Below are 1,153,433 nucleotides of genomic sequence, written 5' to 3'. Positions count from 1 at the left end.
TGTGTGAAAAGAACCCAAATCACCTGGCCAAATGCTGCAGGCCCCCTCCGCTATGTAGGTTATAATAACAACCCAAGAGGAGGTTTCCAAGGCTTGGCACTTTTGCCATGGCAGCTGTAGGCACATTTTCATCAGATTGGTGGCTGTCTTGACAACTCACGCAAATTTTGCAATGACGCGAGGGACTGGGTATTTGTTGTCAGATGGTATTTTCTATTTCCTCCCCTCTTTCCCTGGTCCCTTCTCTTACTTCCAGGATTTTACAACATCTGAAATGACAGTGTCAGAAATGACACAAAACTACATCCTGCGGGGCGTTACCACCACAGGAAAAGATGACTGAGACAAGCTCAGTCTGTCTGAATTTCTACAAGAGCCCTGTCATGTCTCATTCATTCCCTGATCACAGCTGCAGAACCAATGATTTTTCCTAGCACTGTGGTTTATTTGTTGAGGGAAGGCTCATTTGAACGATAATAATAATACAAGCAAATGAGTTTGGACATGCTGAACTGAAATGGAACCATTTGGGTTTCTGATTTATTTTCTGTTCAGTAATTCAAGAGATATACGTATTCTGGCTCTGAGTGTTCTTCTGATGGGACCCACAGAAGTGTATATTTAGACTGGGTAGCTCCCTGTAGCCCTGTATCTCAGCTTCTCCACACCAATGTGCTGATGCACTGAGACCAGACAAAATGAGGTTCCTCTGCTCCCCCTTTTCCTCTGCAGAGTCTCTGGTAGGTGGGTCAGAAAACCAGGAATTGCCTTTCTGACCATACAGTCTGACCTCAGGCATCACACAAAGATATATCTTTCCCGCAGTAACACATCCTTTCTCTCACATGAGTTATATTTGTTGCTTTATTCTGTAACACATTTTCTCTTTGTGCTTTATCAGCTGTGGTTGTTGCAGCCTTCCGTGGGCTAAAGGAAAGAGAACACAATATGCACTAAGGGAGATGTCATGGCCCTTCCACACATTCATTCTCAGTAAGCTTTTGTGCAAGAAGTGAGAAAAGGGCCGTGATCTGTATAGAAAATACATATGGTGGGGGAGTAGCATTGTCGCTACAAGATTCAATAGCATTTACTCAGGGAACACTTTAGAATCGAGAGGATCACAGAGTACAATCTATAAGGATACACATCTCGGGAAGGGGGGGGGGGGGGGAAGTAAAAATGCTGCCAGGGTTATACTGTTGGTTTTCTTATCGAGAAAAAAATAGCAAGTGTGCAATGTTCAATGGGACTGAGGAAGTCCAGTAAGTCTGCAATTATAGGTGTCTTGAAGTATTACACAGATCAAGTAAACCAAGTGGACAAGTTTTATAGATGTTATTTCTCATTCCTTGAGTCTAGTGCTTCTGAAAATAGTTTTAGTTCTGCAGCACATGAGGCAAGAGTCTGCTGTCATCTTAAATTACCTGAGGAAAAGTGAGAATTACAAAAATAAAAATGAGATTAGAAAAAGAAAGAAGAAATAAGACAAGCTTTCATTCAGATCATGAGCCCGTGCTTCCCTCTCCCTCTGACTGGGAAAGAGCCCCAGAGAGTCAAGGTGTTGATAAAGTTAAAGCAAGAGGTGGATATTCAGTCATTTTGTTTCATTGTCTAATGAAATGTGTCCCTCTTTGGAGGTAAAATATGTTAGTGATTAAAGGAATAACAGAAAACTAACCATTAGTTCATAGAAAAGAGTTGAAGATGACCTCATACTTGCAGCAAGCCCGGACAGTGGGTGCCAAGGCTAGGAGATTGCCGTAGGAGCTGGAACACAGCAGGAGCACTCCTCCTGCTCTTCTCTGCTCCTGAAGATGCAGTCAGTGCCAGGTTCTGACCCAATTTCTTCTGCCAATGCTTCTCTTTCTTCATCCTTCCACCAAACCTCAGCTGGTGAAGTTTCCGTGTTTTCATGGCTGCAGACTGCTATATGGCTGGAACAAGACATAAGAAAATGTACTCACAGTGCTGAAGAGCATTATTTAGTGGGCACTTTTGCAAAGAGGAGTCCAGAAGCAGGAAAAAAATACTTGTATAACACTTAGACATGGATTTAAAAGAATTTATGAGAAGACTTGTACAAGAAACTTAAAAACCCCAGCCCTTAGAAATAAGATATTCTATAATCTAGGGGAATATGATTTCCTATGAGCTCATACCTGATGCTCTTTTAATCCTTACCTCTCGTCTTCCCTTGCTTCTTGTAGCTAACGTGCCCGTCGGCTGCTGGGTGAATACCATGAGACTTCCTGGCTGGTTCCTGACTTTTCCAGCATAAATCTACACTGAGTTGTAACCGACTTTCCTCCAGAAAGTAAGTAATTGTCTCTATTTGATACAGTTGCTAACTAATGTTTTTAGGGCCTGGATATATTTGAAAGTCCTACCTCTGTCAAATCTGAATTTGAAATTGCTCAAATAGTGCCAAAAATTGTTAGTGAACTGACTGGAACAGACACACATAGATAGACATTGCATGTCTTGAATTTGCTGGAAACCAGAACGAAATTATGTTAACAAGATGTCATTTTAAAGAAGGACCATCTTGGGAAGTGCAGATTATCTTTTCCCATGTCTTGTAAGCCAGAGCTTGCTTGTCCAAAAAGAAGAGACAGTTTGTTAAAGAGTTTGCTTTATCTTGCTCATCACGTATATATTTTAGTTAGGGATTAAAATAAAATATTTAAGGTACCAGAAAAGCAGGAGGACTTGCAGTGACTGTTCCCCCAGCAGACTTTTCCCAGACTCCTCACATATGTTGGTGAAACAAAGTGGTGCATTTGCTGAAGTAAAAAGACTCAGCGCCAGAGGGCTGTTGGACACATTGCTTCCTCCCATAAGGCTGCAGGTACCTGCTGCAAGACACACTCATCACTTCACTATCCCTTTCCTTAAATAATAAATGTAATTACCGTTGTTGTTTCCTGACCTACATGGCTAGGACTGCTGGGGTTTTGTCTCAGTTCTGGTTTTGAGCAGGCTGATGGGTTCAGTTTGATGGAGAGCTTGCTGATCACTCGCTATGCTTATTCATGGGATCAGACATTACCCAAGACCTGGATTTTAAATAAAATCATGGTACGCATTTTGTCTTGAAGGAAAAAAATTATTCTTGTCAGGAATAATTTTTTGAAATCCAGTTTATAATTTATCTTCTTTTTGTTGCCAGTCATCTGTAATAAGTTTGAAATTATCCTGAATGCAATATAGTTATTCTAACTATCGGTTGAGTAATTTCTATGAATAATTCTTAGCTTAGGGCTCGTTTCATTTGTGAAATTCAAAGAGGCCAGGCAACTGTCTGTTCTCTGTCCAGCTGAATTCTTCAGAATGATCTTTCTGCTAAATCCAGGTAAAAGTTCAAAAATCTCTCTCTTTCAGTGTTCCTGAATACTTGTTCATTTTACATTTTATTCACCTACTTAGAAAAGGTACACGAGAAGTGTGAACACAGTAGAAGTAAACTAATGTGTTCATGCAAATAACTGTTCATGGTTAAAAAACCACTTGTGCTTTGTTGCACCTTGTATTTTGTGTTTATATAAAATGTGAGTGGACTACACAACTATAAGAATGTAAATTCTTGTTAAAATAGTCCAATCAAAACTGGATGCTTTCTGGGAGATATTACTGCACTAAATATGAGATACTGGGCTCTCTAAAAGAACAACTTGATTAAATGAGGTCAGAGCAGCTGAGCCAGTGGTGTCTCCTTGTTTAAAATCTTTTGATTTAGCGATGGCATGGGAATGGTATACACCTGTATATCTAAATATGAGTTATGTCCGGCACTTAACTTCCCAATGGTACTTAGCATTAATGGGAAAATAACAACTAAATTTTAAAGCGATTTTTACTATAAGTTAGTGGTGATATCTATGCACTCTTGCAGTCTGTCTATAAATACAGTACCTGTATGTAGTGGGTACAAAAATTCCATATGTGTTGAAGCTAAGAAAATATGTTTGCGGCATGCTATGATTAGAAAAAAAGCTGCCATTTGAAGATGCTTAGCGGTTTGGAGCGTTAGCATTAGTCCTGGGAGAGAGGATTGCGATAAGGCAATTATAAATGCGTGCTAAATTAATTAATCCCACAGCTTTATCACACAGCGGATGTTTTTAAGAAATAATTTGCAGGAAAAAAGTTTCTTCTTATTTATCCACATATGGGATTTTCTGTTCAGTGATATGTTTTGCTTAATGTCATGGATACAGAAGATTAAATTCTGGGTTAATAGCTTATCTATTTCTATACTATTACTTTTATTGTGTTTTATAACTGTAAATTATGAAAGAAAAATATTTCTATTGTTCAATGGACCTAATACTTTCTTCTGGTTGCAAATTACCAGAGATAGTAGAGTTTAAAATTGTCAGTTCTCTCTCTGTAAAGCCAACATATTTTAGATAGATTTGTGGCTCTTTGATACGGAGTTATACATAGACTCAACTCAGATAGTGTCAGACATCCAAATACCAAGCCTTTCATCCAACCAAGTTTAAGATGTTGAAGTCTCAGTTCAGTCTCCAGGATGGACTGCAGCTACTGGAGAGAGATGGGAAGGGCTCAAGCTTCACGTCTCCCGCAGGGGGAGATGAGCCCTTTCTGCGACACTCGTGTTCTTCCCTGACTTTAAGAAACTACCTCAGGCAGAAACCTGCCCTAGCCAGGGGAAAAGGATAGCTCAGATTAAGGCTTTTAACTTCTTTTTACCAGAAAGAATCAGAAAACCAGGATCATTTATGTGTACTGTATATGCGTATTTACAGAGAGGCATATGTATGCCTCTGATATGTTTGCCAGGCTCTGAACCAATTTGCAATAATTGTACTCTCCAAAGTAAAGGGGCTGGGCTGGTACATGGGGTTATGACATACTGGCATTTTTCCCGGGCTGCCAACATGTACAATTGAATCTCGTTTTTCATTTCTGCTCCTGCTGTGAAAAATAAGCCTTAAAAACATTTATCGAAGTGCAGACTGATGCAGCAGTGTCTACCCACATTTGCAACCTGAGCCAGTGCCAGTACGAGATGTGAACTGGCCCTTTCCTTTCAGTGACTGACTCAGAGGTTACATGATAGTAGTGCAGAAGTCAATATTAAGTGCTACTTTGCAAAAGAGTGGGGAGGAATCACAGCAGGAAGATTTACACATCTGTCTCTGAGTGGCCCTTCATTTCCATGCAGATGGAGCTAGATAATAGTACATCTCTGTCGTCTTAAAGTCATAAATAGCATCCCTACATGCTAGTGCATATCTCACCCATCTTACACTTAATTTTTATGCTATGAATAGATGTAAAGTCCAGGTTTCCGTTTCACTGTGCTGTTAATGCTCTTTCTGCATCTGCTGAGTATGAACAGCATTTTCACCAGCTTTTGAATTAGATTTTGTTCTAGGAAAAAGTTCTCTTTACCATATTCTAAATTAATCTTTCATGCCTTTTCAGTCTGCATACATTTTTTGTCAAGGATAATCCTGAAAATATTAAGGGGTTCATTAAAAATTATGATTAATTAGTTTTATTACAGTAGCTCTTAGAAGCCCCTGCTGAGACAGGAGACCTATTGCACTGGGCACTGTAGGGACACATAAAAGAGTGAGTTTCTGCTTCAAAGAGCTGAAAATTGAACCAGAAAAGACATGTTTCTCTTGGCTTCAAGGGAAACTGAATAAGAGCTTTTGTGATATTCTTGAGCAAGCTGGAAGCCCCATGTTTCACTGAAACCTTTTCTTTTTCATTCCACAGTTTCATAAAAATTATATAATGAATGAAGCTGGATTCAATTTTCAATTAAAAGAATCTCAGCCTATCTGCTGCTCTGTCTCCCCACAGCCTGCTCCTTTTGCTTTCTTCATTCTTCCCGTGCAGGGACTATACAACAGCCCTACATTCCCTGTTCAGCAAACCTTTTCAAACAGCTACATTTGTGTCTTGTCATCACATTTCTAATACTGAATTTTCACATTTCAAAAGGGATTTTACTTCTCATTTTTGTTAGCTCGGTAGTTATGTGAAAATATTCAAAACTTTCAGAGTAGTGAAAAAGGAGCGAGGAGAGAATGGCCTCCCCTCTCTCATTCTCCTTTCTACCGGCTCTATTAGCCAAGGAGTTAGCAAAATGCTGCATGAGAAGCGCAATAGTTAAAGACTATGCTCTCTCTTACCACTAGCCCTGAGTCTGTTTTTCTTCATTGTACAATAGGAAATGAAAAAAGGAAGGGAGCAGAGCTGAAGGTTATTGCCTTTGTTGATGCAAAGGCAGAGAGAAATCTACCTTGAGAAACAAAGTAGATCGGCAAGCTACCAAGTTCACAAAATAAATCTTGCATTGTGCTTGGATTTAGCCTTAAATTTCCTGGTCCTGCTCTGCATCTAAGCTCTAAGCTCTCTCCTACCAGCCTAAGAAGTTGGCAAGAAGTTGAAATGAGAGGGGAAGGAGGGGCTATGTGTGGGGGGCAGCCCCAGAGGGTGCCAGGCAAACTGTGAAGTGACTGATTAGTGCAGACAGTGACGGAGCAAGTTCCAGCCAAGCGTGATCGCTTCTAAGAGGAAAAGGCTTTGTTTCAACTTGACTATTGTTCCCTGATAATCTGCGAAGCTGGAGTGGAATTCAAAGCAGCATTGGTCTGAGCATTAATCTAATGCACAGTGGTTCCTTGCAGCTTGCTCTGATCTCCAGTGCCTTTAATCTACAGTAAATTTTGATTTGATTTCTCTCTATGATATACCTCCCCAAGGAGACGGTAGACAGGGAGCTGAGGGAAGCTGCCCAGGCCAGTTGAAGAATTGGGGGCCTGTTTGAGGCCATTGTGAAGAGAAAAAAGACAGGTTCTCAGGCTCTCTAATCTATTTTCTCCTATGAAAAACAAGCTGACAGGTTTAAATTGAGTAAAACAAGTGGCTAAATCACCTTCTGAAAATGAACTACTGAACAGGAACGCAATCTCTCCCATGAATTTCTGTAGATGACAACCAAGTTCCCTGTAGTGTCTCTCTGACACACAAAACTGTTCTTCAGTGTTCTGTGGAATCCGGAGACTTTAACTAGCTGACTCAGAAACTCCATGAGGACTACTACTGTCTGCTCCAAAGCACCTGGCTTTCACGGGCGTAACTGCCGTTTCCTGCTCTAAGCATGAGGTGCCGCAGTCCCAAATCAGTTCCAAGGCTGATGATGCTCAGGCAGACTAGGACTGGGGGGTCCGAACGCAGGCAGCAGGACTCAGCGAGGAGGGGCTGGCTGCAATGTGAGAGCCAGCTCCTTCCTCACATTTTGTGTTGTCAACATCTACCTGCTTCTCCTGGACCTGCACCACCACGTGAAGCAACATTTCATATGCAACTGTGCCAAGCTCCGGCAGGACTTCACTCTGTGAGGGCAGCCTCAGCTTTCCCTCAGCTGGGTGATGCTGCCCAGTGGCAGAAGCGTGGCTGTGTCCCGCTGCCCTTTGATTCAGCTCGTGCTGGTGGCAGCCTTGTGTTTCACAGTGGAAATTTGGGATCAGCTAGGGTCTGCCATGGGAGTCTCCACTTTAGTGTTTTCTCGGGAAGTATAAACCAGGCAGCCTCTTGCCAGCTCCTCAGCTATGGAGCCAAATGAAGCTTCTGAAAATATTTTATACTGTGTGCATTTCTTCCCCATCCCCAAATGTTAGGATGGTAAAAAAAAAAAAAAAAAATCCTTGTAAATTGATTTACGCCGCTGTGATAATTTTGTAAACTTCTATTCTCATTCTGTACAATTTCAAAACAATGAGCAATTCTGTAATGGAAAATTAATTGGAATCTTTCAACATTTTTAAAATGCTTTCGCTGCTTTTCTCCCTCCTGTATCAGGAATTTTATTGTAGTTAATATTTCCCATTTCTGTTGGATGAATTTGTATCTTTTTTAGAAAAAAAGGAATCGGAAAAATTCTGACTAGCTTTTGCTTGATAATCACTACTGGGTTGAACCTGTTACTATTACGCTTGTGGATTTTTTAGGAAACAGCACAGCGAGATGGGCTGCTCTTAGCTACTGTTGAAACAGCTCGGCAGCACGTGGAGCAGGCAGAGGAGCCCTTTATGGCACGCTGCGCGGCGCTATGCTCTGCGGAGGGTTCGCAAGGCATTTCAGCACCCTGAACGCCTGCCTCGCCTCACAGCTCTGCTGTCCTGTCCTGTGGATGTATCGAGGCGCTCCGGTTAGCTGAACTGTCAGTAATGGTAAACTCACCAACAAGCTTTTAATAAATACGATAGTCCAAGAGAGATGTCTGGATTAAATTTGAAGCAAAGGTGAAAGCAGGAGGTGTATTTCAGGCACAGGTGTACGAGAGTTGCAGAAGAAGAAAGGAAAGTAGGCATAATAGGACAAGTGGATTACTTTGTTCATTTGTTTGCTTTTCAAATGCCTTAGATGCTTCACGTTCTGCTGTTTCCAGCTTCTTGGTGTGTGCCTCAGTTTAAATTTTCATAGTACTCATTTCACCGCTTAGCCGTGTCATGTTGCGTTACCCTGTAGCACCACGCATCAAAACTTAATAATGGAACAAACACAACAATCACTTTAAACTAATGCTGCCCCTCTTTCATTATTCAGCGAGTTACATCATGGGCTGCTGACAAAGATGATCTTGGAACTAAATTTAAAGGCATATTTTCGTAAAGACTCTGTGTGTAAGTTGGTAATTTTGGTGTTCTTTTTCTGTGCACTCTATTCTCCTCTTGGGAGAAAAGAGTCCTCATTCAGCACATGAATAAAAGGAAGAGGGAACAGACACAACATGAATTCTCGCAGACGTACTTTATACACACAATTTATGTCTTTCCACTCTGCTTCTTTCATTTTAGGAAGGTTTGTATCAACCTTATGGTTAGTATTGCCTTATATTACAACAGTTATTTGTAATATCATTGTACCTTCATAAACAAAGTTAAAAAAAGGAGGGAGATAGTTTTGGTGCAGTGGCTTGATGACAACTTAAACCAAGATTTATTATTGTACAGTGAAATATTTGCAGTTAGTTGGACAATCATAGTGGCTTTTTCTTTCTTCACCCAAATACTGGGAGAACTAGTGTGAATGGCAGAATCTGGCAAAATATTGAGCATGCAAATGAGCACAGTAATAAAATAAACAGGCAAGCTGATCACAATATGAAGTCATACTGATCATTCACTTGGCGTGTGTGGGTATGGTGCTAATTATTTATGATACTTCATACTGTGATAATGAATATTCTTCAGTGTGCTTTGGAAGGCTAATGAAGTTATACTGCCAGGTTCTGGCACCTTTATTTTTAATTATCTATCAGTTATCATGTACATGGCCCGACTGACTTAAGAAGGAGTTCTACATCTCTGAACACGGAAGAGGAAAAGACTTTGACTCTTAGAGAAAAAGCAAAACAATTGGACATATATGTGACATAGGACAATTTGCATTAATGAAAGGTTTTGCACTGATGTTCTATGGAAGCAAGAAATATATCTATTTTGATTTCAAGAGGTGTCTTGCTGGAAGAGGTTATCAAAAAGAACTCCAGCAGAGGACACAAAGGCATTTAGAAAAGGCACAATGAATTTTGACTGCCTTTGAATCTATTTATCAAAGCCATTGCTGTTCCCATTTCGATGCAGGTGGAACAATAATAAATATCGAACAAAGCAACTCAATCTGTATTCAGAGCATTTCAATACATGGAAAGTTAAATGCAGAAAGAAAGAAAGCTTGCAGAGTCAGACCTATTGACTCCTGCTACTTCTATTCCTCATTGAAAATGAATGTCGGATGGGGCACAAAGATCTGCAAGATATTTACATTACTGCGATTAACATATAATAAGAAGCACATTCAGTAGTGTGACTTTATTATTTAACCAAGTCAATAATCTTTTACATCACAGGGACATCATTCAGCTGTAAACCTTGGCACTTCCTTTCATTTTAAGTGACTAACTTTACACGTCAATTTTCAGACTCAGTGGAGCCATATTATTTCCCTAGCTGCCATTTATCCCTACAGGAGGGACTTTGTGCCATGAATGGGCCCCTGTATGAACAAAAACTGCCTCTTCTGTGGAAGACAGGCAGCGGGAAGACTCCACATCCAAGTTGTGAGTCCCGGCTTGCACAGGTGCCATCCCCTGGGAGCAAGCAAGTATGGCACCAGCAGCTCTTTCTCTCTCCCAGTCCTCCATAATCTTTTAAAGATCATAGCGTCCGCGCAGCTTTCCTCCCTTGAATGTTTTCCCCCTGTCCCTTTGTTATATCGGATACTTAAAGAAAATCACTGGAGAGCATTTCACCTTGCTCAGCCAGCGCAAGGCTGAAGCCTGCCAGGCACTCAGCAGAGGCCATTCTAATGAACCCTCCTTCAGGGGCAGACTAGATTTTGCATAGTTCCTGCTTCAACCAGAAATCCAAAGCAGGTCCTTGATGATGTAAAGGAAAAACAAATAAACAAAACCTGAACATATTGGTCATTATAAAATGCAGTTAAACATCTGAAGGACTTCACAAGATCACGGAAAAAATGTCTAATGCTCAGTTCACTGCTGCCGTCTGGGGGGAAAAAATCCCAAACCAAACCAACAAAAACCCAAACCCCCAAAAAACAGCTTAGTCCAAAATTGCAGTGAATATGTCTTCTGGGCAGATCTAAAGTGCTCTGAGACCAATGGCAGAAACCTCATTGCCTTCATTGCCTCCTCTGGCTTTTGGGTCAAGTCATCCAGTATAAATGAGCCTTTTATCTCCATGATTAGTGCCTTGCAGCAGATGATAAAAATTCAGTATCTCTCTTTTGTCTTGAAATTTCCAAGGCTTATGGGTTTTGTCTGATTTCACCTGAGTATTCAGCGAACAGCCTAGCACATCACTGTTTGCTTTTGGTCATTTGATCTGTCCTTTGGGCAGTCGTGCAGGCGTTTTTCATTTCAGATATCCTCATTCACAGTGTGCTGCAGCACTTTCCCAAAGCTGGTTCAGACCCTCAGAGCAAAGCAAAAAAGTGGATTTTAATTTTGAGTTGCAGCTGCTGTTGTCAAAGTTCAGTGCATTAAGCATGGATTTTGTTTTCATTGCTCTCTATAACACCAGGAACTACATTAACTACAAAACACATGTGCTTAATGTAAGTAAAGTAATGGAGAAATACATTGTTCTTGTTATTTGAAATGTCACAAAAGATCTTGGGTTCATTTCAGTAGCACAATGAAACCAAGCTGCAGTTTTCACAAAAGCAAAGTTTTAGATGCCTAAAATGAATAGATGAAATGTTCTTTTGTTTTCTTTTGCTGTTGCTTCACAGCGACACAACAAACAACTGCCTCCATGATGTAGCAATGAAGACCACTGCCACCTTCCAGCTGCCTTCGGTTTCGTGAGAGTCGAGGGAGGACGATTTGATGATCCCCCCCCTTGTTTACAGCCATACCCCCTCTGTTCAGTTTGACATGCTTTGTATCGCCTTTTACCTGTCAACAGCCATTACACTGCAACTAACTAAAGTACTAGACTATAACTTGAATAAAATCATGCAGGAAATGGAATGAGTTGGACAAAACCCACAGTATATGGCTTGGACATCGAACATATGTTAAGGTATAGCTTTCCCAGCTGGCTAACGCAGAAAGAAAAGGGCAGTGTTGCTCGCCCTTGTGAGGCTGTCATGAGCAAAGGTGTGCAGGCTATAATGTCAGTCTCTCTCTTTGCTCAGCCCTCTCTGTTGCTTCTCGTTCTATCGGTAAAATGTTCATCTTTTCTACCCTACTTTCTGAAGGTTTTTCTCACCCCCTTCATTCCCTGGCTGTGTTATTGAATAGGTGAGACAATACCCGAGACAATCTCACTGCCTGGCTGGAAGAAAGGAAGAGGGAAGATTGGTGTTGCTATGGAGCAATGTTAAGGTTACTTCAATCCCTTTAGTATCATTTTGGCTGCAAAAAGGTTGCACGGGAAAGTGCTTTTCAGCTGCAGCAATAATCCTATTATTTCTTCTTTGTTTTCCACCCTTGACTTTAAAATGCAATTTCTCTAGGAAAAAACATTAAAAAGCAATAATGTAAACTGTTGTAAAGTTCATCTTGTATATCTGATTGTTCTGTTCCACAGAGACGTATTCAGTACAGCCCTTTCTGTGTATACATTGACATATATGCACATACATCAGTGTGTTTGTACCTTTATATATATTTATTATACTCGCACATTTCGTGCATGCCCGTGAAAAGATCAGTGTGTTTATGGAGAGCCAAGGTGTCAGGAACCCACTGGAGCTCTCTCTCACATGCTGCCCGTAGGTCATTCGTAGCCATGCTCAAAGTGGCTGTAGCATTTTAAGAGAACAGCAAGTTGAAGCTAACAGACCTGTCTGTATGTAGAAGGACCTCGGGTCACCTTTCTCTGTCCCGTGTTTTATAAGGGCAGACAGCAGCCCATACTGATTTTATCCAAACTTTTCCAACCTGCTTGGCTTGGTCAGTTGTCTACAGGGTGCGGGTGAGGCCCTGGTGCAGGCTCGGGGTGACGTGCCCCCCGAGCTGAGCCAGCACACTCAAGCGTGTCTCTCATGCATCATGTGCAGGAAGCAAGGGTTGGCCCTTCACTTTCTCATTGCTGACGCTGTAGCAGCTCGTGATGGCAACCTGAGCAGAACCTCGCTGAACAAGCAGACTGCTGACAGGCTTTCAACCAGCTGACTCTCAGTTAAAAGCAAGGTCATCTCCATGACCAGAAATGTAATACAAATCAAAAGGCCGTCACCTCTACCCATCTCCAGTGACCGTATTTAACAGATGAATATCACAGAAACCTCCTTCAAGTTTAAAGTGGCACCCTGAGTGTTCAGTCCTGGAATCTCATGCAATTTACATATCTAAATCTTGTTAACGGTGGATTCCTTTGTTGCAAAAAAAGAATGAAATCACTATGTGGAGAACTGGCTACAAACGATGACATGTATGTTATCATATTACCAAGCAGAGATTTGTAATCAAATGACAGTTCTTTTTATGGCTTCTTAAAGAGGACTTCATGGCATCAAACCAGTTCTTAATAAGCAGATGTTCATGATACAGAAGAAAAAACATTTTTGCCCTTGGCACTCTTACTGGAAGGCTCAGTCCAAAAGCTGAGGAATGAATATAGAAGGAAGAAGCACACGAATAGAGCTGTGACACTCACTAGTTCCTCTACTATTTCTGAACTAAATTTTCAACCTAGGCTGGCTCTGCAACGAGTTTCTTCAGTTGCAGTTAGGGAGCATTCACCAGTATGCCCTGTGCAGCTCATGCTCAGGACGTAGGTTCATAGCTTTAGCAATTAAGCAACATAAACCAGCTTGAAATATCACTTACAAATCAATTAACCCAATGATTAGTTAAATAAGTTATAAAGCTTCACCAAATACGAAAAAGCCCTGTATGCCACACTCTCTCCACTTATTGGCTGAATTGCATGAAGAAACTGTCCTTCAGATTTCAGTGAGCCAGCCAGTAGCAAGAGAAGAGTTTCTTCCTTACAGAATATTTTGAAGACCCTTGCCGTGGCATTGAGTTCTTGACATTTTCATCTTTTCCAAATACGAAGGTACATTCCCCCCTTAAGTGTTTGAAAGCTTTTGTTTGAAAGCCTCCATTTTCATATATTTGTTTAGCACTTTCCCCCCCGAAACACTTCAGAAGCACTGTATAAACAAAAAGCACTCGAAGGCCATAACTGACTATAAACTCCCCTCAGCAATGTATGGACTTCCCGTGAGCTGACCGCAAGAGAGCTTTCAATGGATAATGTCATCACTTTTCACTTTCACGTCCTTTTCCAGAGACGGGAGTCTGAATGCTCTTCTTTTAATCCATTCCTGAGGTTTGCTTTAATTCTGCCCGATACAATATGTGTACATCCTGTGGAAGTCTGCCAGCATACAGAAGTTTCTCACTCTCCTACCAGCTATTATAGACAATCCCATCTGTGAACTGATTTGGGTGACTTGAAGCTGCAGAGATGTGAGCAGAAACTGAGTGTCCTATAGAGCCCATACTTACTCTGAACTGGTCTGGCTGAAATGCAAATGTGAGCGATTAAAAAGACATGCGGGCTTAGCATCCCGCTTCAATGCTCATCCAGCTTTGCCCAGCTACAGAGCATGGACAGACACATAGGAAATATGAAGGATGACTCTTTGCCACCTTCTGAATAAATTATTAGTTACTCATCTGAATGATCGGTTTCATGCAGTTTTGGCTTAGTGTCTCATGACGTGTAAGGTCAACACTGAGAGTTTGATGCCCTAAAGAACTGATGTTCAGGTTTTCGGTACAGCCCAAAGCAGAAGTTTATAGACTTTTCACACCTAAATTTTGGCACACTGGGATCAGGATGTTCATTTCATACAGGCAAGTTTTGGAAGCCTGAATTCATGAACAGTGAGATCCCTAGATAATGCCAGGGAATTAAACTATTCCAGAGTAATTTTTTTCATAGAATAAATAGCAGAAAATATAATTCGTGGTATCATGCAATTGTCTCAACTACAATCCCTCAGTGTGAGGCAGATGATGCATGGAGAGGATTAGAAACTGCATAATGCATGAGTTGAGAAAGAATACTTTTCACTTAAATGTAAGGTTGAGAAAGCCCGCACAAAATTTAAGACAGAGGGAAACAGGCTAACGCTATTTTTTAAGGCTTTACTTCTTAGATATTTCCTAACCAAATTAATAACATAGGCACAAGTTAAAAATAGTGTAATGTGAAGCCACTGTGCATTACTAAGCCTGGCAAAAATGATGGTAATTCATCAGTTCATGCTTCATAGCATTTCCCAGTTCAGACTGACATTTCACATCAATGATAGAAAATGTTGTACTCTCTGCCTGAAATATCTAGAACACTGCACTCATAGACGAGAAAGGAATTTTGCTTAATCTGCATACGTACAAGGAACAGGGACAGTCAGCTTGTGCCTACCAAGTAATCTTTGCGTGTTATGGAAAGATAATCCAGGCCATACAATGAAGAATAAACACTGCTTTTTTTCCTCACATTTGGGCTCATCTTTGCTTTCTTGAATCTTTCCTTTTCACTATGATAAATAACATCACTAGTAACAAGCTGAATGTGCAGTTGTTGCCATAAATGGGTCACTATATTGCTACTAGGAAAACATGACAAACTTAAAAATTGAGGGTGGGGAAACACAAAATAAAACATCAGATGATTCCAAAGGCTCTTGCAATGTTGGCCACCCTTTCAAACACCATATGCTCAATATCATCTGCACCCGCAAAACAATGTCTGCTATTTTATAAGCTTTCTCCAAGCTAGGTTTGCAGCACTGATGCTGTACTTTCCCTTGGCATTACCATGGAAAAGTATAAGTTTGGAGGCAGAATAACAGCTCAAGATCTCAGCAAACTTCAGACAGTCTTTTCCCTTCTTTCTCTCCTTTCTCTCTCCTGGTCAAGACTGGGATTTGTTCTCCTACTGCAGAACCTGTGGCAAAGAAAACTGTAGATGGAGACCAAAAGGATACATCTAAAGATAGACCTGATCATATTACCCATAAAACCTCAAAAATCTCATGAGTTAATCATATCACTGTCATGAAATATTTAATTTGGAATCTGCTGAGCTTATGCATTGTCCCAGAAATAGTCAGAAGAAAAAGGTTACTATTCATGTGTGTGACTTTTGGGATAGTGCTGTGCTATTAGCATTTATTTTGACCTGATAATCTAGTGCTGCACGACGATGGCAAATAGGTAGTAACAACCTTGGTACTACAATTCATAAAAGCACATCTTCCAAAAAAAATGGTGTGCACGCATGTGTAAAGAAAGGAACATTGGGGTGAAGGGAAGATGTTGGGGAGTTAATGAAATCTTTTCTAAGATGAGTAAAAAGACAATAATTCTAAACCTGGATGACAAATAGGTTTCCATAGCAATGAGTAAAGTTACCCCCCTCTTGCTCTTTCACCACCTGAACACCACCACCCCCCCCCCCCCAAAACTGCATGTGACATAGGAGGTTTATATGATGACACATGTGAGAGAAATCCTGACTGAGCAGTCTGCCCTGAGCAGAGCCATAACTGCTCTGGTGCTCTGTGGTCTGCCATGATAATTCAACATTTTTCTTCACAGTTACGACTGTTTCTTTAGCAATACAATCATTTTTTTATTCCAATATAAATGCAGTTTTGATAAGGCAGAATACTTAAAGTATATTCATATTTATTTTATATCTTACAAGCTGTATTGGGATTATCCAGTTTTTAGATTGGTCTCTTGCTTATGTATCCCAGAGCCTGCTTTAGGGCACCGTACTTACAAGTGAATTTTTCCTTGGGTTTCTTCCTGCCCTATGCCACTCATCCTAATCATCAAAACTGAGTATTAACATTTCCACGAATTTTTTTTTCCCCCATAAGTCTCAAAATGCCTTAAAAATGAGCAGCATATTTATGCATGCTTAATGGGGAAAATGGAAAACGGACAGGAAACGCTTTGTCTGTGGTCACAGAGTGAATCCCACAGAGTTCAGAAGAAACCCCTAATTTTTTAAACCAGCAAGAAGATTTCATGAGTTCGGGGCTGTGCTGTGTGGACACAACCATTGTGCTTCTAGTTATGAAGCTCGCGCGGGCACTTCTTGCAGGGCGCGCTGTCGTCAGTGTTAAGCCCTCCTCTGTAATGTGCAATCTGTGTTTCCAACCCTGTGTTTGATAACAAACTCTGTAATTTATCTCACATCCATTGCCCACTTATGTGAATTTAAAAAATCCTTAACTATGAGTATTATTTGCAGAGCTGGTTACAGAATAGAAAAGCATTAAAATATGCCAGGTAGAATAGGATGATATATGCAGGTGAAAAAGAAAAGAAAATAAATAATGATTATGAGAATGTTGTGGGGTTTTTTAAAGAAATTCAGATGTTTTATTTACATTTGTTATTGTTAATCTGTTATTTAGTGTGTTATAGTTGGTCTTGAGTTCTCAACATAGATACATACGTACTTAAGTGCCGCAGGGCTGAAAGCTGCATTGGAGATTACTGTATTCTCTTGTTTCCAGCCAGTAGAAAAAGATAACAATCTCTTTTCTATTATTTCTTCAATGGTTGTTCTTAAATATAATTTTTTTTTATATTTTTGAACTATAATAATAGTAATAAAATACACATAAAATTATGAAACATAACACCGTAACCTTTGGGAGATGGGCAATCACACTTACAGTGTTTAGAATTCATGAGAAATGTCTTTGTTTGGAATAAATGTCAGTACAGACAATATGATAGTAGTAGTCAAAAAGCCTAGTACTCAGAATGCCAGTGCTCCCTTCTGTACAGGATGCTGACTTAAGATTTGCCATTGCTTGGCTTCATGCGTGAACTTTCTTACCAAAAATGGGCCATCTGGAAGAGGATGTTTAATCTCGCTTGAGAGATTACCTCTGGGAAAGTAGAAGAGAAAAAGGATGGCTTAGCTGAGTCAGATCTGATGGAGAAGTGGAAGAAAATGATGGAGGGTGTCTTATCCGGGGCTTTCTCACGAATGCATATATTAAAACCCAACATAGCAACAATAAAAAAAGAGAGAGAGAGACTGGTCAAAAACGGAGGGAGCAATGGAAGAGGGAATAGTATTGCGCTTTGCATTTGAATCCTGCTGTCGTCAGGACTCATAAGAAGTATATCCTCAGTCATTAACTTTTATGAAGCGCTGATTTCCCTTTTGGCTTCCACCAGTCTATGAGCCCTGCAGCGAGGGCTGTCTTTCTGCACACAGCTGAGCCAAGTAATTGCTCAGTGTGATCCTCGAGTACAACATTTTCTCACAACCAACCTCTCACCATCTACCTAATAGCTTTGAGACAGCCTCGGTCTGTCAGAGTGAATGACCACTAATGACCCAACTGTTCTTAGGAAGACGGAGCATGCTTTTCTGCCAAGACATAAAATGTTTCTGTTATGTTTAGTACTCATCAGGCGTGTGATGCAGTTTAAAGGCAGCACAAAGCAGCCAGGTGTTCTCAAAGCCATCTTTCTTCCCCTCCCTCCTTGGGTACGTAGCCTCTTCATTCAGTATAAATTGCCTGAAGCTTGCATCTACAGCGCTCTGAAAAGTGCAAGTCAGGGCTTAGGGTGCTCTCTAAGGCCATTTTGAACAGTTAATGTATTGCTTTTCAGAAAATAAAATGGTTCTGAGGTGAGAGAAATTTGACTATCCTACGTCAGGTCTTTTCTGACTTTTTACAGGAGAGCACAGGTGGGTCTGAAGACTGAAGTGCCGTAGTATAAATCACAACTGCTTTCACAACTTCACAATTATTTCACAGTTCACAACTTATTGAGTATACAGTCTAAAGTATCAAACCCAAAAAGGGTATATGTACTATATAAATATACAGGAAGAGGAAAGGATATCCCTGTAAACTACATTCTATGCAGAAGGATTTTCAACATCTCTTCTAAACCACTAAGAGAAACAAAATAATATGTCGACAGTGGCCCAGGGACTCGGTGAAAAAAACCACCAAAACCCCCAGAAAACGGCAGTCATCTGATGACTGGTGGAGGGAATGTGGATCCGTGTGCGGGACCTTCTGTTTTATCCCAAACTGGTCGTGCAAAGGAGTATCTAAGGAAGGTATCATTCCTAGGAAGAAGTCTAGGATTGCCCAAAGTACCCGTATATCCTGAAAAGAAAAGACATTTTGAAAGTCACCAGACCTCTTCTTTCTTTTTGACACACCAGGAGGTTTAAAATCCCACTTGGATGGCAACCAGTATGACAACGAATAGAAACAGAAGAGTTGAACATAAGGAAGCCATCCTTATGACTAGAGTACACAGAAGTGTTTCTAATATTTAGCAATTAAATGTGGAACTTTAACTGAACAGTTTTCTCTCAGCAAAATGGTCAGTAGTTTTTCATCAATCATTGGGAAGAAACATGGATTAAAAAATAGGTTGAGGAAATATATAAAAAGGTATTTTTACTTGTGTCTGCCCTAGAAAAAACTGGGAGAAACAAGAGAAGGATATGTTCTCATAGTATGGAAATAAAATGAAACCTATGGAAGAGATTAGGTTTTCAAAGATTTAAATAATTCTTGTCTCTCACATATTTTTCTCTTTTTTTTAAAAACACTTTAATTAGGTATTCTTTTTCAGTGTCTCCTTGAAGAATAAATTTTTAAAATAGTACCCCTTTTTAAGGCAGCACTATTTTTGCATCTTGAGTGCTAAATTCACTCTGTAGCCTGAATGCTAAATCTCTACACCGAAAATCAGAATTTGTTTTGGGCTTTATGAATTGAAGAAACAAGTAGGAAAAAAACGTACTGCAGTAAGACTTAAATAAACTAAAAAATTTTCTGAGTGATACATTACATGGAGCCTTCTGCAATACTGAAGGCATAATATGAACCAGGTTATGCTCATTCCGCACCATTTGAGTGTGTCAATTCTGTGTCCCCTCATTGCTAGATGCCACTGTACACAACCAGCACATCATCCTCACTTTCCTCCTTTAATGCAGCCAAGCCACTCTATCTATGTTTGTGTGTAACAGAGCAATGTATGAGATGCACCAGTAAATGTGAAAATGCCTCTCTTTCTAAGAAGGTATTTCTCCAGGCTATATCAGACTGATTCCTAGAAAGGAAGCAATTCATCTTATGCTTCTGCTGAAGACCTCAAACCCAACAGCCCTGTCTGGAAGGGGGGCTGCTTCTGTCACCCCCCCTCACCAGGAAACTCAGCACCTTGGTTTTTTCTGTTTGCAACACTGTCCTCACACAAAGGGTAAGCTGCCCAGACACTTGCTGTCAAGGAGCAGCAACCACAAAGGCGCCTCTCAGAAATCTGGCAATAAATTCTTTGAACAGAGAAAGAATTCAGTGATGCTAATAATCCTCCTGCAGCAGGGAGAAGCTGCTATTTTAGTAAACATTCCTTTTTGATATGAACTTTTTCCCTCTCCTCTGTTAGGGGGATTGTTTACATATAATAAGGAAAAAATCCCATTTCTATGTCTCCAAAAAAAAAAAAAATTGCCTCTGTGGGCCATCAGAGCTGAAAATAAACCAAGCTGGCTGCCTCTGGGGATTTATTGAACTTCAAGTGCCCGTGACTCATTCCATGATTACAAAAAAAAAAAAGAATACCTTTCAAATTTGCCACATGAGAGACGGAATCGGGGTTCTCAATGCTGCTGCATGGCAGGAGAGAGGAAGAATGGAAAGGCTATACCAACTCTAGTACAAAATATGGCTCTGTTCTACTTCCCTAGCACCCAGTGCCCACTGGAGTCAATGGAAAAAGGTTTTTTAAAAAAATCATATCTGATTTAAAGAGGAAGAATTTGAAATTAGCTGTGCATGCACTTCACAAGACTCATCATCAGAAAGAAAATGCATGCTTTATGTGCTGGGAGTAGTGGATGCAGAAACAAAGATGCTATTAATAGGTGTTATTTGGAATACATATGGAAAGAAAAAATGCATGGCAAGACTGTCTCATCCTGGTGAGGATGGAAGAGAAAGAGCTTTGCTGTAAGGAGAGAGGAGATTGAATAATATGCTGGGAACATTTCCAAATGAAATGGCAAGAAGTTCTCAGAAACAAGTAGTACCCTGAGCACTGCACCCTGCTCTACCCCACCTGAACCAGCCACTGAAGAGTTAAAGCTGCTTCTCCACTCCCAAGGTGGGAAATTAGGATGAAAGGTGGCAGCTGTGCCAGGGCCTGGGCCCTCTTTAAATACCTTCTTCTCCAGGCAGAGTGCCCCTGTGTGAAATGGAACTGGCACCTGGGTAAGCTGGGCTATGCTTGGTTTCAGGCTTTGCTGCTTGTGCACCTTCACGTCTCTTCTTTCTTAGCAGTAACACAAATATCTGTTTCATTTGCTGCAGTCAGTAAAACCTGAATCTCTTCTTCTGACTGAGGACCTGTTGTGATGGTGGTCTTCAGCTGCTTGCAAGCTGTGGGTGGAATCTGTAAGTACCTCCAAATTGTCCAAAGTTTTGCAAATAGTACATGGGACACTGCACCAATTCAGATAAACTGAATATATTAGAAATGCAGGGAGAATTTACAAGTGTGTGAGAGGGCTGCAGTTTGAAAAGAGAAAGAACAAGGGAATGAGAGTAATGTGTTTGAGTATGGGGCAGCCCATATTCTGCAAATGGGTGGAGATGCCTGATGAGCAAGACTTGAGCCTTCTCTTGTGAATATATTTGTAGTTGCTTACCTACACGTGAGATGATCCCAGTACAAATGTCTAGCAGGCAGGCAGCTAAGTTTAAAAAGCAATGCCCTGGTAAAAAAACTAGATGCAGCTTATGGTCACTTACTTACAGTCCTTGTTCAACCAGTCATTTATTTATTGCAGCAGGAGGCACCTTATGGAGAAACTGGGGGGAGCTATGTGTAAAAAAAATTTGAGGGTATCATACTTTAAGAGAAAGAATGACATATTTTATGCACTCCTTATGAATTTTTGGCTTTCTGGGAGAATTATGAGGTTTGAGTACTCAAAACTCAGTTAAGGGAATTAATAAGCAATTAGTAGCATGACGATCACCTGTTTTCCTGCTTTATGTCTGCATGCCTCATAGTGCCAAGCTCTGCACTGGTGCCCTACAGTTCACCACACTGGGCTCGGGGGACCTTGGCCCCGGAGAAGCTGAGCGGGGACAGTGGGGGAAGGTGCTGCAGAATGTCCCTGGCCTGGTCAGCTATGTGGGGACTTACAGGTGGCTGCAGCTCAATGAGTTGCTTTAGGTGCACAGGTGACGTGGGTCACTTCCAAAGAGGATAAAGTGACTCCTATATAGTCCTGGCTGTGAAGTGGCTTGGCTTTCCTGGGGAGCCTTGGACCTGTTCAAAGGAAAGAGGGCAGATGGAACACTTATGGTGTGAGAAGAGATATTAGTGGTAATGGTCTGAGTTTCTCTTTTCCTTCTTTTTTTTTTTATAAAGAAAGTGTTCTTGATCTCTAAACTGCTGTGCTTGATGGAGGGGTGGGGGGTGGAAATTGCTTTCTACTCCTTCTGCTAAAAGGAATATAGATGAATAGGAAAGGAGACATGAACAGGGGAGCCAGATTCACTGTCTAGTGAAGCTGATAGTATCCATGACTGTGGATATAGTCTGTAAGAGGTTGGTCTAAGGGAGATGGGAAGGACTGGAAGAAAAAAAGAGATGCTAGAATTGAAGTTTCTTCTTTCTCACTCCAACCCAGTTACTGAATCAACTGAAAATCTGACTATTAACTCTACCTTCTCCCGTCTTTTGATTTTGAAAAATTCACCTCTAATAGACAATAGGATACACATTGCTAATAGTTGATCCAATGTGATCATTCCTTCATGAAATCAGATCTCTCACACATGCCCATCTGCACTGAGCCCAGCATCTTTGGGTAAAACATATTGCGCAGAAGGCGGTCTGGCATTCATCTGAAGACATTAGGACATGTCATCTATAGAATCTGCTGCATAAGATACTAAACATCCGGTGTTAAAAAGAAATCACAATTTCTGTAGAATTTCAGAGTGAAATGCAAAGTAGTCAATGTGAAGAGTAGACTGAAAAAATAATTAAATGAAATTAAAATTCAGGTCTAGCTTTTTCCATGCTTGTTGCAAAGTCTGTTGTCATAGCTACCACGGCATAAGCTGGCTCAGTATGTTCACTTTCTCTTTAAAGACACATTCACCTTTTTAATAAAATCGACGTAACTGAGCAAATATCTGAAAAAAAATCAAAGTTGTCCTTTGTGCATCCATAATTTTATCACAAACTATTATTTGGATCAGGCATATTCAGCCTTTATTACCTAGGATCTGTTTATTCCTAAAGACCCAAGAACCAGAAAATAATTAGATGCATATTAAAGTACACTATAGTGTAAAACAGTTGTAAACTTCAAAAGGGTCAAAATTCAGCGTGGCTATTTCCCCTCAGTCTCGGTCGTTAACACGAGTTATCTAAACATGTGATGGCCTCAAACTTTTGGCTTCCAAGAGCAACATAACACTTCTATTTCTGGGCTCAGGAGGGACTCAAAGTTTAGACGTCTCTGAAAATATCAACCTTTTCAATTTGGCTTAAAGTTTTGACAAATATCTGAGATTATTTCCCTCTTTATTTGTACTGCATATCCTATAATCTCATTCTTTTACTCTGAAATACATCTTGAATTAATTCTTAGATCACATTATTGGAATTTCTTGAGAAGTCAATTTAGACGAAACATTTTGTTTAGGTAAAAGTGTGAGGTTTTTAGGTTAGACGGGAAGTTAGAAGTTAATTATTATTTTGTTGCAGGCCAAGCGTGATTTCTGTCACATCTCTTGAAATCAATATGGGTGTCTGGCCTGTGAGCTCTCCTCTATCGTATTCCTCTTGTGGCTTTGTCCCTCCACGTGACTTGGGCTGTTTTGAGTGAGGTTTTTTGTAGCTTAGCATAATGCTTATTATGGACTTTGCCCCTTAGCTGAGCTGTATCCTGTTTTACTATGTTTGGGGAATTCCCTCTGGTCAAGAATTGCTTTGTATCTACAATATGTCCAAAAAAATAAGTACTGGCAAATACTTTCTCTATCGTTCCTGTAATGATCTGACAGATGGTTGTCTTATCTCACAAAAATACCAAAAAAGGAATATCTTGCTGTGCAGATAGGAAATATCTCTAAAACCCATGTGTTATCCACAAGTTGATAACATATGCTGTTTCTGCTTTGCCCAGTGGCAAGCAGGTTGGGTTTTTTTTCTAGCCCAGTGTTTTCAAACTATAATATGGACACTTTGAATTGTATTTTTGTCAGATTTTAAATGTTCCTAAATCCGTAATTTCATCCATGCTGCTTCCAGCAGTCTGCAATCCTGATAGCTGTTGTCTTCCTTTACAGGGAAACTTGTTTCTCTAAAGCTGACTGAGAAATGAGGAACAAAGTGGGGTGTTAATCAGCATCAAGATGGTTTTCTAGAACTTCCTACTAGGCAATTCTCTGACAAGACACAAAACAATGAGTGTGCAAGATGCTTGAGCATGCAGATAATCCTGAGCATATGAGAAATAGCATGTTGAAGCTGAAACCCATGACACATTTAGCTTTATATTCTCTTTTGATATAGCTATTTTAAGTTGTTTGCTGTCCATAGGCTCACTCGCTGGCTTAGAGATATGTATATACTTCACTGGGTCTGGACCTAATTAAGCAAATTCAATCTGGTTTTGCCCCTGGCTTTTCTGGCTGATAGTGATGTCATCATTCATGTGGATTACATCTTCCCAATTTTTACTCATTTCTGAAAAAGAGGTAAAATAACTATGTTTTCTTGTGTACTCTTTCAGGGCATGTAGAATGATTCTTCATGCGATCTACAAAGACATAAATTAATGTTTAATGCAGCATTTTACACATGGCAATATTTACATGCTATGTGTTACCAGTTATGAAATAATGAAATAACTCTCTGCAAGTGAAAGTTCTTCTAATTTCTCAATTATAATGCTCTCCTGTTCTGGCACTTGGCATCCCTTAAGAACAGTGCAAGAAATACACTGTTGGTTAACTGCCTAGGCTACACTGCTGCTAATTTTTTTTGTCCAGTATAGTCCCTTGTATAAAGGACAAATATGCCCTGTTCTTCCATATTTTAAAAGAAGGAAGATTCCCATGGAAATAAGAATGAGCATGGTTTGTTTTGTGTGTTATGGTCTACGGACTGGTTGCTAAAATGCTTCATGAACAAGCTTTAAGAGAAGAATTGTGTGCTGAAATGGGATTGGGAGGTGTCAATATACAAATTCATGTACGTAGGCATGCAAACACCCACTGCTGTCAAAGCGAAATTTTGTAGTAAAATCAGGTTTTTCAAACAGTCATCTTTAAGGACAGTGATTATGATCCATATTTTGTTGTACAAGCTAAAAATGCTTGATGTACAACTGCTCTTTCTTTCTCCTAGACATTTTTCATGCCTAGCATACCACAAATGGGATGCTTTCTCATACATCTGGCTGCTTGAGGTGTGGGCAGGGGTATAGATGTAGCAGCTCATATCCCTTTCCCCTCTCCTTCTCAGTTCCTCTTTAGGCAACATCTCTTTAAATACTAAAGAGCTATATCAGCTTTTTCTGAGCTCCCTTTGGCTGGGTGGAAGGCTTTCATGGCAGACTCAGCTGTAATGTGACTGAGAGGCCATGCTGCGCTCTCAGGAGGATGGGGCTAATGGAAGTCCAGCCAACCCAGAGAGTAGCTTGATGTAAAACACTTGTACAGCACAAAATGCTTTCACATCACCTGCAAAGAGGGCTGTAGAAGTACATGCTTCACTGGTGCAGGATGACACTGGGAAAAGGACAACTTTGCACCAGGGGCCCTCAAGGCACGATGCAACCAGACTCCTTTGTTTCTGCAAGCGAGCAGGTCTAGGCTGCAGTCAGCAATACTGGTGCATTATGAATAAGCGTCTTAGCATGTCGTACTAACACACACTCCACAAACTGTAACTTTGCTGAAAAAGCTTTGAGGTCAGCTGTAATGAGGAATTTTGCTTGTCAGCTGTCTTTGTGTTGCTATGGTATTAATATTGCCACATCATAAAGCCCTACTAGATAGCTGTTCAGATCTGGAAATACAAATTTTTGATCCACCTCCTTTTTCCAAAGAGTAATGCCCAGCACTACCTGTTGCCTCTCTGAAATGATTCCCAGGGTCATCTATACTAGGCACCTCCCAGCACTCTTGGGTGATGGGTTGGTCCATGAGGTTAAGAAACCCTTCCTGGGAAAAAAGATCTTCATGGTGAGACCAGGGTAGATTTCTGCTATCTTAGCTCTGCTTTCTCCTACAAAATGAAATGTTCAGAGAAAGCTTGGGCTCTAGCATTTTGGTCAGTATGTTGCTCTAATGATCTTCCAAGTAAAGTGTAATTGCTACAATAACTTCCATGCACCCTCAGCAAGTTTGCTGGCAACACCAAGCTGTGTGGTGTGGTTGACACACTGGAGGGAAGGGATGCTGTCCAGAGGGACCTTGACAGACTTGAGAGGTGGGCCTGTGCGAACCTCATGAAGTTCAGCAAGACCAAGTTCAAGGTCCTGCACATGGGACAAGGCAATCCCAAGCACAACTACAGGCTGGGCAGAGAATGGATTGAGAGCAGCCCTGAGGAAAAGGACTTAATAATGTTGCTTGATGAGAAGCTCAACGTGAGCTGGCCATGTGCACTTGCAGCCCAGAAAGCCAACTGTGTCCTGGGCTGCATCAAAAGAGGTGTGACCAGCAGGTTGAGGGAGGTGATTCTGCCCCTCTGCTCTCATGAGGCCCCACCTGGAGTACTGCGTCCAGCTGTGGGGTCCCCAGCGTAAGAAGGACATAGAGCTGTTGAAGTGAGTCCAGAGGAAGGCCATGAAGATGATCAGAGGGCTGGAGCACCTCTCCTATGAAGACCGGCTGAGAGAGTCGGGGTTGCTCAGCCTGGGGAAGAGAAGGCTCTGGGGAGACCTTACAGCAGCCTTCCAGTACCTAAAGGGGCCTACAGGAAAGCTGGAGAGGGACTGGTTACAAGGGCATGGAGTGATAGGATGAATGGTAACAGCTTTGGGCTGAAGGAGGGTCAATTTAGATTAGATATTAGGAAGAAATTCTTTACTGTCAGAGTGGTGAGGCACTGGAACAGGTTGCCCAGAGAGGTTGTGGATGCCCCATCCCTGGAAGTGTTCAAGGCCAGGTTGGATGGGGCTTTGGGCAACGTGGTCTAGTGGAGGGTGTCCCTGCCCGCAGCAGGGGGGTTGGAACTAGATGGGCTTTAAGGCCCCTTCCAACCCAGATCATTCTAAGATTCTATGTTCTGCTTGATTTAGTAGCACTAAGACTTCTTGGCTTCATGAGAATAGGCAAGTAATCTGGAGTAGATTTGGAAGGTGCGAGACAAATTTGTCTCTGCTAGTAACTGAATTGGATAAAACACGATTAATTTGATGTTAGATGAGTGTGAACGTTTAGAGTCCTGTGCATGACCCTATAGCCTATAAGGTATGCAACATTTCAGTTGTCAGTTCAGAACTGGGTTTTGACCCACTTTTAGTGCTTTCCATCACAAGCATGCTCTGCTTTTTCTTCTGCCATCTTTTTCTCCAAAGTTTTACTGCAGAACATTTCCTACTTTCCTGCCTATCAGATTGAGGGCTGTGTTAGCTGCTATAAAGGCTAACAGGACAGGTCTTCCCAACAGCTGCCTCCTGTCAAGAAACTCTGATGTTTCTTCTATTTTCCTTGATACTTGCAGTTTTCCACTATTAGCTACTAGTCCCTCAGATTTGCAGTAAAAAACCTAAAAAATGCTGAAAAGATGGAAAAGTGTTACCTGATGTGATGGAAGATTGTGCCTCCACCAGTTCCTGCTTCCTGCACACACACAAGCCACATCAGCTTGAATGTAACCAAAATCACTACTTCTGAAAAAGTGAAGTTTTCTCAAATCAACCTGTTCAACTTAACGCTTCAGAGCATTAATGTGAGATCACATTTCTGTTTTGGAACTTTTCTGCTGAAAAGATTCAAACCAAAATATCTTCATGCATGTAGGTAGATGTGCTTTCTGGCAGGGGGGAAGTAAGAAATTAAGTTTGTTAGACATGTCAGTGATGCCTCCTAGTAGTTTAATAGTATCAGTCATGAAGGTAGTTAAAGATGGGTATTTGTAGAATATAACTCAAAGAGTTTCTGGTTTGTCAGTGAAAAAAACCTCAGCTTTTATCTGAGGTGTTCTGAATCACTGCTTGGCAAACATCCCTGATAACACAGGGAGTCTAGATTGGTAGGTTAGGTACCCAAGTTAAACAGCGACAGCTCAGCAAGTGCTCCTTGATATTTTCAGCAATAAAATATGTTTGGATGATTTTATGTGGGATATTTCTTAGATAGTGATTTAATATGTCATAGCAACATCCCAGGAGGTGCTCATCAATTTTAAGAAATACTGCTCACTTTATTAATATTTTGCATGGTTGTTTCCCATAAATTCAAATTCTCTTTCTAAATTACATATCCTAACCTTTTCTTTTTTAATCCTTTAATATTTTATCAAGGCGTTGTGTTCTTTGACCTTGTGCATCCATTAAACACTAAGAGTGATCAGTATATATGGGAATATTCCCCTACTGTGATCCCTACAGAAGTGTAAAACATTCATTCTGTACCAAAACCAGAATCATTGTTCATGTCTCTCATTTGCATGTGTAGGCACACTTTCTATTTTTTATTTAAATACAGAAGTGCTTCACCTGTAATTTAGCAAAAACCATCTGTGAAACACAAAAATTGTCTTTCTGTATCCCCAAACTGGTTTCTCTTCAGAAGTTCACATTAGAAGATGCCCAAGGGTAGTGACTGCAGGCGATCTAATAAACCATCACAACAACATAAAGTCAATAGCACATTACTCAGGTGTGTGTTAGTCCCTGTGCAGGTATATAGCTTCTTTAAGAGATATAAAGGTTTAACAGCTTGGTCACTCTCTATGTATGCAGTGAGCAGCACAGATGAGACAGAAGCATTTAGGAAGGTTGTAATAAAAGGTGGCTTAGAGCATCCTATCTTCTTTCAGTCTCTGTTGCTGTCAGGTATCTTAAATCAAAATAGTGTGGTATGAGAAGGAAAAATAGACTCTGGCATTCATGTAAATAAGGCAAAGTGCAGCCTGTGGATTTTTAACCAAAAGCACTACGGTGAACAGAGCTATGCAGAAGGGCACTAACTGGCCCCATCCTGAGGCAGGAGGGTAGGCTCTCAAAGAATTCTGCTTAATTTCTGAAACTTATTGGAAGGGAGGAGAAGGGTAGATACAGAACATAGGTGCTTTGTGGCAGTCTCATGTGAACAGACAGGGAAAACCCGGATACATTGTTGATCACTTGAGCTTATTTTTTTCCAATGAATAACAGCTTCATAGAAAATAAGCTTTCCTGAGGAAGCAGTCAGGAAATATCTGAGACAACCAGTAAGTGCAGGTAGAATTGGTACACTGAGGGGTGGGATCTTAATGGACAATCTAATATTAGGGAAAAGGTCCTCAGCAGCTGACCACGACCTGCCCAAAGCTCCCAGGAAGGACCTAGCCATCACCCTTTCACGGCAGGCGTGACCTGTGGCACAGGCAGCAGGAGGAGCGATGTGCAAATGGGAAACCAGTCAGACTTCAGTGCAAACCGCTGCTTCTAGGGGAGCAGGAAAAGCAGGGTCTGTCAGCACAAGCAGCTACGGACAAAGAGTTGGGTTTCACTATGAAACAAAATGAGGAAAAAAAAGGAATGGTCTCTTTCTAACTGATCTATAAAGTTCTCAGCTGATGTCAAGACAAAAGTAAACTGCATCCCAGAGGTGAAAGACAGGGAAGGTTCAGCTTGTAGCACCAATGTCTCTTTGAGATGTGGTAGAGAAGCTGTTTCCTTAGCATAGCAGGGAACTGCACTGATAAGCACAAGAGAAAATGTTACCAGCTAGGTGCTATGTGGCACATGCATCACTAAAACAGCAGTGGGGAAAAAGAGATGTGACTTTTCTAGATCTGTGTTTGTTTAGGGTAGTCTACTTGGCCATTGCAAAAGCTCCAAGCACAAACTGAATCTTGTTAAGAATAAAGCCCGAAGTGAAGGAGGATAATGAAATGAAGGAATCTTTCTGAGATGATGTGTGGCTATTGTAAGAAGGAAAAGATAGATGTGACCCAGACCTATGAAAATCCTTAAGTGAAGATACTGAAATGGCAGAATTTATCCAAATAAAAGGATACAAATATGTATATTTATTCCAGGTTTGGTTAGATAACTGGGAGTATACTATTTCATTTGGTTCAACTGGACAAAAAGGGAAAAGAATTTATTACTTTCAGAACTCCATTGGGAAGATGACATTTCAAGAGAATGTCTTCTGCTGTCTCTTCAGCACAAGACATATTCCAGAAATCATACCACATCATTTTTGCATATGGCAGGATCTGAAAGAAGCACAAGACAAAACTAATTGCATGGCTGCAGATGAAGGGAACTTGAATGTTAAAATGAACTACAGAAGAACAAAATCAGTGCTGAGAAAACACATTACTTGTGTCACATCCTGGAAAGAGGAGTAATTGGACTGGATCGGAACAAACTAAGAATAAAGCAATTCGAAGCAACAGTTCTTTCTGACCTTTGGAAATCAGGTTAGGAATGATTAGGCACCATTGATATCACTCTAGATAAGCAGAAACCATAGCATATCTGTAATACACTGGTGAGAAGGAGGTGGGGGTATCTTTAAGGAGTAACTGGGACATAGAGAAGATTTTCTGAAGAAAACTAAGGTTAGAAAACAAAATGCTAAAAATTAATGCTTCAGAAGCAGTAGCTGGAGAAGTATTCTTCCAAGAAAACTCTCTGGTGGCATTTGGCTCGAGTGCAGATGTCAGCTCTGCTGTCCTTGGCTCTTTTCACTGCATGTCAGAAACGTGTCAGGGTGTTGCAAGGGGTGTGTGTGTGGTATGGCTGTATAGTTAAAACATATCACAAAACTCACAATGTTTTCAACATAGCACCAGCTTTTACATTGCTAAGATTCCTGTGTTTGATCTTGATGCTGCAAAGGTGAAGCCTAAGATGCAATATTGTCCTGATAAGAATTTCCAGCAGCAGATTGGTTCCTGCACTGTTTCAGAGAGATTGAAATAAAACAAACAAGAAAAAAGATAAAAGGTGGAAGACTCAAAGGAACAAGTGAATGAGATACAATAACTGTTCTGTATAAACATGTTATCAGAAATAGCGAAAGAAATGGGTAAGCATTTATTTAATTGTCCTGGAAGCAGCAATGCAGGCAAGATTTCCTGTAATGAGTTCAGACCAAGCTAACATTTCCCAGATGCAGTATTGTTTTCATTACGGCTAGTGGAGCTGCATGTGCTTCTGAAAAATTTCAGTGGTTTTCAGTTCATCCTTCCATGGGCTAGCAGAAAAAATAATCCCATGGCCTAGTAAAGCAGGTCCAGAACAAGGAGATGTTCAAAACCTTCCCTTAGTTTTTCAGAGCATTCAAACCTCACCTGCGTAGTCAGAATTTCACCTGTGCATTTTGACATTTTGAGCATGATGCTGAAATCAATAACATCTGCAAGCATCTCTCCTGATTCCCAGCATTACCAATCATGGCAGAATGAAAGCTGGTTGGCTAGAGGAAGGCAGTAAAGATCCTGTTATAATAAAACACCATAATTCTGAAATCTTTGAAAGGAAAATTCATAACAGGGCTGGAAAGCTGATGTAGCTAGAGTTCAGTAACCAAGCAGTTGAGTTCATGTGAAGTTAGGGAGTGAGCATCTATCTATCTATGCGACATGTCAGACACCTGAGGATTGCTCCTATTAATGCAGCCACACCTGATGATGAAAATACTGGCCTGAGGTGCTGAAGCAGCCAGTGAAGAGAGCACTTGCTGTGATCCCGAGAAACCATTAACAATCACCCACCGTGCAGAGAGAAGACACTAGGCAATTACAACTGCCACCACATGATCCTCACATGTCATTAACGGCCGTGCGCCCAGGCACAAGCAGCAATGCTCCCTGCACGGTCTTGCCCAAAGAGTAAAAGCCTTGTGATGCTTCTACGTAAGATTAATACGCAGCTTCATTAGTAATGACATCTCCTACCAGCCTGTGTGCCAAGAGTGGATACACAGTACTTACGCCCACTGTGATAACTTCAAAGTAATGTAATCGGGTCCTTGTTTTTCTGTCTTGGCTTTAGATCAGCCTTATTACGTTCAGTAGCCTGGCATCAGCTCACTAACTGTGCTTAAGAATCCTGTGAGTATCCCCTCCACCACCCCCAGCAATTCTTTTGGAAGAGCTAATCCTCACCCACAGACAGCAATCGTGGCTTCTGTGGGAGGGGGCGATTCATGGCCCAGGGAAAGACTAAGACATCTGCGCTTCATTGCTAGCAGGCTTTGTCCATTAAATGTCCTTCCCAGCCACTTGTAAACTCCTGGAAATCATTTCTGCAATGATTTCAAGTTGATATAAGCTTGTAGGGCCAAAAATGGGACATTAATAATAATGAAGAGACCACAGCAATCAGAATAGTGAAGATGCTACTACTGGAAAGAGTAAGAAAATACAATTTTTTAAAAAAGAAGAAGAAATTATGTTCAAAAGGTCATTGCATATATCAATGTCTGATATTTTTGGAGGCATGTAATATAGTTTAAGGAGTGATATCTAGGAAAGCAAGTACTGTCACTAGGGATAGTTTTAAGAGGTAGGGGGTGAAGAGTATATAAGAATCCTGAATTATGAGAATTTAGATATTTCTAAGATCTTAAGGCTTCAGTTAGTAGGCTTATGAATATGTATTGATAGCCTGGTAGATAAAATGAAAATTTAGTAGCTGCACCATGGGCAAATTTAATTTGAAAGATCTACCTCCTCCTCCTTTCCTGCAGGCTTTCATTTACACATACTGAAATGAACTCCCCCACCCCATAAATAAACAAGTAAATAAAAGGGCTTTCCACATAAGCAGTACCAGTAAGGGGAGTGCTGGCAGAAGGAGCTGCGTGTAAAGGGGGACAGAAGCAGCCGTTAGAGACAAGAGTCCTCTTCTCGGAGGCTGGCTGCGGGGAGAGAAGGGTTTCTGAGCACTGCTTTTCTTGTGCTTGGCCAGCTCATGCTGAGAGGTTCAAAAACAAGGTTTAAAGGAGAAGGGAACTGTTGAGAAGTTAGTGGGGAAGCGGCTAATGGTGGCTGGCTGTGCTGCAAGTGCCGTAGTCAAACAAGGAGAGGAGCTTAGAGGTGGCAGCTAGACCCAGTGGAGAGAGGTAAGACTTCAGCTGTTGAAGCAAGTTTAACCCGTAGACTTAGGATTTCTCTACGCTGCGATCCCTTGCTTCTATTTGTGTTCATAATGAGCTAATCTGCTGTGACGTGTCAGACTCTTACTGTCTTTTCCTTTGCCTGGCCTTTGAAGAGAAGGACGATCACCTACTAAGACAGCTCTGAACAGCGAGGTCCCTATTTTCAAGCTAGTGCCTACAAATTTTTCCAGACTGTGCGCTCTGTTAACAGCTATGTGGCTTGGGTGTGGAAATGAGGGAACCTGTAGCACGCACAGGAGTGCACTGCAATTCTCGCTTTGAGTAAGTGTGTTACAGGTCGATGTTGTCTTTTCCCTGTACCTAACGTACTTATTTCATACTCGTATTTATTTCAACTTTTCCATTCTTCTGTTAGAAATCATTTATTGTCTCAGGTGTAGCTCTGTAATTACCCAACGCCACAGAAGTTTGCTTCCCTCAGTGTGCTTCCAGCCACACTGTATGACACAGCAACTGAGTTAACTGCTTTCTGTAATTTTTTTTTTAAGCTCTAATACTTTCTCTCCAAGCTAAGCATAATATTAGTGGCAACTAACCTGAAGATGATACCTGTAGTTTCAAATAGCAATAAGCATCCTATTAAGAACAGTTTTTAGTAACATCTGGGTATATGTGTTCTGAGATCCAGGACAGGTGGGGCGTGAGGCAGCAATGTTATTGTCAAAGGTGATTCTTTTGGTTTCATTTCTGTCATTTCTCAGGACTCAGTTGTCTTAGTTTTGTGTGATTTTTTTTTTTTAATTCTTCCTAGCTAGGATTTTGTCTAACTTTCAGCTCGTCACTTGCATGTGCCTCCCTTCTGAGACATGTTGTGTGAGGCAATGGCAGAACTCTCTCATCTGATGTCACAAGTACTTTTGACTGTTGTTTCCCCTTAGCATTGCTCATGGCATCATTTTCATTAAGTCCCTTGGCTGGTGGTGTTATTCACAACACAGGCTATTCTCATTTCTGCAGAGGTTGACTTTGAGCTTTGTAGGTGCTTCCTGGCAAACTGCAATCTCTTCATAAAGACTTAATTCTGAGTCCTGTGCTCATGGCTGAAAATAACGTTCTGTATGAGTCTAAAAGAGCAGACAAGTTTCTTATTAGGGAATTGTGTAAGTTCCTAAATGCATGAGGTGGGTTTCTGAACTTCAAAAATCCTTCCATGTTTTTTTTTAACCTTTACTAAATCAACCATATGATTTAAAAAAAAAAAAAAACAAAAAAAACAAACCTAAAAAAACCCCAAAAACCAAACAAACCTTGTCATCTTTATCTTCAGAGTCAGTAGTCCTCAAAGCATGCCAGTACAATGTTATGTTAGACTTCTAAACACTACAAGAAGTTAAATCCTTTAATGCACACGTTCCTTTTCACTGCCATGAAGTCTGCTCTTCAGACCCTGTTAGAGATCTAGTCACTGTTCTCATTGTTGAAGAGTTTGTCTTCTCCCCCCCCCAACTTTGGCAGAGCTGTTAACTGTTTTGAGGTTTTTTCTTTGTTTGTTTCCATTTGGAGTGCTCTTCTCTGTTATACTCCCCGTAATAGAGCCAAAATGCCTAACAGAGGTCTGCTTCATTCAATGTCTGATCAGCAATGCCTAACAGGCACCTCTCTGCAGTAAAATAACCATTTCCAGCTGCCTTTTGCCAGAGTCGTTCAAAGCACAGTTCACTACAGCTCGCATGGCAAGTCTGGCAGAGACAAAGCCAAGCCTTAAGGGAATTAGGGGAACTGGGAGCCTTTGCAGAGGGAAGCAGCAGTTTTGCTTGGACAACTGAAGAGCTAATAGACTCCATGGGAAGCTTATGGACCCTCCAGCAGTGAGTGACCATGCGAACTCATTATTTTATTGGTGACTTAGTCATTTACCACCTTAGCATTTCTTTGCAGCCTCTTCACACTGACATTGATTATACCTTAGTAACTAAAATGAGCTGGTGTCTCGATCAGAAATATCTTTATACTTGCAGCTTAAAGTCAGCCTAGCGGAATTTAAAAAAAAAAAAATACTATTCCTTCCCTGTGAGGAAAGCCTTATTCTCCAAACTGACTCCTGAGCTTCTGAGACCCAGGATCCCAAGCCTGACATAAAGCCAAAGCAGTCAATTATATCTCAGGTCACCAGAACTACTTAGGTGCCTCCTCTAGATGCATCATTGACTTTTGATCTTGAGAACAGGTCTTAGACCTTGTAGATCCAAAGTACTGACAAGAACCTGCTTTATGATGGAGGGGAGGGAAATCAGTAGTTTTAGCTGAACAGCCAGGGAGACTGAATTAACATCAGTACAATTTGCCTTCCAGAGAAGGGCTGAGACACGTTGGCAAGACAGTGTGCAGAGCCCTGGCTTGCAATCTCATAGCTTGGCTCGTGCAATGCTTGTAGTGCATGACCACTTTATATTTAGCACTCCCTCGTGCTGCCAAATGCTGCTACTTACATTTATTTCTTCCCTTTTTTATTCTTTTAAAGATGTTGTTAATTTATGTATTTGAATTTGTAGTCTGAACGTTAGTTTATCATTACAGATTACCTCTTGTCTACAATATCAATTGCACCTTCCCTAATAACCCGGAAAGGATTGGACCTGACCTCAGTCCAACCCTTAGAATACAACTGTTTTGAAATGGAGTTTTAACTGGAATCTTCTGACAAAAAAAAATGCCTGTTTTGCTTTTGTTCTTTTATTGCTACAAGAACTCTTTCTTAGAGCTCTAGGTTTTATTCTGTCACTTGTCACTGTTTTGTTTCACTCTGATGGAAAAAAGGAAATGCACATTCTCTTTGTAATGAAATAAGAAGTGGCAAACATTTTAAAAATTACATTATTGTATAACAGCTTAAAATTATTTGACATTTAACAGTGTTTACAAAGAATAATATTAACAACTAAATAGTTTTGAATAGCGTAATTAATTCCATAAAACTGAAATTTGATGAAAAAAATCAATCAACAGCAATATATTGCTGTTTAACAAAATAACTATTCAACCATAATTAGTTACACATACAATTCATAATAACTTAAAAAAATATTTCCTTTAGGAAAAGTATAGAAAGCCATGGCATTGTTCCCTCTTCCTATTTCCACTTCCTGAAATATTAATTTCTTACAGTTCTGCATTGCAAGAAGACATATTAAGCTTGGAAACTGCATGCAGTCAAAGTGAAAACCCTGATGGGTGACAAGTACTTGCCATAAATTAGTAGCTTTGTGAGTATTTGAGTTGGTTGCACTCCTGGAGCATCCTAGTGGGTCAGGTCTGCTGTCACTGTTGCCGGGGCTCTACAATTATGCTTCTCTGTTACGTGCAAGTACTGTAAGAAATGGGTCTGGGCTGGCTGGAGGCAGACTTTCCGTACACTGATTATCATTCTGTGCATGGAAGTAGGAGAAGATTAAAATGGGGATAAAGAATGTTTTCTGTTAAATTATAAAAGAGGAGCATGCTGTATGAATTGCCCTCCTGTACTTTTCACTGTGTATGTATGTAATGAAATAATGCATGATAATCCTCATGAATCAATCTGGAATATGTTTAACTCATTTCTTCCTGCTGTGGGTGGCATTTTTAAAGATTCCAGATACCCTGGACATATTCCTTTGAAGGCATAACTCTTGAAAGGATAATAGCTGTGAACACAACACACCATCAAAGATACTACTTTCCAGGTTAAGATCCTCCTTTCACCTAGGAAGCTGTGAGTACTTTACAAGCAGGACTGTTTCTAAGGTGTGAAAGTGTTACTACATCACCTAGAGCTATATATTAGGAGCCAGCAAGGCACACTGGTCACCATCTACAAAATTAGTTTCCTGTTTTCTATTGTGTAGACAGAAAATTTTGGTTTTAGAATGAGAGATATACTGACTTTCTCAGGTCGTCCAAGAAATCAGTGTCCAGTTCTCGGGGATATACATGGGTTGCCATCCTGGAGCTCCTACACAATTTCATAACACCACCAAGATGGTGAGGGTCTCTCCAAAGCTACTCTTGAGTAGATGGAGGCACAGGTTCATGTCCCAAGAAGATTCAAGAGGGGATCCAAACTCATCTCATGCTCAATTCCGCATCACCAAGTGCTCCCCAGGCACTGCCAGCGATCTGAGATCCAAACATCTATTAACTAGTCCTTCTGTAACCACAGTTGAAGAACCATGATACATATTTTAAAGAGTAATAGAAAAATGTAAGAGTAATAGAAAAGGTTAGTAGCTTTTTTACATGTATAATTAATAGAAAGCTGATTAAGTAATGAAGGGCTAAAATTCTCTGGAAAGGGTTTGAGTGACACCATGAACCTGAAGTGCAGAACAGCAGAGGTGTTTTCATTGCTTTTCATTGTTACTAGATGCAAGAGCCCCGAGAGGCAATTTTCCTTTTTCTGAAGTGGATTTTTACTAATAAAGTATTAGAGTGTGTAGGCAGTCTATTCTTGCCTCCATTGCCATGCCATACTGATTATGCAGCAAGTCTAAGGATTGATGTTGTCAGTAAAAGGAACTTTTGCAAGGGAATTGCGTATCTTGTGGGCTCACTTTTAACAAACTAGCTGCTACCTTTATAAGTCTCTCTAAGTCTGGCAGATTTTTTTTACCCTTCTTCCCTAGAGCTACTTACATTGCGACTCCTCTACTAGGTAGAGACATGCATGATTCAAAAGGTATCATTAGAAAATTGAATATAAACACTTTGGGATGACTGTATTATGAGCATTGGAACTGTTATTGTAACAACACGAAGCTGTGTTTAGTCTGCATGTAACGTTACTGGTTTAAACAAGAGAAACAGGCTACCTAACTTTGAGAACTAGTCAGATCTGGGACTTCCTATGGAACGAGTCAGCCTGACGGCAGAATTGTAGCCTGATTCTGAAACACCTTTCCAGGTAATTTTCTAGAGAAGGAGGAGAAACAGCCAGCAATACACAGCAATTCTAGTGTGACTTGTCTTCAAACAAAACACGTGTGTGTGCAAATTTATGGAGCAACCAGTTATTTACTTTTTGGAAGAGGTTTTCTTTGTTAGACACTCCTCCCGCCCTTAAACACTCCCAGATTAATCCTGATGACCAACAGGAAAACCTATTAATTGCCAAAAAAATTCATGGGATGGGAAACCCATTTTCCATAAATCTCTTATTAGTCATATCTTCTCATCATAGCAGAACTTTACTTTTCATGCTTCTTGACAGGTCCCAGTTTGACAAAGGAAGCTTAGCTTTAAAAAGCATCACTACAAAAAGCAAAACCATTATTGGAATTCTAATTAACACGTTGACGTTGTATTATAGAGCTGGAGGTGTATGAAATTATTCCCCAGGAGTTTACCACCACTGGGAAAGGTGATTGATTCTGCTACCTGTAGAAAGTAATAGATAATGTATTAAGTAACACAGGGCTGGTTTGTTTTGTTCACACTAAGTAAAAGACAAATTTCATCTTCATTTTAATTTTTAGATGAGAGGCAGCACCACACAGAGGCACAGCTGCAAAGCTCAAACTTCTGCTGCTCCATATTGGGACCCCAATGAAGCAGAACATTAATCTGTATAGCAAACAAATGACTATCATTTACATAATTACATTTAGTCACAACTTATAACATATTCATAAGCGCATGAGTGAGAATGATGCATTTGCTATGTAAGCGATAGAAATAGCGGATCAGCTTGGGCTTTACCAGGACAGGAGGAGTAACAGAAAGAAGTGATTTGCCAACGTGTTAGAAAACTCAGATTGGTGCTTTTAGTCTGCCTATCAGTTACATCAGAGTAAAGCTTCCATAAAGTTTAAGTAAGTCCATGTCTGTTTCTTTCCCCAGAAGAGTGTCAAGTAATAATCTTGGGCATCATTTTTATCCCTCTTTGATTATCAATGTTTGCTTCCTCCTCTCCTACCTTTTTCTTACTTTTATTTTCACCTCTCCTTTTACCCTCCTTTTTTCTCCTGATTTTACAAGTCAGAGGGAAGCAATCATTCCACCAGCTGTTATCAGCAACTGTTATGACATTTCTACCAGTTTCATCTCACTCTCCCTATTTCACATCAATTCCTTTAATTCTGCCACTTTTTTGAACTACTGGACATCTATTTCTGAGATTTTTCATGATTAATTTCAACTATTTCTCTGAGGTTTAGACTTCTCACATAAACATGTCACAGTGCCAGGTCTCATGCTGAAAAGCGTGTAACTACAACTCAGGTTTTGGATAAAGACATGATGTAAAAAGCTCTGATACAATCAATTAAAACAAAAAAGACATGATTCAACTAGAAACAGTCTTTTGTTTTCTCCTGGAAATAACAACTCTTGTCAGATAACTCTCTGTACAGAAAAGAATCAGTCTCCTGTTCAGATTATTTTTGGTTTTTTTTAACCTGGCAGCTCGCTGAGGGATTGCCGTCCGCTCAGGGAGCAGCAGATCACCAGGACAGCCAGGAGCAGTAGGGTGGAGATTTTGCTCCTCATTCCCGGCTTTGCCGGGGCGCTGAGCTACCAGGGTGCTCTGAGGTTGCATGGTCGGCTCTCGATGTTTGAGGGCTTCAGTGGCAAAGAAAGGGGAAGGACTTGCCAACAAGTAACCCCGTATTGTGTGGGAATTACTTAAAATGCTGGGGTGTATCTTGGTTTAGGCTGTACATGATTTCACGCATCCACTTTACAAATCAGCAAAGAGTTCTAGGTGTTAATGTATCCCCCTCCCCAAAGAGTGTTGCATTTTAACAGGAGGTGAGCAAGAGGGATGACAGTTTTTCTTCTGGATCCAAACCTTAGTCTACATTCAGCTTTGGGAAGGTGTCCTGCCATGAGAGCTAATATTCTCACAACTAGCTAGTTACTCCTATCTTTTTACAGACTGAGCTATGTGACTATGTTGTGTTCAAAAGTGCTCCAGTCAAAGAAATCCCAGAGAGAGCTTTTAATGCAATAGCAATGTTCGTATTCAACTCCCACCCATTTTATGAAAAAATTAAATGTGATAGTTTTTAGAGTAATTTTCATGAAACTATTGCATTCTTTATAAAATCCGATTAGATGCATCACAATTGTACTTCACATGACTTCTCTATTTTCAGAGGTTTAAAAATCCCAGAACTCTTTTTTTTATGCATTCTTAAGCACCACTTTAAAAAAAAAAAAGTCATGGGAAGAAAAACTATTCCTCACTCAAAGTGGTGGTGTTTTGGTTTTGTTGAGGGGTTTTTTTGTTTGTTTGGGTTTTTTTTTATCCTGGAAACTAAATTTACTAAATTAAAAAGATACATCTTGGAAATTAATTTGCAAACAGTGTACATTTCAGACCATTGGTACTGTCTTTTTTTTAATCTAAGCATTTAATTTGTTAGGGAACATAGGAAAAGCTCTGTGATCACTGGACCACTTCAGGCTTCAGCCTTTTTTGCTTAAATAAATATTTTGCCTTTGTCAAACTCTTATTACGTTTCTGGTAGTTAACATGAACTAATGTAGTTTTATGCAAAGCAGGACATGCATGGGGTATCTTGTATTAGCTTATCTTCTTAATCTCTGGCTATGGGCAACAAATGAAGCAAGTAGTTACACACTGAGTTACTGTAGTCTTCTGTAAATGAGGTTCTGCTGAAGGACGCCTGTGAGGTTTCCCTTGGGGGCTCCTACTTTATCCTCTGGTTTCATTTTGATCTTGGGAACTGCAGCTGCTCAGTTCTGCTGGCTGCCTGGCTGTATGAATGACCAGGTGTCTGAAATTTGAAGCATCAAAGAATAATTAAGATTTTGAAACTTCGGACCAAGCTTTGCAGGCATGTTTTCCTTAATTTAGTTCTCGATGAGAGATCAGATGACTTCTGGCTTTCCTTTTTTTTTAATATTGTCCCAAAGAGCCTAAGGCAAATATTTCTAGAGGTCCAATCTTTGGTAAAACTTGCAAAGAAATACTTTGCAAAACATCTATTCTCTCTGGACTCAGCCAGTCCTTTCAGTCATATGTGGCCAATGTGATATTTGATGTAGAGAAAATAACCAAGATAGAGAATTCAGGGACACCGATAGAAAAAGTTGGGATTTAGAAAACATGAGATAAAAGAAAAACTGAAAAGAGTGAAAATAAAGTAGTGTAGGGTAAGAAAAGACTGTAAAGAAGACTGAAGGGATGGAGAAGGGGAAACATAACATTACAAATATGTAAAAGGCTTCTGTATACAGGAAAAAATGTATGGAGAGAACAGTTATATTCTAGAAATGATTGTCTGGAGGAAATGGTAGAAATTTTATCACTGAAAGCTCTCTTAGGGAGAGTTAGATCAACACCTAACAAGGTTTTGAAATTACATACTTTCAATTCACTCTGTTATGGACCCCTTTATCTCATGATAGCAATCTCTTTTATTTTGTGAGTGCACGAGGTGCTGCATGCCTCAGGCTGAGCTGCGCTTGGTTCTCAGAAGCGTGGTGTAAATATGAAACCACCCTGTGAAAGAGGGAGGGAGGCATTACTGTGGACTTCTATAGGCAATGCGAAGGGATGTAATGCGAATTAATGAAATGTGTTTGCCTAAAAGATCATGAAAGCTCCTCTCAGGAATGCCCTGCTGTGGCATGTTTGATTCAGAGAACCTTAGAGCCATAGACAAAGTAATTTTTAGTTTTAGGAAGTTTAAGTAGTTTTTAAGAAAAACTTTCTAAAAATGGGTTAATATATTTTTGATGTGGCTGGTAGGAGAAATTAGAATAGAGGCATATTCCAAGTGACCAGTAACATGATAGCTTAATACTGTGTAGTGAGTTGTTTTATTACGTGTATAGAAATGTATTATTGGAAAATAGAGACAACTTCCAGCATATGCTTTTGTCAATGAAATTATATAAAGAAGATCCCTCATGCCAGTCAACCTGATCATTTCGTGCTAATAAAAAACCTACCTTCTCATTTATATTCACTATGCAATTACTGAACTGTGTTTCGGTAGGAAGCTGACAAGCCCCTTGGAAGCAATAAAATAGATAAGTTCTTGAAGATCACATTCCAACCCAGCCTTCGATGACTCTATAATCTTTATCAGGTTTCAAAACCTATGGGATTTCTAACTGACCCTCATAAAAGTGATCTACAGTTTTGAGGATTAAATAACACTTGGAAAGAAACCTGTTCTCAATCCAAAAATAACCAGATCTGGAACAGTGGTGAAATCTGGCAAAGAAATCTGAGAAGAAAAAACGTAACGAGAACTTGTTTTCTAGCTGTTATGAAAAGAATCTCCATGCTGAAGAGACAGCATCTGTGCTGCACAGGAGAAATCCAGAAACATAACTTCTTTCTGTACATCAATATACTCCAGCCCTGCCAAGAGTCAGTTTGTGCTACATAGATAAGAGTGAGAGGATGAAGGAGAGCGCACTTTAAAAGAAGTGTCTATTTTCTCAACAGCTTAAGAGGATTTAACGTTCATTTCCTGATGACATGATAAATATTGTCTTGGGCAATTCTTAAAACCTAAAGTTGCCTAAAGTATCCTAGCACTCTGACAGCAAGCTCACAGCTGTTACAAATACTGTGGGCTGGGTTTTGTTTTTGTTACGAGGATTAGGCATTGGAAAAAGAAAATAAATAAAACCCAAACAATAAAATGACTAGGAAAGGTTTTCACTTTTCTGTAAAGCTACTGTGGTAGATGTTGGTATCTATGCATCCTTTTGTGGGAGATCAGGGAAAAAGAATTAATTTACCAGACAGTAGAGTGAGTAATAATATTGTGATGAGTCAGTCATAATTTATGCAAGTGCTGTGGAAACTTTTTGCCTCTGAGATTTGTGAACACAGTCCAAGTTCAGCAAATCGAGCAAGCTGCTCATCAGTCAATGTAGAGTGATAGTGTTAGGTTTATCAAATCTCTGAGAATTAAATGGCAATTTTATAATCCAATTCAATGTGCTACACAATGGCGTCAAAGAGGTATTTTAGGATGTTGCCTAGGCCTCCCTTCCTTGTAACTTTGAGGAAGAGTAATCTGTTTTGCACATTTCTCTTTACACTATCTCAGTTGCACTTTCTGGCATGGTTATGGCGTCCATCTTGAAATCCAGGGTCCTTTTCCTCCATTTTGCACAAGTGCTTCAGATCACAGTTACTTACAGCTTCCCGTTCTGCTTCGTACCTCTGCAGGTTTTAGGATTTACAGGGCTTTGGAAAATGGGTAGAACTTAAAAATTCACCCTGATATTCAAGTGTCTTTCCTACAACAAGCCATGCAGAGAATAGGGCCTGATGTTTACTCCTTTTAAAGTAACACAGCTCAGAGCAGAGTATCTGCTTCCCCTCAGGACACAGTTATGACGTGATTATCATGATTAATGCCACAGGCTAAAAGACATCGCTAAGAAATCTTGACCTGACGTACTGTGTAGCTTCATTGGAGCCCTGGCCTGGCAGAGCTCGGGCCCCTGACCTGTCTCTGGTTATCCATCCGGTCTGTGTCTGCCTCAGGCGTGTCACAAAATGACAACACGTTTGCCCCAGGGTCATTTTCCCTCTGTCTATTGGCTTTAGACTTTGCCCATACTCTGCTCTCTTTGTTGCGATATTTCCTTTTCAGATCTTAGTACTGGGAAGGCACATGAATTATTCAAGGAACACATGTGTGTATGCAGTTTCAGTAATTACAAAACTTTTCAGAAGCAGAACACCTTTTTTATCTTCTTGAGTTTCAGCAAAGTAAAAAAGATCTTATCTAACAATTTTGCACAGGCAACAACATATGCAACAGGATGCAGTAGCTCTGCAACAGTGTAATGATAACACAAATTTGAAGTTATCTTTTATAGTATGTTAGTATAAATCAGTTATGAACTTAAAGGTCATGTGACAGAGGCTGATGGAAGATGACGTAGTATATTAAGTAAATGTTTACTGGGCTGGCGGCCTGTGTCTCTTCTTGTGTCTGAGGCTTTCTTCAGCCCTAACATGCAGTAATTGTTGTTTTCGCAAAGTTCAGCTTATTAGAGTATCTGAATGTCTCAGGGCAATGGAGGACATGTTGCAGCTCAAAGATCAGAGAGAAAACAGCTTCCTGGGAGAAGTACCCTGTAATTGGAAAGAATGACTAGTTACAAATGAATCATTTGCCTTCCCTGGGAATTACTGGGTGCGATTGCACTTCAGGCCTGTAGTCATTCCCCTTGCTGTCAGCCAACACGTTATGTTTGCTCACGTGATCCCATTAAACCAGCAAAAGGAGGAGACAGCAATACTTATGACTCCTGTGGATTGTGTTATGCTTCTACTTGGTGTCCTTTTCAGAAAGGGGACAGCTGGAAAGCGGTTTTGAATGTTGGTTTTGAATGTTGGAAGGAAAAGGTTGATTTCTGCATGGTTCACTACCTGAATGTTACATCTGGCCAATAAAATAGGTCAGTAATGAACAAGTCAGAGGCAGCGTGCCTGTCCAAGCCTCAGGCCAAGCCAAGCAAATTGCAGTTTCACATGAGTTCCACAGAAGTGGTAAAGTGGGCAAGTTTCCTCGGGGTGTTGCCTAGAGATGATCAGGCTCTGTGAAAAGTTTGCCAGGTCTCCACAGCACTGGGCAGTTTGAGATGCTGCCTTTAAGGCAGTCTTCAAATCTTCTTTTATGGTCTGAGGCTCAATATCCCTCTATTCCTGTTGCCAGAGATCTGGAGGCAGACACATTGCTATTCACTGAGAGAAACTTTTCGTCCTTCATACTGTTAACCTAAGCCCTCCTCCTCATTCCCAATCTTTTAGTGCCTTTTGCAAGACACTGCATTGGGCAAAAATACATTGCTGTTGACTCTGGGAAAGCTCAGCGGTGAAGGTGTGTTGTATTCAGCCTTGAAGCAGATGCTACCTTTTAGAATGGTAAGCGATATGAAAGCTTTAATTTGACTGTGACATTTGGAAGGAGGATTGCCATAGGAAAATCTGCCATAGTGTTTCAGGTACTATGCAGTTACTTTTTTTTTTTTTGAGGAATTTCTTGTCACAGACATTATAGGGAGCTTCATTTTTAGATAGCAATCTCTGCAGAGAAAATCACAAAAAACTGTCAGCACAGAGAAACAGTCTTAAGGAAAAAAGTCTTAAATGGAGTAAGTCAAAAGGTGGTTTGGTTGAAAGGAGCACCATCATAAGAGGAACAATCCTGCAGAAAGAACTGGAAGATAGAAATTGCAGGTCATCTTAGAAGAGTTTGTCTAGATCAATATGTTTTGCATCTGAGCTACATTCTCTGATTACAGGATCTTCTAAGGAGAGTTAGGTATTTGTTTCCTTGCATTTCCCCTAGGGCACCGAGCACTTTGCCAACAAGAGAGTGAGAAATAAAGTTGGATTAAAGGCTCATTTACACATATTGCAGAAACTTCTTCAGGACTTAGTTTGCAGTGATGGAAATCCCAGGAGATCAATGACAAATCAGTATGATCAGCATTCTTTATTGACATTTTGAACCCTCAGCAGAGGTCTGCCTTTATGACCCAAACCAGTAATTGCATTTTAAATTGACTAATGCACATTAGGTGGTAAAACCAGTATTTCAAACTTCAGGGGCTGTAAGCTGAAACAAAATTCAAGTTAGAAGCAATTTCAAGTGAAGGGGATTTGCCTTGGGAATAAACGCACAAGGGAGGAGGTAGCTTACTTCTCAAGTAAAAGTTTCCAAAGGAGACAGGTAGATATGCTTCAGCTGATTAGAAACTACTCAGCTCACTGCGGGAGGAAATTCTGCTACCTCTTAGACTGATGGTTGCTTTCAAGGACAGTGTGATCCGGTCTAGTCTCAAGTCTATAACCCCTTCATCTGTAAAAGGACACTTGCTGCTGAAGCTTCGCTGGAGAGGGAAGAAAGGAACGCACAAAGTTTTGCCCAAGCACTGCTTAAGGTTGTAGGGCCAGGGAATGCTCCTGCCAATAAGGAGAGAAGACAGCAAGTCTTCGCTGGCTGACCGGAGCCCAAACACCTCCAGGAATTTCGCCAACAGTGTTGGAAAACGCAGCTCCAAATACCGTAATGTGCTTCCCCAGGAGCTGCGTGCATTCCCTTTGCCATCTTGCCTCTGCTGTGGTGTGTTAGGAGTGTGGCCAACAAGACAGGGAGGCATTTAGTGCAGATATTTCTCTGTTAACTAGATTAATTAAAGATACTTGCTTGTCAAAGCACCTTCCCCTGATTCCCTTGCTGCAACTGGAGCTGTCAAACTGCTGCATCAAGAGCGTGGCACAGCCAAAACCCTCATTCAAAGCTCTGTTGGCCTGGCACAGAGCATGGCTTCCTATCGCTACCTACCCAGTGGTGCTGCCTTACATCCCACCTGCTTCCCAGTAGGAGTTTCAATGAGCTCTTCACCACCTTCCTTCAGGTAGCAGCACAGGAACAGCCTTTAACTTTCCTCAGAGATCTATATTTTTGAACAAAAGTGATTCAAATGTAGCAAAAGAAATGCTTCCACTTCTATCTATCTTGCATTTCCTAGAGCTGCCTGCGTATCTAAAAAGCAGCATCAGCATGAAGAGCTGCAGTCTTCAGTTCTTCACAATCTCATAGTGACCATAGAAAAAGCATCTTCCCTTTCTTGGAGCCATGGCTGATGTACCTCTGTGCATCTTGGGTGACCCATGATATAAGTGATGGGTTTTGTTTCATCTTTGCTCCTTTGTCTGACACGCTGTTGTAATTCCTCTTCCTAGCATATGTACTTGTAAAATGAGGCAGTCACAAAAACACATGCCAAAGCAAGACACAATAACTTTTGATTTGCTGCCCCAAAGATCAGACCGCTTTCTCTCTTAGGGCCTCCATAGCTGCTCTTGAACCTATTCCCTTTAATATACTGTGCACCCATGGTCTGTGCCCGTAGCTGTTTTTTGGCTGTCATCCTTGTTTCCTGCAGTTCATCTACATTGAAAGACAAAAATAATATGAAAGGTTTAGGAACAGAAAGGGATAAAAGCAAAGATTAGTAGCATCAAAATGTATTGCTTGTGCACGTTCCGGGAAGCGAGCACAGGGTTTTAGAAAGGGACTGTGTGTATCCTGATGTGTTTCACTTTTTTGTGGCATCTATTTGTGCTGATTTACTGTCCTAGTCTTACTCTGAAGTAATAGGTTTACAGCCTTAAACACCCTTTTTATTATTATTGAAAAACAAGGCTAAATGAAACACAGATAATAGTAAAAGAATTTTCTCTCTTTAAAAAACAAAAGGATTAAAAACCAAGAAAGGTGTTTTAATCTTGCCTAAGTGTGCAGTGGTCCTTCTGAGCTGCAAAGGGGAAGTACCTATGTTTTTTTCATTGATTCCAGAGGGCCATGTACTAGTACCCCTCTGGGCTATGGTCTTTACAAACACAAACCAGAAATGCTGCCTTATTGCCATTTTGGAAAACTATCATAAGAGCACCCGAGCTGAGGCGCACCATTCATTTATCCATGCATTGCCTGAAAGGTAACACCACTCTGTGGTTGCTTGTAAATGTGCGCTGTCTGCTCCGAGAAGGTAGACCTTCGAAATACTGATGTATCCGCTCCTTCTTTCCATGTTTGTCAGTCATGTTTGTAGCAGGAGCAACGCTGACGGTCAGCTGGCAATCTGCTCAAAATGCTGATGAGGAATGGCAGGTGAATATTGCAACGTGGCTCGGGTACCTGAGCAGCAAGCAGTGCTTCTTGCTCCTATGTAGACAAAGCCTCTGAAGGAAGATGTATACCCATGTGAATGCTGCCTGTCTGCTCATTTTCTGTTGGAAAATCAGATAAAAATTGTTGGCTGTAACTCAGGGCACATCAGAATGAGTTCTCCCTTGACAGCCTTAACCTTATCTGCACTCAGCTTCACTGTACATGAAATGTGTAGATATTTTAGCAGTGTAACCAACTTCTTTCCCTTGCCCACCACAAAACTTTAAGCAACTTGTTTGTTTTTCTTGCACTACAAGCAAAGCTCGATGGTATTCAAATAGGGAAAAGCTATCTGAAGTAATAGCAGAAGGTTCTACTGAAGCTGATCTGATCCTTTCCTTCATTATCTTCTGCTGAAGATGTGATGAGTGAGATCCATTTTAACTCATACTCTATTGAAGTTCTGCATTCCCCCCCCCCTTCCCTTGGTTATATATCACAAATTGAACTGTCATTTTGCTGAAAGCTTCTTTGGGGGGAAAAAAAAGTGTTTATTATTTCTATAGTTTCCACAAGATGTGAAGTGATTCATAAGGTTAACAAAATAATTTCTTTATTACTTTAAATCATTCCAGTTCGTAGTGGTTTCCTTTTTGTCCTCAGCATCCCAAATTCTATTGTTTTTTAAAGTCTTTAACTAGATATTTTATTACATTTTATAGTACATTAACTTCACATTTGTAACCAGTAACGTGTACTAATTAAATAAATACTACTTATAAAAAGCATAGAAATGAATCTGGTACAAAACTAATAAACAGGCATTATGTTCCACAGCTGTTCATTGAGCAGCACTGAATTCCCATATAGAGAGTCCTTCCTTTCAGACCAGGGTAAACTTTAAGAATTTGGACCTGTATTCTGATAAAGACTTTTAGCTTCTAATATCTTTTGTGTGTTTTTAAGATAACTCTTTCCTCTTGAAAGCCTTTCCCTGCTTTTCTGTTTTCTTTTTTATAGTGTATTTATCTAATTGCCAAGCCATAATTAACATTTCACTTTTGTTTTCATTATTTACTACATTAGCAGCTGCTTGGTTAAAATCTTCCCACACACCAAAGTGCAAGTCAAAATATTCAAATGAAGTGCAGCTCAGCTTTTTTCTATTTATGTTATTAAGAACTGAGCCTTGTAGGCAGGAGGTAAATCTATTTGAGTAGGTTACTGAATCATTGCCTCCTAAATATAATTAACACATGATAGCGAACTTATATGGTCAAGTTACATTTTTAGTGCTAGAACATCCAGTGTTAGCAAAATTGGAGCAGAGGGCTTGGAGCTTTCTCTTAGAAAATCTCTTCCTAGTTACTCTGTCAAAAGCAACTTTTAACTTGTCTCTAACTGGGAGGTGATGTTTCCTTAAATCCAGTGATCTTTGCGGGTCAGATGTAGATGGATGGTCTCACGTCTCTCAAATATGTCTACATTGGCAAGTAATGTGGACCAATACGAGTAGATTCATAATGTAAATCAATTGGTGCTGAAGACCTGATGTCTACATGATGGGCATCTCAGAGACTTGCGGTTCAGATTAGGTCTAGTCTGATCCTGTGGACTGTCTGATGGTGGAGGGCATCCAGAAGCACTCCTGGACTGCATCTTCCAGTTATTCTTATGCTCAAGAAATCAAGGTCAAGCAAGATCACCAGATAAACTTGTACAGACTTTGTTACTGGACATCTCAGAAAGACATAGTGAGTGATTGCAAATATTTATTGTTGAAATTTCTTCTGACCTTCTGTTAAGCAATCTTTACAGTCATTCTTACAAAGATCAAATCTGTATTTTCCATGTGTCCTTTGAATGATGAAGCAGACTGCCCTTGACTGGAGGATATACTGCAGATATTATTTCTGGAATTTTTTTCTAATCACGCTTCAATTTTCTTTAGCATTGGCTATTGGTTTGTATTGTGTTAAACCCAACAGGGGTGAGATATTCAGTAAAAACGAACAAATGAAAGTCTTCTGCTTTTTTATATATATATATATATATATATATATATTCAAATGTAAGGATAAATGTCACACTGCTGCAAATTGCTTTTACTTGCAGGTAAACCAATAACATAGTTGTTTGTGGCAAATAATTTGATGTCAAGGACTGACCTTGCCCAGGGGAACTATGACAGAACCTGCTTTGTGTCTGCACCTGTGTCTGATGCAGAAAGTGCTGTGATAGGTAACTGCATAAAGTGATTGTCAAATATAGTGACCTTTGATGTGCCCTTACTTAAAAGCATGTAAATCTTCCACTTCTCCTCTATCAAAGAAGTTTTTTTCTCTTTGGCTTCTGTAACAGTCTTGATATAATATTCCTAAATATATTTAACCTCATTGTTCACCTATGCAGCATCTCCTCAGAGCATTGGTATCCATCCTATCCATCCAATTCTTTTCCTTCAACATTCTAACAGGAATTTCTGATTAGAGCACTGTCTAAGGCCAAGTTCTTGCTTTCCCTTGTAGTCTCTTCAGGTTTAGATAATAAAAGCTTAAACACTGAAAATCCATTGCCCTGAATTACTTCAGTCTCTATTTATTCTCTCCCAAGAAGAGTGGAAGAGAGTTTTGGAAAAGTTGTTATACTTTTCCAATGTTCATGGACCAGCCGTGTGTCTATTTTGAGGGTGGTTTGTGAGTCAGAGTACCAAACAAGCTGCTGCTCTTGCCGTGTGCCTGTTGCGTGATCCCAAGGACTCTCACGGCTGCTTCTGGCACCACGTAGTGCGCATGTGGTTTCCTCTCCCTTCTTGTGGTGTGGTGGGGTGCCAGCTTTGGATAGGACGTGCGTGGGCAGTGGCGAGCCCGCTCAGATAGGAGACTTCAGAGCTTTTGGGCTTCTGGAAGCCTGTGCAGACCTAAGGCAGGAAAGCAACTCACTCTGTGTGGTTATGCTCTTTCATAGAGCATTATGGGTGTCTCGTTAACACCATTTAGAGACACGCTGGTTTGCCTTTTTAAACAAGTATTTTGGATAAACACTTCTTACCCTTATAAGCCTTCCATTCGTTTGTGTCTCATATGTCAATGGATAGGAAGGGATTCTTTCTGAGTGACGGGAAAAATATATTCTTTTCACTCTTTAAAATGAACAGAAGGTAATTTATGCCAAGACAATTGAACAATTTATTTTATTTTTTTAGGAAAAAAACCCAACCAAACCTCTGTGCTGTGCAGTTTTTCAGTATAAATAAATCATAAATCCTGTGGCAGAAAACTATGATTTTTTCATAAACTTGTACCTTCAGTTGTCACTGTTGAGTTTGCCTTATGATTGCACAATGTGATAGTCGTCTTTCCCCCTATTTGCATCTATTTACTTTCACATGTTCTGAGATAACATGTGAAACTTCTCTGACTTTTTTCCTTAGTTAGCAAATACAGCACTTTAGAATTCGAGCAAGTAACACTTCTCCAACAGCTTTCCAGTTCACTGCAAATACCCACCACTGCAAAAATGAGAGTGGGGGTGGTGGAGGTGGTGGGTTTTTTGCTTTTAAATAGAGCAAAGTGATCTATGTCTATATCCTACCAGTTAGAAAAACCAATAACCTATTTTTCAATTGCCATTTGTTTGCTTGTTCTAGAAAGCAGATAATGCTAAAATCCTTCCCCAGGTAAGAAGGGAGACCCCTTTCCATGCCCCATCAGAGGCAAGAAAGGCACAAGCCTCTGCCGCTTGTTGATTGACCTGAGAGCTCAGGGGCTTTGGGCAGCGAGTCTGCATGCATCACTTGTTCCTTCCTGGATGAAGTCTCATAGGTGATACAAGTAAGAGCACGGTGACACAGGAGTAAAATCCATAAGTAAACAGGCTGCAGGTACCCCAGTGGTTACGGAGCAACGTGATTCCCTCAGCAAGTTCAACGTTTCTGCGCTGCAGCGTGCAAGCACTTTTTGCATATTGCCTCTGAGTGACTTGTAAGTGAAGCAGTTTTATAAATAGTCGGTGTTTAGGGTTATTAAAAAAAAAAAGAGGATAGATAGACGGAATGCCATCCTTGAATGGAGCTTTGTATCTGCTTCCCCTATTTCCCCTATTTTGTTATGGGACAGGGTGGATGAAATCTCGTTCTGCAAAATAAGGAGAAGGTTGGGTTTAGGAGCTGTCAGGTGATAGCAATACTTACCCCCTCACTAAATTCACCTCTTTATTATCTGAATGTCAACACTGGGGAATGCAAGACAGCTATAACTTTTTTCATTTTGTGTACACAGGTATGGAGAGAGAGAGGGAAAATTTTGTTTTCAAAGAAACAAAAATGCGTAGGGCAGTGTTTAACAGCTTTGTGATATATTCACTTATACCCTCATACATATACACACACTGTAGATACTTCATACCTTGCACTTTTTCGTGACACAGCCCCATGTCACCTGAACACCTATAAAATATTTTGTGTTATAGTAGTTATTAAAGAGTTTTTCTCATTTTATACCTGGCGAAAGGAGTGTCTTCATGTACTTTGGTTTTACCAATCATTTCTTGGTTTGGGGGAGGTGGGTTTTTTTAAATCAGAGAGAGATGTTCAGTTTTCAGTGTTTGAAATTAAGAGATTAAACTCCGTGTACATTTTCATTTTAAAGATCTATCTGCAGCTATAAAACTAATTTTGCAGTAAAGGGTGGTTTTCTGTTCATCTCTACTGTTACTCTCAGCTAAAATTTCTTGGTTTATGGAGCCTGAAGGGAGATGGAGGTGGACAGTGCAGTGTGAGAGGGTAGCTATTCAGGGTGGGATTCATTCTGGGCTTATACCTGTTCTCCATCTATATAATTCCTTTGATCGCAGCAGTCATAGCAGTGCATGATGAAAGTAACATGTTTGGGTAAAGTGGATTATGTAAAGTAAGAATTTTGGGGCATGAATTTGTATGGATTATTTTCAGAGCAAGATCAAGAGCTCCCACTTTTGTACCTCCTTCTGCTTCTACGAAAAAATATCATTTTGGCAGTACTGGAGATAAGATAACAGAAAATATGTATTTTTTTTATAAAAGCATTGTATATTCTTGAGTGTTCAGCCTATGGTATGTCCTCTGGCAAATGAGCTTTGGATTTGTTCTGGAAAATCTGGCACTAGATAGAAGAGGGCTCAGCAATGTGGTTTGGCCCATCTGTCAGAGTTCCTCAGGACCAGTGGCTCTCATAGCTTCACACGGACACCTGCCTGCTGCATCCTCACCAAGGTCATGTCACACATCCATCCATACGTCATTGTATATGAACCTTCTCTGGGATGTTGTCATGAGAGGATAGGTGACATCTATGACAGGCACTTGTCTGGGATAGGGCCTGATAAGCACATTGACATGATATTGGGTGTCTCTGAACTATGCTAATTTTCTATTCCGATAACTGTGCACATCTTACCTAGGCCCATGGAAAAATAATTTTTATCTGACAGAGTGGGAGGTTTGCTTTTTTCATTCCATAGAGAAGCATGCATTATACGTGGGCAGATTTCAAGAGTAACAGACACACAAGTATTGAACAAGGGGAAAATGAGGACACAACCAATTCATACTCGGCCAAGAAATTTTGATCAAGTCACAGTACTGGTGATTTGACCTATTTGCTTCACCACATTGCTAATCACACCTTACATTTACTGTGTCAGCTTCAGTAATTGATGGATATCAAGCTTTCCACTTACAACTATTTTAGATTACCCTGAATCATATTCTATTCCAGCCCTGGAGAATATTAATCACCATTTTATTATATTCGGCTGGAGAAGCTGGAATTCATTATCGTAATTTTTAACAACACATTATAGAGTAACAATGAGATTGAACTAACATACACATATTAATTAGCATTAATGATAATTAGGAGGAGAGAAAAATTATATGCCAGCAATAGATTTTCCCCATATGATTCTGAACAAGGTAGCACAGAGCTATCTGAAGTACCTTACTGTGAATACTTTATTGAAAAATATTGTTCCGCATTTCAAAAGTAGAAGTCCTTTTACTGTGAAATACAGGTTAGATTGTATTAGACTGGAATCTAATTTAATGTAGCTCCTGCTACTCCCTTAATTTCCCAAAGCACTTAACAAAGCAATAACAGGAACTAGTAGTGTGATACGCAAGCTGGTAAATCTATAAGTTATTTGCAGTGGGCCAGTTCCAGGCTTGCTGTTAGCTTGCGTAGCTCCACTGCATGTACAGGGTGGTGTAAGGCTGATTTACACTAGCTAGGACTTGGTCCGAAGCCAGAGGTGTGTACGTAAAAATGACAAAACATATGAAATATTATTTTAAAAGAGAAATGGAAGGTTAGCCAGGAGATCCCATTTATTCCTGTTACTTTTTAGAGCTTCTTGATCCAACACCCACAGAATTTAATAAGAAGTTTTGGCTCAGGTCCCACGTGAACAATAAGATCCTAAATTTTTGCTCTGAAGGACACTAGCAAAGGGACACATGAGATGTCATTAAATGTCCCATCCACTACAAGCCGCTTTTATAAGTGAAGGTCCATGGTAGGTACAGAAATGCATGTGTAAGAACATGTATCATTATGTGCTCAGAGGAGAAAGATGGAAATACAGTATTGTTTCTAAAACTGTTTATTGTTTGCCCACTTAACAAATCACTGGCATTTTGGACTCTAAGTGGGAAGCAGATTTGAGGACAAGAAGTTGATCCTTCAGCCCAAGTACTTGTCTGAAGTACCTGAGGAAGTATCTGCAAGTCTCACTGTCTTTGCAGACCCTCACTGACAGACATCAAGTTGAAACAGGAGTTGTTCCTTGACACCACAATTTTCTTTTTCTCTCGTTTTCTTTTTCTCTTGTTTTCTTGTTTTCTAACCATCTTTTCCCACTGAGGGCAGCAGCTGCATGTCTATATGTCAGGCGCTGTTGGTATATACAATCCCAGGGGTAAAACTTTAAAGAATCTCCTATCTTCTGTCACTGAATGAAAGCCTCATGGATCCCAACACTGTGTTCTAATATTAATACAAATCCAGTGGCCACTGTAGATAAATTGGAGATTCCAAATTGCTTGTACATCCATTTTCCCATTAAAAATATCAATTCTGATATTTTTAGCAGATATTCTGATATTATAGCAGCTTCTAAAAATTCTGCCCTTGACCTCTGTTGCTGTTGATAGCTGAATCAAATGCCTTCCATTTATTGCTTGCACATTTTATTTCTTGTCTGGACAGCATGACCATAAATATACTACAGAAGGAAAAAGTGAGTCATATTTAGGGATTTTGCATACAATTTGCTTTTGTATTCTGTGTACTTAACAATTTCCCTTTAGCTGTACTTCAGTTTGAACTTTCCGGTTTGAAAACTAGGAATAATATTATTTCATCGTACACTATATATTTTGCTTATTTATATCAAAATATCTTGGAAAGGGAAATTGCTTTTTCTGGTGATTTTTTCTAATAGTGTCATGGTCATTCATTTCCTGCACTAAAACATTGATTTAAAAATATTTTTCTTTTTTAGCAAAACTGATCAGACTTTTCCCTTTCATACATGCAAAACCTGTATTTGAAATTACTGACTTTTGAGTGGGATTAGGTTTTGTTTTGGTTTGTTGGGGGGGGTTTGGGTTTTTTTGGTTTGTTTTTTTTTTTTTTTCCAAGCAGCTTCTAGGTTGTTAATTTTTTAATATTAAAAATCAAAAAAGACACTTAATGTGTTTGAGCTATGCTGGCCATTGTTTTGGTGCTGATGGCTGCTACTGTCATGCAAGGAGCAGTTCAAAACTCATTGCAAGAGGAACAAAAAGTTCTTTTAGTTCTCCAGAATTCATAGAATTATGAAAAATAAAAGAAAACAAAATTTAATGACTTTGGGAACTTTTATTAGGATTTGAACAGCGTGACTTTGACAGATATCTCAGACAAATATGGTCGGTCCTTTGGACTGCATAAAATGAGATGTTTGAGCCTGGCTTAAGCCAAGTCGATGTCAAGACATTACTGACAATCCTCACCCTGCGGGCTGTGTGTGGATGTGGCACTGGAACAACCTGCTCACTGGCAGACGTTTTCTCCACTGCATGGGTTCATGCACGTTTGTGGAGTCAGCTGAGAGTTTCTGTATTTTCTCTCACTTGGTGGAGACAGGAAACAGAACATATAGATGGCATGGATGTGCCTTCAGCACCGACCACTCTGCTCTCCAACAATAAAAGCAGAGTTGATTTGTGTTTGCATTCAGGAGCGACAGCGAGTTCAGTAGAATTGCCAGAAGAGGGCTTAGTTTCACACACGTATACTAGAGATATTGCATGTGCTGTCATCTTGTCTTTTATTGCAGTCAACTGCTTAATGATACTGTCTCCAGCTTTCCAAGTAATTTCTGTTAGCACCTATCTTCAGCAAATTGGAAAAGTCGACTGACTCCTCCAGCGTTTCAGCGGAGGTTTTAGAAGTAAAAATTATTTCAGCCTCTCCTTTATCAAAATGTCTACGCATTCAGACAGAAATATGCAGCACTAGATCTACAGCACTGTTAGCTCTCCAGGGAAATGGGAAGGGAAGGAATGTCCTCTGGGAATTCTCCATGAACAGGCAACAGCAGCACATCAGCTATTTTAGCTACTTCTTTGCAGATGGTTTGACAATCTGTTACAAGTTATACCCCAACATGCAATCGTCCCACTCTGCTTTTCTTCAAGTGACGATGTCTCTGGGTATCTAGCTCCAAAAAACCATTCCCCTTCGATCCTAACAACACTCTTTGTATGACAAGCTTTCTACAGGTACGCACTGATCAGCAGGATGACTCCAGAACCTATTATAATGTGCCAGGTAGAAATAGATAAATCTATTAGCCCAGGCTGGGTTTGTTTCATCATTGTGACAGCTTCCCATGAGCCTGCATTCATCAGATTCCCTCAAAACAGCCAGCCCCCACATCATCTGACAGCTAGATTTTCATGACCGGTCTCTAGGTTGATACATCTTTAATCTTTATTTAATCACTTATTAATAATCCAGGTCCTGATCCATTCCACCCACCCACCCCTTTATTTTATTTTACATTCATTACTGGATGTTTACTGGGAGACCGGACTGATGGCTAAAATTGCTGCTGTGAATGTTTTGGCATGACCTTCCTGCCAATTTTGTTAATCAAAATAAAATAAGCACATAAATATCTCTTCTTATTAAAGGACACTAGGCACATCTAGTTAAATATAGCAACAGGTTTCTGTCTAACAGAGGTGGCAGAAAGATTACTGTGCTATTGTACATGCTGCCGCAACCACTCTGGAAATCACATCACACACACGTATAAGCACGCTTTCTGCAGACCCTGCCTGGTGAATGATCAGTTTTAAAAACATGCTTCATTATCTTTTCAGGTGTAGTGGTGTAAATCAGGAGTAAAAAATAGACCAAGGGAAAAATAAGTAGAAGGAAGGGAGACTCAGACAGTTTTGATATATAGTAATTGTCATATTTATGAGTTATCCCCACTTTTTTTTTTGCAAAGAGAGTATTACTGGAAGGTGAGAATTTCTGTTGTATTAGATTTAAACCAATCCTGGTTCTAATTTTCAAAGTTCTTTGTCAAAACATATGTCACAGAGAAAACCTGAGAACATTGCAGGCTGAGGTAAAGCAGACTGAAAAGGGCAGAACCGTTTCCAACCCAGTGTAATTTGTTGAACAATCAAATCACATTAAGCCTGTATTTGCCTTTCTAAATACTGGATCTGCTCAAGGTGACTACAGCACAGCATAACCATCTACCAGGTTTCTGCATGGCATCCATGTGAGCTTTCCCGTCGCCCAGACTCTCCTGTGGACTTGCACTGAGATCCGTAGCAGCTTTAACCCTGGTAGGGTCAGTTCTTTAGTAAGTATTTTGGTTCTTCAGTGCTCTCTCTGTCACACGCGAGTCAAAGTCACGTGCTACTATTCAGGTCCCTGAAGTTCATTTTCCATCTTCAGATTGCTTTGTTAAAGAATTATAAAAGCTAAAATGAAAGCAATTATTTTAGTTCTTTACAGATGGGAAATGTCCAAGCTGATAACCAAGGCATTGCTGTAGCTCTTCACTAGAAGCCTGTATTTAGCAGAGAGAGGTGCTCCTGTGTAAGCTTTAATCCCACAGGCAACAGTCACAGTGGCTTCGGCTGTAGCTAAGTATCCATGGCCTTGTCTCAGCTTTGCAGCTTTCTGTGGCTGCTAATCGATTAATAATGACAAAAGATCATTGCACCAGGCCAGCTTGAAAGTATATCAAGGCAAGATAGCTTCCCCCCTGCAGCAGAAAGCAGTGGACTTTTGAGACAGAGTGATATTTCCAAGGTATGTTCTCCAAACCCCCTGTGAATTGCAGTTTAAATCTTGAGACACGTATAGTGCCTGCGTGGAGAGAAATCTCAGTGGATTTTTCTTCCAGTGTGCTTTGCAGTTACTTTTTGAACTCACATAAACTTTTAACATCTCCAGCATCCTGTGGTAATGAGCTCCACAGTTTTAATTGCATTATGTGTGAAGTTTTTTTTTTCTTATGCTATCTAAAATCTGTCATCTGTTCATTTCATTTAATTCCCCTTAATCCTTGCATTAGAAGAAAAATGAATAATTGTCCTCTGTGCACTTTTCCATTGCTCCATTGATTTTATAGACCTCTATCATGTCTTCCTCGCTTATCTCTACTCCAAATTGAAAAGTCTTAATCTACTTATCCCTTCCTCTTATAGGAGAACTGTTCCTTACCCTGCTAAGATTACTATCTTAGCTAGCTACGTACGTAGAGATTGCAGTGTGTCTAAAGCATTGACAGATTTTAAGACTGTTGTAATGTTAGAAAAGAGGTAACAGGTCTGTGGTAAATATTTGTCTCCAAAGATTTTTTAGTAGAGTCGATGTCTCTTAAATTTTCTGCGCAGTGGGGGGAAGAAGTAGTGTTCCCAGTCTCCAACTGCTGCATAAATATTCTTCAGCCCCAGGATCCTGAATTGATTGAAGGCACAGCTTAGTGCCTGTTGCTCTCTACGTTAATCCATAAATTACGTCAGATATCACAGTCCTCGGGCAGGAGACTTCCATGGAGAACAGAGGATGTGGAAGAAGCATTGTGGCTAATTAGCTCAATGACAAGAATATCAATTTCTTCACTATTAAAGCCACTTTTTCTTCATAACAGTAGAGGGAACTTCCTCATGACCAGCAAAACCTGATTCATGGTTTCCGGCATTTGTAGTCAACCTGTGGCCGTTGCCTGTTTCTGTTCAACGTACCAGTTCTTCTGCGTCTGGCTCCCATCTCACAGCTTTCATCTCTGACAGCAAGGACCCATCCTTCCCGCCACCCTCCTAGGGCAGTGTAGATTCTTTGGCTGTGCTTGGTCTTCTCGGGGGAGCTCACCAGATCACATTCATCCTCTGCATAGGTCTTCAGAAATTAATCTTGTCCGTGCTAAGCCACAGTGTCTTTTAATGAGAACCTGGCATACCTTCTAAAATGTGAGCTTTGCTCTTTCAGAGTTGTTTTTACTCCATCCATACTAACACGTCAGCATTCCTCACAGTTATAGTCCACCATAAACATGGGAAAGTAGTTGTACCTTTTGACTCCGAACTCACAGGCCTATTTGAGAATCCATCTACTAGAAGACACAGGGTTGTATCAGCTTTCCAGGCCAGCCACTACACAGCAAAACTGTTAGGAATCCTCATTCAAATCCCACCTCGGGAAGGCACTCTGATGAAGCAAACATGACACCAAAGCCGTGTCTGTACATGAAGATGCAGAACAATCCCCTTCTGCACAGAGCTTCTGGGCTGGGCATGCCCTCGGCAGCATTGCCGCAATGGGCAGGCGTTTGTCCCCAGCTGTCACCTATTTCCAAACGTCGGACACAGAAAGGCATTTGTTAAAGCACAGAGTCGCTCTCCGATTTGTGTTTCTCTGGGAAACTGCCAGTGATCTGCACTTCATGGGTTTGGCATCTAATGACTTCCCGGAGCAGAAAGGGGCAGGGATGGCTTTTCAAGTAGATAAATAGAGACTGACAAAAAAGCAAACGTTAGCTTTCTCTATCGATCTGAGTGGGAGAAGGAGAGTCTCCAGTATCTTCACAGGGCACTTTTTTTCCACTAGTTTGAGGGATTTGAGTGCTCTTCAAAATGAAAGACAGCTAAAAAGAAAAGAAAAAAACCAACCAGACACCGCAAACACAGAACTACACATAGACTTAAAAAAAAAAAAAAAAAAAAAGATTTATATCAGCCTAGCAGTGGAGACAGTACTGTAGGTGTGCCTGTGAGGCACGCTGTCCAAATGTGGTCACCCTGAACTTCTCATTCCCGGCTCCCCAGATGTCCACAGGACACTTCAGCGCTGATATGAAGCACCAAAGACTGCAGTCCTAGGCCTCCCTTCCGTGGATCACACTTGTAGTGAGAAGAACACTTAGTGATTAAAGCCCCTGCACTCATTTTCACTTGTGACTTGAGTTGGAATATTCAATTTAAATCTCAAAAACTGGCAGTTAAAAACTGCCAGCCTATTTGATTCGGTACTCAGAATGGTTCCCCTTTCATTTCCAAGCAAGGGTTCAGATTGATTTTTATTTTTAAATCCAGATCACTGTGTCTACCCTGTTATGAATTACAAAGAACATTCCTGGCTGGTTCCAATCCATTCTAATCTGTCAGTCTTTGGCAGAGACTACAACTATAGGCACTTGAAATTAGATTAATTTCTGCTAAGGCAAAAAGAAATTGCTGTTTTATTGTTAGCATCTATTTCAGAACTTGGCTTTCTGAGCACCACTGGGATGTGGAATTATCGCTTTAAACCCTCTGGGCCAACCCTTAGCATCTGTGCCACAAATTTGCTCCACCTCAAGTCACATCTGATTAACAGCAGGATTAGATCGATCCATTTGGTGCTGTAGTTAATTCATGTCAATGTTTCACCAGCATTATCATGCGCTGACTGTGGCAAGGGAAGCAGCGCAGCCGCCCGATGTCTTGGTGGTTGTCAGGATGCTGTTGGCATGGGTAGGGTTTTATTTGCCCGAGAGCATTCATTGCCAGGGATTGCTGCCTTCTCCCACACTCCTGTAGCTTACATGGGATGTGACCCTGGAAGTCTTTGCCTTTTGACTTCCGTAGTTTGCAATGGGATGTATAGCTCTGCTCTGGATACCTAAATCATATGTTTTGTGTTCCTTCTTATGTATAGCTCTGCTCTGGATACCTAAATCATATGTTTTGTGTTCCTTCTTTGTGTTTTAAATCTGTGACTGCTCAACCAAGGGAGTAAAGGAGAAAATGCTGACTGCATTGTGAAACTCTGAGCTGGGAGGCTCATAGATCGGCTTTATTTGAGCAGTAGCACTTTTTGAAAAAGCTTCTGGCAATATGTCCCTGGGTTAGATGCGTGTTGAATGTATAATTTCCTTTCTACCTGTTTCAAAAGGGTGCAGATCGAATAACAACCCAATGCTGTTAATAAGCCCTTCCTCTTGTAAGGACAGGTTGTTCTCTTCTTCCTCATGCTGGAGAGTAGCTCGCTTATACTAGTGGTCCGTTCAGTTTCCAGAGGATTTCTGGGACTGGAAGGCACAAGTGGGTCATGTAACACAAACTAGCATAGAGACAGCAAAGGTTATGTGCCTGGTCAGAGGCCAAATTAATTACCTTCGTATTTTACATTTCACTGGCTTTTCTGCTCACCTTCAGGTTAAGCTGGCATGGCTTGTAAAAAAAAAAAAAAAAAAAAATAATAAAAGCAGGAAATAAAACTACAGCATGAAGTTGTCAGCAAACTCAATCATTTGCCTCTGTAGGAGATTCCCACACCTGTCTGATGACAGACAGCCATCGGAAGGAAAACCAATATATCTGAATCCATTTTTTTCATATGACTGGATCTGTGGCATACAGGGAGGAAAGCTGAGCAGAAAGGTGGCAAGGCAAACTAAATTATTTCTGGATGAAAACTAGTTTTCTGTGAACAAATGAAAATATTCCTTTTAGCACTCTCTCTCTGGAAATGCCGCTCATTCGAGTTAAGGTACTGTTGTAAATTGGGGCTTCACTGGAGTTTAAGATAGAAGGTTAAGAAACTCTGAGCCAGTATAACCTAGAAGTAAACAGTTCTGCCTGCATGAGATTTTGCCTGTATTAAAACTAAATATCATGATAGGAAATAGATTTAACATAATGGAAGAAAATCTTAGGAAATTTTGTGTTGGGTCTGTTTCACTCCTAGTAGACAATTCATATTGATAAACATCGACATGCAGAGTCGCATTCATGTTCTTTCCATGTTCTAGGATGTGGAAGAACATTTAAGGCCCACAGAAGAAATCTCTGGTGTCTCCACATGGTTCTTGCTGTACATGGGGCATTTGTGATATATAAGCTAAATGGTTAGCAGCAAAAAGTTTTTACAAATACGTTATTGCTTGCTGAATTTCACTGCTGCATCCAAGTAGTCTATTTAATAAATATTTGCTGAACGGTGAACCATATTCAGAGTGAGTTCAAAGTAATTTAACTGCACTCAAATCTGAATGAGGTGAACATACTAAGGTTTGGTCCAGTCTTGGATCTATTAAAGAGCTCTTTTGTTAAGCACAGCAGAAGACAATCTGCATTAGTGAAATGCAAAATAGAGAAATTAATCAAGGAACATATTTTCTGAAAAATTTTCTACCGGCTCAGCTTATGATGGATTGTTGTTGACAATAATACAAAATTAGCATGCACAACTATTCCATCTCCCTGTAACAGATCCATGAAGGGTTTGAGCAGGAGCAGCTGGCATGGAAGAATCTGTAGCAAATCAGGAGGATACAATTACTGGGAAGCTGCTTGAGAAGAGATGGACTTCAAAGCTGCACATCAATCAGGGAACACTGGAGATTAATACAATGTCTTGGGAGAAGCCTGAGTGAATCTTAGACAACGTCATGCCATAAAGATGGATTTATAATTTCAGGGCTTTATATCTCCATGAGTGCTATTTCTGTAATATTGATAAAATACAGCAAAAAGTTGAAATTAAAATGGTTCCTTTAGATACACTATTATCAAAAGGTCCCTGCTTTTCTTTTTTCTTACCTTGACAACCTTCTCTCCAGATACCAGGCCTTGTAAATCTCTCTTCTTGTTAGACAAAAGTGCCATACTGAAAATAAATAAGTAAACATATATCGTTGCCACCTGGAGGTTCAAACACTCTCTAATTATCATTCCTTTTAAGTTGTTGACACCACTTCATATTTTACCTACCTACACCTATGGATCAAATTCTGATCTAAGGTATTTTGGCTTGCTTTGATCAGCAACGCAGCAGCTCATGTTCTGTACTCTGCTCTCGGTGACTGGAACATTTAGAAGAGAGAAAAAAGGAAGAAAAATATTTGATAATAAATTTCCCAAGAGAGCCCGGAAAAACATGCTGGCCAGTGAAAGGACAATGAAAGGATCAGAGTATAATCCCAATCTCTGGTTGTAACAGCAGGATTGAAGTTTTCCAAGGACTTGTTGAAAATCTGTGCTCTATTTTCCATGGTGACACTGTGCACTGACCACGTCTCCTGCAAGCAGGGTTGCTACCACTACCATGATTGCCCACATTGGTAGATGTCAAATAGTATTTATATTGCAGATAAGCACCAAAAAGCTCCAGTGCTGGGTACCAATGCCAGGTTATACATGTACCAGTGGTGATAAGCAGCGAGGAAATGCATGCCCGCCTTTAGCTGCACGAAAGTCCAGGACCCAGGTGAGCTCGCCCAGAACAAGTGGAAGAGTCACCCTTTGCCGCAGCTATTCACGTGGTCAGTGGCACAAGGGAGGTGGCTACAGTGACAGCTTAGTGCCTAAGACAAGCGAGTCGTGTGCCCTCAGGAAGTCTGACCGCAGGCAATTACCTTAGACCAGGCAGTTAACTTTTCAACAGGTGAGATTAGCCCTGTTTTAGGTACGCAAGGGCTGGCGTGCAGCCCAAGAAAACCGTTCCTGAGCGTTTTTATCCAAGTGAGGGGAGAAATAACATCTTCAAATCTTACAGGAAAAAGGATTGTTGTTGGAAAGCAACACTAACAGCTGCTGTAATCTTTTTCTAGTTAAATTAATCCCTACAAGGCACTCTAGTAAAGCTCTGTTCGCAACCTGTATTTTTCTTGCATCCTCTCAACAGGATTGAGCAGGCGTCGAGTGGTGCCCTCTCCAGCAGTTTGGCTGGCATCCTTGACATGTAAATTATTTCATCAGTAAATTGTGGGATCTTGTGATTTTTTTAAAATCCATAGCACTATGAGCATATGAAACATGGAGAGTTAAGAAGACTGTTAATAAGAAAGAATCTGTAATGAGACAAGGAAAAAGTATTGAGTGGTCTGCAAGATGGTAAGAAGGTCAGATAGTCAAAGCTGCTCATTGGCTTTCGGTGTATCTCCTTGGCTTAGTGTCTTATCATCTTAATGTGGATTAGGTCCCTTAAAGTCACAGGAACCTAAGGGGAAAACAGCAGCAGTTCCCGACAATCCAAAGATAAGCAACAAAATATAACTCACAGCAGGAGAAGCATTGCCAGTTACGCTTAGAAATATCTGGTTCTTATCTTACAGTGAAAACTCTAAATGAAACTACAGTGAAAGCAGATTTTTTTTCTTTCTTTTTTTTCCTTTCTTTTTGCTCTCCTGATATATTTTTCAGTTACTGGAATCTCTTAATGTCAGACCTCATAACAGGAAAGGTAGTGGACATGATAGGGATAAATGAAGCCAATAGTTCTCGGGAAAGGAAAAAACCTCACACGGATCAGTCATGTATTCCAAAGCAGCAAAGAACTGACTACAGTAAGATAAAGAGACAATAGAAGATTAATAACTCAAAAGTTATAAATAGGATGCAAGCAACCAGTTTAAATAAAGGTAAAAAGATCTGGAGTCAAATTATACGTGTCGGAGTGAATGTGTACACTTTAAGGTCCAAACTGTTGCAAAATAAATATCATTCAGAATTCTAGAAAATATAAAGTAGCCTTCCTACTTTGTCTTATCAAACTTACTAGACTGACTCCCCCAGGACATGTGGTTCATAGACTTACAAGCACTAATGTTAAAGCAAGCCAAAGTAAGCCTATGGCATATGACGTGCTCTTTAACCAGTGACACATAGATGCCCGATTAAACATCGCTCATATCGTTACTTCTTCTGATGAACCTGAATTTCCTTCAGCTTTTGTGTGCATGTAATGTGTATTTCAGTTGCTGACATATTCTTCACATGATGTAAGTTGAAGACTGCAGTAAGGTGGCTTTCTTAGTCTGATCTACCCAAAACCATCTGACCGGAAGATCAAAGCATAGGCTGCAAAACAATACTTGCCCAACTCGTTACCTAAAGGCCTAAAAAAAAGGTCAGAGACAATTCAAGTACATATAGAGAAGGCGCATTTCCCAGGCGGCGGCAGCAGCAGCGAGACTGTTCTTGCTCCTGCTAATTCCATCAGATGCACAGAAGGTGCAGGTGTGGGCAACTCTGTCCTCTCATCTCGCTCGGTAAAACGGATCGCTTTTAAACCTGCACTTTTATGGTACGAGTGTTTCGCCTCCTCCTAATGCAGCGCTAGTCCCTCTGCTCCCTGCTGCCCTCCGTCACGCTTTCCGCCACGCAGCCGCTCCGTGCACAGGCTTACTGACCATCTCATGTAGCCGCGCTCAACTTGCTTCAACGGAGGCTCATGAGTAGCTCCTCCTGGCTGGCCAGAGCTTTAAGGACCAGTTCAGCAGCGCATTAAACCCATTGGAATACAGGAAAGTGTCTAACAAACAGGTACTTAATGCTAACTGCAGTGAGATTTTACCCAGTGCTGAAGATAAGCAACAGCTGAATTACTGCTCTGAAAAAAGAGGCTTCACCCAGGGATCTGGCATAAAATTAATTGTCTTTGTGGATTCTTGTTTTGAATTTCCTATTTTTAGGCTAGGGATAAAATTAATTGCATGTTTTTATATATATATATATATATATACACACACACACCCCATGTTGCCAGGTGGGTTTTTTTGCTTTTCTGTGTCTTTGGAAAGTCAATTAAATAAAAAAATACATTCAAAAGTAAAAGTGACCCTCTCTTAGCCAGGCGTTCTTCTAATAAAAACCAAATTATCTCCTACTGAGTATCGCACCAATACACCTTGCTTTCTCTAGGAAAATTTACATTAATATAGATAATTCAATCTTGACTTGATGTAAAAAATTAAATAATATTTTTAACTACTGATAAATATCTTTTTCAAATTATATTTGGTAGGGAAGAAGAAGATGTAGTTATAAACTGTTTTATCCCAAATGAAAAATAGATGAGGCCGCAATGAAGTTTGAAATACTAAAATCTGCATTAAGAAAATTATTATACAATATTGAAAACATAATAAAACAGATATTTTAAGCAAAAATACCAGCCATTTCAGTGCAGACATATTCATATTTAATGCCCAGTTGATGTCCATCTTGTCTAAAATGAGATATTTGGAGATTACGCAGGCATTCTGACTTTTTTCTCTAAGGACATTGAAGACTCAGCTGCAACAAACACTTATCTGACTCAGAACAAAATACTTGAGCACGCCTTACTCTTCATTATATAGCCCTTCCTCTAAACCAGTTATTCTTGCTGTTCTTTCTGTTATAAAGCCTCCCAAAATATAATTCCAAATTACTCAAACCTCATTCAGAGAGCAGTTAGTGTTATCTACCACCAATGTCACCACTTTTGTACAGCTACAGTGCTAATATTTCTAGTCTTGAGAAGAATAAACATCATGAAATTAAAATGAAATGTCGAGTGTAATTTTAAAACAGATGGGTTGTGGATCTTGACATCCAGGGTACAAGCAGTACATGCGCAGAGCTTTCCAGGTGTAAAACACCTGAATCTCACCTGTTGTGGGATTCTTGGGACCTCACTGAGGTCCTGCCTCCTCTTTTACCCCTCAGGAAAGGTGTGCAGGTACACGAACGTAATACATACTTCAGGAGGCAGGATAAAATAGGCAGTGACTGTCCCTCCACAGCTCAGGGAAAGGCTGGTTCTCTCTTTACTGATATTAGCCTTTTGGCAGAAAACTGTGACTTCCACTTCCGAAATTCAGCTAAATACAGCATAGTGAAAAAAGGTGAAAAATCCCAGTTCTGGAAACGAGTGCCCATGGAGGTTTTTAAAGACTGTTCAGTAAATAGTATCGCTCTAAAACATAAAAATAGCATTATTTTTTGTAAAGAATTTATTAGCAGTATGGTAGCAGAAGTTCTAACAGGGACTAGGGGCAGGGGGGAGAGAAGAAATGCGTGCCGAATGATGGGTAGCTGCATACCTTTCATGCTCCCTAACAGCTGCCTTCTGTGGCTGTGCTGCTCTCAAGTTGTAAGTTCGGAGATTGATTAATCATCCACTCAGATGCACCATAAAGTTTTAGAGTTTTTCCCTTGGTAGATGTCTGGAACATTGGGGGGAAAAAAGTAGGCAATTTACAAACAAGGACAAGGAAACCTGAATAGCAGTTATGATTTAAACCCAAGCATTTACTGATAAAAGCTGCCTACTCGCTTTCAAGTACTTTGATCAGAGGGGACTGAGGGGCTGACTGCAGCATGCCCTGCCTTATTGAAGACTTCCCGAAACTGGGCCGTGCCAGTCCTGTGAGCCAGTAAGTGTTTCTGGGCATGGCATGTAATTTCAGAATGTGTTCCTTTAGTAAATGATGCACTTTCATATTCAAAAGCTCTTCTGGAAAGTTTAAAAATAAAAAATAAAAATAATTTAAAAAAACCCACCACAAAAGTGGGACAAATCCTCAGCTGGAGTAAAAGGGCGCCGTTCCACCGAGTCCCTTGGAGCTATGCCAATTCAGGCCAAACAGAACAGCTGGAAAGCTGAAGGAAGTTATTTCGAGGAAGGTATATCCTACCCAGGTTTAACCCTGATAAAGAAACTGCGTTCTTTGTGGAAATAGGTGGGAAAAGACACAGAATTGAAATATTTTCCAGGTGCCAGTGAGGAAGTGAAATAGATCTGTGCGCTTGAGTCTGAGACGTCGCTCTGTCCTGAAGGCTAGCATCTGGACGTTGGTCATAATCTTTCTTCTGCATCCTCTTGTTTGCTGGGACTCTTAGATGAGAAGTCTAATTTTAAGTGCATCCTTGACATTTTCTCCCTCAGCAATAATTTGACATTTTCCACATCTTACTACTTATGAAACCTGACATCACGTCAGTCTTCTAGCATGAACTTTCAGCTACTTCAGTTTTCTTCCTACTTAATTACAGCCATGATTGAAGGAAAATTGTTAGCTACTCTTGTCCAGCTACCCCACTTATGGGTAAATTATGGCATATCCAGATCCAAATCATGTTTCTAAATGTATTAGCATATTAATATAAGGCTGCAAATGGATGTGTGCATATTTTTATACATATTTGAATGTACATGCATGTATACACACGTGTGTAAACATTTTGCAGCATGTGCACCTTTGACAGTTAAAAAGGGTTAAATGGCCATATTTTGCAAAGGACATTCAGTGTTAAATCAATATTAATTACATTATTTGTAGAGTGCCTGCACTGTTCTGACTATTTTCTTTTCACTTTTGTTAAGGAAAACTATTCCAAAGCTATATACATCAGCACTTTACAAAATACGAGTTTTCAGCTCAGACAGCTTACTGGTGGCTTTGTTACCCCCTCGCAGGCGAGGATTTACCCAATAGAAAATTATGTCCTAAGTAGAAGTGAAAGCAGTGGGAAACCAGCATTAATTTCTGAGCAAGGAGTAATTTCTTACAGATCCTTTAACTATTGTGCTTTGATAGAGCATTATCAGAAAGACAAAAAACCCCTGTTGCAGTTGGGTGATCTCTAGAAGTTCAGCCGTTGCACCTGCAGCTGGCGGTACTGCTTTTGGCTCTTTGGGAAGAATTAGAGTAATAATGAGTTTAAAGACATGATTTGTGTCTTGGTTTTACGCGAAGCAGAACTTAGTGTAAACTCTGTCTCGTAGTAAGGCTGTGCTGAGAAAAACGTCTATAGTGAAAAGCAGTACTGCTGCTCTGTAGAAAAGGCCAAGGGAATCTTCAGGAGCTTCCCGTGGAGAAACAAGCGCCTGTGGCCAGAGACACACGGACAGAGGTCACGCTAGCGGAGCAGAGTCCTGCTGCTCAGGGCAGGGATAGCAAACTCCTGTTCTCGCCCTGCCACTCCGGAGGTTCCCAATCCTGGGTGAGACCCCAGAGGCTTTGGGAGACCTCGGCCGAGCCCGAGGGCGGCTGGAGAAGCAGCGGTTGTGTCAGTCCCGTGCTGTGTCCCTCGCCCTAAGGCCAGAACTCCCCCTGCTTCCCAAGGAAGGTGTGAGCCCTCCCGGCAGATTGAGGGTAGCACATAACACGGCGTGGAGCTTATTCTCCTGGTTTACTCTCACAGAAAATCCAAACCCTGGTGGATTTACTTTCCGGAATAGATATTTCATTCTGCCGATTGGGGATTTTTAAAAGTTAATCCGTGCTCCGAATTCAGGCAGTGACACATCCCCGCTAGCCACAGAAGCGAAACAACGAGTGGTGCTCGAGCATTTTGGGACGGGGAGCTGGCGAGGGAGCCTCAAACTTCAGGGACAGGCTGGTTCGCTGGCATGGCTGCACTCTTACCCATCTGCTGAAGTGGCAGCGTGCCTGCTGAAAAATTGCTCGGTGATACAAAACTGGATTGTGCGCTGTAGGTGAAAATGGCAACTTAACCATTCGTATTTGTCTTGTAAAAAAAGCAAGCCTTTCTCAGGAATTTTCAGTTGAGTTCCTTTACATGTATGTATGCGGGGGCGGCGTGTGTGTGTGTGTATATATTTATGTTATAAATATGTATGTGTGTGCGTGTGTACCCACAGATATATTAGCCTCTTGTTTCCTCCAAATATAGATTATTTCCAACTTTTATTTTCTACTCGAATTGTAATCCTTAAAATTGCAGCGCCTTGGTTCTCTGCCCTTCATTTGTAAGGGTCAGGGCAGTGAGCAAGGCTGTCACCCGCACGCCGAGCCCTGCTCCTCGCACTGGCGGCCAGCAGCTCCGTGCTGCCGTAAGCTGGGTTCCTGCCTTAGCCCGGAAAGACACGCTCTGCCCTCCCGGCCTCCCCTCTTCCTCCTGACTGAGTGCCGAAGCTACGCCGGGATGGGGAATGTAACGTCAAAACTTAACTTTTGTGAGGTGCCACAACGATGGGCATGGCAGAAATGTATAAATTGCTATTGCTACGGTGTGAAAAAACTTCTTTGAAGCCGTTGAGCGCCAGAATCCAACCTCCATACGAAAATAATAATTGAGAAGTTTGGGATTTTAATGTTGACTCTTCTGGGTGATAGAAAATTTTCTGATTCCCCTCGTGACTAAACAGAAGCAACTTAGACTGATTTTATCCCTTACTACCATCACTCACTTTTCATCTAAAAATGTCAACTGAGTTTCAGAGTGAAGTCTGAATTCATCTGGTCAAATTAACCTTCTCAATAGTCTTAAAGGGAGAGCTGACCTTTGCTGAGGTGTAGCTTACATCAAATGCTTTAAGGATATCTTCAGAAACTAAAGATTGTTCTGCAAGTGAGTTGCTGTCTTCAAATTAGGAGCACTATTTAATATACAGCGAGCTTGAATTCTGTTAAAATACAACAGACAAAAACTCCAATATTTTTGCTGGAATCCTGAAGTAAAACCTTTAAATGGAGCCTCAGTTTCCACTGTAACAAAAAATGTCAAACTGTGAACCTGTTTGTCCATCTTATGTGACTGATGTGTTATGCACTAAATTTCACTTTGGAGCATGTAGTTTTCACCTCTGTCTATGAAAAATCAATCTCAAATATGATTTGATTTCTTGACTCCACATTTCTGGAGGAAAGGGAATGCTGAGAGGAATCCCTACGTGTCCCAGAACAGTGAAAGAAGGAAACCGATAACCGACATCCATAGCTTTTGATGACTGAACCCACTCTCTTGCAAGCTCACTGCTTGGTTGTACTTTATATGGCAAATGAAGACGAGGAAAAATATTGGTTCAAATTGTAGCAAAGCTAAATGTGATACAAACATTTCTGGGTTTGGGGTTTTTTTTAGTCATTGTAATGCTCAGGGCAGCACTGCTGTGTGCCCCAAGTCACTGCCTGTTCAAGGGCAATTTCATGCTTTGTCCTTTTTGGTTTGAAATCTGAGTAGATGCGGACTCTTCATTTGCCTTGATCAGTATCTCATATTATAGGGCGGTTGTAAGGAAAAGGTACCCCAGGTCAGCCGCAAGAAATCAGAACAAATCTTACACATATTACACACTTGCTTTAAAAGCATGAATTGTAGGATTTGCAGATTCTCTGCTACTTTTAAACATCTGTCCCATTTTTCTTCCCAGGAGGGACTATTTGAAAAAATCCAGCAGCATAGAAATACATCTATAAGCCAATGCCCTGCTCTGCTAAGAGCTCCAAAGTATTTGTGACATTTTCCTTATACTGTAGATCTCAAATAGATGGTTATTTCAGCAGCTTAGAACAGAGGGGATGATCCTGAAGTTTAATTGTCCCTGTGAAAATCTCAGTTGGAAGTACACGTCACAAAGCAGCAATTACTAATGATCTTAGAAAACCGGAAGAATATATTCTCACATATTAATCAAAGAAACTTTACTCCAACTACAAAGCAGCCTTGGGAAGTGGTTAGTATAATTGAAGAACGGATTCTCTGTAGGGGAATAACACAGGTATGGCTAGAACTTGTTACAGCTTTCCATCTTGCTGCTTAGATGGATTACACAATTAACGAATCCACATGTCACACATACAGTGGAAGTATACCTCTTTCTTCTCTGAGCTGGTGTGGCTTATAGTGACAACTCAGGCTATCAGAAAATCTACGAGGGCTGGCATATGTGTGTGCGTGTTAAAAGCCCCTCTTGTTCTCTTTCAGTGTAAGAAAAACAGATGATATGCTTTGGTTTGTTTATTTTTACTAGTAGTATATGGGGATCACGAAGGTCAAAGCAGATTTCGTCCACGGTGCAATTCAAAGTGGCAAGGAGGAGTTATCAGTACCAGGTTTTAGTATCAATTTGGAATCTAGGTACCACAGAGATAGGCTGAGAATCATAAAGATATGAGCATCTGTTCAGCTTCCAGTAATGCTAAGCTTTCTTATTCCTCTGGTACAGATTTATTTATATGAAGTGAAGCACTGAAGAAAAAAAAAAACTTGGCTTAGATGCAATTTTTTTTTTTTTTGATCCAGTGTCATGAAAACCATTAGTTTTGTTTCAATTGTAAGTTACAGTTACTTACGGTAACTGTAAGTTACAGTTCCATTTTCATTTTTGGCATTGTGGAAAATTGTTTTCTCCGGGTAAATAGTGGCAGTTTACAAAGGCTTATATGAAAACTGAATGGAAATTGTGTGAAAATACAGGGGCTGTCATGAATGTTGTAAACTTTTCCCACCACCATCCTGCAGGAAAAGAATATGGAGCTATACTTGCGTTTCCAAGTGCTTCTGTATATGAACTTGAAAGCTGAAGGTGGATTTCAAATGCATAGTTTTTGATCAACTGAAAAAATGAAAAGCAGCTGTGTTTGATGTCAAATAAGCCCCCCAAGGTTAAATACCTTGGTTTAAAAGTAGGTTGTTTTGGATCTGCCTATAGCCGAAGGATTTCAACAGAAATATGCGAAGGTCTTAATGAAAATTTGATCATCTCCTCAGAGGGCATGGTTTTGTGTGAGAATTCAGCTATGCCTGTCTGCTTGGGTTGGAACAGCCCTTACAGCTGCATTTCCGCTCCGAGCCAGAACAAAAATGAAAACATAACTTACTTTTTCTGCAGCCTCATTAAAATTGAACTAATTTTTGAGAACATTATACCGTAGTTCCGTACTTCATAATAAACTGTTTATTTTTTCCCATATAAATGAGTGTGAACCATTAAGCTTTCAACAACAGCACCTAAAATAATGAGGAGGAACACATTTTTATAAAGAGGATAATTGTAATTGCAGAACTTTCCAAGTGATGCAGTAAATTTTCTCTCAGCTGTAAGATTGGACTTTCTCTAAAAGAGATGCTTTCGTTTAGAGAGACACAGAAGTCACTGTGTGAAGTTTGGCGGCCTAAATTTTCCAGGACAAACTGACTGAGGCTTATCCTACGTTAAGATCTTGGAGTCTTTCAAAGACTCATTTACCTCCTTAATGCAATCCATTGCATTTTTGCCAGTTTTGTCACACAAATATTCCTCTGCTACCTCCCGTGGTATCGATAATTAATATACACTTAAAATTATTTATAATGGTAGAACAGGAATCAAAATTTTCTGCATAGGAGGAAAGCTACTGGTGTCCAGGAAAGGGTAATCCACCCTCACTGGCTGCTGTCCTAGGCAGGAAATCACTGCTGCGTTCTCGATGGCCAGCCACATAAAATGTTAAAACTAGTGTTTCTCTGGGATGTAGTAGAAAGGTGACATAACTGCAAATGGGTCATTTCTTGGAATAACATTTTATTTCCTGCTTGCTTTATGTAGTAGCCACAGGGTTTGAGTTATTCAATTAGGCAGGGGTTGTTCTGGTCCTTCATGAAGACAAGCCAATAGGAAGGCAATTAGAAAGAAAATCTTCCTGCTTGTTCCTGCTGCTCAGGCCATCACATTCACTCCCTTCGTTAGGGTTCAGGTCGTCATGGGTGAGAAAGGCTCCAGGTCTCCTTCAGCCTCCTGCTGTCCTTTAAATTACCCAGCAGAGCTCCAAGGAATATGTGGGAAGTGCAACAAATTTGTCTTCTTGTATTTATTTCTAAGGATATGTTTGATTTCCCTTTTGAGGTCAGGGCATGTAAGTGATTGTACGGTATTTGGTGCTTCCAATTAGTAGCCTTTCTGTTCCAAAATCCAACATCAAAACGTAATGAATGGGGTTTAACTGAATTGCCAGAAAAAAGCAACACATCTTCTCCAAGCACTCCAGAAGGAATTTCTCCTCTTTTTCTTTTTTCTCAGTAGCAGACAGATTGATTTGTTCGTATGTCAATTTAACAAAGCAAACAGAACGGACTTCCAGAGAAGGAATATCAGAGTGAGGCGAGGAGGTGATGAAAAACACTAAGTGATGATTCATAAAATGATGTGATTATTTATGTAAGGGCTTCCACCCCCCACACCCATCTACCCACCGCAGTTCAAACAGGTTTTTTTCTTTGAACCAGTTCATCACATAAAATATGCATCAGGATCCAGCGAAATGTGTATTTAATTAACTGTCATCAGGCTGAGACAAAAAGAAAAAGCCTCTTCTATCAAAATATGCTAAAAATAAAGATGATACCACAACAAAGTGATTGCGTCAAGGATCTGAGCTTTTGCGCAGAGCTCTCCTGAATATCGGTTTGCTTTTTCTGTTTGACTGCTTTTACTGTAGTGTTGAACAGTCAAACTACAGCACCAAGGCCGCAGGCAAATGTTCATTTTCACCAGACGCCCAGCCCAGCACACTGCGATTAGCACCTCGGGATTCAGGGCTCAGCAATTTGGGCTGCTAATGTGCTTTTGGACTGCCAGTTCTGGTATGCACGTTAGTCTGAGTATCGTCCCCTTTAATGTCACTTTTAAATGTTTAATAATCTGATTGTGATAAATGGTCTGGATATTTATCTCCTTCCTCACAGAGAAGGATCCCATTAGTGAATTCAATAATTTCAGGAGGGCCAGACTTGCTTGCCAGAGATTCAGGTCCAATTTAGCACAGGGTCCATTTCTTTCTGTACCTTATGCCCCTACCAGAGGTATCATAAGGGTCCATTTTCCCACCATCAAATACAAGACGAGCTGCCAAATATTAGTGTAAAAAACAGTTCTGCTGAAAAGATTCCCAGCAGCCCTGAGGACCTTCAGAACAGCTAAACATTTGCTTCCCTTGACTCTCTGGATGTGCAAGCATTCACGTTACTTATTCCTGGCTAAGAGACAAAGGTGTCTTTTTCTTCAGAAGGGCACCCATTTCTGCTTGTCTCACAGAAGAATAATTCCATTTAAGTCAACAGAGAGATGTCAAGTAAATTAGAATACAGCTAGTAGATGTCTCTTGTAACATGCCACTGTAAAACCTCAGGAAAAGTTTTGTTAGTTATGTAAATTATACTAAACGACTGTTGTGCTGTGTGACTCTTCTTGCCACTCCCCCGTTTGTCCTAAAAATAAAATTTGGCACATGTTTAGATTACAATGAAAATCGCTCTCATGCCATAAGAATCTTTTTTCCACTATTTATTGTCATGTCCAAGCTATTCCAAAATAGCAGCTCTAGGTTTGAAAAATTTATCTGAGGTGGGCAAGTTTTGACAGACCCACCTGAGAGTCCTAGCACACGCTTCACTGAAACGCATTGATTTAGCTTAAAGAAATTCACATCTAAAGGTGGTTTGGGACACGCTGGCCTTCTCCAAGTGATGTTGTAATGAGACAGTTGGATTTGATTATGATGACTCAGAGATCATTAAGAAGGTGAGGAACTGCCTGGGCATATCCTGGACAGAAACAGGAAAGTATCGTGAGGACTTTGTGTCCCAGGCTTGCCGCAACGTCTGTCTGCTGCCGTCAGTTTTCTCGGGCTATTAAGTTGGTCTTGTAATACCAATTTACCTTGCAGATTTTGGTGTCAGCTGACTTTTGTTTAGTATCACTTACTTTTAAGTAGGTGTTTTTTCTTCTTTTGCACACATGTTAATTCATACAGCAAAATCCTTCTGGAGCGCTGGCTTGTGTCCTAGATTTCCCCTTCTGCTGATGGTAAGAAAGTACTTGAATGGTCCCCATAATTTTTCTTTTCGTAGACAGGAATGGTATTAAAATGTAATGAAGAAAATTATAGACAAAATAGGAGTAATGAATGGCAGCTTTTGTCTGCTCTGAGATTTACCGTGCAGTTATAAACTCATCAACGTATCGCAGACTGGAATATTTTGCCCCACACTTTTGTGCCTGGTGCGTGTCACGAGGAGCAGCTGTAAATTCCCAGGGAGGGAGAGCCACTGTGAAGTGTGAAATCAAGTGTTTCATGCAGTACCCTGGACTTTCTCTCCTTAATAGGAAGAGCCTTGCAGAGGACACTGAGCACACTAGCCAGTAAAGACAAAAAACGCTCTCAGCGGAGGAAATGCCAATTTAAGAAGAAAGCCTTTTTTGTGCCGATGGTCCTCATGTTTTCACGAGGCAGATGCTTCATTTGCATTCATGCCAACATCCTTGTGTTGAGAAGCCAAGCCTTTCTAATCTGTGAGGATAAAAACCATGAACTTGGAGCAAAAAGAGCAGGAGGGATCTTTCCCAGCTGCATCTCCAAACTACCTCTTCCCTCTGTCAGCCTGCTGGGTGCCGGCTAACTGGGACTGTTAATGCCTCTCTCTCCAGAAACCACGTCGCTGCTGCTCTCATTGCCAGAGGGCGGAAACACTACAGAAAGTGGAGTTTTGCTGTTTCCCTCCTCGGACGGAGCGGGTACCCCCTTTTCCTCCCCGCCGTGATTTTCTCCCGTGCACTGAGCACTTGCCACGGGGCACAACTCTTTGCTGAAAACGGAGCGGAGCTGCTCCCTGGGCTCCCTGGGAGCCTTAGCCAGCGCCTGCCAGAGGGGCTAACATTTTAGAAATCACTATTTGAGAGTCACGGACAGGCAGTCAGGGAATCAAGATAGACAGCACTAGACACAACTTGATTCCCCTGGGTACAAGTTGGATTCAGAGAGGCTTTATTTAGCTACAACCATCTTTCTATGCTGAAAGGTGCTTTTTTTTTTTTTTTTTTTTTGCTACCCTGCAGGTATACAAACAGGTTCAAAGATATTTAGAAAATATATCTAAATTAATATAATCCTTATTATTATGGGCTAGTACAATCTTACATTTGGGAAATGTTTAGCCTGAAGTCTTGCATTTTCCCTCTGTTTTTTCTTAAAATGAAACATATACAGCGATGCAAATGATCTTTCATCGGTGTGAAAATTATGACCAGATTTCAGCTTACATTCTGAGGGCTGCCGAGAGTGCTCAGTGAACATCGTGACTTGAATTTATTATGCCTATCTTGAGGCATCTTTTGGAGTTGCCTCAGCACCTTGGACACCTTAGCTTCCTTTTCTGGGTGGTGGGTCTTCACTAGAGAAGTCACCCTGGGTTTTATTCATATCTTTTCCTTGATTATTGACACAAAACCGAATGCTTAAGTGACTATCCTTAGAGGAATCTAGGCCTTTGTACTTGTTTACTTTTGAAGGGTGGATGGAGAGTTTTATTCAGTTGTACAGTGATTTGTTGTTTTCTTGTTTTGTGTACTACCAACATCTGTGCTTCTGTCTGATTTGGATTTGTCATGTGGCTGTGACCACACTTGTTTTCTGCTTTCCTATCAGAAAATGGTGACTTTAAGAAGCCAATGCTTTGACTGTGATGAGCTGTTGCCTGTTAGAAAGTGTCAGCAACCTGCAGGAAACTCCCTTTACCTCTCTCTGTCTTTTTTTTTTTTTTTAACATTTGCTATTTTACTCATAGTTTTAATAAAGATGTTCAGCTCTCAGTCATCATCAGCTAAGAACACTGCATGTCTCACATGTACCAAAAAAACCGATGAAGATGTCTTATGTGAAGAAAAAGTTTCCTAGGTGAATGAATGATTTCCTGACATCGGTGAAGCATCCTCCAAGGCTGGTAGGGCTTGCTGTGCAGGACTCGCAGGAAGAGTCAGATGGCTCCCAGAGGGAAGATGACAAACCCCTAAACAAGAAAGTCACGTGCATGACTTTCTTCAATTTTCAGTTTGTTTTGTTAAAATAGAAAAAAACTTTACTTAAAATAAAAGGAGCATCCTTATATAGCCTATTACTAACTAAAACAGCTTCAGAATATCTTCATTAATTAAACCAGCCTATATTTTTTTCATAAAACCGAAGCTTGGAAGGCAATGTGGGGTGCAGTATGAATCCATGTGCCTTATCTCATATATCATAGATGCTAACATCTACTTACACTCAACATCTACTCACACTGCTAGGGAAACTCATGGGATTACAAAAAGAAGAGAGCATAAGAAAATCCCAGCTGGTTATGACAGTGCTATGTCTTGGGTATGATGAAAAGAGCCAGGGGAGGAAGAGATGACTGTCACGGCTGTTAGTGTATCCCGCGCCCCAGAGCACGGGCAGGCTCCAGGGTGGGAACAGCAGGTGCCAGGTCCCTCAGCAGCCCCTGGAGCTGTGCTGGGGATTGTCCCTTTGGGGAAGATGCAGTGGCAGGGGGTAGGTGTAAATATTTCATGTGTTAAAGCACTACCTGGTGATGGGTTTACACAAAAGTGCATTACCATTATTAACCCATAGTTTTCCTTTTTTGAACAAATACAAGTGACACTGCCATTCACGCTCAAAACAGAAACATAATTAGGTTAAGTCCGGGGAAATTGAAACATTTGTGTTTGATATGTGTATTCACAAACATATAGGGAGTTACTGTAAGCCTAGGGAAGCCATTGCCATTTAACATCAATTTTAAGTAGGTTTTATGAGTCTATTTTACTCTGCTGTTTCCCCCAATGATTGTTACCTTAGCAACTGCCAAGTTGCATACGTACACTTGCTCCGAGAAGCAGAGCTTAACAAAGTAAAGCACCGATGTTTAAGGAGTCACCAGGAACATAGTGTATATTGTGGATTTTTTAACTCTTCTGTATACTCACCTACATAAGCAGTACATTTTTTTCTGAAATTTTTCAGGTTTTCTTAAACACCTTTTAGCAGCTAGTCAGCCATAGCATCAACTTTGTCTGATCCTCTTCTTCCAGCTTCCCAATTCTTTTCAAAAACTCATATTTCATTCATAATAAGGGTGATGAATCACTGTGAGGTCAGTGATGTATGTGCATTGGGTTGGGATTGTGTTGAATTGGGTGAAACAGTGGGTAAGGCTTCATGTGCCAGAGGATTCATATTCACTAGTTGTGTCCATCTGAGAAATGTTTTGATCCACATACAGACTATAACATTTGGCATGGAGGAACAGGTTGGGATGAAATTCAAATGAATTTTGAACCTTTTACCAACCACTCAAATCTGGTTGTTGGGTTTTTTTTGGGTGAAGGTTTGGTTTTGGGTTGTTTTTTGTTTTTTGTTTGGGGGGGGGGTGGTGGTAAGATTTGAAAAAAAGAAGTTGGAAAAAACATCTGCTTTGCTACCAATCTTCTGCTGTCTTATTCTAGGTACTGCTCTTAACCTTAAAAGAGTAGGAACTCTAACCTTTTATGCAGTAAATGAATATAGGAACATTTTGCATCTGTCATGTCTGGTTATTCTTCCCCCTCCCCCCCACGTACCCATTAGGCAATCCTCTATCTAAAGAAATGCATGTCAATAAGGGATGTCACAGGAGCACATTTCAGTTTGTTCAAAGCAGCTTGTCAGAGAGGCCAGCCTTTATACTTGTTTTCCAGCCGATTTCCTGAGATGCAATCAGACAAGTGATTTATCCAAGGTCGCACACCAAGTTATTGGCTAAGCCGAGGCTGTAAGATCCCAGGATGCTCCTCTTTCACAAGCTTTTGCTTTGTTTACTTCTGCCGCAAGACTCCATTTCTGTGCTGAACTCCCAGAACAGCAATCTTAAAATTGAACATTATTAATATTGGTGAAGTCCTTTCTGCCCAGAGCCTTCATGGTTGTTTTTTTGTTGGTTGGTTTGGTTGTTCTTCTTACACTAGCTGTCTTCCTAGATCTGCTTTTAGCACGACACTTGACTGGAAAAAATCAATTCGTTCAGTTTAAAGAACCTGGTGAATACACAATGTAGGAGATATTTCTTAATTAATTTTGTTCTAAGTCCAGTAGATAGCACTTCTGCAGGATGTTATATCTGTAATACAAAGCATGAGCCACTACGAAGACATAGGCATTGGGAAAATACACCAAGTAGTATGAGTTTAATTTGAAACCGATTTCAAATTGGATTTCCTATACAGTGACCTAAAAGCATCAAATTAAGTCAATTTTCTGGAAAAGAGCCACATAGCCACACCATTGGTACTCTCAGATAACCTCTTTTGGGACTATTGAGATTTTTACGTCTATCATTACATGGGTAAACAAGGAAGAAGGCAAGGGTAAGCCTTTTAATTTTGTACAAGCCTTTAAATTTTGTATGGGCTGGAGTCATAGTAATCCAATCCTATGCTAGCCAAGTGAGGGGAGAAGAACATGAAGGGAAGGAAGAGAAAGAGAGGTATTAAAATTCAAAGCTTCACTGCCTTATTACTTTCTCTTACAGATTGCCCTGTCATAGGCAAAAAGTCAAAATCAGCATTTTAATAAAGTGCATCGCGAGGAATTTGTTTCCCTTTCCTGCAGGTGAAAGAGAATTGAGTCCTCCGTTTATCACAGCACCTTGGCATTCCAACATGAAGTTCAACCATAGTTTTATTTTATTGAAAAATAGTTTCAAAGTTATGGCATATCTGTTATATCCTATTCTCTTTCAATCTTCTAGCTCTGATGTTTTGCAAATATTTATATCAAAATCTTTGGTGTGGTTGAACATTTTAATCACGTTTCTTAGGCCTGTGTGCTTTTTTCACAGCAGACTGTAAAGGATTCTAGGACCTCAGAGCTCAACATTGAAATGGGCTAGGTAGGAATCCAGGCATTCTCTTGGAAAAAAAAAAAAAAGCTTCAAAACAAAAGAAAAAAATTAGATTTGAGTCTAATAACACTAATGGGCTTCATTGTAGGGGACTGCAGTTGATTTAGCCTCTCAAAGGTCTGGTTGGAGTGCCAGGAGGTGAAGTACCTGTGCAAAGATGGCAGAGATCTAAAGCCAGGGGACAAGAAAACAGAGAAGAATTGTGTTTTTCTATTAAATGTGAGGAAAGAAGCGCAAAAGGCCTAGTTTGACAACTTGCAAACAAAACTCGAATCAGAAAGTGAAGAGAGAACAATAAACTGCAGCTGGAGTTAGTGCAAAAGGAGATCTCCAGCCGCACTGTTTCAAGGAAAAAATTGAAAGGAAAATGGTGAGGTTTTTCAGTTATCAAAACCATGGCAGCATAAACAATTTTTTGACATTTTCTTTCAGTTCTGATCTCTCTTTCTGTTTCCAGAAAAGACCATTAACAGTGCTAAAGACATAAATCATCACGGCGTATTCTTTTCCCTTCTTCACCAACGGTCTCTAAAATATGACTTGTCAAGTATAAGGTAATAGGCGAAAGCTGTATCCTAACATAAAAAAAAAAATCTACATCTAACTGATATAGTCAGTTTTCTTGGGTAGATAGCAGCAGGAGGCTAGAGTACCACACTGATGCAATGATTAACCTTGCTAATGAACTAATTAGCCTGCCTACACACACTGTGTTGTTTCTCAGGGCTGTATCTGATAAAGACATTTGAAAATAAAAGTATTGCCATGGGACAGAAGAATACCAGTCCTCTTTTACTTGCCAAGCTCCAGTTTGGTTGTAGTCCATCTCACTTAGATTTTCCTTTTATTCTCCCAAACATAAACAGTCTTGGTTTTTCTTTTCTACCTTCACTTTTTAGGTATTTCTTGAAAATCAGTATCATGGTTAAGAGAAAGGACAATAAGCCAGAAAGTATCAGATATCTCAGTGAGAAACTTTGGAAGAAATTACTTAATATATTTGACATTCATGTTCTTCACAGAGAGGTTGATAACACTTTCCAGAGATAGATGTGTAAGGGTTAATATTTGCCAAACTTTTCAAAATATTTAAATATAGGCTATGCTGAAGCTGAAGAATAATATTTGTTATTGTTATTAATGAAAATAATGGATGAACTAAGCACTGTGACAGTAGCTCTGTGTTAGTTAAAATTTGAATACATATGAGTGTAATATATATTAAATTGTTTTTAAAGAGTAGCTGCTAGCTTCTGAAACGAAAGGTGCTAGTCATAAGTCATTATTCTCATCACTAAAATTTTAGCATACTTTGCTTCTGAAGGGGGTACAAAGAGGCTAAATGTTCTAGTTTATAAAGAACAGTCGGCATCAGATTGAATTCAGAAAAGCTCAGGTGCTTCACTGCTAAATCTATTAAGCATTCTGGCACAAATACAGCAGCTGTCATTTGTGTGAGGGCTCTTTGTGGAAATGGACTCGAAGCAAATTTCTAAGCATACATTTCAGTAGTTTTTCCAGAAGAAAGGCAGTAGATCTTCCCAGTGCCATAGCTGATCTTTCTATCTCATGTCTTTGGGGTCATTACAGTTTATGCCAATAGCAATGTGGAAGAAAAGAAGTGAAAGCAGAACAAGCTTTTAGCCCAAGCCCACAACAAAGATCAATCCAGATCCAGGTGTTGTAAATGAAGCTTTTCTTTCAGGTTGGGGATAAATTCACACCTTCCTTTTGTTCCACTGCCAAGGGAACCATTGAGGATTTGAGGTGTAAACCATCTATCATCAGCCCAACTTCACTCCCATTCCCATCCCAGTCTTCACCACTTGGTGAACTTTTGTGCTGTGGTACACCAGTGACAAAGGATGTAGATTTACAACTATCCTTCGTTTAACAGAGTTGGTACTGCTTTTGAACTTCAATCCTCTGTGCAGCCAAAATGCAACAAAACAATCATTTCAAATAGGGAAAAGGGGAAACTTGACTTTGTATTTCTGAAGTGTCAGAAGAGCTGGAGGATAATAAAGAGGCTCTTTGGAAAGCCAAGCATCTCTAAATTCATCGGTCCTTTTTTTAGTCGAAGGAGCACAGGCTCAGCGGCAGGCACACTATCTCGGAAGGGAGAAGTCTGCCAATCATTCCTTCAATAATAGTGAGTTCAGCACTAGCAGAACAGTTTGTCAGATCAGTGCTAAAGCAAGTGGGGGTTAAAAAAGTCAAAAGTAATATGGGGCTTGAGGGCTTTCTCCAGAGCCCACTGTTTCAAGAGAGAGGCAGACTTAAGCTGACTTCAGGATAGTGATGATGTCATATCTCATGTCAGACACAACTTTTGTATCTGATCGTTTTTGTACTGTGTTTTGAAATGTTTTTTCACTTTCAGTTAATGTAGCGAAAGAGAAAACCCCAAGCACTATATAAATCAGGAAGAAAAAAGAGTAAAGAATAGGAGTGTGCTTCAAGATAAAGAGGAGTATAATGTCACAAAGAGATTGATTGAGCCTGCTGATGCAAAGAACAATTGGTGGTTTTCTCTTCCTCCCTAAATCCTTGACTAAAGAGATGAAGTTAAAGGCAGCTCAGATGATCTTCCCAGCCTTTACCTGAGCAAGGTGTACAGTTGGAGGTATAAAGTTACAGGAGGGCATGAAGCCCAAGCCACTGGAAGCAGGGAGACTTGTCCACAAAATGGGGGCAAACGAGCTAACAAAGTTCCTCCTCTCCAGGGTTATTTTTTGTGGTTCCCACATCCCTCCCTCTGCTCCTGGCCATCTCCCCTGGGCAGCCGAGAGAAGGAATAAGCAGCTCGTGGAAACAGAGTCAGAGCATCCCGAGCATTTCTCCATTGCCAGAAGTTGGAATAACGGGCTTAAAAAGCAAAGGGGGAGAGAGAAAGGAATACAGTAATTATCCACACCGATGACTGCAGCAGGGATGGAAACAAGCAAAAGCTAACACCTTATTATATTCTAAGCTGCTACTGTGTGCCAACACTGTCGAGAACACAGCATATAAGGCTAAAACAAAACTATGTAAAATTACTGAAATCTATATGATGGGCTTTGTGGGGAGGTCAGCAAATCCAGAAGAAATTCCTACTATGCAAATGGCTGTAAAACCTTGCGGCAGTTGGGGGGACAGGGATTATTGCTGCTGCTTTACATAGAAATCCCCTTGTCTGCACCACATTTTAGCAAAGAAAAGTGAGAAGCATCACTTCTTTGCCAAGGATTTCTTTTGTACATGCACATCCATGCATTGCAATCTTCTGAGCATTTCAGTTTTTTGCTCCCCTTTCTAAATCTTCTAGGTTACAATATGGTTATGGTATGACAGGCAAGATGTGATTATTATATTTTTCCTCTATTGCCTTCTCTCAAAAATCCTATGAAATGAAACATTACATGGGTAAGCTATCTGCATGCTTGATATTTTCATTCTATAAATGGAAAAAAGAAAAGATGAAAACAGAGGAAATTGTGATTCATGGAATCTCTTTCTTCTCCTGATCTTCTTATACCTTGAGTAGTACTTCTCTCAGTTTAAGAAAAATCACTTCTCATTCCGTGTTTCTCCAAATATGCAGCACTTTTACTGCAGGAGTGAGACATCACTTAGAAGCTGGATGTTTATCCAGCTCCCAAATCTAGTTTTGTGTACTGCTGTTATTGCCTGAGCAATTCCCAAGAATTATACCACCTCTTTCCACAATTCTTTGAGATTTTTTTCCATCTCTGCTTCCATTTAGTCATCAGGATTGTAACTGAGGAGAGGAGCAGATCCTGTGCTGGAGGGAGGGAGCTAGACTCAGTTATCCAAAGTAGAATTGTGGAACTGTAGTAGCCAAAGACCCAACCCCAGGTTTTTCCCTTTGAAAATGGTTTCCAGGGTCAATTTTCAGCCAGGTATATCCAAGAATTAATATTAAGCTAAGAAACACTGCAGGAAATACATTTTTACAAAAACTACGTTGAAATCCATATTCTACCTTGTAATGAAAACTTCATCAAAATTCATACTCTTTTCCTGTATTTTTTTTTTTCTGGTAATTCTTCATTTATGTAAACATACATATTTCTTTTTAAGCAATATTCTTTGCCTTGCCACTTCTCTCTCTGAATTATGCTTCATTTCCACGTTTGTGGTACTACAAGCTTTTTTAAATGAAGACATCTGAGGCTAGAAACCATCTAAACCAAGCTGCAGTGACAGGTGAGAGCATGATGACAGGATTTACCCACTTGCCAGTTCAGATTTGTTGACAAGGGCGAGATCTCACCCAGGTCAGGATGCAGTAGTCAGGCACTGAAGGGCTCACAATTTCTTCATATAAGAGCTTCCTCTAAATACCATCCAAACATGCACTGCATTTAGCAATAAAGCTAAGTTAGGAGAGCCCTTGGGGAATCTTAATATCCTATGAGTCTGAAAATGATAATTTCTTCCCCATTCCTAAGTAGAACAGAAAACCTTATTTCCTAGCAGCTGCTGGAAGTGTAGAGTGATACTGTGGCTTTTGGTCTAGGGTTATTATTACATCAATCATAGTTTTTCTGAGAAAGATAGAGCAAGGCTAGTTCTATCGAGTAGTTGTGTTCTGGAAAAGGCACTGTCCCCTCCTTACTTTTGCCCAGCCTTTTGTAGTTTTGAGCACCCAGCTTACTGCTCATAAAACTGAACAAAATGACTTTAGCATTTGCGATACAATAAGGACTGATCAGTGGGTGATGGAAAGTCACCTGTATCTTTTATTGCACTATAAGATGGAATCTGCCTTACATTTATTTAATGTCTTTCCAACCTGTTCAAATCTGCATATCTCTAAACGTTGCTTATTCGTGTATTTCATTAAACTGTGTTTATTAAATTTGGGGGGAATAAAACCTTACCTAGAAGCATTGCCATAGTCAGATAAGATCCTGATAGGTACCTGGAGTGCCTGACAATTTATGGATGTTTAAGAGAACTCAATTATGTCATACATTGCAAAATTAACAATACTCATAACCAAAATATTTATCATGAGAGCACTGAAATACTTTCCTGGTCAAGCAAATAATGGTAGGTGTTGTAATGACAAAGCATAAATGGTTCTGAACATTTCAAAGTGGCAGACAGAGCAACTGCAATATTTCTTGTTTTGTAGGATGATAAACAGAGCTGCATTATGAACACTTCTCCTTCTGATGGAGAAGGATTTGTTTCTACTAAGGCTGCTGTCTCCATCACCTTGGTATGAAAAAGAAATAAAAATGAAATAAAAAATGTTCTCAGTTAATCCTGAAAGCTTTCAAGATGAAAGACAGCAGGATGAATGAGCACAGAAAAAACAACGTAATGAGTGAGCTTACTTTTTCTGTACTTCAAAATGGAAATGAATCCTTGCCCTGAATATCTGGAGATGACCATGAAAAAGGTAAAAGGGAGATTAGAAATATGGGATTATTTTTTTTATTTGTAGCTGAATGATTCGGATGGCCTCTTTCCTAATGAGAGATTTGTGGAAGAGGAGCCACTGGTCTTTGTCTAGAATACATTTTTTTCAGATACATGTAGCTCCCTGAAGAACCACCAACAAATTCTGAAAAGCATGCAGCCCTCCCCAGGGTGCCTCGTGTTTGCTTTTATTTTTAGGCTTTGTAGTTCTCTTGCAAACGTTGCTCCTGGGAGTAAGTTAAGCAGTTTAATAAAAAAAAATATGAAAAAACATGACTGTGAGGAAAAGATTACTATGAATAAGAGAAACAATGAGAGATGCAAAAGGCCCCTGTGGTATACAGCCTAGAGCCCAGGGTGGAGGTCATTTTGCCATTGAACTATCTGTGAGGACATAAGAGGAAAGGGAAAAAAAGAAAGCAGAGAACTGGAAAACCCCACAGGACATTTAGGAAATTGTACTAATATATCAAAAAGAAGAGTATGTAGAATTAACTGGCTGTGCGATTAAGGTCTAACATGTAACTGAGCAAGGTTTCAGGGGAAGGAAGGGGATGGAAATTTGAGAGAAGACATCAGTGCTGGAGTACCTGTCTGTTCTTCTGGAAGTGGAAAGCAAACAATGGGGAAACCATGAGCTGGAAGGAAATCTTACCTACATTGGAAATACCTGAAGATAGTCGGGAAGTATTGTAGAAGCCTAACCTTCAGAAACTTGGTGCGGGACACTGAAATTGGTCTCCTTAGGACAAATCACTGGTACAATTGTTCTAGGGTACGTTATGTGGGTTAGCAGGAAATGACAAGATATAAATCTCTTGAAGACAACCATTAGAGATAATTGAGAAATGGATGATACAAGGAATGATGAACTCACTAGCTGATACTGAATTCACACTCATCTGTCTCATCAAGATCTATAATTATACAAAATTACAAATTAAGTGTACTTTCATTAGGCTCACACGTAAAAGGAAATGGCTTTTCTAATGATACAAGTAAATTTGCACTGGAGGCCCCTCAGTACTGGAGCCAAATCTTTTCTGGCAGCTTAAAAAGGGCCCCATTACCTTTTTAAGGTGAACTGGAAGAGCTGAACCCCACACTAAATTTGAAAGTACATTAAGCAGAACTAATTACACCGAAACCTCCCCTCAGCCTATCTCATGTTTTCTCTCTGCCTCCGGGGCTCCTGTGTCTCATTTGTGAAGTAAATTAAGGCCATTGTTCTAGGATGAGCCACTTGTTTAGCCTCTTGAGCTCAGTCTTGTGTAAAAAAGTGGCACACTGTAAAATTTAAATAAATAAACAGAGTTATTTTGTCTCTGCTTTTGCATAATAATCTTATCATTCTCTGTGAAATGCTTCTCCTTCTCCTATCCCCACAAGTCTCATATTGTTTAGCCAAACAGTATAAAATACACTCAGAGAAGAGTAAAAGAAAGAAACAAAAATATTCCTCTAAGCTGCCTGGATTCTTTTCTTTGTGTGATATGGGTGCAAGACCCCTACCTGGCTGTAAACCCTGGGGTCAAATCCACTAGAAACGTAGAATGAACACTCAGCTCTTGACACAGAAACAATTGCAATCAATTTGTGTCTCTGTGGGGTAGCCCCAGCTCAGCGAGACTAGACCTGCTTAATGCTGAGCACTTTCTGAAAGACTTACCTGGACTGGACTGCTCTACAAAACGGCCCCAGGGCTGGGCTGTGTTTGACTGGCAGGGATGTCTTATCTTCACTTAGTAATGGGTGGAATCAGATAGCCCTCTTCAAGTCCTCTTAAAACAGTTGTCCTTGGTTTTAAATGTAAGTCAATGGCAACTTTAGGAAAATTTTCATGTTGCAGAAGTAAACATCTGAATCTAAAGAAATGCCAAAATTAATGAAGGCAACATCAACTTCCGCGCCTCACCAGCCTGCATTGTCAGAAGCATTGCCTTGTGAACCTCAGCAAACTGCATTCACGGAGAGTTTTCCAGTGGGACGGAGAGCTTCATCTCATAGCTGTATGCAAAGCATGAGGAAAGCTGAGAAGAAAATATATGAGTAGGATCAGTGGTGAGATTATTAAAGCAGTATTTAGAAAGATGGAAATTTAAGGGATCGTAGTTTTGCCATTGTCTTCACTAGACTCAAGATCTCATTCAAGAAATCTAAGTCAATTAAAATATACTGAACCATCATGTCAATGAGATTACTATAGATTTAAAAGAAACACATAAAATCTTATAAAGTATGTCAATCATATATAAGAGAAAGTGTTGCTCTTCCTTATATATTGTAACTCTAGGCTGCAATGATGAATAAAAAAGAAAAAGAAAAGAAGAGGATATTTATAAAGCCATGATTTCAGTATTTTCTGATGTCTTGACATCTTTTGCACAGCTTTAAAATACCCTACTTTGCTATGGAATTTACCCTGAAATAAAATAAATATCATAGCTGCAGCATCCTTTACAACACAGAGATATCACAGGCAAGCAAGGGTCTCTAAAAGGTTGGTGAAATCAAATATGTATCAGACATCTAATTCCATTAAAATAGAGTTTTAGAAAAGATGACTTTAAAATAATCCCTTTGGATCAATTTGCCAGTAAGTCCCCTTTTGCCACACCCTCCTCAGGTTGCATTACACAGCTCATTTTCTTCCCGTAATCCTACTGGTCTCCTGTGTCCTACTGACTAAACAGAACAGAGAATTATGAAAGCAAGGAGATAAAACTGAATAGACAATTTGCAAATGTGAACCATATCAGGGAAGGTATTGGATATAAACATTGCTTCAACTGAGGAAATATTAATTTTTCCTGCTTTTTAAATGGAGAGAAACATCATGAAGAAAAACAAAAGTCAAGGTAGGAAAGGATAAAAGGATAGAAAGGAGTGTGTCCACTTACTCCTCATGCAGAACGCAAGAAATATTGTCAATATTTAAGACCTCTTTTTCTTACTGCTATGAACAGAGTGCTATCAGCAGCTGATCTGCAAACAAAGCATTTCATTTTTCAGCACAAACCCAAATTTTCCCCTTCCTAAGTGCCAAAAATGGTCTGTGCAAATATGCTTTGCTCTCAGCAGTGTGCAGATGAGCAGCAGGCAGCTTCTTGTTTCTGTGTACCATATCTGAGAAACCCATCATTTATTAATAGCTCTGTTGACAGAGTCACCTGGAGCCCCTTCATTTCCCCTGATTGCATTAAATCTAGATTTGTCCAATGGTCCCCACAATTAAAGATCCAAATTTGCATTCTATTCTTTCCCTAAGAATTCGTGTTTAAGGCTCACATTTTTGCAGCTTTTCTCCAGCAGAATTACTTTTCTTTTTCCTCTCCAGAAAGATCTCATATCTTTTTCCCTTCTGAGGAGAGGAAGGAAGAGGCTGTTGTATCAGCAGAGAGCATCTTCCTCTTCTCAGTGCTGGAGCAGCAAGGAGTGGAGAAAAGTGCAGTGGTCTTCTTTTCCTATAAGGGCCGGCAACTCTGCTCACAGAGATCAGAGATGCTGGGTGGCAGAAAGGAGAGACAAAGTCCCATCTTACTGCTTCTTTTGGAAAACAAGAAAGAGAGAAATTGTGGAAGGAATTCTGAAGAACTTTTAAGGATTTAGGGGTTGGGTTTTTTTCATCAGGTAACATGTATTCAAAGCCAAAACAAAAAAAAAAAAAAAAAAAAAGGAAAAAAAAGAAATCAGTTTAAATACACTTCTCATTTCATAACATAAAGGAAGCTGATGAATACTAGCTTCTAAATAGTTAGAAAACCTAACTATGGGCTTCAAAAGACACATATGTTTTAATTTCTCAAACTTTTGTGAGAAAGGAATGTTTCATAAACTTTCTTTTCACCTAGTCTGCCAGTGAATTTGCCCCACATGGATATCAAGGACAGAGCGGTTGAAAAAGGATTTGTCAACTCTTTCCTTTGCCTTTTTTCTATAAATGAACCATCAACAATCTAATCAGTGATTTTAGACATCTTTTATCATCTTCAGACATCCTTTTTATGCAAGAAAAGATGGCAATACAGTTTTATGCCACACATGTTTATTTAAGTGTTGGCAAACTGTCCAGATTAAGAGCTTTTTTTCATACCTGTATTATGTTTGGGATCACCACTTGGGTGACTGCTTCTTCATTATACAGTCTGCTTTTTATTGTCTTATTTCATGTTATAACTTTTATAAACTGAAATAACGCCCCAGATAAAAAAAAATGTTCTAGACAAAGAGGTGTTAAGAATTTAATATTACCTTTCCATATTTTCTCAAAAAATTGTATATATAGAAACACAGCCCCCCATTTTTCTGGACATCTAGCCTTTTTCCTCACAGAGGGAGAAAAATATAAACCACAGCTAGCTGTTGTCAGCCTTTATGTTTAGTGTTCCCCTCATCTATTCCTACTGACTGCACTTCCTCTATGTGCAAAGTTGGTTATGGCCAAAGCTCTGTGTTGTACGTTGGTTTGTATGAATAAAGCACACACAGTTACCTCGTTTTGTGAGGACTAGGCAAAATGTGTTCCTTCATAGCTCAGCAGCTGACTAGCTTTGTTTGCCTTAGCAAGTTATGAAATCCCTCTGAATTCTGTTTTTTCTCAGTTTTAAAATAGGCACAAGTATAACCTGGGGTTTTGTGTAAGTGGTTTAGTCCAAGACCCCACCTGTTTAAGGCTGAGGAGAAGTGAGGTAAATAATTTGATGGATTGGGGAGTTTGCATTATTATTCAAATATAAATGCTTTGAAATTGACATTCCTAGAAATGAAATACAGCTTTGTTGAGTTTGGAGCGGAGCTTAAGAACTGTGATAACAATGATGGAAATTTTCTCTCTTCAATGACTTGTTTCTCCACATTATTGTAATTGCCATCATGTCTTTAAGCAGTTGCAACACTCATCTCAGTGGTCTCCACAAGATATGTGGAGTTACACGGGATTATACTGTTGCTCGCTCTTCTTTTCTCTTTCAGAAGGGTTTTTCTATGCAGGTTCCTTTTCACCTATGCTGCAGCACAGCAATATAACAGGTTGGTGGAAAAATGTGGGGTGGGCACCCACAAATTCATGAGACATATGGAAACTGCACGTAGCACTTCTGACCAGGGGCAGGGCAGTACTGTTGTCACTCATCCTTCACCTCACCTGGCTAGCTAGATGATTACCTGTTGAACATATTGTAGTCTATGAAATCATTTAAGTAAAACAGGGAACAGCTCCACCCCATACTTAGAATTTAAGCAAAATTTGAACTGAATCTCTTCTGAGGTTTGGCTATCTCTGATACTTCACCTGATTAAGAGACAATCATAACAACAACAATAAATAATTTGACCAATGTTATCTATAACATTTTTCCCATGTTTTTTGTTCACTCAATCTTTCCTGACTTCAGGGGCATTCCAGAGTCAAGGACTGAAAAAAAATAATAATCAAGGCTAAAGAGGAAATGTATTCTTCAGGCGAAACAACTAAGCTAGCTCTGAAGAATTCCTAGTGTTTTCAGATGATCCCTATGCAGTGATTAAGAGTGTGCCTAATTCTCCAGGTTTACCTGTCCTTATCACTCTGCCAGAAAACATACTCTTTTAGTCTACTGTTTGGATTACTTATTTAAATCACAGTGTCTTCAGTGAGGAACTTCTTCCTATGTGTACACACAATGACAGTTTCAGTTCAGTTTCTGGTATTGAGTTTACACATTTAGATTCAACCGATTGCTGGAAAGTGAATGTGCAAAAGTTTAAGTGAGCATTTTTGCTTTGAAATCAAGCTCAAACTTGCAAAAGGATTGAATTTTACTGACGATTAATTTTCAAATAGGCTATATTGAATAACATTAAAGGCAAAAAAGAACTAAAGTCCTGGAGATCCTAGGTCAATGAGAAACTGATTTTTCAGGTCTTCCCTTCTGCTGATTCGTCCAACTGCTGTTAAGATTTATATGGTATTGGAGAGAGAGACAAGAAAGCACATCGATCCATTTGTACAAGCATCAGATACCACTGCCAGGTGCAGTTAACTCCTTCACTCTACCGTTTAAAGTCTTAACCTCACACATAAGAGTTCTCATTTGGTTAAATGCACCCACCTCTATGGGTTTAAATCAAACCAAGCACCAGGCAATATACCAGTTGTATTCCTTCGGTCAACCAATACCACATTTCATTATCTCTCCCGAAGCTGATGCTTTTCGCTGAAGAGATTCGGCTCCCTTACTCCATTCTCACTACTGGCAGGAACTAACACTTCCTTTATTGTTCTTTTCCAAAACCTGTATTGAACTCTGGAGTTTTACAATCCAATGTATGAAGGATCATCAGCACCTGGGCATTGTACTTAGCGTTATACATCTGCAAACCATGGTTGGGTTATCTTACATAATTAATTTATTCTCTTTGTCCCCATCTCCTCCACTTGCCCTTTTTCAATTGTGCATTAAAATAAATCAATATCCTGTTGTTTTGTGTGAAATATCGCAAAATGCAAATAAACTGCAGCAAAATGATTCAGAAAAAGGATTAAGATTTCATCATGAGATAAACCTTCCTGTTTTAATAATATTTTATTTTTATGACATTGTCTTTTTCTTTTTGTAGAAGAGAAAAAAACATGAACATTTTCTTGGCTGTGGGGCAACTCCCACTTCAGTCATCTCTGGGAATTGCCCTGAGATTGCTCCTATCAGGCACATAAATTGCAAATGAGAAAGTTGTGTGACTTCTCTCCTTTGCCACCAGCTTCTCAACTGCTTCTCTAATTTTCATGTGATATCAAAGTTGTTTCTAAGACTGATATCCTTGATGCCAGAAAAACTGGATACACTGGCTGCTCTGCCCTGCCTGAAATAGGAGAATAAGGAAAAATTCACAATACGTTCATCCTTTGTGTTCACCACTGAAACACAATAGTGACTGGGCACATAACTGCTTTGGGTAATACTTTTGATTTCTGCTTTCCTCTGGCCTTCTACAGTAAATTGGCATACTCACACAGAAGACTATAGTGCAAAAGGGTGCCGTTAAATCTTGCAGGATTTTAATTTCTGGATGAAATCAGAGGCAATGGGCCTTGGTGAGTTAGTGGTTTTCATATCTCCCTCTAGATGAATGGCATATCTACCAGTCCCGCCTGCGTATAGCCAAAGGCGTTTAAAAATTCCATAAATGTGGATGCCTAGGTAACTGCCTCGAATCCTCAATATCTTACTGATAATAGTATTGTGAGTACAAGAAGGTATTACACAGTGGTAAATGCTCTCAGTGACACCGTGAAGTTTGGTTACCAATGCCTTCATGTTCCCTAGGTTTTACTTAAGAAAAAACCTGATCATTTGAATGAAGACATGAGATACTTATCAGTACTATTTCAGGTGAAACCAAGTACTTCCTTGCTGTGTTTATGGTAACTGTATTTGTCTCTAGCAATATGAAAGGCAGAAGTATTTAAATTGATTTAATATTTATGAAGAATTCTGAATTAAGTTTTTATTTACTGTCTCAATGCTTTATTATTACACATAGATAAGGCATATCATGTAAAGATAGATTTAGAAGGATTTTAAACGTGTGGATTCTTGAGAATCATTTAGCAAATTCCTAGAGAAAATGTCAAGATACAGAAACTGAAGGACTGTGGCAGCTGGAAAACTAAAGAAGTTTTAGACTGTGGTTAAAAGGAAAGCCAAGAAATCAATCACAATTGTTAAAAGTTGCTGCAAGAAAGCACTGCATATGACAAAGGAAAGGGCATACTCAGAATACATCAAAGAAAAAAAAAAGAGCAGGACATCTTAGTGAAGATGTGATGTTCTCCAATTCTTATTCTGCTGCAGAGTAGAAATAAAGAAATGACAAATGGGAAGCATTTAGGACACCTCAAGCATGTGCAAGAAAATTTACCAAGAGAGAATTAAAAAAAAAAAGGAAAATATGCATATCATAATTAGAGCTAAACAAACGACAAAATAAAGTTACATATCATGATAATAAAATGCCTTTTGAGATGGCATGACCCTTGGGGATAAAACTGGAAGGCTCTAGATATTTCACTGCTCTCAGACCAGCCAGTAATGATGAAGAAAATCACCCCCATGAGAAAAAGAAGGAAAAAATAAATGGGAAAGAGAAGCAAGGAATTAAATTTCATCTTTCTCATGAAAGGCTTTTCATATTTAGATGTATGTCTCAGCCTCTCCCAAGCGATCACAGTCAAAATTCCTCCTCTGTAGGTCTGACTACTTTTCTGCCAGATGGAGCACTGCACTCCCTCAGCTGGATTTCCGCAGAGAAGAAGTGACATCCAGTGACTTTTCCCCCCCTCTCCGTTTTCAGCGAATTTGATCTGTGTAGGCAGCCCACCTGTTGAGGATTTTCAGGAGCAGTCCCTTTTTTCACAGCTGACCTTCTTCATCCCAGACAAATGCTGATAAATACCTTGATGTATTGGTCCATTCCTTTGATACATCTGTCTCCTTTTCTGTGGACCAACTCCCTCCTGCAATAGCATTGTTCCTTTTAATTCCCTCTGTTCAAATGCAAGCCATTGTCCCATGCCTTTTCAAGACTTTCTACATTAAGTATTCAAGTTTACACAGGCTGTTTAGAGTGACAAACATAATTTCTGCCTTGTGTTGCAAGGACGAGAGTAGTAGGGCCATTTCCCAGCCATACACATTGATTTGTGTTATGAATTCTAAGAATTTTAAGGAATTCAAGAGGGATCTAACAGACCTAAGGTGATTAGAGGAGGCGATCACACAGAAGTCATTTGAGAACAAATAAAAATGCAACACAAAGTGTAAAGAAAAGAGTTATAGCTAAACTGGCTTTTTAAATGAAGGAAGTCTTGTCATGGTGAGTGACTTGGCAAAGATGTCAAGTCCACGCAGTAAGGGAAACTAACAGTACCATCACGACTGTTGACTATATGTGCTTATCTGTTTCAGTGAAGGATTCTCCTGTAAATGAATCAAATACTGGCTACCAAATTCAACTCTAGTGTTCTTCCCTGCAGATAACCATATGGCAGAAGAGCTAGAAAGCCTTGAGGAATGATTACTAGATTAGCACAGGGACTTGTACAGAGAAATTCATTTGACGCTGTCTCTTAGGTGGTGTGCAACAACATGTTCTGTTTGCTTTAGCGAGAACCATGCATGCGAAGTGTCTTAGAAAACGGGTATACAGTCTGGTAAATATGGATTTAGTATCATTGAAAATATAGAGCCTATTTAGACAGCTGGATCAGGTGGCTATATTTAAGCTTCCATGTTTTAATCTTTCTCTCTTTATCTAGATCATTTATTGGGGGAAAACATTAATAGAAGCAGTCTCACAACACACAAAGTCACTGGGACAGGGAGTTCAGGTGTTTGATCTTTAAATTAAGATTATCTGTCTGTCTGTCAATTTTAGACAAACATTTCTGAACTACAAAATTCCAGCCAGAAGGTTTTGCATCTAAGTTGTCTATAACATCTGTAAAATTTTGATATTTACAAGAAATATAGAATAAAAAATAATAGACAATTTAATATATATGATAGAGAACATAGCTGTATGTGCATATATTTACCCTAGTGCATTATAGATATGGACATTCAAGGAAATTAACAAATTTAAATTGATCCATCTTAATACGTTATACTCCTTGCCTCAAGACATTAATAAGGCAAGCAGATCAGTGAAGTTTTTAAAAAACATTAGATATGTATCTGAATAAGAACAAAGAGCAGCCCAGCTCTGTTGTGCTCAGATGGCATTCTTTTAAGTTTCTTAATTTTTAACATATCTATATACAGCAAGTTGACTCAATAATATCTCAAGGCAGTAATGAATGCCTTGATTCCAGTCGAGTTGAAATCAATGAGATAGTCACTGAAATCAAGTTAACTTCAATGGAATTTCAATCAGGTCCAAAATTCCGGTGGGTAATTGCTGCTGGACAAACTGCTGGATTATGTCATCCTCATGCTGATTTAATTCATCAGAATCAAGACCCACATACTGAAATGCACCTAGAGGACTGTGGTTTTGATTCAACTACAACTAGTTGGACAAAAAAGAGGAAAAACCTCTCTAAGCTCAGGCTGCATTGTCCTCCCATGATTTACAGCCCTTAGTCACCAGAATAGTCATCTGTTTCACAGTCATACTGACTCATTTATTTACAAACAATCTGTCCATCTTCCAATGTGATCTACTCATGTAATAGCAGGCTAGCATGAAACAAAAAGCAATTTCAGAAGACAATCGGTTCTTCATGAACTTAGATGAAAGGTTTTGTGCTTCAACCCATGTGAAATATGACTCTATCAGGTAAGAAAGACTATTTTCAGGTTGAAAGTGTTCTAGATTTTCTTTTCAGATTGTGATATGTTTATTTAAAGTAGTAAATGCTTAAGAAATTAAATGTCACAGCGTATGGTGCACAGTTGAGTGCAATTCTTTGTGCAGCAGTGGGATACAAGACAAGATCTTCCTGTTTTGAAGGAAGCTTCCGTAGTATCTCTTAAAGACAAAATAAAGAAAACAAAAAAGGGAAGAAAAACTAGAATCATAACACTATACTTTTACAATTTCTTGTTCCTCCAAAATTAGCAGAAGCCAGAGTAAAGGATAAATTATCAACGTATTAAAATCATATCTTTGAACTGTTACAAACAACCTGCTGAAAGAAGACAGCAGCCTGGTTGAATAGAAATTCCCACACTTCATTTGTAGATCAAGAGTGATTTTTTGTTGTTGTGTTATGACTTTACCAGGGGCATTATGAATTAAGTCTGAGTTGCACTGGAGATTCTGGAGAAGGAACCTAAATGTTCACAGAAGAGTACTTACGTCTATATTAGCAGTAATTCAGTTTAAGAGGAGTGGGACAGTTGACCAAAACAATTTATGCAGAATTGTTTTATACCCATGTTATATATGTCTTGGGGGATTTACTCCAGATGAGCTATAATCTATTCTTGGGGATAAATGCCTCTCAGATTTGTGGTTTGAAGCTTTATGGAAGGAAGAAGTATCATGCATGTACGGAAAGAGCCATGGGGAGGCAGTGGGACCTCTTCGACCACACGGTTTGTGGCACGGGGCCGTCACTTGGGTTCCTTCCAAAAGGAATCTGCTCTGGGGGCACGAAATCGCTCTGAGAACTGAACGAAAGGGCAGTCAGGGGATCCACTTCACAGCTGCACCATTGGTCTGCAGCAAACTACTCATTTGGACACAGCCCAAGCATCCCCCCATTCTGTCTTCGGACAGTGTAGTGAGTTATCACTTTGCATAAATCATGGGATAAGGCATATGCAAATGAGTTTTAAGTATCTCTGTGGAACAACAACAAAAGGAAAAAAAAGTTAGAGTAACTCAGTAGGAAATGACAGGGAATCTGCCTAGAAGCAGCACTGGGAGCTTTCACATCATTAAATAGAACTGAAGTTACCGGAGTAAGATAACCCAGAAAGAGCCAGCCCTAAAATCCCTGCATGCCACACCTCAAAGCAATGCAAACAGTAATGCTCACAGTAGCTGAGTGCGTTCCAGTCTTGATTTTTATCTCATTTATCCCAATGGAGCAGCATGTGGCGAGTTGTAGGAATCCTTATTTCCACCAACATTAGTAAGATCAAGATCTTGTTTTGCAAATGAGGGAAATCCGACATTTGGCATTTTACAAAGAGCAGTCAGTTAGCTAGTGCTTTGTGACAGCTTTTATATGTGCACCTAATGAATGGTGGAGAATGATTACGATGGGGGCACAGAAGTAAGCATGGGTGCTATAGCAATAAATAAGAGCTGATATAAATCAGTGGCATTTTATTGACTTCAGTTCTGCTGGCCTGATTTAAATCAAGTATGAATTTGGCCCTAGGGCCTTGCAAAAAAATCCCTGGGTCTGAATCCTGCTGTCTTGACTCAGACAAATTTTTCCTAAATTTCAGCAAGTCATGGTTGAACAAGGATTTCAGGATTCTGCTATCACATAACACAAAAAATAGCTCTCTCATCAGCAGTTCATTTAGATTTCAAATGTATCTAAATGTTTTATGGAAATTATCAGCTTTAAAATTGTTGCCATGGGTTTTTTTAATGCTCAGGCATTTTCCACTCTTCATATATGCAAAAATGTAAGTCACACTCCCCAGTTAAAAAAAAAAATAAAAAAAATCAGCAGCATATGTAAAAAAAACAAGCAAAATTAATTACCATTTTTTTGTGTGTGTTATCTAAACTGTAGAAGTTGCATATTAAATAGAAACAAGCAAAATATCAGTGGATTCATAGGCACACAGCACTGTAGGTGGGGAAGGTAATATGAGGTTTCTTTATTATTTTTGTTGTTGCTGCTTTTATTTTGGTGTTTTCAACGCAGACTTATCAACTCTACAGAACTGTCAGACTCTGAACAGAGCCACATGTTAAAATAATTACTAATTATGGGAAAAGATAAAAAAAAGAGGTACACAAAAAACACATGAATTTTTTCAAAGGTCCAGTTGTCTCAGGGTTTTGTACTTCCCAAGGAAAAGTAAATGCATTGCTTTTGAAATCACAAACCAAAGTGTGAGAATAATTTCATACTGCAGAAAGAGTGCTAAAGCAGATCTACAAGTGATCTATTTTTTCTATTTTTATGAGCTTCTGTCTCATTTTCAGGAGCCCTTCCACATCTATGTGGAAGAGAAAGATGGCAGGTGAGACTCAGAAGGAGCATAAAGCCTCGCAGTGCTTACATTGCTCTGAAATAGCAACGTCCACAACCTGGTATCAAACGTGGGAGCACACGCAGTCTCCTATTGCACTGTTCACCAGCACACCACCACCTGCAAGGGAACAGGAGTCAGGGGCTCACAAGCTGCCCTCAGACCAGGGCACCTCCCCTTAATTACATTCAGCTGCAAAAGCACAATCAACCCTAATGAAGGAAAACACCTGGCAGGGCAGGAGGTATATAACCACCTCAGCTGCTGGCCTCTCAAGTCTGCTGCTTTGGGATGTGTATCTGTCTTCTTTTTTTCCTAGGCTGCAGCAAAAAAAGGTATTTTCCCCTTTGTCCTGTGAAATGTATGGATGTAAATAAGCGTTGGGTTCTTTTTGTCAGTTTTTCATACTGACTCAGTCATTGACTGAGGTGGTGACTCAGACAATAAAAATAATTTGGGTTAAACAGGAATGAAATTTCTGTTTGTTGGGGGGAGGAAACTGCCACAATTAACTAGCAAATTTATTTTAATACCAAAGTAAGTATTTTACTTTCTGTGGAGAGTAGAAGATTGTGTTCAGAAATAAATTTGTATGAATTTCAAAACAAAATTCTTATTTCTACATGAAAAAAGGAAATAATCTGTTTCCAAGCTGTTGCCTTGATTCTTTTTCTGTTTCCTTGCTGCTTTGATATGTTGAAATTGCTTGACCAGTTCTTGTAGGCTCACAGATTGGTTCAGGAAAATGCACGTGAGGCTTTTTTTTCTGTGAACCAACTAGTCTTCTGAAATATTTTCATGTTTCTTTTTCAAAGCATGTATAAAAGTTACTAGATTTGATCTTTGACTGGATAAGTTGGTCTGAGTGTTTCCATTGAAGCCATAAGATAACGTTCTGATAGCACATGGAGTTTCCTGGGGTTAGGTTGCCAACTTATGCTAAAACCCTTGTAAATGTTTTAGCCTGCTCCCAGAACCGGGGCAGCAGCATGGCTCGGAAATGTCTGGCCTAAGCAAGAGTGCCCTGCTCGTGTGCACGTGAGCAAACTGATTGACTTCTGTGTACTGCAATAGCCATAGCCAGGGCTCTTTTGTAGTTTGGATTAGGGTTGAGCAGCTCAAGGAAAATAGTGAAAATATTTAAGCTTTATTTCTTTAAGAGATTGTGAGACAGAAGTCATAACTGCAAGCAAGCAGAAGTTTCTAAACAAACTTACCTTGAAATTTACACTTACATATAAGCAAATGCAATTCTGCTTGTATAGCCACAAAAAACACAATTCTTCAGAGAAAAATCCTGAGTTTCATAGGGCAGATTATTAGTACTCTTCAGCAAAACAAATCTGCAAACACCAGGCAGAGAAAAGCAATGGCCACAAAATGGCTTCCGAGAGGAGCCAGGTGCATCCCTCAGTCAGAAACCTGGCCTTGTGAGTGTTGCTACTTGCCATCCCCACCCAAGTCCTTCCTGGGAGAATTTGTGTATTGTTAGAGACATGGCCCTGCAGATCTTACTATGAAGAGAAAACTCCTATTTAATTTATTTTGCTTTGACTGTGTTAGCCAGCCATGAAGAGCAGTGTGTGGTCCTCCCCAGGCCTGAGCACCAGCACAGCCATTGCTGTGTGGATCAGCCCCTTCCTGCCCCTCAACACAGGTTATTGCTGTTGTGTACATTTCCTGCCCTGACTCATCACCAGGGCTAGAGCCAGCAAAGTCGACATTACTTATATTTGTTGCTTAAGCTTTTCAGAAAAGTGCCTGTGAGCCAAAGACCCATACTAAGCCTGAAGTAACTCACTTTAAAGTGGTGGTTGGCATACCCTGATCAGAAACCCTACCTCTACTGCTTGTTATGGTGCCTTGCCTTCACAGCCATGGCAGGTGTGCAAAATGCAAACTGCACAGGAGGTCAGGGCACTGCAGATGAGTGTCAAAGCTGCCTGTGAGTATGAGAAGAAAAGGCAGTGATGCTGATAACGGAGGCAGCAGTTGGCTGTCCAGCCTTGGTCTCTGGCACGTTACACAAACTGTGCTTTGTCATGTTCCTCACATGCACCTGCTAATTCTGTAAAGCACAAACTTTGTGGAGGGAAAGTTTCGGGTGGCTTCTTGCTGTTTTGTGAGGATTTGGTTTTCTTAGAAAAGCAAGTTGGATTATTTTTCTTTGTAAGGCAGTAAGCATTAGAAATAGATAATGGAGAATGGAAACTAACTATTGAAGTCAGAAATAAAATATATATTAATTGGTATGTTTGCTTCAATTACGCTGGAATGTTTTGGTATAAGATTGTCCTCAGGGTTCAAAAAGGAAGGTGCCCTTTATGTGCAGGATAAAGCTATCCTTGGCTATTGCTGTCTACTTAGCCCTTAAGTAAGAAAATGTTGAAGGAATGAGAAGTCAATGACATTTAGCAGAGTGGAATGATTAATCCTGAATTATGTAGCTTGGGCATGGATATACATGATCAATGTTTCAACTGAGTGAAGGGGAAAAAAGCTAACCTAGTCTAAAATGCAAATGAGAAGCAGTAGGATATACAGTGCAGGAGTATTTCAGCCAACTGGGGTAAAACAGCATTGGTGACAAAGCTGAAAGCAGAGCAGGATTCTGCAAAAATAACTGGTAAAACAAAGGCTTTACACTTAATAGCAATATTTGGAAAGAAATACTATGTGATGATGGTCGTCCCTGTTTCTCGCACCTTTGAATTAAATATGTTTACTTCCTGCGCTATCCTGGTGAAGGTAATATGTTCTGCATATTTTTGCAGATGAGGTAGGTGCATGTCTTTCCAGGTATATGGATGGCCTGAGCCATAGCAAACTTCAGACTCTTCTGAGGCTGATATATGTGCTAGATCTGGGATGCTCTGAGATGTTAATCTCCTTGACATTTCACTTCAGTAACAGAAATCTTCGGATTATACATCGGTCCTGATGGATAGTCACATATCTCCATTACCAGGGTATATAATATCCATCACTACTAAATATTCAGAAAACCTATCTAAAGACCAAACTGTGAGCTGGGAAGAAGCTTCTAAAGTTGGTGTGGGTAGTCAGCTATGATGCTGTTGGGAATTGAGTATTTTAAACCTTAGTACACAACTGTACTTTGGTGTTCTTTGAACAACTCTTTCCACATATTTCTAGGAAAAACTTGCAATTATTTGCAGACAATGTATCACACCCTTGAAGAATAATCAAATGTTTTCAGCCACAGGAATGACACGTGGCAGCTCAGAGCACCCATGGGTGGATGTCCCAGGATTCTACCACCTAACCCTTCTGTTTGGAGTGCAGCACTACAACTGTCTAGACTGAGAGGTCATTTCCAGTCAAGAAGGTTGGTCTTCTGGGGAAAGGGAAGGGGCCCCCACCCATGTTTCACTCAATAGGATGAAAGTCCTGAAAAGGAAGAGGTCTTTCCTAGCAAAAAACTTGTTTACAAGCTAATTATTCAAAATGAGTCAATTTTTGTTATTACCAAGTATGACATGAGACTCTGTCATCAGTGATATGGTTCCCTCTAGGTGTCTGACAGCCAACATTTTGTCAGCTTAAATACTCATTCTCTCCTAAGACCAGTCAAAATGATGGGAGGGCCTGGATTCAGCTGAAAGAAGGCTCCTGAGAGGGACAAACCTGCCAGCTGTCTAGGAAAAAACCACCTTTGTTTGCAAAGCAAGAATGCTGCACAGAAGCTGAGTCTCAGCAGCTAATAGGGACCTTTTTATCCCTGGCAGGGTGCTCTCCATCCACAGCAATCTCTGCACAGAAGAAGCAGTAGCTGTTGTTGCTGTGCTCTCTGAAAAATGTGTCCTTGCCCTGAAGGCAGAGCCCTCCTGACACCCTGCAGCCCCCTGGGACGGAAAGGTGTGGTAAAGCCATAGGGCACAGTAGGCTGGGGACAAATGCATGAGAGTCCTGTAGAAGACAGAAGGATGCTCTGAAATGCAGCGGTGTGGCAAGTACATAATTGCAGGTGGTAGAGATGCACTTTCTTCCAAAATGTGGAGGTCAGTGAGAGACACAAGATCAATATCTCTAGCTGGATGGATTAAATAGTTTAAAGACAGGGTCTAACATTAAAGTGATATATGGAAAAAAAAGTGGGGAAGAGGACATTTTCTCTTGGCATGCAGAAAATATTCTTAAGTTGCAGTCATGTTCAGAGCATGCTCTAAGCCCAAGGATGATGTCAGATCTGGTGACAGCAGCCATCTCACTATACAAAGGTGATACAGTGACACCAGGTTGCCAGTGCATTTGATCTGTATCATTGCCTTGATTCTTCTTGATAGATCAGGTCTCCTTTTTGTAAGGACCATGATCTTATGTTAATGTGGAAGCTCCTTTCTTCCCTGAAATAAGACTGTTGCCAGATGTGTGTGGCACTTTACATTTAGAGGTGCAGAGGAGGACTTCACAGCTCCTTTAGGACTCTGCCTTAGAAAGGCATCTCACTGCCACAGCTCATTAATTTACATGAGCATGAGATGACCCCCTCTGAGCTTAGGCAAATTTGATTTGGAAACTGAGCTGTGTACTATTGGTGTTAGTGTTTTGAAGATCATTCAGATGGGTTTTGAATTATTTGCTATTTATCAACCTGGGCCATAATTTATTGTGCAAATGTTCCTGTTCTTGAATTCATGCATCAATCTCTGTTTTCTGGGAGACTTGAGTTCTGAGGGATGAAGAGTTAAAAAAAAACCTACATTAATCACTTAACGTTTTTGACAGTTCATGAAGTTCTGAAATGTCTGAAAATTCTCCTCTGTTTCAGTTCCAAGCAGCCCTAGAAGACCTCAGACAGTAACTTTTAATGGAAACACTGAGAAATTTAGTAGTTCTTCTGTTTTACTGTCAAAAATACAAACACATAGAATACTTGAAATATTTTTACTTTAGTAAATCATGGTATGTGGGATGAAATAAAGCAAAAACCCAAACCCCCTGTAATTTACGACATTTACATATGCGGGGATTTCCCGTTCTTTTCAGTGTAGTTGTTTTTGTTAATTTGTCAGTTGTTGATGGGAGAAGTGGTGTTATTTTTGTTTTGTTGGATTAAGGTTCCTTGTTTCTTCAAATTTCAGATGAAGCAAGAAACTCAAAGCAAAGACTTAGAGAAAGTACTACATCTAAACTGTATTTGGTGATTAGCATTAAGAAAGATAATTGTGGAAATAGCAGGGAATTATTGGTGGTAATGTTTGAACCTTTGTCCAACATGCCTCAAGAGACTAATTCTTCTGTTTTAAATTGATATCAGAAGAGATACAGTTTTAGTAGTATTTAGAAATTAAGCTGAAGATATTTCATGGATTTGGTTGGTTTAAATTTAATGTTATTTCAAAAAGATCGTTTCCTAATTAAATGTAATTTTAACTGCTGAGTAAACTAGGACAACTAAATGCATCCTTTTATATCACAGCTCTTGATTTTTAAACCCCCTCCCTTATTCTTCAGAAGATGAAAACAGTAGGAGTTTAATCTCTTCTGTGTCTACTTTTGCACCAGCTGAAAGGCACAGATCAGTGTTACAAGGCATCACGGAAAATCCCATCAGTCTTCTCTATAGACCTTGTATTCTCTGCAGTGCCTGCAGACATCAGGAGGCAAGGAATAATCATACATAGCAGCTCGTGGGAGTTTTCCCTGAGTTGGGCCTGGACAGGTTCTGGAAAGGTGGTTGTTTTCACAGCAAGGTGCTGGGCTGTTTCCAGATCTACTAGGTTAAGCGCACGTCTGGGATGTGTGTCAGCCTCTGTATTGTCGCCTGTGTCTGTCTGACCCTCCCGCACCACTTCTCAGCATGTCCGGAGCCAAATGGGAGGCTGGGATGTCCCTTACCTGCTCCACAATGTGCACCTTGCCACACGTACCCCTGCCAAGGCCACGCAGCTTGCTGCAGCTCAGCATGAGGTGCCTTCAGCCCTGCCTGCTGCTCACAGCAGCCTGCCATCCACCTCCCAGCTCACTCTATGTAGCACGTAAGTACCCTGACTAGTAATTCTCAGAGATTTTTCTCCCAGATGTGAACATCCCAAATGCAAGATGTGATCCTTAATGTTTTATCTTCACTGTTTTTACCTCTTTGGCTGTGTTGTTAACGTACTAGTCTATTCTGGGGACTTGAGAGAAATACATAAAGGTGCTTTTAGTAATTTAATTTATATTTTCACTGCCTGGTGAGCTGGTTGTAGTGAGAATGGAAGCAGAGAAGATTGTTAGTGCAGAGAGTGCTTTCAGCTATCCCAGAGCTAAGTTAGAAGCTCTTCCAGTGGGAGGGTCACATTGAAACTCATGAAGACAACACCAAAAAGACTAGATTAGTTCTGATGTGTTATTCCAGCCTTTACCCATTATACAAGCAGCAGATGGTTCATCATGTTATATTTTATTGACCTACAGGAAGTGATAGAAGAGGTGTTTTTGTCACTCCTACTTGTTACAAAGCCTATAAAAGTTGCTTTTAGCTGTTAACTATGACTTTAAATTGGGTATCTGTCTTGTTTAATGAGGAGAGGAAAAGAGTAAAAAAAATCAATGAAAGCAGGGTTTGTAAATATGTTATCTGAATCCCCTGGGCTTATTAGGTAGCACAGTCTTGTAGACAGCAAGAGCCATATGGAAATCCTTGAGGTAATTTCATGCAGTGTTGTTCCATACTTGTAATTCTTTGGCTGTGCAGATGATTCCCTATCTGACCGGACTAAGTAAGACGGGTGAGTCACCCATTAAGAGGATTAAATGCTTCTGGCTAGAAGAAAGCAGAGACCAAGCTTTCGTGTGTGGCATGGAGTCGAGCTAGCATGATAAAAGAAATGCAAAAAACCATCTAAATTTCATTTCTGACATGCTTAGATAACATGAGAATTTGGAGCTTCTCTATTTTAAATAAGAAACCTAAATGGCTTACAAAGGACCATTCTGGGGTAAATCAAGTTTAGAATATAAACTAGATGCCTAAAAGTAACCTTTGTAACTTTTCTGTGAGTTGTTCTCCTAAATCAAATGTAGTCTGCAGTTGTCAGTCTCTTAAAAGTCTTATAGCCTTAGAAAGTTATGTCAAGAATGCGAACTTCGACAAAAATGTAACCTTAGGGCGTAGGAACTCTACTTTTTTAAGCTTGTACAGAGAGGTGGTTCTGTCTGAGCCAGAGTTGGACAAATGGAGACTGGGAAATGTAGCTGCAATTCCCGTAAGTGTAGACAGAACCCATCAGATGTGTAAGTGGGTTAGTTCAATAAAATCTACAGATCAGTCGTAAAGCTGGAAGGAATTTATGGACATAAAATATTAATTTCAATCAGCAGGGCACAGGTGGCATTTACATGTGAAGGACTGAGGCAGCAGGGGTGGTGGTGAACAGAGAGAAAAGCAGAGTCTAACAGCTGGCAACTATCCTGTTTCATGGCCAGCCTTGATCTGTTTGGCCACCCTGAACTTTCAGTGGGAAGCTGCATACACTTAATTTAAATAGTTTCTGAATGATGAAGGCATATAGGGGTGGCTCTACTCTGCAAATTGCTTGACAGGTTATATCCACAAGGAAAACTTTCAAAGGCAAAGAGCTCTGAGGTGTTTAACTTCCCTGCAGTGGGTTTTGAGAGCTTAACTTGTATCAAATGCCTATCCAACTTTACTATTCCTCCCTGTGTACCTTGACTGGGTCACCACCGTGTGCTTTATGCTTCAACTCTTAGAGTTTACAAGAGAGTGTGTTGCTGATGAAGACTTGTGTTTTCTTACTGTATTAAACAAGCAAGGTGCTACCATTTCACACAAAAAGATGAAAGCACACTTCCACAACCTAGAAAAGACAGAGTTAATTTCAAAAAGCTTCTTGAATAATAGTTGGTACTATAGTTGGTAGATGCTTTAAGAGTAGGCAAAGTGCAAGGCCAAGGTAACTATGGGCCTCTCAGAGGCCTCATGCATTGGTCTGTCATTTATACTGCAAAGAGGTACAGTGGCTGCTCGATGAAATAACACTCAGCAAGTTTTGGTTGGCACTTGGCATATTTTTCAACGGGGAAATTTCCTGTCAGCTGTCTAACAGCTTTCATTGACTGAGTGGAGAAGGCAGCCAGCATGACCAAAGACAAGAGAAAGAAGCAAAAAATAATTGACTTGGGGTAATGCCCATGTCTTGTGGAAGCCTGCTGTAGTAAAGAGTGGAGCAACTCTTCTTAAATATTATTGCTACTTAAGTATATTTTGAGTTGCTGAATAAATGAAGACTAACAGCAATAAATCAGGGACTGAATGAAATGTGCATTGGAGCCAATTTTCCCATGTATCTCAGTAGCTTTACTAAAACAGTTTGGTTTTGGCATCTACCTCTGCTTTCATCCAACAAAGCCTTGTCTTCTAAATGCAAAATATTTTTTTCCCAAAACTGAATTAAGTCACCCAACTTGATGACTTTTCTCTAGCAAATCAAGTTGGTCTAGCACAAAAGCAGTTTATTATACATCCTCAAAGCTTTGTGCAGGCTTGGAGTAGGAACAGAACAACCCCCTCCTCTACTATTCTAGTAACTTTGTGCTACCTTTTGACTTCTCTCTTGATAGTATCAAGATAGTATCAAGGGTTTGCGTTCCTAAATGTTAGTAATAAAAAGGGGAAATGCTATACCCTTATTAGCTGTTCTTGACCTTCCCCACTGCTGGGGCTCTGACAACATGATGCTGCTGTTCAGCGTGGTAGATTTATGTCTGGAGCCTGCAGTGTCTCTTAAAAGAGCCACATCTAGGGAGATTTGTCTTTTCTCTTCTAAGCAGAGAAACATTCTTTCATTGTAACAGGATCAGAGTTTATGGTTCCCTCATTTATTCCAGCAAGTGCTAAATCTGCTGATGGAGGGCGATGCTGGGTCTGTTTTCCCTCTAACCATTCTCCATAAAGAAAGCAAAAGAAAAGTAATGTGCTGCTCTTACACGGTCAGTCTGTCCTTTCTTCAGACTTAACAGTAAACACTGAAAAAAATCTCAAAATGGGGGTTTACTTCCATTGTTTTTTTTACTGTCCATTCTTGTTCACATCTCCTAAACCATGGCACAAAGAGCCCCAGATCATGTTTGAAAGGTGATATAAAACAATGGTAAACTGTAGATTTGGGCCAAGTGACTGAACAAACTGATAGAAATTTGGTGGTTGGAGATCAGATCACAGTTTCTTGGAGAAGGTGGCAGGATTACCAGTGTAGGAAATCCAGCTTGCTTGGGCCATGTGTCTTTTCACTACACTTGAGATACATCCCCGTGTCCTCAAAACAGATAGCCTTGCACCTAACCCCTGCGTCCCATCTTCCTTGGCTGTAGGAATATGGGGGTGATTGCCCAGTGCGTGAGGGTCTCAGCACTGATGCATTGTGGGCTGTGAGTTACTTGGAGGCTAACTGGAGTCAGTACGAGAATGAAGAGGTTCCAGCTTAGGAAGTGTCTCTAAACATGTTAGCTCTGTAATGTGCTCGGACTTGAAATGTAATAGTGGGGAGAGAAATAACTCTAATTTACTCACGGAAGGTTGGAAAGGAGGAGCAAAGCATGAGAAATAGCAGAGTGCTGGCTATAGGAGATAGTTTATCTTATGTTCTTAGATAAAAGCCCTGCAGAGCTGTGGGTTCAAGCCAGTAATTTTTACCTTTATTTTTTTTTTTAAACCGTGAGCTTAACTGCAAAGCCATGAGAAGTCTCCCTGCACTTGCGAGCAGTGGCTTGGGGCCTGAGAGCTCAGGACCTGGCTGGCTGGTGCCAGGCTCCCTCCAAGCCGTACTTCTTCGTTTGCCCTCCTCAGCAGGCGGGTCTCAGCCACCTTATTCACTGAATGACAGCTTGGGACAAATCACTGTAACTTACCATGCGAGCTTTGCTTTGAGCAACTTGTGCACACCGTAAAACATACCTGCGTTGTCCAAGTATTTTTCCCGAATTGTAAGTGTGTAGTCATATTGAGAGCGTATTCCATATTTGAGAACTGATTATCACACAAATTGTTTGGCAAATGTTTTCTGAATAATGAACAAACAGTTGAGAAAGCCAGTGTTCACTGACAATACACACAAACAGAGCAAAGGTAGAATTTGTCAGCTACATTATTCATTACAAGTTGTTCAACCGGCTCTAATATACTTTCTTTCCTTCTCTTGAGAAAAGATCAGGGAATACATTCTTCAGTATATTTCTATTTGATTTCTCGCACTGAATGGCTTTTACACTTGAAAATTATAATCTGCTGCAGATAAACTTTGTGAAAACAATCTATTCCCTTATGTCAACCTACCATTACTTTTCTCTGTCCTTGTGATATCCCAATTTTGTTTTTCCCTCTCCAAAGAGTAGAATAGCATTTCCAAATTCCCAAGGTACAACTCCTCACCCTAGGAGCATCTCGCAGCCAGAGCCCTGCAAGGGGAGGCATCGAGGGGGATTCGCGCTGCTGTCAGAGCAGAACAGACAGAAAAGCAGTTGTGCTGTTATTTTAAACAGCTGGGTCTCCTCTTCGATAAATTTAATAGACCTTTGCAGGATCGTCTGCAGTGAAAAGATGGTTTCATCACCCTTCTGTTACTGCTAGAAAATGTTCATTTCTCTTTGGAGTTCATGTGTTCAAATTGTTCCTGCCAGAGCAACGAGGGCTGGGAAAATGGGGAATGGGGCACCCCAAAGGGTGCTAAAAAAAGGATTTGCTCACCTCTGGGGGCTGCAGGATCATTGGCAATGAGCTGTGTCTCCAGCCAGCCCTCGGTGGAGCGCTCGGAGCCCATGCATGACACAGGCAAGAGCTCAGATAATTCTGTATTATCTGCTCTCTCACTCCCACTTTGCTGGTAACTCTGTGCACAACAGCAAAAGCTAAACCTAAAAATGAGCTGCTTTTGAATGTGGCTGTATGGGTAGTTTGTTCTGTGCTTTTTCCCTCTGGGCATCCTCAGGGTTTCTCTCTTTCCGCTGTTGCTGCTTAAACCAGTATCTGTGGGGTGCTGAGTGTTCCCTGTCATCGTGGCACGGCCGGTGTGGGCTGGCTCTGTCTTGCACCACCTGCAGCTGCTGGATGTGATGGGGCCCTGCGGCTCCTTGCCTTGCACCCGCCGCAGGGATGCTGGCCCCCCCCCCGCCAAACCTGGGTTTTCACAGCCCCTGACCGTGTGCCAAGGGGCCTGTGGGACTAATATTCAGGTTATTTGCCAGGTGGCACTTGAAGTGGTGTGCACGGTAGCACTGGGCGTGAATGCATGGACTGGCAGAGCTGTGCTCGTCACCTGCCTTTCCTCTGGAAGAAAAGACAAGGCAGGCACCTGCGGCTGGAAAGGACTGACCCACCCTGAGCTCATCTGAGAAGCGACAACACTTCTCTTCCCACCTCACCTTCCCCCTAGGATGCTTGAGGTTGTTACCATTTTTTTTTTGTTTTGAGGTATTTGAATTAATTCTTGTGTTTATTCTTTGGGTGTTTTCTCCCATTTTTTGTGGCTTTCTCAACAGGATATTTGAAATAAATTATATCTTGAGGTGCTTCAATATTTAATGTTTTTCTCCCAGCAAACCCTGGGAAGGCGTAGGCACAAACACACACATTTTCTATTTTGACATTGTGTGCTGTAAGTGATATCTATTCTTCCTCATTGGATATTTTTATCTGCTTACCTTTTTTTCCTCCTCTGTTGCTACTCTGTAGCTTTTCTAACACTTCTCTGTTTCTGTAGCAAAAATGAAACTTGGGTGGAGAAAGTTTTTCAGCTTTTGGAAAGTTACAATGTTTCAGTTGTCCTTTTCAAAAGTAAGATTGCCAAAGGTAAAAAAAAAAAAAGGAAAAAAGCATCAATGCTTCTATTACATTCAGTGAAAACTTTCAGATTTTGGTTTTTAAAGTTTCTGCTGTGGAATTCTCTGGGGGAGGGGGGAAGCGTGTATTAAAAAAAGTGGAAAATTAACCATTTGCTGCTCTGACAGTCATAACTCAGAGAATTCAGTCTTCACCAGCATTGGGATGATTAACAAGGAAACAATTTCAATAATTCTGTGGATAACACAAAGATGATCAGGTAGAATTTGGCTTATTGCTAGTTATTTCTGGAAATTATTACTCTCTATTCATATTCAGTAGATGGTAGGACTGTAGTTTGAGATTGTGATGGGTTGACCTTGGCTGGACACCAGGTGTTCTCCAAGCTGCTCTATCACTGCCCTCCTCAGCAGGATTGGGGTGGGGGGTGTGTGGGGAAATAAGATGGAAAAACCCCTTGTGAGTCAAGACAAAGGTAGTTTAATAAAGCACAGGCTGTGAGCAGAATTGAAGGACAACAAAAGATTTATTCTCTACTTCCCACCAGCAAGCAAAGTCCTGCCACTTCCCAGGAAGCTTCAGCACACGTAGCAGCTGCTCTGGAAGACAAATGTCAGAATAACGAACGCCCCACCCTCCCCTCCTTTCTCTTCTCTTTGATTGCTGGTCAGACACCTTATGGTATGGAATGTCCCTGTGGTCAGGTGGGGTCAGCTGTCCCGGCTGTGTCCCCTCCCAAGACCTTGCCCCCCCCCAGCCCACTGCTGAGGGGGAATGTTGGAGAGACAGCTGATGCTGTGCCAGCGCTGCTCAGCAGTAGCCAAAACCCTGGTGTGTTACCAACACCTTGCTGGCTGCCAATGCACCGCACAGCAGTAGGAGGGCTGCTGCGGGGAAAAGTAGCTCCACCTCAGCCAGACCTAATACAGAGATCAAAAGTTACTAAGAATCAGAAACAACCAGGAGATGGGGATTCTCATTTTCCAGAGCTGGCTTTTTAGCTAGTGCAGATGGTAAATTTCTCTTGGCTTGCTGGATAAGAGACATTTTATTGTTCACAGAGTCATTCAGTAGCCGAAGGTCTGAGCCAAATGTATCTGCAGGTCTCCTTCATGGGCAGAGTAGTTCAGCTCTCCCAAGAATGCTGTGACTTTCTATGACAGGAAGGGTTATGTTCATGGTGAAACTGGTGATGTTTGGATCTGCAGGACATGGTAAGGTTGCTAAGGAACGGTTGGCTTCTCCAAAGGCAGGGCAGCACTGCGGGATGAAGTGAAGCTCATAATGCCCAAGTTTGGTTTTTTTTTTTTCAACATACTACTCCAGCGTACAGGTTCAGACAGCTGGCTCAGCCCCCTTCACACTACAGACTTAACTAGGTGACACAATGCAGCATTTTATTTTCTTGTTGTAGGGATTGGGAAATTCATGACCAGTTATTATTGGTGCTTATTTATATTTGGATGTAAATGTTATATCGAATGTGCTTTTACTGCCATTTGTTCCAATAAAAAGGTAAAAATGTATAATCTAAATGTAAATTTTTCCATGAGTAATGAATAAAAAGGGACCAGAAAGAATAGCTAGTAAGTAAGCAGTCTTACTGAATGTGAAATACTACGGAAAAAAATGCAGTAAATGCACACAGAAGGAGAAATGGAAGAAAATACATTTATTTTGAAACAAAAACTGCAAAGGAGGGGACAATTGTACTCTAGACTTCCATTCTGTCAGAATATAATATAATAAGGTCTCTTGATTCTTAAGGAAAGTCTTTCAACGTAATTTTCTGCAGCTTTTAAAAAAGTAAAAAACTAAGAGTGAAACATGGATTACCCCTCTAAGGAGTGTCTGCCACTTTATGCCTTCTCAAAACCGTATTCAGTAGAACTTCTTGGCCATTGTGTTCAGGGGGGGGAAAAGAACAGCGTATTTGCCATTAGAAGATCTTCACAGGAACAAAGCAAGGCAATAATGAGATACTTGAGATAACAGCTGGCTTTTCAGCGGCATAGAGCATTATAGCATCCTACTTCTGAAAGTCTGCAGACTTTCATCTGCAGCCCGGTAAGGCTGGCTTGTCCCATCCCTCCCTGAGAGCTGGTCATGAGCTTGTTAACTTTCGTCCTGCAGCACTGTTTGTAGCAATCTCAGTATTATCAGTATCAATCTCTTCCACTTAGGGATTGTGCTACCATGTCTTTCAGACAGCATAAGGATGACACAGGAGGATTATGCAAAAAGCTGGTGGAAGCTTTCTGTGAAAATGCATGTGACCAATTTTGAAGAAATCATTTACAGATATACTTCCAGACAGTCTTTATGGCTGCTGGAAAGGGGAATAGGGCACAGGATCAAAGGAGAGATGTTCATTGCTCAAACTCAGCAAATGCAAAAGGAGCATTTATCTAAATGTAACTTCATGCAAAACTTGAAAAGCAAGCCTACAAAGGCTTTCTATGTTAAAGCTGTGTCCTTCGATGTGCTTATACAGGCTTAATGGTGCTGCAGGCTAATGCGCTACCCATTCACCTTCGTGCTAGTTGAGACCACGTGCAATTGCAGAGGAACAGGCTTCTCTTGGTCCCAAAGGCAACTACCAAACAAGCACTACTAATGAAACTACTTTCTTCTGGACTTGTGTCGCTTGGGTCAATTTGTTTTTACACTCAGTTAGAGACGGAGTTTTTTGCTGACTCCACGTATACCAAAAAGATTTCTCTGCCTCTTTTCCCCTAGCGCCTTTCCCCTTTTCTCAGTACTGAATATTTGGCAGCACTCAACTGCAGAAAATAAATAGCTGCATTGAACATCATCAGGGTTTTGTAAGCTGCTACCCTTCTTTCTCTAATGCCCTATTTCTGTAACACTCCCAGGAAATTCCTGATCTTCGAGAGCCAGGAAATACAGGTGTGTTCAGTCACTAAAGTCAGTCTGAGACAAAAGTACTGATATAGCATCATTGTGTGATTCCGAGACCATCAAACCCCCTTGCTTTTTTTCCTACTCCTGCATGTATAGCAAGGCAGTGGGTTTGGTAGGCACTTGAAGATTTGCAGTTGAGTGTATCCTTGAGTGTCCTGCGTAGCAGGTGAGCTGTGTGTCAGAAATAACGCCCAGGACCCTGTGCAAAGCCCCTGTCTGCCCGTCCATGGCCTTCAGCCAGGTCAGCACTTTTGCAAAAGGTACATGGCTTTGTCTCTTACAGACCTTTAATTGACTGTTTCTCAACTTTGAAATATTGCTTGAAATCACTAATAACTTGAAATAATAGAATGCTTCAAGAACTGCTTTCTAGAAGCTTTTATGACACTTGGAAATATATCTCTATATATTTAACCCCCATGCGAGGGCACAAAGCATTCTTAATTTAAGGGTTTTTCCATGCAGTGGTAATAATTTTGGAGGGTGAAAGTTCTTGCCAGATATTGCACCTAAACTGTGGATAAAGAATTATTAATCCCATCAGATTGCACTTCAGGGTGGGTTTTGGTCCTGTCCTTAGCACACAGTCATAGTTGTGCTGCTCCAATGTCAGCTAGGAGACAGTACTGAGGTTAAAGAGATCTGAGCTGTTTGACCATGCAAATTATAATAAAGACATCAAATATTTTTATTCTGCATTTGAACAGTAAATTAGAATTTTTTATTTTTTTTAATAGTCGTTTATAATAAAAGTCTCGATTTTTACCACTGGTAAAATTATTCAGAGGATTCACTGAAGATTTTAAAGCAGAACAAATATCAAAGCAAAAGGGATTTCCAGCTAACAAAGTTATTGAGTGATTCATTTGAGGAAGATTCTTTTGTTTTACAGCAGTTGTTCACCACCTTAGTTTTCTGTTGCAAGTCTTGCATGTTTTAGTTAGTGGTGCATTGAAAGATGAACGTATGTAGGTTTTCACGCCATAATGTCATTTGGATACACTCGAGCAAACAATCTAATTTTAGGTTGACTTTTCTTTTTCCTGTCTGTCTTCAAGTATTTTTCAAAATCTTCTAAAGGCCACCATTGGCAACATCACATCAGAAAAACTTTTAAATTTTGCTGAATAACTACATTGCTCTAAACAAGAATGGAAATGCATTTTAACCAAGGCATTTATTCCCAAGTTCTTAATTAAATCAGTTCTTGCTTAATTTTATTTTTCTTATTTTTTTCTTGCCTCAACTTTTCTTTTAATATTCTAATGAAGAGATATGAATCTGGTGTCCATAAGAGGAACTTATCACTATATTTTATCTACAAAATTCTCCTGGCACTTAACCATGGATTTTTAATTTCTTTCAACATTTTCACTTTTTTTTTTTCTTCACTATTTTTCATTATTTGCTATTAAACTAAGCCATCTTCTTCCCAGGATAGTATTTGTCCACCTAAATATTTCCATTCCAACACTACTCATGATTAATTCATTTCTGCAAGACAGCAAATCTTTCAGCCACGATAAGCTCAAGTACTGCATGTTGGCAATACATTAGGTGCTTTTGCTCCCGTGAAAGCTGATGAGCAGAACAAGCACGTTTGTCCCAAGTGCTGATGACATCAGTAACCCGGAGGCTGCTTTTCCTCCTTTTTAGATAGAGGAGGACTTGGAAATTTTTATCTCTCTAGGTAGAAAAGCATCAGCCACACTTCCTATAACAACAAATACACGCAACACAAGGAATGTGCATCAAGGCCTTTCCTCCTTCCATAAAACCATTTTTTTCCTCCTTCATCTAGAGCAATGTGGCTGAGGTCATGCCATGTCAGAGGCAAGGGTCTCAGTCACTGTTGACTGCATCTGGCAGGGAACCGCTATCATTTTCTCCTCTTTTAACTATCCGCTCCCTTCAGCTGCCCTGGGAGTGCCACACTAGGAGCATCCCAGTTCCTGGCCCTGTGACCATTGTCTCCTTACATGCATGGGTACATGGGAAATAGACATTTCCATATAGCATCACTTTACTGTCCATCCGTTGTATACTCTTTGGATGGTATACCTGGTGTTACGACCATTCAGAATTAAGTTTCGCTTTGTTAACAACAGAGAAACAAATCAGCCCGAAACATAATTTTCAAAAGGTGCTTTTCCAGGTCAGGTTGGAATAGGCGAGAAGAGCTCGTTCACACTATTTCTAGCGGTGTGTTAATGAAATATGACAAACAGACAACTGCTGCAATAAAAACTCAAGCACATCAAAGTTATGACCCTTATAAATCAAACTTTGCAGGGAAGTAATGCTTTTTGGCTGCTTTGACATTTAAGACCTAGATGCACCACTACACATATCTGGTGTTTGGTTTTGGCTTTGTCCCTACACAGTCTGAGCTTTGGGAAAGGTTTCTGATGCCGTTATAGAAGTTAACCAAATCGAAGTGTGCTGTTTCGTTTGGTCCCTGATCTCGCCCCGATACTTTCCATCCCTGTTGTACTCGGGCCAAGCACTTGCACGAATTACGAGGGTGGCATTGCAGGAGCGAGGCGGAGTCAGACCAGGGGTGCTGAACGGTTTTGTCCCTGTTGCGTTGGCTGTTGTCCCTTCCTTTTCTGGGAAGCTACTTATCATGTCTTGCTTTCAAGGACAGTATTTCATTGTGATTTGTGTGGAACAGCAAGGAAATGGCGATCGAAGTGATCAGCTGCTGAATTGTGTGTCCTTTACCTTTTGTTAGAGGTGCTAGTTCACATCCTCATGAAGGATGTATTACGTGATCACAGAAATAGAATAGATTTACCTCTTTTTAAATGCCTTTTATCAATTTCCTCTTGCCATAAAGTATGAATTATTGACAAACCCCAGGCCTTCTGTCACACCTACCTCTCTGGTTTAATAACCCTCTCCTACATGCCCTTGTTGCTATGGTGCTCCATTTCACAGCTACAATGCATTATATATTGTAATAAGTGACATATGCTCAAGGCAGCCCAAAAAGTTGGCATGCTGGCAATTAATAACTTCGAATTCTCAACTTAAGCAAAGTTTTTTGAGGGCATAAGGCGACCAACGTGTTGACAGGAATGGCAAAGGTGCTCGTGGGATAATTCCCATGATACCTACCATCTGAAAATGCGTCATGGGACAAGGGATTTGCCTAGAAGCAGCGAGTAAAATATTGAATATGTGCAGCAGAGAGACAGATTTTTCAGATATAGGTTATCATATTTTATTGACGTTTTTAGTTAAAAATAAACAAACAAACCTATGTCTTATGCCGGTTTCCTTCTGGCTCATAAGTATAAAATTGGCAGAAGATGTGATGGTGTCTTAAATGTGTGAGATCTCAGACATTTTTTGTGCAACAACTTGAAATTAAAAGTCTGGAATTTTTCAGAGAGAAAAAAACAACAGTAAACTTTGCATTAGCTTTTCCCTTACGATAACAACTCCTATTCTATATTTTTATTTTTCACAGGACTGCCAGGATTATTAAAAAAAAAAATTATCAAAGTTTCTGTGTTGGGAATTGAACCTTCAGTGTCTTCCTGTGTGAGGTGATGCTACCACTTGTTTAAGCAGCTGATGGACAGCTGTCCATCTAAAACGTATTTGCCACCCACCCTGTTCTCAGCACGCACGGGAACACTGGTAACAAAATGCTCAGAGCTGGCCGAGTCTGTTACGAACATTTTAGAGAAAATGCTGAGCGTCTGGGGAAGTCTTGGTGGACCTTGAATTTTCTGGCAGTGGTAAGTCCCCTGCAAGGCATAACCCACTTAGGAATTCCTCCAAAAGGAGGGGTTTATGTCTGGGGTTTTCTTCACATTTGCTGAATCCTGTCACCGCTGTATTTCGAGGTTTAAACGCCCAGCGCTCTCTGGCTGCCTGGTGCTTGTGCTGAGCCGATTCCCAGCCCCGGTGCCAGGCGTGTGCCGCGGGCAGCTCTCCCCGGCGGGGAGGCCAGGCTGCCCGAGGGTGAAGTCCTGCCGCTGCCCTCGGGCCTGGCTGCCAGCCGCTCCTGCTGCCAGCGCGTGCATGAAGCACGCATCCGTGTCTCCCTTACTTTTCCCACGTGTCAGCTTGTGATGTTTATCTAGCGAGCAGGATTAACCTTAAAAATAACTCCTGGGAAGAAGTCGAACACCGACGTCATTCTGTCTTTAACCTCAGGCAGACTGTTGTCAGCAAGAGACTTTTTAATGATTTCCCCCCCCCCCCCCATACCAGCTTTTTTTCTACCACATAGCACTGTACTGAGACCCAGAGACACAGACTCTATTCCCAGCCCTGATGTTTTTGGTACCTCTCCCTTTCCAACCCTCCCACCATGTACCTGGCATGTCATACACCACCTCTCCTGGGCAGCGACTGCGCTTTGCTGCACGCTTTTACACCACCTAACAAGTCTAGACGGGGGTTTCTGGTTACGTACAAAAGGTAAATAACAAAACTAAAGGGAAATTGCTAATGAGACCAATCCAATTTTTCTTTTTCAAATCATCCTGCTAAAAAGTCTTATTAAGAGGCCAGAGGAGAAGACAACCAAAAGCACAGGCTCTGTTTTAGCAAGAGTTAATGTGTGTGCATGCACTGCGACTGCCAGGCAGAATTTAACTCTATGGAAACTTCTGGTACTTTAAAATGTGTTTTCAATCCAAATTGGACAAAAGGCTACCTTTTGAGAACCTTACACTAAAATGATCCCCTAATGTGTTTGAAACTGCTGCCGTTTTGGTCATGTCAGATCATTTTCCAGAACGTAAAAGATATTTCCTTGCAGGGAAAGAAAACAGTTATCTTTTTGGAATAGGGTCAAAACGTTATGATATAAACATCAAGCATCCATTATTAAGTAGGCCATATAAATAGCAATTACCACTAAGTTCTTTGAATCATGAAATCATTGAATAATTTAGGTTAGAAGGGACCACTGGGAGGGTTAAATAGTCCTACCTGCTGCCCAAAGCAGGGCTAGCTTCAAAGAGCAATCAGCTCACTGAGGGGCTTGTCCAGCCGAGCACTGAATACCTCCCACGATGGAGACTACACAGCCTCTTCCAACAACCTTTTCTCATGGTGTTTTGTTTGGGTTTTTTTTCCCCTCACCTTATACCCAGCTCTAATTTTTCTTGCTGTGATTTATGAACATTTCTTCATTCTTTCACTGCCCACCTCTGAGAAGGATCTGGCTGTGTCTTCTCTGGAACAGTAGCCCTGCCCTCCAGCAGATCCTCGGCACACAGCAACATGGGGTCACCGCAAATTTCCTGAGGGGGCATTTTTTTTCCCAGTTGTTTTGATTCCTGGTGGAGATACATCAGCCCCAACACTGACTCCTAAGGATGCCACTCATAACTGGCCACTGGTTTGAACCACTGCCCACTGGAACCCAGCAGGCCGGTTCAGATTTTTATCCGTGCTTAAAGAGAATTAATCATTATAGTGAGTATAATATAATAATTATATTTTATAATATAATTAAAAATGAAGGCAAACAGAATCAAAATGGGAACACTGGTGTGTTACCCAGAATTGAAATGGTGTTTCATCATACTTTAAAACTGGTATAAGTTATTTTGATCTATTCATCTTTCCTTTCTCTACTTTTCATTTAAAATTAAAAGATTGTTAGAATTAACTTCTAAATTATTGCATCTAAAAAAAAAAATCGACACTGTCTCAGCCTCTTCTGAAAGTAATACTACGACATAGAAATGATCCTTTGTATTTTTAAATGAGAGTTACAGGATTTTTTTTTTTTTGCTTTTGTTAAAGCAAAAAAGCCAGATATGGTCGCCAGCCTGGATCTGAAATTATGAACACCAAGGAATAATAATACACTGTTGCTCAGTTTCCTGCTTTTATTGGCTTGCTTGAGTGTTATGGCTGCTATAGAGTATCAGTTCTGCTGAGAATGTGTTTGACAGCAGCCAGATAGGTTCCCTCCGCAGAACCGGCACGAGGCCGACATCTGAGCTGCTACCGCTTGAAATTCGACAAGGCATTTCTCCAAAGCCCGTCCAAAGGCTGTAATGGCCAAGATTTATCTTGGTAATTTTGGTCTTGGCCCATTGGAAATGTTTTTTAGCCTTCAGACATGCTGCTGGTCAAAGCTTTCCAATGGGATGTGAGCCATAGACTTTCTCAGTCGTCGTAGCTGAGTTATTTTGCTACTCAGCTATGCAGAAGCAGCAGGCCTTTAGGCTAATTAATAAATCATCAACGCATTTGTGGTGTGAAAAATGAAATATTTATGCTTGCCAGAGTAATATTTCTGTCTTGCAGCCCCATGCTCTGTTGATGCCTGATGGAGGATGAAGTAAATACCAGCTGGTGTAGAATGAGCAGAATATAATTACTTTCTACAAAGTTAACTGAATATTAAAAATAGAAGTCAGAGAAGCTGGCAAAAAGGGAAATATATATATACACACATGCCTGAAAGGCAGGACATAGCCAATACATGAAGGGAACACTTGCCTAACTAGTGCCATGGGGATAGAGAACCTGCAGGATCCGTATTGTGTACAAATGTGTCACACAGAGGTCTTTTTACAGAGCAGTTAGTGACCAGCTGGAGTAGTTAAAAGGCCTGAAGGGAAGCCAAGGATGCTCTAATGTGCCGGTCGGTCATCATTAGGGGACCAGCGAAGGACTTAAAGCATCAGATGTTGTTGCTTTTCAAAAATGTATCCACTATTAAAAGAAAGAAAATATTACTTCTAGGTTTTAAGGCAACCAGGAGCTAGTTTTGTTCTTTGTGTTCTGACACAATAGTAGATTTAACGGAGCTGTGCTGAGTGTGATTTTTGCAATCACTGCCCCAGTCCTTCTCCACGGAGTGAATGTGTGAGCACCAGGCCAATCAAACCGCTTGAAGAAAAACATTCTCATGTAACAGAAAGAGGATTTAACCCCTTATTTGAAGTGGAGACTCTTTACAATAATCAGCTAAAAGCAATCTATACAAAGGACTGATTTTACATGCTGGCAGTTACAATCAGAGGAATTGAAAGGGCAAGCCATCAAGAAAGCTATCCAGACAGGTGGAGGGGTGGCATTGTGCAGGTTCAGACATCAGCCTCCCCCCCCGTCTCCCACTGCTGATTTCAGATATTTTTTTTCCTGGACAATTTAGTCTGACTCTTTCCCTTTGTTTTGTGTGCAGCCGGAGGTTCTGATAAAAGCCAAATGTCCAAAATCCAGGAAGAACTTTCAATTCTCATGAATTTTTTTCATTTGCTTTCACAGCCATGAGAGATCACGTTGTTCAGGTGTTCAAGTTCAGCTGAACAAATGAGCTTCTGAGTCTGTCTGAGCCACGCCTCAATGCCAAACCCTTCGGACTGGTAATACCACCTATTACATATGGTCAAGTTTGATGAATTGTAGTAGAGTCAGTATGGAAGGACAGACTTCTAACATGGATTATTGGTCTGTTTTGCAGTGAAGCTTTTATTGTAAAATAGCAAAGGAACATGCTGTTCCTTTCTGGTCATGACATTTCTGAAGTCAGGCAAGGACCTGAGGTTTGCACACAAGCTAGTGGCCACCTCATCAAGTTGTTCCTCTGATGGAAAGCATTTGACATCAAGAGGAATAAGAAAGATTTGCAATTTGTGAGGGTTTTTTTCTGCTAAATGTTTGCTGTATAATATGTTTATAGCATTACTGTCACTGTTTAATAATACAGTTGCTCTTGATGTGTCATCAGGGCCATGTTATGACGGAGTCTGTGGCGCAAAGCTGTCTCAAGGCATGTGCTCTCGGCTCTCGAGCACCTTGCCGGAGGGCTGGAGGAAGCTGGAGCCTTTGCCCCGTTCCTCCGCATCACTGTGAATACGCGAGCATCAGGGCAGTCATGCAGAGAGGGAAAGTGGCACACCAGAAACTGAACGTCCCGTTCCCATGTGGCAGCAGCAAACGTGATGCAGCTAGGTCCCTCCAATCCCCTCACCATCAAACTGCCTGCTGACTGTGGTTTGAATGAGCCAGTAATATAGGTACAGAGACGCACTTGTCTGCTGGAATAAAATCAAGCACATTCAAGGAATTTGAGAAATAGATATAAATATTTCAGGAAGAGGTACATTTAAGATCTTCAAATGCTACTGTAAAAGGATGCTGGACTATTTGAGAATATCCCTTTTAAATAGAATTACAGAAGTAGCAAATTCTTCCTCTCCTCTCCTCTCCTCTCCTCTCCTCTCCTCTCCTCTCCTCTCCTCTCCTCTCCTCTCCTCTCCTCTCCTCTCCTCTCCTCTCTCTTGTGCAACAGGGATTAGAACTAAATGTCATATTTTAGGTCCATGCTTCATGTTTGCTTGTACAAGAACAGACAATTTAAATGTCAGTTATTATAGCTTGTCAATAAATTTCAGAATCTAAGCAAATCTGGCAAACATGACTGACAGCTACAAATTAATTTAGCTTTGTTAAATAACCAGCCAGCACTGCACTGCCACTGCTGACACGCGTCAGAGTATAACACTAGTAATTCAGAGTGTGAGCTGTTGTGTTGTCATGAAATACAAATTATGCAGATTCTACTCATCTCCTAGGAAGAGAGAAATCTTTGAGGCTGTGGTGCCCTTTAGGAGAAGTAATCAGTAATCCAAAAAGCTCTATGGTTTTATACTTAACAGAGCAGTGGTATGGTTTAAAACAAAGCAAGCTATGTCAGTGCATAAAATCCTAACGACTAGTGTGGATGGTAAAAATTAGTATTTTCTGCTTAGAAGGAAAAAAATATTGTGGAAATGAAGGCCCTCACAAAGTTACATGTTAGTCAAAAGCCAACACGAGCTACTGCTAGGTAATTAGAACTTTTGAATATGAAACCATTTATTTAAGCACTTAAATAAAGTCACAATAGACTAAATACAGGTGTGTGTGAAACACTGGGCTATATCCACATTGGGGTGCTGTACATGAAAATAATAATAATATTAATATTAATGCTAATCTTCCAGGAATGACCAGATGCTTTTGTTGTAGAGTATATGATAAACAGTTTTCTTGACAGAAGTATTATTTAAAAAAAAAAAAAAGAAAAAAAAAGGCAAAAGAAAAAAGAAGAAAAAGACAAACTGTGTAAGGAGGTATTTTATTCAAAGCACGTGGCCAAATAGCGATGATCTAAAAATTCCCAAATTTCTTCTTTGACTAATGTTAGCTGGCTGCATTGGATCGTAACCCATACAAAGTATCCAAGGAAAAATGGGTGTTCCTCCCACTGACATAAATCAATGACCTTGTCTTCCAAGCTTTCACTCTCTTCCAGGGGCAGTAGGCTGTGGCCCTAATGTTGTAGGTATCACCCACTGGCTTCAGCGGGGTTTGCCAGGAAGCCCACCTAATGGGGAATTCAGAACCTCTCCCACCGTGCAAAACGCTGTGTAGAAGTTGTTCTCCACCTGCTGAAGATTTATTAGAGATGTGTGCTTAGGCATGTGTGCGTGATTAACTTTCGTGCTCTGCTTTACATCGCTGCAATTTTATTTGGTTCTTTTTTCTTTCTTTTTTTTTTTTTTTAAGTCTGTTTGGTTTTAATAACCACATGTTCTTCCCACACAGTTATTAGTGATTAACATGGGTAGCACCTTTCACTGTTCAGCTCCATCTTCAGTCTTTCCTGTTACGGATTTGTAGCTTGAACATTGCTTTGATACAGATAGGATAAGCTTACTAATTTATCATGTCAAAGATACGATACAGCTATGAAATAGGATTGCTTTTGATCACCACTGACATAAGCTGATCTGGAGCCGCCCTCTGTTAGAGTTAACACAATGTCCATTTCAACCCCATCCATTTGTTTTTCTCGAGGTGAGGAGTTGTTTGTTTTGTTGAGTGGTTGGGTTTTTTTATTTTCCACTATTTAGCAGAGTGTTATGAAGGCGGCAAAGAAATTCTAGCTGTGTTATCATGAGGCTACTCCTTCACCTGCAGAGGGATTCAGTCTGATATACCTTCTCCCACAGAAAGCATAAAGCCATTACTCTACAAAAAAATACAAAAGGCCTCAGTTACCTCAGTTGGCTGTTAGTCCCAAGGTTTAATGATGATGGTGCAAATTTCAGCACTATTAATTATTTTATGGGGATGTCTAGCAATGTTTCTGTCATTTAAAACATTTTAAGAGGCCAGTCAGCAAAAGTTAACTTTGCTGCTATAGAGGATCAAATAATACTCCAATTAAAGATTTTGTACTTCAGTAGAGAGCCTGAGCAAAGCAAGGGAAGGCATGATTTGTGGATCTCAGAGGGGAAATAAAGATATTCTAGGAGAAATAGAGGGACTGGATCATTTTAATAGTCAATTTTATGTAAAACCATTCAACCACAGTATGACTGATTTACTCTGTAATTCATTTGGACTTTCAGAGGTGTTGTGAGAGCAGGTTTGAAAGCTCTTGAGCAATATTCTGAGGGGAGAACATGGCAAAGTGGTTACAGTTTCTCTGTATGCTCTAGCAGCCACCTCATCGTGTATTTTAAAGTAACCCTTTCTCAATATTTGCCATTCATCTGGCTCAGCATCCTTCAAACGGATTGCCATATGGTTGTAGTACTGATTGGGTCTGCCTGGTGCTGAGTGTTTTGAAACTCCAGCTATTTCTTTGAGGTCCGAAATAAAGAGATGGTCTTTGTTTTGATGAAGACTGTCGTGTGGCAGCCTTGGCAGCGATATCCACACAGAGAGGAAGATTCCTTGAAAGTCAAGAAGTGTTTTGAAAGTTTTTGGTGCTTACTTAGGCCATTTTCCCTGGCTATAATCTTAATAAATTTAAGTTGTTCTACGAATTTCAGTCTTTTCAAAGCCTACAAACATCCCTGTGATGTCTTTAGTTTCGATCTCAGGAGCCTTATCTCATCATGTGTTAAATGAATGTGTTATGACAAATAATGCAATATTTACCACCGTTAACCTGTTGGGTTGCTAGATTCCATGCTTCATCTCCCCTGTCCAAGGGCTCAGAGTCACTGTGCATTTGATAACCACTGTAGTTAGCTGATCAAATTTGCATGCCATGAACATGTCAGGGTTTTGGGTTTGTTTGATTTTGTTTTTTCTTCTCTTCCTGAGATAACAATCATCCGGGAAAAAAAGAAGTGTAGTATAAATAGAACATATAATGAAATCGGCCTGAGCCTGAAACTCATCAATCTGGAACTCATAGATGCTGTAAACCCAACAGGTAATAGATAAAAGGTCATCCTATTTCATGGACATGGTTTTAGATAAAATAGCTGTTAGAGTTAATAATTCTCACTATAAATCTTACTAATATAAAGAGCTCAGTTATACAACTGTAGTTATTTTTATATCAATGACCTTAATTATTAATATGAACCCTTCACTGTTACAGATTGTGCTCTGTCAACTGTATGCCCAGAGTATGGAAGTCCCCAAAATGACCACTAGGGAAAGGAGTCGGTATTATTACAGTATTTAATATGCATTGGGTACCTTAAATCTACAGTGGACCAGATCTATCATAGCTAAGCTCACCATCAAATCACCACATTGGCAGGGAGCCATATAAAGCACCATCAGTTTGTCCTGAAGAAGGACCTGTGCAAGTCTTTCTGTGCTTTCCAGTGAAATGAGTTGGCCTAATGAGAGCTACCACCTCCCTATATGAATCTGGCTTCCATATAAGATCTTGTTCACAGAAGTTAAATCCGTTAGTTAAACACAAGATTAGGCTTGAGCTCTCTGGTCAATAATTCACATGGGTCATATTTAGTCTGCCTGCACTACCTGGGTTTTCGGGTCTAAGATGACCTCTCACTCTTCTGAAGCCATAGAGCCAGACTAGCAGAAAGAGGGTAGCAAAGAACCAAGGTGGTCAGTGTTTAGTTTGAATTTAAGTGTAAGTTTCTGGTCCTGGGTTGTTTGTCAGCGTTATGTGCAAATCTAGGACATTATTCTGATTTATGGAAAGCTTGCTTTATTTCTGTGCTGCCTCGTAAAAGATCTGAAAGTTTTCTGTTTGCATGGAGGAAGCCTGAGAACCCCCTTGGGGGATCGGGGGCTAGGTGTTGGTAATTTACCTCAGTAGGCCTCCAAAATGAGCTCACTAGAACTAATCACAAACGTAACATATGTCTCCTGTAAAGATTATCTTCCTCTTCTTTGCCTGGAAAGGAAAAGCAGGGAATTACAGGGAAGATGTCAAGTAATCTGTAGGCTACTGCCTTGCTAGCTTTGTCTTCATTCTGGTATTTTGTGTTTTATTACTGAAAGACAAACCTTCCTTCCCTCTTGGATCATCAGTTTCCTTTCATAGCATCAGACGGGGGCTGCTCTGGGTATCGCACCAGTCCTTTGTTCCAGGACTGGCAAACTCCTTCTCCTTTGCTGCTGTGTTCACGAGAGAAAGGCAGATTTGGGGTTAGTTTTTGAGGTTCCGGGACTTAGATTAGTTGGTCAAGAGGCCTGACTCAAATTGCTGTAATTGTGCAGCCAGCAAGTGTCCACGGCACATGTTTATTTTTGCACTTCCAGCCAGGAGGCTGGGATGAAATCTCTTTTTTAGTTTCTGAAAATAGGAAGAAACTGTTGTTGCTTCACTTCCTATGCAAATGAGGAACAGTGCATACGAAACAGGTCAATAGACTCAAAAGTTACTTAAAGATGGAGGGGCAGACTAAGTATATGACCCCTTAGGTATCACTTGATAGGTGTGTTGTCAGCAATAGCTTACAGGTGTGACGAGGTAAATAAAGTTCTTTTTTCTGGACCTTCAAAACTCAAGATTATAATTTCTATGCTCATTTGTTTTCAAGACAACTCTTGATTTCTGACTAAGAAATAACAATAAAAAAAAAAAGAAATTTGCATTACAGTAGGGTACTTACGTGCAAAGTACCTAAGAAGACTTTGTAATGAAAAGCAAATAAAAAATAACTTATAAGACATTCTTCACTAGCATACTAGATTTCTTGGTGTTTAGTTAAAGGCGGAACTATGTGAGCAGTTATGCTTTATTAAGTGGCATTAGTAGAGAAGTAGCTAGGGGAAGTAAAAGCAGAAGAGTTGTAAGAAACCAATAGAGTTAAACTTGTAAATTTAACATGGAACATTTCAAGTTTTCTGAAGCAGAGATAATCAAACCTTGCTAATTTATTTTACTAATTCTTATCACATAGGGGTGATTATATTAAAATTAGTTCTTAGTATAAAGTAAGATTCACTACCCATACTAATATGATAGATCTCTTAAGCTGTTTGCTTCAATGAGTGTTGCTTTAGTATGGTTCAATGCACCCCAAAAGCTTGCAATGAACTGACAAAGGTGCCTTTGAATACTTTAATTATGCGTGGCCATCTTTATCCTTATCTAGATTACATGATTGGTTAGCCTTGCAGAACAAGTTGACCCTTAAATTAAAATGTGCCTCTTTGAAGACTACCAATCAAATTAGAACAGTCACACTTTAACCTCTAACATAAATTGTTTTTTAAATGTTATCTTTTAATGATCAGTTCCTACAAAATAATTTATAATTGTCAGCGGTCCACGCTAAAGAAATTCAAACTCAATTGATGACGAGGACTGTGATGGGCCCTTCTCCCAGCGCTTTCTGATCTTTAGAGCTATGGTTTTGGTAAGATCATAGAACAAATTAGAATAATGCCACTTTCTAAATTGGGTTGATGGCTGAGATGAACTAAATAGAAAGCTTGATAACCAGTCCTCTTCTGACCACCACATGAAGACCTCTAACTGCAGTCAAGAGCTATTCTTCTACTGTTCATTAAACTCTGGCACATTTCAGGGACTTTCCAGCAGATGCCTAGTCCAAAACCTTTAGAAAAAGTTCTGCATTTCCACCATGCCTCTGCAGCTATCCGTAAGTGTAACCCCCATGGTGGCAAGCTCCTCTCCTCCTTTTAGGTGTTTTGCAGGTGGGGTCACTCACATTGCAGGAGGCTCCCTAAGCCCTAGCGTGTTCTGTGGCTCTGGAGAGAACACTGTGTCCTCCCCTCCTCTTTGCAAAGCTTAAGCTGATCTGGAGGCAGCAGATAAAACAAAGAGAACATACTTTTTTTTTTTTTTTAATTTTGACTTTCTATACAGTCTCTTTAAAAACATGTATTCTGTAGCGTACTCTTAGAGTACAGCTAGCTGGCAGCACATACTTTGTTGGGTTTTTTTTTTTTTTGGTAGTATTTCACATACTTCTCTAAAGCATTAACTGTAAGAGACTTTCATGTCTATATTGACAAAACTGGTAATTAACAGCTGATGTAAAATTCTTGCAAAAACCTGCCACATCACTCCTTTAGTGTATGATAATAACGCCTTTCTATTACTCGCATTGATTTAAGCCTCAACATTGACAAAGTGAGTTTGTATGAAAAAAAAATGTGGTGTTTGATTTAAACCAGTGTTTTTCAAGTACGGCTGCAAAAGTTGTAAACTTGAGGCATATCCTGGCTGCATATTGCAAAATATCTAATTCTACATTTATTTTTACACAAATGTGATTAGTACCTTTAAAATATTACTTTATTGCAAAATAGCTTTAAGCTGAAAATGTTTTTAACAATAAAAGGTCTGCGTGTGTCATGATGCCATACATGGGCTGGGAGGGATCAGCTGGATCTTCATTCTGGTCTGGTTTTCTTCTAGGAAAAAAGTTGGAGGTCTCTGGGAGGCGTTTCTCCTGTCGTTCAGATTTCTGTCACTTTTCAAACTATTTTATTACACATATGGTGCGTTTGAGATTATGCCCATTATAGTCAGTACGTATCATCTGCACTATTGCAAACTGGTATTGCATCAGTGGCTGAATTTAGTCATACCTGTTTCAATATTTCCATTGCATACAGGCATGGGCTAATCCAGGTGTGTTTCCCTGGACATATTTCTGCAGTTGCTAGTGAAACCAGGAGAAAACTTAGTGCATGAGAGAACAGAGCATCAACATCAGTAAATACGGCAACAAAAAATCAATACTTATAAATAATAAAAGGTCCTGTATCAAGGAAACAGCCTTTAATTCTCTATCCACTTCCATAAACTTCTGAGATGATACTTTTATCTGCCACTTCCTTCTTCCCCATCTCCCACACCGTACATAGGGTTATATATAATTTTTTATTAATGGACCCAAAAAATCCAGTAATACAATGGCCTAAATACAGAAGTGCAGTCAGAAAGGCTTTTCTTCCCCACTTAATGAAAGACTTATTCTGAGGCTTTACTATCTAACCCAGCTATATCGATTTCTGCTTCTTACATGTTAAGCAGGAAATTCTCTCCCGAGTTTGTTTGTACTGGCTCTTTGCTGCCTTGAGGTTTCAGTAAATAGCTGAATTTCACCAAGAAATGTCGTCTTTGTAAAAATCTTCTGTTGAAGAAAGCAAATAAATGGCAAACAGGTGAAAAGGTGTCTAGTGTTTGAGTTGCATCTTTTCAAGGATCTTCCCCCTTTTTTGTTTGATATTACTTTACAATTGATTAAGAACTTCTATACAGCTCTGGAGGCACTTCAGAGCATCATTTGAAAGACTGATGAGTAGAAACCTTATGCAAATAAATTTGGTCTATATTTGTACTTTCATCTGTTTCCTAGTATACCTTGGCAGAATACTTCTTCCCTTTTTTCTCCCAGGTCATCAGAGATGATAATGGCGACCTCCTTTAAAGCTTCCCTTGCTCTCTTTGATCTTGTGGACTCTTTAAGTTTTATTGGTGTATTTGAAATTGTTTTCAAAAGCTCTTAATTGACTTGTCCTGGCTTAGCATATAATTCGTAGTATTTTGGAGGCTTTGTTTGGTTGTTTGCTTAATCCTTCCATAACTGTCTTGCTGATCTAGGACACTTTAGATCAAATGTTGCAAAAATGACATCATGACATTCCGTACTTCTCTGTTTGAGCAAAAAACCATCTATCTGGAGTCTGCAGGGAATCATGACTCAGCCACTTCAAAGAAAGGGTCTTACAGTGATTTAACCTCTTGATTCCACTTAGGGTCTATAGATAGACGTGTATTCTCTCTAGCTCATGGTAAATGAAGCGCAGTGCTTTGACGAGAAAAATCTTTGGTTATACACACACACACACACAAAAAAACCCAGCCATTTTAAACACGCTTTGATTTTCCACCATTTTTATTTGACTGTTAGCGTATGTAAACAGAATAAAAATCAAAATGCTGTTAGATGACATTAATGTTGACCACAAAGCAACTGCTTTCAGAACACCATTTTCATGGGGATTATTGTTGCACAATTATTTGCAAAAATTGTTTTATTTTGTTTTGACCTTTTCTCTTTTATTGTTTGAGGTTTACCCAAATTTATATAATTGATTTTTTTTTTCCTTTGTGTAATAATGTGTTAAGGGAACTTCTTCAGTGACCTATAACCCTGCCTGCATGATGCTTTTTTCACTTATGGCCACTGCAGTTTTGAGCCACTAGATAGGGGGGTACGTTTCAAATGTAAATCTCAAAGGATTTTACCTGTTCAGAAGAAAGTTTTGATTTACCGAACAACAAACTCCTCATTTAGCTTCCTATGCATAAGGATGATCATTGCTGTTGGTTTCTAAGCCTTGCACAGATGTTGTTTGGAACCCCCACCTTCTTAAAAACCAGCAGGTTTAGTGACACACTTGAAGTGTTCTTTACCCAGCTCATAATTGCAGAAAATTCGTTAGTCCAGCCACACCTTTGAGGAAAATGGGAATGCTATCTGAAAAGATTAATCCTTGGCACGCAATCCTGAAAGCAGCCAAGTCTGGGAGAAAAGGTTAGGATTGAAGTTTATCTTGATCCGAGTTTCACTGAAGGGCACAACCGACCTCGTTAGTACAGTCCATGGAGAACGTAGGGGAGTTCTACAACTCAGTGGGTAATGCCTCTACTAAGAACAACTTAAAAGTTTCTGCATTAATGCAGTTCTAATTCAATGTGCTTAAAAAAAAAAAAGAAGCTTTAAGGCACTCCCAACTCATCTCAGAACATACTAAATGAGAAGGGAGATTGCAAATTTATTTCTGTGTTCTTGCACTATAAAAAATAGGTCTTTTAGGAAAACAATTTCAGAAATATGTTGCAAAGAATTGGACATTTTTTCCCATTTTTAGCCCCTCCCTCGCTGTTGCAGCATCCTCTGGGGACGTCACAGACTCTGCAGGGAATCTCAGAAATGATGGTTTTGAGGATTCTTTTTCTTCATGCTGGACAAGCCAAAGTTAGGATATGGTTAATTTTGTAGGTGCTTTGGAAAAAATCTTCTATGTGCAAAGACCTTGTTGAGTAAGATTAAGGGCATTTGCCATTATCCTTTAGGGAGAAACTGTTAGAGCTGAGGTTATAGTACCTTGCCTGGTTTCTCTCTCTGTCAGGGTTAATGTTAAGGTTGTATTCACAACAGAAGCTGAAAACCAACAAAGTTTAATTTCTCCATCTACTGCAGAAAATGGCTCATAATTTTTTCATAGCCATTTAGTCTTGCTAAGGTCATATCCCCCAGCTAAACTAGGCTTAAACATAGTTAGTCATCTATATTTAAGGCTGATAGCAAACAATATTTTCATTTTGGCAAGTATTTCTAGTTCAGGATCTGCATCAGGGTTAAGCCAGGGCTGCGGCTGGTTTCTGGAAGATGTGAGCTGATGGACGTTAAGGACCGTCCTGCAAGATGAGTGCCCTTGCCCGAGGGATCCCAGAAAATGGGTCCATTTGCTCAGCTTAGTTTAGAGACAGCTGTTCTCTATTAGTTATTTAGATGTGAACTACAGAGTTTGGTGAGCTGTGTTTAAAACCAAGGCCACCAGACTGTATTTGGTGATTGCCCCTTCAACAGCGCATGGACTCCACTCACTCTCGTGGCTGAGGGGGACAGCGTGAGTAGGGTTTGTTGCAGCGATGGGCCATCAGTACTTCTGGGGGGGTTTGGGATCCCAGGACAAACAGGATTGAAAACACGAACACCCACTGGCAAATACAAGCTCCAGTCAGTACCAGGCATTGTTCTATTATATTTGCCATCCTTGGAGAAAAAAAATAAAAATAATAGAGTACGTTACAGGATTATGTTTTAGAAAGGCTTAATAGATTTTATGTTTCAAAAGCTTCCAAGTAGTTTACCAGGTTGCAATTCATCGAGAAATACATTTGATGTTTGTTAGTGCAAAAGGCACTTCCATAACTTGTTCTTTCTCTGGAAACATAATTGAACGTAAAGTAAAATATCCAATTGCTAATAGGTTGATAGGATAAAGGTTTTTTTCTGATGGAAAGAGAACAGAAATAATCCTAACGGCGGCTTTGCCGAGCATCTGCAGACAGGGCTGCTGCTCGGGGCGCAGTGTTTATGAGCAGGAAATAAGCGGTCTCCTGCACTTTCCCATTGACTTGCAGGCTGCGTCTGTCCAGGGGCAGAAAATCAGATTGTGCGGGATGGAAACGGGAGCACAAGGGCTTTGCGAGGAGCCCTCATACCAGGAGGTGCACTGAGTCAGCGCGTTTCCCTGACAGCTTCCACGAGGCATTGAACGCGCCGTGCCTTGATAGGCGTCTGGCAGGAATGGGGAGTCCCAGAGAGGCTGCCTGTGAATTCAGGCAGCATTACGTGAAGATGAGAAATCCAAAAAACAGCAGAGATGCTGGAGGTCTATTTCCTTAATCAGACAGATGCAAATGAGGTGAGTAGGAGCAGGACTGTCAACAACACTGGGTTTGCTATTTAAAATTAATACATTTAGCATATAGAATTAAGTTTATGTAAGTATCTTATATTTAATGCAGGATTTTATTAAAAGTACAGTATCTCTTTTTATGCGTCAGATAGCTGCAGAGGTTAGGGCTTTACCTCACCGTTGCACTTTGTTGTGACAGCTAACGAGGGTACAATCTGCCTGCTGGCCTTACGGAAACTCGCTGTCTCTGCAATATAAAAAGTCGAACACGTCTCGTGCTTGGTCTTTACCCACTGTACCTCCGAGTGTGAAATTTCCTGCCGGCTCATCACCCGCTTATAGCAATTATGGGGCCACCCTGCAGGATGCAGTGAGGGAGGGGCAAGCATTGCAGGTGGCTGAAGGTGGCCACCGAGGCAGCAACCTCCTGAGGTGCCACGAAGCTGCAGCAGAGCAGGATCCCCAGTTGTCATGCTCGTGTGGCACCCAGTAGATCGGTGACTCAGTAGACTGGGGCTTGCCCAGACTGGGGTCTTTCCAGCGATGTCTGGGAAAGTCAGCAGGACACGACGGTAGCGGCTAAGCCGGTCCTTGTGCCTGAATGGGCTGGCAGTTGTGGGTGGTGTGAACAGGCTGACATCTTACCGTGCAGCAGGCTGCCTCGCTACTGGCATCGTAGGACTCCTCTTTGGTGTTTCATTAGCTTTTAGCTTAGCTCGTCATTAGTTGCTGGTAGGAGACTTGCGGTCCACAGCTGTTTCATGCTGCCATTTGATTTAAAGCTAATATTTCAAATGAGTGCGCAGAAGATTGCCTTCTGACCCGCAAGCAGCTAACATTTCAGCTCCACGTCCATGTCCAAGCCTCGTGCCAGAGACTCAAAATTCTGCACAGCCAATGTAGTCTGGTGCGTGTATGTTTTACTTCATAGCTAAGGGAATGTGTTCCTAAACATTATTTACCTATGATCAAGTAGTTATTTAAGAAATAGTAATTAGGTACATTGAATTAGTTTATGTTTATATAGTACTTCACATCAACAGTGTTCATATCAAATCCATTTGAGTCTAAAACTCAGTAAAGGTTTTGGTTACTAATTATTCTAGTTCAGATTTTAAAAATAAACCCCCTTTTTTTGAGAGCTGGCACGCTCATACAAACTGGCACCCCCGCGCTCCTCATCGTGTTTCATAGACACTTTTACACCGTGTGCCAAGCAGCTCGGTGCGGCGCAGCCATCCTGCCTGTCGGCACTGCGGCGTGCGGAGCCGCACGGGCAGCGGCGTCCAGGGCTGTTTTGCTGACTTCAGCAGGCAGTGCCCGCGGCTCTACTGCTTTTGCCTTTACGTACAGACTGATGGTGACTTACGGCAATAATTGTTGCATCCACTTCTCCAGCCAGCTGAAGCATCCCAGGGCCAAGACAAGGGACGGTCCTCCATGAGCAGCCGGCACAGCAACAGCAGTAGCCTGTTTTGGTTTTTTTTGTTTTTTTTCCCCTTTTTTTCTTTCTTTTCTCTTGAACTTTGGCCAAAGCAAAGGATACAGCACCACACAGCTCTTTGGTCTGGGTGTATTTTTATGTGCATAGGTGTGGGGAGAAGTGACTTGAGCACCTGCAGTTGTTAATTAATGTGGTTAATGTACACATTGATGTCAAACAAAATGAAACCGTTATGGTGGTGTGAGTCATCTGAGTGTTCCTTTGATTTTAATTATTTAAATGACCTGCTATTGTTCCTAAATTAAATATTTAAGCTTGCTAAATGACTGCCATCCTGGCTTAGTTGTTAATGTATCATGATTGGTACTGACAGAGCTGGAGTTTGACGCTCGTACTGGGGGGATCTCAGCTCTTCACCGTCCTCTTTGCACTGCCACCACCACTGCGAGGCCAGTTCAGCACCCCAGCACGGCCTGGGCAAGGCACTTCCACGGACACTTGCTTGCAGCATTGTGTCTGGAGCCAGCTAAAGCCTCTGAGAGCCCAGGCTGTCCTCCTGCACCCACACATGAGCACCCTGTGTGCACAAACGCACACAAAATGGGGTATTAATCCCCATTTAAGGGCTACAGCTCTTCCTACCCCATGGGCGAGTCCAGGATGAATGCGTTAGCTGCTGGTGCCCCGGAGCTGGTTTTATGGAGTCTCAATAGACCCACCAGGTGCAGGAGACCACTGCAGACTTTCCCCAGCACCTTGAGGTGAAGCATCAGTCCTGCTCATGGCACCATCCCCTTCTTGGTGAAAACAGGATTCAGACTTCAATCAGGGAGAAAAATAGGAGGACATTTCAGTCGTCATAAGAATTAATATTTTTCCAGGTTACCTGAGTTTTCTCTGGCTGTATCTTTCACTTTTCTACTGGTTAATAAAATAATGAAGGAAAGTCACTAGGGAAAGAGAGTCGAGTTGGTATTGCATTCTTTCTTTGATTTTTATGGAGCTAGGTGTGAATGTTAGGCATCTATCTGTTATTCTAATTCTAAATTTCTTTGTGTACACTGTTTCAAAGTCCTGAGAAACTAAGGCTACCCTGTACTCAAGAACCTTAATTTGAAATGAAGAAGTAATAAAATATCAGTTTATTCCCATCATGGTGCTGAACAGAAAGGCCTGGGAATGTCAGATTTATCTTTGTTGCAAGGCTTTTGTTTATGTGTTAATTAGCACAAGAAATGTTTGGGGATTTTAAAAGGCAGATGTTTAAATTCTAGCTATATGTTTTCTTTCATTTTTTGCATGCACTTTGAAACTTTTGAGGGCGTGTAGAGAAAATGTAAAGATTTTTAAAATTATTTCTTAAATATGAATACTAGGAGACTACTCATTTTAGTTAGCTTGCAAGTGGCCAGACAAGGAATATATACTGCATAACTAAGGTCAGAATTCAGTTTTAGGTGTTAAATTGCATGAACGCATTGAGAAAATGTACCTTTTAAAGGTCCACCGTGTGCTTTTAACAGCACAGACTTCATATTTGGTACAAGGCAAGTGCAGACTGATGTCCCCAGAGTACTCTGCTACCCATCAAGATTTTATATGGCAGCTAATTTCTGAGGCACACGCGCCGTCTTTTAATTTTTTTGTCCTCACTGGATTTTTTTCTTCCATGGCTGTGTCTTGTTCACTTTTGTTTCTCTGCAGCCATTTAACATCCTAAAGCAAAGCTTTTTCTCAGTGTAAATTCATATCGAGAGAAGAAACACTTCCTCCTGTTTGTTTTGAAACTAGAAGCCATCTGCTTATATCCTTCGATTGTTCTTAATCATTGTGTTAGAGATAACCGTGACTATTCCTGACACACGCCCTCGCCTGTTGCCCAGATTTTATCGTCCTCTACAAAGCCTTACCTACCCACGTTACACTTTGGAGTCGTCTTGTTTACTTAGTCCTTCCAGGAGAAGCTGGTCGATACCCGATCATCCTTAGTACCACCTTCAGTTTCTCTGCACCTTTTGGTGAGAAGGAGAAGAGGGAGGAAGGCAGCACCCCACGCAGTAATCACGATGTCGGCAAACCAGAGATGTACATAATGCCTAATGATGTGCTCTGTACCTGGCCTAAGATTCCTAATATCAGATTGATTTCCTTTCTTCTTCTTGCTGTCATTTGGCTGTCAGCACCGTGCTGATGCTGCCTTCATGCTAGCTTGTAGGTTTGGCATTTCTTGGTGGTTAGAGGTGGTGCAGAAACTATCACTTCACCTGAAAAGCTGCAGGGGGGTGGGAAGGGTCTCCCATGTTCATTTCTGTCACTGAATTTCCTCTGTTATTTTTTTTCTCTCCTAAAAAGAATTTTCTTTTAATCATTTAAGAGTCACTAAGTTTCAGTAGTTCTTTCTGTGATCCTTAACATGTGCCCTTCTCCTTTAAGAACCACATTACTGTCATCAGCAGATGTCATCCCGTTCCTGTCAAGCCGCTTTTCCAGTCATTTATGACAGCGTATGCCCGCACTGGGCCCTGAAACCTCCCCTGCAGCCCTCATCTCTGCTGTAAAAACTGACACTCACTTGTCGTACTGGACCCTGTTCTTCAGGACCTTGCCTGGAAATGTTAAAAATTCAGACTGACACGAAGCCTGCCATTTTCCAGTTTCTATTTCCAGGCCAGTGTTAAGCCGTGTATTGCACGTAACACATAACACCCTGTCCTTGGGTTCCTGCGATGGGCGACAACCACTGAACGACCTGGTCTGTCATCACTGCTGCCTGGGACAGAGCGGGGTTTGGAGCAGGGGGACCTCCCGGGGTCCCTTCCAGCTGAGGTGTCCTACGGGTCAGTGACTGCCACCTGGCCCTGGCGATTAGCCTTCATCTGTCTGTCCCATCATGGCTTCGACCACTAACGCGTCCAACCGTGTCTTTGTTGTTTCCCAAATCCTTGCCCCAAACTTGACGTCCCAAATGAGTGGTTCCAGCGCAGGACTCTTGTTAGCATCTTCTCACATCACCAAAAGGAACCAAGTAACAATATTTTTTTGCTGTGGGAAGACAAATATGCACCACAAAGAAAATAAGTACCGATTGCGAGTATGCTAAATCGAATACCTGTAGGAAATGGCATGGCAGTATCCCGTTGCCCACTTTTAGGTGAATAACATATGACTCCTGACTTGCAGAGACCATTTGAACACTTGCCCGTGCAATATGCTTGGTAACGCCAGAAGGGCTGCAGCTCAAATGCATTGTCACACTGTAAGGGGCTTTTCTCTGGCGTGAAAAGAAAGAAAAAAAAAAAAAAAGGTACTTGAGAGCAGAGCAGACTGTCAGCCCTGTAGAGACATAGCTCAGAAGTGACCAGTTTTGAAATGAGGGACTTGCTTATTTTTATGAAGCTGAACTCTATTTATTTGAACTCTAAGAAATACAGACACATATGGGACAATATATGTCTTTATAGTTTTGGAGAGGGAAATTGATGAGGTCTTCTGCTGTTTGTATCAAAGTCCTTAAATCCACAGGACTTAATCAAACCATAAGTGTTCACAGAACTTTATAATTATGACAATATAAAGCCTTTTTTTTTTTTTTTTTAATAGACATGACATCTATCAGCATTGCTAGTACTGGGACTTTATTTAAAATTATTTTAAATGTCACATACTATAAGTACAGAAGGGATGATTCCTAGTAAGACACTAGGATTGAACCACTCTGTAATTACAATAATTGTATTTACAGAGGGGAAACAAGTTTCTCTCATGAGGAGGATATTTTAGTCTGTTCTGCTGTTTGTGACATCTCAATTTTATTTTTTTTTTTTTCACCTAGTAAGTTAAAAAGTAAAAAGACAGAATTCTCCCCAGGAGACAGATTCTCCCTAGGCAGAATATATATTTTAAAATGACTGCCGTCAATGTGATGTGGTAATAGACCTTCATCCCTAATGCAAGTGCTGGCAGCAACTGAGGCATCCGAGGCATCATTTACTAGAATATATCTGAAGATGACTTTTTGTAGCTTTTTGTAGCAATCTGAGTTCAATTCAAACCATAATCAGCTAATCACTGGCAATTTTCAGATATGAGTCAAGCTAATTTCAAGACAATCAGCCTTAGATAGTTTCATTGAACAGCCCTGGAGATGATGTTTATGTTGATGTCCATTAGTATTCCAACTGACAGTAATGTGCGCTCTGCAAAAAGAAAAACAACCCAAAAAAAAATCGTCCCACAAAAAAACCCCGTGTCTAAAACGAACAACAACAACAAAAAAAATCTGCAAGCCTGAAGTACGGAAAATGGAAGTTTATTTTTACCCGCCGGTGTTGCCTAGCAGGTGATCTAAACGGAGGGTTGCTCTGCGTAGGCTGCGGTGGGTCATTTAGGACACTCACCTGATTTGAAAGTGCAGCTTTAGCTTCCTTTCAGCACCGAATGGCAAAACATTTGCTCTGCGTAAAAACCACGGAAACTAAAAGCAGCATCAGAATCAAGGCCCTACAGAGTGTTTGTAACTTCTTACAAGAGCTTTTAGATTTAAACTACATGCAGCTTTCCTGCCATGCATCACTATGGTATGTAAATGAGTCTATAATGGTGCTTCCTAGATTGATTTTTTTTTTTTTTCTGTTTTGGGTTTTTTTTTTTCTTTTTTAACCATTACTTGAATTTCTTTTCCCTTCACAGACTATAGACTGAGATATGCATAACACCCCATTTGCAAAGAAATACCCCCACCCCCACAGAGGGGTGCCTCTTCAAACCACACGCCAAAGTGAGATGTTGTGGGAGTCGTGTGGACAGCTTAACCGTATGAGCAGTTTTCCGTTATGAAACCGCTATGTCAGTGGGTTGGTTTGTGAGCAGAAATTGGACGGGCAGAGCCTGTCCCTGGCACTGCTGAACACAGGGAGGTGGTTTCTGGCATCCATTGGGGCGGGGGGCTGTGGGGACAGTGGGGATGGAAACACTGAGGTCTGTTTCTTGAAGCGATATGGTATGTGACCAAGTTATTGCAGTACTAACTTCTCTAATAATTATTTGTTTCATTTTGCCATTCTGGTTAGCAACTAGAGCCTTGGAGCCATTGCCATTGCGTCCTCGCCCTTCTGTGTGCCATTCGCACGAAGTGCAAGCGCTGTGGTCTCCCCGGGCCTCTGCCTGGGAGCTGCTGAGGAACCGCTCAGCGCCTCCCTGCCAGAGACGCGCGGGCTCCGTCCCTCCTGCACCAGGGCCCTTCGCGGTCTCAGCACCTCTTTTCGGTGGAGGAACAAGCTGGCATCGTAGCGCGGAGGAGCATTTCTTACACATAACCCTGATGGGGAACCCATGGAGAGACAGGTGTCTTTTACTAGAGCTACTGATACTTGATCAAGTTGGAAACCAGTAAACCCCACAAAAATCGTGAAACAGGCAGATTAAAAAAAAAAAAATATTTCAAATCAGTCACCACTTAAGCACCTTTTTAAAAAAAAAAAAAAAATTTAACCCCAGTGCATCGGGCAATCTGATACTCAGTGCTTCTACTAAGCAAGCCCAGTCAGGGAAGACTGGAGCAGCTGTCTCCCTTTTGGCGCCTGAATTCATGGTGAGCACTGAGGAAGCGGATGGACCTGCAGTCATGAATGGCTTTGCTCAGCGTACAGCAGCAGAATGCCATTTTATAAATCAGTACTCCTTCATCTTGAATAGTGTGTTCTGCTGGCTGCATCTCAAAAATACGAATGGCGGAAACAGGTCTTCAGAGAATGGAGATAGAATGGTTGGTGTCATAGAAAAACTTTCACAGGGAGACAGCATGACATGACAGTACCTGCTTACCATGGAGGAGAGCAACCAGACAGAACAGGCTCCTGTGAGACAAAGTAATTAATGGCATCCTTGTGCTCAGAGTTATTCTTCAATGAGATTTCAAAAAACAAAGCATGATTTAATTATGGTACGTGACCGCAGTTGTAAAGCTTACATTGAATATACATGATACATTATATTACATTACATATGACATGTTACGTGTTATATGTCACACATTACACATTAGATCTTCTATAAGGTATGTGTTAGATATGTTACATGTTGTAAGGTATATATTTTATATTTTGTTATATGACATTAAGTATTATATTCAAATTATACACTACATTACAATACATTACATTATTATACATTACATTATGTATATATACATTATGTATAACGTATAGAATATATTATATACACATAATACATAATGTTATATGCATGTGTATACATATAAAAATTAAAAATATAGTCAAACACAGATTTAATATGTTAACCACAGCATTTTTGGCCACATAGAGTCACAGGTAACAAAGACTTATGAGTAAATAAAAGAAAGGAAGTTCAAGTTGATAAGAAGAAAATCCCTAGGCATATTAGATATAATTATGTAATCTCTATATCATTTTAAATTATATGAATAAATATATTTTTATAGATTACAAATGTTGAACTATATGTCTAAAATACATATCTTTAAAATAAACATATAAACACAAATTGACCACAAATTATTACTTATTCTTAGGTATTTATAAAATATACAATTATCATGTGTATACATAAAATAAGAAGATGAATACAGAAGAGGGGTGTCATCGTGCTCTATGGGTATACTGATTGATAATTATCTTGGATAAAAAGTAATTTCTTCCACACACAGGTCATTCCATAATTGCCCACTAGGAAGTACATTGCCCAAATAACAAACACTGAGCAGCAGCAGGCAAAGAATTACTGCGGATTACTGGACAGATATTTATCCCCGTGTCAATCTGATATGTAATTTAAATTGTCTCACATTGCAAATGTCTTAAAGCAGGTACAAAAGCAAGCTTCAAGTAAGAGCCTTTTTTTTTTTAGGCAGCTCCTAACACACCCAAGCACGAAACCCAAGACGTGTGCAGTTGCAATTGTTCCGAATGCCATTTCTTTGCTGTTGTATCAGCCGATGCGCTAGCCAGCAAGGTGGGCTCGGATCCTGTCTGCCTGGGGACGTGAGGTATTAAGAACAGATTTAATGTGCATTGGGGAAGAAACCGCTGCTACCAGCTCAACAGTGAGCAGCAGCTGATCCCAAAAGGCACCTTGTGCCATTTCTGCTTGCTGATGGGAAGGATGTGAAGGTAGTGTCAGTGTGAGCAGCCCAGAGAGCGACTTAAAATACCTTTCCATGCAGAATTTGCTCGGCAAAAGCCAGCTGCATAAATATTCATGGGAAGCAAATAAAAACGGTATTTGTGCAAAATGAATACATTTTAAAAGGGTTGTAAAAAGAATCCTAGGAAATATTCCTAGCGTGAACCTAGAATAGGGGCCCAAGTCTGGAAGCTACTGACACATTTCTGCAGCTTTAAGCACCTGGTTGCAGTCGGCTTGCAGATCCTCAGGTTCCTGAGACAGGCCTAGGTCTTCAGCAGCTCACACAGAACAGGGCTGAGGACTTGGGTCATCGGGGCTGACCTGAAACATGGAAGCGGGCTTGTTATTTCCGTGCCTGTGCAGCTGATTTGTTGAGACGATGTCAACCCTGTTTTGCAGGGTCACGCAACACCAGCACCGGAGAAATGCCGGTCCCGGCGCCCTGTATGAGGCAGTGGCAAGGCAGCCACGCAGCCCCCGGTGCCTCCTCTCTGAGCACGCCAGCATGGAGGCTCCCCGGGTGGCCAGGTGGCTGGCCCTGACTGAAACCTTGGATGCACGTCTGTATCTGACAGCAGCTGTCTTCTCACCCCAGCTGAGACAGAAGAGGACCCACCCTACAGGAGGTTAGGTAAGCACAAAGAGCCAAATCCTCCTGCGTTTCAGCAGGGTTTTGGGGTTTTTTTTTTTCTGAGTTTAATGAGATCCACCTAACTTAAAATTTCATATATACTTTCCATTGTCCTTGCTTTTTTCCTTTGGTTTGCATTTAATACCAAGTTATGTTCTTAAACAGTTTGCGTCTGCTTTCAGCAGCCTCAAGAAGCTTGCAGGGGGTCAGACGAGACAGGACTAACAGAAGAGAGATTCTTTGAGGGTTTCTGCATGCACCAATTCAGGCGGTCCCCTGACCTGGAAATGGTCAGAGGAGGGGAGACTATTAAGACTGAATAACCACATATACTTTGAAATATGCAGCTGTACCAGACCGTATGGACCTCTGGTCCAGCCTCACATTCTGCTGGAAGGAGATGTTCTGCTGGAAGCTCTTACACTCAATGTCAGCCTTGACAAGCAAGAATGACGTAAGTTAGGTGACGTGATAGGTCGAAGTCAGGTGTTCAATGAAAAAAAAATGGAATTCCGCTGGAGAAGTAGAACAAATGGAAGAGTATAAAAACAGGTTTGCTATTAAAATGAGAATTTAGTCCCACATGTAAACAATTTTACATTAAAAATATAGCTCAAGCAGTTGACCTAGCAGTAAAAGAGAAAGACACTGTCATATTTGATTGCAGGCATGCTGGACTGTAGTATCTCTGGGCTCCCCTCAGAATTATCTTTTAGCAGGAATAAGATGTAGTGAGCCTTGTTTGTTTGAGATGAACAATGGCTTAACCTCCATAGCTGGTTACTGAGGAGAAGGTATTCATTCCAAAGGTGAGGAAAGGAATCAATATCCATTCCACTGGATATTGATTTATCTCCATTTTAGACTCTAACTTCCTTGAAAATGATGAAATAGTGTATGTGTGTGTGCGCGCGCACCATCCCCTGCAGTGCCGATATGAGATCCAAAGCCTCCAAGTCCTCTGTAGTAATTAACAGCATCACAAAGTATCCCGGTGATACATCCTCCTGAAAGGCACAGGCTCGGAATAGTCTTAATGTTCATTAATTTATTCATGTGCCAGATGGCCACCCAAACACCTGGGTTGATACCAGGAAAAGTCTACAGCAAACTTCAGTTGTCTCCAGGCTAAAGCCTCAACTCGGCGTGCTCCTGGGGTGACTGGGAAAGGGCTACCCAGAAACACAGTTGTCTCATATGTGCTCTTATTAGCACCCACTCATCTACTGCCATATGGCACCTTATGTTGAGATCTGCTGTAAACAAAATTGCAGGAGTCTAAATAATATTTAAGGGAAAAAAAAAAAAGCAGCATAGACCCAGCTGTTTCTCAGTACACCTTAGAGTTGTGATTATTCCTTTTTCTCATCATTAGAACTGAATCTGCTCAGCTGCCCTTACAGTGAGTTTCATCTCTAATTTTTTTCAAAAAGTTAGACACAAAAGTTCATTTGTAATATCAGACAGTAATCAATGAATCACACAGTATTTGCATTGGGGTAGTTGAGTGCTGCTATGGATGGCAGCTCATCTGGGCTTCTATTGTAGTAAAGAGATTGAATTTTCAGTAAAACTGGCATCCTTACAGAGCCCATGGTGAAGTACGGCATCTGTGGGAAGTCAGCCTTTCCTAGCAAAGAAAAATGTAGTGAAAAGCAATTTCCAAATAAGAAGTTCTTCTCTCCAACTCCTTCTGATGAATTCTGGAGTGAGGCTTCAAGTTTCTTTGTGCCTGACACCCACAAATACGTGGCTGCAACACTTGCTGGAGTAATAGTTCAGTAGATGGAGAGATAAGATGGTGAAAGTAGTACTGGTTATAAATGTTATTCAAATCACATTTCAAAGAGACTTTTTTTCTTGTGCAGCAGGACACGTAGGTACCACCTCTATACAAAAACTAATCAGCTTCAACATAGGTTTAGCACTGGCAAAGCACCAACTCCTGCGTATGCCATCAGTCACTTCTACTGATTCCTGTCATGCTCATCCTAAAAACGCCATTTTCCTTCCTCTTTTCAATTTTTTTCTTTCCATTCATAGCATTAGCTGATCACAATAAAGGACAAAACCATAATCACTGTAATTAAGTATTATACCTGCATTTAATCTGACAGAAGAGACAGTCCAAAAGGAAGTAAAAGAAAACCTTGCTCTAGGATGGGAAATACCTTTTTTAAAAAATGGACCTTAAACTCTGTGTGAAGTTAATTGGCAGGAATAATTCTTTTTATTATTTTTTTTCTTCCCCCCATTCCTGGAAGCATGCTATTTACTTTTTCCTGCAAGTCACCTAAATCTCATCCCTTGTTTGTGATATAGATCTATAGTGCATGTGTCAATCAGCTGTGCTGAGATACATTTAGTTGGAAGTAATTATGTTTGGCCAGATGAAATTGTACAGTTAATCTTAATTATGACCAGATGTGTTTCAATATAGGCTTTTAACCTTTGAATTGCCCAGTATGCTCTCACTCACATTTTTACTTTATCTCATTAATTGACTCAGTAAGTAATAACAGAGAACTATCTGTAATGTAACCATAATGAAGAAGATACTAACCAAGCTGAAAGACTACAGGCTAGGCTGTGGTTTTGCCTAATAATTTCAGAAGCCTGAAAGACCAGTTTTTGATAGGGCTGGCTTATGGGCCTGAGCTACTGCAGTGGTTTAGATGCTACCAGGTACCTCCCAGCCAGCTTCATTGAAATGAGCAGGTGGTTTTGTTTGTGCCTACATGTATGGCTCCGATGAAGCTGGGGACAAGAAATGAGAGCTGCATACATCACACGTCCCCATGCACTTGGGTGAAGACAAGGCAGAAGAAGAGCTTTGCCTCACAGGTTGACTTTTGGTTCCGAGCACAATCCCAAGGACACTTGTCTCTGGTGCAGTCCATGTGTCACTGCTGGTCTTAGGGCTTTTGTTTTCTTTTTTTCAGAAGAGCCCCTAGGATACTAGGAGCAGGAAGATCCTTTGGAGAAGCGAGGAGTCAGGCTACTGAGACCTTTTCTCTGTCTGATTATCATCAGATTATCGCTGGATAGGACTACTAAAGTAAAACCATATTGGACATTTTTTTCATCTCCATAACAACTGGGATGTAAAAATGAAAAGGAGTCATGAAGCTTCCCTTTCTTAGAGAAGACTTTAAATGATGAAGGTATCACATTTTTGAAGTGTGTTAACCCAAAAGGCCTGGGAGAACAAGGTTTAAACTGAAGAGGTGGAAGAAGGGTGGGAGGAGGGGTGTGGAATGATGGTGTCAATTAAAGCCCGGGTTAGGGAATGAAAAAATGACATCACCTGCATATTTCTGACACCCACACCGCCACACAGGGCTGAGAAATACAGCAAATTCAAACTTGGTGAAGTGAGAAAGTTGAGTAGATTTAAAGGGACAGCTTTGTCAAACCTGCTATTTTAGAGCGGGGAAAAAAAAAATAAAAATAAAACATTTTGGCTGTGCTGTATGTTTGATGCTCATCCAAAATGATTTTGCCTGGCTCCTGAAATAGTAAGCTACTTTCCTTAGAGGTGATCATTCTTCCCACCCTTTTCTTATTACTTTCTTTCCCTCCCACAATAGCAAGCACTTAAAAAAAAAAAAAAAAAGCAGCTTTCAATGAGTGAGTACCTCATCTTTAAGAGCTATTTATAATGGAAGGGTTAGAGGTACACAGAGAAATTAAGGACTTGGACAGGAAGGAGAGGTAGACAGAGTGGCATTTATTTTCTTTTTGTGTGTGCCACATCCCATAAACTGTCAAACGATCTCAGACTTGTTCGTGTTCATATTTCTCACTAAAAGCCAATGATCTTTCTTGAGGGGGTGAGGATAAATGTCCCTTGGAAGCAGCCAGTTATCCTCCACCTGAAGCTGGCCAATGGATTTTAGAAAGCAATTACTCGGCCAGCAAGCCAGGCTTCATGGCTTGCCTTTGGATCTGCTGGGCACTCAAGCCATTCTCAAAACAGGATGGGCAACTAGCATTTGTTTTCTTTTTTTTTTTTTTTTCTTGGGTCCTAACCAACAGAAACATTTAGGTTCCTGGGTGAGCAAACGTGTCTAGACCTTTAATATGGGGTTTATCAACATTTGGCTGTTACTGAACATGCACGGACAGACCATCAGGGACAGGAGATGGGCATGGGAGGGGGGGCAGCTCTATGCTAAGACTTTACAAGTAAAGTAACTCTAACCTCAGAAACTCATGAACTGTGCTGGCAATGAGGAACAGCAAGATGCCTGGATGGGTGCCTGGTCGGCCAGACCTTTTCTCAGTTGTGTGGTTGCTGCCGGTCAGGAACAGCAGAGAGCAGGGAGAGCCCAACGCAGGCACACGAGCGTTTGAAAATCCCAGTCTTCAGTTTTAAAGAGAGAAGGAAAAAGGCTAATAATAATAATAATAATTACAGATAAAATGTAGTTTGTTCCAGTTGCATTGGTTTCCAAAATTAGAATAGGCTCCTTCTACTGCAGTAAAAACCCACTACAATAATAATAATAAAAAAAGTTCCCCAGGCTGCTGCTCTTTCTTTTTCCAAAGTGAATTTAATGATTCAGAAAGTGAGAGACTCGGAGCAGAGTCAAACGCAGTGTGGGCAGCTGCCCTGCAAACCTCCCCACGCCCGTCACTCAGGTGTCCCGCATCCGCCCTGGCTGTCCAACCCCCGGTCTGGCAGGGGGGCTGCTCGCCCCACGCCGCCCCCGCAGCCCTGCCCCATGCCCACGATGCCCGGCTGGGCTTTCCCCCACCCGGGCAGGGCTCGCCGCCGCCCGCTGTCCCCAGCCAGCTTGCTAATCGCGGCGCAAGGTACATTTGCAGCCCTGTATCGATGATTACAGCTGAAGGAAAGGAATTGGCCCCTCGGGAGCGGAGTCCTCCTTCGCACAGTAACCTTACCCAGCAGCTCCGGAAGCACAAGGTTACTGCACAGGCTTAATATGCAACCCAGCACTGTGTATTTTCATACTTAATATGCAGATCTAATTGCTTGCCTGCATTTTGATTACCTTCTCTTCCTGGAATTTGCTCTTGTGTGGCTAATCCTAGTGAACTTCAAAGCATGAATTCGGTGGCTTTTATTTTTTAATTTCTGCAGTTTGTGTCTGAGACCAATGTCAAAAGTCTTTGTAAGGGGCAGGACTAATTTTATAGAGATAGTTTAGGGGGAAAAAAAAAATAAATAATCCCCTAGCATTCAGTTGTCCTTTTTTTTTTTTTTTTAACCTGAGGACCTTTACTTTAGCTGAACTGGATGGTAACACATTTGCTCTGGCCACAGTTAACACTTCCACATTTATCCTCCTGCCAGCAGCACCCTCAGTCCTGCCCACCTTCAAGGAAGGCTCATAGGCAATTCCTTTCAAGAGCAAGGCTAGTCTTCCTTTCTGGGTGTAAATGTGAAGAGATTTGACTAACTATTTCCCTGTCTCAAACTGCTAAACCCAACCCACACAAATGCCTTTTACTGTAAGTGCCCCCACTTTCCTCTCTCTCCCCCACTTTTCTCTTCCCATTATCCACCTCCCCAGTAACAATACGCAACAAATTTGTTTTTGCTTTTTTCAGCATGGTAAATGTCTACTCTAAATGCCACCTTGTTTAAAGATTAAAAAAAATGAAAAGAAAAATAGCCACAGAACAAACTAATCTCCCTTTCTAAATATAAAATAAAAGCTGTCTTATTTTTAGGCTTTGCAGCAGCTCATGTGTCATTTAAATCATTTCTTTCTTTCTCGATGACTGAGAGGCAGTGAGAGGAGGCGAGAAAAAACTTTTTTTTTTTTGTTCCCCCTAGAAAATACATATTCAGAGCTTTCCCTAACCTGATTTCTTTCTACATTAAATCATCCGTAGACAAAGCTAAAATGGAGCCTCAATAACCCAATACTTTTGTCAGCTTTCAGTAAATGTGTCTTGGTGATTAGACTAATGTAACGGCATCAGCAACGTGCTACACGGAGGCTATAATTTTTAACGTTGTAAATCGTTAGATTTGCAGCACACGACAGCAAACCAAGGGAAGCAGGGCTTTCGGAGACAGCTGAGAGCTGGCTGTGAATTAGTGCAATTAGGTTAGAAATGAACCGTCCCTTTATCCTGCAAGCAAAGGGGAAGAAGTAGCGCAAGAATTGATTTTGGGCAGTAGTGGACCCATTGGGTATCTTGTGTAGGTCACACAGGGCCTGACTCCAGCTCACTCGGATCAACAGGAAATGTCCCAGTGACTCCAAGGACAGTAGACCCAGCCATTAACTCTTTCAATTTTTTTAGACCCTTCATGAATTAAAGGACTTTTTTTTTCCTTTCTCCCCCTTTTTTTTTCTCAATACCCTCCAGCAGGCAGATACCAACAGAAGATGAGCTTTGAGCTTTTGCTCCCAAGACTGAATTTCCCCAAAAATAGCAGATAATACCTTTACAGCACTGCAACATTTATGGCAGGTATCGCCTCTGTGAAGGCAGGTGGTAATTCATTCTGATTTCTGTATGTTTTTTCATAGGAGGTTTTGTTAGCCAATGTGTTATGACAAGGGAAACATCTAATTGGGTTGCACAATTAAAACCAAAACATTCTGTGTCTTAAATATTTGACTTTCAGCTTAAATTGCTTGAAAAAAAAAATTTGAATGCTTAGTTCACACTACCATGACTGCTTTGTATCAAAAAGCCCTCAGTGTGTAAATATCATCTGCTGGATTTCTCTAAACATATCACTACCCCAGGAGAAGAAAGTATGAAGATGTCCAATAAATGCTCTTGAAATCCATTCTTCTATCCCCTTGGATGCAGCAAAGAGAGTTATTCAAGAAATCTGCTAGCTGACGTACATCATAGTGATGCTCTTTGTCTTTTTGGACCTTTGGCTGTTGATTAGAAGTTCCAAGGGTAACAACAAGCGAGTGCAGATGTCAGCGGCACAGCTGGCAGGTTTGTTACTGCACTCCTGTACGCCGGCTCCAGATCTGGCACCAGGCGCTGTACTGAAGTAGTGATGCTGCTTTAGCCTGAGTGCTGCGTATAGCTCCTTCTTCTCAGCTCTACCATCATCGAGCCCATTTACTTACCCTGGTCCTTAACTTTGCTGTTCGCTGGCTAAACCATAACCCCATCCCCTGCTTCTGCCTTAGTCTTAATCTCTGAGAATCCAGCCCGATCTCTCCCTGAACTTCTTGCTTGAAGCTTTGTCCCAGCTTACCGTCAGCCCTACCCAGGACTGGTCCCTCTGTGCTAAACAACCGCCACCTTCCTTCACAATCCTGCCCTTAAAAATAAAACTTTTCCTGTTTCTGTCAAAGACTGCTAATGTCTCTAGTTGAGGAGCCGGAATAAATTCTTATTCTTTCAGCATGCAGCTATCAATTAGCACTGGTGCTTAATCTGAAGTTTGAAAGTCTGATAGAGCTATTAATAGCAAGAAAAAAATAATAAAAAAAAATCAGGCATCTATTTCTGGATACTCTAAAACTCAATTTCAATTCTATTTGACTGTCTTGTATTTCTATTTAAAATTATCATGCATATGTTTCTGCTAAACTCTGTTTCTTTATCCTGATGTTATCAAGTTTGGTGCAGATTTGTTCAATGGATGGTCTGGATCAAACAGGGAATGCAATCACACTTCCAGTTCTGCTGCAGACCGGGTTCACGGCTAATGCAAGATCCAAAAAGACTGAGGAAAATGTCACTCCATTTAGGGGAAAAAAAAAAAAAATCTCCTGAAGGAAGAAAGACAGATAAGACAGATGAGAAATTCAAAAGCGAGAAGTCCTAACAGGTCTTTTGCAGGACTCCAGTACTGGACACTTAGAAGATGCAACTTTCATTCAAGAACTGCAGATTCACCTCCAAGCTTGTCAGCTCTTTTAAGGGCTTTACTCTATCCTGATCATCAGCCGGAGCCGGCTGAGGCTCAGCCTTCAGTACAGGCAGCACAGAAGCTACATTTAGCTGCTTTTACATCACTTAAATGGCATTAAGACAGGAGTAGTAGAGAGATGCACAGAAGCAAAAGCGTGCAGATCCCTTGCTTTTGCCCTCCTGGTCCTGATTTCCTGCAGCAGCTTGGTAGTTTCCTACATGTTTTATGAGCAATAAATTTAAAGTCTCCCAGTCGTACTGAGTTGGTACTTAAGCAGCACCATGATTTTGTCGTATGCCTCCAAATTCCCTTCCCTTTCTCTACCCCATATGTTGAAAGTACATCCGTGCCACCCCGCATACGCTAACTGTAATGAACCCTAACCCAGGTAGTCTGCACAAAAATGTAAGGGGATATAATTTATTGTATAACTACATAGAGTGAATTTGAATTTAGACCCTAATGAAATCACCTAGAGAGATCAGTGAAGACCATCCTCAAATGAATTCATCTGACCATATTATTTCTTTTATTCAAGAAAATGTGTCTGTGACTAGTTACCCATGCTATGCAAAATGCTGAGTCTTTTCTCTCTTTTGCATTTACGCATTCATGGTCCCCTAGAAGTCTTTTCTTCATATTTTGAAGGAGGTATTTTTCTTTCATTTGAGAAAAAGAAAATAGGTAGCTGGACGGATGATAAGAACTTAATAATGTGCCCAGTAACAGTAGTAGCCTGTCCCTTTAGGAGACTTCAGGTGCAATGTAACATTGTCTCTCCGTTGTTTTTCCTTTAATATTCACTACTTACCTCTTGTTTTATGGAAATCTCATCACAATTAGATATTTCAGTTCTCATTCATTAGCACTTAAAGCACACCACAATGTTAATGGCACCAGGGCAGAGCAAACAAACATCCTGCCTGTAGAATTATAATGCTTTATGTGCGGTATCATTCTTCTCATTCTGGTGAATATTTCAATAGCCAATATACTTTGCATTAAAAAAAAAAACAAAACCCCACCATGAAAACCAAATGAACCAAAAAAAGCACTGCACTGATAAGTATGAATCTTGTACATTGTATCACATAAAATAAGAAGTTACATTCACCTTATTAGAGAAAACACTACATTTCTGAAGGCTAAAATGAAGATTTAAACTAATATCTTCAAAAATATTACATTAAAAGCGAGAAATGCTGAGAGTAAACAAATTGTTTCGTAAATTCCTATATTTATGCATCCCTGAGTGATCATAGTCACTCCCTCATCACAGACTGGACGTGTTCCCCTGTTGTGTGCTGTTCTGGACATAGTGCCATAGAAACTGATAAAGATAAATGGTGATAAAGAAGCAGGAGCAAAAATGGAAAAGCTATGAAGGATGAGGTTTTTATATCCAAAATAGGGACCTGGCTTCTAAAGCTAACTAAACCCAATATAGATCAATAAAAGAGTAAATTAGATGTCATTCGGGTCCTGAAACGGGTCTATGGGAGTTTGGTCGGCTGCTGCAGGCACCACAGCGCACGCTGGCTCCTCTGGAAAAGCAGAAACCCGGAACAGCCGCAGGGTGCGTGGGAACAGAACCAGGACCGTCCGCAAAAAATGTGGATGCGTGCAACAAACTCCACAAGGACAAGAGCTTTGCCAGCCAACGACCAGGGCTGTGCCAGGACTAAACCCAACTCCTTGTGAAAAGGTGCTAAGAGAGTCCTTAATTATGAAAATCTGAATAGCTCTGGTTTGTTGTATAAACTTGTTTTTTTCCTCTCAGATGATATTCAGGAATTATATACCCACGAAATAGATGACCATATTTCATTAATCCTGAAACTTCTCTATACCTAGCTCTACCCTAGAAGTAATAGCTCATTCCTCTCATCAAACAGATCAACATTTGGAGCACACTCAGCACTACAAGATCAAAATCCACACTTCTTGGGCAATAACTCACTCCTTGGTAAATCCCCTACCCCTGCCAAGAATCCAGCCAGAATCATAACTGTCTAAACAAACAGACTAAATAGAATTTATTCTTTTTTAACATAGTTTAATGTTATGGTATTTAGCCATTTCTCAAGTAAAACATCTCTCTCTACAGTAATTAAATAACAATGATTTCAGACTCAGATTTATATGAGGAACAGTGCAAAGGTCAGTCTCCATCATAATTTTGCTTTAAGATATATGCAAAAAATATCATTCATTTATTTTAGAGAGACTGAAAGAATAGCATATATATATGTCTCATATATTTAAAAAGTAAAAAGAGAGAATACTATTTAAAAATTGAAAGATAGGCAGAATTCTAAACTTGTTTAAAGATAGAATTTCGCAATTGGATTATTTTAAGGCTTTTATTTTTTTAAAGATAAAAGTCCATGATATAATTATTCACTAGCAAAGAGAGTCTCTCAAACACTTTATCTATATCACAATTCTCACAAAACAAAGAGTAACACAGAAGGCAATATTCTCCAGCAGAGACATTTCTATAAATTTTATACATTTCTCCACCCTGGACTTGCATTTCTGTCATGCAGTTGACATTCTCTTGATATGGAAAGATGAAAAGTCAAAACAATGTCTCTTAAAAATAGAATTTTTTTTCAGTTTCAAATAACATTTAGTTTGGAGTTACCCAAGAACTTTCAATAAGAAGGTTCAAAAGCAGTTATTTGTCACAAAATACCCCAGAGGACTGCTGTATTTAAGAAGCACCTACACAGGCATCTTCAGGGCAAGAGCTCTCCGTTCTTGCTCTCTCAGTTTCCTGACCTCTTGATTGGGAGAGCAATTTTTAGCCAACAGGAAGTTTTTAATGAGAACCATGAAAATAAAGCATTACTGTGAGAAAAATGATTTTGGAAAAACACACAGTTTGTCACGTTATTTAAAAACTAAGTCTATATAAAGACTCTGTTCTTCCAATTCATTAGACATCTGTATTCACAAGTCCTAAAGAATGATATTTACCCCTGACGTACAATTTGAGTTGAAAATTGAGAAGATATAAACTTTTAATCAAGAGCACGGAACAAGAAAAGTTTAGTAATAAACAGAAAGAGAGAAAAAGTTATAGAAGAAAGAAAATATTTCAGTGGCCTTTTCAATAGTAATTTTTTCCCAAAGTTTTCTGCAAAAAAGTTGCACCTAATTTTATCTCCAAGACCAGTGTCTAGTGTTTACCACTGATTGATTCCTGATATTAATTATATCCAAATTTCCCAGGTTGTCTAAAAATATCAGCTGTATAACATGATGTCAGCTAATTTAATTACTTCCATAGAAAGAGGGCTTGCTATTGATTTCTAGTGCCTTTTTCATCTCCATTTTTATCCTTCTTAACCCGCAGTACTAGAGGCTTGGCTCCAGAAAGAGCAAGGACTCTCCTTAAAAACTGTACGTGCAATTTCTCAGCTATAAAGAGGAAAGGGTACTCACAGTACACATAACTATGGTGGTTTGTTTTTTTTTTTCCCCCTGGACAGAGAGAGAGATTGGACCCCTCTTGAACCCCTCCTACTTTTGTCTCCTGGTAGGCACTGTCAGATAGACTTTGATCCGCTTGGTCCACAGTGACCGAAGGGTGCGATTCACTGACCTAACTGGAGTGAACTGGGTAATTAATTGTTAACACAGTATTACTTTTGAAGGACCAAGATGGCTTTTTTTCCATATAGTGAAACTAAAGCAAAGTTTTGCTAGCGTTAATTAAAGATGAACTAGCAATACAGGTAAGGATTATTAGCAGGCAAGTTATCTGTCCTTTTTGATTATATTGTCTCTCCTCAGGCTAACAGAAGCCTGCTTCTATGAGATATTTAGACATTTGAAAGGAGTTTTGAGGGCAAATTGCACACCTAAGTTCATAGCTTTCCATGAGGGTGAGAAAATTTATCTTTTTTAAGATAAATGTGGGGGGGGGTTAGCTTATCAAAGTATTTATTTCTAGTTTTAGAATGGCCTTATAACGTATCCAGAGCAACCTGTTTCACATATTGAAGAGCAGTAGCAAAATTACCCCACTGCTGCACAGCGTGCCTGATGACAGGGGAGTTAGACTGACATTGTCTGAGAGCATTACATCCACCCGTATGCACATATGTACACGTACATGCGAGCTATTAACATAAATAAGAAAAAAGATATTGTAAGAGTTGATCTGACCTGTGGTCAAATTATCTGTTGGCTAGCCTCACTGCATATCAAATAGCTCGCTTTTACTTTTTAGCAAAAGGATTGCTTGACAGAGGAGCAGTGAGAAAACAGGACGATAAGTAACCCAACATTCTCTAGCTTTGCAAGCAGTTAAAATTTTGCTATTGTACAAAAATAGGATAATATATATATATATAGCCTGGAAAAAAAGGACCAAACCACTATGATCTTGATATATGTCATTTAAAATTCACCTGATTCCCCTCCGCTCTCCCTCATAAATCAAAACTGAATACACAGATCCCAGGGATGAGGAGCAGGTGGTAAAACAGCCTAAAAAATCTCTTTTCTATACTTCAGCAGAGAACTAATTTCATGTTGAAAAGAATGGGTCATTTTTACTGCTAGTTTAGCCACATGGCTCCCAGGTACCAATTTTGTAAAGTATTATCCATTTTTGCTGTGGGTCATTTGTTTCCTCTGCAAATTTCCTTGAGACTTACAGAACTGATACGCATGGATTTTTCCATCTATGCTTTTGAGCGTATAATGATGATTGGACAGGTTATCTTTCCTTTAATCTGTAGCAGACAGGACAGAGAATGCAGAAATGTTATCCTCTGTAATATAAAACAACTTTCCGATTATAGCACCTGGAAGAGACACAGGCATTGATGCCCTGTAAATTGTCCATTTCCCACGTTCCTCTAGGCCAGCTAAAACCAACACTGCCAGGCACAGATCTTGTCTTAGAAACAGACGCACATAGTTGGAAATTTTCTGCAGAAAAGCCAATAGCTTGGATTTGTTTGAGAAATAAGAGCTTTGTGCTTGAACAGAAAACACCGTCTCCCTTGTTAACCTTGATACTAGCTTCTAGCCCAGTTACATAAAATCATTCGTTTTTCCTAATTCTTGAATATCTGTTCTAACTCTCTAGGCACAGGTGTCCCACATTTCTAGCCCTATGTACTTCATATCAAAACCTTAATGATATCAAGAATACAAGCCCGATACCCCTGAGAGCCAATAGACGAGCCCTGGGTGTCACCGAGTCACGGGCACCACTGAGACCCCCGAGTAAGCAGCGACAGGAGAAGCCCCGTGCTACCGCCACAGAAGTCCCTTGGGGACAGCCCAAACTAGGAATCTCAGATGGGTTAAAAACATCAATCAGTTCTTCTGCCTTCCTACCTATGCGCATATATGTGTGCGTAAGCACGTACGTACAGAGCGAGAAGTGGCTGCTGCGTAGGGCGAGACGTTTGCTGAGCTGTTGCCAAGGACAGGGCCTGAGAATGGAATTCTTCTTGGTCACGGGAAGACAGAGAGCAGTGCTCAATCGTCAGACGTGGGAAGGGAAAAAAAACCCCAACCCAAAACCCAAGAGCGAGCAAAGGAAAGCAGGGCAAGGCTGTGCAAGGCTGAGCACCTATTCTGTTTTCATGATTGGTGTGTTCAATCACACAGCATTGGAGAATTAAATAATACTCAGTATGCTGAGTGCACCGAATAGAAATTCATATCAAGTTCACTCTACAGTATCAGACATGGTGTGTCACCATGTAAGGAAATGTATTTGAGCTACCTGAAGGCTGATGCCTTATGTTTTTTAATAAAGTTGAGGACAGATTACAAACCTTTGCTTTCAGCCCAAGGTTGCAGTGGATGGAAGCTATTTCCTTTGACGTACTGAATAATTTGCCTTTTTTGAAGTTACAATAAGATAATGTAAAAAGCTTTGAATACCACATAATGTGAAGTGGTAAAGTGTTAAACTATAGCATCTGAAAGAAAATGCCATTGAACATATAAGAAATAGGTCGCTAAACCTAAATGGGCCAACACAATTAAAGCCAAAATGCCCACGTAGTACCAATCTCAAGTGAAGGTAGACTGGATGTTTGCTGCTTTAATTATGGTTTCTTGGAAAGTTTTAACAATTTAGTTCCTATCTGTGCTCTTGGGGAAAAAAAAAAAAAAAAAGTGGATTTCTATCCCTATTTTTAATGCTGCAAAAGTATTAGCATTCTGTACATCACATCACATCACTCACAGTAATATGGTCAGCAATCGCTGGTCACCCTTTAGGGGTTACTGTGTCTATATCTGTGGGGTAAATCAAATCCTTACAGAGCTGCTAACTCGAGATCTGACTCATCTACAGCTGCTTTCTTCTGGCAGTGATCCTCAGCCACCAGGTCTCCCCATCTCCCCCACGGCCCAGCTGGCCCAGGCACAGGACGGGTGACGTGGCTCCCGCATCGCTTCGGAGCAAGGGCGGTCAGCAGCGAGGAGGGATGCTGCATGGGCTCAACTGCACCGGGCAGGCAGGATCCGGGAAGGAGCCCACTGTGGAGCACCCTCCATCTAAATAGTGGACATGTAAGAGAAGTGAGGATATGCATCAGGAACTCGGCTATTGGCCCACTGAAGTTAGTGGAATTTTTTTAATTGGCTCCAGGAAGCTCAGAATTTCACATTAGTACCGGGATAAAGGCAGGAAGTATGTAGGGTACAGAAATAATGTGACATAGTTACTCACTAAAGTCCACTGATCCCTTGGGGCTCCAACTATTTTGAGACATTTGGTAAGAGTCGTATCCCGTCTATCTGAAACACACAAAGCTTAGAGGCACAACTCCCTCTTTAGGCAACTGGTTTGGTTTGGGGTTTGCTTTTTTTAATATTGCATATGTTTTAATTTAATTTCTTCATTTCAGCCAGTGTTGATTGTATAACTTCTTTTGTATACTGCAAAGAAAGACTTCCCAGAAGCAGCTTTCAGAAAGCAGTTTAAAAATCTTTATCTATCATCTCACTGGCCCCGGCATCCTCCCACCACAAAGCTTTCCAAACACAAATATGTGCATTTTTACGATGTCTCAGAAGAGGCATGTCAGCCTTGCGGGCTGGTTCCTCACCGTGCTGAGGAGGCTGTACAGCAGATGTAGGGAACTAAATCAAGCCAGTTGATCCCTGCACAGTGTCATGACTGTAAAATCCTCCACGAGGAGCAATGTGGAAAGCGGTTGTATTTGTGCATTCATCATGCATGCTACGACAAATGACAGTTTTATGGTTAAGTACACTTGAACGGAAGGTTAAGGTTCATCTCCCTCCTCTGCCCTAGACTTCATATATCACCTCAGGTAAAACTAAGAGCCAAATAATACCTTAAACAACAGATTTACTTTCCCTTCCCTTGTACTTCTATCTTGGGTGTAATAGCAATTTTCCCCAACCCTGTCTCTTTAGATTAGGCACGCATGCCTGGAGGTTCGCTTGGGGCGCGGAGCAATGGGAAGCCTGAAGTCAGGCAGGGACCCTGAAAGCTATAGCAAAACCAAAACCAACAGTACATAAAGCAGGCAATAAATGAGCTCAGTCCTAGCTCCAGCGAGAGACAGCGTTACGCCATCCCTCGAGGGCTGATGCTGTGCACTTCCTCTGAGTCAGCTCGCATTTGCTGCGCGCGCCTACAAGAAGTCAGGCCCTTACGCTTTTCCACGGTTGCACCGGGAGCCCTAAGATTTAATTAAGCCACTGACAGTTCCTACGGCATTAGACAGACGACAGACAGATTATAGTCTCTTGTTTAAATATGTGAGTTTCAAAATACTCGTGAGTCTGTGAGGAGTAAAGTACACATATTCTATGTATAAAACTAGGAATTTGCAGTAGCACAAAAGTTTATGAAAGGTAAATTAACTGAAGCAGAAAAATAAGGAAGCCAAAATGCTTATGTCGTTCTTGAAATAAACTGAAAGGCAAGATTCTGAACTTCTATGAAAATCAGAAGGCAGTGAAATGATGGGGATTTTTGCCAGCTGACAGCTTAGCACCTTAAGAACATGTTTGTGTCTCCTCCCCGTCACCTTTTGCATGTTATGAACAAATCTATTTCTCAGTTTCAGAGGTCTGTCGGGTCCTTATTCGGCTACGTTTATATATCTCATAACTTTTGGCAAGGGTTCAACAGAATATAAATCTCTAGAGTCCGGATAAGATAGGAACAGATTTATCATATACTTCCTCCTTTCATTTGCCATATGCCATAAATATATCAACAGAAATAGCAAAATATAGGTAACACCATGTGGAAATATATCCCCAAAACCAAAGAGAGATTTTTGGGAAGATGGCATGGTCTCTGTAGGAAAAGAGGAAAGAGAACTGGAAACTCCGTTTGGGGCCACCATGCAGAATCAGAGAGTGAAAGCAGCTCTTTGGAAACTGGGAGCTAAATTCAGCGAACGACAGCAGCACGGGCCTGCATTGTCAGATGGGACTGAGGAGTCCCATACGGCCAGCTGCCGGCTCATACAGGCTGAGGACAGGCCTTTAGGAGAGCGCGCCGAGGGGACGCTCTCGGCAGGGCCTGCCTCAGCAGTCGGGCGCACCAGCCCAGCGGGCGAAGGCGTGGGCTCAGCCATCGTGCTGCGACTTCTCGAAAATGAATCAGCAGAGGATGGAGACAAAAGGTGACCTCAGTGAGTACGTGTAGCCTCCCCCGAGTGCCAGGGGTTTCCCAGCTGAACCGACAAAGCACATTCAGATTTATTTTTGACTCTTATCTGCTGTAAGAAAAACAAGTATTTTATACCCCCCAGAAAAGGAAGAACTGTGTAGGTTAAATGCAAGAAGAATGGCTGGGAGCAGCGACATTTCTTGGAGCTACTCATTTCTCTACAGATAAAATAATTCCTGAATTTATGTGTGTGGGTTCTTTTCCAGCACAGTGAAAGATAAGACGGATGCTGGATAATGATTACGCTGAGCCTAAGCTCCAATAACACGATTGTGGGCATGATGGAAGCTATATAATGCAGAGATATTGCACGTGATTTATAGGATGCGAAAAGAGAAGGGGGTTTGTGGAGTTTTGTACGTTTAGTTCTGTGTACTAAAAGAAAGGATTTATTTAACAGGCAGGTTGGTATATTTAACTGGATAGTAGTGTACCTTGAAAGTACTGTGCTATCCTTGTCTACTCAAATATATTGAAACTATGGTTTATTCCTTGTAACTCCCATCCTAAAGAAATATTTTAGAGGCCTTTTGTGTTCATTCTGCATGCACAACTCTCAAGCAGATTTTGCTGCTTTACTGCTAACAGTTAACCAAGTGCCACGTTTCTCCACCAGTAACAGTAGCTACACTTTGGCATGTTTCATAGGAATCAGAGGGAGACAAAAATCACATTTATAAGAGAAACATAGCAGTGTCTTCAACTAACAGTACTTACCACAAGCATAATAATAGAAGGCATATAAGATAGGGGTATAATACAGACAAAAGAAAAATATATTCTTGCTAGAAAAGATTGTAAGAAACAATTTGGGCATTGATACTGTGTGTCATAAGCAGCTTAGGGGAGGAGAGAGTCCTGAGTCAGTATTTCCCACGTTTTTCTCTCTGCTGAAGTCCCTTAGTAGTGTAATAAAAAATTCCTGGATGGCTCACAGCCCTCCCCAGCGCGTGCTTCCATTTCTCCTTCTGTCTGGTTTTTTCCCCCCTCTTCTTTTTTTTTTTTTTTTTTTAGTCTTTATGTCTGTTTTTTACTCTCTCTCACGCTTTCATTCCTCTTCCTCCATCTCCTCCCTTGCACATTTATTTTCATGCTGGCAATTCTCTTGTTCCCTTCCCCAATATATTTATTTTGCCAAGTATTTTCCCCAGTCCTTTGTTCCTTCAGAGATGCTGGAGATGTAGACAGTCTTGATAAAACTCAGGGCTTATTGCTAAGAACAGAGTGGGGGGAAAAAAAAAAATGAAGCTGAAGAGAGCAGGAACAGCTGCCTGAAATCTCAGCCTCTCACCCCCTCCATACCAGCTGGTTCTGGGGGAGCGTGCCCTGGGGCGAGGAGGAGAGGAGACTTCACTGTGAGAAGCCCACACCTGAGGTCCAGACCCAGATGTGAGAGCTTTTCACAGACATAAATTATGAACTATCCAGAAGTGGGCTGCTGATAAAAGGACTCACTGGTTGCCTAGGTTAGGAATTTGGAGCATTTTGAACATTTTTCAGACATACCTCTCTTCAGGCTAATTATTTCACATTTTTCATCTAGAGATGAAGGTCATTTCATGCATTGAGCTATCATCCAGGGATTTGGGGGCTTGGAGTGACAATTGCTCGGTTATGAATATCAGCTGTGATTCTTCCCAATTATGCTAAGAAATGTTAAGCCCCAAGACAGCCTGAAAGAAACAAAACTCGCCAAATTTGTAGGCGACTCTATCATTCAGAGGCTGTGACAGGTGCCAGTTGGATCCAGCCGTCGTACAGTGCAGCTCCCGTGATCTGGGATTAATCAGCCAGAACTCAGCCAGAGAATGAAGCAAGCCCCTAGAAAACCCCTGCAAAGCAGAAATTGCCAACCAACCAACTGCTCTTTCAGCTCTTCGGCTCATCAATATTTTTGAGGCTTTAAGAGTTATCCCGCTTTAATAAAAATGCAAAGCTATTAATAGACATCTCCATATGGAAATGCTTTGTAGTGATTCAATTTCCTAATCCAATAGCTTTACTAGAGCCTTGAGAAGAGCACGTATAGCTTGATCAGTCTAAGTTTTGTATTTTTCAGAACAGAAATAATGCAAAGTGTAGAAAAACGTTTGTCCATTGAGGCAAATAAAACAGCAGAAGAAAAAAAAAAATTCAATTCATGTTTCATTGGCCTTTGAGGTCTTTGGAGAAGCCATTCCTACGGCCAGAGCCGAGCCAGGCTACTTCACAGTGCAGATGTGACCGCGTATTTATGCAGGGAGCTGCCGGTGTCTAAAACCACCGGTGTTCCCAAGGTGGACCTCAGACCAGAACATACTTGTGTCACTGTCCACCGGCTGCTGACAGCTCTGTGGTGACACGCTGTTATAGCAATGGATGAAGAAAAATATTCAGTGCGTGATTTACTGATCTGCAGTGAAATGGTTAATTGTTCTGAGTTCGACTGCACGTTCGTCATGTAGCAATTTGACTGGAAATTAATAGGATTATTTTTGAATGGCTGAGGTTAATGGCATTACCTGTTTGGCTTTTATAAAATCTCCATAATTTAGTAATATTTATCTAAGTCACCATAAAAGTATAGAAATTGATAGTAAAATTACAGACAGCTGGGTACAGGATGAAATGAAACAAATTAAACCAAACCCATGCTCTTAGGAAAACACAAACGCCAAATTAAGACCGTTAGGCTAACAGTTTAAATGATCCAATTTAACACTAATAAAGGTACTTTAGACCCAAGTCCTGCTCAATTTTGTACTGCATGAGCATGCAGAGGAAAACATCTGCTGAGAGGTAGACAGCCTGGGCCCACGAGGGATGCCAAGGGAACAAGCCGCTTGGACCACTGCCTCTTTCCATACTCATTTCACATAGTCCTAACGGTTTTTGATGAAAACTTCACGAGACTAAATTACTTAGGCACAACTGATTTTTGTCCTGCAGAATTACTAAGGGACAACATTCATAACGGATAAGCATATAGAGCAGTAAATGTTGGGGGCGGTGGGGGGGGGGGGAGCTGTTTAAGGCTTTGTTGAACAAAGCAGCAGCACTGAGGTAACTCGGAAAGCTTTTGATTTCCGATGAAGCTGGCTATGGCAAGCATGGCCCCTACCACCAGGCAAGATAAACGGAAATATTTGCACAAGGCAGCGCGCCAGCAGCAGAACACCAGACTTGGCGCTTCCGTTCCACGGACCGTTTGGTGTCTGAGCTGCTGAGACTGGCAGGGAAGGCAGGGAGGGAACACTGGAAAAGGTAACTCAGCGTGGGCAGCATTAACATGAGGTCAAGGCGGCAGTTCGTCTGCCAAAGGCGAGGCGGCGTGAGGCACGCCTCCCTCTCTCCTGACTCAGGTGGTGGCCATGGCGGGGAGCAGCCGCACCGCTGGGCAGCGCGTGGTCCCTGCTGGGGGCACCCAGCGCATCCTTCCTGTCCCAGAGATTTCGCCCCGGGAGCAATGAGTCGTTTACACAGCAAGCAATTCAACCTGGTATTCTAGTTCTGTCCGTAAGCCACTGCGAGTCCTAGCACCCTCAAATGCAGACTCCTTGAAACCAGGGTCAAGTCTGTCTTTCTACCTCTCATTGCTTGTTTGGATGTGGAGAAAATAATGTAACTACAGAAAATCAATACAGTTTATAAAGAAAAATCTTGTTAATAAGAAGATGGTGTTTGACTTTTCTTGGCTATGACTATCTTGATTGTCATTGTCTCATGGCTAATATAGGCCTGATAAGTTTTTATATTCCTAATTGGTTTCTGTTATACAGAGAGCGCTAAAGGCTATTTTAACTTGCGGGTTTGTACCACTGTCTCATGTATGCATCTCTGTATGAAAGCGAGGATTCAGAAAATTCTTCTTCATGTCAAAGGTATTATTTAGAAGTGGGTTCCATCTAAAAGTGTTTGCTTATTTTTTGTCCCTTCATTTTCTTTGGATATTGGCTAGTCCATTATATAGAATACCTACGGGTTTTAAATAGTGATGCCACTTTGTGAATTTTATTTAATGGCTGTTTCAGACTATGTTTCTTCAGTGCATATAAATCTTCCATTCCCACAAGCAGAAACAAAAGGAAGAAATTTCTTTTCAAGGTTTGAGAGCTTTGTTTCACTAATGTACAGTATGTGACCAGGAAACTAAAGTCAAAGAAATATGACCAAAATTGTTATATGGCATGCATCAAAAGATTTCAACAGTTGTTCTGAAAAGCAAAAATAACCGAATATGACTGTCACACACAAAGAATGATGATGCTGTAACTTTCACACAAGATGCAATTTCCAAAGATCCTTGTCTCTTCTTGTCACATGTAAACGTTTTATACCTTTTCCCCTATTTTCATGTAGCTGTTACACTCTCCATCTGTTGCTGTTTACATCTAATATGCAAAAAATAAATAGTTATTATGGGATGCTTGAGATTTTATACATGTAAAAGATCTATTTGCATGCTGGCTAGAAGCATGCCGTCATGGGAAGGTTTACTCTAGTGGGCAAACGCTAGCAGAGGCAACATTTCATCATGCATTTGTTTCAAAGTGAGAGAAGAAAAAAAATAAATCCTGGATTCATAGCCTGGGAAAACTTTATGTATTCCTTTGAGGGGGGGGAAGGGTGCGAAACAGAAAGAAAGAAAAAGAAAACAAGAAAGGGAAGTCAGTAGATAAAGGTATTTCATAGAGACACCTACATCGATTGCCAATGTATGAGACCATTCTAATATTCTCCTTTGTACAAGTAATTCTACAGACATCAGTAGAGTTAGTCACCAAAGTCATTTTCATGAAGAAGCTTTTATTGTAAGCACCTCAGACTTGTAGCCTCGTGAGTCTAGGACTCCTGAGGACTTTTGACAGATTTACAACAGAGAGAAGGTTGTGTGTGTTGACTTGCTAGAAAAAAAGAATAATACATATTTATAGCGCTGCGTAAACATTAATAAAAATATGATCAACTGCAGCCCTAGACCTATGCTATGTGGAGAACTCCTAGGGTGCAGTATCACAAGAAAAAAACTAGTAATATCTAAATTTAGGGATGTCTGCTATTTCCTATCATAGGATTGTACATTCAGGGCTCATACTGTGACTGAATTCCTAGAGTTTAAGACGAAATTTTCCTTATTAAGGCTAAATTAAAAGAAAAAAAATTAGGCTAAATTTAAGATTAAGGAAAGAATATTATTTCTCACAACTAATTTTTTTTTAATAACTACTTTATCAAGAGATTCGATAGCCTTCATGAATTTGAAGAAGGAACAGAAATACAGTCCTGTGCCTAAAGGTCTTCATGGGAAGAGATCATCTATATGCTGTCAAGTTAACACAGGAGGAAGGCTCAGTTCACACGTGCCAAGCAGTGCCGGGCACTGTCGTAAGCTAAACGCATTCTGTTGTGAGCTGTGTGCTCCAGGGTTTGGTCTATGGGACTTTCTGGCAAGTGCCAAGCAGGAAAAGCATCTCCTCCTCTTCCTGTGGGAACTCAGGCGGTGGGGAGAAGCAAGGGTAAGCCAGGAAAGTTCACGTCACGAAGGGGGACGGTCATTAAGTACAAATAAACAGGACCTGACAGACAGAAAATGCCCCCCTTGACCAGACGAAGGGATAATGGAAAGGACAGAGATTGAAGTGCAAAGCCAGGAAAGAGTGAGGGGGAACCTATGTTAGCATTTGAGTTCAGCCTGCTCTTCTGCCTCTGCAAATCCCTGTGTTTTGGTCTCCGTCAGCGAGCAGTCTCAGGACACCCAAACCAGGCTCCTTTCAGAGGAAGTTAAACCGAGAGGTGTGCTCCAGCTGCTCACCACAGGACCAGACTAGAACTTGCCCAGAGCAAAATCTCCTAAAATGTGTACAGGGTGGATGTCAACCACCAGCTGCACACCAACCGCTGTCCTCTGCAGATCTGCTCCTTTGGGCTGTACTCCTTTGCTAATGTCAGCATAGTCCAAGAGACCAGGACTTCTTGGGATACGGGACTGGCAGAAGACCCAAGGTCTGCAGGCTGGGACTTCGCTGACTAAGAAACCTGGAAGGGTAAGGCCTGGTGAAGCATCAAAATAACAGCACTGAGGCTTAATTCCGCTTCAGCCAGTGGGAAGGAATAAAATCTCGTAGAGGAACTCAAGTGAAAGGAAAGAGCTGGTGACCTGGCAGAAAGGTGAAGAGGGAACTGGAGGGGAAGGCTGAAACTGAAGAGAACTCACAGACAATATAGCTTGAAACTGTGCATATGCTTTATGTCATAATAAGCATTTTATCAAACATTTGCTTTGATGCCAAAGCAAAATAATGTCTCTCTTCAAAAACTCTTGCCCTATAATGGGATCTGTTTAAAGTGTTTTTGAAATAATGCTGAAAATGCTTGAAGTTTCTCTGCTACCAAATTAAAGCTTAGGGAGTTAGACTCATACCCTATTAAAAATCTGTTTAGCATGCACATTTTAACACAGATGTTTCAATAAAAGAGGTTTCCATGTAATTATCCTTGCTATGTCAATCATGATAGGCCTCAGGTTTGTGACTTGCTCCTGAGAGTTAACCAGAAAATAAATATACCAGTTCTTACCTGCTGCCCTTCCACTTTAGGCTGAGAGCAGTAAATAGCCACGTGGATGTATCTGATTTGATTCGCATTGCTGAGAAAGTAAATCTTATGAGAAAGAAAACTAGGCAAAGATGTGCTATTTTCTTTTCATTCGGTCAATGTTCTCCCATGTTGGATGAGAATATACTGTGCCATATTTTCAATTTAACTGCATTCTTCAGTTTCTCCACTCCCAAATATTTTCATCCAAAGGGGTAAAAATGGTTATGAATCTGCAGATATTGGCATTTCATGCCTGAACGTTATTTGAATAAGCAATAGGATAATGGGATACTTCCTTAATGTCATATCTCATGTCATATCTCATGTCGAATGCTCCCAAGGAAATCAAAAAGCTTACAAGCATCGGTTGAGAAGAAATAAAGCAAGGTAGATAGCACCCAACCAGAGATATGCAAGAGGAGGAGATCCAGCATCAAGCAAAACAGGAGGACAGCAGTGTTTGAGAGATTTAGCTCAACCAGGAGATAAGCTAAACGTTTCAGGAAGCTGCATGGAAATAAACTGAGACTTAAGCGTAGATTCTTCTATCTTCAGCATCCAATAACGCGCACCAGAGGCTGGAGAGCTGCTTTGGCCATCGCCTTCACTTGTGATGCCAGGAGAACCCTAACTCAGGCCACGACCCCCTGCAAAAAGGCAGAGCTCAGCCTGTCCGGCCCCTGCAGACCGTGACCGTATCCCAGACCGCAGAGCTACGCGGCCAGCTGGTTAACTGACGGCGGAGCAGGGGGATTTGCCATGCATCGGGACCACGAGCAGTAACACCCCCATGGGTTACTGCTTTATGACAGCTCCGTCCATCCCATCCCATCAGTCTGTTATTGCCTAGAGGTGCCAATGCAATTAAAGCAGTAAAAAAGGACGCCATGTTCCCTAAGTCTCTGCAATACCTCCGGGAGTAGCACAGAGGCTCTTTCCTCACAGTGAGAGAAGATTTCTGTATGAAATCAAGGTATTTTCTGAACAGGTTGTAAAAATCAACAGTTCTGCTTACAAGGAGCAGCCGAATTCACTCACTGTTCCCATGACCAATTCTTACGGGCTCCCAAATAGGCAGATGTACAGCAAGAACTGGAGAACAATTTACGTACCCAGATTTCTTTTCAAAATGTTTTTCCTCTACTTTCACGCCAGCAATCAGGGATGCATTTGCACTCCCTCCCCTTTTCCCATATAAATACGTCTGTGCGCCTCGCAGTCCCTGCTATTGTTGCTCGAGACCTTGCACGCCGCCCGGCTGCACGCCTACAGCAAGTTTAGGAACAAGAGCCGCTGTTTTTCTGAAGAGCAGTCAGCGAGGCTCTCCTCCTCCAAGGGGTAATTTGTGACAGCAGATCCTCACTGCAGGACATCTAGAGATGTCTCTATCTGAATCAAAAAACAGGCTTAATTATTATTTTGTTGCAATATTGTAACATGTAAAAAGAAATAACAGATAAAGTAGTATAACAAGCAAAAAGAAGAAGAAGTGGAAACTTACTAAAAATATGAAGATAGTATTTATGTGACTCATCATCCCAAAATTGTATGAATACTGTGCCCACAGAACCTTAGCAAAATTAAGAAAAAAAAAAAACCATTTGCATTTGTTTACCAAACAGTTTAGAATTATCCAGTTATTGGCATTTTTTCCCTTTTCATAAAGAGCACATTAAAAGGGGAGCTCATTGTCATTGTGCTGCTGCAACATTGGCACTAATAGGGCTGTCCATCTTTTCAAAGAGCTGCTGCTTTGAAGGAAGCTACAGTAAATTGTTTAGGGAATTCACCATTCAGTGGTTCCCTCAAGTGCTGCATCCATCTTTCACTGATTAATAATGAAGCATTAATGAAAATGTTTCTGTGTCTCCATGCTCCCACCAATTAAATGTGGTGCAGAAAAAAATACAGCCTTTGGAAATTGTTATTTGTCTCACTTGCTAGACAAGCAGCAGAGAGAGTAATTCTTTACTGGGAATATTGGTAAAACAAGACCTGCATTTAGGGGATTCGGACTGGTAAAGATGGATTCTTAAGCTGACATTTAAGAATCACTGACTCTCAAATACCACATTAGCAATCAAGAAATCAACAGTGTTTAGAAGAAATATAATTAGCTCAGCATGCTCTGCTTGAAACCAGTACTGTTGCTATCAGCTGCACCAAATGACAGAAGAGGAGAATTTGTTTTCCATCGAAATACATTACATTTGACTTTATTAAAGGCATGAGAGCTTGAGACATTAATATTTCCGAGAAACTGTCGGAGGTAGCTTAGATCAGGGTGGATTTTTCTCCATTAACTGCGCGAATTCTGGGAAACCAATCTGTCTTTCTTTTGCTTGGTCTGTGCTAAACGCATTGCCATGACATCATTTGAGACAATTGGGCAGAATGTGTGGTAGGTTATTAATATGTTTTCATTTCATTTATTTACAGAAGTTACTGAGATCGCGGTTTATATGTAATTGCATTATGCGTTATCTGAATTGACCTTCTTATTTTAGAATTAAGTGCGGAGGATGTCAAGCAAACAGACCACGAAAGCCAGTACTTCTGGACACAGATGGAAATCTTACGTGTAGAGAGAGAAGTAATTGGATGCAAGGCAGTAAATATTTACTCAGATCCAGTCAACATTGGTAGTGCTTTAATTTGGCAGCTGCTTCGAAACGTATTTGAATATATGGTGGTCTCAGATCACTGCAGAGCTGAAAGCTGCCACTCTTCCTGGATTTCTTAGCAAAGAAGATACGGATTAAATCCTAAATGTGTTTGGGAATTGAACTGTACTGTATACTCAAAGCTGATCGCTCCAGTATATAATGTAGGATGACAATTAGCTTCTGCTTTATCTCTTCTCCGAGCGAAAAGGAGCCTTAAGTTCTTCACTGTCTATCACTTTAGCACTTTTCACAAGTATCTTTAGTGCATTTAAACTTGTAGAGAGAGCTGGAGCATGAAATCACACTTCCTTCATTTGCTCAGTGCCAACACCACACTTTTCTCAGTATGGAATAAAAGGATGTGACACCCTTCATGCCCTTGGACCTCCCCACCACTAAAGGCTCTGTCCCTGCAAAATCGAAGGGTGCAGTTACCCCGGGGAAGCAAGTCACCGATCGGTTGCTGACAAAGCCCCACTTTGGTCAACAGGCGCCTAACCCCACCGATAGCGTGAGAAGTGACAAAGAGCTTTCTAGAGGAGGCAAGAAGAAGTCTGAAGAAGAAAAGTACTGGGTTGGAGAAGGGTGGCAGAAAAGTCAAAGCTGCATTTTAGGAGGAGGAGGGCAGGGGCAGAAGTTACAGGGTCATGATGCTCTTAGACTGCGAGCCAGCGTTCCTAGGTGCCGTGGTCAGATAAATAGCCATGCATTAGTTTTAAAATGCTGCTCTGAAATGTCACCTTCATCTCCATTGATCTCTCTTACCAACCAGGTCCTTCACTGTCACTTGTGACAAAAGGCATTAGTCAATGAAAAGCTCTAAATAAACTTGAGGAAGACAAGCAAGCTCTTCTCTCTTAGCCACACACAATAACATTATAAAAAAGCCTGAGAAAGTAGGGCACTGAAAAAAAGCATCTAGTACTGAAACTAAAAATTGAAATATACTATTCTAAACCTGTCAGATTTATAAAAAAAAAAATTGGTGGAGGGGTGGTTTTTTTCTCCTCTAGAAAGGGTGTTTTTGTCTGGATGAGGAAATAGCCTAGTGAAATGTTTTTAATAAATTTACTTTAATCCCCACATTACACTGGAGTAACTGGTACCCAAAAATCTACTGCAAGGCTGAAATTTAACCAAGGTGGCCCGAGGCCGAAGTTCATTTGAACGACTGAACCATCTTCAATGCAACACTGAGAAAGAATGGGTAGCTGGAAGATAGCGACCGTCGAGGCTACTTCAGCAGCCTTTTCAGACCACACAGCCTCTGCTGCCTCTTACGGAACCGCTCAAGCACCGCGTGCACTGGCATCTCCTCCTGCATGACAAGATATTCACCTAGTAGGGAACCAGAGTTACATGTTCCTCTGTATACTTATGGGCACACTCTAGATGACATTTTCGGATAGGCAACTCTTTGGCACGTGCCTCAAAATGTATGTGCTCTCCCATTTCGAACTCAGGCATGCATCCATCGTTTGTAAAACAGATGAAACTTGTATTTTGGGGGAGACCAGGTGAAAGGCTTGCTCACAAATCACACCCCCGAGCTCTGAGCTTGGGAAACGTGTCATTAGCGTTTAAGCACAGCAGCTGATGGGGAGGAGAGGGCGTTGTTTAAATTTACCCCATGGGTGTTTGCAAGGTTAATGCTCCATTTTTCTGTCCAATTGCAATATTTGTTCTCAGAGCAACAGACTTTGTCTTTGTGCTCGGGATACACAGTGGTGCTGCATGTACTTGGTGTTCATTCCAAAACACGTGTTAGTAAAACAAAGGTGCGTCGGTCGTGGTGCACAAGCACTTTTCACCGCCTGCCTGCAGTCAGCCTCTCCCAGGCTACGTTCCCCTCCAGCTGCGTTAGCTGTGGAGGATTACCTGCCTGCCTTTGTGCATACCACACCACCATTTTAGGGGCACATAAAGTGAAAACTTGGTTTTAATAGAACAGTTGCCTACTGAGGAGTAAACCAGGAGGGTTTAAGTAATGATTTGGAAAGCTGGCTGCAGGAATTCCTATGATGAGTTTGGACAGGCACAGCCACACAGGAAAAAAAAAAAAAAGAAAAAAAAAACAGTTTTGGAGACATTCTTGTCATTGCTTCACGTCCGTGTGATGAGCAGCGGTACTGCTGTAACCACTAACACATCCATGAACTGCCACTGCATCCGTTTGTCAGAGCTTGGGTATTTCAGAAGCTGTCACCAAAGAGGAGTCTCCAGGGAAATGATGTTTCTCTGCTCTTCCCTTAAATCTGAAAGCGAAGGCGGACAAAGGTGGCTGTAAATCCCCCCATGGCTGCCCAGTCAGAGGGGCGGCTGCCCAGCAGAGAAGGCGGAGGCGCAGTTCGAAGCAATCCTTTCTGGAATGCAGTGCCAAGACTGCTTTCCTCTGCCGATGCATCCTCCGTAGCAGAAGAAAAGAAATGGTGAGGACATTACGAGGGAGGGTTTGCACGCACTGGCTCCACATCACCCAGCAGGATGCAAAGGGAAAGCTCTGGGCTCCCTGCGGGCCACCATAAGCCCCTGCCCTGCGGCTTTTCCCAGTTATTTCCTGTGCTCTTATACTCTCCAGCATAAATGTTGAACTACAGCTTCTGGTCCTTGTTTTCCATAAATATTGCAGTGGAGAATTAGCTGAATTTAATTACAGTTATCATGAAATAGCAAGCATTAATCAGATGCCAGTAGCAGCTGTATTTTGCTCTTTTGAAAGCAAGAAACTATTTAAAAACTATTTCATTAAAAGCAGAAAACTATTTTAAAAACAAAGCAAAAAGCATTCTATTTATAGAGTGGCGTTATCCCAGTGCACACAAACACCCTCAAAATAATAATAAAAAGGCCTTCTTAATAGGGTGCTGTTGTAGCAAGAGCCTCTTACGGGAATAAAATCTAGAGAAACATTTAGCTGGACTGTGCACTGGATCGAAAAGAGACAGAGAGAGAACAACATAAAATCTATCAGTTTCCTCATCTCTTTTATTTAGGCTGCTGACACGTACTGCGGAGATGCCCATCTAATTAGAGAATCACAAAGTTCTTTAAACGTGCATAAATTGCTCTAATTCACACATCAGTTCCTCCTTTGCGCTGCGAGAAACACGCCAGCGCAATGAGGATCAAGCCCCTCAGAGATAAAAAGCAGTTTGCTGTTGAGATCCGCTGCTCGTTAGCTTTCCGTTTCCCCTCCTCCTGGTGCAACCCAGGATCCGCCTGGGATCAGATGTAAAAGCAGAGAAGCGCTGTGGGAGGTTCCCACCCGCAGACCCCCGAGGACAGCGGGCAGGACAACGTGTCTCGACGGTGTTTTAGGGGAATGGCTGCAGACGATGGCGCTCAGCGCAGTTTGTTTGCTGCCTCCTGCCAGAGCCCCAGGGTTCTGCGCCAGCTGGATTCTCCTGTAAGGTTTTTGTTTGCATAAAACTACAAATGTATATAACTGTTGAAGGAGGTCTGATTCAGGCACTCAAAATTAAGACACCACAAACCACACAGCATGTGGAAGACCAGATATTCATTGTTATCCACATGAATTATGATTTCGATCCCATTTTTACCTTTCTAGAAGCCGACGGTCTCTTTTACCAGCACTCCTTCTAAGCTGAAGATGCAGTCGTTACGAGCCAACTATTGCTCCTTATGAGCAGGCTGCGCACCAGGCAGCGCAGCGATTGCAGAGGGCCGTGTGCGTAACACCCGTTACACGCAGTCACCTGGATAACGACGTAGTGGGGAACACATGGTTACCGTACAGCTGTACATCATCATAACCGGGAATAGTAACTGCGCATCACTCGTAGTACAAACACCATCGAGCACATAAGCCCCCAAGACTTCTCATCCCAAATACACATGAGACAGTCTCATAGGTCCACTTGTCCATAGGCTGATGGGACGGACCATGGGACCTGCAGAAGCATTTTTACCACTAGTTTATTTTCCTCAAAGCTGGAGTATACTATAAAATGTGTCAAGGCAGGGTTGCAGTGCTTTACGGACATGCAATTTGGGGCACGAGGCCAAGATAAGATACGGCTTTGCATAACTCTTAGGTTGTAAAACAGTTTACACAGATTGCTTTTTTAACACTGGTACTTTTAACTCTCCTCCTGCCTTTGAAACCACTTTTGCTGCTTTCTAGGGCTTCTCTGGAGAAGCACCCAAGTTGTAATATATTTCATAAGTGCAGAGATATTAAAATGTGAAGCATCAAGTCTCTTCCTATCCCAGATGAAGAAACTTTCTGTGATTCTTCACTACAGTGACACAGAAAGAAAAAGAAATTATCTTCAATGTCAGGCAAATAATTCGGAGCAATGCAAGCAATATAAACTCCCTTCTCCCACCCACCGCCCCAGACCCCCCCAAGTTACAAGTTAAAATCATCCATTAGGAGATCATCTAATATATCTATTCCTCCAGGCCACATACTTGCATTAACAGTTTTCAGTTTCTAGCTCCTGAGACACTGCAGTGAGCACTTTGCACTGGTTATTTCCTCCCTTTTTTGACAAATGAGCCCGCCTCTTATAAGATAAGTTTGAGACACAGTCTTGTCCTCCAAAAATCCAGTTATTAGTTTCCATACATACTTCGTAAAGAATCCTAAACGCCAGAAACACTCGTTCAGGACACGTGGGTTTGGCAAGTAACAGAAAGCAAACACACACAACATACGCAAATTTACAGCAACGCAGCCTTTGGCATCACGGTGCCAGGGAACCTGCCTGCATTGAGGGGCTTTTACACAGGGAAACGAAAAGCAGCATTAAATATCTCTGACTTAAAGGAAAGAAGAAAAGGGTGGATATATTTTTTATATATATATACACACACACACACTTTCTCTCTGCCACATACATGCCTGCCTTCATCTCCATCACGGCAGAGTCTTGATCCAGAGCCCAGCTCCAAAGTCTTCAGAGCCTGAAAAGTTTAAGCAAGAAATGGTGAGGGGGAGATGCTAAACAAGAACTACCCAAAAATACACCTGCCTTCTGATACAATTCCCACTGCCTCCTGTTTTTCTTGGACAACTCCCCATGCAAATTCTCACAAGTAAAGCCTTGTTTAGCAATAAGATAAATCACAATTGTCACTGCAGAAAACCAAAATGGCCGATTATCTTTAAAGTAACCCCTCTGAATTCTAAAAACAGCGCCTAGGTCTTTGAGACTTTAATTTTAAAACGTCCTTTTGTAGGTAAACAGAGGGATAGAACGGGTCCTCGAATGAATGAGTGCTGACAGCTTTAAAAAAAAAAAAAAAAGTAAAAATCAAGCTTTGGTTTTGGAGCCTGCTGCGCATCAGAAACATTAACCTACTTTGAGTAAAGTTTGCTAACTGAGCAGTAGAGAGAGCAAGCAGGGCATGCTAAAGGGAGTTGCGTGTAACTCTTCTCATGCCTTTAGAGCTGTAGGGACTAAACACAAGGAGAAAAGCCCAACTGAAATCTGGCTGCCGTCCAGAAGTTTAAAGCCTTTGAAAGAGCCCTGTGGTGAAAATGAAGCTACTTAACATTTTGATTTTTCCCATCTGTTTGGAAAAAAGGAAAAGAGTGGATTTAATTATAATTAGCGGTCAAAAATTGAGAAAGTGTGTGTGTGTGCGTGTGAATTTTGGCATTGGTGACTGTAAAAACCTGCCTCGGGTTGCTTGCAGGGGTTCGGATACCAGTTTGTCTCTGCAGTGAGATACTAAAAATTATTACTTATTGAAACGTGCAATCTCTGCTAAGAATGGCACTGCCGACATTTCCATCTCATTCTGAGGATTACTGACATATCCTGAGTAGAAGAAGGGATATATAAGTATGGACCCCAAAACATGCTGAACATTTTTATCATGACAAAAGACAAGCAATGCACTGTAAAGTGGAAAACAGCTTTTAAGACATAATTTTCCTGGCAAAATTGCTTTCCTTTATGGATTATTTTTTTACAACTCTGCAATAAATGCTTCAGAAAAGGACTTTCCAACTGAGTATAAAGCAAACTTATATCCCTCTTTAACACAACTCCATTGACTTTTCACTCGTAGTTTGCCTCTTTATACTAATTATCATATGCCCTCTATTATAGGAATAGATACTTGCAGGGAATGCAATTAAAGATGTAAAAGATACTTCCACCCAGGTTTCCTTTTTTCCTCCCTGAGTTTTCTAAGTTTCTGGCATTTGATTTTTAAGAAAGCTTTTAAGTCTGAATGTGTGGCGTCATTTCTCACAGAGCAGGAGTCTCTATGATATCCCAAAGAGCAGCTAATGAATTTCAAAGGCTTCTTTCTGGATAAACATCTAAAACTCTGGAGAGTTATCAAGCTCACCCCGCCTCCTTTTCTGTGGAGAGCAGAGGGCTGGGTGCACGGGCACAGACTGCATGACAAGCTGTCCAGCAGGTGTTTCTCAGGCTCCTGATTCGAGACAGCCCAGAATTCATGTAACGAGAGACGTGCTCTTTTGATATTTCTATTTCAGAAAATTGAGGTGTTCGCAGAAGCAGAGAATACAGAACACCTCTCGGCTTTCACCAAACGACTCTGAAGCCTCTGAAAGGCTTGCTTTGGGTTTGGAGCAGCAGTCAGATATAAATGCCAATTGCTTTTTATTTAACCCACTCAACTGAAAGCAAGCCAAAGTATACTGCACTAAAGCTTTGTCTCTGCTCGGAGCCTACTAGAAGATGACATTTCTATTTAGCGCATATACAATTTAAAGAAGTGCAGCGATGAAAAGAAACATAACAAAACTCAGAACTGCAGCGTTCTTCATAAAAACTCTGTTCTCGGCATTTTAGACTAAGCCTAAAGAAGGAATACGTTAAGGAGTGAGGAGGAATGATAGACCAGAAACGACGGAAAGACTTTGAAAATTATTCTGACGTTTGTGGGGGGAAAATCGGTATTACAAACTATGCATTGCCTGGACAGTGGCTGAAATAAATGAAAAGGGAGCTGTCTGAACCCACGCACAAAGCACTACAGCAGTGCAGACGCTGAGATCTGCATCGCATTTCAACAGTCCCCGCTTGGCTACGCACGAACACGCGCACGCCCTCAGCGCTACCACACAAAGGCTTTGGTAGGGTTTTACCATCTACATGAGGGGGCTTCTCCCCCCCACCCCCCCCTTCAATCCCCCCACCCCGACATCTGTGGACTTTAACTCTCAAATACCTTGGGGCTTCTTTGGGCACTAAACGAAACACACGTTGGGTATGGGCTGCCTCTGCTCTCAGGCTGCAGTGCTTAACACGCGATGACTCCAGCTGGCTAATCCCAGCAGAATCTGCCAGATTTTCTGGTACTCCTTAACCAGAACATTATTAACAGGATCACTGACAGGTAAACGACCTAAGCACAACACGCACAGTATATGCTTTACGCTTTGTGTCGCTCAAATTATCAACTTAAATCTGTCCTTTATTTAGTGCTACCTCCTCCAGAACCTGTGCCAACGCCATTTTTTTTTTACACAGACTGCCATGAGCCTCAAGACAATCCCAGGTTTCTTCTGAGTTAATAATTGACTCTTCCTTTTTATAAAGTGATTGAGATATAGAAAGTGTTTTCAGATCATCTGCTGGAAAAGTGCTTTTTTTTTTAAGAGAGGGGCTCGCATACTGCTTTGCACACTAAAACATTCCCCTACTCACTCACTGCAATGACTGGATGTGTGACAGCGAGGGAGGAATGGTTCTTAGAAAAAAACCCAATCCTAATGAATGTTGAATGAGCAATACTATGGAGAGTTTAGCAAAAAGCCATACAACCAGTGTAAAAAAACCAATCCAAGATAATGGGGTTTGCAAAATGACTTGTCCAATAATATGAGGAATTAGTTAAAGAAGAGAGTCAGACTTTTCCTGGGAACTAAGTTTAATTCTACTTAAAGTTTCCATCTTTAATTGCTACCTTAGGGGTAAATGTTGCCCTGACTCTTGGGAGAGCACTGCAGGCACCAAAACCAGATCTGAACACAAATTTCAAACACCTGAGGGTTGGGGTTTTTTTTCCTTTCTTCAAAATTGACTTCTCTTTCAAATATGGAGGTCTTTCGGGGGGGGAGAAAAAAAAAATCCATTTGTGGTGATTCTTTTTAAATAACATTTAACATTTAACGAGGGGAGTAGATGGGGAGGTTTCTGAAATGTTTAGGGGAAAACTGTTTCAAACACGACTGAATAGGAAGAGAACAAACAGGGAGGCAGGAAGAGATAAGGACAAAAGCTCTGGTTCTGGTCATTTTTTTGCGCTAGGATGTAATTATTCTGCCGTACGTGGGAAGAACAATGGGACATGGAGAAACCACACAGATAAACCCTGCGAGCTGCCTCTGTGCGCAGAGAGGACGCTGCCGCGAGAGACAATGGCAGGCTCGGCTGCCAGGGGACAGGGTGCGATGACGTGCGCACGCGAGGGATACGGGGCACGCAGAGCAGACACCGGCCCACAGCGCTGGGAGAGGAAATGTTGCTGAAGCAGTGGTAGGAGGGGATCAGAGTGCCCAGTGCTTAACCTCTCTGCAGCAGAAAAAGGTGGTTTTTTTTCCCTAAATACAGTTATTGTTAAACTTTCCAGGTTTGCTTGAACAGTTGGGAGGGCTCTATTCAGACAAACGCGCACAGAAACAGCTCCACTGCCAAACGTCTGTTAATTAGCGATCATTAAAAAACATAAAATTAAAATCAATCATCAGAAGTTTACTTCAAAAAATGCTTCTGCCAGCAAAAGCAAAACGACCCCCTCTGTGGATAGCTCAATATTTTAGAAAAATATTTTCCTCTAGTCCAGTGTGAATTACATGGCTTTAGGATAAATTGAGATTAGAACTGTAAAGGTGCAGAACCACCCAAATCCCCAAATTTAGAGAGACCAGAAGATGGGAAGAAAGAGGGTGATCAGGCCTCCGAGTTCCTCTCCATTATTCCCCAAGGTGGTTTCAGCTTTCATCCAAGTTTATCATCCTAGAGACAAACCAGAAGCTGTTCCCAGCTGGAATTTCCCTAAAGAAGGGTGCTCAGGGCTTGCCGTCAAGATGAGGACATCAGGATCAGGAGGAGGTATGCTGCAACACAGCTCCACTTCTCAGCGTTCAGAGGCCAAGGATGGAGGTGGGCTCCGAGACCCACCTTTCCCCTGGAGTTTCCATACGATCTCCAACTGATATTTTAAAAGAACACCACTTCTAGCCTTGCTGAGAAAAAAACTCGAATTCAAATCACACAAAGTTGGGTTCACCCATCAAGAGTGTGCAGATCTGTTATTTTTCCCTCCTCGGCCTTGAAACTTAGTCTGACTCTGCTCAGCCTCCTGCAAATATCTTGCTCGTACCAAGCTACGTGCCGAGGCTTCATGCAAGGTCAGGATCGGAGCCAACAGTTTTTCTCTAAGTAGTGCTCTACCAGGGTTTGCAAATCACTTCAAGATGAAATTTTCCTGGCTGGCTCCCAGGGCCCAGAGCAGCAGCAACAGCAAGTAAGAAGTTGCTGCTGTGCTTGCCAGGGATGCGCCGTGCGGGGGACAGCAACCATCGCTCTTGGGCTGCTTCTAGCTGCGTGCCATGGTTTTCTACGTGCGTGTCCGCCCTTCCTGCAGAGCTGCGAGGTGAAGGTCCAAAAACGGGGCTTGTACGGGGATGCAAGGCATGGGTTTCCTTCCCCATACCCTTCCTCAGGGCTTGGGGAAAGTGTGAGCTGTGGTGCTGTCTCGCTCCCTCTCGCACCAAAAGCGATTTGGGGCAGCCAGAGGACACTGTTAAATGAGGGAATCAAGGGAGTTACTTTTAATCTTTATGATCTTTATTTAATGATTTAACTTCAGAGCAACGGAAGATAGGGTAGCTTGGCAAGGTAAATTGTGGCTCAGGAAGACACAGGAAAGGAAGAAACTATGCTGTAGGTATCAAAAAATTCAGAATTAATTAGACCAATGAAGAGATGGTACAAGCCAGTTTGGGCTCACTGAAATGATAAAAAAAAAAACCAAAACCCAACTTTTTTTACTGACAGAAAACAGTTCGATTAGAAACAGATACAAATTTACCATCTCAAGCAGTATGAAACAGTTTGCAAGTGATGCAAATTCTGGCTCAACCATTGCTTTAAAATACCCTTCTAAACTGAAAAAGGTGATCAGGTTTCTTTCTAGAGTTCATACAGCAATAGATTTTGTAGTCTTTCCAGTTAAATGAACACCTATATGGGAGAGATTTTGGAGGTGGGAAGGATGGGTTATTGCAAAAATTTCTGGGGTAAAGACTGTGACAGGCATTGCAGCTCTCCCATTTGTTTTATCTGTTGTGTTTAGGATCAGAACCAACACTCAAAAAACACCACCACCATGGTGGCTTTTAAATACATCAGAAGAAATATAAGTCTTCTCCTTTCCTAAATGTTCCCAGGCTCCTTTGCACCATTTAACATTATCTAAGTCGACAGCAGAAAAGCATAATATTTTCAGATGTCTATATGTATACGCTAAGCTTTTTAGAAGTTGTTTTGATTTCTGATAAAGTAGAGTTTATTTTCAAATGTTATTGGAACAATAATGTTGTTCTGGCATTATAAAAACTCCTATTTTTCTAAAGGACTCAACCACGTTTTAACAGCGGGAATGAACAGAAATGACCTTTAGAAGTTGAAAGTTATGTGTCAAGTTTCAGTCTGAGCAAACCATCAGTGCTTAAGGAGGGATCCAAAGCGTAACCTAGTTCTTCCAGGAGAATTAGGTCAGACTGTAAGCTCCGTAACACAGCAGCTAACTAGGTGTACAGAAACCGCAGGCTGGCAGGCACGCTCGAGGTAGGGCTCGCGTACCTGAGCTCTCACTTGAGTCCCACCGCTCTCGTGCTGCACATACAACAGGCAATTTCCATCCTCTGTCAGTGATAACAGCTATTTTCTCCTTTCTATGCCAGGCCAATCCAGCCAGGCACATGCAATTAAGAAAAAAAAAAAAAAATGCATGACCTTCATAACTACAGAGCCCTGCCCTCTAAACCAGAGAGGTGGGATTAGGTCCCACTGAAGAGATAGGCAGAATTAGTATTTATTTTACGTACCCTAACCCTACTGTTCAGTTACACAGCAACATTACACGAATCCTTTGGCACGTAGTATACATCAAAATCACCTATATACTATAAAAGATTTCTTGCTTTAAATGGACCAGTGCGCAGGCAGATGAGATGAGCCCCAATAAGAGACCATCTTCTCCAGGATGAAGGACAGAGCATGAAAAAGTCTGTCATTCTGTAAATAAGTCTATAAAAATGAGTAACAAAAATGCTGGCAAATGAAATAAACCTGGTAAATTCATAACCTGAAACTGTTTGAAAGCTGATATGATTGAAATAGCACAGGTTTTATTACTACATAATTGAATTTACTTACAGTTTTAGATAAGGTTTTTTTCTTTTTGTTTTTCCCCCCAAAAATTTCTCTCAACAGTAGGAAGGCAGAAAATGACCAGCTAAGCTGTCAAGCCCCATTGCAACACACTTATTGATCTTCCTGCTGAACACACATTTGGTTTTGATTTTGCCCATGCTGGGCTGTACAGCGCTGCGCACCTCTCCGTACAAGTTTCTGAGCTGGGAACAGGGACACGTGGGTCAGATCGACAGTCACCAGGCGTTCAGCGAGCGTTTCTGCTGTTTGCAGTGCTGCTGGCCCAGCCCCTCCGAGAGGAAGGGTCTCCACATCTATCACAGGTCACCTCAAACTCCACTGGCAAAGCTCCCAGTGCCTTTCCCAGCCCTGTCCAGCTCATCTCCACCACACCAACACCACAGCTGGATTCGTCTCTATCGCAAACTGGTTTTTGGTTTAGTTCTGGCAACAAATCATATGCTGCTCTAGGTATGATTATTAGCGTATGAATAGAATGGGAACATTTGATTTTGTTATTAATCACCGTGCTGATGTAGGGAAATAAACAATGTACTTATTGCTCCGTAACGAGTATCACTGAATCATATGTTACTGATATGTAATGTTTAATTTGCTCTTTTCAAAGGATGTTTGTTTCAAGTCTTTGAGCACTGATGACTGTTTATGCTTGAGGATATTAGGGGGACAAATTATGGCAGAATGAGTGCTAGAAATCCACTGGGAAAATAACGAACAATAAACTATTATGTGGTTGTGAGGAATTAGTTGAACTCTTCAACTACTTCAATGCATGGGGGGAGATTTTATTTCTGCACCGTAGAAGTAGAGCTCAATTACATTCACCTAAGTATGACCACTATTAAGTTTTCCGGTACAGAGTTTCCTTCTCGTTCCTTTTCAGGATGTTAATGAGCACGCAGTCTTCTCTGAATATGAAATTGTTGCACTCCCGGCCAACCCCCAGTTATATATGGGGCATGACATCACATGGTATGGAATATCCCTTTGGCCAGTCTGGGTCAGCTGTCCTGGCTGTGTCCCCTCCCAGCTTCTTGGGCACCCCTCTGGCCTTCTCGCTGGCAGGGCAGTATGAGAAGCTGAAAAGTCCCTGACTGGTTGGCAACAACTAAGAAATTAGCGCATTATAAACATTATTCTCATCCTAAATCCAAAACACAACACTAACCAGCTGCTAGGAAGAAAATTAACTCTATCCCAGCAAAAACCATGATATTACCTAAAATAGTTTTCACAGTAGTAACCAAGCTGAGCTACAAGTTAACGTACAACATACTCCTCTTGAGCAATCAAGATTTTTTTTTTCCTCCTGAATCTAAAACCAGTTTTATTTCATAAATTACATGGAAGAAAACATTTCTACAATATAATACATCATGGAAGTAGATTTAACATCAGCTGTACTGCTCATGAAAGTTACATCAGTGGCTCCTAGGATCTGAACCCAGGATAGCACAGGAGTTTCAGGAGGCAGACTACGCTCAGCTCTGCCAAGGTCTGCCTGCCTGGTTTTTCCAGCTTCTCAAAAGTCACACGAAATCACAGAATTATAGAATAGTTTGGGTTGGAAGGGACCTTGAAAGGTCATCTAGTCCAACCCCCTGCATTGAGCAGGGACATCTTTAACTAGATCAGGCTGCTGAGAGCCCTGTCCAACCTGACCTTGAGTGCTTCCAGTGATGGGGCATCTACCATCTCTCTGGGTAACCTGTGCCAGTGTTTCACCACCCTTGTTGTAAAAAACATCTTCCTTATATCTAGTCTGAATCTACTGCCTTTTAGTTTAAAAACATTACCCCTTGTCCTATTACAAAAGGCTCTACTAAAAAAGTCTGTCCCCATCTTTTTTATAAACCCCCTTTAAGTATTGAAAGGTGCAATAAGGTCTCCCCCGAGCCTTCTCCAGGCTGAACGACCCCAACTCTCTCAGCCTGTTTTCACAGGAGAGGTGTTCCATTCCTCTGACCATTTCTGTGGCCTCCTCTGGACTCGCTCCAACAGCTCCATGTCTTTATTGCACTGGGGACCCCAGAGCCGGACACAGTACTGCAGGTGGGGTCTACCAGAGCAGAGGGGCAGAATCACCTCCCTGGACCTGCTGGTCACGCTGCTTTTGATGCAGCCTAGGATACGGTTGGCTTTCTGGGCTGTGAGTACACAGTGCCGGTTCACGTCCAGCTTTTCATCCACCAGTACCCCCAAGTCCTTTTCCACAGGGCTGCTCTCAAAGCAGAGACTTGGCCCTCAAAGGAAAAAAAAGACAGACTCGGGCCTCATCTTGAAAATCTTGAAATACCTAAGCCCTCCAAAATCTGAAATAGGACTGAAAATCTTTAAACATTTTCAGTTCCATTTCTGGAGTGGGTTTCAAGTCTTCTTACAGTCAGTTGCTGTTGATAGAGTACAGGTCAGGATCTGCTGCATGAGGATGCCAGAGGGTACTGTGTCCTGACAGCAGGGAAACCCTGCAATTGAAACAGTCAAGGAAGCATAATCAGAAGACTTGAAATATCCACAAATAAATTCATTGTGAGGGAGTTTATTACAGTGAATAGCAAATTAATTAATAATAGAGATGCCTGAAATGCAGCAAAGCATTGCTGAGCTAGGAAGCCTTACACTGGAGGGAGTATTTAGTGAAAAAGCCATGTAATGGTAGAAAGAACTTAGTTACAGGCTACAGTCATGGCTAGTCTCTGATAATAATAAGTGTCGGAATCCTACAACTAAGATTTCCACACATGCAACAGAAAGCAGATTGGAAAAATGCAGTTTCTCAGCATTTTTTCAGGCAAGGTCCATTGCACCAACAAGAAACCAAGCTTCCATGTCAAGGGGAAGGGTCGGCTCTTTTCCCTACTCATGCGCGGCAAGCGCAAGTGCTCTCACCGTGCCTGACTCGTGCAGTAATGAATGTGGTGTGTCAGTTTTGGGGACTGCACAGTTGACAACCCCGCCTGCAGCTCTGGCTGCTCCGCAAAGCGCAGCGAAGGTCACAGTCAGTGACTTCCTGATTTCAGGTCACTGCCGTGCAGAAAGCCTCCCTCCAGCAGTATATGTGTTTCACACCTAGCTGCTCCTTTTGTCAAGCTGTCATATTTAATTAAAATGCTGACAGCCTTTAAGGATCTCTACAATGTGCAAAAAATACATAAGATCAACACTTCACACTTCTACCAGTGATTATTCTTTCCATACAGTAATTTAATTTGCTTCCTCTAGTTCTTGAGGTTTATAAATTATTTTTTCCTTTTCCTGTTCTCCACAAAACCTTCTGACCAGCGCCTTGAACTCCTTCATGCCAGCCTGTCCTTCATGCCAGGACTTTGTCCCCCTGTGCCCACTGTTCGGTTTCTGCAGAGCTCGTGCTGTGGAGAGGAGAGCTCTCATTGTGCACCGTCTCTCTGGCTCCCTGATCAGAGAAAGATTTTTTTATTTTTTAAACCCGTAAGTACTTCGCTTGGGGTTAAATCCAGAGCAGGTTAAGGCATCTAACTGCCTATGAGATCTTCAGAAGACTTATCCCACTTCTGTAGTACCAATTCAAGTGCTTGGTTTCCTGAAGTTGTTCTTCAGGATGTACCACGAGGTGACGATTTCACCGCTGTGCGTACTCACAGCCAAACACTTTCCCATCTCTTTCCTCCAGGCACCAGGAAACCTCAACATTATCTGGGAAATTATCTTTTTTTTTTTTTTTTTATTAAAGGACAGCAATAAGATTTTATCATCACTGCAAATAATTTACAAGAGCTAGAATTTCTCTCTGCTTTCAAGGAGGTCTACAAGATATTCATCTTTATCAGCACAAGGCTATCGCCACTATAATTTTATGCGTGTCTGTCTGTCTCTGCATTAACCTGTTCTGGTACTTTGTTTTTGCCATTTCATGCATAACTACGGTGTCTAATGACACCTTGTGATACCGGGTCCCAGTTGCACCAGATGCTCTACCTAAAGAATTCCTACTGCTGTGCACATCTGACGACCTAGGCAGACAGCCCGGGCAGGCTGAGAGGAGGAAAGCACTAAACCCCAACGTACCCAGCATAACCCAAGAAACCAGAGACAGCGTCTGAAATGCGCCTGATCCTCGTGAGCTGCAGTAACTGCGAGACATTGACCTCTCTGAGTCCTGCACCATCTCATCCAGGTACAAACTTGTTCCAGGTTAGCTTGCTCAGGTTGTGAGCTTACAGGTAAACTTACAGGGGAAAACACGTCCCCAGAAACATATGACAAAAAGCCTCTAAACTGCAGACAGTTCAGGCAGAAAACACTGCTGAAATAGGAATATTCAGTCCCAGCGCTCCCCTCCCTCCATGAGGAAGTCAGTAGGAAATCACCAATTAAACTGAAGCATAAACATTTGCTACAAGAACACGGCAGCACGAGTGCTTCAGTCCGGGCCGGGAGAGCCCTTCCGGAGCGCGCCCAGAGCTGCCCCGGTAGCCAGGCATCGCGCCCAGGGGTGACCCCTTCGAGGCGCTGCGTCTCCGGAGCCACGGGAGAGCAGTCACTTGCCCAGACCTGCTGGTCCGCAGCCACGGGGCACGTCACAGGTGCCTCCAGCGTCCCCTACGCGTTTTGGGGAGCCTCTCCGGAGCAGGCCAGCCCCCAGGCTGTAGGAGCAGATAGCATGGGGCAGCCCAGGTTGGCCCCTTCCTCCCAACTTCATCACCTTTGACTCCCAACACTCAGACGAGCAACAACCCGCAGGAATCCTCTTCGGAGCCCTAGCTCCTTCCCCCCTGTGCAAAATCAGGTGCAAATACTTTCCAGAGCTGCTCAAGGGAGACACTTAAAAATGACCAACCTATTCAAAAATATTGCCTTTCAGCAATCCATCTTCAGAAAAAATGCTCATGGCAATTGAATTGGTAGAAAATGGATTTTGCTTTGCAAATGTAATGATTCATATCACGATTACCTGTGCATTCATCCTGTCATAGCAGAAGAACAATGTCATATTACACATCTGACCAAACACAAGTAATCAGTATAGATTAATTAAAAATTTAGATACTTACAGAAGGGTTTTGTTGTGGGTTATTTTTTTTTTCCATATCAATTTGTATAGTTAGATAAAGTAATATAAGACACTGAATTGATAAAGAAAATGATGATTTTTCTAATGAAGTCTAAAGTAGAAAATCTGTATAAATTACTCATTTTGATTTAAATATTGAGCTGTAACAGCTACTTATTCTATAAATACAACTAATGTATATTTATATCATCTGAGACAGTAAAATAAAACTGGCTAGGTCAAAAACTCAGGAGGATATACTTAAAAATTATTTATATATATTAATTTAGAATATAAAATATTATTTGAGAACTTTAAAAGTGAACTGAAATTCTTCAGTATACATGAAGATTGTTTAAAGCTTCCGGACCCTGGTGGCTGATTTTAAAGACCATGTTTTTATGAAGCTGAATGTGCAAAACTTTGCGCAAAGATATTCATATTCATGAAAGAGAAGCTAACAGGAGATCATTAATAAGGTCTTGCCTGGGACCTGAATGAACATGCTTAAAAGGTGAATAACATAAAGGAGACAAAACAATGAACTTGAGACCAGTCTGCTTGGAAATAACTCCCTTTCTGAAATTTTTTCAGAGCATTTGTGCCTGAAAATGGATGACTACTGAGTGTCCTCAAGACCCACATGCACTCAGAGTCACAAAGAGGTGGGGTACCTCACCCAGCATCAGGCCTACTTAAAGTTGGCTGAGGAAATACACCCAAAGGTAGATCAGCCCCTTGTAACCCCCATTCAGAGGCAGCAGAATATGTTTCATTCCTAAAACACAAAATATAGGCCATTCGGCTCTGCAAAGGCCCAGCTCCAGCTCTCGCTAATGGCTTAAATTAATTGTGTCATAGCTGAAGTTCTACATATGTTAGGAATTATGAAAAATGAAGCTGCCGAGCCCTCTGGTGACTTGTCAAGCTCCAGGACGCTTGGTGCATGGGCACTGAAATGGGCAGGTTTTCCAGATGCCATCTGGGCACCTCTTTCCTCTGCTACTCAGCGGAGGTAGTTCACTCATAAAGGCTGCTCCAGGTTGGGGACTTGCAGACTCAGGTCCTACCACTTAGGCAGGAGGCTCAGTGAAGTGCTTCGTGTTTCCCAGGCCTCCAGTTTTAGACAGCTACAAAGCTGGTGCCTGTTCTCTGCCAAGGGAGGCTGGAAAGCTTGGATGCTCCTATGGGCAGCTGCAGAACCCAGAGCGGAGGAGCCCGGTGTTGCCTGTTGTGCTTGTCACATCTGTTTCCTCGTTTACCCGGGAGGAGTCAGGTAATGAAAAGCAGAGTGCTCTCAGTCCTCCCAAATTTCTGGCTGCCATTACACGATTCTGCTGCCTGACGAGGTGCCAGCGTCGCTCTGAGCATCACCTGGCAAGCGCCACCGACCCGCAATGGCCAATTCTGCCCCTGCTCCCCGGGGACTGCACTTCATCCTCACCGCACCCGCCGCCGGCTTGGCTGCCATGCCCTGGAGCAGAGATTCCCAACCCTTCCCTGGAACAAGCAGAAATCTCAAGCAACTACAGCTCTGTGTGTAACACTACATTTCCTCAGCTTGGACTGCTTACAGGAATGTTGCTCCAGCAAATGTCTAAGAGCCTCACGGGCATCATGTTGGCCAGCACAACTGGTTGGGGACTGCTGGCCAAGAAGAACTAAAAAAAGAAGTCCAAGGGGGCGGAGGAGATACCTCCAAGTCATTTTATACACAGTCAGAAACTGGCTTTCTGAATGACTCAGTTTTTTCATGCTTTTTTTAATTACTAAAGGTTGTCTAAGGGCCACACTTTGGTAAGACACAAGTATATACTCTTACCTGTGGTCACCTAAAAAGACAAATCAAAAAGAGCTACTTTCATGCATGTGCTCCTTCCTTCCTTCCCTCCTTTCCCTTCAACACACTGATGTTGATTGTTCCCAGAGTGATTCAAAGGCATCGAGGTACGTGACAGAAGAAATTGAAAGTGATGCCCATGTAGCACATGTCAGCTTAGCGTCAGACGCCTGCTTTTCAGATGCGCACACGTGCACACGTTGTTCCCATTTCTCTGTCTAGCTTTGCTTCTTTATCAGCACATCTCAGCGCAAGCCTCTCCTTTCCCCTTCTCTCCCACACTGTGGTTCCTCCATAAACCTCTCACAGTATAATGAAGCGTCACCGTGTTTATCCAGATCCAGTAACGCAGGAATGCATTGCAGCACGCAGAATGGGCTCTTAACTCTTCTCTTGTTTATTAATCTGCTTGAAATGCATAGTGAGAACACATCGATACTGCTAAGGTTAATGACAGATTGATTCATAGCAAGAGAGCGCCAGCATTTACAGTCAAACGATCCTTAGTAATTGTTGTAATAAAGACCGCAGATGAGCTCTCAAGGTACATAGTTAGACACAGCGACTCTCTTTAGCACATCTCAGTAGGAGGGCCATCCTTCGGGTGTCTTACAGAGGAGCGGCAGGTGCTGGAGGGAACAGGGAGACACCTCCGCATACGGCTGAGCGATCGTACCTCCTGCGATGCGGGGGACAGCCCGCTGCTCTCCCCAGTGGCCCTCTGATGAAGACACTGGTATTTGCATCTTCCACACTACAAGAGATGATGCCGAGGATGAACGCATGCTCCATTTTCTTTGTGTTTTATAATGGAGGTATATGGTGAGGTGAAGAAGAGCTGACTCCGCAGAAGCACAACCACTCTTTACAGCAGATCTGTGCCATTAAGCATCTTATGGGAATTAACAGCTCGCTCTGTCACCGTTCAGGTAACAGCACTGTCCCTTTCAATAAATGAATATTCTAGCTATGTAGTTGGTGTCAAAAGGATGAGATTTGCTGGAGAGATTTTTTAACCTGCAACTTCACGTGCAACGGAAGACAAGATTATTGCAATTCCCGCCCGTGAGCAATTGACGTCAAATGAGTTGTGTGAGGAATTGCCAGGTACAAGTGAAAGAAGCAGAAGCAGCTTTGCATTTGATGGTTTAACATCAATGGGAAGCTACATTCACATGGGGGACTTTATCTCAAAATGACAGCACCTAAAAACCAGGGCTTTTGGTGGCCCTGGCTTTCCTCTGCAGAAGTGCTCACTGAATCACATACTACTTCTACCACAGACTAAGAAAACCACCTGAACTCATTCCATCTCAAAGATCATTACCTTATTTCAGCTGAAATCACAGCTCTGAGTCAAAGAGAGCTGAGATTCAAAACACATTGGCAAACTCCAGGAGTCCTTCACGCACTGGACCGTTAAATAAAAGCAGAGCTGCTCGGGGCTGCTTGGTATGAAGAAAGCATGTTGTGTTGACCTGCCCCAGAAAGTGCCACATTAACTGCCGAGAGGGCTCTGCCATTACATACGAGCGTGTAGCTCAACATTCAGGTAATTATGCATGCGATGAAATGCAGAAATTGAGACAATTGCTTTTCTGTCAGCAAACTTTTGCAAGTGCCTTTAGAGTTGATGTGTTTCCAAGGTTAGACACGGGAGAGCATCACCCTGCTAGCAAGCACACGCTAGCCTCATTAAAGATGGTTCGTTACAAGGCCAAATGGCAATAACTTTGCGACAGGGTGGGAAAAAACCCCCACCCCATATTTTGACTTATCTTTGTCTCCTGAAAATACTGTGGTTTGCTGGTAGGCATTTTCAGATTTCTCTGTCCACCTCCAGACTCAGCTGACAGAAGCAGTGGGATTACACAGCTTCAGTGCACCCCCTGCGCTGATCAAAGCCACATGTCCCTTTCAGGCAAGGTAACCACGGACTGGGTGACTTTTCATTTGGTTTGCCTTACTAGTTCGACATCAGTTATCCTGGAGTCACCTTATATAATTAATTTCCATCTTTTAAATTTTGCAAGTTATACTTTTACAATAACAGCGTAACTGCTTATTTGCAGACTGCATAGAAAATAGCATCATTTCGCATAGCATACGTGGAGTATTATCGTGACCTTCATTTACATGAAGTCAGATGCACTGTTTTCCTCAAACAGAATCTCTCTCAATATATTTATTTGGAAAAGATATCAGTCTCACCTTGTCCTACCTATTTAACGCCCCAGAGGAAAGAGTGAACCTGTGACAAAAGAAAGGCCCTAATCGCATTTTAGGCTTTAAGTACAGACATCCTTTCTGCTTCTGAAAGCATCCACCCCTTGCATTCCTGCGTGAGCCAAGCTGGATGCAAAGAGCGAGCGGGATCTGCTGTTTACTTCAAGGACAGAAAAGGGAATGAGATTTGGATTTCATTTAACCTGCATCCACACACTCTAAGATTTGAGCTGTGGCTGAAAGGGAATAATTAGCAATAATTAATTTCTGCTGCAGATCGTTAGCAATCTACAACCCCTATGAGCAAATGAAAAGAAAACCATGGCTCATCAAACTCCTAAAATTAGCCCTGACCAAGCCTCTTACACTGAGGACGGCGGTTCTTTCCAAAGGGCTGGGAAGCAGTGCAAGAGACCTCCCGTAAAGCAGCCACCAGTTCTCCAGCAAACGGAGAATGCTATAGCTGAATTTAAGCACTGGGGAGGACATTCAGGTCGCTGGTTTACCAACACCAGCAGGTTGGAGTTCGGAAGACCCTAAAAACATCAGATATTTGGTTTTCAGTCAGTGTGACTTTTACCACCACTGATTGCCTTTAGGGGTTCCCCTGCTTCTCATAAACAATTTTTCAAAGTTAGAGACTGACCCACTACTGCTCAGATGGATTATGTTAAAGGCCTCTAGATTTAGAGCTTTTGGGAGAGAAAATTAGCCACAACAAGTGTTTCTGTTTGGCAGGTGTGTAGGATATATGACCTCAGCTATTTTCTATTTGGTATTAGGGACTTGAGAGATTTCTCTCAGACCACAGGAATGTGACTGTTGATTAGTATGATTTATTTCCCTGCAAATCCTAACTTCTCTTGTGTTAACTGAGACCTCAATAGTAATACTGAAACCCCAAAGTAAAATGATAACTACTGTATATGAATGAAGTATGTTGCGTAATTTGAAATTAAATGTTGTCAGTATGCCAGAAACTACAATGACAGGCTTTACTGCATCTCCCATTTTGCATCATGCCAAGATTCTCTTCAATCAGGAATTCATTAACCAAAACCTGGAGCCAGTCTTTATCAGCCTTGTCCCCCAACAAAATAAACAGTCCACATCTGCTTTAAGAAAAATTTTTAAGCCAGAGGTTTGCTTGCCTCTTCCCACAGAAGCACGTATGGTGCCACCTGAGTCACGCCTGCCATATATTACTCATGCTGATTTCAGTGAAACTGTTACTGAGGATCTATTAAAATGCATGGGTAAAGTTTAATCAGCTCAGCTATAAACAAGACACTGATTTGTGGTGTATAAAACAGACTGAGATCCAAGGTTTCCATAGTACAGGGTGTCCCCCATTCTTCTCTACAAATATTGTTCTGATTGGACTGAAACCTAGGGCTTTTAAGATTTCCTATGGCTACTGAAAGTAGGTAGGAAAAATATTACTTATCCTTAACCGAAGATCCCCAGATAACTGGAGCTTCCCATGCCCGTCCTCCGCAGCCTTGCAGAGCCAGTCGGGACCTGAGTCTCCCATCGCGCCCCAGGGATGCCAGAGCCCAAACCCCGCTGGGATCCGCCTGGGAGCCCGCTCACCCGCTGCGTGGGGTGAAACGCTGGGGACAGGGACTTCCCTGCTCCCTGGCTGCTGCGCTGAGCCCCGGTGCCTCTGCAGCAGGACTGCAGTCCCTCATCAAGCTGGGAGGCTAGACGACAGGACAAAACAAAAGTTATCTCCAGTGCATTTAATAATAATTAGCAAAATGACAGCAGCATCTGAAAATTAAGTTTTCAACATCACTAGCTGGTACTGTTGCACATGCTTTCAAGTAAGTCTATATATACTGTGCATATACATCGAGAGTTTGAAAGACTCTGCTAAATTTAGCAATGTAATCTGTTTCTGCAAGGTTTAGATTTTAGCTTCAGGTAGCGCATATTCATTAACACAGATCTCCACCCAGGAAATATAACTTGAACTTTAATAATTGTAAAATGGGAGAAAGCACATTTGGGATTCTAGACTTCCAGATTAAAACACTGTAATCTCTTTACTCTAGCATCAGTTACTGCACTGCTTTATTATTATTGATACATATTTCGGTACATTCAACATCAACTTTAATCTATTTCAGGTTTCCTATCTGAAACAACAATGAGAAAATAATGGACATGATAATGCCTCTTTAGACATTCTTTGTCTTACAGATTTACATATAATAATAGTAACCTCTTTGAGAATGAAGCATTTTTTACAGTATAAATTTGTGCAGAACTAGCCTTGGGGGCCCAAGGATAATATTGTAATATAAATGATAATTAATTTATATTTAACTGAGAAATTTGTACTATAAATATACTCAGAACAGCAGTCAATGGGAGAGCATGCTATGAATCCCCAAACCAGATGTGGATCGGCTAACGTAAGTAGAAACACACGTTTCCCTAAATACAAGCAAGCAGCAAGTCTGCAGTACCCGTGGTTATGATCAGCCAACCTGCATCGCCAGAAAACAAAGTTTTCTGCGCAGACCTTTCTTACGAGGCAGCAGTACGGGGGGGTGGTGCAGGATGGGGCTCCCCAGCTCTCCGGGGTCCCGGACCAGCACCCGGCCACCCGTGCCAGCGGCCGTGCTCCCAGCTCTCCTCACTTCTCGGCTGAAAACACACCTGAAACCGCCCGCTCCGCCTGCATCCGCACTCGGGCACAGGTTTTTAAAAGCTGTTTAACCACTTAAGCCCAGTCCTTGGCAAGAGCGTTACTGGCCTGCCCGTTGTTTCAGCCCCGCCTGACGAAGCACGCTCCAGTTTGGGGAGCTGCTCTTCCCTTCTGCTTTTCTCCAGCTTTCTAGCCAGCGACCTCCCCGCTTCCTCGCCTGGAGCTAGCGAAAGCTAGCCCACAGCAGCGTCTGCGGATTTTCCATGGGCTGTGAGAACACATTGCCACATCTGTCATCGTGCCTAAAAAAGCCTTTGGAGCGCATCCCATGCTTTTGGTGGCAGATCTGCTTTATCGCATTTTTTTTTTCCTCCAGGGGAATTAAAAGAATGAAGAATCTGTGCAGAAAGACAGAGGCTCCCGGGTACCCCGATCAGCTGCAAGGCAGTAAGCACAGACTCACTGACACCATGCGAAATGCTTAGAAAGCCAACATTAACGTAATCGCTTTAGGCAAAGTTAGCAGTCAAAACACTTCCTAAGCGCTCCTGCCATCCTGCGCCATCCCCGCTCCTCTGCTGATCAGCAGAGCCAGCGGTGACATCTGCAGCGCTCGAGTACCATCGTTAGGAGATATACCCACTTACCAATGATTTCTACCCTTGATAAGATTTCTGTGATGCGGTATCAACGTGGACCACGCAAGATCAGGCACAGTACTCCTCTCCTGTCAGCATTTTCCATGGAGACTTTATTTTTCCATTTATATGATTAATTGTTACTATTATATTGGTTCCTGGAGTTGCAAACGTCATTTGGCAGAGTCTGTAGGTGCCTACCAAATGCGACACAAACTTGACCACAGTGAAAAAATTACTTTCTGTATCTGTGACAAATTTATAGTTATAAAAAATAAATTAAAATATATCATATGAAGTTCTTTTCTATTATTCTTTTACTTCACATTTTAAAATTGTATTAGAAAAATACTTTTAATAGTAAGTCATATATAACCCATAAGTTGATATGTTCCTTTTAAAAAGTGCTGAAACTAGAGTTTTGAATCTTTGAGAAATTGAAAAAAAATTACTGAAGTCAACACATATTAGCAAAACATTTTACTGTTGTCAAATTTGCATATTTTGCTGAAAAGTTTCACGCAAAAAGTTTCACTCGGCCCTCTGCTTCCAAGCATTTTCCATTCACAGTCTGTTAGATGTATATCCTACATGTTACCCTCCTACAGAAACTGTCTGTTAACGGGTCATGGCTATGGCTGAGAAAGATACAATTAGATCTGTCTGAAATTAAATATTTCATTCTTTTTGTTTACTACCTTAGCCTTCTGTGAGCATTTCTCTTCTGTGCCTGTGAATCCTTCTGAATTCCTTCTCCTGATTTGTGTCCCTTTAACTCTTGTAAAGCAAGGATACCTTCTTTCCTCAAATATTACCTCTGCTAACACAGCCTAAAGAAATTATTTGAACAGCGTCCACGTTGTACAGAAATAAGAACTTAGGAGCTAAATCTCCGAGGAGGGCTTCAAGCTACAGAGCCCAAGGCAGAGACTCTCAGGCAAAGCGTCGCCTTCAAGCTGGGAGCGGTGCGGGTGCCCGCAGAGGAGACCGGCCCCAAATTGTCAGGGGCAGGCGGAGCAGAAGCGATGGAGTAGCTCACTTTGATCCTGACCGTCATTTTTGCCACGTCCTTTCATTGGTCTATAAAAACATCAACAGCTGCCTCTTGCGCTACCTCGCCTGGCAATTCAGTTTAAATCGTCAGAGACTTGTTGGCATTTTTAAGGCAAACGATCCAGCGGCTTATATGGCAGCGGATGTTTGAAGTCAGATTGTTCGTATTAATTGCTCTATGAAACAACATGAGCTAAAATTGATTTTATAGTTTTGAAGTCAGATTGTTTATATTGTTTTATGAACAACATGAAGCAAAATTGATTTTATAGTGTTGCAGACTGATTTTTTTTGGCAATGCGTAAGTCATCATCCAGTGTCTATATCATAGAGTTAATCGGCTCTTTTGAAAGTCCTTTCTGAGCCCTTCTTGCATCCGCTTGAACGTGATTACAAGCGCTACGTATAAATCAATTCACTTAATTATGATTAAAGCTTTCCAAAAAAAACCCCTCCTGAAATTACTAAATTCATGTAAGTGAGAGGAGAAAGTGCAGCATAAGAAAGAGTTAAACAAGTAGCAATATCAAATATACACTGGAAAAAATAAGATCACACCATTGCAGCGGCTGTTCTGTAATAAATAGGGAGAATAAAGGATCCCCTCTCGGAGTCCGGCAGAGCAGACGTTCTCTCCATTTACCTCGGGTTTTGCACTACTTCCTTTTCAGAGAAGGACTCCTGGCCTGGAGGCACAGGGCCCATTTTGGATCCCCTCTAACACCCGCCGCACTCCGAGGTTTTCTTTCCATGTAGCGGGAATATCGGCAGCACCAAACGAATTCTCTCTATTCAGCACGTCGGAGCCAATGATACAGATCGACAGTAGACCAAAGATCTTTTTTTCAGCCTGCTGTAACAACATTTGTATCCAAGCCAATTCGATTCAAGAGATGATCTCTTCATTGTATCAAAAGTGTTAAAAGAATTTAAAATGTCTTGTTTCTCATCTTTTTCATACTGGCATAAATTAAGTGACTTTTATTGAGTTGTATCAGATTTGCAGCACAGTAATTATTATTAATAAGGATATTATCGTAACGTTTTGGTATGTCCTAAATATCCCCTTTGTTTTCTGCATATACTAATTTTAAAATTCTATCTAATTTAAATATATAAATAACACCAGAAAGCAATCAAGATTTCTTCACTATATGCCTCTCACAGGATAATTTTCTCATACATATGTATTACGACCAAAAGACGTGTTCTGCATATTGACAGTATGTTTTACAGCTCAGTGTTCTTGTTCAATATGATAGGTCAACATTTTTTTTTATATTGAGTTTTTAACTGAGAATTTTTTTTTTTTAAACTGATAAGATGTTGCTTGCTTTGGTAAAGTTCACTTTCTTATCAAAATAACAAATAGCAAAATATCTCAATCGGAAAAAAAAAAATCAATACTTCACAGAAAATGAATGTGTCTCTTCCTCCTTTCTCTTCTTTATCTGCCATTAAATTACATTCATACATCTAGCACCACACTCCACTAAGTCCCATCACAAGAGAAAAATCATGACACATCATTGAAGATAGAGCCTGAGAACGGCAGAGACGAACACAAGATACCTAAATCATATCCCCAGAGGAAACACAGTGGTAATTCAGAATTAAAATATTTTTTTTCATTTGCAACTGGAATATGTCAGGTTTTGATTTGCAGCTGAAAACAAAAAATATTTGCAGCTGAAGTTTTTACAGAAAGTTCCACGTTTTCCAGTCATCACTTTTATCAATGATTTACACACCAGCCGAGAAGCATTTGTAACAGCTGAAGAATATGCATAAACTCACAGTATTTCTAGAAGAGAAACTTCAGTTCCGTAATGAGTTGTTGACAATAAACTTTATTGCTACCACAGCCATGATTCATGGCGTGCAGGCTACAGCCAAACACAGCCACGTGCATAAAGGAGGAAGATATTGTTCTCTTCACAGATGTAATTGATAATAAATAAATACAGCCTCCTTACACCGCTGAAGTACGCTTAATAACTTACTGAGATAGTAACAATATAAGCTATCTAGTTATTTTTTCCAGTATCTTAATACATCTCAGTGCATTTTTTTCCATGAAGATGTGTTTTAAAACTGTGAGTGCTACTTTTCAGCGATGATACAGGTAGTGAGCTAGGCCTGATTCTCAGAAAGGACTAGGCATTCCTCAGCAAATGAGACTATTTTCAGTAAATCAATTTAATAACACCAAATTTCACCCTGAGCATTTAATGTTTGTGGATGCTGAGACGTCCCAGCCTATACATCCCACCAGCAGAGGCACCACTCATTAAACGCCCCGACAAACGCACTAGCCTGTGCGGTGATGTTCGCGCTTTTATATGCCCGACCTGCGTGATATTCACTACCATCACACAAAATAAAACAGCTTCAACGGACAAAATTGGAAAGCCTTCGGTGCAGATTTTGTTTACAGAGCTGAACGGCAGAAGAGTTTACGCGTGGGTGGGGAAGCGCAGCCCAGGTTACCTCCGTCGGAGGAGGGCTCTCCGTGGAGGGGTGTCATGGCTTGTGTGAGCCACTGCACAGAGCGCTTCGCTTCATACAGGATCTGGTCCTGTAAACGTGGTCTGGGATTTCTCAGAGCAGGATCTGAAGGAGAAATAAGTAGTTTTGTGGAGTTTATAGATCCTGATAGCTCTTAGGCTCCAGCTACCTAGCCTGTAGGCTTTTCTAGGCATACCTTGAAGCAAAACTCTGAACAACATGGGGGTTTTGCTAAGAGAAACTTGGACACCAACACAATTTAAAGTAGTGCAGAGTTAGGTGCAGAAGAACAAATTACAGTTCGTTTATGCGTTAGGCTTCATCACCCAGACAAGGCATCTGTAACTGCTTCTCCCTATGGATCTAATCTTTATATTAGAGAAGCGTTGTTGCCAGAAAGGGGACAAAGCCACGGGAAATGACAGATGAGGTTTGCTCTGGGGTAAACCTGGGTATGATCTCTGGCCAAGACACCACCAGGAGGTTCCAGGGAAACTCACCTCCCCCCTCCTTCATTCCCAGAGAGCCACAAATTACAAAAACACCATTCACATGATATTTCCCTCCACCATTTATAAAAATCTAAAATATTCAGGAGAGCAAAGTAAAAAAAAAAAAACAAACCACCCCACATATGCAACAAAATGAACAGAACAGCCACTTTGCTGCTGTAAGTAGTACCCTCATTACTGACCTTTAGAAGAGGTAGGGAGGAAAGGCATGGAGGTGAAAATTAATAACCCTTCTTGCAGAGAGCTGTCACAAGTTATGTGATCTAGGCATTTTTACCCACTCCCCCCATCTTCCAGAAAGACATAATTAATTTATAGTCATTTTAACCTGCAAATGACACTTGTACAGTTGGAGGACTGACAATCAACTTCCCATGCTAGCAGCGGGGTGTAAAAGTCTGAGTGCTGCAGCATTCATGCGGATGCATTGAAAAATATAATTGATGGGACCTCCTACCTTGTTAAGTGCCATGGCACTAGCTGTAACGACATGCAGGCATGAGGGATACACACATTTCCATAGCACAGAGAATCAGAAGTAAATAACATAAATTAAACAGTCCCTTAATATCCTGTCTTAAGGAATAGTTAACATTAATACCTATGTCTCGCTGTGTTTTAACTCATAGGATGCGGTGGTGTACATACATATGCAAACTGTGTGGTATACAATTTTATCTCATGTTTCAGATGGCAGTAAAATTGGGACAGGATGCATGGAGTTTCTGCTAGAACAATTGTAAACGACAAAGGTTAATGATAGACTTGTGGGAGAAAAAAAAAGGAATGGGAACAGTAGATGTGTGTGCATATTTGTATAATAATTCAAGGAACCATAAATGACAAGGTCTCCTTTACTGAAAAATCATTCAAATAAAATAAGCCCAGTTTAACAGGACTGTAAATACCAGACAGAATTTTCAATACCTAGAATACCCAGAAAACAGACCTAACTTACAAACCTCTCCAACTATCACACGTGCACTTGGGGCTTGATGGACAACGCTGCGTTATGAGTTGGAACCACCAGTCTGAAGACTGGGAGAGCCTTACAAAGGCCCAGGCACCTTACTGAGTCAGGCATTTTCTGTAACCCTCCTGGGTTGCTAAAGGAGTGTTAAAGTAGTTGAGCTGGGAAAAAATCCTTAATATTTTTGTTAACTGAGGGCATATTCACCACAGGGCTTCGATCAAGAACTGCAGTCTTGTTGGGCTAGGTATCCTTAAAGCTACTCTTCTTGTCATAATTACCAGAAAATCTGTAAACCAGTCTCAGTTACTGCATCAAGTCCTTACAGTTACACATCTCCACCCCCTCATGCCCCCTTTTTATTCCCTCTACAGCCTGGCCCTGCTTCCAACATACCCAGGACAGTGAATCTCTTTGAGTGATGGGAACGGCTTCAGGTCAGGTTTTATTCAATAGCAAATAAAAGAGGCAGTGCCATTCAGCTCGTTAAGCAAAAATTCTCTCCCCTTTACTCAAGCTGAAGCTTCCTTCATTTAACCAGGAAGGAAGACCTTCCCACCTCGCAAGAGTCCCTCTACAGCCATCCCTCTTTACACCACCCATGCCACAGCAAGCCCTTGCCCTTCGCACCCTTTACCAGCCAGACTTAGGGCAGTCAGCAAGCACCACGCTCCTCGGTATTGTGTTTTTATGGGAGAGGGCCAGCTCTCTGCCAAGCCACTACAGGGTCAATATTCTTATTACAAAGAAGAGTTGACAGGCAGAGGAGACACCTGCCCTGGGTAGAATACGCACAATATATGCTTTTTTAAAAAACTGACTTAAAGTGGTAAATGAAATAAGTGGTTATCAGCACGTTATCTCCAAGCCCAGGACCTAAAAGGTCTCTTGGTTAGAAAATGTCATGTTAGTCAGGAGTTCATTATATTTCTTGAGTAGCATAACAAATATGAGCCTGCCTTCCGCAGGTGGGAGCCCTCCTCTTTTGTGGGAGCAGCAGATACCCTTGGGGCACTGAGTCATATGATACTGTACCACAGAGCTAAAAATAGGGAATCGTGTCAAACTAGATTTATAAGAGATTGCTTTCTCTGCGTGCAGACAGCCGGGGTTTAGATTTACATCCGATCTATGCTCCAACTGCATGAAAGTGTTCCCCTCTGAACATCTTCAGAGGCTGTAAAAAGAGTCCAGTGTAATATAGCTTTAGGTATACAAGAACAACTGCCCCACTGCCACTCACTCATCCAAAAGTACATATAATCCTAGACACTTTAAAAAGCAATATCAATTTTATCAGGTCAAAACCAGAACACATTTGCTTTGTTCTTGGTGGTTTTTATCAGCTTCTCTTCATCTAATCACTGTTCATCACAGTTGAACTTATATTCTATTTTAATTCTTCCCTTAAAGGATCTACAACCTGTTTCTGGTATGCCTCTGCTTATCTACCCACCCAAAGCGTAGAAGACATGACAGTATGGTATGAGAGAAAAGCTTTATTAGCCTCTATTTTGGATGACCAAATTACTCATGAGCAGTGAACTCATGAATAAGTTATGAAAGTCATTACAACAAGTGCCAATAAAGCCTTTTTATACAAGATTGCCATATATTCTACATATGAGACTTATTTTACAGGAAAGAAAAAAACTCTATATAAGACACTTTTCAGAGAGTCTTAAAAAATTTTATGGGGACCATTTCTTCTATCCTTCCTACTGCAAACCAGACTTTAATTAAAATAAGCCATGCTGTACTGTGCTCAGAGATACAGAAAATTTAAAATATCACTCAAACTTACTGTTGTAGTTTTTACTTTCTCAGAACTCATGACCCACCAGAGCTTGAAGAAAGTGCTGTCCTGCTGGAAAATTATAGCTTCCCTTTTCCCAAAGGTGGAAAACTTCTACGTACAACTCTGGATGGTCACATAGTTAGAAGTCTTAGGTTTATTGCAAATCCGGCATCAATTATGGTCTATTCTGAACATTAATCATTACAGTTTTCTAAGAGAGGGAAAATTCCAAAAGAAAAAGAAAGATACGTTATGGTTAAGCTGGCTTATCAGAAAAATACCAACTTTCTGAAGATACTTAAATCAAATCCCAAGAAGCTGAGTCAGGAGAGTGTCAATGAGGAAGCTATCGATCCCTGCTCAATTTTAATTTCCCGCACAACTATAGGACAACAACAGGGAAGAAGGGCACAAGTGTATACACACACATACGCTTTTGGGTTTTGGGGAGTTTGTTTGTTTGTTGTGGTTTTTTTTAAAAGAATTACAAAGCAGTCCACTTTTAGTTAGCCAAATTGTGACAGTGAGGATGTTTCTTGATACATGAATTTGTCCTGCATTCTTCTCAGAGTTAAACATTTGTCTGAAACATCAGACAAAGGCTCAAGCCCCCAGGAGCTGGTAATTGCGGTTGTTTTCAGGGGAGCTGCGGGCTGCTTATCTAAATATAGGTTTCTCCATCTGAATGGGTTGTCTACATACTTATATACCTTCCTGAAGAAAAAAACCAAACAACTTAATCAGCACCCAAAATAGACTAGTTTGAAGTAAATAATTTGAGCTGTGGCAGCGCTTTCTTTCCCAGGGCAAGCGAGGCTCTCAATAGCTTCCCAACCTGTCCCTTGGGCATTTGCAGGCAGGCAGAGATGAACCCAACCCCCACAGTCCAATGCTGGCTACCAGCCTCTCCACTGGTTTGCTCCATACTCAGGCACTTACCCACATGTAAAATTAGTCATCAGAGACCTTTTTAACCCGGTAACATTTTCAATTCATACTCTGCTAGGTCAGTGACTCTGCAGAGCGCACGCCAGCAGTTAATCTGTCCACAATTTTCCTTCTAGTGAGAGCAGCGCTCTGATCAATGACGTGGCTTCTGCTGATGCTGGGTCTGCAATTTGGACTGCATTTTGACATACTTGCCAGATATGTAAAGATATTACCTGGTGATTTTCTTTTTCAATTATCAGTTGCAATACTGAAATACCCTTTGCTTGCCTATGTTGATTTCCAAAGAGATTTTACCGCTGTTGTCAAAATACCCATGAATCAAAGAGCGAGGGTGCAGGCATTGGCACTCCTTGCTGATTGTTAATTTTGTGTCCCCAGTGCAATTCTTCCTCGAGAAGTTTACAGGCACAATTTACTTAAGCTATCAGTACTTGTGTTTTGCCTTACTACCTTCCAAATCACTGAGATGCTTAACTGGGCTCTTGCGCTCTTGTCCAGTGATTTTCAAGATATAATGTATGCAGGCAGCGGGGGAAGAGAGAGAAATGCCAAACATGTGCCACGTTCCTACTGTTCTCCTGACTGCTGTACGGAGCAAAACCTCCATCTGCCTGCCAGAGAGCCCGGGGTCCTGCTGTGGGACTGGCTCCTCGTAAAGCAAGACGGGGCAAGATGTGACAGGTAATAAGAGAAGAGCATGATGTATCCAACAGCTAAATAAATAAAGGACCTGGTAAAGCACTCCCTCTGCCCAGGCTAACAGTCGGACAGCCTGGCCAGGCAGCCAAGGCAACTAAGCCCTAGAAAAACTGGGCTGCTGGTAACATCCTCCCCTGAGCCGGAGCAGGAAATACTCAGTCCAAAGCACTGGGCAGCAGGTACACGTGAGGATGGGAAGTTTTACAGTAGGATCTAGTCCGCTATGAAGAACTAATCTGGCTGTAACCTGTGGCATGTTGGCATGGAATGAACCCTACTGGTCAATCATTTATATCCTGTGACGAACCTTGGCTGACCACCATTTAAATGCAACGTGTAGCCTTTACGTTAGCAATAGAAGGCAGTTTGGGATTAACGTGCCAGGGCAACACTGCATATCCAACCCACAAGCGTCTGGAGTAATTTCCATTATTTTCATAATGGCTATTCCCCCAGACTCTTCTGAAAATGTGATCTCTAATCCTGGGCTGCTTCTTCCAACCTGACATCTCTTATCCTATGCTTCGCCTCTTGATCTCCATTACCACACTCCACCCCACAAGCAAGTTGGCTGACCACTTTAGGAATTTTTTTTTTTTTTTTCCCAGCTGAAGTGAAACAATAGAGAACTGCACAACAGGAAAACAGAGCAGAGTCCTGATGGGGCTGGACAGCAAAAGCTGGAAAGCACCTGGGAAGAGGATTCCTTCAAGCACCTGTCACAGCAACCTCTCATCATCTACAATTTAGATACTTGCATCTAAACTCCTTGGGAACAGGGGGATGGAAAACAACATGAAACATGTCCGAGTTGCAGGGTTTTAACAGAAGTTAAAGCAGGAGGTGCAAAAATTGTTAGTGGGAAGGGAAAAACAGTAAGGAATTCGAGAACTGGGGGAAAGAACACTTCCACTAGCTGGGAAACAAACAGAGGTTTTGGGGTTTGGTTTTTGTTTGTTTTTTTAAGTGCATACCATCAACTTAAAAAAAACAACCCTCAAAAAACAAACAACAGGTAAACTTCAAAAAGCAGATTCTACAGGAGCCATATGATGTGACTTAAGAATATCTGGACATCCTAAATATTAAGCATTATCTTAAAAACCCTACTGATATTTGGAATGCGGGTCCTGAGCCCACTCACTTGAATAACACAGGAAAAAAAGAAACGCAACCAACCAGTTTCTCAGGGTAGGGAGAAACTGGGCTGGACTGGCACCCGCCCAAGCAGGGCCCAGGTGCCTCCGTGCTCCGGTGGTGCCCAGCAGCAGCAGGGCAGAGCTGACTGCGCCAGGCAGGACGCGGGGCAGCCCCGAGGCTGCTCTACTGATGCCCGCAGAGGGTCAGGCTGGCCGCCAGCTACCCCGAGCTCTGGGAATTTGCAAAGGTGATTTAAAGAGATTCTAGCCAGGCTGAACAGGACTTTTCCTTTCTGTCCAGTTTTAATAGCCCCTTCAGTAGTCACAATAAAACACAGCTCGTCCAGTAACTCAGGATCTTTCTGTCAGCAGAGTAATAAAGTCCCCGAGCATGCTTGGAGCACGGGCTTGAACATCACACCTTTCATTATAACTCAAAAGGTGCAGTAATTGGCCTGGCCATACGACACGTTCAAGTTCCCAAGGCTGAATTGGTGTTATTTAAATGGGGGTGCGCAGAGGCAAGAGACTGAAAGGACACACAATTTTCTTCTTTTGTGTGCTTTGTACTGCAGCCCTATCCATTTCCTGCTGCTATTTGTGTTCCCCTTCAGATGCAGAAAGGTAGCAGAGTGAGCCGTCCTGTCTGCAGCATAGCAGAGAAATGCCCGGCCTCATCTAACAGATCTGGTGCAAACCTGAGCACTAATCAAAGCACTGAAGCAGGAAGCTCAGCGCCAGATAATTTACCCTGGGCTCAAAGTTCAAAGCTAAACCACATCATAGTCTGCTCCCCAGATATTTGCATTGCCTTTCTCAGTCATAAAACACTGTTTTTCCCTTATGGCTTTACTTGTCCTGATCTGAAGCGTAGCCATCAAGATGGAAAATGAGTTGGAGAACACAGAAAGAACGTTAACATTTTAGTTATGCCATTGTTATTTATACCACAGTGACCCAAAATAACTTCTGCATATAAATGTGGCTGTAAACACTGACTGTATTTATGCCAATTATTCTGCCTGACTCATTGATTTTAAAATAATTCTTTAGCTTTAGCGCTTCCCTGAACTTTTCTAAAACCTAAGAAAGTCCTGCCTGGCAGCAGTGGCAGCCACTGCTTTGCTTGTCAGGGCAAACTACAGAGGTACCAGAACTCAAGTAACAAAAATAAAAGATCTAACAAGAAAGGAGAACTCCCTCCTTGCTGTTAAGGTCAGATCTAAGAAGAGCTCAGCCAGATAAACCTGACCCAGCTCGTGATCATAGTCTGTGATCAGACCTGAGCAACAGCAGTGTTTTAGGACAGACAGTCCTTCTTCAGAGATCCCTGCAACCCCTGCCAAAGCATAAGCAACTCAGGGAAGTGCAAATCTTCCTTCCAGGAGACTGAAAAGGAGGCAAGTACTGAAAACACACGATACGTTCCCTATCAGGGCAGCAGTTTGAGACCACATGAAGGTTTTTCCAGCCCCTGGGGTGGAGAGAGCCCGCTGAGACAGGCATGGTAGGCAGCAGCTCTGCCTGATGGTTCTTGAGACAGGCAACTAGCCTCTGCTTGCCACTGCTCTAAATCTGGGGCAGTTTATTCACTCCTCCATCCCAAACATAAATCTAGACCTAGCAACACTCTGGTCATGCTACCACAAGCCAGTTCTTCTGTGACAGAGCACATATACGTACAAGTGGTAGAAAGAAATCTTGGTTACATCAAGTGTTTGCCTCGAGTCTAGAAAGCCCATTAAATTAGTCCAGATAAGGCACGTTATCTTTGATAGCTGCATCCATCGATGTTTTGCTCCCAGCTCCGAACCACCAGCCACGTCCTTACGGCTCAGCTGGAGGCAGCTCTCATGAGCTCAGCACCAGACTCGCACTCAAACCACCGAATCCTGACTACCACATCTTAATCCATACGTGCTCAAGCAGCGCCCCAGACTGCGCAACAGATGGCCAAGAACAGCTGGCCATGAAACACTCTGAGAAACAAGGATGAGCACCAGAAGGAAAATAAAAATTCCCAAGGACTTCTTCCTCAGTGGAGAGGTAAGTTACTGCTTAGTCTTCCAAGAACCAAAGATAGCAGGCAAACTCGTCTGCTCTCCAATAAAAACTGTCACAAATTTCTTGAAAAGTGGGCATACAGTTTTATGGAGTGACCTGACTGGTGAACAGACTTTGCAGCAGTGTGTTCAAGAGAAAAACGCAAGCAAAAAAAAAAAAGTATACTTTTGGCCACTCAGAATATGGTTTCAATTCAAAATCGTTTTATAGCCTAGCATAAGGTGCAACATAATGCTTGAAAGATTTGCCTGAAATGTTATCCTGAAGAATATTTTCACTGACTTCCATAGCAGAAATATCTCAGTTATCAAACACTGTATCAACAAAACTAGACACTTTTAAAAGCTTAAATTTAAAGCAGAACCATTGATTTTTTTAATGGCCTTCTCAGAAGACAAAAAGATAAAAGAGGAGGAGAAAAAGCTGAAATATGCCTTTGATAGAAGTACTGTACTTTTTTTTACAGGGCTATGTTTCTATATGCCAGAGCAAAATATAAAGTTAAATCATTGTTCAACACAGGCAGACGTTAGCCTAGGACAACCTGGGGAAGTCAGTTAATGCCTCTGGTAACACAGGAGAGAACAATGCCTCCTAAAACCTCCGAAGGACGGAGCCCTCGCACAGAAAGGAACACATCTATTGCAGCAGCTTTGGGAAACAGAGAATAAGTTACAAACTCCATCCAGGAGCACCTTATGTTCGTAGTGGGGATTTAAGCTGATTCCTAAACCAGCCGAAGGACATGGCTGCAAGAGGGGCTTCTGCGGGCTGCGAGCAGGGAACCGGCAGCGATACATGGGCAAAATGCGCCGGGTCAGCTGCGTGCGGGGTGGGCTGTTGGACAAGGTCTCCCGTAACGAAGCAGCAGCGGGTGGCTGCAGCAAGGCTGCTGAGAGGGGAGAGCTAAGGCAAGAATTCACACACAAGCCTTCCTGGCGAGGTCAGATGATTTCAGCTGGGGTGAGGTGGCAGAAACGCTGGAAATGGTGGATTGCTTGGAGAGGGAGAGGAGTCTGCGCAGCAGTGAGTTTCTCCCGGCCTCAGAAGTTAAGCAGAGTTAGCAAGGTCCTGAGGCAGGCACAGCTGCAGGAAGAGTCCCAGGCCGATGTGGCTCAGGTGGGTGAAATCTGCTCACCTAACATGGAGGCACATTTCCTGGATTTTGGTGCATTTCCTTGCTCCGCCACTCTGGAGTGCTTTCATTCTTCTAACTCTTCTGAGTAAATTACTGACGGTCAGGTAGGGAAGTCCTTGGCTCTGGTGTTGCTGTATCTTGTTCTTTTAGTTGTTACATTTCTGGGTGGTGCTAACTCCAGTTGTGTTGAAGATCTTCCACAGAAACCCCTAGAAATGGAATCTCACTCGCCTTATAGCCACTCAGCTCCCCAGCAAGAAAATACTTCCTCATCTACAGTAAAATATGCATTTAGCCAGCTAACATATATCATTTACTAAACACAGCAGTCAATATATTGAGTATTCAGTGAGTACTCTTGACATCTGGGAAGAGATTTGCTAGATAAATAGCAATGCTCCAAGTGTCCCTGCCATATGCTTTTTGCTACAATTTCAAGCAGCAGACTGGGATGTTCAGCTTCTAATCAAGGTTTGGATACCTCTCCAATTGCTGAGAGACCACAGAGAGCTGAGGAGGCAAAGAGTCAGGCTGTTTAGCTTCCAGCAAGCTCCTTGAAAGCCCTTCTAATTTCGCTGTTTGTCTTCAAGGAGAATGTTTGCAAGGAAAAAGATTGACTCTCCTGACCAGCTCTAATTGCCAGCTCTGCCACTGACCCTGCTGTGAGACCTCTTACAAGCCTTTGTCCTTCCATGTCCTTTCCTACTCTTCATCAGTTTTTCTTATTTAGAATCAAGTTCTTCAGGAAGCTGTTTCTTACCACGTATTTTTGCAAGTCTTCCCACAATTCATCTTTAATCTCTAGATGATGTCATAACAACACAACCGTGACACTGCAGTGTCAAAAGCAGAAAGGCCAGGCCCAGGCAAGAGGGCATCCGCCAAAAACTCCCACCAGTGTCACTTCCACCCTCTGGGTCGGGGCCAGGTCCCAGCACTGACACCTTTCATGTGTTAGGAGCCCACTCTTTGCAGAAACAGCCCAGACACCCTCTCGGGTGCTTAACCAAACGGCAGAGGAGGGGAAGTGGCAGTCAGCCAAAGCCCTCCAAAGCTTGTGGAGGGCCTCAGAAACATGTTCCCAGCAACTAGTAATTCCCTATGTCTTCTTTCTGTGACGGCCCTCCTTAATTATCCCATTTATTACTTTGGAGGATACACTGGTAACCTGTACATCTTCTGCAATTAGATGAACATGGTTGTTTTTATACTAATAGCACTTTTCCAGAAATTTAATGCTGGTAAATGGTTGACCAAAAAAAACAAACAAAAAAAAGCAGCTATTACTTTGGGTTACATCCAGAATGGATGCAGAAAAGCACAGCAGACCTAATTTGGCTTCATTGTGTGCATGCAGATCAGATTGCCTTCATTTTGGCAGAAATTAGCCCAACACTGGGACTCCTGAAGCCTGTCACTGTGCATAAATAACCCCGGGCACAAGCGTAAGACCAACATCACATTTCTGTACTTGACAAAGCCAAGAGCAGCCTGTGTCTTTTGTTTCCATGCAAAAGGTGCAAAAAGACATACCCCTATTTAAAGGAAAATTAATGGCACCTTTATCCCTGCTGCCAGTTCCACGGTTAAAGAGCAGACCACAGCGATGTGCGCAGTAGCTCTGCTCGGAGCCGGGTCTGTGGCAGCACGTGGCAAGAGATGCCTGCAAGGGTAGGCAGAGAGCTGCCATTCAGTGCAATAGGCTTTCTTCTCTCCCTGCCTCTGCTCAGAGCATCCCTTTCCCCTGCACTCCTCTGACATAAAAGTAGTAAGGTCTTATGTAAATACAGTTAAACACTCTTGGGTTTTTTTTTATTAATAGGACTCTTAGAAGAACCATTCGCTCATACAGACTACCAGTGTTACTTCAGTAATAGTTCAGGACATAAGAACTTCATTTCTTTAGCTACCTCTATCTCTGCCAAGAATGTCAGTCCAAGATTGCTGTGCTTTCAAACAGCCCTTTCAGGAGCAGAGGAAAAAAAAATAAACTAATTTCCATTACAAGTGCTTTCAATTTTTTTTTTTTTTTTAAACTAAGTACAGCCTGCGTAGTTTGTATAATTCTTCTGAGAAAGTGGACACTTCAGTAATGCCTTTCATGTTGCAAAGGTGGCTAAGGCAGGATGTTGGATAACATTTCTGATCTAACGAGAAATAGTTTACACTGCAAAAACGGAATACTGCTTACTACAGTCTTTGCAGATGGCTGCTATATACTTGGGAATCTGCAAAAGCTAAAAGCAGCACAGCAAGGACAAAACGCTTTCTACAACTCTCATGTTCCCATTTTCTTCATTCTCTGAGCAAACTTGAAGAAACCTGCAACTAGGAATATTTTTTGCTCATGATTTACATGACCCAATGAGCATCTTCAGGCATTTCTGGATGTGAAGTAAAGAAAGGTGTGACAAGACAAATTTCAAACTTTTTGAACTCGCATGTCTCAGAAATGCAAAAGAGAACAAGTTACACAAGTTTATATTTGTTCTTGCTGCATTTCTCTTGGGCAATTCTTCCTTTGCCTCCAGGTTGCATTCGTACATCTATCATCAAATATTTTCACTGTGCGACCAACAAGCTATAAATGAGGTGACTTATTCTGATTGCTTACCCTCCTGCTGTATTTTAACAAAAGCAGAGATTTGTGAAGGTGATCTGGAATGCTAAATGCCCGTATTCCTTTCAGCTTTCTGTAGCGTAAAGGATCTAAGACAGGCATCATGGAAAAGCATATTACCGTCTGTCTGTTATGCATGTTCTAAGATGTACTCACTTGCAAAGATCACTGGATTATTTGCCACCTTCTGATTGCAGCTCATCTGCTAACGCCTGTGACCACTCATTGCACTGAAGCTCTGCCAGTTATTTCTACAAGGCTGTTGTAATATTCCTTTTAAGAGAATACTTTTGTGCCAAGTGCTTTCTTAGAAGTTCTTAAATATACAGATTCCATATTCTACTAATTTATGACTGAAATCCAGAAGGAAATGTATACAATTTAGCAAAGCCCAAAACTCCCTTGATTTTTAACTGTTGTACAGTCCCTGGTACTAACATCCTGGAAATTCACAGGGAACGCAGTGTACCTAATCTCCGTGGTGGTAAATGTTCTCTTATCACTACATTAAACTTGCCAAAATGGTTCATCCTTTGATCATGTAATCATAAGAAAGAAATGAGCTTGGACTCAGTTGGGGACCAAGTCAGGGACCTGCAAGATGAACAAGTAGCATGGCAGCCTCCTTTCCAATGTATTCTAGCTACAGATCACCTACGGAGCTGAAATGAGCAACCTGAAGCCTGCTTTTTTTCCCCCATCATTGCAAATTTCCCCATGACTTCTTTTAAATACTTTCCTTACTGCAGCAACTATTATTTTTGTGCTTTTCACAATAACTGAGAAAATCACTGACATTCCTCCTCTACGTGGGAGCTGCACAAGTGGGAAATATTGATTTCTTCACATATTGTTCTGATTGGTAGTACTGCTTGGCGTATTTCTTCTTTCATTCCCCTTTCCCAGCTTACTCTACATTTTGAGTATTCAAGCACTATTGAGCATTGTCATAGCTACATATAATATTACAGTTAGTTCCAAATAAACTTTTCGGGCATCTGGAAAGAGTGACTGCTTTTAGTAATGTATGTATTTACCATGGCCCCGAGTTGGCTGAAAGCATGAAATGGATATCACAAACATCTTCTGCTGAGCTTTGCAAAAGAGCTAAAATAATTAGCTTCTGAAATACAACTCAGAGCAAGGTAGATCAAGGAAAAAGGAGGAAAAAAAAAAAAGACAACTTGACCAGCTGTCCTCCCACCTGCTTTGTTTTTTCTGGCAAATTCATTACTTGCTTTTATTTGTTCAATAACTTTCTGAATCGCTAGACACAGTACAGTGCACTTTGGACCCTAATAAAGTCTTGCTATCACTTCTGAAGCCAATGTCCTGGCTGCCATCTCCTCCTCCTTACATGATCTGCAGTAAAAGTTAAACCACCCGGCTCTGTGCCGTGTGCCTCCCACCCCCGTGGTCTTTCCCCTCCTCCCCCCACGCAGGCCCTGAAGAGGGCCAGATGCCCTGGGATAAAAGCAGCCCCCCACGCCCCGGTTCACCCTGCCAGCTCTGCAAGGCAGCGTGGCGTAACTGCGAGCAAAGCAGGCGATCAAAGCATACTGTCATAGTCTTGGTGAGCAATGTACACATCACGAGGAATAACATAGCCTGGGGCTTCTTGCCAAGAAAAAGGAAATACAGCCCACAAAGAATTCCAAAATCTTATAAAAATTAAATGCAATCAGGAAATAACAGCCAGTCCAAACAAGAAAGAAAGAAAGAAAGAAAGAAATCTTCCTTTACGCCTCTGCACAGACCACGCTGTCTGTGCCTTGCCATACATGCAATAATGAGGAAAAATTTTGTTCCTCTGCTGCAGGTGCCCCCCAGCATTATGTCGTCTGAGAAAGGCTTATCTATTAGCCAGGACATGAGTAACATCCTCTACAAGATGTAGCCTAAGAGGCTGAGAAGCCTCACTGTTGATATTGCCTGCCAACACAATGCCTTGCTTTCCTAAAACGGATAGAGGAACATCAAAGCTCCTTCCAGCACAGACAACATCTGGAGTCATTTGCCCCTATTAATTTTGGAGCAGAGTCAGGAAGGGAGAGCACATTTCCCAGCTCTGAAGGCAAATATTTATTTATTTGCCTAGATCCTGAGTGAGTGGGGACTCTGATCCCACCTTGGTCAATGTTGCAAGTACTGGGTCACATCCCATGCAAGCGGTTCCCTAGGTCAGCTGGCGGGTTCTCCACGTTGCTCGCATTCACCAACAAAATTCTGCCTACCCTGGGATGAAACTCTCCAACTGTTGTTCTCACAGAAATATTCCTGTTTATCCTTTAGGGCATTTTTAAGTTCTTGAACCACATCTGCGCTGGATGGAGCCTGCGCAAAGCGACTCTGCTTCGCCCTAGCACCGCTGCCCAGCCCCAAGCTGCCATCCCTGCGCCGGTCGGTGCCGGGGCGCCAGCTTGCCACAGCACCACGTTGCACCATGCCAGTTACTACAGGCTCTTTGTCAAATTCGGCAAATGTAATCTCCCTTATTTTGCCTTGTGCTTTCCTATAAATTGATTTTTTTCCCTTTATTTTAGCAGTTCAAGCTGAGCTTTGGCTTCCCTAGCTTTTTGCTTCCTTTGAACCACACTGCTTCAATTATTACTATAGTAATAATAGTGCTTTAGTGTTTATTTTGTACAGTATGCCTAGGTTTGCCGTCCATCCTTTTATGAGCATGTCTTTTGAGCATACAGTGTTTTTCTTGACCTATAAAAGGCTCAGCCTTTTATTTGAGGAATCCTTGTATTCTAGCTTTAACCCTTGAATTCTCCTGGTTTCTCTACAGTTTTTAGAATAGTTGAAGGAACTTATTACCATTTCTATACATTTATTTAGATTTTGGGTATTTCGATACAGATTGGGTAGCTGCTGTCACTTTTTTTTCCCTTCACTTTTCCTTACCTCACCCCCAACACCCCTGCACCACCAGCCCACAAACATTTATATTCATCTTCATTCTTATTAGCTCTGGTAGCTTCCATTCACAGTTCAAAGCACTGTTTAAACCTTTCCTATGTCTCCTCAGCCTTCTCTGTAATCTTTAAGGCTGGTGAAGGATTTACAAGTCAAAACTCACACAAGACTTCACAACAGCCTAATAATAATAATAATTTAAAAAAAAAAAAAAGAGAGGAAAGAGTTCTCCCTGTTGACCTGAGCAGGAGATTCAAAGCAACATGATCTGCTGCCTCTCCCCAGACACTGCAATTCTTTGCTTCTGCGCGTGCACAGCTAGGGCCCGCTGAGATACCAATAAGGCAGCACACGACCCATCTTTAACAATAGGAAATAACCACAAACCTGTTCTACCCCTCTATGACAGCACTACCTTAACAGAAAAGAGCGTGACCAAAATAGGTCCATCATGTACCACACCAATACTGCTATAGTGTAGCTCAGGGACTCTTCACTGTGTTGGAAGCAACGTCCTGTGCATAGTTTCAAAACCAGGTACCTAAATCTCTTGTGTAGCCAGTGCAGGTATGTAGGCAACTCAGAGACTATTTAGGACACCACAGTTCAATGCCAACAAAATAAACGCACATATTTTTTGATCCCATCTAAAGCTGTCATGTCAGTGTCTTCTCTCTAAAAAGCCCTCGAGAAAATCCTCTTCACTTAAATATGACACGTTACCAGAAAGCAGAATACAGCTCTTATTTCTAATGCAACTGGCCCTACCGGGGATAAATTCAGAAACACCAGGAAAATTCACCAGGGGAATAAAATACTGTCCTCTATTAAAACAAACAAGTTCCCAGATGTTATATCTAGTGTTACAATTTATTATTTATTTTAGAGTTCTCCCATATCGTTCCATGCTCGAGTGATTCCCCCTGTACAATACCATTATGAGATATATTGCTGTCAACCCCACCTCAGAGATGGGAAGAAGAAGAACACCACCACACACTTTGCTTGGCATAGACCATGGCGTGAGAACTCACAAGCTTCCTTGTGCTTTTTGCACTGCTCAGCACCGTCCCCCTCAGTTTATTTTACATTTGCGCCTATGCAAAAGGTCTATTTGAATTCTGCACTGGTCATAAGTTCTGGTTTGACAGCTCTCAAGGCTGCAATAATTTATTTATCTAGAGAGCAGGCCTTGCTGCCTTGTTGAAGACATTCAGTTCCTACCTGGCCTTATCCTGTAATAGGGAGGAAAGGACAATTCATCTCCTAGACTTGTTCAGTTTTCATAGCTCTCTAATGAGACTCCGGCTGAAAAACCCAATCTGCATCAAGTGAGACAATGGCTATTGTTATGAGAAGACCCATGTGAGACCGAGGTTTCATTTCACATGGTGCTTATGTGGCGATTTCAGCGGCAGCAGGGACTGAATTCACGCTGAAGGTCCTGGAAGTTAATTCAGCTCTGGGGCCTTTTAAAGAAAGAGGAAAAAGCTGAAACCAGAAGACCCTGAAATTAATTTTCTAAATATATCTGGGAGCTGTGCAGAGAATGATAATTCCCAGAGAGTTGGGGAGTTTCAGCATTTCACTTTATTCCAATTTGGAAAAGTTGGGAACCTCCAATGGCCCACGAGCCCAGAGCCCCAGACACGCTGTTTTTCAGAATTTTTAGATTTTTTTGTCTCCCCCTCAACCCACCAATGGAGTTAGAGGACCCAGACAGACAGCTGACTGGGAAGTCTTGGAACTGGCACCTCCCAGGAGCTCTGTCTTCATTATCTTGAGGTCTTCCACAGCAGAGCAAACTGGCAAGAGGCCAGAGAGGACTCTGTCAGCCTCTCCTCAATCAAAGTAGTCTCCCTGGAACAACTATATCCCAATGAACCTGCATGCACTGACATGCCCCTGTTGCACTGGGGGATTTTGGACTAGATCTTATGACACTCAGCCATCAAAAGCACTGACGCACTGTCACCGACCTCTGCAGGAGCTGTTACCTCTGGAGTGCTTCTTCAAAAAAAAAAAAAAATCAAGGAAATGTTTCCAGTCCCTGCATAGACACTCAGAAGTCTTCCTTCAAGTCCCAATGCTTCTGCCTATTTTAGGTTTCTGTTCACTAAAAGTATCCCTTTAGATAGAGACACAAGTCTGAACACAAAGGAAAGATCCTGAATCCTTTATCACTAATTATCTTACAAGGTCAGAGCCAAAAGACCTCTGGAGCACCTCAACTGGAGTTTCATCTCTCTGTGCCTGAGAAAGATGACTTTGAAGTGCTGCTTCGCTTGCTGCCATTCCATTTTATTTGACAATTGCTGACCATCAGTGCCACAAGCACCTTTGAAACTCTACATTGTTCTTGACAAAACCTCTGACAGCACCATCAAATGCAAAGTATGAAAGCTTTCACAGTAAACGCAGCATTTGTCACTGCTCTCCTTATGATCAGCTCATCAGCCAAAGCAGCAAGCATTTTGCTTTTGTTCTTCCCTTTCAAAGAGGAGTTGCAAGTGCAAGGCTTAACCGGGTTAATCAGGTCGAGAAAAGCAGCAATAACTGAGACACAGACAGCTGAAACACATTTGCCTTGGCCAAAGGGCAAGTGCAAGGCTCCCTGACCTCCTAAGGCAGGAGGGGGACAGGCAAAGGTAACGCTGAGCTCAGACCCTGCGCCAGGTACAGGTGAGGCACCTGTGGTGAGCTTGGGCTGATTTGCCTCAACACCCAGGCCATAAAACGTGACAGAACCGGTAACGGTCTGTGATGGGCACTTGGCTCCTGCGCACCGAAAGGGAGCAATCCGGTTAGTGCCCACCTGCATTTAATTCACCAGCATCTGCCATACTTCCAGCAACCCTTTTTAAGAAAGCTCAGGCAAAGGCAGGTCAAACAGGGCTCCGAGCCCCTTCTCTGGATTTACGGTGAGATGCTTCGCTCTCATGAAATCCACTATAAAGTCGCTCTTCAATATACATCACCTTTGTTCTTTTTCTTTCAAAAATTAGCATGCACCAAGTGACTAAGTCTGTTAGAGAAAATTGACCCTGGACTCATTTAGCTAAGGATTTGCCAAAGCCCAGAGGTATTTATTATTCTTATAAGCAATGAGGCATATGGTTGACTTTTCCAAAAGCCATTTCAGAAAGAAAAGTAAATGACCGTTTCTTGAAACAGAAACGAGATATTTAAGAACCTTTATGCCAAATCTGGGCAGGAAGACTTCATCACCAGGCTATACAGAAACGCACAAAACGTGGAGAATTGCTCTTTGTCTGCTTCAGGATTAACACTTGAGATACCACATGCTGTGGCTCCTCAAAGGGTGCTACTACTCCACCCATACCGCACAAGTGCGGAAATGGTCAGTGTCAACAGACGGGCAAGTGCTTATCAAGTGGCTTTCCTACCCGTGCTCCAAAAGTTACATGGAGATGCTCTAAGCAAAACTAGAAGAGGGTTCTTTGTTTAAGAGGGGGCCCAAGGTCTAACACAACAGCCCAGAGACATTTCAGTTTGAGTGGAGCGAAGTTTGTAACTCAGATTTGAATCTGCAGAAGGTTGGATTAGGCAGTGGATTCCAAATTTTCCCTTTTTTTGGTTTACCAGAGTTCAAATGCTGTCTGTAAAGTACTAAAATAGTGCTTCAGCAACAGCACAAAGCTGTCAGCACAAACAAAAAAATTCTCTTTGATGGAAAGTTAACTGGAGCCAAACATCATTTGTAACCAAATAGCAAAAGCAAAAGAAAGATAAAAGATGTCTTATTCTCGGCCTCAAACCAGACCAATGTGTCTCTGTTTGACAACCTTCTATTCTTCAATCAAGTATTTCAGAGCTTCTGTGCACAATATACAAGTCAAGTTTGAGAAAACCCAAACAAAAACAAAATGAAAAAAAAAAAGGAAGAATAAAACCGTATGGTTTTTTCAACACTATTTTGATTACTTATCCCTGCTTTGGAAGTCAAGGAAGGCCAAACTTACTTTTTAGAGATAGGGTAATAAGCCTAAAGAGTATAACTCAACATCCATTTTTGAAAACAAGACTCATATTTAATGGACAAACTCATTTAACAGTTTTATGAGCATGGGCATCTGTGAACTTTACTGTCTGTATTTAGGAAAGAGATGAGCAAAATAAATGAAGGATTTTTTTGGTAGTAGAATAAATCGGTAGTCTCAAAAAATCTAATGCTAGGTTTTTACATGGACATAGAATAAAGGATGTTCTTCACATATAATATACTCACTTGGCTGCCAGAACCAGGACACTATGTCAGGAGTTGGTGCTGCCAAACCTAAGGGCTACTTTCCCAGAATTTAAACAGCCCTGGTTAAAACAAGAAAGATGAGCAGTAATATCTGGACAAGAGAGGTGCACAAAAGAACGAAGCATGAAAGAACGCAAAGAATCCCAGTGCTCTAAGGAAATCCAGAGACCCATTTCACGATGCAAAGATGTTCTGTGTGTTGAAATATGTGCATCTCATGGGGACACTGAAAGCATATTTGTCATTTTTCTGCCAGATACAAAGACTTCTACGAAAAGTATTTGCAACCTGCTTGGCCAGTCAGTAGTCCTTAAGTTTAGAGCCCAGCTGGTGGAGCCTTTTCTAGCAAATAAACTGACTGTGCTGCTGTTGTGGTTCCAGTTCTACACCCAGTCACTGTCAGATGCCAGGTAAGCTTTGCTGCTATGGACAGCAACGTCAGCCTGCCTTGGAAGAAAGACAGAAAACCCCCGACTTCTGAACTTAAAGGTACAAAGAATTATGTTTTGGCATGCACTCAACAAGAAAGAAAGAGTGCCAAAGCATGCTGGAATATCTACAACAAGAAAAACACAAAAGGTATGGTTATACACAACAGGAACATTCACATGACATGAAATATTCTAGGCATGACCGGTTCAACACACATTTTGCTTTGCTGAAAGCATTAAAAATGCACTGGGATGCCAAACCACAATGTATTAGTTCCTATGGAGCATCACCCACTGTGAAAACTCTTGGGAATTTTAGAGACACATTTCTCCACCAGAAAATGACACTTTGTTAAAGCTCAGCTACTTGTAGAGAGTCATTTACAGCAAGTTCTCTTAAAAAAACCCAACAAACCCAAAATTGAAAGAATAGGATATGACGACACTGCTAAACACAGTTCCTTTTGATGGAGAACATCTTTTTTGTTTCAGAAGATAAGTTCATTCACAGTTTCTTTAATTCTAAATTAATCTGATTTACATGACTGTTTGGCATTTCAGAGTCATGAAAATTTCCAAGCCAGGTGGCCCATGCTAATCCGAGATCCAGAACAAAAATCTTCTCATTTCAAAAATTCTTTTGTGTTATGGGATTCATTTTGCCAGTAGGACCAATTCTGTTCAAAACCTTTCAGAGCCAGGCCAGCCTGTAAATCACCCGAGGAGCAATTCTGACACCCGAGCTTCTGCATGGCAAACTAAACTTGCTTTTACTTTTTTTTTGTGTGGTTTTTTTTTTTGGTTTGGGGTTTGTTTTTTTTTTTTTTTTGGGGGGGGGGGGGGGGGTGGTTGGTTGCTTTTTTTAGGAATCACTTCCCCTGCTTTATGTTCACAGGGTGCAAGTCATTTGTGAGTAAATCGGAATTAGCTTCCTTTGACTCAAGAAGCTCATTAGGTGCTGGCATTACAGTTTGCTTTGAGTTGCTAATCTGGTGGTGCTAATTAAGACTTGCAAAGACTGTTGCAATATTCTAATTATCACAAGTACATGTCCCTTAAATCCATTTATTGTAGAACAAAGGGGGTTTTTGCTATCCACACTTCTTGGCACTACATTGACAGCAGTATGCTATTGCTTCCCCACGTTGAGATTATTTAAAAATTTCAACTATTAGAAAGACAAAAGAGGAAGAATTAGAGAGGGTAGCTATGAGGGTTATCTTAATTACCCCTGCTCCTGGAAAATGCTACCTTGCAACTACATGTCAAGCTACTGCACCTGTTCCAGGCTCCCTCCAAACCACAGATGTTTCTGGGATGCCAGAGCACTTTCCTCCCACCTGCATCCCCCTGCTCCAGCCTCAGCCCAAGGACACCTCCTGGTCCCTGGAGGCTCCAAGAGATGCCTGCAAGAGCTCAATCTGGGCCTTTCACTGCCTTTTAAAATGTGATCTCACAAGGGCACAGCGAGAGAGGGAGCAGGTAGTGTCAGTCCCTTGGCGTTCCTCAAACACCTCTGTAGGCCTCCACGATTACACACATTTACATTATTTCCTCATTATGAAAAAAATCAAACTTTCTTCTTGCCCTCTAGCACGCACTGCTCTTTGCGAAAATGCACCATTTCGCACCGTACGCGACTTTGGCCGGGTTGTTATTCGCAGCAAGAATAAATTGGTCCTGCCTGGACCTTTGCAGGTTTGGTTCTCCAGCAGTTCAGACTCACATTATATATCGCTATCACACAAATTTGCAATACACGGTCAATGTTCTGCCCAGACAGTTGGGTTCATATACATTTCCTAGGAGATACGGCTTCGAGGAGCAAAGCTTTCTTTCTTTTCTTACTGAGATTTTATTAAGCATTGCATTTAGCAATTTCTAGTTAAACTTAATGCTCCCAATCTAATATATTCCAAAGCCTCTGGTTTTCTCGCACATACTGCTGAAAGGGGCAAATTCTCAATGAACGGTACGCGATTTGGTTTCAGCTCATGAACTTTTAACCATCTCCTCGTATCTTTTGCAGTCCTTTATGATCTGGTAGGATTGAGATGCCTTCACATTACTTTTACTTTTTTTTTTTTTTTGCCAAATATTATGCTTTCTTCTCAGCATAACAAGTAACAAGGAAGCAACAGAATGCAGATGGGACAGTCAGCTTTATTCCCTTATTTCCATCCCTGTAAGTATGCATAACCATTTCAGCTCACTGGTGTCAGAACACTTCTACAGTTCTCACCACTCCAAACTGGGTTAAAAAAGAAACATCTCAAAGGAGCAAACTGAAAATCTGAAGAAAAAAATTCCAGTGCATTCAAAACACTTGTTTTTTATTTCAGCTTCCCAATCACAAATTCACTTGTATTTTCCAAAATGGAAAGCTCTCTTGAGGTCCAAATGCTCCCTTTCCGTACATGTTAGAACTAAAATAAAATCTACAACAGTGTGAAAACCAAAATGAAATGCAGTGCAAAGTGTATGGTTAGTGACACACCAAAGGGCTAGAAACCAGTTTGAGAAGATCATGAGCTGGTATGTTTTTGTAGCATCTCTACAAAGAAGAAGGGGTGGTAAGACCAGTTCGTGGAGCATCAAAACTTTTCATTCACTACCAAATAAAATTATTACCTGGCAGACAGCTATGAGTAAAGGATCAGCCAGGGAGGTGAAGTTGTAGGAGCATGTCCCTCTAACAGCACAATGAACTCATCTAGTTAACTAACGGCAGGACAAAAGGTAAATTGTTTCTAATGCTCTGATGCAGAGCTGTCGGGGGGGGGGGGGGGGGGGGGGAAATGTAAAACTCAACAGTGTAACCCCCCTACTCCTCAGCACAGAACGAGGGACTCACAGGAAGCACTCTTCCTAAATGTCAAAGCTATTAAAATACTGCGCACAGCGAAGTATAAAGAAAGCCAGGTTAGTCAGGCGGCCACTCTACATACCTAATGACACTTGTCCTTTAACATTTCTCTTAATTCTCTAATTTACAGTGTTTTCAATCATGCTGTTTGGAGGAGGAAGAAAAAAAGAAATAAATAAAGGGGAAAACCATGAAAAACAAGAAAGTCCTCACACCTGTTTCTATCACACAACAAATATTGATTCCTTTCTGATTTTCATCGAAATTTGTCAGAGTTCTGTCAGTGCAAGATTGATTTCTCTGCTTCTGGGAATAGTAGGTTATCGATATAATTGCTACGATCAGTGCATTTTCACAATCCTTCCTGACATTTCTGCTCCAGTGGCAAATTAGTGCAACATTGACTATTTCCTCACCTGAACCAGCTACCAATGCATAAGGATTTTATTTATTTATTTCTCCCCCCCTCTGGCAGAAAAAGACACACACCTACCCCAGCCCCAAGGCACCATCTTTTCATTATTACTGAACACTACAAAAAGTTAACCAAAAGCCCAACCAACCATATATCTTTCTGATGCTTCTATTTCAGCGCATGGTTTCGGGTTTTTTTTTTCCTCCACATAGCAATTCAGTGCGCATGCAAATTGCACCTTCACCGTGCCTCCCGTGAGAGCACAGGGAATTTAGCGAGCGTTAAGGCTTACGTTGCATTACTGCACTTCGCGAGTAAATAACGAAGCGGCAGAGTCAGGTGCTGATCGTGCAGGTAAACCAAGCCCATGTTGCCACCAAACCCAGGAGGTGCTGAGCAGCTCCAGCCCCGCAGGACGCTTCAGTGCTCCTCACCTTTCTGCATCAACCTACCAAAATGCGCTTAATATCCCTTAACATCCACCACCACTAGACAGCAGCTGGTTACGTTGCAACCCTCCTGCTCCTCCAAGCTTTATGACCATCCTTGTTGCAGTCTTTTTAGCCAACTTGTTTCTCCAGCTTTAATTTCATTTGTAACTTGCAAGTAAGCTCTCCTCTCCCATGGGGCTGCAGACAACGAATAAAAGGATCTGCAGCTCACCGAACAGATCAGGCACGGGGCTTGACTTACCCACCTGCCCACAAGAGATCTTCCCACACCGCCTTTCATAAACGTGGCACCTGGATTTTGGTCATCCTACGTACGTTATGAGAGGAGAAAGTGTGCTGGAAGAGCGAAAGCACTCATCCACGCGTGAGCCAAATCCAAAGCGGCTCCCTGAGGCTGAAGCAGGTTTATTTATGACCCTCTTGCCAACTCCCCACCAAGAGAAAAGCACACGAAAGGGCTAATTGGGGACCCATTGAAGTCACCGGACTTTGGAGCAGGCCTTTAATTCCAGCCATCATAGCTTACCCGCAGCTTCCCTACGTACAGCCAGGTGCCTCGGGAAGATCACATCCCGCAGTAGCGAAAGCCTCAGACTCTCAGTTGAATTGAGCTTTGATTTGGCTCTCAAGCACTAAAGGATTTAGGATCTCCATTGAGAAGTAATAGCAGGAGCTTTACTTCTGTGATATTGAAACCTTCGCAGTAGCACATCCTCTGAAATACAGCAGGTCAGAAACCTTCCATCAAAAAGCCAAAGAGAAGTTGCTGTTCTTTCCCTTTTCAAACTGAGGATTTATTGAGGCAGAAGTTTTCTATGAGAAAATATCAGTTGGAGAACAAAGTATTTCTCAGGACAGCACTTCTAAATGAAGACCAGTGCTTATCCCCCCAGGAAAAAAGAATAAAAAAAAAATTAAGGCATGAAGCTGAGTGGAAACACAACTTAAATCCCAACCTGCTTACCAAAAAGGCACCTGCTGGTAACACAGCATCCCTGTCCCTGGGATGCTCTAAATCCCTGTGCTATTTCTGGAGATCTCCCTCAGGCCTCTGAACAGTCAACGTGCCCAGTTTTTATTCCAGTGAATTCAAACAAGAGTTGAAGAGTCCGTATGTTTCATTTGGTTCAGCTGAAGTCTGTTTCCAAGCCCAGTCCAGCTCTAAACTCCTGCCATGTTCCTGCCTCCCGCAGAGCCCTTCCGATGCTGCCAGCCAGCTCCGTCCCATTCGCAGCCGCAGGCACACGCTGCGGCGTGGTGAGTGACACGTTAGGAATTCATCTGGCGATAACGGGACTAGCAGCAATAATACCCTTATTGTGGCTAACAGGAACTCACAAAGTCTTCGATAAAACCCTGCTCGGTTCTGTGAAGCACAAGTTTGCTGTAAATCTCTGCAATAGGTATGAAGGTGGCCTGAGCCAACATAGATAATATGGAGTTTGCTGCCAGCCTGGGATAACGGCTGAGACGAAGCTATACATAACACCAGGCCACCAGCCGAAGGTGCACGCCATCGCCTAAGCTTTACCGGTAACACGTAACCACGAATTACCTACCCTGCGTTCTGTAAGGAACAGTTGTTTGCAGGGAGGCTTATTTAAGTGCTGGCAGGGCTGCGCCAGCAGCACTCCCAGCAGTGTCTGAGGTCGCAGAGACCTATGCTCCCGAGAACTCATTTGGCAGCAGCTACGGTATTATGAGGTTAGACACAAATTCACTTTTGTGAACTCCTGGCCTATCAAACATGAATTTACAACAGATAAATATGTACAGCATAAACAAGTCTGAGGGATTACCAGGATTAGCCAGAGTCTTCTCCGCTGCTGCCAACATTACAGACAATCCCTCTTACAGAGTGAGCGCAGCACATCACAAACGCGTGGTACCTATAAATCACGTACCATTGATGAACAAACACACTCACTGCAAAAATGTCAGAGATGTATATAAAAAAGGTTCTGATATCTGCTCCTGCCTCCTCCCTGCCAAAAGGAAAATGTTGAAAATGGTGCACACCTACGAACAGCATCACAAGGTCAGCCACTGCCTGGCCGGCTCAGCTCTGCAGCTGACAGACTGATTTCAGCAGGTGAATCTATTTCAAGTGAAGCCTCAAACATGTTAAGTTATTCCTCTTAGCCCTCCAAAACACTGCAGACCTGCTCACTTAGGAAAGACTTGCAGAAGTCTTCTGCATCTGGTTTGTACTACCTGGAAGATGCCGTGAGTTGGAGAGCCCTGTGCCACCACATAGCAGTTGACTGCTTTATGCCCTAAACCACAGGAGCATCCCTCTCCAGGACGGAGAGGAAACACCAGAGGCAGCTACCAGCTCTAGGTTTTAGTTTTCAACTAAGATTTTGGTTCCGCCCTCGGAGAACTTCAGCATTTTTGTTCTGATCCATTACAATACTAACACATAACCCAGTTAAGCATCTCAAATAGTATTTGTGAGGACTTTGGGTATCTCTGTAGCAAGTGATCATAGTCTATTAGAAAGAACCCCCTGTTCTGAAAGCTAGAGAGGTTTATCTTCTATAAGATAACAGAAAATAAATGCTCTTCTATAATATGTAGGTATGGAGACACATTCACACTCACCGACCCTTTATTTAACAAATGATGCCTCATTTATTAATATTCTACAGTAGTGAGGTCTGTCTAGTGAAGCATTAATATAACATTTCTCAAACAAAGTTCTTGTTCTGCTTGATCTATTTTGTAAATGTTTGGTAATCTATCTTGATATGCTCCTGTCTGTCAGGAGGTGCTACCTACTTCATGCTTTTGCTAGAAAAGGCAGGCAGTGGCACTGTGAGGTACCTTCCCGGGACACTGTAGCCTTTCTTCCTTAATTATACATGAGAACAGTTTCACTGATTTTGAAGCTGATGTGAGACATGAATAATTAGAAGCAATATGCAGTATTAACGGCCAGTCAGCATTTAACAGTATGTAAAGAAACAACAATGCTTAACACGGACTAGAAAGCCCCCCACATCAGCACAGGGCTGCACAGCTCCAGCCAGGAGCACGCAGTGTTCCCCCCAGCAGCATTTGGGCATGGCCGGAGTACTTCTGAATGGCCACGAGGATCTGGGAGAGGTAAAATAAAGGTACCTGCAACAGGGTAAAAGAAGGGAAGGAGCTGGATGGGGAAGTCAACCAAATTTGCTCCGACACTAATGCCAGCCACTGTTCTCCCTCCCCCCCCCCCCCCCCCCCCCCCCCCCCCCCCCCCCCCCCCCCCCCCCCCCCCCCCCCCCCCGCATAAGTCCGCTCTGCAAAGGAGAAGCAGCACACGAGGCAGTTGCTTAGCTACTACACCTGGACTCTGTGCAACTCGTAATATTCCTCTGCCATCTGCTAATGGTATTTCACTGTAAAAGTTCCTAAATTGCCTATACGTGCTGCAAGTGGTATCTTCTTTCATGCAACCTATTAGCACAATCATGTAAAAACCAAAACTGCATTTGCTCTCTCTATTTGCATACATTGGCAGCACGCTGAAGGTAAGAAATGAAGCCAGGGCCTGTGGTTTCAAGAGGCAGGATTTGTGGTTCAGGAGTGCTAGGAGCGTGAATGATGTGTTACTGAGCGCAGCCCCAGAGCAAGACATTCTTTACGTTTCTCCCCCTGCCCCTATAAGAGTCTGACATTTGGAAGTTCCTTGGGTACAGTCCTTGAATTTCTCCTTTTTTTTGAGAACACTAGTAGACTTTCCTCTGGATGCTCAGGGAGCTTGCCGTACAGCAATACTAGTTCTCCTGCACAAAAAACAGCGATGATTTTCAGGGGAGCACTGCTTTAGAGCTGTGGAGAACGAGCCTCCCTTTTGAGCAAGGACGAGCCTCCTGGCCGTGAGCCAAGGTCATCACTAATCAGAAAAAAACCACACAGAACATGTGGAGAGACGCCCGCTTTCAGGGAGTCAACGGCCCTTGGCATGTGAAAATAAATAAATGGGGATTCCATTTGCCATCTCCTATTTTTCAGCGAGTAGAAAAGAGGACCCTTTGCCCGCAAGAAGCGATAGATGCCCAATTCCTTTTTCCTCTACACAAGACACTGTTTCAAATGAGGTGTATCAATTGACTTGCTGCACAGGGATACACGAACATGTTCTGGAGCCCACATTTATCCAGCACCATCACCGGGTCAGGAAACATCACTGCTAGTTAATGTGACACCGCAGGGGAAGCATCCCCCCCACCCAAAACTTATGGGGGGTTTTTTGCTAGGGCTTTTGTTGTTGTTGTTGTTGTTTTTAAAGGAGCCCCTTTATAGCGGGGAAAAAAAAATTCTCTTCCATAAAAAATAACAGTGTTCATGTTTTAAATATACTGCCTGTGTGTACATGCAGTCACATGCACAGGTAACAAGACAGACCGCGCTGGTTACTTTTGGGGGAGAGGTTCCCTGTGAGCTCAAAATGAGCCAGTCTCGTGTTTTCCATCCAGCAGCATCCACTAGCATGTTTTCTGACATACAGGTGAGAGTTATTAGTACATTAAAAGAATTCAAAACCAAAATACAGGTTAAGCAAATATTGGAGAGACAGAGCAGGAGAGATGGATGGTCATTAAGATTTTGGGAAAGTTTGGAGGGTATGGCTCTTTTTTTCAGTGAAGCAAGATCAGCACTTGGAAATGACTCCTGCGTGACTTAGGCCTGGACACCTTGAAACAAGAGCGGTCGCTTCTCATTTCAGTTTGACCTTGAGATCATAATTGCTAGAGCAGCATCAGTGTGTTCCTGTTAGTAATTGGCAGTCACTGAGCTGAAGATTAAGCTAGCATGAAGACTGAATTGCCACTCAAGTCTTACAATAAATTGAAAAAAATAGCTAACTAGCCTATATAACTACATAAGAACTAAAGGTTAAAAATGGCAACTTCCACTCTTTGGGTTCATAAGCTACCTGATGCACTCAAAATAGGTTGTATTATTCTACAGTCAATGCTGATCCTATAGCAAAGACAGCAAAGACCTTCCCCAACTCTCTATACTAATACAGGAGCTCTGTCTTGCCTTTGGTGCGTGTGCATTTTAAATATTGTCTAAAATATGCAGTGCATAATGAACGGATGCTTGAATATTTTGCATCGAGTTCCTTGCTAATTCTGCAGTTTTCCAAGGAGTATTTCACAACAGTTGAAACTGAAGTTTCTGTAGTTTTATTGATATGTAACTCAAGAAATAGGAGAATCAGGCCAAGACGGTTATTTTTTGTGGCATTGAAGTGCACCTCAAATATTACTTTTACCTCCTCTCCTGGAGGTAAGCCAGCTGTGACTGCACTAAACCCCAGGAAGCTGCTTGGGTAAGGCTAAAAGGAGAACCAATGGACTTCATCTGCTGTCTACTCAAATGTGTTTGTAGTTGCAAGCTATAATCTACCACAAATAGCCACATTTGAAGAATGCAATTACACGGAACAAAGCTGATGACTCTTTCAATGCACAGAGATCATTAGAAAATGGTAACCAGTTGCAACCTATTACTTCTTTGCAGCAGAGAAATAAATTGATTATGTGTCAGCTGATTTTCTGTCACACATAAGTGGAGGTGTGCTTATAAAAACCTACTCAAGCCTGCCAGCTCCAGCCCTGATGTTTGCAGAGCAGCCGTACAGAGGGAAAATAAGCTGCTTTGGGGATGCTGGGGAGGCCCCAAGAACTCCATTTGCTATTGCAGACACTGACATCCAGCATAGGTGCATACAAATTACAGCGCCACTGGAGATGCACCAGCTTACCCCAGAAAACAGGTTACTGTCCAGAGATAGGGCTGTCAAATGGCTTAACACGCTACTTGCGCATTAAGCCCAAATCCAACCCAAAAATGTAATAGGGCAGTCTCTGAAAGAGCCTAAACTTGGCACACCTTCATTTCTTACTATCCTTTTGCACTTAAACCAACATGGCAACACTGAAGGATCTCCCTGCCATTTACTGGGCAGTTGGTCCGTCACTGCAAAATGAAGTGATCAGAGTTTACGAAAGATGCTATCCATCAGGTGACTTCCTAGTCCTTTTCCTTTTTAATAATTAACCTGAGATTTTCATTATACATCCAGCTCACCCCAGGGAAGAGAGCTTAAGCAGCCTGGACTCGTTTCAGAACCTTTTCAGTGCAAAGGTTGCTGACATCACTGTGGTTTTCCAGGGAAAACAGAAAATAGCTTAGGCTACAAATTTTACAGTATCCCAAAACAGTGCGCTTGGGTGACTCCCAAACCTTAACCTTTACTAACTAAATTGTGAGGGTTTTGCTACCATTATTCAATATCCATTATTTGCTAGGAAGCAGCTTTTCAATCTACTGTGGCCAAACATCACTCCAGTGTCTGTTGCCACGTAGTTCAGCTGTCCTCAGTGATGAAGGGGTTTTGACATTGGAAGGAAGTAATATTTACTGGACAGAAAATATTTCACCAAAGCTACTTTTTTTCAGTCCCATCATTAACTCTCAATACAAGAACAAACTAACATGTTTTGTAATAATTTTCCCAACACTTTGCATTCTAAGAACATTTGATTCGCCCTCCATTTTAATTGGGGTGATTAAACTCACTCAGCTTATCCCCAGACAAACTTCGCATAGGCACCACTCATTTTAAAAGATTCGTCACTAAACTTGTAAAACTTTAAAACAAAACCTTTTGACTATGAATTGAAAGATGAAGTAGTTCACGTACAGTAAAAAACAACCACCCTCAGAATTTCACAAATAAACACAGACAAAAAAATAACTCACAAAATAAAAGTCAGAAGTGTTCCTTTACATTCAGCTAAAGCTTGGGTTACTCCATGCAGCTGGAGTTAACAAAGCCAGGGGGTGACACTGCTCTTGGCCAGCATTTGGGTGATCCGAACAACCCTCAGGAGCCCCGGGCGCTGCCAAGGCAGGTGACGGCCTCCGCGGCTGCTGGAGGAGCGTTTCTCACGGGCTATCTCGGGCATCGCTCCGCCTGCGAAGCGGGTGCTGCTTATCTCTGGTGCGAGGCTCTGTCCAGAGCCATGACCTTGAAAAGCAATTTTGTTGATCAATATCTGTTAGGGCTGAGATTAAGCAAGAGCATATGCTGGCGGGGAGGCTGCAGAGAAGCTATTAGGCTAGTAAAGACCATGATTTTGTCATTTCCTTTGTCTTTTACTCTTTGACATCAACTGCTACAGCTACGCAACCAATTTCATCTTTTTACCCTCTAGTTCTCAACCACTTCTACTTATAAACAGCAGAAATGCATAGTGACAGTTCTATGTATCAATCCTTTGACCTGGCTAAAAAGATGAAAGTCTAACAGGTTTATTGCACTAAGCCTGTCTTTGTATCGCAGCTGAGGCGCGCTTAAGGAACCCCGGGAGCAGTAATACTCAACTTGCACAGAGAGGGCTAAGCTACCACTGGGAGACAGGGGGACAGAACAGCTGCAAAAGTCATCGCGGGCATTTCAGAACTACCAAGAACAAAGTTCTGCTTTCCCTCACCCATTCAGACAGAGGAGTCTATATCTTGGGAACCTGGAGGTCATGCAACTCAAAGATCTTCCCTTTAACTGGCCTGCTTACTTGCAATAAATGGTTAAAAACAGTCTCTCTTGGAGCAAACGCTAAATTCCCCTTCAGATTCATGGAAAGATTTATTTCAGCTAAACTGAAGTAATTTCAAGCTTTTCAGACAAAGGAGTTAGAACCAGAGGAAATTTTGCAGCAAGTAAAAACCTTAAAAAAAGAAGAAAGCATTACTTTCTAAAAAAACCTCAACTTTTAAATAAATATTTTTCATGAAATGCTTTGCTTGAAGTCTTCAAGGAACAAAACCACATAAAACAGTGTTGGAGAAATGTATTTTCCAGATATCATGGTGGTATGGTCACAGCTTCATTACTATTACAAAAAAAAAAATCTTAATTGCAATAGATTTTTTTACCAGCTCTATCTACCTCTCACTTCCCATGCAGACAGCAGTGTTAAACATAAAATAGAATGGCTTCTCTTCAGGAAGTGTAATTAAATAAAATGGGAATATAACTAAGGAAATGAGCCCTTTAAGATTCATTTAAGAAACAGCACACTGGTGCTGGGAATCTACCAAGGACTGTAAATCCTGACTGAAGAACAGGCACAGGGGCTTCCAGAGAGATTGTTGGGAGTCTCTTTTCTTCCAGAGGAAAGAAGTGATTGATGAAGGCAGAGAGTTGGTAACTTTTTTCTCCAGGAAAGATCACCATCTTGTCTTTTGCCCCTACATTTCCAAAACATGCTGGTGGCCTTACACTCACTACTGACTTGATCTGTTCTTCTGCATTATCCCAGTGTGATTTTTTTTTTTTTTAAATCCTAAATTGCTCATGCAATGTTATAATACAAATACTAGTATCTGGGAAAATAAGCAGAGTATTAATTAGGTATTAATTGCTCCCTTCTTCAGGAAAGAAGTTTCTTGCAAAAAGACAGCTCCTTCCAGAAATATCAAGTTGAATTAGAGCTGTTGCTGCCAAGGCTTTGCCTACTCTTAAATGACCTAGGATTCAAATTGACCACTGGCACTACTACAGAGAAAAGAATAAGTCAATCCATACCGTATGTGAACAAAAACTGCCTCAGGTATGTTTTCATTCTTTCACCTTCTGAGGTAAGAGATGAAACCTCTATTTGTACAATCCTCCAGGGCTTTTTTGCCCCTTCTACACAGAAACTGTTTTCTTTTCATGTTTAAAAGCCATGATAACTCATAACACTGTACCAACTATCTGTATGCTAGGGATGGTGGTATTTTCTTGCAACTCCCATCCTGTGGAAGTGCCCCGATTGTGGCTCTGAATCCTTTAAAAGCCCAGATTTCACAGCCAACATGGAAATCTGTTCAGCAAGATCACTCTGAAAAAGATACATTTTTAATTTTTTAAATTATGTATATCTCCACTATCAGTCAGCTTCCATGGTGACTTAGTAGCAACTAGAAGGGTCACCTTTTGCTGTATTCTAATTGTGACACCCATAATGATTACTGTGATCACAAGAACCTGTCATCTCTAACAGGTTTCTTGCTTTGAGATGCAACTGAGGAGTTTGTACCCACAGGTGCTCAGCGTACAGACAGCTTCAGCTTTCAGAGAGCTGCACCGGGATAGAGAAGGCAACAGCTATGAACTATTTCTAGCTGAAGGAAACCCAAGTCACACCAAGTGGCAGATAGGGCAAGGACTCTCTATCCCAGCCAGGACAAGGAGGTTACAGGAGTTAACAAGCTACAGAGGTGGCATTTTGGTTTTTCATTCTGAGTAGGAAGTGGTCCCCAGCTCCAACTCCTCCATAATTAACCTTTACAGCAGAGTAGACATTTTAGACATGCCTCAAACTGATGAGATGATTCTGGTGACTTTGGTAAGCAAGAGAAACAATACTACAGAGGATAATTTCTGATATTCCGGAATGAACTTGTCATTATATTTGACTAAAAATGTTTCACCTTTCTTCCATCAGAAATGCTGTTTTGCAGGCAGGAACCGTGAGTCTTCAGCAATAGGCGTCATCAGAGAAAAGAGGCTTCATTTCTCTGATTAGATACTTTCTACAAAAACATTTTGCCTAGGAACTGGAAACAAAAGGGCTTACAAGTCATTTAAGATTTCAAATTAGCAAAGAAAACATTGAAACTAAAAAGTCTGCAAGATATGCAAGGGGAAGAAGCTTCAAATCTTAGCAGCCTAAAAAGGAAAACAAACCCACTTTCTAGCATTCTCAAGTTTTCAACAGCATCTGACAAAAATCCCTTCCCCGAGACAACCAGCGAGGGACAGGTGGGCTCACGCCATTTTCTCTGCCTCAGTTCCCTTGGTCACTCTTGACTCAGCAACGCAAAGCGAGGTGCGGTTCAGATCCCCGCTGGAAACGCACCGGGACACAGAAGGATCGTTACCCCTGCATGCTCCCGAGGGACACCTCCATCCAGCAGTAAAACGACATGCTTTTTTTTCCCCCTCCTTCTCTCTTTAAAAGCATAGAGATAAACATCAATGTAACAGCCACTGAAGCCATGCAAAACAGATACATTTTCTCCCCAATTATACAGGCTGATCTTTAGCTCAAAGTTGTGCAACCCAAACTTTCAGACTTTGGTTTGGGGTTTAACTACTGCACTGGGGAGACCATGCAACACTGCTGTTGCCTCGGGCTCCAGTCCTTAGCGCGCATTCATCTCACCTCTTTGGGAGAAGAGCTACCAGAGGCTGCTGAAAGGGCTTTAACGAGGCTGGCACATTTACACAGTTGCTTGCAAAAAAACCCCACTGATACCATCACCACAAATCCATTCAATTCTGGCTGGGCAAGTAACAGTTACTGGAAACCAATGCCTGCTTAAAACAGTTTTAGCTTTATCATGAACTCTACTGAACAAAAAATAATATTCAGCACATCACTCAAGAAGAGAAGTGTGGTGAAATGTCATTACTCTCTCCAAAACACAGAGCAGCTCTGAGTGACAGGGCATGATTACATCCTTCCAGACAAGCACGCAGAGGAAAGGGATTTGAGAAAGAAGCTGCCTCTCACAGAGCGGCTCAGGTCTGAGCTGGCAAGTCCTTTGGACCAGAACCCTCCAAAGGATCCACTAACGCAGCTGGTTCAAAGGCCGGGAACCGAGCACAGGCAGGAGCTTTATGGGGTGGGAGAGGTCTACAGCAGGAAGAGACAGAATAAAGCGATGGGCTTACACTGATGTACGCTGGGTTGAGCAAGGAGCATCCCGTCCAATATTTTTGTTACTCATTTATCCTTCACCAGCAGCTTTCTGCACAGGCTTCAGGCCCACGAGTTACGCATTACTGAGCCGACCAGCGATGGGCACGGCGTCACGACAGAGGCAAACAGGAGCTGGTGCAGCTCTGCCAGGGCAGGGGCAGGGCCGGCGGCTCGGACGCCCCGCACGCTCCCACTCGGCGGGCACCCGGGGGCTCGGAGGCAGCCCCGCTGCAAGCTGCTGGGGAAGCCAGGGCTGAGCAGGGCAATGCTCGGGTCTTGCTCTTTTTCTAGTCCCCTCCTCCCCAACTACCACGTACAGCCCATGCAGCAGGGTTTATACAAGAAGCAGCGTGTGTAGGGGTGGTGGTGGGCGGGGAGGCAGACAAAAAAACCCCACACTAACCGCGGTGCCTTTTCAGAAGGAAAAAGCCATGCCTCTTAAATCTATTCTCCTTTTGAAAGGGTCACAAAGGATGATCCAGTTGCCATAATAAAGGTGCATTTTCAAAAATCATTTGAAGCGGCTCCTCAGAAGTGCTTCTTAGTGCAACTCAGTTGTTAAGAGATAGCAAGAGATCATTTCTCGGATTAAGAATGGATTTATCTTTTGGCAACTTATCTCTTTACACCTGACTAAAATATAAAAAAAAGAGTGGAAACAATTGGTCAATTTTCAAAGGAAATGCACTCCAAGAAAAAAGTATTTCCTAGCTTTCTGACAAAGGAAGTCCTTATTTCAGTTTCCTGCTTCAAAAATGAGGATATCCATTCCAAAGGGTTAGAGGAAAACAATAGGTTTCTTTATGCATTAACAACCTCAAAGATACATCTCAAATACAAGCAAAAAGTGAATCTATTTTTGACAAAGGGAGGTATATATTAAATATACCATCAAACCATTTGGTTTTTATTATTTAGCATGGAAAGAAGAAAGGCCTAATCTGCTGTACCGGAATAAACATTTCAATTAAACTCCAGTGGGATGTGTCAGAACACATCTATATTTTAATAATGGATCACTGATATATCAGTTATTACATACCAATAATCCAATTAAAAATACACTCTGAATAAACAATCTGGCTCAACTCCAGATCTGCAGACTATTTAAACAAGCTAACGGAAACATTAGGTGCCAGGATGCATATTTTGTTTTCTAATTAAGGTAGTATTTAGCTGACATAGAACCAATTTACATGTAAAAGCCAAACAATTAAAAAGGTCACACAACTACTTTCACACGTGCAAATTGAGCTACCCAGTATAAAACAAATCCGGGCTGCAAACAAGACTGAGTCACCCTGCACATGTACTTGCTAACACAGAGCCCCGTACCACACCTATGACTTCATTCACATCTTATCATTGCCTACGATACAATCTAAAAAGCAGAAGAAAATTAGAGGAGTTAGGTTATGGGTGGTAGATGAAGATTCACACCATCCTTCTCTCCTCAGAAAGGGACAGGAGCTGATTGCCCATCCTCCATAGCAGGCTGAATACTGAAGCATTCACAGATGGGATCAATTTTGGATGCACAACTATAATCTCTTCCGTGCCTGCAGGGACAAACGTGGGTTCATAGTGCCTAAACGAGAGAGGCTGCACAAACATGGGCAGCAGATGGTGAGCACCCAGGCAGGAGTCACTCCTGCAGAGTTTCAGCTGTGGCCAAGCCTCTGCTCGGGCACCCCCAAGTTTCCAGCCCCATACTCAGTTTGCCAGTGGTGGTGGTCAAAATAAAGGGTACTGTGTGATGGTTGAGAAGATAACTTACCAAGAGGAAAAAAGAAAAAAATAAAATGAAAATAAAGCAGCAATTGCTATGTCATGAAGCCTGACAACTTACTTAGCTTACCACTTCATCCAGCACTGACCCCATGAGATGTGCAGGGGTGAGCCTGTGCTCTGCTGCTGGAGAGGCTCCAGGGAGGCACCAGGGACACACAGAAGAGCAGCTGGTACAGCAGGTCGCAAAGCCAACCTCAGGGATAAACATAGGCCAAGTTGAGAAATCTTCTTGCTCACGCTGGTGATTATTTTAATGTAAAACTGCTAATGTATTGTATTCAAGGGACAAAGTTTCAAATCTTTACTAGCTAAACAGAATTATCCCCAGACATAGGAACTCAGATTTTAAAAGGATTTTACATGTCATTACCTGCTGTTTTTTCTCCCCCCTCTCGTTTTTCCTCTCCCTCAGCTACATAAGCATACCATGAGCCAGCAAGAAGATTCCCAAGTCCACAAGTTACTCCTATTGTAAAATAGGTGAGTCCACTGGAAGAAATATTATTTACATGAGCCACATCAAATGCAGAGCGGACCACTCCTTCAGGAAGGAAAAGAGTTTTCATGTAGGCAAGTCCCAAAAGGAGAAGCAAAAAGCAATTAGAAAGCATTGATAAGCTCTCCTAGATATCTGCAGTTAGGACTGTTGAAGCACATGGGAAAGAAAAAGAGTAGTTAAAAAAAAAAATCTCATCTTCCTGGGGCAATAAAACAGACCTCCAGCAAAACTTTTATGCAAGAAAGTCATTAGCCACCTGTAAACTGTGTAGGAGTCGTGCCTGATGTGCAGGAATGTGGCACACCATCGCACTGGGACAAGTGGAATGCTTCTCTTTCCCACTGCTTTGCTTTTCCTTCAGTTATAACCAGATGTGTGGGGAGGTTATTCTGGTTTGGAAATCAGAGAAAATTGCTAATGATGCTGCTCACAGTGAAAAGGGGACAAGCCTCAATTAGGCATTATGGAATAGATCACATTTAATAGAAAATCATACTTATTTACACCAGCAACAGAGCAAAGTTTTTAGTTCTCTGGGAAGTTTGGGTGCAAGTTACTCCTGGGGAGATTCCAAATGGACGCAAGAGGAAAATTTTTCACGGTGAGAACAACCAGCCATTGGAATAATCTCCCCTGGGAAGCAGTGGATTCCCCAACACCAGGCACGTCAGATTCAGCTGGATGGGGTGCTGCGCCAGCTTGTCTAGACACAGCTTTTGCCAAAGAAAGGTTGGACCAGATCATCCTTGAGGTCCCTTCCAACCTGGTATTCTATGATTATGATTTACCCACGAAGATGACAGCTATATAAGATTCTACTAGACAGCAAACAATTTCCTGGTGTTAAGGCTGGGGACATTATTATTCCTCATCTCACCAACAAAAATCCCACACAACCCACAAAAAACCCCAACCTGTACAAGCACACGCACCCCCGAAAACCTACCTATGCCACATGTATCACAGCAACCTTAAAGGTAAACATGCAAAGGAAAGCCAGAGAAACATTGCACATTTTGTCTCTTCCCCTCCAAGAGAAAAAAAAAACAAAAACAAAAAACCACATTTCAAACACTTTACAGCCAAAATAAAAATCTACCTGAAGAAGATAACAAAGCATTTTCATTTCAAGATTTTCAGGCAGGCAGAAGGACCCTATTTTGTGCCCAATTCCTCAAAAATGCTTCAGTTTTTCAGCCAGATTGATTTGCTTACAGAAGATAAATCTTTGTGCTTTTAAAATTATTGCACTTTGAATAGGAGAGCTGTAATACAGCAAATACAAATAAAAATAAACATTCCTTCCTACTCCCATCACAAGAGGCAACATTACCTTTGTGGTTACATGCTAAAAAATATCATGTTTTTAAATATATGATAGCAGATGCTGCATGAATTACTGAACTAAATTAACCAAAGACAACTGAAAAATACAAACATTAGCATTAATAGAATATAAGCAAAATTTGCATGCAGCTTATTTAATGGTCTCTGCATTAATAGCCCTTGAAATGTACTTTCTCTCTATATACGACATTAGGAACAAAGTAACATCTGTTTACAGTGCAGAAAGACTTCTGTACTGGTTTTATTTTTGAACGGTTGGATCTTTTCATGAGACTTGAAGTCAATATGACCCACAAAGGTGAGTTATACAGGATATGTAGCAGAAGGCTGGCATAAATAAAATATTTGAAAATTTGATGAATCTGAAGCCTTTCACACCATCAGAATTCTACAAGTACACATCCATCTCGACATTATCTGCAGGACCACAGCAGAGAGGATCCCAGCAGGTGACCAAAGACCCCACAGTATGAGGCATTGCCCAGAGGCAGAAGCAAATGGCGGGGACTTTGGGCATCTCAGTTAATAACTGAGATTTAAAGACCTCTTTTCAGTATTCTCCTCTGCTGGCAGAGGGATGCAAAACTTGTTGTCTGCAGCTTTTTAATGATTAAGATGGAAACATATTCAACATAATGAAAGTTTCAAAACTGATCAAAGTAAAAGAAAAAAAGCAAACAAAAAAAACCCACCAAAAACAAACAACAAAAACCCTTCCACCAATATTAGGGTATGGGTTTGAATTAATCATCCAAATTAGTGAAACAGCTTTGAAATCTCCATCCATGCATCTGACATGACATGCACAAAAGAATGGTGAGCCGACTTCTACTTTGATCAGAGACTATCAAAGGGCTTCTGTGGAGTCACGCTTATAAGTCCCACTGAAATTTAATAGTTCAGAGACTTAAAATGTCTCAGATTCAATCATAGGATCAATTTTTACCTTTTTTTTTTTTTTGGCTGTCAGAAAACTTGAGTTATTTCTTTCTAGTGCTTGAAAAAACAAAGACAAGTGACATCTAAACATAATCAACATGTGCCACTGTTCAATCTCTCAATAATGACTTAATAAACCCATCATAACTAAAGCCAGGTGAGTAATTTAATGCTAATTATCTCCAATTAAGGACTTCTTTTAAAACCAAATGAAAAATGTAATATTAATGTTTCTGTCTTTAATAACTATGAATACTTTTAATTCGCAACTCACCAAATAGTCATTTTGAATTTTGCTGGTATTTGTGCAATACAGACCAGCTAATTTAAACACCAAGTCCCATGCATTTCCCAACCAGATGAACTACAGACCCTCAGTTCCAATGTAAGCTTTGATCAAAATTCAACTCAAGAAAATTTTGAACAATCTATTCCAATGCAAAAAAACTCCACAAGCATCAGAAACTTCAGAGCAGGACTTTTTTTTTTTTCCCCTAATACATTGTTATCTTACCTGTTCGTCAAATCCCACATATACAGAAGCTTTTGTCTTTGAGAAAATAAGCACTTTATTGGTGAATAAGCACTTTATTGGTGAGGAAAAAGCTAGAATTTTTCCCTTAGGCTTTACTGAAATATAATTTTTTTTTTTTTTTTAAATCTATCTTCTCTTCTTAATGCTTGTTCACAACAGTTTAAGGTCAAGCAAGACAGAGCCACAACCACTGAAGCAGACCTGCCGCCAGCCCAAACAGCCCTCATGGAGCCCATTCCCGCCCGCCCACCACAGCGTCACTCCCGGCGCCATCGCTCCCAGCGCCAGGTGCCCCAACGGGCACTACCAGCACGGCCCTGGCGCTCCCGGCACGGCTCCTTGCCATCCCGTGCCCTCACGTGAGACCAAACCCCGAGTTCTCAGTTCAAAAGCGGGGTAAATTTCTGCTGACCGGTACCGCACCTCGTGCCTTGCTCCACCCACGCTGGGTTTGCCAGCCGGGGCCAGCGCGCTGCTGACCACGTTTGTCTCCTCCATGGCGCTCTGCCCCCGCACCCGTCCCGCCGGAGCCCAAGCCTGCCCCGGCAAACAGCGGCTGCCTGCACCCAGGCACCATGGCTTTCCCTGCTGCTGTCCTCCGCCCTCCCTCCCCGAGCAGCTGGGAAGGGATTCCCTTTAACAAGCCACACAGGTAAAAGGGATTAAGTGATAAAGAATAATTAAATTGATGGCCTAATTTAACACTTTACATTTTGCGTGCTTTCACTGCCTGCTGTTTGAGTTCTTAATAGAAGGTTTAATACACTGTTGATGGCACTTAACACTGTGGAACTAAGCAGGCTTTACAAGTAAAGGCCTGGGAGCGGCACAGCCACCATTTCACATCCAGGCTGGCGCTGTGTAGGATGCTGCTTCTGCAGCCTCACGGCCTCTCACGGCAAGGTACCTGCCCCACCTCAGGAGCTTGTTCGCCTGCCCCGCGCCCTGGTACCATCTCTCGCTGGTTTTGAGATCTCTCTCCTACAACTGCACTCCACCACCATTTTCTGGCTGTAGCATGTCAGCCCTTAGCGGTGTACCTCAGCCTCCAAATCCCACCCGACAGAGCACAGGGGTTCTTCACCTTCGTTGCCCCTGCAGACTGTGACCAGACATTCCTCCCCCCGCCCCGTGCTGCCCACAGGCAGGTGGTTTCACCTCCTGACACCCCGGCAGCTTTTCAGGCACTGTCTCAGAATAATCAAAAAGTTATCACCTGCATCGGCCTTTGGAGCAGACCAGGGATGATCAGCAGCTGCATTGAGCCATCAGGAGCGCAGAGTGACACATCTATGGATTAATACCCTGGCCTGTCAGGATGGCACGTATGCGCTGCATGCAAAAGGTGAGACAACTAGTTTCCAAAAGCAGGACTCGCTTTACGATAGACCTCTGCAGTGCCCAGAGCACCGATTCTTTCCTGTCACTGGATGTAAACAAGCTACAACTTGGGGTGAAACATGGTCTACTAAAGCCAGTGAATTGATAGAGCTTCATATTCCTCTGTGGCAGATGTTACAAATATGCAGACAGACAGTCCTTATTGATCCAAATGGTTTGCAGAAACTCCATTTGAAAGCATATGTTTCTCTGCTTGACATTTTGACACGAATGACAAGACAAAGCCAGGAATGCAAATGCGCAAGAGGAAACCATTCTTGTGTTGTAAAAGCACATTCCCCTGTCAAAGAGCTGGGTAAACCTTGCACAACTAATCACAGCCAGAAGAGACAAGCGAGTTGATCTACAGACACCAAACAGGAAGGGAAATCAAACAGCACGGACTTAAAACAAAAACTGCACTTAAAACCCGATCTGCACAGCCTGATACAATTGCTATTTGTTCTCTCCACATGCCAGGATCAGCCTGACCGAAGTTTCCCTGGTTAGCATCATACGGATTTTAGGAAACCCTCACGCAAATAGCGACAGTCACATGCAGCAAGCCCCACGTCCACGGTTCATACCCTGGTGGGTATTCATACTCCGATACAGCATTTTCCCCAGTTTATTTCCAAGCCTCAGCGACCCTTGCTGAAGGGCAATTCCCACCCCAGCACCTTGCCTACACCACAGGACTCCTCCCGGACATCTTCATCGCGGCGAGGCAGTAGCCCTTGCTGCACCCACATCCCCCTCCCATCGCTGCTCTGGGGCTCTTCCGTGGTGCTCTGCCACCCCACAGCAGGCACAAGCTCTCCGGGAAGCAAACACCGCCAAATATCTTGCTCCGCACTCACTTGGCCACCATCTCAGGGTGCCTGCAGGGTGCGTGCCGAGCCGTGGGCTCTGCTGCTGTGTTAGTGGCTGCTATACGGGAAGTCGAAACCTTTTGTGACCAAAGCACCCTCCCAAAAATTGGTTCTCACCATAATTCAAGCTGGCTTTAGAATCAAGAAAAATATTGTGATGTATTTTCCTGGCCAGCTTTTAAATGGCAGCTGAAACGCAGGAACTACTCATTTTCAACAGCTTGCAAATGCTACACCTGCCTACACCTGCCTCAGTTCTCAGGAGAGTTTCTCCTGTCACACATTATCCACCCAGCAGCACCACCACCACCACCATTGGGAGGCAGCACCCTGACGGACAGGCAAAACCCACAACACAGCACACATGGACACGTGCCCCCGCTTCACGCAGAGCAGGACTTCCCTGTCCCTTCCGCGGGGGGCAACAGGGCTGAGCTCCGTCCTCTGGGATCCTTACCAACGTACCAACTTGAAAAAGGGTCTGCGACTGCAAATAAAGATTTCCACCTACTGCCATCCCAGATTTATTTACGGGTGAGAACTCTCTGTCTCGGGATGAAGAAGTAGTTCCCAATTCTAATCTCATCCCTGTTTCCCTGTGCTGCTGGTGCGGCTACCGATGGCTGTGGGACGCCGCACCACGCCACGATGAGCCTGGGTGCAGGACAGCACTGCCAAATGCTTTAGTTACGTCCTTGAGATCTTTAACCGGTAAGTACACCAGCTTCAGCAGATTAAAATGATGCTTTCTATATAAGACAGGGAAACATTTCCAGTGTCGGCTTAGATTTATTTGCAAATATGCATTTCAGCGCTTTGGTGGGCTGGAGTATTTTACTTCTGGTAAGTATTTAATTTGATGGGATTGATCCAATATAAATCATATAAAAAGTACATTAAACAGAAGTCAAGGGTTTTTTCTGCTGATATACAGAAAAAAAATACATAAATCTGGGATCTCTCTTCTTCAGAGTTCATTATCATGGTTGCATGCTCTTTTGTTCTTTTAGCTGCAATTCTCACCTGAAGTGCTGGGCTCCTTTGTGCTATACTTAACCACTTCAAAAATGATTCCATTAGAAAAAAATACATACATTTTATAAAGAGAGAACAAAATGAAGAAAAAAAGAAATATAAAAAAATCTCAAAAGTATTTCCTTTAATGAATGACTTTTTAGAATCAGAGTCTAAAAGTAGCCTGATAATTAACTGAAGCTGTTTAAAACCTCTGGTTTCATATCCCTTCACATACAGTTTCAGTTATGACATTATAACAAAACAATTAATAATGATAAAAAAAGCATTCTTTATCTTGAAAAGAACTGGGGGGCATGTTGAACTACAATTTGCAGTTTCCCACCTAAAACCATTTCAGATGATTTCTACAACACAGACAGTCACACGTAACATATTATTCAAAAATCATGTTCTGTCCCAGCCAGTCATCCAAGCAGTTGAAGCTTCAGCAAGGTGTGCAAACATATTTTTTTCTTTTTTTGTTCAAGTTTTTTTACCCTATACTGTTATTTTCCATATCTCTTTCCATCTACAATTGCAAGGACCTATTTCCCACCCCACCATACATTATATGGAGACCAAACCAGATAGAAACCTCAGCAGCCTGAAAACTCCAAAACTTTATAACTACAACAAAATAACTGAACAGTTACTGAGCAATGAGACATCTTCCAATGAGACTTACAAGAAAAGGAATAAAAAACCCCAACAAAACAACTTTCTTATGGCGGTACTCCATTACAACATGACATGAAATTACTAGCAGAATTAATTGATTTCTAATTCAAATCAACTTAAGTGGGGGGAAAAAAGAAAGTAATTTAAGTAATAACCTATAAGTGTGCAGTTAAAAAAAAAAATAAAAAAACCCCCAACCTCCTCTAATAAGCCAGACAGTAAACTTCAGAGAAAATAGAACTCAGTAAGAGACTGAAACCTTACACATTACTTACTTCTGTTATTAGTTACCTTGCAAGCTCGGAGAAGTCAAGTCTCTGTGCTGCTTCCCTCCGGTATGAACACCAGCTAAACAGGATCCTTACCCAGAAAGGCAGAGACACACACAGCTGATGCCACTAAACCCTGACTCTTACCCAAGCCCAGAGGGGTTAAGGCTGATGGGCAGCAGGGCCAGGCTGATTTTTCGCAGCTGCAGACCCAACAGCCCTTGGGAGCGTGGTGCGGCGAGCAGCCCACAGCTGCTTTAGGTGCAAATCACTGATGGAAGCTGATTTGCCCCAGCTGAGGCAGAGTCAAGCCAAAAAAACTGGCATCACCAAACTAATAGTTGCAACTCTTAAAGAATATAACAACTGTTTCTGGTAGAACAAATGCTGTTTTTATTTGTTTCCTAAAAATTAGGAAAAATAATAATTAACTGAGGTGACTGCTTCTATGATGAAATCTAGGCTTCTCATACAAGTAGTACAGCTTTGCTAGATGTATGAGTTGTAACCACCCTTTTCTCCCTCCCCCTTCACCACATGTTCATTTTTACCTTTAATTTTGCTTCTCTTCAGAGTTTTCTTCTAACTTTCTCCTTGCCTTTCCCAGGGTTGCGAAAGGATGTGGATTCTTTGGGAAATTTCCAACAGGGTGCCCCAAATGTGTTGTGTTTAGAGCTACATTATTCTTTAGCTGCTCACAACGTAAGTTCAAGTCAGCAAAGCAAAATAAAATAAAATAAAAAGGTCTGAGCACTGGGGTTGCTGTACTGCCCAGTAACATGATTTCCTCTGAAAAGAATGCTCCACTTGCCGCCAAGCCAACAGCTTTTAACCTTTCTTAGAGGAGAGGTATACCTAAATTTGAACAGATCTTAAGAAAAAATTTATTCTCTAAATTATTTCAGCATACAGTTTAAACTCAAATCCATGTCAAGTGCTCAAAATAGTAATAAATGTTCCTCTTTCTGCTTCATTTTTGAGACTCTCAAAACATTTTCCTCTCCAGAGGTATTGTTGAATACAAGTTTATGGGAAGCAGTGCTCTCAAGCCCAATATTAAGAGCCAAATCCTCGCCTACTGAAACTCAATATGCTTGGCCCTTTCGCTGGAGGGATGCCGATTTACACAGGTGAGAACCCAGGTTTAAGTGTTTTATTCTATCAGCAGACTAAGAGAAAGTGAGTTGTTTTGCTGAGACTTCCTCTACAGTGCAGCAATGGTTATCAAAGCAAGGCAGATATTGGGAATTTCACTTTGCAAGACAAATATTGCACACGTGTAGTTGTAACTCAGCATAAAAACGTTCTATCAAGTTTCAACTCTGAAATTAAAAAGCACAATTACTCTTTTTTCCATTGCAATAGGAAAACATGACATACTAAGAAATAAAAGCAATGCATTCTTCAAATTGCAAGCAGGCTGCCCGTGGATTGCAAGCAAATAGAAGAAACGGAGTCACATTTTTGTATGAAAATAAAGTCATTTCTAAACTAATGGATCGATAGAACGAGACGCACGACAAGTGCTGTGCCACAGATGTCACTTTCGCGAAAGTTCATTAGCAAAGAGCACGATAAAAGGAAGGTATAGGCACTCGATTTCCATTTCATGTACAACCACCTTTGCAATGTAAACATCCTGGAGGAGCAGGAATATTTGGGATCATACGTTATTCCCTTTTTTAAGCACACGTGGGGGAAGGTCCATTTGCAAATCAAGGGCACAGTTTGGTCTTCAAAGTTTTCAGGAATTTCCGCAGTTTTTCTACTTCAGCTTGCCAGATATTAAAAGTGAAGGGTCAAATCTGCAGGTGGTGTAAATAAGCACAGCTCTGTGAGAGCTTTGAGCTTATGCTCATTTACATCACATGGAAATCATATTTCTCACTTCTGTGAGTGACTGTGCATGTATATATATGCATGAGTGTGTGGTGAATACATATTATATAGAAAGTGAATGCTTTGATCTGTCAAAATGAAGATATAAATATAAAACAAGAGACAGAATATGGAAATCATACATTCTGCATTTACTTTGAAAACTGAAAGTTAGGGGGAAAGAAACATTGTTTGTGTTCAAGGAGAACCTGGTGATTTGCTTAAATAATCTAAAACCACACCACCATCACATGAAAGATTTAACAGCTTCCTGTCATGGTTGAGAGGCTCAAGCCTTGACTTGCTAACTTTTACATAAACAAATAATTACTAGACAGTGACAGAGCCATTGTGGATTCCTACTTTTACGGTATAGACCCTGGTGCAGCAAAGCATTCAAGACGGTTAACTTTAAGCAACTAAATAGACCCAAGGAGTTTGGTGAGCTCACTCACCTGCTTAAAATTAGCCATATATTTCATCTGAGATGTGCATTTCAACTCCATCATTAACCAGCAAAGCACTTCAACCTGTGCATAGAGCAGCTGCTTTCTATAGGGCTTACACACATGCTTAAATACTTTTCTGAAAGAGGTCTGTGTGGTTGGATTTTTCAGGATCCTGATCATTTTAGATGTAATCCTGCAGAGCATTCAAACAGGCAAGTCATATGCTATGCATAAGGATCAGTGAGATCCAACACTGTTTCTAAGTCAAACCACGCTGCCAAGCTTTACAGCACGTGGCAAGACTAAGCCAGGAGAACACTGAACGTGGAGAATGTTAAAGTTAATCCCCAAAATATACTGTATTCACAATTTATTCCACAAATGCAGCTCAGTTTAAATTATTCAGTACAGTGGTTTAGACTATAATAGGAAAAAGTCCTGCTATGTTTTGTGAAAGCAATGATGCCTCAGTGACGGAGGGTTCCAAGCCCCTGCTCTGAGCTTTTCTGTAGCAAACCGATAGCATGCTTTGTGGGGAGATGGCCAGGGAGCAGCTCCGACAACCCCTGATGAGCTTGTTTGCTACAAGGCTGGTGCGGAGCCAGCAGCAGCGGCTGCGCTGCCCTGCACCAGCAGCTCACCATGGCTCCTCACCCTCCGGAAGGGAGGACACGGCGAGCGATGGCCTCGTACTGCCGAGGGGGCTGCTTGCCCTCCCAGCGCTGGAGGATGCTCGGGACGAGGGGCCGTGGCCTCCTCGCTCTGGTGCCTCCGGGGAGGGAGCACCCGCCCCAGCCGAGCCCTGACTTGCAGACTGCACCCTCAGAGCTAAACAAGCATCTCCTTGTACCTCTTCTGGAGCACGTTCCTTTGCAGCTGCTGAAATCCTAAAGTGGGAATAAAAACGAGGGATTTTTTCCAATGCAAATAGTTGCATGCTTTCTCCCAAGCGTCTTTACAGATACCTAGGTGTGCATAGTCTTTTTGCGCGGTTATTTCTGCCATAACTAACTGGTGTATTCACAGAAAGTGGAGAAAAAAATCAGGGGGAAGAAATGTATAATTTTTTCCTGTGGCCATAGGTTTGTTAAGATAACGGTAAGAAAAAGTATGACAAAAGAAGAAGGAAAAATATCCCAAGCTTGTGTGGGCCAAGTCTCTAAATAGGATAAATCTAGTCAGCTGACTGGACCATTATTCATTTTTTTAATTAGTTTGAAGCAAACAGTGCAATTTGTGCCAAGCTGCAAAATCTCACCATCTTCACGAGGAACCAGTTTGACAAGAGAGACAAATTAATCCCTGCAAGAGTACTCCTTCTGTAAGCTCACCATCAATATTCCTCATTTAAAAAGCAGTATGCTGAGTATGCTCTTCCATTAGGCTGGTTTTGTATCGCAGTTTGACTTGTCCTCCCTACCATGTAAACTAGAAATGTGAAAATGTAGGGACTTTTATCATCCCATAAATATACCTGTTGCATAATTATGCAAATCAAATTAGGAGCAGTCAATGAAATGTTTATTTATCCAAAACCCTGGCCCAGATTGCCTGCTGACTTTTTTGGGATGTGAATGCATTTTTACCTCTGTTCAAACATAATTTTTCACCTTAATGTAGGCAGTGATTTTGCTGCACCGAGATCTACAGCCTTTTCCAAATAGCACTGTTCTGATAAACTGAAAAAATCCAGCTACAAAGGAAAAACATAACGTAGCTATAGGGATACTTTTGAGAAGACCCTAAATTATGCCAATTCTAAAAGACAGTGGCAGTCCATTTGTAACGGTGGGCGGGGGGAGAAGGTGCGGGCATCAGTTATCCTGGGTATTTGAACTACTATTTGGGAAGGAAACAATGTGTTTTGGGTTTGTTTTGATTTTTTTGTTACATGAAATTGCACTGGTAATATTTGCAGAGCAAGACATTGAATTTGCTATACATGTTGCTCTATCTTTGTCCTCTGATTCGGTTTCACAGACCAAAAAAAAGACATTTTTACAGCCATTTCTACCAAGATTATAGGCATGGCCATTAAAATGTTTCTCTTTACAAAATCAACAGAAGAAAAGCAGAGCTGTGCTTATAGTCGTGAGTTTAGCCTTGTCATTCAGGGATATAACTTCAACAGACAGCATTGCATCCATTATGCAGCAAATTCCTTGAAATCTTAAAGAAAGAGACGGCACCGGAGGGCACAGTGACTGCAACGCCATTATCTCCTGCCCTTAAAGCTCCTCCGTGTCTCACCCCTTTCAGCCATTGGTTCCTCCCCATTTTGAGGCGGGTACACAAGACACAAAAAAAGAGCTGATCAGTTTTTCTTAAAAGCTTTCCCCTTCACCTGAAACCTGTTGTTTATCAAAGCATTGATATATATAATATATACGTCATATATATAATATATATTATATATATATATAACAAAACACAGAAGGTTAAATAAAAAGAGCCACACAGCACAGCAGACATGTAAAAACACAATTCAATAATCCTGTGCTTAAACTTAGAAACTGTGTGGAACTTTAAATTGTTGTTAGAAGGAAAAAGTTCTCTCTTTTTTTCCTGTTTATTGTTTGTTGGATTTTAATTATAATTCACGTTTAAAACATTTGTTACTGCTATGCTAATACCAGCTGTTAAATTCTCCGAGTGAACTGCCATCTTGACTATAAAATAGGGTTCTGGGGAAAGGAGAAATCTGAGCATGGTGAAATTTTCTAGCAAGAAACGGGAATTTTCTTTCACTTAAAGAAAAGAAAAAAAGAGTAAGGGAATAAATGTTGAAATCCATGGAAAAAAATGTATGGCCCTCAGTCCCAGTAACTGGTCTTCTTTGGCACTTGAGAACGATCACAAGTAGTTTGCCTTTTTATTCATATAGAACAAAATTTACAAAGTCATTCATACATTTTTGTTTGTTTTTTTGTTTTGTTTTTTACTGACTTCGAAAATTGGGAATATTCAAAATACACTTTTACCCCACTTCATTCTTTCATTATTTACAAGTATATACATGAAAAATGTAAGAGTTTGTTTTCTTTTTTTTTTTTGTTTCTTTTAAATTTTGTATTAAAAAGCTCTGCTGGTTGTTTTACTGTTTGTTTTCATCATATGGATGTTCCATGCGAGGGCTCCATTGCTTCTGGAATGACTCCCCCCGGCACAGACTGAAATGACATTGGGATCGGGGTTTTCACGGGACTCTGACGAAATAGTCCTCCATTTGGCGACCTGTGTTTACACTGTATGGAGGGCATGGTGGCTGAGCTGCTCAGGGGCAGCGGCAGGTTGCTGCCAGAGGCAGCTGTGAGTGTCCTGCTGGCACCATGACTTGTCTGTTCTGGTAAAAAGGTGGTGACAGAAAGTTGCGTGTTCTGGTATTCGCGTACCGGCTCCAGGGTCTGAGTTGGCTGCATGCCACCAATCTCCAAGGCTGAGATTTCAATGGACGCTGGGGAGATCTGCTTGTGGGCTATGTCTTCATCAATTAAGCTGTTCATGCGTCTGTGGACCTGCTCCAGGTTCACTTCTTTGTCCTAGGGAGGAAGAAACCAGAACAATCAGTCCAAACACAATCTCCAATCCCGTCCGGCCCCACTCCACTTGCTCTGTGTGACGGGAGTCACTGTCCGCTCATTACATCGCTTTGATTTCATCTGTGCCTATGCAAAACCTCAAGGTCTGCCCAACATCTCCAGCTGAGAAACACACGCTGAAGAAAACACCAGCGCAATCTCAGCCTGCAAAAGCCCCTGATGTTGTCAATCTCGTCCTCCTTGGAGGTGAACCAAGGGCTCTGGTTCAGCTAACAGGAGCTGGCACCAGGGACAAGCACATCCCACAAGCCCCTAGCTCACCTTGCACAAGCCCAGAAAAAAAGCATACGGCAGGCAAACAAGGGAGTTGGGACTCCAAATTCCAGCAAGCAGCTCCCCACCTTGAAACCACAAGCCAGCTCACCACTGGCTCATCTAGTTGCAGTGCATTTTCTAAGGAACATGTCGGTAAAACGCTGTGCACAGCCTAGCTGACTCCGGGGTAGTTGCTTCATGTGCCAAAATCTACTGGCCAGGGGTTGTGGTGGTGGGGTTGTGGGGTTCTTCCCAGCAGGAAGCCCTGGGTCACTTACGTGGCACAGACTATAGAGCTACTGGAACAGCACTGTGGGAGCCCTGGGGAGGGGACCACTCATTTCTGTTTTGAACAGTTATGTGACCAACTATAAGCTGTCTGTCCTCTTGACACGTCATCTGGTAAAAGTCTGTCTGTGGTCAGAGCTGGGGAAAGTAACGCTGGTCTTTAGAAAATGCATCACCATCTTCTGAGAACGTGTTGCCTAAGGCTCCCGGAGCAGTCTCTTCAAAGGGCTTTTGGGACCAGTTACTCAATGTGTTTTAGCTTCCATGAGGAAATACGGCAAAAGACATTGTCTTTAAAACCTGAAGAAGCGAAGACCTACAGTGGGCTGTTTATCACCTCAGCATGGCATTCAGGATGCTCAAATTGGAAAGCAACCACCGGGGATGCTGTATGGCTGAATTTTAATAGCTAGCACTGTATTGCCAATAAAAAGGTATTTATTATATCATTTCTCTATATTTCATAAAGCACAGCTATGATCTACAGTTGTAGTTATTTGGTGCAAATGTAACAAACAGCAGACTAGCAGCAAAGCATCTATAAAAGTTCCCTGGTCTGACAGAAACCTGTAATTACACGAGGCAGCCAGCAAGATTCCAGCCTAAGAAGTAGGACTACCTGAAACTTTTGTCTTTGAGTAATCCCTGATTACCCACAGATCAACATGTGCTTAAATGCTGGTTAAACCCAACACCAGCAGTCTTACAGATGCTCTGATTCATGCCCAAAAACTAGGCTCTGGGAAAAGAGAAGTATAAGGTGCCACTGCCACCCACTCCTCATGATCTTTTGCCACCGGTGTTCAGGTGGCGTACAGAGAATTACAATGTTATTCCAGTGGTATCCATGGCTATGCAACTTTGCTTTCACCTGTAAATTGACGAGTCAACCTCAAAGCCCTTGATTCCAGCCAATGTCAACTACAGATTTGCTTCTAACCTTCTGATTTAACACCACTCCTACGTTACTCAAGAACCGTTGGATTTGCAGATCTCTGAATGGATTTGGAAATTAATTAGTGTTACATGATGATGAACCCAAACCTGCATCCTTAGCTTAGGCTAAATCCCTATTGATTTCAACTGCAGTACAATTGTTCAACAATTACGGGGCTGAGCTGCACGTTACACCTCCTTTGCTAATCAGTAGAAAATGAATTCCTATTTCATTTACATCACAAATCCACCAAACTTTCAATGAAGCTCCCAGGAACACGGGGAACATCATCTTCCTCACCAGAGAAACAAACTACTTTTTAAAAAATACTGCTTTTTCAGCCAAATCCTCTACTCAGATAATTTTGAGTTAGAGAAAATCAATGGACAATAATTAAAAATATAAACTTTTGTGACAGAAAGGGACCAGACAATACTTGACCAGATAACCCCTGTATCCGTGTTAAGTCCTTCTTGCCCGTCAGGCTCTTCATTCAATAAGTTAGACAATGCACCAAGCTGACACCACCACCAAGACTCCTTCATAAACTCTGTAGCTAAGTAAATTAAGGATTTGCGGTATAACGGCCAAAGGATTACATGGATTTAATTCCTAATTTTATTTATTTCTATTTCTTGAAGTAAAATTGTGGTCGGGGAGCAAGTGTGAGAAGTATTCTTATCTCCCGATGGGAGTAAGGGCTCGACCTCCAAGGGCAGGTTCCCTTTGCAGAGACGTGCAGCTGCGTACTGCTGTGTCTTCCTCAGCTCCCTACCAATGAAAACTTGCTGCAAAGTTCTGCTTATCCACAAACTTCAGCTACCACCACAATGATGATATCTGTGCCTAAGGAAGCTAACTCCCAGAAGCCCGTTATATAATGCTTCTTTGGGTACCCTGTACTATTCCTTTTCTCAACAATGCTGCTAGCTTTGATTTAGACTCCTAGGCTGGCATTCTAGTCATCTGGGACCCATATTCTTGCTAAGCCCCTACTACAAAATAAGAAAAAAAGTAGAGAACTCAGGTTAGAACTGAGCAAATACTAGAACGAATTTTCCTAAATAAGACTTTGGAGAAATGTTCATGACTCATTTGCATTTTTCTGAGCTTTTGCCTTCTTCAGATCATTTCAAGTGAAAATATACACCAATATTTTATTTGTATTTTTTGATTGCAAGCACATCCTCAGTGCATTCCATCCTGCTTTGCCAAGGGAAGAAATATAATGTGACTGTGATAACTAGCCAGGACAGAGGGAAAGGTAGAGTTTCAGTATTTGCAACATGCAGTCATGAATTGTCTGCAGAGGAAAAAAACATTTGTGAATGAAGTGTGCTCTTCATTTGGAGCATCTGTGCACAAAAGGTCATAAAATTCAAAGGATTAATTAATCCCGGTTATATATTTAGCTTAGCTCTTTTAAGATGTAAACATGAAGAGCCACAGATGGGATGCTCTTCACAGACATCTCCTGGTCCGGACCAGAGGAGTCGTTGAGGTCAACGTCATTTGGAAAGCTTCCCTCTGCTGGCCCAACTGGATTGCCCTCTTTTCTTCTACTAGGCGCAGTCCAGCCCTGGGTCAGCACTCCTCGGAAAATGGGGGATTTGCAGTTGCTTATGTTTCACAATATAAACTTACGTTTCGCTGTGCTAAAGTTTTCGTTATCAAGGAAAAGAAAAACCTAATTCCTGCACGCAGACGTCACATTTCATCTACAACAGAACACTTACGGAGTAAGTAGAGAAATAAATGCCTGGGATTTTTTTTAAGAGGTAGGGGTGGGGATTTCATTTGCCTACTTCTTTTTTCAGCATTAAGGCCAGCAACTTTCTGGCCTTATTAAGATCAGAGAAAACTTTTTAAAGGCTTCCAAGAGCCTAGAAGTTCACATTATTCCTTCTTTTTGTTGTTAAAATAGAATGTTTGTAAAGGTTAAGGAAAACAACTCTGTCTCTGAGAAATAATAAAACCACATTTTTAAAGGTTCTTCCCTTTTTCTTTGTCTTATTAGATGAAGAGCAGCTAAATAACTAAATGTCACACTTCGTATGAAACTATCCTAATGCTGAATGAATGATTTTTCAAATGCTTTAAAAAAACCCAAACACACTAAGATAAAAATTAGAAACCTTTGAAAAGATTAGTTTGTCATTACACACGAGAAGACTGCCTTGAATCCCAAGATTTCCAGAACAAAGGTTTTGGGATAGCTTTATTTGACAAGCCAAGCTTTCAGAATTTGTAAATTCTGTAAACCTCATCTTTCTTTTCCTTTATTGTTCTCCTGGAAAATTCCGTAGCAAAACACATGTTACTAAAAAGCAACAAGATATATAGAGTAAAAGGGTTAAATGGTAATAAAGCCAGAAAAAACAAATGTTAAAAGTTATGATGTTTTGCTCCCTTGTCAGCTCAGTGTTCTCCTTTATTTTTAGTTCTATAATTCTTATTAAATATGAGCAATTTCTTATAATTTTCAAGCACTTAGGTTGCATTTTTTTTTATTTCCTGAGGCTTTGTCACCTTAATTGTGAAATGGTAATGTAGCATTGCAAAAGATTTTCAAGCTTTCTGATGCTGTATTATGCTCTATTTTTGCATTTCTCTATGACAAAATTAATGAATTAATAAATTCCTATCGATTAATAAATTGAAGCTTGGAGCCAGGGAATCGGCACCAGAGCTGGCAGCTGGGTGGAAAGAACAGGAGCCACAGTGGAGGTCGGTGTGCCGGTTTTCTAGCAGAGAGACTCCCCTTACCCAACGGAGAGCCCCGCGGGGAAGGCTCGCCACTGCTCTTCACAAAGGCTTCTGCCTTCAGCTCCACTCAGCTCCAGTTAAGCCTCTTCAGGAGCTGAACGAACGAGCTCCAAACTTAATACTTCAGCGTCTGAGACAGACACGTTGCCAAAGGTTTCTCCTCTTTCTTTTTTGTACTTAATATGCAAAACTTACTTCATATTACAAATATGTCGCATCTCAGATGCTTCCTGTCAATTCACCTTCACTTTTCATATATAGCTACTTTGGATAAATGTATACACTTCTGTTGCCAGAAGGAGATCAAATATTTTTCCTTTGCTACCTTCATAATTCTGTTTTCAATATTAATGTTGTACTCCAAATAGATCAGTTGAAGAAATTAATCAGTGAAAGGAAGAAAAAATATCACGCGTAAGGAAAATGAATTATAAACACAGGCTTATCCTCCTCAAGCTTAAGAAAAACAGCTAACCAAACACTGCTTCTGGTCAGGAAATTATCTTATTCATAAATACCAATTTAAATGTCATTCTTCCCCAATGAGTTTGAGTTCTGGAAGAGCGAATGAAGGGCACGTTTCCGATATGTCCCACGCACTTGATCGTGAGCGACGGGTTCAATGGCCTATGACCGACAGCAGGAGCACACCGTGGCAACCCTTGGCGTGGATTTAAAGGATGCTCACCAGAATTATCCGGGAATGGCTAACCCTGCATGACCACGCCTGCAAGAAACTACAGCTCCCTTTCACAGGACTAAACAAATTCAGCCTTGTCACATGGAGAGAAATTATGGCAAGATATAAATGCAGACGGGATGATTTACAGAGTAATCAATATTTTCTTTTAGCTTATTTTCTGTGACTTTTGACAGTGGGCTCTAATAAAAGCATATGGGCAGCCAGACTGAAAGAATATGAAACTACTTGGGAGGCTGGGAGTCAGTTAACATTATCAAATTTGAGAGACATCTCATCGAGTGTTGGAAAGGACCTACTGGCTGATGTTTTCATGAAATTGCCTACATCATTCTAAACACAATTAACTCAAAGGTAATACTGTTTAGCTGCCAGCCTTGCAACGCTTGGGATCTTCTAAAGGGAAGATTTTTGAGAAAAATATTTTTATTAAAGACAGTAATGTGGCCTCGTGTTCTTACCCGTGATTTCTCTGATCTTATCACAAAGTTCAAGAGAAGCCACTTGAAGAGATAAAAACGTTACAAGCTGATGAAGCAGTTTCAGTAAGGCCAAAAAGGGAGACAAATACCCAAAATAGGAAGGTTGAACATCTGCACAGATTTGATGCTAAAACTATGCCAAAACTGTGATAAGTTATGTCTGCATCCCACACATGCAAATAAAACCACACTAGACTAGAGGAGATTAAAAAGACTGATGGTCTTGACCCTAAATATCACATACTAAAAATTGAGAAACATAGCAAATATGGGCAGACAGCCACATACACTGAGGGACTATCATGAATGCGTCGATACCTCCCGGTCAGATGCTGGTAACTCTGCCAAGTATTAAAAGCCTGTTAATGCACTTCTTAATAAGCCTCAGGGTATATGCAGAAAATAATGCTTTTGAAGTATTATAGTCTTAACCATCAATCATGGTGCATTTCTGTTTTGTTTGTTTGTTCGTTTCTGTCTTGGGTGACAACATGAAGGATTATCCTTTGGTGAGAGAATGAAACCAAGACATAAATGTTAATATTAAATTTTCATTCTGTGAAAAAACTATTTAAAAAAATATGGCAATTTTGTGATTAGGACCAGGGTTCAAAATTTGAGTCAAGCCCCAGCCTCAGACAGACCTTTCCTCTTCTGACCTTGACCAGGTTACATGCCAGTCCCTCTACCATCCGTATAAAATGCCTCCTAACCCACAGACGTATGTTAAAAAATACAAGTATGAGCGGTCGTGAGACACAGATGATGGAAGGCATGCGTGTACCCAGCTAGGCAGAAAGGAAGTCTCTGAGGCACTTCCATGCACAGACATACTGCATAACTGAAAAACAAACCAGAGAAATAAAAGTGAAACAGCGAGGTGTCCATGCTCAGGTAGCCACAGGCTATTCTCTTCTTAGCTCGGCATCAAAACCCACAGCTCCACCCAGCTACCAGCTTCTGTCCGTGGGGATTCAGGCATCACGGATTCAAACATTTCACTTGTTAAGGAGAAATGAAGCAGCAGCAGCTCTGCACATGTACATTTGTTTAAAATTATTTTGAAATTCTTTATTCACCCAGGGTCATTATCATTACTTTCAGCTGCAGCCACTGCATATGTAAAGCTGTAATTTTAATTTATTCCAGGAGGCTCTGACAGAGTGGCAAAACCAGACATAATTGGCTTGCTCAAGAAGAAAAAGCGGTGATGATATATATAATAGATGTACTGCAAAACAATGACAAGACGGTATGGTGTTATATTAATACAAATAATGCCTTTTTAATACGACTCAGTTTGCAACATTCATTATTCTAGAGATTCTGCAGTCGACAATGCAGCAAAATGCAGACAGACGTGTAAACAGATGCAGCGATGATGTATGTTTGCTGTCATTAATTTAACACAGGCAAGTGACCTAGTCAAATAGCACTTAATGTTACATAAAATTTGCTGAGTGGTTTCTGAGTGTACTCTGCTAGCTGCTGGTTTGACCGTAACGGTATCTTATTAAAAATAAGTACAGATGCACCTCAAGAGTCTACTTGAAAAACTACTTTTATAAATAGGCCCAACTCTGCAATCAAGCTTGTGCTCTTATAAGTGGAAACTATACCATGTATTTTAAATTAGCAATTAACTAAGATATCATCTATAAAACAGCTGTTCAAAGAATGCACTGGGACTGACATCAGTTGAGGTCCAGCAGATTGTTATCCAATTGAAAGGATAAAAGAAATGAAAGAGTTTTGCAATATATTAATCTAATTCAATGTGTAATCATCTTCAAAGAAACCAAACTTCACAACACATTGTGTACAAGAGGCCACCTTATTCACTAGGAGATGCTCTCCTTCACCAGAGAGCAGAAATTCTTTTATGAAAAGACAGTAAGATTCTTTTCCCTTCTAAGTAAACCTGAAAAAAAGTGAGAAATAACAGAACACTGCAAATATGATGTTAATATGACAAAAAATTCTTTCAAATGCATTGCCAAAGTTTACTCCCACCTACCCACAGCCAAAAAATACCTGTAATTGGTCAAACTATTACCAAAAACCTAGAGACCAATGAATTAACAGTGACTTGCTACAGAATTGCTACAGGTAGCAAGGAGCATCATGAAGCAGTCCTTACCTGCCCACACTCACACTGCCCCCCTTACCCAGTTTGGATTGATCTAACCTGAAATCACATCTAGTCAGGGATCAAATTCTGAAGACGGCTGTGACCGTCCCATAGTCTGTGCCTGCAAGCCTCTCCAGAAATGCACTGGACAATCAGCTCCCCACCAGGCCCCTGAGGCTGCTGATGCGCACCAATTCAAACCAGCTAAAAATCTGCCTTTGGTTTACTTTTTCTCTTCAACTGCACCCGCATGCTGCAGCACCGTGTCAGTAAATATGCAGGACACAGTACTAACGGGACAAGCATCGCATATCAGGGGACAGCAGGTAGCCCCACAGTCTCTTGCAGTGATCTGCTCCCACATTCATCGCAATCCATTAACTAAGTGCAATCACTGAGAAACACTGGCTAGTCCTCGCAACCAACAGCAGACTCAAACCTGCAAGGCAAGAGGCCGTGATAGCATCCTCATTGGTTACTCAATAGGAAAGGGGACATTTAGCCTCGTGCTGAGGTATTCCAAGCTTTCAAATCCTTACCAACCTCGGTTCACAAGCATTAGAAGCTGGTAACTCAACTACAAAGAAAATGAGTGACTTGTTCACGTTATACAGATGTTTCCACAGTTTTCACGAGGTTAAAAATCAACAGGATAGTAAGAGAATGCAAAGAAACATTTGTCAACACGAGCAGCAAAATGCAGTACGAATGAGTGCTGGTTGATGAGCATGCCAATGTCTGCAAAGGAACTCTTTTAGGAGAAAGGAGAGCTTGCACATGGGGAAACCTTCACTGTGCACACACTGCGTATATTATAGTTACAGGCATTTCCAACAACACGAAGGTTAGGTTCAAGGGGACTTCCCAGGAGAGGTAAAGATGAGGAGAAAACTAGCAAGGATTCGTCTGTGCAGGCATTTTCAACAACAAACCAATTATCTGTATGTTTATTATAAATTCTCACCATGCTTCTGAGGCCCAACCTCACATCATTGGCCATCTCCACATCGAAAGGGAAAGGAAGACGTGGGGAGAAAAAACAGGATCAAGACAGTGAGGCTAAAAATGTAATTCATATTTCACTCTTTTTAGCAAATATATACTTATTACTTCTTACTCTTCTGGTTTGAAACAGCAAATTCTAAGCACTGCAACCAAAGAGGATGGCCCTGAAGAGGGTGGTGGCTTCAGAATTCAACTACATCTAGACTGATCCTGTGAAGTGACAGGTTATTCTTTTACAAAGTAAAGATTAAATTCAACAAGGTTCTGTTCCAAAACTCACTAAAAATTAATGCATTCTTTACATTGCTTTACACAGTTTTTAAATCCCAAATTATTATCTAGTCCATCAGGGATGTAATTTTTCACTCTGTTGAGCCTAAAGTAAAGCAATGCTACCCTTTAACACTCTGATTCACTCTACTGGAGCATCAGGCGCAACAGATTCCTCTGTCATCACCCTTCTTCACCATTCCAGCCTAGCCAAATCCAAATTTCAAAAGTTCCCATTTTTTCCTATTATGCCAGGAGTACAAGAGAGAGCTGGCACAGGAGACAGGAGTTGCTTCTACAACCTGTTTGATGCCCAGCAGTAGTTGCCTTGCAAAGCCTCTCCTCTCCACTCCACCTATGCGAAAGCGTCAGAAAACTCTTACTCCTGACTATTAGCCACAAATATTTTAATGAAAAACTGAATTTTGAGAAGGTTTCTGCACCCCCATTCAGGGCTATATGTTGGAAACTGCCCAACCTCTTATTGTGACATGAGAAAAGACATGTCCAGCCAAATCATTAACAGCTCAGCATAATAAACATCTGGCCACCAGTTTCCAAAAAGAGAATTCTTGGATACTGAATACTTCTGAAGAAATAGTACTTGTTATGCTGAGTAAGTCCAAGCAGGTCTTTTCTACTTATGTACTTATAAATACGGTTCTGAACTTATGGAAAATCATAACCAAACCATCAAGTTTTTTTTTAAATATATATGAAGTTTTCCCACAATATTAGTACTTGTGATTCCTTAGTATTTTGCTAATATTGAGCACAGGTTATTTCAGGTATTATAAAATTATTTAAATTCAACAGAAAATAATTTATAAATTGCTTAATATTATTGTACAGTAAGTTCAATCTTCAGCAAATCACTTCACTGTACACATAACTTCCAGTTTATGCTTTACACATGGTGGTTTCAAGGAAACTCAAGTTTGATCCTATACCATGAAAACGAATGGAAGTGTTCTGGTGACTGGGTGAGATAAGGATCGAACTCTTAATTTTACATACATGTTTCAATGCTTAGGGGGATCAAGGCCTAAGACATTTTACAAACCACAAAAATGTAAAAAAATATTGAGAAAAGTCATATTTGATGATTTTTATTTTAAACTTTTACTGATTTTGTTATTACTGAACATTCAATACTGCCTTCGAAAAGTCAAATTTAAAATACCACTGTAGGCTGATACACAAAACATTAGCTCTGTAAACATTGTGTGAAGAATCTAAACGAATCTGACACATTAAGGCTCCAATTCAGTAAATTACATAAGCTCATGCCAAGCACATCAGTAGCCACAGAAGTTCTCTGGGACAGGTGATGTAAGCAAGTACTTAAATTCATTACCAAACTGGAACTTTAAACAGGTTGCTTCTTTCCGACTTCCCTGAATGGCAACACTCATGTTTTAAGCTTATTTATGTCCAGCATTCCCCCGCACCCCAAGGTTCATGCTGAGGAAATCCAGATTATATCTCTAAGAAACCCATTAGCAGGGTTTTCTTAGATGACTGAGAGAAAAATTAAACCAAACACAAAAATCCCTTCCTTGCAGCTAGGGAAATACGCTGGAACCAAACTTGAATGCTTCAATACTGCTTTGGGTAGCAGAAACCTGGGCCCGGTGTCATTAATCACAGGGATGACATGTCACTCTTAAATCCATTACAGCCTTGACCTAAATCTATGGAGATCAATAGCAAGAGTTGACTGATTTCATTGGATTCTGGATGAGCACACTGTCTATGACCAGCTATTACAGAATATCTGCTTCACTGTTAGGGACCTCTAAGGAGAAAATCTTATTTCTTCACTCATGTAAAAAGCCAACACTGAGTTAGTTATGATGCCCTTCCAGGTATTATCAGTTTCTGTAGAAGGCAATTTATGTATTGTATCCTTCTTTTTTTTTTTTTCTTTTCTTCCTTTAACTGATTCTACCAGCTTATACTTTATCATCAAGCAACATCAAACTTTGCATTCTGAGATGACTGATTCCTAACACTGTTTTGCTGATTTAAAAATGCTAGTTAAATGAAGCTTCTCAGCTTATTATATTCAAAGCTAGTTTGAAACTGAATTTCTAGATGGCATTAAAATGCATTATTTTGCCAGTGTTTGCATTATTTATTTTCCCCAAAAAACTTTATTTATTCTTAGAAAAGTAGAATACAATACAGTGGTACAAACAAATGATCATTTATATGCAACTGAGCAAAAAATGTACAAAGATTTCAGATATGTCATAAAAATACAGAAAAAATAATTTAAAATAAAAACAAGATAAAATATAGAGGACATGCAATGAAGGGAAAATAAAATATCCGTTTGATGATCTCACATTTCCTTTCACTCTCAAAAGGAACCATCCTGGTGGAAATCAAATTGTCAAATAAAAAGATAACACCACAAAGGAGACAAGGTAAATGAAGTGACAAACAAAAAGACAAGGAAAGTGAAAACAATGGTGAAAGCATAAGACTCTTTAATAATCAAAAACAACACGGCTGACACCATGCTGAAGGTATGGAAGCCTCGACTGCAATGGAATAATATCTGGTTGGAGAACTGAAGTGAGATGAATAGGGTGCAAACCACAATTCTTAGCAGTGACAAATTTTGATCCATTGGACTCGTATCTGCTAGCTCATATTTCCACTTCTAAGGTACGCTGGGTCTCATAGTCTTCTAACATCAGAGAAGAGCCCTAGTGGGTAACTTTCATGACTGCTAAAGCTGGAAATACGGATTTTTGAGGTAGGCTGGAATTTGCATATCATCAAACATGGAAACAGGGGAACTTAAAGGCAGATCGTACAAGGCTGCACTGGCCAGAGATACAGGTTTTCTTTCTTTCATCCTGCACACTGACAATATATTTGCGATAATTTTTAGAGTAATTTTGCTAACTGCCACTACCTTATAGAGCTAGAAACTACTGCAAAGTCTAGACTTTCTGAGATTCAAAAACATTTAAAACATTATGAAGCTCGGAGTAGCAGGAAACAGAAATGGTAAGATGCTGTTACTGGTACACAAGTCTGTTCCCACTTTAGACAGTATCTGAATTACAGCCCCCTTTCAATCATTCAAAAATAAAAAGTGAGAACAGAAAAGTGAAAAGACTCTGTTGAATGAAATGATTTTGCAGAAGCAGGAGAAAGTTAAGAAATCACAAACTAAGCTGTGAAGACTGTGATTGTTAATGAATTATAAATTTGACACAAGTTATGAGACAATAACTAGTAGCAACTCAGAAGGTGGAAAATGATGCTATTCCTTATCCTGTAAAACCCCAAAATCTTCATACACTACAAAATTGCAAACACACTGGGTACAGTTTCTTAAAACACTCACGTTGCTAGGAGTAGCACAGCTGGTCTGGAGAAAATACATCTCTGATTTATATGTTATCTGAGCTAAGAAAGAATCAAACTAAGAATTTCTTGAGATCATTCTAGCACTGTCTTTCAAGAGCTCTATTAACAATAAGTGAATCAATATCACCTTTCAGGGAAGATACAACAAGTATTAGCTCCCAGCAGAAAAATCATCCTGTGTAAGTGACTAATTTTCTGTGATATGGGGTTGCCTGTTAATTTGTTTTTAGTGAATACATTTTGCACACAGCAAAAAATATGGGAATTCAACTTTCTTTCCATGAATAATATAATATTTTATCTTTGCTTCTAAGTTTTCATTGTTTTGGAGTACAGTATGTGGATGAACTAGGAGTGCTTTCTTAATAGTTCTGAGGAGATCTCAGAAGTAATAATCTTCAAGGGGAATAGTACATCACAATAAGACATAGCTGATAAAGCACAGAGGATGCCGGGGAGTCTGTTGCAGTAAGCAGCTACACTTGATCATAATGACAATGAAGATTTGAAAACTGTCTTTTAGTGTGTCAAATGGAATAAAAGATAGCAACAACCTGATGATGTAGTGAAGCCCTTGGCAGTTAAATGATCCAAATTATATTATAGCTTACTGATATCATGAAATGAATGCATAGGACTCATACCAAAAGATATAGAAATCCAGAGGTAATTATTGAAAGCTCGACATTTCTATGGTACCAGGTTTCAATAACTTTATCTGATTGCTCAGTTATTCAAAAGGGACACAGAGTGACTGAACAGATTCCAGAATAAATATTAATTTTCATTTTTTTTATTTTACAACTCCTCAAATTTCTGAAGCCTATATAAGTCAAAAGATTAGGTATAGGTATTGCAGGCAGAGTAGCAGCTGTGCAAATTCAAGATTTTAACGCACAGAGATAGATGTATGAGCTGGCTAAATTTCACTGTGGGTATAGGCTGGCTGGGTATTAACAATAATTAGAGGAGGATGACTATAAATTCTAGAAAATCTGATTTGAAAAAGATGACCAAATGTAAATTTTCCTGTATTAGAAAATAATGCGGGCATTTAAACATTACTAGATATCTTTCCAACTTTAAGAGATTACAAACTTGAGCCCTAATAGAAGAATATGGCATGGTGTAGCAGCTATACATTTTTCCTGATGTTGGCAGCTAATCTTTCGTTAATCTGATTTGATAAGGATTAAATGAGGAATTAAAAGGGATAACATTAAGATTTTTACAGCAGAACTCATTAGAAACATTTTCACAAATCTACTTCAAATAGAATAAAAAATATTTTGTATCAACATCCTGAAAAGGAAAAATCAACTCAGCCTTCACTAATAGCATGAAATTTCACTATTTCTTGCACAACAGAGTTGTGAACCAATGGCAACTGTGTTTTGGGGAAAGTAAAAAAAGTCCATCTTTCCTGGAGGTTTATCTTAATGCACAGACCTAATGGGTCTATACTATTTTTTTAATTGGGTGGGCAGATTTTCTTTGTATGCAAACAATGTAAAAAATACTGCAATTGGAAGTAGTCTCCATCTGACATAACTCTTCCTATAAAGTTTCTACCAATGCAGAACAGATTAATGTCACAGTCCAAGTTATGCTGTCAGGTTTCAAAAGACAGGCTTCCTGTTCCTCCCAGTAACATAGTTAACATTACGCTTTTCACACTCGTTGTAATGATGAGTTGTGATATATACCATAAAGACATCAGAGTCCTTGAACACCCCAATGTATTGGCTCACGCTAACCTCCATAAAAGCCAAAGAAATACAAAGTGGAAGAGGAAAAGACAACAAACTGGCAAATATCAACACCTTAATGCCAGGTGAAAACATTTCTCCAATGTTAATGAAGGCTGTGCACGTTCTTCCAGCCACAGACTTCACAGACCCTCGACATACAAAATTATAGTCTCTAAAAAAATCCTTTCTCTCTTTCCCCAGCAAGCTGCACGGCCACCAAACCCTGTCATAAATCTGCCAGAGCAGTTGTGCATCCATCTTCCCAACATCTCTCTGTTTTTTGAGTTGGCAATCATTGGCATGATACAGCCTACTGAAAGGGTCAAGTCAAAGAAAGAATGTTACACAGGGGCTCCGCAAGTTACGACAACTCCTCATTCAATCCTGAACCCACTGTAATTTTCTACAATGGATTAAAAAAAACCACCTAAGAGGGTAAGGGTCACAGAAGCCAGACGCTGCCTCCTTGTCCTTTGCCTCATGAGGTGACTTCTGCATGAGGTGACCACCAAAGTCTATCTTAGGCTGTGGGGAAATCGGCCCTTTCCACGACCCTCCACAAGCTCTGCACTTCACAGAAGAAAATGGCTGAGAGGCAATTTTGGGGTGATATCACAACACTTGTGCTTTGCCAAAGCCTTCCCAAAAGCAGAACATCATCAGCAGCGTGACTGAAGTTACTAATCTAACGACTTGGCTGGAGTATCAGATGCAGCTCAGAGGCAGATTTTAATGTTCTGTATGCGCTATGCATGCCGTACCTCTGTTAATATGGCTGCTGCTGTAGAAACACTAGCTAATACAGAAGTGAGATAGCCCAAATGCACTCCTCCTGGAGACCAAATCCTCTTTTTGCTTTTGGTCCCCTAAGCAATGCTCAGCCACTCAACAGGGGTGTCCCCAGGACTCAACGCTCCCCTCATCCCTGGATCCTGTCCTTTCCAAAGTTTTGAAACTTGGTTCTCCTCAATATGTCTACAACCTTCAACCAATCTACACCATCTCTTCTGAAACTTGGATTCTATCTTAACTACGGTAGCCATTAGCAATCCCACTTCAATCCCTCCTCACTAGTAGTACATAAATAAGATACCTCTGCACACTAATCTAACAAGAAATATCGGCTACCTTCGTTCACTAATTTATGGTTGCGGTCACTATGACCTTCAACCCCTGCTCCCCGCCGCCACCTCCTCGGCTGGGCGGCCATTACCCTTGGCCAGCTGGTCACGTACCCGCTGCCGCTTTACAGGGGTCCCGGCCCCCGGGCCAATCAGAGCGAGGCGCGCGGGGCGCTGTCCGTGGGGCGGGGCCGGAGCCGCTGCGGCGGCGGGGACGGGACCTGCGGCCGGGGACGGCGGCCTGGGGTGCTGCCTGCGGGGCTGGGCCGCTGTGGGTGGGCGCTCGGGGTACCCTGACTGGTTTACACGGCCCCATCTGCAGAGGGGCCGGCGGAGAATAAAGTTTAGGCCTTAACAACAACGTGGCTGCGCCACGGTCCAGCCGAGGATCGCTGCAGACCCTGCCCGTCCCTGGGGCCGGGCGGCTGTCACCCAGCCCTCCGGCTGCCCCGGCCTGACCCAGAGGCGTTTCCAGCCGCCTGCCTTTCGCTGCACCCAGCTGTCCTTGCGCTTTCCTCCGGGCCGGCCCGGCCGGCGAGCCCTCACCCCTGCGCCCTCTCCTCGGGAACACGCACTTTCTCTGTCGACCGTAACACGTACTTGTGCCCCGGCTCCCGCTGGCTCCGCGCCCCTTCGCTGGGCAGCACCCGCCTCTCCCCAGCCGTGCCCGGGGCGGTCGTGCCTGCCTTCACCCGGGCTGGCTGCGCGCTGAGGGCCACCTGCCCGGGTACAGCTTTACCTGCGGGTAACTCTAGTATACTTTAAAAAATGAAAGCTTAAAAGTATTCTGTTGCTTGTCGCAGAAACTGTACAGAGCAGCCCTAATCACGCACCGGAGGGAAAGGGGAGGAGGAGAGGGACGGGAATGGGAGAAAAGACGGCATGGGGTAGGCAGGGTCTGTGATGATCCTTCTTACGGACAGAAAAAGAGAAATGAAGGGGATGGGCAAAAAGAAAATACTTAAACTCAGGAAGACCAATCCTGTTTCAGAGATGGAAACTGAGCATTTAAAACCCCTTGCAATAAAAGAGTGAAATATTTCACCTTACCTATATGAAACTCGGCCTTTGGGGCACGTTTTCATCTCACTCTACAAAGGTGCGCCAAGGTGAGTCCCTGAGCGCGCAGAGGGGACCACGCTGCAAGTGCGGCACGACGACTGCCTGCGCAGGGCAGCGCGGGAACACCTCGGGTGCGTGCCTGCCCCTCGCCCTGCCAGGCTTTCACAGCGCGCGGCGACCAGGCTTAGCTCCGGCTTAGCAACGCCAACCTGGAGCGGGGCTCTGAGGTTCCATGGCAGCAGGAGCGTTTGCAGGGCAAAATGCTACAGTATTTAACCAAAGAGTAATTAAGTATGCACTTGTGTTCATACGAAAGATTCTTTATAAGCAAGAGTACCTACTCGTGCTCTCCCTGTGCCTGCTTTTGGAGTGCTGCGTTGTGCGGAGACATGCTTCCTTTTGCCAAAATTTCCCTTCCGCTACTGTACGGTGTGCAGCCACAGGCAAGTGACTTTGCAGCTTCGTCCCACAAACACGGTACAGATGTTTATCACCGAGCATTTGATGGATGAATTCAAATGGGAGAAGCAGGAGCTCAGAAGAATGGAATCTTACTGATAAATATTTCACACCATTACAGACTGCAACATACATCTTCAGATCCCATTTGCCAGAACTGCGTACAGGTGATAGGTACGTCAATTAGTGTAGTACTCCTGGCAGCCTAAGAACATAGATTGGAATTGATGGCCTATGTGCTATTTTCCAGCTGTAGTGCAGCTCGCTGCTATTATTTGCTTGTAATAAACATCTGTTCCAAGATGAAAGCACCTACAAATGCCTCGGTATCTCCAAAAATACAAGAGGTTAGTTTGTTAAACATTTAATCTATGTAAACAAATACAGGCTTCATGCAAGACAGATCTGAGTACGGAGTGATTATTCTATCATACCATTGCTATTACTCGCTGCTGCACATGAAAACTTCAAAACCAAGAAATTCTCAGATACATTTTCCTAGGTAAAATAGGTCATATGAAGGTCAGTTTACTCAGAGGCTCCTACTTTTAGAAATAAAATTGATTTCAAAAGAAAGGAAGCATTTAAACAGTGTCATGGCAATATGGCTTACTCAGTAACTAGCTGGTTGATTTTTAATTGCTCGTGTACCTCTTCAAACTCAGCCTAGGTCAGCCATGAAGGAAAAGAGCTACCAGCTGCTGGCAGCCGCACAGCCTGCGCAGGATGGACGTGGTTCTCACGGCCGATGGATGGGGTCTCAGATCAGAGAAAACATTACCGCAGGTGGCACAACTGCGTGCCCGTGACTGGCCTCCCCGTCACTCACAGCAGAGAGGCCGAGGGCATGTTTCTGAACTACTCTCTTACCCCTAAAGGTGATCTCTCCAGGTCAGGGTTGAGGCACATTGGTGGGGCAATGTGGGGAAGTTTGCACTGCTGCTGCCCATGCTGTATCTGCTCTATAAATAAATAGAGGACTTTAGTCTCCAGGGCTGTCAGTTTGGCACCTTCCATGTGCACAAAAGACATGGTTTGTTTTTTTTTATTATTTGTTTAGAAACAACCACCCAAAAAGTTATTTGCAAAGCTTAGTATGGCGAATCAAAATAAATCAAATTTATTGTATGAGAGCACCTAAAATCCCACAACTTCCACTTGCTCTCTCTTTCTTTTGTTTTCTACTTTTAATTGTGATAAGAATAAAAGTTATGGACCTCTTTCGGTGTTTCTTGATGACAACGGTTGCTGTTCCACCACAACTCCAATGCTGCCACCAAGCATGCAAGAAGAAGGCCTATTGCTAAAATGCAGAAAACTCCTGCAAAACTGTGAAGCTTGAGTGCCTTCCCATCTGTCTGTGCATTGGTATGGCTATTCAGGTCACAACGTCCCATCCGTGGCCACCATTTCTGTTTAAGAACATCCAAGTCTCCGCTTTCTTGCAACTCTAAGATCCTGCAGAAATTTCAAAAGACAAATATTAGTTTCCATGATACTTTTTCACGGTTTTTTAGTCTTTTCCATACGTCACATAACTCTTAAATCTGCTGTCCTATAGCTCAAAACTCCATCCCACCACCACTACCATGTAGCATGCTTCACCTGAAACTCCGTTATACCAGGATTTCTTTCTACTCACAGCAGCGGGTAAACTCCACTGAGTAACTTTAGAAAACGAAGAGACTGTCAAAAATTCCACTGCAGCGCAAGAAGCATTTCCAAGGGAAATCACCATATTCCAGTTAGTCATGGCTGGTCTGGCTACATTCAGCTGCAACAGCTGGTCCCACTAGCGAAATGCTCAACCCACTCCACTGCTGCTCTCCCACAATAATTTCAAAATCATGTGAGACTAAACACGCTACTATCTGTGTGCCACTTAATACAAATCTGTTTAAGCGGCGACCAACTCATTTACTTCAGCAAATGTAGTTTATTCAAAAGGATTTTACTTCAGTGCCGTTACTTCATGCCTGAATTACTGTGTTAACAGTTGCTAATTAATCATTGTTTTGCCTCTTGTGAAGTGTCCCTTCTCTCCATGAATGATTCATTTTGGATTTGGTTTGATAACTGGTTCAGCTGTTTACTAACAATCTTTTCTCTTGAGGCAGCTTTGTCTCTGGTTGTGCAGCTGGAGTTTTACCCCTTTTTATGAAGAAGGAGCGAGACGAGGAAATCTTGCTTCAGCTCCCTGCCTGGAGCGGAGCACCCGCTCGCCTTCTGCTATGGCCACACGTGCCTGCACCATTGCATGTCTTCGTTTCAGTCTAGACATTCACGTGAAAAAGATATTGCTAGCTGATAGCTCAGAGATCCCTAAATGGCATAGTCTCATAGTCTCACAGACTTAGCAATGCCACGCAATACTCAGCAATTCTTGTTCTCCTGTACCGTTCTGAGTCTTCGACCTGTCTCTCCACCCTAAAGGATAAACCAGGGCGTTATTACTTGCTTACTGTAGGGAGCAACACATTGCGTCATAGCCTGCAAAATGTGGCATGAATCAAAGATCTCTCTTCAGCCTCTCCCCTAGCTCATACAAAGCTCTGAGGACATCAGCCCTTTTTCTGCCAGCGGCACCGCTGCCTGGAGGTGCGAGGCCACACGCCACCTCCAGTGCCCTCCTCCCTAAGCACGTGCGCGTGGAGCAGAAGCAGGAGCTTTGTTGAAGCCTGAACTCATCACCTCTCTGCTGTCACTTGTTCACTGTCCTTTATTCAATAATTGGCCAGAATTAACGTGAACCACAAACGGTTGATGGTTGTGAAGAGGAATCCTATAAAACGAGCTTTGTTTCTGTTTACCTCTGGGAGAAAAGATCTCTGTAGGGGCTGCCGTGCTGGAGTGCTATCCCGTATCCTTTGCTGCTGATGCTGTTTCCAATGACTGTCACAGAGCATTCATCGTCCGTCAGCGCAGCATATTCCACCACCGTCACATCCCACAGGAAAGCATAGTTTCCTTTCTTTGCCTGTAAATACAGCATGAACACAACACAATCTAAACTAAACTATATTTCTAGGTAGGACAAAGCCCAAGCAATGGAACAAACCCTGAATTGGTCATTACTCCTGGTGGTATTTCATTAGGTCACAGTTTATCTGTAGACCTCCAACATGTAAGTACATTTCTAACGCTCTTCCCTCCCAGTGGTACCTCATCTACTTCCATTTTCAATAGGAATACATAGGATAACGTAGCCAACTGTAAGTGTAAGCAAGGCTTACATACCAGATTGTTAATTAGAAATGAAAGCTATTGCCTTAGCTGAAAAACGTGATGTGTATTTTGCAGGAGACGTGGAATGTGACCGGTTCCGTACATTCATGTAACTAGATGAGTAGAGTATGAGCACTAAGTGGTGCTTCCTAGTCATCACAGTCACCAAACATCGCGGGTCACATCGCAGCTTTCCTCATAGAAACGTGTAAATAAACACAGCCCCTTCCGAGAGCTATGTTAGTCCTGTAATAAAAGGCATGCTCCGAGCTTAAAGAGTTCCCTCTTTTTTTTCACAGGTAAGAAGAGCCACAAGCACCTCCTATTATCTCAGTTTTGGGACGAATATTGTTTTATTTTAGCACACACCCACACAGATGTCCTTAAATGTCAGCCTTAATTGGGATTCAAACCAATGCTTGCATGCAGTGCATACGATGAATGTAAATCACCTTACTTAACATAAGATGTAAGAAACATCTCTGGATAGGGATTCAGTAAAGAAAAAAGTCATCATTTTGTTTGGTTAAAGTAATCATTGGTTTCCTAATATATTTAAGTAGTATGTTTTTAAGTCTCTAGTGAACAGAGCGCAAAGGAACAGATGGGCCGGAACATCTAATGCAAATAAATGAGTAGTCATGAATGGAGACTTCCAAGACTTTTTTTTTTTTTTTTTTTTTTTTTTAAATTTTGAGTGATTTCAGATCTTTCTTTAGGTCAGAACAAAGCAAGGCGGGGAGCTGAAGTCCTGCATATATTTCTTTATGGGAACTGTATCACCAAGCTCCCCTAGCAAATGGCTGCAGCTCTGACATGGAATTAGGTCATCCTTCCACATATTTTCCATTTTTGTGTAAGGTGAGTTTTGAATTCGCCTGTAAGCCTGTAGGACTCCTTTAGTTATTTTATTATATTGGATTCCTCAGTTGAGCAATTGAGCTAATTTTACTTCACCATGTTTTGATATAAAACATAGCTTTCTGAAGCCCCTGACAGTTTTTTAAACATGACAATAAACTAAATGGGTGAGTTAACCTCTAGTGGGTAGAATCCCGGGAAACAAAGAATAAAAGTATGCTGTTTGGATTTTTCTGTAAGCTACTTGCCACAATCCACCTCTTCCCCCCCCTTCCCCACTTATCTGCATCAAAGCAATCAAAGATCCACAAAATTAATTAGCTTCTGAGTTAAACCAGAGTAAAATGTTATATCCTTCGTCTGCGGTAAGATTTAAATGAGCCTGTACTGACCACTTTGACAGTAACGTTTCATGAAGGGCATGCCACCGTTGCGGGTTTGTCTCCACTTTCTCCTTTGCCACCTCCCTGGTCAGTGCAGAGTAACAGCAATTAATGCGTATAGCCTCAGACAACTATTGCTACACTAGTACGAAACATCATTACAATCTAAATTACAGCATGGGCCTTACAGGAGTTACTCAAATAGGAGCCACGGGACTCTACTCTTAAAATCATACATTGATTTAGCTGACACAACTTATTAAACCAGCATGTTCATAAAAATATCTCACTTCAGTGCCGCTGTATGAAACCAGACCAGAGCAAGACTTCCACATCTGCCTTGTGATACTATACCTGGCTGCCTACCTAAACTGGCGCTGGTGGCACAAAGGAGGAAAGAACAAACGAATCACTCCTTACTAGATGTGACAGCCAGAAAAGGCTTCATAACCTATCGACACAAGGATGCGTAAAAAATTAAGGATGGCAAGGGAGTGATTCCTCAAGGCATCTAGCCTATATTCAGCCAGCAACCTACACTCTTAGAAGCCTAAAATGTGCTTTTCAGAGGTATTTTCTGAATGATCGTGTACCCAAAACTAACTGGGTGGGTAGCAGCAAATCTCTGCCTCTTGCCCTCTGCTCTTCCTGTGATGGGCTTTAACGATTCACGTTTTCTGCTTTCACACGTGCGACGGTGCCAATAGGCGTCCTGCCTGGTCAGGGACAGCAGGCAGCGGCATCACTCCCACTGGTGTTCCTGCCAGGGAAGGGCCATCAAAAGCCCTGGTTTTCGCACATCTCGGGCACGTTGTGTTCTATGGTAAATACATAGAGTCTTTAAGTACGTAGGCTTTTGCTACCTATGATAGAAAACTGTCCAAGTGTATTAAAAATATGTACTTGTGGAACCAAAGACAACGGCACTTGTTACTGTACACAGAATTTATTCAAAATCCATCTTATTAGAGAACAAAAACTTGCCTGATGGATGTACAGAAAGAGGAGACCCGGAAAAGATTTGGCCTAAATCACTGTGCTAAAATGTCTCTTGCATTTTTCTGGTTGTATTTTTTTTATTTTGTTTTTTGGTTTTTTTTTGGGGGGGTATGTTTGTTTGTTTGTTTTAAAGAGCTGTATCTTTTAGTTGTTTCAGAATTACTCTGTAAATCATCTTTTCAAATTTACAATTCACAAAAGAACACTGTCAACATCATACATTCCTCATCTTTTTCTTAGTAATACTTGAAGAACACAATCTTCCTCAAATACTCAATTTCAATTATAAGGCAATGGCTACACAAAAATCACATTATTGATTCTACTTTTCAAGCCTCAGTTTTCTGTACATTATTTTATATAGAAGAGCTTTGTACACTGACTTTCAATGTTGGACATCAGACCTTTTGAAAAGGTCTACTTCTCTTGCGTTTCCAATGTTGCTATCCTACATCCTACAACTGTAAGTGCTCAATAAACAAAGTCCGCCGGGTCTCTTATATCAATTTTATTTTTTTTAATGGCATAGAACGTTCTAGCCAGTGCCATCACATCTGTAGAGCATTATTTCTCTGACAGCCTGAGCATTTTAGCATAAACAGGAATGCAGTAATGCATACGTCTCAGCTCCCAGAAATACTGGGTGTAAGAGCCCTTCCCCTCTCTGACTGCCAAACCCAGAATCTCCAAAGATCCCTTTTTCCTACGGGAAGAGGTGTCTCTTCCAAAACTTCTTCCACTCGCGTAATTTTCTTCTCTGAAGAGCAGAGACCTCATGTTCTTGGCGTGTCCGTTGCATGGAAAGCTTCCTTAAGACCAAATGTTTAGTTGCTCTCTAACTTCAGCACCCTTCACATCCCTGTTAATATCTGTTGTGACAGTTAAGCAGTATCATTGCTCAATTTAAAGAAAAACTGACACGCTTTGAAAAATGTATGTACAGGACACACAACCGCACACATGCATGTGTGTTTGAGACATACTGACTTTTTGTATACCTTCACTAGGCAGGAAGTAAAAGCCAAATAAAATCACACTGACACTTATTTTCAACCAAAAATCAAATCACAACTTTTTAAAAGTAGTACCGGAGGTGGGAAGACTAAGAATTGCAGGAAACGCCTGGCACCGACCCACGGGATGTGTGAGCAGGAAACGCATCAAGGCTCCCTACTCACGTGTGACACAGACGCACCTACCCACGCGGCCAAGGCCTGACCACGGTATGGCAAAGATCCACATCCTCAAGCTCTTGCATTCACAGCTCAGCCATCTAAAGCCCGCGCTGTATGTTTTTAGGGCCCAAAACAGAATAAAAATGTACTAGTGATCAGGCATCATTGCAAAGATACTAGAGAGGCATGGTAAAAGGGAATGTGGCAAATGCCAGCTGAGAATAGGTAAGAGAACTCGAATAAAGAATGACTGAAATGAAGCACAGAATAATAAGCTAAAATTTATACTTTAGAGTTTTAACTGGCTTTCATATTTTGCTCCTTTGCTATGGCCTTACTGCGACTCTCAGCATGCAGGCATATTGCAGAACAAAAAAAAAAAAAAAAAAGCTCACTTAAACTTTCAAAAACACCTTTAACAGAAATTCAGCCAAAGCAGCATTCATTTATTCCACCCAGGTGGAACTACTATGGTGGCCTACACCTAAGACACCAGATTTATCTTTGGTCGAAGAGGTTTAAGAAAACAGATTTAAGAAAAAAAGAACCTAGGCAAAACTTATATTTAAAATATTTCTTCTTCAGAATCATTAAAAATTAAAAGGCCAAGGAAGATTGCCTCCTAGATATAAGAAGGACCACAAAGAGAATAGCAATACTTCAGAAAAACAGTAAGCAACCTCCTAATGTCACTCCTCAACATGGAGGGAGATGGCAGAATGTTGTTCAAAAGATCCTGGCTTACTGATGGTAAAATGAGGGGTTTTTCAAAGAAGGCATAGTAAGAAATAATAACAACTTGGGAAAAGATGAATTTCAGATTAATCACTGATATGTCTGTGCTTTATGTGAAACTTATGAAGAAGCTACCACGGTAAAGACAAAAGTGCAAGAATAATGCAACATTCATCATTAATTTATTGCCGTAACAGAGTGTCAGTGTAGCTGATCCCATTATATGGCTGGTACCACAGAAATATCAAAAAGTGACCTTTACATTGGCATTAGTGGAATAGTTCAAAAACATGCTTTTATAGATAACATTTATTATCTATAAAAAAGTGCTTTAAGAGAAGCAACACAGTTCTAATAGAAATAAAACATGCCATTTAATCCTGTTCAAATGATTTAAAAATTAATACAATTAAGGAGCCACCAAAGGATATAATATGTTCTGGCTTTAAGGAATCATTTGCTTTCACTCCAAAGGCTGATGGGTCAAGAAATGGAGACATTTATGAGGACCCATGAAAACATATACGTGTTTTACATGTATATGTTTACAACCACAATTCACAATATAAAACTCATTGTGGACAATAAATTATTGGAAAAAAAGAGTTTAAAAAAATCCTTTTCATTGAACTTTTAAATTACTTCTGCTCTCAATATAAAAATGAACAGAGGTGACTGTTCAACAGGAAACACTGATTTTATGTTTAGTGTTCATTAAGGGACAGAAACTTTTTGAAGGAAGCAAAAAAGAGAAGGAATAAACTCTTACTGTGTCACTGTCTAAATCAATGATATATTCACATTTTGTACTGTACTTGGGTTTGATCACTTCATCAAAAGTGAGATAGATGAAGAGAAGAAAGGCTTCAGAGCAATTTTGGCACCAAATTGATTGGACAGGGGAAGAAACAGTCTCCACCAAAGCAAGGCTTTTAAAAAATACAATAACAGTTTAATTCTCCTATTACATATATAAAAAATATAAATATGGGAATAACTAAGGGTCATATTACTTCATTCATTCAAAGCAAAAATGGCTGCCCACAAAGAAAAAAGCCACAGGTTATTACGTACATTGCGGTAACTAATAATTACCGTGCAGAACTGAATGCCACCAGGTGTTACGCAAGCAGCTTGCTGAGATTTACACATGGCTTCGAAACGCGTGCCACTCCGATACCAGCGTGCGCCTGGGATAAGACAGGAGCTACCCACGGCGTGCTGCTTGGGGACCTTGGCTGCAGCTTGACCCAGAAAGAAACTTTCCATACGATAGCGTCAGTCAATCCTTGTCTGCTACAGTGCCAGAAAACTCACGCGGCAAAACAGCATTTTTGTACGGACTGGCGATTTGTCTGGTAACCTCCTCTTACGCTGTGCAGAGACATTTGTGAATAGGGAGGACGTTTTCCATCTGCGATGGCCACTTTCGATTGCCTCGCGAGCACGACAAAAGCAACTTGCCCCCCACCTCGCTTCTGAAACGTCCTCCTGTGGCTTGCGTGACTCTGCCGAGCGTTCGTGCCCTTTGCGTGGCTGCACGCGTGCTGCAAAAGCTGCGTGTGCCTTGGCGATGGGCACCGTGGCGGCAGGGTCTGCGCCCCGTCGGAAGAGACGCCTCTGCCATGGCAACCGAACGCCACAAAAGCTTTCAGGACTTTCTTCCACTATTATCCTCCTGGTTTTAGCCAAAGGGAGCAGGAAGATCTCCAGGAAATGGAGAGAGGTAAATGGAATAGAGACAAATACCTGCCTGTACCATAAATAAGCAGCACTCTCCTGTTTTGCATTGAAGCGGCATTGCAGCTGAGCTGTGATGCTGTCTGAACAAAATGGAAAGGGGAAGGAGGGGAGAAAGGATAATCGTGATTTTCTTTTTTCTTTTTTCTTTTTCTTTTTTTTGCATTGTGTCAGGCAAGTCCTTATTCAGAAAAATGTGTTGGGGATCTCTTTATGCTACAGAGATTTAGATTTCCCATTTCCTATAAAATACATTTTTAAGGCACATTCACATCTCTTTTGTGCAGCAGTGCGTGTTTACAGATGGAAAATCCCATTTCCTTTGCAGACATCAATTCTCCTTTAGAAAAACAGAATTTCTAGCCAGAATACTAGATGTGGAAAACTTGTCTGTTTATTCAAAGAGCTCAATGAGCTAGGGAGAGCGACATTTAAACTATAAAAACAAGCGTTTAGTTGACAGTGTTATTAAATATTAAGCCCAATTTATGTAGGTGTCTAATCAAATAGCAGCCTTGGTCAGCCTTGGGGACTGAAGTAAATTTGGTTATTGTTAATGTTAATTGAATGAGCTGATCAAGTTATATAAAAATCACCCTACAATATTGAAATCAAACTTAACATGAGAAGTTATTATCACATAGATAGGATGGAGCCGCCAGCTCCATACAGACCCTGTAGCTGGTATTCTCAACAGCCTCCCAATCTACAGCTGCATTTCTGGCTTAGGCAAATCTAGCTATTGTAAACGGCAGCATGCACTAGGCTTACAGGATAAGAGTATTTGCAATTCCATGGCTGAAGAGCATCCACTGAAATAAGAAAGGTAAAAAAGAGGAAAAAAAAAAGTAAAATACTGTGCATTTTTCTAAGGTAAACTGTTTTATCATTGTTTTTATGCCAAGGTACGTAGAAGAGTACTTACTTACTGCCTCCTTTAAATGCCAACAAAGCCTCTCAAAATAGAGGCCTCGTTCAGCACTTCATAAAGTGCTGAGCAGATAAAAAAATCACCAGGCTGCAGCCTTTGCTGTTGGCAGGGCTGCCTGGTACCAGGGAGGAAAGGCCGCCTGCGCCCAGAGCAGAGGGCTTTAGGAGAGCTCGGCTGGGAGCAAGGGAGGGTGAACCACAACGGCTGACTAAGCGCTCCTGTGCTGAGAAGACATGAGAGTGTTTGTACAGGGGCTTCGTCCGCAAGTCACACAAACAGTTGGGAATTTTATGTTAAAGGACTTTGATTTGGGAGATGGGATGGTCTGTGTTACTATGTTCACCCCCCCTTATGGTACTGTAAAAACCAGTAAAATTTGGATGCTTTCCCTCTGACTGTTCAGAAAAGGATTCAAAGAAAAAAAAAAAAGAAACCCAAGCCCCAACTATTTTATTATTTCCCACTTACAAAAGCATAAAGAACTAGTAATATATGTATTCAGAATCAGTGTCTCACTGACAACAGAGTAACTCCGATCAAACGCTACGTTAATAACAGCTGTTAGCTTGTTTTGTGGGAAAAAAAAAAATCAATTGACAAATAAAGTAGACACTTTTCACAAAAGGAGCAGCACATTAAACTTTCACTGACTACTTGTGCATCCTTTCTGCCCTAACACGCTCCTGGGCACGTGTGGGTTGATGTTATTTACTATCTGGTTTTGCTGAGCTACAAGATGGGAAGCAGAGAAGAGAGGCAGACTAAGAGTGCGAAAGTGTGGACGTTTGCACTTGTGTGATCTGTTTATCTGAGAGCCGTTGATCATGGGATGTGGCACAAGGATGTAGGATCTCAAGCCATTATATATCAGTCCTCAAATCACACATCAATACTCAGTTTCATCAAAAAAACCCCGTATAGTCATTCCTGAGAGAAATAAAAGTTAGGTGAAAGCACAGTGATCTGTGAAAGACTGTACATGTTTTTTAAAGTTTGGAGTAAACAAAATCTTGCATTAAATTTCTATTCTCAGATAAATGAGCATAGGCTCAGTGGATCTCGTGGTTCTTACTCATGTTTCCCATAAGTTCAATCCACCGACTCAGACAAACCCCACTCAACTGAGCAAAGGACAAGAGTCCGTACCTGGATAACGTAAAGAATGGCATTCAAAATGGTATTATCGGAGCTCCCAAGAAACTTGGAAACTTTATGGCCAGCTCCAAAGAAGGACTTGTACACTGAAGACTCAGGCAGAGCTAAGGCGCTTCAATTCAAAACCATGACCTCAAAATATAATTCTTATCTGCCATCGAGTCAGTAAAAAGAACCTTGAATAGGGATTTTTTTTTTTTAAATGACTATGTAGTTGCTTTCCTGTGACTTAATAATATTAACTCCATGCAAACAACATTGATGCAGCACAAAAATTAAAGGAAACCCCCATGATCCAATCTTACCTTCCTGATGCCTTCAGAAGGGTTCGATACACAATTATCTGCCCCATTATTCTTACTGATAGTCCTCCACAGTTCAGCAAACGTGTTATCCTGCTCCAAAGGGTTTGTCCCTTTTGCTTTAAAGTATTCATACACTGCAGAATCCCTGACTGTACCGTAAGATATATCCATTTGTTTGGACAGATCCTGAAACGTTCTGAAAGTCAAGCAATATTGAGATATTAGTATTATGTAGTACAGTGCCAAGATTTCATTTGTTAAATGGTTTCTTTCTACATCTGTCATTAGTCAGAAGGCACTTACCCTCACCGAGTAACATTTGCGTATCTCTTTCCTCATCGTAAAAGATAACCAAGGGGTAATTCAATTGTATCGAGCTCATATGAATTATACGAATATATTAGCTATACCTGAGCTCTTTTTCACCCCACTAAAGATTTTTTTTTTTTTTGACAGATAACATTCACGTTAAATATTACAACACCAAGTTTGCACAAGAATGTAGTGCAATAAAGACTTACTCGAGGACAGGAAAAACTCAGATTGTAAATATAAACTTCCAGCCCCATCAGCATCACCAGAAATAGCTCGCAGAATTCAGTGGAATTAGTTTGCAGTTACACCAATACTCCATCTGACTCCAAATCGATACGGCTGTTTTAAACAAACAAATAAAAGTCTCACTTCCAATTTCCACTAAGTCTCTCTCTCTCTCTCTGTGTTTTCACAGCCTCTGGTAAAACAGACATTTTTCATTCACACACAGGCCTAACTTTCATTTACTCATCATACCACTCTGGAAGTGTAAATAGGCCTCGGCTTGAGTGGCTGTGAATGCACCATTTATTTTCAAATTGTACAGAATGTAATTCACTCCTGTTTTACAGCCTTTTCTGCACAGAAAGGTGTAAATCACTGCCTGCCTCAATAAAAATCAAGCCAAGTTTCAAAACATTTAAGGTGGCATCACTGCCATCACAAGAGGCACGCGAGCTGTTTTCCACCTTCAGAAGTTGGTTCCCATTCCTGCGTGTGTCCTCAAGCGCGGACAAGGTCTGTGCAGTGCCACCCTTTTGTCGCACACGCACCTTGAACCACCGACCACCACATGCAGCAGCAGGGACCAAACTGGATCTCATAAATAATGGTTTAGTTTATGTTTTATAAACGCATAACTTCGCATAACCACAAGAATATGCTTCTGATAGGTCCAACCGACTAACGCTGTTTGAGATGAGTCACACTAACGCAACCCTCCCTGCCTCCCCCCTGCCCATTTCTATTTCCCAAAAACAACCTTTCAGAAAAAAAAAAAAATCCTCCTCAAAACGTGGGAAAGGCCCACTCATGCCACCTCCCACCCGCCTCCAGCTCCTGGAGCTGCAAAAGCAAAACATTTTGCCTCGCAGCTCTTGCAGAAGGTTTCTTCAGCCTTCCCTCGGCCCGTGAGCCGCGGCGGATTTGCACAGCCGAAGGCTTGTCACGGGCGATGTTTGTCTGCCGCCCCCTTCCCTCTTTCGCTGGGAGGATGCCACTGCTCACACCTCACATCCCTGTAAGATTCCCTGCCGTGCTATTTAAACAAAGCAAAAGTACACAATGCTACATAAAAAAAATACGCAGGAAACTCTTCTGCCCTTTCCGTCGCGTCCCCTCCAGGTGTCCCGAGTTCGGCACCGGGACGCCCCGTGCGGGAGCCAGCCCGCTCTGCCCCGGGGCGGCAGCTCCGCAGGGATGCCTCCCCCACCCCCGCCAAAACTCTTCAAACTCCGAAGCTGCTTCGAACAGTTTAAGTGGTTTAAGTTCTTAAATTGTGTTAAGGACTTTTTATCATTTTAAGCTGTTAAGCAGCTTTAAGGAAGACTGTGTGAACAGAATTTCTCTGTATGCGTTGCACGCTTGTGGATGCGGGCTAACTCCGGGAGTTACGTCAAAACCCAAACCTCCCACTCCTTCCCTAGCTCTGGCCGTGGCACTTTGGTAAAGTACCAAATACACACCCTGGAGGTTGCTGGAAATTCAAAATTCTAATGAAAAATGGGAGAATTCATGTCGGTTTTATTTCTCTCTTTGTTTAACAATCCTGAAAGTTCTATTCTGGCCTCCGAAACATTTCCTGTACATTTCATTGATCAGGACCGTTTTCCTCCAGTCTCCATCTGAATGATTACATGCTACATTTAGTTCCGTCTTTATTTTTTAAAATAAGTTTCATCATATCCCGTGGAATTGCTTACGTGCTGGGGACGGATGATCTGGCTGTCAGAAGGCACGTTTCTCTCTGTTCTGCGTACAAACGATGAGGCAAGGTGCTCAGAGCGCACAGGAGCGTTTCTGTGGCAACCTTTGTCACACCAGGTTTGGCATACGGATTTCGGCGTGCGTAGGAGTGCGTGTTTGTTTGGTGGGAGCACCGTGGCAGAAACACGTTTAGGTAACGTTCTTTGAGGCGGCCTTCAGCCGATTGCAACTTTACAAATGCCTACTGCTCATGCTGCCGTTCTGCTTGAAAGTTTGGATATTAAAAAAAAATTAAACCTGCAGTTTTAATAATATCAGTATTGTCTGGATCACTACTACTGCCTCTGCTGCCGTGGAAGATTTTTGTCACAAATATGCCTTTTGTTTCAGCTAAATTGTACTTTATTGACAATCGGTATTTTTGTTTCAGCTAAATTACATTTTATTGACAATCAGTACTGTACAAAAGCAGGGTACATCTTGCTTTTTGAGCAGTACGGTGTCTTCAATTCTCTAAACATCGCAGGACACAGCGAGCAAATTTGGGTTTTAAGTCAAGTGCTTTGCTGGCCCAGCGAAGAGTTAATCGGTACTGGCGGCAGGGGGGAAGCCCAGCCTTTGCCCGGCTGCTGAAAGGCAGCTACTGCCCCTTTAGCTGGCAGAATTTCCTCAGAAGACGTAATATGGAATATTGCGCGCCCTAAGGATGACGCGTGCCTTTCTCGCAGTGCTCGCTCTGACGAATTATAAAATTCTCCGTGCTGCACGGCCACTGGCAATGTCCTGTGCGCGAGAGGTGATGACCAAAGGGCACAGTGAGGGTCGCAGTAGGTAACCGCGCTAGCCAGTGATCCCTGTAGCATAAATTCAGAAGGCTGGTGACTGTTTGAGTGAGAAAATAACCTTACACCTTTACCAAATGGACCACTTAGCCCCCCCGCCCCCCCCCCCCAAAAAAAAAGCTATTTCAGAAATTGTCCTGACAGAGACTGGTCTAGACCACAGTTCTTACTTGGTATAAAACCTGTCTCTGTACTGTGTTTCTGCACTGAAAGTGGGGGAGATGCTCAGCACCTCCATGGCCAGAATGGTGATCAAAAGATCTGGGCATGGCAGATACAGTCGCATACGTAAAAGGTACTGAATGTAGATTAGCATCTCCTGGCTTTTACAGGATGAATTTAGATAATCACGTGTGCGTTTTTTAAACACCGTTATTTTAACTCCCTCGGATCTGCCATTGCTACACAAAATCGTTCACTGCTGCCTTTCAGATACTGGTTGCATCTTACAATTGCTGCACACTGACAGCAGCTGCTCTCATTGTTATTAGGCTTCATTTTTGCAGCCAGCCATTAGCTGGACCCACCTTCTTTAGCTACGCAAATTCTTGGCTCACCTTCCTATGCCAAAGATTTTATGCATTTAATATATAAAATTATTTGCAACAAAAACGTGTAGCATAACAAGATGCCCCATTAACCTTACCACCTCAATTATCGGATCTCACAACCCATTAAGGAGTCTCTGAAAGTGTGATTAAAGATAAAGCTAGTAAAGCAGAAAAAGCCAATGTTCCTCACTGGCAGTTATAGGGGCCGAACTTCAATTTGTAGGCAAGTACATCCACTGTGCGATTGCTGTATTAAGCAAGCACAGGTACACCAATTGATTTAAGTAGATGTATCTGTGGTCAATCTAAACAAAAGGGTGTCCTTTAGAACAATATTACCAGCTAATATATTTAAGGCGTGTAGTTACACCTGCTAGATAAATACAACACTTGATAATTTCCAGTGGGCTTGCAATTACTTCGTGTAGAGTCAACTGAAAACTAGACTTTCTGCTTGTTTTGTTTTTTAGAAACATATTGACATAAACCAAATGCTGCAGAATAAACAGTCGGGCAATAGCTGCACGAGCATTTATAATTAGACCTCTAGAAATAATTGCCAGAATAACAATACTGGTTAAGTTACACTTTTGGGGGATGTTTTCTTACTAGTAAAAGATTCGTGTAGCTGTAGATATCTAGACTAAAAATGTGCTGCCAGAATGGGTTTATTTTACTCTGGAACGGCTATAAACTCCAGACTTTCTGGATGGATAATATGAACAAATCTTGTCTAAGTGACAGACTAAAGCTGTCGCTTGGTGCTTTGAAGTAACTGTGGATCAATTAACTCAACTGGAGTCATCAGAATCATTAGATGTGATCAAAGTATTAAAAAAAAAGAAACAGGCTGTTCTCATTTTTAAATTAAAAATAATGTTATTTTCTTTCTTTTTGTAGCAACTTTAACTTTTTTTTTTTTTTTAATTTAAAGGACGTCTTTAAACAAGGTACCAAAGTAAAAAGGTCAAAAATACCTGCTTATTGCATTTTCCCTCATCCTTACCATTCATGTTTTAAAAAGTTTGTAGCCAGGTGCACATCTGGATTCCCGTGTGTAAAGAAGGCAATCAGCTGGCAGGCGGTGTCGTGCAGCACTGATCTTCTACATCACAGTAATAACCGGAGCATTTTATCTTGGCTTCCGCCTTAGAGAAACCATAATGGGAAAATCCTGACAGCGCCTTGATTTAGCACTGGTTCCTCGTTAGCATTCACAACTGCCGTGTTCTGGCACTGTAAAAGTGGGGATTTTTCCAGTTCGCTATTACTTATGGGAAAAGGATATGTCAGCAGTTTCTGAATGCACAGTATTATTTAAAAATTATGCAAGATTTTTCATCCTTAGTTCCCGTTCGTTCACCTTCACATATACCATTAGGAATAATAAAGCTTAAGGGTTAGACATAGTAATCAGCTCTCTACCCTCCTTCCTCCGCATTGTGAGTACACTTCAGAGTAACTTCTCCCTTCACCGCACTACGTACGTTTTGTCAAACAATACGCTATAAATAATTCTTCTCAGCTAAAATTCATTATTTTTCTTAATTAATATTAATCCCTAAGTCATATACAGACAGTAAAATAAATTTACTGCTTTTTCCACATTTGGCAGAGAAAGCTATGTTCTTCTTTTACCTAAGGAAGTCGGTACGCTGAGATTTTTGCTCAATGCAGCATAATGTTTTAGGTGATGGCTGCCATCAAGATAAAGCATCCCAGAGACGATGAGACATTTTAAGCTGCTCTACCTAAATGAAGCCTTAGAAATGCATACATAAAATGTATGGCACAAGTTCTAAATTTCTATTTTTAAATACCTTGAAGTTACTTTATTTTCTTCTAATTTTTTTTTCTTCCAAAAGCTAGGAAGTCATGACATCTAGAGAATTAAAAATAAGTACAGTTCCTAACTATAACTGTTTTCTCAAGAGGATATATGGGAGGGAAACGCGTGCTTTACATATTGGGAAACAAGTAATCCCAATAAACTTCTAAGTAAAAATTAAAGTAGCTGAATTGATTTGACAACCTTATACCACCGATATAAGCCGAAGAAATACCTTCGAGCTGAAACCTAGAATATAAAATCCTATCTGAAAAGAGATATTTTTGATAAAGTTACCACCAGTGGAAAGTAATGAGTTGAAAAAGAATTCTGCCTACTGTGAACTGCAGAAAAATGTTCACATTTTGAGACATAAAATTGCTCACAGCTACACCCTCCATGGATGTATTTGCCAGGACAATGAGAACAAATGAAAAAATGGTGTTTATTGTTGGTGACCACACGTGAGTCTACCCGCTGAGAGACGGGCTTGGAAGGCAGGCGAGCTTTGCAGGATCAGCTTCTTATTTGTATACGTCTCCAGTGAGGGAATGGGCTGCAAAGCTGAATCGAGGTTGTGGGTGCTGCTACGGATAATTTCTACACGAGCAGAAGATCCTTCCGTTCAGAACCTGAGTTCTGAGGCAAAAGGTTTGAGCCGTAGTCCATTATTCACAGATGAACAATCTTTGGAATTTGGATCTCCAGCTTTAAGTCAGATTTATAAGTGACATCTGAAAATGAGTTCAAACTTCCACGTAAAGACATTCTCTAGACATAGTTTACCCAAGCTGAATAGTTTAAATGGTTGAAAACCAGGAAGAAAAAAATAAAAATTGTCTGTTATGGATATAAATTGCCACTAGGTGATGATAGTCTCATTGACTCAGAGACTTACATGAAGAGTTTCAGTCCTACTGAATCCCAGTTACAAAAGCACAAGCCTACTTAAAAATGGAAGAAAGAACAGCAGTTAGTTCCCCTAAACGTTGGTGCAGCCAATACTTAATAAGCCTTCAACTGTACTGGAAAGAGCAATATATTAGCTGAATAATGAGATAACATTAGAATTGATCTCTCTTTAGCACTTGCAAGCCTAAAAAGTAAATACCCATCAAAAAAAAAAAAAGAGGAAAAAATATTGTGGCATATTTTTATAAATGTCCAACATTTGTTGCAGGTCCACACAGGAACGCTACTAGCGTGTGTTCAACTGGATGTAAGATGCATAAACTAAAAGATGGGTGACTTTAAAGATTATTGTTAGTGAGGCCAATAAACTATTCAAAGTATTGTTAGAATGGCAGTAGCCACAGAGAATATTAAAATGAAAGCAAATTTATCTCCACATCCAATAACCTTAGACTTCAGAAGAATTAGGTCCATGGTTTTAATTTGTGCATCTCTTTGACTTTCTTTGAAATTATGAATAATCAAGCTGAGCTCTTAATCAATCATTAAATGGCCAACTTCTCTATAGTGACACGATCACATTCTGCATTGTTCCATTTCACTGCAAATCAAGTCACTTTCAACGCTTTTAATTCTGCCTCAGTGCAGTGATGTGCAGGGCAACAGGTTTCTCCAGCAAATACACGAAGCAAAACCTTCACTTTACCGACAGAGGTAGTCCGGTGGAAATCAGCGGCAGCAGTACTTGCGTGCTTAGTATATGCTTTGCAGGATCAAGTCCTTCGCCAGCAAATATATCATTCTATAGTTCATATAAAACTCACTTCATCAGCCGTCCATGAAAAATACCATCCACTTTACTCTAAACAAAAGCCTTAACAGAAACAGCCTCGTGGGAGCTTCTACAAGGGAAGCCATAAGCGCTGACAGATTAAACTACGCTGAATCAATGGAGCTGCAGCCCTTCACACCAGGACTAAACATTTCCAAATCACGGAAGGAGACAAACAGTGCAGGCGGTTACCGCTACGTACGCGCTTGTCATCGTCGGCGGAGCAGGAACAGCTGCTGCACACGGTTTCAGAGAAGCGGGGACTTTCCTCCAGTGGAAAAACCAATCGATCGGCACGTGTCACGGGACACGCTGCCATGTCAACTACATACTTGTACTATAGTTAAAACAAGCGGCGGCTGAACCCCGCAGCAGGTGTTGGCAGCTGCTCGCCATAGCAGCTGTTTTCATGACGATAACGGCCATTCCTGCCAGTCTGGTGGCATCTATGAGCCCTTGTCTGGACTGGGACTCGTTGCCCTGTATTAGGTACAACCAAAAGCAAAATATAACGTTCAGTTATGGATCTTCTGGGGGAAGGAAGCTAAAGCCAGCTTTATTTCTGCCAAAGGAGGAGGGGGTTTGCTGCGTGCCCCCTGTGATGGCAACGGTCCTGTTGCCCTTCCAGCACAGATCAGGACCCTCTCTCTCTCCTGCTGCCCCAAAGAAATTTCTTTTTTAAAGTACTTAGCATACCTATCAGGTAGACCAGTACTGCTGAGATCGGTGGAACTATTCATGCACACATTAGAAACAAAAGTATAACCGGTAGGAAAAAGGCAAAATAAAATAGCCAACTAATATGTACACAAAGTACCAGAAGCACAGAACTTGTACAGCTTCTACAATGGTTTTATGTCTTTAGAAAGACTTCCACCAGCCTCAGTTCCTACATGCAAAGGGAAAGTCAATAAAACTAAACTGTCTTCTAAATTCCCAATACAGCCACGCTTTCACTGCAAATTGAGTGTTTTCACCAGGACTCTGTTCCTGCAGAGCTACGGCATGATTCAGTCCTGAGAGAAGGGAACAAACCACATGTATACCCACTGAAATGCAAAGGCAGTCCAGCTATTAATAAACGATACACTGTCATGTTTATGATTTTAATAGCAATTAATTGCTAGCTACACACTATGTATTGGCAAAACATTTGCAGGCTTTGTGTACTTTTTTGAAAAGCCTGAGATGCAGCAGGAATACGCTCTATTGCCATCACTTGAAATCTCACTTTTGCTTTACTGATCTCAGAGCAATCTGCAGTATTTTTGCTGAAGTCAAACAAGTGTGGGGAATGTAGGACAAAAAAATCCGTACAACTAGGCCGTGTCCCGTTGCTCACAGAACTTTGTAATGTCTTCCAGTGGTTTATTTAGGAAACATGACCATTTTCAAAAGACGACAGCAGTTTTTCTGGCTGTAAGACTCAACTTTGGATCCAAAAATCAAACTGGATTCTCATCATCACCAGTAAAACAGGTTCTTCTGAAAACAAAATTAGACCTCTGATTATTCCTATCCATTGCTATTTCTAAACGATGCCCTGGGGACCACCTCGGCAGCTCCAGTCATCTGCAGCGATCTGCACGAGTGTGACTTGACTTGTCACTGGATCACAGAAGTTCATTTTGCCTAGAGCTGACGCTGGCTCTGCTCCAGCGCCGCACAGAAAGAAATCTGTTAAACAGCTAGAAATAAGCTAAATGTCTCCTGATTGCCAGACCAATGTTTCTAACTGTACTTCCAACCCTCCTCTTATCCAAACCTCCTCCAGGCAATAAAAGCTAAAGTCAGATTGCTGATTTTTCCATTAACTAGGGTTGTTTAGGGGGGGGGGGGTTGTTGCTTATTTGTTATATATCTTTTTTTTCTGAATGTCCTATACGTTAGTCATTGTTATCACACGGAAAAGAAATCAAGATGTTCCCTACAGTGGAAGTTATGATTACTTTGCTTGAAAAGGTTTTTTTAAACCAATCAAGAAACAGCATAAGAAGTAACCCCATTAACAGTTGTAGCGATGGAAGCTTGTTTCCGAGGATTTGCGTCTCAAAGCTGGATCCACTGGTGCCCAGTAGTTTGTGCTCTCTGGATGAAGTTTCTCTCATGGTTGGGCATTTATGATCGCATATGCATTTATCTGATGTCTAATTGAGGGGGTGAAGTCAGAAGGCAGTCCTTCCTTTATCTTTACAAGGGGCATTTACAGGACCCCTCTTCGCCACCTCATTTTTCCATATTTCTAACAAATTAATACCCTTGAGATATTACGCAGTTTGGCCATCCTGTTTGCAATTTAACAATGGAAAGAAGTAGACTGACGAAGAGACATTCAGAATAATCACATAAGAGGGTTTTTTAGGATGCAGGCCCAGATTTTCAAAAGCTGGAGCTTTAATTTGTATGCTCAGATCCACATTAAAACTACTATATGACTGGGCAGATTTTCAGAATGGATCAAGGAAAGTTTTGGCACAACAGCACATCTGTAAGATGTTCACAGATTCAATCAAAAGCCTGGAAAGGGATTCAGAGCAGCTATGAGCGGTTGCTGCTCATCCTGCAAATCCAGAATAATCAGACCTGCTAAAAACCCTGGGTTAGCCTGGGTCCTTTACCCACACTCCATATCCATTCAACAGCGAGGAGGAAATTAAAATGCAAAGAGGAAAAGGTGAAAACATCTCAAGAGCTTGTAGCCTAGTTTTGGGAAAGAAATACATCATTTGGACTACCTTTGAATATTTTCTTGCTTAACTTTTAAACCACGTTGCAATTGTGACATTTCTCTGAGTACCTTGAAGGGTTAACATGGCAATTAAAGCAAGGTATTCTACTCGTTAAATTATTAATTAAAATAAAAACTGCAGCTGGTGTTTAACAGCAACTCGGTCCCAACAGCAGGTTTTAGTCACTTCACCTAAATCAAACTTATCATAAAGTTGGCATGAAAATGATCTTGTCTGAATCAAACACATCTGGCGACTGACACACACTTTTACCTATAATGAAAATAACAAACTACCTCTATTATTTATGCAGATACACTTTAAATTGTTTGCTACGCTGATGTCTTCTACCACTCGCATTCGGAAGCTAAAAATCCTAATGAAGATTAATGATTAAAAATCGAGAGGGAAGAAATTGCCTTCTTCCTTCTCAACTGGTGTTATAAGTACTGATAGCACTGCCGTTCTGTTGTGCACTCAGACGACGAAGAGTAGCTTTTTAATTAAATAGAGTGGGGAGCGGATAAGCTTGGCATCTTGGTGCTGGCTTATAAAATCCTTACTCAGGGTGAGTGGTACTTTATACCACGACTGTTAGGATATCATTATACTGTGAGTAGTTCCATTAAAGTCCATAAAGTCCCAGTGTGGGATAAGGTCCTACTCAACTCTTTATTAATTTTTGATTTATCAGGAGTTGTCGCATGCTGCGGGAGAGACCCGCTGCGAGAGGGAGGGTCTCGGTGCAGAAGGCTCTGGGCTGCTGCCTGCACCGGTGTCAGCAGCCTCATCGCCGGGGTCGAGGGGCTGGACGAATTCACGCCGCTCAGATCTCTCAGAGGTACAAAGTGATGCTGGAAAGCAGCTTCACACCCTTCCCTTACCACAAGGCGTGAAGAAGAAGCTATAGATGTTGACAGAAAGAAGAAAACAGAAGGGCTCTGAAGAGGCATCTTGATTGCTAGAACATGTGCTGGGTACTCCCGGGAAATCAAAACATAGGGCTCTTCATTAATACTGGAAGCACATATAGCATTCATCAGTCATTATTGATGTCTAAAGTGCATGCATTACATATGCGTATTTTTAAGTCTGGAGGCCCACTTGCCTGTTTCTCAGAGGACCCACATTACACGCGCTCGGTATATGGTGTGCTTCCCACCTCATCCTGACGTACAACGAGGTCAAGAGAAGAAGAGACCTCACCCTTCTGCCTCTCTCCCCGCACCCTGAACATGAATCTCGCCCGAATACCGAACCTCATACTAGAAACACTGACAGCACCGCATCAAAACCAACTAGCTGTTCCTTATATTGAGATTAATTAGTTTATTGGGTAGCCTAATTACATACCTTGAAATATGAGCTTGGAAATTGCATTACTGCCATATGAAAGAAACATAGTAGTTAACATCCACCCCATTCTGACTGATGGTTTTCTATTCTTTTTTGGATAGATATGACTATTCATAAATCAATTAAATTAAATCAGTGGCTTATTCTCCTAGGCTGGTTTTAATGGTTTAGAAAGCAAACAACTTTAGCACATGTGATTACATTTCTTTTAATGGGACTTTGGCAGCTGTATCAAAATAGCTTTTCTAAGGCAACACTATTCTCTCCCACAGCCCCAGATGAGTCTGGAAATGCTCCTGTATTATATTATATTGTATGGGGGCACGCGTGCAGAAGAAGAGAACATTGCTCAGTAAAGCGGATGAGCCCGGGAAGTGGAAAGGACATATGCATCCTTTCCTTAGCAACACAGTATTATTTCCAGAAAAGTTTTCTTTCCCTCTAGAAAATCTTTTGCAACACAGGAAGTCAGAACTAATAGGAAAGCACTCATGGTAATAAACAGTAGCATCTTAGTTTTCAGGGAAACTAAGAACCCCCAGCTCCTTTCCCCACTAAAGACCCATAACCTGCATCTATTTAAAGTGTGTTTTGCCAGGTTTTTTTCCTTTTTTTCTCTTTTTTTTTTTACATTGTCAGGAATAGTTTCTAAATCTCCTTATAAGGATATTCAATTTTTAAAGCCTTTTCTTTAAATGGCAAGTTTAGAGTTTTCTACCTCATTGCAAGATGGTCTATAAACATTTTAGAATGTATAGGAGAAGTATCAGAAGATGAAATACCATCCTATGTATCATTTAAGGTGTTAAGAGTTTAAGGTGTAAGAAAGAATGAACTTCTATCACGGAGACATTTGTAAGGGGAATGGCTATTTTAGATTTGAATGAAAATATCAAAGAGAAAAGTAACCCGATTAAAAGTGTTTGCAAGATGATGGAGCTCACTATCCTGGGCGGGGGGGGAAGCAAGAGTAACAGCATGAAAATAATGGATTTCACAAGACTAGAGCTCAACAGACTTCAGGAACTGGAGGGTAAGGTCTGTTGGGAAGTTAATTTAAAGGATAAAGGACTACAGAAGAGCCGGCAATTCCTGAAAGAGACTGTATCACACAGAGGCAAGCTGTCTTAACACGAGGAACTATAGGAAGAAATTATAAGATGATGTTATAACGTCAGCAGGAGCTCTTTCAGGACCTAGAAAACCAAAAGCAATTTTTTTTTTCTAAGTGATTATAAAAGAGTAATGCAACCATTTAACAAAATATGCATACATACTATAAATGCATGGGAATAATACAAATGCATGGGAGAAAAAAAAAATCAGAGAATCAAAAATAAATCCTCCTCACAACACCGATGAATCTAGCTTATGTGATTTAAAATGTTACTGCACAAAGCTTTTTGCATCATCCCTCGACTGAAGTTCCTGTGTCCACGACAGAGCTGGTAAAAAGACACGTGCCTGTATCCTAGCTGTCCCCTACAAAGACCGATTTCTTAATTTATGGCTGATTTCATTAGCAAAACACGAAGCAGGTGACGTTGCCCTGAGCTCACCAAAACTGAAACTCTTAACCTCACAACCTACAGCATAGGCATGCTCAACCTTTAGTCTCCGAAAGAAGGTGGAGCACAGGACTGGTCATAGCACGGCGACAGCGGTCAGTGCTAACCAACCACCCACCCACCCAACCACCCGCTACTCCGGGAGGGGGGCTGGGCAAGCCTTCCTCCTCTGCTCCTGCTGGAAACTTCCCTTCTTTCCCTTCTCCTCCTTCCACCCAAAATAAACTAAAGAAATAAACAATTCAGTGCATATTCCCTATAGTCACACTCATCCTGCTGACAATGAATATACGGCAATGAAGAGAAGGTGGGAAAATTACTTTAGCTGCCAGGAGGACGGGAAATTCTGGTGCTGAACAACCATGGTACAAGAATGACAGAACCACTGCTCGCATGGAGATGTTGGTGAGGAATTGCGCAAGATGAAAAGGCTTTTTTTTTTTCCCCCCCCACATGAGCAAATGAAGCATTTTCTAAAACATGCAACAGATTAACAGAGTTGGAAGCTCATGTACATCCTAAGCTGACAGCAAGTAAGCAAACAGGTACAACTTTCCCTTCTTACACCTACTTTCAACTTCACCGCATCGTTTCACAGGGTGTAACTTACTGTGACAACGTGCTTACTAATTCTTGGTAGTTTTGCAAATGCAATTTACTCGCTTGTTCTGGCTGCAGGATTACTTTCAGAGAGACCTTCCGACTCCGGATATTTGGAAACCTATGCAGAAATATGCATTATTACGCGGGAGCAACCCGCATGGCTTTTATAATAGGGCCCGCTGTTACACTAATGACTCAGACCAGCACAGATAAATATTATAAAATACAAGTAATTTTACAGGTGTTTTGTTTTTTCCAGGTAGCTGTTTCACTAGCAAGTGTCACGAAGATATTTATATTTTCTTTCAGATTCTACCTGGCTTCCCGCTTTGAGGGTCTTTGTTTAAATACGCTGCTGACAGAGCTATACACTGTAGGGGCACGTAACAGTCTGTCTGTCCAAAAGAACAGCAAACATGGCTAGCAGGCAAACACATGCAACAGCGTATTAACATGCAAAAAGGAGTTGGGTAATTTTGCATTGTAGGTCAAATAAATACCTATCTGATATAGCGCAAAAAATATCAGTGCTTTTGCAGGAGAGAAACTCAAATACTCGAGCAGACTGGCCAGCCTGCTTTAATGGTTGTGCCGCACTCAGAATCTATTTCCAAAACAGAATTCACCGTGATTTTTTTCTTCTTACTCCTGTTTTTGTCCTTAAAAAAAATGGTGGGCCGAGGTAGTCTTTACAGTTAGGAGAAGTCTGAAGCTTTAAGGCCATCTCTGTTTGAATTGCTGTAGTAATCATTATTTTGCCTTTTTAATATCCTGTTATGTTAAATTTCGTTATCAGTTCATATAAGACAGTAAATCAGCTTCTTTAGAGAAGAACAATAGAAATATAAATATCCTATTGGGCAAAAATGTTCTCTTACTGCATTTTGTATTGTTTATCCCTTAGAAGTCAAATAGAAAATAAAAGTCAACAAAATAAGCCATAGGTACTATCCTTGTAATAAAAAGAAACCACATACTACAACAAAGAAGGTTGAAGTCAGGGGCTGATGAGATTTAATGCATAGAGCTACTCTAATCCACGGACAGCCAGTGAATAACCTGTATTAACATGAGAAAATCTGACTTGAAGGGTGACTCAAACTGAGCTGAGAAGAAGAGACTGCATATCAAATCTCAGATTTGAACCAATAGTTGTACATTTTGATGGGCTGTCACGAGGGTTGCTGCTCTTGCTAGAATTTCACCCCTCCAAAGCAAAAGAAAAAAAATAATAAAAAACCCATTTATTACCTGCACAGATGGTAGATTTTGCTAATGTCATATCCAAATAATTTTCTTCTCTAAACTGTACGTGTATCCGAATGTTAATGCCTCAACCCACTTAAGTCACAGAACTTCCCAGTAACAAGAACAAATGAAGAGATGCTATAACATAGGTGTTGACAAGGGTGTGGAATCACAACCCCTTGGTTTTCCACTGACCTCCAATATATGCCACATTTTTATAACGGCAAGCGGAGAGATGGAATGCGAGCTTGATTTTCAGCTATGCATTCTCATTTTCCCCAGAAAAATGTCCTTGGGAAATATTTGCACTTATATGCTTGCCTGCTTGCTCAATCACGGGAGCAATTAGGATCCATTTTGAACCACCGTTGAACGGCGTATGCCAACATTCAGAAAGCTTTTTAAAAGGCTCCAGACTTTGCGAAGCCCTGGGTTTCCCAGCAGCGCCCACTGGGCAGCACCGTCAATGAACGCGAAATGAGAGGGCGGAGGGCGGGGGTGCGAGCGCTGGCCACAGCACCGTGCCTTGGGCTGAGCTCTGCCCCCGAGCGCTGCTGCCGACGCTTTTTCTACGTGGTCTGAGCAGGCAACGTTCTGGAAAGGAAAAGAAGTTTTGAGGTTTTGTCCTTGCTCATTCACACGCGTCTTTCTTACGCTCTTTTTTTTTAGCCTTCGTTTTTATGGATGAACTTAATCTAGTTATTTAATGATTGAAGCTTTTGCTCACAGGCCTTAAATAATAATCACGATAATTATTTTTTATCATGCTCATTCATACATGCCTCCTGCCAACGTGCCTGAGGTGCTGCGCAGACACTGCAAAACACGGTACAAATTGAACATAACAAAATTGAACATAACAAAAGAAAATCCAATGAAATATTTAGAAAGCCATGTATGATATTAACAACAGAAAGGCTGTTTTCAAACACAAGGAATTTCAAAGCAATAATCCCTGCAAATACAGAGGGATTCCTGTGACGTCCTTGCTGCCAGCCCTATCCAATCCACTTAAGTACAGCTGATGAGACCTTTGTTCATTTCCCTCTAGCTGGCATCTTCAGAATACTTTCCTCATTTGCTTTGAAAATATTTTGAGATTGTTTCTGGTTTGTATGCAACCCAGAAAAAAAAAAAATCTCTCTTCTTTGATACCTGCAGAGCTATTATAACATGGTCATTTCCGGCCATCATCTTTACAGCGACTAAAGTGACAACATGCCAGATAAGATACGCAAACCCTGTTACCCTGTTGTACGGGGAGACAACTGAGAGAGAGAGGAGGCTAAGCTTGCCAAGATCAAACAAAGCTTGCAGTGGAAACAGAATTTGCACCCAAGTCTTCCAAGTGCCAGACTATCACCCCGACTAAGCTGCAGTAAATCTTCAGCTGTCACCAACACACACGAAATTTGGGGATTAAAATGCAAATAAGGAAATCCCAAATCATGAAACAACAGCTGTGAACTTAAAAGTAGATACCACGTGTTTGTGTGCGGTCCATGAATGCATATATACAGATGCCTTTTGAAACATCCATAGCATGTGCAAATGTTAAGGATTAATTTGATAAAATCTTAAATTGAAACTCTTTTGAATTTGCAAATAGCCTACTTTTTTTATGTCCTGGTTTTCCAGCATGATTCTTAACCTCTTGTCAGACAAGCTCTCCTAAACCTGAGCTTCAGAGTATCTGTGCAGCTACTGAACCGCATGTAGTCTGCTTGTTAACAAGAAATGAACCTGGAAGTTAAGTCACTGCTAATTAAACTCATAATTACAATTGGAAGGTCAGACAGCAGATCCAAGGGCTGTTTGAAAATGTAATAAGACAAAAGAAAGAACAAACTCTCATGTAATAATGCAGCCCTTACTTGGCAGACTGACCCGTTAGAAGACTTCTCAGCTGCATACAGTTCTGAAGGCAAATATTAGAATAATAAATGCAAATCGTTTGGGTTTAAGGAAGTTTGTCAAGGATTAGCGCAGGCTCTAAACGTGACCGAGACTTCTATTTAAAAACAAAAATTAAGAATTACTCATTTACAACATTAGAACATGGACCACAGCCTCCTAGCCTGAGCTCCAAAGCGGTTGCCACCAGCATGTTCGCAAAAAGTGCCTTGTCTTTTCTCTTTTGCCTCCCTTGTTGTGAGGTTGGGGCAGAGAGAAGATGAGAAGAGCAGAAGAGGTAGATTTGGACAGAGGGCTCGGAGCAGCAGTATTAAAAGAGCAAATGGGTGCAGAAGTACCAACCGCTAGCAACTGTAAAATGGAGGACAGCTGGGGAAGGTTCACATTATTTTCTGCTATCTTCAGTCTCCTGAAGGGTCAGAGGTTTTGATGTGCACCTCAAACTCCCTGTTCTGACCCTCCCCACCACCCTGTCATGGCAGGACGAGTGACGGGCATACGTGAGGAGTGAGGCAGCAGGCGCAGCCGTGCCAGACCAGAAAGCCGGTGCCTCTCCCTGTTATCACGCTTGTGGTGAAGCCCTTGAGGGCTTGCGAAAATCCAAGAAGATTTTTTTGTCTTCCCAAGGTAGGCAGGCATGTTTCTTACATGGGATCTAGGCACCTGGACAGCACAGCACTTGGGAACCTATTTGGGATTTAGCAAGTCTCTGTCAGGAAATACAGAAATACAGGCAGCATATCAAAGCTGCTTTCTGTCGTGCCTCCCACTCTGGGTATTTCACCTTTCTGTGAGCCACAGGAAGTCCCTGAAACTCATGACAGGGTGGAAGAGCCTTGTGGGATTTGCCAGTACTAGATTAAAAAAAAAAAATAAATTATTCCCTCATCACCAGGCTTTCATCTGACATGCTAATTCTAAAAAACTGCCTTCCGACAGTTCGACTGTGCTTCAGTGAGTGTCTCACCAAGCCCCTTCTAATAAATATCATTTATGATTTCAATGACACATTTGTTTTGTAGTGAAATCGTGGAGGTAAGGATCACTGGGTTGATCGACACCTAGTTATTCAATCAAACGTACTCCTATTCTGCTAGTCGCAGACCACACGTGCCAAATCTGATGCTGAAACAACTTTTATTAGGCATTTTGGAAGGGGCTTGGGAAGAAAATCAGTCTCGTAATGAAAATCTTAGCTATGTTGCAGCTACTGCGGCACCATAATACTATTTTCTCTCCTGCTGCCAATTTAGCAGCAGCAGCACCAGAGAACTTTCCTACGGAGGGAGAGATAACAGCACACATTTACTGAGAAGAGCAGGGGGCGGCGGTGGTGGTTTCTTAACAATGGAAGCATACACAGATGGATTTGATAGTTCTCAGCTGGTGAACAAATTTTCAGCTATAGCTCATTGTGTCTCTTTGGGTGGGAAAAATGGATTTCAAGTAAGTATTCCTTTCTGGGTCCATGAAAGATATAATGCAGGCAAGCCGAGTGGCAAATTTAGATAGGCAAAAATAGTCACTCCATATCATACGATGCTGAAGCTAAGTAGTATTGGGAGCTGAGACACCAGGCCATGATGCATTCACATAAGGCAGTAATTTACTTTCTCAGGAAAAATATTTGTTCTAAATCAGACACAACATTTTATAAGAAGTTTCTCCTAAAGAGTGGGGACATGAAAATATCTTCACCATAGCTTAGAAATGGATGAAGGCTCAACAGAGTTTCCATAGAACCTATTTCTTTACCCCATCCCCTCTCTTAAGACAGTAGCAGTTTTCAAGGAGAGGGTTTAGTCCAGATCTCCGACTCTGTCTCTGAGTAGCAGGATCTCGGGGAGATCTGCAAACTTTGTGAAATAGCCATAGGCAAGCCGAGACAAGCAAGTCCCTTAACTGGCTCAGTTATGCCAACCGGTGACCAAATCAAAGTTTTCCAACAGCTACCATTTCAGGTTATTTGCGGAATGATTGGGGTGCCTAAGCCGAAGCATCCGGGACCACTTGAAACACCCCAGGCAATATGAATAATCCACGTTGTGGCTGACAACACCCCATAGAGACCCCTGCCCTTATGGCCGAGCCGCTGGAGCACAGGCGGTGAATCTGATGGCAACTTAAGTTACTTTAGACGTTTCTGGTTTGGCACCTGAATTACTCTGCTGTGATCTGCAAACACCAGCAGAGTGCTTTCTTCCTTCTGCATCCTCACCTTGTACAAGGGGATGTGTTATCGGGAACCCGGAAAGTGGCAGCTACCGTTAGGTATGGAAAGGTATTTCAGTATAATTCTCCAGCTGCCGTCTCTAATAGTAGAAGGGCATCTGGGCTCTAAAGTCCTGAAAAAATGCCAAGCAGCTCCTTTACCCAAAAATCTTCTCCCTCTCCCTCAAGATTCTTGGCAATGTCCTTTCATTTTAATAAGAAGGAGAATCAAAACCCCTTGTAAATGTTGTAATAGCTCAGCTTCAAAGGCCTCCTCTAATAATTTATAGTTCTGCTCTTAAACCTGTGTCTTTTTTTTTGCAGATTCCTCACTGCATTTCATCCCAGATTTTGTCCTTCTCTGAACTTTGCTGAGTTTTGGGGGGTGCTCAGTAGGCCAAACAGACAATTTCTTCTGCCATGAAGGAACTAGGACTTTCAGAAATTTTTGAGAAGAACATTATTCAAGTTTTCCAGTTAACTATTTCTGTCCTGGATTTCAAGAGTAATTTATTCATTGAGCTTAACCTTATTTCCATTACAGCCAGGCCTTGTAGGCACTCTGTGGTAGTTTTATTCCATTTAGTTTCTCATGTTATTTACAGAAATTATTTGCAGTTCTTATTTCTATTACTGTTGAAACCCACTTATTTTGGCCAAGCTAACAGAAAATTAATTTAAACCCGAAACTTTTTATGGTTTTGGGCTAGTTTTATCATTATTACATTATATCCATACAAAGTATTACATTGCACACGATGGCAAGTTGAAAATTGGAAATACTGTTAAACTCACGTTTCTAAGAAATGCTCTCACTGATGACCTCCTGTGCAGATCCCACAGGGAAGGCAAAAGCAGCTTTTTTAAGTGCCAGCCTCACCTAAGTGCCAATGCCTCTGTTTCAGGAGCCGAGCACAAAGATTGCAGTCCCAGTTTTCCCAGTGCAACCCCGAGTGAGACCAACAGAGTAATTGTGTCACTCTCCAGCACCTAAAATCCTTGGCTCAGCACTTTCTAGGAGAGCCTGAGTCACACTGCCCGTTCTCTGGTCACCTCTCCACATCACCATCGGGCCAAACATGAGATACCAGGCTCTAACCCTGTTGACATCGACCACTGAAGATCAATGGCCCTTCCAGTACTCCAGGACGCTGTGAAGTTGGAAATGTTGTCCATGTTTGGAGAGAAAAAATGAAAATATTCTTTAGCCTTTAAATTTTCCGAAGAAAAACAAATTACACACGCACGCGCAAACTGCCAGCAAACAACCAGCAGCTGTCTGGAGCTGCTCAGAAGTCTGGTGTATTGAAATATTCTCAGTGGGTATGGATTAGTAGGCAAACGGCAGGGGAAAGAAGTCAAAGGCGCAAGATAAATTGGGTTTGTAGCAGAAGCTGTAATTTATCATCACAATATTGCCAACACAACTGTAGAGAATTATATATAAATTTAATAAAACAACTGCTATATTGCATCTATTATCCTGGAGTCAGGTTTAGTTATCTTTTCCTCCTTGAGAAGAAGCTTTTTCTGCAAGTAATGCCACTGAATCTGGGCGCTTATATTTTGGCCATTTAAATTTTAAAAGACCACCTATATTACTTTACATGCAAATAATAGTATAAACAACAGTGTATATCAAAATATTGAGACCATAAAATTACACACTGAAGGTGCGAAGTGAAATGTTATATAGTTCCCCAGAGGCTGCAGTTCCCTCTGATGTTCAACAAAGAAGTAAAGACAGCCGAAGCAGTGAGAGCTCTAGTTAAGCAAAATACGTATAAACGTGAAAGACATCTCTTCTGGAAAAAGACACAATTAAAGTGCCATTGTCCCCTCCATGCACCCGTCAAAACCGCTTGGGAGTTGTAGGAGTGAGGACAAAGGGGAGTTGAGAAGAGAAAAGCAGCCACTGCAAATAAGCAGAGTATTTTATTAGAGAGTTATCTCCTCCTTGCAAGAATGAGTGCTCAAATGGATAATACCTTTCTGTGAAATCCAGGTTTGCAGCTCCACGTTAAGCAGAGGCTCTTACCTTATGGGATTATCCATCCTTGATACGGTGAGAAATGCCGCTAAGTTGGCTGTGTAGGAAGAGCACACGATAAGGGTGAAGAGCCACCAGCTTCCCATTACAATGCGCATAGCCACAGAATTGACGGTAGATTCGCCCCCTACAAATAAACAGAGAAAACGAGGGTCTCTCAGCAGCTTCTGTTTCCAGTCACCCTCTGTGTGCCCTGTTGTGTTAAACTGCATTGGAGCTACCCCTCTGCCTTTCTGCTTGCCCTCCAGACCACCCTTGCACTGTGAGAAAGGCACTGCTGCTGCCAAGACTGAGGATTTACCAACATTTTCTCCAGTCAACCTCTGGCCCTGGATACTGTTCTAGAAACTCATCTTTCAAAATAGTTCCCTTGGGAGCTACTGAGGATCAGATCTACAGAACATGAAAAAAATAGTCTAAGTAAAAAAAGCGTAATGATGAAGCGCAACTAATAGGCAGGAGTTAAATCATTAGTGTTCAAAATGTAGTAATATTCTGTTCTCAATGACCATTTTAGATTTGGAAAAAAACCACAAAACTGTCCGATGGTTTGTGCGCTGTCTGTGCTGTATTTAAATCTGCAAAGACTGAAGCATTAGTGTCATTACTTGTTACTCTTTACAACATTTCAAACAATGCGAGGATTTCTTTCTAGAAGGCTTCAATGCTCGAACATTGTTGGAGACCAAACCTTACCATACAGCTGGTGCTAGTCACTTCAGCGTATGTTTCTGCTGATTATATCTTACTGTACTTAAACTCATCAGGGATGCCACCTTAATGAGATGAGGGACTGAGTTTCATAGCAACAGTAAGGATTTTCAAGCTGAAGCTTTATAAGCTTGCAATCACAATGAAAAAAAAATAATGGAGAAAAAAGTTAACAACATACCCACACATTAGCATTCAACAAAACCAGCCTCCAAGAATAGTACTAACATCATAGATATGGGACGAAAACGGTGTGGACAGATTTTGCAAACAATTATTTACAAAAGTAACTTTGTTAATGGTGGCAATCCTACTGAATTCAGTAGGATTAGTCCTATGCCTAAAGATTGCTGAGTGTAAAGTTAGGTACATGACTACAAATCATTTTCCTATTCGGTTCAAAGAACCAAAAGATAAACTGTCTCACATTAGTTCAAAAACACATACATTTCTAAAATTAAATTGAAACAATTGGAGAAGGTGCTAGTTTCAGAGCTGGAGAAGTGTAATTCCGCACCAGGCAGCTCCGTAGGTTATTTATTGCACGACAATTTTCCCAAAGTGGAAAAGCCTGCATGGAGTGATTTTTCTGGATTTACCAAGAGACAGAAAAGCAGAGCATAACCCCCCTAAACTTACCTACCTCTTCCCACTTTTCATCAGCTGGGCTAATAAAATGTATTACCACCCCGTACGAGCCTTCTCTTTCATCTCTAGACCGTTCTGGCCAAGACTAACACGTCCTGACCTGCTTTACCCATGGCAGAACATTTCTGAGCATCCGTCAGCGGTGTTGACAAGAGAGTAAGTACCTTGCTGAACAAAGGCGCCGTACACGACCCAGATGGCACTGTGGAGGGTGGAGGAAGCAGAAGGGCTCGGCTGGGAAGCGTTCTGCGCCCTGACCGCCTGGATGCGGTTCAAGACGAATATCAGGACACCAACTATAGGGATGGCTGCGGCAATGCAAGCCCACACCGCAAAGTCAAAAGGAGCAAAGAGAGAGAAGATGTTGATTTTCTCTTCGGGCTTTTTGATTAAGATCCCCACTGAATAGTCCATGTACCGCTTGCTGAAGTCCACAACGCTCTCTCGTTCTGGTGTTATAGTGATGGCTGAGATCGCTAGGTCTGCTCTCTGCGAGACAAACGCAACAGATCAGATCTCTTCCTTTCACCATGAATTCTGCCAGCGTGAGCCTTAAGGAGAAACTTTTTAAGAACCGAGTGACCTCATGCATTTCTTTCTATAATTTAACAACTTTAGACAAATTAAAATAAATTGTCTGAAAATAAAACGGGAATCAGTTTCATCATTTGAACATTGATTAATTGCACTGGTCTAAAGCAGAATAGTGAAACATAACCTGTCAAAGTGCTCTAGAACAAAAAGCATCACCTTGACTCCTCTCTGGAATGAGTGCAATTTACTTAACCTCTATCCCTCACTTGCTTTCCAAAGGATGCCTAACACTCCAACCCATATTAACCTGGTGCACTGCAAGCAATAAGAAACACCATTTATTTAGCTTGCGTATTTGATAGCAAGTTGCAAAGAGGTAATGTTTGTTGTTCTCCCTGCAGAGTTGCCAACTTCCCATATTCATAAAGGGATTTCATACGACAACTTGGGGGGAAGACTTTGGTTTTTTACAATGAATAATGCAACGGCAAAAACTAGTAACTGGAAGAATGCACCAAAGGCAACTTCGCTCCTGAAACTGCTTTGACCTCCACATTTAAGGTGAGTTGGTTTTACATGTAGAGGGTCCTTAAAGAGCATGCAAACTCAATGAAAGATAAAACGGGAGTTAATAAATAAGATTGCCAAAGCTTTTCAATAGCTGCAATTCGATTTTGAATATTTTGCCATCTTAATAAAACCAGTTCTCTTCAAAAAAATAGAACGTACTCTTTGTTTCCTTTAATCTATGTTTTGTTGGGAAAGTAAAGCAAATGTTAGGTGAGGGAGGTCTGCTTTGAAATCCTTTGGAGTCCCGTGAAAAGCTAGTAGCAGAAATACCATTAAAAAAATCATAACAGATACTTTGTTGCTTCAAAGAAAGCAATTTCCAAAGAAATTTAACAGGATTTCTTACCACAGTTTCAAGTCAATGAAATTCAAGGAGCTTATGTCAATACTAAATAAGTTAAAAATTCTTTATATTTTCTAACACCAACCAAGAATACCCCATTATCACACACACATTTGCTATTGCTTTAATTGCTTCTATTTCTTCCTAAACCTCTACTTACCAGATACTGAGCCGCCTACCTACCAGCTAATGAGAAAGCTTTCACTTTCCGTAATAACTCCACTGCAGAAGAGTAACCTTTTCTACAAAGGGCAGCAACATGGAATATTAATTCCTTTGATTCTCCTTCTTGATTAACATTTGTTCCATGTCAGATAGCGAGAACATGAACAATATACAGTCTAATTTCATTCTCCGGGAGATTCTACGCTACAGACTTTCCCCATTTACTTCAATGGAGTTCAATTAACTTAGTCTTGATTTGCAAGACTGTAATTAAGAAAAGAAATTTGGTACTCTCTGTTTTAACTGAACAAATAATCTTGAGGGACACTTTTCCTGTTTTGGAGTCAAACAGTTGATGACTATCAAACACATTGCCACAAAGTGACCCAAATAAGGTCATACCTACAAACAAGTAGCAAAGATGTAATGACAAAAATTAATAGTAATTAACATTTTAAGAAGAATATATTATTCTTCTCTATTTTCTATAGTCATTCACTCACACACACATACATGCCGTTTCTTCCTATTCTTACAACTGTATAAATACAGATTTACACTGATATAATGTATGTTGAGAGCAGTTGGGAATAAACAGAACAGACTCTCTAGTTCCTCTCCTGTCTACAGGGTCTTAAACTGCACAGTTTACACCACCCTCAAACCACCCATAGCTCAGAAGCGTTTCTGCACTACTGCTTTCATCCTAATCCATTCTCTTGTAATTTGGAATGGAGGAAGGGGAGAATTTAAACAACTCCCTTACGAAAGTTTGACACCCTACTCCAGAGAGTCTTTTTTTTTTCTTTTTTCTTTTCTTTTTTTCTCTTTTCTTTTTTTCCAAATACAGTTTCTTCTCTGTGTACCTTGTTAATGAGCTCTCCAATCATGCCATTCCAGGAGCTGTTTTGGAGCTGCTGTCCATATTTGCCATCAGGAGCTTGATATATCTCATACTTGAAGCCCAGATTCTTGGCAAGTGCATCCAGGACGTCAATGGAAAATCCTTTATATCGCTTTGGTTGCCCGAGTATGTTCTCCGCCACCATCACAAAAGGTTCTTCCTGAGAACAAAGCAATATCTTAACTGATACTTGAAACAAGTTTTTTAGTTTGCTTCTCTTAGCGAAAGGATGTTTTCTGAGTTAATTCTGGACAATTTGACACAGATGTTGAGACACTCGTAACCTTCTGAGGCAAAAAGTGTAGGTCCTGCAGGATACTATGAGGTATCCCAACCAGACACCAGCGCTTCAGCGCCTGAGCCCTATCCGTGGCCTTGGGTTTTCCACAGTTCTTGAGGAGAGGCAGAGACTCCGGAGGAAAATTCAACCCCCCCAGCAGCTTCCTGGTGTCCACAGGGTGAATTGCTCTCTGAAGTACCTGTCTCTTCTCACTGGCTATAAAGAGGGCACGGATACCTACCTTAGATATTAAGTTAAGCACGAGTCCTAGATAGGAACACTACTACTATCCATGTATCTTAGAGCATATCAGATTTAGGAAGCCCTCTTCTACAGACAAATGATTAATATTTTATCCAGAAGACATACTGAAGCAAGAGCTAAATATGCTGCATTTTGTGAATATTTGAAATTTTGAAAAGTCAAAGAATAACCTTCATGGTTACTGAGTCCTGGATTTTTTTATATTAAACTATGCTTTTCGGGACCAAGGAAATGCAGCATTTTGTGGTATGTTTTCTGTCAGGCACGGGCTCTCCTGCAGGGGAACACCGGGGCTGCCGGTGGCACAGCCATCGCAGTTGGCCGCCTTTGCAGCCTGATAGTGACATTCTCGTGGAAGGGATCCGCTCACCTCCCGTGTAAGCTACAGCAGAACCTTGCCTCTCATCAGACAGAGGAAAGAAAACTGGGGGTTGGAGGGAACGACTTTATGATCTCAGGCAGTATTTCTTATTTGTACTGCGATTCAGAAAAAGAAATAAACATCACCAAAAGACACCACATTCTGCAAGCTGCAAACTACAATATTTTAGGTAGGAACACATTCAAGCCCTAATTTGCCCCTCATTTAGCATCTAGCTGCAGGAGCTCCGCTACCACTCCAGATACTAACAGACAGTAGTCCCAAAAGCATAGTGATTTTTTGGAAAGACTACGCCTTTCTAAAATATATAGTTTGTTTCAATAGGAATTTATGAGCTTGATGGAGGAAATGCTTGATTAAATTTTACAGCCTGCAGTGTACAAAAGCCAAGATTAGATTATCGTAATTGGCCCATCTGATCTTAAAATCCATGAAATGCTGGAAACTGCACATGCGAGTTAGAGCGCAGTGTCTGGAGTGTGCCCCTGTGCACTCAGGCCCTGGGCTGGTTCCATGCCCAGCAGCAATTACAATGCAGAAAAGCAGCGTAAGCAAACAAACCAATGCTCTGTAGCTCTGACGGTGCGCAGCTTCGCATACAATAATAAAAGGCCATCATCTACCTTCCTTGCTTATGTAAGTGATCATCCAAAAATACAGAACTGACAATGATACGGAAAAATACTGAGGGAAGTGCCCCAAATAGTCTGATTCTTTTTATTTTGAGCATTTGTTTCCTGAACTCAAGTAGGATCATACCAAGACAGTCACCACTTTGAGTGTCAGTCCTTGTAAGTCATTGCCCAGGCGTCGTTCTTGTAGGCTGCCGTTCAGTCCTTTCTCAGAGTCCCACGTTGCCAGCTAGAACAGAAAGTACAGTGAGTCTGAAAGACTGTTGGCCAGAAATCCTTCAGTATTTACATAAACATTTAACATTGGCCTGACTGAATCCAGAACTGATATAGAGGGAATAAGAGAAGTGTGTGGGTTTTAATGCAAAATCCAAATTAGTGAAATTCAGAGAACAGACACAGACAAGTACCTTGCCTGAATGCGTTTTCATCAATGCCTGTAACATAACTGCTCTATTATCTGTAGTATCTGTCATATTATTTCACTCCAGCACTCCAGTAAGTTTATAGTGCCTAACAGTCCTCAGGACTATTTGTGGTCTCGCTATCCTACATTTCCCTCTCTGCTCAGATCCCTTCCTACTTTTCAGATCATCCCCTACTTTTCAGATCATCCCCTACAGCTTATCAAAGACTGACCTTTTTTCCTGCTGCATAACGTTCTTTTTCACTGATGGTCATAAATTCTTGACGCAGATTCTGTGGTGTCAAACTGCCTCCTCTTCTCTCTCGGACTTTCTTCAGGTCCTATCTTAAGTCCTATTTTCTCTCCTCTTGCCCTACTTCTACCTCATCAGTAAAACAACGACAGCCTTTCAAGCTCCCAGGCTCCTGAATATCAAATATCTCATATCTACCAGTACTTCATGGATCTGCTAGATGTACCTGGATGCATTTTTTTCAAGATATCTTCCTGGAACATTACATCTAAATACTTTATTTTTCAATTAAATGTATTGCTTTAAAAATCAATTTTACTGCATTTTCCAGTAAAATTCAATAGAATAGGTTCAATAGAAAAGTCAATCTTAAGTGACCTTTGGATTATTCAAACTAAATATGCTCTTCAGTAGCAACAGCAGCCAGACACTCCTTTTGCCTTCAAACAGAATCCGTGGTGTCATTTTGTTCACAAGAGTCATAAATAGTATCAAGCATTCTGTTTCCTTCTTTTTTTTTCCAGCTCTACTCTTAAACACCGGTACTATGCTCACATAGGTGGAAGCAGTGGTGTTAGCTGAAGGCATGCCCTGTAGAAATTAAACATAGTCCAAGATCTGTGAAGTGTGGCTTCTTCCTGCCAGAAGCTAATTTTCATGTAACAAGTCAAAACCTTCTTGGAAATAACTTGTTTCACTGAAAATGCCTATGGCTAGATGTCCTACATGATTTATTTCTGTGACTTCAGTTTCATCCTAAAGCCACAAAAATCAAACAAACAAATAAAATGTGATGGGAGAGATCTGTATGGTTTTATTTTCGTTTTGTTGCACTAAACTAATAAACAGGGAACTAGAAAGAACAGGACATTCAGTGAACATTCAGCCATCATAACTATCACAACTGATGAAAATTATTCTACAGTCACTAAATCTTCAAAGCTGAGACACAGGAGATGAAAGAATTAAGCTACACCTCCTTTTATCAAGCTGACCTGGAAGATGGAGGAGGAGAATGACTGAATAATATTCATCTTTCTAATGACACTCCTGCAAGCTAAATATCTCAGACTGAGAATTCTCCCCCTGTCATGTCAGTACGGAGTGACAGATGAGCTTCTGCACATTAAAGTGTCTGCAGCAATACAGGTAGATATCTATAGCCACAGTATCTTTTAAATTCGAATGTAGATGCTAGCTCTGAAATACATCCAGATGTTTCTTAGCTTTTGCTATTGCCAAAGAAAATTGACGAATTTGCGAGCTGACATAAATCAATAAGGTTCAAGAGACTTCAAAGAGCAGTATAGGCGGGTGTGGTATATATTGTGTCTCAAATCTCTAAAGAAAGTTTACTGTCTAAGCTTTCTTCAGCTGTACTATGCAGTAAGTACATGATAAAGATACATGGAAGGTTTTGGCCAAAATGGCTCGCACAATCTACAGATGAGAATTAAATATTTATTAAAACAATGGGAAGTGTAACACATGCATTTATTACTTCACCACTGGTGGACTGACATTTCAATTCCTTCTCCCACTCCTTTTCCCTTCAAAAACTCTATCTGATTTCCTATCAAGGCCTTAGACTTTTCGAATACCCTACATTTTTCATTCTGCATGAACACTAAGAATTCCTAAAAGGAGATGGAAACACGCCAGTGCAAACCCATAAATTTATTCCTTTTATTCAAAAGGCGATAGACAAAGATTCCTCTTTTACGCAGTAGGGGCAGGTGCAAGGAGGAGGAGCATATTTCGCTTCAGCATAGAACGCCATCGTATTCTCTGTGGAGGCACAAACTATGCAGATAAAGGTGATAAATGGAACACGAGGAAAACCTTGTCCAGAAAGGATTTTTCCTGTGCATCCTTGTGCTTCAGAACATTTCATTTGTGCCAATTTTAACTTCCACTTCTTGCAGACAGAATTTTGTTTATAGGACCGATGTATTTACAGATACGTCTACCAATTTGTGACAGCTGACCTGTCAAGATCGGCGCCCGAGAAACTAATTTCCAGCACTGTTAAACACAATGAGTACTGCTGTTATTTGATAAGGCCATTAGAGTTTCATTCTTTGTAGAAATATCTACCATGTTCCTACCAGGAGTTTGAAGCCAAAGGTTATAGCACAGCCATCAGGTGATAGGAGATAAAGGGCTTTTAGATCTGATTATAACAAACAACTGCTTGCAGAATCAGCACTTGTAGGATGTATTTCAAAAATCAATGGTCTCTGGAACATATATTTAATGGCAGTCTGGGTGAGGTTTTTCTTGATTCTCAAGTTACTGGGTTATGGGAGTTCAAGTTTTGAAAACAGTTACCTTTATTAAAGCTTTTCAACTTAAACCTTCTTCCTAGCTTCTCTTTCTCAAATAGCCATATTGCTGGGAAATTCAGACAAAAGTTTGGGGTTTTTTTTGGAAAATTCTGACTCAAGACATGCTTCTGACCTTTATCAATATTTACTGCATTTTCAACCAGAACTGTGAGGAAAAGCTTGGAGAGAGAAAGTCACAGTTTTAACATTGTTTTCAACCTCCTCAAGCAATGTATAGCCCCAAACACACGTACTCAACACACGCACAGTCGAAACAATTACACAGCTAGACAACTGGGGAATGTCAAACGATAAAGGACATCATCCAAACTATGCCTCATGAACCTGCTGTTCAGGATTTTGTCCTGAAAGGTACTGATATCTGTCAAAACCTCCAAAGAAAACTTGATGTCAATATAACTTTGGGGTTTCTGAGTTTCCATCGATAAATTAGAAGCCAAATTCTACAAAGGAGTTTCGTGACTTTGTTAATGATACAGCTGCCGGCTGCCCAACGCTTACTTGAGTGATTAGTTCCCCAGGGGAAATCATATTGAGATGTCGTGGTAAACTTGCACCAGAGAATGTCAGAAACAGCTCCACAGAAGTGTGAAGACCCTCATCAGCACAATGAGGCAGACAATCCTTCTGCACAAATAAATCAAGGCTGCATGCATTAAACAGTGATTTGCAAGATTTACTACCCCCTGTGAACTTGATCAATTAGATTGAGAGCCTGCGTGTCACTTCCTTTAGGAGATGAAACTGGTGATAAACTCGGTTATTTGTTACACATCTGTTTGTCGGCAAGGTCTGCCTGTTCATGCTGCTCTGCTGCGCAATAATTACTTATTCCTTGAATCAGGAGCTTGAATTTAGTTTTCCTAAGTCTACTGGGAACGCTCACATCACTGGACTATGGCAAATGTCTGTCTCAGGCCCAAACGAATGGTGATAAAAATAATCCCAAACTACTAGTAAATACAGTTGAAAACTGACATTAGCATAAAAAGTGGCTGTTTAATGTTTATATCACAACAGGGCATAAGATCACCTACATTATTATCGTTTATGATGCAGTAGTTCCTGTCCAAATAATGCAGTCTAACACCATTTAAAGTATGATGTTGTCCAAAACATGACCTACTTTTCAGGGAAAATGGGATTTCCATAAGAAATAAAACAAGATAATTTTCAGCACATGTATAGTAATATTTGAAAGGGCTATAATCAATCAAGAGCATGCATCTTCTTTTTCTCACCAAAACCGGAAAACTTTAGTCCAGTAACTCCTTTGGACCTGAGTTTACACTATCCAAAGAAATTAAATTTGGGAACTCCTACCTTGAAACCTGAAGAACAGCTAACGGACAAGAAATAGAAGAGAGAGTGAGGCAGGCAGTTCTCATGCCGTGAGACAGGGACACCGGGATCAACCCAGAGCACTTTTTCTCTGAATATGGAAGCTGTTCTGTGCATGGAGTTAAATATATTAATCTATGCCATTCACAATCTGATAACACTTTTAGATTAAAGTTGAACTGAAATGGATTTCACTTCAGTGACAACTTGTTTCTTAAACTTGAAGTCGACATAGTGTATATCGAATAGGATGCCCTTGTACCATGTAGGTATATTTGGCACGCTGGGGCCTCTGACTCCCTTGGCCAGTCTTGCAATATGGCTAAACGCTTACTGAAACATTTAATGTTATAAAAGCAGATTTCAAGCAAACTCGATAATCAAAAAGCCCCCCAAAAACCAAAATGTAAACGAGAAAATGAATGCTCACAGGAGACAAATATGCAATAAGGCAGTGGCCCGTTCAACAAATGGAGCACATTGGACACTCCTGTGTTGCAATTCTAAGGAATAAAGTGAACTCCATTTAAATAGTAAGTAAAGCAAATATCCAGGATTCTTTTTTAACTGCGGTATATCAGTAATCTAGGGATTAGATTTTACTGTCATTCAATATCATTCACAGCAAGGTATTAGTAGGATTCCCACATTAGATTACGTGTCATTCTTAAAGAACTGACAGGATTCCCTGAAACACCATTTCCCTTTTTTATGACTGGAGTTGTCTTGAAGGTACCAAAATATTTTCATTTGAAGTATGGGATCATAATTAAGAAAAAATTAAGAACCATTTCAGACTGTGTATTTGTATAATTCACAGTTACATAAAACAGGATTAGGAAAATATAAAGATATCAGTTCTCATACTTGCAAGCAAATCCAAACACTGATACAATTTGTTTCTGTAACAGCTACATAATTATTAGGAACATTCTAACATTTCTGCTCTGAAGCATAAGCTGATAGTCATTATCAGGGATAAGATACTGGGACAAGATGACCAGCTGAACCGATTTAAGCTATATTCTGTGGTCCAGCAAAACTTGACCTTGTTTGCAGTGAAACACCTGCAAGTCATCTACGTCCAGATGTTCGTTCTATTCCGACATTCTGCGTTTGTTTGTATTAAAGACGTAGCTTGATTCCGAACACCCGCAGTAGGTTTGGAATCCCTGTGCACCCATAGCCGCAGAGCCACTGAGAACGCCAAAACATACTAAAACTACGAAGCAGAGGATTGTGAAACAAGTCTTAAGTGGTAGAGAAACTCTCAGTCTTTTGGGTCAAAATTTTATCATTAAGCCCTTTAAAGGCATTGACGAGCCAATATAAAGTAAGAAAAAATGGAGAAGTAGGAAAGGGCTGACGTGAAATGTGAAGCACATTTATGTGACTGTTGCTGCTTTAATGGGCCTTTAAGAATGCGAGATCTTCAGGGAGAAGAATGCAGCTTATTCTAATTTTAGTGTTTTGCAAATTTATGGTGCTATATAAATGATGATAAAACATCTCTAGAGATTCACAGGAAGATAAGCACTAGGCAACAAGACCTGATAACGAACAAGCCATTCTGGACAAACTTGACTGCTTTTTCAATAGTACTGCAGAATTAAAAGGTAACTGCAAAAAAGATGACAATACACTTGTATCTGAATTTTAGTTTTGTTTCATACAGGGTCTTGTGAAACCTCACCTAGGACAATTTGAGCTCGTTTCCTGAATAAGGACAACATTACATGATTTACAGACTAGCTTCTAAGCAACAATGAACAATGATGTATCTAGATGAGGAGACAAGTTTTGAAGTAGCTTAAAGCAAGTCAATATTAAAATCTTATTTACTTAATAGCTTTTTTAATGGTTTGGAACAGGAAATAGCAAATTACTAAAATTAAAATGTCTAAGCTACAAAGATATATCAGAACTGGGAAGTGCTGCAAACACGTCAGACCAGAACAGTGAGAGAAATAAATAGGAGTGGTAAGAACCCAGACATGAAATAATAACGTGTGTCTCGCATAACTAGAAGCAAACAAATATGAAAAAGATAAATGAGAAACAGAGATACTTCAACTGAAGAAACAAACAAAGAGGCTAACGTTAAAAATTTGTGCAGGGCAAAAGTGAGCTGCAGATGGGCGATGAGCTCGTGATACGGTACGGCTGCAGAAGTACCAGTGTGCTTTTGGACTCCACAGGTGCCATGGCGCAGGCTGCACCGAGAGCAGCCACGGCACAGCTCAGAAGAATATACAGTCTTAATACTGTGGATAGCATCTGTCTGAATGAGATTTAGGCACGCTGGGAGAAAATCAAGGCAGAAGAGGACGACTGCTACTGGGGTGGAGCAGTCAGTTTGTACAAGAAGAGTAAAAGATGCAACTGTGAGCATCTAATATAATGATGACTAAGAAATGGGAAAATCAGAAACAAAACTAGATACGAGATAACAGAACTGCTGCTGCTGACTTCTAACAATCTGCAGAGACCCTTTCACATGAAATACAAACCATTTCCTAGAAACATTTATTCATTCTCAATGCAGACTGTGAAATGAAAAATAGATAAAAGGGCAGAGCTTGTCTGGATATTTCTAAACAAAAAAATTTTTCACCAGAAAGGTTTGTCACCTCCAGGATATGAGTAAGTGCGTGCATGAAGGCAATCAAAGGACAGCCAGACAGCCCGGCGGTTCCTGAACTCGCCAGAGATACCAGAGCTGAACCAGTGTTTCAGAGCACGCCGGCTCCCAGCCAAAGGTGATTAGAGTACTTTTCTCAAACGCGGAACAACTGGATTCAAGCCCCGGAGTGCAAGGTTTAGCCTGTAATCTCATCAGTTTGCCACGTCTCCAGTGAATGCATTAATCACCATTTTTAAGGCTAGTAGGGGGCCATACCACCATTCACAAAGGTCAAAGGTATCGGTTTAGTCTTCATGATGAATGGCATAAGTCCTGGATATTTGGAAAGCTCAAATAGTTTCATGTCCAGTAGAACAAAAACCACCCCATGCCCCACCACTGATATGAAGCCATTGCTAGAACTCAGCCAGGGAGAAACCGTATGGAAAGGGCACAGGAGCAATTTAAGGTTCCAGCCTACAATCGTTTACAATTGTGCTTTAACTCAGCAAACATATGTAATACAATCCTGAGAGTTACACTTCTATAAAGTTAATTGAGCGTAGACCTAGAATAGAAAATAAAGTTCAAGAACACTGAAGGAGGGATTTGAGTAGGAAAGAGCAATTGAGCTGAACTGGCATATCTAAGGAAGCAGATATACACCGCTGCTCTTCTGAGAAACGCAGCGAGATAAACGGCAAATGTTTAGGATGAAGATGCCCTCGAAGTAGCATAATGCCCTTCAAACCAGGTAAGAGAACCGGCTCTCAATTAAGAGAGAAGAGTAGCGTTAACTGAGTCACTATCACATGGACAGTCCCGTGAAATTCTTATTGAAGGTTTAAGAAAACACAAATCTCCAAACAGTTCTCCAAACTGCGAACAAAATGTACTTCAGTAAGAAGCTGCATAATAACAAGCAGAACATTTATACAAATTGGCAGAAAATTTTCAAAATAATTCAAAGGGCTCAAACCCAATGAAAAGTGATAAAAATTACATTAAACCAAAATGCAAAGTAGTATCAGAAACATGTTTTTGCCATGTAAGATCAATTACAGTATTAAACCACTATCATCCAGAGAGTAATTAGAGTCTAGGATATAGAGTCTCTCTCTCTCTCCCCCCATGTCATTTACAATAATTTCTACATAATAGATAGGAAAAACCTAGAGGGGAAAAACTACACCACCTAACCCAGAACTGCGGGGGTGATTTAGGAGGACAGAGGACTACAGAGGCTTTGGCAGAGGTATTTCAGCATTAATATTCTTCATTCTCTAGAAGCCTGTATAAAAGTATTTATTCGGCTCTTGCTCTATAAATTCTGCTGTTCACTGCAATCAACAATTTTGACCTTACTTAGCATAACTCAGCGGTATCTTGCTCCACTATTTTTACGGTTCTTCATTGCAGAGAATATAAAATATTTTGATGTGAGAGGAAGTGGTTTCCTTTATGTTTTTCAATAGCTAAAGCTCAGTTCAATTAAGTGTAATGGCCATATTATTAAAAGCCAACTATTTTACATATAGTAGAGCTCCATAATGTAAATGAACGTTATACACATTATGCCTTATACTACTAATAGTAAGGAAACCAAGATATTCTTTTACCAGCATTTGCATATGCAGTCACTTTCTGCAGTACTGTCACCGAGGCGTTTCATGTAGAATTGAAGTAGCAGTTTTTTGTAACCCTACAGCTTTTACTGACACAGCGTAAGACTTCTCATACCCCTTGGGAATGGATCAGCACCATATACTTTATATTTTATGTTGTATATACATCACATTTAATATGATGTTGAAGGACACAAGTTATGAATATTACCTTTTTGCTGAAATAAGATATTGCTCCATTAATTGGCAGAATGAGACATGATTTTGCCAGCAAGTCAGTGAAGGAGCAACGATACCAATTCAGGATTGCTTCTCTTTCCACAGTGCAATAGCTGTTGAGCATCCCTGATCTCTTAGGTAACACCAACACCCATGATCCACTGTGCCGAGCCTGAGCAAAGCGCGTACGGGGAAGCAAGTTCCGCATGAAGCAGAAAAAGGAACTGACAGGACATGACAAGATAAATGTAACCCGTTAATATTCATTATATAAAAGTATAAATAGGCCATCTTCAGCTCTGGTAGAATAAATTGCTTCAATTAATACCAGTCTTTGAAGGAGCAGTGACTGCAACACGCTAATATTATTCATGGGGGACACTGCAGCCACACAGGCACTGGAAAAGATGTAGTATTAAACGAAGCAATCAAGAGTGATGAAAACAATATGAACAACAATATTATCCTCTGATGGCTTCTCTATAAAGTGCAGGCAAGTATTACTCTGTCCCCAAATTTTTGCATTTCATTTCCCTAACATAAAATCAAAACGTGGTGAAAACAGTCTTGAAAATAAATAGGAGCTATTTTCTTCTGGGATCTCGCAGGCTTTTCTCTTGTAAAGCAGGCAGGTAACCTCCACCCCTGCCCATCTGCAGCTTTGCCACTTTTCAAGGCTTTAAGATACGACCACCACGCTGTAATGTAGCGATGCTGTAGTTGAGTCAGATTGCAGTGTTGCTGTAGCAAAAGATGTACCTGCAGCACCACAATTCTTCTAAGGGGAGAGTACACTAATTGTGAGTACCTGAGATACTGCTGGATCAGGCACTTCCCAGGGGCGTTGTAAATTACCAGTTGATATGAACAAGCAGGTCTCTAAGCATCACATTAAAACTGATAAGTAATCATATATGTTAGACCAATCCAAATATGAAGTCCACAACAGATGTCACGAGTGACGGGCTCAGAAACCCTACAGCTCCTTGCCACTGCCTTACCTGTTGGGAAGACAAATGAGCCCCTCTTCTTTCTTCTACCGTTTTAAAAGCGAACAAAATCACCGCCCAGTGAGAGACGGCGGGTGCTGGACTCCAAGGATGCTCCGAACGCTGCTGTTAAATACTGAAATTCAGGTAGTTCACAAGTAGCTGCTTGCGGACAAAACTGACCCAATCGCCCCTGCCATTACTCATTGTGTGTGGGTAAAATGGAAACAAATCCATCTCACACAGAGAACAGATTCCTTTCAAAGCTTCCAGAGGCTTTTTGGTGGGAAATTACTAGCTTTTGAGAGTGGAACTACCCTTGTGATCTCTGCAATAGTGAACTCGGCAGGCTGTTTTGTAAACAAAAACTCATTGAAAAGTTGGATCTAACTACAAATACAACTTCATGTTGATTTTATATAGGTTTCTGTCGTCCTCTGTGCAGTGCAGTAACAAAATACCTCCCTGTAGTGATATTCTGGTAATTTTACTGGGGAGGGAGAGCAAGAGAGGATTGTGCATCTGGACGCTGCCAGGCCCTGGTATCTTTTCCCAGCTGTTCCACACGAGAGCTCTGCACTGATGCAATTAATTGGCACGCTACAATCGGCTGTGCCAAAACATCGGAGCTTTTTTGCAATTCTTTACTGGATTTCTTGGATATTATCTGTGCTGAATGTTTTTGGATGTCTTACTACATATTCGAGAAGCCCGTACGTGCATCTGCAGTTCTAACAACTGAACTTCTTGTAGCCTGGCCCGTTTTGTGGTCATGAGAGAAAGAGACCGTGGTGTGATCTCACCAGCTGCAGACCTTCTGAAGCTTGGCCATCATGAATTCGCCTCCTGATTCTGGTTGATGGCATTGAGTCATCTCAGAATGAAAGCAAAGTTCAGCCCACTCTATGGTATCACCTGCCAAACTAGCTCTCAATTTTGCATTGAAAAATGCTCTTCTCTCAAACTCCAGATACTTTTGAAAAGCTCCACACTTCAAGAATATTTTTTGTTGAAAAATATCTTAAAAATAAAATTCTTACTAAAATTTTCAATTGCAAAGCTTTGAGAGTCAGTGTCTTTTTATATTTTCCAGTAAATTTGTATAGATTTAGGTTTTTATTTCATTTTCCTACCATTGCTATTATCTAATTGCTTCATGATATTTTGGTGGCAGCCTTCATATAACAATAAGAACAATGGAAAAAATATCCTATGCACATTTTAATTCAAAAGGTGTGGATTTATAAATGTAATTTAGAAAATAAATTTAAAACCTCAGCACAAAGAGGTCAAAGTCTTAGATGAAATGTTGGCACTTTAAAATGAACATTTTAAAAAACAATATTTTATCAGAAGCGCTGTCAAAAGAAGCTAATATTCTCTGGTGACATAGGTAACGACCATAAACACCAAAGTTTCCCTGCCAAAGAGTTTAAGTGAATTTTGACTGGCTCTGGTTATTGGCACTGGAAGCTAGACCCGTATCTATGGAACACTGAAAATTCTTATAATAAATTTAAAAGTTCAGGTTTTACTGAACTTACTTTTACTGAACTTTCCCATATTTTGATCTTTACAACATGAGTTCATCTTTTCCCTTGCTCCTCACAGAACGTGACACAGAATGGCTTCACAATTTGTAGACCTTTTTCTCCTCAACAACGAAGACAACAACTGAGTAAAAAAACCATAACTTAGTGTTTGGTAATGAATAATTACCTCTCCTAGAAACAGAAGAACTGTAGATAGTGTTGAGGAAAATATGAATTTTCTTCGGTGTAATGATATACATTTAATGGTTTTAATTAACAACAAGCTATATTGAGACAGCTTTCAAAAATATATTTATCCCTTTGGCTTTGTTACGTACATAGAGCAGGTTTTGTAAGGCAAATAAAATCAGCTTGCTCACAAAACCAATTAGCAGAGAATATGCAAACATTATATTCACAGATATTATCATTTATATAAACTATATACCAATTGCTAAGTATTCATAAGGAATATAACAGTACACTTAGCTAATCTTTGATACTCTTCATAAAGAAACCATGGTAAGCACAGATAATACTTTTGCACATCACTGTTTACAACCCTTTTGCTTACAAAGTTTTTGTGCTCCTTTGTTTTTCCCCCCTTCGAATCAACACCGAGACACTTCTTAGCTTTAGAAAAAAACCAAACCAAAAGTCCAGTATTTCTGAGCACTTTTGTGCAGTGACAGACAGCGCACACAGGGTATATAGGAAAGATTACAGTAATAAATACTTTTCCCCAGCTCCACAAACTAACATGTACCAGCAAAACTCCATCATTAGAAAGGATGTGGTAATTTCAGCCAAGCAGTCAAAGGTAAGAAATAAAAGGAGGTGAGAAAGACACCTTGTGCTATCTGTGGTGCTTAAAGATGCGCCTTTTGGATTCCTTACTATAGCTTTAAACAGAAACACCGATCCCCAAGAAGCTTTATGAGAGCGCCCTACATTGTGTTTGGAAGGATTCAATAATTTAGTAAGTTTATGTAATTACTCCAAAGCTCATTTAATATCACACCTGATGCCTTGATTTATGACGTTCCCAAAGTCTTGAGATAAGCTTTTTGACAGGTCGAACCTGACCAAATTAGAAAACGAGACGTGATTTATGCGTGGTTCAAACTTCTCAGTGGGAGGAGGCAAAGTGGCAAATAAGCAGTGAGAGCCGCAGCTTAGACTGCCTGTCGGGGCTCTGCCCTGCCCCGCCACCAAACCCCGACCTCGCGCCCGGAACGGCAAGAGCTCCCTGGGAACGGCCCACCGGTCAGATCTCACCCTAGCTGAAAATGTTGCAAGATTTATTCCTGCAGCGTAAATGGCTCTTGGTCACGGTAGCCTTTGAACAGCAAACAGCAGAGTATTTGTACGCAGCATTAGGGCTGAAATGGGCAACGCTCTCGGAGAAACGTGGATGCAGAAATATGGCGAAGAATCGCCACAAACATATCTGAGGAGGAAAAAACCACACAGGTTACATTCATTAAATCCCTTCCTTACTGCTTTAACCTGATATTCTTTTCGTTGCTATGGTGATTGTTATCCAGCCATTTATACATTTAAAGAAAAAATCAGTATTCCCTCTCATGAAATTCTAAGTGTGAGAAATATCTCCTTAATGCAATATAAAGACCGTTTCCTCAGTGGACCCATCAGGCATTCATTTTCCTAAGGTCTTCTGAGCCCATTTAAACTTCTCTCTTCCACACATTCTGTGGCAATGAATTCCAAAATATAAGCATACAGTCTCTGAAAATGTACTTTCTTTTATTAGTTGTAAGCTGGCTACCTGTTCATTTTATTACGTATCCTCTAGGTTTCTGTTATGAGAAAAAATGAGTAATTGTTCCCATTTTGTCTTTTCATCTCTTTGTTTCATAAACACCTCGTCATGCTCCCCTCTTTTGTCTGCTTCCTGAGCTAAAGAATTATGGTCTCTATAGTCTGCTCATATAGAAGCAATCTGATCTCTCCAATTACCTTTTTTCCTCCTCTGTACGTCTTCTAATTCTTGCATATATTTTTCAGAGGGCAAAAAAGTAAAACTCACACAAAAACCTAAACCTATCCAAATAATAGAGACTGGCCAAAAATCAGCCCATGGAAAACTGACTTTGGAAAGCCAACTTTCTGATACAGTATTAAACCTTTATTTTAAAATTATCTTAGAAGAGTTGCCTTAAAAAACCTACTTTTTCTTCAACACTGCATTTCAGCACTAAAATGCAGACACAGCTGAACAAGGAAAGTGGAAAGCAAATGTCACTTGCCAGTAGAAATTGAATATATTTAGATAAGATACACTTAGAAAATGGAAAATAAATGCTTACCTACTATATGCACAGTAAGATGTAGAATCATTTAATGTTTCTTGGAAAAAGAAACTTTCATTCAATAGAAAAAATGTTAACACCCTCCATTGTATTAGTTGGGAACTCTTCCTAAAACCCTTCCCCCCTTGAATAACCGAAAGGTAGCATCCACAAAGTAGAAAGTTATGAGCTAATAATAATCTCCCTCCTCTCACCAGACTCAGAGTAAGATAAATCATTGGTTGGTACTTGGCTGCCTGCAACTCTTCATAAAGCTAAGGGGAATTTGCAGCAATTGCTGAACTTTCAGCATTTCTTTAGACTGTTTTTCTGTCTGCGTAAAACACATCAGGCCTCTAGAAATGTTCCAGCCAACATGGATTTTTTTTTTTTTAATTCACAGAATTGCCTTGCAGCTCCCAGAATGTCTGAAGGCTACAGACTTTTCTCACAAATCAATTTAATTCAAAGAAACAAAATTAACAGCGTGTTAATAATTATGGGTTGTTGTCCACATCTGCGTGGTACAATATTCACAGCTGCTTTGGAGCAGGCTTAGGACAAGCACTGATGGTTGAAAGGCCCTACAATCTGCTGGCTGTCCATCAACTTAGTAGCTCGTGATACTCGAGTGAAAACTTGCCCATTGCGGAACCGGAAGGGCCTGCATTAAACAGATTAATGACTGGCTCCATGGCAGATTTCAAACTAGCAACGACAGGGAGGGATGAATGAATAGGTGACAAATAGGTTGCCCAGAGAGGTTGTGGAGGCCCCATCCCTGGAAGTGTTCAAGGCCAGGTTGGATGGGGCTTTGGGCAACGTGGTCTAGTGGAGGGTGTCCCTGCCCATGGCAGGGGGGTTGGAACTAGATGGTATTTAAGGTCCCTTCCAACCCAAACCATTCTATGATTCTAAATATCATCATATCAGTCCAGGTGATGCTACTAAAATGCTGCTAATTAGCACTCCCAAGGTCACAGTTAGTCAACAACCCGTGCTCAAATGGGCATACAAAAAGGACACAAATCCAGGATGGAGAAGAAACTCCGAAAGCTGAGGTCCTTCCAGAATTGGCAGCTCAGACAGTGAAAGCTGTGTCTGTTCATGGCTCGGAGGCAGAAGGAGGGCTCCTCCACCGATGGCTGTCAGTCTGGTACCAGTACAAGCACTTACTCACTTGTAGAGTCCAGGAAGGGAAACAATTTGACCGTTTCTCGTCCAAAACTTATTGAAAAGCCTGGCTAGCCAGAAGGATTGGGTACCCAGGTCACAGGCTCTGCATCCCAAGAGTGACAAGATGCAACTCTTCAAGTGGTCCTTCAAAAAGCAGATCCTGATTAGAGACAGCTTCTCTGGTGAAGGACTTTGCCTTCAGCCTGCCAAGTAGCATAGACTTAATCATCTAAGATCATAATTGAATTAGCTAAAATGTTCTTTAAAAATATATCCCTCCCTATGTTCACCTATGGCTACCATAAAAATGGCATTTCTTCATCTCTCCTGTAGGGAACACAGAGCCGGCATTAAATATATACATATGTATATATGATATACATGATATATGTAGATGGATATATATGTATATATGTATGCATAAAGAAGCCTGTGCAGTTATTCCTTCTAAGAATGTGGGTAAGTTTAAATTACCTTTCACTACTAAATATTGCAGTCACTGTGGAGAGCTACAATTTAAATAAACTTACAAAAATTTCAATATTCGTAACTAGTTTTCATAGTTTTTTAACCTAGTTACTTGTTCTTCTTTTGGGATACTTCTATCTACTTACACCAAGTCTCCTGGTCTTGAAGTGGTAGCAATCAGGGGAAAGAATACTGGACCTCTCAACAAGCAGAAGTTTGCTGTTAGTGTGAATAAATCTGATGGCAATGACTTTCATCAGGACTTCAGTCTGCATTAAACCGGCAACATTACAGAGGCTGCATGTATACACAGAAATTCAAAGAGAACTGAGCCTTATTTGTATAATGGCCTGCATATGAGTATGTCACCAACTGTTGGTGGGGGAATCTCACAAGACTAAAAGACCAGCAATCACATCAAGCAACGGCAGTCACCAGCGCTCGTTCCTCTCCTCAGACAGCCCACCATATCAACACAGATTTCTTCACGGACGCGTTAAATGTCACCTAGTGGATGCTGTGAAAACTGCTGACATTACAGCTTGTGCAAGATTTCACATTCAATTTTCTTCAATAAAACAAACCGACATTCTTCCCATCTATAGCAGATATGGCTTAGGATCTCATAAACATTTCAATGATGGTGTAAATTACCACAGAAGGCTGGCCATTAACACGTTCCAGGCGAATATTTATATCACATTGTTACGCAAAATAACCAAAATGCACATAGGGTTTTTACTCTTTTTTTTTTTTTTTTTTTTAACACCTTTTCTCTACACTTTCCCTGCAAACTTAATACTGCCGTAAAGATGACCTGGAAAACAAAGTGTTCTACACTGGAGGAAAATTGAGAAAACACCTTTCTCTACCTTTTTGTTTAAATAGTTTTACCAGTTCTATTGAACAACAATTTTCAACGGAGGCATTTTGGGACAGGGAGGAACGGGGGAAGCAAATTGCAGAGCACGTGCTGCCACCATGCCCTGCGTGACTGGAAGTCGTGCTGTATGGAAGCACCTGCAGGTCAGGGTGGCAGCAGCCTCTCTGCTAGATGTAGACAGACTCACGCCAGACTCCTATTTTGACCAGATTTCCTATGTAACAAAGTGGTTGCATATGAAAGAAATAAAGTAAAAGGAAAAAAAGAAGGCGTATTAGAGTATAATGGCTTTCCTGCTCTTCATAGATTTTCTATTTTTAACTTTTTCCACTGAGATGTAAAGCCAAACCGAAGCCTGCCGTGAGTACAAACCCAGGAAACTCATCAGATCTGCACTCATTTTGCTAGTTCTGACCTGTGGTCCTAACTGGTTTTGTTGCTTTATAGCAAACACCTTACGCTGCAACACAAACCGAAGGCATCTACCTCTCACTGCCACCATTCCTGCTTCATTACTCCCGATGCCCATACTTGTGATCTCATTAGCTTTCTCCCAAGATACTTGTCCTAACGTAAGCAAGAAACTTCAGCTCAGGCTCGCTGCGCCACGTCATTCCAGCTGTGGAACTGCTTCCCCACGCACTGGCAGTTGTTTCATTTGTCTATGTATGACTCACACAACTTTTGTTTTTTGCAAGAAAAGGTTCTGGCCAAGCATCTTAACGCTACTCTAAATTTGGAGAGGCTCTGTTATGGCTGTGATCCTGGTGGCTCCCGTAGTTCAGCCAGTGCCTTGGGCTCCCGCCTGCCACGGGGCTGGAACCGTAAACAGGATCAGTGCTTGATTTTATAGTTAAAGGGTCAATGGTATTTCCGTAATTAGTCCAAACCCAACATGCAAATGGATGGAAAATTGAGGAGAGGAGGCTAAAATGGTGAAGTAGGAGCCTTAGGTTTGCATGAGTGGATTATACTGAGAGATCAGCAACGTATGACAGTGCAGTTCCTGCAGCTGAAGTGCCAGAAGGAGGGACAGTTATTTTTCCATCCCTGCAATAATTTGATTACTCCTGCTTTTACCACTACAGTGATACTGGAATTTATTTAAATACGCTAATGTTACTGGAAGTCATAAGGGCTTTTGGCAGAATCTATAAAACAGGGAGGGAAGAGTTCGTTTGTTCCATTATGCTGACGGTATCGAAAAGCAAAGTGTGCCAGCCAGAATCCACCCCACACAACCCCAAACCTTTAATTAAGAAAGCCTTATATTAAGTTGTACTCAATTACAACATACGTAATTTGCCACAGTGCTCCCAGAGCTAGTCCATATGCTTGTGAGGCACCTTTTCAAACTCTCTTTTGGGCACACTATGACTATCATACAATGTGCTTGTATTATAATTAAATCTGGCATAATTACTTTACAGAGTGATCAGTGACAGTCTATTGTTCAGGAAGAATTAATCCTCTGAGCCTTCCAACATCATTTTAGTTCCTGGTTCTAAATGAGATTTCAAAGAATGTAATTTATAATAACCAAAATCCCAAGTGCACACTTTAATATAGCCTTCCTTTGTTAGAGCTGCTCACTAGTAAAATCCTCCTGAATTGGAACACTCCTGGCATAACAACTTACCTATGCTGCACGGGACCACTCGAATGGGAAAGAAACCCAGCAGGAATGCTTAACAAGATCCACTTTGATGCCTTCTCCTTCTGCCTCCTTCCCAAAACACGGATGCAGTAGAATCTTTTCAGAACCCATTCCACTATTTAAGTATCATCCTTCCTCTAGGAGAATGCTTGCCGTTCCAGAAGCAACCCAAGAATTCCTCTCATCTGAAACATCACACTAATTTATGTGTATATTTGAAGGAGGCATGATGATTAGACTTGAGAAAAAAATGGAACCGCTATCATAGGAGAAACCAGGCAGTTTGATTTCCTCCTGAAATGCGATGCAGAGCTGAGCTTTTCTACAAAGAGAAACCTAAGTCGGGCAGCATCAAAACATTTTGTTTAGACATTTTCAAGTAAAATGTTTTGACAAAGCGGAATCCTTGGAAAAATCCTTTGCGGATCTCATCCATTCCGGTATTAAAACACATTTCCCTGTTTTCTATTCACTGCAATCCTAGTTCTCAGTTTCTTCCTGTGGGCCAGCTGCTAAAGCATATTATATATCACTGAATAAATTCCTACAATGCACTCCAGTCCCTCAGGATCACCGTGTGCAGGAAATATATAAGAGAACCTGACCCACAATACAAGACCGAAGATATTAAAACAGTTCAATAGTGTAGGGGTTTTTTCTATTATCTTGTCAAAATTAAACCCTGCAGGCCAGTTAAAAAATTCTAAATTTCAATTTAATAGGTTTTACCAAAATAAATGCTTTCTGTGCAAATTTACCCACCAGAAAATCATTTCAATTAAAAACTGCCAACCAGCTACCACTAGAGCTGATTTTTATTGGTGTGATTTTTCTAAATACTATGTTAAAAAGCTTTCATTCAGTCTACATGATTAATTAGGTTCACTGAACTATCAAAGCTCGGTCCTTTTCAACGTCAGCAAGGTTCATCTGTGCAACTGAGGATGCTGGCCACTGAGCTTCTGGAGGTGAGATTCCAGGGAAACGTCACCATTAGGATGATCAGCGCTCAATAATATGTAATATTGAAACTGAATCAAAAGTCATGGCAGAACACATTTTAGGCAAAGTCTGAGAAAATCTGCGTATTTGACATATCTGCCATCTAATAGGTAGAACGTGAATTTGTTCAGAAAGCATATCGATTCCTTTTTATTGGTTGAAGTATTTTAGCAAAATAAACCAGAAGACTATAGATTTGGTGCCAAGCCCTGGCAGTCATTCTGCTCATGCATCTTGTATAAGGTTAGCTGGTTTATGAATTAGTTTGCGAACATTAACTGCAATGTTGCCAGCAAGTTCAATTAAAAGATTTGAAGTCTCCAGATGCTGGAGTCATATGATTATAGGGTCATCATTTCTCTGATTTTAAAGAGGAAATCTCTAGCCTTTATGGCTAAAGAAAAAGAGACTGACAATGTTAAAGTGAAATGTACTCATGACTGGACAAATTAAAAAGCCTTTACAATTTTGCTTAAAACAATCAAGTTGATCAAAAATTATCTTCCTGTCTTTCTGCATAGAGCTATGAAGGGACATATTTGTTAGAAAACATAAGAGGTATCAAATACATTTGCTGGGAGAAAAATAAAATGTTAAGTAATGGTATGCAGAGTGAGATTTTTGTTCAGTTCCGCATACCCTCTTCTTTAAGGTAAAGCGTACGATAACGAAGAGAGGGAAATGAGAAAAATTATAGTGTGCCTTACAGCAGCTACCTTAGTTGCAAAATCTGTGGGGTCCTATCTGACTGCTTGCTGAACTTAAACAATAATAGCCTCTGGTTTATCAGCTTTCCCCTCGATAAAGATCTAGCCACAGCAATCCATACATGAGAAAAAGCTCTAATACACAAGACTAAATGCAGAGAATGAAAAGACGTGAAAACTTCAGGTGGTACAAAAGCCATCTACTCTTCAGATTAAATCTCAGTTGCACACCATGGGCCTTCCTCCTGCAGGTTTCCCTATCAACTTTCCATGATAATTTTAAAGCCTCATATTAAAATATTCATTTTGAACATTCTTCATATTCAAATCAATCACTGTGTAAAATTTCAACTATATTTTGATCTATAAGCCAACACCATAGAGGCATTATTCTAAGACAGTGCAGACAGATCACTAGACTTGGGTCACTTCCCAGGAGTGGGGATCAAGCATTCTTCATCCAGAGAATTGAGCTATCAGACGAACTTCCCAGGCAAGGAGTAAAATAACAAAAAATAAAATTTTTAAAATAAGAAAAAACAATTTACTTGAAAAGGACAATAACAATCTTAATACCAGTTTCCTACAGAAACAACAATCAAAAATAACATAGCTTTTAAAACAAAAACAGCCAGAAAAGAAAGGTGACAGGAGGTCCGTGGGGACTTGGTACATTTCATGATGGACATAAAAGAGAGAATATGCACATTCGTATGGACACCGTTTAAATCTTAAAGAGCAGTGGGACAGAGGGTTGAGAGGAGGAGGAGGGAATGTCCAGCAAAAAGATGAGCCAGACAGTCAGGAGGTGAAAGGAGGATGGACAGAGGGAGAGAAAAGAAGAGGTGCTAAGGACTGAGTAGAAAGAATGCCACAGCTCAGAAGAGATGGTAGGCAAGCAGGGGCATGCAGCTTGTTTTCCTTGACTGCAGTCACCAGAAGCATCGCTTACTGCTAACGCACCTGAGAGGCTGATCAGCATGTTAGCCAAACAGCTGATCCTCCTTTAGAAAGGGAGGAACATTGTTTGTTCCTCCCAGAACACCCTCTGATGTCATGGCAAGATATTATTAGTTGTGCCTCTGATGAGCTATCTAATAAAGACCTCTTCAAGTCTTCTTCCTTCCACTGTCGATACCATAATGTGACTAACCTCAAATTACTTGATAAAGATGCTGTATTTTAACATAAGCATTTCTCTATAGCAGAGTAAGCAGAACTCCAAATGACAAAATATCAAGCATTAACATCTGCAAGTATGCTTATGATTTACATTATACAACCTCAGTTTATTGCAAAATAAATATACAAAGCAAAACAGCAGATACGTTATGGTTATGCTACTTCTGTTCATTTTCTGTCTTTCCTTAATTTCTTAGAATTTGGAGATGTTAGTTTTGAATATATGTAACTTATTAACTATAACATTAGCACTGACGTTATAATTTAATCCATGGCACGATAAACAAGTGCAGTAAATTCTCTCATGTTCATACACAAGCAGTATTATCTTTTCATTTCAAGAGACGCCAATGTGTGATAAAGGGAGCTCGCAAGATAACAACAACATTGTACATTGACATAGTCATCATAGCAACTCCAGATTTCCTCTATGGGCTGGAATTTATGCATTGCCAGCCAGCCTGCCCTTGGACACAAGCATGAGGCTCTCTCTGCTGTCAGCAAGAGCCGTGTATGTTAGCAATGGGCAGAGTTTCAGCCTCAATTCAGCAAAGAATTTAAACACGCCAACAGTGGCTCTGCATTTTGGATCAGGCTCAGGTTAAAGGCCTTGCTGCATCAGGAACCCCTTCCTTGAAATTTAAAACATCATAACAAATAAATATGATTATTAGCCTTTCTCCTGAGCTGTCTAGGTAATTTCTCTGGTGCTCAGAGAAATCTGACGAGAAAAACAACACAAAATAAACCTGAGGTAGTCAGAATCTTGTGAGCAATATAAAGTTATTTGGAAAAAAACACCCTACACTTTGAATTTGGTATGCCACTGCTTTCTATGCTTTCTGTGACCATGACTAAGGTAAAATGTGAACACAAGAGGCCTAAAAAAATTGCCAGATCAGAACCTTCAGGTCTTCAAAGTCCCCCCAGTCTTGAATTTACCACGAGAGGTGTAAGAGGGACGAATCCCACCACTCCACGACACGGTAAAGGCTAAAGAGCTGTAGAGGTGCACCATCCCTGCGGCTGGCCTCACCTCCAGCAGCTCTTCCCACCCTCTCAAGGTTCACTTTATTGTATGCAAATGGTGAGATAAAGTGCAAGGAAACAGAAACACTTTAAAAATGTCCCTTTCAAGATAGACTGCAAGATCATCCATTATTCAACAAACCATTAATCATCTTTTGCACCTGGACACGTCAGATAAAGATTCTGATCCTGAAGTCTATATTCAAGAACCCCAGAGGAACTAATTCAACAGATCCAGCCACTCGTTTAAGTAAGGGTTAGAAGGCAGGTGTTCTGACTCAGTTGGGTTCTCGCTTGGTATAGAATTAAGTCCTTTCTGAGACAAGGAGCAGGACAGCCAACCAGTCTATTTTACGCTCGTGTAATTCCGGTTTATTCTTGATTTCAGGTTAGAGTCAGGCATATATAGCCTGTCTAGCAGACATATACTGCATTCAGATGCTCTGCTCAGGCATATCAAAAAAGTTACAGGATATGAGCAGTGTTTGAATTTTTTACATCAATGAATGTTTCAATACAGGATGGATCCAGATATGAGAAATCACTTGTTGAGAAACAATGACAAGTTTTTCAGAGGGAACATAACATGGTTAAGACAATGAAATGTTTTAGTAGAACACTGATATTCTCCCACTTAACCTCCCTTTATTAGCATAATGCCAAAAATAACAAAATCGCATGAACATAAGCAGTTAATATAGCAGTCGCCTTTACAATAATTTGCATTGCTTTTACCGCATCCACGTGACTGTACTTGCAAGGTTTTTAGCATAAACAGAAATGGGGCTTGCAGTCTATGTATGAATTCCATTTTGCTGTGGAAATAAAACTAGCAATACCCAAATTAGCTAATTTAAAGCTGGTTACATATGGCTAGGTGAACTGTTATTACACAGACCGCAGAGCAAGGAGGTGTTATAATCCTCTTGGAAAAATATTCCAAGCAAGATCCTTAACTGGCAAAATCTGATCAAGATCCCTTGGCTTGACTGTGCCTATGCGACTATATGTCACCAGGGGTTCCAGCCGACTCTTTACCAGTGATATCTTTGCTAAGTGCTCCTAGTGATTTTCTGTCTGCATTACCAGGAGCATTTCAGGAACATACGCTCCAGTACATTCTCTCTTAAATTACTGCTTTCTGTACTACGCTGTTGTGGACATCCACATCATAGACTATAGCACCAAATCTCTGTGAAAGTGGTATCTTAGACACTAATTGTCCCGTTTACAGCTTTCTATTTTTGCCAACTTATTATTGGCTTCATTTGGTGATTCTTTACTTACAACTAATACAAATGACTGGCAAACCAGTCTCTCTAAACCTCCTAAACTACAGTGGAAGCCTTAAATTGTTTGAATGTAATGAAGCAGTTGACGTGCCATGCCACTATAGGAAAACTACACTTTGGAAATATAGCACAAAATAAAACTACGTTTAATTTTACGAAACTAAACTAGAGGTTTTCCAAAGGTTTATAAATGAAAGGAAAAAGAATTTTTACAAATATGGTATTAAATGTAATATTAACTCAGCGGTGTATATTGCTCAAGACATACTTTAAGCTCACAAGAAAATAAGAACAAGTTAGTGGTCGTCTTTCCCTTCCATTCTACGCTGATCTCCTTTCTCTTCTCAATTAATTAAAACATGTTGAATACAGAAAGAGCTTCAAAAAACATCTGACAGTGTTATTCACTATATCAGCAGAAATATGACAAGGTTAATCATCTAGTTTAAAGGAGTCTAACTTCCCCTTGCAGGTGATTGTTGCTATCAGTTTTCTTCTGGAAGGACAGTCAATAATGTCTCCTAATCTCCTATAACAGACATGGGACAAACATTTTATTACAACCTAAATAAATGGAAGAAACTTTAATTTTAGACCTGTCTATCAAAGCGATATTCTGGTAATTACTACAGCTATGGCTGGCATCTTTTTCTTTTCTTCTTTAGGTTTATTTTTTTTTTCCTTAGCCACAGCTTCAATTAACTATCATAATGGTTACAAACAACGGCCACATTTTGATATGAAAATACAATTATTTGCCACTTATCCTTTGTTTTCTAATTTCAAGTTATTTCCAACTCTGTTCTCCCCTGTTCAGTCACTTCTGTATCTACCTTCGCACTGCTCTCTCATTATTGCCCAAGTTAATTTATCAGGCTACGTACTCCATGTTTAAATACAACTTCTGTTGTGCTCCCATAGTCAAATAAGTTTAATTTTTAAACAGTTACCTATAAATCACATATCAACAGGCATATTACAACCTGACCTCTGTATGTATTCGTAGAAAGCAAGATATTCAGGCAGATACAGCATGCAGAAAAATGACTGTAGCTCAAAATACATAAACCAATGAAAAATGTTGAAAGAGGATATAAAACACCACGAAGGTCATGACCCAGCTTTTCACTTCTTGCATTTCAATATTACATAGACATTCTAAAATGTGGAATTAGAGACATATATCAAGTCTGAGGGATAAGAAATCTTGGCAAACTCATACTTTGTTTTCACTATTTATGTATGGATATTAGGCACTGTCACTATTTTGTTTCAGATTTTTCTGTCACAATAAAAAGGAAAAAAAAAAAAGGTGAAATTAATGATTCCAAAATTCTGAATTAAAAACAATAATGTAAGCAACACTTCTACTAAACCCAAGCTCCAAGTGTGTTTTTGAGTCAAGTACTCTTCTTCAGAAATTCATCCATTGTGAGGTTTCAGTCTCACATTAGTACAAAGAATACCTATTTTTGAAACAAGGGTTTCTTTTCAGTAAGGTGAAAAATATCAGATAAATAAATGCATTTGGATATTAATGGGTATTTCCCTGTATTGCTAGGTTTGAACCTGACTCTCAGATGAAAAATAAGAATCCCAAGCAGGGTAAATCAGAGGCAACTGAAATCCAAAACACTGTTTTGTTCCCCATGATGGAGACCAACTGTGAAAGCCAGTTCCATTGCCAGATTTTGGAGATATTAGACTTGATTTTAAGGCCAGAAGAGATCACTATGACTACCCCACTTTGGATTCCTGTACTACAAGGACTGAAGATAAACACTTAGGCCTGCAGCCTCTTAAAATGATAGCACAGCTATTAGACATCTAACTTTGGCCTGAAAAATGAACTCATGGATATTCCATATGTCTACAAATAGTTATTCAGCTGTTAGTTATCCTCATGTTGAAAAACCAAAAAGGAGACTCATACACTTCGTTCCTCTCTAAAAGTGGAGAAAAACACACACACATAAAATAAAATAAAATATCCAAATCATTTTTAAAATTAATCTACAGACTAAATAAGATGAGGGTATTCTGCCAGGTTTTTCAATACTTGCTGAAAAACATAACAAAAACTTGATTTCTGTATGTTTTGACTCTGGTTCCTTGCCCAAAAGGGAACTTTAAAGTTTAGAAACAGTAAAATAAAAGGACCACACAAATGCCATCTATTAAAGCTAGCTTGGCAGCGTGGAACATACCTTCAGCTGCGCTGACTCTTTTCTAGATCAGAGAGAAGACTATAAATGTATTGAGAATACTCAAAGCCACGGTAGTCACATACAGCAGTAACTAACCACTTAACTCATTATATCTTATCCTCCCAAATTTGGAAGTGCCACTGTTGTGGGCTCCGACATCAATTCTAGAATACAGAATAATTATTATGGCTGTGGTGTTGATAGTATCCGTCAAACTACCCTGAACATGAACGAAATGCTGTGCATTTACTGGTTATGGAAAGGACCCCATGGTACCCTTCCACGGTCATTAAAGTAACAGGCGACAGGAGAACAGTGATGAGAGAACACGGTTCCTTTAATTTTAACCACAAAACTTCCAACAGCACAAATGGCAGCTATTCTTGTGCAATGAAAGAAAAACTCTTATTAATAATTTCAGTCTTTTCTTCTTCAACCTACTAGTTGTCAACACATTTCCTAAGAACGTATTTCTCCTTTATTACAGTTCTTGATTCAACCCAAAGTTAGTACCTTGGTTCAGAGATGTTGGACCATTCTACCTCATACTGGCAAAAAGCTTTTAAACAATCGCCAATTCAGTATAACATCTACTGTGCTATTACCATAGAAAAGTGTTACTGTTCAAGAATATTTCCTCTGGATCATAATTATAATAAGAATAGGTTCCTGAGGGCATAATGTAACAAAGTCCTGAAGTTGAAAGATTGTTTAAAACCTTATTGAGGTAGATGTCTGCTATTTTATTTCAAAAAAAAAAAAAAGCCCCACATTTGAAGTTTATAATGTCTGAATGTTTTAATGGTTTTTATTTTTTCTTGTTTAGAAGAAAAAAGAACCACATGCAGTTTAGAATTTCATCAGTCAGAATAACCATTGTGGCATAGCGATTTTCATCCTAAAGGGCCCTTAATCTTTTTGCACATGTATTCAGTCATTTCTGTGGTGAAATGTAACAACTGTTTCACAATTTCAACAGTTTAAGACATGCCAGGTAAATAATTTCAAAGTATACAACAGTCAGAGAAGGGGAGAAAGTCAAGTGAGTTTTCGGGGGGGTGGACACTAGCAGCTTATATTGATCTCAGCAGAAGTCAATTCGCATCAGGAGTTAGCTAACATAGCTAGGAATCTGCTTCACACACAGAGAAACAACACAGCTGAAAATAAACTTCAAGGAGAAACTAGCTAGGCACAAACAGGCTCACCTGCACTGTAATACAAGTTGAGCAAAAGATTATGACCACTAATGGCAATATAATAATATATGTAAAGGAAACATAGGCGAGGACGGGAAAGGGACAGTGCAGAAGGGATAATGCCTTGGAGGGTACGTGTGCACAGCGGAGCGAGCCCTCGCCTTGGGACAGGTCCGGTGTTTTAACAAGGCAGCAAGCCAGCACCGTCCTCTGGTGCACACACCAGGCTGGGCACAAGAGACAGACCCACGGGGTCAGGCGTGCTGTGATCAGATCCAGATTCATCTGGATTTCCTTCAGTTGATTTTGGTCACCTCAAAGGCACCTGATTTTCACAAGAAACCAGGCAGCTGCTCCTCTTGGATGTCCTTCCCCCGCGTCCCATGTTCTCCAGATATGTCCCTTAAAACAATGCCCATATGCACTACTCACACTGACTAGGAGCATTTTGATAAATAAGACAGTTTCTATCCACTTATATCCTGGTCCCCTATATTTAACTAATATTTTAAAGTAAATAAGTTAAAAATATATAAGTCACTATCATCCAAACACACGTATTAAGAGTAGCAACTATCTAGCTGGAAGATGTTCAGGCAGATCACGTCTAACTGCAAAGAACTGGATTTTCTTTTTTTTAAGCACATTACTACAAAACATTAAGAGATTTTTTTTTCAGAAAAGGGATAAATTGACACAGAGTGCAGTGATGCATTTGGAGGCTGTTGGAGTGGTTTGGGTCCTGAAGCACACCTGAGATCAGTGTCACTATGCACTTTGTTCTCCATCTCGGTCTTCAGGAAGGAAATTCATCTTCACTCTACATCGAAGGCTGGTTCGGAAAATGAACCTCTTTGTATTATTAACGAATTGTGTTTGAACAATTTGGCATAACTGTTTATTGCTTTTCTGCAGCCATCGGTCAATCACCGGCAGTGTCCTCACCGGGTGAGATAGCTAATAGGTACCCACGGAGCTGGGTCACAGCCTGTGTAACTGCATCTGAACCTTGAAGAACGCCCTCCCTCGCCCACTTTGATGCCACTGCTCATGCAGCATCACGGTACTGCACACAGGCAATGACTTTACTGGCCAAGAAAGGCTATTCTCTCGCTGTTCAGGATACCTGTGCTAACAACCTTTGACACGTATCCTTTCAGAAAAGGGGCGACTGGCTGTAAGTAGTATTGTGGAGTTCTATCACATGCGCTATGACCAACAGAACATAATAGTTTTGAAAAACCTATGTACGAAATGCTTATCATTAGATATTCTTCTTTTGATTGCAAATTAACTGATTTTCTTAGACCATCAGAGAATTTAAAAATCTATTCTAAACACTTTTCCAAGACAGCCTCATTTTCTCTAAAGGAAAACTAAAAATCAGCAGATGTACGAAGGTTTTCATATGAAGGTAACGTTAGGGAGACAGTATCTTTCTAGAGAGAAAAAACAGTAGCAAGAAAGACAACACAATCCAGCTAGCTAGAAATCAATATTTTAGTCTTTACAAAGGAAAAAATAAAAATAAAAAAGTTTGAGCATTCTATTTCAGATAATTAAATGCCAAATGAGAGTAAATTTTAATAAAGTAGGCTTTATAAATTAGAATCAGAGACACATTCATGAATAGAAAATACCTGCCTTTAATAATCTCTCAGCTGAGGCACACACGTGCCTGGTAATGACACACCACCAAATCAAAGGTATTTAGAATGGCTGCAAAGAGAGGCATAAGCAGAGGAAACCGAGGGCGCGCAGCAGTATAGGTTTTGTGTGTTTCGCTAGATTACCTTACACGCGGGCCCTTTCTGCAAACAGGACCCCCACTTGCACCGGCTGTACGCACTGCCCGCCAGTTGCAGTGGAAGGAGTAATTGCTTATCACCTGTGAAACCAGGGTAACACTTAGTCAGGCTTTCAAGGCTGAGTTCCTCACCCGTTACATGAAAGCAGCTAATGTATATATGTACATACATACAAAAAAAAAATCTCTATATGGAATTAATGCAGGAAACAGAAAATCAAAATGTTGAAACTGATAGCAAAAATGTCTTAACTTTCTGAAAAATGAAGAGAAAAGTTGACCTAGAATGCAAACTCTCTCTTAGTCTATGAAAAACTTCTATCGTTTTGAAAAAAATTACATCCGATTATATAAGAAATATTTCTTCATGCACTAAACCAGCTTGTATTTTCTTTATATCCAAATTTGCTCTATCTCTTTCTGAACTGTTACCAGAAAACCTGTTACCAATTTGACTGTCTTCAAAACATTGTGTAGAGAAAATGAGAAAAGACTTCCTCACAGCAATATTACTGTAAGTCCTAATGTCTGGAAAACATAATTGTATTTCTAGCATGTAATCAGCTAAAAGAAGTACTGATATTGTCTGTCAGGTTTATTGATGATTATTATTCATAAATTCTTTCTGGTTTTCTCACATCCCTGTATTTCCACCGGGCATGTTTTGTTTCTCAAAACCCGTATTTTTGACACATTAGTAAGCACACCAAAGTAAAATAATGAATCTTACTGCTATGCTTTTTCCATCTTTAAATGTGTCCATAAAAAGCTCTCAGAATGGCCCCCCAAAATTGCTTTTTGTTGATTTGTGGTTTTTTTAAGTGACTGTCAAGAAAAGCACATTCTAATATGCCACAGAGGAAATTAAGATACAGTGAAATCTATATACGCATGTATGCGTGTATATGAGTTTGCATATTTTATAACCTTTCCCATGATTTAAAGACTCAGCATTTTTATGTAAATGGTTTACAGCAACAAACAAAAGGAGAACATCCAGATTTGCAATTCAGCATACTGAGACATAAAAAGTCAGAGATACTGAAGACCAGGCATACTTCAGAATAAATATACATCAGGACGGCAATAGAGCTAGTCTTGATGTGGATTTCAGTAGAGATGCTGTCAATCAAACCAGTATTTAATTCGACAGACTTTGTCAGCTTGCTTAAGTTGCAGGCCAGCTGGAGATCCCTTCCTCGTTAATCGTTGCATCCCCGAGTTTCTGGGGTTACTCTTATTAGCTGCCTGTGCTCTTGATGCACTCCCCACCCCCAGAACATCCTTCTGCTGCCCGGGTCTACGCCCCATTTAATTTATCATCGGGCATTTTGAGATGCCTATGGAAACTAAAGAAATTCTGGAACTGAGGTAGATCAAACTAACAGACAACTCAAGCTCTACCCTAGAAGCTGTTGCTAATGTTTATTTTTGGTGATAGGAAGCACGGGGAGCACCACAGTGGGCAGGATTATGGCTGTACACAAACACACGAGTGGCTTTGCATTTAAGGGGCGTTAATTTCTAATGGAGAGGAAGGAGGAAAGAAAACAATTGCTCCCTATGCTCATTGATCTGCGGCAGCGTTAATCCATATACCGTCTTTCTGGACGGGACTATGCAATACCTACCGAAGCAAGCCAGAGCTAGAGATGTGAGGTATCCTGGAGCGGTGTTTCTAAATCAGAATTGTCACACCCCACTTCAACAGGAATGTCTGCCCCTACAGAGCCTTGCTGCTGGTCCAGTCCTGAACTTCCAAGCCTTGGAGACACTCATAGTTATTATGAATTCAGAACAGACAGGATTTCTGACATAATTAAAACCAGAGAGGCAGTAGGTACATTGATGTACCTATCTTATACCACCTACATCTAGAAAGTTAATTCAGCCACAGGAAAGGAGATTTGGTCTTTGCTGCAGTCTGACTAACTACCATGGAGCAACGAGGATTATTAACGTGGGCACGCTGCGTTGGGAGACACGGGAGGAAAAGGAGCTGAAAAGATCCTTGCTGCTCCAATTCCTCCTGTCCTTCCAGGAGATCCTACTGACTCTTTCTTTGCTTCATAAAGGGTGAGAAAACAGCGCAACTTATCTTCAAAATCCAATACCAATACTCAAAAACACCTACCATAAATCCTCCTGTACAGAGACACCTGCAAAACTAGTACAGGTTCTTAAAGTACATTTTACTCAAAACCTGCGACAACGGAGAAAGATAATGTGGCAGGAGCAGTGGACAACAGAAGATCCTCTCTGAAGTGCTGTATATGGTTAAGAAACAGGCTGTACTTGTTCTCCTCAACTGAAGCCAGAGGATATGTATAGTAAGGGCAACCAGTGTATTTTAAGCAAGGAAATTTGTTTCCTGGTTTTGTTAGGATAAAATATTGTAAGGACAGCTATAGCTCAACCTATAAATGCAGTGAAATCCTATGACGTTTTATAGCCAACCTGTGCTATAAAGAACATACAGAATAAGCAAAATTTGCAAGCAATGCATTGTTTCTTGAACAAGACAAAAAGCGATTAGACAACATCACAAGCATGCAATTAATGCAAATAAGAAACAGAAGATTGCTGCTTTACGCTAGGCAGTGCCAGCAGACTTCAACTTAATGTGCTGCACATATGTCAGAGAGAGACAGAGAGGAACGTCCAACTTCATTCTCTCGATCACCAGCGACCCTTTCCAAGCAGAAAGCGCCCCTTAAGATGAAAGTTACTTATTTTCCAAAGCAGAGTCCCTCTGTGGCAGACACAAAGGTTTTAGTGGCGGCAGCTCTCACTTCTCACAGATGACTCGGCTGTCAGACAATAATTACTCTCATATCCTCATCAGACTGCCCAATATTACACTATGTTAGACTCAACAAATCCACCCGGGTGATGACACCGAGTCAGCAATGGGGAAACCGTGCACGTCGCTGGGACGTGGAGCGTCCCTGTCCCCATGGCTGGTTCGGTAACGTACCACGTTGCAGCACAAAGAAGGTTGCTACAGAGACGTTTCGCCTGCAGCGTGCTTGTTAAAACAGAGCACTAGCACTGCGATAAGCTCCCTCTTGTGAACCTGAAAAATCATAATAAATTTTACTGAAAAACTAATGTAATTGCAATAATTGTTCTTAAGCCAAAACTACTTAATGCCTTTAAATTTTCATTAATTCTGAAAAATGCCTCTCTAGTCTAATCTGAATTCCTTTTCCCATGAAATCTAACTCTAACCAAAGGCTGAATATATTAACGAAAGGCAATCCAATCCATATTTTCCATTTCTTCTTCACTGGCTACAATAAACAACTGTTTTGCACTGTATCATGGGAATGGAGGAAATAGAGAAATATCACAGTATATGGATAATTAAAAAGATTCAACAGGAGTCACCTTGGATAAAGTGTTAGGAAGGTGGTAAGTCATGGCTGACATTGATAGAATTGATAATGCACAGAAGTCTTGGAATACCACCCACAGGCAAAATCTACAGAAATACATTACATAAATAATGAAAACATACATGAAAACTTCTCTCTCTCCTTCTGAGATTTAACACTAGGCATTTCTTTACTTCCCCCCCCGATTAAATCAAACCATAGTTAAAATAACATAGTTATAGATCTTGGGACAATTGACCTTAGCCCAAAGCTTCCATCAAGACTCAAAATAGAAACAGAGAGGAAACCAATATTGATTTGAATTCTACTCCGTCATATTGATTTGTGGAATGGATGGCATCTGTTTAATCTCTCGGTTCACTGTATGGCTATACGTCGTGTTCTATTAAACGCCGTGGTTAGGCAGCACAGAGGAAGGTACCGATCTCTCAGAGCCAGGTTGCTCACAGGGTCAGACCGAATTGCTTGCAGAAAGAGGGGAGACCACGGCTTCTGCAGAGGCAAGTGACTGTCCTCGACAAAGGGAAGCTTCCAGCGTGTAGGGTACAATACATAAGTAAGGACCACGTACCTGGGGGGGAAACTGGGGGATGCATGAGAGGAAGAGAAGCAAACTCAGAGAGCAAGCTCCGGACTTAAGAGATTCATCCTGAGATGCAGAGAAGGTTGGATGTTTTGTTTGAATTAAGAAAGCTACTGAAATGTCCCGTAGTGAGAGCCAGAGCTACTGAAGTAGCAGGCTCTGTGCGCTGTACCCTAGATTCAGATTCGCTCCTGCATTTGAAGCCAGCTCAGCCAGCAAATCTGTGTTTGCTGCTTCACTGGTTACTGTTTCTATTTGTGTGCAAAGGGAAAAACCCGTGTGCTGAATGTCCTGTCAGTGACTCTCAAGGAAAAGTCCTCCTCCGAGCACTCAGAAACCAGAGTTAATGACAAATAGTAACAAAATCTCAGCGCACTTCCCTCATGCTTGTAAAGTAAATATTTTGTGCTCTCTTTTGCCCTCGCTTGCCCTAATGAAAACATGGAGTAACAACACTTATTTCTCTTTAAAATTTCTAGTGAAATTACCTTGTAACATCACTGAGCAAGTTCAGAAAACCTACCAAGAAATGCTTCACCCCTGACTATTTGTTTTAAAACTTAGGAGAGACGAAAGAAAAAAAAAGAGCAGACAAAACTTCAGATTCAACTCCAGAAGCCAGCTGCTCCCTCCTCGAGTTTGAACCGTGAGAGCACTCAGTTTAGATTCAATACAGCCCAGACAACAATCTTGCAAAGCACCTACTAACGTATGCCTTACTGTATTATTAATCTCATGGCGGAATAAAGTGCACATAAAACTTGAAGCAAATTATAGATGGTGCTAGAACTACTCAAGCTGAAATGTTCTCATAGTACTCGATATCACCCATGCTCCTAGTTACTGGATATTAGCTTTTTTTGCCTTCATGTAAGCAATTGCCAATTCTTGTACTTCTCTAGGATGACCTTCTGGTAAGGCTCCAGGGACTAAACGCCTCAGTACCTGTCTCTGCCCAAGCACTGTATTTGGAAAGCTCTAGCCTGCTTTGTAAAAGAATACATATTTTTGCACCCTATCAACCTTGTATATATTTAGATAACAGTCCTTAAACCCAAACCAAAACAAACGCCCAAGAACTGGTATCAGCCAGATACCATCCCTAGAGAGTATCATCTCAGCCATTTTAAAACATATCCACTTCACTCATAGCATTGTAACCAAATTCTATCAAAGGATAAAAAGTTAAGAATTTGAGACTTTACGATGAGCAATGCCTGCTGAAACCAACGATTCACTTGACAGGCTGGTAACGTCCCCGGACTGTTAGTTAACTACGTAACACAAAACAGTCATCACCACTTTCACCACAGACACATCACCCCAGAAAACAGCACATGTAGGAGAAAGGATTTGCCTCCTCACTTGTTCTCTCAAAATTTTGTGATGGTGGGAGAAGCAGCAGGAACAGGCAAGGTGGCACGGAGACTTCAGACGCAGCGGGAGCAAGTGCGAGCGCTGTCGTGAGTGAAGCGCTAGGAAGGGACCTTTCCCTGGCACTCCAATTGAGAGGAATTTACTGCTGTAAGCAAGCAAGCCCTTTTTCTTCTTCCTACTTGTCACATTCAAGGAAACCGACTTTGGCAAGCAATTTTAAAGCAAATAACAGATGTCAGATTTAACTATTTTTATGCTGTTTCCTTTCCTAAAAGAAAGCCCGTATCTAGCTACCTGCTTCGGTCAATAATAAGCAGCAATATGTTTCTCCTTAACGCCTCCAGTATAACAGAGACTCTCTGGATTATTCCTATTTTCACTCTTCATTAAATCCACTTTCCAACAAAGCCCAATACCTGCAAGTTCTTCAGACCTCACCAGCAAAGTCCAGGGGACTTTGCAACTTACCTTTTCACAGAAAAGATGTTGCTGCGAGTGAAGTAGATGTTAGCAGGCTGGAGCTGGTTTACTACGTTAAAGCAGCACTCTGTTTCAAAGAGATTTACTTCATGCATTTGAAGAATTACATGTTTGTAGATAGCATCCTTCATCCAATGATGTCAAAGCACAGTACCAAAGTTAATAATGAATATGGAAAGAGGGTTACGTCACCGAGTTCTTCATGGCATCTTCAATTCATAGGCTGAATATTCTACTAGCATCCTGCATGCTTTATGCTCTGCACAAGTCTATTTATAAAAACCCAATGGGCTTAAGGCATGCGATCAGATGCTTTTGCAACTTGCAATTTAATTTCAGGACAGGTATACAATTGTTCATAAGAGAATTTTGTCTGCAAAGGTGATTCGGCCACTTAAGATACCAGGCTTCAGCTCTTCTACATGACCCTTCTGCCTGGTCTACTCTGTGCTACCAGGAGCCTGCCCTGTCTTCATGAAGTAAAAGCTGTGTGTGTGGTCACTGTCAGCAAAGTACACCTCTTCTTTGTGATACTCTACTCACTGTTTCAGATCCAGGTGTCCTTTCAGGTTATTAACTTTTTTTTTTTTTTTTTTAAGCTCTGCATGGCCTGGAATCCAGGCAGCTAAGAAATCACCTCTATCCCATTTTCCATTCAGTCTAGCAGCAATTATAAATTCCACTTAAAATAGCTAGGGCATGGCTTCCTAGGGCAAACAGAGCGATGCACCTGACAGATTCAACCTGTGGAAATCGTTCCTAATAATCTCCATCAAAAGTGGATTTTGGCGAGCTTCAGTATTCAAGGGGTTTGTGTTGCTGGGGTTTTTTTGCCCCTTGGGTCTAAGCGGAATTCAGATGTGTTGTTGCATTTAATAGCTATTTCAGCCTACGGCAACACATGGACAACTGACTTTTTAAATTGTGTCAATATTTTCAGTTATTATTGTGTTCTGCTCATGTACTTCTTTTATGCTTGAAAATACTTCAAATATATGTATATATTCGTATATATTGCTTAAAGAAATATATTTTGTTTCCAACATACAACTTAAAAATGCGTCCTGTTAGCAATCATGTTGTGGGAGAAGTCTGTTATATATTTGTACATCACGCTTATTAACATATTAAAAATACAGACATACTGTAATCTGATAGCCTGTAACATAGATGTCATGCTCAGAAAGAATATTCCATTTTAAGAGTTATTATCTATGCCTGATACTGCCTCCGTTCCAGCAAAAGAATGTTGTCTCAAAATGGAAAGCAAGTTTTATTTTGGGACGTCTGTGTATTTTACCCAAGTCTATACATTCATTCACTCCTATAGCAAGAGACACTGTGGTACTAGACCAGGCATAGTTTAGAATTCTTTCCTTGACACGGGCTCACGTTGGTTATAGATTGTACCTATTTTAAGGTAAAACTGAGTGTTAGTGTTTTCTGTGTGCTCTGAAAACAGAAAGTTCTCAATTTAAAGGCAATTCTGCCAGGAACTGGAACACCAGCAGTCAATCTCTGCCAAGTACTGTTATTTCAGTGAATTAGCCAAACCGGCCAAAGAGGTTTAATCAGAACTCTGATGCCCCTTTGCATGTATCTTTCCAAAAGAGTAAATTGAGGAATAAAGGTTATTCTTTTTTTAAATACAATCTGCATAAAATGGCAGAAATAAAAGCAAAAATAGAAGGGGAATTTTAAATAACTTCTATTTCTGTTGTTCATTTTAATAGGACTAACAAAAACCATAAAATTTTGTCATTTTTCTTAACGAAACTATGATGTAGCATGACCAAATAGCTTAACTACCTGATTTTAAACATCTACTTTTGGACATATTGAATATATTGCAGCAATATACAGATGAAGACAACATAGTTATCCTGGATTTTAAAATTACTGCTGAAATAAATTACTTAGTAAACTATGCTTGGCACCTACACGTGCCTGCAGTTTACCAAATGGCATAAGACAACAACAACAATTAGAAGAATTAAATGCATTTCACAGACTACAGAAAGGAAACTCTGCATGGTCTCCCTCAACTTACAGTCCTTACAACTGTCCTCAACACTGGCATCGTGGCACACGTGGAGAGATGTTAGATTTCCTCAGTTTATGTACTTAGGAAAACCAAGATGACACCTATTTGATTTGTTAGTTAAAATAATTGAGCTTGTATATTGACATTAGCATTAATATCTTTCAAAGTGATTTTGCTAAACAGACATTTAAGCTAAAAAAGCTAGTCTGGCACTCAGCAGAAATTTCTTCAGGTTTTGGCACGATTTTAAAGCAAGAGTCATGATTCAAAGGTATTTCTTAGGGAAGGAAATTAAAAAAAGAAAGATTTTCCCTCTTTTCTGGAGTAGTGGGCTTATTGCTTTTGTTCAAGATTGATGCTGTGCAAAAGAGAATAGCAAATAATCTCTGTATTTGGATTTCCAAAACTATGGAAAGAATTTGCGTAGCTTTTTTCAAATACTTTCTATTTTCTTTGGTGTTAAGCTCAGAAAATCTTGACCTGTTTCCCTATGGAAATACATTTTTCTTCACAGTGTGCACACTTGAGCACAGAATTTTTCGTGAGCTGAGCTACAGAAAGGGGCTTTCTCTTCATCCCATGCTGAATACTCTCCTAGGGTCCATCAATAAATTCTAGGAACTTTGATGAAAACTCCATAATTAATGTTGTAACTGGTTTTAGAAGGCTGATTTTAACATTCCTAACATCCCAATTTTATGCAATATTGCATGCCTGTTAAACAAGTAGAATGTTATACCCAAGATTCACTACAATCTGGTATGACATAACATGTGACATATGAATTACACAGAATTTCTAAACATCGTGGTCCATGTGGGCTGTGGAAACTTCAGCAGCATCCTAATTGCTGTAGGTACGCTGGCCCGGCCAACAACTCAGCTATGGCTGCTTTTTAAAATCTAGCCTCAAGCTTCGTGCTGTAAAAATGACATATAAACAGCCAAACAATCCTCCAAAGGAGCAAACCAGCACAAACCATAAACTTACGCTTAGAGGAATTTCAACCGAAATTTGCAAGACACCCTTTTACTCAGGCTCGACACTGGTGTAATTTGCAAATACATACAGCATTTTGCATTCGCAAATACAAGTTTACACAAAAGCACGGGTCCCATTGGCAATGTTTTCCAAAAAACATAAAATATAAATGAAAACCAAACCAAAACTATGTATCACATATTTGCAACAAAAAAAAAAGCATTTCTAAACTTGCTTACGTAGTTTTCAGTTGGTGAGTGTAATAATTCAGCTATAATTTTAGAATGAAAGCATGTGGAACAAAATATTTCAATTTAAAAAAAAAAACAAAACACAAAAACAAACAAACAAAAAACCCCCCAAAACCCCCAAACAATTTGCAGAACTTGGGCAAGCAGGGACCCCACTTCATTTCAGAGAAAACACTCAGGTTCATCATGTTTCTTCTATGGTATTCTTCAATAGTTTAAAAATTGATCATAGCCATTTCCTCCATTGTCATCTGTATTTTTCACCATAAGTAACTCAACTTACGGAATTTGCAAGGAATTGATTTATTTTTACTCCTCGCATCCATCTTGTACAGAAAATTACAATTAAAAAATTAAAGAGGTTTATTATTTTGAGTAAAATACTCCAAATTTTTCTTCGGCTTGACACAATGTGGTTATAGGGTGAATCATAACACTCTTTTTCCAAATTATTCTACCATGACAATCAGCTCAAGCAGAAAGTTAAACCAAATGTAAATATGTGAAAATTGTATTTTGCCCAGAATGAGAGGACTAATAGCCCTTCCCTTTGCAAGGTAACAGGGGATCCTTAGTGATCACAAGTAGCCAAGACTTCAGTCTTACTTTTTGGCTGAAAGATACCTTGGCAACACAGATTAAACCAAATTACTATACCCATGTGCGTGTTTACGAAGTGCTCAAACAGGAGGCAGGCATCTGTTTTACGGCTAAACTCAGGCAATTGAGTTATCTATTCTTCCATGGGAGTAAACCTGATTCAATTACAGTAGTAACCACCTAAGATAATTCTCTTCAGTATGTATCTTTTGGCGGCATATGATGTGACTTGGCAATATTCTTGCAGATGAAAGCACTTAATACTGCAGACCCCTAAAAATACAGTTCCTTTTTTGCAATGAATAAGAAGCATAGGATTTGATAATGATGAGATTCTGTCTAAAAGTAAATATCCCAATTAAAGCGCTGTATTAGACTTCAAAAATTGAGTTTCGACAACTGTGAAAAATATCCCAAAACTACTTACAGTGACTTCTGTAATCTGCCTCAGAAGTGCTAGAGAAAACAAGTATGACTGTTTATGAAGCAGATGATATTTCAAGAAAATCTAATTTAAAAAAAAATACCAACTGACAGAAATGAATAACCAATGGTAAACGTTATCATTTTGAACAGAATGTTTCTTATGAAATACAGCACATGTGTAAACCATTAGTTCTGCCTTCATTATAGCCGGCTTGGGAAAGAATTGCAGATTGCTTTATAAAAAAATATTATCCCCGTCATAAAATAAACTAAATAACAACATCACACTTACAGAAGATCTTCCTGCCAAGGATGAAGATGACAATAATCATAACGCTCCTTACAGGCGTTATCGAACTAAGTCTAATCACATCCCTACAAGGGCAGTTAGTTGTTATGGTATTCTCTATGTAAATGGTCAAATGAGAACAAATAGGTTTACACCTCTAGAGCTCACTGAGTCAGTGAGTTGCTAGGAATACCGCTCTGGAGTCCCGACTCCCCTGGTTTTGCACTCCCAGCCGGATCATTAAACTACTATACTGTGCGGAATCTACCCAAGTGCAGAAGCATAAGAAATATAAACCAGCTCAGATTGCCTGAAAGTTACACCAAGGATTTCATTAATAAGAAGTAATGATATAGATGGTCAATAAGAAGGAAATTAATGTAGCCCTGACATCCTTTCCCACTTCATGTCCCTTGTACTGCAGAAGCGGGACATAGCTCTCCATTGAGAATTCCAAACAAGCTCTGAAGGGATGGTCTCATACAATTAGGAACATATAGATTTTAATACTATGATTAATTCAATTTCTTAATGTTAAACGCTAAATGTTTTTGCTAGAATCCCTTTTTTTTTCTATCAGATTTCAAAACTTTGTACAAAGCAGGCAAATACCTTCAACTCCATGCTACAGATGGGGACAGCGAGCCAAAGATGCAAAATAACGTAACGATCCCCCCCAGCCACTGCTGGGAATGAACCAAAGGCGCAGGAAGCTTAAGGCAGTAGACATAAAAATGTAAACATACAAGAGAGGCTTTACGCATCCATGTAGGTAAAAAAATAAATTCATACGGGACTAATAAACAAGAATTTAAGAGACAAAAAAGCATCATGTTGGTAACTCTAAATTCAGAGGAAGACCATTCAGTGGTGAGTGACTCAGCAATTACAGCAATTAAGGCTGGTGCTGGATTTGATGCATATACCCTTAGCATGGGCGGTGGACATAAGAGGTGAAATGAGAAGAAAGGGGTTTTTATCCGCTATAAATGCAAATCCCGAAAGTCTCAAAGGGTTTTGAACATAATAGGCTATTAGTCTCATTCCTTCTGCTCCATATGCTTCACTTGAACACTTTATACCACTTTTTCTTGTTTTTCCAAGTTATACTTACTCTGTGTTTCTTTCGTTCTTTCTTTCACTCAAATTTCATTAAATTGAAAACATTAGTGTGGCATCAGCTGTTAAAGTTTCTTACTTCTTTTTGGTTGATTCTCTTATGTTTTATACTTTTAACAGCTCCCTTACCTCTTTATTTCCTTTTTTTTTTTTTAAATATACAGATACTCAGGTTTCTATTTTTAAAGGTGTTTACAGACATCAGGAACATAAATCATACTGGCAATTGTCAAGCACTAGGCATTTAAGCCTTTTCAGTTTCTCTGACAATCTCATCCTTCAACTTTCAAATGCCCTGATAAGTCACTACATTGATTTCTTTTTTCAGCATGAATACACCATGCTTTCTCAAACTCCACATGGCACAGTGAATAGAAGGCAATCACCTGAGCCTTTTGTGAAGCAAGGTGGTACATCTTAAGGGATGTACCTTGTTCTTTTATGTTTAAACCAAAGAAATTAGAGCATTTTCTGAAGTTTCCCTTTCACTAAAGTATGCCCAGACAAAAGAAAAAGAACACACACACACACACACAAAATACACAAAAGCCACCATCAGCCTTTACCACAAAAATATGGAGTTAGACTTGTGGAATAAAGGAGAAGGTATACTAAGTGAGCAAACAGATATATTTACTTGCACTCATAACTCAGTCACAGCTAGGAATGAACAATCGTCTGCAGAAAGACCAGATGTCAGGGCGACTGGGAAGAGTCGGGATGCTGCTACAGAAGGGCCCTGAAAATTCCTGCCAGATTTGGGTTACTGTTTTAGACATCCTCCTAGGAGTCCTTCTGGTGGAAACGATCCTGAAGAGACTTTCTAAGGGAAGTTGAATGTTAAAAGTCCACTAGCTCTTGACTGGATTGCTTCTAAGGCTCAACACTCAACGTTACACTCCTTTGCCCTACGCTGTCACAGATCCTAAGTGCAAAGGCTTCTTGAAGGGTCGGGGCAGGGATGAATAGATGCAGACGGTCTCCATACAGAGGAAAAGAAAACCATGAAGAAAGAAAACTCTGTTTTTCACCAAAAATGTGTTCCTCTACATCTAAATTTGAGGAAAGGCTGATATGAAAACAACTGATAATAAATCAGAATTGATCTCTCACTCAAGCAATATAAATGAGACAAGCATGACTTTCTGAGCTTTTAAAAGTACTTCTGAGCTGTAACGTGTTTTTGCTGCAATAATAAAAAATCAGGCTGTCTAAATAATTGAATACAAGTAGTTCCATGGTAATTTTGCTCTAAGAAATATCATCCCTTCCAAGCTCTTCTGTAGACTTCTCTAGCATATTGCTGACTTTTTACTCACTCTATATATTATGCTAAAAGGATCATTTGCAGAACTTCATTTTTTGCTCAGAGTATTCCACAGCCAGTAGCTTCTTACCCATTTAGAATTATAGTCCCTTTCATTGTGGGAACTGTCTAATGTTCTGCATTTAACACCCAAAGAGGTAAGCCTTCCTATATTAAACACCTAATCCCAAAGCAGCACATTAGGGATCAAAAGTGATGAGTAGTATATCAGTTTAGTCATTTTCCGAGATAATAATTTTACCTGTTTCTTTGCCTTGTGGTCCCTTTTGAGTGATATTTTAGCTATCTCCACTTCACACATCTGTATCATATCTCAATTTGGTCAGTGTGCTACACATACTGAAGTGAGAGCTTTTGTATATGTGTTACTGTATTTGAAATGTACATTAGAAAAAAAGTAATACTGTATACTCACACATCATGATTTCCCTTTAAGGCCTCAAACCTGCTCTGAGTGGTAATCATAGCAATTTTACTGAAAGGTAACTTGAAGCATAAAGCGATTATGTGACTTACTCAAAGTCACTCGGGAAATCTGTAACAAAATGGAACCAAACTCAAACGCCCCATGGCGTCCATCTGCTAGGAATAACACGGCACTGACGGGACTCTCGTGCTTTTCTGTAGTGACAGCTGGAAACACAGTAGGATAGTCCACAGCATCTCACATGGCACCGGATACTTCTGGTTTGCATACTTGTGCATAAAGTGAGGTGCATATTTCTGATTATGGACTGGAATTGCTTCCTAGACCTCCTAAGCCAACTCCATTTCATTAAAGAGACAACACTGTTTCCAAAGTTAAGATCTGTCATCATTCGAGTAATGTTTGCAATTTACACTCCCTCATTTGCAGTAGAAATCTTCTAGAAATGAAAGCGGACTGAGAAATAGCCTTTTCTGGTCATTACAATACAGGAGGGTGCCTAGCCAATCTGAAGCCTTCAGAGACATTTTTTGGCAACAGAAGTTTTTCAATTATATCTCCTGGAGCTTTATGCATTTCAAATACTTCTCTTCCTTCTGTTGAATTTCTAATAGATATTAAATGCCTTTGTCTCCATGTCCAGAATCCTTATGCCAAATTAGACTCTGAAAGAACCTCAGGTTTAGTTGTTTAAGATGATAATGTAAACACAAGTTCTTTGGGGTTTTTTTCTTTGCCTTTTTTTTTTTCATTTAGACTCATGTAATTCAAGTGAATCAAAACAAAACACAGAAACCAATGGTCAAATGAAAATAGAAAATATCATAAATTTTAATTTGTCGTGGAATCCTCTTTGTTCAGCTCTGCTTAACAGACCCATTGACCATACAGTGGTAACGCCTGTATTTCAACCAGCTGACCAGTTCAGGGACATTTTGTAGCTTGGGTTCCGATCAGAACCTCACTGTTCAATTGACAGCTTCAGGTATTTTTGGAGCATCCCCTCTGCATGAACATGTTCAAGGTAAACTTCTCAGCTCATGACAATTTATGTTAGTAACCCCATGGAACCACTCTAACTGCCTTCTAATCCCCCTCAGTCCTTGACCCATCAGCTACCATTGACAGGTCATCCTTTACGCAATATAGCATTATCCATTTTGGAAATTATTTTCTCTAGAGTTTTTTTACTTATCTCAAATCCTTGCAGCAGCTATACTTTGAAACATCTTGGTGTGTTTAGGTAATTTATATTCTCCGCAGCTTCCTTAGTAACACAGGTGCCAGCTATATCAATTATATCTTAATTAACAATAAAATACGAGCGGAATTGTACAGTCTTCACTATTATGTTCACAGTATTGTTATGGCACTGCATCATTACTGCACATGTGGAAACAACTTGCAGGACTCCTGCCTACCAATATAAAATTAGCTTTCAAGATTCAAGTGTGTTATATATAAGAGAATATATCTCTTACAGTAAATTTCTTCTGCAGCGTAGCACTAATTCATTCTTAAAGAATAACATTTTCTCCTGTGAAATAGAATGTATATTATTTAGAGGAAAACAAGAGAGAGAAAGAAGCAGCATATCTTTACCCTCCGCACATCTTTGCCAAATGTTTCGCTGTAGCTAGTGCCCAGTATTTCAAACTGAACGTAGGGGTTGGCGCCATCTTCTCTGAACTCCATAACACCAGTAAGCCCAGTTATATGGCCCTAAGGAAATAAGTTTCAGAAATTTTAGAATAGAACAAATTTGCCTTTATAAACACTCCTCTTCATTAAAGGTATGTCAAATCTTCTTTGAAAATGTTTACAGTGAACTTAAATGGGCAATTGCATGTTCTTCAATAGCTCAAACATAATGTCAAACAAAACACCTTTTTTGTTTGTTTGTTTGTTTTTTGTTTGTTTGTTTTTTAGAAAATTACTTTAGCACTAACACATCCACTATATTTTGTGGAGAAAAGCCATCAGGTCTTCATCTTTCAGAGAGACAGACTGCAAAGAAAAGGAGGACCATCTTGGTGGACCGTGAGGCAACAGCCTCTTCAGTGTAACTGAGGGCAGCAAGTTCAGTTCTGGGGTTCAATACAAAGGCAAGAACTCCAAGTCCAAAAGAAAGACTACACCTGCTGTGCTTCCAAGAGAGGCATGAAGAACAGATGAAATTTTAATTATTATTAAAACCTCTCTGTGAAAGTATCATGGAGTTTGATTTTGGGTTTGCAGCAAAGAACCTCGAAATGACACTAAAGTTTGAATTAATTTAGCAACAAAGGATGGCGTCATTAGGACTGGTCAGAGAATAACATAACACTTCATCAAATTGCATCATTTTACTAGAGGAAAACCATTTCATCACTATATATGGGGAAACTGTTTGTTTTGTTGTTGTTGGTTTTTTCCCCAAATAATTGCTAAAGTTAGTATAGTAAAAAATGAATATTTTTTTCCACTAGTATTTGTGGTCAAATAGCTTTCATACCAGAAGTTACCATGCACCTACAAAGCCACAGGACCGTCCATATCTGAGTAATTCAACATTCTGCAAGACAATGTAACTGTTAGTGACAACTTAGCTAAATCAGATCCCCTTTGCTCTGGGCTACAGCACTCAAATAGGTACTTACCAATGCTCAGCTAACTTACAAAGCTAGTTGAGATGCAGTAAACGGAACATAAGTCTTAAACCTTATCGTTGGTTGGGCCCTCGAGCTTCTTAAGTTCTTTTCTTTTGGGGAAGTTGTTATGATGCATGCACACGTCAATTTGTATGACTGTTCCTAATTACACTACCTGCACAGAAGGTAGCTATGAGAACAATGGAAGCAGAACACACACCACTGGAGCAACACTGTCGTGTGTGTAATTTGTTTGTAATAAATCATTTGCTTGTTTAATAGCTGTAGATCATTCCTGGTAGTTGTAAATCACTTGCTTGTAATAAATCAAAGAAAAGTTGAATAGAGGTCAAAAACCTCTTCAAGAGCTAACCTCAGGTAGAAATGAAGCAACTCTGTCAATTGCTCACACAATTGCGGTTTGTCTGTTCTCACCTTCTTAATAGTCTCTAGCATGGATCGTCCTCCATTCCAAGGTTTGGTGGATTTCCTCATGCAGTTCAGACTTGCCATGCTGTGCCATTTCCTGTCCTCCAGTTTTCTGTGGAAAGCATTGGCCAGCATGAGCACACTGTCATACAGGTACAGGTTGGAAACCTGCAAACAATAATAAGAATTGAACCTTTTTGTTTATCTGAGCATCCTTTCAAAGAAACTGTAAAATACAGCAAACAAACAAAACAAAAGCCGACGTAAGAAAAAACTAAAAGCTGTGTATGTTCTACGTGTTCCACAGCCAAGGCAATTCAAACAAATACCAGTGCTCACTCTCACCTTCTGTCCTGCTTGGCACCCGGGCCCTCCTGGCCAAGGGACTCTGGCACACTTGCATTGCCTGTGCATTACCTACACCACTGCAATGCAGTGCCGGAAAGATCGCAGTTCAAATGTAAAGTCAGCGATAGAGGAGTACAGCTATCCATCAACGGAAGACAAGGATTGTTACTTTGTCAGTCCTTTCAGCAAGGAGGAAAAGACAGAATGGAATTAAGTTCTTGTTCTTTTTGTTCATTTGAGCAATCTCCTCGGTAATTTCTGGCACAGCAAACTATAATATTAACGCAACTATTTAGAACAGAGGGAGGAGAAATGACAGTATTATTTTGGTCTTATCTCTCTCCACCAAATATACAGGAGACTGGTTACTATTCTACTTTCTCTGGAGGTATTGATTTTAACTTCCTTATTCGTCAGTTTACACGAGGGATAAAGAACAATAATTGATTATAAAGGCTCTAGTAAGAACACCACGCTAGTAATGCTCGACTATGTATTTCATTTTTCCAACCAAGACGGCACCGGTAATACACGATCAGATCTTTGACATGCAGCAGTATCCACTGCAAGTGGTAAAACTTAAGCAGTAGAAGCTGAGAGAAGTGATTTTTCTTTCTTTCTTTTTTTTTTTGTTTAAAAAGGTACTCTGCACCTGTTTCCAGAGTTTACAAGCACTCTTCTTCAAACCTATGCAGATTCAGGTGTATTGATTTACTCTTTACTAAGGTCAAATCCCCAGTTAACATCAGTTGCCAGGTACAGCTTTTTTAAAAACTATTATTAAAAAGATATTTTCCTAGCTGAAGACTTTACCTGTGGTCATCCACAAATTTGCCATTTATCTTTTGCATTTCTCTAATTCACCATAGAAGATGGTACTTAGAAACCAGGAAAGGGCTACACCTGGAAGTCAATGCAGATGCATAGCTTCTATAAAAATGTCACTCAGTTGTGAAAGCTTAAACATATATTACTGTTGCATCACTGGCTCCAAGTAAACTTCTAATATCTTAAGATCCTAATCTTCAGATGCAAAATGTTTCATTTTCCATAATCTGGAGTTTGATGTAAATTGAGAATCTAGGCACTTTGAAAAATCTAGTATAAGTAAATCTGATCAAAAGATATATAAACAAAAATTCATTTTGAAAGAATCAAAATAGGAAGAAAATACACAAAAAGAGGTTGAGGAAACCCAATTATTTAAGTGACTAAACATAAAAAGGGATCTTGATGCAAAAATAATGCAAAACCTGAGATACTATCGCTGAGAATCTCTCCTATCTCACATTGCCATCTTGTTTCCCTCCTTTTCTTTCCAGCATTCCTGAACAAGCAGTTGACATTCCCTGTGTTTGCTATTTTATCCAGTTAATTCTTTTCCTTTTTTAAAAGTTTCCAAAGTAGCTGCTTCCAGATTTCCTCTCTTTTTAAGAACAGTAAGTAAAGAGTTAATAAGTCCCAGCAACTAAGTCTCTTCTGCTCATTTGCCTTTGTCTCTCTATTCTGCAGATATTTTCTAAACAACTTTCAAATAAAGCAACCAAGCGAATCCTTGTTATTCAACAGGGCGCTTCTCCTCCTCTCTGTTAAGCTACTCTGCACAAAAAAAAATAACCAAAACAAAACCCCAAAACCACAGAATAAACTACCCCAAATGACACACCATGAAAGCCACTTGCTTAGAAGTAGGCTTTACATGCGTAAGGAAAAACACCATTTCTTATGTGCCGTCATGATCCTCTGACTCCCCATTGAATTTGATTTTACACCCTCACTTTTAACTCGCAACTCGTTGCCTGTTGCCTTGGAACAGCCACAAATCAGAAATGCTTTGTATTTTCTCAGTATGCCATTGTTTTTTTTCAGTTCTGGAAAACTGCAGCCTCATGCCCAAAACCAGTTTACTTGGTTTGCTAGCAGAAAGCTCTGGGGTAAAATACAAGACGTACTTGGGTACACTGGTTTCCTTCTTTTTCTACTTGTTATGCTGTTAGAGGAGCAGCCACAGTTCTGCATGTGTAATGGACTGAAGGCTTGAGAGAACTCGTGTTGAAGACCTTAGCTTACATGACCGTGCATCCAACTCAAATTACCCTATGCTGCACGGCAAAACAAAACACTTACTTATTTATCAACCTAATCCACGTATTTCAGTTAGACCTATAATGGATTTTGTATCCATATTATTTTGTTATTTTATTTCGGAAGAATGATATAAACTGAGTGACAGCAAGAAAGGGAGTGTCATACTCTTGAGTATTTACTCCAGTAAAAATGGCATACATGCATTACTACGTTTTACACCTTTTTTACCCCCTACTCACTGAAGAGTCAATATTCTGTGGAAGAGTAAGTTGAATTTTATTCACACTATCAATATTTCCTTTTTAGAATAGAAAATATGCAAGCTAGTAAAAGAAGAGGAGGAAAGAGGAGGAAAGAAAGAGGAGGAAAGAAAGAGGAGGAAAGAAAGAGGAGGAAAGAAAGAGGAGGAAAGAAAGAGGAGGAAAGAAAGAGGAGGAAAGAAAGAGGAGGAAAGAAAGAGGAGGAAAGAAAGAGGAGGAAAGAAAGAGGAGGAAAGAAAGAGGAGGAAAGAAAGAGGAGGAAAGAAAGAGGAGGAAAGAAAGAGGAGGAAAGAAAGAGGAGGAAAGAAAGAGGAGGAAAGAAAGAGGAGGAGAGAAAAAAGATAAGGAGACACAACAGCAAAACCTCCACAACCGAGGGTGGATTTGTAATATTGAAAAAATAATTCTCTTTTTTTAATATTATATTTGTTCAGACTGCTAGTTAAGTAATAATTTAACACACAGTGTAGAAGTCCACCCTATTAAGGGCAGAACCCTTTAAAACTTATAAAGCATGACTCAAAGCATACGGTTTTGCACAGTGATGACAATTCAGTGTATAGACAGTGTGTTTATTTAAAACAAGAGAAAGCAAGATGTGCACGTGATAGTATTGTTTTGGTAGTCCTCTAGGTCAAGAATCACTTCTTTGAACTGCAAAAAACAGTCAAGAACAATCAAAAATATCCTGGTAACTTGGAAAATAACATCCTTTTGATCCTTCATAGTGTGCAGAGCAAAACCCAGCTCCCGAACGTCCCCAGTAGTATAGATTGAATGCCTTTGCCTAATCCCAAACGGGAACTAGCTTTGTGCTAGAAAACTCAATTATGGAACCAGGTCTAATCTGATGCTCAAGCAGTGTTGTGTGAGTGGAACCAAACAGTTGATTCCTTCAATACCTACAGTAAGATATATTATTAAATTACTGAGAGGTATATTTTTATCTTCTTTTTTCCTACTTCCTTTCTGAGGTAGAAAAATAAGAATATTTAAACACCTTCAGTATGGTCCTCTTCTCAAAATCACATTCACCATCTACCTGAATTCATTACTATATGTGTGTGTGTTTGTATAAAAACGTTACTTAAAACCAGGCACAGAAATTCTGGCCTGATCTCACAGTAAATCCAGGGCTATAACAATTTCCTTTATTTTCTATTATATTCCTTTTAATACGGAAAAATCTCTGCATGTGTTCTAGATTGTATTTGCAACAATTTTGCTGTAACCTCCAGAATAGTGGCGCTGTGAAAAAAGAAAGGGTTCAGTGGACAAAGCCTGTATGCACTTCTTACTGCAACTGCACGCGTATTTTAATTTCCAGCTAACTTTCAAACTCCCTCTGAATACAAACACGACCTCTCAAAGGGAATTTGTGAGACACCCGAGGGATCAGCTATACTCTGTTTCCACCAGCGCTGTCAGAGGCATGAGAAAATAGTAAATTTAAAAATTAGTCTTCAGGTAGCATTCAGAATTGGTAGCAAAGCAAGAGATAAGAAAAAATAAGGCAATGTACTTGGCTGCTTTGGGTTTTCCAAGCTCTGGAGCATTCCTCATTCCCTCTATCTATATATTCAGAAGGGGAACAGAGGAGGGAAGGACATAGATCTGCCTGCAAGGATTCCCTTAGTGTAACAAAAATTGCTAGATTAGAACAAAGTGTTTCATTTCAGTCCTGTTTGGAGGAAGAAACAGTAATTTTCAGTTCCTCTTTCACTTCATTGCTGAGAGCTGTAAGAACTGGAGGTATTGTGACTGAAATGCTTTCTGATCTGTCTGCTAGAAGAATAATGGCGATTGTTTCACCAACATATTAAGGAGTTTGCCCTGTGAGTAATTTTAGGCATGTTCTGGTATATCTTCAGAAGATTATTCCAGACTTTATCAACCTTTATTTTGCAATGAAGAAAACTTCCACCATACACTAGTAGAGCAGAAATTTCCGATGAGAATAGAAATCTCTCCCTATCACATTATTAAATATAATCTTAGAGTTTTTTATGTGAATTTCATGAGATTTTCCAGAGTAATTTTATTTTTAAAGTTTTATATTAAGATAGCTTTTAGCTCCTTCAGAGGCACTAATCATAGACAAGCACTCTTCTGGGAAGGCCCAGCAAGCCACAAAGACTGACCCCAACTTCTGAGTTGCTAGCAGAGCCAGAAGTCTAGCCAGACAAGACCACTGAAGAGACCAGCTGGGAAGACAAGCTGACACCCAGATGCCACTGCTTCAAAAACTCATTCCCAAGCTGGGCATTTGTACCCTGCTACTGCCAAAATCACCCTGTGAGTGGCCACAGCAGTCAGCTCCAAGGACGAAGCAGATGGAAGAGGAGCTCAGACCAAGCGCCACCTGCCAGCAGCAGAAACGCTTGCTGCCGCCTGGGGAGTGATATCATCGTGTTTGCCTATGCACACACCAGCTTGCCCTAAAACTGTGTTTCAACTTTCAAAGTTCAAGTACTGCCAAACAGAGCTATGCGCTTGTGTCTCTAATGACAGGATGCATCTCGCTAGGAGCGGCAAAGATCGGTGGTTTGCTTACGGTACAATGGCGTGCTTACAAGGATATTGTTAGGGTGGAGAGACTGAAAATTTGACCTATTTCATTTTCTTAAATTAGTTCGCAGAGCCCATTGCAAGACTTTGCGTGAATGTCTATTTTTTTATATACATGCTTCGCTGCTCATGGAGAACAAAATCACAGCCAGCAGTCTGGCATTCGTGAGAGAACCAGAGTCAAAAAAACAAACTTTCATTAAAGACTCAAATGTCAGCCTCAAACTTCCAAAGGGCTATTTATTATCACTGAGGCAAATGAAAGCCTGAACACAATTTTCCTAAAACACAGAAAACTAGACCTCAATTGTATATTTATTCAAGCCTTCTGACAGTAAGGAATCTAACTAGTGTGTTACTTAGTGCTTTGCCCGTTCTAGTTTTAAGTAACTCGAACAATGGGGCTTCCAAAGATTTCTTCGGAAGACTGCACTCTTAGAATCTTGTTTTTATTGATAAGCAGAGCTTTTCTTTCTTTTTTAGTTTTTCCCTCTTTTTACTGAGTTACACATCTCACACTGCTTTTCCCTACCTACAGTTTCTATTCTCTGAATGCTCGCTGTCCTTCAGCTATTTACTATGAATATCTATCATAATTATGAGTGTTTTCTTACTCAGCATGTTTTATAACAACGTGTTAACAATAATACAAGGCCTGGGTTGCCCTGTAATGATCAAGCTTATTAGCTGCAGGCATTGGCTTCACTCGTTAAACGTCTCCAGAATATGGCACAGCCGACACTAACTGTCCAGGGAAAGCCTAGGAGGAGACATTTGATAAAGAAAGCTGAACACAACTAAGACTCACACAGGAGTACAAGAGGTAATATTGGAATGCAAAACAGAGTATAAGATTATCATTTTACCCTACCTCATTTACAAATAAATATGGGTGCAAATTAGGTTTCAGAAGCAATAAAAAATGAAAAATGGAGGGACGGACCCTTTCCAGCTACCTTTTCCTGCTCCCTGATAGAGCACTGAACAAAAATTCAACAAAACGATTATGCGAATAGAGAACCCCAGCAGTCAAAAGAGAGAGTCTGAGCAGAGAGGAAAAGCTCACTCCAGAACGTACCTGGGGTGCTAGCCTCCAGAGTGCTCGGCAGATCCCACGTGGCCAGAGGACATCTGCGGTTGCTTGGGTTTTTTTAACCAATTCTTCTGCTAACACACCTTGTATAAAACACGGGCCATCGGGCTTCAGGGAGACATTATGTTGTGCAACGGGCGGTAAAGTCAGTTCAAGGATACTTTTCATTCGTGTGCTGCTCAGAAACAGTTTCTGAACTGCCAGCGACTGAACATCTGGCCGAAAGTCCAAATTAAACTTTGTTAAAAAGACATGCAAATATAGGTTTGTAATGAAAGGGAAAGAAAAATGTGGTTCATCAGTCCTTTATGGGAGAAAGCAAATGCTTTAATAGGGCTTAAGCAATATTTACTGCCCCCAGTAGCACTTAACAGCAGTGTAATAACTGCAGTGTAAGTAGGTCAAATGGGAGTAAGGCTATTCAGTTTGACAAAGCTGCAGGATCAGGACCTTACGTTTAGGCACCCAAACACATCTCCAAAAAATAACGCCACTTACAGTAGTTAAACTGCAGTCATTCCTGCAGAGAAGACAGTTCATAAATAATGACGCAGCTCTGCAGGAGCAACTGATAAAAGATGCCTACAAAGATATCTGATGGTCAAGTCTTCGAAGAATTAAATTTTTACGCAGAGAGAAGAGTAGCTGTTTCAATGAATACCCTCCCACACTTCTCAACATCTTCTCTTCAAATATGTCAAAGCAATGCCTGGAACAGTTCTTCAGTAGAGAGATTGGACTCTGAATCCTGTGATGAATAACCTCGTTAATATTGTGACACAGTTTGCTAGGGTTTTCTTTTTGCCTTTTTAATCTTATTTTGGACCACGCTAAATGATTTCAGATACACTATGTCCCTGTAGTATGTTTTAATATAAATAGAATCACACATAGATTGAACTTATTAACTGTATAAATAGTAAATATGGGAAGAAACAAACTGTAATGGGAATTACATTTCTAAAGAGAAATCTTTCTTAAAAAACATAAAAAGAAAAAAAAATATTTTGAGTTTATGACCACATCATGAATAACCTGATGAAAGAGAAAAGTTCTTAATCAAAAATCAAGTTTGTAGGCAGGCTTCAAAACTAACGTTTAAAGGGGAAGAATTTGGACAGAAGCAGGTTATGCATTAAAATTTCTTCAGATTGACTCCGTACAACTGTCTGAAATAATCGAAACAGTTTAGCAGCAGTAATCCCACAAGACACCGTCCAAATGCCATGCAGGGAAACATACTAGGTCTATCTAGGACTAACTAGATTTAACTATACATCCTGAAGTGCTTCAGTATTCTCTCTCCAGATGAGGCAATACTGACAACGCTGATGGCCCAAACCACAGGGTACTCATTGCTAATGGAAGGCTGCAGGTTCTAAATTGCCTCTTCTCCACTTACAAAAACGTGAGAGATGGACACAGAAAGTCACATATGAACAATAACAGAGAGACAAATGTAGTCCTCTGAAGTCAAATAAAATGAGCAAGACAAGGAAACTTTATGAAGCTTTTTCTCCAGTTGAAGCAGAAACCCAGCTGGGCGTATTATATGTGAAAGAAATAAGGGCATGAGCAAAATTTTGACAAGTGGGTTGATGGAATAAGATTGGATTTCCACAAAGCATTCAGAACAGATGAGGTTTTGGATGAGCTTGCAGAACAGCCTGATCTTTAAAAGCCTTGTCAGAATGCCAAACTGGGATGATCACCCACTGAAAAACAACTTTCCAAGATATGGTACTAAAGACACTGAGAACAAAATCATTCCAAAAAGTTTTCCATTAATTTAGCCGGAACAAAGTTAATAATCCATGACGTAAATGTTTATTTCTTTACCAGCTTGTTAAAAACGCAAAATTGTCCCCTATAAAAATCTTACGGCTAGAGGCTGGCAGAGACTAGCTGCTTCTTCTTCAAAGTCATTAAATAAATAATTAACCAACAATAGCTGGTAAGTTACCTTGACAATAAAGAATTATTAATATGAGATTGCCCAAGGGAGAGTGAGCCAGGGATTTCCAAACTGTGGTGTTAATCAAACTACTTCAAAGCAACGCGAGGACTCAGTGCTGACAGGCGGTCACTGCCTCTGGTCGATTCATGCAGCCTGACACGGAGCTGGGAGCGACTGCAGCCTCTGGCAACAGGGGTAATTTAGTGATGTGCGGCTGTACAGCAAAAGGTCAGAACTATTTTTTAAGCAAGGAAAAGGAAAGAGGAGGTTGAAAGTACCTGAATTGCAGGACCATTAATAACATGTCAGTCATACTTGGAAATTAGTACGAGCTGGATTGCCCACGAGGTGTTACGTAAGGTGTTTTGGCAAAGCCCATGAAAAAAATGCAGCTACGGAACGTTTCAGATATAACTGCACATGCTAAAAGCATCCTATATTCAATCTGTAGAAACTTAAAGATAAAACATGATATACTGGGGCAGCTAATTTGAGAGATCTCCCATGCGCCCTTCATTTTTCATGGTATCTCATTCCAGTGTGGCTGGACACGACAGTTATGGAATCAACTTCCAAAAGGCGCACTTTATACCTCCACACTTCTTTATATCTCTTTATTGCTTCTAAGTTCATAGAGAAGGAACTAATGAGCAAAGCATAACATTACTGCTCCATTCGCTTAAATACAGTTGCCACGGTGGTATAATATTTCTGGTAGAAACTGAGAAAGTTTTGCTTCTCAAAACCCACATTTGGGAATCAGCAGGAAGCGGGTCCTTCCTAGAGGGTCTTGTCACTGAAATTTAGTAATAGGGCACGCAGCTGTTCGCGCCAGCAAACCGGTTACTGTTTTAGCAAATCGGAACTTGCTCAGAGAGGTCTGTCAGAGCCCTTCAGATGAGTCCGAGTCAGATTATGCATAAACCGGCACAGACAGCAATACTCCAAATCCTGCTGTAATGTAAGACTGTTCCCCAATGAGTGCTTTGTTTGTGCAGGATAGACAATTTTTTTCAGCATACTGGAAATTGCCTTGATCCTCTGAAATGAGTGGCCTTTGTTCTCATTACAGCATACCTCAGAGTAACTAATAAAGCTCAAAAATGTCTTTTCTTTCTAAGCCAAGAGCGGCTTTCCTCTATGCACAAAGAACAGATCGCTGCTCAGAGCTACAGTGCATGTGATTGGCATTTCCCAAACTTTGCCACCGCTATGACAGAACCTGAGTAGGCAGAGGTTCTCTTCAAAGAGGAAACATCCATTTCCCTCACTCAGAGGATTTCAGTCTCTGCAGCTACAACTTTTTAGTAGGGCACAAATAAGTAAAACAAACATCTCCATCCATGTTTTTTGGAAAATCTTGACCTAGCCACTTCTCTTCCTGAGAATCTCCCTACCTCTCCTGGTTTCCCCACAAGCCTCACACCTTGCTCTTCGGAAGCTCTTCCAAGCAGGCACATGAGTTCCCTCTGGAAGGACCCCTCAGCCCACTCCACCGTCCTGACCAGGCTGCAGCAGCCCAGACTGCCAACAGCCCCCTCCCCACAGCCTAACCAAGCCCTTTCTGGACCCACTCAAACACACAATACCCACGATTGCCAACTCACAGGCTCAACCACTGTGTCCTCACTCAGTCCATCTTGGGTTAAGACTAACTTTGCAATAAAAAGGTTCTAAGCAAGCTTATATTCTCAGTCTCACTAAAGTTCTCGGTTTTATCCAACAGCTTCAACAGTGATACAAATCAGATTCTTAACTGTGCTAAAGTAAACCAGAAACACATGGAGTCCCATCAAAAGTCCAAGACCTGTGTTTCTAAATTATTGCACTACCCTTGGAAATAGCACCTAAAATTATATTTAAATTACTTCAAGAAAAAATTGTGATATCTGGGATAAATCACCAAGAAATCTTGAGGTGTTGCTTACACTAGAGTCAAATCTGTTACCAAAATCTGGAACTTGAACTAGTAGTGCATACTTCACATGCTTCGACAATTATCAGCTGCTAGAGACTTCTGAGACTATTGAAATGGGACAGATTGAATACATCAGCTGGATTCAGTCCATTTAACTAAATATGAAATGCTCCACAGCCCAGTACCTATCAGAGTTTTGTTGTCCTCCCAGATTAACTCTTCCGCAACAGATGTCTAATAGGAATAGATATAATAAGCAAGCAGTAACACCACAAGACTATGACAGCAAAACTTTTTCTTTTTTCAGGTAGAGAAAGGTTCTTAAGAGAATGAAATATGCAAAATAAGCTCTGAGTTAGTGCAACCACTTGCTGGTATTTCATGGACATAACATCACATCTAAAGCACTCAGTCCTGGGAAATAAAATAAGTCAGGAAAAGCTGACCAAAGGTTACATGCTTAGATTCATCTGTACTCATTTTACATTTCCTCTGAGGTAATACAGTCACAGAAAACTATCTCATGTCAAATTGCTGAGATGGACTTTTCTGCTGGGCACAGCTACTGACCTGCAGCATCTGAAGATAGCCTTCTTGTGGATCGCACAGCAGTGATGATATGCGGTGATTGTTCCTCATGCATCTCTGATTGTTGTCCCTTGAGAGAGGGAAAATTTGCCGGATAACTGTCATCCTCCCCAGAGCACTATGTACCAACTCTAATATTTCATTATCAGTGATTTCCTGTGAATGGAGACACAGTCTTTTAAAAAACATATTTTTGTCCAGATATTTTATATATTTCTTTCATTATTGGATAAATGTTTTCAAAAAGACAATAGAAGAAAAAAGTCAGACACACATGCTTAGTGTAGGTCAAATGTTCTTATTTTGTGTTTAATAACAACAATGGTGTTTTTTTACATATGATCTGAAACAAAAGAAAACAGCTTAACACAGTATGATCTATCTTGGTAATACTAACATACTGAAGAGGTAGTTCTTCATAGAAAAGCACCAAAATGGTCTCAATAGGTTTCTAAGTAAAAAACAGGAGCCTTCAAACCAAGTTTCTATATAAAGAGTTTTGGTTTAACAAAATAGAACCTCGCTACAGCCTCAGAACAAAACAACAAAGGGAAAACGTAATCATCTTTAGGAAATATGGCCCTTACACCCGAGAACAACGTTTCAAGAAAGTGCTTTTCCCATAAGAACAGTAGGTCATTTCTGTAGACTAATCCTAATAATGACTCAAAGTCTTTTGAGTTTATGTGTATTAGGAAACAAAAAAATAGGAGAAACTTCACGGAAGGGACTGACACATTTAGGAATGCAAGTTTCTGCACACAGAATAATTTGGGATAAGATATAAGGAGATCTCAAGGACAGGCTGCTCTTCTTTCCAGGCTTTGCACTGTCTAAAGCTTCTTTACAGACCTTCCCATTTCCCAGCCTCTTAATCCTTCCTGGACAGAGCCTGCATCTACTGCCCTTACATTGCAACTGAAGCCAACTCAACTACGTGCTTTACATACTTTGTACTTAAAAAAGCCACAAACCCAAACCCTCTTTTTTTTACCCCAGGATAAATACTTTGAAAATCATGGGCTTAGCTGATCCTGAAATCATAACAGCGGTACAGCTTGTGATGGTTATTTCCTGCCAGGACTCCACTGTGAGAAGGACAGGCAGTGGCACCGCTGGTGCCTCCTCCACAGGGAGCAACTTTACATCCCAGCTCCCTACCACTGCCGCTGGAAACATCTGCAAGGCACATCAGCCCATCTCCAGCACGCGTTGGCTGCACAGCTGGGTCAACCCATTGCCCAGCCTGCACAGGGATGCTCTGAGCCCCTTGCAGGGTAGGGGGCTGCACGTAATTCCTGTTGCTGTACTTACTCGGTCAATAAGGCTCACACCTTGAGACGTGTCATCAGCAGAAGTGAACCTGGCCCCATACTTTTAACATTCAAGAAAACAAATATTTTGTTTTCTTGCCACTTTCTCTGTCAAGCTGTGAGTGAAATGACCATGGGGTTATTATAATTACTTGTTACGGTTGACTAGTACTGTAGCTTTGGCTCAATTTAGTTCTTCTTTGCCAATTTCCCATCATTTTTTTAGGAACGTGAATTTTTAACTTTGCAGAAGGTGAAATTCATTGCATTAACGGCAGACCAACTGGTGTGGCGTGAAAGCAGAAAATAAATATATACTTACAGAAGCCAAAGATTTGGAGGCTTAATAGAAAATGCTGGGCAGCACCTGCAGCCTTGCAGGGAGACACCAAAGGAGACCCACAAGTTCTACAGATCCCTCCAGACTGCTGCCTTGGATTTCTCTGCTGTGGGGCTGAGGGGTGTTAAAGCCACACAGTGCATCTAAGCTGCTGTCTGAAGGGGAGACAATTTTATGGGCTAGCTTTAACTCATTATCTCCTAGACTGCATCCCTTGGCAGGCAAACTGAGTCTGAGTGGTTGGAAACAGGAGAGAAAAAAAAAAAAAAAAAATCACAAATCATCCAAACCTTTACTTCACCTCACACCACACACATTTTGTGTCCTCTCCAAATGATGCACAGCCTTGCAAAGATGTCTCATTATCTGTATCAAAACGCTTGACCTGTACATAGCAGACCAGAACTGCTTCCTCCATGGGACTTCCAGAAGTACAGTAGTGGAGGAGATCAATTATGTCAGACACATTAACCCAGGTTCTTCCCACTTAGCCATAGGCACAGGCTGAGTCCTGAATGTAAAAGCCTAGTTACTGTACAGCCAAAGAAGAAAACCAGGAACCTCTGGAAGGAAATTGAGGACATAAATTGGGCTAAATCTGAATCTGAAAGCGCCACCTTGGTCTGTATGGACAGCTGACAGCAGCTAAAGCCTCCAATGCAAAGCTCCCATATCTTTTTCAGCTGATGGACATTCATACCAGCAAATGATCCATTCCTTTTAGAAACTGGGTTCCTTCTTAGAAACGTAAAAGCACAGGAAAAAAAAAAGTTGTTGTTAGAAGAGCTGGGAACAAAAGCTCTGCCGCGTTTTTGAGCTGGTGCTGTACAAGCTAAAGGTAACCGCGTGCCTTTCCCTGCAGCCGGCAGAGCGGCACGGCCGCAGGCAGCACCGCCGGGCACCCGTTGCAGGTGCAGCAGCGGGACAGCGCGGCCGAGTGCCTGGACCGCAGAGGAGAGCGGGTCAGCACCATCCCGCACCGGAGCAGCCCGACCTGCGGCTCCCCAGGCCAGGGAGTGACCCCTTCCCCCCGCCTGGCACCGGCCGGCCCTGCGGACTCCGTGCCAGGGAGCTCACGGCCCCGGCTTAGCAGCACGGGAAACCTTAAATGTCACGCGCAGAAAGGTCACCTGCGTTCTGACTGTGATAAATACGGGGGGTGGCGGGGAGAAAAGAAGAAAACCAAGCCAAAAAAGGAAAAACAAGTATATGTGAAGTTGGCTCTTACTTTTACACCCATCAGAATAACAGCATACTTCCAAAAAATAGTTCTAAGCCTTGGAGTCACAGGGGAAAAAACATTTCACACTGATCTTACAATTAAAGTCTATTCATCAAGTTGTTTTGGTTTAAGTAACACATTTTCTTTCCTGTACAGGATAGGAACAGTTTCTTTACATTGCAAAACTGACAACTAAGCAAGTAATTTAATTTGGTCCTAGAGGTTCTTCTGGTTTGGGGGGGGGGATAGGGGGGTTCAAATAAATGTATCCCAAATTTCCAATCTTGTTCTTGGATCATTACACAGCACAAGACAGTACACAGTAATTACCATTCACACCATGTGTAAATCGTGTATTCTAAGTAGAGCTTATCAGCCGGTTTGGCCAGGCAAGTGCTCCTTGCAGAATTCCCTATCACCTGCCCACTTTTTGGCTTTCATGATCTCATGATTTTGCTACTGCAACATGGGGTATATCTTTACTTAATATAGGTGGTTGCTTCAGGGATATGCTTTAAGGAAGGTTAAAGAGCCTAACTCTCTCTTACTTGGCACTTTCAATAGCAATTTGCACTCAGGACTATAAATATTGAATTTCTTGAATGAGGATGGAGGGAGAGCACTTTACCCAAGGATAAAAGATGTTGTCTTATCTAAGGGCTCTTATCCTGGGTTTTTGCCTTTACTAAGGGAAAGAATTTGTCTATTCCCAACATTTCAGGGAGCACTTAAATATTTTGGTAGGCAGATGTAAGACTGACTATTCATCCAGGCTAGTAGTAGTTTACACCACCCGATGCAACACTGTAAGCGTATTTCTTTAAACTGCATTTTCCTTTCATGTGGCATATTAATGGCAAAGTTTACTCTTCAAGAATTTGTGGCATTCATTTATCTATTTATTTGCAAACAAATATTGGCCATTTGGGGAATTCATTTATCTATTTATTTATCTGCACACAAAGAACTTCAGTTAGTTTGTAATACCTAGCCATATTGCTCAGGGGAATATTTAAATCTGCTCTAGTTGTGCTCAACTATCATAACACAAATTGCAAAATGAGACAATTATGTTTCACATTACAATCTCTATTTTCCTAGAGGTAATGACAGAAAATTATAAATTTTAATGACATTAATAATTTAAAGAACCAAAAGAGATTTCCAGAAAGCACGTCTCTGGGAAAACCAAAGGATTAAACTGAATGGCAGTGAGGACAAGGCTGCTCATGGAAACAAGCCACAGATTTAGGTGGAATTTTTGCATTAGGATCAACACTGTTTGTTGGGTCATTCTAATTTACATCTAGAAAGGGACACTTACTCACTTGTTGAAAATCTAGAAAACACCCTTCAATTAGCTGTTTCTTAAAACCTTTGTGACAGCTTAGCCTATAGATAGGTTTATTCAACTTTAACATTATGCTGGCTTCTCTGCATCTCACGTGAACAGACACACACATCTCTCCATAAAGGTTAATCCTTTAAGGCAAGGGCATAATCCATTTTTCATAGCACAGAAAACATTCTAATACAAGTCTGCATGACAACCTGTCCAACTCCCATGCTTACTGTCTTCCCACAAATCCAACGCTACCTTACTTCTCTTCCTTTTACCTGATGCTCCTAAAAACCTCTACAGGAATGTATTTATAATTTAACTGAATTAGCTCTATTTCTAGATATAAGGACTCTGCACCGGGTGTCCAGAAGTCTCTCTCAGGTTGTAGCAAGTGCCTATACACAGTAAAAGATCCTCTGATTTAACAAAATATTATTCCATACTAAAAAGTATTTATCTCGGGAAAGAGAAAAACACACAAAATGATAGCTATCAAAAGCTGGACAAAACAATCACCATTGATTTCAACGTGGATTTCACTGATAAATAACCCTCATCAAAGCTCATCTTACCTTGCTTCTAGCCGACTAAGATTTTCTGTGTAGTTCAACAGCATTAGAATTAGGTCAGTTATGAACGCCACGAATTTTTTTGAGCAGGATACAGGTATACATGCAGTACAGTTTCATGTATATGTATACCCCTCAAGCATACATAGGGAAATTATACATTTTTGTGAAAATAAATAAACAAAAATTCTGCTGTTTCAAATACAGCAGCCGAGAGGAGAGAAGCAAGATTTCTTTGGGCAAGCAGTAAATATAGACTACCTGGAATAAAATTGGAATAAATCGTTAAGTTTTGTATTGAAATGTGTCATTTGCTAAATCTTAAGAAATATTCCACAGTGTTTTCCTTGTATTTCTATTCAATTTTTTGACTTTTTTAGTTTGTGCATTTTTGTATAATTTGAAAAGATGTTAGAACGCTTTCGTAAACTATTATTAAAAAAGTCTGCTTTCTTTTCAAGAAAAAATAAGGCACGAGAAAGTATAAAAGATTTATTAACTTCTTGTTATCAGAGTAAACACAAGCGTCATTACACAGACTGACACTTCAAAAAAAAAATCTTTTGGCACTTCCATATGTAGAGAAAGACTGAGCAGAATTCCAGTCTATCAGACAGTCCTGGTTCTAGCCAAATAAAAAATGAAGCCATAACAATTTCCAGAGGCTCATGGGTCTAACTGTTGATCACTCAAAGTGCATATAACACAGGAATTTCTAGGGGAAAAAAAATAAAATATTTTCCAAACAAAAGTGAAGAACAAACACTGCATTCATAAGGAATCTTTCTGCAAAGTCATAAGTTTCCCCAAAATTACTCTACAATCCCTGCTCTAGGAAAACACTGTTCATCATGCATTACCCAGGACCTTCCTACATCCTACCCTTGGGGAAAAGAACTAGTTTACCGAGGTAGACTTTATCCGATAATTACTATTCTATTTTCTGCTCATTTTCCTCAACCCTTGAAAAATATTTTATAGAGTAAAATAAGAACGAAGTGCCTAGATGACAGTGGAGAAGCCATTTGATTCTCAAATCAAAAGGATGAGTAACTATGGATGTACGGAGCATGTCTGACATGGTGAAAGGAAAGAAAACGACTATTGGCGGAAGGAATGGAGCTGCAGGATAGAAATGGAAAGTAACTACATCACACCAGGAGACAGATGATGGGATACTTTCTCATCCCTCATATAACAAACTGCCTCCTACAGACAGCGAAACAGTGGTGAAGAGAGAACTATGAAAACAGCATGAATAAGAGAATTGAGCTAGAGTCCAGAAAAGGATTAGCAGAAACGTGTTTTGAGTGAATGCTCTGAAAGGGGAAAGGAAAAAGCATGAATAATCTTTTTCTGCACTTTGTTCTGACTGATCACCTAGGTTGAGTTTGGGAAAGTTTTATTAATCAGCTGAAAATCTAGAAATTCATCTGCTGGCAGCACCACCAGCATCATTTGGAAAGTGTCGTCTGCCCAAAAAGGAAGAATAAGGTGAAGTGCTGTCTAAAATTTTTGACTCACATTCAAGCGATGTGGGTAACATCGTCTCAACATGGCTCAGAGTTCCCCAAGTACCTTAGCACTCAAACTTTCTGTCTAAGGCTTCCCACCACTGACAAAATATGTATTCTTGCTATACTTCCAATCTTTTTATACTTCCAAATCTTTTTATTACTTCTGCAGAAATTACAAGATGTTTTCCTCCTACTTCACTTCTCCCTTCTCCTTCTCCTCAACTATGAGGGCTTCTTCTGACAAGTATCGTCATAGTTGGGAAGAATTTAACCAAATACTCTACAACTGCAATTGCTATAGTAATTTCTCTGTTCTTACTGACTCCAGCCTTTCCAAACCAGGATCTTTTCTGTGGATTGAAAAAAGAAAATATCTTACAGCATCCTTTTCTGGATGATAATTAGAGTTTAGTTTTATTTTTCAATTAAAGCTTACAAGAATTTCAGCTGTCTTCGAACTACTGAATACTTTGCTTTCCTATGGATTTGGAATCGTTACAATACTCTATTTCTATAGCTTCATGCTATTTATTTCGGATTTCTCACTGAAAACAGATTTTTGCCAATAACAAACTGGTCTCTGAGGTTTGGGGGGTTTTTTTAATGTATTTATGGTTAGCACCGTACATAAGAAGCAACATAAAGCTATTGATTATTTTTTAAAAGCCCTAGTTATTAAGCTCAAGCTAGTACAAGATGATCATCTGAGTTACTACATTCTATTAATAAAAAAAAAAATTCTTTGATTTTGCAAGAGCCATTACGAATACAACTTACCTTTCTGCTATCCACCCTGCAGTGTTGTAGCATAGGTTGTTTTGTTGATTTGTGTGTTTGTTTATTAACAGGCCAAATAACAGCACAAGCTTTTCTTAGTGATAAAGAAATGAGCCCTTATTCAACCTTAGACTCTGCATAGCATTAAACTACGTGTTGAACTGGGCAATACAGAAATAGTGTCACCCACCGTGCAGTCCCCGTGAACACACACAAACACCGGGAACTGCACTAGTGCGTCTACCAGGACAATCACAAGTGTGATTCCTCCCTCCTTTACAGTACTTCATGCAAAAATGCAATGGAATAACGCATGACACTGTTATTTTGTAAAATAAAAAAGTTTTGCTTTATTAGAAAGAACTTCTCCCTTCTTTAAGCATTATGCCATGACAAATACCCACATGGGCTGGTACTTCACCCATGAGAAGGATTTTATTCCCCCCATAGTACATTTGTTTCCTAAAGAGTACCTGATCATTTTGACAGTAAGGAACCAATAAAATGAAATTTCCACTAGTTCTCCCCACTATTCCCATGGTTCCAGTTTGAGAATTTAGAAGTGAATATTGTTTGAATTTCAGCATTTTTTATTCCATATGGTACAGAATGTGGTAATTCTAAGACTAAAAAATCAGGGTAATAACTTATTTCATGTTAATAGTAAATACCCCTTTGTACCTGATAAGGGTTAATCTGAATCAATGAGAATCAATTTAATGGAAAAGCAACAAATGAAAACTGTAGTCAAGTAGAAGCTCTAACCTTTACTTTTCAGACTTATTTTTTACACCTTATCATTAAATCTATTTTTAAAGCTCAGAGAGTGCCAGTAATTCATTACTGGGCATCCTTCTATCAAAACTACATACAATTACAACATACTTCTCCATTTCAAATGACTGATAACAAGAAATATGATGCTAGGTTCATCCCTGACTAAGTCAAGTCATTGGGACTACCCCAAGGGTGGATTTGACTGACAGATTCCAATCAAACAGAATTGCTCTAGCTTGCTCAGTAGTAGACAGAAAAGGATGGAGTTCCATGCTGATTGGAAATCAAATATGAATCACAGTTCCCATAAATTTCACGTTTGTCAGCAAAAGTGTTGAATAAAGGATTCGATCAGAAGTATATGGAGGGACTATTTGTACAAACTGTCACTGCCATACCCACACTGAAAAAGGATATGTGGAAAGACCTAGTACAGAAGGTGCAGATCAGAAAATACCGAGTGGCGTTCATGATACAGTAGTATTCGTCTTTCCAAACTGAGATCCAAAAATATTTAGCAGACTTACACAATATGAGTAGGATGCTGAAAAATGAAGAATAACAAACAATAGCAGAAGCAGGTATGAAGACAGACAAATGATGAGATGGAAGAAAGTAACCAAGTTGTTCCTATTAATTATCATATTTAGATCATAAACCTTTTCCCAATACTCATTCTAATTTGTACTGCAGAAGATTAAATTGCATTTCCTTTATCTTTCCAGAGTGAACATGTGATCATATTCTTCTTTTAATTATATCTGTTCTACTGCTATACCCTTGGTCCATCTTCTGAGTTTCATAGGAGATAAACCTAATTCTTTCAACCTTTCCTCATGGGACATATTTTCCTGAGCTTTCATTGTACTAGGTGCTCTCCTTTGGATTTTCAATATTGTTCTGCATTTTCTTTACTTTAAGTGTCTTACCCAAAACTTGCAATACTCTTTTAACAAGGCCAAGTTGATGTCAAGCAGGGCAAAATAATTGCCTCCCTTATATACAAAGGATGTTTTCGGTAACATATCTGAGGACTGGATTTGCTTGTTTTGCAAGATCACAACAGTAGTGATTGATATTCTGTTTGTTATCCACAAGGATTCTAAGTTGCTCCTGCAGATGCTCACCAGCTATACCTCATTTTGTAGCCACACCCAAAGTACTTCTCTGTATTGAATGTCATCTGGTGGAGTGCCTCTCATTTATCTAAATAAACTGGAACTACTACGGTATGTTTTTAACAGTCTCATTACAATTAATAGTTTCTATAAAGCTAGCATCAAGTCAGTAAAAACATTAAAAGCTCATTTTTCCATTAAGTAATCACCTTATACTTTATCTTCTGCTATATCTAAACTTTTCTTGTTGCCTTTTATGACCGCTGGTATGAGTTGTTTTACAGCTCAGCCTCATTTTATAATCATTTACTTCATTCCGCCTTTACACTCCTCCTCAGCCCTGTTTCCCACCACTTTTTCTTTAGAGTTCCTCTCTGATTTCAAGATCTGTGAAGACAACCCATCGGAACCATAACGATACCTTATCATGCCTTCGTCTCCACAGAACTCCACAGTCCTGTTGCCATCCTTTACTCATGTTACTATCTTTCAAAAAACACTACCAGTTCCCTAAACTTGTGAAGTTGGACAATCTTTTTATTGGTGTCCATTATCCCTATTCTCCTTTTCTCACTTCTTCCTCTTCTTCAGACAGTACATTCTACCATCTCACAATTGCTTTCATGCCAATTATCTTCCGACTTCCTTAGCCCATTCTTCCTTAGCCATAATGAAATCTGAACTGATGGTTGCTTAAACTTTTTAAACACGTAGGGATAACATTGTCAATCACAGGAAACTGTGGAGCCCTGTCTGTGTCCCAACATTACTTTTTCAACTGCCGGGGAAATTGAAATCCTCCATTATTTCGATTTCTTGTCTTTGGGACATTGCTGTCAAAAATGCATTTTCAAAAAACAGTCTTACCCAGTGTATGTCTTCTATGTATTTCCACACAGCTGTTCAACAAGTTTGACCCTCCCCTCTCCTTAGCTTCAGAGCAAGTATGCATGGTTTGGACATGCAGTGCTATGCTGTCTTCACTTCATCCCTACCTGTCCGTTGCGAAAAATTCTCTCCTGTCACCAGTAGCCTTGTGCTTTGTCCTACCATGTCTTACAATTTTCAATTAAACTGACTAGTGATGAAAGTTTGTTGAAAAAGAAATTAAAGGAAGGAGGTGATAACAATGAAAAAACTCATTTGAGTTATCATTCAAATTCAGTACCCTTTCCATTTCTGTGAAGAGTAGTTGATTGCTTTGCATACTTTACTGATTTACATGTAAAAATAATGACTGTTTAGAAACTTGGAATTAGAATTAAATATATTGATATGAGGGAGTAAAGTACTGTGTTTAATTTGAATGTATTTTTGTCCAAATTCCACTTTTGCAGAACAATTTCTTTTATCTTTTCTCTCTCCTTGGAGAAAATTTCAAAACCACGAAATGTCCCACAAAAAGAGAAACATGGTTTCTAGTGCTATTTATACCCCCAGACCTACTGCTGCTGCTAATAAAAAAAAGCAGACACAGACTCCTAGAGCATTGCTCCTAGTACAACCACATACAAATTCAGTTTCAAGTATTGCTCTTGTGCCTCTCCCACAGACATATGCCCTGGGCGATGCACAGCATTTTCTCTGAACAGACAGAAAAAGAGAAGGGAAGAATGAAAAATGTCAGGAGGAGCTGACAGAGATGCTTGATGTCAGGCACCAAAGAGAAAGAAATGTAAGAGAAAAATAAAAATGAGAAAGAAAAACAGGAAGAAAGACAGGAAATAAACACCCAAAAAAAGGGGTGCATCCACAACTGTGCCAGTCATGCTCCAAGAAGACAGAGCACACATCTATCAAAGCTGGTAGGTCACTCCATAAACAGCGCAGGTACACGCAGAACACCAGATATGTTCTAACAGATCTTCTTTAGGGTCAAAATTGCTGGCCGTTGGCAAGTCCCAACACAGTCAATGGTAATAAAAAGTTTTGAAATATTCTGGAGACAAAGCTAAGCATGGACTAGTCAGTGTTCTGGAGTTGTTTGCTTTTTCAAGGATTTATACAGAAATCACAAATATTCTTGCTCTTGAAAAGCTACTTGGCATGTTTAACCCAGAATTCAGGTAGAATCGCTACCTAAATGAATGCAAGGAATGATTTAGTATTTCTGGATGAATAAAAGTGAAGATGATGAAATATAAATCTAACAGGGGGAGGGTGGTTAGAAATACATTTCTTTTTTCCCTTCAAATCCTCACTACTTTTGACAGCTCTGCAAGTTTGAAACATAAAATGCCTGAAATGAGAAAAGTAGATACACTTACAAATATATATTTTTAAAACAGTAAGTGTTTTATGAATTTGGCTTCAAAGAGGACATATGAGGGCATGATATTGCCTGCAAAGACTCATCCCTGTGTATTCTCTTATCCCGAAAGAGAATAACTTGCCATGTAACATTTCAGCCTTCCAACCCAATACAATGAATTCAACTCCCAATTCACTAGCCTTTTTCTAAAGAGGACTGCATCCTTTTGCACCACCAATTGGTGTATCCAAACTGAACAGGTACTTCAGCACAGGGACTTGGGTTTTGGAAACTAGCAAATGCAGGATCTTGATAGTACAGCTCTGTAGTTTGAGACCAACTCTTACATTCCAACATTTGTTCATTTGCTATGTTACCAGTCACATAGTTTTAAGGCAGCTCATCACAAGCTTAGTGGTGTTGCTCAACCAACAAAATTGAAGTGATCAAATATGTTCGAACTCCAAAACTTAACTTCTATCCTGCTGTATGGGACAGAAACACAAGAAAAAAAAACCCAACACCAAAAAACCCAAAAAACCCCCACAAACCAAAACCCAAAAAACCCCCCACAAAACAAGAAAACCAAACCCAACTATTTATTGGATTGTCAATACAGAGAGAGTAAAATAGATTTAATTCAAGACAATAATAAAATCTCGTATTGAAATAATACCATGCTATACAGTCATTCTTAATTTAGCAAGTTAAGTCCAAGGTTCAGATGCTCATTGCCTTTCATGAACAGAAAAGTGTAGGAACCTCAATCTGCCTGGGAGTGAAAAAGGACTGGCTAAGTATTTGGTCCATTTACAGAATGGACTACACCTGGCTTACTACTCGTGTGGAATTACATCAAAAAGAGCTGATTTGACTGTTTAACATATTTTCTTCTCACAGTAGCTTTAAGCACACAGAGACCAACACTTTCTGTTAAAAAAGGATAATCAAGGCATTTGGTCCTCTTTTTGCCCGCAAAGAGCTCTCCAAATTTTCATGAATTTGAAAAGTTTCTGTAATTGTTTGAATTTAATTTCATAGAATCATAGAATGGTTTGGGTTGGAAGGGACCTCAAAGATCACCTAGTTCCAACCCCCCTGCTGCGGGCAGGGACACCCTCCACTAGACCAGGTTGCCCAAAGCCCCATCCAGCCTGGCCTTGAACACTTCCAGGGATGGGGCCTCCACAGCTTCTCTGGGCAACCTGTTCCAGTGCCTCACCACCCTCACAGTGAAGAATTTCTTCCTAATATCTAATCTAAATCGACCCTCCTTCAGCTTAAAAAAAAAAAAAAAATTCATTTTGAGATTTTATAAGCATGTGCACTAATATTTTTCACTAGAAAGTTATACTTTGGATTTACATTTTTCTATCATAGCTTCCCTACCCAGTCTCTAGCTATAAAAGAGGAAAAAAAGAGTTCCCAAAATAAAAGCAGAATTTACACCCTGTGTGATGTGTTTGTGTATGTATGTACATGCTTGTGCATGGGTGCTGAAGGTTTTTAGTTGTGACGTTACAGATTCAGGCTTCTTGAAGTGAGTTTTAACATCTGAACAATAACAGCAGCAATAACAAATTCACAAACACTCCCTCTCTCTATAAATGTTTAGAGAAATATGCACTGTATTATCTTTATGTGAATATAAACTCTGACTCTCTGGGCATCTTGCTGATATTTTGTAGTGGGTCATTACTGCAGCTGACAAATCAGGAGGTACTTAAATGTAACAAGGACTAGAAAGAATTTATAAAGCCTTTATAAGCCGAGACTTCACTTGCTTTCACTAGACCCTATTTAATTACAGAACCTTTCTAATGCCACACAATAGAATTTATGGTTACTATTAAAAGTAGCCTATCCAAAATGATTAGCTAGGTGCAAAGAAAGAAATGAGAAATTAACAAAGGAATTGGTTATTAAATTAGAAGCAATGCATGTGTAATATAAAAAAAGGTGAACGTGGTTCTTTTTAACTTAGATATTTTACTATCTTTTAACAAATCATTATTAAACCCAGAAATATATAAAATAGTGCCATTTATCCTGAAAAATCAGTGATTTATAAATTATTATATATAGTACAACAGTTAAAGCTTTCCATTGCTTTTAAAATATGAGTCTGCACTGATTCCCATTAGGGCATCGTGGTACTAAAGTAAAATAAATAATCGGAGTAGTAGGACAGGATACCATTTGCTGCAGAGAGGAAATATCGCATTTTAAATCTATGCTCTCCTGGATCTTGGCCAAAACACCACCACAGTTCTGCACTAGAGAAAACCTGTGTGTCATGTAAACGCACGTTGGAATGAGCTAAGCCTCCGACTAGCCCCAGCGCTCTTCCCTCTCCTGCTCTCTGAATGCAGGCTGTCATAGCAGTGAAGGGTGAGATTCTGGCAGATAGAGATGTATGTATTTGAGGTTTCTTTTGAGACTTTCTCTGCTTCGTAAATAACTAATGAGATAGAATCAACACGAAGGTAAAAATAGAGTCTTGCCGCTGCTATGAGGTGTATTGGAATCTTTCTTTTGACCTTTGGTGTTCAACATATGCCAATTCTACTGAGACAGACATGCAACGACACCGCAGAGTTTGCATCTTGTACCATTCAAAAAGGAAAAACGCTAAGTGTGTGCTCAGTTTGATGTGTCAAAACATATGAAAGAAAAGACGGTGGTGAGTGAATGTACCAAGCTATGTTGTCTCTTTTGACTTTCTTACCTCATTTACATAGACCCAGTGACTATCCTTTGATGCAAGGTTGGTTTCCACAGCCTACAAAAAGAAATATAATAATAAAAATAGATAAAACATGTGAAATATATTCCAGAAAGAACTTACATAAAAAGGTACTATTAAGCTCATTTTGATTGCTTTCATTGCTATTGGCATTGTTACAGTATAGTTCTTTTCATCTCTTCCACTGCTTCTTCATGGAACGGTATCTTGTCGGTGCTAGTTACATTTGTCTGACTTCAGTATCTAAAGTACCCCGTACCATGAATATATTCCCTAGATGTACCACAAAAGTATATTGGAGCAGGGTGGTACATCAACGTAATAAGGGATCCTACGATGAACAGCACACAGAACATGCAGCTCATGAGACTTAACTTCTGCATGAAAAGGTTGTCCAGAGCAGCTGTGGCTGCCCCCTCCCTGGAAGTGTTTAAGACCAGGTTGGATGGGGCTTTGGGCAACCTGGTCTAGTGGAGGGTGTCCCTGCCCATGGCAGGGGGGTTGGAACTAGATGGTCTTTGAGGTCCCTTCCAACCCAAACTGCTCTGTGATTTTGTGATATCTCTAATGCATCCCAGAAGGCTGAGTTTCTTTTCAATATGCCTTCCAAAATACACTGCCTCTGTCCTATTACAACTCTGATAGTTTGTTAGTTAACCTAGTTAATGAAAAACACCGCTCTGAGACACTCAAGTGAAGTTCAATATGAGTCATCCTCTCTTCATAGGTACATAAGACCCAAAAGAAAGTTAGGATTTGCATGGACCCTTTTTCCGGCTTCCTGATGTGGACTTGAATAATGACTATATATTGTAAAGGATCAACCCATGGATAATTTCTGCACCCCGTTCATTGTGTGCAACCTCAAAAACAATTGCAGCAGTACGAAGAGGCTCTGTAGACTGTGGCACTGGGCTGGGCAGGAACATCATCAACCACCTTCCTCTCCAGAGCACATTTGCATAATAAGCCTCTCAGATATTTGGTGTCAGATGGGATGAATCACCTTCTCTCATGACACCGACTACAGATGACTGGCTTAGAATAAACGCCCGCGACTTATAAGGCTGCAGTGAAATGACAAGATATCCATCCTTAATATAGGCAAAAGGAGTACTGTCACCTGATCCCAGCAAAAACAAAACAAAACAAAACAAAAAACTGGCTCAGTAACCAACACCAACATTTTTAACATTACTTTTAGTTTATACTGTGGGTTTTTTTTTAAAAAAAAAAAAAAAAAAAAAGAAGTATAAATTGCTTGCCTATGTAACTGTGTTTTAAAAACTTAGTCATTCATGCAGCCTACACAAAACCTAGGAGAAAGTTGTGGGCAACACACATACCTCAATCTATTTCTCATGTCCACAAGGTGCAGAGCACCTTTAAAGAGACAAAAATCCCAAAAGACAAAAAATCCCGAAAGAGAAAACACAAAGAAATCAAAAGAGAAAAATCGACACAGACAGGGCACAGTATTTCTCATCATGATCATAAACAGCATTATTAGAAATTAACTATCCCTGGTGTCAAAGCAGATGAGAACCACTCGAGACAACGCTTCTGACAAGACAATCCTCTCCTAAGCATGCAGTGAAAAGTTGTCTCCCTTGTGTTTCTTTTAAGCTGGCAGGACAATTAAACTGACCACCTAACTGAGGAAGCGCAGCTATTAGGAAAGCCAGCAGCAATGAAAGCGAGGGGGAAAACTTGTTGATTTTCTCCGTATTCACCCCTCTAACATATTCAGACAAAGCCAAAATAGCCAGGTGCTGTAACATATAGAGGAAAAGCAAAGTGCTGCCAACGTTAGCAAAGCAGAACTAAATAACGCTCAGGTGCAGTTATTGCATTGGCTACATTTTGTGATTTATCTGCAACAGTGAGCAATTTGTATGAATAAATGCTAAGTCTGGGGAGTTGCAAGAGCCAGGGAATTTGAAATGAATTATTGTAACTCATTCTTCTGGGTTCACATATCTGGGCCAAAGTTTTTAAAATGAGGTGCCTAAATTTAGGTTGCTAAGAGTTTATCTTTAGCCATCAGAGTGCTAGACCATTCAGCACCTCCTACAGAAGTCAATGGCTCCGCATACTAAAAGCCTGAAATGTATTTAGAAATATAACTGTAGGTAGACAAGTTTAAATATCTATAAATATCTTCTGTTTAGAGCTGCAACACAAAGCATGAAGCATTATTCCAAACCCAGACACGCTGAGAGGAAGCAGAAACATCTTGCATTTTGTGTTTCAGGTTTTGCACCGTATTTACACGCTTGCTGTCCTAAAGAATCCCGATGTGAACTACTGAAAGTCACGTCTCTGAGGTGTCGACCTCCTGATAGCACTGCTGTGCTGGAGGTGTATTGCTGGAGGCTCACGGAAGTTAAACAGTGTGAAGAGCAAGGTCCTGGAGACCTGCGATACCAATAAGCAAATTTATTCAGAATTCTCAGAATAAGAAAGAAATGACATATGTTTGTAATTTACAGAGTTTCTTTTTCTTTAAAGAGGAAAAAGTATCAGCACTTGGGAGATTATGGTCACCTATTTTTAATTATTCAAGCTGTTCAAGACTTTGCCATTTGTTTAAGCTTGTGTCTCCATCCATCCAAAAAGAAAAAAAAAAGTTTACGAAACATCTGGAAGGATCTATTACAGCCTATTTCATAAATGTACCCTGTACTAAAGAAAGTAGGCTAGGAATTTGTGTGATCCCTATGGCTGAGGAAAAGCTCTGCCATCTATTAGGGCAGGATTCATGTGCTAAAATATATTGTTGTGGAAAATTTATTAATATATGTGCAAGATATCCTAGTTCTTTATATATTCTATATGTACATAGGGTCTAGTTGATAGTCGGGAGTAATGCCTCACAACATTTCTATCAAATGGAAAATCTGCTTTTCAGATAAACAGCACACTGGAAATTAAAGCTTTTAGAGTAGCAAATAGCTTGTACAAATTTGGAAAAAAGAAGGGGGTTTTTTTTGAGACTGTATACCCTTCCTTCCTTCCTTCCTTCCTCCCAAACACATTTCAACAGCCAAATGTTAAAATGCAGAACCCAAACAAGAGAATTAGAATTGACTCAGTGGGCCACTATTAATGACAACATATAAATGATATTATCAGAACTGGGCCAGACTGGGAAGAGTGGAAGGGGAGCAAGGAATGTAGAAAACCGTTTATAATGTCTCAGCAAAAAGCATTTGCAATAGAAATGAAATAGGAAGACACTGAAAATCAAAATATGAGCATTAAGATTTCAGATCTCATACAAATAATGATAAAAGAAAAGAAGAAGATGCTTCATGAAAAATGATCAAAGATATTTTCATTTATATGGCTTTGTTTACTTTTAAATATATAACATAAAATAATTTACTGCCAATAATCCATGACAACATTATTTTACTGGAATACAGTAGAGAACAAATATTTACGTTGCCTTTATGAATGAGTAACTCAGTTCATTATTTTATCTAATGGCAGTTGCAGGATTAAAAGGAGAAGTTCGGAAAGTAAGCAGCAAATACTGCTATGTTCAGAAATAAAGCAATTGAAAAAAAAAAAAAAAAACCCCAAAAAAACCCCAACAGAAACAATCCTTCCTGACCTTTTCAAAAAATCTGAAACTGAAAACATTTCCAAAGGTATAATGGCTGGCTAGTAATAGTGAAGGCTCTTTTCCACAATACCAGGCTGCTTTGCGGAGGCCAGCACCTTGGCATTAACAGCAAAAGGCAGCTGCGTAGAACGGGATGTAGGGAGGAGTGGCCAGGATGGGAGGGATGCCCTTAGAGGGATGCTGGTGGCTGTTCAAACGGGCACGGGCGGACTGTGTTCCAGAGACAGCAGGACGTGTTGAAGGGTTCAGGCTTACATGCATCTGTGTTACAGTTACGAACCTCTTGTCTCCGTCCTGCTTACCCAGGGGGACAGGCAGCCCCACCATCAGCCCCGGGACCCTAGATGGAAAGGTCTTGCCCACGGCAAACACAGATGGCCCTGTTGTGTCTGCGTTTTTTTGAAATAAGGGCTGCCACCCTGAAATCCATGATATAAAAGAATCACCAGAGTGTTTTGCTAGGAGGGATATCGAAGTAGTAAAGGCTATTACTTGCACATCCTTTACCTTAATGGTGAGAATAAAGAGCGTCATAGACGTCCAGAAAAAAAAAAATGAGAGGGTAAACTGTGGAGTTCACAGTTAGAAAATAATTTGGAAAAAGCGCCTTAAGAGATGCCAAAATAACACAAACCCAAAGTTGTTGCCAACCAGTGACTAATTACAGCTGGCAGCAGAGAGCAGATACACCTGCAACGTGGTGACTGCTCCATGGAGGCACCAGCAGATACACCCAACCGTCTCAATGCCAGAGATCCAGGACCCAGGCCCCGTTACAAAGCTCCTCCTATGCAGCTGTCGTGCAGCTTGCCATCCCACTGCAGACCCCTGCCAACCAGACAGACTGCCAACAGCCAGACCCCCGACACCTACAGCAGAAAACCGGGCTCAGAGCAAGCTAGCCAGTGAGGGTCTGAAGAAAGAGCCTGCAGGAGACCCAGGTCCTCTTCAGAGACCAGGACAGTGGGGGACAAGATTAAGAAATACTCAAGGTCAGCTTTACTACTATGAAATAAGTAAAAGAAATAGATATGCCTTTGTCACAGGCAAATTGCACAAATCTCAGGTTCTTCTGAGATCGATTGTCATCTTTCTCTTCATATTTCTAAAGCAACCGGCACGACAATGACAATTTTTTTAATTATTCATGATGAAGGCATAAGTAAAGAAGGGCTTGGGGAAGTAATCATGTCTAAATCTCAGCTCTTTGCACATCTTTCATAAGGGATCGGTCTCAGCCCTTCCAATTCATCACCTGCTCACTTTACTTTTGCCACTGGACAGCATTCAAAAGAAAACTGTTTCCAGTTCCCATTGTCCCAAGCAAGCTTCTAGCCAGTGACCTGCTTCCTAAATCAGCTTTTTTTTTTTCCTCTTTCACATCCTTGGAGAAATTGTTTAACTACTGTCTGTCTTCCTGCCCTCCCCTCCCACCCACCCCCCCCCAAAAAAAAAAAAAAAAAAGAATAATTCTTCAGAACCACTTTGAAATCTACTATAGTAAAACAGCTATGGAGGAAAAAAAAAAGTCACTACCTTCTTTACATCATTTTGTAAGCCTGAGCCAAAGCTAGCTCCAGCTGCTTTCATTTCATTTTTTTTAAATGGCTTTGCTCTTGATTAAAATGCCCAGGAAAACATCCTAAGAATAAGGGAACTGGTTTAGATCCCAAAGAAGAGATACAGACCAAGTTTCCAGTGCAATACATCTGACAGTAATTAATTGGATCGTACCAAAGTGCACCTGTTTATCTGAGAAGCTTTATATATGTCTTGGATACAAATAAGTTAAGATAGAAGATATGAAAAAGTCAATTCTGGCAGAGCAGATGGGTTCGGTCTATAACCTCTAGACACCCGATTTAGATTTAGAAACTCCTTCAATTAAAATAGCAGAGTTCACGTCCAGGAGTGACTTGCATAGGTAATAGAACTTCACAGAAAAACAATTTCTCTGTACCAGTCACTGAGATTCTCGCAATTCATTAGAACCTTTTTTCCTTCGCATTTTAAATAAATCCAGAGGAGCTCCAGAGGAGTGTAAATCTTATAGAGTTTAATAGATTAAAAATAAATAAAATAAGCATTACTAGCCACAATAAAGTGCTTATAAAAATAATTTTTAAAAAGCCAGTCTAGTCTAAGGTCCTTATAATACTTATAGGGCACTAAAGAATACTCCAAACTGATAGTGTTTCTAAAAGGTAAAACAAAACTTTCGAGGCCACAGAACAACATCCCAGCTCTAGATCAAAAGTCATAAAACTGAAACATTTTGGACTAAGAATCTTGAAGAGATAAAACTCAGTTGCATTTAACTGAATCAGGACTAAGTTTACTGTTCTCATTTAATACAGGTTAATTAAAATTTCTAAATGTCCTTTTAAAGTGAAATATGAAATTCTTTGTTCTCTAAATGGTAAAATGGGAATTTAAAAAGGTTCCATGACATAATTTTTCAGATCAGAAAATCCACCGAACCTGACTCTTCCTTACTGAACATCATTCTCCATGAAGAATTTGTACTTCTTGCCAGAAATTCTATACTCTTTCCTTTTCCGAACATCTTCCTAGAAACGTGTATGTACACCCTTTTTAAAAAACACCTGGCAAGCTCCCGGAGTCCCTATCTTTCAGTGATCGCTACCTCATGTCAACGATACAGTTAATTTCCTTACACTTACAACAGAAGCTGTCACTTCAGAATCTCGGTACATATTAATCACGTACAAGTGATTAACGAACCACAAGCCTAACATGCTTTTAACATCCACGTTTCTTGATAATTCACAGTGCGTATTACCTCATTCTTAGTCTACGCTCTGTAAACATATTTCTAAAAAACCTCACTTGATGGGGACATGTTTTTCCAGTTATCATGCACTGTTACATTAAACACGAAGCCTGATATTTCCTTATTACTCTTCTGCAGAACTGCATTGCTAACAAAAGCTATTCTTCCCTCAGTGGTACTGACGAAGCACAAGTAATTATTGAAAGGCTGTCACGATCTTGGATGGTATTTTAACTATTCTGGGGTTTGCCAGCAGTATAGGTGTATAAACCTGGCGTATTCAGCTTGAGTCTCCCATAAAAGCTGGGCCAGCACAGTCATACAGATACCTCCGTACTGTCCCACTCAGATGTCTGGTCATTAGTCGGGGACAGCTATCCAGTGTTCCCGGTCCCCACAAACTCTGTAATATTTCATTTATGGTCTCTGTCCCAAAGGTATGACATGGTCCTTTCTTGACCTCTGTATTAATTCCTCTACAAGCTAAATAACTCAATCTAATAAAAGGAAAAAAAATAGGGGGTGGGGGAGGGAGAGGAAAAAAAGAAAATAAAGTTAAAAAAAAAGAGGAAAAAAGAAAAAAAAAATCCCACAGCAAATCTTCAAATACCATCAACATCTGAGTTCCATTTTCAGTTGCTAATAAGACATTTCATGGAAACAGGAGTAAACACGACCCAAACCTTCACCAGCTTTTAGCACACCCCCCTACAGTTGATGAATGCTAATTAAAAGGTGTACATGACATTTTGCACAATACAATTTGATAATAACCCAAACCAAAATACATTAATAATATATTTTAAAGTTTGTACTGTACTAGTTTCCTGTTACTTAGGTCATAGGTGATCAGAAAAAAAACTACGCTGAAGAAAACCTACATAAAAGTTTAATATTCATCAAGAGAAACTTTGAAGATGAAGAAAATTATAAGGAAGAGTGGGAGAAGAAGAAGTATACACACTGCACCTTCTCCTGGCTACACAGCTATAATGTTCTTGAGTAACTACTATAATATACGTGACATTGCCTATTGTTTTAGCCTTAATGATTTCCATGTAATGTCTTGGGATTTCTGTTTAATCTTATTCCCATTTTATAGGTAATGCTTATTACGTTCAATCTCTGTTGCAATTCCATTTAATGCATATTGCACTGACTGATACGTACAAGTACTCTATATGGAACTCTTCCAAAAGCATTCAGTAAGAATTTATTTTTCAAAGCTCAAATGTCACATACTATTTATAAATGTGGTAACTGTTGACCATTTAACTACATGGCACGGTAGTGACACCGGATAATTGCACAGCTGTCAGAAAGCAACGTTTCTGTAAAGACATAAACACAATGTTAACTAAAAAACACCACCTCTCAGAAATCTCGTACTTAGAATTTTACCAAAGCCACACGCTGAGTTGACTTTGAAGACCCAGTGAAATCTTTGAAAAGAATAACTAAGTTTTGCTCACGTAGACACTGGATTTCTTTTTGAAGATAACAGGTTTGTACATCTATATTCTATTAAAAAGTATAACCTTTTTAGAGACAATTTTGTAATGCTTTAAGAACTGTACTCCTGAAAGTACAGAGAAGAAACTAAAATTGATCAGAACTGGCCAGCATTTGGAGCTTGGGGGTTTAGGTTTGGGTTTGTCTTGGTTTGTTTTTTGGTTGGTGGTTTGTGGGGTTTTTTTTTGGGGGGGGGGGGGGGGGGGGGGGGGGGGGGGGGGGCAGGTGGTGTTGATTTGCTTTGGTTCTCCTCCTGCCTCCCATTAAGAGAATAAATCACCTGAAACAATTCAGCAGTCTAACTTTTCTGTTTGTTTGAAATGCCTACATGGGGTTGACTAGACATAGGTATGAAGGGTGAAAATGGTTTGTCAGACATAGACCCTTGGTAGATAAACCTATTTTCAGCATGGATGGTTGCTCTCTCTTCCCATGAGTAGCCATTCCACAGTATGTTTCAGTATATACCACCAGTCTTATACACTGTGCCCTCCCAGCTCTACTCAGAAACACCTTAAGCTCCAACTTGGGTTTGCACTGGAAGTTCAATACAACCTCATAGAGTTTGCACAGAGTTCTCCAGAGGTGACCTTTTTGTAGGTATAAACAGCAGATGGTAGCTGTATCATCACAGAAAGATGCAAACTTCTTAGCTTTCTAACATGCATACACCACCAAACAGTGAAAACACAATTTATATATTCCTAATTTCCTCTTTTAAAAGAAATATGCTTTGCCTTGACAGCATGGTAGCTGAAGCTCCCAGAATCGTGTATATGGCATAAACTCTGAATTGAAGGAACCAGCTACAAGGTCAAGAGAGCACTTTGATTTTCATGAACTTATGTTTTTAATAATGACTCATTGCCTCTGGCACAATGTTGCCAAATGCACTCCAAGGCTGTTATTTTACATAGGTTATGGGGTTTTTAACTCTATGTACTTGGAAAAGTATATCTACACATCACAAGTTAACCTGTCCATTGTCGATCTTTTCATCTATTCACATACATGCAGTATCTTCTCTTAAATTCCTTAAAAATCCCATCTGGTTTTAAAGGAAAGAAGGTGACACTGGTCTTGCCTCAGCCTCAAACCTAATCACTTTCAAACCAGTCCTTTTCTGCCTACAGCACTCTTATTTTGAATTGCAAAATAAATACATAAATAAAGCAAAATCCTTGCTGACCTTCTTGTCAGTCATAGTGCATTTTACACGCACAAACGGTGCCACAGGCTGTGTGAGCACTGAAGAACACCTTAAAGATCACCTTAACCATCCCAAACCAGACAACTCTTCCTGATCAGCTCTGCCGAGAAGAAAGAATCTTTTCTTTTCTTTATACTGCATGAGGCTTCTGCGTACTTCTCAACTGATAACTCTTTCAGGTTGCTCTAGGAGGAAAGAAACCCTTGGGGAGCAGTAACGGTGGTACCGGAAGGGCTTAACTCTCCCTTCACATGTCCACAGTCCTAATGACTTTGTGCCTTACCGAGTAAACAAAGGTAAGCGATGGCAGCAGTCACCTAGCACTGAGTACTTATACAGAAAAAAACCTCATGAGAAGCAGGCATAGATAAGTTTACTGTTTGTTCACAGATTTTTCTTCCAGGTAGGTGTTCAAATATTCACCATTTGTGTCAAAACCCGTGATGTCTTGCATCCGCACTTTCTCGAAGCTTGCAGGGATGCCCTTGGTTATCTCATTACTGCCAGTCTTTATCAGCAAGAATGATATTAAAGATATATATTACAGTAATGGGGCAGGAGCAGATTTGACTGGAAACCATACTTATCTTTCCTGAATGCTTGCATACAGTTATTCAGAAGAGTATGGCAGAGTTATTAATTTAAAAATACGTCTTTCATCCTTTGAAACAATTTCCACTTCATCTAACTAACAAAAGCTCACATAGTGTTTGCAAAGTTATAGACAAATGGGGTTTTGAGAATGAACCTTTCTACATTGTCTGGAGCAAGAGCTTATCTTCTGACTCCAGGGAAACCAGTATTCATTACAGATTATGCCTTGATTCTGTTCTTGAAACCAAATTTTTAGCATTTTGACTACAGTAATTTTCTTCCCATTGTTTCTGAGGTAGAATTCAGACAAAACACAGGTTTATGTTAGAATTTCTATGTACCTGATCTTCTATATAAATCCAGAGGAATAAAAAAGTGAAACTAATAGGGTTTTAATTTTAAAATCTGAGCCTGTTTCATTTGTGATATACTAACTTTAGCAGTGATTTCTATTTTTCCATCCATGCAGGCATGAAAGGAATCACAAGGGAAACTTCCATTCTGTCTAATTAAAGTAGTCTACACCTCACTGAGAAAAAATAAAATACACTACATAGTATAATATTTATGCAGAATGATTTATATAGCGGACCATGAGCCGATGTCCATCATAGCCATGAGCCTATGTCTGCAAATACTATGGGATGAACATAGTTTTTAATATAACAATTGTGTTTCTGACAAACTATGACTAGAAAACAAAAATTGCTTCAACATATACCCCATGAAAATGGATTCAGATTTCGGACTAATGTATGAAAGCATCCAACAAATGTTAATTCCTTTTTCTGAAGAAAGCGAAAGCAACATGTTGTGTAACAATACAACAAATAGTGCTGAACAGGGAATTTGGCATGAAATTCGTCCTCCTTGAGGGAAAAATCTATAGGAGATGGAAACAGGAACCAAGTCTATTAGCTGATAATAGCTTTGCTCATAAAGTCTGTGGTGTGGTCAAGTTTCCCAGTTTGCAGAAACTACTTGAACACACTGAACTTTTGAGTAAGACAAAGGCCATGTATTTGAGAGCATTTTGCAGGTATCTTTAAGCTTTGGCTGACGAGCAGTTTAACTGCAAAACTTAAAAAAAAAAATTACCTAGGGAAAATTTTAAAAAGACAGTGTCTTTGAAAGTCAATAAGCAGACGGTGTCAAAATGGGACGTTTGTGAGAGTTAAATGTGACGATGAAGAGAGAAGGAAAAAAAGATTACGTTGGAATGGACTGTATTTTTTTATCAGTGTTACATCTGTTTTTATAGGACACTCAAAAGAATGTGACAATAAACATAACTAGCTGAAAAAAACCCTGAATAATGACACATCCTTTAGTCACCTGATGGGAACATAACACCATCACCCGATAGAAATCATGGATGAGAACTAAGAACTAGAGATGCATCTGGAGACATGGGAGAAATTAAGAAATTTTTAAAGAGAACACACAGGAAAGAAGAGAAAATACTCATTTGACATGATGTGCATTGTGAATACCTGCAAACAGAAAGACTTGGAGCATGTGAGCACAAAGACAAGACAGATGAGTGATCAAATATGGGAAGAGAAAGGGTTGGTAACAGGGTAAGATAGCTGCACAGAGAAACAGAAGCACTGCATACAGAAAACAGACAAGCAAAAAAGGAGGCTAGATGAACCCCACAAGCACAGAGAAAAATAAAATCCAAGGGCTAACACCTATGGGTGATGAGGACAACATACAGAAGATTAAAAACATAAATGAAGGAGTGGGGAAAGGGGGCAGGGGAGGTAGGCAATAACCACAAGCCAGATGAGGAAAAATAGAATTGAGAAGCTTGGAGATTCACACAATCCCAAGAACTATTGAATTGCATGAGGAACAAATTGACTGGCCTGTCATCAGAGAGCACTGAAGGAAGAGGTCATCAAGCTAGGACAAGAAACACAGCCTTGAGGCAGAAAAGAAATAAGAAAAAAACCCCACAAACAACCCTATCTTTGTTCATTTAGGTCAGGTGTCATTGTCAGGACAAAATAATAGTTATACATAGGTGAGAGAGATGCACAGTGCAAATTAAAGTAAGATGCAGCTTAAGATGAAGATGGACAGACAGAAAAAAGACTTGTGGTAAAAGGAAACAGTCAGTGTAACCACTGAAAAATATTTTCATTAAAATGGATCTTTCTTAGGTGACTCTTTCAGATAAGACTTTCAGTGCTGGCCTTGAGGGGTAAAGTCTGAAACTAGTAGAAGAAAATTAAATATTAAAGAGAGCATAGGGCTCACAGTCTCTAAAACTACTTTTAGTTTGTGAGACAATAAAAAATGTTAATGAAGATATACTGAATAGCTATGTCCAAACAGAGAGGGCAGTGCAAGATGTAGAAATAGCAGTAAGAGCGCAAATAGATGACATTACAGTCAGAAATGGAATGATATTTATAGCGAGATAACAGACAACAAAGAAATAAACAGGGACATCAGAGTAAACCAGACTGAATCTGTGTAATGTGGGGAAACTATAATAAAGGAAAGAAAGACTTCCTGGGATAGGGGCCCTACAGTCAAATCTGAATAAAGAAGAAGAACACTTACCTATAAAAAAGTTCTGCAGGGGTGATGCGCATTTAATAAATTTTCAAATCTTAAAGCCAGAGGGAAAAAAATAATTTAACATCGATGGACAGGGCAATCATGAGTTAAATGAAACTAAGTGTAGACAAGGTTCCTAGCTTCATAATAGAGGATCTTAAAGAAATTCCAAATTTCCTCTGCCATCCTTAGATTTTGAGCTTTTAAGTTACCCTATTTTCTCAGCAGTTACTGCTTTTGACCTGAGAGCTTTAGTTGGTTATTTAACATTATCAGTAATGATTCTGGCAAACACTATTAAAAGAATTAACTATGATAGAAAACTAGGAAGTATGATAAATACAGAGGTGTTTAGACAGCATTTAAAAAGGTAATGACTTCTGAAACCAGATAACATAATTATGGTGAAATTCACTCCTATGAAAAATAAGGTCATGCACTCAGAGAACCAAAAACATTTTGCTATTATTTGAAACTTCATCAGTTTGAAAAACACCAGCGGCGTATTAGAGATTTATTGTCTGTGATCTCGCAATTTGTGCACCCATGAACAATTAGAGCCTAAGATGTACCAGCTAAAATGTTGTCAATAGAGTAAGAAAGTATTAATAGCAACGGAGACTCCTGCAGTCACTAGCAGGTGGAGAGGAGAGCTTAAGTTCAGACAGTTTAGTAGCAGAACCATAAGACAACATGCTTGCCGTATTTCAAATACTACTTTAAGCACCTGAGGAGGATAAAAACTGAAGCATCCCAATTGCTAACTCACAGGGCCGTGCTAGCACAAAAAATAGGGATACAAGTGGGATCACAGATATATTCTGGCTGAGAATACACAGGTTTCTAAGTATTATGGTGAGATCCTGAATTTGTCTCACAGCGGTAGTGTCAGGCCAAAATACACACAGTTCCATTTCAAGAGAGTGCGTGATCAGTTTATGAAAGTGATTATGGAACATATATTTATGTATTATGGTGGCCTCTATTCTCGGGGACAGGGGCAAGTAAGCCAGGAGTTCATTTCTCATCTGGTACCCCTGAGAGTACAGAAACCCAGCAGCAGCCTTCTGGGTTTTATGCGAAAGACAGAAAAATATGCACTCTATACGTTATAGACTACAGCAGAGATGAAAGAGTTAATATTGAGTCCCTGTTTCTATTAAGAACTCGGGCATTCAAGGTTTAATCTCTCAGGCTTTCCAAATTGCATCTCCCAGAACTTGGCAAGCGTCTTGTCAGCTTCAGTGCAATTTGTTTTTCCAAACCCAAATTGTTTTTAAAAGATTAAGGTGTTCTAATTTTTTAAAGCAATAAGTACAAAAGCAGTAATCCTTTACCATTGTGATAAGGATTGTCTTCCATAACCTTTATTATTTACAAAAGCTTGACTGTGAAAGAAAAGGAACTAATTTTTCAAAGTCTATTTAGGTAGCTGAGTTGTGATTTTCTGAATTTAGGGCTGAGAAAAGACTGATTGCTTCAGCTCTGAAGAACTCAGGTAAAAAAAAATGATGTTCTATGGAAACCATACAATTCAAGAACTAATAACGTAATATGGGATGAATATTAGTTCCACTCAAGTCAAAGGGGACAAGATTTCATCCTCAGTAGTCTTCTGTCTCTCAAATACTGCTTCAAGTGCTCCAAAACTGATAGGTTTAGAAGATTACATTAAGAGCCAGTTAGTCCATATGATTTAGTAAAGTAACTCAGTTAACAGGCTCTTACAAAAGACTATTACAAACAAATACACACCAAACATAAGCAAAGAAATCTCAGGCTCTACTTTCTTGATGAAAGCAGGTATGACAGAATTCTGGGGAGGGGAAAATCCACACACCTTCTACCATGTGCAGTAGTACCAGTCCAAAACAGGTGAGCCCAAGATGGCATGAAAAGAGTTTTCAACAGAAAACCCATAGAATGGAGAAGAAAAAAGATAACAGTAATATAGTACTATTAGACCTTTTTTGCAGCTGGAAATTAAGGCAGAGCAATCAAGTGCATGATAAACATCACAAACAGCACATGACAGAACGAGGACCTCAAGTGACTCGTCCTTGTTCAAGGCCTTCAAGAGTAATCCTTGCTTTAAAAACCTAGATCCCTTCTTGTGCCTTCAGTAGCATCAGAAGGGTTCATCACAGCAAACGATGTACTACTGAACCTGCTGCTTTCTGCTCCAGAAGAGGAACAAGACAACACGCGCTTGGAGGTACTCTCTCAGTGTCCCAGAGGCCCTCACCAGAAACACGTTCTTACCCTTGTCCCATTTGGTATCTCCACTCAAAGAGCACTTTAAAGATGTGTACTCTTGGCTATGCACGTAAATCGGTGCCTTTTACGGCTTTCTCCAATACAGCATTCAAACTGAAAACAAAACATTAATTTACAAAAATATCACTGCGAGTTTGCATTTGCAAGTTATATCCTTCCGTGTTGCGCCCGCAGCTGCTACCGAGCCAGTGCTTTGACTGTTTTCAGTTGAGTGCCGGAAGGCAGCGAAAGGGCTTGTCCTTCATCAATTTGAAGCTCATAGCCAAAATTATCACGCCGCAATCCGGATCACTCTGTCCTTCCCTGGGTAGATACACACGTGTGCGTGTGTGTGCGCGCGCACATTTGTGCGGACATACTCCCACATATATGTATACCCGCACAGATGTCTGGGGATGGGCAGGTAAAACAAACAAAACAAGGAAAATGGAGGGAAGAAAACCAGGCCAACGGTAACATCTGAAACATCCAGTCCCAAGAATAAAGGGTATTTTTAACGGAGTTCTGTTATCACCACACTAGATGCAGACTTAGAAAAACTGACTCCTGGATTTATTATAAAATTCCTAGGAAAATATATATATGCAAATTGCCAAGTTTAATGTACAGGAATAAGTAACTCTGTATTATATATGTGTATTTCAGATAGATAGCTACACACACACATATATATAACATGCATAAAATGTTATAAATTTATAAGACTGACACAGGTAGGCAAGCCGCTGTTGCAACTGTTCAGGGACCTGCATCATCTACAAGAGCTCGACTGCATTAGCAGCTGTGGTAACGAGTAAAAAATGAAAATGTTTGCATGTGTTTTGACCATCGATTTTTAAGTTTGGCTGTATCCAAGTAGGATTTATTGATCAAATTATACACTTACCTGGAAATCAATATAAAACATTAGACCACAGTTTATTTCCCTTCCGCCTATATGTCCTATAATCACTCCCTTTTGTAGCTTTAGGGATAAGGAAACAGAGGAGGGTGGTCCTTTTGAAACAGCTCGAGTACGTACATTTTTCTGCAACCATTTGTCTGCTGCTGGGAGAAAGATGCCTTTCCCACCTAGGGCAACGCTTCTGGGACAAGTGGCAAGGAGCCATTTCCCCTGCCAGATTTACCATTGCCTTGCCTCGGAGAGCACCGTTCAGTCCTTCCGTTAGCTGTGTCAGAGGAGATACCACGTGGCTGAGCTCGGTGCAAATTGCCTCTCACAGCAGCCTACGTACCAGGCTCAAACATCACCTTCCCTAACCTCCCATTGTTCCCTGCTTCTTTTCATTAAGTCTATTCAGCAATTCTCTCTAAAAATCTATGTCTTGGCTGTCTCTCTGTCAGCTGACTACTTCTTGCCCCTTTCAACCAGCACAAGACATTGCTCACCTATCTGCGCTGCACAGCTGAGACAGAAAAACTATCAGTCAAGTGAGAAGACTGCAGCACACTCCTGTGCTATTATTTTGCTCTCCCTTCGCTACTCTACGCTCTCCATTTCAGAGAAAGATTTATTCCCAAAATTAATTACAAGCGCCCAACCAGTCTTCATTCTGGATCCCTCAGCAGGTACCTCCTCCGTTCCAAACCCAGAGACAGGTGGAGCCGTTCGCCCCCATCTGTAGATAAAACTCTACAAACATAAAACTCTTCCTCTCTCTCTAGCGCCTTTTTCTTCTTGCCTACCCAGACAGATTGAAGAGTCTACAGCAGCTGTGCAAAACCCCTACACTATTGATTTTTCTGCTTTTTTAAGACAGAACCTGATATTTTGAGCCTTGTGGCTCTCTTTTTCTGGGTGTTGGCTAAAAAAGGTATGTTAGGCTTAATAAGGTATATTTAAAAAGACGTTCATTTCCAACCTAAGATTTTTTTACTCAGTTTTGGTTACTCCAACACCTTTTCTCCTCATACTTGAGCCTTCTGTCTCAGAGAGCTCTGCCTCTATACTTGGGATGGAACCAATGACAAGATTCACCAACTCTCACTCTCTCTGTTCTTCATGGATGTGCCCTTGCATCACCTGAAATTGTGCTGTGAGAAACGAACATACAAAACAAATCTTCACTAGCTTTCAAAAACCAAGCAAAATTATTTTCTTTCCAACTATTTATAAAATGGGGAGGACATTTTTTTCTTGGCCTCAGTAAACAGAAATAAATAACCATTGCAATTGTCATTTAGCATAACTACAGGTACATATACTTGTTTGTGTAAAAGGTATGCACATGTGCATACGTATCCCTCCAAATACCCTGTACCACAGGGTACAGCTGCCATCCAAGCCAAGTGCCATAAATTCATCAGAAAAATTATACTTGCTCAAAAAATCAAAACAATAACAACAAACAAAACCCCCAACACAACTATCTGGCATTCTTACGCTGTTCTCATTTACAATTCCACTACTACCACCCACGATGGATTAAGAGCAACCAAAAAGCATAACCCCAGGATGGATTTTAAACAGTTTTATTCATGTAATTTAAAAACAACTAGGATATCATACAGCTATCCCAGGCTTCACCAGGGCCTGAATCCTTCTCCGTGACTACCGAGCATAATTAATTTACCAAACTTGAACTTTCTCTTTCATTTAATAACTGATGATTAATTGCTCAATATACTGATTGCTTCTCAAGACCTGCTCTTGAGTTACATGCCTGCGCAGCTTGGGAAACCAGTATATACAATCTTAAGCTTTGCTATTCCACCCTATTGCCAGGGAAGGCTCACAACCTGTCTCTAATGAATAATTGTGGTAATAAGTGAAATAAACTGAGGTGTCTTGTTTTTATCACTGCTTGAACTACTACCACAGAAAATGAGGAGCCTTGGAAAAAAAAGATGTTAGAAACATCTGTCTGATGCAAAAAAAAAAATCAAAGTTCCATCAATGTTTTAAGTACAGTGACAGCAACTCAAAAAGGAGCGTACATTTTCAGTACCACACTTTTAAAATAAATAGGATTTAAAATGTATGACTAATTGGGCTCATACAAATCCCCCTTTTGAATTTACATATGTAAATGTTTGCAGAATTATCCTTTATCTAAGTAATTATGCCACCCTTAGTTACACGATTTATATTGTATATGGTACAGATAAGATAGAAACAATGATAAATTTCTGATCAATCTTTACAACAAGCTTTTCTCATTGAGTAATCTAATGTCAAGCATGGGCACAAGGAGAAACTCAGAACGAAGCATCACCACTCCTTCCATCTGGATGTATCAAAGGCACGCATTTAACACCATGCAGTATTTTCAGAGCAAGGCAAGCCCCATCAGCTTTTTTCCCAACCTGCACCCTCCGACAGAGCTGACAACGCATTGCCACGACCAAAGTGCTTCCCGAAGCCCCCACCACAGAAATACACCTTCCCTCTCTCTCCCAGCCAGGCCAGTGACTCTGAAACTCTTCGTGCCGTGTACACGTCCAAGCTGAGGAACCAGATTCGATACCAGGAGCTGCCTTTGGTGCAGAAAGAGCAATAACTGAAATTCCCACCCTTCTTTAAACGGAGATGTAGCGGTGGGGATGGCTAATAAGAGAGCGGTGGGAACGCTCCTCCACGCCACTGTGGGAGGTTTCAGAGAAAATGCTGGAGTACTATCCGCCACAATTCCAATAGCGCCGGGGGCCTGGGTAATTTGTTTGCAGCTCCCTGCAGCTGCAGCACTCCATGTGCATGACCAGGTAGTTTCCAGCTCGCTCCTCAAAGAGTAGTTTTGCAGCCCCCTCTGAAACACCTGCACTGAGGATGCTTTTCAGGGCCTTTTATGTTACTTCATTCTTTCTGTTCATTATAAGGGGAGGTGGATCCTGGATAAATGACTCCCCTCAGCTTTCTTTAGAGATTAGTGCTTTGATCAGAAAATCTACTGACATTAATAGGACTCTCTTCAGGTTTTTTTCAATAAGCATTGGGCCAGGCTTATCTATTGGGTCTGGCTGAGGTGGAGCTACTTTTCCCCACAGCAGCCCTCCTACTGCTGTGCGGTGCATTGGCAGCCAGCAAGGTGTTGGTAACACACCAGGGTTTTGGCTACTGCTGAGCAGCGCTGGCACAGCATCAGCTGTCTCTCCAACATTCCCCCTCAGCAGTGGGCTGGGGGGGGCAAGGTCTTGGGAGGGGACACAGCCGGGACAGCTGACCCCACCTGACCACAGGGACATTCCATACCATAAGGTGTCTGACCAGCAATGAAAGAGAAGAGAAAGGAGGGGAGGGTGGGGCGTTCGTTATTCTGACATTTGTCTTCCAGAGCAGCTGCTACGTGTGCTGAAGCTTCCTGGGAAGTGGCAGGACTTTGCTGCTAATGGGAAATAGAGAATAAATCTTTTGGTTTTTCTTTACTTCCATGCACAGCCCTTGCTTTTGCTTTATTAAACTGCCTTTATCATGACCCATGAGTTCCTTTCCATCTTGTTTTCTCCCCCCCTCCTGCTGAGGAGGAAAGTGATAGAAAGGCTTGGTGGGCACCTGGAGTCCAGCCAAGGTCAACCCACTTCAGGTTAGAAGAAAGAATATGAAATAAATACCAGTTATCTGTTTTCATTAAAACATTTTCATTAGACCTTATCATTTTTTCCTCTGGGAGCAAACTACTGCAACAACTCTAATGAATATCTTGGCAGAAGAAATAATAATTTACATGAGAGGACAAATTAATATCTAAATAATAAACTGTCCATACTCTGGAGTCATCTCTTCACAACTGAGCCCTATATGCATAATGTACCACTGCTGAGTGGATGACTTTGAATAATCACAAGTGACCTGAAATAACAGCAAAGTAACACGGAAAACTGAATCTTTACCATCATGTCACTGTCTCCCATAGGGACTGGAATCCATTGTTCCACACTGTAAAATATTGTTCATGTAGATAATAATTTTATCTTGTCTAACTTTAAAGTTCACATTCATAGGCTTTTTTGATTAATGAAATGGCTTTGACAGCCAGCAGCTTCTTCCCAATATTAGAGAGAAAGCGGGTGGGTGCCAATTTACGGTTATTCAAACTAGTAATCTCCTGTGTCTCTGGCTGCTGTTATTCCTTTGCCTGTGACCCAACCACTTAATGAAGTGAAATTAATTTACAGTAATAGGAAATTCTCAGAACTACATGAAAGCACAAGCTTTAATATGGGAAGAACAAATGGCCTTTTCATGCAAGGCTGACCACAAGCATTGTAAAGAAATTTGAAAGGACTTTATACCTTTTTAAGTAGGTATGGTATTAGCTGAAACAATATACTGCAGTAAATATGATAAACCATCAAACACGTCTTTGAAACAGAAAGCACCAAAACAATTTTCTCCTTCTGTCATGCAGCAGAATTTTCTCATTTGCATATAAATGTGTGACACACATATATTTTGTAAAGGTAAAACCAAGATCTCATCATCCTTCAAATCCCTTCTAACGCTCCTATCATGATACCCATGACAAACTGCCAACAGAAAACCAGTAACAGGGAGGTTTAACATTTCTTTTGCTTACTCGTCCTTTGCAAATGTATGTATCGGTGCACGTTAGAGTTGAAATAAATATGGTTTTATCTTAAATGGCAAAATACAGCTTACATTTTACTCCAAATATATTGTTTATCTACAAAATTCCATAAGAGGTTGAAACTGTAACTCAAACCCCCACATTCTGGTACTTCCTTTCATGTAGGAAAAATATCATTTTCCTAAATTTTGCTTTAACATCCCTTCCCCACCTCTGCCCTAAAAAAACCAAGAGGGAGAGGAAGTAGAGAGGGAGAGTTGTGCAAGAATCACAACAGCTGGGACTGTTGGAGTTTTTTTAAAAATAAAATACTTTATTTGAAGCATTAAACATGTCTCATTATTTTTTGCAACCAGCTCTAATATTTGTTTTGCTGTCCTTGATACATTCTGTATTTTTACATGAATTTATCAAGTCGTCTTAGGTCCCTTGGGGGAAAGAATGGTTTCCAATGCAGCAGTTAACGCAATGATCCCTCAATAAGTCTGGGTGCTACAGAAGGACAAAAGCCACCACACCAGTGTTCATGTATTCACATGCTCTCATTGCACACATACCGTGGTGATATTCAAGCAACAAATATCCTTTGATATTTCTCATTACCTTCTCCCCAAAACCAGATTAAGACCAGATTAAGAGATTTCTGGTGCCCTGTTACAAGTTGTAGCTCTTCCTCTTACTGTTTTGCTTTTTCTTCCTCCCAGACAGTGGTTGGGAGAACAGGATAAATCTTTTTCCTTCAAAAAAATCTAAGGTGGCAACAAGAGGCTGTGTTGACACTTCTGCTTCAAGTAGAGCCTTTACTGGTTCGCCCAGAGTTTCAGGTTGTCTCCAGCTAAGGTCAACCTATCACTACACAAGTCTTGCCTTTCCAGTTACCAAGGAAACTAATGTATTTTCCACTGTTAGTGAAAATCTGGACCAATTTCTAACACTGGATGGATCTTTTTCTTCCCAAGAGATTGTTAATAGTTCACTGAATTATCTCATGGAACCCGGGTTTGCTTCCTACCAGACTTGGAGATCATTATGCAAGGTCCAGGCTACTACCCAAGGTATTATTAGCAGGTGTAACAGGTGCAAGCATCAAACATGCTTTCTTCTGTATTTAACCTTATTTGCACACTTCTGCCAAGGAATGTATACAATCTAAATCAATAAAACAAGCTGTTGCTTTTGTCACAGAAGATGTCTAATCAATACCCATGCAAATTACGTAGGACAACCAACATGGCAGTAAGGCAATCATACTCCTCTGCAAACACAATGCAAACTCGAGCCTCTGTCAGGCCGGTAAGCAAACTGATTAACAGACACAGTGAGATATGTGAAGTCTTTACAAGATACCAAATGATTCATATCTAAGGATAATTCAAAGAACTCTCTCTCCCTGTATTCAGTTGCTTACTCAAATAAACTGAAAATCTCCTCAGTGTACTTGATATTACAAATTTATTCTTTCAAAAGCTGGTTTTCAGGACTACTATTTCTTTTCTGGCAGTGCATCTAAGTCTTCCGTAATTCAAATGCAGTATATACATATTGCCCTACTAAAGCTGAGCAGGATGCATTGATTTGGCAATGCGTTCAAAGCAATCTTTCCTCAGGAATCCTACCAGACAAAAATGAAGAATCTTCATCTACTAGATGACAGTAGCGCAGAAAACATATACAATGGAAAATATTTCAGTATTATGGTTAAATAACAAAAGATAGAACCGAATCTTAAAGGAGTTAATTGATGGGTAGTTCAAACCAGTAATTTTAATTTTTAACAAATCTCAAAAGCCCAGGAAAATCCAAAGTATTAATAGTTCTAAAATATAAAAAGATTAAGGGCTGATCTAAAGAGTCATATACTGTGGATCTTGATGTTCATCTCGGGTACTAAAACAATTAATCCATGACAGGTCAACCAATAATTAGATATTTAAGAATATAATGAATGCTAATGTAATTGATTAACAGAATATAGAATCTGTTTTATTGTGGGGTTTGAGGGCTTTTAAATGTGTTGTGTTTTGTTTTTTCTCTTTAGCAAGCTTACTGGTAAGATTCAGAAAGAGGAATTACTGATACGGACATTTCAAGTGATTCAACTTAATGACTAATTCAACTTAGTACTATACAACGTTTGGTTTGTTAATAGAGTTTTTCTATAGATTTAGGAGAAGAGTGGATGGATTAGTAAATGGTTAACTCCCCTTGCCCTATCCTTATGCTAATTCTGCTAAGTAGTAGCGTGGAATAAATGAGACAGCCTGCAATAACCAAAAAGGCTAGATCATCTAGTGGTACCTTTCAGTATTACACGTCAGACTACAAAGCGTTGAGGCAAACTCAGAGTTAGAAATACTTCAACCCACACAACCCTCAGCCTCTGCCTGTCCAGCATAAGGGTCTTGCTGCATTCACACCAGCTGCAGCATGCTTTTAAAGCAACATTTGCTAAGATACTTCTTGCTGTCTTTACATGAAAAAATATGGGGTTTGCTCACCAGAGCAATCCATGTCTCTGACACCCTGGGTGGCACATGAAGGCTGCAGTTGACAGGGAGGGGATTCAGTTGGACTATTATACTTTTGAGAAAAAGTAAATTGCATATTCAAAAACATGCTTAAAAATACTAATTGTAAGTTGAAGCTTCATTCTGAAGCACAGTGCAATCATCAGGGAAAAAAAATGAAATCTAAGTAGTACTCTCCAATCTACCTTCTAAATGTAGTGTGTCAGAATTCATCTCTCTCTTCTACAAAAAAAAAAAATAATCAGGACTATAAAGGTGGTAGCTTGAAGTATTTTTACTATGAATGTTTGTCTATTTAAGCAAAATATATCCTTATAAAAATAAGCAACTGCCCTGAGATTAATACATACTATTTTAAACTCCTTGACCTTCCCAGATTTCATTTTTAACCTTGAGCAGGTGATTCAATATCCAAATACTTGGTTACCCAGAATAAAAGAGGATATTAATGCTTCCTTAGATCATAAAGCTGCTGTGTGTGTAAAATTTATTAATGTTTCTAAGGCTCAGAAACTATCAGGGCAAAACCCAGAAAAGTACACAAGATACAGATGCATATTTTGGGGTGTAAAGTTCTCATTTTAAATGTAAATACAGAAACCTTAAATCAAACTCATCATTTAAAAAAATCTTTGGCTTTAGCAACTGAAGCAGTCTGAAAAATTGTATCTATAAAAGTTAAAAATATATAACTCCTGTTATGACTTGCCTTACAAATTCTCCATATAATTGTACATCAGCATCACTCGTCACTAGCAGAAACTGATCCTCTCATGGTACCTAAAGGTTGGTCAGAAGAGTCATGAGACACAGAAGACTGGAAAGCCATAGAAGAACCAAGGTCCTTTCTGAGCAGCATATTTACTGCAACAAAAAGTGAGATTGGACTGAAGAAGAGAGAATCCTGGATAATGAAAATACACAAAGTTCAACTGCTTGTGGACAGAGATCATCTGCAAGCAGCAGCGTATGATTTCTAACGAGTAACACGTAATGCATTTAGAAATGCATTCACAATTTTGGGGGGTTCTGGTTTGAAGTTTCATGCAAAATTCAGGAGGCACTTCCTGAATAACCAGTGCATTTACACGTACATTTACATTTACCGTGGTAAAACTCTGAGGCTATAACTTAGTTTTACAGGGAAACCGATGCTAACTTCAGATCCTGCCCATGCAAAGCGAGTGCCAGAGTGTGAATTTCTAAGTGGCAAGCATAGATAAGGTCTGCCTCTGAAGCCTACAACCTTGGATGTACAGAGGCTGCGTGTAAATGCTGCCTAAACCAGTCAAGACCATCTAGACACAAACTAAGGATGAAAAGCCTCAAAATAGTCGTAGAATTGGTGTAAAACAACTCCTCCTCACAAAAAAAATGCTTTAGACTGTTTTCATTTCACACTGAAAGAAAAGGAAACTTCTCTAACTTGTTTTCTTGAACAATATATCTCCAGCACCTCAGAATAACCAACTGAAAAAAGACAACTCCATTTTTCACCATATCCCTGAGAACTACCAGCTCTGACCTGAAAGCGACAGTTGCTCTGCCTTTCTCGGATCAGAGCTTCCATCCTGCACCTAAAGCCCAGTCCTAATAGCAGCTTAGTCAAATCCAGTATGTTTTATAAAATATCTCGCTTTTAACAAAGCAACCAACTCAACCCATCGCATTTGCAACAGTTAGTAACAACAGGTGAAAAAACCTGTTAAGGGCTGGAAGTATTGTTTCTTTATCTCCTCCTCCCTGCTTTCCAAAAGTCTCCTCAGCATTTACCCAACGGCTATACTTCATTTTGGAAGAAGGCTAAATTTGAAGCCTTTGGAGCAGACTTTCAGAATGAACTCTTCTTGTGAGCTTCCTCAGCTACAAACTTTGTATTAAAAATGAATTTGCAAGTCTTTTTTTCAGTGGGATTTGGGTGCTTTCTGCTCTGGATGTTCCAATAGCAGCTCCTTTAAGAGCATTCATTTCAAGCTATATCTGTGCAAAGAGATTTTCAGAAGGATGAAAGCCAATACGTGTAATGAAGGATCTTTCAAAAATCCAACATATTCAAAAATGTATGTAACTCCAACCCAGTGCTAAAATATTCCTGTGAAACTGTTGCTCACAAGGATTACTGAAAAAGGCTTCACAGAAAAATCAAGAATACCTGAAAAATCTTCTGGAGGTAGACCGATACATATTGAAATACAACCTAAACAAGTTGTTCCTTGCCAACAGGAGTGCACAAATTCCCTCAGAGTTTACTCATGGCAGGAAATGAAAACAGACCTTTTGTATTCCCCTGCAGACTTGGCAGCGTATCCATAGCCAGTTCACACTTGACTGACTCCAGAGCTGATCCAAAGCTCACGTTCTTTACAACACCTGCCAATGCACGTTAAAGAAAAATCACGTATCCAACAATTAAGTATGTACACAAAGGTGACGTCTGATATCTAGAAGTAACAGAATGGGCAGAAAGTTTCGATACAGTATATAATGGCAGAACTCATTAGGATCACTAACAGCTTAATGTTGGAAGAGATCTGTGGACCACCTGGTTTGCATTAAAACAATACAGAGAACGTATAGAACTCTGAATTCAGGATGTGACAGTATCCCAGCATGAAGGAAAAAAAAAAAAACGAAACAAACAACAATGTAGCACTGCTAATCTATAAAGCTTTTTTGTTTGGATGCATCATCTGGAAGCGGACACAAATTACACGATACTCTCTGTTCAAGTAAGCGCTCGGACTAGTGGTCTGCGGATGAGCCCATTTTGAATAGGTCTGTGAATGTTTATACCTTATAAAAATTTTAATATTTACCACCTTTATGATAGCTACTCTGAAACTGCAAACTTGGTGCCTGATTGCTCAGAAGTTTAAATGAATATGGATATTATCTGTTTACACACACACACATATATAAATGTGTTTGTGCACATACATATTTTCTTACTCTCCGAAAGCTTTGGTGGGGAGCAACACCAAATTTACAGCAAACATTGTGCCTTCAAGAGCAAAAAATTATGTCCCAAATTACATTCTAGTATTATTAATTTGTTTATTTTTTTCAGTATTCTCTAAAGATTCTTCAACTCCTCTTTGTTATATGAATATCCCTGATTTTGGCTTTTACTCCATTACACTATTATAACAAATTTACATCTAAACATGTAAACACCGTAGGGTAACATTTGGAAGCCTGTATTATTGGCAGGTATGAACAGCGACACTCTGATGTTTCCGTATAATTGTGTTGTATATAAAGTGCTCTTTTTAACATTTTAGAGCTCTATTACTTTCTGTTAATTGGTGTGGCAAGAGCAGACTTTCTTCTTTTACTTTGAGAGGGTGTAGGGAAAGATAAAACCAACTCAAACTGAAAACTGTTTCTGCAGCATAGACTCTTACCTCATTTAAAGACTGTAGAGAGAGATAAGAAAAAAGGTGCTAACTGCTGGGAGATACAACAGCATGTCACTCACATTATCAGAGGAAAGGGGGGGAAAAGAGAGTACCTTGAGTTTGACATGAGAAAATTAAAATTATCAGTATTATCCCATAAACAATAAAAGGTGAGCAATTATTATTTTACTAGAGCAGAAAGCGGTACTCTGTAGTATAACATTAATATTTTTATATTAAAATGATCCTGTAAGTGCGAGTTCTTGCTCTTCTCCGAATCTACAACCTATTTGTATTTACTGTTAACAAAATCCTCTGGCAGGATTTTTGGCAAAAAATCCTTCTAAGAAATTAATGTGTCTTACAGAATACAATTTTCCTTTGGATAAAAAAGAACAAACAAATTACATGAATATACCTTATGCCTTTAATATTTTGCCAAAATGTGACTTCATTTTACTTTTGAAAATAGGCTCAGGAAAATAGTGTGATAAAATTCCTCTAACATATGGATCTCCTCACATCTGACTCTGGATGAAATCCAGGCTAGGTCAATGCTGATCATTTATCATACATCTAGTAATGGTGAGATTTTAGCTGTCTGAAATTATATAAAGTCAGTTCCTGAGGATAAATGGCTACATTTTAAGATATTTGTAAGTCATATAGGAGGTAAAGCTAAGTAGAGCCTGGGTATGAAGGCTTCTTGACAGGACTAGATGGAACCTGTGGTTTATCTGTTTTACAGATAAAAATGAAATCCAGCCTATAATAATCTTTATATAGCATTTTCTGTGAACCACCAGTACTGTATCTCAGTGCTCTGGCACTGGGGATCATTTCAGTTCACAAACACCTCTGGACCAAGCTCATTGATTTCAAGAGGCACAACGTCCATTGAAATGACTTCAAACCCTATCTCTCCCAGTTACTCCACTCCGTCCAGCCAATGCTGAGGACGTAAAAGGCAATGCCGGAACCAAATATCCTTCTACTTCCATTGCCATAGTGTTGCTGGAGGTCCTCTCTCATTAACATCATCGTACTAGAAGTACCAAATTCTACTGTTGACGCAGTATTTTGGAAAACAAGTTGAAGTCTTTGAGACAGGACAGAAGTTTATGCTACTGGGTGACACAACTTCCAAACTCCTGTGCTGTCCCTTTATGAAGTGAGATCGCCAGTTTATTATAGCCATACAGTGTTTTGTGAGCATCCTGAAATGGTTCTGTATTTCTGCAGTGTGTTAGGGAAATTCAGAGCAGCGAGAGTGGAGCCATGAAACAGGCAAAGGCGGGGGAGATGGACTATGTTTCCAAGGTCACAGACAGTCAGTGCGGGACATATGAAGAATAATAGTTTTATCTACTAACGGAGCGCTTTGGCTTTGTCAAAGTTTCTTTTTTGTTTACTTTTGTTCCATTTCCTTTTCTTAACTTTTCCACCACTCCTCCCAAAAGGTCCTAAAAATAGTTATTTCAAAGTGCCAATTTCTGACCCATACACAGTTGCTTTAAAAACCGAATGACATTCTGTTTGAATGACAATGTAAATGCCTTTCGGTCTTAACTGCCCAGTTCTTTAGTTGAGAGGAAATAATGTCCTTTCACTTGAACAGCAAGGGGCAACTTTTCAAAAGACTAATTAGGAAAATATTACTAATGACTCATAATATTAAACCTTTTCTAAAGCCAAAGATATTTTCTTGAATCATAATTAGCTTTTTGATGCATGTCATGCAGTCCTGCTTAGCGTCTAAGATACTATAATTCCAATACTTTGCTTTTTATAAGCAATTTTCATGAAATGGTCACTACTGTCAACCTGAATATCCCATGTCATTAGACGGCTAAGTCACAGTCCCGTATAGACATCTGTACTGCTCTCAGCACCACTTAATGACTTTTCTTTTAGGTAATAAAACTAAATGTGGTAACGAGCAACATTTTATTTTCAACAACATTTTTTTCCAGCATTAGGAACATTAAAGTCTTTCCTTCTTGTGCACTTCTAAGAGACTTAGCTAACTTTAGGCATGTAAAATTAGATGCCTAATCCAAGTAGCTGACTAGAAGGCCAAGTCAATAGAAATAGATATACAGCTGCAGAGTAATTTATCCTATTCAAGACAGGTCTAATGACTCACCCTTTGAAAGGGTCTTTCTTTTGCTTACGGAAGAAATCTAGGTGAGAAGCTTAGAGAAGGCCACAGTACTATAGATGTTCCTTGTTTCTCCAGTCTTTGTTTATTATAGCTCTGAGATGCTCCAATCAAGACTGGCAAGTCGGCAATCCATGACCAGTCCAACAACTGGTGGAGCAGTGCAGGGAGTTTGGCTCCTCAGCCATGTCCATGAGTGCTGGTGAGGAAAACAGCAGACAGCCCACCGCAGTGAAGGGGCAGTGGTGCCAAAGCCTGCTTTGCCTATGTCAAATCCACCCGTCATGTAGTCGTGGAGGGGCGACAGGGGGACTTGAAGGGAATATGTTGCTCTCAGAAACAGCAGTTGACAGTCTCCCTTCCAGCTTTTCTGGTGGCAGTAAAAGCAATAAGCATAGTTCTCCCAACCTCTGTTACGGTTCTTTTCCCTTCTTCCACTTTTAATGGCAGGACCTCGGGCTCCACATCCCAGCCCCTAGGCTGCAGCCCCAGCAAAGTCTAAGTGAACAGCCTTAACGCAAGGGAAGCAGAAGCCAAACACCAGGGACTTTCTAGAGGGACTTGTAATGAAGGGGCCAAATGGTGTCTTAAAATCAGCAACAAAACATGAAGACCATTTAGAACAGATATTTGTGTACTACCGTAACACACAGTACAAAAATTAGTCAGTAATCTTCAAATACTGAGAGAGTTGGTTCACTTCAACAAGTGAAGATACAATAAAAAAAATTTTAAAAACCCCACAACCCAGCACCAAAACACAAAAAAGCTGTCCACTTGGCAGTTTCACAAAGTGGACAGCTCTTCACTACACAATGTTTTCACGGGGGTGAATCACACTATGGGGAAACAAGGGCGGCATGAGTCATGCCGTGGAAATGCCAGTGGAACTCCCTTCTTGTGACTGCTCTATAAAGCATACAGAAGACATGCACTCCCGCCTGCACCACACCAGAACTACTAGCCATGCCCTTGATCCAGCAAAGCTCTTCATTAATCATGATTAATTCTGACTTAGGAATATCTCAGTCCTGTTTCTGAAAATGCCTCTCTGTTCATTTTCAGCTAAATACACACTTAGGTACTTTCCTGAACTAGAATCCACATTTTGATTGAAATATTTACGTATTTATGCATTAGTACAACAGAAAATGTAAAAATACATATAATCTGAAAGCAAGAATTATAAACATTCTAAAACATAAACTGCTTATTAAATACTGACTTGAATTTAAAACTGCCATATTGTATAATTCAAAGGTTCTATACTTGCTGACTTAAAATACATCCACTTAAGAATATAAAATTAAACAGCTATAAAAAATGCAACAGTCTAGAGAAGAAGAAACAAATCATATTGTTGTAAATAACACAAAAAATGTATTAATCAAAACTAAGCAACAAAGATTTTAGTGCTATAAAAAAAAGGCTCCAACATTAAAATTCCACTAAAAGGGGCAACACAAGAAGTAGTATGAAGGGAACTGTAAAACTTTATTTCCTTTTTTATCCCTCAAGATCAACATGTCCTCCCCTTCCACATCATAACCTTTCTGCAGTTTCCCTCCTTTCCTTGACCATCTCTGCAAAGGCAGAAGGATTGCAAATTCGATGCTTCCAAAGGTCTGTTTGGATAAGAGTGTTACATTACTTTTCCTATTACACAACAAATAAAAGTGAAACATATACATAGGTAATGGTGCTACTAATATGTAAAGTCTACCTGATAATAAAGTGTCAAAAGAAAATATCATCTTGCAAAACTGGACTAAAGATGCTTTAGGACAGTGCGATTTCTTTCATACCATTAACAGCTTGCTTACAGTCTCTTTCTGCCAGCAAGAAAGTAGATATTTGAGGATTTCATAACCTGTATTCTACAACTTTGAGAAAGAGAGCAACTTTGACCATGACTTGTGGCACATCTTTAATACTATCTTTTTTTAATATATATAATATGTCCATAAAATAAAAATTATACAGGTTAATACACCATTTGAATGTATTAATACTTTTACTCCAGGACACTATTACATAGGAAATTTTAACAATAAATATCTTATATGAAAACTCAGGATTTTTTTTTTTTTTCAAATCTCTCTTCTACTTCAAGAATAATTGTAAAATAAAAAAACTACCTGATTTATTCCCAGTATAATTTCATAGTAGAATTCTTCCTTCATAAAAGTTAAAGAACATCTTTCATTTCCAAAACGATTTTGTTGAGTAAGATAGAGGGGGTTGTATTATATATGATTAGGAACTTATCATGTTTTCCTTATGTGCCACATTAAAATGCTTTGTCCTTTCACAAAAACATGCTTTTTGGGATTGATGTAAAGTCTGTTCTTTATACGTGAACGTATATGTCTTATACACCTACTTGCAAGGCAAGTTATAGGTTGCTGTAAATTTCCTGTGTTTAAATACTTCTGGCTAGAGCTTAATTCATAATGGCTTTTTTTGGTTTGGTAGATGAGTTTTTAAAAATGTATAAAACACAGTTTCAACTGAATTGAAACAGTCTTTCCTTAAGAATAGTTCTTCTGACAAAATCTTTTTAAAAATAATAAGAAATTCAATTTTAGGTCAACTGACAAAAGTCATTCAAACCAAAACTTTTTGTTTGTGTCCTAAAATGCAGCTTATTTTCTTCTTTTTTTTTTAAAAAAAAAAAGTTCTTTCAAAATGAGAGAAAATGCCAGAACATTTTATTTTCTTTGAAATACTGTTTTATTTGACAATGACCAATAACGCTTGTGTTACACGTAGAGAAATAGACTGGAGAAGCACTGGAGGCGGTGCTTCAGTACAGTTCTGTCTTTGACTTCGCCACAACTAATGCATAAATTAAAATTACTATAAAGGTCCTCCAAGCAGCTTACAACAAGGCTTTGGAAAGTGAGATAAATCCCTTCTATTCCTTTCCTATCTCTCCCTGTGCTGAGCTTAGCCACAGCCTAATATTGGCGTACTAACCGCATTAGGAAGGAGGGGAGACGTCATAATAAATATGGTTTATATTTCTTCTTTGTAGTGCGCTGCAGCGCCTGCTGCTAACTCTTATGAGATTTTTGTTGAAATTCTGTCAGCAAACTTAAGGGATTTGGGGCACAACCTTTTAGCCTCAAAAACACTAAAAGTTACGTGTCCTTTGCCACAGCTGAGAACCTCTGATAAAAGTGTCATTTTTTAGGGCACTGACCAAAATACTCCTAAGAAGTAAGTTCGTGAGGGCAGAGTGAATTAGCCAGCATGCAGTCTTGTCTCTGAAGGGGCTTTTAATTGACGCCGGTGGTGGTAGTGGGCTCCGCATCTTTGTTCAATATTGTACGCGTTGTGAATTGTTTCACCGCTGGGTATGGCCACGTCTTGTGTCGCTCCCCGAAAGCACGGAGCGCCTCACTGCGGGGAGGTCAGGAGGCTTAGCGAGTCAGGTGTGACACCGCAGCACTCTAGGTATTTCCAGGCTTAATATACAGCTTCATTAGATACTGTGAGAAAGGAATTTGAAAATATCTTGTATTGAGTTTCATACACAGCATCCAACCCTTGAAACTTTGGGGTAGGTGATAGTTGATAGAAATCTACAGCAAAACTTTTGAATTTAACACAAACTACATAACCATATAAATTCTTATTCAAGAGGCTGAAAATAAAAATGTGATAACTGTAGAGAGAAGAACTGGATGGCAAGACCTGGCAAAAAAAAAAATTGCAAGATAAAAAAATACAAGTTTTTGACCCATATTTATGACTGAAAACTGTAATAATATATCATCAATGATCCTAGAGAGAGGAAAGAATAGCTTTAACTACTGTTGGCTCTGTAGTAAAAGTCAATGATTCTTTTGGAGAAAAGCTTGCCGGAACTTTCTCCTTATTACTGCTGTAGATCTTTACTGCTATACAACTCCTTAATGAAAGTACAATATAATGCACAACTTTTAAACTCCACGGAAGATGTTGTCACCTGCTGGGTTTCATTTAAGAACCCTAGAATAACTGTTAATAAGTAATAGCAAGTAAATATTTGCTCTTTGACAGTTTTACTTTATATTCCACTAGCGCTCATGCTTTAATAATTTCCAGGATCAAATTTCACTATCCAACACCACCTTGTTTATAACCCGAGGACTTCAAGAATACCTACACCTCAAAAATTACCAGATTCCTTCATTTGTTTCTTCAAATGAGGCTTTAAACTGCTGTGGAACACTTCCCTTCCCAAGAGTTACTCCACATTCTGCCTCAAGCACGTAAGAAACGAAACCAAACCTTTTAAAATGTAGACCTTCTAAGGAGAAAATATCACATTTTGTCTAGCAATAAACAAAAAGCCCTGTTTATCGGTGAAAGAGAGGAGGATTTTGTGGTATCTATTAACATGCACAGATTTAAAATTAATGTTTAGCACTATTATTGCATCTGAAATGTGAGACTCAAAAATGTACAAAACTTCATGACTGAAGCTGAAGCTATGGCTTTTTAATGTATATTACAAAAAATATTTACTTTGATATCATCTTTTCCTTCAGGTGATGAATTCCTAGCATCATTCCTGCAAGAGAGCAAACTCAAACACTAGCAACGTTGGCAGTTTTCCTTTCCTGCCCAGGCTTTACTAATCTCAGAACAGGCAGAACTACATTTCATATATCTATGGGGACTAAAAGCATCCTCATCACATAAAAACAATGACCAGGAGTATTTAGAAGGTTCTGAACATATTTCAGATTTCTTTGCTCAAATATATGACAGCCAAGACAATAGCTGTCAAAAGTCAGAGAAAGGAAGTAGAAGAAAAAGCATAAAGACCTAAATAAAAGAGCAAGGCAAAGATACTTCCCACTCTGTTGGGTCTTAGGATGCTCTCTTATGCTTATAAACATCAGGTATATTAAGAAAAAAGGATAACTTGTCCTATATAGGTCATGCAGGGCACCAGCAGAAAGAGGAAAAGTGTTCTTTAACTTGAACCTAAGCTTTACTATGCTAGAAGTTCAAAAAATTACTGCTTTCCCCGCTGGACGTTCTCTATTGGTTGTCAAGATACTTACCAAACTCTTGCAAGCAAAGAATCCCACTGATATATAACTGCCAGCAAAATTTTATTACCCGTATTTTCCACCAAAAGTTCAAAAAGTTATGTTTATCTAAAATTATCCTACACATAGTTGAGCAATATGTCTTAATGCTTTACTACTTTACTGCAGCAAATATAAAATTAATGAAGGGATGCAGCATTATTCAATGGGTAATTTTTTATGAGGGTGTGTTAGGAGAGCTCTTTTACTGTGCATCACATGCATCAAGCTGCATAGACTTCAATTTGTAGTTTTCTTTTAGTTCTGTTTAACCACTAGATCAGAATTTTTTTTTTTTTAACTATAAAACAATTGTGGAGTTACATATATTATATATATACACAATCTGTTTACAAAGTATGTGTTCTAGCATTACTTTTAAACCACAAGGAACTAGCTATTTCCCAAATGTATATGGCCAGAGAAATTAATTATAATTTACTTAGAGGGCTGATAGAAGACAAAAAAATAAAGAGGAAATTATAGACATCGAAGGCAATACTACATTGTATTCCTACACCCTTATCACCTTAATTACCTCCCTTGATAATACGTATATCCCAGAGCCTTAAGTTACTTTTCTAACTGACATGAAAATTTAATTTCAACTTTTTCCTGCCATTTCTTAAGCTTTGTAAAAGTATTATTTTTCTCAAAAGTTAACAAATAATTTTAAATAAGAGGTTTTATTTAGGAAATGTTAAAACAACTTGTTTGATTATTTTTCCAGCATGACATTCTTCAAAAAAAGAACCTGACAAAGAGTTTCTGCTTTAATTTAATGACACAGCTTGATGAAAAGTTGACATCAGAATATCGCCCCACGTCTCTAGTGTTGCACACAGTGCTGTTAATTCCCCGTAGGTTGCTCTTGAATTTTTTTCCCAATGCTTGAAATCTTTGAGATGTTTTGTTGAAAACCTCTGTGTAAGTGCCAAGTACCTTATTTTGCACACAGTACGGGATGAACTTCTTGTCTTAGCAGGCATGAGCAAACTGACGCGTGAAAGCAAATCAGTGAACCTTCTCTCCCCCCAGACACACGTATACACGTACCAGGAGACTTTTGTCCCAGGCAGAAGATCCACGCAGACCTGTGAGGCCCTATTTGTGATAAGAACAAATAGATATTCAAGTTGCCTACGTTCCTCCAAACTCTATGAACAGCACTTGGTGGGAATTCTGAGTAGCTGGAAGCCGTTCCTCATGAGGGGACGCAGAGCAACAGCCTTTTGTAAAGAAAACTCTTAAGTACCAGCAATTGCTTTGTATCACTTTTCCAGGGCATGAGTTTTAACTCCAGCCGAATATTCGCACAGGTCACAGCCCAAATTAGATAACACTTTGAGTAAAAAGGCAGTCACCCTTAGAAGGGCAAGTGTGCTGCTGCTCTTATCCAAACGGATATAATTCAACTTAACTGCACACTGAGGGTGTGACTTATGCTGATCACAAATGTGATCATTACCAAGTCCCACAAGAACAGAACAATAACAAAAATAAAGAATGTATATTCTTTTCCAATCTGGAGAGATTACAGCACTGCATTATCAATAGTGATAAAGCTGCTGATAAAGAAGCATCTTCTCTCCTGTCAGAAGAGGTTTCATTTCTTGCTTATCACTGTGAGAAACATCATGTCAGCAAACAAAAATGACAGAACATCTCCTGAGCTCGCCTGAACAAGAGATCCAGCTCACAGGAAGGCAATTCCAATTTGCCTGATCAGGAAAAAAAAACAAAACAAAACAAAACAACCAACCACCAAACAACAACAACAACAAAACAACCACAAAAAAAAACCCCCAAAGCTTTGTGGGTTTTTTTGTTTGTTTGTTTTTTGTTTTTTAAAGTAGCTTATTTCATCTACACACCACCTACATGCGTACATGAAGTCTGGAGTGTTTCTAGTTACACACACCTTTCTGGACTGCAAAGAGAGTGAGGCAAGAAAAAAACTGTGCTTCTGAGAAAGATGATACTTTTACAGTTGACTCTAAAGAACAGCATTTGAAATGGAGATGCCGAGAGAGCCAGACCAGCATCATGCAACAAACTGGTGTGAATTCTATCTCTGGAGAATAAAAATCAACACCACCACCTACCAATTCTTTCCCCACCTCACCCCTTGTACTAATTTGAGATTCTTTTATGATTGAACACCTCAGAATATTTTCAGAATAGTGAAACATGAGTCCAGACTGAACACCATCATGTTACAAACACAAACAACAAGCATAAGCCTTGCAAATTAAAAAATCTCAGAGAGAGAGAAAAAAAAAAAACGGCACTGCAGGGATCTAGCAGTTTTAACAGTAAATTGAAGGAGAAGCTAGTTCCTGCTAGAATGGGACTCATTCTTCAACACTATCTGCTAATATTGCAGCTACAGCTGAGGAGAGATTATTAAAAAGCTGCCAGGCTGATGCCCCTGCTAGCATAGCATCTGAACCACGGACAAACATCTCAGCTGCACCACATACCACACATCATCACGGCTACCACTGAAAAACACTCTAATACAGTTACACCACATTCAGGAAAGAAAATGGCTACAAATACGTCCTTGATAAATGGAAATATAATGGACCTATATCGTGCAGAGGGCGTAGACTGCTTTGATTTTTTTTTTCCCCCCATTGAATTTATTAAAGTGAACTAGGACAGTCATTCACTCAAATTCTGCAAAGTGTCCGGTCTAGTGAAGAGCCCAATCTTACAAATGGTTCTAAGTGCTTTTGCAAAGTAAATGTTAAATAACATTTACTTTACTTTGGAGACTTATGACTCATACTCCACCTCCAACAATCCTTGGTTTCTGTTGTAATTAGGAAACACTATTTGTTTTCATGGTAGTGCCTGGAGACCCTATTCCCTGGCACAAGGCACCACAGGAATATATAGGTGACCTTTTTAGTGGAAGCTCACTGAAAGTACTCTAAAAATAGAAATAGCAATTTTTCTCTCTACCACTTCTCACATGGAACATAAGTAGCATGATGAGAGCCTCTGAATGTATTAATAATTTTATAAACGTACTCAGTTGTGAAGATGCTGAGCACTGCAGCGCAGGAAGAACTCCGTAGCACACGGCAGTCCTGCAAAAATCCTGTTTACAGCGACCACAAGCCCCTCTCTGTGCTGGGAAGAAATGCTGGTCTGGGATTGAAAAGGCAGCCCAAATCCATAAACTACAGATGTGCTCTACGTGATCCATTTCGCCTGAGTCGTTTGCTGTCTCTGTCCCCTACTTCCTTGTTGAAGAAGCAGGAATCTCTGTCAGGCAGCAAAATTAAGGACAAAAAGTTGTGAGAAACTTAGACCCTGTGGCAAGAGGGGCACACAGAATTATTTTAATGGAGAGATACTTTAAGAAGAGAATATAGAATTCCTCAGCAGTAAGACATGATACGCTGTTTCTTTCTAAGCCTCTTCCACTCTGCAAAATTTCCTGGTTTAAAGGTATAAATAATACTTTCCCCATGCTGTTGAAGTAGCTGTGATTTTTGCAAAAAATGACCCCAGGACAACTCCTCAGTCCCTCTGCGCAATGTGAAGTTAGTTCTCAGCAAGGCAGCCTTCAACAAGCAGCGCAGTCGATGCTAGCAGATTAGAGCAATGAGATAACCATAGCAACAAGTGATCTTAATTGTAACACTGTAATTAATTGTAATAGCCAACCTAAATTATGAGATAGTCAACACATCAAAGAGTAAAACCCCTGGCCTCAGCATTTGTTTATGCCTACTGCTTTATAGCTGTCTGGAAAAACTTCCAAACACATTTGGACCCTTAAAAGTAAGATCTGCAAAGGTAAAAATGAGGAAGAGACAACCAGAATACAATACTAAATGTAATAAATAGAAATGATACTAGGCAATGTTGCACCGGCTCAGTAAAACAGTCTCACTGTTGATTTCTAACAAGCTGCAAGTTTTTATTGAAGTGAACAAGAGCAACACATCCCCTATCACCAGTTAAGTCACTTTTAAAACTCTGCACTCTACCGAAAGACTAAGCAGGTGCTAATGTTATATAAATGTCATGTTCCTCTCAAGTGCTGACAACTATGAGTTTTCTACAAAACGTATGTAAAGGCCTTCTGAGCCTCTATATAAACGGGTCTGATCCACCGGCTTCATAGCCGTTATGGAGAAACGTGGTTCCAGGTGAGCCGCGAGGATACCCATCAATCAACCAAACCTGTCAGGGTTATGTTGGCATAAGAATATCCTCACAGTGGTAGCCCGGTATAGGAGAATACATGTGGTAGACAGAATCTAGTGTTCTTTATGGACAATGCTAAAAGGCAAAGATGCAAATCACAAAGGGACGCAAAAAGTTTGTACATTTTCACATGTTAATTCGCCAGCAAATTTCCTTTTTTCCTTTTTCTATCCTAGAGTGTCACAATAGAACAACGACTTGGAACCTTAAAAGTAAGGTGAGGTAGAAATATGCTCTCTTGGAGCTCATATCAATTTTAATAAAACCACTTTCTGTGGAAATTACATACTGAACAAATAAAGATAAAAATTAATGGGTTCTTTCTAATATTGTGATAACTATTTTCTGAACATTTTGTTTCCTCATAAAGTATGTTAATAAAAGAGAACAAAACCTCCTTGTTGTGAAGACTCCTGAAGGAAACTGAAAACTTTTTAGGCATAAGGGTACAATATTTCACTTGTGCAGACAATTTACAAATCTGTCGGACATATATTCAGGTTCATTTTAAATGGAATGCTTTTTTCATAAGATTTCATCTCCTCCTGCTACTTATCCCCTTGACAATGCTCATTTATGGTCTCACTATAATGGGATTTAGTAGCACAAGTGGGTAAATTCTTATAAAATAAAATCCCATTTCATGGAAATTTTCCTGGTAATTACAGCAAGAGTAAGAAGAAATACAGAAAATACATTGTATGTGGCATACAAAGACAACTGTGTCTGTCTGGAACATTATACAATCTCAACAGCTATAACGTTAATCAGAGACTGAGGAACTGAGGGGACCAAGAGAATAAACAAGCCATAAGTTCTTATAGCCTAATGCAAAAATAATAATGAAAAAGTAAATTTGATTCTTTGATTTCAACTGAATTTAAAAGAACAACGACGTTTAAAACTCACACTGGAAAGAAATAAATGCCTTTCTATGAACTACTGTTAGTTTACCTTGTATCTTGCTCTTGTATCTGACAAAGAAGATGAATCACATTAGGCATGTTTGTGTTCTGTTTGGTTTTCTCTAATGTTGTGCTGGATTGCAAAGAATTCAGGGATATTGATTTGTTTTAAAACAAACTGTTTCAATTTAAAATTAAGCAAAAAAAGCACCGAACATTTCTATTCACCTTTGTTTTTTCAAAAAGTTTGAGCTATCCAAAGCATGCGCTATCGGCCACATGTTGACATGATATTGGTTATTATGATTGTTGCCAGTTTTATTAGCAAAAAGTATATCCTGCATTTACAGAAACACAACTCTCTGGGGAATGATGTCACATCGAATGAACTGAAGCCTACTTATACTTCAGCACCGTAATGGTAGCAGGCCATATCTTACCTCCATGTCATTAAAAATAATACCTTCATGCACCTGGCATTGTGCTTAGCTGAATATTCTGTGTAAGTGTTGCACAAAGTCTATAAACTTTATTTGTCTACTTTGCATTATACAGACCGAATTACTAAACAACCGACTATCTCTGCATCAGAAGTATGCTGGCATGCTACCATTCATGGTACAAATTAGGAGTGAAAAAGTCAATTGATGAAAGATAAGATGTAATCTGCAAGAGGCAGAATGAAACTACCTTTGGGAAAGCAATATGTCTTTTTGGGATAAACAGCTAACTTCAGGTAGAAGGCTAAAAGTGGAACAATGCCAGAGCAATGAACTTCAACACTCTCTTTTAGGCAAGGGAAAATACTGGTGCTCCTCCAAGAAAAACAAACCCAAGAGATCTAGATAAACAGCCAAAACTTTAAGAGGCTTATTGAGTCCAACTTTTGCCTCACCTTAAGCCCACTTTCATGCATTTACTGTTTATTTATTGTATGCTGAAGGGGAAATAATCTTTCGGTTATCAATGTTCAGTGCAAAATAGCTGTAGCATCTGTCTCATCAGTCTGGACATATCTTAGATTCACTATCCCAGTACATATAAAAAAAAAAAATGACTAATATCTCTGATGCTTTGTCATTGTACATCTGTTGTTTTGCAGGTGAATTCTGTTCCATAAACTAACTTTAATTCTTTAAAAAAATACTTATTTTTCAGTTAACGAATTCAAGAAACTCATTTGTCCAAAGTTTCAGATAATCTGACAGCAAAGCCAATGTATCAAAATAGGATAAAAAGAAAAAGTGGGTTATATAAGCTCATAAGTACATTTAGTATAAGTGTTTCAAATACAGCTGGTCCTTTTGCTGCCAGGGTTCTGGCATCTTTATAAGCCATTATTAACCATGTGCATTTAATATCACTAGAATTTCAGCTTCCAAAGGAACATGAATAACACCCATTCTGCATAGAAATCCTACTTTACAAGACACTTAGAAGCTACGCGAGACCAGATCATAAAAATTATTAATCAGAAACCATGTTCAATATAGTGTTTTTCCAATGAGCAATTTAAATTATATTATAGATGGTCATATTCTACACTGTAACAGAACTGCATTTATTTAAACTGAAAAACAGCAGCAAGGGACAGCTCAGTCCCCACAGAATGAACTCCCCGTCTTTCCTCAGCAGAATCAGCACTTCGGCCCCCGTGTCTACTGTAGTAAACGTAGGTCTAGAGACCTTTTCCCCTGTGGGATGCTGTGAAAATCCAGCTTCTAAAAAACCAAAAGGTGCTAGTTAATAAACTAAATGCCTTCTGCTCAGTTCTCAGGCCCATACAGGAAACTATTTGACATGGTATCTCACCAGTCTCATGCGTGCATAAGAGAAACAAATTGTCAAGGAGGTCATAAAAGAGGATGTACCAAATAAAAAATGCATGCTAGTGTACACAGCAGTTTTGTAGCTCTGAAAGCTTCGGAACAAATTGTGGTGTAGACACCAGGAACCAACTTGTGCAGTGATGATCAGCTGAAGCAGAGCACGGCAGAGACTTTGAGCCAGACCTAGTAAGAGTCCATTGTAACAGAAAGGGATGGAAAAACCTTTTGGCTGTTTAGCTCATGGAAAACAGTGCAGCTGGGTTTCCTTTTCTTCACTTTAATAACAGAAGACAATGCAGAAAACAGGAGCAATGAGGTTACCAGTTTTTAAAAGTCTGACAAAAATTGTCCCCAAAGTAGACTGTAAAGACAGAGCAGAAATGAATTTACCTGAAAGGTCTTTGCTGAGAAAACTCATACAATAAATCCCTAGGGCCCCTATAAGCTCAAACATATGACGACTGTTTTGCTGCTCTCAAGATTTGAACAAATGGTGGTGAGGAGTCTAGATATTAAGAGAAGAAATACATATTAAAGTTTAAAAAAAAAGTTGAGAATTAAATCTAAAGTAGCCCTTTGGGCACTGATGTATATAAATGCTCTTAAAAGAAAACAAAGACTGTTAAAATGTTATTATTCAAGCAAGAAAAAGAAAAAAAAACCCTCTTCTTTTTTAAATATCAAAATCAGAAAAAATAGCAAATACAAGCCAAAATAAGACAGTCAATGTACCAGTGTGCAGGCGCCTTGAGAAAGCTTATCCAGCTTTCGAGTTCAGAGCTGACTTCAAAGTTAACTCTGTTCTGAGCCCAGAATTGTGGACCAGAATAGGACCAATAAAATGTCAATTTTCTGTCACATGATGTTAATATAATTCATGTTTCAGTGGTCCTATTCTGGTAGATTGTAGAGGACATTAACTTTGCTTCGACCATAAGCAATTTATTATGAAACTGGGTTGTTCTATTTGGCTTCAACCTGCAGCAACAACTTCTGCTAAATGTCAATATGTGTTATATGAATCTGTCCTGGAAGGAACAGACCTGACGGAACAGACATCCTCACAGTGAATTACCATACTTAAGACTTCCTTTTGAATTACTATACTTAGGTCTGTCTTTGGGTTTGTTTTTTGGGGTTGGGTTGTGGGTTTGGGTTTTTTTTTGGGGGGGAAGGGGCACGAGGCAGGGGGAAAGCAGCATTTCAGGATTTTATACCACTTTTGCAACATTTTGGTAGCAGAGTACAATATTTTAAGTAATTTAAAATAAAACATGACTCTTTCTTAGTTCCTTAATGGCCTAAAATGGTACAATACAATGGCTTTTCAGTGAAGAAAGCTAAAACAAGTTGGCCATGTCAGTCAAATGACTCCTCCACGGGAGGAGAGACTAGATAGACTACAGCTTTTCAGCTGGAAAAAAGATATGACTGAGGGGATGTAGAATAGCAGCTCTAAAATCTTAAATAGCCTGGAAAAGGTGAATAGGAAATGATTATTCACAATTCAAGAACTAGACAGAGCCAAATGATATTATCAGATTGTAGTTTAAAAAAAGCACTCCTCCACACAAAGCACATTAAAGTATGTAACTCACCTCCAAAGAACGAGTAGAAATCAAAAGATCTGCCTTACAGGAGAGGAGGCGGCACACTCACAAAGAGTACCTCCACCTCTCACGCAGCTCCTGGCTCCAGGAGTACTGGAACTGCAGAAGAGCAGGGGCTGAGCGCGCACCTCTTCACCCGCCTCCTGCCTGTGCTGTTAAGCATCTGTCTCCGGCTGCTTTTACACAGAAGCCTAGCTGGGCCGCTGCTCTGACTCACAAGAGCAGATGTTACTTTTTTACTTAAGGAGTCTCCCTCCCTTTGCAAGGATACCTGTGTGCTGGGCAGGAGAGGGGGAAACGGCCCGGTGTGCTCCGGCAGGGCCCTGCCTGGGCAGGCAGAGCGAGCCCCTTCAGCTGAAATAGTTAGGGGAATGAAGCACGGACAGTAATTTCACATGCGCGTTTTTCTTCCCACTGTGGTAAAGTGGGTGCCTGTAAGGAAACTTGTCCTGCTGCTGCTGGAAGGAAACTCATGGTGAGGGTGAAGAGAGGACGCCTCATTCCGAGCCTGTGAATCAGATTCCCTCCGTGACTGCTCAGGTGTGCAAGGGGAATAAAGCGAGCACGCCTAGCACCAGCTTACCGCTCAGCGCCGAGCCGGGGGAGCTCGCAGCACTGATCAACAGATGGCATCCCTGATTTGCATAGCGTCAAGATTCATAGGCACAATTTTCAATGATTAAACTATCAGAAAGATGTAACAAGCTCTTTAATTGGGAAAGAGGAAGGGGAGAAGAAATGATCATGCTTGGCCTCCGTGTTCTTGACAGCCTGAATGACATACTCGCGTGATAGTTATTTAACAGGATCGTTACCTCTAAGATAGGGCCGCTGCTGGCTGAAAGCTGGAGGCCAGATCCAGGAGCACCCGATGAATACAGAGCACAGCAGAGAGAGAAGACAGGCACCACGGTCTGCAGGCACAATCCTGCCACTGCCCAACTCGGACCGGGTGGCAGCCCAGGATGCTCCGCAGCCACGCTCTGTAGCCTTCGTGCTTTCCCGTGCTTTGACATTCTGCATGTGTTCAGGACAATTTTGATGTGCCATTCCTGCTCCAGCTGAATCCAGGTCTGGAAAGCAGTTGTTTGCCTGCAGAAGTCTGCCAGGCACTCACCCTCAGACCCTGCTTAATGCAGCCCGGGATGGGCTCTCCAGCCAGCGCCGTGGCCGTGCTTACCTGCGTGTCAATGCACGGTCACACGGTTCGTCTCCCTTCTCTCTAGCACCCTTTTTTTTGCAAGAGGCATTGACGTGCTTTGACACTATCGCCGTAGTTGTCCTACTCCTCCAGTCGTCCAGGGTCAAAGCTGATAAATCCGATTGAATCAATCTTTCCTTTGAGGGTGGTGCGCTCTGGATGAGCCCGTTCTCGCTGCTCCCCTCGAGGCCATGCCCAGGCAGTGGGGTACTGCCGTGCCCCAGCTGAGGCATCACCGGTGCTGAGCAGCACAGAGGAGTTGCTCACCAAGTCTTGCAAGCGACAGGCTGGGAATTGTGGACAGCAGTACCACCTGCTGCTCTCACAATTGCATGTTTCAGCCTGTGACATGCTATGAGCATCGGATCCCTTCCTGCTGAACTGTTATCTACCTAGTCACTTGGTCTCAATATTTTTTCCCCTCTTTTTTAGCACAGGCACAAGCTGGTTGAGACGTACGAGCCCTAGATAGCCCAGTCCTCAGCTTTCCAGGGCCTTGGCGTTCGCCAAGGTCAAAAAATAAACTGATGGTCAGGGATTTCATCCAGCCTGAAGTTAAGTTTCTGGGAGAAGTTAGAGACAGGTTTTGTAAATTTTCTCTGCTCCTCTTCTTCTAGGCTGAAAGTTATGTTTTGTCAATGGTTTTAGTCATGTTAGCCATCTGCTCACACTTGTTCATTTTGTCAAGGACAAAGGACTGAAATTCTTACTTGGCTAAGTCAGTTTTAGTTTGATTGAGAAGCAGCTGAAACAAGCCTTAAAACAGAAGAGCTTTAGCATAAAGGAGTCACCACGCTTAGGGATGAAAGTTTATATCTGAAGTGTATTTCTAATTCCATTCTTTATTCAAATTGCAGACTTCATTTTGAGGGGGTTTTTCCTCCTGTTTTTAAACACAAGCTTAAAGCAAAAGCAGAAAGGTAATAAGAAAAGCTCAGAAAGAAATGGAAAAATTCTTAAATATATCAGAGTCGTGGGGATATGAGAAGATGAGAAATATTAGATTTGAAGAATGAAGAGAATTTTTAATTACATGTATTATAAACCTCATTGATAAGGAACTCTGGTATTGGCAAAGAACATAAAACAATGTATCGCTATATGATTATGTATAGGAAAATATGTACAAAACATATACAATGCATATGTATATATTATTATATGTATTTTATATTTATTATGTATATTGCATATAGGTTGATTCAAAAAAGTATGATAAACATATTACTGTTACATTATTCCAACTACCATAGAACTTATCTTTTTCAATATATGACATTTAACGCTGTAAGCTTTTCCACACCGTTATGCATTTTATACTGAACAAGCAAACCTAGAATACTGCATCTCGCCAAAATTTGTCCAGCCTATCAAGGAAAGCCTACGGGTGTACAGACTTAACTTTAAATCTTAACCTAGTTTTGTTCAGATGTCTTTACGTCTGTTCACGGTACCACTTCATCACCTTAGTGAAGCTCCCTTGGAAAGCAAGCTTCTGCATCCCGATGAATGCAGAAGGAAAGGACCATCTTGATAGATATGGCAATTAACTGGTACTCAAGAGATTTCCCTTCAGTACCTCTAACTAATAAATATTTTATTGTAGAAAAAATTCCATCATTTCCATTTGTGCCTTAAACTTCCTCACTGTAAAATGCACAGGACACGTATTAACTATGCATAAACCAAACAGTTGCATAGTCAGTTCTTTAACCTGTCGTCTTAACTCGCTTGTCATGGCAACAATTCTTAGATAACTTGCATTCTAAATCTCTACTTCTGCCCTTTCCTACCTACCATGCCCCCTGGATTATAATACAAGCAAGTTTAGCTCAGTAAGTCTCTGGCCATTCATTAACCTGATGGCTAAGAGATGTAATTGTCTCTTATTGCAATGCAAATGCAGCATACAAGAAATAATATGTGCAAAGAGACTACGTTCATGGAAAGTTTAAACCTACACAATACTTACAGATGAGAGGAAAATTGCGATGACATTTTGCAAGATCAAGTCTCATGTAGTTCAACATCCTAAACAAGAACTGCTTACTTTTATCAGAAAAGCATTTGAATCAACCACTCCTGGAGATTCAGCTTCGTGTGCATGGTCACCATTATCACTCTTTCAGCTGCTGAAAGCAGCAGAGGCCACTCGAGCAGGTTTTCCCTCCCAATATTCTGATGTCGTCTTTGTCAGGAGAACTAAATGTTTATTGCAAAAGAGGATATAAACTGCCTGCCCTCCCTGACATTTATTGAACCAATACACAACATTAAATTTCCTCTCTGGCATCCTAGAGTGAGATAAATAGGGATTTAAATGGCAGCAAAGCAGCAAAGGAACAGTGGATTTTTATTTATGAATTCATTCTCCTAGAGCTAAGCATAAAGATGTACCACAAAACAAGATGCACAATGAAAAGTTAACATTGCCATCAAACTATAGGATTTCTAAAAGAAAAGGGGTAAATCAGTCTCTCAAAAGCCGAACCTCACTTGATAATCCCTATTAAAAGTTGCCTAGTACAGAGCTGTTAAATAACAGAATTTTATTCAACAAATGAACTTGAACAATAAAGAGATGGTGTTGGTAGCAGCATCTTCAGAGAAATATGAAGAAACAATTCAAAAGAGGAAGGCATATTTATCTTACTATATCATAGAAATAACCTAAACTCTGTTCATCAGGGTCTTTTTTTTCCCCTCTGAATTATCGAGCCCCTTTTTCTCAACTCCTGTCTCTGCATCAGCAACACCAGAGCTTTCATCCACACAAACCTCTCTGTTGGCAAAACCGTGTCCAACCAGGGCTGATGACCTTCTCCTCTTGAAATCCACTCACAGAAACCAGGTGCCCTCAGGAGTTTCTGCTTCCTATAGAGGAACACACCCTAGCTCCATATACTCTTAAGTCCCTTAACCACGTTCCTCTTTTTTCTACCATGCAATAATTAGATTTTTTTCACTGGAGTTGTGTTGAAATTGGTTATTTAAAAAAAAAAATTCAAAATGTTATGAAACACTCATTATAATGGTTTTAAAGAGTAAGGAGAATCAATCAAGATTTTAAGGCAATAGTCAATTAACAATAACATACTGCACAATGTGAAAACATATACGTAACTAAAGCATTTGTTGAAATATATCACAGGATCTGAGCCTATCATTTACAGCAAGAACTAACTGAGCAACTGAAGAGACATTTCTTTCCGATGAGTACCTGTGTTCAAGGTATGAATATTTTTAATCTATCTGCCACACATACTGAAATGAAAGATTTACTTTCTGGGGTTTGCATCCCTGGAAAATAACCATTTTATACTTGTTTTCCATTTATAACTTTGCCAAAAGATACTTCTCTCTCAGGTCCTGACACAAATATGTGATGATAAGTATGTGTCTCCAATCAGGTGGTTGATTGTAAGAAAGTATGCTGCTCTGGGAAAAAGAATGTGTTTTAAGAGCCGTTGTTATCCTAAGAATCTCCAGACTATCATAATAATTTGTCATTTTATCGTATGTTTCTAAGCCTTAAATCTTTAGAAAAAAAAATAACAGGGGAAGTTATGACCTTCTCAGCCTCCTCTGTCACCTACAAACTACCCCATTAGACTGCTCCCACCCAGGACAACCCAGTTCTACTGCTGCACACATTGCAGAGCCCACCACTTCCTCGCCGCGCTCCTCTTGCAAAGGCTCTTTAAGGTAGGGCACACCTGGCCTTACTCCTGGTGTGCCGTGGTGATCATGAAGCGCAGACGCATTAACAGCTTGAGGGCTGTGACCAGCTTGCTTGAGCTGCCTCAGACAGCTCCTCCAAACTCCCTGCCGTCACCCATATCTGAGAAACGGGCAGGGTATGACTGTGGGTGGGTGGGGAAGGAGCAGGACATACGTGTCATCTGCCGTCCACACCTGAGGACTGATACAGGATAGTCCAAGTCAGTCTGAATTACATCTCTGGTATACACTCAAAGACCAGACTGTGAAGTTTCTGGAACCAGAAATGAGACATCTCTCTGTTGGTGGAGTGGTGCTGTGTGCTGTCTGCGTTTTAACTGTGCAGGAGCCGGGAGAACAGAAGACTCCATATTCTGAACTTTTTAGCCACGGATGTCAAAGCACCCCCAGTAACACGAACGCTTAGTTCTATCAAAATGAAAAGGACGTTGAAGTGCTGTAGTCAAGAAATCTCAGCCTTCAGCTCTACCATGCCTGGAGAAAATCGGTCCACAGAGGGCACCACAGAAGCCCCCTCCCCACAAGTATTTCCCTGGAGAGTACCCAGATAAAGAGGATCCTTCCAGTGGCGTCTGTGTGTAGGTGGGAGTTACCCCTACAAAAAGTGTTACAGACGTGAGGGGGAACGGTCACACACCTCAATAGGATTGTTTCATTTTGGTTTTCTTGTTTAAGTCCCTGCCCCCTGAACACAAGCACTGCATTCACAGCTTTGCTGACCTAGGAGCAAATGAGGCCACAAAAGGAAAGATTCTCCTTTCTCACACATTTTAGAATCCAGTCGGTGCAAGCCATCACTCTCGACATACAAAATTCTTTTCTCAGAGGTCCCATTATTGACAGCATTACTTTGACTTCACCGTGAATGTTTTTGAACTTGCATTTTTTTTATTTGCAGCCTAAGATAGGTCTGAAATCAAAACAATGATTTCATTTAAACATGACCATATTCATTCCACTGGATAATTACTTCCATCTTGATTGCTGTAAAGCATCATTGTTTAACTGAATTTGAATTAAAAGGAAATAAAAGTACATAATATGTTATACTGATTCAAGTAACACTACCCACCAGAATATGATCAGCTTCAAGTTCCAAGGGGTTGGAACGAGATGATCTTTAAGGTCCCTTCCAACCCAAACCATTCTATGATTCTAACTCAGATTTTCTAAAATAAGTAAATATTTCTGAGTTGCGGATACACGTTAAACTAATAGGGGTCCCTGCTTACTTCAGCTGGTGGATGTATAATATTTTTCCTTCAAATAATTTTTAAGAATTGCTGACATACACAATAATTCTCATGCTCTGTATTCTTTTATAGATTATGCTTATTTTAAAAGTATTTCATAACAACCCAAGCATTATACAGGTTATTTTCTATGGAACTTGCCTTCCCCAGTGAATAGCCATAGTCAATACTTAACTCAGAACACTGCTACCGTAAATTCTTTTTTATCGTAAAACATTCATCCAGTACAAAGAAGTTACCAAGTGCTCTTTTTAGTGAGCAAAGCTTTTAACTCTCTATCAGTGAATAATGGAAAACAATGGTGGACAAATTAAACACTGCGGAGATTTTATTATTATTATTATTATGGTATTATTAGTCATTTAAAGATGAAAATCTAATTTTAAAATTCTGAGAGTAGCTTTAAGTGTCCTGCATGTTAATAGCCGTAAAGGGGCTACTCTGCCTGACAGAGGCTGGCGTGCAGCCATCGCCCTTCTCACACCGCAGCCCTGCGTTCTTGGATGAGGGGATGGTCACTGACTTGGAATTAGCATCTCTGCTGCAGTGGTACTTCATTCTGGGTAGAACAGCATTTTTATACTTTCAAAACACAATCGGGTCACGACCTAGTTCAGTATCTTAGTACAATGAGATAGTTTTCAGTATTTTCAGTATATTCTGTACCTAACCTAAATCTTGCTAAAGCCAACAGAAAAGTCCATTCCATCGACATTAAAGAGCTTGTATCACATGCTTGAAAAAATATTTGCAGGTATAGACTATCATAGCTAAACCCAGATAATGTTTCTCAAGTGAAACTGAATCTTGAGAAAAATTAAAGAAATAGCAGCATTTTTATAGATAAGTGAGACTTGCTCAGATTTTGACACATTATGTATTTTCAGTATGTTTTACTAATCAATACCAGCTAATTAGAATAGTGAAAAGAGCCAGGTTTACCTAAGAAGAAACAGTTGTTCTCTTGCTACCATTTATTTCAAAAAATCAGTCTGGAAAAAAACCAACAAAAAACCAACTTGCTTTGAGCTTTGTAAATATTGAGATGGAATTGAAAAAGCACAGATATTACTGTCGTTCCACATATGATGACGAATGATGCTATTTAAAGATGGTTTTCTCTAAATACCAGAAACTATCCAATGGATATTTGAACTTATTACTCATAATAAAAGCAAACATTTTCTATTTTCCACAACCAATAATAAACAGAATCGACATAACTTTTATTTATAACAACGGTTGCTATTTGTCCTAATGCTTATTGTATAAACGATTTGCCAAAAGACTTCTCTGAAAAAAACCAAACAAAACACTACAAACCAACCAAAACACCATCCCTCATCAGCTAAAGTCTAAGTCACTGAGACTAGAAAACTGGAAATATTTTCTCCATAATGAAAAGGCAGACAAGTCTAACCCAGTTTATTTTTGCACTTGTCAATATTTTTCACCAGAAAGTGGAAAAAAACCCAAAACAAACCCAAACCAAAAACAGAGAAACAAAAAATCTCAAACAACCAGAACTAAAATAAAAAAAAACCAAACCCAAACAACCAACTACAAATACAAGATCAAATTCAAAATTAAAACATGAAAGTAAAATCTTTACACGCTGCTCTTAGTCAGCAAAGTTAATAGGGCTGGGTAGTTCTTTTTTGAGATTAATTTCATATATTTATAATCTACTTATAATGGAGTAATGAGGAGGCACAGGGTGAAAAAGAGACAACCTATTGAAAGACGGGGTGCATGCGACAGGAGTATGACAGCTAGCGCTCAAAGAGAAAAGTGTGAGCAGATAGGGGAATCAGTCACATTTTCTGCAGTGTGTTAAAAATAGCCAGGTGGAACACGCCAGGTTTTTAATATACACTTTCGCATCTGATGCACGTTCCCTCAGCAGTCACTGCAAACCACCCTGCACTAGATATTTACAACAGTGTAGATTTTCTCCAAGACTTTTCTGTTATCAACATTCCCACTAAAAAAATAAAATAAAAAAAAATCCTAAAGCAAAAAAAAGGGTGACAAAATTAAGACATAAGCAATCACAGCACTGCATTATGCTGCTCAGACTCTCAGTGAAAAGCCCAGGAAATTTAGTGGCTTTCAAAACTGTTTTTCAAGGTTTCTCCTAGTCATGTAAAAGCCTCGTATCCTTACCCTGGAGTTCCTTTCAAAATTCCCTTTAAAATTTCCCTGATTTCTTTATAGCATAACTTGTGCCCTTTGTTTATGTCTTGGTGTATAAATCCAATTTTACTTACTTACATACACTGCACCTATTACTGCTGTGCTGCAGGCATTACTGTGCTGCGCTTTAAAGCTCAATCGAGGGAGTCTATTTAGATACCCAAATGTGTTTTATATAATTGGCATTAATCTAGAGAGAAAGGTACCTCCCATATCTACACTACACAAGCGTGTATCAGCCAAATACCTGTAAACATTACCTTTAACAAAACCAAGTTTTATACATTTATTTTTAAGCCCTAGTATTTCTGTGATACAAGTCTTTATGTGTAAGTCAGGTTTTCCTGCATGTGAGTGATTTTTGTAGATTTATAATAGAAACTATGTAAATACTGATCTCCTTCAAGACATTCCTAATAAATTCCTTCTATTTTAACCTGCCTGTCATGCCTTCCTCAGCTTTCAGCCTAAGTTTATTTCTTCCTTAGCCTACTACGAATTCCTGTGGCAATTAAAGTTATGAAAAAAATATCCACATTGGCCACAAGATTCACATATATTTTGCCACAGACAGGCACTGTATGCATCATGTTCCCAAATATTTGCATATAAATGAAATTTTTGAAGAAACAGTCTTATATATGGCAGTGGAATTTAAAAGGTTTCCTGCTTCTGGTAAGCCAAAACGATAATTTCCCACCACTGCTGTAACTCCACCGATCATTTAACAGTTTGTTAATTTTTAAAATCTCCATCGCAGAATGTCCTTTCATTAAAACGCAGGCAATTAAAACAGTTTATTGGAGAAAGCTACTGTGTACCCCGGTGGGAAGCTGCTGATATTTTACATTTGTTTATTCTGCAAAAATTAAATACTTAGCGCTAAAATCACGAAGGTGACTTGGGAGACCTAAATGTACCTTTAGCTGCTGATGTCTGACGTCTAGTCGTATTGATGCTCACAAACCTCTGTCACCAGAAAACTCGGGAGACCTTCCTTGATTACAGAAGATGGAAATTTAAGCTTCTAGAGAAACTTACAGCTAAGGACCGCATTTTTTTTTACATTATCAGCCTTACTTGCTGTTATGGAGAAATTGCTTTGGTGTACTTCCCGACTGTATGGGTACCACGGCAATTTAACAGCACCAGAAGCAGAACATGTTTGAAGACAGAGTTGGTCAAACAGGCAGAGAATGCACAACTACCTTGGGTGATGCCATCGGGAGAAGCATCACCCCAGCAACAAATGCAGGGAGAGGCGATTAAAAAAAAAAATAAAATGGGAGAACAAGCATTAATTAATCCAGAAAGGTCTGAGATCATTCAAAACAAAGATTATATGTTACTGTACTTGTGCTGCAGGAGAGAGAGGACTGGTGATGCAGTTTGTACCTACAGCTCATTCCCGGTCAACAGGAGGATTACATGAAGAAATCTCACATAGCTTGGCTCATAACATCTTTTAAATGTCTTGATCCACGTTAATAGTTAATACCAAACATTCATTATCCTCTTTTTAAGCATTTGGTGATTACAGATGGCACATTTTAAACTGCTGCTTTTTAAAGTTGTGAACAGATGCAAAATGCTGCCAGTGCAGTATTAGTTCTGCTGTCCAAATTTACAAATATTCAAATTTTTATCAACAGGGTGCTTGTTCTCAAAAGGTACTTCATATCTGGCAGAGATTTACATAACTGATTAGCTAAATCTCAAAGTTTTCCGCTTCCTCCAGTTTAATATCAACTACATTATTCATCAATGTGCTTTAAGGCAAATAATGAAGACAATAAACTATATAGGAACCCAAAAGGTATCTCTCTGTTTCGCTAATTTGGTAGAGCCAAGTAATTATCTTAACTCCAGTGGAACTGTGCAAGTATTTTAACAGGAGAAAAATCTTGCAATTTCAAAATCTCCTGCAGCAGAATGATTTCTGGAAAAATGATTGAAACAAGGGCAACATTTGAAACATTTATATCTGACAGCCTAACTTTCAAAGCCATCAATTCTACATTATAACCGTAAGATTTAGAGTGTCTGATAGTGAAAAGATCGATATGAAATTACAAATTGTCACTACTTGCATGTGCACGCACGCACACCTACACATAAAGCACTGTTCTGACAAAAGGAGCGTGGTCCTTCTACAAATCTTTTCCCATTAACCGTGATGCTCACGAGGCACAATTAGTTTAGCACAGCATTCAAGAAAAGAAATAACATTTTTATACATACTCTTTTCTACCTCAACGCATGTAACAAATTCAAATTACATTTTACAGTTAGTTACTAGTCGATGAAGAAATTTGCAGTATTATGCGGTGCCATTTGAGAAACAGTACCTACAATATTTTGCTTTGAGAGACTATTTTCCTATGACAAGCACTCCTAAAGCAAGCAGTACAGACAGAATGTACAACACAATCCAGGACTTTGTTGTTGTTACCCCACAATTGCATCGGGCAAAATTTCTGAAGCAGACAAAGAATGAAAATTACCGCAGAATATTAAGGAGAGATCTGAGCACACAGAAGTCGATACAGAGGTAGCAATAGCTCACGCTGATTCGTCTGAAGCACGGATGTCATGGTGTCGGGAACCAGTAAATAACAGTTCAGTTACCAAAACACTCTTTTCCTTTTCCAGTGTTGAAAATTATCAGCGTCAAGGTTCTTTGGAAACTTTTGACTGAACTTTGCCATAGGAATTTAGGTCGTCTTGGGAATTTTTGTTCATGTGTGTTACTGATCTTCTACAGTGAACTTCAAGTCATTTCAATTGTATTAGCTAATAAAAAGTGAAAATTCTCCAAAGCATGGATAGAAGAGGGAAAACCACCTTGACTTAACAGATTATTCTTGGTTACATCCTCTTTGGGAAGTTTTAACATAGACATTAACATGCCAAAGTGAGTTTTCTTCAAAATCTCTCTTGGTTTGGAAAAGTGTTCCCAAATATTAAGTCCAACCCTGCTCCACTGCACAACCGCAGTAGAAAAGCATTGTTTCCCAGACCACATTCAGATGTGATTTCCATGATGTTAAGCAGAAAAAGTCTCCCGACATTACAGGAGACTTCTATCATGAAGTAGGAATGCAAATCCAGACTTTAGCTCTGATTTAGTTTCTAATCCAACCCATAAAATCTGTCTGATTCCGAAAATAATCTGCTTTTCAAATACAAAGGTATATGTTTCAGAGTTACACATTGGGAATTTAGCCACAATCCATCCAGTTCTGACTGAACCAGCACCTCTACCAGTTGAAACCCCATTGACTTTAAACTGAGAAGCACTTTGAGGTCCCAAGTTTACTAAGTATCCAAGTATCACCAGAATAACTTTATCTGGGGTTTACTATTATTTCTGGATTTATAGCCACATTGGATGGGGCTTTGAACAACCTGGTGTAGTGGAAGATGTCCCTGCCCATGGCAGGGGATTGGAACCAGATGATCTTTAAGGTCTCTTCCAACCCAAACTATTCTATGATTCCACAATTGACCCCATATCTCAGCTAGACAAAACCAAATGCAGCAAATGAAAGCTCTGCACAAGAAAAGTCTGTAGGGATCCAAAGAAAATATAAGTAGATCAAACAGTCAAATGAATCCTTCTTTGTAATTTTTAACTTAAGGCAAAATTCCATGGGTTTTGTACTGAAATAGCGTCAGTACACAAATATTTTAAATTACGTTTTCATTAAAGTGACCTTAAAGACTAAAGCACAACTAAATAGAACTGCTTTCAGGACACACTTTTTAAAGGTTTTTAAAGACAACTTACATTTATAATGCACGTCAAGTTTGTTTTAAGTGCCTTAATAGCATTTATATCTCAAGTCTTAATTTAAGGAGACTTCACAACTTCTAGAATTTTTTATAAAACTTTTGTGTAAATTTAGCAGAAAATCCATTAAATTCATGCAAATCACAATGTCTTTTGATCACTGAGTTCCTCAACAAGCCAAATTTCTTCTTTTTTGAAAAAGCAAGCAACAACAAAAACCAAACAACCCTAAACACCACAGAAATCATCTGAATAATTTTTAAAAGTCACTGCATGAGTAAGCGTTTCTTTTTTATCAATGGCCATGATCTTATGTTTCTCTACAGATGAAATAACTATAGCAAATTCTGCTGAGAAAATATTGTCAGGGAATGTCAACAATCTAATGATGTAACGTGAACTTGTAAGGGAAATACAACTACGAAGCTCTGTAGTTCATTAAGGTTGAGGCATTCCAGCTATCGAAAATGAACAGGTTTTCATACTTGGACATAAAACTAGACTTCAGGAAAGAGAACTACAACAGGCAGTTTAAAAGTACTGTAAAAAGTAAAAATACAAACAAAGGACAATAAAACCCTGAAGTCTATCTATACTGGGATTGTTTCAAGGATACTTTTCGCAAATCTTTTTGTAATGCACCATCATGTGTTGTAAATGGAGTAGGTTACCATTATCCGAACTATTTTTTTCAAGCTAGCTATCAAGGGAGAATAAGAAAAGCAAGTAAGATATTCAGTGTCTAAATGGGTCAATTTTTAGATGTGTTGATAACACATGAAAGTTTGAAGTATATACCACAGATGTGATTTGTCTCGCTATCCCCAAATCATTGAATTTCAAGATTGAAAATCTCCATTATCCTATTTCATCTAGCTCTCTGCACTGCACAACTTTCACTCTAAAGACCATTTTCTAGTGTTTTGTCAATTCTAGTTATAAAACTCTCAAGTGAATGGGTTTCTAATATTTCCCTAAAATGACTGTTTCACAACCTAATATACCTCTGCCATAAAGATTTTTGCCATACAGTTTAATTTCTCCCTTGCCTGCTTTCATCCTATGGGAATAGCTCTGACCTCAACAGAGCTCTGCATGTGCTTACTTTTAAACATTACATTAAGATCCTGGCACAAAATACCTTTGTATATGCAACAAAATGAGGTAATGGAACAAAGCTAGCTGGGGAGGGGGGAAGATTGCACTATTAAAGATCAATTCACCAGCACAGATATAGTTCAAGTATATAAAGAGAGAAAAATGCTCCTGTATTTAGCCTTGAAGAATGAAATCCATTTTTTACATCTAAAGACAGCAATGAATTTACTTAATTCCACCAGTACAAAAGAATCCATATAAAACACTAGGAAAATAATTTAATTTCTGCTTCAGTTCCCTTTGTAAAAGAGAGATAATGCTTCCTTAACCAGAGATTACTATCTGCTTAGATTCACTAGCTATCCATGAGGATGAAAATTATACAAAGAAATAATATAATCTCTGCATTTCTTTGAGGAGTTGCATAGAATATTCTTATTCACACTTATTTATAAATAGATATAAAATACTGGACTGCAATTTTGCAAGTTCTGTTCCACACTCATGCACTGATAAATAGTGTTCACACAAAACCATGCCATTATCTATCTGATTATTCATTTATTCATTTTTATAACAAAACTGGTTTAGGTTTTTAAATTATTTTTTTATTCATTTTAGCAGGACTTACTGAATAATTTGATTACAGCAAAGAGAGTGTGGCCATTTAATCAATATTGAAAGTTGAGCAGCAGATGTGAAGGAAGAAAACGTTAGAGAACGCCGTAACGGGAAAAATACACTGCAACTGCATTTCAGACTTTCGTATTCACATTGCAGAGAGGGAATCTGTAGAACACTTAAATTGCATTTGCTTGTGTGCTTAAATGGAAAATCCAACAGGCTGCTTAGCTAACTTTTTTCCATATAGTTTTAGATATGAATAATCATGAAAAAGTTATTGTAAAAAAGTCTACTGTCTTTACACAAGCTTCTTTTCAGGTATTTGTAAGCTCATTGTCTGTTTCTGGAAAAACAATGCAAATATTTGCCTGAAAACAAAATAGCCAGAAACGTTCCTAAATTTGGACTGAATATTAGACCTGTAAGTAACACTCTGGCTGTACGATCGGCCGTGCTTCAGATAACCTACAGTCACATTAACTTAGATTTGGAATCCAAATCTTTCAACTTCAGACCAAGTGATTGACTGCAGCTATTTATTCTCAACACCAACTTATCTTTGTGAAATCCACAGGAACCTTTTCTATTGGAGCAGAAACATGCAAAATTGATTTATCAAATAAAGAATTTCCTGGGTGCAGATAAACACATTGAAACGTAGAGAGCTCTAGAAAATGGATAACTGCCATTGCTGTACCTAGGCACATTAAAGTTAGCAAATCTAAATCACCATGCAGATACATTAATATATAAACGTACAGGAGGAAGTGAAGTGGAAGGCTCGTATTCAGTGAGCTGAGCACAGGTCATAAAAACACAAGCTTGAAATCACTTATGCTGCACTATGACAATTAATGATTTTGGCCCTTTGCTACAGTATTGCAGCAGCCCTGAGAAAATGGTGCAATTACTTCTTTTGAAGAATGAAGTTGAAAAGACTTGCTGCTAAAGAGCAGTGCATAGTCTGGTGGTTAATTAAGACTCTTAGTGAAAGGTTTCATTACATTTCTAAACACCATTTTTAGTCTCACCAGTTTTCCAACATTTCCCTTGTTACAAAGTAAATTACAATTAATAAATTGACTAACCCACATTAATTAAAAATTGTTATCACTTAAAGTTTTTAACCACCTCAGACCAACCCTCCCAATCTTCAAACACTCAAAACTTAACAAAATTATGAAAATTAGATAGAAAAGACTATAGGTTTCTTAATTGTCCCTTTGCCAGTGACTACAGATTTTTCCAGTCTTGCTGGCATGACTTCCATAATTTATTTTTCAGCCTAATAGACTTCACTATTTATTTTATAGTCTGCTTGCTCTCAGTCTTTGAAAGCTTTCCCTATTACCTTGTCTTCTATCTACCAAACACAAATGCTGTGGTAAGTCTCGGGGCAAAACTCCCTAAACTGCATTTAAAATTCAACAGTCTGAAGTATATGTAAGTGAATACAACTAATTCTACAATCCCAATGTAAACACCCAATGTAACAAGGAAAAGGGATGTCTTCTACATTAATGCAGATTTATTTGACATACAAAATATTTACTTTTTTAATAACCACTGGTGCTCTATGCAGACAGTCCCATTAACTTGTTATATGCTGACTTAGCCTTTGGCACCATAATTTTACATAAGTAGTATGTTAAAGATTACGCAATGGCACCACTTAAGAGTTACAAAAAGGAAGGTTGGATCCATTGTCATTTGTGAAAGGCAGCGCTATGCTCAACCACTGTCTCGGCATCTTTAAAGACCGTGCAGAAATGGATGAAGGCACAACAGAGAAGCATGTCTTTGAAATCACTTAAACTCAGTATGGGAGAAGGCAGAGGAAAGCACTCGAAGCTGACAGTATCACAGAATCTTCCTACCCCTGTAATTTTTTCTAAGCTATCTTCACAGAATGCCAGCCTTTTTACATTTTCTGAATGGTGTTAAATACACATGATGAACATCTGAATTTGTATTATTAACAAGCAAAATGCTATTTTTTTTGGTAAGGCATGAATATACATACAAACATTTAAAAGCACTAATAAGAAAAATGTTATTTTAAGGATTAAAGTGTTAAGTAACCATGTTAAAGAAAACCCTAAAACCCCAGCCAAAACCTTCTAATTTTACTGAACTCCTTAAAGCTAATTATGGCATTAGACTAATTGTTGCAAAGTAATTTTCATCAGAAAAGCCCATGTCTGAAAGCTTATTATAGTATTGTAGTCCCCAGATAGAATTATGCTGTGTATATCTCTCTGCTTGGATACTTAGGTTGCTTACAGGTAAAAACTGTTTTAAAAGTTTGCAGAAAATCCATTCAGTCACAATCATCAAAGCATGGAAAATTTTGGTTTTGCTTCAGATGAAAGGAGAAGAGGAGGCTCATTTTCTTCCTTTCTTGTCAGAATTATTTATTATTAATTTAACAGTAATGGGAGAGTGAAAAAGAGAATACACCAAATACTCAAACCCAGCAATTCCCAAAAGGTTATAGAGTGATGAACGAGCCAGGCTCAAAGCCATCCATAACGAGAGAGGTCATGTCCTCAACTGCATGGTCCAATTGAAACCAGTTTCATTATGCTACACAAATACGATAGCGTGGACACAACTTTTTGGGTGTTTGGTGACAGACTGTAGGTTGGCATCTTTCCTCTGACACAATGCGAATCACACAGCTGATGCACATCAGATCCAGTGAGAGTTCATCAAGAGCTGCTCAACAAAGCCAGTATCCTCCAGCTATCACACAGAAATATCCACCAATTTCCACAAGTGGAAGCCATTCCATCCCTAGCAAATTCCAAAATAAGTTCTTCTATTACATAAATAATGATTAAGTTGATTTATTCTTTTGATTTACTCTTGTTCAGTCAAGCATCCTTGAAACCTCCTAGAAATGTTACCTAAATAGAAGGTATTATTCAAACTATGTATGCCGGAGTTCTGATTAGTAAAATTCAATCTAAACAATACAAGTTAATTTCATTTCTTTACTTCAGATTCCTCCAATGCTGGAGATGGAATTAGATTTTTCATCAGCAATCATTTCAACTCACAACATTTTCTGATTGACAGAACATTTTGAAAAGACAGTTGAAAAATTTTAAAAGCATGAAATTGTGCAATTCCTTGAATAAAACTTAAGACTAAAAGTATTAACTCATATAGGAAAATATACACATTTAGTTGTGTTGGATTACACATGTATTAAACTGACCAGTCCTTGCTGAAATTATTTTCCACCAGAAGACAGTGAAATGTAGTGAAATATTTCAACTTGAAAAATTATTTAAAAACTAGCAGGTTCCCTTGCCTGACACTTTGTCATATCATTCAGGCTATTCATTTAAAATATCAAGAAAAGGTGGTTTTCATATTGTAGTTCATTATAATATTTCAATGTAATGAAAAATGAATACCTCTACAATGGCACTCTGATGTTCTGAAAATTCTTTAAAAACTTGCAGTTTACCCCACTCTGAAACTAAAGATATACTGAAACAGCAGAACTCACGAGATCTGAAACTCCTCTCCACCAGGTCTCTGGGACCCTCACGCACAGCAGACCCATGTGGCTGGTGGAGGAGCATGGCCTGGACAACCAGGCAGTCTGACAGGCTGGAAATGTGCTGAACCACCAGGTTCAGAAGGCAGCAATCAACAGCATTGTGCTGGTGTTGCACTTTTTTTTCCCCTCTCGCTTTCTTAAATAGGTTATCCCATAAAACACTTGGCCTTGGCCAGCGGCGGGTCCGTCTTGGAGCCGGCTGGCATTGGCTCTGTCAGACACAGGGGAAGCTTCCAGCATCTTCTCACAGAGGCCACCCCTGTAGCCCCCCTGCTACCAAAACCTTGCCACACAAACCCAATACACTCATGACCTTAACTCATTTGGTCTTTTTTCTGTATGTACCAGAATTCTTCTACCAGTAGAAATTGTCATAAATTACATGGTATTTTACCTGCTTCCACCATAACTGCTTGCAGTTACACCAGGCTCTATCTGCTGAAGTATTTTAAAAATGAGATTGCAAACAGTGGTTAACATATCTTGCTGTCTCAATTATTACCACAAAGTAATACATGGCATTTTGTTTCTTCATAGCTTGACTTCACTGGAAAAAAATATAGTCCTTTAGCCTCCAAATAGTAATTTCCATTACCCAAGCATAATTCTATAAACATGGATTTCCTCTGCAGCAATGACACTGCTTTTGCATCCAACCCTGAATGCAATTATACAATTAAAAATTAAATCTCAATTTTTTTTAATGTTACAAGTTGTTGATTTATCTGACCAATGCCCCTGTGTCAAAGCTCTGAGGAGCTAATGAGCCATGGAAAACACCTTAACTTAGGCTGGTTTCAAATTTCATGAAGTGAGATAATGCAAATGAAGAGTGCATATGTGCTGAGCCTTCCAAAGTCCCGATAAGGCGCTAATAAACCTTAGCAAATTCCGTCTATGGCTGTCTCATTATGTACATTGTTGCATTTTCTACAGATAGCAATGCTGGTAAATTAAACGCCAAAAGTGCAATGTTTGAGTCTGCTCACCTGAGCGAACGATGATAAGTAACAAAGAGCAACAGACACATCTCCCCACTTTTTCCAAAGTTCACTGGGCCAAAGCAAATTTTTAGTTAAGATCTCTATTCTAACATGTATGTGTCACTTTTTAGGAGGCAAAAGTGCACAAAACACAGTATTTTATTAACTAAATTCTTCAAGCACTTTACCTGAAAGCCCAGGTGCCATCTTTAATCATAAACCAGCATACACTAAGCAAATTCTTTTGCCAAAGTCTCTCATATTCTTTATTATTACATCGTATTAGGAAACTGCTGACTCAACAACAGCTATTTTGCTGTAGAAGGGATAAATTCCTAAACAGGCACAGATGTGTCAGGCAGAAAATATTAGCAAAAGACTTTTCAATTATGATATACATGCCAAGACAGAAGTAAATGTGTTCTTATTAAATAGAGGCTTGTTCATGCTAGTGAACATGAGCTACATAAACCACCGAGGCACCTGCATGTACACAGGCTTTTTCACAAGCAGGACAAGCCGTATGATTGCTTCTAGCATTTTATTCTGCCCTTAACTTGGCTATGTGACCCTGGGAAGTCAGTCTGTGTTCTCTGCACCTCTGGAATGATGCTGGGAAACAGAAATGTGAACTGTTAAACAACTCTAGATCTACAGATAAAGAGTTCTACACACCAAAAAAAGGAGCTATTTTTAGCTCTTTCTGCACATGAGCTGAATATTGGGTGACAGCAGTGTGGCAGAGCCAAGAGAAGTGGATCTTCACTGACGAGTGAGTAGCAGCCATGTGGTGATTGACAGAGGTATGTGGGACATGCCAAAACCATTAGAGAAGTTAAGACGAGATGTCATGCAAAACAAATACAGTGGCCTGTAACAACAGCCAGCAAGAAAACAATGATATATACACCTAATCAAACCGGCAAGGTTCTCATTAAAAGGAAACTAAGGTGGCAGCAAAAAAGACAGGAAAGGAAATACAAGAACAAAGATTATTTGTCCAACATCATGCAGCAGGTAAGTAACAGGAACAGAGTCTAGCCCTGATGAATCCAAACCAGGAGCCTATCAGACTGGCTTCCTCCTTTGCCCCAAAGCTCATTAGCTTTCACAGAGTCAGTAAAAGAACACAAAAGCAACAGACATGTATACATACACAAAATAAATTTTTCCTCTAAGAAGTAAAAAGTGGTTTATGAACTATTAATAACAAATATATAGGGAGAAAAGTCACATTTTAATGTAGCTGGTCTCTCAGAAAAACCTCTAAAACCTCACTGGCTTCTTTCTTCCACAGCAATTTAGATATTTTCTAGTGAGAGGGGAAAGGGCCTCAGGTATGTCCAGCTTCTGCTTCTTCTGTTCTAGCACCTCCAACACTTACTGGTAATACTTAGGTTTAATTAAAGCATGATGCTTAATGAATGTTTAGTGGAATGTAATACTTAAATAGTGTCATTCAAGGACAACTTTGATTTCCAAGGTGGCAATCAGTCTTACTCCAATCAAAATAAAATCAATAAAGTAGAACTCAGCAAATCAGACACAGCATTTATAATTGCAATACTAGCGATCCTGTGTTAATCATGAAAAAGACTTAGCAATTGTCAGGTTCTTTTCTGTGAATAAATCTGGATAAAGTGCCCTTTTATGCCATCCCTATATAGCAAATCATTACTTGTTACACTTTTGGAACATAAGGAGCACATTCAGTTGTCCTTCACTCCAAAGAGTGCAAGAACAGAAATACAAATGATGCAACAACCTCCCCCCGCTTCCCTCTGTTCTTGATTTGCAATGACAATTTCCTGTAGAAGGGAATAGAAACCTGCCAAATACGTATATTTGTTGAGGAGATGTTTGGGGGGGCCTGTGAGCAGTTTTTTCTTTTAATGATTTCAGCAAACAGCTGTCATCTCCCAGGTCAGTCGTTGGGCTGCTCCATTCTGGTACTATTTGTAGTCTCTCCTGCCTCTGCAGATAATGCGATGGCTGCAGAATGTGGCAGAGGAACGTGAACTGAATCCTGAGCAGGACATGGCTGTTGCTAAAGCTTACGTACAATATGGATTATGGGCGCTGAGAGGAATATAATTAGCACTAACACACCTTTGTATTCCAGCTGTCCAGCAGACAACATATTTAAAAAAAAAAGTGAGGCACTGATTTTTAATTGTTTTATTACTGTAGGAATATTGGGGGAATTACTCCAAACAACACAAGTTTCGTAGTATTGACTTTCTATTCAGCACACTTTCCTTCACAACTTTATTCATGGTGTTCTGGTTAAATCTGACAGCATTTCTTGCAGAAACTTTTTTATTAAGGACTTATAACAATCAAAGATGTGCTCTGGGTAGCAACTCAGCACATAAAGGCTCAGCAAGGGAACACTCACACCACTTAAAGTGAATTTAGTGTTTATAAAGGTAGTGTGAATGGAAGAACTCTCAATACCATCAGTAATTTTATAGTACCGATGATAACACTAATACAAAATGTCTCCTCTCACTTTTCCTTCCCCTCCTTTCCTTTTTACTTCCCTCTCAGTATTATTCCACAATGATAAAGCACAGCCTCTTCTCGGAGTGAGAAGATAATTCAATACAACTGACAATTCATCACTCGGGCTTTCAGCTGAACCTATCATTGAGGAAGGATGCTTCTTCATACTAAAGGGACTTGGACACAAGGAGCAAAATGAGGTGCATTGGCTGATTTGGTATTAGTTGTGTGAAGACTCTTAGAAGCCAATTGTTCAAAGTCACAGGAGAGGTAGGCTGGAACATCCTACTCCAAGGGCTCTAACTCCACTCTATTTTATTAAAAATCAATTCCATCTCTAACTTCACTTAACTTTATCCAAAAAAATCTCCTATAAAACCAATTTGTTATATAGCCTCAAATTTCCTTCCTCTACAGAAAGATAAAATGGAGTTTGTTTCCAACTTGAAGTCACATGGTCAGCAATATGTGCACATATATACATTTAGAAGTGGTAAAGAGAAAAAACCATTTGGCTTGAAAGGCATGACAGCTATCTTGATACTATTGAGAGCAAATGTACCCATTGCCTGCCTCCTCTCAAAGATAAACTACAACTCAGCTCCATAAAGATTCCTTCCAAAACTGATTTATTATTTATTTAAATGAGGTGCTTCTGCAACCAGTGATTAGGAAAGACAAGAAAAGGGCTTGTTGCCATGCGCTCTGGAGTATTTTTGGAGTATTGGGGAGAGCCTTCTGCTGCATGGAGTCAAAGTGAGGAAAGAAAAAGGGTTATCCCGGTCCCAGCAGGACCCTGGACAGCTCCACGGGCTCCCCTTGTTTCCTGCTGCCTCATTGACTGCTGCTCTTGCGCAACACAGCTCCCCTCCACCGCATGGAACCATCACAATCCCGCTTTCTTCTCAACTGTTGCTCTTAAAAACACCCAAAACACAAAACCACACACCACCTCCCCCGCCCCGACAGCAATATAGTGCAAGAAGTCAGGCATTCTTTGTGCCACAAATTACGTGCAGGTGATTATAATCATCTTTCAATGTTCTGCCAAAGATTTGGTTAATCAGGTTGTCTAATTTAAAGGAGGAAATCTAAAGGTAAAAATAAGGAACACAGAAAATGTTTGTTATGTGCAAAACTGTGTATACAATTCCTAGGATTAAGTATTCCCAACTACATTGTGAAAATACATGGGAAATGTATACCTGGATTATAATGATTAGATATCAATTTGAGTCTTCTTTCAGAAGTCAAAGTCAGGACTTGTAATTTGCCAAGCAAATGGTCCTCACCACCTTGTATTAGGTATGCATTAGTCAAGACATTTTGTGCTCCCAGTTTGGTGTAAGCTAGACCAAACCGAAGTATTCCACATGATATTTCACACACTACAGCAGGAAATCTTTCTGTGAACTGAGATGTGAGCCTCTCCATTTTCTTGGCTGTTTTACTCAAATGAGGATTCTAACTGGGTGGCAGATGAAAATTGTTTTGGCAGACCCCTATTACTTGTTCAGGCAGATCATAAAAACCTGCTATAATATATACAGGAGAATAGCATTAAAAAAATCATAAAAATAAGACAGAAAATATTTTCAGGTGAATACTGAGATGTCTAGGTAGCTTTTTGCATAGACTGACTTAATATGCCTCTATATCAGCACGCCCACTTGAATCAGCATTACTGTCCCTTGATTGGTAGACTGGTGATTTGCTATTTTACCTCATTTGTAATGACTTCAGAATTGCATGAAACCAAAAAAGAAAAAAGTTTGCTTAAAATCCAGTTTGAAAATCATATTTGGGATTGGAGGAAATGTTTTGTGGAATTTTTTTCTTTATTTGCTGACACACAGTATGTTTTAAATTTCAGCTTTTACAAATTAAAAAAATTACTAAAAAAATTATTTTTTTTAAATTTATTCAGCTCCACTTAATGGCATTTCATAAATATATTCTATAGACTTAATATATTTACCCACACATCTCCCAGGTGTAGTGTGAGGAATAACTGATTTTAAAAGTCTTAGAATGTGAACATTAGTAATTGATCACCTAGGTACTATTAGTCGTTCCTTTCTGAAGAGGCCAGTATGGCTTCATGGGGAAAATCTCCATTTTAATGGAAAACATGAAATAAGAATATTGCAATTGTTATTATTAAATAAAAACCCAAAGAATTACAACTATTTTGCCTCACAAATTATTGCATTATTTAATCTATTATATTTATTGCAATGCATGAAAAATGGTGACTTTGAATAATTAGGCATTTGTGGTGTTTTGCATAACAACTTCATTATCCTCTTTTAGTCCTAAAAGAAGATAACCAGGATCAGACAGAGTATATATAAACAAAAGTAAACAATAAACGGGTATAAATCAGATTATTAGGATATAAATCAAGGGAATGATTCATAGACTCATGGAATACCAGGTTGGAAGGGACCTCAAGGATCATCTGGTCCAACCTTTCTTGGCAAAAGCACAGTCCAGACAAGATGGCCCACACCCTGTCCAGCCAAATCTTGAAAGGGTCCAGTGTTGGAGAATCCACCACTTCCAATTATTCCAATGGCTGGTTGTTCTCACTGTGAAAAAGTTACCTCTTGTGTCCATCAGAATCTCCCCAGGAGTAACTTGCACCAATTAACCCTCAATTTTTCCATGTAACTCCTTGTAAAAAAAGGAGTCTCCATCTTCTTTGTAGCCACCCTTCAAGTACTTGAACATGGTGATGAGGTCTCCCCTAAGCCTTCTTTTCTCAGGGCTGAACAAACCCAGTTCTCTCAGCCTTTCCTCTTACAGTAGGCTTCCCAGTCCTTGGAACATCTTTGTGGCCCTTCTCTGGACCCTCTCCAGCCTGTCCGCGTCTTTTTTGTATAGTGGGGACCAAAACTGAACACAGTATTCCAGGTGTGACCTCACAAGCACTGACTGGAGTGGAATAATGCTGTCTTTATCTCTGCTGGAATGATTCATAGTATAAAGCTTGGAAATAAAAACCTATTTTATGCCTTCAAAGCATTCTATTTATTTTCATTATATTTTACAGAGTATTTTATAAAGAAAAAGGTTTTGATATATATCTGTCAGCAAAATATCTGGAGGGACAGCAGGTCACATGCAGCATCACTCATGGTTTTCTCTAAGTACAACTGTAAAACACCTCATTTCTTTTGCTACACTGTCTCAGCCCAACAAACCCTTTCCTTGCATCCTCTAACAGATACCCTCCAGCCTGTGATAACAGGGGTGCTGGCAGTGTGGACTGGAGCACACACATCTATTCCAGAAGGGTATGAATGTATCAGAGAAAGTTCTGTGGTCAACAGGAGAAGCAGCAGACCACATAAAATCAGGAAAGGAAAAGGATCGCTGCCTTTAGATGATGTCTTTGCATAGAGAAAGATGCCATGTAGAGAGCTTAAGGCAGCTAAGGAAAATCGTACATTGCTTAAAAGCAATAAGTACATGCAGCTACTGGCGCTTGCACTAGAAAGACATCAGCATCCTGTGTCTTCTAGGCCAGAACAGGCTGCTGTGCCTGTCCTCCAAAAGGGAAGACACTGTGTAGGAGGGAGTAGCAGATGCCTATGGAGAAAGGCTGGGTGCTGTAATAAAAGGGTAGAGAGCATCATCTGATGTGGGATTGTAAGCGACTTCCTCTCATTTTTCTCCTGTAGAGTCCAACCCACAGCAGATGCCATTAGTACAATAATGTTATGCATTTCACTTTTGAGTACATTCACTTTAACACATTTGGAGTTCTTCTGTTTTCTTAAAAAAAAAACAAAAAAAAACAAAAAAAAAAAAACCCACAAACCCACAATACTTTGTGATCAACTATGAGAAACAAAATAATGAAGTGCCCAAACTTGCACTGCTGAATACTTTGGTGAGAGAATTTTTTTGTTGTCAGAGCTCAAGAAAGAAGAGTACAATCAATTTAATCACAGGCTGATAATGGGACTGAAGAAGGGAATACAAATGATGGGAAAAACCACTGTTAGAAGGAAAACAATAATCATAAGTTAATGAATCAGGGGAGCATTTTGGACTCCTCATTATTTAGTACACATTTGTTAACATTTTTCCAAGGATACAATTTTGCAGTTACAAAATATCTGTTAATTGAAGCAGTCTTTTGGTTTCAGAGGATTCCTCCCTCCCCCTCACCCCTAGGATGCCTATTTTGTGAGATCTTCTGAACACAGGAATATCAATGTGATGCTCCACAATTCACCAGAAAACTCCCAAGTCTTTATTTTAATCTGCCTTGTTTCCATGCAACAGAAAAACTATGTTTTAAGTGAAAGGGTGGCAATACTGGGTATTTTTATAATACATACCCCTGTAGTCACTACTGCACAAAATTGCACTTTATCTTCTAACAGGGAAAATACATCAAAAGACGCAAATTAGAAGAATTTTAGAATGGTTATATCGGGGAGCAAGTTGATGCGGAAAAAAAATGACAGTCCCCTAAAAGAGTCTGCTCCCCTTAGCAGCTGAAGATCAGTAGTAATAGGTGACTGAGAACAGCTTAAGTGTAGTTTTAAGTACGTTCTGAATGTTCTTCATTGAGACAAGCTCTAACTTGTTCATTGCTGGGTTGAGTAAAATAGATGGATTTTTAAGCACTGTGTTATTTGTCCTTGTAATTAGGTGGAAAAGACTTTCAAATGGACAGAGCTTTTCAATTGCCCATGAAGTTCATCAGTGACAAGCACAGAGACAGAGGAGGGGAATTGTGAATGAACAGCCCCGAGGTCTGATATGCAGGAGAAAAAACATTTACATGTAGCACCCACAACAAGGAGATGTCACATATTTAGGCAACACCCTGACTAAAAGTAGTGCTGTTCTGAAACCAAGCGTTTTTTCTGGCGCTTCTGGGTTTAGCACCTACGCCGCTGAGCTTATGGATCTCACATTGCATGGCGCCTAACACCGAAAGCTGGCACGTACACCTGCAAGCTAAATGCTGACAGGTGCCGCTTTGCTATACCCCTTCCCTGTATAATACACTTTCTTATATTTTCACATACATAACACGTTTTGAAGTTCAACTCTGCCTTAAATCAGGAGACTATTAAACAGCTTTGGTCCTCCTTTCAGTTCCTATGCTGTATTATCATGACGCAAGTAGAAGAAAGCGGAATTAGATGAGCCTTATTGCTACAGAAAGCACAAGAAAATATTTGAGAATTGAAATTTCTCACCATTTTTGAAACAACTTGAAGTTCACAACTTTTACCATTGCAGGCCCAGCGTAGCAGCTTTATAAACACATCAGGAGAAGGACAAAATGGGGGTCGGTATGATTCAGTGACTGAATTACAAGATCACTGAAAAGGCCGGTTGTATGGTTCACTGCACAAGGTGCTCAGTAATTAGATGGCAAGTGACTGCGGCCAAATGGAAAGAAGAAAAAAATGCAGCTACCTCACCCACTTGCAGCTTTATCAGAGAGACCGATTAGTGCTGAGCTTCTGGGCTGGTCTCTGCCGTGCTGCCCTGCGACGGGTGCGCATGATTTACAGAGATACGAGAGCAAGGGTTCCTCTAGAGACAGCAGAGGTCAGCAACCCACCACCAGCCAAAAGCACAGGGGCAACCTTGCCAGACAGAGCAAGTATTGGGAAACATAGAGGGAGGCGTGAAGTGAGTCAAAGGCAGAGAAAACACAATAAAGAACAAATGAAGCTGTGTTCTGTGTCACAGACCAAATCTGTCACGCGTCACACATCCCACCCCACTGTCCCCAGTAGCATCTGCTTGCCCCTTCTCTGGCAGGGGTGCCCTCCAGCATCCCATAGAGCATCCACAGCATGTGTGATTTCTATTTCTCCTTTCCCTGCTCCCTGTAGTCACAGGTCCTGCACTGACCCTTCGCTTCCCACCACTATCAGCCAACCTTCCTTCGAAACCAATGTTTCCTTAAACATCCCTCAGCAGGACCCACTGTGCTCCTTTCCCTTCAATTCTATAGGATCCCACGTGAGCTTGGGTCTCTCACTCCTCCACCATCTAATGTTGCCTACCTATCCCTCAAGGGGTTTCTGTACGTACACCCATCATCCTAGTGCCACCCCTTCCCTCCTAAACCTTGCCTATGAGAATTATCTCTTCTTCCACATGGGCTTCGTGCACCCCCTTCCATGCTTTAGTCGCTCCCACACCCCACGCAGGGTCTGTCCCCTTCACTGTGCTGCCCCCGACGGGCTCCATCCCCCAGGCCAGACCAGCACTAGTCAAATCCCCTACAGACAGAACAGCACATGAACACTTGGCCATCTTCTGTCTTCCACATATGGCATACACTAAAGCAGAACTGTTGTTACAGTGAGGGACATGACTTGTTGACACAAAAAAGTCTTTGATCTACAGGCAAATGCAAGTGTGTTCAAACTCTGCTATAAAGTTGGTTACCAGTTTTCCCTGGGCTGATGTTCTGATTTTTCCCCAAAACAAAATGTTTCTGGCCAGAGGTGCTAAGAACACCCTCTGATATTATACAATTGATCAGTGCAGCCTTCAAAGGTAGAAGTTAAAGACAGATAAATTAGGTCCTGAGATAAAATGTCAGCCTAGATGAGCAAGCTCAGAGATGAAATTATGAGGAAAAAAGAACCAGAAAAGAGCGAGCAGATGCAGAGAAGGGCAGTGAGCAAAGAGGAACTCCTCTGCCATTATCGTGCATTAACTCTCAGCTTTTCTAAATGATGCTTTTCATAAGGTGGGGAATAAAGCTAGAAGGCACAAACCTTGCTAAAATCAAAGTTTAACAGAGCAGTTGGGGGAACAAATATTAGTAATACACAAGTAATCTACTAAAATTTTGGGGGGCTGATTCAAATTTTACTGAAATGCAAGTAAAGTCTCACACTCCAATGAAGGGAAGGGCCTTGAACAAATCATGCCACAAATATTTGATAAACTCTACTTGAAATACTTCACTGAACTCCAAAATGGAAACATACTATGAGGACAACATAGCAAACACTGGGCAGAGATTTCAAAGTTTGGTCCCACACTTTGTAGGAAACTCCTTAGAGCCCCTGATTACTTCCTAATACCAAAAGAATAAAACCGATAGTAATGCCGCTAAATACTAGCACCCTCTAGTGTGCACCTCTGCTCCCAGTGTCCTCCTCAAATTCATTCCTCCGCTCAGGTCGCACAGAACTACAGCTCTCCCAGTCATCCTCTGCAGTATCTTCCCACTTATGACTCACGCAAAAGTAATTCCCATTTATATCACATAGAATTAATGCAAATTCACCTCAATTAACAAAATTATTTTTCAGAAGGGCTGGCATTTCTTGTTTTCTATTGTTTTGTGGTTGACAATAATATTTCCAGGCAGCCAATTAGCAAAGAAAGTATTTGCCAAAGAGCAGTCCTAAAACTTCCCAGAGCTAAAATTAAAATGTACATAATTACTCAGCAAAAGGTTTGCAATACGATTGTTTATGTCTTAAATTATTCTTACAAAAAGGATATTCTATTAGGGAGCAACTTAATTAAAATATAAGCAGTAAACTAAAGTGGTAAAAGAGTTTCAACTGGCTCTTCATTACAGAACAGCTAACTTTCACCTAGAATATTTTATATTTTATATATTTTGTTCTAGTTATGTTTTTTAATCATGCAAATTAATTTATTCATTAATAAGGCCAGTATTTGCATCTTTATGGAGTGTTGGCGGGGTGGGGTTTTTTAAGACTAACACTCCACCAAAAAAAAAAAAATCTTTTCAAATCTTTTATTGAAGCAATCTTTTTTCCATTTATAAATACAGCAGTTACCGCTTTGAGGTCAGCATTTTCTAACGCTTATGCGAACCGATTAGAGATTACAAGGGGATCATTTATACCTCAGCTGAAGCTGTATACCATAACTGAGAGGCAATGGCTGACAAAAGTTGGCTTTCCAAAGGAAAAATCTATTTTGTTATCATTTTTTAAGTGAAGGATTCAGACATTCATTGGAGTCATAGAATTTCTTGTTACAGAGTTGGCTTCTGCGTGCAAAGAAAATGTACAGAAAAGGAGCTTGGAAAAGTCTCTGTAAATAATAAAGACAAGCATTCAGCTGGATGTCTGCATGGAAAGTTACTGCAGGAGGGCTAATGGGGATCACGTGTCAATGCGGCGATACAAAATAAAATAAAATTTAAAAAAATCCGGGATTAAGCGAAGGAAGAAACGCCTCTCCGTAATCACAATCCACCCTTCCCAGCGGCAAAGCAGCGATGCCAAGAGCAGGGTCCTCGCAGGTGGCAGCGCCCGCTTGTCCCCCGGGCAGAGCCGACCCAGGCTGCGAGGAGCCCTGGCCTCCCACGGCCGGTGCCTGCCGAGTGCAGCGCCGGTCACTGCTGCCACCGCCTGCGGGGCCCTCCGCGGAGGCTCGCGGCACGCAGCCGAACGTGCCACGGCAGATGGTTCGAGGCGCGGCAAATGGGGTGTAGTGTGCCTGAACAGAGCATCGCGGGTCAGGGACCTGCTGGGCACCCCTCTCTCGTTTTCTGACAGTTTTGGCAGGCTGCTTTGTCTGTTTACTCTTTATACAGACAAACGTCTAACACAAAACATGGGCAGGCTTGGAATGAAATCCTCTCTGTGCTATTATCCTCCTATGACTCCACCGCTTTAAATGCGAGACCTTGTTAGGGGGGAAAATTTCTCATAAGAAAGGTCTGGCGGCACTGACCAAGTTTTGTAACGTGCTTATTGCCATCACAGCCAAGCCCAGTGCTGAGATATGTGATACAGAGGAAACAAATCTCAGTTCCCACAAGAGCTCTTACATTCCCTGCAGGGTCTGCCTCCAAACCACCCCCCGAATGGCCCCATGCCGTTAGCGACTCATGATCCCATGCTCAACTATTCCCATTGTCTGCTTCTCACCTGAAGCTGCCATCTCCAGCCCATCACAGGTAAGCTTTTGTAGGAATAAGAATAGCATACAGATTAAAGTAAAATATAGATGAATATTAATTATAATAAGGGAAGAAGCTCTTGAGAGAGTGAGCTGCTATACCAAACAGGAGTTCTTAAAATAAATAATGAGTCAGGAGAAACAAAATATGTTCAGTTAGCAGAATTGCTTCTATATAGACTGCTCTAAAGCTTTCCATATGGGATAAACAGATGTTAGCATGTACTAGGCAACAACAGATATCACTTGCATGACATCTTGCGCATTATTCCATTGGATTACATTTTTATTAGATAAAAATAGTGCTTGCTAATATATGAAGGAGGAGTATATGTATGAGGAACCAGCTTTGGATGCTTTTAGAACTATTTAGAGCATCCTATATCATCTTGGGCATTTCATATTTTTTACGTTCACATGCCTTTTCAGTCGCAGGATGGTCATTTTTCCCTCCCACCTTTCTTAGTAAGCACAGAAGAGACTCCAGTTGCTTTTATACGCCAACTCACAAGCCTCTCTAACACTCAAAGTGCCCACTCAAAACAGCTCTGTGTCTCATTTAATGCTCTATTTGAATCATTTGTTGCAGCATACAATCAAAACTGTAAAAGAATACCGAGTGCTAAGTGTCAGATGCCTTTGCAATAAACCGATGATAAAATCAGATAGGAAGCCTGAACTGACAGCTGCTCTTGCCCTTCCTAACCAACGGGAGAGTAAACGGAAGCTAAATCAAAATCTAATCAATATCCTCCATGAACACCAATCCCTGGGCTGTCCTGAACTCAGCAGAGGACAAAGAAAATATTAGCTTATTTTTTAACAAAACAATGATTAGATTTCACTGTTGACCAGTAGCTCCATGCTCTCCTCCTGGGAATGCGCAAACAAATGAGCCTTAATTATTTTACTATAATATCATTCATTTCTTTGTTCCGTTTTTGCAGCCTTCATCACATTGTCACAATACTAAATTAAGACAGATCTGACACAGGGATTGGTTTACGTCTTTTGACTGTGCTTGCTTGTCCCTACAGCACTAACCCCACGCACCACGGGCAGCTCCCCCGGGAACGCCTGGCCAGCAATTTCCCAAAACTTTTATAAAGGCAAAGCTCCACTTCAAGGAGAGCTAGTTCAAGGACAGCAGCTGTAATAGCTTCCAGTCAGACTTACGTTGTGCCTGAAATACTCGTGCCTTCACGAGGGGAGAGCAGAAAGAGAGTAGGTGAAGATGTGCTAATCCCTTTCCCCCTCATCCCCAAGCGATCGCAGCTATATGGGCTTCACCGGTAACATCCTACGGCCACCCCAGAACTGTGCCTCCAAAAGTCACCGCCTTATTTGAAGGTGGATTCTCAGCTTCTCCAACACACTAGTTCAGTAAATGACCTAGGGTCTCTCCATGGTAGAATGCAGTAAAGCAGAAAATGCAGTATATGTTATCTGCAGCCCCACGGCAAGCTGCAGTAAAAATTGCTTCCTTATGCTGATACAATAAAAAGGGGTTTGTGGCAGTGATTGGAAAGAGTATTTAAAAGTCTTTGGCTGTCATGCATTGTGGGAGAAACAGTTAGCAAAGTGGCTTTATATTACACTGGAAACTGTTTTGAGTGAACCTCAAAAGAAAGAAATCCTTAAGTTTCAAAATATTTGGATCCCCAGGTGGGTTCATCCCAACTTTTTTTCTTTTGCAACAGCTTTATCCCCCCTTTTTTTTCAAATGGTCATTTTTTTCAAATGGTCATTTTTCCCTCCCACCTTTCTTAGTAAGCACAGAAGAGACTCCAGTTGCTTTTATACGCCAACTCACAAGCCTCTCTAACCCTCAAAGTGCCCACTCAAAACAGCTCTGTATCTCATTTAATCCTGTTTTCAAAAAAAAAAAAAAAAAAAAAAAAAAAGAGTAAAGCAGATTCTGTTCTTCCCATCCTCATTCTGCTAGAGCTCCAAGTCCTACTAATTGAAAATATCATTCTGAAAACTTCTGTTCTCTTTTCCCAATTCAGATTCTTCCCTGACTCACATTTTTTAAAGGGAAAAATCTTATCCAAATATTTAGTTTATTATTCCTATTAATGCTCTGCTTTTCAGTCACTACTGCCTTTCATTCTTCTTGGTGATGACTGTCTACAGGCTATCAAAAGAAGTTACACCCACATCATGAGTGGTGACATTAGTAATTTACAGTATCTTACCATCGATACTATATTTCTTTAACAAGTAGTAAACACTATAAATGCAACTGTATGCATAATTTTGCTCTATTTGTTATTTGTTTAATGATGCCATTTGATCATAACAAATGTGTTTATGGAAGTTAAAAAGAAAAATTGGAAACACTGTTTCCAGTCAATGAGTACCTTTTTATCAAAATACCTTCCATTTTACTCTTATTACCGAAATTACATTTTTCTGTTTTGCAAAACTCTTCTATTGCTGGCAAATCCCCAAAGGAGCGGTGCTGTACCCCTCTCTCCACACGTTATTCCTGCTCCACTACGTTCACGCCTGCCACTCTTTCCTAAGACTTGCTCCGATGACTTCTGCGGTTTGGGGAAGTCAGAAATGATGTATATATCCCTTTCTATTTGCAAAATATTTGGACCACCAGATCTAAATATTCATTCTAACCTCTTTTATTTCAAATCCACATCATTCTCCTTGCAAAAGCATGTACATACACACACATTTATTCTATTATTAGGGAAATCAGGGGAAAATGTGATTGCTGTTTACAAGCAGAGCAGCAGCAGCGTCCACAATTAGGAACTCAATATGGGCAACCTTGGCTTTGTTTGAAAGAAATTGATTGAGATACAACACCATGAAATTATACGCTAAGAAGCTACAGCATAAAGGTGTGGAAAAAAACCTAGCAAGATCTTACAAGCGGCAGCACCGTTCCCCGGCACTTGCTGAAGCCAGCGTTCAGGGAAGCTGGATTGAGGAACGTGGCTGGCATGCGTGTGCATGCACGCACGGACATGAACGGCATACTTTGTGAGTATATTAAAATAACCTTTTTCTATTTACGTAATAACTTACATAACAGGAAGTCACCGAAAACTCAAATAAGTCTGTTTCTGAGAAGCTTAACTGACATGTTGATGTTACCCCAGAGTCTGAATTACTGGAACCCAGGAGCTTGTCACAAATGAACAATTTATATTTTTAAGCCAACGTAATTTGATTCATCCTAGATGAAGATTTTTATTAATCTTATTCAGTGATCTATTTAGAGAAAGTGCATTATGTTTCTATAACCTCATCACTGGATTGATTTATTCATTTATTCAAAAAGGAAAATGGTATTGTTCAAGTTATACCTTTGTTCTTGCTTTAACTTTGGAAAAGAAGGGCCAGGTCTAACACCACTGCTATGCCCCTCCTCCCTCCCACAAGATACGTTGGAAAGTCACAACTCTGAGGTTTCTACTTCCACATCAAATCTGGTTAAAATAGGTCAACAAGATCAAATTTCTAGACTAACAAATCACACACACACACTATCACATAGTCTCACTTCCTTTAGATTGTTTAGTATTTTAAAAAGCATGGGGGTTGTTTTTGCTTAAAATGTTAAATAGAGGGTGTAATTACGTTAGACGAAAAGATTTGATTTTGGGCATGTTGTGGTTTAACCCGGCAGGCAGCTAAAACAGCCACACAGGTATTTGTTCCCTCCCCCCGCCCCCCGCAGTGGGACTGGGGAGAGAATCAGGAAAAAAAAAGGTAAAAGTTGTGGGTTGAGATAAAAACAGTTTAATACAACAGAAAAGGAAGAGAACAATAATGATAGAATATACAAAACAAGTGATGCACAGCACAATTGCTCACCACCCACAGACAACTGATGCCCGGCTAATTCCTGAGCCACGCTTCCCCGCAGGTATATACTGAGCATGACATCATGTGGTATGGAATATCCCTTTGGCCAGTTGGACTCAGCTGTCCTGGCCGTGTCCCCTCCCAGCTTCTAGTGCATCCCCCACCTCCTCGCTGGCGGGGCAGTATGAGAAGCTGAAAAGTCCTTGACTTGGTGTAAACACTGCCTGGCAACAACTGAATCATCAGTGTGTTATCAATATTATTCCTATCCTGAATCCAGAACACAGCACTATACTCACTACTAGGAAGAAAATTAACTATCCCAGCCAAAACCAGGACAGTGCAAAATACAATTATTTCTTTGGACTGATCTTTTTCTTTCCAAAAGATTCAAAAAAATGTTTTGGTTCAATCTGAACCGATTCTGTATCTGACTGTTTCAGGCTCCAGATCAAGAATTCCTCCCCTCATTTGTTCAACTGCCTGTTGAACCTGAAATAAAGCTGCAAATAACTGCTTTTAGGTAAGGTTTGGCATTTTTAAAAACCTAATAATGAGTAATTCAGGAAGAATAAGAAAATACAAGCGATATACTTTGGCTACATTGTCCTCTTAAACATTTATAAGCAGAGTCTTTGTAATGTTATAAGGGTCTGAGTTTCCTTCTTCATCAGTATTTTTCTGACTGAGCTCCACAGTTTTTCATACCTGTCACTTTGGATGCTCAGAGTTTTACTGTCTGCTTCAAGATGGGTGTTTTGGGTAAGGAAGAGCATAAGACAAAGCCAGGAAGAGAAGCAAAGAAAAACAGAGCAATGAAGCAGTTGTCCTCCCCGATAGGTAACAGCTTTCTGACAAATAAGGTGTCATCCCATGCTCGTACAGTTCATGTTGAGATTCATTTACCTGACAAATTACTCCCCCAAACTTCTAGCTTCATTATTTCCTTAGATAATTATGCCTGCGTTTTTTTCTTCTGGGGGGATTTGTGATGGTAGAGAACATCTGGCATCATGTTATACACAAGTTTCTTTCCAATTAATATGAAGAAACAAATGTCATTTTAGGAATGTTTTGTTTTGCAAAAAGGTTATGTCCTAGGTAAGCTTCAAATATAAATGGAAACACAGACACACATGCTTTTTCATGCACTTAAATACAGTTCAGTGTGTGCAAAAAATCAGTTGCATAACAGAATACATGTCACCTTTTCACCCCACTACGATTACAATAAACATGGCATGACCTGCTCAGAAAGACCATAGGAAAACATTTCTCAAAGAGACTCACTTTCAATAAAAGCCAGCAGTTCCTAAGCTCTTTACTTACCTCTACCTGAGGACTTCCCAAACCTACATGACAGCGCATTGCTTTGGAACTATTTATTGGCTTTTCAATGCATGTGCTTTTTGTCTTTTTCTCACTAATTATCAGTTCTCGGGTAGAGCTCTTATCCCATTCCTGGTTCCCAAACTGAGGATGGAAAACCTTAAAATGTTTATGAAAATATGTGATATTTATTTTACATGGAGACAATTCTGTTACAGAACTAGCTGTGTGTACACTGGAGGGTATCTGAGTCAAGTACATCCTCACTGGAGAGACCCTCAGCATCTGAAGGAAGATATCTACACAAATTCACCCGGAAGAGGAAAGGTAACAGGGGATGTCTTTAAATCCTTCAGATTTTCAAATCCTTTGTTGAGATTCATCTCTCGTGTCCACCTTACATTTGTGCCCTGCACTGGGCTCAGGCTAGGTGGATTAAGCAGGTAGATCAGCCGAATTTCTCTAGACAGTTCACAGTTGCAATGACCCTCCTCCTCTTTGACTCTTGGGAGGGTATTTTACAGGTGGCCTCACCTTCCTGTAAATTTTTGCTGAGCTTATTATGCATCCCCCTTTCATTTGCTTTTTGGTTTTGGTTTTTTTGGGGGGTAGGGTGGGTGGGTGTTTGTTTCAGTTCATTGTTCAAACTGTACTTAAAATTGCTTCATGCCGCTAGTCACATATTTCTACTGCTATTTCTCAAGGTAAAAATGTCATCTGTGTAAACCACACACAATCTGCTACTCTAGCAAAACCTTCTATGTTCCTGTATCTCACAAGGGAAGATGAAAACAATTCCAGACAATCAAGGAAAACAGGGTTTCCTTGAGGGTCTTAACTATTCCCTAATGGGTATGCTGTTTGTTCTGCAACCCCCTCCCAGATCTCACGGGATATCCATCCCCGTGCCTGAGCTTGCTGGGTGATGGGACTGCCCAGACTCTTGAGCTGACATCTTTCAAGTGTCAGGTTAAAAATTTGGAAACTTTATGAGCACATTTTGTCTATATCGCCCTTTCAGGTGTCTCTCTATGCCATGCAATATTCAAGCTACCTCCCTTGCTCTAGTATGTCCGCACTGTCCTTCAGTCTTCACTAGCGAATGCATGGGCCAGCCCAGGCGTAACTGGCTGCTACAGCATGACAGGACACCATGACAGACCCCCTCTCTGGGACAGGAGTATTTACAAATATCAGTTTAGCAACTCATTCCTGTCACAGAGGAATCAATATTCTCTGGAGGTTTGTATTCCAGAAGACCTTAATACAACTGAACAATTGCTGAAGACAGAAGTATGATAAAAACAAACTCAAATTAATGCTAGAAGGAGTAGTGCTACGGCTGACGCGTTTCTCACTTGAACTCAGCCAACTTACTTATGTCTGAAGTCTTAACATCTGTAGGAAATGCCGCATGGAAAATCTCATGTAACATACCAGACATACCAGTGCAGGAGGTCTCCTTTCGGTCCCACTGACATCCATTGAATACAGCTACCTAACTGTACCTGAGTTCTCCCTGATGAAGTTCCATCCAAATAAATACCCAAATTCAGAATCTGTAGGTCTGGCTGCAGACTAATTCCTTATTAAGGTACACTCTGAGCAACGGAGCCAGCCATTTCCACATCACTGCTTGTGACTGATGCAGCTGCGGCACCAAAACAATTTTACTATATCAACACAACCTCAACTCAACCTAGAAGGAAGAAAAGAATCTATAAAGATGGAATGTGGATTTAAAAAAAATATATCATTTCAAGCCTGAGGATAATAAATTGGCCATTAAAAATATCTTTAGCTAAACTCTCCTGCAACCCAACCTTTGCAATGGTGGGCACTACACATAAAAGCTTGAAAGTAAGAGTAAACTCAACTGAACCAGGTCAAAGAAACTGCAAAGAGGTTTTAAGTGAACTCAGTAGCTGTTGATCCAATGTCTTGCTCCTGACAGACTCAATCAGATACTGTCTGAGCTCCTAAAGATGTCCAGATCTGAAGTTATGAAGTTTATTTTTTATTTTCAACATTCCAAAATACAGCTCGTGAATGCTGTGAGATAGGGCTGTCAATCTTTAAATATAAAGGGAATTAATATTCTGTTGTCCACTGGCTGGTTTCTGCTTTTCTGCTACAAATCCATGACATAAATTAAATGCCATGAAACTGCTTATTATCTTTTTTTTTTTCCTTCCATTCAGCTTCTCTAGATGTGTTATTTGTAGCTAATTTTATTTCCCCCACTATTGTCTGAGAGGATGGGAAGCAATTACATGTACGTTTACTAAAAGTATGCATCCTTTGGAATTAAAAGGATAGCCACTCACACTGAGCTTTGGAAGTTTGCATTTTGGTCTTTATCATGAGAAAATAATTTTTACAAGGACATATTGAAATGGAATGAGTACTGGGGGGAAGAGGAGGGAGGGCTTTTGCTGCCTGTAACTATCTCATTACAAGGCTGAAATTGCAACTATTTGCAATGCTATGTTTGTACAATACACGGCACCACTGTCAGCATTGTTCAACATGCTTTGACACAGATTCATTACCCAGAAAACTTTAATACTGGTAAATGCTTAATTTATAGCTTAATTTAAAATTATTAATCTAATAGCAAGGCAAATAAATGGAAACTAGTTTGTATTTCCTCGTGTAGGGCTGTATGCCACGTCCCAAACATTGCTGTCTTCAGCTAGGAATATTCATCTGCTGAGGTCAATGCAAAATGCAAATTTACTTCAATAACATCAAAATCAATTCTTAAAATCTCTGATGTCCCCAAACCTTTCAAGGCAGTTTATTAATATCAATTGATGAATCCTCATAAAGCTGCTGCTGGGTAGCTGAGTGTAAAGAGGAGACTAAACCAAGGTGAAAGAGTCAAGAGTTCACAAAAGGAAGAAAGAAATGCAAATATGTTCAGCTTTCTCATGGTATCATTCTTATAAGACAAATGACCATATCCAGAAGGACAACATAAAATTCAATAGAAACATAATGAGCTCAAATAGGATTTTGTCCATGTTTTCACAACCAACTTTTTCTCCGGCCACAAAGAAGCATAAAGGGTCACGGTAGACACAGCTACCACTGAACATCAAACGCAGTCTCTCAAAAGCTCAGTGTGCATCAAGCAAATAATTGATGTTAAAAGCAAGGACCCACACATTATATTTTGCTGGAGTAAAGGGCATTCAGCTGAATCCCCATGGCAATTTTACATTGCAAAAACTGAACTCTATTTACTATTTCTCTACTTATTCACAGTGAAATACCATAAAAGTTCCTATGCCTGTAAAGAGTCTGCAGGAAAGCACAGTACTTAACTACCTGAGTTTTCCCCAGTGCATAAACTTCAATCTTACGTGATCTGAAATGACTAAAGTATTTAATGTTTTCTAGATTTCCATATATTTCACTCCCGCCTGTATGTTTTGTTTACTCTCCAGCAGGAAAAGGTAGAATTCCATTGACAAGAGCCTCCTGGGAACAGGATAGATTTTTTTTCAGAGGATAGTTATAACAGAGATGATTATTCAGTTATCAGCATCAACAACAGGACTTAAAAGAACACACATTGGTGCCTGCAGAATAGTATCTTACTAGCAGCTTTCATGACCTGTCAGAAAAAGAAACAAACCCACTGAAAGCCATGGTAACCACTTGTAGGAAAGAGTCAACAAATCCTTGTTGTCAAATCCTTGAAGTCTGCCAAGAGCTCCAATATAATTAGCAAGGGTTTCTTTGACAAGGCAAGGCAATCTAGCAGTTACTGCACTGTGCTGAGATGAAACAGCCGAGAGCTGATTCTTTGACTCTGCCACTGATCAAGCAAATAGCCTCAGGCAACTCACTGTGCTCCCCTCTAATTTTCTTGGAATAGAAGCAATAAAGCTAATAATGACAGTTTCAGAAACAGGCCTGTGTCTGCCCATGAGTTCCTGTAGCTTTTTTCAAAGGTATTTAATCCTCACATCCTTCCAGACAGACTAAAAGTTCCATTCTGGAGCAGAAACATATCATCAAGGAAAAAAGCTTTGTTTGGAAAACTAGAACATGGTCATTGTGAGGCTTCTGACATCAAAAAATTCTTTCAAAAAAAAAAAAAAAAGAGCGAGCTAATCAAGGAGGAAGCATTGATCATCATATCACCATACATATTTTTATATACATACATGATATTCTGTGATTTTTTTTTCAGTCTCCACCCCCCACCTAAAACTTGGCTGAGCATTTTGCAAGCCCAGCTGGAACCAGTGCTAAAACCAGTGCTGACACAACTAGGCAACTACCTGTGCCCCAGACAGCCCACTTATAGCTAGCTGAGCTGAACCCATACCACGCTGCATCTGTGTTACAAATCCAGGTTTGAAGCGCCGTGACAGGATTACACAACGTAACAACTGCATTTTGAGTATTGTATTCTCCCCTGTATCTGAGCAAAGGGGTTTACGATTTTCCATGAGACTCGGGATGCAAAAAAAGCCCAAGTGATCTTTTTTACACTGCTCAGTGCAGAGTCTGCCACTGAAATGTAGAAACAGCAATAAGGAGGTTTACGGCCTGAAAAATGTGTCTTTTTGTTTCATTGCTGCTGCAGATAAACTCCCAAACTATGCCCCTTATTGATGGAGAACCCCATTATTGTGTCCTTACAACAAAACTAATCCATCCCAGTACTTCAGTGAATGATCAGCCCCTTTACAACTGCATTTATTCCACAAAAAGCTAAAATGATGAATAGCCTTGTTCATTTGAAAGAAGAAGGGCTCTAGACAGTGTCTGCACTGGAGACCATCAACTTGATATATTTTTCAGAAGGATTTTATGCAGAAGTAACACAAGTGGAAGAGAAGAAAGCACTTAACTCTATTTAATTACTACAGCATATAATCTTACATCCCTACCTCATCTTTACTCCAGCACAGCACTTAGAAAGAGCCCAACAGAGTAAATCTTTTGTCCATTTAGACAGAGGAAGATGGAAGTTTTCCTTTTCCATACAGCCAGTCCTACTTAAGGTACCTACAAGCACTGTACAGACCAAGGAGTTAAATGGTGGCAGACAAGCGGTTACAGCTGAAACACAGCTGGGAGCAGCAAGGTCCCAATCCTGAAATGTGTTTATCTGCAAAATGTGAGAAGGTTATCAGCCACTGCTGGCTTCACTGTTCTTATTTCAAGAGCTTGCTAGAGAAAGCATGAACTTATAAGGAAACAGATCTGAAAAAACATCCACATTTTTTAATTCTAAGCATGGTTATAACAAGCAATGGTAATTAGAACCCATTATCTAAATGCCTTACTAGTGTAGGGAGATGCACTTGAATATAATGAAATTATTGCCTTTATTTCAGAAGATAAATTTGTTCTTTATCACTTCATATTAATTTAGCCAAATATTATTCCCACTTTAAAGCTGAATTCAAAACATTTGTATTTTTCTTCTACAATCTTCAAATGAACATCTGTTTTCCTCAAAACCTGTTAATAGCAATGGAAGGAGTCTCCAGCTACACTCCCTTTGTTCTCCTGTTTTCCTCATAAGGGTATTGCTAGCTTAATTAGCTGACATGCATCATCCCATTTTACAAAAATTACATGCTTCAAAAGTGTCAACGACTAAAAAACTGATAACAACAAAGAATTAAACTACAGAGAGAGACCACCATGAAAAGGCTAGTAATGACAAATCCAGGATTAAAGCAGGAATGCCCTACAGTTTACTGATGGCAGAAGGCTGAGCTGTACAATAAGGATTATTTACTTGTGTAACGTGACAAAAGTGCATGCTGTGAACTTCTCTTTCCTAAGAACTGTCTTTTAAACCAACATACAAAGCTGAGTGAAATCTAAGACTAATTCTGGACAATCTGCTTTTTTCCTATAAATCAATAAAATAGTTTTGAGATTGGTCATGTAATCAATGATCAAGTGAGGGCACTACTTTCTCAAAGAGTTTTGTTAATTATCTTAGATGAGGATGATAATTTGCAGCTCTATTCATCAAAAAAATTGGCATTTCAAAATCTTCCTACAAGAGAGCAAAATCCCAAAAGCCAAACCCTTCCTTTACCCATCAGTCTCTGTATCTTTCATCATCTCAAGTAAGCCATACAACTGTTAAAAGCTGTAGCTGAGCACAGACAGGAGCATGTGATTTGGTCTTCACAAAGCACGTAGTGAGGTTTATTCCAAAATACAGGCAAACTCATTGAATCTTCACAGCTGAGCCTGCCCTTGGCAATGCCTGGCAGAAAACTTTTGCTGAAATCCATTCTATCTCTGCATCACTAACTTGTGCCAGGACTTGATTCCTCATTTTGTGAATCCACTTATTCCCAAAACATGAACAACTTTGTCCCTGGACGATGACATCCCCCCCATTTCATTTCTGTCCAAAAAAACTGACTGAGGTTCTTCTACTAGGCTTTATGCCACCAGGATCAGACAGCTAAGATCATACATCCTTATGTTTTAACATACCCTTTCTTGCCCATACGAACTTTACATCTTGGGTCATGAACTAGAATTTGTTGCTACAGGAGCCTGTGGAGGCAAACATTTCCAATAGGTTCAAATTAATAGATAACAGGTTAAAAATATATATACACACACACACACACTAGAGGATATATCCCTGCTTATTCTCTTTAATATTCCTAATCCAACAGATGTGGATGCTGGGGGGACGATGGGCAGCAAAGGGTGGCCAGGTTTGCATACTGTCCCTAACTAACATCTCCTGCTGCCACCGTCAGAGGCAGAATGCTGGGAATGTTGGTCTGACCCAGCAGGGAATTTAAGTTATTATTATTGTTATTTTTCTGAAATTCTTTTTCTTTCTGTTTATTTTACCCTGATTTTATCACTATTTGCAGCTTTTCTTCTCAATTGTGGTAAAACTTTCCTTTTCTAGTCTACAAAATACCGTCTTTCTTAATTACAAACACTTCAGATTCATTTTGCTGTTCTGTCTTACCTGGATGAGCCATTTTGCCTCTTCCACGTAAAGGTCATGTTTGCTGCTAAAGCAGCACTCTTCTACCTGAGCGTACAGTGCTGTAACAAACTGTGTGCAGGACTGCAGATAAAAGAAAACTCAAATAAGAATAATCTAAAGTTGGGGCTACTTCAATGCATGTGAAGTAAACACATATCATCACACCTCAGTTAATTTCTACTTTTATCCCCTAGTCAAAATCTGGAGAAAAGATCCACATAAGCTATACAGCTCATATTTTACTTGTACTTTTTTGCATGTTGTAGAATATCAGGGATTAACACATTTCTAAACATGTTGCAGCAGTCACATTGCAAAGAGCAAGCATTAAAGCCAAGCATGATTCCATGGGTTCAAAAAATAGTTGAAATATCTACATATCATACGAACTATTAGGTAACCAAGGTCAGAACTGCAGCTGAAGTATGCAAGTCAACAGTTAATGCAAGGAGTAGCCTAGCACTTCGCTACTCAAGAGATGAATACTTTGAAAACAGACTGATTTGTATTCAACCTTACATGACAGACCCAGGCACACATGCACAAGATCAAGGAACCAGTTAACAATGACAGAAGATTAAGACATCATCACATATCTTACTTTACAATTTAGTAAGATGTGGTGAATTCCTAGGAAGAGGCCAGAGAGAATGTCTGAACTGAAGCTTGAAGGCAAAGAGAATATTTCTACATCCTCAGCCAGAAGACATGCTGGTCTAATAAATATAGTCACTCACAGAATGCACCCATGGCCTTGTACTATGACTTAAGATCTCACTTTGTTAAATTACAGTCCATTGAAACAAAAGGAACAAAGATTGCAGAATAATTACCATGCATGTATGCCTAAAAGTAGTAATACTTAGGTGTGCTAGCTAAAGATTAGCTCTTTTAGGGCTCTTCTAAATGCATTTTTTTTCTGCAATTCAATACACAAATATATTAACAAATGCATATTATTTAAATACATTATATTCTATAGAATGTGTAGTATGTGCACAAATCATGGGCACAAATAGTGTTCAAATATCTGTAAGAAAATATGACAGTTTATATCCAAATGCATCAAGCACATTTTTACTTAGGATTATTCTGATTTATTATTCAATTTTGCCAGAAAAAATATTTACAAAAAATTTCTGGACAGAAATCATTAACCACACTTCTCACCCTGAAACTACTGAACTGGAAGTATTAATGATGGATTAGAGGTTTAACTAGTGGTGGATTTCGTAACTTATCATTACAAAGTGGCAAAAAAATAGAGGAAAAATGGCATAGGATAGAAGTTTATTTACACATTAAGAATTACTATTTGTATCCAATTACTTCTATACAACTGAAAACCTTAAGGACGCCTCTCTAATTATTAGTATACTTCGGCCATTTAGGGCACAAAATTTAAAACATAGCACAAGTAAAACCACTTTAAAAAGAAGGTGATGATCCTTATTTGACAGATGGGAATAGAAGAAACAGAAGCAAGACAAAGTAATTTCCTGAAGTTACACCTTCTGTCACAGCTTGGAACAGAAAGCACTGATTTCTGTATCAGCGACCAACCAGAAAGCTCTTCTCATGTGAGGATGAATAGATATAGTCCCCTTTTAAATAGAGTTGTAAAGACCAACCATTTCTTATGCTTGTTCATAAGAATATGTTTGATATTCAATAAATTTTAAAGAGGGTGTCAGTATCATTAAGCTCATTCTTTCACTGTGGAAACTAAGGCACACAGACCTTGGCTTGCCAAGGTCCAAGGTCAGCCAGGAAGCGAGCGACAGAGCTGGGAACTGAAACCAAGACAGCTCAGTCTATTCATGTGCCTGTCACCTAAGCCAGGAAATATTTCAGCACTGCATGTCCTTGGTAAGTAAAACTTCAGATCAGTCATGTGTACCATCTTCAACATCTCAGGGTTTTTTCTTATGTACTGATTTTATTTTTCAGGTCTTTATATTTAAGGAACAGTAGCATTTCTTCCCCTCAAAAAAAAAAACCATATAAGGTGGCAAGATTTCCATGTAACGAGATAGAGAATTCACAAGAAAGTTTTAAACTGCAAATGAAGTGAGTTTTAATTATTTGAAATCCATGTACTACCCTTGTATTATATATTACAATGTAATACATTATTCGTCTTAATTGCAAGTATCTAATTTCCAATGTAATGCCAATTTTTCATGAGCATGAAATATCATTCTCTTGATTACCAGTTTTAAAATATATATTTTATTAGGTTAACTGATGTCTACTCATCAATAACTCATTCAAATGTGCCGAATAACCTTGCTCTTCTATACTTCCACTTAGATCTAGCTGGCAGATAATATGGAAAGGAAGATCAATGATGGACAGAAGTGAACTGTTCCATACCACAAGTTGCCTGTGTCTTTAATCATCAGTGCTGTCAAAAAGTATGTATCTAAGAAAATCTTTAATCATGATTAGTAAACTTGATGAGTAGAGGGAAAAAAAAAACCTGAATTGTAACAGGCAGAATTTGAATGTTGGGAACTATCAGTCATGTCTGAAAGGCATTTTCCATGTATCATATATTACACCAAATTAAATACATGTCAGCCAGTCAAATAAAGGACATTGATTCATTGATAGAAGCCCCAAAGACAAATAGTACATCTGAATGAATCCATCAGTCTTTACAGAGTTATTTAAAACAAAGCCACAGTATTTAATAAAAGTTTGAATTTGTCTTTGGTTGGTTACTGCATTCTGTTCCCAGCTCAAATCAAATGACGGATTAAGAAAGTTGATCTGAGGTCATTTCTGTGCTACACCGCTTTCCGTCTGATAATTTGTATCCAGTGATGTTCTATTGTATTGGTGCCCACTTTGTTTCATCACCTTATTAGATAAGCATACATGGTTTATGCTTCCTTTATTCAATTTATTGGAATATTTTAAAAAGAAATGGCTTTCCTAGAGCTCACCAGTGGTGTCAGTTTGTAGGACAACACAGACAGAAAGCCATGGTACTTCTATATTAGGTAAAAGAACTTGAAGAACTCAAAGTGATAAGAATTCTCAAAAGCCAGGGAAAATTAGTAGTAAGAAGAATTCCAACGATGAAATTATACTTAGTGAAATGATGAATAAAAGGGGATGTAATAAAATATTACACTGAACAAAAAATTATCTAGAGAAAGCAGCCTTTGAGCTGTTATTTTGTTTGCCTTGTAGCACAGTAAAACAAAGAATATTTTTCTCACACGACATTAAGTAAACAAAATTTTTACAGAAATCACTGAGATCAAGAATTCAGCAAGCTTTAAAAATAACCAACACTAAAATGGACATAAATATGTAGAATTAAGAAAATTAATGATAATAAATATTTTGGAACTGATTGCAAATCTTCTGTTACGGGACATCTCTCAAAGAGTATCGGCAACTTTAGCATGCGAGTTTACCTACTCCAGAGCCTTCATGGTTTCCTTCAGCCCATGTAGTGCTGAGCATTAGCAGAGCTTGATTTCATATTATGCATCACCGAGATCTGGTCTGGCCAAGCCATTACTACGCTGCAATGACTTCAGGACCAAAAGTGTCAATTCACCCACCCCAGGACACCTCAGGCCATCAGGAAGGGATGGCTGAGATCGTAATGATTCATTTCTTGGGTCTTAGCAATTGTTGTGTGCTCTCCAGGGAATGCAAGAGTGACTTCAGATATATGAGCAGCCTGCCACACTGAACGTCTCTCAGGAGGTAATTACTTTTGGTCAATACCAACTTATTTGCAGCAGTCTGGCAAGTGTTTGCCTAAAAACAGTATGCTGCTAAGAAGTAATTACCTTGTTTGCTCATTGTTATGGGACACTGCCCTTGCCACACTGCTCCTGGGAATTTGATTTCTGAGGGAACCAAGACTGCCGGCAAGGAAGCCTGGGAGCAGTCATGGGAAGGAAACAGTTCAGAGGAGAGCTTTCATGGCCTCTAATTGGACCTCTTTTTTTAGGAATAAAAACTTAGTCCTGGGAAATGAATGCAGTCTGACACAACAAAAGATTTGGAGTCTGTCTCAGATTTGAGCTGATGTAGATGTGAAGATACAGACCTGAGACTGAAGGAGCAGTATTTCCTATGGCCTGATAGAGGCAGAAACCCCTAAGTCTTGAAATGTCCAGGGTCTGAAGGCCAGAGGGAATCCAACCCTGTATTACAGTTGAAGTAAACTTTTAGGTCTACTAGTTGTGACAAAAAACAAGCTTTCAGTATGTGACCCAAGGGTAAGAGATGATACAGTGCTACCCTGAGCCTGCAGTCAGCCTGAAAGGGTAACGTGGCACTGGGAATTCCCCTGAACCCTTTCTGGACATACACTTTTAGAACCTACAGTCCTGGATGCATTGCTATCAGCACAGGAAAAACTGTCTTTATCACAGAAATTAGTAGAGTTACTTAAGCACATATGCCACTCTAGAATAAGTCCTAGGAGTCCACCCATTCACACCATCATAACCAGTATCTCTTTTCTACACATGACAGACAGAAGGTCTTTGTGATGTTGTACAAGGTCCCAGTGTCATCCTGTGTCTGAATTTCTCCTCCTCTAAGACTTACTTGAATTTTATTCCAATGGCATTTATCTCTGATTGACAAACTGAGGTGATTTTACATGCCACGGCATCAGCTCTAACCAATCTGTTAACTGATCTATGACCTAGGCTTGTACTGGAATGCACTAAAAACCAATTCAACACAACGAGGTAGTCAAACCGAAGTAACTGAATTAGTGTCTTCTGCTTTATTAATACGGGGGCCTATCTCACGTAATTTCTCTTACACAACAACCACGTGACTTTGCATTACAACACAAACCCATTGCTAGTTAATAGTTGCAATAGGGATGCTGGTTGTAAACCAGTCAGTCCTCTTGACTTAAGTCAAAAGCCCAGCTCCTTGATCTCTCAGGAGCATCCGTAAAAACAGTGCAAAGCCTGTGACATTCACTGATGAACAGACAAAGCATCTGAATGGCACTTTATGTTGAAAGAATATGAAATAATGATAGCACTGCTACAAATCAAGCAAGTGATAGGAAGGCCTGAAAGACACTAATGTTCAAAATTGCATGTATGTGAGACAGCTGTATCTGTAAATGACTGTGCATCTAAGTATTTTCTATTGATCTGCTTCTCCTGAGACCTTGCTGAGCTACTCTGGGCAGGTAGGACAACTAATGAGTCACAAGAGAAGCTGAAATAACAAGCCATGGGGCTAAATTAGAGATTAGCTTAGTTTAGCATAATCTAGCTATGAACTTTCTCATTAAGGAAAAAAAACCTCTGCGATAAAACACTAAAGTAAAAGAGAGAAATAAAATCTATCAAATGTCTCTAGCACACTCTGCACACATTCTGTAGGTACCTCAAGTCAGATATGAAAACTTCATGTCGACTGTTTGATTTTATTAACATCTAATGGCAGAAAATATGATCTGATCCTAAGTATGACTTAAATCAATCATAAATATAAACTTGTTCTTATTATCCATTTTCTAGAAGAGACATGCTATTAAGTAGAGCTCCTAACATTTTTCAATTGTCTACTTATCTCAAAAGCAGCATTTGCATGGCCAAAACCATTTTTTGATCCTATAAATAAGGATCAGCCAATCAATTTTGAGAGCCAATCAAACAAAACATGGAAATCTGTTATACTCCGTTAATTTACTATTCCAAAGCAAGAACTATTGAGAACTGCCCAGTCAGGGAAATGAGGATGAACATTGGGCTCACTTCAGAGAGGGTATAACTGTAGACTAAACAAGGTAAAGCAGAATCCAAATTTCAGAGGAAAATAAAATAAAATAGTGCCATTACCAAAACTTATATATTTTATCGGATGCAATACTTTACTGGCTGCATTTTTGATTTCTCTATCAAAACTCTGAAGTAAAAGTTTTTCGTAAAACTACGCAGTTGCATAGAAAAATCAAAGTACACTAAGAAAGCACAAACAGAGACAGATAGGCTTGGGAAGTCTCCAGGTTGGATAATGCAATGAAAAGCAAATCAAGAAAATAAATAACACGGTCCCCAGACAGAGATCAAGGAAATCTGGAACCTCCACAGATATGTAATAACAGACATACATCCAGGTAAACCATCCAGTAAACTATTACCTTTCTCAGCCGCTACTCCCCTCTTCCACGCCTTACCCCTTGCAATCCCAGATTTTGGGCAAATATTGAGGTGGGCTTGCACCTTTTCAGTTTGACATGCAAGATGCCATGCATTGAAGATGTCTGGAAATGCGGCTTGTTTGCTAACAGTAGGCTTTTTACCCAAAACATAAACATAGAGGCTTTCTTTTATATTGCTTTAACAATTTTATGCATGGCTGTTTGTACAGCTTTCTACCGACGCTGATAAACTGTCTAAACATACAGTATAGTATTTGGATATGAAGAGGGTAGTTACATGTCCAACACCTAATTTATGAGTCCAGCTACAATATGTTCAAAATATATAAATATTATAGTCCATTATAGTCTATGCATATAAATTCATACTATATACCTATACTCATACTATTTAACTACAATGAAGTCAATATACATTACATTCATTATATGCGGTTATAGCCAATATACAAAAATAGATGTTCAGTTGTATACCCACATGTATAGTATATAGAACTTGCTTGTGAATTTGGGGAAACTCATTTGTAGCCTTAGCAACGTAGCTAATGAACTAGATTTCTATTGGTAGTATTTTTAATAGTTTATATCGTACTTCATTTGGTAATCTTAAAGGGAATTTACTATTTACTGGCAGAACCAGCAGCTAACTCAAACTCTTCTCACTAAATTCCATTTAAAATTCATTATTTGTTCATAAATATTTAAATTAAATGCAAAAGGGATTCTTGCAAGGCAAGCCAAAAGACTCCCAAAAAACAAATACAAGTCCCTGAATACTCTTCTGAAACTCAGCATTTCCTTTTCATCATAAATATTCCTTCTCAATGCTTTAGGTTTGGAAAAAAAAATAAAATTAGCAGAACAATAGTGCAAGTAACTTTCAAATATATGGGACAAGCAGAGGCTAGGAAAATTCAAGATGTTTGTTGAACCCTCTCTCTCTCTCTCCATGACATACTTGTTCTTAGGCATCACTGCAGTTACCAAATATTTCCTTATCTGCACTAGTGTTACAGTCTGCTGTACAAAACAGGTATCATTCAATTTTCAGTCTTAACATTTTAGAACTTCTATTGAGCTCTAAGATCTCAAGGGTGAAATTCAACCTTGTTTAGGCAGTTAGCCTCCCATTTAATCCTGCTGGCCTCCTCAGCAGAGATGAGATATAATATGAATATTAGTTTTATGAATCTGCAGACAGTTTTTCTTGATCCCAAAAAGCATTTCTCCCCTAATTCTAACAAAATCCTGTGACCCTGCAGCCTTTCTTAATGCTCCTCAGTCTGCTTTCAACTTATTCTTCAAGCACCACCAAACACCCTCAGCAGCATATTCTGAATTCTCTTCTCTGTACTTTCTCTTTTGCTACTGTCCCATGAGGTCTGATTTTTATCTTTCATGCACAGTCAAATTTTTTCAAGTATTTGTTCCCAAATGGTTTGGAAACGTGCCAGGAGAATAAGAGGAAAACCAGCTCCTTTCTTGCTCTCAGAAAAAAATCTGCTCCTGTTTTAAAGAAAAACACAATAAATACACAACCAGAAGGCTCTTTACATAGAGGTCTCAGAGTTCCCTTTGACTAGACTTTCTTCCAATTTGAGAAGGAACAGACGAAGACAGCCCTCACTTGCACCCGTCTATAGAGAGCTTGTTTTACCACCAAATAACAGCAATGCACTCAGAGAAAGAGAGCGATGGAGAGCACTTCAAAAGCCTAATAAAGACCAGGTGGAAAAGTGGCAATTTCCACTTTCCATAGATACACTGAGAAACTCCCTGCCATTCTACATCTTGCTTAGCCTAACTGGGACGCTTAACACGAGAAGCCTGGCGACACGCTACAGTGGAGCCTGCTTTTCTGAACGTCCACGTGCTGCCAGAGAGTCTGAGCAGGGACACAATGCTACAGGAAAGTATCAATTTTATCACAAGGTTTGGAAACCTCTCATGTTGCTTATTGTCGTGGTTTTACCCCAGCTGGCAGCTGAGCACCACGCAGCCATTCGCTCACTCCCTCTCTGTTGGGCTGGGGGACAGAGTAGGAGGAGTGAAAGTGAGAAAACTCTTGGGTTGGGATAAAGACAGTTTAATAGGGAAAGCAAGAGCCACACGCATAAGCAAAGCAAAGCAAGGAATCCATTCAGCACCGCCCATGGGCAGGCAGGTGTTCAGCCATCTCCAGGACAGCAGGGCTCCATCACGCACAACAGTTACTTGGGAAGACAACCACCACCACTCTGAACACTGCCGCCCCTCCCGTCCCTCTTCCCCAAGCCCCTTATAAACTGAGCACAACGTCATAAGGTATGGAATATCCCTTTGGTCAGTTGGGGGCAGCTGTCCTCTCTGTGTCCCCTCCCATCTCCTTGTGCACCCCCAGCCATCCCACTGGTGGGGCGGTGCAAGCAGCAGCAAAGGCCTTGACTCTGTGTAAGCACTGCTCAACAATGATGGACACGAGTCTATATAACAAAAACATCTCTATATTATCAACACTGCTTCCAGCACAAATCCAAAACATAGCCCCATACTAGCTACTATGAAGAAAATTAACTCACTCTCAGTTGAAACCAGGACACTTATTTAAAAGAGGGAAGACAGGTGGTTCTCTGTTTGGTCTTGGTTTTAAACAGATGCCCATGTTAATTTTCATCTTCCAAACCATGCCTTTAAAACATTTATCTATAAACCTTAAAACTGAAAACTCACCTTTGTTGAGATTAGAGATAGGAATTGCTTACACTGCATTATGAACCTGGGGAGACTGAACTTGGTCTTGGGGACAGGTATCCTGTGGGCTCCTGCACTTAAGCAAAGGTGTCAAAGAGGAGGACTTGTAGTCTGAGCACTAACAGGAACCTAAGGGATTAACAGAGGACACAGGCACCTCCAGAGACTTAAAATACCTGTGGAGAAAATGGCTGGCAATTCAGCACACAGGCAGTAGAAGTAATTGACCGCTGTCTAGCCACCACAGGTCACCATTTTCATTCAAGAGAAAGAAATAATAATGATTGCAGATTTTTTAAGATATACACATATACACAGACACACCACCACTGCAATACAAAAAGATGGAAATACTAGAACATGACTCTGACATGACATTGCTATGAACAGCCTAACCTATCAACCAAAATTTTCTTTCCAAAAGCTATTTCACCAGTGTCAATGTGTCGGAGCCTTTTGCTCGTATTGGTCAATAACACGTCCTACCCAAGTATCAGCTGTGGAAGCAAATTATTTGAAGCTTCAAGTGAAAGCAAGAGTTCATGACTTTTATAAGAGCTTCTTAAATGGAGCCAAATATTACTACAGCACACAGTGGAAAAAATGTGCTCAGCGGTAATCTGGCTGACCCTCATTGACATTTAAAAGCTTTTTCTATGCAAAATGGATCTGAAGCCTGTGATCATTCAATATAAAACAATAACAATCAAAAGAACGATTGTCTCTGTAACAGCATATGACAGGATTTCATTGTATATTGCACACATTGCTCATCATCTCAAATCAATAGGTTAAGTTACATTTTGTCAAAAGTGTAAAATATCCTTATTTAGATTTCTTAATTCCAACAGGTGTATTCATTTTGGTTTATGCTGTTATGACACGACCCAAAAAATCAAAGAAAGAACAAGTGAAGTTTTTCCAGATTTTCACAAAAAATGAGTGTGAAATGGGGATAGTTTGTGTTACTTTGTTGTATATTCACAATAACTGGCTTTTGAGACTGAATAGTGAAAACATAGTGGAAACTTTTCATCTTTCTCAGGAGTTAGTCATTGCTGGTAGTCAAGAAAGAGCAAGAGATTATTCTTTAAATAACCTACAAACTCAATGTATTTTAAAACAAAAACTTAATTCTGTCCTGGAACACCACCTATTCTAGGACCTTACCACCAGGGAAGAAAAATCACGTATTTCTCCTCCAGCAATACATAATCTCAAAACATTAAGCGCGGAATTGCAGAGGTGGCTGAGCTCTCATGCAAACTTAGCTGAACCGAGGATTCTCACCAAAAATATTTCTAGTATTGAAACAGTGAAGTTTTACAGAGGCAGTGTATGCAGGGAACACCAAGAGGGAAGCAAGGTCAAGTTGAAACAAGGGGACTGGCACCAAATCTCTGGCTACCTTTTCTGCCAGAATTCTGGATGAATAGACTCTACTTTAACCTTTCCAGAAGCCACCCTGCCAATAAATAGCAGCAGGAAATGCACAAAACCAGCCATTTTGATATAGTTCTCTTGCACATAAGAGGACTTCATGTACTCTTGTCAAAAGCAACAAAGAGCTGAAGGGAGTTTGCATGGGGTTTTCTTCAATAACATTTTGACATTCTTTAGAAGGTTCAGTTGATGAGCGGAAATGTCCCTACTTGAATGAAGGCAAGACAAATGTGGCATTCCTTTATTCCATTCTCTCTCTCTCGTCTCACATACAGATGATGTTAGTTTACCCAGCTCTTTCAAAGACAAACCCTATTCCCTTTTCTTCATTCTTGCACAGGGCCAAGGAAAAACATAACAAGATCGAGGGAAAATGTGCACAACAACAAATAGGTAGGTTCAGAATCATTAACTGTCCTCCTAATGTTAACACGCTGTATGGAAATTGGTCATTTTTGATAACTGAAGAATTTGTTGATTAATGAAAAAGGTTTTCAAAGCATTTTCAAACCCTCATTATATGGGTAGTTCAAACCCAAGACACCGACATGACTCTCCTCCAACAAACATCGGACTTGTCCAGTCATCTAAACTACCCATCCACTTAGCTTGTCTTGTTCTCATTACTTTGTTGTCTGGTGTCTTGTGAGTGTTATCCTCACATTTTTCCTTTGATAGGAAGGACTTATCCCTGAAATATCTACACAACTATGTTTACTGCACATAGAGTCTCCATCTCCCTAGTCTTGGTCTTCTGTTAACAAGCAAATAATGGGCATTAGCAAAAGCAGTGGCATACATGCTATGATTTTCCACACTACACTGTTTTTATCTTTATTAAAACACAGTTGAAGCATTGCTGCATTCTTGTCCTTTTAGCTTCATTTAGTTGTTTTAAAACCTTCAGCACCAAAGTACTTTTCTAACTCACACTTATTTTTGTTTGTATGATTGGTTGGGGTTTTTTTTGATATTACAAGTCCCCATTGCTAGTTTTCCTGATCCTTCCACAAGCAAGTGACAGTGACAAACAACAAAATCCAGAGCCCTTGGAAAGCTGCTGCATCTTGGCTGGAACACTTTGCTGAAGTAATGACGCGATTCCAATAAACAAACACGCAGATTCATTTGCAAATCAATATCAATGACCTGAGCGGGAAAATCGGGAGTGCCTTTATGCTCTAGAGCAGTCCACTAGCCTCTTGATTTATCTGTTCGCCCATGGCCACTGACAGTGTTCATAGCTCCAGTGATGTGGTAAAACAGATGGGACCTCAGTGTTCACTTTTAATTACAGCAGCCAACATCAAAGCTTCAGTAGTTTGGGGCAATTTTTTTTTTTTTTAAAATAAATTTTTTGTCAAGGTGAAAAGAATTTACTACAGCTTTATACATAAGCAAAGCACCTTGATATGGCAATTGTTTAACTGGGTCATTACCTCCCTGTAAAGATTTATGTGTGCTCTTAATTCTAATTTTAGATTAGCAATTGCAACAATGCAAACATATCTCATTAAGTGCTTATGTAGTTCATTTTAACATCAGCACCACTATTATTTACCGTTAGGATCTCAAACTCTTAATCTATTTATCACAAGTAGCGAGTTAAATTTATCACAAAGGGAAATATTTAAAAGGGGAGTGAAATAAAGAGAACAAGAGAAAGACATAAATTCTCCGGCTAGAAAAGCTGAATTTCATTTTTCAAAGCAGCAAGAACCAGAACGGAGATAAAGATTACATACACCATGTTGTGGGAACATCAATGTGACTGTTATACTTCTGACATATAAGGCAGCCGCTATCAGCAATGCAAGCTGTCCAGTATAGCCAGGTTGACATGAACATGCTCATAGCTTTTCTACTTAAAAGACTACAGAGCTTCCGACTCCTTTTCACATTCTTATTAACCACTAAATACAGGTAGCCAACCGAGCCTTTCTTCTGCAGACACCAGGGGGACGAGCCTCAAAATAGCAAGACTGACTCTTCAGCCTCAGGTTATTCACAAATTTGTTGATGCTTTGACACTTCCACATTTCATTCAGGTTTGCTTTCCCTTTCAACCGGGATTGCAGCATTCCACAAATTTCATTTAGAAATCACAACCAACAGCTTCTGCACCAGTTCCCATTAAACTACAGAGCGTTTAGGAACCAGCGCCCTGCTGAGTTTATCGCTCACACTGAAGAGCTCCTCGCGTTCCCCAAGAGGCTTCCGCCCTTTGCGAGGATGCCAGCGCTGGGGCGGCTTTTCCCTGCTCGCTCTCAAGTTCAGGCTTTGACCTTTTTTTGATTTTACTCTTTGTATCTTCACCATTTACAGAAAATTCAGTGCCAATATGCCTGAGCGAGGTGGGTTTTCCACACTGTGTTTGTTCCATTCGACCAGTGTTGCAAGTCCCCGTGTGAAATAATAACCAATTCCAAGAGGTTTTTAAAGATACAGTTCTCCACCTAGTTTACCCCGAATGATGTTGACACCATTTGAAAATATCGGTGGAGCACATCAGAAATGTGAGTGTTCTCAGTGAGCTGAAACAGAACAATTCTGAGGAACGTGCACTCTCTGGTTCATTTCTGCTCCAGTATCTTTATTTGCCTTTTCCAGCTGCACAGAACACAAACATTTACTCTCTATTCTTCCGTATTTCCACACGTGCTCATTCCTCCTTAAGTGACTGACCTGGGTATGGTATAATATGCATGTTTTGTGTGTGTATATATACGCAGATATTATAAAATATACACATATTTTATATATAAATATGGTATATAATGTATAAGCATATATATTAGTCAAATATGGTTTATGTTAAATATAATTATCTCTATTAATTATTACCTATTAATTATTTTTATGTAGGTATATAAAATAAAAACTACTTGGGTGAAAATTAGATGATCTTTCAGACATTTCTTTTAAAAATTAAAAAGTTGTTTTAAAGGCTTTTAATCCTTATCCGCAGAGAATAGTATCTCTACTGAAATCCAGATGTACATTTAAAAAAACCAAAAAAGTATAAAGCATACTCAAACATAGCGAGAAAGACAGAAAAAGTTGAAGATGCAAATATAAACTGATGTTATGAGTATCCAAACCAGGAACCTAAACATGAGATTCACTTGGTTCTCCAGTGGTTTGGACTGTCTGAACTCTTCTGAATAATTATATGCAAGTTCTTTTATTAAGTTCTTTAGAAAAATATAATTAAAAAAAACCAACCAAAAAACCAAAAAAACCCCACCACCAAAACACCAACCAGCAGCTCTATTCTATAGAAATTACTACATCACAAATTTTTTCCCCAAAGGAAGCTGGGGGATGTTCTGGCTGCTGGCAGAGGAGGTGCCCTGACTCACAGGATCCTACACACATGAAAACTACCTGGAGCTCAATCGTGGTGTTTGCAGCAATGGTTCACACTTTGGGATTTTATTGAAGGATCCCAGGCAGCGAGGATCCCAGCCATACTTTCCCAAAGATTTAAGACGACTTGGCATCAAGGCCCTAAGGCCCTTTCTATCACAATTTTGTCTCTGATATTTTTTTAAGCACTCCTGCATGCCACACATTTTCCAGATCAGACATTTTGACTGTTTATTTGGCCTGGATGATGTAACCATCTTATTTACGTGGTGGCATTTCCAGTGTTAGGGTGTTTCTTGGTTATGTGAGCTGTCTAGGATGAGTCTGACTTCAACTTTTATTGTGTATTCATAACTGTATCCAGGCTGAAGTGCTGTATTTGCTAGATTGTTCTTACTTTAAATCAAGATGCCTTCAGAACTGACATTGATTTTTAACATATCTTGAATGCTAATACAGTTTAGAAAATGAACACTATGGTGTTATGGTTTTGAGTGGCTTTGTGGGTTTTTGTTTTTTTTTTTTTTTAATGTGCTAATGCACATCTCAAAATATTCTCTATACCAATAATTTTATAGGCAAACATGTTGGGGAACTCGTAATATTTTCAAGTCAAGATACTTTCATTAAACACACAAAGTCATTGTCATACTTCAAGGCTTGGGTCTTTTCCCTTTTCAATAGTATCTAAAAATAGTTTTAATGAGATTTTTTTCCTTTGGAAAGTTGGAAGCAAAATATGAATTATATATCAAGACCAATCACTCAAGGTTCTTTGCTAAAGAGTGTCCTTGGAATCCAATTGCTATTTGCACACACATTAATAAAGTGCAAAGCTTTTAAATCTGATTGCTTCAAGTTGAATGAATGGGTCAGTGCCAAACAAATTGATCTTATTCCCAGAGCATGGTCTATAGCAAACTACAACGCCATTACAATGAAAGGGCTCAATTCAATAAATAAAATACAAATTTTTAAAGTTATCTGAGCAGCTCTTTAAATGCTCTGTAGGACTTTATGTGCAAGCTGCATTATTTATCTGAAACTAAAGCCAACATACACCATTCAAAGAGAGTGTGACACAGTGCGTATGGGTCAAAGGCTGCATGTCTGACAAAAGGATCACTGGAGTGGCAGGACTATCAGTTCTGTCAAATGAAACAACTAGGGGTCAACGGTGGCAAAGGCATACCTGGCAGTATCAAATGAAAGGATGACCTTTTGGGTGAGTTCTTGGTTTGACATTTAGAAGTTCAGTCCCCATTTCAAGTGAACTCAGCAAATTGCCTACTTTCTCTGTACCCCCGCGCCCCAGCTGGAAACAAGGGGAACAATAATCCTTTACCTCCACATTTTATGTGCTGTAGGGATAATCATTAGGTACCTGCCTCAACAGAAAGAGATCAACCTTGAAAATTAATCCTTGAAAAAACATTATGAAAATGTATCATAACAAAACCCTGAATAAGCAGTGAACAAAAACAATGACAAAGCCAACAAATCCATGTACAGAAACCTTCTATGAAAATTTCACCATAAAGGCTTTTCTACTAAAAAGACATTACGAAAAACTAAAACACTATCAGAAATTGTCCTTATGACAACAAGTTTATGTCCCACCCCATACAGAAAGCTGTCAGAGCTGCTTTTATTCCCTTAGCACTCACTCGGCAAAGGAAATGATCCAAAAACCTGGAAAATTTTCTCCTTTCTCAGTAAGACTAATATGAAGGAATTCTGCACATTGTTGTTTGCTTCATTAAAATAAACAACCAACAACAAAAAACAGGGAGTAAAATCTCTGCTGCCTACCCATACACAGCTTTCCAACGGTTAGAGGACAGCACACGAGGCAAACTGCAAAGACAAACAGGGCCAGCTCCTAATTTGTCGCTCTGGAGAGCACACACTGCCCATCTGCAAAGATGATGTAAGCCCCAGCCCACAGCAAAGCGCTGTCACCGCCAGCCTGTGTCTTCGCATGATATGGGCAATGCCTTCCAGTTCCCAGTACCTTTGAAGACATCTTCCACACAGTTGCCATTATAAGAAATAGAAGATCTCCTTATATATCTTTAAAATAGTTTACTCTCACCCTGTTTCTCTTCCCTGAAGCCAGAAAGTATTTTAGACCCCTCCTTTCTCACACGCTTCATGGCTCTATCCCTATCACCCCATTCTCCCTCTCCCTTCTACCTGCAGACTCTTTAAAACAGGTTTCACATACACCGCCTTGAACTCTCTCTTCTGGTCTTGGTCTAAGTTCTTTTCATTCTGGTTTTTGCCTTCTGCATTAACTGAAGTTGTTCCTACTGACATTCGGTTTTCTTAGCAAAACTCTAAAGTTGTTACTGTTTTCTCTTTGACTTGCCAGATGTTTTTAATACAGCTTATCATTTTTCTTGGTAAACTTCCTCTTTCCTGCACTTCTCTCCTGGGTTTCCTCCTATGCCACTCCTTCGGCACAGCCTCTCCAGGGGATACTTCCCATGATATTCTTCGAGTTCCTGAAGAGAGTCCCATACCCATTCACTGTGTAATCTCCTCCATTTACGCTAACTTCATCCAGCGAGCAAACTAGCAAAAAATCCCTTGCCATTCACATGCTGATGAGTCTTGATCTACTTCTCTGTGACACGTTTTTCATATTCTGCTCAATCTAAATTGTTAACCTGCTTTCTGGATAACCTCATGAGCTTCGTTTGGATAAGGAGATTTCTCAACCCTCTCCAGGGAAAGGAAATCCTTTTTCTCAGTTAAAATAGACAGCTAGAACATTAGACCTGCCAATTTGGGCTACAATCCAAGTGTCATCTTTGACTCTTACTTCTTTTGAAGCCTTTCATCCAGGATAAGCCCAAAATCTTGCAGATTTGTTAGATATAACCTTTCCAACAAACAGTTCTTTTTAGCCATCTGTAATGTTAAAACATCATTGCCCAGCTCTAATGACATTACATATTGATTACTACCAAGTTCATCTTTCTGGCCTTAAGAATTTCAAGCTCCTCTCATATCTCGCTGAAACTTATGCTACAAGGAGGATCTCTAGCCCCTTGCTTTGATCATTTCACCCATCTCTTCGCATTGCTTCTAACAGATCCCATGTTATATGTCACATCAAAGACATAACTATGTTCACTTCCAACACCATATACTTTTTACTCCAATCTTCCAGGTTACCTCTAATTCTTCATCAGGATTTTGGCCTTGGTGTCAACCTTCTGCACCTACCCCTATTTATAAAAAAAATTCCACAAATATCTTTAAATTCCTTTATATCTTCTTTTCAAAATGCTAATTTTAAAGATCCTGGTATGAAGACACTGTTTCTGTTATTGAACAACATTCAACATTGTTCCCTTTTGCTCCCCAGATATCTCTGTCACCTTTTTCACACTGTAAATTCCTTGGGGACACACATTCATATCACATGTAGTAAAACAACATTCCAGTTCATAACTAGACACTTGAGTATAACAAGCACGAGTACTAACAGTAGCAATAGGAAAAATAATTATTAGCATAGGACCATACTCCCTGTTCAAACCATCTCTTAAATCCTTGCTAATTTTTAAGGTATTTGCCACCCTTCAAGGTACAAAGGTAAATGAATGAACTGACATATCATGCTTTATGCTCATGATATACTACTCTACTCATTTGACACAGAACATTCTTTGCCTGAGGAAAAAATCTTATTGCAGTTACCACACTGTCTCAAGTTATAACCGTAATTTAATCAGATCTAACTGCTTGTCCTTGATGAACAAGGTTCCCAAATATTTCTTCCCTTACATTTCCAGCGAGCTCCCATGAGCCTCTACTTGGGATTTGTTTAGCAGGTCTACACCTCGTGAAGAAATGGGCATAGCATTCGGTGTGGTCTCCTACACACCAGGCAGCACTGCATCACCAACACTAACCCTTGCACCTACGTTGGGCACTGCCTGCCCGACATCAAAATAACTAAGAGAAACAGAACATCAGTCCTAGGACACCTTGCTTGGGATTAATCTTCTCAAACCAAGGTAAATCTCACCCAAGCTTTTATCTCACACACAGACTGCACTATACTGTATGCTGCAAGCAATTAGTGAAGGCTTAAATAATTTTCCAAATTAGTTTGAAACTAAAAATAAGTCTTGGGTAAATATCATTTTATTTCACCTACTAAAAGTGATTAAAAACCTCCTGTGAAAAGATGCAAAGCAGGTGCAAATTATTATTAGCAATTATTACTCATCCCTTCTAAGGATAAATGGCCACCTTCTATAACCTCTGAAACAACTAATGAAATGAGTCAGTGATTTTCTTAATCCAGAACAGCAGGTCTAGAAGTGCATTTTAGGGGAGAGATGACTGACTGTCTGTGCAAAACTCTGTACTCCAAGTCAATGCTTGTGCTTAGAGACACATGCAGATGTGTCCATGGAAAAAGTCAACCTATAGCTATGTTGTGTACACACTGGTGTTGAAGGTTCAAAAAATGAATATATAATAATTGCAGTATGGATTTTATAATCTTGAAAGTCAAGTTGCCCTAGCAGACTAAGCTGAACAATTCACTGAATTTATATGAAAAAGTAGAACTGGAAGATGGCAAATAGCTTCTGTACGGCCATTACTTTTTTCTGATTTTTGTAAGGCAAGTTCATTTTCTTATGTACCTGTACTGCTTCTGCTCGCGTCTTACAATAGGCAAACACTCGTAGAGTGATGAAATGCAAATGCAGAAGCCTATTTTAAAATTAATCATCCATAATCAATTAGTAATCTCTGCTTTCAGGTAAATTATACCTAAATTGCAGAATATTATCCTTGCTGGGAATGATAAAGTAATCTGCAGATTTGCAATATTTTAAAGAAACATTTTGCATATATTTATGTATTATAATGACCACAGATATGTCAGAGCATTTAATTTAACTTTCCACGACCTTAAAAATACATATATATGTAATCTTTATCTTTAAATTACACAGTATTCCAGTAATCAGATGAACAATCTGAAGTAAAATAATTTGGAAAAAACAGCCATGCAAAAGTAGGTGAGGTGGGGTTAGTTTCTGGTAGCCTTGGTTTTTTACTGCTCGCTTGAGAGTTGTCCTGTCTCAGTTCTTGCAAAAGCCATGCTGGGTGCTATTAAATGCACTACTAATGAAGAAGCACTATGTGTGGCTCAATACACCACTTCTGTGAGATTGAGGAAAGATAAAAATATAATAGATGAGAAAATTAACAAAGAGAATGAAAAAAAAATTAATGAATGAAAAATAGCAAAAAAAAGGAAAATTAATGAAGCTCATGAAACAATTAGAAGTTAATTTAAAATATTTCAACAATTTTGTCAGCCAGATATTTGGCACAGTTTCCTTTAGACCTGACGTCCTTACTTGTGGACAGCAGCAAATTTTTCAGGAATTGAGTCATGTTTTCGCTACTGAACACCTGCAGTGAAACAAGGACCCCAAAGTACACTGAGGATTAAGCATTTGGAGCAAGAGGAACGCCCAGTTCCTGTACGTACAGATTTAATAACATTTAAAAATAAATTATCCCCTATGCATACGTGCTCAGTCATCAGATTCAAAATATGAGCTGAAAAATCTAGTTCCTTCAGACCAGACATGTGATTACTGACATTGAGGGACTTAGTGAGACTGCTAGTAAAGCAGTTTCTAGACTCATAAGGACTTCGTGTAACTCTTGCCAATGTATTTGATTTCCATAATTTTTTCTCAATTGAGCCACAAAGACTCACAAAGCTGCTATCAGTTATTGTTAGAGATGTACAAAATTGGATGCACGCCTCATGTTTCTTATGGTTTCAACATTCAGGTTCACAATCTGATGCAATGTTAATAGTTGAGTGAAAAAATTTCTTCTAAAATTGTAAGATATAATTATTCTAAAATTATATTTTAAACATACCTGCAGTAGTAAAAGGAATGTCATTTACATGAAGCTATGTAAACAATTCTAAAGTCATTTATTCATCAAACTATGATTGGGGTTTTTTTTCCCCCCCTTCACAGTGGCAACAAATCTATACCAACATATGTAAATGATTTCTCCAAATATATTCTCACTGTGATTCCATAGCTTGGACTAAGCACAGTGGAACAAAATGTGGGAGGGTTTTTGTTTTGGGGGTTTTTTTTTGGCCCAATGGAAAGAAACCTGCTTCCAAGCCAATTTATCCCAAAATAGGAGGCTTTGTTTTCCATTAGGTTTTAGCAGTTTAATGAGGTTTGCTTGGGTTTTAATTATGATTATTATTCTCTTTAAGCACAGAGTCTTACTGTATTGCAAATGGCAACAATAGCAGACAAGATTTTAGCTCAGAGGAAGAAACAGAAAAATCAGAGGAGGATTTAGAAAAAATAAGGTGGGTATAATTTAACTTGAACTATTGAAAGAAGACTGTATTATTTCTACAGTTCTGTTACCAGCGTTCACAAATCACTACCAACTCTTTAAACAAAGAAATTGCCTTCTAAAAACAGGAGAGGCATAACATTTTTTCCCCAAATTATTCACCAATATTTCCAGATATTTATATACTGTGTATAAAACAGAGATACGGACTAACATGCTGAACATTTACAACACAAATAAAAGAGAGACATGCCAATATGAAATGCCAAGTGCCAGAAAATTAGTATTAAACCTTTTTTCCTGTTAAATTCTGAAAAGTAAAGGTCTTTGCTTCCTGTGAAAAACCATTTCCTACAATTCCTTGTGGGTGCAGACTGTTCAAGATGCCATAAATAATTCCTGCAGCTCCCGTCAAGTAATAGCATGTCGCCGACTGCAGAAGGGAGAAAGAGAAGTCTGGAGCGTTGTGCACAAACAAGTGCCAGCCAGGAGTGCTCCGGGAGCAACGCGCTCGGCCTCCTCAGGGACCAGGAATGAAGGAAGGCCACAAATCAGCATGAAATGATCCCAAAAGCCTAAACCAAAAGCAGACTACCTATATTTTTTTTTTTTTTTTTTTTTTAAAGAACCAGTCAGGACATTTGACATGAACTAGGGTAAAAAAGAAACAGAGAGCAGTCTGCCTTCCAGTGAGGACACAGAGGTGACTACATAAACAGGGCAGAGAGAAATTACAAGTGTTGAACAAAATTAGCATTATTCTGGAAGTTCATAACTTCAGCACAAATTGGGATTGCTGTGATTCAGATAACCCTGCTGCAATGATACAGGGGTTTAGCATTAATTTTTAATGCAATTAATCTGCTCTCTCTGATTATTAAATGGTTTCTTAAACTTGTTTACTATACTAGGCATGCAAAGAGTTCTGCTTTCAGCTGGGATGCTGCAGGGATATGCCTGCACACTAAGAAGCCTGCTGCAGTAAGCTTGCCAGCTTACAGGCAAGAGAGACTCACAAGCAATGATACCATTTCCAAAGATGCACCTAAACAGAAATATTTTGCACTTCAGTGAAGCTGCCAAAAAACAAGTCACACTGAGTTAAAGGTTTTGTAAAGCCAAGAATTCTTTCTCTTTTCAAATCAATAACCACACGCAACTGTGTCACAGCCTCAATTTTACTGGTTTGCAAAAGTAAAGGTAGTAATACTGGAAAGACAACAGAAGTCGATAAAGCAACTGATATCACCTACAGTTTTAAAGAAAAATCTCATTAAAATACACATCCCAAACAAACCATATGTGTTCTGTGAAAAAGAAAAAATCCCAAACCCTCCAGAGCTAGCAGTTACTGCACTTCTACAATAGGAAACTTGAGGAACACCAAACTACAAGATCTCTTCCTCCTCTTCAGATACGTTGCACACACAATGTACAAAGTCTGAATTTATTCACATAACAAATGTTTCCTGATGTGTCATCAGAAGGACCCCTGTGGGTTATCTAAAACATCCTTTGAACTAGTTCAAGACAGACTGCTGAAGTTACCCAAGCGTTTTATCTAGTGAACTCCTGAACACCCTGAAGAACGATGCCTCACCGACCTCTCTCACCAAGTGCTCACGTTGTCTAATTGACCTCCCTGTTAGAAAGCGTTCCCTGTTTAGCTTCAGGTCATTACTTCGTGTTAGACCACCCATCATCACCTTAAATAATTCCTCCTCCCCCTCCTCTCATGTTTCTTCTCACGTATTTGCCAGTTATATTCCCTTAGGCAGGCCGTATACAGCACGCTCCTGAGACCTGTCTTCATAAGCCATGCTCTCCTTTCCTTTTATAGTTTTTATCACCTCTCTTTGAACTGTCTTCCATGGATTCATATCACTATGTAGCGCAGAGCCCTTAATGATCAAAGCAATCCACACAACTATATCTCTACTTGCAACAGCATCAACAAAATTATCCATTGGGAAGTGGAAGAGGCAGGTGAAATCTGGCTGTCGCAAAGAGGGAGACTTTTGAGTCTCAGATCCTGTGTCTGGGCCAAAGAGACTAACGGAATAGCTGAAAGTAATGCTCTTCCCATTTCGGAATGACCAGTTTTTATTCTTTTCTTTCTATATATATTTCCTTGCAAGGAGATTGCACAGTCTTCAAAATGTAAAATCATTGTTGTTGTTATATGCATACCTGTTACAGTTGAGGCCGGGTTTGCATATAACCTGAACAATGGCACCAGGCCAAGTATAGCAAGGATTTTCACAGGTGGAGAAGGGAACATTTTTCTCCAAATGATTAAGGAGTGACATACTTTCTTTATATTAGCTTTGGGTTAATCCCCAAGTGACCTTTTAATGCAAAACCTAGGGTAGCTAAAATTTTATAAATGCATTTACCTCCTATTTTCTTAACACAGGCTGATTACAGGTTTATACCTATACCATTGAGAAGATTTTTTTTTTACTGTTCCCTGCCCCCCCCCCATTTTTACGGTCAAAGTAGTTTTATAGCAGAATAATAAACCTTGAAAACTTGTGAAAATGTCTATAATTTCTGCTGCAGTAAGTTTGACACATGACAGAACCAAGCATTGAGGATGCTAAGCCAATAAAGTGAAAACGATGCTTAAACAAAAATTAAAGAAAAAGCCCTAAAATTTAGTTGTTCTGGGATTTAGAAAGTTTTTCATGTATGAGACGTCAGAGTCCCATAACCTGTGCATCCAAAGTCAGATGGGATTTCTCTGGCCCACCCAAGAGACAAAAAGCAAGGCTGAAATCTGGATCTATATTTTTAGCAGGAAAAATCTATCACTTACAATATCAAACAGGCAAAATAAATCTTGTACCAGCTTCCAATGGCTGATGTCTACGACTTGTGCTAAGAAAAATTTGTTAAAACCATTCATGTCAGTGTTCATAATCCAGACACTCTCCAAGAAAGTATCTTATTTTCGTTCTGCATTCCACAGGAGGGTTTGTGTGCAATGCCTGGTTTTTATGATGATATGTTATTAGGCAAGTTATTAATAAGATCCAGTTGAAGTTTTTCAGACATTTTTCCCCACTACAAAACATCAACTCAGCAAAACTGAAAATCTTAATAAGGAATCTCTTTTTCACATGGAATTTTGCATTTCCAGAAATTTATGGAAACAAAGCTTTAAATCCAATTTCTTCTTTTTGTTCTTAAATTCTTATTTGTAATTTGAGCTAAAATAGAAAAGATGAAAATAAATATACCCAAAATTTAAAAATAAAGTCTCTGAATTTCTTCTCAGGTTACTATTTTTTTTTTTTGAGACCTAGATTTTTTTTTCCCCAAAACTGAAGAGGGAAATTGTTTCAAAACCTCAAACTACTTCCAAGATGCATAGTCGGATTTGTAACAATACTCATCAGTTTATATCTATATAGTACCTATAGCATGAAGTAGTTACTAAGCATGGAAACATGTAAACCCATTGAAGGCACTTTGTGCTGCACGTTGTGAATGGTGTAAGAATATATATTTCATTTAAGCAGAAAGTTATTATTCTAGACTGCCTGAAATTGTGCTCTAGATAATCAGTTGCACTTACTGACTGAGACACTGAGGAATCACAGTTACCATAACTCTCTACAAGAAGTAAGCCCGGCCTCCGCTAGCGAAGGATTCTTCCTCCCACCACCGTGCACCTCAAGCCTTTTGAGAGTTCCTTTCCAAGATTTAAATTTTCTTTTATAAAGCTTTTCTGAATCAATCAAGATTCGATATAAGAAGAGTGCCAAATAAATTACTTTTCATTTCTGCCCACAGTTAAACTCCTGCAGGGATCTGGAAATATATCAAGATCATTAGCCTTAATGCCTATAATACACACTGCTTTGAGGTGAAGTGAGTAGTAAAACAGTTTAATACATTAGCCCCTACACTCGGGAGAACTGCAGGGTCCTGACGGTGCACGCACGTAACTCTTACGAACATTTCTGGAGCCCTGTGAACTGAAGGGGGACAGACTTTCTACCCAGCATGGGTCGGAATAAAACACACATGTTGATTTCTTTTTAATACGGGTTTGGATACTTTGTTAGGACTCAGTGGAAAACTAAGTAATGTATTCTTTTTGCTGGAGGTCTATTATGAAGCAGATAAAAGCACTGACTGAGCTGCGTATAGCTTACTACACTTTGAGGGCAAGTACTCCCTCATTCCTCTACTGAAAAATCCCCATGTATGCACAAACACGAATAGAATTTGTCCCTGTGCTTACTCTTTCTCAAGCTACCCATTTGCCTCATTTATTTATGATAAATTTTACCCTATTAATTTTAAAATCACCGATGAACATAAATGTGGAGCATTTACTTATACTGCTATGATAAAAAAATTAATGAGCTAATTTAAGTTGACTTTTTTTAAAATTTAGCAGGCTTTGATACAGCAAAACTGATAATTGGAAACAGGGGTCTCACGCATTTAACATTTCGGTTCAATCTTATCCGCGGTTAGTTAAAAAAATTTAAAAAATCCCTACTTCATCGCCAAATTCTTAGCTAATGAATACACATATATTTATATGAGGATCCAATTCTCATTCTCAACTCTGACACATAAAGCACTCTAAAATAATTCATTATTTAATATTAAAAAGCTGGATAAAACTAATTAATGACAAAAATTAGCCCACAGCACAACATTAATTACAAGTTTGCCCAACAGCTACCTTCCTGTCCTAATTAGCCTCGTTGATTTCAAGAAACCACTAAGAAAAAAAGATGAACATGTAATTCCTACTTCATACTTGATAAAAAACTCTGATTCAGCTTTCAAACATCAATAACATGCCCTTTTAATGTGAATCTGGAGATTTCCACAGTAAAGATGACTATCGGCACATTATGTTTCATTTCCTATAGACTACAGTAGATTTTCTGGTCACTTGTCAATTGCGGTTGAAATACAGGTCAAAATTATCGGTATGGGAGACAACTAGAAAAAAAATAATTGCCCCATCGAGCTGTGTATTATATTGAGAGTGCCCATCTGGTCCATACTGCCCTATTTCCATTAACCACAAAGTATGCATTACACAGAGTACCTGATATTTCAATTCTGTAATACCAGAGTCTGACAATCTTCTTTGACATTTACCAACCAGCATTGTCAAAATTTACCCCTTCAGAAAACGTGGCAAGGTATCGCATAAGTCACTGTATATGTTCCTGAAATGTTGAAGATAAAAACAACTGTGCACTGACCTCATTAATAAAAGTCTGGGCTCCCCGTGGGCTTAGGAGTAAGATAGCCCTTCGCAATGTGTCCCGATAGCGGTTCAGCTCTTCTGTTTTCATGGTAGTGAAAAGGTTGGCAAAGACTCTGCTGATGTTCCTGTCCACTTTTTGTAATGATACATCAAGTCCCAGTCTCGAGGCCTGATCGAGAAATCCCTGCAGTCCGCGTATATCTGTAACACAGGAGAGGAAAAAAAAAAAAAAAAAGAAAAAACCACTGCATCAACCTTCGCTAATTAGGCAAGCATCACTAATTAGGTGGAAAAAGACTTTTTTCCTGCAGTGCTGTCAGAAGAAGAGTATTCCACACAGCCATCTTCCACAGCTCCCTTTCATAGCCAATGCCAGCAGGGAAACTCCAGCCATTACCTTTCCCCAGAGGTCTCTCAAGGACTTTTAGGAAGAGCCAGTTCATGTATTTGGGTGGCTGTGGATGCCTCCCCAGAAGCTCAAGGCCACAGGGCTTAAAACACTGCACAAACAAAAGACAGTCCCACCCTGACAATATCACAGTTTAAATGCATAAATCCAGGAACAGATAAATAGGGGGATAAATCGCTCACCCCCAAACTTCTTTCCTTCTGCCTTACGTAAGATCATGGCTGCTTTTTACATGAAAAAATTACAATCTCCAGAATATACACAGCCTTCCTGTTGTACCCCTTTTTGCCTCTTCCCCTCCTATAAATAACCTACCTAACCAGAGGTTTACCATTAACCTGTAAACCTACGAAACAGTACACAAAGCCCCACATTATTAGGATATATTATAGTGTAAAAAAAAAAAAAAAAAAATTGAAAAAACATCTTTCAGTAGGGAAATCATAGAAACAAACCCCTTCAAAACCTGTTCCTTTGAGCACTGTCCCTCAGCTTCAGGCTGACTGCAAAAAACATATATTTTCCTAATCGCATTTGTTAGAACATTAACATGGAGAACACACATTTTATATTATTTTCATGCTGAAATCTGCTGGTTCAAACTGTACTCTGTCTTCATGACTCTCATCATTTTTCTATAATAAATGTCTGAGTTTTTATTTTGTAGTAAAATTTAGAGCAAGAAAAAGGTCAAAGCTTGTACTGAACCAGGTTGCTCTCAGAATTAACAGTGACCTGATCACAGCTGTACCGTGTCATTAGGAGCCCTTAATTTTATGTGAAACATGTATAACTTGTCTTGCATAAGAAAGTATTTAACCCTCTTTTCTCGCATTTATTTCTCACACTTTTATCATCAAATTTCAGCTCCTCAGTGAAGCAAATGGTATAAGTTAGAGTACATTTATTTTTCCCATAATAAAACCCACCCTTCAGAAAACTTTACTATAATTCTAATGATCTCTGTAAACTAGATTGTAACAGCTGGTGGCTTGGTTTTTTTGGGTTGGTGGTTTGGGTGTTTTTTGGTTTTTTTTAAATCCTGAAAGTAACTACCTTCTGATGAAATTCTAAGTATCAATACCACAGACACTGCTAAAGTCACAGGACTGAAAACCAGTCTGATTCAAGCCAGCAGCAGTCCTTGCTGCCCCATCTGGGTGGGCTCTTAGACCACCACCAGTTTTGCTGTTGCATGGCCATAGAATACACATATGAACTTCTCTTTTTCTCCCCCTAAAAAACGTTGTATGGAACCTGATACAAGTAGCATCTTGCGAGGATACAGCAGTTAAAGAATTTAGCTCATGTAGAAGCGCAATATGTCAAGGTCGACAAGGTAACCAGCAAACAGTAGGTCCACAAGAGAAGTACTGAAAGTTACCTTGAGTAGCTTCGCACTTCCATCCAAACACGGGAATGCTTGTTAATGTGATTAATTCAGCTTCAGAAAACAGCTGAGTTACAGAGAAACATCAGAAAGGAGTAGAAATTAAGCCAGGGCTGTGCCAACCACGGCAGATTCTTTACTGCCTTTTTAACTCTGCTTTAGTTGACGTGATCATCACTCCAGCCAACTCCATCATCAGGAGAGGTGAACTCGTAAGAATTTTGCAAGGCAAGTCTATAGCGGTTTTATCACACCATCAAGTACCTGCTGGACTCACTCACTGTCTAAAATCCCAAGTCACTGAGGAACGAAAGGGGTTTATTGTTATGCAGACATTTCTGGAAAATGCCAGAAGACTTTAGCACTTGTATAACTGCTAAATATTGCAGGTGTGCTGAAATAATGACAGTGGCAAACAACTATTGTTTACTGGTTAAAGTATTTTATTAAAGTTGTCAAGCTAAGTTGGATTTTGCTAATTTAAATTCAGGAAACTAGCATACATTACTATATCTATGCTCACTTTATGGATCTGTAATACATGAAACAAAAATTTTTCTTTTAATGATGTTTAGTCCTTCAAAATTACTGCGGTGTTTGACAAGCAGTAAGAAATTTCCCTTCTTCCCTTTTTTATAGTTTAGTAACGACTTGTCTTTTTGTGCAAGCTCTAAAGTTATCACTGCACAAAGGAAAGCTGTTTACAAAAGATTAACTGTGCTGATATCGCTCTAGGGTTTTTTGCCTTATGTTTGCAGCTGACCTGCTGAACTACTGGTTAGAAATGCTGTAGACCAGCGCGAAATATTTTATGCACGTGGTAAGGCTATTTGGACTTGGAAGAGCATTTTGTATTCCCTTACAAGTTTTTCCCCCAAGGAAAACAGGCTATTTCACAGTTTGTAAAATGGAAAGGATTCAGACTTTTTCCAGCTTGAGAACAATGCAAAATTTGAGATGGAAGAGACTGTCCAAGCTCAAATGTACAAGCGCAACCTGTCAATTTTTCACAGATACAAGTGAATGTGAATTTATTCAGCGTTGGCAATTAGGAAGAACTGCATGACTGTATCTTCCTGAACGTTGACATGCCTGTTCCCAGATGACACTGGGGAGGAGGAGAAGGCTTGGTGGGAATTCAGCGGTGGAAGCGGGAACTGAAGAGCAGTGTTGTCAGAGGTGACTATTTTAGGTGCCGACATAATGGGATCTTTTTTCACAATTAATTATTTGCAATCATTAGCAAGAGGGCAATCATTTCTTAAAATGTATCCCTACATAAATACACAAACACATGCACATATGCAGGAGCATCTGTTTATAAATCATAATGAATTAGGCTCAGTTTTATTTTATCTGACATATCACATAAGCAAGGGAGTTTGATGCTCTCATTTTTTCCCTCCATTTAGTCGATCACAAATCCATGCAACATAAAAGAAAAAATGAGCTTTGTTCCATGGCGGCTCAAACAGTAATATTCACAGAAACAGTTATGAATTTCTTTCCACTTCTTATAATTTAGCACAGTTAATCCTTCATTTTCTTCAAGACTAAAAGGAGTCTTATAAAATTCATATAGAATTTAATAAAACTAAAGGATTCTATAAATGCTTTTGCCTGTTAAAATACATGTGCTTTCTGTCTCCTGTAGTCTTAAGAGTGACTTTTATTGAAAAGTTCAGATTTTAACATTAGAGAGTTATCCTGAACTATTACTAATAAAATAATTCCTTCTGGCTGTTTATTTCCTACTTTACAGGAAAAGTGTACCAATCCAAATTCAATTAAACACTTCTGTCTAGAACATCAGATAAATGAAAGACCAGTTTGCTGTAACTACACAACCTACAGCTATCTCTGCCTTCGGTTTTCCAATTAGTTATTTTTGCTCAGGGTGTAGCCTACATTCAGCCATAAAAATCACATAGTACTATTTTAATTATCTAATTGCCCGCCGGATTTGTGCATGCTCCACATGCAGAATTTCGGAGACAATATTTGAAAATTTCTCTTTAGAGAACATCAGTTTCTTGAAGGTGATGCAACACCTGCACTCCAGCAGGCAGATGACACTATACAAAACGCACTCAGGTGAGCATTTCTCCTAAAAGTGACCCGTATGATAATTGGAGATGTTTACAATACTCTAGCGTCAACCACAATCATGTGAAATTAGCAGGCTGGAATTGGAACTAACTCACTAGAGCTTCGTAAGGAAAACAGACTTCTTATGAACTTTGTGACTCTTCTGTTACTGGAGAGAGAATCTCGGTGGCCGAGAGCCTTCTTCCTACCTCTGACAGGTATACCATATGTTCAGGTCTGACAACAGAAGAACAAGACAATTTCAGGGATAAATGTTACAAGGAGGTAAGAAAAGCCTTGATGCACTGCTAAGATACGAATTCTGTCACTGTGACTGCAAAACTAATGCTTGCCATAAATAAAGGGCTTTACTGTACTATAAGGAATAATGGAATGGAGTGTTTCCTGCTGGAAGTTAGGTTGGTCACTGTGCTGATTGACTGGAACACAAACATAAAAGAATAGTACTAAATGTGGCATTAGCTACCTATATGTAAAGCTTATCATCATCTACAAAGTGATTTGTTTTTATTATACTACCCATAATCTTCTTTATGTATATATATATTTAAAAAAAAAAATATTGCAGAGTCTACCATAGCATTCTTTTTCATAAATTTACAGGATCTGATTCTTGGCCTTGACACAAGCAGCTTTAAGCTATTATTTTTGTGTGAAACAGCTGTGTGGTTGGGCACGGCTGGCCTTTAAGGATGGCTCATTGTAGAAAGGAATTTCCAGGAGGTAGAGAGCAGTGTATTGTCTTTTCAACACCAGTTCCTAACCCCACTGGACAGAGATAGAGGCAGCACATAGCATGGAAACATTTTACTTTGGCTAGAAAACAGCTGGAAGCAAACTGAATTACCACGCTGGAGCTGAAGGCAAGGCTCAAGAAGCACCGAGAAATAATTTTGCACCCATCACAAGTAAATTCTGGAAGGACTGAAGTATCATCACCAGGTTCTATTTTCAAATGACCTACACCAGTCCTTTCACTTTTACATTTGTAAGAGGGAAAAGTAAATAAGTGGGAAAAACAATGAGATCAGGCAGGAAACGCTGAGCTTTTGAGTTTTCTCATTTGCTGATTTGTAGGCTTTACACTTCACACTTTTTTTTTCCAGTGTTAGTTTTATTTGAGTGTTATTTTGGTGATATATTTAAAGTAGTGAGAAGAGTGTCAAGGAGACTTGGATAGTTTCATTATTTAATATTTATACAATCGTAAAAAAATATATTCACCTTTTCCAACATTTCAGGAACAATATTAAGGCATTTTCCCTTATACTTATCCCTAAGAGAAGACAAAAATTACTATTTCTTATCTTTAATACAAAGATACTCTGCTTTATTGTAGGTTTCTCTCTCTTGACTGCAAATTGGAACAGAATACTTCCCAGTTATTATTTGTTAAGACAGAATAAAATACACATTCTAGGATACAGTGATTTGGAAGATAACCTACAAGCATTGTGAAACAGGTTTCCTAAACCACTTCAGTTTCATGGGTTTCATTCATTTTATTTCACAATGTCTGTTGTCCCTCATTTTTGCAACTGCAAACTGTTTACGTAAGAAATAAGGGATAATAAGACCGGTGTAAGAAACAGAAATGCGCTTCCTAATGATTAGACTCCTGCTGCATTGTAAGCTTTCTGAATAAATGCTTTTGAATATCGTCTTTGGGTCCTTGCTACAGATAATAATCTACTTGAAGGATCTGAATATACTCTAGTATTTTAGAAAACTGAAAGTGGACATACTTCAGAAGTAGCTCTTATTCTTGCATTCTTAAATAACAAAGTTCTCTTCCTTCAGACAATAGAGAGAAGATTACTGTTTATGCTTCCAAAAGGAAATTATTTTGTCCAAATCACCTGTAAGAATTAGACTTTGAGCCAGCACTGAAATTTTCAACCTAAAATACTCACAATATGACTTTAACTGTTCAAATAGAGTGATTAGACCAGAAAGTATGACAACAAAGTCTGTTACAATAGATATGACTACATTAGTATTTGAATGTAAATGCTTATTGGATCCAAGTGCAAATGTGAAATGACTAGTAAGGTATATTTTCTACTTCTATAATTTTTTTTCCTCTGGTCTTACAATCTCTCCACCTACCACATTTCCTCATGTCTCTGCCTCCTATATTCCCACAATCAGTGCTAAGATAATTGCTAGCAGCCAGATAATTTTTCTACAAACATTAGAACTCACAATTTCAAAACAATGTCTGTGATTTAGTCACCTCATTCCTAATGAAGTTTCACTTCAAAAACTTTCTGCTAAAAAATAGAAGTCTTTGCCTTCCTGCATGCTTTTAGGTGCATGAGAGCTCAAAGTAACACCCCTGCAATTATACCCCCTTTTTTATTTTTTTTTTAAATGAAGTAACTAGGTAATAGCTATTATAGCAAGCATATATAATAGCAAGTACAATAAATCCACAAATTAAATCGGGGTTTTTTTATTATTCAACTTATATAAGAAAAGCTGTAACAGATGAGAAGTTTTGCCAAGCTCCATAACCTGGCTCTGATAAACAGAGTGTAAAACAGGAGCAACCATGAAGCGATACTTCCCTCCAACATTCTCTCAACAGTTCGCAGTGCAGGGAATTCCGCACGCAGGTGTGGTTTCTGTGTATTTCGGTGCACTGCACAGGTGTATTTCTGCACGGTAGCCCTCAATGGCTTTCTCCTCCATTTAAGCCCACGCAAAATATGAGCATCTAGATCAGCTCACCTTCAGCATTTTAACCTGGAAATTTTCAGGATCCCATTGGACTCTCCCTTCCCCTTTTTACACCTTTCTCTCTGGGATAGTTGTAGTACCATCGATCAAACACAAAGCAGCGGGCCGGCACCTGCACCGCCTGACCAACCAGGCACTACGTAATGCCATTCAGACCTGGAAACTGCCTGGCCTCTCCTCAGCCGTGAGAGAAAAGCAACAAATCAGAGATTTCTGGAAAGAATAAAGCAGGCTATCAGAAGCGTAATCTTTGAGAAATACAGGGAACATTGATTTGCCAGTTAAATCTAGATCACAGGGTGACATTTGACCACCTCTCGGTAGAAACTGAAAAATCTTACCACGTGTTTTGATACAAGCATCAGGATTATTCAAATGCAAAGGTCTACTCAGAACCCCTTGTGTTATCAAAGGCTGAAGCCTGTATAATGGCTGCAGAATTTTTTTATTGGGCAGTTATACTGCCTGCATCAATTTTGTTATTAGGCTTTTAAATATGAAAAGCACTTTGGAGACAAATCGTAGGTATTGGCGATTTTCACTCCTGAACAGATGGGAAAGGGACAGAATGCACCATAAAGCCAGATGTGTTGCACACAAACAGATGTTTTGAGATTCGACCATGGTCTAGAAGGCAGACATCACTATTAAAAATATTACAAAGTTTCTCTGCACAACTGATGCTTCCTACCTGAAACAGCCGATCCAGTCTGAAGGTAACTGGAGCTTCCCAGGGGGCCCAGAAGCACAAAAGCCTTTAAAGGCTACAACAGCCCTTTCACATTTAGCATGAAAGGTCAACTACAGGTCTCTCCTGCTGGATTTTAACACTTAGCATTCAAAAGCACAAGGGAAACCATCTCAGGAAATTCATTACTGTTGGAAAAAACGTGGACATATGCTACAATTGATGTAAAAAGGGACTTCACTGAAGAACTAGCATTTCCATTCAAATCATCCATTTAATTCTTCCAAGTGCAATAATTGCCAACTGTTTGCCCAATGGTAAACCACTCAAATGAGCTGTAATAGCTTCTCATCTCGCTACTGCTGTTAATACATTAAAATACTTTTAAAGACACTATGCAGTGTTATTGCTGCATCTTATGAGACAAAAATAGATGTATTGACAGAAACTATGCTTCTGCTGACATACATCCTAAGTTTAAACAAAATATTTCTTTCACCTAAATGAATTTCAATTATTGCATTAAATTACTAAGCTTAATATTTGCTACAGCTGAATACAAGCAATTTTAAACATCCATCCACCAGTACAGTAGTAAAATATATCTATCTTCTTTTGGAGGGCTGAGATGCACCTTCCTGAAGCCATATTATTTTACATGAACATCTGAATTAATAATGTCTTTTTAGGATGTTAGGACTGTAAGCCTGTATGCTTTAATACAAATGTGGTTGTTACTGTATTGCAAGTTTGGTTATTGTACTTTGACACATGAAGTATGCCCTTCATATAAGTAAGGTCAGTAATCCTAAACTAGGGATAAGAAAATGCAAATAGGCAGATCCTGAAACAAACAAAATGTGCAAAGGGAATGCCTTAAATAGAGAGGCAAAAGGTGTTTCTTCTCATTCAGAGAACCAGAAGTCATCTGAGAATTTGAGAGAGATTCATTCTGTATGGGTTTATAGCCGAGCGACCAGCAAAGAAAAGGTAGATGCACATCCCTTTGGTTTTAATGGATTGCAGAGTGAGTCTCTCTCTTGTTTAAATCAACTTTAAATACTGCACATTCTGATCTCAAGAGAGACTGCAATAAAATTACTGCAGATAAAGAAATTAAATTCCCCCTTGAGGAAAGGCTACTGGCAGGAAGGCCTTACTCTTTTATATGTGTAACAATAATTATTGCTTGCATTTATACACCACCTTTCAGCTAAGGATCTCAATGTACTTTATAAACACCTGTACAGTATAATAAAGTATACACTATAAATACACATTACAGGAGCTAGTCGCTCTTATGCCTACTTAACTACACGTCGGGAAATAATTATTCAACTCTCTGTTGAAGAAACTTTCTCCCATTGGAGTATTTCTGTAGGTTCAAGCAAAAGCCAGGTGCCCTGGACATACAAATAACAGAACGACTGTCAGAGCTGCCAGCTCTCATGCTGTTGGCATCATCTAGGGACAGACTCCTCCTCACTGAGGAAACAGGAATTTTCTTTAAGGTTCAATCTTCTACACCGAGAAATCTAGATGTCACTTTGGCAGATGCCCCAGTTTCACTCCACTGCTCGCTTTTCAGAGCACTCAGTGCAAGGTGGTACAGGGGCACTGAATCCGTACCTTGTCTTGAGCCTTATCACCATTAGCAGAGCTCGCTCTGACCAGGTCAGCGCCAGGCTGCAATGACCAGTGAGGCTCTGCGTCACCACACGCACCATGCGGACGCCAGCTCACGTGGAGCCCGAGCATGGCACTGAGCTGCGCAGAGCTCACCTGCCCTGATGAGCCCATCCTGAATTTCTTGGCCAATATTCGGTCACCTGCCAGCAAGCTAAGGACAATGGTGCGCATATATTTAGCTCTGAACCCAGGAAGAAGGACCCTCTGGCCAATCTTCATTTTACTTAAATGATGTCCATCAGGCTGAAATGAGGATGGTGGTATCTGAAGGTTAATTTCCTTGGCTAGCTCTTTGACTCAAAATTCATTTTCATATAGACACTGAATTCAGAAAATTAGAAAAATTATCTATCCTTCTTTAACTTCCTACTTTTTTTAAAGCCCATTTTTGCAATGCAGCCTCCATAAAACTCTGCAAAAAAATGCAGAAGGATACAAAAATCAATAATAGATTCCTCTCTCTTCCAGTGTTTTCTGTTAAAAACAAGATGAGAAGCATCCCTACTGAGATAACAAATCTCTTAGCAGGAGCGGGAGGGAGTTGAAAACAAAAACTAAGTTCATGTCACATATAACGGCCATCAATTAGTCCCTCTTGTAGGAATATGCCAATAACAAACAAACAGAAAAAAAAAATCAATTGCCAATTATTCATTTGCATTATAACAACTACTTTTAGTACAATGGCAAATACAAGTACTTCATTCTCTAACAACATGACTCTGATCCCAGAGGAAAAACAAAAAACAACATGCTAGAGAATAAAAACATGAATCTGCTTATACTTTCTCATCAGCTAAAACGTCCTCAGGCATCCCTCTGTTAGCTCCCTGCTTTTGGAAAATAACGAGTAATGATTACTGAAAAGACAACTGATAACACTGAGGCGGTACACTGCACCAAGAGTAGTGCCAAAAGATTCTCCACTCCTCGTATTGCAAACGAAAGTAATACATTTTAACAGACTGAAAAATGAGATGGTTTAGGCCTTAGTCCTACAAACATTCAAGTGTGTATTTAGCTTTGCGTGAGGAAACTCAATGCCACCTCTCCTCCCACATACAAAATGTCTCAACATACGAATAAGCGTTCATGTAGCTACTACACACCGTGATTTATTCCTATGATGATAATCAAGATAAACACTTCAAACGTGTAGAATGCACTTCCACCTTACCAGATGTGCAGCCCTCCTTTCTTAAAACAGCAATAAAAACCAAGCAAAAAGCTTCACACCTCTTTAACCAATACCCCTGTGCAACCCTCCTCTCCAAACCACAACCCTGATATTTTAACAGCTTGTGCCCATGACTGACTACGCGGCCTTTGTGAAGGCACAGTAAACTTGCTCTTGAAAAGCATGCCTCTGATTTGTTTCCTGTGCGCCCAGACACAAGAGCAATTACCCAGGTTTCACTGAAGCACTCCATTTGAAAATTAACAGCCATCTGTAACAATAGCTTTTCTTCTTGTCTTTACTATATTTCTATAGAGCAACAGCAAAGAGAAATATTTACAGGCTCAGGAAAATAGCATCTCCTCATTAAAAACTCAGCTATAGAAAAGGATAATGGGAAAATGGGAGCATAACGCTACATACATAGACTTTTCTGACTCCATTAGCATGTCTCACACAAATTTAATTAAAATACCTTGATTTGAATAAAAGCAGTCAAGTACAGTAAGAGAGCCCTTTGTTTACTAGTCAAAACCATCCCCAGTCTGGCAGCAGAATAGGTCTCAAAAAAATTCTGGTCACAACTAACTAGAACTCTACACTCAGAGATTCCCAAGTGCTTGGACAAGGGAAACAAAACTTCACATTCAAAAGCAAGAAGTATTCAGGGCTGTCAGTTTAATGACACTAGGGGGGTTTATTTGCATAGTTATGAAATTGAGGGTTACTATAGCATCCTCTTCACATATATTTATGAGTAAATTAGACAAGAGAGCTATATGCCTCAGTAAATTTAAATTGAAATTTGATTGTAGGACTTATCAAGACAAAGCTTCAGTGCAACTCCCCCAAAATCTGACAAGCTTTTATCTACTGATTACAGCCATTAATATGAAGGCCAGTTAGGAAGTCCAATATGCCCTAAGGTTAACACATTTGAATGAAGAGGTCTATCCCCGCTCCCCCCCCCCCCCCAAATTAACTTAATGCCTTAGCTAATGTCTTCTAATTTACTGGAAAGGAATTAAGCAATTCTGAATGTCACCGGGAAAGAATTTATCATTAGAAAAGACTGTGAAGAACATCTCTGGCTGAGCAGCACCACGCAGGTACGGATATCTTTGGTGGGTGCTGGCAAATCTGCACACCTTAACATAGTTCACAGCAGCAGACACTGTGCTAATTCCAGTCACTTTAAATAAACCAATGGCTTGGAAGAGGACAAGATGTCATGCCAGAAAGGACAGGATAGTATATTATTGCCAGGCATCCAAAAAATCCATCAATCAGGCAAAGATAAGATTTTAATGTAATTACTGGCTTCTCTCTCATTTTTCTATTCTTGTGGAATAGCTGGAGAGGGAAAAACAGAACCCACTCCTTAAGAAAAGTTTACATTGCTACAATGCAATGAAAAGAAAATATAAAAGATGAAAAATATAACTAGTAAATTCACACTAGTTTTACATATTCCAATTCCTGAGAAAAAATAAATCTGCTGAGTTCATGAGAACAATTTAACCATGTGATATTTTAGCATAAAGGCATGGAAAGTCTATTTGAACTCTAGGTGAACCAACTGCAGGTTTTCAGATTAACATACAGAGTTTTTATTTTTATCTTTATCTTTTATTCTGCTCCTCATTCCAGGTAGAATCAATCCCAGGTTTTTCTTCCTGGGACATAACACATCAAGCTCTGCCTCTTTTTAGCTTTAAGATAACTTCCACATAGTGCAATTAATCATAAACTGACCAGATAAAAACATTTCTCATTCTACTAGATCATTTATGCACTGAGTATAGCTAATGCCTCTCTTTTTTTTTTTGTTAAGGTTTGAGTTTAATCATCCTGATAATCACAGTGCTTTCATGCTACATAAAATGTTCTAGCACTTCTGTGTATTTGAAATATATTTGGTTAATATGATTAATAACTTTTATTTTTTATTGCGGTTGATATTGCAAGGTGAGAGACTTCTTGTCAGGATAATGCGACTCAGATCTCTGAGAGACCACTTAAGAATGGCCAGATGGAAATCTTTGGAAGGCAAAATAACACTGAGTGATTTTCTTCAACTTAGACATCTTTGTTATTTTATCATCTCAATCTCATCATTTCAGCAAAAAGTTATGTTCATTCCAGTTCAGGTATTTCTTCAAATCTCTTCATTCACTCATATAATCATTCTTTTCACCATCATGAGGTTGCTCTTGGTCACTGAGTACATTAACAGATTTCATCTGCACCTTCTTTCTTCTCACCCTTAATATTTATTTAGATGCGCTTCCTGACATATAACTACAATGACTTCTGCAGCAGCGCAGACAATATAGCTGTAAATTTCAGGGAATGAGACAACCATGTAAACTGCTGGAAACACCCTTATTTCAAAACCTTCTGGCAAGAGGTTGCAGATACAGTTTTCACACTTCATTTCTTTTGACATGTGCCCAGAACCACTACTGTGCGTATCTAGTGACACTATTTGAAACCTCACATCCCAGCCACCTCCGAGGCTCTATTACACTCTCTACTGTTTGCATGAAAAAGAATCCTTTTTTTTATCCCCCCCTGGAAACAAGTATTCAGTGTTTGTATGAACACAGCTCTTCTGCTCAAAAGACTGGAACGAATGACCAGCAAAATGTGCTCTAACACCAGAAAAAGAGAGAGCTGGAAGTCAGGCTCTTGAGAGTTAGGAAGTCACTGATGAAATTCTTTATAAAGCAGGATTTTTTTTCATCCTCCACATTTTTTATATAGAAAGAATCTAATACTAAAAATATCAGTTTCTGCATTTTCTGACTATATCATAATAGAATCTCGATTTATTCTGTATTTCGCTCCCTATTACCAAGTCTTCAAGTTTTAAACAACTTTCTGCTCATGTATCTCTGCTTTGCATACTCACATTCCCCTCCAATATCGGCAGCCTGCTCCAGTGCTCGGTCACCCTCAAAGTGAAGAAATTTTTCCTCATATTCAGATGCAAGTACAATGTGATCATATATACACACACAAATTTATACCATCTTTATTTCCTATTTTATATTTCATTGATTGAAACTTACCATTTAAATTGACTTTTAAACAGTGGAATAAGTCCCTACTCTCTCCTTATAGAGCAGTCATTCATTTCCATCTGAAGAGATCAATGATCAATTTATTATCCTACAATATTGAGAGGTTTACGCGTCTGTGTATATAAGTACTCTTTCCTAGCCCCAATTAGGAAAAGTACTACCAAAAACATGAGTATATGTTTAAATCTCTGTAGTGTGAGAGGCAGGGAGGGGTAATAGGACTCCATTGCAATAGCAGTAAATAACAAGCAATAAAAATATTTCCCTTGAGCAGACATGGTACAATTTAAGTGTAGAAGCCAAAGGGGAGGAATATTAGAATGAATATAGACTAGTTAATTGAGGATAAACATATGGGGGGGGGGGGGGGGAAGACTTCTTGAACTTTGCAGTACGCTGATAACAATTTGAAGAGGCAGTGAGAAAAAACCTACTTAGAAGAGTATGAATCATCTGAAATTTGCAGTGGATTTAGTGAAGTGCATAGTCCCATGGGCTAAAGAGATGTGAAGAGAGATAGCAAGGTTGGTTGTGAAAAAGAAAGAACTGGACACTGAAGAGTGCCATGGGAATATTGAGGCAGATTCTTTCAGCAACTACTAAAGAATAGACCGGGGGGAAATACAACACAAACTGAAGTGTATCCTCAAGCCTGTTACTTCATTTACATTTTTGACCTCATTCTGAAGAAAGAAGAACAAAACAAACCCACAAACCAAAACCGATGGAGAATAGTCCAAATGAACAGCCAATACATCACAGCTTTTTCAGGCTTAGAGTCTGGAAAAGTGGAAAGGATTTTTCCATTAGCACAAAAAAAAAAAAGTAACAGTCATTACATGTGGGAGATAACCCCTCCATTATAATGTCTGTGCTGTATTCAAACAGTTGGATTCCTTCTCTCAGAGGCAAACAAATATTCACATCACTAAACTCCCAGAAATCAAGCATCATCTTCCCTGTGCAAGATTTCAGACAATGTGTGGTTATCCAGGACAAGCACTCACCAACGTGGATGATCTTATTCATAAAACCTGTTAAATCCCACCTTCTGAAAACTCTGCCCTCTGTGCTGCCATCTCCCTGTTTCCACATGGATGCCAGCTCCTCCTCTTCCTCCTCCTCTCTCCCATCCCGCACAAGGCCAGAGGTCCCCTTCTCACTGTCCCTATCCCAGCTACGTCTGTCAATCGCGTATTCACTCCCAGAGCACAGCTCTCATCCTCTGTGAACGTCACTTCTTTCTTATGCTCCTGTTTTCCTAGACTTCCAAAAGAATGGCCATGTTGCTATGGAGGATGCTTCCAGTAAATCATCATTTTAAAATAAATAAATAATTACAGGTAAAGAATTATTTCTATATCAAGTTTGAAAACTTCGAATTGAAAAGAATTTCAGTCATTACTATTTTGGCCGATCTTTACTGCACTATATTGATTCTGATGGGGAAAGAAGACTCATGCACTCTTGAGGAGTTCATTCCTTCAGCGGAAGGGTAAGCAGGAAACATCGAGCAGGCTCAGAGATGTGGCATCACTTCAGCCAACGGCGTAAGGAAAGCAGCTACTTCAACACTGCTGTCCAGTTCCAGTGTTCACTCTTCAAAGGAACTCTTAAAAACCCAGGACAGATCTACAGAAATTATTGAGTCCGGGAAGCGTGCTTTATAGCGGGAAACTGAAGAGCTCCTTGTCTATAGAAAAGAAGGTTGTCTAATGAAAATTTAACCAAAGACAAAAGTGATAGACAATTCTTTCACCAAGCAGAAAAACAGCAGGGGAAGGTCTGCTAGCAGAATCTAAACCAAAACAATCAGAAAACAAATAAACTACATTTCTTAAACTAGTGAAAACAACTGAACTTCATAGAGCAATTTCTCTCGGGTGTGGTGGTTCAGATTAAATGTTTACAAGTCCCCATGTGAAAGTTTTCTAACAGATATGCGAGAGCTGAAAAAACTCATAAGCTTAATTTGAAAATAAAAATGTTTTATTCTATGGCTTGTGTTATACAAGGAGTCAAAATATTCTGGCTTTAAATCTTTGACTATGAATTTAATGAACATGTCTGTCTGTTTGAAAAAATATTTGCAAAGGTAACAAGCAACAATATAAACCTGAAGATAAACCTGAGCAGAAACCCAAGTATATCCTCAGTAGTGCTGCGTCATTGTGAGGACGTGACTGCATGAGTATGGGGAAGTACACAGAAGGTTTCATGGAAATTTCCATCTCATCTGCATGAGAGGTTCATACAGCTTGACCACAGAAGTAAAAAAAAAAAAAAAAAAAAAAAAAAAGAAAGGATATGTGCTGAATAACCCAAAACTGAGAGGAAAGCAGATGAAACTCTCAGTTGCTTCTATATCACAGTCTGTATGATTAAACAATACCATGATTCCAGAAAGGATCTATCCCAAGGAAAGAAAACTAAGTTGCATAGACTTATTGTCTCAATTTCTCCCTTAATCTGAAATCTGCCTTTTCTAATATTTATTTATTTTTTTTTAAATAACCAGTAGAAAAACTCAGAAACTCTGAAAATTCCAGGTTAAAAACATTTAAAAGATATATCTATATTGGTATTCAGACAATATCCCACAAGAAGTGTTTTACATGATTTGAATTATATAAATCATACCAAAACAATTTACATAATCATAAAAATTTGCATTTTACACATATCACGATGAAAATAAGTTTACAGAATAACTATTCAAAAACTCTTCCTTGTTTCTAATTTTATAATTCACTACTGCAAGTGAATTTCTGTGATGTTTATCTGACACTGTCTTTGATGTTTCCTTTCTTTTTTTTATCTAACCTATCCCTTATTCCCATTGCAATAAATAGTCACTGTGATTTACAATTCCCTTCAGCCAACAGGATTATATATATAGAAAAAAATAAAAAATCAAAATAAAAAATCAAAATGGAAGTTCATATGTTGTAGCTTTTTTTGTAAGATGAGGATTTGAACTTTCCTTTTTTCTATTTATAATTGTCTTTAAGATTTTATTGTGGCAATGTCAGTGGAAAGATGAAAATAAGCTGCAAATATAACCATTAAAGATATAAGCAGCTATTTGTTGCAGTTTTCTACATAACAGGACTGGAGAGTTCAAAAACAAGGTTGAACACCATTCTGTCTTCTTTCTTCTTCTTATAGACTTTCCAAAGGTCTATATACATACCCAGATGCCTGACGTCTCACACTCTTCAGACATCCAGTGCCTATTTCTGTTGCAGCCTGTACTTCAACTCATTTGAATATCTATTATTAGTTCTCTAATTAATAGATTTCATATAATCTGATTACTGTTACAAACAAAACAGCTCCCCTTAAAGTTGCCCAATTTCTTTTTAGCCTCTACTAACAGCAGCTGAAAGTCATGTTAGACTGAAAATTAAAATTATATCCTGCAGGTTTATTAAATTTAATCTGATAAAGTTTTCAGGGATTACACTACAAAGTAATAACTCTGAACTTTTGCTTTCAATATGTGCATATAACTAGTGGAAACTTAATAAAGTTAGAATTTATCGTTCTTCACAGCAGCAGTTATCAAGTCTTTAATGTCACTTCTTTCTTTTGAACAATTCTCTGGACTCGACTCTGTCCCCATCTACTCACCTCTACACCAGAGGGCCCTCATTTTCACCCCATCCTCACCTCTCAGTCACTCTTCCTACATAATCATTAACGGTCTACCGCCTTCTCCCCCTTCCCCCACAAAAGACTGTCCCCCACTTTAAAGTATCTGTAAAACAGAGTGTGGTCCCCTTAGGGACTGAGTAAAACAGGAGACAGAGCTCTCCCAAGTCAGCCAGGGTGGCCGCTGCCCCGTAAGGGACTTGGCCGGGCAGGGGGACGGAGAGTCCCCAAAAGCCCTTCCTAATTTGTGTGTTCTCACTCTTGCAGGACCAGCTTACCCCAAAAGTTCCCTTGCTACATGTGACACACTAACATACATTTCATTAACAGTGATGCCAGGATCCTTTCCTGCAACTCCAAAGACATCTCCCTGCGGTCCCTGTCAACTCCACACGAACGTTCCTTTTCCCTACAGAGCACAGAGCTGCTGCAAGCAGAGCGTGGCGGGATGGAGGAGAGGGCAAGAGATCTACAAGAGAAGGGAAGGAGAGGAACCATGGCTGGCTGAGGTGTTCTGTTCTGCAAGCCCTTCCCAGGACTGAAGAACCTCCGCCTTGCAGTGTAGGGCCTGGCTGTAATTCAGAAAGTGATAGGTCAGCTCCTGAAGGTCCATTGTGCCACTTCAGCAACATCAAACTCATGACGGGGGTTAAGAACTCTATCATCAGGTCAGGATTATTCCCTACAAGAAGGAATTCATTCTCAAGAGGATGTCGTGGGTTTGGGGTTTGTTTAACAGTATATTTTGCTTTTATGTACTGCTGCAGTCAGGAAAATGACATTCCACAGCACATCTGCAAATTTCCTCATGACACTTCAGTGGCGTGATACCCACCCCCCACCTCTTACATGAATTCTAAGGCTCAGTGCATGTAAGTTCTTAGCACAATACTCCCCTCCTCTACCCTCCGTTTGCCTGACATCAGAAAAGACAGCTTGGTCTACTGTTTCTAGATGGAGAAAAAAATGGGCAAGACCAGTCCATTTGGATAGAGCTGGGATGTTTAGTTTATACAGAGAGAAATGCCAGCTCTCTATCCAGGAGCAGATGATTTTTTTCATGGTTTCCTGCTGCCTCGATCCTGAATAATTCGTAGCCAACTGTGTTCATCAGTCTATGCTCGTCAAGCTGACATGTCCTGCTCTGCAGGTGGTCATTCCAGCAAACATCATCTAACTATTTTGGAAAGGTAATAATATTAAGAAAGCACTGTCAAGGAGTCTTTTGGTACTAGCAGATTTTGATCATGATAACGCTTATTAAATCTGATACACTGGATGAATACACGTATTTTTATTACTCATCTAAGGAATTGTATTATCTTGCATATAAATACTGAAGTTCTGATATTAACCTTTACCAAGTGCTTTGGCTATGGTGAAAGAAATAAAAGAATTCTAGGTAAAAACTTTGAAAGTACTGGGCCACTCAAGTGAATAGACCCATGATTTAAATTGTAAGAACACTGGGGCTGTTCGTCACATACAGGTAGGGTACAGGCAAAGACAGTTGAATATTTTGGCCACCAGCCACAGTATGACTGGCAATGCAAAAAATATAAACTGTATTAAAATGTGATTTATATCATTGGTGGCGATTAATTTTAATCAGTTTGTATAACTGTAGCATTAGAAAGTTAAATTCCATATCTTTATTACCAGTTTAAATGGGTACGTGATTATTATATTCATTAAAAAACATAGGTCCTGAAGGACATGAGCCAGAAAACAAGAGGGAAGGTTTCCAGACTCCATTTCAGCATTAAAAAATGCCAATACAAAGTAATCCTAACTGTAACTATGATTTTAGATATGTAATTCCCAACTATTACTGGAAGAAAAATAATCTTTCCAACAATCTAACATTTAGTTTTACCTAAAAATAAAAAATTCTTAACATCCAAGGCATGTTTGAATAAATATCTTGCCAATGCTTTTCATGTCTTGTCATTATCGAGTCATCCCGAGTTTACTTTGTTGTGGGACAGGCACACGGAGGCCTGGCTTGCATGTCATCCGCCCAGTGATAGCTCCTGTCAGCACTTCGTGAGAGAGGATTCCTTCTCTGAGGAATTATCAGTGCAAACAGAAAGGATAGGTAAGGAAATTTCAGAACTTTCTAGTCTATTTCCAAATAAAACTGTTAAGCAACGGGATACTCTTAATGCTTTTCTAAAAGAAAATAATTAATTCTGGATGCCTGTGCCACCATTGCCCATCTAAATCATTAAGAGTGTTTTTTCACATGGGTATTGCAAAGACAAAATGCTTTAAAGTGGGTAAATTACCCAGATTCTGCATTAACAGAAGCAATACCCTCTTCCTTTAAACAGATCATGAAGAAATACAACCAAAGGCTCAGAAACTCCTTATATTCTGTCTTCATTAAGATCCAAACATCTGAGACCCACTTACGCCAAGCGATAGAGAGCTTTGGAGCGTTTGCTTTTCTCTCCTGCTCTCTTCTGCTCCCCAGGCCAGAAGGGGTGTTTGTAAGTGCAAACAGCTTCAGCTGGAAGCTGCTGCCTGGTGGGCAAGACCTAAGAAAAAGCAGCCATTAGCAAGGAGATTTGCACACACACAGAAGCATCTAAAAAGGCAGGGGGGGAAATGTTTATACAAAGTTGTTTGGCTCTTCATTTAGGAGTAAGGAAAGGTCATTAGCAGATGTGACCCAAATATTTTGGTTTTGTTTTCCCAGGTTACTGGATGGAGACTTGAGATGATGCATATTAGTCAGGTCTAGAAATCCCAGACATACCTGATGCCATTAAAGGTGTGAAAGAGATGTTACATGGATATTCACTTTTAGATATCAAAAGGACTACTCGAAGTCTACATAAGTAGCTCTGGCAGGGGGACATACATTGAGCCTCTTTCTTTGGGATTCGGAAGAGAAGAACCACAGAAGAGCAAAAATCTCCATGTGTTTTAGGGTGTTGCTGCAGTCTCCTATAACAGGAGACAACCGTGTAAGGGAAAAGGCATACGCATACAGAGTTTTGTCTGCTCTGCCCTGGCTACCAGCTATATCTCCACATAGCCCATTTAAAAGCTGGATACGTTTCTCCTTTTGTATGACAATGCATTTTACAAAACATTGCAGTTGTATCTTTGCTATTCTTGAGCTGGGGCAATGTGCTATGCTGTACTCAAAGATGTTTTAAAATTGAGCAAAAGAAGTATTTTTCCTTACAGAAAGTTCCTTATTTCAGCTCTAATCTGGAACACCAGCAAGCGTTGCCATAAGCTACTCTAAAGCACTCTATGGGCTGCTAAAAGAACGCTGACTCCATCCCAGCCGGACTCGTACAGCTGCACAAGTTGTCCCCTGCATTTCCCTTCTGGCGATGTTTGTCACTATTTCACTCCCTGGCCTATCTTAGAACAGCCCCCAAATTTTACCCGGGGATGGGTCTGCAACTCCACGGTTCTAAGAGACAATCAAAACAGCACCATCAACTCAATTTTAAAACCAGATACTAGCTAGATTTCAGTTATTAAGTTAAAATCAAATAATATCAACATATTTGATATCCAGGGACTAGACAGATTAAAAACATTTGCACTTTGTGACAAAATCTATTCCCTTATGTTGTTTACTGCCAGCATGAAGGAATGTAGTATCTATAGTGAGTGACTTATTAAAAATATTACCTGTGATTCTTTTTAAAAATCAATTCTTGCTGATAATTTAAAAAGAATACTAATTAAAAAGCTATACTGGCGAAATAAAGCCAGTCTAATAGGATCCTGGAAGAATCAATCACTATAATCATCTGCTGCCATAAACTCTATGGGAATATTACAAATGTGATGCTTCAAAGGAGGGGAAAATTCTTTTAAAATATAATTTGAACTTTACTTCTAAAATATCACGACCGTCATGATCCATCACCCACAATCACTGCCCAGACTTACAATAAATCAAAGCTGTGATTCAATGGTTACAATCAATCATATGAGAGCAAATGTTGGGAACGGTACTGCCACGTCCAGAACATGCATTTGAGATTATACGTGATAGAGAGTGTTAGTAAATGGCAAACAAAAAGCTGAGAGTGAATGCACAGGACTAATAAAATCTTATACAACAACCAGTTAAAGCAAACAAACCAAAAAAGACAGAAAACCACCACAGAAATTCAGCTAAAGCAAAGCTACAGCGCCTAAGGTGCATAAGAGTGTGATTATTTACACAGTGGAAATTAAAAGCTTACTCAAAAGAGATGTTACGTGCCACTCTATCAGAGAAAGTAAATGGCTTGGGAAGAAGTTTAAGCCGAGAAAGAGTTATTCAGGTAGAAAAATGACCAATTACCAGAACATAATCGGGGGCTGTTTTGCAGGAGCCTCAGAAAGCAAGGGTTCTGGGGATGGAATTTCTACAGGAACCAAAGCATTTGCCCATTCTTCAACTTGTAAGAAAGATTCACTCCAGGCTACTCATACTTACAAACAAGAATTCAGTTAAAAATCAGTCCACATCAGGTCTATAATACACTTTTAGTCTAAGAAAAGCCTATTCCAAAAGAAAATCTCACTATGGATGACCAAAAAAATCCAGAAGTATAGATGTGTGGCATCACATTAGATGATTTGCTAAGCTATTCCAGGCAGAGATTTTTTTATCAGTATTTGTATATCTACAACCATGTATCTTGCTACCAGAAAGCATTTAGACAGTCTTAGTTGCTGTAAGAAATCATCACCCTTTTACTTCTTGTTGGATAGCTACCAAAGATAAGTTGCTTTAGTCAAATACCTTATGCAATGACTTTACCAGGATGGATGATTTAATACTTGCACTTTCAAAAATAAATCTAAATTGAATAAATGGAATAAATCTTCTTCACAGTCTGTTCATATAGTTCATGCAATCTATCTGAAGTCTTACACATCCATGCAATAAATTGTGAGAAACAAATCACAAAGCACCATTTCAGAGAAAAGTAGTATGTAGTCTAGCCTTCATTCACCCTACAGGCTGAAATTTTAATACAGAAATTGCTTTCATTTCCTGTGAGGAATTAAAATGGCTTTTCTCCAGTAAACTGTAGATGTCTATTAAACAAAGTTATGGTGAGAAACAGAAGACGAACATTTAAATTCGCTGTCAAGGGTTTTCATTTTGATTATAGCAATTTCCAGTTTAAGGGAAATGAATATCCAGGAAAGCATTTAAAATTAATCCTTCCTTTCTGAAGTAGTGCTAAAATTCAGTTAGGAGTAAAACATGATTATTTCATTTCAAATCTTGTCATCTAGAATAAAAAAGAGTCAATTGTGTATTTATTTGGCAGTAGCTCACTAGGCAGAGTAAGGTGTCAAAGTCTTTAACAGAGTTCTAAAATTCCAATTTCAGCTTTGCTGCTTTTCTTCATAAACTATAGATCAGTGATAATTATGGTGCCAGCCTAGTTGTTCCACGTTTTCTTTCTTCAAATTCCAAGTATAAACAGCAGTGAGGAGCACTACTATACCTTAAGATAGAAAGGAACTGCAAACCCTCTGTCTGCATAAAGGTCATCTTACCTCTTCCTTTTCTAATGCAAAATGAGACATTTGAGCACAGACAAAATACACAGTTAAACATAATGAGAAGGCTAAATGCCATTTCAAGTCTGTCTCCAATTACTGCACACAATAAGCATTAATATTTATAGGAGTTTGGGGAATCCAACAAAACAACGACTTCAGCCTGGGCCTCCCATCATCTCGGAAAGGGCTGTCCTGGAAAAAACGTGCTTGTGATTTTGACTAGAAAATGACTGTAAGAAAACTTGTTATCCAAAGTGATACGAGCTCAGAAAAATTACTTGAAGAAAACTGGCATGTTCTAATATGACTTTTTACTTCAGAAAAACCTGAATGTTTCTGACCTGCCCTAATGCTAATCTGTCCTCCAATATCTTTCCCATGTGGTCTTTCCTTCATCCCCTCTTCTCTGGCTGAACTGCAGCAGCAGAATTCCATTCTCTTTCCCAGATACTTTAATATCTATAAACTGGGTCAATCAAAAAGTTGTTACTCCTTTCTTCATAATATTTTTACTGTCTGCAGTCTACTTTCCATCCTGTCAATGCCGCGATATAGGTCTCTTATTTTTGACATTGAATATGTACTCTTTCGAGCTTTCCTAACAGCCACCGCACCTGTTCCAGTTCACACAAAATACTGGTGGTCTTCCTGCCCAATTGCTCCGACGGTAGCACCCGTGCGAGAAAACTTTCAGCAGCACAACTGATAGTCTATTAGGTCAAGCTCACAGCAGTGTCCTTCCTCACGCTGTTCCCTCCCCATTTTCCACTCTACTCTTTTACAGATTACATTACCCTGAGCGTGCTTCACCAAAACCATCAGTTTTACCCACCAGTTTGTACCTTTTGCTGCACTTTCAGGAACTTCAACCAGAATTTTATCCTATCAGGCCACACTACTTTTCTGACACGAGCCTTGCTTTCAAAATAGCCAGCATGCACTGTTGAAGCCCATGAGAAATGCCATCATTAATTACAGGGGCAGATGCACATGAAACAAGAAAATGAATACATTGTCTTCTTTTTACCTTACCGACTTCAGCTCAGCATGCAATTTCAAGTCAGCAAACTACCGGAAGGAAATCTTTCCCCTACCAGCAGCGTAGGTCACTCACACAAAGCTGCTCTGTTTCTCAGGTTGCTCTGTAGGCAGCCACAGTCCACAACCTCAGCCGGTAACAAACTCCCTTCTTGCAGAATCAAATACGAACCTGTTGGCAATCCCAGCCCAGCAAGATTGCTACTGACACACTTGGCTCCATGTTTCGTTTATACATTTAATTGTTTAGAACAAATGTATGGGTTAATATTCAGAGCTAACCACTGATGTGACTTTGTTTAAGGGCCATAGCAATCACAATAATTAAAGCTTAAATACCTTTTAATAAGGCCCCTTAACAGTTGTTTTTTAAACTATTTCTCCTTAAAAGCTTTATTAATATGGAAAAGCTTTGCACAGTCCGGGAACTCTGCAACTAGCTAATGATTTGAACTGAAGCATTTATGCCATCCTTGTCACCATGGCATCCAGCACAAACTCTATTTGATGATTCCTTCCTACTCTGCTTGTTTCAAGCATGCTGGTCCAGCATTCATGGAGCAGACTCCTTTTGCTGGCTAAAACATATAATCCTGAAGATTTCAACAGTAGCTTGCAAACAGCTTTACAGTTTCCATTGATTTTAATGAGACTTGTACATTCAAAAACGTAAACAGAGGTTTGAAAATTCAGGGCTAACATCACATGTCCGACCACATCAGCTCTTCCTGCTGCAAAACAGGCCTTAAGCACATAACTTCTCAATAATTCTAGAAACACCCACTCTAAAGTACGTGTTCATAAAGATAAATATGATCATCCTAAAGCATTCGGTAAACAAGTGTAACACAGATAAAACTGTATTAACCCTTCAGTGCAACATGTTGCACGGACTTCCTAAAGGAATTGTTTTGCAGCCTCCATCCTTTCCTCCTCATCATTCCACCAGCTCAGACTCCACATCCTTCAACCTCTGCCACCTCACAGGTGCAGACTAATGCTCCCTCAGCATATGGCAGACACACAGAGACTAAATCAATCTTCTCTTCCCTCCTGTCTCTTTCTCTAAAATCAGGTCAGACCTAATAGAAAAATACCAGTTTTGCACTATCTACGGTACCGAATTACTTTGCAGTGCCGTTGGCATGGGCAATATCATTTCAAGAACAAGGAGACGGCGTTATGCAGTCCCCTGTCCCAGCACACCTACGCGCACGACTGCACGCACACGCTCCCGACTCCGCGCGTTCTGCTTCCCTGCGTGGGACTGCCGTGCTTCCAACACGCGGCATGCAGAGCGAGAGCTCAGAAGTATTCCTTCATCTTTAGTATTTTTATGCCCTGTCATGGTCATCACGGAAGGCAGATAACCCAGGAGAAAGGAAAAAGGCAATACATGCAACTTCTGCCAGATTAATTTCTTTCTAGGCTGGTGGAGAGTTTAAAAAAAAAAATTAAACAAGCATGATTCATTTCCTATTATTCACTGTGAGACCCATTCAATTACTGCTCTAACAGTACATTGGAGCAAGGATAGCTTTCAGACACAGGGAAAGGTCACTCTGACCTCTGCTGCTAAACTCTGCCTAACACTTGCTTCCAGATCATTCTCTTCCAAAAACAACGGCAGAGAACAAACACGCAAGTCCACAATGCAGCCTTGCAGCTGAGGACCCACCCTGGGTAAGAGAGGAGCTGTGAAAGTCAAAAAAAGAAAATATAGAGGGAGTACATAGTATTTACTGTTGGAAATAAGCTTGATTTGAGGAACTTGGCTCCAGATACAAAGCAACCTTTCCAGTGTCCTAGCTTGCTTTAATACAACAATTTGTTCTGGTCTATTGTATACAAACTAATTATACCTATGGGTGATCACTAGCCTCAGTAACATGCAATGGGACTTGTAGCATGGAAAGCTAACAGAAGACAGACACTAGCAAAATATGCTGTGAAAGGGGGAAAAAAAAATTATTTTCTAGTTCCCTCAACCCTAGAGGGAACATGCCTTGTGGTGGATCTTCCCAGATTGGGAAGGGGCAGGGAGAAGTTGCTTGCAGCAAGTCTTTCACACCAAACAGTTTAGGTCAAAGGCTTAGGGGTCAGCCTCTGAACAAACTAAGACAGAAATGTGGATAAAGAGCCATGAAGATTATCTCTCAGAGGAAGGCCAAGGACAGATACACCGGAGCACCAAACAACGCACTTGTAATTTTGCAGTTGTCTTACAAGTGCTTATATCTTCTTGTCCTGGGGCAGGGAGGTGTGCTACAAAAAGAAAGGTGAAGCTCTTCTTCATCGGCGATGAACCAACATAGAAATCTGCGGGTAACAACTGAACCGTGGAGACAAACACCGTTTTACCTTGTGGACTTCAGTTTCTGAAGCCATCTCCAGCCCCAACCAGCACAGCCTCTGCTCTCTTTAGGGAGCCCTGCCCCTCCAGAACTACGTGCCCCCCACCCCCACCTCCTGGTCCTTCTCCAGCTTATATTCCCACTCTCACTCGTGTCCCAACCCACCTCTGTCCCACGGCCCCTCGAGACTCTCAAGCCGAAACAGAGAACAAAAATAGGTACGATTATCCCAGGGTAAGATGAACTCACTTCTCAAGGAAAGAAGCTGGTTGTGTTAGCATGATCAGCATGATAGGTCGTATCAAAACCAGACACGAGGCGCCTATCTAGCTCCAAACTGCCACAGTGCTAGTCATGTTTAATTTTGTAGGTTTAGTAGGTAGCCCATTGGTATTTAATTACATATATATATTAGATTAAATTTGTAATTGTTTGACAGCATTTAGATTTTGGACAGTGCAAGCTGTAAGAACAATGCTGACTTCAAACAGAAGGAGGAGACAAGCATGTACCATTTGACAGCTACAAATGCTACAGATAGTTTTGTAAGCTCTGCTCTGATCTCCTTTTACGCAAGTGTGCCAACTCTCCTTTGAAGTTATCAGACAGCCCCCTACAGAATACACTTCAAGCAATAAGAGGAAAAGCTCCTGTGTTTTGACAAGACCATGTGTATATGTTGTCTTGTCTAAAAAGTCTTAAACAACCGCATTCAAAGTATCATGTCTGTAAGGTTACACGAGCCCACCCACTTTCCCGAGCACATAGTGCAGGGGTTTTTCAGTGTGCACTTGGACTGAAACAAAAATTGAGGAAATCCTTTTTGCATTGTACAGAACGGGAGTGTCTGTCACCAGACGCAGCTCTCCAGCTCAGAGACGGGCAGGTCATGATTGACTGCGTGCTTAACAGGAAACGGCATTTGACTGTCTAGTCTGAAGGGCTGCAGCGGGAAGCAGCCAAAACTCTCTCCTCAGAAGACAAAACCCATCAACTCCATTACATAGCATTCTCCTCCAGTTCAAAGGACCGAAGCCTCACTGAGTTTATCAAAACTCCTCTTCTGCTTGGCAGGCTGGGAAACAAACCGGCATATGTATATTAGAGACTACTGACAGTTTGAGGGAAACATAAATAACAAACAATTTAACCCAAAATGATGTTTAAGGGCTCTAGCATTCCCCAAGCATTTAACCACAGTTTGGCTCTTAAATTATTAATATCGCAAAGGACATTTGCACAACATTTTTATCTGATTTAAGAGGCAAGCTGCAATCTGCTGCTGCTGCTGATTCCCTCCCCTGTAGTTACACCACTGTATTTTGACACGGTCATTATTTTAGCTCTAGCCAATGATGCCACTAAGTGACATCTATGACTCCAGGTGAGGAATATATAACAGCAGCCACTCATTATACCAGCATCAAAACTTTGGAAAAGGATTCAATAAATTATTTTCTTTCACATTTCAACACATTTTAATGCTTCAACCCACTTAGTTCGATCTTGATCCTGAGTTTCACATTAGCCCACCGTGTCAAAGTGTGACTGTTGCATTGTGCTACACTGCGATCCAAGATTAGAGGAAACTACTGAGTTTCAAGTGACTTTTAAAAGTCATGACTTCGATCAGCGCTTCTCAAATCTCAGCTAGGAAAAACCAAGATGACATCATTTAAAGATTTCCACTTACTCCTTGAATAAATACAGCATAAAAAGCTCTAACATAAGCTGCTACTGTGGTGTTCTCTGTGCCTCAGGTTTGACCCACAAGGATAATTTTGTAGGTAAGTACAGAGTTCATTTATTCAGCTCAGTTAATGGTCAAACATATACTTAGTTCCAGGTTAATTTCCAGTATTTTTACTAAAAGCAAAACTCACATATGTATAACTAACCTGTGTCATGTACTTCAAATATTAGCGTTAATCGTTGCCATGTAAGGACAAGAAGCTTAACATAATAGTATGTTGAGTTCAGCAAGTGAAAATTTAAAAAACATTCATACATTTAAGAGTCTGTATCTTATTTCTAGAAATAACACAAATACTCAGACCAGATACCTGGACATTTGAAGGCCATGGAATTTTCTAATTCACACCAGCTGTTTGAAGGAGTCAGAGTGCACAGAGTCAGCAATCCATCTCAGTTGTGAAAACTGTTATAAACAATTGTATAAGCTGTTCTAAACTTGCCTAATTATCAGAAGATTCCTGTACACCATTTGTATGAATCCAAGACAGAGTAAATGCTTAACCCAAGGTTCTCATAGTACAGTAAAACAGAGTCAGCATCTATTAATAAGTTGAACGTAAACAACTGAAACCAATGAAAACGAGAAAAGAAAAAAAAATCAATGAACCACTTAGAAAGCAGCAGCAGCAAAAATGCAAACACAACTGTACGTATTTACAGACCCTCAGGTATTTTTAATATTAAAACCAAACAGTGCTGAAACTAACTTGAAAAGGGTTTTAACTTCTTAGACACAAGCAAAATACAATAAGACTTTATTTCATTACTTGCACAGCTCTGCGTCACAGACCTGATCTCTACGTGTTACTGGCTTGTTTGGTTTAATTGCTTCAAAGTCAAACCTATGGTAAGAATTTTGGTCCAGCTGTGAGACCTGGACCCACAGCTAAACAAACAGATGAAAAAATAAAATCACCTTCTATGTTTGGAATATGAAACAACGTCTTTCTTGACAGACGCATACATTCCACATCAACTTAGATTTCTACATAGTCTTCATGATCCCATGTTTTAGTATTTATGAAAGCAGTATATAAATATTTAACATGTGTGAGCAACGCACAAGTCAAATTTTGTGAAACTGGTGTTTGGAGAGCTTAAAAAAACAATACCAGTCATAAACTTTGTTTTTCTTCATTCAAACCAACGTGTTCCTCTCCACATCCTACCAAGTATACATCAATTAGATTATCTGTGTTTGCACACACACACTTCTGTACATGTGTATGCAAACGCTTAAATGGAAGCTTGTGCTATATTCAGTGGTTTTGTGATTTCATAACTGCTTCTAATCACGGTTATTACCATTATTTATTACTGGGATCATACCCCAGGTGTGCATGGTGCCTTACATGCAAACAAGACAGATGTCAGAGCTGGAGACTTGACCTGATCAGACTTCACACCGCTGAGGAAACTGCAAGCACTGAGACAGCAACAGGGCTGACAACATCAAGATCTCTGCCGTGATCATAAAAACACGCACTTAAAACTAAACACAATTTTAACAAACTAACCTTGGTCCCCAGTGCGCTTTCTTCCCTGTTTTAATACCGCAGCAAATACCTACTGTGTTCCAAAGGGAATGAACGGGTGGTGGCGGCGGCTTGTTGAGGTAGGACTTCCACTTTCCATGGTCCTACCCTACAATTCAGCATTCCAGCTTTTCAGTCACAAAAAGTTCCTAGAGGTGTAACTGTCATGGAGCCATGAAAATTGAGGTCAGACTCAAATGCTGAAGGAATATCCACTGCTCCATTCTTCAGAGGGGTCAAAATTGGACATCTGGTTTAACAGGTTCAGTAAGATTTTTTAAAATGTATTTCACTAGTGAAGAAGGCATGGCAGAAAGCAGTGCCCTATTTCGTTATGTGATACCTGACCTCAGAAGGATCCATAGGTGGCCTACAAGAATAATTTATATCATCATCTTCTCTGATCCATTCAGCCTCAAAGGCAGAGAAGAGGCACAGATCTCGGTTAACCTAACACTACCATTCTCCAGAAACTGCCAAGCCATTTGAAGATACCCCAGAGCTCTGGAAAAGAGTGGGTGGGTTTTGGCTTATAGCTCTTCACCAACTCACCCAGTCCCTATGATATGCTCAGAGAACTTAAGTTTAAAACATGAAGGGAAGAGACTTTGAGTAAAGACTGAGTCGCACTGTAAAAAGTGAACATGAGACTCATGCGCCAACTTGCTTTACTGTGGTCAATACAGCACTAAGCCTTCCCCTAACACATGCAGAAAAACATCTCCAAAGGCCTTTGCTTTTAATGTCTTTCCACTTAAGGGAATGTAAATCATGCAAATAGCAAAATTTTCCTATTTTGCCATCCAGGCAAGCACATGCCACTTTTCAGTGCAATTATTTATACTTGTGCCCATTTTATACATGTGACATTACCACAAATGTAATGATGACAACAGAAAGGTCTAACGTAGCCTACCTTCACTGTGAAAGAATGCATGAAATAATACTGACCATACTCACATTTCTAAATAAAAACAGAATAGAGTACATCTCACCCTCATTTTTACTTAACACATGATCAAAAAAATTAGTTGTTTTTTTGGTTTGGTTTTGGGTTCTGGTCTTTGGTTTTGGTTAGGGGTTTTAGGGGTTTTTTTAATGTGCCTCTAATAGCATTTTTTTTAACTCCATGTTTTCTCCTTCTTTTGTGGTTATTAGAAAAGCAGTACTTGGGTGTGCTATCTCTTCTTTCTTTGCTTCATACCTTGCAATATTGTTTACAATAAGAATTCCAAATAAAAATAAAAGGTTATTGGGCTGTATTGTAAAAATCCTGCAATAAAACATCCTTACCTGGGGCTAAACATTTTGCCTGGTTTTTATTCCCCTCCAGATTTTTACAAGATACCTGTTCAGCCTCATTCAAAATCATGCCAGTGATGGTCAAGATTAATTCTTTTGTTTCTAGTAGCTAGATAACATTTTGATTTAAATGAATTATGGTGTGCAAGTAATCTATAAAATGACTGACTTTGTAGCAGTGTCATTGTTGGAAAAGTTTCAAAAGCCAATGTCTGATTTTTTATTCCTTTCTAGTTTGAACTCTTATTTCCAAACAAGTCTTTCCTTTTTGGAATGATGACCAAGTAGGACTTGAAAGGGTGTTTTCTCTGTATTTCTTTCCCTGAGATTGAACAAGGTAGTGAACCAGCCAGCAGCTCTATGCACTAGGGATTCTGAACAGAAAACAGATCAGTGCAAGGATACAGCATTTTCCTTAAAAAAAAAAATAACTTAGTTAAGACTATGACCATTAGAACCTGATTTAATGAGAAACATTATTGCACACAGTGTCAGGATTAGCCCTTCTCCCTCCACCTTTCTTCTTTGGCATCGCCACAGGATAGCTAGTTTCCATTTGCACAGCCATCACCAGAAAAGGCACAGAAAAAAATCATGGCTTATATCATCTCTGAAGCATAAACACCACCAGTTTTACCAGGAGTAAAGGGGAAAAAAAAAACCCACCCCAAAAAAACCCCAAACTGGACTTGCTCAGAGTCCAGAATTTAAACTGTGTTCTGAAGATACTTAGACATTGACTTAAATGTTCTGGAAAAATCCAGAGCACCTCAAAGAATAAAGTAGTAATACATTTGTATCTCATTTAAGAACCAAATAGGGTTATTACATGGACCTTTTAACTTGTGCATCTCATTCAGTGTTTTCTGTAGTCTTTAAAATAAACATCCACCAAAAAAAAAAATCCAGTGAAATAAAACCTAATTAAATATCCCCATCTGTTACCCATCTTTAACTGAAGCTTTTGGTTCTCAGACACACTGGGAGCAATTCAAACATCTGCAAACAGGTCTCTCATGACATTTGAGATACAACACAGTGCCTGCCAGCGAGCCCTGCCTTTGTATAGTGGCCTAACAGAAGATATGTAGATGGTCTGTTGTAGGTACCCCAGACATCTACAATAGCACTAACCAGCTATCTTTAGGTACAGACTCACTACCTCGATATTTTCATGGCTTATTCAAAATCATATATTATTGCTTTCTACCAAAGCACATGCATTACTTGTTAATGTTAAATGCATTTACATGTATGCAACGAGTAAAGAGCTTACTACTATGCTTACTTTTCTTTGCTCAAAGCCAAAGAGCGACAAAATAGTAATGCCAGACACTCATAATACCCTTGACATCATCTAACACCAGGAAAAATTACTCCAATGTGATTACACGAACAAGGTAACTACAATCTGTCAAAAAACTAATTCATTTCTCAGAGGCCAAACTTTTCACATATGTCATGTCATGATTCCCCACAACCACCCAATTCAAACTTGGAAGATGCTTTTGGTGCAATCACACCAGTGTACCTTTTCTTTTCACTTGGTACAATCATTTGAAGGCTGTTAAATAATCAAACGAAGCTACTGTAAATCTTTAATGTATTTGGAAATTCATACTCAAATTTATTATTGGAAATTCAAAAGTACCGATGAGCTTCATAATCACTGGGAGGAAATTCATAATTCAGGTGAGTAGAAGTACAAACGCTGTAAAGGTACCCTAGCTGCGAGCCCTCTAGAGAGGGGTAGCACATATTTCTTTAAGGTAGTATAGAAATGGTTTTTCACATGGAACATGCGGAGAGGGAATTGTTATCATTTCTTTTTCATGGTCTGATGTGAGCAGCAATGGGATCACTATGCAAAGTGCAACTTCTTATCCAGTATTTCACCAAATTGCAGCAACAGGTAGAAGCCAGCAATTGTGAACACTTTCAACGTGCTCTCACGTCAAAGTCACCCTTTCGGAACTACAACCACTTGCACAAAGGCAGACAGAGACACACTCAGTGACTTAATGAAAAATGAATTACAAGGAACACACCCTGAAATGAAACCATATCCAAATTGCCACATATAGATCATACCTCCAGTTCAAGACACATTATTTGTGTCAAACGTCACAACAAATTAAGAATTCCAAGTTCAACAGAACCTCAGCTCACAGAGCCACAAACGGCAAAACTCCACTCTACACGTCAGAGCTTGATTAAAGAGTGATATTAATCACGCACTTGAAGTACTCTTTAATTAAAGGGTACGTCGAAATCAGAATTAAGATGGTGGTGGAAAAAACATACTGTCAATTAATAATGGAAGGTAAGGTATGGTTAGTGCTCTCCAATTACTTTCAGAATAACAGAATATTTTTTTCTAAGCATACTCAAAATAAATTATTGGGAAAATATTAACTGACTTTTTTTGTCTCAAAATGAAGCAACCGTATGTCAAATTTGTAAGTTACAAAGAACCCATCCCCACTTGCTCCCTCACTGGGAAAGACCCAGTTTGCCAAATGTTCAAACTTTCAGGGTTTTATTAGATTCCAAAGCGGAAAATATTTCTTCCGTGACACCGGAAAGTACAGCAAAGTTGCCATTCTAAGATTCACGGGTCTTTAACAGCAGAAAAAAGTACCGGAAGATGAAGGAAAAAAAAGTTGGAAAACAAGTCCGAGTAACTACCATATATCATGCAGTTTCCACTAAAGATGGTGTTCTTGTTCGGTGAAGGAGAGGAAAGGAGCATATTCTAAGACCGGACAATGACCAAACTAAAAGACAGAAAAAGAAATGCTAAATTTTCTTGAAGTTATGCACACCTTCTGAATCCCCAGTGTCTGAACATTTAGAACTTAATCAATCACTAGCTGCAGTCCTTTCCTAATCTTTTTATTTTATTGAAAGCAGCCTCTTGGAACCAAAAATTAAGGTTTCCCCCTTCCCAGCAGTCTCGTTTCTCATTTGCACACTTTGATGACTACTTTCTTAATGATTCCAATCTGACTTGAAAAGAACAACTGTTGCTCTGTTAACTTCCTTCTGGTACCTCTCTAGTACCCTTTTCTGACAGAAAGGTAACTGTAACATCTTCATCCGCATATCTGCACTAAATGAGGGCAGTAAATAGATGAAAATAAAAAACCACCACCCTGAGCCTGGTGGTTTAATCCTGCTAGGCAGAGAGCAAAGAGATCATAGACACAAAAAAGCAGTACTTCTCCCCCAAGCTCTTTGACAGTCTGAGCAGATAATTCAAATACGCTGAGAAGTGAGTGTTGTTCATGTTTTACTATTTTCAGCTGGGTCATTCTTCTAATCTAATCAGCTAAACTTTGTCTTTTGAAATCATTTTCAGAACAAGAAATATGTAATTCTCAATATTCATTCCACAAGACAAGTCATGTGTCAGCTCAGAAAATCTGTGGATAATACAGGATGAATTGCTGCCAGGCTAAACTGACACCCGTCCTATGTGGCAGAACTGTCTGAAGGGCAGCATATGAAGAGAGGTCTTCCTCACAGTTGGACTCAATGATCTTATAGGTCTTTTCCCAATCTAAATGAGTCTATGATTCTAATATTGCCAATATACTCTACTTCTGACCTTAAAAATTCCAGCATCCCAGGCTTCTAGATGACTTTCACACAAATATTAAGCAAATTTGGGATAGATGAAAGATGTTCGATTGACAGCGTTGTCAACATTTTACAAAATACCTGCAGGGGACACCGGCAGGGCAATTGCAGCTGAAACTGCATGAAGACTGCCTCATTTTTTCAGATAAGCTTATTTCTGGGACAAAAGATTAGTTTCCTCTAATACCACATACTGGTTTCTCTAAACCAGGATTTGGAAGGTATTAACCACTATGTAAATAGCCCAGCAGATTTTAACTCAACATGTTAACGGATGTAGAAGGCACACTGCCTACCTATGCTCAAAAAACAATGCGCTAGTAATTTACATTAACTTGTATTTTCCAAATCCTACACAACCCAACTCTTTCTGACAATGTCTGAACAGACAACTGTTCACCAGAAAACTAACTTATCACTCAGCCAGTTTGCACTTACCTGCCAACAATGCAGTTTAATTACTGCATTTTAGCACAAAAAAGTGAGTACATAAAGAAAAATCTGTCATTAGCAAATCCTCCTCAGTTTACAATTCAAAATGTATACATTCTGAATATATACAGATTATCACAAATCAAATCATGCAGACTAAAACATTATTAATAATGGCAGCACATCTCCTTGTGATGTTTAGGATTCACAACGCCACTCCTTCCATTTGTCTTCAAAGTCAACACAACTGGATTTTCTCTCCATACGCTTCACTAGAGAAATTCCTTTCCTTCTAATGAAAAGAACTCTGCCCTTAAAAACTGGTAGAAACTTCAGCAAATGCACTAATACCAATACCTGCCTCTTAAAGCTTGATTTTCAATTCAGTGGGGGTTTTTTACCACTGATTTTTGTCCTTTAAAATGCATTGATTTCTTTTTTTGCTGACCTTTACAGTATAAATGGCGTTGTCAGATAAAATAATTGAACCCAGTAATCTATGTACAGACTGGAGAAAATCTTTCACTGATTTCAACATGATATATCATAGTCTAATAAGAATCTACCTATATTTCTTTACCAGAGAAGTTTCTTTCCCTTAGTCTGATTCAGCACAATGTTTATACTGGGGAAATATTCTGAAAGTGATACTGGTTGCTAGTTGCCATGGAAATAATAAATTATTAACATGGTAAACAGTGCCCTCTCTTTGGTGAGCAGGTAATTGCGTGCAGCACACTTCATTTCCATCGAGGACAGGTTGCAAAGGAGGGTACCAGCAGCGGCCCAGCCGCAATGCCACCCACCTCCCAGTGCTCTGCAGCGCTCAGGCAGAGGTTGCGCACATTTATGTAATTTTTACAGAGACAATTGCTGGAAGAAATTGAAGTCCACATTACCGTCAGTCAGGCAATCTAAAAGCGGTATCATTTTTTGTATATGTCTAAATTTAATACCTGCCCAACCCATTCCTACAACCCACCTCGTTAATGCACAACACAGATGAAGCCACATGCTCTCTCTCCTCCCCTGGCTGCCAAACAGCATGGAGCTGGTTTTACGCTACTAAGTGTGAAGAACTATCCATTGTATTTACCTGGAAACTTCTTATTGTCCTCAACAGGTATCAGATTAGGCCTTTAAGTAATTAGATTCTTGAGCACAAGTCCTATTTTCTACGTGCATTCTGCAAAGGGCAATGACAATGCTTTACAGTAATAATAAATTTGTCTACTTCACTGTACAGTCACTGAGACACGTACACATCTCAGCAGGGGGGCAAGCATCTAAGGGGGGCAAGCAACTAACAGTCTTCTCAGCCTGCTTGCACCTCTGACGAGCTTCATTTTTATTGCTTTAGGTCAACCTCTCCCTGTCCCTTCTGCCAAAGGTGTTCCATTGCAGTGAAAAGTAGGCAAGACGCATCGATCCAAAGAGACAAAGCGCAAACTAATGTTAACCCATTAGGAGGCAAAGCTCTATTTTGAGAAAAGGGAGGAGTGGCTAGGAGTACAAAACCCCCTCAGTTTCCTCCTTCCCAGGGCAGGACGCTAGCCACCGGCTCACAGTCACAGGTATGCCCCGTTCCTTTGGGTGATGGAGAACGCTGCAGTGCCCAAAGTCGCAGCACTGGCTGACGTTGTGGGCAAGGCAGCAACGAGTCCGTGCCTTTCAGAAAGCTTTGGGCTGGGATCCCAAAATGAGCATAAATTGACATGGGCCCAAGACTCCCAGTTCTCTGAAGACAGACAAGATTTTGTGCCTATAAAACTGGTGAAAATGTAGGGAGCTTTCAGCTCTGTATTTCCGATACAGCAACTATTCTACCATATTGACTCCACCCTCTCAAGGGGTTTCTACTCAGGCTCCAAAAATATTCAAAAACGACTGGAAGTTAAGGCTGGAACTTTATTTATCTGCTTCATTGGCTCAGTTATGAGCTCCACTGGAGCTTTGGGAATGATGTCAGTCCTTCCTGGAGAAGACAGAGACATTGTACAGGGTGTTCAGTTGGAGCAGCTGCTTTTTCAATCAAGAGATACTTAATTAAGCAGAGAGGAAGAATACATAATGTACAGAAACAGTCTAGCTAGGGTTTTTAGCCAGGCAATGAAAAAAAGCGATCTTGCAAGAAAAATATACCCGGCTACCTCCTTTGTGTTAGGCTGGCTTTCTAAAGGAAAGCTACACGTGCTGCGAAGCGTGTTAGAAGCACAACATCCAAGAAATAAGAAAGGACACAGCTGTGGAAAGCAGTCTGTAGTCCACTGTGACCAGGGATGTCTGCTCCATGAAATTTCAGGGCAACAATTAGTGTTCGCTTCAAAAATATATAGTTCTTTAAAGCAAATGAAGCATGAAGGAAACCCAATTACAGTAAGTACAGAAATGATCTGAACATACAACAAAAGTGTCAGTGGTTTTGCTGTGCAATAGTGTCATGCTCTGTGCCTCCTACCAGATTATGGGACTGTTTAATTCTATTATCACTTTTTAAACACCCTTTTCTAAATTTAATTTCACTGATACATAAGAACTACTCTCTTCTTCTCATTCTTAATGAATTCAGTAGTTTTACTATTACTTTATGAAATGTCTGCAGACTCTCAGAGCCCAGACAACCAAGAAATCAAATGATCGCAGTAGGTGTAGCAGGCTCCCATCTGCCTGTGGGCATTCACAAGCCCGTTATCACTTGAAATGCCTGCTTGAGATTGCACCAGTCTATAGTTAAATATTGCATTTTCATCACAAGCTCAGCTAATCTGGTTTTACACGTGGCACGCATTTCTTCCTCTGTCATGGTGGCTTAAGTGTGCTTTTTTGGGATATTAGCATGGGCTGCGACACGTGGACTGACAACGCAGGTGGAGATTATGGCTCATCCCCACAAACCGCTCACGCTTGCTTATACTGACAGGGTGCTCAGCTCCGCTCAGATTTTTACTACCTGAGTCCCCCAAAGCTAAAAATTGACTCTAGCTACATTGCAATCCACATTACAACTATTCCACAAAGAGAAATAAAGGAGCAATTTCTGTAGCATTAGTGTCCCATATAGGAAAATAGAGTCATAATCAAGCAAAGACAATTTTTTAAAAATGGTGGTGCCATAAGTAAATTGATGTAGAAAAATATTAAAAACTACACCACGCCATCCTTGTCATGACCTTTCCATATCTTCGACATAAAGGAACATCTTGGAGTAAACTATACTGCTCTTCACAGAGAGGAAATAAAAAGGCTGTCTATGGCTTTCCATAAAATTTTTGTGCTTCGTAGACTTAAATCATTTTACAACAATTTTTTCTATACAAATTAACATCTGAATTCTCTCTGCCTGTATAATCTTCATTCACTAACATACAGTTGTTACAATTTCTTTCTCTGCTGTAAAAACTGGAGAAAAAAAATCCCACAGAAAATAGATACATCACTTGTTTCAAGTTTTTACTATCTGCTTCAAAGTTCACCAGTGAGGTAGCCACGGTCCAGACTGTTTTGACAATTTATCCCAAGTTTACCACTTTGAAATTGTCTACACACAATCATCTCATACTTCCCCCTCAGAGCTGACTGCTACCTGAATAATTTCAGGTATTGCTAAGTCTATTCCACATCTTCTATTCAGATGACTCAGTTCCAGTGCCAATCAATAGCATCAATTGTGCAGATTATGAACAGAATTGTAGAATTAGCATTAACAGCTGAGCAACCATGGAACTGATAAAATCACTTTGATGTAATGGTGAGTAATCATTGCTGAATCTCTCCATAGGAACTGGGCAGGGAGGGATGGGTTAATCATGTGCATTTCCACTGAGTATTACAAAGGAAATACATATCAGCCTTAACAAGTAGCAGTTTCCAGCGCAGCTGACTTTCTTGGAGGAATCTGCAAAGGCATATAGCGATCACAGGGTTTTGTTGCCCCCTGCCCACAACAGCCAACATCTCAGCTCTAATTCATTTTGATGCCTGCTGAAAGGATCCTGGATTTTAATGTGTACTTGGTTAGCCAAGGTGTGAATACCCGCTTAGCACCAAGTGCATCACTAGCATTACCTCCAGGTTACTATTCCAGGCTGGGCTAGCATGACCCATAAATGAATGATTAGCACAGTAACTCCAAGGAAACACTGGGGTTTTCATATTTCATCAAGAAAGCAGGAGCTAATAGCACTAGACCAAACTACAGTCTAAGTAAAACCTATGTGAGTCCTGCATCTGCTCCTCCTCTTTCCCACACATCTATGAACGCATTTTTGACCTGACCAGCAACATCACCCATGTCTGAGAGTTCTCAAAAGGAAGAGACAGCAGAGCTGTCCAGTGGGTTTTGCAGAACGTAAGGAGTAGATGTGGTACTGATAAGCAGAAATGTTGCAGTCAGTATTTACATTGGGAAACATTCTTCCAAAGCATATACCTAATAAAAATGTAGAGACCTACAGAAACATTGCATAGCTATATATATATTCACTGGTTCTCTGACATGGTCCTGCCTTACAGCTTCCAACCACGCATGCAGAAAAGTACCTGTTGCTTGCTCTCCTCACTTCTCACAGAACAGAGGGCACTGAGATGTGGTTACATCACCTCACACCTATGATGTCACATCACCCTGCGGTTACTCGCAGGCATGGGAAATCCCTTTTTTTTCTTAGTATGTTTCCTAATATCAGTATTATCCTTTTAAGCTTTAGGCCTTTGTAAAGTCAGTATTGCTAGTCTCAACCATAAAAAAAAAGAACTTCAAAACAAACCAGTAATGCTTGCATTAAAAATGCAGATAGCTAAGAAATATATGCAGAATTATTTTACCATTAGCTTATCTCAGTTACATTTCCTAGCATTAATTTTTTTTTTCCCTCCCTAAAATCAGGCACAGGAGACACTCATGCTAAATAAACAAATAAGAATTACAATAATCATGTTCTGTCATAACTCCTGGAGTTGGGATGGGAAAAGAAGAAACCAAACAGCACAATGCTCTTGATGAATTCACAGAACTTGACAATACACTGCTGACAAGACAGGGGACTTTGAAAAGACCAAAACAATCCCTTTGATGATAACAACCTGAATTTTACTGAATCCTCAATATTCCATCCCAAATAACCACTTTTTAAAATGTATTAAAATTTATTGCAATAATGCCTTGCTGCCCATTCCTCCACTTAGAAAAAAGCACAGAGCAGTCATCTAAATCTCCCATGATAACATCTTCAAGACAGGAGCTTATCAGCAGTATAGAGAAGGAAAAATCCCGTGGGTTGGGATTACGCTTTTGATTATAAACTTCCTGAGAGAAAGATGTCATCAATCTACATTCATTATGAACTCTATCACATAAAAGCACTCTTTTACGCTAATAATAGCTGTCAGGTTTTGTGCAAGCAGTACCTGCAACAATCCTCCTATGTAGAAAAGAAAAACTTACTTGTTAGATACAATCCCTCAAAAGAAAGTCAGTCAGGTTTTTTTGGTGGTTTTTTTTTTTTTGTAATGAAGCCTGGGTTATTTTTATCTTTCCATTGTCATCAGCATACCAGCTGTTACATATCCCTTTAAGGAAGATTAGAGATTAATAGCCCTGTTTTCAAAATATATTTGAGTACTTACTTCCTTGCTCAATAATACGTACATCCCACCACAGGAAACAATGGAAGGCCTATTTCTAGACATCTCAAAACACAGGTGATGAAGGAAAGTTCATCAGGATCCTCCCATGCACTTTTGTCAGAAGTGCCAGTTCCACATTCACCATCCTGGCCCCCGTTCAGCTCTTCTGTAGAGAACGATGGCAAAGATCACAGCAAATTGCAAGTGACTCGGAGCAGGAGGAGGCTCGGAAGCCCCCGGAAGGAGGCGAGTTGCCCTTTCAGGGGCTGGGCGGGTGGCTCAGCCTGGGTTTCGAGGCAGGAGGAGTGGGTATTGCAAAGTGACCTCAAGAGACTTTGTTCCCTGACAGCATGTTGGCCTGACGCTCTGCCACATAGTGAAGTGTCACAGAAGGAGAACATGCAAACACCAGGAAGGGTGTAAAGATGCCCCCATTAAACAGGCAGTCGAAGCATGTGTGGCCTGTTCAGATACCCACTAACCAATGTCATCCTGCATTTATAAAAGCACGCTATGCAACCTCTCAGAACAAAGCCGGTAATGAAAATAAGATTGGTTCCAAACTGAGTCCTTAGCTCATACTGTCCCTCTGACCTATCCGTACCACTTTCAGCACAACAGGTTACCCTTTCCTCTTTAGCCATTGCTGGCGTTCTTATATCAACCTCCATTGAAACCAACCGTTTTCCATGTGATATGGCATGGAAAACTTTGCTAAAACTCAGCCATATAAGAACCACCACATTTATTGTACCTAAGCAATTAGTGGGCTTACCAAGGAAAGATATCACCTTAGTTGAGCATACTTTGCCTTTAGAAACATCTTTTTTTTTTTTTTATCCTGTTTTCTTTTTTATGTATGTATCTTTACTCATTTTAAAAAAATAAAACCAAAAAACCTCACTCCCCTTCCCCCTTCTCTAAATTCTTACTCTCTATTCAAGGTAGACTTACAAAGTCTGTTGTTCTCTGGATTACTACTTCTCTCTCTCCTCTTCCCCTGCACCACAAACTTCTAAAGTACAGTTCTTAAATATACTATTATGGTTGCTACTCATCAATCACACAGTAATACTGCTAAGCAGGTACAATCATCAGAAATACATTTCTGTATTATTGTAAGCCAGTTCTTTACCAACTCCAGCTGAGAACTTAGCAGGTCTCTCCTGTTCAACTATACCACACTCTTCAGACTGTATTCCAGCTTTACTTGGGCTGCTGTCCGTTGCCTTAGCATCCCTTTGATTAGCCATTCCAATTTTGCTGGAGTGGTCAATATTGATCAATCTTACTGAAATCCAAACACAAATGTCTTTACTGAGCTTTGTGAGCCTAGCTCGATCTTCTTTTTTTCTTTTTCACATTTCTCATTGTTATCTTTTCGTTTATTTAGCCAGAGAACCTTTTGTTTATAAGAATTAACTTAGCTTGAATTTGCCAATTCTCATTTAGCTCTAAATGGCCTCTAAGATGTTATACACTTCATTCATAATCTGTTCCTTCTTTGCTTGTGCCCAATGTTCTTTGAGGTGATCATTCGCCCAGGTTAACGGAGGTGTGTGTGTTGCTGTTTTAAAGACTTGTCATAGTTCAAGCTCTTGAGCTGTGCAGTTCAGCAGCATTTGAGAGTTATCTCCTTGACTTTCTCAGCATTTCACCTTTTGAAATAAGGAGCTTCAGATATAGACCAATTTTTGCCTTTCCACTTAATTTAAAATCAGTTCATTTATCCTCTTGCTGTCCAAGCTCGTTTCTTTACCTAATTCCTTTGTAATATATTTACTATTACCAGAAGAAAATCCGATGTAGTGCTTTGTTGGTCCAGTGGACCTGTACATAATGTCTTTCTTGGGATAAAACATCCCATATGTTTTAAACTACTGTCTTCTCTCAGTTCGGATAGACCTCAGAGATCCAAATGCTCTATCCTCTTGATCTTGATGCAGAAAAGTGTAAAATATGAACAGACAGGAGGACAAGACTGTGTGTTGCTTTAAAGTAAGAAAACGCGAAGATCAGAGAAAACTTCAGGAGGAGGTTGGTGATTGTAACACGTTGTGTAAGCTCTGGGCTCAGGGCCAATCACCAGTTAAATTTCTGCCCTGGGCTTCAGCCGGCCGTGCCAGAAATAGCGATGCTATTCTAGGGAAGGTGCAGCTGGCTTCTTTTCTGTGACTCTGGCCACTAGCAGATCACACAAAGGGACTAACGCAATCAGTGCAATAAGCTGGGCAGTGACGGTCAGCACAAGACACACCTCGATTTCTGTGCTTTAACAGGGGATCTCAGGCTTTGGTTTCCTTCCAGTAATCACTGAGCAGTGATGCCTTCAGCGTTACTTCAAACAAAAGTTTTGTTCTGAATCAAAACACAAAGCTGACTTTGGGTTTCTTCCTTTGATACTTTGATTGTATGCAATCGCGTATTAAAAGAAACTGAAATAATGCACTCACAGTGTTTGCTCTTTGTTCTTGAGAAAAATTCAGGGAGTTACCTCCTGCTATGTTGGCTCTGCAGCAAAACGCTTTCAAACCAAAATTTCTACATTTCCTATTCATGCTATTTATTAACCTAGGTTTTAAGGAAACATTTTATAGTAGCAAAAACTAGTGTTTCTCTGACTCTCAATCTTAACAAAAAGGATCAGAGGTTTTCCAGGGTATTCACTGAAAGTGTCAACTCACAAATCAGATGATTCTGAAACAGGATGGAAAAAAGAAAAAAATTCCCCCCCCCCCCATAAATTCCGTGCTTCTATTGTATTTGCATCTAAACAAATATTTGCTTTTCTACTGCCCTGAGGTATGAAACTACTCTGAACCAATTAATTACAAAAGCATCAAGAAACATAAGTGCATGATCTGTATTTGAAGCTACAGGTGAAAGACCATAATCTAGTCCCCACTCACTCCTTTTGATAATTGAAGCAAACAAACACTTTCTAAAAAGCAGTATACAGACATGACAGGAGAATACTTAATATCCAACCAAACTGTTCTTGACTCATACTTTACCTTGTGCAGACATAAATGATAAGATATTTAGGAAGAAAGTAATAGCCATTTATCCTTTCAAAAGCATAGTTCCTTCATTCTGTGCAGTTCAGTGCACAGCAGCATAAGTTATGAGTACAACACTTACCTTGATCTCAGCTAAATCAGTACATCAGCAGCCTAGGAGATCAACACTGACAGTCATCAGGCGTCCGCATGACAATCATATTTCACAGAGGTGCTCACCATTTAGCCCACGCATTTTCAACTCCGCTCATATTTTCCAGCATGCAAACTGGGACAGTATTGTTTCTCTGCTACTACTACTCTTAGCAAGCTAGGAAGACTTTCAAAATTGAAAATATATAATTTGAAGGAGGCATCAGGACATAAAATACCATTTGCCAAATACTGGGAGCATTACTGCTACAAAGTGGAATGCTCTCACAGGAAAACTCTAATACAGCAGATTTGATGCAGCAGTCAGCTAGAATGAGAGTCTATAACTGTGGCATTGCAGTGTGCATTTTACAGGTCTGTCTAGAGCAAGACACCTTGGAAAAAGACTATGTTTAGTGAACAAAGCAACTTCATTATCCCTGCCAAACTTGGAAACCTGTATCCTGGATTGTACTTTCATTCCTGAGCAGCAAACTGCAGCGTTTTCTCAAAAGATCACACACACAACCACCAGATCTCTGGATGACCAGTCTTCCACATGTAGTGCTTCGGAAGACCAGAAGGGGGGAATATCAGTGGAAGTCACAATATGGAGAGAAAGAAGCATTTTAGATAAGAAGCCAGCTGCAGACTAGCTGGAGCAATCCGTATAGTACAGCACTTGTGTACACAACTGTCACTTCTGCTGCAATTCCTTAGCAGCTGCTATGTTTGACCTGATGCAGGAAAAGAGAAAAGTGAAACAAGGACGGGAAAAAGAAAAAAAAACCACCACCACAAAGCCAACCACCAAACCCCTAAGAAAGAGAGCAGACTGAAGGAGAAATAAAAGTGTTGGAAGAAGATAGGACAGGAGAAATACCTCACCAAATTTTTCCCATGCAGTACAAGTCACTTAATTTTGGGGTGCTAGGTCCTACACTAGCTCAGTATTTACAAATCTATTTTATGCTTGGGTCCCTTCTAGTGCACCTTTATTGGAAGATTGCCAAACATTTACAAATTTTAATTCAGCCATCCAACACCCTTTCCTGACACATTTCTTTTGTTCTCATTTTTCTCCAAAAGTAATCTTCATCATTACAATAAAGGTATGACATCAGCTGCAGACCCTGCTACTAAATCTTTGTGCATGTGAGCATATCTCATATAGTTTGTGCAATGCAGGAGAGGACTTTTCATTAGTTTCATAAAAGAATTTATGTCATCATAAAAACACCATGAAAGGAACAGTGCATAAGACAAGAGTGTCGGAACAGAATGATTCATAATAGCATACAACTTCCACAGACCAAGATGAAGACAACTGTCTAGATTTTCAGCAATAATGTCAGCAATAAGCCTAAGAACCAAAAATGTTCTTTTGTGACCTTTGCATAATTCATTTGCTTTTACATGCAGTAGAAGAACCACCATTAGTGGTTATTGTAGAACATTTCCAAACTCATTTTTTGAAGCCTGTCATACTGCGATGAGTTTTACGATAATGTTCCTGCCAATGCCACTTTCATTTCATTTTACCTACAAGTTCCTGCCATACAGTAGCCCGTTTCTCCTTGTGCAGTGCTCCTAGATTTAGATCAAAACAGATGAACACAGAAATGATTCAATGAAAACCCATTTTCAACAATGCCTTCCTGGAAACTTTGAAGACATGCACCTGCCCTGCCTTGGCAAACACACATGGACCCAAACATCAAAGAACAAGAGCAGAGCAGGAAAAAAAAAAGGTCCAAGAAAGAGGAATATCTATCAATTCCTTCTCCTCATTGGAACAAGGAAACTAAGAGATGTATTCATCCCCAAGTAAGGATGAAAGATGTGTAGAGAGGTTAAACAGAAAAAGACAGCCAGGAGGAAAGGAAAAGGTGAGAAAGATGACTTTTTTTTGTTTTGGGTTGGGTTTTTTTCTTCTTCTCAAAAGAGAGGATGAAGTGCAAAGCCTAAAAAGGCAAGACAGAAAAAGGAAGCAAGAATCAGACAAGTGGCATCCCTGAGAACCATCTACTTGAGGCAAATGGCAGATTCTCCTTCATTTGAGATCCTTTGTTCAAGGTGAATAGCTCTCCAAGCAATATGCTATAACTCAATCACTCTGCTGCATAAGTGATATTCAAGACAGATCAAATAAGATAATCCTCTCTGGCCTTAAAATACATGAATTTTTAAAAGGCTCAGATAAGGAAGGAAGTGAACAGAGGTTACAGGATAGGAAGGGCAAAACTTAAAGAATGATGTAACATATCTCAAAAAAGGTAACAAAGAATTTCTCACTGTTTTCAAGCTTCAAAACAAATGTGTAACCATACTAGGAATTTTTAAGTGCATAATTCTCATTTTCATATAGATATGTACTCGTCAATATTATTTTATTTCCAAGACCCTGAATACATACAACTATCTCTATTGTTTTAACTAAAAAAAAAAAAAAAGCAACAACAACAAAAAAAAACACCAAAAAATAACTAAGCAAAAAAACCCTAAAAAATTTAGAATGCAACTTTCCATGACACCCTGCACCTTTGAAAGAAGATATTCCATAGTTTATTAAATAGTACCTGGTAGGTTTCAAGAACAGGGTGTGGTGTAAACTTTCCAAGTATTTCCTATTTACAATTAATCACTTCTTAAAGTTCAAGAATATTCCTTCTTCTGTAGCAAGCACAAATAACTCCAACCAAACGTAAATTCCCAGAAGATTCAAACCTTTTGTATTCTCAAAATTAGCAGGTAATCTTATGACAGAGGATTTTTCCCATCCAAGTTTGCAATTACACAGCTATTTTGCTTGAAAGTCTATTGCACACAAGATTACAGTTTTCATGGCAGAGAATTTATATTTAAGACACAAAGGCAGAACTCGGTGGCAGGGACTTCAAGCACACAAAATAGCAATAAAATAGTTATTACTGGCATTAAAAGTTGCCCCAGAACATTTCATGTTTCATAGTTTATGTGAGTTTAAATTTATGCCTGAATATATACCGCTTGTGAAGTTGCATTACAGCTATTGTAAGAACTATAATGTTAATTTTTCTCCCTTTTTGACACTGAGATTCCTTGCATGATGCTTCCTTTACTAAAGTAAGGAGACAAAACAAAACTAGAAGAGAGATGTACAGACAGGAATATAGGCAATCTGATAGAAACACGAAGTATGCAACTGAGATTCATAGAATTGAACATTTGGTTAAAAGTACAGCACTCAGTTACTCGAACATAAGACAAAGGACAAAGCCTCAGAATAAAGTAGTCAGTATACAATAATATTCTTACATTTTAAATAGACAACTGCATCACTTGAGTCCGTTTCAACAGACAGAACTCCCAAGACAGCTATGGGTGGTGGTATTCCAAATGTTGCCATTGCCATTTGTATTTAGAGCTCCTCAGCCCAATATTGGCATATCAAAAATTAGGCGCTAAGCAATGAAACAACGTTTTAACACTTGAGTCTCCTTATTCGCAAAACAGACTTTTCTTCATTAAATACTATGGCCACAGTGTGATAGAAATTTAAATATCTTAAGTTGTTGAAAGACTTAGCAAAAGAATTTAAGGAAAAATCTGGAGTGCAGTAAAGCGTGTCCAGTAAAAGAAAAAATCCAATATAAACACATATTTTCTTAAAGACTTTATGCTAGTACAGTACAAATGACAGTGAGGGAAGTAGCACCGAATTGAAATACAATCATTTTCTAAAAAATTTACCGTAATGAGAAGAGTAGCGTACAAGAAAAATGTTAGCTCAATAAATAATATATTTGCAAAGTCATGGAACAGGAAACAGATGTTTAGAACCTGCCTTATCAGCCAATTCCAAGTTCCTTGCAGAAGCCACACCTGTGCCTCCAGAGCACTGTTCCGTATGAGAGCCCCTTAGGCTCAGTCCCACCATGCAGGTGAGAGAATTGCCAAGAAAGCAGCTCCATGTTTCCCAAGACTATGTTGTCAACTAGAACTGGAATTTAGGAACTGAGTGCCAGACTTTGCCTTAAGGGTTAGTGGGAGCAGACTGAAATAGACAGTGGGGATGTTAGAACATTAAATGTTTTCTAACTTGTATTTCAACACATAAACTAATAAATAACGTTTCTCCCCGCCTGAATGCCTCGTTATTGAAGAGGCTGATTATGCAAGTGAGTGCTCTGAAGGAGGTCATATCATACCAGCAGCCACAACATGAGTTAAAAAGACAGAAGTTGAAATGTATTTGGTGAAAAGCTCACCAGGCCGGTTAGCATCTGAGCATGTCAAAAAAAAAAAAAAAAATCACCATGCCAGGTTTCACTGTACTTACTTTGGCCTTCAGGCAAAAGATCCAAACCTAGGGCACTTTACACTCTGTTTGTTTGGGGTAGGTCTGCTCTCCGCTGCATTGACAGAGCTGAAGGAAGTTGTGAATTTAAATTGCATCATTGGAGTAAAGTTACAAACAAATCTGATGCTGGCTCAATGCCAATATATTGCCTTTAAAGTCGCTCCCTGTAACGTTCATACTCACAGCTGAGCATCCTATTCTTTTGTCTACTCTTTTCACTGCTAAGATACTCCCTTAAACCTATCCCTACCTATCATTCTTCTCATATTGCCAGAGAAATTCATTCACTTGAAGACATAGAAAAAAGACATTAAGTAAACATACACAAAGGAATTGCGGGAAAGGGAGCAGAGCGGACTCATAAAAAATGAATACTGACAAAATGATTAAAGGTCTGACAAGTACCACAAGTAACTTTACCGTAAGATTTTAGTCTTGGTCCTTGAAGGAGGTGTGCTGCTTTCACATACACAAAAAAAAAGGGGGGGGGGGAGGGAAGGAATATGGCTTTTCTAAGACTTTCTTCAAAACACAATTCATTGGCCAAGAAATAAACAGCATTATATTTAAAAGCCAATCCTATATGCATAACAGATACTGAGGATGTCACAGTCAGCAAAACATTGAGTGCCCTTAGTGAATTGCAAGATCAAGCTGAAAACAGCTGATAGTATTAAGAGCTAGTACAATAGACTTAACACATGGAACATCTTTAAAAGTATGATGGGAGACACGGAGATTTTGGTATGCTGAACATCATCTCTAACTTCCAGCTTGACACTATCTCTGCTGAGCTGACCAAGGCTCACTCTTGTTGTTCAAATTTATTAAAAGACGGAACGCACAAGGACATGTCTTTCAGTCTTGGTACAACTACACATGTGAGCCTATATTTATATTTTAAGCAGACATGGTTTTTCAATCTATCTTAAATTGAATAACTGGAGGGGGAAACGTTATTGATGCACTTCAGAAATATTTTTATGTTTATGTAGAAAAAAACCCAACCTGATCGGCTTTGTTCAAATTGATATTATTTCATCTTTTATCTCATTATGGACATTATTCTCTGAAAACTGACCTAAGGAAGTTAATACACAGCTGAGAAAGGTATGGTACCTTAGAAAGTGAACTTCTACTTTATCTGTATCATCTGATGATGACACTTTAGCATGAAAAAATCCTGAATATATTTATTCAATCTCTTCCCTGACAGCCACAAAAATACTAGTTTTGGAGTAATATTCAGGGAGGAGAATTAAGGGGGAAGGTTGATTTTGTTTGTTTGCCTTTTTTTCCCATCTGGAGCTCTATATTCATAAATGAATTGCACATTCTGGATCAGAATTCAGTCTTGGTGGAGTAAAAGACTTTGTTGTAGTCAATCACAATAGAGGTAACAAATGATTTGGATTTCGAGCTGCTTCAGTCACTAAAACCCAGGTATCTAAATCACGTGCATTCAAACAAGCAAGCAAGCTATTATTTCCACACTTAAGTAAAACGCCCATACTGAAAACCTCAAATCCTTTCAGATGAGGAAGGAAACCAAAAAAGTACCGAACTACTTGATCTTCTTTCAATTTTTATGTTCATTTTCTTTTCAAATAAACAACATGAAAGCAGAGATATCAAACACGATATGCAGAGTAACTGATTAGAAAACATTTTTATTTCCCAAACATTGACACCAAGCTCTTCCTCAGCAGACCCCTGAATACTTAAGAGAAAAATGAAGTCCCAGTCCTCGGGCAGAAAAGCTAAGGCAGGAAAAGCTAAAGCGCAACAAGACAGAGGAAGGTCAGCAACAGGCCAACAGAGGACCCAAGAATAAAAGCCCAAACTATTGCTTTATTAAATGACTTCTACTTCCTGCCCAGCCAAATATTTTTAACCTGATGTCTTTATCAACACAGCCTTGCAAAATATGAATTCTAGTTTCTTTCCTAATCAAAGGGAGAAATAAGCGTGACATGCAATTTTTCTGAAATTGTGGTTAATCACAGTGGTGGAGGAGAGGCAAAAACCTCTACAAATATTTTCAGCCCTGTTCTGCAAATCCATCCATGAAAGGATATTATATCCTCTTGTACGTACCACCCTTCAAGGTTTGTGTTAAAGTATTGAAGGGGGAAGTTGGTGAAAAGGGTGAAGGAGGAAGTCTTCATGACAGCTAAGGCTCGAGATAAACGAATGGCTGACAGCAACCTGGGCTAACTCCTGGAGGCAGCTAGGAACAGAGAATGCAGGTTTGCCAGTATATGTATTTCTGTTTCCTGTCCCACGGTATTACTCACCTATATTCAAATAATCAAAACACGGGTGTCATCTGCCCTGTTTTTCTATGTAACAAAAATACTCTGCCTGGTGATTTTCAAAGAATCCTAAGGCTAAAATATGAGACAGGTTGGTGCTGACATACATGAAAGAAAGACTTCAAGTTCAAGCACCAGTTTCTGCCTTCCCTAAACACTGGATTCATTGTTAACACATTTTACAAAAATGTGCAATATCCTCCAAATTATATTATATTGTAATCTAATATTAGTAATCACTGTGGCTAAAAAAAATATTAAAATTGCAGGCATAAAAAATAGATAAATTCCTTGGCACTTCTCAGTGATTTTGCATGTCTGTAATTTATCACTGTAATTGTATCACTGTTATGCCAATGACACTCAAGCCCACTTTTCTATTTGTAGCAATATATCTTGCCAGACAGAATGCAAACTACTGTCTTTTGGCTCTGAAGCTGCAGTTGTCAAATAATTTTTTAAACCAGACACTGACAACCCTGGATATCACTTCCTGCTCTGGTTACTTGACTTGGTGCTTTCTGTTAATATTGCACCCTATCATCCTGTCATTTGGGGGCAATAGTTAGGTTAACACTTGGCTTTAAAAAAAAAACCAAACAGGAAAAAAATTTCAATAAACTGCCTTTATATGCAGAGAGACTCTTTCCCATCAACCTCATTATGTAAGTTTGTAAAAATGTAAAATATGGCTAATTAAACCATTGCGAAACCACAAAGAGAAAACTCGCATAATAGCAGTTTTATCCACTAAGACACTAGGGTAAATCTTACAAGAAGAAAGATAATTATTTGCCATTTATCCATCACCTTAACTCAGGGACAAAAGACGTTTAACCATCCATGTCCCTAAAAGTAAGCAGAATGCTTTTACTGCTGAAACAGCACACTAAATTCAAAGTTCATCTCCAAACTAAACACCACAAACACTGAAGAAATACATATGTTATATTCTGGTAAGATTCAATTATTACTTCATTTCATGATAAAAATAAAATTCTTTTTTTTTTATTAAAGAATTTAGAAATAAAGAATTCTTAAAGGTTAATCCCATTGCCATGAAAGCTGATCTTAGTATATATTTGCAAACTTCTGTATCATGTTCATTTTGGACTTCCCGAGCTATGCACCAAAAAGGAAGCAAAGACTTATTCACTGCACAGTCCTTTATTGACAAGACCTTTCTCTCTTTGCACAACACCTCTGCTGTGCTGCTTAATTTGTCTTGCAATATTACTCCTTCAATTTGGTCTTTAATTTTAAACAATAGCAAAGGAAAACATTATTTTTCATTTGTTGCCAAATTTTACAAGGCTACAGATTTTCTTTTTGAAGTGCTTTGTGGGATTTTGAGACAGCAGTTCTGCTCTCCCTTGAAGACTAGGAGTTGTTAAACTAAGAATTTTTTAATCTAGATTAAGGATACATTGATGTGATAAAAATCTTTAAACTTTAAAAATATATTAAAAGTATATAAAAATATATACCATCGCTTTATCTCTTTGTCAGGCAATGGAAGACATTGCTTTTGTATATGGGCTAAAAACTAGCAGAGAGCTAACTAGACAAGCTAAAGTTAAAAATTTTTAAAAATATAATTAAAATTAAGTATCTTGATATTATTATAGATAGCGGAAAACCTTATCTAACCTTTTGTGACAAAAACTCCTGAAAGGTAAAGAGACCAAGATGCTGAGTTCATCAGTGTTGCATCAATTAAGCACATCTGTGGCAGAACATGAGGAGATCAGGTTGTCATCAGCAAATAGGCTATTTGCTGCCTGTCTGCCTTTTGTTTCTTAAAAAAAGCGAGCGTAAAAAGTGAGATGAAGTAATTTTCTTCAGAAATAAAACAGTGAAACTGTCATGGGGCCTTAGAAGCCACCATAAGGGGTTTTTGTTCTTGTTTTTCTGGTGTTGGTTGGTCTTTGGGGTTTGTTTTTTTTAATATAAGTCAGTAGGAGTTTTGCTTTCTGTCAGCGGCAAAGTAGAATCAGTTTGTTAGCTAGCTGTATATCCTCTCACCAGGAGAGAACAGACCCGATCCTTTGCTGGAGCTGTGCTGAGAGGAGAAGAATAATAATTTGTGGGAGAAAACAAACCACAGTGCAGGCACCTGTCACGACTGTCCAGAAAAATCTCTCCTCGCTTTTTGTATGGGATTTTTTTATACACCAGATCGGTGGAGGTTTTCTTTGCCCACAACTCCAGCACCACTCCTTCCCATCAAGTATCCCCTGTAGCAGGAGGTCAGAGAGGCAGAACCCTGTTACAGTACCAACACTGTATTCCCAACTAGAACTAAAAGCAAGAGAATATTGTAAATGCCCCAAATACCTGCTCTGACACTCCTGCGAAGCAAAACCGCATAAGAGCTTGTTTTGCTTGGAAAGTCACAGCACAAGATCCGTTCCATGAATTTGCAGGATAGTATGAAGGAAGCCACTGAAAAAAATCCCAACCATCTTTGGTACGAATTGAGTCAGCTGCTCTATACATTCTGCCCTGCATCACAGATCCTGCCCCTTTCTCTCAGTGCCCTTGGATCAAAACACCGTGCTTGTCTCCTTGTGGGCAGCAGCACGACAGGAGTGAACGTCAAGAAGTCAGGTACGCGAGTCTATCTGTGCAAGACCTGTCACCTTACAGCAATCTGACCGGGATTTGATCTTCTACCTGCACAGTCTCTTGTAAGCCTTTCTCGCAGAGATAGTTCCTCAAATTTGTTAATATCTAAGGCATCTCTCCACAAATAAAGAAAAGAACCAGCCATATTTAAATGATGTAAACAAGCAAAGAAAGGAAGGACAGGGAAAGATAACAAAGAGAAAGAAGTCACTATCAGAAGTTTACACATCTCCATCATACAAACAAAAACCAAACTAAAACAACCCACCCAACAAAGACAGGCAATGGTTGAAACAAAGTCTTCAACAAACAGAAACATCTTTAGCAACTGACTTTTCAGAATGATCTCTCTTAATTTCCACCTCATTGCCCAGGAGAGGTAGCAGAGAAGTTAGACACATATTAATGGTCTGCAGTATGTTTGAACTCTCTTGCAGTCAATTACAAAGCATTCTGCCTGAAGCTATTACATTAGCTCTTTGTCACATACACCTAAAAGCCCACCCACTCCGTGTGATACTATAAGATAATTATCCATTCAGTGGAAAGTCAATGTTAATCTTCTCAAGGACATTTCAAGGATTATCTGTGATACCCACCAGTCACTTTCTAAACACATAAATAAACCAGAAAACTCACTCTTTTCAGCTTCTTAAACTGATTAGCAGTCCCAGAGAGTTTTGCTGAAGGCAATGAAATATCCAGTCTTTGAGGGGGGGGGGGGGGGGGTGTCTATCTGGTCTAGTCATATTAAGGAGTCTCCATAGCTTTTAGTGTACGCACTAAAATTACCCTTTGTTATTTCCTCATGCAACATGCTGACGGTTATTTGCCTGTTGTCCAGTCTCTTCACGGTTTGACTTTGTTATTGTGTCTTGATTAGATCTCCAATGGCTTCAAGGGCTACCAATAATTATACTGGGAATCACTCTAGTAATGCATCCTATATTTTTAAAGAATTAGTCTTCGACAGAGAGAACGATAGGGATTGTCAGAAAGGATTGATCTTAAAGTTGGTTTTTTGTTTGTTTCTGTTTTGAAAGAAAAATACTCTGTACCTAGAGAGAGAAACGATTTATGAATGGAGAGAAAAATCAGAAAGAAAATAGGTTTACCATGGCTGACAAGCTCAGAAAACTGGCCTTATGATTTAAGGAAAAAGTAATGCAGGTCAGCAATAGGTGTTTCCATCCTCACGAAGGTTACCTTGCCACATTCACCTGAGAAGCAACTCTGGCTAGCTGAATGTAGAAAGGTGCTCCCGCTGTATGAACAGAGTGGCCTAATAAAATAGTGGTTTTGATGGATATTTAGGTATCACCGAAACAGGCAGTTAGCACAAGCTACATCTAAACAGACTGTGGAAAACAAAGATGTGGAAGAACTGCAAGGAGAAAAGAACATGGTGGGAAATACCATGTCCCAAGTTCCACTATTGCTTTGCTGTTGGGCAAGGCTCACTCTTTCAAGAGCAAAAGTCAGCAATATTAATCCATGCATATGAACAGTTGAGAGATCTTTGGCTAGAAGGATTCCTTTAAATACCAAGAACTTTTATGGCTATTACAGTGCAATTCACTCCAGGTTGTGGATGTCACACTTGGAAGCCCAATTCAGTGTCCATTTTTCTATGACGTGTGCGCCACAAAGCAAGTAACTTTGAAATTGTCTGTAGTCTCACTAGGAAATGGGAGGTGACTGTGGCAAAGCAGAAAATGCTTTTCTGGTAATTAATCTTTTCATGAGAAAGCTATTCACAATGAGAAGTCCTCAAATGGACTATAACAAGACCTCCACAAAGCTTCTAGAGCTGCTGATTAGCATTCTGGCCAAGTTATCCCAACTGCAAAATCTGACACTTAACCTTTGAAGTTGAAAATACAGATCTGAGCCCCTGTGGATAGAAGTGTGCAGTAAATTGGGCCAATAATCTTTTTAATGTGACAGTTAAAAGGAAAACACAGAACATAGGTGATGTAGAAAGTCAAGCTTTGAGGTCTTCACATTTGAAGGTAAGAGATTGTGGGACGCCCAGGTTAGCTGGAAAGGACATGGTTAAACCCACGTTTTATTCACAGTTTTTCTGAAAAGTAAAGCCAGAAAACATTACAGGACTTCAACACCTGCAAGTCTTCACCAGCCCAACATCTATTATATTAAAATGGACTCTCATTCCTGCCTCGTACAAACAAAAAACCCCAGGCTGATTCAGACTTTCTACATTCTTCAAAACAGCGTGACGAAGAACGGTCCAGGATCATCTTTTTTTCTTCCAATAAGGGCTCCTGTCCTATTCTGCATTCAAAAAGACCAAGATGAGTTTCTGCACATTCAATACACCCAGCATGGAGAACCCAATATTGGATGGAAACTGAACAGACGAGTAAGCTGAAACAAAGAATCAAACCACAGAGACACCCCAAACTCAGGCCGACAAGCAAGGCATATTGTTCTCTTTCTCCTATTCTTACAGTTTCTTACAGAGACACCAAAAGAAAAGGTAGTACCTTTCTCTTCCTCCAGGTCAACACAGAGAGAAAAGAAGCTTAATAAGAAAAAAATGTGCCAATGTTCTTTCCTGGACATTAATGCACACACTGGTGGTGCACCCTTGAACCACAAGCACCTTTCCCCTAACATTTGATTCTTTGACTCCTTCCACTTCTGTGTCTTTGAAAGCATTTTTAAGTGACTATTAATGCACACATGCCAGAATATAGGTTCCAAAACTGGACCCTTACTGTACTGGAGCATATCTAAGCCCCGTAGTCACAGAAAGCAGATGGTCTTTCTTCCTTACTGATTCTAGTGACACAACATTTGTAAGTTCTTGACTGTTTTGATAATGCCTGAAGCTCCCTGCAACATAAGCCGTTCTCCTCAACCTGCCAAGTTTAAGAAATAAAGTTTGAAAAATGAGCAATGAGTGCCCTGAAAAAGACAAAATAGTTCCTTTCTATCCAGGCACTTCTGCTGCTGTTTGGAATTAATGTAATCTAACTCTATGAAAACAGAATTAAATTAGTTGTATTGCTCACCTTAGCTGATGGTTAGTCAAAACGACCATGTTCAACCTCAAGCCATTCTTTTTTTTTTCCCTCCTTTTTTTAATTATATACACATAACGCAAATATTGAGTCTTTTTTTCTATCATTTCTTGAAGTGACTTAGGCAAACAGCTGCTTCCTTCACATACTGTGGATTAAACCCAAGGCTTGAAGAACTATAACAAGCTCCTCCGGCTCTGACTAAAACCACAGTAATGCCTAAAAGGGCAACATGGGGCGCTCACCATCTGCAGATCAGGCCTGAGGGAGAATGTATCTGCCCCTAGAGCCCACACAGACACATAAAGAGAAGAGACAATCTCACACTAAAACTCTAATTTAAATTATAGTTCTGAATCAGGTTTTCTGAGAATTGAAATAAATGGCTTATTTTACTCAATTAATGATGCCAACTGGAACAAAATTCATCTATCAAGCATTAAGAAAAACATCCCACACATTAACTTCAGGAATAATGTTTCCCACTGAAATCTTTAAGGCTTGATTCTTTAATTTATAAATCATGGAGAGATGAAGTTCATTCACTGAGGAATTGATCATGGTGCTGCTTAACTGTCTCTTCCCAAACTTCTCCATTAGATGCTACCTTACACTTACTTAGCAGCTTTGAGATTTAAAGTTTTATTCTGGGAAATACCTTCTAGCATGAGAGAAACATCTATGCCTTGAACCTTGTTTTCATAAACAAATAAATATTCGAGCCACACGCAGGACCAACTTAGCTCTCAAATTTCAACCATTTTCTGGGTGTTGTTTGGAACTCCTAAAGTTACTGAAAACAGTTTGGGGAACTTTCTTGTTCACACAATTAAAGCTGCTGAGATGATCTAAATCTAAATTGGCAGAAAGCAATTCTGGCAGCTGGAAACTGGCTGGAACAAACTTAGCAGATTTACTTTCCCCTTACAGGAATGATGTGTGATAGTGAATGACAGCAAGCAGCTGGATCTGTAGTGGTTATATCCTGGTTTGCCTGCACTGCCATTAAAGGTGGGGCTGCAGCTTTCAAGTGACACGCTCAAATACTGATAGCGCTGTGACCAAGACAGATCAGCATGAGAAAGCTGCACTTAAGAAGCAGGACACTAAGACCTTAAGCTTTTTTTGTTGTTCTTGGTGTCTGAATTAACTAGATTAAAAAATTAGACATTCCATCAAAAGCTGTGGTACAACCAAATTCTACTCTGAATTGTGTTTCTAGAAACATAGACCCTTCCTCAGCCATTTAAGAAACTATATTACAACTAACTTACCAATTCAAACTAGTTCTTCCAGTGGATTTTAAAAAAATATTTTAAAAAATTCAAATCATCTGAGCATCAGCTGATTTTAACGCTCAGTTTCATTTTTGAGGGGGTCTTCAGGTGACCCATGGCTTTAAGATGGAGACAGAGACTGATTTGTCAGGAGTAGCTCCTCACAGCACGCTTTCCTGCTGCCTTTCAGGCTCACAGTTCCTTGGCTTCTGGCTCCTTACCCCACAATTGCACCTGTTATTGTGTAAAAATTTTCTCTATTTCTGCTGATTGCATAGGTGGCTGAACAAATTTTTCCTTCTGATCATATATTTCCCCTTGGGCCTTTAGACTGCTCCTTTACAGTATAATCGGCCTCAGCGAGTGACTAGTAATTACCATGTTGAAACACACATTTTCCAATGAAATATTTTTTTACTATGGGCTGTCCCAAAACTGACTTTGTGTAAAACCCCATGTTTACTCCATTTTTCTCCTGCACCCAAACAAATGAGTGGGCAAGAAGGGCGAGCTTATTTTTTACATTTTATTTCATTGTATCTTTACTCTATTTAGAGGAGCTTTTACTCTTTCTGCCCCTCACTTTGGATGCTTCTCTGACAGGCCAAGATGTTTCAGTGATCCCATGTTCCCTCAGATTGTATATAAGAAACTACACCTTTTGTAGAGTCAAGTCAGTCAAAATATTCTTCAGAAAACATGAATGCCATTCATTTCATAACTATAAGTTTTCCTGCATGTCTTCTCTCAAAATCTACTGATGCGTAGGCATGAAAATTAAAGAATGCTGTTGGTGTCATATCACCCCAAAACTTTATCACTTCAGCACGTCATCTCAGTACTCAGGTCCAGAGTCTCATTTGAAAATGAATACATAGCTAACAAAGGGAGCGAAATCTTGGGATTTCCTGTGGCTTCTCTCAGATAGCACGGCTCGTAAAGTACCTCGCTACCTCAGTGCGGAAATCACAGCATAGAGGTTGCACAGAATTATTAGAAGTGTTTGTCCTGCATTATTGCTAGATATCTCAACTCTGATTTGATTCAGTTTTCGCAGTATTGGCAGACTAGTTTCAACAGTGAATGTCAATGCTCAAAAGCAGATAGGTAAGATAGATAACTTGTAGAAGACAACACAACAGGTGGCACAGACAAAAAATAGTCCATTTACCTGGATTCTTACAATGTTATATTCTACAGACTAAGTTTTCACATTAGTATTACCTAGTTTCTTTTTTTTCATCAAATGCTTCCCTCTGCGAACTAGCAATTTAGCACAGAATACAGCTCCAAGCAGTTTTGGGGAACCGTGGACTTTAAAGAGCACAGTCCTATTGATACGGCAATAATAATTCTATCTCATAGTGCAGGCAACAGCCAGCAGCCAGCTCTTTGGCCCACTCTTTTCAACACCCTGCCGTACTTACTCTAATAGTTTCTCTATGCTTACTATGTTTGAGGGGTTTTTTGGTTTTAACACTGGAGGGAACATATTGAAAGGATTAAGCGCTATTGCAGTTTAATATACCGAGTCTTTGCTGATTATACTTGATTAGTTTTGCAGAGACAAGTGGACACAGTTTCCAACCATTTTCAAATCCAAACAGTATCTGACACCAACGTAACTGTATTTTCGTATCTTGGTAAATTATTGTACAGGATGCAGCCAGAAACAAAAGCATCCATTTTCCAGCCCAACTTGCAGAGTTTACTTTGGAGGAAAGCAGTCTACAAAACCAATAGCTCCTTGGCCTGTTGAATCGCCCCATAAAGCCTAGAGTAGGTTATCTCTAACTGAATTTGGATTTCTGTTATGTCAGGTCATGTTAAGTCCCATAACGCTACATACCGTCAGCTTGAAGGAGAACACAGTGCAACCTGACGTGCTGAAAAACAGCCCTGCAAATCTGATCTGAAATGATGTGGCAGATGATACACCGCAGCACACGTTGGTTTCAGAAGCAAATGCAGTAACCTACTGACCGTCTAGAAGCGACTCTAGAGAGAGAAAATATTAGGCGATCTTTCATTGTCTCTCTGGCGATACATTATGTCTCTTTATACTGTAATTTAAGAACTGTCACAGAATCCATTGCTGAGCGATCTCAGCGACAACAGGTTAACAACATACTGTGATGGGCAGATGGCTGCTAGACTCAATAATGCGCTCTGTTATAGGCATAAGCCCACGAGTCGAAAGATTCAGTCCAAAACTTTGAAATCTGTGTTGAGGGTATGGATAAATAAATCTCTCCCAACACTTCAGAATACTTTTGAAGCTGCTAATATCACTGTAATTATTGGTTTTCCACATACCAAGCAAACGTAACCAATATGGGAAAAGCAGGCCCCATCCAAGCTTTTCCTAAGAATGCAGAAAGACCTATAGTTTCTGATAAATATAAAAATATGAGAATTAATTTAACATACATGTCAAATCATGTTCATATAAATACATTCACACACATATGCACATACACACAAATAATTAAGCATTCTTCAAACACTTTTAAAGGATGTTTATGTGGCTACCTAACTTCAACAGGATTTACAAGTAATTGAAAAACTGAAAAATCGAAAGAATTGTTCTATAAAGGTATGGAAAAATTGGGAGCATTTTTGAGCAAAAGTAATTTTAAAATGCTTTTTAAAACTTGGAAACCACAAAAGATAAAATAAATAATCCCTTGTAGTCAATGCTCTTTGCTAATTTTTAGTCAACGCTAATTACTAATTCAGAAAAATTAAATTGGGATGTCCAAATTGGAGACAAAAACTTGAAATCATGCAAACACATTTTCTTTTTTTTTTTTTTTGAAGCAGCAAATATTGCAAAGCAGGCAGAAATTGGCAAATCTGTAGAAAGGGAAGAGTGCTTAGGTTTAACATCATCCTTCATGAATGCTTCATGTTATACCTATGTACAACAATTTGAAGAGCAATTTGCACATAAAAATAAATCGAGTAAGTCAGCAATGAGCTCTTTGTCTAGCAGTCTAGCTGAACTAAGTCCCCTAAAAAGCTTATCAACAGTGTTGCGTTTGTTAAGGCTGGACATTATTTCCATTTTATTAGTACCATAGAACTTGCAAAACATAATAAGGCTGTAAGCTTTGATGTACTGAAAGGGGTCTTCAATAAATACAATGGTTAAAAGGAAACAAGCAAGGAAAAAGATGTCAAATGTTGGTGAAGTTTGCACTAAGTGCCTGTTTAATATAAAGATCAATGTGCTGACTGAATCTGTGCAGTAATGAAATAAAAAGTGCCTGCCGGTCAACAAACAGAACTAGAGAAAAATAATTCCATAGATAAAAATAAACATTTTCCATTTACTTTTCAATTTATTTAATGTATTTAAAAATAGAGAAAAGCTCTGGAGATGCCTGCCTTCAAAACATCACTGGTCATTACTGCTGTTCTGGGAAGATCAACATCCAAAAACACATCCACATCTTAAATTAATTTCGCCCTTTGCTCCTAAATGTTTTCCAGAAAGACACATATGCAAGAGGAATAATATTTACTTCTAAAGACGAAAAATACATATATTGCAGATAAAATATTGAAGCACTTTATTATATACACTGACAAAACTAATTCAACATGTCCCAAAGAAAATAAAAATTAAGTAAAATAAACGCAGGTTTATATTTTGAACTCATGATCAAGGTATTAAATTCTTTTTCTCCCATGGAGCAAACAGGCTGACCCAAACGTTTATTGGCAGCTGGTCTGCTGTCAAAAAAACCCCAGCATTTCTGGAGTTTCAGCTCCTTGCTAATGTCTGAAGATCCTAGTGTATCTGTATTTCTGGTGGACAGAAACTACTAGCAAAAACTATTTCTCACTTTTGTGAAAGCAAAAAACATTAAGTTTTTAGAGCATTTTTTTGCAGCCTAGAAATGACTGAGATCTCAGTTATTCTGAAACACATTGTAGCTGTTTTCTCGTCAGCCCACACTTGCAAGAAACCATCAGTGGATGCAGAGAACTCTGTCCCATGCCAACAGCAAATCCCAGGCCTTCTCCATGGCCCCCACTAAAACTGGAAACAGACCGTATCCCATCGTGTGGGCAACGGGCATCGAATCCGTGTAATTCATAGCAATCTATGACAGATTGGAGGAGAGCTGTGGGAAAGATACCTTTTTTACCATGGTCTAGAGACATTTTTCCATGACCTGATCTCTGCCAGGTTTGGCAGCACTCCTTCGGGAACCAATAGTGCACAAAACCAAATCCCTCCTGATGCCAAACCCTTTCTCCAGCGTTGCAGCACAAAGCTGGGAGCTGAACAGCAGCAGCACCGCTCTTTCGCTCCCAAGGGACAGACCCGTCCCCCACTGTCCAGGCATAATGTTCTTCAAAAGATTCTAATACGCAAATTATCCTTCAGAGCATTATAAAACAACTCCTACCCTGACACAATCTAAATAAAAAAACCACCCCAAAATAAAACCCCTGCTCTCCTGCTGACCATCTTGCCCCCCTTCACTAATAGATGCCTTCCACTTAAAAAAAACCAATTCAATCGCTAGAAAAAATTAGGAAGATTAATTAAACATTTGCTATCTAAACAAGTCCCACTCTCAAAAAAAAAGCAATCACTTTTATGCAGGAAACCTCTCTGTAAAACACATTAAACTTTCCGTCATCAGTATACAAGGACATTAGAGAAAGAAAGCATTATCTGAAGCAGAACTACCTTCCAGTCATAATGTTTGCCACCTAAGTGCCTGAGTATAATGAAATAGAGACCAATACAGTGGGAACTCAAAATTAATACAGCATGATAGGACTGAGATTCTGTAATTATTGCCCTTTTAATGCACATTGGGTAACAGAAACAAGTTCTCAATTATCAAAATGTCTTGGGGAGTGGGAACTAGCTTAGCCATTTTCATTCAGCTGTACTATGCTAATGTATCTGCCGATCTGTATACTTTTTGTCAACTGCCTTAATAGCGATACGAAACACTACACATTACAGGAAGAAAATTGGGAGGTGGGGGGCTTTATTACAATTTTTTTTTTAAAAACTTCCCAACAGTAAACAAAACTGTTTAAAAGGCAGGACCAGCACAGCAAGGCAGTGTCTCTTCAGAGTTTCCCCAGCACTCGTTCTTCTGACTTGCAGACATTCAAGTGGAAGTCCTTCGAAGTGTGATTAAATACACACTAAAATATTCTACCTCACAACTTTCAAACACCCTAACATCGCATTTAATTTTTATCTTTCAATTTAACATAGGACATATGTTAATCCCTAAAAAGAAGCTGAATTTGACCTTGAGACAAGTCCTTCAGTTAATTTTACTTCAGTATCATGTAGGTTACAACATATTTTACCTTGACTATCATCACAATTTACAGCCAACCACTTCCAATATTTATCAGCTTGTCTGACTTTAATTATAATAAGCGTGGAGCTAACTTCAAATACCACATCTATCGGATTAATTTCTCAGAAGCTCTCAGTAAAGTCTAAGCATAAATGCTAACTAAGGTAACACAGACTTCTTTGTGCTACCCATTTGATATCACACGTTAATAACGGAGTGTTGACTGAACTAGGAGAAGTCAGGGAGAAAAAACTCGATACATCCACTCTATGGTGAAGACAGCAATACCAGGGCTGCCTTACCTTGGCAAGCCCCTGATAACAGAGTGCTTGGCATACACTATGTTGTATGAGGGAAATCATAGATTTTTCCATTTGATATACCAGAGAGAGGGGAAAAAGCAAGAATAGAAGAAAATCCTAGGAGGTAAACAGCTCACAGTACTTAAACATACAAATGCCTCTGGGTTTGCCAGATACTTTATGTTTGTAAATCAGCGTGATGTTGCCTACACAGCCTGACCTTGCCAAAACAATTCACTCCTCGGGACACACCAAACAACAAATTTCATCTGGAAAGCAGAATGGCAAAGAAAGCTACCAGGGCTACGTGGAAACGAAGCTGTAACTTGAAATGCTTTAAAACCCCAACAAAATCAGACACCACTCATCTCAAGGGTTTTGCTTTTTTCCATGTGTAGTTGCAAAGATGGCAGACGTTGCTAACATTTGCCCTGTGTGCACGCAAAGGAACTAGCACAAGAAATTGTATACTGTTTCACTGAAGATATGTTCCTATAAAGCCTGGATGTCATGCGTTAGTCCCTACCCTCCAACTTCATAATGCCAACTTACCTGGGAACCTGGAAAGCTAGGTGTGATTTGCAAAACAAGAAAGTTGCATTTTTTCGCCAGAAGACTCACCTTCTTTAATGTGTCAAAATAATACAAACCAAACTCCTATTGCACAGTTTTTTCTATGCTACCTCTGTATTTAAAGCTGCCTTTCTGATCACAGACTGCAGGTAACTGACATTCGTCAGTATAAGCACAAACTGCCTTTGCTCTTTGTTTACGCACATGCATACACGTTCGTATGGATATTGCTCTGTATATGTGTGTGCATGTAAGTAATGTATATATGTATTACACACTTATATGCAGCAGGAGGACATGAAAACAAACACAAAACCGCACCCTTTGAAATAGTCTAAGCACATATGTTCATGGGTGTTGTGTGCATATGGGTTTATCCTATTTTTCTCCTATCCCTTACTGAACCTGAAACATTACCAATTAGTCTCAGCAACAGGTGGCTAGCCGTAAGGACAGACATGCAAAATAAACAGCACTTTCTCAAAAAGCTGGCTCTGCTTTGTTAGCTGCTGTGTCACAGTACGAGCAGCCGCTATCAAAGAAGCATGTCCCTAATTGTGAAGACTGCAGGGAAAGGAAGACAGCCAGCTTCTGATTAGCCCCCTGATTAATGTTACCCAAATGACTCCGCAGCTTTTCATGTCAGGAGGGAAAGCTCGCAAGCAGGAGGACAGAACCGTAACTCAGTCCACAAGATTTGCGTTCGAGTGAAGCCTCTGAAGCAACGTGCGATTGCAAAGGGAGAAAGGCAGATCATTTTGAAGGCTCTGACGTGCAGCCTCAGCAACTAAAGTGAGATATAAGTCTCACTGCGTAGTGTGACAGTAGTTATGGCTTCTCACCAATTACTTCTAATAGGGGCGGCTCCACTCCCCATTGCTGCATGAAGCAACTAGAAAGACAAAGACTGTACCTTAAATAGACACACTAACTGCAAAGCGCGCGGCTGTCAGACAACCACAAATGAACACAGAAGCCACTTCAAACTTAATAAATACTGATCTAACTTCCTCACCCTTAAAATAAAGAGAGCAAAACTGCCTGCGAGTATAGTGAGGCCCCTCCTGAAGCTTGTACTTCGGGGAAAAAAACAACCATTGGTTCAATAATCCTTTGCCTTATTAAGCACTTTGGGTCAAAGTGTCAAAGAGAGGAGGAAGAGCCTTCTCCAACAGGAATGCTAACAAATACAACCCCTATTATGAAGTAATAGGCAGAGCTTCTTTTCAAAGGTAAAGTAGGGCCATACCACCTTTTCTCTAAAAGAATTCACAAGAGGTTTGTTTGAAATGTATGAAGAACTAGATTTTAGGTTGGCTTTTATTACTACCATTTTAATAAGCAGCTTTAGGAGCTGGACTTCAGCTCAATCCTCACCACAGCCATCACCTTCCTTTGTGATAAATATTTATCACTTTTAAAAAAAATCAAATAAATCTACCCTCCCCCTCCTCCCCGAGACGTGAACGTTTGAGAATGACGGAAAAGCTGTGGAAAAGTCTCAGCAAGAGGGATGTGAATGTTGCTGGGTCTGAGTATTAGATCTAGGGCTGCTGCAAGCCATGTGAGAACTGGGAGGTTATGGGCCATGCACGTAAACCTGACTGATGACAGCCAGGTACAAACTACTCTAATAAGAACAAGGTGCATTGCAATCAAGTCTGATTGACTGATTGGGGCCAGGATTAATATGACTGACGAGGATATGTTCATGCAAACGTGGTTGGTAGGAATATATATAAATCCTTCTCCATGAGAATCTGCAGTCTCCTATGACATTGAGTTGATATATGGAAGATTCCATTAAATTACAGTAAAATTAATTTTTGCCACATTTTTAAAAGAGGTCTTAGCAAAAACATATTCAAAAGGTAAACTTGTCACCAGACCAAGCACTTAGATGACATTAAAAGCCAGCAGAACTTGGTCATCTTCCTGCCATTGGACCTCCAAAAACTTCTGCTTGGAAATTAAAGTTCAAAGCACAGAGATGAAATGTCTTGCCAACTTCTGTGGTATTTAAGTTTAAGGACTATTTTGGCTTTGTTTTAAACATATAACATTTCATATCAACCCATCAAGTTCTGTAAGAGACACCCCACAATAAGACAGGCTGTAGGGAGATTCTGGTGTCTGAAAACATGGCAACGCCCTACACGAGATTTTCTAATGAAAAACTTGTTTGTGGATGCATTTACATGTTTCAAATAAATAAAATAGGAATTAACATCACACATTGCCATTTCTATGCAATTACCACAGTAATTAACAGCAATAAACACTGAATGTTTAAAATCCTTCTTTCAGATCATTATCAGAGTCTTTCCTTTTTCCTTAAAAAAAAAAGAAGATATTTTTCCCTAACAAAACATCTCTTTAGACATAAAGAATTAGCTAAATAAAAGCAGCCATCCTCCCACCCAAGACATATGGGAAACAAAGCTATTTGCATATATCCCCACAGGTCTCCTTTTGCTTGCCAATTTCCAGTCTTTAAATCATTATTAAAGCAAAAAACCATTTAGCTGCTAATTTTTGTTAGCATGTTTTGCTAAAGAGAATACTCAAATCAATATCAATTCCTTATAGCAGCATTTCAACCAAGAAATAAATAAGAACATTCAGGAACACATTGATCTAAACATCTCCAAAATCACTCACATTTACACACAAAAGCCATAAGTATTCTTACCTCCTAATTTTCTAATAAATCCATGACCAAAAAAAATGTCCTATGGATTCTGCTGGAGCAAGACTTTAAAAACAGTAGTGACCACAAATAAGAGGAAATTCAGCTAGGCTTTTTGTTTTCTAAACAATCATTCAGAATCCCCAGATGGTTCTCCTGATGTTCTAACACTTAAGCTTTCATCATTATTAAGAAACAAAGATCTAATTAGCTATTGTTTTGCTAGATAACAGGGGTAATCTTTCTTCCTACATTAATATTAAAAACCTGCAACGAAAATGTACTCTTCTCCTGCAAAGGGTCAGAGCTTCTCAAATAGCCACCCCCGCCCCAGATGATGATTAGTTTTGTAAGGATTTTCCTTTCCCTCAGGTGGTACTGCCAGCCCTTCTGCAGCAGAAGGGTCTCAAATTTGTCTGGTTTTACTATAAAGTGATTAATGGCCACAGTGCACAGAATAATAAATTTCATGAGGTCCCAAGCAATGAAAAAGGCCACCTTCAGAGGAACTTAAAACAAAGTGAACAAGAGAAAGGTAAATGTTGGATTAACCATGACAAAATTAAAAAAATTTTTGGCAGATCCTAAGAAAGCAGTGACTACTGTAGACCAAGGTTTTTAAAACCCATTTTAGAGATGGTGTACTCCATCCCAATCCATTATTCATTCCAATTACAATGAGTCTTCCTGACATCAGCTGAGGATGATAAAACGCAGAAGGTTAACACACAAAAGGGATTAAACACTGAAACATTAGAAACAAATCCTTTCCTGAGCAATGGCAGTCATGAGTCCTGTGACATCGTGTTTGATGGTTGGATTACCTCATGTTTAATAATGTCTGATTAAAACCGTTAGCACCCTTTTCTTTTGGGATTCCCTGACTGTGAAACCTAAGGGAGCACCTGGCTGCTGTTGGGCTGATTCTTTGCTGTCTAATAGTTCGTGACCGAGTTCACACCGCAACCTTTTGCGCAGCAGGAATTTGGAGCTCTCCCTTGTATTGCCCACTTATTTTTTCAAAACGCATGGAAAACGCTTGAGGCCTCTGCCATGTTAGATTGGTTTGAAATTGGTCGACAATATCAAAATTATTCAGGACACGAGCAGACAGATGATCTTGCACACGCAGAGTGTAATCACAGAAACCGTATTTTTTCAGGAATGAAGTAGAATTCAACACAACCCGACCAATTCAGTCCTCGCATGCATGTAGACACCACATTCTGCAAACAGTTCTGTGTGTTTCAATCTGAGGTTATATTTAGCCTTTACAGTCCCCTCTGTTCAGTCTAAAGATACAGCACTTGGCACACGGATGCGTTTTGCGGGATGGGAGCCGATACCCTTTCATGGGCCTCCTAGCAGGGAGGGTGTCAGGCACTGCTGCTCACAAGTGCCTCACGCAGGTGTTTCCATCAGGCAGGCCTTTCTGCCACAGGGTTTGAACTCAGGAGTCATTCTGAGTATTTTAGATAGGCTATAAATGCTCCAATTCACTTCCCGTGATTACTCATTTATATCTGGATTTCAAGGGTATTATTCACTCATTTAAAGTTACACTGGTACATCAGTTCTTGCATAATTAGAGAGTTATGTACATGCCCTTTCATTGAAAAAGAAGGTAATAAAGTTTTCATCTTTATACTTTATTATTTAAACCAACCCAATCCAGATTCTTTACCTTAAACAAGAAAATAGATCTCAGTCTACAAAACAAAATTCCTTCTCTTCCCCCCCCCAAAAATGAAGCTTTTAGTTAATTTTTACACTGCATTTTTTTAAACGTACTGCACTGAAGCTGCTAAGTTGGTGAAATTAAGCCCTTCTGCCACCACCACTACACGAGCTAAGCCCATAAAGGGAAGCAGATAAATCTCTGCTAATTTTACAGTTTTTATTCTTACCACTTAAGTCTAATAAGATTTTTTTCAAATCGCATGATGTTATAAACCATCAAATGATTTTCTGATGCAACTGTCTGAAGAGGCCCTAAACGTCTTATTGTTCTCTGGTAAAATCAAAACCATTCAAGATTTCGATTATTGCTAATTAGCTAATTTTCTGTCTGTTACTGTTGCACAGCAGGAGTTACTAAACCAGATCCAAAGCAAACTGGTTAAATTATAGTAATCCAAAGAGAAAGAGTATTGCAGGATACTACGGAAAAGCCTACAAATAGAGAGTCTGCTTCTGTTCTGCATGCAGAGATGTACAGGAAGTACACAAGTGCTGAAGAAAGGGAGAGCGGTGCCGAAAGGAGAACCGCTATGAGCTCGGGAGGGAAGAGGACGGTCTGAGATTCCACCAAAAACCCCCACTTCTGTCACCTAGTGTCACTACCTTACTGCCATTACAGCAATGTAACATCTCCCTGCGGCCAGCTTGTGGGTGCTGGGAGGGTTCTGTATCTGAAACTCACTTGTCTCTGGGGTTGCAACCCCTTCTGTTATCACATTTTGTAATTTTGTTCCTTTCCAACAGCGCAAGTTGGATTTGAAGGAAAGAAAAAAACTTAAATACGTCTGTCATCAGTACTCAGTCATTCCCACTAATTGGCCAATAATCCAACTTTTAAAGTGTCCCTCTGCCTCCCACCCTTCCCACTGCAAGGCCACTCTTATTCCTCTTTAATACCATAATATATTGTTTCACTTAATTACAGCTTCTCCAGACTTATGTGGCTACACAAGATGGGAGAGAAGAAAAGATATAAACCACCACAAAGACTCCCACAGATACTACTTGGTGCAGCAGAGGGAGTATATAACTAAATATTGCTTGCTAAAGGGAGAGAGAATGCACCTTGGGCACCAGAACTGTCATTTGGAGTCAAATCTCTGCAGTCCACACTATTTTTTTTTTTTTTTAAATAAAATTTGATGAGCTTAAATACGCTTCCATACAAGGCAATCATAACACAGCATCCTTAATGCAGAGCAACAGGGAAGATCTCCACTCAAAATTAAAGCACACTGCTGTTCCTTCAGCCAACAGGATTTCTATTACACCACAAGTGCCTGGTGGGGTATCCAGCTAGGTGTTGGTGCTCAGGCTGCGCTGACTTATGAATACAATGCCAGAATTTGACCTTTAATTATTCTTTCACAGCAGGGGGGATTCATATTCCCACTTACAAAAAAATAAATGGAAGACAGACAGTTCCTTCCTGTAAAGATCCTTTCATTTGAAGGATAAAGGTGATTACAGAGAAGTGTTGGTTCTCATCAATGGATTATTCCTTTCCTAATAAAGTTACCTTGATGTTATAATATGACTTTTGGAAGACAAGATATATCTTAATTCCTGTTAATGACAATGTCAAATATTAATATCAGTGTCCCAAAGCAAAATTACTTTCAAAATCACTGAGGAGTTGTGTTAGAGACAAATGAGATCTTTGGGTTATGGTCCGTAATGCAAGGAAGGCATTTTGTATTTCGGGGACTGAATATTTCTGGGTCTTTTGGTATAAAAATAACAACCATTCTTCCATGGCATAGTTTCTCTATTTTCCTCACTCCGCATGGGTGCTTTGCCATGAAGATATTTTGCCGATGATATAAGCAAATGGTGGCTAGAGGCAGACCAGAGGAAATCACGATCACATTGGAAATGAAATTCAAGCCAGCCATAACATATACCAGAGCAGAATTACTATCCTGAGTTCCCTTCCAAGTCTGCTATGCGACAGCTGAAGATTTATCCAGCCAACTGTTCGACTCTTACTGATCGATGAGATAGGCTGCTGGGAAACGGGGACCATCAATAGCTCCTGACCCTGCAAGGCCTTCCAATGATGAACTGAACTACTGCCTCCAAATAGTGCTACAGTAGCTGTTCCCATTCAGAGCTCTCCCATCTCAGGGAATCATCAATGAAATTGTTGTGAGGGATATCCCCATTCAAATTTCCTCTTTCTTGAAGCCCTCCATGAGCCTCCCATATGTTTGTTAGAAACAGCCTATTTGGGTCTTGATTACTAAAGCCAGAGATACGAAAACGAAGTATCCAGTATTAAAAGGATCTCTGTAGGACTCAATGTTCCCAGTAATGAAACTAATCCTATTTACTCAATTTGTACACAAAAAAATAATGCATTATTTCCATTTAAACAAATGCCATAACAACACGATGAATATTAAATCACTCTCCAATGGAACTCAGACATCAGATTACATTCTTAATGGGCTCTGACTCCAAATAATCCAAATTGTAAAGCCTTTTTTCCCCTGCTTTTTATTTAATTCTTCACAGTCTAATGATGCACTTGCTTCTAAAATGATTGAAGTCTTAAAATAATTCCCAAAGCAACAGATCTAAACATTAAATACAGCAGGACATAAATGCAGAAGGCACAAGAGTCCTGCACAGCACAATTCAAGGAAGAATCAAACTCTGCCACGTTTGCATGCCTCTGGCCAGGAAGGGAACCTTGTGTAGCTGTGGACAGCCAGCTAGACATTAAAAACAAGTTTCAGAACCTTACTGAAATCAAGGTAAGATGCCTAGTTTATAGTCACACAAATAGCCTAGTGGTCCAACGCTTCCTATGGCTCCGCAATTTTTATGCAATGGAACAAGCACAACTACCTTATCTTGTAGGATGTTGCACTAAACTGTAAATTGCTCAGGTGCTATGATAAAAAACCTCACTAAATGGACAGTTTAATGCAAAGTCATCAAGGTAGTGAATAACATGGATGACTCCAGTATTGACTGAGCGTACAACTTGGGGTTCTACTCTAAGCCCAAACAACTCAGAGTGCTTTGAGATCTGCTTGGTTGAAGGAGTCTCCACAGTTTCACATCGACTGCTTCCTGCAGAGAGGGAGCATTGAGACAGAAACTTGTACAGTACGAATCCCAAGTGTGTTTCACTGACAGGAATTCACATTTCTTCATTTTCTACCATTTCCTGATTTAATAACCTCCTAGCCAGACTACGTAGCTTATCTTTGTTTGCACTCACCTCCGCCTGAAAATAAGGAAGCTTTGCTTACCCTTCTTGATCATTGACCCCTTTTTTCCAGCTAAGGAAAAGTATCTTGCTTTCCTACTTGCTGTTACAAAATAAAAGATTATCTTTCATTTCCCTGAGGGCTAGGAGAATGGACCCTGTGTTTGTTTTAATTCACAGTATGAATGATACTTATTTCATATTCTACAAAGATCACTGCAGTACAGACTATTAACAGTCTTAACTTGTCTTTTCAGGGGGGAAAAAAAAAAAAGAAAAAACGTGGCTTTACATTTAAATGCAATCTTGGATTGCACGGATCAGATCTTTCCAGTTCCTGGATGTTGAACAAAAGGCTGGCTCTGTGTAATATTTTTGCTGCATTATATACACAGAAATGCACTTTACAAATATATGAATATATCACAAGCAGAGGAATGCCGTGCAGTAGTGGTAATAGCACATATTTGTTGATAGCTACACAATATGTAGAAAATCATTTTGACCCTCAGGGCTCTAAAAATTACATTCCCTCCCATACTTCTCTAAAAAGATTTCAGGAGTTTCACAGTCATTGTGGTCCTCAAGATTAATCCCTTCTATGAAGACAATGACTAATAATGTTATCTCTTCTCTAATGTACTCAGTTACTATGCTTTACAAGCAAGGAAGAAACAAAAAAGAATCCTTCACAGAGTACATTCTTTCACAGTTTATCATCAGTCAGCAGATAAAAGGAATAGTCCTGGCCAAACCACTAGCCCCAGCCTATGGAAAGCACACTGAAAAAGCCAGCAAACCCACAAAAAAGACTAGTCATAGGAAGAATAAATAAAATGCAGTATCTAAATAAAAAAAAAAAAGGTGTGAGAACGAATGAATTTTTTGTCTCAATAAGGAAGACAGAGTAGTGATGGGAAGCCACACCAACTCTTCGCTGGGTAAAACAAAAAAGAAACCGTTTCCGTCCAGGAAGGAAGCCAAAGAAGTCCTCCTCAGAGTGGCATCAGAAAAATTACTAGGAGAGACTGGGCAGTGGCAGGAAGGAAGCAGAGGAAATACATTTCCTTGCTTCCATACATTAACTCATGTATACATTTACACACAAACATATACACGTGTATGTAAATATACACACGCTCCTATAATGCTTTCCTTGAAATCCATACATAAATATATGTGTGTTTGTATATATATACACACACACACGTATTCCCTCCCTCTCACCTGCTACTTTCCATGAAAGACAACAGAGACTGGGAACTTATTCACCAAAGCTCATTTGCATATTAGGAGATGTGCATATATTTTCTCAGAAGGATAGTGCTACTGCCTGAAGCCCTGCATACATCCTCCAGGACAGATCTCTATCCTTCTGCTGTTCAATTTCCAGCTATGCATTTACCGAACAATTTCTAAATGGATGTATAAACATTCACTCTCTAACAGACGTGAGCTAAAGAGATTCCCTTCTAGAATTAGTTCCTCAGATTCCCTGCTCAAGTACACCAAATTATCCTTACATTTCTCCTTATCTGAACTCCTCACACGCCTGAACAAACAGTTTAGCCTTATGCCATGGCTTGAAAAGTCAAGAGAGTCAAACTACCATCAGTCAGGGAAAGAAAGTCCAAGAACTTAAGACCTTCTGCAGATGACATCTACAATTTTCAAAGACCTCTCTGTTCAAAACGAATTAATTTGCACCCTCCAGTTCCAGTCTGCTGAACTTCGCACTTTCTTTAGACAGTGTGGGCTGTATTATGAAACATTTCTCTGTTTCAGAATATAAAGGGGGAAAAAACCAGAGTCACCAATAGCCACTAGTTTCTGCAAAGTTGAGCCTGGAGACTGTTCACTAAAGTGTTACAATGAGTTGAAAAAGAGACAGTGAAGAATGCACAATGAGTGCCTTCAGGACTAGATTAATAACCGCTTTTGACCAGACAGCTGAGCTGAAAAACTGGTGGAAAACTGCTTCTAATAAAGCCTTTCATTTAATTTTTTCATAGGCTCCCCCCCGTCCCGAAATAGACTTCTGAGATCTTTCAAAAAAACTATTTTAAAAACAACTATTTTGAAGAGTGCAAGCCTTCTGTTTTCAAAGTGGCACTCCACAGCATTTTTAATTTTTCAAAAGAACACGCATCCTCTCTTTGCAAAACATTTTCAAACTCTTTGAAATTATTTCCTTAACTTGCCTTGAATTTAGGAGTAAGACAAGTTGCCTGAAACTGCCCAAATTCTTTGTCCAAAGATCTCTGACTGGTTTCTACTACCACTGGACTTCCAAGTAGGCTATGATAGCACTCGTTCAAAATAAAGGCTTTACCATAACTTTTAAATTGTTTGTATATCATATCAGGCATTTCCCTAAAAGTATTTAGTGAACAGCTTTTATGGGAAACAACCTCTGCCCACTACTCCCATACCCTGCTAGGAATTATGGGGTGGCTAGAGAAGGGGAAGTCTTACTTCTGCTGTTAGCGCACTTACTTATGTACCTTAAAAATCAAAGTACTAAAATTAATTTATAAGTAATAATTTGAAGTGAAATTGACTTTCTTTAATTACATTTAGTGTTATATACTGTGATGCATCACTAAATAAAAAATACTATCAAAAAAATGACAAAAATCTGTGCCTAATTTAAGTAGGCCAATTACTTTAAGTGCTGCTACAGTCAGAAAAGTGATTCAAGGATAAATATAGGAATGCACAATGCCATTTATTCAATAGCTTCCAGATCAAATTCAATGTAAAAGTTAAAAGGTCGATTTTTTTTTCCCTCTACCCCATGGCATCACAAACTCCCCATGGGACTTGGAGAACTTGGCTGAATTCTTTTTTTTCCTGGCATTCTCCACAGTAGCAGCGATGGTTATACATTATGTTACAACACACACACACTTTTCACAGGAAAGCCTTTATTTTTTCCAGGGAGAAATTTAAGTTTTTATATTTTTCTGGACTCTAGACATCCAGTATGCCTGCTTATGCATGAATAACTAGGTGGTGCAGAATTTGTGTAGAATAAATGCCCAGCGGATTCTATTCCTTGTTGGACCAAACGGTGCTTAGGCGCAGTCTGTTCCTCCCTTTATCATCTTATACAGCAGCACCAATGACAGACATGTCCAAGGATTCCCTCCCTAAGTCATGGTGGTTGCAGATTGATGACCAGAAAGAAGTTATGTTTCTCTGTGGCTGGCCACTTAAATTCTATATATTTTACTATTCAAACACAGCAATCCCAATTCAAACTTCTCTGCAACAGTCCCAGCTGGGATGCTCCAACCAGCTGAACATCTCAGGTATTTTTAATAACACATGCAAAGTCAACCACATAGCACATGCAGAAAAGCGTAACACTTTCTGATACTGTCAGATTTGCTGAACAGGCACATACCTACACATGTGCAGTTGGTTCAACACTTCTCAAGCACCAGATTCCCTGTATTTGCATTAAACAAGGCATGCTCACTGGAAAAGCCTGTAGAGAAATATGGCAGCCCTAGTGATGCAGAAGTGGTTGTCTGACAGCTGAGATAATGATGCAGAAAGCAGAAGATAACTTACATTGTACCAACAAGAATAAAAGAAATCCTAAAGACAAAGAAAAGCAGGTAATACAAAAGTAGCTTATGTGCAAACGTTCTACTTTGCTTTTGTTGTGACAGCCAATGCTTCACATCACAACTGATTTGCAGGGTTATGCATGGATTGTGTAAAATGTGCATTTCTCAATTGTCATTACCATATTCCTTTGCAAATTAGGTAATTGTAAGAGAAGTAGTCTGTGCAAAGGGATCATAGAATGGTTTGGGCTGGAAGGGACCTTAAAGCCCATCTAGTTCCAACCCCCCTGCTGCGGGCAGGGACACCCTCCACTAGACCACATTGCCCAAAGCCCCATCCAACCTGGCCTTGAACACTTCCAGGGATGGGGCATCCACAACCTCTCTGGGCAACCTGTGCCAGTGCCTCACCACTCTGACAGTAAAGAATTTCTAACATCTTTACAAAGGAGAGACCATTCCAGGATCAATAGTTAGCTGTAAAACCGTTGACAGCATAATTCCTGTAACTTCCAATCAAGTGTGAGGCCCTCGACGGGTAGGACTCGGAAAGGGAACTGCCATGTAATTGCTGTAGGAAACAAAACTTCACGTGAAACTCATCAGATTTAAAACCAAATTCTTTCTACATAGCAAGATTCATCAGGAAGCATTCAAAATTAACATGGCATCAACGATCATAATGAAAATGAAACATTTTAAAAAAATTAAACTTGAAAATAATTTATAAATCAATAAACTGTGCATTTGGATTTGTTTTGGGTTTTCTTCTGTAAGGAAAAAATATCCATAGATAGATTTGAAAGGCCCAAAATTCTTCAAAAAATTTCTTCTGTTAAACTTTTGTACTACACTTTCCTTAACCAGACAACACTCACTTATTCACACCAAGCATTAAGAATAAAATATTACGGCCCCCTTTCTCAGGTCTAATACCATCTTCACTGACAAAATAGTCATAAAAAAAATCTGTTTTGTCTTACATTTTGTAATATGGGTATGTGCGCACATATGTAGGAAAGCAGAGAGACTTGGTATAACCACAGAGAAAAAGTGTTTTTCAACAGTAAGATTAATCTAGTGAAAACATAACTATTACTCATATTTCTCTTCAGAAACATGACTTGGTATTCCTCATTGTTTTCATTTTCACATCCAGCTTCCAAAATCCTTCTCAAATTCTTCCTCTAACCATACAGCTGTTTATTTGCTCGCCCCAGAAGCACACTTTCAACTGTGTATTACCCAACCTTATCTGACTGTGGGCAGCACCCACTGCTTTTAACCCCAAGTCCTTTTAGAGCCGGGTAAGATTCTTCATGAAACTTGCCACGCTACCAATTTGTGTGTCAGAAAATTTGATTACTGATGCTTCTACATCCAGGAGGTCAGCAAAATAAAACATTGAATTTCCCAGCAGGCCTTTACACACTGATGCAATGTATGCAGAGGCACAAAAGACACTCCTGTAAAGGAAAGAACAATTCAAAAAAATCAGTGCAGCTGAATATTTTTAGGATGACACCAGATCTGACTTCTGTTGCAGGCTCTTTAACAGGTGGGTAGATCTAATTCCATAGAGCACCATCTGACAGCCATTGACAAACTTAAGGTCAATTCATTTTTTCCCCAGAAAATTAATGTCAAATCCTTTTATTTAGCATGAGATTTTCATAAAGACTTTTAAAGTAAAATAATGCATTTAATATAACCCTGGTCCCTGGAGGTCTTACTGGAATTGCCTTATTCCTGAAAGTGCCGCTTAATTCTATTGCCTAAAGAATTTCTAAAGACATTTAAAACACCAGCCACACTGTGAGGAAGGATTTTCTTTCCATTTCACAGATGGGAAAGGGAAGTATACAGCAGCTGGAAAGCCTTCTCAGGATGACATGGCAAAGAATAGCAGGGACGGAGGGAGGGCTCAGACTGTCTCATTCTGGTCTTGAGCTCCAACAGCTCTATAAGACATCAGCAAGAGAGGAGACTTGTCTTATCTTAGCTATGACTTACTTGAATTGCTATAGTGCCTAGCAATCATTTTCGTATCTGGCAGCAGTCTCATCAGCAGAAAGCTCCCATTGTGATCAATGGGGAGTAGATTCCTATACATCTTCTGAAATTATGCACAAACCATAAACGAGAGAAATGGGAAAACAAGGGCTGAGTCATGGAGATGCAGTATCTGTATGAACCCTTATCTTTTTCTTACACAAATACAAGAGAACTGTAAGGATATGCATCAACTGACCTTCCCCCCATTGGTACTGCTCAGTAGGAGAACACTATATCTTTGAGAAAAGTTTGAATGCTGCAAATATCAAGTCTGAGGTCTTTGAAAGGTCACTTCTCCAGAACCAAGCCATGACCCATTTCTTGCTATTATCCATTTCTTCACCACAAGTGACAAAATCTGAAAGCTGGTTTCAGGTTAGGTGGAATGCCACAGTGTGTACCCTGCTTCCACCATTTGTATGTAGCAATCTTTTTCTTTAGCACTTCCGCATCCTTCCTGTGAAAACTCTCCATTTCTTTTTACAGAATTTAAGGCGTTCTACCTGAAAGGACCATATTCTTTCACTGCAGTTGTGCATACAGATTTCTATCTGTAGTTTCAGTGTAAAACAAGGCATATTTTATTGTAAGCACAACAATACTAAGGGGCTCATTAGGCTGTTCAGTGACTCTCTACGTCTAATTGCCAAGTTACTTTTCCTTAAGTTAGTCAGTGCAGAAATTATAGTCCAAAATATATGTCTGATAAGGGACAAATAATTCACAAGGTAAATAATTTTCAGCTCCGGTATAGCACAGCATTTCTATAAACATAGGACTTCTTTAAATTATGCAACATCATTTTCTCTTTAGAAAACCTGACAGTTTCCACAAGGAGGATACCAAGGGATTGGCTGGTTTTTAGAGATCAGCAGATGGACAAATTAAAACATCACTCGAGGGAATAGTATAACTTCCAGAGAGCAGATAGAGAAGGACCATTTATTACACTAAACCACAAAAGCCCAATGCTGGAAAAATTTCTGTAATCATAAACATGTGTTCTTCAAGTGACCTCCCTCCTCATGGCCAGCAGTCACCCGCACATTGAGCGAGGAAGTGCTGCTGGAGATGTGCAAGCACAGCTCTGCTGCAGCTAACTAATGAGGGCAACGGGCATGCCCTGGGAGCCAGGCTGCTGGTCTTGAGCTCAGCGTGCAATATCCTGGGAACGAGGATATTTATCCCCTATTCACCGATGCCTGCCCAGAGCTGGCAAGGGTCAGCTGGCTTCTTTCTGGAAACTCCTCCCACCAAATTATTGTGAAAAAAATTCTTCTAGTGGAATTAGTATAAGATGGTCATCGCATCCGAGAGGAAGAGGAGAGGAAACAGTGCATGAGCAGCTACGGTACGCGATGCTCTCCGCTGGAAGGGCAGAATGCCTGTGGCAATTTTCCATCCCCTTTTAGCGTCTGTCTTACTGGTACAGACTGAAGGTCAGTCTGTGATAAATGGAAAAGATAAGTTTGATCATAACTGAATTTACAGAGTATGTGAATTAAGGGTTTCAGGATTTGGTACTGAGATGTTAACCCTTTGCAGAAAGGGGCAAAGAAACACAGATATACTACTGGAATAAGTGATACCCTAGTTCGGGAAAATGGGTGACGGCAGTTTGTACACAGAGCATCTGGGGTGTTGCCAGGGCCAGGATTCCCAGGGGTTGAAAGATCCTAAACCTCAAGCAGCTTTGGAAGGTTAAATCTACAAATCAGCAGGACAGAAACAACAGTAACTGTAAAAAGATGTCTGTAAGACATCCTTCTAAGAATTTTTTTTTTCATTCTTGGAAATAACAGAATAATTTTAATTTATTAAGCCCAATCCTGTGCTACACAGCAACTTCCTCATCACTAAAAGAAGGCCAGCAAAACACCACCTACCACATACATTGTGGTTTTTGCTTTCAGAGCATTCACTGGTCAAGCATTACGTTGGACAGTGATTGCATGGCAGTTTATTTGCTGGGTGGCCAGATTTTTGAGACTACAGGTTAACTCTGCAAGTATCTTCTCATATTTAAAATCATTCTATATAATTAAAAGGATGTTACAGCCTCAGTTGATTTCCCACTTAAAATCACCCTCATCTTCAATCTGCCTGTTGAAGAAACTTCAAGTGACATCTCTAACAACTGAGAACAGAAAGCTGCACCCAAGACTTTCGGAACATCATTCAAGCTCAGACCCTCTGCATAGTCTTTTTGTTTTGTTTTTTTAAACCAGGAGTAGCCCAACTTGAAAAATCAAAGATATTATTTCTCTCTGATTCACCATTGAAAATCTGTCATTATAAAGAAAGAATACAAATAAAGATTTATTTCGCAATTGTGGAAGCCTACGTATAAAATCTAAACTATATGCACAGATACATATAAGATTATTATTCCAACTGCAATTTAACCTTAGTTTCCCTTCTTTGTATTCAGTTCATAGTAAGTCACCACACCAAAAGCATATGCATCACATTTTAAATCAAAAGCGTTTGCAGGGTATTAAAGCATACAGTAGAAAATTTATTTTCCTTATTACAGATCCTATATCCTAAGATGAGAGTGCTGAAAATACCACGAGTTAAACATATGGAACTGTGTTCCTATCAAATGGGGGGGGTGGGAGAGGATAAAAAAAAATTATGCATACAGTTCCCTTTCACTCCAAGAGCTTGGCACAATGAGAGATTTTTTTTTTTCATTGCTTCTTTACACCAACCACAAGGTACTAAATTTTCTTGGGCAGAGACTCCTTTTCCTCAAGTTTCAGCCCAAAGTAAAAATTTTGCTGAAGGAGATGCATCAGATGTAGTGAAAATGCTAACTCTACCTTTTGGTTTAATGCCAGCAAGTATATCATTGTGAAATTTAGTCCAAATGGAGAACAGTGTGAGGAAACATGTGAAAAGAGAAATGATAATAGTTATTGTGAAAATTAATTTTTAAAGAGAACAGTACTCAGCTTTGAAAGAAAGTGTTTTCTGGGAACGGGTAGAGGCCACGCTGAACTTCCTTGCACAGCTACGTGACCCCTGCCAATCAATGTCAACACTTATTAATATTTTACTGAAAAAGCGTGAGATGATTCAAACTTCAGCTGTCTTGGTAGGTGTTGCTAAGCAACTTTGCTGCTTGTCTGAGAACTAGTTTTCACAGTAACCTTTCCTTCAAACCGAAGACCTGCGTCCACTTGAAACACTTTCCCCTTTGTCAATGAAGAACCCAGCAAGTTATGTTCCACCTCTCCCTTTTTATCTGAGAAATGGAAAGGAAAATATATCTATTTCATAGCGTCTGAAATTCTCTGCTTTACTTACCGTAATCACTGTCATAGAATACTATGAATTTCTGCCACCGCAGCTCGGTGACCAGTTTCAGCATAACGTCGTTGAGGCGGACCGGCGGCCGGGCAGCCAGTGTGTACTCCTCCTCCTCCAGGCTGGGGTTCAGGTGGCAGGCCGTGCGCGGGGAGCCTCCCGTGTTGCGCTGTACAAAAAGGTGTGGGATGTGCATGGCATCCGTCAGGGACTGCAGGGCATTGGCCGAGGCACAACCGGTGGACGTCACCAAGGCTAAGATCCCCAGGGTCATCAGGTCACAGGCTGGAGAAGACAAGAAATAAAGCAGGGTTAGAACAAGCTCAACAATTCCTTTGGCCAACCTAGACACTAAGAGGGGAACAAGACAGGCTTTACACTTGCCATTAACACAGAGCTGAAATGATTTCTATTACAGTATCAGCTGAAGCCTTTCAGAGACAGGTCCTGTACCTTTACAGTAGAGGCAGGATCTGCAAACTGTACTGATAAGACACAGTTGAGGACAGATAACACTACTACCGTCATTTCTTCAAACAGGAGCTGATGAGGACAGAGATTGTGGCCCTTGCTTCAGGTCATTCCTGGTGGAAGCAGGAACTTAACTCCCGTTTTTTAAAACTCGCTTCACTGCTTTCACCCCTTAATCTTTGCTGTGCACATTGGATGAAGACTTCAGAAAATAAAGAGCAATTTCAGTTTCAAGGATTTGTCTTATACAACAGAGTTTTGAAGGACTTTTAAACAGTGAAAAAACATTCACTGTGTGTCTCAGAGCAATGAAGAAACAAAGGCCCTTGTTAGAACAAAGGCAACTCATGAATGACTAAACAATTAATAACAACGTAGCGGTCTTAAAAATGATCTGGAAAACACATACCATTTAAAAACACAGCATACACACTTGAGCCCATCTGCTTTTGAGAATGAGGCGTTAGGTGAGTTTGAAGCACAGGCCATGACGGCTGGGCAGCCCTGGCAGAGCCCCGTGCAGCCTGGCGCTGCCGCTCAGGACACCTGGCGGCCTCTCGCACGGCTCACGCCTCTCAGGACTCCTCCAGGTAAGGCAGCCTGATATTCACCTGGGCTTGGAAAATGTTTCCAGCCAAGGGCCCTGGCTATAACTCAGCAGCTGTGCAGTCAGTGGTGGTAAGACTGTTTAAGACTGTAAGGCAGTTGTTGATGCCCATTTTCACTAACTCTTGAACAAGAGTTGGCCCCTGGGAGCTCAGCACAGCAAGCGCTCACAGGTGAGCGCTGCACCGGCCCTGAGGGTCCCCCAGGGCACTTGGCACTCCCCACGCCTCTGAGGAGGCAGAGAAGGGGGAGCTCAGGGTTTCAGTAGCCATTTCAGTCCCTGAGCAACCGCCTGCACAAGGCCAGCCTGCCCAAAGGAAACCAGCCACAATGCTTCCCTGCGGCAGAGACCCACCATAATAAAGCCAGTCAGGAGGGGACCTGAGGCGCTCCACAGTCCAACTGCAGCCTGCGTAAGCTTGCTAACAGTGGATAAATGAAAGAGCCTCTGGGGCATAATTTGCAGCTCCTCTGGGACCTGCAGAGCAACTGAGCAGGAAATTTAGCTTCCAGCTGGAGCGGGGAGGCTGCCCGCGCCAGTGCTTCTTCCCCCTACAAGGTGACCGCCTCGGCCACGAAGGAGCAGGCTCGGCACGCGTCGGGTCTGGCAACGCAGGAGAGACAGACCGCCTCCCCGTTGCTGACCCGCCGCCTCTGGTCTCTGGCAGAAAGGGAGTGGGCGGAAAGGTAGAAAGTTGAACACGATGTATTAAAAGGATTTATTTTTCCTCCTCTAAACACTTTTATCTCCACTTTCAGAGGCCAAAAAGTCAAAGGGACTGTACAGGTTATGAATCATTAATAGTAATTATCAGTTAATTATAAATTAATATTAATTACATGAAGCCACAGTAATTAAATACACAAAACTGTTTCTAATGCAACCAGTGAACCATTTTATCAAATATCTTCTTAGACCAGAGAGAAAATAAATATATTTCACTTTGATATGGGATAACAGACAGAAAATGTTTGATCTTCTCTATGCACAGAACATTCAACACGTATCCTAATGCAACAGAGAAAGATGAAGTGCTTTTTAAATTATTTCCTTGATGGTCTTTACAATAAACATATGTCAGTTGCATTATCTAAATTTACTCTGTGTTGATTATAGTTATATGAAATTGTTCTTTGTTTTTCCTGAGAGCTGACCTGATTTAACAGCGGGGAGGCATTACATTTGCCAAATGGGAGACCCAGGTTTGGGAACAGATTTGATTTCCCAGGCTTGTTGCCAGAGAAAACTGAACATGTCATACAGGTAATTTATTTAGTCACAGCAGGGGAGGGAACAGAGAAGTGGGAACAGAGGGAGAGTACAGCAGAGCTGAGCTATAAACCCCTGCAGAGATCAGCAACCAGCGAGCTCTGCCGTCGCTGAGGGTGAGAGAAGCAAGCCTCACGGGTCTGTAGAGGGAACAAGTTACCTGCAAAGCAGACAGGAGGAGAGAAAAAAACCAAAGCCTTTTCTGACGGGAGACAGCATTCAGAGAGTGAGTTAATTTGTGGAATATAGAGCTGATCACCAGTTGTATAACAAGAGATAACTTAATTCAGTGGTTGACACTAATCAAAAGCTACTCACTTATTAGGAGCAAAAAGACTGGAGATATGACAGACCACAGCAAATGGCCCCCTTATCTCCCAGCACAGCCCACCAAACACAGCTGAAATATCTCAGCAGAGACTGCTTTGGTTGAGGCATTTTCCCAGTGTTTTGTAGTTTGTGTCAATGGGTTAAAACGAAGAATCAGTCAATACGCTTCTACATTCTGATAGTTTGTCAATTGATTATGTTCTGCCTGAAAGCATATGCTACACAATGAGTGTTATCTCCTCTTGCCTCTCTGTTTTGAGATACTACAGCAGGCAATAAAAAAAAACAGAATGACTAAGGAAAAAAAGGTTTCATATTTTCTGAATTGCTTTCTTCAGTCAAATTACAGAATGTGAAACAGAATGTGTCATATTTCTAATAGAAGACTTTCACTGTATAAAAATACAATGGATTCCAAGAAGTTCAAGCTCTCCACACTTACTACACCAAAGGGTGAGAATAAGCTTTCGGCACATAAAGAAAAGTATTACTTTCTACATGAGTAACACAATGGGGAACAACTACATAACAGACTCCAATTCATTAAAAATCTCATTAACTCTTTAGAAATCTCAAAATTATTTAGCAAGAGAATGTTCAGGGATTATACAATCCCAGAGGAAAGCCCTGGTGACAATTTTTTTCGGATTTCTCCCCACATGCCTGTACTTTCTTGCATACACATCTTCTCTTGTGTCACAAAGTTTTGTAATTTTCCATTTCACTTTGTACTAGCTATGGATTTTCAGCCACAATCGAGCTTCCCTGACCACGTGACTAAGTAAACCATTAATTCTCTATGCCAGTTGCAGCTTCATAAGCACTCAAAAGAACCTGCAATTTTTGCACATGAATTTCATAAACTCCATCTTTATTTCCTCAAAGCTGAAAGACAGAGAGTTGAAGTGCCTTGGTTCATATCAACCTACTAACTAATAAGGGAAAGGGGAATCAAAACACCCTGAGATCTTTAGTGATCGTCAATTACTATAGTTGTAACAATTTCATATTGTTATAACTAAGACACTTTCATATTTATTTATCCTATACATATATTTATGTAGATAAGTTTCAAGAAATAATGCTTTTAAAGTTTTTGTTCAACAGATAAAAAGACACAATGTTCTAGCAATCCTGCCTCCAGATTTCACTGTTATATGAATAGCAATAGTTATTAGTTTACTGTAGTGAATGCCTCCATCACCATCAGGCTGCATGTTAAGAGGATGCCGACATCCTACAAACCATACAGTAAGAAATTGAGAGCAGCCCTGAGAGGACTTGGGGGTGTTGGTTGATGAGAGGCACAACATGAGCCAGTAATGTGCGCAGCCAGAAAGCCAACCCTGTCCTGGCTGCATCAAATTGACCAGCAGGTCGAGGGAGGTGACTCTCCCCCTTGACTCCACTCTCCTGAGACCCCACCTGGAGTACTGCATCCAGCTCTTGGGTCCCCAATACAAGACAGACATGGACCTGCTGGAGTGAGTCCAGAGGAGGGCTACAATGATGGTCAGAGGGCTGGAGCACCTCTCCTATGAGGACAGGCTGAGAGAGTTGGGGTTGTTCAGCCTGGAGAAGAGAAGGCTCTGGGGACAACTTACAGCGGCCTTCCAGTGCCTGAAGGGGCCTACAGAAAAGCTGAAGAGGGACTGTTTACAAGGGCATGGAGTGACAGGACGAGGGGTAATGGCCTTAAGCTGAAGGAGGGTCGATTTAGATGAGATGTTAGGAAGAAACTCTTCACTGTGAGGGTGTTGAGGCACTGGAACAGGTTGCCCAGAGCAGTTGTGGATGCCCCATCCCCAGAAGCATTCAAGGCCAGGTTGGATGGGGCTTTGGGCAACCTGGTCTAGTGGAGGGTGTCCCTGCCCGCAGCAGGGGGGTTGGAACTAGATGGTCTTTAAGGTCCCTTCCAACCATCCCAATCATTCTATGATTCTAAATGTGCATGTTAACATGATGAAAACATGAACATCACTATACCTAAAGAATAAATCCGCATTCATCTATATGATCAGATTAAATTATGTCATGGTAGTTGTTCATTAACACTGGCCTCCAACAGACCAGCTCTCAAGCTTATACTTGGATTTCATTGAAGTTTCCCAAATTATTGAATAATCCAAATTTTAGTTGTTTCAGTGAAGTATCTCTCCTAACCTATTCTTTTGAAGTCTGTTTTCAGAAACTCCCCTTTCCACATCTGCTTGACATTTTACATCTTGAACTGTTATTTTTATTACAGAGTTTCACAAGACACTGTCTGCTCTCTTCTCCATCTTTTGTCTTGTTTTTTTTCTCATTTAGCTTCTCCATGTTACCTCTGTCATAACAGTGGCAGAATTAGCACAGGTTAATACATTTTGGGCATCTTCTACCATCCATTTGTCTAACTTGACTCTAACACCATAGCAGTACATACTAAACTTTTCTCTCATTCTGTGACTCGCATCTCTAACTCCAGTCATATCCCATTAAGACCACACTTAAGCCTGGAAGAGCAGCTATTATTTTTTCAGACTGCACCTTATCCATATGACCTTTTTAATCAGTGGCACGCCTCATGGCACATTAGATGATGCAAGAATTCTACTTTGCTACAATTACGTTTAAGGTCTTGCTCTTCTACCATTGCCTCGTGTATTGCCATCCTATTTCTGAAGACAGGTGCAGATGGCAAAGTCCTGATTTGGCACCATCTTCACAGGGATATTTGCATTAAGAGCTTTAGCTCAGAGCTCTCTGTAATTAAATCCCTCTCTCTCCAAACTGCAGGGAATCACAATTCTCCAAGAGAAACTGTTATCTTGCTCCTGGCAACATGACAATACGACCATCTTTCAGTCTCCCTTTCAGTGGTTTCCTATTATTCAGAAAAGGGTAGAAACTTGTTCCTTTGTTTCCACAATTATCAATAGACCAGCTGCCACTGTAATTTCAGATCTAACAATATATCCACCTACTGGCATTCGCACTGCCTCTTCAAACTTCAATGCCTTTCTGTCTCTCACTTCTGTGTATCACTGTAGCTGGTCCTACCCACTTTGGACACCATCTGATCATATTTGATAAATCCCCTCTGAGTTGTTTTTTCTTTTTCACTTGAGCTTTTTTCTTCTTTTTCAGTTTGAGTAACCCTGAGGAGCTCTTTACTGCACTGCAAATGGAGAATCATCCTAATCACAAATAACTTGCGTTTTAAAAAATTTCACTGTTTGAAAATTGAGAGGTTGCTGCCTTTTTGCTGAGAAAGATCTTCAAATGAAGGAAGAGAACTTTAGATCTGGCAAGAGAATGGAAATCCAACCACACTGCATGCAGTTGATATTTCTGGTGCAGTACTCTGCAATGAAATGATTAACAAAGTTGGCACTTAAGTGTTTGTAATAAGGTTTCAAAGCTACCATCCTGCTGAGATGAGAAACTTCATGCTTGCCTTAGTACTATTGTCTCAGTCAATCTGGCAGAAAACTATTTTTTCACATTGTTTACATTTGAAAACAAGTACAGGAAAAAAAAAATCATTTTTTTCCCCAGCAAATTCTGGGAAAAAAAAAATATCTAGTTTCAGAACCTAAATCCTAATATTCCATGAAATTATCAAGGCCAGTAATTTTTTTAATTGAGAGTGCATAGTTGGCAAATCTACCGACTGGCCTAGCAAGTAGATGCAGAATATTGTGCTATATACAAATAAAGACACAATAAACTAGCTATTGTATTATTCATGTGTACCAAATTTAATCTGCAATTTGGTTCATTAGCCAATTTTATATATAAACAGATACAAATAACAAAAGTTTTGGGTGAAATACTAGAATAGCAAAGAGTTCGGAGATAAAAAACTATCAGTTCAGAAAGCTGAAAAACTCTATCTTTAATCAAGATATAAGGTCTTCATGAAGGTATAGAGGTATTCTTAACTTAAATGGAACAAGTCCTTCTGGGAGGGTTGTCTGCAGCACCAAGATGAAATAGAAAGGATGAGGATACAAGGAAAAAGACTGCAGATCTCCAAATAGTATTTCAAAATCAAGAGGATGATGATACAATTTCTTCAGCTAAAACCAAAATAACACAAACTAAAGAAGTGAGCATTTTCACACATATCTAAACAATATCCAAATGTTTTTGCTGTAGTGCATGAGAAACTTCTACGAAGTCAGGGGCACAAACCCACAGCTAATTCAGTCACACAGAAAAATGGCAAAAGACTATTATCTATCTACATTTTAATTCTCTTTAGACCTCAAAAGATCTTTAAAATTTAAATGCTTTCATGCAAAAACAGTCCATCAGGCAGACAAAATTATGGAATAATGTTATTAATATCACTGAAATGCTTCTGTTAAAAATATTGATCTATAGAAAGATTCACTCCTACTATTGGTAAATTGAGGACACCAAATTAGTCATCTAAGCACTCAACTTGATGCTTCGCTAAATGGGGTTTCCTGGAGAATATTTTTTTCCTTACTTTACATTTTATGATGTGTTTGCTTACTCTTCAGCTTCTTTCATTAACTGAGAAAGGCAATTCAATATGAATTTGCATCATTAGCACCTAATGTCATGCTGTGCGGTTGTCCTTCCTTTGGATACCCAGTAATAAATGTATTATTCTTTGTTTTGTTTCTGTAGGCTTTTACTTACCTTTATGTTCTGTACTTACACTATGTTTCTTCAAATAACTAAGAATTTGTTATTTTTATTATGAAAACCCTACATAAAGCTATAGTTACTTGTCACAGAGTAACTGTTAATAGAGAGAAAAGATAACAAACATAGACAGCAAAAATATTTTATGTAGCACTTTCATTGCTGTATCACCTTATATGTAGTGAAGATGAATATTTCTTACTCCATTACACAAACCTTCATAAAAACAAAACACATCTTAAGACAAGAAAGCAAATTCACAATTAGTCCACTGTGGTTTGATGCAAAAATGAAACCAACCAAAACCCCTAACTACCCCAATTTAGATGTGTGTATTTTTTGATATGTTTGAGAACAATATCTCCTCCCTGTCGTGTAAACAGCTCTTCCGTATCTGGGACCAGGATACAGGCATTCTGAGGTCCCACAGTCCTCGATGTGATTGTTTTGGAAGCCACAGGAGAGTCTGACATAGCCTCACCGTAGCTCCTGATAGCAACTGTCTTCTCCCACTTGCTAGCACTCAGAGCCCAAATGTGATGCCAAAGTATTCCACCAGAGATAAGAATTTAAAATCATGAAAGTATTCCCCATGGATAATAATGCATTGTGAGAAGGGCCTTGGAGAACCTCTGTGACTAGCCCAGCATTTGAAATACAAATGCAACCACTGGTGAATACTGCAGACTGTCTTGCAACAATAAACAAACAAAGTCTGAGACCCAAAGAGGACAGAACATGCCTGGAAGTTTGTCAGATCGGTAATATTCTTGCTGGACTTCACAGAAACATGATATAAACTTAAAACAAAGGAAGCATGTACCCAAAACAAAGGCAAAGCAAACTCTAATGCATGCCTCCCCATTTTCTAGAGTCTTACTTCAAATTAACCTCCCTTTACGTGGCCTTTTTCTGAAGCCATGAAACCCTCATGAGGAAGAATTCACAATAAATCAGTGCAGGGCTCTCTCCAGTTCCAAGAAGCCAAGCGTACCTTCTCCTGCCAGCTTGCAAGCTCAGGAAGAGCTTCAAAATCTGACACCCCCCCCCCCCCCCCCCTCAAAATGCCACAGCATCTCTGGACAAGATGCTGATATTTTCTCTTGTGTAAATACATATGATGTAAGATCCTTAATAAGTTATTGGATTTACAGATTTACAGCTCCAAAGCTAACCTGTAGCATCTATGCATGGATGAGATACTGCCAGTGAGGCACAGACTACCACTAGCTCCATGAAAATTAGAAAAGTTCATTGCTGACCTGTGGCATGCTCAGATTTTCCCTTTTTGGGCAACTATGGAGGAAATATAGTATTTTCCAGCAGTGGGATTGTCATTGCAAGCCCTCCGTGAGGTTTTTTTTGCTACTTAGTCTCCTAATAACTACCAACCAAAACCATTACACTAGATAATATTTTGAAAAAAAATGAATAATAACTATTTAGCCTGGTTCTCAATTCTTTCTCCATCCTTCATTATCTCTTTTTTTTCTTAGAAAACACAAGATAAGGGAATCTTAGGTATTTTTTCTTAGCAACTGAATCTTAGCAACTGAAATAAGACTGTCAAGTCTGTTGATAAACATTTTCTTTTTTTCTTTTAGAAAAAAATTATCATAAATTGTATAGGTAAATTCCTATAGCTGGACACTTTACTTTCTAATTTAGGTAAAATTCTCAGCAGGCCAGCTCAAAGCACTTCGTGATCCAAAAATTAGATATGCATCATTGCTTACATTTTCTAAGATAATGATGATTATTTCAGTAGGCCATCAATTATGAGGAAAAAATTCGAGAAAACCAGTACATACAGATATAAGTGTGCAGGTTTAAGTGTACGTGTAAACAGTATATCAGAATATCTCTGATAAAGCAGCATCTAAAACCACCGCAAAAGCTGAGGAAAGCATGAGATTTTGAAATGATTACCAAAAAAATTTCAGAAAAGTGTTATTCAAGATCCTTCTCCCATTCTTGGGCTGCTTTTTTATTGTTTTTCCAGCAATCAGCAGCCTAAGCTGAACAAGGAGAAGGAATAGGGGAAGAAAAAAAAAAAGAATAGGTCTTTTTAATATGTATTTTTCCTAGGTTTTATCCTCCAGAAACACACTAACCCTTACTCGCAGAGCAGGAGCACAGTGGCGATATCGCCTCCCTCGTGCTGCTTTGCCCCCCACTGCCTGTTTACCTCTTCTGGGGTCAGAAACTGGTTCCACCTCCTTTGTGTCACTGCTCAGAGCACTAACGGGGTGCCTCCTTACTGCTCCTTCACACTGGCTGCACAGGAGAAGCAGTATTTAGATCTTAACTCGCTTTCAACCCTGATATCTTGTGGGCCAATTCTCAGCATGTATAAACTGCCAGAGCTCCCCGACATTACCAGAACTGTCCTTTACCTCTAAATAAGTCACTGTGCCTTGGTTCCTCTATTACCCCCTTGGTTCAGCATTTTCAATAAACCATCATTGTTGGCTTGTACGCACACAGACAGATCACCTAGTTTTGGTATGAAGGCTACAAAACACTTATTTTATAGGACCTATAGTGAGCACACAAAACTGCATAAATCCTTTCCCTAGAACGAATATTGACTGCAACAATTGAAGGTTTAAAGCAATTTCCCTGGAAAAGCAAACCAAAAAGACGTTTCAGTGCATGACAACATTCTTTGCGTCAGTATCAACCCAATAAACCACTAGCTGCCATCCTTGAAAAGTTAACCAGGAGCAGGAAGAGGAGCAAATCGAGACCACTCTTCTGTTTGCATTTACACGGGTAAAGAAATTTTCAAAATCGTACGTAATATACCACAGAGAAGGAAAATGGTTATCAAAACTAGAGTTGCAGCTTTCATTTAATTTATGGGAGCATGTTAAGAGCGCTCTCCAGTCTTTAATAGTCTAAAATAAAACACGAAATTCTTCTCTCACCAAGCACAAATAAAACTGTTCTACTGGCAAAGCAGTTTAGTTTCCATACAACTGAGTGATGCCATCAAGTGGTCAACGAATGCACCAGTTATTTTCCAATTAAGGTCTTTGAGTTAATCTTCAATGAACACGCTGCATTTTGCACGGAAAAGCTACCACCACGAAATCAGTACAAGGCATACTCCACCGATAAAAGTGCGTTAATTGAGAGCACTAGTGACAGATAAGAGATGGCCTTGTTTTCACCAGAAGCAGATCTGGTACTGCTCTCTGGCTCCTCCAAAGAAGGTGAGAGTCTCTGAGACCAAAACCAGCTTTATAGCTAATAATCTGCTTTACAGCTCAGTTTTGCTATTGGCTTTGCAGTTGGGTGGATTTGGAAGACTGCACCAGGAAAGACTGCAAAATGTATTAAAAAAAATTTAAAAAATTTTTAGACAACAATTTAGCAGTGCGAGTAGTTAAGGATGTAAAACATCATAGAATTTAAACATTTTTCTGAATTAATAATAATAAAGTCCTTAAAGGAGCTGAATAACACCTTGACAGTACAGAAATTATCCAGAATAACTGTACTTCTATATTTTCAACAAAATGTAATTCCATTAGTAATGGTTTTCTCCCAGAATCACAGTTTGACTTGATGTTTAAAAATGTGAATAAGCATTTCTGGTAATTTTGAATAGAGCATGGTTTTACAGATCTACACATTAATCATAATGACATCAACACTATTTTAAGGCACTAGGTAGAACTGAACCAGCTTTGAGGTGGGATTTCCCCCCCCCCCCCGCCCCTTTTCCTCCTTTAACAGTATTTCCGAGGTAGAATTAACTCAATTATTCAAGGGACATAAACAACTGCTTTTCTGAATACTGCATGTTTGATTTCTATTCTTTGCAAGTTCTTCCATAATTATGTTTTCTTTTGCCCTTCAGCACAGAATAAACTGCACTTTCTCACCCTCTGCTTCTTTCACCTGCCTTTCATTACAAATCATAACAATATAAAAGTATTTTTTTTTTCACACCTTCATTAGCATTCTGCAGGGATGCTTGACTTTACCACGTCCTTTGGGACTATTTTACATGTACACGCTAAGTATTATTTTAACATCAGCATGGTTCAGGTTCGGTTCCAGCAAGCACAAAAGGAAAACGCTCTCCTGCCATCTACAAAAAGCAGTCAAACGTGGCAACTCCAGACAAGCTGATAAACCCCCCCAGTTCTTTAGCACCAAGAAACTCATTTGGATTCTGAGCGGTATTGACAAGCAAGGAACACGTTAGCCCTGCTTGCCTGTCTAATTAGCAGCAATGATACATTGCACAGAAAGTGCCAATAGAAGCTTCAATTTCTGGGAGGCCTCCCCCCTTAAATTGTTCCCCTTTGTATCATGCCTTATGCTGAAAGCAGGAGGGATGAACATCAGTCTAAGCATCACGGCATTGCTTCTGAACTACCTACAGAAGATTTCTCTATTCTGTTGTTTCCCCAGCACGCTAGGAGCACGTGCCACTCGCTGCACACTCCTACTCACCTAGAAATTTTAAGCAAACCAAAACACTGACGCGTGATCTTTTATCCATAACTTATCTGCCATTGTGCCTAAGTAAAACGCCTACTTGAAAACAACAAATTCAAACAACTGCAAACATCGCTCCAAAGCGGCATTTCACATCCTCTGACCTACGCTTTAAGCAGGAGACTTAGAAGGGAGCCTCTGGGGCATATATAATATTATCAGGGCTGCTGCATTATGAGAAGCTAAACGTTACGAGACTCTAGGTAAATTCACAAAAGCTACCATTGCCTCAAGCAACGACAGTAAGTTCCATACTCCAACAACAAGCTCTAGAAATGCACAGCCCTAAAATTTATCCTTACCATCCTGTCTATGGTTTTCCCCCTCCATTAGCCGTTACTTTTGCCAGCAAAGTGGACCGCAATATTACGTAAGGCAGATGAGACACCAGAAGTCAATTCACGTAGGTGAGGAAGCACGCCCGTGGTGAAGGAGTCAACTTATCCAAACAACATTCATTTATTTATGCCAATTACTGAAAGACTTGTAGTGTTTATGAATCTAGCTATGACTCAGTACATATTTATAGCATATACTTATTGACAAGTTTTAGGGGTTGATCTATTGGAAGATCTCTGCAATGTATCCCATACTTACAATTGCATTCAAGGATTATGCAAATATCCCAAGCCTAGCAACAGTCTGAAGCTGCTATTTCATTTTCTAAAATCAACTTTAAAAGGAACACTTACTTCTTTCCTCACCCATGAAACACATAATGAATGCCAAAATTATTTTTGCTCAGTACTAAGAAAAAGATCCTGTCCTCACTCAGCACCAGTATTCCTTACATAAAAAACACTTTGCTTACAGATCTCAAATCCCCATGACCGTCCAGTGCTATAAAACGGGTGGCATTAAAATACTGCTCATCTGCGTTATCCAGTTTTCCTTTTCGCAGTCGCCCTAGAGTAACTTCAGCACCACATACAACTTTTTGAACACCTAATAAAGCTACTCTAAATTATTGGAGTATTACTCTGCATTTCTCTCTCTCCTTCAGCTCTGCATGAGTCAAATCAGGGAAAAACATCAAAACCCACAAATTTTCAAGAGTTCTCATCTGACTACATGAAATTAGCCAGTTGTTCAAACATGTTTAAACACCTGATAGCTCCCACTGTGAACCTTAGGAGAGACTTTCAAAAAGTCTCGACACTTATGCACCTCTTACCCAAAGGCTGCTTGAAGACCAGGCCACTTCTTTTGATGCTTAAATGATACCTGACCTCTTAAAAGTTGCTCCCATTTTGGATTGTACTTCTTTTTAACTTTATTTTCTTTTTTTCCTATCTCAACCTCCATCTCTGTGGATAAGCAGATATTACACTGTCGATAACCAGGTTTACCTCATACCAGCACAGATGCAGAATATTTCTTTAATCTCACATTACACAAAATTGTTTAAAAGTTGGCCTAATTACACCTTGCACCTAAGGTTCCTCTGCACATGAAAGTCACTCTAGGGAAAACACTACTTTGAAAACTAACAAGGTATCCTGGAGTGGTGGACAGGTTTGATAGAGGTGAGTGCCTTTTCAGCTACATCTACTGTGAAGGTGGAAAATTCAAAGGAAAAGTCACACTGAAAGGCAAATCAAGAGTCATTCAGAGGTGGTCAAGCCTCTTTTTGCTGGATACATTTTCTTTTCATGTTCCTATCGAGCAGCAATAGAGAGTTTCTGAAGGTCTCCCTCCCTCTCCTTCTATTGCACACATCTCCCCAGCACACAAAGCCCACACACCGGTATGCCCTTGCTGCTCTTCCATGTGGCCACCCGTGATAGTGCCCGGGAGACTCAGAGCACATCAAGCATGACTACATGGCTCAGAAAGCAACGACCAAGAGCAGGAGGACACCAGTGTTTTACTCTTAAATCTTGCTAGTGAAGAGAAAGAGCTTGCAGAGTCCACAGAGCCTGTGGTTTTAACACCTGGTTGCACAGCTGGTGTCGACAACAGGGCTTTTACAACCAAGGAACCCTCTTTCAAGGCCAAGGACTTCTGGGAAGAGACAGGACATATCTATTCAGTAGTGTAAAACATCTTTGCCACCAGGCTAGCCAAATCACTGGAAAGATCTTTAAACTAGGAGCAACGTGGAAGGGAAATGGCAGCCAACAATCAAGTGAGGAAGCGGGGAACCCGTTTGATGAGTGAGGACACAGGCTGACATGCACAAGAGAGACCTTGAAAACAGCAAAACAGGACAGAAAGGGGCCATGCCAAGTGTATGCACACAAATACAGAAATGGCCAGAGGACAGCATGATGGGGGATGCTTTCACACCCCTTCTGAGAAATCAGCAAGGGTGGGTGCAGTCACAGGGCTACAATCCCACAGGGATGCTGTGGGATCTCTCTTGGGACTGGAGCACCACAGTGACTGCCTTTTTTTTTTTTTTTTTTCGGTAATACAAGGGTTTACTTCTCCATTGTTCAACTACTGACTGGGTTCTAGGAACTCACAGAATTATTGGGGTTTTTTTAAAGCACCTGAATTATAGCTGTGAAAGAGTCTGTTAATGAAATTCAAGTTTCAGTGAGCTACTCAGAGCAAATTTTCTTATATATATATAAGCCTTAAAATTACTTGCTAAAGTGACCCAGGAGTAAGAAACCGGTATATTACATTCACACAGAAAAAAATAACCAGCTTTATACAGTACTTCATTGAACAAAAATAAATATGTACTAATATTTTATTCCACTAGTCTCCTATTCTGCCTTAAATGGTGTCCATCACTGACTAGCCTATCTGACCTTCACTTCAAGCTTTCTGTCCTCTATATTTCTTCCTTCCTCTCCTTCATTACAATTACAGAGTGCTTCTTGTAATAAGGTTTCTATGGATAAAATACTGTGCTAACATTTAAAATTTTTATTATTAACAAAATTAACGACTACTAAATTATTCTAAAGCATCATATTTTCAAAGACCTGTAATTAATTGCAATGCTTACATATTTTATTGAATAATTTAAGGCAAATGAGATATTGAGTCATATATATGAAACTAATCACTGAATTAGATTATAAAAAAAGGACTACAGACCAAACAATGGAAGAGAGATCCAAACCCCAAATATTTCATCAGTAAGCAAGCCAGAAAGAACCACATACAAAGGATCTGCTATCTAAACATCTCACCTTCCACTGAAAGCAATTGTTTCACTGAAAGGCTCTGCTCTCAGCTGTTATACAATCCCTTCAATTCCATCTGATTTCAGTAACTGCATAACAGAAAATTGTCAAAGGGTATCACAGAGGATAACCTGAGCCCCATGACATTATCTATACATAAATATGTTGCTACACTTCTGATTAGGTGCTATTTAGGCTATGTTAGTAATAAAGCTTAACTGTCTGTTATGTTTGTATTCATAAAATCTCATCATATAAAACCTCCAGGTAACTTTATTAGTCACAGACTAAAACCAAAATAATTTTGTCCCTGTTCTCCTGCCACAGGATTTGAATGAATCCTACAGAAGAGCAAGGGAGCTACTAGTGTTCTGTAGTCAGAAGAACCAACCCTAAGGAATAAACAGTTACTAAGACATTAGCACATGTGATGGAACGAGCAAGGCTCGGTAAGGAATTCCAGTACCCATCTTCCTGAATCTGTTTCTGCAGGACATTGTAATATTAGTAACCATGGCTTGTGTGGAGAGTTAAACACAGATGGAAAGAAAATACCTAAACTGACCAGACAGACCTCATATCAAAGCAGCTGGCACCAAATTCCAACCTGGGCACACAGAGGGACTGGTTTAAGAAAAGGACACACCTCAAATATAGAAGCAGAAAGAGCAGGTCAGAGGAGGATCCTGCTTTCAAATATCAATTCTCTTTTTACTAGTTAAAAAATAATGACTTCTTAGAAAAATGAATTTCTAATCAGAAGCACCTCTACAAACGAGGATTTTTGTTTGTTTATTCGTAGGTCACCAGCTTCTCACTAAAGGCTTTTACTGCATCTCTAAGTGTGCATTAATTATTAGGTCATACAGATTTTTTGAGAATACATATTATAGATGCATGCTCAAGTCATAAGCCAAGTAAAAAAAATAAAAAAAATCAGAAGCCAAATGTTAGAAAGCCACAGCAGCTACAGCCTTCTTGGGATTCCCATGCTGTCCCAAGCATTAGGGAATTTTATTGTGAGAAAAGCAAGCAAATTCTAAGACTGCTACAAATCAAGTTACAGCAAGGCACCATAGACAACAAAATATTAGCTTGAGATCCTGAACATACTGACAATAACTATGTTATATTCCCTGCAGGACTAAGATTTTTTTTTTTTTGTTATCATTGTATGTTTGTCATACTCACTCTGATTTTTTTTTCTTTTATTATACATCATCTTTATAAAATCGCTGTCTCATTTGGAACATGCGCTATATACACCAGCTAAATTGTCACATTCTTTATACCTTTTATTCTTTTCTCATAATCACTGAGTTTTTTTCATAAAGTAACTTGACTGTAAGGTGAGGGGCTGGGGGGAATCAATACCTGGGCCTGATGGTTACTTTCCCCTCTAGAATCTCACTTGTCTGATTTCTAATAACCGATTGGCATTGTGGGCTTTTAAAGTTTCCCAAATCTCTCCAGAAGTGAGGCATTGCCATCTGAGATTAGATCTCTGGACGCATCATGAAGGCACAATTTCTGAGAGCTCAGACATTGTAGCCTGGTTCTGTAGACCCAATGGTTACTATTACCTCTCCAAGCTTCCCAATTCACTTAAAATAACCCTTTCCAAAAGATCCAATTTTGTGAGCGCTAGACTAGGCTATAATTTTTCATTCAAGGATCTCTGACAGTCGAAATACGTACCATAGCTTTTGAAGTAGTCACTAACACAAGAAACAGTGTAAGAACACTAACACTCCGTTTCCAGTCTCCTGAACACAGTAGCCTCATCTGGATGACTCTTCTAGATTCATGTGGTGGCTTCAGACTGAACACTTGTTTGTGCCCCTTTCTTTCCCTCTGTTTCTTCCCTGAACCATAGAGTGTCTTCTCACATGTAACTTTCTCTCTCCTTCCTTAAAATGAGTGGTGAAAGACCTTGCCTTTATAGTCTTTTATGATGATTCTATAACACAGTCAACATTGTGAAGAACCCTTTGGTCGTCAGCTGACTGAAGTCTCCACTGAGAACTTCGCTTCCTGCCTTGATTTGAGTTTGGTCTTTATAAACAGATTTTTTTCATAAACTGTAACCAACCCTTGCTTCAAGGGCCTTCCACAGTCACGGGTGGTTTGTGGATCTTTCCATTGCTACATTTATATTATTAATAAAAATTTCTGTCAAAAATTAGGAGACAAAAAGAAGGCAGAATATCCATTTTTAAAGTGGACTTTGAGCTGCTGTATATCTTTGTATAGAGTTCACAATCTTGGAAAGAAATCATGCATTGTAAATAAGCCAGTTCTGAAGGAAGTTTCAGAATAAAATGATTCACACATCACAAAACATTTTTCATGTGAACTTAATAGCAGAGCAGGTGCATTTTCCCAATGAGGTAAATCATTCATCACTACAGAGCTCCATCATCTTCAGAAGAGAGCTACACTTTGCCCATATCTTTTTTTCTGTTATCAGGTATGTTAAGGGTTTACATTGGTTAGTGTAGCTAGAAAACTCTCTCTCATACCAGAAATGGTAGTTTCAGACTCTTTTAGTCAAGATCTGAATCACCAAGGTAGGCTTGCACATTACCAGCCTATCTAAACACCTTCTATTATTGTTGTCCCTTTCAACCTTTGTCACAGCTCGCTCACCTTCTCTCAAATTACATTTTAAAGCTATGACCAGAACAATTGAATTTTGAGCTAGGTCTACTTAGTGCCTTGGCTTAGAAAGTTCCTAAAATCACGATAGACAGACAAGTTCTTCAGCAATGCAAGTGCACAGTTGTGTTAAAACACATTTAGAAAGCACGTACTTACTCAGCCCTCCCGCATCCCCTAAAGTGAGTTTTATAGAGATCTTGAGCATTTTCTACAGTATTAAACATACAGCACTATGAACCACTTGCATGTTGGACCTGATTCATCTGAATAAGCAACTTCTTTTTGACATCAGACGGCATTTATTCCTTCACCAGGCTGAAATTATTTTGTGCAACCAGGAAAACTACCTGCTGGAAAAGACATGTCAGCTGATTTCTCAGGGGGTCTTTTTGTCAGAGAGACTCTCCATCTTTACATGACAAGAATATTTTGATATAGTCCAAATCTACATCTTGAGACCATCTGTCTAGCAGACAATGACAACCTCGCACTTTTACTACTCTCTGAAATCCCATGGAGATCAGTCTTATTTTATATATATATTTAGACTGACAAGTATTTCTCAGTTCAACAAGAGAAAAGTGATTTTTTCCACTGATAACAGGGTTCCTTACCTGTACAGCCCAAGGCATAATACATTATCCTTGGCCACAGTACCAGTGGAGGGCATTGATTAAGCCCCAGTCTGAAGCAAGCTTAAAGTTTTGGGGGGAAATTTAGCTCTTGTACGCTTTACATATTACACCTAGGTGTAATGGAGGCATATATGGATGCTCCTTCCTCATAGCCCTCTCCTAGCGCAGGCTGGCTGCCACATAGCAGACAGCATGGACACTCGGGAGACCAAGGCCAACATCTACTGTAAGGACATATTGCTTCCTCTCTTCCTTGGCCTGGTGGCTACAACAAAGCACAGCAAGATGTGACAAGTCAGCTGTGTGATGGGATCCTGCCAGCAGGAGAGGGATCGTCAAGTGCATTCAAACCTACTTTGTGACAAGGAACCTGGACAATTTCCTTCCTTCCACTCCAAGTCCCTTCCAGTCTAAGAGACATTTCTTTGCAGTGTAATATAACGCACTTAAGATCTTCCCAATCTCCTCAGACTTCTGTGCATGCAGGAGACTGTGTTGTAGTGTACTTGTTTAAGTGGGGGGAAAAGGGGGTTCTAAGTAGGAGGAGTGCCTATCTTTTTTTTTCCAGATTAATTATACACTTAGTGTATTGCATTGACCACAACTTTTCAGGTAACTCTTAGGAGTCAAAATTCTTTGAATATCAAAACTGGATGAAAAGGTTTTTGTGAGCAATGGTTAAATAGATCAGCTAAAAACTGTTAGAAAGACTGCAAAACAGGAAGATTGTACAAATTAGATAAAAGGATGCGTAGAGTCCTAACACAGATTCTTCATTAGCTCCCTCTTGAGAATGACAACTACGTCATACTTTGGGCAAAACATTTTCAACATCAGTTGGTCATTTATTTATGCTCAGGTAGGTGGCAGAGTAGGAATGTGGTAGCAGCTAAATTAGACTCTCAAAAAAAATAAAATCTTATGTTCAACAAGTCTGAAGATTCCAAACTAACTAGCTCACTTGTGATACAGAAAAATCACATGCAACTTGCATCATATCCATCTTTTCCCTGAAAAGATGCACTCTGAATAAGGAAGGCTCATCAATATAATATTAGAATAATACTTCAGATACACAGACAACTGATGAGGTATTCATATAGGTAACATTCAATTTATAGACTGATTTTAGAACATATAGAAATGCATAAAGAAAAAGGCAATATTTTCTACCAATGCTCTCAGCTAGTCTTGTCACTGGTTTGTGTTAATTAGAACACAATTTTCACGTTGTGTGAATATACCCTTTTCGAGATGCTCAGAGTCCAACCAGCTGGACTGCACCAAGCCCCAGGAGCCAACACAGACTTCTAGTGACAACAGGCACCTGGGGTGCACGCAGAGCCTCATACGAGGTAATCAGCTAAGTGGTCTCTTTGTGCACCACAATGTGCTAATACACCAAAACCAAATACAATCCCAAAACAATAATCATTTTCGAGTGACAGTTTCTTGCCCACTGACCCTTACTGAAGTCATTTAAATATAAAGATCTACAAAGCAAAAGATCAACCACAAGAAGTTTCATGTGAAGAACATAAGAAACTTTTTTTAAACAAAGTTTAAAGAATTTTATTTCAAATCTAACCTTTACATTTCAATACAGGTAATATCTCTTTTTTCTTTATTTATTTTATGACGTAAATACTTGCAAAAAGAAAACCTAAATGTGTAATTTTGTTTTGATTCTGAAACTGAAAACCAGTAGGACTCAGCTTAAGTATACCACACCAGCTGGAACTTGCACTCTCAGCTGACAGTATTATGCTACAGCTGAAGTCTCTTTACTACCTGTCTGTCCCAGCATCCCACTCCCATGGAGCATCACTGGGCAGCACAAACAAAAAATGAGTAACAGTGGTTCAGCAGCTCATGTTCTATCGGAAGCCCTCAAGGAAAAGAGTTTGTGGAAACGTGATGTTGATTTGCAGCGATGCCAGCGTATGAACACATTCACAACACACTTCCTATCTTTCCAGAGCAAATCGGTATTGCTAAACACCTCTCTTGCACTCACCTACAAGCTTTCTCACAGGTCTACTTTGAGACAACACTAACTCACAAGTGCACGCACGCTGCTTTTTCTAACACATGCATATAGCACCTGTTGATACAGCAGGAGGTGCATTCCTTACAGGACAATTTTTCACATGCCTATACAATAGATTAAACTCTGCTGTAAATCCCAGAACAGATGCACTTCTCACAGAGCACTTTACATTCCTCATGGGCTGATGTTCAGGTTGACCATCTCTCTGGGGTGCCATGGACAGAGGTGCAGGTGCTTGGCTTGTCAGCCAGGGGCCACCACGGGCTCTAACAATCCTTGCCAAGCTACTAGCTCAGTTTGCCAGGCCAGAAGACTTTCGGTCCCTCTCCTGTCACCACCAAGCTATCCTATTCCTCCCTCCCCACTTCAGGGCTCAGGCACAACTTGGGTTGAGCCCTCTGGTTGCTGACCCACACTTGATGTCACCCCTGAGCAGCCAGGAGATCCTGTGGATCTCAGCTGTGGTTAAATAACCAGTCCCAACACCTCACACATCATACAACCCATGTGCTACTTCAGCCCACAAGACAGTCACTTCTCTCAAGGGTCTGCAAGCTAGAAAATTTTGGCAACTGATTGGCCTCTATAAACTGAGTTTGCAGTGAGCATCAGCTGGCAACCTCTTGCTTCAGTTCTTCGCGATGAAGAGTCTGGGATCTCAAGGGCAAGTTATACAAAGCCTCCAGCATAAAGCACGGCCTGGCTCCCTTCTACGCCTTGGGTACATGCCAGCTAAAATGGTGACTGAATCTGTCAAACAATTCCCAGTCTCCGTCACTCAGAAACTCTGTCCAAAAATGACAGGCCTTCTACTTCACCAAGAATGCCAGTGTTTGTTTCGAGTGCAGTCAGCGCCACAACAAGCACAGCGCTTTAAGCCACTTACACAAATCAGGACAGACTAAACTTTTGTTACCTACAGGGTCAATTGGGTTTAGCTGAGAAACTTTATTTCTGACCTCTGCACATAGCTAGGAGTCACATGGATAATTTATACAGACAAATGAATGATAGCAATGTCTAATGTACTCTGTCTAGTCATTTCTGCTTATTTCTTTTCTTGTGTTTTCCTGGTGTACTTGCATGAAGCATGCAATGACATTCTGTTTGGGTGGTAATATAGCATTAAGAGAAATCCATACTTGTCATAACATTTCAGGACCCACACAGCAGAATCACTTGTAATAATATTTTTGGCTACTGAAAGCAAGCCAGTGCAGATGTTATTAAAAGGAAATAACCAGAAATCTGAATTTCTATAAACTATTTTAATATAAATAACTGTCCATGTATTTCTTGTGTAGTCCAGGATCTGCTCTCTTCTATTACAAAACATGAAGCAATATGGTTTTGCAGTTATCTGTCACAGTTCTACTGAAAGAAAGGTTAAGGATGAAGTTTCTTTTGAGGCAAAACTTTTGTGGACCTTTTGTAGAATTTTGTTATCCTTTAATTGTTCCTCTGTCAGGGTTCAATTTTGCAGTCCTTATGTAAGCAACACCTTCACTGAAAGTAAATATTGAATCTATCATATTAGCTAGCTAGGTTTGTCTATGCCAGTGTCTTTTCCATATCTGTCACCAATACCACCTGAGTCTCACTAAAGCTTGCAAAATCTTCTGCAGACGTATATGAAACCAAACTCCCATCAGAGAACATTCTTCAGGATACCATCATATTCACTGGCTTTTGTGCTGAAGCATGAGGATTTAAATTCTTATAATTTCTTAATCCTATCCAATATAGTCATGCATTTTCTAATTAGCTGCATAGAGTCTAATCCTTTAAAAAAAAAACCTACTAAGACCCTAAGCATTCAATAGGTTAACTTCGTAAGGTCAAAAAATTCTTGCTATTTTTAAGTGACCATTCAGCCCTCTTTTTTCCCCCATAAATTGCAATACAACTGTGAAAGTCATTATTTTTCCATGAGCACAACTTGACAAGTCTCAGCACTGAGTTTCACCTGCCATTACACTACCCATTCACCTACTCTTGCTAGGAGTCACTAAAGTTACAGCCTCCTCTAGCCTGAATTGGTGTCACCCGTACATAATTGTTCTTCCCAGTTCCAGATTAGAGATGAGACTATTAAGCATTATTTATAGCATAGAACTTGTGGGGATCTCAGCATTAGGTTTTTGCTGTGCTGATCATTAGTGTTTCAGATACTTTCACAGACAACTCCCTAATTACAACAGCTCCTCATCTCCATTCTCCCTTTCTCCAGAACTGCTTGTATTTGCTGCTGCCTTCTTCTGAGAGCGCTTGCCAGAGCACAGTTTTTGCATATGGTAACCCATTGACCTACAACAGTATCATCTGAACGTTCTGAAAAAATATCTATACCATAGAGGCAATGTTTCTGCCTTTGGTAAAGTTCACATTGGTTTATAACCACGTGTTTAATTGGATAACACTTTGGGAAATTGTGTTCTGGCTCCAACAAAAGCCACAAGCTCTCTTGTAAGATCTGAAAGGCATTGCAGCAGTTCTATTTTAATGAAATTGCATTTGTGGTCTCACAGCAAAGCATCTCATTCCAGTTCCTTGAAAAGATAACAAACAAAAACAAAACAAAGAGTGATCTGATTGTAGAGCTACGTCTACTTTTTTAAAGTTTTAGCAGTGCCAAATCTTGCCACCTCTGGAAAGACACGAAAAACAGAACCAATATAAACCTGTAAAAGGACTTTACATTTTGTCTACACCATGCAGATTACAGCTGCATCAGCTTTCTGGTATGTGAGCTAATTCTGAAGTCACTTGGGTTTTTCTGTGCTACAGTGCACTGAGCAGTGCAGGCAAGCTCATAAGTGGCACATATCTCACAAATGCAAAGTAGGGCAGGAGGTCTGACGTTCTCGTTAAGTCTCACATGTTTCTGACGCAGAGTCAATGCAGTAGTTATACTGCATTGGTTTCCTCCATCAATGAATCTTGCAAAATGTGATGGAATTCAGGATTCAGAGACACAGAATCCACCCTAGACAGTTACATAATTTCATTGGAAAATATCACAAAAGAAGGAACTATTCAGTATTGAATTGGATCTAGTTTGCTGTTACCCTTGCTCTAGAATTCATGGGCTGAAGGCATGGGTTAAAAACACCTTAGAAATATTTGGCAGTTCTGTACAAAATTCTGTACAGAACTTTTCAATAAGGTTTTCACCCCATTATTCAGCAGAGATGAAAGGGAGTGTTATTCCCCCTAGTACAAACCTCCCTTTATGCTTGTCACATATAGGATTTGCCACTTACAACTGGAAATGAGGGTTCCTTCTTGTGGCTGAGTTGCAAGAAATTACCATGTACTGCTTATTGTCAGCATCTGAATCCTTATGACTCATTTCTTTTACCCTCATAAGACACTTTAAATAGAAATGTAATTTCAGGACATACAGATAACCCTTTTAACATGGTCAATGATTTATTATACCATCATGAACTTTTACAGTGCTGCTACTGGGTTTAGAGGAAGTTTCATCTTATATTTCACTCGGATCATGACTGTACTGAATTTTCTATTCGGAATATTTGTTGTAGTTCAGTAAAGCATGTGGAGATATATACATGTCACATATCTTAGTATTTTACCCCATACGTTACTGAAGAATGCCAACTACTGAAATTGCTCTTTTAAGAATGAACTTTGAGGAGATTAAAAAAAAAAATCAAAGTTGTTTTTCTGAACCAAAGAGCAGAATCACGGTCAGTGTTTTCATTTTACTGCCTCAATAACCATCTTGTAAAAATCACTGGGCTCCTGTACACCATCGGGTAAAACAACAAGCAAATAACGGAAACAGAGCTTTGCTGCAGCATCAAGAGTTCCTGTCTTTGAGGAGGAACACCTCAGAGTACACAGTGTAGATTTTGCTCTGTTTGATCCACCGATTATATCTTGCACAAAAGTATTCGCTTACCCTTGACAAAACACTCTTCTGTTTGCATTATCTTTGCTGAACTGTCAGATTCTTGTGGTCAGCAGAAGCCCCTACTTCAAAACTTGAGAACAGTAAATCTGAAATTCAAACACTCCTAAAAATCACTGAGCAAATTATGGTGTTTGTGTTAGGAAGGAGTCACCACACTCCAAATCTTCTTTTACCTTTTATCTCCTACACGGGCAAATGATGGCCTGATTTTTTTTTTTTTAAAGGAAAAAAAATTTCCTTCCCCAACCTTGCTGTCTGCCTTCATCCCTCAGCTTCCCATTACTGAAACATTTGGTCACAGTTCAAAACTTGGCTTCACCAAAATGGACAAATCCCAGATTTAAACAGAACAGCAAAAGAAAATTAAAAAAGGGCTAATGAATATATCCACTTCTTTCTGGCTTAACCATTTGGACCACTTCAGATAACATCAGATACTTGAATGTAAAGTACTTTCTTATTATAGAAGAATCTGAATGAAAATATAGGTTCTAAAAATTTATGCAATGATTCAGAAAAACATTTAGAATACCACTTAAATGCATGATAAAATTTGTCCCCTGTTCAACCTTCAAAATTTTTCTTAAACCTAAAGCAAATATTGAAATTCAATTGATTACATTCAATTTTGGTTAAAAGAGGAAAAAGCACTATTCTGAGATGCTTTCTTGAAACAGTATCAACACCTAACAACACTTGACTTTGGATATTATCTTTAAAATATCTGGCTATAATATAGAAATGAGAAAGCAGACCCTAGTATCCCATTCATAGTAAATATGCCTCATGTCTACTGTTTTGCTGGTAAATTGAAACTATTCAGTAAATAATTTTTGCAGGGTTGACAGTTGCTTTTCTCTTCATTAGGTATCCTACCATTGCTTTGAAAACTCTGTTTCTGAGTAGAGGTACAAAAAAAAGTCAATTCATATCATAGAAAACCTTCTGCTCTCCTAGCCTGAAACCCTACAGCAAAGATTTAAAAGAAAAACTGTACGTGTTGGAGAGTAGTTTAGAAAGTGACATCTAAATGGCACCACTTTTACACTATTTTTTAAATTAGAAAAATAAAATAATACCCACTGCTTAGGTCTTATGGTGACTAAAGACTAAAAGCCATGCACCGCAGAAGAGCCACACTCAGCAAACACAGAAATTACTGTAGTGAAAGGGAATAAGGAGCCACCTGGCCCAATACTGCCTTCCTCTTTCTTTTTTTCCTTTGTCAATAAACAGGCAGCAGCTGATACTTACAGAAAGGCTCTGTGAAGCAGAGCGTGTATTGCGTGACCCTCCTTTCTGTGCACTCACGGTGCTTCCACCAGCTTAACAGAATTAACCTGAGCTAGAGCTGGCTTCTAATCCAGTTTTTTAGTAGTCTACCAAAGAACTATTCTTGATAAAAATTGATAAAGTTTAAGTCCTTTATAATTTGACTTCCTTAATATTATGTGGTAATGATCTCTGCAATTTAATTGTGCTTTGCATGGAAAAGTACTTCCTTCCGTTCATTTTAAATCTTCTCCTATTTTTGTTGGATATCCCTTAGTTGCCATGTTACAAAATGCAGGTAATTCTCATTCCCTACTCATATTTCTGTACCATCTATATTTTTACATGCTACTATTTTACTATTATCATATCTTTTCATGCAGCAATCCTAATCTACTCTGTTTCTCCTCCCTTATGGGCAGTCCCACACCTTTAACCATTCTTCTTGTCCTTCTTCCAGATTTTATCAGTTCTACTGTGACCTTTGAGAGGCAGGATCATCAGATCCGCACACAGAATTTGAGATGCAGAAGTACACTTGAAAAATGAGATTGTTTTGTTCTCCATTCCCTTCCTAAGGATCCCAAAGATTTATTTGCCTTTTCTTACTGCCAGCAAGCATTCAACTAGTGTTTTCCAAGAAACACCCACAATAGAGGCAAGATCTCTTTCCTGAATTGTAATAACAGTTTTAGAATTTACTACCACATAGACGAACGCATATATATTCTGTGCAGAAACACACACAAAGCATATTGCAGCAGGAAATGTTTCTTGACAGCCCCACAATGCTAAGAAAATAAAATCCCCAGGAAAAAAAAACCAACACCCAACAACAATCTGTCATACCAGATCAAAATAACAACTGAACTATATGCATCTACCCATCCCTATGTCCGTTCCCCCCAAAACAATGATTATTCATAAAAGCATACAGAGGAAACGCCTTCCTGCTTTTGACAGTCTAAACACAGGAGGACACACGTTTGCACATTTGGTGTTTGGCCAGCATCCAAAAAGAAGTCAAACACAGGTACATCCCCACCAGCTAAGAGGCAGGTCACCATCAAACACCTTTCCCACCACACCACATGTGTGTTGCAGGTGGTTGTTCGCATGGCCAGGAGTCTGTCACTGCTCTCAGACTGCTCAAACAGAAACACCACCTGAGCTCAAAGAGGTAAAAAAGTTGCTTTGTCAGCTAATATGAAGCCTACAGGGTGGAAGGACTGCAAGGCTAATTTACAGCCTGATCCAGAGTCCCCCAAGATCACTGGAAGTCACTGCATGGAGCACATGAGGTTTTGAGCTTCAGGCCCTTTCAGGGCATTACAGGAGCCAGGTGGGTGAAGGCTGCTGTCCAGACCGCTTGGCCAGCACACTGCACGTCAACAGGAGGGCGTCCAGATATCCATGCTCTGACTGGAGGCTTCTGCATCCAGGCTGCAGATTTGGTTTTTGTTATCTTCCCACGCACGTTTAATACATCCATCCAAACCCAGGAAGGTAACGGTAGCACACATGACAACAGGGATGAACACATCTATTACCAAACACTTGATAGATACACCAGAGAGCAGCAATGAATGCATTTGTTAGGAACACAGGAAGATAAAATATATTCTGTAGAAATGCAGGATGATGAAATTCTTTCAAACTCTAGTAACTGCAAACAAATATGATTGTGTTCCTTTAAAAAAAAAACCCTCTTTCTGTGCTACATTTAAATTCATATTTTTCAGAAAACACGGTGAACATCTTTACCTGTCTCAGTGAAATCAGACAGCACATTATGAGGCACCAGAAGTTATTTCCTTGCCAGGTTTTCTATTTGTGTTTTCTGATTGTCTGGGTGTTTTTTCATTTGCACCCAATTGAGCACTGCTACATCACCAGTTCCTTTGTATTGACCTGCTCATCTGCTGCACTAACTTTTTTGTTTTCCAGTTGGTGATTCCATCTCCTAGCATCTATCATCCTGGTTTGCTACTTTATTCAATTTTACAAACTTGCCACTGCAAATTATTTGCACAAATGGAGAGTGATTTCTCTTTATATTAGGTCTCCTCTCCTTAAGAATTGCTCCAGCAACGCTGGGGCAACCGGTGGAAAGGAATGGCACAGCCACAAACAGGAACTAATGAACTCGAGTGCTCAAGGAGAACTACACACTGGCAAAAATAATATTCATTATATAAGGCACAGGAAACCAAGAAAGCTTATCTTAGTCCTAACCATCTTAGAAAAATATTTCCTTAACCTATTTTATAATCTGTACACTTGCAGCGTCAGTCCTCCACTATCCGCAGTTAATTTCAAGGGGAGCAAAGAATAGCCACACACTTCGTGCTGTTTCAAATAAGTGAAAAACTACACTGCAGCAGCAAACAACTACAGAGCCTGTTTTTAACATCAGAAAGATGCACAATCCTAGCAGGATCTAAAGAATAGGCTATATGTCATCTTGTTGTCTTCAATTTCTGCTCATCAATCGAAGCATTCCTATTAAATGGCCTTTATATACCCCCTAATTCAAAAAAAAAAATGCCAAGAAGTTAATTTAATCCTCAAAGCAGAGACTATCAGAAGCAGCATGTCTTGTGCTGTAAACAGATAATGGGAAAAGTGGTTTGGATTCAACAACATAAAATTTCAGGTTTTTTCCATAACATTAACTTCTTTCACTTCCCTACATCTGTTTTGTACATCTTACACACTTTTTCCAAGCAGTACAAAAACTTATACTCTAACAAACGTAGCTGGAGGCCTGGCAGATACTTCTTATCTCCAGCCAGCCTTTTAACCTTAACTGCATATTGCCCTTGTTTCAAGGAGTTTAAAATCCTTTACTTTTTTAAATACCTCTTCAATTGTTTCAGAAGCCTGGATTGCTCCACATTCAAAGTTCAGGAGAGCCAAATTCTCTCTCTGAGCAATGTGATCTGTACGTGTGTTTGGTTTTCCTTATTGAAATACTATTTCAAGACCACTTGGCTCAGCTCACGCGTTGCCCATCGGGGTCAGCCTGATTCACGTCGCAAACAACCAATGACATCCCTGTACTTACAGGGATCCCTGGTCAGTGATTTTCCATCTTTGCAGGAAGGTTTTCTAGTGGAGGGACGGGGTGCTGGAAGTCTCACAAACGGCAGCACAGCAAACGTCACTGGCTCATTTCACCACCTGAGCAGTCAGCCAGGACCCCCCAAAAGCCTCTGGACAGTCAACTAGAAGTTAGGGGTGCAAGTTTGGGGTTTTTTTTTTCCTAGTTCAGGGAAATGATATGGAGGTGACAGCAACAATTATAAAATATATGCACTGTTAATAAACCTACGATGAACAAGAGTAGAAAAAGAATGCATTAGAATGAAGTTACAAGAAACACTTTGAAAATCAGATTAAACTGATTTGGCTTGGAAAAATCTCATTTCAGTATTCAAAAGTTTGTAATATTTTGAATAAATCTTGCATGAATAACATTTTAAATATGTTTTTAAATGGGCTGTTTATGATTATGCAGTATTTAATAACATTTATAAATTATATATTTTAAATCACTGCTTAAAATATCTATTATAAAGTTTGGGGTGGTGTGGTTATTTATTTCCCCTCCCCCCAAAAAAGTCATTATCCTTCTGCTACTGGGCACACCAGCACATTTTGAACTAAAAAAAAAAAAAAAAGTAAAATGGGGATGTAATAAATCTTGTGGAATCACTGCTGCTTGATTCTGAGTAATTTCAGTTGCAACACTCCACCACCTATAACCGAGTAGAAATCATCTAGCTATCAAAGCAAAAGCAGCAAAATCCATAAATGCATGTGGGTACAAATAAAAATTTAGAGCAACATTTCCAGAACTGAACCTCTTTCAGAAACTTGTAGCTCGAGGAGTGCAGTTGAAGCCGCCATGAAAAGCAGCTGATATTCAGGCAGGAGGTCCACCTGCACATTTCTGAAGTGAGATTTTTGCCACACAAAATCTGGGAGCAACATTCTTCAGGGCAGGTACGCTAAAAGCCTCTGGAGAAATTCCCAGCTCACCGCAGCTTGCAAGCATCCCCAGAGGAATGCTTTAGGCAGAAGCGGTTACACTGGACCACCACGTACAACCCAAGGGCCAGAGCTGTTCACAGCAGCATGATCACGTCCCCACTTTCTGCAGTCTCCGCAGCAACGGCACAGTTTGGTGTTCTGCCCACCACTTTTCCAACCAAAGATGCAACTTTTAGCTGTGATAATAGTCAAAAATTCAAGCAGATCTGGGGAAAGGGCACATGCTATTGTTCTCAGTCTTTAAAACATTAAATACCTGACCAAAAAAATAAAAAAGTTACAATTGCGGTGGGAAGAGACGCGCACAAATCTCTGGCAATTATATGCAGGTGGTCAGAGGAGATGGCTAGCAAGACTTTGATGATATTCTAACAAAGAGATCATGGTATTCCCTTCCAGGCTCCACAACAGGAATCTTGAAGTCAGTAGTCTTTATATATCCCAAAATAAGCTGCATTAAATTTACCGCCATATCAATATGCAGCTGTCACTGATCACTTTGTAAAATGTATTAGAAACAATAATAATATAAAACCAATAATACTCCCTTTAAAAATCTGACATATTCATTTCACCACCTAGAAATGACTACAATAAATATAAAGATTCATATTTAAGGCAAGGAGGATATCGCTATACTCATCTAGTTTGAGCTGCTGCATCATATTGCTATGAAATGTTATCAAATGACTCTCATACCAAGTCTAGAGCTTCAAGGATTCACCAAATGTTCAACTTCACTGATCCAACGTTTTATCACTCTTATTATTTCACAAAGTCTTTTGTTCCAGCCTCAATTTTTCCTAACTTTAGGTTCTCCATTTTGTAAAGGCTTTTCCTGCAAGAGTATGGAGCTCCTTACTACCAGAATCATTACAAAAAGATTGTCAAACTTTTCTTTTCTGAACAAAGTGAACCTTTTTTAATTTCTTACAACAAGAGAAACAGATGTCAAATCAGCCTTGTAGTTCTTTACTTAACACAGTGACTTGCCTGTATACTTTATAAAGCCCACACAACTGAACCACACTGTATTTTAAGACTGTTTGCAGTAACAGTGGTACTACTGCTGTTACTCAACATTCTCCTCATAGCTGCTACGAATCTTTAAGAGCTTATATTTAGAAGTCATAGAAGGTAATGACCCACATAGTTTACTAAATCACAACTCCTCAAAAATACACTCCTATGTTATGCAAGTACGCTACACATCGTACGTTCCTGGAGACATAAGCTTACAACACTTAACATGATTGCAGAACAGAAATGCTCTTTGCAACACCAGTAAGGAATAGCTAAATATCAGCCCAAGTTCCAAATCTTTAGTTAGCATATTTGTAGAAATGTCCCATATAATTTCCCTGAAAATAACTTCTCTGTAGATATTGAAATTTCGCGTGTATCATAGAATAATAATAGTCAATGATAAGAAATACATAGATAAAATTAACTCATTCCTAGTAAAGGTTAAAGTTATTAAAATTCTTTCTATCAAATCCTAGTTATTCTTTTAATCTTCTTGATGTTATCCAAACCAAGCTACGTGGAACTTGTTATTAGGCACACAAGTAACTCACTGATATCAAAGACGCCACTCCATTTAGGTGAGCAGATGGCATAAGGTGGTAGCAAACTCTCACATTTTTAACCAATTTGTTATCATTTTACTTCTTAATGATTCCTGCTCTTCTTTACTGATATATTAAGAGTTATCCACATCCAATGAAGCTGCAGTTGGTCAGTATTCTCCCAAGACAAAAACCCTACGCAGTTTGTTATGTGAAGGTAGGCATCTGAATTATTGAAAATCAAAGTCACTGTTTTCCCACCCTACATTTGGATTTACGCTTATCCAGACTGCAAACACTGATTAGCTTCACCCTTCGTTAACACCAGCATCCATCAGTCTGAGGGAAACTATGTGAGAGAAATGCCAAACTCACTTTGTGCATAGGTCAGAAGGGATGTGAATAGAAGTTCTAATCTGTAGAATGATTAAATGGGAACATCAAAAATACATTGCAATTATAGGATTAGAAAGTTGAATCCACTCCCTTTGGGTATGTTGAGGGGGGTTTTGAGGGTTTTTTGTTAGGGAGGCGTGGGGTGTGTCTTTTGCTTGGTTTGAGCTTGGGGTTTTTTGCTTTTAATAATAGTTTCCGTGTTCCTGACAGGCTTCATAGTGACAATCCATTCTAGGGGATTTAAAAAATAAGTTTTACAAATAGCATTTCCGTCTTTGAAGTCACACTTTCATGGATAGGGCTCTTCCAAACAGTAGTCTGCTAAGCGATAAGTCTTGTAAGAGCTCTGGGGCAAACTCTTTGGAGAGTACAACTCCACCTCTCCTAGGCAGTGTATTTCAGCAGTGCTGACTACCACTTTGCTCACGCATGGGAGTACGATTGAGAGTGGAAGCAGTTTCCCGGAAAAGATCTGCACTCCTAACAGCTGTAGTACTGAAATGCACAACGTTCAAGTGCAGCCTTTCTCATACGGAAGTAACACCAACTACTGAGCTCATTAATAACACAAGAGAAAATAGAAAAGGGTGTTTTAGAAAAGGATGCTTTTCTATTTACTCAAGAGAAACATCAAGATACTTCTGATATTTCTTGAAGAGAATAAAATTGTTGTAGATTGGTGTATACATACGTATTTTATCAGTAATATCTCAGGGTACTGCCAACAGTAGCATTAAGGAGATAAGGACTTAGTTTCTTTAAAGCTTTTTTTAAAGGAGGGTTTTTTTGTGGGGCTTGGGGGTTTGTTTTGGGCTTTTATTTTTTAAGCATTTCACTACCTGAGTAGCAGGTGACACGCAATGAAACGGCCATGAGTTCAACAAAAGCCAAACACAGAGCAAGGATTCACATCCTAAATAAGAGGCGCACTTTCAGGACCAGTCACGAGGGGAACGCACACTCGAACTTCCAGGTAGCCATCAATTTCTGCATTGCGCACTTTAGCACGTGCAACCAGGACCTTTCAATTCGAGCACTGCTTGGGTGAGGAGGAGAAGGCTGTTTTGCTTTCGTCTTTTATTTGGGGTTTTGAGGCAAGGGAGCTGTGCGTGTGTTTTGGCTTTTAGTGCGTTTTTTATTTGTTTAAGAGAATTGACTGTCTTTGTTCCTATCACAGAGAAGCCCCAAAGAAAATTTTCCATTTTCAATTAATTTGAGTTAATTAGAAGAGGGGAAAAATAATAAAAAATAAATCTATTTCCTAAGTTTCCCTGCGAGCTTGTTCTGAATTTTCTGTTATGCATTATTCTTCCCTTCAGCCATGATTCAGATTATGCTTTTCAACATCCATCTTCTCTTCCTATTTTTCATCCACATTTCTAATAACTGTCAATGTTCTTTTGTGTTATTTAACTGTTTTCCTCTGTACTGGTGTTATCACGGTTCGGTACCTCCACAGAATTTAATTTATATTCTTCATTTTCTGTGCTATTAACAAAAGATATTAAACATAACACATATAACATTATCCCCAGTTGGGTTTTTCCCAAAGCTCCCGCCTCATCCATTTAACATTTTTTTTGTTTACAGTTGCCCTGCCAGCTCTTAGATCATAAGGCAGCATCTCCATCACAGTCAATTTGAATCAATTTTTCAAGTAAGATTTCATGAAACAGAGTATCAAATGCTTTACTAAAATCCAAATATATTATGTTTACTGCATTCCCTTCATTCACCAGATTTGTAATTCTATCAGAAAAGTAATCAAGTTTGATATGTCTTTCACGCTGTACTTTTAACTTTCACATTTTCTAGCCAAAACATATTCATCACACTGTACTTCCAAAATGCAGAACCATTGTACATGCAAAGCTGAAAAGAAACGGTTTTGTGGTCCCAGAGGTGGAGCAAACTTCCCTGTGTAAACATAGGCTGAACTCTATTTAAATCGCACCTCCCGAATAAGATAACTGACCTCTCATTATGATTCAGCATATACACAAATAAATCTAGGGTGATTAAGCTGCCTTTGATACAATTTGTACAAGTGTATATGGCTCCAAAATCCAAATCAGAGCTGTATGCAATCAACTTCAATACCCACTTGGCTCTGCATCTTGTTAATTGTAGACAACAAATGTGTCCTTTAATGAACACACACTCTCACACCAGCTATGGTTTTTTGCCTCCCAAAGCCAGACATCATGGCTGCTTCTGAGGTCAAGCTGTGAAAACAGTGGAAGCCAGACACAAATTATGGATGGCTGTTCTCATCTGCTGGCCTCTCTCATTCCTGGCTCTGAAATGCCCGTTATGATGGCTAGGGAGTCACCCTCACTCAGCTGGCAGCTGGAGGCTCCTTCTTTGATTCAAATATAGAGAAATACGCGTTTACTTCTCAGCATGTATTTTGTACTGAGAAAGCAACAGGCTACAACCTCTAGACAAAGAGGACTGGCTCCTGCTATGCAGGACTTTGATCAATACATCCCCACTCCCCAATTACACCAGTATAGACCACTTGTTTTAGACGAATAAAGAGTAGGTGTATAAAGCATTGTAAAGCTTGTATAAAGAGTACAAGCCAAAGCAAATTGCTTCCTGAAAGCAACCAACTTTCTGCACAAGCAAACCAAATTGGGCTTCAAGTCCCATCGTGTGTGAGGCAGACCCCCAGGTGGGGTGGACAGGTAGAGTACAGGGTACAGATTACTGGCTCTTCATGCTACACTATTCAATAAAAATAAGAAAGCAAAATGATCTATGAGAACACAGTTCCCTCTGTTTCTCCAGAGCACTCTGGGTTCTCTGTCCCAGTCTGCTCTGGCTGCTTTCCTTGTGATCTCTATATTCAGATGTCCTTAGCGAGAGAATCACCTCAGACCCACCAGTGGCACACATCTCCCTTGTGAGAATCACAAATTCATGGTAAGACATGCAAAGGACATCACGACACATCAGCTGCTCCATGCAGGAGAATTAGAATTACCAACAAAAAAAAAAAAAAGATGCACCAAAAAACCAACCCACAACAGAGGAACACACTAACATGTTCGTTGGCCTTGATTTAGGCTCCTCCTAAGCCACAGACAGCAAGCCTTGCTCGACCACACCACAACCAGACCCATAGCATTTTCTTTTGCTTTTACTGCTGTGAAGCCTTTAGGGTCCATTTCTCCCGCCACGCTGCTAGGTGGGAGTCACGTGCCCTCGCTGTAGAGCCCTACCAGAGGGACGCAGGAAGAGGTGTGCCGCTCTTCGCGGCACGCTTGGCCGCGTGGCTGGGACAGAGGCCGGTGCAGTAACGCTCCCGTGCGGCAAGTGCTGCCGCTCCTCCTCGCTCTGATTACGGCCTCCCCGACAGCACGCTCAGTGCAAGCGTTCGTGCAATCAGATACTATCCCACTTGAGTGCAGGTGGCAGGCTCCAAATCATGATGTCGGGCTTCCTTAGTCTTCACAGCGATAGGCTAAATTTGACATCGCTGCTAGCGATTTTCTTTGACAGGGCCACCACAATAGCCCTTACCTTCTATGCTGCTCACACGGCACGAGGTAGCTCGTTCCTGCCATTTGAAAGGGGCTTTAATTGACTACTCCAAAATAAACATACCAAACCACTTTTGAAACTACAAACACTCCAATCTGTCTCAAGGATATAATTCCATTTCTTCTGCTTTTAGAACACTCACTGACAACACCTTTAACTTGTCGAAGTACAAAAGATTAAGAACAAAACCCAACAAAATATTTCAAATACTTGGCATTGGTATCAGGGTTGAATGGAGAGATAAATCTAGGAGCAGAAAAACCTTTGTAAACATACTGCCAGTCACAAAAAAAAAATTTACAGATGATGCACTGGCTGTATTCAGCAGGATTAGTAATATTACAATTAAGAGACTTATAATGAATACAGTTTAAATCACAATGAGAATCCCTATTAAATGTAAACTCACAAAAATTATTATTTTACAAGGCTTTTGCTCTTTTCTACTGCCAAAAACAAATTCTATTTTTTATTCTCCTTTTTTGAGATACCTCCTTTAATCCTCAAATCACTAGAAAAAGAACTCAGAAAAACATTTAAGGTTTTTTATGTCTCTTATTCAGACAAACCACACAAGATGCAGCAAACATGATCAGCATAGAAATAAAGCATCCTGCCAAAATCAGCCTAGTCAGTAAATACAGATAGTCTTTGTTTAGACATTTATTTTACAAATACAGAAGCTGAAGGATAGCTATGCCACAGAGTCAGGTATAATTTGGTTCAGTGCTCCATAAATAATCTTGTATTATCTGCCAGAGTCCCTGAAAGTCCTTAGCTACCCAGCCCTCGTTCCTGGAAATGTTTTACTCAGAACTGCTTCCCGACCCTTACTGCTACAACACCAAGGCATTTTAGTACCAGATATCTGAATTCTAATGAGATTTCACTTATAGTCAGTTACTCAATGTGTTCTAGACTATTAAGACACTATTACTCACCACACTAACCCAAGACTTCAAAGGAGTAAATTCTAGAGAGTAAATCCTATTTCAAAAGCCACAGATGGCACTGAAATTACAGATCTTCTAAAGGGGAAGTAATGATCCACACAACCCCAATCTCCAATTTTGTTGGTACCAAAGTCTTGGAAGAAAGTTTGCAAGAAAATTCTCCCCTCTGACAGCAGCTCCCCAGCTCAGCAGGGCACAGTAGCTATGGAGCCGTCAGCACTGTTCCCCCACCGCTTCTTTGGGGTCCGTATCTATTCATCGTGCTGCAAACAACGTCACTTGGTTGTTTTCCTTTGTCAGCTCAGCTCCGATTTCAGCATAGGGGTTATACCAACAGCATCACTTCTGAATGATTATATTTCCTGTTCCACTCCGTAACACCCCTTTATAGTACAATGTTTGTATTATACGTATGGCATCTGGGGTGATGGAGCTAACAGAAAGCTGCTATCCACAGGAATAACTTAAAAATTTGCTGTGCTAATGCAAACAAATTCCCCAAGCGTAGATAGACCACGCAACAACATCTAATTCTGTGCATAGGAATTGAAGTAGTGGTATAAACACAAACAGATAGAGGAAATACATGTAATGCTGATAGATGGTTAAAAGCAGAAACACATCCTGACCAAACCACAAAAAGAGAATGAGGGCATCGCTGTGCCAGGGCTCAGTGGATGCATTTGTGTTCCTCAGTGCGTATTTTCCCACAAACACATGCTCACGGGCCTGATGTGCAATGCCACATTGCAAGCACAGCCAAAAATATCATAAGAAATAATTCCCCGTAGATGACGAAAGAAGTGAGAGGAGTCTATAGCGTAAGGTGGAGCCAGAGAAATGCAAGGTTTGGGAACTGTTTCAATTAGGGTTTTTTTGTTTTGTTTGATTTTGTTTTAAGCAATGCTCCACATGGAGTAACCTCACATTGCTGCCCAACACGGAAACGACACATGGCCACGCAGTTATGCTTTGTGATAATTTGGCAGTTTCCCACCCTTGTTTCTAATATGGGAAAAAATGCAAACCATTTTCCTAAGTAGTAGCAGCACTTGGGACCCTAAAAAATGCTGAAGTGTTTTTCTGCCTTTCTCGTCTCTCTCTTTAGATGTATGTAATTCACAGCGTCTCTGTCATTAGTTTCCACCTTGTGGGAAGTGTTCTCGATTTCATTTCTCCCACTGAAGAAGTCAGCAGAGGGTGACCACTGATGTTTAATTACTGTAGCTCTATGATCAGTTCTAAATGCACTCATCATAGGATGTATCTTATTATTTCCCTCCATACTTGTTTTCTGTCATCCTGTTAAATTAAGGGTAATGGGGACTGAGTTCAAGCTAATTATAAAAGTGGCCTCATGAATGGATTCTCTTTCTTCTTCCAGTAAAGGATATTCCTCCCTCAGTACAATAAAAAAAATATAAATAAATAAATCACTACTGTTCTTCTTTCTTTCAGACATTGTCTTTACTTCTACAGCAAGGATGAAATGGCTGCTGTTAAGCCTCATTTTCACCCATATGTTTTTTTTCTTTAGATAATACTGTTTTTCCTGATGCTGCACCAATACGTCTACCCTAAAGTCAGTAGAAGTCCCATTTACTTCATAAATGTCCCACTCTTTCTATTGTATCCTTTCATCCTTTGCTTCTAAAAGGAGTACTTTTAAGATCACCACCCTGTCATCTGGACATATTTGTTGGTCCTTGCAAATTCATGTTACACACCACAATTTTTCCTCTTTCTCCAAATGCCAGGCTGACACTTGACCTGACTTTCAGCTCTAAATGCCTTTCCACTTCGAGTTTTCTTTAAGCGTTTACAATGTTCTGTTCTATCCCTGGGATCAGCGCACTGCCCATCCTTCATTCTGGACTGGGCAGTTGCTTCTGGTTGGCTGAATTTTAACACATTATTAAACATTAAATCTGGCTTTTACACAAACCCAGTACTATAATGTTGCACATTTGAACCACAACCTGCTTTCTTCTTGAGGATGTATTGTTACAGACTCTCAGAACTCGAATTTTTAAACCAGTTTTTGCTTTTAATTACTTTCCAGATTTTTGTAACAGGTTTTGCTCATTAGCTTTCTTTGCCTCAGTTAACCTAAAAAGACTAAAAATATGAAGAGTTTCAAAGCCTTCTCCTACTCTCTCATTAAAGCCATTCTTCTACCATCTTGCTGCACAAGCCACCTGTTGATTCAGGTGAAAAATAAAGTGCCTTCTAAATCTGCGTCGGTTGTTCTATACATTTCCAAAGAGGTTCAATTCCAGTGAGATATTTCCTCTCTTCCCCCTTCCACCCCAGTTTCCTTACCTTGCGTCTGCAGTCGTCACTCAGCCCCATGAATTGGAAGGAGATCTGTTTAGCCTCACATCAGAGTTTCTATCCCATGGGTACAGCCAGCGTCAGCCCCTGCACAGGGCGATCCGCACCCACTGGCTATTGCCAAGCACTTCCAAAAGGTTCAGTGCTCAACAGGGGATGAGCTGCCCACAGCTTAAGTCGGAACCATCAACAGCTACAGAGAGGAACTGAGAGCATATCCAAAATGAACCACTGTCTAGCTAGCTTATATACAAAAGCTGTATTAAAAAAATAAACAAATGAAAAACAAGGTTTATCCATTGAAGGATTTGCATTTCCTGCAGAGACGCAGCACAGAGTTAAAAAGACAAACAACAGGATGCTGGTCAATGCTATGAGCCCCAGCAGCATAGTAGCAAAAAATACGAACTTCTATCATCTCAGTCTTAATCAGAGTTTGGTACAAGTTAGACTGAACCAGCTGACACCTCCTCACTGGCACACGGCCACTTCTGTGAATGGAGCTGTTGATCTCATTACAGTTTCTAGTAAATTATAGTAGACACGTCAATAGTCATCAGCACTACTGTGACACTCGGCAAGGAAGTTGAGGGTTGGAAAGCTCTGGCTTCTGAGCAGCCTTTTCTACCACGGAAGAATTCCCATCATGTCAAAGTTGGTAAATACTGCTGGATGTGGTAGCAGTGACACAGAGACTGACAGATTCAATTCTGGTTTGATGGCAATCCAAAATCTCTATCAGGAAATTAATTCATGCTAAAGAAATAAATCTACTCTAAGAGGTCACTTTATAATTAATTATACTCCAGCTTTTAAAGCATTTTGCAGAGTGCAGTTCTCTCTAATATAATTATCTCACAAACTGCATTTTATGGCAAATCTGAACTGAGAAATCTAGTCTGGAATGCCAGCAGTGAGACTACTTTAACATGAAGCTTCAGTAGGTGTTTATAACAAGTGTTGGCAAAAAGAGGTAATAAAATATTACACAGCCTTGAGACAAAAATTAGTGAGACAATAAACAGTAAGAAATTAAGAAGCTGGCATGTATTCTATTGCAGAAGCAGAAGTGACACAATCAGTTGACTCTTAATGCTAGCTTTCATCTGTCACATTACAGACCTTGTTCAGGTGTCTGAATTACCACACCTAGTTTCCCACACCAGAGTTCTTCAGTTGCCATCCCGTGGGCCCCCCCACATCCATGCCACAGGCAGCTGCCCACACCCAGCACGGCCCCTCATCTCACTGACGCCCTCCCGATAACTCTAAGCAACACACCTCTCGCTGCTGCTTTCCCAATGAAGGGCATCGCTCCGCTACTTGGGGGAATTTCCCTCTCCAGATGGCTGCACGTACAGCTAACGGAGACATTTATCCATGCTGAACTCTTGCTCAGGACTGGGCATACATATGGGAGACTGGTGCCAGCATAACTGGTAAGGCAATTAAAAACCAAGCACCAGCTCCCTCCATTGCATGCTGGGCAACCTTTCCCATTCATCTGCCCAGCCCAGCCCTCTGCCCCATCTTCCCTTTCTGACTTCAACTCTGGAACCTGGGGTTTTGGTCATCTTTTTTTTCCACCCACTCTCTCCTTCAATATTTGCTCCCTAACTCATTCAAGTTGGCCAGATCCTTACTTTTTTTCCTCTCCTCATAAAGGTGATTCTGCTCCACCTTCACATGGAGTAATGTGAAATTTTGCTTTTTCACAGAGAAAACACAGCTCAAACAATTAGCAATCACCCAAGACTTCAATAAGAGTTCGAATTAAACCTTTAAGAAATTCAAGGCAGATAGTTTTCTGCTGGAATTCCACCCCTCCTCCACCTTACTTTAAAAGATCCTCCCCTGTTTTGGAGTTATAATCAAATTGGAAACAATGAGACAAAATACATTTTTCTTTCTATAGGAAATCATGACATATCAGATCATTTTTTCTAAATCAGAACAAAAGATTAAAACTCTAAGGCTGCTAAGTCATAGTCATTTCATATCATTACACAATGGTAGTGTAAAATAGTAAATCAAAACCCCAAACATGAAATATTAGCTAAATTAGTTTCAAGAAGACACATATAATAAAAATGAAAGTGTAACATTAATCAAAAGTATTGGCTATTATCAGAACAAAAATATTTTTTTCATCAAAATACAAGCATTCCCACAATGGATTTTTACCAAAACTGTATTTATCTTCTACCACTGTTTTGCAGGCAGAAAGGCACCACACAGTTTTGAAAAGCTTCAAGGTACTACCCGGATTTCAGTTTACTGTAATCCACCCAAAACATTACCATCGTTACACATTTAAGATGAGTGCCCTTCACTTTGTTCAAATTTGACTTTATCATGATAGACCTAACCAACTAAGCTAATCGAGCTCTGCACATGCAAACACTGATTTTTGTTTCTGGTGCTTATGTATTAATCCTCCCCATTTAGAGCATGCCATTTACAAATATTCCAATACAAATTACAAGAAGTTTTAATCCACAACTTCCCACCTGCATCCTGCATGTCCTGACTGCTGATTTGAACAAGGTACACTGGAAGTTTGTGGGCACAACTTTCTCCATGACTGAAAACAAAATAAAATGCTTCTCATTGGGCATTTATTTTATGTGAAAACTAACTCTTAATTTTTTTCTTTCATTGCAGAATTCAACTTTTATACTGCTTCTTAGCTATAGCAAGAAAAGTGCATTTCTGAGAATAGCCTCAATGCACAAGAGCGTTTTAGGTTCTCTTTAGAGATTTTATTCACTCAGGACCATGCCAACCATATTTGAGTCAGAGATCCAGCAGAATTAAGTCCTTAAGTACTTCAAATGACCAAGCAGCCAGGTGAAGGCTTCCTACCAGTTCCCCAGACACTCTCAGGCATGCAGGTACTCTCTTCATGTGCTCCAACGATGTTCCTTTACACACAGGAGTCTACAGTTTGGGCAATAAGTGACCCTTGAGCTAGAATCAGAAAAAGCTATGAGGTAACATAAGTTGCTTCATGACTCACTGAAGCCTTCTTGCTTTCTTTACACAAACTGAAGCATAACAGAGCACAGAGAAAACAACCAAACTCAATCTCTAAGCTTTGATAACAACAAAAGCGCCACATGGATTTCCAGTTAAGGAAAGAAACCTAAAAGATTCTCAGACATTATCCATCTCATGGTATTTTGATTTGATTGCTCTGGACCTCATTCATGTAGCAAGTCTCTGGAGCAAACTGGTATACGATGTTGACCTTTTTAGGTACTATCAATAGAATTCAACATCTCTCAAAGACGTGAATGAGTTGCTAGCCAGAATACAGAACTGACAAAAGATTTAAAGAAAAAGAAAAGGCTTTATAATTATTTGCCACGATTACAAAATGTTTGTCAGTGAAGATAGTAGCAATGTAAACAAGAACATCTTGGTAGGGGCCAACCCAGAAGACAAACATACCAGTTTTGATATGACAATTAATACATAGTGCTGTCTGCTTGGTATTAATTCACATTGAACTCCTGTCACTTAAGTGGCACAATAAAGCAGCAAACGTATATCCTATGACCACACGCACGGATCCTTGGGATGGCCAGTTGTTCTTGGCCAGGTCAAAGCTCTGATTCCATCAATCTGGTTGATGGCTGTAATCCTTTCTCAATGGAGGCACAGAGTACACATGCTGGCAGTTCGCGTCTACAGGATCAGACCCCAGAATTGTTTGAGAGAAGTATTTGACACATACCTAACCGTATAAATACAAATGGTACCTAGATTTTAAATGATGAAGCAGAAATTGTGTTTAACTGCCATAGTAGTTAAAAATGGCAATTTTGAACAACAGAGTATTGTAGAAATTCCACTGATTTTGGAAAAAAAATAGCTGCATTACAGAATCTATGGTTTCAAAATGTAATTTCAGAAAAAACTAACTACAGTCTGAATCTAATTTTATTTTCTATATTCAAATTTGGTTGAATACATGTTATGAGTATTGTCTATTAAAAAGCCCATACAACAATTTTCTAAATATCTCATTTGCAATTTCGCTCTGTTGTTGAAAAATTCTAGTACTGCAGCTGCAAAGGCTGCTAAATCTGCCTGGTTTTCTGACCATTTGCAGTTACACACAAAAATATTTGAGCTGCTGAATTCTTTCAGCCATATTTCTGTTACATTACAGACACTTCTGCTCAATCTCCCACCTCCTTTCTCATTGTTGGGGCTTCAGGCTACATAATAGGCTGTGATATCCTAATATATAATACAACCAGATGCAACACAAAAAATAAGGTCTTATCATAGGTATACAGCACTGCAAAGGATATCCTCCGGATGCTGTTTGTTCTGTCATCATGTGTCTATAGATTACACTATATGTTTGATAAAAAATACAAAGACTTTTAAAAAGATGCTTCACTAACACAACTATCATCTCTTCCGCTCTGCTGCTTTAATCCCTGAAGATCTCTTTAATAAGCCTCTCCCACAGAAACTGATTAAAAATCCACATCTTTCATATCTTTTGATTACAAGAAATAGCACAAGGAGTAGTTCATATGAAGTGTTAGTAATTGTGCTGAAACTGCATTTTAACAGACTGTTTCCTTTGCTTTATTTATTCCTGGATGTTCATGAATGAGCACAGGAGGCCATTACATTACAATATTTCAGCATCAACAGGAAATCACAGTCCAGTATATGATTTACTGCATGATCATTCTAGTATAGGAACTAAATAAGAAATCAGCTATATCTGCGTTATTCATTGCAAACAAAGGAAATTACCTTCAGGCAGTCAAATTCATGTAAAATCATGAATATTTACTACTTATGACAGGTAAAACTAACTCCCTCCGTTTCAGGTCTTAGGTCAAAAAATAAAGGCGGCAAAGTTAAACTTAACTTGAGTCATCGGTATTTAGGAGTAGAATAAACTTCTCCACGATGGGACGTCTCAGCTCTCTGTTAAACCATCTATTAAATGCTATCGTGGGTCATTTGTAAGACATAAGTCATTAGAAATTAGTCTTTTACCACATGCTTTTGCAGTCCCTGCTTCAGTTTAGAGAACTCCTGTAGTTGTGCTGGCTGCAGAACAGACACCGCCAGGCAGGAGCACAGCCAGAGGGAGCGGAGCAAGGGCTTCGCTCATGCTCTGCTGAGGCTTGGTAAGAGACTGTTCACGAATTAAAAGGATGAGGAAGGAATGAGCCCTCGCTACAGGGAGTGATAACAAAGAAAAACCCAGCCCTTTGCTGTACCTATTATTTCCCAAGGCCTTCTGAAATCACAATCTCCAAATAGCAGCTACACATATAGAAGAAAGTTACCAAAGCCCAGAGTTACAAATCCTCATGAATTGCAAAATCACTGTCTTCTTCCAGAGGAAGATGAACACCACAGCCAATGCTTAGCCCTGAACGGATGCGCTACTGAAACATCAGGGAGACGTGTCAGACAGAACTGAAAACATTCACTCAAAATGCATCATTTACTCTACAAGTACAATTCTTCTGTATTAACAGCTATGGAAAAAGCACAAGAGAACAAGTTCACATCAGCAGCCTTCCCCCTCTGTTCCTTAAGCAGGTCCAATTTAGCTTCTCCCAGCAATCCAGAAAAACCAAGGTATGCCTTCAGCATCATTAGGTAGGCAGTAGAGAGTAGTATTAACATAATTACACACACAACCCAAGGTTATCTGCAAAAAAACCCAAAACCTTACAAATCAAGTACCATTTTGGATGTTTGCAAGTAACCGCAAGAGAAGTCTATCACACAAACACTTCACTAATAGTTTCCCAGTCTCTGACCCTTGTTGCTAGCTCCCTCACCCTCAAGGGTGATTTCTGTCACCTTCTCTGACTTTGTGCAGGTTATCTGACGATATCAAGGAAGGACTTTTAAAGAGGTTCAATTCATGCACATGAAAATGTCACTTCTTACCATGGTTTACAGCTCAATTTTTGATGAAAGAATAGGATTTTGAATAATTCTAGCAACTCTGAATCTACACATTAATAATTTATGGCCAAGGCTGACTGCCCAACCATGCCTGTCTCCACAGTACACAGCTGAAGTGTGGGTAGGCATTTCTTACAGCACAACCAGGAAAAAGGGCAAAGTGATCCCCATCTTGATGACCTCACCTCAAAATTAAGAGAAGGATAAATTCTATCAGACTCCTGGTAAACCTTTGTACAAAAAAAAAAAAAAAAAAAAGAAGTCGCTTAAATTTCAGGTGGCCTGACATTTTAAGCATTTGTAAAAATAATATGATTTTTCATACTTACTTAAAACTGACAGATGTTTTGAGTTAACTCATTTACTAATAGCTGATTTCAAAGTGATAAATTTGTAACCTAATTCACAAAGTGAGCTGATTTGTGTCTTGCTATGAATTATTGACCCACTATACTAAGCATTTATGCACAGTTATCCACAGGAGTGTTCCTATTTAATACTTGACTTTTCTTCTGAGACTACCAATCAAGCTGTCAGGGTCACAAGGTTTGTACAGGTGTCCTGTAAAAAACCCAACTAACAAGCAGTATAAAATACCTACCACATTTCTTACAGGCCACTTAACAGCTTATCAGGTGGTTAAAATTTGACTGATGTGATCAAATTGAAACCTATGACCTAGTGTGGAAGATGTGCTCTTCATCAGTAACAGTCCCCTGGCACAGGTCCTTAGTAGAGAAACATTTTGCTTTGTGCCCTGTTCCTCAAATAGTTTTGTCACCGAGCAGGGCATTTCCATCAGCATTATACGAGGCTGAAATAACAACTCAGTGAGGGAGAAACCCAAGAGAAAACAAGGCCAAACTCAATGGGCCCTGCAAAACAGGCTGCACACTTATTATGAATAAAATTCTCTACTAATGAGTTTCCAAGTCTCTATAAAATCCCAATATTTGGCAAAGACCATTCCATTTCACATTTTAACATCCTCTGGCATAAACTGTCATGCTTTAAACAAACACAGAATGCAAATCATATCCCCAGGAGATGATGCCTCTCACCGCTGCTCTTTCAATAAGCCTGTATGGAAGTCAACCACAGCAGTAGTGTAGCACAGAGACCAGGGCAACTGTACGCCTCGTGGGGCTGAGCTTCCCAAACGCCACTCCAAGGGGCAGCTCCTGGAGTTATTGGAGATGTCGCTTACAGCCAGACTCCCTGTTGGCAGACAGGAAGCCATCCGTCTCTGCTGTTGTCTTCCCGATCGGTAGGCTGCATTTGCTGGCAAACACGAGACAGCTTGATTAGCTAGGCTCGTCTTACTTTTCATCGCCTTCATCTCCAGGGGAAAAAAAAGAAAAATCCATACTCTGAGGCCTTGTCCACACTGCAGTTCCCCATGGGGAAGCCCCATCAACCTTGGAAAACTATGGGAGGTATCCTACATAATGCAAATAGCAGACAACACTTTGTTCATCTAAAACATTTAAAACCACCCTTAGCAGACAACACCATGTAAGAATTGCACGTCCATGTAAAACCATTTTGTCTGGTGATTGACTGCCTCTCTGTCAGGAAGCTAAGAAAAATATAGACACAATATGGAAACCAAAATTGTACTGGCAGAGAAAGGTTGTGTACTTCCAAGTATCCTATCAAGATATTCAATATGTCTTCATTTTCTCTCCCCCTCAAATCTACCAGCTCAGGGAAGTCAGACATGTTTTCACAATAAGCAAAACCTGAGGATGGGGATGGAACCTAAATTGCATTTAGTTTATCATACATGGAACCGACCAGAATTCTTCCAAGGCTGCTTTAAAAAAAAATATATATGGACATGGTTTCCACTCTGTGTGTGTATGTATATACACACACAGTAGGCAAGATTTATGTATATCTTAAGTATCTTTTGACAACAGCCAATTCAAATACCAGAGTAAGTGTATAACACACAACCCACAGTACTGAGAATCCACTGCTGAAGAGTCCCCTTCGACTTCAAAAGTGATTTCTGAGACCTAGGAACTCTGTGCAACTGCAGGAGAAATCCTCAGGAGTCTTTCATACGAAAAGATGACTGACAGAAATGTGAAAGGTACAGCTCATCCTGGAGCCCACACCGTGGAAAACAGATAGGCAAACAGAGGGTGTGCGTATGTTTTAAAATATCTGAAGCATTGTATTCTAGTATGCAATTGCTCTTTGTATTAAAAAAAACGAAGCAAGGAAAATTCCACTCCACATCCACGTGCGTCTTTCTGGACAGACTGCTACTCAGAATCGGTATGCTGTGCTGTAGAGCTACAACATACCTAACTTCCCTGTCATCATCAGGAATTTTTTTTTTTCCCCACTAAATTATTTTTTATTTAGGGTCCTGCATGAAGTACATGAATGCATAAAGCCTCATCTTTCTGCAAGGCGCCTTTCCATCTCTCAGGGTGGTCAGTGCCACAAGGTAATTCAGTGTAGGACTCCCTGCAGCCATTCTTCAGACCCAGTGAAAGCTGCTGCATAACTTCTTCTTTGCACTGAAACAGCTCACTGATGCTGGCAGAGTCCCCTTGGCTAAGAGAGACATGCAGTACTGTAGCTGGTAAACAGAGAGTGAGGGAAAGACAAGCTCTGGAGGAATTAGCTATTTCACAGGGAGAAGAAAACAATTCCTCTAATCAAAATAAATAGCTATGAAATGTTTGATGTCTTTCATCTTGGGTGGGAGAAATAAAGACATTTTCAATTAGATACTGCACAGGGTTCAAAAGTTGAGGAAACTACATATTGCAAGTTCAACCTTTAATAAAAAAATCATGAACATTTATTATTAATGATCCTTGGTGGTAAATATCTTCATCTAAAATTCTTAACTGATAGGGACTTTTCAGAATTTTTGACAGAGCAGCAAGAGGAATATTTCACTCGGGCATCTGTGGCTGCGCACGCCTTCCTTCTCACTGGGGAAAAGATTACAGACTTTAAGTAAAATACAGAAGAAAGACTCTATGTTTAGACAAGCATGTCTGTGAATGCTAAATAAGGGGGGATGCTCTGAAGCTGGTGAAGTTCTTGGAATTTCCACACCGGCCATACAGCATACATAACATCAGCCCAATATTAATGAGCCAGAATAAGGAGACTGGAGTGCTTACGTGTCAGAGCTTTCTCTAACGACTAGGCAACAGAGCTATTCTTCAGGTTGAGATTCTTTTCAGGCAAAGAATCAGCAAAAATTGAATCTCTAAAGATATTAATTTCTTTGGTTTGTGTCCCAGTTGATGTACTGTGATTGATATGTCCAGATTCTGAATTGCTGTGATTCTAAGCAAAATATTACAGTTTAAATCAGTGCAGTTCACTGGAAAATACACAAAGTTACTTTTCTGAGTTAGAGCCCTTGTAACTGATGTGATTTTGGGCTATGCTGAGCCTAAAGCTGTGGATTTCAGTAAAAGTGCAGATACTTTGCTCATCGGGGCAGGAGGATGACAGGACAGGACACACAACAGCAACCTCATCTAGAGATAATAAATTTCTGGTCCTCTCTGCAAATCCTTTGGCCTTATATAATAAGAATGACAATCTCTTCATGCCTTTCTTAGGTTTCTTTTTTATTTCACCTTCATTGAGGTCTTATTTCCCTGGAAAGCAAAAGAACCACAAATTACCAGCAAACAAAAATATTTGCAAATGCTAAGGCACTCCACTAAGAGAAACAAGCATGTATCTTCTCCAAGCGTATCCGAAATCCCTTTTGGGTGATTATCAACACAATTCCACTCTAGTGAGTCATCAAAGGAGACCAGTTTCATTTGCAACATGCAAATGCTGATTCCAAACAATACAACTGTCCTGACATTGGTACACACATACATTACTTAGGGTAATAATTGCTATTTCAATATTTAATTGGAAGATTATACATTTGTTCTTACAGGTTCTGATCTACCTTAGCATTTTCCTAGCCAAACCAAAGGATATCCTACACATGCACATGTGTAGGATACTTTTTAGACAAATGTAATTTTAATTTTCTTTAATTTATCAATATTCTACTGAAATAAGATACCTCAACCTTATTCTGTTTAAATACTTAACACTAGTCTGAGAGAAAACTAGAAAATGCATTAATGCTAAGTCAGTTCCTGAGGCTTTGTTTTATGCAATCTCTAGCTAAAATCCAAAAGAAAAAGCTAGCATGCTTCTGATTAAAGTCACTTACAGTTCAATTCAATTTCTCTAGGTGATGTATTTATTCCCATTGTGCTGTGCCCTTATAGAGGTCTTGATAGATAATCACTTGAAATTTGTTGTTGTCGTTCTGAGATAAATTTATGTTTTACTTTGGGTTTATGAATTTACACACATGTCCCAAAGCAAGAAAAAAAGTCATATTTTGAAAGGGAAAAAAATTTCTTCCCCTCCAATTTGGCTTTTCTCCTACCTGCTTGCTATTGCAAAATATTTAGCTTCTAATCAAAATAATGCAAGTAGATTTCTGTGCTCAGAGGTTTTCATATGAATAATCAAGGCCATTTCCATTTCAAATATATGTTCTGTCATGCTTCCACAAAAGAGAAGAGTGTCATTTCTCATTTAATGCAGATGCCAAGTTATCCAGGTTCTCATAGCCCTCCAGAAGAACGTAAAACAGTCTCACTGCTCAGCACAGCTACTCCTGGCTTCCATTCTTAAGTCTGACTTGGCATGTGAATTTTCTGAGGTTGCTGCATCTCAGTTTCTCCCCTCACATTACTTTCTTCACACAGGGGTATTTATGACCCTGAAGTTTGGTAAAGACTTTGATATACTCAGATAAAAGATATGGAGTACTGTTGTTATGAAATCAAGCTATGCAACAGCCAGCTTTGTCAGTTGTGCAACATCTTCTCCACTCGCTCATCTTGTTGGAAGAAATAATGCAGAGATTGAAGTGAAACTACAGATCAAAATTTCATGCTGAAATTCATTTTAAAAATATCATCTTAGAAATATCTCTTCTTTAAACAGCATAAGCAAAGTGGCAAAGAGTGATTGATAAGTCAGTTTGCTTCATGGTGTAAATCTTTAATTTCATTTGCTGCCCTTGTTACTCTGACCCTAGCAATAGTCCATAAATATTTAGGTAGCTTTCCACCAGCATGCTTTCAGCTTTTGAATACTAATGCTGACTGTAGTGAAGAAGAAAAGGAATTGCTGTAATGGACCATGGAACTAGCTGTGAATATCTAACCCGCTGTTTGTAAGGCATCCTGTTTGCTGGAATTAAAGCAGCCATTACTAGCACACAGGAACCCATCACATTCTTAATGAATTGTGAGGCTGTGTTGGGAAAATAACAAATATCTTTACCTGAATAAGCATTAATGTTGTAACAACCAGGAGAAAAAAAAAATAAAAAAATCAATAGCTGTATAAAGCCCAAGGCTAAGAACAGAAAAACAAGACTGGCATGCATACAGATAACCTTACCAGTGAAGAAATCAAAGAGATTCTGGTTTACTCTGCATCTCATCACAGTGCCTGACAGATTATCAACAACTTTAAAAGTATCCTTTGATATAAGCACAGTCAAGGCCCAGGGACATGACCTTTTACTACCTATATTCCCCTGTTCTGCAACACCCCAAGCTCATTAGACTTCAAAGAAAGGATTTTACAAGACCACTCTTGGCAAAGCAGTGGCGTACAATAACATGGCGAGCCTTCCCACTGCTCCAGCCAGGAGAAACGCAAGCTTGAGAGTAGAGTCACAGAATGCCCCTTGTTCCCTTGGTCAGCGGATGCAGCATCCACAGTCAGTCTCCAAGGGGACAGGGTCATTCAGTCCATGAAGAGGTATTTCCCTGCCAGCTGGCCAGATCTGTCAGAGACACCAGATGTAGCCGCAATCGTTTGCCTTTCCCAGCAAAGAGAGGTGCTGAGCATAAGTAACCATTGCTACTGAAAGAGCAGCAGTGGACAAGTTGCCAAAATTCATCTCTACCTTGTTCGTCACTTCGGCTAGAAGCCTTATCTGGGCTTTAATTGCTTTTTGTCTCCACTACTGAAATTGCCTTAAAAATTGTCTTCTTACTTTGCTATGCTTTCAGAACTGCAGCACAGCTCCCCTTCCTCCAGAAAGCTCTTATCATTTCATCTTGAAAAGTAAAAACTACCCTCCTAGTTTTAGATGCTGTGCTTTTATTTTTGCTGCACATCCAGACCTAGCTCCTTGCATTGCCCCTCCCTACGCTCTGCTGCTTGCCGGGGACTAGCCAGAGTGGAGCATCAAGTACTAAGAACTTGTCTGCCTTTGACATCCACTAGGATTAAGTGATTGTAAAACCTCACCTTTTCTTTTTTGGTAATTCTTTTGAAAATACACTGTAAGGCCAAATGGAGCAAGGAAATGGGCTCCTCCTTTTACAAAAGCAGAAGGGTAGCAGAGTCTAAGATTTGCCTTAAGAGTCACCAAAACTGTGTTGGTGCATGTCCTCCCAAATTCTCCATTTGCTTTTTGCCTGGCCTGAAAAGCAAAGCCTCTGGCTGCTAGAAATGTGTGAGCAATAACAAAGCAAGAAGTCTGACAACATTAAATCAACAAGTAAAATGAAAGTATTTTCTTCACATCACATTAAGAAGCATGTCCACATATGGACATTACTCTTCTCTGCAAGTAAGAGTTACACAGAGCTCACCGTCTGGCATCTAATGCTCAAAACCGACTTGGCTTGACTAACCTTACACACACACGCCTCCCTCAGCACTTTTCTTCTTTTCTCAAAAGCAATACATATTTGTTTGCAGCTTACAAAAGAGGCATAAAAATCTGCAAATTCACTTTCTAATTCCTCTTCCAAATTGAGTTAGCAAGTTTCTGCAACATATGACATAGGAGCAGAGTTACTAGCAAGAAAATTACTCCCTAAATTCTTTTGCCAATTAAGGCTACTTCTCACTTTACACAACCTTTTCCTGTTTAGATTGTATTTTAAGCAATTCTCAAGCCCACAACATGACTGCCTGCCAAGCATGCTGTGGTGGGGTACCGGTTTGTTCTGGGAGTTCTGCTGCATGAAAGCAAGCAAAGCACACAGTAGAGCTCACAATAAAGAAAAGTAGGCTATCTTTACCATAAATTTCAGTCACCACTGAGATAACAAGTACTCACTGAGCGGGGTAAAGAGCATTAGTAGGTTGGAAGGTTCGTTTTCTTATTCAGGTAAAGGAGCTCTGTTGTTACTGCCGCTGGATTGCAAGTTCTCTTTTGTAGGCAGAGTTTAGCAGTAAATGTGAACAGCTGTTATTTGCTATATAGTTGTTACTAAGAGGATTTTCATTAAAAGATTTTTTTCTTGTAAAATGAAAAAGCACTTAGGCGCTATTTCTCAGAATACATTGATCCAGATGAAAAGCACAGCTCTTAAGTAGACCGGAGCTTCAGAATCCTAACACGTATTTTTGAACATAAGCCTCTAATATTTGAGCACAAAATCACCTTCCAGCGAGACATCTTCCTTCCAGTATTTACACCTAAAATCAGGGTCTGACACCTACTGCTCTCTGAAGAAAAATTCTTTTCAACAGTAACACAGACCCAGGGTCTCTTTAAGCTGTAAAATATCTAAGAGTAACATGCTTATACACACAACTACTAAAAAAAAGATAAAGTAATCAGCAATAACTAAATTACAAGCCATTTTCTTCAAATACTACCTGTTTAACCAGTTTTCAGAGAGATTTAATGACACATTTGGAAGAGTTAATAGCAAGAATTTTTTACATTGAAGGGCCTAAGAAGATAGTACACATTAATAATGATGTCAAACCATGGTAGTTTCTTAATGATGTGCCATTCAAAAGCACTCTGCCCAATTGTTTTCAATCTTTGCTTTCAGAAGTAACCCAGCTGTTATCAGGCCCATGCAAAGTTCCTAGCAAAGTATCTGTAATATAAAACAACATATCTCCATTCAAAGCACTGCAAATTTAGCAATTTAGATGCCTCAACCCTCTCCCCCAAACCCACAACCTTCTGAAAACTCCTAAGCAGACACCTAACAAGCATGTGCGTGTCCGTCCGTGTCCGTGTGTCCCCCCCCGCCCCCTGCTTCCCCCCATACGCATCAGATACGGCATTTTCCAACAGCACAACCTGGTCATTCAGGAAGCATTCGACCCTTTGTAGTTGTGTATATGTGCATAACATCTCTACCTTAAGTTTTCTTTTCACAAAAGCAACAGGGTTTAAAACCCCACAGTATGCTGTCATTTCTCTTATATCAAGATCTTGGCAGTTTGGCTGTTGTTAATGCAGACTGAACATCCTTTTTAGTATCGTATGCTGAGCACTGAATTGGCAGAATGAAATCTGTGTGAGTGAAGCCTGCAAGTACTGTAATTCCAAAAAACTATATGTACACTACAAAGAAGTTTGTCAGAGAAAGAGCGTCTTTCAAGCCAGTTTCCTTTTACGCACGCTTCTTCAAGATTAGGAATCCAGCAGCACCAGCAGAACATATTAAGCACTTTATCAACATCATTAGCTCAGATGTCAGCAGTCTGGCAGAACTAGAAGGGAATCACATGTGGAAATCCTCACAAAACCCTGCACTTAAAGTACTCCTGCTGGTGTGCTACACAGCATGGGGAAGTTGCACAGGTTCTGCTGTGCCGATAGAAGTACTGGCTTTCAGGTAAGCACTTAAAACAAGGTCTCTTTTGCTTATCTCTAGTGACTTTTAAAGAGAAATTAAGGACCCTAGGATTCTTTTCAAAATGCACGAGGGAATTAATCATTATGTATTGGCCAACACAGCCTCTTCTCAATAAGACGATACCGCTAGCTATAGCTTTCGCTACTGCTAACTATCTAATGGCTGCTGGGATTTGCTATGACCAGTGCATTGCTACTTCTTAGCTTTTCATTTCGGACAGAGCTTTAGGACACTTTGGAGACCTAAAAAAACCACACAGCCAACCCCGCCGTTGTCACGCGCAGTGCCTACCAGGTTAGCACCTGTAAACTAGAAAGAGAAAACACTGAGCCTGGCAGGGAGCGCCACATGAGCCAGGCTGGCACCCGTGGCTACCTGACAGATAGCTGCACTCCTCAGAGCTTCCCTGTCCTTAACGCTGCCATCCATGGGGTAGTTCATCTTACACTGCTCCCCAGCGCACAGTAACACTGGCATCTTCGTTGTTCACACCTAGAGGCAAATAAATTGTGTGGGAGCTGACAGCTATTCAGACACCTTCAGAGTAAGTCCTGGGAACATTCCTAAATTCACCCGCTGTTGGTGGTAAGGGACAACTAATATATCTGTGGATAGACACTATCTTGTGTCATTTGCTCTGCCAGCTCATGCTGGAGCTGGAGTCAAATAACTGATTCGCCAAAAAGGAATCTCAATCCACATAATTCTCACAAGAACAAAGAGTACATTTGTGGTATGCACCCTACTTGCACCAGCCTGATCAGATGATTACATTCAAGAAGTCAGTCTTCAGGGATTTTTCTCTATGATAGGTTGGAAAAGAAGCTGTTTCAATCATTTCCCTTGCCATCATGAACCTTTAATGAAGCCAAATGAAATTTCCTTCAGCCCTCTAAGTATGTGATCTGCCAATAATCGTCAAAAAAGGTTCAGTTCCTCAACAAGTTTTCTTAAAGAGGAGTTGCTTTCCCTGCTTATCTTTCCTATACTATACTCCACTGCAAAACTGTCCCAGGAGAACCAGGTTTACTTCGTCTTTATATTCACCAGCTGCATCTCCAAGCTCTCTCTAGCCACTCTGTTAGGCTTGCACAGCTACAGATGGCAACGTCTTCTTTCTTCGCTAGCAGCCTGTACTCCTCGCCTGCTCAGGGATTTGATCACTGGTCTGCAGCCAGCTATGACTCTTACAAGGCAAAGAGGTTTTAGATTTATAGGCCACTACGTATCAGCAATTGTGACCAGCAGGCAGATTCTGCATCAAATACTTCATTCGAAGAAAACAATACAACGACATGCCCAGCAGATCTGGCCCATGCTTCGATCAAGTTAGGCTGACTAACCCCAAGCTTGGGATTAGGGTCACTACCAATTTTGTAAACCACTATCTTCTAAAGTCAGAGACTTAAGTTGACTCTACCATAGTATTTTTTTCCCAGAAGACCTGTAAAACCTTGGACATCCAGTGCAGTTTTAGCATCAGAGGCAGAAGTACTGTAAGAGCACACTTGTGTCAGTAAAGTGACACTGCAATACAAAGTCAATAAAGTACTTGCTAGTACGGTTTTAGACTCCTCTTATGCCTTTTGTTTTTTGCCAGAAGCTCCCTGAATCCACACAGAAAATAGCATAACAGTCAAATTAGACACATACAACATTCTTAATATAAAGGCATCTTCCATCTAATGGACGTTGATATCATATTCCTGAAATGGGGTACTACTTGACCTTCTCTGTTATCTTCCACATCTGATTTTGCTCCTAATTGTGTACTATACAGCTGTCTAGTCCCTCAAAGGTGGTTTTTTTCTGGCTACGTTTGTCCTTTGTGGTTTTGTGCAGGTATGTCACCATGATCTGTATGTTCTGTTAGATATGAGACAAGAGGAGCCACAATTTTATTAAACTGATCTTTTATCTACAAGTTTCAAAATACAAGACGCTAGAAGATCACATTTAAATTCAGCACTTAAATTCCTTAAGTCAGCAGTTAAATTCTTTGAGGTGTTAACTCTATTGCTGAATTGTTCCATATTATGGGAATATATTTTTGTTGAAGTAATTGACTTTCATAATGGGCTGATTCTTGGAAAGTAAGAATTCAGCCTGAAATATGTTTGAATTAGTAGATTGCAAAGCAGCTGTACCTAAAAACCAAACAAGGTCAAGCCAGTGGTGGGAATTCTGTCAGACAAGCACAATGAGTTGTAGACATGACATACAGAGTACGAGAAAGGCATATTGTCAAAGTATATTACTGATTAAAACCTGTAAAATGTAGATTAAGTAACTAGCTTAAGACTCTGCAGAAACAAGTAATACAACCAAAATTTGAACCCATATCTTTAGGATACAGGCCTGTTTTCAAGTTGCAAAATGAATTAAAACTCAAGAATAATTATTTTCTTTGTTTTAAGTATTTGTGTTATAGCAGGCACGATTCAGGCTGACTTCAAAGCTTTTATTGGTTTTTTTTTTTTTTCCCCCTTTGGAAGATTATTATTATTAATATTTCTCCATTGTTTTTGTTTGATTTGTTCTATTATGGATTGAATTCACCCCTGAAAAACAAGTTTAATTATTTTGTGCCTGCTTTAATCAAGTTTAAATCTCATTTCATAAATTTAATATATCACATGCCTTTACTAAGTGACTGCACATGCAGAAAAAGTGCCCAACTCTACGGATACACACTGTAGGCACATAACCAGATCCACCCACAGGCACGTAAGCAGGAAGGAGGCCATAACGTGCTCTCATTTACACAAGCATAAATCAGTAACAATCTCACAGTAGTAAAATTGATTACACTCAATTTTTAAAATACGTGTATAAATATAACAAATACACACGTGTACTGTTACAGTGGTTTTGAAGCTTTACGTCCTCGTGTTTCATCACCGGCTGAGGCAACTAGCGCCGCTGGGCTCTAACCTGCAGGACGTCAGGGCTCCAATACCCCACAATTCCTGCTGCGGTAGTAAGGACATCCCACTCTACCAGAGGGGTATCCGAGACATCCACCTGCACACGCGGGCACTTATTGGAAAGGGAGAGCGTGACCAAGGAAAGGGCCAAGCATCAGCAATTTCACCCCAGCACATGTGATGCCATCCTGAGGCTCTGACCTCCCACCACCCTGCAGGCTGCTTGTTCATCTGGTTCACACAACAGCACGGTAAAAGCTAACGATTCAAAGTGTTCACCCTTTACATCCATCCGCCTTTTACTAAAGTAAAAATTGTACAAGGTTCAATACAAGCCTTTAACGAAAGGCACGTCCTGTGGCATATATATTTATGCTGAGCTTGAACTCTCCTGCTAAAATTTTCAAATATTAAAATGAAAAATAGTAATTTACTTTCCACCTTTCAGATGTTTATATTCAGCTATGCAGCCTCTTTTACACATAGGTCTTTATTTCTAACCTATGTGTATAAGCACAGCTTTTCTGTAATTCCTGCATAAGAATTTCTAAATAGAAGTTGACAGTGATGTTTTCAGATCGTGAAAATATTCAAATCAAGATTCAGCTACATTTTTCAAAAAAGACCTGTAGCCATACCAATGCAAATCATTTCTGTACCCAATTGGTCTATTATCATATTCATACAAGTTATTTGTTTTATAGACTTGAAATCCCTCTGTGATAGATTTTATTATTTGTTCTTTGTTACATGAGCACTGTTATGCCCTTGGAAATACCCATGACACTAGTTTCTGAATCTTTTTCATGTTATCTGTTTCAACAAGACAAAGCATGACGTTTTTCCTGTAGCTCTTGAAAAATAACAATAATACAGACACAGGAAAGTTGTTGGTGCGTACAGAGGACTTATACAAAACAAGGTGAAGGGGAAGAAGGAATAATTAAAGACTCAGAATAAGAAGTTCAGATAAATGACTGAAACTTATGGTTTTAATAAACATGTAAAGGAAGTCAGGAACTTGGATTTAGAATCAGCTTCAACTGGCAACAAACGTAGTGTGCTGTGTTCTGCCACAACACTTACCTCTCCCATAATTTACATCAGGATACATTTTAGTGGTTTTGCAGTGAATAGCTGGTAGAGAATAGGCAAATAGATCACCCTGAGACACACATGTATTTGCATTGGGCAATAAGTAATAAGATTTAAGACATAATGGATCTTATTATGTCCACGTGAACATGGGAAAATTTTAAAATTCACTATAAGCTCACAAACAAAAGCCTCATTTTTTAAAATGTTGATCAATTCCCTATAATAATAAGGACTGTTGCAATAAAGGGCTGTTAAGCAAATTGGAAACATCAATTAAAGGTTCTCTTATGGGACTCAATATTCAATGGCAAAACCACCTCAATTTTTAACATGTAAAGATGCCCATAATTAAGGGAAAAATATTTTCACGAGTTTTTCTAGCTATATTGCTGCAATCTTCTCTTCAAAAATCCACTAGAAATCTTTGCGTGGTGCAGACTGATTTAATCACCACAGAAAGCATTTTCTAGAAACCTTGTCATACAGACAAATTACTGAATTCAGCTGACAACTACATGAATTTTGAGTTTTCTGCATAGTTTTATTTTCTAAGCATAAAGAAAATCAGTTGTGCCATTCATTTCAGAGTTCCCTGGTACCTTCTCTCAAGGAGCAAGGACTCCTGTAATGCTAATTCAAAGTACAGAAGCAAACAGTCACCTCTAATTCAATTCATGTCGTTAATCAAAGGAAAAATTTGACTCCACAAAATTTCATGGCCATCCTAAACAGAAGGCCGCTCAATTTACCTCTTTGAACTGTAAAAGGAAGATATTATGGGAAAAATCCAATCCTGTCAAGTTAGCTCTTCGGACAAAGTTCAGTTAATTCCAGAGTGACAGAATGGCTGAGGCTGGAAGGTGAGATCACCAAGTCCACCCCCACAGCTCCTGCAGGATGAACGACAGCAGGTTGCCCAGGACCATTAGAGTACAACAACTTTTCCACAGAACTCAGCAACTGCCATGAAAAGCACTCTTCAGGATGAAGTGCCTCAATTTATGAAAAAGAAATGATCACTTGATTTAATTCTATAGATTCCTCAGAGAAAATTCTGTATTATGTTGCTTCTTTCATCCCCACTAGTCTTAGGCTTCCCTTGTTGAATATCATGCAATATAAACACTACATTTTTATTAAAAAGCATATTTCTCAATATCTGTTCACTTGCACTGATTGTTACACAATGTATTGCCAAAATCCAGGTAGATTTGGGTTTCCTAATCATCAGGGTTCCCCAACACAGACTGTCATTTAGCATACACGGCATAATTCCATTTTCAAAACAAACCAGATCTAGTTAATTCTTATGTACCTCATGTTTTACACTGCACAGAGGTCAGAGAATAAGCTGAAAGAAATCTAGGCTCTGCACTAATTTTGTCCTCTTTGGTAGAGCATAACTGGAAAAGATGACGTAGAAATTTGAAACAGAGGCATACGTAGATTAAAATCTTTCTCATTTCGGTTATGGTAGACAGGACTCTGTATCCTACAATTTTATGCAAGTTCCCAAGTATCTAAATTATATTACATAGAATCAAATGACCAACTAAACATTCTAAAACAAAACATTTAAGATTAAACTGGAAAAATTATTTTGTCAAACTACTTACTGCTATTTAGTGACCACTAACATATAGAACAGTTGTTGGGTAAGATTTAATTCTTGGAAATATAGCTCAGTATTTCTCAGTATGCAATAGCAAAATGGTTTATTGTAATAATCATATCCTCCAGACCAATTCAGATCAGTAATAAATTTAAAAAATTAATTCTATTCATGTTTTTAGGGAGTCATTGATAGACATTAACAGGAAAGAAACTAAGATATGCAAGCCAAAATAAGTAATAAGAGACATTGACAAATATGTCAAATGCATAAATACAAGCTACAATTGAAAGTCCACACACTTACTCCAAATAGGACATGTGGCTATTTAACAGTCTGGAAGTGGCTTAAAAAGCAACAAACCGTATGTCAGGGGACATGAGTCAGTAGAAGAGTAATTGTCTGTTAAGAGCAATAATGATTGAGATGTTATGTCCATGACTTCTCTGATACAGATTAAGTGGAATAGACACTGTGAACAAGAAATTGTACTTTCTGTAGCTTAAAATTCACTTAGATACTTTGCTGTTATACTAACCAAGGCAATATTGCCACGGTTTAGTCTAACCTTGGTCATAAATCTTCATCTCTAGCAGAACTTAAAACCGCAGATTAGACTTAATATGCATATCCTTAGCTAGAGTACAAGGAGATATTTTCAAGGGCATTTCTCAAAACGAATCATCTACAGAAGTGGAAAAGCTCTTTTCACTTATTGCACCAATAAAGATATTTGGAATTTGAGCATACTGCCTTTTTAGATTGTTGTTAAATAACTGATTGAGATAGTACTTATCACAGCTATGTTACATGGGTTGAGTTAATGAGATCCATGTACGTACATTTTATGCCCTGCTGAACCAAAGTTTAACAAATTTCATAACACATTCAGTGGATCTACCTTCTCATTTGCAGACACGTTCCACATCCAGTTCAGGAACATATTTAAGTTTATAGATTTCAAAGGAGTGGTGGTGCTGAAAATTGCAAATTCGATTCTTTGGAAAACAATTTGAGTTTGTTTAATTAGGTCCATCTCATTGATTCAGTTCAGTTTTTAAACTGCATGTCCATACATGGCTCCTATACGATATTCACAGAAACAGAAAAGCTGCTCTGAACTGTTTTTTTCATCTCCTAACCCATTCCATATGTACATTTGAACAATTGCACAAATATAATAAAAACATATTTAGAAAAATCCCATTTTAAGTAGGTGCTTTACTGCAACAAATGACTTTTATAGTGGTGACAGATATGTATAATATAGCTTCAAAGTTACTTGTGGTAATTTCAAAATGCCACATGACAGGGTCCTCTGTGCTCCTGCCCTTGCTACTGTTACTGTTTCTAGGGTAACCCACATTCTGCTCAAGACCAGATAGTGCAGCTACTGTCTTTAGAGACCTCATGCCTGCACCTCAAACAGATGAATATTTAATGTGCTATGGACTAGCTCCAACTCACACAGTAGCATTAAAAAACAACAAAACCCTCCAACCTCTACAACAGCAGTCTGTAATCCAAGAGCCTGTTATGAGTTATGCCAGAATTTCACAAGAAAAAGTCAAGATCAAATTTGGCACTTACACTGCAAGAAAACCAAAAACAAACAAAAACACCCCCAAGATAAACATTTTCCTTGATCAGATATCTGGACACTATTCCTCACCAGGTAAGAAAGAGATGAGTTTTAATACAAATAATTGAAGGTGAACAATCAATTCTACAAACTTGGGTTTGTCTGTGCCTCACCTCGATTAATTGTTGTGAGCATAGGTATGCAGATGAATTAACTTACTGGTTTCAGAAGTCTGGTCCTAAAAATGGTTCATGGCCTCTTTAATATGAGTAACAACTCTCTGACAACAAACACGCTGGAAGTCAGGGATCATTCGGTTGCCAGCTCTTTGAAGCACCAAGACGCATTAGCTGCTAGAGCAAATAAACCCATTTGATCTCCCAACCAGATGAAATTGAGCTGAGCCAGAAGCACAAAGAGTTCACCGGGTCATTATTCAACCCAAATGCAATGCTTTGCCAGACATATTTGAGGTATGGCTACTTCACTAAATCTCTTCAGACCGACCAAGTTGAGCACATTTTAAGAACTAAGGATCTATTATGCAGAGGAAACCCTGATAAGTTATCTCACTGCTAAGAGTGGAATGAAAAGCCAGCAGATTCCTCCAAAAAGAATAAGAGTATGTCCATGAAACAGCATTTCTGGGGAATGAAACAATGGAAAACCAGGCCACTTCTTATAGGAGAAGCCACAGATTTTGTAAAAGGCTCCAGCATTCTCCATAATGCTTCTGAAGCAAATGTGGAGGTGACTGAGCACAGAGTTCAGAGAAATGGTGAAAGAGTGAATGAAGATGCTGAAACCCGTTGGTTTGCACGTGGCTTCTCTGCCCATTGCTCACACAGATTGTAGCCTGCAGGACAGTAAATCCTCCAAAACAAGTTTATACCTTTGTTTTGCACAATACAGTGAACAAACAAAAAAACAACAGGTGAACTGCAACACCACTGATCTGCGGCCAAGGGAGGGACTGTCCCGGTGCTGCTGATGGAGCAGGAGGAACAGCCAAGGCAGGGAATTCCACTTTGCTATTTCAAGTAGCTTCTCATTAAATACACATCTAATGTCTTTCAAGAAATTGCTTTGGCTTTCCACTTGCTTTTTCCCGTCTGGCTTTCCATGATAGCTGCATCTTATTGTAATGCTAAAACTGCCTTTATTAAAACTGTTCTGCTCTGTTCTTTCATTTGTGAGAAAACAACAGCCACTGGACACCTACAGTCCAGGAGTCACTTCAGCAAGAACTAGGATCATGTATGGTGAGTTCTTTGGCTTATCTTCCAAATGCAATGTGCAAACATGCATATATATACACACACATGTAGTTCTTATATTTAAAGCTATAATCAAGGCTAGACATATTATACAAGTTAGAAGAGGGAAAAAACAACAAATCTGTTAGTAATTATTTAGCAGAGACTTAGTTACTATGGTGATGGGTTTCCTATAAGTACCATAGCCAGAGACACAGCAACACACATTTTTGGCAATGTATCTTTATTTTTCAATTATGTTCAGAACCATCCTCTTGTAATGAGCTACAGAACTATCTTTATCCTCCTCTAATGCTTTTAAAACAGACCAAAATACCAAAAGCATTCAAATAGACAGATTTGACAGGTGGGAAGTGCTAAGTACAAAGGGGTTGCAAAGAAGATTCTGTGAGATTTTCTTATGCTTTAACATGTATTAAGCAAATATACCACTGAATTAAATATCAACACTGATGTATTTATTAGAAGTTAATATCAACTGAAATAAAACAAAGACAAGAAACAGTAAATTTTAATATCAATTAAAATGAGCACTCACATGCTTTACAATTGCATGCTGTAAATTTCATTACAAATACTTATGGTGACACAGGTACAATATTGCTTTTAAGGTTATCTCAAGTCCAAACGGTGGGCCTGCAATGAAGGTGAGTTTTAGACTAGATCAATGCTCCAAATCTCTCGAGGTTAGGGGAGTTTGGAATTACATTTGCAACTGGAGGACCATGGGGAGCCGATTTCCAGATGGCCTAAAGGTGGCAGCAATCAGCTCTGAACAGTTCCCTTCCTATCAGGCTTCTCCAGTTGGCGTTTCAAAGTCAAGACAGGGCTCTGGGACAGGGTTTTCCAAAGGGATTGGGGTGGGATACAGGTACCCATCTGCCATTACGCTTCTGAAAAACTCCCTTCCTAATAACAAAGCAAGCTAGAGCCTGAGAAGTAACACACCTCACCTACCCACCCACCTATCCCCCACTTTTAGCCACTGCTACTTCGGCATACAACATCACTTTCAGAGGTCCTTGACCTTTGTATTCAGATCCAGAGAAGGCTGTAAGTTAAAGTTGGGGGGTTGTGTTTTGTTGTGGGGTTTTTTCCCCCATGGTATTACTTTTGTCACTTACAAACTCAGTTTCTAGATAGGATGACTATGGACAGGGTTGTCCATCAAGCTAGAAGTGCATTAACTGAGATAAATAAAAACACACCACAGCACTTTTCCACCCCCAGACCATATTTACCACTGCAACTATATTTTGTGAGGGCATTAGTTGTCCTTTACTTATACTTCTCAAAAAAAAAAAAAAGGAGGAGGGAAATAAGTAGTAGTGAATGCTGTTCACACAGAGCATCAAGGTCCTGAGTGCTCCCAGCTGCTATTGCAACCACCGCGCTGTCCGGGATTGCAGGATCCGGCCCTGCATTCTAATATTAGACTGGATTACACTCACTGCATCGACACTCTGCTTCTGCTCATCTCATTGAGAGACACATTTGGCATGAAAGGCAACAGACTAGCTCAAGCATGTGCACATCACCATAACAAACTGGCATATGGCTATTTTCAGATAATCTGCATTTGGTATCCGAGGTGAATAGTTTTTCTGAATTCTAGCATCTGACCTTTCTGACCCCAAAATGATGGAACTTTGTGCGGATCCCATAGCAACAGCTTTTCAGAGGATTGTTTATAACCCCCTGGGCACAGTTAAAGGTTTCAAATACTGTAACAAATGAAGTTGATCCCCTCCAACTCTCCCCCAATATTTTGCCAAATTCAGAAGCAATGTGTAAAAAGGCATGGTCCTGTTCTCGCTGGTTGCAATAAGCTATTCACTTAGAAAGGAAAGTGGTCATTACGTATGTATTTTTTCAAACAAAAATGAGTAATTGTCTACTGTTACTAACTGCTTGTGTGTGTGCATGTTAATATCATTTTGAGATTATTCTGTTATAATGCAAAGGCAAAACTACATATAGATAGTAGTGAAGGTAGATTAGCAGAAGGGAAGGAGGGGGTGGGTACAAAAAGGACAGCCTTGGGGGTCCCATGGTACTCCTCAACAGGGAGAGGGGCGTCCCATGGCTGTAGAAGTGCTTGGGGGTCACTCACAGCAGCAGGAAAAGGGCACACCCAGGTTTGCTCCGGATGAGTTCTAGCCCTAAGCTTTTCTTTCGCACCCATGCACTTTGCATTTAAATAGCGGTAACTCTGATAAAAGTGTTCACCTTGTCATTAGAATGAATCTAACAGACACAGCAAAGGCCTTATCTTCATTAGAGAGAAACAGTGGCCACAGCAAGTGTACAGTTTTGCTTTCTCTCCCCATCTCCCAGCTGTGTGGGATGGAAGGCACCAAATGCAGCTGACCCATTTAATATAATCTCCTTACAACCTCTGTCTCTGAACCTTTATCCTTACTGACAAGACTGATGCAAAGGTTACCACCAAGTGTCATCACTGGTGGTTTACTGAAGATTCTCAAATGTAGGCCTGCTGAGATGGTACTAATTAGTACCCTTTGCACATCATTGTGGAGAAGCCAAGAACTCAGCTGATCCAGCTTAGCTCCTATTAGAGCTGGCTTTTCCAGACAAGCTTGATGTCACCTGGTATTGGAACATTTGAACCGTATCTGGCTCCTTGGTACATGGAGACCTGTATTTGCCAGGACTCATTTCACTATTAATTAGGGAAAATGATATGATTTTCCACACATTGATGTAACTCAGAGCAGGAAAGGAAGATTTTTAAATCAAAGCTATGAAGATACACCAAGTGGCAAAGGCAATGGGAACTTCCCTCATTTTCTTTCCCCCAAAGCACAGTCACACTGGTTTTGATACTAAAACAGGAGCAATTTCAGCTGGAATTTACTCTCTTCTCAAGCTGAGAAGACAAAGCAGATTCTCTCACTGAAGGTGGGCTCTCAGGTTAGCAGCCAGGTCAGCAAGCTTTGCTACTGAGCCCTGGAATCAGGACCCTCCAGACATGAGCCTGAAGGGAAAAAGAGAGTAACAGCTCATCCTTTTTCCTCATCTAATTAAGAACAGGAAGTACAGCTCTCAGGAGAAGGGCCAGCAATAACAGGGAGCACAGCTTGGTGGAAGCATTATTGAGCAGCCAGCTCAGGAAATGGCAATGATTTGGAAGCCAGTTTTACTCAGCTGGACCAAACTGCCTCCGCAACACAGCCCAACACTCATTCCAGTCAAAGACATGCATGAGCTAGTTTGATATCGAGATATAATTTTCCTTTTATCATTTTACATAGCTAGTTTTGCAATAAGCCACACATTTTCTTCCAGGTTTGACCTGTCCTATACTTTGCATTTCAAATTAATTCTCAACACTAGACAGGGTATTGGTCACAGAAAATGCTGCCATCCCTTCCAAAACCGTACTCTCAGTGTACACTGGCATTTTCTAAACTACTGTTCTTGCTTATTAAATACCTCTCTAATAACTCTACAAAAGCATTTCCTAATCGCTGGTTGTCATTTGTCATTCCTACAACACAAAAATGACACCCTTGCACAAAACAGTCTTTTGCCTGTCTCAGAAATCTGAAAGAACTTTACCATGATGTGTTTGCCCAAGATTTATCCTTTCATTTGATGGAGTCAAGCAGCATTATTTTAAGGGTTGTCAGCTGAAAGGTTATTTTCCTGAAGTTAAACCAGATCTTGTAATTGCAATCTAACTGCATTGCATTGCTCTGATCAGTCTTAAAGAAAGTTCTACTGATTCAGCTTTATTAAAAAAACCACAACAGAAACAAAAGAAAAATCAAAGCCAGGCTTTTTCAGGTTGCATAGAAATTTTTTTCAGTTCTGAAAAAACTGAAGAGATAAAAAATATTCCACTGTAACCAGCCAGTTCTGGGCTGCTACAACATTGCCAAGCAATGCTGACACCAGGGCTGGTAACAGCCCGGGCTCTGCCATTGTTTGTTGGCTGCACAATCAACACAGATCAGTTTTAGGGATCTCTATCAATGTAACTTCCAGAAGAGTGCTAATTAGTGGCAGTAAGTTGCGGAGAGAAATGCAGAGATATAGAGAGAAATCAGGAAGATAAAGGGGAGAAGCATGGAAAGCACCCGGCGGGCAGGAAATGCACGGCTGGCAGCAAAGTGAAAATGGGAAGAAAAGCATAGCAGGTACAAGAATGAACAAATGTGTCTGATCCAACTTTGTTGAAGCAGAATTCAAATTGCAAAAACGTGTCCTGTTCATCCCTGAAAATAAGAGGACCCAGAGATACTTAAGACTATATTCTCTGCATCCCTGTTACTGATAAAACCTCCACTACTTAATCTGATTACCCCATCCACATAATGCAAAATGATGTGAGCACAATATTAGCTCTCACTGGACTGAGAAGGGAGAAAAAGTTGTCCTAAGTTTTTGTACAATTGTCATTTCATCCTTCAATCCACCCTTTAATATTCTTCTTTATTAGTGTTGCCAAGGAGTAATGCGAATTGTGAAAAAGATGACTGAAGGTGCTAATCTGATTCATTTGAAATCGCTGAAGCAGCTGTCAGGAAATATTGCAATACTTTTCTTTCACTCAGTCTACAATTCACATAACACAACAGGATGACTACACTGGGCAAGCAGTTAAGTTTAAAACAGCAGTACAGGTGACATCCAAAGCTTTTACAAGGTGCTGTGGCACTGCTAATAACATTGGACTCTATGCAGGCTTTAAAAAGGCTTCTCTCAAGTACAACCCTAATATTGTGTTCACTTCTCCTCCTGCATTATATCTTAACACGGAACTTGGAAATTTGAACTGTTTGCTTTTGTCAGGATTTGCTGCAAAAAAATAAACACAAGCAAGTAACCATAAGATTACCTAGATGAATATAAGAGAAAGTCAGCTTATCTCTCTTTTCACATATTTTATTTCACTTAAGAGTTGTCATTAAAACAATACAAGAGACTGAAGTAGTAGTTTAAGAATTCAATAAAAGCTGAAGAGAACACAAATCTTCATCAACATGTAAGGGCGATATTGAGAGTCCCAATGAACTTAAATGAAAGAATCTCCTAATCATGCAATTAATATCCAAATATTTTTAGCTCATTGTGCCACATTTCTACTTTTTTTTTTTGAAGTCTCTATTTTGCAATCAACAATAAAACCACAGCTAATAAAGCTGCTGCATTATGTGCAATATAGATGCTATCCGTACACAAATCACTATTGCTAGCATCTAAAATAAATGCATATGCACAGCTGAGCGAGTCACAGTGAGACGCTCTGCTATCCGCTCAGCTTTGTCTTCCTTTTATTTACCCCCAGTAGGCTTTCAGCCCCCCAAACACCAAGTATCAACAGTAAGTAGTAAGAATTGCCAGTCCTGAAAAATAACTTCCCCCTTCTTTGGCTCTCGGATCCCCTCTCCCAGCCACCACGTTGGCCACATCCACCTCCCTGCTCAACCCGGCTAACAGAAGCTGGCAGGGAGGGTGCCACGCACCAAGGGGCTGCTGGAGAAAGGCTGAGCGTGAGCACGGGGCAAGGTGCCGTGATGTTTCCATCATACCCAACTGTTGTACTGTCAAAAGGAACATGCTCTTGTCAAGCCGCATGTTCATACAGAGCGTATAAATTTCTACGTGCGTGTGCACACATGCAGGCAAGTCTTTTCCTGTCAAATCATTTTTTAAATTGTGCACTCGCTAAGCAAACCTGTGTAAACAATCAAATCCCCGAGTGCCAGAAGAGGAAACACCACCCATGTACCAAATGGAGGGAACTGGGATCCTGCCTGGAATAAACCCAAACCTCCTCCTTCCTTTTCTATTTTTATAACGGGTGCTATGTGTAATAAAACGAATTAACAATCTGTCAACTTGGTTGTATGCCTTTTGATGCCCTAAGAACTGCAGGCAGAACGCAAGCAAGCCCTGCCCGCTGAACGCTTCAACCCTGTGATTTCCTTGTTTTTTCTTACCATGCAATGTAAGAGATGGTCAAGCACCAGCTCTTATTTATGCCAGGGCAAATCACAGAATCAGTAGCATGACTTTCCTGGCATAGCTGCTTTTGTGTTAGCCAGCTGTCAGCTATGGGGAAAAAAAAAAAGTAGCAAACTGACAGGGAACTGCTAAGCCACATTCACTAGTAAATTCCATCCTGAAAGTCTGGAGGAACCACTGTCAGGTTCTGCCTGTGACATTCTCCTGGAATGCCCCTGTCTTCCAGCTTTCCAGTGTATCTGATCCCTGTCTTGTGACTGTTGACCACAATAAGATTTAGCACATGGCTAGGGAAGCTGGCCACACAATTCAGTGCCATTGTCACTCCCTTTGTTTAAATAGTTTAGACCATGCTCCATACCAGCCCAGTTAGGCTCAATAATTTCACACGTGATGTTTCCAAACCTGTCAAATGACAAATAGAACAAAGTGGCAAACATCTGGCAAGTATAAATATTACCGTGGACAAAGATGATAATGGAATAAAATTTCAACTCTCAAGCCAAAATTTGTGTCTTTATAAGTAGTTTAATTTCTAAGAGAAACTCCATTAACCAACTCACTGAAAATCAAGACTAGTAAGTTCTCTCAAGATAGTCAACAAGGATAATTCTGTACTAGAATTAAAAAAAATTCTTATTTAAGGTATGAGCACTAAATATATATACACATCCAAATGTGTATATACATATAGCTACTTATAAAGGTTTTTTAAATATGTTTATATACGTATGCAAAATAAGCAAACGTTTGGAAATGTATTTCATGCACAAAATAAAGAAGGACACTGAAGTCAGCTAGTTCTTCTGGAAGGACAAAATGGCAGCTTGCCATTTTACTGTCTGTCTCGGAGCTTTTGGTATCCCAGAAAACCTTCTATGGACTAGTAGTGCTTTTTGTATATATTATTTTCAAATTCAACATGCTGCACAGCATAACAGATGAACAAAGTCAAGAATTTTAGGTCAAGTAAGAGTTCATCCCTAAACAGATTAATTTTGCTTCTAGTGTGTTTCAGTCCAGTAAAATGAAATCTTAATTTACCAATTACTTTGAAAATCTCTGACCTGACGACAGTTTGAGCCTGTGTCTAGTCATGAACAAATGAGAAAAGGTAGTTCCTTGTTTTTAGTGTAGTCAAAATATGCTAGAGCTCTTATGAGCAACCAACTGAGTTTATACAATATTTCCAGGCTAATTTTCACATTTATAAGGTAAACTCAGATATATGTTTTCTGCTACTGTGTCCTTCATGGGTTCAGAACAAACTCCCCTCATATGCATATCCCTTAAATGTCTCATATTCCACAATTTAGAAGTTTGCCTGCATTGTGCTTCACTGCGTTTATCATTTTTCATCAAGAAACTATTGCAAAGAGGTCTTCTTCCTCCCACAGAATAATCAGGAGGCAGTTAGCTGAAAAACTGATTTGCACGGACAAAAGAAAAATAAACATTCTTTACCTGGTTTCTTTTTTGTTCTTAAGAAAGTTACACAGCCTAATCTAACCTTGTGTAGCAGGTCTATATTTACATAGTTTTTATTCCCAGAGATAATGTTATGGTCTCTGAGGTACCTCTGGTTTAATGCAAGATATTGGAGAATAGCATGAATTATCTCTGCAGTGATTTCATGCTGAATTTGCAGTGGTACGTAGCGAACAGTAAAAATGGAAGAGAAGCTTTTCTGGACACACATAGTATTTTATCTTCCATCCAGAAAATAAGTAGCAATAATATTTGTAATATGCTTACAGACAGAACCCCAGGCTCTGCAGAGATAAGTCTTATGACAAAGTGCTTAACTCAGATGGAAAATAGTATTACTTTTGTTAAATTCAAAATGAGCATTTTGCCCCAGACAGTTAAAAAAAAGTAAATGTCATTAGTTACCTGAAGTTACAAAGGAATCTGCAAAAGATACTGTTAAGTAATTACATTTACTGTAGCTATAGAAACAGGCAACATCAAATTATTTGTATGCAATGATTCTGTGCACATACAAAATACTATTGTGCTTGGTCAATATAGAAAGAAAGTGATACTCAGTGTTTCAGAAAGCTGTTTGTGTCTCATTTATAATCAATTTCTCTGAAAGAAAAGAAAAATTCAAACCTGCTTTCTTCTTCCTCTCTTATTCTTGTCTTACTCCCTTTCTTTTATGCTTTCTCTTTTTTTTAATCCTTTGTTTAGGATTTTTGATTTATGAGGTAGCATAGATGACAAGGGAAAAATACACATACAACACAGCGAGCTGCTGCATTGTTTCCAATATTTCATGTCTAATAGAGTTAGTGCTCTCAAGCTCAGAAATTATTTGCAAAATAACTCAAACTTGGTTTGGCAACTCCTTAAGCAGAGGGAGGAGAAAAAGAGAAAATTATCTAATTCATTTTGTTATTTATTCATTTTTAAAAATTAAAGCTAGCCAGGGATCACACATAGAACAGTACTATAATCAAAAACCTACCGCGTAATTGCGGAAAGCGCAAAGCTTTAACTGAGTATGGCTTCACTATTAAAAGCTTAGACTTCTTTGAAGCTTAGCCTTACCCATCAATTTTCTGCTACTGATTTTGTACCTATGCTGCTTCATTTACATACTAATAATCCAAAACCAGGGTTTCATTCCATCTCGATGTATTTGCCTTAGTATGATAAAAATCCTAGTTAGCTAGTGTATCTTGCTACCAAGTGCATAGCTTAGGAGAACTTAAGTACTTAGTAACAGTTTCTCTTTATTGCGCAGTATTAACACAAGTTTAGATTATGGCCTGTTTAAAGATACAAAAATTTTAACAACGCTCTTTAGATATTCTCCTCTATGACTTGAAGTAATACAGGTACTGAGCAAGTACAGATGCTGGAGAATGGATGTCAAGACAGCCAACTCTGAGGGCCATGTTTTCCTTCCGCTATTTTTTCAACATTTCAGGTCACTTTCCAGCTAGGAAATGATGTTTCACAAATAAGCAAGAGTGGCTCAGACACAAAACTTTTCTTACTTAATTCACCTTGCATTTCTCAGAAATTCACTGAAAACTCCCTGATAAGAGCTTTGAATCAAACCTCTCGGGTTAAGGCTAACACCTGTTTCCTTAATTCACAGATGATCGAGAGATTCTCTCACAGGACCGACAGTACTGTTGAGTGCAGGGTGCCCTGTTAAGGCAAACGAGCATCACAGCCCCATGGACTGTTTAAATATACTCTCTTTGCTGCCTGGCAAGTCCCTTGCTCCACCCAATAGTTTAGTTCTGATGATCGGTTTTCCAGCCAGTAACACCCATCAAAATTGGGTTAATTCAGCAAAATACAGCATGAACCAGATAGCTGGCTGCAAGAGAAGCCAGAAGATGGTATGATGCAAGAGAGAAGGAATACGTTCTCCTTTAGCCTTCCCAGATCAGGGAGACAGAAGGGAAGCAGAAGGGGTAACCACAATAACAATCTCCAAATACTGACTAAAGCAAACAGAGGATCTTCATTACAAATATAAAAAAACTAAACGTGGAAAAGCATGAATGCTTTGGGCACCACACTATATCATTTAATTGTGATTCAAAACCACCGTAAACTCCCCTTCTGATGCCAGTAATAAGGTTTAGGCGGAGCAGAGCCCAGCACCTTAGTTTCCCATACCCAAGTACATGTCCTACTCTACTGTCGCTCCTTTCAGATATAATTTTGTCAAATGCTGGTATTTCTACAAGGCTTTGACAATTCAGAACACATTTTAAAACCTTCTAACCTCTCTGTTTTTAACATTTATCTTGTACATAGGAAACTGAAGTATGTGTAACCTAAATTACCCAAGATGTTATTAGCAGCTCATGAAGAGCTAGTCACTCAGCTTCCAGTCCAGCATGTCAGTCATAAGTTTAGCTTTTACTATATATCTGTAAATCACAGAATAAACTTAAAACTTGCTTGATGTTGAAAAAAAAAAAAAAGGCGATCTGTAGCAGGTAAACTTCTATTATCAGCCTATACCAGAACAAATCTCTATTTTAAAATGGAGACTCCTATCCATTGTGCTTATGTTATTATGGCTTTAGACAGACAAGGATTTGTGAAGTGAAATCCAGTTTTCTATTGAGGAAATAAGGCTGAAAAATTCTGAGAAGTGACAAATTAAGTTCAGTAATGCTTAGATCCATGTCATGCCATTTTTTAAGAGCGCAACAATTTGGGAAACAGCTACTATCAGAGAGTCAACACAATATTATATTGCTTCATGTTTTGTTGGGTATTTCTTTCCTCTAATGAAATTAAATTTTGACTGCTGAAAGGCAGGCAACCACACAAATCTTCCATTCAGCTTGTAAGGGCAATAAATTCCTCAGGAGCTAGAATTTTCCTTGTTAATGAAGTGTACACATGCAATTCTTAGACGCTCACAATGGCAATAAAAATACATGTATAACCTAGAATATTGCCTGGGAAAACTTCAAACAAAAATTGTTTTTACTTGCCATCCCCCTCCACTCCACCTGCAGCAAAAATGTCATAGGGGAAAAAACCACAAAGTAGTGAAAAGAAATGTTATTAAAAAGGCTTATTGTTATTAAAAATACTCTGAGGCCTTTCCTGACGGTTACATAAGTACTGTAAAAGCAAGATGTTCTTGGCAATCAGCATAGCTTCACTGTGCTTGCTACACTGGTTTCATTAACTATTACATCATGCTTAATTTCCATAATTGGCTTCAACTTCACTTTATAAGCTAGTCTAATTTAGTTTTTATGCATATTTCAATTTAATACAGTTTGTTCTCCACTGTAAACCCTTCATGGGCCACATATTCATCCTGTACTACCTCATTTAGAGCTTTCCCTAAGAGCAAAACTAAAAGGACAAAGACCACAGTGTCTAGGAAGTGACCTTCTCTTTCAGCTCTGACAGCTCATCCAGGCCCCCATCACACAGATTTGACTAGCAAAGCCTTCTCATTCTGTGCACCCAAGACAAGGACACACTCCCAACAAAACACAGCTGCTAAGAGCTGCGTTTCCTTGACTTGATTCTTTCATTAATGTAAGTCCCTCTACTAATTCTCCTTTCTTCACACAAAAGAAAGTTTGGGGTTTAGCCTTAACCTTCTTGGCTTCTCTGTATATTTAAGTACATTTTCTCTCTTTCATCCAGATCCGTAGTTAAACATGATCAAACATTCAAGGACTTTGGATTTGGCACATCAAACTCCACAGAGCACCCGTTTCTCCTGTAAAAAAAAAACAAACTCTGCTTCTTGTTCTCTGGTTCATTCTTCAGCTACAGCATACCCTCACCATACCCATCTGCTCCGCTCTCCTGATTCACATCTCCCCGGATCCCCTTTTGTGCTGACAACTGTAAGAATGAGCTCACAAAGGTCATTCCTTCTTTTATGTACCTTTCTTTCCATGCGCTCCACTTTTACTGAGTAAATTCAGAATGTTTACTGATCTAATACATCGAGTTCTCACCTTTTTCCCCCATCTTTACTTCTGTTATATCCTGTTTTCAAATGTCTAATTTTAGAGTGATATCTCCTGAGGGAAGAGCACACTTTGTTATCTGCAGCCTGACAACTTTTGTAGCACAGCTTTTGCAGATACAATATCATATATAACACTATAACATATATAATAAGTGAAAACATGACACTAACGTAATACGGAGACCAACAGACCGTGTGTACCGATCGCCTTTCGGAACAGAAGTGCGCTTTAAAGGAAAGCGCTGACCTAGAAAGGGAGGTATTATTTGGATAGCTTTGTTATCCACTATGCATTAAACCTTACTCACTTTAAAGCCACAGATGCCATCTATGCTGGGGTAATGTTTACATTACTAACACGATTAAGCTCGGTAGTTACTCTGAGTTAAAGTCTCAGCATAACTCAGCATCCAGCTGCTACTTGCATTAATATAATGGGTACGTGCCCACTTCTCCGATGATCTACTGAAAGCATAGTGGAAGGAAAAGTACCATGGTAAGAAACTATTCCCATTCACCTCTCTTCATCCAAGTGATACAGGATCTGACAATGCTCACCAGATAGGGAACAAAAGTCTTTGCCTTTAGTGGGAATTAGATTTTCATGAACCCTTGGATCTTTGTGATTTTTAAGCTGACAGAAATTGTCGGTAGCTTATTGGCTTCTGCAAAGAAGCCAAATATTAAAAAAACCAAAACCACAAAACCACACAAACAGGAAGCTTGTGATGACTAAGAATAAAATCACATTATGTATCAACTTTCAGGGAAAAAAAACACCACAAAACTGTATTCTTAGACTGAATGTGATCCAGCCACAACAATTTAATGTTCTCCAGTAATCCTCTAAATCTTAGATTTGTACATCACGCAACCCACAGCACTTCCCAAATCGTTCTGAAAATAAATAGGTCAGGAGTCATATTTATCTGTTAATATGACATTATAAGGCTCAGATTAGGGCAGGGACCTTGGGATACTTGCCACAGAGTCGCTCACAGCCATAAGCCAATAACCCATCAGCTGCGCTGCGCACAGCTGACTGAGCCAGCATTGGGAGCCCAGGAGCAGTGTTGTGGCAGGTCTCGGAGCACCCAGGGACTATCCTGGTCTGTCAGCAGAAACCCATAATGACGGGAAATGCAGGGATGTTTCACCACGCTCTCCCATGGTCCAGCTATTTGTGGAAGTAACAGAGGAGAAATTAACATAGAGCTTGGTGACTGAGTTCCCACCTAGGATTTCCACTTTACCAATTTTTGTTCCAATAAAACATGCAAATAGTTTTAAAGAGGAAGGTTTGAGCAGGCGTGAGCCCCACTATGGATCCAGACTTGAAAAAAAAAAACCCTTTACTTGCATAAACTTTACCTATCCCCCCCCAAATAATTTGAATAGATATTACTCACTGGCCTAAGCGGCTTTAGGATCAGGACCCTTAATTACAAGTGGTCCAGAGAACTGCAAACAGTTCTTGAGCTTTTATAGCCATTCACTTCCAGTTCTAAATGGTTTCCCACACCAAGATAAGTGTCTTCCTTTCCCTCCTCCCCCCCCCCCCTTCCCCCCAAAATACTGATGAATCAAAGTTTTGAAACTGAAGATCATCTACCAAGGACAGAACCTCAGAGGAGTTCTTTATCCTTATTTTTTTGTCTAGCTAAACTTTTATAATGCCTAAAGCCCTTCCCAAGTCAGTATATGCCCTGTTGTGCTCGCCTCAGAGGCAGGGGTCCCTAGAGAGAACAGCAGACCATTGTGGAGCAAGACAGGCATTCAATCACAACAAAAATCAGTAGAATAGGTTAGATTGATGCTACAGGAGTGGTCTGAAAGTCCCAGAGAAGTAAATCCTATTCCCAGTACCAAGCCCACACTAAAGCGGGTTTTTCCCCCTCAAAAATTTCAGAACTTTCAGGCAATTTATAGGTACAAACACTTTTGCCTGGATCCAGTTCAGCACAGCAGTAATTCCTCAATCTGCGTTAAGTGGGTTCCTACTCAGCTTTCTCATCACTAGCAACAGACTTTCTTTATTGTGGCTTTTGCACAGCAGGAGCTTCCTGTCCTAGATCTTAGCAAAGTGAGCTTTATTCTGACAGTATTTATACCACTTTTGTGGGAGTTGACATTCAGCCGTTACAGCACATCAGATACCAAACAGAGCCCTCAGACAAGGAACTTAAAGGCTTGAAAGTCTCTTTTGTGCAATGGAGTCAAGTACTATAGGTCTAGTGCATGTTTTACCTTCTTTTCTAAATCGCAACTATCCTCTTGGCGATATTGGACACTTTATCCCCAGTCAGTTTTTCAGTGCCTCCAAACACACAGATATATTTTATGGGCCAGTTATTTCTTGAGCATAGTACATAGCTTGTTAGACTATACAGTATCTTAGGACATCAGTATCTATAGGAGGTTTTGATTTTCTGAAGAGAGTCGAGTGACAGTTCCAAACCATGAGCAAGTAGCAGGGAGCTTTGTGCCAAGCTCCTGGACAGCCTTTGAGCCAGCTTTCCCACAGACCCCTCCCCGTGCCGCAGGTCGGCCCCGACCTGCTTATCCTTCTGTTATCTCACTCTCAGCCCCTCCAAAGCTCAGGCAGGCAAGTGAGCCAAACAGCGGATAGAGCTGTGAAGCGGGGTAAGGCACAACCCAAAAATATCTTTCCTTTCCAAACAGTAAAATTGAGCACAAGCAGCTAAAGGGGAAAAGCTGGCGCGCACACTTACGCGGCTGCCAACGGCCGCTCAACCCTGAGACCATTTTAACAAAGGCAAAAGTAGATTTTCTGGAACTTAAGACTCAGAACAGAAGTTGATCTTACAATTGCTGCTTACTTCAAGAGGATACAAAGCTGAGGCTGGGTGAAGTCTCTCAGTCCGGGTCTTCCTCTCAAGTCAGAAAACCAAAAGGACATAAGAGTAACACCAGGATTTGGTAATAGGCTGATGTAAGAAGTTTTAATAGATTTGTCTCCAGAACATCAAATTGTCTGCACATTTTTAAAGTCAGTTTCGTTGATATTTTCTGACAAAGCCTTTGAATTTTTCATTGATTTCTAGCCCTTTACATTTTGGGGGGGTTTTTTAGCCCTTTCATTTATTTTTAGCTGTACATCATACTGATTTTAAAGCAATAAAAGCTCCACTTACAATGCATTACATCTGTTGACATATTTAATACATCAATATAACGAAACTATCATTTGGGCCAAACAAAATGCTTCATTCGACCCCAAATACCTTTTCTGCTGTTTCAGATCACTAAAATATCTTCATGTTTTGTCAACCCAAAGTGATTTCTTCCTCCATTTTCAGAGCTGCTGAAGTCAGCTAATAATAATAAAATTAAAAAAACCTCCACAGGGCAACAATCATACATTCTCTATGCCACTACATTTTGGTAAAGGAGAGATTTCTACATAGAATTTTCAACTTTCTAAATGCCCAGTTGTCGTGGTTTAATCCCAGCCAGCAACTAAGCACCACATAGCCACTTGCTCACTCTCCCCCCCATCCCACTGAGGGGGGAATCAGAAGAGCAAAAGTGAGAAAAAAACTCATGGATTGAGATAAAGACAGTTTAATAGGAAAAGCAAAAGCTGCACACACACAAGCAAAGCAAAACAAAGAATTCATTCCCCACTGCCCATGGGCAGGCAGGTGTTCAGCCATCTCTAGGACAGCAGGGCTCCATCACACGTAACAGTTACTTGGGAAGACAAACAGCATCACTCCAAATGTCCCCCTCTTCCTTTTTTTCCCCCCAAACTTTATATGGTGAGCATGATACCGTATGGTATGGAATATCCCTTTGGTCAGCTGGGGGCAGCTGTCCCGGCTGTGTCCCCTCCCAGCTCCTTGTGCACCCCCAGCCTGCTCACTGGTGGGGTGAGAAGCAGAAAAGGCCTTGGCTCTGTGTGAGCACTGCTCAGCAGTAACTAAAACATCCCTCAATTATCAACACTGTTTTCAGCACAAATCCAAAACACAGCCCCATACTAGCTACTGTGAAGAAAATTCACTCTATCCCAGCCAAAACCAGTGTAGACCTAAAGCACCATTTGTTTGGGTTTGTTTTGTTGGGGTTTTTTCCACCTGTAAATATGTCCCATGGTCTTTAATTGTGCTTGATAGAAGAAAGAATCCCACACAACAGAACCAGCCAGCTGGCAAATGGATTCACTTAATGTACTGTGGTATTCCTACAGGGCTATGGGCGCCACCCCGTTCTTTAATAAAAATGATGTCAAGAACTTAAAATTGCAGTTTTAAAACAAAGTATTTTGAGCTTATACAAGTGCTGTAATATTATATAAAATTTAAAGTTATACATTAATCTATATGTTATGCAATAATTTGTATCTATTTTGATGTTTTATTAAATTGATTGTACAGTTACATTATATAAAACTATATAATGCAGTGCTCAAAATTCATTACACCTAGGAATTAAAGGGAAACCTAATGCAATGTTCCTCACTTAAAATAGCAGAAGACTACTTAGTTACTACTTAGAACTATTGTCTTCAGTTATGGCTATGAGTCAAGAACCAAGGGAGTTTCTCCATGTGCTGGCTTAACTTGTGTCACTGAATGCCCTTTGAAAAAAAAAAAACAACATGTAATTGATTCCTAGCTATTGTACAATATTCACTTATAAACACACCACAAGGCTTAATTAATGTTTATAAACCACCCACTGTTACTTGCTTTGCAATAGAATTGCACACACCTCCACAACCACCCCTACAATAAAAAGTTAGTTACACAGCACAGGTTGCCTAACCAGAATTGGTTCAGCCTTGTTTGCATTGTTATACAATTGTTAATTATATGATCCTACTCCCCCCCCATAACCCTTCTTCCCATGCCATCCAATGCGCTAAAAAAAAAAAAAGGAACTCAATAAGCAGACTGAATAAGAAAAATAACATCTAGGCCTACCTCATTTCTCAGTTTTACCTTCAAACACAAACCTTTGCTTCCTACAAGGATTTTTCTATGCTGTTAATTTTATTAAGCATCTAAATGCTAGAAAAACATTTCACTCATTGCACCCATTGTACGCATGGGGTGGTACCCGCACAAACATACAAAACAATGATTATCCCGTTCAAAACCAGTAAAATCAGCCCGGACACAGGTCCTCAGTATTCTCTATCGCACAGCCCAGCTCAGCACCCAGCCATATTTCCGATACCTGTTAATGACCGGGAGTTTTGCAACTCAAGCTAAGACATCATGACATAAGCCAGGTAGGATTAGCAACCGATAGAAAGTTTGGTTAAGGCAATTTGCTTAGCATTATGCTGGAGTTTTGTAACAAATGCACTAAAAATGTTTTACACGCTTTTGTGGTTTCGTGACTTCAGTACAAAACGTTCTAATTTCAAGTAACTGCATTAACATTCCCACATCCAAACTCAAAGGCTCTTAAGAGATCTTTGGGGTTCTTTTTGGTTTTTTTTTTTTGGGGGGGGGGGGACGGGCAGGGTGGTTTGGGGGTGGGATTGGTCCTCCATTCTGATGCAGCAAAGAGCTGGCTTAAGTTTTGAAAGAGAAAAAAAAAATGAGACCTCTTATCTCATATCTAAGTCAAGAAGCTTGCAGGTATCAGGAGCAGGACAGTGTTTGAGGTTAATCGGCCAGAGCAGCCATGCCTTGGCAGTCAATGCATAGCTTGCAGTGAATCCATTGAATCCAATCTCTACCTGGTTATTACGTATTTGAGCAACTCATTTTGGTTGCTGGCATAAGGAGGTCACCAGAAGGTGAATCCTGCTCCCATCCTCTCCCACTCTGCAATCCACATTCAGCATGCTGTCACATTCAACTAACTGCCAGCACACAGATGATGCTCTTTTTGATGAGCCCTCCGAATCTCCCTACAACACATTCCTCCTCACACACGCCTCACAGAAGGAGATAAAGATACAAAGGCAGAAGCCAATTACTCCGGATCAAAAAGAGAGATTAACAAAAGAACAAACAGCAGTCAGATGCTGAAAGTCAGTGAGAACTGGGCACCTAATTCCCATTTGGCATTTGAAAAATCTCCCTGTCACAGCTCAATCATTTGCCAAAGGTTCTCTTTGAGAGAAAAACCCCTGTATTCTGATGCTAGCATGCCTGCTAACAGACCCCACAGTTTCAGCTAGAAAAAAAAAAGGCATTAGACCAAATGTTCTTACAAAAGAATTTTTTCACTTAAATATTCCTGCACAGGTTTACCAATTAAATATCACTGATTTTCACTGAATATGCTGCTTGTGGTATGAGATTTCATTTGAAAGAGGAAATTACTTTCCATCTGAGAGGAGAAAAGACTAACCAAATAAATCCATTTTCATTGGGTTTTATTTGATATTTGTTTCTGAAATTTAAAACAAACACTGTATGCCCCCAGACTTTCATAATTGGTTACATTTTATAAGTCATTCATTGGCATGCATTCAAATGTGCTTAATACCATAGACACACATATTGTTGAGTGATTACACTTTATGGTGCTTTACTCTTTGAGGATTGCTAATGGGATACAAACTTTTCCCTTCCATTTGGGTAATTAAAAACCAGTTCTCCTATGTCCAGGCTGAGTCAATGTTCAAATCCTATCTGCTTCCTGGCCAATATCAAATGAGCAGCAGGATGAAGAACCATGCAGCATGAAAGGGATTTCCCCCACACACACCCTTTTAAGAGGAGAAAGCATGCAGCAAGGTCATTTCCCACAGATAAACTGGAAACCACCACCCTTTCAGTTAATGCTATTTTTCTTTGACATGTGAATAAGTCTTAAATGTTTGCAACTTGGCACTGTAGGTTTTTAACAAAGCTAGCACTGGACTACAGTTCCACATTACATTTTCTCAGTCTGTTGAACATCAGTTTTCTTCTTGCTTCAGAAAAATCCTATTATAACATCTTCACCCCATTAAGTCATACATAATTACTCAGTCTCCGTGGATTATTCAAAACAGTCGTGTGAGCTTCCATTCTGCTTACTCTGCTGCTTCTGTCCCCCTGCCCCTATATTCACATCCCTGGCTAACAAGATACTTGGCTATAAGAAAGGGGCACTTCTCATCTGTAACAGAAACAGGCCAGATTCAGGAGGCCTTGCCAAAGCACACTTTCTCAGAAGTGCCATAAGAAAAAGATCTTACCTTCCTAAATCACTGCAAGACCTGACTGAGAAAAAACATGTTTTGCTAGTCTAAAAAAAAAAATCCCTTAGTAAGAAATTTCTGTTCATTTACACCAACTCATTAGCTGCCAAAATTGACCTCTGCTTTTTAACCACATTTCTCCCTTCCAAATGGCATTTTCATTAAGATGAAATGCTGTTTGAAGACTTTGGAGAATTTCAATTTGGTAGACACAGCATATTGTCATCAAATTGTACACAATTAACCTGAAACTAGAATGAACTACAGAAAGGCAATTAAAGCGAACTATCAAAGAAATAATTTTTTTTTTTTTTTCTGCAGTGACTATTTCTTGGAGCACTGATAAGCTTGCAATGGGTCTATTCAGGAGAGGTCCAAGACATACCACACAATATGGTGTAAATCTCCTGTCATTCTAAAAGCTTTCCAGCTAAGTATCTGTCTTACCATACAAAATCTTGCTCAAGTTTTTCCTCTAATGTACTCTTCAGCATCCATCATCAACACCAGGACTGGGTGAAACTGCATTCTTCTTGCCTTACTAAACCTCATTGGTCAGCGTAAAAATGGACATAATCAGAGAACACATTCTCTGGGACTGCTTGGTGAGACATTGCTTGTTGTTTTGTTTTTTAAACAAGGCAGAGCCATTGTGGAACCAGGCCCTCATGCACTGTCTCATGGAGGACCGTTGTTAGACAAGCATATGGGGTTCTCAGCTCAACAGCTTGATGCAAAGTCCTGAGAAGCCACCAGGGTCTTTGCATTTACTTCACAGGGTTTTAGATTAAGTCTTCTGGAGCATGAGAATTCAAAGACTAGACTCACATCATTGCAGATTTCATTGAAACCACCTTCCCATTCCATACCTACAAAGCACCCAATAATGTTCTCAGTGAGTCACAGCCCTAAAGCAGCAAATGATTGTTCTCTATACCAAACAACAAATGCACATGGTTCCCTTCAGGCAAACAAACCTATTTCTCAGAGCTGCTCTTAAGCTTCCCATTAGTTAAGGCACTGACATGATACTGGTTGTTAAACAGCATGACAAAGGGAGAAAACACAAGCTGATGCCATGAGTTTTGCTTGCATTACGATCACTTTTCTCCTTTCTGTGCCTTGTTTGTGAGAGCCAAAGAAACGTCCCTATTGCACTCACATTTCAACAGTAGGTCTCTTTTGTGCGTTCTAACGTCTTTGCGTATTGCCATAATAGCAGTTCACCTTATTCCTTTAACCTGAGCTAGGAGTTTTCTCGGGGGAAGCCATAGTCCTTGGGCATAACAGAGAAGCATCAAGGTCTGAGAGGAGAAGGGGAGAAAGGGAAAAGGGAAAGCTCCATCTCAAAACAATTGGATTGCTGCTGCATTCTGAGGACAGCAATCAGGAAGGGAACCAAAACCTGTTGCTTTGCAAGTGTAGTCCAGTCATAAGCTCCACATGCCTCAAGGCATGGAACAAACTGAGCACAACGGACTGGATCTCTATGGTAACAAAACTGCTTTTATTCTTTTTTTTTTTTTAATCAAAGACTCATTTTAAAACATAGATGCTGAAAATGCAGTTTTGCACTCTTGTTTTGGAAGTGTGGACAGAAATAAGAGAGCTTTACTTTGCATTATTTAAACAAAAAAAAATACCCTTTACAGTATAAGCATCACATATCCCTGCCCCCCCTCCAAAAACAGCCCCACAATCAAATGTTAACAAGTCCTCACAATCTGAGCACCTAACCCTAAGCCACATGTTCTAAGGCAATCCTAGGGGAATATTATGCCTTGGAGGATATCGTCCTGAGTTTTGACTAATTTTGCAACTTTTATAAATAATCCTAAAGTTCAGACCACAAATAAATATTGGCTATTATTCTTGTGTTGCTAATTAATGGGACATAAATTAGTTTCTTCTCTCTAACCTTTAGCTAGCTTCAGACAACACGACCGAAATGCTAACAGAAAATTTAACAGTGGCAGGTAGCATTTTCAAACTGCCATTATCGTAAACAAATGCAAATACATGCACAAGTTTCATAGTTTGAGGAACTGTCTAGTACATGGAACCTTGTCACCAAGTTGCTTTCCTGCAGATTATGTCTACGCAGCAGCTGTACCTCTTTGAAAATGACATGACCTTATGGAAAATGGACATTAGACTGCTGCACTTAAAATGACTCACTGTTCCATAGCCTCCTTTTCTTATTTTAACTATTTCTATAGTCTTACCATGGATTTTGTACCTCCACACACACACACCTTGAGTTCATTACTAGTTTCCTGAATAGTTCCTTTCATTATTTTAAATTGTGATTTTAATTTGTCTTATATATTCTTTCACATTGAAAACTGCAAGTGTCAGAACAGGTCCTTTGCTGTGCGATGGTTGCTAAACCAGTGATGAGTATTCTTCCCTTTACTGTTTGGAAACCAGTGTCTTTAAAGATGGAAATCAGAAAGTTTTTGCACCCCTCAGCCAGCCCAGCACCTGATGACGTATTCCAGAAGCACAAGGGTCCTTTCTAAGCAAGCACAGGAAACCTGTTCAAAACTTTTTAAGTGAACACTGTTCCATGTTCAACCCTACAATGATCTCATCAACCCATCAATTCTTCTTAAGAGAGAAGATTTGGAAAGCACAGACCATAATAGTCAATTCTACTCCTACCTCTCTTGGTTTCATCTAGATCCAAAGGTTTTGAAATATTTTAGGTTTTTGCAGATTTTCTCCGCTCAAATTATAACTGGGCCCATCACCTCGTTGTGCTAGGAGTAACACCATGGAAGACCCTGAATTCTTTAATGGAGCACCTGGTCACATATATACATCAGCAATACTGTCCTGTACTACTTTATACCATGGGAAAATAAATGGAAGTTTAGTTAAAAAAACTACAAATGGTCCCTTTTATCTTTGCACAAGTTTTGAATTAAGCCTCTGGGTTTTTAAATGGTTTGGATCTCATTTCTGCCATATATGTTAGAAAATCTGATCCTGCATAGTTTGAGCAAGACCTAATATTGGGGAAAAAAAAATTACAGGAAATTGTTTAAATTGTTTGCACCTCATAATCAGAAGGATCGGGGAACTTGTGTACACCTACAACATCTGGATTTTAATTTCAAATTAATCTAAACAGTTTGGAATATTTGTCTCCTCACACCACGCAGTTAACACAATTCTTTTTTTCTATCCCAGAGTCGCAGTCTGCTTTGGGGCCACACAGCTACTGGAAATGGACTCAGAAGCAGGATCCTAGGATTTCTAACTGTTGACACCTCAGTGTTTAAAAACTCTCCAAAATAATCACGGCAATAACAGATGTTGGGTGGAATATACAATTTTTGAGAGGTTCACCATACCAATTACAACACAGGATGACACCTACAGTGCAGCATTTGTATTTGATTTTTCTTTTTAAATACTTTTAAGTAGCAGTTTCCAAATTCAAGGATTCAACCTGTTCCAACACAGACTGATTCACAAGACCTCCATAGCCAGATGGAGCTCAGCTACTTCCAAGTCACACCTTAGGGGGGTTGGCTTGCAGTTTAGAGTATGAGAGGAAGAGATATCAAGGGGTTGTTTAGTTTGGGGGTTTTTTTATTTTATTTTTCCCAGGACAATTTTTTCTGTTCATATGGGCAAGGCATTCTTGCTAGTCTTAATTCTGCTATTTGTTGCAGGTATAGCTGAGCATAGCAACAGTAACAGAAAAACACTATGTGAGCTACACAGATCACAGAAGGCTACTTTAAGTTTTAAAAGGGACATAGTCTGTGTATATTTTATGATCCATGCATTCAGCACGTAGTTGTTCCAGCAGCTCCCTGCCTCCTAGAGCAGAGGAAAGAGCAGAATAAAACCTCATCCACACTAAGCTCCACAAGGATGCTTCAGTTTTGAATTAAAGGGGGGGTGAGAGAGAATGATTGTACAGCGTTCAAGAGGTTTAAGCCAACACATTCTCCCTCTCCCATGGCCAACGAAACCAGAAACTGGAGGTTCAGACCATAAATGAAATGTTTAAAATATCCACCTCTCTTCATGCAAAATAATATGATTTGTAAGGACTCGGCTTACTACTTCAACAGCCTCTCCTACAATCATTTTCTTTAATTCTGGTTGACTTATCTAGTCAGATGGTTGGTATCCTAATACTACTGTTTAAACTGTATCACGTCATTGATGTCTCTAATATCTATGTCTGTAATGAGGTATTCATTTTTATATTTTGATTATAAATCCATGATAGAAGGGGCAGAACTGACTACTGCAATACACAGCACACCAATAATAAACCAGTAAATTAACACATGTAAACACTGACTTTCTGCCAACAGCTATCAACCTCTCAAATTATTAAGTGTGAATTACAGTAACAAATAGATGAGGCAGGAAGGAAATAATTTTAATAATTACTAAATTATGTATATTGAGATAAGGCTTAGAATCCTGATTAAGAACAGTGGCCTTTCCTTAAGCACTGTATAGACAAGTAAACAAAAGCATTAGTTACCACAGCTAAAATAAAATGGATGCATGTTGAAAACTGCAGGCAGTTTTTAAGCAGATTTCTTCCATGGACTATGCATAAAACTTAAAAAATATTTGAAGCGTTTTGCATGAGTGATAGCAAGAGTAACATGACCATTAAAAAAAATTGCTAGTACTTTGATCCAGTAAAGAACAGCATTATATATTTTCAAAGTTTTCATGCATTTTATTTTCTAATTATGCAGTAATGCTTGTTTATATGCAGAACCCTACTTGGGATGGCATACAAATCAAACAAGGAACAATTTTTCTTTCCTAGTTAACTACCCCAAATTCTTCCTCAGTACAAGCAACTGGAAGAGGCATGTAATTTCATTTACAAAGTGCTTTCTATGCCACATTTGTTCTGCATGCAATGCCACAGGTGTCCTTGGTGCTTCACATACAGAGCAGACAGTCCACAGAATGCAGACACCGTAGCATACCTGCTGCTGGCTTGTTTCTGAAGTCTGGAAATGCACCTGCAAGTCTGGTTTCTATGATCTCTATAAAATGAAAACTGCAAGATTTACTCATTCTCACAAAGCATCTCAAAACCAGAAGCATTTATCCCCAACAGAGCGGCACACAATTTTGTGCAAAAGTTACACATGGAAAAGCCACAGTCACCAGTTATTAGCAAGTGAAAAAAGACATTTTTGCGGTACACAGCTATGAGTGCTAACAATCAGAGAGAAGCCGTCACTGCTCCTGATTCCAGCAGCGAGGATAGGAACTGCTGCTGTGTCCAGCTAGGATTGAAGGAAATAGCTAGCCACACCTAGAGCCACACAATGATTTGTCTTGCTACTGTTGATCAAGTGAGGCTCGGCAAGAGAGTCTTCCAGCTTCTTGCACTTCTACCATAGCTTAGTGCACGAGGAACTAGTAAGACAAACTTTTTGGTAGCAGATATTACTTCTAATAATTCATCCTCCATTTCAGTTATAACTTTGAGAAAATACACAGTTTATGTCACCGGTTATAAGATTTTCTTTAAATTAACGTTCAGCAGTTGGTCACAAAACCCACCGACAAAAATGCATAAAATAGACTAAATCACCTAACCAGATCAAACCTCATGGGTCTCAATATAAATCACAGAGAGCAAAGCATCAGCCAGTCTTCACCAATATATTTTCAAACACATTTGAGGATTTTCATTTTATTCAGTACCCGCTGGCATAGGGCCAGAGTTCAACTGCTTCTGTAAAAAATAAAAAGGGGGGAGGAAGGGGGTAAGGAGGGGAAAGGACAGAGCAGAAGATGGGAAATAGGTACAGAGAAGATACTTGTCCCTTCCTTTCTAGTCTACTTCTATGTACAAAGCAACAGCTACAACACAGTTTCAACTTCCTGAGCTAGGAGGACTTTGCTAGCCCTTCCCTAAGGGAGATCAGAACCACAGGACAAACATGGGTGTGATAAATACATAAAGCCCCATCCCCAAGGGACCACAGACTGGCCCAGTAACTGAAGGGTTGAGCTGCGGAGACATTACCCCTTTCCCAAAGCCACGGTTGTTCAGCCTTCCTGCACAAAACAGAGGAAGACAAGACAGAACTGTGTTTGGTCTTTTTTCCTACTTCCACATATATTTCTCAGCACTTTCAGAAAAGATTAATCCATGTGTACCTACTGCATTCTACATACAAGAATTTTATTATACATCCCCCCGGGAGACTATGTCCATCTCAACAGTAACAAGGATGTTCACACTCACCTGCTGCTCATACAGCACACTTTCTCAGCTCCTTCCTGGCACAGGAAAAGAGAAAGTTTTTTCGGGTTTTTATTTGGTTCCAAATGAAAACAGAACTGAACTTCAACCTCTCGCCTATAGTTCCTGCATTATAGTGTACATGATTCAAGCAACACATGAGCATTAGGTTTTCCTCTAAGTTAGATCATCCAAGAGGTGGTCTTAAACTACTGGGGCTGGGTTGATTTTCGAGGGCATCATATGGCTGTTAAAACTCGAGGGGACTGGGAGTGAAAGTAAGAATTCCTATATTCTCACGATTCCACTCTAGCATCGTTCAAACTAACTTCACATCAGCAGAGGGTTTTTCACCTTCATGACAAGACCTTACCTTGAAAAGTGATGGGAGGTTTCTTTGGTTTAAGTGGAAATTATCTGCATTGTGGCAATAAAGAGATACATGGTAAGCTGTTTGTACGTACTGAAAACCAGGACGGTTAGAGTACAATTTCTACCATGAAAACATGTTTCTCAAATCATTAAGAAGCCTGCTACTTGACAGAGTGATTGGTAGTCCTAAAGTAGATGCACAGCTGGACAAGCACAAATCCCCTATTTTAAATTGGGTTTATCCCTTCACTAGTCAGACAGTAATTCCAATTTTGTAATTCCATTGCCCAGGCACTACATGGGTTGGAAATCCTCTCTCACAAAAAGGTGAATTCTCTTCCTCAAGTACTGTTATGAAACAAACATATTGGTCTCTGAGCTCTTTCAAAGCAGAGAACCAGCTCCAGTAGAAGCAGCTAAAAGCTACATTGACATGAAATAAATTGTTCTCTCAAATTTTCAATCAAGTATCACTGCAGCTACCGTAAGCAGACAGAAGAGCACATCAGAGACAGCAGAACTGTCTGTTCAAAGGAGAGCACTTTACTGGCTCGGGAACCAACTCTCCTACAATGTGATAGCAACCAGTCATACCTGGAGATTAAGAGTTTCACCTACAGAGTGCAGATGTTGTACATGTATTTTTCTTGGAATGAAAAATCATAAGCCAAAAAAGCAATTGATGGAGATATGCCTGCAGATAAGAGCTGCCACTATTTCCCATACTTTTCCATTTTCTTTTAAAATGACAGATGAAAACAACCTATTCATTACTAAAGAATTTACTTTCTAGTTACCCTTTTTTCATAAAAAAATAAATCTAAATTTCCTATTGATAGCAACAGCTTCATCACCGGTTGTCATATCATGCAGGGCAGATGTCGTCTTTATATGGGAAAATAAGCACAAAGTATCTGGTAAGCTTAAAGGAAGAAAAACTAAAGCAAGTAGAAAGATGGACAGAAAGGAAGCTTAAAGGAGGAAATCACAACTGAAAATATTTGAAATAGCAGAGGACTTGTTCCATAATACATAACATTTTGCAATAAAAGCCTGAAGGTTTGTAAATATCAATGCTGGTATACATTCTATGTCTTGGACCCTTCAAAGAAAGTATTTACAATGAGCACTTGTGTGTATGCATATCAAGAGCTGGTTTAGCTAAAATAGGTGAGTTCCATCTTGCATTAGTAGGTTAGAAAGAGTAAATGTATGTATGTGTTCAATGCATGATAAAATCCCAGTTTTCATCCTGGATGACTTAGACAAAGGAAGCACATGATGTCGGTAGATAATCCAAACGTGGAACAGACTGCCTGCTAAATAAAATCTGTTGGGGCTGCTGAATGAAACTAAGTTAATTTGGCATGTGGACTCCTAACCCAGGTTGCTCTTCATTCACAGACGCTTTTTGCCAGACAAGGGAGTCTTGCTTACAAGGCATTTGCGGGGTACTAGGATGGAATGCAGATTCAAATATGTTTCATTCTTCCTCAGGAAAATTCCCCAAAGGGTGCATGGCACTGGAAAAAAACAGAGCAACGTGCCATCTGGAAGTTCACAGTAGCATAGATGCAAATAATTAGAGTTCAGAGTTGCAATGAGAGTCCCTTCCCTTTCTCCCAGGCGGCCCGCACAGCTTTGTTCCTTTTAACTAATTCAGTTAGACACCTGAAAGCTCGTGAATGAACGCAGCAAGCAAGGCCAGCCCTGACAACAAGCAGCCCAAGGCTTGTGCTGCATCTTTGCCCCTAGCTCTCCCAGTCCAGCCCCCGTGCCACCACGTTACAAGGCTGCGGCTGATCTATCTTGAGCACAGAGCTTGCACGATTGCATCGAGCGGTTTCTTGTCTGCATATCTGCATGGCCAGAAGGTACATGAAACCTCATAATGTGCGAGGCCAAAGTCTCCTTCTACCTTCCCCCCCACCTTCAACAGCACCCAGGTACCCAGCTGCGCTCTGCCAGGTGAGGATGCAGGCTCAGGTCTTGGGAAGTGAAGCATACAGTAGGTAAGCAGGTAAGAGTGCACAGGGTTGGGGTCAGGCTTCGTGGAGTAAAGGAGACATAAGAGGGTCTCCAGTAGGAGTGGCATTGCTTGCTCACTGCCGAGTACATTGTCAACCTATACAGTGCTGCTGAGGACTTTCACATCCACGTCTGTAAGGATTTCCCTTCCGACTCCATTAAAGTATAATTTGAAAAAAATAATAATAATGTGGCATCAGGGTGACTTCAGTGTGCACAGATTCCACAATTTAAGACCCCCAGCACACAGAGATCTTAGTGATCAGCACTGTCCCAAGGGCTGCCCACGCGCATACTTGAGCAGCCTGTTTGATTCACAGTTCCTTAATGACAGCGCCCGTCTCTCTGCCTTAGCAGTTATGCAATTGTTCCCTTTAGCCTGTGACCCGATGACAAGCTAAGATGATGTGAATGAATGTGACACAGTCCATCCCCTTTTTTCTTAATTCTTCTGGGATTACTGAGTACAGGCTGGCAGGGTTTCAGAGCAGCAGAACTTAACAATTCCATCTTGTTTTTTCAGACTTAGATCCTACTGTACGGCAGGGAAGGCTGGGAGGAGTGATCGGTCAAGAGAGCTAGACTAGAACCAGTTCTTAGAAAAAGCAAAGCAATTATACTGAATCTTATATTCATAACTAACATTTGAAATGCCCAGAAAAATAACTTTTTAATCATTACATTCTGAAAAAAAGTGTAAATCTTGTTTCCAATATGCATGACTTAGCATTTAATTCAAGCTGAATTCAATAATTATTGTGTTAAACAGCAATTTAAAAAGTACTAGAGTTGAAGAGCTATACAATAAATATGTACTGCCTTCTGCATGCTAGCTTATGCACAATTGTAACAGGCTTAAAACGGAAATTTCAACTTTAGGAAAATTTAATAAACTATCATTTTCCAGGGAAATGACCTGGCTGGAAAGGGAAAGCAATCAAAGAAGCTGTAACAACTCCAGTCTCTTTTTTAATAAAACAGTTAGAAGAGCCATTGAACCACAACTTTAAAAAGAAAAAAACAATAATCCCATACAATGAGATTATACAAACAGATCTTGAGGCAGTTTAAAACAGTGTTAACAAACCTGCTCTGAAGAGGAAGAAACTGAGCAATGGCAAAACAAACTCGACATGCCCGGGAGAGTAGAAGAAGCAGGGCCAAAGCTGAAGAGATCTCCTGAGTCTATGTGTGGTGTTCCACTTGCTAAACTACTCCAACCACTTCTCGCTACCATAATATTGTATCTCCAATAAGTGGTATTTATTAATGGAAAGCTTTAACAGAATAAACTGTCAGAGTGCAAGAACAAAGGAGAAATACCCATCAAACCAAATATTGTAAAAGAATGGAGGAAATAGCCTTTTCCAACTCTCCTGTTACATGGCATACTGCATCGCAGCATGAGAGAAATAAACGCTTTCCAGAAGTGAGGCAAGAAGCAAAATTGTATTTGGAAATATTCCACTTTTTTCCAGGTCATATTATGCTTGAAAATAAATAGCTTTTTACACCTTACATATTTCACAAAAACCTCTCCGGAGCCTCTCACCTACCTGCACACTGCTTATTTGAGAGCTACTGAAAACCGCCTGTGCCCAATAGAGTCACGCTATCGCCACATCCTTCCTCCAGGATAAACATGAATAAAACTACAAAGCACATCCTCCATCTTGTGAGTTGAGTAGCCATATACCATGTTGCTCAATTTTGAATATATAACCTTCCATCATATTCAAAGAAGAGTAAGCCACATTTCCCAGATAGTTGCATGTTAGCACTTCAGCATTCCCCCACCGGAAATCAGTCCTTCCCAGCAAGAGAGTAACCTTGCAATGTCAATTGGCAGATTTAGGAATAGGTCTATGAATCCAGGGAAGCGTTGCTAGAATCAGAGCGTCACAAAATTTCTCTTTTTCCAAAATTTCTTTGTAGCCATTGAACAAAACTGCTTTCTATGAGTAACTAGCTAGCTAGGGAGTTCCCTTCAACAAATTTAAGGTAAACTGTAAGATACATTGAGAGGACTGCTTGATCACCTGTTAGAGGCAATGCAGCTGCATCAGAAACTAATTTTATTATTTTGCTTCTCTTGCTTTTTTCTTTTCAACACCGCATCACTGTCACAGTTTACACAGCACTGTGAATTATTGTTAGAGCTATGCCTTTTAGGACATGGAGATGCCCTAAATGAGGTATTATTCAGAGCCACTGATGATGCTTCTTAACTGAAAAGGAAAAAAGATAGAACAAGAGTAAAGAGGTTTTCTATAACAAAAAAAAAGGAAGAATTCTTAAAATATTTTAAAATAATTATTTTATGATGAAGATCACAGAGAGATCCCTTTGCATGAGTCTTTAGGGTCATCTCTAAAGTATTTTGCCTTTATCTGCCAGATAACATTTATAACAACTAAACTTCCTGGACTTCTGATTCTACTTTCTGCATGGTGACTTCATGCAGACATCCTTTCAAGATAAATTTCCTAATATATTACTGATTCTTTGCTAGCCAAGAGGCAACTTTCAGACAGTGAAACTGAATATTGAGCAATTCTAACACTGCTCTGTATGAGGGAATTTGTAAAAATAAATAAAAAAAATGGAGGTTGAGGAATTTAAATTTTTTTCTCTTTTTCTTTCTTACACTTGTTTTTAACCAGTCATTTTTGTTTCTGATATAGTAAAAATAAGAGTTAACAGTGACTGCAGAAGGCAGAAAGAATTGGTGTTGGACAATTTTTTGTATCCACATAGTTTCTCAAAGAAAATATTTTGAGATGACAGAAAATACAAGAGGACAATAAGCATAAAAAAACCCAAACATGGGGCTCGCTTTAGATTTAAGATTACCACAGGAGAAACACTGATTTATCCTATTTTTATGGAGCTATGAAAACAAATAGCACAACAGCAGGCAGAGCTCCATTACCTGTTCCATACAGCCGGGGAAGTGTCAGAGCTCACAGTGACAAATCCGCTACGATACAAATCGTTTAACAACGGAGAAGCTAGGAAGTACAGACACTGTACTGAGGGAGGTGGCTTGCCTCCCTGGTGCTGGGTTTCTATTTGAAAGCCTTACCTCTGAATACAACTTGCAGGGAATGAAATGACTCTACTTTGAAGAAAGTTAGAGACCATGGTTCTCTCCAAGCGTAACCCACAATCTTCCTGATGGAAGAACTTTCATGCCAAGTTCACTACAAGTTTTAGCTTTAAAAAGGCTCTCAAGAAAGGCTTCTGAAAAAAAAAATTATTTTCTCTTCTTTTTGGTATTTCTCTTCAGAACAGAACTTTTCATGCTTTTAAAGAACAGTGAGACACACCACAACCATTCTTTTGGTAGAAACAAAAGTACATAAGATTAATTGGCCACCTTCAGGCACTGAAAGAGATGAGCATTTGAAATAAACATAAGGGTAAGAAAATGAGAAGTAATTAACCTTTTGGGCTCATCTGTCTCCCTGTGCTTGCAACTAGGCATGCAGCTTTGTCACATCAATGAAAAAAATAACTGATACAGGTACCAGTACTTTCATCAGCTCAGTATTCTTCAGTGTTCTCTATGAGATGAAAATAAAGCATATTCTGTTCCGAACCGTCACCAGCATGGATGTGAGAACAGAGAGCCTATTTCCAAAAGGCAAAATCCATCAAAAAATGAATTCTTTATTACAGGAAGAGCTTTTGTGTCACATTCAGCAACTGGTACAGGTGCGTATCAATGAAAAGTGTGCTGCAATAGCCATTTTTGAACTAATGTTCACTATATGAGGTAACAATACATCCAGAAATGGGGAGCTCAGCTTTTTATCCAACCAATCCCCTGATTTTTTTAAATCTATGTCAGTCATAACTGTCTGATTCACTGCAGGAATAGATTAGATCACCAAAAGCCAAAGGGAGATTTGGGTAGAAATCTGATTAAGACAATCACTCAGTGATAGGCTTGCTATTGTTTACACTAGTATTGTTTAAATCATAGCAGGAGGAGGAAAAACCCCAAAATTCTGCATTTTTCTGAGCATATCATCAAGATACAATCCTGTTTTATAGTCCTTTACATTACTACCCTTGGACTTCATTTTCTCATTATGTCAACAGGAGACTCCTTTCAATAGAAACTACTTTACTTATATATGGCCAACTCTTGTTCTAAAAAGAAAGAAAAAAAAAAAGAGAGCAGCAGCAAACTTGTCTTTTGTCACAGCAATATGCCGAGTACCAATCCATGGCACAGCCCCAGTTCTAGGTGGAAACACCACAAACAGCCAAAGAATTTCTGAGCCAGTTACTTGGGGTCAGCGTCATCTTCAGTAGACAGGCTGGGGTGGCCCATCCACAGCCAGACAAGTGATTCCTTGGACATTCAGCCAAAGGAGCAGAACAGCAGAGTTGCCTGGGATAAGTAGCAGTTGTGAGTTAAGGCCAAGAACATGCTCGCACAGAAACAGTTTTCTTCTTGGAAGAGAAAATTAAAGAGATACCTCTGAATACCACATAGTCCTTCAGTCCCCTAACAAGCAAGGATTAAAAATCTTCTAAGAACTGAACTGAAACTCACTTATCTAAATTATCTTAAATCCTATTCCTGCTGTACTCAGAGGGAACTAGAACCTCCTATGGATATTTTTGGAGTGCACAACAGAGAAGAGTCCAGTTTTTTTAAGTTACCTTTTTATCTTGGGTAACAATGACATTCTAAGTACGCCCAGTGGTGAGGACCATAGGATTTCACATACATCCAGACTCCTTCCTCTTTCACACCAGCCCATTTTCCCCCACCACCCCCCAGGGTGACAATTCTTTGCAATTTGTCATATGAAAGCCTGTCAAAATGAAAATTTATTCTCCATCACCATGTAGTCGCCATTCATTAACAATCAGGAATCCCTGCCAATTTACGTAGATGCAGACTTCTGAAAAATACAAGATCTTTTCAAGCTAACAAACATTTGACTGATTTGAATCGCATGTAATCTCTAGTTATCTTGTTTGGGTATCTATTCTCAAATCTGCAGCTGGAGCAATGAATACTGTTCTCAGCTCCAAAAAGATCACATTCAGTCTTGCTCCACTTACAGGTTACAGCTTTAGCATCATAAAACCCCAGGCAATTAGAAAGAGGAACTGCCCAATAAGCAGCAACAGTCACATCTAGCTCTGGAAGGTCCCCAGGTACAGGACTTAAAATCTGTAACATTTTTACAGATCATGAGGCTGTTTTAGATCGCTTTTATGAGATGTTTTAAAATTTATAAGTTTTCATTTTCCCCTCCCTTGGACTGTAGTTATTAAGGAAGAGAGGCTTTATTGGTAGCAGGGAACAAGAAAACAGCCAGATTAAAAACAAACAGAAAAAACCCTGTAGCATATTTCAACTCCTTCATTCTCTGGAAGAAGCTTCTTATAGGGAATACATTACAGTGTGGTATGACACACTTTAAACGTCAAGATACCTTTGGACACTTCTGAATCCATGTAAAGTCTACGTTGTATGATATGACATGAATATTAAAATTCATTCTAAGTATATAGTTCAAATTAGAAACAACTTTAGAACAAACATTTTGTTTAACAAATATTTTAATTGGTAAGCATAAATTTCTGGAGAATTAGAAATTTAACAAAAGAAGATGAACGCCTAACATTATGGAATTAAAAAGCTTAAAACTTATCTACAAACTACTGCACATTATTCCTGTCATACAGAAAAAAATTTGTACTTAGTGACAAAAACCCCACATACAAACCAAAAATATCTTTGTTCCAATATTTAGAATGGTTTCTCTTTTACTCTCCTCTTGTTTTGGTATTTATAATACTTGAACTAGGTAGCTAAGGTTATTTATGGGGGAGAGAGGACAAATACCAATGAAGAACTACTGTGCTTCAAATAAATATACTTTATGCAGCTTAATAAGAATAAAGTACCACTACTGAGATTCAAATTTGATCAAACTAGCTCTAAGCTACACTGATAGATTAGGTTCTTTGACTTAATCATACATTTTCCTCAGAGGGCTTTACAATTTTTTAATATATATTTTACTATTAATAACTTGTAGTCTCCAGATCAGTTTAAGATACTTTATCTTGAAGAACAAATCTTTGTAGTTGAAAATTATGCTTTTGTCTTATTAACTTTCTTGGTTTTAAAACCCTAGCTACCTCATTTTACTAAGGTAACATTCACTTCTATCTTTCACAGCATTCATCTCTACCTTTTAAAAGAACAGTTCAACAGTGTGAAGGTACTAGAAGTGTCTTGTTTTTAAATAGGGGAAATAGCACTTACTGTAATTATTACCTTAAAAAAGAAAGCTGCACTAACTTACCCTTATATTTATGTTTCAAAGAACTTAAGTTGCAGACAATTCTCTGAATCTATATTTTCAAATTAAATTTAGTAGATTAACCCATGTTATATCTCTCTAATCAAGCAGAGTAGTTTTAGAGGGTAGATTTTCCCAACAAAAGAAAATAGACTTAGCATTTGAAAAAACCCTACACTATATGTAAATGCAATTGCATCCTTTGTACCAAAGAGAGGCCAATAACATTCACACAAATGGAGTCTTGTGACAATTGCAAGAGCAGGAAGCTGGACCAGCTTTCACACAAGCAAACATACTGCTAGAAGAGTAGTCACTACAACACAAACTATCAAAGAAAGTATTTCCAATTTAGAGAGAGTTTGGGGGTTTTTTTTGGTTTTTAAGTAAAACAGAAGTCAAATCTCTAATAAAAACATGTAACATAACCACTGTTAAAAACCAAAACAAAGCATTCAATAGTCCTGGCATACCCAAGTAAGCAACAAGTATCTTGAAAAGAATAATCAGAAAAGCCCAAATATTTGCAAGGCAGTCAAGCACTGCTCTCCACTCACATGGAAATTGGGTCGAAAAGAGCAGATATAGAACAGAGGAGTGACAATTATATTTAGAAATGCAAGATTTTTTTTCCAAACAAGTTTTCTTTCAGTTTCATGAATCCATATGTCAACCAAGGTAACCCATTGGCCTGGCAAAACTACCTTAAGCCAATCTCTACAGCTTTTGGCTCAAAAAAAGGATGTAGCCTTTCCCTCCTCAGATTGGATGACCAGCAGAATCAAGAGAGAAAAGGGAGAGGAAGATAGGGTTAACTTTTATGTTGAGTTTAGAGCAAAGTTCAGAACTGCATTTTTGGATGCAAAAAACTCAGTAGTACTTGCTCATTTCCCCATCCTCCTTTACCATCCTTCCACTTGTGGCTCCTTTCTTTGAGAAAGTTTCAAAAACATAGCTAGACAAACATTAAGCTCAGAGACATGAGGCTCCTGGTGACTTCACACAAGGTCCTGACTTGCATGCCTGCTCAGCAGCTGGCCAAATACCACATGGACTACTCTGGAGTGCACTGTGCATGAGGTCTTCAATCTACCAAAACATATCTGATTCAGTTTAAAGAACAGAAATAAGCACTAAGCACATAAACCTGTAAATTCATTACCCAAAAGGCCCAATTAAATTTGCATTATTTATATTCCTTGAACAAAGATGACAACTACATGTTACGGGTTATTCATCACCTTATCAAAAGACAGTGATATAACTATATAATCGCACACTCAGTCAGATATCAGTGTGGTCTGTCCGAAACATAAACACTTTTCAGAACTGTAGTCTATTAAGTGCTTAACTGTTTGCAAAGCCAGGATCTTCCATGGCAACTGCTGAGGGACCACATAAACACACAATTCTGGTACTACCAATCAGATCAGACCAGACCAGATCACACAGCAAATATTAATATTTGGTTGGCTTCTTTCCACAATTACTGTCAGAGACCTATCTTAGTTGAAAAACTGTAATTATCTATTTCTCAACATTCGCTCCCCAAGAACACAGGAGTTAAGCAGAACATTACAAATCAGCTTCCAATATTGTATCCAAGACTTAACATGTTGCACATAAAGCACTAGCTCTAAATACAGCTTGCAGGTACTTGGAACATGCCAATTCACAGCATGTAACAGCTGGATGTTTTACATTCAAGGCTCTGTTACACTCATGAGTACTTTATCAAACAATCCAGCATCCAAGACTCTCTAGCACTCTGAAACATTTGTAAACTGCCTCATACGTTGTTCCATGAGATGATAAGCAGCTCCGTATCTCCCCTACTGCTTCATGAGAAGGTTAGCCTTTCCCTGGCCTGTATAATACATCAGTACTGCAGAAATGCTTATTCTTTGAGTGGCTTCCAAAGAGTTAAAAACTTCATTCTCTTCAACACAGTCTGCTACAAAATAGTAGTAAATCATCTTTATTATAAATGCAGACTATTTCTCCTGCTACATTTCCCTTCCGAAGAACAAAAGTATTTTGATTGTAGTTTAACTAACGTCATTTAACATCAAATACCACAAAAGGCTTCTATCCTCTCCATCCATGACAAACTGTCATACAGTTCAAATACAGAATAGCTGTAAAAAGTTCATATCAACACACGACTTTGAAATATCCTAGAAAAACTTTTGAAGTAGAGCAACATTTAGCACAGTTGTTTTTATTGCTTCAAGTAATGTTGTCCAATTGTTGTGAAATTAAATAATTTAGCAAGATGATCAACCAAAAACCTTAATTAACTAAAGATACTTTGTCTGTACAAATCAGATGTTGCGGTCCGCTTACTGCTTTAACAGAACACACTTTCTAAAATTTATTTTTCTGAAAGCAAGTGTAAGTCTCCACTGTTCTACAGTGGTTTCATGGGGGGGAAGTATAACAAGTAGTTCTTTAAGCAGCAGAACTAGTCAAGTGTCATTTCTCATGGATTTGTGTCCTGACAATTGCTGATTTTGGAAGCTAAAGCATGAACTGTTTCAGCAAATATAGTGGCTTCCACAGCCAAGAGGCATACAAGACTGTCCATCTGCTTAGAATTTCTGTTGTGGTCAAAACAAGGGAGCACCTCCTCCTGGTGTTGGGGCTCCTTCACAGCAGGGCATGCTAATAGGATCTCCCCAAACCAGCCACCTCTTCTTTGATTTTAGCCTCCTGCCAAGTTCAGCTGAAATTAAATAAGACTAGAAACTACAAGGGAATAACAAACACACGTGCAAGAACAAACAAATTTCCTTTGGAAAACAAAATAAAATGGTAAATGTAATATGAAAGTTTTCTCTTAGCTTGTAATTAGCATAAAGCATAATGTAATTATAAAGCAGAAACATGCACCATGTTGTGTATGCTACAAGTTCCATCAAAATTGTCTTAAATTTCACATTCATATAAATCAGTGTGTGCATATATATACACACACACATTGATGTCTGATTATATGCACATATAAAAGGCAAAATGAGGTATGCTATTCCCCCTTTTGGCTATTCAGAATTATTTCACCCCTAAAAAAAAAAAATAAGCCTGAAAACATTGAGTTAGCCAGTCACCTCACGCAAGAATAAATGCTAATCAGAAAAAAAAAATACAAAAGGAACCCGTTTAAAGAAAGTATTTGAGATTTAATTACTTTGCCCAGGAATCACTACTGCATATTTTACTTCCTTAATAATTGGTAAGATCCTATGTTATGAGACAAAAAAATTGAGTTCTGCATCGAAATGCACCATTCATGAAAATATCTTATTCTAACTTCTAGCAAGGATATATAGTTTTACATTTTGATTGATAGTACTTTCATGTAGTAGTCCCTTCAAAGTTTTCATGTTACTTTAAGATATGAAAGCTCTTACAAAAGACCTACAAAAAAAATGGTAATAGCATGTATATGATTTTTCCAGTATGCTGGATTCCTGTTTCCCCTAGGGAAAATAGCTCGTTGGCATTGCAGAAGGTATAGTCCAGCCCCACAGTGAAAGGGCACCAGGCATGTCAAACCATAAAAAAGTTTGGCACTCTCTCAAACTAGAGACAAGATACAAAAATCATAATTCATCTTTTTGGATAAATAGGGGCAGGAAAGGAGAAATGGCACGCTATCCCCCACAGTAACCATGGCACAACAAGCTCTCAAAAAAAAAAAAAAAATCGCCCAGGAGGCAGATTAAAAAGAATTTATAAAATGTGAGGAGGAAAATTGGAACAGTAAAAGAGATGAAAGCGATAGATTCACACAAACTTAATTACTGAGTTCGGGCCGGGCCTGGCCTCGCCTCACCTCTCCTCATATCCACATTTGCTTAATCTTTTGGAATTCCAACCATCATTTTCTTTTCATATTCTTATAAACACAGTCCCGAAACTGGTACACAGATTAATCTTATTTATTAAGAATGTAACAGAAATTTCTAAAGCTGCCCCATTTTGCACCATAAGATTGGAACAGGGACTGGAACCTGATTATCAGGGACTTGAGTTATTCTCTCTCACTTTCTTAGTCCAGCAAACATACTGTATGCTAAGTAGAACTCCTCCATGGGAAATACTGAAAGCAAAATAAACCCTCCTGTAATCACTTACAAAGCTGGCATTTACCTTGCTCCTGGAAGAGTTGAGAGATGTCTAAGTCTCATCAAAGAGGAGATTAAAAGATATTTCTCCTGTATCTCAGGAAAGCACCCTACATGTTTCACTGACTACTGTCACAATCATCCCTTGTCCTTTGTGAACAGTGGAAAAGGTACGACTTTCATTTATCCTCATTAAAATAATAAAAATACAAGTATAAATAATTTTATTCAAATGAGAGGCACTTCTATTCTGATACTTTCACTTCACCTCAATAGATATTTCACACTTCTCCATCCCTCAACTTCAGTCCCAAATGACCCTTTCCTTTTCAACCACACAAAAAAAAAATTAATTCCCATGCTTTATCTATATTACCAAGTCACTTAACACAATGCGAGGAGATCTCACACTGTAAGCAGTGACTCAACTGGTGCTGATGACCAAGGACTCACAGAATATGATTAGAGGGTTTTACCTGGGACTAGTGCTGATCCTGTGCTGTGGGTTAACTGTCCCTTATCAGCTTTAGGTGTGCTCCTGGAGAGCATCTTCCAGTTTAATTTCATCTGAAAAGGCCTAGTTTGTGCAGTCTGAAATTGCTTCATGACACAAAAAAAAAGGTGGTAACGGACCAGTATCAAAATTAACCTAGTGATTCTAGCTCACATATACACACTCACACACCTAACTCCCAAGTTGTGATTTCAATTTTTCTTGTGAAGGTCACGAAAGCAAGCATGCATGGTATGTGCATCTCATTTATACATGAAACAAAATATTCTCACAGCTCTCACCTGTGCTGAGAAGTACAAAGGAGAGGCTCAGTCCCAGCTGGTTCAAATGCAGGTAAAACACAGGTGCTGCTTTTACAGCCCCTACACACACTACACCTGGCTCTTCACTGCATGATCCATTTCTCACCTTCTAAAGCATAAAACCACTCCAAGATTAACTTGCAAAAAGCTATTATGTCAAGAGCTTAAACTTGTTATGAGGTAAATCGCTATCAATCTTTGCCTTGGAATCATCAGCTTCTATGTAAGGTTTCTGCTTCTAAGTTCTCTACAAAAAAATCACTAACCAGTCTGAACTGGATAAAAAAAACAACAAAAAACTTTTTTTTTTAGCTAAAAGGCTAAAACAAGCTACAAGGTGTAAGCGTACTAAGACTAAAATTACTAAGCATACTCAGACTTAAACATGCTAAGACTGTTACAGATACATCTTCAAAAAAATCAGCAAGAGCTTTTATATAAAACATCATTATTTTTTCAGTTAAAACACTTATTCTAAAGGATGTAGAAATAAGTTCCGAAATCTATAATGAGTTGAGTATTGGTTTTGGTTTTTTTGAGAAAATAAAGGGAGCTCTCCATTATTTTTCCCTCATGTACAACAGAGTTACAAGAAAACCCTGAGAAATCATAGCTCCACGGTTGAAATGAATCATATTTTTAGTTATCTGTCAGTTCAGAATACAGCTTATCACTGAATTCAACTTTTGACTGACTTGTTAAGTGTCAGAAAAGATCTGATTAATTTACATTAAAATATGATTTAATTTTGAATTTTAATTTAAAAATAATTAATTTTAAAATTATTTGGCATACATGTAGGATATACAAAATACTTGTTTATACAAGCATCCAAGCATGTCATGCCACAACTTCTGGACAGGACACAGCTTCTGGTAGCTCTAACCTCTTGTGTCCCATAGCCCACTGTTAATACACTGCCCTAGTCAGACTGTGGTACGCCTCAGTGACAGCTGATGCTTAACCTTGAAATTTTGCCATGTATCTGCCAGCGAAGATGTAAGTTAGAGAATTCAAGAGCAAAGAGAGAAAGCAGTTACCTTATAACATTTGAATAAATGTATCCTCTCCGCATTCTTACTTGAGGCAGTAAGAAGAAACCCCTGACTCAGGCTGGTTTTCAACTAATTGAGTTTGTTTCTCCTTATTTTAGGCTAGGGGAGCTACCTCAATTTCTGCTCTGGGTCTGAAGAAGGAATGGGTTCATTTTATCAGGAGCTGAAGACTTGGCTGGAGTTCCCAAGGGCAGCTTTAGATATCACCATTTCATTAAATTATTTCCCCTTTTTCACCTCCCAGACGTATTTTTGAGAGGTAAAGCAATCCATTCTACCACACCAGAGACAGTTAACAACAGTATAAGTTTTCTCATTACTAGCAGCACTCCAGATAAGAGCTTTCAATGATGACAGTGATGAAAGTTTACACTTGATAAAGCAACGTATAAGCAGTGCCTATGAATAGTAGGAAGTAATCAATGGATTACATTTATGTATACCATTGAGACATGAATCAGTCATTCAAAGCATGAGTTAAAATAAAAACCTCTCTCTAGATGAGCGGGTGGGATCAACCGTAATCCTTCACAGCTGGAAATGTGCACTACAGCACTTCACAGAGCTCAAAGAGTACGATCTAAGAGTTCATTTACACACTGGTAGTTTAAGAACACTGAGCTCCCTTCCAGCTGATAGATGCCTCACAGTTTTTGCAGCCTCTGAAATAAAGCTTTATAATTCAAAATGTGCAATAGTCCCCCCAAACAAGAGCAAACTATACCACACTATACCACAGAACAGTTGCTCAGCAGTCTTTGCAATAAGTTAACGCAAAAAACTTCTGCTTACTAACAGTCAGCAATTAGGACCCTGGAGCGTACACCTTATTTCAAATTCCTGTAATCTGTATGAATAAATATCTAGGAGAGGAAGAATAAAAATGAAGTGTCTGTTAAAATGCAAGAGAAGTGTACCTAATTATAAACCACAATAGGATTCAGCTGGTGCTTGAAGAAATCTGGTCTTAGTTTCCTAGTACTAGAGCTTAGCAATTGCATAGTCGAGTTTTTCCAATCACCCTCCTAACTATAGAAAACTAGAGGACATAAAGGGGATATTGTTACAAAAAGAGAACCATGTATACCAATGCATTGTCTTACAACTTGTATAATTTCTTAAATCCACAGCACCATTAAGAATAAGACTGCTGCTAGCCTTTCACACCCACTTTTCACAGGTGAAAAGAGTTGCACAAAACAAGCAGGAGAAAACCAATCCATAGAGTACAGGGTACAATATCTGCCACCCAGCATAAAAACAGATAAGCAAATCCAAAGCAACTCCTGGTATATATCCTTCACTATCTGTACCATCCATTTGAATTCTGTAACCTAACACACAAAAATCTTAATTTCATTCCAGTTTACTAACAATGAAGAGCAATGCAAAAGCCAAGATGCACTAAATGAGTCAATATGCAAATCTACTGAAATACACCTTAAAACATTATGTATAATCACTGAACAAACAATAGAGTTACCTTTTGCAGGCACAGCAGTTACCTGTCCATGAGTCCCAGGTGCCCAACATACCTAAGTAACAGGTAAGTAGCGATTCAATAGCTCTCTACCCAAAGGGGTTGCTAGGTCTGAAACATGGATAGATTTTTCTAAGTTTTCTAGCTTACATTTGACTTTTTGTGCCCCTAAGTACACATTGATCTTCTCACTCTACAAGTAGCTCTGGGAAGGATTTATGCCTTGCCTAGCTCACAAACATAAAACAAGTTTCCAAATGTATACAAATACGCACACTCACAATAAGCAAAACTGACTCCAAAAAGCACACAAATAAACATTATTTGTTACCCATATAGATGAGCTATATTATTGACCTCTAAAATGCAGAAACCCTACCTGAGAGCCATGGTCCAAAGGCAGCCCTTCAGCAGACCACCACTCCTGTGGAGCACACCACCACTCCTGTGGAGCACACCCAGCTTCCTGCTCCCAGCAAGGCCACCCCCACCCAGGTGCTGCCAATTCCCTTAGAAAGGCTCCTCACAGCTGCCTCTACTCCCACACCCACACTTACCTACCCACCCAGAGTCATCTGCTGGCCCCTAAATGCACTCCATAACCGCCCTGCATATCTGTGGCACGTGTAAAGCTGACAGAAATTGTAAAACAAACCGGTGGTGGATTTAAGGTACCTGCTGAAAGGATTGTGTCACTCTGGGCTTGACCCTGCTCCTGTGGAAGTCAGTGGTAACCCTCCCCAGTGATTTCAATGCAACAAGGTCAGTTTTCCTGCCGGGGAGCTGCGATATGCCACGGAGTTCAGAAAGGAGAGTGTCAGGAGAAAAGATGCAGGTTTCCGTCCCACAGTGACGGGAGCAATCAGTCTTTTCTCTACCAGACAGACAGTTCAACTGGAAGAACTGCTGCAGATGCAAAATCTCTTCTCAACAGAAGAAAATACCTTTCTTTAGCCCAAACAGCTGAGTATCCATATCAGAGAGGCAGAACTGCAGAATTTTTGCTACTGACCTTACTAAAAGTAGGATCAAGACTATTTTTTCCTTCAAGAAGTCATATTCTCCTCCACTGAATCAAAATAATGAATGGAAAGGCAATAACTGCTCATTTACTCCATAGCATCCCTATAAAATTTCTGTAAAATATTTTTGGTGGTTTTTCTATACATCAATACTAGTTTTTAAAGATTTATGAAAGATAATGAGACTTTTCACAAAGGGATGGAAACTCAACCTATAACCATCTGCACAAGATGAAAGTCTTGATAAATCAATGATGCCAAACAAATGCAGGCAGTTGTTTGCCCTCCACATCTGAAAGCTCAGTTTCTCGGGTTTGTCAGATTCAATAAACACAACCCATTAGATGATGGAGGAAATGAATCCTGCTACATGCAAGTAATATAAAAAATTCATTTAAGATGCTGGATTTCATCTCAAAAACATGGCCCTTTTCCAGGGGAAGTAGTAAAAGGTAACACCATTTGCTTTAGCATAATAGATACTTCATCTGGATATGGTGTTTTTCATATGTAGCTAGATTTTACTTAACTCTAAGGATTGAAATCTACACTGTACCATCTTCATCTCTGCAAAAATTAGCATATCCATAAGCATATATTATTCAATAACTGTGTCAAGATATTCTGAAAATAATAGAAAAAATAAAATAAATATTTCATTTACTAAATAATATATGGGTAGATGTGACTTCATGCAGAGTGAGCTTGAGAAAGACGTGATGCACTAGCTGCATCGATCAGTAGTCCAGGGAGACATCAGAAGTTCCAGGTATGAAGGAGGTATTAATTTCTTCTTCCCTGTGTGGATACATAAGTAAAGTCCCAGTTCCCTGGCTCAAGAAGTTCTGCATCTTTGAACCAGCCAACACTACTAAACACCTTGAAGGTTATATGAGCACTGGTCTCCCCATTTCACAGAAGAAAAAAATGTGTTAATATTTTAAAAAAAATAAAAGACAAAAGGACCGACCACTGCCTTCGAAATAACAGACACGCTTCAAAGGGGCCTAACTCCAAACAAAAGGCTAAAGGACAGCAAAGGTGAGTGGAGTGAGGAAAGGTTGGGCAGGGCAACAAAGAACAAAATCTATTTCCTAGCTATAACTCCTCAATTAGTCTGGCAACTCCTTTAGAAACTTCTATTGTGAGCCCCTTAACTATAGGAAAATTATCTGCTCTCTGAAGGTATGGGAAGGTCAATTCATTTGTGTTTGTTAAATGTGCCAAGGCATTTAGATTGCTGTGCCACAAAATGAGAAGCTTTATAATAAACTTTGATGCAGTCATGACAATTATGCTGTTTTATTAGTACTAGCCAGCATTTATCCAAAGTAGGGTATAAATCCCTCCTGGTATAATTTAAAAACTCCCTCTAATCTTAAGAGTCCACAGTTTAAAACCTTGATCCAACACACATCTAGAACATACATTCCAGAGCCTGTGCCAACACCCGCAAAAACAGAATGAAAATATCTCAGTTTTCTCCTGTCACTGACCTTTTTCTTTTCTTCACCTGAACTGCAGTAGAATCAATACCTTACAAAATCAGAACCAATTCTCAAACCCACAGATTTCATTTGCTCAGAGAGCAATAAAACCTTAACATAAATCATTCTAATTGTTCACCATAATAAAAGTCTTCAAAGGAATTCTTCATCCACACTATTACTTTTTAATACCAATTTAGGTAAACCACATAGAATGGCAGAGAAAAATATATTTAAGACTTGAAACTGTACTGCTTGCATATCAGGCATCTGGACCCTAGCAACCAGATTATTGCCTACTCTGTCTGACATCCATCAGTCTCTCCGTGCTCTACAGGCATCCAAGATAGTGAATACTTTCCCTAGATTTGAGGTAGAGAGATGAAGGAGGGAGGTAGAAAGAAAAGGAAAACGGTATTTGACATTTTTTGAGTCACACCACTGCATCAAATACCCTTTACCTCTCCCAGGCTCTTCTCTTCCGTACCTGAACAACCTCATCCCCCTCTCCCAAGGCGTGTACTCCGGAACACTGTCTCATCAGCTCCTCTCATCATAATCTCTCAGTAACACGGAGAGTGAGTCCACATCATTATACCTCTGAAACACACTGTACAAGTAGTTTATTTAATACACATGGTGATGAAACATCCTTAAAAGGAAGGTTCGTATTTCAAAAATTGTCTTCTAATAACCAGGAAAAACTGCCCAAGTTTTCACTGCCGAGGTAATTCAAGATTACTTTGGTACTCACCGCATTGATGGTGTATTGCACTTAGGGGTTTGAGGACTGAGAATGCAAGATTAAAAAAAAATTAAACCACAAGCCATAAACCTCCATTACCATCAATGCCATCAAAATCTCTAAATTTGCAGTCTGTTTGGAAATGCACTCTCCTTTCTAGCTGCAAATAGCAAAGTCCTGATGTGGTTGCCAAGAAACCAGTACTTGCAATTCACAGAGTTCACATTTGAGAGAAATTTGCACTTACAAACATTTATGAAAGCAAAACTGAAGCAAATTGGAAAATGTGGTATGAATTCCTCTTACGATTTGTCAGTACCATCCTAAAGCAAGGCACGCATCCCAGACCTCCCATCCTCAGATTATTATGTTATCTAAGAAATGTTTGTGGATTTTTGTTCTGACTGTTTCTCTGAAATACTGAATTGATTACCCATGAACTCTGCCACACCTGGACTTTATGGGTTACACTGACATCTCTTCATGAATTATAACATGGTCACTAGGGTCCTCACCAACATCAAGCTCTTCTAACTCATTGTCCCGTTTTTGTGGATTACTGCACTAGTTCACTGATTAAATCCAGAGTTAATCATGATTATTGTGCTGTAAAGCACCTTGGGAGACATGACATGAGAAGTACTAAAAAAACTGCAGTTGAATTTGATTACTCTGTATCTTCTCAAACCCATTTATATGTTAAAGACTCTCTTTTATTATATTCAATATTGTTTCATACAAACTCCAGTCTCAATCCAATTTTCCCGTGCCATTTTTCATTATTAATATTACTGTTTGCAACCAGAGATTTGACACACTTGGGTCCTCTTTGTGCTAGGCCCTGTACAGACATATAATAAATGGCGGTTCCTGGCAAACATAATTCACAAGGTGTAACAGCCAGTAAAATACATGAAAGACAAGATGAAACAACTGTTTGAGACAAACAAACAGAAAGATGGAAGGAGACCAGTAAGTAAGTTATAGACTATCCATGTTACTGTTTTAAACAAAATTAGTCGCTGTTTTTTAACTTCTCCAAAATATATGTGTTCACTAGCTCTCAGTCAAGCGATACTGTTTTTATTCTACGTATCCATTCACTTTTTTGAGATTAAGAATAAAAAAAATGTTTAGCCAGAACAGTTACAGATAGTTCTGAAAATCCAAATCAAAAGAGTGGAGGTTTCTGTGATTCACCAGGCCACTGCTATATTTACCTATCTCATTGCAACTTACACCTTCTAACAGCTTTCTGTTGTTGGGATTCCATAGATACAAGGCTTTAGAGAAGGACATCATAAGATGCTCCTTGACACTTCCACTGCACTGGAGCTATTTTGTAGTTTATTAGGTGATCCTTGTGTCACTTACTCAAATAGACATGCTTCATCACTTTCACCTTTTTTTATTTTTTACCACTTTTTCATTTCTTTTCAGTTTTGTCATTGTAGAGGTATGAAAATGAAGAAAGCAGTTACCAAGTTAGCCAGAAGGGTAAACGTGTGTGAAGTGCGAATGGCGAAACTCTGTGTTCTGCAAATCTTTCAGGAATGAACAGTAATTCGGAAAGGATACAAGGCTTCAGAAACAGTGTGCTATACCAAAGTTTTCCTAAGGTGCTTTTCAACACATTCTCAAAAGGATGAGATCAGACGACCTTCTTCCTTTAAACAAAAAGCTTTTCTGAGAGGAATAGATGTCAGTAAAGATGGTTTGCTGCATATCCAACATTACATACATTAGAGGACACTTCCTTTCCAATACCCATTTGCAAGGAAAGAAAGATCAAATACTTGGTGTAGCAGACCAAATAATATAGCCATAGATTTAGAAACGTATCCAAGTATAGATTTACATTTTCCCTTTAGGAAATATTTACTTTGTTTAATAAAGAAGAAAAAAAAGAATTAGGAAAAAGTCAGGATCATGGCACAACTTTGGCTTAGTTCAGCTACATTGACTCTACCAGTTCTTGTATCCTGAATCCCAGCATAACATCCAATTTTTGTTTAATCAAAAAACTAATTTTTAATGAAAAAATAGTCCTACCTCTATTTTTAGTTTTTTAGATTTCAATTTTGCTTTCATAAATGTTTGTAATTTTTTCGTCATCGCTAGCAGGTTACCTTTACCACAAATACCACAAAAGCTAGCTAACATAGGGCCCTGTAGTAAAATAAATAAATAAATATTTTTTTTTTTTTTAAAAAAAGAGGCAGAGAGGCAGAAAAGCAAGTGGAAATTGTAAATGCATAAAAAGCACATTCTTACTTATCTGATTAGTCCTGCCAATCTTCATGTATTAAGGTTGTACACTTACAGCATTATCGTATTTACAATCTTAAAACATACAGGGCTTTAAGACTAACCTCTCTAAATATCACTGACAAGCAAAATTCTGTTCTGATAAGGAAGGATTATTGTCTTCCTGTTTAAGAAAGCAAGTGAAGGGGAAAAATGAAATCAATTAATACCATCTGTCTCTAGAAGTCACTGTGATTCCCCTTACTTTAATTTCTGTTGTTATTAAGGCCTTCATCTAAAGCATGGCAGCAGAAACAGCAGAATAGACATATAAAATGATACCATAACATGTTTATGCTAGTGATGGCTGATGACTTGGATTCATCACTTTTTCGTCACTAGACAAAGAAAGGAGGAGGAACGGGGGAGATTGTACTGCAGTAATTAGCAGTCCAGGTTTGTTAGTAAAGGATGTTTTCATGCAGTCTAAAATAGCATTCTATACCACAAATCAAAAAAATATGCACACATGCAAAACAAATGTGCATTAATTTCTCCATACCTATTTATATAAATATATGAAGTACAGTAATAAAACAAAGCAAGATAATTTTATTACTGATTTACCTATTCAGCAGCTATGCCAAGAATGAATTCGGTCTATTAGTTATCTTCTCACAATGGAACAGCAACTAAGTTTACTTTATATCACAGAATGTATTCTTTCAAATGATCAAGGTCATTCTTTAAACATAATTAAAACATACATTCTCCCTTCAATTGTGCCTGTATCAGCCTTTAAAGCATTTAAAATGAGCAGAAATTTTATTCAGCAGTTCTTTAAATACAGTCAGATTCATCAGCATTCACCATAAAACAGATATTTGCCAAAGTGACTCAGCAACTGGCCACTTGCTGGCTAAAGAAAGCTGAGTCACTGCTTCTGATCTAACAGAAATGTCCTACATCAGATTCGGAATACACATCAGTATGTTGTTTCCCAACCTAAGAGGAAAATAAGTTATTGCTGTGAGTCACGGAGGGAAGGAAAAAGCCACAGAAATGAAGATGAATGTTAGGAGCCCAGAACAACCGGAAACGATAAACAAAACTCAGACACACAGAGAAAGAAGGAATCGAGTGCCAGGAAAAGACAAATACTGCTATAGATTCAGATGTCTTTCTCTGATAACGACCACAAAGATTAGTGTTTGCTGCCAGCTAAATCAGAAAGAAAAATCTTCTACTGGCCTGTATTATTAGATTTTATTGAACTGTGTAATTAGGCCACCACCAAATTAAGTACAGCAAAAGTTCAAATTCACTTCATATAAATATAAATATGCTAAATTAAAGGGTTTGCTCACTGAAAATCCATAGCAATGTATTAGTGCATCACTAACATCTAAGATGACATGTTTCCTTTCCATTAAAAAACCTCAGGTTTGCCATGATTAAAGAATCAAACCAATAACGATGAACCTTTCAGAGCCAGGAAGGAGCAGCTTTGCTCTGGTTCTGGCAGACAAACTCATCACTGACAAAATGAACTGAGGAAGGAGGGTGTTTCCAGCATATCAACTGAAAAGTATAATCAAGAAGCAGATTATAAGCATGCTTGTTCTGAATGATTCATGAAGCATAATTTCTGCTCTTGCCCTGGTAATTAGAAGGCTTTCAACTCCAGTTCAGATATCTGTTTTGGGGCATTTTTCATTCTCAAACCTATTAAGCTAATAGAGTTTTTTCTTGCTTTCAAACATCGACATCAAGGCAAGAGGTTTAGAAATGCAAAATATATTTTCATCAGTCCGTGAGAGTCCAAGATTTAAAGTTCTCCGATATCATTCAAGGGGGAAGAAAAACCCAAATCACTGCAGGGTGAACTTCTGAGGAAGCGTCTTAAACTCCACCTCTGTAGTACCCTAGGTCAGGAAGGAAACATATGGAGAAGGCAAACCATGGGCAATTTCAAAGAATACTTCTAGGGCAAAACATATCACATCTACTCACAAGTTTTTTTGACTCTGACCTCAGTAACGAAGGAAAATTAATAAAGCAAACAAGCCATGATCAAAACTTTACTGCTGACACTGCTTAATTATACACCTACTGGTAAATTCATGACAACTCTCAGCACAGAACTCTGCTCTGAGTGCCTGTGCTGGCAGACTTTACAAACATTAGGCTTGTAAGATAGAGATCTGTTATTTTTGTGCTCTGTGATGGGCTAGTTTATTAGCTTAATTTGCATCTTGCGTCATGGGTTAATGAATGCTTTACATAGGATAGAGCACAAAAATTGTAATGAAAGGTGATGAGTTTTCAGATGTAACATTCTCCTTCTCAGTGGAGCATAGAAAAACACAAAGCTGATAACAAAATGAGTGTCACAGATCTGTTGATGAAGCATGAAAAAGCTTCCTGAATGAAGTAACTCAGTCTCTTGGGAGCACGAGAAAATACTTCCTCATACAACATCAGAAGGTCTTATTTTTAACTCTTCTCCAGGTTCTTTATTTTATTCTTTGTTGTTAGAAATTGTGTAAGTATTTTTTCATAAGGTATACTACTCATTCCTTTCCAATTTCAGACTAGTAATTTTTAATTTTTGAAGTCTGGCCTTAAGAATTCCCCTCATTCATTGGTCTTAAAGCAAATACTTGCATTACAAAGTAGCTCTAAAACATAATCTGAACTCTTCACAAAGGTTTTAGATTTTGTTAAATGTGCACTGCTTTGTCTTGCATAGACTGCTCAGCAATTGTCTGAGCGTAACCCTTTTACCTGCTCTGGATTAAAAAATGACAGAAACATGAAATATCCTATATTCTCATCAATCACTTCAGCCATTCAGTCACAGATCATTTTTTCCATCACTTCTACAGGGTTTTTGGACTCCAGAAAGATTATCCATAACAACATTTAAGGGGAAGAAAAATCTGTCCATTCTCTAATCCTCTAAAATGGTTGTTTACTCTGTTCTAAAACAAGGTGGTCTGCAAATCCCGTTTCCTGGAGCCTTTAGCTAACTGAGGTAGGGAGAAGGAGGTTCCAAAATTGTTTCACTTTTAAGTTATTCTAAGTCAGAGAGGCACTAAATGTCACATAAGGTAACCTTAACTTCTGGCTGCAGAGTGTTCCTCAATTAAAACTCTTCCTTGGACACTTGTGTACGTGTCTGTGTGTGCATGTGTCCGTGCACGCGTACAGCCTTCTGGCAACCCACATTCAGGCAATTACATTAAGATGGCGTTATACTCACTCCAGACTTCTGTGGCTCCTTTTATGGCAGCAGAAGAAACAAAGAATTTTAGGCAACAAAGTGTAATGATAAAGATTTAATGAAAGGTTGAAAACTCAACAAAACATTTATTTGACAACATTATCCTTGACCTCTCCAAAATCACATCAGCGACAGGCATAGAGCAGGCTGCAGCCTTACTCTAGAAGTCAGTAATTGAGATTACTTTTAAAGCAATAATAACAAATTTATTTTTCTGTTTCAAAACAATAAACAAGAGAAATCTCAAACTTTCATCCTTCCCTACTCTCTCCCAGAACTGTCCTTCTAGATATTGACAGGATGTAGACATTGTACAATATTAATTTTCTCTTTAATAGCAATAAAGCAGCCTGGGCTGTTAAAAAGCTGCAAAGCCTCAATGGTCTAAGGTACTTAGACGTGTATTTTTATGACTGCCTTCCTCCTGGCTCCTGGCATTTAACAAACATGAATTTATTCTTGTGGCACTGTTCAGAGGCAAGGAGACATTGCCTCCAGTTTACAGAAGCAAAACTGCAGAGCAACACTGAATAAGTATCCTGAGTAACATTACACATCCATGTACCTGTGGCAGAACTGGGACATTCTGGTTGAACTATCAAGTCCCTGGACTTAATAAGTTAAGAAAACTTAACTACAAAAGCATGCTTTCTCAATCCACAGAACAGGGTGCGTTTATACAATAGGGTGTTTATTCAACACACTTTAGTGTAGTGGGTGACCCTAAAACTGCCTTTCCATTAGCTAGACTAGGAATATGAAACTAACTTTTCATAAAGCTCACTGGTCTTGGATATAACCTGCAGAGATGAGAGGCAGAGTAATCTGGACTGCACTGAAATTCATTCTGCCATAGAAATCATTATCAGTGTCTAAGCCAGCTTGTTTCAACCAGATTCCATTGCAATCTCAAATGCAGACATATTTGGGAGTTAGCATTCCAGCCTGGGAAACGGAGTTGCCGCTTACTGCTCTGCTTCACACATCTTCCTGCAGCTTAGCAAAGCCACGTAGCACTTTTCTGCTAAGGATAGCATTTTTCTGCCCCAGAAGTTTGTTCTGAGACGAACTATAGTAACATACCATTAAAACTCAGGAAGATTTGTGGTCATTCCAGAGAAATACTAGAAAACATGCTTGTAGACTTTCTGTTTCCAGAAATCTCTCCAACACATTCTTCTCATTGAAAGACAGCTTACCACTGCACATTAAAATCTTAAATTTACAGTTATTAATCTCTTGCATTCTAAATGCAAATATATTCAATTAAACTTATGTTGGACCTCTCTTTGCAAATAATTTCTCATTTATTTTTCATATAAACAAACTTTAAATCCTTTCTTCCCTCAAGTTACTTATTTGTAGGTTACATTGGCATATGCTAATACTTCTTAGTTACAAAGCCTAGCAAGCTGCAGAAATTGCCAGCAAGTTTCTATGCAAAACAAACCCCCAAAAAGCAAACCAAAATAAATTATAGCATGTATTATAGAAAAAGCTATAGAGTAGAACAACTTTCCCATAATAACTATAATAATTCTAATTCATAGTTGAACCAGAATGATATCCTTGATAAATAACTAGGGATCCCTCAGCCTGTGACCGTCCTGAAGTAAGGTCTCATCATTTACTCATCCTCTCTGATGTGACAGAGTACCAATTATGCTCTTTTTGCTTCCTATGAACTACAGGGGAATGTGCCACCTTTCTTTTCAAAAAACTTCCTTTGAATTATTCTCTGGAGACTCATTTCTCTCCCCTAGTACTAACAGGCATGTCTACACTATTCCTTTTACTCAAAAAAATTATAACCTCCACTCATCTGTCTCTGCCATTGTGTCACTGCATTCATTACGTGGTACATCTCCAACTTCTAAGACAACAGGATACTGATCCAGACAACTCCTGGAAAACAGACTGTGTCTTCTTTCCGTTACAATAAAGCCACCAAGGAAAACAAAGAAATAGATATTGGAAAACAAATCCTGAAGGACACCTCGGATAGTCACAGCCAGTGAAATATGTATAGGACACAATAAATAAAATAAATAAATAATTCAGATACCCAGGATGGCAGACAAAAACCAAAGAATGTCCTTTTCAGATCTGTTCCCCTTGGACCTTACCAGGTTCCAGTGGGATAAAAGTTTTATAAAGCCTTTATGGTACATCCTTAAAAATTCTCTTCATTTAAGCATTTACTGAGAAGCAAAGCATACACAGAAAGAAGTTGATTCTGGTAGTTATAAATGAATCCAATATTAATGATTGTATAAAGATTGCGAGGAGTGACAATCCTTTCATTTATTGTTTGAGATGAATATTTTACTTTCTGCAGCAAATCCTTCCCTTTGGGATTATACATTTGCACAATAAATAAAGGATTATCTTCACCTACAGGAAATTAAGAGGTCCCTTTTGTGCTGCATGCTCCATAAATCATTTTTTTTATTGTTAATACAGTCTTTTTTCCCACTAAGCCATGGAGAAAACTACAGTATTGTCTTTTCTGAATTCTTTTTCCTACTTTATAGATCAACTTTTTGGGGAAAAAAAAAAATGAAATTGAAGTCTAACTTGGTGGAAAGGTCTTTGCATCCAGAAGAGCTCTGTAACAGCTCTGCATGCTTGTACTAGGCAAGCTTTGAACTCCTAGCTGTAATAATTATTTTTGAAGTTGATTAGCACAGTAGCCAAATAACCTGATCAGATTTGGATGAGTCAGTTCACATACACTGACTATTAGTGTTTGCTTTATATTGAACCTGTATAACCTCTTTGGGGGGATTCCTAATCCTCAGAGAAGACAAATAACATGATAGGAGCATTTGAACAATGGCCAAACAAGATTGATTTAAACAATGAACATCAGCAATTTGAACTTCTCTTTCTTCATAGAGACAGACCTATACTATTTATTAACTGGGGGGGCGGGGGATCAACAAAAACAAGCAACCAAAATGCACTCCTTTCATAAAAACTTATGAAGGAGGCACCTATAAAGAGTGTGAGTGACCTATCGTTCAAAACTCTTCTGTCTCTGATCTGTGTTGAGAAATGTGTACCTCATCCTCTAAAATTCACATGGGTCGTGGAATCTGCAGCCTTGGAAATGCTCAAAACTTAACTTGACAAAGTCTTGAGCAACCTTGTCTCCACTGGTCCCGCTCTGAGGAAGGGGATTGACAAGAGGATCTCCAGCAATTCCTTCCAGACTAAATTATCCTATAATTCCTCTTAGTCCTTTTAAAATTAACTCTTCGCTAGGGTGGGTCCTCTTAACCAAAACATTTCGATTTAAGTTACTGCTTTAAAATGTAACCATTGGCCCTATTAGTTTTCTATTCTTACATCTCTATTTCCATTTCTTTTAAAATAACAAAGTGACCAGGGCTGAAGTGTTTCAAATTATCACTAGTCACTAATACAAGGAGAAAGCAATTTCTTAGGGCTAATTTAATGCACTTCTGAATCCTGTAATTTATTTTGATTCTGTGTTCTCTCTTCCTTTCCAGGCACTCTGCCAAAGAAGTTAGAGGGTTTTTCTGGCTAGATTTCCAATATTCTTCTCAGTTTGGTTTTTTTGAAGTCTATAGACATAGGTAGATTCATGGCACAGAGCCAAGCTGCAGTCATTAGTAAGGATTAAGCCATGTAAAGCTGGTATTAAAGTAGAGAAAGTAAACACCTCTTACTGTGGTAAAGTATACCTTGAGAAGGAGGAGGCAGACATCTTTTCTTCTAGGGCAGACACAGGGAGGAATATTTCCTAAGAAAGAAATGTTTGGGTTTCTGAGTGATTGTGTATAGAGAGCTCTTCAAGAGTTCAGGAAGAGACCTGAGGTGTTCTACCTTCATGGCTGCAACTTGAACTAGACAAAATGCAGAAGGATGTAAATTTTAGGCAATTTCTAAAGAATGGGCAGAACGGTATCTCAGCCCGTAAACAGGGGCATTATTTAATAAAGGAACTTACGTAATTATCATCAGCATATGTAGAGCAATAAGCACAGGATTTAAATATGGATTTTATATTCCTTTCTAGTCACATATGTGGTAAATGTATCACCCTGATGCTCCACTGACTGCTTTTTAATAACTCCTTTTTTGGTGAAGAACACAAAGCAGCGTGAAGTGTAATCAAACAGATAAAACAGGAGAAGAGCTTCAACCTCCGTCTCCTAACCCACTCCCTCCATCCAAAAAAAGGTAATCAGGCACATTAAAGACTAAAAACTGCTACTTCATGTTTTCCTGAACCAGCCGGCACCTTCACTGATGAAACATGGAGCTCTGTCTGAACTCCCATGCACAAACAAGAAGTGGCAGCTCCAGCTTAGTCCCTGTGGCACTACTGAGGACACATGGGCTCTGGAGACAAGGCTGCACGTCCCCAGAGGGTCACTAACAGAGGATCCTGGGCTGAGGTGTCAACAGCTGCCTGCCCACTCTGTTAAGTGGAACAGGAAGACAGACACACAAACCCAACAAGACCACCACTCAAATAATTTTTTTCCCTTTCTAAGGTGGTCCTGGAGCACATGGATCTTCTACAGCTGAGCAATGATCCATAAAGGAACAGCAAGACCAAACACCACAGTCACCTCCTGATGGCTATCACAGGTGTGCCAGCAGAGAAGGAATGTAAACCTCCATGCAAAAAGACACATGCTTCAATTCTGAGTGTCAAGATGACTTCTAATATTAAAGTGTCTATAATTGCATGGCTTTTGCTCTGTCTGCTGGCTACAGAAAACCATTTAAGACACAGTCACTGTCTATCACACAAAAATACTATTCCAGGAAATTCAATTACATAGCATTGCCCCATGGAAAATATACAGGAGCTCCATTTAACCCGCCACATAATTCCAGGTTACAGGAACAGTGTGATCAGAATTTTCAAAATTGGGTTCAAGCTTTCTTTCCCAATACTGGACACACACACACAAAAAAAAAAAAAAAAAAAAAAGCCCAGAAGAGTATTTCAACACTAATTATCCGACCTCAGTTATCACAGTACCAGATGCTCTCTGAAAATACTCCTCAGCAATGTGCCTTAAAGGGGAAACTGAGTTGTCAAAGATCTGCATCCCTGTGTACTGAAAACAAGAAACTAAATTTACAATTAGAACATATCTAAGAAGGTGGTTTGTCATCTGCCTAAGTCTCCTGATCCAACCAAGGCTACTCCTATTATAAACTTGCTGAAAAAAACCCAGAAGAGATAAAGGGGAAAGATAGAGCTCTTGAGTTCACCTTTAGCTCAGAACATAGAATCATAGAATGGTTTGGGTCAGAAGGGACCTTAAAGATCATCTAGTTCCCTCCCCACCACAGGCAGGGACACCCTCCACTAGACCAGGTTGCCCAAAGCCCCATCCAACCTGGCCTTGAACACTTCCAAGGATGGGGCATCCACAGCTTCTCTGGGCAACCTGTGCCAGTGCCTCAACACTCTGACAGTAAAGAATTTCTTCCTAATATCTAATCTAAATCGACCCTCCTTCAGTTTAAACCCATTACCCCTTGTCCTGTCACTCCATGCCCTTGTAACCAGTCCCTCTCCAGCTTTCCTGTAGGCCCCTTCAGGTACTGGAAGGCTGCTGTAAGGTCTCCCCGGAGCCTTCTCTTCTCCAGGCTGAGCAACCCCAACTCTCTCAGCCTGTCCTCATAGGAGAGGTGCTCCAGCCCTCTCATCATCTTCATGGCCCTCCTCTGGACTTGCTCCAACAGCTCCATGTCTGTCTTGTACTGGAGACCCCAGAGCTGGACGCAGTACTGCAGGAGGGGTCTCGTGAGAGCAGAGGGGCAGAATCACCTCCCTTGACCTGCTGGTCACACTTCTTTTGGTGCAGCCCAGGATACGGTTGGCTTTCTGGTCTGCAAGCGCACATTGTCGGCTCATGTTGAGATTCTCATCAACCAACACCCCCAAGTCCTTCTCCTCAGGGGTGCTCTCGATCCATTCTCTACCCAGCCTGTAGAGATGATATCTCCACTGTCTTTTATTTCTGAGGTTGCCTAATCCATCCTATGTAACTTTTATTTAATACTACTGCATTCTCTACATATTATGTACTAACAAATATAAACATATGAAAAACTTGTTCCAGAAAGAAAAATACAGCATAAGGAAGAAGAGCTGTTAGAATAACAGAACTTCTTATGATTGTTCTCTAAATGAACAAGTTAAATGAGAAAGACTTTTTTGCTCTGGTTTGTTTTGGGTTTACTTTTTCTTTTTTTTTTGAGGGGGAGTAGGACAGTTCAGTGATGTCTCCTTTTCAAGGGCGTAAGTGATTACATAGCATTCTTAAACCATTATTAATCATTTAATAACCATTTAAACCAATAGTTAACTGCAAGTTGCTATTAAAAAAGAATGATCACTTTAAAAAGTGAACTGTCAGTAGGATCCTGTATTTGTCAAATGCTGTTCTTTCAGTCCACGATATAGATTAGTATTCCACTTGAAGGAGGAGATAATGAAGTAGATTATTTTTTTCTTCAGTGCACCTGACACAATCAGAAAAGCTGACACAGAGTATTTTCCTACTTTCCAATTTGTCTGCCCCGCCTATTTTCTTTTCTTTGGAGGCCACAGGGGAGAACGGATGGGAATTAAATTAAGACATTCTAGAAAATAACCAAAAACAGTAATGAGGTGTGTCTAAATTCCACACAAGACACAGGAGAGATGAATAGTATAAAGCAAAAATCAGATGTCACATCCTTTGCTAACTATGAAAATATAGAGTTAAAGGTAGCTAAATGATTTTCTAAAGTTTGCTGTTCAGTACAAATGCTAATATAGAAAGACAGATGTTTCACCAAAATAATATCTCTCTCTACTTTAGAGCTATTTTTCTTCTGACTACATATACACACACAAAATCTCACCCTGCATGTTCACATATTGAAGATGCCAGCATAAGTATATAAGTAATTCTGATTGTTAATTTATTCATCGAACAAAAAACAGACAACAACCATATGGATTTCTTCTGCTGGCAAGCACCTGGTGCTGGATGGCAAGGAGAACCCTTGGTGAGATGCAGGACCACGCAGCCTCTAAGCAGCTCAGACTATTAATCTTTCTTTTATGTTACTATTTATGTAGTTGCTGTCCAGCCAAGTGCTATTCCATGGCCATGCGCTCCTGGCTTCCCGAAACACTTGTGTATTCAGCCAGCTGCAGAGTAAAACAACCTGCTTTGGCACCTGTAACAAGAGCCCGCCGTATTTCAAGCCCATGCAGCAGGGCAATACGAGTGAGGGCAGCACAGCAGGACCCTTGCAGGGGCACTGGTACACTCAGAGAAACAAAGAAAAGAAGAAGATACTGGTGTGTAACATATAAAACAGGAATGTGGCATATAGATGCTGCAAAGGATTAAAATGCACCATAGTCGGCAAAGTACCCGGGGGAACATTTCATTTAGTTGTACCTCTAAGCCTTACTAATTTCAGCTGAACTCTGGGCTTTGCTGACCTAAGGCCTGTAGCAGAACAGATATTTGTTTGCAAATGGCTGTAGCTGTTTGACTGCCAAACAGAAACAAGACAGGAGTCCTTAGGAAAAGGAGAAGAATCCCTGCTTCCCAGCACACATTTAGGGACGGACACACACATACAAACACAAATGCAGAAACATATTTGCATTTCTTTTCACCAGTTTATCTCTGTCTTGATGAACTTGCAGAGCCAGTATAGTCTTATGTTGGCTCCAGAGCCCAGCATTTTTGATATGTCTGAATAACTAATTGCTAAATACTAATTAATTGGGCACAGTCTTTGAGACAACCATAGCCAGAGTACTATATTTGCATGACTACCTGGTACGTGCACTCCATTTTTAAGTTTGTTACCATTTTTTCAGTTCTAGGGATTACTCAATGTTCTCACACACTTGGGATGCTTTTTTTTGAAGCAGCTTGAGTTTAAAATAGAGAAGACAACCTTTTCTCTGAATTCCCTTGAGCACTTAAAAGCAGTCTTCTGGTGCTATTAGAAGGTAAGTCTTATTTAAGTGCGTTTTTAGGCTGCTAGATGTATGGAAGTTACCTTTACTTGGTAGGTATTCTGCTTCTAAACACACTGATCCGTAATGTGACATAGCAGCTATTCAAATCTGTATGTGACACCCGTGTTTACCAATGCTTGAAGTGCACTTTTCAGACATGGAAGTAATTCATGAGGACAAAAGTCTGCCCTGAAAGTGGCTGCTTTATGGTACTAGGCAATGACTGAGAAGAACATTTGCGTGTCAAGGTTGAGGATAAAAACAGCTCTCAAGCCTGAAGTGAAGTGTACAGTGTGAGTATGGGATTAGTATGCTGCCCAGACCTGATTCTTCTCTTCCCACAGTAGTCCTACAGATGCAGAGTTCACTACATCAGTATTGCTGCAAGGAGCTGGACAGCTTTTTCCAGGCAATGCCTGCAGGGCTTGAGAAAGACTGTGGGCATTTTCCCTTCTGGAGGCCTTTTCAAGTCTCATCCATGTTTCACATCCATATAATGAATGTGAGGTAGAAGTAAAGAATATCCAATCTGACCAGGGGTTTTGTCATTTCCAGGAACCATAATGTCTTTCCCCAACCTCTCCTCATCACTCACAGCTTTTTTCCTGGGCTGCTTTGACCTTCCTCTTTGGGGAAGTTGAAATTTTTTTTAAGTTCGGGAATTTTTTGAGTAGAATGCCAAATTTGCTATTGTCGAGAATTTACATAATCCCTTTCACCAGAAGACTGAGCATAATTAACAACATATAGATAACAAGACACTGTATTCTGAACACAGACTCGTTTTTTTGCCTGCATAAAACACAGATTTCAAGTAATTCTTTTTATACTTTTTGCAAGATAGTTTTCAAAATCACCTGCCAAATCCCAAGGACTGGAAAAAAGCATAAACAGTTTTCTATTTACCTGATATTCCAAATAAATCTCAGCATAGTGGAGATGCTTAGCTATAAATATAATTTCCAGCAAATCTTCTTTTCTTCTACTATATTCAAACAATGCCCAATTGTCTTCTCTAAACTAAAGAAATTTATGAGCCTTTTTTTTTCAGTTTTGCCATCAATTCCTTCGCTACCTTTACCCACAGCACCAACTACATAGTCTGCAAGTATGTGAGATATACATTACCGGGTCTTGAATAGCCATTGTTTGCTCCAAAGAGTAACAGTTAAATGACATCCCTTTCAGGTTATTTTACTTCTTAATTATCTTTCAAAATTGCCCTTGCATTTTCATTTCTTATAAAAAGCATTCATATTGTGAAATATTACATTAATTACACATCAGACTGTGTTGAATTAGTCATGTTACCTGGCACCAGATTTGTGTTGTGTTATAATGTTTCGAAAGCCATCATGCTGTGATAAGCTGTACTCTAAAAGAAAATGACACTTCTTAGAAACGTGAAATAATTTTTAATAAAATGTATTTTCTTAGAAATCAGAGTGCATGTTCTAAATTAACATTCAGGCACATTAAAAAGCTCAAAGGAAAAGCATGGGAAGTAAAAGGGAATGGATTTGAAATATTATTTTTATTCATTCTGTAAGCTAAAAGAATATTTCTGAGTTCACACTTTACATTTTAAATGCCTACTAAAACATTACATTATGGATATAGCGTTGCTTCTCCAAAATACAGCCTTTAAAATAGGCTGTTAAGATATAGCTTAAAAAAAAAAGGAGGGCTTTAAATTCTTCTGAATTAACAATGAGGTCTTGGACTTAACAGAAAGGGGCATATATACGCCAGGCAAAAATCTTTACCATATTCCCCTTACCATGACACTGCCTTTGGTGTGTCATTGAAAGGTCCAAGTGTGAGATACGTGAGACTGTCATGAAGAAATATCCATAGACCTTTAGCCTTTCAAACTTTAATAAAATAGGATAAGAAACCTATGCCTTATATTCCAAGTACTTTTGGAATTTTTTTCTTTGAGGGGAAAGCCTTCATCAACTACAAGACAGAAACAGACGCACAGAGATCAGCCAGTAGCCTGGTGACCACAGAATTCAAATCCTATCTACAAATTAGCTTTATTTTGACCAGTTTAGAACACCAGAGTCTCCTATCCCAGCAAGTGCCCTGCCCAAGGGATGCCAAGCCGTTATGTAACTGTTCAATGCCAATTAAATATTGAACCAGAAATAGCCTGATTTCAAACCCCTATGTTCAGTAAAACAGCAAACAAACTAGCCCTAGGTTCCCTCGATGGTTAGACACAGCTAGCAGGCCATCCATTTGTCTGAAATCAGAATCTGTCTCCTTCTCAAGGAATTCTGGTATGGGTCTGGATATCTGTTCCTGATGGTATCATTTCAACAAATTGGAATTTAGTGATCAAAAGCAATTATTTTACTCATGTTTTTAAGGGACTGTAGAAACCACTTCAGTTGCTTGAGCATAAGATACAGGACTTGAACAGCTTCTGTTTCCCTGCTTCCCAGCAAGGTGTGAACTGCTGTACAAAACCACCTCTTCTGCTTCTTCAGAAAAATAAGAGCAACAAGAATTTCTTACAAAGGAATAAAGCATCTTTGGAAACAGAAGCATATACTAACATTTGACAGTGTTTGGCAATTGAGAAAATGGAAGGTCAAACACATCTCTCTGTAACCTAATATCAGTGCTAATGGGCATGAATTATTTCTTTTCACAGTAGTAAATACTTAAAACTCCAGTTTATCCAAATACTGTTTTCTTTCCTGATTTGGCTTGGGTGACTACCACTCTTAAAGGCATACACACTGCCATAAAAGACACCGATGCATTGTTGTAATTAGTATTAGAAATCTACTAATCCACTAAATATAATCTATTAAAAAGTAGAACACTACCAGTGTTTCACCGACTTAATCCAGCAGCCAGTCCAACAGATCAGATCCCAGAATCACAGTTAGTTCTTATCTCCCATGTGACAAATTCTTCATCCCTTCACTTTTAGCAAAATGATTAGGAAATGGGAGATTAGGTGGTATTGCCTGCAAACTAGTTTTACTCTCAAGAAAACTAGAAATTTCACAACTCTATTTCTCTTGAGGTATTTTGGAGCTTGAAAGGAAAAGTTTGAAATACTGGTGTTCTTCCTTGGCAGTCTCCCTCATCTGAACAAATACAAAGTAATAAAGTACATTTAAATGAGAAAGACATTTATAGTCTTACATAGTCTTATATAGACACCCACAGTATACAGTTTTCGAATCAGATGTTCTATTGTACCAAGGCTGAAGCAAGCCTTCCTATTAAAATGAAGACATCTCCCCCAGGGACACAGCCATCAGGGTGTCAAACTTCTCCCTTCACCAACAGGCACCTGGAGCCCTATGGTCAGCACCCAGACTTCTCAGACTGTGCAGGAGGAGCTTGAGTATCCACAAATGCAAATCACAAAAGCGGTGGGGTTTGTAGAGAGTACAGCTATGAACTTATTCTACAGACTATATCTCAGCTAGGTCAGACGGAAAAGAAGAAAGGATGTCAGGAATGATCCTTTTTTACTCAACAGATCAGTGATCACAACAGCCCCTGGGAAGTAGGAAACCTGAGTTCAGCAGCCTGATCCAAATCAAGGAGAGGAACTAGCATTTGACCATATATTTTCCACCCACCAGGACAATATCCTGTGCATGAACAGTGGCAGAAATTTGGACTGAGAGGAACTTTGCATACAAAAACTTCAGCCCCCATGGGGCTAGAAACTACTTCAGTAGAGCTCATGAGAATCTTTATGTTATCTAAATATTTATTTATTCACTTCCTATGTTTGGTGCTATGGTGGCAAAGGAGTTTTCTTCAACCTTAAATCAAGGTTTTATACAAAGCTTTCATGTTCTGCGAACACCTTTACCAGCCTCTAGACTGCTGCATTTGAATGGTCTTCATCATACTGTGCCTTATACACCTGGCACAATCCCCTCTAATTTGCTAATTTAAATTAATTTAATATTGTTAAAAGAAAGAGAAAACTTACTAAGGGACTTGATAATATTTAATTTGCAAAGAACAGACTTGATTCATTTTGAGCAATATCTCATGCCTAGGGTTTTTTGTTAGGTATTGTTGGGTTTTTCTTCTTTTTTGGGGGAGGGAAGATGGGCAAAAAGCAGAAGAGCTACAAATATAAAAATAAAAAGCATTTTAATTGCTCACCACAACAGAAGAAAAAAAAAAAAAAACCAAAACAACCCAATGCCCAGTCTGTTGCTGAGCAGCAATCCCACCTCCCGGCTAGCTTCCCCAGTTCTAGCTGGAGCACGAGGTTCTATGGCAGGGCATATCCCTTTGGCCAGCCCGGGTCAGCTGTCCTGGCCGTGCTCTCCCAGCTTCTGGTGCACCTGGCAGGGCCTGGGAAGCCAAAAAGTCCTTGGCTTAGTGTAGGCACTACAGCTACCTTGCAACAGCTAAAACCATCAGGGTGTTATCAACATTATTCCCATTCTAAATCCAAAACACAGCACTATACCAGCTACTAGAAGGAAAGTTAACTCTATCTCAACCAAAACCAGGATGTGACCAGAAATATATCAAGTAATCTACATGAAATAATAATATTTGGGGAGTTCCAATTGGAAAACAATTGTGATATTTGTTCACTGTGGACACAATCACCGAGTTTAAGAATTAAATATGGCAAAGGAGAGTTATTTTATATTGTTTCCTTAAAAACAAAATTTGCCAAGAAAAAGAAAATTCTTTTTACTTTTCATAGAAACAAGCATGATATGTAAATTCACTAATTGGAGAATTCATTTCACATGGGTTAGCTCTACAGGACATTCCTGTCTGAAATAACAGATGTTCAAGTACCTAATTACAAATGTTGCTATAAATAAAGTACTTTGTGCAACTATTTTAGTTATTACGCTAAATAATACAGTAATCATTATACTTTAAATATGCTGAAATGTTGCAAGTGTTCAGATTTGGTATCCTTGCATTTTTATTCTGCATGTGGAATATAACACTAACAAATATTTAACTTAGTAAATCACATTCAGTTACTTTTTTTTCTCCCATTGACACATTCATCTCCAATTCCAGCTTCCTTTCAAGTCATACTTATTCCACACTGAGCTTCCAACAATAATATCATTATACTGGCAGTGCCTGTCCATTACTTCTTTTTAGAGTTGTTAATTTTTATGTTGTAAACACCATTGATAATCAGATGGGGAAAAAAAAAATGTAAAACCCTGATAACCATTATCACTCCATTCTGTCGTCTTCTCTCCATGACAATTGCTGCACAGACAATAGATTCCGAATAAATTACAAGCAACATCTGAAGTGTAGCAGACCTGCTGTCTCTGCAATACGTTTTAAATTTCTGTAGTTGCTTCATCCTTCCCCACCCTTGGGATTTCTCGTTTCAGTGCTGAGTGCCACTTCAACTTCTAGCTTAAGGTTATTAACAAAATTGTAACAAAAACAACAAAAAGCAAATGTATTGTCATTTGTAAAACAGTAATCACTAAATCAATTACTGACTGACAACCGTATTTTACACGGCTTCTATGGCATGCCTCCATAGGGCAGCTGCCTGGGGAAGAGACTGCTCTGTGGCCATCAGCCCCGGTATACACTTTTTTACCATATGTGCAGACATGTCATGCCTTGGACTAGAATTTCTGAGTGAAACTGCAAAGAATTAGAGAATGGTGAAAATACAGAGGTGTTGCTTTCTTACTAAGAGCAGACAGGGGAGAGAACCAAGTGCTGTAACAGCAAGTGGAATACCACTTGCAGAGCAAGTGCAACCCAAGCGCTGCCCGAACACCAAGACTGACATGTCACTGTGTTAAGGAAAGTCTGCACATTCCTCTTTTGCAGAATATCTTGGAACAGTTGTCTGTATGAAAACACAGAAAGAAAGAAATGAAATCTCAGGTCTGCTGGGACAAGAAGAGCCAGAAGATGTCAGAATACAGGAAGATAGCTGTAGGAGACTAGCAGCTACACAACAGCAGCAAAAGTTGAGTACAACATACTCTGACGATCTGATGTAATACATTACTTTAAAATTAGTATTATTGGGGAAAAATAAAGGAAAAGTTGCTTGGAGTGTTTTCTGAACAGCTAAGACAAAAGATAAGAGGCATGACAGTTTCAAAAATAAGATACTGAATTTTGAAGCCTATCCTTGGATCGCTCTGCTACATGCTCAGGGTGTCCCTTGGGCATTGCTTCATCTCGCTGTTTCATCGAAATCAAGTCACAAAATAACACCTTCCTTTTAACCTTCTTGACTTTCAGTAAGAGCTGCTTCCCACTAGGGTCTTATGCTACTCCGGAGCACGAGGAGGGCCAGCCCATTTGGGACTCAGATAAAACCAAATACGCCTTGAAAATGTGGATTCAGAATAGAAAAAAACCAGCCAGTGTCTCCTCAACATTGTTTCTTCTAGAGGAGAATTACTATGGCACTTGGTTCATGTACTACTTTCATATAAACACATACAAACCACACCCATCTTCAAAAAAATCCTAGAAGCCCTTATAATCAGCAATTCCATATTCCACATCCTTAGCTACAGGAGCCTGTCTGCCAAGCAGTTAGCATTAAGACAAAAGGCACCAATTTTACAAAATTTTCATATTATCTATTTTACTTCTGAGTTATAACAAATAATTTGCTTAGTGCTACATTTTCCCACTTCATTTGCTTGTGCATGCATTTAAAAGAATCCACCACAGTTTTTGTTTTACTTAACTTGTTTTCCTTACCTTTAAAAGAAGTTAGAGAAACTCACCTAAGCAATAATAATCTTGGCTATCAAAAAACAAGGCAAAATGAGAACAATCACCTCCAGATACTTACTTTGCTGCCCAGGTGGCCTATCTGCCATGATGAATCTACTACCGCAGTCAATTTTAGACAGCCCTTTAACATGGTGTTTTCATGTCAGAGACTATTTAGACCACGTAAAAGCAGTAATGTTCCAGCTTGTTACTTTTTGTTTTGATATGCAGCACTCAGTCTCCACTGACTAAGGTGATAAAACTATAAAACATTGTGACAAATTGACTGAATTTTACAAGCTTTCCCAAAGTGCTTTTTCACATTGTTTAAAGCTTTCCAGGGAAAACATGTTGGCAGTATTAGCTGGGCAGGGTACTGACATGCACAGCATTAGAAGGGAGCTAATACAGTGCTCTCTGTGCTAAAAAAAGCGTTGTGCTACCAGCCTGTAAGCAATCTGCTTCTCTTTATGCATCTTGTATGGCTTGAACGGAAAGTGGCTGCAAGCATCTCTAAATAGGAGCAAGGAGAAGCATGTGTGATAAACAGCTACTCTTCAAAGCTTTCTTCCCCCTGGTATTTGAATTCTTTCACAACCTTACAGTAGACAAGCACTTGTGACAGGGTCCTGTTCGGGGCGTGTTTGTTTCGTACTACTACTTCAGGCTCTGTGGAGCACCTTGTGGTGCTCGATTACTTTCTGCACCAGCAATTTAATTTCTTGCAGCAGAGTCCTTCCTCATTCTCTCTTGAGCAGGCAAAAGACCTCCAGATGTGTCTCAAGATTCCTTAATTTACAAAGGGAAGGACAAATTAAAAAAAAAAAAAAGCGAATGGGATAACACATTTCTGCAAATTAGGCAACAACACAAGCAGAAGGAGCTGTATGCATGGCAGGCTCTGTCAGGACACCATTCAGGAAGGCTTCCAAGTCTATACTGGAATCTCAGCTCTTTTTGCTGGGATTGGACAAAACATGAGTGTAAATCGTCTGTTTGTATTCGTGCTTTCCTTCACATTGAAACAATACATAAACCAAGATATAAACCAAAAATAGGCAGAACCATGTTCTCTTCTACATTTTTCCTGAGCACTGTTATGTATTTCAACTACTGAAATACAGCCTTATAATCCAAAGGATTAGCCAAATAGGCAACCTAATTCCTATTCCAACGTTCAATCTCTTCTAAAGCTCTCTTCTGGAACACTCAGATGTTCACCATCTCACCAAGAGCACTACACCAAAACCCTCTTCCAGCATGGCAATACTTTGGCCTAAAGAGTTTAGAACATCATTTGCTTTGTGGCATTTTTTGGTTAGTTCAATCTACCATTGTTTTTCCTACAGAAGCAGATATAGAAAGTATAGAAAGCAAAGCATTTAATTACCGATTGGCAAATGCATGTTTTGTATCTTGTACTTTTCCTGAAAAACAAATGAATGGAAACATGGGCATACTATGCCCAAGAACTACAAAATAGAAAAAGAGATTACAGATTACAGAGAAGACAGGTTACAGACTACTGATTTTTTTTTCTTTTGACTTCACTATTATCTCAGAAATATTTTAAAATCTCGTCTAGCTAGTTTACAAATATCTTCCAAATCATCTATTATTTTCATCATCAGTTTGACCATGAACAAGCTGATCATTCTTCCAGGTAGAAACAATACGGTTTTGGCTACCCATACACTTACTCTCAACTCTCTGCACTTTCTCCACACCAGGGGTCATGAAAGGCTTCCAACAGAGGAGAACAAGAACAAGGTAAACTTGTTCCTTACCTCAACCCAATACACACGGCTCAGAAAGCCAACAATTTTCAGACTGGGGACCTGGATATAGGTATTTCTATGTATTTAATTATTATCAGTGCATTCTGTCTTTCTCATTAACTTTTCCCCACTTCCCTGTATCGATGTAAATTTTTACCTCCACAGCAATCTGTAGCAAGAATATCCACATTCTTTTGTGTCTTTCAAACCTGCCGCCTATTAGTTTCAGCTGGTGAACCCAAGTGCTTGCATTAGAAGAAACAGTGAGTAGTTGATCCCTCTCCATGTCAGTCAAGATCATATAGACCTCTATCATATTCTGCTGCAACTGTCTCTTTTCTAGACTGAAGAGACCTCTCTAAATTCATTTAAATTGATTAACAAAGTGATAGAAGATAGACGGAGAGAAGACAAGATGCCATTCTATTTTGCCAACTGACAAAAGAAAACTAATTAAAAATTTGATGTTTCTAGATAACATAAGCACCACTGTACACTAGAAAAACAGATAAACTGGCAGGCTGGGATGGGAAAATGAACTTTGTTTACCTCCTAGACAGCTGATTAGAACCCAGCTTGTATTAGGCAAAAGCATTAGGCATGTTATCGTAATATATGCTTGATGACCTATTTCCAATGAGCTTTATGGTTCCCATAAAGTTACTATCATGACTGTCCACTTTGGCAAGAAGATTCCCAAAGAGGATTCCCAAATGTCAGAGAATGAATAAAGCTCTCAGGCAGCGATATGCAGAGATAGTGTTTGGCTAGCGTAACATGACAATATGGAGCACTTTGAAATTTCTGGACCCACAAGCCAAAGTCAGCTGTTAATAGTTGATGTACATGCTTTTTTTATGCTTCCTAATATAAATGAGGTATAAATGTGTATATATAGATGCCTACGCAAACACAAATATATCTTCCTGCAGAAAGTAATTCTTGTTGAAAGGTTGCTTTAAGTGTCTCATTTCTGATTTGAATTTGCTATTTAAATCTTTAAACTGACTTCGCCACAGGACTAGAGGTTCTTTGCTTCCTCCCACCACCATCAAAACTGAAAAATATTTGCAGGAAGCCAAGAATGGGAATGCCTTTAGAAAATGTAAATACACTGTAGGTGGAATCATCTACTAGTATGGCAACCAACATGCCTTGGAGGAAAAAAAGCACCTTCTGTGAAATGTAATAAATGTTTGTCGACATCATAAAATGTATGAGTATTTGATGTTTGACCCTATTCCTTTTAAAATTACCCCCAACATACTACATACTTGGGCATGCTAAAGGTTCTCTGAGGTTTTTTTAAAGCCTCTTTTAGCTCTTCTCATAGCAAATCTCGCTGGAGAGAAATATCCACAAGATATTATTTATCTTCATTCCTTGCTAAAGTACAGAAGACAAGGTATTGTGGGGTACTGGTGGATGAAAAGCTGGACATGAGCCAGCAATGTACGCTCACAGCCCAGAAAGCCAACTGTATCCCGGGCTGCACCAAAAGAAGCGTGACCAGCAGGTTGACGGAGGTGATTCTCCCCCTTGACTCCACTCTCCTGAGACCCCACCTGGAGTACTGCATCCAGCTCTGGGGTCCCCAATACAAGACAGACATGGACCTGCTGGAGCGAGTCCAGAGGAGGGCTACAATGATGGTCAGAGGGCTGGAGCACCTCTCCTATGAGGACAGGCTGAGAGAGTTGGGGTTGTTCAGCCTGGAGAAGAGAAGGCTCCAGGGACAACTTACAGCAGCCTTCCAGTACCTGACAGGGCTTACAGGAGAGCTGGAGAGGGACTGGTTACAAGGGCATGGAGTGATAGGACAAGGGATAAAGGCTTTAAACTGAAAGAGGGTAGATTTAGACTGGATATAAGGAAGAAATTTTTTACAATGAGGGCAGTGAAACACTGGTGGTAGATGCCCCATCCCTGGAAACATTCAAGGTCAGGTTGGACGGGGCTTTGGGCAACCTGATCTAGTTGAAGATGTCCCTGCTTATTGCAGGGGTGGTTGGACTAGATGACCTTGAAAGGTCCCAAACTAATCTATGATTCTGTCATTGTTGAATGCAGGATTGTAAATGGCACTGAAATAGAAGGATTCATCCAATCCAAATCCCAAGCTCCATGTTATGAACAAAGCTAACCTGGCCTGTGTTCCTGTAGACTTCCATTTTCAATTTTCTTAATGATTTTGATTTTCTAGCAATAGTCATTGAAGTATAATATGACAGGGTTACAAGCCTATCATAAGTATACTGAGTAGCTGAAAAGTACACTACTCTCAGAAGAAACTTTTCTTCTAAAATTGTTCATTCCCAGTCCCAAGTCCTATAATAAAATTATTCCTAATAAAGCCTTTGGGAAGCCTGTATCTTCATTTTAAATAATGAAAACATACATTCCCGAAGCTCAGAAGGAATGACCAAGTTAAGGAAAGAACCAGTTAAGTAACCCTCCTCTCTATCATAAACTGTGTGCTGCAAGTTTTGTCTTGCAAGGGATACTCCCTTCTTTCCCACTATCTAGTCCCCATTGTAGGATCTGCCTGGAGTTACTATGTTACTATGAACTTCTTGGTGTCTTTCACAATAATAAAAATAAAGAAAGATGCCTCTGTACTTTGTGATCATAACTTAAAAGGTGATGAATATTATTCTCCAAATAGGACCTTAGGGGGCAAATTCAGCTCAGCTGTAAGTGCATTTAAATGTATGGAGTAATTCCAAGAATAAATTTGTCCCACTATCCAGAAAGGTACTTGCTTTATTGAAATAGTAGAATTGAGTGCACTCATCCTGTCCACAGCTCCATTAGTCAGTAGTAATGACAGGCCATAAGCAAAATCTATTATTAGCACATTTACCGAAATGCTATTTTTCACTATCAGAATCACTAGACGTGATCTTAAGATTACTAGATCCTACTGAAAAAAACAAAGACCCAGTTTTAATTTCAACTTCAAAAAGGTGATATGCATGCAGGGTTAAAGAGGAGGATCTTAGAACACATTAAAATTTAAGAAAATCTCACTAAAAAGGTTCATTTCATCAAAGCCATTTCCTTATTTCAGAATAATAAAAAGCTGAAGATTCCCTGCTGGATCTATGCAAAATTCTCTGTGCCACGGTGCCAAGTGGTGGCCAGGCACTAAAGCAGAATTAACCAATTAGCAAAGTGTCCCATCTGGTACAGCCTGGACTTGCTGCGTCTCCACACCTCACATTACCATGATGGAAACTTCTAAAGGGACATCTTTAACAAGAAAGCATCTCACTCTCTGAAACATCTTTCTTTTAATCTTTTCTACATACAAAACCAACATGGTCACTTCAGAGGGAGCCAGAGCATTCAGAGTTGGCCCGTTCTCACCATGAAAGGGTTTTTTTATGTAGGCTTTGCTGTAAGTCAGTTCACGTATTCTTCAGATATGAGGAGAAGTAGAATACGGACATTTGAGAAATGCAGTGGATCAAGACAAGTGGTTTTAAATTACTGAAGAAAATAGAAACTAACAGACTTTAACATGAATACATCCAATTTCACATAGTCAAAATTTCTGTAATTATTTATCGCAAGAAAGTAATAGAAGATTCCAGCCTAACAACTCTGGATAATAAACCCTGGTGCTCAGAAGACAGCAGAAGCATAAGCTTCCTGTAGTGCCCATTTTGCACTGCTGTCAACTTAGAAAGGTATCTTTATGTTTGAAAAAGTAGATTCCATATTTACACTGGCTTTTGTCATTGCTCAAATTGCTAATCTTCATACTAATTAGTAGAGATAAGCCAGTAACATGGATTGAAAACACACAGGACACTGGACTGCTGGCCAAACAGCAGTCTGGTAGCAAGGTTTCACAGTCATTCTGACTCATGCAGAATCTGAAATGGAGACGTGGAGATGAAAAACTTCAATGCCTCATCTCTTAAGCCGCCTATCTCCCTCGCAACTTGCATAATCTGAAACAGAACTCAGTCAAACGAAGCATTCATGCATGCCTGCTGAAAGAACAAGCCTATAAATCAAAGTCTCTCTGCTGTGTCTGCAATTTGCAACATTTCAGTAGTCTCTTCCATCTCTTAGGATGCGATATTTAAGCCTTGCACACAGTTTGGTCTGTGGTGCTAGACCAGATCACTGCAATGCAGCTGATATGAAGACATGGGAATGCGTTTAGTCTAAAGGAGCCGTTCATAGAAGAAAGCACATCACTCCTTGCACTGCACATGTACTCTGACAAACTGGGAGAGTTAACTCTCCATTCTTTAAGTAAGAGCAGAAACACAACCCAGGCTAATTTGTCAATCTTGTGTCTATTTCTTTTCTTGTTATCATCATCATACAATCTATTTTTCAACAGTAAATAAGCATGGACTGAGTGTAGCAAAGCTTCTGCTATTACTCATTAACTATTTTTGGGTAGATTATCATTAAGAAAAATTAAATGACAATGAAATTCCTAAGAGCAACTTTCTCAGTGGTGACAAGATACTGAATTATTTTCATTACTGCATATTAAAATATATAGCAAAATTTTATTTATTAGCATAAAACTCAAGTTTAAATAAAAGATTCTCAGGCACAAATAGATTTGGTATTTGAATCAAGTAAGTACACAAAGAGAGACTGTGTTTTCTTTCTATGACAGAACAGCATTTCTACCACGTTAAGTTTGCAAATCTTGCTCGTAAAATTTAGTAACAAATATAACAATGACAAAGCCTTCCCTATTCAAAAACAGAAATACTAGGAAATAACACATTTGCAATTTAGTGGCTATAAACTCTTCACCAGAATTTGTTTTCTGAAACTACACAGTTTTGTATATGTACATATGTACATGTCTGTGAATGACACACATTAAATTTCAAAGGTTGGAAGAGCTATTTCACAGTTTTGATTTTTTTTTTTAGAATAACTTTCCAGGGGGGAAAAAATTATGAAATTGGGAAACTCATCCAATACCTTCAGTTTGAAAAATATTTTGGTGGTTTGGAAGGTTTATGAGATGTCTAGGAACAGAGATGCCTTTTCTTCAAAAAACGTAATGATTATAGCACTTTGCTGGGGCATAGGAAGCTCAATATCTTCTCAGGATGGGGACACACACACGTATACAGACACACACATACAAATCAAATCCACCTTTTGATCCAAATCTTCCATTTCCCAGGTTTGTATCTCATTACTGAAGAAAGGAAGAAAGGTTTGGGCAATCATCTTGAAAGTGGAACATGAATTTTCCTGCAGAACCTTACATTTTCTCTAAACTGATTTTAAAATCTTAGCATATTCTAGACATAAACAAGGATGTCATTTTAGAGGACATATACAAGACATCACGCTATAAACTTAAATTATACTTATTCTTTCTAAAAGCTTTAGTGTGTGCTGATACATTCCATTAATTTCAGCTCTTTTTTTTTTGTTTGTTTGTTCCCTGTTAACAATTCGGCAGGAGCAAGGAGAGTAAAAAATATAATATCTGAAAATAAAGCTTAGATTTCAGTGCAAATTACCAGATTCAGTACAACACAGATGCAATCCAAAGAAAGAGGAAGAGTTGGGATTACACCTGCAGTGATTTGTCAGATGAACTTATAGTAACTACTGATAAAAGAAAAAGAGTTTAGGAAAAGATTTAAAGGAAAATATTTAAATGAAAGCCAAAAAGTAGGTCAGCTACTACTTTAGGTATGAAAGTATGTAAAATGACAACAGATCCACTGCTGTGTTCAGAGAGCAGGCTCTGTCTGTCTGAAAGCAGGACTCACTCTGGAGGCGCGCTGCTGGTCACTTTGCCTCTGGGGAAGAGACTGGTGGTCAGAGTCCGAGCAGAACAGCAGCACTACCACCAGAGCGGTACTAAAACCTCATCTGTTCTCCAGGACAGCAACATACATGCAGAGCAGATGCCTATTCCAATCAGGAGAAGAAATATACACCAAACCACATTAAAACCCACCTTTTATTGAAGATGCAACATTTATCTCTTCTTTTGTGAACTCAGTGTTCACAAAATGGAATGAGGGGCAGATAAAGAGTTTTGACCCATGAAACTGCTGGTAGCTGACACACAAAAAGGAAATCTTCACTGCTATGTAAACAATTTGTTTGTTGGTAAGATTTCACCATTTAGCTAGCAAGTCTGATTTTCTGCTGTGAACATGGAAGAATAGCACCCCTGAGCAATCCTGAAGGAATGGGGAATTCTCTCTATTCAGGAAAAGCTACTGTGAGTTTTGGTTTTTAAAGCAGTGTGACTCTGCATAAATTTGCATTTTTCTAGTGTGCATACAATGCTTCATTTTATAGGATACCAATGACACACTTGAGGGAAGGGGAAAAAAGGCATAATATTGTTATGAAACAATAAAATACTGTTTAAAGAACAGAAACAAACAAACAAGTAAAAACCCCACATGCCTAAGTATTTTTTCCTAAGAAGCTACACTAAACCCTTTTCAAGGATGCCTGGAAAAATGATATCCAAAGATTTCTATTTATGTTCAAACAGCGTGAATATACTATCAACATTCAAAAGGCAAATTCTTTGTTAGATACATTTGATAGATTTAAAGCGTTGAATATATCTCAAATAATTTTTAAAAAGATTTTGATGACGTTACTCTGAGTTGCATATTGCTCTACAAATAGTTCCTTTGACAAGTTAGACTGTGCTTGCATAACCCGGATATTTATCCCTTACCTGAAGGCACACAGAAAAATGTACTTGTCAATAAAAAGTTAATATGGAGGGCAGATATATGACCATCTGGAGGTAAATTGGGACTACCTGGTCATAATCCTTACAACAAAAACATATCCTCTAAGACACTGTCAAAACAATAATACTCTGTAAACATAGAGAGACTGCAGCAATGCAAATCATATTTGGCAGGGTTGCCCCAAGGTTTGTTCGCCAACACTGTAATGCTTCTGAACGAGCCTTGACACAACCCTGAAGTTTCAGCCACACTAAGGAGTATTCAAATGAAAAACGAAAGCATAAGTCAATTGTAAAAAGCTGCTTTGAAAACACACTTGCCTAATACACTGGTATTCAGAAAACAAACCAGGCAAATGAAGAGATGAGGAGAGGGAACTGACCAAAACTGAAAACTTTTTATTAAAAAAACCCTAATTTAACTGAATCAGAATCTTTTACAAGAAAATAGCAATGCCACCAAAACTTTCAGTGGAAGAACCCTCATTGGTTTCCACCTATCTCACTTGGCACTCCAGGGTGTTGGTACATCTAAACCATCTCTGCAAAATTTGAGAGCATACTCCAGAAACTTCACATCTGATAAAATTCTCCCCAAAATTAATAGGGAAGGAGAAGGAGGAAGGAAATATTGCTTGTATACCCCATTTTCTGCCCCTTGTATGCCTCTGTTCCAGTTTTGCAGAGAAAAGGAGTTCAAAAAGGAAGAGAGAGCAGAACTTAGTCCCTGTATTGCTCTAATTTTGCCCTCCCAACAGCTCACAAAACTCCAAATATTCTAACTTTTTGGATTAATATAGCTTTTTTTATACTCGACATCTAAATAATGAATACATTGTTAGAACAATTACTATTTCTGGCTGCGTACACTTACTAGGTTCAGAAAAAGCCCTGAAAGATCACTGAATACGTGCTCCATTCTTGCATAATTCTGTAATTTCCAGAATATCCAATAAGGTGCCATTGAACTGAAGCCCTTGATAAAATAAAAAATAATAACTGGAAAACAAATGAAGGTCCTGAAGGTTATACTGTATCCTAAGGAAGACATTCACGTACACAGCCACAGCTCCTAGGAGAATAAAATTCAAATTCACTTTTCTTATTTGGAAGAGGAATATTAAAAAAAAACCAAAAACACCAACCACACCAAACCACAAAACCAACCCCGAGCACAATAAGCTTAAGAAATAAGCAAACAATCTGAATCCTGGAACTGAGTTTATTTCTACAGCCACATTTCATTAAACTTACAAGTACTAGAAATTGCTTATATAACAATCTCTTTGGGTAACTAGGAAGACTCAATAGGGTTTTTTTGGGGGGGTGTAGAAGAGTGTTTGCTGTTTTCCCATTATAAACTGCTTATAATGATTTTGTTCATAGATTTTTTTAATTTATGGAAGTTCTTTGGCAAAACAGTTTGAAATACAGTGTCTTTCCATCAACTTCAATTGCTTTTGGAATAATCTGTTTGCAAGTAGTATTTGAACTATGATAGCATACAAATATTCCATGGAGAACCAGAACTAACCTTGTTGTGCTTTATATTCAGCACAAAACATAGACTTATTAAATATCTCTGACCATGATAGATTTCAACCCCACCATCCTGCTTTTCCCTCATGAATTAATCTCCAACTTAAGTCTCAGAGGTCTGTGCTCACCTCAATAGCTCCAGCTGGCAATACTTACTTTACAGATTCGAAAAGGAAATTCTCCTGTTCCTCTCTGAGCCAGGATAAATATTACACATACAAACTTTACTATGCAGCTGCATATGCCCTTGAGTTGCTGGATTTCTTCTTACAATCAACCCTAAATTATCAATTGGATCTCTGCCTTCACAAATCAAGTATGCAATAACAGCATCTTAACAGTGCAGATTTAAACACAAAAAGGTATATTTTGACAAGATCCAAGATTAAAATACACATGGAAATATAAAAATGTAATTCCTGCATTTTAAAACTTGTAGCGCATTGTCAAAAAGTTAGAAACTCGCCTAAAACACAAATTATCAAAATACTCACATGTAAGAGAAACCCTGATATGTGGAAGTCTTATTTGAAAATCTCAGATCCCTCTATTAGAATGACCACCAAGAAAGAAATTAATAACAGAAATCTAAGTGTTAGATCCATGTAATTACACTTTTAAGACTTATTATAGGTGTTGCTATGTCAGATAGCTGCCCTCACTCACAGAGAGGAAAAGGTCACATTCCTGTCTTCTAATTTATTAACACTATACAAATAAATATTTGAAAAGTGCATGAATATTTGATCGCCTGCGCGACACTGGTGCCTTGGGCTTTTTACTACTGAATATATTAGGTCTGAACTTTCAAAACCATGTGAAGAAAGGAGGTGAAATCACAAATGGCTTGGGAATATACAAAGACAGAGGAGAGAAAACTAGGCAGCAAGGGACCTTAAAGCAACAGAAAATCCTTCATTTTTGGCAGTAGACATATATTACATGCATTAGTATGCAACAGTACCCAGAAACACTAGCTGAGGTTACAGTCACCTCATTTTAAGTACTGTTTATAGTAGGAGACAGTCCTAGCTCAGACAACTTAGTGTCTCAATAGGCAAAACAAATTATCTCCATTTATAGAACTCTATGTCAACCAGAGTCAGAAATAGCATTGCATTAGCACAGAGCTCACAAAAGCAAGGGGGGAGTCACAGCCTGTGTTAAACACACGGTATATATTAAATGGCTTACAATAATTAGTGGTTAGGATTTCTTTTAAATAAATAAAATAAAAATGCACCACATAATGAAATGCTTCTTCAATAAAGGAAACACACCGGAGAATCTGGTCAGCTCTACGGAGCTAACAGCATATCTGCATATTGGTACGTGGCTTTTAACGATACCACATTGGTACTATTTGTAATACAACAGAAAGGTAATAATAACATGGACGGGTATCTCCTCTAGACTTTGAAAGCAATGTCTTTCCATTCTATGGCAGGTGAAGTCAGTTCTCCTCTTCCAAATAAAGGTGGTGCTTTCTTTTGTTTGTTTTCTGAGGTGGAAAAAGGGACAAGGAGAAGGGGAGAACAGAAACGATGACGTTATTTTAGAACAGGAATTGGGCTTCTTGAGCCCTCAATCTATTGCATCTTATTTGTATTCTGTACTACGTTTTAAGAACTAAATTATAAAACATTAGTATTCACACACGGCATGGCATTTATTGCAAGCTAAACTATTTCTTTAAAACAAGATAATTAAAATGAGTTGTGGTAGGCATGAAATGCCTATGAAATCTTTCTATAAATGTTCACAGAGCTTGCCCTTGGACACAAGCTCATGACTGACAATGAAAGCACCCTGCCTATGCAAAGAACTAAAACACTTTTTGTAATTTTCTGACAGCAGAGGCTATTCAATTAAAGTGACTCATTATTAGCATCTACCCTTTTGAAGTTATTTCTAATTCGTTTTGAGTGCTCCAAAAGTAAGAATGGTAGACCAGCCAGAGGTGAGGCTTTCAATAAACTACACGTCTCTTCTAAAACAGACTAGTAGAGTTTCACTGTACGACTACACGGACTCGTTTAGTACCTCAGTTGGTGCAGTGAGATACTGAGGACTTTTCACTCCCTGGGGAACAAATCCACACTCTGAAATGAATGAACGAAAGGACAGCATTTCACAATACCATCGCCTGATGTGACACCATTCACAGTTTCTGCTGAAGCTTGGTCTCATGCAGAATAGCTGCCAGCATTGCAGGCAAGCCTGAGACATATGAGCAAAATTTTGAGGGGAAGCTTGCAAAGAGTATCATCTGAAACTTGCCCATACAGCAACTGACTCTAGCCAATGTCACTGGTACCTAAGCAACAAATTCACTGATGGATTTCTGAAGAAAAGCAAGCAAGCAGTTATCACACTGCTCAATGGGTAGAGGGTCATAACCTTTCCTTTAGGGATGCATCGTTATGAAGGCATGTTACAAGAAGCATGTCAGGGAGAAATTTAACGACAACCCTGGAGCTTTTCAGAAATCACAGAACAAGTATTTATAACCCCAACACCGCAAAAAAATACTGCGTGTTTTTCTTTCAGTAACTGTCATCACCAGTGGCTCCAGTGGCCCAGTTTGAACCATGGGGAATTCAGACACTGTTGCATTACAGAAAGTAAACTTTGACATTTACTTTTTTTAAAACAACTCAATTACTTTCCTGCAGTCCTGAATTCCTGATGTATGGAAAAAATAGTGTTCCACTGTAACTGGTCAAGGATGACCATCAGCAAAGCATAGTTCTTGGGAGACAGATCTTTACTTTCAAATATTGGAGTTAGTAACACAATGTTTAGAGATAATGTTTTGATCATGAAATATTTCACTTTAAAAAGCTATTTATGCAGCTGACTTCTGAACAAATTTTCTTATATAAAATGTGGTAGTCTATTGCCATAGAATTATCACTACAGGAAACAATTTCATTGTAAACTTTTAAAAGTTCTTGAAGTACACAGCACCAATTATATTTATTTCTTCACTGTAAAACTCTGGATGATTAGGTAAAATTGTAGCACACAATAACAGTCTCTTTCAAGTGTCATGACATGAAGAGAGTGAGGAAGAGCATATAATCTATTTCCTTACAGCAAGGCAATCCAAAATATTCCATGGCTGCCCCTAATGATCCCAAAGGCAAACGGATCTGAGCAAGAAGGGTGACGGCATATGCCTGTGGCACTTGAGACCACAAAGCTCCTTGTGTGTAATAAATCTGCCTAATACCATGCTCACGAATTCTTCCTTGATAAAAAAAAAGGAATGGAGCTGCTCAAGCATGCGCCCAAATATCCACGTGAGGGCCTAAAAAGGCCCAAATACACCTGAATGGTCAATAATATTGCAGATTGCTGACAGGTTTAAATAATCAATATAGACACCTGGCATTAGTCCATTAACCAGAACAAATCAGTAACAACATGAGAACTTAAATAGCATTTAACATACAGAGGGAGGCCTAAGTCAGCCTGAAAAGGGTAAAGGAAATCTGAGGACTCTAGGTAACATCAGATGAGAGTTGCCTTAGAGTTATCAAAAACTTTGGCAGTGAAGGAAAACCTTTGTGATAGGGCAGTATATGTTTAAGAGTATCAAGAGATTATTTTTGAGCTTTCACTTATTACTCATATGAGGGTGACTTTCACTTTGTTTTCCTGGAAGAATCTTTTGATCATTAAGAACTGATGCATTCTCCTCCAAAACCTTGAATAACCCTTGAGAGGTATGGGCAAAAATATAACCCCACATTCTCTAGATCTCAGCAATGGAGACTTTTACTTATTACATTAGTCAAGATATTCCAAAAGTAAGCAGACACTCAATTAATAAGTAATTTAGAAGAGATCAATTTTTAGGAAGTACACATCACTTATTTGAGCACCAAAATTGTTGTTAGTGCTTTGCCCTCTGTCTGACATGATAGAACTGTAAAGCATGAAGTCTGACTACCAGCCACTACAGACATATTTATTAGAGTTATTAAGCATTTATCATCTTAAGTGAGTCACATCCTTATATAAAACCACATTAAAAATTGCAGCAGACTGAAAGCGTGTTTCAGAGTGGGCCATGTATTACAAAGCCAATGTAAGCCAATTCTTGTAAGAAACTCAACAGTTGTATCCTCTCCAGTTTTAAAACAACAGAACCAACGGGGCTGTTACCACCACTAGAAGCCTATTCCACTATGCAAAACTCTCATGCTTTTTTTTTATTTTGAATTTCACTTTGCTGAATTCTGTTTTCTAATGACATTTATATTTTCAAATGCTAATATGAAACAAGCTCTCAGACTATACACAGTAAACTTTTTCACAATGCTTTTCCCCTCCCTAAACTTACTTTAGTCATTCCCGATGATTTGAGGTTTTTCTATACACTTTAAGAAATTCTTATTATTTACTATGAGAACATAGAGTAATGAAAAATAGAAACTTCTTGAAGAGAAACTCCATTAGGAGCACTTAACAAAATCAGCACTTTTTGTTACCTCATCTGAGACAATGAGCTTATTTCAACAGCACAAAGTTACTGATGGAATTAAAAAAAAAAAAAAAAAAGACACAGTGTTACATGTAAATCTAAAATGCAAGGAAGTGGGAAAGCAAAGTTTCATGGATACTTTGTTTCTCTTCCTATGAATAATAAATTATAGTAATCACCAGCTATGAAGTCACTTAATCAAATATTGCGCAAACTCATTTTTCATTCCTTAAGTTCATCAGAGCTTAATCATACTAAATTGTGTGAAACTTCATAGTAAACAGCTACACATATAATTTTATATCCTTCCATTACCTGATATAAACAAAAAAAAAGGCAATTTAGCTGTATGACAAACAGCCTAGAAATAGCCATTGATAAAGAGCTGCTAAGAAGCTCTTGGAAAATATTAGTGTTTATAAATTGAATGGATATACATGCTAGTGTTTTACAGAATGTAGAAAGGAAATGTCATGTCTTTGTGACTCCTGCTATTATTCTCAGTAATGAAAAAATATTATATAAACATAAAATGCAGAAAAAAATGTTGAGTAAATGTTCAGATTATGAAATAAATGTAATCTGTATTGTCATTGTAGTTAAAATAACAGAACAAGTAATAACAAAAAGTTTCAACTGAGAGTATAATGAAACTGCGATTGATGAGTAGCAGGTGGTCATAAAGACAGTTTCATGCAATTCCTGCTATATGCTAAGATAAAAAGAACACAAAACATATGTATAATTTGACAGCAATAACTTGATAAATTCTCTCCTAGAGTTCTGCTTTTTATTTAAAGACCTTGTTCGGGAAGCATTTTGACTCTGAGCTTAGTTACTAGTTTACATAAATACCTTCTTAGAGAGGGAGACTTTTCTTACTTGTGTTCAAAATTCATGAAAAACATTGATAAAAAACATTTTAAAATATGTAAAATATTAAGAAATTGTAAGGACAAAAGCATGTGAGATAATAAAAGTACTTGGTTTACATCTTGTCACTTAACATCTGATAGAAGACGATGAAAAAAGTGTTAAGGACATTCATTCATAAATGGGAATGTGCAATAAACAAGAGTGAAGTAGGTAGGAAAATATTTAAAAAAAAAAAATCAAAACCCAACAAACAAAACAGAGACACATGAAATAAACACCAAAAAAAATGACAGCTAGGAAAAGAGAACAATCAATGAATCAGGGAAACAAATAATTCCCAGCTTGAGTAGCACTGGAAAAGAGAAACTTGAAAAAAATGGTTGTGCCAAGAGAGTCTAAGGATCCTTGGGAAAAAACAAAGTGGTTCTAAGCTTGACAAGCTTGATAGTAGAAAACGCCAATGGAATTTGGACTAAGCTGTCTATCTGGGAATACTTTTGGCTTAGTGACTTCATTAGGTAGCTCGTTCTTGATGGTTAGAAGGATGAGCATTGGTGCTGCTGCAGATATTTGAGCTGTGTATCCTAAATTAATATTGGGGGAAGAGCTGTAATGACATTTTGCAGTCCAGAGCAAGGCAGGAATCTTCCAGTTTCAGCCATCCTCCTGCCAGGCCCACCACAGTTGCACCTCTCGGACACCCAGGCTCTGTACAAGAGGCAGGATTTGTGCCTTAATTGAATAGCTCCTAGGTATTTTCAGTAGATATTTGATGAAGCAGATGCTGCAGAAATTGAGGGACTTTCTTTCAGGAAGACATTGTAAAGACAGTATATTTGAACTACAAAACTGAACACATTTTATCCCGATTTGCACTTTAAATACCTTTCAAGACAAGAAAAAAGGTGCTTTGATTCTTGTACAGTATTGTTAAAATATTTTTTGAAAAAGCTCAGTTTTCTGTTAATGTGAGAAAGGTCTTTGCAAGATCTTCTTCCCTCCACACCCTAGGTTTTCTTCCCTGGTAATGTCAAGGACTGTTCCCTCATATGAGTAAGTGTCATTGCACTGGCCGATACTTCTTACAGTGTGTAAGGTTTGAAACTTAAGACAGTGAAGATCACGGTGTAATAGAGATTTTGCTCCCTGCAAAGCGGGTAGGCAATAAAATTCTTTGCTAGGAAAGACAACTAGAATTTCAGCTCAGTGCAATTTGATTGGAAGGAGAAGCACTTTATCTTTCTGTGCAAATTAATGGCTTAACCGAACCGTGTTTAGTTCAGACTTTAAGAGCATTGCGTTAATCCTCTGAACAATTTAAAAGCCCTAAACCCTTCAGAACTGACTTCTAAGAAAGCTACCAACAATATCGATAAACCAACAAAATATATACATGAAGAACACTGACTGTATTTTTGTCTTAAAATTTTATCTTGGAACTGGTTTAGATATTGTAATATCAGCCTTAGGCGCACAGAACAAGAAGCCATTTTTCTTTCCTTCCAATGAGTAAGGTTGGATTTCTTCAGGATGGGAATAAAACACAAGCTCCAGGTCCTTGAGCCCAGCAGCACACCCGATGGGATTCATTCCCACGATCATTATTTTAGGCAGTTTGCCAGGCAATCGTTCTGACTAAGCCTGGCCTGGGGAACTCTGCTGGGGTGGGGAATGAATGGCAGGGAATATCTTGCCTCAAGAGGAGGTTCTAGGTGACTTGTCTAGATATGTAACGTACTGCAATATCATTTTCCCATGAGTACAATGAATGGTTCCCCCCCCAAAAAAATAGAGAAAAAAAATTCCTTGAAAATATATTTATGAGTAATTATATAGATGTTTCCAAGAAATATTAACTCCCCTACCAACACCTATTCGGTCTTTAGTAAGACATTCTAAAAAGCAAACATTTTCTCTAAAACACTGGTCTTGACAACGATGCAGTTGTCTTTCTCTTCTTGTTGTCCAAATATTGAAAATTATTTTTTTTCTAAACAATTGTTACTATTTTACAATATCTAATCACCAACTTAAAAAAAGAACCACTTTCTTTTCATAAAGGAAGCATATTATCATCTGAAGTCTTCAGAGATTCCAAAAAAAAGCAAAGAATCTTACTAAGTATAAATTAAAGAAGAAACAAACAACTCTATCAAATTGGCAGCGTGTCCAAACTCACAGCATGTTATTAAATTAAGTCAGTGACATTTAAATGAGTGCACCTGTATGCATACAAAAATAATTTCCTAATTAATTAGCTCTGCATCTCTCGATGCCCTAATAGGTCAAAAGTACATTAATTCTATCTAAATGAACAGAAATCTTTTACAGGTGGCCACAAAACCAGTGAATATATCTTAACACTCCTGATTCCTGCGCTAGGAGATAAGGTCAAATACTCCTATTTTTCAAGTGTAGGAAATATCATTGGAGGGAAGATGCTATATTATTATTGAGTGCAATTACACAGATGGCACTGAACAGACACATAAGACAGCATTGTCCTGGACAGAGGGAGCTGCACGCTAGTAGGAATAGGTATAACTATGTGTTTTGAATAGCAGCATACTGAGAAAGGAAGAGAGTGTGTCAGGAAAGAGCCCAGAGCTAGAAGAGAATGGGGGAGGGAGGCATTGGAACCGGAAGGGAATCTGAGGAGACTTTGATAAACACAGAGAGCCACAGACATGGTGATAAAACCCTCAATTACTGAAAAAAACACTTAGCAGAAAGGATGCTAAATGTTAATCAAGCATCTGTACAGCATTGCACTGTCATTCTGCTCGAGTATCTCTTCAGAGCATGTGCGTCTATTTGACCAAAATATATTCTCTGAGTTCTATATTTACAAAATAGACTAACAAGTTAAAAAATACTGGATGATCCAAACCCATATTAAAGACTGAAATCACATTTTTATTTGAATTTAAAGGAGGGAAAACGTTCAAACAAAAAAAAAATCTATATAATCATATTTTTATCTTTCTCCAAAACAAACATCTTCCTTCAACTTTTATCACAACCCTGAACTGAAGCAATAGAAGAACTGGAATAGGAACTTCCCTGAAAGTCCCTGTGAAAAGTCCTGTATCTTCTTTTTATATTTTTGGGGGTTTATAAGGAGACGATAACAACAAAAATATCTGGAATCAGAACATCCGTGCACCTAACTGAGGAATTATGAGTGAAAAGTCCCTGATATCCTGACAACCTATATACTTCCAGGAATCTTAGGGAAAAACTGTAGCCACGATAGCTAATTCTTAAGTACAAATACAGCTTAGAGGAGCGTCATGCTTGTGTTGCTAAATCTTTCCGTAACTTCCAACAGTCGTTTAATCCCTCTATTGCAACAGATGACCTACGTGAAGCTGCAGAAACTGCACACTTTATCTTCAGGAGGGACGTGAAAAAGAAGGCAGAGCGCAATATCCGAAGAATTGGTCAGTATTTCCCAACAGCAATAACTACACAACAACAAAGAGATCTGAGTGCAATTATTTCTGTGTTAATATTTTGTTTGCTAGTTCTTTTGGTAGTTAAAGTACATACACTTCTTTATTTAAACCCAGGTATGTTATCAAGTGAAATTCTTACAATACAGTTTTTGTGACTGGCCTAGGCCTGGATATTACACATTTGCTGCTGTATCAAATCTAGACTGATGGTTATTTGCAGAAGAGGAGGTGGTATTCCCAAGGGTAACTAAGAAATTTGATTGCCATTCAAATAACAATAAAGGCGCTGGTTAGATAACATGAAATGCCATTACTGATTTAAACATGTACCACTTGGTTGCATACAATAGGTGAGCTAAATTTTAATTAAAGAAACACTATAATTTTACTAGAATTTTACAATACTCTGCCATATTTGCTTATTCTTTCATCCCAGGCATAAGGTGAATGGTTCCAAAGACAGTGTGAGCCAACATTGCCTAAATAACATGACAAGTCTCAGCTGCTGACTGGGTAAACATCAACCACTGTTGTACAGATTTCCCAAGCTGGGCAGGAAGCTAGAAGATGAGCTATATATTCATAGAAAAACTCACTAAAATCACAAGTTCTTCTCAATTCAAGCTAATCCTATGCCGTGGTTTAGCCCCAGCCGGCAACTAAGCTGGCAACTAAGGACATTCTATTATACAGACTTTTGCTCCATGAGGACACAAATGTCTCTTGAACTTGAAAGTAACCCACAAAAACAACATATAGACACAAAGTGATAGAAAATTGATAGGCAGATTCTGACAAGCCAGTCCTAATCAACTGTGTCTTTAAACACTTTCAGGTGCTAACAGAAACGGAAAATAGAGTTTGGCTCTGGTTTTCTTTCCATAATATTTGCTATACAACACAAAAAATCAAAACAGGACTAGGGTAATCCACCATCCATATGTTGACTGTTTACTGTCTACAAATCTGGGACTGTTCAACTACTGTGAGCTGTGTCCTTCAGTATTCATGAAATAAAGGAATTTATTCAGAATTTGACATTCTGATAGTTCTTTTCACACTGAAAACCCATCTGCTTGTCTTGCTTTATTAAGATTTTCTCTCTGGGACTTTCCATGTATCAACCATATCAAGGAGGGTCAAGTGTGACAAAAGGAATCAGAGGAATGCTTCCAAAGATTAGTTTGGTTGGGATGAACATAATATAGATTTCATCTTTTATTATATTGTCTCAAGGTTGACTGCATGGTTTCTTCTTTCAGAATAAATAAATCAAAATTAGGGCAACAAAGCATTTCAAAATTCTCACCATCAAACCACATAATAACCAGACCAAATAAAGAAATGTAACTGATCAACCTAAAACCTGTGATTTCAAGGCAATGCATGGAACTGCAATTTCTGCAGACTATTTGCCTTTCCATTAAAAAGTAACGCTACTCAGTAAAAAGATAGAGAACTAGCCAGACTGCTATGTAGTTTTCTATGTAAAGATGAACTGACAGCATTAATAAAAGACTTGTATAACACACTATTGATAATCTGATTTCTAACAGCCTTTTAAAAAACTGAAAAATAGCCGCTAAACGGATTAGATTTTAATGAAGATTATTAGCCTTGACAGAACAATTACTTCATTCTATTATTTTCCTTTCTCTGTGGATTTTAGAGTGAAAAGTGACACTGAAATACAACCAGCTGCATATAAATCCATGTTGCAAAATAAGTGAGGAATAGACTTGCAACCTTCAAAACTCTTGTCTCTCAGGCCAGTGGGGAAATTATAACAGCAAAGAATTTAACAAGTTCAGTTTTCTTAGCTGAATGTAAGATTTTTCTCCATAGCACAAGAATTAGTCAGTATCTATACTTAACTGTGGACAATACAAGGGCATCAGCACCTCAAAATGCTGTCACACTGCTGACATGTAAAAGACTGGCAATCACATCATTAGCCTCTGATTTTCAGCCAGTTCTGAGATGCAGATAAGCTATTTAATTACAGCAATTTTAGGACAGGAAATGAGGAGGCCTATCATAATCATTAAAACAAAACTCAGATAATTGTATTCTAACTCATTCCTTATAATGAAAACACTGAAAGATGATGAAATAGCCTTGCAATTGGGGAAATTGCACTAAAAGTAAGTGGCAACCACCAGTGCTCTCACTATGTGTTATGAGATTTTTTCATACCATAAAGTAGCTGTAGTATCTATTTTCTTTACTACCCAGAAAAGGGCACCACCAGAGAAAAGTTAAAGAACTGGAACAATACCAGTCCAAATAATGGTGCATAATCATTAGACTCCCTCCAGCATAAAGGCATGTCCCTAAAGGTCTCCCATCCCAGAACAGAACTGGCCCAGCACAGCATCACTGGGCAAAACTACTGTGCTTAATGACTAAGAGAGCGAGAGCGCTAGAAGCTATAACTTAACAACCAACGTTTTGTCGAAGGCACATCACCTGTTACATTTGCCTGAGTATTTACCAATTCACTGAAAACTAAACGCCTCATTTTTTTGAAGAACTTAGTGATTCTGCAGTTGTGGTAGATAACATACAACACAATCATACCAAAACCAACTTCTAGTAACGCATCGCTCATGAGTGAGCCACAGAGTAGTAGTCCTGTCAGTCTTCGCAGCTATCATCCCAACATCATTATTTTCTATCATAAATGTACAACACATCAAAAAGCAATCAGTCAACATAAAAATTTTCATGTGATGCCATGGAGAGCTTTCATGTTAACTGCAAAGATAGGCAGTATAGCATGGGGCAAAATGTCTATGTTACAACATTTTTCCATTGCCACAGTTCAAAGCTTAAGGTCGCTCAACATGGCAGGAGAGGTATGGAGAAAGAAAACTAGAAGGAGTGCATTTCACAGTCATTTTGTTTACAGGACTCCCATTTTCTCTGCAAATACAATTTTAAGTACAGTGTTAAACTAATCCCTGTCATTTAAGCCAAAGGCAAGCAGCTGAAAAAGGGGAAAAAGGTGCACTATCCTTGGTATTGTTTCGCTCTTCAGGTATTTTATAGTAAAATACGGCTATTCTCTTTGGAGACAGTTACTGCCAAGCAAGATTTCAAGTACAGAAGGGAATAAAAAGAAGAAATTTTGTTGCTTTAATACAAATGCTTCTCAGATTAGTAGTTGTCGACACATTTGAGATTCTAATGACTTCTAACATTTTGGGTCCCAAATACATGTACATCTTTGAGAGTTTCTAACTACAAGGAAATCTAAGAAGTTGGAAGAAATAATCCTCTCTGAAAACAGCTTAAAAGACGACCATAAAGGATGCTGCCACCCAGCCCCTGCATCTCTCATAAACACTACTTTTCAGAGCATAATTATGTTCCTTGACTTCACCAAAAGAAGCATGCCAGAATGTGACTTATCCAGCTGTAATGCAGCAGTACTATAGAACTTTCCTTCTAATCAATAAACCAGCAAAAAGGCACTTCTGCTGATTTCTGTTGCTATAAGCTCACCTCCCTCACACTACCACTACCCACAGAAGCTACGACTAAGAGATCAACATCATTAGGTTGTTAATCATTTGAATCCATCAGCAAACACACCCAAAATATTTTTTTCCTCCCTTACATTTCCTCTCTTCATTTACTTTCAAAACAATACCATGAAAGAGAGGGACCCTTTGCCAAAATGCAGACTCCTCTTCTCATTGCTTTGTAGTTATCAAGCTGTGAGAAGGCGCTCGGTGTAACAAGAAACCAGTACATGGAACAACACTATAACCTTGCGGGTCTTGCTAAATTCCCACTTTCACTTACAAGCTCACAGGTGTTTTGTCACCATAAGATCACTAGAACTCTCCCTATAGTGTGTAAAGAATGTAATGCGTTTTGCTGGAAAGGCCTTAAAATACTTGGGTTTGTGTCAAACCTCCCAACTTCTCCTTTGATTATATGGGTTTACAGCACAAACTATATGATTTTGTCACTGTCACACAGCTGTTCTAATGACACAACAGAGCTGATGAGTGTGTTGGCACTTCAGCATAGAAGAGGCATACAGCTTACTGCCCACACGAGATGAGATAGAAGGTAATCACTGCAATGTCTGATCACTACCCTGACTGAGGGGATATGAAAGAGAATGCTTTGGAAAGAAAAGTACTTTCCTTTTTCCAAGATCCAGGAGAGTTTGCTCTTTTACATTTTGCTAGGAATTTGATGGCAAGGAGAGGCCTAAACCTGTATAAGAGTTTGTAACATTTTGCTATAAAATTGACTTATGTATTGCCAATGGTGATTTTTGAGTTTAGTAAAAGTATCCCCAGTAAAGCAGAGAGTTAGTGTTACCCTCTCTGCTCCTGGTTAGAAATAAGAAGGCTCATTCCAACGGTTTACAGACAGGGTTTGCTCTTCCCTTGACACTTGCATGCAATTTTCATTAATGGAAGTGGGAGTTTTGTGTGTGCACGAAGGGGAAAATTAGACCCACATAGCCGTCATGTTGCAGTTTCTTAAGGGACTAACTACTAATCACTACCTTTCAGCAACATCCACTCCTTCCTATTAATTTCTTTTCAGCTTGTAAACCTCTAAAGGAAAGCATTGGTAAGCAGAGCGCTCCTCAGCATATCAGCAGTGCTTTGACCTTTTTAGGAACATATGCTGTACCCTCTGCAGCTCATCCTTGAGTGCTTGCCCTGGAAGAGCCTTAGTTGGTTCCTCTAGAGCACCTTGTTACATTGATTTGGAATTAAGTACTGGAGAACAAATTACAGAAAAGCATACAGAAAGTGAAGACACTGGCCCAACTGGCATACTTTCCTAAAAGCCTCTGAATATACGAACAAGTTAAAGGAAAAAAAAAAAAAAAACAACCTAGTAAACCTTCTTGATGCTGAGGGTGTAACAAGGATCATCTTCTTCGGAAGATGTTACAGGCACTTGAGACATAACAAAATGCAGTACAGACATGCAGTACAAATCGAAAACTCAATTTGTATATTGTTTTAAATGCAAATATGTGAACTTAAATTTCAAGGTCATTCCTGAGAAGTAAAATATTTCATTTTACTTTAGCTTGCAGATAAATCATTAAATAAAGAAAAATTGTCAAGTCTGAAAGATTTTTTCCACATGAATAAAATAGCACAAAACTGGTATCAAAATCAAATCTTTAACATTTCATTACAGAGAAAGAACACAGTTGCTTACCCAAATTCTGAATAAAAATAATAATACTTTAAAAAAAAAATAACAACCAATGACACATAAGAGTGTATTAACAAAGATTTTCATTTTCTGCATTGCAAATCTAACTTGAAAATAAAACAATGTACAACTTTTGCAAAGCATAAAAGTCAACATAGTCTCTGCCTGGCCATGCCATCAAAAGATGCTGCTGAGCAAAAATTGTATGACTGATACAAACAGTGGTCTTGTCCCAGAAAACTATCCCAGTGCAAGGACAAATACAAAGACTTCAGCAGATTTCCCCAAAATACCCAGTCAACAATAATAAAATGCAGGTAGAGACAAGTCACAAAGCCAAAATAGGACCAGCAGTTGAGCCACCATAAAAAAGGAGAAATTGATACAACAACACACTTTATAACACAGTACAAAACAAGAGAAATTTATTTCTCTCAGACTGTCAAAGATCATAATTTATTCAAGAAAGTGAAAGAAAAAGAAAAGGACAGTAATACAGCAGGATTATAACAGCCCACTTTACAGGAGCATGTTACTACGGGTTATATATCAAGGGTTCAACAACCTTTAACCTCCTGAAGGACAGTTTTCTTTCTTCCATGCTTTGGCACTGTTGCTATAAATTAGCATGGCAACACAGCCTGATGGATGAGTCAAGGAGAATGATAGTTTACCTACTGCAAATTCTCCAGCATTTTTTCTCATCTGAGATTGCTGAGCTGTTAAAATCTGAAGGTTTTATGCGAGAACCAATTTCTAATTTCTAAATGGGAAGGTTAATTTTAATATTTTTACTTATAGTTAATTATACAACATTTTTAAAAGTGGTAGCAAAGAATTCTTGAGAGTATATTTTGGTTTTCTTAAAGAATATTAATAATTTATTTTCAAAATTAACCTTAATTAATTTTATTTAACTCCTAGAATTTCACAAAGATGAGATTTGTTTCTCTCTTTCTGTTTTTCTGGACCAAATGTATTTATCTGTATATTTGATGTTCAGACACCACAGTAACAAATGCATATGGAATAAAGTGGACATAAAACTGTCATAAGAGAAATAGCCTACAGGAAAAAAAGCGTAAGGAGAGAGAAAGGATTTGACATGACAGGAGAAGCGCCTAATAATAATGAATGTAAAAAAATAGGGAATGGTTTGTCACATTTCAACACATGAGTAGTAGATATCACATTTACTCACAACTTGTTTGACTAAATTATTTCATGACTTTGGGCAAAGACTGTCTTAATCCTCTGTGGCATATTTATTCCAGCATCTATAAAACAGATGTCATTCCTCCACCTCTGTAAATATTGCTCTCACCTATCTACCAAAAGGAATGACCTAAGATTCTGGCAAGAAGGTAAGTCAGATTTGAGTCAACGTTACTCATTATGCCACACACCACTTCTGGTTGCAGTTCTTCTCCTGTTATTGTTTTACTATAAAACCTGCAGTACACTATAAAACTTGCTGAAGGTCTATCTTTCCAAAGAAATGAAAAGTAAGTTCCACGTCTTACCTACATTAATTCTGTTGGCAGCAACAGTCCAGCATAGACAAGTTTCTGATTCTAAGAGACAATGAAAACATTCACTCCTATAAATCAGAAAAATGCCCTAGGATAAGACAAACTAACGGCCAACAATTTCAGAAATCACAGAGACAAGAGCAAAGCCAACACTGTGCTGAGTTAATAAAAGCCTGTTTGTGTACTTTATTTTTCATGTCAGAGCACCCTGTTTTAAAAGAACATAAAAAATTTGCTATTGGTAAAATTAAACTAAAAAATTAGGCACTTGATTTTCCTTTAGCCATAGCTCAAAGTTTATGTTTCATCCTAAAGGGTCATGATTTATCGATTTTTAAATATGAGTTAGTATGATGTTGCCATTTCTTCAATTAGACAAAACAGGTTAGAAATATCGCCTGAACTGAAAAACAACAACAACTTTACCTACCAAATGGATAATGGGAAGTGAAATGCTTGATGTATCTTTTACACTATAGTATCAACAATGAGAATTACTTTTCCTACAGCCCTAGAATAACCATCTTTAGGTGCCCCATAAAATAGGATAAATGAGTGTTCCTGTACATGGTGAAAACCAAGGTAATTTGACAAGCCAGCAAGCCAGGAGCTATCTTGCCTTGACAGAATGAAAAGAACTTTGTCTCTTCTCTTCAGCACTAATGCGAAGCACACTGGTTAATATTTGTTTTACTATAACAAAAGAACAGGTAAATAGCCTCTTTGGTGATTTGACAAATGTGATAATCTAAAATTACAAATGTAATTCCGCACTAAACTATACTTCTACCAGTAGTATGACTACTGTAGAACATTATCACTAGCCCATTTTATTGGCTGGTCATCCCAAATACAGAAAAGTTAAATATGTATACTATGCAATTTTGAAAATCTGCTATGATCTATTTCTGTTCATGAAAGAATGTAAAGAAAGTTAGAGATTTCTTGTAGCTGGATGATGACAGAATGAAAGGCAGAGAGGAAATAAAATTATAGACCACCTGCTGCTGACAATAGTCAGAGAAAAAAAACTATTCATATTTCAGGGATAATAGGGGGCAGAAAAAATAAACCAAACATCAAAACTCTGTAAAGGTGGTGATAATGGAAGAGACAAGACTACATGCCATCCAGGTCTATTATACATTGCAACACAGGTCCTAAGCAGGGTCCCAAGTGGGGTGATACGCAACACCCCATCACAGCATCCACCACGGGACAGCGCGACAGAACAGCCACAGGCACCCAGGAACACCAAGCCACAACTCCTGCTCTGCCTGAGAGGAAGCTCTCACTAACCTCCTCCTCACTCTCTTGTTTCCTTCTTTACAGTAACTGAAGGCTTCAGCTCTACACTTCTGCTCAGCTCCCAGATCGCCATCTGGAGTAGGCAATTTCTTCAGGCATCAGTCATCACTGTCTTCCCATCCTCCTAATTACGTCTTTTTCTAACCTAGGGTCTGACTACAAATAAGCTGCTGTCTTCATAGCAAAGCAGCCACACAACACGGGGGAAGGCTCTCACCACACTATCTGATGGTCTATATTTTCACGCAGAACAATCTAAGACAGCCGCTTTCACAGCCCCATAAGTCACGCAGTACCCTGCAGGCAGCCAGGACTGCAACCCACCAGCAAAGCATATGGCTTGCTCCTCAGGGCCGCTGCGACTGTCATCGCTGCTCTCAAAGGTGCCCCACTCATCTGCCACTGCCACTTCCAGGGTATTAGTGGGAAGCACAAGCGAGAAGCACAGCGGAGCAGAGGCCCCATGCTGACCCAGAGGTGTCAGAGAAGACACGACCGGCACGTCTCCTGCTCTACCTGTCACTTCCGCAGGGTCACAGCACTCATATAGCTGTGCCTCAGCCTGACAGAGCCAGCCGAGAAAGCCACTTTGGGGTCCCAGCCTCCCCTGAGCTCCTGAGTCAGTAGGAACAGGGTATGTTACCTTTCACTGAAATAAGATAAAGCCAATTAGCTTCTGTCAGCAGGCTCTTACCTCTTGGAGAGCAAAAAGACTCTGAGATCCTATTGATCTAACAAATACAGCCTTATTGGTTAATCTCCACCTTTCTTTCTCCTTTTTATCCCCAGCTATACTTTCAACTACTGAGTCTCTAAGGGGATATATCCCAATTACCAATCCTTCTCCAACCTCTGAAGTCAGTAACTCCAATTTACTGGAAAGTCCCATATAAAACTGTAAAGGTGCAATGCGTACATTTAGTAATCAGTTAGCAGGTAAGAGTTTGCACATGCACACAACACTTAGCAGGTGTTTGCAAAACCACTTTTTGCAGCCTAAGCATGTATATGGAGTGAAGAGCAAGGTCACATGGAGGGGAGCAGCACAGAGATACTATATGAGGAAAAAGGCTAGCAACGTTTATTGTATAAATAATGAATGCTAACCAGTTACAGTGTAGGGCTGCAGTAATGAAGGGGAAGAAAAGGAGTGCAGCTTAACTAATTCAATTTGTTATCCTTTAGGATTTAATAGTGTGTTAATCACAGTATGTTAATGATACATAAATATTAAACACATTAAACAGTTATAAGACATTTACTTCTCATGCAATGGTTAATATATATCTATAATATATATGTTCCTAACTGATTTATTTTGCAAGTGATTACTATACTATTAAATTCTAATTAAATACCTAGTTCTACACCCTTACACAGTTTAATTTAGTGGTGTCTAACTCTACTGTACGTATTGTCATTATTAAAAAAGTTAACATTGACTAGCAGTTAATGTAGTGTTTAGAATACTTGTACTTTACTTTTCTGTTTCTTAAAATAAAAGTAACTAAGGTCAAATGCTGCTCTCAACCAACCTTCCACATATCCCACTGTGCAAAGATGGGAGTACGGGTCCTATGGAAAAATTCGGATGTAATCACGTCATTTAAAAGTTTAACAGAATAACCTGGCACAACTATCTAAATGAATGTCACCAAACCATAAATCTGGCACTGTTTTAGTTCTGACTGCTGAATTTTACAGAAATTACCATTAAAAACAACATAAAAAAAAGATAGCAGGTTTTATTCTATATAGTTTTTTCCTCATTTTCCAAAAAAAAGGATCTGTGATCTGAGCTTGCATGGCCTGAAATGCAGCATCAACTGGCAGAAGTTTTTAGAGGATGGACTATAGAGGATGTACTAGGCATGAGAAGCCTCAGCTGGATTTAAGCATAACTGAGTCTAAAATCACTCATATTTTATATGGGAATGTGTTCCCCCTACCATATCCTCATTCACAGAGGATTGCCTGGGCCTCCCAGTTGCTTTTATCTAGTGTTCAACATGTGACAGTCAATTTGCCTACCTTGTGACAAAATTTCCTTTTTGTTCTCAAAAGACGAGACACCTGTATTTTGGCCACAAAACACACGTGATTCTTCCACATCACAAGGCATCGTGAGACCTTAGGAAGTGGAGCAGAGAAGAGACTTTCTGACCAATTCTTCTCCCTTCCCTAATTATGAAAATCCTGAGGAAAGAGAAAGGAGAGGTACAGCCTACATGAATCTTTCCATGTCCTCATAGGTCAAATATCCTGTTGAGAACATTCATGCTCACATCACCTAGTATTTTCTACACACCACAAGTCTGACTATGACCTAAGTTTATACCACAATCAAAATAAAATTAAATAGAAAGACAAAAGGATATTTATCTCCCTTACAAGCTTTTTCTTGCTGACTCTCCAAGGCTGCTAAACTAGAGATATTAGGGTTGATAGAGAATTTGATGGAGTTCATTGCTAAGTTTTGTTTTGTTTTAAAATAACATTGCATATAGAGTATATGTAGGGTGTCACACCTCCTCTAGCCTGTATTATCAGTCAGCAAACATTTTCTATCATCAATTGCAATTGTTATACCCACTTTGACCATGAAAAATTCACTAGTGTCCTTTCTCATCCACACATGAAGCATAGGCATAACATAGCTTTGCACTCATTTCACAGAAAAGTAATTTTTAAGTGCTTCAAGATCATTCCTCTATATTTTCATGGCAGATGCAGAGCAGAAAGAAAACAAAAACATTATAAATCAATCAGTCACAAGTATTTCACCCTATCAAGTTCTTATTTGTCATCAGATTTTGTAAGGCCCATTTTGAGACCTCTATTTCTTGCTGCATTACTCTTGGTAACTTCTTACAGTAAAACAATGACCTTTACTTTGGAGTCAGCGGTCCTTTTGATTCTGTCAAATCAATAATTTCTTCTGACTGTTAAAAGAAAACTAACCTCTATTTTAAGGACTTTATGTTAAATTGTTTAAAAAACAAACAAACAAAAATAAACTACCAAAAAACACAGACCCATGGGTTAATACGTATTACCTCTTTTATTGAGCTGAAAGTAAGAAATTCCTCAAGGCTGTTGACAAATTTGTTTCCCAGCCCTATGTTATATGGCAAACACAGTGACATAAATAGAGCAAAAGGCTTTCAGGGACCTCTTTGTAAATAGGTTTGTTTCTTGCTTGGTTGCTGTCAACTATTTCAACCAGCAGATCAAAAGATAAAGACAGAATCTTGACAGAAAAGATAGGACCAAGTGTATCTGAAGAGTGATACAAAAGATAATGTATCCTGGCAAATTACAGATTTTTTGAGGGATGGGTACCATAATGAATGGCGCATGATTCCCAGTAAGATACAAAAGCTCAGAGAGAAGAAACACAAGGTTATGTGCTTACTTCAGTAAGCCACAATTAGAAACCAGGCAAGAGTTTCTTAACAAGACTCCTGACAAAGTGATGGAGGAGAAGGGATGGCAAAACGTGAGGAAGAGTATAGCACCTTTCTAATCACAAAAATCTTCCTGTGAAGTGCTGAAGACATGTTTTTGTATTCTTAACACATGACAGGAAGGTTAAGCTACTGAGAGCTATCCAAGTGTAGAATAATCTTAAAAAAAAAAAAAATCAGAAAAATTGAAATAAATACTGAAAGATGAAAGTTATATGTATGTATATATCTAATGTACACACCAGTACAGAATAAGGCATTCTACCAGAGAGGTACCATTTCATTGTGCAAAGGCAATTTTTTTCTTTGTATTCTGGTTTGGAGTTAGTCTGTTTATTTCTAAAGTTTAGCAAGATTAAGTTTAGAAATTTGCCCCAAAATTTTTTCCATTGTTATTTCAAAACATTTGCCATTATTTCACACAATGTATCAGTACTGACATCTTTATATGACATGATTGTATAAAAAATAAATAATTAAATTTTAAAATTAATTTTCTAAGTGGAGTTGGTTTTTAACACTAACTTTACCATAAAAATTTTTCAGAAGCATTAGGATGACAAACATCTGATCTATCCAAGTAACCAGTATGCACACACAGTATTTATTGATTAATTCTTAATTTTATTTTTCTGATCTTTGAAGTCAGCCCTTAGGACCTTTACCAAGAGCATTTCTCTAGCTTAGAAGTGAATGGGGCATATAAGACTGTTGCAAAAGTCTTAATGCACCCAAGGTAGAGAGCACCCACTCCTTCTCCCCTGCGTATAATACCTCATCTTCCTAGCATAGAAGAAAATCATATTTATTTGACCTGATTGGCAGCTACTTGTCTTCTCCTCAAATCGCAGATGTTTACAAATAGATTGTGTGTTTCAGAAACGTGTAGGAACCAAACTGCCCAAATTAATAATTCTTTTCTCCTTCTCCTCCTTGGCCTCTTAAAGATGGGCAAACCTGTGTCGTCTTTTGACTTTAGCACCCTCCACAAGCTCCCAAAAGAAAGCTACTGCTGGTTCTGAGGTTCATTCAAGGAGTTTCTAAACATATTAGCTTGAAGTTATACTGGGCTGATGTGAAAACATTTTAACTATCAAAGTGCTAAATGCAAAGATCTTTCCCAAACTGGGAGATATCTCCTCCTTTTATTGTTAGCATTAATTTTGCTACCTTCTTGTTTATATTTGATCTCTTTCAAAAGACATTAGGAATACTGGCCTTCCTGGCATCATCTCCTGAAAAATCTCCCTTCTGTTGATAATGAGGACTTTATTTTTTTTTCTTTTGCTGCTAAAGAAATTATAGAAGTATTTCTTGACATCCTTAATGTTTCTTGCTAAATGCATCTAATTTTGAGCTTTGGTTTTCTAAGTATCACTCTATAAATCGGTGTTACTCTTTTACAGCTGTTCTTAGTAAACTAAATAATTTTCTTTTCTACATAAAGACAGTGGTGAGTTCATGATCTAGCCAAGTTAGTCTTTAATAATCTTCCTCTGCTATCCTTCTTCTGCACATGGATAATTTTGAATTATGCTGTTAATGTCATATATTTGAAAGCGGGTCACCTTACTTTCTGTTTTTCTTAGACTGTCCCCCAAGGAGATCTTAAAGTTTTATACGTCTGCCTTCTTAAAACCATTTTTTCTCTGTCCCTCTAGCAGTTCTCACCCAACCAAACTTCCTCAGCATTGGATTTTTCTAGATCAGATTGAAGGCTGTTTGAATAATTTCCATTTTCGCACTGTCCCTATCAGCAACAGATCAATAAACAAATACTTATCAATTAATCAGCTTGACAAATTCCAAGACTCTGCTGAGCATCCACCAATTTTTACCCCTATAATGCCTCCTTATTTAAACTTCACAGTCTACCAAATCTTGTATTCTCTGTCATTATAAAATCATTCATTAAAAACCATCTCACCAGATTCCTGATTTCCTCATTTTTTGTAAATTATCAAAATTAAAAGCTTTTCTCCTTGCACTGTGGGATTATGGCTTTTAATCTTTATACACTTGTCCAGGTTGCTGATATTTTGCTTTTGCCCTCCTTTGATCTTTGTTTCAAGCTGTTTTCCTAAGCCAATCAGCCAAGATCCCACACCACCCTTGCCCTGTGCCTAAATCAACCTGCCAAAATTTTCATGGTAATATTATAACCTGAAATACTTCTCCTAGACAGATAATCATGCATTAAGTACTTCCTCTGTGCTCCCCCCACCCCGCCCCCCCCTCAAAAAAAGGTATATTAATCTGAAATCTCTTCAATCAAATGTTTGATATCACCTGTATCATTCTTTCACACCCATAGACCTAAACAGTCTATTTGACCAGTAATTTTACAGTATTAAAATTTTCTTTTATGTAAATTATGGTTTCCATCAACTATTTCTAACCTTCAGGAATTACATAGTTTAAAATTTATTGTACATGACCAGACATTATAGTCTGAGATGACATTTGATCTATTCTTTTCCCAGCTTGAGTAAAAGCCTTGAAGCATACTTATCTCATAAAGGATGGGGGGAACTATGACACACTGATAACAGTCACACCACTGAGATTTTCATGTTCTGCCATACTACTTTGTGTTGTGCACACATAGCTACACTGTACTACATATCACAGTCTCACTGTCATATACATTAAATACTATCACCTGCTAGCAATAAAAGAGCAAAGAAAATATCTCCTATACTTTTTAAACACATTCAGATTTCATTCAGTTTTCCACAAAGAATTTACACAGTCTACCTTTTAAATAGAAGGACATATGGAAGAAAGCAAATAGCCGGGATCTTAACAAATTAAAACAGCAATTCCTCTAGAAATATTGTCTCATTAGCAGAAAGCACATATTCAAATGAAATTAATTGTGACAGTACAATTTCAGAATACAAAAAGAAAATAACAACATTTATCAGGAACTTTACTTGATTACTCAAATAATGCATCAGTTTGAGGATGCTGTATCTACTGATCTGTTGATCTACATCTATTGATACTAGCTAGAAACAGAAAGTAAAGTGAAATTAATCCAGCAGATAGTCCTAAATGATGTGCCCACTAAACCTTACAACATTTCCATTAAAAGTAAAGTGGTAGTAGTTATGTAGCACCAGGGAGGGCAAAGCACAGGCATGATAGACAGGAGTTGGTAAGTCTTTATAAATACCTAAAGGGCAGATGTCAAGAGAAGGGGCCTGACTATTTTCAGTGGTGCCCAGCAACAGGACAAGGGGCAACTGGCACAAACTGGAACACAGGAAGTTCCATCTGAACACAAGGAAAAACTTCCTCACTTTGAGGGTGATGGAGTGCTGGAACAGGCTGCCCAGAACGGTTGTGGATTCTCCTTCTCTGGAGATAACTAAAACCAGCCTGGATGCAAACCTTTGCAACCTGCTCTAGATGATCCTGGTTTTGTAGGGAGGCGGAACTAGATGATCTTCAGAGGTCCCTTCCAGCTCCTACCATTCTGTGATCTTCCCTCCTAATATGTTCAGAACTTTTGAATTTTGTGGTTCAGCTGAATATTGGCATGGAATTATCTGAAATTTCTTTTTAAGTGATCGAGTTTACTATGTCAACATTTTCCTTTAGATGCATGAAAATTTCTCCTGGTTAGCATTTAGTTTCTCTTCTTAAAACAGAAAACAATTTACAGGTGATTATGTATCTACATCCTTATTTTCTTTTTTAACCTGAAATACCATACTCTCAATTTAAAATCTAAATTATAATTAAGGACTGCAAACAAGAAACCTCAAGATCAATGTTTCATCATAGAATCACATAAAAAAGAACATAAAGAACAGAAAGAAAGAAAATCCCATTACATCTCACTATGAAAAATAAAGACAGGATCTATAATGAAGATTACATTATAGATGAGGACCTTAGGTTTATTTTTAGTAGTAAATCTATTGGTTTCAGTCAAAACATTGCACATAGGTTGTATTTAGGGAAAAAAACCTCCAAAACTAACTTTGAAACAGTGCTGCTTTTCAAAACAATCGCTGAATTTGGAAATTAAAATAGGTGTTTATACAAATTTCTGAGCCTGAACAATAGACTCTCTCCTTAAAGAAAACAGCTAGTGAAAGGTGAAGTCAGAGGGAAGGTCAACTGTTTGGATGTTTTTAGAAAACCTGTTCTCTTAAAGTGTTCTGGCATTACAATAGTTCCCAAAAATACATATATATAGCATGATAAAATAACTCCATCAGGGACTGTTTCCAGCTTTTGTTTACAGCCATGCAAAGAACAGCTTTACAAAACAGCTTTGAGAAAAGAAGCCTCTCCGTAAAGCAGTAACAGAGAGTAACAATGGGGGAGAAATGGAAGATTAGAATCATAGAATGGTTTGGGTTGGAAGGGACCTTAAAGACCATCTAATGTCATGGGCAGGGACACCCTCCACTAGATCAGGTTGCCCAAAGCCCCATCCAACCTGGCCTTGAACACTTCCAAGGATGGGGCATCCACAGCTTCTGGGCAACCTGTTCCAGTGCCTCACCACTCTGACAGTAAAGAATTTCTTTCCAACATCTAATCTAAATCTACCTTCCTTCAGTTTAAACCCATTACCCCTTGTCCTGTCACTCCATGCCCTTGTAACCAGTCCCTCTCCAGCTTTCCTGTAGGCCCCTTCAGGTACTGGAAGGCTGCTGTAAGGTCTCCCCAGAGCCTTCTCTTCTCCAGGCTGAGCAACCCCAACTCTCTCAGCCTGTCCTCATAGGAGAGGTGCTCCAGCCCTCTGATCATCTTCGTGGCCCTCCTCTGGACTTGCTCCAACAGCTCCACATCTTTCTTGTATTGGAGACCCCAGAGCTGGATGCAGTACTGCAGGAGGGGTCTCATGAGAGCAGAGCAGAGGAAGAGAATCACCTCCGTCAACCTGCTGGTCATGTTTCTTTTGGTGCAGCCCAGGATACAGCTGGTTTTCTGGGCTGCAAGCGCACACTGCCAGCTCACGTCAAGCTTCTCATCAACCAACACCCCCAAGTCCTTCTCCTCAAGGCTGCTCTTAATCCATTCTCTGCCCAGTCTGTATTTGTGCTTGGGATTGCCCTAAGGATAATTGAACTATGAAGCAAAGGGCTACTATTCAATGTGGAAGTGATAAGGTAAAAGAAGGGAAACAAGACTGCTCCAGATGGTATACCAGAGCTGCAGACAAAATATGTGGAGATGCTTATAAAATTAAATTAAGAAAGAACTGACTGCATCTACAATAATAGTAAAACAACTTTGCCTATTCCAGTACAGCAGCCTCACAACAAGAGGCTTCAATACGCAAATTGCAACTCAAGAGCCAGGTGTGTGTTTATGAGCTCTGAGCCCTTGAAAGATGATAAATTCACCATGGGAAATAAAGATAACTAGCTTTCTCCAAAGTTTGCTTTTATCTTCCAGCACTCATATACAAGTAGTACCAAACATTCCCTTCTCCCCTTCTCCTCCTCTCATCTCCCCTGGCAATTCATCAGCCATTATGGACCATTTCAGTGCTTTACCAAGTTGGCTCTCAACTCGTACTCGAGTGAGTCTCTCCGCACATACAGATGCTCTGTAGGAACACCTGCCCTAGCAGACATTTCTCAGTAGTTACAAGTTGGTGAGGATCTTTCAGCAGATAACAAGCTCCAATGAAAATGTTTCTCCTGTTCCTTCAGTAAAAGAAGGACGGGCTCCCACTCCATTTATGACATGAATAAAGGTTTGGGGAAAATGAAGTATCTGGTATATTTTGTTACCATGGTGACCACCCCCTTTGGAAGGCCAAGTGATTTCAGTTTGTTGACAGAATGATTTGTAACTGAGTTTCAGAAAAGTGTGCTGTTCATCATATTTTGACTGAAACAACTCTTTTTTAGCTTTGTCTTTTGCCTTGTCTTTGGATTGCAGAACAATATGGCTAAAACATGAGAAAATCTGTTGATGTTATTTACTGTTCTGAAGCCCCTGGCACTAACAAATGAAGAGGAATGCTGTTCAGCACCAAAAACGTCTTCAGTGGTTAGCATGAAATGCCTTATCACTTGGCCCCATAGGACCAAGGAGGAGACAACTTATTTTAGGTGCATTGTGCATTACAGTCTGTCTGGAGTGAAAGATGCTGCATCTTAGTTTCAAATGCTTAGCCAAAATATAGACTGTACAACTGCAGCTATGATAATCATTGGAAGCTGGGCACTTGGGACATTACCCCATACAGGAGGGAAAACAAGGAAGTGCTAAAAATCATTTTTATTCAACTCAGCACCATCTGACATTCACAGCCGCTTATTTAACAGTGTAACACCTGGTGCAACAGGGACAGCGCGCTGCAGTTCCTCTCATCGGGTAGTATTTGTTGCAGAGGAGGGCTCCCCAGCTGGGGCAGCACCAAGCCTGATACTCAAAGGACTCCAGGTACAGCAGGAGTTTAAACATTTTAAGGCAGCAAACAAATTTTAATGCAGCAAAAGCTATTGCTGTTACCAAGAGAAGTTCTGCTTTCCTCCAGTCCCAAACCTTCCACCTTGTCCATGACACACTCATCCTTTTTGCCAGCATGGCTATTTGTGTGGCTGCAGTCTCATCTGGATCCCAAGGGTGAAAAAAAGTCTAAAATAAAAAGGCTCATCATGTGGCTATGGAAGCATGAAAAGATAGAGGAGGTAAAAAGGGCAGGTATCTACAGCTTGGTTTCAGTGCCAGTGCTAAACAAAAAGCCCTCCTACCTCCCCCAAATCTGTTTCCAGGTTTGAAGCCATAATTGGAAATTTAATATGTGAGCTTTTATGGAATTTGAATGTAAAAAAAATTGTTACCAGCACTTCAGAATATTTTGTGTAATATGAATTATTCTTTCTAAGTTTTCTAATTATGTTTCAGTATCATAATTCTTTTTTCTTTCACATTTATTAACAGGAACATTATATTAAAGCAATGCGGTCATCAGGAACTCTTAAGCTCGTGAAGAGCTATTGCTGATCCTTCAAGCTGGTCATATGTTTCTCTTTTAGATATTGAAGTCAACATTCTGGAAAGTATTACAGTGCCAAGTAAAGAAGATTCATTCTGGTGCAGAATTTCATAGTAGGAGATGATACCTAAAAAGACTTCACAGGTGCTTCGCCACCACCAAACCAGCTGTGCCTAAAATACCTTATAACTGTAAAAACAAAATGTCCCAATCAACTCCATTAAGAAGCTCTGAGGCAGAGTTCTGGGATTTATTATTTTAGGTTGTGTTGGGTTTGCGTGGCAGGGTTTTGGCAGCGGGGGGGCTACAGGGGTGGCTTCTGTGAGAAGCTGCTAGAAGCTCCCCCTGTGTCTGATAGAGCCAATGCCAGCCGGCTCTAAGACGGGCCCGCCGCTGGCCAAGGCCAAGCCAATCAGCGCCTCTGTGATAACATATTTAAGAAGTAGAAAAACACTGGGAGAGAGAGCTTTTGCAGCCAGAGAGAGGAGTGAGAAGATGTAAGAAACTCTGCAGACACCAAGGTCAGTGCAGATGGAGGGGGAGGAGGAGCTCCAGGCGCCGGAGCAGAGATCCCCCTGCAGCCCGTGGTGAAGGCCATGGTGAAGCAGGCTGTCCCCCTGCAGCCCATGGAGGAAGGATGAGGGGGTGTAGCGATTCCACCTGCAGCCCGTGGAGGACCCCACGCTGGAGCAGGTGGAGGCACCTGAAGGAGGCTGCGGCCCGTGGGAAGCCCACGCTGGAGCAAGTTCCTGGCCGGACCGGTGGACCCGTGAAGAGGGGAGCCCACGCCAGGGCAGGTTTGCTGGCAGGACTTGTGACCCCGTGGGGGACCCCACGCTGGAGCAGTTTGCTCCTGAAGGTCTGCACCCCGTGAGAGGGACTCCATGCTGGAGCAGGGGAACGATGAGAGGAGTCCTCCCCCTGAGGATGAAGAGGCGGCAGAAACACCGTGAGATGAACTGACCGTAACCCCCATTCCCCGTCCCCCTGTGCCGCTGAGGGGGGGAAGGTTGAAGCCGGGAGTGAAGTTGAGCCCGGGAAGATGGGAGGGGTGGGGGCAAGTGTTTTAAGAGTTGATTTTATTTTCTCATTCCTCTACTCTGTTTTGCCTAGTAATAAATTAGATGAATTCCCTCTCTAAGTTTGGTCTGTTTTGCTCGTGACAACAATTAGTGAGTGATCTCTCCCTGTCCTTATCTCGACCTGCAAGCATTTCGTTATGCCTTTTCTCCCCTGTTTAGTGAATGAGGGGAGTGAGAGAGCGGCTCTGGTGGGCACCTGGCCCCAGTCAGGCTCAACCCACCACAGTCTTTTTGGCGCCCAACGTGGGGCGTGAGAAAATCGAGATAAGGATAGTAATTGGAGGAGGTAACGGGCAAAACATTGACTGAACGTAGATTGAGAGTGAAATAGCGGTGAAGGGACGAGAGGTGGATTCTGTGTGTATTGTCTACTCTTGTTTAGTGTTGTGATAGTGTTGCTTTGATTCTGGTGGGGGGAATTCTTTTTCTTTTTCCTTGTTGATGTGATTAGTGTGTGTGTAGTTTTTGTGTTGAATGTATGTTTTAATAATTCTTAAATATGTGATTCACAGAGGCGAGGGGTGGAATGTGTTGGGTTTGCGTGGCAGGGTTTTGGCAGCGGGGGGGCTACAGGGGTGGCTTCTGTGAGAAGCTGCTAGAAGCTCCCCCTGTGTCTGATAGAGCCAATGCCAGCCGGCTCTAAGACGGGCCCGCCGCTGGCCAAGGCCAAGCCAATCAGCGCCTCTGTGATAACATATTTAAGAAGTAGAAAAAACACTGGGAGAGAGAGCTTTTGCAGCCAGAGAGAGGAGTGAGAAGATGTAAGAAACTCTGCAGACACCAAGGTCAGTGCAGATGGAGGGGGAGGAGGAGCTCCAGGCGCCGGAGCAGAGATCCCCCTGCAGCCCGTGGTGAAGGCCATGGTGAAGCAGGCTGTCCCCCTGCAGCCCATGGAGGAAGGATGAGGGGGTGTAGCGATTCCACCTGCAGCCCGTGGAGGACCCCACGCTGGAGCAGGTGGAGGCACCTGAAGGAGGCTGCGGCCCGTGGGAAGCCCACGCTGGAGCAAGTTCCTGGCCGGACCGGTGGACCCGTGAAGAGGGGAGCCCACGCCAGGGCAGGTTTGCTGGCAGGACTTGTGACCCCGTGGGGGACCCCACGCTGGAGCAGTTTGCTCCTGAAGGTCTGCACCCCGTGAGAGGGACTCCATGCTGGAGCAGGGGAACGATGAGAGGAGTCCTCCCCCTGAGGATGAAGAGGCGGCAGAAACACCGTGAGATGAACTGACCGTAACCCCCATTCCCCGTCCCCCTGTGCCGCTGAGGGGGGGAAGGTTGAAGCCGGGAGTGAAGTTGAGCCCGGGAAGATGGGAGGGGTGGGGGCAAGTGTTTTAAGAGTTGATTTTATTTTCTCATTCCTCTACTCTGTTTTGCCTAGTAATAAATTAGATGAATTCCCTCTCTAAGTTTGGTCTGTTTTGCTCGTGACAACAATTAGTGAGTGATCTCTCCCTGTCCTTATCTCGACCTGCAAGCATTTCGTTATGCCTTTTCTCCCCTGTTTAGTGAATGAGGGGAGTGAGAGAGCGGCTCTGGTGGGCACCTGGCCCCAGTCAGGCTCAACCCACCACATAGGTGTTGATTGGTTTTGGTTGAAAGCCAGACTTCTCAGGAGACTTTACAAAGTTCAGTGAGTCTCACTGGAAAAGGACTTTTGGATCCAGAACCAAGACTACAAAAGGTGTGCACCAAAAAACATTTATTAGCCCAGTGTCTATGTAACTCATGGGAATATGGAAAGACAATGAAATATTTCTGTTCTGTCACTCCAAAAATCAGAGGTGACTGCCTTCACTTGTTTACAGAATATATTTTCTCTCTCAATTTTTGGAGCAAAAGGCCCACACAAACACTCATTTTAACATAAAACAGAAGTTTTCAAAAATCAGACATTTTTGCAGGGCCAAGTACAGTAACAAATTGAGAGGAAGTTCAAATGATACTGGAGTGAACACTATCAAAATGGCACTACTACCCAGACAAGGGAGCACAACATATCCATCACAACTATTCCACAGATTACAAGAACTATCCTACTCTATGTAGAGGAAAATGGAAGAGGATTCTCAAATCTAAAAGTAAATTTAGATTAAAAATTTGGGAATCCCCACACAATCTCATTTTCAACAAAGCTAAAATACACAGGCCAACATTTAGACTGTGCCAAATTAACATTCAGAGATGCATAGCAAGGCTCCTCCAAAGAAGCCCTAAGGTTTTAAAAACCAGGCAATAGATGGGAATGAAACAGATAGATGCACAGTGTCCAGAGAAGGGCACTAAAATCCATCATTTAAAATAAGGTCTGTCTCCACATACTCCTGAGCATGTCAATGCCCTAGCCTCATTGCACTTGAAAGTAAACCCTCCAAAAGAGTTAATTAGAACAGTAGCTTGATATTTATCATTGAGATGCCATTCCCCAGCATGTGAGTTGCGTTTACTCTACACTAACACTGAACATAAATTTCATCTTTTATTGATTTATAAATACTTCACACTATGTAAAATATTGTCAGATTATAATTCTCTCTCCATAAAATGGCAAGCAAACGTCCAGCCATCTGTTTGGCTAATGAGAACAATCACCCAGGCTACTTTTCAAGCATAACGCATCCTAGTTTGAAACTGCTTTCAGTGTAAGCACCTGTTCATACATATCAATTAAAATGATAATTACTCTGTTAGTGAACATAATCAAAATAAAATAGTTACAGCTCTATTGTTTCCCAATTAAGACTGCCGGGTTCACTGATAACATATTTCTGTGCTCGTTTGTTTTTCCTCCTGACCCATTCTAAGACCAGATCAATTTTACACTAATTTAAGGCAATATACGTTTCAACATTTGAAAACTTACGTTTAGAAAACAGCAAAACCACAGAACTCCCTCTGGAGGCACGCAATCTCCTGGAACATGTCTCTCTTCATGACAGATCATGTTGGCATACCTTCCCATCAAAAAGAGAGGATACTTCTCCTATGAAAGAGAGTGCCACACTTTCCAAGATAAAGTGAATGATGGAGCTAAACAAGAATGGGAATTCTGCTCTTTGTACAGAGTTGTTACTAAAGAGTAATTATCAGAGCTTGTTTGTTTTTTTTTTTTAACTAACAATTACTAGCAATTAGCAATTAACTCATTATACAAATTGGATTATGATTACTTTTATAGTAGAAGTGTTAAAACATTAAAGACAACTTAAAGACAGCCAACTCAAAAATGGAGTACAAAAAGGTATATTAAAATGTCCCCTAAAAAGCAATTAGGTATCTTTAAATTATTTTAGAATAAATACATTTTAAGTTATAATTCTGCTCTCTGTAAGTAACAAAATCCCTTTTAAAAAAGTAGATCGTAAGGTCTCAAATGAGCAAACTAATCCTTGCGCAGATTTTAAGAAGGGCCAAATCTCTAAACATATTTTTTTAAATGAAAAATACAATTTATCTTCCTCTTCCTAATAAAGGAAGGGTCATGAATATGACCACAACAAAAGCATGTCAGGAAGCCACATGTGGAGCCAGCAGCAGTTCTGTATTGCAGAGTGAATGCAGTGAAACCTTTTCACAGTAAAAACATGTTCTTACTGCATTAATGTCCCTTTAGTCACCTCCTATATTCATAATCAAACATAGCTGCCAAATGCAACATCCGGCTTGAGTATACATTTTCTGAAATGGGCTTCAGGTATTTTTGGAAATATATTTCTTCTGTAATTGAACCTACTTCAGTGCTGATGGAGGTGATTGAAGTTAGGAATGTAATTGTTGTGAATACGGATTCTAACTTCTGCATGACTTTAATTCATTTTAATTTATAAAAGAAAAAGGAGCTCTCCAAAACAATATACTATATATGATAATATAAAAAAGTTTCTTCCTTGCTGGCATGTAACAGATTTAGCCAGTTGACAGAAGTAAGAATTGCATAAAGAAAGAAATGTAAATCCAGGTATTACACCCATAATCGCATTAATGCACGAGCTACCAGTAACACTTGTGTATGTGTATGAGATTTTCACGTTGAAACTGCTTTTTCATGCACACTGGAAAGTGAAACTCATTCATGCTCTTTAATAAGCTGAGAAGCAGCTTCCATATTTTCATTTTCTATTCTGAACTGATCTCTTGTAACCAATGAAACAAAATCTCTGATTCTCATTCTGCCTCATATTAACTTCCTTCAAGCACCTGTTTTTCCCAGCTTTCTTTGATTCTTACCTTCATCAGTGTACAAGTCAGTACTGGAACTGGATTCAGGGGGCCTCACTCCACACAGGTTAAATGAGGTGACGCATGAGGTGAGTTCTCTGACAACTGTGACTACATCAAATTTATGCTGGAACATGCATGGATCAGGAAAGTTTGCTATTCACATCCACCCTTGTCTTTGTTACTGGATGGAACTTGATACATCTATCAAACAAGAAAACTATTTTCTGGTTTATGACTATACACTTATTTTTTCCTCCAGGGAAATTCACTGCAAGTATTATGGTGCAAAAAAAAACATTTATAGTTTATATACATTGTTGTGACTAGCAACACTTTAAGAGATAACACACTTCACCCATAGGTACTTTTTCATAGTTCACTGAAATGTGGATGTCTGGTACAATAGATATTAAATATTTTTCTTCCTCAGTTTACTCACACAATCCATCAAAAGTTGACATCAGTAAACATGACTATGTTAACCAATTGGAACACTTTCCAATACAGTAAAGGTGCCTGGAAACTGACAGTGATTTTAATATTAGCTTTGACCGAGATAAATTCTGACATGACTTCCACCATATATATAATTCTCTAAAGACCCTGATAGACAGAACCCATTTTATGTCCTCAGAGCACCAAGTGCACCCTGTCATTTTGAAAGATTTCATAGCCTTAAGTCACCCCGAGCCATCATGACAGAAAAAAAAGCAATTGTCTAGAGCGCAAGAAACCCAGAATGAAAGAAAATTGATTTTTTAAATGGATCATATGTATTTTGTGACTTTTATTTCAAGAATTTAAAATGTTCGCTAGTTTGCTTCCACATAAATAATTATTCTCTGACAAAATACACAAATGGAATAAACCACCCTTTTTTGCAGAAAATTGTTGTTAAAAATGGAACAGGTAGCTATGGTTGTATGGCAGATAGCTATGAAGAAAACATTCCCTTGCTTTAGACCTAACATTTAAATTATCAGTTTCTGTGGTAGTGGAGAAATCCTAAGATTTTATTCTAAAGGCATTCATACCTAATTCAAATTCACAGAGACGCAAGAAAAATTTCCATCTGGTCTCACTGATTTTCTGTCCATTCCTCCTATTTCAACTTGCATTTTCAGTTTCATGTCTGCCCGTAGATTTTGTAATTGCCTGTTGATCAACCACATGAACTGTACTCGACATTCCATTTTTATTAGTTCCTGGTCTTTATGTAACTAATTCATGGTATTTTACTTCTGTCAACTTTCAGATCAGCTTCATTCAAAGGCAGCATAGGTAACATCAAACTGCATTACCGACATTAATTAACTATTTCTGAAAATCAGCCAAAGAAAATATAACTGTCAGGGCCCTAGCAGTCAGTGAGCATATTGAAAACTCCATCATCGACTTCAATGTACTTTGGATTTTCTCCTAGATAGTTTCAACACCATGTTGAGCTTGATGTGTCATATATATTTTGTAGCCATCTGAGAAAAACATCATCATGCTAAGCAGTCACAGAAAAGCCTTGTTTTCTTATAAATTAAAATATACTATATGGCAAATTCATAATAAGAAGTAGACAAGAATGAGATTTATTAACATTATTTGGGAGTTCATAATGGAACTGATAACACAGGTTCAAAAATATTTCTTTGCTTTTCCATTTGCAGACTATGGCTGAGATGCATTGTCCTAAAACAGGTAATATGGATAAATTCAACTGTTGGCTGTGGTGGCTATCACCAAATCATCAACAGCTTACCTACTGATGTTGTTTCTACCACCTAACTAAGCATTACTAACCAGAACACATCCCCGATATTTAAATGGCCATATCTTACTTTTCCCTCTAGAGCTGCGACTCTGGTTGTTTTACCTGCAGGCTGGCTGCTAGGATACAGTGGATTACAGGAAGAGAGGGGGGGGGGAAAAGAAGAGAGGAGAAAGGAATCAGCCTTAGTATTTTCCTCCTCTGCTTCCTCCTTCCTCAGTTATGCACCTTTGGAATTAAAAGAACAGAAAACACTATTTGTATTCCTGCAGTCAATACTGGTCCTTCCCTGTGACTTTCTGAGTCCACAGAGCCCACTCCTGCTGTGACAGGGAAGCAGAAGGTCCACACTGCATCATCTCATGGAGCCCAGGGTTCAGTGAGAATGACAGCTTAGTATTTTACAGTTGCCTTAAGGCTTTTGCTCTACTCTACTACATCTCTCAGCTCTTTTGGGGTCTGCTTTGCTTCTCGGTGGCTCTCAGCCACAGCTTGTGCTCTTCAGGCAGCTAGCTTGGAAAAGTAACACACCTGGGTGCAACCTCATCCTTTCTTCTCTTCTTCCAAAGGGACTTTCCTTCTTCCCTTCCCAGTATTCACAGAAGCAGTGATGTTCACCTTCTGCCAGCTCTTTTCCCCGAATTACCTTTAGCTCTTTTCTGGCTAGAACTTCAGCATGTTAGACTTACTGTTTCTCAATTAAGAGCCCACCTAGATTCAAGTAACATATATCAACAGTATAGCCTCATGCCCATATACTCATCGCTGAATATAAACAAGGTAGCTTTATACTGTTGCCTAACATCTGGATGACTAAACAAAAGTCATCTATCATGAAACAGTACATACCCTCAATTCTGGGAAACGGTGTATTGCCACATGGAATACAGAAGCTAACAGCTAGCAAGAGGAAATCCCATACGTCCCCTAGGAGACAGATGTCATCATCTATCCCTCACCCACTTGCTTCCAAGAGAACCTGAGCAGACCCAACTGCTCCAACTCCTTAGGCTCAGGGTTGCTGCATGAGTCACTGCATAGACAAATCATCATGAACAATAAATTGCTGCCTTGCTACTCTGGCTTTCCTATCATGCTTCTACCCAGTGTTTTGAGATGGAGGTAAGGAAATCGACCCCAGATCTTGTGCTTATAATGGACAACTACAGGGATACTCCAAAACAGACCTTTTAACTGTGCGCACACATACTCAGTGGCAGATCCCTGCCTATCCTGTGCACCACTCAGATCATGTAACATTTACAGCAAACTATGATGAATTTTTCCATTTCTTGCATGGATATTTTGCACCACTTTATGAAATAACTTTTTTGCTAGATAGCATACCCACACATTATATTAAGATATATTTTTCCTTTTTTTTTTTTTAACAAAAACTCAGGAAGTGGAAAACTAAGAGCCACTATCAAATATCTAAAGGCTGCTCAGAAAGTATCTCCTGAAAACACTAACAGACAAAAGCTCTTTCAACAAATCTTGTTTCAGAGAAAATGAAAATATGTTAAAGACAAAGAGCCCAGATATATCAAATACCATTTTGTGTGATTTTACTTTATGAATAATAAATAAACCAATTAATTTCTCAGAAAATAAAACTCTCTGCTGCAACCCTTACGCATATGTTCTAGCAGTGTGTTTTATTTAATTCCACAGATGTAATTAAATGTGTCATTCATTTGTTCTCCATTATGGTATTTCAGTCAAACATAAACAGCTTTCAGACTTCATTTGCAAGAAAGCTACTTTGAGCCAAGAATTTGCTAACTTCAGAGCAATAGCTTGAGAGGTCTTCACAGGCATTTAGCTGTTCTCCCATCTATTTACAAAGAAATTGAGACTAAACAGCTATACACATACACATGTGCAAGTAAGTACCAATTTATCACAGCATTAACATAGAATAAGTTGACAGATTCCTTCCCCCCACATACATTGTGATAGATGATGCCTTCATGGCATGTTTCTCCTATTCTTGGTAGTTTATAATATATATAATCATGCCTCTGGTTCAACTGTGCTCAGTGGTTTCTTTTCATTTGTACAGTCGGAAAATGTGTGCTGCTGGCAGTTATGTAAAGGAGTCTGCTACTGTGAATGACTGAAATGGAGAGGAGAGGAAAGGCATAAAGAAACTGAGAGGGGGAGTGCAGTACAGCATTTAATTCTTGTGTTTTAATAAACAAGTCCAGAAATCCAGCCTATCAAGGAAAATCCCTTTCATGTTACAAGTGATGTGGTTTGACTGTGGTGGAATTCAGCTCAGCCATCATTTGCCTGAAAAAGCCCATTTATAAACGGGGTGGCGATTGTGAAATGAATCCCGGGAAGCATTTTTGCAGAGAGGAGGCTACTGACAAGGCTGTACTGCAGAAAGAATGCACTGTGAACAGAATTATCTGTCACAAGATAACTCACCACAAGGTCAAACGTTGACCTTGCACTGATGAGGCAAAAGAGGCTCTCAGGAGGCAATAGAAGAATTGTTTGAAGGTGGAATTGGGCCAGATAAGCTTCCTTTAGAAGACTGCAAGCAACTGTTGTTGCTTTTTGAAAGGATTAGCTACCAACACAGGACAGTTAGAACCTTTTGGGGTTTTCACCCTGATGTGCCAAAAGTCAGGATTTTCCCATCTCTCGCCTACTGCACTTTGTTCTCAAGACCTCAGGAAAGCCTGCTCTGAATATTTTCTATTATAAAAAGGCCTGTATCCCTTCTCACTCGTACCAAGCATAAATCAATTAGAACAATATAAATATGAGGCACCAGAATAATTAAGGGATCATCCATTAAATATTCAGAGCGTGCCCTCTTCAGACTGCTAACCAGAATTTCCAGTTTCCTTACGAAGTTTATTTGAAGTTCTGCAACGTCACCTGAAGCAACACATGTTCTAGATTCTCCGTAGATGGACAGGTGAAAAGTTGTGTATGGTGACCCTCCTAAAGGCCTCTGCTGCTACACAAGTACTTCAGTACCCCCTTCAGTGATGCCCAAGGGTCTATGAAGCCACTAAGAGATGTTTATTTCTGCTAGATGTTCAGCCTTGAGCACAAAGTAACTCAATGGGTCACACAGTTCTGTCCTTCACCTTCTTGAGGTGAAAATCGTACAGTGCGTAGAAACAAAGAAGTATATTCAAACATCTCTGTCAATGTCCACAGCTGCTACATGTCTATGTATCTAGCTGCTATCCCACCTATAGCAGGACTAGAAAATTTTTAATCATTTAGTGGCTTCTCAGTTATAAAATTAATGATGCATTTGCAACACTAAAATCAACTTCTAAAATTACTGTCTATGCCTTTGATTACAGCTTTATCCAATTGGGTAATGAAGAAAATAATGTCTGTCTTTTAAGAAAAGTTTGGAGTTGTTGATTAAATATTTACTACTGCTAAAGCCCTACTTCTCCTTAAAATGTAGAAGATTTTAAGGTACAAAAGATCTTCTCCTTTAATCTGTATTTATTTCTGTACTCCTCACACAGTTTGCAGCTTTCAAATTCCCTGGGTTAACCTAATTGCACATCATAAGTGAAATGCTTACACAAAATATTGTTTAATTATTGGCCAGGGAAAAATCCTAAAATTTAGCCTCTGAATCTGAGAAAGTTAAATATTATCTGAAAAAAAGAAACTGAACAAAATTTTCTCAGGGAAAAACAAACAAACGAACAAAAGAGTGAATACTATTGAAATAAGAACTTATCCAACGGATTGAATTAAATTATTTCTGTTTGGGATGGTTTTCATTTTTTAAATGAATTTGCTATGGTCTTTCTCTATATTTTCCCCCACTAAATTTAACATGGATGTCATTATACATCATAATTCTGTAATTACAAGTTTCAGAGGAGAGATGACATATAATTAGAAGTAATTATGCTCATTATGTAAATGCAACACTCTAAAATTTACAGAAAAACAACCAAGAAAAAATAAAATCTCAAGGAAAAAAATTTAAATAGATCCATGGGGTAATAAACTCAACAACAACAAAAAAGAAAGTGATAAACAAAGTAAAAAACCTATCCACTAACGTAAATATTTCTTCCTACCCTTCTTTGAAATTCCATGTTATTTAGCATGTTTTTATTTTACTTTTTAAAATGCTTGCAAGTGCAGGACCAGGTGGTCAGACAACTTCTCAGCCCTTAGATTAACAACATTTAGAATATGAATCCCTCTCCTTTCCAAAATGGAAGCGTTTTTATTAACCAGGCAGTAAAAGTCTCTGGACTTATTCGTCACTGATAGCTGCAGGACCAACACATTTCTCCTTTAGCCATTATACTTTAACCTCTTTTACTGCACTGCGGGTTGTACAGCCAGACTCCAATCTTTGCTGTAATCATTTAAGTTCTGGATAACTGTGGAAGCCAATGTAGTTATCTGGCTTCACACAACAGACACTGACAGCTTAAAGCTACTCCCCCTGTAATTGGCAATAATACTTCTGAGGTAAATCATAAAAATACTCCCACAAAATTAGAGGATATTAGGATTGCGTTCAGATGGAGTTAGGTCAGGCTCAGACATGAGAATCTGGTCTAGAAGTCACTGGAAGGCCTGGCTCTGCATTGCATCATTTAGTACTTTGCCACTGCGATGATAAGCTTGCAAAAGAAATTTGGGTTAGCTCTTTAATGTTTCTTTGGCAATGACTGGAAAGTGTAAACAGTTTTTTTGTCTTCTTTCATTGCTGGCATTGTCACTTATAATGACAGGATGAGGTGCAGAACTCAGTACTTCATTAGGCAAGCAAAGGGGGGATAGATTTTCAAGCGTTTCTTGTTTAAAATGTGGTGTATCTATCAATTACTAAACTTATGGTTCTATTCTGTTCCTAACCTACAGGTCTTAAAAACTGAAAGAACTGGTTTTTAAAAGCTTAGCCACTCACATTTTATGGGGGCTTAGCTAACTGTGAAAGTACCATTTGATTTAATGACTGAACTTTTGCAAGGTGAGATGAAGGATTTTTTCCTGCCTGTGTCTAGAAGAGATGCCAAACACTCTCCAGCTCTCAGGAACCACAGGTGGTCAGATGCTCAGTCTTCACGCAAGTAGTTTTAGTAGCAGCAGGGGCTGCTCACTGTATTCCTGCAAGTGACAATCTTTTCTCAAAGATTCAGCCTATAATACTTGTGAATTTTCCATCGTTACCATTGGTAGGAGTTTAGGACACCTGGATATTATTACAGTCAGTATCACTTAAATAAAAACTGTATCCCATAAAAAAATTAATTATGCAGACATTTTATAACCATCCTTGGGGACACTGAGGTAGAAGTCAAGGCCTATAGGAAACATTTGCTTCCAAGACCAAAATGTGCAAGTTATGATTTTGTGGCAGCATGTGGGAGGCTGTTGGTAAAGTAGCAGATGCGTGTTAAAAATCCAATATGGGCTTGAGGAAAACATTTGTTATTTCCCATAGAATAATTCATCATATGCTCATAGCCAGCATATCCCCAGGGCTCTGCTCACCAAGGAAATGGGAGCCATTTTCATACTACAAGCCCATGCTACCAACATTATACAAGGCAAAATTTGGAATGGCTGTTGTTGAGGTGTATCCTGATGTCTTTGAAGACTCACAGACTTTTCATCCCTTGGGACAAAAAAATAAGTAATCAGTCATGCCTTTTGTTCTTATTACACTACACACAAAAAACAGCGTTACCAGCTCTCTTTATTGTTCAAGCACATTTCCTCAGGTGCTCTTTTGTACAATACATTGCTGAACTTCGGTCTCTGAAAACTAGATATGCTAAAAAGAGACAATGTATTTGCCCCAAGGAAGAATTTACCATTCCTTTTACTCATGCATAAAGCCTGAACAAAAAACAAACAAACAAAAAAGCTCTATCCAGAAAACAGCATTTGTTAGAAGATTAAAACCTAACCACGTATTCTAGAAGCCAGCTGATATTTAGGCCTGGTCTGAACTCAGATTTAGCAGAAATAAGAATAGCTGACCACTTAATCATACCCACAAAAAACTTGTATGTACACTCTTAATTCAAATTAAACTGTACATGATAATTCATGCTAAAACTTGGTCCAGTGTAGCCAGATATGACTTTTAACATGCCACAAGTTTCATCAAAGCCATACACATTTTGAATTTTAAAAAGGCTTGGGCAGTAAACTTGTGGCTGTTGACCAGTTAAGTGAAAATCACCGAGATCATTGTGATTCTGTTATGCTGGAGTTGAAAAGGCTATTAGGTTGCTGAGTAAATGGTTCCCTTGTCCCACCTACCCACACACTTGTTTCCTGTACTTATTCTCAGTTTTATTTCTTCTTTCATGCCAGCACCCACACTTGAATCAGCCCACCCACTTTTCATCTGCCAAGCGATCATCCTTTGCTCCTTAAAACATACAGCTACTTGGCAAAGACTCCCAACACTGTTCTCCAAGGATAATCTCATCCTTCCCTCTTTGAACAGTGAGCCAGTATAACGTATGTATTTACAAATGCTGTAGTAGAAAGCTTAGAGCAGCAGCTCCAAATGGAATAAAACTGTGTCCGTGCAAGAATGAATAGAAAATGTGAACGTGCAGTGTTGCCTAAAGAGTGCCATCATTTTTTCCACCTATATTCTTCCTCAGAGAGCCAGCTATAGCTGGGGATTTGTCATGTACATAATATGGAGCATGAAAGACAAGAAAATAAAATTACATTTGAAAAAGGAAGGAGATTTGGAAGCCAGGACAGATGGGTTGTGCACCTGATGCTGCACTCCACACTGGTATCTGTCTTTTGTGGAGAAGATCAATTTAGCTTGACATTAGCTTCTTAGGATGCATTCACTTCATCAAAAGATTTCTGAGAAGGAAGAGGAAAATCCCCAGACTCTGACTCCTCAGAATTTTTAAGCAAGTTAAGGCTCAAAAGCAAAGGCATACATTGGAAGAAGTAAAAGCAGATAGTACCAGAGCAAAAAGAGCTCAGCAGCAGGCACCTTCACTACCATGATTTTTGAGACACAGGAGAACATGAGGTCCTTGTTATCTGAAGGGTGATGTGATCATTCTGCAAAGTCAAAACTCAAACTGCTCGTCTCCAGTGGAACAGTAAGTAGCCAATACACCAGATATCCTTCACAAAAAGTGAAGGTGAGCATTTTCATTAAGGCCTCAATTTCAACAATCAATGACTTTAAAATAAAAATCAAATCATTAGCTTTAGTATATTATTAAACTCTAAGAAAATTATTCTGGTTTATATATATTTATATTAAATATATAAAAATATATTTAAATCATGATATGAAATATAGGAAAACTTTGCCCATACAAAAATAGTTCACATGATGTATCATTGTAAGAAACAGCAGGAAAAATGAGCCAAGTAATGCCAGATGACTGCATTCAGTCAACAATGTGACTCTCCCAGTGGTTTTTACTAGCGTCTTCTCTAATTTTGCACCTCACTGTATCTGTCAATTTAAAATCTCGGAGGCCAGCCACACCTCTTTGAAGAAATATTACAGACAAATATCGGTACCTAAGCAACAGTTCAGCAGCAAGTCTTAAGAGTTTGATAGGTACCAGAGCAATTAATCTTGAGTTCTTGATGGTTAGGTATTCCTAAGTCTCCTGTTAACAACACTGCCAAATGTGTTGTTACCACAAAATGTGCTACTTCTACTTAAATTCACCTTCCACGGGCTATTCAGCTAGCACAATCATGGACAACTCCAAATACTGAAATTACCTTATTCAAGTGTTCATTTGTACAAAGAGTCATTTTTCAAGAGGCCTTGGTCTTCTGGATCTCTCAAATTACTGAGAGTCAGCTCTGCAGATGACTTTCTCAGAAAGTCACAGAGAAAGAAACTGAGAAGATCCCACATATGCAATTATAGGTGACAATATTTCCATAAATTCTGCTGACAAATAGAGGGTATTCTTGATTAAAACTCTATGTCTAAAGAAGTTCCTTTAGTATGACAAATCAGGAACTAGCTCATGGCTTGACCCATTCACACTGTACAAGACGCTCAGGGCTTTTCTCTCCCCCTCATGTTGTTCGGTTTAAGTTAATGATTTAAAAGTAATTAAATTCAATAAACCATGACAGATTAAATGAAAATTAATCAAAGTAAATAAATTACTGGTTTCACACATATCTATTGTTTTAGGCAACAGAACAAAAGGAACTAGATGATGAGAGCAAACAAAAGTGAATAAAGTAAGAGGAAAAAACCCTTTAGCAGTTGAGACGTATTACAACTGACTAAGATTAACTTTTCTGTCTGTTCTGCTGCAAAAGAGACTCTGTATCAGCTAACAAGACAACCTAATGAAACCTATCAGGGGACTGTTATAACAAGATTAGGAGAGGGACCAGTAGCAAGGCTGTTTCTGCACATTCAAGAAAAGGATTTGTATTTAATTAACAGCATTTATCTCAACAGTCCATTCCTAAGCAATAGTCTGATAAAGGCAACGAGTCTCTTGAACCAATTGGTCATTGAACCTCACAAATAGTTTTAAAAGAATAAATCTGGGATAACTCTTTGTTAATCACTGCGAGGATATATTAGAACTAGCATTTGGTTGGCACTAAACTTAGTTTGATTTAGCCCCTTCCATTCTCCTCCCAAATAATCCTTACCCAGGACAAAACACGTACATCCAGTTAAAGTTAATGTGTGCATGTATATAGCTCAAGTCACAAACACAATGGACCAAAGACTTTAGGGTTTTTCCTAAGTCTGAGTTACAACAATCACAGCATGTTCATGATGGAATGCAAAAAAGCAGCACCCCCCCATCTGTACCAATGGGTCCAACGAGGCATGGGGATTAACTGCTAAAGCCTGAAGACAGGTGCCTGACAGTAATAAAAATAATTTTGTAGTAATAAGATTAGGAGAATCTTAGGAGAAGTAAATGCCACAGAAGGATTAGTTTTAGTATTGGGATTAAATGCCACAAGTTTCTGCCTTCCAGACCTGCATTTAAATAATACTTCTAGTAATTCATCACTATTATTTTTCTTATTGCACCCTGAAAGAAAGTGGCAAGTTCTTTAAAAATTACTTCACATGTAAGTGAAATGTTGGAATATCTAGAGAGCAAGTACCTACACACTTCTGAAGAGTCCCTGAACTTGAGCAATTTAAAACAAGCACTGTTCTGTACAGTTGACTGATCTAAAAGTAAGAGAGACTATTGTAGTATAAAAGTAAGAGACTATTGTACTTATCTCTAGCTACAAGAACAATAAAAGTACAGCGATGATAATTCTTTAATTCGTATTTGTTCAGAACAATTGAACTGGCACACTCCCATGTGAGCCTCAGGCTCTTTAAGAACCAGAGCAGTCATCACCCAGGCAAAAAAATCTTGTTCCTCCTCCCATCTACCTTGGGCAAAAATAACAAACACCCTGCCAGTTACTCCAACAGAAAAATGCCAAATACAAAATCCTCCCATTGCTTATCTCTGCTAGAATTTTCAGATTTATTGTCACTTCCATTGTCATCTTATTTGTTAATTTACTTAAAATTATTATAATTGAGCAGCTAATTGTCATATAAAGCTTTCTGATGATACTGAAGCTTCTAAGCCTGTTCACTACATAGCCAATAAAAAACTACATAACTCTTGTCTCTAACTTTCACTATTAACATTGTTCTCTCTCATTTCAGACTTTTGTAATATGGTTGACGGGCTTGGTGCAAGGCTTATGGCTGACAGATCTTTTTCAGGCAAGAGCTTCCTACAAGATCATTCCCTTAGTTTACTCCATGTCCCTTTCAAGGGTTCTGATTCACTTCATAAATTGGGGTATTTCTTTCACTGTGAGGGGCTGCTCAGTAGTAGCAGCATTTTGCATAATCAGTTTAATAATCAGATTCTACTGCACTGTATGAAAACAGCAGAAAATCTCCAGCTGCATAATTCAGCTGTCATACATACCTCCCTATCACACACAATCAGGCTTCAGACAGTCTTAGACTAAGCAGTCAATAAAGGTTTGTCGGTAAATTATTCCTGAAAGCTTTTATAAATTAAATGTAAAACTACAGAAGACCTGGTATAAGCCTTGGTTCCTTGGGCTGACAGCACCAGCTGACCACTCAAGGCAATTGTGCCTTACATCTAACTGAGGCCGTACAGACAAAATTCTCCAAGTCTAAGTGAGACAAAGGCATTTTCACCCTTGGAAAAGGGCCATACTGCAACAATGAACTCAGGACTAACAACACAGTTATTGCCACCATTGTGCTATCCCTTCCACACAGTTTTGAAGCAGTTAAAGAAGGCTCAGCCCCTTGGCACTCTGGCCATGAGCTGCACCGAGCCCATGAGGAAGCATGAACCAGCTCCCCAGCTGGCCGTGGTTGTTTCTAGCGGACCATTAGCATTCTGAACAGATCCTTCCCCAGTACTTTCTAATGTGCTATATTGATCAGTGGATGCTTGTACTCACTGGAGACCTGATTTCACTGCCTTTAATGAATTTAATTCTCTTAGCTCCAGCTAAGTAGCTTGACACCTTTTTTATTACAGAAAGCCAATCTTTTGCAGGCTTGATCTTACATAGTTTTGATCATTAACAATGTGTTATTCCAAAGAACTTTAGTTCATTTAGAGTGACTCCCTTCACCTCCATGTCAGTGAGCACAGGAAATCCTTCCAGATTTTTTATCTTGTTTTCAGCCTCTCCAGAGCATAAAGAAAATAGTTATTCTTGAATAAACTAAACATTTAATTTAATGGAATCCAGGCTTATGGAGTATAGATTCTGTGAATTTATTTAGTCTATCAAAAAACCCCACTTTCAATTCACATCTTCTACAAGATTTGGCACTGTACTGCAATTGTCATGAAAACTAGTATTGTAACTGAACAATCAGACACCAGTAAAATACTGTCTGCTTTTCATTACAGCACCTAATATTGTCACAGGTAGCCCTTCCCCTTTTTTATAAGAGTGTTTAATAAGTCTTTTATAATCCAGATACCCCTCTGTTCAGAAGAAAATGGACAGTGCTGATGAAAAACTATTAGAAGCTTAGCAGAAATTAAAACTGTATCAGTCACGTAAATGCATCTAATAATGATTCAGTATCTGCAAAAGGTATAATAAGCCTTGCAATAATTTATTTTTAGATAATTCCCCCCAAAAATAAAAAAAAGGGGGAAAGGAGTAAATGTTTTCAATTTCCACAGTAAATATCATGTCAGCAAAAATAAACGTTTTGCATATATGCAATGCTTACTTCCAGAACTGTTACATTGCATGAGGTATCCCATCCACAAATGAACAGACAGTAGTTGGCTGTCTTAGAGTTTTATTGCAATCAAAGCCAAGATGATGTGCATACATGTGAAAAACAACAAACATGGACATTTTCATGTTTTATTATCACTAGATGCATGAATGCATTTAGAGGCTTGACATCTGATAGTAATAAAACAAGAAAGAGAAATTCAAATAGTGTAATTCTGAGCAACTAGAACATACTGCACCTGTCATGCTTGTTAACCAGAAGAGTACAGAAACCATTTTACATGTTTCATGAACATACCACACCACTTAGATTCTTCCAACATACTGTATTTCTTGGATGGTGAACAAACTAATCCTTCAGTTCCATGCTTTCATCATCTGAGCAGATTATGTTGTAAATCTTGTCTTGCAAAATATTATTCTATTCCATTTATGAGAAAAAGAAAGATTTTCCTATTATAATCTTGCAAGTCTTAATGAAAACATTCCCACCTAAGTTTGCACGTGAACAGGGTTAAGAACCTCCCTAACCTGCTGTGCCAGCAGACTGCAGCCAGAAGCTGGCATTTCAGATTTCCAGCTAAGTTTACAAGAAAATCACCTGATATGTATCCTTTACTTTGCAAGAAATGCTAGTTTTCTTCAAATTGTTCAACACACTTCACCAAAGTCAATAGGTTTGACTATGTAGTAGAATTTGTGGCTTTTTACTGATGTGGCAATACACATTGTGGACCTTTCTGAAGGTAAACTAATCTCCTATAACTTACCAGAAAACAAGCAAAAGAAAAAAAGAAATTCACTCGAAAGGGAACACCCACCTCCTAGCTCAGGTTTGGTTAGCCAGGGCTTTACCTGAAACATTCCTCCCACTGTGGCAATAGAAGCAGAGAGGCAGAGGCTGTAGGATCACTAAGTGGCTGTAGTAGAAATGTTTCTCACTTCCCTCTGAAAACTCCAGAGAGCATCAGAAGCATCTCTAGGCGTGTGACTCACATGAATACCTTATGAGCTAAATTTGATTTTCCAGTTTCATTGCAGGTGATTACAGGTGCATATAGTCAAGTTTCACAGACAGTGATGCTAGCAGTAGACTTACAAAAAGAAAATTAAAAACTGCTGCTCTTTGGAAAAAAAAAAGCAGACAGTATATTAGAAGAACAGTTTGCTAAATAATTAGAAAGGTACACAAGTGGAAGTGGCAGCAAAATGGGAAAGTCTGTTTATTCAATTATCCATTATCTATAACTTCCTTTATTAAAACCAAACAAAAAACTTAATGTAAATATTTTGTATTAAATATTGGAGAAGAAAAAATATTTGTGGCATTGAAACTGTGCAGAAATGTTAATCTGAACTTAACAGGAATCTGGTTCTGTTACGAACTCCTCTGCACCTCTGCATCTAAAGGGACCACCCAAGGAGAGAAAACTATATTTTCATCACTCCTTTCCCGTACAAACTCACAAGATATTAAGTCTAATTTTAATTTCATACTATCTTTAAAATTTATTCTAAGAGCATTGACTTAATTTTCTTCATAGAACTTCATAAAAGTGACCATCAGATTATGTAAAATAAAATAGGAGCACAAACATAATGAAAATACAGTTACGCAATGCACAAGAACACATCACCAGCAAAACAAGGAACTCCCCTCTGACATCACTAACTGCTTACAACATCATCAACCATGCAGCAATTCACAGCATACAAAAAGAACATATATTTCACAAGTTTGTTTGGCCCTGATTTTTTTTTACACACTTTTAAATGTTCATTCCAATTCAGACGTCATACAGTATGAGCAAATTTTTTTAAGAAGCAAATCTATTCTCATGGATAAATACTGCACAAGCAAGAAGAGATTAGGTTTTTCACATATAAGACCTGAATAAGTCATCGGTACATACTGTTTACACATCTTCAATGATTATGAGATGTAATCACCCTTCAGGCTGGAGATGACCAAAAACCTGAATTTTGAAACATGGTCATGTCTCTCATTGCAGCAAGGACACCTGCTGCAGTCATCTTATTTAGTACTCTGTTTGGCAGGATATGGTTTTGTGAAATGACTGAGAAAAAGATGAAAGGAAATATGTGATCCAAGTGTCTGTGACCTTTTTTAGGCAGCCAAGGTGCAGTTATCATTTTTTAAGCTTAATGATGAAGCAATTCAGAATTTGTGTTATGAAAATTCAGAAAATATCATTCTCAATAGCTAGATTCACACCAGGAGGAAAGGAATCAACTATTCCTTTTGACTAAAGTTGATGGCAGAGGCTGTAGTAATTGCTGTTTAAATAAAGTACACTATTGCCCACACAGGATTTAATCTTTTAGACTGAAAAAAGATTACAAGTCCTGGAATATCCCACGCATATTTATCATACTACTGCTTCTGCTGAAGGGAGGGTTAGTATCTCATTTGGTTTAGACAAACTAGTCACAAAATAGTTTTAGATTTTGTCTAGACTCTGCTGACCAGGAGCATCTGAATGGCTGACAAGTAAATATGGTTCCAGAGTACAGCTATGCTTTACCAGCTCCTTCAATGATACCTCTGATTTGTGAACATCTGTTTATTCCGGCCATTTCCCTTAACTTCAAAATGAAGTAGAGGAGAGAGCAGAAAACTAATATTAACATCAACAGGAAAAAACACACGTAGATGCAATTAGTTTTCATAGTGGATAGAGTTTCTTGAACAATTTTTAAAAAATCTTAAATAGAAATAATTTGAATTATTCTTACTATATCCTGTTCCTTACTTACTTTTTAATCCAACCATGCATTAATATTTTGACTTTCCAGTTCAAATGCACATGACATATACAAGTTTCCAACACTGGAAAACAATATAGAAATAAATTTCTCAAAATATCATTGTGATTTTTGTGTTGCTCTTGCAGTCTACTGTTCCATTAATCAATGTCTACTACAGATTCAATTCAGCAAATATGGGTGCACAAGTCTATAGCAAATGCAAATCTTAAAGAAAACAAATTTACTTACATATCTAATCTACAGGATGGTACACAACATGCAAGAAAAAATATGCAAACAGCATTCGGGGAAGTATTTTACTACTGTAGATGGTAATATGAGCATGCATTTTATGGTTCTATGAAGTAAGTTGGAAAGAACAGTAAACCTTGTTTCTTATTTATCCAGTTCACTTATTTTTCTTTGTTCTCCTCTTCCAATTCAATAATCTTAGCTTTCTTAACACCGACTTTGACTTCAAAAGTATCTAGTATATTTGACAATGCACTGAGACTTACAATGGACGTTTGTTAATCAGTCACCATGCAGGTACTCATCATTTGAGCTAAGCAATTGATCTGCAGGTAAAAGATTATTCAAGCAATTTCACTTCCAACAACATAAACTGCAAGGTGCTGAGTCACAAACCTTTATTCTCCTTTTGCCTTAAATCCAGTAAGAATACTTACTATTCTAGATTTCAAACTCTCCTGGTTAACGGTAACAAGTGAGTGACGTATTAGATCCAGACAGGACCTTTGGTTTACAATGTTCAAAAAACCAGCCTGGTGGAAACAGCAAAGTATCCAGCCACATGCCTTTTTTAAGCACTAGTCTTGACAGGACCATCCGTGCAAGGTTACCTTTCTGCAGCCCATCACCAGCAAGACTCAAGCGTAGAAGCACTCTAGTTGATGGAAGGATGAGAGGGCATACCCTCCTTCTCAACATTAGACCAGTGCAGGACACAGCTTGATGCTACAGCTAACTGCTGTGGATCTGAACTATAACCAGCACACAAATTCTATGCCAATTACAATATGACTAATGTTCGATTTCATCCAACTTTACCAGCATTCTCTTTTCTCCTGAAAAACAGCATTTATTGTCCTGTATGTGCCTGTGCTGTACTGAACAAACGAAGCAACCAGCAATAAGTACTTACATAGAAATAAAGAATTCAAAGCAGAAGGTGGTTACAGATTCTGGGAATGCAGAATTGCCTACTATCTTAGTGTTTAAAATTTGCAACAGCAGTAAGAAATTCAGAGAGTGACTAATTAATCTTGCAAGTTGCTCTACAGTATAACCAGCCCCTAGCAGAAGGGAATCACTGAAGTGGTCTTTGCATGTGTAGGAGCGCATGCTGTGTTACTGAGCCACTGCAAAAGAAGCTTTGTTAAATGACATGACTACAGGAGAAAGACATAAGGGGTTAATTATAGTTAAGTGCACATGAAATATTTTGCTCTCCAGGATTTTAACCTGAATGTAATAGTGCAAGTAAAACTGTCACCCTCCTGTTAATGGCATACTACAATATCATTTATATTATTTTTCCCTTAGGTATAATAAGCTTTGTACTATATGGGGGCTGTTAACAAGGGAATTCAGTACAACTTAGGGGCTTGTAACTCCTCTTTTATAAAGGTAGTCACAGTAGAGCTACAGTCATAAAGCCTCACATCACATTCATATGAGATCTTCCAGCCGGCTTACACCTGTGAATGGTATAAAAGAACAAAGGTTAAATATTCTCCGGATATTGCATTCTGCAAAGTGATTTGGCCATATCTAAACAGTGCCAGCCAAAACAGTTTGGACTATGACAAGGCTAAAAAGAGTAAAATCACAGACCTCCAAGAATCAGAACAGTGACAACAACTCTCCCTCTCGCTCCTTATCTAGCTGCATCCTTCAGTTGTGACACAGGCTTTCCAACAATGCAAGTAATTTAAGGAAGATGTCGAAAAATTCACATAAAGATTGCAAAATGGGAAAGATACCAGGATTTTGTTTCCCATTTTAAAAATCACTACACTCATATAATTTTGGAGAAAAGACAAACTCTTCTTTGAACACCTCTTATCTTCAACAAGAACATGTGAAGTCTTAACACAGCACAAATAGTCCCAGTGTGGAGGAAACACTGTTTGCAAAATGACACCTTTGGACTCGCATATACTCACAACACCACTAAACATAAAAGTATTGTTTCAGCTGGCTTATAACATATAAGCAACACTAAACCTAATAGTAGATAGCAAAATATTAATGAATTTCATCATCAAATTCATATTGCATCTCCCAGTAATATCCTAGATAAGATTAAAAAACTCACTTCCGATAATAAGAAAATCTATATCAAGTCAATCAGTTAAAAAAAACCCAAAAAACATTATTTCAACATCAATTTTAAGCATTAGGTTACACATGGCTTTGAGCATCAGGTTAAATGTTCATTAGGACCTCTGTAGACTTTATTGGTATACCTTAAGATAAAGTTAACATCAGCTGCACAACATACATCAGTGAGCTAGTGAGACTACAAAGACTGAGTTTTCCTTCAACATTAAGTAAAAGAAAACGTTAAAATTACAATTTTCTATTGTATTTTAAAATTTGGTTAAAAGCCAGCACATATTAAATTTCATCTGTTCTCTCACTGAGACTCATCCTCCAAGTGACAAAGTAACATGGTTTCATGCTCCACACTGAAGCATAACCCAAATAGACGTACATTATTTCTGCTTTTTTTCTGCCATGAAGTAATTCTGTTTTCTTACAGCAATGCACCTGCAAGCTGTTCTTTCAATAGGTCGTATATTTTTGCTGCCCAGTAAGACCTCCATACGCCAAGTAGCTTTTTCTCCACCAGTCGTGGCTGCAACAGAATTACAGAGTGGGAACAGTTGGGATTAAATGACATCCTAGAGACATTATGTGCCACTGGAGCAAAAACTAGGTCTCTTCCGCATTAGCTTATTATAATGCAGCTCCCTTCATAACAGTTGCACAGAATAAGACAGAACCAGACAAGGCCACCACACAATTATATTTCCATGGTAGAAGAGAATTTTCACCTTTGCCTCTTTCTCCTTTTTAGTGCTGACCTAGAGCAGTAAAACATAATGGCACAGACACAAACAGAACCACAAATCTGCATGTAGAAAACCATCCTCTAAAACATCCTTGTAGTTGGATAACACATCCAAGATTGGGTTCGCCTCTCCAGTTTCCAACTGTCTATCAGTATTTAAAGAAATTGCAATACCATAATGAGCACCTCACAAAATAAGATGCTAAATCTTAACACCATATAATACCCATGCCTTACAACCAAAAATCTTTAAAGGTCTATCATAAGGCTGAAGAAATTTATCTATTTGTAATTTCAATATCCTGCCTACTCTGAGCAACAGATGTATGCTGTTTTTGTACAAAGAATTAGGACTGCAACTTTACCAAAAAAACCTTGTATAAGAACAGGGAAAAGCTCAAGGATTAATCACTAAACTACATTTTAATATCCGTTTTATATTACTGAAGCCAAGAGTTAATTGATAATTTAAAAGTCTCTGAGTGATATGTATAAGTTTGGTTATATTCACACCTTCAATTTTATAAAAATCTACTTTATTATCTAATATAGGTATAATTTTGTTCCATTAAGCAATCTGTGCTGAAAGTAATTCTGGGATTATAAATTTAATGAGAACAAAATAGGTCTTATCCTATCGGAACTAAAAGGTGCAGTAGAATAGTTCTGAATCTTACATGTAGAGACAATCTGCTGTTAAGACACTGCGATATCTTTTCCTTGTAAATAATGGAAAATTGAGGCCTGAGTTTTTCTCTTGGCTTATTTCATTTCACATAATTATTAGACAATGTGAATACATGAATTCAAGAGATAGTTTTACATCTTCTTCAACAAACGTTTTCAACTCTGATTTTTTTAAATCACAAAGAGCAACTATTCAGAAATAAGATCAATTTTAAGTTGGCTTCACATTCACAGAGAGAGGGTGTAGTCCCAACGAAGGCCGTTCACTCCTTATTGGCCTGTGAAATCCAGCTGCAAGAGTGGACCGACCCTGCATTTGTTACCTGTATAGTTTGATATTAAAAGAATGACTATACCAGGGGAAAAAATAAATAAAAACTCGAAGTGAGAAAGAACAAGAGCAAAATTATTATAATAAAATCAACGCGTTAACACCCAGTTCTACTGCATATTTGGCTGAAATGTCATCAGTCTATCATGAAATAAAAGAGCAAGAGCAAGTCATATATAAATGAAGGTTGCAACCTAAATCTCACAATGCAAACTGAGCTCTGTTCCTCACAGAAGTAATCCATTTGAAGAGAATAAAATTTTTTATCCGTTTTATAAAAATACAGTATTACCTGCCTTATTTCATGAAAAGGAAAAGTAGGTGTTAACAGTGCTTTGCATTAGAACAAAAGAGGCACTATTTTTTAATACAACTAGAAGAAATGCAACATGAAGACATAACTATTCTTATATTGGTTTTTATCCCTACACAGACATTAGAAAACAAGTTCAGCATCCTTCAAATTAAATACAGAAACATTACAAATACAACTGTGCTGCTGCCAAGGACAGGTAGTCAACTTTCTAATGATGACCACAGTTGATAATTTTCTAGCTACATATACAGAAGGCTTCACATTTACTTCAGCTGTCAGCAGTTCCCAAAACACAATGAATAAGCCCATTGCCTTTATGATGCAACATATCACCCTGTCACAGACAGCTGGTATCCTTTAATTCTTACTGTATAGGAAGGACACATTCTGAAGCAATATGAGTGCAGCTGATTTTATTAACACACTCCACATCGCCTTCCCTCCTCCGCTTCCACTCTGAACCACCCCTAACAAGCTCAGTCAATACATAGAAAAAAATTGGCAGTTTTCCATTTCCCAGCAGGTTGCCTCTGAAAAGATCAGTCAATACACAAAATCTGTGGAGAACAAAACACCACAGAAAACAACAAGAATTTCTAAAGGCAATCAGCAAATGCCATTAAAAACAGACTGTTTTAATTCTGGAGTTCCTATTCCCTCTGGATTTCTGCAAGTTTCATTTATTTAGTCTCCTTAATACCACCTCGAAAATTCTTCAAGCGTATGGATTTTAAGTGGTATAAAAACCTGAATTAGAAATCACTGGGTTAAAAGCTTTGGAGCTCTTTACTACAGCTGGAAGCCTGCAATTTGCTCAAAGTCCAACCAACCTGCTTCCTAATTAGAAAGCGACCTGAATGACACAGTGTTTCCTTCTTATCTGCAGTAGTCTAAGATTAAATGGTAACTTCTTTCTTTATTTAAACCAACATACGTGACAGTTTTATACCTATGTTTGTAACTCAGTTCTAGTATTACTCTATAAATTACAATATGATCATATCAACCAGTTCTGTTCTAGCCTTCCAAATTATTAAAAAAAAAAAATCCCACCCAAAAAAACCCCCACAAAACTGTAAGCAACACTAACCATCAAACTTTACAGCACATTTTCAATAGACTGATGGTGATGTGGAAGTTAGAATTAAAAGCATATAAGCACTTTAACATTGCAAAAAATGAATAACTAAAATTGTTTTACTCAAGAAACAAGCTATGACTGTTGTGTTCTTGACAAATTAATGCTACTGTATCAGCAAAAAAACAGAGCTAGAATTAAGAAAACAATCAGTAATTAATAAATGTCTGTTTAAAACACATCAGTGTATCAACAGTGGAGTGTTTGGTGAAGAGCCAATGGTCATGGAAATGCTTGGTCATAGAAAGGATGTGAGAGGTTCATAGGCGGTGGACTTAAGTAAAAGAGCCTAAACTGTATTGTATCCAAAGTTCAACTACAATATAAAAGCTAAAGATGTTTTTGGAATATACAGTAGACAAGCAAGGAGTCACAGGCAAGTCTTTCTCTTTTACTCAGATGCTGTGATATCCTCTTCAAGCCACTCACACCATTTATATGGGAGACATCAGCGACTGCGTGACAACAGGTGAGTCTTCTGTACTAGTTTTAATGGCACTCAAAGAAATTTGAAGAACAAAGATACCAGAAATAACCATTCAGAAATTGATAAAAGAATGAAATGCTCTGAAATGAGAGAAAAGGAACTGCTCTTTGGCAATAACTTTAAAATATGGCTTAACTTTTAATATGGCTATTTCCTGTACAGAGACACTGGTAATAACTAGAAATCTTGAGAAAATACTGAAATTTCCCAACCAAAGCTGTGTATAAACAATAATTATGGTTAATCCATCTAGTCTACTTCGTTGAGTTAGGTCAACAGAAACGATCCTATGATACAGTTATTGAAGAACTATAACAAAACAAAACAAAAATCACAAGTTTCTAGTTCTTAAAACTGGTAAAATAAAGAAGATTCAATTCTCTAGCAAAACAGTTGTCCTTGAGCAGATTGATGTGTAATGGGAGCTCCCTTATGATTCATGGGAAGATAAACTTGCCCAAAGAGCAAAGGAAGAGATTCTTATGACTTGTCCTGCTGGAATTTCCTGTTTTCTGTTCATCAGGGCATTGGCCAATACTGCATTGCTTTTCTGTCCTCATTTTGTTTGTAAAGTTTGCAATAAAAGGTACTGATTGAAAACATACTTGGAAGAAGGAAAATCAGGAAAATCCCATAATACTACCTGCGCACTGTCTGTGTGCAGTCCTGGAAACTGCATACTGGCATGCCAAGGAGGAGGAGAGTGCTCTTCTTCCATCCTAGTTTTGGGTACTGTTAATAGGTGTTATTTCAGTCATGACAGGTAAAAAGATCCGAGGTAAATAACATCACTCAAACAGTTACAGAATGACCAAAGGCAGCCTCCTGTCAATAAATACAGTCAACTATTAGCAGCACTGAAATAAAGGAGTGTTTTAGTTCCTCTTGGCCCTCCCACTGCAATTAGTCTGGACTACCGGAGCTCCAGTGAAACTAATTAATAGTTATTAAGGAACATGGTTAATGACACTGTGGACATGCATCAACACAGGCACCCCATTTGTAGCTTTGCCAAAAATAATGCATTTTTACTATAGATAATTTGCAGACTTGATTTCTCACAACGTATTCCCTCCCTGAAGGGAATATTAGAATGCCATGCTGTCTGTATGTACAGAAATATGCTGAGCTTTTTCATTTACCCATGAATATTTACCAGTTACACCTTTTAGAATTACAGATTGAGCTAGGTTTAAAAAACAAAAACACGCACACAAAAATTAAAATCCACTCTAGTACCAAAACACTGGGAAAAAACAATGCTTCTTTGAAGCAGAATTTTTTTTTCTTAAAAGACCTGCTGTTAATGCAAATATTTGGCATTTTTATCCTTTCAACAATATTACCTTTTAATTTAGGGAATTTTTAGAGCAAAAAATTGTGAAAGATTGGAGATATAAAAAATTTGGGAAAAGGTATAGAGACTTCCCAACCATAGCTTTACATAAACAACTGTTAGGGTTCATCCCCCAACTACATCATTTCCAAAGGCAAAAATTCATAATATTTTATGTGAAGACACTGCAAGAAATGTTGCAATACCTTTTTAATTCCTTTTCTTTATGTGAAAAATTTCTTGCATTTCACCATAAATTTGTCTATTTTCTCCTTCCCCTCTAAAACTCCAGCTTTTGCCAAGTACAAAATCTACCAGGATCTAATTAAAAGTTCACATGAATAGCACAAGCTGGTTTTCGATAGCCATGTACTCTGACATCACACAGAATTTTTATGCATTCCTGTATTTCTAATTAGAACAATGGAAGAAAGTTAAATTTAAGAGATAAGTTCAGCACTTCGGATCTTCTGTGTACCCTACAAAAAACCCAGTGAATGCACAGTCACTTAAGGCCCATATTTCCAAAAGATGTCATGACAGAAGCTGTCACTCCATCTTGTCCCCGAGCCTCAAATCTTGAGCCTCTGATGGAAACCCAAAGGAGGCACCCAATAAAATGTCAGGGGTTAAAGGAGATGCCTATTTGATTATCCTTCTTGCTACTAGTGCCATTAATATTTTTAAATATTATTTCAGAAATCTTGAATGTCAGTTAAATTGTAAAAAAAAGGCTAGAGATCACTGCCTATTAAAAGTATTTGAAAACAAACTTTCATTATGTTTGTCCTATCTCTGCCTTCATCAAAACCGATATGAGTAAATTCTTTTTGCTAGAAAGAAAGACTAGAAACAGAAGACACTAAAAATTTAAAAAAAAAGAAATACAAACAAGACAGACACACAAAGAAGCACGCTCAGGGAGAGTATGATATAGAACATAATCCTCCTGCTACTTACTGTGTTCCACCAAACTTGCACAGCTTAGCAGCAGGAATTATTTTATAGTAATGGCAATGTGGGACACATTTTTCCCTCTCTGACAGAAAACTAGGGAGAATCAAACCAGAGAAGGAGGGAAAAAAGTCTCTCCCAATGACTCCAATTTCCCACAGATCTTTTATATCGACTGGGTACTATAAGCTGTTCCCTGCAGAAACAACAGAAATCTTCAGAGAACTAGAAACCACAGTAGAAATTTCACATATCGTAATGCAGCTATATGACAATGACTGCATGAGTCTGGACTTGTTGTTTTCCAGATCTTGCAAACAACTCTCTCCTTTAATGGTGACAAACTGACCCCAGAGCCTTAACCACACTGGGAAAATTAATCTGCACATGTACAATTCCTTTAAACATTCATTTTGACTAACAAAGACCCCCAAATTAGCTGTTTCAAAGCCACTGGAATACATAAAGCTGGAAACTTGTCTCACACATACAGAGAACCAAAGCCTTTGGGTTAGGTAAATTGAACCACAGCCTACTGTGCACGTCCAGTTTTCATAGTGGACTGCTGTTAATTCATCAACAAGCAACTACCAAATATGCAGCTGAGAGCATTTGTGCCTGCTGTGGTCTCCTATCTAAGGAAACTTGTTCTACTTTTAAAAATGTGCACAAACAGAAGGAACATAAAGTGAGACTAAAGCTTTCCTTGTTTCCCTACCAACATACACAGAAGTCTCCTGTCACTTACTGATTGTTGTGCCCAAAATGTACTGTCTATAGTGCATGAAATCCCCACACTTACTAAGAGAGGGAAACTCATCTCAGGAAGACTAAGATCCTGTATCTCTCTATCCCTCTCAAGTTCATGAGCAAATTGGAGACGGACATATTTTGAATCTACAGCACTGTGCTGATTTGATATTCACCACTGTACATCCCAGATAAAAACGCTCATTGTTCTTTCTGATTCAACATACTAGATTCAAGTCACCTAGATCCAAGAGAATGACTGAGCATTTCATGTTTACTTGTAAAATCCACAAAGCCAGGTTAACATGAAGTACTTCCCTTACTCTTTCGGAAAAGAGGGCACTGTCCTACCTTACTTCTCCAAAATAAAGTTCATTTGAAATGCCACTATTTTCCTACAGAAGGACAGATTCCAAAGTACTCGCCACCTCACACTGAATATCATGCAGAATGGATTATTATTACATACATTTCTGAAGAGCTCGGCTCTCCATTGTGTGTGCAGATAACATATGCTGTTTAAAGATGAATAGTAGAAATGAAAGGGGAATCCGTGGAGCTGGTGGGAGGCAAGAGCCAAGCGAGAGACTATAATGGAAGTCTTTTTGTAACTGTAGTGTTTGTTGCTGCAAACAATATAAGAATTCAGCACTCATTTGAAGTGTATCCTTTAGAGTTCCAGCTGTGCTGATGCACAGAGGGGGAAAAAATAAATCTTAAAGGATGAGATGTATCAGTTCTTCCACTGTAAATAGGAAACACAGCTTAGACAGAGAGGGAGAAAATATGCATTCCAGGGTATATAAAATCTGAAAGCATGGCTGCTGTAGGAAAGATGCACATGCAATGCTTCTGAGACCTAGTCAGTTTAAATGGCTCTTGCTTTGACTTGCTGCATAAGTGTACATAAACACTTTTATGTACATCTAGTCTGAGAGGAATGTGGGCAAAATAGAAAGGTGTGGGGGAAGTGTTTCCACTCTGGTGAAGTCCTCAGATTTCTCCTGAGTGAGGAACACAAGGACTTTCTTCTGGCGCAATGACCCCTGCACTTTGGCCTCCCTCACCTCTAAGCAATGTGCAGTTTTGCTTCCTTTTTCTTTTGACATAAGCTTTCTGAAAGTACTAAGACAACAGACATCCTACATCACAAACATTTAATGACGGTAGTTGCACTGGTTGCACTGGTAGAAGAAATAGAAGAGAAGAGAGGTCCAAAAGTAAAGGTAGACAAGGAAAAGGAAAGGGACAGATCAGGAAAAAAAATAAGTCTGGAGTGGTAGGGAAGGAAATAGATGAGCCTGAAGAAAGCACTTCATGATGCAGGAATGTGTGATGACAAGACTAAGAGGGGCCAAAGAGACATCAATACATCCAAAAAGGGAACTTGTTTGTGGTGCAGTGATTTCCAGAATACAAAGGAAGTGTTCTGGAAAACTGCTGTTATCCACATATTCAGAAAAGGGAGAAAGTAGAAGAGATGATGTTTGTAAAGGAAAAATAGATAGCATGATGAAATATATTTTTTTGCTTCCTAGGGCAGTAAAGTTGCAGAACATAATGAGATCTGAAGAAAGATAAACTCAGCCTTCGAGGAAGCTGGAAATGCATTCTGGCAGCTATCAAAGATATGTAGCAAATGAAGATCAGTCTAAAAGGTAAATAGGAATGGTGCAGTCTTCATTTATTTTCCTTTAGAAAATTACAGGTAGATGCCAAGGGTCAAACCATGCCTTGACTTAGCTCTCTGAGGACAAGTGTAAAACAAAAGGATAACCAGAACAACTGGGAAAGGTGATAGAAAAGAATTGAAAGGCTTGATGGACTTGGGCAGGGAGTTTTCATCAAATGATAGGATATTGCCACTCTCAAGATTTACAAAATAACAGACTTTTATCAATATCATATAAATTCCTTCCATGGAAGAGCCTGCCTCCTCTGGCACTTAGTAAGTTTTCCAATGAAGAAAGACCTTCTAAACATTGTAGCTGACCACAGGGAACTGAAGAAAAGCTAGGAAAAAAATTGGTAACATCAAGGATAGTTAATAGGAAAGCTGAGAGTTATTTTAAGTAAATGTGATCCACATGCACTGAAGTCCTGCTAATTTTTGTGATTAATTAACTAATTAAGTATTACTGATTGTTTTGCCTAAAACCCCAGACAAAGTTGAAAACATTCTCGCTATGCAGCCAAGTGATTGCAGCTTGGACAGGACCTTGCCAGTTTCCCATTTAATTTGGTCACTTAGAAGATGTGCCATCAAATTCTCTTTCAGATTCAAAATCTGACGCCAGTAGGGAAGGGAAAGCTCCACTGGGAAAATTTCTGATGCAAACCCATCGAAAGGCAATCAAAACAGCAATTTCAGAGATGCTCTACCTGAGTGGTGCAGCCAGCCCCCCACCTCCACCATCTGAAAACATATCCCTCAGGTCAAATGCTGCAATGCCGTTTCCTGACCTTTTATTCTAATGCAAATGTAGAAAAGAAAATCACTTCAAGTTCTTGTAGTGAAGGCAAGATATCTCTGAATAAAATACTCTAAGAGTGTGCTGAATATTCTTATCAGGACTTGTTAATTAATTCTCACAATGCTCCTCACAAGTCGGTAGAGCAGAAAGATTATATTATTACAGAGCAACCATATCAGTATCTATACAGTGATAGACAGTAAAATGGTCTAGAATAGCTAAAATGTTTCTGTTTAAGAAAATACAGATTTACTGGAAAGTGATTGCCTTTTTTTCCTACTTCGAATAAAGACTGAGATTTTTAAACTCTGCTTGACAAGCCTGAAACTTATAACCATCCTGAACAATCAATGCATTTACATGTACCTATCTGCCTCTTTGAAACATCCAGGCTATAAGAAACTTTGACATCGCTAAAATGACAAAGACTACATGTGAAACAAGTCAGTGCTACTATCACCTTGCCTTTCAGTGTTCATCTAAATCCCTCTTGATAAAAGCCCTTTTAGAGTCCTTCACAGTGACACATAGCTATTATACAAAACACAAAGAAGGTTTATATCAAGCTAAAAACTTTGTGTAACCCAAGTCCTCCTCCTTTGCTGTGTAATAGGCTACAGTTTGGTGGTTTTTACCAATTTCAGTCATTAGTGGGTATATGACAAAAAAAAAAAAAATCCTCTGCAAATCTTTTCCTTTTTATGAGATCTTATGGCCCCAACAAGCAGCGATCTCCTGTTCTTTTCAAGTATCTTTATGGAGACTCCTGGGAAGATTTTCCCTGGATAAGAAAGCTTTGAGGGGCTGTAAGTCAGGCACAGACTCCTGAGCCCTTCATGTCACCAGGGATCTGGGTGAAGCAGCATTATCTCTTCTCAAGACTATTTCAAAAGGGAAATCCACAGTGCCATCTCTAGAGCAGTTAACAGCTCCATCTCTGAGGCATCCCATTAGAGGGAAGAATGACAGCCTCTCTGCTTCCCATGCTTTAAAAAGTGTTCCCTAATCAAACACATAGTGCATGCACACAGCAACCTCCCTAGATATTCTTACCACATTTGACACCTCCTTATTTTATGCTGAGCCTCTAGCTAATTAGTCGTTCCTGAACAGGAGATGTTCAGGCTTGCAAAGGTAAACCCAAGCACCATAGCTATTTCTGAAGCATCTGGCTGAACAAATGGCAAGAGGTAAAGTATTTTCAATGGAAATATGCCTTCTTTCTGTTGCACCAAATCAACAGGAACTGTCTTTATAGCAAGTTACAAAACATATACATTTTTAGGCATCACAGCAATTCTTAATGGGATTCAAGTAGTGTTAAAGTTTGTGTAGAGTCCTTCCTCATGAAAGGAGATATTAAATGGAGGGTTCAATATTCTGTGACAAATAAGGACACTGAGGTGGTCATTTAAATACCTGATTGAAGAGTTCCAGTGCAAACACAAACACAAGGTTATGTGTTGGCAAGTGCTGCAGGGACCTTGTGCCTCAGGAGCTGATGGCTGGGTCATCTGGAGCACAAGACCAGCCTAGCAGAGGCTTGGCCTGCAGGGCAGAGTGGTCAAGAAACTACTGTGCAATGCTCTGCAGGGGCTGCAATCGGCCTGTCCTAACTGTGAGGATTTCCTGAACAAATTCCTATGAAGGAAGGGGTTTAGCATAAAACGAGACATATCTTTTAGGAACCTCTTACTGGAAAAAGAAAAAAAAAAAAAAAAAAAAAAAGCGCCCATGAAAACAACAGGCTTAAATCTCCTAAGAGACAGTAGAAAATAAAGACTAGTGCTAATAACAGTGATTTTATCATAACAAAATAACATCCATCTCTGTATATTGCTTACCACAGCTGGGAATGACAGAAAAAGACTCCTGGAAAGAAAAGGAAGTGTCCCCTAATATGTACATAATCTGCCTAATGGTGAGCAGCTATTTGATATGTATATGTGTATGTATAAAAGAATTTCACAGAAGTGGGAGAAATACGGGCCAATTGATTGGTTCAAGTTCCAGTTTGGGGACTTTCCATGCCTCAGCTGGTACCTTCCTTGCTGAAATTAAATGGAAATGTTGCCCACAGACACAGAACTCAGTAATAATTCTCAAGAAAGAGACCAGACAATCAGTTGTGAGCAATCCAAAATATCCTGCTCCCTTATTAGGCAAAAAAGTCCCAAGGACAGTTTGTTAGGTTCCTTTTATGGCTGGCCCACAGAGACAAACCAGAGACCTCTGAAGACTGCCTGTCTGGAAGCCTCGGCAGCCCTGGGAGGCTGCCCAGGCAGCAGAGCCAGCCACACCACACTTCTCCTGCCTCCTTCCCATGAGGAGTGCCTGCACAGGAGCGGGGACACCAGCCAGGTGTAAGGCAGCTCTGCAGTGGTGGGACAGCGCAGGCTGTGCCTTGTCAGGCCCTGGACCCAGCAACCATTGCCTAGAAAGCCCACTAAAGCTTTTGGATAAAAGTCATGTATTTTCCATTTGTTTTTAAGTCTTCTAAAATACAATGAGGTTTTGTTGTCAGGTATCCAGCTACGCTGAAAGAATAAACAGTTCCCTGGAGATCATTTTAGTTAGGGGGTTCTCCCAAATATTTTCAAGATAGGAAACAAAGAGAACTGCAGAAGTTAAAAAAAGGCAGCAGTTCTCTCTACGGGCTGCCACTGCCCAACCCTTATTAGCTACTTAGTTTTCAGACCAAAAATATTCTCTTACCACAAGAAGAATCTGCACTGCCAGCAAGAGTTTCCTTGGGTTTTATTTGGGAGAGTGGGTAGAGGTAACAGAAAACATTACTGTCACCAAAAATTATACATTCTGAGGCAGGATTTTTTTTTTTTTAATAAGTTTGTAACAGAAAAACTGCATTCTATTCAACTTTCAGAAAAACTAAGATGAAATAAAGGATTTTTCCAACTGCTGTTTCAAATCTCATGGAATGATCTTTAAAAAAAAACAAAAAAAACCCAGGAGTTTAATTTTGTTTGCATTTTCTGTTTTACATTTTCTCAAAAAGATGATAAAGGGGCAAAGATGCCTACATGAGTTTTCAAAGCACCCTTCCCATATTTTGCTGCTGAAAGTGCTTAAAAACTAATGATGAATATCTAATCAGCTATGGAATACATTTGTGCTACCTGTAGCCATTTTGGGGTATTAAAAAATTATAGGTTCAGAACTCTTACCTTCTACATGTTTTGTACTATCCAGTAACAGCAGCTACAGCTCTGCCTTATCTCTTGCCATATCTGTTTCTAGTTTCACTTTCTGAAGCCACAGTAAATCAGTAAATGTAGTGTGGAGTTTTGAAGTAGATCCTTTCTCTTGTTACAATGTAAGGATATTCCTAAGAAGGGATACCAAGCTCCATTTGCATGGCTGGCACTAATGACCCCTGTAAGGAATTGTCGAATTTAATTTTTCCATCGTCCCTACCTGGCTAGCTCTTGCTTACTTCTGTGTAATAGTTGGCTATGAGCTTAGAAAAACATCTGATACTGACTGTAAATTTGCAAACAGACTCTCCTTGAAAGAGCTAGATGATCTCAAACCCAAAACAAGACTTGGAGAGCTGTGAATGCCACAGATCTGACCCTTTAGAGTCTCTTTTTAGGAATTATTTGCCAATCACTAGTAAAACAGGCAATGAATTGCTAAAGCTATGTTTTCTATAACTTTTACAGTTGGACTTAATACCTACTTCAGTTACCGTAACAAGTGTTGCAACAGATGCTTTTGGGTTTAATGAAGACAGTCAAGCAGATTTATTCCCTATTTCTTCTAGAGGCGACTGAATAATTTTCAACAAATAACTTCCTCCAGTATAGTCTTTATTCTTGTGCCCATACTGAATAGCATATATCAGACTGCAGTTCTTTCTCTTAGAAATGAATCACTTCAAGTCTTTGTAGATCAGCCAAGTCTGCTGCAACTCACGACTTAGCTGGAAGCAGTCGCTCCAGTGACACAGTCTTGTTCATCTTTCCCTAGCCAGCTGAGCATGCCATCACCTGTGAGAGATCTCCTGTGTATGAGCTAAAGGGATATAACTTTGAGAACACTCAGCATTGCTTCAATTCTGCTCATGGTGCAGCTCCATCTTTGCAATTATTTTCCCATCAACAGTACCTTTCGGAAATATGGACTCAGTTCCCACCCGGGTAAAGTAGACAATGTATCATATGGACGGTTAAGCAGAGACAGTTCATATCTTCTGAGCAGTTTAAGCAGAATTGAATTTTGATGCCACAAAGGTAAGAAAGAGGTTGTTTCTGGCCAGGTCCAGGCTGCTTCTCCCATAGGAAAGAAATATGAAGGGACAAGCCACAGGTGAAGTCCCAGTGGTGCACTCAGGTGAGCAGAGCCTATTATTCCTCATGTCAGGTGAGAGAGAATGGAAAATATGAGAAGGGGTGCTCCTTCCCTGCCCCCACCAACAGCTGCCTTTCCCACTTCCCAGCCCTTCTCATGGGGCAGCAGCAACTGTTGGCAAGCCCCTCAGAGCAGCCAAATTCATCACTAGAATTAAAGCTGATGCTACGCTTGCAGTCACTTGTCCCAGAGCTGCCTGCTTTGCATGTGCCTTGAGCCATCTTGCCTTTAAGCCCATGCATGTGACAAGTTCCTCCCACGTGCAGGATGGAGTACCATATTTCAGATATACCTGCAAAAGATTTCATGACTGCAATAAGCATAAGCACTACACCAATTCAATTGTTTTGTTGTATAAGATGGCCACTCATTGAGGCTGAAGAGCCAAGCTAACTCGGAAAGAAAGAAGAAAAGAAATGCATCCCAAAGCAGATTCTCACATGTATGCCAAGCTCTGCTACACATGGCAGGGTAAAGGAGATAAAGCTTCCATCCTGTACCTATAGGTGTCCCTACGACTGGATCTGGTTTATTTTCACAGTACTTACACTGTATTGGTCACAGGTCAGGTCTAAATGCATGTGAGCCTGGAAAGCTTGTCTATGCACAAGGTCTCAGCCTGCTTGTAAAAAATAACTGTCATATTTGCACTACTTAAAATCAGAGTTGGTGTGGGATTATGTGTGGTCTAGAACCTCAGCTATAATGCATCTGAGGATCAAGCCAGGCAAAAGTTCACATGGTTATTGATGGTTATAAGGTTACGCTTTCAGATCTCTGAACAGAAAGCAAGCAGGTTATGGTCCTCGTACTAAGCTTCTACGAATTGAACAAGGCTACAGAAGCATTTAATAAATTTTAAAAATTAGAGCAGTAAAACATTACCACATACAGTGATTTCTTGGAGAGATTTATTCAAATTTCTGAAAAAGAAAAGTTAAGTTCCTCAAAATCTTCACAGAAATAATCCTTTCTATTTTTTATTTAAAGTAAATGGCCTGAGTTTTTACAAAATCATCAAATAGCCACTGTGTGCTATTAATGGCAACAGACAGGCAACTTCCAAAGTTCACATGCAATATACAAAAGGAAGAACTTCCAAGGAATTTGCTGCAATCAGTTCAAATGAGGCAGATGGGTAGGAATATGCAACTCCTATGATTCAGAGAGTTAGTGCCAATATAGACTATGATATCAGACGTACTCAGTGACATTGTTGTACAAGAGAGGTCCCATTGTAACGCGCTGCATTAACAGCAGCAAAACCCTTGAGAATTTTCCAGGCCTTGTCAGCCCAGACTGCTTTGATGAATGGTATAAACAGAAGATGAAATAATCACTCACTAGTTTACAAGCACTGAAGTACAGCTATTAAAGATTTCTAGTCTGCATTATGACAGTGGCACAGTCATGCTTGGCAAACAGGCCGATATCTGAGCTTATGGTTGTCAAATATCCCAAATTCCCATGTTTATTTTATATCTCTGAGGCTTATACCTCCAAAGACCTAGGGTTCTCCTCCTTCACATTGTATTTTCCTACAGAAAACAACTGAGGCTAGCAAATTGAAGGGGGTTGTTCATCTGCTTGTCTGCACTTAGATAACGGCTTGTTGTTCAAGAACATCAGGCAATTTTTCTAGTCTTTGTAGTTGGTTAATAAGACAAACCTTCAGTACTCAAAATAAAGATTTAACAGACCATTTTAAGGAAATTAAACAGCACGAGGTTAATGACGAACATACTTATGCTCCGCATCTGGGGGACAAAGTTGGGAGGATTGTCTGGGTCACTGACTCCAATTCTCTGCAATCACAGGAAAAATACAATCAAGAGGTCAAGAACACATCAGTCCTGTGAACACCAAGGATTGTTTCCTAAAGCTTATACCACTATTTTCAACCTGTGGTTCACAGACCAATCTAGGCAATTTAAAAAAAAAAAAAAAAATCAAGTCTGTTGTCAGTAGATTTAAATTATCACGCCTCTCAGAAAATTTTCCAGAGGTATAGAAATTGAAAAAACTTGAAAAGAATTGGCCTACGGCCATCCCAAAGTCTACAGTAAGAGGCCAAAGGCCAGAACTACGATGAGACTTGAGAGCAGAGGAAATTCAGGACGTCATGCTGGCCCCAACAATATCAAGAAATGTGTTATGTCAAATAGTTCAGACAATCCTAAGAAATAGATCACAACCCACACAGCATAGGGAGTAAAAATTAAATAAGTAGCAGGTCCCTACTTATTTCACCAGGGAGACAAATTCCTCCACAAGTCCAAATCTAGTTTAACCCATTTCTGGTTTAAGCAAATGCAGTTTAGCAATAACAGAATTAATCAATAGGTGTACCAATCTAATATATCAAACATCCCATCGCTTCCTTTAGCCAGTCTGGTACTTTGGGTGATCAAAGGATGAGAGCAAAGAGAAGGGAGGGAACATAATAAGGGATGAAACAAAAGACTACCATGCACCTAAAGCTACGTTACAAGAGGTAGATCCCTTCTTTGGCCCTACAGACAGGTCAGAAGGACATATGAGGTAGGTGATAACACTACATGAGCACTGGGAAGAGGAAGTCCAATCCCAGGGATACCTACAGAGGTCACGAAAATAAAGGGTTTTTTCCTCCTTATCCTGCTGTAAAGAGCAGAGCAGGGCAAGCACATGAGAAACTGCATTGGTAGCCCCATTTCTCTTCAGCTAGCAATTCTCATTCACCAGCAACCAGAGTTAGAGTCAAACTTCCACAATTTAAAACTTAATCTAGCACCAGCATCCAGAAAATCGATTGACCTTTTTCTGTATCAAGATAACTAATACTCTCAACAAGTTTACTTCCTATATTAATATTTTTCTATAGAAAAAGAGATAAAATAAGTTTCTTATAAAATCTCAAAGAGAGAATAAAACTATGAGGAGAATTGAATAATTTTTTTAAGCCAATATAACCATCTTGAGACAACCTTCAATAAACTTTAGAACATTTCAAGCAATTTTATCAGCATTTAGGAAGGAAAAAGAACACCTTGAAGCCAGCCCTGTCAGCAAATATTTCCCATCTTCAGCTTAAATCTCAATATTGTTCCACATGAATGCATTGCAGGCACATTTTTTTAAAGCACTATAAACACTCTATTACATTGATGGCCACGCTTTTCCCATGCGAGCCATTATTTGCAAATATGGATACCCTGGGAAAAAAGGGAGCTGGTAATCATTTGGAAAGAACACGAACACACTTCATACTAACAACCTCTTATTAAGAAACTCAAAGGACATTTTTTAAGTTAGATTTATGACACCAAGACCAAAGTACATCTACATTTGTCTGTCTCTATGGTTTCATGAAGATGATGATTTCGTCATATCTGTTAGAAAACTTTCTGGCCAAAAGCTAAAATAATTTGACAAATTATTTTTTTTAAACATCAATACAGCATCACTAGAAATATTAAAAAATTAAGAGAGTTGCAAAGTTCACATATAAATAGATCTTTTTCAGAAGGTATTTCCTTTTTCCCCATGCATGCCTATTTTAGCTTTAAACCAGCTTCCTCAGCCGGTTCACATTTTATCAACTGTATCATAAGTTTTTCTATCAATTCTCAAGCTATTTATTAACATTGTAATAACAAAATCTTGAAGATCGCACTTTAAAAAAATGCTCAGCTTCAAAGTGCATTTTCCAAAGGCCCTTGGACCTAAGACTATTTCCCAGTTAATCTAAGAATCAGAAAATCTATTTGCAAGTCATACTTTCAAAGTAACCCTGAAGAGATAAAGACATATTTTTAAAAGACAGAACTCTCTAAATCCATATATTTATTTGTATTTCTTAAGTCCAATACACCTCACCAACAAAGTAGTTGGGAACAGATTTAAACCGTAAATTGACACAAGCCCTCATTTTGCCTTAAGGCACTTTCCAGGGGCACTGGAACCAACAGAGCCTTCTCAGCTGTCACCATGCTGTTCTACATTCAAAGAAACTCCTCCTGTTTCTTCTTCAACCTCAGAGAGAATGATCTTATTCACCAAATTGTCCCAGGAAGTGAACTGAGCAATACAGGCTCACACCTTTTTCTGTCTTGATCATCTTGTGACTGAGTTTAACTCAGAAATTTAACTAGGTAAAATGTTGTGTGTACATATGATACACATTTTTCTCTAGGGCCTTGTACAGTAGTTCTCTGGTCTCATGCGCTGCCCTTTACAGTGTACAAATTTTACAGTTAACTTACACTGCATGCACAGGTTTTGTACAGAGGTAAACTACACCCTTGGGCAACTAGCAGTGCTATTTCTCAAGAAAAAACAAACAAACAAAAAACCCCACAACTTTATAAGTCTGTCACAAGTCACAGACTGTAAGCTTTTCTCCCTCCAAGACCAAAAGAACATCAATATTTTAAAACACGTTTTCTCTTTTTTACAAATATGTGAGAGATCTAAAATAATCTGTTTCCTGATAATTACCCACATAACAGATTAATCATTTATTTTTCTGAGAAAATAAATTTCAGAGTCAAAACATCACACACATCCTGCTTCAAGCCTTCCTCTTACAGCTTCCTTTAGGAGATGTGCCACTTCCACTGACTCAACACAGCCATTCATAACTTCTCAGGCAAGAGACAAGACTCCAGTTTACAAACAATCTCCCTACAGTCCAGCAACAATAAAAGACCAGTTAGCAAGATGAGCAAAATCCAGTTTAGAGTCCCACTGCCACCATGAGAGCAGGACATGAACTCCCATCTTTGGTCAACTTTATTTCTTGCATACCCATGAGGTGCTTGTCTACATGTTGAGCCACGTAACGGACAATGTCTCTTTGAAGATAATTAGCACAAGAAAGAAAATAAAAAGGCATTAAAATTATGACAATACATAATCATGGACATTTTATGAAGTACTTTTTGATCAAATTGCCATTTTAGTCTGAATGTGCTTAACTGCCAGCATTGCCAGAATGCCCTATAGCAAATATAACTAACCACTGTTGTAATTTCTTTTTTACATTCTTGATACTTTGCCATTCTTTAGAGTTACTATGATGCTCTAACACAGCACCTCTGGCTTCTTGTCCATGCATTGTTCTCCATTTCTTTACGATGTCAGAGATACACAGCTTTAAAGGTTAAAATCAAAAATAAAATTAAAAAGAGAGGAAGATTACCCATCATATCAGTGAAAGCAAGATGAGAGACTTAATTCTGTAATAGAAACTCCAGGCTCATTGCAGCAGGCAACACAGAGGAAGCTGCGTGAAACTTAAAGCTTTCCCCTGGCAGTCACTGAAAGGCGGTAAGTCTCCCAGAGACACACATTTCATTTTCATAATGCAGTTCCACTTCTTTTAATGTAAATGGAAAAGACAAAACCTAGTTTTCTCCTGTAGATATAGTAACCATTCACAAATGTTAGAATATACTCTGAAAAGCATCTGTGTACTGCTGCCAACAGATGTTGTCATCATGATGATTAAAATGCAATGGAAATAGAATAATCCAGCAAATCACAAAAAGCATGTTCATAAAATCTATTGCATTGTGTAGTGGCAGGGAAGAAGGAAGCATGGGGGGAGCACCATGCTACTAAACAAGAGAAGGCAGGTTAAAAAGACATCAGAATTTGGAGAAATAGTTTACTTTTACAAACCTCACTCAGAAGTAGAATGATGAATCTGCTGTCCGTATATAAAATGGGGCATGGCTGGAAGTGAGGAGGTGGGTCTGAAAAGGACAACCACAGGCAGCAAAGTATGTGTCTCACCAGCTAGATGCCTTTGAGAAACTGGAGTTTTGGTGAAGACCCCAGGGATAAAGATACCAGCTGCAACTATACAGTCTGTGACTTGGCAATAAGACACTAAGAATAAACCAAATGGATAACAGAAGGAAGCCCTTCCTGAGATAAATATTAGATTACTGGGGGGGGGGGGGGGGGGGGGGAATCTAATGAAAGACCACAAAATGCCTTTTGAGAACTAGGACTGCAGATTTGATTAAAAAAAAATAAAAAAAAAATCAAACATCACTAGTCATTGCATTGCCCAGATGATTCTGAGCTTTAGCTGACATCATGTTTTATTTTTAAGCAACAGTGCAAAAGCACAGAGGACATACTAGGGTTACAAAAATGTAAACTGCCCTCAACACATGACAAGGCATTAAGCCTTTAGAAACCCATTTGTGAACCAATCTTGCCATACCAGTACCACTGCCATGGGCAGAGAAGGGAGGGAAAGATGACTCCAGCCACCTGCTTTAAGAAGACTTGACAACAGCACTTCTGCTTGCCTGTGCTGCTGACTTTGTGAGTACCCATGCAGAGGTCAGGCAAGACCCCACTGGCTGCCAAAGCATTGTAACATATTTAATGGGTGCACTAACGTGTGGGTGAGGATACCACTTGTCTAGAAGCCTGATACAAGACCTTCCTCCCAAGTGTTCCCTAACAGTTAGCACACACAGTCCATCAGCTCCCTTACAATTCATTGAGGTTTTTTTAAAGGAGGGGGTGGGGGGTGGGGGGAAGCTAAGTAGTGCTGAAATGTGAAATTACTTTTCATGTGGACTATACAACACTTTAATCCAGATATAGGCACTCTCATTTCAGGCTTCCCTGACAAATACCTTTCTACAAGCAGATCAGTCAACCTCAACTTCTGCTAGACCACATCTTTCCCCGTCTTGTCCTGTGACCACACTTTGGAAATGCCTTTTCTTCTCTCAAGAAGGGAAACGCCTGCCATGGGCTGATTATTTGCAGACTGATTACTTGCTAACACTGTGGCACCCCTGCCCTTCTCCAGTCTTTTTAAAAATCCAGACCCATATTGTGCAAACATCTCGCTCAGACCAGAGGAAGCACAAGCTTTTTCTATTTCTGTTTGGGTCACTAAGTCCTACCTATATCAAAAACACTGTTACTTCCACAGTAACTGAAGTACTTCAGGACAAAAGCAAGCTGAAAGAAAAAAAAATAAAGTTTCAGTGAAAATAAAGTAGATAATTGGGTTGTTCCCTTTTATTTTTGTGCACTCAACATTCTAGCCCTCTGTGTTTTGACCCCTGCAGACATCACATATTAAGTTCCTTTTCTCTGAGCCTCTCAGATAACTGTTTCCATTCCAAAAATGTCTTCAAGTCGGATAAAAAATGGACAAAACATTGGTCCTTTAGATTAAAATGCAGCTATATTCCACACAAGACAATGCTCAATTTATACCAGAGTTTTCCTTGGAGTTCTAAAGCATTTTTTAAATAAACATAAAATTAAGTCAAGGGTTTGCAAACACACAGAAAAGACACTGAGAGGCTCTGTCTCCCGTAAACCAACTCCTCCTTCCACCATCCCAAGCTTTACTTTTATCCAAGAGCAGAGAGGTTAAGAAAACAAAGGGCTATGGAAATGCTGCTCTAGATCATTATACAGTTTTCCCACCTAAAGTATTACCAAGCAGCTAATAATTGGTATTTCCTAAATATCAAGTAATGGTATAAAGTAGTCATTTACCTGCTGACAAAGGCAATTCTCATTAACTTTACAAACATTTGCTTATATGGAAAATCCTTTTATTTACTTTCTAAATAAGAACAAAGCAGATTGTCAATGAGATTTTGAGATATTGAAAGTATTCCATCAGCAATGCTACTAGTTAAAATCTCAAAGACTAGATAAGGAAGTTAAAAAGCAGAGGATTAAATGACTGGACTGAGAAACAGGATACATAATGAGAGCTTGGACCCACTGGGAGTTTTTTGGTTTGAGCTTGTATTTTTTTTAAGAGAGAAAGTTATTTCTTAGATATTATTCTGTTGAATATAGGGGGGGAAATTGTTTTCTTACTGTCCTTTTACTCTCTCTATGAAAGGTTGCTAAGGGAATGGTTCTCAGTAAGGTCAAACAGTAGAAACCCTGCTGTGTGTTTTAATGCAGCCAAACACCACTTGAAATTAATGCCTCTTGGTTCTATTTACCTTTAAGCACTGGCTGTTAGTGCTTTCCAGTATTAATTCTTACTGCATATCTGAATACATAATATAATAGGCAAAAGGAAAAAAAATGGACAGGCATCAAGATGCCACAACAGGGTCAAAGGAATGGAACTTCACAAAAGCGGGGCTAGTATAGACAGCCTCATTCTGATAAGATGAATCTTTTAGGCTATAAAAAGCACTCCAAGCCCACAAACCTGAACACAGTTTCAAGTACAGCAATCAGGTCTCCAAATTATAATTAAATGCAAGCTATTAGGAAAAACATAAAAGAAACCCTTTCAACATATTTCTCATTTCAGATATTTATTGCCTTAAAGTTATGTAAATGAAAGAAATCCCAGCATATTAGCATATCATTATTATCTGCCTTTGAAATGATTACAGATCTACATATGATATAAAATGAGGTTCTCAAAATGTTGCATGCTATTTAACGGTCTCACTTCAATTTTCTCATGGACAAGAATCCTAATAACCAAAGAGTTACAGTAAGGATCAGCATTAGCTGCCCCCTTTCCTCAGTGGAGAGTGAAATGGAAAGGATTCTCAGGATGGCACCTAGGTTTCAACTTCAGAGCTGACACATTTTTCTGTAAGGTAGTCTGCATAACTTGTATTACTTGATCTGAAACTTGGCCTCTTTCAACAGGTTTCCAAATGGAAAGGACCACACAGCATTTCTGTATGTAAGAAAGATCACTGCAAGTTCTGTCACACAAAAAGAATCTGTCAAAATGCAAAACTGAACATTGAAGCCATTTTTCAAAATCATCAACTCGAATATCTCTAAATTATGGAAAAATTTCTTGCCAGAGAAGCAATAGCTGTGTGGACCATTTCCATTCTAGCAGGGCATTTTCACATAAACAAAGACATCTGCTAAAAAAAAAAAAAAAAAAAAAAAAAGTTTCATTTCATATAATTATAAAATTCACACAGCAGTATGATTCCAACAATGCATTCTAAGTAATTTTTTTCTGAGGGGCAAATTGAAAAAACACCTCTAAACATGAGATGACAGAGACAAATAAAGGCACAGCAGGAAATCGCCTCAGAGTGAATTTATTATGAATAAAAGTATGAAAAACATTTTGATTTTTGCCCAAAAAATGAATAAGAGTTTGACTGTGGCTCCTCTGAAATGGCAAAAAGTTAAATCCAAAGTAATTATATCAGCCACTGTCTTAGTGTGCTGTAGTCTTATAGTCAGGCACTATTATAGTTGTATAACTGACATATGTTTTGTTTTCCTTCCAGTAAATAACTATGGTAAGACATGAACAGTTTTAATAAACATGACAATATCCCCTCTGTTCAAGAGAACATGTAGTTTTAACTCCTTTTGCTGTATGGCTCAACCACAGCATGATAAATCACATCAAAATATTAAATTCATCTCATTCTGCAAGTATGAAGATGTAATTTAAAATGTAATACTTAGATAGTCAATCCTCTAATCATCTGTAGCTGGAAGATTCTGAACGCAGAAAGGCTCAAGGCATATTCCCTGCTGGACACATTGCAGTAAGCCTAGCAATTAAATCACTTGTACAGGGTATATGAGCATGCATGTATATGTATATATACAGATTGTATTTCACAATTTACGGTCATTTTCTTTAGCCATTATTTTAACTAGATCAGGCTAAGGCAGTTTTGTATACTCATTTTGCATTTACAGATCCTCCTCCACAGTAATGACTGAGAAAAGCTGCCACAGACAAACAAAGCACTCAGAAAATTATTTTCTTCAAGAAAAAAAAAATAAATAAAAAGAGAAATAGAAAGAAAATCTTTAACCTTGAAACACGTTAGCTAATATTTTTATGAACACTGCTTATTTCTGATCCTTTGGGATAATTTCTAGCATGCTAGTTAATGATGTAGCATATTTTCTGTAATGAAATCCTAGAATAAGAAACTCAACTGCAGCTCCTTAATAAATGAGTGGGATCGGCAGCAGGATCAGTGGGGAAGACCATTAGGTACTGAAAAAGAATTGTAGCCTAACCTGCAGCTGCTTTAGCGTATGAGACGCTTAAAATAGATGGGTGGCCCACACCCATCATGAAAATAGAGATATTACAAGTCTGCATATTTGAAGAGAGAGAAGAAATGAGCTTAACCTGTTATGCAGATGGAGGGAGTGAAAAAAAATCTTTCAAAGTAAAAACCTTTGAACTGCAAAGCATGAAAACAACAAGGGATTCACTATTGTCCCACAGCAAGCAGGGGCTGAGAAACCTCCTGTGGCGGGCTGAGACACCTCCTGTGGCAGGCTGAGCATGCCACGTCCCCATCACCAGCCTCCACTGAGCTGGGGTAGGACTCTGTGTTCCACTCTGTGCTCCAAACAGGTCTCATCCATGCTGTCAGTGTTTACACACACACACACACACACACACACACAAAAACCAACAACTTTCTATGCCAGGATGCTAAGCTGTGAACCCACAGCAGCACCTGCTTCTTCCCCTGACTCCTCACTGCCTGCTGCACCCTGATGCCTGGCACTGTCTGGAGCTCGCTCCCCGGGCTGCTCAACTCCAGCCTGCAATTATGGGAGCCTTGGCAAAAGTGGGGAATATGGCTGGGGTGGAACTAACCCCAGTACATCCTGGAAAAAAAAACCTCAAGCCATAGCCATACCAGGGATGTGTTTCAGATGAATTGCTTCCCAAAAGTACAAAATATTTTGCACTTGTAGTTAAACTGTGACCAGAACCCAAATAGCTGTGTCTACAAAGTAACAAATTGCAAGTGGAATGAAGCAACAAAACAAACCTTTATTTGGATGTTTGCCCACAGTCTGTAACCTGCCTTCATCCTCAGGACCAGACAGGCTCCTTTATGGGCTACTGACTGCTTTCCATCCTGCTGAAGACATCTGCAGGTCCCTGCTTTCAGTGTAACAAAAATGCAAGAATGGGAAGAGATGGACATTTTAATTTGTTGCTTTCTTCAGCTCTGCACAACACTGGTTTATAGTACACTGAGCCACACAACTGTAGAGCATAAAAACACAAGCACAATGAGATGACAGTGTCACAGATGTCTTCACTGTGGCAGTCCTTAACAAGTCTTGGTCTGGTCTCAGAGGACACAAGGAGGTAAAACTGTTAAGCACGTTCACCCCACTGAGCAACAGCTTTTAACTGCAGCAGACTAGTAGAAAAAACATGTAGTTGCACAGCAAGACCTCTCTGACCATGGGAGGGAACCCCCCATGGGAGGGAACCCCTGCCTACACTCTTTCTGGTTGTTTTTTAAAACATGTTGAAAGCTCAGATTAAAACTAGAAATAAAATGTATGTAACAATATGTTCTTTCTAGAGAGCTCAGAGTTCACCTGTCAAAAATTTCCAAACCAGACCGCGTATCCTTATGAAAACAGTGTGAAATCTGTGTTCAAGTAAGCCGTGAAAGAAGAGCAGGTAGAGGTAAAATTATATGACAATGAAAGACTCAAGAGAAACTATTGGAGAGAAATCAATTGACTCTTCATTGATATAAACAAATCCTTGCAATTCTGACAGATGAGAATTTTATTTTTTTTAATGTTTTATGTTAAAAATCTAGGTACAGCCTGTGATTTCTAGCTAGGCACCAAATTCCCCAATCCAATGCAGTCAAATCAAGCATTTTTTTTTTTTAAATAATAATCTATATATTCAACATTTTATGAATTTTCATCTTTTGTTTGTTATGCTTCCCTTTCCTTTCTCTCTATCTTCCATTCTGATATTAAAACATCCTAACTCTAAAAACAACAACCTTCACTTCTGGGGCGTGTGAAACTATAGCTCAATGAAACAAAATATCTTACTCTGCATTTACATGAACACATATTTGATGTAGCTTTATATGGTGCTGGATCTGGGCTTACCCAATGGCAGGGGGAGGGTTATCACCGTGACCCACAGGTATCTTTTCCTACTTGTTATTAGGTCTTCCTCTTCTATATTTAATAATCACCCAAGTTTAAATTCTCCCAAAAGAGAAAACAGTCCTTTATCTGAAGCCTGAAATCTATATTTTGCCAAAACCAGGACACAGCTTCTGGCCCACCTGTGATTTTCTAGTCAGGGACACTTGCACTACCTTGAAACAGAGTTTCAGGTTTGCAAAAAGAGCTGTGTGTAAATATTCCAAGACACATGCATACACACAAGCATACAGTCACTCTGCTCCCCCATGGTTCCCTACTGCTGGGCAATGCGCATATGACAAGTATAGCTCTGCTTGGGATTTTGGCCAGGCAAATAAATGCAAGAACAGCAATGGAGCTGCTGAGTTCCATTCTCCAGGTCTGTATTTCATCTCAGTTATCTACACATTGATCAGCTTATACCTTCTCAACAAATAAAACTGTTAGAAAGCAACTGTGGTAGTAACTTGAAATATACGTGCTGAGCCAAGATAGTTCAAGAACTATGCCAAGTATGTGCCATTACCAAGTCCTACAGACTATGACAAGAGGTTGAGATTCATTCAATGGTATACAACACAGACATCCAAAAAATCAGCAGCTCTGAGTTGCCCTGAAACCACAGCAGCATACATGGGACTGACAATAAACCCTTTTATGGAACACCATTCTTGCTCTCAAATCACATTCTGATTTTCCAAATTTGTTCTGGTTTCCAGAGCTGACGGCATTTTAACATCAACAAGCACACACACAAGGCTGCTCAAATTAGAAACAATTCATTTGAAATTGCTATGCAGAGAGAACAGCAAGTTTCGGCTCCAGGAAAGCTCCATAAATGTGCAAGCATCATCGACTGAGAAACAGGGTTTTAAAGTTTCACAGTTTCTAGGTGACTATCTCCTTTGGATCCCTTCTCCAAAAAGCACTACAAAAGTTAAGTATTAGCTTTCCTCTGCCACAGTTTTGATCTATGGCTAACTATTCCCCCTCCAAAAGCAACATTTTCAAAACTTACTTGTTAGTTTTGTCTGGCTTTTAGTTTAAACATCCCATCATGTTTGGAAGCCCAGCTGGAAACTTGTTTGCTACCCATGTGTCATACACAAAGTCCCTTTTCAACACCAATGGCAGGCACAAAAATCCCAATTTGAACTGAAAGCTGTAAAGTGCTTCTCATACCTTTGAGCTTTTTTGAATCCTTGAATCACAAAAGGTTGCCACAGTACTAGCTTAAATACACACCACACACGAACAAGCGCTTATTATCTCGCATCTCAATCACTTAACGGAAACTGAGCACATAGCTCTTTTGGAAGCAAGGATATAATTTAACGTCATGTTTGTGATTCGAGCTCATTTCCTTAAAGTCATATGAAGAGAACAATGATTCCTCATGTATATTTTCTCCCATGACAGTTAGTGAAAAACCAATTTTTCCCTCAAGTAATTGCCACATACATAAAAGCAATATTCTACAAAATGTTACAACTGCTTGCAAGTGCTAACAGATAACAAAATCCTATTTTATGTGTACACCAGGGTCTGTTTATTCTTTACTGTTACATTCCTTGCCATTGGAATTCCTGCCACCCACTTGCCACACTTTGTTATAGAACTTAAGTTTGATGGGGCCAAAACAATCTCTTTATTTATCAGCACAACAGGATCTTGTTTCTGCAATGTATATTAAAATGAAAGATAAAGATGGAACACAATTTACACTTTTAGTTTGTTACTATTCTCTAGCACCCCATACAACTGTTAACATGAGTGTCCACCAAGTCTTTGAAGAAAAAGGATCTCTGAATTTTATTTCTCAATTTCAGTCACCAGAAACTAGCACAATAATGCCCTTCTCTCTCTAAAGCAAAGTCCCTAAAGCTTTTTTTTTTTTTCAAAATCTTACAATGTTTCTCAGCACCTTCCAGCATTGAAACCTACTGCATTTATGAAAGGCAAGGTATCTTCTGTTGGGCCTTTAGTTCTGCTAATCCACTGCTCCTACTGAGAAAACCCTATGTTTACTACTCTTTCGTGCTTCCTACCCATGCAGAAGTTCTCCAACTGCAGAATAAATGCCAGGTCAAATACACGTTAAAAACTATCTCCATCAGTAATTAAAGTCTTGTTACTGTGTAATAGACCTTGTTACATGGAAGGATGACTTTCCATAATTTTACCAGCATGGTATCATTGAAATGAAGGTCCTTGCTTGCAGCACTCTTAAAAAAGGACTTAAGGAATAATTTACAAAGTCATCTCACAAGACTGTGCAAAAAGCGCTTCAAATAAAAACAATATTTGTGATTGGTTTGATTGTGTGAACTATTCTGGCAGTAGTATGACAATGGTCTATTTTTAATCCAGATTGGTTTTTACTATAAAAAGTTCCATTGCTATGAAACTAATGCTTGCAACATTGATTTCCATGGCGCTGCTTAGAAAGATGCTGCAGAAGAATAATGTGGATGTCAGGGCATTTTATGTAGCAGCAGCAAGATTCTGCAAGCAGTCTGGGCAGCAGATTTGCTCCAGGTTATTTTGACTACTATACACAATATTCTACCAAAATGAGCAGGACATCCGTACAGTGAGATACAATGAGATTTTGAACAGTCAGAATGACACCAGGTAACACTGGGCAGAGAGACACTGCTCAGTAAGAATAGCCCGGCAACTTGTACGTCCCGTGGATCATTCTGTCAGCATGTTGTATAGCAGTTTCAAAAGTAGGAAATTAATTCTTACATAAAAAAAGACCTGACCTGAACCAACAAAACAAGCCAGGAAATTGAGCAAAGTCTGCTACTCTTCTCTTAGCTCTCCCACCATGGCAAGGTTTTACTCGCAGATAGAATCATTTCATAGTCCTCCCAAAAGAAGACACGTTGATATGCCTTAATGAAGTAGTGACAGAAAACAATTTTTCTTTGGAATTGTGAACATTCATGGACCATTTCCTTAATTCTCCAGTGTAGAATCAGTTCATCAAAGACCAATTCTAATTGCAATGGACACATGAGCCCTGAAAGAGCATATTGGAAGGGATAAACATCTTTATTTACATTTACATTCAGGTAGCACAAAGATTATGCATGGAAAGATTAAAAACCTGACCAGAGTCTTTTCTGTGGCTTCAGTGTGGATTTTCAACAGAGAAATTTTATTTTGTTAGTAGTCTTCATAAATGCAATGCTAATCTTCAAGGCTAGCAAATAAACCAGCTAAAAAAAAATAAATTCCTACTAGATCAAGAAGAATCCTCCAGTTGGTCATGCTTTTCTGCTTTCAACAAAACTGAGCAAAAGGACTCTGTCCACAAGACTGTCAGTTCAGATCCCAGGGCATTCAGAATAGTTTCATAAAGTTTTACTTCTGAGAAGAGACACTGTTGAAAGCAATTGTTCAGCCAGCCAACTACTGTCACTTCCATGAATATGAATAAGCTCCAATATAGGACACTGAGCTTTTGCAAATGTAAGAAGATCCAATTGTTCGGAGGTAATCTTTGCCAATAAATCAACCCACCATTATTTAGAGATTTGTGGAGTTTTGTTTTAAAGTCCCTTTCTTCCCATTTTCACAAAGATTTTTTTCATACTGCCTTGCTAAGCTTTCAGAGCAGCAGGAGGAATCCTATTGTTAATGGGATCAGGCCCTTGAAAATGTATATGTTGCTGTTCCTCCTGAATGTGCATGATATTAACTAGCACCTACTTCAAGGAAAAAAGATAGCAGAAGAAATTGTTCAGAGTTCATGAAAATTAACATTTGGTGTAATTTTGTAGCCATAATTTGCATGTACACAACTTAGACATAAATACATATGGATTAATGCAAATTTTCATACAGGGAAAGATTCACTCTGTGTTCTGTAAAACTAAGGGTAAGGCTGGTGATGAATCATTTTTTTTAAATATTCTAGTCTGGGTATATAAATAGCTCTCTGTTTCTAGAATAATTACTACTGAAAAACACAGCTTCTGAAATAACCTAGGCCATAATTAACCTTGGCTTCATTAAATCAGAAATAATATCTTTTTAAAGTCTTATTTGTAAAGGCAAGCTGATTAATTTAAACGTTTCCCTTTGCAAAAATCTAATTGAAATGATTTACCCACGTAGCTACTTGTCAGATCTTGTAAACTCTGGGAAGGTTTTCAGCCGGCGACTTCAACTGCCTTACCCTCTCCCTGGTCACCCGGAAGGGAGCTCCACTCTCACAGAGGGCTGCGCTGTCGCCGCCGGCCGCCCCAGCTCTGCTTCCCCTTGGGGGGCGCGGGGTCAGATGCGCAGGGAGAGGTGCCGGCTTGTGCCCCGCCACCTCCCGCAAGCGTCGAGTGCTCCCTCTCGGCCCCTCGGCCGCCACACGAACCACCCCCCCCCCCTCCGACCGGGACGCCACATCTGTCCTGCCCCGCCGCGTCCACGCGTAGGTCCTGCGGTGGAGACGGGGGCGGCGGTGGGGCCTGGCCTTCCCCCCGCAGCGGTGGAGAGAGGGGGTGCTTGCGGATCCAGGAGCGACCTGGAGCCCCCACCCCCGGCGCCCAGCCTAGGCTGCCCTGCGCTGGGCACAGATGGGCACGGCTGAGCTGGACACGGCGCCGCAGCCGCCGCACCGCGCCGTCCCTCCCCTTTCCTTGTAAGACAGCGCCAACCCCCGACCGAAGAAAAGTTTCCAGTCGAGCGCCAGGACAGGTCCGGGCTGCCACCGACGCTGAAATCTCCTCCCCGCCAACGGGCAGGGCAGGGGGCGGTCCGCTCTCAGCCCCGTCCCGTCCCGGCGCCCAGCCCGCCCGCGCCGTGGGTGCCGCCCCGGGGCGCTCACCTTCCTGCACCGCATGGAAGGGGTTGTTGGCCTCTATGAGCTTGATGGAGTAAGTGATTTTCTCGCTCTGGAGGATGTCGTCATTGAGGTTCAGATCCGACACCGCCTGCTTGAACACCTCGTCGTCCTTGGCAGCATTGCCTTCGAAAATGGCACCTGCGGGGAGGAAGGCGGCAAAGGGTGAGGAGGGCTCGGCCCTGCTTCTCACCGGCTCGGCCCGCCCGCTCGCACTCCCAGAACCCCCCTCCCCCCTGGGCCGTGTAAAGCTCGACCCGGCTCGCAAGTTGCCAGATGGTGCAGCTCCAGGGACACCGGACGCCTGTAGGGCCAGGTACCACGCGTGGGCGGCCGCTGCTGGCTGCGCGGCCTCGTCCTGGGCACGGAGAAGCGCATCCCTCCTCCCGACCACTTCTGCTCCACTGGCATTTAGGGAGCCCTGAGCCGGAGCCCTGCTGGGGTGAGGGACTCGCTCCACCAGCCTCGGGAACGGGAGCAGGCTTGGGAATTTGACCAACTTTTTGCTCACTGCTTCGCCGCTCCCTGGGCCGCTGCCTTTCGGGCAGCGATTTTATTGAGGCTTACATACACATACGGACGTGAAGCCGGGATTTGTGCCCAGTAACCTGGAAGCTTTAATTTCACTGTCCTGTTTATGCAGTTAACGTGAAAACATCTGGCGATGTGTGTTACATAAGATCCCCTCTCTCTACGGAGCGTGTGTGTGCCCGCACCAGGCTTACAGCCCTGCTCTACGCAGCAGTGGGAGATCTTCGGTGCTGGCAACAAAACAAGCAAAAAAACGTTATCCCCCAGCCTGGAAAAGTCCTGCTGATTCACACTGTGCGTGCCTGTGGCTGGAGCCTCCATGCACCGCCCGTGTGAAATCACAGCTCCGCACACAGCATCTCTCCTCTCCTGCCCGCCGGACCGCTATTTCTGCGAGGAGTTAGTTAGCAAACACCACTCGGGCTGAAGTTCGTGCGGGGAGAAGCCGAGGTGACACCGTCCACCCGCAAGACAAGAGGGGGCCAAAGGAGAGAGCCGCGGGGGCTGTTTCGCTCCCCCTCCCACCCCGGCCTGGGCACTTCCCCAAGGCGGCCCTACCGCATCCCTGCCTCCCCGCGGAGCTGGCCCCGGTACCACTGGGGTTTGCCCAGCCCTGGGGAGCGTCCCTGGGCCAGAGTCACCCGCTGCGGTCAGGGCTGACCCCGTCTCCTTAATGGCTCCGCAATGCTGTCTGCCTTGGCTGCGCCCCCAGGCTCCGGAGGCGAGCGGCGCCGACCGGAGCCTCCTCCGCCGGCCCCGGAGCCGCTGCCGCACGGGGTTGCCGCCTCTACCTGGAAACTTGCTACGGGGCTGGTCCCCTCTCCCCTTCCCCGCCCCGGGTCGACACGTCTCCGCGGAGCCCCCCCTCGCCAGGATCGCTCCCGCCCTGGCCCCCTCCTTTTCTTTGATCTCCCATCCTCCCCAAAAGGCTGGTGGGAATTACGGCTTTTCATTTCCCGGCCGTACTCCCGTCTCCTCCTCTGTCATCCTCCACAAGTGATTGTCTCCCCCCTCTCCGCCCCTAAACATCCTCATTTTCGTTCCTGCTGGTACCTTTCAACACCAGCCAAAAGGTGACTGCAGAGCCTCGCTTTTGCTTGCCAGGCTTCCCGCGGACACCACCATGCCTTGCTCCCAGAAGCCATAAAAGTTCACATCAGTCTTTCCTTTGCCTCTTATTCATCCCTCTCTTCCTCCCACTGCTGATCCAGCCTTCTTGCTGCCCAGGGGTTTTAATGAGATCTTATTCAAACCACAACAGTTGCGCGCAGACACACACACAGAGCCACTGCAAATCTCGCCTTTCTAACCCTTTCCCAGCCAAGTTCCCCCTCCCCTCCCCGCATTCCGGCTCGGCTGACACCTGCTACGACAGGGGATGGAAACCGGGGGGTTATCTCCCCGAAAGTTTCGCCTACGAGCACGTTCGAATTATGCCTCTCTTCTGCTCGGGTGTTGGGGGCGGTTGTTTGTTTTCGGTGGCGAAAAGGCGGGGGGTGGGAGGGAGAAAGCCTTTCCACGCAAACAGGTCCAAGCACCGGCTCCCCAGCCACATGGGAGACCGCAGCGGCGGCCCCGGCGGGTCCCCCGCCCCGCTCCCGGCCCGGCCGGGCACGCAGCCGGCATTTCGCCCCTAACTTTACAATCACGGGGGATTCTGCTGCCTTTCCCCCCTCCCTCCTCCTGTCTCTCCGCGGAGTTGAGTTCAATCGCTGCCTGTGACATGACCGCGGTTAAACGAGACGCTTCATTTATTTATCTACCGCGTCCTTCTCCAGCCCCCCCCCCCCCTCTTACCAATGTGGATGATGGAGTCCGCCCGCACCGAAACGCACTGAAATATCCAGGGGAAAAGCCAGAGCATCAACACTTCCATTTCCAGCCTCTCGCACAGCACATCAGCCCGGGTTTGGTGGAGAGACAGACAGGGGAAAAGAAGAAAAAAGGCGCAAGGGCAGGTGGAGCAAGGCAGCGGGCGCGGGGGGGGAGAGATGTCCAGACACCCTCCCTTAGAAAAAAATCCCAAATTCCCCCAGCACCCCAAGAATTTTCCAAGATGGAGCAAAACTGGCGACGGGGAAAGGAAAAGAAAAGCCGGGGCTAAAATAGCACGGAGGTAGATCCCGGGTTGGCAGGCAGCGCGGCGGAGCCTCCAGCGCTCGGTGTGTGCCGGGGCGCCGGCAGACCGCGAACTGCGGAGCGGCCCCCCCGCCGCCGCCGCCCGCCCCCCGCGCCACGTGACTGCGGAGCCTCGGCGCTCGGTGCCGCCGGGGCACGGCGCGGCGGCAGCAACGACGGGGCGCGGGCAGTGGGGCACCCGGGCGGGCGGCACGGAGGGGAGTTTGCAGCTCCGCGAGGAAGTGGGATGGCTATGCAAGAACAGGGAAATTAATTGCAATCAAAGATATAGAGATATATCCAGAATTTTATATATATATATATGTATAATGTCTATCTCCCAGAGGGAGAAAGGGGAGGGGAGGCGATGCTCCAAGCGCAGGGAGCAGAGGAGTGGGCGAGGCGATGCGGCCCCACAGCTCCTCGGTTGCCGAGCGCAAGCTCTTCCGCGGGGCTGCAGCCCCTGCCCGGCCCGGGGCGAGGCTTTACGCGGCGCGGCGGGACGCCCCCGGAGGTAAGGGCGCGGGGCTGCGCCCGCTGCCGCTCGCCCAACTTCGGCAACTGGGGGCGACGCGGAGGCACCGCGCCGAGGTTGGGGGGGGGGAAGGGGAATGCCCCTTCCTCCTTCCATACGCTCGGGCCCGGGACATGATCTGCGTTTGACTAGCGAAATGGAAATGAGAGATTTTTACCCCCGCGCTGGGGGCGGGGAGGGGGAAGAAAAGTGGTACAGCAAAACCGTTTCTTGTTTTGTTTTGTCCTAGCTTTCAATGAAATCTAATTCATAAATTGGACATGCTCAGGCTCAGAAGACTAATTCATCCGCTAAAACAAACGCATCAGTGATTGCAGGCACCCAAACGTGACAAGCGTCTCAATATGCCAAGGATCCAGAGAAAACAAATTCATTCAGGAGCCCGAAACGTAATTAAAACTACTGCCAAGAAAATGAGTTGAGAGCAGGATGTTACCAAGATTATTAAGTTGCTGTGGAGCTGAGGCGCGGACCACTATAGCGATACATACAGATAATGTCAGCATTTGGGTAACGGGAGACAGAGCGATTCCTGGAGGTCGCCGTCTTGCAAGCGCAAGTCTAGTAACAGAGCGCTGGGGCCGGATCCTGCTCCCTGGGAGGTAACGCCAGAACTCAGAGACTCGGCGGGGGAAGGATCAGGCCACCGCCCGCTTAACCCGGAGTCTGTCCACAGAGGGCTGCAGAGGGGCGTCTCCGGGGCAAATGCCCGAAGGGTCCGTTTCCCCCGTCATTACACTAGCACTGCCATGTAAATTCAGTGTTCTTATAGCCATCACCTGTACATGCGCTGCTAAATTCTCCAGCCACTTAGCATTGTTTGCTTGCATGAGAGATTGCTGCAATGTATTTATTTAATGTAGAAAACATTTTTTTCATGCAGAGCACAGTACAGCAAAAAACGCTTAATGCTAAGGAGTAGCAAATATAAATAAGCTTTACAGTGGCTGGGGAGGCAGAAGGGGGAGGGAACACAGTATAGATGAAGCAGAGTGAAAGGGAAGGAAGCCGAAATGGAAATGATATGAACAAGAATCCCTGTTGATCCACATGCATCAACAGCCTCCTATTCAGTGATAGTTACAAGCACAGCTTTTGAATAGGGAAAAGCAGGGGCTAAATAAAATGAGGTATACTTTTTAAAAACTAAATCACTTGGTAAATACTCTTACTTACAGTCCTTGTCTTAAATATGCAATCTCACACTGATCAATGCAGAATGATATATACTATACACTGTATTTCATGTAATAAAAACACTTAATCCAGATAATTGGCTTCTGGGACAAAGATCAATAGAAATGTTCCTTATTTGACTACGTTAGCAAGTCAAAATTAATTCTAATTTACATTTGCTTCAAATCAATATGCACTTAGTGACTTACATAGGCTCTTTAAAAAGTTAAGTACCTATATTGAAAACAGTCATATATATGTCAGTAACAAGTACATGTGTAGGAATTACAGAGGGGGAAAGTGTTACCACAGAACCAATGTCTGACTTCCATAGAGGAAAGGAGGTTAAATTTATTTGTGTTTGAAAAATGTTTTGGTATCCTAGCCTGAAATCTGTAGAAATATGCAGCTATTAACCCTGTGATTTATGCGGGCATCCAAACACCAGCCAGTTACACTCCAAGCACTTGGAAGCAGGCTTGCCTCTTACTTAAGTTTGTACAGTGAGGTTTTGACCTCAACTTGGATGCCTCCAGCTGCTATTTCAATAATAGTAAAATAGTAATATAAAATATTAAAAATCTAAACCCAGTGAATTGGACAAGTTACAAAATTTCCTCTGAAATCCATGCGCAAACACTCTGCATGCAGAAAAGAATCTAGTCCCAGCCGGGGGGGGGGAAGACAGGAGCCCAGAATACCATAAAACAGACCAACCAAAACAGGCCCCAAAAAAGGGCAGAAAGCTATTTGTCACAGCCAGAGGACAACAACAAACAAGGAAAATGCCTAGAAGAAATATCAAATGCCATAAAACCTGATTTGAAACATGCAAAGTACAATCAGACCTAAATGGATCCACCACACCAAAGAGAACTGCAGCTCCAGTAGCATCTCTGCAAGATGGAGAGGAGAGTTGCAGCATCAAAACTTCTTGGTGTCTGATTTTAAACTTGATTTAAGTCAGGCTGCATTACCTTTTCTTTCCCATTATCTGCATTATCTTTTCTTTCTCTCCCCCTTCCACTTTTTTTTTTTTAAACTTTGTCTTGGATTACGTTTTTCATAACACTTACTTCTTCCCCTATTATTTCCCTCCTTTCAAAAAAAGCTATCAATGTTGCATTTCTAAGCCCAGTATAAATGAGAGAGCTCATTTCAATTCTGCCATTCATTGTTTGCAATCAGAAGAGCGCTGACATTTTGCGGAGGGTGTACGTTGTTTAGATGCAGCAGTCGGCACTAAAAGGCGAATCCATTTGCCAACATTTTACATATTAAGAATGTTATAAGTCACCATGATATTCCATCATCATCATGTAGGGGACAACTCATTACATATTATTACATAAGGTACCACTGGATTTACAGTACCCATGGAAGAATGACATCTCATTAGAAATATGCAACATAAATAACCAACTCAAGTGACAGTCACTATTCAAAGTTGAACTCCGTGGCAACAGATGTAATTCTATGCACATCTCTAATAGCTCTATTACCTTTGCAAACCACTGTGGTGATTTTAAGCTAACCTATCATGAGCTATTGCTGAGCTATTGCTTATTTCTGTTGTCAGAACAAACACACTATGAAACCTGTACCAAAGGGGTTTTGCTACCACAAGAGAAAAGCTTGAGTAAGGCTCTGAAAACTACATTGCAATTAAAAACACAGAATATCCTAGAAAGGTGAACTAAAAGGCTTGTGCAGTGCCACACTCAGAGCCTTGTGCCTATTCCTCTGTCCCTCTGTATTGCCACAACGAGAATGAGGCACACTCTGAAAGACATCACCAGAACTATAGCTGCAGGATATGCCTGGATCTGGAAAGACTCTCGTTTACTGAGCATTTACAAAGCTGCTTCACAAGCAGGAGCTCTGCAAGACCAGAACATTGAGACTTTTATCATATCATAGCCTATACTCAGAATAAATGCAGTACCTTTAGGATTCAGCATTCCTTCTGTCTTCTCCTAACTTCTACCTGTTTACTATAGCTAAGCTGGGGCTTTCCTACATAAACATTGGGACAATGTTAAGAGCTTAAAACAGTGTGAGAAGCATTAGAAGGAAATTATGGCTTTTGTCTGGGAAGGGGAAGAAGAGAAAAAAAGACTCACAGTCTGGGTAGTCTAGATAGGAGAAATAATCTTCTCCACAGCTAGCCCTAGAGTTTTCTCAAGAACCTTTATCTCTAGTAGGAGGAGGGGAGGGGGGGTTGATTCTCTAGTCCCCCTGACAGCACAGATCTATAATGGCCCATGCATTTACACCTAGCTAAGGTAAAAGACCCTAAAATATGTTTGTGTATATATACATGTACGTATAGCAATGATTATTATTCCCTCTGAAAGTGAATGGAATTCCTTCTCTGTATCAGTTATACAGGTATAAAGATGCAGCAAATATCTCCAATTGTTAGCTGCTCAGTCTATGGAGTTGGAAGAATAAAAACAAAAAAACATAATAAAAAATAATCAAAATTATATACGTGGTAATACTCCCCCTCCTTCCCCAAGAGCCAAGACATCTACAGTTAACAAAAACACAAAAAAGTCAAATTTCATTGCATTTTACAATAAGAAATTTCACAGCTCTGCTTCTCTTTGGAAATAGTAATGCAAAAACTAAAACCTACTATATAATCCTAACTTTGAGGATGTTTGTATTTTAAAAAAAAATCATTTAATTGTCATTCTCCTGCCGTGACAGCCTGAGGTTTCATTTGCTTTATTGAAGCCTCTTTTAGCTTATTGAAAACTTTTCTCTCTTCATGGTTGATAGCATAGTATGATAATCTTCTAGCAGTAATGGACTAGAGTCTCTCTGCAAGAAGAGGCTGTTGAATTATAGAGTTCTTTACGGGACAGTTGACATTCTTGATTAATTTGTTGTGTACCTACTAACAATCTGAAACTTTGCTACAGTCAACACTTTATTTGGATTGACATGCCTTTTAAGATGCCATAAAGAAGGCAAAGCACTATTATTTCCAGATTTTTACCTGATTTAATTCAGCAGAGTACATACAACCTAGATTTGATTTAATTCATACTTATGTTTGCTTAATTCCATCAGTTCAATATCTGTTGCATCTTGATAAGATTCATATTTACTTCCCTACTTCTCTCTTCCAACTGGCCTTTTCATGCCTTATTTTTCTTTAACATGCATTTTCTTTACAACAGAAGAGGGCCTACATAGGCTTTTCCAGTCTCCCACATTTTTGTAGTTGCATAAATGCACTCTTAATGTAGTCCGAGGCAAGCTGTATCTGTGTTGGTAAATGTAATCTCTATCTTGGCATTTGTATTTAATAAACACTTTGATTCAGAAGAAACTCAAAAAGGAATCTGTTTATTCACAACATTTTAATACCACCAATATGTATTTTGTGGAGAGCTCTAACACACAGGTGGCCAAAGAATCCTCTGTCATTACCATTCAGGATGTGAGCGTAACTCATAGTTACAGGAAAAACCCTTTCTCCCTCACTACTAAGGAAGCTCCTTGTCATTATATCCACTGGACACTGACTGGAGAAGGCTAAATTCTGTAAGCTTGTTTTGTTTTCCTGAGCATGAATCTCTTTTTCTTTTTTTTTTTTTTTTTTTTTAATATAAAGGAGCAAAGTAGGTATGGTTGCCATCTTTGTTACAGTACAGATACATAAGGATGTGACTCCCCAAGTAAAAACTTTTCGTAATAATTAATAATTTAATAATAGCCATATCAAGATAATCTATGAACTAACTTCATTGGCACTCGGATGAGAGGGAAAAACATTTACAAGATGCTCCACCACACAGATAAAATCCTCTCCAGGGGAACTCCTGCTCCTGGATATTAAGGCAGACAAGAGTAGAAATGATACTGCATCCCTTATCCAACTGGTTACATGTTATTCAAAAACACCTTGTGCGCCTCTTACTGATCCGTCCACATTGTACACACTGTCCAGTCTCAATGAGCTGCTATTATGGATGACAAGACATTGCTAGGACAGCTGTCCTCTGTCATCACAGCAACCCAGAGATAGACAAATCTGAAAAGGAAAACCCCAGATCTCATTACTTGTGTAACCACCATAAATGCATACTGACCAATCTCACGCTTTCTCAGGTAAGAGGAGGCCAAGAATGACACTTACGTTGTATAGATACTTCATTGTGAACACATTTCCCAGTACTCCCACTATTATAAAGCTTATGAGCACTTGACCGTAAGAATATAAGGGAAGTGCAGCTCATGTAATCTACCTGGACTTGTGCAGAGCATTTGACACTGTCTTGCACAACATCCTTGTCTCTAAATTGGAGAGGCACGGATTTGATGGGCAACCTGGTCTAGTGGAGACTGTCCCTGGCCATGGCAGGGAGTTGGAACTAGATGATCTTTAAGGTCCCTTCCAACCCAAACCATTCTATGATTCTATGATAATATATCCTTGCCTTGTTAGAATTGATTGAAACTGCAGGGTGGATATGTCAGCCAGAGGAAAAAGCAAGTTGCTAGAAGTTATCCTATGTTCACTTCAGTTGGCGGAGGACTCTGGAAAAGACATATTCTTGCTACTTCTCACTTTACCCATCTAGATGGTAACAAAACCAGTAAAGTAGATGCTGCTGCATGGTGAAGCAAATAGCCAGAAAAGTCTGAACACATACATTTGAAAAGTTCTGCCCTCCAGCCAAGACACAGTAACTGATCTTGTGTTTGTTCCTACTTCACGGCAAACTCCACCGAGAAGTGATGTAAGCAGAAAGATTTTGCTACAAGCCAGGAAATTGAACACTGCCCTTTGCTACATCTCAGGCAAAGAATAGGGACCTTTTCAATTGCACTCAGTCCTTTGCCATCACTAAATACTGATGCAGTTTATGTGTGCAGAGTCCTTTAAAAGCCTCACAATGGAAAGTACTCTAAGTGGAAAGTAATTTTACCTTTAAGAAAACCTGAACTTTCTCAACAGTCCATTCTAAACCATATTATATTTAATGACTATCTCACAATGGGCCACTTCTCCCAGCTGGTAAGGTCTCCCTTTTGGCTTGCAGTGCTGTGTCATGGAGGATTTTATTTTTTTCCAGCATGTTTTTGCAATATCTACTTCACAGCCATTTGTACAAACAAGGGCATATTTGCCTTTTCAGTGACTGCATTAGCATTAATAGCAGTCACACACACAAAGCAGGAGAGAATATATTCTCCCAGGGATCTGTGTTCTCTTCAGGAAAAGGTTGCCAGTCATGGAGTTCATAATTCATACTCATGTTTCCAGAAAGGGATGAAATGAAGATTCTATAACAGAAACATCAGCTTGACTCTCATTGTATGCTGACTTCAAAATTTATCCAAGCAAAGCCTTTGCTTATTGTATTTCTGTCTCTTAGAGAAGAGAGAGAAAAGAGAGAGAAGAGGGAAAAGAAAAATAATAATTAAAAAAAGACAAAAAAAATCAAGCCAACCAGTATGGTAAACTGTCATGGTATTTCTTAAATTTCCTACTCAAAAAAAGGCGATCTTTTTTTAAAGGCAGTGCAATCCAGCCGTTGGAGCAGAGGGGCCATGATTCCTGGGCTCCATTCCCACCACAGTCACCGATTCATTTCATGACTAATTGAGTGGACTGTTGCATGAACATTGTATTCAGTTCTCAATTTAAGGGTGAACAAGAACATCAAGTTCCTTTCCTCAGTTCCTGCACTCAGTCAGCTGTCCTACTTCTCCAGGAGGTGTAGGGGAAACACGCTAAGTTTATTTTTGGCTAGTCTAACAGGTAATTCTAAGTAATTTCAAGTCTGTAACTCATCAGGAGACTAGAAAAAATTTTCTCATATTTAAAATAATTTCAAAGAGAAAATGCTTTGTGTGGTCCTTGTGACTATCCCATTCCATGCAGCTGAGTCTGGATGCAAATATTCAGTGTCCAAGTTCCATTGCTGACCTGAGTGACAGGACTTCAGCTGTCTAATGATTTTTTTTCTTTTATTTTTTTAATTGGGGGAGTGGGGCAGAAGATGACACCTTGAGACAGATAGGAAAAACTCTAGAGACAAGCCCACCCAGAATTACAAGCTGGTTATACTCACATCTTAGTTACATTCAAATGACTTCATTTCTGCTAGAGTAGGCACCTAAATGAGGTCTTCCACCTGAGAAAGGGGTGTCCTGATGACTAAGTGTTGGGGAAGGAGCGGGGGAAGAATACACACTTCTTTTGAGAAAAAGAGGGAAAAAAACCAACCAACCAAAAAAAAAACCACCTTGAAATATTTCCATATGGCCTGGTGAGAAAGAGGGAAGAGAAAAAAAGAAAAGTGCGCTGCTTCCTTCCTACTTCTAGGCTATAGAGGGTGTTTGTGTGTATGAACATAGTAGCTTTCTAACCCAGGTTCCTCTGTTTCAAGAAGTTCGTTCATGGCAGGTTGATTTTCTGTGAGCGTTTTATGCTGTTCCCTGAAAAGCAGCTATTTCTGTGAACACTCCTGCCTATGAGCACACCTACCTATGAATACATCCAGGCATTCACAACCTTTCCAAAAATTTAAGTCACACAAGCCACATCTGAGTGGTGCCTCATCCCTTCACCACCTATCCATTCCCATTTACACAGCCTCAGTATAAGGCTTGTGTTGAAAACATAAGTGTATATCATAGATACATCTGCAGTAGTCTTTATAGCATGGCCAGTAGAAACAGGCACTCCAGGACCACATGGCTTTGTAGCATTCCACATAACACCGTTTGGGTGTTATTGCCACAATATATACATTTAAGCCACAGAAAAAATATAAACTAGTTTAAAAGCTCCAAAACACTCCAGTTCCTGGTACACAACATCCGAAAGCACTGGAAACGATGACCTCTTTTTATTGATTCCTATTAGAAATGAATTTAAAACTATTCCTCTACACACCTGACTCACCAGTTCTGAGAGAAAGACTATAAAGAGGCCCAAACATTTTTTCTGGTCTTCTGACAACTCAGAGATATTGCAGTAAAGGGTTTATGCAAAGGGCAGGGAGGATAAAAAACAGGAGCCACTTTAAGCATCCAGCACTCCATGAATCACAGTCCCTTTCACAGCACCCTTGTGAAACTTCATTGACCAACAGTTTCTAAAGCTCCCAAGTTCTCTGATATCTTCATAATATCACTAAATAGACTCTATCATGCTTCCAATCTAACCTGTGCTGCATTATACAGCAATATATTATACTACAGCTATATACTGTCCAGCTGAATGCAAGTCTGCAGTTGAAATAGCTTTGTTTGCTGCAGTGCTGTATTACCACACATGACTATACCAGGCAACATTGATTTTTAAGGAATGGCATTGATTACAACTCTTATTTTAAAAATGCTGGCAGGATACAGCCCTTAGATAAGTACTTTAAGACCAAATTTGAATTGCATTTCCCAGCAGCTCTGCTTTCTTTACAGAGACTATATAATAGAATTACGAGTAATGCTACTGACTTCAATGCATATTGAGGATTTACACCAGTATGGTTTCAGTAATATGAGCTTTTAGCACTTCACACTTACACAACTGTAATATGCTTTAGATTTTTTTTTAAAATGCAAAACCTTTTTTTTTTTTTCTCCCCACTAGCTAAGAAAGATGCTTGTTTTCCTGAGACATAAATTTATTAAATTGAATTTGACCTTTTAGAGCATACTTAGGTAGGGATTTCTGCTCCCTGGAAACTCAGACAGATTCTTCACATACTGCTCTGAGTCATGCAAGAGTCTACAAGCAAGTAAGCAAACCACTCTTGGAAGAACACTTTACATTAAATAAATTATACATGGGGTGGGGGGTGGCGAGAAGTGTGTGTGTGGAATCTACCTTGAACCCAAAGCATATCCTTGCACCTACATTTTAAATGACATACTTGAGGGTATAAAATCATTACAGAGTTTTCATGCTCCCAGGTAGTCCTCCAGATTTATCACCACCATATCATTACTTGACCAGTTTCCCTGAAGTGCTGCTTACTCCATTCCAAAAATAACTTTTAAATACCTCTCCAAGATTTCTATGTAGATTGTGCTTTTGTTCTCATATCCTCAATGGCTCCTAAATTGCTAAAAAATTCCTGGTTATCTTACTGCTTTGCCATCTTAATCCCAATTTGCAAAGTGAATTTCTTGCAATAACACACAAGGACCATATTTTTCTACTTCTGGCTTCTTCCTGCCAGGAAGGCTGCTGCGTGCGTCAGTGCTTTCACCTGTGCTGGTCTATATGCAGATCCATAAAACCTGCTACCCAAAGAAGGTAAACACCCTTTTCCTCACACAGCAGGTGGAGAAAATCCAAGAATAGTTAGGCGTTACCCCTCTTACCACAAACTCCTTGTTTCACTCTTAGGACATATAAACACCAGGAATATAAAGCCCTGAAGTACACAGGGACCATTTATGTCATGTGTTACAATAAAGCAAGATTCTGTTTCTGAGCCTTGTTTGGAGCATACCTCTAAATTGTTATTAGTCATTTATGCTTTTGATGGACTTACCATTATTGATAAATTATATTTTACTTTCCTCAGTGGTTTGTTCAGAGAGCTTTGACTCCACCACCTGACTTGGGCTTATTAGGTAAGACAGGTTTCCCTTTCAAGGGGCAGATTTACAGTCAGGGTCCAAAGAAATCCAGTAGAAACACTAACTGAAGATGCATCCATTGTTCAATCACTCCACATAGTTCCTATAATTTACCAAGTAAAATGCATTTAAGATAGATAGGTGACATAGCAGCATTTGCCACCATTAAGCCCTATTGTTCACTCCAATCCTCTCTTTTCAACCTGCATTCATGGATTCCCCCTTAAGGGCAAACCAGTCCTAAGAAATGGATAAAAGCCATAGCTGCTGCACCACCTTCATCTATGTCAACTGAATTAACAGGGCTTACCAAGAAGGGCACAGGAGGACCAGTAGCAAGTGCCATAGTCCTTCTGAACCCTGAAAACCTTCTGCATTTGATTTAGGAAGAGTCCATACAACAGAGTAACTTAGCTTCCCCTCAACACAGAGCAAAACTCAAAATTTCCATACAATAAGAGAAGAAAATTAGATTGGCTTAGGATCACCACAGTAAAACTGTCACTTCTCCACAGGTCCCTCATTTCACTGTTGAAATAAGGGACCTGTGGAGAAGTCTTTCCCCACCCAGAGGAACGTAATTGCTCTCAGCACTATTAACACTGTGGAGAGCTGCTGGACAGTTTTGCTTCAGCCACTCTATCTTCTCCTGCTGCTCTGTTGCCACCTACTTGGATTTCTTTTGAAAACTCAGAAGTTCCTTTTATTGCAAACTAGCTACTGACCATCTTTGCACTATATACATAAAAGAAGCCTCTTAATAAATATAGTACAGACACCTTTTAGTGAACTTCTACCTCTCTAATTCCACATTGAAGAGAAATGCTATTATAGTAAGGAACAATTACAACAAAACATATCCCTGCAAATCTATGCTTCTTGGTACACTTGATCAATTCACAGTTATATCCTCCCATCCATTTAAGAAAACAAACCTCACAACTTACTTTTCTTAAAGCCTGACAAGCATATGTAATTATTAGGTGCAGTACTTGATTTAAGACAGACATTTTTCCCTGCAAGTGGGGTTTTTTTTTCACCCCAGCATGCCCAAGACACCCAGTTCAACAAATTTTTGGCAATGCCCGATATATGTTAGCAACAAAGAATTTTTCCCTTCCCTGTTCAAAGTGAAAGTGGATATGTATGCATTGATTTTGTGTAATAATCTGGGATTAATAACTTTGCATTATAATCCGGGCTCAGTATTTTTTTCAGCAGCCATTTCGGGCCTCAGAAGATGAAGCCCTCCATCAGTGACATCATTCCTTTTCTTTTTGCCCACCTACCCACATCATTGCCCGACTACAAAACCACATGAGCAGAAATACAATCTATCAGGTCATTCAAAGTCACAGATCATCACCTAGTCATGCACTCATATTTATCTAGATCATTACTAGTGAAAATCACAAGATCATAAGTTTCCATTATGTGGATACATATGCTGGCTGTGTAGGCCAACCACAGGGCTATCTGCCACTAGATGGAGAACAAACCTAGAAATGTGCCTAACGGTGTTAAAGAGATGGAAATTGCAAGCTGCCTTGCTCCCTACCTCGAGGTTAAGCCCTGTGCATGGTTCCTGCATGACACCTGTTAACCAGGTACAAATCTACAGCTTCTCTCCCTTTCAGTGGCAGTAGCCTGTTCCTTTCTATCAGTGGTTGCCACTGTATTTTAGCGTGCTTTGGCCAATACGGCCTGAGAGGATGCATTTTAAAAAACACAGTGAATGATTTCTATTTAAACTTCTAAATGCTAGAGCGGAAGTTCTCACTATCTGCAGTTAGGAGTAAATCGTGATTTTCTGTGCACAGGATGAAAACATCCTTCTATTGATGAAGGCGGCAACACACCAGCTCAAACGATTTTCCATTAGCACACAATCAAACTTTATATTGCTTATAGAGGGGAAACAGATTCAGGATACTGTCTGAGACTAAAAGGGACTCTTGAACACCTGTGAGGAAACAAAACCAAGAGGCAAGCAAATTTCTCATCTGTTGGTTTCTGTAACCTTGAGCTCATCTTGTTGCAATGTAGTGGAATAAATCCGTTCTGTGCATTTATGGATTTCATTTCAAGGCTGAACAAGAAAAAACACATTTAAATAACCATAGTTGTACTAAGCTGATTCACTATACAGTTTTACTAAACTAATTAAAGATGGAATAATGCAATGAACAAAATTGAGTGAACAGTTACAATTAAATCAATAGGTTCAAAGGATCAGATCACTAAATTAATACAGCAACAGATAACCAAATCAGCTCACAAGAAGAATAAGCTTTCTAGCTCACAGGAAAAAAGAATGAATTGCTTTGGCTTAATGCTATAGAGAGAGGATTTAAAGGAATAGCCAGCTCCCTTTCAACACAAGGCTACAGCCAGAGCTAGCTTGCATGTAGTCCATAAACCATGCTGGTGAAGAGTATAGGCAACTGCTCAGTGTACTGTTTCAGATTTCAAAAGACAATAAAATATAGGTGAGGAAACAAAGCCAATTGGCCAGCAGCAGGTCTGACCTCAACCTCAAGCCAAGAGAAGTTTCCACTGGGGTGGTATCCCCTGGTTCTTGACTAGTGAGGCTGTGCTTACTGGACTTCACAGCAATGTCACTTCCCACTTATCCTTCATTGTTATTATATACTACTGCACAGTGTTAAATCTTCTTTTACAGTAACCAAAAGACGACCTCTAACAGTAGCTTTCCAGCTTTACTGCTTAGTCCTCAAAATCTAATAATTTACTGAAGTGTTTACATTTCCTCTTAGGAAATTTTTTTGAGGTGGTCCATCCACACACTCACTAATGCAACACGTGGCTCTGTACACAACAGTACTTCGCAAGACTGTTTTATAAACTTACAGTGTAGCCTTCTCAGCAGGATTATTCATTTTGGCCTCTTTTCTCTACCTGCATGTCTGCTGCTGTAGAACTTAGTTTTTGGTTGCTTTTTTATATTTTAAATTCTTGAAGAAGAGGTGGAAAAGTAACTGAAATATACATACGCTGCAATCACTCAAGCCTTTCTTGCTTTTTACAAAACTAGGCAGAAGAGTAAAATATAGAGGTCTCCCTTTAGATACAAGAGATTAAAATTAAGGTCTCTAGCTCACACAGTAGCCAGAAATTCTTGGCCAGTTTGAAATGCATTAAATCTCTCCAGGCTGGCTTCTTAGCAGTAGCTCGAATTTTCACCTCTCCATTTCTTTTTCATTTTCCCACCAGTGAAAAGTTTATTGGGAGTACTATTGCAAAAAGTGTGGCTTCCTCTAGTACTTTGATAATGATGTGTAAGTTAGATATAGAAGGCTGGATTCTGTTCTCATTGCTCTAGGAAGACAACAGGAATATAAAAATCAATCCCTCATTTACGATTTAATGATCACCTTCATAGCCAAGCGCGACAAACTGACTGACTGAGCAAGTACCGAGTCTGCAGGCTCATCCCAGGGATAGCTTTAAGCCTGGGCTTTGGACTGGTTTTCTTCCCACCACTAGTTGGATTAATGCAGTCCTCCTTCACAGCCACAGCACAACCTCTGGCTCTAAGGAGGGATCCAGAGAAGCCAACACAGCTCTCAGGGCCAGCCTGTCGCAGCGGAATGGCTGCACCATGAAAACTGTAGTGGAAGCTCAAGTTCCACCCGTAAATAGACATTCATGGCCACAGGTCCAAATCCCACTTCTATAGTCATTCTTTATGCATTTTCACTAATAGACAAATAGCTATTAATGAAACTATTATCAGGCTACTGGTCTCACTCCTCATTAAGACAAAGAGGCAGTTTCATTCCTTTCATGACATTATCTACCAACAAATAGTGCAAAACAATTCACAAAAGAACAAAGCTTCCCTTTTTATGTTTGCAAGAAATTTTCCTTACAAAAATAAGTTTTTTCTGGAAGAAAAATACAGCAACATCCAAAATAAGTACCACTCTCTATGTGTAAAAATCAATCCCAGAATGCCACAGACCAAAATAAGTGCTGGTAGGAATCACCTTCCTTCTTGAGAGCTGAAAAGGTCTCAGATGACCTGTTATCTTGGAAAAGATGAATCCTTGCCAAGAAATCACTAGGAACTGCTGATGCAAAACCAAAACCCTTACATGGATGTAGCATCAACAAGGCCTTAAATAAGCTGACAGGATTTCGAATGCACAAAGAATGGAGATGTACCAAATAATAAGGGTTGTTTTCTCTTTAATACCTTCTCTGTTCCAAAGCACACTGTTGATTTGCTGATCTATTTTCTTTTAACAAGATGGTTTAGTTCATTACTTCTTACATGACTAAAAGCAGCACATTGCTTTCCTTCCACAAGAGACAATAAATAACATTAAGGGAGTTATACAAGAGAAGGCAGAGTAACTTTACAACAGAAAGAATTTCATAATGGCAGGATACAGGATAATAGTCTTAAGGCAACATCATAATAAGATGTACGTTTTTATGTAACACCCTTTTAGATTGATTTTTCTACATTCCAAATGCTCCCATAACCATCTTTTGACATTTCACCTGCACAGCTGGTTATACCTTCCATAAGCAATCTCTATGTGGCATTATTATTATTTTAAAAGGAATTTCTTTCACCTCCTTTCAACTAAGACTTAAGTTAAACCTAATTGCCGGTTACCACCCTCCCTACTACAAGAAGAAAATCTGATTTCCAACCCTTTGAAATCCATCCTTATTGTAAGCTACAATATAATCATAATGGAAGTGTATGCACATTATAGGAATATGATTAGCAGAAAACAACAAAAAAAAGTGGGTGCCACTTGCGTTCTTGGTGTCTAACTTGAAATGTTAATTCACAGATGAGCACAGCCTTACAATAATAACACCATGTATATTACAAACGGAATTACCAGCAAGAGGCAAAAAAGGTATTAGTTGCTTGCGTATGATTAATAAAGTAGTTAACAGAGAATGAATATGATTCTTGCTGGGTGCTCATTATGCATTTGGTAACCTCTATTTATAGGACAATGAAATATGGGGTTTCTAAAATGCCATCTGTTGGTTTCTTTTTAATGTATAGGATTTCTGACTTCAGGAGCTGCAGTTCAGCAGTGTTGATAGTGTTACAACATGTACTACTAAAGCCTTTGGTTATGAGAACTTGAGCCATTAAACATCAAGAAGCAGGTTGGATAGATATCCTGAGTAGTGCACCTCTTGTTTTCTTATTCTAATCTATTTAAAAAATAATTTACACTTTCATGTAATTGATTTCGATCAGTCATTCTGATAGCATAACATACACAAAATTATATATTGCAATGATCCACAAATGTGATAGAAGTGATTTTGTTCTTTGATCTCCACAAGACAAGGTGTCTCATGAGAGAAGCTCACAGAGATCTAAAACTACAACAGGCAAAACAGCAGCTACGCTTTTTCTTTAAAAAATAAAACAAAAACACAGGGATAAAAAAAAAAATCTTTCTTAAAGCACAGAAGAGTTAGAATCAGATATATCTGCATTTTGTCAGTACCTAAAGCATGCGCTTTTCTTATATATTAACCATGAAAATAAAGTACTCATAATGAACATTAATATTGGAGTGTATCAGCTGTAGTAAGTTTGACTGTCTTGACTTCTATACCTAATTATGTCACCAAAAGTCCCAATATCCAGAGCTTTGAGCATAAACCGCTGGTTTTTATGCAATTAATGAAATTGTGATTGATTTTTTTGCAATAGGTCACCGTGTTTTCATATCAGCGTAAAGTTGGAGAGGGTTATGTCACTGGCTAAAGGTCTAATTAGGACTACTGACTCCAAAAGGAACCATAAACATTAAGCTGCTCATAGGGCAAGCAAACACAGAAGAAAGAAATAGCTAAGCACTGCCAGGGACAGTATATACTTTGGCAGTTTCTTAGGGATATCAACATACGATTTCTGTTTCCACTTTCAATTGCTTTCACCTCAGCTGCAGTCTCTGCTCTTGCCTCAGTCTTCCACTCCTACCTTGCCACAGTCCTTCATTGTGTTCCTCCATCACAGCCTGTCAGATAACTGGAAGCGTCAGCTGCCTGGGACAGGAGCTGTCATCTCTGCTACAGCACTACAACAAAGCAGCCTGATGTCTGAACCAACAGGATTATAATGCCTTCCATCCCAGAATACAGGATTTGCTACCCTCTCAGAGGTTAGATAAATGGCAGACATTGCCGAGTTTCTACCAAAAATGAGGTCGCTGTTTGACTGTTCACAGCTCTCAGTGCTAAGACAGGTTGACACAAGTATTTCAGAGAAATGGAAAAGTTTTGACAATAATTTGCATTTTTGATACACAAAGAGCAGCAGCATGTGCTGCTTATAGCCTGGACTCACTTAGTCTAAGAAATGCCATCAAGAACACCACCACACAAAAAAACCCAAACACACACACCCTGCAAAAAAGCTGTTTCATGAAAGGGCACTCAAGCAACCTCCAGTATCAATCTTTTCAGTGATGCACCCAAAAAGCAAACTGGTGTTCTCCTTTCTCTTAGAGATACACTTTACAGGAATACTGGAATTTGGCCAGAAGATCAAGGCTAATTGCAAATGGACTGAGGCTTTTGAGGTCAATATGGAGAAGTTCCTATTTGTGTCCTACAGATGCTTTATGAAGGAAATCATATTGTTTTTCTAGACAATCCACTGTCAGTGAGGTATTCTTACAAAACTCAGAGTGTTAAGCTAATGGTAGACAAGTTTAGCAGGAGATCAGGGCAATTCAGTAAACCACGTCGGCACGAATCACAGCAACCTCACTTAGTTTATGAAAAGTGATGCAGTAACAAGCAGAGGAACAATGAATAATTTCAGGAAGAGATGAGACAAGGAACTAAAATGCTTTCAGTTGGCACAAATAATTCTAAAATGAAAATTGGAAAACATTGTCTGTAATTTACTTAAATGCCACTACTTAAAGTTTGTTCAAACTCATTTAAATGAATGGTGGTTATCTCTAGATGCAGCAAATAAATAATCAATGTACCCTCATGCTGAAATCTGCCTTAAGTGGAAACACAAATAGATGTTGTTTTCACCCCTTTTGAGAATATATAGTTATGATTCAGCTTATGCTTGCTAATAATATCTCTTATCTCTTTTTCCCATCCTCTCATTTGTTAGATTAAAGGCTGCTCTTACATCATTTACCATGGAGTATTTCAGTAGTAACTAGTGGTATGTTTGTTAGAGCAATGTTACAGGTTACGCAACATTTTTTCATTCCTATATTTTGCTTTGTGCTTTTGCAGTAGCCTAGAATCCCCGTATGGTTTATCTTTTAAAAAGACACTAAATGGAGCCCTAGAGGACGATACTATCCATGCTTAGCCTGGAGAGACAGGTCTCTAGAGGTATTTTGGGTCTCTTTAATTATATTGTTCTAAAGGTCACCAAGGGGCACACAGACATCAATGAGCCAAATACTGAGTGGTTCTCATTGCCTGGAACTTCTAATTAACAGGAGCCCTGTAATTAAAGAGTTATAAAAATTGAATTTTTTTTTTCAATTGATCTGAATGGAAAGGCAAACAGGGGCTTGTACATTTCCAGAAAGAGGATCACCATTAGTACCATATAAAGTGTCCAATTCAACAGTAGTGTGCTTGGAAAGATGAAAAGTAAAGTACAAGGGAGTTTATTTACAGGGTATACCTTAAGCCTTGTCAAGTTGAACCAGTGAGGTAAAGAGAACACACAGAGCTTCCTTTGACTGAAACTCTGCTCAGGCAGAAACTTGCTGCCTTGATCACTCCCTCACTCCCCTCAAGGGCTCCCAAAAACAGTAAAGCAGAGCCATCTGGTTAACACACTTCCTTCCCACACATCCTTTTCCCTCAGCCCCTGCATGTAACACTTTGGAACCTGACATCCCTTAGACCTCTCGGCTTGAAAAACGTGACTTTGCTGTAAATTTTCCCTTTGATCGGTCGCTCTAAACAGAAAGAATGCAGGGGTCTAGCAGCCCAAAGCAGTGCTGAAAGCCACTATTGCTTGACATCTTCAATCATCCCCAAAGACAGTTTCATTATTGGGCCTCTATAACTCCATGACCTTTAATACACAAGTCAAGTCCTTCTCTTCTTTTAGTGTAAGCAATATTAACTGTGGATCAAACACTCTAAGGTGAATGAAAAGATAATTATAAGTGCTTATTTCCAATCCTAAGAAGTGAAAAATGCATCTTATTTTCAAAATATGAGTGATCATAGTAAAGTGGCTTTTAAAAAGTCCTTATTTATGTGCAAGTTGTAACAGTTTTACCAAAAAAGTCTTCCTGAAAAACAGTACTAATGTGGCCATCACTCACACTTTATTGTCACAAGTTTAAATCACAGTTGCATAGGGAGACATTGTTTCTGTTGATACCTTCAGACAACATGGCATACCAAGTCACCAAACAGGTGAAGGAAGCAAGATCACTCAACCAGTTCCGTGAAATAGATCTCTCATTTACGATCCATAGTTTAACAAGTAAAATATGCTGTTGTGTACTTCAGGTGTCAACGCAAATTCTTTAACAGGTTATGAAGCACAATTTCCATAACAGCGGTCAAACAGATCCTAGGTATTAGAGAGATCCTTTTAGATGGCTCTTGGATCTAGACGCAGTAAGTAGGCTTATGGCCCACCAGTGTTTGGCCATACTAGGCTCCATTGTAAAATAGTTCACAAAGCACATCAGAGAATTTCTAAGTTCATTCCCCAATTTCATATTATACAGCTGGAGGGAAAAACCAACCAAACAAAAAACCCCGTGTGGTGGGTTGACCCTGGCTGGAGGCCAGGTGCCCACCAGAGCCACTCTCTCACTCCCCTCCTTCACTATACAGGGGAGAAAAAGTGTAACGAAAAGCTTATGGGTCGAGATAAGGACGGGGAGAGATTGCTCACTAATTATCGTCACAAGCAAAACAGACTGAACTTAGAGAGGGAATTCATCTAATTTATTACCAACCAAAACAGAGTAGAGGAATGAGAAATAAAATCAAATCTTAAAACAGCTCCCTCCATCCCTCCCATCTTCCCAGGCTCAACTTCACTCCTGGCTTCAATCTTTGCCCCCCTTCCCAGCGGCACAGGGGGACAGGGAATGGGGGTTATGGTCAGTTCATCACATGTTGTCTCTGCCACTTCTTCCTCCTCAGGGGGAGGACTCCTCTTAATCATTCCCCTGCTCCAACATGGAGTCCCTCTCATGGGCTACAGTCCTTCACAAACTTCTCCAACATGAGTCTCTCCCACAGGCTACAGTCCTTCACGAACTGCTCCAGCGTGGGTCTCTCCCATGGGGTGCAGACCTTCAGGAGCAAACTGCTCCAGCGTGGGTCCCCCACGGGGTCACAAGTCCTGCCAGCAAACCTGCCCTGGCGTGGGCTCCCCTCTTCACGGGTCCACCGGTCCGGCCTGGAACTTGCTCCAGCGTGGGCTTCCCATGGGCCACAGCCTCCTTCAGGTGCCTCCACCTGCTCCGGCGTGGGGTTCTCCATGGGCTGCAGGTGGAATCTCTGCACCCCCTCATCCTTCCTCCATGGGCTGCAGGGGGACAGCCTGCTTCACCATGGCCTTCACCACGGGCTGCAGGGGGATCTCTGCTCCGGTGCCTGGAGCACCTCCTCCCCCTCCATCTGCACTGACCTTGGTGTCTGCAGAGTTTCTTACATCTTCTCACTCCTCCCTCCGGCTGCAAAAGCTCTCTCTAATTTGTTTTTTTTCCTTCTTAAATATATTATCACAGAGGTGCTGATTGGCTTGGCCTTGGCCAGCGGCAGGTCCGTCTTGGAGCCGGCTGGCATTGGCTCTATCAGACACAGGAAAAGCTTCTAGCAGTTTCTCAAAGAAGCCACCCCTGCAGACCCACACCACACACACACACACACCCCCCCCGCTACCAAAACCTTGCCATGCAAACCCAACATACCCCACAACACTAATACCATAAAAAAAACCACCATCTGCAGAAGATAACGCAAAATTCCTAATTAAAAAAAGAGGGCAACTGATAGATTGTTTCCTAATAGTAAAATAAAAGTATGTTATATTCTCAAATAACTATTCCTACTCATAAAACATATCCAAAAATGTCTCTGCTCCTTATACACTCAGTGTCAGTAGATTTTCACTTGCCTTTTTTAAACTCTGTTATTCAATGAACATCATTAAAAAACCCCACAAACCCATCTTCAGATTTCTGATGCATATAGCAAATACATGCTTTAAAGAAAGGCATGACTTTACCCACCCCATGTCCTGGACAACCTACTAGGCAGAAAGCTAGACTGGACTTCTCCAAGGAAGCCCTGCGGGGAAGCATCAGTTCTGCACTAAGGGATCTTCAGAGTCCTAGAGAAACTATGACAGGATAGGTTTCATAGTCACAGACACAGAACTTAAAAACCTAATGTCTTCCAAGAAAGTGTCCTTTATTTTGTTTTCCTGCATATAAATGCTATGTATTTAAAGGAATTTACCTCCAAAGGAAGAAAAAATATTAACATTTCAGGCCTGTAGGTTAAATGGATGAGGCAACACTAACAGAAGGATTTTGGGAAGGAAAATCCTGAACACTTATCCATAAATGCAGAACCTAATCTTGTTTGTGTGAATACTTGCTCTGTAAAGGAATAAATAAGTCAGAGTTAAACTTCCAACAGTGACTTTATGAGGTCTATGTCCAAAATCCCTATCCAAACAGAGCTTTGCAAGAGTTTACGTCTTGAACTCCAGACCAAGATGCTTCGTAATCAAATATTCTATGTAATTAGATACATACCTCCATGTAATGACATATATGTCTAGGTATAGCAATTCAGAACCAAGTTTAGATATTGAACAACTGGAATCCATCAGTATTTGCTTCCAGAGTTCAGATTCATCTTTAGCTGTGGCAGATATACAATCAGGACATTTCATAACTGTCTTTCAAAACCTTATTACAACTACACAGTTCAATAGTCTTAAAATAAATAGTGCATCATCAGCTAAGTATTGAAATAAACATTTCACCACTTTACGCATCATCAGCCTCATTTCAGTGCATGGTAGGTCATCAACATTTTGACTCACAGCCCAATTTCAGCAGCACTAAATGCGTAAGTGCCACATATCCTAGATTAGTTTCACATGGGACATTCCTCATTCATGAATGATAGGCAAAACTTTGCTGAAGACACTTGAGGCTCAGATAGGATGTTCCAGGAACATTTCAGTGTTGTCAAGAAAAGAAAAAAAGAAGAAAAAAAAAGAAAAAATAAAAGAAAAAAGAAAAAAAGAAAATTAGTGCAGGAGGAACACCATGATCAAGCAACTTGGCTTGCTCTTAAAACAGAACATGGAGTTTTGCATGACATTCCATAAAATGCTTTCTTACACATATGGTCAGTTTGAATTTCTAGGTTAAGATAATAATTCTTTAAAAAGCGAGAAAGTTTAGCTGTTCTTTAACTCCCTGAGGTAACCCTATGTTCTAATATTATTAGGAGGCCTGGCACATTTAGCGTCTGTGCATTTGTTTCCCCTTTCTGAAATGGGAATTATACGTCTATTTTTAAACATATTAATACCTATCAAAAAGTGCTTGGCATTGCAAATACAGATATCTGGTTTTGCTTCTAAATTCTTCCACTTTATTACTATATGACTGCAGTCTTTTTAGGTTTACAATATAATTTTAATTATTTTTCCAGTCTAGCTTTACCTATTTCGAGTTAAATAATCACCACTCGTGACCAGCCATTTACCTCAGGTGAAATAATTTTCCAACAGTGTTTCTAGCTATAAAGGTTCATTTTTTTGATTCCTAATTCCCAGGAAGGAGTCATCACATAACTAGACAGACAGACACCCATAGCATGATCAGATGAAGCTTAAAGGTGAAAAATCCACTTTGTTCCAACACATTTTTTGAGGAACATTCTTCTAAGTTCAAAACCAAACCAAGCAGAATGAAAAGGACTCTGTCCAAAACAGCACCTGAAAGAATACTACCTTTACTATGCAAGCCCCCAAACAAAACAAAGCTGGGACAATTTTAGTGCATTTCTATTCACGCTGTTTCCAGGCTACCATGAACATGACTGTGGTGGCACTGCATGGCCAGTAGGTAGATGAGGAATCTTCTGAGGCAGCTCTCTGGTTATTCTGCTGGCCCTTAGCCTGTTTCAGCTAATTACTGTCTCGCTACAATTCAAGAGTACCGGGGGGATAAATAAATAGTCTAACACCTTTTCCACTAGCCTAATGTAATCTCTTTCTAGGGTCCTAAGGACAGCTATCAAACTCCTGGCCAGCAATGATCATCAGCCACTCAGGAAAGACAGGTTGAATATAATTTTGAAAGAAGCATTCTCCAGAAATCACCAGAGTATCATAAAATAGCTAACCAACATTTCATTTCCTCTTTCTGAGGCAGATTGTGAGAATGCTCTTAGCATATATATGCCTCTCATGCACTTGACCACTGTAATCTAGGTATGGACTTAGAATAAGTCAATGGACTTCTTAGTTAATTATCTCTTTCTAGTGATGGATGAGAATCAGACGCCTTATAATAACGCTGCTATTATTAGCTTGATTGGCTGCCTTTGATACTGTCACAGAAGCACACAGGTTATCTCTAATCTGATTTATCTTGTCCAAAAAATAAATTGACTTCCTTAGAGTAGGAAGGCCTCAGAGTTGAGTCACCTACACACCTCAGCAGGCAGCAATAGGGTCTGCCCTTCAAGTGAGAAATCAAGCTCCAGAAAAGCTGTTCACTCTCTCAATTCTTCCCACAGCTGGCAGGAAGGATGGGGAGAGGTGAGTTCAAGTTGAATTTTTTTTTTTTCTTCCAGAACTAAGCATAGTGAACATTTTGTATTTACTTTTGAAACTAAATGCCAAGTTGAAGCATTTTTTTTTTTTAAAGTGCAGTGCCAAATCAAATGATCTGACCACAATTACCTGTGTCTTTTCCCTCCTCCCTCCCCCCAAAAAAACTACATGAAGTTATATCACACAGATTGTTTCAGTTGACTCAAGTCACACATTTTCAGGGGAGGGGAGAAAAGAATGAGAAAAGAGTGAGAAAAGAGCAAGAAAAATAAAGACTTTGACGCAGTTTAACTTTTCTTTTGAGAGATTTCATTCTTTTCAGTTCAGACGTTTCTGCTGATAACCATGACATGGCCATTTATTATTTTTTTTTTTTCCCCACCAGACATTTCACACCACCAGTTTGAAGTGGCTGGTCTGTGACCAGGGGCCTAGGCAGGAAATACAAATGCCAGTGTTTTTTATGTACCAACTCATGTCAGCTGCACAGCTTTCCCTCATCTGACTTGCACAGTGCAGCTCAGGACTAGTGTCTGCGCCTTCCTGAAATAAAGATGCAGGTGAAAATGAGACAGCTACCTTTCAGGTAAAACTAAGGCAGTCACAGTGGATTGGTGCCAGAGGTAGCTGTACTCCTCCGAGAAAAGGGACTGAATCAGTGAGTTAATTTCAGCCACCACATTACAGCAACAGCCTGGGCAGCTTTTCCTACCATCTGTATTTTGAATGCAGACTTTCCCATCGTTACCTATACTTTCATCACCTCAAGACTGAAGTTGTTAACAGCACATCCCAGACTCTCCATCTGAGAATCATCAAATGACTGAAGCAGAGTTTGAGTCCTCATTGCCACATGCTGGTGTCAGTGCTCAAGTAATAGTTCTGACTGCACTCAACTAGCAGCTAAAGTTGAAGGTGCTGATCAAGATCTGTAATGCCTTACATAGCCAAAGCCTGTCCTTCAAAAGAAATAATTTTGGTCCGTCTGCCATGTTCCTGTGACGCTGGTGAGCAAAGATGAGCAAGCTGAATGCTTCTGCCACACTCACACATGTGCCTGCCCATGTGGACCAGGCATCCTTCAGATCTGGCCTCTTGCCCTAGGAAATTTCTGGCTGAACTGTAGAAGACAACAATATATTAAGGCTTTGGAGAGAGGAAGTTTGCATTTTCCAGATAATAGAAAGGTAGAAGGGAGTTTCTTTAAGTGCTTGCTGGTCAAATTCTTATTGAAATGATTACTGCCATGGTGCTGAGAGTTTATTGTATTATTAATGATTTCTCAGAGCTTCGCACAGGTGTTTCGTTTTAAAGCTAAAATAAATAAGAGTGCCTTAAACTATGACTACTGCTTACATCCAATTTAGATGCATGCTAACACATTCTTTTGGGGGTTTTATCAAAATATAAAATTGCTGGTAACCCAGATTTGATATTTTATGCAGAACTATTTCAAGAAAATCTCACAGTGATGCATCTGATTCATCTGCTCCCTTCCTGGTAAATACCAAGCCCTTTTTATAAATAGAGACATTTTGGATGGAAGGCTGAGGAGCTACAGTGCAACAGTGCCATCCCCTGTCTGCAAAAATCATTGTCTCTCAGAAAAGCCAAGGACTAAAATGCTCCACCAGTGCCTGCTGGATCTGGATGGAAGGTTACCAGAGAACAGCAACATGAGCGCCACGTGCACTGCATCATAGTAATGTTGCTGGGGAATTTCCCTGTACAACCTAAGTTCTGAAAAAAGTTTCTTTCTAGCTAGTGCCATCAACTTTGTGTCAAAATACATTGCAAGAGATTCCACAAATTTTACATTTAAACTCAGTTTTCAGGATATCATTCAGCACACAGTCTGGGGGATGGAAAGCAATTTGCATGTTTTGTAGTAAGCAGAAAGGAGCAAATTCCCACACACTTCTAGACAAACCTGAAGAAAATCTGTTCATCTATACTACTGCTTTGCATGTCCACTCCTGTTTCTACTGGAAGCAAGGAGCACTTATTAAATGTCCAAGCACTGTACCAGCTATAACACCTCACAGCATATATAGTTTCAAGCAAATTAGAATGAAACATTGCAACACAAACCAGGAGCCTGAAGAAATTTAGGGGTAAGCAGTCAGAGGCATGCCAAAAAGTATTTCTCCCCAGAATTTTGGATGTTGTTGCATACCCAATTATTATTTTTCATTTACAGGCCTCCCAGAGGGACTTCCATGGGTTAAGGGCACAGACAGGACACATTTGCTCTGACCCCTTCTTTTTTGTCTATTTTAGATGCTTTCATCCTTTCCATGGTAATAGGACAAGAACAAGAAGAAACTGAAATTAAGCAACAAGCTGACCATGAAATTAGTCATGTGGTTTCCAATTCCCTGCACTTGGCAGCAGAAATTCAAGCTGATCATTCTTTGCTAGGTAGGAACAATGTAAATGCCATTTACAAGTGTCTCCTTCTCTGAAGACAAAAAAAAAACCCAAAACAAACAAAAAAACCCCCACAAATATCCTATGCTGATATCCATGTTTACAAGGAGAAAAAATAAAACAAACACACACACCCCAAAAATACCCACGCCACACAACTCGTATATTGCACTATTAATGCTGATTTCCTAAATGTATCTCAATTAAGTGCAAGTAAAGCCAGAGCCATTTGCATAACATCCTTCAATCTTCTCTTCTTTCAATATAGTACTAAATCAGTCCTGCAAGCCAAGAGCAGATCTACCTACTAAAGAGAAGGAAGTCTTTTACCTCTTACATGCTATCGATCCTCTAGTACAGGCTACCATACAATTACTTTAAGGGAATGTTAAATCCTAGATCTCAGAGGCTATTTACCCTGTTTCGATCAACAGAGTTCAAAACCATCTTTAAAGCTGCTGCAAGTCTGTTTTGTTGTGGTTTTCATATCACCTTTATTATGGTCACTTCCATTAAATAAGTACGGGTAACTACAGCCTATTAAAATCACTGGAGTCCAAAGTATTGCCTCTTTCAATTAGTATCTTGGGAAGCAGTTGCTGCAACATAACTGCAGATTTTGCAGTTCTTACGCAGCTGCCCTGTAATTCCCTTGCTTCATTAGGAATAAGTGAAATGTCAACGACCTGTTTCTCCCTTTGCTTTTCTACACCCACACTGCCCCCTCCTTGAGGGGACCAGTGATGGGACTTCACTGGGGCCTGGTCATCCCTGCCAAGCCAGGTTGTACATGTCCTTTTCATGTTTCTTCAGAAGAAAAGCATACGAGGAAAAGCAGAAAAGAAACATTACTCTTCATTCATTGCTGTCTGTGAATACTTCCAAGAAATCTCAGCTTTCTTCTTTGTGGTTATGGGTCCTTGTAGTAAAATGATCTTCTAGATAACCAGCCAGCATGCCAGGTTCAACTTGCTATTAATGCTCCAGTTTCAATCTGCAGCTGATATTAGCTCAAAGCTCATAAAGCAACTCCATGGGGGATGTGATAACAATGACAGACACATTGCCTGAAATATTTTATTTCTTATTTTCATAAGCCTAAAATATTTTATTCAAATCCTATCTATATTAGAAGCAGCATCTGATAGCTATCTAATATCTGAGCTTGCACAAAGCAAGTTAGCTTCCACTTTGTTGTGAACAGGTTCTTATAATCAAAAGTAACAGCTAGAGCCGTTCCACAAAAGAAGTCAGGCGTGGGGAGATAAAACAAAACAAAATCTAACCTCTAGAGTTAATAAATTGCCAGTTAGCCCATAGCAGTTAACTTTACCTTAGAGATAACCGGTCATCTCTTCCTTCTGTGAAGGCTGATGTGGTCTCTTCCTCCTCAAACATTTTGCAATTACCTTAACTATCTTTAACTAACAACTGGTTTTAATTGCTGTAAAATCTCACAGTAGCAAGTGGTTTTGTGGAAAGTCTCCAACTAGCAGGAATTTAAGCTCAATCTACCCAAATAAACAGAAATCAATGACCAGTCATACACAATCAAGAAAACTACAGACAAACTGGTATGACTGAGAATTAGCTATGCCACCTATCCTGAAGGGGCAGGTTCATCAGTTATAATTTAATGAGGAAACATTGCCACGGGAGTTACCAAGTGGTGCTATTAAAAATGTTCATTTTACTAAAGAAATTATATTCATGCTTTGAAGAGATACTGTCTTGTTAAGCTCCCTCTTTTAGATATAATCTTGGAGCAGGATTATGCTAAGAAGAAATAGTCTTAGTAGTTCTACCAAATTTCCTAAGAGGTTTCCTCATGTCATGCTGCTGAGCATTCCTACTCCTAGACTGAATTTATAGAACTCTTGTTTACCTTGAAGGCAAATTCTGTGTACTTTCTTAGTATAACATACAGAAAATCGACTTAGGGAGCTGAAGCTACAAGATGAAGCCCAAGCTATGTCCTGGACCCAAGAAACAGCAAACTATTTCCACCAGGTTAACAGAATTACCCAGTTAGTTCTGAGGCTTTCTTCTTCATGTGGTGTTCCTTTGTAGGATGTGTATACTTGGTGCTTATTACACAGAAGACAGACCATTTCTTGACATATGGAATAAGAATGTTTCCCTTACAAAAGGCCTTTACTTTTTCAGTTCTGGCCACAAGCAGCCTGCCTAATCATCATCTTCACTGAAGAAAACACAAAATTGAGGCCTATGTGGAACTACAACTTTTCCTTAGTTCAGTAATGTGAATGTAATTAAAAAAAATACTACCCTAGAAGCTGGCAAAGGCATGGAAGGCCTCTATGTATGTCCAATTAGGATACATTGAAACAACTTTTCCCTATAGCAATTGATTTTCTTTCTACTCCCTGGAAATAGAACCTCAAACAATTGGAGTGGTACAAAAGTGACATTTGGATCCAGCATCATGGAATTTTTTCTTTGGTATCTTCTGTGGTTAATTTAATGTACATGACCACTAAAAAAACCAAAACAAACAAACAAACCCACAAACCAAAAAACCCCACACCAAATAAAAAAAACCACGACACCTAAAGAATTCCACCACCATAGCAAACTGGAGAAATGTTTCAGTATAGAAAGGTAAAATACAGAACCTCTTCCAGCAGATGCCCTGTTATTTATTCATTACTGCTATTTGAAAAGTAAAGAAAAGTATTTCCTAAAGAAACATTCATATGAATTTTATGTGGGCAATTTATTACCACACTCACTTAATTCTAGGTAGAATACTGTTATTTTTGTGCTGAGTAGAACACGGTCTACTTTAAGTCAGTTCTCAAACAACATGGTTTCCCTTCAAAGCTAAAGTAATCTTGCTGGTAGAGAACTTAGCCTTCAAAAGATGTCAAGATAAAGCCAGCAAGAAGGAAGAGTAAAATATCCTATGAGTATTGCAAGTGCCTCTCTGTTTCATCTTTAAAGTACTGGTATCATGCTAGGACCCATAGATTCTGTTCCAGAAAACAGAAACTAAGAGTTCTTACCCTAGAATCTACTAGCACAGTAGAAAAGAGAGAGGGAAAAAGAGAGAGAGAGGGAAAAAGAGAGAGAGAACAAAATGCCTGTTCTCCGCTACCAGGAAGTTTCTAGAAAGAATTTTTAAAAGCATATCACAAAATCAGCCACTCCAGATCCAATTAGCAAACACCAACCCCCTCACAGCAGTCATATTAGTCCAATATAAAGTGCCATAGGATCTTTCAAAACTTCATATGAAAGGTCAAGGATTTAAATGCACATTCGCTAGACATGAATGTGCAGTATAAAATGGGAAAATGCAATCCTCCCTACCTGGCATCCAAAGCCTTTTGTTAACCCATAACATCACAACATTTCAAGTCTGGTATCTGTTGGCCCCAACTGGAAATATTTAAAATTTTATTACAACTAGGCAAGGGAGCAAAGATGAAAAAAAAAAGCAAGTAATTTATTTCCTAAGTTTTTGTTTAGATTTTTTTTTTAAACCCTACATGACTCCCTGCCTTGTTACATGCAGTCTCCCCCACCTTCTCAGTACTAGCAGTTAATTAACATACTTCACAGTTTGCTGCTTGCACTTCTCAGCAAGTCATGGTTTTGCTTTAAACCTCTGTTGACTCACCTCTCTTTCATGCCAATAGCAGCTCTCTTCTTTCCAGTTAACCTCATTTAGGCCAATTTCAACATAGCTACATGCTCAAACATTAAGAAGTCAGACTGCTAAGCAAATCCAAACAACAAGTGTCATTAAAGCCAGACCTGTATTAATGCCTCCAGCAATAACTGCTTCAGAAAATAGTATCTCATCTTCATTTATATGTTATGCCAAAGCAAACTCTCAGCTCACTACTACAGTGATTTTTAAAAGAACAAAAGATCTATAAACAACAAACACAACACTAAATCATAAGAATTAATTTCCAAGTGATCAGTGGGAAGTGAGAACAACAGTTTCCAGAGAGAAAAGTGCCTAGGAACACATCCTTTACAAAATCTTTTCTAGCAGGTCAATTTTAAGCGCAAAATCTAGTGAGAGCCTTCTGCAGGAACAACTGTTGTCCTACCTCCTACCTGATAATAAATAACTTCAGATGGCAGTAAAAGAGCTTAAGGGTCCAATATTGAAGATCCCCAAATCTGGAAAATAAAAAAGGAGGTTGCTCTCTTCTTGGCTGAAAACATCCAAGCCACAAATGGAACAAAATAACCTAGCCCCAACTGGGGGCTGTCCCTAACTGGGGAGCTATAAGTCTTTTTCAGTGGTTATATTCTGTGAGAAAACAAGAATAGCCCTTTATACCAAAGTACTGAAGCAGCACATTGCTCTCCTTTTACTCTTTACAATCCCAGTTCACTGCCAAATCACTTTCTCAGGAGTGCAAACATCCTAGGCTTCTGACTACACTGGAATAATGGGTAATTAAGTACCATGGTATCATCTCATACTTTCATACCCCTATATGGTCCACAGAATAAAGTCAAAGCCACTAAACTTTACAAGAGATGTGATGTGGAAATATTGATCAAGTGTTGATGCTTGCTAGTGCATACCCAGCCTTTAAAAGAAGTACACAAATGTATGAATTCCTATGTTCAGGTCATATAAAATAGATGTTTCATAAGTCCAGATACATATAATTGCTAATGAAAGTCACCCACAGATTGGGGCTGGTGGGGTGGTGGTGTAGGAAGAATCCAAGCACTAGCCAAACCACAAAGGCTACCATCCCTCTCCACCCTAAGGGAAAGCATACCCCACAAGACCTGTAACCAAGAATGCTGATTTTAATACTACTCTCGAGGATAACTAATAGCATAAAGCACTTAAATACCCTTTAAAGCCTTCATGTGTAACACTTACCGTAAAGTATATTACATAGTGTTGTAGAGATACTGTTTTCCTTCCATTTTAAACAAAATGAATCCCTAAGTTTCTCTTAAGAGGCTCTCAATGCAATTATCAATCATGCTCACATGCACATCAGTTTCAAAGCTGTCATTACCTGTGCCAATTTCAAGTATTGATCTAACGCTTCATATAATCTACTCCGACATTTAGCTCAATTCTCAGTCCTTGTGATATCTCCTGGAAACTGAGTGAAGAATATCTCTTCGCTATGACTTTAGAGCACACAACATAGCATCCAATATTTAAACTCACATGGCAATAAAAAACAAAAGCCCTCTTAGGCTTTCTTTGTGTTGGTAGAGCCACCTTCAGATACTGGGAATCCTGAGCATAACTGCAGATGGCAACTGCAGCTCTGTTATTTTTGTCTCAAATCACACTGTGAACAAAGAAAGAGTCACTCCATGTTCTCCATTCACCTATCTTCTCTATAATTCTCCAAAACACATTAGCATGCAGTTTAAGTATAGATTCTACACGGTTTGTGAAATTCATGTTACTTCAGGCAACAGAGAGGGGGGAAAAAAACACACCGAAACCCACCACACAACCAAACATCCCAGAAAACAAGGCAATGATCACTGTTTCCTTCTCCCTCCCTTCAAACCAAACCTTCAAAATGAACAGTCCCAAAGAAACCAAACTCAAGAAGTGTTCCATCATACCAAAAATCCCCACAAAAGTCTTCTTGCCAAGCTGTGAACATCTATCTGTACTACACTCCTCAAAGAAGCTCCTGAAGGACAGGGGGAAATGGAGAAACAAGGACCCTGGAGAAAGAATGCATTCAAACAGAAAGCAGAAGATTAATTTGACCAAGAGTGTTATGAAGCAATTTGGAATCCCTCCTCCCTACTTACTACCACAAAATATGAGATAAGGTCACAGTGACCAACTTTAAAAAAAAAATAATTTAAAACTTTAAAAGCGTATCAGGCTTCCTGATATTATGACTGCTTCCTAAACTCTCCTCAACTCAAAATCCTTCTTGTGCCATAGAATCATAGAATACCAGGTTGGAATGGACCTCAACGATCACCTGGTCCAAACTTTCTTGGCAAAAGGAGTCCTTTAAGGCAAACACTCAGCAAGGCACTTACACGCCTATTTAAATTAACATGCATAGAGGAAAAAAACCACCAGTTGTCAGCATTAAACATACTATTTGTGAATCTATCATAGAGTGAGCCTCCTGACATCAGTTTTTCAATTTAGGAATATGAATCTCAAGAAATAGGAGGGAGTGTCTGTTTCCTAAGCAGTCTGAATCAAGAAATTAGATACAATGAGTCACAAAACACAGTTACTCTTTTTCAGACAAACTTAACTCCAAATAGTCTATCTGTACAAAAAGATTCAATACACTGTTGTGCTGTCTTCTAAGACTAGACAAACATGTTGTGACTGGATCTTTACCATAAGTTGATAGGTATTAGAAATCTGACTTCTCCAGAAGACACAAAATAACTTGTCAGGATACACTGCAGAACTAAAGTTTAACAAACAAAAAATTAAGAAAAACAAACAACCCCAAATTTACCCACAGGCAACGTGAATACTCATAGGTGGTTTTCTACTACACAAAAAAACCCCCCAAAAGGTAGAAATGACACATCAATACTAGCACATAGAGGTTCATTTCCATGCAACTTATATAATTCTTCAATTATGATACCAACAAATGTTCACATCTGAACAACTCCACCCCTGCTGAAAACACTATTAAACACTTCTTGTATATCTGCAGCATTTAGCCTGTCACTTAAGAAACTGCCTTTGCTAAGGAGCTTTAGATCTACGCAGAAGTTGTGATAATCAAGTTACTGAAATTGAGCACTTTTCTACCAGTAGATGCAAAAAGACGACTGAGTTTCCAAGCAACAGTTCTGCTACTGAGACTCACAGATGCTGGAGCAGGAGGGAAGAGAAATTGCAAGATTCAACAGATGGTAACAGAAAGCCCCTACTTAACCAGCCATAAACTGTATTTGCTTCTGTAAAGGTAAAGCAGAACTCTAGCTCTATTTTATATATCATCCAAGAATCTGTTTGTTTGGGGTTTGCTTGTTGCTTTGGTTTTTACCTTTTGGAGATGCGCTTTAGTGCACTGCAGAGGTGCTAGACTGATGTGTCCCCAAACCAATGTCCTTTCTGCTTGTGGGACAGCCTTCATCTGGACAGAAATAACACTCGTTCCCTTTGGTAAGGTAGGCGATGTCGGGAACACAGCTAAAAGGGATGGGGTACTCCAGCATCCAAATCAAGCTTTTCTAGTGTACTCATGGGCTGGCTGCATGGTCTCTCTGAGATGCAGCTCTCTGTAAGGTCTTTTAACCTCTTCTGTTCCGCTAGCCTTATCAACAATGCATGACCAACCACTCAGCTGCTCCATCCTCCTGTTTCTGTGAGGCTACAGGCTTTCTCCAGCAGAAGCAGCTATTCTTCCCAGTCTCCAAGGTTACCTACAGCTTCTGTGTGAAACACCCCAACACTAGCAATCTTCCTGTATGGTCCATGTTTGACCCAGGCACTGTGCACCACTGCTCCTCCTTAGGCAGCTAGTAATCCTCTCTCATACTAAGCATGCTCTTTGACAAACTCCCACTCTCTCCAGTACTTTTCAGGCAGAAAGCCTGATCTGAAAGTGCATCCTTCACTGTCTTTCCAAAGTGTTTCTTGTACAGCTCTTAAGTCTCTATTTTGCATGCTCTCTGCCATTTGTGTCTAAAATGTGTCCCTGTTTATTTGGGGACACACAGCCAGGACCACGGGCTTTCCATTCTTCAGCTCAGCACAGTCAGAGGCTAGAGAAGTGGATGGAAATCTAGGGCAAGATTGCAAAGGCTGTTTTTACTTTAATTCTAAAAAGAGCACAGAGTTTCCTCTGTCCATCAGACTGAAAAAGGAAAGAGGATGCATAGTTAGAAAAGGAAGAGTTTGCTTTAGAACATACTCCATCTATACAGCTTTGAAAGGTTGATAAGCACTGTAAATTATCACAGTTTCCTAGGGAAATGGGGGGGAGAGAGGTACCCCTCCTCCCCAAAACATTTTCCCTTCTCTGAAGAAATAAAATTCATCTTAAGCAAATGACTGAAATCAACAATAGGTTGTTGATCATGTGGGCCAACATACCAGAGAATACTCAATCTAGTTTAACAGTCTCTCAGCCAGCTAGAGTGAACATTTCTAAGTGGAGTTTTGCTGTGAGAAGGCAATAGTTGTCTATTATCTGTCAGGCAATGCTGATTACTTTTTTGACCAAAAGGCAGTTTCTCATTTCTATTTAGCAGAGTTTAGCTTATTCCTATTAACATTAGGGCAACCGCTGCTGCTATGAATGATCTCCCAAACACAGGGCTTTTGCAGTAGGGTGGATATAGCATACGCTCTTTCTACAGAGTAGGTACTGGAGGGAGTGGGGAATAAAAATCAGTCACAAAACACTGCATTCCCTTATTTCAAATGAGAAGTATAAAAGAGATATCAGTATCTCTTAAAATCTCCTCCTCCCCTCCCATTTTACACTTTCTCTACACTTTTTGAATGAAACCAGAACTGGAAATTGAAACAGAGCTGAAGAGGTATGCAAAGGACCTTAAGTCAAACCTCCCAACAGGAACTACACAGACACAAATATACAGTCCTTACTTCTGGAGATTACAGCTTTAGACCTCACTTTTGCCTCATACCTATGCAGACTCTTCCTCCTCAAAAATCAATAGGAGAACACAATGCAGACACTAAGACAATAAGCCTACAAAATATTCACAGTAAATAAGGTGGGACTAGCATTAATTTTCCCTTAGATTTCTTCCCCACACTCCCACCTTTTCCTGTTTTAGAGAGGAAGATGACCTTGATGGATGAAACAATTGTTCACCCTCACCAAGTTTTAGTTTTGCTCCATTCTGGAATAAAAGAAGCAGTGTTAGTTTAAAACCAGGCTAAAAGGTGATGGGAAAGAAGGCACATACTATAAGTCTGCTCATAGCACAGCAAACTAAACAGGATTTGAATTCTCCGCCTTTGAAACATGAAGTAACTATAAATCCCACTAGGAGAAGGCCATTTGCTGACAGAGATTGTAGATACCGGTGTTGAATTAACTACTGTCCATTGCCTCATGAATACAAATGTATTGAGAATTACCTTCCAAAAAATAATAATGCAATAAAAGAACAGAGTTCAAACTCCCTCACTGGGGAATGACATAAACTAGCCAAGATAACATTTCACAGATCATAGCTGTTTCCAAACAGACTGGCTAAAGGATGTTTGCCCAGCATGTCTTTCACATTACATTAACCTACAGCTAATATGAGACTAATTTTCACAAACGCCATATTTAAATAAGCATGTTGAAAAAAAACAAAACCAGAAAACAAACACATAGAGGATTCCCTGCAAATGAACAGTAATACCTGTTTATTATTTGTGGTGTGCAATTACAGAGGAAATGGGATCCCAAGTCTGGTCTTACTGCACACACACAAAAATCCTGAAAAGTCATTATTTGCTAAATCCACTTCTACAAACAGGGAGAAAAAACAGTATGTCAAATATATCTATAATGTACTTGTCCTCATATGACAATTATTTTTTTTTCTAAATGATTAACTTTGTGATAATCCACCTTTCAGGTTCTCGTTCATTCTGATAACATAGCCCACAGCACTGCCCTAACCAAAACAACATACATGATGTCTAAACCAGATAATCCTACGGATAAGTTTCCATTCCTGCTTGTAGATAAAAGTGCTGCAGCTAGGTGGGTATAAAATGTAATGCCCAGGTATAACCCACCACAGCGAAAGCTACATCTGAAGAGTGACAATAAAAGGACATCCATTGTGGATTGGGGTGGTTTATTTTTGAAAGGAAAAGGAGGAGAAGAGAAGGCAATTGTAGAAAGCAGTTGTTTTTATAAACACAGGCAGGTTATTCCTGCAATGCCCTTCAATAAGAGATCATGAACAAGAACCTCTTTTCTATGAAGGAGGCAGTGCCTGATGTCTCCCTGGTTACATTGCACAGTGCCTCTCATTACTGTTTCAGCACATCTTAACTTTTCGCCCCTACGGAGATATAGGAATCTTTACTGAAACTAGTCACACATTTCTGCAATATCATTTTTTAATCTTGCATCCAATAAATATTTGTTTTTGTTAGTGGCACTGGCCGAGTAGCATTTGATAAACAATGAATACTGCAGCATAGTTTTCTCATCAATCAAGCCATATAAAAGGCCAATCCAGCAATTTAATCTCCTTTTGCTGCAAGCTGTCTAAACACAGTGCTTTTTAACAAGACAGTTTTGTTCTAAGAGTACACACTCCATCCAAGTCTTGTCATTAAATTGAAAAATTACATGCATGATTCCTAGTCCCTGGGAAACATGAAGCTATCTTACAACTATTCTTTAGAATGAAATTTCTTTAAACAGAGTTGGAATCATCACTAACACAATAGCTGTCAAAGCAGAAAAATAAAATTTAAGATCCATCAAATGATTTCTTAAATGGTTTCTCTTTTCTTAAAGGTTCTCTGTGTTTGTTGGTTGGCTTTATTCTTGAGATATGTCCAGATTCTGATTTTAAATTTAAACAGAGGTCAAACAACTCAAAACTAATTACTTGGCCACACCTACTACAAAAGCATCATGGTTTAAAAACAAAATAAACAAACAGAAAAGCATGCATTTTTTTCCTCTGCTTCCCTAAAGCAGAAGAGAACTCCAGGTGTTGGAACCACATATAGATTATTGTTATGCACACAGGTTCAGTAGTCTGTTCAATGTCTTTCAGCGACCACAGCATTTACTATCAACACTGGACTTCTCTATTCAAACACAGCATAGCAAACTGTTGTGCCTGTATCCCAGGTCTGCCCTGCAGGACAAGACGCTCCTAGGTCTAGAGCACGAAAGTCAGCACAGGGCAGGCTGGAAAGGAGGTCGTTACAAAAACCTAAGGCAGCCTTCCAACAGGAGCAGAAAGGACAAAGACTCAGCCTAACTAATTTTAAAATGGAGTTTGTTGCAAGGACTATATTACACAGCTCCTGAAATTCCACAGCCTCTTCAGTCCCACAGTCCAAAAAGATATCACAAACTCACTAGGTCTTCAGATCAAGAAGTTTTGTAAACTGACTTCAGTTTTGCAGTCTGTCTTAACCTCAAGTTGATGTTCACTGCAGTGTAATCACCCTCTTGGAAAAGATGTAATCAGCAAAAGACCACCGAACAGCTGGTCAGCAGTGATGAGTTCTGCTGGATTCAAACTGAGGATCTACTCTGGAAGTGAAAGTCTCTCTACTATTTTATTAATCCTTCAAGCAACCCAGTGTGCCTATTCCTTTATCTTCTATCCCTTCCAGTTAAGAGAAGTTAGGCAAGAACAGACTGAAACTTTGCTCCAGGAAAGTTCCCTCTGAAGTTGTGCATCATTCATGCATTATGTAGAAATCCCTTTTATTTTGATTTGTAAAAGTCAAACTCTCTCCTGACCTGAAAATGTGAGCAGGAGACTTTTTGAATTTTTCCATCATGGAAACCCATTGTAACAAATTAACATTTGAATCCATTTACCTTTCCAAGCAAATTTTAAAATGTCAAGTATTTTACACAAAATGTACCACCACGCAGAACATCTCTATCCAACAATGCTGGAGTGCTTTTCAGAATTATTCAAAATAAACAATCCATTAGTGAGAACAGCATAATTTCCTAAGGTCTTAACTAACTAGACAGTGAGTGCAAAAGCTGAATTGCCATTTAGCAAAACAGAAAAGTTTAATTTCAAACTTTAATTTTATCTTTGTTTGGGGCAAAAAAAGAAATTTAAGGGGATCACAAGTCCCATGCATACACAAGAAATTTTTTTCAAAGACTTCTGTTCATAACAGCAGAAGATCAAGTGGCTGTTTTGACTTAATTTTCACTGTTATCCAGGGTATGGATGCAGAAGGAATTTAGGAACACAGTGAGAGGGGAAAAAACCCTACATGCAAAAATGCCATTGTTCTTTCCTCAGACCCTATCCCATACTTTAATCCTCCATAATTCAAACAGAAGACCACTCAAATAATCAAGAGTTATTAATATTCTCAGTTCAGGGAAAACCTCAAATCCAGGTAGTTCTGTGACTAAGTTAGCCATCTTAATTGGGATGGCATTTGGCCTGCATATAACACTTGCTTCAGGACAGTGCATCTTTTCAAGACATTTCCATCAGTGCTTTGGATCTCAGAACTGAGAATATCTACACAAAGTCCTGTATAACATTTGTCCAGTCTGTTTTCTGTTTCAGCCTATGCTCAGGAGCTGAGAAAATTACTCTCAATCAACCTTTAAGAGGATGAAAATTTAACAATTCACATGTACTTCCTAGACTCTGCAGGTACAAATCCTGAGCTGGTGTTTTTAGCAGCTTCTGAAATAAGGAGGATTTTTTTCCTCGCACAAGGAAAAAGGAGGGGGAAGGAAATAAAATCTAGCTTAATTTCTCATTATTGCACATTTTAAAGCCTGATTAGCAATTATCTCAAACTTACTTAAAAAAAAAAAAAAATTAAGGCATTTATTAAATTAACCTTCTGAGAAACCAGGTATGCACACCAGCATTCATTATAATATACTTCCCGCTGTCTCTTGCACATTGTAAGTATTGTATTTGCCAGGCACTATTTTATGTTCATTGATAATCAGTATAACTTTACTTTTTCTAAGTGGCAGATATTTTCAGTGAAGGGAGGAAGGAAGAAGGGGGCCATCAAATATTGCAAATGTATATTTTTCTAAGCTGTCCCAAATTTCTTATTCCAGAGATGCACTTTTTCAGTGAGACTTTGACAGGAAAAAACATGAAATCAACAGAATGGTTTAGACATTCATGGCATATTTGGGACTCATTTGAAGACTTAACTCAGCAACACTTTTTCCATACATATGGGCCATTCAGAAGAGGTTTTAATTATCATCATCTGCATTCAGGAGTAGAGGCAAAAAAAGTTATATGGATATAGTTGTTCACGTGAAGAGCAGCTGCTGAGTATATCCCAATAATCTGCATGGAGACTGAAGGAGAAGAATTATACTCTTAGGAGCTATTTTTTTTAATTTCAGAGGTTTGAGTATGTTATTATTCACCTAGTACACAAATTCAGCCATCCTGTGATAGAAAGATGTAGCTCAGAATGAGCTGCCACATTCTGTTGGCAGCAGTTTTTCAATGGTCTAAATGTCACATTACCACTCTGACAAAACTGAGCTGTGACAAAACGCTACAAGAGTTAACTTTAATAAACTCCACTGTTTAAGTAAAACAGCTTTGACTACTGCTTTTGAACACCCGGGGGTAAATTTCTGTTCTTGTTTCTGCAATCTTGTGGAAAATTACCTCATCTGAGAGCTCTGGGAGACTTTTTTTTCCCCCTCTCATTTTTGTATGGTCCCTCAGAGATAAATAAATGTCAAAAGTGAACATGAAGTGGCGTTCTGCTCTGAAAAGTGACTCAGTAAAACATTGTGAGATTACACATTTATTCTGTCTCACTTTTTCACTGACCAGGTTTGTCTGGTTTATAAGCAAAGAAAAGCTTTTTTTCTTAGCTGCAGCCCTGCAAATTCAACCCGAGGTCTCAAAAATTAAGCTATGCTCCTTCATTATAATTGATTATCTGCAGATGTGGCTCCCTGCAGTTCATTACAGTACATACTGTTCTCCAGACAATCCTTTGGCAACAGGGCCTCTGATAACGAACCTCTTGATTGTGCAGGGAGCCAAGGAGAATCTCTTTTGCTCTCCAGCAGCTATTTGTTCCTGCTGTCTGTACTGCAGAACCCAAACATCTGTATTTATCATCTGTCATAAAAGTAGATCTGCGAGCTATGAAGGTGCTCCATTTTTACCTTCCTTAGGTCCTTATGCACTCTATTTGTAAAGTTCAAAACTAGACCTCTTGTTCTTGAAATAGACATCACCAAAGAATTTTGAATTAAGGTTCTATTCCAGGTGTCTTCTCCCTACCACAATCAGGTAACATTTCAACTGTGCTCACAAAGTGACAATGCAACTTGGAAGTTATTTTAATCTGGTCAAGTGTCTCAAATAGTCAGTGATTATTTTATATGCTTATATTTGCTGAAATAGTCATGCACACTGGGAAGAGCTAAATAGGGTTTGTCTGTATAACTCCAGAGAATCTAGCATTTGACTGTCTAAAGCAGTATTTTCAAGGTGGGTTTTCCCCTCCCCCTCCTGTTCAAAATAGAGGCTGTTATCATGAACCTCTATGAACCTTATTTCACAGTGAATGCAGAAAACTAGGTTAAGTCATTATTAAGCTTGTACAGATAGGCACACAAATACACCATGAAAGAGAGAGCTGAACATGAAAAAAAAGTCTTTTCTTTTTCACTGTCTGTTCTGCTGCCATGCTCTGTACATGAAAGCATAATTCTTTTAAACAAAGTTATTTAATAACATAATTATGAACCTGAAGACTGCCAAAAAGAACATTCAAGAGGGAAGAATCAGACAATGCATTCACTCTTTAGCACCTTGTAATCCATGCAGTGAAAAAGCTCTCTTCTCATAGTGCTTTTTTAACTTAGATGACATAAAAAACAGAGAGAGAAAATGGATGCCTCAATACTCCAGATATGAATTGACCAGCTATTACCTAAAAAATATCTTCATCTATGTAAACAAGCCTTTAAAGAATTTAACTAAAGCAGCACAGAGTTCCTATATGTATTGGGTCCCATTCCAAGATGAGGAACCATTACAGATTTTCAACCCTGGACAGCAATCCCAACTGTCTCGTCCTCCTAAACTGAGTACAATTAGAAAAGATTGTAACTGAAACCCACTTGAATCTTTGGTCAATGCTGGACATTCTTTACAAGGTAAAACATTCCTCAAAGTAAGAACCAGGGCCCTCTATGCCAGAGGTTGGCATAGGTTAAAGATGAACACTAAACAAGCCTCCATAATTTCAAGCTTAGCATTCTATTTTCTTAGGGGAACAGGTCAGAAGTCCCTTTCCCCTCAAACAGCACCAATAAAACAAAAGGTCATTACCTAGTAATTCCTGCAGCAAGACTTCTTCATGCTCCTGTCTCTACTTGGCAAACAATAAGGTTTAACTCACATTAATTAATAGCAGCAGGAGCCAATCACATTAAAGAAAATATTGAGATGTTTCAAAGGAAGACTGAAGCCTTTGGGTATGTCTCATGAGGACTCAAATACAGCAACTCTGCCCTAAAGGATCCCACATGGAGCTCATCCTGGCATCAGACATCCCAAGCAATGGAAAAGTAAGTCTAGGATACAGCCTGTGCTAATGATGCTACTGCCCTTGACAGAAAGCTGATATTTTATTAAAGTGGAGGAAACAGCTTTAATGCTATACATGCCCTTAGCTTTTTCATACAAACAAACAGCAGGTCTAAAAAGAAACCCTGCTTCAGGGATGCACTGTACAAATGCTTTAGGAAGCAAGGCAACAAGTAGAAATGGGATGCAGCTTGTTATCTCAGATATCAACACCTTATCAACAACTCGCACTCCTGAAGTGATGAATGTAAATGCAATTAGCACTCTCTCTCCCTTCTCTCGTGAAAAGTATCTCTGCCTTTTTCCAATTTCACAGAAATATTTTTAAGGTCTGGATATGCAGCATACGTACAATCATTTATCCACCTGACCTTTGTTTGGCCAGGGAATAAATGGTCTTCATGATAAAGAGCTTCATGATATAAAACCTAGAAGACACAATGCAAGTCTGAATTATCCTCTTTGATGGAGTTACCCACTGCAGGTCCCACAGGGAGAGGCAGCCCTATTAGAAGACAGCTGTGATCTCCTTTCTCCATCACTGGGCAGGATATTTAATCCAGTATCTATAAGAATTTGTGAGGATCTTGTCAGCTACTTAGATTATGAACTCCCAGAGTATTAGGGAGGGGTTATTTACTTCTCTGTGTTGGTTTGCATTCACACCTACTCTTCTCTTTTTTTTTTCTCCCTCACAAATTAAAGACTAAGCATAGATTGAACAAAACACAAAAAATAACTTTTAGATAACCTTGGATTGACTGGAATTCACAAGTTCTCAAATGACTACAGTGACTGCACAGGAGGTGGGTACCAAAATAAACATTTTGGAGGTTTTAGGGTATTGACTTCTAGGGAATACTGAAAAGAAATTAGATGCTCTCAATTTCATATATAGAAGCTGGTTCACCCTATAAAAGCATTCAAACATTCAGTAGGCCAGAGTGTAGGAATGACTCTGTCATCCCAATCCCAAATACCTAAAATACCACTCACCTGCAGAAATAAGGAAATGCCCCTGCTTCTCATCTTTACTTTGACTCATACCACAGATTTTAACATCTCAAATGAATTGTCTAGAAGGGAAGGTCCCAGTAGAGTTCAGGCATGCCTGTCAGATCAGCTGCCCAGGCAAAAGAAACAGAAAATCCTCAGTTTAAAATTCTAATGCAGTTTATGTGTGGCACAACTCAGAGCTGCAAATGGCTCTGAAATATAAGTAGGAACAGGATTAAGCTGCAGCTGAGCACAGATTTTGTGGTGGAGGGAGATGAGGAGTCCTATTGGCTAAATGTGAAACTAGAAACAGAATTTCACAGGAGTGAATTTACACTTGAGATAATTAGCTCTATGGAGAGCATGAACACAAGTGCCTGTACAGGCTAAAACATGGTATATTGGTAAATAGAAAAAATACCTAATATCATAGCTAGCACTGCCAGTATGCCTCAGATCTGATCATCAGTATTATATATTCTCTCAGGGCGTAGAAACTATGAACAGAAATCAAGGAGCAAAGGATAGGCCAACCTCATTAGAAAGCAAGGTAACTCACACTCAGATACTCAAGTTTTAACACCTGCCACCTGCTAAGCAAACAAAACAGCTGGAAGAGTTCAAGACGATAACCCCTTCATACAGTATCATTTAGAATTATTGCCCATCCCATTCTTGTCAAATTCACAGCATTTATACCCAATAGGTAAAGACATCCAAGCTAATATAAGGTGAAAATGAAAAATATTGTTAGTTCTTCTGTTGTTTGAGCAGTTTGGGAGAGTATTTAATTGTGATGATTTGACTGGGAGGTAACTTGCTCAAAGTTATGTATAAGTCAGAACTATTAAGTACTTTCATTATCAGTACAGAGACTTTTCTTTCCCCCTTTGTTGCAATCTCTCATCTTCAATTGTCACTACGCAGCACTCATCTCCCTATCGCAATCTGCAGCAGCAGCAGCCAAGTGATAAGGCTTCATGTTTACCTTTAAGAATGCCAATTGTTCGTGCTGTCAGTGCTCAGGTTTTATCACCGTTTTGGTGGCAGTGAAATTGAGTTCTGGGAGGAGGGAGCCTGCATTATGTGAGAACAGTTAGATGCAAGGACAGCAGTATTTTTGTGATTGAGAAGTCAGCTGCAAAGCCAGCATTTACTATCCATTTGAGTCAGCCATGGCCATAGAAGAGAACCTGATGGCATGATGATAGCCAATTTGATTGCAGATTTGATGTGCACAGAGAGCTATGAATATGTTCAGGGACTCTCAGATTTTTCCTGCATCCCACACATGGTCTGCAGAGTAGAAATAGTGAAATATGTATTATTTTTCAAACCACATTGGTCTCTGCAGGAAAGCAAGCGGTCCAAGACTTTTTAGAGGCTCTCTAAAGATGTGTGTGTTTGGGGTTTTTTGTTTAAGTATATTTGAAACCAGGAATTTTTATCTGTACCTTATTTGGCTTTTTTTGGATGGAGTTAGCTTAGTGGGTGATGTCACCACTGGAGGCGTAATGCACTCAGACAAAGGTGTGATTATCAAGCAATGTTGAGAAATCTGTGACTACAGAGGAAAAAGGTAACACCAATAAATGAAAGAGTCCATAAATCCAGGGAAGGAAAAGGCACAGATACATAGAGAAGAGTGATATGCAAATGGATAATTTATTCACATTTTTTACAGATGACTTGCATAAACTACAAATAAACAGTAGGAACTATTTCCTGAAATCCAAAGTGAAGATACCAAATACTTTTAAAAAAAGAAATCTCCCTAGTTTTTTCAAATGCTTCAATTAAATCGGAGAGCAAGAATAAATAAAAATAAAGTAATTTCTCCATTTCAAATGCAATAGTCCAATAAGCTTGGAGAGGGCTCAGCCCATCTGAGATCATCCTATTTCACCTTCTACTTATTAAGGAATAAAATAAAGTTACGGTACAACTTTTCTTGCCAGCAATACCCAGGACATTTTATGTGTTCTAGCAGGATAATAATTCTTATAGTAACTGCAAGTAGCTTATGAGATTACTATTACTACAGTTAAATAGAAAAGATCATCCCATGTTTAACAATGATACCCAAAGACAAGAAATGGTAGGAATAACAACAACAGAACTGGAGACCTTGTACTGCAGGTGGGATGACTAAATTGATAGCGTGTGAACATTGCACTCTGTGAAACACTCATCATTAGAGTTACGTGCTGTTGCATTAAAAAAGGGAAAGTGTTCTTGTAATGTACTTAGGGGGACTGTGAAATCAGGATCAATGGTTTGATCCTGACCATTGTATCAAGTGGTAGAGTTGGATATTGCTCTGAGTTCCAAATGGGCTAAACCTTTGTTAGGTTAAGACAAAAAAAAAAGGAATTAGGAGAAGGTACGTATAGTTTCTCTAGAAGAGTACAAAAAAAGCCAACTGGAAGGATGGATTTATCAGAAGATTCATAGGAAGCAACATAAGTGCCAGTGGAGTGACACAGACCTGAGGTCAGTGACTGACAAGATTCAGAAGTCCACCTTCCCTATAAGCTTAACTCTTCACGGAGAATGAAGAAAATGAAGGACGGAGGCTTCAGTGAATGCTATTCCTATCTGCTGAAGTATTTATTGCCTTTGCATTCCTCATCTTACAGGTGGATTTATTCTACCCTCATCTTACAGAGGGAAAACTGAGACATGGACCAGAATACCCCAGTCCCTCAAGGGGACAGAGGTGCTTGGTGGCTGACTTAGGATCCAGGTTAAGTGGACTTCCTTAACCTGCAAATGAAGGCTCCCAGCTGCTATGGTCAGGTCTACATCCCCAAACTGAGGCTAAGGAACCAACTGAAGAACTCTGCTGGGAACACAATGTCCATGCAACATGCACAAGCAGTAGTTCAGTTTAAGCAATATGAGTAGATCAATATCAGCAATAAGATGGGATCAGGTGGGACAAAACCTGTAACACTCGTGTAAAGAGTAGTTGAAGAAGAGTGCAAGCAAATCTTTCTTGCTAGTATTTCTGTATATTATTCCCTGATAATTGGAAATTAATACTGTTCAAGATGGAGTCAATATGTTGTAACTAGTTAGAGTACTATGGTCACATTAATTCTTAAAATCAGTGATGCAGGATATTTGCTAATTGGACAAAGATGCTGGGCTAAATGAAGCCTCAGAGTACTACTTCCATTGCTCTTCTTGAAATGAATAAGGAGAGGGGGGAGGAAAGGAGGGTGTCTTGGCAGAAAAACATGTTCTGTTCAAACAAACTGTCATGTCTACAAGGACAGCACAAGACTTCCTCCTGACGTGACTGACTCAACAGAGGCTCTGCAGAAAGCTTTGCCAGCATCTTAAACCCCAAAATTAAAGCGCTTGCTTGATTTCCTTGTAATTAAAGCTTCCACATCTGGTATTCTGCTAGCATTTGGCCTTCCCTCTTTTCTGCATGACACCAAGGTATCCTGCTAAAAGAAAAAAAAATGCTAATTATTACAGGTGTTCCCACAGATATCTAAATCACTGTTCTCAGGTAATAGATTTTGTTAAAATTGTTGGACTAGAGTTTTCTGTTACTATGCTGCAAAGATCTACCTCTTTCTTATATGTAACATATAATAAAAAGCTCAGTAAAATCCACAATTCACACTACTAAAATATTTCTTTTTTTCTCTTTTTTTTTTTTATGTCTACCAGTTGGTAACCTGGTTATCAAATTAACAGAATCCAAAACAGCACCTGACATGATATGCAAAAACTTTTGAGCTATTCTCAGTTTAGAAAAAATGTTGACTCTTTGCTGGGACTAGACAGTGTGTATTTTGGTTGTATTACTATGGTAGCTAATATGAAACCTGTGTAATTACTTGACATTTCTTTTGCTCCTACTACTTATTCTCCCCACCTGAAACCACATTCTTATGACATAACTACCTTTACAACAGCCATCTCTGGTATCACAAGTTGATTATAACTTCACTCAGGGAAGAAGCAGCAGGAACCTATGAATTCTCAAATACTGAATCCCATCCTCATGCAAAAGTATTTGGCAATTAAAAAAAAAAATGAAAGAAGAAGAAATTAAATAAAAGCATCTGCAGAATTACAGCTCATCAATATGCTTTTCAAAGTTTACCAGCAGGAGTCAGTAACTCTGTCAGGAAGTTCATGTCTGTGTGATCAAGTAGGACTACTCCCAGGCAGAAAAATCCTTTTGATAAGCTACCCACTGCTAATAGTAATACGCGTGGGAATTTAATGGTTCCTTTTACATTGAAAGATTATGTGCTCTCATGCTAGGAATACTTTTTAATTATTATTTTTTATTTTGCCTATGCTTTTCTGAGAATATTCACACCAGGTATTTTCTTAGTCTCATAGCCTTGTCACCCAAATCAAACCAGTGAGAATTTGAATGGGATGGCATTACGGATATTGTGGAAGAAGTTTTAGTTTAATGTATGTCAAACAAGCCATAATTGATGCTCAGAGTGGATAAATTAGTAAACATAGGTTTAACTAAGGGGCATGCTGAAAGTTTTTCAATTTAAACAATATTCCCTCAAACGGAACAGAATAATCTCCTCCCTCTTCTGCTTAACAATAGCAAGAAGAACCTGTATGAACCTAGGCTTCATTTTCTATTGTTACAGCAGCTGCAATAGCTGTGTGTGAGCTGTTCCAATAGATGTAGAGTACATCCATATTGGTAAGTGCCTTTTATTTTTGTAAGTACAAATAACATCCTTCTTTTTTTCTCTTTTTTCTTTTCTTTTTTTTTTTTTTTTAACAGAAATGAAAGAATGAAGGGTATCATCACAATTTCCACCAGAGTAAAATTTTTCCAGCTACACTGGGGAGATGGATTAACTGACAGCAGAGCTACAGATAAACATTTCCTGAACTGCACATAATGCCATGGAAGTGCATGAGGAATATTGTGCTCTGAGAAAGACAGGAAAGAAAAAACTTCACCAAAGCCATTACAGACATTGCAATATTTTACTGATATTTGGGTTGTTCAGCCCAGTTATCCCTCTGTCATAGTGCAACTAGTTTCACTCTCACAAAACCTAAATAATCAAACTTGTTAAATTGACAAGAGCTTGAGATGGAAGTGAAAAAAACCAATGGTTTGGCATGAAGCTCCACATGATGAAGGAACAATAAGATTGCTTTTGGTTGCCCATAGTGACTGTCTTTGGACCTGATCTTGCATCATGGCCTTTTATACTAGTTTACCAAGTTTTGGCATATGGATCTTCCTTAGTGCCAGCAAAGACTCCCTTCCCCTTCTCCTCCCTCATTAGTTAAAATCCAGAGCTGAGGAATAAATGGAATGCAGGGACTTGTATTGACCTTTGAAATTGGATGAAGTTCAGCGGTTCCTGAGACACAGATAAAATCACTGAGCCACAGTATCCTTAACCACAGCAAATTGCTATAGCTGTAGTCATTGATGCTCTCATGAGGATGCGGAAGAGCAGGCAATTGCAGCTACGTCATGGAAGAGGGTACACAAACAAGCAAAGATCATCAGCCTGCATCTGCAATTTGAAAATAACTTGTAGGTGGTGCTATAAGCCAGAGAACAGCAATGGAAAAATAAACAGTTTACTTTGTGTAAGGAGATATAACTATGTAACTTCCAAGGATAGACCTTCAGAAGCAATGATGCATTTTCTCTAATGTGCATCTTCCACTGCACAAGTTCCAGAAGCCTGCAAATACCAGGATTATATAACTTTAGAGTGTAACACAAGCAAAAAGATAATTGTATAGACTTTCCTCAAGACAAAGGATGATAAATTACCCAGCAAAGCATTTCATTGTTGCAGAATACTACACACACTCCAAACAAAAAAAAATACTATGAAGATTAAAATTCTGAAAGAAACACAGAGCTTGGAAAAAGGAAGCTTAATGAGCTACCTCACTACAGGCAGCCTTTGTACATATGATTAATTTGATGTTTCCTCTCACATTTATTTTAGGAAGGGGGAAAATTACTGTAACTAACTCACTAAAAGGTGAACACCAAAGCTTTAAAGTGATACTATTTCAGATCCAAAATTTCTAGCACTGTGTGTATATGCATGGGTGAGCAATTAGCAGCAGGCTTTAAACCAAGGAGTGATATTTTAAAAAATCATCAGTGATTAAGTGTCTTGGTTTTTGAAAGGACATCATCTTCACCAGGAGCTTTTTTCTGAGGGATAGGGCTTTTTTCCCTGGATTATAGATCCCGGCAGCAAGTCAATCTGAAACCCAGAGTGAGTTACTACTTCTAGAAACCTCAACCAAAATCCTAGGAAAACAATTAGCCCTGATTTCAGGGCTTCTCTTCTGTATTGTCCTATGCTACATTGAGCTTGTAAAGGTAGTACACAAACCTACTATTTTCAGCTGCATTTAGTGTGCCTTTGCAAATACATCATGTCCTACAATAGAAAAAAAGTGAAGCAGCCCTGCGGATCTGGCAGGCAAGTAAAGGATAAATTAATTTCATTGTGATTAACTGAACCTCTCGTGATAAAAAACATCAGCTCAGTTAAAAACGAGGCAGGTATCACAAGCTCACTCTCGTGATGCGAGTTAGATATTTACGCAATTGCTCTCTCTCCAGGTTTCGGAGCTTAAGCCCTCAAAGTGCACTGCAATACACAAACACAGTGGCTTGAGCCCATCGCTTTATGTATCCTAGTGCTGCTACCATTGTGTCTGCTAGTATAGATGAAGCAGTCAGAGCAGCTGCAAAAGCTTGGAGTAAGGTGAGGAGAAAGGGAATTCTGGGCCAGATACAATCACAGACATCTGTATGACATGGCTGTGTTTCCAACTCTGCTGCTAACAGCTAAACTGTAGACCAAAAGCCACATCCCACAGAGAAGAGAGGAGGACAGAGAACTCAGCAAAAGTCTTTACTGAATTATGTTATATAACATAATTCAGTAAAGCTACACAACGCTAAGTCTTTTCCCTGCATTCAGTTTGGGCTGCTAGAACTATTCTTTTGGTTTTCTTTATTTAACTATTTGATGGAGATTCCAATATCACCAGAATTTTTTGTCTTCTGACACTTGTCCTTCAGACTTTCTGCACCATTCAATGCAATTTCCCCTCTAGGCTGAGGTATACTAGGATGGGATCTGAAATTCAAGATCTGCTGGGAGAATTTAAGCATGTCTCAAGCCAACATATCTCAGTTTTCTCATCAAATACTGACCTATTTGAAAAACATTGAATGCCTGCAGATAATCTGAACATTTATGGTTTCTTTCAAACAGCCTTTCTTACTGCTTTGTGTTCACTTCCATGGTCTACTCCTTTTACCAGTATATAGCATTGGTGTACAATCATCCACAGCACGCTTCTAAAGAGAAGAAGCATTATTCCTCCAGAGCTCTAGGGATGATGTTATTAGAGGTCTGATTCCCATAGCAAGTACACTGCAACCTTAATAAACCATGTATTTGCATCAGGGGATTATGTCCATGAATGCAGGGGAATGGACTCAATTAATAGTTGTCTTTTATCCCTGCCTGCTGCGATCCCTACAGCAATTCTGCACTGCAAAAAACATAGCTCCAGAATGACAAATTGATGCTTTTTTTTCCTTTTAAAACAAGTCACTTCTTATTTTATGGCTACACCAGATGCACTTTCCTCACTTAGATTTAAGGAGGACAAGCTGGTTATATTTCTCTCTATTTTTGCCAGAAGCTTTGTATTTTGTGCTTGATGCCTCAGGACAGGGCTGATCTAATTCTACAAACTATGGTTGATCTGTTTTGCTTTTGCTGAGCAATAGCTCACAAAAATAATCTCTATGATCCTGACTGCAGCAATTGGGCAGGATTAGAAAGTCAAAGGTCTGACATACACGGGCATGTACCTTTGTCTTTAATATTGCATGCCTCCATTATCAGATAGCCATTCAGATAATCTTCCCTTTGAATTTTAGATAAATAACTCCTTGCACCTTTTCGTCTTGGCATAACTAATGGAGTTTTATCCTTTCTGCATGAATGAAAATATATTGAGAACTACTCTGTGAAAATAAAGCAGTCCCCTTGTGTTGGCTGTAGGGTGTCTGATCTGAAGAGCCTCTCAGGACTAACAGCTGGCACTAGTTACCATCTTTCTGGCAGTCAGACAAGCTGCCAATGGCAGAGTGAGCTGAAGACTCACTGCTCTCTTGCCTCCAGAGAGGTTCTTACTTTCTACAGTAATGTAAGGGCCTACTGGCAGATGCAGGCAGGGTAGTTTGCACTGCTAATGCCTCTGCTGTCTCTATCACATGGATAAACAGCTCATTTGAAGATACAGTGCCACCAAGTTAATTGTCCAGAACACATTTTTAAGACTTTACCTCTCACAAATTCAAAGTTGTCCATCTCCTCAGTGAAAAGCTGTATTTTAAATTTGTACTACACTGGAGTTAGGCAGTCACATGTAGAACTTTGCTCCTCACCCATATCTCTCCCCAGTAGTGTCAAAATCAGTCATTTCCCTTGGTCTCCTTGCTCTTGACAAGTGTCTTGGTGTAGGAAAGTGAGAGTTTACAGACTCATACTTCTACAGGTCCTAAAGAAACTTTTTTCTTGCATGGTGAAAATTCGGGTAGAATAAAAATGGTGGAGCACATACAGAGGTACTTCTGTAATAGTCAAGTGTCACAGTCCTGTGGCTTTAATCACTGGCCAGTTCTCATTTTTCTCAAACTACATATTCCATCTCTTCTGAGTTAGCACAGAAACTACTATATTGTTTCTCCCAGTCACAAAGCAAGCTCATAGATCTCAAAACAGAAGCTATCTTTTCCCATCTGTCTATTCCTGTTCCTGCTGTCTCTTCACTTTCCAAAAGTTCATAACCAATCTTTCAAACCAGAATGTCATGCCTTCCCTCTGGTCCCTCATTCACTCTACTCAGAGTGAAATTAGCCCTTTGAGCTAAAGAGACTGAAAGATCCTTCCCCAGCCCTAGTCTGTCTCCCTCACTCAAAATATTCATCTTTTCTCAGCTCTCTTCCTCAGATAGATGATGTGATGCATTTACAGCTTTGCTTTTTTTCCCCTCCATTTTTCTTGTTACCTGCAATTCCTACAGATCTTCCAGGCCTCAGAACATCCCAGCTCCAGGCTGATTTAACTACTACTTGCCTTAAAGAACTTCACTGCCTTGTACAATTTCCCCATTTCAAGAGTTAAAAGTGCCTTCTCCTTCTCTTTTCATCATTTTTTCTCAAAAATTCCTTTCTTCCCATTATTACTGGGCTCTGACAGCAGGTGCCCTATTTTATTTCATGTTTTACAGCCAGGTATCCTGTCTTAAAATTCAACAGAGGGGGTGGATAGCTTTTCAGCAGTAAATGTCTGGGAAGGTACCACGGTAACCCTGTTCCATCTCTGTCACCACCTTTTATTCTTCAGTATGGGAGGGCTATGCAATGCCAGCTCTCCCCATTCAATACCTGCTAGATTTTCTGATCTTGGAATCAATTCTATTGATTTTATTTATTCTGGAGGTAAGGAATAGAATATTTTTAATTTATAAAAAATATTCTTTGTTGTTGTTGTTGTTAAAATGAGTGGTCTGTTCCATATGATATATCTTCTACTAAGTTATTGACTGAAGCGTGGAAGAACCTGTCTTCTTTTTCAACTGGCTCTGAAGATATTAAGGATTCAGGCACTGCTGGAGGGGGCCAATTTAATTTAATTGGGGTGTGTGCTTATTTATTTTTCTATTAAGTGATCTAAATAATTATGAATGTATCAGAGCACTAGAAAAAATAATCCCTCTAACTAACAAAAGATAGCAGAAATAATTCAAACACCAGTGAGGAAGAGGTAAGAGCACAAAATATCCCTCAAACTTTGCTAATAGTTAGCTGTCATGATAAACAGTTTTTTGATCCCCTATGCTGCCACATCACACCCCATGCAAAAAATAATACCCTGGGGATCTATATACTCTTAATATAATTTTGACTGGACTTGATTCCAACAAAACTAACCATCATCTGGTTATCTACCACAACAGCTACAGGGGCAATGTTTTTGCAGAAGGCAAAAAGTAAGTCCAAGCATTTCCTTTCACCAGTCTATGCAGACAGAATGACAGGTTTATCCTGATTTCTCATATTTTTAAGTGCTTTTTTCCTCTTACATCCTTATCCATTAGAAATCTTGCCCTTTATTTAAAAATAAGTTAAACCCCTTGCATTTGAGACAAAATTTGAACATATGAAGCAATCGCATTGTACAGGTTCAAAAGCACGGAAACAGAAGCTAAGATTCATATTTAAATCTCAGGTTTTCTTCAGACCTTTCTTGGAACACAAACAATAAAAATGGCTGTTTTGTTTTAAAAATAATCCAAGAACATGTACAATATATTTCCATTAGTTTACCCATCTGAACTAGGGAAGAATTACCAGCACTGTGGTAATATATAAAGGATGGATGTCCATACCTATGCTGCCATCAGCATTTGAGCTCAGAGTGAGGAGTATACCATTCCTTCATCACCGATCACAGTAACAGAAACATCGTCTCAGCAGAAAGTAATTTTGAGAAATATACTTGGTGCATGATATGAACAGTCATTTGACTGGGTTTCTGTCTGGGTTTTTGGTCTCCATCCTATACACTTGGATTTACGGTACCTACATATCGGACTACAAATGATCTGAGTTAGACTCTGCTTGACAGACTGCAGGCAAACACCAGCCTATGCAAACATCATCTTCCCAAGTAATTAATTTATATGGTTGTGCTGGATATAACAGAGTGTTATATGGTCTTTAAATCAAAGGCAGCGGTGAAAAGAGACAACATTCACTGCAGGATAATGGAGATTTATATGCTCCAGCCACCCCCAAATCTATTTCCCTAAAACATGAGGAGTGCAATTTGAACCTCTGAAGTCATAGCAGTTATATTTAGGATCAATTCAGCCTTTAGCCACCAGTTAGGACAGGTATTCTTAAAAAAACCCAACCAAACAAACAAACAAAACAACACAAAAACCACCCCACCCCACCCCCCAAAAAAAAAAAACCAGCAAAAATATTTTTTTAAAAAATGAATAAAAAAGAACTTGGGAGTTGTCTTTTTTTTTTCTTCTTCTTCCATTGTCTCTACTTTTTCAGTTTGCTTTGCCTGCTGTCATGTGAAGTCTATATATATCCTGAACTTATTTTCTTCCTTTAGAAGTGAACACACTGATTTGTTGTACAGTTTCCCTCTCTTTATTCATTTAGGAGAAGTTTTTCCAAAATGGCTGAAGGATTTAACCATACAAATCCCTTTGACTCTCAATGGGATTTGTTTTCCAAAATTCTCTAGATGCTTTTGAAAACTCTAAACTCCCAGTCCTACAATAAGTCTGCGTTGTGTTCTATTGTGTTTTTAGTTCACAATTGTTCTACTGAACTGGCTTACAGGCACATGCATATTTGCTGATCAGCACATTTTAAGGAACTCTGGAGAATAAGCATAAAATTCATTGTCTTCTGTAAGGTAATCATAAGCACTTACAATAGAATGTTTATGCATCTTATGCTGCCCCAGCTCACATGTAAGTACATTAGAATTCAGGAAACTGACTCCAAAGGATCAGCAGAAGCCAAGAGTGAGTGGGGAAAAAATGTTTCATTGGATAGTTTTAAATCTCCACTCATAAATCAGAGGAAACTGTGAACTGTTTGGAATAGAGTATTAACCACATTCAATTTATTCCCTGACACACAGCAGGGCAGTATTTCGGATCAGATTTACCCTACTGAACACACTGAATTCCTCAGTTCTACTGAGCATTTCAGAATAGTAATATAAAGGAGGCAGGTGAGGTAAATCATAAAAGATTGGAAAAGGCCAAATCATTGTACTTACCTTTCAGCTTTCCTACATCACAGTGCTCAACAAGTAAGGCTGTGGCATCAGTGCACAAGGCTAAATGGTGACCAGGTGAGGTGGGGTTGAAAACCTCAAAGTTCTCAAGTGGGATCATCCACATAGCATGCCCAGTGTGGAACATGAAGAAGCCTTTCATTCCTTTGTGTCTCAAGTTTAAAAATTAAATTGATTGACAGAGTTCAGCCCAGACCTACTGAACTCAGTTAGACTGGTACATCCATGCTCATGACTAGGTCTATAAGGATGAAAATTCCACACCCCCCTTGAGATATAACTGCTTTTTTTCTCCAACAAAGCAACATCCTCTAGCACAATCTGTACACTTGTGAATGTTTGAAAGGATTAGAAAAACAGTGAATAAACTGTCCAAATTATTAATTTAACTCAACAGGGTTAAAATAAAAAATATACCTGCTGAAGCAAATCATTTGAGCATAGAAAATCACAACTCAGCAAGCTATTCAGCTATTACAAACAACTCCTATTGACTGTCTCCCATAGTATTTTAGGCAATAGAACAATATGCAAACTTAAAGTAAGTTAGTTTGCAAGAGAAAGATTTTTAAGGGGTTTTAAGAGGTTTTTTATTCAAGAATTATTGTGCCTATGTCAGTTAAAATTGTACACAGACTAGGTGAAAGAAGCAAAGATGACAAAAGGTAAAAAAAAACCAAACAGTATGTCAGCCTAAGGAGCCTATAATTACAAAGTGAATCACCATGAATGCACACTGAACACCTACATTATTACCTACCTTTTGGAGTGATTAACTGGATGATCAGATTAGTAACTTTCTCTTAAAGTCTAAATTTTCTGTAGGTTAAACAGAACTAATTCAGCATCTCTGAGTAGTCTGGGAAACAAATTCACCTAGCAGCATAAAAAATAATACAAAGCCTGAAATGGTGCTTTTGTTGGTAAGATTTTTTTAAAAAAAAAAAAAAAAATCACTTCTTACCTTAGGGTCACAGTTTGTATTTTGCCTTTTACAGCTTGTACGAGCTCAACTTGAATTTTTGTTTTCCATCCTCCTCCTAATTACTGCTAAAGATTTGACATTGAACTCTGTTTCTGATCTCCTAACTTAAAATAAATCCATGGTAACTAGCGATAATGAATCTAAGGAAATCATCAGCAAGCAAAACCAACAAGCAGGTGACTGCAATGGAACATTGACGCACACCCCCCCCCCCACCCCTGGTCAGCTAACCACGATCAAAGAGAAAATAAATCAATTGTAAGATCATTAAAAGACAAGGGAAACACAATGGATATTGATGTAAGAGAAAACAAGCTTAGAGAAGTCTAATTGGTAATACAGTCATTTTAATGGAAGAACTATTCAAGTGGGACAAGGCCTACTATATGCCCTCAGTCTCCTATAGGAGATAGAGGTCTCTTATTATTAGTGTACATGCCTGATTAACTACTTACTCAGCCACTCATCTACAAATGACCCAAACTTGGCAATTGATCCCAGTGGGACCCCCAGGGTTTCCCCAGTTGCATGCAATTACTGAATGTTTCATTATGGCATTCAGCCGTCACCTGCATGCCAAAGAAACCCATTTTATGCTACAAAATGCTTTGTGATACTTCCTTTAAAATGCATTCATGTGAAGAGACATTTTGTGAAAAATTCTTAAAAATAACCACAATAGATAAGCAATGGGAGTGAATTAATTTTACCTGATTCAACTTGTAGCCATTATGATTACAAAAACAGCTCAGCTTGCTATAGAATTCTCTATTGATCCACTTTCATCTTGTAAGAGGGGTAAAAACAGAAAAATGTTTAAAGGTACCTTATTATCTTCCTGATTATGGATGAGGGCAGGAGCTAAGAGTGGCTCTCACTATATGCTAGCTTCAGTAACTACTGTGTCAATAAGAGGAACAAAATGTAACAGAACTTGCAGTCATTTTTTCCATAGAAATAATGGTTTAGCAGCTATAGACAGTTCTACCATTTAAAAAAAAAAAAAAAAAGGTAGAGTCAGGAATTCAACCTACAGGTTAATTTATCACAGCATACCCAAAGTAATACTAGGAGCCTGACATCACAGCTGACATCTAAGATTTGCACTTCAGCGTTACAGACTGATTTGAATGGTATCTCCAATGTCACTCTCAATACAGTTATGACCTAGAAATGAAGATTTGTGTCACAGATTTATGTATTACAATACAAGAAAAAGATGTCTACAAGAAAAGATGATCCTGTCTTCCAAAATACAATTGCAAATTTCGTTTCTCTTCTGAAACCATCCTGAATTACATACTTGCAAGTTCTAAACTTGTGTGTTCTGAAGACAATAAGGTAGTAAAATAAACTCATTATCACAGTTTCAGGAAGACTGCAATGGAAAAATAAATCCTATGATGAATACCTGGCAGTAACAGACATAACGAAGCCAATACAGAGTGGCATAAGGATTGAGACTGGTCAGAGAATAAATAGTAACAGACTGGTTCGCATTTTCCCTGCCCCTCGTCTATATGACTATAAAAATTTCTTGAAAGAGAAACTGCACCTACCCATTTTCCTAAAAGAAGGATGGATCATGAAAGAGATAGAAGGTCAACAGCAATTTATCTACATAGTTGTCTGATATAAGATTGACACATTTTATCAGCCTGTTCTCTTAATGATGCAACATGGTAGAGTTATTTTGACAGGTACTATTCCTTTTTGCCTGTATCCCAAGTGTAGCTTTTGTCAAAAAGTATAACAAAGTTCCTCAGAGAGATTTAAAAACAAGCACATACAAATTTGATTACTCATCTATGTGAGAAAGGAAAACTCTGCTTTAAGAAAACCACCAACCAACCAATTTTCATTTTGAAAAGGGCTAGATATTATTCAAGTCCAAAACATAAAAGAACATATAGGTAGGGATCACATCGGATTTCAGTGTTGATTTTCAATGGTCTTCTGATGTTATAGCAATATCTAGCAATAAAATGTCCTGTGCTAACAGACATATCCTATTTCATCATACTGCTTAGAGCTTCCCATTTGTTTGTTTTTCTAATACATTTTTTATTTTCTGACCTCTCTTTTCATAAGGCAACATGATTTACATCAAATTCAGGGACTGGTTAAACAGAACATTAGTGCAAAAGGAGAGCAGTGTGAATTTATTGCTCACAAGCTATTTTGCAAACTAAGTCTTGATGTGGATAGAAATTTTAGGTGTTAAGCTCTGGCCAGTCTTTGGTGAAACATGTATAAACTCCAGTGTTTTGAGAATTCTAAATTCATTCAAAGTACAGAATAAAAGAGTTTTCCCTAATATGAAGCATCATTCCTACTGTATAATAAGTCTCTGTTCCAAAATAAGAGATTAGTACCAAAAAAAAAAAACAAACCAAAAAAAACTAGATATGTTTTTATTCCAGGAAAAAAAAATATCACCAGTATGGAAAATTTCTGACCAAATGTTTTATTTCAGCTATAAACCACTAAACAGATACTCTTGTAACAGACATTGGTCTAAGTCATACCAGCCCTACCTATACTGGGAAAAAGGTCCAGTCTGTAAGAATGCTGACGCAAAGCTGTGTCATGCTCCATCTTTGTAACTGCCCAGCAGAGACATATTGAACATTATACAAATGTGAACATGCAAGTAAAGACCTGAAAGCTTTTGTCCGAAGAGAGAGCAAATAACAGTCAGACTCAAGATCTATGGAAGTGAATAGAAAACATCTCCTACTAATTTTAAAGTACTCCTGTGCAGGGCTGTAATGTTGGTTTCGTGTAACCCAAGTTATTCTGCAGATTTCCAGCCTGACTAAACTTCTAAGCATGAATTACAATGGAAATTGGAATGCATTCAAATGTTATTGACTCTTCAGAATTGGAGTTAAATTCACACCAAAAAGCACTGTTTGACAGATAGGAATATGCTGAGTTCCCCAAAATTGTGTAGATTCAAATGGCAATGTTATGAAAACAAGTACTCTGTTTTCAGGCCAGGGGGGAGAGAAGAATGTTAGCAATCTGAGCCTGTTGCAGTCTTACAAAACATAGAGTATCACGGGGTTTGCAACACATTCAGTGATAACAGAAAGTAGCAAGGATCACTGTGGAGTTTTGGGTTATTTAAAACCTAATTTAATCAATAAGTTAGTTAGATATGCAGTTTTCCAGCTTAGCCATAGAAAGGCAGCAGTGTATTGTTCAGAGATAAATAATGCTTAACATCTTTTCAGCTTTCTTCCTTATAGTGTGCAAATTGCTGTTACTTAATGTTTAATACAACATATTTCCCTATTTTTAAGCTGGTGTTTTACTTCTGAGACCCTTTAGAGGGCAATAGAAAATACAAATACTGTCTCCTCCCAAGCCCTATGTTTCTGTAATGGGAGCAGAGCTAATGAGGATGGACTGAAATCCAGCAGACACACCCACTTCTTATCACTTCTGCTGAATACATAAAGTAAAAGAATCTCCATTTTTCTGTAGATATAGCAAGGTCTATGATCCTTTTCCTTGACCTGAAGCAATTTCTTCTCACTTCGTTGCAAATGTGGAGTTTGTCTATGAAGTTGCTAGAATTCTGCTTTAAAAAATGCTATTTCTCAATGACACATAGGTTCTGCAAGTCTCCCTAGTAATATTCAGTGCAGTAATACTGAAGCAACATTTCCTCTCCTAATATGATTATTTTCCTTTTACTCTTTAGTATTTTCTCCCGTTGCATGGGGTTTCTCTAACTTAGGAGTCTGTCTCAAAGGTGCTTGTTTCGCTCATGTTTTTCTCATAATGTTTTAATTGAAAACGCTAAAGACTTATTTATACGACAGCCATGTGCAACAGACAAAACAAATTAATTGGGGAAAAAAAACCAACCTAAAATTTCCAAAGGCTCTGAGTGTTGGAGAGTCAGACAGTGAAAACATACAAGTTGTTAGCATAGCTAACTCAAAGGCACTTTGAGTTCTCAAATCAAGCAGCTCAAAACAGGTTATTGCCCCCTTAGAAACAACAAGGATACTGGAATCAACAACATGTTGTTTCCTATGGGCTTGGGGCCACCACCACCATCCTCATTCTTAGCAGCAGCTCCATCTTTTTTTGTGCTAACTCCACAGGAAGGGACAGCCAGCGCAGGGCTAAGCCTGTGCTGCCTGTACAGTTGGCTGATGCCAAAGAGAACACAGATAACCTGACATCTGTCAGTACTGCCTCTACAGGAAAACCCATTGGGGTATTTCTCCCCTTTATTCAGCCACCAGTTTCCATGGCATTTTGTGTTGGGTTTGCGCGGCAAGGTTTTGGTAGCGGAGGGCTACAGGGGTGGCTTCTTTGAGAAACTGCTAGAAGCTTTTCCTGTGTCTGATAGAGCCAATGCCAGCCGGCTCCAAGACGGACCCGCCGCTGGCCAAGGCCAAGCCAATCAGCGCCTCTGTGATAACATATTTAAGAAGGAAAAAAAACAAATTAGAGAGAGCTTTTGCAGCCGGAGGGAGGAGTGAGAAGATGTAAGAAACTCTGCAGACACCAAGGTCAGTGCAGATGGAGGGGGAGGAGGTGCTCCAGGCGCCGGAGCAGAGATCCCCCTGCAGCCCGTGGTGAAGGCCATGGTGAAGCAGGCTGTCCCCCTGCAGCCCATGGAGGAAGGATGAGGGGGTGTAGCGATTCCACCTGCAGCCCGTGGAGAACCCCACGCCGGAGCAGGTGGAGGCACCTGAAGGAGGCTGTGGCCCGTGGGAAGCCCACGCTGGAGCAAGTTCCTGGCCAGACCGGTGGACCCGTGAAGAGGGGAGCCCACGCCAGGGCAGGTTTGCTGGCAGGACTTGTGACCCCATGGGGGACCCCACGCTGGAGCAGTTTGCTCCTGAAGGTCTGCACCCCGTGAGAGGGACTCCATGCTGGAGCAGGGGAACGATGAGAGGAGTCCTCCCCCTGAGGATGAAGAAGCGGCAGAAACACCGTGAGATGAACTGACCGTAACCCCCATTCCCCGTCCCCCTGTGCCGCTGAGGGGGGGGAAGGTTGAAGCCAGGAGTGAAGTTGAGCCCGGGAAGATGGGAGGGGTGGGGGGAGGTGTTTTAAGAGTTGATTTTATTTCTCATTCCTCTACTCTGTTTTGCCTAGTAATAAATTAGATGAATTCCCTCTCTAAGTTCAGTCTGTTTTGCTCATGACGATAATTAGTGAGTGATCTCTCCCTGTCCTTATCTCGACCTACAAGCATTTCGTTATGCCTTGTCTCCCCTGTCTAGTGAATGAGGGGAGTGAGAGAGCGGCTCTGGTGGGCACCTGGCCTCCAGTCAGGGTCAACCCACCACACATTTACAGAAACTCTGAGATAATTCAGCTCAATGCAATTAATGGGTTCATACGGTATTACAGAATAATCAAGCAGACAGACAGTTCAAAAGCACACATATAATTTCCTCAAGCTAAAACCATTCATACCAGGAATTCACTAAGAAAATCTCCACCCCTCCCCAGTCCATTGAGTGGCATCAAAGTTTTTCACTTCACCCTTTGCTTTTCTGTTTTAATGCAAAGAAAAGTAAATCACTGCAAGACTGGTGTCCATCCTGAAGGGTGGTAATAACACATCTGTACCCAAGAAAAGATTCCCATGAATACCCACCTGCTTCAGGAAGGGTCTGAGGAAAGGGATGACAGGCTTGGACAAACAGTAGCTGGTGTGTTTCAGTTATGGAAAATGGTCTTTTTCCCTCGCCCCAGGAGCAAATAGTTTGTTCTTGTGAAAACCTGAAACCCACCACGGGACACTGAGGACAGGGACAGCTCTCTCATAACTTTTCCATTCCTTGGATGGTCTGTTAATTGAATAAGCAAAGCAGACCAAGATGTCACAGCCTCTTCCTATCTTCCTAGTTTTCTGAAACAGTTGAAGCTCCCAACAGTCTTGAGCTCATTTCTATTCAAGAGCATGTGGAAAAGTGAGGCACAATGGGAGAGGGTGTCTTTACAATGGATTCACACCGGATTAATCGAAGTGGAAAGCTATATGCCTCTTGGGGTTTTGGGGGGGGGATTGTTGGGTTTTTTGTGGGGTTTTTTCCCCCAGAAGAGTGTCTAATAGGATTCATTTCAAGGCTGTGGAGGTGAGTTACCATGTTTTCTTCCAAGTGAGGTAGAAAGGGCCATGGTGCAGGGCATTATGGGGCTCCCTGCCAGCCAGTTCTGCTTCACGCTTCTTTGCCAATTAGTGTTGCAATGTCTGCTCCAAACAAACAGGATACCAATGAGCTTGTTCATTTAGCTGCATTTCTGTATCTTGTTTTCCCTATAAAAACAATCACTTGTTTTTATGCTCTGGAGCTGGCAATTCAGAGGCAAGGGGTGAAAGGTAAGAGAGGGAGAGACACACAAAAATACATCTGCACCATTTCCATTCTTGTTCCAATAGATCTCATTAGAAACATCAGCCTGACTTGCCCAGGAGCAGGCCTGTCCGGGGAAGGTGAGAAGCACAGGGAGCCAGCAAGGAGCTATCCAACCCACAAGGACACACGTGCAGGCAGCTACCACTGCTCTGCAAACTGTAGGCCGCACTGTATTTACGCTAAAGGAAAGGTGTGTTTGCAGATAGTTCTCAGTAACTTTGCTCTGAGGAAGGACATATTGTCATTTATTTTAATCATAAAAGCTGGATATTGCATTTTGTGTTGGGGGGGGAGGCATGGAAGGACGGAGGCATTTGTTTTCAACAGAATAACTGCATTTAGAGGTGCAGTTAATGGTCATGTATCAAAGCAAGTAAAAAACACTAATGTTCCCTCAGTAAGTTTTGATAAAATCTAGACTAAGGATTTAGAAAAATTATGCACTGCAAATTTAGAGGGCTTTAGGAAAGGAGAAACAAGTCTGCTATGGAACCTGATGCTTATAGGTGCTCACAATTTTGAGTGACTTAACAACATAAAAACTTTGCAGATTTTTGAGCTAAGCAGAAAGGAATCAAAGCCAATGCTCCCTACTCCAGCATTCTCTGTTGCAGAGCATCAGCCTGGATCATCAAAGTGAAAAATTCTTTGAGTTACATCTCTCCTAAACAACACCTATGCATGGTAACACTTCAGTTATGAAGACATAGCCGTGAAAGGCTTAAAAGCTTGCTACAGTGGCTAGATATTCCTATCTTTTATTGGCTGAATTTTCCTGCCTGCTGTTTCTCATTTCAGAATCTATAATTATCACAGAAAAACGTCTGCTGTGCACTACGTGTCACAAAAGATTTGTAAAGCTCTTCTGGGCAAATATTTACCTCTTCCCTTCCCTACCACTCCCAAGGAATCTCTTTGATGACTTTTATAAGCCTGATGATGTATTTGCCTTATATATTGTACTGCATCAAATTTTCAGGAAGTGCTGAAGTACAGATCTCAGAACACAGTCATTAATATAATCTGCTCTAGAGGCCTTTTCAGTTTTCTGGGGGATCTTTGTAGCAGGGTAAAAAAGCAGCTGAGAAGCTGTACTGCCTCTATCACAGGGGTCCACATAGCGTCAACTCTTCTGCCAACCACAGTCTCCACTGCCACCACACTCCTCCTAGACAATACACATCCATCCAGGCTGACAGCCACTATCCTAAAAAGGCTCTGCTATGCTTTTCCCCCATGATGAGAGCCTCTGAGACAGCTCTGGAACTGGGTAGAAGGTGAAGCCTTATCCTTTATCAACAAGGTCAGGAGCAACTCTGCTTACCCTACTAATTCTCTTCAGCTTGGAGAATTCCAATATGCAAATTTTAATTAGAAGGAAGTGTTAGACCAGCCACGTTAGCACTAATGTTGCAAACACGCTGCAGCTTGGTTTACACAACAACATTTTGACAGCATAATTATGTCAGTTAAAAACATGGAGAAGGGCACAGCTCCGGCATCTTAGCTATGACAGGCAGAGTTGATGAAATTAGCTGTTGGCCTTGTTGAGGTCACAATGAATCTAGCATATTTTTTTCTGAAGCAGAACTAGAGTTCTACAGGGACTGCTCAGATAGCTGTCAATGGATAGCAAGCTGTGAAGGCAACAAAGTATAGCCAGGGACCAATGATGAACAATTGGAAGCGGTACAATTGGCACACATGGATCCGCAAGAGGATGACCTCCTCCTCTTTTTACCTTCACAATTTTCACTAGAAGAGAAACTCCTACTGAATTCACTAGGCTACTGAGGATCTGTCGCTGGGCAGGGTCTATCTAAAATTCACAGCAACTGGCATGGGCCCATGATCATAACAATTAAATATAATCATTAGGAACGTGGCTCAGCTGCAACTGAAGTTCTCAAATGCAGCCTACTCACAAGCCTTCCTACACTTGTAAGTATATATATAAAGTTAGTAATAAACTGTTTTAGTACCTAGAAACATATGGGATAAAAAAAGAAGTGACTCAACAGAAACAAAACCTCTGCTTGTATTTATTGCTATCAAGCTAACATTTATCTCATAATCCTTAGAGAAATCAGGTTTTGCTTGAAGAATTTGTACTGTGAAGTCAACAAAGACACCAACTCCTTTTTCCAAAATGAAGAAATTGTATCTCTGTTTTAAATGGGGGGGGAGGAAACATTGAAATTTCAAGAACAGTACAATTTGTACTTCTATGATAAGATGAGAGTAGCATGAATTATGACTCTGATATTAAGTAGTTCTGGTCCATCTACTACTCTTCCTTCAAGAGCAACTTCAATTTTCTTCTTCATTGAGGTAAAAAAAGACTGAATTAGAAGCATGTTTCTTCTCTGATTCGGTTTCCTTTAAAACAGAACGGTGGAGTTAAAAATGGCTTGGACAGAGGGCAAGGAACTATATATAGCTAGAGCAGAGTCAGCAGTATTGTAGCATAAAAACCTACACTTGAGTTTTAAAATAGAAACTGCATGGCTGGATTTTAGCAAGGAACCACTTACAGCCCTTTTCATTCCCTGTGTAATGAACAAGATCAGGAAAAAAAACACAAGACAAGGTATGTATTCCATCCAAGTTGTTGTTTAACCATAGAAATTAGAAAGTACTTCTGGCAGTGAAACTCCTTAAGAAGTCAAAAACCTCCTCAGCTTCCAAAACTAAGGACTACAGTTGCAAGAGTGATCCTTTTCTATTATTTCTATATTCCACTGGAGTCTTAAATCTGCAACACAGCGGTATTTTGACAAAATGCTGCCCAGGAACAAAGTAACCAACGCACATCTTCACTATGTGTGCACTTCAGCAGTCACTTCTATGTTACACAGCATGTTTTCTTCTCAGGTAGTATATTCTAGCTCCTGCTTTTTAATTATTAATTGCTTAAGCTCCAGCCATCACCTGCTAAGTTCCTGCAATGTTAAATTAGGCCATTTTCTGTTTTATGCAAAGATCTTTAGTGGTATAAGCATGCTGATCACTAGTCAAAGCAACTTATTGTTAGTTGGTCTGGGTTTTTTTGAGTACCCCATCATTTAATTTGCACACATGCAATGAATAATCTTTTTAAAAGGCTCAAATAGTAACATTTCAGCCTTCAGTTTATTACTTTCTTTTCATCAAGGTGAAGAATGTACGTTCCTCAGCCGTAGTGCATCCCTTGGGCCCACAGTCTATTTTGTGTTTACTTTGCAGTTTGACACTTATGTCCTTTCACACAGAATTTACACTGACAGGAACAACGGTGTTTGATATTGAAGTAACTGTGACTGAATGGATCAAGTCATTAAGCACGGATCCACTTGTTGGTAAGCTCCTGAGTCACATGTGACACCAAGCAGCTTTCATAACTGTCTACTATGGGTAGCCAATTATGCTCAAAATGACCACACAAGCTCATTTCTGATCTCTACAGAAATACAAGTCTTCAACATCAGTCACTCAAAAACTGATCTGTTTCACATCAGCACCATCTATACATCTACAGATTACAGCCATTTACACCATACAGCAAACCAGCAGTAGTGTTCATGTTTAATTTTCCACATCTAGCTTTTCCACAGTCACTGGTCCTACCATGGGCTACTCCTGCATACACAGAAGCCTCCACCTCAGGCTTTGCATAGAATGAAAGCAGATCGTGAGCTGGCATGCAGGAGAGTGCCTGGGATGAAAGGACCACATGGTGCACACTGGGGACAAGTAAATCATGTGGCATCAAACACTGCTGCCATGGGGTAAATAATGGCTCGGTAGGCAGGGTTGAAGGGAGATGTGTGCAGCATGGAGGACCACAGTCTCTGTTTGGGGCGGAGAAGACACAAAACATCTTCAGAATGTGGATGCTAACATTTAGAAACCTGTTTTACTCATTTTACCTGGTCTCCTAAGGAAAAAGGAGAATGTAAATTTCCAAACTGAAAAGTTAAATAAACATATTACTGTAAACATTAGTGAAACTGGATATACCAACTACATTCAAATTATTTTTTTTCTTCACATCAGAAAATGCAGAATTAACAATTACTTTCCTACAGTTTCAACTTTAACAAATCACTATTTTTCCATGAGGGAAAACGTTTACACAAGAAATTCACAGCTAGTTGTGGCTAGTATGCCTCAAACACAGCCCTAGAGAGCAGCAGAGGAGTGACTATCATCTCATCAATAGCTCACAAGAGAAAACATCTTCTTTAACTGCAGAATTTGTTATGAGTTCTGACCTTCAAAGAATTCAATGCCTCACTTCCATAGCTGCAAAGTTAAAATTTCAGCATGTGATCCTCTGGTGGTTATTAAAAGCAAATTAAAGCGGTGAAACACCTGGGTTTTTTTAAGCCTTTGAGGCCAAGAGGTGACCCTGGCACACAGTGCTGACCACAAAGCCCTCCTCAGGGGTCTGGCCATGCATCCTGGCAGAGTGCACAACCACAGTGGCACAAAGTTGCTTCCTCCTTGCATGCTGGTGTAGAACTATCACCTCTCCCCAAAACCCAGGGGAAGAAACTACTGGCCAGCACCTGCAAGCACCAATGCTGCCATGAGGCCAGCGAGGGCCCCGCCTGCTCACCTGCCTGAGGAACTTTCTGGAAGCCTCCAGCTCCCACTGCCCTGCTGCCACTGGGGAGCAGCAGGCCCACATGGGACTGCGGGCACAGCCCTGAGAGCTGTTGGCAGCATGTGGCACTATGCTGTCATGGTGCAGGGCTGGTCCCATCCCTCAGTGCCATGATGGGGCCACAACCTCAAACCCTGCAGCTGCTTGGCACTCGCCTTGGGGCACCACGGATATCTGAGGTGTCTGGCGCCTCTCAATTTTCACACTTACACAGCAGCCTGGACTGCTGGATGAACTCCAAGGGGAGCCATTTGGGACAGGTTTTGGGACGAGGGGAGGCTGCAGCTGGTGAGGAATCCCTGGGGCTCTGGGGTGGCACCTCAGGCCACAGGGTAGCATCCCCCCCAACTCCTGGTGTCACACCCAGGGGAACAGCAGCAAGAAACTAACCCAAACTGCACGAATGTATTCGACACGCTTCCTTTCATCTCTCCCTGACGAGTTCTTCACCTTCCTTTCATCTCTCCCGGAGGAGTTCGCGGCTGAGGCGCGGCGGGAGGGGGAACGGGGAAAGGGGGGGGAAATCCTGTCAGCGCTGAGCGCCCCGCGCGCCCGCCCCGCGCGCCCCACCTGCCACAGACACCAACCGCCCCCGCCCAGCGCCGCGCCGCCACCGGGGGGCAGCAGCTCCGGGCTCCCGGCAGCAACGCCGCGGCACCGGCGACAGACGGGGACTACGGAGACGGCGGGAGGCGGCATTCAGCGGCGCTGCCGACCGGAGCGCGGCCGCGCAGCGCGGCATAACGGCCCACGGCCGGGCCCGGCAGACGGCCGCCGCGCTGAGGGGAGCGGAGGCCGCTCGCACGCGACCGGGCGGGGCCCCGGCTGCCGCTGGGGGGGAGGCGAGAAGAAGGGAGCGGAGCGCCGCTCAGCCACCGCGGGGAGCAGGCCAGCAGCGATGGTGCAAGGCCGGTGCTTGCTGGGGTAGGCGGGCTGTCTGCAGGCGGCGAAGGGCAGGCCGCACCTCGACAAGGAAACGCATCCATCCTCAGCGTACAGCCTGGCCTAGAAACAGGAGTGCAGAGACATTTAAGCTCACAACTCGGGAGTGAACACAGCGAGCCTTTGGGGATTTGGGTCAGGGAGAGCTGGTAAACGCTTTGCTCAATCCCATTTGTGAATTAAAATAAAGCATAGGCTTAGCATCCAGTCTGCAGGTTTAATGAAGTTTTAACTGATGCAGCCTGGCTTTCATTAACTTGGATGAACTTTCTGGAGTGCCCAGGGTGGGCAACTTCAAAGGAGACTTGGCCGAAGTCACTGAAGAGGCCTCTGGCCAAGCACAAGCCACTGTCTCCCAACTACCTCAGACCCTCCTGGCTGGAGGCACACCAGCAACTACTGCCACCCTTCCCTGCTTGCAGAGAACAAATTCACTTGTAGCTACTGTGAAATCCCTAGCCCCATTGTGCTTCCCGTGAAAACAAGGCATTGCTCCTGAAAATATGCAAAGTATTATTTAAAATCTGTCTACAACTTGGGCTGTTTCAACAACCTTTTTATAAAAACAAAGTATTGCTTTTAAAAAGCTTGGCACTTGGTACTTGTGAAAGCAGCATTTGCCCTGTCAAGAGTTTTTAACTCTCATAGGACAGAGTAACAAATCTAACAAGGCACGTGGAGCAAAGACTCTGAGAAGATTTACCCAGTTATTTGAGAGGCAGAATAATTGCCTCATTTCGCCTTCTATTTTAATAACGAGCTGCTCTTCTCACTTCCCTGGATTGAACAGGCTGATCTCACCAGTAAGCTATTTTTTCACTCAAGCATCTGCCCAGCCAACTTGGAGCGAGACCGTAATGCCAGGCTGGGTTCTTTTATTGTATGAGCAGTAATTAAGATCCCAGATGTTGCTGCTCTGCACCTGTACAGCCTTATTTTTGTCAGCAGGGCAGGCACTGCTGTGACTGCAGCTGGAATGTAACACAGCAGCATTACTTACTGCATCGCTTACTACATTCTGCTGATGCAACATTTGTCTTGCTTGTAACTTATAGCCCTGTATCAGACTGTATGAGCCACTGTTAGTAACAGGCCATGTGCTTTGCACTGAGTTTACAAGGCCTCAGCACTGAGTCATGCCAAGCTTGCTTCAGCTGAACATTTGCTGACCTGCGTGCAAGTTTTCTTTTAAGTTGGCTTAGCTGTAACAGCACCTGGTCTATAGATGATTTGGTTTTACTTTTGCTTATCCTTGTACAGTACCACTGTAGCTGTGTACAGACAGGAGTAACAAGTAGTTGTTCTGTGCAGAACAAGATGCTTACATCCAAAATAATGCTGTACCGTGGAGAAATACAGGCCTGGGATGACAGCAGAGGCATTGAGAGGTGTAAACACCAAGATGACAAATGATGAGGCATAGCCTTGCCACTGGAGGCCCCACAGCTATAAACAAACCAACAATTATTTTCCATTAAAAAGCAATACAGACCTAGACAAAACCATCTTTTTATGGATAACAGACCAAAGAACAAGTTTCTAGCATAGGCAAGAAACATCATATATGGTAAATTTGGATATCATGTGGACTTGCAAACCAGTGATGAAACAGCAAAGTGTGAAAGCTCATTGGCAAACATAAAAAAGACCCCAAGTAGATCCCGGAGTGTGAAAGATGCAGCCATCAACATCGCATTCCTCCCAGCAAAAGACCCCACGTGCTGGTGACCAGCCTTACCACTCCACCTGCTGGATTGAAGCCACCAACCTGAAGATCCCAAGCAGCAGTGGCAGGATGAGCATAACATCAGGACAGGGGGAAGAAGCTAGGAAGTGTGAGTATAACAATCTTAACTGTATTATTACTTTTATTATTATTGCAACTCTTTCTGTAGAAAAATGTTTTTTTCTTTTTCTGTAATAATTAGATCTGGACTAATAATGATTCTTAGATGAGACTTAAGATTTCAATTATACTAACAATAAATTATTGGCTTTCTGTATATGATATGTTTCCTTTTTCTTCATAAACAACATTTTGAAGGTAACATGCTTTAACCCTACTCCACATTGTAACAGTAGTACTCAAAGTGCACTCAGAATTAGAGATGCAGAGTGAAGGTCCTTGCATGTGGAGGAGGTTCCAGACTACAGATCACTTTTCTTGAAGAAAGTACAGGGGGAAAAAAAAAAGTAGTAAGAGAATTTAGCAAGATTTAAAAGTTGTCATGGTAATGTACTTTTAAATGTAAATCAGTCTATGAATTTAGGCAAATGATACTAAGAGCTGCCAACTGTTTAAGGATTTTTTTCTGAGAAAGATTACAAGTGTTGCAATTACATTTGTTTTAATTTACTTGTTTTAAAAAGTATACATTTCTTACTTCAAAGTAGCAGATTATTTGTTGAATGTGACTTAAGACGGTTATACATTTCTTTGAAAGAATCTCCGTATTCCTGTAAACCAGCTCTTCCTGCCTCCCCCACTTCTATGGATTTATATTTATATCCTAGGCAAACTTGGCATTCTGTGATATTAGAAAGCATGGCTAAAACTCACATGATTGTTTAGCCTTCCCACTGGGGAGGGGGTACGAAAGGAATCAAACACATTTTTACAAACATTTCTACTAATTGCAGTAACACCTTTAAAATAAAGGTTATAAGTAATTAAACACTTGACATTGTGATGAACTTTCATGGGAACAAGGTTTCAGGCATGTGGAATCCATTGCAAATGCTGACTAAAAATACCACGCCTTAATAATTAACACAGAGCTGGACTTACACCAGAGCAGTTTACATTTCTGCAAGCTGCTCCTTGAATTTATGTCACTTCCATATGCAATTAAGTTTAGGGAGTCCTGTTTAAAGACTGACTTTCCTAACTATGCCAAAGCCCTCACGCATCCTTGGATGGACTCAGAACAAGCAGCGTGTGACAGTGCAGGGGTTGAGTTCAGCATTGCCACTTTATGAGGATATGAACTGCTGTTCTCAGCATACAGACTGCCCTGAGACCAGCATTTCGTAGGGTGCATGGGAGTGTGCCAGCAGCTCTGGCTGCCCCCTCACTGATCTCAGTGGCTGGACATCCATCTCACAGCGCTCTCCCTGTCACTCTGAGGAAGCCACAGGGAAAACAGCATTAAAGAAAGAATTGAGCTTCCCTGAAAGGCATGTGTGATGTGCCAAGCAGTGAGCAGCAGAAAGGCTGGGTAAGGAGGTTTCTTGCCAGCCTGGTTTCATATAACCTGAACAGCTCAAGGGGATACGTATGACAACTGAACTGAAGCCATCTCCAGCCATCAGAAGCTGGAACTCTACCCAGGGTCAAAATGTGAGCAAGATCTGCTGCCACAGCATGTCTGTCTAGCCATGATATTTGTTTAGTATTTTTGGAAATGCTGCTGAGTGTAGCAGATTATTCAGAGGAGACTGAAACCATTTTTGAAAAGAATACAAAATATTTACACAGGGGTTGGCAGGCATATGGAGGCTGGGAGAAAGCAGGGAAGTGAAGGAGAATTAGAGCTAGAAGAGAGGCAGGAAAGGGATAAAATGGGTATACTGTAAGCTCTGGAAGATACATACCAAAAGTATGGTAGAAATGGAAATAGACCCATGCTATGATCCAAGCAAATGCAAGGAAATCCTTCCATAGGAAAGAGAGTGCTTTAGTGGTGGGGGTGGAAACCCTCTCCCTGCCCCACGGGGGAGCCAGGGTCTGGCCGGTCTGCCACTCTAAGACAGGGACACGACTCTTTAAGCTCGGCTAATCCTGAAGCATAGTGGTGTCTGGGGCACTGCTGGGTAACTGAGGAATTAGGCTCCAAGTAAAGCTGCTCCTGCTGCATGCACGCGCTGGGAAGCATATGTGCTGCCACAAACAAATGGTGCAGTAAGGAGTGGGGGGACTGATGCAAAATTTGAAAGGGAAGACCAATTCTTATAGACACCAGAGAGACCTGCCACTACTCCCTCATGCATTGCTGTGAATTTCAGCTGCCTGGTATGCAAAGGTTAATGCTTAGTAGCAAAATGTTGAGAGTGAACAATTTCAGTATTGTGAGGCAGCAAGTTTCACAGTTTAATTCTGTGCTGTGTTAAAATGTACTTTCTTTTGCTTATTTTAAATTCTGTTACCTGGTAATTGCATTAGGCTCCCTCTTGTAAGAAAGAAGGATAGCTCTGGGAGAAACAGACATTTCCTATTTACATTTTCCACATCATATTTGAGTTTTTTTTGTTCCCAGTCATATACCTCTAGTCATTATTTCTTCTTCAAGCTGAAGAATTCTGGGCTATTTCACCTCTTTTCACTATTCCATATTGCTGGTTATTCAGGGTAGGGTACAAAGCAGAAGAAAGGAAGATAAAGAGGCTGTTTTTTGTATCTGCCTCTGTCTTGCTATCTCCTAAAATCCATGCCATATTCAAAACAAGGCAACATCATGGATGCATCCTGTGATATGAAGATGGTTCTTATTTTCTTCTTCTATTTGTTTCCTAATAAAGTCTAATATTACAATTGTCTTTCTGCCTTCTGCTGAAATTGAATAGTCAGACAGCAACTTATAGTCTAACTTGTTGTAGGTATAGAGGGTTTTTTCCTCACATGCATTTCATTGGGGTTTTCATCATGCCATCATTCATTAGTTTCTGCAGCTCTTTGCATTCAGCTTTGTATTTGACTATCATGAATAACCAAGTATCTGCAGACTGCCAAACACCTGCAGTCCATCACCCTTCCCACCCACCACACTCCCCTTGTCAAGTCAATCATGAACCCTTGCAACAGTGCAGCACTCAGCCCATGTCCCTTGGTAACTCAGCAGCATCCTCCTTTCCTGCAAGGATGGGATTGTTGTTTCTGCTCAGCTCTTCTCTTTTGAGCCTTTGGATAGAAGGTTATCAGTCCAATAGAGGACTTTTTTCTCTACGCATAGCTTGGGCTCTCTAGGAGGTTTTAGTGAATATTTTGATTTTTTTAATTTGGCAAGTACACCTTATTTTTTTCCAGTAGGAGAGTAGTACAGCACTGGTGTGGAATACTTAGAGAGGCTGTGAAATCTCCATCCTTAGAGGTTTTCAAGATGGGGCTAGACAAAGCCAGGGCTGACTTGAACTAGCTCGGTCACCCATCTAACTTTGATCACAAGTCTGGGCTACATGATCTCCTAAGTTCCTTTCAACCAACACTTGCATGGTTTTATATTAACTATGTCATGCCTGTCTGCTTACTTATGAGCTCCTTAGGACTTTTAAGAGCAATCCTTATTTATAGTTTCTCTTAATATTACAGCAGCTGGTTCCTGTCAACATTTAGCCAAGTACCTCATCAGCTGCTTCTGCTTTATTATAGCCTGTGACTTCTAGCAATTTCTTTTGGAATGAAGTTAAACTTGCTAGCTTGTGGTTAGTAGGATTATTTCTGAAGCTCTTTTGAAAGCTTGTGGTCACAGTCTTTCCTCTAGTTCCAACTGTGACACGTTATAAACCACAGCCATTTGCTGAGTTGCTTTAGGGACCTTGGATCACACCAGTTGGGCCTGATTAGTCATTGATAATCAGCTCTTTTCATTCCTATATAGTTCATGCTTTGACACTGGCACCTCCTTCACACTTTTCCCTCCACCAAGTTTCCAACAAGTCTATTTTTAATCAATGTGCTCTCTGTCTTCAAATCCTTTGCAAATAGCAACAAACGGTAAGACAGTAGTGTCTGCCAGAGCACTGGCAGTGATGTCTCTCTAGTAAAACTTGTTTTTAAGTAGAAGTGCTGCAAGGAAGCTAACTAAAGACATCCTACATTCATGCATGATCTCTTTCATAAAGTCATCGTGATCTCTAGCAGGTCTAGTGGCTTTTCTCATGTTTCATAATCTACTTAACCCTATGCAGGATACAATTTGATACCTTATTTTCACTTGCCTTTCATAAAATCTCATAATCCCATCCCAAATCCCACATTATTACCAACAATCTGTATGTTCAGAAGATCTTCTTTGAACACTTCTGCAGTCTGACTAGAGTGTGGTACCTGTTATGCAGTAACATCAGCAGTTCCCAGCCAGCGTGACTAGGACAGCATAAACCAGTATGACAGCTTCTGAGTAGCAATGAACTCCTCTGCTCTCTCTGTGCTGCATCCCCCATCTAAGGCTCCAGGTGCATTTACAGAGCTCCTTAGAGAAATGAGGCATTCGGGAGCCAAGTGCACACACACTTACCTCCTTTACTTATACACGCGTAGCAGGGCAGATCTCAGATCACCACCACCACCACGGGGCAGAGCATCACAGAGACAGGACTTCCGACATACTTTAACAACCCATCAAATGCTCCAGAGAGCCACAGAAACTCAGCAAGAGAATTCCTCGGGGCTATTGCCAGCTGTGGGGAGATCAGAGGAGGCAGAGTCACAATGTACCTCCAACAGTTACTGTATGTTTACAGAGATAACGGAGTCAGCATGAAACCTGCTAGACGAATACTTGTCACTCTTGAGCTCAGGGTCTTGAGGAGTTTGTTTTGGCAAGCTGTATTCAAAGCTGGGTTGGGAATGTTCCTCGGCCTCCTGGTTCTCTCCTTAGGAGAGTAAAAAGAGCAAAAGACTCCTAATCTTCCTTTTGTTCTCTTGCAGTTTGATACTTACAATAATGGTTATTCTGAAACATTGAGAGCAAGAGATTATGGGTTTCACACCTTTCACAGCATCTCAAACCACTAGTATTACACTCTAGTAAATATCTACTCTTACAATTGGACATCATGGCTGGTGAGTTCACTTCTGAGTAAACCACTTCCTATTTTCTACTACTACTGCGTGGTACTCTGCAGACCAGTGAGTGCTGGTCCTTACTGTGATGTGTGCTATTCAGGATTGATAACTTCATGTCTGCTTAGTATTTCTGTGGAACTGGCACTAGGAAGCTGGGCCATAAACCAAGTGCCATGGAGCAGCCTGGACCTTAGGTTGATGGAAGCAAACATCAGCATCCTAAAACAGTAGCCATTTTAAGAGTCTTTTCAGTAGATCAGGATGAATTTTCTTTCCCCTAGAACAAGTAGAGAATAGAAGTTTCTTCCTGGTGTTGAAGAACAAGCCTCCGGTACTTCTGCCCAACAAGGACTTTTCTCTTGTAAAAATCTTATTTTGGTGGTGATATTGAAAAAGAGATGGGGAATGATGTAAAGAGATTTCTTAGCTGTGTACCACAATTTTCAACTGCATTCAATGGAAAAGAGCAAAGCAACTTCCAAGGAAAGCCCTTGGCAGCCTAGTGCCACTCTGGTTCTGGAGCCTGCCATCACATTTGCAGATGTTATGCTGTGTACCACTAAACTTAAAGCAGAATACTGACCTTAGCTGTATCTTGGTAAGTTCTTAGTGTTGCAACCAAGTTGCTTGTAGTGCAGTAGTGTATGCAATCTTTGTGGCAACTTTGCAGGTGAGATGTTTTGCAATATGCTGGAAGATAGCAACGTAATCCTAGATGGCATATGATACTACTGGAATCTCATTTGGGAAGTGAAAGGTACTCAACAGGCTAATTGCTAGCCCATTTGGAGCTCCTCAAAGCTCTCAGTGGCATCTTGTTCTTATAAGAAATACTTGACACTTCAGAACAAGAAGTGCTGTGCAAACACATGCCAGGCCCAGATGTTGATCCAGCTTCTGATATGTCATAACTTGCATGATGGGTCTTCTTCACCCTGTCAGACCTCTCTATGTCTGGTTTCATCTCCAGGGAAAGCTTGTTAACCAAGTGTATTCTCTGTCCTCACCATTAGTCACAGGTGAATGACAAGTTTCAGCACTAGCATGCTAACTAATATTACTTTCTTTCACAAGTCTCTAGAATTCTTATTTATCTTCCAGGACATCAACAATTCCACATGCTCCTGAAATAATCTGACATTTACTGGTGTTGAGGAAACATCATCAATTAAGACAACAACAGAACAATCCTGCTCTTCTGGATATCCTTGTCTTACATATGCCTCAAGTCCTGTTTGAAAGGGAGATGATCTCCACCTCTCTAAGAGCACATCTCCTGTTTGTGAAGTCAAGCCACATACTCACAAAGTCTAAGTAGAATCTCATGTATGTAGTTAGTGAAATCCTGGTTCACAGAACTCCCTTGGGTCTTTTGGTTGTATATCATTTCCAGCATCTCAGTGCAATGATTGTTTTGCCAGGCCTGGGAGAGAAAGTACATTCCAATGGTGCTGCGTGCTCCTCTCGCTGAAATGATGCTAGCAACGGCTCAGCAACCAGGTGGGTTTTGAATTTGGGCCTGGGAAACACACGGTGGGGTTCCAGTATCAGCAAAATCTGGTGTTCAGCAGAAACAGCCTGAGCAGGTACATCTCCCACTTCATCTTATATTTTTCCTTTCCTGAGCTTCTGGGCTACAGCCTGAGACAGCCACTTCTAGTGACCTCAGCAAAACCCCTATAAACATGCCAGCTTCTTCAGATGTATTCGGTGTCGCAGCCCTGCTCAGTGGATTTCAAGTGCATAGGCTTGGCCACACGGGCTTCCCCAAGCCAACCTCCTCTAGGTCTGACCTCATGCTCACATTGACTTAGGAGAACTTCTGCTCCTGCTGAAAGCTAAGCACGTACTGAGCATTTACTGAGGGTTTCTCCCAGAAAAAAAGTATATAGACTGAGCTCAGCTTTAAAGAACATCAGCATAATGCAGGACAGACTAAGGTTCACAGCGTCAGGCTTTGAATTCAGCATTTTGAAAGCTGTGTCCAGTGAAAATCCTCAGAGAGGGTAGGATTGTGGACAGCTGTGGTTCGAGGCCCACTTCATTTGGTCCTAGCTAACAAAGTTCAAAAGCCAGAGCACATTCTTAGTGATTTTCATAAGATTTGAAAAAGCTGAAGCTACATTATGTATGTTAATCAAACAGCACAAACCAGTTCTCCTGAAAACTTCTGAATGCTAATGACAACTGTTAAATAAAATTAAAGTTGTGGTATATTTCATTTTTGTATAAACCTTTTAACACTGTATGACAACACTAGGATAAGCCATATATTTGTCTTATTGTGAGGAACATAAAAATTGATTTAGTTCTCTCAACAGAATGATTTTTATTATTTACAGTCTTAGACTGAATGTATAATAGATTAGCAAATCACTGTAGAGTACTGCTTTGTCCCAGTAATTTTAATTGATGTTCTACAGGAATACATAAATGACATTTGAGTTGGTTTTGTCTCACATTTGAGATGATATTTGAAGAACCATTATAACCTACACCAAATAAGGAAGGATGAAATTTTATGATTACCTGGAATAAAATTGCTATAAATTTGTTCTTGCAAAATCCTCAATAAGAATCTCATTGTAATCTAAGGTATCACAAAGAAAAAAGGTTGTTTTGCAAGATGAAGCTCCATTTTAAAACTGGATGTATGATATGTGTGAATATACTCAGCACATGAATTCCAATCAGATTTTTCCATTAGGAAGATTAAATTTTTCTTATTAAAAATTTATTGCCAGGTTTTAAAAGTAGTTACGGCAAAGGAAACTACAAACAGTAATTGCATCATTTCTATTTAATTTACTATGCTCCATTTCTGCTGCTAAAGTATAATTTCATTATAGCACTTTAACCTAGACAAACATGATGACATTTTTAATTTGGATAAGCTAGCTTTGCCTTAAAATTCCTTGTTGAATGAAGACAAAAAATCAAAATATGAGCCAGCAAAATGACACTAGATGTTACACAGCAGTTTATATAGCACATAACTAAACTACTTTTTGAGGCTCTGTAACCTGAATATCATCCTTTTGAACCTAAACTCATGCCTGAGAGTAAAGCTGTGACGCAAAGTGATCTTACTGCACGTTTTCCCTATGGTTTGTGCTTATATTCTATTCAAACAGAGACTATAAGTAAAACAGCAGTCTAGAAAACAACATAGACTGGATATTTTAAAACTTTTTGCCCCAGAAACGCTTTCAAGAGCCACATGTTTGGGATAAGAGGCCAACAGCAGACCCATGAAAAAACCCGAAGTATCACGACTTTGGGACTGTTCCCAGAGGCAGTAAGGTGCGTGCATAGCTCCTGAATGGTCTCATTTGGTGCTAAAGCAGCTCCTCTCTTTCCTTTTTCATTGAAACATCTGCACAAAGGCCCTTCACCTTGATTTGCATGCATTAGGTACTGGTGACAGCAGAGAAACAAAATAACTATACTTAGAGATAGATACATAGGCATGTGTGTGAGCGCATGCACATACGTTCCCGCATATTTTTCCTCAAGGTTTGCTTTCCACCAAGTAGAATACTGTAATGCAGAAGGAAACCAAACAGCAGCAACTGTCACTAGGACATCTATCACAGCCACATTCACAAGTCCTTCTCCCATCAAGCAGGCTAGTTAAACACATTTTCTTTGGTCAATTACTGGCTGGAAAAAAAGTAAAATTATTTCATTTGTTTGGGTTTTATCTCCTTCAAATTGTAGCCCTTGTAACTTTTCTCGTTTTGGTTTCTATTGATTAAACACCAGTGTATTTGAAGGAGAAAACAATGCAAGTTAAGAACCTGTTGAATAAGTCCGGTTTGGGTCTTTAAGTGTTTATCCAGGTGGTAAATACCCATCTACACAAGCTCTTTGGTGCGCATTTCACTCAAATCTTTCTCCTGGTAGACCATCCTCTTTCCAGTGTCTTCATTCCTTATTTTCAGTAGTAAGAATACATTTAATCCTCCTAAGAGGGTTAAGTAACAGCTAGGAAGTTCAGGAAAAAAGAGCAACACACACACACAAACTATTATTACTCACTTGACCAACACTGAACTGTTGTTCTAGGACACAATCACAGGGTCAGCTTTATAGATGGGGGGGGGGGGAAATCATTTAATCCTCTCAACTCCATGTTAACACTCTTCCTCCCCACTTTTAAAAATTAAATGCAGAGACACAATTAAATCTTCTGTTCTAATACAGAAAACAAAGAATTCCCACAACTAAACAGTAAATCTAAATAAAATTCCTGTTATTCTTTACTCCAAAGAGAGCCCTCTTTTCCCTATCACCTGATTTTACCCTGCTATTAATATTTATCCAACAGTGAACCTTCCTCTAAATAACTTTAGATCACTTAAGACAGATGAGAATCTGGACTCTACGCAGTGGGCATAAAAAGAGATAAGTACTATTGTCTGAGTAACTATTTTTATTATTTAGTAATCTAGCTTTCCACACATCTCAAGCAATTCTTTGGCCTTTACACGTCTAAGCTGATGGAAGTTCAACATGTAGTAGCAAAAGTTGGGGGTTAAGAGACTTAGAGATACAGTTTGCAAGACAGGAGGTGAAAGATAAAAGTGAACATGTTTGTCTTTCAAATTTAAGGCAGTCTCTAGTGCAGTTCACTTTCCTCCCAAGGAGGACTGCTTTTTCTAGGGCTCCTTACAACACCCTCTGCATCACCAGAGTGCCTGTTGTCACACATACCATACCAAGCACGGCAACCTGAGGCTTAACCTATAGCTGCAAATTAAGTTCAGTTTTCACAGCTGGAATAAAGATCCTTGTGGCATTAGTAAATCAATCTACCTTTGGATAAGGACTTAAGCAGTTGCATTATTTATAATGGTTTGACTTTTATTTACAGTAAGACTATCCACACCCGATGCTGCAAGCATCTTAATAAATTAGTCCCTTAGACAGGGGACTTTTAGCACCGGTAAAAAAAGAATATGTATGAATGGCTTCTGTTCCACATAGCTAAAATAATCCAGTAGTATCCTTTACCCAATGATGAATCAACATATTACACAGAGGAGGAGAAGCATCAGCATTAGCATCAAGAATTACATTGGCCTGGTTTTGAAAACACTTGGCTAGCATGATTCAGGGCAAATTCCAATCTCATTATCTTCAAAAACCCAATTAATGAGCCATCCTGTAAGGGTTTGATGCAGAAGAATGGCAACTACTTAAGTCCTCTTTACCTTTTGAACTCAAATACACATTTTAGTTTTCCTTGCCATCTAAACAAGGCAAGTATCAAATTAAAAAACCCCTCTACTGAAAAAGCCATATGGGCTTGCCTGGTAATAGTCCCAGCTAACTAAGTATGCTTTGACTTCTGCTTACTAAAAGGAGGAATTATTGATGTCCGGAAAGGAAAAATGAGGGAAGACAGAATACTCACTAGTGCATCTGACACCAAAAACATCTTTACCAATTCAGTGAGGTACTTGAGCTGGAAAACATGGTTAAAAGCAGGAACTCCTGTCAGAATATTCTGTTACAGAAAAAGTTTAAAAATCTAACACCCTCAAATTAGTATGAGGATTCCCACTATCTTCTTGCCCACCCAGCAGCAGCCATGCAGTGCCTACTCAGCTCCCCAGCAGAACTGCACTATTCCAGCTGCACGCTTGGCACAGATGCTCAGCTCGGGTGGAAGAACGAAGCTTTTATACCTTTGTGATCACTGTCCAATCTTCTGCTCGATCTGCTGACAGCACAAACACAACTCCATTAGGCCAGCTTGAGAAATCATCTGCAGCACCACTACCTGCTTTTACATTCATCTTCTGATAAATCAGTGCTGTACAGATCCCACCAGATCACTTTGTTGTTATGCAAATCATGCATTTCCAAACAGTCAGTGAAATAACGTTTGTGAAAGGCCATGACTCCCAAATCTTCTATAGAAGCTTCACAATTGTCCTGTTAATCTGAAAATGCCGATGTCATCGCAAAGCATCCACACATAATGCTTTCATTACATATCTACCGACAAAATAACCAAGAAGAAATACTTTTACCAGATGTTATGATTTTTTGGGGAAAAACATTTGCTTACATAAAGCTGTATTTGCCTCCTACAGTGCCAAATACTAACATACTGCTCCATATTTCAAACTCCAGTATCACCCTTTTACAGCACAGAAATAAAGCTACATTATGCTGATGCTTGTTGAAGTGGCAATAGAGATGACACATCACATTCAACTCGCTTTACAACTCATGAATTATTGCATATTGTACCTGTATCTAGTTGTATCAATTAAGGAAAAAAAATCCATGGGAAAAAAATCCATCCTGAAGTTAAAAGTATCATTCATATTAATAGAAAAACAGAGCAATGCTCATGGTAATTTTCTCATTTTTCACTGAAGAAAGCAGCCATTAACATCCCCCATGATGTGAAGCTGCTCCATTTCATCTATGCTTTAGGATGCTCTTGTTACTTTAACTACAGCTCTTCAGAGTTGTGACACGCCCCTTCAGCTAAACATCAATAGCAACTTGTGTGGAGCATCAAGAGATGGAGTACATCATCTCCAGAAAATTTCAAGCCTTAGCTGGTTTGACTGACCACAGCCTCTGGTTCAGGCACTGAATTTTGTTGTCCCAACACACAGTGGAAAATGGAGCACTGCCTTCAGGATGCTCCACTGTTATTTTTCTCCTCCTCTTTTTTTTTTTTTTTTCTCCTCCTTCTTCCTTTTAACAATTTACCTGACACTGCCTTCTTTCTGCAGTCACTCAGAGGAGTGTTTTATTTCATGTTAGAAGACAAGATATGTATTGAAAGTAGCAATTTTATTTGAGTTAAAATTATTTACAAAAACCCAAAGACATACTTCATGAAACTGGTACAAACTATTTTTCCTGCCGTTGGCTTTTGCTCCAAAGATCACAGCTGAGAAATACTGTATAAAATAAAAATAGGATTGGATTCAGAAAAGTACTCTACTGTTCTAATTTCCAATTGAGAGTATTTACACAAATATTTACAATGGAAAAAAAGTTACTTTAAAACTTTAATTTGCAAGTTGGCCTCAAGTACCCTTTAATGCAGAGTTATTTGAGGGTCTAACACACAAAAATGCACTGCAGTTCACAGGGTGATTTCTCCCCCCACCCTCAAAAAAAAAAATCTGCATTTGTCAGTGCTTGACAATTAGTTACATTTAAAAAAACCTGTTAAACACTGAGGTAAATCAATTCCCAAACAATTACCAGTGTAACAAAGAAAGGTAGTTGTCCCTGCTTTCCCCCATCATCACATCTAGATTTTATTTTCTCTTGCTGTCTCTCCACAGAAAACTATATAATCAATTTGAAATCCCATTATAAGTGAAAATCTCTAAAAATCAGAAAACTTGATGGACAAAATCTTCAGTAATTTCATCCTGATGTAGACCATTTATATACAGCTTCTCTCTCAATACCGAGGTTTGTTTTTTTTTTTTTTTAAACAAAGGGGAATACAATCTCAAAAACTTTTCTAAGTTACACTGATACACTAGGTTTTAGAAGGTGATGAGAGAAAACACAAAAGAGTATGACCAACATAGGATTTTTGCCGCTAATCAGTTACTTCCTTACAGAATTCCCAACAATCTGCATTATCAAAAATAGGAAGACATAGAAGGCAGCCACTGTATGTAAAAAATTTACAGCTGGCACTGATACAAAAGCACGAGTTCTTAACTTTATACATGGAGATAACACAAGATCTAAAAGCAGGTTAGATTTCCTGTTATTTCCTCCTCATTATACATAGAACTAATATTTTTATGGCTTCAAGTTTTACAAATTCAATGGAATAACATGATGTAACTACCTATACAGGTATTTAAGAATGTCAATGAAGCAGATCTCAGAACAGTCTGCAAATATTCAAGACCAGCTTAATAAAAATAATTACCAATTCTGTTGGTCTGAATAATGAGTGCAAGAAAAGAATTGCTAAAAAAAGTCATGTGTTTTCTGGGATTCTTTGTTCCACTTAAAGTCTTCAAACACAATGCTTGCTGTGAACTAGACCTCAGACTGAACAAAATCTTAGCTATATCAGCAATTTAAGGCTTTGTGTTGTATGCATTTAAACTTTGTCATACTACAGAAGAATGAAATAGAAAGATTATGTCAGCTGGAAACATTAATCCCCGTTGGTGTGTTAGCTTCTTTAAAATTCTTCCCCCTAAAACATCCAAATTCTTTGTATTGAGCATTATAAAATATATTTTGAGTGCTTCCTTGAAACAAATTAAAACAGCATTGCAAAGTTTTTGCTTATTAGAAGTGTAAACTACCCTGGGACTGAATATCTTTTTTTTTCCTTCTCTCCTCTTTTTTTTTTTTTTCTCCCCCCTAACAGGGCACTTTTTTTTTTTTTTTTTTTTTTTACAGTTACTATTTCTTTTGTGGATAACATACCCTCAAATGGCTTTGTGTGTTTATGGGTTTGCATGCTTCCTGAACTACAAAGTGTTATGGTCTATCAGTTTACAGTACATGGGCCATGACAGTTTTAGAACTGAGAAATAGTTCAACAACCTAATTTCAATCAAAACAGTATAAAAAATAAACTATCCAATCCTCGCCTCTTTGGATTCCAACAAATTTTAAATATAGACAGTAGTTAAAATCACAAAAGTATTTAAAAATTTATATTTTATGATTTTGGAATAATCTAGTAATAAAAAAGCAAGAGCAAATTAAACTCAAATAGGAGCGGTGCTGCTGTCCAGAACGTCTTTATTAGAACATTTGTTTGATACCTCAGTAGCTAAGCTGCCTTTGCACCTGGCTGGCATGAAACAGTGGCTCAACAGTAAACAGCAGTTGCACTATCAGCAGCAAGTTTTTCCCCTTGAAACTTGTCACGAACAAAGCAAGAAAAAAAGATAGGGAGGGTAAACCCTGCCAAAAAATATTTAAATACTGCACTGCATCATAAACAGCATGGTTTCTTTATTTATTTTCCTCAGAACCTTTTTCCCCTCATTTTTGATAGTTGCAGATTGATGTAGTAACTGTCTTTTAGAAAATGCTGAATGCATGGTTAAGAGACCAGGTAGCCTTAAAAATCCGAACACGAATGACACAGATGAATGCTCTTGGTATATCCTTCAAGGACTTCTTTCATGACTTCTTCTTTTGTCTAAGGGTAGCTCCAGCATTAGAGTGCCTGCCGCGGAAGTTAAGTATCTAGCAGTGTTCCAAGTATTCAATCACCCTAGAGATAGATTTCTGGCCTGTTGTTCCAACAGCACACTGCAAAACATAACAGAAAACAGAAGTAACAAACAAGCATTTGTAATACCTCTTTAAAATATTTGAGAGCTATGCTCATTTCAGAATTTTAGTATTTAGCGTTACATATCAGTAAAAGCAGTTAGGTTCAGGCAGAGTGTTCAAAAATATTTTCCTGACCAGTGACAATCAAATGGAATGAAAGTAGCTTCATTCCATTTACTGCCAAAATAATGACAGACAAATGGGTCTTCAGTATTTAAAAAACGGAAAATCATCCTGTGCTTTTCTAAAGACAACTGAAAAATGTTAAACGCTTCTAAAAATGTATGGACTATTAACAGAAAACACAATTACAAAAATATGTACAAACATCGATTTTAAATATTTATTACTTACAGTAAGATTCATAAAACTGAGAAATTTTTTGAGCATTTCAGTCATTATCGAGAAGTCTCCTTCAGGTAAGTACTCCCTCACAGTAGTCACATTGATCTAAGAAATAAAACAATCTATTTTAGTTTGGGAAATATTTTTCTGACATAGGACTGTGTTACTCTGCATGTGAGATGCAATAAGACAAGTATATTCAGAGCATTAAGATGGCTTTTGGTGTCATCTCTATGATTTTCTCAAGCAATACATGTTTATGGTGTTTATGTTTCTAGGAAACACCTGCTAAAATCTTTAGTGGTGGTGTGTTCCCCCCCACCTTCTTTTTTTCATTACAGACCATTACCACCACCAGACCTCCCCAGGACCTACAAGATTACCAAGAACTAAAAACCCCACCAGATACTCTCCTGACATGGAGAGAATCCTCCTTTGTAATTGTTAAGGGTTGAGAATGATTGAACTTGTCAGTGTCATTCCAAACACTACAATTGTATGGACGCTAATCAGTCAAAAGGTACAGAACAGCATGTTAAAGACCATCTCTACCATCATGGTAAATTTAGACAAGGCTGAAGGCAGGTCTGAACCTCATTTTCATTTGGGCACGTATTTGACAGGACAGTTTATGAACTTCTCAGCCATCAGAGTTCCAGAATTTTAAGTTTTAACTTCAGGTTTCTATTATGCATTTCCAATCTGAGGCAATCATCTTCGACTAATATGGACATATACAATTTCATGTAATTTCAATGGAGGAAATAAAGCAGACTGATAAAAAAGAATAAACAAGTCTGATGTTAACTTGCTTATTGAAACTACCAAAAATTAAAGCAAGCTTTTGTAATTATAGAACCGGTGAGCCAATTTTCCTCTGCCTTTCCCAAAGAAGTTCATTTGTGGGCTAAGACTAACAGCAAAGGTGAGAGAGGCAGAAGAGGTTCAATCTTCAATTCCAACTGGTTTTGATAAACATAATGATGTCCAGAAAATCTGTTTTGGATGGAGTACCTCTGGGAACCTTCCACAGAACTATATACATCAATGTAGCTTCACCAATGTACTAGCTCACATTGAACCCTGATTTAATAAACTCATTTCAATACTGCAAATTATTACTTCACTAAAAACTGTATTGGACTTAAGAGCAAGTTATGGACTTATTCCCTTACTGGACTCTCTTGGCAGAGACAGCCTAGAAGCAGCGCTGTGTACGAGGCCACAATGCAGTCTTCCATGTGCTTCCCAGCATGCTGAAGAGCTGTAAAGAGAGACAACCGAGTGTATTGTATTCTCTAAGCAGCTGGTATCTTTTACTGCTTCAAATACAATCTTTCATTATCACTTTTCGGAATTCTTTTTCCTCAAAGTGAGCTTTCGGACTGAGACTTCAGAGGCAAGAATCAGACAAACTCCTTACTTACTAACTCAGCTGCACATTCTTCAACAGAAAAACGGTGGTCACTTGCTTTCAGTTAATTACATTGTATTTTATTGATTACCATTTTAACATGCAAAGTGTATGCTTAACACAACAAAATACAAATATAAATGTTTCATGTGATACTATAAGCCAGTAAGAATTCCACCAAAAGAAGTTTATTCCATTAAGCACAGATATAGCATTTTTTGCTAATGACTCAGCATTTTTGGGCAAACCACAAATAGCTGCAGACACCAGTTGATGGAGCTACAAAAATGAGGAAGGATATAAAGCAAGGTTGGAGAAAGTAATATACCGCACCTACTATTAGAAGATTACAACACTATTAGAAGTAATACACTGCACCTACTATTAAACAAGAAAGATCGATGTTTCTGACCTGATAGATTTTCCAGAGACAAACTACATAAATCAGCTTAGAGATACTCAAATTCCTGGAACAAACTGCCAAAGATGCAGCACATTGAGGCATGGCACAGGGACCTGAGATACCATTGACAGAGTGAGAAGAACTTGGGCAAAAAGAAGATGGGGACAGAAGAAGCATATGTGCAAATAGGGAGGGGAAGAAAAAAAACAAACAACCCTAAAAGCAGCATGAAACAAGAACAGGTCATGATACCCTGGCAAAACAAAATTAAGGCAGGTTACTCAAGGATTGTTTCATTAAATAAGATAAAGGCCTAAAAGCCATACCTTCCAGAATATTTCTTACACAGAATGTCCCTAAAAAGGTTTGGGTTTGGTTTTTTGTTTGGTTGTTTTGTTTTTTTTTAACAAAGGAACTGACAGAAGGTACTATTAAGAAAATAAGCAGCAGCATAACTTCTTCCACTTCCTGTGCTTCAGCTCTGAACTGCTCCTACTTAGGATCTGTAACAGTTTTACCTGGGGGATACGCTGAGGAAATCTCAGCCCAAGCGACCGCACGTAGCTAAGAAGCAGAGGATAATTTAAGCAATCACAGACCTCTCTGCCTTTTCTGAGCTCATCACAACCAGACAACGTACCTTTATTAAGATCAAGTTCTTCATCATCTTCTTCCTTCTTATCTTTCTCTTCAGTACTATCTGACTTTTCTGTGGAGACCCACTGTATCTCCCCACTCGTCTCTTGCCATTCCCCACTCTTATCGTGTTGAGCAGTAGGAGCTTCTTTAATCAATTCGTCTGTCTGGCTCTCGGCCAGCTGTGCCGCTCGCTCACGCTCAAGAAATAGCTAATGGGGAAAATTTCAGGAGAACTTCTATTATAAATTAAATCCAAAACACGCTGAATTAATACTTGAAAGTTTATTTCCCCTACACAATTCACCCCTTAATACAGTTAGTCTTCAATACTTTTCTTAACAATAGCCTTTTCTTCTTCAAAGGAAAATATAATTTACCCCAACACCAACGCTGTGCTCTACAGAAAAGGCGTCTCTCCCCCCCCTCCCCCTCCGCTGTTGAACCAGTTGGCAGGCTCCTCTTGGGCATCGTAAATGTTTAATCGTCATCTTTAAGACACAGCTTGAAGACTCCAAGTTGCCATATTTTCCTGTCTGTTTTTGTCCTCTATGAATCCTCATTTTCATTTCATGCTAGCTATCCCCTCTGCTTTCTTAGCTTTTCCCCTGATATGTAAAAAGCAAAAATTCGAAAGAATAAATTTAAAATGACTTATCAAGGATGTGACTGAACCAGCGATCTCGTATTGTGCACTTGTATCTTGTGAATTATTTCCCAAACCATACAACCACCAGTTTTAAATATTGCTTTGCAGAGCTGCATATTAAGATATTTAATACTATTTTTATTGTTGATTTTTTTTTTTGTCTGCTGCTGGACAATTATTTCATATAGTTAAATAGAAGAACTACTAGAAGCGTCCATAAAATTATCTCAATTGAAATAAAATGGTTGTACTTTAAAACCCTTTCAATTCTTTTATTTTAGCTCGCATGGTAGAACTTGTTCACCAAAATTATTGGTGCATTTCTTTTTTTAACAAGTCAATACAACATTTAAGAAGGCTCTTTCACATCCATATCCATTACATCCATATTTTACTGCTCTTACAAAACATGACTTTTTTTTTAAGTCACAAACTCCCATAAATATAGTACTTTAAATAAAAAAAAATATATGGAAGCAAAGTATGTAAGACAAAAATAGCTTACAATTTTTATAGCTGGTTTAAAACAAAACAAGCAGTAAACCATATAGGAACAAGAAAACTAGAAATAAACCATATAGGAACGAGAAAGCCTTATGGAGCATGAAAGCAGCCTTTGGATGTCTGTAATAACGATACCACTGTCTTCTACCAGGAAAGCTGTTTCTGTAATGGACAGTACTGAAGAAGTCAAAGTTGTGAGCGGCACCCCTCTTCCCCCACTGTGCTGTAGTACTCAAAATACTAAACAGGAAAAAAAATATTGACAAATCTTCAAGTGCTCAGTTCTCCCTTCCCCCTTGACAGGCTGATAATGAGAAATGGTAACTATTACAGGGAAAACACATTTCTTACCTGCACTAAAGCCTGAACAGCATCAATCTGCCCAGTTATCTTTAGGCTATCATCTCCTTCTCCCGTACAGAATGAGTCAAAAGAACACGATGTTTCCATATTGACGAGACAGTGCCTATTCCGAGCACTATATTCTACTAGATTGATCAATAGACCCAATCCCTGCAAGAATTGGAGGGTCAGAGAGGATTACACACATTAAAAAAGGATAATTTAGCAAAAAATAGCTATCCAGATAAATGTTGTCTTTAGGCCTTATCTTTCTGAGGATACATAACTTACACCTTGATGAAACAGTTTGATAGACAGAGGGATCAGGGTTTAAAGAAATATGAGGTAAAACTGAGATCCCTGTATATTAGAACTTGCATGCAGGAATCTCCATTTTTCCAATTCTGAACATGGAAACATTTTTAAAGATGAGATTTCATTTCTAGATTAGGGATTCAGGTGTCCAACCTTCAGTTTACATTCTTAAAAGACCCTTCACATACACAATTACACTGTCGCTGTTTAGGCCACACAGACTCATTTTACATAAACCGAAGTAAATTTGACGAAGCCTTTATCTCAAACAATAACATACACCATATTTCTAAAATTGAAAAGACATTTGAAAACTAGATAATTCACACTTATTTAGCCAAATCTTGTTGTTCATCTAGCAGTGCACTTTTTCCCACCAAACACAGGGAAAACGGTTAGAGCTCAAACCCACCAAATCCTTCCAGGAACGTTCCATAAATACCTCACTAAGTATATATATGGTCAATGAAAATTGCAGAGGCTGCTCCTTAATTTGAAGCCAGAGTAGACAAATGCACAAGGGGGCAAATCACTTTATGTTAATGAAACAAATACAATAGCTTACCAGCACCCGAATATCAAATCTCTGTTCTTGAGGTAGGAACTTTGGAACTTGAAGCACACAATTCATAGCTGTGCCTATCAGACCATCTTGTTCACCTGTTTTTGTACTACCCCATTCTGTAAACAAAGACAGTTGAGAGGCTCAATTTTGAAAATACAACATTTTCATAGTTGTAAGCAGATTGATAACCTTTTGTCCCTAAAGACAAAAGGGACTCTTACCCAAAGGACACATCTTAATACTTGCAATTACTTATCCAATTTGCAAAGACAAGTTACTGATTACTGTAAAGCAAGCATCTACCATACACAATTGCTTTATTGCATTGTACATGGAAAAAACATAATCAATAAAATGGTTTACATTTATGTATTATTTGATGCTTTAACACAGAATATGCAAAATTTTGTTTTGTTTTTTTTACCGTTATCATTTGTTAGGTTGAGCAAGACACCAATGATGGCCCTCATACAGTCTTCCACTGCTTTACCCACGTGGTTGGTCACATTCTGGTGAGGCAGAGGCTTATTGTCTGGTAAACAGATACTGTCTTCAGCACGATTATATCGCTGGATTAACTCTTCACAATGCTGCAGTGCTCTGCAGGGAGAAGATGCAGAAGAAAATTACCTCGACAACATACAAGACATTCTACCCTTACACTCATTTCACCAGGAGAAAAACTCAAATGCAAAGTTTATGCAGAATTTTTCTGATGCCCAGATGCCCAGTCTGTAGGGAGAGATAATAAACTTATCACCTATAAAATCTTTTATGAGCTCAAGTGAAACTGTGAAAACAAAAACCAGGAAAGCTTTAAAGTTAATTTTTCTTTCCAAATTCATCACATGGTCTTACAAAAGATACCTCCTCTGCCTACAAACCCAGCCTCTCATATCCTCTGACCATCAAGGCACAACATTATTCTGACAGTGTTATCTAAATGCTCTCTTGTTCTGTCCTCAGAGCTATTTGCACTCTGTAAAATAAATAAATGGCACGTGACTTCCTAGCAGTAAAATCTTAATTTCATAATACTACTGGACCTCAGGCATGATTCTACTGCATGACATTAGTTTGATGTTAAACCAACAACACTGATTTCAATTACAAACAAAAGTGTCAAAAATATATATTGGTCTAAATAGTGTAGTAAACTGTGGTTTGGTGGTTTTTTTAAATTAAAGAAATACTCAAAATATCTAACCTACAACCATGAAATTATGTTTCCAATGAGGTCTGCAAAGTCAAATTTTCAGCTTAATTTGTTCTCTTATGAAGAGCAGTACAAGAGGGATGCAATCTCTGCCAGTCAACTGAGACCTCACCCAGATTGATAAATGGGTTAGAAGTGTTTGTATAAGCATCTTTGCCAGGGAGAACAGCTAAAAACAGAATTTCACTATTCTAAATTCTTAGTTACACTGTCAATTCGGTTATGCTCCATTTCAGTAAACACTTTAGCATAATGAAAACACAATAAATAGACATAGCTTCCTAACTGCCCTCTTCTGTGTTCATATTAACTTGGTACAGAAGGAGCAGAATCCATACTTTGCAGCTTCTACAAAACCAACAATAGCAGCACTACGTATTGGTAGCACTCAGGTAGTTACCCACACCCTCATCTAAATTAATTTTAGCATTACTTAATGAAAAGTATGGATTTTTCCCCCCTAGAATCTTCTGGTATAACCTTTATTTTTTTCCCTCTTATGTGCAGTGCTCTGCAAAAATGCCTTTTTGTTACAACTTACTTAGCTGAGGAGACTATGAGTTGCGAGTCTTTGTATGCTATCAGATAGCTCTGATTTTCTGGATTATGCACCGTTACCTAAAAAGGGGAGGAGAAAGTAATATTTAAAGTGGGACTTTTTTTCCTTGAAAGAGAAGCATTCCCTTCCACTACCACCCCACTTTATTCAGTTCCACATTTCTTGGTTATTATCCAGTGTCAACTTTCACTTATCATTCTCCAATATTTCCTTGGAGTTTTCACCTTGTAATTAATCACACAAAATTGCGGCACTGAAGGTAAAACCATCTTCCCTGATACAGTAAGTACAGAAACCGTGTGGCAGTGTTCTGCCACAGCAGAACCCATATCCTGGGACTACAGTGTCCCAAGTATGTATACATGTGTATGTAAATATATATAAAAATAACACAGAATATAATTATATATGTAATGTTATTTTTAGGACTTGACACCAGCTCCACTTCTGAGAGCTTATTATGCATCCAACCATAAAAATCAAGTTTTTCTTTGATTCCCTTGATTGAAATTCAGAAACAGTAAAAGTTCTTCTCTGAAATTTGACTGGTTCGGTGTGTTGATTTTTGTCATCTCTCCCAAGTTCCTAAAGATCTTACTACATCAGAAACTACCCTTAACTTCAAGTCTGTATATTTTACCACTAAACAAGGCTCTTCTACTGTTGCTTGGCAGTTCCAGCTAGAAAATATAAAAGCAGAGATTGGATCTGAACTTTTTTCTCTCACTGTTCAGGAGCCAGCTAAAGAGCTAGGTGCCATTAATTCTTAAGCAGGCACCCCTGAATTAGGACTTCAGCAATTGTTCATCTTTCTCGGTTTTTACCTTACTTGTATACTATTTTTGAATCTGTCCTTCTATTTTGGTGAAGAAAACAAGTTACCACTGCAGCTATTTACCCTCTGACTTGGGTTTAAGGTGTTCATTAAGATTCACGGACCTGTACTCTGAACCTGAACACCACTTTCTGATGCCTGGGAGATGGATTGCTAAAATGTCACAACACTCCTCTGCTTGCTTACTGTATCACAATACAGAAAGAGTAACACTAGCAACAAATACGAAACTCAGCAAAACAAGGCATTGTAGAGAAGCACACACTCACAATTCTTGTCAATTAAGCTCTACAGAAGTACCATGTGTTTTTATTTTGTTCAAAGATCTCGTCCAAAAATATTTACCATCTCAATATACACGCTCAACTGATTACAGGACTAGTTTGACTTTCAGCACTTAGCCAGCTGATGTTTCAAAGTAGCAATTCTTAAAATTGATTTATTGCTCCTATAACAATCCATTATTACTAGACACACACTAGAGAGTCAAACTCATGCCTCAAAAACAACATTCATACACAGCAGCTTTTTTAGCAACTTAAGAAAAAGCATCATGCTACATACAGTTATTCTTACCAAAAATAAAATTGCAGTGCTGTACATACATACAGAATGGTGTAAGACATTTTCAAACAAACATTCCAGGAACACTGATAAACATCAGAAAGTTACTATCTTCTATAAAAATAATTAACATTGTAGTGTTATTATGTAACCATATATTGAAAGAATGTAACATTGAAAAGGTCTGGTTGAGAGAAAAGTAAGGCATCTACTAATACTCACGCTTTCTAAGACCCGTAAACATCTTTCTGCACCCCATAAGGAAGCCACCAATTTCTCTTCACTTTCATCACTGCTTAGGTGATCCACACATTCTTTCACTAAACAACACAAAGAAGTTGTTTTCCACTATAAGTAAGAGGTCTTCAAAAGCAAAGCGTACAAACTAACCAGCTACACAGAATTGCTATCAACCATGTTTTACACTTTACAAAACTGTAATACAAGGAAACAATCATGAACACGTGATCAGCATTATAAAATTTTTCATTTCTCCAAGTAAATTAAAAAAAACCCCAACCCATATAATTTTGGCTTTACAAGTTTGCGAGCGCTGCCACAAATTACATATCTGTATATTTTATCTTCTACTGACCATGAAGAGATTGTACAGCACGTGACCATGTTCCTTAACAGTAATGCACTGTTTTGTAGAAGAGAAAAAAAGATAGAGCATGCACACTCTCCCCACACTTTACAAGTCTGAAACAGTGCACAAGTCGAACGCTTTCGTCTCTTCGAATCCTTCCTTTGTCCACTGCTCTGCTTACTTAAGACCAAGCTTTATTCAGCTCAAGCATTCATTTTAGAAATGTCCCTTTTCCTATCTGTGAGATGCTTATCCAAAAAACCTAACCAAGGCATATCTTTAAAAAAATAAGGAAACAAAAAATCCACCCTTTCTTATCAAAGGGCTGACTTCCTCTGGGATATTTAGTTAAAAAACATCAGGCCTGAAAATAGTTCTAGAAGATTGTAAAGGAGATTTTACTCTAGAATAAGAGTGCTGCATTTGTGTGCTGTACAGAGATATGTAACACAGTAATCTGTATTCTGTCTAAGCTTAATCCATTTTTAATCTCACACATTATGTGCAACATTATACATGTTCTGTTTAACCTTAAAACTACTTTCAATTCCACATGCAACAGATTAAAGTCACTAATATTTCCCAGTGAATTGATATCGAACATACTTTATTTTTAACATTGCTGAGAAAGATATAGTGTTTCTATTTTTAACCACAGAAAATGAATATTAACAAAAGCTAACATCTTAGTAAGATTCATTAATTTTTCGCACTGTAAAAGTAGCATCTCCAATATACCTTTATCTACAATATGATCAAGACCACCTAGAAGTCGCAGTTCTTCTTTAAACCAGTCCCCGGCTCGTTTTGAGGTGAGAGACAGCAAGGTCTCCATTGCCAAATGCCCGGTCTGAAAGAGTTAGGTTCCAGAATTAGTGAAATCATCATATGCAGCTGTAGCCAATGTATCGAATCATACAAATACACGTCATATAAAAACCTTAACAACAAAGTTAGTGTCCGAGTAGAACCACCACCAGAGGGAGCAAGAACAGATTGAAAAATAGGCATATCTTAAAAAAATAACTTGGTACTGATAAAAAGGTACTTTGCATTTTCAACTTTTCCTTGATTTTATTAATAGCTTAGAAAACCTAAGCAGCCTCCTTTCACCTGTTTCTCTTGTTATCAAAAAAAAAAAACCAAGTGAAGGAAGGAAATGGACAAATAAGCCAGCCAGGAAAAAATCATGACTGAGCACTGCTTCTCTGTCTCCCAGAGACATTGGCTTTGCTGCTTGTAGAATACATTTGATTCTAACGTAGGTATTTTGGGGTTTTAATTTTAAACTCTTAGAAGATAGTAATTAAACTAAAACACTGTAGAAAATCTTACTACGTTTACTGTGGGGTGGTTTTTTTTTGGTTTTTTGGTTTGTTTTTTTTAGAAAGAGGAATACATATCAAAATTCAACAACAGCAAAGGTAAGTTTACTCCCTGTAAATGGAAGTTGAAAAGATTTTAGGTGATTATCTTAGTTAATCTCCATTCCCTGCCATCTTTTTAACCAAAAATAACAAGACTATAACTTGTTTTTCCAAAGGCCTCTAATAAAAGGCAAATGTCAATAACAGAACACATACATACGTATAAAATTTACACCTACACAAAAGCAATCAGTATAGACTTCTGTAACACCTGGACAATGCACAGGCAAATTTGGACTACTATAATCTTAATAATTTCATATATGGCACAAAAATACAGCAATGAAAGGTCAGAGAAAAGGCTGTAAAATCTCATTGAAGCCACCTGAATTTAACCACTCCCAAGTTATCTTCCCTCCCTGACGCATTTGAGTTGCAACGCTTCCAGGAGGGCTGTGCTTATTCTGAGCTGTGCAACGTGTTCCAGGATATCGGCTCAAACCTCAGCACCTCCTGGGAGTAACACTGCTCACCAGGCTTGAGTAAACACCCCATTGTCTTGGAAAACCAAGTTATAAATTGCATGACACCCCCCCCAACAGCTTCAGTAGCTTTCCTTGTTTTCAAAATATTGATTTCCAAGGAGGAAAAGAAAGTTGAAGATTAGTCTTGGAAAAGAAGAGTTAACATCCAAAGTTAGTTATCTCCTTTCTTTTAGGAGCAAGCTCTGCAACACGCTGTCACTGATGAGCACATAGTGAGTCACAGCATTTCTCCAGTGTAAATGGAGGTGTCCTTGGGTCATGACAGTGCTGTGGGGGACAGGAGAACACAAGCAGCAGCAAATCTGCAATAGGCCATTCTTCCCCGAGTCAGCAGCATCTGATTCCCCATCGCAGAGGAAACAAAGACAAAGCTGCAATTACTCCAGCAACTGTTTCACCACCCTGGAAACTGCTAACTACCTGTCATTGCCAACAGCCACTCCTCCAGTCCTCCCACAGGAGGAAAACTAAACACTCTTGGTTACAGAGTGTTCTCCTCTCATCACTGGGAGATATAAAATCCAAAACCTCACACTTTTAAAAACTGTAAGTTAAAAACATAATGCTAGAGGAGATGAGGTTATTTTAAGCAACGGATGGAGAACTTCCCTTCGGAAGCCAACCAAACAAGAAAGCGTTTTGAGGGAGGAGGGGAGAGAACCTGAAGACAGCAGTTTGACAGATCCCTAGCTCTCTGACGCTTTCCCATCCTCTTCAGATGATTCCTTTCACTTTTATAGACTGAGCTTGAAAATATTCTAATGTGGATATCTGAAATCATGCATAACCGAAACCAGATTGATAGAAGCTGATTGAAAACTCTCCTTACAGATCTTTAGGGCTACAAAAGATTTAGTTAACTTCCTAAATACCTTCACTATGAAAGCTCAAAGGCCACACAGTATTTAAAATATGAGGCTTAGTTTTCCACCAAAGGGTAATAAGACTTCAAAAAACTCCAAGAGAATATAACACGATATTTATACTACTGGGTACAAGAACACAATTTTCAACTGTTAGGGGTTTTATTTTGTTGTTTTTTGTTTGTTTGGGGTTTTTTTAAATAAAATCAATCAAACCTTTTGAGGAAAGTAATCCATTCTATCCATTTTTATGTCAATTACTATGAAATTTTAACACCAAAGGTTCAAAACATGGTTCCCTTAAGCTTTCAGCCTTATGCTGAGAGTGAAGAAACGGAATACCCTCTTTCACCAACTGATAAGAGAAGTCACTTCTGAAGGTTTTCGTTATGATGCAACGAAGAGGAGCTGGCTGCAAGCATCAGCTACAGAGGGCTGTGCTGACTGACAGGCAAATGCCATTTACTGCCATGAAGGCTAAGTTTTTCAGGTTTTATCATCTTCTAAGCCAGCAAAAAAAAACCCTGGAACAAATTCAACCCACAGAGAACTCCTTTTAGATTTTTAATGTTCATGCATTCTAGAAAACAGAACCTTTTGAATACCTGTTTGAGTACTCAAAAATTAGTCCAATCTAATGTCTAGATAGTCACACAAACAACATTGTCTGTGGAAAGAGACAGGCCGTATTGATCACCTTCACTTGATCTGTGTAAGATTCAAAAAAATTAAGGTGTAACCAGTTAGGCACAAACTGGAGTTATCAAAACATCTGCTGCACTCCTCCTGTTTCTCAGTGGATATGTCTGAGTCTGAAAAAGCACAGATCTTTTCTTTACCCCCAGAAGATTTGCATTTTTGTTAGTGTTTTTTGCCTGTCATCTGGTACAAAACTGAGATTACTTATTATATCTCATGACAGAGATCTATGTGAAAGCAACTTTATCTTTTACATACGAAGTTCATTATTGTCTCAACTTACCGTTGCTACTATCATAAATTGGAAGAGAATCTAATCATCTCATTTGGCTTGCATATATTCTCTAAACACTATATAGTCTCTGCATCTAGAGGTGCAGCTGGGAAGGTACCAGTTTCCATCTGTGAGGTACTACAGCATTCAACACATTTACAACAGCTCAACATAATGTAAGAAATAGATGCCTCAGGAAAAAAAACAAAAAACAAAACAACCCCAAACCAAAAAACCAAACCAGCTGAAACTGATGGCCTGTGATAATATTACTCTTTACTCATGAACAGCTTCCTCACAAGACAGAATCCCTTTTAATATATCCTCTCCCTTTCAAACCCATGCCTAAGAAAACACAAGAACAGAATTACAGTTCATAAAAACCCATCAGGCTAGCTCAGATTATGAATATGAGAAAAGCTCAAAGAGGAGACAGTGGTCTGTGTGGCTGGATGCTTTAGCAATGAGGAACCTGTACCAGCTGTTCCATGCTTAATAAAGGGAGCTGTCTTACATTTTAGAGTGCAAAAGATATCCTGGCACTGACAGACTGTGAGCTATGTGAGCTGCCTTCGGTGCCAAAACAGCACTGAAATAAGACACTGATTATACCAATGCCTCCCTGATCACCACCTAGAGAACAAATTTCATTCTGTGTTGGCATCTTCAGATTGTATCATGTGAATTCACAGGGTTAGCTGAAAGTGGAGAAAATAATCTCAAATTCATTCTTCTTTTGCAGATTTCAAAGGTCAGAAATTAATACGAGCCCCCTACCTGTATGTTTCATAGGTTTGTAGGAAACAAGCCTAAAACTGAAACTCTGAAACAATTCTCCTTTGTCACCATAAACTGATTACTGAGGTTAAGAGTTATGTCATCAATATTACCTTCCTCCCCCAAAATTCAGCTCTTTCTACTGCTACGTAATACTGACTTTTCATACCAATTCAGCTGTTTCATAGCTAGAATTTTGGGAAAAAACCCCAAACCAAACCCTTCCTAAACTGACAAAAAAGTCACTAAAACTATAAAAGAAAATGCCAGCTCAATAAGACATATCATCTTTTAATCTAACCTAAAATGGAATACAATCTTAAGTGCACATTACCAGCAAGAGTTGAAACATTACTTGCAGAGATAAAGCTCTAAAAAGCTCACTTCATAAACAATATATCAGAAGCTTCTCTTATCAGCTCTATTACATGAAAAATGGCAAAAACCTAATGAGAATCTTTAAAACATTAAAACAACGTATTACAAGATGTTAAAAAATTAAGATCATACTAACATCTGTTATACTGAAATATAGTGAAAGCAAAACCACATTACTAATTTTTGCCATCTATGACCACTCATCTAGTCAATCTGTCATCAATTCTTTAAATACACTCTTTTAAGACGACTTGCAACTTACCCTTTATTTTTCAAGCTAGCTTGATGCTAGCATCAAACCATGGCCAAATTTATTTTTAAACAAAACCAGTTCTCTCTGTTGCATTCATAAAACACAAGTATGTTTGAGAAAGGAAGGAAAAAAATCATCCACATTTATGGTATTCAACAGATCTGCCACCACACTTTGGGCGGAGACAAACTAGTTTCTGTAGGACAGTTTTGTTGGATTTTTTTTTTTTAAATGGGAGAACCTGCACCACATTTTCAATTTAACACACAATACTCTCATTCCCATGTAAGAACTCCTATTGTTTGTCAATGTTTATATAAAATTTAGGCAAAGAAACAGTGTCAAACACACGGTCATTTAAAGCATTACTTGGTTTTAATTGCTACCTTTAACTGGCAACCCTTAGCAGGAACGATTAGTGAAGTCATAACTTTATCCTACTAACAGCCTTTTAGAAAGGAAATGTCAGATTTAAAGAAGCAAATACTTGCAGTGCAGTCATATCAACATAGAAGGTAGACAGTGTGTCATGAATTCTTAGCTGGGAGATACGAGATTAAGGATGATGCTTCCAAGTTCCATTTTACTAAGCATTCCACTACTGCCAAGGCTTTCAAATAAAAGCACGATACCCACCGTGATGTTTTCAAGATCAAGATGTTTGTTGTGAACAGTTTCGCACAGTCTCCGAATTTTTTCCTTAATTTTATTCATGTCTTTTTCATTCAGCAGCTTGGCAGAAGAAGCATCTTGTTCCAATTCCAAAAGCCGTATCATCAGATCTAGACTAGCTCTGTCTAAATCCATGTTCAAACGATCTCTACTCAGGATGTACATTAGAGCTGCTGTACAAAGGGACAAATTCTTGGGTTGGAAGAGGAAAGAAAAAAAAAAAAAGGTTTTAGTAATCATGTTAGGCAGACCTTTTACAATTTCTAATAAACAAGCTGAAGATTTACAAAAGAAAAAGCCTGACAAGTCTTCATCTATGCTAGCACTTGCATAAGTACTTACTGTTGTCCACAGACTCCTTCTAGCAATTACTAATGCATTCTCCTAACTAATACAACTGAGGCATAAATCACTTAATATATTTACAAAACCCAAGTAGAAAAGCAGGGTTTTCTACTTTTAAGGGACTCAGTGCTGCAGACAGAATAAAAAAACGGTAACTCCATTAACACGGCATTATAGAAGAGACAGATGGCAGGGGAACAAAGTGAAGAAGCACAGGGTACATGGCAAGCTAGGTGAACATTCTGGTTCGATGGGATAAGCCGGTGACAGCAACAGAAAATACACAGATCATGGGGACAGTGTTTGCATGTGAAGGGGGTAGGGGAGAAAACAAACAAAAAAATCCCAAAACTAAAACACAAAACAAAAACAAAACAAAAAAAAGCAGCTGGTGACATACATTCTGATTCTGACAAACAGGTCTATCAGTCAATAGTTTACCCAAACCTTTCCAGCATAAACACATTTAACTTCCAGGGGAATTCCACCTTCTGGAAGTAGCCGGAGTACAAACCAGCTTCCCCTGTGCCCCATCCCCATCAGACCTTAACAAGTAAATGCTGGGGTTTTTTCTTGACCATCCCTATCTTACACAGAATTGCTGTACAGGGACCTCTTCCTGGCTAAAGAACACTGAATCCTTCTTCAAAAAGGAACTAGATTTCATCTTCATGAGGATCCAGAAAAGCAAAGGCAGAAGGTGACTGTCAGGAAGGGACAAACAACAGTGAAGAAATCAGAGCAAAGCTATCTGTCCCCAGGGCTGTTAAGTACAGCACTTGCACCAGGAGACTCATCCATCCAGGTGAGCTCCAAGTTATGGTAAAGGAGAGAAATGTTCACGGAGAATTGAGTTGTGCTGGGCACAATACTTTCAGAAACCTCTGACCATATCTGGAGGAAAAAAGAGCTGAAGGGGGGGGGGGTGTGTGTGTGTGTGTGTCGGTTTACTGAGCTGAACTCTAAAAAGTCAACATGCTGCATGCATCTATTCCAATTTTTTCCGCATAAAGTAAAATAAAAATGGAGAGAAACTAATTCTGGGATGTGAATGTTGTACAACTCAACAGGAAAGAGCAGAATTTCTTTGTCATAGCAGATTAACATCTTGTTTAGAGTTCAGCCAACCACCAAGCAATCATTAGCTGCTTCTGTTTATTTTAGAAGCAAGTAATAATCATACCTGGTCATACTAAGCAGTATCAGCATTTCCAAAACAGGATTAGGCAGCTGACAGTCTATCAAAGGCTATGTTAAAACTCCTTCCTGTCTGAGTCAAGGAAACCGTCAGGTGAATAAAGATTTTAATCTGACTAACTACCAAAGATGCATTCGGAATAGCAAAGGAAGGAAGCAAGAGTTTGCAAATCTACATCTCCTTTCGTTAATATAACCTTGAGACACAGGGTTGGTTAAAAAAAAAAAAAAAAAAAAAAGAATCTTAGCTGTGAATATCACTACTCCAGCCTTGTCAGGTGTAAAGCAGAAAACAATCTATGTGGCTTGACTACATAGACAGGGTATACATTGTTTTCCCTTAATTTCTATTAACTTTCTCCAATAAACCTTGCAATTGTATCATTTTAATTATATAAATTATTTACTCTTGATTTACTTTCAACTGGTTTAAATGGTAAGAAATGTCAGCTTCCTGGAAGAAGACTCTGTTCCTTCAGAACAACAGTTACTAAAACAGGACAAAGGAGCACGTGCATTCTGGAGAAACCAAAGGTCAGCTGATGTGGGACCTCATAAAGCAATACCTATGCAGAACTATTTTCTAGTTACCAGCATTACCTAGGTGAGCTTCCTGGTAAAAACAACAACAACAACAAATCCTTAAGCACCTAAAGGGGTTTCTATCAACTAGAAACTATGCAGTAGTTAATAGGGGGAAATTGCTGAATTTATAATCTGGGCTGCCAATATTTAGGCTTTTCAAAGAGTCAGAGACTGTTCTTAGATCACTACTCAGAAATGCTTTATAGATACTCCAAAGTCTGATAAGGGCGATCACACTCATTTTGTACACCTCCATATCAAGCCCTTGCCTGTCCCAGGCTCCCTTCTTTGCAATCCAGCCGACGTCCCATTATGCAGGGTACTGGTTCTCCCTCCGCACAAGCTCTGTCAACACCTCCCTTCTGATCTTCAACCCAGGTTTTAAGATACTTAAATATGATCAGAAGGGACCCAAGCAGGGAACTAAAACATTACACAGAAGGTTTCGGGCTGCAGGAGGACTGCTAGAAAAGCAAAGAGGAGTGGCATAGGTCGGTGTCACAAGAACTAGATTCCTGCAACAGCTTATATGCAGAAGGCAATCAGGCCAACGAACCTCCAAATACTGACGTACAACAGGAAAATAGTGATGTTGCAAAAGGTAGGACCTCAAATGTCAATGGTGCTTATAATGTGGGACATAATAAGCTACATGCCAGCAATATGTGTTTTCTAAAATTCATCTTTTTTTAGTCCCTACAGGCAAGGGGGTTTAATCTTGAATATAACAACTCCACATTTTGCTGTGATCTGTAAGCGTTAAAAAGTTAACCACATTGTCAGAAAGCTAGCTCATGCCCTACCATACACAGAAGTCTGAGTTGAGAATGAGGGGCAAATTGTTAGTACAACTAATTTTTGATCGATATAAAAAAAACCCCAAACAAAACAACCAAAGAACCCAATCAAACCCTCAAAATCCCACCCTCATCAATTGCAGTGGTAAAGCTGGTTTTTTGGGTGGGCTTCCCCCCCCCATACTATTCCTCAAGATGCTGAAAACACATTCTGCTTACAAACAAACGTGGAAGGGAGAAAAAGAGTAAAATAAATACAATTTGCTCTAGACAGAAATTTCTAAGTATGAAATTTCTCTCCATACTTCTGCAGAATTCAGGAAAACATCCTAGTTGAACATATACTCCAGGAACGGCAGACCATTTACACCCACTCTCATCCCTGTCTTCCGTTGCTTGTTCTATTTATACTCCAGCTTGTGGGAACAGATGGTTATTTTCTAGGGTTCAGCACTACATTTAATGCACTTTTTTTTTATTATTCACATGCTGAAGACATTACAAAACCACATTTCTGTGCTTAACTACTGACAGCTACAATGAAAATACAGTTTTTATTTTAAAAATTAATAATACTCCAAAACCTTTAGAGCATGGCTGAAGAGATGACATCAGTTAAAAACTGAAACTGTAGCTTAAAGAGAAATCTACAAGAAAAAATTTGGTGCAACAAGTAATTTTCGTGTAAATATTTTGGGGCATAGCTCAGTAAGATAACTGGCTATTTTGTTTTCCTTGCTGGTTAAAAAAACCCTGCTATTCTATATTCTTATGGAAATGTTCAAGTCCCCTACTTTCTCAGTCTATTCCATGGTATCAGTACAATGAATGCAGTATACACTCCTACTTGTTTCCATTAGCAATGTCATTGTGGCAATTTTCCCATCTCCAAAATACTTTAAAGAAAATATTAACAAAATAATTGTATGTTTTTTTCCCTAGCCATTATTCATCTTAAATGGATTTGATCCATGCAAGCGAAGCCTAGTGTGATTTATTATTCTTGCACTGAGATTTAGTGGAGAAATTTCTATCCATTTTTAACAAGTTAAAATTTTAGTGAAAAAATTAGTGGATGGAAGGCTAGTATATAAAGACAGCAAGCTTATACAGAGAAGGTCATTGCTGAAGCATATACTGTCAGTAGTTAGAGCACATATTTTAGCATTTATCAATAGTTTAATAAATGAGTAATTTTATAATACTGTATAACCTGTACCAAGAATGCAGTGTGTTAAAACGTTAACTACCTTTTTTCTTCCTCCTCACAAAAGGAAGCATTCAATCAAATATACTGAAAATAGTGAATATAATCAATGCTTTTTGTTACTGCAGACTAATAGCAGCGTGCAATTTCCTTTTGAACGGTATGTGCTAGTTCTTTTGAAAATGAAGGAATAATGGTAACTGTTAACAGACAGCCAAAAATACACCGAGCAAGCTTGTACACTTTCCAAGGAACTGTAGCTCTCCTCTGCAGATCTCCTGCAACTCAGTGGTGGCAACTGTCCTAAATAGTGTGACTATACTTTATTTCTAGTATCACTTGGCACTATTTTGACAGCTCACAAAATAATGACTGCATTGAACTGGGTTCCTATGTTTTACAGTAAGGCATTGCTAATTTTTGAGGGAGATGGAAAATAAGCTATTATCCTAAATTAGCTACTTCAAGCTCTACAGCTTTTTCCCCCCAGTCACAGTAAGATGACAAATACATTCTCTTAAACGTCTGTTTCTCCGGGTGCAAAATTTCCTTCTGCATTGTATGTCATTTTTCTAGAGTTATTTAATAAAAGTAATAAACTTGACTGGATATACATATCTATTACCCACTTCAAGTAACATTTCCTATGTTCAGCTTTTGTAACAACACCTCAAGGGATGGCCCACAGAGGCACAGTTTCCAACCGCTGGAAAAATAGCATCAGCCCCAAGAAGCGTTTTCTATTACAGCTGAATTGAACTTGTAAATTGATAAGAAGGAAAACCCAAACTGCTTCAGTTTTTAACTCTCAGGTCACGTTACCATAAGTAGTTAAAATTTACCTTTCCTAGATTCATCATAGGACACTGCACATACTCAAAGGCATCCTACAACTGCAATTATGGCACTGCTCAAGGAGACAAGCACAGAACCTGAAAAATGCCCCATGACAGCTACAGAAAAGGCACTAATTCACATACAAGCAAGTCTGGAGATGAGCACTTAGAGCCATCTTTAAATATAAGGAGAAAGGATTCCTTTCAAGTATATTTTGAGGGAAATTACGAATAGAACAATAAAACTATTAAAAAAGTGTAAGAGAAGATATGAAATAGCAATCCAAAGCACAGTCAGTATTTTTAAACAGTTTAAATGATTTTTAAAGAATTTCCAAACCCAGAGGCACATAAACAGTGGGAGGGGAATTTGTCATTGGAACGCAGGTGCTCTTATTTTTCATTTCCCTACAGATTTCTAAAATGGAGCCACACCATAGTGGATGCTTGGCCTTGAAATACGTGTACACAAAATTCACATGAAGTAGACAGGTATCATCGAACTTTAATGAAATACACAATGTATCCATACCTGATGGTGTTGGGAATCATCCAGTGTTTTGAAAACCATGGCTACCATCCCATGTGCTCTCAGATGCATTCGGAAGCTGGGCATGGCGCATTTTGTCGCCAAGCTGATTACACTAGAGAAAATTAATTCTGGATTAGAACAACTAAAACGAGTATGTACAAAAATGGCAGACAAACACGTCTACAAAATGTGATTGACCATGTATCTCAGATCCTGACAAACTCTGCTGGGATGTTTTGTTTAAAATTTGTGTAAGGCAGTTTTGTAATTGGTGAACAGAGCAGCATTTTATTCAATAGTTGCTTACCAGCACCAAACTACATCTCCTTTATTTTAAGGCTGGCTAAAAACCAGATTTGAAAGGGTACCCTGAACTCGCTTCTTTCAAACCAAAGTTGAAATAATTTCAAATAGTTAAATTAAAAGTAAAATGTTCATGGATTCAGCACAGAGCTCTGATTTAGAGGCGCAGGAGACCTTATTATGTATTGAGGCATTATCAGAAATTATAAATGTGAGCTTCCATCGCTATCTAATAGTTATCTAACGGACTGATTAGTCCTGCTTACGTCTGACAATACTTCTAGAAAAACCCAAACATATTTAATATTTATTGCTGTGTTCATGGTTGATGGAAACACTACAGATTTCAGGTAAATCTGACAAATATATTAGTCTAATCAGTGATCAGCGTAACAGTTCTATTTTAAAAATAGAATTCTTCCCTTAGTTTTACTAGCAAGTTGTCTGCCATTTCTAGCACAGCCCAACATAGAGACTATTAAAAATATATTGCTTTTAAATGTGGAGTAACATGGGAGTGATTCTGCAATCAAGTCTTCTGTGACTACTGTGGAATTTTCTTATGACAGATTCATATGGTATGGTGTTTAAAGAACAAGTGGTCTTTCTGTCTCCAATCACAACAGCACCAGTTAGAGCTTACCTACCAGTTTCTGATTCTTTTACGTCTATTCCTATCCTTACACATTGATTTCCTTTGGAAAAATACTTTTCTTTTAATTTGTTAACTGAAAGAAAAAATGTTTATAGTGTTGATACAAGTTACATTTCATGATATAAATTTGGAAAGTAAAAAAAATAATCTCAATTTAAGATCTTAGGAAGCTTGCCATATGAGCAAATTAAGTGCACTTAGTATGAAAAACACTCCTAAACTATCATTATGGTATTAATTTATTCTTATCATAATGTACACACAAACTAGGTAATAGATTTTGTGTGTTTATACTCCAGCAACAATATTCATTGCTAGTTTTTGAGGAACATGAAGAAAAATTTTTTTAAACAGCTCTCAAAAGCATATAAAGCTTTTTCTCATCCACAGTCCAATCTCAAGTAAAGTGTCCTCATCACCTGCCTCTGTGGATTCAAGTTTTTCCTTCTCTAGTATTTTAATTTTGCTAAAACAGAAAGGAAAATTTACAAGTATAAAAAAAAAGACTATTATGTGGTTACAGAACATTATTCTAATTACTTTTATGTCCAGGGAATGGACACCAATATTAAGTCACAAACTTTTTCAAAGCAAGACTAACATTTTTGATACTAACATCGCAATAACATGTAACTTTAGTATTAGAGTGCAACGAGTAGTTCAAGACAACTTAGGGAAACTTCCAATTAATATTGAGGCCACAATACTTCCAGTGGATGCTGGCTATGTTATGTCTCAACAGAAGATAAAGAATAGGGGGTCGGAGTTAAGTATCTCAATATTACATTAGTTCTGGATTATAGCCAGCAAACTTTCCAGTCTTAGGGATTTTATTTTAGAATTGAATTTTTCATTAAAAACCAGAACAGACATTGCACATAAGATTGTGCTAAACAAAGAAAAATTATTAGAAAATATTTTTTTAATTTATAGCAAGGAAAACAAGCGTGTTGAAGGTGTCTCTTACGGTACAATTTTCCATTTCATCTTCCTAGCCATACTACTTATGATTATTCAGAATATATCATCTTGATGATTATTTTCAAATTTTATTCCTTCTAGCAGAAGTGCCAGGTAACTACTCAAGCATCATTTTAAAGCACAGTCACTTCATTGATGAATATTTATTTAATTCAGTATTACTTTTAAATATAAGTTCAGTGTTTTATATTAAGATATCTTACCTAAGGCAACGTGTGTTTAGGGGCTGATTGCTCTTCAATCCACTTAGCAAGTACTCAATATCATCTGTGAACTCTTGATTTTCACCAAATTCCACTACATCATTGAAGTGCTTTACATGCTGAACAACAGTGTATAACTGGAAGAGACAAATATTTTGACCTAGGTAAGTTGCTCTTGGGATTGATTACAACCTTAACAAGTACAGTTTAAAATCTATTCAGTTTTGAGTGAAACATTAAGAAGTTAATGAAGGCCATTCAACTATTTAGACAACAATATTATCTTTAATAGGAAAGCCAAATTTCATTTTGACACTGTTCCTTCAGTACTTAGGATTACCAATAAATCTTTATCTTAAAAATTTGTTAAGAATACTTACTTCTTTGTCTTCTTTCCTACATTTCAATGCAGTTACTATCTCTTGATAGGGCTGAGTAGGTATTGTCACAGTTTTTATCACTTTGGGAGGTGGTGCAGGAGCCTTAAAAACTCCATCATCTTTATGAATTGCCTCCTTTGAAGATAGCCTTACCTATTAATAAGAAAGTGCTAAAATGGGCAGATGTTTTGAGCATGTAAACATACACTAAATACATCAGGAAACAGTACAGGTGTGCAATTGTCAAACTCACATTTTGGGACTATTTAGTCCTTGCCTTACACTACCAAGATGTACCTAAGCTGTGTGATAATGTACCTACTCTTAAAAAAAAAATCGACAGAAATTATATGCAATTTTTAAATACAAAAACCAGTTCTAAGTAGTCAGGAAAGCTCCAATGGAATTCTGAAATTAAGAAGAAAAAAAAAAAGTCCTTTACACTGGTTCCTTAAGCTTTAGGGCAAGTAAACCAACCAAGTTTAGTGATTAAAAACAATTATTTGTTGATACTTACAAGTATCTTACCCCCTTACACTGGAGCTTCCAGGACTGACTGAGTTGATTGCTACCCTGAACATTGGTATTATGTATACTGGTTGGGATATGAGCACAGTATTGAGTAATCACTGTCTCAACATAGCTTCAGCTGAAAAACTCTGTGCCTACTGTTCTCTTCTCTTACTACCAGAGGCTACTGCACTACTGTACTCAGGGTGTAACTATCAGAAAACCAACCTCTCCAGCCTGATACTCCAAACTGTACTTTGTCTGTAGGTAGAAGACTACCAATATAAATTCTGTAGCACCATAAAAAACTGCCAGAGAGGGGCACAGTGCATGCTTCAAACAAGTAGAGTATGTACTTTTAAATTCATGGTATTCTCCATACACTGGCCTTATTCATATTCGTGTTGTTAATATTTTAGGAACAACGTGTTTAGCACCAAATACAGCAAAACCTATTCTGAACTTACAACAGGTAGTAGAGAATTGGATGTTAGGTCTAGAGTAACTACTGACAAGTTTCCAGCTGTCTCAGGTAAGTATTACAGGTTTCTGCTTAACCTACTCCTCTGTATTAGTTTGAGGCTATTATAATCTTAAATGTCAGCTTATCTTCAGATTACTACTTTGGCACAAATTCAGATGTGAAGACAAACTACAGAAAACAAGGCATAAAGGAAGGTTCTCCAAATTCCAAATTTACAAGTGCCAATGCCAGTGGTCATTTACTCACCCTCAATCTTTAAGTAATATCATGTACTTAGTTTCCTTACATGGAGAAATAAGATTTTTTTTTTTAATAGAATTAACATGCAAGCATGGAAGATGCACTAACTGTTGCTCACTCCACGGGATATTTTGAGAGGAAACCTTCTTGTGCATTGTACACTGACAGTCAGAATTAAAATATAAAATATAAGCCAAAACAACCAACTATATTAATGGAGTATTCTCTACATGCTGCCTCTGTCACTGTGCAGCACATCAGTATTTGCTCACTTAGGCTCCAGTGGCAAAATGCTAATAAGCCACCCTGAAAAGCTGGTTTAGAGCACATACTGGAGGACTCTGATCTTATCAGTCTGCGAACACAGGAGATCCAGTCAAGTATCTCATTCAAGTCTTGGTTAATGGCTTCCCCTTCAAAGCAAATTCCAAGGGAGCTTGGAGAGGCCATAAGAAAGAGTACTTGGCATAAGCAGTTTGCATGCTATGGGCTTCTCACTGTAAGTTTAAGACAAATTTATCCAGATCTTCAGGAAACAAATTTCTACAGAAATTAAAGAGGCAGGATCATCTGTGCAGGGATTACTGCTGAACATTTAGATCAAGGCTCATTTATCTTGTAACTCTTAAACCTTAATCATACACACATAAATCAAGGTTAAAAAAGTGACTGAAGTAACTTCAGATGTACATCACAACATAAGGAGCAGATACCAATTCCCTAACTGGTTTGTTTGGCCAAACCTCTGCCATATTCCTGAATTAATATTTTGATGGTTCCAGTTACAAAGTGGAAGTTCGATAGAAGATAAAATGGCTTGTCTGAATATGAATGATCCAGACATTTTCCTAGTCTCAAGAGGATGTGTATGCAAAGTCTGAGAAGACTCACACAAAATCTGCCTTTAAGTTAGCTATCAGAGTACTTCACAAGAATCAGTATCAATACAAAGATTCAGTAAGCAACAGAGGCTTCAGTTCACATGCACGTAATTTGAGACAGGGGTTTAGGAGAAACCCAGGACTAAAATTTCTGCTCTCCTTAAAGGCTAGTGGTAATAGTTATTTTAAAATGAGTCAATCTGCATTTTCCAGACAGCGCATCTAACATCGAAGGAAGGCTGTTCAGAATACTGTGAGGATGCAACCAAAAACCAACCATAAATCAAAAAGGAACTAGTATCAGAACAACAAACACACAGGTAGAATTAAAAAACAAACAAAAAACCCCAACCCTGAAACTGGTGACAAGAACAAAAGCTAAAGACTTATCACTGCAAAAATACCTAGGTTCTGATTTTTCTGTTCTCAGGCAAGTACTGTAAGCAAGGCATCAAACGAAAAGAAGTTTACTGACAATGTACAATGCTCTCTTAGCATAATCAGTAACAACTTTTACAAGTATATAAGCCCAAGACCCTGGATTCTCAGGATCTCAAAAGAGTTAAAAACCAATTACCTTAAGCCTCAGAACAATCATTGATTTTTGAACAGACAAGTTACTTTTAAGAATGGTTTTCACTCTTCTCTACTGTTTATAGACGTGCTTAGATCTAATATGTTTGTATCAGCATTTCTGGCTGTATGCTGAAAACTTTATTTATTTCATAGTGTCCAATGACTCAAGTGAGCAATTCACAATACTTTACTCCATCAGAAAGGAAAAAGAAATGAAGTATGTCTTTAATTTTTTCCTTTTTGACCTGCAACTGGCTGCTTTCTTATGGGTATTAGCAAGTTAATCTTAGGGCTCTCACAGAAGACAAAATCGAGTCCATTGTTAGAAAGCTTAACTTCAGCAGATTAGGGAACATAACGTGGTTGGAGTTTGGGTTTTGGGGGTTTTTTTGTATCTGTATATTGAAATGATATGGAAGATGCCGTTCTAGAGTATTTCCACTGATAATTTCTTTCCTATCAAATACGCAATGGCTCACATCACAAAGTGGATTTCATTCTGAATTACTGTGACATTACCAGACATCAAGAACTTGTGTTTCAAAAAATATGAGTGAATCTTAAAAAGAGATTTACTAAGCTTGAGAAAAAACAGTCTACTTACTGGGACACTGGGAGTTTTCAAAACCGGTGGTGCTGGCAGAGCCTCTGATTCTGGCTGGTTCCAGTGTCTGGCATTATATACAGCTTTTGTGGGAGACTAAAAGACGAAAAGAGAAGTTATTTTTTAAGTAAATCTACCAGTAGTCACTATATACTTCAAAAATTACTGTAGCAATAATGTAGCTTCATTTTTCCCCTCTTATGTCGTCCCAGCAACACAAGTTTTCAATATCGTATATATCAGAAAACCCAAAAGACTTTGAAGCACCTGACGGTTTTAAAGACATAGACCAATTCAAATGGCAAAAGATATGATGTCTATGTATTTCAAGAATTTTTCAGTTTTTCTACTTTTTAAATTTATTCAAAGATAAAAGGTCTGCAACCTTCCTATAGACAAAACCAGACAGCTATGGAAAAAAAAAATATGTTAGCAAACACCATGTCAGTAGAAAACATGACTGGTTTAGAACCAAAATGTAGAATTGATACAGACTTTGATGCTTGGAAGAATACAAAAACATTCAAATGAAATGCATATTAATAAATTAAGAAGCGGGTTTTTTTCTTCCTGCTTAAAAGTGTGTCAAGGCAAATCACAATGCATCAAAATTGACTGTCCTGCAATTTTTGGGAAATGCAATACAATTCTTAAAGAAAGCAACGACAGAATTATATTTCTAGCATCTGAGTTTACCAATCTAATTGCATAATAATATTCCCGACTAATATACCATACTATTTTCACAATTTTCCAACATGCCATATATTTTGTAAACTCTGTAACTACATACCACCTCACACGCACTTATGTAGCATTTTAAATGTGGAAAAAATATTTTAAAAAAAATAGAAGTTGGGCATTAAAAAGTTTTCTGTCAAAATATAATGTATCAACTATTTAAACCAGATACTGGCTTGAGTACAGCCCACAGAGTGGCTCTGCGTAGCAAACCCAGCAGTACCAGCTATGGATTGAATACCATTCCATGATGTGTAACGAGGTTTTGGCATGTTAAAAACTGGGAAGTAGATTTTGTAAGGTAAGAGTTTCTGTATTACTGTGAAAACTCTACTGTGCTGCATCCTTCTATTCTTTACAAGAAGAGAAAGCCCTGACTAGCAAAACTTCAAAGAATATAAGCAGAATGAAAATCTCAGCTATGAGTTTTCAGAGCCCCAAAGACTTGTGAAGCACTGAATCATTTTAGTTTCCAGACAAGAAAATCCTCTTTCCCTCCTACAGTGAGCTTTGATGCGGTCATAAGAAACTTAACTTAGTTTGATTTTTTCAATTATATTTTTAAAGCAGTGCTCAGGTACCATTCAGCAACAAGTAAAAAATTGCCACTGCCTTAACAGTTTTATCTATTTTCCAAGAAGGTTCTTTGAAACAATACATTTTCAGGTGATGGCTATACAAAGTCCTTCAGCAGCCCCATGTAGCCACCATGGCGACACACAGAAATACCAAAATAAGTTCTTTTGATAATTTCAATTTTTAACTTTCCCAAGTAAAAGAAGCACTAACTTGCCCAATTTCCCAACAATCTCATCAAGCTCAGAAAGTTAAACTGAGAAACCAGCTTTAAGTTCATACTGCTACAGTTACAAGAGGACATCTCTGTCTACAAATAGGAAGATGGTGTCATATAGATCCTTATTTGAAAAAAGTTAACTGCTGACAAAACAGTTAAAAGGTTAACTTTCTTTTCTCCTACACATTTCTGAGTAGTAAATTCTTAAACAGAATTTGACTCTGGGTTTGCAATGAAAAAGGAAGGACAACTTAGTAACAGATATGCTTTTTTTAATCACAAAATATACAGTGTTTCACAAATGTCTGTAATGGAAAAGAACCACTGACTATATTCTAGATACTCACTTTTTTTGTTTAATTACTCACAACTGTTCCACAAATTATCTGAGTGCATATCTAAGATTGGGAAGAGAGGGTACAAGTTTCTGGGTGCCATATCCTGGTATATGGGATAATTCAAGGAAATAACATGCTCTATCAAGTAACCAGCATGAAAGTACAGCATATATTTAGTCTCAGTTTCAGCTGATGCATAATTCTTCTTAACCTTGCAGGGAAGCTTAACTACTACAATTCTGACAGCAGTGTACTGCATTACAGCTGCCAGAAGTCCCATTAACATAAGATGTTCTTTATTAACAGTCCCAAATCTCAGTTATAGTCTCAAATGGTATTCTATCCCTACTTAAAGGATACAAATATATCCTGAATTTCCTGCCTGGGAGCTACAAGCTGCACGGAAGCTTTTCAGGTCTCTGCACCAGCAGTGTCAGGCTCAGCGCACCCATAGGGAGATGCAACCCAGGCAACGGGATTCCAGATTTATGCCATTCCCTTAGCTGGATACAGAAACCAGGGGGGCACAGACTAAGGCAGGCTCTGCTGCAGGACTCCCTTATTTATGAAGTTCAAGGTTAGAGCATGCCATACTCGCTGCCCCAGTTCATAAAGCCTCTGCCTATTCCTTTTCCTTCAGGTCTTGTGCTCCGTGGCAAACTAAACATGGTCCTTGTCGGGCACAGGGGGAGCACAGTCATGCCGGCGTTCATGCTTGTCTCAGTGAGGTAGCGGTTGGGACGGGCCCTTGCTGACCATGTGACAAGAGCGTCTGCAGCCTTGGCTTTTCAAAATTCAGCACCTCTGTTGCATACGCATGCATACAGCAAGGAAGCACAGATGACAGAGACCGAGTTCAGTGCTTTGATATGGAATAAGAACAAAGTGTACAAACAGCTGTGCCAGCAAAATCGAAAGGTCCACACAGCATTAGTGTGCTTTCTTCAGCAGAGAGCAACAGCTGATGCGTAGGAAAGAGTTCAATGGGGCAAACAGATAAAGACAATTCCTTCTAAATACTCAGGGCTCAGAGGCTCCCTGAGTCAGAGGTGGCATCCTTTTTATTTAACAGTCAAAAAATGGGCTTTTCTTCCCCGATTTTCCTTAAGCCCTTACTAAATCAAGAGCTAGGGCATGCCAAAGTGTTTTGTGACGAGACACTTTAAAAAGCTTGCTGAGGCACCACCAATGCAATATAGAAGAAAGCTGCATTTTATGTAAGAAATCAAGTAATGCCACCAATAAATGCCTGTTCTGAGAAATGAGGACGTCTTCATTGAATAGCTCTCTTGTAACAGAACCTGAACTGTAACTGAAAATGGTAATTATTTAAAACCTCAAATACCTACGGAGGGTCAGTTCTAACCACTATTACTTGTAATATCTTCCACTTTTAGATCAAGGTAATTTTGCTTGTGATTCCACGCCTTCCCAGCAATATTTCATTAGACAGTAGACCCTGCTCCCCAGCACCCCAACTGTCTGGTCCAGAACCCCGTCTCACTCTGACTGCACACAGCTCAACCACCACACACACCTCCAAAAATCCAACGCTGCTTTCCAAAGACATATGTTCTAATCAGTTCTAACATTATGCAGAGACATTGGAGCCTCTCTCTGCAGCTCACATGGACATCAACACAGCAAATACATCCCCCTCCTTTACAACTACCTCTTACAGAAACCTTCACATATTCCTGTGCAACACCAAACAAAGGTGAATTTCCAAAATAATGGCAAAGAAACTGCGCCAATACTTATCAATCAGTAAGAACCCTGTAGACTTGCTTTAGATTACTGTGTGACAGAACTGAAGCCAGGAAAAGCATCAAAGAAGAAATGAATGCTGGTGAACAAAGACTTTTCAGAAGGGCTTGATCACAAAAGCAAAGGGGTTTGTTTGTTTTCTGTGTTGGGGTTTTTTTGTGTGGTTTTTGTTTTGGGTTTTGTTTGGTTGTTTTGGGGTTTTTTTGCAACTTGTGACAACAAGCTTCCCTCAAGAAGTAACACTGATATTTAAGCAGCAGTAATTTAAGAAACTGACTTACTTTCTCTTAAAGACAAGACAACCTTGCAATTATTCAAATAGACTTTTTGTCATGAATTTTTCCTCTCAAGATTAACTTGAATAGATGCAAGTACATTACTCCTTTGAATTCTGTGTTCTTAAGGCAAATAAGTTCTGCAATATTAATCAGTTCTAAGAGCTTCTGCTGAACAGCAGAAGAGTTTCCTTTTTTCATATGTATAGAACTGACAGCTGTTTACACACAGACAGATGTCAGAGAGAGTGCAAATATTCCAGTGGAGTATAAAGCGTATTATACTGCAGGACTCCACATGTGGTTCTGGTGGGTGAACTGGGATGCAGAACTAATGCCAGGGATTTTACAAAATGCACAGGGTTGTCAGTTTTGTAAGATCATCTCCACATGGCATAAACTATGGGTCATGCTTAACCTCCCATCCCTGAAAGCCTCAAAGCTGAAATTTTCAAGAGCTGGTACTCGGCACATTCTGATGCAGCATTGCCTGCCATTCATAGATATAAGAACAGCAGAAAATAAGAGCCAGGGACATGAGTCATGCTGAAAATACTAGCAAAACAAGACAGACAGCAGCTACTTGCAGGCAAGAACGCTTTCCAAGGTAGAAGACAAAGGCAAAAGAAAACCCAAAAACATTTTTAACAGATATCCTGATAAATGCATTATTTGTACCTGAAGGGCATTCAGTAAGACAGCATGCCAGATGCTTGTCAAAACTACAAGTTAAAAAACCCAAATAACCCACCTCAAACCAAAACATATGATTATTTACCACTCAGTATTGATAATCATTAAGAATACTACTCTGTCCTGCATGTCTCACTTTGAACAGGAAAAAGATAACAAGTATGTTATGCAGCACAGAACTATTCATAATGGACTGTTTCTTTTGAAAAGGGAAAGGAATGAACATCCATTCAGAGCACAAGAAAAGAAATTACGCTTCAAAACAGGAAGATGGAATATCAATTCAGCACAGGCTGAGCCATGTGTATGTAACACAAAAAAAAGTTAATTTGGACTCTAGGTAAGATAGCCATTTCCAACAGCAGTTAAAAAACAGAAGCAAACTAGGACCAAGTCATTTATTCAGTTCAAAATGTGAACCAAATCTCCATTATTTGGATAACAGTAGCAGATTAGTGCCCATAAATCACCTGTGGGTGCCATGGACTGCTTAATCATGAGCTGCTATACCATCTAATGCAGTGCACAAAAACCATTATGCATGCACATGTCTGACTAACAACTTGTAGTTGTCTAGCTAAGGTTGAAGAGTATCAGCAGACAGCACAATGATTGCGGGGGGCGGGGGGGGAATGTCACTGAAGCTTTTCTTGCATCAGACTTCTGAAGAACTGCAAAATGTTTTTTCTTCCTCAAAGGAGGCCCACAGGGCAGAACAAGACGATGGGTCAAACATCCAAGTGAAACATGAAAATTTAACTTGAAGAAACAGGACAGTTTGATAAACTGAGATTCATTCTTTAACAGAAATAGCTAACGGTGTTCCGTATGCTGCTTGCACTGAGTGTACTCAAAACCGGTCAGCTCAGAAGCAGGGGCCATATGGTTATGGTTACTAATTTGGCCTGAAACCTACATTAAGTCTAATTAAAGAGACAAGGTACAATAGTTTAGACACATCACCACGCTACTGGAAACATATCACTTCAATCAAAAGAGAAAAACCTGCATCTGCCTGCAAGTAACTGTACTGGCACAAATACATCCTTGTAAAAATTGTTAGACAAAATCCCTGCTCTCTTTGTTGCTACATAAAGGCGCACACACACGTACATCCCCCCACACCCTCGCACTCCCCCCCATCCCTGTTAATCCTAATATACTCAAAGTGTATCAATCTACTAACAGGAAAGCCATACAAAATTGCAACAGCAATGCAACTCCAGAGGTCATATGCTTGGGATGCACGTGTGCGCATATACACCTACGTAAGTGTTTCCATTTGGGTCAGTCAACATTTTTCAAATAAATCTCCCAGATGTCCTCAGTTATGACATGGTGGTTTGCATCGCTGAGTCTCCAAGTATGCTCACCTGATTCCTTTCCAATGAAATCAAACTTGAAGATGCTCTTCCGGAGAGCACCTACCTCACACCAGCTGTTACTGGGCATTCTCTCAGGCAGATCAGAAAAAAAGCTAATTCCAAGATGTGTATAATGGGGACACTGGGCCCTCGACACCAACTGTTTTACTCTAGATGTGCTCATGTTGCATCGCACTGTTATCTAACGTACATAAAGTCACACAGCTGAGTGAACCAACCACGTTCATACAGTACATGGGAGCTGTGAAGACAATTTTACATATTCATCTGCGTATAAATTAAGCTCCCACTGACAAATGAAAAGGGTATATTTTAATCTCTTTGAGCATTTTTCCCATTTTAGAGCTTTCTACAGGACTGAGGTCTTGTGCAATGTAACATTTATCCAACACAGTTATCCTGCGTTGCCTAATCACTACAACACTGAGTTAATTTCTCAGGACTACACAACTGATGGAGGGGAGGGGAATGCCGAGATTCAAGAGACAATCTGGTTTCAAAAATATTTTAATGCATTCTTGCTTCTTGCCTAAGAGTTAATACCAGTAGGAGCTGGAAGTATAAAACATGAAGTTTCCACTGTGACATTAAACATTTTCCATTCAACTTGATTTTTCTACTTCCTGAAAAGTGTAAGTACACATAAGGGGAGAAGGATTTCCATGCTTATTTTTCATTTCTTCCTCTTGCCTCTATGAGGACTTAGCCTGTTACCTTCACATTGCACTTCACATCCCTACCTTTCTCAGAACAAAGCTGTGTCTCAACTGGTAACATCTTTCCTGACACTGCATAGGAGAAGAAATGCACTTCCAATAACATTGCTACCACAGTTCTACCTAACAGTTGCCTATGGAGGACAGACGAGGAAGCAGTTTTGCCAGGTGGAAGGATCTCAGCTCAGCATCTACCAGAACACACCCTTCTTCACCATGGTTTAATATGAAGGAGTGGGAAGAAAATAATTTTGATCAGCATCAAATGATTATCTCGAAGTTAACACACCAACTCTTGGCATTTGCTTTTACTCTGAGATGGCTTCAAGGTGTTATGCCCCAACTCAATTCAGTAAGATTACAGTGGCCACTCTTCAAATTAGTTGACTAATCTAAAAACCTGCCAGTCCTGTCTAGTATCCTGTTTGCCAACTTAAAAATGAAGAATTGTTTTTGGTCTATTTCCATTAATAATAGAAGAAGAAAAAAAAAAATCCCTAAATGGTAAGCACTAGGAAGCCAGTATTAAACGAACACGCTTATCAAAGAATCTGGTTTTGCAAAGGTTAAGTGAAATAATCGTACCAATATGAAGTCTTGGTTTTTAACAAATCAACTATTTAAGAAACACATTTATTCTTACCTTTTATCTTTTTTTAAAAAAATCATTTTTATTCCAGCAATACAGAAGTTGCTTAAAATACACACATGGTTTATAACTGGTCAGCACTTAGAATCACTCATCTCTTGTGCATCATTTCATAAAACAGTTTTTTGGACAAAAACCCCACCAAAACCACTTCGGTTCAGGACTGGGCAAGACCATCTGTCCGAAGCACCAACCACTAAATGAAAGGAATGTACTGCAGAAGCAGCAACACGCTGTCACAGGTTGTCAGATCTGACCAACTGTGTCAAACCACTGATGAAACAGACTGCTGGCTTAGAGCTAAACTGACACAAGCCAGAGATTTCACAGAATATTTTGATCGTCAAAATTCAGCTCAACTCCTCAACAGAGTCAAAAGAGCAAATGTCAACTAATAATCTCTCCTATTAAAAAAAACACGCATTTTTGACATCAGGATGAAAATAGCAGCTCAATGTGTGTAGTATCAGCAGTTTAATATCACTGAAAAAAATACTTTGTTATAACTGTTCGTCCTTGTGGTAGGATACTTTTCCTAAAGGTTATGCAAGATAAAGACAAGCAGTTCTTCATAAAATTAATTCTGACCAGTCTACTCTGATCCTACCATTAAATGTATGGAAAGAACTATGACTGATATAGCAAAACTTCAGAATTACGCCTCCACTGCTACTCTTTACTTAAATTAAGCTACGGAAAAATAATTAACCAAAACCACCTGAGGTTGTGCACTTACGACAGATTAATCTTCACATATATTAAATATAAAATCTAAAAAAAAAATCTTTAAAAATTTACTTTGGGGAAATGCAGATTCATTTGCAGGCAAGCAAAAATAAATGTTACTTGCAGGATGTCTTTGATAAACATCTACTGTGAAGTATAATACAAGCTAAGTGGAAAACTACAGATCACAGCACAGCCTAGTTTCTTTCCCCTCCCACGCACACGTCATTTTCATATTAGCCGTAAGATTACTCAGTCAAACCAAGAGCCCTGCATGGTTTTGTACTACTTCAATTTCAAAACACTTCCAAAGATCAGGTACAAGTATTTCACCGTGGACTTCAAGTAAACTTAGACGCGGCATTTGTTTCAAGCTGATATTTATAGCTTCTTTCAGTCAGCATGAAGCACCAGTGGAAAAAGCTCACATCAACCTGTAAAAGATCTCAAAGGTTATACCCTTAAACTTGTATTATAGCAAATCCTATTAGGAACCACAGGATCACAAGTAAACTTTATTTTCAAATATTGACAGTTTCTCGCATCACCTAAAAAATTTATAACAGGAATATGGCAACTCAATGAAAACAACCTACTTATGGAAAAAACCTGCCTGCAGGACAAGAAGGATGCAGTTAAGTAACCAACTATGGACTAGTTGCAGATGAAACTGAAGTCATACAGAAGAAAAAAAATATATTTCTGGTTCAGCACTTGGTAACTGGATATTAGTGCTCTTCACGCAGTAGCGATTAACAAGTCCTTCCAACTGATCTGTCCAAAAAACATTTTGAAATCTTGCACACATTTCTGTACCTTGTTGGGCACAAACCACAGTAGTTATTCGTGGAACTTGAATAAAACATGAAAAGCAATGACTAGTTACAACTTTATGACTGGATCAAGTTTTTATCTTGGATAGAGAGTTCAGAAGCAGTCTGTTGGCTAAGCCACATCTGAATTCAGCAATAATTTCATTCATGTAGTCAACACTACTGTCATGACTAACTCTATTAATGTCACTTGATCAAAGTAATGCATGTAATCCTGCTAACGCTGGCTGTGTTTAGTGAGCATTTCTCAGTTGCAATGTTGACTTAACCAGGTTAAGACGACTTTATCCCTCTTCTTTGGTTCCCTCAACGGAGTGGATACAATTGTTTACAGTCTCCCAGGGAACAAGACTTCGATTTATGTTAAATATTTCCTTTCAGTGGGTTATTTTTTAAACACAGATGGGTTCCTCAATTGAGTTCAACACACAACTTTGGGAAACTGACGGAGCCAGGAATAGGAGTGAGCAGGTGGAACAAAAGGAGAGCAAAGTAGGTTAGGTTTTGTTGGGTTTGGCATTGTTTTGGGTTTTTTTAATGCATAATACAAGATGATCTCAGCTTTTCCTGACAAATGCACTGCGCACTAGTGGAATCATTTTCAAGCAATGCCATTGTTAAAAAAACAAGGAAAGTACTTTGCACGGAGAACTCTGTGGTGTGGTACTTGAGTGAGTGGCCCAAAGGAAACACTATGATAATCAAGTTAGTGGCAAAGAGGTTCTTCCATACCTTTTCCTGCACAAACCAATGTATGCACAAGAAGAGTGAGAAAAACAAAAAACCTGAGCAAAAAAGCACGCTGCAGTAATGTTCCTCTTCCCATTCACTGTGTACATGTGGGGAAATGTATACAGTCACAAAACAGACAGGTTTTCTAGAGCTAAGGCCTCAACAAGAGTTTAGAGAAATTTATCCAGGCATAGCAAGATAAGAGAACAAGAAAAAAATATTTAAGCTACTCTAAATTTGTTTATAAACATTCGACTCATTGCAGAAAGGAGTAGTTAAGGGAAATACACACATTTTAACTGAAGTCAGAAGTCATTAAGCGATGGACAAGCATTCAGGGTAGTTTTTAGTTGGAACAACAGTCCATGAATCACCAGTGTAGACTGTCCATGCAGCGAGTACTTTCTTCCTCATGTAACCAATCACAGAAAGTATACATTTTATCCTCTCAAGAAAATGTCAGTCTTTTATAGGTGCTAAATTGCATTCTGTCAATACTAGCATTGAAGCTTTATGAAATATGCTCAGTGCAAAAAATATCAACACCTAACAAATAAATTCCAAAAGACTTGTTCCTAAAGCTCACCTATTCTAAGGCACAGAAAAAAAAGTCCTGATACAGCGCTCAACTAATACCTTGAAATTTCATGCTAGTTTGAAAAACACAACATGGAGACTGCTTTTGGATATGTCTACTTGAAAGAGTCAGTGCTTTTCTCTGTTACACCTCCCTGTCCCACTTCATGCGACACAGTAAGTCTTCCCATATGTCTTAGCAGCACTGAAGAGCACTAACAGAAGGCTCCCATAGCTTTTAATTATGATTTGCAGCTCTGTTTACATTCTTACCTTGGAATATTCAAAGGCAACCAGTATTCACATTGTCTAGGTTGGCCATAGGCAGAACTAGGATCAGCACAGAGTTGCAGGTCACTCTTTATCATACATTTCAAGTTTAAGAGCCGAGAACCGTCTCAGAAAATTTGCAGTTCAGAGGATGTGGTTGTCCTTAATGACACACTGGGCAACAGAAACACTGAATGGACAGTATAGCTCTGGCACAAAATACTAGGCACAGTCATCAACTTCTAGGACTGATCAAAAGATGAAGTTTGGGGTACACTAGTTCTCTTTATCTTACATTTCTAAGTTGGTTTTGGTGTTGGTTTTTTTTGTTTGGTTTGTTTGTTGGAGGTGTTGTTTTTATTCCCAGGTTCCTATTTAGAGACATCCATAGTTTGCATAAGACCACTGGGAACTGTTCCAGAGTATTCCTACAAAAACTGATTCTCCTCATTTGCTGACTCTAGCCCAAATCTGTGGTGAGAGGGGCAGGAGCAAGAAATCTCAGGAAAGAATTTTTATGGTTCCTATTTTCAAGCCTTTAGTCTGAATAGATTTGGACCACAACAACAAAAAAGTTCTTGTATATCTTACTGGTTTTTTGCCTGAGAATTAAGTTTCATCTCTAGAAGGGGAACTAAGCTCAAAGGGACCAGCAGGTGGGCATATCACAGCCGCGCAGAGTTCTCAACCTTACGTGCTAGAGCATGAGTTACTGAACCAGTTGAATTAAAATTGTAAACAGCTGCAAACAAACTTTTGTTACTCACATATGCTTCACACCCATAATTTGCAAGTCAAGTAATGCCAATATTTATGTACTGTAAGTACATAATTATGTTGCTACGGAACATAACATTCCCCTTGTAACTCAGGTTCAGAATAAAGAGATTTAATTCACTTAAAAGCAGAATTCTGGTTGAGACTTCACATACCTATCATAACGTACACACTACTGCAACTTTTATGCTCATTATGATGTGTGTGAATAGTCAGTGATTTCAGTGAGACTCCTTACGTTAAAAGCAGTTTTTAGAAACACTGCTATTCACTAAGTCAATAATGTCTGTAATCTTTTATAACACACATTCTCAAAGTTTCAAGAACTGGATTTTACCATAAGAGTACAATGGTCAGGTTTCAAAAGCACAAACATGGGCAAGAGTCCTGCTGACTACAAACTGGAAAAAATACTTCAGCTTTCTGGATCTACTGAAGTTTAACAATACCACCTGTTGCTTCCTGAGAGCTGTTTACTTTTCAGCTCAGTGTGATGCAAAGTGCCATACCTCTAACATCACCACCTAGCAGAAAATGATTAATACTATAACTGCTAGTTTCTAAAAGAAAATAAAAATGGTGACGAGACAGTGCAAGAAATTCCAGAGGTTTTTTTTTTTGTTTTAAGATCATGTAGTTATGGTCAGATTAATACTTTTAGTTCTTTTTTTTTTTTCATTCCCAGAATGAAAATTCCCTTAAGATGCAACTGAGATTATGAGTCTATATCTATAATTTAGGAAGATAATTATAGCATCTCTAATTACCATCAGAACAAGCTTTACAAGCTTTTTTAGTAACTCCATGTAACAGCCGTATGATTAGAGAACACTGAAGCTTAAAATCTGAATTACAATTACAGCAATTTCTACTTCTAGGTCCATTATATCACTACAGGGTCAAAAAAAGCTGCTTTATTCTCACCTTTCCCACTGGAATTAAGTTTATTCCCAACTGAGAATTTCCTGGAGTTGAAACCATTTTCCCCTCATATAGTATGATATTGCTGTAAAGTTTTTCCCCACATAATTTCATGATATATACATTCAAAATTAAACCAGTTTTCATATAAACCCTCAAGTATTTCAAGTATAAAAATTAAACAAGAAACACATAAAATGCTATTATAATATTTGAAGCATATAAATATTTAAACATAAAAAAATCCATATTTACCAGAACACCCACAGCTGTTTTATGCTGCTAAAAAAATACAGCAAAAAAGGTACAGTTAAATTTACATTCCCTGTACTTCTGTTTCTGAGCCTACTGTAATATGTTCACTGTTAGGAAGCTGATTTTTTTGAAAAATTATTATTTCATCAGCAGAAGCTGAGGAACTCTTATCTTCAAGAAATACTACTTTGGTTCTGAAAAGACCCTCCTCACTTACTGATAGCCTGACTTCAAGCTCTGGAAGCAAAAGTTGGCAGCTACGAGCTCCCCATTCTGTCCAAAGTCATGAAGCAACAAGTAGCAAAACTTCTTTTCAAAAGGGCATCACAACTGACTGTACTTACTGGTCACATGTCCCTCCAAATGAAAATATTCCCTTGAATGTTTTGAGAAATAAAACAAACATGTCCTCCTTCCTCCACCCACAAATCCACATTTTTAAATGGAAAATGATTATATATCAACACAGCTGGCGAGATAATAAATCTTCTGGTTCTAGAAGACCAAAAAAAGCCTTAAAAAATTACTTTAAGTGAAACTATTGTATAACACAAGCAATTAGTTACCTTTATGAGTACTTTTAGAGTGCGATTTAATCATTACAATTGTTTAGGAAAAATAACAAGGAAAATAATTTTTAAAAATTCTTAGAACTGTTAGACTGCTGAACACGTTCTGAACACATATAAAAGAGTTTCTATTTTAACATGCAACTGCTGGGTCTTGCAAAACTTATGGAACTCAAAGGGAGAGAAGAAATACAAGTGCATTTCCCTCCCCAGCTGCCTCTTTCTCTTATACACCAGTTCTGGATTGCAACGATGGCGAGACAGCTTCTCTCTTCACCAGACAATGGGAACATGTTATGCAAAAAGCGTATGAAAAGGCCTTAAGCATTAGAAATGGGTATCCTGGACAATCAAGTCATAAAAACTTCATTTAATGGAGATTACATGGATCCCACTGTTGCAAACTTTCACCTAATAGCTAAACACAATTTTTGCTGTATGCACATTTCTAAAAGCCTCAAAATACTGAGTAACCTCTAATAACAGGTAAGATAAACCACACCTAGCATTAACAAAATGAATAAGCTGCATTCACAGTATGAAAGGGCAAATTCATACTGAATACTACATAACTGGGGTATATGGGGTGTGGGATCTGGGGTTGCTTTTCTTTTTTTAACTAAAACAGAATTTCACTTTTCCACATGCTATAAATGCACTTGTCCTTATGAAGACTACACCAATGACAAATGTGAAGCTTGCAGAAAGGTTCGATCCTACAAGATGATATATATTTCTTAGGAGAGCAAAAAAAGAAGAGAAAAACCCCAAACCACACAGCATTTAATGGCGCTTTGCTTTAACAATCATCTAGAAGGTAATGCACTTAGGTTGTACGTTACCATTGCAACCCCAGACTTGCATCTGAAAAGTGAAATTCCCAGTAACTGATATAAAAATTTTGCACTTGAAGGTTTTACTTTTCCAGATATAATCTTCAAAGCCAAGAAACTATCTCAAGTGCAGATATAAACTGGGACAAAAGCCCTGTTACATGTATAGGAAGAAACATCAATACTGAAGAGTTAATTAAAATAAGAACTTTGTCTTGGTCTCAGTATTATTACTCACCCGCTTTGGCCCACTAAAAATCTTCCTGGTGTTTTCCTTAGATTTATCACCTTGTTTATTTGTGGATTTCTTATTGCCTTCAGGCACACCAGATGCGTCCTCTGAGAACTCCAGAAGATCTGTAAAAGGTAAATATAGACATGAAACAACCATATTGAAAGCTGTTGAGTTGCTAGAGCATTTCTTGCATCTGACATTTCCACATGTGTAGCTTCTGAAATTATATAATAAACAATCCATCTTCATCAGAAAAATCAGCTTGAAAGCCAAACACAGTTCTATAGGGAGCTCAGGTTTACTGACTGGACTGTCGTAAGACACAAAAGATATGTTACAAGGTACATGGTCACAATTATTGTAGCACCTCTTGCCCACTGTGTAAGCATCAAATTATTTCCTATTTTATACTCCTGTGAAACCCCGGTTACATTTTATATGTGCCTACTTATGGCTCACAGCTACAACTGTGAGCAGCAGACGAATTAAACAGTAGACAGGATTCTTCAAAAGTGTAAGTTAAGAGATTTAGAAGAAGAATACTTCCCACTACAATTACAGGACTGAAGAATTGATCCTCCTTCACTTTTCATGAAGGCATCCAGGTTTTATTTGCTTATTCTGCTATAAGCAGTATTAAAAAAATACGATCATCAACTCAGAAAGGAGTCAGCTAGAAGGAACTTTCAATGTATTCAATACTTGCATTACCAGTAGTTCTAGTACTCAGTTTTGGACTGTAAATCTTCAATTCACTGATCTAATTAAATCATTGTCCTATTTTTTTTTCTTTAAACTTGTGTTGTATTTGAAGCATTATCCCTCGGAGACCAGCTTATTTTCTTTTACTTGGCACAAACCAGAAGTTACCATAAATTTCAAGACGGAAATAAAGACAGGCACAGAGAAGCACTGTTTCATCTGATGAACAGTTTAGAAAACCGATCTATTCCAGAGAAGCTGCCACTATTTGAAAACTGCACTGCAAAACCACAAGCAGGTTGGATCAGTTACTCTAATCCCAAGTGCACTCACATCCAGTGAACAGGACCAGCTAAGCACCTAGGGTAAGGAAGCAATCAAAAGCAAATCAGGGAAGCGAATTTCTAACGGCACTCACAAGGACACAAAACTAATCTAGTTTGAGGGATAGAAATATTCTTAAAGTAAGGCTCAAAAGTTTCTTAAATTGCGGTAACTTTCAATGGACTTGGCAGCACCAGGGCAGGTAGGATGCCCACTGCAAGGCACCTACTGGAACCAGCCTTTTGCATCCTAAACCACTGGTTTTCAGTTTAGTTGTACGATGTCAGCACAAGAGCTTGAGAACACAACATGAACAACCCCTCTGAAAATAACTGCCTTTAAAATATGTTTTGACAAAATTAATCTAACAAAGTAAAAACTATTACAGACCAATAATCATTAACTTAAATAATGCAAAATACTTCCAAATCTATATAAAAGTCAGCTTAGTCCTTTGCTGGAACTTAATCATTAAAGGAGTCAAATCAAATTGCTTTGATATACATCCTTACAAATGCTGAAATACTTTTGAAGCAGACAGACCCTGAATGCAATTCCCAAAGACAGTCAAACCAACAGAACTGGACCCTCCTATTGTAGATTAAAAGCTAAAAAGTAACTCACCTGACTACAGTAATTACAAGCACGCAAGTCACTCTAGAAATGCAAGATGTGTTTTCACCCACAAAATCAGCACAATAATTTGTGCCTTGCACTAAGACTCGGAGCTGGTATAGTGCTTAATAGTGCTCTGTATCAACTAAGTCACAATTTTAAAATCATCCAAGTCTCTCTGTTTGAACTCTACTCCTATGTGATCCTGAACTATCCCATTTAAATTAGGTAATTTTAAATTCAAAGAAACTTCTTGATAAAAATGTTTCAACTCCTACTTACAATAGGATAATTTTGCATTTTTTGATGTTGCTAGTGTATCAGACACACTTACAATTTTGTAAGATTATCTGGAATGCTTTTATTTGAGCAATGGTCTTTGGGGCCTTCTAGGTATTTTAAAAGCACTCTGCATATATGTCTTACCAGATTTTCAAATTTAAACTAAATAGGATGTGGGGAAGAAGTCTTTTGTTAACATTAACTGAGCCAGGCAAAGACACAAGTAGTTTGGTGAGCAGTGACACTTATCAAGCTTGTTTTCCAAAGGCTTTCTCTTGTATGGATGGTTGTGTCCCCCACCCCTCAGAAAAGATGAGCATATTGACCTTTTTCTCAATATGGGAGCATGTAAGTCCTTTTCCTCCTCTATCCAACTATTTTTCAAGGTGTTTATAATCTTTGAGTTAATTTGCCTGTCTCAGCTAAAATTGGAAAGATGTTCAAAGACCAGCTAGAAGGCAACACCACAGTAAATGTCCTGGGGAAAAATAACCCAGTTTTGTTTTACTGCCTGAGGGTAATTCTGCAGAAGTTTTTGAAGTCCAAATAGGACTCTGCCTTTGAGGACTTTGATGTACTCTTAACTGGCTAAAAACATTTACTCAATTAAGGTGACTCAGTTTTTGAGGAGATGCAAAGCCAGAAAAGAAAAAAAAAAAAAAAACAGGGCAAGTTTGCTCACCAGAAATATGCTGATATACAAAAGCTATTTTATTATCCAAAAAGATTACAGGAATCTCCTCTTGATCACTGAAAGGAAAATGAATGCATGACACAAGGTTTTAGTTGCATATCAGAACTGATTTACGAAGCCAAAAAAAAAAAAAAAAAAAAGGCTAAGCTGCAACACTTACACTACAATAACAGGATAACTGCTACTATAATTTAAATCAAGAGTACTGTAGTTCATCATTACTATACTGCTTATGACATATATAGTGAAGAAGGAGGTGAACCAAATAAAAATAAGCATGTAATAGAGGATAGATCTTCACACCTTCCTTTAGCAGCAGGTTTCAGGGCAACTGCTCTATGTCAATCTACATAATTTCCTTTTTTTTTTTTTAATGCCTGTCACTTTCTGTAATAATTTGTCATTGGCCAAAATGAAATGTAGTAAAACATGCATTAACACGGTCCTAGGTGTCCCAGTTGAACAGGTGGGAGACTACCAATTCAGAAGTTAAATACATTAGAAATTTTAGTGACCACCAAAACTACGGACAGCCATGGCAGGATCTTTAGAAAAAGAAACTGATATCGCCACTATTTCCAGAATATAACACCATTCCAAAGATACAGGTTTGCTCTTCACAACTGAAGCTTAAAAGTTATTTTTGGCTAAGCCCTACTCTTCTTTGCCATTAGTTCAGATTTCTCTTCAATACAACCCCCCGTTGATTAATACAGTCAAGTAATTAAGTCATTTGTCCAGATATTAAAAGCTGCTCTTTACTACAGTCACCCTGTATGCTGGCTGATGAAACATATGGGTACTGTTTTGGATCTAGTAAAGTCTCATCAGTACTTTTAGGCCCTGGCATTTTGGCAGACTACAGCTGCGAGGCTCACGAATGAAAGGGGCTTTTGCTTCACTGGCCTGCTACACTGACAAATAGGAGAGAATCTCAGATTGCAATGGAAAGGGAAAAAAAAAAAAAAGCAACTTTAACTAGAACTTAAAGCTTCACCAAAAATCTCAGGCTCAAAGTTACAAAGTACTGTTGTGGTTTAACCCGGTAGGCAGCTAAAACAACTCCACACCCTTCCCGGGGCTGGAATTCAGCAATCTGGCATCCCACCTGTCAACCTGGAACAGGAACACTGGATTTTCATCTGTGGATTTATTCATTAGTACAAAAAAGAACAGCACACGTAGAACTCAGGTAGCATTAGCACCTCTCAGTACTGTTTATAACTTCAGGAAAAAGTTTTATTGCACAAGATGTTCTGAAAGCTTTTTCTGAGGCTTGGATTCAAAACTAGCATTTTCCATGAACACAGAAGTCACTTTTTTTCAGTACGTAAAGATGATAACTCATAGCAATGCCACATAATTTACAGCAACTTCAGGCTTAGATCCAGAAGTCCTTGATAAATTATCAGACTCAGCATTACTATACTTAAGGACCTTAATATGACTGTTCTGAGTGATCATGATGCCCGAAATTTTCAAAGGTCTGAGAGAAGACAGCGCGAAATACACCAAGGAGTCCTATAAATTTTAGGGCAACATCAAACTCCCAGTTCTTATAATCTGTAGTACAAGTTTGAACTAGGGAATGTGCGGCAATGTAGGGAAATAATTTCACACCACACTCAATTTTCAGAAGAAAAAGTGCAAGTCAAATCTCACCTGGCTACAGTAGCACAAAACAGGAATCAAATGAGCAGAGGAGATGCAAAATAAAGGGGAAGCATCTCTCAGCAGAGACACTGAGAGGTAGCTTGTACCGGAGAAATGTATATAGGAAACTAACAAAACACACTTTTACATCTACCTGCCATGGGAATCTCTTAGGAAAATATTTCAGGAAATAATCTGTGATACCTCAGAGTATAATGGTCTCCTTGATCAATGTAGTGGTGAATGCAAACTGTAGATATTTTGAGAGTCCAGAGGACAGCAGCTGAAAGGATTATTTGATGGGTCAGCATCTCAGCTGCATTAACTATATAAGGGTTTTTCCTTGGAATAAACGGCTGAACAAACAAAGACTCATCAGAGAAAGGGACTCAGATGGAGTCTTTCATAAGCAGCCATAAGTTAAACCCATTTTCCAGGGAGGCTGGAATGCAAGTGTCTCATGACTTCTATGATTCTATAATTAAATTTTATGAAAACACATCAAGGTTTTTTTGTTTGAAAACACAATCTTCTCCTATAACATCAATATCAATTAGGCCCTTTTAGAATTCACGAAAAAACCTAGCAGTTACATTTACCTTTGATTAAGAGTCTTACAGACAATTCTGGTTTTAGAGACCACTATAATTAAAACAGAGAATTGAATGCTGTTTTCCTATGAAATTTGATTTCTGGATTGTATTAGCAGAAGCTATTTGTAGGAAAAAACCAGCTTCTCCAACATTTGCAAGGCTAGACTTGAGTCCTCCCCTCTCCCCATCACAATGAAATACATCTTGCCAAAGTCTTAAAAACATAACAACTTCAGTGAATGGATAAAAACTTCTCATGCTCCATGCTCCAAAATGGAGGACCAAAACATTCCCTAGAACAGGAACAGTGTTTTGAAATACTTATTCCAACATGCATAATTCTTTAGCATTAGACTTTTTCAAAAAGAAAAAGCCAAAAGGCAATCTTTCACCAAAGTTATTCCTCCTCTTCTTCACCAACACACCTCAACCTCGATCAAAGTCGTGGGACCCAAATGACCACCAAGGAAGTGGAATTTTTCAAAGGCACTCAAACACCAGAACCTGCTCAGTAAATTCCGCCTGAACAGTTTTACTCATTTATATGCGTGTGTACAAATACATACATACAGACACGTACCACCTATGCCGAAGATGGAGATATCTGAAAACTGGAAGCAAAAGCAGAAATACATCAATACACAGAGGCATACCCAAAGCCAGTCATCTGACTGACAGTCTCTGGGTCCCCACAGCCTCTCCCTCGAGCCATGCATCCTTGGATAAGATGGAACTTGAGAAAGGTCCAAATTGTTTACAAACACGTTCAAAAGCACAAAGAGGAAAAAAGATAATTCACATGCCCAAGAGCTACTTCAATTTTTGCACTCAGCTCTATAATTCTGGATTGATGTGGAGCTTCTGTGGGAAGATATCTGCCTTCCAGGCATAGGTACTGTGTGCTCAATGCACCAAAAAGGTAAGAATCTTCTGATCAAAAAAGAAAAACTCTACCTCTGGCAAGAGATCAAGAGGTATAAAGCATACTTCAAGACAGCTATGAAACACCAGACAGGACCACAGCAGAAATAAGCAAATTTAGCTTTTAGATTTCCAAATCAGTAGTACTGTTCAACAAACTCCTAGGTATACTGCAAAAAGAACAAAATATAAAGGTCAACTAAATTTAAAAGCTAAGTATGTATTCCAGAAGAATTCTCCTTACCTGCATTAGTACTGAGCTGGCTATCCTGGGAACAGTTTTCATTGCCATCAGAGGTTGACTGTAGCGAAGAAGATGGTGTGGTTCTACTTCGTTTTTTGTTAGCTTTCCTTTCCGCTACCTGCCACTCTTCATCTTCATCCTCGCTTTCACTTAAGTCATCAAACCCAAAGTACTTGATTTTGTAATTGGAACTCCCAGAACTTCTAGAGGCGCCTTCATCTCCCCCTCCCTCATCTTGATCATCAAACCCAAAAAACTCTAATTTGACATCCTTTTTGGATTTGGTATTGCTTGGTCGAAACCTGGTCGTAGTTTTTGTAGTAGCAATGTCTGCTTTTTTTCTTAGGCGTCCAGCTTCTCCCAAGTCAGTAGGGGCTGCTGTGGTAAATTCATCGATTCGTTCCATGGTATCCTGTATAGTAACATTACAAACTGACAAGCAAGATGGATGTAGAACAGTGTAGTCTCTAGTCCGTCCAACCGTCCCTCTAAAACTGGTCCCACTACTTAAAGAAACTTTTCTTGCTGGGTTCAGACCATCGTTATTTGACTCATTGTTTGCTTTGGATAAAGACTGACTAGTGCCATCCATTAGCTTGTCAAAATTTGTTGCCCCCTGCGGTTTTGCTTTGTTGGATCGACAATATGTCCTACAGTTGCTTGGCCTAGGAATAGTTTGCACAAGTTCTTCACTAATGGCTTCCTTTGGATTTTCAGTATCTTCTTTGTCACACTCCTCATCCTTGCTCTTCATCTCTGAGAGATGTTCGTTGTCAAAATCTAATATAGACTCTCCAGTTCTGGTGTCTTCAGTTTCATCCTCCCATTCGTACAAGTGAGTTCTTAATGGCCCCTTCATCTGAGATGTTTCCGATGAAGAGTCTGCTGTTTTTCCAATGTGGGAGTCCCAAGAATCAGGCAAGTCCTTGGCTTCAATGTTATATCCAGAAGTGTCTGTAGTTTCAGCATTGGTTTTGTTACTGTCTTCAGCATTCTCATAGATGAAATGACTGTTCTTCTCATTATCTTCATTCAAATTCTGTATTTTATCTACAAGAAAAGATAAATTTATTACTAAAAAGCATTATTAAAAAAAATCACCCTTGTGGGCAACTTTGAAAAGTCACAATATAACAGTATTCAATGACAAAAAAATTAAAGAGGTCCTTGTCCTCCTGGTTTATACTTTTTAAGCTTTCCAGTTTAAAATTTTTGTCATGATAAAATCTTCTCACCATTTCTAACAAAAATATACACTAACTTGAAGTGTCACTTTGAAAACATGTGCATAATGAAAAAAGCAATAGTAAACCCTAAATACAACCACTTATTTATCTATACAACCTACACAAAAAAGGAGAAAAAGTTTGCAGTGAAATTTTCAGTGAAGTCAATCAACAATGTTTCACACAAGTGAATTAGAGTGAATAATTAGAGATAAAAAGTGATTATAAAATTAAAAACCTCCTTCCTGTACACAGGTTATAATTGTGTTGTATTTTATTCTTATGTAAACATACCCCTCCCAAATCCTTGTTTACAGCAAGCTATTGCAATTACACTAGTGTTTCAAATGTAAGTTTTATGATACAGATTTTAGTGTCTGATTTGCTTCAGATGCCCCACTTTAAGTACTTTTTGTTTTTGCACAGAACCTGAAAAGAACAGATAATATCATTGGAAACTCAAAACATGTATGAATCAATGAATTACTTAAGTTTGCATATATTCATTTTTAATACTACAAGATGCATTATAGTAGCCTACTGTAGTCAGGAAAGGGAATGCATGAGCAGGTTACAGCTGCTCCTTCAGATATTCCTGGTCTAAGAACTAGGTAGTAGTGAGGCAACATCATAGTAGAAATGAAAATCAGCATGGGCTACAGAACCTACCAATTAAGTAAATTTGCTGAAAATTATAAGATAATTCCCTGCCTGACGCAGCAACTGTACAGCTACTAAAACCAGTAAGAGTAATCCACTAACATATCTCTATTAAAAATGCTACAGTCCCTGTTACAGACTGTATCGTAAGTTTTGACCAATGTACCCTGAACAGAATGGCACACAACTTCAGTAACTGTTATTTTATTTTGCTGCTTCAAATTAAAATATTTGGACTTCCAGAAGAAATACAGAAAATGCAATTCCCATCACATTTTTAAATTCAATCACTTCTGAAATGCAGGTTTCTACAATGAATTTCTACAGATCTGAAGAGCTGCTGCCAAAAGTTAGCATCGCACTTCTCCAACTCATAGCCACACTTGCATCTTACATTGTCAAATTCCACTGTAAGAAATCAGGTTTTTTAAGATTTGTTTCCAGCCGACCAGCACCCACGCAACAGTAATGCCAGGAAAGACAATACTAAGTCTTCCACCCGTTGTCCTCTAAACTGGTAGGGAACCATTATCTTTGGTTGCCCTGAATACCAACAAAAGCTCAGTGGATTTGGTATTAGAGTTTCATGAAGATTGCATCTGTCGTGCTCTGTTGTTGCACCTCATGCACACACAAAGATACCCAGAAACAAAAGTGCGTTACTTCCTGGAAACAAGATAAGCAGAAATTTCTTTGAAATTTCTTTGAAATTTCTGTGAGACAGTATAACCAAACACAGGAACCAAGGTGTCTACCGTTACTATCAACACTCATTGTACTGGCTGCCTGGGCCAGGAGAAGCAAGATAAGACGTCTGACTGGAACGCAGACGACCCTGATGCATAGAAGAGTAGCACATGATGAGATAAACTAGCGAAACAGAAGCAACCAGGACAGGGACAAGTAGGGAAAAAATGCTAGAAGAGAACATGCTTAAAAGACACAGGCACAGAATGCTACAGTAATAAAAGAAGCTCTGTTGGCAGAACACAATCCATAAGGTTCAAATTTGCGAGGCAGCAAATGCTTCCTAAACTCACCAGTAAAATGAAGGCTTTAGCATCCTTTAGCACTAGTCCTGACTGCATTAAATGTCAGCAGCTACCACTTACCCAAACGGCACAGAGGTTTCATAGCACTGACCAAAAGGTTTCAACCTTCCTGATCAGTAAGTGAGCATTGGTACTGTTCTAGGGACTTTTGTTCATTTGTTTTCAAATTAAAATGGCATCATCTAAATGCCATACTTGCACATATGGCTTATAAAAGAACTTTAAGGCACAAGCAGAAAATTCTAGTAAAAGAAATGACTACCAAGTCAAGTTTTGCAGGAAATTGGTTTAGTCCAAGCTTAAATTCCTCAGGGAGACAGGACAAATAGTATCTCACAAACTGCATCTAAGTTTTCTGAGAATCCAGCTGAGGTCTGTCATAGAAGTTTACATAGTCAGCTAGAAATAATAAAAAAATCTTTACAGAATATATGAAATGCAAAACTAAATTCCCCAAAGAATGTCAGTCCTAGCCATCTCAGCGGTGGAATCTTGCTTAACCTTTGTCAGTATCAATACATTAGACAAAAAAATCTTGTTATTCCCATTTCAAGCTCATGCTTGTGATAATCTAAGAGGTCAAATCAAAATTAATCTGTCTGTAATCAAAGAGTGAGTTTGACAGTATACAATATGTTCCTTTTTCCCCCCCCATATGTTTAATATTATTGTGCAACTGAAGACCACCATAATAGTTAGGCATGAAAAACAGCAAATAGAACTCAAACATTTTTCAGACTTTCTTGCTAAAACACACTATTTTTGCAGCCTCACCACTATTGTTCCATGTCTGAATGCATATTTATTTGCATTAATAGAAGTTTAAGCAACATTTAAAATATGCCTGTATTTGCTTACTAAATGATACTTTACTGAATTGCTAGTAAGAAGTTTCAGTACATGTATCTGGAAAAGGAATGGTTTTCTCATCCCTAGGAAGTCTGGGATTTTAAAGAGTTGCATTTCATACCAGGACCAAATCAAACCTCATCTTCCCAGGGAAGGAACAGAATACATGTGTGCGTACGCACACTACAATCAAAGAGTCAAATAATTCAGGAATCTGTTTTGAGGTGACAACAGGTGAAATTTAATTTTACGTTGTCTTAGCTTGAATCACTCTCTCAGCTACAGTCTGTACTCTCAAGCAGAAAAGATGATGAACACATCAAGCCTGGAAAACAGACTGAAGAAGCCAAAGATGTATAAAAATATATATAGCACATACATGTGAATAGCACTGACAAAAAATTAATGGAAAAAATTACCAAGGAACCTGTCTCCAAAGAAACATTAATCAACTACTCTGAAAAAACTGGAGGGTTTTGTTTGGTTGTGGGGTTTTGGGTTTTTTTTGTTTGGTTGGGTTTTTTTTACACTCTGCTATTACACATCACAAAAAACTCACGACTACTCTATAATACATACTTTCACATATGTTCTCTTAAAACTCCAGCTTTTTAATACGCAAAAACCAAAGATATTCACAGAGTGCATATTTAAGTCTTTCACTTAAGATCACGTCATCCAAAACATAATCCCTGAATTCTTCTGTTCATTCATCAGTTCTGAAGTAGTGTTTAGCAGTTGAAAGCACTTTACTTTTTCAGTCCCTTGCCAGGAAGTTACTCTGTCAGTAACCAAGAGCTAAAGCCATCACCTACTAGGCCTTTGTAAGAAAGATGATCCTTATGACACATCAAATACAGTGCTGCTTTTATTTTAAAAAGTTTTTCTAATATACATTAGATATTTCACCAAATAATAATAAATCCAAACAGATAACTAAAATTCATTCAATGGAAATATTAATTTTGATGATGTAGTTACATACACTGAACAACTATTCTACAAATTGTTCTAGAATATTTCAGAATGTGCTAAAATTAGCCTAATATTTGTAGGACTGAGCAAGCAACACAGTCTAGTTGTCTGTGACCTATTAAGGGAACAAAACTTTCTACTCTCTTATTGCAGCAGCCTCATTTGGACAAACTGAAGCATCAGTTGAGAGATGCATCATGACAAGAACAATCTTCACATCTATTTTCTCTATTTCAATTTTTCTGTACTTGCTGCAATGAGGTTGTAACTTTTTTTCTTCCCAGAGTGGCTCCTATTCTCATCTCCAATTTCACACTTACCCAACCTGCCTGCTCTTCTCCTTTTTTCTTCCCAGAGCAGCTCCTGTTCGCATCTCCAATTTCACACTTACCCAATCTGCAGACTCTTCTCATGCTCATTCTCAACAGCCCCAACTACAAAACTGAGGAAATTGAGCTAGCTGTTAATTCCTCAAGGCCAGTCTCCGCTGCCTCTAAGAGAACCACCAAAAACACACAGGTACTTCAAGGCATTAGTACACCCACATACTAGTAAAATTGGATCAGAATGGGTTAAGGCAGTAGCACCATACATCTACACCTTCCAGCCTTGAATTCGTTGTTTCTCTTCATCTCTAAATGTGAGGAAAATCACTTTCTCCAGTCAGCTCAGCTGACTAATAAATAAAAATCCATTTTATCACAGTCAAACAGCTTTATTGGTGGTTTACTACAATTCCAAGAAATTATCTTAAAAGTCAAACATTCATCATTAACAGCTTTCTGTACCACAGTAGGACTTCTGTTGCCTTTGTGTAAGCTATGCATCGCTTTAAGTATGTGCATGAGCAACTTAGAATTTTGAGTTGTCTCTGAAAAGACTCCACAAGTATCAACAAAATGTTACATCTCACTTTTCAATCTCATCTAGTAATTTAATACAGCGTACAAACTTACTCTTGAACATCAAATAAGTGGCAGTTCACCTCCTCCCTTTTGCGCCTATGCGACATTGAAATTTTAAAACCGTCCAGTACTTCAGAAGTCTCAGTAACTGCAGCAGGGAAGTTTTTCCTTTTCTAATAATAAGCAAGGCTGATAGAACATGTAACCAGTGAACTGTTTCCTGTACACTAGATAGAAGGTTTGGCTTTACAACTGGATTATCATAATGCATTAGTGGAAAACTAAGCAGTGACATTTAGAGGAATACTTCCTCAAAGGATACTTTGTCAAGCCACTGTTTTCATTTCATCAGTAGGTCAATAGCTGTCAGACTGAAGCTTCTATACCAGAAATTACTGCAAATCACTTGCTAATTGCCCAAAGGTGTACAATACCAGCAATTCTGATAACCTTGATTTAAAAAATTACTATATTTATCTGTAGTAACTATTACAGTAGCATGACTGTAGGAAACGTAACAATTTTATTTACAGGTACAGAAAGCAGAGAAAAAATATGAGAAAATGAACTAATTTTGAATGATTAGATATTCAGTAGTTCAAAAGAGTCATGTAATTTCTCCTCCCAATTTTAACTGCTCTTTTTTAGGCTCAAATACCAGAATAAGACTCCCAAGTAATTTCAGATCAGCAATAGCATTTAACTGTATAATCCACCAGAGAGTCTTTTTTTCCCCAGGTACTAGCACAACATTCTTAAGAACCATAACAATCTTCGGTAGTAATCATGATTTGTTTTCTGTTTAAACCTCTAGAACTTAATTACCCAAGTATGAGAGAACCAATCTAAATGACTGGCAGGTCTAAATTAAATGTTAACTGATAAAGAAAAACCACCCACACATTCATACATACCTTTTGTTTTATTTTATGCTCTAGTTTATGTCACTAGCAAGATTGGGATGTCATAAGTATTGTTGATGAATTAAAAAAAAAAAAACAAACTTCTCTTTCCTACCAAACACATTGAGATGTTTTCACAGAGAGATGCACACAACCAAACTCCAAAGCTGTATTTAAGTGATTATGATGATTATTTTCCAAGTCAGCTTTGTAGAGACAAAAATTCAAGTTCATACACTGCAAGATATTAAATTTATACAAAGTAATAGTTTATAGTCCTCTAGATATATGAAAATGTTCAAACAGTGGGAATATAACCAAGTTCTCAAAATCCCACTGCTCTTCCAGTAATAAATCTTTAATGTTTAAAGGTTTATTACTGAAAAACCAAACAAATGCACATCTAGACTTACATAATTTACACTAGATGGATACAAAGAGAATATTCTGTTCACATCTTTTTTAAAAATACTTATTTAATATAAGCACTCACTTATTAGATGGAACAAATACTATTCTATATATTCAACAACACAGAAAATGCCTTCTGGCTACTACAAGTAGCTACAGTGAGACTACCTCTAGCCTTTTCCTCTTTAAGATGTACAAAAGGAAGAATGCTATTCTAGACAATCTTTTTAAAAGACATTTTTAAAAAAGAGAAATTAATTTTCTTTAGAGATAAGACACATCTCTGATAATTTTAACATTAACATGTCTCAAATTTCAACTTTATTTTTTCATTAAGTATCCATAATACATCTGACCCTTATTTTCAAGTGAAGTTTTACCCAAGTTTTTGCCCAAGTTTTTTGTTCTTAAGAAACTAACATCTACCTGAAAATCTGCTCCCAAACAGCCCTCAGAAGCATTACTATTTCTTCATTGTACTATATGAGAAAAGGAAGGAATATCTCCCCACCCACAAAACATTTAGTTCAATCACGGTAATAATAAAAGACACCGCATAATTACAGACTTGTTGAGATGGTGAAAGGTCTAAAAAAATTGCAAGGCTTTCAGAAACTGCCATAGTGAAAAGAATCACTTTGGTTTTAATTCTATACCATCCATAAAATGTTTTAAACTGAATGTTACAACGAAAACAAAGTTACTAATTGAAGACAGACAGACAACTTCCAATATGCTTCTTACCACCAATCTTTAGTTATATATTGTCTTAAAGAACAAAAACGTGAAAGCCAATAGTTTTTCCAGAGCAAAAGCCATGCTAGACCAAGTTGAGCAGGACCTCTGGTACTAATTCAAGCTGCCTTCTAGCACAGGCAGTGAACATAAAAAGGGATCTCTCTATTCACCTGGCTCAAAAAAAATTTCACTTCCGGATTGATGATGAAATAAGAAAAAAAAATTGCTAGAAGAACCAATAAAGAAACCATCGGGCAATTTATCTCCACAATTGGCTAAGTGATTCCCTCACTTTGTATTGTATAAAAAATGGCAAAGAAACACAGATACAAACGCATAAAGGTTTTAAAAATGCAAAAATATGAGTAATTCTAAATCTGACCTTCAACTGTCCCCCACTGCCTGGAGTGACGTGGAACACATTCATTACTTCCTTCTCACCTCTGGTAATGACAAGTACACATAAGGCGAAATTACTGGTACAAGCAACAGAAAGCTGTGACAGCCACTGAGCAATATCACCTGTAAGTGCAATGCAATCTTCCCTGAAACAAGTGAGCTTGATTCCAGCACCTAGGGATAAGCATCAAGAGATCAAAAGGAACAAGCAGAACCCAGCTGTGTTACCTACAGCTGCAGTAGGCCAGCAGAGTCCAGAGCAGCCAGGCAAAGATGCCCAGCATGAGAAACAGTTCAATGAGTAATTAACACAAAGTTTTCCTATTGGTGATTTTGAAAGGAGGTACAGGCAGAGAATACTAGAAACTACCTGAAAGTACCTGGGGAGAAGAGAGGAGAAAGTAAATGTCAGGGAGGAGCAGAGAGAGAAGCTTAAGAGGTTGCACAAGTGGTCCCAGGAGCCTGAAGTGTTTTTCCAGGATTTGTTATATATCTTGCCAGAGTTGCTCTGTTTTGTCAAACTACAGCTACTTATCTTTTTGCCTGGACAGCTTCAGAAATTCTTCCAAGAATTTTTTAGACAGCTCAAACTGGTATTTTCTCATATCATCACTAATGACATACTAGGATATTTACAGTAATGAAACTATGTTGATATGATTGACTGATCAGCGTCATTTAGCATTTGGGTACACATTACAAGAAACTATCCTCATTCCTGCTCAAGGTTCACCATAATGGTATTTACCCCTGCATTGACTCAAACTTGGTCAAAACCTGTTCCAGGCAGGGCCTAAAAGCAGCGAGCAGGTTAATGCTGAAAGGGGAAGCCATAAACACAATTATTATAATTTCTCACAGGAGATTAAAAGTTTCACAGAACCTTCTTACTTGAAGAGGAAACACTGAAGTCTGGAGAAAAGATAACACTCTCATCATCAACTACCGAAGGTGCAAGAGTTAACAATTTCATACTCTGATCCTTAGGGTACAGCATATACCAAGATGGAATCCAAAACAAAGTCAAGGGGAAAAGTTTGTTAGGAAACTGAATGCTGCTCTTGGCAAAAAAATACCATAACCCAAACCAGCCATCAACAAACATATCCTCCAGCCTAGTCCCCATTTCAATTTCATTTCCATGTAACTTACAAGAGTAAGTTGCTTGGATCTAAGTCTGAAAACATAATTTTCAGCTCCATAAAAATCAAATCCTCATTAACAGTCTAACACTAATTGCCTAAAGTCAAACACTATATCCTTTTGTTAACAATTCACCGATAGAGCTGCAGTACCTTATTTGCTATATTTTAGTCACTTGGAGCACAGAACAGTCTCCTAGGCTGTGAGAACAATGTCTTTTGATGTAAATTTCTGTCCTGAAGAGATTCCGGGCTCACAGAAGAAAGCTCATTGCCCCACAATTCAACCACCCCCCGACCCTCCCCCCGCAGCCTCCTCAACACCAACCTTTTTGACCAGGCAGGAGACAGCATGCACTGCGAATCATGCGCAGCAACATGTGCTGGCTAGCCAGCTTGCTGCTGCCTTTTAAAATGGATTAGGGACCCAGTTATAACTGCATTACCCTTACCAGCATGCAGACAAGAGAGGTAAAAGAACGGATGAATCAATTCAACTCAGTTTTTCACTCAACCATTTTTTATGACACTTGAAATAGCATTGTATCTTTGAAATCTCTCACTACCACTCAAAGTTTGATCAAAACTGGTCAACAAGTACAAGTGTTATTAGGAAACTGAAGAACAGAAAAGGACAGTCAATGTTAGCTTTGATATGCTAAGAAAACATGCTAAGATGGTAAAATATTATCACATATGCAAAACAAATGCTTATTTCCCCTATATACTCACGGAAGAGTTGCCAGTATTAAATGTTAGCTGTACTAACTTGAACTCCAGGTTAGTTTTCTCTCATTTCTAGCAATTCTTGATAATGCTAACAAAAGGATCCTCCAAAGTACAAATGAAGAAAACATGTTGTCTTCTACAGCTTTTGTAGCATTAGACCTTATGCATCTTCATTGCTGTGGTAACTAGCTGTAGAAGACTTCACTTTCATGCTGAAAGGATCACAACTGAATTATTATACACAGGAAAGAAACCTACAAATTTAAACTAGGTTTCTGTTAGTATTAGCCACACATTCACAGAATTCATTGCAAATGTATAGATAATATTAAAGTTAGTCAGAAGCAATGAAATCTTTAAAAGGGCAGGCAGGTGGCATGACGCTAATTTTATATTCCTCTTTATTTCTCTTCAAACAGACACTTGACTACCAAGACAGATGTAAAAGCAAGAAAACGAAACATCAAGAAAAGAAGGCAGTAAGATAAAAGAAAAAAAAAGGTGTATCCAGGGCCTTCAGATCCCTCCAGCTACCGAGGGCACGTACACATTAACAGGCTACAGCTCCTGAACAGACCACTGACACAGGATGTAGGAAACAGTTTAAGCTCATTATGAGCTGCAGCTCTGTCTGATGTTCCTGAACACTCAGAAACATTTATTATGGCTCTGTTACACCATCACCAATGTTCCCAAGCATAAAGCTACATCACTTTATAACTTAAAGCTGACCAAGCTAAAGGAAAAGACGAATCTTTACCAGGTGCTTGTATCACATTCCTCATTTCTGGGAAGAGAGCCCAAGTGAGACATACCCACAGTGTCTTCTCTGGTTTGGGCAGAAAACCAGCAACTGCGGAGAAGCCACGCTTTTTGCCAAGTAAGAAAATTAATTTCATTACAGTTTCTCTCTTCTGCTCTACATTGGAAATAAAATGTTTTGGTTGGTAAGGAGAAAAGGTTACAGATTAAACTCCTTTGATCCATTTTCTGCCTATGATTAAACAGCTGGGAAACACAGAAAAAAGCTTATGGATATAAAATACACAATTCTACGAAATGGGCGAAATTTACTTAGATATGTCATTATCCATTGATGCTCATAAGATCTCAAAAAGCAGTGCCTGTTAGCAGGCATAAACAGAAGATAAGAAGCCTAAGAGCCTCAGAAGATTAGACTCTCAAGACCAGTTTCATGGTTGACAATCACACGAAAATAGCTAAAATTATAGAACCACCACATCCATAGCAATGATTACAAATTCTTAAGTAATTCTGGTTCTTCTCTCTCTTTGAATCAAAATGACTTCCCAACAAGCTTGCATGCAGGTTGGATAGACACTATTTGCCTCTTTGCAGATGTTTTAAGTGGCATCATCTTTTGCAGAAGAACTCCACAGAAAACCCTGAAGTGATGAGATTTAATTTACTGCCATCAAAGAAATATTTTCCTTAAGAATAGCTTTTCTTGTTTCCTTTCCAGAACCCTGAATATCAAAATTCCAAAGCAATTTATATGAAAAGTTTGAATTTATTATTTATTAAGACTATGTACAAAACAAGTTCTCAATCACATTACATCTCTTCGACTAGAGTAGCTATTCTCCTAAACACATAGCTTGTGAGACAGAAGACACCTTTTCTTTTCTCAAATCACCTAGATGCAGCCTTTCACTTAGGTAACACCGTGTTCAGCATCCCTAATAAACCATTATTTTCATTCCATGAACCTAACAGATTTTCACGTTTTCAGAACATGAACTGTTCTGCTGCTGCTGGCATAACTCCCCACCGTGCTGTGCCTCCACCCTGTGACAGACTGAACCCTAACTACCACATTATTGCTTCTCACCTTGGACCCCTGTTCAAGCCATAAGTAATTCATCATAGACTTTTCTTCCACTGGGAATACCAGTAGGCATTCTGAAAGGCTGTCTTACACTGGTGCAAAAGCGATACCTCCTGTCAGCCAGTGTACAGCTTTTCTTAAAGTCCGTGTATTTCAATGGAAATAAAAGCCTTTCACAGGGGTGCAGGCTGATATGACCACCTTCCCTCTTGTGCAGAAACTATTCACAGAGCTAAGCACTTTATCTCAGGCACAATTTTCAATGGTATGGGAAGATGTTTTTTGAAGTAACAATCAAGCTGCTTTTCTCTTCTACTTCTTCAGCTAGCAATCAATAGATACTCTGCCTGATCACTGATCTTTCATTGTAACTTCAGTCACTGCATATCTCAATACCACCTTCATACCAATCTATACACACGTACCTGGCCAAACCACACACAGTGCTGTGTTCAGCACAACTTCCTTCCCAGCAAACTTTTTTGGGGAAAACCATCAAACCTCAAAATTACTAAGGTACTCCTTCATTACTCCTCCTCCAATAATAATATAGCTAAAAATTAAACTAGGTTGCTTGTCATCAGCTATATCCAGCCTCTCAATTTCTATCAAATTAAAGCCCTATAACTTCCCTTGCACTTCGACCCTTTTTGTTTTCCCAGGTAAGTATTTTTGTCCAAGTTGCACCTATAGTCTTACAGCTTATCTTTCAGAGCTGGAATAACTGTTGCTCCCCCTTCACTCTTCTTTCTGGCTTTGCTTAAAACTCTTCAACAACATTCTGAGAACCTCAGTAAAAGTCTGTTTTTCTTCTGGTGAGTATATACTTACAAGAAAAACATGACTTTAACACTGCCTCACACCTGTATCTATCCACATTCATAACAATATAAATTATAATGTGACTCTACAGACACTGATATTATGTAAAAACCCAACATACCACACAGCACGCTATCAACTGCCCTTACCCAACTTGCATGCAAAGTCTGCAACTCTCACAAGTGAAGGACAAATTGCAGTTTTAGTAAACAATGCTAAAACCCTTTCCTACAGAAAGAAAACTATTTTTTGTCTTTCAGCAAAGAATTAAACTTTGAAGACCTCTACAACAGTACAAACAAGACTACTTGGTTAGAAATCTAAAACTAAAATGGTCCTGAAGAGACGAGAAATTGTGTAACATCAAATCCAAGGGTCAGAAGAGCTGCTATGCTCCGTAATACAACAGTTGTCAGAGCCTGAACTAGCTGTATCATGTGTTCACCTCTGATGGAAAGTCCAGTGTAACCGACACATTCTTCCTCACCAGTAGCTCAGACAGGCATCTTTTGCTCAGAGCAGCAGGAGAAAGCAGATCCAGGAAGCTAACTACTTCCCCCTCGCAGAAAAAACGAGACAAAGTGTCACAGGCAACACATGGGGCTGGCAAATGCCAAAGAAGCTTGCCTTCATCAACTTTTGTAGCGTTAGCCCTTATGAAAAAAACATATTAAAGCATATTATATCCTAGGATTAATAACTGTCAAAACAAACGTATCCTTAGGCTAAGTCAGTCTGAATTCAGACACTACTCAAATATCTTGAAATCCTTTACTGAATACAGTGGCAGTTTCTTAAAAGAAAATATGAGCTAAGTTTGAACTTGAAAATCATTTTCCATACAGTTAATAAGATCTCGGCAGTTTGAACCTGAAATGGCTTCCTTACCAACTGTTTTCTGCTTTCCTGCATGCTTTGGCCCACTTAAGAGGTACGCGCCTTAACAGTTTTTTTTCCTTCGACGAGCACTGACCAACTGTTTTGAATGTAAAGTTATTTCAACTTTTTAAACATGAAAGAATTTAAGCAGCAGTCAAAAGTTTGACCTTTTAAGAACTGTTCATTGTATAAGTCCATGAAGAAAGAATGACTTTTAAAAAATGGATTCCAAAAAAGGTATTCAGAATCTCACTGTTGTTTGGGAAAGAGGAGTTATAGATTGAGAGGGAAAAAAGTTTTGTGCGCTCTGTACATGGACATAAATAGTATGCGCTGCCGTGCCATTAGGAAAAATATGTTGCAGAAATCAGAATATTCCTTCCTAAACACTGGGGCTTTTTTCCTGTATTGCTATTCTAGCAAACCAAGATAAATACTGAAATTTAAACAGAATTTCAGTCATTTCAGACTTTTGAAAAACATCCAAGAAAAAAACCCAGCATCAAATCTTCAAAGAAGTATCAGAGTAATACCAAAGCAAAAAAAAATTGAGAACAATTATCACACTAGTTTGAACTTGGGCTACTGACACATCAAGAAAATTCTGTGTGTAAAGGGAGAAGGGATATCTTAAAAAGGGGAACATAACAAAAACAGTTGAAGGAGAGAGGACTTGTGGATAAACCCCAGCTATCTATATATCCAGTATAACTACTGCCATCTAAACAAACCTTGTAACACTGAAATTCTATGGGCATACACATTTTCTGGCAGGCCTTTCCCCTCCCTGCTATCAGTTTCTTAATGCTTTGAGCCAGCCAGAGCACAGCTGCAGTTCTTTTTAATCATGGTTGCTGCCAGCTGTCTCCTACAACAGCCAAATGCTTAGACCTCATTCAGTTTCCCCCAACTTTCTGCTCCATTTTTGGACAGAAAATGACTAAACTGAAATTATTCCTCAAGAGGTAAATAAATTGCACTCAACAACTCTGCAGAGGAAGAAAGATAAGATTACTCAGACCTAACTATTATCTAAAATGTCAATGTCACCATTAAACACAAAATAGAAGCTTTAAAACAATGTGAACGGAAGACCCTGGCAAATCCTGTTGTCAAAAGCAATTATGTAACAAATCTGCATTTGAGAAGTTGAAACTTAACTCTAAAGATAGGCCCCCCCCACATAATCAGGATGCAGTGGCTTTGCGGATGCATTCACTAAGGTACTATCAGGATAGCCTGTCGGGAACAGACCTGATGACTTGAACTATCTTCTTTTCAGGGCAACAGTTTTCCGCAAATTACTCACTCGGTATGCTTGCTTTTCAAGACACTAAACACAACTAGATTCTGCATATTGGGTCACAAAGTAGTTAAGAGCAGTAATATCCCTTCACTGCAGTATTGCACAAGCACAAGTTATTAAGAAGAATTAATTTTGTCATTTTGATTTGCTATGGATAGGTGCATGAGCCCCAAGCGAGAAACAAGGGCATTAAGAACTACCTAGAAACACTAAAGAACTGAATAGCAGACAACAGGTAAATGTTTCCTTACAGCACCAAGAGCAAAACTACTTCCAGAACAAAGACTTGTTTGAATACCAGTACATAGTAACAAACGACAAGATGCCGGACAGCTATTTTCTTATTACTCTAAATGTTGGGGGGGGGGGGGGAGCAAGTATCACAAATACTTTATATGCAATAATTTGTCCTTTTAATCTCAAAAAGCCTCAAAGGACACTGGTAAGAATAACCACAAAATCTGTACTTAGCATCACAACAGAATCTTAAATCAGACTTAAGCCATGCCCAATTAAAACACTTCTCAGTTAAAAGCATCAAATACCTAATATTTTAACTTAGAATTAACATTTAAAAAGTAATATTTTTTTGTAGTCCACAAACAGGAGTGAGGTGTGCAAAGATGAGAGACACCATTCAACCACTTGAGAAATCTCTCGACCCAAGTGTCTTCTCTGATGAACAGTATCAGCATCTTGGACTAGACCCTCCAAAGGCTAGAGTTACAGAGCTCAGCACTGCGGCACACAACAGCAAAAGACAGCACGTGATCACAGCATCCAGAGTCAAAACACACACTCACATACAAGAAGGCCAGAAGTGGTATTTCCTTAACTGAAATAGCCGGAGTAGGGAAAGTAGTTATCCAATCAGAAACATATTCATACACTAATATAACTATGAAATGCCATACCATCTAAAATTCATCAAGCTTTGACTTTTGTTTTCATCTTAAAAATCGTACTATGTTAATTTGAGCACACAAGCTAACATAAATATTCCAAGAACAAAGTTATTAGATTTTTTTTTTTAAATTAGCACCTCACAATTTGCTCTGCACGCTCATAAGTGTTTTTATATTAAAGTTTGTGTGCAGGTGAATTTAGTGTGAAATACTGTTTGGGTTTATTTCTTACAGAATAAGGTTAACAGTTTAAAAAACAAATAAACAAAAACCCACCAAGGTGTTTCAGAAATCCAAGTTAGTATTGCTCTGCAGGTTTTCACCTTATCCTACTGTAAGACTCTCAAAAAAGCTCACCTTCTAACTATGAAGTTGTGGCATTTTTGCTTGATATGAACTACCAGTATAATATTTTTCCAATGACATGACTTACTGTCTAGCTACCAACTCCTCCTACCTTAACAAAAGTGAACTAACATTATCTACTAATACTGAATACTTTTTTGCTATTTTTAATTTACCTGAACTCCTACTATCTGTAAATTACCTGTTACATACAGGATTACTCATGAACATTCTTCCAACAGTATTAAGTCTTGATCAAGCAACATTAGTGTAAGATTATGAGAAGCCTTCCACATGAAGAGCTCCTCAAAGCCTTTAAAATGAGATTGTTACAAGCACTAGCTAAAGGCTATTAAAAAACCAAAAAACCTCCAACAGGAAGTCATATTATTTTAAATAAAAGAGAGAGATCCTCAACTGTGTTACACAGTTGCACAACTATTAAAACAACACAAAAAATGGACTGCTTTTTAATACCAAACATTAGTTAAAATTAACCAACATTGCATCACCTTCATTTTAATGTCTAAAGAAATGGGCACTGAGGCAGGATAATACATTTGGAGCAGAATTAGCAGGCTAAACTGTAGCTCTCAGTTTGCCCATAGCCATGTTAAGTCACAGTTTTCACCTTATTGTAGGTTAAGAATTAAGAAAAAATGATGGCACGTGCTATCAGGAAGACTTGAGACCTTAAATCATGCACTGTTTAGTCGGTTCAGGACAAGGACTAGCAAATTGCACTTAAAACAAATTAACGAGCACCTTCATGAACATCAGTACCACTATTCACCTCGTTTCCTATACCTAGAGATATGCTGTTGTACGTGGGTTAAGGTTGAGCTCACATTGCAGTGTCTCTCACACTGGGAATATTAATATTGTTTGTTTTTTTCTTTCTTCCCTCTTTGGGAATAGTCGAGCTTGCTGTCTCAAGGATCTATAAGCCCTCTGAACAAATCTGGTTGAACCTGGAGTTCAAGAGTAACCAGGAAGGGGAAAATGATTACGAGGAGGGTAAGGACATTTAAGCAGTACTAGTAGATACACTATACTGTAGGAGACCACGCAACAAGAAACAACCTTTTTATTGTTACTTAAGTTTTTCTCCCCCAGGTTCCTTCCTTCCCCATGCCCCCACCCTCAAATCAATAAAATTAACTCTCTCCGGTTCTGAAAGATAGCCTCATATCATCAAACTTAATAGTCAATATAACAAAGAAGCCTTTGAAGTACCTACATTTACACTGGCTAACTATACCACTATCTCTAATTGCTCAATGTTCTAAGTGACGTATTCAGAGACAATTTTTATTTATTTTGGATCAGTCTACACACAAGCATAATAGTTTCTTAAACCATCCAAGTTTCATTTACGCTAACTGTCCAAACCAAACACTATTACTAGAACTACAGTCTTGGTTTCCTTACCCTTATTTAAAGACCCTCCTAGGATTTTTTGCAAAGATTAATTCTCAGTTAAATTTAATTTCTGAAGTTATGAAATGGTTTTTTATCTTCATTTGACTAAGTGCAAACAGAACATAATAGATTCTGAAAGAACAGCGTCATCAGGTCAAGATCCACCTTGTCTTTCACTACTTCTGGCTGAATTGCAGTCAGTAACAAATACTGCAGGAAAGCATGCAAGAACAGAATTCCTTCAGTAAGCTGTTAAGTAACCTCCCCCTCCGCATCCAGACCACCACCACCACACTCAACAGCCACTGATGGACTTATCCACCAAATATCATCAGCTTCCTTCCTTTTAGAGCTGTATGTATTTATAGTGTATATACTTTTGTCTGACAAGGAGTTCCAGAATTTAAATAGGCATCGAATTACAAAGTTTTTCTGTGCTAAATATTGTGGGGTTTTATTTTCCACAATACTGGAACCAGGAAGCACCAATGAAACTGCTGAAGTCTGTTCCTCTCGGCCTTTCATGCACTATGAATTTTCAGATCTCTGTCTCATTTTCTCTTCACAGCTCTCACATTTGCTTTTCCAAACTGAAAAATACTACTCTAACAAAGCTTTTCTACATGGAAACCATTTCACTGTAAAACCTGCTCTGCTACAATCTCTCACTGTATCTCAATTTACAGACATAAGGATTAGAGCGCCAAAGATCTCAGACCAACGTGTGAAATGCAGCATGCTTCCTGGCGCTTTTAGTTAAATAGCATATGATTTACAATTTCTTACAATTAAGAATTAATTGCCCCAAGGTTTTATTAAAACATTCAATCAACATCTGAAAACATAAAGTCTAAATGTAGATTAGTAAAAATTGGAGGATAACAGAACTATCTGGACAGTTGAGTAAACGTACCTGCAGTTATAAGTTTAGCACTGCTGCCTTTGCATTCTCCATCTTCCACGTTTTTGCTTGTGCTCTTTTCTTTTAAGAGAGGAACAGTATTGTCAAAAGATATGCACTTGCTGGATGCAACGTTTTCTCCACTGTCTGGCTGATTAATTCTGCTGTTAGCTTCAAGCAGAGGAGTGAAGTCCTCAGACTGAGCAGCTTCACCAGGTTCCAGCTGAGAGGAGCTTTTAGCCTGTGACACATTCTTTGAAGACACAGGAAGAGATTCTTCATCGCTGTCAAATCCAAATGGATCCTCTGTTACCTCATCTTCTACTTTGGGTTTTTTAGGAACTTCAGAAATATCTGGTTTGACACCGGGCCTCTTCTGTCCTAATTTGGCCATGAAGGTGGTTTCTCCCCATTTTGTACTAAGGGTGGTCCGTTTGTTGGAAAATACTTCGTCAAACTTGGAACTGCCGTTTCCCCCTTTCCGGCTGTAGGTCTTTCCAAATCGGGATGTCATTTTGGCTCCTGTTTCATATTCTCTGTTGGAAAAGAAAGAAGAAACATGAATTCATAAAAGTTTTTAGTACAAATGATTGTACTTCCATCCTTTATCAGGCCTAAAAGCACCAGGCACGTGCATTTCACACGAGCAACAGATACATCATCTGCTTCTTTCTATAGCCTAACTCATTTACATGTGATTATGCCAGAAGTTTCTGCAATAAGTAATGTATCTACCAAGTTAACTTGAAATTCAGTTACTCGCACATTTATAAAACAATGGCACGATGGATCCTTAAGAAAAATCTGCTATGAATACATTACTTTTGGTATTTTGCTCTGATTTTATATTTTCAAATATAGATGACACTGCTTTCATGAAACATCAGCAGAAAGCTAAACAATATTTTCACCACATCTGAACATGCAGGTCTCTGCTAGAGTTCAGTAACACAGTATGGCTTTAAAAAGACTCTTTGTAGTTAAATAAAAACCTGTCAGAACACTTCAAGTTGCTATAGATATTTTAAATAATTAATCACAAATAACAATGACAACACCCCATGTTCTTCATGCACACTCAGACTTATTTAGCAAGCATATTATTTGCTAGTATGATGTCGTTTATGCCATCTGCACAGTCATAGTCAAGACTGGTACATAGCAGTCCCTCATGAGTAAATCTGATTGATCAAAGGACAGGAACAAAGAGACACTTCTCAATCCATTTCTAAGAACATGGAGGACACCTTATGCAGAGCAGCATAAGCCATGACTGCTTGCTGGCTGTCAACAGCTGTAGCCCAATTCACGGCTTGCTTTCACAGAAGAATAAAGTTTAAATATGAACAGATTAAACAGGAACACATTTGAACAGTTCCCTGCATGTGTTCTACTCCTACTTTTGTTTAACTCAAGAAGGAAGACAGATCATTTTGTTTCTTCTTCCCAAAACAAATACTTCAACTACTGGACAAATGACAACATAAGAACACCAAAGATCATATCTGTTTTGTAAAACAGCGTTTCTCTTTTTTTTTTTTTTTTTTGGTCCAAACATAAATAGGAAATTGGAATTCTTTATAGTCAGTCTGAATCTAATCAAGTTCACCTTTCTGAAATTACTCTCCATACTGGAGAAAAAGTCTGTTTAAAAAAAAATAATAATGGGAGGGCATTTATTTAAGCTACAGAATCAAAGAAATTCAACTTTTAAAGTGTCAACTGCCTTCATATATAGTAAAGTATATGAAAAATAGGGCTTAAAATCATTGTTAATAAACTTATCACATGATCTACTTGTTCAAGACAACTGTTTTTATTATTAGTTCTCTGAATACGTGGTATCCTGTCTATCTTCCATATTTTAGTTTTCATCTCGACACTCACAGTTTCTCAACCTGAAGTGTTAGACTATCTTCTGCCAAAACAGCCAGACTGGTTTCCCACAACGCCATTTTATTACTTCGCTCTAGCAAGATTGTCTCACTAGTAACAGCCTCCCTTTATCAGACCAGGCCAACCTTCACTTATCACATGAACCAAGCAATTCATCAGGTCATCTATGTTTGAGCAAATTTTAAGTGAATTAGGAGTATCAAATTTGAACTTCAGAAGTTTCCTAGACAGATGGTGTTGCAGTGCAGAAGAGATACAGGAACAACCACTTTGGGAAACACTCTTCTCCCCAGCAGTTCAGCAGATGGATGGTAAAGGCATGTGCTTATCTACTGACCAGAATTCATCTGCGAAACACCATTCTGCAGACAGCTTCTGGTTGCTCCTAGTAGATGTTACTCTTTAACCCCATCTGCATCCTCTTTTTTCCCCACAGGGTCATCAGCTTACCCTGTGGTGCTCCAAACACATCCTTGTCAAACCACTTTTTCTTTTTCAGCTCCCCTGTAAGTAGCTGTAATTTCCTATTTTCCATCCAAGAGCAAAACTAAAACCTCCCCACATACTTCAGAAAACAAACAGCAAACCAAATCCAACTTATTAGTTTTATTTTGCTGATGCTTGAAAATACTTCAGACAGTAACCAAAGTATTTTACACCAAAGGCCAGTTTTTAAAGCTATAGAAACTAAAGTGAAATATTTATTAATATCTCCATTTCTATACAATAGTTACAGAAAAAAAAATAAAAAATAAAATCACTTCACTCGCCATCAGCACATTTTCCTCCCCAAACCCTGACTCAAATAAGTATTTCCAACACTACATTTTCAGCACCTGCAAATATAACAGATTTAAATTATGATTTGTGGCTTACAGTTTTAAAGAGAAGATTCCTGTAGTCAAGAGGACTTTGTTTTCAGAAAATAGAGCTCCTCAATCTACATTTTTCTATTTATAAGTTTAAAAATTAAGATTGTTTCATAAGAAGTTCTGAAACAAAATGTCAAAACTCAAGTATTCGATATGATGGAAATAGGTTAAAAGATGAGTATCAGGAAAATAGAAATACACTATGCTATAAACTTGTATCTTTGGCTGAGATTAAAGATAAGGAAAAACAAATGTAGTTCCTTACATGAGAACATCATCAGAACAGGATTTTTACTCTTTACTTACAATTCTGCCTTGCTTTTTCACTCAGTGTGAAATAAAAAACTTGGCCAATTTCACTCTCTTTACACCCCCTGCCTCTCTCTCCTGCATTGCGCTGCAATATTTGGAGCAATGCAAGAAATGTAAATGCAAGCAAAACACCGAAACACAATTCTCCCACATTTCCCAGAGCTAACTTGGCAGACCAGCTAGACATAAAAAACCCGATAATTCCCCAGAAAGCCCATCAGCCATCCCTACTCATTGCTCTTCTCTACACCATTGCCCTTACATAATCAAAGGAAAGGAAAATAGGTTAAATGCATGGAGGCAGAAGCAGCTGATGAAATCCCACGGTGACAGTTTCTTTTTTCCTCCCTCCCCCTGCGGCGGGGGGGGGAGGGGGGGGGAGAGGGAAGGAGGGGGGTGCTAGCGGAACCGGGTCACCCCACCGTGCGCGCCCGGCGATTTCTGATGTCATTTCCCTTCCTCCCCGGCCCCCTCCCCCCGCCCCGCAGGAAAACCAACCCCCATTACACAAGTCCCCGGGCCGCGGGGCAGCCCGCGCCCCGGGGCGAACGGCAGCGCCCGCCGGCAGCCGCCGGCCTCGCAGGCCGCACCCCACCCCCGCCCCCCTCCCGGCCCCGGCCCGCACTTCACCCCCGAACAAAGTCCTGCGACTCCCGCCCCGAAAACTTCCCGGCGGGCCGGGGGCGGTCGCGGCTGTCCCCCCGCACCCCACCAGGCCGCCACCGCCCCGGAAAGGGGACAGAGCCGGGGGCAGCGGCCGGCGGCTCCTGCCCTCCGGGATGCCGGGGCCTGCTCCGCGGCCCGCACAGGCCTCGGGCGCCGGGCGGCCGCCCCCGGCCGCCTCCCCCGCCCGGCACCTACCTCGGCGTCGGTCGTGGCGGCGGGGGTGGGTCGCGGCGCGCGGGCCCGGCGCGTTCCGGGCGGCGCCGCGGATGTGGCTCTCGCCGCGGTTTCTGGCTGCCGATCTACCGCCTGCGAAAGGCGCTCGCCGACGGGACTCCTCCGCCCCTCCCCCGGCGGCGGCGGCAGCACCCTCCCGGGGTGGCGCGGGCGTTAGGGCCCCCGGCGCCGCCTCCTCCGGCGCCGCTTCCTCCGCGCCGGGATTATCGCCGCTCTCGGGACGGGGCCCGGGACCATCTCTCCGCCATTTGCCCCGCTCCTTCCGTCACTACGCGTCCCACGCCCGGCCGCCGCCCGCAGCCAATCGCACCCCGCCTTACTCAACCGACAGCGCCGCCGCTGCGCATGCGCCCGCCCCGCGCCCCGCTGACGCCGGCCCGCCCCGCGCGACGCCTGCTGGGAACTGTAGTCCGCAGCCCAGCGCGGGTCGGGCCGAGCGGGGGGCGAGCGGGGGGCGCCGCTCCCATCACGGGGCCCCGCCGCAGCCCGCAGGGAGCCGGTGGAGGGGCCCGCGCTGCCTCGGTCCTGCGGGGGCTCAGGCGCTCACAGGCGGCCTGAAGCGGCCGGGACGGTGCGGCCTGGCGGGACCCGCCGCCTCCCCACGGCGCCCTCCGCTCGGGCCCGCGCCCCCGGGAGATGACGTGCCGCCGCTGCGGTTCCAAAGGCGGGGGCAGCGGGGCCCGCCGCGGGCGGCCTAGCCTGGCCCCGGTGGCGCCCGACCAGGCCGCGGCTCGAGGAGAGGATCCCCGCGGTCTCTCGGGGCACCCTCGGCCCCGCGGTGCGGGGCGGCCCGGCGGGGCTGCGGCCGGGCCTGGTGGCAGGAAGAAGCCGGGGCGGCCAGAGCTAAGGTCAAAACCCTCCTTAGGGGTTCGGAACGTGGCGGCACTGAACCAGCCCTACGTCAACTCCATTAAAAGTTTGTTATGCCAAGCAGCAGCGGGCAACCTCACCCAGGGGCAACAAGCCCCTTCCACTCCTTGCGGCACTTTATTCGTACTCACAGTGGTTGCACAGTCCCCAGCCTTTACATCCGCTCCAGGGAGGAAACATGCTCTGCGGAGAAGTCCCATGAAACAAACAGTGCAGACCATGAAATAGTGGCTTTCACATGCTCCTACTTCCACAAGCACTAGCTTATACCAAGCAGTTACATCCGCCCACGTACATTATATTTATGCACACCTTTGAGACTTTAATTAATGATACACGCTGTGTAGAGTGAAAAAATATTCCATGGAGATTGTGTCATACAGCAAATAGGTAAAGGCATCAAACAATCATCAAATCCACTTACATTTTCTAAGCAGTATTTCATAAAATGCTTGTGGAATAGAAAACTAAGGATGGGCTACTAGAAAAGTAGTGCAGTATAAAAGAATGTCATACTCATGGATGTAGTTTGGTAATTTAAGAGGACAGAGAAGCTCAGAAAAGAAAAAAAGCAAAAGCAAAACAAGAACTTCACAACCTTGGAACCTAAAATGGTTTCACATGTGATCATATTGGCCATCTGTCACTTGAGGTTTTAAAATACAGGTCCCAAATGCAAAATGAATTAAAAAAATTTAAAGAGGCTGATTTCACTGCACAGAATAGGTTAGAGTTGTCTCAATACTTCCAGTTAAGAAACAGGACTTTTTTCTTAATTTTACCTTTACTTGACCCAATGCAAAATTACTGGCTTTCAATAAAGAGGTGAAAGACTATGGTTTTGTTTGGCCTTTACCTGGTACCTGCTGATGTGTTGGCAGCTTTTAGGTATCCTGAAGAACAAAGACACTCCGAATGTGCTCTCTAAAGCCAGTATACACCTGGTGCTAAAGAAAGTGAAGATAAAATAGACCAGGCCTTGTGATCAGATGTACAAGCTTGATTTGAAAAATGGTACAGGTTGGTGTTGTGTTTCAAAGGCGGCTTACAAGTTTACCTATAGCTATCCACCTGCCTCAGTTATTGAGGTGCTACTGAAAGCAAGTTACAAATTTTAAAATACCTCATTTCAGTACAAAAAGTGAGATTTTTTTCTTTCAGTGAGTATTCTTGTATCAGAGCTACTAATTAGCTTGTTTAAACTTCAAGAGCAAAATGGATAGCTAAACCAGTTTGAGTTTTGCATACTATTGTGTGAGTCTGAAAGTCTTATTTGGTGACTAACTGATCTGTTAGACAAAGAGGAAAAAACAGTACTGAGAGAACTTAAAATACTTCAAGGGTCTGTGCAGTTCTTTACAACACTAAAAAAATGATTGTCCTGAGAACCAGCAAAAGTGAAGAATGTAGCCAGAGTAAGGAACTGACACCAAGAAATTATTTGGAAATAGTTTCTATTTTTATATACAGTTAAGACTTAAAATTAAATTAAGTACATTTCTAACTTAAAGCCTGGGCCACATAAGTCACTGTGCTGGTTTTGGCTGGGATAGAGTGAATTTTCTTCATAGGAGTTAGTACCAGGCTGTGTTTTGGATTTGTGCTGAAACCAGCGTTGACAGCCAAGGGATGTTTTCGTTACTGCTGAGCAGTGCTCACACAGAGCCAAGGCCTTTTCTGCTTCTCACCCCACCAGTGAGTAGACTGGGGGTGCACAAGGAGCTGGAAGGGGACACAACCCAGACAGCTGCCCCCAACTGACCAAAGGGATATCCCATACCACATGGCATCATGCTCAGCATATAAAGCTGGGGAAGCTAGCCAGGAGGTGGGATTGCGGCTCAGGAACTAGCTGAGCATTGGCTTTGGGTGGTGAGAAATTGTGCTGTGCATCACTTGTTTTATATATTCTATTATCATTACTATTCCTTGTCTGTCCTATTAAACTGTCTTTATCTCAAGCTGCAACTTTTACTTTTTTTTTTTCCTTTTCAAGTCTCTCACCCATCCCACAGGGAGGGTGAGGGGGAAGGAAGGGCAGTGAGGGAACAGCTGTGTGGTTGTTTTAGCTGCCAGATGAGTTAAACCACAAATAGTCACTCAAATAGTAGTTTAAATAATTTTGCAGTATAGTGATAATAACTATATGTCATTTGAAAGCTCTCGCACACCCTGTGCCCCCTGGCCTCGCTTCCCATTTCCAACAGTATTTTCAGTCTTTGTAGAATCCTGACACAGAGTAAAACACTGCAGATGCATGGTCATGATGGAATTTCACACAACTAACAGGATAAATCAAACTAATATATGTGCTGTCTATCCTATCTTGGGTATCAGCAGAAGCCTATAAGTCTAATAAAACTGTTTAGATGATGATGGAAAACAAACATTGTTATGTTTAAGGACAGCAGAGATGGGCCATTTTTTCTGCACCTAACTTTAAATACTTTTGAAAATTTCACAGCTTGTAACTTAATAAGCTTCACAATTAATATGTTAAGCTTTGCTATTTCCATTTTCATCTGGCTTACCTCAAATATGCAAGTACCAAGACAGAGCAAATAAAAGCCAAATCCCATCTATGTTTGGCAGTAGGTACATTTAATTCTCAGAGGCTGGAATTCAGCAGGCATCTCATGTTTTTTGTGGAATTCTGTTATTGATAGTTACCATCTCCCTTCGCAAAAAAAAACCAAAACAAAACCCAACCACACAAAACCCTTCACAAAAAAAGCAGCATATCGAGCACTCCAGTTTGGCACTTGCCTCCATGAGAACAGCAGTGGGAGGTAAGCAGCCGTCTTACCACTTTAGCTTTTCCATCTTAAAACCTTTTCTGGGAAAGCCAAAGTGAGACCTGCAGCTTCCTGTTGCATTCCATTACTCCCCCTCGCAAACGAGCATCTTCACTATCTATAATATTAAGTCAGAAAGCACTGAAATATACAGCTCAAATACATCAAAGCGGGAAGTAAGAGAGAGAAAAGTATAACTGTAGAAGGAACATATAAGAAGGACAGAACAGTTATTTAAATACATTGCATCTTAATACACTCTAGAACTCTCCCAGTTCTCTTTTTGAGGTTCTGTGCTGAGATCTCTGTAGAGGGAACAACACAGACTTTTCAACATGAGCTGTAGCCTAGTACAGAGCCTTTCACACAATTCAGTCTTGAGGCAGCCATTAAACATTAGAAACTTGCAGTCTCCTCCAAAAGAAAACGGAGGCAATGCAGTAGGAAAATGGAAGGTTTCCCATACAGCAGATAATTGGGGGAGAGATGAAGACTGCCATATCTTTCCAGAAGCTGTCAGGAAGGTTTCTCAGTGTTGCCTCACGGACAAAAACTAGCACTTGACAGCAATATCAGCTTAAAGTGAGGCTACAAACAGACTGTAAAAGGACCATAGCACTAGGTATCCTTTATATCAAATACACAAATTAACAGCACAATGCATCCTTGCTCCACTCCTTTTTCCACAAGAGGAGAAGCAGCTCAATAACCCATTGCCCCACTTCCCTGCAAAGCGCTGCCCAAGATGCAAACAGTAACTCAAAGGAAGACTGTCCCCATTACTCCTCATGCCCAGACTGCTACCCCCAGAACCACAAAAGCCAGTGGTCCCTCAGTCCACTCAGTGACTTCTTCACCTCTTCCCCCTTCTTGGGTGTCTCAGCCTAGTCACTACTTGGCTCCCAAGTTCTCTCCAGCTTCCTATAGTATTTCCTTCCTGGTCTGTTCTCCAGGTGGGAAGAGATGGGGGAGAAGAGGATGTCCTGCTGCTCTTGCTGCACTCAGCTGCTGCAGTGCTTTCATGTCCCAATTAGTGCCACTTAAAATATTAAGCATTTCAGTATGTTTTGTTTTTTCTTTGCAAAATGTCAGTCTCCTCCTGTTCCTGTCCTTCAAGTGTCACCTAGCACTCCTGAGTGAGAGCACTCAGGGCTTTGCTATTTTGCTTCACTGGGGCTAGAACTTTCCCCTTGCTATTTGCATAGCAAAGATGAAGGGAGGGTAGAGAGACACATTAAGTAACTAATTACCATGCTTTAGTCAACCTCTCTGAAACAGCTCTGAAAATAGTCATTTATACATTAGTATCACTATTAATGCATGCTGGAGGAAGTTCAGCAACCCCACCAGCAGCAGCATGGAAGAGGGTGAGAACAGCTGGGTTGCACTGAGAGCTGCAGAGGCTGGATCACAGCAGACCATAAAGCAGAACATACAGGGGTGGCGAGGGAGGGGAGATCTGCAACCTAGTGTGCAGCAAAGTGTGATTTCTGTCAAGAATATGGCTTTTCTCAGTGAGGTATTTCCAACAGGTAGCATACTGCTTATTTCTGACACTGAACCCTGAGAAGAAAGACTGAAAGGCATTCAAATAAGGGATCTTCATACAGGTTTGGATCATGGTTTTCAGTATTTGCATCACAATCTGTTTCCTCATATGAGGTGGTCGAACCAAGGCATTAAGTTCACTAACTGAAAGATTAAAAGCACCACTACTGGACAGCACAAAGGAATGCCTATAGGAGTGCAGCAAAGAGCCAGTTTTCTGTGATAGATTTAAAAAAAAAAGTTCCCTGGATTGTGGCACTAATGAATCAGACCCAGGCAGCTGGCAGAAAAAGTTGCACTACTCCACTTTCTAGACTGCACACCCATCTGTTGCAATCATGTGAGAGGCAGCACCGTCTCTGCAATGTAAAAGCCTCTGGAAAGACTAGTTTTACTCGAACCAACAGCAGTCATGCACCCACGGCTAAATTCTCAGTGACTGTTCTATGCAGTTTTTATCCCTAGGTGATCAGCCTGCAAGTCTACTGGAAAAACCTGTGGTGAAATATGAGTGGGAAAAGCCCAAAGTAGCTTTCACCTTGCTATAATTGTCAAGGTCAGAACTTTAGTCTGCCATGCAGTTTATCTGAGCAAGCTCTGCTGAGAAAGTAACTATCTGTACTTCCCATGTGCTTCATGTTTCCCATGACAATTTTACAACATGCCAAGGTGTTTCAGGAAAAAACAACCTCCTTTGCAGTGAGGATGCAGCCTAACTTTAAAAGCGGCAAGGAAAGTCTAAGTTCTTTAGTCAGGTAAAGTTTCCATGGCTTTGTTATACAATAAAAAGGGGCCAGGTCTCTCAAACACCTGAGACCTGTTGCAGCCTTACAGGAGGACCAGATTCAATACCAACCTCATCCTCTCCCTGAAGTGTTTTTTTCTTTTAATTCTTCTTTTAAGTACTCACTGTTTCACATTATTTTTTAATTTATGTCTGTCTTCATGATGGCAGCCCTTAAGGAAGGTTACAAAGTGTATCAACATTGTGCTTGTTGGGGAAAGAAAAACATCAGAATGCAACAAGCAATTGGTTTTTTTTAACTTGTTCTTATGAAGAGTTCATTGGTGGGACTGTCATTGTCCTATTCTATTCCTTCTCCAGCCATCGGGTAGCAGCCATAGGGTAGCAGCCATTTCTGTTGCTTATTTTGCTAATTTTTCTTCCTTCATCAGTTAAAAAGGGCATGTACATGACCAATGTTTATACATTACATTCCTTTGTCCTCTTAGTTTTGATTATTAGGTTTGTGTGGGGCTCTTACATACAGATGCTGTAATCGCTCTGTTGCCTTTTGAGTTTCTATTTACAAGATTTATGTTTTCATCTTTGCATTTCCCAAGTACTTGTTTCTACTTTTCAGAAAGAGTAGAACTTGGCCACTAACTAAGCACTTCAACAGCAGTTACAAGTCATTAAACCATAGCAATATCAGGTCACACAACTAAGCTGCTGCACTGAGACCAGTATGTGTCACCTTCAAGGATTGTGTACAATGACAAAGAACAACAACATAAACTACAACTGGAAAAGAAAATCCACAGAGAATTTAAACTTGTGGGACTAAGGAGGACTAGATGGACATGTCCCTGAACATCATGGCAGAATTAATGTACTATCTATCTAGCAAATTAAGCTGATAAAATGAAAATTAAAAAAAATAAAGATTTCCTCATGGGAAGGTAGGAGGCAACAAAATATCAGTTAGTGACTTCATTAGTTTCCTGCCAGAATACAGCCCTGAACAAATTACTTTCACCTTTATTCAAATTAAAGTGCAGCACTGTGAGGAAAGGTACAACATCTTCTGCCTGTTGCACAAGACCCTGTTACATCCAGGGCCATACCTTGTGCCAGTTCTGCAATCCTGACTGCATTTAACAATGTACATTTACTGTGTACAACGTAACCATGTTCTCTGAAATAGTCAAAGATCATCCTACAGCATGCAATAGAGAGCCTGTTAACGAGTGGTGGCAGAGTACTTCAGAAATGTATTTAAAGAAGATTAACAAAAAGCTAAAAACAACCTGCTTATTGACCAGTTCTTTAGACATATCAAACAAATAACTCATAATGGATCTAGCCACATGTAAGGGCAACAGAACAGGCAGTGCATTTACTGCCCAAAAGCACATTATTATCCTAATAATGCATTGGCCTGCAGCAGCCTCCTTATGCTATAGTTTTCTACTGGATGTGCACTCTTGAATTTCTGAGATAAATGTCTGTGTAGCAGTCATTTCTTGGTAAACATATGAAAGAGACTGGAAGAATGTATTGAGCTTAGGCTCAAACTAAGACTGCTTCAACTAACTCAAAATGTCTCCCTGGTGGTTTTCATAAAGAATAAGCCTTTCACCATACCTGGGGGAAAACAAAACCTAATCCTCCTTTTATCTTTTGATGTATGATATCAAGTGGCTTGAACATTATATAGTAACCACAGGTGTCTACTTGGTGCTTTTTAGTGCCTTGCAAATAGCAAATATCTGAGCATTACCTGAAAGCCTATTTCAATCAAAATGCCTTTGCTGATCACCTGTCTAGCAAACACATAGCAGACAATAACTACAGTTCATTAAAATAGAAAAAATCATTCCGTGCTCTACTTCAGCTCAATCCTAAGCAGCCTTGTTCAGCACAGTGCTGTGTCTTCTAATGCAAGGTATAGAAAGCAAGATCCAGATCTTCAGAGAAACATCTGTATAATAAAGTATGAATGCATAATGACATGTGATGATATAGATTCTTTGTCTTTGGAAGTAATTTACACTTAAGACTGGAGGAAAAACACATCTGACATTAGTAAGACCGTACTGCTTGTTTTCAGAGGTAGGTACCTACAGACAACAAGCAGAGCTTCCACTAGTTTTCCTTCCTAAATGCTTTCTCAGTCTTGCAGAGAGCTGACAGGTCCTTCCTCTTCCATTCAGTTCCCAGACTCTCTTTAATTTTCAGCATAGGTGCCAAAAAAATTGAAGATTTAGGTCTTTTGGCTTGATTTTCCATCTCCCCCCCCCCCCCAAAAAAAAAAAAAAAGGAAGATTGGGGAAGGGCTGAGTAATCATACAGGCACTGCTAACTGGCTTCACCTTTGCATCAGCTTGGACCAGATTCAAGCATGCTGCAGAGAAAAAATTCAGAATTCTTTCTCAATCCATTGAATTATCTACCAACAGTTATCAGTAGCTGATACAGAAAAAAAACATATTTGAAAGAGCATTGATTGCAGTTCTTCATTTTTATTGGATGTATGTCAACACGTACAAATACCAAATGTTTCTCTATGAAATAAAGGTTCAATTAAGCAGAAAAGATGTTTTAAAGTAATAATAGCTCTCTGCTGGACTCCAGTGACACCTACTGGTAAATAAAGAAGTTACCAAACATTTCTTGAAAATGTAGACGCATTAATTTATGCACCTGCCCTTAAGATCACTAATAAATTTTTTTGGCAGCTCAGGCTAAGAAGCACGTTACAATGTGGTGTTATAGTTAATGAAACATGTGTTTATTTTTCAAAATAGGATTTTGATTCCATCTGATTATTAACTACTTGGAACTGCATTTTTATAATTCTAAAGATATTGTCAAGTCATATATTTTGCTATTGGCAGCAGTACATTAAAATAGACCAGTGAATTTTTGGCTTACTGGAGTACACTGGGACACGTCTCCAACAATTTCCTTAATATAACTATAGTCAAAAAGTAAATAGTTTAATTAGTCTTCATTTCCTTTCTATTACATGCATTTTAGCATGGATTCCAGAAGTTAAAGTCTCATCAGTAGCACAACCAGCCAAGCTAATGGTTTTGCTTCTGACAAGTCTCTGCTGTTTGTAGTGCTGAACTGGTTTGTCACAGCTGTATTACTCTTGTAGATCATACAGGTATTTCTGAACATAACTTCAGCCAGCACTTGTAAAAGAATAAATACCAATAAACTCCCTAAGAGTCAATTGGGAGTCTTTATTTTTTCCTTCCCCCTCTGTTAAGTGTTTTGTGCCTTCTGTTTCTGTTAGGTGACACAAAACAACTTTCTTATCCTCTTACTGTGAGATTTTTATGATGATGAGGTCTAGAAAGCTCCTCCTGGAAGGCTTTATCTCAATGACAAAACAGAAGGAATAGCCCATCTCCAATACCATAACTCAAATAAGGTATTTCCAGTGGCCTTTTAGCAAAAGCTGGAACAAGCAGCTCTTTCTATGGTGGAAATACTTAGAATTGTCACATTTCTGCATGCCTTTCTGATCAGATAATGCAGCCAAGGGTAACCAATTTCCTTTTCAGACACTTGAGATATTTAATTTAGGAAAAGAAAAAATCCTGTGCATCTTTCAAGTATCCACTACAACTCAAAAAAGCCAAACATGATGCAAGGCTTTTACACACATTACATGCATGTAATATGCATGATGTACTTGCAGAGACAGCAGCTGCCAGCTGGAACACCGAGAATCAGTACAATAAACAAAAGCAGTGCTACTGCTCTGAGCAGCAGACTAATCTCACCACCTACCATTAGGCTCCACTGTGTAAGCTAGTTCAGTGTATGGGCATGAATATTTCTGTTTAAGACAATTTGCAATCAAGGGTTTTCTTCTAAGGTTGACAGGAAAATAACATATGCAAGGTTTTTAAACCACAGTCTTGCCAAACAATTGGCAGCAAACGTCACTGAAAGAGGTCTAGCCATTCACATTTCATTAGGAAACTTTGCCTTTACTACCTCTGGTAGGCTTAGAGTTGTCTCAGTTTTACCTCTAATGTTGAGGCACTTGCAGATACAGCTGAACAAAGCCGCATGCCCCAAATAAGTTTTTCAACTCTTCTTCTTGCAAATCCTTCCTTCAAGGAACTAAAGCTTCCTGTCCAAAAGCCTACTTTGGTAAAGTCTGCCAGCCTCCACTGCAAACTCTCCCAAGACAACCAAAAAGCTGTATGGAGTGGTAAGGAAGCATGGCAAAGCATCACCACCCAGCAACACAAATCCACACAGCTCACAAAGTATCAGCCCAGGCATCTTGGATCAAAGAATGCACAGATCTTTTGAGTATCAAAGTTTAAGTTGAAAAATTGCTCCTGACAGAGCAGATCAGCCAGACTTACACGAGCAGGATTATTTTTCTAGGTTACTGGAGAGCAGATAGAGACAGGTATAAGGCAGCTTAGTTCTATGGTAGAATACTTGCCAATTAAGTGCTGATCCCAGTACTCAATAATAAAAACTTCTAAGCTAGACTATGGAGAGAATAATTTCTAAAGGAAATTTAGAGATATTTTTATGTCAGGCTATAAATCTGTTAAGTGATAGTTAAACACTGTGTGCTGGTTTTGGCTGGGACAGAGTGAATTTTTTTCATGGTAGCTAGTATGGGGCTATGTTTTGGATTAGTGCTGGAAACAGTGTTGATAATTCAAGGATGTTTTCATTACTGATGAGCAGTGCTTACACGAAGTCAAGGCCTTTTCTGCTTCTCACACCACCCCACCAGCAAGTAGGCTGGGGGTGCACAAGGACTTGGGAGGGGACACAGCTAGGACAGCTGACCCCAACTGACCAAAGGGATATCCCATACCGTATGATGTCATGCTCAGTGCAAAGCTGGAGGAGGAAGAAGCAAGCGGGGGGGGCAGTGGGGGGGGTGGCATTCAGAGTTACAGCATTTGTCTTCCCAAGAACCATTGTGCATGATGGAGCCCTGCTTTCCTGGAGACAGCTGAACACCTCCCTGCCAACAGGCAGTGGTGAATGAATCCCTTGCTTTGCTTGCATGGCTTTTGCTTTCCCTGTTAAACTGTTTTTATGTCAATCCACAAGTTTCTTCAGTTTTACTCTTCTGATTCTTTCCCCGTCCCACTGGAGGAGGGACTGAGCAAACAGCTGCATCATGCTTAGCTGCAGCAAAACCACAACACATTGTTTTTACAAACATGTTCACAATATTGGCTTTACAAACCTGTGTACCTAATTAGAATGAAAATAATGGAGAAATTGCAGTATGCCACAGCGTGAGGATCTGGTAAAAAAGTAGTTGTTTGTTCTTAAATGTGCATGCATGCATCAAACTTCAGCAGAGCAGAACTATGCATAAACCCATGTAAGTCAGATGCTCAGATGTTACTTCCTGGTACACTGCATTCAGGCCCTAGGTTAACTGTAACTTCTCTGAAGTCCACAGTGTCAGACAAACCAATGGAAAGTTGTCACAGTGACAAGCAAATGCATATAGAAAGAGATGCATATAGAAAGAACCAGCCCATAAAAATCAAAGAGACTTTGTATTCATACCTTGACTAGACAGAGATTCACATAACAATTATTATACCAGGATTAAAGCTTCTTGTAAATTAGGTGTTAATTTTTCCACATGTGGAGCAAAAACATTTAATTGGAATTGAGGATAATCTAGTCCTTTGTCAAAGATAAGTGGGAAGCTTTTCTTGGCAAATGAGGGAAGCCCAAGTCACCTGTTTCTAAGTTTCCATTTAAACCTAGTAGTTAAAATTTCTCAAAAAGACAAGCCAAAAGCTATCTTTTATGTGAACAGATGCTGTGCTGTCTTCTTGAAGCTGCAGGCTTAGAGGCAGATTTGTCATGCAGCTGCAGAATGAAGTCAACAAGCCCGCTCTGTTCCAGGGCTGCTATTCAGAACCTTTTGGGCAGCAATGAAAGAAGGTCACATCAATTTCATGCTGGTTTTGCTGCTCTACAAAGATATAAGCAGCAGCAGACACAGACACAAATCATGTCTAGATCACAGGGGAGGAAGATGCATAAAACTTGTTAGGAAAACAAGGTATGGAAGACCCAGTCACTACAACTTTTACAAACATATCTTTTACTTTGGTGTACTTTTGGTGTCATGGCACTGCTTCTGTAACAGCCTCTACTCTGGCTGAATTACAGACATTGAGCTCCATGTGCAATGAAGTACCACGTGAGTAAGGCCCCTGTATCCCTACAGGAGCCTAGATTTTACAGACCTCAGCCTCTGTACCTGTCAGCAGCACTTCACCTATGGCTCACATAGGTTCTCAGCATTGCATTTTGCATCTGACATTACTCCCAATTAAACAGCTGAACTACACTCCAACATACTTGTTCTACAATATAGATTTAGTTGTAATAACAAGAGAAATTCCAACTGCAGGTACAGAAAACTCTTTTCAGGCAGGCAGGGGAACAAGGTGCCCAGAGAGGCTGTGCAGTTCCCATTCTTGAAGGTTTTCAAGACCTAACTGGATGAAGCCCTGAGCAATCTGGTCTGACCTCAGAGCTGACCCTGCTTTGAGCAGGAGGTTGGATGAGAGACCTCCTGAGACCCCTTCTCACCAGGACTATTTTATGATTCTACAATAAACTACATATCCAAGTAAGTGCCATATGCTTTTTGAAAATGGCATCATTAATATATACACACGCACTAATAACTATACAGTGAAATCTAACTTCAGCTCTAATATTAGCTGCTTAAATTAGAGTGCACAGGAACTTCATTCTCTAACACCAACACTGTAGGTTAGGATGGCTGCAGTGCATGAACAGAAAATACAAGTCTCAGCACTCACAGGGTTATTCAGATCAGTAGAAAAAGCATGCCTGGTAAGACATTGTTTTTGCAGTGTTCCAAGGGAGAGGAGATAAAGAATTAGTAGGGATTTGGAGGTGCACAGATTGTCTTTGTTCTGCCAGTAGTTATTCCCAAACACTAGGCTTTGGGGTTTTAAGGGTCTTGGAAACAAAGCTTGGTAAAAAGCAGTTCATTTAATAGATATCAGAATGACCATAGTCAAGGTTAACCATGCTGAGATAGGAACTTGTAAAATTAGATAAAAGCAGAGGCACAACAGGGCTAGAAAAACAAGCTGTTGCAATAGACTGTCAAAATCCAGTTACTGAGCTTTGTCATACCCTTGTCTTAAAGGGCACTCAGCAACCTCAACCAAGTACATTCATGCTATATTAAACTTATATCCTGTTTATTTGTATGGATTTCCAATCTTTCATTCTAAATTCCAGGAATCTAGTCTGTATTTTTGCCTACAGCACAAGGAAGTTAGTATTAAGCATGCCTGCTAGTGGCTTTGATTCATCCAAAGTGCCCTCAAATTGGTAACTTAGACATAAAAGAACAGGACTTCAAAGTTCAACTGAATGAACTGCCTCTGGTTAAGCAGGTTTGAAGTGTAACCTCTGATCTGCTTCAGGCCATACATGTGTTTCCTTGTTTCCAGATGAAGTTTGATCTGTTTACAACAGGAAAGTCTTCCCCCCACCACTGCCAAAGTAGGAACTCTGCCTAGTTGGGGACCGCATCTGTACAGCGGGCATGACATTTGTGGCCTGAGTCTGCACACAAACTAGCTCTTCATCAGGTAGAGGACTGTAAAACCCAGACCTGCCATAGTGTCCCTGCTGCTGGTACCCAGCATGGGCAGATGAGAGCAAACTGCTGTGACTCCAGTGAAGCTGCTCTCATCTCTCTGCAGGAGACACTTGAGAAGGTGAAAGGCAAGCACTGATCTCCTTCCTCTCTGCTCATGTTTCATCAGACATGTTACATTTACCCTTCTGCTTGTTGATAAGTTGAGTCAGGAGACTGCAGCACATTCCTTCCTAGAGAACAGGGATTAAACTGTCAGATCTTTTCACTGACAAGATAAACAGCCAGTCTCCCAGGAAACAGATCTATTCCACAAGATGTTAAAAGGCCAGCTTTGTAATTCTGATCACAGCTACCTGCTTGTTCAAGTAGTTGGCTGTATGTATATGCTAACAACTAATAAGGAAATAGTATTTTGCAGAAGTATTACACTTCAAACCTGCTCAACCTGAGGCAGTTCATTCAGTTGAATTTTGAAGTCCTGTTCTTCTGTGTCCAGAAAGGTTTAACATGTTACCATAACACTAGCTGTACCACGTAAGACTGCAGATCCATCTAGCCCAATACCCTGCCTCCTGTCTACAAAATAGCTCAAGAACAGGGCAAGGACATAGTAGTTTACAACTGCTGCATGAGCACACCAACAGGCTCTGCAACCTGCCACCCCTACCTCCGAGTGCCCTGTGCTCAAGGCCAGCTCAGATATGGTGTAGTGCAACACTAAGTCAGGCTCATGTGCAAGAGCTGTGAGAAGCCTCATCAGGGCTTCCTCCAGTCCACTTCAAGCTGCATTTACATTTAAACCCTGATGCTGGTCTGGCTGAGCAGGTCTGAAGTGCAGTCTCTAATCCTGAGCTACGTTGTAAGTAAGCCTCACTATGTGTGATGTGCCTTGCTGACCTGGACCCTGACTCAGCTTTCTCATTAGACCTTGACAAGTCTCATTGCTATAGACTTGCCCAGTGATGACTGTGGCCACCCCTGGTTACTGCCATTGGCCCTTCTCTGCTCTTACTGCACAAGTCTTGCAGGATTGGTGAAGCCACTTCCTCTGTCTGCCTTGCTGTCATCCTCAGCTCCTGGCTTGCCTACCTTGCAGAGCAGCCCACTCTTGCTGCTCCCTCATAGCAATATCTCTTTTGAAGAAAACAGGAAGCTTGAGTCTATCCTCATATTACCAAATTGGTATATGGTTCCATAACTAAGGTGAACTGGAAAAGTCCTTGATGAATGCAGATCCTCTGTCCCAGGTCCTTCTCCAAGCTCCATTAAGAAAGCATAAAATGGAAGCTCTCATACATTCTGGGTACAGAACAATTTAGGATAACTGGCCCATAAAAGCAACACTTCAGAAAAAAATAGGAATAAGCTTCTCTGCAGCTTTCTTTACACATCTACTTGCTGGAAAACCTGCTGCGTGCCTCTAGCACCTTATACTAGAAGATAGATTCAGTAATCAGTAGGAAACAGAATTAGCAGTGAAGGCAATGATATTCGTGCAGTGCAATTTACCACAAGGCATCTGTCTGCACATGAATGAGTATTTTCTTTAATTATGTGTAATAGGAAATCCCAAGATTCTCAGCTGGCCCTGTCAGTTAATATTAACTACAGACTTGGAAAATTATATAAAAATAGAAAGGAAATGGAATCCTGCAGAGGCAGCAGTAGCACTTCACAAGGAATGCAAATAGAGCTTCACTGGGAACTGCTGTATTGGCACCATTGGTCCCACTCCACTGCAGAGTTTGCCAGCACACAACACAAAACAATTCAATACAACATGACATTTAGTTAACTTGCAGCTTCCACACAGAGCAAGAGGACTACCAGAGACAGGAAATTGGTAAAAGCAGCAAGTCCATGATGATTGGCCAACTATGCTCACCTTTTAATATGCAACAGTTTTGCCTTTTCAAAACTCTGAAAAATGTGATCGTAAAGGTGATGTAGTCTTGCAGAGAACTGCGTAAGGCATACTCCTGATTTTGCCTACTTGAGGAAATTCTGCAGATGCTGTTCTTTCAGAGAAAGGGATCTACTTTTCCGTATGTCAGACCTGGCTGTCTAATAGCCAGTCACTTGCTACAAAAGATGTAATTTGCACCTTGCAAGCAGGGACTCTGGGGACTTGTGCTGGAGTAGGATAGTCAGAGACATTAGGTGGTCTCACTTGAGGCTTCAGGGTACAGCTAGCACAGACATTCCTCAGACTGCATGACAAAGTCCATCTGCAGTTGCACAGGTTCAAGAGCACCAGTTATTAACTACAGCAACTACAGACATGGTCAGCAGACTCCCAGATCAGCCAAGTGTATGTATCTTCACCAAATAGCAGCTATAGAAGACAGGTCATCAGCATCTTGCAGAATGTCAGTCCTGCACAGTCATAGCTGTAATAATCATGGAGACAGGGTGAAAACTAGCAAACCAGACACTTCTCCATTACTCAGGCAAAACAAGTGTGCGGTCTTTCCCATCATCATTCCTGATTCAGTTTCACCTGCTCACTGTTCCCCTGGCATTTCACATCACATCCATTTCTCCTTACCACATTCCTCCTTTCCTACTTCTGTATTTTCTACCTTAGCTTCTCTGACATGTTTAAGAGGAAAAAGGATAGATCTTGAGAGTATGGCACAATGATGCAACTATCCTATTTCTCCTTCACACCAGATGACTGCAACTTAGTCAAACATTACTTTATACTTTGAAAATATATATATAAAATATGTTTCTATGTTAATAAAAAACTTTCTTCACCTCCAAAAGACTCCCACAGACATTTGATTTCTCTTTCAGGAGAGGAATTCAGTAATTATGTTTCAAAACTGAGCACAGTCAATCCTCTTCTACAGAATTGCATTTACAGTCATCTCCTTATAAACAGTGTATTGTACCATGATAACTTTGAATATCTAAATCCATTGCTTGCTCCCAACCTCTTCAGTTGTATAATTTGTGGCTTGGAAAACATCCAACATAAGTCCTGACAAAATCATAACAGCTCCAAATATCAGTGGGAATTACTTCTATTCAGTAGATTTGAATAGGTCTGTTCGACAAGTGTACCTAAGAGTTACTCTGTAAATAGGCCTTGACATGCCAGAATATTACCACTTCCATTGGTTGCAAGTGCCTGCCTTTATGTAAGAGCCTATGTATATTTAATATTTACTTGATAACTCACAATACATCAGTAATTAAGGAGCATTTAAGATACACATGAATCTAGAGGTTTTTCTACACTAGAAGAAAGAAAAGTTCTTAATTCAGATTAAAATAGCTATGAAGACAAAATAACATGCTTTTAGATTAGGTTTTCCTGCACACTTTAAATAAAAGCTTCTAGCCAAAGTTAATACCCAACTTGTCTTTTCTTAACAGGTATTTGATTGTTTTTCTTTTATATTCTTGTCACCCTTCCCTTGGAAAAAACTCAACATGGCAACCTGTAACCTGAAGTTCTACAAGATAAAAAAGTTGCACCTCTTCTATGCATAATCTTTTTCTGTCATTGTAGGACTGTTCCTTCTGATACTGTTATGACAGAGCTATTTGGTGCTATGGAGCATGCTAGTGCAAGGCCTGAAAGTTGTTTCACTATCATGCCTCCTGCCTCAACCAGTATTCCAAGAAAGCGGTGCATGGATGTGACACAACCATGTACCATTTAGGGTTTGCACAGCCTGAACCCCATGCATAGGGCATTGGAGCCTGAAAGCATGAGAAGCCAGGGCCCTACTCTGCCAAGCACTGTTGGCATTGTGGTAGGAGAAGAGTCCAGGAAAAGTGTTTCCCACAAAGCAGAAGACTTTAAAGCTTTCTGAGAGCAGGTGAACAACTCATTTACAGACTGTGGCACTGCCTTCTTAAGGGAAGCACCAAGGGTCACTAGTGCCCCAGAGGCCATTGCCCTTAAAAGGCTGCAAGGGTTGAAGAAAGGCTCTAAGGAAGCTAGAGAACAGCATGAAGGCTAAGTGCAAGGCAGTATCCTTTGAGATACACTAGCCTGACATACTAGAAAGACTGGTGATTTAGGATCAACATTAATTCCCGTGACCAGGGTTCCATGACAAATTACTTGCAATGTAAACAGTATACAGAACATTGTGAAAAAAGCAGTTTCTTGTGAGGCAAAAGTGATTTAACAACCAAATGCAGACAGCCTCTAAGAGGAAGGTGGAAGAATGTTAAGTCCGTGAGAGCTACGGAAGTGAGGGGAAAAAAGTAATTTTCCTGCCTAACAGCAGGATCCTCCGCTACCCTGATGTAAAAGAAACTTACTTGATACACAAGTCCTACACTGAAAACAGATTCTTGTATCTCCAGAGGGCAAGAAGAGGATATAATTTTCCTTTCTTGGGCATCTGGCAGAGTCAGACAGGGTTGACTAAATCACTTTAAATATTTCCTATAAATACCACCTAAGATTATTACCATTAGTATCTCTGAATATTAATAAATAATTTTCACAAGCTTTAAACAGCATCTGGTCTGTTTTGCATAATTATGCTGCTGAGGTAGCTTCTGCTGCCATGGTCCCCATCTGACTAGGCTGTACCTGCTGCCACATTGAACCACTCCCAGGCCACTAGGCAGTTATAACCAGCAGCTATAGTTCTGCCTTCAGTTTTTTCATCCCTCAAATTCACACCCACGGATACAGACTCTGCTACTGAACAGCCAACATCCTCTCTGGTAGTAGCCACAAGGCAGAAATATTTTTTTTTTTTCTTTCTAGAAGAACATAGCCTTCTGTGCAAGCAAGAACAGATAAGTCTTCTAGATGAAGGTGGGACACAGACAGCCTGTATTCCTGCTACGGACTTCCTGAATGGCTTTATACAGCTCTTACTCATTTCATGTCCAATTTCTGAACTACAAGATAAAGATACTACTTTTACCTTTCTGTCTTTTTTGTCTTCTGTGTAGTTTTGGGTGGGCAGAACCTCCCTTTTTTGACACTCTTAGAATACAAGCCTGCTGACCCTTGCAGTCTTTTACAGCTTCTCACTAAAAGAGTTCATTCTGTGGTGAGAAATGTTGCACTGGAGAGAAGGAAATGTTATTACTTCCTTTTCCTCAGTCGCCTGCTTTACAAGAACAGCATCTGGCCTGGCAGGCCTGCTTCAAAGTGTGGTAGGACGTGACTGATACAACAGGAGCAATCACATTTGAGTTGCAGTTTGGCCCACAGTGCTCCATAACAAACCTTTGCCTTCTCACATTTTTAGGGTAAGACAAAGTCAAAATGCTCACACAATAATCCAGTGCCATATGGACTGTCCTGTCATTGTTTTACTCCTGAGATTTAACAACAGGGGCTACCCCAAGCACCAAATAAAGTAAAAGTCTTCACTAAAACAATTGCTCTGTAATTGCTTTCAGAAGTAGTAAAAGCAACCTGTCTCCTGCACAGCTAGGAAAAAAAAGACTGTAAGTGATTTAACAGACATATCTAAAGAAGCCTGAAGAGAGCTGTATCAACCCTCATGCTCAGCCTTCATCAGCTTTCTGTACTCACTTCTGCTGCACTTTGTTTTCAGTTCTCTGAATTAGCTCATTTCACAAAAATGAAGAACCATGCTTTAGGAAGCAATATGAAAATACATTACATAAATGACAAACTGTAAGAACAGCCTGAAGGGCAGTTGAGGAGAGCAAGCAGAAGGATTTCTGCAAACTATAAGGCATTGCTAACAGTAACATTAAAAAGAAAGCTTACACTGAATAGAAATATAGTCATTGAAGATGCCTGAAAGCCATACATATTAGTTGTATAACTGCTAAGGTTCACTTTGTCAGGATGCAGTAAGGACCAGCTGTTCCCTAATAGACAAGGAGCCAGGCATGGTAACAACGCTAGTAGCGCTCACAGTACCTGAGCAAAGCAGAGCCAGAGAGAAAAGCCAGGTTTGATGAAATATTCAGGTTATGCAGCAAGTTATGACAATATCATAAGTCCAAGGTCAAACCATGAAATTAATCTACAGATCAGGTCTGGTTCAGTAAGAACAGCCAGGGTCAAACCCAGCTCATTAAGCACTTGGCAGATACAAGACAAACCTGAAATGAAGCTAGAAGGCAGCACGTAGATCAGGGCAAGAATCAACAACCAGCTAAGACTATTACTAAGTTGGAGACCAGTATTCCTACAGCACAGCTTAAATACTGAAGACTCAAACCTGCGTTTAAGTAGAGCTCCTGGGCCCCTAGCCAGAGGGTATGGGTGAGGGTCCCAGATGAGGTTAATTAGGGCCATTAAGGCTTACTCACTCAGGGCCCTGACACATTTAATTCATTTATCTTAAGAAAAAAAAAAAAAAAAGGCAACACAATTCTTCAGAGAATCCACAGCTACGCAAACACTGTATTTGCACAAACCAAGGATATTTTGAGGAATTGTACTGTCTCAAACAGTATCACAGGACCACACAGGCCCCATTGCTCTTGCAATTTAATTTTCAAGTGATTGTTGGCACAGCTGGCTCTGCACATGACTTGAACCTGCACAGCATGTGATCACATTCCTCACAGCCTTCTGACAGCTCAAAACATTTTTCCCTGCCTATGCTCACTTGCAGCCTTTGGGTTTACTGTTCAGAAAATGGCAGGAGCCCCACAGTATGTGCCTTGAATCAATGTGGCCAGTTCCTTCTCCCTCTCAACTGCTATTTTAAAGAATAGCCTAAAGTGCCTTGCAGAACATGCTACACGTATACCTTCCCCATATCAGAGATCTTTATGTATCCAACAGAGGGACATCCAAGAGCACAAGGTGGTGCAGATTCTTGACTATTATCCCCATCTTTTTTTTTTTTTTTTGTTTAGTGTGCATATACCATGTGCTATTGTGCTGTGCAGAGAAGTTAATAGTAGCAAAAGAAGTTATGGAACAAAGTTAGCATAACATTATGACTAGAATAGCTGACATTACTGAAAAGCAATGCTCAGCACAAGTAATTAGGTGGGAAGAAGTGTTGTACCAATGTCTCCGTTCTGCTTCCACAATCCAAACTAGCATCTCTGCATGATGCTCATTGTATGGTGTTGACATGCCTTCTGTTTTCTCCCTGATTCCGAGTACTCTTGTTCTGTTCATAAAATGAGTAGAAACATAAACAGTCTCATGTCTATTTGATCTGGCACCTTGTTAAAGTCCAACTTATAGAGAGTAAAAAAGCTGAAAATCACTCAAATATCATTTACTCAGGAACCTCAAGACAAACTATGGTGAACTTAAATGTGACATGAGGACTGTTCGGGGATATAATTCAAGCTTGTGTGATCAAATTGCAATTTTGAAAGAGATGCTTTCTTTTTAACTTTTTACCTTGGCAAGTCTGGCAAGAAAAGGCAAAAGAATAGCTATGTAGATATTAGTAAATCAGCTTCTTTCAGAAGCATGAGTGCTTTCAAACTGTCAGAGCCTGGAGTGAACTAGCAGGCCCTAATTCCCCTGACCAGCCTCACCTGTAGCCTCCACCCACCCCTTCCACCCAGGAGCTCTATTTAGCTCAGCCCTGGATACTCATTTCCTATTTGAACTTGTCTACAGGTATGCTGCAGTTCTGCAGCTGCAGTGTCTGTGTCTTTCTGGTCTTTGTTCTGGTTTCCTCACTTGACTTTAGACATGCTCTCTGAGGTATCTTGCCCTTACTGTCCTTAGTGGGTCTGATCCTGATATTGCTTCTCAAATTGACTTCAGAACTACTTCATAATTTTTGGGGGGCATGCATGAGGATCAGCTCCTAGTTGCTATCCTCAGCCTCTCCTGTTTGTTTTTCTCAGGTATAATGGGGCTTGGCCCTGGCTGGTGGAGGTCCCTGTTCTCCTGGCTGTGCTGCTGTGTCTGGTTTCCAGGGCCTTGGGGAGCTGCTCACCGCTGTGGTTTCCTGGCACAAAGCTTTTTCCACTAATTTCACTTGCTAAAAATCATACTTTAAGTACCTCTCATGTTCTCTTACATTTGTAAATGAATGGCACTAATTTGATAAGATGAATGGGTTTAGTTCAATAAAACTGCTGATGATCCATGCCTAAAAGCATTCTATGTGAAAGGTAAGAGTTTGATCCTGTGAGATTGCATATCGCTTTTAGTCTTTCTAGGGGTCTTTGAAGGCTAATTCAGGCTATTGCAGTCAGTTTTGTTAAAAATACTAACTGCATTTTCATTTAAAGCCTCTTATTCATTCTGTTAATACATTAGCAAAGCATTCCTCTCTTTATATCTATGAAGCTCTTATTCACATTAGAAATTACTGTTGTATAAACTGCACTTGATTCTTATATGAAATGCCAATTGGTATTAATCCTTTTCCTGCATATAAAATATTAATTCTGTAGTAACTTAAAGCAAGGGTATCTGCTATTAAGTGATGAGTAAATAAACAATGTCATCCATCCTGTTATATGCACCACAGTAATATCCTCAGTATCCCCTGTGATCCTTAGGCTTTCCAAGACTGGAAACTCTCCCTGAGTTGGTCACTGGCCCTGAATTTCAGGGTTCAGATGAAAGTAATGGGGTTCACTAAGTATGTACAAGTCTTCTCAACTTGTAATCAAGTGACGAATATGGAGCAGGAACCACTGATGTATATTTTGTGTTGATTTATTACATCCAACAATTGCTTCTGGCAAACACAACTGAGAATTACTTCTATTGTTTGAGCTAAAATCAGAGCCCTTACAATAAAGCCCTGTTTAGGAAAGGCTATTCTTGTTCAAACTTAATTTTTCATTAAATTGTGTCATTATAGCTCTAGACTTGTGACAGTGCCCCAGGATCCTTGACAAACGACTAACTCGCACTCTCTTTGCTAATTAAAATTTACAGTTTAAACTGGATGATACTGTAGTACGTTATGACAAGGACTAAAAACAATTGTTGATGCTTACTGTGGATTACAGCAATGGTTCTCAGCCCTTCTCTGCTGAACCAGACTGTCCATAAAGGTGTTGTGAATCTTGCTGCAACTCCCAATTGAGGAACTTCCTTAAAGGGTGAGTGAGTATGAGATGATATTCCTCACTAGTGGTTCATGTTTCAGATATATTTTTATGCCCCAGCTCTTCTGATCAGTACTGTCAGAATATTGAATCTTTTCTCTAACAATTAAGAAATTATTTTGCTGCTATTTTTTCCTCTTGCTATAATCAAACTGATAAGCTGGCTAGGAAAAACATAGGTGATCATATGATATTGTTTCATAATAGCTGCACTAGAGCAGGTGGCTTGGAGAAGTAACAGAAACAGTATGTGCTTCTCTTAAATTTCCTAGAGATCTACTTAGTGATTAATCATAATCTAACAGATAATATAATCTAATCATATTAATGAATGGTAGGTAAGCCATGGTGTAACTTGCTTTTCAAGCACTCAGAATTGCTCAGACCCAAGCGATAGTAGTGGAATAAAGAGGTATACAACTGAGATTATATCAAACATTACTTTCAAAGTGGAAGGAAGGGAGAGAAGTCTGAGAAACATGTACCTACACAGGTTCCATTACAGGAAAGGACAGGTCCAACAGGAGAACATTATTCTTGTATAGATACAGAAGATTCTTGTATGCCTTTCATCACAGCTGATAACAAAGGAAGCAGAGACGTGACTGCAGAGGATGAGATCTAGAACAAAAGAATGAGTGGGAAAGAAGTCTTTCTAAAGACTTGGGCTCTTTGCTAAAATATTTTTTGCTGTACTATATCAGAAAGTCTTTCTTAGTTGGAGCTATCATTTCACTTAAAAATACTTCCTATAACGTAACAAATACACACTGGATATCTTGCTGCACAAGAGATGGAGACAAGGCACTGTAGTTTTGTCGTGATTAAATAGGTTGTAAGTAAAGTTTTGTGCCTTGTCAAAGCTTTCAAATTAAAAATGAATAGCGATTCAAATGAAACTGTAGTCAAAGATGGAATTTGTCCTCTTATTTCATGCAGAACAAGCTATCCCCCACCCCTTCCTTATAAGATATTGCTTACTTGAAAACAGTTAATTGCTTGTAAAAGATAGGAAACTTTAACAGCTGCCTCTGGCTGAGCCCTATGTCTCATCTCAGGAGGTAGTTAATTTTGCTGTGATGGCATTTGCTGGAACAATGTAACCAAATGAAGGAACAATGTGTACAAACCCAGTTTCATTGTTTAGTGTTCAATGGACTGTAAAACAGATTCTGTAGTAGTTCACTAAGGGCCACCAAAGCTTCCCTTAATGCTATTTGTTAAAAGAAAATACCTCCATTCTCCTTATCTAGCTTCTAAAACCAGAACGATGCTATTTTAGAACTTACAACTAGGTCAACATCTATTTAACAAAACAGCTCTATCTATGAAATGGCTTCTATATAGTTATATCCTTCTAGCAGTAGATGTGGACCTTTTTTAAACTGTTCATTATTTTCAAGGTAAGTGTAGGCTTTTCCAAATTATTGTAATTCAACTAGTGCATTACATGCAGCAACATGCAGTAATTTGCCTTTACTCTGTGGGGGAAACCCATGTTTCCTTGTTTTCATCTTATCATTAAGTAATGTCATCCTCTGCAATGGAGGCTTCCTTCATTAGCTAACAAAAAGTCCTGAAGTTTGTGCCAAACATTGCAGTGAAAGCTTTTTACAAAGCTTTTTTTTTTGTTACAAAGTTTGTGTACTTGTTAGCTTGCTGGGTTTGCAAAGAACTCTTGAACACAAAGTAAGATTGGGACTGGCAGATATGAAACTCCGAATTATTCCAAGCAATGCCAGTTAGACTCCTAGAGATTAGTTTGCAGAGATTATGCAGATCTGGTCCACCTCTTCCCTATTAAGAAAAATAGCTTGCTTTTGTGCTGTTTCCAGTTGCCTACAAAACTAAGTATTCTTCCACAGACTAAAAGATATCAAAATGAAGAAAGGATAAGTAAGAGAGGAATGAATGAAAGATACCACTTGGAAGGAAGGAAGAAATAAAAGGTGTGAGGAAAATGAAAGAACAATAAGTTGAGTGGGGTGAGAAAGAACTGAGTAAGGTGAAAAAGGTGAGAAAAGAAATTACTTCATCACTAAGGCAATATTTATAGTGCAATAAAACCAGCATAAATTGGGTAAATGAACTGTTGCTCGAACTCTCAAGCTTTTACAGAACACTAAATAATTCTGGGTGTAATTTTTTTGTGGCCATCCTGGTGTTAATTTCTTCCAGTTATGCTCACAATTTCTTTTCAACAGGACTCCAACCCTTAGGCCGACATCTTCTGAACTGGTAGACTGGTATATACAATACTATATAAAGTGATTCTTCACACACTAACTCCTGAAAGAACACAACCTCCCTCCAATGCCTACCGTTATGGGATTTAACACATGTGTTCAGGGGTGGCTGGAGCTGTTATGAGACCTCCCCTGAGTTCTTGCTTTTACCAGAGTATGCTTTAGTCCAGGTCAGTGGACTATAGCCAGACCAATAGGGTTTGAGTGCTGTAAATTATTCGCTTGTTTAGCAAGGATCTATGTTAGTGAAATGGGCGTATCAATACTTTCCCAACTACCAACGGGGCTGTTAAAGCTAACCATGCCTTAATCTACCACACACAAACACACCCTTAAAATCAATATGACTTTACATATGCTTTAGTTTTAGTTACCATAACCTTCATGTCTTTATCGGGTTTGATAGAGGTTAAGTGGTATCAGTTATGTTAAGTTCTCACACTGGTTCCTACAGACCTTCTGCAGTCTCATTTTATACATTTTATCTATAAACACTTCTGGAAACTTGCCCAGTTTTCAGAAACCGGTTTTATTAACAGAATTTGCTTTAGAAATTAATTTAACCTCATTTGCTATTTCCAGTTACAGCTCACACACAGTTTTCAATTTGTCTTTCAAGGAAACGGCAGCTTCCAGGCACAAACAGAAAGAAAAGAAAGGGACCAACAGGATAAAGCAAAGGAAAGCAAACTAGTAGTGGGGCCTGAAGTTACTACATCTCCTTTAGAGTGAGGAGGAAAGTAGTATGATAAGCATTTGTGTTAACTTTTGGAGGTCTCAAATGTCTATTGGTTGTTTCTAAAAATATTTCATACAGAATTTCTATGATTCATTCTATTCTATGAAAATTTTTTTTCAGAAAACCTCATAGGTGGTGGGAATGGGAAAGATACCTCCTCCCCTTCTGTTTCTATGCTACTTATTAATAGAAATATCTGTCTTTTGGTGAGCAGAGCCTGGAAGGGACCTTTTCATCTGCCTTGGACATTCAAAGGCCATTCTTGTCTAAGTACAGCTGTTCTTCCAGAGGAGGACCTTTGAACAGATGATTGCTGTGACAGACTTGCTTTACAAATTTATAATCCTCTCACATAAATGTTATGCCAGAGCCATTAGCAGGATCAACATATTTGATGTCAGATATTCCTTATAAAAAATACATTTGATTTGACTTACTCGTCTTATCGTGGCCCTTGCAGCTTTTTTCCTTCTGTCTAAAGAATAAGAAAAAAATCTGCAACAAAACACTCCTGTAATGGAACAGCCTTTTATTGTCTAGATACAATAGATAAAATTATTTGGCTTTTTATCCAGCTAAAGAGAAAGGTAGCAAGATGGCATAGTCATTGTATTTCATTATTTTGCACATCATTAACTTCTGGTGCTAGTTAGAGCTTTACTGAAAAAAATTCCAGTTGTCCCTTGGCAAAAGACAGTTCAACTAGATATTTTCCTAGTAAATTTACTGATGTAATCCTGAAGAAAAACCTTGAATATCTGCATTCTTTCACAACATTTTTGAAATAAACATAATTTTAGTTTAGAAGCTTCATGCAAAAATATTGCAAGGGACCTATCAAGAGACTTGTTTTGACATTTCTTTTCATTAAAAAAAACAGAATTTATGCTTTTCATACCACTTCAAGGTATAATATCAGTTTTTGCACAGGCAAAATTATCCATTTTCTGACTAGCTCTAATGTTAATGTTCATGCAGATTACTTTTAGGAAGTAAGCTTCCTACACACCGCTAATGACTTTTCAGATCCATTAGTCTGTTATGTATTATTGATTTCAAGCATTACTGATTAATGCCGTAAGTAGATTTATTTCTGCTCCTAAAGAGTAAAGGACTGGCACCTTTTGTTACTGTTGTTAGGTGAATGGTATGTTACTGCTTGCTTTAGTCAGTTCCTTGCTATGTCTCCTTTCCTTCCTCTGCTCTTGTCTGTCCCCTGTGCCATTGTACTGTTCTCCCCTTTACTATGGTTTTCTAATACTCGGTTAAATGTTATAGGTACCTTCCATCCACCTTTAATGTAAGGGGAATTTGCAGTAAACTTTGGAAAGTACAAGGTAGTACTAAATGGAAAACTCATGCATGTGCAGCAGTGTTTTTTCAAAGGTAATAGTGTTATTTCATGTCCATTGCTCCTTCCAGAGCCTGACTCTGCCACCAGCTGCTCTGTCCCTGGCTGCTACTGATCTCCAGGGACCACGGTGTGTTGCTGGCACTGTGGAGGCTCCTCATTCACTGCAACAGCTCCTCATCCCACCACTTCTAGGTTCCAGATTCTTTGCAGTACCCAGGTATGTGTGTTTACTCAGCACTGCATTTCTCAGGTTTCATTCAGGGCAGTACAGCACACTCTGGGTTTTTGACCAAGCCCCATACAACCAGATCCCGCTCTTCAATCTCTTATATTCAAAGACTACAAGCTCCAGGTCCTTTTATCTTAAATAGTAACTTATACATTGTACGTGTTCCTCTAGCTGTTATCTCCTATTCTGCACTTTGGAATTACTTTATACATTGAATGCATGCGCTTCAGTCATTAGCATCTCTGTTCAGTACAGATAATATATCTTTGGTTATCTTCTGCATGTTATTCTACAGGTGTCTGATAGCTTATGTCTTAGGTAGACCATGGACATTTTGCTCAATATAGCATTTAACTCATCACCTGCACTTTTAAGTCCCTCACTATTTTTTTTGCCCAGTTATAATAATTAAACTTCATATTAGGCTGTCAGCACTAATCTGCACCATATTTCAAGGCCATTTTTTTAAAGTACTTAAATGCTATTTTGGGAAAAATCTTACTTAATATCAGGTTATCAAACATCTATAAGATTTAGTCACCTAAGTTAATTCTCAAAAATGAGAATGTGCCACCTCCATCAGCTGAGGGGCACAGCAATGCAAAGATCACATGCCTATGTAAATCAAGGCTTGGGACTTTGATATAAAGGATAGTGCAGGTGGTTGTAGAAGATGTATTATAGAATAGAAGTTTTAAATGTACCTGGTTCCACATGTCTGGGTGGTGTTTTTCTGTTAGACCTTGTCACCTAGTAGCCATTATTTTTCTGCAAGGAGACCCAGAGCCAAGCATTCCATATGAAGTGGAGCAGAAAGCTCCTCAGGTGGGGACAAGTTGTTAAAAAGGTTTTCTTGGTAATGTCTGTGAAGGAAGAAGATTGAAATTAAATCAACTCAGTGGTACCTATCTTTTGGTAAATATATCAGTCAGTGTAAAGTTGTATCCTGAATTTAAACACTGTTAATCTCCTGCCTCATACAATGCTAATTCATTCTTTCCTTGGCACTCATACCTTCTCTTTTCACTCATCACCTGGTGATAGTACATTATGCTGTTTATTATTCAATTTCTGTTAACCAACAAGGGGAGAAAGTTAATGCTATGTCCCCAGCTTCTGGACCTTGTAAGAGATTTCAGAATACACAGGAGGACATTAAGGCACCCTGGTCCCCTGTAAGTGGCAACCCATAAGAGACTGTCATCTAAAACTACTTTGTCTCTTTAAGTTCAGAGCTATATGGTTGCAAAAAGTAATCTATTTCTAGGCGTGTGGTTAGAAATACAACTGTCATTTGTCCAAGACGTTTTGGACCTCAAGACTCCAACAATCTTAAAATACTACAAGGACTTTCCTTCAGGAATATTTTTTCCATCTTTCTTGCTTTCATATGCCTATCCTAAGCCAAGAAGTTGTGGATAATCCATTCAAAGTCTTTTGAACTCCATCCCCTAGACCTATGAAAACAAGCTTTTGATTTCAAGAGATAAATATAGATGCTATTAATTTATATTAATATGTATACATAAGCAATACTAACTTGGAAATACCTATGTGCTCCCAGGTAAATAACTATAGAAATAGCTTTAGAATTTCTAGCTGCCAACTTACTTCCAAACCAAACAGAATAGTCAAAAGATCCTATTTCCTTCTATCACTCTCCCAGCAACCACAAAGATAATGCCACTTGAAATATCATTTCTGATTTTCTTCCAGTAACATTGACCTCCTTGGTCAAGCAGAGGGGTTCTATGGTATGGCCAGAATACAAGGATCTGTTCCCATTCAAACTCGATTTGTCCCATTGTATGACAAGACAGAGTGTCACCATAAATGAAAGTCAGACCTTCAGGCAAATTCAAATTTCAAGTGTTAGGCTGTGGTGCTCCCTTGAAGAGCACAGCACATGGTGAACCGTTGTTTTCCACAGCAGAAAAGATGTACCCCAGTGTCTCTGCAGACCTCTAGGAAACTCAAGTATGAAATTGTGCTCCCTGACTCCTGCTAAAGATAGACTGATTTTGACCATGAATGGGAGATAGAGATACACTTAAAAACCAGGACTACCTCTAGCAATTTAAGGGCTTCTATGACAAATGATCTTTCTTGCACATTTGTTTACTAATAACGTGCATCATCTCAGAACTGCACGGCCAGTTATGACACAGGTCATTTTGTTCCTCCCTAGTACCTAGCCTGGCTTAACCCTGCAAGTTAATCAACCTCATTCTTTAATTCCAGCAGTAGAAGCTCTTTTTTTTAGACTCAGTAATACCACATTCCTATAGATAAACAACTGAAATAAGTCATCACAGAAACAGGAAAACAGAGGAGTGAAAGCAAGGAACTTTTTCAAATGACATAATGCAATGGCTCTGTATTTGCATTAATACTGTTATTTACTGGAAGTGTTTGGAAATTATTTCACTAGCTCCAGCACTGCTGATTTTTACTAGTTTTTTCTTGCAGACATGAAGATTCTTTAAGATTACTTTAGGAACAGATGCAGTAATTTTCCTGCATTATCTATTACTATAGTGGTAAGTCCTTTACAATTTATTTTTGCTGGCATTGTCCCATCATGAAGACTTTGAAGTTTTGGGATATTTAAGGAGAGATTTCTTTTTTAATGTAACATTCTAATACCCTGTTTCCTAAAAAGGAATCTCTTTCAATACACAGAGCATAGTCTCCTGTATGGTTTGAATATAAAATATTTAAGTAATGCAGGCTACTGTTGAAGTGGTATGTGAAGTAGTCCAAATAATAATGGAAAGCTCAAGGCTAATTCAAAGTCCTGTTTCTTGGGTCTAGTAGTACTAGTGAACAGAAAAATTAAAGATGTTTAAAAAAAGCCAGACCCCAGCATGATGAAGTTTTTTTCCACGTGCTGTGTTTCTCCCATAGCTATGTCTTGAGGGTGGATTCAACTCACTAATCTTAGCAAGAGTTTTACCCCTTGTTTCTGCTAGTCGTCTATGCCCTCTATAGTGTGGAGACAGACAGGCAGCCCTAGAGGGTGGCTAGTTCTGGCTGATCTTAGACACCTATCTTAATGGGACGAGTTGGGGTGGGCAGCACACAGCTAGTTCAGAAGAGACAACTAAGTTTTCAATGGCTCAGGCTATTAAGATGAATATCCACTTTTCTAAGGTCTTCATTATCTCTGCACAAAAATTTCCTGTCAATCATAAGAATTTTATCCCTTGTGATTATAACTTTTTTACATTTCCAGGAAGCTGTTACAGGAGCCCTGGGAGATGTCCAAACATTTCTGTCTTAATGGGGATACAGATTCTTTTGGCTTGAGCGCTGATTTTTCTGGAATTTCCAGTGGGTATGCTCCATAGTATCAGATACCAGCATTTGTGCTGGTCCCAGCTGGAGATTTACTCTTCCATGGAGTAAGACAGACAAAAATGAAGCCATGTGAAAGTTTCATATGAGCTAGGTAAATGGTTGCCTCTTTACAGCTTGCAGATGAGCTTAAAACTGAATAAGCAGTATTTGGTAGACAATACTTTCTTAGAATACAGAGGTCAGTTATGTCAAAAGGACATAAATTATTTAATTTGCAGAAGACTTCAAATTTGCTGACAATAATAAAGTAAAATAGAATAGAGGAAAAAAATTATCTTTAAATCTGACCACAACTTCAGAGATTGAGAAAGCACTGTCTTGTGTAATATATTTCTTTCCCTGTTGCTTTTCTTTTGTTTAATACAAACTATTTAACATATTGCAAAGAAATAAACCAACATCTAGGCTTGGTGAGAAATTGCCCAAGTTACAGTTGAAAATCCTCTAGTATTATTCCAAATTTCTATTTAGAGTGCCACCATTTTCTCAAAAGATACTTTACCTGGAGACCATTTCAGTTTCAACACAGTACTTCGCTTCTAAAATTCAGTAAAGGGGAAATGAGGAATTCATATTATAGCTGACAAATAATGTTCTTTACTCCAATTTGTTGAAAAAGGACAGAAGAAATGCCAGCTTTTCTGTATCTGCTTTTTGTACTAACAATTGGTGGTTAGGAGAAGCTGTTCAAGCCTCAGGCAAAACATGACAAACATCTGTTGTAAACAAAAATCTTTGGTAGCATTCTAGATACTGCAGTCTAGCCTGAAGAAAGATTTCTGCCTTAACCCTCCAATGCAGAAAAGATTCTAAACAGTTGGAGTATTGTGTAATTGAAGACCTATGACTGTTTCCTGAAGAAAGGAAAGACAAAGAGGGAACTTGGTTTCTTTGTCCCATGTGATCAAGGCAAAAGCATCAGTTGCTAAAGAGAAGAAATAGTTCAGAGAAGGATGAAAGGCCTGGGAAGGTAATTGCCGCTTTCACAGCCACAGATGCATGGATCTGGTTGGGAGAAGTCCAAACTGCCAGGCTGACAGGCTCCTTGCAGGACCCCAGGCACTGCAGGAGGACAAATGCCTGAAGTTCAGGTTCGGTTTGACAGTGAACACAGTTTAAGTGTTGATCTGCACATAAATTGTCGCAAGAATAATTACACTGCTCTTTACATCTCTTGCTATGCAAGTCCAATATGTGGATACTCTTAATCTTTTTGTCTTAAAATAGTAAATCTTAAATCAGTCCCATGCTATAATTATTGTCTTGTCTTCAGCTGAAGACAGACACCCATGCTTCCAAGAACATCTGCATATTTTGTCAACTGGCAAAAGGCTTTGGTTAAAGCAGACATGGTTATTTTGATAGAAGTCATGTAAATGAGCCCCATATGCCCTGAAGGCACACAGAAATTTCATGGCTATTTCCTTAGCATCATAGGAGTTTCCCTGGGAAGCCTACAATCTTCTTGTTTCAGAATAACACACCACAGTGAAAATAATCACATACATTTTTGCAAACATCAACCAAATAAATTTCTAGAAGAACTGTTTAGTTATAAAAATATATGCATATATTTATCTTTAGAGGAGAGGAATTGCTACTGACTATAGAACATCAATAAAGACACTACTAAGTCAGAATATTAATTTCATCAAAGACTAACTAATGAAATCTCATGACTGTCAGATTGACAAAATGGATGAGTTTAAAATTGGATTTTATTAATATATATGTGTGTGGGGAAGTGTTTCCATTGTGATTTCTCAGGTACAAGAACAGGAAAACAACTTGCAAACGGCTGGACAAAGAAAATAACCTATATAATTTTAGTATATTTTTATTTTAACAAAGGAGATAGTAGTATATGGGAATCTGCTGGGAAAAATATACCTTGGTTACCATTTGCTCATGTCTACAAAGTCAAGTTATAACCAAATCTTATCAATTCTGAGTTATATTATTCCAAAAGAATTAAAGGAGTTCAGAGTCCATGAATGAATATCTGTATGGCTAACTCCTCATGTCAGCATTCACTTTTGGGTTAGGTTCTTTGTGATAGGAGAGAGATTTTTCAGATTTTCATCTTCCGAAGATGGGGGGGGGGGGGGGGCGGTCCTGAAGTTGCATTCTTAGCTTGTCAGAGTGTGGAACTGTTGTTTTCATGTGATCCACGTTAGACTTTCTGACCCCTGCTGTGTTCCTACTGCTTTTCTGGCTAATAGACCCTGGTCAACAAGGAAGAATTCACTTTCCCTCGTATAGTCAGAGTCACAGAATAGCTGAGGTTTGACTACTTCTTTAGACCATCTAGTCCATCCCCCTGCTACAGCAAGTTGGTCAGGACTCTGTCCAGTTGGGTTCTGAATATCTCTAATGATGGAGATTCTGTAACCTCTCTGGGCAACCTGTGCCAGCATTTGACCACCTTCACAGTAAAAAAAGTGTTCAGATGGAAATTACTGGTTTAAAATTTGTGCCCTTCAGCTCTTGTCCTGTCTATCTCATTCTTTGTATTAAAGCAAAAAGTCTGAAACAAGATTTTCATTGTACAATATTTATTCTGATAATGACTTTATCTCAATAACAGCTGCACTAAACAACCAAATGCCTTTGAGTTAAATCTAGTTCTTCAGAAGCATTAGGTTAGTATAGTTTTATAATAATGTGACTGTTGACACAAATATTCAGGTGAAATCTCTTGGGAAAATAGCATGTTTATACAGACATATGGTAAAGGTGTCTGTTCTCTGACTTGCAGTAGCAGCTAAAAAAATGAGTTGCAGACTTTTTTTGGTACTCAATCCTGCCCAGTCACTAGTATGTCATAGAGCAAATCTTTTACAACATTTATTTTTTAAACATATTTATAGCTAGGACAAATGAAAAACTCTGTTAAAAGAGCATTTTTATGCCACAGTCATTGTTACATTTCATAATGTAAATTGCAAACAGGAGTTCTGAAATTTGAAGTCCTTTTAACAGTACAGAGACAGTATGATCAAGGGAAACTGCTGAGTTTCATCTTGGCTCATATAGCATCATAAAAGTTGCTAGCTACACATGACTGAAAACTGTTATTCCTAGAGAAATGGAAGAAATCTTAAATAATCCAGTTCAGTTGCTGAATTCCAAATACAATTTGTAAGACAACTGAAATGAAGTACTGGTGTATTTGTAAAACCTAGAACTGATGACAGATAGCAAAATATACCATTGCTAGGATATGGAGTGTCTGCCATTCCATAGTAAAGCTGGAATTTTTCTCTTTCAAAATTTGTGCCCCAGTCTCCTAAAGCCTTGCTTTCCAGTTCCCAACTCTTTTGTTAAAACACAAACCTTTATTCTTACAGAGGACCAAAGAATGGTTTATGCTTTACTCTGTTATGCACATTGCCTACTATTGCATTTAATGTCCTTCCACAGAAGCTGGTCTAACTTCAATGGAGAAACAATTCATTATGCCACTGGAAAATCAGCTGCAAATGATATCTGTGGGCTGGATTACAGCTGCCCCTCTCCTTTGTTTCTCCGCATGACACACACTTTGTTTTTAATGACTTTATTCCTGTGTTTTATGTTTCTGGTGTAGTTTCATGAATTTTGGGGAGGGATGCTGTCAAGTCGGGAAAATATGCCATTATTTCTGTTGGTATTTGCTGTAACTGTTATGGTGTAAAGACAAGCTGTGCAAGCTCTGTAGGTAAATATCTTTCATTAGATGAACTGGCATAATTGGAAAAATTAGATAGTTTTCAGACACACACACAAATTAATGTGTGGTAACAAGTTCGCAGGGCAGGTAAAAGCAGCAGCTTTCAAAACTAAAACCAAATTGCAAATAATTCCTCAGAGTTTAGTTAGACAAGTACCCTGCACAAAAGCTCATCAGCATGTTTAAGTCCTACATATGCACTTTCAGAAAAGTGCTTTGAGTGACCTCACAATAAGTATATAGGTGAAATTCCATAACCAGTGCTCCAAAATGCATGCACAGGTAATCATTAAAGGACTAAAATACCAGCTCCCTGTGGGTGAATATGTCTCATAGAATGATGACGCAATGCTGATCATTAAGCAAAATGTGCAAAACACCTTCCAGTTTGGAGCATATATATTCATAACTCTACTGGCTACCAAAAATTAAGAACTCAGCCTCAGTGGAATGGTTGGAGAATGCAAAATAGTTGCTCTTTTTAAAGCCTCCCCTCCATTATTTTTCTGCATTCTGTGAATCATGAAGAGCCTTTTACTGCAGTAATGTCTAACGAGCGGAGGTAAGAAATTCAGTAGAAGCACCATCAAAGTACCACAAGAAAAGCCTGAGAAATAGCAGTGATTAGAAACTATTCCAACATAGTGAATGTTAATGTTGCATTACTCTGTTAGATTTCTGGTTTTATTCAGCATCTCAGTTCTTAAAGCCTCATTCTTATACAAACCCCAAGTTCCTAAATCTTTAGCTAGTCATTCTGGGTGCTTCAGTTGCACGCACTTCTCTGGAATGTGAATCTGAGAGTTCTGATCATCAAGCCTTGAAAATCATAGCTCTTAACAAGGCTATTTAGGATCTGTTTTTTTAATAAAAGATGTTGCATTGAAATCTGTGAACCAAAAATTCATTTTAAGAGGAATGATTTCTCTTCCAATCATTAGGAAAGGACGGAAAGGGAGCTTGTGTCTCAGCTGGTTTGTTCTGGTAACTTTTTGAAAGGCACTTGCATATCAGGAAGAGAGTTGCTGAGCTGAAAACTGGTTTTGTAGTATGACTGTCATTTAAATTATACAAAGCTTTGCAAGAGAGGCTGTGTTAGCTTTCAGATTTCTGTGCGTTCAAGCTAAAGAGTAATTTGGCTTGGACCAAAATAACTTCATGGTTCAGACTTCAGCCTTTCTTCTCCCTGACTTTTATGGTGACAACTTGAAACTATGTTCTTTCTTACATCCAGAATCCTTTTACAAACCTGCAAAAGCCCCATCAATGTTTGATTCAGATCATTGATATATGGTTTCAGAGGCACAGATTTGCTGAGCTGCATACTGTTGGAGGCTGGAAGAGTATTCTAGAGAAATCTCACCATATTCTTGCATTCTTTCTTGGCATGCTGCTTTTAGCCCCCAGATGTCAGGTTAGACAGACCTTTGGACTGACTCAGAATGGTCATTCTCATACTCTTGTGTTCTTAGAGATACTTATTAAATATCAACATCTTTCTCTAATGCAACAGATGATTAAAATAATAATTAAAAGAAAAAATCCCTCACGAGATCTCTTGCTCTAAACTTCCAAAATGTCAGAAGATTGCAAATCCAAATTTAAGATCCTAAATAAATGGCCAGATGGTATTTAGGGTGACAACAGTACAATGTAGTAAGACTCTGCATTTGAGAAAATGTGCTCATTTATTAAGAATTTAATTTAGCAGAAAGAATTTAGTAGTGAGATTTTAATAAAATGTGAGACTCGGGGTCTGTCAGGGAGCTGAGTGCACTAATAGGTCTTAATGGCCCTGACCAGCCTCACCTGACACCCCATCAACCTCCTCCACCTATGCGTCCAGGGGCTGCATTTAAGCTCAGGCCTGGCTCTGCCCTCCCTGCCTGAGCCTATCACAGCTATGCCTGTGCCTAGCCATGGGCCTCACTGATCTGGCCCTGGGTGTGGTCACTGACTCTGACTTTTGCTCCCAGGTTTGCCTCAGGCCTGCTTTGCTGGCATGGACTTGCCTGATAGCCCAGACTCTCAGCTGATCCTGGCTACCATCTCTGGGTCTGCTTGGCTCACCTCACTCATGTGCTGTGGGATGGTGCCCTGGCTGTTGAGGCTTCTGCCTTCCTGATTTATTATTGCCCTCCTAGCTCGTACAGAGCAGCTGGTCTTTACTGTTCCCTGACATAGTTCAACACTCATATTCTAGTCTTAAATTCTTGCTTTTCTTTATTTGTAGTTCAATTTTTGTTTGTTTGCTTTAGTGTTTGAACACCTGACTATTTAACCATCTCAAAACATCCCCATGAGAAAAGAAATACTACTCTTTCTGCTCTACGGGTATTGAACTGGAGCTGCAGCAGAAACAAGTTGCTAAATCATCAAGAAGTTCCTCTGGAGAAAGAGTTCCTGTAGTGCTCAAATCAGCAGAGTGAATGGAAAAAACCTCCATTGTTTTCCCAGTGTAAAGCAGCTCTGGAGGGCTCACCCAGAAACTAAGAGTCTGTCGGGTAACAAGCATTGCTAGGAAGGGGACATGCTTTGGCTTCTGTACAGAGCTTGGAAACTCCTTCTGTGGCAGAATCTTCCTTGGGCAGGTTATACCAGCTTTGCAGTTGCTTTGTAACGGGGAGTCCAGATCCTCAACTGTAAGAGCTGAGTTAGTAGAGCCATGTTGACTCACGTTATCTGAGGAGTAAATCCATGGTAAAAGCACAAAACTGCTTAATTCTGTAAGGGCAATTAGACCTGGAAGTTTATTGTATGTTCTGTGGAATATCTATTTTGGTGAACTGTAAAATTGAGTCCTAACAGGTATACTGTTCCTTAAATGTGAAATGTTTATGCTCAGAAAATAGGTTTGAGTTTCTTTGGTATCTAGCTTCAGAATGCTGCCAAGAGATTATTTTTCTCTTGTTTTTACGGAGTAACCAACATGATCATTGTTGACTTGCTGTCTGCAAGACACTAGCGCACATTGAGATCACCGCAGTTGTCTGATGATGCTAACTAGTTCTGATTGCTGCACAAGGATATTTCTCTGTGAACTGCAAAATAAACAGCCCTGTTCTCTCACTTTAAAAGAAATCCAAGAAAGTAATTCTACCACAAGTCAATGAATTTGAAAACAAAAAGACTGAGCAGACTGTTAAGTATGTCCTTAGTGAGGAATATAATAGCAACAGTTTGTACTGATTGCATGACTAGGATTTTTTGAACTTATCTTCACTTAAATTTCTGAAGACAGAATTGACTTTATTTCTCATTATCTCTTCTCCCTGACAATCAGTTACTATAACTAAACACTGAAAAAATGTAGCATTTTCACTTCTTGTGTCAAAGGCAGCAGCAATGCATTTGTTTAGTAAAATATTCTTTGTATAGTAAGGGCAAAGGCTTAACTTTTCGGCTGGGTAGTGGGGTATTTTTGGGGGGAGCAAGAGAGGATGAGAATTTTACTCTTAGTAAAATACTTTTTGTTACTAAAGCTGCAAAAAGGGGTAAAACCACACAAAATGTTTTTGTAACCAGGGAAAAATGCCTCTAAATATCTGTTCTTTCTCAAAGTATTCTGCAGTCTTAAGTCCCGTTACTGAAACTGTGCTTAGAAAAGAGCACATTGATTTTCTTACTAGGAATCATTTTCTTACTAGCTGAATCATTCACTCAGAAGTGAGATAAGGCCTGTCTAAATCCGATGTCCCTCATCATGGGATCCACTTGTTTATTATCCAGGGAGATGTCAGTCACCTCCTTCTGGTGACATTCTTAAGTTTCTGTTTGTACAAGAAGGAAACTGTATGGTGGTGTGCAAAATAGCTCAACTGCTTTGGGGAATCGGGCTCAGAAATTAAGTCCATGTTCAAGGACACATGTTTTGGTGTTTCAAGCATATTTGTAGCCATCTCAAAAGAGCAGAAAGAATGCAGTGCCCAGCTTTCCCAATCACATATATGAATTTCAAGATATTCTTTCAGTGAAAAATTATTATGGTAAGTAGAGATGACATGTTTGTCTATGCTTGCCTGCTGTGCTGCAAAATTACCACCCAACTACGTTTTCATGATTTGCAGCATTGTCTGCAAGTCATGAACAGGAATGCTGGTTCCATAGGGAGCAGGCAGAACTATAAACGTAAAGTAAGAAATAATAGTTTGGTTTTCTGAGGATCAGTGCCAGTGTTTTTTATCACTTTAGTTCATATAGGTTTGCTTTTGAGATGTTTGTTTATTCAGAAGGCTTTCTCTTTTGCTTTTTAAACTCTGAAAACAGTCTTCAAACAGATGTCCACATTTGTATTAAAACAAAACCCTGAGTTTCAATTGACTTTTTATTGTAACCATACTGAACTACTTACCAATTCATCACCAAAAAATTAAGCAGAGTATATTTGTTAAGGAAATTCATGACACTGCCAGGGAATAGAAGCCCACCATGTTTGCATTCCTCCCATGCCTAGAAATGTTAGGCAAGTCAAAGCATTATACCAGCACAGAATAGAAAGTCTCTGCTCCAAAGAGCTTGTTATCAAGGTATAGGGAGACAAGAAATGGAGGCATACTGGCAGGAAAGTAGCAGGTAACAATAAGACAATATAGGTCAGTGCTGACAATACGGCCAGCAGGCTCTGTGTGCCTGCAGCCTAGCTATTGTCGACGTCTCGTTGCCACTGCCACCAGCATGAGGAGCTGCATGAAGATAAGCAAATCATGCATGTTGGAAACTGTGTTCAGCAACTGATGGAAATGAGCATCACTGGCTGACAGGATGTGAGAGCTGGCAAGCCAATGCTGTCTGAAAGATGATGGGTAAGCTGGAGATAGATAATCCATCAAGGCCCTTGGAAGTGAAGACCAGCAATATATATCTGATTTAACAGAAAAGGGAGGATGGGCAAAGAAGGGGACGTATGGCAATAACAGTCAAAGCAATGGGCTAGGAGAGGACAGGATCAAGATGAAAAGGGCTCAGACTGAGCTGGACATAACTGCACTGGCACACTTGCATCCTGTCTGCAGCCTTATGATAATTGCCCTGTATGTTCCATTAATTAAGATTGGAGAAAAAGGATGTCATAGCAACTGAAACAGAAGTCAGTGAGGATCCAGAGGAGGCATTTAGCAGAGTGGGTATTAATAAAGGCCACACTGCAGAGTTAAACAAAGAAGAATCTCTGTGCATTTAGAGGGTTCATATGAACACTTGGGAAATCAGAGTCCAAGGTGATGACAGGCTGGATGAAAGCCCTAGCAGAAGAGTTTATAAAGAAATGGGCACATAGCTTTACACTTCTGTACACTGAGAAGCTCTGCTTACAGAACTGTTGTAGATTCTCTTCTAGCTTAAGCATTAGGTCTGTTTGATTTTGGACTTCGTGTGAAAGGTTTCAAGTTGCAGCAGGGAGAAACTCCTCAGAACGTCTCTGTTCTCAATGGTCATGACAGAATCCTGCCCAAATCTTCAACACTGTTGTAATCTGAGCCAAATAGTCCTTCTGCTTCAGCTGCTACTGGTTGTTTTGTCTTGGGCAGGACATTTGTCACTGAAATCTCTTACAGACTCGGCTAAAATATCCTCTATTATTTTTAATTTGTGCTCACTCTTCAGGCTGTTTTCACAAACAATTTGAATAAAAGATTTTGAAAATTCAGTGATGTTAGTGAGTGGTCTGTTTCTCCCTCCCCATCCTGCCCCAATTCCTGAAAGCACTGGGCACAGCACAGTCTAGAACAGCAAAGCACAGGGTACCGGCAATAGCTGTGAGCTGCTGAGACTTAAGCTGCAGTCACTGATAAAGCTGTCTGCTTATTAGCGCAGTAACATAATTTTCTCCTACTGGTGGACTGACAATGATGCGGGGATGTGGAGGGTTTTTTTAACAGAATCAACAATGGTATTTCTAGCAAGGATAGGATTTCTTTCAGAGGGATGTTGTAAGACAAGACAGTATGTGCAAGGAAAACTAGTTGTATAACCAGGAGGTCAGTATATGTATTCTCTGTGAATCATCTGAAGACAATAGTGCTATTACCTAAGGAGAAAGATGATAATTCTTTAATATCAAATGAGACCACACTTTGTTTTAATTCTGGTTATCATGAACTATTATTTCTCAAACCCCAGGGTTTTCATTTTGATTACTATGTGTGGGTACAAATTGCTTCTTATTGTTCCTCTTCCTTTAATCTTTTCATCAGAGACCTGGCTGTCTCCATTACTGTCCTCTATCTTACCTGTCAAGATATTTCTGCAGCCCCTCCCCATGATAGGCTCTAGTCACTGAGTTCTTTCTATTTCAGAAGTAATTACTACATAAGCAGATGAGATTAAAAAACAATCAATCAAAAACCAAATAGTACCAGTTGTTCTTCCTGTAAGCAGCACAAGCTCTCTATTAATGCTGACCCAAACCTGGCACTGCTGTCTGTCACTGGCTACTGTTTGCACCTCTAATGGCAGTCAGTACCTCACTAGGGGAAAATGTTTGATAAATAGAATTTCTCTGCAATTTTATTTCTCACCCCTTCTCTACCAATAATCCTTTTTTTTAATCTGAGTCCTACCCTAGCTGGGAAAAACACTATTCTGCTGCATCTTTGCATAAGCAAATCTTTCATAATGCCTGCTTCCAACAAAGATGACAAGGCAGCTTGGAGACCACCATGTGCTGACCCCACATTTCAGCCCACTGCAGACTCAGTTGCCTGTGGCTCAGACCTGATTTATTATGGGCAAGAGAGCAGCAAGGGAAGTTTCCTTTAAGTTTTTTGTCTAATTATTGCCTGAAAGATGGGGAGATTGTTCTTTCTGCAATGATACAGCAACTTATCTATTGTTTTTAAAATATCATTTATCCCTGCCTACAGTAGGCACTAAACTGCACCAGGACAATCAGCTTTATTTCACACGTCAGAAGGCCTGGAAAGGTGAGAGCTCTTATTTGGGAACTGGCAGTAGGGAAGCTTCCAGCTGAAATTATTTGAGAAGAGTTTGGCTAAGCAGAGTTCCCTGGAGAAGGGTAGACTTTGGACACAGATTAAGCCATAGGAAACAGGGAAGGATGAATCTGAGAGCTCAGCCCACAAAATAAGGTAAGAAGCTTTTTTTGGAGGTATTGCAAATCCAATTTGGCTGGTCTGGAGAGCTCTTTGTGTGACCACTTTGTCTTCAGACTCTGTGAGGAAGGACAAGATGGACAGAGGTGGGTTGATCTTTTCAAGCTACCTGGCCTTGAAGCCATAAGCCACTAGAGAAAGCTGGAAATACTACTGGGGAAACTAAGGCAGAGTACCTGCTGGTTTGTGTCTTGCCATAGAGTGGCAGTCTAATGCCATGTTACAGAGATAAATTCATACTGTTGAAGAGATCACTGATACAATCTTTTCATCTCAGTGGAATTTTTTTTTTGGTAAGTGTTAGAAAAAAAACTTGTGTTTGAATGGACTTTTCTAAACCACCCTTTCTGGTCTGGCCATTCTGTACTCAGTCCAGCCCTGGGATTCTCGCTCTCCTGCTGTGGGGCTAAACAGCTCAACAGTGTTACATGCTTGCTGGCTGCACCCTGCGGTTCATGCTTTTGCTGTTCACTGTAGATCTTGGCTACCCTATAAAATTAGAGCTACCTATGAAGTGAAATATTCACTTCTACAGCTGAGCAGAAACCATGTTGATTTAATTTCCTGTTTTCTATTTTGTCTATTGATTTTTGGGTAGTCCCAAGAGTGTGCTCCCACAAAAGGCCATACAGAACTTTGTACTCAGTTTAACAGTTTTATTTACAAAGGGTGTTCTTGTCTCCATGTCCCCTTGCCAAGTTACTCCAAGCATGAAGAACTAAATTTAATTTCTATGATTAATAGAGCACAAAGAAGTTATAAATTACACATTCTCTCCCTGCTTTGTTAGTTGGGGTGCCAAAATTGCAGTACACTGTCTGGGAACAGCTAGGAAGTGGGAGAGTTCCCACCCAACAGATCTTAGCTGTTAAAAGGCAAAAGAACACAGATGGTTGAAACCAGATTTCTGTATAAAATGAGCAACTAGTTTTCACCTGCATATCTAAGCAGATAAGTATGTTGCAGGTACCAGTACAAAAGTAGGCCTCCGAAAATGCTTCTGAGGGAAACATGTTTTCAGATGTTACAGCCACTGACAAGCAATACCACACTGGATACCCAGAGCTCACAACTTCTATACAGGAGGGACTGAGTAAGGAAGGCTGCTATGAACTCAGATTTTATAGTGTGGTATTCCCTTTTGAAAGGCAGATACTGAAAACGGATAGGCTCGCAAGTGAAAAATCAGTAATTCCTCCCTCTATCCCATCATTTACAGGAAGACCTAGCGTGTCTAGAGAGCAAGCAGAGCATATTTTGAGGGTAGCATTGTTATCCCCAAGATGTTTTACAGGGATTATGACTATCATTCTCCCCATCATAACGGGGCAAAAAAAATCACACAACTTACTAGTAAGCCTTAGAAACACCCAACTTCCCTGCTTTGTGCATTCCTCATTTGTAGTAACTCAAATCCCAGAACTGTATCTGCACTCAAAGGAGAGTGGGAGTTTACCTTTCGCATTATTGAGTAGTCTATTCCTCTTTCCTCATGCTGGCCTTGGAAACCTAGGTGATCTTTTGGAAAATTTAAGGAAGCCTAGGTAAGCTTTTGTAAATATGTCTCTGGGACATTAATGCCTGCCTGACCATACTCCTGGTATTCTAACTCTCCTGGTGTTTCCCAACAGCAGTCTGTTTATCTTCTAAGCAGCAGATTACCTCTTCTTTCAGTCTACTTTGTATTCCTGCAGATGAGCTAAAACCTAATTCCACATAGAGCTCCCAGCCAAAGAAGAAGACACTGTTCCCTTTCACTCATTGTGAAAGAACTCCTATGCACATTTGGATTTTAATTAAATTTTACCCATACATTAGCTTTCCCTTATCCTGTTAGACAATTTTCTCGGTTTCTTGGAAGGGCCCCATAGTCCATGGTCTTTCTGCTGTTTCTCCCTGTAGGTTATACAAAGCTATGAACAGAAGTTAATTATCAGTACCAAGAGGTGCAGGTGAAAGTCAGGACATTAAAACTAGAAAGGATGTTCTCACCATACTTCAGTGTGACAGAATTCAGAGAGATGAATTCTGGGCAGGTTTTCTTTTCTTCAGAAGTGGCTGGAGGGCAATTCAGACCTGGGCCATAAGCTTGTCATACTTTCAGCGTGTTTCACGCACAAAACTGTGGCAGAAATGTTTGAAAACTTTAGGATGAGCTGGATGGCTTTAGAAAGTACCTGAGGTCATGAACTGATACTTTTTCTCCATTAAAGCTCCCAGGGATACAACAGAGGTAAGCTTTTTGTGGAGAATAAACAAGGGAAAGACAGAAGGCAAATTTCCCTCCAGATCCGTAAGTCTAGCATCCTGGTAACTTCAAGTGAAATAGCCTTACCTATAAAGAAAAACAATTATTGCTCAGTAAAATACTTTGAATTGTTCCCTCTGGTTTAATACTGCATATAAACCAAAAGCAAATCTGAGAGAGAAAAGTTTTGTGAATGATTTGCTATTATATGTCTGACTACCCAAGGCCTCGGCACAGAGAATGAGATGCCTCATACTTCACACCTTGTACAGTTCTAGGACATGACTCCTTTCCTTCCATGGAAGCTGAGGCATTGCATATAAAATAGGTCAGCTGAATCACCTCTAGCAATTGGCTATAACACAGGATTAGACAACTGTAATCATATGAGAACATTTCCATTGGACATGAATCTTCGTGTTAAGGTCCAATTTTCAGAAATAATTTCACCTAGCTTGCAAGTGCTTAGCATTCACAAAAGCAGACCTCAGATGCTATGGAAGGGTACCAGATCAATAGCCCCGTTTGGACTAGCATTCAGTTCTCACTGGGAAACTTTCCTTCTCTCCTTTATACTGTGTATTCTTTCATAATATACTCTCAGGAGCTGCTGAACGAATCAGATTAATCTATCTGGAAAGGCATGTAAAACAATGCCAAATCTAATGAAACAAGAAGACACATAGGTTCTATAATGTCTGATTTACTTTAAAAAGGACTACACTTATTCCCTGATTTGATTACTCTGCCAAACATAATACGAGTTCCCCTAAAAATGTGAAAAATTGGATGCTTCCAGGTTAACTGGAAATGAAGTATTTTCAGTGCATTGACTTGTTATTAGCATGAGAGGAAATAAGAAGGAACAAAAATGTTATCTGTGACCCAGGGAAAAGGAAAACTTAATGTACAAGCTGTATGTAAACAGATTGAGTGTTGGCATTGCGCAAAACTAAGACATAAAGCAGAAAACTAAGAGGATTTGAGCAAAGAAAATTAGAATACCGAGTCAAAGAACACCTCTGATCTAGTATTTATGCCTGTTCTTGAAGATTATATGTCTCAAACTTTATGTCTTATCAGTTTGATAAGAGCAGGATCTAACTGTACACAACTTCTTTGAACATAAAGTTCACACGAATGGGAGATCTCCCATTGCCTCCTTTCTCTGCACTTCAATCATTAAAATGTTCTTTCTGCTCTTCTCCCTTGATAAGCTTTATTTGAAGACAGTACGAGCTTTTGCCAGTTTTGCATTGTGGCTTTCTGTAATGACATCTCCTGCCTTTTTAGTAGTAAAATGCAAAATTATCTTCCAAAAAGGTCCCACCACTCAAAAGGTCTAACAGCATTGTTTGCTGCCTCATACCTACAGTATGCTGCATGCAAGCACCGTATATGCAAGAACAGTCAGTGATGGATTTGGAGTTCACATCAATGCCTTTTGAAGTTTGTAGTATTAATGTCACATCTACCATTGCTCTGATATTTGCGTGTCTGATGTCACACATAGAGAAGAGGGGAAGAGCATGCCCTAGAAAATGACCACAGAATCTCAGACATTGACGAAGCTGAAAATTGTCAGCTGATTAGCCACCTCTGGGCTCAGTTCTGCCACAGCTAGTTTAAATCTGGCTTGGTTGTGTCTACCTAACACTGCAGGGCAGGGATACTCAATGAAATCTCTTTGCCTTTCACCACAGGTCTGCTAATAATTATTTTTAAGGTCTCACAGTTTGAGAGCCTGTAGAGACTAAGTGTCTCCTCTAGTTAATGTTCAGTGGCCTGGTGACACAAGGTAAATGCTACCTCCCTTAAATGACTGTCAAGGAGAGGGAGTCTGCAGCACTATAGGTGAGTGCCTTTGAAATAGAGGCATGGCTCCTGTTCATGCAAAGAAATGTGATCCTGTTTCCCTCAATTTAAGGTTAGGAACTGCAAGTGCTAATTTAAGGAAAGGTATGTGAGAAAAGGAATCCGCACAGAGGTGGGGGAATACAGTTCCTACTGTTACTACCTTCTCACAAAGGCTTTCTAGAAACAGTTCACACCATCTATTTTTACTACCAACTGCAATGAAGCTAATAGCTTGCATTAGGGTCATTTCGACGACGGGTGGAAGGCCTAAACTCTGATATTCAGGCTGCAGTATCTGCTAGAACAGCTTTTTCACACTCTGTGCCTAATTCTCTATTGCAATTAAGCTTCACTTTACCACAGTAATGAGCTTTCAACTGGGAATACAGCAATTTAAATGTAAAGGAAGATTTGTGTGAATAAGAATCTGCTCATGTACGCCCTAACTAAGCACAACTGAAAAAGAAAGCAGACAACTCTTGAAACAAGTGGTTATTTGCTGTTCTCTGCCTAAGGTATTTGTGTGTTTTTTGTTTGGTTTTTTTTTTTTAAATTGAAGAGCAGAAAAGGATGATGTCAGCGGGTTTTATCCCTGTTTTTTGTTTATTTTTAGAAGTGGACCAACAAATAACCATGACCTAAATTCTACAAGACAGAAGTGCACACAAGCACATTGTTAAATATCAGAATCTATTTGAGTTCAGACAATTTCAGCAGAACTGTACACATACATCTTCTTTAAAAGTAGACTACAAAAAACTAATTCACCAATACAGTGAAAATGAACAGTAAGGTCTAATATTAAAGACAGATAGTGAAGTCAACCTTTTAACTTCTTTGTTTTCATACAGGGATAATGTGGATATAGCATTAAAATTCAGACATAAATCTGTCAAAGGCAAAAAAGATAACAGCACTTTTAAGTGAGCATCAGTTTTATACTGTCATTAAAGAAAAGCTGGAATCTGGATGGAACAAGCTTCAAACTGGGCATGTGCAGCCCCTGCCGTCTCCTGTATTTAAATGGAAGCTGCTGCTGCTGCCCTTTGCTAAGCTGAAGATGAAGTGAAGCAATCTGAAGCTCTAGTGAGAAACTCTGCACTGGATCTCACATTATTCCAGAGAAGCTAACAATCTGCTTTACACACACACGAAAAGGTAAATTGGCTGACATAAATTCAGAGGAGAGCTCTTCTTTGTTTTTGCTTAGATTTTGTTCACCTGAATAACCAGCCCATTCAAAAGGGGATCTCTTGTCCCTCTGAGGACCCCAAGAGCACCAAAATTGTGGAGTCCTTCAATGCATGGAATGACTCGGAAGCCAATGCCTACACACTGATGGACCTGCCTCTTAGAGCCCCAACAGTAAGTGTTTTCTGTCACTAAAAGCTGTAGCAAGTAGTTCTGCTGGCAAAGCTGGCATTTATGGAACTCTAAATGGACATTTAAGGTGTATGTATGCATTAAATGCTGTAATGTGATAATGAAGAACATAATGAAAACTTTAAAATCTTTTTGTTCATTAACTACTTATTTACTGCAGAAAGGACTGTAGAAGCAGTGTTTTTCAGCAGAGTTACATGGGCAGAAGGCAGGGAGGAACGTCTAATGGCAAAGTACACCAAATATGTTGCAAACTGTCAAAACAACATGTTCTTGTGCATTGAACAGCTGTTCAGTTCAAACCCAATGCTCTCTCTTGTTATTATTCAAGATGGAAATCCCCATCATTTCTGTAGCAGTCTGTAAGTGCAGCGGAGTGTTTATGCAAATGTTAAAGAGTTGTTATTTGCAGTTACCCAAGACAGCTGTTCAGAAGGTTTTCCCAGGTAAGTTCTATCAAAGCTCTTTCCCAGTTGTTAAATACTAAACAGAAAGCAAATTTCCTTAGAAGTGTGAAGGTGAGAATCTGTTGTGATGATGCTTCAGGCTGGAATTTCTTTGGACTTGCTAAAAATATTCTCCATCCCACCCCTCAAGCCTGAACCAAAGGAGCTCAGAAGTCCTTTTCCTGGTTGTGTATCTTGGTGTACTATGAGGACTAAAAAGTTTTGTTGGCCTGCTGTTTATACAAAAGTCTGTTTAAAAGTAAAGAATAAAAAAATAACAAGCTAATTTTTAAAGCTTTTAAAATCTGAAATTCAGCTTAAAATCTTGATGTGGTCACACCAGGCCCATATAACACAGTGGACGCTTAAAAACTGTGTGCAAGTTTCAAACACTCCAGAAGTTTTTATGCATATAGGATGTTGGATTGGGGTGTTTCAGTTTGATCCTAATTTATAATGAAAGATCAGTAAATATTTTATTATTTGCATAGTACAAATGTGGTTTGTTTGTTTACTTTTTAATAAAACCTGGATGTGTGCATTGTAGTACAGAAAATTAAACAGAGAAGTGTTCTGAGCCAAGGCGCTTACAAACTAAATTAGATGGATAACATATGAAAGAGGATAGCAGAACATAGCAGGGAGGGGGAAGAGGGACTGGAGAGCACATGGCAAAATGCAAAAGGATTCTGGGGACAGTGATTTACATCGGAAAATTAAAAATGGATTTTTTCCTTATTCTGCTGAATGAGGTAATTAGCTGTCCATTTCCTCTCCCTAGGTTAAGTGACTGTATTTTCAAACTTCTGCATTTTAATTTGACACAAAGATTGGTTTAAGAGAGTTTCAGGACTGAAAGCAGTATGTGCTCCTTGTGGTTGACATTAAATCCGGAAGATAGAATACAAAATCTGCTATCCAAATTGCTCAACAGGACAAACATCATCTACGGAAAGCCCTGCTGTCTACTGGAAAGAGGGCTTAGCAGTTGGCGTCACCCTGCTGAAACCATAATTGAGGTGGGATTACACTCCTTTTTGTGCTGCCTGTCATCACACAGCAAGTGCCTACAGAGGCAAGCTCAGAAATCAGAGCAAGGAACTGTGAAGAAAAATAAGTGCTATCATCAGTTGTGTGAGGCCTCTTATGGGTAGGCAGTACAAACACTGCACATAGAAACCCTAGGAAATTACAATATTTCTGTTCTGGTAATTTTTCTGAACTATATGATTTCTTGTAATGTAAAAGGCCACTACAATTGGTTGTATAAGTCATGCTGTGTAAATGGGTGGCTTCATTACCTGTATTTGTAGGAAAATTAAGAACAAAGAAACCTGATACGTTGCCAAAGTCAATGTGGGACTGCCAAAACTTGCGATGTTTTGGAACTGGGCTCTATTCTATTGAAACATTCATTCTGCAAAACCAATGCCTACAGTTTGAAGCCAGATAAATTCATAAAAGCAAGGACATAGCAGTCCCTATTTCCCCTTCCTTGTCTTGTTTTACACCAAATTAGATAGAATCCATCTGATGTCCAGGCAGAAGTAGCTGAGAAATTGTCCTTGTCCTAGCCTTTTCTGTTTCTGGCTTTTGAAACAATGCCACATAAGTAAATCAATTAGTCAGAACTGGCATTGAAATATGTTCAAATCCTCAAATGACCTCATGAGGATTTCTTCTTTCCCTATTAACCTTGCTTTATACTCTTGCCATTGGGAGAATGTGAGGAGTGGGGTATATCAAGTATGATTTAGATTCAGTGCAAGTATTTACATGCATGGCCTTGCTCCTACTATCATCACTGTAGCTTTAGCAGGACTTCAGTAATCAACGTCTCCAACTGAACAGTAATTAAGTGATATGGTTTTTTTCTTACTCTGAAAAAGAACAAATATTTTTCCTCCAATAACAGTTGAACTGTGTTCTTTGCGTGTTGTCCTTTTTTCACTTTACACAAATATTTTTCTAATGCTATATGCAGGGGGACAGTGAGGGTTGGACTTTGAAAAATGTTACATCTTCTAGTAGAAGTTATTCAGAGGTGAGCTGGTTTGGTTGGTTTGGGGTTTTTTTTAAATCAATTATGAAATAACTATTTAGAAAACCTTCTATTTAGGAAAATGTGTATAATAAACAGATTCCCAAGACAGAATAGATGCAGGCATCAAATATTCCTGGGTTTTATATCTGATCTAGACTTCCACTTAGGAATCATGGTTTTGTCCTGGACTGCAAAGGAATTCCTTTACCCTTTCAACTCCGTTCAGACCAGTGTCTTCCAGGGTCTTGACAAACTTCACAGTGACATAAAAGTTCTGCCCTACAATGATGTTCTCTGTGGCTGATTCATTTTTACCCCTTCTCTGCTTGCACCAAGACTTAGCAGAAGAAACTGTGCCCCGCTCTCTTCCCAAAGAAGCAGGCTAGCTCCTCAGATTGGCCCTCCAGGAAGAACTCTGCCTCTCTTGTAACCAGCTGTGGCAGCAGGCCATAAATATAGAATAACGAGGCTCTGTGTTGTGCTGCAGTCTCCACAGACAAGGCCATAACAGGAAGGATTTAGACATATTTATCTATCAAACATTTGCTTTTCACCAAACTCCCAAAAAGCATCTCAAGTTTGTAAGTCTCAGTCAAGATTACAGAATGATAACTGAAAAGATGGTCAGTTCTGTTTTAGCTGTTTTGTTGTAGGCATAGACAAGCATTCCTTTAGGGAGAACAATGCATTTTAAGAAGGCAGACTGCATTAAACCTAGCTGTTTCCCTCTGTTATAGTATTTCCACAAGGACACACTTAAACCTGCTGGAAGGAAATACACTAACGTAGAGCAACTTCATAACTTCATAATTTCTTGTCACTGACTCTATTGAGGCAAATGATAGAGTAGGATTTAGAAAAGGATTACACCTATGTATGGAGGATAAAAATATCCTACACTAAGATTATCCTTTCAAACAGATAATAACCCTGTTTTAAGGGTACAAACCAACTGCTAAGTCTCTACACTGAAAATTAAATTCCCACATGACTATTCATTATGCATGTTTCACAGCTGTGTGAAACACCCAGTCATGACTAAAGGCAGGCTAAGTGTTTTGTCAGGAATGCTGGTCTGAATCAGTGTGGCACTTCCCAAGTTCCTTACCACACCAAAATTATCCATCTGATTCTGCAAAACTGGTGTAAATAAATAATAAATGACATGCCTATCAGAGATTAAAAACACAATTTTTTTTACAGTTCTAGCAAAAGTCCAGTTTTCATATACAATCAAACAGTATTATAAAACCTGCTTTTAAGGCTGACTAGAATGCTGTCCTTGGCTAGTGATATGTTGTCCAACCGACCCTCAGTACTTACTGTGAAGACATTTTGGTACATTACAGTTACTACCTTGATGTCCTCCACAGCTTCCATGACCATTTTGTTTGCTTGCTTGAGACGTGCAATATTTATATTGACTGTCAGAAAGTTGGTGCTTCCCAATGAATTGTTTCCTACAGAATTAATACAGATCTAAGCCACCCACAGCACAGGAGGCCTGTGGGTATACTGGCACCCAGTGGTCCAGAGCCTCAGGTGCAAGTATCTTTTATTAACTCAGGAAAGCTGTAGTCCATTGTCCATCCACTGGAAAATGTCCAACCTCTTAGCTTCCAGTTCAGTTTCTTTGTGCACTTGGTGATGTTTTGAACCATGTTACATTAAATAAACTGTTGTCATATCACTTGACAGAGAAATAATGAAGTGCTGGTTTTGCCTGTTCATTTTTCTTATCTTCATTACGAGGTGTTTATAGAAAGAAGGCTGAAGAGAAAAACATGCAAGGCAACAATGCTAGGTATTATCAGTGCAATTGAAATGGTTGTTCAGAGTACTCTCAAAGGAGACAATTGCTGCAGTAGAGATTGCAACAGTGGCATTTTTATTCTCCCCTGCCAACCAAGTAGTCATACCATGGGGTGACAACGGAAGACAGAGGCTAAAGAAGGCTAATCTGCTGGAGAAACTGAATAGAGAAAAGCTTTGGGAATTGTCTGACTTCTTGATTATCCTGCTGACCTGATTTCCTCAAGTACTATCTTACTCTCCCTGTCCTTTCCTTTAACGTACAATTCCCTTAGAAGATCTAGAGCTGAACTTGAAACAGGCACATGTTTTCATCTTCTAGTAAGGAAGCTGTATATATGCAACTTAGTGATGAATTTGAAGTACTTAGGCCTCATCTAATGCCTTGTTGGTCAACTAGTCCCTTTCTTTGACTTAAAGAAGCTTTGAATCAGATCTGTATTTCCAATAAAAATGGTGAAATTACTTTTTTTAATAACTGACTTTTTCCTCTTAGAGAACAGCCAGAGTTGGACCTTGTGGTAAAAATGCCAGACCTAGAGGAACTCCACACTAAAATGTGAATTTATTCCTTTTTGACATAGACCTTTTATTTGCCCATATATTTAGTATTACTTATGTCCTATCACTGCTGCAGTATAAATATTATTCCTTTACTTTTTTCACACTTGACATTTTTATTGACTCTGAACTTGCTTCATTCCTGAATAAGTAATTTTAAAGTCTCCTATTGTCTCTTAAATAACCTTTCCTCTCTTGTGATTTCTCTGTGTATTTATATTTATCTTTTAAATTTTTCCTTGTCCTTAGTCCTCCACAAATTTAATTCAAATTAAAGCCTTTTTAATCTGTTCTTTGTAGCCAAAACAAGCTCCTTTAGTTGCTTCATTTCTGTTACCTTGATCCAGTTCTGATTGAATGGCTAGCTACAGGGAAAAATATCAGAAATCTCCATTCGATTAATAATCATCATTAACTCTCTGTAGAAGAGCAGTTAAAAAATGTTCTAGCCACAAAGCTAAGGAGAAAAAAAAAAAACCAAACCAAAGAACACCCGATCTCATTTATTTAAAAAAGTTTTATCTCAGACTCTCCCTCCCCACTTGCTATTAGTATGGGATTCTTTTTTATTATTTTACTGGCAGTGTGTTAAGCACAACAGTTTCTACCTAGGCAAGATGCCCATTGTTGTTGATAATGTGACACCAACTTACACTTTGCTGCAGGAACCTGAACAATAAATGTCATGATACTGTCATTCAGTTAGTGTATCAACCTTAACATTTTTCTCCAATTATAATAACAGCCAGAGCTACATTTTCTCTCTCTAAGATCAGAGTATTTGTCCAGCACATCATTGCTGCTAACATAGAAACCCAGGGAGCTCACTCTACTTGTTGAGGATTGCTGCGGGCAGATCTTCAGCACACGAGCAAAGACAATCTCTTCCAGAATTCTAGACACTCCTGGGATTCACTTCTTGCTACTGGCACATTGGTTTTAAATACACACTGTCTCTAATAACTTCATCCCAATCTCAGAGATATATTCAGAAGTAAAGTCTGCCTCTATTGTCTGAAAATACCCATTTCCTTTGATAACTGGGGTGTTGTCAAAGGCGTTTCTGAGTTGCACTCGAACAGTGAATGCCAACTACTGACATAACTGTAGCATAAAAGGGAGAACTTTGTATCTACCTCTGTGTACTTTTCTCCTTTTCTACCAGCAACCTTCCTTTTCCTGGGAAGGAATGACTGCATATGACAGCTGTACCACCACCTGCCAGTACTTGTGATTGGAAAGAACATATCCAGACTCATAGTATTATTTAAGCTTGCTACTGGCACAGACCTTGGTACAGGCAATTCCCTTGTCTTGGATCCTAGGCCACAGGCAGGTTGACAGAACTCACAGTACGCGGGCTACAAACAATTCAAAATATTTCCTGGGCTTTTCTCAACCCTGATGTGATTCTTGTAGCTCAGTAGCTGAGGAATGCCATGGCTGCAGCTTGCAAGCTTGAGCTATGAGCAGTGGTCATGGCATGCCATTCCACAGTGAGTGCCACCTTTGATGAGAAAAGCCTGGCTACTGAGACAGGATCTGTCCATGCAGATGGATGAAGATGATGCTTGGTATTTTTCATTACTACATTAGCTGGTTGGAGCTGATGCCAAGACACGTTTAGGACAGCAGCAGTGACACAGAGGTGTGTGTTTAAATCTCCTTGCCTGACCTTGTATCAAAAGGCAGCAGAACAGTGATGGTCTGGACAGCTGTTCTCTCCTCTTCAATTTCTATCAAGTCATCCTGCTTCCTGGGTGCAGCTTTATTGTTTGCTTCATTACTAATCTGGGGTCATTTGGCCTAAAATGTGTTTGTGGCTCCTAGTACTTAATTAAAATTGGTTTTAAATTATTCTTTAAAATGCTGTAGTCTTCAGACTTGGCTACTGAATTTTGCTACAAGTTATTAGTTGATTAAGAAACAAATGCTTTTATCAAGTGCTTTATCACATACTTCACAGAGAGCAAAATACCTTCATTCAGTGCAGAGCAAAACCAGAACTGGTAAAGAAACCAGACATAAGGTATAAAGGATCTGTGGTTTAGTTTTTCTTATCCTTATCCTTAATTTAGTTTCCCAAAGACTGTTGTTCCGTGCTGCCAGGCTTTTAGTAACCAAGTCTTGAGGGCAGCATGCAATTCAGTATTATGCAGTGGGAGAAATGAAACAGCCATACTACTAAAGGAATAAATGCATGTTTATCTATAGAAGGTCATTTCTACTTAGTTAGAGAAGTCTAGCCAGTGATGTCAGAGGACAACAGAAATCATACTTCACAGGCACAGAAACTTTCCTGAAATGAAAACTACAGAAAACTTACTTCTTGTTAAGTACTGCATTACTTGATGTCAGATGCAATGAAAAGGGTCCCTTCCTGTCTTTTTCTCCTCTATAGCCTTATCTTTCTTTTGAGAGGGAATAGATTGCTTTTCTTCATCAAAATTCTAAATCAACAGTAAACATATAAACCACCCTTTGACCTTTGCACTGCTGACGGCATGTTTATCCCCTGAAGATGATCAAGAGTAAATGTAATTTGAAAGCAATTAGATTATGCTGACTTTTTTTGCTTGCTGTCTTTTTGCATTCTAGACCATTTCCTCTTCTAGAGAAGCACATGCCAGCTTATTCAGTAAAGGCTGACAATATACCTATGACCTCTTGTTTACTCCACAGGAGAGGACAGTGCAAGATGTTCCTGGTGCCTTTCCTACAGTGGATGTCCCAGACCATGCCCATTATACAATTGGGGTGGTCATTCTTATAGTGGGGATCACAGGAACTCTGGGTAATTTCCTGGTCATCTATGCTTTCTGCAGGTATCTTTCTTTTGGATATTTTTTTAAAATACTCAAATTTATGAACTTTAATAGTACCTTGACTGTGCTTTGCAAATGCAGTGCAGGCACACTATCAGACTACTATGCAGACATAGTAAAATGCACCAAAAGACACTGCTGTAGGAAAAAAAGTGACAACCTGCCATTTGCCTCTGAGCTCCTCCCATTAACCATAGCCATAGAAAAATAGTTAGCAAGATTGCAAAGAATCACTCAGATATGCCAAGCAATAGAAAGCCAGCCAAAGCAGAAACCTTCCAGTGATTTTTTTTCTACTGGCTGAACTGTGTCTGCACTGAACTGATGGGATGTTTTGCACCTGTCTCCCGCATATCTTCTCTATTTCAGATGTTTCCTTCCTCCTCCTGCTTACTACTGAGTTTCTTTCCCCCCTCTGTTCCTTACTGGACATGTCTCTTGTTTTCACATTTTCTAACACTTGGCTTATTTCCTTTTAACTAAAACAACACTCCAACTTTGAAGGAAACTGGATCTCGGACAACGTGATATTTTCATTATTCCTGTTCACTCATACTGTTTCTGTTTTGTCACACTGGGGCAGAGCATTGGCATGATGTCCAGGCCAGTGAGCTTCTACTTTGCGATTGGTCTTTGGGAACTAATGTAATAAACCAAAATAATAGCAATTATATGAGAATTTGGCAGTGTTAACACAGTTGTGCTTTTATGTGTACCCTTTAAAAGACTGTACTACAATACTATGAATAACATATACAGGCAGGATACACTGAAGGCTGGCTATTGTCTGGGCCAGTGACATGAGTGTCATAAAGAACAACTGATGTAAAACAAAATGCTTGATGCAGTACATAGTGAGTTTGCTTAATCCCTGTATTTGGAAGTCACTGTTGATCTTATCAGCAGTGGAAAATGCGCTCCCCTCCCCCTGCTTAACACGACCCAGATCCAACAAATCCATAGAGTACATCAACTTTAATTTCCTGTTAATCATGGACAGGCAGTGCACTGGGTCAGAATATTTAAAGAACAATATGATTTATCCCCATCACCAAGCTGGTTATCAAAACAATCTTCTAAAGTGCACAGGAATATAAGGGTGTCAAACTGAGCCTTGCTTATGTTCTGTCATGAGGGAGATGAGAAGAACTCTGCTCTAGCTTGCTATGTAGTGTGCCTTGGTATTTGTGAAGCTGCCAAGGCTCACAGGAAAGAGTAACAAGATAATTAACAGTGCAGCAGTGTTTAGCAACTTTCCTTCTGATCTTTGTAGGAGTAGGAGCCTTCAGACTCCAGCCAACATATTCATCATCAATCTAGCTATTAGTGACTTCCTGATGTCCATTACGCAGTCTCCAGTTTTTTTCACCAACAGCCTCCACAAACGCTGGATTTTTGGTGAGAAAGGTTTGTATATATTCTTTCTAAGAAATCACAAAGTATGTTCTTTCCTCAGTGGCAGCTGAGGAAAGTTAATCTACTATTTCCTTATCCTGAGGTACACTTGCAATGTTGAGAACATTTTTCAACATTGGTTCATTGCTGACACAAATGTTTCCTTAAACATTTTTGTCTGTGTGCAGTAAATACGTTCCCACCATGGTGAGGAAAATTACACACATGAGATAGATACAAAGGTGACATTGGCAAAGTAAGGCACAGGACTAGTCTTCTTGCCAGTATTCTTCCCCAATCATCTCATACTTAGTTACTGGCAGAGTCCTATGACAAAGAAGCACCACCTCTCAATGCACCAGTTTAAAAGCTCTTCTAAATAACCTGCTCTAGGACTTGCACCTGGCAAAGTGAGGCAAGAAAGGCTGGCAAAAGGGAGCTTTCGCAACAGAAATATTACCTGAACATTTCCTGTGCAGTAAGAAAACGTGGAATGAAGGTGCTTTCATTTTTCCTATATGACTGTAATAAGAGGAAGACTAGTCTTTGCCTCTTGAACAGGTATTGACAGAAAGGAAGGTCAGAGAAGTAATGTTGCTATTTTGACCTCTGATGACCAAAAGCACTTTTTTTTTAGTTCCATGAAGTGTTCACTTGCATAGACGTTAAAACAAAAAAACAAAACAAACCCCCGCTTTTAGTCATTAGGTTGTTTGAATAATTAAAACCACTCACTAATATATTCATAGCCTGCATATTTACTCCAGTTATGCTGACCTTGAGATATAAATGGTTCCATGATATCAAAGTAGCTGCAACCCATTGTTAAGCAAAACAGCTGTTTCTACGGGAGCTGCAGTAAAACTGGAGTGTAACAAGATATTAATGGATTGCTGAAGCGGTCCCACTAGAAACATCAGAAATCAAATGAGTGAAAATATGTTAAATATCACTATCTCCAGCAATTCAAGCAAACAAAATCTTCAAAGTTTATCTCCATGGATAGTGTAATTAGCAAGACAGACAGGAGCTTTGAAATAGCATTACAACTGCAGGAAAACTGAAGTTCCATTGCTTTACAAATTCCAGAAGACATTAGTTCACAAGAAACACAGACTTGAACTCTCCCAGAAATTAATTATCATGGGTAGATTAATTTCACTGCTACTTCTGTCATCTTCATTGAAAGGCTGTGAGCTGTATGCCTTCTGCGGAGCTCTTTTTGGCATTACATCTATGATCACTTTGATGGTGATTGCCTTGGACAGATATTTTGTCATCACAAAACCTCTGGCTTCTGTTGGAGTGATGTCTAAGAAGAAGGCCCTAATAATCCTGGTAGGAGTCTGGCTGTACTCTTTGGCTTGGAGCCTCCCGCCCTTCTTTGGATGGAGTAAGTGAAATGGAATAATTTTTTTTCCCTCATAGCATTGGATTAAAGACTGGTTACAGGTAGAGAAGAGGGTTGAATTTATGGCTTGCATATTAGGCTTGAATAAATAGATTTGAAGAAAACTGATAAAATATGTATTGAAACTGAAGATCTCTAATCAAATGAAAAAAAAAAATCCGGTGTGCATTACAACATATTATATGACAATGGCACTTTTACTTAAGCTCATTACTTACTGAAGAAAGAACAGTAGATAAAATCAAGACCAAACTTTATGAAGGATGGACCTGCCTATTATCCATACCTACTTCCACTGAACCAAATTCGACAATATAAAAATGAAAAAAAAATGCATTTGTGCTTTTTCTGATGACTTTTTCCTCCCCAAAGGTGCTAAGATAGTAGTGTCAATCTAAATGTCTTTATTCACATAAAAGAGGAATACAGTCTGAGTATTTTGAGCACGTACATCTTCAGTAAGTCTTGACTGTGTTCTAGATGGGCAAATTGCACTGAGTGTTTGGCCACATGCTCCATTCAACCATTGGTATCTTCAATAAGGCTTCCAATAAGGATGGCATTTAGTAATAACTGATTTGCTCTTGTAAATGTGAATTTTACGCCTGCAAATTGGAACACACATACAGCATCTTGATCCTTGCAACTTATAACAAAGAGAGTTTCTGTTATTCTTCCTCATTTGAATCCGCCTCACTATCATTAATTTGTTTTCTATGAGTCACCAGCTTCAGTCAATAAGTTGAATGAACTCATCATTCAAAACCCCAGCCCATTATTGTGCTCCCTAATTCCAGAAGAGAATGTGTCAGCTCAGCAGAGGTGAGAACACAGCAATGTTTGATTTTCCCAAAGGATGCTGCAACCAACTCAGTTACTGAGTAGAATTTCAGCAGATTTTTGTTATTGTCTTGTTATTGTCATTCTGGTCCCCCATAAACATGAAGCATGTTTAAGCAGGCAAACTGCAATACGAGGAGAAGCAGCTTTAGTTGAATGAGGAGCTGTTAGAACAACAAAATGACAATATAGTCTTAGATTCTATATTCTTAATTGAAGAAGGTGGAATAATTGCATGAAGGGTGTTGTTATCTTGTAATTAGATTCTAATAGTACCCACAGTACTAACTCTCATACAGTAATTAGATGCATCTGAGCACATCTGGTGCAATATTTTTAAGAGTTCAACAGAAAATACCATTGTAAACAGTGAAAATCAAAATACAAAGGTAAAAAGACATTGCTGTTAAAAATTTCTTTACTTAACAGTTTGATACAGTTCCTTTAAGGAGATTATATTTTATTTCAAGCAGAATATTATGTATGGATGGATTTTTTTACTTGTACTCAACTTCACAACAAAATTAATGTGATCTGCACAATAAATCTTTCTCCTTTGCACAGTAAATTTCTCTTATCTGCATAAGCTTAAAAAAGTGGTAGCTATAGCAATCAGTTTCATTTCACTCCTTCGGAAGACAGCAATTTGACAGGAAACAGAGATATTCAAAAACAATATGGGTCTGATCCAAGACCCACTGAAGTACTTGGAGAGATGCCCTTTGACTATGTAGAGCTTTAAACAATATTAAAAAAACTGAAACAAAATTATCATTTTTTCCAATCTGAAGCCTTAGACTGCTAAACATAAATACGACAGGGCAACTGAGTAAAAGAAAATAAAAAGAGGTGCTTTAAACAAAGAATGGTGTATCCTTTTAAAGTCTTTTTCCCTTTAAGAGAGTAGGACTAAATCCCATGTTATTCTGAGTATCTTTCTCTAACTTCCACACTCAGAATAAGAATCACTTCATGGCTTATGCCTTCTCCTGCCTTTCCTTCCAGGTGCATATGTTCCCGAGGGTCTGCTGACTTCCTGTTCCTGGGACTACATGACTTTCACACCATCAGTCCGTGCCTACACGATGCTGCTTTTCTGCTTTGTCTTTTTCATTCCTTTGATTGCTATCATCTACAGCTATGTCTTTATATTTGAGGCTATCAAGAAGGCCAACAAGTAAGTAGCCAACAGGCTTAAGTTTTTATCCTTCTGTTTAAGTGACTGTTTATTTTCTTAAAACAAAGACTAACATAAGAAAATTGGGAAGTTTTTCACTTTGAATTTGTATGCAAGATTGAGACAGGAAACCAAACAAGAATTCTGTCAATAGTCAACACGGCAAGAAGTATGACCCTTGGAAGGGCCATTCCTGACTTCAAGCTAGAGACGTTCAGTATATTGTCTAATGATGCGGAAAAGGATATGAGTAGCAGCAATAGAAATCTGAAGGATGAGAAAGGACTACAGATATTAACCAATCAAAAGAAGTACTAAAGGGACATCATAGACACCTAACAACAGTGTATCAACAACTATTCCACAGAAAAATAGATGGAATTGAACTACAAATTCTATGTTTTACAAAGGGTGAAAAAGAGGTAAAACAGTTCATCGCAGGTCTCTGAAACAAAAACTATTGTAAAAATAAAGGCCAAGGTCTGCTACTACATTTGTAATCTGTAGATTATCTGTCCTGTAGATATCAGCATATCTAGTCACATAGCTCAGAAGTACTGAGTGAGAGTAAGGTAGCAAAATTGGAGCTAGGGAAGCAAAGACTTCTCTAACTGTATTTAATATAGTGTTGTTCAATTGGTTTGAAGACCTGATTTATGTGGAAATTCTTCTGGTACAGGACAATTTTCTTCACTGAAGCACATGTGAATTGTGCCACTGATTAGTGCAACGTAAGTGCATTGAATTGTGAAGGACTGGTCATATACATACATTAACACACATTAAAAGTGCATGACTTTTAGCATAAACCAGCCTAAGAGTAATTGTTGCCTAAGAGTAATTTTATGAAGCTATTTGCTCGATTCCCTACCTCTTTTTGCTGCTGTTGTATGTTTACTTCCCCTAGGTCTATTCAGACATTTGGATGCAAACATGGAAATAAAGAGTTCCAGAAACAGTATCAGAGGATGAAAAATGAGTGGAAGATGGCCAAAATTGCACTGATTGTCATCTTGCTTTACGTCATTTCCTGGTCACCATACTCTGTTGTTGCTCTGGTAGCTTTTGCTGGGTAATTATGAATGTATCAGCAAAGGAATATTCAGTGAAAGCAAAAGGTGTGAAATTGTAAAAGACAGATGAAAGTCAAAGCTACTTATCAAGTTTAATGCCTGATGTGCATCCAAAACATTCACATATTTAGGAGTGACATTTAACAAATGGGGCACACGCTGCCTCTGATTTTTTCTTAGTTTGACTTTAAAAAAAAAAAAAACAAAAAAAGGAAAACAGGAAGGTTATTACTGGCAACATAACATTACTGTGCTGATTTCTGAATGCAGATTCTTTATGTTAGGATATTTGAACTATCTGAATTCTATTTAACACCAAAAAGCCAAATATAGCACCAAATAGATCCACCTAGTGGTTGATTCTCTTTTCTTTGTCCACTTCTTTTACTTACAAAAGTTCATTCATTTTCTTGTGTTACATCAAACTGCTGAAATTCCTTACATGTATAACCAAGTTCAAAATTAGTACATACATGCATTGGGGAGCTTTTTGATCCTGGATATAAAAGATCCTAAATATAAAAAATCTAAGCATGTTCTTCATCTATTTAATTGTCAACATTTTATACAATAATTCAACAAAAGCATGATACTATTAATATATCTATACATAGCTTGACATCAGACTATAGTTGATACAATCCAGGTACAAGTAACAGATTGGGAGCGTGGATGCGTTGGCTCTATGTGGATATTTCTCCCATGTTAACATGTGAATTTTCCTGTGCTTCCGTTTAGCCTTTGTAAAATGGGTGTAACTATCTCCTTTAGAAAGCCTTGTCAACTACAAATCCTTAAGCAGAAGACTTCTATGTCAGTACAAAACATTTATATTTGTATTTTTTATGTCAGAAATAAAAAGTAGGTTTTCCCAAAATTGACGCACAGGATAAATTTACTTGTGATGGAGCATTTTGGGAGGCAGGGGTGATTTTTGTTACACACCTAAGGAAGAGGCCACTGCAAGGCCTCTTCTCAAACATAACATAGGAAGGCAACTTCCTAAACACAGCAGTTCTAAAATCTTATGCTTAAGAACAAAAAATGCTAAGAGAAGAAGATTCTTTCCCTTTGAATCCACAGGGGCAATTCCAAGCAGCAGCAAACATTTTCTCCATAAAGGCAAACAGCTTCCTCACCCAGAAACGCAAATCCTTAGGATGTGTCCAAGTCTCCTGGTTCCTGTCACAGGGGGACTTAGGTATTGGGCACCCACCACTGGTGATATGTGACCAGCTAGAGACAGAGGAAGAACAAGAAGACAAAGAAATGCAGCACAGCTAGCTTGCAGCACTACTTGCTCTAAGATACCTCAAAAACAAAAACAAAAAACCAAAAACCCAAAAAAATCCAAAATTAGAAGATGCTTTAAGCTAAGCATTTTAGCTATGTAGAACTGTCAGGCTGTCCCATATGATTCAGCATCTACTTTAGGATGATCAAGTGCCTGCTGAACTTGACTTCTAGCCCGTGTCTCACATTGACAAAAATCTGAACAAATGGAAAATTTTATCACTCTACAGTATGTGACAAATGAGCATTTGCAAATTTTGCTCATGAAGACATCTGGTGAGCAACATAGCTTTATTCAGCTTTTTTCCCATTTCTGAACTATGCCTTTTAGGCAATCCTTCTGGGATTTTTCAGAGATTAATAGACCAAGCCTGGAGGCCTTCTGTGGACTTTTATTAACAATGATCTCAGATAAAATCATTGCATTCCATATATGGGAGGCAGACAGAGTCTGTGGCTATAGTCTTGGACTAAAGACAACTCATCTGACAGAGCAACAACATACACAAAATTAAGGAAGAACCTTAATTCCTTTAGAAAATATTTTGGATGAGGAATACTGAGCTAGCACACCATCATTCTCACTAATATTGTTGGTCTACCGGTTATATTTTCTGGGGATGGTTAGCTTAAACAAAAGCCTTTGTCGCTTTTTGTTTCTGTTAGCTGAACTTTCCATCAGTCTTACCAAAGCACTCTCTCATCTCAGGGTCAGAAACTCCATTCCAGCAAGGTCATACTGCTGTGTGTTCTCCAGACTCTGTGAAGATTTACACCTCTAACCAATGCTTTAAAAGTATGATTAGGAGAAACCATGTTTAAAATTGTGTATGGAGAACATGCTTACAGAGAAAAGCCTTAAATTAGAGGTGAAATGGCATCTCAACATTCAGGCAGCTGACAAAATGATTCCTGTATTACCATTGGCAAACTATTTCCACCTCATCACAGAACATAAATATTCCCATAGTATGATGAAAAATTCCTTCACCAGGAAGATGAGCTGCCACCTCCTTATGCCACCTCTTCGTTGTTTGTTTGCAGCAGTCATATGAGAGACTTTCTTCTGAGAGAGGATTGAGAGGAAAACCTGTTTTCTCCCATAATATTATAGGAACACAAGGCTAACTGAAAGATGGAGCTTAGGCTGCCTTCTCAGGAAGAAGAGCAGCAATAAAGAAAGGATGTTATCCTTGGGAAGAAAGACTGACTTACTGGGCCATTTCACTTAGAATTCTTTCTGCCAATGCAAGAAGAGGTCTTCATAGTCTCTAAGCAGGTCTATGGAGAATTTCCCTGGCGGGAACTGCCTATGAAATGTTATTGTTATTTTGGTCTGAGCTGTTCTCTTGACTTTCTTCTGACCAAGACCTTATGGGCTACTTCGAGCTATCTTCAAAAATTAACTGGCTGATACCACCATGGCCAATAGCCGTCAATCAAAATTCTTTTATCCTTTAGAGTCACATCACCTGCATATATGCATGGTCATAGTAACACATGAGGTTAACATATGACATCTGAAAACACTTCCCCTTCACTTTTTAATTCAGATCAGGCCAAAAATAAAGTTTGAATAGGAAAATAGATTTATTAGTTATCTTTCCCTATAATGCCTCATTCTGCACACCTATTTAGTGACATATTACTCAGCAAGTATATCTGCTGAGTTTGGAACACATAGATACTCTGATGAATGTACATTCACATTGTCCCTAGGGTAAACAATATGGGAATTACCACCATCCTGAGCATAGTAGTGAAGTGCTCCAAGAGAAGTCCCGAGAAAATCATGTTTCTCAGAAATGCAGTTAGGCTGGTGTTGATCTTTACAAGCAAAGGATATAAAATTTGATCTCTCACTGTTTGGGTACAGAACTCCCCCTTTTACTCTCTCTGGAGCACTAATAAAGAGTTGTCTTGTCAGTGTATAACTGCATAGCCTACGTAGAACTCAATACTAAATATATAATGCTTTTGCATTACTTCAGGTATTCCCACGTCCTAACACCCTTCATGAACTCCATACCAGCTGTGATTGCCAAAGCTTCTGTCATCCATAACCCCATCATTTATGCTATCACACACCCCAAATACAGGTAAGTTCACTCTTATAAGCTATGTTTAATATAGCAAAGGAAATCAGACAGTAACTTTGTCACTTTTAGGACTAGTACCTGAACTCTGCTTCACCTGCTCATTTTACCTCTGCAAGACAGCCTCGCCCTCCCCAAGAAAACTTCCCAATGCCATATAAATATCAGTGGAATTTGTACTTGGAACAAATTACTACACAGATGGGAGTTAGAGATGTTTATGGATACTGATCTGTACTTACAGATTACATGATAAAAGATAGAGACCTTCCCACCTCAAAGGAAAACACCGTAATTTTTGTAACTAGCTTAATGAGAGATGCAGGCATCTTTCAGTGTTGCAAATGGTTTGTTAAATTAACCAGGCCAGTGAGAGATGCAATTCAGTACATTGATCTACCTCTTCCCTGTTTTGTGCATCCTCCCCACCTTTCAAGCTTTCATATTTCATATAGTTATTTCTTCGGAGTTGTAACGTCTAGGGTCATTAACATATCAAGTTCAGATACACGCTGTGGGATCTGATGGATGGCAGCAAAGCCATATATATGTTCCTGTTTCACCCTTTACAAAGACCTACTGGGGAACTGGATAGAGAAGAGGTGGGCATGAACATCTAAGTGGGGAAGGCTGGGAGGAAGAGGAAAGCTAGGCAAAAGAGTTCCCTTACACTGCATGTGAGGAAAGAAATACTGTAATACAACTGCACATTTTGTACAACTCTAGAGATAGCTAGAAAACAGATCTGTAAGAGGACGCTAGAATAGCTGCTTAGGGGAAGATTAAAACAATTCATTATGTGGTACTTCTGCGAGGTTCAGTTTAAAGGGACAGAATTTTATTTTTGCCCTGATTAAGCTGAAAGCAGATAAAACATCATTTTAATAGCTCCCTTCAGTTCAAAGAGTTATACTTTAATGCCTTTATCCCTGCCAAGCAATAAATTTGAGTTCTGCAGAACACTGTGAATAAGTGATCTTGCAGGGTGACTGTATATGAGATATTGGATGTCTGGAAAACTCTTTTTGTACCCAGTAATTTTCCAGTCCATGCAGCATTAGTTCATCTCTCTGAATAAACGCATTGTTTATGTTGACTGAATTTTTATGCTAACAGAAAAAATCTGACTGGTTCTACCTCTCATCCATTAGAACAGCCATTGCAACATATGTTCCTTGCCTTGGATCCCTGCTGAGGGTTTCTCCTAAAGACTCACGGTCTTTCAGCAGTTACCCCTCCTCCAGACGAGCAACGGTAACCAGCCAGTCTTCTGAGCTAAGTGGGCCACAGAAAGGAAAAAGGCGACTGTCTTCTCTCTCTGACAGTGAATCGGTAAGGGAGACACTTCCCATACGTCCATTTTTAATTGCAAAGTAATTCATTTTCATATAGAGTCCTTCAGAGTGGTAAATTCTTTAGATTAAATGCATTATGGTGCTCATTAAAAAAGCTCCAAACAAAGCAGAGGGACAAAGTGAAATAAAAGACAGAAGGCTGAAGTGTAAAAGCAGAATGTAGATCTTTCTCTGTATTCTTGATGGTTTGTGACACTGAAAGAAGAGTGGAAAGATGGAACAACAGGTATTTCAGAAAGTAAGGGAAGATTAGAGTCAGAGTCAAAGTTGTAATGAAACAGATAATGCTTTCTGAAAGTGAAGTGGGCTGTATTTCGAAACATATTAATCATCAGATTTAGACAAATCAGTAAATCCATTACAGAATCATTCCCACAGAAGACCTCAACAGCTTGCTTCTGCCAGTCAAAGTGAAATCAAATGTTTCACACAGCAGCTGGAAACAGGGCAAATATTTGGCATCTTGGGCTCTCTCTTGCAACCCAAAGTTACATAACTAACTAGCTAAGCACTTTAGTTAGTTCATTGTAATTGTTTTAAATTAAATTTCCAAATATATGAAAAGCCATTAACTTTCTTGGTGATTCTTTTTCATAGTCAAGTTAATAATTGTATCTAATCCAGCCAAGCACCGAATTCTGACAGTTGTTTTTAAGAGTGGTCTTTCAATTTCTTTGTACTCTATATTCTTTTGACTTCTCAGTCTAATCAAAATTAAATTCTTCTTCCACCATTCAGGTGGAAAGCCATCATTCAGGTGGAAAGTTTTAGAACTGGCTAATAAAAACCGAACATTTTTATATTGCATCTCTTAGATTGTGAATCCTGATTCTTAAAAAAACAACAGATTCCTTCAGTAACACTGTGTGTTCTTGTACTCCTATCAGTGCTGGGGAAGGGTAACCATACAAACAATTCAACAATTCTTTTTGCTTAAGAAAGCAACTCTTAATACTCGAGGTGAAACAGTGGAAGGGAGAGCGAAAATTACCTAAAGAATTCCAAGCAGTTGGCATGCTTCAGTCCGGAATTTTCTATGAGCCTTCAGTAAGTTCTGGATCTTGTTCAGAACAGTGATAGAGTCAAGATTTTCTGACAAGAATATATGTTCCCTTAACTATTTGATTTGCCCATAGAATACTCTGATTTATTAGTAAGTAATATCAGTTTAGCTGAAGTACAGAGCAGAAAGAAGGGCTCAAGTTTAAAACAAACAAACAAAATTGCTTTGATGCTTGCTAATAATTTATTTGAGGTTTTTTTGCACCATATGTGGCTCAATTACGCTCTAAGATTTCTAGACATACCCTCACAATGCAAAAAAGCAGTACATATGCTGCCATGTATTTTATGTCAAGGCCAGTCATCAAACTGTAAGCCGATAAATTATGTTTATGCAATTTTTTTGTACTCCTGTGGATGCAAATATATTCTGCACCTTGGAAAACACTAAAGAAAATTTCCAGTCAGTTCTTTGCAACAAAAATGAGCCAAGCCCCAGAACAGATACTCAGAAAATAAAGTTGCTTCCATTTTAAAATTCAATCAAATGGGACTGTAAGTGCTTGTTGTGGCTTAATCCAGCAGGCAGCTAAAACAACCACACAGCCGTTCGCTCCCCTCCCCCAGTGGGATGGGGGAGTAAATTGAAAAGAAAAAGGTAAAACTTGTAGGTTGCGATAAAGACAGTTTAACAGCACAGAAAAGGATCCAGGAAATAGTCTACCCCAACCTCTTGTGCTTCAGCAGGAAAACATATGTTTAGATTGTCCTCCTGGATATTTTATTAAGCTCTTCTAAAAAAACTTCCATGGAGACATTTCAGTCTGGAGACACTTCACCCTGTAGACTCATCTTCATCATTTCTTCCCCAATAGTTAGAAAGCTGCTTATGAAAATACAGTCTCGATTGTCACTGTTCCAAATTAAATTAATTTTTGTTTCCCCTTCTTCTGTGTTCCCCTTATCCTTCCCCACAGTTACACAGAAAAAATGATCCCGATCCTCCTTAGAGCAATCAATCTGTTATAAATTAAAAGTCTCGTATGGTATCACTAATCGGGATTCTCTCTTAATAATAACAGATTTATCAGACCAATTTCTCCAGTTCATGTTTTTCTACACCTCTTATTTTTGTTTTCTACCCTGGGGAAAGTTTATCGAAGTATCAGTAATTGAAAGTATCAAATATTGAAAGTATCAATAATTGCTTTGAGTATTTTCAAGCAATTGTGTACTCTCATCTGATGGAAGCTACATCCAAAGAACATAGATTGCTTAAGAAAATCCCTTGCCGCACGAATAAATTTAAGAAAGTACATCACACTGTTATGTTCCCCCATTTTAAAGCTGTTTTGCCATGAGCTGCTCATCACAACCCCATTAGCTGTTTCATTCTTTTATTATGATCTATGGTATTCTGTGATTCTTCCTCATTGTAGTGAAAAGGCTGACAGAGAGAGGAAAAAGAACAGAATTTATGACTTCCAGGAAATTCTGATGGGTTGGGGTTTTTTGTCTTTTTATTTTTTTGTTTTCCCATGAATTGGAAAAAAGTTTATAAAATCAGGGCTCCTTCATGGAATAAAATGTTTCTAAAGCAGTAATTCTGCAGTCCCCAGACATTTCCTTCTATTTATTTTTGCTTCCACCCAAGCCACTTTGGAAACTTTGGCCCTAATTCCTCCAAACACCTGTGCTACCTAATTGGGTACTACTATGGAAATGCTGTCTCCTCAGAGCTACGAGGCGCATCAGAGAAGTTTCAACAATAGACTATAACGAAACACTATATTGTTTGAAACTTTGCACTGCATCCTGTGGACAGAAAAAAAAAAAAGTAGGACAAATTTTAGATTCAACAGATTTGATAGTTTTGTTTGTACCTCTTATAAGCAAAGATTTTATGAAGTCATACATGGCCTAACTTTTTGTGAAATATCTTTTATACAATGTCTGTCTCTTTTACAATTTCTGTCTAGGTAAAACTGATTCTCATGGGGCAAACTGGAGAGAAGTCTAAGGAATCTAGTGTGATTGTTTTTGCTGTATTCATTTTAGGGCTGTACTGATACAGAAACTGATACCCCCAGTATGTTCTCCAGACTTGCTAGCAGACAGATTTCCTATGAAACGGGTAAAGACACAACTCAAACCAGTGATGTAAGAGCCAAACCTAAACTGAAGCGCCATGATTCTGGGATTTGTGAGCAGGTAATAGTCTGTGTAATATCTAAATTCTCTTACAACTGGTAGGTTAACAAATATGCAAATTTTATCATAATTAATCATGAAGGTTCCTGCCAAGAAGATGGGGATAACCTATGAGTTAACACAATGAGTAATGACTTAGAGGCTGTAAAAGGTCATCAGCTTTTTATTTCCACCCTGGTTCATTATTCAGCCATCTTTGTTGTATTTCTGACAAGCTCTTTTAGTGAACTTAGCATCTGAATGGTATGTTGTCTTGTGTTTGGTTTTAAGTGTGTATTCAGTAATACTTGTATTTCACTGTCCAAATTACTTGGTCAATCTGTCTGTTGCTCGCCATTTGCTACCAAATGAACACATACGGTGAGAGGTAAAAACCAAGGCTATCTTTAGCATATCATTACTTTTCTGTCAGTCCTCTGCTGTCCCCTTTTTTCTTTTTCCTATACTTTGCATTTCACATATGTAAAATATTGTGACGTACCTATATGTCATTTATGTCTTTCTTAGCTGTGTTCATTTTTCAGACAGTTGTAGATGCTGATGACCTATCCATGGTGGAACTGAATGTCACAGAGTACACTGCTACACCTACTGTAAGAATTATTTTAATATTTGGCATGGGTCTAACTAACTGAGGGAACAAACACTAATGACAATCCCAGTCTCTGAGCACAAATTAAGTTATTTTTTGAGATGCAAAAAATCACATGATACTCCCAGCAGAATACAGAAAAAACATGACCACACAGGGTAGATAACTGCTGAAACTAAGCAGAACATCACATGTACTACAGGATTCTCCTTAAGTCCAGCTTCTTCAAGGAACTTGAATATTTTCTTGAATTCAGCAAGGTCCCCTGATGAGGTCTGTGATTTCCTTAGTGGAGCATGGAAGCATTAATTTTATGCCATCTTTATATGAATAATATACACAGTACAGTAAGCTGAGATAGCCATTCCGATGGCTGTACCTCTGAGACAGCCATAGTCTTGTGGCAAGTACTGCTGTACAAAGTGACATTATAAACTATTTAATGTTGACTGTTTTGGGTCATACCAAACATCTAAAAAATGCAACTTGGAGGAAATCAAGATACGTTTTCAAAACATGCTATATCACCTCTTCAGTAAGAGGTTGTACTAGTGTCTGTTTCTTCTTCCATGTAACAAAGCTACAGTACACTGATAAAAATTTTTGACATCTGCCACAAATGAGTCAACTCGCCTTAATTCTTGGCAGACAGGGAAATGAGAAAAAAGAGTTGACAGGTGAAAACAAGCCAGTTTTATCTTTGTAGTATTAACCCCAACGTAACATAAACATCTTAATTTATCTCTTTATTGTCAGTAGTGATCCTTACGAGCTATTGCTAGCCTCATTTTAACACTCTCATTTTTTCGTCCTGTGCACGTGACAGCTAACATTGTTCTTGTCAAAAAATGGTAATTGATCTTTCCCTCAATTTCTGTTTTCACTTCATTCTGTAGTTTGCTTCCCCCTTCAAACTATCCATACTGTTCTCACTACATTTTACAATACCTCTTGCCCCAGTGAACCTAAACAGTCCCTTTTTATGGAGGGATTCCTTACCTCATTGAATTTATAGACTGAGCATATTCACAGCACTTTTGTTCATAGTCAAATGTGCTGTCATTAGCCTGGTCTTTCATCAAAGCAGACCAGCTCTTAAGTAGCAAATGCAAAGTCTGTGCTTTAGTACATTAACTTGTTTAACAGGTTTTTTTTTCTAAGTTATTCATGAAACATTCAAAAAATGTTCAGATCTACTTTTTCCTCCATCCTTTAAGTTTGGTTTTGAGTTAGTCATAGGGGTTGGCTTATCTAAATATATGCCACTTTTTCATAGATGATGCAACCTGATCTTGTAGATGTTTGTGTTTTGCATTTCTTTTAAATTCTTGCATCTTTTAGGGAGGTGAGAGTCTGAATGGTATTGGACAAAGAAAAGGAGAGTCTCACCACGGACCATCTGCAGCCCAGATACCCAGCATTACAATAACATACAGCAATGTCCAAGGAGCAGACCTGCCTTCTGGATACAATCCCGGTTTCCTGCACCCTAAGATCAACAGCCACAAGCAGAACGAGAAGTCAAACAGCTAAGTGAGTGGTGCAAGCAAGAATGTCATCTTAGCCAATACCTCTGGAACAAGTGTGGACCAGCTGAATCCAGAATATCTTCCTATATTGTTCTGAAATGTTCCTACAAAGACACAACACAAGACAAGCAAGGATAAAAGCGAGAGGAGTAAGCTTTTCAGCATCAGAACTCCCTCAGTGGTTCACTTCTTGATCTGAGTCACACTGTAATTTTATTATCTCTTCTTTATGCAGCTCATGAAACAATTTCTTCCGCTTGGATTTTACTCTGCTCAGGTATATTCCGCCACTACATGGATCTTACCTACAAGCCTCCTAGGATTAACTTGAGAGGAAAGGGTAGTATGAGATTCAAAACTGGCCTTTGTTCACTTAGTGTAGTTTAACTTCAAAGCTATTACTGAGCTAAAGCTGTGAGATTTGGGGGAAAACCTACATTACTTCCTGAAGATGGTTTCTTCATTAGTGTGAAGTTCCTCAATCAAACGAAAACTTAATCACACAGTCAGTGCTCCCTTCTCTCATTAATGACACATTTTCCCTCATTTTCTTCTACAATCCAATCAAAAGGCAATGCACTTGAGCAATAATTTGAAGTCTCAGATCTTTATTTTAATATCTGAGATTTTGGGCAAAGAGAAAGGAATCACACTGAGGATGAGGCTATGCTCCTTTCCATACTTAGCTTCTTTTTCCAACAGTCACTTAAGAGACCAGTTTAACCCACTCTTAGATAACTTCCCCAGAGCTATAGGAAAGTATTACGAAACTCCTTCCAACTTTCTTTTAGCAGGTTTCATGAGAAGAATGCAGATTTCAAAGCAATGTTTATACTTAAACATCTTATGGGTAAGTCAATACATCTGCCTTCTAATATCTCAGTGGTTTACCTTTAGATGTGCTTTTCTGAGGTAAACCCTGGGAGGAGATGGGTTAGTTCTCCAAAAATAGTTGTTCTAGAGATGTGTGGAATCCACACCACCCCCATTTTAGCTTTTTAATTTTTCCCTTCTCTAAACACCAGCATCCTTATAGTTCAGGGGTTTTTTTCACAGTGACTAAATCGATTAGATTGTACTTTTTTCCCCTGAAAAGAAAGGAAAAGAGTTCTATGAAATAGTGATTTTCTGTTTCTCCCTGGTGCTCCTTCTAGCACTTGACAATAAATGGACAGAATTGATTTGCAATCTTTAGCAGTCTACATCACAAGAATTAGGAGGTATAGTCAGTCCATAGTGGGGATATATACCTTCTGAACCCAAAAGCACGGGGCACAAAGAGCTCCTGAAACAGTTCTTCCCCATGGGCCCTCCAGTAGTTCTCCCTTTGGTTGCAATAATAGAGGGAACCCAGCAAGTCATTTTGTCCTAAGTAAATCAGGTCTTCCTTATGTCACACCAGAAAAAGCCATAAAATCAATAAAAATGTAACCAGCATATTACTTTGGGGGGGGGGAGGAAGTAATCGGTGGGTTCCAGAAGATTTGAGGCGTTGTTTTGAAGCAAACTTTTGGAAACTTAGTTCAAACTGAGGTTTATTAAATGGAAGGTTATTAAAACTAAAAATGGAGGTGATAATGACTTCTGCAGCAGCCAAGTGTTAGATCATGAAACAGTGGCCATTCAGGCTGGTAATAAACTGCCAAAAGAAACAAACTGCTCAAAACCTAGGATGTTTTTATGTAAATAAAATCATAGGCATTAGAGATGGAAAGGAGTTATTACAGTTCCTCCCTTCACCTACCACAAGCGGATATTGTCTCCAGGCAGAGGACAGTATTAAACTGATAATATATACAGCTAGCAATAAGGAGAAAGAAGGGAGAAAACATATCATCTTCGAACAGGAAGTATGTTCAAAGATATTCATCAAGTCTAAGGAATTTTATTATGACTCATTGCTTAGGCTTTTAAAATCATTTCAAAACATGAAGCATGTAATTCTTCCCATCCTTTGCCATGAAGGCCATTCATTCTACTGAAAACTGGGAAGAAATGCTAGCAAATGCTGCCCATTTCATACAGGTCACAAAAGGATGAACCTGCCAAGAAAAGAGGTTAAAACTCACACATGCTGTTTCATGTGTAAATAAGAAGTGCATGGCATGTGTCATTATAGACCCTTTGCTCCTGTCATGATTTTGTTCCCAAGTAGTATTCTTGAAGACTATATTCTGCTCTCTTCTGCATTCCCTTCCACTTTCAGACGATATAAAAAGAATACTTCCATGGCTAGAAAAGCCTTATGAATCTGCAGCATGTTGTTCTCCATATCCTTCAACCCCAATATGTACTAGAGATTAGGTTGTATCTATAAAAAGAACTACAGCTGTTCATGCTCATCTACTCAGAAGAGGCTTGAAAAGCATACATTAATTAGGGAGAATTTGGGAGCACTTCAAAACTCTTGTGTGTACTCCCTGTGTAACTAACAGCTTTGCCTTCCCTTCACCTCTGCTGAAACTATAAAAATCTTTCAGGGGAAAGCCTACAAAATTCATTTCACCTGAATATCTCTCCAAGTGATTCACACTGTAACCCCAGTGGCATTTGGAATAAATCATTATTAGTTCATATTTCATCTCATCTTAGCAGCTTTATTTGTGTCCTGTATCCTCTACTTGGCAGCCATTCTTTCCGCTTTGCTGTCTCTTTACACCCTTTAACACAGATGACTGATTGGATTAAAATAATTTAGGACTGAGATGATGATTCATGTTTCAGTTGAAGTCAACTGTACAGCCTGTTCTGCACTGGAGAGACCACCTGTATTTTACCATTCACTTGGGTATGTTCCAGTGACTTGGGAGGTGTGAAAGGACTAGGGCAAAACTGAGGCTCTTCCCTTTGGCCTTTTGTGCAACAGCAGCTGTTCACAGTGCAGTCTGCTGGCAAAGGCAATAGCAAGCGGTGTTGTGAGTTAACAGACAAGCTCTTCACGTCCATGGGCTTGAGTTCAAATCCAGACTTGGGTCACAAGTGAAAATGCTTGGTCTGATCAATCAAGCAATTCTGCAAAACTGCTGAGCAAATGGTCACTATTGGTGGTCCTGCAAAGAAGGTGCCAAGAACCAGTGTAATAAAAGGCTGTTGCAAGTCAAGATTGAAGTACTGCATATGGCAGCAGTCACAAGTTGCCAATCTTTCCAATTTTCACATAGTGCCAGGGATTTTAGTCCCTGTGTTTTGCAGGTCACAGCCTTATTTTCCATACTTTTGGAAACTGTTTTGCATCCACCACTGGACTAAAAAGGGTCATCACAGCATGTGACAGTAAGTAAATTTTCACACATTCTCAGGTAAGACAGAGTAGTAAAGAGTATTTTTCTTGAAGTCATATACAAAACCAACAGCAAGCTTGATATTCAGAAAAAACCAAAGGCACCTCCAATGCTTTTTGGGCATTTCTACAGCTCTTTAGGGCATAACATGGGTAACTTCCATGTGTTCCCATTTTCCTCAGTGTGACTGGTGCCATTTTTTACTTAGGCCAATCCAAGAAGTGCTGCAACGTGGCCCTCATCTTTCTCTGATCCTTCAGTGAAAGCTACTGCCATCTCAGTAACTGACAGGGCATCTGTCTCTGCTTCTGAAACCGCTATTTCCACAGGGCTATATTGAGAGGGCCCTTATCTGCAAAGCAATGTTAGTATCATACAGCAGTATTTCAGTGGCTGAGCAACAGGTAGCTGAGTTCAAACACTTGTACTTGTAGCCTTGCAGTTGTTAATGTCATCGGAATGTGAGGAGTCCCATGTTATAAATAGGTTTATGTAAAAGCAGTCTTAAAACAAAGAAATAAATTATTAGTACTGTCATTCCTAGCAACCCTGGACATGGGCCACAATCCCATACATTAAATGTTTCATGTAGAACAAGATTACTAGACCTTCATCAAATTTACAGCCTAAATGCTCATTTTCAAACTCACGCAAAGTTCACAGTTGTCAAGATTTGTAAGCTGTCCTATTTACATCCCTTCTAAGGACAGTAGACTGAGCAGATCATCAGTGTAAGCTTAATAAATCCAGAAAAGTTTCTCTAGAGCAAATCTAGCTTTAACAGTCTAATATAAAGCAAAAACATTAGTAAGAAGATTTTTTTTTTGTAGGAAAATACTTCTTTTAGTTACAGCAGTCCTGGCAGCAGCATGGTTCTGCTGGAGACACAGCACGGGAATTCTATGTACCTGGCTCGCAGAGCAAAGCAAATGCTGTAAGAGTCATGTCAGCGTAGGAAAATGCGAATACATTTTCCAAACACTGATATCACCTCACTGTGTATAGAGATGTCAAGATCTCGTGATATTAGACTACAAAGCTGGCCTCATGGTGGTTGGTTGGCATATTACCTAAAAACACTTTTATGCAATGAAATTGGCTCTCAAGATTAAGATTCACCTGAAACTGCAGGTAAATAGTAGGACCAGTGGCTGGGAAGAATGGAAAGGGATTCATCCTCTTTACAGGGAACTTTTCTTCCCTATCCTTCTAGGGTTTGGGTTTGCTTTTTTTTTTTTAATTTTTAAACTTACACAAACAGCAGTATTGATGCAGATTTAGTACCAAAAACTTTTTTGATCATTTTCAGGAAAATTTCAACCAACCCTTCCCAAGGAGACTTTATGTGGGAGAACCTTTTTTAAGACCCATTTTCATTTGGGCTACTACAATACACACTCAGTCATAATCCATCAGATGTATGACTGAGAAGCACAGAAATTCACAGCAAAAACAGCCTAAGTAGGTCTTCTGATGCTGACTATAACTCAAAAGAGAAATAGAATTTGTAGAAACACCCTTTTTAACTTTATCAGGCTTGAGCCAAGCCTTAGGTATGCTGCAGAGTGAGCTGCAGCTCAGGTTAAACTGTCTTAGCACACAATCAAACACAGACATAACATGAAAGTAAGCTCATCATGGGCCTCTTAGTCCATTATTGTTTGGTGTTTTCATTTATGGAGTCGTATGTGATTTTCTAATATTACAGTTTATTCTGGAGATAGTTATGTCCTACATTAGTAATGGGAAATTTTATGATAGCGCAGTTGCAGTACATGTTGCATTATATGAACTTCTGTTTTTCTCCCTACAAAAATCTGCTCTTAATATTATCTTCCAACTTCAGCATTGTACCTTGTAATGAATAATTACCTTCAGCCACTAAAAAAATTAACATGACACATATGTAAAAAAGTTGCTAAGGGGAACTTTTGGGAACCATGTTTCACCCACAATGTAAAAGAAAGCCATTATTAATTTCCCTCAACATTTAGATTTCACTGTGACTTCCACATGTGTACAAGGAGATGGTTCAGAAACAGACACAAAAATCTGAGACTACGTCATTGGATAGCACAAGCTCTCCTATGTAAGGTTTCATAAAGGACATTTCCTGAATAGGCCGTGGGACAATTACAGGCATGCTTACAATTGCTACATATTTTCCACTGACTGGAAAAATAGAATGGAAAATCCATACCCTTCCACACAGTGCCATGCCTGAAGGGTCACACAGAAAGTGACTGTACCTCTAATGTAACAGCACTTCCTTCAAAAGCCCCAGTACTTTAAAAATGTATTACATATGCCCAGATGCACCCTTTGGATTGGTATGATTGATTTTTATAAGGTTTTTCAGATGCCTAAATTAATCATGTGCATAAACATTTACACAACCCCTCAGGACACACCACTGAAATGAAGGAGTTAAGAGTATGTTAGGCCAGTACTAAAAGTTACCAACTTTTAAAAATATTTTTCCATTCTAGTATTTACTGCTAACTCCATGGAACTGTACATTAATAAATCTCCTAAGTTTCACATTTTTTAAAGCCAAGGTTAATACTGATAGACGAGCTGGGCTGCAAACTGTATTGTTATTAGGCCTACTGTGATTTGATGTAGAAAGTAGTACTTTGGTATAGCAAACCTTACAAAGAGGAGGAAGAACAATCCTGAGAAAATGCACAAAAGTTGGAACCAGAAGTTCAAGATTCTATTTTTGGGGTTTTTTTCATGTTTTCTGTGTGACCTTGGCAAAATTACTTAATCTTTTCATATCTCAGTATTTCTACCTGTAAAATAGAGATAATATGCTCTTCATCATGAAGCTACTCTCAGCTAGCTTTTGCAGGTTGTTCCAGGATTCACAACTGGAAATATAATTTCTTTTTTCCACTGTTCACATTTTCTTCCTTTACTGTACAGTTATCAAAAAGTCTAAACTATACTATTACATATGAAAGTCAGAGATTGTTACTGAAGTGGATAAGGGTTGCATAGTAATTTATTGTCTCAATAGGAGTTATTCAACAGAAATAATTTACAGACGACGACCAAGCTGACTTCAGTCATCATTTACAGGCATATTTTACTTTGTAACATGAGTGAAGTAGAATCAAGCATTTTAATGGTAAAATGTAAGTTACAAAAATATGTATCATGCAATTGTGTACATTCTTAGATCAAGGAGCCCCATATGTAATAATGTATTCCCTTGAGGAAACTGAATATTAAAAATCACTGGGTGAAATTTTGCTCTATGGTACATAAGCAAAAAGGAAAACTATCTGTGGAGAAGGTGCTGAAACAGATCTACGGGGAGAAGTTACTAATTAACAGGAGGTGATTTAAGAGAGGGATCCTTGAAAGAGGGCTGAGGTCTCATAGGTAAGGTTTGTCCCTTGAAGTCAGCAAAGTCAAACAGATAGTAAAATCATTTTTAGGGTTTTCTGCTCTATTAATAGGGCAACAATCATCAATGGAAGAAGGCAGTCATTGACCAGCACTGTCATCCAGGAAAAAAGGGCAACAGTAACAAGATGAAGCACTCCTCACACATCAAACCAACAAGATTTTCACAACCTTCCCTGGATATTGCCTAGAATGAAAATCAGAGAAAACTGCATAGTGCAGGCTGCTCTGAACATCAGATAGTTGTTTCTGTCCTGTCCAGACATGAATTACCCTTTTCAAGGCCAACTTCTACTTTCATGCACAAAATTGCTCCATTAATGTCAAAGGATTTAAAGTAGGGCAATTCATCAAAATTTGAACTCCAACAAGTTTTAAAAATACAGTGAGGCTCAGCCATAAAAGTTAGGAATGAAGGAAAGAATAAGACTATATTCTTAAAAACTTACAGAAGCATTTCTAGTGCCTGGAGCATGTGGCTATTATCACAGAGTGCTGGATTCTCTAAGGTAACTGCCCAGTGCTGAGCTGTGACTTCAAGGAAATCAGTTCTCCATCAGACTGCTAGTAGTATTAATACACACTAGACTGGTCATAGTTGTAAACACATAACCAGAGAACAGAATACACCTCAATGTTTTTGGGTAATACCTCTCACCTTATTTGTCTATATTAGACATGCTATGCAAATTCACTTTAAAAAAAAGAAGAAAATAAGACAGGTTTAAAAACAAACCAAGACAAATTGTTATTCTCTTTTTTAACCAAAAGTTTCAGATCTGAATTTGGAAGTTCTTTTCCAATGCCACTGCTCACCTTCATCCTGTTGTGTAGACAGCAGAGAGCCTACTCAGCTCAGTCCACATCTCCTAGAGATTCTTCTCATTTTCCCTAGTCCCAGCAGAGTGACCAATCAACTCTTTGCTAGCTAATCGACAGGGCCAGAGTGCAGGCCTTTGCTTACCCTTTCCAAGGACCTGGCATGAAATAGATGTTTCTCACCTCAATTCTCTTTGTAACCCTTATCTCGAGCGCCTGTAAACTCAGGTCTCAGCTCCCTTCTACCAGGCAAATTCTGTGGTCAAGCATTCCTTGTCGCTCACCCCAGAGAAAATCCTGGAACAGTCCAGCCTTCAAGCCCTCCAGGGTCTGGCCTCCCAGCAGTGTCACCATCATCTTCTAGTTCTCACTAGTTCACACTTCTAGTACCCCTTTCCAAGCAGTTCCCAATGCCCTCAGGTGCCAAAGCCAGCATAGACTAAACACAGCCCCCTCCTGGCTTTTAAAGAAACCACATATGCTTCCACCTTAGCATATAAACAGATGGAATCTGGGTTTATAATAATCCTCCAACTGTTATTTAAAAATATGAATCCTTTTGAGGCTGCTGTCCTCAGCTGAAGTCTCTGAGTGACAGAAGAACATGGCAGAACCCTTAATGTGTATCGATACATCTTATTCAAACTGCTGTTTTCTAGATGCACTAATTAAAACTCACTTGCTGCTGCTGCTCAGTGAAGTAAGAAGAGAACTTAGTCCGATGAAGGACAGAGTTGAGGTAGTAGCATCAGGCAGCTCAGTAGTTGGTCATATTCACTGCATACATTCCTTCTGAAAATCATTCCTCTAAAAAAGAAAAAAACACACCAGTCTTGTGTTGGTGTTAGAAAAAAGCACACCTGGATCATCATGTTCAGTTAGATGAGAAATAAGTTTCATGCAGTAAAAGTTGTTCTCTTTGGGCACTGCAGAGACCATTTATTTCAGTTGAAGAAATTAAAACCATGAAAACTCCATGAAACATCATGTGAAACTCCATTTCAATAAATCACATGCATTTTAATTCTTGCTTTACCCCAAATGGTTACAGTAGAAGATGGCCAAAGGCAAAGGAAGCAAAAAAGAAATGCATTTCAGGATACCCATTAGCACTGCATCAAAATAAAGTGACTGTAGATAAGATAGGGAATCCTGAAGTGTTGCAAACCACAATAACTTTATACGAAATATGTCTCTTCTCTTCCCTGTTGTAGGCCATTATCAGCAAAGGAACTTAGATCTACCATCTTGGGTCAGATTTCTCTTTGCTTCTTTCACTGACTCAATCCTCACTGATTTTTCTCATGTGTAGGAGCCAGACCATAGAGACGTCAGAGACAGGGCTAAGGAGGCCACAGCACGTGGTAGAGGGCTGCATTTGGCAGCTTCCCTTCATTGTACTGTCCCCTGAAATAGAATGAATCCTCATCACAGCTGAACCTGCTCCATTTTTACTGGGTCACAGCACAAAGGCAATTGCTTATTAGTTCAGGTCATGAACATGGCAAAAGTGTGAGCCGCCTGAATTCCAGCTTTTAAAAATAAAATTACTGCAAGAGTTTTCAAAATAACTCAGCTGACTGTCCAACATCATTGGAAGCCATCTCTGGGAAACCTAGGATTTTGGTTTTAGATAAGATCAGTGCATTTGTTTTGCCAAAAGATGGCCAGAGCCACAAGCCCTACCAGAACAGCCGTAAGGTAGAAATGGCGTGACACCAGTAAGGACTTAAAGCATAATGCTTCAGCTACATGAGGTGGATCCTGGTGGAAACTGGGTTTCAGAGAGATGGAATTTCTCATCCACTTTTTAAGGAAGATTCTCTGAACAGAAAATCATGACAGTTAAACCACTTCCCAGGAATCTCAAATCAGTTCTGAATTTGCCAGTTAAAAATGTTAAAACAAAACAAAAAGTCCCATGGCAATACAGCAACATCCCCCACTAAGTACTTTGTGTCTTAGTGATTAGTTCCCTACTTGCTTAAGATTTTCACAACACTAGCATTTCTTCCCCAGTTTTGGATCTCTCAGGACTAGAGACAGATTTGAAAAAGGATCCTGCTTGTGCAAGGGATATTCAGTTGTACTTCAGCAACTGAAACTCTTTGGAAGTCCCACCCTAAGTACTAATGCAACAGTCCCAGATATTACATATTCAGTGCAAATCACACTCAAAATATTGGTTGATTTGACAAGTCAAGAGGACACGATAATGTTTCTGTTTCAACATGTGACTAACTTGTAGGCACCTGTCTTTCTCTGCTTCCTCCCTCCAAGAGCTAGTGACTTAGTTCTACTTAAGAAACATTCGTTCCAGCAGAATTATTTTATTTCAGTTATAATTTTACTGTTATTTTACTTGATCTCAATTTGCAAGATCTCATCAAAAGAAAAAAGCTCATCACAGAGCACACATTTCATCGGAACTTTCATTCCCGTCCCTCTACAACTAATATCCAACTTGTAAAGGAAAGGGCTGAGGAACAAAATAAGATAAATGGAATAAGGCATTCCTGTTGGCTTGTCTGGGAGTTCTGTTCTTGTTAACTCATGCCGTCCTCTAAACATGCGGGAATTGAATCAGGTTACTCATATAACAGGATCCTGAATTTGTATCCCACTTGTCCTCCCCTAGGCCACTGAAACTCAATTGGAAAGCTTGGCTGACCCTAAACAAACTTTTTATTATTGAAATAGCCAATAAAGCTACAAAGTAAATTGTTTATTTTACTTATTGTGATTGAATGGAGGTAATCAAGAACATTTCTTTTACTTGGTGTGCTTTTCTCTACTAGTCCTTCATTCTGCTTACTGCATGAAAACATTGTGCAAGTGCAAATGACATAGCAAATTTGTCAGCTCCTGTCTTACATGAGTTGTACGTTTTGCGTCTGACCATCAAGACATTCCTGACCTTTCTTCCTCTCAACTGAGAAACAATCTTCCTACACACCTTTCAAATAGAAAAAAAATTACCACTTGCGAGAATCAAGCTAAGTCAGCTAGCACACTCCCTCACATGGCCCTTCTTGCTTTGAGTTCAGTTCTTCCCTTATTCCCAACACAACTAAAAACACTAAGAAAGGAATGGAAGAAAGTGTGAATGAAAACTGAGATGACTTTGGTTCAATCATTATTAAATAGCCAAGTCCTCATCTGAAGTAGTTCTGTCACTGTATTTTGTTGCAGCACTTGGCTATAGTCTCCTAACTGACGTTGAGTAGCAAGTGTTTGCTTTTGCATATATTCTCTTGTGTAGATTTATGTAACTGGCAAGACAGACTGCTAGCATAAATGTATTAAATTAAAACTGTTGTGCTTAGGTTTCACTCTAGTTTGTTCTATTTCCCTTTTAGCAGACATATTTCATAGCTCACTCCAGGTTATCTGTTGAGGTGGTGATGTTAAACAAATTTACTTTATGTTTGAAGGGCCAGGAAAAGTTCTGTGGGATGTTGAAGGGTGAGGCACTGAGATGCTTCCCTTTGAAAAACATATACCAGCAGTCATTCTCCAGTGGCTGCCAAGTTTATTTTAAAATCATTACCTTTACCTGCAACTACAAAGTGGCCAAAGCATTACTTATAGGCCACTGTGAGAAAAAACACAGAGTTAGTTCACATGTTCTATTTACAGTTAAATGAAAAATTTTCAGAAAAGTATAGGTCATTTTGCTCCTCCTTTAATGCTTTGATGCAGTGAACTATCAGCAGCAGAGCAAAATACTTGTTAATTCTGGTTTGTTAAAGTAGGTGAGCTGGGCAGTCTTTCTTCATTTGGATCATCTAAAGGTCATATATTCCTTTCTAAATACCTCTTTTAGAAGTCCCTGGGAATGCATATTTTAATGCTCACACAATTTTTTGGTACTCAAGGAAAAGTGGTGCTTGAGTTAAGCCCTCATTTGGAAGAGCCAACTGTCTCACAGTTTTCTCAGCTAAGTGTATCCTAGTCTTCAAATGTCATAATTGAAATTGTTTCAATAGATCAGTAGGCTCAACTGAACAAATCATCAGATCAAGGCACCAACTAATCAAACTGAACAAGACTGATGCTCATCTGACACGATTTTGTGGTATCAAAGATAATCAGTTCTGAGTTAGAGTATGGCATAAACTCCCTCTGTGACCCTGACAATTATATTTACTGCAATGCCCAAGTTTATCTGTAAACGGGCATATCGTTTACTCTTGGAGTGCTGCAAGGCAAAATTAGGAAGATTTTGCATAAAGGTTGCAAACTGTAACCTTTTTCCATACTCAGAGGATTAGCAGTGCCTGTTTTAAGAAAGATACAATGATGGATTAATCAGCCTTCAACTGAGAGATGCAGAGATATCTCGAGCGAAACAGGTGGGAAGAGATTCACAATACATTTCCCTTCATACAAATTGCATGCATTTACAACTGAATACTTATAGTTGAACAGTGAGCTAGAATTAAGAGGATGTTTATTTAGACAAACTAACTGAAAATAGATCAAGTTTAAACTTAAGGAGAATTCCAGTTTTTCTTCTGTCTAAAATCAGAGCGCAAGATTTGTGGATATTGTGTAGTCAACACTGACATTTTGAGGCTGGATTGGCCCCAAGTATGAAAGCAGCCTGGGTTATGAGTCAAGCTGCGTTGCTGGGGTTCATCCTGCTGACAGTCCATCTTGAATTACCTACTGCCATAACTCTGTTTTTACCCTGTACTAGGAATGTTATGCTAATAATGTAGCTCAGGGAAATGACAGGAACAGTCCAAGAAGGTTACCATAGGGACGGCCTTCTTTTTTTTAAGTTTGAGCAAAACTTTGAATTGCAATTCACAATGTTTTATTGAACCCCAAGTAACAGCCTGACATTTTGCTTGTTTTGTTTGCTTGTTTGTTTGCTCTTGTATGTGGGCAACACTAGGAACTTTGCGAAACTGGTAAGATAAGACTGCAAATGGGAATGATGAATCTCTATCTTACAAGGGTAAAATACTAAAGTAGAGTCACTCTAAAAATATGATTCTCATCTGAGCTGTGCTTGCTACATTTTCCTAAGATTTTCTGTAAAATTTCTGTAAAATAAAATAATTTTGAAGATCCAAAATATTAGATTCCTTTGGTAGCTTTTTTTGCCAATGTCAGAAATTAAGCTACAAACCCACGTGAATCAGACTGTTAATTGGACTTATCTATAGTCCTAATTTTAAAGAAATTCCTTCCAATCTTTTATCAGAAGGGAAGTGAAAATTGTGAGTTGTTTTGCAAATTGCTTATTCATTTGCTAATGACAGAAGGAACAGATCGCTGAATGTCCTGCCCCCTTACACAGCATGTGCAAAGGATGGTGAAAACCAGAACTGCTAAGCAATAAGCAACCAGAAATGGAAAGATCTTATTTACTGGAGCTATTACAGTTTGGGTAAATGACAGTGCAAATGCACCCCAGATCTACACTCCTCTAAAAGTTAGGACTACTGTCTGAAGAGTCACATCAAAGTCACCATAGAGAAATAACATCTACACAGCACATCAAAACCAAAGGTAATACTTGTTATTGGTTGTAATCAAGTAGAGGCTCCCAGAAAGCCACGCTCATCACTAATTTCTGAACGCAGAACTGTAACCCCTTCAGCTGGGCAGGGAATGAGATCAGGTGTCAAAAGCATTATCCTGGGAGAAGCCATGTCCATATTGTGTGCTGCAGTGTATCTCCTTTACATGCTAATTTTCCTAACATCATCATTGGTGAGGAACCCTTTAGTAGCTGAGGAGGCCAGCCTTGCTGGGCAGCATCATTCTTTTGTTTCCATCCGTGACAGTAGTTGTATCTTCAGTTTACAGTTACTGCAACTAAACTGTGCAGTTTACCACAATGCCTCATAATCCTAATGAAATCATATTGCAGAAGTTTATGAAAGATGAGGGGCTTATTTATGAGGAAAACAATTGTTCTGTGACTCATCTGAGGATGAACAGCTAATGCAACAGTTGGGGAGATCAGATTGTGATTAGAAAGGAGAAAAGACTTGGATAAAGACTTGTGGAAAACCCAGAATTAGCCCTTGGCAAAACTATCCAAATTTCCCAAGAAATGAAACTGCCCAGGTTGGAACAAAACTCATGGGTCAAAAGCAAATCACACTGAGTGAGTCACAGAGAAAAATGGACAACTAAATCTACCAGTAAGCTACTTTCCAGAAAGCAAATAGGATTGTTCACACAGGATGGCCTGGCCAGAGCAGTCTTCAGCTTTCTGTGCAAAGTGGTGATCCTGAAGGTGTTTCACAGAACTATTCCAAGGCCATTGGTAGGCCAGCAATGTATTATTGAAATGTTATTTAAAAAGCAAGTCGATGAGGAATTCAAAGGATGACAAAGAGCTACAGCTAACTTCAAGGATAATAAAATATGTATTTTCATCCTGATATTTGTTCACACAGATCCCACTGCAAAAAGCCTCTGACAATCAAAATTCCGATTCCTTAAACACACTACTGAGGGTCTGAGGAGCGTTTTAAATGCACATGCATACACCATATGATGAAACCAGTGCAGAGCATACAGAAGTGCCTAGCCATGTGCCACAGAAAGTCAAATCAGATTCTGCCCTCATTTATTCCCACCTAATCTTCCTAAAGAGAATCAGATAGCTTTGATGCAAACAGGGTATGAACTTTTACAAAAGGGAGGCTTACAGCATGGTAAAAGCATTATTCAAAGCTGAAAAACAAAACATCTCTTGAAGCTCTGAAGCCTTCTGGCAGAAAAGGAAAAGATATTTAGGTCTTTTGTTATACCAACTTCAGGATCAAATAATCACTTACTTGAAAAGCACCTCACTGCAGTTACCCCCTGCAAATATCCATTATTTTCATTAATTGGTAGATATAGAAGTACCTATCCTCATCAGAGTTGATTAGATCACCATTTGTAAATAAAGATACACAAAGTTTAAATAAGTTGATTTGAGCATTCTACCACATAATTTCACTGCTGCCTCAAGACTAATCAAACAGTCAATGGTTCATAGTTCTGATAACTGTGCAATAAGAAGCAATTCTAAAAAAATACTTTGGTATTTCCATGGCTCAAGGCACCAGCAGCCACAAACAGCCATTTAAAAATCAATTTTCTAATTGCCTTCTTTATTAAATATACTGCTGTCAGTATCAACATTTTTTCTCTAATGAGATATATAATATTAGCTATGAATGAATTTTAGAAAAAGTGATATCTAATACACTGTTGAAAATTAAGCAATCTATAAAACTGACTGTGCACAACACTACGGTATGCTTTTCTTCCTTCCACAGCAGCCATCCCATTACTTTCTTTATTGTCATATTTTTGGGGGAAAAAAAAAAAGTTGCAAGGACTTTGGTTTTATAATCCATGGTAAAACTGATCTGTTCTATTTGCGTGTTGCCTTAGATCTGACAAACCTTTCATATAAGCTGCATTGTCTTTAGTAATTATTGATAACTTCAATGGTCCATGTAAAGCAACGTATTCAGGCATTTGACAAGATGCAAAATGTTTCCTTTGCGGATGTATGCCGACTTGTCAGTGGAATATTTTTGCCACTACTACCAAGTCACAATCTATATGAACTTTGGCCAAATATAAATACAGAAATAATTGAGATCATGATTTCCTGGCCTGGTCTGTGCATCCTGTGTATTGGACCAAAATACCCCACTTAATGTGCATCCCAGTCAGTACTTAGGTACGGTGCACATGTGAAATAAAGAGACTTTAGGTTCCCTAAGACAAGAAATAGTAAACCCCAACTGCAATTATTTTAAATAGGCCAGAGCTGCGCTGAAAACGTATTAAAAATGGTTGGTTTGTATTTCAGCGATGTCATTGCTGGGTTTATTCCCGCCCACGACCCGAGACCCTTTCGGACCTTGTCATTCCAAAGGTTTTGTTAACCGCTGCTACCCGAGACGCCGCGGCTCCCGCAGCCCCCGCCCGCGGTGGCGCGCTCCGGGGCGAGGCGCCTGTCCCTGGTGCTGACGGGGCCGCCGCACCGCCCGCCGGGGAGCCGCCCGCCGGGGAGCCGCAAGCCCGGTCCCAGCAAACCGCCCTCAGTCTCCACAGCCCTCTCCCTGCGCCCTGTGGAGCCGAGCTCAGCGCGACTCCCGCCTCGGCCGGGAGCTTCCCCAGCTCAGGGTATTTTCGCTCCTGTGCAAATCCCAGGCGACTCAGGTGGGGCACTGCATGCGTTCGAGTGTTTCAACTTTTTTTCTTTTTTAAAACTCGTAAAGCAGTATCTCAGTCATTACACTGAGAAAACAGCTGCCTTTCCGGAAGATACTTTTGGGAGCAGACTATAAAAAAATTCACATAGCACTGCTGAATAGAGGGATGTGTGTAGTGGGTAGGTTGGATCTTGACAAAACTCAGCAGTCAGATGAAGTTACCACAAGGCTAAATATTAAAAGGGAAAAAAACTCCCTTCAATTCAGGTGGGTAATTACGTTGTTCATTCTGTATTTTTTGAAAATTGTCTTCCAACCCCTTTTTCTCCTCTTGGACTGTCACTTTAACTTTTCCACTCAATTAAAACAACCATTACCTCTCAACACCAGTGAACCAGTGGGGAAAAAAGAACTTCGCTTCCACTTTTCGTAAGGGAAAATCACCGATTTCCCACGTGTTCCGGCGGTAAGTAAAGGGGGGGGGGATGAAGGCTGCAGGCTCCAAAAGAGCACATGCTTAAGAGCTTTTGCTCAGCTTGGGCAGGTCACCGGTTTCCCGCCCGCCCCACTGGATCGCTGTCAGACGAGGAGGCAAGTGCCCCTTGCGGGGAGTGCCGGGAAGCCGGGGCAGCACCCGTCTCCCGCACCGCCTTCCAGAACGTTCCGGGTCCCTCAGAAGGGCGCCCCCCCCGTCCCGCCCCCGCAGCCGCCATTTCTTCCCTCGCCGCGGCCCTGAGGGCACCCAGACGCGTAACGCCCGGCGCCCCCCCGATACCTGCTCCCCCGGCGCTCAGCCGAACTGCTCCCCACAGCTTTGTGTCCCCTTCCTGCTCTGCCACCAAGGCCAAGAGGTGATCTCCGTTCAAAAACGGATTTTTTAAAAGTGTTCGGGCACCGCAGATAACGGTTTCTCGGTTAACGGTCACTCCACAACCGCCCGCGGCGGCAAATCCCCTCGCGCTCCTCCTCGCCCGCGCAGCGCCCCCTCGCGGCGGCCCCGGGGAAGCCGTCGCCCCGCTGACGGGCGGCCTCGCCTCTCCTCCCCTCCCCTCCCCTCAGCGCGGCGCTGGCCGCGCCCGGTGGGCACCTGAGCCCCGGGCACGCCAAGCCCACGCGCGGCGGAGGCGCCCGGAAGGGCCGCGGGCGCTTTAAAAGCTCCACCTTGGCGGCAGTGGTGCTTTCCTCGTCTTGGTGTCGCTGTCGCCTATCCTGCTCCCCTCACTTCCCCCCTCCCCGGGGCCGCCCTCTGGCTGCGGCGGCCCGGGTGTGTGTGGGGGTGTGTGTTGTCCGTGGGTGCGTGTGACCGCAAGCGCCGCCTGTTGAGGGCAGCTGCGGCTCCTGCGGGGGCGGGGACGTCCGCCCGCCGGTCCGCTCGGGGGCTTGGCCGTGGCGGAGCGGCCGTCCCACGCCTGCCGACACCCACCCACCCGCTGCGGCTGCGGCGCGACACGGTAAAGCAGTGCGTGGCCGGAGGTAGCGGTGGGCTCACGGTCGGCCTAGAGTTACCGGTTGTGCTACTCGAGATACTGCAAGTGGGCAAGGTGGGTCGCGCCGCGGCGCTGAGGGAAGGAGCGGCGCCGGCGCCAGAGCGAGGGGAACGAGCTCTGTCACGCAGAGCGGGGCCGGGGGTGGCGGGGGCCTCCCGCATCCCGCAGCCTCCAGCGGTCCGCGTCTGTGTAGACAGAGCAGGCTGCAAGTGCTCTCCGGTTAAGAGGTGGACAGAAAGCCTAACAGGCAGGAAAACAGGCGCTGTGCTGGCCAAAGGCGGCTCGCAAACGAGGACTGTAGGGTGGGAGCCCCTTGCTGTCTTTGAAAGTTTCCTTGCAGGTTTAAAGAGTTTCTCTAGTGGAAAATGTTACCCAGTAAAGCCTTTACTGGGAAGGCAGAAATGAGTGAGTCATATGGCTGAAATCTAGTTTTTGGGAGCCTGCTCAATTTAATATTAAATCTTGCATCCTTGTGCACATTGGCATACGCGCAGGGGCTCACCACTCCATCAGTGTGGTGTAATCAATCACCCTTGAGGAATCTGTGCAATGGAGAAACTACATTGATGGCACAGGATCCCTTCTCTAAGCCTTGTTGCATGTTCATTGCACTGTGCCAAACCTCAGGCTCTGGAGGCAAGCCAACACCGTAGAGGTCCTGTGACATCAATGTCATAGTTCAGTCCCTGGTCTATGTTGAGCTGACAATAATCTGCACATAGCCTCTTTAGCCATTTTTGTGTGTGTGCTTGGGTTTTTTCTTTCAATGTTTTTTCCAGTAAGCCAAAACAGTCAATTAAGATCCCCTGCAACAAGGCACAAATTACAGTAGTCACAAGGTGGCTAAAAACTGTCCTGGTTTCAGCTCTGAGTTGGGGAAAAACGATAAAAACAGAACAGCAACGCATTTTGTAGCCTTCTCTTTCTGGTTCAAGTACCTGGATTAGAAACTGAGCTCTGCATTTTAATCCAGTTGCTGCTGTTGACTCATTTTGTGACCTAAAGCTGGTAACCTAAGCACTATGGCTACATGTGTAAAAAGGAGATGGTAACAATAACAGGTGTTTAGGTGTTCTTTACCTTAAAAAAAAAAAAAAAAAGAAATTTGATATCTTGGCAAGGTAGGTGCTGTAGAAGTGTTAGGTATTACGTGCTGTAGTGGATGCCTTTAAAAACAATGACTGAAATGCTGGTGAGAGCTTCGTAACATATACTTAAGTCTTTTTGTAATACAGGGGCAAAAAAAGTCTTTGTAAACAATCTGGACAGGTATCTTTGCCTCTTCCCATCCCTCAGTAGCCTGTCTCTCCACAGGTATGGTTTCCAGTTTACCATAGTTGCCAAAAATCTTAAAATCTTTTAAAGATCAAGCCTGACTATGCTATGATGTATACTCAATCTTTTATGGTAGTGAAAAGAGATCATGGCAGTAAAAAAAGTGTGAAATGTCATTTTTCTGTAATGGTGAAAGTAGCCATGGTGAAGGAACTAGAGGCAAGGGTAAACAGCAAATTTGATTAATTGATAAGGTGATACTGGCAGCAGCAAACAGCTGAACAGAAAACAGTTTGAGCTGTGTTTCTGAAGGCATTGTATTACAGAGAAGGGAGATAATATTCCATCATTATATTGCTCTAGCATATCTCCCAAGGAATACTATATTCTGGGACCCACAAACCACATTACTAGAAAGGTATTGACAAAGCAGAATTTAGTGAAGCCAAGTGTGATTGAAAATTTAGCTTCTTAAGAAAGATCAAAAGACAGCTTGGTAAAGGGACATCTAAGAGGAACTCAAAGTTCCACAAGAATTCAAGGATTCTGATTAAATGGATGAAACAAAGTTGTACATGGAAGTAAAAGTAGAATTAGCTCAGCAGTGAAGGAAAGGAGATGGCAATGAGCTCTTTTGCATTGTAGAGTAGTCTTGCTTTGGAAGCAATACTGAAATTGTGCTGAACTTGTGGGAAAAATCTTTGCTCTTGCTAAGCACTTTTATATTCAATTGGACATTGGCAAGGTAGGAATTCAGAGCTAAAAAGCTTTTACATCTCTAATGTGTCAGTTTCAAATTCTTTAGCACTAATAAGCCAATATATGGTAAATATGTGCTATTTTGTCCTGTGTATTGCAATGAAGATCAGTCCCCAGACACAGCAGTTGTTTCCTCATTATTCCACATGGAATATAATTAGCTTTGGGTTCATTCAAAATTTTGGAAAACTTTAGGATTGCATATATCAGACATGTGGTTCAAAGCTTATTTTTTATTCATGCATGCATCTAGGTGACTAGTTTCTTCACACACTCCCAATCTATTCTCCTCACCTTTCTACTCTTCTGAAAGAGTGTAGATAATCTACTGGGGACATGTAGGAATCCATGGGACAAAAAGGACATGTTTGTCATAAAGCTGAATGCTGCCTTCTCATACTGCCACTCCCTCGGGTGAAGGAGACTGAAACAAAGGCAGCCAATATTTTTGTCTGATTACTTTTTAAAGGAATGTCTGTCCACCTTGTTGAAGATCTTTTTATCAAAGAAGAAATGATAGTTAATTCCTTTGCAGGGCAAGTCTTTCACTTGCCTAAAGAAAACCATAAAAGGTTGTTGAAACCACGACCTTGCATGCATCTTTTTATATGCCAAACATGCGTAGTCTATTGGAGATCAGAAGTCAAGCTCTCAAGCAATCTACTTCTGAAATGCTTAATGATACAAACAATACAACCTGGTTGCTGCAGTAACAGTAATTCAGGGCTCTTCTATGAGTACATCTACCACTGCAGCTAAAATATAACCGATGAGTAATGTGGCCAGCTTAATGAAGTAGTAGCAACTTGAACAATTGGAATTTCCATTACTTGTTTCCTTCCACCTTAATTTAGCATTGACACTAGTGGTTTTTATTTCATTCACTTAATGGCTATGGACTCCCAAACATGCAGTTGTAGTTTTCCTAAAGTCAGTTCACTGTAATACAACATGGTCTCCTAGCATATGTAAATTGTTTCCGCTAGTGTAACGTCTCTGACGTAGCTGTGGAAAGATGGCTCTGCTCAGGCTCTGAGGTATTTGCTGGAGGTGGTAGCACTCTCCTCTGCTGTAGAGCCCACGGAGCCTGGTACCCATCCAGCTTCCTTACAGCTGTTCCCATCAGTCAGCTGGGGACAGCTCTGGGGGGACCCAGTGAGCTCTGGACAATTCTCTGGTTTGGTATCTGCAGAGAAAATGTCACCCTGATCCTGGAATATGTTTTTTTTCTTTAAATGTCACTCCTTACACCAGTGACCTCATCTGACTCAGCATAGCTTCTGTCTGAAGGGAGGGAACTATAAGCAAGTCAGATTTTGATGTTGCTGGAGAATGTAGGGAAGAAGGCACACCAAGAGAAACAAAATACTGTTATTTGAGCAAACAAAAAAATATTTTTGGAACAGTAACAGGCAGTTATGTAAAACAACTAGAACCTAATCTAAACACCACAAGCTTCTGAAAACAAGGGCATTGTCTATTATGTACACACAGTTTATTTCATCCTCAGGTTTCCCAGAAGGTTTTGCTGAGATGTGTGCTGGTAGGCATGATGGCACTGTACCTGCTGCACCAGTCCAACTCCTGGGTTTACTCCGTATGTTTGACACAGTGAGAACACCCATGTCTCTCAACTTTGAAAACAGGCAGGGCTGAAATAGTCATCTGCATGGATCACCAGTTTTCTTATTTAAAGGCTGCTTGTATTAAAAGTCTGTAGAAGACGAGTGAGACCTGTGCCAAGTGTCCCCAGCAAATGAAGCTGTTACTACAGCGTGAGCTGCTTTACCATTTGTACTTCATTATTAGACACAGAGCTTTCTCCACGCAGGCAAAAGGGAAACAAATGGAGGAGGGAAAGGACTTAGGCCCAGAGAAAGAAAACCGTTGGAATATTTTTACTCCAAAATACACCTGGAGGCACATGAAAAAGCCATGGTCCTGTTGTGTTGAAGGGGAATGTTGGCCAGGACACTAGCATATCCCCTGCGCTTTCTTTTTAGAAGTGCCAAGCTATGCTGAACATTCATATTGACACAGACAGAAGCCAAAGGAGTAGGAACAAGTGACCTCAGTTTAACATTTCATTCAAATGACAGTGCCTCTAATGAGATTACCACTTTAGTTTCCTAGCACACCACCCAGCCTGAAGGATCTCACAGACCCTTTGAGATGTTCTAAACTGATAAGCAAATGGCATGTTACACATATGACAGAAGCACATAGTGTTTGATTAAACAGTATTTCTGTTCCTTAATACTTAACTCTATTCAGCTTGCTGTGCAGTTTTATTCTGTTTGGGGTTTTGCTTCCCCCCCTCTGCTTTTTTTTTTTTTTTTTTTTTTTTACCCAAATAACTGAAGGTTTAGATATAGGAAGGTAAGGTGCACAGAATTCATAGCTTCTTCCATGATACTGTCTTTACTAGTGAAACCATGACTTACTATGTTTATCTTCTGTCTTTTTTCCATTTTGAATCCTTGAAATGGAGCTAAGAAAGAGCACTGAAAAACAGCAGTGAATTCCTAGGAAAAGGAAAGGAATAGTGCAATGAGAATTCACCTTCAATCTTGTGTGTATGCATGTGACCTTTAAACAAATAAATTCAGTACCAGTGTTTAGAAAGAGACTTACTGGATAAACTGCCAGGCCTGAAAACTCTGACATATGAAGTGCAACAAGTCAGTTTTGTCTCCCTTCGAAGTCATCATCCAAACATCACTGGTTCTGGACTCATATAGGGTAGGTTACAAATGCTGTTAATGTAGATTTGCCCTAGAGGTATTTGTGAGACATCAGAAATCAGTTTTCTTTTCAAGCTGTGTCTTGCTATTTGCTTTGGTTTGGGCCAGTTCTGCTGGCTTAGTGCAGATTTTACTCAAATCCATGTGAATTGCTGTGGTTTAATTTGAACCTCTGAATAAAAAATATGGTTACATGGTTTAGTCTAGTGTCTGTGTGGAGCTTAATTATTCCCTTGTACAAATGGCTTTTCTGCCACTGTGAATACTAAACAAACACTTATATTGCCTCACGATTTTGAAAAATTATTGACCATCTCCTCGGATAAACACTGAGGCCCTGGTAGTATTTGCTCTCTGCTGTTTCACCGTCAGTTTTTCTATCACATTTTAAGGTAGGTGTATGGGCAGAGTGACCTATTATCAATGTTCAGACTGAGCTACCTCACTCTAGTGCATTATGTGGTTTTGGTTGTCTTTTTGATTATTGGAGTAGAACTGATGCTTTCCCCCCCCCCCACACACACCTTAATGTAATGGGAATTTCTTTGTAACTGGAGGGTAAAGGCAGGGTTGCTGTGGAGATACAGTAGAGTGGTTCTGGAGGTCCTGCACATATTAATGACTTGAAAGGGGTGAGTGTTATTTAATGTTTATAGCTTTATCCTAAGAGCAGAAGCTTTTTGCTTATATCTGCCAACAGCTTCTCCCCTTCCCTCTTGTTCTCTGTATTTTAGCTATTCCCAATCTAAGGCAGAAATGCTATCCAGCATTACTGAACAAGGGTTATAAAGTTTTATGGAAAACCTAACAACTTGGATATAAACTATGAAAAATCAAGGAATGCATTAAGGAAGCAGTTGGCTGGCTGTATTTTTAGCCTTCTGCTTAAGTGTCTTGCCTTCAGAAGACTTGTATTGAAACAATGAGACAGGTATGTAGTGAAACTATTCTTTTGCCATGGAAATTAAATGCTGATTAGAAATAACCCATAACACCTTTATCTGCATTGAAAGAAAACACATTTTAATTTTCCCTTGAGAAAGCAAGGACTATGGAACCAAGAGCCAAACATGAAGTTCTGGGTTTTTATGTGATGCTAAATGTATCTAGAATATACTTTTTCAGTTTAACAAACCAGTGCAGAAGGTAAATATTCTTTTTGGTGCCTTTACTGCTACATTTGGAAAGATCTATGTAAAAAGAACTTGTTTGTAGTACATTATATATCACGGTGCAATAAACATATGTTCTGAAGCAGAAGTTACAAATGGCTATGTAGTTGTTAACAGGTTAGTAAAGAGATTTGGGTGTTTGAGATTTTAGCATGGGATTTTGTTTGCTTGTTTTATTACAAAAAATGTTTTGCCTGTGAAGTAACTGGGCATGAAGAGGGGCTTGAGAAGCCTAGAAAGATCTGTCCATTTCCCTGGGGGCTATATTAGACCTCTGAGTCATGAAGTCTTTGCATAGTAGGTGTCTGGTTACAAACCTTTTATGGGTCCTACTCAGCTGGGATATCAGCATCTGCATTATAGCTCCCATCTATTCTTAGGTGATATCCCAGCACGACTGAACAGGCAAGGCAGAAAGAGAATTGCTTTCGGTATATAAAACTCTTCCCTTTTGTCATTCTGCTTTTTCACGCTTTCTTTGTCTACCCCATCCTTCTGTCTGCAGTGCCTTGTTTCCTTGTGAAAGAGGTACAAAATGGCTTACAGCGTGACTCTGAATGGACCTGGACCATGGGGTTTCCGACTGCAAGGGGGCAAGGACTTCAACATGCCCTTGACCATCTCCAGAGTAAGTGAGAAAAAAAGAAAAAAACAACCAAACTTCATTGAGCTTGTATAGGGTGGGAAATAGCAGTAAACTAATCGTATTTACACTCTGACCTGGCCTAGCAAAGTAGAAGGTCTTTGCAGCTAGATCTGAATAAAGATAATATAATGTTGACTTTATGCCCATTCAAGGCACAACCTGGCATTGATGATGCCTCAGGAAGACAGTTCTGGTTAGTATATTTTTAAGAATGATGATACTGTTTCTTTTAAAAAAGATTCCAGTTCTATTTTTTAGTGTTGTCTCTTTTTCTGCTGATAGGGGCCTCAGTGGTGCTGTTTATTTAGGGGGAAGGGAGTAGAACAACTATGAATGGGAATATAAAATTATATTTCTAGAAAATAAACATGTAACTGCTTGTAAATATGTGAAATCTAGGTGTTCAAACTGGATGAAGATAACGATAAATGTCCCCTCTTTTGGGTGGGAGCAATAATTGGATGAAAATTAAACATGTCAAGCAGAAGATTCAATAGTACTTAAAATACGGTCTTAAATTATGCAGAAGCCTTCCATTTGCAGCTGACAAACAGGATATGATTTAATAATTAATTACCTTGGTGTATCTGTCAATTACAGATTAGTTCATTTATTTCCTAATTGTCTCTTTTTTTTTTTTTTCTCCTAAGAGCAATATTTTAAGGTGTTGCAGTGGAGTGCTCTTATTACCTGAATTATCTCGGTTTCTTAAAAGTTTTTAACATTGAATGGTTATCAAGAAATTTGTAAGCGTTTCCCTTACCTTTCTCTTATCCAACTAGATAGTTTTGTGTAACTTCTGTTTTGGGAACTCTGCTTTCTACTACTTCTTACAGCTTCCTCCTCATTTTTTTTTTCTTTGGTTTTTTTGACAGTGTCAAATCTGTTGCAGAATGTTCAGATCTTTTTAGAGACATCTTGGTTCCTCCACAAATCACCTGCAGAAGGCTTATTTTGCAGTACAGTGACAAGAGAGGTTACTTACATAACAGTGTTTAAAAGGAATACCAGAATGATTTAATCAGATAAACAAATAGAATGCAAACAAAAGGTCTGCTCCACTGCAAAAAAGCCACCTACGCTACTTTGAAAACGTTTTTTTTGCATAATAAAAAAAATACAGTCTGTTAAGTTGTGGGTACCAAATTGATATCCCTGCAACAATCATGATTCAAAGTTATCAGTGAGCTTCTGAAATCTACCCTACTACCCTACTTCATATTCATACCACAAAGCTCTGCCTTATTTGATCTCCCTTGTTCTTATGCACAATATTCCGTTCTCTGTAGACAGAGCTGTATTTACCTTAGTACTAAGTCCTATGATGATGAGAGGATCTTTTCATAACATCTTTTGCATAGTGATTGCAAAGAAGGCTGTTCTGTCAGTGTTACTAAAAAAACCAAAAAACAACCAAAAAAACCCCCTGCCCACAAAAATAAACTCACTTCATAAACTTGCACTAATTCACTATGGTAAATAGTTTTGATATTTCTTTTCTTATCCTATCCAAGGTAAGTACAGAAAGGTGCCAACATATTTCTGTAAGCATTTTCAAGACACTTTGCAGCCTGTGCTGTAGGGTGTTGATTTTTTTTTGGGGGGGTGTGGGGCGGGTGTAAGTAATTCAGTCATGCCTAGAGGTTGTCAGCCCCAAGAGCTGGGGCTATGGCACTTGCACTGTATATGACACAATCAGAAATGAAAAACCAGTTGTTTCCCAAATAACCCATTGTCTCAGATTATAATCTTTTAAAGTATACTCACTGTGCCCAAAGGCTATATGATTCTCATGAGGCTTTTGAGAGCATATGATAAATGGGCATGAAACTGCAATGGCTGGATTCCCAGAGGTGTGGAGGAACTACCTCTTCACACAGCTGGCTGCACTTCCAGCACTAGAAGTGTCAGAAAGCACTGTTAAATGTTTTGAACTCTTCCCCAGTGAGGTCAAATTTTTAGTTGGGAGCATTGCTTTGGGATGGGATGGGATTTTTATAGCCTGCCTTAGGTGGGAAAAGCAGGCATGCAGAAATGAACGTAGGCCTTTTTCAGGGAGGGCTGGAGTAGGAATGCCTGCTGGTTGTAATATTTTTTTAATTGGAACACAGTATAATACATGGCTTTTGATGATAATATATTTATGTGAAAGATGCTAAAGAAAAAATAGACTTTAAGAGTATCTCTAAACAAATCAGATATTCCCCTTAATCAGCGATTTGCAGTCATAAGGAAGGTGAGCTGTGAACTCAGCCATAATTGCAATGTTACCATGGGGGGAAAAGGAAAGCTGTATTGTATTCTCAAGATACTCTTGGCACATGGGCGGAAGGGGAGATAACTGTAAGGAAAATCCCCTTCTTGGGAAGGGCACACAGTTCTAAATGTTGCCAGTGGATGTTGTACACTTATCTAAGGACCGTGTTTGATCCACAGCTGCCCTGAGATGGGATTAGACTTTCTATGTGCAAGATGAGTCCTAAACACCAAACATTTCAATTTAAAGGGTCTTATAATTACTTTTAATACTAGCTGTGCCATGGTCCTTTTTCCTACATATGCGTAGTATCCCTCTGTGCAGGCAGATACGGTTTACATGTGGACACACTCATTCTATCCCCAATCAATAAGGCTGTCTGTGGGTGGGCCACAGAGAACAAAGATTCATCATTTTTCATGGAGGCTCTGTGTTCTTCTGTCATGCCACAAGTCATGTGGTGAGAGAGTTGCCTCTCAGCTCCTGAGAAAGATGACGGCAACAATCTACCACAGTGGGATTGTTCATCCCATCTATAGTCTTATGCCTGCATGTTTCCAAGGACCTTCCTGAAAGGGGAAGCTAGTATGGTGCCAGTATGAAGCTAGCCCATGCTCAGACGTGAAGTGGGCACCCTGGACTGAGGAACTAGGGCTGTGGCTTAGCTGTCTGTTGACCTGCACTCTGTCAGCCAGCCCCATACAATTCCCACTCAGCTTGTACTTCTCCACCTGAGAAGCAGGAGAGAAAACCTGAAGGTCTTTGAAGCCTCCTGACAAAAGCACAATACAAGATTGTGGCATTGCTAATGCTTTTGTTCAGGAAAATATGTTTAAAACAGTGGGCAAAGAAGGTAATTACTCAGAGCTCTTTTATAGAACAGTTGTATTTCAAAAGGCTCTTTAAAATGCTGAGACACTCTATTTTCTTTCCCTCAGGCAGGTCCAGGTGATCAGCTCACTGCTGAATAGTCAACAGTGTAAGACACAGGAGTCAGTTAGCTGGGTGACAGGTGAAGATGTGTTCCACTGAAATGGATTGTTCTGCTTATCTGTTCTTTATCTAAAAATAAGTGCCTGACTAACATAGAGGGGTAGGGACAGGAAAAGAGGAGACAAAAACAAGTGGAGAAGAGTTAAGGTCCCTCTGCAGCTTTCACACTCCTTTAGCGATGGCATTAGAAAATAATCTGGGAAGATTTTAAAAATATTTTTGCAGTCCCCACCCTGCAGACTATCCTACCCTCTAGAACAAATTCTGTCTTGTCATAAGCAGGTAGCAGAGATAGAAAAACAGTATTGACAGACTCTTAGTAAAGCTGAGCATCTGTCAGTTCTACTGAAATGAATGAGACTTGCAGGTTGTTGGCAATGCTAAGAGCTGTCACCAGTGATCATATGCATAAATCTGGTCTTTCCAAATTGACGTGGGCAGCAGAGCAGGTTATTTTCTTCTACTGCTTGCATGAACTGTCTGGAAGCAAGCAGAATTCATTAATTTTATAGACCTAATCCTCTGTAAGAAGGCTTTTAGGCATAGTTAATTATCTAAGTGCTGTGTTGCCATGTTACCTAAGATGGTACGATTGTACATGGATGAATGCAATAGCAGAGCCTCTTCATATATTTGTGAATGATTATTGCTGAACAGCAAGCTTTTCTAGTGAGACAGACTGGTTTGTAGATAATGCAATGAGCTGAAAGGTATGCAAAAATTGTCATTGTCTGAGATAGCAGAAATATTATCCAGAACAGTGTAGTAAGTAATGAGTGGTATATTCACTCTGTGATTATCCATACAGTTTTGTATTTCCTAATAGAAGGGGTTTTTAATGTTTCTTGGGTTCAAAATCAAAAACCACATCCTGAAGCAGAGTGTTTAAACAAAACAAAAGTGTTTTGGCTTTATTCTATTAGGTGAGGAAGAAGTTGAAATCTGGTGATGACATAAGCACAGTGAGGGAAAATGGCAAACACTAATAGGAAAAAAAATGAAATTAGCTGATCTATATACTTATTTTAATACAAGCAGCCTGAAACAGCTCTTTGGGGTGGTGGTGGGGAAGCCCTTATTCTTGCATTTTGCAGTCCATGTCTCTGGAGGAGCAGGAAGGCTTTTTGCACATTTGTTGGGCTCTTTCCTTTTACCAGCATCTTTTCCTGATTACTTTCTGTCCCTCCTTCACTCCTGAGCATACATATGTCAACCTTTTGCTGTGACTGTGCTTCCTTTAGAGGAGCTATTGTGAGAGTATTCATTTCATGTTGGCCTTATTGCAAATGGGATATCAGTGACTTACAACAGTCAAGTTATGGGCGAAGGGAGTCCCTCTTGGCTTTTTTTGTCACCCATTCTTGAAGGCAGGGAAACCTCAGATTATCTGGGTTAAGCACTATGCATACTGCAGCTGTCATTTGGATGGCCATGGGGTGCTGTGCAGAAATTGCAATAAGAGTGAAGTGTACCTTTATTGACTGAACTGAGGAAATTTAACAAGTTCCCTTGAAATGCTGATTCCACATCACCTGTTAAGCATCCATCTCTGATGAATTGAACTGCTGAGTAGTTGTCCTATAGCTACAACTTCGAGAGGTTTTCTTTCATCTCCAAGTGTGAAGTCCTTTACAATAATAAAAGCCATAGATTGGTATTTATAATAGCTGATACTCTACAAAACTAACAGGCAAGTCTCATGTCCTCTAAAAGCCTTCCTTTTTAACTGTTATTCAGTAGAGATGTTTCCTTTTTTCCCCCAAAACTCAAATGACACTGAGTGAACTTCTGAGAGGGGGAGTGAGCTACTTAATGTAATGACCATCTTGTGTCTAGATAAGCTATAGTAATTTCTTATGCACAGGTGGTTTCACATTCTTCCAGTCTTCTACAATTTAGCTCAAAGTAGTTCCTTGTGAGAGGAAAATGAAATACTTCCAGGCCAATTTTTAAGAACACTCCAAAACTTTCCTATATGTTGTTGATAAAACAACTGTTCTGTGGGTGTCAGCATTGCTTTAGGATAATCTGCTTAATTTGTAGATGACTTCTTGAGCAACAGAGTCACCCCATCCAAAGGTATAGCATTCTGAATTTTATTATGTGCAGTCATTTGTTATATGTACGGATGTGTCAGTATCATGAGGGAAAACTAGTTACTTTAGATGATATCTTTGCTTTCAAACTAGTCTGCAAGCTGGTGTGTTACAGTCAGTTATCAGAAATGATTGCATTTCTGTGAGCCTGAACCCTACACGTAACTCCTAAAACTCCTGATTTGGTAGTGTTTATTTGAGATGTTCCAGTAGTCAGCATCTACGCTATAAATGACAGTTCAATATATAGGGCATTCTTATGATATGGTTGCATTTCTCATCAAACACGAGTGGCATGTGTATGTTGGACAAGGAGGGAGGGAGTAAATTCTCTAGTTGCATTCTGTTTAAATAATATTTATTCAGCCAGAGAAAGAGGTGGGTTCTGGGGCCTGGAGATTAGAACATCCCTGGATACTGGAGTCTTGATTCAAGTCTCTGCTCTGAATAAAGCAGAACAGGTTTAAATGGGGCTGTGCAGGTGCTCTAAGAGGTAAGGCATTCGTTATTCTGAGGTAAACAGTCCTTCTCTTGATCAAAAGTACTGTATCAGGTCTGAGGAGTAATCCCAATGGATGTTTCACCTAAGCCTTTAACGCTTCAAGAGAAGGTTTGATTTCAACAAATACTCAATTTTTGTCATACAAAGCAGTTCCAGCACAAGACGTACTATTTTTTTCCCTTCTGGTTAACCAATCATGTTATAAGAAGCTTTTCTTTTCTTTCCTTGCAGAAAACATTCTGAAAAATCCATGCAGCTTGTTGTTGTACCATTAAACTCAGGGTTTTTTTGGGGGAGGAGTCCTTTTATTATAATTTTTCTTTAAATCTTAGCATCATAATGCAATGTGATTTGAATGCATGTACTGTACTCGACCAAATAACTTGCAGGAAGGATATGGAGCTAACTACAGCTCTTGGTCAAATGATTTCTCTTTTAAATCAAGTATGTGCTTGGAACGGAAAGGCAGCCCCTCTTATCTGTGTGATTAAAGTAATCACTAAATGCTAAGCTCACTAAAGGCCAGGAGTATATAAGGAGTATTATGTACTCTGCACAGTATCTGTGCAGACATCATGCATAGCTCTAAGATTCTGTTTCTCAATGTTTTGAATTTCAGGAGAAACATTTAGCCCCACTAGAATGTAGGCCAGATTAATATGAATAATGGACTGTAATAGCTGAGGTACTGGCTTAAATGATGTTATATCATCAAACCTGCTGCTCTGACTATTCTGACACACAATACATAACCCATGGGTTTGAAGCCCGTTCCTTATTTCACCTGCTAAATGCAACCTTTCTCTTTGAGGTGTGATTGTTATCTGAATCATCAGTGCTCATGTGGTATCATCCATGAAAAAAACTCGGTGTATGAAATAATCGGGCTGAATGTCATCTATGCAATTACCAACTCAATTTTAAATACTGTCAGAATTTATTGGTGCTAGCTTACTACTTGTGCCAAAACCCACTCCACTCCAAAGTGACTTTGCAGTTTGCTTTCCTGCAAAAGGAGGGGAAGGAACATAACCCTTCCCTTGAACAGGAGACATAGTGTTAACTGTGAGAATCTGAGAAGTTCACAAGTGGGGATAACTGTAGTTATTCTGTCTTTATGGAGGAGGAGGACAAGGTTTCTTAACCTAAGGAAACATGTCCACAGTTCAAATGTTATCTTAATTTTTTTCTTGTTTTAACATTTAACAATGTTCCCTGGTCTGACAAACGGCTCAGCCTTTGACCTAGAGTTTATGTAGTTGAGAATATAGTCGATGTAGTATTTCAGGAAGTCCTCAGATTTACTTTATTATTATTAAAGTTAATAATTTTGCAGATCCTTTAGAACTAGTAAACACAGCAGGAGGTAACCATTAAATTATTAATTTAAAGCTGCTGAACTGTTAGTGCTTTATAATTAAAATGCACAATAAGCTTTTCACAGGTAGAACTTTTTATTAGTGTCTCATGTCTGAACTCAGTAAATGGCTGTCTTCATAACACAGCAGATAACCCTGTCATTAGCTCCATTCTGAATACAGTATTGCAAAGTATTCTCCAGCTAGTGGAACACAAAGAGGGAAATTAGCTCTGTGAATCTGTTAACACTAATTTTCTATACTAGCAACAGCACTTCCCATCTGGTCAGTCTTGTTGTCTAATTAGCAGCATAAAAAGTATGTTATTTTTTAACTATAAAATGTGGGTATTTAAAAAACAAAACCAAATCTTCAGTAACACTCTGAAAGTACCAAAACAGTGTATAAGATGCAATGGTGGTCTTTATAATCTAGCATTCATAGTGGACTGAAGCTAGACAAGAACACGATTTGATGTAGTTGATTTGTTTTGTGTGTAACTAGAAGTTTCTGCACATAGGTACCTGAGATGCCACCATTTTAATGCATAATATAGTGTAAATAGTGTTCAATATAATATGAGATACTGCTTTTCTTTTTTTACTGGATTTTGTTGCAGGAAGAGCTTGATGCTCAATGTGCAGGTAAATTATTAATCTCCATTGAAATATCATGAGGAAGAAGGGAAATTTTTGTTGAACATGGTAAAAATCAATAGTTGCAAATCTTGAGGAAAGAAATTAATTTAGAAAAGTGTCTAGCAATGCCAGCTATGGTATGCTTTGAAATGAATAATGCTAATTGAAAAAGGTTGGCTTATACAGCATGTTAAAGGGCTGTTTCTTCTGTACGAGTATAATTAAAGCCTTAATAAAAAGGTTAACTGAAAGCAAAATCTCAGAATAGGCTTTTTGTTACAGCTGTCTAAATTTTTAAACCCTTTTGATAAAAGTGTGTTATGATACTTAATAAATCACACTTCATAAAGAATTTAATTCTTGCCAGTACAGAGTGAGGACAAGGATGTTAACAAGTGTGCTGTTCAGTCACATTGTGTTGATCAGTTATTTAAATAATATCATATATTTAAAAGCAAACAGGTATCACCTGTTAAAATTTGCTGCATAGATGAGGAAAAAAAAGATGTATTTTACTTAGCTGCTGTCATATCTTAAGGACCTAAGTGAAATAAAAGCTTGATCGTATGAGCCATCAGCCTGAAGCTGGTATCTTTGGGAACAGCCCTACTGTTGGATATTCTCTGGGACCAGTCCTAAAAACTTGGATTTTCAGATCCACATAAAGTATAATTTTTTTCCCCCCAAATGTGAAGCTGTTTGTGTGTTCTGAGAGATTTTCAGGAACAGGACCACCCAGCTCTTATTTATAGGGGGAGGAAAGAACTTTTTTTTTCCCCCACCCACTGCCTTTCAGTGTAAGCACTCTGTGTTTTTTGAAATTAGGTACCCTGAAAATAATTAGTTTCCAGCTTATAAATGGCTCCAGATGATATCTTGAATGTGCTTCATACAAGAGGAGTCTTTTTGTTAGCAGTGGCTAGCAGACATTTTTCCAGAAAGTCAATGAGATCTTGCTTTTCTTTTAGGAAGACGTAATGGGTCAAATGTCTTAAAGGCATGCAAATCCTCTGGCAAGGGTAGAGTTACTTTCTGCACCTCCCACATGCGTAGCTGCTGTTGTGATCATCTGCGCCACAGGTGTTCAGTGCCTGGACACGGTGCATAAATAGGTTTTAACCTTTCCCCAAAATCCTTCCAAATACACTTGATTTGTAGCAATGGCAGCTGAGGATTAGGAGGAACTCAGCCTTTCATATGCTCGCACCATATCCCCTCCTTTCCCTTGCTCAGAGTCTGCATTCCAGCTGCTGGGCTATTCTGGCTCCCTCACTTGCTGCTCTTGGTTAGCCATACTTGTTAATACTGACATAAACCCTTATTCTCATTAAAGGTAACAGGCTTAAGGGCACACACTTACTTTAAACAATTTATGGCTCTTCAGTTTAAAGCCAGCATTAGTGACAATTAGTCTTTGTGGCATGAAGAAAAAAATAACTGTAAGGCATTGTAGTACTTGTGGTGAATGGAGTTAAATCCATTTGGTGGCTAGTCACAAGTGGTGTTCCCCAGGGCTCAGTACTGGGGCCAGTTCTGTTTAATGTCTTTATCAGTGATCTGGACGAGGGGATCGAGTGCACCCTCAGTAAGTTTGCAGATGACACCAAGTTGTGTGGGAGTGTTGATCTGCATGGGAGTAGGAAGGCTCTACAGAAGGATCTGGACAGGCTGGATCAATGGGCCGAGGCCAACTGTATGAGGTTCAACAAGGCTCAGTGCTGGGTCCTGCACTTGGGTCACAACAACCCCATGCAATGCTACAGGCTTGGGGAAGAGTGGCTGGAAAGCTGCCCAGCAGAAAAGGACCTGGGGGTGTTGGTCAACATCTGGCTGAATATGAGCCAGCAGTGTTCCCAGGTGGCCAAGAAGTCCAACAGCATCCTGGCTTGTATCAGAAATAGTGTGGCCAGCAGGACTAGGGAAGTGACTGTTGCCCTGTACTTAGCACTGGTGAGGCTGCACCTTGAGTACTGCATTCAGTTTTGGGCCCTTCACTACAGGAAAGGCATTGAGGTGCTGGAGTGTGTCCAAAGAAGAGCAACGAAGCTGGTGACGGGTCTAGAGAGCAAGTCTTTGAGGAGTGGCTGAGGGAACTGGGGTTGTTTAGCCTTTAGAAAAGAAGGCTGAGGGCAGACCTTGTCACTCTCTACAACTACCTGAAAGGAGGTTGTAGCCAGGTGGATGTTGGTCTCTTCTCCTAGGTAACAAGTGATAGGACAAGAAGAAATGGCCTCAAGTTGTGCCGGGGAGGTTTAGATTGGATATTAGGAAAAATTTTGTCACCAAAAGGGTTGTCAAGCATTGGAGCAGGCTGCCCAGGGAAGTGGCTGAGTCACCATCCCTGGAGGGATTTAAAACACACATAGATGTGGTGCTCAGGGACGTGGTTTAGTGGGGGACTTGGCAGTGCCAGGTTAATGGTTGGACTCTATGATCTTAAAGGTATTTTCCAATCTAAATGATTCTATGATTCTACTTATACCTGGTTAGGGTGCCATGCACACTCTTCAGAAGCCTCTGTGGGACTCTCATGCTATATTTAAAGCATCCTGTAACTTAGGAAGCTATTTTGAATTGGAACAAATGCTACATTTACCTCAAGCTATTGGAATGGGACATGGTATCCAAAACTCCCAAAATACTACATGTAACCCCAGATTCTGGTACATAGTGCCAAATCAGAATGCTCTGGTATTAGGGTGAATTTGGGCTGCCTTTTCTCGATCCTGGGGGTCACTGGGACCATCCTGCTCTATTTGAGAATGTCAGCATTCTCTCCTTACCCAGTCATAGCTGGTTCAAAAATGGCCAAGGGCAGTTGGTACTATGGCAGGTGTTTAAAAAAGAAATAGGCAGCTGAAACAAGATGTTCTCTTTCATCAGAGTTGGCTAAGATTAACTACTGTAGGAAATAAATGGATAGTCTTTTTGCTAATTTTTTTACAAGAGTTGCAAAATACAAGTACACGCCTGACCTGCTGTCAAAATTGCTTTCCTGTCTATAAGATTCTTGTCTCACTTGTTTACTTAAATTATCTAACAAATTAGTCAGGATTAAATCCTTTTGCCAGCTGTATGGAGTGGGGCGGATGAGGATCTCTATTACGTGTCTACTTTGCTTTCTTGATGACAAGAGGTGGTCAAAAGTCTGTAAGTGTCATCATTTGTTTGAACAACAACAAACCAAACCTATTTGAAGAGCAATCTCTTCTCAGTTTAATTGCCTACTGCTTGGTACTGCTTCTTTTCAGTGTAAAACTTCTAAAATTAAAGTGTGTGCTGTGTTGGCATATGGTTGTCAGTAGTTCAGGATGAGTGCGCAGAGCTGTGGTAGCAGGCTGTTGGAGATGAACCCCTGACAGAAGAGTGAACAGATTATTAGGGTGCCAGAATTGTTTGGCTGTTTCATCCCTGAGGCATAGCAAAATTATCCTCTCTTTTGAGGAAGCAACTATCCCACACTTGAGAACTGTATGCCTTAGTTGTAGCAGTTGGCTGCAAGGACAAGTACTTATATTGCCGTCGTCTGTGGTTGTGTAGGAGATCCCTAATGTTGGCTCTTGGCATTCATCCTTGTTTCATGTGGAATGGTTCTCTGCTGTCTCCTTCTTCCATATGCCTTGGACACTGATGTGGGCTTCCTCCACTGCCTGCCTTTCCTTGCTCTATCCTGCACATTCTCCCTTCTCACAGTCTGCCATCCCTTCTTTGCTCCCAGCTTTTGATGGTGTTTGGATTAAGGGCACTGTGAGTGGAGGAACAAAGAGATGAAGGCTGCATTTGGAAAGTGAAAGTTACAGACCTTTCCACAAGGTGTTAGAATTTCTTATAGAACAGTGAAGGGAAAGAGAAAGAACATGCAAGATGTAAGGGTGCAGGAAGGAGTTGGCTAAACAGGGTACCTTATGGAGGTTCACAGCTGCTCTGTGTGTAGCTGTGGGGTTTCCTGTTTCTCTGATAACATGTTGCTGTATTAAATAGTCTTCTTCACCCTATGTTGGGGAATCCAAGCTGCAACTAATACCAGTATAATTTCTGTGTTGAGAATAGAGTATATCTCCACTGCAAATCCCTGGAAGAGACTTTCCTCCCTTTACAACCACACATCCGATGGCCCACAAAACAATGGTTTTGGCCTGCTCATCAACAGTTCCCACATTTCTGCAGAGCTTTGCTTCCTCACCCTGCAAAATGTCATTTTAGACTGTAATCTCCTACTTTTTCTCTGGAGAAAATATACTGAGCATAGATAGTAGGACACATTAATCTTCAAAAAAAGAACAAAAATACAAGCAGATAGTGGTTGTGAACATTTCTGTAAGTTCTTCATGGCAAAACATAGGAATATGTGCATATTTTCTAAGCCCATATTGTATCTTCTAAGGCTAACATCATTTACTTCATGGAATTTCTAGAAAACATTCTTCAAGTGACCTAAAGAAACAGGCAAGTGGGCAAGAGTTTAAAAAAAAAAAAAAAATCTGTCCTGCAGAGTAACAGCAACAACAAGCTTTTGTGGAAAATGTACCTTGTGAAGATGTGCATGTGTTTCCTAAATGTCAATGCAAAGACCCCAATGACACATCAAAACGGTCTGGATTGTCAACTCACACAGATCTAGTATTTATTATTTTATATGGTATGGTAACGTGTTTCTAGGTTTGGCAGCCAGAGGTGAATAAAGTGGAGAGGGAAAAAACAAAGCACAATAAACCTATAAGCTCTAGAGAATTTTTGAATTAATTCAGTTTAATTTCAGATCAGTTTCATTTAGACCCAGTTCTAATTCCTTTCCTATAGGAATGGTAAGAGGTCTAAGGATTGATAATTTACATCAACAGGGCTGCTTGCTGTCTGGAAGAATATGAAGAGCCATTGGTTTTTCCCAGTGTGTGTGCCTTGTTGTAGAGGTTATCCCAGCTTGTGGGAACATTCCTGGGAAGAAAAAAAAATGATCATCACTTCCATAATATTGAAGACATATTTGCAGTATGATTGACAAGATGAGGAGGTGGTATATCATTTCTTTGCACATCAAGGGACTGGCAGCGAATGAAACCAAAACTAGAACGTAGCTGCTTTATTTATCCCTTGAACAGGTGCAGTACAAGCAGCTGCAATAAGATCTTTGATACATTCCACCCACGATTCCCTGGAGTTCACGTGTCCTAAAGACAACCTGGAAAGGAGGCAGGACACTCTCTTGTACAGTATTATATTTTATAAGTACAGTGTGAGGTGCTGATCCTTCCCATAGGGAAGGAATTCAAAGCTGGATCTGAGTTTCATGCCATTTGATGATACGGGTGGATGTCTTTTACTCTTGCCACTGTGAGTGTTTAGCTCAATTACTTAATTTGGTCTGTAACTTTTTTGGTTTATTAAAATTCTTTATAGGCCAGGAAACAGCACAAAGGAGTAGTTTTAATATAATTTAACACAATTATTTGCCTTATTAACTGGACATTTGATGAGTTATATCTGAGGAAAGCATCACTAAGAGGACTTATAAACAATATTACTTTTTTCTACATTAAATCTTGAACTTCCTCCACTGGTTTTGCAGAAATTGGATTGGGTCCCAATCTTAAATGCATCTCCAAGCTTAGGAGGCCAAGGAAGTGCTCTTGCCATACAGTTGATTGTTAAGTCTCTTCATTCAATGTGTAGATAAAGGGTTTAGGAAGAAACTTTCCTTGTTGGCATTTAATTTTAGAACGCCCACAGTGAATGTTCTGGCCTGGATGCCAGAAGTTCTTAGTTTTAATCTTTCCCTAAAATATCTGCTCTTGGCTACTGTCTGAGAGTAATGGCTACCTAGCCCATACATCCACATTAGTATGACGCTGTCCTGGGTTATACTAGTGCTGTAAAGAGAGATGTGTAGAAAATACTCAAATACTATTTTTCCACCGCAGACAACCCAATTTTACAATAACAGAATATGGATCAGGAACTAGCAAGAAACCCCCCAAATTGCCAAAATCTCTCTGGAAAAAAAGAAGAGGATGCATGCCATCTTCCAAAGCTGTTCATATCCTCCCACCATTGCTACAATTACATTAATGTGATACTCAGTAAAAATTAGATTTTTCAGTGTGTCTCAGGAAAAAAGCATTTTCCTGGCTAAATTCTAACACCCTACAAAAGCTGATGTTGACCACCTTGAAGAGATGAGGTTGAAACATCTAATTGATTCTTAATACTTATTTGAATATTTTCTTATATTTATTGAGTAAAGCCATACTACTAAAAGCTCCAAATCCCTATGTTTATTTCTGTTAAAAAAAAAAAAAGGAAAGGAAATATGAAATCAAGTAAAAGCATGTTTGTTTAGCAAGATATCAAATCCTGACAACAGATGAAGAAGGTAGTGACTTGCAATGTCCTTGGTACATTTTTAGTTGAGCATAGTTTTACATTTTTGGTTGGCGCGCAAGATGTGTTTTCCCCATTTTCCCTCCTGAATGTGTACTGCTTGTGATCTGTGTGTTTGTCTTTGGATGCAAATGGCCTATAGAAAAATCTCGCCTGCTTTTTCTTTTTTATATGCCTGTGATGAACAAATACTCTTGACTCTTGAACTTCAGAGCACTACTGTGACACCAAGGACAAATAGGCATTGGTTTGACTGTGCCTCTTGACACTTTCCTCTCTTCCTCTGGTGACTTATATCACTTAGTATTGCAAATAGGTTGCACTGTGACAATTCTAAATTTAATTAAGATAACAGAAGAGAGTGCCTCATGTTTAAGGAGAGCTGCCTATAAGCTGCACCTAAAAATTGATAGTATGAATCTTAACCTCAGCTTAGCTTTGAAATATGGCTTTCAGTTCCTGTAATGCCTGACATTGTCTTGAAATTTACTGTCTTTTTCCTTCCTGTTCTTACCTCTGACACCTCCATCTTCTCTTTTTATGGCTATTTTTCATTACAAAGACTAATGAGAGACTAGGACAGGTCTTTATTTTTTTTATTAAAATATACATTGTTCATTTTGTGATATGAGAACACCATATTAAAGATGGCATGCTATCCTTTTTGCTAGCTTCAGTCCAACCCACTCTTATCCTTAGCCTTACCATAAACATCGCTGTTTATATTCTCTAAGTAGAAAACCAAGTAAGAAGTAACTACAAGACTGGACAAACTGCACGGTTGTTAGCAAGCTATGTATATATTAATGGATGCATTTAGGATGCATGTGGAAATGACTGGTAATTTTTGCTATCCCCGTCTTTCACTGTCAAAGCATTTGGTAATATCCTGCTAGCACTAGGATAGTATATTGAAGTTTAAATTTGTATTGAGTAATGTCAAGAGAAATGGCAGGGTCAAGTCTGAAAGGAGAGAGCGCACTGTAAGGCTATGTACTGGCATAGGACCATAAGGAAGAAGTTTGAAGTCTTGCCTGGCAGCTATCCTTCTATAGAATTCCTCCTGTGCTAATGAACACAAGATTAATCTATTTTAATTTAAACAAGGAAGTTTGAAACTTAGCAAATAAATAGTCCTGCTTCCACTTCAGTGCTTGCTCACAATATTTTTATTGGAATTTAGAACAAATATGATTTGTGTTGATCAATATGTTATTTTAAAAACATTCTGTTGGTAACAAGAAGGAATGTTCCCTAATAGGGTAAAAAAACCCCAAATAACAACAGCAACAAAAGTAAATTCTCAGTAGTGTGAGAAATTATTTGGCCTTTAAAGAACCAAAGCTATTAAAGTCAGAAAAGTTTAGGTAGAATATAACTAAAGCACTCTTGGTTTCACATACTTTAGACTGAGTATTAAGCCTCTCTGACATGCCCAAGTCCAAATGTCAATTTATTATTTTTTTTTTATTCATTAGTTTTATCAAAGTCTGAAAGTATTGACTGAGTGAGATGCTATTGTTGGCAAGCCTTTGATGGACACTCCTGGAATTTCATTGCAGGAGCCATGACTTCTGTTTTATCTGAAATCTCACTGGCTCTTGATGACAGACAAACTCTGTTTTTAGCATTGCACTGAAGGTCAGGCAAATGACTGATTTCCAAATAGAGTAACTGAAGATACTGGAACAGATTTATTCCTGGTATAATTCCACTAGTTCTATGAAGTTACAGGGGAAATATATTTGTCACGAGAGCTTTATGAGTTGAAGGATAATACTGCTGTTCTCAATCACTTGTGTATAAAAGGAGGTTGGAAAAAAACATCATTTAACGTAAACTTAAAATTCCTTCTGTAAGACAAATGCTACACTCACTAAGATAAGAGTAATATTTTTACTTTGTATAAAGCAGCATAACTCCATTAAGAAGCATGAACACTGTAGAATGTGGTATTTGTTCTAATATCTGAGAATCTAGCCCTAGTTTTTTTAATCAGAGATGAGGTTGAGGTTTTCTGGCTATGTGTATATCTTAAGGTTAATCTAGGAAATGTATGTGCTGCTTAGGCTGCTTTCGTAGTGGCATTTGGGATGCTTCCATTATTTTTCACAGATCTTCAATTTTAGCTACAATTTTGGCATACCTCAAGTCTATAAACTATCAAGCAGACTGCTTAGATACTTCATTTTTACAAGTTATCCATGACCTTAATTCATATACAAAGCAATAAATTAATTTTGCAGATGAATCAAGAAAAGTCAGTAGTAATTTGTGAAAATGAAAACTAGATACTGTTGTACCATTGTTCTAGTATTAGGAAAGGGAATAATCAACATCTCTGTAGAATGACATCACAAAGGCAAAAACTACTAGAAGCTGTGAAAAATTTCTTATAAGAGAAACTTTGCACAGGTCACAACCACGTCGGCTGTTTCCAAATCATTGTGAAAAGTGGAGAAGCATATGCATGCTTATGGATGCAAGAGGTGTATGTGTGTCAGCGGGGAGATACAGCTACGGCTAACAAGGATGGGCTTTTCATCTCCTACTTTGGAGTTAATTGATCAATCTCGGTTGGGGCCATATAAAGTCATAGATGCAGAGAGATCCTTTGGTTGGTAAAAGCTGTCATCTTGTATGCCACTTTGTGCCTGAAGGACTAGGATTATATTGATTACCAACGTCCTCTGACACTGGGAGTCGGTGAAAAAATTCAAGATTAAGTTTTTATGAAGAGGGCATTATCAAGAATGTGAAATAAATGTAAACTATGTTTTACATTTTGTAAAAGAGATGCAAATATAATTTTTACAGTTCTGTGGCAGAAATGTATCCTTTAAAGCTCAAAAAACATGGTTTAATACTCTCACCAAGAGGTTACACTTCAGTAAGCTTTTCCCCTAGAGGTGGCAAAGTGTTTCTTTAATTACAGATACCCTGATGATCATAAAGTACAAACAACTGTTGCCACAACAAGGCAGGATTTCTTCAAATTCAGCTAGCTTTGACACTAATGCTATACCCCGAAGGTTCTGTTTTTCCAAACCATTCACAACATATGCTCTCTTTAAATCCATCCAACAATCCTGCACTCACTCTATACTCTACGTTCTAATGTCAAAGCAAATCTACGTTCTACTTGTGGCACCTGCTGTGGCACATACTTCAGCTACTTTAGGGTAGTACTAAGCATACCACCATACTTAAAGTCCTGTCAACATAGCTGTGATAAAGCCCCTTTGGAAAATGTATAGCTTCACTCTAAAATAATCATTTATCATAACCCATACGGGAGAATTAATTGGCATTTAGTTCTTGTAATAATTTGGATTAGTGCCCTCCATGAAACGGGGCCATGCATGTAAGTACAGGCCTCATATAGGGATAACAAAAATAGATTAAACTTTTTTCCTTTATTAATATCAACACAGTTTAAAAGATGGGTTAACAAAATGACTGGATTTGAGTGTGTGCACTATTTACACATGGATGATGTTTCCCAGTTGTTATATCTATTACATAAAGTTATAAACAAAATATGTTTTTAAGGGAGGGAAAAAGCTACTTTCTTAGTATCGACTCATGTTTATCTCAGAAGTTTCTGTAGTCATCCCTTCTTCCTACTGAGATAAATGTACAACTCTGAAATCCAGTCTCTCCTAAATCCATTATATGATTATTTATTTTTTTAATGGATCTCCATGCTTCATAGATTTGTCCTGACAATTAGTTGCTTAAGGGGTCTGCAGATAAATGTAGATGGATCCTTTTGATCCTATGGATCATTCTCCTGATTTTCTGCCACTACCATGGGCTTATCTGCATTCTGCCAACACAGGCATCTTCAAACTTTAATTTCTGTGATTTAGGTTTATATGTCATTCAAAAGATTGCAAAGAGTGTGTGCTTTGAGTGTTCACATACTGGAGGAGAAAAGGACTGTGGTACAAAGAGGAGGATGTGCTACACATTGGCTTTGAAGATGGCAAGTTAGGTGTGAGCCCTGCCAGCTCTCTCTTGTGAAGTGAGTTTGCTGTGGCCCTAGCCATAGTCGTTAGACAGGGGGTTGCAAATGTAAAGGTGAGGTGGACTTACATGTTGTTACTTTTGATAAGAAGAACAGGGAGGTTGCTCTTCAGGACAGAAGGAAACCAGGGCATGAGCACCAGGCTGTCCGCAGTCCTTAGTTTTACTTCCATATTCATAAAACCAATAAACATTAACATAAACCTCTAGGGGAAATAGAAGAGCTTTTAGAACCCTATTGTAAATTAAAGGTATATATTCCGAATGTTATTTGTGAAGAAATCATTGATATTTTGCCTGAGTGAAAATGCAAACTCTTATTTGCCATTGCCAGGCAGCTATGCAGGCATTCGTAATGCTACAAAGCAGTTAACAGAGAAACTGAAACACTGGCATTTGCACTGAAGAGAAAAACTTTGTGCTAAGTAATGGGGAATTGGGACCATAATATTTTTTGCTGTGCTAATGCTTTATTTCTAATGTGTTGACAGACAAGACAGAAAAATAAAACCCAAAGAGATAGTTCTCTGGTCCTCCAAGCAAACAGGCTGGGATTACAGGAGGAGTATGCCCAATGGAATTAATATCCTGCATGAGACTCCTTGACTCACTAACTTCCACAACTGCTTGATTCACACCTTATTTGGGGAAGGTACATATAATTGTGCTGTTTCAAAAGCTGTTAATCTCAGAGCAGTTCTGTTCTTTGCCCTTCCTTCTTTAGAAGGATTTAACTACTTTTGATGCTCATACTTTCAGTTCTCCATTCTGTGTTTTTTCTGAGGGCTGATTATCAGTGTACCTGCTAATACAAGCACAAGACTTTCTAATTGCACACTGATAAAGTATAAATGGCACACGGCCTTCTTATGAGTCTTTACATAAGATGGGCATGACTTTGTGACATATCTGAGTTGTAGCCAGCAAAAGCTCAGCTTGACAGCCTAGTGCTTCTTCTCTCTAGAATATCACATTGCACATTCTTACGGGGTCATGCGTGATAAAAAAGGATAAGGGGCCTCCAAAGAGACGTGACCGATACCTTATTGTCTGTGGAGCTTTTACCTCTGCACTATCACTGCAGATCTCTTCACAGGGGCTGCAACAGATGCTAGAGTTATTGCTTAGACTACAGGGCAGAGAGCATAGAGCTTGAAATCTATGCTTTCATGTCAATTCTGTTTGTCTGTGGTATTCGCACAGATCAGCAGAATTAGATGAGAAGATGTTAGATGTTTTGAAGTGGAGAGTGAAGACAGTGTCTTGTTCTTTTCCGACGTAGCCAAAATCTTGTAAAAAATGTTTTGTCTTTTTTCTTATGTCTCAGTTTCTCCTTTTTTCTATTTCTATCTTTGATAGGAACTCATTTTAATACCTGGATGATTTCTTTATACCAGTCTTCTGTAACATTTGCCCAAAATACAGCTTGACGTCTTGTTTGTCACTCTGTGAAATGTGTTGATTCTTTATTTGCAAATCTTGTATTACCCTGAGGTACAGGACCAGGGAAGGTCTGGGCCTCATTATGCTAGGCATAGTACAGATGCGGAAGAGAGACCTCAATGCCTCACTGTTTAAAACGAGATAATTTCCTCAAATTTATGGCGTGTCTCTTCATCAGAGAAGATAGATAGCTACATTAATCTAACCTTACATTTACATTTTCTCTGTGTGGCTGATGCATATAGCTTTAGTATCAGCTACTGTTTATGCTTAATATTTCCCCCTGCAGCCTTGGAAGTCTCTCCAATTTGATAATAAAATTCTGCTGGTAAAATTATATTTCCAGTAGTGACTCAATGTTAAGACTGAATAATAGGAGTCTTTTTCTAGTTCTGGCTTTGGATAGCTGTTGAAGAATAGCGGCATTATGAAATTGTTGCTTTCTAGATATAGAATAGGAGGTTAATGTCACTGTGTGGAGTAGAAATTACTTTTATTTGTATGTATGCTGGACTGGGTATGACTCAGAAGACTCATTGGTATGATCTGGAATTGTGAAGGAGCTCTTTTCTGAGGACTTTATGTAGGAGATACACAGGAAATGAAACCGGAAGGTAGAGGGTGAATTTCTTTCAATCCTGGAAATGATACAAAAAGACAGAGGGGAAGGCCATTCAGAAGAAAATGCCTGTCACCAGCTGAGAGAACCAGATGGACATAGTCTGTGGTACTATTTAAAATATGTCTAGTAAAAGTTTGGGAGCATCTTTGGACTTTATTAAAATGCATATGTTGCTCCCATATCATATATGTATGTAATCTTACAGTCTCTTGAAGAGCTATATAATTCTATAAATAGAAGAACCATCCTAGGATAAAGAGAGATTACTAATACAGCTCCATTTGGCACTTCTGTCTGCCCCAGGAATCTCCCCAGCTGCCCAATAGCCATCCAAGCATTCTTAATTTTCATTTATTTCCGCTTCTTGGTATCTGAAGTAAAACCTCCTGTTGTTAAATAGGTGCATATTCACTTTGAGAAATGTTTTCTGCTGCCATTGCAGTTGGCATGGTCTTGATGTGGAGCACATCAAAGTTCCATCGCTGACAGTTATTAAATATTTTCTCTGCAAACATGATTCACGAGACTAAGCAATGTTATTGTACAAGATGCTATGAGAGAAGGAAGAATATAGAAACAGGAAACAGATGAAAAATAAAAACTAGGGAGGGTGGGAGCCTGTCATCCACTAAGTAATCCTGATTTAAGAGGGTTTAGGGAAACTTGGCCAAGATCAAACTCTGACAACATTTAAAACTCCAAAACGCCTACAGATTTTGTTTGCACATGGGTGTACAGCTCTGAAAAAATACTACTGTAAATGTAACTCTGCCTAGAACAGAGAACTTTCATAATTCAATTAGTCATAATGCTGGGTGGATCTGATGTTGGTGTTAGGGAATACATCAGTCATCTTTAAAGACATTTTTGCTTTCTGCAGTCCAAAATGTCACTTTAATTTAGCCATTCAGATGCTTGTTTGATGACAGAATAATGAAGCTCATTGTCCTGCAGTTTAGCGAAGTCCTCATTTGAGATTAAAGTGGAGGGTTAACATTTTTCTATGTGTTCCTTTCACTCTTCATTTGTATCAGGCAAATAACGGGTTTCCTATCAGCAGGAATCCCTTTTAAAGTAACTGTCATATTTTGTCATCTACACAATTCATTGTTTAGCAATTCATTTGGTGCCAGATGAAGGAAAAAAGACAGACTGGGCACAGAAAGGCAGACCACCTTAGACTTCTGAAATTCTTTCTTGGTCAAACAACTTTCCTGCTGCCTTTTCCAAACCAGTTATTTTGACGTGCTTCACTGCAGAAGTTAGTCTCTAATGCAGCCAAGGAAAACACTGTAAAGCCAAATTCTGAACTTGATTGCATTTCTTCCATGAACTTAAATAGATGTCCTGTGAACATTTATTCCATAACAAAATATGCAATCAGATTATCATAATTAGTGTATTTACTGCGGACCAGGAGAAGAAAATTCTTAATTTGGACATGCAGAATTTTGAAAATCGTGGTGGCTAGGTGTGTAGCTCATTACAACCTCTGCTTCCACTGCTTCTAAGAAAAATGTCTGCAGTTATCCAGGAAGGAATGAAAGCTTTGAAATGCAAGTGAAGCATCCTGCAGAATAATTCTGTTATGCCCAGGCTATGCATAAGTTACACAGCTTGATGATCCATAAGGAGTTGTGCTCTGAAGCAAGGGTGAATGAATATCTTAAACTAAAAATCAGAGCCACATTCATCTAGATAAAACCTAGCTAAATATACCAAGCAGGCTAAGGATGATTTTCATACATAATTTATGCACCTAACCTTTGTTATCAAAGAATGTTTATTACATACAAATGTGTAAGCCATTTTTTAAAATTTACCCTAAGCTAAAACCACTGTTCACACTGCCAAACTGGTAGAAATCTTTATGATTCATTGTTACTTTCCTTCAGAGTGTAATTAATTACCTGAAAGAAAGAGGAATGCACAGAGGAGAGTTAGTTGGAGGAGTATATGTAGACGGCAGGCTTCAAGGCCCTACCTGAAACACTCTTAGTAAAATCAGCATGCTCTGGAAGAATAATCCTGCCTTAGCTTGGTGCTCCTTACACCAGTAAATGGTGAACACCAAATCTAGATGAGAAGAAAGAGCAGAGAAGCAGAGTACCAAAAAATGAATTGGAAGAAACATTGCTCCCCAGGTTAAGAGGGAAAAGTATCACTAATGAGCGATATCATGACTGTATCACAGGCAAATCAGCAGTCTGTGTTTTGCAGGGGATTTTTGGTTAGACTGAAATTGTTCATTTGCAATTGATGGTTGCCCACTTTGCTATCCGTAATTAAAATAACGGAATTTTTTCATTGGACCCTCTGGAATGTAGTACAAAATGAAGTTGAAGAATTTGTTAAGATGGGATACATCTTACTTAGCATTCCAGTGCAAACTGAAAGCTCTCTAACCCTTACCTGTTGGTCACCAGGGTGAGCAGCTCAAAAGGTGAAAGGCTGTCCGCGCACATTAGCATGTCAGGATAGGAAATACTGATCAGGCTTCTCTTCCTGCCCTAATACCTTCCTTCAGCTGCCAGTTACTGGTCATAGTCTTTGAACATTGAAATCCCCCTCCACACATACATGTGCTGAGTAACTCCTCAGGGAATTCAAAGCCTATCACCAGAGACAACGTACCAGCTTGTCCACAAGGGACTGCTTCTCTGGGCACCTAAAAGACTGGTGGATGAATGTTGACAAAGTGGGTAATACACCTGGTATTACTGCTGGCAAGGGGGCCAAATGTCATCCTTGTCACAACAATAACTAAATAAGGTCTTCTGTGAATGTCAAAAAGTTTCTGGTGTTCCTATTGTAGAAGTAGTTCTGGTTTTCTAACAGTGAGTATTGGGAAGATGCTGCTGAGCAGGACGGTCAGGTAAACATGCTTTACCACTTTAGGGAACTCGAGAGGGACTGGGAGTTTGAATAAATAATTTTTCCTCTGAAAAAAAAAAATTAAAAACCCAGTATCTTATCCAAAGATAATTGAGGCTGCTTGAACTATGCACTCTGCTGAATTAGGAATCATGAGATCACAGGCTCCTGCCTTTATCTGGAATGGAAATTCCCCAAGAACAGCTTTCCTTGTCATGCTTGGGAAATTTTGAGTCAAGTTTCAGCCCAAAACTTGAGCATAAAAATAGAAGACATGGTATGATGAAGGGGAGTGGCATTGTTTGGATCTTCAAACACAGGTCAGCTTAAATGAAGAGCCCTTCACCATAGGCAAATTGATATTAACTAGCATTCATTTCTTAAAGCTCTTTCTAAATAACCTGCTTCTAAATCAGCTTATGGCTTCTCAAATTTATGGGACATTCTTCTTAAAACCTTATTTCAGTGCACCCTTCTCGATGTCGCATTTTTTCAACCTGGCAGTATTTTCAGCTGTACCTTTCAGGATGTGTTGGCTAATACACAATACCGATGTTCGATGAAGACTTTCTGTGAATTTTCAGAACATAATATCTTTGTCTTTTGCGTAATGTTTTGTACAAGATCTTTACCGCAGATTCTCCCTAGGAAATGGTGCAGGTTGGGAAGGGAAGCAGATGAAGCAGTACTCTGTGGGGAAGGACGACTATCAGTTCAGGTTACCTTTGTGTGTAGCACATCCAGCTGTTCTGACTTCTTTCTGGCCAGAAATTAAACAAGCTTGTGAGCTCTTGTGAGTTAATGTAGGAGCCACTCTGTCAAGGTTTACTTGGTCTCCTGTTTCATCACAAGCTTGATGGGTGGGTAGGGGAGAGGAGAAGTCAAGTAGGTAAAGTCTTATGGTCACCAAACCTACCCATGTTGCATTAGTAGTTGAACAAAAATCACTGTATCTTAACAAATGATATTTATTACATCTTATTAATTTGATAATTTTTCTTATTTTTAGTCTGAACTAGCCTTTAGCTACAGACAGTACTAGTATGTTAAAACGTTTATTTTCTATTATTTCATTTTGTCTGTAAACAGGAAGCCATTCTAAAGTCACATAAAAATTGGTTATTTTAGAATATGAGGAAAATAGTATATGGAAAAAAGACAAAAACCACATTTTGAAAACTTTCCAGCTTGATACTGCTACGTGCCCTGAAGCCATGGTGAGATGTATGGGAAGGTACTCAGCTACATTTATGCAGTAGAGGATTATGAAGCTGATGGATGTAAAATTCATTGAGTGATGCTTTTACTGTGAGAAAACCATATATGTCACTGGCTTGTACTTTGTCAAATAAAAACTGAGGGTTTTTATTGTACTCTGCAAGCTTTAAGTGGGAAGTTTTTGAAGATTGCTGTACCCACCACTATAGTGGGTTAAAACACCCAAAGCCAGCATTGGCATCATTACTCTATAAATAAAGTTCAATCTTTGTCCTCAGCAATAGCCACATGCCTCCTTAGTCAAGATAAAGAAGAGGTAAAACAAGCTGCTTCCTTTTTTTAAAATTCAGATTGTGTTGCATTTAATTAGTTTGTCAGTCTTCACAATCTTCAGCATAGCAAGTTTTCCCTTTTAGATTTGAGATTATATCAATATGTTCAAATTACTTCCTGTTAAACAAAGGTGGTTCCTGTGGCTTCACAGGAGAAGTGGTATCTTTCTCTGTGCTCGAAAAGCTAGGAAAACAAACCTTAAGCTATTACATTTTAACAGATAAAACAAACATCCTCAATCTCTACAATTTCCCTTGCTTCCTGAAACATCCAACAGTTTACATACCTGTTAAATGTGTCAAGACTGTATTTTACTTGCTATATCTTTAAATTTCAAGGATCCTGCTGGGATATGTGGCAGGATGTCATGTTATGCACTAAACATGATACAGCATATTACAGAAGAAATTTGCATTGCACTTTCTCAAGGGAACTTTGCTGCTGTTCTTTTTTTTATTCACTTGGATCTTGAAAGGAGTTTTTCACTCTGAAGTTTGAAGCCTGGGCTTTTGTTTATTCTCTCACAGAGCATGGATGAATGCTACGGGTACAAAACAGTTATTCTTGTGGATAAGGAGAGTGTTTAATGAGTAATTGATGCTATATGGTGGATGGTTAATGCTGAACAGATTCACATTGGGCAATATGGCCTCTTAAAACCTTAGACACAAAACTAATGTTATGAAATTGAGTGTAGTTCCTGCAAATTTAGTTCTGATTCAACATCTCTGTCACTGTGGATGAGTGCTACATTTCATCTTCTCTCATACAATTGCCTTTCTGTGTATACTATTCTAGCATCTGTAGGCAAAGCATGGAGTTGAATACTACATATTTCTGGTTTAGAGACGGGACTGCTATTTGCTGTGTCAAACTGGCAGCTCATGTTTTAGTGATCAGAGGAAGAATTACTCCTCTGGTATTCTGGTGGCCAGAAAAAAAAACCCCACAGTAAACAAATGCATATTTAAAGAATGGTTAAATGTAAGCCTGCATCAGTGTAATAAGTAATAATTTACAAACACACAGGAGCAGAAGAGTCACTTATACATCAGTCAAATCAGTGCTGGAACCTCAGAATTTAAAGTCAAAGCTCGTTCGAGTTGCTCTAATATCAGAAGTGCCTGCAGGCCACTAACTGCCAAACTAAAACTCTCAGTATTGTCTCAGATGCCCTTTTAGTCAGACCTTCTTGTTGCTGAACCAATCAAAAGCCCTTCAAAGTTATAAAGCATTGTGGTCTTAGTTTTATACAAGGAAATGCATTAAGCAGAATGAACTTGAAAAAAAGATGGCCACCATAGTGGCCAGTAGCAAAAGACATACATCCCTCAGTTTATTGCTAATACTTGTAGGGGGAGACAAGACAAATTGTGTTTGTATGAGGAGGTCAAAAAACTGCACAGAATGTAGAATTAAAGAAGCTGTTAGCTGTGAAAATGTGAAAGGCCATATTGATAACTGAGATCTGTCTAATTGAAACACAAAGAAACATCCACCTTATAAAACTGCCTTAAAATGAATTAAAATTTGAAAAAGAGAAGTAGGGAAGAGGAAGGGGAACCTTTGAAAAATGTTGGCAGTTCTGATCCTGCAAACACAAACCGAGTGTAACTGCTGCAGGGGAGTCGACAGAACTGCTGACACACATGGGGCTGCCAGGATACTAAGGATCGGTCCCTCAGTTATATGCTCAGTTTTGATTTGCATTAAGGTTATTAAACTCATCGATACTGAAGAAGAACTTACTCAATTGTTACTTAAAAACTGTTATCAAAACAGAACAATCAAAGTCTATTATTATGTGACTCATCTCTCTGCTGCCATTTCATTTCTGCAAGATACATAGCACACATTATCTTGGCACAGTACGTGATGCTAACTGAGAATAGACTGAATAGATCTAACAGCTATTTTTAGATGAAGACTGGGAGAAGAGAGATTACTATTAGTCATACCATACAAGATTTAGAAAGCTGCATAATCTTCTAGCAATGCCAATGCATCCTATTAAAAAGCCACATCCACATTTTTAGTATTATCTCTACAGTTGGTGTACACAAACTAGTCATGCTTCTAACAGGCTAAGCTGCAAACTCCAAAATATTTTTTTAATTATTTTTTAACAAAGGATTGAAAATTTTTCAATCAGATAACGTGGAGTTGAGGCAGGGAACAGAATAAGCTTCTTTCTAACCAGGCACTGGAGCATTTACACCTTCCCTCAAAAAATCCCCCAAAGCCTTGCCTACTGCCATTGCCTCTACACTTCCTTTCTTTTCCCAGCTGAAAATCTTTTACATTTGGCTTGTTTTCATCACCTGGGTCTATTTAGCTTGGCAAGAAGGGCTAGCTGTCTGTCGTCTTCCTTCGAAGAGCCTATATATTGTGCCTGAACAGCAGCCTTGTAAAGGCATTAAGCAGAAGGAAAATTTGTGATGTTAATTGAGGTGGTATCATTCTAGTGTGGCCTGGCATACCCGAGACTGAGGTAAGCTGGATAGCTCAAGTGCCAATGGCCTTTCTGCTCTTGTAGTACATGTTTCAGCACAGGGTGTCCTGAATGGTAAGTGCTTGGCTGGCCATCCCACAAAATCTCTGTGCTGCTGTGGCATCATGGCTCCTGGTACCCAAGAGAGGTAGATTAAAGCTATTTTGGGTGTTCTCACATGTGTCGTAATCTCCCTTCTTATCTACAGATGAAGCATAGCCTGAGAGGCCACTTGAGAGTATCTCTGCAGCTTGCCAGCTCAGCTCTGTTTAATATACATGGAAGCTCTTCAAGGTGTCAGTGGCATATTTTGCAGATGCCATGAGTGTTCATTTGAGGCAGGTTTTGTTGTCTCATTAAAAACAAAAAACAGCAAACAAAAAAAAAGTAAAGCCTAGTAATAAATTGAAAACAATGAGACATATTTGTAGCTGCAGAAAGGGAACTTTCTTTAGGTTTGTTTAGTCATACATGCAAGGACTTTCTTTTCCAGTTTCATACAGTCCTCTGACTTTACATTTAATCGGTCTTGCTCAGCTCTCCCATCTGACATTGAAAGGTATAAAAGCGATCATCAAAGACAGTGTGATGTTTGCTCTATGGTGTAGGTTATCTAGGCCGTTTCTTTGTTCCTGTTTTACACCTTCTTAAAATGTGTTGAATGAAATGTTGAATTTCTGCCTGATGACTTATCCCAGTGGGTTTTATTCCTTTTCTTTGCTGTTTTTTCTTGTCCAGAATTGTCTTCTAGTTTCTAAGAAAATGCATGATTTTTCTTTTGGAGCTGTTACACATTTATTGTGGGGACAGGGATGGAAAGTGACACATTTAAGAAACAATAATATAAATTTCCTGAATTAACTTGTTCACAGTGGGAGAGGAACTGATGTCTTCAGTCCAGAGATAACTACTTGGATTCATACGGGCATTCACCAGTTCAGTGTAACTGTTCTGCGGTGGGATTTCAAAGCACTTCTCTCCTCCTTTCAGTATGTCGTGCTCCTATACATAAAATGAGGAAGTTTTGCTGCCACTCCCAGGCATTGTGAGTCTTAGTGCTTAGAAAGCCTATGAAGGTTTGTTGGAAGCATCTATACAAAAACCCACTTGCAAAAATTTAACAGAGGCAGATTTAAATGCTGTTTCCTCCATAAAGGAAACATATTTTCTCATGTTCCATGGTGTCTGTCCATTCCTTTTCTTGTAAGAGTGTATTATAATCTCTGGTAACTGATAGCCTATGTCCTGCCTCTGATTTCTAGCTTTTCTGACTATGGAAAGGAACATTTTCTTTTAATATTTTCTTCTATTCCAGAGATTCTGAAGAGGAGAGGGTATTCATTCCCAGTGCTTCAGCATATTTCTAGTGCTAGTGAATACTTGATTCTCTGAAATGCTGTCCTTAAATGAGAAGTGGAAAATATAACTAACTTGTTGATTTTGGTGTTGGGTCAGGAAGGGGTCAGGCATAGCTCAAGTCCTGGAAAAAGAAGAGGCCCTGGCCAATGCTGCAAGCTACCATATTAACACCTTCTTAGTTGTATAGGCCTCCCTATGTTTTTTTGCCTGCCTTGTAAATTAGGAGTTCCTTAGAGTAGAAAAGCAGTGTCCATCCATCTGTTGACACAAGCATTCTCATTAGTATTTTAACACTCAGCCACTCAAATGCTGCCTGATCCCTATCTCTTCCCCCTTTGGAGTGTAGCCGAGGCGGCTTAGATGGGAGCATGTGCTGTTCTCAAGGTGGTGCAGCAACAGCTGCACTTCGTACACTGCCTGCCAGAGCTCCTGCTAAGTAGTATTTACTCTGAACCCAGTGCAGACTTATTTTTTTAGGGCACAGCTGTCACTGTCTTACTATATATTCACCCAGTATACAGATCTGCTCACGACAGAGCGTAGTAAGAATTCTCTGTGGTGCATTGAAAGCAACATGTGATACTTCCAGCCTGCCTGCTTGCCTTAAGCTGGGAATATTGGAAGTCAGATGCCTGCCTTGTAGGAAATTTGTGAAGGCTGAAAATTTGTGTCTCTGAAGCAGCAAGTGTTCCTCTGTTTTTCTGAGAGAGGTGAAAGATGCTTGGCTTTTCAAGATGAAATCTGTGCTTGGGCTTAAGGTGCTAAAGAAATACTATTGAAATCAGATGTGTCAGTAGTATCCTGCCTTGGTTTTTCTAAGTCAACTGACAGAAATAGCTATACCTTGAATCTCTGGTGAACATGTAGCCTTAAATAAAGGCATTTGCAACACCTAGCATCTGAAAGCTATGTGTAATCCAGAGCAAGTGAGTTAAAACTATTACAAAGGTTTTCTGAAATAGTTCTGTCTAGACCTTGCCCAGAGATGTTTTAAGGAAAACACATTGGTGGCCAAATTGAAAAATGCATATTTGGCCTAGACAGTACTGTATTTCTCTTCTTTTGTTACTTCTGTTAAGTAGTAAGAGTAGTAAGAGAGGCTGAGGTGAAAGCAAACTGGAACTTGCTGTGTGGACAGATCTGGATTTGCAGTCCAATTCCAAAGGTGAATTAGCATTCATGCTTAATTTAAAAAATATTTTTAAAAACCTTTTTAAATAGAAAATAATTCCTAAAGATTTCACAAAGACCCAGTGAGATCTTCTCTGTCACTATATTTAGTAAATTTTTAGTAGATCAGAGATGAATTTTCAAAGGAAAATACCAACAGATAAACACTTTGCATTCCATTCCTTTCGGCTGGATCTTTAAAAATGGGAACAAGATAGTCTTGAATGTGCCTTGACACTTCAGATCTGGCTGCCCTATATCTCCATCTGTACACTGGTATTTTGTCCCCAACAATTACTGACTGTTCTCAATGTCTGCTGTAAATGCATGCTGTGGGTTCAGTTGAAAGTCTCACAAAGAAACCTGTTAGCTACTAACAAAAATAGGTATCATTTTGTACTTTGATTTGAATATTTTATACAGATTATACATCCAGACTTTAATAATGCCTTCTATATAAAGCTCTACAGAACCAAATAATCTATATAGCATGCCTTTAGCCAGTGGGAAAAATGGGGGAAGAAGTAATTCTTTCCTGATACTTATTATGGTTCTGAATTACAGATACGATAAACTAGATCCATGTTTTATACTTGTGAGTCTTACTGTCTGTGAAGCTAGGGTAAGCTGAATTTTAGAGGCAAAGTGACATCAATGGAGTGCTGGCCCCTGAAATGGAAATTTGAAAGGTAGAGCTATATGAAGGAATCCAGGCCGGAATTTGTTACCATTATACTTAGCTGAAGACATGACTACAAATCCCTTTCATTTCATTGTCAAATAAAGGAATGCTGGCTGGTAAGCCACGTGTGAGACCGTTTCCTTCTCTTTCACAGTATGGTGTTCTGGTAGCTCTTTGCCTCTGAAAGGGTATTGCAATGGCCATAATTAGAAATTTGTATGAATCACAAATCCAAAGTTACCCAGGACTTTTTGTTTGATAGATTCTTCTGATAAATATATTTTTTCATTTTCGTGTTTTCTGAAAGTGTTAGGCAGAAAATATTCCACTAGAGTAAGTGAAATCAGGTCACTAGTTATAACCGTCCCCACCCTCTAAATTTTACTCTAATTCTAGGACAGTTGTAGTTATCTGCTGTATCCTTATTTTAAGTATAACACTTAAATTTGAGGCTGCAAAAAGAGAGGAACTGAGAGGGAAGTCACTATGTTACAGCTATCTTAAACTAGTCCCTGATCTAGACTTCTTTATCCTTTCTGTGGAAGCTCTGCTTCTCTGGGCTTATTTTGTTTGAAGCCTCACTGGGGAGTGGAAGGAGAGATGTCTCTGAAAAGTAAAAATTCCCAAATTAGGGCAGACATTTGACTTTCAGTAACTGGGTTGATGTTCAAAAACCAGTCTTAGTTCTTGATGAGCAAAAAGGGGGAATTCCCAGTATTTGGAACCAGCTGTCTGGAGACTGGAACTATCAGCATCACACAGTTAACGTTTTGTGGCAAGAACTTGCATGTTGCATAAGGAGGTAAAAAGTGGTGTCTTAGAAAAGTGATGTGTGAAGATTATTTATTAAAAAATGTTTATCAAGAAGGCTCAAGCCTTGGTGTCCACCTGACTGGCAAACAGTTCATATTAATTGAGAAAAAGGATAAATTAGGAAAGGTTGAAGTGTCCTACTTGATGAACTCAAGTCTTACTGACTTATTTGTCTGAGTTTGGCTTTTGTTCACATTTTGCCTTTTCCCGACTTCTTATTTTATTGCAAATTGTGTTTCTTGACATATTTGGGGAACTGAGCAGGGAAGAGTCTTTCAGTAACTATACAAGTACATGTGGGTATGCAAATAATCCATATTCTTTATAGGCTTCTGGATTCTGTGTACTTGGCACAATGCAAGTCAATGAAATGCATAGAAGTTAATGTTTGTATAATAGGTTGGGAAAACTATGCTTGTAGTATGAACCTCTTGTTTCTACTAATCTCTTTCTATGAGCGTGCATTAGAGTGCAGAATAAAACTCCATCACTGAAATTACTGCAAAGTATTTCCCCCATGCCTCAATTCCTTAACGCTACAAAAATACATCAGGGAACGGCACTGCTGTTATCAGTCAGCTCTGCTTTGCCTAAGAACATTGTATCTGTGGCTGTCCTTCACTCAGAAAATAGAACTCTTATTGGTTTTATCTCTAATGAAAAGGTATAGAAAGCTGTCTCTTCCAGTCAGGTCAGTTCTGGCATGTTTTTTACAGTGGCTAATTCCAAAGTAATCTCTATTTTTAAGTAGAGCATCCGAGTATTCAGGGTGCTGTGTTCTAGCACCCGATACTACAGCTTCTGTTCTAGTAAATTAACAACTCCCATTGTCAGACTACACTGTCAATTAGACTGCCAGCCTCGATACTGAGCACTGTTAACAGGGTGTCAAAAAGGGGGGTTTTTTTTCCCTTTTTTCTGGTGTTTGCCAGTGGAAGAACACAAACAAGCAGTCTAGGGAATTCTTTTGGAAAGACTCTTTTGTTTTGAGTATGTACATATTTTTAAGTGTTTTAAGGTCATATTAGGGAAGGCAGATTAAGGAATTTCACTTGATGAGGAAAAATGTTTGGATTTGTGTTGGGTTTGGTTTCTTTAGGAATTTAACTTCGCAGTTTCAGCCTGGGGAATTCACAGGGGAATTCTGGCTCATAATCAGACACATCTTTCTTTTATGCTCACTATGCTGAAGGTACAGAGTTTTTGACTGCAGCCTTTGTTGATTGTCCTTGGGTTTTCTTAAAAGTGAGGAATGTAAGGGAGTACCTAAAAATAAGAGCAAAGACCTATAGCTTATGTCCGTAGCCTTTAAGTAGAGTGCTGAAAGCAGAGGACAACACTGATGTCCTCACTAAAATTTGTCTAGCTGGTGGTATGTGAAGGCTCTTCTGTTTTACTTGGAGTTCCCTAATGGAGTCAAGTTTCATAAGTAGCTGTACAGTATCAGTGTCATCCAGATGCAAGCTGAGAGGGCTGTGTAAAATTGGGGACAGGATACCATCCATTCAGAGAAGACGCAGTTCACAAGGCATCTGGAGCTAACAAAATGTGATGCCATAGTGAACAACCAGAATTTCTGAACTGTTGTCTCAGTAGTTGAAGCATTGTGGCTTCTTATTTCTAAAAGTGCTGGTCTGTCTTTGGAGTGCCAGGTCCAACAGGTTGATGAGGTCATCTCAAGTATATAGTAATCTGTCTTGGTAATGCAGCTATAGTTGTATGTGGATAAGGTTAAGCAGAATGATTTCCTGTAAAGCTCACTATAAAAGAAGCAAAGCATGTCCAAGGTCCCTCACACACATTCATTTTCTGTCTGCTCAATATAATGAATTAATTTGGGAAAAATAGCTTTTAGGAGGAAAAATATGATAAAATCATGCAGTAGATAGTGGTTCGTTAGTTTTCTGCTTCTGAATAATGTCTCTATATACTACTCCAATACAAGTAGTGATAATTATCCCCTTGAGAAGGAGATAATATGTGGTAAGGGAACCACTACATCGGGCTTACCCTCTCAAAATGGAAGTACTGACAAGTAGATCTTGTCCTGGACCTTTGCAGAAATGTGAGTTAACTTTGAGTTAAGTTTCCATAAATTTTGTTGTTCCACCCATACAATAATAGATACAGCTAGTGTTGTATCTATTACTGTATTTATTGCTGTATCTATTCATTATAATTCTGGGCGAGTTCTCTGTAAGTGCTTTGTGTACAGAATGACTTATCCTGATAGGACTTTTTTTTTTTCCTTTTCCCACGCAGATCACCCCTGGCAGCAAGGCAGCACAGTCACAGATGAACCAAGGGGACCTTGTGGTAGCCATTGATGGAGTCAACACTGACAGCATGACCCACTTAGAGGCCCAGAACAAGATCAAGTCCGCCAGCCACAACTTGAGCCTCACTCTTCAGAAGTATGTTGATATAAAGTCTTTGCATTCCTAAGGGCATCCTATGAAAGTCATGACTAAGGGTTATAAGTGTTTTATCTGACTGTTAGATCTATTTGAAGCGTTCATGGCACAGATGTGAGATGGAAAGCCAAAATCTGCTATGCTTCTTGTAGAAATGAGCATGGATTCTTATAGAAATCAGTATGGTTGATATGTTGACTGTATCTGTGTAGAATTCAGCCTACTGCATATAGGTGTAATCCCATATCCATTCAGGCTTCTGTTAAAAATAAATCCAACAGTGATGTTTCTTTTGCTTATTCCCATGTGGACACCACACAGTTTTGTTTGGTTAATTTATAAATGACTATTCCAGAAACAACCATCATAACAAGTGGTGTCAGTGTGTGGCCGGAACCTGTCATTCACTGGGTGAGTAGTCAGTCACAGCAGGCTGAGAATTTGTGTTAATGGTTTGGCACCTGTGAGTTTGAAAGTGGCCTCTTGGCATCTGACAGAATAAGAAAGGTGTGGCCTGAGTGCAGGAAAGGAAGTCAGTAGGACACGGAGAGGGCAGACTTTCTCAGAGAGAGGTGATAAAAGATGTGTTGCCATAGAGAAAGCAGAATCTCTTCACATAATAGGTCTCTTAACTTTTCCTGGTTAATGTTGCTTCCTTTTTAGGAAACTTGTTCTCAAATCAGATAACCTTGCACAGAGATTTTCTGTAATAGCTGCATTAATATTTAAATCTCCATAATTATATAAAGTAAAATAACTGCTATTTTAATTGCATTGTGGAGAAGATAATTTTACATAGGCTAGGCAAAGACTGGTACAGAAAGGTTGTGATGTGGAAGTATGTTTTCTGAAAATATACCAGAAAATCTCATATATGGATGTGCAGTAGATCTAAGCAGTATCAGCAATGACTGACACCTAAGGGAAGAAGATCTTTAGCTGCAGTTTCCAAGAAAGAGCAGGGTACTCTAAAGCAAAATGTATGGCTGAATTTCCCACATGACTTTGTAACTCTCAAGTTTGTCCTTAAGTGGGTCTTGCAGATAATGTATAAAATAAGTACACAAAGTAGAAAGATGCTAACAAAATTGCAACATATTTGTTAGCTTCTGTGAGAACACTGGGTAGACTTACATATTTCCTGGAAAAGAGTTTAAATTAAAGCTCTTCAGATTTTCAGATATTACAGATTTTCTCAAAGAAAATCTCTGAGATTTTTCTCAGAGGGTATGGTCTAGCTGTTTCAATGAATGCAAGGGAGGTAGGGAGATGCATGGAAGAATTTCTGCCACCTCGTATGACATGCATGTGTGCCTCTAGTGTGCCCAGGCAAGATTTTGAGCCAGAATTAAATAGACATCAGGAGCCTAATCCTAAATGTACTATATATATAAAGCTAAATGAGCTTTATATCAGAAGCCAGAAGAAAATGGTCTTCTAAAGCTGTTGAGGGAAGATGGGGCACTATCTTGATGCATGTAGTTCAGTTCTCATCCTATGGCCCACTCCAGCTTCTTTTTGCTCCATTCTAATGAATGCTAGTGATAGTATGAATATATATATGTATTATATCTTTTTTAAAAAAAAAGATTTACATTCTTCTGGCTTATTTTGTATTTGCAAGTTAAGGAAAATCCTTTCTGATAATTTATTTTAGAACTTCTGTCTGCTTTTCTATTGGATCCTTGTGTTTTTATATTGAGAGAAAATGCTTCCTATTGTGCTTTGGCTTGTTGCACATTGGGAGTTAATTTTCCTAAATATTGGACCGGAACAGTGGTCCAGCGGCTGCCTCTATGGCCTGCCATTTAAAACTACAAACTATCACCTCTCCTTCCACACCCAAATCTGTCACTAACAAAAACAGATTATCCTAATACATGTCACAGATGCAAGTCATCTAAAACAGTAATTTTGATCAAGTGTTGGCAGGGGTATTTCATGTGAGTAATTGTTGTGCTTTAGTACTTGCTGACCTCTAAATTACAACACCAGCAACTCTAGTGGCCACATCATTAAAAAAAAATGAATTGTTTTACAGCATCCAGGAGGACATCTTATTTATTGTTTAATGATCGAAATAATTGTTAGTGTTTCTTGAAGTATTTTCAGACGGCTAAAGCTTTATTTATTGTGGTATACATTATTCTTTGTCCACATAATACTAGTGGAAGTATCATTATTTATTGCTTTCTTGCTCTATTGTTTCTTTTTATTTTTTTAAGGCTTTTTTTAAGGCTTTGTCTTTTGGTTCCAAAACAGTAGTATGTGATTCAGATAATCAACTTACATGGATAATGAACAGCCAAAGTAAGCAGTAATGGAGTGTTCCACAGACTGAAATATGCTTGCATAAATAATAGATGTAGATGAGTTAAGATCCATTTTGAAAAGAAGAAAAACGGCGTAAAGTGATATGAAATACTATTAAGCATAAATAGGACAGACAGCTGCTTTGTTAGCAAGTGAGAACTTTCACAGATGATGCTTTGGCTCTAAACTTACACAATTCATCGAATCTTCTCTTCAGTATGACAGTTGATTTTTTGATGTCAGTTATTAGATTGCATTGGTGACCCGTTCAGCCTCACTAGAGTTACACGGAAAAAACAAATGACAGACTGAAAAGTAGGTTTGGGTTTTTTTAGTGTGTTGTTTCTTAGATGATTAGGGGCTATTCAAAAAAAGTTGTGCTCAGAGGCATTAAGCTGGCTTTCACTTTGCACAATTCAGTATTTATCCAAGCTAAACCCTATCAGCATGTGATCTCAGCCAACTGACATATGCCTAGAACCCTGTTAAAGATCCAGCATCCCAATGTCTTGAACAAAAGGCATCTCCACAATATTCGGGAAGTTAGATTAATCTCACCTTGAAAAAGTAATTTTTCCTAGGCACAAATGGTTTAATTTACCTAAGTACAAAAAGATTGTGGCAGTTTAGTCACCTGCCCAAAATTTAGAATGAAATACACTTTTTTTTCCAACAAAAATAATTTTACAAAGATTGTATTGCTGAGAAGAAGAGTTGAAATGAAAAATATGAGAGTAGTCACTAATAATAGTAATTTTCAACCAAATAAGAGAAATAGGAGAAAGGCAAATCTCCTGGGAGTTGGTTACCAGGAAAATGACTGTGCTAAGAGATCATTTTTACTTTTTTAGATATGCAATGTGTAATGTTTTTCATTGCAGCAATGAAACTGGAGTGGAGTGTTCTACTACTATGGAAAAGAAAAGCTAGTTTCCATGAAGATTGTAGAGATGGGTATACTCAGTTATCTAATTTGTGTAAAAGTGTGGAAACATTTGGAATCCTTTCAAATGGAAAAGGTGTATATGTGTATTAGGAAATTGACTGTTGTGATGGGAAAACTATAAGCCCTAAATTTTGACGATTTTGGACATTTACGCGAAGTAGTCATGTGGCTCTGTAGAATATGTTTCAAGGTCATGGAATTCCTTACCAGGCAATGGTGGCTTGGTTTCGCTGTTGCAGCGCTGGATGTAGAAGTGAACTTGCTTGTTTAGTCTATAAGGCCATGGAAGAAGCAGTGGAACGTGAAATCTAGGCATAAATGCTCTGAGACAGAAAGCTTTTTATTTTTCTAATGGCTCTTGGCTCTCAGGAGCAATGGCCTTTCCCTTTATTGATCCTGGTCATGAAGGTTTCATGAGCATTGTTTATAACCTGGCAGTTCAGGCAGTGTTTGGTGCTACTCACTTTTATTATCACATTTAAGTTCCCCATGGGGTTTCTTTTTCAGGGTGGGGAACTGGTTATTTTTTATTTGGCTGTCAAGAAAAGCTGTTTGTGGTGTCAGCACTTGTGCAGGACATCAAATTGCACGACATCAAATGTAGCAGAAGGGAAGAATTAAGAATGCCCATTCGTACTTGCCTGCCTAAACAATGACAGTCTGTGCTTCTCTGGCTACACAAACTTAGTTTTTTCTGCAAGTACCATCAGTCTGCACTGTTCACTGTACACTAACATAGCTCTTGGGTGAGTGCTTAGTGTGCGGAGCTGGCGTGAGATAAATTCTCCATGTTTCAGTCATGTAGATATCCCATTAGAGGTTCAGGAATTTGTGGATATGAAGTTTTTTGTAACAGTTTCCTTCTCTAAACTCCCTGATAAATTTGTCACTTGTTCCTTAGAAATCTTTATTACTCTAGGTGTACTGCGGGGGGATTGGTGCTAGTTCTGCTAGACAATGCAATGGAAGGCTGTGATCGTACTCTATAATGACCTGGGTTGTGGTGGAAAAAGACATTGCTTTGCTTTTAATCTTTTTCTGACCTACTGGAGTTTAGTTCTCAGTCATTTTTCAGTATCAGTTTCTAATAAGTTACTTGAGCTACACAGCTGCCCCCAGGCATTTTAAGTTCTGGGGCAGTCAAAGTTCATCTGTAACTGGCTGGCTGTCCCACAGGCCATCAGCTTATTGTCCTACAGTTCACATGTATTCAGTTCACATGTGAAAAACAAAGTGCATGCAAAATCTATTTTTATTTCATACAAATGGGTTTCTTTTTTAAATTCACAGTAAATGCAATGCATGAGAGTGCAGTATTATTTATCAACACGTTTCACTGGAGCATCCACAACATTCATTTGATCTTAAGGAATCTGATCAGCCTCCTTGGAAAGGATTCACCAAATGTACTGGCTTAGTTTTGGAAAGTGCTGTAACATGAGTGTGCCCTCATTCTGCTGGCACAAACATTCCTGTGACTCTCTAAGACTCCTACCTTGGCATCACCCTGTGCTGCTAGAGGAGCAGGGGAGGTGCAGGCTTTCTGTGACCTGGGTGCATTGACACAACCTCCCCCTACCAGGACATGCCAATGATGCTACCGTTCACTTCCAGTCGCAATTGACTGTCTTTTGCTGGAAACTCATGAGCTAAATAGTCTTTTTCTCTAGTGAAAGGGAAAGTGTGAGAGGCAAAGCTACGAGAGCCTTATGGTAAATATTTAATAGCTTTCCTTTTTTGTGCAGTACCAAAAGATGGCTGATCCTGCAGTATTTATTTCAGGCCTACTATAAATAAAGCATGTGGTGACAGCAAACTGCAAGCAAGGGCAATTCAGTGGTTACTGTAAACGGCTTGCTTTTGTCTGAAGCTGTGAATAGTAACCACTTCTGTGCATGTTTTAGGTCTGCTGATGGGCACATTTTAAATCAGAACCAGATTTAGGCTGCATTTATTTTCAGAAAAATTAGAAGGGGGTATCTATCCCAGTTTAAAAGTAAGTTCAAACTATATAAACAATACTGATGAAAGCACAGCCTGAAATAGTGGTACTCAGACTATTCTGTAGAAACATTTCCTAAAAGCATTGTAGGACATGATTAGTAAAAACAAACAGAAAATGAAAATATGGATTTGGATTTTTTTTCCCTTCTTTTGAATGATTCAGTGACATTCATCAGACTAATGATGTTTTCACTCAAGGACTGCTTACATACTAGAGGTAGCATCTGAGCCCATGTGAATGAGTTGGGTTTGTTTTGAAAGGAACACTAATGCTAGTGATAATTTGCTAGTGTTCGTGTTCAGCATTGTGAATATATCTCCTGAAATCCATTCTTGGAGTGACAGTTTTTCCTGGTTGTTCCTGCCTTTCTGACTGCAGTCTTAAAACTATGGAAGTTGATTGCACAGTACCAAATGACTCCTCCTTGGATGAGGCTGCAGCAACCCTCTTAAACTCAGGAGTCCCACCTGGGACTCAATAGCTAGCAGTTTAGGGAACAAGGAGTACATCAAGACTCCAGTAAGGATCTCTGAATTACCGAAAGCAGAAGTGAGATGGTTGTGAGCATGTCAGACTGGATTAAGGACTTGCCTCCTGTCAGAACACAGCATTTAACAACTCAGCCTGAAGTGTTGACAAAATGTGCCATTGGCATTTGATAACATTTCACAAGAAATGATGGACACTTATCATATTTTCAAATACAAATATGTTCATATTGCCATAGAAATATAGCCCAAAATCAGATGATACTTTAAAAAAATCAAATAAGAGTATAAAAAGAAAAAATTAAAAAACGAAGACTTGTCCTTTAATCTGTTCCTTTGAGTTCTACAGAAATTATGTGTAAATATGCCAATATGATTCTCAGCAGGATTTAAAGGTTAAATTAGGAAAATACTGGCTAAATATCAGACATACATAAATTCAAGCTGGTGCAATGTTAGATATTCCATGTGATGTTCACTGGAATAATTATGATCTAGACTGGGCCAAGTACTGAGCTCTGTGACAGTCTGTGTTGGAGCCCTCCACAATTCACTCAGGGAGTACCTTAGTAGGTAACTGCATGTACCTGCACTCAGGAGAGGTATTATGCAATCTACTTTGGAGAGATAAGAAAAGCAGAGTAATCAAGCAGCTGCTTATGTGCTTTACTGAATCACAATGTGTATATATTCAAAATTTTAAGCAGATTAGTAGAAAAAGGAGAGGAATACTAATGGTGAATGTGGCATGTAATGCTAGTTAATTTATTTTGCTTACACATGTGACTCTAGAACTTGTGACAGCCATCTGCATCCAATAGCCAAGGTTTCCTCCCCAAACTTCTGATGATGCTGTGCACTCAAAGCATTAAAAAAAGATATGTCCTACTGGTGTGTTAAGGAAGTTACCATGTGTTACTGTGAGCTGAGAGAGGTGGTCCTCCCTCACTCCTTGTGAAATGGAGGTGGATCGCGTTGCATACCCAATTGTGTCTGTACACAGGTATGCAAGGACAGTAGGATTTGTTAATAGATGTCAGGCTAGCATCTGGACAGGGCTGTGAGTTACTGTCTTTGAGTAGTAACATTTAATGCTGTTAAAATTAATGAACAGCTTTTTCCATGGAAAATGAAATAAAATATCAATGTCAGTCACTGCAATAAATATAAATATATTCCTTACATGAGCAGTTTAATTGAGTGGACTGCTATTTACACTCACTGCATAAAGTGTCCTTGTTAGTTTTAGAAAAGAGCCTGGAAACTGTGGATATATGCCAAGGCGTTAAAGGGCAATGAAGTTTTCATTACGAGAAGATTCTACTTAAAGATCAGAACTGTTCTCAGAGTGCACATCACTTTTTTTTTCCCCCCTCCAAATACCAGCTTAGAGGTGAGGTTAAAAATCTTAATTTTATTTGTCTGACAAATATTCTCTGGATAAGCTAAAGATAATCTCCATACGAATCCTTCCACATATTATATTGCACTCGCCATGGAAAGGTCAAGATGGGTATCACAGGCACACCTCCCCAGAGTCAGAGGGCTGACACAACTTACTAAATACACATGACAGTTGTAATCTTTCAGACAAACTGGTTGCATTCCGCCATGAAGTAGTTGATAAGTTACCCTAATTGTTACGTTAGATAGGAAGGTTGCATTGTATTAGGGCTGAGACCTTTTCTTATTGATTAACATTGATTAGCTTAAGTATCATCATGTCAAAATGTAAATTACACACTTGAAGCTAATTGGAATAGCTGATATAGTATTTTTAAGAAGTGGAATGAGGAATTGTTCAATCAGATAAAATACTAAGGATTTACTAGATCAATCTTGTTTTGTTTTATTTGTGCATGTGAGGTTCGTAATTTCCTTTGGATCCTTTTTACTGTGGTGTTTCTTGCCCAGCAGCCACTATAAAAGCTGCCAGGCCTCATTCTTTTTCACAAAGATCCTAATCATCGGTGGCCCCATTGTTTCTTACCGCAAGAGCAGAGATAGACCAAGGTCTGTTTTCCCTGGCTGTCTGGCACCTTCAGGGGCTGGCCACCTCTTCGTGCCTGTGCTCTCCGTGGCTGGTGTCTGTTGCGGCCTGGCAATACTGAGCACTGGGTACAGGCTGGCCCTGTCATGTTTCTGCATTCCTGTAATGACAAATTCAAACAATACTTGAGTACCTCAAAAGGAAACAAATTATTTTGACAAGTCCTGGCTAACTTTCTTGACTTAGCAGTCTTAAGACATGGAGTTATGTTTCCAGACAAAGTCTCTCAGATACAGGATTAATGGAAAGCTCATTGAAGTGTTTTAGCTTAGAAACAGAAAAAGTGAAGGCCTAAATGAGGCGGACTGTAGTTAAGAGCTAATTATCCATGTTCACTAATTTTTCTCTCCCATATACATCAATTAGAAATGCTCTAAAAGCCACGTGGCACACTGTGAGTTCCACATCCCAAGTAAGAGGAATTACAGGAAGATCAGCTAAGTAAATATGCTTCATTGATAGCTTCAGGAAACTAAAGAAAGTAACCTGTGGTCCGGGTGTTCAAAGTATCCTGGGTTAGGCTTTTGCTTTTAGAAAATGTTGAGTGGCAAGGGGGAAAATAGACTTCATCTGCATAGTATTAGAAATCTGTTTGGATTTGGACAACACTTCTACGTCAACAGAAGGCAGCTACAAAGCTTTGTATTATTCTTTTGTGAATCATCGTATCTTTGAAGTTTGGCTGTGATTCCCTGATTCTAGAGCTGGCTCTTTAGCGTGATGCTCTACAGCAGTCCCCAGTGCTCCTCTGAAATCTGCACCTTGGTGACTTTCACCCTTAAGGAAGCCATTAAGAAGCCAAGAGTTGTGGGACTGCAGTGGAACCTGATCATACTTGAATGGGGGTAGTCTTATGTCTCAGGTATGCTACCTGCATGGCAGGGGAAAATTAAACAGCGGAAATCACTATGGTTCACTTTGGATATTTTTCAGCTAAAGAACTGACATAAATATTTTTGATGCTTGATTCTTCAAAATTATTTATTATCTTTACTGGGGAGAGTTGAGTCACCTCTCAAGACCAGGATATGGTAGGCTACATACAAGCACGGAATCTCTATTCAGTGCTGCTTCTGCTCTTTATTATGAATAGCTAATTTTTTGCTCTACACTATTAGATCCTTTCCTAACCCAAATGGTTTTTTTCTGCTTTTCTTAAGCTGACAAATTATTTTATTATTTGTATGTCTACCTTAAATAGATTTCTTCTTAACATTTCTCAGTAATTATAAATAATCAATATAATAATGAAATCATTAATAATAAATAACTATGCTGAATTTAGAGATTTCAAGTGAGACACTATATCTGAAGGTTATATACCATTAAGGTTTGATCCCTTTTTAATAATTTTGATTGTATTTCAGCCTCTCACTTTTGATTCTGTAACTCCATTCTCTATAGCTAGGCAATCCAAATTCTGCATATAGCCGATTTCTTGTTGAGGTGAGGATAGTGGCTTCCTATTTATACTCAATACCTGCTTATATATTTTGGAGTATTTGAAGTGTTGTGGGATTGCCTACACTGTGCTGAAAGTACCACTTCTGTTCATCCTAATGTTTCTGCTGTTATTTTAAAGCAAGCTTTGAGAGGAACATGTGACGCTTTAATCTGATCAGTAATAGCCATAGAAAACATGTAAATGAGAAGTAGGAAGTGAAAAGAACCCATATTCTCCCTCCAATAGAATCCTGTTTCAGCCTAGTTAGAATGTATTTTATTCGTGAATTGAGTTAGTATGGATTACTAGAAAAGCTGGGCAAAACTCCTGTAATGAAATGTGAAGTCAAATGTGAATTTGGATTGGGTTAACATTAAAAACTCATGTAAGCAGCATCGCGATTATAATCTGTGGATGAATGGTCTCAAGCAAAACTAGTAAAATACCATATTTGAGGTTAAAACAAAGCAACTTAGCTGTGAGAGAGATTTGAATGATAATATAGTGATGTCAACAAAGTTTTGCAAGTATAGTAAATCACTGTATAACTGAGTGATCTGTTTGGTAATGCAGCATTAAAGCAAGCTCATTTTCAAATTCTTATGATCAACTGATTAGTTAGAAACAAAGTTATGGATGTGACATCAAGTATTGTATTTTTTCAACAGTGTTGATGACAATACACGTCACATGTAAATTCAATCCATGACAGCATAAACAAGTTCTATAACTGGATGAAATTTCCTGGGGATGAACCCACATTTCTTTACGGATTACCTGACTTTTCGGTAGTGATAAGGAGAAAAGGTTTGGAAATGGTTTAAAAGTAGTGCAAAGACAGCAGGAAGAGGACAGCAAGAAAAAAACCTGCCTGACAAAAAGGTGTCCGTGCTCCATGGAGGTTAACTGTAAAGCTTGCTATGTGCATTGGCTGAGTGTCAGCATCCCTACTTAGTACTCATTGGAGAGTGGTCACACACAGAGCAGAGCTGCAGGGATACTGGCACAGCCTCCCCATTCGCCCATAGGAGCTGCTGGGATGGAGAAATTTTAGGGCTGGTGCCCAGTCATCTAAGAGGAGATGGAGGCATCGGTAGCCAATTGCTCTGCTCAGGAGGGAATAGGCTGGAGGGCAGAATGTGGGGCAGTTCAAGAAAGAAGGGATTTTGCATAGCAGGAAAGAAGGGGAGTGTAAAGAAGATGTAACAGGCACTGTGCAGATGCCTCAGCAGTAGAAAGGGTCAGAGAGAGACCAGGACAGTAGAATTTGCTACTCCAACATTTTTTAATACATACTCCTTTTCAAAAATCTCAGATTTACGCATACTCTCTCCAGTTCCCTTCCTTCCACAAAACTGTCCAAGGCTGCTTCCCTTTTCCTTTCCCTTTCTATTCCATAATGTTTGTGGCTGCCCCTGACTCAGATCCCTTGTAAAGGAAAAAGGGTATTGCATACTGCCAAACAAGTTCTAGTTCACAGATTTTTTTCAGATAGCAACTTCCCTTTAGGTTGGTGCCATTTATGCCTAAGAAGTTTTTGCCCATATATTGCTGTGGGTATGAACATCAGGTCTGGAAAGTGTAATTGCCTGTCTTGCAATCTGAGTGCAGCACAATGCAGGGAAATAATTAACAAATCAGTCATCCAGCCAAATGCTAATATTTGCATTTGCCATTGATATACAGAGAGCAAAACTGCTGATGGAAATACTTTTCAATTTTATTGCAGGCACAGATGATATCCTGAGAGAGGAAAGTAGGTCTCATCCTAGCCCTAAAGTGATCACAGTTATATCTGAAGTACTGTGAAATGTTCAGGGTTTTGTCTTTGTGATTCTCGTTGGAGTCACTAAGACTGTTTGCTGATGTCCCAGGCAGGGCTTAGAGAATCAAACTATGGTATCACAAGACTCAAGTTTTCTCTGTAAGATTTGGAAAGAAGAAGCTTCTGTTTGGCTACTTAATTGGCTATTTAGGTGAAGATTTAACTGACACATTACTACTGGTCTTAGCACTTATTAAATGTACACCTCAAAGTGATAACTATGAGTAATACTTAGTCTGTCCCTATTATGTCTCTTCCTGCCCCTGCCAAATTGTCAGGAATATTATTGCATTAAAAGGGATGCATCACCAGAAGCCCAGTTCTACGTGCTCTGTTGTTTTGCATCCTGTCATGTGCTGACCTGCTCCACTCCAGAATGACTCCATTTCAATTAGGTGATAGGTAAAGTATGTAAAATGTTTTCTAAGCATTTCTAACCCTAATCTAATCTGTTTTATTGCCTTTCCATGCACTTGACCCTTTTTCATTTTCTGGTGGCTGAGATATTAAAATGTAATTATTAAGATGCTCAAAAAGGTATAAATAACCGCTCACATGTAATAAAATTAAAGCAAAAGCTTAAAAGAAATGTTGCTTTTAGCTGTCATGAGAATTAGAAAAGAGAAGATAGATACTGAGTGGTGAAGATACGAAATATAAAAAAGTCCCATGAAGATGAAAAAGAGCTACTCTCTGTTGGAATATGTCACCTCTCTGCAAGTACAGTATTGTGCTCCCCTGAGGACATGGGTTAAACATGTGATAGTGCATCACAGAACTCTTTTGCAGCCCTTCCTTAGGCAGGCAGCTCCTCTTAATGCAGTTGACTCCTAATGAACCTTTGTTGTGAGTGCACACATACTGGGACTGAAGTCAAGTGCTCTTCAATTAAAGATATATTTAGATAGGTGGGAACAAGTAGAAATTTTGACAGCTATATCAGCAGTGTTATCAAAATTGAACTGCTTTGCAAAATGACATCCATTTTGGTTTTGAACTTCATTAAGTTAAGAAAGAGAACCAGTGCAGAGGGAGAGCGGAGGTGTATCTGTGGAAAGGAGAATTAAAAAAATACCGGAATGATGTATTTGGTCATCATTACAACTGTTTTGAGTTTTCATTTTGAAATGAGGGGTTTGTTTTCATTTTTAACTTGGAAAATACAGAACAAAATGTCTAAAAGTCAAAATCAAATTAATTGCTTCAGAAAAACAATCTTGATGGAACATTTCAACATCAAATGTAAAATTGTCACAGTCATTTGTGAAATTTGGACTTTCATCCTCCTCATAGCCCTACTAAGCAAGTAGTATTTTTGGAATAAAATAATTTTGCAATCCGTAGATTAAAATGTAAACCTGGACACACACGTTTGCAACAGCACCATCATCATTTGAAAAGCAAACTTGTTTTGCTGCAGGATTTGATTCATTTAGCAAAAGAGGGAGGGAAAAAATGTCCTGAACTTGCAGATGTTTTTTTCCTGAGGAGTAATAGCTCTTATGTAAATAATCACTTTATTCTGTAAGTGCATACACTTTCATTCCACAAATTGACTTCACCTCTTCTGCCCTTTTCTCTGGTGCAAGTGTCTGCTAAATCTAGCAAGCCTCATCACTCTCTTTTTAAATATCAAAGCTATAAACATCCAGGGCAGAGTTATGTAGGAATGTTGTTGTTTTAAAGTAACATCTTGAAACCTCAAAGTCAGTAAAATGAAAGTCTTGGTTGGATAGCACTGTGAATGACAGATGTAGCTTATCAGTAATGTGGAAGGAATACGGGTTTTTAACAGCATCTTCTGTGGTCGGGTAATGAACGAGGAAAAACAGACATACAATAAACAACAGAAGTGATGGAGTAGCCTGGTAAATAAATTCCTTTGCTGAAATACAAATATTTTCCTGTTATGTATCAAACACGCAGCATGTGGTTGTTTGCTCTACCTCTGTACGTGACAAACAATGTTTACGGTGCTGAGCAGCTTTGGCACTAAAATTCATGGTCAGTGAACAAAGCAGAGGGGACACTGAGTGTCTGCTCTGCCCCGGCCCCCCCACATAACTTCACAGAAATAACTGGGTGTACCCAGAAATGACACCAATAGAAGGAGGATCAGAATCTCCCCCTAAATCTCTGTCTATTCCTAAATTGTCGCAATCGATTTTCAGCAACTCTGTGTTCTGGGCTGCAGCTGATTTTTTTGCTTTCTCTCTCTTTTGCTGTCTTTCATGATACATGTGTATGCCTCATAAATATGATTTATTGTTTCTCTTTTTAAGCTGAAATGGCTGGAAGAAGGATACAGCACTCACTTCAGAGGGAAAATCAGTCAGTAACTCTTCTGAGTAGTTTGTTCTAGGCAGTTAGTGATTAGCTCTTGTTCTTGGAACTTGAAGGTATATATTTCTCAGATAAATTCCAACTGTGAGTATTGACATTAGTGCCTTTTATAATTTTCTAGCCTCTTGTTTCAGGAATATGTTATGTCAGTTAATTTCACAGGTTAATTATCTATTGTTTAACAAAATGCCAGTTTTCATTGTCTCCTCAAACTGTTTATTTTCATAGTATCTCCTCATGAGGTAGGCATCTATTACATAGTCTTTGTTTTCAGCTCTCAAAGGAGAATAATTTCCATATCTTCCATATGGAAATCTTCCAGTTCCTGTAAGGATTACTCCTTTTTCCTAGGTTTTCTTTTTGTTTGTTTGTTTACTCCTGCTTATGGAAATATTTTATGTGTGGCAGCTAAAGCTAAATACACAGCTCAGTGTGAAGCCAGATATTAATGCAAGGATTACCACTATGGATGAGCCCAGTTTTTGTTTAGCTCAGCTTTCTGACTCTGATAGATGCCACTGGTAGGTATTTCAGAGGAAGGTGCAACACAGCCCTCAATAAGGAAATAATGAGCCTGACACAGAAGGTCTTCCACTGTCAGTCTTTTAAGTTGTGCCATGAAAAATGAGAATCTGTACGGTTACTTATTTTTATCCAGTCTAAAGCAGCTGTTGGGGATTTTGTTGTAAGTATAAATATCTAATCCTTTCTGATATCCTGCTGTTCTCATAGTCTCAATGATGTCTTGTAACAATGAGTTTCACCTCAGGTTAATCAAGTACTCTAGGAAAAAATGTTTGCCTTTATCAGTTTTATATGTGTTGTCTTTTCAATTTCATTTAATGTTCAGGAACATAGCTTTATTTCCCTTTTCCTACCATTCGTTATTTTCTAAGTCTCTGTAATGTCTTCCCTTATTCATCTCCTCTCTAAAGCAAACAGTTCCAAATGTCTCAGTCATTTCTGCTTGATTTGTATGGTTTTACCTAGTTTCGTTTCATTTTTGTACCTGTCCTAATTTTAGAAATGTACTTTACAAAGATGAGAATTCCAGGCATAATCCTGATCTGTAGGTTGGCAATAGGCTATTGTATAATTCAGATTCTTTTAAATATTTGTACATTTTTCATTTCATTTTCTCTGGTGATCCCATATGTACTGGAAAGATTTCAAGGGGGTGTTCAGTGCTATGCAGGTTCTCACAACACAAATACACCTTCACTCACCTGAGCATCCTAGAGCATTCGTCACTGTGCTTTCTTTGTTATGTTCCAAGGAAAGGGCAAATTGAGTGTTTTGAAAGCATTTTAGTGGGAATTATTGTTGCTCTTTTAAATGATCACATACATATATTTGTCAAATACAGGTGAAAGGCAGGCATTTAGAGTGGAGTGTGGTTCACTCAGTAGTGATCTGCTCCTTTTGAAACTAAATTGTCTGAAATGAAGCCCATGTTTCTTCCTGCAGAGAGGTTTCACTTACGGCAGTTGCTGTATTGTTTAAGCTATCAAGTAATAATCTTTTGAACAGTTGACCTGGAGGGGCCTCAGTACCAAAGTTTAGCCTCTGCATTTTAAGACACTTCTAAGTCCCTTTTTCCAGAGTGCTGCCCAAACCTGAATTTATCTAGCTGTGGCTGACTGGCATCTCTGAAAACGCCATTTGTCACAAGGTAGAGGAAAACAGATGATTTCCCAAGTCAGACGCTGCTTCTGTAACTGGTGGCTTTTCATCATTCACAGAAACCATATAAAACTTTTTCTCACATTTAAGACCTTTTTAAATGAGGGTGTAGAAAAAGCATGATGATCACTAGAAAAAGTCTAGGCTATGAGGCTATGCTTAGCTTTCGCTCCTGATAAAGCAGCATTTTTGCATGAAATTAGAGCTGAAAAATAGGAGTCCACATTGCTAATCTTTCTTTTTTTTTTTTGTCCCCAGATCTAAACGTCCAGTGCCAGTTTCAACCACAGCGCCCAGAATTGACTCTCCCAGAGCTGTAATTCCCCACCAGAAGGTATGTGATACATTTCTCCTCAGCCAAAGTTAATATTCTTATTTACCGCAGTGAAGGTAAATACCTACTAGAGGACATAGCTTTTGCCCACCCTAAATAAGTAAACTTTGAATGAATGCACAGGCAGCAAAACTGCCACAATGCAATATATTAGTGATTTGTGTCTTGTTAATTTCTGATTAGCGGAACCAAAGCATCCCGCTATCCTCTGATGTCATCTGGTCTAACCCATTCTGAGCAGTTTGTTTTCATCTAGGCTGCAAGAGGCTACCAAAGCTTCTTAAAATATACATTTACTTTTGTAGATTCTTGGGGAAAAACCATTAGACTGTGCCTCAGTGTATCCAAATCTTGATTATAACTGAAAAGACACTGATTTGGAAAGAGGACATCAGGGCATTTGAAAGCTTGCATCATACTGCGTTCTTGTCACGTTATTCAAAAGACATGAGAATAAAAAATAAAAAGGATAAGTCAATTTCCTGAATAACAGCAAGTGGCAGAGGAAACGGATGGCTTGGTTTCTGTTGTCAAAGCTCTTCATCTTCCATAAAATTAATGTTCATATTAGAATAAACAGCATTCACTGACTGTACCTGGCAACTCCTCATCTGTGTCTTTGGAGGAACTGAGGAGCAAGGATACCTGAAAGATGGTATATATCCTTAGGCTAAAGCACTGGGTAGGACATTTGTATTGCTGACACATTTAATTAGACAAATGGAGAGGAGCTAAAATCTCCATTGCTGCAACTCTACCCCTTTTGTGAGTGTCAGTTTTATCCCTAGCACGTAGTATAAATAAGAAACACTGAAGATCAAAATACATGGGGAACTGGGTGGTGTTTGACTGCACCAGCAAAGTAATAGGGACAGGAGCGGGGAGAGATTACTTCTTTTCCATCAAGAACTACACAGAGCACTGTTAGTTCTCAAGGCAGCAAGTAGACATGTCTCTTCCGAGTTATTCACCAACACAAGACTGACAACTATCTTTGGGGACCCTCAGTAGCACCTGTGCAGGTATGACAAATTCGCCTACTTCCACCACAGGCACATAAAAGCTTTTATACCTCAGATTCTCATGACTCTGTATTAGGTGCATTTCTTCCCTGGCAAGTGTCAATTTTAAAGTTACCACCATAGGTATTCATGCTGTTTACCACACAAAACATTTTTCTTAACTATCTACCCTATAGAAAAGTTAAGTCCATGCACTGTAGGTTTTTTTAAAGGTCCTGAAAGCACCTTTGGCGTGAAAGCTATAAAGTCACTTTACATTCCCTATCTTAACCCTTTGGAGAGAGATGAGGATCAAAGGACTCAACTGTTTCTCAGGACCATGTTGTCTCACACTTGAGCATTCTGTGCACCAGTGCTTAGGAAAAGTTCATAGGAGCTCTTGGAGGCAGCCTGTTCTGAATGGGCTACAGGCAGTACTTGCAGCTGGAAAAGAGATTTACTGGAACCTTTCTGGAGGAAAAGGGTGGCATCCAAGAGAAGGAATGGTGGAAACAGGGTATCTAGCAATATTCAGAAAGGTGTCTTAGGTGTAGGGTGTTTGACCAGGGGGTAACAGGCAGCAGTAGAGTGCTACAGTGAGGGGCCCTTTGCAGGTCAAGAGGAGGGGCGTTTGTGTCACTACTATACACTAGTAGACAATACTAGTTTTAACTGAAGAAAAAATCTTCTCTGAGGGTGGTCTGGAAAGCAATGAAGGCATTGAACTGTTGGAGAAGTCTCAAAATCCAGAATAAAAAGTCTATACTGATACAAACAGTGGCATGGGGATGTTGCAATAAGGAATGTTACAGTAAATATACTTTAAAAACCAAGGTTTCTTTGCTTGTCCCTCTATTATTTCTAGTAACAGTATCACTGTAGAAATGAAGAACTCTGTGACACATAGGCAGAAGATATCGCCTCCACATCCCTGCTTGACAATGCTTGATGGTTCACATGAAATGAATTTGATTGCATTTCAAAAAACAGCAAAAAACTACATTACAAGACAGTCATGACAGTGTTGTCCTCAACATCAGGAGAAGTTTTTCTTACCTTTCCCTGAGTCAAGGTTAAGGCATGGCAATGTTAGCTAAAAAGTCTGCATGTGCAAGTTCAGTGTCTAGTTTAAACCATAAATTCTCTTCTACATTATTGCTGATCTGATTGCAGCTTCCACTAATTTTCCAGCATGTATTTCTTCTTTGACTGCTATGGTCATGGGTTTTTGTGTTTTAGAAAAATAAGCATACATTCTTTTACAAAGATGTAAGGAAGGTATAAAAGCCCCAGAGTTCTTCACCACAACAGAAATTTTTCTACTTTCCCCAAGTAACATACATTCTCTCCTGACTCTCTTGAGCTGATAAATGTCATAGATGATACAGGTTCTGCAACCATAATGTGGCGTCAACTGAGCTGTAGGGCTATTATTGGAAATAAAAGTTCCACTAATTTGCAGTTTCACTATTTCCTTATCTGACATTAATCTCAAACCTGAAACAATTTTAATTTAGTTTAGTCAAATCTTTTTCATTTAGTCAAAAGATTTAGTCAAGTCTTTTGCACAGGTGCGACATAGATGGAAGAAAAGGCATAACTAATGCTGAAAGCATTCAGATAACAAGGAGAGTAAGCTTGAGTCCAGGGATTGAAACTAAGCCATCATCAGTCAGTGAGCTCCTGCAGCTTTTCAGAGGGGCACAACACAGGTGAAGATTCAGCTCAGTGCAGTTCAAAAGGTTCAGGCTGAAGCTTTAAGGCTTAAGCATAGCTTTACCATTTGTCCTTTTGCATAAAGATATTAAGACAGCCTCTTTAATTTTAATAATATCACTGTGTGTTGTCCTCTTTATGAAACAGTACTGAACACACTTATTTCAGAGTCCTACTGAGGATCTCATAATGGTTATGGTTTGTTTCCTGCCAAATTTGGGAACCTGTGTGGTTGAGAGAAGATAGATGAAGAGATGATTGACTTTTTAAGTAAAGCATAGGATGGAAGAGCTGGCTGAGCCAAAAGCTGTTTGTTGGATGTCTCTGAGCAGAGTCATTTAATGCCATGGTGCCTCCATTTCCTTCTTTCTATAAAAAGTTTAAAGCAACAGCTGCTCCTTGGGTATGTTGAGAGGTCAAATTCATTAGTATAGTGTTAAAATTGTTCTCTCAGAAGTGCAGAAGGTGAATAAATACTGTACGGTCATTGCAATAGATAAATAGAACATGGGCTGTCAGAGGAAGAGGACCTGAAAAACTGGTATTGTGTCTTCCAATATAAATTTGTTTCTCACTTCTCTGATATTTAAGAAAGAGCGTTTGCCTTTCATGGAAATTGAATATTTATAAAGAAAAGCATAATAATGGCAATTGAGCTGATTCATAGCTTCCTTCTATTCCCAAATGTTTGAGACTCCTATATTTATGAGTTTTAAGCTCATTCACTGACATCACACTGGGAAATTAAAACGCAGTTTGCCCCTCATAGCAAGGGATTGCTGCAGGATCGCAGCATCTTTCTGGAGGGAAGAAGCCCATTGCTCAGTGTCAGAGCCTCCTCTTCTGGGCGGCCGAAGGGTAGCATCAGACTCGCAGAGCTGGAAATGGTCGCATGCTTTTCCAGCCGCAGAGACCGTGGGACAGAATGGGATGAGAGAGATGGGGAACAGGGGAACATTTGTTACTGTTGGCTGCATTTCATGTGATGTAATGCTAAAAGCCATGCTGCTGCTCAGTATTAGAAATGTGACATTCACATTCAGAAATGGTTTCAGAAATGCTGCATTGATCTGTTTTTGCCACTGAACTGGAGGAAAAAAAAAATTTAAAATATCCTACTGGGAATAAACTGAATGAGAGATTCTTTGTCAATCACAAAAGCAGAGAGCTAAATAAGCTGATTATTGGGCAGTAATTCCGTGGAAGACATTATACAGCTGCTCTCTTAGACACTTCTTGTTTCATCCCTTTCCCACCGAACAAGGGGAAAACAAATACCTTGAAACTACCGTGAATATTAACTCAAAATGGAGAATGCTAACCTGGCACTGCTGGGTTCCTAGGAATTCTAGTGTTGGGTTACCAGCATGCTGGTACTCCAGCTATAAATTGTTTGAGGAGTGAAACCTAAACACCATTCATGTCATAAAGGTGAGCAAAATCATCAACCATCATTTTTTATGGCAGCCCTATAATTTTCCCTTTGCCTACTGTTAGGCATAACATACCAAAATTATGAAAATGCATTAGAATTAAGGAAACATCTGGCATTTCTTTCATTAGCAGTTGAAACTGATACTTTATAATCAGATCTCCTTGCATGTCCTTTTATTATGGGGTTTAGAAGGGAAACCCCCAGTTAACTTAGATAAAAGCCACAAAGATTTCAGGGTAACAAACAAATACAACTCTGGCATATCCTTTTTCTTCTCTATTGCCTCTGTATTTTTTTTTAAATATTTGTTTTGTCCCTCTCTGCTAGCATGTAAACTTCATTTGCACAAGTGGTGACTGACTTTATGAACATGGCCTTGTGCATTTGTGCCTCTTTTACAACACATTTTTAATGAGAATCCCTGTTTTCTGTTTGTTTAATGATACTTGGAACTCTGCAGTAGGTCACTTAAAGGTTGGTTGGTGCTGTTTTCTGTGTCAGGGTATAATGACTGAAGTATGTAATTCAAATGTATTCATTTAAAAAGGCCTCGTCTGAAAAACGCTTTAAGGATTATCTATTTCTACAGCCTCAGGCAGCTATTAATGCCAGCTAAAAGCTCTTCCTGTTTATTACTAAGAAAAATGTTCTCAGTTCATTTTATTTGCCTTATATTTTTGGTTCAAAAATGTCTTAAATGTATTTAATGTTATGATTAATTATATCCTTAGACCTTCAGGGGTTTTTTGCAATCAATTTTAATTAATCAGGCCATATTATCTTGATTTTTCAGATGTAATCTCCCTAAACTTAAATATGCAATATAGAAAAATCCAAGAGGAGAATATAAAATATTTGTCTTTCTAGTGAACGTTAGTATCAAAATCAGTAAATGACGTTAATGATAACCAATACTGGCAAAAGTAGAAAATCAGAGGCCAAATTATTCTCAGACCTATGTTTCATGCAAGGCTGTGGGGGAGATATGTGTAAGATGCTAAAGATGGCAACTGAAGCAGTGCCAGCCCACATGAGGCAAAATGTCACAGCGGGCCACCACCTGCTCTTGTACTGGCCTTCACTGAGGGCAGACTGTGGGCTCCATCCCTTCTCAGGATAATGTCCCCTGCCTGTCCCTGTCCCCCAGAGCTGGACTGCAGCATGCTGCCAGCATTACTGGGGGCCTCTTCACTGTCAGCATTGCGGCATCTGGGTACCAGTTGTGGCTGCAGTGTATCTAGGTCCAGAGGCAGAGGTTGCAGTGATCCTTCTTTGGTAGGAAAAGCAATGTAGCCCGAGTTAGGCTGGAGCCAGGAGCTTCTGAGATAAACTACAAATTGATATTATGGCCCTAGAGAGATCTGTAAATTGCCAAGCATTCAAATAGTTTGTTGGGTACCTCAGCTATAGATTTTTTTTATCCAAAGCACATAATTACAGACAAACAAAAGTGAAGAGTAAAACAGCTTTCTAAAGTATAAAATTCATCATTTTTAAACATGTGCTAATGAGTTCCAGCACTCAGGATGCTAGGTTCAAAAGGCAAACATTAAAGACATATTAAAAATCAATATTAGAGTCTTGCTATTCATGTTCCAGTCACTGAGCCTTTAGAAGTTAAAGAATGAGAAAACTGAGAGTAAAATTATAAAATGCCCACCTGAAAGTGAAGTTTGTATTCCTCTCTCATAAAATTGTCCATACTGCAGGTAGGCAGACTTCAAAAAAGTATAGAGCTGTCGTCACTATACACTGCCAGTAGCTGGAAGGAAATGAGGCAATTTAACCCTAAGGGTGCTCTGTGCTTCCCACAAAGTGCTGAGTCCCCTCCGGTCCTAGGGATTTAAGTGGTATTGCATCAGAATGAGCTTGAAGCAGTGACAGGCTGTTTTAGGCAACATGAGCACGGAAGTTTTACATGGAACTTCCTCAGAACTTATGCAACAACTTATTTCCAGTATTGTGTTGCTGAAAAAGCAGTATTTTTCTTTTTTTTTTATATTACCTTTTATTTTGGCTTCATGTAAGCTGCATTAATAGAAAATCATTTGTGAAACTGAAGCACAGTACTGCATTTTTCCAGGATGAGGTTTCGGTGGAATATTTCTAATCTGAGCACCAGCACAGACCTCTGTGGGTATAGCTGTTGTGGCGAGATTACTGTGACTTTGACTAAGACAATACATCCTGCTGTCCTAGTTAGGAATATTATCTGGGACATGACTGTAAGATCATACACTCATCGTCTACATACTCAGGCACACATTCCTTCCAGTGGAAATGATGCAGAAATGATGAGAATAGAGGCATCCTATCTGACGAGCAGTACCCGTTCTTGAGTCCTGTTGGTGCATCTGCTAACCATGCTGCATGGCCTCATTAGCATGAACCAGAGCCTACGAAAGCAATGCAATGCGTGGGCTTCAATAACTTGAAGTGTACTCATGGAAAATAGAATGGTGCGGTATAGAATCATTATGTTTTTATAATAATGGCATTGACTTTTATGTTTGTATTTTATCTCAAATGATTCTGACCTCAAGACATTTTTTTAAGATTTCTTAATTATCCTAGAAATTAATGGATACTGTCATCTTTATATAGAATTATTGCTATGAGGTTGACTAGTAGCAAACGCTCTTTTAATGTTAAGCTTCATTTGTTGATGTCAACTAAAACCCAGTAAAAAAATGCTTGAGTATGTTTTGCTTCCCTTATTTTGAAACAATGCATTTCTTTGAAAATCTTCCCTGAAAGGTTGGATGCTTTGGGCCCAATCTATTTATTGCAAGTTTATCGATATGTTTAGAAAGCAGTAATTGCAGATATGTTATTTTTGCATGTGTTCTATGATTGCTCTTTTCTTTTTTTTTCTTTTCTTGGCCTGCATGTTTGCTACTACAGGAACCTGCTTGGGAAATCAATGGCAACAGAACAACCTTCAGTCCTCTAACTAACACAGCGACTGGGCCCATGGGTAGTATTTTAGCAGCCAATGGAACGTTTTCAGGCTACATCAACAAGCAAGAGATCAGCTTTTCAAATAGCTCTTCCTACTTAAAGACTACCACAGTTAGATCTTCCATGTCCTCTCAGTCTGTGACTCCTGATATTTCACCTGCAAAGAGTAATCTAGGTTCAAAACTAAGCCCTGTATTGACTGATGGCAATAGTCCTTTACACCAGCTGAGCCCTGCAAGGCAGTATAACAACCCTATTGGCCTTTACTCAGCAGAGACTCTAAGGGAAATGGCTGAGATGCATAAATTAAGTCTCAACCGAAGGGCTTCGGAAGGTGGACTTCCTAGAGGGTAGGTACCATGGTAAAATATTTAATATTTCAATATGTAATGAATTTGTTGAAAAATGAATGTAATAGTACCTACCCTATTGTGCATTTGTCTAGTAATCATGATTAAGGTCTGGAATAATCATTAAGTTTTCCAGTACCCCCAAAACGTACACACCATGCCATTACAGAATAACTCTTGGTCTTTGGTATCTGAATTGCAATATGGATTGGCAGTAGTCACCAGAGCATGAGGAAGAACAGTATGACTGAAGTGACTGTGATCACCTCGGGGTTCTGGCATTTAGCCATTTAAACCAATGCATGTAGTCTCATAGAACCAGGGATCCCTGCCGGCCATTATAGAAGCTGCTATAAAACAGAGCTGATCCGTGGTACTTTCCTAAAGACGAATTGCTTTGGCCAGCAAATCTGACATGCTAGTCTACTGGAGTGTCCTGCTGTAATTCCTGCCTTAATGTATTGGCTTTCCTGTGCAAAATAAGTCAAAACTGCAATATTTTGAATCCTCTGGTTTGAACATTGTCTATCTCACATCCATTAGCTCTGCTCTTAACTTGTATAGAACAAGGAATGATCTCTAGATACTACCCAGATGGTTTGATCCCATGCTGTCAAGGTTTTCACTGTTACTGTATCGCTGATGAACTGTTTGTAGGTTTGTGAAGTGAGGAGCTTGGACTACAATACATGAGAAAAAGCAATGAGAAACGGGTTTTCATAAATTTTCTGCCTTCATGTTGTAATTTGCAAACAAATCTCTAATTTATTTATTTGTGTTTATTTAAAATGAAGATAAATGTCTTATTATGAATATGGGAAAAAGTATACTTTTGAGACTAGGGACCTGGCTGTATGAGGAAAAACAGAAAATTCAGACAATCCACTCAAGGTCTGATAGCAAATGCATATTTTCAAGTACTTTATATCCCATTGCAGAAGCTCTTTGCAAGAGTAAAACCAAGGGGGTTAAGTTGTAGCAAAGTAAGGATATTTTATCCTTATAAAAGAGCATATATACGTGTTCTAGATGATTCAAGCAGTTTAGATGATTCATTATAACTCTTTTGAGCGCTCAGCATTAACGATCCTAATTAACTTATCTGAAAAAATCCTATCCGCCTTTCTCATACTGGATAATTAAGGCAGGCAATTAGTGTTTAAAATAAAATAGTTTCAGTTAGTAAGCAAGATCAGCAAAATAAACCTCAGAATGCTTCTCTCTTAATTTACAGTTTTCTTGAGGAAAACTAATCCTTGTCTGATTTCAATGTGCAGAGTTTCCTGGGATATCTCACTATCCTTCTCCCACTGTCTTCAGAACCCTCCTTAACATCTGCAAGGGTGAGGCTGAAGGGGCTGTATTTTGGATGGCTCAGCATTCTGGCTAGTTCTTTGTTAGCAAAATTACAAGACAGCTGCACCCATCACTCACTGAAGTCAATGGGAACCATTCTGTTGATTCCAGAGGGCACTGTGATATGACTACATAATACAGCAGTGATGGGGTGCAGAAAAGGTGTACCTGCAGAAAACACCTCACTGTCTTCACTCTGCTGCTTTGCCATGTTTTATGTCTCCTTTATATGTACACGTTAGTGCACGCCTATGGCAGTGCACTGAATTGCAAAGCAAGGTTCTACCTTAGAATAACCATCGGAGGTTTTTTTTTTTTTTAGTTTGAAGAAAATTTTAGGGAATTGCTGTCTATCTACCTGTAATATCTGTAGCACTGATGAACAAATAAGAAAATTTAAGAGAAATCATCTAAATGTTAAAAAAATTCAGCCTTTATCCAGGAGCCCAGGAACAATCTGAAAAGATGAAAGAGCCCAAAGCTACTAAGTCCATGTGTCTTTTCAGGTAATCCTCAGAGATTTAGTGAATTGTACATCTCTGCTTACATGCAGAGAAAATTTGGAGTCCAGTAATCCCGTCGTTCCCACTCCTGCCTGAGTGTAACTATGAAGTGAGAGGCATCTTTCCTACTGCTCTGAGGAGACTAACATGGAACCTGTACCTGCCTTGGGACTTGGTGTCATCCATGATAATCTCAGTCTCATTGTGGATATATACGTGAAGAGTACGGAAGGAAAGCACTGTGAGCTCTGCAAAATCAGCTCTGGACTTTGTTGTGGACATTCTTATCATAAAGTACAACATGAGACACTGTGGAAAGATTGTGAAATTATGGTGCTCCAAAACCATGCATTTATTATGCATTCATGAACACGTACTTAGCAGTATGGTAAAAGCTCTAAGAAAATTCAGGTTTGGGGGTAGATTTTAAGGTATGTTTCATATTTCAATTTGGTGTCCTTTTCACCAAATCATTTATACATAATTGTGTGAATTGCTGTTAGAGGTTTAGCTAAACCCTTTGGAAAATCCTATCAGAAAGCTAAAATTAATTTTGAGATTATGTTCTTGATCTGTGAAGAATAACGAAGCATCTGTTTCTCTGATACCCTTTTACATTAAAGCTTTATCACCCTGGCCCAGGGTGAAAAATAGAGGTGGCCTGTTAAGAGTGTGGAACTTGATGTGCTGAAAGCTCTGGAAAGGGGAGTATTAATAAATATGAAGAGTGAGTCATAGCTTGTAACATGTGGTTCTTTTTCATTCCAGAGTAAGTTATTTTTCACATTGTAGGTCAAGGGCAGTAAATACCTGTCCCACAAGTACGTGCCAGGTGGCTTGGGTTACGAGCTTCTTACTGTGTGACCTCTGTGAGCCGCAAGTTGGGTGTTTCATACATGTCCGTATTTAGACTCAAGCTAAAATAATGTGTGGCTCTGAATGGGAGAGAATTTTCTCATCACATACTAACATACTAAACATAAGGAGAAGTAAAACTTTACTCTTTTCGAGGGAAGCTATAGTAGCCTCTTCACATGCAAAAAATCTTTACTGCGACATGTGGCTGTTAGCTGTTCTTAGTGTGTGCACATAATGACTTTTATCTTTGAACATATTTTTATAGGCAAACAAGTGGTTCCTCTAATTAAGGTGTATTTTAGGGACAGTAGTTCTGCCTTTAAAATATTATTTTATGTTCAAGGCAGAGGTCTGGATTAGAAGATTAAAGCAGGCATCTGAGTCCACTTCAGAAAATGATACTATTACACTACGTTTCGTTGTAAATGAGTGCCCAGCTGTCCTGCACATACCTAAAATGGACATAGGATCACTGATGAGCTTACAGGCTACAGCTTGTTCCTAATATATCTCTACTGGTTCCTGTAACGGACTGATATATTTGGCTTAACGTAGGGGTTTTAAAGTTAAAAGAATATTCTCGAATCCAAGAGCCTGAAGAACAGTGACTGCAGAAGGTGATCTGTGATTGCTTTTCCATGGAGATGCAGAAGTGCAAAGCCTGTACCGCAGCTTTGGCTCATTTGAGTGGTTTTGGTCATGAAAAAGGCACCTGGGTGAGCCAATGAAAAAGGACTGTATGTAAAAAGAAGATGTAATATCAAAGGTTCTGCGAGGTAAAAGCAGAAGGAGAGAAATCCACTTTGAATGTCACTCTAACAGTGTAACATTGCTGTCCAGTATTTGTATCAGTCCCAGACCCAGACATGTTAGAGCAGCAAGTTGGAAGTTTCAGTGCCCAGTTCTTGTCAAAAGCATTCTGTGCAGCTAAATAAGAAGAAACGTTTACTAACTGATCCTGGACTCTCTTCCTTTTTATTTTGCACAAAATACAATGAATTGCTCTTCATCCAAGAATATAAGAGCAAAATATAGGTATTCGAAGCTTTGAAAAGACTAAGTTAAAATAAATGTCGCAGCCCATTAATGCTATTTGTGCAACCAATAGAAAGAGTTATGAGCAAATAATATAATATTACACTCTGAGCATGCTACCTCTTCATCGCTCCCAGCTCTGGCCTGCGCAAAGCCTATGCTGAGTTTTGTATTGTGTTTCTTTGGAATTGCTGTACAAGCCACTGTCACTTCTTGTTTATGCAGTGAAGCAGGATGTAGCATGAACATATGTTTTTTCATATGTGTGCATACCTGATGGAATAAAATATCCTGACATGGCTATCGAAAAAAACCACATAATGCATGGACTTGCTTCATTTCACATGGAATAAATTAGGAATGACTATTCTGAAATTAATTGGCTTACACCACTGTTGGCACAACATAGGTACAGTCAGATTTAGGCAAATAGTTTGTGAAATACAAAGGCATTTTCCTTAGTTTTAGATTTAAAATATCTACCAGTATATTCTTTGAATATTCTCCAGCATGTAAAAGACCAAAAAATCAGTCTTGCAATACCAACTCCGAGGGCGGCCTGAGGAGAACAGACTTCATCCCTGAATGTTTAGTATCTGAGGGAAGAATATAATCTCTACCACTCATTTGCTATTTTCAGATGAGAATAGACTCTGCAAATGCTTCTTTCTTCCCTCCGCTCCCTCCCCCCATACACTTCGATAATAGTACTTTTAGGGATGCACAGCAATGAAATCATGCTCAAGGGTCAGCCAAAATGCCATGGTACCCTACTAAGTCCTAGTGGATCAACTATAATCCCTACGTTTTTCCCTTTCTTAATCACGTTGGGGTTTTCAGGCATACATTTACTTTGTGTTCTTATTTGTAGAGGGTCTGAAAAAAGCTTTAGTGAGCTTTTGTAAATACCTTTTGCCCTTTGCACTCTAAAAACTATTGACTTTTTCTGTTCAGTTGGTTTTGATGTTATTTGTTCTCTTTCTCTTCTTTTAGGTCATAACCAACACCGCTGCCAAGTTAGTATCACTTCTATGTAGTGCCAAGTATTTGTGTTACGCTGTATGTGTGATGATTTGCTTTCTGGAGTAGCATGATCCCTTGTGTTCCTGCTGTGTCTGCCTGCAAGTGGAAGTATTTTTTAAAAAATGTTACTGGTATGGCAAGCGTCATGGGCTGCTACTGGTGTCCAGTGGTGCTGCTCCCACCACGTGTTCAGCATTTCTTGGTGATGTTCTAATGCTGCAAATGGAGTTGGCGCCTGAGCTTGCTCAGTTCTTGCAAATGCTTTCAGACCTTTTTGTCTCTACAGTCCGGGTTTAATTCCTCCTAACTCTTTAAGTAGTCTTCATGCCTTCAGGATTTGGGGAGCCTTATCTGAGCCTGTTTTGGTGCGTTATTAGTGATGTGTTTTTAGCCTCAGCATTAAATTAATTTCCAAAGTCCTAATCCACTAAAATTCCTATTTAGGTTGGTCTGAGATACTGATATGGAAAAGATCTAAAAACTAATTTACCTTAGTAATCATATTGTCCAAACAAGAAGCAACTATTGATTTGAAAATGTGATTGATCTGCTTTATTTAGGGAAGTTCACAGAATCCTCAGCCTTGATCTTTAGTTTTCTAAGGGCAGAGGATTGTCTCTAAATTTTTCTCTCTCTGAACTCAATGTTGTCCAGAAATTTCTGGAGAGACTGGGTTAAATTCAGCACAAAACAAATAATGCTATTAGTTGAATGTCAAATTTAAACTGACAAGAGAAGGTAAGAAGTAGTAGCATACATGAAGTTGAAATAATATTTAGTGCATACAATTTACACTGATCCGGCATTCTCTGTTGATTTTAATGAGGTGTGGGTGTAATGTCATGCAAATGATGTAGCTCCTTTGGAGTGACAAAACTCTAGCCAATTTACATTGATAATTATTCTGTTACAATTGTCTTAGAAAGCAGAAGTCACATTATAGGAGTATTTTTAATCTTACTCAGTTTGGGATTTATTTTTTCTGATCCTTTCCCAGGTTGGTAGAAAAATGCCATTCATTTTGCAGAGGTGCTCCAGCTGTCTCTAGGGTCTTACCTCTGCCACTCGGTCCTAGAGCACAGCACCCCTTACAAGCACTAATAGCTTCTGTTTACTTCCAGAGTTATAAAGAAAACTCTGCAGTTGAAAATCTGTACCCTTTTCTGTTTTTTTTATGGGAATCCTGTTAACTACGGTGAAAGTTTTGCCATGTCATGTGTAATGTGACTAAAACCTCTCGAAAGACGTCACTGAAACTCTTCAAATACCACAAGTGAAAGCCTAAATCACTCCTGCTGCTACCGCTAGGGAAGTTTAGGCTGTCCTAAGGTTGCTAGCTTTTTATTTTTGTAATTGATTGTGGAAACCAATTGCTTTGAACTTTATTCTTTAAAAGTGGCATATTTAACCTCTGTCTTTTCCTTCACACAATCTTCTCAGAAGGGTTTAGAACCCTTCAATGCTTGTAACAGTGTGGGGGAAAGAGAACACTAAATTCAAGATCTCGAGGACCTGTGTGTTCCTAATTATTGTGTGATCGTTTAGGGTATTACAAGGAAAAGAGATACCATTGTTAAAGTAAGGCATGTGCATGCCGAAAAGTCAGGAGTATAATAACCTGCACCTCTCAGCACATCATCCTTCAACAGATGATGTCAGTATAATAATAATATCGTCATAGTTGATGATTAGTTAATGGCAAGACATTTTAAATGTGAAAATGTCTTTGTAAAAAGATGATTTTCACTTTTTGAATGCATAATACAGCTTTCCAATTCCCTCCCTTATAATGTTGATGTGTGTGATCAAACGCTGTGGCTGTGATACAGCATGTGCATATTGCTGTCTGTTCCTTGAGCATGTGGCTGTTAATGTTGTAGCTGGTATTTTGAACGATGGGTGACTGTATCTCTTACTGTCCATCTCCAGTCAGGGCATCCCAACAAACAAAAGGTTGAAAGCATAGTGGAATCCCTGGCTGGGTTCAGAGGGGGCACATCACCTTTGGTAATCTCTGGAAGATTAAGACAGATGGCTGCCAGGTTTACTTGATTTTACTTTTTCCTCCATGCCAGGCTGAGGGTTTGAATTTAACACTCAGACACCCTCAGTGGCCAGCCCACAGCAGACAGGCACGCTAGCGGTCCCTTGCCAGCCAAAGAAGCTGTCGTTCAGTCATGTTAGCTGATAAAATTATGGTGTAATGGTTTTAAACTGAAAAGGAAAATGGTTCCAATCAAACAGGATTACATTTTTCAGAATTTCTTTTTGGGCAAAGATCTATCCATTTCCAGCTTTTGGGCTCAGTTCAAAATATCTTTTATTTCCCAAAGGACAGAATTCTCAGGTTTGCCCAGTACAGAATCTATACTGCTGGGATCCTCCTGCTGCTGGCAGGACACGAATAGCAGACCAGAGATCCAGCTGATCTCCCATAGGTTAGAGAAGAGCAGGTACTTCAGTGACTGACAGCTGAGGTTTAGCTTGCTCATTGAAACTCTGGGCAATACTCAGTCCTAACTCTAGGACTAGAACAATGTACAACTAGGTGCTACAAGGAAGCCAGGTGCTCTTTAGCTGAAGTCTGACGTTAAACTGACTCGTTCGGTTGCAACACGAGCTTCAGTTAACTTGCTCATGGCTCAGTTTCTCAAATAAAAGTCCTTCCTCATAAATGCACCACTGGAAAATATGGCAGCTGCTCTTCCAACTGCAGTCATCCTGTTGATCGCAACGTAGGATATTTTGATCTGAGACTGAGCATTTATCATGCTATAGCAACATGTAGGGCTGGCTGTACAGAGATTTGGGGAAGGTTAATTTAGTCTTTGAGATTAAAAGGCACAAGTACTAAATTTCACTGATTAATAATCTGAACAAAAAGTACTGGAACCTTCTAAATTAAAGAGGACCTGACATCTGTTCACCCCATTGCACTTTCTAGCACTTTGTAGGACCCTTCTGAAAGAATGAATGGATGCAGTGAATAAACTGGGAATTCTCTGCTATATGTATGTACATCCATAGGCATGCATATATACGTGTGTGTGTATATGTTTGTGTACACTTGTATGTATACATGCATGTAAGAATAGAATTTTAATATATGTATCACATAAATACTTAGGGATTTGTCATGGTTTTTTATACAGTGACAACTGTTTCACCTTTTTTTCTCTTTATATCTGTGAGCCAACACCAGAACATCATCCATGAGTGCAGCTAGCTTTTAACTGTTAGTTGTTACTTATGTTGTCTCTTATCCTCTGAGTAGAAGCTTTTGTGGTGAGTACCACAACCAGACATGCACACTCCTCTGTTGATGCTTTTTCTCTCACTTAACTGTCATGCCTTTCTCCTTTCTTCCCCTCCTGTCGAACCTCACTCTTGCATAACCCAGCACGGATTTCACGGAGCGTTTCAACCCCAATGTCCTGAAGGACTCTGCCCTGTCTACACACAAACCCATTGAGGTGAAAGGCCTAGGCGGCAAGGCTACTATAATTCACGCCCAGTATAACACCCCGATCAGCATGTATTCCCAAGATGCTATCATGGATGCAATTGCAGGCCAGGCACAAGCCCAGGGTGGAGAATTTGCTAGGTAAGGTTATTTCCTTGTATGGAATTCTCTTTCTCTGCATGATACCTCTAACAGTGCCTACGTGCATGACACGGCAGCTCTTCCTGGACTCTTTGTTCTGGAGTATCTTACACGTGAAAAATACAAATCAATCCTAGATAGCGTTTGAAAGCACTTCATTCTTTTGAAGTTAAAAGGATGGATAGTTAGAAAATGTAACATTTCTTTTTTTGGTATTCTTCCTAGAACTGGCAAAACCCACAAAAATATATCTAGTGCTCTGTACATGACACTGATGGCTTTTCATTTCTGATGACCATGCTTTGCAGTAACCACTGTATTATCTGCATAACTCAAAGGATGGGAAAGTGGACGCATGGAATTTTTATTGATACATGAAGAATGCAAAATGTTTATTTAGCACTGGCTACTGTTTTATTCTTCAGAATGGAGCACTGTGCTGTCTTATCCCTATCCCTAGTTTACATACTGTACGTATGTCTTACGCATATCCTTTGGACTATGGCAAAATCCATTGATCTTTAATAATTCTGCTTTTCCAATGCATACTTCTGGTAATCTTATCTGATAAACTCATCCACAGTTGTTATGACTAAACTAAAATTACATGTGCAATGAACATAGCCAGGTTTCTGTCTTATTGGGCATCTTTCTACCCAAAATAGAACTTACCTTCTTTTCATGTGACACCAAAATACAGGTATAGCAACACACTTTAACATAGGTTCTTTTCAAGATGTTAGCTGCAGGCTTATTCAAAATGTAGATGGTTTATATATTTGCTTGTTCTCCCTTTCACTGGCCATTTCTTTTCTTTTTTTTAATTCTTTTTTTATCCCACTGATTTTTTTAAACCAATGTTATTCTGTTGTTCATCACAACTCTCCCTAATGATGGATCCCAAACAATACCTTTAGCTGGTTTTGACCACGACTCAGTGAATCTCCATGGGTGTAAGTAAACTCATATTTCCAATTAGCAAAGTATGATGAAAGAAGATCATTCTGTCTGTGTTCTTTGTAATGGTTCACATCTTTCATAGGCATACCTTATATGAGACATTTTATGATATATTGGCATTTTCTACTAAATGCTGTAACATTATATAGTGCAAATAGTAATGTTTAAAAATTTTACCTATTTAAATGATCCGATGATATAAGGTCTCACTGCTGAGCATGTGGATCCTTTTCATTTTATAAACAGCACCTTAAAGCACATGCAGTTCCAATCACAGGAGTGGCTCTGCTGGAGTGGAAAACGTTATCGTCTTTTCCCACCTGTGGAAGAGATCAAAACACACTGTGTTGCAGGGAGAGGAAAATGCCCTTTCTAGAAAGTCCCAGATGGGGTGAGAGAAGTCCAAAGAGTGCAGCCAGAACCAGAAGATCAGCACGCTTGCCAGGGGGGTTAGGGATTTGTTGTAACATGTAGAATCGTGAACCAAAGAATCTGAATAGAGAGGCTTGAATCATAAATCATAAGGTGGTAATAATTATATTAATATACATATGTCTTATGCAGAAATATTTGTATGAGAAGTTTGTCACATAAAAGCAGACCAAATTGTGTACTGATTTATTTTGTGTCAATTTTCTGCCTATAATTTTGTCTCAGCACTTAATTACTCTTCTTTGGGCTTTTCATTTCACATAGAGATAAGCCCTGAAGCCGCAAGGTGTATGTAGGATGGTAAGCATACTCCAACTGCAGATCTAATAGGCTTCTGTTCTTTTTGGCAGACAATAGCTGGAAACACTGCTTGTTCCTTTTATCAGTGATGAAGAATAGACAGGCATAAGATAAGATTTCATTTTCTAGCTTGACCACTTGAAATCAGTGATGTTTTAACTTAAGTCAGTGAGATCAAAATCAGGCTTGTGTCACTTTAGAAAAAAGCCCACATGTACCGGATCACCATAGAAAACACAAAGGAAAGCGTATAAATTATTTATACCGCAGTTATTCAGACCTCATGCTGAAACTTAAAGGTAGAAATATTTGAATGCCCTGACTTTGAATCTTTTCTCACTCTATGTTGCTTTTTTTTTTAATTGATGTTGCTATACCAAGAACCAAGAGTTGGTTGCAGTAAACCCATGTGGTCAGTACGTTTCAAATACATTTCTGTCAAACGTCTTCTAAATCCTGTTATGCAGTTTTAGCCAAATTCACAAGTCGTGTAAGTAGACATAAATCCAACAACTTTATCAGGATTAAGATCTAACAGTTCTAGTAGCAGAATCAATAATGTGATTGCACAAACTAAAGTGTCGTGTATCCTCTACAATAAGTCAACAGTCTGCATGAACTGTTTGTCTGTTGGGTTGTGGGGTTTTTTACCTCTTAGAGCTTTTTTTTAATAGTTGGAATCAGTCTAATATCCAAAGTCACAACATTTCGTTGTATGTCTACAGCTAGGGTAGAACACTGCCGTGTCCCTATGTTTTTACTTCTTATCTACTTAAATTAAAACTGAATAATGACTCCAGGGAGTGATTCACATCGTAAACCATAGTTTATAATGAACTCTAAGGAAAAAAAAGAATCACATTGCTACTTATGCAAAGAGGTTTGTGTGTCTTTAAAGCTTGTTTTAATGTTAATAATGTATGACTTGTATGATGATGTGAAAAAGGGGGACAATTTTTTATTGAATCCTACTAAAATACCTTAGGCTATAATATGAGAAACCCTGAAAAGCTCTAACCCATTTGTGAAGAACTTTTCTTCCAGTAACATCAATTTAAAGTAATATGCTTAAAGATGCGTGATATTTCTGCACATACACACCCAGATGGAAAAAAATTAAATTAAGAAGAGGTATAGCAGAGGTATTAACGTGGTTATGTGCATCTTTAGGCTGTCTGTAAGAATCAACTGTCACATTTAGGTTTATGAAATGCTCATAATCAGTGATGCGCTCTATTTTACGCTTCCATGCTGAGTGGCTCATATGTCCTAGTTACTCATCTACAATATAATTATGATTTTGAAAAAAGAAAAAGGCCTGTTGCATTAAAGACAGAGTTGGAAATATTCCAATGTATTGCATTAATTTAGTTCAATTTATATGAGCATGTTTCACTCTGCTAGGGAAGGTTAATTCACCAAGCTCCATTTCCTGCCTTAATCATCTACCATAAGGATATTAATATGTCATATTAATGCCACACATTGCTACTGTGAAATTTGTGGTCCAGCCTCTAGCGATTATTTAACTGCCGTTGAGCTAATGGCATATCTATACATACACTTTAAACTGTGTTTTTTGAATATTGGTCATAATATAAGAACAAAGCATTTCAGCTAGAGGGTTTAAAGAAAGGAATCTGAACTGTCCATGATTTGCACACTGCTGTTGCCACAGCAGTCTGTGGTTGAAATCAGCAGTACTCTCTAGCCAGTGATTTATTATCCACTCTACAACTGTCTGCAGCTGTGACATTTGCTGTCACATACAGCAGGTTTTTTAAGCTGCAGCAGGAGTAAAAAGTAAGTCTGGGGATACAAAGTTAACTGTTGGCCAAAACCAGGCAGTCACCTAGGGCAGTGACACAGGGCAAGGTATTGTGTGCTTCGTCAGTACTAAGACATTGGCCTGAAGGGCCTCTGGGCACTTGAAAATGGAGTCACCTTTGGGGGGACTTTAACTGGATCCTTTACAGCAATAGAATCTTTCAGTTTAGCCAAGAGCGAGAAGTGGCAGCACAATGGTGACGAGGGGGTTGCTGACTTCCTTTTGGTATTACGGACTGTCTCTGTGCCATGTAAAGACTATATTTCTGCATGAAGTCAGCAGGAGGCAGAACTCGCTACTGCACTTTCTTCCCTGCCTTAACAAGCCTTTCCACCAGAAGAGTCCTGCTCTCTCTCCCACCTTCCATCTGAAGAAGGATATGGCACCAATTTGTCCATCGTTGCGCATAGGAGCAACACTAGTGGAAGCCACTGATGGCACACCCTTCCCAAAATAAAGTCCACGTTATGCCTTCCATACCTGCTACTGTTTAGATATTGCAAAGGTAGTGGTCTAGGAAAAATGAGGTGAAAAAGGAGCTGGAAAATGCTGCTTCCTCCTACAGGGCATCTTCCACTGTGACAGACTTTTTTACGTAACTTTAATGTTTTGTGGCAGAGCTTAAACTGAAGAGTCAGTTTCTCTTGAAGCTACGCTCCATCACATAGGTGATTGTACTGAAACATAAGAAAGTTTTGTGCCCTGCTGGGTCCTGAAGAAAGTGAGAAGGTGCATATACTGGGGGTTATGAGGAATGCACATACTTCTCTAATAAAAAAATCCTAAAGAGATGGAGTACTTTTGGGTCCATAGCATATATAAGCACATATCTTGCTTGAAGAATGCATCCCATGCTATTGTTAGGTGCAAATCCATTGAAACAGCATATATTATGCATTGCTGAAGAAGAGGAGTGTGTCAGCTGGAAAATACTGATAATATTTTTTATTGCAGTGTAGGTTATTGCTGTATGTAGGGTATCAGACATGCTTCTTGGCTTTTTCATGATTCCTCTCAGGCTTTCAAATCACAAACCCAACTTCTCTGTAGATTTTCTCTGCACAGTCGTATCTTAGAGAACACTAAATTTAAGTGTGAACCAAGGAAGCAGCTTTTATAGCAGGTGACTGCTCCAGAACTTTATAGCAGTGACTTAGTTGGACCAAACGGCCCTTAGCTTTTCACAGAGCCATTTCTCAATTTTCATGAAGTTGAGCATACTCCTTGCAAAGCTCTATATGGAATAGCATGTTAAAGCTGTTACAATAAATCACTTGCTTCAAAAATAGACCTTGTATTTAGAGAAGTTATGGAGCCAAGTTACTCCAAGCACACATCATCCCCTCAGTGTATATTTCTGCAGCTCTGTTAATATTTAACTGTATGCTATGCAGAAGTTATTTTTGCAGGGCAAAAAAAAATGCTATTAAGTTACTAAGTCTGTTTCTAGCTTGCATCATAAATCAAAGAGAGGTTACCTCACTTGTGCTATAGAGCTTCGTAGCTTTGATTTTAGGTGTGCAAAATTGGAAGTTTCTTCCTGGATATATCACTTTGCAAGTTGACTAGAGATATCGTAAGACTCTGAGATACATTCTGCTGTTGAAGATTTCAGATACAAAATATGTATGCAATAAATATGAGTACAAGTCCAAACTTCTTATGCTTCACGTTTAGTAGACAATGAATCCAGAGTTATGGCATCTGGACGTTTAATTCAGGGTTTGGCAAAGAATAATAATCTCTAGAAAAAGCTATAAAAGCCTATCACTTTTTTTTTTAATGAAATATGTTTTTTATTTCTAATTGCAACCTTAAAATACACTGGCTCAAAACTGTAGTAAGACATAACATAAAACAGCATCAACATGAAGCCGTTTTAATAAGAAACAGTATGGGACAAGAATGCTCAGAGAAATAAATGCTTTTGCCTGGGATACTCTCCTTTGTCACCACACAATATTCTAACCACCATAAGCTTCTGGCTGCATTGGCTGAGGAATCATGAACAGACATTTCCAAACATTTTCACACTATTTTGAATATGCAGATTGGAATGATAACAGGCCATTTCAAAGATAGAATGAGCCATAAGATTTTTAATTAACATAAAATTGATCTAAGTATTTTTTTTTAAAAGTGCTATTTTCAAAGCCATGTTTTGGATTGCTGTTACTCTGGATGAGAAGCTGTAAGACCAGAGGGGGGTTGGGATGAAAGGTACCGTGCGCTATTTCACAATGTTTCGCTTTCTGAATTGCAGTACCCTTCCTATTAAAGATCGTCATGTAGACAGTGCCTCTCCGGTGTATCAGGCTGTGCTTAAAACTCAAAACAAGCCTGAAGATGAAACCGAAGACTGGAGTCGCCGTTCTGCCAATCTGCAGTCTAGGTCTTTCCGCATCCTGGCCCAGATGACTGGAACGGAGTACAGTAAGTCGAATAACAAAACATCCCCCTCATCCTGATCTTAGATCCATGTCTTTATTTTCTTACCCTGGCATTAGCAACTGATACTCAAGGAAGACTCGGGTCCAGCTTGTAGTCATTGTCAGTGAGGGCTAAGATCGGAGAATCCTGGATGTCACTTGAGGGAACTAGGAAATCAAAGTGTTCAGTCTCACCTTAAGCTTTATGAAGAAAACTTTTTGGTCTGGCAGAAGTCTCACCATAAAAGTATAATAGACTATACAGTAAAAGAGCATTTGGGACCCCATTGTTCTTCTTACTTACAAATCAAATCTATGCAGGGTAATCTTTCATTTTCTAGCAGCCAAGACATACAAAGTTGTCCATTCATTAGAAAAAAAGATAAACAACTTACATCTCTTGTAACAGTCTTTTACAGAAGTGACTTCCAGACATCAAAAAGAATCATGGATCACCATTTATATTGAACCTATCGTTCTATATTAGCCCCATTACCTAAACCTAGGTCTGCTATGAATGTCATGGGAGCTTCAACTTTGTTGCCTATGGAAACGTTTCTCTGACCACCTAGTGCTAACCTCAGATCTTGTTGCTGATCCACAGAGAAGTTAGTTCAGGGACCTTTCCCACATCAGGGGGAAATACTTAGTATTTCCTCCGCATATGAAGCTACTGCTGCCTCTCATGCTTTCCTACAAAACAGCAGGCCCCCTCTGTAGAGTGATAGCCTACAGCTGTGAAACATTGCTAATAAATGAACAAGAAAGTAGTTGTAATAGCTACTTTCCTACTAACAGTCTTCTCCCCAGCTCTGGGGAACTGCTCCTCTTCATGCTGTTCTTACAAAATTCAATGCTGCAAAGTCAGCATGAATGCACCTTTAGATAGGCTTTTGATATGTTTCTAAAGAACTTATAATGTCATCATAAAGTCAATTAATTTCTTTTGTTTTTTTCTTAACTGAAACATTTTTTTTACCTGCAGTGCAAGATCCAGATGAAGAAGCCCTGAGGAGGTCAAGGTAGGCAACTCACTGTGAAAAACATGGCTTTCTCCTTACTGATAACCAAATATTGTTTTAGAACAGCATTAATATGAACGTACGTTATTATCTGTCTTTAGAATATTCTAATGCATTTACTTAAAAATCACTAAAATTAAAATGCTATCAGTGAGAGGCATTTGAATGACAAAGATAACAAATTAGCATGTTTTTAGGAAAGATGGTGCAAAATTCCTGAAGTGTGTATTCAAATCTGAAGACTCTCTGCACATGCAACTGTCATGTACTTTACTGAGTGTATGAATGCAATGAGTTTTTAAGACCAAGCCCTGTGTAACTACTTGATTGTATAACTGGATGAAAGTCTATGACACTGTGATAGCACTGAAATTTGTGAGCAATTTATTTGGATGATCCTGTGACTGACATTTGATTCTCCTGAAATGATACAGCAAATGAGTTGTTTCCATAATCATTTGCTTATGTTTTCTTTGGAATAAATACAACCTGAATTTGTAGAATATGGAAGCACAGGACTGCTTTTGCTAGTGGATAAATGTGTGTTTCATGTGACCTACCAAAAACACTGAAAAAGTGGGTATGTTCAGAGATACAATGAGGAATTAAAGACTTATCATCATCTTATGTTGTCCTGCACAGCCAGGAAATAGATTTATTAGAGATTCTTATGTTGAGCTTAAAAACTGCAGTTGAATCAGAGCATCCTGTATGCAAGCCTGATTTTCTGTTTGCATATGTCAAATCCCTATATCACATTAGCGAATCTAAGCTGCTGGCAGGGTGTGTGATGTGTTTGATACTCAATCCACTTTCTCTTCTTTTCCTATGTTTTTTGGTTGGGTGGCTTTGGTTTTTTTTTTTACTGCTATGTGGCTTCTATAAAGGTTCTGAGCTTTTGATCACAGTGCAAGTTAAAAATGTTGAATCAGTGTGAAAGATGTGTGTCATCTTCCCTGTGAGAATACAATAAGTATACTTTCAGTTTATGTTTGCTATAAACTTTCCATTGCAGTTCACCAAAGTTCATGGCTAGGTGCCTGAACATCAGGCTTGACATTACATCCCTCACGGATTTATTTCTTCCCTCAAATGTGCAAGCCTAATTCTTCTTCAATGTATCGTGCATTATGTGTTTTGATGTAATAGCACACATTCAAATCCTTCTTAAGATGGGATTTCAAGCATTGTGCTGAACTTAACAGTCCTACATACACATCTGAGAGTAATACGTTGTAAAGAAATAATGTCTAGCTGTAGCCTGTGGCTTTGGAAAATACTAGATATTGGAAAGTTAACATGGTATCAGATATGTTGAAAATAATTATCTAATAACACAGTAACGTGTAAATTGCACATTCTATTCAGCGTAACTTAAAGTACGTGAGTATAACCACTGTGCTTTGCACATTTTCTGCAGTTTTGAGGTATCACAAGCACAGTTCTGGTTATATTTAGGCACAGCTGTATTACCTAAAGAGGTTTAAGGACATTGATTGGTAGTAGAGGCAGAAGGGAATATAGTAGTGTAGTAGTTATACAGGTACAGTGCAATTGGCATGAGCTCTGGTGCAAGGAATTAAATGGGGGCTCCTTCCTACCTAATTGATAGTGCTTGGTACCTCCCTCAAATGTTGCACATACTCTACTGCAGATTTGGTAGCAATAGCCCTGGTTATGCATACATCATCCATCATATGGTACTTTTGGGGCCTATTGGACCCCTTCTATTTAACCTTTTGGCAAGGCCCCTGCCACTTTTTTGTAAAGGATTGTAGGACCTATGTCAGATGCACAGAATCCATACCTTAACTCCACTCTTCTAGCACAATGATGGAGTAGAAACTCCTCTTCAGTATCTACTCCAAACAGCCTGTACAACCACACCTTTCTCCATGCCCACAGTTTGGGGTCCTGGAAGGCTTCCTGGGCTCCCGAAAGCAAAAGGTTTCCATGAAACTGCAGAATCTGAGTCTTGCCAGATTCCGTGTTGCATTAATCCTATGCACTGCTGGCATTCTAGAAAAATCCTTCATGTTCCAAAACTGAAACTACCAGAGATTTCACAGTGTGGGGAATTTTGGTCTCTGGGCAAGCCGTGAGTGATCTCTCTCTCTGGTGCTTTGTCTTGTCTCTTGGTATCAGCTCTTCAGTGTAGTCAGCAAGAACTGGGTGAAATGGTGATCAGGTTTCTTCCAAACACCTGGGGGGAAAAAAGATGGGGAAGAAAAAAAAAAAATAATACATGTAACTTATTTTTGGCAGAACTGTTTTACATAATAGTCACTTCTAGATTGCTGCTTCTAACTTCATGACATATGCTCTGAACAGAACTCATAAAGCTTGGGAATTTTCAGGTGCCAGAATATTCCTTTCAGTTAATATTAATGAGCGCACTGCATGACTGTCCTTTGCTCATGCTACTGCTATTTTGAAGGCACACATAAGATTATAAATTACTGTGAAAACTTTCCATTGCTGTTGTGATGATCGTTATGCAATATTTTCCAGAAAGATGGTATCCATTTCAAGCCAAACAGATGTTTCTGAATACCTTTTCCTTGAATGGAGGGGTATGTCTTTAAAGCAGTAAGGGAATTCTTAAATTTCATGTAAGACCCATTGTAGCTAGTATGCTTCAATGTAACTTGAAAAAATGCCATCATGAAGTTTCATCATTTCAGCTAGGAATACTTTATATCTTCTAATTACTTAAAAGCATGAAAGAGTTTGAGAAGTCATGCATCAAGACTCCTTTATGACTGTTACTTGCATGACACTGTGTTATTAGGAACAGAACGTTTAGAAATATCAGTGAATTTGTTGGCATTTACTCTGTTTATTGTTTTGCACTTTATTCAGCCTGAGGAGTGAAACCAGCAAAGTCTGTTCATTTCTGTTTGGCTGGTTGCACTGTCAAGTTCCGCTGCACTAACACAATTGTCTTGTGTTTTGGGTGTAAATAATGAGGGGAAAATTACCTTGTTTGCAATGAATCAAATACATTTTGCAAATAACATTTTATTGTCCATTCTGTTTGATATACTTGTCCTTGACTGTGCTCTTACTCCACATCCTCCTCCTTCCCCTTTTTATTTACAAAACCTGGATTTAAATGAGAGAACATCTAGAAAAGATTAAATGCTTGAGTGCCCCAGTCTGCAGCCAAAGGCAGCTAGGGGTGTTCGCAGGAGGTGGCCAATACTTCACAGGCCTGTGCTTTGAAAATCCCACGTTATTCTGCTTTTTGACACAAATGACCAGAAATATTTATGCTAATGTCAACACTTATACTCACTTATGCTGAGAAAAGCTATAGAAAAGTACTGCTGAAACCTGTGGCTGATGGTCCTTATAGGAAGGACAGCAGGAGATAGATATATATATATACATATATATATAGGCTGACCTGCATATTGCCGAATGGAAAATATTTGCATTAATTTTGCTCTTGTATGGAGTTAACTTTCACTGACTGCTCAGTTGGGGGAAGGGAGGGAAAAGCCAAGAGAATCTGCTGGCAAAAAAACAATGGGGTTACACTGCATTTCTAGCAAAAGCAGCCCTGTAATACCAAGCACAAGTCAAAGAATATGAAGTTCTATCAAGTTACTTCTCAGAAATGAACAACTGCAAAACCTTTCATATATGGTCCAAAAAGGATCGCCCAGCTGCCTTTGTGCTGATTTGAAAGCTGAGGCAAAATTCCAAATAAATTGCCATTGCCCTAGATATAAGGCAGGGGAGTGATAGTCATGGTCCCTAACCCCTTTCTTTCTCCCTCCTTTCTTTCTTCTCTGTCTCTCTCTGTCTCTCTGTCTCTCTCTCTTTCTTCATGCCACAGGGAAAGGTTTGAAACGGAACGTAACAGCCCACGCTTTGCCAAATTGCGCAACTGGCATCACGGCCTATCGGCGCAAATCCTTAATGTTAAAAGTTAAAAGCTCACATTTAACAGGCAAATACACGAGACAGAGAATTACAGTAAAAAATTAACTGCTGTCCTGAGTTAGAGCCTAAAAATGTCACACACCCAGGAAAGACTTACTGCTAGGGCCTGTCTTCGGTAGATTTCTGTCGTTAGCCTGGTATGCATTCACTGTCACCAAAAGTAAAAATAACGATACAACCTGGTTCATGTTCTTCATTATAAAGTAGATTAGCTTTTGTCCTTTACTATATCAAGTGTAACTTCAGTATACAGGAAAACATCACTGTTGTAGTCTCTTGACTTTAATTCTAGAAGAAAATGAGAGGGAAGTTATTGACAGTATTACTTTAGCAGGAAGAGGAATGAGACTTTTACTGATTTCTACTGCTCTAAAGATAATTAAGGAGGAGAAAGAGAGATGAAAAGGAAAACTTGACCGAGCCTGGCCTAGACTTTGCTAAATGTACAACCTGCTTAGTTTGCATAGTTGAATGATGCTGTTTGAAGTAAGATATTAGCCATGTGAACTTATATTTCTTCAATATATTACACTGGTAGAAGTCATTTGCTGAAACCATTTCTGTAAGTTTTCTGTTGGAAGCCTGACTTTGTCACTATATGAAAGCTAAAGATGCCTGTGGTTGCTCAGGATCTGTGAGGAAATGACAGTTTGCTAGGGGTGATTTAGGAATGAGAAGAATATACAGTACTACTGGTGCACTGAAGTTTTTAAAAGTATCTTGTAAGTTTTAAGGAATATGTTGCCCACTCTGTAATCCTCTTGCTTTGACCCACATTTTTTCTGTATATAGCAGCATGCTTTATCTGAAATAAAAGGATTTAAAACGAAAATAACTATGTGCCTGTTTTACACAATACTTTATTCTGTTTTAAAACAATAACTGCTTCAACTGATTATTGAAAGACAGACAACTTTTTCCACAATAGAAAATTTGGTCAAAAGGCTTTCCGCTGTTACGTATAATTCTTTCTGACCTTTAAGTTACTGGAATTAGAATAAACCTGACAAAGCATTTAAAAAAACAACAACAGAAATGAACAAATACTGTATTAGGTGTGAATGAAAACAAGGCATAATTAATAGATATTAGATGACAACCTATTGATAATATCGTTTAGTATTTCCATTTGAATAATATGCATTCTCTGGCAATAATGTATTAATTTGTGCTCATGCTGAAGGCACTTGAGACGTTGCTGGTGCTTAGAATGGGATCTTTTTGTTTCAACATTACAACAGTGCTTTGCTTTTATGCTGTGTTGGTCAAGACATGGCAAACCTATACCAAAGGCCTCCAAATATTTTTATTTTCTGGTTGAAGTACACCAAGAGCAATACCATCTCCCTTTCCAGTTTATGCTCTGATCACGAAATGAAACAAAAAAAGCAGCTAAATTAAACTGTTTGTGGTTTCCATAGACGCAGTTGATGCTAGACCTCACAGTCTGCATTAGGAGTCCTTAGCATTGGTTGAAGCAAAAGTTTCTGGTGATAAAACACTGGTCTCTGCCACAGAAAGTTGACTCTGCAGTCCTGCCTAGAGCCCTCTATAAATTATTTTCTTTCACTAACTTCTATAAACTGCAAACTAGGTACCTTTATCTGGTAGCAGTAATTCTGATCAGAGATTAGACTGAAACTCTTACACTTTTTAGTGCTTCCAAACACCTGGAATTTATATCAGCAGTCTATACAATAACAAAGTTCATTCAAGCTCCCATTGTTTTTCTGTGTTATAGAAGGAAGGAAAAGCTACTGTTCGTGGAAGATTTTGCATGAATCAACCCAATATTGGAGCATTTAAAGGAAAAAAATATCTAGCTATTGTACTTTTTTAAAAAGTATTTTTGAGTATTATTTAAGAGTACATGAGCATTAGTTCCTTTTAAAATGCATTTCACTTTTCTTAGATAAGTACCATAGCAATTAAGTAAGCATGCCATTTAAAACTCAGTATTCATTTATATTTTCCTTATGGGAACACAAAGAGATTCTGATCGTACCATCTTATTAGTGCCTGTGGAAAATCAGCATAACTGATGCATGAAATAAGAGCAACATTTTAACTTTTCCTGAATGTTGCTGAGATCAAACTTTGGTTCAGTGTGGGTGAATTGTATATCAATAAATGTATATAAATATAAATGGAGAATTTTGATAGAATTTAAAATATAAATAGGCAAGTAACTTTTTTTCATAAACATCAAATGTACCTGAGTAAAAAAATCTTCCAGATCTAATTTTCATCCAAATGAAATGGTTTTCTGAATAAGTAACAATGAAGTGTTTTCATTTAAATAGGAATTATGTCTCCTTAATGTTCTATGACATAATACAGATACTATTTGTTTCAAATAGTTCTAGTGCATGTACTATAATGGAAAAGAAAATGTCTAGATTATAGCTCAATGTTTACACTTAATGTTATTTTTAAAGGTATTTTTTTTAATAATCAGAAAAGTATAGTTTGATCAGATATGAAATTAGTGCAGATGCAATTGAGGAATCCCTTCCCCTTAGCTCTGCTTCAGTGGATTTAATGATAAAAAATCAGTGCATATAAACCATGTAATCAGATGGAGATAGTTGTAATCCTTTTTCCTGGAGGATAAAAATAGAATTTAAACATATTCCAAGCTTGTAGGATTTCAATTCTTTATGTAATCATAGAGAAAATGTAATAGAAAAATCTTCTATAGTTGGTAACTTTTGGAACTTTTGCAATGATAGAGACCTTTTGTGAAAATGCTGTCATTAATCCCTAAGGCAAGATTGTTTACTACTGCATATTTCTACTGCTCAGTACAGTCCGGCTCAAAAAAATCTCCCAGGTGATGGGCTTTGTTAATTAAACTGCTGGTCAAATTTTTCTATCCAGTTTCGTGTTTTTTAGACTAGTAATTGCTTAACTCTTACTCCTCAAAGCTCTGCCTGTATGTTGTTGTGGCGACCTTCAAGCCCAGAAAATTAATATTAAAGATCTTTCTTTACATAACTATTAGGAGGCCTTGTTTTTCCCTCCTGAGTAGGAGGCAGACTTTTTCTATAAGGTGGAGAAATTGGGCTGGATTTGTGATTCTACTACATCTCATTGCTAGAGACTGTAACAGACTTAGGCCTGATGAGAAATCAGTAACAACTTTAAGAGACCACTAGCTTTGTTATAGCTAAAGGTCAAGTCTGGCCTGGTTATGCCCTTTTTTTAATACGTCCAGGTTTATCTCACTATATATTGCTTCTCACTGCGTCTTGCAGCGTTTCTTGACCATTTGCAGAAGTCTGCTGGTTTGCCTAGGAAAACTAGTCTCAGTTAATGACAGTGAGGCTTAAAATAGGTTCTTGATTGAAGACTCGATGAGTCATGTAATTCTTTAAACTAGCACTGATGATAGGCAGCTATATCTGTCCCACGCTGAATATATTTTGAACCATGACTGTTCTGCTGAGCAGAGGACAATGGTTGGTGACAATACTATCTTCTAAATAGCCACTGTGCCAAAAATAAAGTAAAACGTAGGATGTGGATAGTGATATTAACCCCCTGCCCTTACCAATATTGCCAGTAAAGCATAGTGTTATAAGCCTTTAATGAAGATACAGCAAAGCTGATGCCAGTAGGAAATCAAACCCAAAAGGCCTTCCAGGTAAATCTGCTTGTCTGGTTATGACACAGGGAAATGCTCATTTTCTGCTGTGGTATACGACCGTTTGATCTAAACTAACCTTTTTCCTGAATACTGCTGCCTTGCCTTCTACTCAAGTGGTCTCCTCCTCACCTCCTACAGTGCTTAGTTTGCAGCAGGAATACTGACTGCATGCAGTGTGTGCTGATGGGATGTGGCTAGAGTGTGACTTTAGGAAAGCAGGCACGAGAACTTGACCTCTCTTTCTTTCATGCATGAAGTAATTACAAATGGAGAAAGGTTCTGTGGCTCCTTCCCTTGCCTCCCTCTTTTCACGCCTGCCTGCACGGGAAGGAGAGTAAGCTTCTGCTATGTAATATTGAGGCCGCTTTCTCTTCACTGCCATTTCTCTCTCATTATGCACAACTGTGTGGAGTGTGTCTTCAGTAGTAAGGAACAAGTATTTTAGGGACTACTTTATCACTTTTGAAAAGTCCATCTCTTGTGTATCACAGAAGTGTCTGAAGCCTTCTTCAGGGGCAGAAGAGGGGATGCCAATTTTTGACCTGTGCACTCAGGTTCCCACAGGGACCAAGTTGATTTTGTGGCTTCTCTAGCAGTGTCTACCATGAGTTTCAGTGACTGGGACTATCATTACACTATCATTACATGTATCAGAAAATACATGGATATTTGCACAAATTTTAGTTTGCAAAGTTAAATAGCTAGAATTTTGGTATGGTACGTGGTAGTACCAGATAATTACTTTCTTTAATTAGTTAACCTTTAATCAACAGCTTTCTGCAATATACATGAAAATTAATTGACTAAAACTTGCTCTCAAGCACAATAACATTCTTTGTTCTACTGCTGTTTATCAAAACCATCTGACACCACCAAGACAAGCTAAGGCACCTTGATCTCCTTCCATTGTTTGCCTGAATTTCCAATGATTAGCATTGCTGACCTGCCCAATTGCCAAAAACTTCCCCTCTGTACGCTAATCAGATTACCAAAATCCTTTTGAAAGATATACCTTATTTTTCCACAACAGCCCATGAAATAAAGCAGACTTCTATAGGTAGCTTTCTCATTTAAGTAACATAACTGCAATAAAGAATAAGTACATCAGTTTAATATATTCTGATCCCTGCTTACCTTTTAGCACCTAAAGAGTGACAAAAATGTAGGAATAGATTCAGGTGTCTCTGTGGAATTCTGAATGAAACCAGAAGGTAAAATTGATCAAATACCATGTCTTTCTTCCCTAAAATACTGCTGGAAGTTCTGTGGGAAAAATAAATATAGAGATCATAAATTCCTTGTTTTCAAGCCAGTTCTCAATTGATCAAAGATGGTGACCATAAGGTATGGTGTATCCATTTGAATGTACTCACTTAAAATTGAAAGTGTGAGGCCTCCAAATGAAATTAGCAAACACCATGAAGCTTTTCTCAAAGTAGTTCATAGAGAAAGTAATGCTTAAGCTAACACAGCTTATTAAAGCTCAAGATTCAATTTTGTGGGTGGGTGGGTGTGTGCTGACCTATATTTAACATCTCATCTTTACCATCTCAGTCTTCTGCATGTTCCTGTCCAGCATTTAACTTTTGCATGGTCAGAAACTAACATCACTTTCATTCCTACCGTGCAACCTTTAAGATTCTCCTATGCATCCTTCTACTGATGTAGATGGCTAACCAAGACACCGGTGCATGATGCTACCTTCCTCTCTGACTACTCCCTTGCATTGCCTTCAGTCCAACAGGGAAAACTCAGTTCTTGCATGTAGCAGGCTTTCCAACAAGCACGTGTAATGCAGAGGTACTCAGTTGTGGTCTGTGGATCATCAGACTGGCTCACAGAGCTTTGTTTAGGGTGAGCTGGAGAACTGGCTGATAGCACAGCACTGGCACTGCTTCCTTTTATTCTGCTTCTAAATTGCATTAATGTCAGCAAAATTACGCTGAATACTAATAACTTCCTAATAGTTCATTTCCACGTAACCATTTGTTGTAGTTGACCCAGAATGTTATATGATTACAAATGAGAGAGAGGGAAGGTAAGCAAATCCTTACAAGAATTTTTGAAATAAAATGTAATCCACATTCTGAAAGAATGATGACTGCCTCAATATATACTGCGTACTTATTTGGTTCAGGAACTAAACAGAAAACACACGTTAGTATATTTCAGCTGCAGCTTCAAACTTAGGGTAATACCATGCAGAGAAAGTATGAATTTTCCCATCATTGATGTGCACAGATTAAAAAGTAGCTCTAAAAAACTACCAGCTGAAATTGAGATCTATGGGTTCTTGTTCTTCTCTCAGCTTTCCTGGAGAAAAGTGAAGTCATGATGAGAAAGAACACTTCGGCGAAAGGGGAATAATTTCCTAGTGTACAATACCTAAACTTCTGCAGTGGTTTTTGTCTATAATGGCCACAAACAGAAAGTCCTGAACCTGTGTTCAGGTGCCTGCTGGCAGATACCTGTGCTTTACCAGTGGGGCTATAAAAAGCTAGAAGGAACCATTCAGATAAATCCAATAGCACACTTGAGGCCAAGATAGGGAATAATTATCTGAAATATATTGCAGCTCAAATTGCTCCACATACTCAGAATTTTGCAGTCTTTGTTCTTATTAAAGTGATGTGTTTACTGATAAGACAAATTGGACTACACAAACTTGCATGCCAAATACGTAAATCTTGGAAAAGAATTAACTTTTACGAATATGGATGCTGCTGTACTTCCAGCTGCATTTCTTATTTGACTGTTAAATGTAACAGCATACCATTAGACACCACTAAAATGCATCCATAAGAGGTATTTGCTTTGATTTTTAGTGAGCTGTTTTGATTGAGTTCCATACTACTCATTAAGACTGAGTTGTTGGTTGGGTTTTTTCCCACTGAATATATAATAATGCTTTTCCTATTCTGTGGCACTGTCTGCACAAACCAGGGTACCTTCGGGGAGAAATGTATTTCCCTGTTTTGGAAAGCAGACATACTAGCAGTGTATACTGCAATTGTTTTGGCGTGGGCTGCTCACATTCTTAACTACAGTGGCTGAAAAAGAGAGACTAGCTCTTCTACTCCTTTTTTCTGATCCCAAGCTAAACTTTAAACTAAACTGCATGATAGTTGTCTTTTGTCCTCTCCAGTTAACTGCCTATGATTTCTTTGTGTGTCTTATGGTGTCTTTGTTAAGATGACAAAAATATAGCTGTGGGGAAAAAGAAAAATCTCAATAGTTTTATATTAATCTGACCATGGAAAAATTCTCAGCTGCAAACACAGAAAGGCAGAAATAGTGTCATTGGATCAGAACAGCATTTAATCTGTCTCAGTGTCCAGTTTCCAACAGTGTCAGTATCTCATGCCTTTGAGGGAAAAATGTCTGGAAGGCAATAATGAAATAGCTTTCACACAACTTTACTGCCAGACACCCTATATGATTTTTTTAAAAAAATTACTTTGTGACTTCTACTTCTTAAAAGCAAATTTTATTTGTTGGCAAATATGTTTATGTAAATACAAGTACATGTTTGGATGAAAGCTATTATAAGTCTAATAAGAAGTCCTGCAAATCTACAATATACTACTAGAAAAACAGAATTTTCCATTTCAATAGATATAGACCCTAATAATCTGTAAGTCTTAATAACTATTTCTTCTTTGAAAAAAAGGCCAGTATATATCTGTCAGGTTCTATAGAAGACTATTGGATTATTAATACAGGAAAATACTGATAAACTGAGTAGTAATATTTAATTAAAAAATCCATAATCTGTTATTAAAGAGGATGAGCTGATATTTTTAAATACCCAGTTGGGATTCAGGAGAGCTTGTGTCAGTTCTTTGCCCTGCCATGGACCTTCTTTTTGACCATGAGAAATTCTATTAAGTTTCTCATTTGTAGAATGAGAAAAATAGTCTTGTTCCATGAGAATACGGAGAAAAGAATCAATTATGGTATTCACTTATTTCTTGAGTACTGAAAGACAGAAGAGTCAAAGGACCACATGGTCTCTTCAGGATGCTTGATGTTCCTTATGTCATCAGATCTTCATTACAGATTAAATGATTCTGTCTCTACAACATTGTAATGGAACAGAAAGGAGCTATTCAAGAGAGACAGTCTAGATCTGTTATCCTCTAAGGAGAAGGCAGATGGAAGGTGCACAGGCTCTACATCTCAGGTCGCTTGTTACATGTACTTGTTTGTTTGGGAATCTTTTATGTTTGGTTTCCAAAAATAAAATTGACTGGGAAATTATTCCAATGTCCAGTACATACAGTTGGGATTCAACAGATTTATTTATTGGAAACTCTCTGAAATTTCTTCAGGCTCTGTTTAGGATCCAATAGTGCACGCACAAGCTTAGCTTACAAATGAAATTTACATTTTGTTACTCAAACTGTTATAATTCTTGCTAGTGTGTGAGAGGGAAAGACTCTATCACTCTGCCTTTATGACCATATCATGTAGTATATTTTTACAAGAAGAAAACATTTCATAATTTCCATTGTATACTGTGTAATTGGTAAGAGTAAATTGCATAAGTAAATCTTGTTTATGTCCAATATTTAATAAAATCTGGGAGTTGCACTGTTCTCTCACAACAGTCATTGACTAAGGCCCTTCTATCAAAAGCTGTTTCAGCTGGGGACTAAAAGGGCTGCAAACAAAAAGCCAGGAATATTAAATCTCTCCCAGATCACTCAAAACTACTGTCCACTACTGTCAGTTGTTTGAGCAGCCTGTTGTAGCCATGGAGATACAAACTGCTCATAATATTCTGAGCCAAATTCCTTCATGTTGTGAAGGTATTGACTTCACTGAGCCTGCTCCAGGGACATATTTGACTCAAGAGTAAAATTAATTCTGCATTCAGTTAGCAAAAAATATTTGATTGTAAAGGCTGGAAAGCCAATAGTCTGTTCCTCAAAATGCATGTATTGCCAATAAGAGACACATCTGATCTTGAGCCTTTCTCACTGTCAGCCAAATGGGAATTACTCCTGTTCACTGGGAAGAATTCCTGGCAGCAAAACCATGAAGAAATATTGTGTGCTTTTGAGCTCGTCTGTCCCTTTCCTCTCTGCCTTTTCCTTTGCTTTATTTTGTGGAAGTATGTTTACTATACTTCTCTCTCTCTTCTTAACCTTCACAACTCCCCTGCCATCATCAATGTTATCCTATACTTGTACACTCATAGAAAAAGCTTTCATGAAATCCTGACCTCAAAGTCAAGTGGCATCTTTCTGCATTCTTTAGTATAGTCGCACTAGTGGAGCAGAAAAGTTTGGATCAGATTAATAGTAACAACAGAGGCCTAACGCTGCTGCTGCTTGATCCCAACTGCCTGCCTTTTAGTCTGACTATAATTTCTCATAGAATATTTGGTAACACTGGAAATAAACAATGCTTTATTCTTTTCAGGCTGTGACTGTATTTTTTAACATTCTTGCATGATTATGGCTCTTGGTATACTAACACTTCCCCCAACACATGTACAGTTTCTAATCCATCCTCCTCTACCTTGTTTCATCCTGGCTTTCTTATACCTGATGTTCCAGTGAACTCACAGCTTGGTTACCACAAAGACAGTGTTTGGTTTCTCATTGCTTTAGAGTGGTGAACCAATTGATCTTATTGGGATATTTTCTTTCAAGACAGGTTCTTCCTTTTTGACCGTAATAACATTCTTAGTCAGACAGCCAGATCTAAGGGTCATTTCTACTTCTGGGTTTGAAAATCTGGCTTCAATCCATATATTTTATGGGTTACATTTTAGTTAGAGGTCTTAAAAATTGGTAGAGAACACCTATGCCCAACCCTTTGCTGATGTAACCTGGACTGGTTTTTATAACTTTACTGGAGTTAAAGTATGGAAAGAGTATGTGACTGTACATATATATCTGTACATACATAAACACAGAGACAAATATATGAAATACTACTAATAATGTGGAAAATATTGAGAATAGCCTTCCAAACATAATGTAAGGTAATGATCGGAGCCCAACAAATCCACATAAATAAATACATGTATACCTTTTTTTCAAAGGAATTTTCAGAAAGAAGATTCAGTTGAGTAAATGAGGACATTTGCTTTGTGTTTTGTAATCTGAGATCCCATTTAAGAAAAATGTTCTCATTTGGCATATTTCAACTTTAAACATGGTGAAATTCCAGCACAATTCCTTAAGTAGGAAAGGACACAACTACCCACTACATTGCTAAATATTGAGACTATCTCAATTACTTAATTGGATTTCAACCTTAGCAGTCTAGGGGTAAAGGATTCTATTTTTTATGAAAATACCTATGTCTTAACTTCTTACATAGATACACAATTGATTGCACTTAAACTGATCAGTTATTTTTTTTAAGCATGTATATGTATTTACAGAATAGCAGCCACATTCGCTATCACTGAAATTCAGGCTGACTTGCTCCTTTACTTCAGTGAAGGAATTTGACTTGTTTCTAATTCAACTTAGATTGAGAAAACTAGTATTTACTTGGGTAGGACAGAGAATTTTTAAGTCATGCCAGACATATATAATCCATCTTGTATGAGTCTTTATTAACCATTTAACTGCTTAACACTTCAAAATATAGGATCCTTGAGGACTCCCCAGGTCTGATTATTTTTATCACTTGGAGTTGGCATCAGAGTTATGTTCCATTGGAATATTCTTGAAATTTTCTTTTAAGAGGGAACTTATTAAAGTAAAAAACTATGCCTGAAATTATATACATACATATGATGTCTAATTTATAACTGTTAATTTTCCTTCATTTTACTGTAATATTGAAACAAAATTGTTTGCAACTGAGAAGCATACAGTAAACTTGCATATTTGGTGGGCTTCACTTGGAGAGCTGAAGAGGTCTCACAACTATATTTCTGAGCAACCACTCTAGGATGCTTTTTGCAACCAAACATTTCTCCTCAACCCCTCTTCTTTCTTCTTTCTCCCTGTTTTTAGTTTGTTTGGGGTTTTTTGCCACCATTAGCAATTGCATTTATTTCATTCATACTGTATCCCCTCCTTTCACAGAGACAAGGAAAATGTTGCTGCAGCATCAGAAAGCAGGTAATGTTTGCTCTGTGTGTTTGGCTTGCCTCCTATTTAGAGTTTACCTCCGCTTTCCTCATATGGTTCTTAGCTCAAAACCATGAAGTTTGTACACTGTTTGAGCAGATGATGAACGTGGAGGTTTCAACTAAGTGGTTTTGCTGGCATTTATTTCTAATGTAGACTTCAAAAAGGTCTGTGAATGGGGCAGGTGGGGATCATGTTTTTCAGAACTTATAAACCTGAAAAATAAGAAGCTTTTATCAAATGTTCTTGAAATGGAGTATTGTCAGTTTGTGATGGAGTTTCAAGAACAATTTCCATTTCAAACTTTGCCTAGATTGTTCAAGATGTTTTTAAAATCTAAATAAGTTTATCAGTCTGGTATTTTAAGAACATTTATGTATCAGATTCTTGCATTTCTTGATTTACCCTCGATGGGTTGTGAGGTTCAAAACATAGTATGTCTGTAATAAGTTCTTTCATTTCAAAAGTTGTTTTCTCCCAAAGAATCTCAGCACATTTTGCAGTTTCATATAGAAATGTATCGTTTTCTATTAGTTCATGTACTAAAACACCCAAGTACTGAAAAACAGGTACTTTTTGATTGAATCTGACCAAAAGCAAAGAAATGCCTCTTCTTAGTTTGTCATGAAAAGAATTCTATCTCACTGCTTTCCTCTGTCTTGATTCCTGCCTAAACAATGTCAACTACTTTTTATAAGAGTGCTCACATTTGAACAAAGGTTGCATAGAATTAAAATCCAAGTGCAAGCATTATCCTTACTAATGACTCAAACAATGGCGACTGGCACTTGGAACAGTAGGGAAAATTGATATTTATTTTTAAATTAATTATGTCAAAAGAATGAAATAAACCCCTGGATGCCTGTGTAACAACTGTATATAAATCAATTGAAAAAACAAGTAACACGTGTTAGCATTTCACTAGCAGTTTCCTTTGTGTAAAATCATCTACAGGACTATGCAGCTGCTCCACTGAAATATCTTTTTTTTTTTTTTTTTAATTATTTTATTTCATTTTATTTTTACCAGGAACAATTTCTGATGTATGACTGGTGTTAGTGTCATACTACATTGCCTTAATCTTGCATGGTTTGTCATACCATAGCTTTTCTCCACCTCCATTATCATCACAGCTCTGCTATGTGTCTTATTTTGATATTCCCAGCAATGTGGGTTCCAGATTTAACACAAGATAACTTTTTTTTCATTCTTAAAGTCTTTCCTGGTCTTAAACAGTAATAAACTAATAAATATCAAGATTTGCCATGACTTCATCTGCAATATCATGATGATCTCCTATGGTATAAGGAATTTGGGGATACAGAAAGAGGATACAATATTTACAGATAGAAATCTTCTTTCAGGAAAAAGACAAGACAGAAAACCAAAGCCTTCATTATTAAACTTAGATTTAACTTTTCAGTTATGATGTTTAGCACTTTTGTTGTTTTTTGTTGTTGTTTTTTTCTTTTTTCTTAAGGATTTACTCCATATATATAATAAGTGCTGTCTTAAAGGGCCAGGCACTAGCATTCTAAAATGCCACTTTATTTGGTATGGTAGACAGTAAGCACGTGTATCTCTGAAAACTAAAAAACATTGAACAAACTTTTTCTATTAAACTACCAGCTTCTTCTGTGGCTAGAATTCTGTGTCTCCCTCAAAAACCTTGCTATCACTTAGGAAATTGGTGACATGATAATAACTACCTCATTTACAAATCCCCTTGTAATCTTTGTTACCCAGGCCTACAGCTACCGCACATGCACCACAGTATGTGACCTCAAGTATTTGGCATCCTCCTAAATCAGGCACCATGGATGCCAACACTGACAATGCTAAGCCAGTGGCCTCCAAGGGGTCTGTGAGGCTTGGAGCGGGTACAAGTCAGAGGGAGGCCAGTTACATCACTACTGGCCAGAAAGTCCCTCTTGCTACATCCAGTAATAAAAGGTACCCTGTGATGTGTAACTGCATAACTGACCTGGTTTGGAGCTTTGGAATGGTTTGGTAATAACAACCTCTAACTCCTTCAGACGGAAATGCCCATTGCCTAAAAGGCAGATGTCCAAGTTCTACAAATTCCAGCAACTTCTAGTTCATGTGGGTTTTATGTTTTAAGTGGCACTCTTAAGGATCTCACCTACAATATAGAGACAACAGTCATTAAGCACCTTCTGCAGAGGAACAGCAGCTGATATTATTAACTCTATTTCTACGAACATTCCCACATTCAAATGCAAAATTTTTCCATGTTATGTCTTTCTCTAAACACCTTCTCCAGCACTTTTTTCTACAAATGCTACAACAAGAGATAATTTTTGCCTATTCATTTTTTAATTTTTGTTCCCTATCTTTTCAATTCTTTACAAGAGATCTGTTGGAGGATTTGAAACAAAAAAGAACTTCATGCATTACGTGAAGGAGACTAATTATTGCTTTAATAATCCACTCAATATTTATTTGGACAGAAAGTCTCAGAACTTACGACTTTACTGAAAGAAAGAAGCATAATCTGCACTTATTTTTTAAATGTTAGAGTGCGTTTGTTGCTGTGTTTTCTCATTAGGTATGTTAACCATTATTATCCTCTTAACCTGTACTGATCTGTGTTCCTTTTCATAAGTGAAATCAGTTATGTGTGTTTGTTTTCATCCACCTAACTTACATTGTGCATTTTATGTTTATTTGTAACCACAAATATGGAGATGTTTGAGAACATCCATTTCCTTTGATTTCCTTAAAATGCAAAATACTGTAAAGATTAAAAGTGTACAGAATGACTGTATTAAAAACCACCACAAAAAACCTGTTACATACGTAAGAATGAAGCTGTTACAATAGATGATCTATTTTATAAAGCAGCATTCACTTTTATCAGTTCTTAAAATTCTTCTGCACCTGAAGAACTAAAAAAAACCAGATTGAAAATCTAGAAAGGAGGCAATCTTAAGGGGGGAAAAAAAAAGTTATTGCATTTGAATATCTAAATAAAATTATTTAAAACTTATAGCGGCTAAACTAAAACCAGTCATGTTAGTCTGAGTTCTTCTTATGAAACTGAATAAAGAATTAGTAACCAACTGCATGTAATGTGTGTAACGAGATTTTTAAGGTTATATCTACTTCATTTACACTTACTCCAATTCCTTGTTCCATTAATTAATATATTCTACTCTGCAGGAAGGTGCAAGCCTCTAACTTTTTAATCATATAAAAAGAACTATTACAAACAGCATGCAAGATAAAATTTGCTTGTATTCCTTTTAAACTTTATAAGGTATTCCAGTATATTTGCATTTATTTTATTTATATATGTTCGTCTAGTTCAAATCCATTTCCACACAGGTCCATGTCCACCCATCCTCTTATCTTTCTATCTTTCTTTCTTTCTTTCTTTCTTTCAAACATACATCACTGAGTATGTGTTTTGGTTAACATTTTGGAGATCATTACAACAATTAAGTAATTTCACTGTTTTCCTCTATTCAAGGTATGAAGTCTTGATTCTTTTGAAATCTGTAGCAAATTCCCTTTCACTTCAGTGAAAATAGAAAGACAAAATAGGTGAAATCCTAGTTGGTATTTGCTTTTAGGATATGCATTAAGTTCCATTGTTATGTGCAGTATAGTTTCACTCCTTTCCTGCCAAATCAGAGATGTGTAAGTACTAAATTTTGACTCGACACCTTTTAATGCGACAATTCCAGTACCCACTGTTGCACAGGTAGAAAAAAAATCCTGTGAGTATTAAAACAGACTATCTCACAATCCATAGCTGTGACGTACAACGTACAGTTACTCTGCTACATAGCCTATGTAATTGATACTGCATTAGCTAAGTGGAAGAATTTACATCATAATGCAAATGCATGAAGATGGAAGAACTGATCTGAATTTCAAATGCATATTAAGATAACCGTTGCAAAACTTCTGATGTCATGATTTGAAAACCAGCATTGCAAACGGTATTTTCAGAAGAATCCTTGTTATGTAGATAATTGCAGATGAAACTCATAAGGGAGAAAGTATTGATTTTTCTGCTTTTGTCATGGGTTGCATTCAACTTTGAAATTGGTGGGCATAACAACCACACTTCCATTTCAGTTAATCAAACAGTATAATATTCAGATAAATTTAGATTACTAAACCATACAAGAAGGTGGAGAAGAGGAGGAGGACAGGGGAAATGGGACAGGCCCTTGAAGACCAAGGGGTATCACAAATTCTGAAGTACCAAGCGCTCATTCTAGGTCCCAAGGAGTATAACTTGTTGAATCAGTGCTTCTGAGAGAAGCAAAATAAAATATTACATAGAATGGCTGAAAGACAGATATTAGAATTTGCCATTGTGCAAATATTTTTGGGGGGGCGGAATTTTGATAGAAAAAATGTTTGAGGGCTACGGTTTGGCTGAAAACCAGTTGTGGAACTGTAAGCTTTCTCTTATTTGATACTTACTGTGCTCAAGAAAGATTTTCTTTTTGGGGGGAGGGGGGCGTTCTTTGTACATTGCACAAGAGAATCACCAAATTCCATCACTCTGATAGGAGTCATTTGTAAGATCCCAGAGATGGGGCAATATACTTAAGAGTTAGGTCAAAAGAAGTAAAAATATATCCATTATGTTCTTACACCACTGCTCATGGACAAGACAACTATGTCATGTACAGTAATGCCCCAATCTTTAAAAAAAAAAAAAGTATTAGGATAACTACTAAAGAAAATGAATCTATAGCATAATAATATAGCATCAAGAAAAATGTTCCTTATGCCTCAGGGACATATATATGCTTATACTGTCACTGAAGTTTGTGCCCCAAAATAGTATAATAATCTGAAAAATCAAATTGCAATTAGTTATTTTTCAGTGGCTTAGTTGTTCTGTGGGTAATAATTCATAAAATGCGCAGTAAAATCTGCCTAAACACAAATTTAAGCTTTTTACTTTTCTTGATTCTCCTTTTTTCACCCTCTTTTTAATTTTAAATGACCTAGTGATTTTTGTTAGATTTATTGACAAGTGAATAATGAACGTATATATAATTATTCTTTTGTTGATATTAAGTTCATTGAAACAGTCAGCAGAGAACTTGAATTTTGTAAGTCTGCTTAATGATTTTTGTTCTGTTTTTCTTTGATGTAAGAGCTAGTGGAAGACAATAAACTGAACCTCCCAAAAGATTGGTTCTTTTCTTAGCAGTGAATGGCTTTGACTAAACTATCTTGCAAAGCTGTCTAATAGATAACTTTGCCCCATTTGTCTATCTGTAAGAGATGAGTAATACTTTCCAAATTTGAGTGAGGCTGCAAGGCTGAAATATGTTAATGAGCGCTGGGTGCTTTGACAGCCGGCAATGAAAGACACCAGTAGTTCAGTAGGTTACTAAAATGGCCACAGGACATAAGACTAGATTTTTATCATTCATTTCAATTAATCTATTTTGCAATCAAATAAAGAGAAAAGGAATTAAACATTAATATTTCTCTGTTCCATGTTATCTGTGCCACAACAGCACAAGAGGCCCAAAAGGATAACAAGTCACACTCATCACTCAAGTGGTTTTAAAACTGGTGTAGAAAAATTTTATGCTACATCTTCCCCTTGTACTTTGTATACTATTTTATGTGTAAAAAAGCATCTTCTTGTTTGTGTTGGCTAGTGTGATGTAAGGTGAATTTAGGTCAGACATTAATGGATTCCTTTCAAACGTCTTTCCGCTACCTGTATTACACAAAACTGATTAAACCCAACACAAAAAACCTGTGCTGACTGCAGTTCTAGACTATCAGAATCTGCAGGAAACCTGCTGATACAAGATTATGATAACATCCTTTAAATTGCTTTTCTTCATCTAATTAAAAACTTTACTGCTAACATAAGCTTCAGCTCCAGGAGTAAATACTGGATGAAATTTATCCAAACTCAAAGAGTTTGTGACAGGCTCTTTGCAACCATTTAAGTACTGCATGCCATGTTTCCTGCCACTGGCTTCAGAGGGAGCAGGACTTAAATGCTGTGTAACACCTGGGATAAATTTCAGTCAAGCAGGACCAAAACTGCATTACAGTCTTAACTACACATCCGACAAGGCCTTTGCATAATTGTGCTTATCCCGCAGTAACGCAGCCTGCTACTATGTTTGCAGGTTCAAACATAGTAGGTTTTATGCTCTATGTTTAAATATGCACCTTCTTAAGATGCTTCTTGTTTTATTTAATTTAACTCTAATTAGTACCCCTGTTGAGCATGCTCCGGTGTCTACCAGTTCTGCCTCTGCTCCTGCACCATATGCTTCAGCACATCAGCCTGCTGCTGCTGCTCAAAATACAGCCAGTCTGATGACACCACCAGCAACCACCTCAGTAGTGCGAGAGTCTTTCTCATCCTCCTTCCAAAGGTAATGCTTCCTTGCTTTGTCCTTTCACAGATATACCCCTGTGTGGCTCTGGAAATGCTGCATACACATTCTTAACTTAAGAATGTAGTATGTAAAAGCTGTAGCCTATTTTATATGCTTTTATATATTTTTGGTGTGTTTTGAAGTACATCATTCATGTTTGCAAAGAATGCAAATAAAATTGCCCTAAAAATAACAAAAAGCAGCTTTAAGTCTGCAATACAGTTAACATTTTCAGAAAGCAAGTCTAAGACTAAAACTAGAAGTGTTTTTTCACCACTTGTAATAAAACCAAAATAACTCCTTATAATAGTTACAGTGGTTGAATGAAGGTTCTTTTAATACTGTTACTGCAGTATAACATGAAAGGGAAAATTAGAAAATGTCATTTATTCACATGATTGAGCTTACCATATGGTAGCAGACGTCAGTAGAACATGGTGGACAATGAGCAATATGTCAGTAAAACCATGCATTTGATGATTGACTTGCTCTGTAAGGCATTAAGTCAATTAATTTCTATTAGATATATCTATTCTCTTTTCTCTAATGAGATTTGGCTATAGACCTAAAGTGAGTTTCAAGGAGATATGCATTCATAACACTTGTACAGTGGGAGTTACATTTGTATATTAAAAGTTGTCAGTCTGTGATGAAATGCATGGGATTTATACTGCTGTCACTTACATTATAGTAATTTTGGGGATAGTAAGGGTGAATTCCTTTGGTGCATATTATTCTTTTCTCTTTGGTTTTTTTCCTACATGAATATTCCTAAAAGATGTATATTTAGCATGCTTTAAAAATCCAAGGAAAAATACACTTCCGGTAATGTAAACTACTTTTAATAATTGAGCTCTAAAATGTAGTCTGTCATATCTTATATGTGTGCAAATGGAATTGGAAATGTTCTCTTGGCTCTCTTTCTTTTTTAATTTTTGCTAGTTGACTTAAATTATTCATGTATACCAACTACTTAGTGTCTGACTTTAGTTAGTTTTTACCTAACCATGACCTGCCAGACCCCAGTGTTTTTATTCCAGTGCAAGAAAACTAATCACCCAGCCAGCAAAGAAGGCCTGAATAAGGTGGTATCCTGTAATTCAGAACAGGCACTTTCACACAAAATAATTATAAGGTTTAAGTAATTTTTATCCTTCAGTTGAAACTGTAACATGAAGAAAATGGATTATCTAATATATGCTTCAGAAATAAATGCCTCTACTAAACTAATCATGACAATGATTTGTGTTTTAAATAGGAGAACCTGTTGTCTGGTACTGCTTGTAGATTCAAAAGTTTAGCTTGAATTAAGACTCAAACATCTTCAGATCTTGCAGCTAAAAACATGTATTGTTGACAAAAGTCCTGTCCTGAAATATTGTCTGTCTGAGTTATCGATAGACTCTGGTTTAAAGACTTTTACATAATGTGTGCATTTCGTCTTGTGTTCTGTAGGAACGTGCTTGGTTGTGCTATTCTGTAAGTCTGCAGATGTATGCTACAGAAAACCTGTTCCTGGTAACTATGCAGCAGTCCTCTTGTATCCGAACTCCAAAAAAGCTTGATTTTGATGTCACTTTTTTTGTCCTTGTTGAATTATTTTGTACATGCTTTCATGTGTCTTCTGCAGAGTGGTTGCAGCCCCAAGCTCTCTTTCACAGCCTAAGCCTTTCCATGGGTCCAAGAACATGTCATTAGCAGCTTCCACTATTTCATCTGCTATCTCGTCGCAGTCTAGGTATATCTGTAAAGTTCTCTTCTTTTTCTTTTAACTTAATCTGGTTTTATTCTGTATTACTCTCTCCAATTTAAGGTTTTCAACTTCTTAAGAGATTGGCTTGGCAGAGACTCTTGAAAAGCATGATGTGTTTAAAGGAATAGCCTTCTTGCTTATCTTTCATGTTAAAACTAAGCTAGGAAACACCTAAGTTTTAGATTTAGGATATGTGACCAAAACATCCTTTGGAACAAAGGTATTTCAGTTGGTTGGTTTGTCCTGGTTTTGCCATCTTAAACTGAAAATATTTGTCCTGTGACACTGGATGAGAATAACAGACTTTTTTTTTTTTTTTTTTTTTTAATTTTCTCTTGGTTAAAACACAGGATCACAGGAATCACAGACCACTTTTTATTATGCTCTTAATCATGACTAATGAAAGACCACCAATAGGGAAAGGTAGCATCTCTCACTACTAAGAGAGAATGCTGCTCTACTGCTTCACTGCTAAGCTTGTTCATTGCTTTAACACTTTGTCAAGACTAACAGAGGAGAAAGCAGTAGATTTTGAGATTCATTATTTGAACATGATCTTCACAAATAATGAAAAACTGCAACAGCAATACATTTGAGATTATAATTATTCTTGTCTCTCTTATCTTGAAATAAAAAGGTAGTTAGGAATCACCCAAAGGTGATGTTTGAAATTAACAAAGCATGCAAATTTGAAGGCTACACATCAAGTATAATGATCTTTCTCAAGAGTATCATAGAAAACAGAAGTTAAGGGCTATGCACAGGTACATACTTGAAAGCATTTTGCCTTCACATCACTGAAACCAATGCAAAAATGAAAATAGCTACAGAACAGAAGATCAGAAGAGTTCTGAGTTTCAGGATGTAAACATGGCTGTTTACAGCCATGGGAATTACATAGGGGATGTAATTCCCATATGGAACTGATGAAACCTAAAAAGGAAAATTAACTGCTCATCTAATTCTGTTTATTTGAGTGGAAGTATGCTAATCATAACTTTAGTTTCAATTAAACTATGAAGTTGGTGAATGTCACCAGAATGCTACCAAGAATAGAAGGTAAGAACAGATGCAAGGGTGTTTACTACCGTTGACATCTAGTTTTCTGTATGAACTTTCACAGTTCTGAAGTGATGAGTTATTTAGGGAATTCATTATTTGTGGGTATCCATCACAAAATACCTTAAGAGGACCTAATTTTCACATTATGAGTACTCAGTGCATTGCAAAAGTAATTCTTACACTGCTTTTTCATTCAATCCTGTGGTATGATTAAGGTCTTAAATGTGAAGACCACCCTCACAGTGAAGAATTTTTTTCCTAATATCTAATCTAAATCTATTTCCTTAGTATTCTACTAACTTAAGGGAGAAATAGCTAATAATAGGTCTCTGAAGCCTGCGTGTAGTAGTAGTGGTACTGCCTGTAATACTTTTTATTTCTGCAGTATATGCATATTTTATTGAGATTAGCATTGATGTCACAAAAGGCCCTGTTTTTTCCTCTTCAAGAAAAACAACTGCATAATGAAAGACTTTAATGAACAATTTTGGAGGAATGCAGACAGATAAAATCACAGATGCATTGCATATATCACTTTTAGGACTCCATTGGCAAAATCTTAATCAGGTTTATTTTATTGCCCACCCAAGATTAGAAAGGCATTTTTACACTTGAGTGAAAAAATTCTATTAATTGACAATTTCTGACTATCTTGACTAGGAGGATACAAAGGGAGGGCTAAAGAACACATCACACTTTTAAAATGTCAAAACTCCAAATTTTCCAGTTTTAAGAAACGGCTTTATTTCAGAAATAAAATTTCCTTTGGATTTTGTTTTTATTATTCTGTGAAGCTGTCTTATTAGAAGACAGACATAGGTTTGAACACTGAGAATCCTGCTAGTCATTCTAAAATTCTAAAATTCGACAAGATTTTATTGATTTACAAGACCATACTTGGTCATCTTAAAACTTCAGAAATCCTTATGAATATATGAATCATAGCATTGTGAGCTTTTAAATCAGAGTTGTAAAAGTGGTAGATCTGTAGAAACCTTTCAGAGACAGATAGTTTATCATCATAGAAAATCTTTAAAATAAGGCTGCCCAAGTAGACAGAAGGCATATTTTCACAAAATGCTTAATGCATGCATACTTTTTTTTAACTGAAGGCTATTAATTTAAGAAACTATAGTTCCTTTGTAGTAATCACAGAACTATGGATAGACCTTCTGAATCTCAGAACAGGCACTCTTCACACTGAAGTATGGTAGCTATGTTGGTCAGGAATAGAGTATAACAGTTACTTGGGACAGATTGACAACTGCTGGCATAGCTTTCATTTTCCATGTTACCTTTTGGTATAAGAATTAGATGTAGATATTTTTGTTATCTTCTGGGATAAATCTACTCTTCCATAAAAGAGCCCTGTTTTCATTCCTGTCTTGGAAATGACAGTTAAGCAACAATTATGTATAATTTACATGTAAAAACCTAATAAATTAGTATAAAGAGAGCCATTATTTGCTTATACTACTTGCATAGCTATCTTAGAGCTAATATAATACTATTTTTGATAGAGCCTTTATCCATTTTCACATTCCTTTCACAGGGACAAGTAGAGTGAGGCCTTGAAACTATAAATCCATTTGTAGTTATGTATCAATATGGACTAATCGGCATGAATCACAATTTTAATGAGTAATGAGGATAAAAAGATCACCTTGAGATATTAAAATTTACTTCCAATTCAAATGTCTTTTATCTCCTGCATTAGATTGGCATGGACAATTTTACCCTTTCCTGCCCCTTTGAAAGGAAGCAGGTTGTCTGGGGACGCTGTGTGTCTCCATTCTTGAAGGTTTTCAAGACACCACTCGATAAATGCTGAGCAACCTGGTTTGACCTCAGAGCTGGCCTTGCTTTGAGCAGGGGGTTAGATGAGAGACTTCCTGAGGTCTCCTCCAACCTGACAGATTCTGTGACTCTATGAAAAAAACCTGTCCATTTCAGAAAGCTATGCTTTATTCAGGCTACTAAAAACTATTGCTCGTACCTGGCAATTATTTAAGTCGAAGATGTAAGATATACAGCATATCAGCTTTATATGCTACTGCCCTAAAATCTTACTTCCCAATGGATGACACAGGTATCCCACTTCAAGCTGTAATCAGCAGGCAAAAGTCATTGTCTTAGCTAATATCTCTCTTGGAAGTTCAGTAATTCAGTGAGCCTTCGGGCATAAAGGCAAATCAGAAACTTGTAGGACTTCTAAAAAATTGGTTCCCTGATAATCAGGTACAAGAAGCAAATTCAGTTTGGGGTTTTTTTGAGTTGTGTTGCAGCTGAAATAGGTTCTTTATCTTTATGCACTACTTCCATGTTTGTTTTAAAAACTGTAATGTATTATAGTTAAGTGTATTCAAACATAAAGGACTAAAACTGGCTTCCAAATTAATTTATAATTCAATTTTTTGAGCATCTGATAGTGTTCATTTAGTAATCAAGCAATGCATTAGCGTGCCAAAATATGGACTTAAAAATCCAGTTTCAGTTTGACATATACCATTGGAACACTGCAGCATTTCATATAATTTTAGTTCAAAATAAAATATGGATGACCTTAGTTACAGCAGTATCCTCATCCTGTAAAACATGCTCAGGTAGAACAAGTCTGAGATTTTAGCACCATTGTTCCAGTGTTTGTTTTTTTTTTCCTTCAAGATACCTTAAAAAGATCCACCAAGAATATGCAGGAGGATTTCTTGATCAATGTCCTTAACTATTTAAATCTGATTTTAAACTTTGGTAGATCAGCTCTATAGTGTTTTTGCTTTTGTGAGCAAAGGTTGTATGCATAACACCTAACATGAGTGTAAAATCTTTACAATGTTCCTAAAGAGGAATGTTTGAAGTAATCGTTAATCCTTAACTGATCATGTTACTCTTACTTTTAAATTTGCAATATTAATCTTACTTTTTCACTTAACAATCTTACTTACAAAGAAGAAAGCATATCAGGAGTATTTTAAATAAGCTACAAAGCTCTTTATGCAATTGGTTATTTCATCTGGAGGGTAAAAGCAGGGCAACCAGTGAGACAGCACTCTGGGAATGCAAAAACAGAAGAAATGATGGAAAGAGTTACAATTACAGTTCTAAAAGGAAAGTGTAGCTTCTGTGATCCTAGGATTTTAATCCAAGCACTATGTCTGATGAAGGGAAGAAAACTCTTCTCCAGAAGCTAGGAAAATAACTGGCACATGATAGGCTTCTGGTAATTCTGGCAAATGTGGGCTGTGCTCCCGTGTGATGCAATTGTTGCCATGTAGCCTTGCACTGCTCTGCATCTAGACAGGAGCTGTGTTCATTCTGAATCCTCTTGTTTCTCAGATCATACCTTGTGCAGGCTTTTAAGTACTTTCTGTATTTACATAAATGAACCATCTATGTTCTGAAACAATGCTGTTCCCTGAGACAGAAGAAACAAAAAATCTACTTGTTTACCTAAGACTTTGTTTAGTAAATGAACAGTAGAATGGTACTGCAGGAAAAAGTTGAACGTGATGGCTTGATGTTGTTGCTTCAACTACTTCCAGCCTGTCCTTTCTGTGGGGTTGTCCTAGTTGCCTCAGGCTACGAAACTTAGCTGATCTTTGGACTTTAGTTCATTCAAGGTTTGCTTTTAAGATTTGATGCAACTTAAGCTTATGATATGACACTCACAAAAAGAAAATCATACTTATTTTTCTGTGCTAATGCAAATAAGAGGTGAATGTCAAAGAAAACAGCCCAGTGGTTGAATTAGAATTCCTCAACCAAAGAAGGAGCAAAACTGGATGAGAGTGACTTATGCAGCAATATACTCAGCTCGTTTATTTATGTTACCATTATTCAGGTTTCACTATGATTCCTAGCTTAAATAAGATAAGCAAAATATAATGTAACACCAACCTTATATAATTATAAATATGTACATGCCGTTTACTTTAGCACATAAAAGGATGTTTTATTCATAAAGAAATTCACTGTAGGACAAGATATCCCAACTTTCTTGGCATATTTTTTTCAAATATAACTTTTGTCTCATTTTAGTTTCAACCGGCATTCTTCCACCTCCATCAGCTACCAGTCAAAGAAGAGGTATAAAAATGTTTTGTGCAGCTACTCTACCTTAAAAGCATTTAACAAACCAGTTTATTGCTGCTAGTGGGCATCTAGTGAAGTATTAACCTAAAAATTATCTGCTTAGAAATATTTATTCTTTCTTTTTCTGACAACTAATAGTTTTGAGAGCCAGTATTTAATTTGCTGCCTGTCACATGCCATTGGCTGCTACAGATAAATTCAGTAAGGGTGCTTTCACTGCTTTTCAAGATGCCATTGCTTCCTGTTCCATTAAAGCATCTGTGATCCTTAGGACATCTTTTTATTCTTTCTTTCTTTTTTCTTTTTTTTCCCTTTTTTAATCACATGCTATTTCCTTTTCTTCAGCAGAAATTCTGATAAATCTTTTAACTTCACTAAAACCCTTAATGGTGTAGTATAACACTTTATTTCTCTTTGACAAGCCTTTTATCTTCCTTACTCTATTTGATATGCATCATACACTTGTAAGAGTTCAGTAGTTGACTTCTTTTGATTTTGCCATGATTTTGGTACTATGAATACAATTTTTTGTGTGTGTGTTGTTTTTTGTTTTTTCAACTTCTTTTCCCTGAACATACAAGGAAATCTAGGGGCATGATTTTATCATGCTATTAACTTTGGGAAACACTTGAATTTTGAATAACCATTTTTCTTCATGTTGGTCTCAGTATCACTAATCTGGCTCAGAACTTCTTTATATATTTTGTGCATTAAGAGAGCTTCACGTGAATCTTTCTGCCAATGGACCTGCACATCTGGGAGTAGACTTTCCTGACTATATGCCATTTTCAGATTAAGGCTGTATGACACATGATTTAAAATCTTTTAACGCACATTGTAAATATTGATCGGTGATCCTGTAAAGGTAAGTATGTTTTACTGACTTTCTGTCTAGTTTACCTCGAATAGTAAACTTTAAAACAAGGAGAAGTCTTTTGATAGTGTGTATTTGGCTAAAGGCATTTTGAAAGCTGCCTGTGAAGCCAGTGTACCTGAAGTGTACCTCTTCCTGTCTGTGCTACGGCAGGAGGACTGATCCGGGGACCCGGAGTACAGTGCGTTCTTATGCACTACAGATAGAGTATCAACAGGAAATAGATGATAAGAACAGAAAGTAAAAAGTCTCTCTGTGCTTAGAACAGCTTTGGCGGCTGTAAAATCACAGCACAGTTCACGACGGAATTTACAGTGAATACAAACCCACTAAAATAGTTTATCTCAGAGAGTCCTGTTCACTCATGGTATAGTGGATTCAAATCCAGCCATAAAATTAGCTACAGTCATTGTAGCAATAGCTATGTTTCTAGGTCTAACTAAACAGACAAAATAAATTAGCCTGAGACAGCAATGCTATGCAAACGAGATCTACAGTATAAGCACTGTCAGAGTAGCAAAAAGCTACGTTGTGAGGATAGGTTTATTTTGTTCAAAATTAAAAATCAAAAGTTTACATTTTTCAGAATGCTTTTTACCTGTACTGGAAGGAATTTGCTGGGTTTGCCATATGCAAAAGTTATAACATGTTCTCTCCAGATGGCATCTCCTTCCACTATTAAAGAAAGTACAAGTCAAGATGGACCAATGGTCTGGCAAAGCTGGACGCTTCTTTTGTTATGCTGACAAATGTTTTCCCATAGACAAAGCCCCTGTGGAAATAAATTCTCAACTGTCAGCACAAATGGATAGGGGTCTGGTTCATACAGATAGTGAAACTGAAAGGAAAAAGAAAGTAAAACTGTTTTCAGGGTAAGAATGACGTTTAATAGTGCGTGGTTTTTTATTACTGCACACATCTCAGTATCTGTTGCTTGCCTTCCTTGTACTTCTTTATTCTCTCTTGCTTTCTTTGTTTGTAATGTTCTTTTAGTGGTCTAAGACGTGAAGTCACTACAAATAGAACCATCCTAAGTAACAGGCAAATAGAGGAGGCATATATTTCAATGTGTAAATATAATCAAACTGAGAATCACCATCTGAGGCATAAATTAGAAAAAAATTATTTCCTATTGATGTTTGGTTTTAATTTAGGAATGCAGAAATTGCATCATAATATTGCATATCACATGCTTTTGGGTTAGCTGAATCTGACCATTGGAAAAATTAATGTAAATTGTGGTTTCAGTCTAAATAGGGTAAAGAGTTAGTTTCAGAAACGTTTTTTAAAGGTCACTAAAATATTATTGAAAAGAGTACAATGCTTATAAACAGTAGTTAGTATTTGTAGTATTAATTGTGCTGAGCCAGTATCTTTTTAAGTCAAGGAGATACCCCTCATTGATTTATCTTAGACAAGAACAGGCCTGTTTGTAGAGGGACAGAAAACCCAAACTTTGTATGCATATTCCTGAAGTCTGATCCCTTGTTAACCCAAGAGTCCCTTTAATAAAATTGTCATATTCCTTCAGTGAGCTATTTTCTGTGATGACAAGAAGAACTTGCCATTATTTAAAATCCTCATTCAGCTAATTTTTCTTTCCAAAGAATTGTACAAGCCTTTCTTAGCAATGATAAAGACTAACGAATCTTTTAGCAATGATAAAGACTAACGAATCTTTTAGCAATGATAAAGACTAACGAATCTCACAATATTCTCTCTGTAGCTCTCAAGAACAGTTCCCCTCGGAGTGCTTTGGAAGCTGCCAGATCTGTTATTTCATAATCAGTAACTTTTGCTGTTTATAAAGTTGCTCATACCTTCATTTTGCTTTTAGAAACACAAGCCAGTCATATACACCAACACCAGTTTCCGGAAGCTACAGTGAAAGTCCTGCTGCTTCTGCTACTTCAAAACCAAGAGTCGTTACTACTGCCAGCATAAAGCCCTCTGTCTACCAGCCAGGTAAGGTGACTTCAAAGTACTGAAAGGATTCAGAAGAGAATGCACATGCATTTCCTTTAGAAAAAGAAAATGCAAAGAATGCACACTTTGCAATAGGACATACACATATCAGGAAATATTTATATGCATGGAACCAAATGCTGCTAGTTTTGCTTCAGATTATCTGAAGATTGAGGATTATGTTGTATTTGTATTCTGCTTTAGAGTGAACATGTGGAACAAAAGGATGAAGAAGAATAAAAGCAAGGGAAAAACCTGTATTAAAGTGTGCAGCCTGACTTTTCGAAAGAAATAAATTTTGAAAATAAGCCAGTGCGCCCAATTAGGAGCCCAATGACACTTCAGAATTGATGGAATAGCTTAAGAACGTACAACTCAGGAATGAGATAAAATAAGTGAAGGTAGTTTGCCTAGGATATATTTGCAAAATAGATAGGGCCATATATTTAACTTCTCAAACTCAGGCTTATATTTGAAATAAATAATGACGTATAAAAGTACTTTGTAATGGTATGCTTCCATTTCCCACAGCTTCAGTTACTGAAGGAATATATTTGATTATTCATCCATGTGGAAAATATGCTCCTTGATGTTATTTAAATTCCCTTTATATTAATGTGTTACAAATGGAGTGAACTTCTAAAACCATTGATGACCAAAATGTGAACCATCAAAATGAACAAATTAAATGAGGCAGCAATAGAAGTCTAAATGCAGTTCTGTTTCAAATTAAGCTTATTCTGATCTTAGCAAGAGAATTAAAAAGTTGATTTATATCGTGACAGTCAAGTAAATATGGAAAGGCCAAGAATTCTAACAATCTTAAACTCTGTCTTCTGTAATGCTCTATCTCTGGATCTACTGAAATGAAACCAGTGCAAACTTAGACATAAAGCAGACAGACAGATCAATTGATTGATCTTCATATTTGAGATATAAAGGTGAAAAAAGCCAGTTCATAACTATCATGAGCTATTTAAGGGTCTCAAAGTCCATAAAGGTTTCAGCTTCTCATTTGCTTATGGTTAAGTATGTCAGCATATACCATGTTCTCACTGAAGGCAAATTATTTTTGTTTTGGAAAAAAAAAGAAAGATGAAGACAGAGGATTTATTTCCATAATGGCGAACAGAGCAAACTGTGACAAGTCAAAATATCTCCTAAATCCACTGATTGATACTAAGCCCCATGCTCATTTGGGGGAAGTGTAAGCTCCAGTTCTCAATACAAACCTGCCACAGAAATATATCAGTAGTTATATCCAATTAGTAGCTGTATTTGTTAAAGAAAAAGCTGGCTGATGAATTAGACTCAGAATAAGAGGCAATGCTTTTGTTTTCTCCTGTGACGGGCATCTTGTCTGCAATTCCTTATATTGCTGGTTTTAAGCCCCATTGCTTCCCAATAAATGCTTAAAATACACAGTATGGAAACTATGTTTTGTGTCACTATGTATACAATGAACTTACTTCAACTTGTATATATTGTCTGCCTGCATGTGAAATATTCTTATTTTGCAGGCACTGCAAGGATATAATATAGTCTAGAGAACAGGAGAAAATTTAGAATAGTATGTAATGTGATATATTACAAAGATAAAATTCAAATAGCGTTAAAGTTTGCAAAGAAAGAAACAGTAAGTCCCCCTGTATTATTTAGGAGTTTGAGATATACCATAAAGGATTCTAAAATACCTCCATAATTGAACTTCAAAGTGACTCAGGTACAAAAGAGATTAAAAAAAGATATTTTATTGAAGATGTTTGGTTTTCGTTTTGGTACCTTTTTAAGGTTTTACATATTTGATGTAGTAGCACTTCATACTGGTTCTGGAACATGAGCTGGCCCTAGAGATGGTTGCAGTTGCAGTCCTGAACAAACAGGAAATTGTCAGTTGGGAAGTAATGGAGGAAACAGCATTTCCTATCAGAGGTGGTAAAGATCAATAGTACTTTGAAACAAACCATCAAGACAGTTAGAAAACTTCCTCACCTAACTCTGTCAATGCATATAAATCCTGTCCTGCAGTGTAAAACGCAGCCTCAATCTGAGAGGACCAGCTGTTCTCAAATGATGACATACGAGATCACAAAATCCATCTTTTTCTTCCAATCTAAGTGCAACTTCAAGCTGTTGCAATAACTGCACTCACTTTAGCAAACAATTTCTTAGATTTCTTTTTTTTTTTTAAATCTGCTGTGTGAAAAGGCCAAAATGGTGGAGATTACTACAAGGATTTGCAATGTAGAATTTAGAGCCTTTATGCTAGCCCTTAGTGTTAATGGGAATGAGATGACTTGCTTCCCTTAAAAACATGGGCCACCAACAGCCTCATATATGCAATATCCAGAAACCTGAATAAATCACTAAGAGGGTTTACAAGACTATTTTACTGTCTCAGATTGAAAAAAATCATGGGGCTAAATTTGGTTAAACTGAAACCAATCTCAAAATGAAACTGCATTGTTAAGTATCTGGCTCAGGTAGGAGTAATCAGTAAGTCTACGCTTTAAAGCAAAGAAAGAGTACCACTTTGACTAACCCTAAATCTGGTGGGAATTTTCTGCTGTTACAAATCTTTGTTTTCTTCCTATAGGGAAAGCTGTAACTCCATAATCTTTTTCCTTCTCTGTCCTGTAAATTTCAGAACCTGTTTTTGAAAGATTTCTTTTCTGAACGAGGTCCACTAGATGGCAGGACGTACTTGTGTATTCCTTTCTTGTAGGCTTTTCCAGCCTAGAATAGTGCTTTCATATATTCCAAACAACCCAAATGCCAGTTTTATATAAATTACTAAGTAACATGATACCTAAAAGTAAGAAAGCAGATCTTTCCTTTTAAATCTGTAAGTCCAAATAGGACTACTCATGTCTGTAGAAGTGCTCAAGTGTAATGGCCTGATCCACTCTTAGAAACTGGTAGAAAGATTCAATAGATCTCGACCTCTTCACTGAATCCTAAGCATCTTCAAGACTAAAACAGCAGGTTATGTACCATCTTTCATTTCAAATTCTTCTAAATAAGAATGGTGCCTTCTTACACAGGACTTGTTATCTGCTTTGTCTGGCATCTACTATATACTGGAACAGCATATAGGAAAATTTTGGGCTTCAAGGATGTGGTCACTAAGTGTAGAACAAGCCAAATCAATTGCGAATATGATTACATTTTTACTGGAAAACTATTACTAAGGAAAAAAAAATGTTTTCACAATGCGAGCCAGTATATAAGACTAAAGCATTTGAGACCATATGAATCTTCACTTTACTAAATGGTAATATGCCTTTTTTTCTGGAGGGAAAATATTCATTGACCATAAATGAAGAGCTGATGGGAAGAATTCCAAATTCCCCAGAAGCAAGGAACTGGCTTGTTTCTATGGCTGTTGAGAGATCTCTTCTCCTGCCATTCTCTCAGGATAGCAATAGTCCCATAATTTCTTTCCTACTCTGAGAGTCTGAGGGCCGAGAGAAACAAGGTGATAGAGGCTGGGTTACTGAATTTAAAGTATTTATTTTTGAACAGTTAAAGGTCAGCTCATACAATACTGATATTTTGAGAATCTATTCTCTGATATATTGAATCTTAGTACATTTTACCAGCAAACAGCACCTTTTATCTGCTGCATATATGTCAGAAAACTTTGAAATACATAAACACGCAAGGCGAATTTGTATGGCAGTAGCTACTAAGACAAAAGAATTGTTAATATAAGGTTAGGGATATAGCTATAAGATAGCAAGATAATAATTCCCTCTTAATAAGAATAGCTCAAATCTCAAAGTTAGTGAAACCTTTCTAATACATTGCAATGACACTCATTTAAATCAATAGTAATTCCAGCCTGTTCACTGAGGGGAAAATACGTTGTAATAAATCCAGCCTGTAAAATTAAAAGATAATGGCCAACAAGAGAACTCAGACCAGGTGTGAACACCCAACATTTGTCATTTTGCAATAATTCCCCGGTATCTTCTTTCAGCAACTGGAAAAAAAATTTATTTTGCTGCTTTATTTTACCACGGCAAGTAGAAAAGATGAAGTAAAAAGAAACAGAAGGTAGAGAGAATGAAAGACAAAACCCCTTCCCCAGTGTTTATCCTTCAAAGTAGTCTAGATTAATCTGAACCCAGATAAATCATATGCTGTCTGTATGGGTTGGAATAAACACCAAAGTTCTGAGATTAAGGAAGAAAAACTGAAAAACTAAGAGGTCACAAGCTGAATTTACTAAAGATAATCATAGACAAAGACATCCTAAAAATGGTACCTGGACTGCATTTGTTCTTCGCTTCTGGACCTCCGGGTTTGAATATCTGACTATTTTGTTAGGCCCTCGGTGGGATATACTGCTGTACTTTGCATGGACAAGAATTGGCTCTTGGGGGAGGGAGAATCCTTTCACAAAGCTGAATGAGCTAGAAGTCACCTTATTTAATTACAGAGCCTCATAGGTGGGAGCCTTTTGAACTCACCAATTAGAGATGAAATACTGCCTTCTAATTTTGCCTAGCTTAATACCGTAATACATAAATAGCAACAGCCCCAGGGTTTAAAGAGATTGGATATAAATTCTCTGTTCTGAAATCTTTAAACATGTTTACCATTCTCAAGTAAAAGAAGAAAAAGCCTCAAGGTAAGGTGGGATACAGTTTTACGAAGCAGAAACTTTGTTGATGCTGCAGCATAAGAAAGTTTTATCAAGAAGATGCATTAGATTCAACTCTGAACTCAATAAAAACTAGAAAATCTGAGATCATTAGGGTGATCGCAGTGGATTGATTTACATGAAATTTAAGCACCTGCAATTGCCAATAATCAGTGTATGTTATTCTATGTGGTAGGGTGGGAGCTAAGGGAGGAGTGTTAAGTAGAACATAATCTTCTCACCACTTAATTACCCAGAAAAATCCATGTTGCAACCCTTTTCTTGGTTGAAATACCTTTCTACCTGCAAGCCCCTTAAAACTGTAAATGTTGTATTTGGTCATCATTTTACTGGCATTGAGATCTACTATGCAGAGTGTTTGCCTAGACTGCAGGAGAACTACTGTTCCCAGATCTGCGCTCTCTCATTTGGGCAAAACACTTCAATTCTCTAAGCTTCTGTTCCTCCTCACACAAACCAACAATCATTCACTTCTTTGTTTTCCGTGCAAAGGAAAAGCTGCTTTTAGTGCTCCTGTACTTGGCAAAGGGAGGCAGTTTCTTGGGCAGTGACTTCAGTCCTACACAATGCAAGAGCTGACGTTTTGAAAAGAGCAGGGCAATAGGAAAACTTGTCGGTATGTGCAGGCTCTAGCTTCTGCTTATTTTTATGTGATAAAGCTCCACCCAAGATTAGAGCCTGGTGCATGCAAACACAGAGGCAGTCTGCACTTAAGATTTTATGTGATAATCAAAGGGTGGAAGAAAGGAAGTATAATATTTCTATTTTATACATGGGAACTGAGGCACAGAGATACTACGCTTTGCTCGAAGTTATACAGGAAGTCTGTGGTAGAGCCAAGAACTGAACTGAGATCAGTCATAACCGCAAGCCTGGCCTTCTTCTAAGTGCTGTTGGCTTTGTTTTGCTGGTCATGTGAGCTGAATTGGCTCCCTCAGTATTGTTTCTCTGTGTTCCCTGTGTGAGCCTGTTTTTCTTCAGAAACCTAGGAGTCCAACCTACAAATGATAGATAACAGTGGCATCTGTGGAAATCCCTGCATATTAATTAATATAATGAGATCAAAATTTAAGCATAACTTCTTAATGAAATTATGGGGAATTCTGTCTAAATCTTTATTACATGATCTGGCCTTTCTATTTTTAACCTATCTTAAACAGATTATATGGCAGTCTTTAAAATTATCACAGAATTGTCATATCCATTCCTACTAGAAAATGAAGAAATGCCCTTGAAAATGGTCTCCATAAAAATCTGTAAAAGCCAGTAGGCAATGCCTTCTGCAATGCATGTGGATTAGAAGTTAGTGATTGTGCTGATATCCTTGGCTTCAGTCCAGAATTAATGAGCAATATTGGGACAGACCATAATTAAGTGTCATATGAAGCTTTTATTTTTTTGTGTGTGTCATGAAGTACCCTTTGGTAAGTGTTTCTGTTTTGCCATCAGAAGAAAAGACTTTAAAATACTTCTTGGTTTCTTTTGGGATACTTGAAACAGCACCAGCACCAGTTCATTCCTACACCCCTGCCAACGTTGAGCCTGCAAGTCGCCCTCCCTGGGTAACAGATGACTCCTTTTCCCAGAAATTTGCACCTGGAAAAACCACTACTACTGTCACAAAGCACATCCTACCAAGGGGTGCTCCAGTACCATCTCCTGCCTCAACTTCTGCTTACCCATCTCCAGTTTCAACTTCTTCCCAGGCTCCTGCAATAGCCCGGGGAACAGTTCAGAGGGCTGAGCGTTTTCCAGCCAGCAGCCGAACTCCTCTCTGTGGGCACTGTAACAGCATAATTCGGTAAGGTCATGAGGTTTTGAAGAGGGATGAAGCAGAAAAAAAAAATCAGAGAGACTGGTTATTGTACATTAATATATAGTGCCAGAGCCTAAGACTCAGTTAAATTACCCAGCAGGGATGTCTGTTGTCTGCTTCATTAATTTAACATTTCCAGAGCTCATTTTGCTATTGTGTGGTTCACTTTTTATCACTGCAAAGTTATCCATGCTAATTGTTTGTTTCTTGGATGCTGTGGCAAATCACTGTTTGTTTTTTAAACAAGTTTCTGGTCCTTTAAGGTACCCCTTGAAGGAGGTACGTAGAACTTCATTAGGAGAGTTAGGGGAATAGGGGGGAGGATTATGGAGAGAAAAGGAACGAGACATCATTTTGGAACAGCAGCCAAATGTAATTGTTGCTTTTGTGTCTGGAGAAAGATAATGCCTACACTCTATTACCAGTGACTCATAGCATGCCTCTCCCTTCTCCTCTCCCAATTCATTCTGCTGGACTGGTGCCCATTGTTACCCTGCGGACTGCTAACCAACTTTAAGTAATCCATGTTTAATGATGGTCTCCCCCACTAAAAGGAGCTAGTTTGGTGATGTGGAACTGCTGATTATTGCCCTTTATATATTCTGAAATGGAAAGACTCCAATAATAATCACTATATCTGACTACAATCAAGAGTAAATCACCAAAACAAGTTTAATGTGTCTTCCATATAATCAAACAGCAAGTTGTCATCTGATAATCTGACATTTCTAGAACATGCTGCATGCAGTGCTGTCTAAGATGAAAAGAAGGCAGAAGACTTTAGGAGCTATTGTGAGGTGTAAGTGTGTAGGTTTGGAAATTTGCTTGCTTTTCATGCTTTCAAGTAGTAGCATTATCTTCTGTGTTACAACCTTTGGCCTCTTCCTGTTGTCTTTGCAGCTGTTTACAAATACCACTTAGAGCTATGCAGATATGAAAACAATTGATGATTTTTCCAAGAGTTGTCTGTAAATCCAATGTATATGACTAAACAATAATGAAGTATTTTAACCAATTGGCAAAGTGTTTGAGTAATGATCTTGAAAAAGACTGTTTCTGTTTAGGCTTATGGATCTTATTTTAATACACACCTTCATGGTTCAAGTAGAATGCTTGTTATACATGTATGCAGTGTCTGACAAAGTGGGTTTGTAATCAGGGTCATTCAATCTTTTTGCAATACAAATATTTATGATTGTTTACAGGGGTCCTTTCCTGGTAGCCATGGGTCGCTCTTGGCACCCAGAAGAATTCAACTGTGCTTACTGCAAGACATCCTTGGCTGATATGTGCTTTGTGGAGGAGCAGAATAGTGTGTACTGTGAGCGCTGTTATGAACAGTTCTTTGCACCAACCTGTGCCAGATGCCACACTAAGATCATGGGGGTAAGAGAATAAGCTTAACCCTTTCTCCAGCTGCATGGTTCACTGAAATAGTGAGTTTAGACTGTAAGCAATGAATGTAGATATTATTTCCCCCTTTTTAATAATAATTTCCCAGTCTGTTGATTATTTCAGAATGAGAAACATTATGTTATAATAATTTTTATCTATCCAAAATCTTGGATATTTCTGTACCTTATTCAACTCAGAATATGTAATCCAATTACCATCTCATAAGTAACACTTTCTGGATAGTTCTTTGCTATCTGATATGCACTATGTTACTTTTATCTACCTTTTCCTTATATTTATAGTAAGAGACTTGAACTGGGGTTTTTTTCTTATACAGGACTTACTTAGTCTAAATTTCAAAGGAGAAGTCAGTGATCTTGGGAAGACACCCATTGCTGTTGCTGCACCTCATTGGTAGCTAGCAACACAGCTGCCAAGAGGAATTCTGCTGACTTCTTATAGTTAAGAAAATACAGAATAAATACAAAGATCTGAATTCCAGAAAGGCAAAAATAGATCCCACTTTTGTCTTAATGTACTCGTGCTTAGGTACAAGTAAATTTGCTCTACATATAACTTAGATAGTGATGAGGTTGGAATACCATAAGACAATTTTTGCAGTGTGTTTATACATGTTATAGTGAATATATGACATGATTCTCTTATATGAGGAAGCAAGGAATACTACACGGTTTTTTTCCCTGCTTAGCTGTCACCTTTTGACATCTGTCTGAATGTTGGCATTGACAGACTGGATGCTTTTCTCTACAATTGCCAATTAGGAATGGCAGCATCAGACATCTATGGTGAAGCTCTGGCTCCAACCAAGTCTTGTCTGCTACTACAGCAGTAGGAGTAATTATACAGCAGAGTACTGACTTAACTTACCTAATTAATGCTGGCACAAATCAGTTCCCCATTATGGATTTTCATCAGGAAAATAGCAAAGATGCCAGCTGCCTCTATTTATATTAATAAGATTTCTCAATCTGGTTTTTGCTTCATAGTTCAGTGAGGTTCATAAATGGATCCAAACCTATTTATCAGTGATAGTTGTTTTGCAAACAGTAACAGAAGTTAATGAATCTCAAATGGTGATTCTCTAATGAGATATATGGTGAACATAAATTAGACTATTTTGTCTATTCACTGGATTGAAAGCATGGAAGAGGACTTCAATCCCTTGTGTCATAGTCAAGGGAGATTAAAAATAATCTTTAAAAAAGAATCAGAGTCTACGTATATAATTGGAAGCAACATAAAATAGGATCTAGATTCTCAGCTGGTGTAAATCAATGCTGTTTCACTGAAGTTAACAAAGTTAAATTAATTTACACCAGTTACACAGATGGCCCTTTGAAATCTGGACTGTTTGACAGAGATACACTGTCAAACATTGTCTTTGGCACAAGTAAGATCAACAAATTAGCAGGTAACCATGCATCAGAGCTCAGTACAGCAGCTTTTGGACTTGGAGGATTTCTGTATGACAGGATAAGAGTGAAGCAGTGACAGAGATTGCTCCATACTGGATGGAAGAAAGAAGCTGATAAAATCTGGATACTCAGTTCAAGACAACATCAGTTGCACAGAATTTTTTTTTTTGTGATGAACACATGGCCTAGGAACAGACATGCAGACTCATTTTCACTAATCACATAAGTTAAAATCTAAGAACCTTTTCTTTTTTTTTTTTTTTTTTTTTTTTTTTTTAGGTTTTCACATTGGTTTGTGAAGTGTTCCTGTGAGAAGCTTAAAGAAATTAGTACATAATCTAAGTTGCTTTGAAACCATCAGACTTAAATCACTTATCCCCCGCATACGTTTCTTGGTCTTAGGGAGAAAACTCTTTAAAATTTATTTAACAAATCACACTCTTGCACTGAAGATTTCATACTAGTCATGTAAAAACAAAGGAGAAAATAATCAGAATCTTTGTGCAGAATCTCTCCTGCAACAGCAACTGGGCATGTTGATACAAACAGCTGGCTGAACTATGTTATTTCATTTTGGCAAATACATTGTTCCAGAAATTTTGCAGTCCTATTTCCTCTTTCTTTCCAAACAAGCCCAATTTCTGTCATACTTCTTTCTTTTAAGGGGGGGAATTGGCTGATACAAAAGGGAGAAATTTAGAGCATCTCTGCCTTGTATTTGTTCTCCACTAGGTAGTTGCAAAGCATGCTATTGTGCTGGAGATTTTTGTTTGTTTTACAGGAAGTGATGCATGCCCTAAGACAGACTTGGCACACAAGTTGCTTTGTCTGTGCTGCTTGTAAGATGCCATTTGGGAATAGCCTCTTTCACATGGAGGATGGGGAACCTTACTGTGAGAAAGGTATGGCAAACTGGACAGTTCTGCTCAGTAACTGTGTGCTCCATGTTGCATGGAAGCAACATAAGAATAAAGCAGCTGATGAATAAAATAAAACCAGTTACCCATCCAGCATGGGCTATGTTTCTGCTCTCTGCATATGCGAATGTTATTTTTCTCCATTTTATGTGATAGACTGGCAGAGTGCTGGTCTTTTGCCTCTATGTCCCAGAATGCCTGACCTCATTTCTCTCCCTGACATATTACGATACTTCCATTACTCTCCCTACACTTTCTTCCCTTTCCTACTCCCTTCCCTGGTAGATTCTGCTCACTAGAAATCTACATGTTATGGGGTGAAAAATTCTTCCTTTAGGGTTCTGGTAGCATTTCTGTATGGTATGTATGGGTTGCTGCCCACATTCTCTCTACTAAGTTGCTTGAATTATGACCTCTGATACTGCTGCCTCACCCTAAAACTGATCAACCAACATATATGAAGAGACAGGTCTGCTCAGATGGGCAACATATGGTAGTGCAGATTTTGTTTTCTGAGTGCTGCAGCAAATGAACTGCTTCTTGCCAACTAAAAAGGCCAGGTTTTCCCAAACTATGGAAAGGATAATATAATTTAATAAATGGTGCTTGCCATGCAAATGAGTTCCCTGACATGGTCAAGAAGCAGGTTCAGGGTGGTATTCCCTCTGTAAGCACTGCCTTGTCCATTTAATGAGCTCTCTGGAGATTCCTTCTTTATGGTTGCGCAAATCAAATTTTACAAATCAGAGTAACTCTTAGTGAAGAATGAAAACAATACAGCATGACTGACTTGTCACCTACCCTTTAAAACTGGAGGTTTTGCCATAATATCTAATGACTCTCACAATTCCACATACATTTCAGAATTTTTGCTATTTTTTTCCAATGTCAAGTCTTTCCAAATTGCAACTGATATGCAAAGTAAAGATAAGATGTGTTAACCAGCCAGAATGGAGTTTCCATAATATTCTCTCTTAATGCAGAGAGAACATAAATCCAGTCATGGAAACTTAAACTATGCTTCTATACCACCCTTAAGGTAACACTCACTGGCCATTAGACTGTGTTTTGTATGACCATATTTGTCCTTATGAATAACTTCCATGTACATTAAAGCTAATTTAAAACTAATGTGGGAAACATAACTTCAAATTTCATTAATTTTTTGTTTGTTTTCTATGTTTGTGATGACAATTGTCATGCTAATGTGGAGGTTTGCATTTAGTTTGTATTTAAATAATGAAAGAAAAGCAGCAAAATTCAGTGTGAGTGTGTCAGTGAATGTAGTAGGAAACTGAGCAAAAACAATCAAAAAATTCATCCTCTGGAATCTTTCTATTTCTTTTGCATTTAAAATGATTACATTAAGAGTTTGTTCTAAGTTTGCTTTTTGTTTTGTTTTAGATTATATTGCTTTGTTCAGCACAAAATGCCATGGCTGTGATTTTCCTGTTGAAGCTGGAGATAAATTCATTGAAGCTCTTGGACACACTTGGCATGATACCTGCTTCATTTGTGCTGTAGGTTCTATACCAAATACTATCTCATTTCTTTACACTCAAATTGTGAAGTAACATCAGAAGACCTGAAAGCAGGAATGGCTAACATATGCCTAAGGATGCAGAGGGATTGAATTTCATTTTTTACTTGCAGATGGAAGAGGGGAGTAATTTCTCTTCTCCTCTCTAAACTTTTAGTAGAATTATTAAATTTGACCATCACAAGTGAGTGCTTTCTAATAAAACATCCAGTTTTAGAGAATATGTACAGTAATACATAGCACTATTGCTGTTATTCTTTCCAATGTTTACCAAAGAAAGATAAAACAGGATTTAAAATAAATTAACAGCATACTGAACAGTATAGCCATAATCTTACTTACAAAGCAGTGCAGTTTGTATTTCCACGCAGAGCACTTGTTGAAACTTGCAAAGAGGAGTCTGTTTAGAGAGAATGAATAGTAATTAGCATAAAAGTTGGTCAAACTCATCAATCTGTGGTGTGTGTACAGCTATATAGTGTGGCCATATTCCCACACTGCACACAAAGTAGTAAAATCCATATGATAAACAGTATTTTTCTTATGGTTCTAATACAGCTATGCTGCTCTACAACATATTATTCCTAAGGTAATAATATCTAGAACCTCTAATTAGCTAAAAATAGCATGTTGGCCACACCAACACTGACAGTGACAATTTCTAATGTTTGTTGAAATCTAAAATTTAGGTTGAAGAGTATCATAGAGTCATAGAATGGTTTGGGTTGGAAGGGACCTTAAAGATCATCTAGTTCCAACCCCCCTGCTGCAGGCAGGGACACCCTCCACTAGACCACGTTGCCCAAAGCCTCATCCAACCTGGTCTTAAACACTTCCAGGGATGGGACATCCACAGCCTCTCTGGGCAACCTGTTCCAGTGCCTCGCCACTCTGACAGTAAAGAATTGCTTTCTAATATCTGATCTAAACCGATCCTCCTTCAGCTTAAACCCATTACCCCTTGTCCTGTCACTACACTCCCTCATAAACAGTCCCTCACCATCTTTCCTGTAGGCCCCTTCAGGTACTGGTAAGCCGCAATTAGATCTCCCCAGAGCCGCCTTTTCTCCAGGCTGAACAACCCCAACTCTCTCAGCCTGTCCTCACAGGAGAGGTGCTCCAGCCCTCTGATCAGCTTCGTGGCCTCCTCTGGACTCTCTCCAAGAGCTCAATGTCTTTCTTGTACTGGGGCCCCCAGAGCTGGACACAGTACTGCAGGTGGGGTATCACAAGAGCTGAGTAGAGAGGCAGGATCACCTCCCTCCACCTGCTGGTCACAAGTAGAAAGTATAGAAATGTTTATAAGTATCTAAAGCTGAACTAGCTACTGGCCTTTCAAGGGTACATGGAAGTGAGTGACATAAGTGTCCTGTGAAAATTGAAGTCTTTCTGAAATTCTAATGTAGAAAGGAATACTAAGACAGCAAGTTTCCTTCACAAACTATCAGCTATGAGTCACTTATAAAAGACACTTTCTCTGAATGTTTCATGTTCTTTTTTACTTGTTCATTTAACTGCATTCTTATGTATTTATTTAAATTGGCAATCCAATTTTCCGTGGAGGTGACAGTTTTGTTAATGCAGTTCTCACAGCATTTTTTGTTAGGAGCTAACTTTATTTCTTTCAGTGGGTTGTCAAATGCAAATAAACACGATTCCTAATTTCTACTATGCTATCCTCATATCCTTTCATGTGATTTTCCTTCCACTTGCAATAGCACATCACTGATATTATCACTTACTAGTCTTAAGCCTGCCATAAGCATTAGGGACAATGTTTATTCCTAGATTCTGATGTGTTGACTTCCTTAAGTGGTTCTAGTCAACTCTGACCTTGCAAGTGGTGTTGTGCTACCCTGTGTAGATATCTGTACAATTCCAGGACAGTTTAAGCTGATCTAAACCTGGGCTGCCCTGCCTTGGCCATGCATTCTCACATGCTTTGTTATGTCAACTCTGGCACTTATGCAGCCAGGCAGAGAACTCTATGGGTTGAAGAATAACCCGGTAAGAATAAGTAATTAGTTCTCAATGATACTGGCTGTCTGAATGACTCACTCCTTGATCACATAAGCACCTGTACCAAGACAAAGTAATAATAGGAATGAGTATCTAGTAGTATCATGGCAGGATGGTACCCCTGGGCCCATGGCACCTAACCAGAGTTTTTGTAAAATCATATGTTATAAAGATCTGAATCTAGGTCTTGAAGTCTGAGCTAGTGATACGTGCTCAAGTGTGCCACTGCCTTTTGATGGTCTACACAAGCACTGCTGGGACATGCTGAAGCTGCCTAGGGGATCAGGTATCCAGACTTCATTTTAATGAAAACTAGCGAACTTAGTGGGTAGCGGTGGCAGAAAAATACAGAAAGGAGACCTGATGCAAACCAGAACCTAGCCTCAACATGGAGTAGGAAAACTACCAAAGCATGCACTTTGATCCAGGAAATCAGATGTGCTTCTGCCAAAGAAATGTGTGGGCAGAAGAGAAATACAATTGAAAATTATTATCATGTCTTTCTCTCTCTTTTTTTTTAATATGATTCCTGAACGTATTTATTATTAATTCTAGGTATGCCATGTGAATTTGGAAGGTCAGCCATTCTACTCCAAGAAGGATAAGCCGCTGTGCAAGAAGCATGCCCATGCCATCAATGTTTAAAAGAAGAGTTGGTAGACAGTAATGCTGGGGAAAAACAAATGACTAACTGGGCAATTATAAAGTTGATAACCATGGCTAGAATTTTTCTTGGTAAAAGCTAGGAAGTTGATAATTCTGAAGTTTAACCTCTTTTGTAAATGCAGAACATGATTTTGCAAGGTTCATACAAAAACCTACAGAATGAACAGTCAAAACCAAATGAACTAGGCCATTATTAGAGCAACGGTTGGGGGAAATACTGAAATTAACTAAAAACTGTAATATAAAAAGTAAAGCATGAATACAGTTTCAAATGAGCTACCCACAGCAGTTTTACTGCTTAGACCACACACTAGTGTTTAAGAACAACTGGAAAAGTCCTTTTGTAGTAAGTCATTTTCTTTCTTAACAAGAATGAGTAAGTGCCACGTGTACAATAATCTGTAGAAGCAAAGGCTATAGCTTTCAAAGGGAAATAAATAGATTAGGGTTTCCTCTATGAAAAGTGAGTGCTATTCCATTATGTTGTGGTGCTACCTCATAGCATCAAATATTTTAGATTCTTCCCAAATAACTTAGTTTGAAAATAAAGTGGAAACAGAATTAATTCCTTCCATAACCCAGTAAGATTGAGAAAAGCGTGTTGGGTCAACCTTGCTAGTGCACTTGGCTTATACGTGCACAATAGATTAGTTCACTTTCAAATCATAGTGGAAAAGGACAACTGGTTTTCTACAAATTGCTCTTACATTGAATGGAGTAGCACTGGCTAGGAAAGACAGCTTTTAATTTGAAACCAGTTTTCCTTTCCTCTTGTGGAAAAAAAATGCTCAAAGTTACTTTGGTTCGTAATTCCCATTGATATCAGTGAGAGGTAGGAATCTACATCTGGACCTTCACATTGATGAACACAGAAGACACACATTCATCTAGCACAGCTAGGAAGTGGGAAATAGCTTGCAAAAGTTCCCTGCTCTGTCCCACGTAGTTAGGAAAAGGCCTCTTTTCTTTTTTTTCTTATAGTAAATTAACATTGATTAAAAATTCATAAGGCAGCATAACACCACAGGCACATACTCTTTATTATCTTTGTTAGTTTAAATGCAACACATTCTGAATTGTAGTATTTGCCCTTGTAAAACAGTAGAAAGGCTCTGACAATTAGGATAACCATACAATCATCTTTTCTAATATTTTAAGAACAACTTTCAAGTTGTTCAAACAGGTATTTATAAAACTTTTTTTTTTTTTTTTTGCAAAAGAGCAATACTTGTAGTACCAATAATACTTCTGAATTTTTATTTTAAATATCAATGACTTTTGTATTGGAGACAGCAGTTCTGTCTGATAGAAAATAGAGTTAAAATGGGAAGTCTGATCACTATTCAAGTTTTATTAATTTGTTTAAGTGAGAATTATGATGTGTGTGTTGACAGCTTGCAGTACTGACAGTTTTGAATTAGTATTTCTGAGGCTGAGGATGCATTCTGTGGGCCACATTCTGGTGCCATCTATACTCTATTTTACCTTGGTTTTTGAGTGACAAGGAATGACATAGCATTGCCTGCCTTTTCCCTCCTATGGGTAATGCCCATTTTAAGGAAATTGGTGTGTCTTTTTCAGGGATGAAAAACTATCCAAATCTTGGGGGAGGAATAAAACAATTTGGAGTTCTAATATGAGAGTTAGGTTACCTGCAGGCAGTCTGCATATCGGACAAAAATAACAACCTGAACTGCTTGTGGCAGTTTTGATATGTATGATGTGTTTATTCAGTAGGTATCTTAGTTCTCAGTGATCTTAGCAGTGATCTGATCTGAGTGCTACAGGGTCAGATTTTTGTATGCATGAATTATTCTAAAACACTGGTACATTATATACAAAGCCTTTTTTTTTTTCTATAGCAAACAAATTTTCTGTTTTCAGTCAGTGCTGGGCTGGTGTGAATATGGTTCCATTGATTACAAAATCCAAAGATCTGGCTCATAAAATTCTCTAGAGGAATAAATTGTAATCATTGAAGTTAAGTATTTTTTCACTCATATTTGACTTCATGAAATACCTTTTCATAACAGTGAGACAATTCTAGATTTCCTTTTAATTTTTTAATGCTATTCAACAAAATGGTGTTTATTATTCTCTGTTATTTAAGAGAATTCATATCAGCGTATTATATACTAAGACTGCATTGAAGGTACTCTTTAGGCAGATTTCTGTGTTACTGACTGACTCACTGGGACTAGTCTCTTGCTGTCAACATCAAAACAGGGAGTCAGACTCCTTGGGAGGACACAAAATGCTAGGGCTTGTGATGCCTCAGGAGAATTTCATGAGGTCTTCTGCCTCTAATCTGCATGGGTGTATATGTGTCTCTCTCCCTCTCCACCCTCCCTCTCAGTGTCCCCAAAAACAGTGGCAGCGTGAAGGATAAAGCATTTTAGGAGATGGCCAGAGATGGAGTGCTGCAGCTTAGGCAGGGGCACACTCTGTGCAGAGATGGTGGTAGGCAGCGCGGCTGGGGCTGTCTCTTTTTCACATTCACAGGGGAGCCCAGATTGCCAGCTGAAGTGGCCCAGGTCAGCATGCGAGTTTTTGGGGTGGACAGGGGTCTCAGCGTGGGCAGGGGAAGGGAGGCTTGGATCAGAGAAGGCAGAGCACCTGCAGCAGCCAGAATGTAGGGGCTCTGGGGGCCTCTGAGTGTGAAAAGATGAAGCATTGAGGAGATGGGAAGCCCTTACTGAAGCAGGGGTTGGAGGAGGGGGAATAGTTAGGAAAGGCCAGTTTCACTAAGTCGAGATGTTAGATAGTTAGGGTGGGGAAGGGGGGAATAGCCAGGATGACTCACTACAGTCAGGGAAAGGGCTTGAAGCCAGAAATTAGGATACAGGCAGCTCACAATAGTTCAGAGAGGTAGTATGACTGTGTATAGAACGGGTGAGCAAGGGGGATACAGGATCCAATCTAGTAAATTTGAAGTCAGTACTGCAGAAAGGTGCATGCAATGTATGTTAGCATAGCTCAGCTAGCTTGTGGCGTGGCAACAGTGAACATGCAGCAGCACAGACTTCAGTGGGAGCCGTACTAGCTTGAAAGAGTCCTGAAAATTTCCTTTTCAGTGGGAACTGTACTAGCTTGAGAGAGTCCTGAAAATTTCCCTTTCAGTGAGGAGCTGTACTAACTTGAGAGAGTCTTGAAAATTTCCTTGGACAGATTACCTGCACTGTAACACATGCCCTGACTCCAGCTGGTGTCTGAGCAAGTGAGATTAAAGCTAGTTTACATATCACTATATGAGGTACAGTGATATCTCTGAATGAAGAACAGAGATACCCTGAGGATTATCATGTAATAAATTTCCTGTTTTGACTTGTGCTGCTTCATAATGTGGTCCAAATATAGGGAATCCACTTATCCGCCCTTGATATCTATATTAAGATATAATTTTTGCACATATCTGAACCAGAAATTTGTGAATAATAATGTAGTATTTTAACTTTGACAGGGGAAGAATACCATGTAACTGCTGATACTCTTCTGCCACATGTCACCTTTGTGATATGGAGGGGGGAAAGATGCATATATATATATAAAATTCAGAATAGGGCCCTTCAGTTATCACTGAACATAAACGCTGTACAAAAATATGCAAGATTAATAATGTGTACTTGTTTATGTTTTATGTCTTGTAATAGATGCCTGGGACAAGTCCTAAGTTCCTCTAAATATTTCTTTTCATTCTAATTAACATGGGGTTTTACATAATAAAACAAAGATACTGTACCTCTGAATGATCAAATAAAAAGACCAGTCTTTGTTCAATAACTTTTCAGTCAAAGGCTTCAAAAATTATCTTAATGGTTTTTCTCTTTTTCTGTTCTTTTTGCAGAACAGAGTAAATGAAATGTTTCCAAAGACTGCTTTTATTAACTGGAAGAAAAAAAACACTCTCATGACTTCTTTTTTTAGAAGTTAGTTTTTACTATATTGGATTTACACATTACACATTTCTAAAATCAATTCAAAACAAGGAAAAATGTTTTACTTTGGTCCTTCAGTGGTCAGTACTTTGAGTGAAATTTTTTGTTAAAGATTATTTGTATTTATGTTTAATAATGTGAATGTCCACAGCACTGAGCACACTCATTAGTGTCTAATGCTGGGCACGCTAATGTTTATTTGCAATACTTGTCTCCTGGTAGCAGATATTAATTTGTTTAGTATTTATAAACATCAAAATTTGAAACTGAGTGATTTCTTGCCTGCAGTGATATTAGAAGTCTAAGTTTTATAATATATTGACATGTTGACTTGATGCCACAAGTGCCCTTGCTTTTATATATGTATTTTTTCCAAAGTTCCTAGTTATTTCAGAAACAGAATGTAGTGTGGTTTATGAGGTGTGAGTAACTACCTTGCATGGATTATCTGTGCCAATATGAATAAAACAGTCTAGTAATAAAAGGAATGTGCAAATACAGTTAAAGCTTTATGATTTGGGCATATTTATTAATATGGTACGTGAACAGCTGACAGCTTTCAGCCATGTAATACTGATAAGAAAGCAGACATAAGCTTGTACTCTCTACTTCAGACCTGAAAATAAAAATTAAAAGCATTGGTTTCAACTTTATTGTATATCAATCTTGAATGTTTTATTAACCAAATAACGCTGTTTTAAGCAAACATTAGTATACTTAAAAGATGTAGTGTACTAACAGTACATGTTGTAACTTAGCAAGACTTGTACAGTCACAGACCTTATTGTGTCAACAAATCCTGTTTATAGTAACTTTATAAGGAATGGGTAAATTCTGTCTTAGGTTACATTGATGCATCTGAGAACAAAGTTTGATTGCATAAGTTCAGGTGGGTGTTCTTCCATTTCTTAGCAGAAGTGACTTTAAATAATATACAAAATGTTTTAATCATCCTCATTGAGCTCTAGTGCCAAGAAATACTTCCAAATGAAAGGATATCTTCATATAACAGTGTGGCTTACAAAAACAGCCATTTTGCACATTCCTAATCCACACCCCTCAGGAATGCAGGATTTTTAAAGATACAACTAATTATATTAAACCTAATTAAGAAGTCACATGATAAATAGACAGACTTGGCTTTAGATGGCATTACAAAGTACAACATCAGGAATCACAACTTTGTGCACTTTGATTTTTCTTTTACAGCCCTAATTTCTGTTTACAATGTGCATAAGTAAAAATACAATTCAAAAGAATGAACAGAACGTATGCAATTTTCTGTCAGTTCAAAATTGCTGTTTTTCAGATTGTCTGTTCTGACCTTCAACCTTTGCACAAGACAGTGGTTCCTAAACTGCGCACTGTGATCCCTGGAGTGTTCAGCTGTTGGAAGTGGAAGCAATAGAGACACAAGCATAGCACTGTGCCAGCTAATAGGGTGCAAAAAGTGAATAGAGCAAAGTTCATTAGAAAAGGACATGGTGCAAAATAGCTTGACAAGTGTTGCATTAAGAGATTGCTAATAGAAGAGAGATTATGATTTGTGCTGAAGAAAATGGTGATTTCAAAATGATATGCTTTGGCATTGCTCCCCTCCCACCCACCCCCCCTGAATCGTGAATCTTAAATTCAGCCAGTTTCTGTTGATTAAGAAAGGAAGGAATGTGTGAATAAGATTGCTGAAACCATTATTGAATACACAATGAAATGCTTTGTTCTCCCAGCCAAATCAGAGTTATGGATGAGATTCAGATTATATTCAGGCATAAATTCCGTGCTGTATGCTGATAAAACATGCCCTCAGATAGCTGTTAAAATTACAGTTCCTCCTCGTCTTAGGAAGATTACATCAAAAGAAAACAGTAACAAATGTGTGTTGTACTAATAAGGACTGTCAGACTGAGTCACAAGACTTTTCTGTGGAACAAGAACAAGCAGAATGAATTTTTTTTTTTGAACGAAGCTAAACTTTTGAACAAAACATGTTTTTCCTTTAAAAGTTTCCAGATTTTAACTGTTAGGGAATAATAAATTAGTATGTATAAAGTATCATTAATAAATCTGCCTCTACTACAAAAGTATTTTCTAATCTTACTACTTTAGAATTCAGATTATTTTCATTAATGACAAAGATGTTATGGAAATTCTTATGCTTCCACTTAGTTTTACTATGTGTAGTGTTACTGAAAAAGAGTTGAGGCATTTCTGAAACTGAATTAACAATGTATTTTTTTTTAATGAGAAGATATAGATAAACATACAACTTTGAATAAAAGTGATGATCCTTCCAGTGCTTGTGAAATGAATACTGCTTGCTACAAGAAAGCTAGGAAACTTGCTGATCAAGAATGTTTTACTGCTATGGTGCATTAAAGAGGATGTTTTGGGTTTTTAAGAAACTTAATAAATATCTATAGCCATAATTAAGGCTCTTATTTCAGAAGAAAAGAATGATTTACAGGATTTTAATTATTTTAAGATCTAATAGTATGTAGTCTGGAAAATAATGTTGGGATCAAGGTTTAGATTGATTCAAAGAAATCTTAATGTTGATAAATGTAAGTATTCCTATATGCATGTATGGAACATGTATGTAGATTAAAACACTCGGAAGTGAGGCTGTGATTTCCTTTAAGTGGATGTGTTTCATACCTGCAGTATTTGAGCCTAAATTGTTGTCATATAGTTCATTTACTATACATAGCATAATAATAATGCATTAAACCGAATGCACCTAGAAATCTAGTTTTTGTTACCAGTTAGGTATTTGTGCTTTCTGAGGTAACATCTCTAGCCTTTTGATAGCATAGGAGATGTGGGTGCAGAAAGAAGGACACACTTTCAAAAATCTGGCTTCATGTAAAAATTATGAATTCAGGAATAAAAATTTTATTTGTGCATTATAAACACAGACCAAAAATATTCTTTCACGACCAAATGTTCTTCTGCAGTACCCAATGCCGCTGGTGGGCCTGCATGTTCCCTAACCCATTTTCTTTTTCTTCCTGGAAATTTTTTTCTGTACTGAGGATATTAGAAATTTCCCTGTGATTGCTGCACATGTGGAAGCCTGACCAGAGTTAGTTACACATGCTTGTAAGCTGTGTAACAACGTGGGGTAAAAAGTAACAAAATGTGTTGTACTGCTAATGTGAGTGTATTCAGTCAGCCTATTGCATCCTGGAAATACCAGATTTTCTGAGATTTATTGTGGATACATGATACATATGACATTAATTGGAAGATTCTGCTTTATGTATGCTAAACAGCATCTATGCTACACTGCACATACTTCTGGCCAAAAAATTCTTGCAATAAATGTGATATTACTAGCCAGAGAGATTCAGGTTCTAGCTATCGCATCGAATTTAGCACACCTGAATCTAAACTGTGTTGTTATTAAATAATGACAGAGCATAGTTATTTGAGACTGTATTCCCAGTGCCAGCTGCTGCAGCAAAAGGAGAATAGGGCTGTATTTTATGTGGATGATGATTTTCTGCCATCTGTATTATGTAAACCAGTTTCTGGAGTGGGAGATTTTCTGAGTTGCCATTCTTCTGTTACTTTGTTGTGACACCAACTGGACTGAATTCAAATTTGCGAAGATTTTAGTTCATTTGGCAGAATTTATTTGTGCTCACATTGAAGAACTCCATGTTTCCCCCATGTCACTTACTCAGCTTTGTGCTACGCATCTTGTAATGAATAGGAAAGAGTCTGGTGGTGTTAATTATGCCTAGGCATACAACCGCAGAGTTTTAGGTTAGGAGGAGCATCCTGAGAGATTAAATTCTTAGTATCAAATATGTAACACATTATCTACTTTTTATAGACTTACATGGCTGGTGGCTGTTAGAGACTCATTGATTTCCTAAGCAGTCACAGCAGCTGCTCTCTGTTCAGAAGTTCTCTAAAAACAAAGAGACAGTGTTATTAAAAAGTAGATACTAAAGTCTGGGGGCAGTGTATATCCTTAGGGTCCAGATCTGCACTATTTAGTAGAATCTCAAACAGTTTTTGCTCCTATGGAACTCCCACTAAAAAAATTAAAGAATGCATAACAGAGAAATGCTGGGCTGTTACTACTCCTCCCGAACTCTGGGTAAGAATCCTTATCCCCCTCCAGCTTAGAGAAATTCACTGGGACAGAAAGGTATAAATTACATGTCTGTGTGCCAGCTTCAGAGAACCTGGCCACAAATACTTAAGCTGAGAACATTTTGCTCATTCCTTTAAAAGACAGTGACAAAGTCTTCTGTCTTCTCTGATCTCACAGCATAAAAAAAAACTAATAGAACAATCTTTAAGTCAAAGGATAGTTAAGTAAACATTTATTTTAGACTTTCATTATTAAGTGCAACTACTTAAAAGTGAACAATTGCTGTCAAAGTGGGCACGTGTGAAAGTAGTAAAATGAGATAAAAATGTAGGAGAGTAAAAATGCAAAGAAAAGGCAGCTTTTAGCATAACAATTAACCACCCAATTTACCCTTCCTTTATTCATCACAGGATAATTCATTGTAACTGAATTAATGGTGAAACATTCAGTAATAAGCCTTGGTAAGGAAATAGGAGCAGTGTATCAGGATATCCTTTTTCCGCCCCAGAGTACCAATACTTTCAATTTTATATACAACGGAAGTAATTAGTTGTAACACAAAGAAGCACAGCTGTGTTTCCTGATGGTCACACGTGCAATAGCTACTATTGTTTAGCATTTTGAGTATGTACACTGAAAACTGTTCAACTGCTTTGAACATTTTATATTTTTGGGATTTAATTTCCATTAGTAGCTTTTGAATTTATAGTGGAATTTTAATATGCTATTATCTTAGATCCAATCCTGCATCTCTAATCAGGTAATTTTTTTGCTGATGCCAGTGGGAGTTTAAACTGAATTAGGTATAGCTGCCAAATCCGGAGATTTGCAGACACAGGCCAATTTCTTAGTGGAAGCAAAGGAAGTTACAGACTATTTGTCAGAATTTGCTTTTAGTCGTATATGATTCTTTAACCTGTTCAAATTCCAGTTCCAGTACATATTCAAGACTAAGGGAGAAAAGCTTTATTGCTGTCTTTAACTTCATTACATATTTTCAGACATATTAGCTGACCACTGTGACTGAAATACAAGCATATCCTTTTCTTATCATTTAGTGGATCTATATTATTTTGTTTGTGCTAGAACATGAAAAAAGAGGAGAATGAGAGTATTTTGCTGCATTTGTTCTTATTTAACAGCAATGCATTCAAGGTAAAGATATGTTTAGACTGAGAAAAAATAAGGATTTGATTAACTGAAATTATTTGGTTCATTTGTGTTGTATAGGATTCAGATCTATTTCATTCTAACAAGCTTGGAAGAACATAGCACTTTCAGTCTCATAAATGCCCATCTTTGTAAATCTCTGCACTACTCACTGTAGTTGCCAGAAACACATCCACTTGAATCCACACCTCTTGAAGACAAAGCTGTTACACACACCAAGACAGAAATTTTCTGTATTGAAAAGAATTCTCCATGTATAACAGCAGGTTTAAAAAACATTTCCTCTTTCAGCATTTGTTCAGTTTCTATTGATGAAAAGGATCATTATCAAGAAGTGAATTTTTTGTTACAAAGGCTCGAGGGGATGAAGCCTCAGCATCAGTAGGACAGCTGTTAATACAATGTGGTTTTGGATCTAAGGATTATTCAAACGTGTAAAAGAAACTAACAAATACATCTTGTAATAAAAGATGGAGGAACACAAACATATCTTAGATATGCTCATTCTCAGAGAGAAGCTAATTAAAACTTCCTTGTAGATCATTCAGCACTGCAGACTGATAGTATATAATTCGGAATATAAATTTTAAAATCAGCACTAGAGTCTAATTCTAAATATTTAATCTTCTCAGAGCAAATGAAGACTTTAAGGATTTTATTTGTGTGCATCTAGGGGAAAACATATCACTAATTCTCCAAACAAACTGATGTGAGTGAAGCACCCAGGTGAAACCTCTGCTGAGCCTACAAATATTTTCTTTCTGTGTAAGACTTCTAATGTTCTTACTACCCAACACTGGCTTTAAGAAAAACAAAATAATTTGAAATGTTTCTTTGTATTTATAAGGAGAGTTGTCTCAGAGTTTATTATGGCCTGGTGAAAAGACTGGAATATGGTTTTTTGTACCTAGGAGTTCATAAAACAGAAACATACAGCTCAACTAGGCATAGGAAGAAACAGAAAAAGCAACACAAAATTTGGTTCTTGACTGGCAAAATGTCTCCTAGAGCACTTGTAACACCAGGCAAAGTGCTCCCATTACTACAGCCCTTTGCAAGATGCAGTTGAGTTCCCTAGTGCACAGCTGAGTAAGGAATCAGTTCACATCCTGCAGCAGCTGCCTAAGGCACATGACAGGTACAGCCATTATGTCTTCCTTCCTCCCTGTCCACCTGCACAAGGCTAAAGAACAATCTGGTCTGCAGAAACGCAGAAGTAACCCTGAAATACACCAAGTGCTTAAGCTGTGGAAACAGTTTCCTGTTTCCTTGTGCCTGTGCTCTGCACATTGAGCTGTTATTCTTTGGAGTGTCTCCACAGTGCTCTCCAGCGCTGCACTGTGTTCAGTTCCACATCACGCTTGTTGGACTGAAGGCTGGCTGGGGCTTGCAGCGCTGATGAATACTTTTGCCTTTCTACTATCAGTGCTAGACTAGCAGAAAATCTTAAAAAACACTTTTCTTCACGGATTTGATTCTGCCTTATTGAGTTAATTATGCTTACATTTAAAACACTTAATAAAATCCATGACATTTCTAAGTAACAGACAGCTGAATAAATTTATAATCAAAAGAATGTGCTTTCAAGTAAAATAATTCTGAAAAAAGACAAAGCCAAATTCATATCATTTTAAGTAAAAAAATTGTGTCCCTGGCTGAAGGGTAATATTCTTTTAATATGTAACATGGAATATTTATTTTGGTAACAGTAACAGAGAAGTACTCATCTAATTGCAAACAGTTTTCAAAAATATATTTGGACCACAGATTTAAGACATATGAATTCCAGAGACTGAAGGGAAGAACGATCTACAAAGATAAAGTCCTATCACATGGATGACCTTCTCCCTATATGTACCTCTTTGTTCTTAAAGATCTTTTGATATTTAAGATTTGCAGTTCCCAAGTGATTCCAAGAACTAATAAGAAATTCCTGGAGAGGAAATGACAAAGCAAGCAGCTGGAAGACTATCCAATTCATGATTTAATTTTTTTTTACATACAGCTCTCTTCATCATGACAGTCAGTCTTGAACTGCTTCTTCTATATTTCATGTTAGACTTCCACATCCCATCCTGGCCAAATGTCAAATGAACAGATGTTCATTTTCAGATTTTCTCACTACAGTGTCTTTGAGTGTTGCTCAATTAACAAAATAAATACCTCCTGTTACCAAAACCTAACGTGTCCGAGTTTTTGCAGATTCCTAAAACCTTCACCAGGTGAGATATCCATTACCGATAACTAGCTCAGTGGAACCCTGTGCCTTTCTAAGTGCCTATCATCTAAAGTGTTCATCTTCCAGTTTAAATAGGTATCTCTGCAAGGTAAACAAAGCAAAACAAATCAGGTTTGATTCTTCATGGTTTACTTGACAAAAATCTTAGGTTACATTTCCACAGTTAATTTCATTTGGGGAAATACTATTGGGTTCTTCAGGCGGTGCACAAAGAAAACTCTTCCACCACCAGGTCAGACATCTCACATGTCAGGATTGGTCAACAATCCCCTTCTCACAGACAGACCACTGTATGATTATAAATAAGGAATTTTAGTCTACTCACATTGTTTTCATACTTTTGTTGTAACTCTGTATGTTTCAAAAATGACAGTTTATACCTGTATGAAATGGGAAACATTTTAAGTACTGCACTGTTTTGAAAGATGCCAGTACTTTCCATATAATGTTTCATCAGACATCTGCCCCACTGCAATACTTTCTAAGGTTGTTATGATTCATAAGGTTGTTAAGATTCAGTTCTGTCTCCTGCAGTCCTAATATTATTATAATGTAGTTTACTTCTACTGACTTTATTCTGTGATTAAGATAAGTATTTACACAGTGCAGAGAACAGGCATATTGGCCATGAAAATGCAAGCTTCATCCTCAGCAACACTATTTCTGACCTGACAGGGACCATCACTTGTGGTATCTTCAGTGCGTGAGTGCCTTGGAAAGTACTAGCCGAGATGGCAATTTCTGCAGTGTGCAAATTTACTCAGCGGAAATTGGATTAAAACAGTTGATCCATTTCACACAAGGGATCAAATAAATTTCAAGACTAGTGGCTTTTGCTAAATTTATGCATACTGGATTTAAATCAATATGCAACATCTGAAAAGCACAGGACTCTATTACCACACAGGTTATTACTTGAAGAGATGCTAACTCTAACAGCTTTGGTTCTGGTTGGGAGCACACACATGCATGTTGCATTCTTCTTCCATATTGAGTGTCTATTCTGTTGCTATAATCTGATAGTAGACAGAGTGGAAGAACAGCAGACTCATATTTTCCTTTGAAATTATAAACATAAGCATACAAGTTCTGTATTGCTTGGCATGAAAGCTGTGATTTTGTCTTTCTTGCAGGCTGTCTTTGTTTTGGACACCGACAGATTTTTCTGGATGATGGTCATCAGAAAAAAATTTCTAAGAGTCTAGTAAGATGAGACCTGTATTTTTAAACGCCTATCACCATAGTATCCGGCCACCTACACTTACTAGATGTGCCTTTAACTGCCTACTTTTTAAAGGAGTCTGTGAAGTTGTTAAGTTTAAAATTATACTTCCTCTTTTGTTTTGCTATATAGGATAGTATGCAAGCTAAGCACTTGCCTAATCCATAGGTACAACGCATGTGAAAAATATTGCAGAGCCAGCGCTCTCATCTTATATTCAGAGGTGACAACTCTGGAGTGGAGTACACAACATTAACAAGTCCTATCTGATACTAGTATGCAAAAAGCAGAGCTAGACTGTGGAGAGGTCAACAAAATAAGCAAGTCCATGTTTCCCACAATGTATGTACCTGTGGCTATTTGGCACCGATAAGTGGCATTGCTTCCCAATTGGTTATTCTCTAGAAACAGTTCATCTGGGCAGGCATCTAGACACTAGAATTGCTGGTGCATCCTGAAGGCCCAATGGGCGTTTTGGTCTGCAGCAAAGGGAAACCGAGTAGATTTGTATGATCCATATGATCTTCATTTCTCCTTACAGTTGGCTTTTGTACAAAGTTCTTGATGCAGAATAACCAAGTGGCAGGTCAAGTGAAAGGCAAGACCATGTCAACAACACAACTGCCACCATTTCCTTGAGTGAGGGATTAAAAACAGCAGCCCAGGTGGGAACTGTGCAGTCTCCTTGTCGTATGACATACTGTTGTTAAAGCTCCTTCTGCACTGCTGCTGGGAGACCTCACTTGAAGACAGACAGACAAATTACTACGTTGCTAATTTGTCCTAATGATGAGGAGCTTGGAAATGCAATGCAAATCATGGCCTTCAGCAACCTTATCAGTGAGCAAAGCAGCTCATTGCAGATGTTATAATGTATTCCAATCTAACTAACTGGGCTTACTTATTTCGAGATACAGGAAATGGAAAAAAGGGAAACAAACAATTTTGTACTTTGCAATGGAACTCTATCCCTCATACGGCACTGCAACGTCAACCTTTTCAGAACAGTTTTTCCACAGAGCCCATTCGAGGCCCTCATTTTTCCCTATGCCGCTGCCACCATCACCTGCTCGCTGCCCACCCCAGCTCACACACAGGCCCCCTTTAATTCACATCAGTGCTGCTATGGTAATCCTCCACCCCACCTACTCTGTGAATCCTGGCAGCTTGTCCATTTTCCATGGCACCAACTCCACCAGCATCTGGATGGAGCTTCCCAGGCCTGCAGCTGTGTCCAGCCATAGCTGCTTCTCACGTCTCGATCCCTCTTCTCGGCCAGCAGTGCCTCCATGACACCTACTTGGCCACTTTTTGCCCTCACACCTT

At 39.4% G+C, this 1,153,433-nt stretch overlaps 4 protein-coding genes and 1 long non-coding RNA gene across 29 annotated transcripts; 2 read left to right on the top strand and 3 right to left on the bottom strand.

Annotated features, from left to right (window-relative positions):
* Positions 1-242,772: 242,772 nt before the first annotated feature.
* Positions 242,773-776,547, bottom strand: GRID1 (glutamate ionotropic receptor delta type subunit 1). 4 transcript variants are annotated; one of them, XM_054832731.1, is made up of 17 exons: positions 776,157-776,533; positions 773,814-773,969; positions 556,397-556,681; positions 476,649-476,854; positions 367,360-367,413; positions 353,388-353,561; positions 342,592-342,753; positions 341,129-341,248; positions 298,095-298,196; positions 296,372-296,569; positions 294,058-294,382; positions 292,523-292,661; positions 271,650-271,845; positions 262,951-263,117; positions 261,358-261,598; positions 261,011-261,097; positions 242,773-243,463 (listed from the first exon to the last, which is right to left on the bottom strand). In XM_054832731.1, the coding sequence occupies exons 1-17, from the start codon at positions 776,233-776,235 to the stop codon at positions 243,035-243,037; spliced, it is 3,120 nt and encodes a 1,039-aa protein (XP_054688706.1). In that variant the 5' UTR covers positions 776,236-776,533; the 3' UTR covers positions 242,773-243,034. The 4 variants fall into 4 exon arrangements, with proteins under 4 accessions (XP_054688706.1, XP_054688703.1, XP_054688704.1 ...); XM_054832728.1 differs by lacking the exon at positions 261,011-261,097 and having other exon boundaries at positions 776,157-776,547; XM_054832729.1 differs by lacking the exons at positions 261,011-261,097; positions 367,360-367,413.
* Positions 776,548-858,366: 81,819 nt separating this feature from the next.
* WAPL (WAPL cohesin release factor) lies at positions 858,367-928,227 on the bottom strand. 3 transcript variants are annotated; one of them, XM_054831087.1, is made up of 19 exons: positions 927,873-928,227; positions 923,944-924,467; positions 905,515-906,564; positions 899,490-899,608; positions 885,400-885,495; positions 882,105-882,257; positions 881,725-881,861; positions 879,583-879,694; positions 874,048-874,275; positions 868,994-869,105; positions 867,889-867,986; positions 866,250-866,326; positions 864,917-865,092; positions 864,493-864,608; positions 863,622-863,783; positions 862,122-862,329; positions 860,840-860,928; positions 859,674-859,769; positions 858,367-859,295 (listed from the first exon to the last, which is right to left on the bottom strand). In XM_054831087.1, exons 2-19 carry the CDS (start codon positions 924,443-924,445, stop codon positions 859,230-859,232), a joined length of 3,597 nt encoding a protein of 1,198 aa, XP_054687062.1. In that variant the 5' UTR covers positions 924,446-924,467; positions 927,873-928,227; the 3' UTR covers positions 858,367-859,229. The 3 variants fall into 3 exon arrangements, with proteins under 3 accessions (XP_054687062.1, XP_054687064.1, XP_054687063.1); XM_054831089.1 differs by lacking the exon at positions 863,622-863,783 and having other exon boundaries at positions 927,873-928,215; XM_054831088.1 differs by lacking the exon at positions 882,105-882,257 and having other exon boundaries at positions 927,873-928,214.
* A 46,227-nt stretch (positions 928,228-974,454) lies between these two features.
* OPN4 (opsin 4) lies at positions 974,455-1,005,396 on the top strand. 4 transcript variants are annotated; one of them, XM_054831687.1, is made up of 12 exons: positions 974,455-974,547; positions 974,635-974,754; positions 982,318-982,460; positions 983,734-983,867; positions 985,045-985,248; positions 987,112-987,283; positions 988,191-988,355; positions 991,641-991,748; positions 992,897-993,077; positions 996,161-996,313; positions 996,838-996,906; positions 998,247-1,005,396. In XM_054831687.1, the coding sequence occupies exons 2-12, from the start codon at positions 974,728-974,730 to the stop codon at positions 998,436-998,438; spliced, it is 1,548 nt and encodes a 515-aa protein (XP_054687662.1). In that variant the 5' UTR covers positions 974,455-974,547; positions 974,635-974,727; the 3' UTR covers positions 998,439-1,005,396. The 4 variants fall into 4 exon arrangements, with proteins under 4 accessions (XP_054687662.1, XP_054687660.1, XP_054687661.1 ...); XM_054831685.1 differs by lacking the exon at positions 974,455-974,547 and adding an exon at positions 976,000-976,237 and having other exon boundaries at positions 974,696-974,754; positions 983,734-983,858; XM_054831686.1 differs by lacking the exon at positions 974,455-974,547 and adding an exon at positions 976,000-976,237 and having other exon boundaries at positions 974,696-974,754; positions 988,191-988,316.
* A 9,919-nt stretch (positions 1,005,397-1,015,315) lies between these two features.
* On the top strand, positions 1,015,316-1,144,019 carry LDB3 (LIM domain binding 3). 17 transcript variants are annotated; one of them, XM_054831671.1, is made up of 19 exons: positions 1,021,885-1,021,976; positions 1,022,077-1,022,199; positions 1,055,736-1,055,887; positions 1,071,243-1,071,318; positions 1,083,527-1,083,549; positions 1,086,957-1,087,160; positions 1,092,944-1,093,113; positions 1,094,095-1,094,131; positions 1,108,787-1,108,822; positions 1,110,578-1,110,784; positions 1,115,068-1,115,232; positions 1,116,866-1,116,973; positions 1,122,086-1,122,133; positions 1,124,851-1,124,978; positions 1,131,148-1,131,448; positions 1,132,669-1,132,849; positions 1,135,076-1,135,196; positions 1,136,616-1,136,731; positions 1,139,326-1,144,019. In XM_054831671.1, exons 2-19 carry the CDS (start codon positions 1,022,107-1,022,109, stop codon positions 1,139,413-1,139,415), a joined length of 2,256 nt encoding a protein of 751 aa, XP_054687646.1. In that variant the 5' UTR covers positions 1,021,885-1,021,976; positions 1,022,077-1,022,106; the 3' UTR covers positions 1,139,416-1,144,019. The 17 variants fall into 17 exon arrangements, with proteins under 17 accessions (XP_054687650.1, XP_054687642.1, XP_054687651.1 ...); XM_054831667.1 differs by lacking the exons at positions 1,021,885-1,021,976; positions 1,083,527-1,083,549; positions 1,086,957-1,087,160 and adding exons at positions 1,015,354-1,015,675; positions 1,078,375-1,078,781; XM_054831668.1 differs by lacking the exons at positions 1,021,885-1,021,976; positions 1,083,527-1,083,549; positions 1,086,957-1,087,160 and adding exons at positions 1,021,165-1,021,330; positions 1,078,375-1,078,781.
* Positions 1,102,920-1,114,710, bottom strand: LOC129208635 (uncharacterized). The gene is made up of 3 exons (XR_008577868.1): positions 1,111,652-1,114,710; positions 1,110,816-1,110,974; positions 1,102,920-1,102,994 (listed from the first exon to the last, which is right to left on the bottom strand). It is a non-coding gene; the product is annotated as an uncharacterized LOC129208635 (long non-coding RNA).
* Positions 1,144,020-1,153,433: the final 9,414 nt, after the last annotated feature.

Source organism: Grus americana, chromosome 7 (assembly GCF_028858705.1).
Source record: "Grus americana isolate bGruAme1 chromosome 7, bGruAme1.mat, whole genome shotgun sequence".
NCBI lineage: Eukaryota > Metazoa > Chordata > Aves > Gruiformes > Gruidae > Grus > Grus americana.
The sequence above is the reverse complement of the archived record's forward strand: the minus strand, read 5'-3'. Positions and strand labels throughout refer to the sequence as shown.

Excerpts from the sequence above, each read along its gene's own strand:
- WAPL (XM_054831087.1), bottom strand. The coding sequence starts at position 924,445 with ATGACATCCCGATTTGGAAAGACCTACAGCCGGAAAGGGGGAAACGGC. Across the intron at positions 865,093-866,249 it reads CTCATAGTCTCCTCAGCTAA|AGCACTGCAGCATTGTGAAG; the intron begins GTAAGTTGTAAC and ends TTCTCCCTGCAG. Across the intron at positions 859,296-859,673 it reads TCAGTTTTATGAATCTTACT|TGTGCTGTTGGAACAACAGG; the intron begins GTAAGTAATAAA and ends TATGTTTTGCAG.
- GRID1 (XM_054832731.1), bottom strand. The coding sequence starts at position 776,235 with ATGGAAGTGTTGATGCTCTGGCTTTTCCCCTGGATATTTCAGTGCGTT. Across the intron at positions 476,855-556,396 it reads ATTCTATGACAGTGATTACG|ATATACGCGGACTGCAGGGA; the intron begins GTAAGTAAAGCA and ends CCTGTGTTACAG. Across the intron at positions 261,599-262,950 it reads AGAGATCTTTTCTCCCAGAG|GATCTTAGAGTTGCAAGAAA; the intron begins GTAAACAGAAAC and ends AAATTTCTGCAG.
- OPN4 (XM_054831684.1), top strand. The coding sequence starts at position 976,082 with ATGTGCTCCTTGTGGTTGACATTAAATCCGGAAGATAGAATACAAAAT. Across the intron at positions 982,461-983,733 it reads GTCATCTATGCTTTCTGCAG|GAGTAGGAGCCTTCAGACTC; the intron begins GTATCTTTCTTT and ends TGATCTTTGTAG. Across the intron at positions 991,749-992,896 it reads ATCACACACCCCAAATACAG|AACAGCCATTGCAACATATG; the intron begins GTAAGTTCACTC and ends CTCATCCATTAG.
- LDB3 (XM_054831667.1), top strand. The coding sequence starts at position 1,022,107 with ATGGCTTACAGCGTGACTCTGAATGGACCTGGACCATGGGGTTTCCGA. Across the intron at positions 1,116,974-1,122,085 it reads GCTATCTCGTCGCAGTCTAG|TTTCAACCGGCATTCTTCCA; the intron begins GTATATCTGTAA and ends GTCTCATTTTAG. Across the intron at positions 1,136,732-1,139,325 it reads ATACCTGCTTCATTTGTGCT|GTATGCCATGTGAATTTGGA; the intron begins GTAGGTTCTATA and ends TATTAATTCTAG.